Source organism: Lissotriton helveticus, chromosome 2_1 (genome assembly GCF_964261635.1).
Source record: "Lissotriton helveticus chromosome 2_1, aLisHel1.1, whole genome shotgun sequence".
NCBI classification, from domain to species: Eukaryota; Metazoa; Chordata; class Amphibia; order Caudata; family Salamandridae; genus Lissotriton; species Lissotriton helveticus.
Genome location: NC_136059.1, coordinates 189,993,608 through 191,086,243, shown reverse-complemented (window position 1 = coordinate 191,086,243; position 1,092,636 = coordinate 189,993,608). Strand labels below are relative to the sequence as shown.

The 1,092,636-nt window shown below is 46.2% G+C and overlaps 1 protein-coding gene across 2 annotated transcripts; it reads right to left on the bottom strand.

Moving 5' to 3' along the window:
- Positions 1-264,484: 264,484 nt before the first annotated feature.
- On the bottom strand, positions 264,485-782,597 carry FAM219A (family with sequence similarity 219 member A). Of its 2 annotated transcripts, none has more exons than XM_078674704.1 (6): positions 782,343-782,597; positions 471,577-471,676; positions 386,918-387,020; positions 342,236-342,316; positions 311,191-311,245; positions 264,485-272,693 (listed from the first exon to the last, which is right to left on the bottom strand). In XM_078674704.1, exons 1-6 carry the CDS (start codon positions 782,400-782,402, stop codon positions 272,538-272,540), a joined length of 555 nt encoding a protein of 184 aa, XP_078530830.1. In that variant the 5' UTR covers positions 782,403-782,597; the 3' UTR covers positions 264,485-272,537. The 2 variants fall into 2 exon arrangements, with proteins under 2 accessions (XP_078530830.1, XP_078530828.1); XM_078674702.1 differs by having other exon boundaries at positions 264,485-272,696; positions 782,343-782,595.
- Positions 782,598-1,092,636: the final 310,039 nt, after the last annotated feature.

Below are 1,092,636 nucleotides of genomic sequence, written 5' to 3'. Positions count from 1 at the left end.
GGAGGGAGTTTGCGTGGGTTTCCCAGGAGAAGTATCTCAGATTTTTTTCCGTTTAGTTTTAATCGAGATTCACTCATCCAGTGGGAGACGCTCTCGAGACATCTTGCCAGATTGTCTAGGCTTTTGCTCAGCTGGTTGATAGAGACCACCAGCTGGGTGTCATTGGCATACATGACTGTTTTTATGCCGAATGGGGAGATAACGTCCTCCAATGGGAACATATAGACGTTAAAAAGTGTGGGGCTCAGGGAGGAGCCCTGGGGGACCCCACACTGCAGTGGCAGGGCTTTGGACATGGCTGTGCCGTCCGAGACTTGGAATGTTATTCCTTCCAGAAAGGATTTGATCCAGGACAGGGCGGAGCCAGAGACTCCTATCAAGCTTAGCCGGTGGATTAGGATGGCATGGTCCACCGTGTCGAAGGCGGCACTTAGATCGAGGAGGATCACTGCCACTGATCCTCCTGCGTCTATGATGGTTCTTGCCTCTTCGACCACGGCTAGTAGAGCGGTGTCAGTTCCCTGTCCAGGTCTGAACCCTGTCTGTGATTGGCGCAGGAGTTTATTGGATATGAGGAAATTGGAAAGTTGGTGGTTGACAATTCGTTCGGCCACTTTGCTGATCGCAGGAAGAAGAGAGATGGGTCTGAAGTTGGTAGGGTCCATGGGATCAAGGTGTTTTTTTTTTTAGAAGAGCCCTGACAGTGGCTTTCTTCCAGTTGGCTGGGACAGAGCCGAGTACGAAAGAGTCGTTAATGAGGTGGGTCAACGGAGGGGCAACAGTGGAGGCGACCAGTTTTAATTTGCTCATAGGAGCTGGGTCTGATGGAGCACCACTTTTTACGGTTTGTAGAGTGGACAGAAATAGCTCTGTGGTAATCTGGGGAAAAGCTTGGAGGTGTGGAGCCTCGGAGCAAAGGGAGGGGATGACTGGGATTTGAGATGAGTTAGGGGCCGGAAGTGAAGTAAGAATTTTATCAATTTTTGATGAAAAAAACTCCGCAAGCTGGTTGCATCTAATGCCCGATGGGTCTGGTATGGGTAAGGAGTCTGGAATTTTGGTAAGTATGCGTACGATGCGGTATGTTTCTTTAGCAGAGTTGGATGCCGCTAATATTTTTTCCTCGAAGAAGGTTGCCTGCGTGTTTCTTATACAGTTTTTATAGTGCTTGATGGCGGCTCTATACTCGTTTTTGCTTTCTATCGCCCAGTCCTTTCTCCAAAGGCGCTCGAGTTTTTTGCACTTCTTCCTGAGATTACGTAATTCTTGGGTGAACCACGGGGATTTAGCTGTTCTCTTTTTACTGGGGAGGGGTTTGGCTGGCAGGGTAACGTCGAGGGATTGATTAATCCACTCGTGTAGTTGGGCCTCAGCTCTGGAGGGGTCTGGGTCCAGTACTGGTAGGGTGGAGGTAAGTACTTGAGCCCAAGAGTTTATATCCATATTTTTCCACGGGCGTGAAGGTGCTTGGGGGGGAGGTCTCTCTGGTGCCTCAGCCGAGAATTGTAGCTTGAAGGGGACTAAGAAATGATCTGACCACGGGACAGGGAGGGGGGTATTCACGACTAATCTCGTGAGGTTGGTGAATATGGGTCCAGCAAGTGGCCCTTGTTGTGAGTGGGCTGGTTACTTTGTAGGTGGATATTCAGGGAGGCTAGATCTGATTTGAGATCAACAGCTGTTTTATTCGAGAGGTCATCGAAGTGTAGATTCAGGTCTCCCAAGACCTTCGGCGAGCAGACGGCACTCCCGCTGCGCTCGTCCGCTGCGCTTCCGGCCGAGCCACATGATATATGCGGTTGACGAGGGGAGGAGTCAGATTAGCGTGGCCTAAAAAGGGGCGTGGCCTGCGTCCTCGCGGTGCTGGCGTCGGGAGGAATGATCAGGTGAGGCTACGCGGCAGCGCTAATATCCGCTACCCGTGCCGGTCAGTGCTGGTCAAGTGCCCTGCGGCGTGGTGAGTTTTAAAATACACACACAAATTTAAGTGACAGTAATAGTTTTAAAAAAAAGGCTATGCTTGCGCAGTTCGCTCTCCCGGCTTCCGCCTCAGGAGTTAGGTCAGTTTCTGGTATTTGGCGCTTGTAGTCAGCGTCTTATACCCGTCGCAGTGAGCGTGACCTAAAAAGGGGCGTGGCCTGCGTCCTCGCGGTGCTGGCGTCGGGAGGAATGATCAGGTGAGGCTACGCGGCAGCGCTAATATCCGCTACCCGTGCCGGTACGTGCTGGTCAAGTGCCCTGCGGCGTGGTGAGTTTTAAAATACACACACAAATTTAAGTGACAGTAATAGTTTTAAAAAAAGGCTATGCTTGCGCAGTTCGCTCTCCCGGCTTCCGCCTCAGGAGTTGGGTCAGTTTCTGGTATTTGGCGCTTGTAGTCAGCGTCTTATACCCGTCGCAGTGGGCGTGGCCTAAATAGGGGCGTGGCCTGCGTCCTCGCGGTGCTGGCATCGGGAGGAATGATCAGGTGAGGCTACGCGGCAGCGCTAATATCCGCTACCCGTGCCGGTCAGTGCTGGTCAAGTGCCCTGCGGCGTGGTGAGTTTTAAAATACACACACAAATTTAAGTGACAGTAATAGTTTAAAAAAAAGGCTATGCTTGTGCAGTTCGCTCTCCCGGCTTCCGCCTCAGGAGTTAGGTCAGTTTCTGGTATTTGGCGCTTGTAGTCAGCGTCTTATACCCGTCGCAGTGGGCGTGGCCTAAAAAGGGGCGTGGCCTGCGTCCTCGCGGTGCTGGCGTCGGGAGGAATGATCAGGTGAGGCTACGCGGCAGCGCTAATATCCGCTACCCATGCCGGTACGTGCTGGTCAAGTGCCCTGCGGCGTGGTGAGTTTTAAAATACACACACAAATTTAAGTGACAGTAATAGTTTTAAAAAAAGGCTATGCTTGCGCAGTTCGCTCTCCCGGCTTCCGCCTCAGGAGTTGGGTCAGTTTCTGGTATTTGGCGCTTGTAGTCAGCGTCTTATACCCGTCGCAGTGGGCGTGGCCTAAAAAGAGGCGTGGCCTGCGTCCTCGCGGTGCTGGCATCGGGAGGAATGATCAGGTGAGGCTACGCGGCAGCGCTAATATCCGCTACCCGTGCCGGTCAGTGATGGTCAAGTGCCCTGCGGCGTGGTGAGTTTTAAAATACACACACAAATTTAAGTGACAGTAATAGTTTAAAAAAAAGGCTATGCTTGTGCAGTTCGCTCTCCCGGCTTCCGCCTCAGGAGTTAGGTCAGTTTCTGGTATTTGGCGCTTGTAGTCAGCGTCTTATACCCGTCGCAGTGGGCGTGGCCTAAAAAGGGGCGTGGCCTGCATCCTCGTGGTGCTGGCGTCGGGAGGAATGATCAGGTGAGGCTACGCGGCAGCGCTAATATCCGCTACCCTTGCCGGTCAGTGCTGGTCAAGTGCCCTGCGGCGTGGTGAGTTTTAAAATACACACACAAATTTAAGTGACAGTAATAGTTTTTTAAAAAGGCTATGCTTGCGCAGTTCGCTCTCCCGGCTTCCGTCTCAGGAGTTAGGTCAGTTTCTGGTATTTGGTGCTTGTAGTCAGCGTCTTATACCCGTCGCAGTGGGCGTGGCCTAAAAAGGGGCGTGGTCTGCGTCCTCGCGGTGCTGGCGTCGGGAGGAATGATCAGGAGAGGCTACGCGGCAGCGCTAATATCCGCTACCCGTGCTGGTCAGTGTTGGTCAAGTGCCCTGCGGCGTGGTGAGTTTTAAAATACACACACAAATTTAAGTGACAGTAATAGTTTTTAAAAAAAGGCTATGCTTGCGCAGTTCGCTCTCCCGGCTTCCGCCTCAGGAGTTAGGTCAGTTTGACAATAACCCCTAACTGTGTTACATCCCTTCATTATTGCCGCACACATATGTTAGAAAAATCCCAATTAAAATATTCTCCAATCGCATCAATCGAGCTATTAAAATGGACATTTATAAAACTGATTCTTAAAACCATCAACAAGGGAGCAATGGAGACAAATGACGATCTAGAACAGTTGTTCCCAAACTTTTTAGAACCATGACCCATTATTTAATACAACAAACTTTCGCGACCCACCCTCCTTTTAAGGACATGAGAGCGGACGATTTTTGAATGCGACTAAAGCAGCATGTGGTAGCGCTTTGTCATTTACAGACTGCACATTTTCCATTGAAATGGCCACTAACACTGCAAAGACATACAATTTACTGATAAACTACAGCACACAAATGATGTGTGCAAATCGGGTTTCTGTGAATATTTATCATTTGTGTATCACCAAGTCAAGCATATTAATTTGTTTTGATTTTATTAAAGTCTCTATTTCCAGCACACTTCCAAATTACATTTAAAACAAGCATTTACAATGCAACGGTTTCGCCTTTGCAAAAGTTAGAGCTATTGGCATTGTAAATGACAAAATTGTTATTTATGTGTTGGTTTTGAAAACAATGCCAATAGCTTAATCTCTCGCAAATGCGAGACCTATTGCATTTGCACCTCCACACACACACAGAGCCACAGAGCCACACACACACACACACACACACACACAGACACACACAGAGCCACACACACAGAGCCACACACAGAGCCACACACACAGAGCCACACACAGAGCCACACACACAGAGCCACACACACAGAGTCACACACAAACACACAGAGCCACACACACACACACACACAGCCACACACACACACCGAGCCACACACTGCTACACACACACAGCGCCACACACACAGCGCCATGCACGCACACAGCGCCACACACACACAGCGCCACGCACACACACACACAGCGACACACACACGCAGCGACACACACAGCGACATACACACACAGAGCACCGGGTGTGAGGGTGAGGGGATGTGAGGTTGAAAGTGTGTGAGGGTGAGTGAGGGGGTGTAAGGGTGAGAGGGTGAGAGAGGATGTGTAAGGGTGAGGGGGTGTGTGAGTGTGAGGTGGTGTGAGGGTGAGGGTGTGAGTGAGGGTGTGTGAGGGTGAGAGGGTGAAAGGGTGTGAGGGTGAGGGGGTGAGGGGGTGTGAGGGTGTGTGAGGGTGAGGGTGAGGGGGTGTGAGGGTGAGGGATTGAGGGGGTGAGGGTGAGTGAGGGTGTGTAAGGGTGTGAGGTTGTGTGAGGGTGAGGGGATGTGATGGGATGTGAGGTGGTGTGAGGGTGAGTGAAGGTGAGTGAGGGTGAGTGTGGGTGAGGGTGTGTGAGGGTTACAGGGTGAGGGTGAGGGGGTGAGGGTGTGGGTGTGTGAGGGTGAGCATCCCAACCCATTTTGTTTTCTATTGCTTATTTATATAATGCTTTGAAGAACCGCAAGCGTGCCTCGGTAGAGATGAAAAAGAGGATTGTAGAGAGAAAGTAAAGGGAGGTGGTAGGATAGTGGACATGTGCAGTATTCCACAAAACATTACCACAGAAAAGGCTCATAAAGTGAACTTAGATTGAGTGCATTCTCATTAGGCTGTCTTAGAGATCTGGCTGGTAGTCTCACTAGGAGGTCTGGTAGCTGACAGACCTTGGTATTAGTATCATAGGGGTGTCAAAGCACAGACTAGCATTCTTCTTCCTGGAGTGACAGTGTCTGGCCTCACCATTGGTACAAGAGACCACCTGAACGGTAGACAGGCTGAATGGGTTACAACTCCTGGTCGATTTGCCAAGGTATATACCCCAAAGCTTGCTGGCTGGCAGCTAACCTTTCCTGACCCCCGGTCAGTGCTTTAGGCAGCACCAGAGGGGCCTCTTGTCATGTTTACGGCGCCTTGCCGTTCCGTAGTGACCTCTAGACACGATCAGAAGACCGAGATCCTCACTTCCGGGTGAAAGCCGAGAATCGGTCTAGTCGTTGAAGGACCTCCCTCTGCGACAAAGCACTTCTGGGGGATTCGCATAAACTCTGCATTTCCTGCCGGCTCCTTGCTTCAGATTCTTGCCGGAATCCTGGTTCGAGGTCCTGACCGAAGACGCCTTTCTTCAGAAGGATTTACTAAGGACGCCTGGTTCTATGCGTCCCTTCTTGGTTTCCGCTACTTCGGAAACACCAGTTCTTGTTTCCTCGCGCTGGAGCGCTTTCAGGTATCATGACATTGCCGCGCCTGACGCTCTAGCACTCGAGCGTTTCTTCACGCGCTGGGGCGCTTGTGAGTCTATGCTGAGACCGCGCTGGAGCGCTTGAGTTCGGCACATTGTTTCCACGCAGGAGCGCTATATTTTTTATATGATTAGTCCGCGCTGGAGCGCTTATCCTTGTTTCTTAGCCACGCCCAGGGGCGCTTTGGGTTTTCATGACAGCACCGTGCTGGAGCGCTTATGACTGGCATATTGTTTGCGCGCAGGAGCGCTTTATGGTCACATGACATTGCCGTGCAGGAAAGCAGTTCTGGGTGTACATAGCAGCGTGCTGTCGCGCCTTATCCTTGCTTTTCTTCTTGCTGCGCAGCAGCGCTTACAGAATATTCTTTATCTTCCTGGAACACCTATACTTTCCTTGGTTGCGAGGTCTTCACAAGCCAATGTGAGTTCTCTATCAGTTGGCCTTCATCTGAGAGTGTTTAGAGGTGTACATAGGAAGAGAGGGGGGTCTGGTTTTCCTACTAATGGGGTCTCTCTTGTCTCCCCTTAGTTGACTTCACGGTCCTACCAGAACCGCTGCCTCAAGTCTCCTTTCCATCTTTATTTGCTCCTTTCCCTGGTTCCATCTTATCCCTGCCGGGTTCACCCTTCCGTACGGGGTCAGGTGGGTACAGGGGCGGTGGCTCTTGTCGTCTCTGCGGAATCACTTCACAAGGAGAGGTAAGCCTTGTGGGCTGCCTGACACCTCTATGTTTGAGTCTAACAACCGCGAAGAGAGCTATTTGTAGGACGTAGGTCTCCTGGAAGCGTCTCTTAGCAAGTATGTGTTCCCCAAGCACGACCCTATCCCAGAGATGCACAAACACGGCACCAGGTCAATGCCCCGGTCCACCCCCCAATGTATACGCAGGCTCCTGCCCCCATAAAGGAAGAGTCCCTCTCGCCGCTCTGCACCCTTCATCCTCTTGCACGCAATTTTTTTCATATTAAAAACGCTCTATAAGGACCGAGCCCTCTAAGTTTTCCTCTCTGCTCAGCGTACTCCCGCCCCCACCTCTGCGGAGGATCCCTCCTCTCGGGCTCTCCTCCCCAATGCTCGGACTTTCTGCACCAATCCCGATTCTGGAATGGAAAAAGCTCCTGGGAATAGGATTCGGGGTGCTCGGAGGGAAGAGAAAAAGTAGAGTCAGTGGAGGCGAACGTGGCCAATGTGCTCCCTGCAAAACCTCTCACGGTCGGTCAGCACAACCCAGAGTAGAGTTAACGGATACTGTTACAACTGAAGGAAGTAGTCGCATGCGTCTGCCAGTTTATGTCACACACCAAAACACGCGCACGCCTGGAAACAGTAACATTGAATGAAAGACGCGATAACGCCGAAAAGTAAAAAAAAACATCATTTTGGCTCCGAACGACACACATGGAGCTGATTCCACAGTCAAAACAAAAGTCGTTAAGTTCGCATGCAAACGGGTTCCGCCATATGCTTGTTAAATATTAACTAATATGCTCCAAAGAGAGGGTCGCCTCGCTATCCCCGCCGAGTTGGAGTGGCTGGCACGACCAGCGTGTTTGAAAGTGCTGACGGGCGTGGTGCTCCGGCCCCTGGCACCGAGGGTGAGCCTCACAGTGCTCAGAGAAGTAAACAACCTGCTGCTAGGAGCACGGCATCTCCTCTGCATAGGTGAGCGGTGCGGGGGCGCCAGTTCCACCCGCCGTGCACTGGAAGTCTGCCATACGGCGCACGTCAACAGTGCCACCGTCTCGCACTCCCAACCCACAGATACACAAACCTGCAGAGGGGAAGCGCCGGACTGGCGCAGGTGGGTGTGCAGTGGTGATCACGGCCGCCCCCCGCCCGGGGACATGTTGCACTCTCCTCCCAGGAGGGCAGGAAGCTTGCACATCCGATGCCACTGACCCTGTAACACGCCCTCAACTCCTCAGGGTTTCAGCCAACAAGCTTCCTCCCCACCCCCAAGTAGGAACCTTCCTGTGCGACTTGTGTTTCCCCCGGAAGCTGTCGAGGTGGCACCAGAGCAGAGAGTGAGCGCAGCCTCTGAGGGGCCAAGAGGCTACAAACCGGCAGAGACCCGACCGGAGCAGCAAGAGGGACGGGAGCCCGCAAGGTGAGTGGGTACAGACATGGCGATGGGTAGAAGGGGAGTGCAGACACAGGGCGGCAGCAAAGGAGGGGAAGAATACCGTGGCCAGGAGACATTTGTGGCTTCACCCTCCACACTGATCCAGGAGGAGGCGAGGCGAAGGAGAACAAACGAGGAGTCAGTGGTGTGCTGTGTGCGGGAGGAGCTATACCCAGAGTCTTAGCCCCGTCCTTTTCAGACTGGAGTGGGTGTTTTTGACGGAGAACGTCACTAGGAAGAAAGAAAGTCAAAAACACGCCCCCCAATCCGAAAAGGACGGGACTTAGATCCAATGAATGACGTCACTGGGACTTCTTCTCCAATAGCTGGCCGCCGTTTAGGAGGCCAGCCAATGGAGAAGAGGGGTGGGGCTTAATCTCGCTACTCAGTCATTAAATCTTGCCGGCGAGACTGCGCAGGTGCGCAGCCTACGCTAGCCGAGACCTAAAAAGTGCTTCATTTTTGCTTTCCTACCTGCTGAATTGAAACACTTCATTTAAATGTATTTACATTTTGCTGTGTGTTGCAAAAAATCCAACGCCTTTCCTTTCACACTTCCTGTACTTCAGCAAGATCGTCACATAATACACTTTGAAAAGTAATCACCAATCATAGCAATTTGTCAGAAGACAAAGCCTGACATTTTTTACCTCTGATTTTGAAACACAGGCAAATGTGAAAAGTTAAGCAAAGGATTAAAGGAATCCTTATTTATTGCTCGGACTTTCCCGACTCACCAAAAATCGGGTAGCGACCCATCATGGCTTGTGAACCCCAGTGTGTGAAACACTGGTGTGGAAGCATCACTGATTCTCTGGAAAACAACTGAGGAACAGTCTAGTTTTAGGCCTAGCTGGAATGAGTTTATCTCTCTCGCAGAGCTCTTGCAACTGGTAAGAAGCTCTGCACGGTGTGAATTGAGTATAAGTTATATGTGGTTCTCGATGATCTCTCTCATGGCCAGCTTTCGGTGTGGGCAAGATGGGTCCTGGCCCAGGGCGCCAATTTTCAGAGGGGCGCACGGAGCTGTGTGCATTAAAGTCTTGCAGGCAGTACCTTCCCTTGTACTTGACTCTAATGATACTGACTGGATAGATTTTAATCCTTTTTACATGCTGCAGGTGCCACTGTACACCCCATTAACAGCCTTCTATCCTCTCCCATTTCCCACTCACCTCCTCCTCCATGCCGACACACACCAACACCGCCATTCGCACCACCAACAAGTTGGCACTGGCGTGATCGACCTATACTCTGTGAGTGAATCCGAATACTTGGGGTGGAGGCATAGAAGTTTGTGCTCAGGGGTCAGTTACTGCTTTGATATATGAATGACCTGTAAAAACAAAATTGACCCCATGCTACTTTGTTTTATTCACCAGCCGCAGGGAGGGCGCCAAATTTGATCTTTGGTGAGGGATACAAACATTATGCCTGACGCCTATTACTTTTATGGAATGTTCCTGTGCCAATAGCTTGTGATGTTTAAAGAGGCCCCTGAGTGTAGAGAAAAAGCAAACTTCTGTTTACCCAGTCGTGCAACTCTAACAATCAACAACAACAGGCATTGTTGTTTGATGATGTCAGCATGACTTTTGAGATGTATTGTGACACTCACCATCTGACCCTTTTAATGAGTATGTTACCTCACAGAGGCCATGTCTGGGTCAGGCAAAGCTGTAAATAAGTGTTTGCTAAACAGAACATTGCCTCAATAAAGGATTGTGAGTGCAGAGAGACAACTATTTTATCGTGTGCCCCTCAAAAAGCCCATCAGCCATTTCAACTCCATGACCAGATGACCTTCCACGCTCACTGCCAGTGTTCAGTGATTACAGTTCTGCCCGAATAAAGTTGTGTGCTCTGGCTACTTCTTCATATGGAATACACTGCCATTTTGGAACAGTTACATCAAATTAATCTTACTAAGTCTAAATTTGAATAAAGAGGGCTCAAGAGTTGACAGCACAAGTTATCTCATGGGAATAGCTATTCAGAAGCAATTGCAACTCTCAAAGTTCTGGACATTACAAACAAGCATTGGTAAATGCATTAGGTTTTTACCTATGTGATTAATAATAAGCTGTTTGTTGTTGTAGGTTGTGGCTTGCTGAGTAGTTGTAAATTTAAGTTACAGAAAGTCTCTTAAAGTGTTATGACTTTTTTATGCACAAAAAGGCAGTATTTTGTTCTGTTACTAGTGGTATAGTGCAGGTAAGTAATAGCAAAACTTTGAATGGTGCACCTGCTGCACCATTCAAATCATGACGCTGTTGTCTGCAAGGTAATTGCACTTGTGGTTGCCTGATTAGGAATACAATATAGCAATATTAAGTGTTTAGTGGGTTGCCTGGAGCTTTTGGTTGTGGTACCACTGCACCTGCTGCGCTATTGAACTCATTGCCCTAGTGCTTGCTAGATAACTGCAATTAGGACTACCTGTTTAGTTGCAAAATATAGCAATATTAAGTGTTAGAGGTGCTTTGACACCTTTTAGACCCGGTACCACTGCACCTTCTGCACCATTCAATTAGTGACCCTGTTGCTTGCAAGATAACTGCACTTGTGACTGTCTGTTTAGTTGTAAAATGTAGCAATATTAGGTGCTTAGAGAAGTTCTGACAACTTTTTGGCCCAATATCACTGCGCCTTCTGCGCCATTGAAATCGTGACCCTAATGCCCAAAAGATAACTGCACCTGTGACTGCCTGTGTAGTAGTAAAGTATAGCAATTATTAGTGTTTATTGGGGTGCCTGGAGCTTTTGGTCCTGGTGCCTATGCGTCTGCTGCACTACTGAAATCATGACCCTAGGGCTTGCTAGATAACTGCAATTGTGACAGCCTATTTAGTTGTGAAATATTGCAGCGTTAGGTGTTTTTACAGGAGTTCTGACACCTTTTGGCCCCGGTGCTACTGCACCTGCAGCACCATTAAAATCATGGCTCTAGTGCCTGCTAGATAACTGCACTTGTAACTGACTGTTTAGTAGTACAATATAGCAATATTAGGTGTTTAGAGTAGTTCTGGCAACTTTGATGCCCCGTGCTTCTGCACCTTCTGCACCATTCAAATCATGACCCTGATGTCTGGAAGGTAACTGTACTTGTGGTTGCCTGTTTAGGAATACAATATAACAATATTAGGTGTTTAGTGGGTTACCTGGAGCTTTTGGTTGTGGTACAACTACATTTATGACAACCTGTTTAGTTGTAAAATATAGCAATATTAAGGGCCAGATGTAGGTAATTCCGATTTACCTACTCTTAAATACCAAATCATACCGAATCGGTATTTAAGAGTAGGTAAATTGGAAGGAGGCAGATGTAGGTAATTTTAATTTTACAGTTACCGATTCTGTAAGAGTCGGTATTTACCGATCTGTAAATACCGAATCGGTATTTCCCATTGATTCCTATGGGCTTTGAAGCCCATAGGAATCAATGGGAAATACCGATTCGGTATTTACAGAATCGGTAAATACCGAATCCTGGCAGGGGGAACGGGGTGTCACTTTGACACCCTGTAGCACCCCAAATGCAGGCTTGTGTGCCATGTGGCACACATACATGCCCTAAGGGCATGTCTGTGTGTCACATGGCATAGGTGTACATGCACAGATGTGCATGTACACTGGAATTCGGTATTTTACCACCCAATAGGATTGGGTGGTAAAATAAGAAATCCTAAGGGCCTGTGGCACTGCAAACTGTGCCACCTACATATGGATTTACAGAATCGGTATATTTACCGATTCGGAAAAATACAGAAGTGGTAAATTTACCGAATCGGTAAATATACCGAATCTGTAAATACCGACCCACCTACATGTCAAAAGCCAAATACCGGTCGGTAACGGCCGAAATCGGCCGTTACCGACCGGTATTTGGCTACCTACATCTGGCCCTTAGTGTTTTGAGGATTTCTGACAACTTTTGGACCCAGTGCCACTGCACCTGCTGCACTATTCAATTAATGACCCTGTTCCCGACAAGACATCTGCACTTGGGACTGCCTGTTTAGTAGTAAAATGTAGCAATATTAGGTGTTTAGAGAAGTTTTTTTGGCCTAGAGCCAGAGCACCTGCTGCACCATATGCCTGAAGATAACGGCACCTGTGACTGTCTGTTTAGTAGCAATAATCAGTGTTTAGTGGGGTGCCTGTAGCTTTTGGTCCCGGTACTTATGCATCTGCTGCACTACTGAAATTGTTATTGTTAATTTAGATTTATATCGCGCCAATCACCTGCAGGTCTCTAGGCGCTCGGAAATCGATGGATTCATACAATAACTGTAAGTCCCACAAGAAGGTAGTACAGCAGCCAGATTACATTGTACCTAAGGCCCTCCCAAACAATAATGTCTTTAGACATGTTCTGAATTGTTACCCTAGTCCTTGCTAGATAACTACACGTGATAGCCTGCTTAGCTGTGAAATATAGCTATATTAGGTGTATAGAGGAGTTCTGACAACTTTTGGCCCTAGTACCACTGCACCTGCTGTACCATTTAAATTAAGCCCCTTTAAACTGCAAGGCAACTGTAATTGTTTCTGCCAGTACAATAATAAAATATAGCAATGGGAGGAGTTCTGAAAATTTGGAGTTCAGTGCCACTGCACCTGCTGCACCATTCAAATCATGGCCTTGTTGCCTGCAGGGTAACTGCACTTGTGATTGCCTGTTTATTTTTATTTGCAATAATCTGGGTTTAGTGGGGTCGCTAGAGCTTTTGGCCCCAGTGCCACTACACCTGCTGCACCATTCAAATTAAGTCCCTTTTAACTGCAAGGGAACTGCACTTGTGATTGCCTGTTTAATAGTCAAATATAGCAATATTATGTGTTTAGAGGAGGTCCGACAATTGTTTAGCCCGGTGCTACTGCACCTGCTGCATCATTCAACTCATGACCTTGTTGTCTGCAAGGTAACTGCACTTGTGGCTGCCTGTTTAGTAGTAAAATAGAGCATAGCTCTTGTATATTAAATTAATTTTAACGCACGTTTATTACAGAATTTAGAATTTGTTCATAATGGCCAATTAGATTACGTTGAAAAAATCAATCTGATAATGCCTACAAGGTGCAAGTAAAGGTACTGAGGCGTGTATAGGAAATGCCATAAACGTTCTAAGGCTAAAGCATCTGATTTACACAACTAAGAAATAAAAAAAAAGCTTTCTCGCATACAGTTAGAAGCTGTCTGCGTTATTAGAGGGAAGCGATCCTGACAGTGAATGGGATTTAAACAGTGTGAACAGCTTTAGTAGAAGTATTGTAAAGGCGTGCAGCCAGGTGAAATTAACCCAAAAGAAGTTCCACACAAAAGCGAGAGAAGACAGTAATTCAGCCTTGGGAACTGATTGGAGCCCCTTGTAAGATATATTAAATACAAGAGATTTCACATGTGCAGCACAACCTAAAAACGTAGGGAGCTTTTTGAGAGTTTCCTAGTTCAGCGGGAGAGCTTTCTGCCAATGCTGAGACGGGAGATGGATTGTACAGAGACAAATGTGGATCGGTGGCTGTCATTGGACAAAGTAAGCAGGTCATTTACCACTGGTGGAAGCTGTTGTTTATTATTGAAAGCTAATAATGACCCAAGTGCATCATAGTACTTTAAAGGGAACCAAAAATAGTTATTACATAAAAACAATGTAGAAGTGAGTACAAAACTGAAGTTATGGTCATATGTACAACATGTTTAAATAAGTGTATAAAGGCAGAAAAAGTGGGCGGGAGGATACACTGATCACAGACCATATTGTTAATGAAGCTCGAATCTGCCTAGCGCCTCCCGGGCACATTCGCGACAGGGGCGCTGTAACTAGGGTGCTGAAGGTGCTGCAGAACCCCCACAGTTACCGTGCAGGATTTCAACAGAAAGATCAGTGAAGAGGCCTTTCAATGTGGTTTTATCTTGTAGCATTTGATGGGCATTCAAAGACAGTCAGCAAATGCCAGTCATGGCTTCTGACAAATTGCTCCTTAATCTTTTCTTTTTTTTATATGGAGATTGGTGTTTACTTTTCTTTTCTCTTACTGCCAAGTGAGTGAATTTTGCCACCAGATGACAATCCTCCTGGGGTAAAGAGCCTGTCTGTTGTGAAGTTAGCAGGCTAGTGGTTGTGGGTGGAGCTTAGGGGGTGGACAGGAAGAGGAGGGGACCGACGAGGGAGAGGCAGTTAGAGTAGGGACAGGAGACAGGTTGGATGCAGTAGAATAAAGCTCCATAAATCTAATCCATGGTGTTTGTGGTTATTAGTAGCAGGATGCTACAACTGGCGACGAGGGTGGGATAGAGTAAAACCCACGAGCCACAGCACCTCTTGAAACCACCCTGTCCCCGCAGCGTCGAGAAACGAGCTCCGCTGCTGAACGAAGTGGGCGCCGAGAAGAGGAAGTCGGCAGTAAGTGACCCTGACCCCAGAGAACACTGGGGAGCCACGAGAGATTCACGACAGCGAGCGCTGCAACGCTCGATGTAAGAGAGCACTTCGCGCCAAAAGCGCGAGCCCCGCCGGATGCGTGGTGCCTGACATCCCGGAGGAAACAGGAGTCGGGAGCCCACTCCGACCCTGTCCAGTGCCCCAAAGTACAGAAGAGGTGCGTTGGGACGAGGGACGCTGCCCCCGAGAGTTTGCGACCAAGCGCGACTGAACGCGCCAGAACTGGAGCCTGTGGGCGTTCGGAGGTTTGAAAACCTCACGCCCGATGCGTGGTCTTCAGCCTACCACCGGCGAAGCAGAGCGGGAAGTAAAGAACAAGGTGGGAGCTCACCCCGACCTTACCTGATTGTGGCCACAACTGGAGAAAAGAGGACCCAAGCGTGTGCTGCGTCCGTGAGCTGCCCTTCGGTGAGTCCTGAATGAAAGAGAGAGAGCCTCGTGTGCCTGTTGATGCGGCGGCCATCTTGAAGTCAGGCACTCGTCAGGACAGACCCTTTAGTTTCATAGAGCGGCCATTTTGAAGTCAGGCATTAGAAAAGAAACAAGCATTGGCAAAGAAACAAGCATTGGTACCTGAAAATAAACAAGCATTGGCAAAGAAACAAGCATTGGTACCTGAAAGTAAACAAGCATTGGTGAGACCAAGTGAGTGTGAAAAAGACACAAACACTGCAAAGATGTCTGATGATGATAGAAATCCGCCACCACTGGCAGATGCCAAGCCTAAGGTTCCAGGTGGGTCGCACCTGCGAGCGCCCGAACCACTCAAAGTGACCACTGGGGGAACCATGGGTCCCAAATGGCAAGAATGGTTCGAAGAATTCGAAGATTATATCGAAGGATCAGAAGTGATTGAGGATAAAAAGAAGTTTATTGCCCTGCTCAACTTGGCGGGGCGGGAGATAGTCAAAATAATCAAAGACCTTCCTGCCGCAGAGGCGGACACCTATGACAAAGTGCGTGACGCATTAAACAAGAGATTCCTTCACAAAAAGAACGTCGACTATGAACGCCATACATTTCACTCGGCTCGTCAAGGGAAGGAGGAACCAATGAGCGCTTTCATGATGCGCCTGAGGAGACTAGCCAAGCATTGTGCATTTGATAATTTCTCAACAGATGCTGCAATTAAGTCACAAATAATTGATGGGTGTCACTCCGACCAATTGAGGAGACGATTATTGAGAAAGGAACATAGCCTTGACGATATAGAGGAGATGACACGAATATTTGATCAAGCAGAAGAGTATGCAGCAGACATCGAAACGGGACACAAAGGAAGTCGCGAACAAGTGCGACGCGTGCACGCCAAGAATGAGAATCGAAGACGCTCGAGTGACAAACACTGGAGGTCACGCCCGTCATCACGTCGAGAGCGATCAAGACATCAGCGGCGAGAACCGTGGAAGAAGGAAAGGAGATCAGAGAACGTGAGGAAATGTTACCGTTGTGGGTATGATTACCCCCATGTAGACAGCTGTCCTGCCATGGGTCAAAGATGTCGGAAGTGTGGTCGAACGAATCATTTTGAAGTGATGTGTGGGGAATACAATAAGGAGAGACGAAGTGGTGCCACAAAGACAACTCAGCCCGACTCACGAAGAGGTACCCCGAGAACGTCCCGATCCGGCACCCGAAGACACCATGCACGAGCTGTCCAAGACCAAGCTGAACAGTCTTCTGGGTCGTCACACTCCAGCCGAGAGTCACGTCGGTCCAGGTGGGAACGGAGGTCACCATCCCAGGAATCTAGACCGTCATCCAGAGACTCAACATATACCATTGAATATCTGAACTTAGCCGCAGATCCAGACCAGCTTAAGACATATCCCCGGCTGGACATCAAAGTTGGCAATCATGACACACAATTTGTACTAGACTCAGGTGCATCCCTGAACTATATTCCAGTCACCGAATATGAAAGAATGAAGCCGCGTCCTCCGCTGACCTTTGCACCAGTCAGAGTCTTTACATGGATGGCTAAGAAGCCACTTCCTTGCCTCGGGAAGTTTTCGACGACCCTCCAACATGAGGACACAACCATCCCAGCAGTCATCCATGTCATTAAGGGCCCGGAAGCGGACTGTCTGCTGAGCCTCCCGACAGCTGAACGTCTTCACCTAGTGGAAATCCTTTTCAAGGTCAGCGGAAACCAAGATGTGACCCGCCAGTTTCCCAGACTATTTCAAGGACTAGGCAAGCTAAAGGACTGCCAAGTACGATTACATATTAATGAACAAATCAGACCTGTCGCTCAACACCCTCGACGGGTACCATTCCATCTCCAAACCGCTGTAGAAGAAGAACTCCAGGACTCGCTAGCTGCTGATATCATCGAGCGCACTGAGGGTCCAACACCGTGGGTGTCCCCAGTAGTTATCGTTCCCAAAAAGGGCACGGCCAACAAAGTCAGACTCTGTGTGGACATGCGCCTGCCCAACACTGCAATCGAACGAGAACGACATCCGGGGCCACACTTGAGTGATATGATCTCGGCTCTAAACGGAGCAAAAATATTTTCCAAGTTGGACTTAAATAAGGGGTACCACCAGTTAGAATTAGAGGCAAAGTCAAGATACATCACCACGTTTGCAACCCATCTGGGGTTGTTCAGATATAAGAGACTCAGTTTTGGGGTTTCCTCTGCAGCCGAAATATTCCAAGAAGCCATTCGGCAGGTCATTCAGAACATTCCCAATGCCTTCAACTATAGCGATGACATCCTTGTCTATGGTTCAGATCTACGAGAACATGACATCGCACTCAATCGTGTTTGCCACGCACTACTAGAAGCAAACCTGACTCTTAACAAAGAGAAGTGCGAATTCCACCAGGACACACTAAAATTCTTTGGTCATATCTTCTCAGGCGCTGGCATGAAACCTGACCCCGATAAGATTGGGACTCTGAACAACACCAAGAGCCCCCGGGACGTCAGTGAGCTCAGGTCATTTCTCGGTATGGCCAGTTATTGCGCTCGCTATATCAGGGACTACGCAACAATCAGCCATCCCCTTCGCCTACTGACCAAACAAGGCCAGCCGTTTGAGTGGACTCCCCAATGTGAGAAATCCTTCAAGGAAATCAAGAAGGCGGTAGCATCTGCGGATCACCTGTCATATTTCAACCCACAAAGAAAGACTGAAATAACTGTGGATGCCAGCCCTGTTGGTCTTGGTGCCATCTTGGCACAGTATGACAACGACTCAGATCCACGTCGAATAATCGCATATGCGAGTCGTAGCTTGACCGACCCAGAGTGGGCATACTCGCAGCCTGAAAAAGAAAGTCTTGCCGTAGTGTGGGCATGTGAACATTTTCATGTCTTCATATATGGAAAACACTTCACTTTAATTACAGATCACCAGGCTCTTGTCACCATTTACGGAAACCCACGATCCAAGATGCCCCCAAGAATCGAAAGGTGGGGCCTAAGGCTACAGGAGTACACACTCACCATCATCCACAAGCCAGGGAAGTCAGAAAACCCGGCTGACTATATGTCCAGACACCCGGCTACATCATCAGTCTCTAAATCGTCCATTGCGGAAGAGTACATACATTTCGTGACTGATCATGCTCTTCCTCCCGCTATCCCAATGGACGCCATCAGAGAAAGCACAGCACAAGATATCATCCTGCAGAAGGTCCTGCGCAGGATTCGACACAACAGGTGGAGGCATAATTCTCAGGATGAAGAGACTGATCCTGTCCTTAAACAAGAAATGCAGGCCTTCCGGCATGTGTGCAGTGAGCTGTCAGCCACCACTGATGGCATAATACTGCGAGACCAGAGAATCGTGATTCCCACTCAACTGAGACAAGGAGTGGTTGCCCTTGCCCATGAAGGACATCGGGGTATTGTGTCAACCAAACGCGCATTAAGAGAGCGAGTGTGGTTTCCGTATCTCGACCAAATGGTAGAAGCTACCTTGAAGGACTGTCATCTTTGTCAGCTTACGAGCAAAAGTGACCCTCCAGCACCCCTGAACATGACCCCTCTACCACCTGGAGTGTGGCAAGAAATTGCTATTGATTTCTATGGACCCTTGGCATCGGGCAAGTACGTGCTGGCCATCATTGATGAACACTCTCGATACCCCATTGCACGCTTTGTGTCGTCTACAAATGCTGTAAGCACTCTCAAGGTATTAGACGAAGTCTTTGCGGCCTGGGGAGTTCCCTCCAAGGTTAAGACAGACAACGGACCCCCATTTAATGGACATGACTTTGCAGCATTTGCGAAACACCTAGATTTCCATCATCGTAAGATTACACCCCTCTGGCCACAGGCTAATGGAACAATTGAAAGATTCATGGCCACGCTCAAAAAGACTTTTCAACATGCGACAGCGGAAGGGAAAGATCTACAAGTCGCCCTCAACGAGGTCCTCCGAGCTTACCGGACAACTCCTCACGCTACCACAGGAAAATGCCCGGCAACACTCATGCTGGGGCGTCCCATGAGGAATCGCATCCCAATGTGGGAAGGGGCCTTACGACCATCATTGTCACCCACTCAAGATCATCAAGAAATGATGAAGACAGACCAGCACAGAAAAGACAAAATGAAGTCATATGCAGATCACAGGAGAAGAGCGAGGTCACTCTCGTTACATGAAGGAGACCGGGTGCTTGTCAAGCAAGAACAGCAGAAAAAGACCGACTGCCTGTTCAAGGACGAACCGTTACTGGTCACGAAAAGGAAAGGAACTATGTTGACTGCTGAATCAGAACAGAGACGAATCACGAGAAATATCTCGCACTTCAAGAAATTGCCACGCGATACCACCGAGGTCTCAATGAGTGAAATGGACACTCCCGGTTCGGAAGAACCACCTTCAGTCAGTCGTGAGAACACTGGTCCAATCAATGAAACACGGAGTGACACTAATCTGAGAACCAGGTCACCACGACCTCATCGTGACATACGTCCACCCAAAAGACTTATTGAAGAAATGGACTAAGAAGTCAGTGTGTTTATTTGTTTTGTTACAAAGGGGGGAGATGTTGTGAAGTTAGCAGGCTAGTGGTTGTGGGTGGAGCTTAGGGGGTGGACAGGAAGAGGAGGGGACCGACGAGGGAGAGGCAGTTAGAGTAGGGACAGGAGACAGGTTGGATGCAGTAGAATAAAGCTCCATAAATCTAATCCATGGTGTTTGTGGTTATTAGTAGCAGGATGCTACACTGTCTAAGGAGGAGGCTGCTGTACGTCAAATGTTTTCTACTACACAACAAAATGAAATACTTGTACTTAATAAGTATTTCAAAATATACCATCAGCAAGTAAACAACAAACAATACATAATGTTTTTTTCTCATTCTGAATTGTAATAGATACAAAGATTTGAATAGGGTCCAAACAAGCGAAGACAATTTACTTATGTGATAAATACACATAGAAATCAAATCCCCACAAGTTATTTTTTGAGTGCCTATGAGTATGGCAGTAAAGCGGCATGCCAGATGCAAATTGAATGTAAAGGCCTTTTCAAGATGATATTTCAATGGAAAAGGTGCTCTTTGCACATTGCAGCACCCACCCACTCCATGCTTTACTCCTAGATTTGGGACAATGCGCTTTCAGACTGACCCAATGGACACATACTACAAGCCGATCATATTCCTTCAGAATGGGCGTGGCTCGTTTGCTCAGCTGTCTTATGTAACGCTTTGATTTTTCACAGACCCTCTGTTTTTGGGGGTGCAACACTGATGGCAGCACCCCCACTCTGAACACTGCTCCAGCATCACTGATTCGCGAGTGCTCGGACAAGGGCCGGTCCGTCGTCTGCATTCTCAATGTGCCTGCATTACAACCCCTGAGCTGTCGCACATGGGCGTCAATTACAGGTCACACCTGCGACCCCTGGCTTGCCCCTTGCGACCCCTGGCACTCCTTTTGCGATCCCTGTCCCTAGAGGTGGCAAAGGCAATGCCAAGAACAGAAGGTAAAGAGTGCTGTGATGTCCCTGTTTTCTTTCTGCAGCATCATCAGACAATACATTTCTGCTCTGCAAAACAAAGACATACAACTGTTCAAAGTATACCTTCCTGGAAATTAAAAAAAAAATATATAGTTATTTTTTAACAAGATCTTGCTGAATTGTATTACTGTGAACATATGGAAAATGGTGCATTTAAAAATGCTTACAATGCTGAAGAATAATTTATGTCAATAACTTAGTTCACATTTAATATATGTTGTACATGAAGAAATACAAAAGGACAAAACCACTCTTGTCTTTTTCTTTTTTCATCTTGTATATTTTATGCTTGGGGTATACACTAGACTAGAGAAACCATTATATCATGGCAGTTTGTGGGTAAAATAATTTGTCTTCCCATTGTTGTTTTATGATTTTGGTGCACTGTATATTCTCCTCTTACAACAAACAAATAATTTGTCATGTAATAAAAAATAGAAATGTATAACGTTTCCATCATGTAACAGCAACCTATTTAACATGTAGGTGATATCTAAAATGGACAGTTATCTGTGTTAGTGTCTCTTGTGCTGTTATGTTATTGTAAGGGCTCTTGACATCAGCAATGTCAGTTAATGTTATGTCATCAGGATTAAAGCCATATGACATCGTTATTTGGGACGGTTCAGCGTCAAAGATCATGTGATCTAATTTCCTGTGATGTCATTGAATCAAAGCGTGATTATGCGATGTCACTTCAGCTACCCATTGAATTTTGCTGAATGGACACCACTGGGATCACAATGCCCCAAACAGTAGAATACTGAGAGTCAGACCGCAGGTCGAGCACGTGAGACAGGTGTCTGCTGCTGGTGTCTGCAGCCTGCACACACACTGCAAGCTGTCCAATGTTGGTAGCTCCCTCTGTGATGGTTATCTCATGCCCTTGACCGTCAGAAGTCGTTCCGTGCTTAGAGGTGGAAAAAGAAGTTATAAAGCATTTGCACTACCCCCTGTGAGCCGTAAAGGTGGGGTGGGCATCCCATTGGCACCTCCTTTCCCTTGAACCTCGAAAGAGTTCGCAATGCGTGCATTTCGATACGTAATGGTGAATTCAAATTGCAACAAACTTTAGGGCGTTTTACATTTTTTGCTGGGTCACAAAACGCTATGCGGCCGGAGGCGAATTCACAATGTGATTTAGCATCAGACTCACAATGTCATCTTTCCTGGAGAAGGACCTGATTGACAGGTACGGACCCTGAGGCGGTAAACAGTCACGAGGGCGGCCCCTCATCCACACGGACACGAAAGGGCTTACTTGATACATGTCTCTTTAGCTGTTCTGTTCAAGAAGATAACTTCAGCATGAAATGGGGCACATAATCTGGCTGTGACTCGGACCTGCTAGATACAGGGAGACTGGACAGTCTAGAGAGAGAATTATCCCCTCGCACTCTCCTTTCTAAGCTCCTTTCTTGCCTTCTTAGCACTGGCCTCAAGGGAGGGCATGAGATTGTGTTTTAACCCTTCCTTTTCCATCCCAGCAGTTTTGTTCATTTATTTTTGCAGCACAAATACATTACACAAAGTCTGATTTGTTTAAGGCACCGGAAGATTTAGGGTCACCTGTAAGACCAGCATGTTTTGCAACTTGCAAAACCTGATGTACAACGGTGTCTGAGACACTGTTTGAGATTCTCAAATGGGTCGCAGGAGGCCTGCCTCATTAATATTCATGAGGCAGGTCACAATTTCTGACCCATTTGGAATAGCCGACACTCACAGGGATGGTGGCCTACTGGGGTCAGCAGACCTCCAAGTCTGTGACTGCTTTTTAGGTCTTGCCTAGGCAGCGCTAGCGCTGTCTCGTTGAGACATGTAGTTTATACTATAGCGTGGAAACTTTCAAGAAGCTCCGCCCACTCCCGGGCCATCTTTTTGATTGGCTTACATCCTAAATGCTGCCTTCTGGTTGGTTTTAGGCTTGTTAGCCCCTCCTCCTGGTGGACATGTTGTCATTTGGATCCTTCCCTGGCTATTGCCCTTTTACTCCAACACTATTTTCTGCCCTGTGTCCCCCCTCATGCAGTTCGTCACTTCTTGCCCCCCCATCACCCCTTCCACTCCTGTTCATACCTTCTTAAACGCACGCACTCCCATTTCTAATGCAATGCATAGCGCATAAATGTGAGTCGCATTACATTGCAAATGCTTGTTTTAATGTAGTGCAGTTTGTGCCACTCTGTGAGCGGGAGCCCACCCCGCATTGTGGTTGAGCGGGAGTCCACCCCGCATTCTGTGTTCCTTGAGGCGGGAGCCCACCCTGCAGTTGTGCTCAGTTCAAGGTAGGAGCCTACCCCGCACTTCGGAGCAGGAGAAAGCAGCGCGACCCGGAAGGCAGGCGCCCGTACCTGGTTGTAGGCGGGGCCCGAAAAGGAAGCACAAAGACCAGAAGCCAGACAAACTTTCTGTTCACTGGTACATATTGCTGTCACTGGTGCAGTGTGTAAGTGATGCAGCCCCTGGGGTTTGTAGCAGCTCTCCCCATGCGCTGCAAAAATGTGGGTGTCCTTCGAGCTTCAAGGCGCGAGCTGGAAGTGGTTAAAATGCAACATTCGATGGGATGAGAGAGTCTCTGGCAGGGCAGTGGGCGGGGCCACAGCTTCTCTTACCTGCACTTGGGTTACCTGCAAAGCCGCACATCCTCTTCGGTGTGTGTGCAGTGCTCCCTTTTACCTGAGACCGGGTGTCCCAGCACCTGCTGCGTGGTGGACTTGCGAGGCTGCGTGGCCCAAAAACACGGGGTCACTACTGCTGTCACCTCTTCCTTGTTGCGGTAGGTTAGAGGCAAAGTTACCGAACAGCAGGGGCACGGGGAAATCATCCTCCTCGGAAGACTAGACAGAATTGTTTCTCAGTTACTGGTTAATTATTGCACAGCTTCAGAGGCACAATGGCCTGCCTCCTTCTGAGTGATGTGATCCTCTGCACTTGGGAACTGTGACAGGGAGACCTGGAAACTGACCGGACGTTGCGCAAATATTTGGACCTGAACTTCTGGAAAGAAGCACGATCCTACGAGGGAACATCCAGGTATTGTACCGTGATGCTGAACTGAGAGCACAATAAGACGTGTGGCAGTGCTTTAAGTGGGCCGGGTCCTGCGGGTGCTCAGCACCAGCAGTTCTAAAAAAGCAGGTGCTGAGACAGGCCTGTATCGGGCTCTCTATTTTTGCCCTCAGGGTGAAAAAAAATCTGAACTTTGCAGCAGTAACACACTTCACTGCCTTAGAGGTAACTTCAAAGAGACTCGTTATAGTTCTTTCACAGTCTCATCATTTCAGAACTGAAGCATTTTCAATATTGTTGGAAATGGGATCCCTGGCTGGCCAGGGCTTTCGCCAAAGTCAGTCAGAGACCACCACTCCCAAGTCAGGGCAAGGGAGTTACACGCCAAGATAACCCCTACTCACCCTCTAGGTAACGTGGCGCGAGCAGCAATGCTAAACTTGGAGGCGATGTAAGTTAAGTATTTGCGCACGCACCCCAGCAACAACAACCAAAGGCCCACCACAAAGGAAACTCCACACAAGGTTATATAAAAATAGCCTTTGTATTACACCAAAACACATTAGATAAAACACACTTTACAATGTGCCAGAGGCACGGGCAGAATTTACAAGGGATATTTACAAGACAGGGCCACCTGGACCACTGTCAGGAATCAGAAGTAGCACTTTCAGAAATAGCACTTAGTACATAGAATATAAAATCACTTTTAGCACACTACCAGTAACTACTGGTAACTAGGACCTCACTAGCACCACCTGTACTAGGGAGAAACCAACCACCTACACATCACAATACCTGTGGGGGTGGAAGCACATAACACATGATGCAATGCATAACATTCATTCAGAGGTGTAAGGGAGGAAAACACATGATGCATCACAATACATTCAGAGGTGCAGAAAAAGTACAGTTGCGCCAAACTCACGTAAGTCACCACCTGTGACTGTCCCTAGGCCAACTGGCCTCTCTGGGGCTAGGACGCCCTGTGTCCAATGTCAGGGGGGGCCTAAACGTAGCAGTTGCCCACAAAGTGCTGGGCAACTGGTGCAAGAAGGTTTGAGCCTTCCAGGGCTCAAAAACAACAATGGGGCCACCTGAGCCTCTCTGGGCTCTTAACTCATGATGTGCCCCTCAAGAGCCTCTCGGGGCTCTTCAACCAACAAGATGCAGCCTCACTGGGCTGTTGGGGTCCCTCACGGGGGACCCGGGAACACTGGGGGTGCCTCGAGCCTCTCACTAGGCTCAACGAACACCAAATGCCCTTCTTGAGCCTCTCTGGGCTCAAAACTCAATTGTGGGGCTCACGAGCCTCTCTGGGCTCTTCAAAACAACTGATGCCCCCGGGGCACCTCGTGGCTCCAAGGAAAATGCCCCTGAGCCTCGCAGGCTCCAACAAACAAATGCCGCCGTTATGAGCCTTTCTGGGCTCTTGAAGCAAGACAGAGGCCCCCGTGAGCCTCCTCTGGGCTCAAAGAACAAAGCGCGAGGTCGCGCTACCGAGGGGGGGGGGGGGGCGGACACCGACAATGTGTCCCGGCGCCCCTCCCGTGTCTGGTGCACTCACCGGCTTCTGCAGGCTGCGGGACTCTTCTCTGGTACCGCGGGCGGGGCTCCTCCTCTCCGGGGCCTCGCCAGTCAGCCTCAGTCTTCTCTGCTCCAGGCTTCCCTTCTCCGTGGAGCCCGGAGCACGACCAGGCCCGCCCCCGTCTTCCCGGGCCTTGCCTGGCTTCCGGGTCGCGCTGCAACCAATAGCAGCGCGGCGCTGGGGGGAGTGGAGGCGGGACTTCCGGGTCGCCGTAGGCAGAGCGGCGGCCCGGGGGGGAGGCTTCACGATTCTGGGCAATGCCGGGTGGGCACCGGCTTCCAGTTAAAAATATGAAGCGAGGTGCCACTCGCTCGGCCGGCAACACAGCACGCAGGCAAGAGCACCCAGAGCGCTCTCAAGTGCCACATGAAATTTAAAGCGCTCCCTGCGCTAAAATGGCAATTTCAAGCGCTATTAAGCGCTGGGTCACAGCAAAGCGCTCTCAAGCGCCAAAAGGAAATAAAAAGCGCTCCCAGGCGCTAGGGGCTAATAAGCCCAGCAGAAGTCCTCCTTGGTAGGCAGGGGGGGGCAAGGCTGGGCCAGGGGCCAGCTCACTGGCCCTCCAGGCAGGGAGGCAGTCCAAGTGGCGGTTCCTCCTGGCCCCAGCAGCAACAGCCCCCTCAGGATCCTGGAAGAGAACAAAAACTGTGGGGACACAGCCCCATTTTTATACAGTGCATTCCTTTGTTCAAGGGTGCAGAGTGGGGGCGGAACCAGTCGCAGCTGGTTCTTGAGTACTCTGTTTACCTCAACCACCCTCTCTATTCACTGGCAGGGCTTGGGTCATTAGACACACCACAGGGGGGCGGAGCCAGCATTGTGTGGGGAAAACCCAGCCCATCCAGGACACAGGTACACTCCTCCCACACATTACTCATGCAGATCTCCCACTCACCACCGGGCAGACCCATCCAGACTTCCTGGAGCCTGGCATGCCAGCCAGCTCCAGCCAATCACACGCCAGCACCCTCACAGCACACGTACAGCCATGTCTAGAAATGGCGCTTCGCTACTAGACACATACAAGCCGCACATACCGTTGCGCAGCATTCATTCTCACGAGTTCACACATACCAGACTCAAGCCTGTACACCCCACGCATCAGGAACTACCAGGGACACATACATTCCCCATGCATTCCTATGGGCGGGCAGGCCTAGCTCAGCACATGCACTCAGAGTGCGCACGCACTTTCCACTGGGACACAGTGAAAGTGCGCAGAATCCCAAAAATCAACATTGCCAGGTCACCATTTAACGCAATTTCACGCAAAAAGTCTAGGGGTGAACCTGCCCTAAGGGCCAAAGTCCAACAAATATTATATACAATGAAGCCATAGTTGTTGCTTATTTATCTTATGTAACTATCCCTGGGGGCTACAAATCCCTGTTCTAACCCATGCATTGATGTCTGGCACCCTCTACTGACATACGAAGATGGCAAACGGTGGCAACAACATTTTCCCTAGAAAGCTGGTGCTACCCACAAGTGTACAAATGGGGCAATACTGCAATGGCAGGGATGTCTTGTGCACCGTCGTGTACACCGTGAACAAATGCACACATTAGTGCAAAGGGGAGAATTCAATTACTGAGATGAGGAAGCAACAGTTCAATGGTGCAATCTCCTCCTGTGCAAGGATATTCAAAGCTCCATGTACATGTTCTGTAGTGACGAACTGTGTACTGCTCTGCCCTACCTTTCAGTCTTCTATAGAAAGGAGGCTTGCACTCTTTCTGCCCTACCTACATCGTTCATCTAAAAAAAAGAAGCTTGCACTTTTTCTGCCTTGCCTGTACCTGTCCTCTAAAGAAAGGAAGTTTACACAGTTTTTGACCTACCTGTACCAGTCGTCAATAGAAAGAAAGCTTGCACTGTTTCTACCCTACCTGTACCGGTCCTCTAAAGGAAGGAATCTTTCACTCTCTATCGCACTTTCACGCTCTCTGCCAGCCTCTGTCATATTGGTTTACTTCAGATCTTCAAGCACAGTTTATTTTCCGTACCCTTTAAACAAGCATTGGCATAGCCAATAGGTCTCGCATTTGGGACCTTATGAGTGCTTAGCCATGCAATAGTTGATGTTGTTGCACCAAGGATATTGTGCTGCATAACTAAACACTTATAAGGTCCCAAAGGCGAGACCTATTGGCTATGCCAATGCTTGTTTTGTCTGTAGGCGAGACCTAAACATTTAGGATATTTGTGCATCCTGCCTCCTGCATATTTAGGCGGGGACTCTTCAGTACAAAACTAACCTATGCATTAGCCCCATCACAAAGCCTGTGTTCAGTTGTGAAGCGCATACGTCCTCATATTGCTCTATGTGTGTTGGACCTGGCCCTTTTCTGGCAGGTTCACCCCGAAACCTTTTGCTTTTACCTAGCCTGTTTCTGTAACCTGGTGTTGGTGATTTTAGGTCTCTGCGCACTTTTTCACTGTGGTACAGTGTAAAGTGCGTGAGCTCTCTGTGTATGTGTGGTGAGTGACCTGCCCTCCCATAGGAATGCATGGGGAATATGTGTGACCATGGTAGCTCCTGATGTGTGGGGAGTGCAGAGTCGAGTTTGGTATGTGCGAACTCATGAGATTGAATGCTGCGTAATGATGTATGCGGCATGAATGTGTCTAGCGTGGAAGTGCCACTTCTAGACATGGGTGTGCGTGTGTAGTGAGTGTGCTGACACGTGATTGGCTGGAGCCTGGCTCCAGGATGTCTGGATGAGTCTGCCCAGTTGTGAGTGTTGAGATTAGCATGCTGATGTGAGGGGAGGAGTGCACCTAGGTCCTGAATGGGGCTGGGTTTTCCCCACACAATGCTGGCTCCGCCCACTGTGGTGCGACTGATGACCCTGTCCTGACTAGTGAATGGGGGGGGGGTGGCTGAGCACATCAAGGGTGCTCCCAAACCAGCTGCGCCTGGTTTTTCCCCCACCCTGCACCTTTAGACAAAGGATTTTGGGTGTAAAAAGGGTGCTGTGACACTCTGAAAATGTTCTTGTTTCTGACTTGAATCCTGCCAGGGGCGTGCTGCTGCTTGGGCCCAGGGGAAGGCTTTCCTCCCTGGGCCCTGCCCAGCCCCTGGATACCTGATGGACTGCTGATGTCCTGGACTCTAGAGAGCCTTTTCCTGGGATCCCCTGCTGGATGCTGGGACCCCTTTTGCTATGGGAATCTTTTGCCTTGGGGGCTGGATGGACTCTGCCCCCTGAGCACCTGGGAGAGCGTTTTATTTTTGGCTGGACTTTCCTAAATGCCTGGGAGCGCTGTTTTCCTGTCCTCTAGCGCTGGGAGCGTGTTTTTAGGTCTCTAGCGCTTGGGAGCGCTTCATGTGCTTTAGCAGGTGCCCACCCTGTGTGTTGTGCCCCCGAGCGAGTCCCGCATCGCTTTATTATGTAATTTACAACGGGAGCCCACCTCCTGCTTTGGCGAAGAAATTGCCGCATTGGCCTCAGCAGCGTGACCAGAGCCAGTGAGCTCGTCAGGAGGGCCGCGCTGCCATTGGCTGCCCCAAAGAAGAGTTGCCGCGCAGCTATTGGCTGCCCACCCGGAAGAGGATAACCGCGTCATCACCGGGGCTCCCGTGAGCGAGGGAGAGCCCCGGTCTGCCTGGTAGAGCCCGCACTGCCTGGGAAAGAAAGAAAGCACCCGTTCCAGCGAGGCCCCAGAGGAGAAGAGCGGCTGAGAGTGCAGGCGGGGCTCCGGTGGAGGAGGAGAGCCCCGCGCTGCTTGAGAAGGAGTCCGGCAGTGAGTGCTTCCTGCCCCTGCAGAACCAGCGAGACCCAGTGAGTGCGGGGGCAATTTTGCTTTACTCAGAGCGGCCCCGGTTGACAGCGGGCAGCTCCGAGGGTGAGAAAGAGCATTTGGCTAGTCCCTGGCGCAGTGTGCTTAGAGCCCCGAGGCTCTACCAGTGGGGGCATTCTTTACTGAGCCCACGAGGGCTCTGGGGGCCATCATTGTTCGAGGAGGGGTGTCAGGGCACATTGCCGGTGCCCGCCCCTCCCCCCTGCCAAAGTAGTCCCTGCGATTTGTTTAAGAGGCTAGGAGGCACAATTTGCTTGAAGGACTACTGAGAGCCCATGCCGCAGTTTTGTTATTTCCCAGCTGCCCAGCAATTAGTGGGCAGCTGCACCGTTTAGGTTTTGGGCCGGTGGCGCATCCCTGACTGGCGCTGCGTGGCAGCGCGCCCTGACATTCTGGACACAGGGCTTTTTGAGTCCCCTTGTTGGATGGCCAGTTGGCCAGGGGGCTGGTATGTGGGTAGGGCGCAAGGCCCTAATGTGATTTTTGGCGCAATGTGATTTTGCTATGTTTATGATAGTAATTGCCTAAGGTGATGTTTGCGCTATGTGATTATGAGGTTATTTTACCTATGTAGGTTTATGCTAGTGAGAGTTTATTTCACTAGGTGAGTTACGCTCCTAAATGTGAGTTATGCCTAGGGGGAGAGTCTAATGTGTTTAGACTAGTGAGAGATTGCCTACTGTAGTTTTTACTGGTTAGGCCCAAATGTGAGTTATGCGTAATGTGCTATGCCATTATGCCTGTGACACCTCTGAATGTGTTTTATGCATTATGTGTCTTACCTACACCTCTGAATGTTTTTATGCATCCTGTGTTTTCCTGTGCTGCACCTCTGAATGTGTGTTGATGCGTCATGTGCCCTGTTCTTACACCGCTGAATGTATGTTTATGCATCATGTGTTTTCCTTCCCTACACCTCTGAATGTTGTGATGCATCATGTGTAATGTGTTCTTGCCTATACCCCTAAATGTATTTTATACTTAGGTGGTTGTTCTTTCTAGTACAGGTGTGCTAAAGTGATTATTATTCTATGATCTACAAAGTGCTATTTCTAACAGTATTTCTAGTTCTAAAAGTGTTGATCCTGACAGTGGCCCATGTGGCCCTGTCCTGTAAATAATCCCTTGTGAATATTGCCCGTGCCAGTTGGCACAATGTATATTGTGTGATTACTCTCTGATGTGTTTTGACAATACAGAAGTTATTTTTATATAACCTTGTGTGGAGTTCCTTTTGTGGTGTGCCTAGGATATTGTTGCTGTTGTTGTGTGCTTGCGCAAATACTTTACACATTGCCTCCGGGATAAGCCTGTCTGCTCGTGCCAAGCTACCAAGGGGGTGAGCAGGGGTTATCTTGGCGTGTGACTCCCTTGCCCTGACTAGAATGGTGGTTTCTGCCTGGCATTGGCGTAAACCTCTGCCAACTAGAGACCCCCAGTTCTAACAATGTGTATGAATGTTGCACTGATGTTTGTGAATTATGCTTTTGATGTCATTGTTTTTTCTTTCTGATGCACTGAAACCAGTTCTAAAAAACACTGTCAACCTTTTATTTTATAAACGGTTGTGGTGCAATTGTGTTTTTTAAAATTTTACCGCTGAACATACAATGCAGTATGGATGCAATTGTGATCAGCTGCATTCCCATTGTCAATTGGTTCATATGTGAACGGTGACGATTACATCAATGGCTGATCGGAGGTACCCTGAATTTCCACCTTTGTACGGCAGGTTCTATTAGATTGGAAATAGTTTTGACGTAGTACGTAGTACTTTATATGACTTATGCAAAATCCATACTATACTGTGTTCTTACCTCGTGCTCTTCCTTCAACACCTGTGATTAGAAGTCTGCATGGAAAGGCTGCTGTCTTTAAGACAATAGTTAGTCAAAGTCCTGACATAATGTCCTCTTTCAGAATCTGACTCTGTTTATCAACATGGGCCTTTAACTTCGAGGCATGGACAATGTTTGAATAGTGTTTGTATAACTTGAAAATGTGCATTTGTGCTTCATGAAGCTTTCATAAAAAAATACAAAGAAGGTAAACATAAGCCTGTGCACGTACAGTTTGAAAGGCAGCCTGTTCCATATAATTTCCGATTGTTTGCGGGATTCACTTAAAGAAACAGGGTGTATGAGTGTATGAGTGTATGAAATGTGTAGATTATGGTGATTGGTTCAATTATCCCAGACTTTCTTCCGTGGATTGTCTGTCGTAGAGACTGTGAAGCAAACGTGAATTAGACCGTGAAATGTTTTTTATCTCCGCCTTCTTTTTTACACCCAATTTGCACACTTACATCAGCCATTTTTGGCATCAAGTGCAGGTGCTCAAATTGTGTAAGAAAAATCATGGAAAATATGTGAGAATAGCCACAAACTTTACTGAGTGCTTGCTGTTTTCCAACGGCAAGCGCCATCCCACTCCATAAGGAAAATGCTTCAAGGTGATGATGTGGAACATTTGGTCAACTACATGGTTATGGTACCTCATTGCCTGTAATTTTACTCAATGAGTACTTTTAGGAATTAGATAGTACTCTCAGTAAAGTAGTTTAAGCGTTGCGTGTGATAGGAAAAAGTGTGATGGGTATTAATTCCACAAACTAAAGGAGTTACATTGAAACTTAAATCACCCACATTAGAGCTGCAGTAAGCAACATGTTTTATTACAATGAAATTCCTTCGAAAAAGCGCTTCCAATCCCAGCGGTTTCAAAATGTAGTGCAGGGACAGAAGCTGAAGCAATATATTTACAAGCCAAACGAGAAGGCTCTGGAGGCGAGGTCTGCTGTGCTCTCGTGCACACTACTTAAAGCGAGCACAGCCCACGGCTCCTGTGGTGTCTGCGGAACAGATGCACGCCTGCCATTCCGGGCTCCTTGACAAGCCAACTGCGCATTTTATCTGAATAAAAAATGTGTCACGTCAAGAACTAAAGCATAACAAGAGCAGTACTAGAAGACGGTTTATCAGTCTGTGGGCGTCAACCAAGAGGAAATGGACCGCTTTGTTTTCATACATGTCACGCACAAATGCAGGAGAGAAGGTATGCGGCCAAAATAACTGTTCAGATGTCCCCTCCAAGCCACCCCATGGTTTTCTCGTTTTTCGGAGTGGCCCTGACAGATTTACACTGCCAAAATCTCAGCGCGTCCTTGCGACTTGAACAGCGTGAGCTGCGGTGAAACAGGTGAGGGAGGCGAGGGGGCGGAAGGTGACAAGGATGCACAATGGGGATCTAGCACGGCAAAGCGCGCTGTGCGCGAGATAGCGCCGCATTCCGTGCAGTCACTTTTAAGTGCGTCATTGAAGTGCTATTAATGAGCTGTAAAAGTGAAATGCCACTTTGCGATCATTGTGGAGATAAAAAGAGGTGTAGCGGCTGAAAAAATGTGTGCGTGGGACAGAATTACAAAGACGGGGTAGGGAGGGGAGGCTGCTGGTCTATAAGACCACGTCAGACTTTACACAAAGCACGCATTGGCCGCGCGGCCGTAAAAGTAATGCCGTGCGGCCGCGATAAAAAAAAACACAAGTGGTGACGCGAGTTGTGCGCACGCGCGCGATGTGAAAAAGTGCTATGCACGTCGAGCGCGTGTGTGTGCGTTCTAGCAAGCTGGTCGCCAGCCAGCACGCTTTCAAAACTCACCTTCTAAAGTCTCTCTGAGCAGCGCATGCACGCTGACTCAGCGAGACCTAAAAATGTCCATCACTCGCACTCTCCTCCTCTTCTACAGGGTGTCTTCTGCGTACGCAGGGGCTCCTTTTTGCGACTCTGGCCTGCTCTCCCCTTCTTTCTCACGCACTCTTTCTGCTCCTCTGTCTGGAGTTCATTCACCACTACCTGCACAAACTACCTATCCTTCTCTGTCTTCCTTTTTGTCTATTATGTGCAGCTCTCACGCCTATCTGTTCACCATACCACATAATTTCACTAGACAAATATTCTACACACCACACAATTCCAACCCACACAATTCCACAGCTAACAATTCCAGTTCAACCCACAAAAATCCACTCCAAGCCACATGCATCCACTCGACTCCAAATCAAAGCACATTGGTAAAAGGCATTGTCATTTACAATGCCAATAGCTCTAACTCTGACAAATGCGAGACCGATGCATTGCAAATGCTTGTTGAATTTAAAGGAAAACAGGATGAATGTAAAAAAAGGAAAATGAAACGTTTGTTTCATTTTTGAAGAGCAGGCAGTGGTCCCTAGGACCACTGCCTGCTCTTGAAAAAAGTTTTCGCTGCGAATCACAAAGGGGACGGGTTCTCCAGATGATCCCTTCATGTTTGTGACTGCCTTCCCACCTACTTGAAGTAGACGGTAAACAGCGTTTGTTTTGCAACCGCTATCCGGTCTCAAAACAATTGTACATCCCCCTGCGATTTGCTTTTAGGAAAGGCAGCCCTTGGCATGCCCCTTTCATATAGCGACTCGCAAATCCTATTTTGCGAGTCGGTAGAATGTTACTGACTCGCAAAATAAGGTTGATGCATGCCACAGGCCATTTTAGAGGTCGCAAACGGCCCGAATCGCTGTTTGTGACTGCTGAAAGACAGTCGTAGATGTGTCCCTTAGTGACCTGCCCAGAATCACAGGATGTTGAGGCAACACCAACACTCGAACCTGGATTCCCCAGTTCTAAGGTCATCATTGTAGGAGAGTAGGGTCTGCTTCCTATGGTTACCCACACTTTTTGCTGTGATTCTATGGTTTTTCGACTTTAGTGTGGCTGTGGACCTGCTAATCAGGCATACAGCCCAGCTGTTCTCTCTCTAAATTGATACCATGTACTTTAGGTACATACCAGATTGGTTAATGGGTCTCCCTTGTGAGCCCCTGTATAGTGTACCATAGGTACCCAGGGAATAGGTGCACCTTAGGCCTACCAGGAGCTGCAGCATGTATTGTGCCACCCCTGGTTTGCCTTCCGAACTGACACCACAGGTCTGTTCTTACAGCCTGGGTAAGGAGGTGTAATCACCCCTTACTTAGATATAGTATACCTATCTATATATATCTATCTATCTATCTATCTATCTATCTATCTATCTATCTATCTATCTATCTATATATATATATATATATATATATATAGACACATATACACCGATAAGTCACTCCTATGGCAGGCCTTGACAATCCTGGAGGCAGAGTGCTTGGTTTTATGTGAGAGGGTGCCCTAGCATGAGCTGAGCCTATCTGCAGCTTTCAGAACCATCTCCTTATAGCTGTTCTAGGATATTGCCATACCATATACTCTTAAGTGCATTATAATCCTCGCGGTTAATGCTAACTTTGGTTTGGCTTTATCAAAACATGTTGTGTAAGGTGTCAAACCTTTTGGAATACTACCTCTCCCCTTCTGGCGGGGGGGGGGGTAGCATTACACCCTTCTAGAGGGAGAAGACATGTAGCTACTGGTTTACCCGGTTAAAGTTCAACAGAGCCTCAGCATCACAAAATGGATGCTGCTGCCACAGACACGAGTCTACCCTCCTTTTGCTGGACGAAACACCGGCAGGGGAGGCCTGGACAATAGGTTTCCTGCCCAGGGAGGTGCTGGCAGCTCCCCAGACAGGCTCTTTGTGCATTGGAGCAGGGAGGGCTGCATTCATGGAATGCTTTCCAGACACTGCCTGGGGCACACTAGGTACTCCATGCATTTCCCAGTTCAAACCGGTTGCTGGGTCACTCAGCCCCAGCTCTGGCATGAAACTGGACAAAGGGGAAGGGGTGTAACCACCCCCTCCCCAGGTCCACCCATAGGAGGGACCTTAAAGGTAGTCCAACCCCTAAACTTAGTATAAGTATAGGATCCCAGTCCCTAGGACTTTAGATTACCCTGGACGAAACTCTGAAACATATATCCTGGACCTTCGACATTCCATTTCGACTGGAAGATGGAAGACATCTCCCTTGTGGTCAAGGAGTGACCACCCTGTTCAAACAGGCATCAACAGCATCTTTGCAGGTCTGCATTTTCAAGGCTCCCGCTGGATCCCGAAGATTCTGCGACACAAGACATGGACTTCCAGACATCTCTCACCCCGACCTTTGCACACAGCAAAGCTGAGACCCGTGGCAGACACGAGAGACGCGGGACCAGAACTCCTGGACATCCTGCATTTTGCTACCTGCATCAACTTCCCACGGTATCCGAAAGTTGTGCATTGGGGTGCTTGAAGCCCCAGACCCGAGCACCTTTTGCACCGAAGCTCGAAGCCTCACACTCCAGGAGTGGCCCGTGGGCTCGCTTTGTGCATTTCCGCTCAACGCGTCTTCACAGTTCCTAGTCCGTTGACTAGTGAGCCCCCAAGAAGACAATCCTTTACTTCAACTTGCTTTCCTGGTTGCGCCAGGCTTGCTCCAACTTCCCTGCAAAGGAGAAGTTCCACAGACCTTGCTGGTCTGCACCGAAGCTAATCTCGAAATCCTGCATGGGTTGCGTTTGCCAATGCTTGTTGGGTCCAATCCGGATACCAATACCGCAGTCAACTAGATCCTTTGTGGGACAGCTCAAATCCAGCTCCTGGTTGTCGTCAATGCCTCCTGGTCCTCGTGGCTGAAGAGACAAACTTCACCTTTTCACCTCAAATCACCCGACATCTGGTGGCATCTACCTTTTGCCGCCCTGGTCACTGGCAAGTGGCCCAGACTATGTCTCCTCTGCTTTCAGGTTCTTCAGATCTTCGATTCACCCGGACACTTTTCCTCTGATCGCCTGCAGCACTTCTTTGCAGCTCTCCATTGAAAACGACGACAAAACCGGTCACGAAAAAAAAACTATGCACCCGGCTTCCCTGGGTGAGGTAACACGAGTTCTCCGGTGCTCCCATGGGTCTTGACTCTCGAAGTGTCCTAGTTTAAAAGGTTCCATCGTAGTCCATCCGGAAGTGTCCTTAAATTGTAAAATTGTAACTTGTTAATTTCCCATAGAAAGTAAAAGGTAACCCTTGTGTTTAGACACTGCACGCGTCTTCCGTGGGCCTCCTACTTCCTAATCCTTGGTTGTTCCTAGAAGCCCCAGCGATTCCCCAGGCTCTAGGCCTGCTTTCTATCTCAGACGTGGTTCTTATACCACTATTTTAGTATATGGTTTGTGAGGCCCCTAGGGCAAAACGTATACTGTGCAACTTATTGTATGCTAATTAAGTTCCTTGTATTGTACTTTTACCTCTGACCTCATAAAGAGTGCAGAGGGGTTGTGTTTAGAATAAATACATATATATTTGATATATACCTTGTTTGGTGTACTTTCATTTCAAGACTGCTTGCCATTGCTACCCCTAGGATAGCTTTCTATAAGGTTGACTTTACAACCACCATCAATAAGGGTCGATTAGACTGGTGCAAGGTGCCCACTAGCACTAGTGAACATCATATGTCAGGCTAACTTCTCACAATCATCTCTAGCCGTTAGGCCACATCTCTCCACCTCCTCGCCTTCCTACTTAGCTGTTTTGTCTTACTCCCCTCCCTCCCTGATCATTCACAGCCAATTAGAAGGAGCAGCTGGGTGAAGCAAGCCATAGTGCTCTAGGCAGTGTGTAGTACTCTGCCGCCTCCCTCCAAGCCCAGCGTATAGTGCTTGGGATGTGAGTGAGAAGGGCAGCGACAGCAAAGAGCTGAGACAAGGCAGCCAATAGACAGAGCAGAGTGGAGTAGTCTGGATAGTCATGATAGGCTTATTGCTAGTTTGCTTTTACAGTGCTTAATTTGTGCCAGTGGTTGCCGGTGGTCAGCACCAGCACTTATTTCTTGACACCAGCACATATTTATGACAGTCTATCACATGGTGGCGCTCTCTTTCTATTTTTAAACATTAGCAGGCCATTTAACAATACAAAATACATTAAAAAAAAATAATACCATCAACTCAAGGACGTTCTTACAGCTGTGGATGGCCAGACGTAGTCCATACTGTAACTTCTGTAGGAGAGTGGTGGTAAGTAGGTAGCACTGGTACTGGCATTTGGCAGCGCTGGCAGTGAGAGTGGGTAGTTAGAGCTGCAGTGGCATCTTGAGAAATCTTTGACTCTGGCACTTATTTTTCCATAAGTTAAGCACACACTTGAGTAAAGATAGAGGCAGCACCGAGGCAGGTGATGTCATTGCCGGGTGGCTTTATCAGAGCACAAGACTGCAAGTTTCAGGTTGTGCCGACCCATTAAGTTATTGTTCATGTAACATTCATAAGCGCTCCTGACCCTCCCACTGTGGGGAAATGGCAGACCGGGGTCGATTGGTGCACCGCACATGAGAAAAGAATGTATGCAGCGCGTGGTTGCCCCAAGAAATATTATAGGTATTAGGGGGCTTTGTTTAGTTTTCTAGGGGATTCTCCAGATGCTGTCCTTTTGATTTGTATGTACTTGACCTCTGGATCGTCCAGACCATTGTATACAATCTTTTGTTATCATGGAACCTTGATGATTGGCTGGTATTTTTTGTTAAAATCAATGAAAATTTGTTCATAAAAAAAAAACATTCATAAGCGCATCCAGACGTCGATAAAGCATTCTTGGTGGGATAACAGCGCCTCTAGACTTTGGGCTTCTAGGTGTACCACCACCAACTTCACCTTACTTGGAGGGCCTTCTCTGTCCAGAGAAGCATGCTCCCAAAGCAAGAGGGGAACAGGGGAAGTCGTCTGGAGCTTGGAGGGATTGTGAGACCTCCCTGTTTCTAAATTGGGAACTTAACTGCAGTGGCAGCTGGCATGCACAGAGGGTGGTAAAGCAGGGGGAGGGAGGGGTGAGAAAATATACTTCCTCCCTGCACAACACGACATCCTCTTCCTTCAGTCTTCTCTGAAGGCAGGATCCAATGTGGAACCCAGCCAACTCCCATGCTAGAGCGCGATTTCGCTCTTTCATTTGTATGGATGTATTATAATCATGAGTAGTTTGCGCCAGCATAAAATCCTTTATTGTGTTAACATTTGTGTCATTAGATCGTGTACTGTAATAACGCGAAAAATTAACTGCTGGAGGTATTTCAGTGCAAACGTGAAGAAATCAACATTGCAATTACATGTGGCTAGATGAAAACCTTAATGTATAAAATTGTACATGTCGCTAATGAAAATTTCCAGGATTAGTGTACGTTGATTTAAATGTGCTTAGTAATAATGTTCACTTATACGTGTGCTTTATAAAATGACGTGCCATTTCTTATGTTGGCCGGTTTCTGTAGGTCTGAATTGTATTTCTCCCTGGAAGCTCTCATATTAGACTTGCTAGTATATTTCGTGTGAATGTGGAATTTGTTATTTCTCACATTTCTGTTGCAAGTGGGGAAATTCATCCTTGTTAGAATAATGTTTTTGTTTTAGGAGTCAGGTTTAGGGAGGAGAAGATATATTGATCAGTGATGCTGATAATGAGGGACTGAGCGACTGTGTTCTTTCTCATCGGAGAGAGCCTGGGAATCAAGGTCATCGATCCATGGCCTGAGAGCATCGCTGCCTGTTAGACGGGGACTCTGAGGGTCGGCCTAATACTGAGGGAGAGGTCCCCGAGGAGGACCGTCTCCGGCGATCGTACAGACAAGTCACCTCCCTCCCCACAAATAGGCACCACACCAGGTCGAGTTCAATACTTTATATAAGGTTCGTAAGGCAAGGATATTAGCGATACAGGATATCTTGGACCCGAGGGTCCTCGCACTTCTAGTCTCTGTAGGGAAAAGGGAGTAGCGGGACAGTCTTGGTACCGGGTCGGTACCGGGGGTGGCAAGAGGCGAGCTCGCAATCCTCGAGCTGGAGAGTCTGTGAGTCGGGCCGCGGCAGCGCCAGCAGGCCAAGACGATGGTTTCACGAGGCAGAGGGCCGCGGCAGCGCCAGCAGGCCAAGACGATGGTGTCACGAGGCAGAGGGCCGCGGCAGCGCCAGCAGGCCAAGACGATGGTTTCACGAGGCAGAGGGCCGCGGCAGCGCCAGCAGGCCAAGAGGATGGTTTCACGAGGCAGAGGGCCGCGGCAGCGCCAGCAGGCCAAGACGATGGTTTCACGAGGCAGAGGGCCGCGGCAGCGCCAGCAGGCCAAGACGATGGTTTCACGAGGCAGAGGGCCGCGGCAGCGCCAGCAGGCCAAGACGATGGTTTCACGAGGCAGAGGGCCGCGGCAGCGCCAGCAGGCCAGTCACGGATGAGTTCTTCTCGGGTCTCTCGACTCCAGGATACAACTGCCTTCCTGGTCTGGCCCTGCCCCAGTTATAGGTCTGGTCCCCTTTGATGTCCGGACCCTCGCGCCTGGGGGTCAGGAGGTCCGGGATGAGGGAGTCCAGACACCCAGCAGGGGGGTGGAGCCAGCGCCCAGGGCGGCCGGGGGTGATCGACACCTGGCGGAGGAGAGCCGTTGACGATTCCTTCTCCCATTGACTCGTCAAGTGGTCACTCTGCCTCCTGGGGGGAGGTTGGTGCCTCGATGTCGGGGCCGGCCGGGCCCAGGGTTAGGGTCGAGTTGAGGCCACGCGGCCTCGTGCTGCAGTGCCCCAAGATGGCGGCTGGGCCGAGGCCGTGGTGTGGATGGTGACCCGGGCCAGCTGGGTCCAGGGCTGGTGTCTTGTGGTGGAGGGATTGCAGTGTACTTCGGGTGGTCGTCGGGGACTCTGGCTGGGGATGCAGGGAGAGCCAGGGTCCAGGTCCCATTGCGGGGAGGGGGGACAGCCCGACCATGCGGCCTGTCCAACATGCGTCCCCCCCAGCTGAAGGCGGGGAGAGTCAGCCATCTTCCTGGGGACTCTCCTCGCTGAGGCGGAAAAAGCGTGACAGGCCGTCGGCGTTGGCGTGGTCCTGGCCTGGACGATGTTCCACCGTGAAGTCCATCCCCTGCAGGGAGATGGACCAGCGCAACAGCTTCGGGTTCTCCCCCCGCATTTGCATCAGCCATTGCAGGGGTCGGTGGTCTGTTTGCACCCGGAAGTGGGTGCCGAAAAGGTATGGCCGGAGCTTTTTAAGTGCCCAGACTACGGCGAAGGCCTCCCTCTCAATGGTGCTCCAGCGTTGTTCTCGGGGCAGTAGGCGCCTGCTGATGAAGGCCACTGGTTGGTCGACCCCTTCGGTGTTGAGTTGGGAGAGGACGGCCCCCACACCATGATCGGAGGCGTCCGTCTGCACAATGAATTCCCGGCTGTAGTCGGGAGCCTGGAGCACGGGGGCCGTGCACATGGCGGCCTTTAGTTTCTCGAAGGCCGATTGGCAGTCCGGGGTCCAGTTGACGGTTTTGGGGCCCTTCTTGGAGGTGAGCTCGGTGAGGGGCCCCACGATGCTGCCATAGTCCTTCACGAACCGCCGGTAGTATCCGGTGAGCCCCAGGAAGGCCCGGACCTCCGTTTGGGTCGTAGGGGGTTGCCAGGCCTGGATGGCAGCAATCTTGAGTTGGAGAGGGGCCACCAGCCCGCTTCCCACTTGGTGTCCCAGGTAGGTCACGGACCCTTGGCCAACCTGGCACTTGCTGGCCTTGATGGTGAGCCCGGCTTGCTGGAGGGCGTGTAGAACCTCCCGCAGGTGGCGGAGGTGGTCGGTCCACTGGTGGCTGTACACAGCAATGTCGTCCAGGTAGGCGGCGCTGAAGTCTTCCAGGCCCGCCAGTACCTGGTTTACCAGCCGTTGGAACGTTGCCGGGGCGTTTTTCATGCCGAAGGGCATTACTTTAAAGTGGTAGTGCCCGTCTGGGGTAGAGAAGGCGGATCGTTCTTGGGCCCTAGGGGTGAGGCCGATCTGCCAGTAGCCCGCTGTTAGGTCGAAGATGCTCAGGTAGCGGGCGGCCCCCATCCGGTCAATTAGCTCGTCTGCCCGGGGGATGGGATGAGCGTCAGTCCTGGTAACTGCATTCAGCCCCCGATAGTCCACGCAGAACCGGAGCTCAGGGGCAACGCCCGGGGCGGCCGCCTTGGGAACCAGGACGACTGGGCTCGCCCAGGGGCTGTCTGAGGGTTCGATCACTCCCAGGGTCAGCATTTTGGACACCTCGGTCTGGATGCAGGCGCGCACCCGGTCTGGTACGCGGTACGCCCGGTGTCGAATAGGAGGGCTGTCCCCGGTGTCCACATCGTGAAGGCACCAGGGGGTGACTCCGGGGTGAGGGAGAACAGGGAGGCGAACCGCCTCAGGAGCGTTTGGCAGTCTTGGCGTTGCTCTGGGGACAGGGCCTGGGAGAGCTGGACCCCTTCCACTGAGCCATCCTGTTCGAGGGCCCTCAGTAAGTCCGGAAGGGGTTCGGAGTCTTCTTCTGTCCCATTATCGGTAGCCATCAGGAGGCTGAGTTCGGATCGTACAAAATGGGGTTTGAGCCTGTTGGCATGGAGGACCCGTAGGGGGTTCCGGGCAGTCTCCATGTCGATTAAATAGGTGACGGGCCCCTTGCGTTCGATCACCTTGAAGGGCCCGGACCATCTGTCTTGGAGTGCACAGGGTTCAACCGGGGACATCACCCAGACCTGTTGTCCCGGTTCGAACTCAATGGAGGACGCGTGCTGATCGTACCACCTCTTCATGTCCTCCTGACTGGCCTCGAGATTGGCTTTGGCGGTGTCTCGGAACCGCCGGGTCTGGTTGCGGAGAGCCAGGAGATACCTGTAGATGTCCGGGGGGGTTTTCTGGGGAGGCTGCTCCCAACCTTCCTTGACTAGGCTGAGGGGGCCCCGGACGGGGTGCCCGTACAGGAGTTCAAATGGGCTGAAGCCGAGGGATTTCTGCGGGACCTCCCGATAGGCAAACAGGAGGCAGGGAAGTAGCACGTCCCACTGGCGTCGAAGGGGTCCTTCTAGGCCCATAATCATTCCCTTGAGGGTGCGGTTGAACCTCTCGACCAGTCCGTTTCCTTGCGGGTGATAGGGGGTCGTGAATTTGTAGGTGACCCCGCATTGTTGCCAGAGAGACTTCATATATCTGGAGATAAAGTTCGTGCCCCTGTCACTGACGACCTCCCGGGGGAACCCCACCCGGGAGAAGATCCCCATCAGAGCTCGGCCCACCACGGGGGCCGTCACAGTCCGAAGAGGGATGGCCTCGGGATAGCGGGTGGCGTGGTCTACTAGGACCAGGATGAACCGGTGTCCTTGGGCTGTTCGAGGGTCGAGGGGCCCCACAATGTCTATTCCCACTCGTTCAAACGGGGTGGTGACGACAGGAAAGGGTTGTAAAGGTGCTTTGATTTTTCGGCCACTTTTTCCGCTGGCCTGGCAGGTGGGGCAGGCCTTGCAGTGGTTGGTGACATCCTTTCGCATTTGGGGCCAGAAAAAATGGGTCACCAGGCGGTCGTAGGTTTTATCCTGTCCCAGGTGTCCGGCAAGGGGGACATCGTGGGCTAAGTTCAGGAGGAAGTCTCGGAAGCGAAGGGGCACCACCAGCACCCGACTGGCTCCTAGTTCTGCAACTTTCTGCTCGCTGTAGAGCAGGTCTTGGTCCCAGTAGATCCAGTGGGCCCCCGAGGTATCCCCGGTGCTCTGGGCCCGGGCTTGCTGCCGGAGTCCTTCGAGAGAGGGACATGTTTTCTGTTCGGCCCGGAATTGTTCCTGAGTGGGGCCTCCCTCCTGACGCCATTGTGCCAGGTCAGGGACGTCCCGAAGCTGGTCGGATCCTTCTTCTGTTTGGGTCGGGGGACTGGCTTCTGGGGCGGCCCCCTCTGGGAGGAGCGCGGGAGGAGGTTCCGGCCACTCGGGCTCTTCTAGACTGGGGACCGCGCGGGCGGTCATGGACCGGGTCGTGACGCAGACCCATTCGGGGAGGCCGAGCATCCCCAGGTGTTCCCTCCGTTCGACAGCTGCCCAGGGAGAGCTTTCGAGGTCGTTTCCTAGGAGGCAATCCACGGGGGCATCATCGCGGACCGTTACCTTTAACATCCCTGTTACTCCTCCCCACTCGAAGGGGACGCAGGCCATGTGGCATAGACTTTCGGAATTGTCTGCTGATCGGACAGGGCAAAGAAGGTTCGGCAGGATTTGGTCGGGAGTGACAAGGTGGCGTCGGACCGCCGTTACACTGGCCCCGGTGTCGCGGAGGGCTTCCGCCCGGCGGCCATTAATGTTGACCCACTGACTGTACTTCTGCGTGTTGGCGGGAAGGGGGGCCCGCGGAATCATCTCTCTCTCCCCCAAGCAGACCAGCGCCATGGCAGCTGGTGCCCACTCAGAGGGGTCGGTCTCGTACTCTTCTTGGTCTTCCGGGATTAGTTTTTCCCCTAGGGCGGCCGCTGCGACCTGGCGGGGGGTAGTGTTCGGATTCTTTGGGCAGTTTGGATCACTGGCGTAGTGGCCGGGTCGCTGGCATCTGTGGCACATAACGTTGGCCCGGAAACCGGCCCGGATGGCTGGGCTCCCTCGGCCGACCGGGGTCGAGGGGCTGCTTGTGGGTGACAAGGGGCCGGGGTCTCTCCCCCGACCTTGGCCTCCTCCTCCTCCTCCCCGGGGGCGATGGGGCCCTGGGTACGGTCTGGATGATTCGCTGGGTCCGTTCCGGCCAACTCGGGTGCTTTCCCACCGGTCGGCTTCGGCGGCGAGTTGTCGAGGTTCGGTTAGTTTACTGTCCAAGAGGTGTTGCCGGAGTTCCACGAAGCAGTTGTTCGACAGGTGCTCCCATACGATAAGGTCAAAAAGTTGTTCGTAGGTGGTCACTTTGTTGCCCTTGATCCACCCTTCGAAGGCTCGACTAAAGAAGTTCACGTACTCCACCCAGGTCGTACCCGGAATCCGTTTGCAGTCGCGGAACCGCTGGCGGTACATCTCGGGTGTGAGCCCGTATCGAGTGAGGAGGGCGGCCTTCATATGGTCGTAGGATGTCATCAGATGGTCCGGGAGTTGCAGCAGGGCGTCCCGCCCTTCGTTGACAAACCTCCCCCATAATCCGGCTCCCCAGTCGCTCCGTGGAATCCGGTGGGAGGTCATGGCCACCTCATAGGCCTTAAACCACTGCTGTATATCATCGTTCTTGTGGTATTCCCGGATGACATCTTTGGGGATGTGAACCTTGGGCTCGGTAGAGGCAGGCAGGGTCGGTCGTTCGGGGAACCCGAGTTCTTTATTCTGTTTCTGGATTTCCAGTTCCTTGAGATTGCGCTCATGTTCGTACGCTAGTTTCTTTTCCTCTAGCTCTCTCTGTTTTTGCTTCTCTTCTCGCTCCTCTCGGAGCCGTAAGTGTTCCAGAGTTATTTTTTGTTCCGCCAGCTTGAGTTCTCCATCCAAGCGAATTCGGGCTAGTTCTAATTCGTGGAGTCTGCTTTTTTCTCTTTCTCGGATCTCTTCCAGGGAGAGACCTGCTCTTCTTTCTTCAGTTGGTGCGGGGCTCGTCTCGGTTGTTCGTGTTCGGGGTACGGCCGTACCCGTTTCTGCCCAAGCTTCTAGGGCCCGTTTGAAGTCTTCCTTTGTGCTCAGACCTGTGGTTGGAAGGCCAAGTTCTATGCAATATTGCTTCAGTTCTCGGTGGTTGTAGTCTTCCAATTTTTCCATCTGGAATTTTTCCGTTGTTCCGCTTTCGGTTGTCATGGTGGTTGTGTGTCGTGGGGCGAGTGACTTTCTGTACGATTATGCGTAGGTTCGGATCCCGTCGCTGGCCACCAATGTTAGACGGGGACTCTGAGGGTCGGCCGAATACTGAGGGAGAGGTCCCCGAGGAGGACCGTCTCCGGCGATCGTACAGACAAGTCACCTCCCTCCCCACAAATAGGCACCACACCAGGTCGAGTTCAATACTTTATATAAGGTTCGTAAGGCAAGGATATTAGCGATACAGGATATCTTGGACCCGAGGGTCCTCGCACTTCTAGTCTCTGTAGGGAAAAGGGAGTAGCGGGACAGTCTTGGTACCGGGTCGGTACCGGGGGTGGCAAGAGGCGAGCTCGCAATCCTCGAGCTGGAGAGTCTGTGAGTCGGGCCGCGGCAGCGCCAGCAGGCCAAGACGATGGTTTCACGAGGCAGAGGGCCGCGGCAGCGCCAGCAGGCCAAGACGATGGTGTCACGAGGCAGAGGGCCGCGGCAGCGCCAGCAGGCCAAGACGATGGTTTCACGAGGCAGAGGGCCGCGGCAGCGCCAGCAGGCCAAGACGATGGTTTCACGAGGCAGAGGGCCGCGGCAGCGCCAGCAGGCCAAGACGATGGTTTCACGAGGCAGAGGGCTGCGGCAGCGCCAGCAGGCCAAGACGATGGTTTCACGAGGCAGAGGGCCGCGGCAGCGCCAGCAGGCCAAGACGATGGTTTCACGAGGAAGAGGGCCGCGGCAGCGCCAGCAGGCCAGTCACGGATGAGTTCTTCTCGGGTCTCTCGACTCCAGGATACAACTGCCTTCCTGGTCTGGCCCTGCCCCAGTTATAGGTCTGGTCCCCTTTGATGTCCGGACCCTCGCGCCTGGGGGTCAGGAGGTCCGGGATGAGGGAGTCCAGACACCCAGCAGGGGGGTGGAGCCAGCGCCCAGGGCGGCCGGGGGTGATCGACACCTGGCGGAGGAGAGCCGTTGACGATTCCTTCTCCCATTGACTCGTCAAGTGGTCACTCTGCCTCCTGGGGGGAGGTTGGTGCCTCGATGTCGGGGCCGGCCGGGCCCAGGGTTAGGGTCGAGTTGAGGCCACGCGGCCTCGTGCTGCAGTGCCCCAAGATGGCGGCTGGGCCGAGGCCGTGGTGTGGATGGTGACCCGGGCCAGCTGGGTCCGGGGCTGGTGTCTTGTGGTGGAGGGATTGCAGTGTACTTCGGGTGGTCGTCGGGGACTCTGGCTGGGGATGCAGGGAGAGCCAGGGTCCAGGTCCCATTGCGGGGAGGGGGGACAGCCCGACCATGCGGCCTGTCCAACACTGCCGTATGAAAAGTTACCTACAAGGAGGAGCCTTGCTCGGATGGGTTGACGCTGAAATAAATTCTGGGAATCTACCTGAAGTTCTTGAATTGAAGTTAGGGGCAGAAAAAAACATCTGCTTCGCTTGAGAGAGATAGCATCTTCGAATGAGCTCTGTAGCTTTATGCTACCTCACCCATTCAACGTGAATGGACTTCTTAGGAAGCCTTCAAGAGCTGACACCCTATAACTTGACTGCCTGGGAAATGCAAGAATGGAAGTCACATTAGCGGTCGAGTAGGGATAGACTAATGCTTTTCACTTACGAACCTCCAAACTCTCTCCGGTAACGCACTGTTTTCTACCTCCTACATTTGTTTGTTTCGACACCTGCACAAGTGCCACCAGTGCCTACGTAACGTTTGTTCTTGTGCTGGAGTGTCCTCCATATATTGCAGTATTATACCTCTATATTTATTTTGTACGCTTTTTGTAACCTGCACACGTCACTTTTTCCTCCTGCAATGCACCGTTTGCTACCTCTTGTATTTTGTTGACTCACGATTGTCACTTTTGTAATGCACCGTTTACTACCTCTTATACTTTGTTGGCGCACAATTGTAATTTTGCTTCATTTAATGTAACGTTTGCCTTTGTATTTTGCTCACTTGTAATGTTCTCATGTATCAGTTCTGTTCCTATTTTGAAGCGCTCTGACACCTTTGGGTAAAGTCCGCGCTATATAAAAATGCATAAATAAATAAAAATAAATAAATAAATAAATCCAATTAAGGGGAATTTAGACTTCAGACCCATCATATTCTGTATCCTGATTCTGGAGCTGGTTATTCTGTGCATGCTGTCCCATCTCAATTTCACTCGTAGATTTGGCTTTGTATCAGTTCCAATCTATTTCTACACCCTCGTCTTGAGGTGTTTGTATGTCCAATTGTTCTTGGGTTTTGTAATAAACTACCTAAACGATGGAGTCGGAGTTTGTGATTCTTCTGAGTTATAGTTCATTGGAACAGTAATAAGTAATTTGTTAACAATTTTCCTCCCCTCCACAATTTCATGCAGACAAAAAGAGACATTGGCCAAGGGCTCGAGAGTAAATCTAGAATGTGGAACCTGGCTCCTTCACTCCTAACCAATCCTGGCGCTGCTCTCACCAGCATGAGAGCAGAGCAAGTATTGGAGGAATCGGCCTCACTCATCGCTCACAAGAGCACTGGAGGCTTACCTTTTCTCTAATGCAGCTGGCCTAGAATGCTAGGTTAGAGGAGGTTAAAATGTGCATATCTGGCTGGTCGTTGCAAGATGGCCGCTCAAGAGACATGCGCATTTTAGAGGGCACCGCTCCCTGCTGCCACTCCGCAGCATTGGCCAAGCCCAACCTGTCACTCAGTACGGGGTGGTTGCTGAAAAAAAAATGATAATAAATAAACTTTGTTACCATTTTATTTTTTAGCTCTGGCCTGGGGATTTTCTTTGCGGGGCGACGCTCCTCCACTCCAACAGAGGTGCCGACCCTGCTTAACTGACATTCAAACTAAAAGACACTAAACTAAAGCTGCAGTGCTATCACTCAGCGTCCCTTTGCATTCAACTCCACACGTAAAACACTGCCCAAGGCAGCTGTACGAAGACTCGAGCAACGCAAGACACTAAAACACACAATTTAAGGTGAATCCTCGACCACGTTCCTTCTCCAAACACGCAAAACAAATAGAGTAGTGACTTATTTCATTAAGAAGAAAGTGCTATGGGGCCTTGCCATAGGGTAGGTGTAGGAAAGTGTGGTATAAATGATACAATACGTTATGCAGAACCCATCCACGCTCAGTTGGTCCGTCAATCTGTCCATGTGTGCCTGTCTTGCCTGTATTTATGGTTGAATGCATCTTTGTACACTGTGTGGGAGTAGATGCACCTAGTGGCTCGAGCTGCCACCTGTGGGACCTGGGCATCCTGGCTTGAATCTCGGTGCTAGACTCCACATTGTGTGATCCTGGGCAGATCACTAAATCTCCATGTGTGTAAAATGTATTTGTGTAATCCCCACTTGATGTACATGATATTTTAGACCATCTCCCGGCTCCTCACATAATGTACAGCGTTCCCTTGCTTCACAGCTAGATTGGCGCTATATAAACGCCATTACAGACATATGCTCGTTTTAATGTTGGCACGTGCATTCTCGAAATATTACACATTGTGCAGTTATTGCTTATTTAACTTGGCAAATAATGTTATGGCTACTTCAGGTAGGTAGCTTATACACTTTAACCCCACTTAAATCTTAATCATTAAAACGGGACACATGGAAAACCTCTGGCAGGCAGAAGAACAGAACGCCCCCTGCAAGGGGGTTTCCTTAAATGTTGGAGCATTTGGCATCTTTGTACCCAGCTGGTTTTTAAATTTGCATCACAAAATTAACCCTTTAGAAGAGTGCATGACCGGCTTTTAGCGCTTCAACCCCCAAGAACGAGAAATGACAGCCATGTGAACGCCGCCCGCCCCCACTCGGGCCCTGATATATAGCGCCGAGACGTCGGATGACTTACCGTGGCGCTGGCCCTGCAGGTTGTACTGCTGCATGCGGTAGACGGTGAACTCCAGGGACAGGGCGCCCCCGGGGCCCAGCATCAGCGCCAGCAAGACTGGGGCAGCCAGGGCCGTCAGGGCGGCGGGGCCCCTTCCGGACAGACCCCCCTCGGGCCCCACGGTGCGGGTCATCTCCTCCGCGGCCTGGCTAGTTAGGAGCCGGCCTCTGACAGTGAAGTGCCCTGGCAGCTCTGGTCGGCCCACGCGGCGTCCAGACACCACGGCCTAATCGGATAAAACGATCGCCTCTAATCACCCCCGAGTGAATGAACCCGTCTGAGCCTCTCGGTACTCAAACTCGGCCGGGTCAGACTAATTAAGGACGGCGGGGGTCTAGGAAGAGTAGAGCAGCTTTCAGTCTATCAAGGGAAAATCAGCCCATCGGGAGCGCATCGATGCCATGCCAGGGCTATGAAGCGATATATGAATACACCTTATTTGCTTAAAATCCGCAACACAGGTTAGCTTAGGGCCTCCTCGTGGGTAGAAAGAGATCAAATGCACACCTTAGCGCCTCCTCATGGGTAGAAAGAGAACACATGCACACCTTAGCGCCTCCTCGTGGGTAGAAAGAGAACAAAGGCACACTTTAGCACCTCCTCGTGGGTAGGAAAAGAACAAATGCACATCTTAGCGCCTCCTCGTGGGTAGAAAGAGAACAAAGGCACACCTTAGCGCCTCCTCGGGGGTAGGAAAAGAACAAATGCCTCCTCTGTGGGTAGAAAGAGAACAAATGCAACACAGGTTAGCTTAGGGCCTCCTCGTGGGTAGAAAGAGATCAAATGTTCACCTTAGCGCCTCGTCGAGGGTAGAAAAAGAACAAATGCACACCTTAGCGCCTCCTCGTGGGTAGGAAAAGAACAAATGCTCACCTTGTGGGTAGAAAGAGAACAAATGCACACCTTAGTGCCTCCTCTGTGGGTAGAAAGAGAACAAATGCAACACAGGTTAGCTTAGGGCCTCCTCTTGGGTAGAAAGAGAACAAATGCAAACCTTAGTGCCTCCTTGTGGGTAGAAAAAGAACAAATGCACACTTTAGCACCTCCTTGTGGGTAAAAAGAGAACAAATGCACACCTTAGCGCCTCCTCTGTGGGTAGAAAAAGAACAAATGCTCACCTTAGCGCCTCCTTGTGGGTAGAAAAAGAACAAATGCACGCCTTAGCACCTCCACGTGGGTAGAAAGAGAGCAAATGCACACCTTAGCGCCTCCTCGTGGGTAGAAAGAGAACAAATGCTCACCGTAGCTCCTCTGTGGGTAGAAAAAGAACAAATGCACACCTTAGCGCCTCCTCGTGGGTAGAAAGAGAACAAATGCTCACCTTAGCGCCTCCTCTGTGGGTAGAAAGATAACAAATGCTCACCTTAGCTCCTCCTCGTGGGTAGAAAGAGAGCAAATCCTCACCTTAGCGCCTCCTCGTGGGTAGAAAGAGAAAAAATGCTCACCTTAGCGCCTCCTCCTGGGTAGAAAGAGAACACATGCTCACCTTAGCTCCTCTGTGGGTAGAAAAAGAAGAAATGCACACCTTAGCGCCTCCTCGTGGGTAGAAAGAGAACAAATGCTCACCTTAGCTCCTCTGTGGGTAGAAAAAGAACAAATGCACACCTTAGCGCCTCCTCGTGGGTAGAAAGAGAACAAATGCTCAACTTAGCACCTCCTCTGTGGGTAGAAAGAGAACAAATGCACACCTTAGTGCCTCCTCGTGGGTAGAAAAAGAACAAATGCACACCTTAGCACCTCCTCGTGGGTAGAAAGAGAACAAATCCTCACCCTAGCGCCTCCTCGTGGGTAGATAAAGAACAAATGCACACCTTAGTGCCTCCTCGTGGGTAGAAAGAGAACACATGCTCACCTTAGCTCCTCTGTGGGTAGAAAAAGAACAAATGGACACCTTAGTGCCTCCTCGTGGGTAGAAAGAGAACAAATCCTCACCCTAGCGCCTCCTCGTGGGTAGAAAAAGAAAAAATGCACACCTTAGTGCCTCCTCGTGGGTAGAAAGAGAACAAATCCTCACCCTAGCGCCTCCTCGTGAGTAGAAAAAGAACAAATGCACACCTTAGTGCCTCCTCGTGGGTAGAAAGAGAACAAATGCACACCTTAGTGCCTCCTCGTGGGTAGAAAAAGAACACATGCACACCTTAGTGCCTCCTCGTGGGTAGAAAGAGAGTAAATGCACACCTTAGCGCCTCCTCGTGGGTAGAAGGAGAACAAATGCACACCTTAGCGCCTCCTCGTGGGTAGAAAGAGAACAAATGCACACCTTAGCGCCTCCTCTGTGGGTAGAAAAAGAACAAATCAATCAATCAATCAATCAATCAAAGCATTTATATAGCGCACTACTCACCCGGAGGGTCTCAAGGTGCTGGGGAGGGGGGTCCGCTACTGCTCGAACAGCCAGGTCTTGAGTTGCTTCCTGAAGGCGAGGTGGTCCTGGGTCAGGCGGAGGTGGGTCGGGAGGGAGTTCCATGTCTTGGCGGCGAGGTAGGAGAAGGACCGTCCCCCTGTGGTGGCTCTTCGGATGCGGGGGACGGCGGCAAGGGCGTGGCCGGTCGATCGAAGCTGGCGTTTGGGAGCGTAGAAGTTGAGGCGGCTGTTGAGGTATCCTGGGCCTTGGTTGTGTAGGGCTTTGTGTGCGTGGGTGAGGAGTCGGAAGGTGATTCTCTTGTTGACCGGGAGCCAATGCAGGTCTCTCAGGTGTCCGGAGATGTGGCTGCGACGGGGGATGTCCAGGATGAGACGTGCTGAGGTGTTCTGGATCCGCTGGAGTTTCTTCTGGAGCTTGGCGGTGGTTCCGGCGTAGAGGGAGTTGCCGTAGTCCAGACGGCTGGTGACGAGGGCCTGGGTGACCGTCTTCCTGGTCTCGGTGGGGATCCACCGGAAGATCTTACGTAGCATGCGCAGGATGTTGAAGCACGACGAGGAGACGGCGTTGACTTGTCTTGTCATGGAGAGGGAGGAGGTAGAAAGAGAACAAATGAATACCGTATGTTCCATTGTATAATTCTGAAGCAGCGTCTTGAGGGCACCAGGGAGTAGCAGTAATACCAGCTATCTTCAGTGCTTAGAAACGGTAGTGTGGTATGAAGCACTTTAAAAACAAGTTGTCATGCGTTAATCTACAAGGTTTCTCAATCAGGATGTCTCTGTACAAATAATATCGCTATGCTACACACAGATCTTAATTATAACGTTGTCTGTCTGTGTTGTTTTGTAGAGGCGTTTTAAGGTATGGACACAGAGGGCTCTGGCCTGGGGCCTTCACATTTCAAGGGGCCCCATTGTTTAGCTTCTGTAACAGCCACATCATGTCTGGCTTTTCAAATAATCAGTTTATCTACTTTTTTTTTTGCATCCAGACCTGGCTGATTGTGGTTTGATTCTGACTAGTCCCAATAAAACTCCGGGACCAACGTTGGCAGAGTCAGAACAAGAGACTGACGGAGAGACTGAGTGTGCCTCCCTGACCCACGTTGGATTCCGATGAGGTTCAATATAACCGTTCAAAAAGATAAATTTTGACCTTTTTAGGAGCAGCATAATGACATGTTCCTTTAAAATCAATTCACACATAGAGACGTGAGAGATCTCTATACACATTGCACTGTGGTCCTGATGAAAGCCCCACCGACCTTCTGGCGACCCAAGGGCTGAAACATGTCGACCTACACCACAATTTCAGTGTGAAAGAGTCATACCCACTCTTGTCCACCTACATTAATTTTAACACTTGCCTCCAAAAACCAGAGCTATTAAAGAAATTGTCTGCAAGTAAGAGGCATTTTACTAGATTTTCACTTTATCACGTCACAATCACTATTACTAATCACTACTGTTTTAACTGAGGGTATTGCCTCCCGGTTGGAGGTTGCATAAACCACTAAACCCCGTGATTATGCAGACACGTGTAAGGGACAGCGGAGAACCAAGATATACCGCTCATTAACGCCAACTTACCAACACGTGTATGAGGGTTTTTTATTGGGACTAGTCAGAACCGTTCCCGCATACCCGATGTTATGCAGGACAAGTGATCCTTTCCCCTTTGATCAGATGTAATAAATACAGGAAACTGAATGGATCATTAATTCCTTCCTCCCCCACCTTGATCTTTGATTGTGGTTTGATTCAGCAGGCACTCTAACCTTTTAGTCCTAGGTCACATAAACAGGCCTTTGCAGCAAATGCTACTTAATGTGCAGTGGAAATTGGTATTTGTGCTTTCTTTCTGACTGAATTGACCTTGCAGAGCTGCTGCCAAACCGGCGCAAACACAGCCTAGTTCTACCTGACTCTGAATCAGTGCTTAATGTGAGCTGGTGATTTCCGGTGCTCAACACCAGCACTTACTCATCAACACCAGCCCTTTTCATGAGCACCAGTGGGACACATTAATTTACGGGGAGATTAAGTGGTTTGCCCCGAATCACAGGATGTTGAGCTGACGCAGAGACTCAAAGTAGGCAGCTCTGGCCATTACACCACATCCTCTTCCCACTTTCATTATTAGCTAACAGGAAAAATGGAATGTTGCTATCTGCCTCTTATTTTTTTTTCTTTACAAATAACCCAACGCTCTGAATACCAGTTCCATGCAATTCAGGCAGTGCAGCAAACAAAAGTGCCAATCAGCATCGAATGCCTGATGGTACCGACAGATCAGCTACACCACGCAAGGCGTGGTCGGATCAGTAGTCTGTCTGCTTTTGGGGCACATTCCAGCTGGAGAGCACCGCGGTAGGGTTCGAGGGCAGGCCAATGTCAAAGTGCATTGCAGTGCGATGCCCCCTACATGACTGCATTGGCCATCTGGTACCGCTGCTGGGTCTGTGCAATCACAGTCAAGTGCCACCTGACTTAGAGACCCTGTTCCTTATAGAGCTGAGACAGTACTACCCCCTCAATCAATCAATCAATCAGAGCATTTATATAGCGCACTACTCACCCGGAGGGTCTCAAGGCGCTGAATATGCACAGGATCAATAGTGAGGCACAGCTACCTTGTTCACACATCAAGTCTTTTGGCTTTACTGTTGTTGCCAAGATTATTCCATGGATGGGCCCAGATGGAGCTAGGCCAAGGAAGAGGACTGCCAATGATCCGACAATAGTTGTAGAGGGAGTTAATGAGCTGAATAACGTTAATAAATTCAGAGTTGTTCAGTGCAGGGGGACCCACACATTATGTTTGGCCTGGGGCAGCGGGCCCCCCTAAATCCTTAAGAAATGTTTTCCTGCCTTTCTGAAATTGCTAAGTAAGCATTGTTTTAAGAATCTTGTTGAATCTCTGCAGTTTTTCTAATTCTTTCCAGGATATCACTGTGTTTTGTTTTTGTCTCAATGAAAAAGAAGTGTGGAGTTCTCTTATCTGCTCTGCAAAATTATGGAATATGTACGTGTACGTGAACTAAGGAGGGTGAAGGCAAGATTATCATAAATCCAAGAGGCTGTTTGTGCTCCCTTCTTGCGGTTTTAATACAGACAGCTCCAGCTGTCTGTCTGGAGACAGTATTATATATAATTAGGGCTCTCGGTTTTATGGTATTTCTTTTTTTAAGATTTCCATCTGTGTTAGAAATGGGGCTTTGGTTTTCTAAGGCACGCAATTCAGCCAGGTATAATCCACCACTCTAGTCAGGGTAAGTCAGATACACCCCAAGAAAACCTGTGCTCACCCTCTGCTAGCTTGGCGCAGAGTAGGCAAGCTTATCATCAGAAGCAATGTGTAAAGCGTTATTGCACACACTCTCACAGTAACACAATGAATACACCACAAAAAGATACTCGGCACAGGATTATATCAAAAATAGCTTTCTATATTATGAATCACAAAAGACCAAAGCAACATGTATCAAATATGTACTTCAGATCAGCCAACTCACACAGTGACACAGTGTGTCACACGATTTCGACTCCCTTCACCCGGTCAGCCGGTGAGGAGCTGAAACCACACGGTGGCAGGGAAAATGAGATGAAAACCAGCTCGTTGACGGAGGCAGTAACCAGTTGATGTCTATTAAGAGGTCTGAAAACACCCCAGGACTTCAGCGACAGTCTGAATGACCCTTTGATTTTATTATTTTGAGAGAGGTGTGGGGGGGCTTCGTGAGAAGCAGAGTGTCTCTTAGACAGCTCTCTGCACACAGCCCTGCCACTCCCAGGCCCTGGGATTCATTTATAAGTTGGCCGGTATGGTACTGGGCAAATAATGCAGGTTGTGAGAGTAAATCACATACATTTCAGTAAAAATATAGGGCACAGCACACCTGCGCTCCTATTACACTTTATGCAGTATTTTCTGCGAGCCCTGTTGATAGGATTGCATTAAGACAAGAAAGTAGGGCACAGGAGCACCTGGGCGCCTACTACACTTTATACAGTAATCTATGTCATGTCGTGACTGAATAACGACAGACAAATGATTATCTTTCAAGGAGCTTTATTCTATGCTTGTACTGGTGTCTCTGTCCCTACTCTAACTGTCCCTTTCCTGCCCGGGCTCCTCCTCTTCCTCCAGCCCCATAACTCCACCTACACCCAACTACTAGACTGCTCACAATATTACATCTCCCCCTTTGTTAACAAAAGAACGAAACTGACTTGATTAGAGTTCTTCAATGAGTCTCTGGGGCCTTTGAAGGTTCCTTTGAGGTCGGAGACTCATGCCTTCACCTTCAGACGCATATTTTACAAAACAAGGGAACCCAAGGTGCAATCGCTAGGGACCTATGGGTAGTACTTTTTAACAGAGACAATGTTCCCTAAACAGCCAAATCAATTCAATGAACATAGACTAGATAGTTCTATATTGATGTCCAGCCGGACAGTTTTATTCTGTTGGATGATTATTCATATCAAAATCTAAAAAATGTAAGTGGGACACCAGCCGGTGCCCGACTAAACACACTCCACCAAGGGGGACATACAACATAAATTGTAGGCAAAACAAGGGGCAGTCTGATTGGCATAAATTATATACAGACCATTCATAAAATACACATATGCACACAAAAATCTCAATAAATTAGTGACATTTGCGTATGTTGTCGACGATGTTTCGAACTTCAATTAATTAAGAGTTCATCTTCAGGACTATTGATCCTTTGCCTATTCTCAATGGCTAACATAATTACGCATGCCAATGATACATTAGTAATTTTGCCAAAAAATAGACATACAGTTACACATAAGTAAAAGGAGAAAATAGAAACAATATATTAGAAACTGGCATGTTAAGTTGTTCACAGCATTGGTCACATTACTACAAAACACCTCTATCAAAGCAACTCTACATTGAATATATTGCACAAGAATAGTGGCACCAACCCATGCAGCCCATGTGACATGGTTCACACCATGGTGACAAGAATGGCAATTGGGCTCAACCTTCATCTAACCATATTATGCGTTCAAGAATCTAAGTACTTTAAGATGATCTCACTATGTAATAAGAAACTATCAACTAAAAAAGGCACTGTGAAAACCCGTGTTTGAAGGGAAAGTCAACACCCCATGTAAGGTGGCTAGCCAGCATGCAAGGAAGAACTTGTTGGTCATGCACAACCACTTGGGCCTTATTGCGCTGTAACTCTCCTGAAATTTACGCGCTGAATTTATAAGATTTAAGGGCTGGCACTTACCTAGCCCGTCAAACTGATAGAGAAACCACGACTGGTTTAGGGTAACTTGAAATGTCTATAGGCAAAAATAATAACTCAATTATATTTGCCCAATATAACAATAAAACCAACCAGGGGTGGATTAATTGCGTAGGCTTACCGGAATCTGTATTGCCTGATGAAAAATATAGGCGGCAACAACACCTGAGAGCGTAAGAAGAGGGAAGGTGTTTTAACATATGTGCGCGTAGCGGCAAGTCGTTAACAATCTATAATTGCAGTCTCGTCACCTCACCGATTACCGTGGTCCTCAGTAGAAGTCCGGTATGATTAGCACTAGAATCCTAAGGGGGCAACAAGTGATAGTGATAAATATCCGCGGCCATGTAGCGTGAGCCAGCAACTTATTAGGAAGCTGCAAGTATTGCGCTTACCGGTCCAATGCGGGAAGGGTCCACAATGGGGATTCGATTTCCAGAAGGGGTCGTTGCCCTAAAATCAAGGGAATTACACATAAATCCACCAATTCCGACTTAATCTGATCTGGGGAACCAACTGGTAAGGCAAGCTAGAACTCACCGGGGCTTTCGGAGTAGCAGGTCCTCAATGGGGATCAATTCTGCTTACGGCTGAACTCGCGCTGAGAACTGAAAAGCCGCGCATGCTCAAATAGTGTTAGGATCGGGTAATCAGTGTGTAAGATGCAATAGTGGCGGCCATTTTAGAATGGTTTACAGAGCTCATGTTATTAGTGAACCTTAACGGACTACTGGTCTTAATTTGTGTTAGCGAGGTCAGATAGTTATATAAACCTGGTAAATAGCCCAGTAAATTCTGCATTTTGTGTGATTATTAAGCGGACTATTTTAAAAGTGCAAAAAAACAAAACTAAGGTGCATAAATATAAGTGCAGTGTACTCCTTATATTGCAGAGGGACCAAATCTGCCGTTTGCAGAAAAACATTTCTACCACTGTTCAACATACATACGGACAGGAAAGCAAGAAACAATCTTGCTCTCAATTCTCAATTAATGGAACAGGCATTCATTTGGCCAATGTTAATTGCAGATCATACTGAAAAGGACTTCAAAGTAATGAGGTCCAGTCCTCCAGCTTGTTTAATCCTTCATGTAGACTTCGTGTTTTCAAAATCCAGTGTAGCTCCTCCTTATTCAAGAGTTGCTGAAGATTAGCACCTCGAGGGGGCACTTTGACCAAGGAAATCACAGTCCACTCAAAATCAAGTTCCGTATGGCCCATGTCCACAAAGTGATCGACCAAGGGAGCATTTGGGGTCTTACATCGAATGCGGCTCCTGTGCTGACACATCCTTAGTTTGACTTTTTGCGTAGTTTGTCCAACGTAGATCTTAGAGCAAGTACAAATAATAGCATAAATTACATTATTACTGTTACAATTTGTCAATTGCTTCCGAACATGTCTCACATCCTTAAAAGAAAAATCTTTTCCCTCTACTGTACTGTCACACATTGTGCAGTTACCACATTTAACATGGCCTGTGAGACCAGCTTGAGAAAGTACAAAAGAAAGTTGTGAGATTACAGTTAATGATACTTCTTCTCACTGAATATTTAAAAGCTAATATCATTCCGCTTGGGTTACAGGTGCGTAATGTACCTGGCGTATTTACTGATAACCCAAAGTATATCACGGGCTTTAGTTATATAAGTACCACGTGCTCCCGCCATTGGATGGCCTTAGGGATAGACATAGCTGCTGAAGAACTGAAAAAGCTTGAAGCGGAAATAGACGATATTAAGAAACAAATTAGTGATAAAAGTACAGTGCCTGAGTGCACTAAACTATTGGAGGAGGTTGAAAAGACGATTGCAGATTTCCATAGGATAGAACTTAATAAAAAATCGATTAAAGTAAGGAAAGACATAAAGAACTTTACACAAGAGAGAGCATATCCTTATTTGAATAAGGACTTTTACACTCAAAAAGGCTATGGTGGCCCACAAAATCATAATCAGAGACCTTGGGGAAGATTTAACAAGAGACAAACATTGGTTGGTTTCTCCGAATCATCCGCCGAATCTTCTGAGAACTCAGATTCTGGTAATACTCCTGGCCCTTCCAATAGAAATCCTTTTTTAGGGAGAGGCCAATCGGACCCTTCACTAAGAGGGAAAGCAAAACAACCACAGCGATGGCCAAATCCACCGGGGGAACGGTACACCCGACACCAGCATTACCAATGGTAGCCCCTGAGCTACTTGAGTGTTGTAGCACTGTCAGCTCCTCTACTACGATGGATAAACAAAATACCTTGCCTATTTTCAACCTAACAGGTCATCAACTCACAAGTAGTGAACTTTCACTGCTGAGTAAAGGGTTATCATTTGTCCCAACCATTCGGCCCAACTTTTTAGAAATTCAAACTGAACTTCTGAAGTTTTTTCGGAAATTAAGGCTACAGGCCTTTTTCCAACTTAACCCTCAACCAATCAAAATAAGTGGTACTCCATTTAAGCCTCCTTCAACTTTCTCACCTTCAGGGATTATGGTCCCTGCGGAGCTACGTACATTCGAAAAGTTGGTCTTGAATGACGTTAACATCTTGGGCAAACAGCGTTCGTTTGTCCCGTTTAACATCTCCTTGGAGGAGAAAAAGGCGCTAACCACTCTTAAATCAAATACCAATCTGATCATAAAACCCGCCGATAAAGGCGGTGGGATTGTCCTACAGGATATAGAATCCTACAAATCAGAAATCCATCGTCAATTGAACAACCGAGAACATTATGTGAAGCTCCCAAGAAATCCAACCAAAGAGATACAAAAACTTATTGGAGAGGTCACCAATGTAGGACTTGAGAGTGGGTTTCTTAGCAAGAAAGAACATTCATTTTTGAATGCCACAACATCTAGGATACCGGTGATTTACACGCTCCCGAAGATTCATAAGAGCATTGAATCCCCTCCTGGAAGACCAATAGTCTCTGGGTGCGGCTCTATTTTAGAGCCTTTGGGCCTCTTTATTAATCATTTTATCAAAGATTTTGTACCATCAACCCAATGTTACATACGTGACAGTATGGATATGATAAACACCATAGAGGGCTCCCCTTTTGACTCCGCATCCAGTGTGCTCTGTACCCTGGATGTGGAGTCACTATACACCAACATACCCCAAAACGAATCCCTACTGGTCATACAGGATGTATTGAATAAAAGACCTCGACCACACCAAGTCCCAACTTTGTTTATTTTGCAGCTTCTGGAAATTTGCTTAACAAAAAATGTTTTCCTTTTTGACGGAGACTATTTTGGCCAAATCAAGGGTACATCTATGGGGGCAATTTTTGCCCCCAATCTAGCCATCTTATATATGGATCATCTGGAGTGTGGCCGTATCCTTGTTTCATCTAATCCCTTCCATAGTGCCATTGCACTATGGAAGCGGTATATAGATGATATTTTTATGGTATGGACTGATTGCGATGAGTTGATTCCACAATTCATCCACTGGCTAAACAGTAACTGTAGTGGCTTGACTTATACCTCCACTACTATTCATGTCTCCATTCCATTCCTTGATCTTAATGTCCAGGTGAGAGATGGTGCCTTGATGACTAGTCTCTATAGAAAACCTACTGAACGCAATACTCTTTTAAGTTATCAAAGTCACCATCCGCGAGCACTTAGGGACTCTTTTCCCTTTTCACAATTCTTAAGACTGCGTCGAAATTATTTCCTGAAAAAAGATTTTTTCAAAGAGTGTGAGATACTTAGTGCTAAGCTAATCAACAGAGGGTATCCACATAGGCTTGTCCGTAGATCAATTAAGAGAGCCTGGTACTGTCCAAGGGACACATTACTCGAGCCAAAACCAAAGAAAAAGGAAGAACGGTTGGTTTGTGTAACTACATTTTCCCCTGTCTCCAACTCCATTACTAAGAGCATAAAACGCCATTGGGCCGTTCTGAATGCAGGAACCTTGCAGATTGACAGACCCCTGTTCGCGTTCAGAAAATCTAAAAATATCAAGGATCATCTTGTTCGGGCAGCTCTCCCATGTCCAGAACAACGTGAGACCTTGGAGGAGGTATGGTCATTACCGCGTATCACAGGCCATGTTAAATGTGGTAATTGCACAATGCGTGACATTACAGTAGAGGGAAAAGATTTTTCTTTTAAGGATGTGAGACATGTTCGGAAGCAATTGACAAATTGTAACAGTAATAATGTAATTTATGCTATTATTTGTACTTGCTCTAAGATCTACGTTGGACAAACTACGCAAAAAGTCAAACTAAGAATGTGTGAGCACAGGAGCCGCATTCGATGTAAGACCCCAAATGCTCCCTTGGTCGATCACTTTGTGGACATGGGCCATACGGAACTTGATTTTGAGTGGACTGTGATTTCCTTGGTCAAAGTGCCCCCTCGAGGTGCTAATCTTCAGCAACTCTTGAATAAGGAGGAGCTACACTGGATTTTGAAAACACGAAGTCTACATGAAGGATTAAACAAGCTGGAGGACTGGACCTCATTACTTTGAAGTCCTTTTCAGTATGATCTGCAATTAACATTGGCCAAATGAATGCCTGTTCCTTTAATTGAGAATTGAGAGCAAGATTGTTTCTTGCTTTCCTGTCCGTATGTATGTTGAACAGTGGTAGAAATGTTTTTCTGCAAACGGCAGATTTGGTCCCTCTGCAATATAAGGAGTACACTGCACTTATATTTATGCACCTTAGTTTTGTTTTTTTGCACTTTTAAAATAGTCCGCTTAATAATCACACAAAATGCAGAATTTACTGGGCTATTTACCGGGTTTATATAACTATCTGACCTCGCTAACACAAATTAAGACCAGTAGTCCGTTAAGGTTCACTAATAACATGAGCTCTGTAAACCATTCTAAAATGGCCGCCACTATTGCATCTTACACACTGATTACCCGATCCTAACACTATTTGAGCATGCGCGGCTTTTCAGTTCTCAGCGCGAGTTCAGCCGTAAGCAGAATTGATCCCCATTGAGGACCTGCTACTCCGAAAGCCCCGGTGAGTTCTAGCTTGCCTTACCAGTTGGTTCCCCAGATCAGATTAAGTCGGAATTGGTGGATTTATGTGTAATTCCCTTGATTTTAGGGCAACGACCCCTTCTGGTAATCGAATCCCCATTGTGGACCCTTCCCGCATTGGACCGGTAAGCGCAATACTTGCAGCTTCCTAATAAGTTGCTGGCTCACGCTACATGGCCGCGGATATTTATCACTATCACTTGTTGCCCCCTTAGGATTCTAGTCCTAATCATACCGGACTTCTACTGAGGACCGCGGTAATCGGTAAGGTGACGAGACTGCAATTATAGATTGTTAACGACTTGCCGCTACGCGCACATATGTTAAAACACCTTCCCTCTTCTTACGCTCTCAGGTGTTGTTGCCTCCTATATTTTTCATCAGGCAATACAAATTCCGGTAAGCCTACGCAATTAATCCACCCCTGGTTGGTTTTATTGTTATATTGGGCAAATATAATTGAGTTATTATTTTTGCCTATAGACATTTCAAGTTACCCTAAACCAGTCGTGGTTTCTCTATCAGTTTGACGGGCTAGGTAAGTGCCAGCCCTTAAGTCTTATAAAGTCAGCGCGTAAATTTCAGGAGAGTTACAGCGCAATAAGGCCCAAGTGGTTGTGCATGACCAACAAGTTCTTCCTTGCATGCTGGCTAGCCACCTTACATGGGGTGTTGACTTTCCCTTCAAACACGGGTTTTCACAGTGCCTTTTTTAGTTGATAGTTTCTTATTACATAGTGAGGTCATCTTAAAGTACTTAGATTCTTGAACGCATAATATGGTTAGATGAAGGTTGAGCCCAATTGCCATTCTTGTCACCATGGTGTGAACCATGTCACATGGGCTGCATGGGTTGGTGCCACTATTCTTGTGCAATATATTCAATGTAGAGTTGCTTTGATAGAGGTGTTTTGTAGTAATGTGACCAATGCTGTGAACAACTTAACATGCCAGTTTCTAATATATTGTTTCTATTTTCTCCTTTTACTTATGTGTAACTGTATGTCTATTTTTTGGCAAAATTACTAATGTATCATTGGCATGCTTAATTATGTTAGCCATTGAGAATAGGCAAAGGATCAATAGTCCTGAAGATGACCTCTTAATTAATTGAAGTTCGAAACGTCGTCGACCACATACGCAAATGTCACTAATTTATTGAGATTTTTGTGTGCATATGTGTATTTTATGAATGGTCTGTATATAATTTATGCCAATCAGACTGCCCCTTGTTTTGCCTACAATTTATGTTGTATGTCCCCCTTGGTGGAGTGTGTTTAGTCGGGCACCGGCTGGTGTCCCACTTACATTTTTTAGATTTTGATATGAATAATCATCCAACAGAATAAAACTGTCCAGCTGGACATCAATATAGAAGTATCTAGTCTATGTTCATTGAATTGATTTGGCTGTTTAGGGACCACTGTCTCTGTTAAAAAATTCACCTTCAGACGCAGCTTTGATCTGAGTGTCAAGTCTAATTGGCGTCCAACATATTCATAGTTCCTCGTTCAGCCACACGGGTCCACGGGCCGTTCATTAGAACTATGGAGACGCATCTCCGTTTCCGTTGTGTGGCTTTCTGTCGCCTTGACGAGAGCATCCGTTACTACAAAAGTGCATCTTTGCAATTGCACACGGTCTCGTGCGATCTGTGTGTGCTCAGCTTCGGCGTGATCCACTCACCTTCAGTGTCTGAGGGGACTGTAAAGGGCTCAGCTTGATATCGGTAGTCTGTCTTCCTTTGCGACTCTTGTTCGATTGACGCTCGATTTCTTTTCTGAGGGGATGTTGTTCTGGTTCTCTTCCGAGCACCCGCATGTACTTTTACTTCTTTTTGTTTTGTCCGGTTGAAGGCAACACTGTCCTCCTGTTCAGAGTCCTGAGTGCCAGATGGTAATGTACTATCTGAAAAGATCGTCTTGGTGTGGCTTGGGGACTTATTTGCTGTCTCTGGTTGTCTCATCCACTCCCGTTCGCGTTTGGGACTGGTGAACCCTAGGACCGTCTGGGTATGTGTATGTTTCTCCCTCATCCGATGATGACCTGTCTCTATTGACGCGTCTGGCTTCCCTTGCAAATTGACTGTCTGGTCCTTTTCCCTCTGGTGAATAATGTCCATTATATCTGTTTTCCTTTTGTAGGCCCTTTGAGTCAGCCTCGCTGACCCCATCAGGGGTGACGGTGCATTATTTATGTCTTGATATACCTGTGACTGACATGACAGGTTGTCTTGTGAAGTGATTGAGTATTCAGAGACATTGGTGTGAGACATGTCGCTCTTGACGGGAAGAATGTCCCTTGGTTCTATGGTGTGTTCTGGTGGTTGACGCCATGGCCGTTGTCGGGACCATGACTCGGTCGACTCGAGGGATCGCGCAGACATGCTGTCTGAGTCGGAAGAGTCTTTTGTTGCTTTCCTTTGAGAACGTTCCTTTGAGTGTGTCCTGAATGATAAGTTTCTGAAATAGGTAGACCGTGACGGGCTGCTCCTAGAGCCGGAAGTTTCTTTGGGATATTTCTCTGGAGACCCTCCTCGAATTGGCTTCAGTGTCATCTCACTGGAGAGGTTGTTTGATAACCACATGTTTATGTCTTGTGTTTGATCCCAGAGTGCTTCATATTTGCCTCTCTCACATGATGGTAGTGACCTCCCCTCAGTTTCCTCGTTATCTCGGATATCATGGATGCGTTTGTCTTCCCCTTTCCGATGTCTAAGTGAATCAGTCCATCTTATGCGGTTGGCTTCTTCTTCCCGCTTGCTTTGTGCACTGACATCTGTGCTATGGGTGTGATGTGTTCTGCTGCTTGATGCTTCCTCGGACGCATCTACAGAATTTGGCCAATAGCGGGATGCTCGGGGTGCTCGTGTGCCGATTTCCGGTGTTGACGTGATTGTTCCCATCTTCTGTAGTTTGTTTTTCTTGCCCGCTTGTTGGGCAGACTGCCATCTTGTCCATGGGTGCGATCTGTCCCACTTGACGCTTCATCCTCTTCAGAATAGTTTGTGCCATGCTTTGAATGACTCCTTGAGGTTGTGTCAGTGAGACTGTCACAATCCTGGATTGTCCTAGTCTTTTGTATTGTTGACTCAGAGTATTCTATGTCCCTTTGTCTCTCCCGCTGTCTTATCTCTGGTCTGCCTTCACCCTCCCTCTTTCTGGTATTGTTTGTTTCTTGGGTTTTGTTCCCAGACATGAGGGATGTCTCTTTCCTGGTATTTTTGTGTCTTGCGTTCGGGTGCAATTCTTTTGATATGTCTCTTGCTTTGACCCGCACTCCAACTTCGAAGGATCTTGCGCTTCGTGTTAGAATTTGAGCAACCTTCGATTATCCTAAGCCGAACTGCTTCCTCATTTGTAAATGTATTGAAATGGCAGCATGGTACCAAACTTTGCAACCGGGTGATGAATTTTGGCAATGATTCTCCTGGTTCCTGCCGTGCTGTGTTGAAGGCGATGCAATCATAATCCACGTCTACCTGTGCGTGGAAATGGGCACGTAGCTTCTCTTGGAGTGTTTCGTAGGTCTCTGTGTCCTTTTCAGGAAATGTTCTAATTAAGCGTCGGCCCTCATGACCTACCAGCTGGAGGAGTAGTATCAGACATTTTCTATCTCTTCGCTCACCAATTGCTTCAAGAAAATCGTCCAGTGATTCCAGCCACCGGTTCCATTTGGGACCCAAACTCCGAGTGTCAGTCTGTGTCATTGGAGGCGGCACTTCAATGCAGGGATTTGACCGTTGTGTTACTTCTCCCACCGCCATGAGAGAGGAAGATTCTGATCGACCACAGGCACGGGACTGTTCACTTTGCTCCCCGTCTTCTTGGCTGACTCTCTTCAGCCAAGATCCTTGATCTCGTCGTTTGCTTTGAGGTTGGTAAGCTTCGCAACTCTCTCAGTATGCGCCAGTGAGTGAACTTGGATTTCTTGAGTTTAGATTGGCCACCACTCAGCTACACTATGCGTAATTCGTGGCTCCCTTTCCTTAGAGTCACATCCTAGCTGCAGGTGGTCGATGGTTCTTCCGCGATGGTGCCTGGCACATTTGACATCTGGTTCGTTCATGCGTCTCTTCTGGACTAGTACCGGTCCTTCAATCGCTTCGTTGGTGAGGGAAGTCTTCCTCGACATTCATCTACTCATACTTCTGGATCATTTATTTTATTAGCCTCTGTTACTTTTGAATTGTTTGTCTTCACGAGGTGCTGAACGTTTACTTTGGTACTTGCCTGGATCATTTATTTTATTAGCCTCTGTTACTTTTGAATTGTTTGTCTTCACGTGGTGCTGAACGTTTACTTTGGTACTTGCCTTTGCTTGTGTTTGTCGCATTCGAGGTTTGTCCGGGCTTGTGCTTGTTTCAGTGCATACCTTGCACTTGCCAGTGTTTGCTGTGTTCATTGGCCCTTTGCTCCTTTCACTTCATGTTTCTTATACTCATGCTTGTTTACATTCAGTGCGATCTTCGCTTGTTTCTGGTACTGCCTTCTTCTGGGTCTTCTGCAATTCTGCCCTCTTCGGGGTCTTCTGCAGGACTGCCCTCTTCAGGGTCTTCTGACGTTCTGCCCTCTTCGGGGTCTTCTGCAATTCTGCCCTCTTCGGGGTCTTCTGCAGGACTGCCCTCTTCAGGGTCTTCTGACGTTTTGCCCTCTTCGGGGTCTTCTGCAATTCTGCCCTCTTCGGGGTCTTCTGCAGGACTGCCCTCTTCAGCGTCTTCTGCAGGACTGCCCTCTTCGGGGTCTTCTGCAATTCTGCCCTCTTCAGGTTCTTCTGTAGGACTGCCCTCTTCGGGGTCTTCTGCAGGACTGCCCTCTTCGGGGTCTTCTGCAATTCTGCACTCTTCGGTTTGTGCTCACCGTTGTCTTTATCCGTCTCTTGCATTAGCTTGTGCTCGGTCTTTTGCTTATGTTTGTTTGACTACGTTTCTTGCATCTGCTTAGGCTTGTTCTGGTATAGGCCAGTGCTTGTTTTCTTGCACCACTTTTATTTGCATGTGCTTGTCTTCGCCAATGTTTGTTTGGTCTTTGCCAACTCTTGTTCGCTCGCTGCTTGCCTTTGCCAATGCTTGTTTGTTTCCCAATGCTTGTTTGTTTCCCAATGCTTGTTTGGTCTTCACCAATGCTTATTTACCATTTGCCAATGTTTATTTGCAGTTTCTAGTGCTGCCTGACTTCAAAATGGCCGCCTCTGTTTTCCACAGGGAACTGTCTTTATGGCCTCCTGACTTCAAAATGGCCGCCGTCATTGAAGCCTCGGTTCACACGAGACTTCCTCACAGTCCATTCACCCGGATCAATTCAAGCTGGACTCACCGGCAGCTGGTCTCAGGGGCAGCATTCTCCAGATCTCCACACCTGTGCTACAGCTACCACGTTCAGGTAAGGTTGGGGTGGGCTCCCACCTTGCTTCGTCGGGTCCCGCGCTCACTCGGCGACACCTTGCCGAATCTCATGCATCGGGGGTGAGATTCCGATGTCGGGTGCCACTCGAGCTCCGTTTCGTACAACGCTCGATGGCACTGGTCAGCAGGCCTTCTTGGGGCAGTGCCCACTAGCAGGGGCAATTCTTTGTAACTTGAGGTGGAAGGCAGAGTCTGAGTGGGCTCCCGACCTCTGCTCTTTCAGCGTGTGCCGACTTGCACGCATCAGGCGTGAGTCGTGTTTTTGGCGCGATCGAGCGCTTCTCTTCTCAAGCGCCCCGGCGCTTGTTATTTCGGCTCCTCTTGGGCTCCACACAGTCGCCTGACTGGGGAATGGGGTCACCTGCTGCTGGCCTCTCGATTCAGGCGGCAGCCTCACTCTTTACAGCAGCACTTCTCTTTTCTTGATGCTGCTCAGGACAGGACGCTCCTGCAGGGTTCAGTGGGTGGTAGACACACCAATCCCACCCTCGTCGCCAGCTGTCATGTTGTGACTGAATAACGATTGCTTTTAGTCAGCGGATCACCGCCCATTTGTCGTTCGCCTGCACTGTGGTTCTTGAAGACTGCCAGAGACTGCCAGAGACCTGCCAGAGACCTCTCACGGACCCCGCTTCGTGGGTGCCGTTCGTGCAGAGGTTTTGAGGGAGAAGGAGGTCATCTGAACGGAGCCCTTTGTGCCGCTGGACTGCGAGGACCAGCATTCCGTGCGGCGTGGACAAGCCGCAGCTGGTCCTCTTCCCGCCCTGACCTCACCTGGTTTAAAAGCTGCCTAAGTCCACTGCCGGTTGTTGCTTTTAGTCAGCGGATCACCGCCCATTTGTCGTTCGCCTGCACTGTGGTTCTTGAAGACTGCCAGAGACTGCCAGAGACCTCTCACGGCCCCCGCTTCGCGGGAGCCGTTCGTGCAGAGGTTTTAAGGGAGAAGGAGGTCATCTGACCGGAGCCCTTTGTGCCGCGGGACTGCGAGGACCAGCATTCCGTGCGGCGTGGACAAGCCGCAGCTGGTCCTCTTCCCGCCCTGACCTCACCTGGTTTAAAAGCTGCCTAAGTATACTGCCGGTTGTTGCTTTTAGTCAGCGGGTCACCGCCCATTTGTCGTTCGCCTGCACTGTGGTTCTTGAAGACTGCCAGAGACCTCTCACGGCCCCCGCTTCGCGGGAGCCGTTCGTGCAGAGGTTTTGAGGGAGAAGGAGGTCATCTGACCGGAGCCCTTTGTGCCGCGGGACTGCGAGGACCAGCATTCCGTGCGGCGTGGACAAGCCGCAGCTGGTCCTCTTCCAGCCCTGACCTCACTATTTAATCTTCCACAGACTCGCGCACGCGGGACGCGCCCGGGTCGTAGCACGGGGCGAAGCCCGGGCCAAGGGCGGGCCCATTCTAGCCCGTTACTGACCGGGCAAGACCGGACCGGGCCACCCCTCTTGGCTGTCTGGTTGTGCTAGTTAGCCTCAGTAATAGTTTTCTTCGCACACTATAGCCCTGGGATATTGCCCAACGATGTCTTTGCGTGAAAGTCGGAGCAGGGCTGTTAAAACTGTGAAAAAGGCTACAGGGACTCTGGATGATTTCATCACAAGGACCAATACGAACATTGACATTGAGATCACTAAACTACAGCATAGAGTATCCTTGGAGTTGGAGGCAGCTAGAAGACTGTCCTCAGACCTTGCACTGGGTAAAAAATCTTCCTTAGGTAGCATAGCCCTAGCTAAAACTCCCGAGCATTCAACTGGCCCCACACCCATTATTATATCGGCCGATGTGCACTCTGCTCCTGAGGAAACAGCCATTTCTGCTGCTGTCATATTAGACTCACCTCATCACACAGCTAACAGTAATTTATTTCAAAACCCTACTAAAGTGGATATGCTGCTGGAGGATGTTAAAGGGGAGAAAGCCATAGGGAAAGAAGAGACCAAGAGCAAACAGGGTGAAAACAAGGTAGAGCCAAAACAAAAGAGAAAACGTAAAGCCATATCAGTGTACGCTAGGAAAAAGGCTAAAGTGGCTAAAAGCCAGTGTCTTATAGGGGGGGCTATGAAACTAGGGAGCGTAAGTAGCTCGCAACATCGGACGCTCTCAACTACGCAAATGTCTAATACTAGTGACAAAATGGAAGCGTTGAATTCGGATACAATAGACGGGCCCCCTGTTACTGGGGATGGGAAGATCATCACACCTGTGGTAGAGTTAGAGGGGGGTAAAGAAGAGTTTTTGAAAATTGTGTGGGAGACATTAAAGAAACTTCTTAGGCCGCTGGAAGTTAGGTTAACTTGTATTGAAAATCAGCTCCTTGAGGTGGAGAAAAGTATCATCACCCTGTCCAGTTTAAGTTTAAGTGGCAGTGAGCTACAAAGCTCTGATGTAGTTGCTAGCTCTTCATTGGCTCCTATTGCGACCCCCTTGGCACCACCGAAAGTAAAACCCTCTAACAAACAACATTTGAAGAAGGACGTACCAAATGTAAATAATCAGATTGTGAGTGTCGTCGATACTCCTACTGCGACCCCCTTGGCACCACTTAAAGGAAAACCAGCTAATAAACCACTCTTGAAGAGTACTGTACCAAATGTGAATACTCAAATAGTGAGTGTTGTCGATACTCATCCTCCCGTGCACACTGCTTCTGCATTAAATGAGTCCTCGGTCCAGAGAACCTCTGTAAATAAAGCTTATAATCACAACTACCAGGCACCCCATGTTAGAGATAATCCAAAGGGAGGATTTATAGATCTTCCGCCTGATGCAAGGCCTTTTGTAGTTGTACTTACCGGGGTCCCTGAACTAGGAAATCAACATGAGGAAACATTTTTGTCCTTGAAAAACAAGGTGATATATTGGCTGAACGAAAACAAGCCTGTTCCTAATCATATGAAAAGCAGAATTCTTATGGTACGAAGGGTGCCTTGGATTGGCCCTATAAACAAATCAATTCCGGGTGACTGTATTGTTGTTTCATTCGAGGAACCCCATACTGCTCAACATATATGTACACGGAACACTTATGCAGGTACATCATCTATTGAAGTTAGACCCCTAACCTTCTTTTATCCCCCACTGAGGCGTACCAACTATGGGGGTAATTGGGCTATGATCAATCAATATTCTAGGCGTGGTACCGAATTTGGTAGGCAGGGTAATCACAATGTGTGGAATGGAGTCCCTACCTACAATAGGTTTAGCTGCTTAGACGGAGTTGATTGACTCGTGCCTTTGCTAAGCTGCACCACTAATTCCTATGGCACACATCACCCACCCTGTGATGAGAACACTTCCACCAAATATGACAACAGCGAGGTAATATGGGCAAAGGGTGAGGGGGGTAATGACCGTTGTAATAATGGGGATGCCCTAGCTAAGGAGTGCCTTCTAGAAGCCACCCTTATGAACCCAGAAAATGAAGAGGGTTGTTTGGGTGATAGAGCCGACAACGGTGTAGTGGGTCTGGCTCCTCGAATGGAACCGCACACTGTAGATGGTACGTCGCAGGACAGTGTGATATCACCAGTGGCACCAATATCGGTCACTGTAAAGCCAACTTGTCCTGGTAGCGGGACAAATCCACCACTGCTCTTGATCTCCTGGAATATTGCGGGGGTAAATAAAAATCTGAGGGACCCAGAGTGGGCAGATTATATTGATTCTAGCGACTTTTGTCTATTGCAGGAAACATGGGCAATAGACACACCTCACAGGGTAGGGTTTAAAACATTTGGCATTGGGGCAGTTCAGTCCAATAGGGGTAGGCCTTCGGGGGGACTCATTACATGGGTCAAAATCACACTGAAGATCAAGGCTGAAGTAATAGAAGCAGGCTCATCGGACATTTTGGCCCTAAAATTTACAAATATGAACGGGGTAGAATGCTATATAATTAATGTTTATAATAGACCCCTAGCACACTATAGAATCTCCCACTCTTGAAATCCTGGATAGCTTTCTGAAAAGGGTGGTTGGTGATGCTGCAGTGATCTTGGGTGGTGACATAAACTGTAATTTTAAACCCGTTCTAGGGCTTGCAGACGTTTTTGAGGATGAAGATCAAGCTAATAACATTCCTCAGCTTGAGACCCCAAACTTCGTCAAATGTTCGGCTTTGGCTGTGCAATTGGTGAGGTTAACGGCAGACCACGGTCTTAGGGCGTGTAATGGTCGCCTTCCCTCTGACCTTTTAAAACAACCCACCTTTGTGAGGTCCGATATTAAAAGCAACTTGGACTTTATATTTGTCTCACTGAGCATCTGGCACCATATGGTTGACCTCGTGGTGGCAAATAGGGCTGAGAGTGATCACTATCCATTGGAACTGTCCATTGATGTAATTATGTTTACCGAACCCTCTCTATTATTTGTCCCCGAGGTTACTAATTTCATTCCGTGTGATGTGGTACATGTCAGTAATAACAGACGTGCATTGAAATGGTCGCATGTTCTCGCACATGGTAATGCTCTCGCAACTGTATATTCACTATTTGAAACAACTTTTGGGCCCATAGTTGGATACTCTTCTTCACCTAATTACTATGATCAATTAATTGCATTACACAAGACATTTTTTCAGGAGTTGAAAACATGTTTGACAAAAATGCCAAAAAAAAAGCAGCAAAATGTAAGGATTGGGTGTCATGGTAAATTATGGTATGACCAGTCATGTAGGTCGGCCAAGAGGGAGCTTTCGTTTGCAATTAAAAACAAAACGAAAGACGATGTCAAAGTTGCCAGGGAGACATATAAGCATATCCAATGGATCTCAAAAAAGAAATGGGAGGAGTCAAACTGGGCGGACATGCTGGCTGCCGCCAAATCCAAGGACAATGTTGGGTTTTGGAGGCTGGTCGCTAATGGGTGCCATGCAGGTAGAGCTGTGAAGGACGTCTTTTTAGACGAACTGACTTGGGTGACGCACTTCACAACCCTTTACAAACAATACGATAGTGGTTTTGATGAGACGCCATGGTCGCCACCCCCGATTGAGTGTCTTGATTTCTCAATTGGTGAAACCAAAAGGGCAATCGCTGAACTGAAAAGTAGCAAAGCTCCTGGTCCTGATAAGATACCCGGTGACATGTACAAGCATGAGATTGAATTTTGGGCTCCATATATAAATTACTTGTTTAATGCTCTATCTAGTAATTGTCAGTTTCCAGATAGTTGGCGTGCTGCAGAGGTTGTTCTAATATTTAAAAAGGGTAGCAGGTTTGTTCCATCAAACTACAGACCGATTAGTTTGATGGACATCTTGCAAAAACTCTACGCCAAGCACTTACTATTTCGGATAAATGACTGGCTAGAGGAAAAAGCAATACTCACCAAACTTCAAGCCGGGTTCAGGGGTAAGGTCAGCACCATAGATCAGGTTTTTAGATTTTGTTGTATATATTGGAAATATGTACTCATCAGGAAGGGGCACTTGTATGTCGCCTTCGTAGACTTGAGAGCGGCATTTGACCTCGTTCCACGTAACTTGCTCTGGAGGTCCCTTAGTGAGGCTGGGTTGCCAGGGTGTCTCCTGGCTCAAATAGTCGAGCTGCACGCCAGGAATCATGCCAACATCAGGTGGGGTCCTAATGGGGAATTGACGCGCAACATCCCTATAGAGCGTGGCGTCCGCCAAGGATGCGTTTTGGCCCCTACCCTATTTTCATTATTTGTCAATGATATTCCTGATCATTTGAACGGTTGTACAAACGACTCACCACAACTTAATGGGGAAAGGGTGCCTGCGTTACTTTTCGCGGATGATACCATCTTGATATCCCAAACTAAGAAAGGTCTCCAGGCACTCTTGAACTCCTTTAGAATGTACTGTGTGAAGAAAGGATTGGAGATAAATGTTAATAAAACTAAGTGTATGGCATTGAATCCCTGTAGGCCGGATAGGGGGACCCTAAGTCTGGACGGCCAAGTGCTAGAAACAGTTGATAACTTTTCCTATTTGGGGGTGGTGCTAGACTCAGACCTTACATGGAAGGCCCAAATCGAGAAAAGTAAGGTGTCTTATGCCCAAAACGTTAGCCAATTATTAGCAAACTCAATGCCAGTACCAGCAAATGTGTGACTCCTGTGCTTGAGCTTTTTAAATTTAAAATTCAATCTGCCGCCATCTATGGGGCTGAGATATGGGGGCCTTGGGCAAGGGATAGCTTCCATGGTCTGGATAACAAATTTATGAGATCCATTGTAAGGGTTCCTACTAGTACACCTCTGACACCTCTTCAATTGGATTTGAACCTCAAAAGAACTGACAATCATACAATCATTAGACCATTAATGTTCTGGATAAGAATATGGTCTACTCCAGAACTGATTGATTACAGGAAAGGTCTTCAGGAAATATTGGGTTTAGATTCTCTTAATTCTATTTTCTGGCTCAAACACATAAAAAAATGGTTCTCAATCTTGGGCCTGCCACAGTTATGGGAGAGTCCGGAAAGGCAACCGCACTATGCGAAATCTATGGTGAAACGAGCCTTCTGGTCCTTCATAACTAATCAGTTAGTAAATGAAAATAGAACTGGGTCTCTAACTTATAATTTTCTTTGCTTCAAAGATGAACCCTTTTTTGAGGTCTTTCTAGATGAGATAGAGCCTCCCCTTGCGAAGTCCTTATTTTTGAAGTTCAGGTACGGGAATCTCATGATAAACTCTAACCTGGAACGTTGGTCCAAGAGAAAATCGGAAGGGCCCAACGTTACACAGGGGAAGTGTATCATGTGCTCAGGTTTTCACAAGGAGGATGAGGTCCACATCCTGTTCTTTTGTCAAGCATATACTAAAGCAAGAAAAAGGTGGATCAAACCCTTGTGCAACCTTCTAGGAATAAGATCTTGTATCATGGCATATAGAATTATTAAAACAAACACTTCCCAATCTATTGTATTCAGCATTAGTAGATTCCTTTATTCTGTGTATATTGCTCGCAGGAAGATTGGTCAATTACTTTGAGACGTTAAACTTTTGTTGGTTTATAACGTTATAGTTGCTTCTATATGATGATGGTGTATGATTCTCCCTCCAATTATGGTATATGTCCAGACCTTAGATGTTAACTGCCATGAAGCTCTGTGTTTCTAATGTATTTATGTACGTATTTCTTATTGAGGACGATTATCATGACTTCTGTAACTAATGGATAAGTTTTTAACTGGTTTTAGACTTGTATGTGTAAAACGACATGGCTCTGTGTTTTTATGTATGTATCTTTTATGGCTAAAGCAGCCGAAATAAAGATTTCTGACTCGAATAACGACAGACAAATGATTATCTTTCAAGGAGCTTTATTCTATGCTTGTACTGGTGTCCCTGTCCCTACTCTAACTGTCCCTTTCCTGCCCGGGCTCCTCCTCTTCCTCCAGCCCCATAACTCCACCCACACCCAACTACTAGACTGCTCACACTATTACAATCTAGTGCCTTCCAACACAGTGCAGTCCCTAATGACTGCTCAGTGCCGCTCTCAGGGTCTCCCACAGGGCCCCACTCTTTTTAATGTTTATATGAGCCTCTTGAGAGGTGTGCTGTTCGGCATTCAGATTGTCACATAGGCTGATGACACGAAGTTGGTTGTTTCTTTCAACCAGTTCAACAACACTGGCCCTGATCTGGCCAGGTGCCGTGAAAAAGTTTCAGTATGGATGGAGGGTTCATATCTGAAACTCAACTGGTCCAAAACGGAGCTGATGTTTTTAGGTACACCTCCCTTGCCTGATGTAAGTTTAGCGTGGCCTAGTTGCTCTGGCTCTCCCCCTTCCCACAAAGAACAGATCAAGAGTTTGGGGGTCTGGTTAGATCGTAACTTGGATTTTGGGGAGCAAGCACAGAAGGTTGCAGGTAGTTGCTTTGTGTTGCTGAGGATGACTCAGAACATTCTTCCCTTGCTTCCTTTCTCAGCCTGGAAAACGGTGGTTCAGGCCCTCATACTTTCCAGGCTCGTCTATGCCTATGCCCTTTATTTAGGAGCACCCAGCACTACTTTCAGGAAACTGCAAACTATACAGAACTGTGCAGCTCGTCAGCTTCTGAACATCCCCAACCGACAGTCAGCAAGGACTGGACTGGCCACTCTACACTGGCTGCCTATTCAGCAGAGAGTGCAGTTCAAGGCAAGGTGCTTTGCATTGCACATAAGGCAATGCTAGGTAATGGTCCAGCTATTGTTCGCCCCATTATCTCCCCTTATTACCCTAAAAGAGCTTGTGGTCAGGCAATAAACAGATGGCGACTGTTCCTAAAATAAGGAAAGCACGTACAGGGGGTAGCCTCTTTTCATATCATGCAGCAAGGTTGTGGAATTCTCTCCCCCATGACATTCGATGTGAGACCGATCATTTGGTCTTCCGGAAATGCATAAAAACGTTTATGTTCCCATAAACCTGCACCTAGTTCACGAGTGGTGGCCTCTAGCACTGGGATGCCTTCGGGTAACCATGCGCTCTACAAATGTTTTACAATTACAATTACAACGTGTAAGACAACAATAGTACCAAACTTAGGCAAGTGAGGAGCCCTTCGTGGCTGCCCAGACTCGCAACAGAAGGAGAAAACGACTTCCCATGAAGGCCCAATGGTCTCCCAAGCTGCGGCAAGTCTAAAGCTCGAGACATGGCCAGACAAGGAATCCTCATGGAGCCACTCATAAAAAGAGCACGAGACGGCTTCACAGACATCCAACAGTACCTTCTTGCGGCCGAGTTGAGCCCGTGAGGCCTTCAGGAGTGGTCTCCTCCTTTCGGTACATCAGTTCCCTTCCGCAGGCCTCACCACTTCTACCTTGGCTGCAGGGGCCGCGCTGAGGGGTTCTCTCAGTACCGCAGCAGGGTCAATCACAGGAAGGTGGTCCCTTTTAGCAGCAGGGTCCTTCAGGGTACTGCTCCTTGCCATAAGCAAACAGATTACGCTGCCCCGAAGATCTCCCTCTGGCGGCCGGGCCCCACTCACAGCGTGACATCAGTGGGATTTCTCCACGTCGCTGCTCAACCTTCTGGCCCATGAGGCTGAAGCTTCTCTCATCAGTGCGTTGTATCTCTGTCCTGTTGGAGAGTGCAGTGCTGGGGTGTGAGCACAAAGCTCTGGAGACACGCGCTGCTCTAGAGACAGATGAAGCTCTGAGTATGCGCTGGTCCTTTTAAGCAGGCGGGGAACTCAACACACACTAGGTACAAAGAAAGGAGCAATAAACCATGGCTCCTGGGTGAAACATACTACTGCTGGATCCATAGGTGGCAGAGTACCACAGCAGAGGTATTGAGGTGCAATCTTTGATGGCCCTTAGATTGCGAAACAAGGGGCAAGCCCTTGAAGAACACTTGGGGCATAAGTAGGAAGCAGGCAGCAGGCCAGCTCATCAAGGCAGTTTGCAAAGTGGTTTTTCCTCCTGCAGCCCAGCAGTCAGTAGTCAGCAGGCCAACACAGAAAACCAAGTAGCAAGAATGGTGGGTTCACCTGGCAGCACTGCAGTCCTCCTGGCAATGTTCTGATAGAGAACCAGCAGTGTCAGGCTACACGTCTCACACAATGTCTAAGAACATAGGATCAGGGAACCAGTACTTATATTAAAAAATGGCTTTCATATAGGGTGTGAGTTCAAAAGAACCCTCAAAAGTGCACAACAAACCCTTTCAGCCCAGCCCTGGCTCCAGACAATCAGAGGGGGTAAATCAGCCCTTTGTGTGAGGCCAGGACACAACCTATTCAAATGTAAGTGTGAACCACCTCTACCTCTCATTGTCCATGAAGACTATTTGTATGCAGATGAATGCAGATGTATCCCAAGGTCACACCCAGCCCTTTCTGTCATGTGACCGTCTAGAGAGAATGCACAAAGCATAGCCGTCACCTAGCCCAGACGTATATTGGAGAAAGGCTGCAAAGCACAAAGAGTTACAAGCACAGAGAAATGCCCACTTTCTAAAAGTAAAAACAATAATTGATGGACAAAGTGAAGAACAATATCATACACAATGGCCCCATTAGCGCTGGGATGCCTGGCTTCACCTTGGGGGTGCCCAGTAGGGAGCATCTCACAGGCAAAGCCAGGAAGGCCTCTCACAGGGAAAGGCATCTCACAGGGAAAGCCAGGAAGGGTTCCACAGCGGTATACAGCGCCAGGATGCCCCAGGATGCCCCGAGATGGGGCGGCAGTGCGCTTTACAAGTACACCTACATTTACATTTACATTTACATTTACATTCACCCCAGTACAAAGATCTGGGCCTAAATCCATAGTTTTTTTGCTCACCATGCCATTCCAGTTTGGACCCAGCCATATGCACATCAGGCTTGAGCCTGGGAGCAGTCCAGCACGAACTGGCAGGCCAGGTCCTCCCTGGACTGGAAACAAGCATCCTAGGACCAGTTTCGGGCTTTCTACCCTCATCAGCCAGGATAGCTTGACTCCAGTTGCAAGGAGAGCACTGGACCCACGTCTGGGCATACCCGTCCCACTCGGGGTGACAAATGCAAAAACAACAATTGATGGACCGAATGAAGAACAATGTCATACATTCACCCCGGTACAAAGATCAGGGCCTAAATCCATCGTTTCTTTGCTCACCATGCCATTCCAGTTTGGACCCAGCCACAGGCAAATCAGTCTTGACCCTGCGCCCAATGGTAACAGTCCATCCCGTACTGCCAGGCCAGGTCCTCCCTGGACTGGAAACAAGCATCCTAGGACCGGTTTTGGGCTTTCAGCCCTCATCAGCAAGGATAGCTTGACTCCAGTGACATGGAGAGCACGGGACCCACGTCTGGGCATACCCGTCCCACTCGGGGTGACAAATGCAAAAACAACAATTGATGGACAGAATGTAGAAGAATGTCATACATTCACCCCAGTACAAAGATCAGGGCCTAAATCCATCGTTTTTTTTCTCACCATGTCATTCCAGTTTTGACCCAGCCATACGCAAATCAGTCTTGACCCTGCGCCCAATGGGAACAGTCCATCCCGAACTGCCAGGCCAGGTCCTCCCTGGACTGGAAACAACCATCCTAGGACCGGTTTCGGGCTTTCAGCCCTCATCAGCCAGGATAGCTAGACTCCAGTGACATGGAGAGCATGGGACCCACGTCTGGGCATACCCGTCCCACTGGGGTTGACAAATGCAAAAACAACAATTAATGGACAGAATGAAGAACACTGTCATACATTCACCACAGTACAAAGACCTGGGCCTAAATCCATCGTTGTTTGCTCACCATGCCATTCCAGTTTGGACCCAGCCATATGCAAATCAATCTTGACCCTGTGCCTAATGGGAACAGTCCAGCCCGAACTGCCAGGCCAGGTCCTCCCTGGACTGGAAACAAGTATCCTAGGACCACTTTCGGGCTTTCAGCCCGAATCAGCCAGGATATCTTGACTCCAGTGGCACGGAGAGCACAGGGTCAAGACTGACTTGCATATGCTGGGTCCAATCTGGGGTGATGTGGTGAGCAAACTAATGACGGATTAAACCCAGATCCTTGAGACTGGGGCTGAAATTTTCCATTGTCATCACTCCATCCATCAATTGTTTCTTTTGCATATGTCGCCCTAAGTGTGAAGGGTATGCCCCGTGCTCACTACACCACCGGATTGAAGCTAGCCTGGCTGATGAGGGTGATGCTTTGAAACTGGTCCCAGGATGCTTGTTTCCGGTCCAGGGAGGACCAGGCTTGGCAGTTCGGGCTGGGCTGTTCCCACAAGGAACAGGGTCAAGACTGATTTGCATATGGCTGGATCCAAACTGGGGTGGTGTGGTGAGCAAAATAATGATGGATTAAACCCATATCCTTGTGACTGAGGGTGAATGTTTGCATTGTCAGCATTCCGTCCATCAATTGTTTCTTTTACACTTTCTTAAAGTGGCATTTCTAAAATAGTAATGTAAAATCCATCTTGCAAGTAACTAAGATTTATCACTACCATTCTAAACATACCAAACAACACCACTCATTTCTGAACAAGAATTACCACTTAAAAATATTTAAGGGTATTCACAATGCTAGCCTATAAGGGGAGTAGGCTTCACAACAGTGAAAGACGAAATAGGCTGTTTGTCACGACCAGGACATTCAAAACATAAAGGTACATGTCCGCCCTTTAACTTACACAGCACCCTGCTTATAGGGCTAGTTAGGGCCTGCCTCATGGGTGACCTATGTGTAATAAAAGGGGAGTTTAAGGCTTGGCAAGTCATTTTAAATGCCCAGTTGAAGTGGCAGTACTCTGTGCACAAAGGCCCTGCGGTGGCCTACCTGAGACCAGGCCCGGACTGGCCGTTGCGGGCACCGGGCAATCCCCCGGTGCACGCAAGGGTGGGGGGCCGGTTTTGGGCCCTGGGGGCCGTTTTGTTACAGGGCCGTTTTTGCAGCATAGCTGCAAAAGCGGCCCTGTAACAAAATCAGCCGAAAACCGGCCCGACAAAGAGTGCGGTCGCACCCCCAGGGTGCCGGCCGAGCACTTTGCCTGGGCCGGTTTTGGTTCTCAGTCCGGACCTGCTTGAGACAGGTCTGAAAAGCTACTTATGTGGGTGGCCCAATCAGTGCTGCAGGCCCACTGGTAGCTTTTAATTGACAGGCCCTGGGTATATGGACTACCACTTTATAAGGGACTTACACGTAACTCAAATCATACCATGTTTAGAGGAGAGAGCACATGCACACTAGCACTGGTAAAGTGCCCAACGCCCTAAAGCCAACAAAAAGAAGGCCAGACAAATAGGCGATGGAAGGCAAAAAGTTTAGCGATAACCCCGCAGAAAGGCCAGGTCAAACAATCTGTCTTTATATATATTTATTTTTCAGTCATCTTATTGGTATTTATCCATATTTATTTTGTGTTTTGAAGTAAATGAAGTCATACAATGGAACATTTCTACATTTATTTAACTGATAAGCATGCACTTATACTTTGATACCTGTCACGTTTTAGAAAATTAGTAAGCCGAATATAAAAAAAATTACACCCACAAGAAATATTAGCATAGTATACAAATATGTGGTAACAAATACCTGGATTTAAGGCAATCACATCCTGTTTTGTAAACTCCCCATCCTGTCTATCTGTTCAGCTGTTGGCCTGGAATTCATGAAGGAGAGCATGGATAGTCACTCACAAGAAGCACAATTTTCATATTTTATCTGCTTTTGAAAATAAATACAGAGAGGAAACGTATTGCTTTTTGTCAGTATTTTTCTGGGAAATCAGTAAAAAATTATAAATGTGAGGCAAATACATAATACTTCACCGAGCCAATCCTTGCTCAAGATTGGATGGCTTATGTGTCATTTCAGTCTGCTACACACAGCTCCAACTTCATGTTGGGAGACAACATTGCTTACAATACTCAACAGTGAAAATCCTTGCTCAAGATTGGATGGATTTCATGTCAACCTCAGTGCCTTGCTCCTATTTGTGGCCTTCTCCCCTATCTGTGTTTCACCCACCCACAGGATCGTTTTGCTTTTGCTATTTTGTCATTGGTTCTGTCCTGAGCACAGCACTGGAAACAAGAGCCACGTTTACACACCAGATTTTTGTCTTTCACTGCCACCTAACGGTCACTAGACAAACTGCAGTAGAAAGGTGGAAAATAGAGCTTTACTGGCATTGGAGACTACTATAAACAAACACTGACATTGCCAGTTGGTCTTACTTGTATGTAAAGGTAAGCATGACGGATCTTGCTTGTATGTAAAGGTAAGCATGATTGATTACCATCACCAATGCTTGTTAGCTTTGACTTCATGCTTGCACCATGGATGGTACCTTATTGCATATACTCTACAAGAAGAGTGTAGAGGGTTGGTCTGTAGAACTGCTTTCTGAAGTAGCGTGCACCTCGTCATAAAAGCGCTTCAACACCCCATCAAGGGTAGCAAGCGCTATAGAAATGCAAACCTTTTTCTCTCTTCTATCCCTCCACTATCCTTCTCAATCCAAATAACTGACTAACATATACACCACTCAAATTACTTTCATATTTTCACTATATTAATTCACCACTTATCCTTTATAGGTTCCGGAGTAGCGTGCTACTCGCCGAGAAAGCGCTTTGACGCCTCGTCAGGTGTAGTAAGCGCTATATAAACACAATTACAACACAATACAATTTACAATTTAAGGAAGAGAGGTATATGAACAACAATGATTAGCCGTGGACTTTTCATCTCAGCCGTATTCACAATCTGCTATTTTCATTGGTGAATCACTAGTGCTTGTAGAAGCAAGAGTTCCAGCTCACAAATGGTGGATTTGCATTTGTAAATCAAATTTGGCCATGTGTAATATTACCCTGGTGTGGGGTTAATATCATGCACGGCTAAATCTCAACCCAGGTGTGTGGAGGTATCACATGCCCTTGAAAGGATTGAAAGTTGCACAAACACAAGAACTGGTTGGTACCCCCCCCCCCCCCCCCCCACCCCATCCATTCACACTCTGGAAGCAGAGATTTACTACTGTCAATTACAGGATTTCATCTGGTTCCAGGATTGTGATAGGCAAAGGGACCACCCCCAAAATTGGTGGGGCCATAGTGAAAGAGATTTTTATACTGGAAGAAATATTTTCGCTTTGGAGAAAAAAAAGGAAAAACCCACAGTTGCACCAATGTGCAGTCATTATTGTATTATGTGCAGCTACACAGTGGACTACCTCTGCATCCGTTCAGCGAACTCATTAGGGACCGTACTCAGGAGTCTAATTTGTGAACTCTAAAAACCAGTAGCCTGATTCATCATTCTCCCGTTTTGCGAGCCCCTAATAGCGATTCATAACGAATCGCTATTAAGGACTTGCAAAACGGGATTCATGTAGAAATTGCATGAAGAAATGCGATTCATACACATTCCTTATTTGCGATTAGCAAATTGCTAATCGCAAATAAGGAATAACTCCCCATTCATTCCTATGGGCCAAAGGCCAAAGGCCCATAGGAATGAATGGGGAGTATTCCTTATTTGCGATTAGCAATTTGCTAATCGCAAATTAGATAGCGATTTAAAGGGTGCCAGGGGTGTCCAACGGACACCCTGTAGCACCCCTTAAATGCAAATTGAAACAGGTGTTGCGCACACACATGTCCAAAGGACATGTGTGTGTGCAACATGCAACTTAGAAAAATGCTTTTAAAAGCATTTTTCTAAGTTTTCGCTATTTACCACGAGGTTTGACCTCGCGGTAAATAGCGGGCCGAAATTGCGAATTCGCAATTTTTAAATGGATGATGAATTGCATTTAAGGAATCTCAAATAGAGATTGCTTAAATGTAATTCCTCGCAAAATAGCGAAATCGCTATTACCAATTTTTGCATTTGGGATGATGAATCCCAAATGCAAAAATAGCGCTCGCAAAGGGCCAGATTCTTGGAATCTGGCCCTTTGCGAGCCGATTTCGGCTTGATGAATCAGGCTGTAAGAGCCTATCCAAGAGAACTTCTAAACTTGTAGCAGGTGCAGAGTTCTATATTATTCCTTGAAAGGTTTGTAATGTATGGAACTCATACAAGATGCCCCCGATCACGGTGCAGCCGCATGTATTTCAATATGAATTGGACTGAAGGGGCATTAGTACAGAGAGCATTGGGAAGGCTGCAGTTCTGCGGTTAGTCATGTGACCCACGTCAGTGCCGGCTGGCTGATGGCAGGCATCCTTCTTTCAAAGCTGGGTTATTTGTGGTAGACCTCTCGTGCTAGTACAGTCATTAATTGCACGGAAGCAATAGTTAGCAAGAGCAATACATAGATGCACATAAACAGAATTGAAAAATAAATTGTTCAGTGGTTGATATTTTTGTTGTCAAACGAAAAAACATTTAGGGCCTGATTACGATGGCGGGGAGATTGCCACCAACAGGCTCCCGCTGGCAGTCTCCCCGCCATTGGAGACATGTTTCCGCCTGCCATATTACAATGGCAGGCGGGGGTGAGATGGTGGTCTGAAAGTCCGACCGCCACGCATCAGACTGGCTTTTTGAGCCTGCCGGTGCGATGGAGGGGCTTGTAGTCCCTACCATGTTGGCGGTGCTTGCCAGGCACTGCCGTAAGGATTACAATGTCCCTTTCAACCAGCCGTTTCATGACAGTTAACCAGTCATAAAAAGGCTGGCAGAAGGGGACTTTTGGGGCTGTAACGGCCCCCCTTTCCCCTGCCTGCCAAGTAGTGCCGGGATATGAGTAGGGTGTCTGTTTTATCTTGTGGCGGGTGCTGCAGAGCGCAGCACCCGCCACAATAAAAAACATGGGCAATGCGACCGCCACGGTGGGGGGTCGCATCGTAATTTGCCCTGAGGACCATCGCCTTGTAGGCGGGCCGTCCCAAATACAATAATATGGCAGACGGACTGAAGTTTGTCTGTCATCGTAATGACCCCCTTAATTTCTTTGAAATCAAGGAAATGAAGATCAGATATCATGAACACCAAGGGACCAATACACAAACTGCATTTTGCAGTACATAAAGTAGCACTACTTGCTGATTACAAAATTTAATCCACAAACCTAAGAGTGTGAGTCTCTAGGTCTTCTATCTTTTTATGGGGAGATTCTCACATATGTACTAGAGATGGCTCCTCCGCTAAGGCAGAGGAGCGTCGCCCCACTGTTATATAACAGGGCACAAAAGATAAAGAAAAATGATAATAACGTCCTGTAGTGTATGTGTATCTGGCACTCAGTGCCAGGTGGGGTTGGGGTTAGGCTCTGTGACGCCAAGCAGAGTGAGGAGTGGTTTTGCACTCCTCTAAGTGCACCTGACAGTTTGGCCGGCCAAACCGTCATGCGCGCTTGGCATGTTTTCCATTGAGCTGTGTTGCACAGCCCAGTGGAGAGCATGCCCAGCCTCCCCAGGCACTGCCTGAGCGTCCAAACAGGACACTCAGACCAATCAGGACGCTGTGTCTGCAACGTCCTGATTGGCTGGGAGGGATTCCGGTGCTGTAGCAGACCTGAAGAGGACGGAGGCGTAGGAAAAGTTACGTTTTTTTTAATTATTCTTTTTTGTTTAATCCATTTCCACCCACCCACAACCCCGCCCGCCTCACCACCCCTGTTCTAGGGCAGCCGCCACTGCTTGGTATTAAATTTGGGTGGGACCAAGAGGAGTGTCTAGAAAAAGAGACAAACTCACTTCTTAATGGGAGGCCGGGATTAGGGAAGACTGAGGAGGGGCTTAGAGAGGGGCTTACGGAAGGACATTCACCCACCCACAGAGGAGTACGCCTATTGTTATTCACAAACTGCACTTATAAAGTTACTACAGGCAAAAAGGAGCCAAAACAGTACTAAATGTACTCCAGCTCAGAGCTGGAGTAAATCGAGGCACCAAACATGGCCATTGCTAAAACCGTGAAACCCTCCCACAGAAAATAATGGCGGTAGGTACTCAAAATAAAACCCATAGGAAATAATGTTAAATTATTGAAATTACTTAAAATATAAATACATTTTGTTTCAATGTAGAAAAAATCTAAAATAAAGGATAATTATTCTTTGATTTTAAAATATTTTAATAATCTTGTGCGAAATTTGAAAATTAATGTAACATTGATTTTTCTTAAATTATAGCTAAATTACTTTTAGCTCAGTTTCAGCGGTTTCCAGGCCCTCATACCAGCAACATTATGTCTGGTCAATGACTAGGGTGGGACTACATCTAACAGTCATCTCAACCTGGAGGTGGGGCCCGTGAGGGGGACATCACGCTCTTAAACGCATTCAGCAGGGTGCACGTGCCCGGGCTAAGACCGGGCCAAGACGGGTCCGCCTGCGCCTGTCCGCAGCCGATCGAAGCTGGGCTGGGCCAGCTCTCTGATGTGGGACTCTGTTTGACACAAGTACTTTGTTCACCGTAGGTGAGTGTCTTAACTTTCATACATTATGGGCAAATGGATTGCCCACACTACCTCACAGACCAACAAGCATAGACGTCATGTTTGAGTGAGCCACAGGGGTCGCCTCAAACGAGATAGCCTTAACCGAATGATTATCCTTGCAGCAAGGAGGGGACCGGAAGAGACAATTTGTGGTACTTACACGCCTCTGGATGAATCACGTGGTCCAACGGTGGAGGGAGAATTAAGGGATGGTGGTGGGTCATTTACTTCCAGTTGAGAAATTGCTGAAAATGGTGCCAAAGCCGCTCAGGTCAATCTGCGTGTTTGTCTGGCACCACCTAGTTCAATACGTGTTAATTCATCCCTTAAACCAGCCATTAAAAGTAACAAGACCAGCGGCCGTGCGACCCAGTTGAAATTACAAATGAACCAAATGAAAATAGGCAAGGGGACGGACCCAAAGACCCAAGGAAGGCCAAGCATTGAGGTATGTCATAAATTCTCTGGAATTATACACTATCAACTTAGCCCAATCAAGGAGTGAATGGCTGTCATGGAAACTCGAATAGCAAACCTAATTAAGTCCTACTCTACGGTTAGCAGCCAGATTAACCCTAAAGATGGCACTGTTGAGCGAATGTGTTGCCGCAGGTCTCAGGAAAGTATGGCAGGAAAATCCTTATGAGCAACAATATCGACATTGAATGGGAACTCCTCAAAGCTTGCTATAGCGAACAGATCCAATTGCAGCACTGCAGGTTTTACTCCCATTGAATGAGGGACAGGGCCTTCAAGCATTGTTACTTATAAAGACCCCTCATTGAAACCAGCAGGCATGCAGGGACGCACGGCCATAGAAAACAAGGGAAATAGAGATGTGGACTACAAGCCCAGCACCTAAGGCTTTCCTGTACGTGCAGATATTGGCAGGAGTGCCTCTCTTTAAGCATGATCAAACCGAGACTTAGGAGCGGGCCCATAACAAGGCCATCCACTGGCTTGGCACCCATAAAAACGTTAACGCTTCAGAAAGCAATGAGATCTGACTGGTGTGCAGGGGCGGTTGGATAGGACCACCATCATAAGATATTGAGGTAGACTGCATTGACTAAGCAAAATGAAATAGTAATACTGAACTGAACTATTTCAGTTTGCTTAGCTATCAATATGAAAGTAGTATTAATTGACCATTTCAAGATGGATGCCATTTCGACTGTAATATGTAAAAACCTAATGTATGTCCCTTTTTTTCCTTTCTGTAAGCCACTATGTATGGCAGTCCTACCCTCCAGTACAGTGTGTGAACAAGCGTGCTTGACAAGCGAAACGCGTTACTGAATAAACCAGCATCTGGCAGTTGAACGGACTCTGAGTGATCGCTTTATTTAAAACAATTTACACACATATATATATATATATATATATATATATATATATATATATATATATATAACAGCAGCATCTGATGAAGGCGGACATGCCAAAATGCATTATGCAAAGCTGTAACCAGTGAATAAAGAGTCTCCCGCAATATTCCACGCTGTGGCCTTGTCGATTGCTTTTAAAGGAAGCGGTTGTTTAGAGATTTTTTGTCTCACTTCCTAGTAACGCAAAACAAGGCCCATCTAACAAGCATCCTGGATAACACTGGCACATGGACTGTTCTTAATCAAGGTATTGATTCATCCAGGACCGCCTCGAGAACGAACCACCCTAGTGGCTGCTGCCATCGGCAGCCTGTGACTGCACAGGGAGGTGGGCATGATTCCAGCTTACCTCAAGGACCGGTTGTTTCAATTTTGGGGCTGGACGTAGGGGACTTGAGGGAGCCCTGAACACCATCAATTACGTGATCACCAACTGCTATATAGCCCCCCCTTTGCTTTGCAAACATCAGCACACACTAGAGCAACATCGATTCCTGCTGCCGCACTTACCTTATCTGATGCATGGTGGGAACTGTAGTCTCCCATTAGACTGCTTTGTCCTCATTGCAGCAGGATCAGCTGATCTCCCACCAGTGGGAGCGCCACAGGAAGTTCAAAGGAGGGAGGAGGTGACAACGGGGTAACAGCAGCATCTGATGAAGGTGGACATGCCAAAATGCATTATGCAAAGCTTTAAGTGGTGAATAAAGAGTCTCCCGCAATATTTCCCGCTGTGGCCTTGTCGATTGCTTTTAAAGGAAGTGGTTGTTTGGAGATATTTTGTCGTGCTTGCCAGTAACGTGAAACAAGGTTCAGTCTAACAAGCGTCCTGGATAACACTGGCACATGGACTGTTCTTAATCAAGGTATTGATTCATCCAGGACCGCCTCGAGAACGAATCACGGCAGTGGCTGCTGCCATCGGCAGCCTGTGACTGCACGGGGAGGTGAGCTTGATTCCAGCTTACCTCACAGCCCGGGTTGTTTCAATTTTGGGGCTGGACGTAGGGAACTTGAGGGAGCCCTGAACATCATCAATTACATGATCACCAGCTGCTACACGGCCCCCCTTTGCTTGGCAAACAGCAGCACTCACTAGAGCAACATCAATTCCAACTGCCGCACCTACCTCATCTGATGCATGCTGGGAACTGTAGTTTCCCTTTAGACTGCTTTGTCCTCATTGCAGCAGGATCAGCTGATCTCCCACTAATGGGAGCGCCACAGGAAGGTCAAAGGAGGGAGGAGGTGACAACGGGGTAACAGCTATTCCCCGCCGAGACCTTGTCGATTGCTTTTAAAGGAAGTGGTCATTTGGAGAGATATATATATATATATATACATATATATATTTATATATTCACTGAAAAACCACAGCTTTCAGGGATGTCATAGTTAGTTGGACATTTCATTCGTACAAAACCAGAGAAATTCAACTGTTATAGTTAGTTCAGCTAACTATAACTCATGCCCCCGCAATGCACTGCTGATGACGTCACATATTACATAATTCATGACATAGTCAGTGATATCACTGATGACATCACTGAAGACATCATCCAGTGACTATGTGTTTCTATCAAGTTTAAATATGTTATATATATATATATGCCAAGGTGTATTGAAGAATGAGAGGGTGTATAAGTGTCTGGATGGATGATTGTAGATGCGTGACTGACCGTATAAGTGAGTGAATAAATGTGTCTTACTGAATGCATGGGTTAGTGACTGATACAGACATTCACACAGTTTAGTTTGTCAGTTGGTGTGTAAGTGGTTGCATGGGTTGGTGAGTAGCTAAATGAGGATCTATATGGGTTATTGATTGGTTGTCTGAGTATCTGTATGGGTGCCTGAGTGTTTCTGTAGGTGGTAGCGGGTGCCTCTGTGCATAGATGTGTGAGTGGATGATTCACTGGGTGTATGGGTTCAAGAGTGCATTTGTGAAGGGCTGTATGGGTGGGTGAGTGTGTGTGTGTATGGGTGTGTTGGTGAGCGAATGGATGCCTCAGTGAGTAACTACATATGTGAAAGGCTGTATATGTGAGTGTTGGAGTGTATAAATGTCTATATGTGAGAGTGAGTGATTGTGAGAGTGACTGTATGGATCAATGTGTGCTTGAATTAGTTATTGTATAAGAGTGTAAGTATGTGTTAGTTTATGTTTGTATAAGTGAGGTTGTGAGTGTATAACTGTATAGGTGAGTAAATGGGAGTGTGATTGATTCTTTGCATGACTGACTAGGTGTGTGAGTAACTCTATGGATGAGTGGCGGTGTGTGAGTGTCTGTATAGATATGTGAGTGCATAGGATAATGCTGTATTGATGATTGACTGCATGTATGAGTGACTGTATGGTTGAATGAGTGGATGTGTGTATAGACCTAGGAATTATTGAGTGGGTATATACTAACTTGTATTGGTGTGCCTATGGTTTTAAAAATGGTAGTCTGTATTTTAGAGTGGGTGTATCAAAGGTTATATTAGGGTATGAGGAGGTGCATCAGATTATCATGTGAATGATGTAATCAGTGATGTCATTTGAGGTGTCATCAGTGATGTTACTACCCATGTCATGAATGATGTAATATGTGACGTCATCAGCAGTGCATTGCAGGGGCGCGAGTTATAGTTAGCTGAACTAACTATACCGGCCGAATTTCTCTGGTTTTATACGAGTGAAATGTCCAACTAACTATAATGTCCCTGAAACCTGTAGTTTTTCAGTGAATTTCTAAGGTTTTTTAAATGCTAATTTGTAACTATAACATCCCTGAAACCTATGTTTTTTTCAGTGAATTTCAAAGATTTTTTAAATGCTAATTTGTAACTATAACGTCCCTGAAATCTACGTTTTTTTCAGTGAATTTCAAAGGTTTTTTAAATGCTAATTTCTAACTATGCCTACAAAGGAAGGACATGTGAAGAAAGAGAAAGAAAAGCAAAGAAAGAAGCAAGACAAATGCAGAAAGAGGCTACAGAAGTCCAGAAAGATGAAGAAAAGTGCAGGAAGAAGCAAGATATATGCAGAAAGAACCAACCGAGGAGCAGAAAGTCCCCCTGTGCCCCCAGCTTTTTGCTGATGGGGACTGGTGGTAACTGACTCTAACTAACCAGACCTACAGCCAGTGCTATGCTAAAAGACACTTAGAATACAGTGAAAACACCTAAATACACTAGGAAACACTATGCGTTGGGGTACCTCTGTGATTAGCAGGACCTCCTCTGTATTTGCCAGCCATGAGTTAGTGCCTGGGTCATTGCATGAGTACATGGGTACTGACTGGATGATTACAGTACTGCAAGGGGAGTGCATGGTGAATTTATAAGTGCTTCGGTTTTGGCAGAGTGATTGGATAAGTACATGGTGCTGGCTGGGTGTTTGGAGGAGTGCCTGGGTAGTGACAAGGAGATGGCTGGACTGCATCAGTAGTGCTCAGGGGATTTTAGCAGTGTATGTGTTGGTGTCTGGGTCATTGCATGAGTACATGGGTAGTGACTGGATGATTAGAGTGCTGCAACGACAGTGCATGGTGATTTTATAACTGCTTGGGTTTTGGTGAAGTGATTGGATAAGTACATGCTGCTGGATGGGTGATTGGAGGAGTGCATGGGTAGTGACAGAGGGATTTCTGGAGTGTATGGGTACTACCTGGGTAATTGGAGGAGTGAATCAGTAGTGTGTAGGTGTTTAGAGGTATACATGGGAAGTGCTCAGGGGATTGTAGCTGTGCATGTGTTAGTGCCTGGGCCATAGCATAAGTACATAGTGCTGGCTGGGTGATTTGAGGAGTGCATGGGTAGTGACAGGGAGATAGCTGGACTGCATGGGTAGTGCTCAGGGGATTGTAGCTGTGCATGTGTTAGTGCCTGGGCCATAGCATAAGTACATAGTGCTGGCTGGGTGATTTGAGGAAGGCATGGGTAGTGACAGGGAGATAGCTGGACTGCATGGGTAGTGCTCAGGGGATTGTAGCAGTGCATGAGTTAGTGCCTGGGTCATTGCATGAGTGCATGGGTAGTGACTGAATGATCAGAGTGCTGCTAAGAGAGTGTATGGTGAATTTATAAGCGCTTGGGTTTTGGCGAAATTATTGGACAAGTACATGGGTACTGACTGGATGATGACAGTACTGCAAGGAGAGAACATGGTGAATTTATAAGTGCTTGGATTTTGGCAGTGATTGGATAAGTACATGGTGCTGACTAGGTGATTGGAGGAGTGCATGCACAGTGACAGGGAGATGGCTGGACTGCATGGGTAGTGCTCAGGTAATTGTAGCAGTGCATGTGTCAGTGCCTGGGTGATTGCATAAGTACATGGGTACTGACTGGATGATTAGAGTGCTGCAAGGAGAGTGCATGGTGATTTTATGACTGCTTGAGTTTTGGCAGAGTGATTGGATAAGTACATGATGCTGGATGGGGGATTAGAGGAGTGCATGGGTAGTGTCAGAAGGATTGCTGGAGTGCACGGGTACTACCTGGGTAATTGGAGGAGTGAATTAGTAGTGTGTAGGTGGTTAGAGGTCTGCATGGGTAGTGCTCAGGGGATTGTAGCAGTGCATGTGTTAGTGCCTGGGTCATTGCATGAATACATAGGTAGTGGCTGGATGATTAGAGTGCTGCAAGTACAGCGCATGGTGATTTTATAAGTGCTTGGGTTTTAGCGGAGTGATTAGATAAGTACATGGTGCTGGCTGGGTGGTTGGAGGAGTGAATTGGTAGTGACAGAGATATTTCTGGAGTGCACGGGTACTACCTGGGTAGTTGGAGGAGTGAATCGGTGGTGTGTAGGTGGTTAGAGGTCTGCATGGGAAGTGCTCAGGGGATTGTAGCAGTGCATGTATAAGTGCTTGGGCCAGTACTGACTGGATGATTAGAGTACTGCAAGGACAGTGCTTGATGAATTTATAAGTGCTTGGGTTTTGGAAGAGTGATTGGATAAGTACATGGTGCTGACTGGGTAATTGGAGGTGTGCATGGGTAGTGACAGGGCAGTGGCTGGACTGCATGGGTAGTGCTTAGGGGATTGCAGCAGTGCATGAGTTAGTGCCTGGGTCATTGCATAAGTGCATGGGTAGTGACAGGATTATTATAGTGCTGCAAGGAGAGTGTATGGTGAATTTATAAGTGCTTGGATTTTGGCGGAGTGATTGGATAAGTATAATGTGGTGTGTGGGTGATTGGAGGAGTACATAGGAAGTGACTGGGAAATGGCTGGATTGCATGGGTAGTGCTCAGGGGATTGTACCAGTGCATGTGTTAGTGCCTGGGTCATTCCATGAGTACATAGGTACTGACTGGAAGATTAGAGTACTGCAAGGAGAGTGCCTGGTGAATTTATAAGTGCTTGGGTTTGGTGGGGTGATTGGATAAGTACATGGTGCTGGCTGGGTGATTGAAGGAGTGCATGGGTACTGACCGGGTGATGGCTGGACTCTATGGGTAGTGCACAGGGCATTGTAGCAGTGCATGAGTTAGTGACTGGGTCATTGCATGAGTACATGAGTAGAGACTGGATGATTAGAGTGCTACGAGGAGAGTGCATGGTGATTTTATAAGTGCTTGGGTTTTGGCGGAGTGATTGGATAAGTACATGATTCTGGATGAGTGATTGGAGGAGTGCATGGTTAGTGACAGGGGGATTGCTGGAGTGCATGGGTACTACCTGGTTAATTGCAGGAGTGAATCCGTACTGTGTAGGTGGTTAGAGGTCTGCATGGGTAGTGCTCAGGGGATTGTAGCAGTGCGTTTGTTAGTGCCTGGGTCATTGCATAAGTACATGGGTACTGACTGATGAAGAGAGTACTGCAAGGAGAGTGCATGGTGAATGTATAAGTGCTTGGGTTTTGGCTGAGTGATTGGATAAGTACATGGTGCTGGCTTGGTAATTGGAAGACTACATGGGCAGTGCACAGGTGATTGTACCACTGCATGTGTTAGTGCCTGGGTCATTGTATGAGTACATGGGTAGTGACTGGATGGTTAGAGTACTGAAAGGAGAGTACATGGCGAATTTAGAAGTGCTTGGGTTTTGGCAGACTGATTGGATAAGTACATGGTGCTGGCTGGGTGATTGGAGGAGTGCATATGCAGTGACAGGGAAATAGCTAGACTGCATTGGTAGTGCTCAGGGGATTGTAGTAGTGCACGTGCCTGGGTCATTCCATTAGTACATGGGTACTGACTGGAAGATTATAGTACTCCAAGGAGAGTGCATGGTGAATTTATAAGTGCTTGGGTTTGGTGGGGTGATTGGATAAGTACATGGTGCTGGCTGGGTGATTGAAGGGGTGCATGGGTACTGACAGGGCGAGGGCTGGGCTGCATGGGTAGTGCTCAGGGGATTGTAACAGTGCATGTGTTAGTGCCTGGGTCATTGCATGAGTACATGGGTACTGATTGGATGATTAGAGTACTGCAAGGAGAGTGCATGGTGAATTTATAAGTGCTTGGGTTTTGGCGGAGTGGTTGGATAAGTACATGGTGCTCGCTGGGTGATTGGAGGAGTGCATGGGTAGTGACAGGGCGATGGCTGGACTGCATGGGTAGTGCTCAGGGTATTGTAGCAGTGCATGAGTTAGTACATGGGTCATTGCATGAGTGCATGGGTAGTGACTGGATGATTAGAGTGCTGCAAGGAGAGTGCATGGTGAATTTATAAGTGCTTGTGTTTTGGCGGAGTGATTGGATAAGTACACATGTCACATCAGACCCCGCCCACTCTCTTCACCACTGTGCAAATGCACCCCCATGGCGGGTTTTAAGTTGGGGGATTAATTCCCCTTGAATCCTGGGCGTCTCTGGGGGCCAACCAGCCCACCAGGTACCTCCAGTATGCATCACAGAGCTGCGTTGCAGAGAGGTGGTCCGAGGCCACGTCTCTTTTTACACCTCTCTGCAACGCAGCTCCCTGGCGCTAACTGGAGGTACCTGGTCGGCTAGTTGGCCCCCAGGGACCCTCAGGATTCAAAGGGGCTTAATCCCCCAACTTTAAACGTGCCACAGGGCGCGTTTGCACACTTGTCACATTAAGCCACGCCCCCTCCCTGCACCATTGTGCAAACGCCCCCCGGGTGAATTGTAAATTGGGGGATTAAATCCCCTTGAGTCCTGAGGGTCTATGGGGGCCAACAAGCCCACCAGCTACCTCCAGTAGGCGCCACAGAGCTGCATTGCAGAGTGGTGTAAAAGGGGCGTGGCCTCAGACCACCTCTCTGCAATGCTGCCCTGTGGCGCTTACTGGAGGTACCTGGTGGGCTAGTTGGGCGAAACGCGTCGGTATGACAGACTGGCTCTGTATCAGCAATAACGATCATATTGCAAGATTCCAGAGTGCGGCGTCTTTTGTGGTTTTGAAATTGATTTGGGACATTGGTTCGGCCCAACGCCTATAGCTGCTGCTGTGCGCTCCAACAGGAATCACACTGAGGCAAAATATATATATATATATATATATATATATATATATATATATATATATATATATATATATATATATATATATATATATATATATACACATCGTACACATGGCAGCAGTAAAGCAAGACAGTTGACCACAGATTCCTGCATCTACCCACTTGGGATTTAAAACTGTTTTATCATTGGAGTGAACAGCGCACCCACTGGGGGTTTACTCACCGGCACTACAATACCCAGAAAGCCGTGTTCACTGCCAGCTCCCAATGGGGCGGGGGTTTAAGCATTCAAATTGAGAGATAGATAGCGCTGCCACTTCGTTTTTCCTGCACGCCACTGCGAAGGGATTGGGTGATTCCCGAAACGCATTTGGTGTGATTAACTTTAGATGGGGACTCCTGTTGTGCCTACTGCCAGCATGCTGCCAATAAATGTGTGCTTTAATCAGCTTCCAAGTGGCTTTTTTTGAAAAAGGTTCCTGCAATGTGTACGATATATATATATGTATATACATTAATCACCAAAGAAAGTTAATGTCCGCACTCGCTCAATACGATAAATTGGGTTTATTCACAAGAGACTACAAAACAGTCCCCTACCTACTGGCTAGCTACCATAGGAAATCCGCAACATTCTATAGGGAATAACTTTGGCGCCAGTTGAGAAATTTGCGTGTAATTTTCCAAAATTTAGGCCAGCTCTTCTCTGCTTCTTCCCTGAAAGTTTCGGGGGGATTCGGGAAGTGGGGGCCGAGATAAAAGGGGGGTCCCAAAACGTGTTTTCCCCATGTTAATTTCTATAGGACGAATAGACAAGGCTACAGCCCGAACCGCTGAACGGAATTACACCAAACTTAGCAAAATTGTAGGGACTGGTACGCAGAATTTCCTTTTCTATATTTGGTGAAAATTGTTCCAGTGGTTTTTTCGAAAATTAACTTCAAAAACACATATATATCTATAGGCGCGCTACCAGCGCTTACCGGTACGCGTACCGGGGAGCGCACCCGGCGCGCTACGGGAGTGTGCGAGCGGAAAGCTGATTGGCTCTCGGATGTCTGTCAACAATCTAAACAGTCCGGAGATTCCGCCATCTTATGTCTCAGTAGAATTGAGACACAAGCGGTGAAAATAAAAAGGGGGACATGATTAAAAGGGGGCAGGGTAGACACACCCTGACCCCCTAGGTTTTCTGAGGGGGGCCTATATAAATAAATAATACCGGATCTAGGTTTGACTGGACATAGCAATAACGGATAGCTCAATAAATAAGAGTCAAGATTCGAGGTAGTAGGAGTTTGCAGGTTTAATACAGCATAAAGGACAGGAACAGGACAACCTGCACAGGAATAGGATGGCAGAGCCCGGCAGCTGCCGGGGCTGGATCTGGGATGAGCGCGCTAACTTTAATAACAGTACACAAGCATATATACTAAAACAGTTGCATTACAATACATACAATAGGCGGAGCAGTGGGTGTGGTCAATAGCAGTCGCGAAAGATAAGGGTGAAAGTGGGTGTAACAGGAGGCGTATACATAGACATGTGATGTAAACGTAACAGAATATGTCATAAATGGGGCGGAAACATGGAGGGGGCTACCTAAGGAGCCGGGACCTCTAACCTAATAGTGCGCGCAAACTGACAATGACGTGTCACTAGGAGAAGCTGGGGGCTATGAACTCTGTACTAGGAGCAGAGACTGGAGTCTGGAGAGTCAGGGCGACATGTGCCTAAACAATATCTAGTATCTGATGTTTAGAGAACATGTTGATAGAATCCAAAAGTTATCGGGGTAAAGGCTAACAGACTCTAAGACTGGTGCATGCATTATTCTACATGTAGGGCGTGATGAAGAATATTAAATGACCATAAATACAGTATTTCTCTTACATGGAGACGTAAGGGCTAGACGATGACGGAAACTATTGATGCGATTCAGTAGTTTAGGAATGCAGAGAAGGAGGGCTGAACTGATAACTAGAATCATAACATACTCTTGGTAGACTCGTAGGCAGAGCCAGGCTGAACCGGGCACTGTGAGGCAGGAAGTAAGTGAAGGGTCAGGAACACAGGTGGGGGCTGTATCGCTCCTCAGCGAGGGCTCAGGAGACAGGAGCTGAATCTGGTGTCCGGGCCCTTTTGAGGCCTAGAAACGGGGACTTTACAATGAAATAACGTGCACACTGAGAAACGTGGCAACGTAACTTTACATAGGCCTGATATTCGTAGTATTCACGAGAACTGGGAACTGGCATACTAGGGATGGACACAACTGTAATTGCGTCTTTAATCAAACATGGGGAATACATATGCATATTAATCATGCACACATAACATAAGATGGGGAACACGTAGGGACACAGAACATGGCAAAATTTACTTTTCCACATTCCCTCCTTGTCACTACGTTTCCATCAGGAAACATCAATATTCATGATACCATCTATCATTTCATACAGTATCATTTGCTCGTCTCGAATTTTCTTGGAACGGGATTTAGAACGGGACTTGGGACTAGGAATACAAGAGGTAGCACAAATGCCACAAATCGCAGGGCCACATTGTATACAGAGGCAGCAACTGAATATGATCGCTACTGCAATACCTAGAAAGGACAATACTTTCCATCCCCAGGCGGAAATTATATTCCAGAACCAACCGGACCATGTCCAGGTGCCTGGAGTTTGGTGTAACATATGGGCAATTTTATGGAGTCTGGTTATAGCTGAATAAACAGACGGCGCGTTATTAGGAATGAAAATGCAGCAACTAGATCCGATGACTCTACATGCCCCGCCCCTATCGGCCAGTATGACGTCAAGGACGAGACGATTCTGGAGCACGACAATTCTCATAAAGGATTGCTCCTCGGTTAAGTTACCTAGAGCAGAAGTAGTCTCAATCACTACTGCTTCGAGTGTTCTGGTTAATCTACGTATCAGTTTACTATTCACAACAGTACCTAAATAAGGGAAGACACCTTTATTGATATCTATATATTGTTCTAGAGCAGTTTCAGTATAATCGACAATCGGGAGGTCTCTCTTGTGTCTGATATGTACTAGGTGGGAATTCCTATGGTAGTCAGGTGGGGCTAGAAAAACTGGTGGCAGTAGGAAGGCAATGTAACAGGTTCCCTCCCAATCGAGGGGCAGACGAACATATGTGGTCTGACCACAAACAAAATAAGAATGACGTGAAGCTTTGAAAATAGATTTCCCACTGTCACTATACTTGACAATAGTAGTACAATCACTATGGCCTACATGTACGGAACCATTCTTTCGGACACATAATTCACCTTTTACTGGTAATACTGACATAGCAGGTAAGTCTGGAGTAGTATCAGACTGAACATTCAGGACCATAAAATTCGAAGAATAATTACCCAAATTATAAACTTCATTTTCTAGATCTAACCCTGTTCTGTGGGGAAGACCTTGCTTGTCTGGAAAACATGTACTGTTAAGAAAAGACATATCTGTTGAGGATGACGTTAACGTGGACCATGCTCCACACGAACCATTATGTGAAAATGGATAAGGAAAGAGTGGCAGAACTCCCTTCGGTGTCTGGAAAGGGGGGAGTCGACCACACACCCAACAATTAGTGGCATTGCTGGTCTGGTGTGAATAATGTAACATGCGGATAAAGGAATTATTACGCATAGCAAGACGATAAGAGAGTTCATGAGGAGGCAGATCACTAAACGTATGCTCTACTGTAGTATTAGAAGACTTATTTACATGAGAAACTAGAAAATATAAATAAAATGCATAACTTGTGCAGGTAATCATGAGGCTGAAAAACAATATGAAACTTAGAAAAACGATACATCGGATTGAGTTTTGACTAACTCTCTCACTATGGGGGTCTATTTTATACATGTCAGAAACCGGTCTAACCGTTTCACCTAGGGGAGGACTTAGACAATCAAACTGGCTGACTTATTTTACTAGACCTTAATTTTAGCTTATACTCCTGCTGCGGAGTTTTCTCTAACAGGGAGGGATTTGTATCATTGTCTTTTGCGGGACAGTCCTTAAGAATAGTACTTTGGCAGTCTTTAGAATCCTCGGAAATGTTCTTAGAAACAGTCTTTAATCCGTAAAACTTTTTCACATGAGACAGGTGGACCCAGCCCTTCCTGCCTTCCAGCTTGACGGCAGTACGGGTGGCCAGGAGGACCTGTTTTGGTTCCTTCCAGCGAGGCTCCAGCGGACTTGAACGATCAAAGTTCCTGACAAGAACCAAACATCCAGGAACGATGTCATGCGGTGCCACCTCGATATTGTCTGGAAATGCGGCAGCAACCTGTGAACGACAAGAGTGTAGGGCAGACATCAAGGAAGCTAGGTAATCTGTCAGCATATTACTTGAAACATCGGTAATACTTCGGGGTCTAGGTGTACCCCACACATTAGGGGGGCGGCCGAATACGACCTCGTACGGGGACAGACCTGATCTGGAATGTGCGACCATGCGCATATAAAACAGAGCGACTGGCAGAGCAACTAACCAGTCCACACCTTTCTCTTTACATATTTTGGCAATGCGGATTTTCAGGGTCTGGTTATGTCTCTCTACGAGACCGGCTGCTTCAGGATGGCGTACACAATGGAACTTCCACTGGTACCCTAACAAAAGGGAGATGTGTTTCATAAGCTCAGATGAGAATGGCTGGCCGTTATCAGAATATACGACCCTAGGGAGTCCGTAGCGGGGGAAGAATTCACGAACCAACTGCTTGGCAGTGGTCGCGGCTGTGTAATCTGGAACTGGATATGCCTCTGTCCACCTGGACAAAGCGCATACAACTACAAGGACATACTTGAAACCTCGACATCGCTCCATCTGAATATAATCCATCTGGAGGACTTCAAAAGGGTGGTCAGGGGGCTGGAATCCACCTTGTTCCACCGGGACACTTTTACCTGGATTGAACTGGCAGCATATCATACAGGTACGGACTTTCTGCTTGGCTGCAGCTCGTAAATGCTTATTGAACCAAATGTTCTGGATACTGTCTAACATAGCTTTTTCTCCTAAGTGTGCTGGACTATGTGCGGTATTGATAATGACTTGAACCATAGAGTCGGGGAGAAACCATGTGGCTTTTCCCTTCGTTTCCCATCCCTGATCTGTCTGGACCCCTCCTTGTTCGGACCATTTCTTGATTTCTTCGGGAGTAGCATGTAACTGGATATCTATGACATCTTGAGTGGGGTCCTTAACTGTCATACATGTAGTCGGATCTGGAGTATGTGTCTGTGTCGGATTAACTAGAATGTCTGGAGTCTGTGCTGTAAGCTTGGCTGTGTGATCTGCTAGATCATTACCTTGAGAAATAATGTCAGTAACTTTCGTATGTGCTTTGCACTTCATGATAGCAATAGATGTCGGTAAGTGTATGGCATCTAACAGAGCTTGAATAAGGAGACCATGCTGAATCTTGGTTCCATGAGAAGTCATGAAACCTCTCTCCTGCCAGAGCACTCCAAAGTCGTGTACGACTCCAAATGCGTAACGTGAATCTGTATAAACATTAACTTTCAGGTTTTTGGCGTGTATGCAGGCTTGTGTCAGAGCAACTAGCTCTGCTGCTTGAGCAGACAGGGTGTCAATACGGTGTGTTTCTATAACTTCAGTGTCAGTAGTCACTGCATACGTGGCTACTAGTTCTCCTGTACTTGTTCTCATACATGAACCATCCACATAAAGTGTCAGGTCGGGATCTGGTAATGGAATATCTGTCAGATCTTGTCTTGGCTTTGTCATAATATTAACTACTTCCACACAGTCGTGTGTGGCAGGAGTTGAAATAACTGACGGTAACAGTGTAGCAGGATTTAGAACGTTGCAGCGTCTGATTTCTATGTGTGGCTGGAACAGTGTCAGTTCATAACCTGTTAAACGTGCAATTGTCAAGTGCTGAGTCTGTGTTCGATTTAAAAGAACTTCCACAGAGTGTGGAACTTGTACTGTCAAGGAATGTCCTAATACTATGGAATCACTTTGTCTGATAGCTAGTGCTGTGGCTGCAACTGACTTGAGGCACGCAGGCAGAGCCTGGGCTACAGGATCTAATGTGCTCGAAAAATAAGCACAGGGCTTGTATTGTCCTGCTTGATCTTGTGTGAGAACAGATAATGCTGTACCTTCACGTTCAGTGACAAAAAGTGTAAAAGGCTTACTGTAGTTCGGTGTAGCTAAAACAGGTGCTTGGCATAGAGCTTTCTTTAACTCATTGAAACTAAGTGTATGTTCAGATGTCCAAGGGAGGACAGTCGATAGGGCTGCCTCCTGTGTCGTTAACTGTATCAGTGGTTTAGCTAGAAATGCATACTGAGGAATCCATTGTCTGCAGTAAGAAGTAAGGCCGATAAAAGCACGTACCTCCTTCTGGGTCTTGGGCTGAGGAAGACTCGCTATTAACTGGATACGGTCTGGTGTCAACTGCCTACCCCACTTGGACAGTAAGTGGCCTAAGTAGATCACTTGCTGGACACAGAATTGAAGCTTCGAAGGGGACACCTTGTGCCCCATCTCGGCAAGAAAATACAAGACTGTAAGTGATGCTCGCTCGCAAGTACGTTCAGAACGGGCTGTGATCAGTAGATCATCGACATACTAGAGCAGGGCAGTGTCTGTTGGCATGTGAATGTTGTCTAGTTGTCTCTTAAGTGCTTGACTGTAAATGCTAGGACTTTCCGTGAAACCTTGAGGAGCTCGGGTGAACATATAGCTCCTTCCATTTAAACAAAATCCGAAAAGAAACTGGCTGTCTGGATGAATGGGGACACTGAAAAACGCGTTCTTGAGGTCTATGACTGTAAAAAATGAGGCTTCGGAATCAATGGCTGTCAATAGGGAAGAGATATCTGGGACAACTGGGTACTGGGGAATAATACATTTATTAAGTTCTCGAAGGTCAATCACTAATCGATATACTGGGGGTGCATTTGGATCAGTACGTTTCATGACTGGAATGATCGGAGAATTACATACATTGGAGTTAGTTTCTACAACTACTCCTTGAGCCATGAGCTCGTCAATAATTTTGGATAAGGCTGCTACAGCCTCAGGTGGCAATCTGTACTGTCTGATTCGTGGTAGGACTATACCTGGTTTGAGAGTCACACGATGGGGTGTGATTTGCATGAAGCCAACATCAGTTGGACCTTGCGCCCATAGATGCTGCGGAACATTAGACAATCTTGGATCAAAATCTCGTAATACATAGTGACCCTTGAAGTCACGTAGAAACAGTCGTATTCCCTCGGGGGAACAGCAAATAACTGCACCTAATTCTTTCAGTGTCTTAATACCTAACAAATTTTCTGGACATGACTTCGTAAGTAACAGATCAGTAGTGCGGGACAATGGACCTACTTCTAGAGTAACTGGCTTAGATATCTCGTTTACAATAGGCTTTCCTGAAAATCCAAGGGAAACATTTCTAGAGCCTGAGAGCGGAGCCCCTGGAACTTCGGCGTGACTGATGGTCGTCCTACTTGCCCCTGTATCAATCAGAAACTTTCTGTCTTTCCCTAGTACTTGACTATGAACATAGGGACCTTCTTGATCTACAGGTATCTCGATGAGAGGCAAGCCTACCTCCCTCTCTAGGCTGTTTCATGAGTACTGTTGATACTCTGGATACTCTGTCTGTGCATACTGGTACATCTGCTGTGTAACATGCTGAGTTGCAGCAATAGGCTGCGGTGCTGGAACTGTCTGTTGTGCATTCTGTGGCTGAGAAGTCTGTGAAACTTGTTCTTGTCTAGGCGGACGTGGTCTTTCTTTAGTCTTACCAGTAGCTATATTGTGTTTCAGAACTGCACACTCGTTTATGAAATGACCTGGCTGTTTACAATAATTGCATGTCCCTTTAACGGGAGCTGCAGGATGACTGGCTTGATTCGGACCCCTCTTCTGACTGTCTTGTGGAACAGATTGTGCAACTAGTAATTTCATTTTCGTGTCTTTCATACGTTTCCTTTCATGATCTTGCTCTTCTCTGATTCTATTCTGGTGATATTGGAGCATCTGTAACATCTGGGACGGGGTACTAGCTTGCCATGTACTTTCGACTTTCAAAACTCGATTCTTAACTTGTGGACTTGAATTCTCGACCAATTTAGTAACAAAGAGATGAGGGTATGACTCGCTACTCGTCTTCAAGCCACTGTTTATAATAAAGCATTTCTCAAATCTAGAATAAAAATCACTAGTATCTTCATCTTGTTTCTGTTTACAGGCTGAGATTGCATCCCAGTCTTCCTTTTTAGTGGCTAATAATCTGGGCAAAACTTGTATTAACAATTCTGGTAATTCTTTACATTTCTCTCCAAGACCAGTACCTGGTACTCGTATCTTATCTTCAGCTTCTAGAACTGCCCAATCGATCTTTTTCTCTCCCACCTCCCATTCTTTTTCCTTGAGTTTCTCGCATACCCCTGCGGGCAACAGGACCTTTAGCATTTTAATAATATCTGGATACGTGTATTCTCCCATACGGAGCATGTCCTTTAATTCTCGGTGGAACCCTGCTGGATCTTTGTCATGGCAAGGAATTAATTTCTTCATTTCTAAGAGTTCCATCTTTGTAATTGGGGTGTAAACAAATACTCTTTGCATTTCACCATCTGCTGTCCTGACTGGGTGTACTTCTCGTAACGGATTCTGTCTATCTATGTAAAAGGGTTTACTTTCTGGAGGTGAAACATGAACAAAATGCGGGTTCAGGAACGTTCTATATTTGTGGCGCTGTTCTAGAATGACACTAATTAAATCGGTACCTAAACCTTTCTATCTATACTGGAGTAACTCGTTCAGGACATCATGTAACGGACCTGGATCAGAATGTTGACCCTCATACAGAGTAATGAGGTTCTGAATCATATACATACCCACCAGTCGTTGCTCGGCTGGGGGCAGTTTCAGAAACATTTGTGCCACTATTTCGTCTGGAAAAGTGGTAGAATCAGTAATCCATCGGACTGCTGATCGGGCTAGTTCTTGTTCATGCATGGTATTTAACTTACTATAACCGATTCGTGATTTCAGAATATGATCGGTAGCTTGAAATATTTGTTCTAGAGAACCTTGTTCTGGTGCTGGGTGATGAAAAACTGACTTGTGTTCTAGGCGTAAATGGCGGTCTGGAAATCTAGATTTTCCTACATACGCTATTCTGGCGGGATTCTCGTCGTCTACCTCTTCAGTAGAAGAGTCATTCTCTTTCTCGCTTACTTGTGTTGCTTTACGTTGTTCGTGTAACTTTATTATTTCCTTACGAATTCTCTTGTACATACTCTCTATACTACTGATAGTTCTGTGTTTACCCTCGGCTATATTATCACTCCACCTTGTCAGGATTCTCATTTCGGCCGGATCTTTGGTCGGATAATCTTGTTCCCTTATTAAACAATTAATCAGAAACTTTAATATCATGAGCTGGATCTCAGCTTTCCTTTGGGACATGGCTTCACCAATACTTTCTGGATCATCCCCTGTACGGATGAAACGATATATTCTGTCTAGATCTTCTTTCATATTCGGTAGGGTGTCCAAATACCCGGTCACCCGTCTTACACGGATGGAATATATAACTGTGCTATCATCACCTGCAACTGGATCATAGCGGCATTCAGTAAGAGCTCGTCGGATATCTGCAACGGACTTATATTTGGGCGTACGCTGTAACGCACTTTCATGTAACTCGACTAATGTTACACGTTGGTGTGGTGGCGGGGTACCAGGAGGACCTCCTCCTGCGGCACCTATACTGGAATCGTCGACTGATACTCTTCGTGCTGGCAGAGTGGGAAATTGTAATGTAGGCTGGACCGGGGGTACCGTAGCAGGTACTCCGGTGTCTGGAGGAGCAGGAATTACATGATTTACAGGGACTGGCGGAACAGGATTTGCATATTCTGGAACCGTGTCGTCCAAGTAGGACGAGATGAAAATATCGGCTGCGGTCGGTTTGTGACGTAGCTTGGTCGGAACTAATGGTGGCGGAAAATTACTGGATGCCTCCGGGGTCGCTTTTGGCAAGCCCTCGGCAAGAAGAGGATACATACCCTTAATGAGGGCATTCCTCTGTCTGTCTGACTGTTCGGTTTTAACTCGTTCACCTATCTCGATTAATTCCCTTTCTTGGGCTCGTTCTAAGGATTCTCTACTTAATTCTGACTTTCTGATTTCTTTTTCGGTTCTTTTATGAGATTCTTTGCGCCATAACTCGATGGCATCTTTCTGTGACTGTCTGGCTTTCTTTTTCCATAATGCTTCTTCTACTCGCATGATGCACTCGGCATCCCACGTACCTGATACGGGCCATCTATACTTTTCTTCTAACTCTTTGGTGTACTCCACCCATAAATCTAGATATAATATGGCACTTATGCCATGCTTCTGATACATAAAATGACCTGGACTGTCCCTAGGCGGGACAGGAACTGCTGCTTCTAACAGACCTTTTCTGGTTTTTAACTGACGTAGTTTAGAAAATAAAGGCATGACTGAACTGTAATCTAGACACAATACAATACAAAATGAACACGATAATTACACCACTCTCATACCACGACATTAAAATACATGAAGAACATTTAAAATAACAGTTCTGACAAAATACTACCTGGAATACTGGAAACAGAATACATGAATTTTCTCGAGAACAGAACTGGCTAGAACAGAGACTAGATGCACTGCTGAAACAGTACGAAACTTACCGGTCTCATAAAGAGACACGTCAGGACCCGCATCCACCGAAGTGGACACTTCGTTTTGGGTCTGTGTACCACCAAAACCCACGGACCAGAGACAATTAGATTGACCCTGTCTAGATACTACCCTAGCAACGGTACTCACCGGGCAGCAAGAACGGAAGGCCTCGGACTGGACTGGACTGCTTCGACGCCGGACGGACGAACTTCGGACTTCTGTTACGGGTGGGCCTCCGGATACCTCGGACCTTGGACTCTCGGCTTGGGCTCTGGTCGGGACTCGCCGCGTTCCTCCACCGCCTCGTCTGGATGCTGGACCGCAACCTCCGTCTCCTCCGTGGGCCTGAGGGATACTTGAAGCAGAAATATCTGCACGTGGCCGGTATGGTTCCGTCACGGCTGCAGAGGGTCAGGGGGCATACGTGGCTTCACCGGCGCGTGGGGAAAGGGCAGGTCCCTATTCGGGCGCCATTATGTGGTATATAAATAAATAATACCGGATCTAGGTTTGACTGGACATAGCAATAACAGATAGCTCAATAATTAAGAGTCAAGATTCGAGGTAGTAGGAGTTTGCAGGTTTAATACAGCATAAAGGACAGGAACAGGACAACCTGCACAGGAATAGGATGGCAGAGCCCGGCAGCTGCCGGGGCTGGATCTGGGATGAGCGCGCTAACTTTAATAACAGTACACAAGCATATATACTAAAACAGTTGCATTACAATACATACAATAGGCGGAGCAGTGGGTGTGGTCAATAGCAGTCGCGAAAGATAAGGGTGAAAGTGGGTGTAACAGGAGGCGTATACATAGACATGTGATGTAAACGTAACAGAATATGTCATAAATGGGGCGGAAACATGGAGGGGGCTACCTAAGGAGCCGGGACCTCTAACCTAATAGTGCGCGCAAACTGACAATGACGTGTTACTAGGAGAAGCTGGGGGCTATGAACTCTGTACTAGGAGCAGAGACTGGAGTCTGGAGAGTCAGGGCGACATGTGCCTAAACAATATCTAGTATCTGATGTTTAGAGAACATGTTGATAGAATCCAAAAGTTATCGGGGTAAAGGCTAACAGACTCTAAGACTGGTGCATGCATTATTCTACATGTAGGGCGTGATGAAGAATATTAAATGACCATAAATACAGTATTTCTCTTACATGGAGACGTAAAGGCTAGACGATGACGGAAACTATTGATGCGATTCAGTAGTTTAGGAATGCAGAGAAGGAGGGCTGAACTGATAACTAGAATCATAACATACTCTTGGTAGACTCGTAGGCAGAGCCAGGCTGAACCGGGCACTGTGAGGCAGGAAGTAAGTGAAGGGTCAGGAACACAGGTGGGGGCTGTATCGCTCCTCAGCGAGGGCTCAGGAGACAGGAGCTGAATCTGGTGTCCGGGCCCTTTTGAGGCCTAGAAACGGGGACTTTACAATGAAATAACGTGCACACTGAGAAACGTGGCAACGTAACTTTACATAGGCCTGATATTCGTAGTATTCACGAGAACTGGGAACTGGCATACTAGGGATGGACACAACTGTAATTGCGTCTTTAATCAAACATGGGGAATACATATGCATATTAATCATGCACACATAACATAAGATGGGGAACACGTAGGGACACAGAACATGGCAAAATTTACTTTTCCACACCCTGATGGGCAAAAAAACTATTTTTTTTCGCGGGGTAAGCGCTGGGTGCGTTCCCATGTACGCTCCCCGGTACGTGCATCCTGAGCGCACCACGGGGAAAAACAGTGTAAAAAATTAGAGTTTAAAAATAATTTAGAGTGCTTAGAGGTAGGGTAGCTCTGAAAAGAGCTGTTGTGTTATGTGGGTGTTTTGTACCTATGCTTCAGTCCTCTTCTCCTCTATTCTCTTCTTTCGCTCACTCATTCATTCCCCTTCCCTCACTCACCTTACTCCACTTTACTCACTCTTTCTCTCACTCCCTCTGTCCTGTCACATCCTCATTCTCCTTCCCTCACTCCCTCTCTCTTAGCTTTACTACCTCCGTCCCCTCACTCTCTCACTCCTCTTCCGTCACGCTCACTCCCTATAACTCTCCTACACTCCCTCACTTAGCTTCCTATGCTCCCTCACTCAGTCCCCTTCTCTTACTCTTTCCTTCAGTCCCTCTGTCTCCTCACTCCCTCACTTCCCTTGTGTCATGCTCACTTGCCTTTATCCACCCTCTATCACACCTCTTTACTCACCCTCACTGACCTTCTCTCACTCTCCTTCACCCCCGTTTCCGTACTCCACTTCCCTCACTACCTCTCATTCCCCATTCCTTCACTCCCCTTCCCCTCTCTCCCCTCCACCACTTACCAGCTTTCAGTCACTCGACTTCAGTCCCCTTCCCCTTCTTTCTATCTTTTGCTCCCTCAGTAATTCTCCTTCCCTTACTCACCTTACTCCACTTCACTCACTCCTTCTCTCACTATCTCTGTCCTTTCACTTCCTCACTCCCCTTCCCTCACTCCCTCTGTCTTACCCTCACTCTCTCCATTCCCTCACTCTGTCACTCCCCCTTCACTCACCCTCACTCACCTTGCATTCCTCACTGTCATCAACTCACCTTTACTCACTCCCCTTCTATCATTTGTTCCATGAGTCACTTTCTTCCCTTTCATTTAGTCATTTGATCCAAACAATTATGCAGTACACATTCATTGAAAAAAAGAACAACACAATATGTAAAGAATATAGGTCTTTTTGGAGAATTGGAGATAGTTCTGAAAATAACTCTTATTTTCTTCTTTTTTAGTTGTTAATTTTTTTTGTAAATTTTCTGAACGTTTTTATATTTTTTGGGTTTTTTTCCAGAACAAAAACAAAACTAGGGAATGCAAAGTTGCTCAACAGGAGCAAAAAAAGGGAAAAATTAGGGATGATTGGGGCAGCGGTGATCCTTTTCCTTCCTAATAATTAATTCTATGCTTTGTTCGCCATAACAAAGCAACTCATCACAGTACTTGCATACAAATTTTAGGTCTGCAAAGTCCGGCTGCACAACAGGTATTAATCTTGCAACTTGACTCCCAGAAGGTGTTGGACCACCAGTTGAGGTACTGCTGCCATCTCTTGGAGGATTGCGTGCCAGGTCCCTGACACTCTCCCGGGCATAGTTCTGGGGGTGCCTTCTTTTTACATGCCGAATCGTAGTGGAGTTGCCAAAACTGTATTTTTTTCTTGGGTCACCACGTGAAAGAATTGTATGACATATTTTGCATTCCACCTTTGGTGCATTGACTTTCTTCTCACCTTCTGGAATGGTGAAAAACTTCCAGATGAAGTGCTCCTTAATTTCTGGCTGAGGAGGGTCCTCATGTAGAAACTCATCAGAGTCACTGCTACTTGGTGCTCTTCCAGCCATTCTTTTCAAAGAATTGAAGGGGAGAAACAGGGAACAGGTGCTGCTCTCTCCAAAGTGAAAGAGGTACTGAAGGAAATGGGTGGGGTTTTCATTAGTTGTAAAAAAAAAATGTTAACAACCAATGAAAAGTGTTATTTTAAGGTCACATGACTTGACGCGTTTACGCTACGCGCTCCGGAGTGCTTCCGGGGGCGCTTACGCGGCACGTACGTAGGCGCTTCCGGGGGCGCTTACGCGGCGCGTCTGAATGACGTTTTGCTAGATTTTGGTAAATGCGTTTAAAGTTAAAATACGGTTATTTAAAATCAAAAATACTACTTTTATAAGTATGCCACTGAATGTCTTGCATTATTGCATTATTATTTACTTTAAATACATACTTATATTGTTTTTCGCACGCGGGAATAGCGCTCTGGCTACGTGTACGGGGGCGTTTACGGGTGCGCGTACCCTGAGCGCTCCGAGGTAAAATCATTAAAAAAAAACGACAGGAAAAATACATTGATAAATTATTTAAATAATTTTATAAAAAATATAATTATGAATAGTTATGAAAAACAGCTATTTAAAAAACGTAATAATTCACTTTAAAAATCGTAGGTTACAAACTCGTTATAGTAAGGAATTAGCTTTTACAAAACCTTTGAAATTCACTGAAAAAACCATAGGTTTCACACTTGTTATAGTTAGGAATTAGCATTTAAAAAACCTTTGAAATTCACTGAAAAAACCATAGGTTTCACACCAGTTATAGTTGGCTGAACATTTTACTCATACAAAACCATTGAAATTCCCACGTTATAGTTAGTTGGACTCACTATAACTCACGCGCCCGCAATCCACTGCTGATGATGTCACATATTACATCATTCATGACATGGTCAGTGACATCACTGATGACATCACTTCTGACATCTCAAATGACATCACTGATGACATCACTGATGACATCTCAAATGACATCACTGATGACACCACTGATGACATCATTCATGTGATTATACGATGCACCTCCTCACACTCTAATCTAACCTTTGATACATCCAGTGTTGAATACAAACTACCATTCCTGAAACCATTGACACACCAATACCAGTTACTACATACGCACTCACTGATTCCTAAGTCTACACACACATCCACTCATTCACCCATACAATGACTCATACATACAATCACTCATCAATACAACACTATCATATGCACTCATACACCTATACACACACTCACACACTGTCACTCATCCATAGAGTTACTCACACACCTAGTCAGTCATGCAAAGAATCAATCACACTACCATTTCTTCATCTATACAATTATACATACAACACCTCAATTATACAAACATATACTAACACATACTTACTCTCTTATACAATCACTGATACAAGTACACATTGATCCATACAGCCACTCACACAATCACTGGCTCTCATGTATAGTCATTTATATATGCCAACTCTCACATGCACTGTGTTTTACATATGTACTTACTTGGACATATAGCACTGAGATATCCATTCACTCACCAACACAGCCATGCACACAGTCAACCGCCCATACAGCTGTTTCCTCATGCACTCTTGAACACATACACCTAGTGAATCAACTTCTCACACATCTATGCACAGAGTCATACACCTCCCAGCAACGCACACACACACTCAGCCTCACATACAAATACTTGGGCAACCAATAAATAACCCATATAGCCACTCATATAGCTACTGATCAACACATGCAGCAGCTTACACAACAACAGACATAATGATGCACACATTCAGACAGTTTAGTCACTAACTCATGCATTCAGTAAGACACATTTAATCACTCACTCATACAGTCAATCACGCACCTACTAAATCCTTCATCCAGACACTTATACATCCACTCATTCTTCAATATGTAAAACATATTTAAACTTTACAGAAACACACATTCACTGGATGATGTCATCAGTGATGTCATTTGAGATGTCATCAGTGATGTCATCAGTGATGTCATTTGAGATGTCATCAGTGATGTCATCAGTGATGTCACTAACCATGTCATGAATGATGTAATACGTGACATCAGTCCAACTAACTATAACGTGGGAATTTCAATGGTTTTGTATGAGTAAAATGTTCAGCTAACTATAACTGGTGTGAAACCTATGGTTTTTTCAGTGAATATATATATATATATATATATATATATATATATATATATATATATTAAAGAAAGAGGTTGGGGGGCTTGGCTAACTGCTAAGGGAAATGGCTGCACAGTGGCTGTGCTCTGTTGCGCCATTCACGTAAAAACCGCATAACTTCAGCCTGCCCCGGCCGCCTTTGCCCTATTCTATGCTTAGCTGCACCTAATCCCCGGCCCAACGTCTGGGCGAAGTTTCGTGGTCCTCGTGGGCTTTTGAGTGGAGAGGCGGGCCCTGCTCTACGATTGGGACCAGAGCTGCGGTGCGCGCCCAACACTTTCTTGAGCGCATGCGAAAATTGACGCTGGTGTCGCGGCGTTGTTTATGGGCCGCAACCTTCGCTGATTGGCCCCGAATCGGAACTTGTCGCCCGACAAGGCGGTCTATGGCAATGCGACCGTTACTGCACTGAGAGATGGGGGCGCATACTCTTCATCGCCATCAACCCCCTGTGGGCTGAACTCATCCGGTATCCCAGACTGCGGCGGCCCATGGCACCTAGCAGCCTGATCAGCGATACGAGGGCTTTGCCTACAGAGAGGCGCCTACAGGGGGATTAGCGGGACGATACCGGCCGTAGAGGAGTGGCCAGAAGTTAATATCCCTGGGCCCCCACACGCGCTGTGACAACTTACCTCTGCAGTAATTAAAGGCTCCAGACCAGTGGACCCGGTTTTGACTGAGGGGTACAGAACTGTTCAACTCATGTAGTACCCGGATTACATAATTGAGATTGGAGCCTTTTTCGTGTGCACGGTGTACGGAGGGGCCTCTTTCACACGCATGTATTGCCCTCATTGGTTCTCACTGCGTCACAAGTGCCCTGACAGACATAGCCTGATAGGCAAAAACCGACAGGCAGGTGGGGGTGGGAGCCTGCGACAGGCGGCGGCGAGTAGCTAGAAGGGCTGGTTCCCCCGCTACTGTTTCTTCTCCGGCTCAAATTGGGGCCCTAACTTAGCAGGATGGCATCCGGCCACAGCGGCCACAATGTGGTTCAACCTAAATTTGATTAATTTGCATGGCAAAGGAACCAAGAGGGGGATCAGTCCAATCCGAAGACCCCTGGGGAGCACACAGAGCCCACACTGTGCGCACCTCCCTTGAAGTCAGTATTGCCACAGTGGTCACTGAGGTGTCCCTGATGAGAGCAGACATGCAGAAAATATTGGAACACGTTGGAGCTGTTGAGGCTACCACTAAAGAACTTAGAAAACAGACAAGGAGTACCACCAACATGGAATCGCTGATTCCTAATGGGGTATGTGGTTAAACAAAAAGTGAGAAAGTTCTCCTTTTGTTAAGAAACCCCTCACTCACCACCTAGTGGTGACATGCTTCATCATCGGGGTCCACCCTAATGACCAAGCGTCATCAGGGTGTGCTACAACACCTGTTTACAGTGGAGCAGGTTGTGAGTGAGGGTGCGTGGGAAAAAAGTAAGTGTGTTAAAAATTGTCCTGGTTTAACTTAGGGTATAATTATGAGCCCATGTATCTCTATGTGTCTCTGGACCAGAGACACATAGAGATACATGGGCTCATAATTACCCTCACTATATCTCGCCATTGATTTTAACATTGTTCAGTTGCTTACAAATAAAAATCTTATTTTCCTAAGTTAAACCAGGACAATTTTTAACACACCTACTTTTTTTCCCACGCACCCTCACTCACAACCTGCTCCACTGTAAACAGGTGTTGTAGCACACCCTGATGACGCTAGGTCATTAGGGTGGACCCCGATGATGAAGCATGTCACCACTAGGTGGTGAGTGAGGGGTTTCTTAACAAAAGGAGAACTTTCTCACTTTTTGTTTAACCACATACCCCATTAGGAATCGGCGATTCCATGTTGGTGGTACTCCTTGTCTGTTTTCTAATGATATACCCAGGGGTACAGGAGTATTCCCCGTTCACCGATGTGAACTAAAAACCTTGCTCTCCCTATTGTTTTTCATACCACTAAAGAACTCCAAACTGATTCTGAGTTTCTTAAGCATCAAGTAGCTAGGCTCCAGACCATGCAGGAGGAGCTAACGCTGCAACTTGACTATGAAGGCCGCATGAGATGCAACAACGTCCGCATCCTGGGTGTACCGGAGTGGGCGGAGGGCCCGGCGGCCCACCTCTTTGTGGAAGACCTGATCCTCCAGCAACTTCGGCCTCAGGGCCTCTCTAAATGTTTTTCAATTGCACGTGTCCACCGAGTGCCTTGGGGTAGGCCGCGACCTGGGGCGCCACCTCGACCTCTCCTGGCACGGGTGTTCAACTACCGCGACAGGGATGCTATACTGCAGACAGCAAGGGTGGCCCCACCAATTATCATCGATAACAGCAGGGTCACCTTCTTTCCCGACTTCACTCTGCGGGTCCAGAAACAGCAGCGCAGCTTCAATGAAGTGAAGCGAGCTCTTAGGGAGCAGGAAATTAGGTATGCAATGATGTTTCCAGCCAAGTCACGCATCGAGTCAGAGGGAAAACTTTAGTTCTTCACCAGGCTGGAGGAGGCGTGGGACTGGCTTGAGGGATGGAGAACCGTTGGCAAGCGATCCCAAAGATCTGCGGGCAGTGCGGGGGGCCACGGCGGTCATGGACGCCAACAAGGGTCGCCTACACTGGAGGACTCGACAACTCGAAGCCCGGAAGGGTGACTGTCTCAAAACTGCAAGTATACATTCCGCTGAGGGGGGATGGAAGTGCCCAATTGCTCTGCCTCCATGGGCACGGACTGCCTTTGACTGAACGTTTTCTTATCTTGTTTGCTTGGTTATGTATATTGCCATGGAGGAGGGTAATGGGATGAGGCTCGATTTATAAAGAGTTTTCTGGCCACGGGAGTGATGGTACGGAAGTCAGGTCATAGCAGTAGTCTCCAGGGCTTTGATTCTAATAGCGACATTGGGGCTGGTAGGCCGGGGTGGGCAGTGTTTTTATTCATTGCTGCTTGAGGGAATGGGGTTGTATCACGTTCATTGAATGTTAAGGGTGGGCGACAGACGCTCTGCAAGTTGGGGGTGGCGGGTGGTTCAATGCCCGTCCTTCAGGAAGCCAGGGAGGGGGGAGAGTTGAATTGGGGGGAGGGATGGTTTTGGATTGTGCAATTGATATTTGTGTGTTTTTGCATATGGTTCTTTTATGTTTCGTATCGGTAAATGAAAAAGCTTGGTTCTCCCTAACTCGGTGTGGCCACAAGATGACTAGAATTAATGAGCACCACACTATTTGCTCCTGGCAGACCATAAGACAGTACTATGCGTTGGGAGGGGCCATGTGGGGTCCTCCTACTGGCAGACACATCTTGCTTTGCTCTCTTTCCTCTGACTAACATGATGGCGACCGACTTCACACTTAGGCTAGCGATGTGAAATGTTAATGGTCTTGGTACCAAAATTAAGAGGGGTATTGTGTTACACTACACAAAAAGACAAGAACTGGACATAGTGATGCTGCAGGAGACGCACCTAATTGGAAACACTTGTGGAGCCTTGAATAGGAAAGGATATCGACTAATAGCTCACTCTGGATTTACCTCGGGCTCAAGGGGGGTGGGGATTTTCCTTCCAAAGAATTGTCCGTATATAATACAAAATACATGGGCCGATGTACAGGGCAGATACTCTGCAGTCATGGGCTCCTGGGAGGGACACGTTCTTAATTTGGTATCTGTGTATGCCCTCCCTAGGCTGCAGAAAATTACCCTGCGTGACATTGGACCTGCCTTTAGGAACATTAGTCATGGGAGGCGATTTTAACTTAACGATGGATGGTACACAGGATCGTCTCCCGGCCCGGGAGGATCCACTGAAGGGCTTGCAATTACTTGAGTTCACTAATGCCCTGGGAGTAAGGGATATTTGGAGGTGGCGTAATCCATTGAACACACGCTACATGTTCCAATCTGGGGCGCACGGTAGTCAATCTCGTAGCGATCACTTATTCACACACGCCAAAAACATCCACGCCTTTACAAGCGCCACATGCCTGGCTCATGGGATCTCTGATCATTCTCCTGTTCTTACGTCCTTTGCAATACAACGGGTCAGAATCCCCGGTACTATTACCATACAGCCCTGGCAGTTGAAGATCCCTCATATCAGGGATGCTCTACGAAAAGACGCGGAGTATTACTTCGCTGAAAATGTGGGCACCGTTGACTCGGCATTGACACTCTGGGGGTCGTTTGGAGCAGTAATAAAGGTCAGAGCCCTCTCCCTGGTGGTGGGACATAGAAACGAGAGATCCAGGAGAGTGGTTGAGATTGAAGTGGAGATATTAGCGCTAGAGATGTCGGTTGCGCGCTGTTCTGACCACGCCACCCAACATAGCCTGAATATCAAAAGGATGGACTATAAACACCTCCTTCTGGAGGAGGCCACAATGCATTCCCTGACCTCTTGGCACAGGGTTTACGAGCAAGGGGAGCGAACAGGCAAACTCCTTACGTGGCTGGAGCGCAAGGAGCAAGCTTCGAGATGGGTCCAAGTAACTACAGGCCCGGATGGTACACTTATCATGGATCCTCAATCCATAGCTGGCACATTTGCGTCTTATTTTGAGGAGGTGTATACTAATTCATCGACCTCTCAAGCTCCGATGTCAGCTGATCTGTTGGCCACGATTGAGGTGGTCAGCATCTCCCCACAAGCTAGGGAAGTGCTCGAGATGGATATTACTGTCCCTGAGATTCAAAAGGCTATTTACAGTGTCCGCTCTGGAAAGGCGATGGGTCTCAACGGACTTCCCATCGTGCTTTTTAAACCCATGACTACGCTGTTGGCCCCTCACCTCTTGAACCTCTACCTGGAGTGCTTCGAGCTGGGACTCCTTCCAGATGATGTTCGAAATGCTGCCGTTGTGGTCGTCCACAAACCCAATAAACGGGTCGAGGATTGCAAATCCTATCGCCCTATTTCCCTCCTAACAGTCAATGCTAAAATCTTAGCCAAACTTTTGGCCAATCATCTCCTTCCTTACATCACTAACCCTGCTTCATCCGGATCAATCCGGATTCATGCCGGGCAGAAATACGGCCCGAAATCTACGCAGGGTACATGGGGCTCTCGGCAGGATCAATACTACCGAAGAAGTTGCAATCCTGCTATCATTAGATGCCACCATGGCATTTGATACCGTCGAGTGGGACTTCCTTTTCGCAGTATTGGCTCGTATAGGATTTGGGCCCAAGATGATTCGCTGGATTCGGTTACTTTATACTCAACACACAGCACACGTTGTCATCAATAACCACCAGTTGGCCACTTTTACTCTACATCGGGGCATGAGGCAGGTGTACCCCTTGTCCCCCTTACTATTCGCACTGATATTGGCTGTCTGGGTAAGGGGGGTCCCGGGGATCCAGGGGCTTAAATGGTCAGCGGACATGAAGACCACATGTCGTTATATGTGGACGATATTCTTTTATATCTAACCGCACCAGTGCGATCCGTACGGCGGGTGTTCCACAGTTTCCATATTATCGGTTCCCACTCTGGTATGATATAAACTGGTCCAAGTCCCAGATACACGCACTATATGGTGACCCCCCCCAACAGCCCAAGGGGGTATGAAATACCGGTCGCATAGAGTGGGCTTCGATATCTTGGCATCTTTATCACCCCACATGTTGGTCTCTTTTATTAACAAAACTTGCTTTGTCCCCTTCAGCACCTCAAGTCTGATGCCCTCCACTGGCGTTCTCTCCCTATCACCCTCCCGGGACGCGCATCCCTGTTTAAGATGCTTGCGCTCCCACGCTTTCTTTTCGTTTTGCAAAATACTCCCAACCCTATTCCGGATTCCTACTTTGCCCAAATCGATGGTGTTCTACGTGGGTTCTTGTGGGAAGACCGAGCTCCGCGTATTGCATTGTCCAAGCTTACGATGGGATGGTATGATGGGGCATAGGAATACCAGACCTCTGACTTTACCACCAGGCTTCCCAGTTGATAGCAATCAACAGCTAGGTGTTTGGCCCCCATGATGATCCCAATTTTCACACTGACCGATGGCTCATGGGGACGGGTGGATACAATAGGGCTCTATACACAAATCCCTGCAAACTTAAGTTTACTGGGCCCAATGCCCATACGGTTGAAACCGGGCACAGAGTCACAAGAAACCTGGGTTGGTATAAGCGCATAACCAAGGCGACTCTGCTATGGGAGCCTGAGATCCTGGGTCGACTTAGTCAATGCCCGGGGTTCGATAAATGGGACACAATCTGCATATCTACAGCTGGGGGACATGTGGGTGAAGGGTAGGATTGCCACATTTAGTGACCTCCAGATAAAATATCAACTAGCACCAGTGGAGGCATTTAAATATCTACAGATCAGCCATACTATTTCGGCAGCCTTGCAGAAGGAGGTCCCCCTCCCTGACTCTTCTCCTTCAGAGGACAGGTTGCTGTTAGATCCCATGGACCATAAGGCAATATCGCTCACATATAAGAAGCTTAATAACAATCGTCCAGATCCACTACAGAAACTAAAAGGATGCTGGGGGACTGACTTGGGTGTTATAGAAGACGAGGACTGGCGTGACACACTGGCCTCCCCTAGGGAGGTCGACATTCCCATGCGGCAACGGCTCATCCAGTTGAAAATCCCCCATAGAGTCTACTTTGATGCCAAACTTCTATACAGAATGGGGAGGCGCCCTGACCCGCTTTGTCTCCGTCACTGTAACCAAACGGGGACTTTTTTGTACACTGGCTCCAGGGACAGCCTTCCCTGGTGCTTGGTACAGCAGTGACCATGATACTTCAGTTTCCTGCTTGGGAGAGGTTCCCTGCCAGGGAGAGTGCGAGTATACTCTGCCCACACTGGTCATTGTAGTGAACTGCTGAGTAGAACACCTGCATTTTATTCACAAAGTCCCGCCCCAGTGGGTGTATACTTTCACCTTAATGAGAGTGTGCTACAATGCATACTGCCATTAGCAGTCTCTACACACTATTATCCCAAGTGGGTATTTGCAGTAATTGTAAATGTCAAAATATTAAATCCACTGTGGGTTGCTGAATATTCATGCCATAGTTCCGTCACTCACGTTGAGCTTTCCGTTCCACTCTGCGCCAAAGCTTTAAGGCACTGAAGATCCTGATTTGTGCGGCGGTGTTTGTGGCTATGCCCAGCCATGAGGACGAATAGTGTGTAGAGACTGCTAATACCAGGATGCACTGTCTCTGTTTGGCTTGTGAACAAGGGCGAAAGTCTGAAACGCGTAAAGCCGGTTTTGAAAAGGATTGCAAGCTGAAAGCTGTCTGTGCTGCAGTCCTCACTATCAGAGGTTACCTTCCAAGTGGGCGTCCTCACAGAGGGTAAACCTGTTTATATATATATATATATATATATATATATATATATATATATATATATATATATATTGAACAAGGACACAGCCTCGTGTCCGAAACGCGTCTGAGGCATGCATCGTTCCACTTATATAATATACATTTAAAAATCTGATTCCGGCTAATTCTTGAGTCAGTGTTCCTGTTTTGTGCACCAAGGCACTGGGGAAGTGTGGAGTAGAGATATATATATATATATATATATATATATATATATATATATATAGATATCCAAAATCCGCAGCTCCCAAATGCAGGAAAGAACCAGTGGAGACCCTTTGGATGGCAGCAGATAACTTTATTGAGCAGCAGCCTGCTCGCCGAGGCTCCAGGGACAAGGAAACAAATGCACCATCTGTGAAGCCAGACGCGTTTCGAGTAATGAAAACTCTTCCTCAGTGGCTTGTGGAATGGCCAAGGCAAAGCGTCTCAAAGCACCGACTATATTCATTGTCATCCCGCCCAAAGTGGGTGTGGCCCTAGGGCATCCTGGGTGATGTAGTCCGTGCGTGCGCTTCACCCTCGTCAAAATGTCCAAAATCTTGGGGTTCCTTTCACCAAGTCTCTGCCCGCTTTGTGGATGCTGCTCCCACTGTGCAGCAAACGCCTTTGCTGCATAAGGTGAGTGCTCAGTCTCCCACCGCTCGTGCAGTGCGAGTGACACTGCAGCGGCCCCGCACAAAAGCAGTCGGTTCTTCCTACGACCTAGGCAGGCCGTTATAAATATATATATATATTAAGTGTACAGTGCTAGGATTTTGTTTGTGTGACCATGTAGATGCGCTAAAAATGTGCAATGACATACTGACGTGAGGTGTGTGGGTGAGGAGTAAAAGTTATATGAGGTGACCATTTAATATGGGTATGTATTGTGAGACATATGACCAGACTGGCAGACAAGACGCATTGCTGTTAGATTTGGTTTGGAGTACATAATGCTAGGTTTAGTGTCATTGATACTTACCAGAGTGCATTTAAATAAGTTGCCTCCTTTTTTGTTCTGCATGCGTCCTTGATCATGCAGCATCCAGACAGAGCCACGTGCCTGGGAGCAGCAGAGACACGCTGGTAGGTTTGTGGGTGTTGTGGGCAGGATTTGGCTATTAAGCTATTTCTCCTCCAACACAGGTGTTGAGGCTGACCCGCCATGTTACCCTCAGCCTAAATTATACCCTAAATGAGGCAGGTGGAGCAGTGGCTTTTCATCGCTCTGCTCGTCATGTTTAGGGTATCACCGTTTCCACGGAGGTAGCAAAATGCGACTCAGGTGGCGGACGGTTGACAGACTTTCATCCATCAACCCGTCGTACTCTAACACAGATAAGTGGACCTCCAGGGCAGGAGGCAGGTACACAGATGGTTTTTGACGGCCTGCTCATATCTGCCAAACTCTAAATCAGGCACTTACTGATTGTGGGATTTTATATAGCACTGTGTAGGCCTCCTTCACACAGATTGCCTGCATGATAGATAATATTTCAATATATTCATATGTTTCATTTTTTTTTTAATAAAGGTCATTCTCTGTATTTCACAGTCTTCATAAACCTCCGTGGTTTCATGCAAATCCTTTCAGCGCCAGAAGACAACTACCACGCTGAAATATTATATTCAGATCACTGGAATTCTGCATTTCCATGCCTGCAGCACTTGATGTGTAAATATAAATATATGCATTTGGCACATAATCCATCATCTGCTGCATAATTTGCAGGGTTTAGACAAAATCCATTTCTAGTTTGAAAAGACTCAAGCGCTATTAAACATTGCTGTTTACAGTTTGAAACACCATGCCTCACACTTTCCAATGTCTAGGGAATAACTGTTTCCACTGAGGTAGGAGAATGCGACTGAGGTGTCGGAGGATAGACAGACTTCCATCCATCAACCCGCCATAATCTAAAGCTGACAGACAGACTTCCATGGGGCAGACAGGTACACAGAGGGGTTTGACGGCCTGCCCATATCTGCCAAACTCTAAATCAGGCACTTACTGATTGTGGGATTGTATATTGCACTGTGTGTGTACGTCTCCGTCACACAGATTGTTTTTTTGATGGAAGATTTTAAAAGAAAATTGTGATTAACCTGTAGCTAGGTGAAGATGGCTCCCTGCGGATGTGTAGATATATATTTTGAATATGACCTAGAAGGCGAGCTGCCGCATTCTGAATATTCTGCAGCCTGTTTACAGAGGGTTTGGTAGCACCTAGATAAAGAGCAATGCCATAATCAAGTCTGGAAATGAATAAAGCCTGAAAAATCGTCCTTGGGTAGAGGAAGGTACGAGCCAACACTCAAACATCTCACTATGCCAAAGCAGCCAGCAGCCACCTGACTGAATAATCAATCAATGGAGTACAAGGACGGATAATACCAAGCACATCTTTGCTCAAACACAACTTAGGCCACACAGTTAGCAGATCCCATTAAAACATAATATTCCCTCAACAACTGATGATTTTGTTTTTCAGGATAGCAGAGGAATTATATTTTACTTAAGGGATTTTTCTTCCTCGCAGAGTATACAACTTGTATATTCTTGCAGTAGGAAACAAGCCAGCATTTTTGCACATCTTCAAATAGAGGTTTGACTTGCCCATTCTGCACATCCATGTTACAAGTTAAAACTTGACTTTGTTGTTCAGGTTTTCACTGTAGCCCCTGGGAGCACCTGTTCCCATTAAGTAACAGTTCTACAAAACACTATTGTATGTTATGTATTTGTTATGTACAGCTCTGGTCGAGAGCCTGCGTCGTTTATTTCCGTTTCTGAATCTCATATCCCACTGCTATGACATAGTAACAATGTCATAATAAAAATTTGATTTTAAAAAAAATCATAAAAGGGTGGACTAACCACCATGCAAGCGGTATTTACATCATAAAACAACACAAGATAAACTTTAAATCAAGTTAAAATTATTATCAAGCTCTACAAAGGTAGCGGAAAGAAGGTCTAAAAGGAAAAGAATAAACAAATGGTGTGAGTTCTTGCTTGGGACGCGTTAATTTTGACACGTGATAAAAGGAACAAGTTTAAATGAGTAATGATTATACAAACAAAAGGGCTAGTTATTTTTTCCATATAATAGAAAAAGACAGCCGTTTGGCGAAAAGCAAGGGGGGTGGAAGGGTCTGTTGTCTGCCAAGGCCTGGTCTATTGTCCAGAGACCTCTGTTGGTGGTGCCCTTTTTTCCAGCTCTATGGCGGCGAGGTTCAAAAATGTTATGGTTTTACATGAGAGTTCTATCCAAGAACCGCTTAGGCATCTTATCACCGCCGCCCTGCAAGTTCTCACGTGGGCTTCTCTTAAGAGAGATCGAAGAAGCAATTTTCTTAGATTTTGAAGAGCCGGGCATATGCATATAAGATGCAGTAGAGACTCTGCCCCATTGCCACAGAGGCGGCAATCGGGAGTTGCCCACAGCCGTAGCCATTTGGGAGTGAGGTCTTTGGACGAGAAGTAACCCAGCCTTAAAAGGCTTAATTTCCTTTTATAATGGTCCCTGAAACGTTCTTTCAAATAATCCTGTGGTTTTAGGTAGGTATATGACGGCAAAACGATCCAGGCATGGTTTTTACCAGCCACTGCTGCTTTGTCCATGAATAGTGATGATTGTTTGACTGCTTTCTTGATTATCAGTTTGAAGGCGGAATATGTCATGGGCAAACGCCAAGATTCTTCTAGTTTTAGTGCCTCCAAAGCTTGCCTCAAGATCTTGTATGTTGAGTCTGGTAGCCCGGCCTGTTTTTCGACTTCTAACCAGCATAGATGGGCCAGGGATTCGTCTTCTGCGTCCCTCATACGCCAATAATATTTGGCGAATGCTCCTTGTCTTGCTGGGAGCTGGTTAGTGAGACCGAACTCCAAACGAATTTGGGCTTGCGAGATATGTCTCGGAATTGCAAAAAGAGATTTGAACAGCCTAGATTGGGCGAGATTTAACGCTGTGGCGTCCCGGATTGCCAGTAGTTCAGAGCCGTATGTCAGTGATGGCAGAAATTTGGCGGCTACGATGTTAAGGATGTGGCCGTGGAATGACCTTTTAATTGCTTTTGAATAGTTTTAAAAGCAAATTGGAGCTGCTTTGCTTTGGATTCCCCCTGTTCTAGATGCTGTTTAAACTTTAAGCTGTGGTCCAGTAAAATGCCCAGGTATTTATAATGATTTGCCTGGATTAAAGGGGTAGAATTTATCCTCCAGACGAAAGATTATTTTTTTTTTTTTCCGGAGCCACCGAAGCATATGATGTTAGTTTTCTTTAGATTTATAATCAGTTTTGCATTCGCGAGGTACTGCGATAGTTTGGAGATCAAGCGTTGTAAACCGATGGGGGGTTTTGAAAGGAGCACTATGTCGTCTGCGTATTGGAGACTTGTTATAGGCGAGTGGGCCAGTTTTGGTGGGTCTCCCTGGATGGTGCTTAGGTCACTTTCTAGGTCTGCGGTATAGATGTTAAAGAGGCTGGGGCCAGAACGCAGCCTTGCTTTAAGCCGTTGGTTGTCTGGAATTTCCTTGTCAGGCGTCACCCATCTCCTTTTTTCACTTGGACCCAAGTGTCAGTATAGAGCTCGATTATTGCTCCCAGCAACTTTGGCGGCACGCCCCAGGCTTTCATTTTGGCCCAAAGATTAAATCTAGGCACTTTATCAAAGGCCGCTTTTAGGTCCAGGAAACAAGTGTACAGCGGGGAGGAGGTATTGATAGCTTTGTTAACGAGGAGGGTTAACGCAGATAGATTAGTCAAGGTGCCCAGTCCTGGCCGAAAGCCTGTTTGTGTCCGGGGAATTATCCCTGTACTGCTCACCCAGGATTCCAGTTCTACCAACAAGTTGGAAGCGTAGATCTTGGCCTCCACGTCTATTAAGGCTGTAAGCCTGTAGTTGTTAGGATCTGAGCGGGACCCGGATTTATAGATAGGATGCAGAATGCTGCCTCTCCATGATTCGGGAATGCTTCCGGTATTTAGAATCTGACCGAATAAAGGTGTTAGTTGGCTGGCCCAAAACGCTGGGTCTTTCCTAAATAAGGCGTTGGGAAGACCGTTTGGACCAGGTGCTCCGTCTGCTCTCAATGGTTTAATAGTGTTCCAGACTTGCTTTGGTGAGAACAGTTCCATGTCTCCTGTAGTCTTTGATGTCGGTGAATTCCCGGTGGTTTTTGGAACTGGCATTTTGCTCGGGCTGGACCGGGGAAGCTCCTCAAGATGCTCGGTGTTATTGTCCGTAAATGAATTGTACGGGGAGTTGTACAATAGGTCGATGTGACTACTCCAGAGCTGGTCCGTCATGTCTGAGTTAAACTGGCGATGTTTGCCATTTAGCATAAAGTTTATTTTTGCCCAAAAATCTTTCGAATTCTGCAATTTGCTTGCATGGAGTATGGAACACGCTAGTTTTTCCCTGTGCAATCGCTTCGCCAGATTAATCTCTCTTTTTAGTTCTTTTTTTAGAGATTCGATTGTATTCAGGGTGGGTTGTGAGAGCTGGGGATCTTTTTTGCGTTCGGTCCTGAGGAAAGCATTTATTTGCCTTTTTAGTTGGCGCAGTTTCGGTGTGTACCATTCCCCACCTCTTTTTCTTATGGGTTGGCGTCCTCTATTGTTGGATTGATGTTTCTTATTGATCTCCATTACGAAGTTTTCCCACCTTTTGACTATGTCTCTCGATGTTTCAGATAGTTGGAACATTTCGTGGCATGATGCCATTAAGATAGAGAGATTTCCTTCGTTCCAGTTTAACCGTTTTAAATTAAAGATTTGTGTATTCAAGGACAATGGCGCAGCCTTCTCTGACTTTGTAGGTTGAATGGTCAGGATGAGGGTCTGTGGAAAGTGATCGCTTTCTACGCGTTCCTGAATCCGGAAATCGCTTGTGTGATGGAATAAGTCGGGGTCAACCAGGGTGTGATCTAAGGTAGAGCCTGAGTTCTTAGAGACCCTCGTTAGGGCGGCTGGTCTGTCCAGATGGCCTCTCCCATTTAGGGTGTACAGATGAAGAGCTTCCAATTCAGAGGCACATTTCCTTCCCAATGCACTTTGTCTGCATTGATTGCCCTGCCGTGGCTCGATATGAGCGGGGAGGGTTCCCTCCTGTCCGCGAGTTAGGTTCAGATTAAAATCTCCCGTTATGATCATGTTTTCGCTTGGGTAGGTTGATTTCAGTGTCTTGATTGTGGTGACTAGTTGTTTTATCCTGTTCCCTTTGTGTTTTCCGCTGGGGTGCAAGTAGAGATTCATGATCAGGAGGCCCAGGTTGGGGGAAACTTCCACCTTGATACATTGCATCCATGTTGAGTCTAAGTCGATGCAAGTTGGTGACCAGGTGAAGTCTGTTGAAATGAAGATGGATAGGCCCCCTTTGGCCCTACCGGAGCGTCCCTCCTTCTGGGCTGGGACAAAGAATTCTTTGTATCCCACTAAAGGCGAGTTTTTGGTCTGCCATGTTTCTTGGAACAGTAGTATTTTAAATTGGGTTATGAACTCAATAAAGTCGTCTTCCTCCATCTTTGTGTTTGAGCCATTGATGTTCCATGAGCAGATCATGCAACCCTGCTTTTCCCCCATCGTTGATCTACTGTTAGTTCAAGCTGCGTTCCTGTGGGATTGAGCCCGAGTAGCGAGTTGGGGCCTTTCGGGCGTGTCTGCCTCTTGGTGAGCGAATGTGATTGTAATTTTTCTTAGTTGCTGCATTTCCGCTTCGGTACTGCTTCTTAGATCTGCCCCTTTGGCGTTTTTTAAAAGGCTTAATTTTGGGGTTTGTTTCCGCAGCGGGCTGGGGTATCGTGCAGGCCACACTTTTTTTAGTTCAATGCCCCATGCGGCGAAGACCTCCCTATAAGACAAGATTTGATCTGCGATGGTATGGTTGGTCCAAGTTGTGATCGTCGAGTCTGAGCCTAATTGAAGAGGGTTTGGTTTGAACTCTATTAATTCAAGGTCGCTTGATTTTAAGTAACGTAGGCCTGGGAATTCTTCTAGAAGTCTTAAGATGGCCCCTCTATTCAGGATATCGTAGGACCCTCTTGAACAATATTGTGGAATAAACTCGATTTTATTGCTTGACATGGACCGCTTTAAGATTTTTGGTCGACTGCTCTCTTCATTAGGTGGAGGGGCCATTCCTGCCAGGTCGACCTCTTGCTCTGGTGTGTGTGAGTTTACCATCTGTGCGCTGTTGGCCAGGTCATGTCCATTGGGGATTGGAACATAAAATTCGCCGCCCTGTGTGTCTCGTGAGTTGACTCCCTTGATCTTTGCGGCATTGACTAAGATAGCTTGGCTGTTGGTGTCCGGAATTTGGCTAGATGAATTCTTGTCGCTTAATTCCGTCCTTTGATTGATGTTTATGTTGATTTCAGGTTCTTGAAATGGTTCTTTACGATCTGGTTTTTGTCCCACAGGTTTAAAGATTGTGGAAAAGTAAATTTTGCCATGTTCTGTGTCCCTACGCTTCATCCATCATATGTTATGTGTGCATGACCAATATGCATATGTTATTCCCCATGTCCGATTAAAGGCGCAATTCCAGTTGTGTCCACCTCTAGTAGGCTATTTTCCAGTCCTCGTGAATACTACGAATATCAGGCCTATGTAAAGTAATGTTGCCACGTTTCTCAGTGTGCACGTTATTCCATTATAAAATCCCCGTTTCCAGGCCTCAAAAGGGCCCAGACCACAGATTCAGCTCCTGTCTCCTGAAAGCCTCGCTGAGGAGCGATACAGCCCCCACCTGTATCCTCGACCCTTCACTTACTTCCTGCCTCGCAGTGCCCGGTGCAGCTTGGCTCTGCCTCTGAGTCTGCCAAGAGTATGTTATGATTCCAGCTATCAGTTCAGTCCTCCTCTGCATTCCTAAGCTACTGAACTGCATCAATAGTTTCCGTCAGTGTCTAGCCTTCTCGTCTCCACGTTAGAGAAATACTGTATTTAATGGTCATTTAGTATTCTTCATCACGCACTACATGTAGAATAATGCATGGTCCAGTCTTAGAATCAAGTTAGCTTTTCCCCTCATGACTTCTAGTTTATATCAACATGTTCCCTAAACATCAGATACCAGATAGGGTTTAGGTACATGTCGCTCCGACCCTTCAGACTCTAGTCTCTGCTCCTAGCACAGAGTTCATAGCCCCCAGCTTCTCCTAGTAACACGTCATTGCCAGTTTTCGCGCACCATTAGGTTAGAGGTCCCGGCTCCTTAGGTAGCCCCCTCCTATGTTTCCGCCCATTCATGACATATTCTGTTACGTTTGCATCACATGTCTATGTATACTCCCAGTTACACCTCTTTTTACTGTTATCTCTCGCGACTGCTACGCGTCACGCCTTCTGCTCCACCCACTGCTACGCCTACTGCAATGTAATGCTATGTGTTTGCGCTATGTATATAAGTCAATGTTTTGTTATTGAATGTTAGCGCGCTCATCCCAGACCCAGCCCCGGCAGCTGCCGGGCCTTATTGTCCTATTCCCATGCAGGTTGTCCTGATCCTGTCCTTATGCTGTAATAAACCTGCAGAAACTCCTACTACCTCGAATCTTGACTCTTATTTTATTGAGCTATCTGTTATGCTATAAGTCTAGTCAAAAATAGGGTATTATTTATTTATTTACCACATAATGGCGCCCGAATAGGGACTTGCCCTTTCCCCACGCGTCGGTGAAGCCACGCCGACCCCCTGACCCTCTGCAGTCGTGACGGAACCATACCGTGCACTGGCAGATATTTCTGCTCCAAGTATCCCTCAGGCCCACGGAGGAGACGGAGGAGGCGGTCCAGCATCCAAACGAGACGGTGGAGGAACGCGGCGAGTCCCGACCAGAGCCCAAGCCGAGAGTCCAAGGTCCGAGGTATCCGGAGGCCCACCCGTAACTGAAGTCCGAAGTCCGAAGTCCGTCGTAGTCCAGTCCCGTTCGAGGCTTTCCGTTCCGTGCTGCCCGGTGAGTACCATTGCTGGGGTAGTATCTAGACAGGACCAATCTAAATTGACTCCTGGTCCGTGGGTTGGTGGTACCCAAGCCCACAAACGAAGTGTTCACCTAGGTGGATACGGGTCTTGATGCGTTCCTTTATGGGACCGGTATGTTCCGTACTGTTACAGCAGTGCATCCAGTAACTCTAGTCTGTTCTGTGACTCTAGTCTGTTCCGTTCTCGAGAATTCTGTTCCGTTTCTGTTTTCAGTATTTTCAGGTAGTATTCTGTTCGAACTGTTATGTTATGATATTGTTTAATGTATTTCCAATGTCGTGGTATGCCTGAATTGTTCTCCCAATTGTTATTGTTTTTCGTGTATTGTATTGTGTTCCGATTCAAGTTTAGAATGCCGCTCTTTTCCAAGTTACGTCAGTTAAAAACTAGAAAGGGTCTGTTAGAGGAAGCAGTTCCTGTCCCGCCTAGGGACAGTCCAGGTCATTTTATGTATCAGAAACATGGCATAAGCGCCATAATGTATCTAGATTTATGGGTAGAGTATACCAAACAGTTAGAAGAAAAGTATAGATGGCCCGTATCGGGTACATGGGATGCCGAATGTATCATGCGAGTAGAAGAAGCATTATGGAAAAAGAAAGCCAGACAGTCACAGAAAGATGCCATCGAGTTATGGCGCAAGGAAGCGCATAGAAGAACGGAAAAGGAAGTCAGAAAGTCAGAGTTAAGTAGAGAATCCCAAGAACGAGCCCAAGAAAGAGAATTAATCGAGATAGGTGAACAAGTCAAAGCCGAACAGTCAGACAGACAGAGGCATGCCCTTATTAAGGGTATGTATCCTCTCCTTGCCGAAGGCCTGCCAAAAGCGACCCCAGAGGCATCCAGTAATTTCCCGCCGCCATTAATTCCGACCAAGCTACGTCACAAACCGACCGCAGCTGATATTTTTATTTCGTCCTATTTGGACGACACAGTCCCCGAATATGCAAATCCTGTTCATGCTCCGCCAGTCCCTGTAAATCAGGCACTTCCCGCTCCTCCAGACACCGGAGTACCTGTTACGGTACCCCCGGTCCAGCCTACAGTTCCATTTCCCACTCTGCCAGGACGTAGAGCCTCAGTAGACGACTCCAGTCTAGGGGCCGCAGGAGGAGCTACTCCTCAAACCCCGCCGCCACACAAGCGTTTATCAGCACTCGAATTACATGCTCAAGCATCACAGCGTACTCCTAAAAGTAATAAGTCTGTCACAGAAATCAGACAAGCCCTTAACGAATGTGTCTATGACGCAGTCCCAGGCGAGTATAATATGGTTTTATATTCCGTACGTGTAAGGAGGGTGACCGAGTATCTAGTCACCTTGCCGAATATGAAAGAAGATCTAGACAGAATATATCGTTTCATCCGTACAGGGGATGATCCAGAAAGTATTGGCGAGATTATGTCTCAAAGGAAAGCCGAGATTCAGCTCATGATATTAAAGTTCCTGATCAATTGTCTAATAAGAGAACAAGATTACCCGTCTAAAGATCCCGCCGAAATGAGAATCCTGACAAGGTGGAGTGATAATATAGCCGAGGGTAAGCACAAGACCGTCAGTGCCATGGAGAGTATGTACAAGAAAATTCGTAAAGAAATAATAAGGTTACACGACCAGCGTAAAGCAGCACAGGTAAGCGAGAAAGAAAGTATCTCTGATCCTGAAGAGGAAGAGAACGAGAATCCCGCCAGAATAGCGTATGTAGGAAAATCCAGATTTCCAGATCGCCATTTACGTCTAGAACCCAAGTCTATTTTTCAACATCTAGCACCAGAACAAGGTTCCCTAGAACAAGTATTTCAAGCTACCGATCACATTCTGAAATCACGAGTCGGTTACAGTGAACTAAGTACTATGCATGAACAAGAACTAGCCCGATCAGCAGTCCGATGGATTACTGATTCTACCACTTTTCCAGACGAAATAGTGGCACAAATGTTTCTGAAATTTCCCCCAGCCGAGCAACGACTGGTGGGTATGTATATGATCCAGCACCTCATTACTCTGTATGAGGGTCAACATTCTGATCCAGGCCCGTTGCACGATATCCTGAACGAGTTACTCCAGTATAGATGGAGAGGTCTAGGTACCGATTTAGTTAGTGTCATTCTAGAACAGCGTCACAAGTATAGAACGTTTTTGAACCCGCATTTTGTTCATGTCTCACCCCCAGAAAGTAAATCATTCTACATAGACAGACAGAATCCGTTACGAGAAGTCCACCCAGTCCAAGGGGCGGGTGGCGTAATGCAACGAGTGTTTGTATACACTCCAATATCAAAGATGGAACTTCTTGAAATGAAGAAATTAATTCCCTGTCATGACAAAGATCCAGCAGGGTTCCATAGAGAATTAAAAGACATGCTCCGTATGGGAGAATACACTTACCCAGACATCATTAAAATGTTAAAGGTCCTGTTACCCGCAGGGGTGTATGAAAAGTTAAAGGAAAAAGAATGGGAGGTGGGAGAGAAAAAGATCGATTGGACAGCTCTAGAAGCTGAAGACAAGGCAAGAGTACCAGGTACCGGTCTTGGAGATAAATGTAAAGATTTACCAGAATTATTGATTCAAGTTTTACCCAGATTATTGACAACTAGGAAAGAAGACTGGGATGCAATCTCAGCCTGTAAACAGAAGCAAGACGAGGATATTAGTGATTTTTATTCTAGATTTGAAAAATGTTTTAGTATTAATAGTGGTCTCAAGACAAGTAGTGAGTCATACCCTCATCTTTTTGTTACCAAATTAGTCGAGAATTCAAGTCCACAAATTAAAAATCGAGTTTTGAAAGTCGAAAGCACCTGGCAAGCTAATACTCCGTCCCAGATGCTCCAGATGCTCCAGTACCACCAGAATAGAATCAGGGAAGAGCAAGAACACGAAAGAAAACGTATGAAAGACACGAAAATGAAAGTGCTAGTTGCACAATCTGTTCCTCAAGACAGTCAGAAGAGGGGTCCGAATCAAGTCAGTCATCCTGCAGCTCCCGTTAAAGGGAACTGCAATTATTGTAAACAGCCAGGTCATTTTATAAACGAGTGTGCAGTTCTGAAACACAACATAGCTACTGGTAAGACTAAAGAAAGACCACGTCCGCCGAGACAAGAACAAGTTTCACCGACTCCTCAGTCACAGAATGCACCACAGACAGTTACAGTACCGCAGCCCATTGCTGCAACACAGCATGTTACATCACAGATGTACCAGTATGCACAGTCCGAGTATCCAGAGTACCAGTCATATTCATGAAACAGCCTAGAGAGGGAGGTAGGCTTGCCTCTCATCGAGATACCTGTAGATCAAGAAGGTCCCTATGTTCACAGTCAAGTATTGGGGAAAGACAGAAAGTTTTTGATCGATACAGGGGCAAGTAGGACCACAATTAGTCATGCCGAAGTTCCAGGGGCTCCGCTCTCAGGCTCAAGAAATGTTTCCCTTGGATTTTCAGGAAAACCCATCGTTAATGAGATATCTAAGCCAGTTACTCTAGAAGTAGGTCCATTGTCCCGCACTACTGACCTGTTACTTACTAAGTCATGTCCAGAAAATCTATTAGGTATTAGGACACTGAAAGAGTTAGGTGCAGTTATTTGCTGTTCCCCAGAGGGAATACGTCTGTTCCTACGTGACTTTAAGGGTCACTATGTGTTACGAGATTTTGATTCAAGATTGTCTAATGTTCCACAGCATTTATGGGCGCAAGGTCCAACTGATGTAGGTTACATGCAAATCACACCCCATCGTGTGACTCTCAAACCAGGTGTAGTGTTACCACGAATCAGGCAGTACAGATTGCCACCTGAGGCTGTAGCAGCCTTATCCAAAATTATTGACGAGCTCATGGCTCAAGGAGTAGTTGTAGAAACTGACTCCAATGTATGCAATTCTCCGATCATTCCAGTCATGAAACGTACTGATCCGAATGCACCCCCAGTATATCGATTAGTGATTGATTTACGAGAGCTTAACAAATGTATTATTCCTCAGTACCCAGTTGTCCCAGATATTTCTTCCCTGTTAACAGCCATTGATTCCGAAGCCATGTTTTTCACTGTCATAGACCTTAAGAATGCATTTTTTAGTGTTCCAATTCATCCAGATAGCCAGTTTCTTTTCGGATTTTGTTTAAATGGAAGGAGCTATATGTTCACACGCGCTCCTCAAGGTTTCACAGAAAGCCCTAGTATTTACAGTCAAGCACTCAAGAGACAACTAGACAATATTCACATGCCAACTGACACTGCCCTGCTCCAGTATGTCGATGATCTACTGATCACAGCCCGTTCTGAACGTGCTTGCGAGCGAGCATCACTTACAGTTCTGTATTTTCTAGCCGAGATGGGGCACAAGGTGTCACCTTCGAAGCTTCAATTCTGTGTCCAGCAAGTGGTATACTTAGGACACTTGCTGTCCAAGAGGGGTAGGCAGTTGACACCCGACCGTATCCAGTTAATAGCGAGTCTTCCCCAGCCCAGAACCCAGAAGGAGGTACGTGCCTTTATCGGCCTTACTTCTTATTGTAGACAATGGATTCCCCAGTATGCATTTCTAGCCAAGCCACTGATACAGTTAACGACACAGGAGGCAGCCGTATCGACTGTCCTCCCTTGGACATCTGACCATACACTTAGTTTTAACGAGTTAAAGAAAGCCCTATGTCAAGCTCCAGTTCTAGCTACACCGAACTACAGTAAGCCTTTTACACTTTTCGTTACTGAACGGGAAGGTACAGCATTATCTGTTCTCACACAAGATCAAGCAGGTCAATACAAGCCCTGTGCTTATTTTTCGAGCACATTAGATCCAGTCGCCCAGGCGTTGCCTGCGTGCCTCAAGTCAGTTGCAGCCACAGCACTAGCTATCAGACAAAGTGATTCCATAGTTTTAGGACATTCCTTGACAGTACAAGTCCCACATTCAGTAGAAGTTCTTTTAAACCGAACACAAACTCAGCACTTGACAATTGCACGTTTGACAGGTTATGAATTGACACTGTTCCAGCCACACATAGAAATTAGACGCTGCAACGTTCTGAATCCTGCTACACTGTTACCATCAGTTAGTTCAAATCCAGACACACATGACTGTGTGGAAGTAGTTAACATTACGACAAAGCCAAGACAAGACCTGACAGACATTCCGTTACCAGATCCTGACCTGACACTTTATGTGGATGGTTCATGTATGAGAACTAGTACAGGAGAACTAGTCGCCGCGTATGCAGTGACTACCGACACTGAAGTTATTGAAACACACCGTATTGATACCCTGTCCGCTCAAGCAGCAGAGCTAGTCGCTCTGACACAAGCCTGTATACATGCCAAGAACCTGAAAGTTAATGTTTACACAGATTCACGTTACGCATTCGGAGTTGTACACGACTTCGGAGTGCTCTGGCAGGAGAGAGGTTTCATGACTTCTCATGGAACCAAGATTCAACATGGTCTCCTTATTCAAGCCCTGTTAGATGCCATACATTTACCGACATCTATTGCTATTATGAAATGCAAAGCACATACGAAAGTTACTGACATTATTTCCCAAGGTAATGATTTAGCAGACCGCACAGCCAAGCTTACAGCACAGACTCCAGACATTCCAGTTAATCTGATACATACTCCAGATCCGATTACATGCATGACAGTTAAGGACCCTACACAGGATGTCATAGATATACAGTTACATGCTACTCCCGATGAAATCAAGAAATGGTCCGAACAAGGAGGGGTCCAGACAGATCAAGGATGGTTAACGAAGGGTAGAGCCACATGGTTTCTCCCCGATTCTATGGTTCAAGTCATTATCAATACCGCACATAGTCCAGCACATTTAGGAGAAAAAGCTATGTTAGACAGTATCCAGAACATTTGGTTCAACAAGCATTTACGAGCTGCAGCCAAGCAGAAAGTCCGTACCTGTATGATATGTTGTCAGTTTAATCCAGGTAAAAGTGTCCCGGTGGAACAAGGTGGTTTCCAGCCCCCTGACCACCCTTTTGAGGTCCTCCAGATGGATTATATTCAGATGGAGCGATGTCGAGGTTTCAAGTATGTCCTTGTAGTTGTATGCGCTTTGTCCAGGTGGACAGAAGCATATCCAGTCCCAGATTACACAGCCGCGACCACTGCCAAGCAGTTGGTTCGTGAATTTTTCCCTAGATACGGACTCCCTAGAGTCGTATATTCTGATAACGGTCAGCCATTCTCCTCAGAGTTAATGAAGCACGTTTCCCTGTTGTTAGGGTACCAGTGGAAGTTTCATTGTGTACGCCATCCTGAAGCAGCCGGTCTCGTTGAGAGACATAATCAGACTCTGAAAATCCGCATTGCAAAAGTCTGTAAGGACAAAGGTGTGGACTGGTTAATAGCTCTGCCAGTCGCTTTATTTTATATGCGCATGGTCGCACATTCCAGATCAGGTCTGTCCCCGTATGAGGTCGTATTCGGCCGCCCCCCTAACATGTGGGGTACTCCTAGACCCCGAAGTATTACCGATGTTTCATGTAATATGCTGACAGATTACCTAGCTTCCTTGATGTCTGCCCTCAACTCATGTCGTTCACAGGTTGCCGCCGCATTTCCAGACAATACCGAGGTGGCACCGCACGAGATCGTTCCAGGCTCCCTTGTGATGATCAGAAATTTTGACAGATCAAGTCCGCTGGAACCACGTTGGAAAGAGCCACGTCAGGTCCTCTTGACCACCCGAACTGCCGTCAAGTTGGAAGGCAGGAAGGGGTGGGTCCACCTTTCTCATGTAAAACTTTTCAAAGGATTGAAACCAGCGTCTAAAAACATTTTCCAGGATTCAAAGGACTGCCAGAACATTGTTTTAAAGGACTGTCCCGCACAAGACATTATTACAACCCCTCCCTTGTTAGAGAAAACTCCGCAACAGGAGTATAAGTTGAAATTAAGGTCTAGTAAAATAAGTCAGTCAGTTTGATTGTATAAGTCCTCCCCTAGGTGAAACGGTTAAATTGTTTCTGACATGTATAAAATAGACCCCCATAGTGAGAGAGTCAGTCAAAGTTCAATCAAATGTATCGTTTTTCTGAGTTTCATATTATTTCTCAGCATAATGATTTCCTGCACCAGCTACGCACTTTTCCTGTGTTTTCCAGTTCCTCATGTAAATATGTCTGCTAATGCTACAGTAGAGCACACGTTTAGTGATCTGCCTCCTCACGAATATTCTTACCGCCTCGCTATGCGCAACAACACATTTATCCGTATGTTACATTATTCACACCAGACCAGCAATGCCACTAATTGTTGGGTGTGTGGTCGACTCCCCCCTTTCCAGACCCCGAAGGGAGTTCTGCCACTTTTTCCTTATCCATTCTCACACAATGGTTCGTGTGGAGCATGGTCCACGTTAACGTCATCCTCAACAGATATGTCTTTTCTCAACAGTACATGTTTTCCAGACAAGCAAGGTCTCCCCCACAGAACAGGTTTAGATCTAGAAAATGAAGTTTATAATTTAGGTAATTATTCGTCGAATTTCATGGTCCTGAATGTTCAGTCTGATACTACTCCAGACTTACATGCTATTTCAGTACTACCAGTCAAAGGCGAATTATGTGTCCGTAGTTATGGTTCTGTACACATAGGTCATAGTGAATGTACTACTGTTGTCAAATATAGTGACAGTGGGAAATCTATTTTCAAAGCATCACGTCATTCTTATTTTATTTGTGGTCAAACTGCATATGTCCGTCTGCCCCTCGATTGGGAGGGAACCTGTTACATTGCTTTCCTACTGCCACCTGTTTTCCTAGCCCCATCTGATTATCACAGAAACACACATCTAGTACACATTAGACATAGAAGGGAGTCCCCAATTGTCGATTATACTGAAACTACTCTAGAACAGTATACAGATTTCAATAAAGGTTTCTTCTTCTTTATAGGACCTGTCCAGAATAGTAAACTGATCCGTAGGTTAACAAGAACCCTTGAAGCTGTAGTAAATGAGACTGCCTCTGCTCTAGGTAACTTAACCGAAGAACAATCTGCTATGAGATTTGTCGTTTTGCAAAATCGTCTCGTCCTTGACGTCATACTGGCCGATAGGGGCGGGGCCTGTAGAGTCATCGGATCTAGTTGCTGCATTTTCATTCCAAATAACGCGCCGTCTGTTTATTCAGCTATAACCAGACTCCATAAGATTGCCCACCTGTTACACCAAGATCCAGGCACCTGGACATGGTCCGGTTGGTTCTGGAATGTAATTTCCGCATGGGGATGGAAAGTCCTGTCCTTTTTGGGTATTGCAGTAGCGATTATATTTAGCTGCTGCCTCTGTATACAATGTGGCCCTGCGATTTGCAGCATGTGTGCTACCTCTTGTATTCCTAGTCCCAAGCCCCGTTCTAAATCCCGTTCCAAGACAATTCGAGACGAGCAAATGGTACTGTATGAAATGATAGATGGTATCATGAAAATTGATGTTTCCTGATGGAAACGTAGTGACAAGGAGGGAATGTGGAAAAGTAAATTTTGCCATGTTCTGTGTCCCTACGCTTCATCCATCATATGTTATGTGTGCATGACCAATATGCATATGTTATTCCCCATGTCCGATTAAAGGCGCAATTCCAGTTGTGTCCACCTCTAGTAGGCTATTTTCCAGTCCTCGTGAATACTACGAATATCAGGCCTATGTAAAGTAATGTTGCCACGTTTCTCAGTGTGCACGTTATTCCATTATAAAATCCCCGTTTCCAGGCCTCAAAAGGGCCCAGACCACAGATTCAGCTCCTGTCTCCTGAAAGCCTCGCTGAGGAGCGATACAGCCCCCACCTGTATCCTCGACCCTTCACTTACTTCCTGCCTCGCAGTGCCCGGTGCAGCTTGGCTCTGCCTCTGAGTCTGCCAAGAGTATGTTATGATTCCAGCTATCAGTTCAGTCCTCCTCTGCATTCCTAAGCTACTGAACTGCATCAATAGTTTCCGTCATTGTCTAGCCTTCTCGTCTCCACGTTAGAGAAATACTGTATTTAATGGTCATTTAGTATTCTTCATCACGCACTACATGTAGAATAATGCATGGTCCAGTCTTAGAATCAAGTTAGCTTTTCCCCTCATGACTTCTAGTTTATATCAACATGTTCCCTAAACATCAGATACCAGATAGGGTTTAGGTACATGTCGCTCCGACCCTTCAGACTCTAGTCTCTGCTCCTAGCACAGAGTTCATAGCCCCCAGCTTCTCCTAGTAACACGTCATTGCCAGTTTTCGCGCACCATTAGGTTAGAGGTCCCGGCTCCTTAGGTAGCCCCCTCCTATGTTTCCGCCCATTCATGACATATTCTGTTACGTTTGCATCACATGTCTATGTATACTCCCAGTTACACCTCTTTTTACTGTTATCTCTCGCGACTGCTACGCGTCACGCCTTCTGCTCCACCCACTGCTACGCCTACTGCAATGTAATGCTATGTGTTTGCGCTATGTATATAAGTCAATGTTTTGTTATTGAATGTTAGCGCGCTCATCCCAGACCCAGCCCCGGCAGCTGCCGGGCCTTATTGTCCTATTCCCATGCAGGTTGTCCTGATCCTGTCCTTATGCTGTAATAAACCTGCAGAAACTCCTACTACCTCGAATCTTGACTCTTATTTTATTGAGCTATCTGTTATGCTATAAGTCTAGTCAAAAATAGGGTATTATTTATTTATTTACCACAAGATGCTGAACACTTTGAATGTGTTCTGATTTGTCGTAGTGTTCTGATTTGTCGTAGTGTGACCTGTTGCTCCTTTTGAAGTTGAGGGTGCCTTGGTGAGTGAAGGATCCCTCGACGTGGTCCCTTGCTCTGACATTGTTTTAGTTAGGAGGCGGGCACACTCGGAGTGCTGTTTAACTTCCTCGGTCACGGAATTGTTGATGGATTTTTCCGGAGAGGTTTGAGGGGCCCTTCGGTTGTGTGCTTTTGCGTTTCTGGCTTTCCTTAGTCGCTTCCGTTCTCTCTTTGTAAGCGTTGGAGCCTGTTTGATGTAATTAGCGGTTGGCGCGACATTGGAAATTGGCTCCTGAATTAACTCGGCTGCCTCTATACGGTTAACCAGGTTGTTGTCGTCTAGGCTTGCTGGTGACTTATTTTCACTTCCTGGGGGGGAGTGTGGATAGTCTTGCGATTCCGAGCTCTCTTTACCCCTGCTGGCAATGGTCAGCTTTGTCAGCCTACCGGGGTCCTCTTTGGACTTCTGATTGCCGGTTAAATCACTAGATGTTGTGGTTGTTTCCGTGGGGAAGTCTTTTGACGAATCCTTGACAGCCCCCAGTATTTGGGTCATCAGACTGGGAACTGTGGCCAATTGGTCTATTATATTGGAGCAGTGACAAGTGTAGAACGTGTGATCTTTATTCAATTGAACCTTGGTAATCATGGTATTTAAATCTTGAAGGTTTGCTTCAATCCCCTGGACGTGAGACGCCAGGAGGTAGAGCAGGTCAACTTGGGTGTCCAATTTGTCCGCATGGTAGGACATGGCGACTCCTATGGTTTCCATGGTCTTTAATAATTGCGGCCAAAAGGAAACTGGTTGACTGTTCACTGGCGATTCCCCCCGAGAATGTCTGTGAATGGAGATCGGTGATGTAGCAGAGTAGGCTAAGTGGTGTGATTGGGTGAGATGCTCACGCATTTGGTCGCACCCTGGTCTTTTGTCAGTGCTCTCTTCCTTCCCAGGGCCTTGATTGTGTTGAGCTGATAACTTGCGTGAGCATCGTTCGAGTTTTTCAGTGTCCATTGATGTTGAATTTAGTTGCTGTAGCTTCGGTGTCAGACTATCTTTGATAGTGTCGGTGTCTTCAGTGACTCGTCCGGTGAGAAGAGAGTAATGCTTTTTTTCCAAGCCCAGCATGGGATGATTGGACATTGGACTGTAAAAGTTTGCCTGTGGCGTTGGGCAAGGTTTTTCGGCGCGGGGATACACCTGAAACTGCGGAGGGGCTTCCTCAGTTGTAGTCGTGGGCATGTTCTGAATTAGATATACATTCTGCAAACTCGGCTCTTGAAATGCCGAGTCATCAGCCACGTCCGGGGCCCGATGAACTAGGGCGCGCACCGGCAGTATGTTAGTCATTTGTGGTGGCAGAATGGGTGGTTCCCCCTTAACTTGTTCTAAGTCTTTTGCTATTTGTTGGATCTTTAACCCGTTTAACCAGAGAGGGCCGGACCCCTTGCGCCCAGAATTCCTTCTTGGCTTTGCAGTCTTTGCAGTCTGGGCTTTGCAGGGTTCGCTGTAACACCTTGGCCGGTATGGTGGTGGTACAGACCGTTGGGCGTCCTTATTTGTGCCCTCCATGTGAGCGTTCAGTTGTGGGCTGCTACATTTGGAGCCGGAGTCTTGTGGTGGGGGGACCTTCCCGCTCCCACCAGTGGAAAGTTTTTGACAGACTTTGAGGAAATCCGTGATCAGTGCCCTTTTGCTTGCTTTTAAGTGCAGGGCCTGCTCGCTATGTGCCGGGAGTGATCTTACATCTCTCGAATTGTTTCCTTCATTATTCACTGTAGGGCTGCTGGTTATACTTTCCTCGTTGTTTATCCTGTTCGCTCCCTCATCCGAGCTGAGTAAACCAGGAATATCGGATTGATGTTGCGTGCCCCGGGGGTTTTTTGCGAGGTCTGTGGAGACAGTTGCGGGGGGTGTTGTACTAAAGCCTTGGACTTCCTGGGCAAACTTTACCCCTGCCCATGGCTGTCCCTTCGATTTCCTCCTCCACCTCTTCCGCCACCCCGTTGGTGGTCATACCTGGGGGACCCCCCTTGGCTTTCTTTGTCTTCCCCTGTGAAGTGGATGCTGTGGCAACCTCGCCTCGTGGTCTCCCCGACCTCATGCTGCTGCAAAGAGGGCAGTGCTAATTGGCCCTTTAATTGATTGATGATGAGGTGGGATGATATGCAGGCTGCGTTAATGAAACAGTGTTAGCCTTCTTTATCGGTTTGTTACTTGTATCTCTGTTGGCCGGTGGCAGTTGGCTTTTTAACTCTGTTCACTTTTGTTCACGTTTGTAAATGAGTAGTGGTGAAAAGCGTTGTAGGTTTATTGTCAAATTGTCAAATTGTCGTCGGTTTGTCTGGTCTGTTGTCTGATTTGCTGCTGGTTTTGTTTAGTTTAGTTAGGTTTTTGCCACTGATGAATAAAAGTGGCAGGGGATGGCAAATGACGGAAGATTGCGGCAAACTGCAAGTAGCGACTGGCGACTGGCAATCAGGCTGGGGTGGGCAAACAAGCGGAGCACACGGGGGGCCACAGGCTGGGAAGACCTAGTCAACCCGCCTCCCTGGGTCCACCCCCGGCTCTTAGTCTGCAGCGGCCTCTAACGGCTGCCGCGCTTGCTTTCGTCTCTCCTTTCCTCCCTCCAGCCTCCGCCTCTCACCTCTCACCTTGCAGGCTCCTGTTCGCATGTACTGCAAGGCGCGGTTGCGGCTCCTCCTCTGCTGGCCAACTGAGTGCGAGGAAGTTTGTCAAATATTTTTCGGGTACTTTTTTTTTGCGGGGGGGGGGGCACGTCGTATGACCCGCGGGACTCACTGCGGCTCCCGACTCCCGACTCCCAGCTCCGTCGGGCCGCTCCCGCTCCCGCTGCTCTCGGGCAACTCAGCCGGTGTTTTCGGCAAAGAACGCTGCCTGCGCCTGGAAACCCTGCCGTAGCTGTCAGGGGGCTCTGTCAGGCGGCCTCGGTCAGCGGTCAGCGGTCTGATTTCGGCTCTGGCCCCGAGCGGGCGGGCGGCGTTGCTTGTGAGTTGCTTGGGAGTCTGCAGAGTAGCGCCAATCCTCTGCACATGCGCCGTAATAGGATCAATGTATAACATAACTGGTCGCCCACAGTTGTGAAGTCATAAAGATCTTCCAGGCCAGGCTGACCGGCCTCTCTGGAGCAGAAAGCGCATTTGTGGGAGGGAGGAAGGAAGGCTGGGAACGCGGCTGGGTTGGCCAAGGATGCAGAAAAGTTTTTTCACCATTTGGAGAACTGCACAAAATGCACGAAATAAATTGAAATTAAAAGCATGAAAGGCATTTTCATTGAAGTAAGATGAACAGTGGTATATTGCATTCAGATTTAATGACCACTTTACACCCAGTTAGACATTAGCATTATAGAAACAAATTTAGGGGTCTGAAATTGAAAGAGCAGCAGGATTCAATGAGACAAATATTGAAGATTGGATCTAAAGAGCAGACTGATTGCATTTTGAGTTGGGTGATGAAAATACAACAGTGTGCATGACAAAAACGTGTCATTTTTTCTACCATGCTAAATTATTCTTTAATGTGTAAGGATTTAATTTGATCAGGCTGTCGCAGGTCTTGTAGGATGACACGGGTCTCAGGGTGTGCACATTGGTTCCCCCATCTTCTTCACATTTAAAATGGACTGGTTTGCTGGGATTCCTCCACCACATGACACGATGCTGTCTGCTGTTGGGTAAGAGATGTTACATTCTAGTTCCACACCTTACTATAGGTTCCAGATGGGCACGCGGACTGGATACCAGGATGTCTACTGCTACAAGGTGTTTGGCTCCTACATGCACGGGTTGCATGCTCTGCAAAGTGCCTTCATTGCTGCAGAGGAAAGTTGCACCCAATAGGGTTGGGTCTGCATAAGATCATGGCCCTGTCGCGATAGTCATGGAATTTCTGAGTCACCATTCAATGCGAGGGGCTGAACCTTGTTTACCAGATACCTTTCCTCTGCCCGAAGATACTCTGGCAGGCCTGGTCTCCCTTGTCACAGGGCAGCACATAGTCACACAAAATGGGTTTCTACATAAAGCAAGTAGGGTTTGGCTTCACAAAACTGGCGTCTACTGGTTAAGCTCTCAAAGAAGGCTTCTACATGGTCATGGAGGAGTTTGGTAAGTTTGCAAAGTCAAGTGTGGGAACAGTAGGCACTGTTTCAATCAAGATTCTAAATACATAGCCACGTTAGGATCCACCTGGGATTACAGGGCTCTCAGATGTTGTAATGAAGCTGTTCATCCATACCAGTGTCCAGTTTCCCTGATGGTCTCCAGTTCAGGAAGGTCCATGCATATCACCTCAGTGAGAGAGTATTGGATGTTGACAAAGTCTATTGGAGCAGGTTCAAGACTGATCTGCATATGGCTGGGTCTGGAATGAAACACAACTAATTACCAGTAGATTAGATTCATTCAAGCATCACTCGTTTGTATACTTTAATGGAACAAGATGTCAGTTCAAAACGGTTCGGATTTAGCATCACGGACATAGAATAGCCATATCAGATAGATTAAAGGTAGATGTACTGTAAGAGTCAGTTAACATCGACCCTTATATATCATTAGGAGGATGATGGGCAAAGTATAATTTGTGCAAATCACTTAAAAAATAGTCTGGCTCGCCATGCAGGGCAATAACAACAATGCAAACATTCGTATGTTGAATATTCAAGAATTTTCAGGTTGAGATTTGATGGCTTCAAGGGAGGGCCTCTGTGCTGCTGTGCAATCCATAAGTGGCTGGAAGGTGACTGCTGCTTTGTAGATACCTTTGGGCACCCTTGTTAACTCATAGCATCACAGTATGCGGCTGAAAATGGTCATATCTGTTCTGCTTTGTTTGTTTATTGGACAGTGACAGTATCCACTTTGGAAATGGTGCACAGAGAAACTAACTTCCAGTGAGGGTGATGAAGCATCTTTGTTTCAGGGCATTGTGTACTTGTCTGGTATAGTTGTGTTTTTGAAGATGCAGTAGTCAATGCACATTGAGTTGAGGTGCAAGCGTTTCCTGGATCTTGGACAATTTCTTGCCGTGAGATACCCTGAGGGGCTGATTACGATGTAGGGCGGATCGCCACCGCCCGCATGGCGGTGGTGATCCGCCCTACATTTCCCTCTGCCCGCGACCCGTTTCCCCCGACATAATAGTATGGTGGGGGGACCCCAGTGGACGCAAAGACCGTCCACCAGTTTTCCGCTGGTCGACCAGCCGATCGGGCGGAAAAGGTGCTAGACATGGTGGCGGTGTCTACTAGACACCGCCACCCATATTAGCATAGGTGCGGGAAGCAGCCTTCCCGTGGCGGCGATGCCACCACAGGACAGGCATGCTGATTTTACTGTCGGGGCCCGTTGCGGGCCCCCAGGGTATTGGGTGGTACCTATGGTACCCCCCTACATTGTCATGGACAAGGTGGCAGGCACAGCGCGGTGCCAGTCACTTTGTGCATGACAATGCACACAGTGCCTTCCCAGCATTGCGGCGGGTGGTGCTGTGAGCACCGCCCGCCACACTGCTTGGAATAGTGGATGCCACCGCCGCGGTGGCATCCTAATTGCAGGTGCGGGACCGCCGGACCAGTGGCGGGTGATCCCAGCACCGCTAGGGTGGCGCACTGACGAAAGTCCGCCCGCCATCCTTATCGACCTCTAGGTGTCTTGGCACATCTACAACATCTGTGTGCACAGCACATGAACTGTTCTCTTAAAGACCCTTAAGATGGGATCACTGACACATAATCGTGGAAAAGAATATCATTGACAAATATATAGTCTCAAAAATATTGTTTACTATAATATTGCACTCCTATTAATGGTAAGTACAAATATATCAGAAAAAAATATTGTTGACACATTGTTGATCACGTGATTAAGCTATCTGGTATAGAGAAACGCGTTGGTTGTCTCCGTATACCTTTCTACCAAATGAATTAAATTTGAAGATTGGGGAATTTAAGCAACCCGTGAGTGCTTTTCATTTCATCTTCAGCAGGAGATCTTTTGGGAAATATTAATGCGGTAAGGCTCTACCGACGAACACGCACCGAATCCAGAAGTGCCCGTGGTCTAAGCGACAGTGAGACATCTTCGGGTATATATATATATTACCTACTGGCGGTCGCCAGTAGGTAGTTATAGTTAGGATTGGTTACCATAGGAAATCCGCCACATTCTATTGGGAATAACTCTGGCGCCGGTTGAGGAATTTGTGTGTAATTTTCCAAAATTTTGGCCAGCTCCGCTCCGCTCCTTCCCTGGAAGTTTCGGGGGGATTCGTGAAGTGGGGGCTGAGAAAAAAGGGGGGTCCCAAAACGTGTTTTCCCCATGTTATTTTCCATAGGACGGTCTGACAAGTCTACAGCCCGAACCGCTGAATGGAATTACAACAAACGTGGCAAAATTGTTGGGACTGGTATGCAGATGTGTCTTTGCTATATTTGGTGGAAATTGCTCCAGTAGTTTTATTGAAAATTAACTTAAAAAACACATATATATCTATAGGCGTGCTCCGAGCGCTCACCGGTACGCGTACCGGGGAGCGCACCCGGCATGCTACGGGAGTGCGCGAGCGGAAAGCTGATTGGCTGTCGGGTGTCTGTCAACATTCAAAACAGTCCGGAGAGTCCGCCATCTTGTGACTCGGTAGAATCGAGACACCTGAGGTGAAAAAGAAAGGGGGATATAATTAAAAGGGGGCAGAGTAGACACCCTCTGACCCCCTAGGTTTTCTGAGGGGGGCCTAGAAGGACCCTGAAGGGCAAAAAAACGTTGTTGTTTTTTTTAAAATTTCGCGAGGTAAGCGCTGGGTGCGTTCCGGTACGCGCACCCTGAGCGCACCCCGGGGAAAAACAGTGTAAAAAAATAGAGTAAAATAATAATGTAGAGTGTACTCTCCTTGCGACATTCCTGATGCGTCATATTTAATGTATGACGCATCATGTCGCAAGGAGTTACAGATACGTCAGTATTTTCTGACGTATCTGTAAGCGCAAAAGTGACGCATTGCTGGAGTGTGTCACAAAAGTGATGCAACTCCAGCAATGCATCCTTTCACATGGGGCAAGCCCCATGTGAAAGGGCCTGCGTCAGTCTTACGCCTGCTGTGAGGCAGGCGCAAGATTTTGACGCAACGGCGTCCTAAAAGTGACGCAGTGAAATCTCATAGATTTCACTGCGTCACTTCTACGACCCTTCCTTGCTTCAATACACCCCCTTTGCATACATTATACCTGGCGCAGGTATAATGTGGCGCAGGGGTTTACAAAGTGTTGCATCTACCTAGATGCGTCACTTTGTAAATATGACTCAACAAGGTGCATTTTTTACACCACTGGTGCGTCACAAAAAATGACGCACCGGCGGCATAAAAGTGACGCATGGCCTCATAAATGAGGCCCTCAGTCTTCTACTCTCACTTTTTCTTTCACTTTCTCTGTCTTCACTCCCTTACTCACCTTGTCTCACACTCACTTGTCTTTATCCAGTCTGTATCTCCACTCTTTCCTAAACATCACTGCTCTTTTCTTACCCTTCCACACCCCGTTCCTTTACTACATTTTCTTCACTTATCCTCCTTCCCCATGTTCACTCTCCTTCTCCTCACTCTCCTTCCCCACACTCACCTTCTTTCAGTCCCCCTACTTCACTTCCCTTCCCCTCTCGTCCCTTTCTTTGCTTTCTCACTCATTTATCTCTCCTCTCTCACTGCACTCCACTTCAGTTACTCTTTTTCATTTTTTTAAGAATACAGCTCTTTTTTGAGAATCGGAGGTAGTTCTAAAAAGAACTTTTTTTTTCTTCTTTTTTCGTTTTTTTCTCAACAAAAACAAAAACAGGGAATGGCAAACTGCTCAACAGGAGCAAAAAAAAATATCAAAATTAGGGCTGGGGATGGCAGCGGTGGTTCTCTATTGTTCGAACAATGTTCGTAATACTTTGTTCACCATAACAAAGTAGTTCATCACAATGTTTGCATTTGATTGTGGCGTCATTAAAAACAGGCTGAATATTTGGGATCAGCTGTTCTGGTCGCCCCCTCACCGATACAGTTGCTCCTCCAGTTGAAGTAGAGGCACAATCCCTTGGAGCCTCTCGTGCCAGAGCCCTGACACTCTCCCGGGCATAGTTCTGGGGGTGCCTCCTCTGGACGTGCCGAATCATGGTTGAATTACCAAAACTATACTTCCTTCTGGGGTCTCCTCGGGAAAGTACAGTTTGGCAGATTTTACATTCAACTTTTGGTGCATTTACTTTTTTATGTCCCTCAGGTATAGAAAAATTTTTCCAAATAAAATGTTCTTTCACCTTGGGCTGAGGAGGCTCTTCATCAATGAAACCATGTGACTCCTCACTGCTGCTGGATGCTCTGGCAGCCATTCTATCCACAAATTGTTAGCACAGAAAAAAAGAGGTCTTGCTCTCACCAAAGTGAAAGAAGAAGTGAAGGAAAAGGGTGGGGTTTTCATTAGTTGTAAAAAAAAACTGTTAACAACCAATGAAAAGAGTTATTTTAAGGTCACATGACTTGACATGCTTACGCTGCGCGCACCGGAGCGCTTCCGGGGGCGCTTACGCGGTGCGAACGTAGGCGCTTCCGGGGCGCTTACGCGGCGCGCCTGAGTGACGTTTTGGTAGCTTTACAGAAATGCAAAATCATTTTCATTCGGAAAATCAAAAATACTGCTTTTATAAGTATGGTACTGGATGTCTTGCATTATTATTTAGTTTTCATACATATTTTTTTTTACGAACGCAGAAATAGCTCTCTCGCTGCGCTCTCGGGAGAGCTTACCGGTGCGCGCACCCTGAGCGCTCCAAGACAAAATGATACGGGTAAGTTTACCGACGCACGCACCCTGAGCGCCCCAGGACAAAATGATAAAAAAAAGAAAAATACAGTGAATAAATAATTTTAAAAAAAAATTATAATTAATAGTTATAAAAAACAGCTAATAAAAAAAATCGTAGGTTACAAAGTCGATATACAAAGGAATTAACTTTAAAAAAAACTATGAAATTCACTGAAAAAACCATAGGTTTCACAAACGTTATAGTTAGGAATTAGCATTTAAAAAACCTTTGAAATTCACTGAAAAAACCATAGGTTTCACACCAGTTATAGTTAGCTGAACATTTTACTCATACAAAACAATTGAAATTCCCACGTTATAGTTAGTTGGACTCACTATAACTCGCGCGCACGCAATCCACTGCTGATGATGTCACATATTACATCATTCATGACATGGTCAGTGACATCACTGATGACATCAGTGATGACATCTCAAATGACATCACTGATGACATCATCCATGTTATAATATAATGCACCTCCTCACACTCTAATCTAACCTTTTATACATCCAGTGTTGAATACAGACTACCATTCCTGAAACCATTGACACAGCAATACCACTTACTACATAAACACTCACTGATTCATAAGTCTACACACACATCCACTCATTCACCCATACAATCACTCATACATACAGTCACTCATCAATACAACGCTATCATATGCACTCATACACCTATACAGACATTCACACAGTGCCACTCATCCATGGAGTTACTCTCTAATCTACTCAGTAATGAAAAGAATCAATCACACTCCCATTTCGTCATCTATACAGTTATACACACATAACCTTACTTATTCAAACATATACTAACACATACTTACTCTCTTTTACAATCACTGATACAAGTACACATTGATCCATACAGTCACTTACGCAATCACAGGCTCTCATGTATAGTCATTGATATATGCCAACTGTCACATGTACTATTTTTTACATATGTACTTACTTGGACATGTAGCACTCAGACATCCATTCACTCACCAACACACCCATGCACACAGTCAACCGCACAAACAGCTGTTTTCACATGTACTCTTGAACCCATACACCAAGTGAATCAACTGCTCACACATCCATGCACAGAGTCACACACCTCCCAGCCACTCCCACACACACTCACCCTCACATACAAATACTTGGGCAACCAATCAATAACCCATATAGCCAGTCATATAGCTACTAATTAACACATGCAGCAGCTTACACAACAACAGACATAATGATGCACACATTCAGACAGTTTAGTCACTAACCTATGCATTCAGTAAGACACATTTAATCATTCACCCATTCAGTCAGTTACGCACCTACTAAATCCTTCATGCAGACACTCATGCATACACTCATTCTTCAATATGTAAAACATATTTTAACTTTACAGGAACACACATTCACTGGATGATGTCATCAGTGATGTCATCAGTGATGTCATTTGAGATGTCATCAGTGATGTCATCAGTGATGTCACTGACCATGTCATGAATGATGTAATATGTGACATCATCATCAGTGGATGGCGGGCGCGCGAGTTATAGTGAGTCCAACTAACTATAACGTGGGAATTTCAATGGTTTTGTATAAATAAAATGTTCAGCTAACTATAACTGGTGTGAAACCTATGGTTTTTTCAGTGAATTTCAAAGGTTTTTTAAATGCTAATTCCTAACTATAACGATTGTGAAACCTATGTTTTTTTTAGTGAAAATATATATATATATATATATATATTTATATGTTCAAACAAACACAAATATTTATATATATATATATAATGTATATAAAACATTCATAAAAAACTATAAGCATTAAAATAAATGTAAAAATAAAACAAATATAACAAATAATAATATAAACAATTAATGCTATAAAATCGATTCGACCAATATTATGAAAACGATTGAAGTCTAAGAATATGAAATACACTATTCTCACTCTAGTTCATGTAACGGTAGGGAAAGTGTTGGACTTTATAGGAGTTACATTTACTATTCCAAATCCAGTCAGTGTAATAGTAGGGAAGGTGCTGGACTTCAGATGGGCAATATTTACTGTGCACACTCCAGTCTCTGCAACAGTAGGTAAAGCGTTAGATTCTGGAGAAGTGAAATTTATTATTCCTGATCTAAACAAAGCAAGAATAGGGATAGTGTTGAACTATGAAGAAGTTAATTTGACTATTCCTACTGCAGTCCATGCAAGAATAGGGAATATACTTCACTTCAAACACCTTACATATATGAGTAACCCCATGAATGACGAAAAATAATAAAATCTTAATTAAAAAATTAACATAAAAATATATAAATGTATATAAACAATTATGTATTTAAAAACTAAAATTAATTAATAAATGTAATTAATTACTATTAAAACAAAATTAATTATCAATTAATAAATAATTGCTAATCAATTATTAACCTCCCACCCTGTACCCCTACAACCTAGAAGTCCACACCTACAATGTAACCAAAAAAAATAACTATTCTATAACTTACAGATTTAAACTAAATTAAATAATTAACATTTAATAATTGTACATTATTACTTGAGTAATTTCCCCACCCTAGACCACTACAGACCCAGCATTCTGTAACTAAAATGTAACTCAAATAAATAGATATAGCACAATTTAAATAACTGACAATCAATTAAATAATTAATAGGTAATAATTAAATGGTGATTAATTATTGCTTAAATAACTTCCCACACTAAACCTCAACAAACCCAGTAGCCCACATCTAAAACATGACAAAATGTATTATTATTACAAAATTTACATGATTGATAATCAATTACATAATTCATTAAATAGTAAAATAATAATTGTTAATTATTACTTAATTTACTTTCCACCCTATACCCCTTTGAATCTAGCATCAGCACCTAAAATATAACTAAAATGAATCAGTATTTCATAATAAATACTAATCACATAATTAATTAAAAATGAGTCATTCATTATTAATTAGTTTTTGCTTAATTAATTTCCCACTCCATCCCCCTACAAACCCAAAAACCCACTATGGCACAATAAATTACTATTAACAATTACATTCAAAATTCAATCTCACTTAATATGACATACTATATTAAAACAATTATTAACAATTACACAAATAATAGTAACACAAAATTAATATATGAAATAAAAACTATTACAATAATTAAAAAACAACATTTATACAACTATATTATTGAAAAAAATATTACAAACAATGATACTCTTAAAAATGATATTACTAACATTAAAGAAACTATATTCATGACAGTGATATTTTTGCATGACAATATATTGTAGGCAGATTTGTGTCTCCCGATATTTACAACTCAATATTTTGCCCAAACACCCCAAGGTGGATCCTCAGTGGACTCTTCTGGCCTTGTCTACTTCCTATTCATTGGCCACACAGTTATCAACCATTTTGATTAGCTTCTGCTCCAGGCTATCTTTTGTGGACTCTGGAATTGGAGAGCCAACAAAGTACATTAAATTAGTTTTAAACATCTGCATGACATGAGTGGAAATGGTTGTCTGTGGATAATGGCTGGCAGGTATATCTGTGTCAATCTCTTACAGAAAGGAAGATGTGCTGCAGTTTAAGGTTTGAGATAGGCACAGCCAGGAGTCAGTGTGGCATGTTGCCAATGGAGACCATAAGCCTTTTCGCAAGGATGCTACTTAAGGGATATTCTTTATTCCTGCAGCTTCCATCAAGGTATGTCCACTGCAGGCTACCTCCAACACTTTTGACCATCTGATCTACTGCAGGAATGGTCATAGCTTGATCTTAGACTTGTCAGCCGTAGGGTGGACTCCCTCCAAACTTTTTGCCTTGCGGCTTCATTGACTTCTCCTGTTCAGAAAATCTGTGAAGACCTGGCTGTTCCCTAGGGTTTGAGTGTTGTTCTACAGCTGTCCTTCGGTCATGTTCATGGAGCTCCAGCGCCAGGATGCCTGCTAGGCGACAGTGCGCTTTACAAGCTTTATAAATAAATAAAATAAATAAATTTTTGCTGATGTTGTTTTTGCTGGCCTTAAGACTAGCATTGATTTGCAGTGGTGAAATGCACAAACTGCATGTGCTCCGCCCTTAAACAATTGTAACATGGGCTTATCCTTAATTGGCTTATTTAAGTTACTTATACGTCCCCAGTAAAGTGGGACCATGTCTAACCAAGGCCTGTAAATTAAATGCGAATAGTGGGTCTGCAGCACTGATTGTAGCACCCTCTAAAGTAGGTCTTCAAACATGTCCCAAGCCTGCTATTGCAGCCTGTGTGTGCAGTTCTAAACTGCCATTTAGACCTGGTAAAAAAAACTCTTTGCTAAGCCTCATGCTTCCTTTTTAATACATATAAGTCAGGTCTAGGGTAGACCCTGGGCAGCCCAGAGGGAAGGGTGCACTGCATTGAAAAAGATGGACATGTACTTTTAAGTTTTAGATGTCCTGGTAGTAATAAACTCTTACATTCGTTTTTTACGGCAAGGCCTGTCTCTCGCATAGGCCAACACAGGAGTTACCTTACATTTGATAAGTGATAACTTCCAAGTGGGCACAGGTGACCAGTTCATGTTCGGTGTCTTTGGAATTATATTGAGAAATCCTCTCTCATTGTAAAGTCAGACTTTAAATTACAATTTTGAAAATGCCCCATTTAGAAAGTTGGCATTTTCTTGCCTTAGTTATTTAGTGCCTACACGCTGTCTCTGGGTCACATGAATGGGTGTAGCTGGCAGGTGTATTCTTCTTAGACAGCCACACACAATAGAATGCTTAGATGTGCCTGGATGGCCCATCACTGGCAGGATGGGAGGGCGGAGCTGGGCACAGCCCTTCTTACAGTTGAATAGGCTCTGTCCTGCTTTCACACAAAGGCTTGCATACCCCGTGTAGTTAACCTGGAGCCAGGGTAGCGGAGGCAAGAAACCCAAGAACTTTAAAGAAGGCACCAGGTATAAATATTGGACCTCAGAAGTCAACTCTTGAGTACACATCTGGACCTGTGGAAGACTCAGTCAGGAAGAAAGAATGTTATGCTGCTGCAAGGACTGACACTCTGCTGGGCTGCTGCCCTGAAGGACTGACTGTCCTGCAGTGCTAACCTGCTGACCACCTGCCTGGGTGAGTAGGACTGGACCTGCAAGTGGTACCCAGGACCACCAGAGTCCAAGGTCCAAGTCTCTTGTAACCACTACCTGGACTCTGCACCAATGAGTTCAACCCTGCAAAGTGGTGCCACCCCAGTACTTAATGTTTGCAAGTGGGCATGAAGGTGCTCTGCCAGCCCATCTGTGGACTCAGCAGAAGTTACTCCTATGCTGCACAGTGCAACCCTGAGCAGAACCGGCGCATTTGCTCTGCTGTGTGGACTTTTCAGTGACAAGGAATTCACATTAACCTCACAGCCCCCATGGAACCGCTGCTGTGCGATGCATCTTCAACACAGACCCTTGCATCGACAACCCCTCATCGACCACAACCTAGACAACTACGCTACACTTGTTGATGGGAACCTCAACGCTGATGCAGTACCTCACATCGCAGCATCACTTCGGCTGCATGACGCATCCTCGACACAGGACCTCGCAACTCTCAGCAACCAGGATTTAAGGGACTTTTGATCAGCTGGCCTAACTTGTTCCCTGTAACCGGCCCGCAGTCCATCGTGGTCAGCCTGAACTTGTGACTTTTTCCAGGTCCGTTACAACCAGATATCCACAGTTGGTGTTTTCAGCGTGTAGGTGCTATTGTCTTTTCAATCTATAAAACTAAATGTGCTTTCTGCCAGTGCTCAGGGTAACATGACTGTGAATGGTCCTCCTGTGGTATTTTGTGTATTTCTTTCAAACTCTGGGACAAAAGGGCCTCGGTTGTGGGGCAGGAAGTTTCTCTCCTCAGCAGGATGGCCTGGAGGGTTGTACTCAGCCGTCATCGTCATGAACTGCAAAGGGTAGCCTCAGGGTTTTCCCGCCCCTTCCTGATTTATAAGTGCTGCCTGCCCTGCCTCTAGCAAATGCAGCTCACATCTAGACCTGGCTGCACATTGTGACCTTAGACAGTTTGGAGCCAAACCCAGTAAAGGAGTACGTTTATACAAAGGGGGCATCCCCTCTGCCCCCCCTACTGGGTGGCATTGGAGATAAAACTGGCCCCTTGAGACCCTCTCATCAGAAAACTGTTTGACTTGGAACCCAGACTCCCTAGATGTGGTGGCTAGACCTGTTTGAGCTACAGATACGCAAAAAACTTCAAGTGGTCTCTTTGCAACTTCCCGGCTTACCAGCACCAACTGGACTTGCCTAAACCCTGCTGCTGGCCTTTGCTGGAATGAGTCCCGATCCTCAAAAAGAACCTCCACGTCCTGGACCCTTGGCTGACATAAGGGTGTATTCCTTATCCCTCAAAACTACAAGTCCTAAGCTTCAGGTGAAGATCCAGAAGATTTTTAGCTCTTTGCCTGTGAATGGACTCCTCACATCGCTCAACAACCATCTTCAACACCAACTGATGCGAATTTCCAGTGACAACCTGCTCTTTGTGCCCGCTTTGATAACCAGTGCCAACAGTAGCAGTCCATGTCAACTGTCGACATGAAACTTCAGCGACGATCAACTCTTCATGCCAAACACAGCAATTCACAGCAGCCAGCCTGATCCTCATTCCGACAACGCTTTCAATGCGAAGCACTGTTGCAACTCCCCTTGTGGACTTGGACTCAGAGGAGATGGTGTAAGATTTTACCTTCTCTAACACTGCTACAATCCTCACCACTGCTTCTGAACTATAACCACCATTTAATCTAACACCACAAAGACCACCAACATTAACAGCACTATTACTAAACCTGCTAGTACCATTGACACAACATCTGTTTGCGGTGGTGTACATAGGAATGTTGTGTTTGACAGTATTGTGTAAGAGGAGATGTGGGAATGTGTATAAGAGACACTGTGTGAGTGAGATATGTAATAGAAAAGTCCAGACCTGTTGGCTTTGTCTATGCCTTTACACCTGTCTGGCAAGGCAAACAGATGTTGGTGATCAGTGTGGAGCAATCGAACTGCATGACAGCTGTTGCAATGAGAAAACAACTTCCACAGCTCCACATTGACCCACTTCTAAGCAGACAGGGGGACCAGCACACTTGCTGTTTCCTACTCTGGGCTTATTAGTATCCCTTTCACATCAAACTTAAACTGACATTCTCTGAGAAAACCACTTTTGATTTATGGAGTCTCAAAGTTTCTAGGCACTGATGAAGAAGGGTAGTCTGTAAATAGCATTTGTAAAATGTTGGATTAGAAAAAAATAGCTTTTTAAAAACTTCTTAAACTTTGTCTAAATAAGACAGATGAGGTGTTCCAGGATTTGGCAGCAGCTACCGAAGCTTGTTTAAGCTTATTAGAGAAAAAAGTGGAATTTGCATGAAGTGGGAAAACAAGGGCTCTTTTCTGTGCCAAAAGGATGACATGATCAATACTCTCATTTTGCACAGTTTTGATACACGAGCTAAGAACAGTGTTGTGGTTGGAAACAAAGATTTGGATGAGATGCAGGCATTGTTATGCCTGTAGAGCAAGGGTATCTAACTGTTAGAAAAGTGGAACCATTCCAGATTTTAAGAATATTCACTGAGGATAATTTAAATTTGATTTAGATAAGACATGTAAATGTATCTTAGAATTATATATTGAAAATGAGTCAGTTCTGGACCTTCATTGGATACTCTTGTTCTACGACACTGATGAGTTTGGAAGTAAGGTGTTCAGTTAACAAGATGGAGGCATGGTGTGTATAATTAGTCACCAAATATACTGTGCATGGCACACCCGGTGGAGCTTTGTGGGTGTGAATGTATGACTCTTGCTTAGAGCACAATCTTACCCATAGGGTAAATGGTAAGAAAAAGAACGTGGTAGTCACTTGATTGTCAAGGTTTGCCAGCATCCTGGACATTGCAATAAGTGAGCAGTGTAAGGGTGTGCATACCAAGTTCTTGAACAAAATTTGGAAGAGTCAGGGTGGAAGATAGAGATAGAGGACAGACCCTTGTTTCTAAATCAGAGGACTTCAAACTGTGGGGTATGCCCGTTCATCACTGCGTTGGGCCATAAGGTCAGTGGAGAATTAGGAAAAGGAGCAGTTTGCCAGTGTTTGCAAACGGAAGTGTTGGAGGTGGGCCAGTTCCAGTGCTTATAAATTTAGGCAGTTTGAGGACCTCCATTTCTCCAGTGCTTGTAAGTGGAGGGGTTAGTGGAGGGACAGTTTTTCCAGTGTTTGTACATGGAGGGGGTTGGGCTAGGGTCAGTTCTAAGGTGCTTATAAATTGAAGTGGTTTGAAGAGGACCAGTCTCCAGTGCTTGTAAATGGAGGGGTTGGAGGAGCGCCAGTTTTCCTGTGCTTGTAAATGGGCGGGTTGGAGGAAGGACAGTTCCAGTGCTTGTAAATGGAGGGGTTGGAGAAAGGCCAGCTCTACAGTGCTTGTAAATGGAGCGGTTGAAAGAGGGATAGCTGCAGTGCTTGTAAATGGAGAGGATGGAGGAGCGCCAGTTCTCCAGGGCTAGTGAATGGAGGCGGGTGGAGGAGGGACAGTTCGTATGTGGTTGTAAATGGAGGCTGTTGGAGGAGTTCTCCATAGTTTGTAAATGGAGGAGTAGGAGGAGGAAGAGTTATCTAGTGCTTGTAAGTTGAAGGGTTGGAGGAGGGCCAGTTCCAGTGCTTGTAAATGGATTGGTTGGAGGAGGGCCTATCCTTCAGTGCTCCCAAATTGCGAGGTTGGAGGAGGGCCAGTTCAAGTGCTTGTAAATGGAGGGATTGGCCAGCTCTCCAGTGCTTATAAATGGAGAGGTTTGAGGAGGGACAGCTTCAGTGCTTGAAAATGGAAGGATTGGAGGAGGTTCAGTTCTTCAGAGCTAGTAAATGAAGGCGGTTGGTGGAGGGACAGTTCTCCAGTGCTTGTAAATGGAAGGGTTTATGCAGGGCCAGTTCTCCAGGACTAGTAAATGGAGGAGTTGGAGGAGGGATAGTTTTCCAGGGCTTCTCAGTGGAGGGGTTGGATGAGGGCCAGTTCTCCAGTGCTTCCAAATGTAGAGGTTAGAGAAGGGTCAGTTCCAGTGGTTGTAAATGGAGAGGGTGGAGAAGTGCCAGTCCTCAAGTGTTTGTAAATGGAGGGCTTGGAGGAGGACTAGTGCTTGTAAATTTGATGGGCTGGGCAGGGCTAGTTCTCCAGTGCTTGTGAATGGAGAGATTGAAAGAGGACGAGTTCCAGTGCTTATAAATGCAGAGGTTGAAGGAGTGCCCGTTCCAGTGCTTGTAAGTTGAAGGGTTGGAGGAGGGCCAGTTCCGGTGCTTGTAAATGGAGCGGTTGGAGGAGGGCCAGTTCCGGTGCTTGTAAATGGAGCGGTTGGAGGAGGGCCTATCCTCCAGTGCGTCCAAATTGCGAGGTTGGAGGAGGGCCAGTTCAAGTGCTTGTAATTGGAGAGGTTTGAGGAGGGACAGCTTCAGTGCTTGTAAATGGAGGGGTTGGAGGAGAGCCAGTTCCAGTGCTTGAAAATGGAGGGGTTGGAGGAGAGCCAGCTTCAGTGCTTGTAAATGGTAGGATTGGAGGAGGTTCAGTTCTCCAGGGCTAGTAAATGAAGGCGGTTGGTGGAGGGACAGTTCTCCAGTGCTTGTAAATGGAGAGTTTGGAGGAGGGCCAGTTCTCCAGGACTAGTAAATTGAGGAATTGGAGGAGGGACAGTTTTCCAGGGCTTCTAAGTGGAGGGGTTAGATGAGGGCCCGTTCTACAGTGCTTTTAAATGGAGAGGTTAGAGGAGGGCCAGTTCCAGTGGTTGTAAATGGAGAGGGTGGAGGAGTGCCAGTGCTCCAGTGCTTGTAAATTTGATGGGTTGGGGGAGGACTAGTTCTCCAGTGCTTGTGAATGGAGGGATTGAAAGAGGACGAGTTCCAGTGCTTTTAAATACAGAGGTTGAAGGAGAGCCAGTTCCAGTGCTTGTAAATGTGATGGGTTGGAGGAGGGCTAGTTCTCCAGTGCTTGTAAATAGAGATGTTGGAGGAGGACCTGTTCTCTAGTGCTTCCGAATGGAGACGGTTGGAAGAGGGACAGTTTCAGTGCTTGTAAATGAAGGGTTGGAGGAGGGCCAGTTCCAGTGCTTGTAAATGGAGGACTTGACGGAGGGCCAGTTCCAGTGCTGTTGAATGGAGGGATTGGAGGAGGTTCAGCTCTCCGGGGCTAGTAAATGAAGGCAGTTGGAGGAGGGCCAGTTCTCCAGTGCTTGTAAATGGAGAGTTTGGAGGAGGCACAGCTCCAGTGCTAGTAAATGGAGGAGTTCGAGGAGGGACAGTTCTCCAGTGCTTCCAAATGGAAAGGTTAGAGGAGGGCCCATTCCAGTGGTTGTAAATGGAGAGGTTAGAGGAGGGCCAGTTCTCCAAGGCTAGTAAGTGGAGGAGTTGGAGAAGGGACATATTTCCAGGGCTTCTAAGTGGAGGGATTGGATGAAGGCCAGTTCTACAGTGCTTTTAAATGGAAGGTTTGGAGGAGGGCCGGTATTCCAGTGCTTGTAAATGGAGCGGTTGTAGGAGCGACAGTTATCCAGTGCTGCCAAATGGAGAGGTTAGAGGAGGGCCAGTTTCAGTGGTTGTAAATGGAGGGCTTGAAAGAGGATGACTTCCAGTGCTTGTAATGGAGGGGTTGGAGGAGGGCCAGTGCTCCAGTGCTTTTAAATGTGATGGGTTGGAGGAGAGCTAGTTCTCCAGTGCTTGTAAATAGAGAGGTTGGAGGAGGGCCTGTTCTCTTGTGCTTCCAAATGGAGAGGTTGGAGGAGGGCCAGTTGCAGGCTTGTAAATGGAGAGTTTGGAGGAGGCACAGCGCCAGTGCTTTTAAATGGAGGGATTGAAGAAGTTTTAGTTCTTCAGGGCTAGTAAATGGAGGTGGTTGAAGGAGGGACAGTTCCAGTGCTTGTAAATGGAGGGGTTGGAGGAGGGCCAGTTCCAGTGCTTGTAAATTGAGGGATTGGAGGAGGTTCAACTCTCCAGGGCTAGTAAATGAAGGCAGTTGGTGGAGGGCCAGTGCTCCAGGGCTTGTAAATGGAGGGATTGGAGGAGGCACAGCTCCAGTGCTAGTAAATGGAGGAGTTAGAGGAGGAACAGTTCTCCAGTGCTTCCAAATGGAGAGGTTAGAGGAGGGCCAGTTCCAGTGGCTGCAAATGGAGAGGTTGGAGGAGGGTCAGTGCTCCAGTGTTTGTAAATTTAATGGGTTGGAGGAGATCCTGTTCTCTATTGCGTAGGAACACCCAGGCTCCATCCATGGAACGCCTCCCTGGAGCAGAGTAACACAACGCAGTGATTTGCGCTGCATTGCGTTACTCTAGATTTATCAGGTCATGCAGGGACATGCAAGGTGACCTTGATTTGCTTGATAAATCTTACTTTAGTGTTGTTGTGCCCTTGTGCCCCCCATGGTGCAAGGTCAATGCAACACATTGTAAATATGCCCCACTATGTTTACAAGTGTCTTTTACCCGCATGCGCGCTAGCGGTTTTTCCGCTGTGCGCGGCGGTTTTGAAAAAGCCGTGTTACATGACGAGCTGAGCTCGTCATGAGCGTGCGAGCGGCACAACTCATGACGAGCTCAGCTCGTCATGAGCGCGGAAGGGGTTAATCAAAATATACGTTGAATTCTGGGTCTTGCAGTTTGCTTTCAGCATTGCCTTTCCTCATATCCCATCCACCAAGTGTTGTTGGATAAAAAGCCAGGACTGGCAGAAGATGTGACACTTGACCTGTGCAGCTAAACCTAACCTTGAACAGTTGCTGTAAGATCTGCTTCCAAGATGAATGACAGGATCCCCTGAAATTGTTTAATAAGTCTTGTGCCCTTCATCTCCCTCACCTTTTCTCAATGCTAAAGCTTTAGAGTAGGCGCTAGACTTGAAACCATTTTGTTTTCAGAGACTTCTCATAAAACATTTGACGACCTCAATTCAAAGTGTATTGTGTATCCTTCAGGGTCTCACAGAGCAAAACATATCTTCTAAGGTGGCTTGGAGTGGGAGGTCAGGCTTTAGAGCTCAATTTTCTATTAAGGTTGTGATTTACTTTATTTCTACACTGAGTTCTACCCTAGGCTGCCTAGTAGCATAGGACACAATTGTCCTGTTTACTCTTAGACATGGAGACGGAATTACCATCCATCATTATGGTACCCTGCTCAGTTTGCTGCGAATGTGTATTTGCCTCCTAAAACAGTTTGGATGGGTCCGCCAGAGGATATTTTCAAAAACCTACTACAGATTTACAATCTAGGGTCTAACCCTTCTGGTCTAAGACAGGGGTCTTCATAGTGGGGGGCAGCCCCCCCTTTAGGGGTCACAAGTGATCCCGAGGAGGCTCCAGACTCTGGCCAAAAGAAGCATTATGCTGATAACAGTGCTTTGTTTTCAGAAGAAAAGAAAGAGCTGCAGGTATGCGGCTCTGTAATGGGCCTTTACTAACATCTTTTGTCATTTATATCTTGACTGGGAAAAGGTATTAATAGGGAAGGGACTCCAAATATTTTTCAAACCCCCACCCAATTTCAAATAATCAGACTGTGGATAATTTTACACTTTTAGTAAGGCCTGACTGACCAGAATAGTATGTTTAGCAATCACGTAATTGATTGTATTTTTAAAATGGTAACCGAACCTAACTGCAGTGTTTAAATAAGTCTAGGCATATTTAAACTTTTCTAGTTCATTAGAATATTTGTGAAAGAATGTTGAAGGGGAGTCTCTGTGTTTAGTTTTTTCACTGGGGGGTGGTGAGGGGGGGGGGGTGGGCGCAGCATTAAAAAGTTTGACGACCACTGGTCTAAGAGCTGTACTTTAGGAACTAGTGGAAATGCTACTCAACTCATAGTTGTGGGCACTGTAATTGGGCACCCAGGTGCTGAACTTGTCAAGTCTTTCCTGAAGAACACATGTGGGCCTGGGGAGGCTTCAGCCTGCTGGGTCTAATGTCCACACAACGGTGACATCAGGTGTCGCTTATCTTCTAAAGAACAGCATCTTGTTCTAAAAGCAACCCCTGGTTAGCATGGAGGGCTTGGTGCATCTCCATAGCAGTGAGCCTAGAAATAGGTGGCAAGAAGGACCATGTTTAACTGGGACTGCGATGGCGCTCTCTGATTGCTGGCTGAAGTGAGAGATGATTGAGAACAGATTTGGTTTGATTGCTGAAAAGATTCTGTCTGATTGGTGATGCTAATCTGGTAGTGTAAATGGTATGGCCCCAAAATATTGAGTCCTAAATATCATCCTACAAAAATATTGTGAAGGTAAATTTATATAGGCAAGTATAGATTAGATATGCTAATCCAACACACAACACATATATAATGTATTTCTTTTTTACAATATTTATATCTTCAAGGTAAATAGTGTATAGTTAAGAATAGTAAATCTTATAAATATATGCTCACCTTCATGAAATATTTTTTGCCAATATATGTGCTAGGATATACTTGTAGCATAATATTATTGTTGTCAATACTCCCAGCAAATCTCCACTCATTGGCAGGAAGATGGCTATCATTACTGCAGCAGGTGTATTGGCACATGGGCTGTGAGTGCCACTGTACTGCAATTATGGCTACATTTCAATATCTAAATAAGGTACGGGAGCACTTGATTTGTGAATAATCTGGGTTTAATAGGGCAAACCCATGACATACTCTGTGATTTCTTAGCATAATTGTAGCTATTCATGGTGCTCGGTTTTGACATATTCTGGATATTAGCTTGGAATAACTGGCTATAAGTGGCACATGGCGGCCATGACATAATGATTCTTATGGTGCCCACCCTTGACATACTGTGGGCATTCTTGACACTGGCGGTAGGTATCTAGGCCTAAAATGAGCCTTAGCATAGTGGTTCTGATCCTTGACATATTGTCAGTATTCTTGATATACCTGTTGCGAGCCGTAAAATACTGGGATCTGGGCACAATGGTTCCTGTTCATGGCATATTGCGGCAATTTTTGATGTACCTGTAGCGATCACTGATACATTGGAGACCCAGACCTAATCCTAAGGACTTGCGCGCTGAGCGCTGTAACTTCACTTTCATTTTAAATCTTGCCTGTTCACTGCTGTTGAGTGCGAGCAGCTCCAAGCCTTATCCGTCCCGCTGACTACGAGCGGCGAACGGTAAACTTTCATTTTTTAACTTCACTCCCCCTATCCCGCCCTCCTGACTCCTCCCATCACGGCGTCATAGCCTATATAGGCTCCGCCCACTTTTGCCTCGCGTTAGACTGAAGCCCTGTGGCAGAGGGCAGAGGACTTGCGCGCTGAGCGCTGTAACTTCACTTTCATTTTAAATCTTGCCTGTTCACTGCTGCTGAGTGCGAGCAGCTCCAAGCCTTATCCGTCCCGCTGACTACGAGCGGCGAACGGTAAACTTTCATTTTTTAACTTCACTCCCCCTATCCCGCCCTCCTGACTCCTCCCATCACGGCGTCATAGCCTATATAGGCTCCGCCCACTTTCGCCTCGCGTTAGACTGAAGCCCTGTGGCAGAGGGCAGAGGACTTGCGCGCTGAGCGCTGTAACTTCACTTTCATTTTAAATCTTGCCTGTTCACTGCTGCTGAGTGCGAGCAGCTCCAAGCCTTATCCGTCCCGCTGACTACGAGCGGCGAACGGTAAACTTTCATTTTTTAACTTCACTCCCCCTATCCCGCCCTCCTGACTCCTCCCATCACGGCGTCATAGCCTATATAGACGGCCCTCATGCGTCAGCGCAGCGGACGAGCGCAGCGGGCGCTACGTAGGCGCGCCGGAGTTGCGCCAGAGTTAAGCCCGTCTGCGCCCGTCCACGCCAGCACGGGCCCAGGGCCCAGTTCCTCTGCTTACAATCATGTAACTTACTCCCGTACTGCCTTATTGCGGTTGCGGGAGCCTCCTTGCTCCGCAAATACCGTTTTTAACTGTCACAATGCCCCTATCTTGTGCCCAAACTGCAGCCTTTCACTGGAATCTTCCGTCTCAAGTTTAGACTGCATGTCTTCTACATTTTGGAATATTCCATCCCAAAGTCACAATCCTTCCCTCATTCCGCTTCAACCCTGTCCCTCTTGGAAGTTTATAAGTATCAATTGTCGATCCCTTGCGAAACACAAGAGGGATATCTTCGACCTTTTGGAGACAGCTAGCCCAGCTGCCATGTTTGTCACCGAAACCTGGTTAAACGATAGCTCTGGCCCCGACATCGCCATGGCTCTCCCCAATGATTACATCTACATTGGGCGAAACCGGGTTCTTAAAGATGGTGGGGGAATCGCTATCATTTTCAAGAGAGAATTCTCCTGCAAATGGGAAGATCTCGATTTCCCAAATTGTGAGGCGGGTTTGTTTAAACTCTTACTCACTCCCCAGTTTACCTTAACCGGCAAGCTGATCTATCGCCCTCCGGGTTCTGCTAGTAATTGGGCTGCCTCCCTCCCTGAACTCATTGCCCCATTCTTGGCGCAATCAACTAATTTTATCATCGGTGATTTAAACATCCATTTTAACTCTGCGTCGTGTGCTATTTCTACACGCCTCTTACAGGACCTTGCAGCCTTAGACCTTCACTTGCATAATTCTGACCCCACTCACAAAGCCGGTAATCTTTTGGACCCCATCATCTCCAACCTCACTGGCATTTCCTATCAATCCTCAACGCCGGTCATCTGGTCGGACCATTTCATTGTTAATTTTTCTATTAAAACAACAATGGCTATATCCTCAAACCCCGCTCCCCCTCACAAAGCCAGTAGGAACTGGAAACGTTTAAACATGGATAAATTTAACTCCCTTCTTGCTAACTCACAACCTACGTTCTCCAGTATAACTACTAATGAGCTACCTACTGTCAGTCGATGGCTGACAACAGCTTTGGATTCTTGTCTCCCGACTCAAAAAAATAAACCTCAAATCCATCATCCACCAGCACCATGGTTTACTGATGCCCTTCGCCTACAAAAATCTAACTGTAAAAAATTGGAACGCATTTGGCGCTCCAATTATAATTCTGATCAGAAACTAAAATATAAGGTTGCCCTCAAAGCTTATCATTCGGCTTGTGACACTGCCAGAGCCAATTTTGCCAATACTACTATCCTTATGGCGCAAAATAGACCCAAGGCCCTGTTTAAAATCGTCAAAGAGCTTTCAGGTGCGTCTACTGTACCCAAAGACCACTGTTTGGACACTGTCCAGTGTGAGGTGTTAGCTAATTTCTTCGTTGAGAAGATTGATAAAATTTACGACACTTTTAATCCTACTTCCGTTGTGCCCACTAACTCTGATCCAACCATATGTAATCCCACCCCGGCTATTACTCTTTGCTCCACTTCCGTGACTCCCTCTCTACATGCTTGGGATCTCATCTCCCCTACACTTTTAAAAAAGTATCTGCGAGACATTAAATCTGGTTCCCCTCTTGATCCAATACCTCCACAAGTTCTGAGCTCCCTGGACCCAGCCCTACTGCATATCATTCTGAAGGTCCTGAGCGCGTCTTTAATTGAAGCGATCGTTCCTAATGAATGGAAGCACGCTATGGTGGTTCCATTATTAAAAAAGGTCAACGCGGATCCCAATAACCCATCGAACTTCCGCCCTATTTCTTTGCTGTCATGTTTTTCTAAAATCTTAGAGAAACATGTTAATTCTTTGCTTAACTCTCACGTTGAATCTTCTAATTTTCTCCATGGTTCTCAATCCGGGTTCAGGGCTGGCTCTTCCACTGAAACCACCCTCCTTGGTGTGTCGGAATCCATTAGACAAAAGGTGGACAATGGGGAGACAGTGGCGCTCATTTTACTTGATTTGAGTGCCGCATTCGACACCGTCTCCCACTCCATCCTGTTGTCCACCTTGAAATCTGTGGGTGTCGATGGTTCCGCCCTGGCCTGGATTGCTAATTTCCTTTCTGATCGCACGTTTCAAGTTTTTTCCTCTACTTCTGTTTCATCTATCTTTCCCTCTAAACACGGTGTTCCACAAGGGTCTATCCTGAGTCCCCTCTTTTTTAATTTGTATGTGAGACCTCTTGCTTTTCTGGCGGAACAGGCAGGTCTCACAATTTACTCATATGCCGATGACACCCAAGTCATCTACTCACTCTCCACCAACAAAAACTCTCCCTCTTCTTCTCTTCAAATAGGACTTCGACAAATATCTGCATGGATGCTTGAGCACAAATTAAAACTAAATGGGGACAAAACAGAACTGCTCCTATTTGGCTCTGACACCTCGCTATGGGGCCCACAACATTGGCCGCCGGAGATGGGTCCTCTTCCTACCCCTACTACGACTGCTCGTAATCTTGGGGTCCTCCTTGACAACCAGCTGTCCTTCAAGCAACACGTCGTGAAAGTTTCCGCCACCTGTACTACCATCATCAGGTGGCTGAGGAAAATCACGTGGATGCTGCCTGACGACACCCTTAGGACTGTAGTCCAGGCTCTTGTCATCTCACGCCTGGACTACGGGAACATCTTACTCTTGGGTGCCTGTAAGGAGGTAATTAGGAAGTACCAGGTGGTACAAAATATGGCTGTTCGCCTAATTTGTAACCTCCCGGCTAGAACATCGGCCACGTCTCATATGCGCAAATTGCATTGGTTGCGAATTGAGAGTAGGGTCAAATTCAAGGCTTTATGTCTCATGCACAAAATCATGACTAGAGGAGCCCCGCTCTACCTATCTGTTTTAGTGCAGCACTATGTCCCCCCTCGCACACTCAGGTCCTCTACCCAGAACAAATTTAAGATACCGCGTGTTAAGAGAGCTAAAATGGGAGGCCGCTCGTTCTCCCTGTTAGCACCTTCTCTTTGGAACTCCTTACCCTCACCTTTGCGTTCTGAAATGTGCTTCTTGACTTTCCGTAAAGGAATCAAGACTTGGCTTTTTAATATGTAGTCTGCTGGTCTGATGCTCCTCTCATCTTGTATGCCTTTCGGTCTGCCTTAGCGCCGGGAAACCTCCGGGTAGCTGCGCGCTTAACAAGTGTAATTATTATAATAATAATAATGGTTCCCATCCTTGGCTAATTGACGCTATTGTGGACATACTTGTGGCTATCCCTGATACATTGGTGACCGTGGCAAAATGGGTCCCATCCTTGGCATATTGTGGCCATTGATGACATATCGATGGCGATCACTGATATATTGGAGATCATGTCATAATGGGTCCCATCCTTGGCATATTGTGGCTATTGATGACATAGTTGTGGCTACCACTGACATACTGGAGACCATGATATAATGGGTACCGTCCTTGGCATATATTTGCTATTGTTGACATAGTTCTTGCTGCCCCTGCAATAACTGTGGACCTAATATAATGGTGACCATCGTTGAAAAAGTGCAGGAGTTTTTGACATTCATGGCAGGTTAATAGCCCTCATATACTGGTGCTAAACATTGATCTGCAGGCTCCCTTATTGAGATTAGTCTAACTTTCACTTGCATCTCTGCTAAATCTCTAAATCTCTGCCATATGTGATGATTAATCAGCATGAAAGGGGGAATCTGTCCATTGGTGCGTTTCAGTACTTCATGAAACCGAAAGCTGGTATTTAGGGACCAAACATACATTTGCTAACAATAGAAAGCTGTGTGATTTCAGGACAACAATTCCAACACACTTTTGTTTGAAGGAATTGGCAGTATTTCTCCAAAATGAAAAGTTTGTAACAGATATCAAAATGTAAGTATTATCAGAAACTGGCAAGCAATTTATTTTTTATGTATTTGACTTTGATATTTGAGTGATGGCTCATGGTGAGTTTGGGTGAGAAATTCCAAGATATGAGTGGTTACATTTCATATCTATATTGATCAATACATTGATATTATGACTACTACCTTTCAAAGCCTGAACATGTGACATTGGTGTTAACCTGTCTACACTGTTTGACCATGTAAGGTGTGTGCAAATTGAGCAGTTAGCAAACCTGTACGAACTGATAGCCTCTAACAAGTTTTGCTCTCTGTGGTGTGTGATGTGTGAATGTGAGTATGAATGAATGAATGAAGTCATTTGTAGAGCGTGGCTTTCACTCCAAGGAGCATCTTGGCACTAAAAGCGGGTAAGCTGAGTGTCAAGGAGCGTGGTCTCTGATGGCGTTGTTATCAGATAAGAGATAAAGCCAGAATGTCTGGTACTGCAAGATCCAGGTTTTCAGTCTTTTCTTAAACATGGACTCCAGCTGAATAAGTCTCAGTTGAGTGGGTAGATAGTTCCATGCTTTTATTCCCAGGACTGCCATAGACTTTCTTCCTCTGAATGTCAGACAGAAATGGAGGGGTACTAAAGATTTTCCGTGCAGGATCTCAAGTTGCGTGTAGGTACATAAGCTTTTATTCTAGTCCTGAGGTATTTGGGGCTGCTTTCTTTTACAGCTCTGAAGGTTATTACCAGGATCTTAAAGAGAATCCTCTTGTGTATTGGCCACCAGTGGAGGATTTGGAGGGCCTCAGAGGCAGATGACCCATTTGGTAGTTTCAGTACCATTCGGGCTGCTGCATTTTGAACAGTCTGCAGCTTTTTCAGAGTACTCTTCTTTATTCCTGCATATAGACTGTTACACAAGTTTAGGCGTGATAAGATTAAGGGCACTGCTACGGTCTTATGAGCTGTAGCTGGAAGGAGGTCACAGAATTTTTAAAGTGTTTTTATCCAATGGAAACAGGCTCCTGCCACCGACAGTGTCGGCTGGTGAAAGGAGATGGAGGTATCATATCTAACCCCTAGGTTCTTAACAGTCTCCACTGTATTAGAGGGGGGGGGCTGTATCTGTTGGCCAGCACAATTTGGGCGTGAAGATGTTACAGTTTTCCCAGCAGCATAATCTGCCTCTTTTGGCTGTTGCACTTGAGGTGATTGGCCTTCATCCATTCAAAAGCAGCCGAGAGGCATTGTTGGAAGTTTTCTTCTGCTGCTATTGATTCTTTATCCAGGGTTATATTAAGCTGTGTGTCAACAGCATAAGACACAGTCTCGAGGTCAAAAGATGACACCAGGTCTAATAAGGGCACCATGTATATATAAAAAAGGTTTGGGCTCAAAGCTGGCTGAGGCCTGGGGCACACCTGAGAGCAACTGTTTCTCTGTTGAAGTGTAATTGCTGAGTGTTACTGTTTGTCTTCTGTTCCCCAAGAATGATGTTAGCCAAGCTAACGCTTCATGCAAGATCTCCGCTCTTCTTAACTGTTCTCCCAAGATAACATGGGAGAGAGTGTCAAAAGTGGCAGAGAGATCCAACAGAATCCGCACTGCCACCTTTCCTTGATCCAATGCGAATTTTAGTGTCTCTGAAATACGCAGCAGTGCTGACTCAGATGAATGCCCGGCCCTGAAACCTGATTGCCCGGGGTGTGACACATTGTTTAGGTGGAGAAAGTCATTTAGTTGTCTATTTACAAGTTTCTCAGTTATTTTCCTTAAGCAGGGCAGTAAGGAAATAGGTCTGAGATTGGACAAGGTAGTTGGATCTGGGAGGTTTTTCTTTTGGAGGGGTTTAACAGATGCAATTTTCCAACTCTCCGGTACTACGGCTGGCTTGAGTGAAGAGTTTATGATCTGATTAATTATTGGATTGATAGTATCAATAAGTGCATGTAGGATCTTCGGGTGGCATGGAGAACCTGATTTGTTGATAGTATCGATAAGTGCATGTAGGATCTTCGGGTGGCATGGAGAACCTGATTTGCATGTCATGATAGCATGTCTCAACTGTGATCTTCTTAAAGTTGTTAAGCATCGGTCTATTCCCTAGATCCTGATTTGACCTTTCTGTAAATGGAGTATCCGTTAATTTGAAATCCTTTTCAAGGTCTCCGACCTTTTCATCAAAGTCGTCCACTATCTGGTCACATAATTTGTGTGACGGGGGATTTCCTGATCAAACATCTTGTGGTGGGTAAAGGATTCTTCAATTTTGAAAATAATTTTTTGATCAGATGCTGCCTGCTTAAATAAGGTGGCGTAGTGAACCTTCTTTTCACGTTTGATGTTCGTATGATAGTCTTTAAGTGCTGCTCTGAAGATGATACGATCTTTATTATTATAATGCACCCTCCATTTCCGTTTGAGCTTTCTGCATTTACCTTGTAGCTCTTTGAGGCGAGGAGTGAACCAGGGAGCCGAGGTTTTACCCAGGGGGCCCTGCTGAGTGTGGCCACCGGCACCAGTTCATTGGCTAACGCGGCCATCCAATCATTAAAAATATTTGTGTCAAACAAAGGATCCCCTGTTAGTTTGAGTTTACCTAATTCTGCCAAGGTGTGCAGGTTAGGATTTGTTAACATTTTATTCCATTTCCTCCTGGTTATTTTGCAGATCTGATCGGGATTTCGTTTCCCTGTATATATGGTGGTGCCTTCAAGCCCAAAAGGGATGAGATTGTGGTCAGACCAGGTTATTGTAGCCAGAGCGTCCACTGTGAGCTTGTTGGAATTAGTACAAATTCTGTCCAAGGTATTTCCAGCCTTATGTGTTGAGGTCGTTATCAGCTGCTTAAGTCCTAACGTTTCTATTGTTTCAATAATGTTTTTTGTAGTTGGGGAGTTATCTGCTTCTAAGTGAAGGTTTAAATCCCCTAATATGGTGAAGTTTGAGTATCTAACTACCAAGGCACTGAGACTTTCACCAAGGGTGTCTAGAAAGTCAAGGCTGGCCCCTGGTGGCCGATAGATCAAGGCTCCTGCAATAGCCACTGAGCTAGCTAATTGGAGACAGAAGCCTGCACTTTCTGCTCCCTTAATTTCTAAAATATCAAATGTTGAACATTTTAAAGTGTCCTTATGGATAATTGCTAGCCCCTCCCCCTCTCTGTACAGTATGACAATGGATGTTGGATGTTGGAAATACCATTTCACAAGCAAGATTGTCTGAATCATATATTGTTTTTTTCCAGACGATGTGATTACAAAATTGTTCTTAAATAAATGTAAAGTAAATTCTTTTTCAGTTTCTGCGTTTTAATTCCTGTTTTATAAGCCTCTCACAGTTTGGAGTTATATCACCCCATCAGGTCTTGTGAGAAAAGTGTGGCTTCTTAGCTGTGTTCTTCTATTAAATTGGTGGAAGGTTGCTCCCATTCTTTGGGCCCGATTACAATGTTGTTAGGAAAGGCTCGAAATGTGATTCGGTATTGCAGAAACCGAATCAAAACCCTTGTTTTCGAACGATTCGTACAGATTTCCTAATGACCGATAATGATGCCCGGAAACTGTTAGAGCAGTCTGAATTGGTTCCGAAAGGCATCCGGACAGCCCGAGTCTTTCAGAGCTTATTCGTACAGCTCGTTGGAAATGGTTTCCGGACGAACGCTTACGAAGACTGATTCGGACAGCCACTCTGATTCGGTTTGCCTGAGACTAAATAGCTGCCGGAATCTGTCTTTGGGGGACTGTTGTGGGCTCCCCTTCATCCAGAGACGTAGATGTAGCCCATGGGGCTACCCAAGGGTCTCCTCTTCTGAACCATGCACAATGTGGCAGGAGCCATAAGGTGCCCACAACAGGGTGCAAGGTTTTCCCCAACCACCCTTGTTTTCAATGGATGCCTGTGTTCTCCTTGGAACATAGACTCCCATTGAAGTCAATGCAAGTCCAACTGAACGATGTTGGGAAGCATCGTAATCGGTTGTTGGAAATACCATTTCACAAGCAAGATTGTCTGAATCTTTTATTGTTTTTTTCAGACAATATGATTACAAAATTGTTCTTAAATGAATGTAAAGTAAATTCTCTTTCAGTTTCTGCATTTTAATTCCTGTTTTATAAGCCTCTCACAGTTTGGAGTTACATCACCCCATCAGGTCTTGTAAGAAAAGTGAAGCTTCTTAGCTGTGTTCTTCTATCAAATTGCTGGAGGGTTGCTCCCATTCTTTGGGCCCATTTACAATGTCGTTAGGGAAGGCTCCAGTTGGGATTCGGTATTGCAGATTCCGAATTGGAACCCTTGTTTGCGAACGATTCGTATAGATTTCCCAATGATCGATTTCGATGCCCGGAAACTGATCGAGCAGTCCGAATCGGTTTCGAAAGGCACCCGTACAGCCTGAGTCTTTCAGAGCTTATTCGTACAGCTTGTTGGACACTGTTTCAGGACGAGCGCTTACGATGACCGATTCGGACAGCCTCTCCGATTCGGTTTGCCTGAGACTAAACAGCTGCCCGAATCTGTCTTTGGGGGTCTGTTGTGGGCCCCCCTTCATCCAGGGACGTATGAATGTAGCCCGTGGAGTACCAAAGGGGCCCCTCTTCTGAACCATGCACAATGTGGCAGGCGCCATAAGGTGCCCGCAACAGGGTGCACTTTTTTCCCCAACCACCCCTTTTTTCAATGGGTGCCTGTGTTCTCATTTGGAACATAGGCTCCCATTGAAGTCAATGCGAGTCCAACCGAACAATGTTGTGAAGCATCGTAGTCGGTCGTCCGGATTCGCAGGACCTGATTCATTTGGAAACTAGACTTGAACCGATTCGTTCAGGACAGTTTCCTAATGACATCGTAATTGGGCCCTTAGCCGAAAAAGAGAAAGGCCTGGTCAGCACACGTGAGTGCTCCAGCATGATGTGGACCAACAAGGAAGCGCTCTTCTGTAACTCTAGGGCTCTAGGAATATCCACCCATTTCACATCCCTTGTCTCATCTTGTGGATTTTCCTGGCTGCTACCACTTTGAGACTTCCTTCTCCGCGTGGTTGTTTAGGGTAACATTGGTCCTTTTCCATTCTTAGTTTTGGCCTGACCCCGAAGCCTCTGCTATCAGGAAGGAAGGATAATGGCAAGTCAGTGTGTCTGAATACCATGGTGATGAAGGAAAAGTACTATATTGACAGTGGTCAGCCATTGATAGGTCTCCTTCACGTCCCAAATCACCATTGCCCCAACTGCAGGGGTCAGCGCATACAGGTACAGAGTCTTGGCAGGCCCTCCCTGATTCTTGTCAGTATCCATTAGCGGGAAGGTACCCTAAGGGAATGGTCAGGTGAGTGCATCGAGCTTTGGGGTTACAGGGTCACAAACAGAATTGTATAATTTTTCATTTGTTCACCATGGCTTTTCCAGGTGATTCCTACTGAACATATAGAAGGTGATGGGAGGAATGCTTGCAGATAGTTTCACCACAGGTAATCGCTTACTGTAGCCTTCAAAGCTATTGTTTTTAGCCCACCATGCCACCTCAGAGTAGGCCAGCCATATGCAAACCAGCCTCGGTCCAGCCCAAACTGCCAAGCCAGTCGAAACCAAACACAAGCAACCCAAGGCAGGTTTCGGCCCATGTGAGCATCTATTTTTAGCGCAAACATAATGAGAATCTACTTGAGGTGAGCAGGATGGGAAGATTAATGGAAATAGAATGCAAAAGTGAAAAAGATTTATTGATAAATGATAAAACTCGTGAAATTGCGTAGCTAGATTTTGTAAACTTCTGTAATAACAGTGGTTCTTCAGCCAATTTTCAAGAAAAATGAGTTCAATTCAATTGTTTCTTTATTCGTCCCTCCGAAAAAAGGTCATAAAAGATACACATATTAACAAACATCATTTAAAATCAGACACATCTCAACAAATGCAAACTCATTTTCCCTTTAAGACGGATACGACAGCAAGTAAAAACATTAATTTTGCTCGGAACCAAAGTGACATGGCAAAATGATTGAGTTCATAAATAGCAGCAAATATTATCCAATAGTGCAAAACGACTGAATCCATAAATAGCAGCGAATATTATCCAACAATACAGGAAAATTAAAATCAATTCTATAGGGTAGTTAGCAGCAGGGGTAAATATTTTAGCAGCAATAAAGATACAATACATACAACAAGTGGTAAAATGCGTTTATATTAAAACAGTATGCTCCTTCTCTTTGCTAAAATACACTCCAAGACGCTCCCAATGTCAAAACAGACATCTTGATCATTGAGGTGCTGCAGAAATACAAAGCCGCTTTGCACTTGGAAAATTTGTGTCTGCCCAAAAGAGGTATTACAAATTTCCTGGTAAATGGAAGATAAAACTGACAATAAATACAAAATGTAAAATAGTTTGACTCGAATGTTCATCACAGGGGCAAATGTTAATAGATTCAGAACAATACTGGCCCAGGGGGAAGCATATCAGCCAGCGAAAACACCCCAGCCCAAATCTAGTCAACAAATTCCTTTCAGGCACATTATTTACATATAGAATATAGGGGGCAATATAGGGAGGTACTTGTATGAGGCAATAATCCCTGACAGTAGGTTTGGCTAATTCAGACAATTCCCTAGACAATTCTTTGTGTTTTTGGAAGCTCTCGAAAACCCTCTGTGAGCTTAAAATAAATTGTTTTGATACGATTGTCCTAAATTGTCTTGCCACAGCGTATCTGGAACATTTTGAAAGTACTGGAATATCCAATTAATGCCTGTAATTAACTTGTTGAACCATTGCTTTAAAATGCACTATTTGGGTCCATCTCACGTCTGAACCTCCTTTCCAACACTGAATCCCTCTGGAGGAAGTCCTGTTCAGTCGAGTGGCCCAATTATAGACTGGTGTTTATGCCACACTACGTGCAAGCTCACCAGCTGCCACCACCAGTCACAGTTGAAGAGAATAAGACGGGCATTGTGGTTGCCCTGGCATAATGCAGCCCTCTTTGGCGTACTGTGGACGTTCTAGGCACTATTGTGATCCTTGTGAGACATGACCTACTTTCTCATATATTGTGGGCATTTTAGGGCGCATGGTGGCCCTGGCATTAGCCATCTTTGGCATATTGCACACACTCTTAGCTTTGTAATGAACCTCCTTGGCGCGCTGCGGGTATTCCAGACATTACAACTATTCTTTCGTAACAAGCTCCTCCTTTTCACATATTGTGGATAATACCGATAATAAGGAGGCTCTTCCACAAGGTATTCTTTATTTGGGGGCTTTATGCCATAAAGGGGTCATCATTGGCACATACCATGGGCATCTGAGGCTCCATCGTGGTCCCCCCTGGTTTAATGGAGCCCATCCTTTGCATAGTTATAATAGTATAAATTGTTCTCTTCTGGGGTCACCTTATACTCAATGCTTGAAAAGAAAGCCCCCTTTAATTGCAACTCCCATGGGTGCTTAGCTTACATCAAACAACAATAAGGGTTATAGATCCCTTTTCGAATCAGAAGGCCTACGAATTACAATGCACTAATGCTCACAGCAATTAAGGTTAGTGGCTTATTAAAGTTTCATTTAGTTAAATCGTTTTCGTATGTGCATATATACCATATGTTAACTCAACAGACAGACCACTAACTAAAAATGTGGGACAATAAAAATGAAAAAACAAAATATGGTTAACATTTTTAACTTTTCTTTGGGGAATTTTGTTTATTGACCAAAACAGAAAGGTGCAGATTGCACGCTTGTATAAACGTATTTTTTTATAGAAATCATCAAGCTTGGGGGGGGACAACTGAGGCCTTTCCATAAAATATGTCTAGCTGATATCAGTGTGATACCTAGGTTTGGGTGGGGCATTTGTATTGCTGGTAATTTGTGGTTCATGTGACAGTATAATCAGTACTGCTGTCTAACACCAGAGAATGTAAAGCAGTCTGGGATTATAAAGTCGCCGTAACCATGGCATTATCATCAGTACTGCTGTCTAACACCAGAGCCTCTAAGGCAGTCTTGTAGAAGTGAGATTCTTATCAGTTTCACTGGTGCAGGGACACCCTTTGTCTATTGGTCCACAAAATGAGGATCAACACTGGAGTGGAACAAAACACAAGTTTATTACATCTCATGAGAGTAGTCCCATCATTCAGACACTGCAAGTGTCCAAGGGAGGGGGCTAACAAGTTCAGGTTAAAACACAGTATTTATACATTTTGATACAGTAAGACAAGCACAAAAACCCCTTTGTCATTGTTACGTAATACTTACACAACCCCTTTGTATAATGCTTACATGCTGAACTGTTGGATCCTGATTAACCCCCTCCCCACGTCATTTTTGTAGATAGGCAAGGGAGGTTACAGGCGTTGGTGGGCTTATCTATGCAATCAGGCCTTTCGTCAAACAGGCCTCCTTACTGTGACATGCAAGCGTTGTAGGAAGGTGGATATCTGACTATATGGTTACCCCCACTTTTTGCCTGGTGTTTTGCTGGTTTTCGACTTAGTTGGACTGGGACCCTGCTATTCCGGGCCCCAGTCTATCTGCTTCCTCTATAAAATGGACTCCATGTGCTTTAGGTACATACCAAATTGGTTACTGGGTCACCTTTGTGAGTCCCTGTATAGTGTACCATAGGTACCCAGGGCATAGGTGCACCCTAGGCCTACCAGGGGCTGCAGCATGTATTGTGCCACCCGTGGTTAGCCTTCCAAACTGACACCACAGGTCTGTTCTTGCTGCCTGGGTAAGGTGGTGTAATCACCCTTTACTTCGATATGGTATACCTATATCTACCTTATATATAGACACATAGTAACCTATAAGTCACTCCTATGGCAGGCCTTGACAATCCTGGAGGCAGAGTGCTTGGTTTTATGTGAGAGGGTGCCCTAGCATGAGCTGAGCCCCTCTGCAGCTTCCGGAACCATCTCCTTATAGCTGTTCTATGATATAGCCATAGCATATACTCTTAAGTGCATTATAATCCTCACGGTTAATGCTAACTTTGGTTTGGCTTTATCAAAACATGTCGTGTAAGGTGTCAAACACTTTGGAATACTCCCCCCCCCCCCCACCAATTCTGGTGGAGGGGGTAGCATTCCACCCTTCTAGAGGGAGAAGACATGTAGTTACTGTTAAACCCGGTTAAAGTTAAACAGAGCCCCAGCATCACAAATGGGATGCTGGTGCCACAGACACGAGTCTACCCTCCTGCTGCTGGACGAAACTCTGACAGGGGAGGCCTGGACAATGGGTTTCCTGACCAGACAGACTTTAGTGTATTGGGGCAGGGAGGGCTGCATCCAGTGAATGCTTTCCAGGCACTGCCTGGGGCACACAAGGTGCTCCATGCATTTCCAAGTTCAAACCGTTTGCTGGGGCACTCAGCCCCTGCTCTGACACGAAACTGGATAAAGGGGAAGGGGTGTAACCACCCCCTCCCCAGGTCCACCCATAGGAGGGACCTTAGAGTTAGTCCAACCCCTAAACTTACTATAAGTATAGAACCCCAGTCCCTAGGACTTTAGATTACCCTGGATGAAACTCTGCAACACATATCTTGGACCTTCGACATTCCATATCGACTGGAAGATGGAAGAAATTTCCTTTGTGGTCAAGGAGTGACCACCCCGTTCAAACAGGCACCAACAGCATCTTTGCCGGTCTGCATTTTTGAGGCTCCCGCCGGATCCTGAAGAGTCTGTGACACAGGACATGGACTTTCAGACATCACTGATGCTGACCTGTGCTCCCAGCAAAGCTGAGACCTGTGGCAGACACAAGAGACGTGGGACTAGAACTCCTGGACATCTGGCATTTTGCTACTCCACTGACTTCCCGAGGTATCCCGAAATTGTGCATTGGGGTGATTGAAGCCCCAGCCCCGTTCACCTTTTACACTGAAGCTCAGAGGCCCACACTCCACGAGTGTCCCGTGGGCCCGCTTTGTGCATTTCAGCTCGATGCGTCTTTGCGGTTCCTAGTCTGTTGGCTAGTGAGCCCCCAAGAAGACCAATCCTTGATTTACTTTGCTTTCCTTGTAGCTCCAGGCTTGCTCCAAATTCTCTCCAAAAGAGAAGTTCCTCACACCTTGCTGGTCTGCACTGAAGCCAATCTTGAAATCCTGCATAGATTGCATTTGCCAAGGCTTGTTGGGTCCAATCCGGATACTGACACTGCCGTCAACTTGATCCTTTGTGGAACAGCTCTAATCCAGCTCCTGGTCATCGTCGATACCTCCTGGTCTTCGTGGCTGAAGAGACAAGCTTCACCTTTTCACCTGAAATCACCCAACATCTGGTGGCCTCTTCCTATCGCCATCCTGGTCACTGGCTAGTGGCCCAGACTCTGTCTGCTCTGCTTTAAGGTTCTTTACATCTCCAATCCACCCTTGGATCCACCCGGACAGTTTTCCTCTGGTCACCTGCAGTACTTCTTCGCATTGGAATCGACGAGGAAACCCGACACCAAAAGACACCTATGCACCCGGCTTCCCTGGGTGAGGTAACACGAGTACTCCGGTGCTCCCGTGGGTCTTGACTCTCGAAGTGTCCTAGTCTAAAAGGGTTCCATCGTAGTTCACCTAGAAGTGCCCTTAAATTGTAAATTTGTAACTTGTTTGTTTCCCCTAGAAAGTCAATGGTAACCCGCGGCTGTGTTTAGACACTGCAAGCGTCTCCCGTGGGCCCCCGTGGGCCTCCTACATCCTAACCTTTGGTTGTTCCTAGAAGCCCCAGCGATTCCACAGACCCAAGGCCTGCTTTCTAACTCTCAAGTGGTTCTTAAACGACTATTTTAGAATGTGGTTTGTGAGGTCCCTAGGGCATAACGTATACTGTACAACTTATCGTATGCCAATTAAGTTCCTTGTATTGTACTTTTACCTCTGACCTCATAAAGAGTGCAGAGGGGTTGTGTTTTGAATAAATACATATATATTTGATATATACCTTGTGTGGTGTGCTATCATTTGGTACTCAAGAGATTATAAATGGTAAAACAACTTGCTTAATTTGTTTCAAAGTCTTAGCCTGAAGGCTGGTCTCCACAGCTACCACTAGGATATTTATTTATTTATTTGCGGGTTTATAACGCGCTTGAATCGACTCCCCGAGGAGTATCCCTGCGCCCTAGGAAACACAGCAAAACACAGTCAGAGGGGAAACCAGACAAAGAATGTATTAGTTTTGAAATAGAAATGTTTTGAGTTGCTTTCTAAACAGCAGATGTTCAGAGCACTGTCTGAGAGCTAGAGGGAGCTTGTTTCATAGTGATGGACCAACCACAGAAAGAGCTCTACCTCCGTGCCTGGCCTTCTTTGCGCGGGCACACACAATAGGAATTGGTTGCTTGACCTAAGGGAGCTGAGGTGTAAGGTATAAATGTATTCATCAGATATGCAGGACCTAGTTCGTTTAGGCTTTTGTGAATTAGACAACATGTCTTAAACTTCGTCCTCTGCCGGACTGACAGCCAGTGCAGTTTGTCCAAAAGAGGTTTGGACGCAGTTCGGGGAGGGGCGTCTAAGACCAAGCGGGCCGCAGTGTTCTGGATCACCTGGAGTTTGGCTAATACTCCCTCGTTTACAGATAATAACAAGCTGTTACAATAATCGATATGGCTTTGGACCAGGGCATGTACCAGTGTTTTCCTGATGGAGTCTGGGAGAATAGGGAAGATTTTGCGTAACAGGCTAATTACGTGGAAGCACGAGCCCACAATGTAATTGCTATGTTGTTTCAGTGAAAGCTCCTGATCCAGGCGGACTCCTAAGTTTTTTACCATCTGTTTGGGTTCGGGGACTGGTCCCAGATCATGTGGCCACCAATCTGGGGTCCAGAGAATTTTTGCCTCCCCGAACAGCATAACTTCGGTCTTGCTAACGTTACACTGCAGACAGTTTGATTACATCCACTGAGCCACAGCTCTCATGCCCTGTGAGAAGGAGTTTTTAACCTCGGTGGTGAGAGATTTAAAGGGGAAAAGGAGCTGTGTATCATCCCCGTAAGACACAGGAATGAAACCATATGCTCGCATAATTCCAGCCAGGGGTGCCACATAGATGTTAAAGAGGGTTGGGCTCAGACAGGAGCCCTGTGGTGCCCCTTTAGAAATCTCTACCTCCACCGAGCGATAGGCACCGATGGTGACACATTGGGTGCGATTGGATAAGAAGCTCCTTAGCCAGGTCAGAGCCTTGTTCTCTAGACCGATGTTTTCCAGTTGCCTTGTCAAGATGTTGTGTGACACGGTGTCAAACGCCGCTGACAAGTCTAGTAGTACCAGGATGACAGAGTGGCCCCTATCCTGATACATATGTAGGTCGTCTGTGACTGACATCAGGGTTGACTCTGTGCTGTGTTTAGGCCTAAAGCCGTATTGTGAGTAATCCAGCCCTCCTGCCTGTTCAATATACATGGATAGGTGGCGATTCACATGTTTTTCAGTGAGTTTTGCTAGGAATGGTAACAGGGATATTGGTCTTAGGTTGGACAGGTATGTCCATGGAATTGTGGGTTTTTTCTAATGGGTCTAACCAGAGCCTTTTTCCACCCTCTGGGAACCTCACCTGTGCTCAGGGAAAGATTTACCAATCTCTGAACCCCAGGACCTAATTCTGTACCAAGCATAGGCATAATTCTTGCTGGAATAATGTCATCTGGACATCCGCTCTTGATTTGCGAGGTTAAAGATACAACCTTCTCTAATGTGATAGGGGGAAATATGCCTAGGGTGTGCGTGGTGGGGTTAGGGTCTTTCTTAATTTGTGGTTGAGAATTATCTCCACAAAATGACAGGTTGGAGCTAATGATTTTCTCATAGATCCCATCTATTTTTTTGGTAAAAAACAGTGAGATATCATCACACAGTTGCTGAGATGCAAACTCCGAGCTCTCGCAGGCCACAGGTTTAACGAATGACTGCAGGATTTGATATAATACCCTTGGAGTATTTCCAGCAGCTTCGATTTGGGATGCGATATGGTTTTTGCGCGCCATACGAATGGCTTTATGGTATGTGGAGAGGGATTCCCAGTAGCGGCTCTTATCATCAGCCAAATGGGACGATCTCCATTTCTTTTCAAGTTTTCTGGCCTTTTTTTTAGGGACCTTAAATGTTCAGAGAACCAGATTTCTTGTTTACGTGCCAGGCGTGGTTTAAACAATTTCAGAGGGGCAATATTATTCACTGCTGTCATCAGCGCTCCTTCAAATTTGGTCAGGGCCACCTCAATGTCTTCAGTGAGCGCAAGGGAAGGTTCTACAAACCTCTCTTTAAAAGAATATTGGGTTATTTTGTGCCATTGCCTGCGTTTACTTGGCAAGGCTATTGGGCCTGAGGGAGGAGTGCTAATGCGGGGGGTGCAAAATTCTATGATGAAATGGTCAGTCCATTTTACTTGTGTTGGAGGTAGGCATTTGATTGATGGGGAATTAGACAGGATTATATCCAGAGTGTGACCTGCCTGGTGTGTGGGACCGCTATTAGCTTGTTTTAGGCCTAGTAAGGACAAATAAGTCAGAAGGGATTGTGCCTCAGTGCACTCTTTTAATTCGCTATGAACGTTGAAGTCTCCCACAAGTAAGAAGTCGCTGTCTTTGCTTATATGGGGGGCCAGAGCTTCCACTAGTGTGATGGAGAAGTTGGCACAAGGCCCAGGAGGGCGATAAACCAGAGCCCCTTTTTTGCTACCTTTGGATGTAGCATTTATTTAAAAAATCAGCAGTTCAAGTTCTGGGGTGCATAGTTCGTCTAGGATAGAAATGTTTATTTCTTGTTTGTGGACTATCGCAATCCCTCCCCCTGTCTTAATAGGGCGGTCTAGTCTAGCAATTTTATACCCCATCGGAATTCCTAGGGTTATGGCCGGAACCGAGTGTGGTTTTAGCCATGTTTCCGTCAGAAAACATAAGTCAGGCTCTTCAGAAGAAAGTAATTCCCAAACTTCAGTTGCATGTTTTGATAGCGATCGGATGTTGCATAGAAGGTTTTTGCTCCCTTGTACATTAGTACCCATCCTTTTAGTCGGGCTGGGGTGGCAGTCAGCAAGATTACTGCCCTCTCTATCAGTATATAGCGGATTATCTGTAGGGTCTGTGTCCTCTCTATCCTCTGAGATAATTTGGAACTGGGTCTTACAATGACGACAAGAAAAGGGGCCCTCCAAGCTGGTATCTGCCCCTTTTGAGCATTCCCATAGAGGCTTGTGCCGTAAGCCCAGAAGGACTTGAGAGGTGTAGATAGCACGAGTAATGGGCCATACCTCTGAGTTATCGGATCTAGGTGCCATAGCCCCTGGCCACGTCCGGTCGCGGACGGGCGCAGACGGGCAGGTCTTTGGCTCGTCTTAGGCGCGTCCTTGGGCGCTCCGCTGCGCGCAACCGCTGCGCGCAACCGCTGCGCGCTTGACCCGACGAGGGGGCTAAATAGGCCTGTGAACACAAGATCTAGAGCGCTAACCGCTCGACTTGCTGGGAGTGCCTGGCTCTTCCTGTCCCGCCCTCCGCTCTACGGTATTGGCTACTGAGTCGGACCGGGGCGGGCAGGCTGGAATATCGAGCACAGACTACTGGAATACAATTGTGCCCCTAGCAGCGCCGGGAATAAGCGTGGGTACACAGAGTGAGTGGAGTTTAAAATTCTTATTCAATTTTAACTTTTCACAGATAACATCAAGTGCGTGATTTTAAAATTCGTAATCAATTTTAAAAAAGTGACATAGGAAATGAGTTAACAAGTGAAGCAATTTTCGTGCAGAGCTTCCGCTCTGAGGGTGCTTACTGGCGCCAAGCGGGGTCGGGGAACACTGCCACCGTCGTCCCTTACCGCAATTAGCCGGTGCCTCCTCGCTGCCTAAATAGCCCTGTGAACACAAGATCTAGAGCGCTAACCACTCGACTTGCTGGGAGTGTCTGGCTCTTCCTGTCCCGCCCTCCGCTCTACGGTATTGGCTACCGAGTCGGACCGGGGCGGGCAGGCTGGAATACCGAGCACAGACTACTGGAATACAATTGTGCCCCTAGCAGCGCCGGGAATAAGCGTGGGTACACAGAGTGAGTGGAGTTTAAAATTCTTATTCAATTTTAACTTTTCACAGATAACATCAAGTGCGTGATTTTAAAATTCGTAATCAATTTTTAAAAAGTGACATAGGAAATGAGTTAACAAGTGAAGCAATTTTCGTGCAGAGCTTCCGCTCTGAGGGTGCTTACTGGCGCCAAGCGGGGTCGGGAGACACTGCCACCGTCGTCCCTTACCGACTCATAGCTTTCTATAAGGTTGACTTTATAACCTACCATCAATAAGGGTCGATTGGACTGGTGTAAGGTGCCCACTAGAATAGTGGACATCATATACCAGGCCAACTGCTCACAAACATTATCAGTACAACCAGCTTTCAGTGAACACGTCATGGGGGCTGGTAGACAAAATGGAAGAGAAGTAGAGGCAAATTTAACAGAATACATTTTTTACCGTTCAACAGACTGGGATTATAAAGTCGCCATAACCATGGAATTATCAACAGTACTATTGTCTAAAACCAGAGCCTGTAAAACAGCCTGGGATTATAAAGTCGCTGTAACCATGTCATTATCATCAGTACTGCTGTCTAACACCAGAGCCTGTAAGGCAGGCTGGGATTATACAGTCACCGTAACAATGGCATTATCATCAGTACTGCTGTCTAAAACCAGAGTCTGTAAGGCAGTCAGGAACTTTAAATTTGCTGTAACCGTGGCATTATCATCAGTACTGTTGTCTAAAACCAGAGCCTATAAAACAGCCTGGGATTATAAGGTCCCTGTAGTAATCAGAACTGCTGCCTGCTTGCCATGGGCGTGCCTTCCTAATAGCGAGTCGCACTTCAATGGATTATTATTTTGCAACTGCAAGTGCTCTTGCAAAACACTTGCAGTTTACCACCCCTCTCAAAAAGGTGGTAAGCCACTCGCAATCAGAAAGGGGTCCAAAGGGACCCTTTACCCTGTGTGACTGGTAGCGAAAATATTTTTTAAGGGCAGGCAGTGGTCCCACAGACCACTGCCCACTCTTAAAATATTAAACAGAAACGTTTCATTTTTTAAAAAAATGCATCCCATTTTCCTTAAAGGAAAACAGGCTGCATAAAAAAAACTGCTTTATTAAAAAATCAGCCACAGACGTGGTCTGCTGACTCCAGCAAGCCACCATCCCTGTGAGTGCTAGCCATTCCAAATGGGGTCGCAAATTGAGACCTGCCTCATGAATATTAATGAGACAGGTCATTTGCGACCCTATTGGGACATGCAAACATTGTCTAAGACACCGTTGTAAATTCCATTTTGCTAGTCGCAAAATGGAAGGGTAATACATCTGGCCCTAAATCCAGAGCCTGTAAATCCGACTGGGTTTATACATCGCTGTAACCTTGCATTATTATGAGTACTACTGTTTCTCTCTACTCCTGCACTGGCCCTCTTTTAGCTGCCTTGTGCCAATACACAAACCCTTGCACTACAGTGCACCGATGTGTGTGTGTGTGTGTGTTGTCAAGCATCGGTTTTGTACTGAAAGAGTAGCCTTCTTGTAGAAAATATTATGCTTAGACATAGTTTAATATTTTTAATACATAGGCCCTGATAACAAGTGGGTTAGTATTTCTCCACCCCTAAGTAAACCCTTGTTTATATCAGAGAAGGAATTACGAGTTGGGTGGTGTTTAATGCATCCACTAATTCCTGCGTCTATTAAATACCTCACCCTTGGTAAACTTTGGCATGTCAAAAATGCCTGAATTTAACAGGGGAAAAGTGTATGGTATTTACTGTACCATATCCAGAGTGGTGTTATTTTTCTGGTGTGGTAAAAAGCCCCTTGATTCCCACAAACTCAGAATCAGAGTCTTAGTATGCGTGCGTACAGTACAATGACAAAATATCGAAACCACAAATATAGTGAGACATAAATATGGAGTCAAAAATATCAAGCACAAATAACGTTACAATGAAAATAAGATACATATTGAAAACAAATATTGTTATACGATAATATTGAAGACAAATATTTTTTTTAATATAAACATAGATAAACATAGTAAACATTACATATATTATCATTAAAAAGTAATATAATGTAAATTACATATATTTATAATATTTAAAATTATATATAAATGCTATACTTTAAACAAAACTCATAGATGTGTATGTTTACTTAAAGATATATTATTTAAAACTATTATTAAAATAATGATTATAATTTCTGTTACAATTTACACATGTTTTGTAAACTTTAAAAAATAACAAATGTATATGTATATACATATACACAATACACTACAACTGTACCAAACTGGAACACATTCTAAAAAACATTCCAATTTATTTACACATAAAAATTAAAAATTACATTTTACTACAAATATATTACTAAAATTAATAAATAAAAATACTATAATGTTAAATACACAGAAACATCATAATATAAATGTAAGCAATATAAGCAAAACTATATAAAATTGTATGAATAATGCACATACTATTTCCACTCCAATCTCTGCAACAGTATGGAAATTGTTAGACTCAGGAGGGGTAAAATTTACTATTCCCACTCTAGTTTATGGAAAATGCGGAAAGTGTTGGATTTAGGAGGGGTGCAAATTACTGTTCCCACTCCAGTCACTGTAACAGTAGGGAAATCATTGGATTGCGGGAGGGTAACATGTTCTATTCCCATTCCAGTCAGTGCAGCAGTAGGGAAAGTGTTGGATTGCTGAGGGGTAAAATTTACTATTCTCACTTCAGTCGAAGCTACAGTATGGAAAGCGTTGGACACAGGAGGGATCCAAATTACTATACCCACTCCAGTCTGTGTAACAGTAGAGAGTAGTTCACTTCAAACAAATACAATATTTTAACCACTGCATTATATAACAACAAATATACATATTCAAATCTAAAATATATGTATAATTTCAAATAAAGAAATTTCATATTACAATGTTTAATAAATATTTAAATTACAACAAATAAAAATGATATACTCAAATTTCCTACCCTATACCCTTGCAGAGTAAACACACCTAAAACATATCTTACAATTATAATGATTGCAAAGTTGACATAATTATCAATTAAACAGTTATTAATTATGTAATATAGAAATAACCATATTTAATAACGACCCACCATTTATTCCTACAAACCCAACAATGCACACCAAATACATATTTAAAAATGATCTTAGTTACATAATTTGCATAATTATCATTTAAACAATTACATTTAAGTAATGATACATTTATTATATTAACTTTTCACATTTTACCCCTACAAACAGCACAACCTGCACCTCGTTATACCATCAATTATTATAGTTAATTTCCTTCACACTTTTTACCCCTACAAAAACCACAACCTACACCAAAAATATGAATTAAAGAATTACATTAATTACACGATGTACATAATTATCAATCGAATAATTAATGATAATTAAAAAGGAATTAAATAAATAGAATTAAATTACTTCCCACCCTATACCCCTACAAACCCCACAACCCACACCTAAACCTTAACGTGATTAAAAACAATAATTACACAAGTAAAATAATTATCAATTAATGCAGAATATGAATTAATAATTAATTTTTAATTACAAATATTTTACTTCCCACCCTGTACACCTATAAACCCCACAACCTGCTAAATACCAATAACAATAGTTACACAATTTATAACATATATATACAATTAGAATATATACTAAAATACATAATAATTTTAAAACGATATTATTTACAATATGTTTGTAAACAATATTAACATAGATATTTTTAACATCAATATTAACACAGATATTTTTAACATCGCTATTATTTACCTTGAAATCAATATTCTTGTCAATAATGTTTTGCACATATTTGTGCATCATATTTCAAACCAAATATTTCTACTCCTCAATATATTTTTTTTAATTTTGTCTGAATACTGTGCCGTACAGTGCAGCAAACATGCAAAGTTGGAAGAGTTTGGAGAAAAGAAAAATGTTTATAACTTTCATAACTTTATGCCTGCTTTGAGAATGCATTTATTTTTGGTGCAAAGTCCTGTCTATCTTTTTCAGTAGACACAGCATGGGTGGCTGCATGAGAACACCTGTGTACCAGCAGTGAAAGTAGGACAAAGCACTATGTTGCAATATTTTAGGGTTACTTCCCAGTCCATACAAGGATTTGATCTAGAAAGTAAATCCTAAAAAAACTCTGTGCAATAGTTTGTGTCACTTTTGTGATACAAACCCAGCACAAAGTGTTAGTAAATCTGTCCCTCACTGTTGACAGTAGCCACTGGGGTAATGTCTGGACCGAAACCGAGTCCCAGTGAATTTTTCATGTAGTGTTTCCCTGGAAAAGCATCAGACTATTTCAATAAACCTTGTGAAGGCACGCCTTGGTTGTGAAGATATCCTGTTGTTGGGACTTGGCACACAGTCACAACAGAGGCAGTATGTGTCCTTAAGAATACACAGCTCTCTGTGCTCTATCGGAAGCCCCCTTGAGACTCTCAGCTCTGCAAAATTAGCGGTTTATTCATGAGGACCGCCTGTCATGGGGAGATAGGGACAGCGGTGACTTTCTATCTGCCGTGCCAACGGCACCCGGCACCCGGCACCCGCGCAGACATCAAATATTTATGTGTTTTCGCCCTTGAAAGCATCATCTGAAAAGAATTGCTGCTAGTCATTTACAAAACAATATTGCATCGCCTCGAACAAAACCGATAGTCCTATGCTAATTGTGATAATTCCCCTGCCTCGCCACAACGGATGGGTGATTCCCAATCAGGAAAAACAATGTGCTGGGTGACAGAAGCAATTTCATGTCATCATTTATTATTTTGAAAGTCATTTAAAAAGGCAAAACAAGCCTCCATTTCAGGTATTCTTGGCATCCCAAATGCCTAAATTGGCGCCTTGTGCACGTACTTCCTGGATTGTGTTTGGTCTGCCTTTGCAGGTACCGCCCCTCTCCGCCTCCCAGCTCCCGCCGCCCTCCCACCGCTGAGGCTATTGTGGCTGAGCTCTCTTTCCCGCCCCTCCCTCTGCTGTGTTTGACTGACATTCAATACTCCTTATGGTTCCTCTCTCAGGTCATCAGGTAAAGGTGGGATGGGATTGAGGGTGCCTTCAGTTTCTTTAGTCCAGAAACATGCCCTTTATCTCTTTCACCATTGCTCCTACAGTTTTATCTCTTGACCCCCCTTTCTTCTCAATCCAACACCGTGGTCCAAATTACGAGTCTAGCGGTTCACAGACCACCAGACTTGTTGGGGCGCAGTGGTCTTCTGACCGTCCTATTACAATTAGCCTGGTGGGACCGCCATTGCCCCCCGCAGCCGCCAGGGAACCAGTGTTTCCTGGTGGTGTTGCGGCGGTCAGGCGCCCGCAATATGTTTGGCGGGACCCTCGCGGTCCTGCCAAACATATAACAGGTTTCCTCTCCACCACAGTTTTCATGGCAGTTCCTCCTCCAGGGACCCCTTGTGCCCCTGCACCATGGGGTGCATGCAGGGGGGCACAACATGTGCTTCCCTGGGTGCATGCATGTGTGCATGCAGCCCAGTTACTGCATGGTACGGACTTTGGCATTCCCATTGTGGTGCCCATTTTCAGGGAACCGCCGTGGGAACGTAAAAGAAAAGCTCACCAGAAACGAGAAATACTCGTAATCCGCCAGGGGGCCTGACCACAGATTTGGTGATGCAACAGCGGAGCGAATCCGGCGCCGCACTGCCAAACTCGTAATCAGGTCCCATGTTTCTGCTATGCCCAAAGTGCCCACTACTTGACTCAGACTCACGAGTGTAAGATGTTTATTTCAGCACTCCTAGCGTTGTGCCTTTAGGCATATCCGACCCCTTTGGCCTACTGTGGGCTTTCACTCCAGTTCTAACTCTAACTTGCCTATCAGCTGATCTGATCACTAAAAGGCTAGTAGGATGTAATTGCCTGTGATTGTTTTCAAAATCCAAAAGCCAGATATGGAGGCAGAACGATAAGGTCATCTCAAGTGAAGGGTCAGCCCAGCCGATTCAAGGGGGGCATTGTGAAATTCATACAGAAATGTACTAGGGCATTTTTTGTGAATGAATTTACAAATATGTCTATAAGATGCATATTTAATTAGGGATGCTGTAAGAATACAGGTGTTTTGAGATTTAAGATTATGAATCATGGTTCCTGTTAGACCTGGCATCTTTGGAGTGGTTTCCCCCTATCTTTTTGCCTCTACCTTCTGTATTTTTGGGGCTGTGCTGGATTTCGTTTTTGCTGGTTTAGATGCTTTGGACACTCTGCCACTGCTGATCAGTGCCAGAGTGTAAGTGCTCCCTATGTAAAGTGTTATTCTGATTGGATATACATGTTTGGCATATTTGTATCACCATGAAGTCCCTAGCAAAGTGCACTGGGTGTGGCAGGACTGGTGAGGACAAATGCTACTAGTGGGCCTGCAGCACTGATTGTGCCACCCACAGGAGTAGCTCTAAAATGGTGTCTCAGGCCTGCCACTGCAGTGCCTATGTGCAGTTTAGAAACTGCCATGTCCTCCTGGTCAGTGCCCCCACTGACCAGGCCTATCCTTCCCTTTTTGTGCACATCAGTCACCCCTATGGAAGGCCCAAGGTACCCCCCTGAGTAGGGTGCAGTGTATGTAAAAGGTAGAGCATGTACTAGTGCAGGTGACATGTTCTGATAGTGAATGGCAGCCATTTTCGTTTTTCACTATTGCAAGGCTATCTTGCTCCATAGATTAACATGGGGGATGCTGGCTACAGTGGCTTCCAGCATTTCTTCCCATAGGAACAAGATGGGACATAAGTATCTAGTATCCCTGAACTCAGAATTTAATAACATATCTTTTAGGAAAGGTTGTTTTTAAATCATGGGTTTGAGAACAGCACTTTTAGAAAGTTGCTGTTCTCTTGTCTGACCCTTCTGTGTGCCTTGGCCTGTTTGTGTATTGACTGTCTGGTTTGAGGGTGACAGGGGCTGGGGATTCCCCAGGAGGCTGGCTGAGTCAGCCCTAGGCTGAATGACTGCATTTGCAACTGGAGTGGTGGGAGGAGTTAGCACCATTGCCTGAATAGGGCTGTGCCTGCCTTCCACAATGCTGGCTCCACCTCCTGCTGGGCGGCTGACGACCCTGCCCCTCACTCTGAAAGGAAAGAAGAAGCCAGCAAAACAAAGTACTCAGGAAACACCCAGAACTGGTTCAGACCGGGCTCAGGGCCCACATGCACAGAGAGAACAAATACTTTAGGGGTGTAAGTACAGGGCCCTGACAACAGAAAATTAGATCATCCTGGAATCAAGAAGGAACCTCTGCCAAGGAGAAAGCGGACTCTGAAGAAGGAAGACTGTCCTGCTGTTGCTCTGCTGGAATGACCTGCTGTTGCTTTGCTGCCAAGGAGAGGGGAATGACTTTGCTAGTGTGCTGTGTCCCCTGTCTTGAAGGAATCTCCAAGGGCCTGAGAAGAGCTGGCTCCCTGTTCTGAAGACCCAGGAACAAAAGGACTTCACCCCCAGCTTCCCTGAACTCTGCTGAGAGATTTCTGTCCTTCCTAGAGTGCTTGATCCAGTTGTGGGGCCTCTGGAAGTTGTACCTGAGCTGGGAAGCTTGAAACTAAGCTTCAGAGACTTTTGCAATCAAAAAGTGTCGCATCGCTCGCTTGCGGAGCGCATCCCCAACAGTGCGAGAAGTTTCCCGCCGCTACGAAGGTCGAGATCGTCGCAGCGCCTAACGCCGCTGCCAGAGCCGTCGCATCCTTCGTTTGCGGGAGGCACCAGACCGGTGCGGGAAAGTCGAACATCGCTGCGAGTGTCGTCGCAGAGCCTGTCGTCGCTGGGTGAGATCGCCGCACCGCTTGCTTGCGGACCGCATCAAGTCGCTGCGAGCATCGTCGCAGAACCATCGCATCGAGGAGCTGCGAGAGAGAGGATCACCGCTGGACCGCGCATCGTCGCCCCGGAGATCGTCGCAGCCCCTACGAGATCGTCGCATCCTGCCTTTTGCGAGAACAGACTTCCTACGGAACCTCCGCACCGGAATCCATACAAGTGGCCTTCCTCCCCATACAGACCGGATTCGTCGCAACACGCCCGCTGCTGCAGCGGGGTTGTCGCATCGCCTCCCCAGGGTCTCAGGAGCAACGCATCGCTTGTTTTCCACCGCACCAGCTTCAGCATTTGGAACTTTGTTGCAACTAAAAGTTACTGTGAGTAAACGTGACGCAACTGTGAACTTTTCACGCATCTGTGGTTTATTCTATCGCAACTTAAAGAACTTTATCGCAAACCTTAAGAACTCTTTTGAAACCATATTCTTGAACTGTGTATGTTGGATTTTGGTCGTTTTGGTCTTGTGTAGTTTAGATTAAATACTTTTATTTTTCTAAACTGCTGTGGAGTCAGTTTGTGGTGTTTTCACTGTGTTACTGTGTGTGTTTTGGTACAAATACTTTACGTATTGCCTCTGGTTAGCCTAGACTGCTCGTGCCAAGCTACCTAGAGGGTGAGCAGGGGTTATCTCAGAGGGTTATCTCCTTGCCCTGACTAGAAGCAAGGGTCCCTATTTGGACAGTGGTACCTACCTCTGCCAACTAGAGACCCCCAGTTCTAACATTGGTGGTCAGGCGGTGGGATTTGAACTTGTATTTGTACTTGACCCACAGTAATTGGTGCACATCACTAGTGAGTGCAGACCACTACGCCACCGCATACTACTGGTTTTTGATTTTTGATTCGATTTTTGAGTAACTCTTCAAAGCATCATGTCTGCGAAAGGAAAGGCACTCAGTGAGGGGGCAGAAGTAGAGATGGAGTTTGTCATTGGAGATTGTATTCATACAAAGTTGAGCAACTTAGGAAATTCTGCCTTGAGTTTGAGTGCCCCATAAAGAGCGCCTACAGAAAGGAGGAGCTTCAGAGAGTCTTGAAGGCCCATTGGGAGGCACAGATGGAAATGATGATGTGAATGAGGAAAACAGTTTTCAAGTCACAGATCTGCCAGTGGGCAGAGTAGGCTCAGGAGCTGGCAGCAACCATTCCAGCAGGGGCCTCAGCCCAGAAGAGTTACAAGAAAATCAGAGAGTAAGAGAATATGAGTTGGAAGTTCTGAAAATGAAAATGAAAATTAAGCAATTTGAAATGGATAAAGAGAGAGAAAAGGCGGCGGAGGAGAGCAAAAGGGCCCGCGCCTTGGAGGAAAAGAAATTGCTTTTGGTTCATGAGTTGAGCATGAGAGAACTGGATCTTAAAGCCAAAGAGGTGGATGCCAGTTCAAATGGTGGCAGCGCGCAGCCAGTGCATGGGGGTAAAGTATATATTCCCAAAGACCTGGTATGGAATTACCATAGGAGTGAGGATATTTATGCCTGGTTCACTTCGTATGAAATTGCATTGAAGATGAATGGTGTGCCTGATCAGCATTGGGAGGCGGGCCTGTGGAAACATTTTGAGGCTTCTGGGAGGAGTGCTCTAGAGCCCTTAGAGTTGGCAGGTGCCATGACCTACCCCAATATGAAGGAGGCCTTATGCCTCAGGTATGGCCTTACTCCAGAGCAGTATAGACTGCAGTTTAGAAACTCCAAGAAGAGAGAGTCTGAGACTTGGATGGAGTGTGTGAATTTGTACTCACGTGCACTGGAAGGTTGGATGAAGGGCAGTAAAGTAACTGATTTTAATGGGTTGTTGCATTTAATCAGTTGGGAGCACTTGAGTAGTCTTTGTGTTCCAGAGCTGCGCCAGCATCTTTTAGACAGCAAGCTGACAGACCCCATTGAGCTTGCTAAGGAGGCGGACCGCTGGACCAGTACCAGGGTCCACAGAGGAATTGTGAGTACCACAGCCAAAGGTGGGCAGGGACAATAGAGACAGAATGGATAACCAAGGCCCCCCTACCTGCTATCACTGCAATGAGGTGGGCTACATTGCTCCAAAATATCCTAAGAAGAAGCCCGCACCCACTGGTGCTCCAGCCCCAGGGTTAACAAATGTAGCTTTGGGCGGGGATTTGATTTCTAGTGGGGAGGTGGGCTTAGCAGTTATGTCCCTTTTCTCTCTAGGAGACGGAGAGATGGTCCAGGAAACCTTACTGCCCTCTAACACTAAGAAGTATGGGCAGAAGGTGACCATCAATGGGAGGGAGATTGAGGCTCTGAGAGACACAGGAGCCAGCGTGACATCCGTGAGGTGTCAGTGGGTGTCTGAAGAGCAAATCATCCCTGATGTACTCCGCCCTGTAGTGGCAGCTGACAGCTCAGTGCGCCTCTGCAAGCTGGTGCGTGTTCCCTTTGAATGGGGGGGAGTCTCTGGTCTTTTGGAAGTAGTTTTCAGTGATGCCTTGACTGTAGACTGTCTGTTAGGTAACGACCTGGAGAGTTACCCATGGAAGGATGTAGAACACAGAACTCACTTGGAGATGTTGGGTTTGCCTGCGTGGATCTGTGTGTCCACGTGTGCTATGACAGCCAGTAGGGGGGACTCAGCAGAATTGGAGCCTGAAACAGTGGCCCAGAGACCTGCCAGGAGAGGAAGAGGCAAGGGGCGCGGGAAACCCGCTCCAGCAGTTCCCACGGTCCAGGAAGGAGCAGAACCTGAGGGGGATGCCCTGGAACCTACAGGGGAACAGGTGGCCGAACTGGGAGACCTACCTGAGCTGACCCATTGGCAGCAAGAAGGTGGTCCCTCCAGGGAGGAATTCTGCCAGGCGCAGAAAGAATGCCCTTCCCTCATTGGTCTGCGGCAACAGGCTGTAGATCAGGCAGAAGGTGGAGCAGCCAGAGATCACTTTATCTACTGGGAAGATGACTTATTGTATAGTGAGCCTAAGTTTGCTGAGCACGGTGCAGCCCGTGTGCTGGTGGTACCCTAGCGCTTCAGAAACTTCATAATGGGCCTGGCTCATGACGTGCCTCTTGCAGGACATCTGGGGCAAGACAAGACCCTGAACCGGCTTGTCACCCACTTCCACTGGCCCCAGATGAGAAAGCACGTTGGTTCCTTTTGCAGATCCTGCCAAACCTGTCAAGCCAGTGGAAAGACTGGAATGAAGTTGAAGGCACCCCTTCAACCCTTCCCAGTGGTGAGCACCCCTTTCGAGCGGGTTGGCATAGACATGGTAGGGCCCCTGGACCCCAAGACAGCCTTAGGCAACAGGTTCATCCTGGTCTTGGTGGACCATGCCACCCGGTAACTGGAAGCAGTCCCTCTCAGGACAATCACAGCACCCGTGGTCGGCCGTGCATTGATGGGGATCTTTTCCCGTGTGGGGTTCCCCAGAGAGGTGGTCTCCGACCGGGGTACCAACTTCATCTCTAAGTACATGAAGTCGCTGTGGGAGGAGTGTGGGGTAACTTATAAGTTCACCACTCCTTACCACCCACAAGGAAATGGGTTGGTTGAAAGGTTCAACCGGACCCTAAAAGGTATGATTATGGTCCTAGCAGAGCCCATGAGACTGAAGTGGGACATCTTGTTACCATGCCTGTTGTTTGCCTACAGGGAGGTGCCTCAGAAGTCCTTAGGGTTCAGTCCCTTTGAACTCCTGTATGGCCACCCTGTTAGAGGACCTCTCTCACTGGTGAAGGAGGGTTGGGAAAACCCCCCAGGATGTGTTCAGCTATGTGCTGACCATCCGCAACCAGACACAACGCTTCAGGAAGCTCGCTCAGGCGAACCTGGAAGCAAGCCAGGAAGAAATGAAAAGATGGTACGACCAGAATACCACTCTGGTCGAATTTCAACCTGGGCAGAAAGTGTGGGTGATGGCGCCAGTGGAGCCTTGTGCGCTCCAAGACAAGTGGACTGAGCCATATGAGGTGGTGGAAAGGAAGAGTGAGGTAACCTACCTGGTTAACCTGAGGACTCCCAGGCAGCCCCTGAGAGTCTTGCATGTGAACTGCCTCAAACCACACTTTGAGAGGTCTGAAGTAACCATGCTCATGGCTACAGATGCAGGAATGGAAGAGGATAGTGATCCTCTCCCTGACCTCCTGGCAGTTAAAGAGCAAGATGGGTAGGTGGATGGTATGGTCCTCTCGCCCACCCTGACCCCAGAACAGCGGAGTGACTGTCGCCAAGTGTTGGGTCAGTTCTCCTCCCTGTTCTCCCTGACCCCAGGAGTCACCAACTGGTGTGTCCATGATGTGGGCACTGGAGACAGTCTGCCTGTGAAACAAACATTTTACAGGGTAGCTGACAAGGTCAGGGCCAGCACCAAGGAAGAAGTTTCCAAGATGTTGGCGCTAGGGGTGATTGAGCCCTCCAGCAGCCCCTGGGCTAGCCCAGTGGTCTTGGTGCCCAAGAAAGCTGCTACACCCGGTGGCCCTCCAGAACTCCGGTTTTGCGTGGACTACCGTGGGCTCAATGCGGTCACGAAGACTGACGCACACCCCATCCCCAGAGCTGATGAGCTCGTGGATCGGTTGGGAGCTGCCCAGTACCTCAGTACATTTGATTTGACTTCTGGGTACTGGCAGATTGCCTTAACTGATGGGGCCAAAGAGAGGTCAGAATATTCAATGCCAGAGGGGCACCTTCAGTTCCAAACCATGCCCTTTGGGTTGAAGAATGCCCCTGCCACGTTCCAGAGACTGGTTAACCAGGTACTGTCTGGGCAGGATGAATTCAGCGCCGCATATCTGGATGACATTGCTGTGTTCAGCTCCACGTGGGAGGAACACTTGCAACACCTCTGTGAAGTGTTGAAGGCTCTGCAAAGGGCAGGCCTCACTATCAAGGCCAGCAAGTGCCAGATAGGGCAGGGATCTGTGGTGTATTTGGGATACCAGGTGGGGAGCGGCCAGGTGGGGCCCCTACAGGCAAAGATTGATACCATTCTGGCTTGGGAGCCCCCCAAGATCCAGACAGAGGTGAGAGCCTTTTTAGGGCTCACCGGGTATTACAGACGGTTTGTCAAGGGGTATGGCACCATCGTTGCTCCCTTGACAGAACTCACTTCCTAGAAGTTGCCCAAAAGAGTGGACTGGACTGAAGCCTGCCAGACTGCTTTTGAAACCCTGAAAACTGCAATGTGCACAGCACCGGTGCTCAAGGCACCTGACTATTCCAGTGAGTTCCTAGTACAGACAGACTCTTCAGAGCATGGTGTGGGAGCAGTACTCTCACAAGTCACTGAGGAGAATGGAGACCAGCCGGTAGCTTTCATTAGTAGGAGGCTACTCCCCAGGGAACAGAGGTGGAGTGCGATTGAGCGATTGAAAGGGAGGCTTTTGCTGTGGTCTTGGCTCTGAAGAAGCTGAGGCCCTACCTGTTTGGGACTCACTTCCGTGTTCAGACCGACCACAGGCCCCTCAGATGGTTATTGCAAAACTGTGGAGGTGGTCCATCTCCCTACAGGGAATGGACTTTATGGTGGAACACCGCCCTGGCACAGAGCACGCCAACGCTGATGGTCTGTCCAGGTTTTTCCGCCTTAGTGAAGAGAACTCCCAAGAGGGTGAGTAGTTCTCCCCACTCTCAGCTGGAGGGGACACGTGTTAGACCTGGCATCTTTGCCGTGGTTTCCCCCTATCTTTTTGACTCTACCTCCTGTATTTTTGATGCTGTGCTGGATTTCGTTTTTGCTGGTTTAGATGCTTTGGACACTCTGCCACTGCTGATCAGTGCCAGAGTGTAAGTGCTCCCTATGTAAAGTGTTATTCTGATTGGATATACATCTATGGTATATTTGTATCACCATGAAGTCCCTAGTAAAGTGCACTGTGTGTGCCAGGGCTGGTGAGGACAAATGCGACTAGTGGGCCTGTAGCACTGATTGTGCCACCCACAGGAGTAGCTCTAAAATGGTGTTTCAGGCCTGCCACTGCAGTGCCTATGTGCAGTTTAGAAACTGGCATGTCCTCCTGGTCAGTGCCCCCACTGACCAGGCCTACCCTTCCCTTTTTGTGCACATCAGTCACCCCTATGGAAGGCCCAAGGTACCCCCCTGGGTAGGGTGCAGTGTATGTAAAAGGTAGAGCATGTACTAGTGCAGGTGACATGCTCTGATAGTGAATGGCAGCCATTTTCGTTTTTCACTATTGTAAGGCTATCTTGCTCCATAGATTAACATGGGGGATGCTGGCTACAGTGGCTTCCAGCATTTCTTCCCATAGGAACAAGATGGGACATATGTATCTAGTATCCCTGAACTCAGAATTTAATAACACATCTTTTAGGAAAGGTTGTTTTTAAATCGTGGGTTTGAGAACAGCACTTTTAGAAAGTTGCTGTTCTCTTGTCTGACCCTTCTGTGTGCCTTGGCCTGTTTGTGTATTGACTGTCTGGTTTGAGAGTGACAGGGGCTGGGAATTCCCCAGGAGGCTGGCTGAGTCAGCCCTAGACTGAATGACTGCATTTGCAACTGGAGTGGTGGGAGGAGGTAGCACCTGGGCCTGAATAGGGCTGTGCCTGCCTTCCACAATGCTGGCTCCACCTCCTGCTGGGCGACTGACGACCCTGCCCCTCACTCTGAAAGGAAAGAAGAAGCCAGCAAAACAAAGTACTCAGGAAACACCCAGAACTGGTTCAGACCGGGCTCAGGGCCCACATGCACAGAGAGAACAAAGACTTTAGGGGTATAAGTACAGGGCCCCTGACAACAGAAAATTAGATCATCCTGGAATCAAGAAGGAACCTCTGTCAAGGAGAAAGCGGACTCTGAAGAAGGAAGACTGTCCTGCTGTTGCTCTGCTGGACTGACCTCCTGTTGCTTTGCTGCCAAGGTGAGGGGAAGGACTTTGCTAGTGTGCTGTGTCCCCTGTTTTGAAGGAATCTCCAAGGGCCTGAGAAGAGCTGGCTCCCTGTTCTGAAGTCCCGAGAACAAAAGGACTTCACCCCCAGCTTCCCTGAACTCTGCTGAGAGAGTTCTGTCCTTCCTAGAGTGCTTGATCCAGTTGTGGGGCCTCTGGAAGTTGTACCTGAGCTGGGAAGCTTGAAACTAAGCTTGAGAGACTTTTGCAATCAAAAAGTGTCGCATCGCTCGCTTGCGGAGCGCATCCCCGACAGTGCGAGAAGTTTCCCGCCGCTACGAAGGTCGAGATCGTCGCAGAGCCTGACGCTGCAGCCAGAGCCGTCGCATCCTTCGTTTGCGGGACGCACCAGACCGGTGCGGGAAAGTCGAACATCGCTGCGAGTGTCGTCGCAGAGCCTGTTGTCGCTGGGTGAGATCGCCGCACCGCTTGCTTGCGGACCGCATCACGTCGCTGCGAGCATCGTCGCAGAACCATCGCATCGAGGAGCTGCGAGAGAGAGGATCACCGCTGGACCGCGCTTCGTCGCCCCGGAGATCGTCGCAGCCCCTACGAGATCGTCGCATCGTGCCTTTTGCGAGAACAGACTTCCTACGGAACCTGCGCACCGGAATCCATACAAGTGGCCTTCCACCCCATACAGACCGGATACGTCGCAACACGCCCGCTGCTGCAGCGGGGTTGTCGCATCGCCTCCCCAGGGTCTCAGGAGCAACGCATCGCTTGTTTTCCACCGTACCAGTTTCTGCTTTTGGAACTTTGTCGCAACTAAAAGGTACTGTGAGTAAACGTGACGCAACTGTGAACTTTTCACGCATCTGTGGTTTATTCTATCGCAACTTAAAGAACTTTATCGCAAACCTTAAGAACTCTTTTGAAACCATATTCTTGAACTGTGTATGTTGGATTTTTGTCGTTTTAGTCTTGTGTAGTTTAGATTAAATACTTTTATTTTTCTAAACTGTTGTGGAGTCAGTTTGTGGTGTTTTCACTGTGTTACTGTGAGTGTTGGTACAAATACTTTACGCATTGCCTCTGGTTAGCCTAGACTGCTCGTGCCAAGCTACCTAGAGGGTGAGCAGGGGTTATCTCAGAGGGTTATCTCCTTGCCCTGACTAGAAGCAAGGGTCCCTATTTGGACAGTGGTACCTACCTCTGCCAACTAGAGACCCCCAGTTCTAACAGTTCCCATTTACAATAATCAGAACATTTGATTAATGGGCTGTTCGGGGCTGCAATTACTGTCGCCCCGCTTTTTGGAGCCGAGTGTGTGTGTGGGGGGGGGGGTAGTAGTACTGGGAAGAGAGACAAGTTAAGTGGGTGGTGCTATTTATTGCAGTCATTGCAGTATTAATTCAGAATACATTTCACATAAAAACCCTAGGTTTCTGACTGAAAGGCAGTGAATTGCACGAGTGTCGCAGTATCCACTCAGGGCGACATTACCGGTAGCCTGGAGCGCTATCCATGGCGGGAGATTCTGAGGTAGCCGGTGGTCCTGTACATGGACATATGTCATGTTGTAAACATTTATTACTACATGTATAAATTCATTGCCTATTGATTGTATAATTTTACTGATGTTATTTTCTATTAATTGAAAAATTGTATTTTTGATTTGAATGTATTATGAAATGAATGTATATTATTGTTTTTAACTAGTTATGTATTAAAAACATAATACTTACCTTTATAGACATCTTTTCTGTCTTTGGTTTCTGTGATACCCTCCACCCGTATATATATATATATATATATATATGTATCCATTTAGGATTGCCTAGGAACTGCTTTTCGCACATGTAAACATTTATAGGACAGGATTGTCAACCAAAAGGGTATCCTGGCACTGAAATGCAGTTGAGGGCAAGGGCATTATGCCCAAGATAAATGGCTTTGAGTAATTTCCTAAATTGAAAGTCGTTTTTAACAGTAGCTAAGCCAGGGGGGCATAGGCCCTAGTGTAAGCAAGGAAATGGGGCCCCTGGCTTCTGTTTGAATGATAAAATACAGCAATATTCAGGGCTGACTGGGCACCTCAGGTTCTGGGCCCGGTGCCACTGCACCTGCTGCACTAATGAAAGATACCCACCTGCTTTTCAATCCCATTATAGGAATTGGCACAGAAGTGCACAGATTCGAAGCCAGCACAACAAAAGTACATCCACCACAGCCTGCTTGACAGCTGCCATGGGCATCAATTAGGAGTCATACTGAGACCTCTTGCTGGCCTTTTGTGGCTCCTGGCACTGGCTTTTTGACCCCTGCCTCAGGTGTGGCAAAGGCAATGCCAAGAACAGTACACAGCGTTGTGATGTAGAATGATAGAGCACTTGCTGAAAGATACCATTTTCTAAATTTCACTCACTCATTTGCACGGGAATCTCGAGCCTTCCATTGAATTCTTGCAGAGGTGAAGCTTACAGAATACACTGTTGCCCCGGCTGGCATTACAATCTAAGATTTGCAAAACAAATACACACAGCAGCTAAAAAACTAAAAATAAATACTCTTCTGAATAAAATAAAGAAATTGAATAATTGTTTTTTTTAAACATGTTGCCAATTTTCATTATTTCGAACAAATGGGAAATGATCTGATTGAATAAAAAACCTTACCTCAGAGCTTTAGTGGGTGATAATGCTTTATAAGTGACGCCAATAAAAAAACGTTTACAATGCTAACGAATAATGTCAATAACTCAGTTCACATTGAATGTATGGTCTACATGAAGGAATATATATGTAAAAACTATTATTGGTTTTTTTCCAACTTTTTTTTCATCTTGTACGTTTTGCGCTTGTGTATACTCTATGGAAATCATTAAATCATGACAGTTTCAGGTATAAATAATTTCGCATCCCAGTCTTATTTTATCTTTTGAGCAATACTACATATTCTTTTCTTTTAATAAGACCTCATTCTTTTCAGGCAATAAAAAGAGAAATGTGTAATGTTTCTATCATACCAGCATGCCATGTAAAACGCTTGAGGTGTATAAACTGGACATTTATCTGTGTTCGTAACTGTTGTGTTATCATATAACTGTGCTTATAAGAGGCTCTTAACTTCACTAATGTTAATTAATGTTATTTCACCAGGAATAAGGTCACATGAAATCACAGTCTGGGAAGATTCAGTGTCAAAGATCTTGTGCTGTCACTTCCTGTGATATAATTGGGTCAAAGGGTGGATATGTGATGTCACTTCAGCTAGCCCTATAATTTTAGTGAATGGACGTCCATGTTTGCAGCGGGAAACAATCACATTAAATTTAGAAGCTTATGGAAGAGCTCTGAGAGGATGGATCTCTGAAATGTATTCTGTAGGTAAACAAGACCCAAATTAGCTATAGCACGATGAGCAAGAGAGATATTTGAAGAGAACTCTTTTTATCCTACGGGTACCCAGTGCAGCTGACGTGTACAGGGGGTGAAACCATGAGTCCGCCCAGGCCAAACATAGGGCCTCATTAGGATGGCGGACGTACTACCGTCGGCCCATCATCCATTTGGAATGGGGATGCCCACCTACAAAGCGGTGGTCCCACACGCTGAACTACGATGCGACCGTCACCACGGCAGTCTCAATGTCTATTCATTGTATTGCGGCAGCACCAGTCACAGTACAAAAAAAAATTACAGGTTACATATCCCTGCACTACTTGGCATGTACCATGCGGTGCAAACACAAAGAGATGGTGGACGGAGCGCTGAAACTTTTCAGACACTTACCCCCAGTCACAGACTGGGTTGAATCCATCATTATTCTTTGGCTCACTTCGCCACCCCAGTTCAGACACAGCTATACACAAATCAGTCTTGACCCTGTGCCTCATGGGAACAGACCAGCCCAAACTGCCAAGCCATGTCTTCCCTGGACCGGAAACAAGCATCCTGGGACCGGTTTCGGGCTAAAAGCCCTCATCAGCCAGGCTAGCTTGTATCCAGTGGCAAAATGAGCAAGGGACCCACGTCTGGGCATACCATGCCAACTTAGGGTAAACAAAGCAAACACAAAGAGATAATGGACGCTGAAACTTTAGCTCACTTTCACCATGCCAGTTCAGACACAGTTGTATGCAAATCAGTCTTGACCCTGTGTCTCGTGGGAACAGTCCAGCCTGAACTGCCAAGTCATGTCTTCCCTGGACCGGAAACAAGTATCCTGGGACCGGTTTTGGGCTAACAGCCCTAATCAGTCAGGCTAGCTTGAATCTAGTAGCAACGTGAGCAAGGGACCCACGTCTGGGCATACCCTTTCAACTTAGGGCAAACAAGGCAAAGACAAAGAGATCATGGACGAAGCGCTGAAACTTTTCAGACACTTACCCCCAGTCGCAGATCTGGGTTGAATCCATCATCGTTCTTTAGTTCACTTTTCCCGTATCCGGAGAACACCGTTCACCTCAACATAACGGCAGAAACGCCGCTTAAAAAAGTGACAACAGGCATTACTCGCCTTTGTCGAACTTTACACTTGGTCCATTTAACTTGTTTCCTGGTGCAGACCCGTGCACATTAGGACCCTACAAACCCGAACAGGAGCGGTTTGGAATTATCACCGTTCCCCCGATAACACGACCTTCTATACTAGTGCAGCCCTGAAGAGTCATTGGGTTAACACCCTTACTGACGAAACACGTGTCGGCTGGTTTCTTTCTATATGGATCTCCTTTGAACAGGAGAAACATCCATATACTAATTAAAACAAGAATAAAAATGAACACTAGTGTGTGATCTTATCCTTGGAGAACTTTAGATCTTGATTACCCATATCACTGATATTGTTGTGTGCGCTTGATTTGACATTTCATTTCGCCACCCCAGTTCAGACACAGCTATATACACACATGGTGCTGGGATATGTACATGGGTGCCCCCCAGCCCATGTCCGTGTCCCCCAACTCCGTTTCCACCTGCCTGGTCATGGCGGGTTAACCGCAGTGGAAACACAAGTGGAAAGGGATATCATTATCCCTAAGGCAGTGCCTGGTAGTCACCGCTGCCATTCAGTGGACAGCGGACAGTCAGACGGGCAGTCGGAATCATTCCGCCTGTCGGAACTGTGGCAGTGAGTGTTTCCGACTTCCACTGATCCAACCACCATAATAATGCGGCGGTAGGTTCGGGCCTTACGAATGGTGGGGAGACCGCCCCCGACGGCCTTGTAGTGGCGGTCTTCCAGCCATCGTAATCAGGCCCATCGTTCTTATGGCTATATTCTATACACGTTCAGGCTTGGAGAGAAGTTTTTTTTTTAGAATTCTCAAATAAAGGCTAGTGCAGTAGTCTAGTCGCAAATTAATCAGAGCCTCAAATGCTACTTTGTAACTCCCTAAGAAACTACAGATTTTCTGTACCATTTTTAGAAAGACATAGCCGGTGGTAATGGTCTTGTGAAGACCCTCCTTCTGCTAGAAACCACACATCTTGTGTTGATGGAGCCCTCAATTCTGAATGCCACTAATTGTTGTGCCAGATGCTGTTTGAGTGGCCTACTTTAATCTGTGTTAAGCTTTAATGAGTCCCATTCATCCTATTGACTACTGCCGACAGACACCTCTGAACTTGCACAGCACTCCAATGGCTTTTGGCTCGGTTCTCACTACAAAAATACCACATACCTACATACATATCTTAAAAACAAGAATTTGGTGGTTGAATTCAGCCACGGATCGTAGAGGCTGGAATATGCTGGTGTACTCAAAGTTGGGAAATGTATCAAAAGCATCTACCTTCACCTACTGAAATGCCTTTAAATTGGCCTTTCCATTCTTACACCTGTGCAGACTCACGTAGCACTTTCTGAAAGATACAATTTTCTAATTCTGACTCACTCAGTTGCACTAGGGAGTCTAGAGCCTTCCATGGAACTTTGCAGAGCTAAAGCTTCCAGAATCCGCTGATTTGATCTTCGGTGAAAATTACAACCTACGCCAAGTGTACATCTAACAACATGCATTTTGTGCTGTGTGTAAAAAAATTGGGGTATTAGTTAAGAGGGGCTCAGTACCCACTCCAGTAGTAACCGCACACCTTGCAAGGTGGCCTGGCTGAGCTCAAACCCCACCCCCCCGGTAGCTAGGGTACAGGGCAGACAGGCTTAACTTAAAGGTAATGTGTCAAATATTTATGCAGTACGAAACCATAATAAAGTAAAAACGAGACAAATCCCAAAATAATTTAGAAAATCTGAGTAATTTGTATAAATAAAACTACACCAAAACAACAAAAATACAATAAGGGAAATTGGACTTATAAAATTTGTAATGTTTAAATATAAAAATAGAACCAAAAAGTGTTACACCGCAACTGTGGTCATCTGGTTATGCTTGACTGGTACCTAGACGCAAGTTAAAGTTGGCCACGATGGAGCGTGAGTGGGATACAGTAACCAGGTTCCACCTAGTCAGAGGTTTTACCTTCGGATTTAGTCTCTGAAATGTTAGTCAAAAATCCTCCACGGATCAAGGCAGCAGGTTGCGGCCACAGAAGGCTACATGTCAATGGATAGCTGCTGGATGAGGTCATTGTGAGCCCGATGACTTCTAGCGGGAAAGCGGATTGTTTTACTAGGAAAAAATATTTCTGAAGCCATAGGTCTGACATGTTTATGAGGAAAAGGTATGATAAACGTAGTAGGCCTGATTGCAAAAAGCTTATGTTAAAGTCAATAGGCATTTCAGGGTGGATTGTTATCTCCATGTATTAAAGTAGACCGTTGGGTAAGTCACAGATTACCTTTATAGGGAAGAATTTTGGTGTTGTGTCCACCTCCGACAAACCCTAGAGTGGGGGAGAAAATTTGCCCTGTAAGAATTCTTGCTAGCAAGTTCTGTAATAAAAAATTATTAAATATATATATATATTCACTGAAAAAACCATAGGTTTCACACCAGTTATAGTTAGGTGGAAATTTTACTCGCATAAAACCATTGAAATTCCCACGTTATAGTTCGTTGGACTCACTATAAGTTGCGCGTGCAATGCACTGCTGATGACGTCACATATTACATCACTCATGACATGGTCAGTGACATCACTCATGACATCACTGATGACATCTCAAATGACATCACTGATGACAACATCCTTGTGACAAAGTGGCAGACCTCCTATCAGCATAAAATAACCTTTGACACACACATTCAAAAATAGAAACTAACATTTTCTTAAAAAAGGAGAAACCAATACCAATTACAACAACTTATTAGGTAATTCCAACATCTACATACACATCCACTCATTCACCAACAGTTCTATATAGTCACTCATGCATGTACTTACTCATCATATGTACTCATACACCTATACATCCTGTTACACACTAATACTCATCCATATAGTTACTCACACACAAATTCACACATGCAAATAAACTATCAAAAAACCATTTACTTGATTATACTGCTATATACACACCACTACACATACTTCTACAGAAACGGAAACATATTTACTCTCTTAAACAATCAATTATAAAAACACATACTCACTAACCCACCCATACACACAATCATGCACCCATACAGTCTTGCACACATGCTGTCTTCAAAATACATACAAATAGTGAGTCACTCATTCATGCATCTGTGCTCTAAGTAATATCCCCCACCGAACCATACAGACACTGATACTCAAAAAAACAACTAATAACCCATATACACACTCATGTAGCTACTCACCAACCCATGCAGCCACTTATACACAAAGTGAGACACAGATACAGATATTTAAATATTTAAACATTACTCGCTAATATATGTATTCACTAAGATACATTTAATAAGTCAGTTAACCAATCAATTTTACCCAAAAAAACATCCATTTAGACATTTATTTACCCATTTATTCTTCCATCAACCTTTAGATATACATATATAAAAAATATTTATTTTTCGGAAAGATACACATTCACTGGATGATGTCATCAGTGATGTCATTTGAGATGTCATTAGTGATGTCATGAGTGATGTCACTGACCATGTCATGAGTGATGTAATATGTGACGTCATCAGCAGTGCATTGCACGCGCAAGTTATAGTGAGTCCAACTAACTATAACGTGGGAATTTCAATGGTTTTATGCGAGTAAAATTTCCACCTAACTATAACTGGTGTGAAACCTGTGGTTTTTTCAGTGAATTTAATAGGTTTTTTAAATGCTAAAACCTATGTTTTTTTCAGTGAATATATATATTTATATATTGAATATATAACATTTCTATGGCAAAATGAAACCCCTCATTTTGTTCCTTTTCAAATTAAATGTATTAAGTGTTACCACTTTATTCCAATCAAGATGACTTCAGGTGTGCCATACTTTTGTCATAAGTAAGACTGTTAGCGTTCTAGTTGTTCTTTAGAACACTCTGGGACATTCTGTCATTGGGCTATAGTTGGGCTACATCTGGCTGATATTTGGGCTACATTTGGGCTCTTTTGTCTCTGGTGGCCATCTTGGGAGACTGCATATCAGAATTTTTTTAATGAAATATAAGAGGATTTGAGAAGTCACTCAAAATGTGCCCTAATTTTTCTTTCTTGAGCACTAATCATAGTTTCTATGGCAAAATGAACCCCCTCATTTTGTTCCTTTGCAAATTAAATGTTTTAAGTGTTAACACTTTATTCCAATCAAGATGACTTCAGGTGTGCCATACTTTTGTCATAAGTAAGACTGTTAGCGCTCTAGTTGTTTTTTTAGAACACTCTGGGACATTCTGTCATTGGGCTATAGTTGGGCTACATCTGGCTGATATTTGGGCTACATTTGTTTTTTTTTGTCTCTGGTGGCCATCTTTGGGCTACATTGGGCTACATTGGGCTACATTTAGGCTCTAACATATATATTGCCCAATGTAGCCCAATATATATTTTTTCAAAGTTAATTTTCGTAAAACCCACTGGAGCATATATCTTGAGACATAGCAAAGGCACATCGGGGTACCAGTCCCTACAATTTTGCCAAGTTTGGTGGAAATCCATTCAGCCGTTCGGGCTAAAAGTGAGTCCAACCACCCTATGGAAATTAACATGGGGAAAACACGTTTTGGGACCCCCCTTTTATCTCGGCCCCCGCTTGACGGATCCCCCCGAAACTTTCAGGGAAGGAGCGGAGCGCAGCGAGGCAAAGTTAAGGAAAATTACAGGCAGATCCCTCATTCGGCGCCAAAGTTATTCCCACTAGAATGTTGCGGATTTCCTATGGAAAACAATCCTAACTATAACTACCTACTGGCGACCGCCAGTAGGTAATATAAACGTTGTAGTGGAAATATATTTTTGTTCTTTGGTGAATATATCTGTTTGAGTCACTTCTTTCTTGGATAATTTATTTCTTTGTGACTCATTGTATCCTTTGGGATCCAGATTTTTGCCCTGGCTGGCTGTTGTTTTCTTGTGATCCTTCATCTTCAAGTATATAAATATGTATATATATATATATATATATATATATATATATATATATATATATATATATATATATATATATATATATATATATATATATATATATATATATATATATCCAACCATACCAGGAACCAACTTTTGAACGGAGACCACAGGAGGTTGAAATAAAACGCTCTTTATTCGGAGACAGCAGCTTGCTAGCAAACCCTCTTCATAGAAGCACAACCTGGAGTAAAACGCCGGACGCGTTTCAAGAGTGAATCTTTTCTTCAGCGGCGTGAGTTCCAATGGAGAATGGCAAGCATTTTTCACCTGTGCACTCGGTGTTCACATATCCCCGCCCAGGTAGGCGTGGCCGCCACAAGCCTTCTGGGATATGTAGTGCCAGGATATTACTCCCAAGTGGGCCGATGCCATCTCCAAATAGTAGGAAAATAAAACCCATGTGGGCTGGTGTGCAGTCTAGTAGGAGAGTCTGCTCTGCTTTGTAGATGCGGTCTTGAGCTGCTAACGGGCACCTCCCTGTAAAAGCGCCTGAAATGCGCCTCCTGACAAGTTCAAACACGGATGGTGTCAGAACAGACCTGCTGTAGCTGATGGTCTCAGTTCTCGACTTAGGCAAGCCGTAACATATCCAACCATACCAGGAACCAACTTTTGAACGGAGACCACAGGAGGTTGAAATAAAACGCTCTTTATTCGGAGACAGCAGCTTGCTAGCAAACCCTCTTCATAGAAGCACAACCTGGAGTAAAACGCCGGACGCGTTTCAAGAGTGAATCTTTTCTTCAGCGGCGTGAGTTCCAATGGAGAATGGCAAGCATTTTTCACCTGTGCACTCGGTGTTCACATATCCCCGCCCAGGTAGGCGTGGCCGCCACAAGCCTTCTGGGATATGTAGTGCCAGGATATTACTCCCAAGTGGGCCGATGCCATCTCCAAATAGTAGGAAAATAAAACCCATGTGGGCTGGTGTGCAGTCTAGTAGGAGAGTCTGCTCTGCTTTGTAGATGCGGTCTTGAGCTGCTAACGGGCACCTCCCTGTAAAAGCGCAAAGCAGAGCAGACTCTCCTACTAGACTGCACACCAGCCCACATGGGTTTTATTTTCCTACTATTTGGAGATGGCATCGGCCCACTTGGGAGTAATATCCTGGCACTACATATCCCAGAAGGCTTGTGGCGGCCACGCCTACCTGGGCGGGGATATGTGAACACCGAGTGCACAGGTGAAAAATGCTTGCCATTCTCCATTGGAACTCACGCCGCTGAAGAAAAGATTCACTCTTGAAACGCGTCCGGCGTTTTACTCCAGGTTGTGCTTCTATGAAGAGGGTTTGCTAGCAAGCTGCTGTCTCCGAATAAAGAGCGTTTTATTTCAACCTCCTGTGGTCTCCGTTCAAAAGTTGGTTCCTGGTATGGTTGGATATGTTACGGCTTGCCTAAGTCGAGAACTGAGACCATCAGCTACAGCAGGTCTGTTCTGACACCATCCGTGTTTGAACTTGTCAGGAGGCGCATTTCTGGCGCTTTTACAGGGAGGTGCCCGTTAGCAGCTCAAGACCGCATCTACAAAGCAGAGCAGACTCTCCTACTAGACTGCACACCAGCCCACATGGGTTTTATTTTCCTACTATTTGGAGATGGCATCGGCCCACTTGGGAGTAATATCCTGGCACTACATATCCCAGAAGGCTTGTGGCGGCCACGCCTACCTGGGCGGGGATATGTGAACACCGAGTGCACAGGTGAAAAATGCTTGCCATTCTCCATTGGAACTCACGCCGCTGAAGAAAAGATTCACTCTTGAAACGCGTCCGGCGTTTTACTCCAGGTTGTGCTTCTATGAAGAGGGTTTGCTAGCAAGCTGCTGTCTCCGAATAAAGAGCGTTTTATTTCAACCTCCTGTGGTCTCCGTTCAAAAGTTGGTTCCTGGTATGGTTGGATATGTTACGGCTTGCCTAAGTCGAGAACTGAGACCATCAGCTACAGCAGGTCTGTTCTGACACCATCCGTGTTTGAACTTGTCAGGAGGCGCATTTCTGGCGCTTTTACAGGGAGGTGCCCGTTAGCAGCTCAAGACCGCATCTACAAAGCAGAGCAGACTCTCCTACTAGACTGCACACCAGCCCACATGGGTTTTATTTTCCTACTATTTGGAGATGGCATCGGCCCACTTGGGAGTAATATCCTGGCACTACATATCCCAGAAGGCTTGTGGCGGCCACGCCTACCTGGGCGGGGATATGTGAACACCGAGTGCACAGGTGAAAAATGCTTGCCATTCTCCATTGGAACTCACGCCGCTGAAGAAAAGATTCACTCTTGAAACGCGTCCGGCGTTTTACTCCAGGTTGTGCTTCTATGAAGAGGGTTTGCTAGCAAGCGGCTGTCTCCGAATAAAGAGCGTTTTATTTCAACCTCCTGTGGTCTCCGTTCAAAAGTTGGTTCCTGGTATGGTTGGATATATATATATATATATATATATATATATATATATATATATATATATATATATATATATATATATATATATATATATATATATATATATATATATATATATATATATATATATACCCATATAGAGGCACAGAGAGCCTTTGGTTTACGGGCATTCTGCCATTCATCTGCTTGAGTGTCATTTACACTCTGCTTTCATCCATGACAGTGTGTCCATGGGGAATTGGTTCAATGTGGTTAGACATGATGTTAATGAATAGAACACCAATGAGTTTACAGCTGGCTCCCAAACTTTTGAAGCCTCCTCATAAACCAATAGCCTCAGGGTCAATTTAAATGAGACCTAGATCCTTTTTTTTTTTGAGTGCCGAACCATCAGACACCAAAGGACATTGTATGTACTCAAATTGGCAATACATCATCTTGCAGTATTTGGGCTGGACATTTGATAATAAGCTAGAAAGGAGTCCTATGTTTTCCAGCAAAAATAATTTTTTAATATATATTTGCCAGAAGATTATCCAAATTGACTATGATCTATGGTACTGAAATTTGGTTCCTGAGGGTTAAATTCAACCTTGAAGCAGTTGAAGTTACTGGAGGGAGGTACCTGGTGTGCAGAACAAGGTACCCCTCGAGACTCAAGGATTGGAATGTTTACATACACACAGACAAAAAAACCCGTACAGTTCCTACCTATGTTTGAAAGTCCTCAAAAATGTTGGTTATTTTACAAAATATTGTTTCCTCTCTTAGTACTCCTTCCGATCCTCATTCGTCTCCATTTACACTGCACCTTAAGCCCCTCTCATGCACGCGGCGTGCTGTATAATGTACTATAAAATTATATGCCAGCCTAATTGTCAGAAAATCTAAATCTCCCCCTCACCCCTCATTCTTACTGACCAAGCTACGCCCTGCCTTTCACATGGCCAACTGGAGCGGATATCAAACAGTGGCAGAGAAACCAAGCTTAAAACCACTGTTAACAGTGGATTTCCAGCTACTTTTTGGAGACGTTGACCTGCCGATGTCTATTAAGGGGTGTGCACGATTTGTATTTATTTTTTTATTTTGTAGAGGGGGAATTCGGGTGAAGCAGGGGCAAACATACCGCTTGGGTACTTCCCTGCCCTAGGTTCTCCCCCCTCTAAGTCCCCACCCTTACTCACACTGTGAGATTTGTGTCTTAGTTGGCAGGTATGAGATACACAGAGACACACTTGGAAATTCAAAATGGAGAAGTGTAGTTCAGCCCTAGTATGCTAAACTAAATAAACACCCTGCCATAGTAAATGTGAATTAATCAAAATTATCTTTATCCATGCCAATAGTTTTTTAACTATTGTTAGTAATTCTTTATTTGACAGACTACAGTGTCCTCCTACAATCTATCACCTGACAATTAATAAACAGCATGAGTTTCTCCTAGCTGAGGCCTTGTGCTGCCCTGGTGTCTGTGTAATTTGTTTAAAAATGCTTTATCTCCTGCTAGGGTGTGTCTGTTGTTTATTAAACCGCCCTCCCAGGAAATCCATCTCCTGGCTCTGTGGTGTGAATCTTCCCACATTAGCATGCATTGGTTTTGTGAAGCTAAATATTCTCTGCAGTGATTTACAGCAAGGCTCAGGAGAGGGATGTTAATGTGCCTGTAAAATACAGTGTAGATTTAGAGGCAGCCTCAGCCTGCCAGGGCAGTGGGCCTGCTTGTAAATTCCTTATCCACAAGTCCTTTTGTGAGTGTGCAGTAAGGTATGTGCTGTCTTGAACTGAGATGGCCTGCCTCGGACTCACAGCGTTAGCTGCGGAATTTCATAGCGCAAAATTACAAAATAAGCCAGACCCAGTGAGAGTAAAAGGCTGCTTTATTAGGACAGGTATAGAATTCTGAAACTCATTGAAATATTTTACAATTTAGAATTCATTGCCTCACTAATCCAATAACAGATCCTAACACCCCCTCCCCCAAGTAGCCTCCAGCCTTAAGCCTCCCAAACAATAGAATCCCCAAGCCATTTATACAACATTCAATCTTCACATCCCTTTTCTTTCATCCACTGACCTTCACAAATGCCTAAACCATCACTCCCCTGTGTTCCCTCTGCCAGAACTTACTCTGTAATGCCTCCAACCCTTTCCATCCTTCGGAGCTCCTCAATTTTTGCCACCTGCCCAAGCAACATCTATAGTCCCAGAACTGTAGACCCCCAGAAACAAAAGTAGAATAAATAAATAATTATCTAGGGAGGGACAAGCAATGAAAAACTACCTACCTACAGGACCACAGTGTTCGGAATGACACCGAATACCTCAAAAACTCTAACAGCTACATTAACTCCTCCCCCTTCCGTAAACCTAACTAATAGCTGAACCCCAAGAGCTAGAAATTACCATTCTCTCGAAGCTTTCCGGGATGGACATCCAACAAATGCTACCCCCAAAAGCCCTCATCGGGCGAAATGGCAAAATAAACCAGGCTGAGTGAGAGTAAGAGGCTGCTTTATTAGGACAGGTATGAAGTTAATAACTCACTGAAACATTTTACAATTCAGAATTCATTGCCTCACTAATACAATAACAGATCCTACCATCCTCCCCCATCCGAAATCCTCCCCAACAATAAAATCCTCAAGCCATTCTTACAACATTCAATCTTCACCATCCCTTTTCTTTCATCCACTGACCTTCACACAAGCCTCAACCATCACTCTCCTTTGTTCCTTCTGCAACAACCTGCTCTGCAATGTCCCCAACCCTTCAGTCTTGTTGCAAGCTCCTCAATTTCTGCCACCAGGAAAAACCTGTACAGGCAATATTCCTGATTGAACACCCCCATGCTTAATCAGAAAACTTAACTACCCTTCATCTCTTGAAAAAAGGTCTGTCGCAAAAACTGCTAGCACTGTAAAGAAAACCAGAGCTAGAACAAGCATTTACAATGCAATGGTCTCAGCATCATTAAAGGTAGAGCTATTGGCATTGCTCATGACATTTCTTTTTTTTAAAAATCATAAATAAATGGCATTGTCATTTACATTGCCAATAGCTTAATCGCTCGCAAATGCATGACCTATTGCATTTACACCCACACAGAGCCACATACACAAAGCCACCCACACACACATACAGAGCCACCCACACAGAGCCACCCACACAGAGTCATTCACATAGAGCCCCCTACACAGAGCCACCCTCCCACAGACAGAGCCACCCACACATAGATCCACCTACAAAAAAAGCTATCCACACATAGCCACACACAGAGCCACACACACACAGAGCCACACACACACAGAGCCAGAGACACACACACACAGAGCCACACACACACACACAGAGCCCCGCACACACACACACAGAGCACCACACTCACACACACAGAGCCCCACCCATACACACAGAGCCCCACACACACACACACAGAGCCCCACACATACACACAGAGCCCCCCCCCACACACACAGAGCCCCACACACACCCACAGAGCCTCCCACACACCCACAGAGCCCTCCCACACACACAGAGCCACACACACAGAGCCACACACACAGAGCCCCCACACACACAGAGCCCACCACACACACACACACACACAGAGCCCCCCCCACACACAGAGCCCCCCCACACACATACACACAGAGCCCCACACACACACACACAGAGCCCCCCACACACACACCCAGAGCCCCCCACACACACACCCAGAGCCCCACACACTCACACCCAGAGCCCCACACACTCACACCCAGAGCCCCACACACACACCCAGAGCCACACACACACACACACCCGGAGCCACATACACACACACCCAGAGGAAGCACAGCCAGGGGGCAGGGAAGCAAGCACAGCCAGGGGGCAGGAGAGCAAGCACAGCCAGGGGGCAGGAGAGCAAGCACAGCCAGGGGGCAGGGGAGCAAGCACAGCCAGGGGGCAGGGAAGCAAGCACAGCCAGGGGGCAGGGAAGCAAGCACAGCCAGGGGAGCAAGCACAGCCAGGGGGGCAGGGAAGCAAGCACAGCCAGGGGGCAGGGAAGCAAGCACAGCCAGGGGGCAGGGAAGCAAGCACAACCAGGGGGCAGGGAAGCAAGCACAGCCAGGGGGCAGGGAAGCAAGCACAGCCAGGGGGCAGGGAAGCAAGCACAGCCAGGGGGCAGGGAACCAAGCACAGCCAGGGGGCAGGGAAGCAAGCACAGCCAGGGGGCAGGGAAGCAAGCACAGCCAGGGAATATATGCTCTCTTTTCCTGGGATGCATAATGACAGGATGCAATGACATGAATGCACACACACATATTTGGTAACCCTATATATGTGCATATATGAAAATATACATAGCTTGATTGATAAAGATAATATAAATTATGAAATGACACACGCACATAGTTATATATTTAAGAAAGAAACGCAGGAAGAAAAGAAAGAAAAAAGAAAGAAAAAGAAAGAAAGAAAGAAAGAAAGAAAGAAATAAAGATGGAGTGTGTGAGGGAGAGAGGGAGTATGGAATATGAAAGAGTCTTTCAGAAACTGAAAAAATGCTTAATTGCATATGACACTTTTTCAACCCAAGCCTCGAGAAAGTGATTCATTCCAGTGTTTATTGTAAACATGCCTTATGTGGTGTTGATAAAAAGCCTTCTTTGCTTGATTCAATATTTCGTCCACTTGTGCCCCTATAGATATCAGTGACCATACCACAGAAGTTGCCAAACGACCTAAAGGCGAAAAGCTCTGTAATTTTTTTTAACCAGTTATTAAATATGCTCTCTAAAACGGTATCTCCTTCGATAAATAACACGCGCAGATACCGTTCTAAGTGGCACATTGCATTCACATAACATCTGCACGGGTGGAAGCTTCGCAGCTACCATTAATTGTGTATTTTTCTTCCATCCATGTCGCAAATGTGAAGTGCTCGGTGCATTGCTTTAACAGCCGAGTGAGTTAATCAGACTAATTATATTTAAAAAAAATCTCGGCTGTGGGGTGTTCCTGGTGTTTGACAAAAGCACACTTTGAGCCCCTCCAGCCGGCCCTCTCCTGAGCCCCCTGCGCAGCCTTGCCCGGGTGCTGGGACCTGTGTGCACGGGATCACGCTTAAAATAAAGCGCTCTGTGCAACAGTGGTGTGCATGTGCACTACACGTCAAAAGAATTCGGGGTTGCTTCCCCCCGGCACTTCACGGGGTGTGGGCAGTGTGGGACAGTCTGCAGCTTTGTACTACTGTCTAGTTTAGTACTCTGGAGAACATGAACTGATGGGTAGAAACCTACCTCTTGGGAGGATTTGGCCGATCTGGATCTATAAGCGGCCCGAGCCTTTCTGAACCTCAGGGAAGCTGTGTACCCCTAGGCAGCGTTGGCCCCGATAAACGTCTATTGTAGTGTGTTTATCTAGGTACCTATATTGATACTCCTATTTCTGACCCTTGTCCGGTTATTAATTCACTAATGTCCACACAACGGCACAGAAACCCGTTTTCAGATTAGGTCATAGCGCATGCTGTAACATTAAGCAAGCACTATTCCTCCAGCCCCCTAGAAAGCACACCGAGTTCTCAAAACAAACCAAACCTCCAGCAGACCTGGGAAATCCCCCGCAGCTATTGTTTTGATTTCGCTCGAGAACTCCTGAAAAGAATGTAAGAACGACCAGTCCTTATGACATTCTTACTGATGTCTTATGTCCATCCTTACGTCAAACCCGGCACCTTTCAGGTATAAATATACCGACGCTGCCCTAAGCAAAGACACAGTGGTGATGAGCTTGGAGCAGCGCTACTTGCCGAAGAGCCCAGCTGATGCAGGAAGCCCACGGACGCTGCCCCTCCCTTTTTGACGCGCTGAGAGAGACGCTGCCTTTTCTCCTGCCGAGAAATCCAGCCTCCGGCGTTTCCGGCTTACCTTCGCGGGTAACTGGGCTATCGAGTCCTGAGAGAGAGATACCAGCACTCCTGCCTTCTAAATCCCAGGTACTGAACTGACTTGCTCCTCTTCCCAGAGCTGAGTGGTCGCTCCCCAGGGTCCCTCCAAGGTCGCTGGTATCGTATGTAGCGCTTTGCCCTGTGTAACTGGAACTGCTTTGAGTGCCTGTGCCTGCAGATCGCCATTGAGCAAACTTGCTTTGTAATTGATTTGTACTCGGCTAACTCGAGCCTGTCTGCGCGCTGTGCCGCTCTGCTCCCACGGCTGCATTGCTGTCTGTGCCTGCTGCCTACCTGGTCGCCGCTGAGCTTGCCTGCATTTCGATTGTATTTTTAAAGTGCAATTCCACTCGGTTTGCGCGTTTTGCAGTGCTCCCCCCCCGCCTCCATTTTGTTGATTGTTGTGCTCGTCTTTGGCCCGCCCCGCCTCCCAGCTGAGACGCCCTCCCACTTAGTTCATCAGCGCTTCCCCTCCTGAAGTCGTCGTGACTTGCTCCTCTTCCCAGAGCTGAGTGGTCGCTCCCCAGGGTCCCTCCAAGGTCGCTGGTATCGTATGTAGCGCTTTGCCCTGTGTAACTGGAACTGCTTTGAGTGCCTGTGCCTGCAGATCGCCATTGAGCAAACTTGCTTTGTAATTGATTTGTACTCGGCTAACTCGAGCCTGTCTGCGCGCTGTGCCGCTCTGCTCCCACGGCTGCATTGCTGTCTGTGCCTGCTGCCTACCTGGTCGCCGCTGAGCTTGCCTGCATTTCGATTGTATTCTTAAAGTGCAATTCCACTCGGTTTGCGCGTTTTGCAGTGCTCCCCCCCCGCCTCCATTTTGTTGATTGTTGTGCTCGTCTTTGGCCCGCCCCGCCTCCCAGCTGAGACGCCCTCGCCCCTCCCCCTCCACCATCCATATATGACAGTAGTTCCCGCGCGCAGCGTTTACGCGCAGCGTTCGCGCCCAATCCGCGCCGAAGGTGCGCCAAAGGTAAGCCCGTCTACGCCCGTCCGCGCCAAGTCCGCGCCCAGCGCCAGACCCCCTGGCCCTCGCGCTGCCCAGCCCCCCCGCGTTACCTACGATGCTGCCACCCTCCTAGCCCTTAACCCCGGTCGCGCCCCCAACTGCGTCCAAGCCGCTCCTGGACGCACCCATGGACCGTTCTCCTGCCTCTCCTGCAAATTCATCGGCACCGACAACATCTCCGCTACGAACACAACACAGATTCCCGACCCCAACCACCTAGAATGCATCCTTCTTAACACCCGCTCGGTCCACAGGCACGCCATTGACCTTTGGAACCTACTAGACACCATCTCTCCTGACGTCGCCTTCCTAACGGAAACATGGATGAACGCTTCCTCCGCCCCTGACATCGCCATTGCTATCCCTGAGGACTATAAGATCACACGCAAGGACCGCACCGACCATACAGGAGGCGGAATCGCCATCGTCCATAAGAAATCAATCCGCATCTCAACCAGCTCTGACGCCAACCTCGCTAACTCCGAACACCTTCACTTCCAGATCCACATCGACCCCAAGACCACACTCAGAGGCACCCTCCTCTACAGACCACCAGGACCCCGCGCAAAATTCAGTGAAGACATCACGGACTTCATCACCCCACACGCGCTCCCCTCCAAAGACTACATCCTTCTGGGGGACCTCAACTTCCACCTTGAAAAGACCAACGACCGCAACACCGCCACCCTCTTGGACAACCTAGCCAACCTCGGACTTAAACAACTGGTCACTTCCCCCACCCACATCGCAGGTCACACACTCGACCCCATCCTCACCTCCAGCAACCATGTCTCCTTCAGCCACACTACGGATCTCCTCTGGACTGACCACAGCTGCGTTCACTTCACCTACAACAAGCCGAAACCCATCATCCACCTCCAACCAACTCTACAAAGAAACTGGAACAAAATCACCACGGAGCAGATCTCCACATCGCTCCTTCAAACCTCCCCAGCCCTCTCTTCTAACGCCAACGAAGCCGCCTCTAACCTCACCCTTTGGTTATCCAACACCGCCGACACCTTAGCACCACTGAAAATACGTCAACACAAACTTGGCAGCAAGAAGTCCTCATGGTTCAACGATGACCTCAAGAAGTCCAAGAAACTGTGCCGCTCCCTTGAAAAGGCCTGGAAAAAAGACCCATCCACCAGCAGCAAGGACGCCTTCAAAAGCGCCATCCGTACTCACCATCAACTGATCCGAAAAGCCAAGAAAACAGCATTCAAGGATCGACTTGACAACAACGCCCACAACAGCAAGGAACTTTTCAACATCATCAAGGAATTTTCCAACCCATCAGCCAACTCCAACGACATCACCCCCTCTCAAACCCTCTGCGATTCCCTAGCCTCTTTTTTCCACAACAAGATTGCGGTCATCCACAACAGCTTTGTTAACCAACCCGGAAGCCAACCCACCCTACCATCAGATGACCATCTTTCCCCCGTTAACACCCTTAACGCCTGGAACCCAATCTCCACTGAGGACACCATCCGCCTGATGAATTCCATCCACTCTGGATCCCCCACAGACCCATGCCCTCACCACATCTTCAACAAAGCAGACTCCGTCATAGCTCCGCACCTCCGAGACGTCATCAACTGCTCCTTCAACTCCGCTACCTTCCCAGAAGACTGGAAACACGCTGAACTCACCGCCCTTCTGAAAAAACCAACAGCAGACCCCACCGAACTCAAAAACTACCGCCCCATCTCGCTTCTTCCTTTCCCGGCCAAAGTCATCGAGAAAGCTGTCAACAACCAGCTCGCCGCCTTCCTCGAAGCCAACAATTCACTCGACCCCTCACAATCTGGCTTCCGAGCCAAACACAGCACTGAGACCGCCCTCATCGCAGCAACAGACGACATTCGAACTCTACTGGACAATGGAGACACAGTCGCCCTCATCCTCCTCGACCTCTTCGCAGCCTTCGACACAGTCTGCCACAGCACCCTTTTACAACGCCTCAGAAACATCGGAATCCGAGGAAAGGCACTGGAATGGATCACCTCGTTCCTCACCGGAAGAACCCAGAGAGTCCGCCTCCCACCATTCAAGTCCGAGGCCTCTGAAATCATCTGCGGCGTACCACAAGGATCCTCACTCAGTCCCACCCTCTTCAACGTATACATGAGCCCCCTCGCAGCCATCGCCCGCCAACACAACCTCAACATCATCTCTTACGCGGATGACACGCAGCTGATCCTATCTCTCACCAAGGACCCCAGCACCGCCAAAACTAACCTTCACGAAGGAATGAAAGAAGTCGCCGAATGGATGAAACAAAGCCGTCTGAAACTGAACTCAGACAAAACAGAAGTCCTCATCTTGGGTACATCCCCCTCTGCATGGGACAACTCCTGGTGGCCGGAAGCCCTCGGAAAAGCACCCACCCCGACTGACCACGCACGGAACCTAGGTGTCATCCTGGACTCCTCACTCTCAATGAACAGACAAGTCAACGCCGTATCCTCTTCCTGCTTCAACATTCTTCGCATGCTCAGAAAAACATTTCGCTGGATCCCCACCGAAACAAGGAAAACAGTCACCCACGCTCTAGTCACGAGCCGTCTGGACTACGGAAACACCCTCTACGCAGGTACCACCGCTAAACTCCAGAAGAAACTACAACGAATCCAAAACGCCTCAGCCAGGCTCATATTAGACATCCCACGCAACGAACACATCTCTGGTCACCTTAAAAACCTCCACTGGCTACCCGTCAATAAGAGGATTACGTTCCGACTGCTCACCCACGCACACAAATCACTCTACGACATCGGACCAAATTGCCTCAACTCTCGACTGTCCTTCTACACCCCCTCCCGCCAACTCCGCTCTTCCAGCCAAGCCTTCGCCACTGTACCTCGCATCAACAAGACCACCATGGGAGGCAGATCCTTCTCATACCTGGCTGCCAAAACATGGAACTCACTCCCCTCTTACCTTCGCCTCACCCAGAATCACCTAGCGTTCCGAAAGCAGCTTAAAACGTGGATATTTGACAAATAATCCTCCTCCCCTTCCTAAGCGCCTTGAAACCCTCTGGGTATGTAGTGCGCTATATAAATTTTATGACTTGACTTGACTTGACTTGACTTGACTAACCCCTTACAGAGAATTCTTGAGTCAGATTCTTGGCAAAACAAACTTAACTTAAACTGCTACTTACTCACTCCCTCCCACGTATTAGGCTTAGGTCAGGTACACCGGGGTAGGCGTAGTTAGAAGCACCATTTGAGTACGATTAGTCAATGTATATATGTATGTATATCTTTTATCCATTTTAAGTATCATATGGCTAAGAAACCATATCAATGCTTTTACAGTATTATTTTATAATCCTGCTTTTACTGTATGCACTTTACTTAACTATGAGTATTGCAATAATAGCGATTCATTTCTCTTGTATGAGAAAAAGAGACTGATCAATAAATAACATCTTTTTATTGAAACACGCCCATCTCTTATTTCTCTACAAACTGGTGGAACTAAGAATGCACGTACTGACTGAGTAAAATAGTTGTCTTTTGTTTTCACACGACTCTAGAGATATACTCTTGATTAGGGAGAGCAAAGTTGTCATGTTCTATGGTTGTCAGAAACTAAATCCCTTCATGTCTATCCAGGGAGGTTAAACTCCTCTTTGCCTATTCGAGAAAGTTTCTAGTGAACTCTGAGCTAGCTGGCACACACAAAACTTTAAGTCTAATATCGTCAGTAGGAGACCTAGTTAACCTCTGTCCTACGTCTACACTATTGAAGATATTATTCCAATGCGCAGAGCCTATTGGGAATATAGGAACTACACTACACTATGGTCTTGGGACACTTTTAAACTCCTAGACAGTTTTGACACCGGAGGTCCGTGACTCATGGCAGCTTTGCCATTGTCCTTGAAGCCACAGGCATACCAGGTCCCCAGGACAGCTTTGAGCCCCTTTTCTGCTCACCCCCATCAGCAGCTTGAGACCCCCTGTGCTGCTCATCCTCCACTCCTATGCTGTTGGCCCCCTGGGCAGCTTTGCCCTTCTCTGTTATTTGGACACCGCACAGCTTCACCCACCAAGGCAGCAATGCCCCCTCCCTGGAACCCATGGGCCACTTTGAACCCTGTGCAGTTTTAGACCACAGGGTAGCTGTGGACCCCTGGGCAGGGTGGCACTGCTGCGCAGAACTTTATGCTTCCAACCCTCTCCTGTGAGTGAGTGCGCCCCCTGGAGGATACTGACAGGAAGGAAAGACTCTCGCACATAACCTCTGACCTACGAATATTCCCAAATCCACCAGGGCGCCTTGGTGCCCTCCTCAATCACCCTGGTCCATCCACGTCACAGTGTCTGCACAGAGGTATATAATATGGCAGTTTGCACTCAACGCTGAGAAGGTGAACAAACACACGTGAGAACAATATCTCCGGCCACTGTCCGATTACAGAAAGAGGGGGAGGGGCCATAAAATATCCATACCCATCAACCATGTGTTAGATAAAGAGATCAAAAATATATGTAAAAGGACTTTATATATCCATACCCAAGATCAAAGATGTGCCAGACACCAATGAAATGCTGCTGCCCCCTACTAACAGGGTATGTATAGGGGCCCAAACAATAGATGCTTCCAAGCTAGGGCTCTGCGAGGAATAAAACAGAGAGAGCAAATATGGGAGCACTCTCCACATTGTGCCTAAAGACACATACACTTTTAACAAAACACAGTAGAAAACCACCCGTGTCCAAATGGGGAAATAAAGAGATCCTACCAGTAATAAAGATCCTCGCAGATCCCGGAAGGAGATTACCACAGTTTCTTCTTCCTAGCAACCTCCAAGGGGCGATAACCAGATATTCCCAGCATTGACAAATCGGGCAACCTTTATCACACGTTTCCAAGGCCAACTGTCGCTGGGTGAGGATTTCAATGGATCTAGGAGGTATATACGAACAAATATAAGGTACATAACAGCCTGGATCCTTAATATCGGTCCTAATTCCAGGCATGCAACCTTGTAATGAAAAAATGGAGTGCGGAAGGGAGGGCAAAAACACGGGCCATTATACTAAAGCACGGGGAGCATGGGTAGGCACTCGACACAATAGCGGCAGGCCAAGTAGCGCGTTCTGGGGACTACAATAAGGCCAGCATAGCTCAGGCCGAACCAAGAATAGAGACGTCGGTAGTCGGTACAGATCTCGGAACAGATCTCAATGAACAGCTAGATATTCACGGAAGCGGAAAGATAGCAGGGAGGCATAATTAACCATTATAAAGGAATGAAGAAGGGAAATAAAACAAATCCTTCAGCATAGTCCCTAGCATTAAATCAAATGCAGGTGCTTGGAGCTCAATGAAGGTGGAGAAGCGTGGTGACAAAAGCAGCTGCCGCCCTAGAAAGACAGTGTATCGGCACGGGCAGCCCAAGCAATTAACACATTTAGATGAGCTCCTGAATAGATGGAACTACCAAAATGCTTGTGCATCACTCTGACACCGCAACTAGTACCCAGAACTTACCGGGATTGTCAATGAAATAATTTAGCCAGAGCTCCGGCCAGGAATGTCAAAAACACCAAACGTCCCGCGAATGAGGCATCATACTCGTCGATTTTTCAGGCCAATTTTTAAAGGCCAGAACGTATGTCTCAGCACGTCCCCCGGCGTGTACAGAAGCAGGAGGTCGAAAGCGGACTGCTAGGAAGTGGAAATCCGCAGTAAACCTGATAGGCTAACGTGGCCATTTTAACGTGGGGCGCCTCACCAGGAGGCTAGGATAAACAACAAGGGTCATTAACAGATGGCTGCCAGGTCAGATTGAAGATGCCGCAGCCATGCACGCCAGAGGGATAGCCCAAGGTTTAAAGGGCGTATCGGAGGCGTGGAGCACCGGTGTCAGCGCTGTTCTCGCATTTGATTCAGACAGATGGCTCTTTTAAAAGTCGGAATTGGGCAACTGTATCTCAAATCCCAAATAGGCGCGATCAAACATTTAGCATTCTTCACGCACACAAGTAACGAGGCACGAAAACAGCACAAACAGGGGGGCAGAGGCTTACCTCATGTCCTGGTAGACGCTGCTCGAGCAGCAAAATGGCGGCCGCAAGAAACCAAAATTTTCGGATTCGGGGGCGTGTTCGGCGTTCTAAAAAGGGGCGTGGCTAAAAAGTGAAAAGAATAGCATGAACACGCCCCGAATCCGAAAGAGACGGAGCTTCTTTCGAGGGACGCCTCTCTCCTCCAATGGCTGGCCTCTGTTTAGGAAGCCAGCCAATGGAGGAGAGACAAGCAAAGAGGCGGGTTAAACTGCCCTACTGAACATCATTAAATCTCCGACTTCCGGCTGGCAAGCCAGCCTTCGGTCCTCGACCTAAAAAACTGACTGTGGCCAGTACAGCCAAAAACATGCTAACACCACCTTTGAGGAGCCAGAGTCAAGGCTAACTTCTCAACATAAAATTAAGTTCATTCAACTCGCTACTTACAAATGAAAGGTGAACTCCTTCCTGTAAGAAAAACCTATTTTTTTATGTCAGTGTGTTCTAACCAACCTATCCCTTGACTTCTACAAAAACATTGTATTTCCTAATTAACTTTGCGCCTTGCTCTTTCAACGGCTGTAAATTTAACGGCACCACACCAACCTCTTCTATGCATTAAAGCAGTGAATAACATTTTTGGCCCAGCCCAATATTTTCCAATAATATCAAGATATTTTTTCATATCATTAATCAAATACAAACCGTCGTTTTCACCCCAATGTAAGAGTAAAACATCGGGGCACATTCTGACCAAAACCAAGTTAGATAACCAAGGTGAAAGTTGACCCTATTTCATACCCCTACTACCCACCAATCTATCTTGAATTCAGTGCTGCAGAATCTCAAATCCTTTTCAAAAGAACGCTTCTCAGAATGCTTCGCTGCCCACTCAATGAAGGAGTATCCAACTATCGAAATTGAAAGGAAAGCCACAGCAGGACCAGCCATGCAACCTGAAAAAAGAAATTAGAGTTAACAAAGCACATCAGAGCTAAGCATCCTCAATATCCCTAATATACCGAAGGCAACAATCAGCGGACCAATGTCCCAATCTTTTTACCTCACTGAGAGAGAAACCCAACCTTGTTGCTTCAAGAGCCGCAATGATTCTAAAGGAATAAGTTCCAAAATAAAAAGGATGTTCTCTAATGTGACATAAATCTTTTCTCATTACCCCAGTACCTGTGAAGCAAGCAGCCTTGACCCATCATGGTGCTTGAAAGCTAAAGCACCACCCCCCATACGGCTGCTTGGAAATCCTGGCACGAAATCACGGACGTATTACGCTTTTGATTATGTTAAGTACTACCTTCGTTCCCTTACCTGTTTGGTCGGTTTTAGGTTGCTCCAAAAAGATCTGTATTGTTTCGCCTGAAACTGGTATATTTTCAAAACACCTCAATGTCCCCATCCTACCAGTTCAGATATCCTCAAGGCACCAAAAAATAACCAACACCTGCACAACCTAAACAACAACTGCTCAAATACAGATGGACATATCAAAAAAGGGTCCTAACCATCCGTAATAATAGTTTTATTGAAACCGGATCCCAAATAATCTGACCTCTGTTTCTCTTTTGACCAACCTTGTAACATCTGCCTGCCCATCTCACCAGCTGAGGGCTCATAGCCTCAGAAAAACTTGCCATAGAAACCTCAAACCAGCTAATTGCCAGCAATTGTAACGCAACGCAATGCGCAATTTGTGCCAGTAGGTCAATCAATTAGGCATATTTGTAAAGCGTGCTACTCACCCGCTAGGGTCTCAAGGCGCTGGGAGGGGAGGGATCCGCTACTGCTCGAATAGCCAGGTCTTGAGTTGTTTCCTGAAGGAGAGATGGTCCTGGGTCAGTCGTAGGTGGATGGGGAGGGAGTTGCATGTCTTGGCCGCCAGGTAGGAGAAGGATCTTCCTCCGGCGGTTGCTCTGCGCATACGTGGGACGGTGGCGAGGGCTAGGCTGGTCGAGCGAAGCTGGCGGGTGGGTGTGTAGAATGTGACGTGGTTGTTGAGGTACTTCGGTCCCATGTCGTCGAGACCCTTGTGTGCGTGGGTGAGGAGTCTGAATGTGATTCTCTTGTTGACGGGGAGCCAGTGCAGGTCTCTCAGGTGGGCAGAGATGTGGTTTTGGCGGGGATGTCCAGGATAAGTCGTGCGGTGGCGTTCTGTATGCGCTGAGTCTTTTCTGTAGTTTGGCTGTGGTTCCCGCGTAGAGGGTGTTCCCGTAGTCCAGTCGGCTGGTGACGAGGGCCTGGGTGACCGTCTTCCTGGTTTCGGTGGGGATCCATCGGAAGATCTTTCGGAGCATGCGCAGGGTGTTGAAGCAGGATGACGAGACGGCGTTGACTTGTTTGGTCATCGTGAGGGAGGAGTCCAGGATGAAACCCAGGTTGCGGGCGTGGTCCGTTGGCTTGGGGGCGGTGCCCAGGGCGGGGGGCCACCAGGATTCGTCCCAGGTGGAGGGGGATGATCCCAGGATGAGGACTACCGTCTTGTCTGAGTTCAGTTTCAGGCGGCTGGTCTTCATCCATTCTGCGACGTCTTTCATTCCTTCCTGGAGGCTGGCTCTGGCGGTGGCGGGGTCATTGGTGAGGGAGAGGATCAGCTTGGTGTCGTCAGCGTAGGAAATGATGTTTAGGTTGTGTTGGCGTGCGATGGCTGCGAGGGGGCTCATGTAGACGTTGAAGAGGGTGGGGCTGAGCGAGGATGCTTGAGGTACGCCGCAGATGACTTCGGTGGCCTCAGATCGGAACGGGGGGAGGCGGACTCTCTGAGTTCTTCCGGCGAGGAACGAGATGATCCACTCCAGTGCCTTCCCTTGGATTCCGGTATTGCTGAGGCGCTGTATTAGTGTGCGGTGGCATACTGTGTTGTACGCTGCTGAGAGATCCAGGAGGATGAGGGCAGCTGTTTCCCCGTTGTCAAGCAGGGATCTGATGTTGTCGGTGGCTGCGATGAGGGCGGTCTCGGTGCTGTGGTTAGCTCGGAAACCGGACTGTGAGGGGTTGAGGGATCCGTTTGTCTCGAGGAAGGCGGCGAGTTGTTTGTTGACGGTCTTCTCGATGACTTTGGCAGGAAAAGGGAGGAGCGAGATGGGGCCGAAGTTCTTGAGGTTCGTGGGGTCCGCAGTGGGTTTCTTCAGGAGGGCGCTGTGCTCGGAATGTTTCCAGTTCTCCAGGAAGGTGGCGGCGGCGAAGGAGATGTTGATGATGTCCCGGAGTTGGGGTGCGATGATGGAGTCGGCCTTGTTGAAGACGTGGTGCGGGCAGGGGTCGGTAGGGGATCCGGAGTGCATCGTGTTCATCATGATGGTGGTGTCTTCGGTTCTGACCGGCGTCCAGTTGCAGAGGGTGGTGGTGGGGGGCGCTGGTTCGGTGGTTGGGTGCGTGGTCTGTGCGCCAAAGCTGTTGTGTATATCGGCGATCTTGCGGTGGAAGAACGAGGCGAGTGAGTCGCAGAGGTCTTGCGAGGGTGTGATGTCGTTGTTGCAGGCGCTGGGGTTGGAGAGCTCTTTGACGATGCTGAAGAGTTCCTTGCAGTTGTGGGTGTTGTTGTCCAGTCGCTCTTTGAATGTTGCCCTTTTGGTTGTGCGGATCAGCTGGTGGTGCATGCGGGTGGCATTCTTGAGGGCTGTCATGTTTTCTGTAGTCTGGTTGTGGCGCCAAGCTTCCTCGAGGGTGCGGCAGTTTTTCTTGGAGGTTTTGAGTTCGTTGGTGGTGAACCACGAGGCTTTCTTGCTGCCGGGTCTGCTGGGTTCTTCAGTGGTGCGAGGTCATCGGTGCAGTTGGTGAGCCACTGTGTGAAGTTGCGGGCTGCTTCGTTGGGGTCCGTTGTGTTGGTGGGAGGGTTCTGGCTGAGGAAGGTGGTGAGCTGGTCGGCGGTGATCTTGCTCCAGCTCCTGCGGGGAACCTGTTGCGAGTGGTGGTGGGTCGTGGTTCTCCTGAAGTTGAAGTGGACGCAGCTGTGATCAGTCCAGTGTAGTCCGGTGGAGTGGCTGAAGGAGATGTGCTTGCTGGAGGAGAAGACAGGGTCAAGCGTGTGGCCGGCGTTGTGGGTGGGGGTGTTCACCAGTTGCTTGAGTCCGAGGTTGGCGAGGTTGTCCAGCAGGGCGGCGGTGTTGATGTCATTGTTGTTCTCCAGGTGGAAGTTGAGGTCCCCTAGGAGGATGTAGTCTGAGGAGGTGAGGGCGTGCGGACTGATGAAGTCTGCGATGGCTTCGCTGAATTGTGTGCGTGGTCCTGGGGGTCTGTAGATGAGAGTGCCCCTGAGGGTGGTCTTGGGGTCTGTGTGTATCTGGAAGTGAAGGTGCTCGGCGGCGGTGAGGGTGTCTTCGAGTTGGTCGTGATGCGGATGGTGTTTCTGTGGACGATGGCGATGCCTCCTCCGGTTTGGTTGATGCGGTCCCTCCGGGTGATCTTGTAACCTTCCAGGATGGCTATGGCAATGTCCTGGTTTCTGTGAGGAAGGCGACGTCTGGTGATGTCGTGTCGAGGAGGATTCAGAGTTCGACGGCGTGTCTGTGGACGGAGCGGGTGTTGAGCAGGATGCACTTGAGGTGATTGTTGCTGGTGCCTGGCCTTGCGGGTGCGGTGCAGGTCTGGAAGCAGGTTTGGCAGGTGAAGGGTCTGTGGATGCGTTTCGGGGTGGCTCGGTAGCAGGCGGGGTTCCGGCCGGCGTTGAGTGCGTGGAGGGTGGCGGCATCGTAAGTCCGACGTGTGGGCTGGTATCGTCGAGGGCCAGGGGTCCTGGCGACGGGCGCAGATGGGCTTGCCTTAGCCGCGCCTCCACTGCGCGGTCGCTGCGTGGTCTGCATAAGAGTGCTGACGGGAGGGAGGGGTGGCTGGGTGGCAGGAGCGGGGAGGCGATTGGGGATGCAGGGAGGTCCGGGGGGCGGGGCCGCAGGAAGCAGCGGCGGGAAAAACGAGCGGCAAGGAGGCAGCGGGCAACCAGGGAGAGCAGGCGGCAGCGGAGTGGGGCGACCTAACCTGAAGTCAGGGTCAGAGGTCGCTCCCTGCGCTGCTGCGAGGACTCCTTAAGAGCGCTGACGGGAGGGAGGAGCAGCTGGGTGGCGGGAGCGGGGCGGCGAATGGGGATGCAAAGGGTCCGGCCGCAGGGAGCAGCGGTGGGAAAAAAGAGCGGCAAGGAGGCAGCGGGCAACCAGGGAGAGCAGGCGGCAGCGGCGTGGGGGCGACCTAACCTGAAGTCAGGGTCAGAGGTCGCTCCCTGCACTGCTGCGAGGACTCCTTAAGAGCGCTGACGGGAGGGAGGAGCAGCTGGATGGCGGGAGCGGGGCGGCGAATGGGGATGCAGGGGAGTCCGGGAGGCGGTGCAGCAGGGAGCAGCGGCGGGAAAAATGAGCAGCAAGGAGGCAGCGGGCAACCAGGGAGAGCAGGCGGCAGCGGCGTGGGGCGACCTAACCTGAAGTCAGGGTCAGAGGAGCTGAAACATTCCTATCAATATTACTCATAATAAAACTTAACATCATCTCTGCACAACCATAAACTTTTTTCATCCTGACTGGATGCACTCATCCTCAGAAATTCTTCTCAAGCTCTCCTATAAGCTATTCTAGTATTCACTGTCAGAGATTTTTCAACCAGTTCAAGCATTCCGAATCTGTAAGTTCCCATATCTCTTGCGGCACCAGTGTTTTTTCACATCTGTTCCGGGCACCAAACCACTTAATCTCTACCACTGTGAACAAGACAATGCGTCTGCGATATTATTGTTCACACTTGGCAAATGCTTGGCTCTAAAAACAATATTGTACATCAAGCAAACTAGCATAAATCCCTGCAACAGCTTTAAAAGAGGTTTATCTTTGGCTTGCTGACCATTGATAAAATCCACAACAATCTTATTGTCTATGTTAAAAGTAACAACATTTGTTAGCCAATATTTTACCCTACATAAAGAAAACCACTAACAGTGGAAACAATTGAAAAAAGCAATGCTCCTTCTCTCATTCACCCACTTGGTAGGCCACTTCTCACCATAAACCAGAATAAACCAAAACCACTAGAGCCAGCTGCATCCGAGTAAATCTGGACCATTCAAACAAAATCCAACTCCAAGGACCACATAGTGACACCAGTGAAAACTTTTGAAAACATTAACAAAACCTCGAAATCCACCCTCATTGCTGCTGAAATCCTGATCCTGTGATGTGGTAATGTAGCTCCTGGCATGGTAAAACTTAAACACCTACAAAAAGTCCTGCCTGCCCTCACAATACAACAAGCACAATTCAAATGATCCAACAAGTGCTGAATCTGCTTTAATTTTAGTTGGTACTTTGCTAACTTTGCTTCTTCAACCAACACAACAATTTCTTGAACTTTCAATGCAGGCAACCTCGCTTCCATTGCAACTGTATCCCATTCAATGCCAAGAAAAACTAGACATGTTATAGATTCCTTCATTTTCTCAGGAGCCAAAGGCACACCCAACTCATGCGCAATATTTTGAAACTGATGTAGGGTTCTCCCACAATCCTGGGTGCCTCTTGCACCTACAAACAAAAAATCATCCAAATAATGTGTGATCAATTTATAACCAGTTCTGTAAACAAAGCACCACTGCAAAAGTGTACTAAATGATACAAACAAACTGCAGGAGATGGCACAACCCATTAGTAGAAATCTATCCACATACAGTTGATTGTCAAAATGAATACCTAATAAAGAAAAGTCCAAAGGATGAACTCGTAACAAATGAAAGACTTGATATCACATTTTGCTAACTCAGCTCCTGAGCCCACTTCTCTAATCAATGCAAAGGCTATATCCACAGTCTCAAACTGCACTGCAGAATCATTCCTTCATATACAGTTGTTCACTGACATACCTTGTGGCCATGAAAGATGATGAATCATACAAAACTCCCATAGCTTTTTTAGACACCACTCCTAACAGAGAAATCGTCAAATCAGGCAACGCCAGTATGTTAAAGGACCTGCCATTCTTTCTTCCGCTACTTCTGTGCCCAGTTTCTGATTCACAATAAGAGGATATTCCTTAGCTGACTTACTTTTCAGCACATCTGCGTGAACTACGACCCTGATAACCAAGTCTAAAACCTTCTCTGAGACCCCATTCTAACCTTGTTGCTCCATTCCCACTGGGATAAAACGTTAGCCAGTAACTCAAATATTCCAATCAAATTGGAGTGAAAGACTTTGCAAACAGTTTGAAGTGATCCACCCCTACCTCTGCCCTGTCCACTATCCACAAATCTTGCCTGCTCCCCACAACATTAGAGGATTGCAAGCTTGCCCCCACATTTAGAACATGTGTGCTTGTATTTACAAGGTTTCGGAGACAGTACCCCCTATTGAAACTCCAGCAGACACCTGAATTGGGATTTTGGCCTCTACCCCATGTCCAGCCCTCCTCCATTCCCCTAGATGGGTCTCCCAAGAAAAGGCCGGTGTGGAACTGCTAAACCACTTGCAGTGGACATGGTACCGGGAGGTCTTTGTGGATTCATCCATTGCACCCATAACTCATTGTCTACTCCCCCCCCCCCCCCCCAAGGTTTATCAGGAATTAGTACCATTTCAGCCTGAAACTCCTCATCGTAGTATAACCATGCAAAATGCCCACATTCTGTGTGTACCTCATGAATGGTATCTATATACTTAAACATGGACACTGCTGCTCTGCAAATTCCCCACAGTAGACAGTGGCAAATATAACAAGCATTTACAATGCCATGGTCTAGTCTTTGTTAAAGTTAGAGCTATTGGCATTGCAAAGGGCATTTTTTTAATGTTTTTTTTTTAAACATAAATAAATGGTATTGTCATTTGCAAAAGGTGAGCATTAGAGAGTAGTAGAGAGTATTAGCAGACACGAAGCCCAACACACACACATAGAGCCCAACACACACACACACACAGAGCCACACACACACACACAGAGCCACACACACACACACACAGAGCCACACACACACAGAGAGCCACAAAGACACACCCACACACAGAGCCACACACACAGAGCCACACACACACACACACACACAGAGCCACACACACACACAGAGCCACACACACAGAGCCACACACATACACACACAGAGCCACACACAGAGCCACACACACACACAGCCAAACACACACAGAGAGCCACACACAGAGAGCCACACACACACACACAGAGCCACACACACACACAGAGCCACACACACACACAGAGCCACACACACACACACAGAGCCACACACACACACAGAGCCACACACACACAGAGCCACACACACACAGAGCCACACACACACACACACACACACACACACACACACACACACAGCCACACACACAGCCACAGAGACACAGGTCAGCCGGTGCACTGGCGTCCATGCCCGGGGCACATACTGCCCCTCACCACACGCCGACCACTGCTAAGTAACGCCCCAGCGGGCAGAGGCAAGAAAAAACTATCACAACAACCAGGGAACAGAGGCAAGAAAAAACGATCACAACAACAACCAGGGAGCAGAGGCAAGAAAAAACGATCACAACAACCAGGGAGCAGAGGCTAGAAAAAATGATCACAACAACCAGGGAGCAAAGGCAAAAAAATCGATCACAACAACCAGGGAGCAGAGGCAAGAAAAAACGATCACAACAACCAGAGAGCAGAGGCAAGACAAGAAAAGCGAGCACAACCAGGGAACAGAGGCAAGAAAAGACGAGCACAGCTAGGGAACAGAGGCAAGAAAAGATGAGCACAGCCAGGGAACAGAGGCAAGAAAACACGAGCACAGCCAGGGAACAGAGGCAAGAAAACACAAGCAAAGCCAGGGAACAGAGGCAGCCTCATTACTAAGCTGAGCTGCTTTGTAATAGGGATGTTTCCGAATAGTTGTGCAAATGAGAACGACAGGAGTGGGGGTGTTGGGGGGATATAGAATATAAATAGGGTGCAAGGCTGGTATTCCACGCTTTGCAAATGAGTGGCTATAGACGCCTGAATATAGTAATAATAGCGCATCGTACATGAATTTCGATACCTTTGAAAATACACCGATGACTAATGCTTTCTCAAGGGCTGCCCAATATCCTTATCTGTAGGCTTGACAGCTGAGTGGAAGATTACAGGACCACCGCCCTATTAAAGCCCTTTTCTGCCATATTTCTGGACGAGGACAAAGCCCGGACACACACAATGGGCAGCTTCTGCAGGCAGGCAGTGCTGTGGGATTTACCGGGCAGGCTCTCAAGTTGGGAGTGCGGAAAGTAGGCTATCGTAGGAGGGGAGGTTCCTCTGGTCTGTACGCGGGCTGGAGAAGGAGGAGGGTGGCCTTACCTCTGAGGTTGTCGTCGTCGATGTACGGCGGGGCGGTGGGAGTCCCGTTGCCCGAACTGGCTGCGGACAGCAGCGGCGAGCGCTCGTCCACCCGGTTGGCAGCCATGACTGCTGCAGCGGCAGCTGAGCCTGCTCTGTCGAAGGAGGACGGGCGAGGCAGGACTGGGAGACAGCCTCAGTCTTTAAGCTATTCTCAAAAGGGCAGCAGGAGATTTGGGGGGAGGCCTGTCCGGAGAGAGACTCTTGGGACAGCCCTTGTGGAGGAAACCGGAGAAGGATCACACGCTCCCCCCGTGTGTCACAAGGTCACAGAGTGAGACGTAAACGCAGAGGGCAGGCGACAGGCATGGATCCCTATCCCTGTTGGCACTGTGTGGTGCCGATCCAGAACAAGCCGGGCCCCGAGGGGCAGACACTCAGAGAGCCCCAAGAAGAGCGCAAGGGGGAAAGGACCACCATGTTTCGCGCCGAAGCCAAGCAAAAATGCCTCGGAGAAACACCCTGTCATTTTCGGATTCGGGGCGTGTTTTTCTTTCTCTCCTCTTCCCATTGCCTGGATTGTAAAATTCCAGCCAATGGGAAGAGGAGAGAAAGAAACTAAAAAACACACCCCTGAATGTCCATTTAAACCCCGTCTTTTTGGGAGACGCCCCTCTCCTCCAATGGCTGGCCTCCGTTTAGGAAGCCAGCCAATGGAGAAGAGGGGCGGGTTCAAGCCCCACTCTGAATGAAAAACATAAGATCTCGCCGGCGAGACTGCGCAAGCGCAGCCTACGCAGGCCGAGACCTAAAGTGCTGAAGTCCATGTGTCTATTGTTGTGGGCACTCTAGGCATTTTGTGCCATTTCCCAGGCTTCTTCTCTAGACCCATCCTTAGATTGCATTTCTCTAACAGCTTGTATAGATCCACAAATTCACCGTTCCAAATTTTCTCTTTAGTTGCATTGCTCAAATTAGCCCCCAAGTGGCATAGATAACCCCATGTAAGGTAAACGTTTCAAGCCATCAGTTTTATTCTTTAGCCTATCTTCTCATGATTGTTCTTCTTTGTCCAAACCCAACTTAAATGTTTCGCCGATATTCCCCTTTTTTTTAGGCATCTTTTTTGTGCTGATCCCCACATCTTTCTTACCTGGTTTCTCTGATTCTACATTGATCAATTAAGTACCCACACTTTTATCCACTGCACTTGGCCCTGATACCCTGTGTACTTTTTTGTACAGTTCCCTTCCATTGCAACCCTCCGAGTTCCACCATCAATGACTTTCACCAGTTCTTAATGTGCTGGACGATTCTGGAGATGCTTGCCTTCTACCAACTCTTTCTTGTGGTCTCTTAACGTGACATCTTCTGTCCAGTAAATCAACTCCGGAGTCTCCGGCCTGCAACATATGACTTTTAGGAACAATTTCAGTTTCCCTCTCCCCTCCTTTTTCATCCCCTCTGCCTTTCTGCCTCTTTATGATCTTCTCAATCAGGTATTTCCTCCTTTTTCCAAATCTTCATTTTCATCATCATAATCAAGCAATTCCAAATGCCCTTCTACAAACACCAAACTCACACCAGGACATTCACCATCCTCCACACTCCCATCAAAAAAACTTCCAACCCGCTTTTTGGAAGGCTAGAATTGATGCCAATGAAATCCTCCTTTCCCACACTGTTGGGATGGTTGCACCAAACCTCTCCCTCTCTTTAGGCCGGTCCACCAAGGTCACTCCAAACCCAGCTGGCTGGTCTTCCCTGCATCTGATAGTTCCATGCAGCATTCTGCCATTGATGCACTGCAGTTTGACACAACCTGCAGAGACTGTGGTCCTAAATTCACCCGGACCTGAACTACTTTGTGCAACTACCATCTCACCAGATACCCAGCTACCAACTGGTAAGAAACTATCTTATCCTCGCTCACGCTATATAAAAATCAATTACCTAATTCCTTGCGCTCCTGAAAAACATCACCCTGCTTGTGACAATGTCAATGCCTTCACCACCAAAATCCATCCTCTGTATGGCTTCTAACCTGGACGATTGAACATTGTTAAACAATACATCTCCCTTCATGGAGCAAGAAATTGCGGGGAGAGTTCTCTCCAAATTAGTCTCTACTTCTGCCTGTGTATTATCTAGCTGCAGCACGCTTTTTAAAATGGCCAAATGTTTAAATTGAGAGCACATGTGAGTACTCCGCTGCCCCCTGCTGAATTCTTGCTGCAGCACGGCCTAAGGGTGGTGCAGACACAGTGCGCAGCACACCGCTCCCTCCCGGCACAGAAAATTAACCCGGGGCCCACCTTTCACTCACTGGGCATTTGACTCCTGTCACGCGTGTGCACTCCCTGCTACCTCTACCAGACCAGGTCAGTTCCTGATGCAGTGAGTTAAGCACAACCTCCGCTCTGGCCTTGCCCACATTTTCTTGTTCTTTCTCCTCACCTTGACAACGACCACTTCCAATTGTATTTTTTGATGAGGCGGTGAGCATGCCAAGACTGCCGCTGAGACCCCCACCAGCCGCGGCGTGCTAAGAGCATTCCATACCAACCCAGGCCTGAGACAGTATGCCTGGTTGAATGAAGTATTCCCTGCCCACTTCACATTAAACCCTTAAGGCCTCCCAAACAGCCTCTGCTTTATTAGCCATAGTAAAGTTACGAACAACCACAGGCCTATCTAACAGGGACAAGCAAAGAAAAACTACCACTACCTACAGGACCACAGCATCAGAATGACGCAGAATCCCTCAAAAACCCTAACGGCTTCATTAATCCCAACCCCTGCGTAAACCTAACCAATAACTGAACTCCAGGGGCCTGGGTTTGACCATTCGCCCGAAGCTGCCGGGGGTGGTTATCCTTCGGATATCACCCCCAGGAGCACTCTTTCTATTTATTAGTTCACAAGGCTGGGTTGTTCACCCGGGCCCTGTGGCATTGTTCCTGGCAGGTGCAGATAACAGGACATGCTTTCAGAGCAGGATGTGCTGTCGTAAACACCAGGCCGAAAGCCCCAATTCTAGCCACAACCCCCTACCAGTCCACGCACCTGCTTTAGCAACCTCCCATACAGCTCTAACACCGGTAGCTTGTTCTTCTTAGGAGGGGCAACAGCTCATGTGCATGCCCATATAAGGTGGTAACAGCAGGAGGCGGGGCTATCTCTGCCTGTCCACAGAGTGAAGACAGACTACCGCATATGAAGTCCAGGCTTCAACTGTTCATCTCTGCACCAGCACAATAAGCAGCTGACACCTGGGCCAAACCTGGGTGGACGAACGCTGAATCTCTAAATGCATGCAGCTCCGGCCCAGCAGCTGGACATACTCAGTGGTTGAAGTGGGCGGGATCAGAGGGGCACGATGTGCCCATACTTTTATAATTTAAGTTCCCCTACTTTTTGAGCAAAGAGAACCATTCTGGGACAGTTAATTCAGAGAGTTGAAATACATCAGCAGAAGCTTAAGTCTCCTGTTCTTTGAAAAAGAGGGAGGGGCAGACAGCTAAACAAGCCTTCTTGCCATGGTGCCTGCTTGCCTGAAAGAAATGTAAATGTACTCAACTGGTCAATCTGCAAATGTAAAGGGTTCTGACAAGCCCCGTTGGCTTTAATGGATGTAACCACTTGAAGGTTTCTGATGTCAGTTTAATTGCAACAGAGTTACCAGCTGAGCTTTGGAGTGTGTGTGCTTTTTATGGAAAGTAACGAAAACAGTCTGAAAATTATTAAAATCTACATTTTTGCAGCACTTTTTCTTAAATCGTTTTGTACCTTTTTCATCAGCTTATTGTATACTGTGTGCAATGCAAGTTTAAAATAATGACTTCTGTATTCCCAGTACTTTCTGTCACAGACTGGGATCTCGTAGCACTTACCATACACACGCCACCATTACTTCCTGCACCAACCAGGATTCAGTTCTGTGGCTCTCTAGTTACAGACCCAGATCTCTGCAGTGCATTAAGTAACAGAGGTTTCGTAATGTACGATAGTGCATTTCCTGCTGTTTACATTGGCTTGCATTTATTTGTATTTAATGTGTGCTTTATTTTATATGTAGTCACCCGAAGATGAAAGACCGAAAAACACTTACAGAATATTTTTTATTAGCCACACATTTGAATTCCGCCCTTAAGCTCACTCACCCTGCCCACCTGCATTTCCACCACTGGACGTAATGGAGCAATTAGGTGCCTAGCAGAGCCGGTCTTTGCTTAGCGAGCAGCCTGGGACTGGGCAGGGAAAACGTTGGCTCCCTTGCAGATGGTAGTGAATTAAATGAGGCAGCAGGCGGTCCCTTTTGTGTTCACTGGTCAGTATATGGATGAGCAGGGACTGGCCCCTGAACACAAACAACCCAGGCAGCCCCCAGCTCACCTAAACCACTGATAGCTGAGCTGCCTCACGCAGAGGATGGTTTTGTTGATGTGTGCCAGCAGGGGTCAGAGGTTTAAGGAAGGGGGCTAAAAGGGTTGTTAAAAATATTGCTCGTCATATGATAATGAAGGACTAACACCACTTTAATCAGGCAAGGACAAGGCTGGAGCAAGATGAGAAGGGCGCTTCTGGTGGCATAACCTTCGTGCACGCAGCTCCATGCACCCTTCAGAAAAATGGCGCCTGGGCCCAACTCGCCCATGCTAAAGGCCAGCCCCGGTGCCTAGCATGACTGTGGTGCTGCACACACTTGAGCAATGTGAACGCTGGCATTTTGCTGGACAAACCAGGGCAAGATGTCAGCTGGCACTGAATGGTGCATTACATACAGGTGCAGTCTGCTTTCTGTAGGACAATACTGCTGTACATACCTGAGAAATTGTGACATTGGCACTACTGTTTTACATGCCTCACAATGTGTCTTCTGGCATGGCATTAGTGTTTCACATAACTCCAGCTCTAGCGAATCCATCATGCATTTCATAATGGTGCACTCTGGAGCCTGCCATCACAGCCGCGTCTGTAGCCCAATGTATAACATCTATAGCAGTGGTGTGGCTTGTACGAGAAGCCGGCTTAAACTGCACCTGTCCTAGTACAGATCTTGTTGAGCACCAACGATCAACCCTCGTCTATTCACATTTTATAAAGTACTTCAGCATATTTTTGCGGCAGATGTGGCAATCTGTATAATTAAGCATTATATGACATGAATGGGTTAATCGTGTTTCAAATGTGAAAGATGTGCTAAGTTAAAATATGTCATGCTTTCCTGCTTCTCTGCTTGTGCACCGAGAACTGCAAATGTGACCTTCAGTATATAACATGCCACTAGCTTAGGGGTCCGATTAAGAGTTTGGCGGTCCGCCACCGTGGCGGCAGTCCCAAGAAGACCACCGCAGCGGTGGTCTTCCTCACGCCATATTATGAGGTCACCATGGGCCAGCAGCATTGTTTCTGCCAGCGGTGTCTAGTTATTGATATTCGTCAATGCAAGTGTGTATTTTTTACAGCAATGTACACATATGCATGACGTGGAAAAATACCTGCTACCAGTACTTTCACATTGCTGGAATCTGGACCATATGATCCCAGTCAGTCAATGGGTAAATAGTACAAAACCGGCTTACCTGAATTTTGGTACCAACAGGGTCGTTTTCATTGGGGTAAAGATGCTGCTGTGTAGGGGGCCATGAAGAAAGGTATTCAAGTCGGCGAATGGAGGGAGGAAATGGAAATGGGAGATTATGCACCCCAAATCCTTTGATTCTGCAGACTCAAAGCAGGCGGTCCCACCTCCATGGTCAGCTCGTTGGAAAGGCAACTCATAATTCAGATGGCGGTGAACATCTCTGTACGGCTCTATGACAGCTGATTTTCCCCAACAGTGGTTGACGAATGGCTGGCGGTGTCAGCGGTGCACTGGCGGTCTTTCATTAAGCAAACCACAAAACTCGTAATATGGCGGTCGGACTGCCAAGTCGATTAATCAGATGCAACATTAGTCTTGGGACAGCCAAACCCATAATCAGGACCTTAGACTTTCCAGATGGCATAACGGACCCTGTTTAAGCCGACCTTTAAGACTGTGTCTGAGGTTTTTGTCTCTCTGGTAATTGTCTTAATATGGATGTATTCCATTAGATTTTTTTTCATCACTTATTTGCATTGCTATTAACTGTGATCTAAATTCATTATGCTTCTATGTAACTTTCATAGGTCTTTTGATGTGTACTTTTATGGTAATGTGAAACGAAATAAAGTTGACTGATGATGATGACCTTCAGTATTGACTGATGATGATGACCTTCAGTATTCTATTAATCATACAAACTCTAGTTAGTATTACAGTCTTGCTTCTATTGTAACCTCTTCAAATGTATATATTTTCTGCTCAGGTTGTCCCTGAAGGAGGGAAGATACTATTTACATTTTGAATGTACTTTTGTTTTCTATCATAGGGCAGAATGCAAATGTATTCATTAGAAATAGAGCAAAGTAATTTTACCATGTGATAGGGTCTCTGTCTTACTAGTGTTCGGTAATTGTTCACACCATGCTGATTGCATGATTTCTCCATCTAAAAACATCTTTTTAAAGATCTGTATTGGCCAATATTGTAGTAATCCATAAGGTGGGCAAGCCCAGAGAGGATTGTTCCTCTTACAGACCAAATTCTCTTCTAAATACGGGGGTAAAAATATTGGCCAAACTGTTAGCAACCTGGCTCACCAAATCTCAGCAGGTTCTGATTCACCCGGACCACTCTGGCTTTATACCGGGAAGAAATAATGCTCCTAATTTGAGAAGGTTGCCCGGGGCCTTGGGAGAGCAGCTAGAATAAAAGAGGATGCCACAGTGCTCTTGTTAGATGCACGAATGGCCTTCGACACTATCGAGTGGACCTTCATGTATGCGTTGCTTGAAAAACAGGGTTTTGGGACATATTTTCTATCCTGGGTAAAACTGCTCTACTCTTGCCCACTGGGCCAGTGACTGTCAAAAATAATAAGTAAAGGCCTTTTGGATTGCACCGCGGGACAAGGCAGGGTTGCCCGCTATCACCGCTTATATTTGCATTAGTGTTAGAACCCTTGGCGTTATGGATAAGAGGAGACCCCATGATCAGAGGACTAAAATGGACACCAGATTGGGAAGACAAGATTTCGCTCTATGCAGAAGATATTCTGTTATACATTGCGACTCTAAGGGCTGCTCACCTTAGGATTGTACACATCTTTACACTCTACCAGAAATACTCTGGATACACAATAAACTGGGGTAAATCAGTGCTGTATGTGCTCTCGGGAGCCCCCGGTTCGGCCTAGGGGGTGTGCGGTACCAGTGGTGACAGAAGGGTTCAAATACTTGGGTATATATGTGACTACAGATCAAAAAATCTTTATGATCGTAATCTGGAACCCCTACTCCATATATTACACAGTGATGTACAGCACTGGAGATCACTCCCACTGTCGCTCCTGGGTAGAGCTTCACTCTTGAAAATGATGGCACTGCTGAGTTTTCTTTTTGTAATGCATAACTCCCCCTACCCGATATCTCTGGGATACTTTCAGGGAATTGAAACGGCCGTAGGTTCACTCCTCTGGGACGGTGGCTCCCCAATGATCTCCATAAAGAAACTGACGAGAGGGTGGTACGATGGAGGCATAGCACTCCTGGTGCTTCAAATGTATTACTGGGCAGCTCAGCTGACAGTGGTCAACCACTGGGTGCATTATCCCCAGGATGACCCAGTATATAAAATGGACCGGCACAACATGAAACTGGGGGGGGTACTTAAGGGCTATTTACAGGGGTGACAGAGTGGATTATTTTGTTACGCCAACCTCCACCACATGACATGTTTGGAGAGAGGTGGTCACAGCCCTTGGCTGGAAGGTTAGACTTACACAAATGACACCATTATGGGATTCTTCATGCCTGGGACTCTTGGCAAAGCAAAGTGGATTTAAAAGATGGGACTTGATCAGCCTGTCGAGGTTGGGATACCTGTTGGTTAGAGGGGATGTTAAACCATGCACAGTCTTACAATAAGAATTTCAAGTAGCACATCCAGAAACCTTCCGATACCTACAGGTCAGACATGCACTAAGGGCAATGCTGCCAAGAAGAAAGGAACTTCCAGATGCTTCCCCATTGGGAGACAGATTACAAGATGACCGTCTAGAGAAAAAAGCGATATCTTTCATTTATCGCAAACTTATGAATAACTCTCCAGACCCCTGGCTCATCTTCCGCGCCCGCTGGGAGCTAGATTTAAGCCAAAGGGAAGATGATGAATGGCTAGATGCTCTGGCCTCACATAGGAGGTGTCTATTATGGTTAAATTTGGTATAGCTGAAAGTCATCCACAGATCATATATTACCCGTATAACACTGAAACAAATGGAAAGACCTAACTCATGTGACTACCCGGGGGTGCGGGCGAGAGGGCACATTGCTCACATAATATAGGATTGTCCGGTTATCTAGTCATACTGGGGGGAGGTTATCACCTGCATGAGACATGTTCAATCTGTCCCAACGAGATGTGGGTGCAGTGGTGCCTTTTGAATATCTTGAATGAGACTAATCTTACAAGCAAAGAACATCTCTGGGTCATACTGGGATTTATAGAAGCGAAGCGAAATATAGCTAGGTTTGGAGCACCCCAGCTGCTCCTAAAGTGAGCGAATGGAAAAACGACATGGATTGGTGCATGGTGGCTGAGAAAGCCATATATGAGAGCAGGGGCTGTCCAAACAAATGGTCAAAAATCTGTGGGAAATAGAACTAGTACCGAGGTATGATATGCACACCAATACCCCCACCACGACAAAGGAGCTAAATGATGGGCACCTTACAGCTGAGGGTCTTGGGGTACTGATTGATAATGGCTTACTAACTACAGGTTCCTGCCAACTTGGTTGTTATGATACGCTGCTAACCTCACAGCATGCGGCACGGTACTGAATGTGCACTGATTTTGCGGATTGTCATTTTGTTTTGTCTAGCTTCAAACTGTACAATAAAAAGATAATAAAAATAATCTGTATTGGGATACCAAGCCAGGTTAATTTACCTGGGCTCTTACGAGGCAGACCCTAATTGGTCCTTTCTGTTGATTCTGCAGAAGAGGTTCCTGACCCCCTTAGAAAGCAGACTTCATGTTAGTCTGCTACTGATCTGTACTTACAATATTTTTGATCATTCTTTTCTTCTGCTGAAGTGAGCATTCCTTTGGACATAAAAATGCTCTTTTACCTATAATATAGTTTGTGCTAGACCATATATGGTATCTGGCTATAGACTAGTTAGAGCCAAGTTTCAACTGCCAATGTTGATTTAGATGGGTTTGCATTTTGAGTATTTTAATTTGAATTGACTAAAATATATATTTTGCCTTCTGCAAAGATTCTTACATTTAATAAACCCTCATGGTTTGTAATTTGAATTTTTTCTCGTATGGATTTTTGTGTGCATATTTCCTACTTGATTTCTCTGGGTTTACATGAAATATTGTGTTTGTGCTTAGGGCTTTTAAGACTGGTGGGTGGCATAGTCACTGTATGGTTTTGACAGATGCCAGGCATCTGATGTAATTTCCTTATTACACCTGAGCGGTATGTAAATTAGATAGACTTTTATACAGTTTTTGCAGCTTTCTATGTATTATACTACTATAATGCATTGGATTCTGCAATCCACTATAAAATACTGTCGCTAATTTCTTTATAATCCGTGACTTTTGACACACCTAATCGCCGATTATAAAGAATTTACATCAGAACTCAACTATTATAACTTATTACGGGTTCTGACCTCACAACGCTTGCTGCCATAGCTATCAGACGAGGAGAAAGGCAGGTCCGGTCACAGAGCATAATTAAAGCAGCTGATTAAAGTAGGAACCAACGGTGGCTTTTCTATCTTCCATTGCCGAAAGGAGATATTTACAGGCAACAATGTTTTTTTTTTTTAGTCCTGAGGTAATTATAGAAAAGTTGTAATATTTCTGCATGTTTCTGCTCATCCTGAAATACAGTGCCTTTGAAAAAAATAAGCATTTGCAATGCAATAAGTCTTGCATTTGCGAGAGTTTGAGCTGTTGGCATTGTAAATGACAATGCCTTTTATTTACGTGTTGGTTTTTAAAACATAAATGAAAGGAATTGCCATTTACAATGCCAATAGCTTAAACTCTCGCAAATGCGAGACCTATTGCATTGCAAATGCTTGTTTAGAAAGGTGATATGGTGCTGGCTGAGTTGCTGAGGTGGGTAAGTGTACAAATGCTCTGACCTCAGATTGAATATTTACGTATTGTTTATTTATTTTGCAATTTTAGATAGCGCAAACACAACCCAAAGGTTTGAGCGCTTTACATGAGCATCAGGCACATTACAGAAGTACACATGGATTTTTGTGTGGTGGGGGGGGGGTTTGGCATGGGGAGAATAAGTGATTTGCCCAGAATCACAGGATGTTGAGCTGACGCAGAGACTCGAACCCGCTTCCTGAGTTCCAAAGTGGGCAGCTCACACCTGTGAGCACAAACTATAGGTTCCATCAATGCGTGCGCACCCTTTCATGAGCCCAGGACTCTGCCCCTGTAAGAGAATGAGCGACGACTGATTGGAAATGCTGCTCAACCTTGAAATCTCCATTTAAATGCATTGAACTGACAGAGTATTTTGGGGACGAACAGCAGGAAATTGGCCATCTGAGGTCCACAAAGTAGGATACAATTGAGGCCTGACCTTGAAAAGGGCGAAATCGGCCAATGCCCAGAAAAAATACGAATTCTTGATGTCCAGAGATACATTTGTCCGGAGACAGATGTCTGTTTTTGCCGCTTGTTCTATCCGATCTGCAATTAATTAATTAATCCAGCCTTGCATAGAGTAGATCTAGGTTTATAGATGTATATCATTCTATCACTGCTTTCAAATCTGAAATAAAAGTCTTCCTTTTTTTTATAGTTCTCCCCTTCAACATACACTAATTGCATCGTTTGCTTCCTGCCAGTCCTTCCTCTAACCCTAAATCCCCTTGTGCGGCTCCAGCCTCCTTTTGCAGCTCGTTGCCACAAAAGCTGCTAATCACAGACCAATCACCTTGTACGACCTTGCACACGATGAACATATTCTTTCATCCTGACTATCACTAGTTTCTTTACCTTTGCTTTCTTTAAATGCTGTCGGTCCTACAGATTACTTAATTTCTGCACTTTTACCTGTACTTCTGTTTCTCCTGTGTAGATGTAAAGCACTCTGACCCCCTGCAGTCTGTAGGCGCTACACACATTCGACGTTCCCAGTCTTTTGCAGGTTGTGCATAGATCCAGGTTTTTCCAAGCTTAATTTCCACTCATTCACCACTGCAAACTGAGCAACTCTAGAATCGCGTATTAAAACCTCCTGCGGTAATAATTAGACCATATATTAGAACATTGGAATGTTGGGAGCTCCATTGAGAACAATGGAGTGCTCTGGGCTTATAATGGCTGGTATAAGCCCGGAGTCCAACATTCCAATGTTTCTTTGTTCACAGCTCTGGCTGTGAACAAAGGCTTCAGGGAGCCTGAGGGATTCCAATCTCCTCACGCTCCCATAAGGCTTTGTTCTTTTTGTTAGAACATTCTGCCCTCTAGTGGCAGAATGTTCTAATAGCCTTATAGCCCTTCGTAATTGGGCTATACCGCTATTAAAGTCCATCTCCCTTGTTAAAGGCCCTCGCCTTCGGCTCGGGCCTTTAACGCTGGAGGGCCTTTAATAGCAGGTATGGCCCTCTACGACGGGCTATAAGGCTATAGTAACGGTATTTCCACCAGGCGACCACGCGACTATTACGACCAAGTTAGAATAACCCTGAGAGGATGTGGCGCAGCTGCCAGAGCTGCTGACTCGGGAGCTGGGGACCCGGGTTCGAGTCTCTACCTCTGCATAACATCCTGTGATTCTAGGCAAATCACTTAATCTCCCCGTGGCCATGGACAGCGCCTGGATAGCCTCACGGGTGATAACTCGTGTTATATAAATAGACAAACAAATATCTCTCTACTCAGGGAGTGTTATAATTAAAATGTCAGTGAGCTGTTTGTAGGAATGCGATCCCTGTGCCGGCCTGACATGCTGGTGGATGCATAAAGAGTTAATAACCTCCACAGGCAGAAAACTAGGTGAAAAATAAGATTTTGAACCGGCACGCGACACCCAGTTTATAAATAAGCTGTTGTCTTGAAGTATCTAGTCCCATAGCCCAAGTCGATGATATTGATCAAGCGCGTCAGTACTGCTTAATTTGTCATTGAGGCCTAATAAGTCACTCCTTGGCTGGAAGCTGCTGTTTGCATTGTCAGTTTCAGAAGAAGCAGGAAATCCTCCAGTGGGCACATGGATATCGACCAGGGCTGTGTTGCCAGCCCTCCACATCTGGGGAAGGATGGGCACGCTTAAGCGACCGCTGCTGGAGGCATTAATGAAGCTCCTTGCCTATGTTGGAGCAAGGCCAAGTGGCAGAGCAAGGAGTGAATATCAACCAAAGAGACAGTCAGTGTCACTGTTCGATGGCCAGGGTAAAAAGAAGATGCTGATAAGACAACCAGGTGACTTTACCATAAAATTATAAAATAGGCAGCACGACAACATTTATTAAATTCAGGCTTTGGTCACACAACGTGCTCACATTTGTATTCTCGGACAGCGAGACAACGGGGAGGGTGTATGAGGCTAAAATGGGTGGTAACCTATTGGGGTGGAGACACCAGAGAGATATGGGGCTTGCCCTAAATCCCAATACGCCAGAGATGGTGCTACTGCTCTCAGAACAGATACCAAATAACGTGTGTTCAGTCTCCTAAGGTTTTTCAATGACAAACGGGTTTTTGAAAAACTTTGAGCACAAAATCATTTACAAAATGGTGCAGTACTATTTGTAAGCAGGGCAAGGAAGGTGCCTCACTTGATGAACGGGAGTTGAAGTTAATGGAATATGGTGCGATTGAGGAGTTTGAATGTTCGGAATGGTTGGCCCTAGTGGTTTCCACCCTGAAAGATGGTGGAAGGAGGTTAGAACGTGTGTGGACTTACACGGATTGAACAAGAACATTTGGGTAGAAAGGTAACTCTTACAGAACATTTTGGAAACTTTGGCGGTAATGAAGGATGCCAAGTTATTTAGTGTCATGGATTTGTCCTTTGCTTACCACCAGGCATTACTGCATACTGATTCTAGGCACCTGATGTTCGTTAACTCACCTGGGTGCCCTATATGTTTATGCGCATGCCATTCGGGTTAGCCTACGCAACTGCCTGTTTTCAGAGCTATGAAAAAGGTGTTGGAGGGTCTGCATCAAGTGTTTTACCAAGACGACATCCAGTTTACGCCAAGAAACAGCAAGAGCATGACGAGTGGTTGTGGCAGGAGTTAAACCAGTTTCAAGAGGCAGGGTTGGTGATGAAAAAAGAAAATGCAAGTTCTGTGTGACTTACGTGACTTACCTGGGACATAAAATCTCTGGTGAAGGAATGAGTCTGAAGTTGAATTGAGCAGAAAGTATTGTGAGGGCACCTACACCTGAAAACAAAGATCAAATGCGTTCCTTTTTGAGGTTGGCTGAGTTTTGTTCCAAGTTTATTCCTAACTTTGCCAGTGTATCCTTGCCTTTGAGGTTGCTGTTGAAGAAAAACTCAAAATCTGAGTGGTCTGAGGAGAGTACAGTTGCTTTTACAGGTATCAAGGACATTACTGGGAAGTTACCTACCTTGGGACATTTTGATGCCTGAAAGAAAACAGCTCTGTCAACGGATGCAAGCACGCGTGGGTAGGGTGATGTCTTACTCAGGTGGTGGATGGAGAATCGAAGGTCGTGTCTTTTGCTTCTCACTCACTTAGAGGTGCTGAGGAAAGGTATTCCGTAACAGAGTGAGAAGCATTGGCTGTGTTTTCGGTGATCCGCCATTCCAAATTCTATTCAAAGGCTTACCGATTGTGATGAGCACAGATCATCATTCGTTATGTCACATTTTAACCTGTAGAGAGGTGAAGAACTTATCTCCAGGATCAAACGGTGGATAGAAAGGTTGACAGAGTTTAATTTTGCTGTGAGTAGGCGCCTGGCCCTAAGAACATGGTTACAGACTTTATATCTAGGTTACCCATTGATCAGGATGTGGACAATGGTGACACCACACTTGTGGGACGGGTATGTGTCTGCAATTGATAACAAGGAATAGGCAGGTGCAAGTTTTAAGGATGATAATTTTGTGATTTTAGAAGAATTCCTTGTTAATGGTTGGCCGGACAATAAAGATGTACCTAGCTCATTGAAAGGATTCGTGAATGTGAAAGATTAACTTTGCACGGTTGAGGGGAAATGTTTGAGAGGGGACAGAGTGATACCGCAGGGCGGTCTAACGGACAAACGTATGAATCTAGCACATGAAAGTCATCTGGTGTAATAAAGTACGATCGTGGCACACAGGAGGAGGTTGATAGGAGGTTCTTTATTTGAGAACAGCAGGTATCTTCATGTAGAAAGTCCTACCCACACAGCGCCAGCAGTAACTGAACTATGAGTGTTCTAGAGCAACTCAAACCAGATCAGGGCTCTAGAATGAGGAACTCTGGACCCAAAGTGGTGCATAGAACATGATGACATGCAGGTCATTACACACCTTGCCCCTTGACATAAGAGAAGCAGAAAGAAGACACACAGTGAGAAGAGGAAAAGAAATAGAAAACACAAGAACAAAAGTGAGCCAAGAAACTACTAACGTAAAAGAAAATCAAACAATTTTGCAGGAATCTTCCCAGCACGAGAACGCCTTTGCCATTTAGGCATATCTTTAGGACATTTTCCTGGGGCAAATAACTCAGATTGGGCCTTGGCGCGCATGGGAGAAATCCTACTTAAGTTCCAGATGCGACCATCATTCAATTTTACTGCATTCTGAAAGAGTTTTTTACAACAAAAGGTGGGGAGAAATTTGAGACCCCAGCGGACCTCTGGGAAGGCGTACCCTTACTCTCTCACCCACTCGTACACGAGTGTGACAGAGTCCCTAGCATCAGAATACTCTTTTCTTTTGGCAATCTTCAAATTTTTACCTTCTTGCCAGGACACCACACCAGGAACGGCACTATGGGGCATCACACAAGACTCTGCACTAGGGGCCATCACACCAGAACCAGCATTCTAACCCACACTCGCACTTTTGTCCCTCATCCACGCTTGGAACATGTGGGTGTTGGGACTCCAAACCTGAAACAGCTCAAAAGGAGCTTTACTCGTAGTAGAGTGAGGCGGTAAATCACAACACGCTCCAATACTTTCGACTTCCAATCCCTGTTTTGAGCCTTGGCCAGTTGGATGGATTCTTTCAAGACCCGGTTAAACCTCTCCACCATCCCATTAGTTTCAGGATGGTAGAGGGGGCAACGCTTGTGTCTGATCCCTCTTTTCCTCAGATACTCCTCCATCTCTCTCTCTCGAGACTAGTTGGACCACGTTATCAGTTAGGAGACAGTCAGGGAGTCCTTTTCGCGAGAACACTTAGTCGAGGAAATTAATGACATCTTTAGTCTCAGTGTTGTGTGTGATCTTAATCTCCGGCCACCTGGAAAACATGCCTATTAGAACTAGGACACAGGATTGGCCAGAACTGCTCGCAATGCGACCCAGAAGATCCAATGCCACCCCTTGCCAACAACGATCAGGGGTCTGCCGCATTACCATGGGTTGAACCCTGGTCTTGTAGACCTCGTCACACGCATTACATTTAGAGCAATCCCTCACCATGCTCTTGACAAGGAGATCCATGCCAGGCCACCAGAAGTGTAACTGAATTCTCTCTTTAGTCTTCGAGATTCCCTGATGAGCTTGGTGAACAATTCTTTGTCTGACCAAGAAGGGAGGAACGAGTTTAGTACCCCTCCAAAGCAAGCCAGAGAAGACCGACAATTCGTGACACACATTCCAAAACTTTCATATCTCCTTATTAAGCCCTTTCATATCCCCCCAAACCCTTCAGACACCAACCGGCAGACTTCAAGAATTGAGGGGTCACTAGCCATGGATGATTTCCACTCTTCCTCACTCGATGCCTGTCATGACTTCACACACCTTATAATTGTCAACCTACCACGAGTCTCCTCCGAGGTCAGAGTTGTCAAGGGTGGGATTGGGATTGCCCAGGACAAGGCGGGAAAGGATATCTGAAGCCCTTGCTCTGAGCACCAGGTATGTAGTTTACAACAAAACCATAGTCTTGGAGAGTGACTATCCATCTGGCTATCCTTGAAGATACAGCATCTAAACTCTTTTTTGTGAATAAGTCTTTCAAAGGCTTATGGTCGGATTGTACCTCAAAAGAACTTCCCCAAAGAAACTTCTTTAGTTTCTTAATCGTCCAAAATATGCACAGAGTTTCCTTTTCTATGACAGAGTACTGCATTTCCGGCCCCACCAGTGCCCTCGAGAGGAACATAATAGTTATCTCCTTTCCATCCTTCACCTGCTTAAGAAGAGCACCGAGACCCTTGGAGCTGGCATCGGTGATGAGGATGAAATAGGCAGTAGTGTCAAAATTATGAGAGGGTGCCCCACTCAAAGCCTCTTTTATAGCGTCCAATTCTACGTGGCACAGCGGTGACCAGGAAAATCTCACACCTTCCTTCAGAAGGGACATTAGAGTGAAGGTGCGAGAAGCAAACCGTGGGATGAATTTATTATAGTATTCGGCCATACCGAGAAAGGTAACTAAATCGTCTACTGGATTGGGGTATGGGAAGGTTCTTTACTAAATGGTCTATTGGTTTAACACCTTCCTTAGACAATTTATGTCCCAAATAGTCAATTTCATGGAGGTTAAATTTACACTTGCTTTCGAGCAAGGTTAAACCATGTGACCTAAACCGTTCACGGACAAATCTGAGTCTTTTATCTTGCAGCTTTTGAGAAGTGCCATGTACCAGAACGTAGTCCTGGTATATCTTAACGCCAGGTAACCCATGTAGGACATCTTCCATAGCTCGCTGGAAGATGGAGGCTGCGGAGTTCAGGCCAAATGGGAGCCTTGTAAATTTGTATGTGACAAATGGCGTTATAAACGCAGTCAGGTTCATGGAATCGGGATCAATTCTGATTTGGTGGTATACGGCCCTAAGGTCCCATGTGGAGAAAACCTCAGCCTCACCTAGCTGCGTCAACATTTCAGCAATATTGGGAAGAAGGTAATTATCAGGTATGACTGCACGGTTGAGAGCACATAAGTCCAGACATAGTCTCATCTCACCAGAGGCTTTGCGGGAGAGCACTACGGGAGCCAGCCAACTATTTCAACTATTATCCCTTCTTTCTGTAACTTTTGTAGTTCTTTCTGTATGGACTCCCTCAGGACAAATAGTACACTACGCACCTTGCACGTGACAGGGGTGGCACCAGGCCTCAGAGTGATCCTATGTGTATAGTAAGACAATCAACCCAATTTCTCGCTGAAGACTTGCTCGAACTCAGTGCGTAAGTCATTTGCTTGATCAACGTTGGTAGGCTCGGGTACACCAGTGGTAACAGGGAGTGATGGTGGTGGGTCTCCCTTTATGACAATACATGTGTCCCCACCAGGAATAAGCAGGACTCCAACATCGGCCTGGTTGATCCAGCTTACAATACTGTCGCCTCTGGAGGAGATGTAGACTTTTCCAGCAGTGAGTTTACCTATGTATTCTATGTCCCCCTCAAAGTAGCCGAACAACTTTATAGGTTGACCACTGTAAGCAAACGGTCTGATGTATGGTTTGAAAACCTTCACTTTACCTAATAAAGAAGTGTCATAAAAGCTCTTTGGGACTAATGTAATTTTCGCCCCGGAGTCAAAGAGCATTTTGACAGGATGACCTTTTACTCTAGCACAGTTGATGGGACTTTTGCACTTTCTCTGACAGGCCTGAGCTAAGACCTCACCACAATGCAACTCATCAGATCAGAGTCCGACTCATTTGGGACACAAACTTCCTTTACACGCTTATTCTTTTTGAATTTCAATACTCTGCAGGCTTTTGCCACATGACCAACTTTCCCACAGTTGAGACATTTAGAGTTCAATGCAGGACAAGACTTATCATTGGTCAGGTGACCAACCATGTCACAACGACAACTCTTTCCAGAGAGGACCGTTTTAGACTTGGAAGGCTTGGGCCCAATTTGCTTGAAAGTTTTCGTCTTGGTTACAGTCTGTACTTTATCACTAGAAGGGCTAGTAGTGCCATTTTCCTTTTTTATTACTTCAACACAAGCAAGAGAGTGTTCGATGCGCTTAGCAATTGTGATTACTTCATCTAATTTTGGATCGTTTTTCTGCCATAGCTCGTCTTTGACCTTCTCTATGGTGCAACCAAACATCAACTGGTCACGTATACGTTCCTCAAGTGTGCCCTCAAATTTGCAAGTGGAAGCCAGTTTGCGCAAATGAGTCACATACACATCAACAGACTCCTGAGGTTGCTGCAGCCGCTTTCCAAAATTATACCATTCCGAGATGGTGCTGACCTTGGGTAGATAATGCTTATCAAGTTTTTTTAAACAGATCTCAAATTCTTTGAGACTATCAGATTCAGTATCATTAAGTCCTGGTCAGTGTTCAAAAACCTCTTGTCCCTCTGAGCCCAGGCAGTGTAGGAGTAAAGCTGACTTCCTCTCGGCACTCAGTGACACTCCACACACCCTAGCGTAGTTGAGGAAGACCTTCTTCCACTTTGGCCAGTGGATGGAGGGCTCGCCTGGATTCGACAAGAAAAAGGAAGGCAGAGTGACATTTTGCATTTTGGGATAGTGGTGTGCCTGTCACCGTAGAAAGGTGTGCCTGTCACCATAGAAAGTGAGTAGGTGAAAGCACTTTAAACAGGAGTATGATTATCACTGTAGCAGGCGGATTGAAAGCACATGTGAAAAATGGTGCGCCTATCACCTTGAATAAGCAAGTAAAAGATGAGCACTTTATATTTGTATTGGAAACAAAGGCTGTGCCTGTCAGCGAAGCAGGCAGGAAAGATTCATTTACACAAGGGGACAGCTATGCCTGCCAGTGAAAAGCATATGCCAAAGTAGGCAGGCAAAATGAAGAGCTGTGTCAGCCAGAGGGAAGGCAGACAAAGTATTCACAATGCGAGTCGCGAAGATGTTGGTTAATGACTTGAGCGCATCTTCAGTTGCTTGGCAACGTGCAGAGGTTGATTAAATATTTGAGAGTGTCATTGGTAGTCTTGCGACGTCACACGCAGCGACACGTTGCCCGCATTTCCTTGGGAAAAGGAAAAGTCCTTAGTTGCTAGGCAACAGATTGGAGCTGCACAGCTCCGTAGATAGTGGGCGCCGTTGTCCAGAATACACAGCAGCAAGATGTCAACAAAGGAGCTGCGCAATCGCAGAGGAAGGTTGTCAGGGTAACGACATGGAGGTGCGAGGAGTGTGCATGAAGTAACGGTATGCTCAAAAGTAATTAAGTCTAAAAACATGCGTTTTGGCAGGAAGGTAAACACGGGGCAGGCCGGGTGCGCACACGGTACCTTGTTGAAACGGCAGGACAGGCAATAAGTCGTCGTGGAGTAAGCTGTGGTCACCATAAAGTTGATTGATGTGTTAGGACGTTTGTTGAACAGCAAGGTAGACGGCTGTGGGCAGTTTCTAGGTCATCGCCAGTGTAATAAAGTACAATCGTGGCACACTGGAGGAGGTTGATAGAAGGTTCTTTATTTGAGAATAGCAGGTAACCTCATGCACAAAGTCCTACCCACACAGCGCCAGCAGAAACTGAACTAAAGTGTTCTAGAGCAACTCAAACCAGACCAAGGCTCTAGAATGAGGAACTCTAGATCCATAGTGATGCATGGAACATGATGACACGCAGGTCATTACATCAGGGTATGCGTTTGACTAAGGCCTGGTTGTGCAAGTCCTATTGGTGGCCAGGTATGGATGGTCAGGTGGAGGAAGAAGTAAAAGACAGTTGGCACTGTGCAAATAGTGATAAAAGAAGACGCGCACAGCCCCGTTGTCATCTGTTGAAATTCCTTTGAAACCCTGGTCCAAGTTAGGGTTAGACATTCCTGGACCGTTAGAGCTTCTGGCTCATGACAAGCAGTATGGCCTTCTACTGGTTGATTACACCTCTAAGTGGGTGGTCACAAGGTGTGTACCTAGTGTCAACACCAAAACAGTAATGGTGTTCACTACCAGGCTGTATCTGTTTGTGGCGATGCCATCCAGGCAGCCAGTACCCGGTTTATCTATTGGGTTAGAACGGTGAGGGTACGGGTGTCGAGGCATGGCCATACTTTTTGTCGATCAGGTCTGGACGCATAGTTCTCTGCCCATGGAGTATGAATTTGTTGGCACAGGGAGCACAAGGAGGAAGCTCGGATGTGGGGGAGGGAGCAGTCAGGGCTGCATCCGAGCCCATTATCTGTTAAGGCTCCCTGAATTATTTAAATTGGGCTTATTGTGTTCGCTTTTATCTCCCCATGACTTACTGCGAGCCCGCAGGTCTGGAGTTGGCACCTTCGACCTAGAAGGGCTTTTACCGCACAGGTCACCTTTAGCGTTAGTAATTTGTCCTTTGTTTTCCAGTGGCAATGACGAAGAGCAGAAGCTTCCCGCCCAGATTCAACACTCAAAATCTGAAGCTACGGCTTCAAGGGAGTACAAGGAAAATACTGCAGGTTTCAAAATGTGTTACCTTTTCTGTTCTTTAAAACAAGACCGCACATATCTGTAATTCTGGCTACTTCATCTCCCTTATACATTTCAGTCAGTCAGTCAGTCAAAATACTTTATTCGGTTTTACATGTGTTAAAAACCATAAAAGCGACATTGCAAACATCTCGGTGCTGGCGTAGTCTGAACAATGATTGCGGTAATGTTAGTGTTTCCACAAATCTAAATAGAGCAAGAACAGAGGAGCAGATGAGTGCTCTGGAGAAGTGCCAGAACCCCTTACAGATAAACAGGTGAAGTGCGTTTGTTAAGTGCGCGCAGTGGGGCCCATCTACATTTCTTTTACCCCAAAGCCAAAAGAGGCACGGATGATGGCTTGAAGCCTTCATCCATGCCCTCTCCTGTCACAGTCTGATGGGCAGAGGATCTGGGAGGTAGGTTGGTGTGGAGTGGCCTCAATGCCGCTAGTTTTTGCAAGGGGACTGACTTTCAGATCCTTGCAGATAAAATGGCGGGAGAACCTTGGCATGCGTTACACCGCAGCAGTCCAGGCAGCCTGACGGAAGTCACCAAGGCAAGGGACATCTAGCCAGAGGACTTGTGGCAACAAGTGTTTTAGCTCCTTTGACACCAGCTTGGAGGTAATTAAGAGCGATGCTGAACTAAATATAATACTTGCCAATCACAGTCAGCGGGTACAAAAAATGATTAGGGAAGATTATTTTCAATACTGATGTGTATTTCCTCACAAATAGTTTTTACTGTAAATTAAAAACAGCCTTCAGTTTGTCTGTGGGATTTACAAATGTAGTGAACTTGTCCCAGTTTTAAACAAGCATTTACAATGCCATAGGTGTCGCAATTGCGAGTTTGCAACCTATGGCATTGTAAACAAGAGTAAACAAATAAACAAAATAGCGGGCCACTCTTTTCAATTTTTTACTTTTGCTACAATCGCGGCACCCGCGCTTTACTTTAACCATGTTAAAGGTAAAGCGCGGGTGCCGCGATTGCTACAAAAGTAAAGAAATAGAAAAAAACATCTATTTCTTTACTTTTGCAGCAATCGCGGCACCTGCGCTTTACCTTTAACCATGTTAAAGTAAAACGCGGGTGCATAGGTGAGACCTAAAAATTTTCTGAGAGAAACATGTTGGGCTCACCCTCACACTCCTAATTGTGATTTGCTCAAGCGCTCTATCCACCACCCCCTTTGGTATCGCTTTGTTCGCCCTAAGTTGGCAGGGTATGCCCAGACGTGGGTCCCTTGCTCACTCTACTACTGGACTCAAGATAGCCTGGCTGATGAGGGTTATGAACCCAAAACCAGTCCCAGGATGCTTTTTTCCGGTCCAGGGAAGACATGGCTTGGCTGTTCGGGCCGGACTGTTTCCATGAGGCACAGGGTCAGACTGATTTGCATATGGCCATGTCTAAACTGGGGTGGTGGAGTGAGCTAAAGAATAATGGTGGATTAAACCCAGATCAGTTGACTGGGGTTGAGTGTTTGATTTGCTAAAGCGCTCCATCCATCATCCCCTTTGGTATCACTCCTAATTGTGTGACTTCTGTGTTTCCAATTGCAGCACTGAGGAGTAGGAAGCCACACAACAAGCGTAACCTGTCATGGTTGAAGGTGAATGTGTGGAAAAATGGAATGTCCTTGAATGATGGAAAACCTACATCCCTGAGAACATCGCATAAAGAAAGGTACACCACTACTTTTGACATGAAAACCTCTGCACATAATAAGTCATGGAACATTGGAGAAAAAGTGTGGTCAGGAAACCGGGAATGATAAAGAAAGGACGCTCTAGGTTCATGGGCCCTTTCGTTATTGATTTCTCTCTTTTATTTTCTTTCTCTCCCCTTTTCATCCACTCTTATTTTTATAGAAAGACATTGGAAAAGGGGACAGACAAACATCTATAACACTTACCTCTATCCTTGACAAGGACAGCCAGTTGGGGCTGTTACCCTGTAATGGTAAAGCGATGATAAATGTATGTATAACATTTTATTAAAATACTTTGAAATCAAAAAAACAAAAAAAAAGCAAAGGTAAAAAAAAAATGTGGTGGTGTTTCCTTATGGAGATGTCTGGAGCAAATCAAGATTGACGAATTGGAGTGTTGACACAAGTGTGAAAAATGGTAATTAATCTGTGGGTGGTACCAGGGTTTGGCAGGATGCAGTTCCCGGAAATTTCATCAGCACTTGATCCTCTCAGAGGGCCCAGTCCAGTCCAGTCTGGCACAAAGGTTATGTATAGGTTTAAAGTTGGTATTGAATTATCCTTGGAATGCAAGTTAGGTCTACTTGACACGTTGTAATTACGGTTTGTTTTAATTTATATTTTGGGTGCATCTTTAGTCGAAATTCTTTTTTTTTGTATATAAAAATTGTATGGGAAAAGATGTGTTATGATCTGCTCATATGGCAGGAATGGTAACACTACTGGGCATTATATAATCTTACACTTGTCATGGTTACCTAGGAGTTGGAACAATGGCCAGGTCAGTAATGACATCATAGAGCATCATACGCTCGGTGTAAGGAACGGTTGGAAGAATTGGCAGTTGGCCAAGCTATTTGTAAGGGTTGGCGGTTGTTTTATTCATCCTATCTTGAAACTACACCTGGAGTAAGTGTGGTGACTGGATCTTATTACAGTGGCATTAAAACAAACACCAAGAGCACAAATGGAGAACAAAAAGAGATCAGCAGACAAAACAGTGCTGAAAAACAAGCACTAAATAGAGATTATTAGAGAAAGCAGTGGGACAACAGAGAGAGCGAGAGCAGCAAGAGAAGAGAGGGAGAGTGAAAGGTAGATGGTGAGAGAGAGGGCGAGGGAGAAAGGAATGAGAGAGGAGAGAAGCACAATCCTAGAGGTGCTGGAGCCCGGTCCGCAAGGGACTTGGCCAGTGACAGGATTTGTTGCATGCGAGTCCTAAGGCTGGGCTATGCTGTACACCTGGTTGGCCAATGAAAAACAAACATTGACAAAGTCAATCTGTCTTGCCTTTAGTATGCGGCTCAAGAATTGGCCGTACCTGTGCTTGTTTGTTTTAGCATACTTTGTGGCAAAAAAAACATTCAGATTGTGGCCTGCGCATACACATGCTTGTGCATGCACAGACAGACACCCTGGAATGTTTTTGCACTAAAGTAGAGCAAAATAATCAAAGAAGGCTTCCGTGAGTCTGCACAAATGCACATGCAGGGGTGCCAATCTGTTTTCGTTATATTTGGAGATAAAAATCACTTATAGACGGCGCCACATGCAAGCGCAGATGTGCACATACATCAGCCAGCAGCAATATTGGAATGTTTTCTTTAAGAAGTATTGCAACAATCATTCCAAAATGGCCACCAATGCACGTGCACACAGGGACAGCCATCTTTAAATATTTTTTATACAGTTTATGAAAAAACATCATTCTAAGATGGCCACTAATCGTCATTGACTTTGCCAATGTTTGCATCACAATTATACAAGCATTTTCAAAGCTAATTTCAGCGGATGGTGTGCGATTGGGGGTTGCTGGAGCACGGACAGATAAAGCAGGATACGAGTAACGGCAGGCATAGGAAGGGGAGGGACTAGAAAGCACCGGATGAGCAGTGGGTTCAGGGAGCTGAAAGATAGGGAACAGGGGCTAGAATGTGGTGCAAGAGAGAGAAGGGTGAAAGCAAGCAGAGTAACTGAAGCAAGGAAATAAACTCCTTGCACTGCAGTGCAAGCACATCCTAGGAAGCGGACAGAGACAAACAATCTAATTCAGTCTAATTCAGGGGCGGGGCCTCTGCTAAGGCGGAGGAATATCGACACCCACTGCTCTGTGAGCATGCGAAAAAGGAAAATTAAAAGATAACAATGCATTGTTATTATCATTTTAGTCTTAGGTTCTTGCTCAGCTGGTTACTGGCAAGGCGGGGATGGCCTGTGTCAGAAGAACAGTGGGAGGAGTAAGGGCACTCTCCTAAGTGCGCATGAATGTTTGTCCGGCAGTCTTGGGCCAGCCAAACAGTCATGCGCACTTTGCATGTTCTCCACCCACGCTGGGTGGAGAACATGCCCAGGCTCGCACTCCTTCTCGGAGCGCCGAACTGCGGCGCCCAGACCAATCATGACGCTGCCATCAGCAGGGAGTCTGGAAGCCTGGGTGACCTGGAGTCCTAGAAGTGGGCAGAGAGGACTTAGAGGAGGCGGTGGTGGCACACCTGTAAGTGTTTTTTATTTTTTTTAAATATTTTTATTTCCATCCCTCGCCTTCACTAAAAATATTTTTTAATTTACAAGAACTGTCTTCATTTGCAGGCTACTGTTCTGAATTTTTGGCATTCTATAATGAAATGATTATCCAGAGGCATCCTTACAGACAGAGAATTGTTTGTCACAGCTACAGCTGAAAGGAGTGACCACAGGCCATACACATACATTGGACATTTCCGCCGAAGTAATTCATCCAGGCTTTATTAAACGCATATTGTATTCACAAGCACTGAGACATTATGCAACGCAACTCTAACAGCTTTCAAACCAGCTCAGCTGCTCGCCTCTGATGAGCTCTAAATATAGCCAAACACGCAGCAGGAGAGAGATTCATGCAAAATGTGAGGAAGGAATCCATAGAGCAGAAGGATCACAAGGAGAACTATAATCATCATTATTGCCCGGCACTTGAGCATTTGGGCCAAGGACTGGATGCAACTGCAATGCAGCTGCTGTCTGCACATCATGTGCCTGAGCTGCAATGGAACACCTGAGAGAAAGGAAGGGCTTCTGAAGCCAAGAAACACTGCTCAACAGCATTAAAGCGGATTTGTTGAGCAACGATCATGTGTGTTTTGCACATCATATATGACCAGTCATCGTGTTAAAGAAGGAGTTAGAGGCACCTTTCAAGGCCCTGTCCACTCTCACCGCGACAGTGTTCAGACCCTCTGTGATTCCCCACAGGTGAGCAGGCAGCAAGGACAGCACAGCAGCCTGGTATCTTTTCGTGACCACCTTTGTTAGATCAAGTGGTATAAATACTGCATGCCACAGCCAAGTCCTTTCTTCCCAGGTGCTGCTTCTACTCAGAGGATTTACCTTCCCCTTCCACACTTCCTGTCCCCACCCAGACGAGATGGCGAGACCTGCAAAAGGGGGTTACGTGCTTTCCCCAGGGTCCCAGTGCCTACTCGTGCACTCTGTGAACAGGACTTCTACTCCCCACACCCAGCATGACTGAGTTTGTGCATTCTACATGTGGCCGCTTAGACTTCTTTCTTCTCAGACTTGTTCGGTGAGACGCACAGGCTTCTTCCTGTTTTGTGCTGCGGCTTCGGCTCTTGTAGCCCGGTTATCCCCTCCTTCCATCCCAGGATGCTCAGTGTGTACTTCAAAGCCATCATCATCATCAGAAGAGGACAAGTCATTCATTGTACTGGATGTGTGTTTGGATGATCTGCTTGAAGGATGATATTTTATGAAGCAAGAGACGCTTCAAGGCGCTTGCATTTAACCATTACCATCATCAATTAACTTTATTTTCTATCACAAAGTTCTTACAAAGTGCGTAGTGCAACACAAATATAAAATAGTACAGGTAATAAAAATCATTTTACAAAGTGCAAAATGCACCCACAGTTAAAACAGTGCAGATTTAACCCGTTTGTTGCTGCTGTCGGGCAACGGCCGTCGCGAGCACCTCCTTGGCAGTGCTGCGCACGTCCATTGGCCGACGCGGCCCCGCCCGCTTAATAGAATGTTCGGCACTGGCGCGGAACGTTCGAAGCAGCAAACGTGTTAAAAGGTTATTGATCAAGAAGTGAACCAGGATTTGATGTGTAAAGTTTGTAAGACTTAAACAAAAGAATAATAATAACGCACAAGTTACTACTTGTGTAACGATACATCTGTAAGAGACATTAGTTAGTATTAGATTCCTTACCTTAGAATATCCCCAGGCGTCAGACTGGATCCGGAAACTTTTGCGTAGCAGTACCCTTGCGCGTCGGTAGGCGTCGTCTGCGGCTCCGCGTCCGTCGTCGTGGGCGCCGTGATGACGTCGTCGGAGTACTTAGACGCCGCCTCCGCGTGCTGACGTCAGTTCTTAGACACAGCTTTTCCGCGCCAGAAACGCAGTGCCATGTTAAAAACCAAAACTGGTGTCATTGAAACTAGGGCCCTGAAGGGGACAATCCTAACCCTAGATATTGGTTCGCAGAACGGGGAGGATGGGTGGGTCGGTAAGGAATCTAATATTAACTAATGTCTCTTACAGATATATCGTTACACAAGTAGTAACTTGTGCATCTGAAAGAGACACGTTAGTATTAGATTTCTTACCTTAGAATAGATACCCCAGCAATACCAACCCCGGTGGTGGGTCTGCGAACCAATAATCACACCAGAAAGTCCTGGAGGACGGAACGGCCAAAGAAGCCATCCCTCGGGACTTGGCTGTCCAGGCAGTAGTGTCTCGCAAACGTGTGCAGCGATGCCCACGTAGCTGCCTGACAGATGTCTTGTAAGGGCACACCCCTGCCTAGGGCAGTGGTAGTCGCCGTGGCTCGGGTAGAATGAGCCCGCAATCCAGCCGGGGGCTCCTTCCTAGCCAAAGAGTAGCATGCCTGGATACAGAAGATGATCCACCAGGAGATGGTCCTCTTGTGCACCGCTTTCCCCTTCTTAGCGCCCACGTAACCAACAAAGAGTTGGTCATCCACCCGGAACTGGCGTGTGCGACTCAAATAAAATGAGAGCGCACGTTTTGGGTCCAGACAGTGGAGCCGCTCTTCCTCTTTAGAGGGATGCGGTGGCGGGAAGAAGGTTGGCAAGGTGATAGACTGCCCAATGTGGAAGGCCGTGACAACCTTGGGCAGGAAAGAAGGTATGGTACGTAGCACCACTTTGTCCGGATGGACAGAAAGGAAAGGTGGAGTACAAGAAAGAGCCTGGAGCTCACTCACTCTCCTGGCAGAGGTGATGGCAACCAGGAAAGCCGTCTTCAAGGTCAGAAGGCGAAGAGGACAGTTGTGAAGTGGCTCAAAGGGAGCGCACATCAGAAAGGTAAGAACCAGGTTCAAGTCCCACTGAGGCATCACAAACGGAACAGGAGGAAACGTGTGTGTGATGCCCTTAAGAAATCTGTTTACAATAGGGGACTTGAACAAAGAAGGCTGATCAGGTAGCCTGAGAAAGGCTGAAAGGGCAGAAAGATAGCCCTTGATAGTGCCCAGAGCAGAGCCCTGCTGGGCAAGAGAAAGAAGGAAGAGAAGAACCTCAGAAAGAGGGGCAGCAAGAGGATCCACAGCCTTTGCTGTGCACCATGCCACAAATCTGTTTCACCTGCAGGCGTATACCGACTTTGTGGAGGGACGCCTGGCTGCCAGAATGACGTTACAGACTTCAGGAGGCAAGTCAAATGGCCTCAACTGTCGCCGCTCAATCTCCAAGCATGGAGGTGGAGACTGGACAGGCTCGGGTGGAGGACCGTCCCCTGCTGCTGCGACAGAAGGTCCTCCTGAAGAGGCAGACGAACCGGGGGATCGACTGACATATTGAGTAGCTCTGGATACCAGTACCTTCTCGCCCAGTCCGGAGCCACAAGGATGACTTGGGCCCGGTCGCGCTTGATCTTCTTCAGCACTCTGGGTAGAAGTGGTATAGGCGGAAAGGCGTACAACAGACCGCAACTCCACTCGCGACGAAATGCGTCTCCGAGCGAGTGCCGCCTTGGAAATTCCAACGCGCAGAACTGATGACATTGCGCGTTCTCTTCGGTGGCGAATAGATCTAACCAAGGCTCTCCCCATCGCTGAAAGAGGCCTTGCGCCACGTCCGAGTTCAGACGCCATTCGTGATCCATCATGCACCGACGGCTGAGCTCGTCCGCCCTGGCGTTCAGAGAACCTGCCAGGTGTTGAGCCACCAGGGTCACGCCCTGGCGTTCCAGCCATTGCCAAAGGCGAAGAGCCTCCTGGCAAAGGGTCCACGACCCCACCCCGCCCTGTTTGTTGCAGTACCACATGGCAGTGGTGTTGTCAGTGAACACCTGCACTACACTCCCCCGGACAGAGGGGAGGAATGCCTTCAGCGCTAGACGAATAGCCCGCAACTCCAACAGGTTGATGTGGAGCCGGGCCTCCGCCGGAGACCAGAGGCCTCTGATCTCCGCCTCTCCCATGTGGCCTCCCCAGCCCTGGAGGGACGCGTCCGTCACAACTACGTGCTCCGGTTGGGGATGGGAGAGGGATCTGCCGCTGACCCAATCGCGGTCTGTGAGCCACCACTGCAGCTGTCTCGCAGTGCCCTCCGAGATCAGGACGTGGTCGTACAGATTGCCCTGATGCTGGGCCCACTGAAACTTCAGGTCCCACTGCAGAGCCCGCATCCGCCACCTGGCGTGATGCACCAGAAGGATGCAGGAGGCCATCAGCCCCAGAAGCCGCAGCGTCAACCTGACCGAGACCCGGGATAACGGCTGAAAGATGGGAATCAGAGCCTGAATATCCCGGACCCGCTGTTCGGGTGGATAAACCCGAAACTGCGCCGAGTCCAGAACCGCTCCGATGAAGAGGAGCTTCTGAGAGGGACACAGGTGTGACTTTGGCACATTGATGGAGAACCCCAGCTGGTGCAGGAGATCTGCCGTAGTCTGGAGGAGGCTGACGACTGTCAGGGGCGAGCCCGCCTTCAACAGCTAGTCGTCTAGGTAGGGGAAGACTGAAACCCCGAACCTGCGCAGATGAGCTGCGACCACCGCCATCACCTTCGTGAACACCCGTGGGGCGCTGGTAAGGCCGAAGGGGAGCACAGTAAACTGAAAGTGCTCGTGGCCAACCGTGAACCGCAGGTAGCGTCGGTGGGCCGGCAGGACGGGGATGTGGAAATAAGCGTCCTGCAAGTCCAACGCTACCATCCAGTCTCCTGGGTCCAGGGCAGCTAGGACCTGAGCCAGTGTCAGCATCTTGAACTTCTCCTTCCGGAGGAAGCCGTTGACGTTCCGTAGATCCAAGATAGGGCGTAGGCCCCCTTTGCCCTTCTTGGGTACCAGAAAGTAGTGGGAGTAGCAACCACACCCTACTTCTGGCCCAGGAACGCGCTCGATGGCCCCCTTGGCCAAGAGGGCCGTAACTTCCTCCTGCATAAGTCGCAAGTGATCCCCCGATACACGGTGGTTCTGCGGTGGCATGGCTGGAGGAGTCGCCTCAAAGGGGAGGGAATAGCCCCTTTGGACGATTTGCAGCACCCACCTGTCCGAAGTGACAGTGCGCCAGTGGAGGTGGTGATGGCGAACCCTGCCCCCCACTGGCGTCACATGGGCCTGAAAGCACGGACTAGGAGGGTTTTGAGGCGGATGTTGTGGGGGAAGGTGTGGACTGACCTCGCCGCTGCCCCCGACCGCCCGGACGGCGGTTCCCACGGCCGCCACCGCGTTGGGTATTGCCCTGCGGAGCGTGGCTGGCGGCGCGTGTGGGTGCACCCCTTCCGTGGCCACGAAAGGAGTGAAAGGCAGCCGATTGCTGGCGCTGGCCCGAGAGGCCCAAGGACTTGGCCGTAGCCCTGGAGTCCTTAAAGCGCTCAAGCGCATGGTCTGCCTTGTCGCCAAAGAGGCAACGGCCATCGAACGGCATGTCCATGAGCGTGCTCTGGACATCAGCCGAGAAGTTGGCGGACCTCAGCCAGGCGTGGCGTCTGACCGCCACCGTCGTTGCCATCGCTCTACCCAGCGAGTCGGTGGTATCCATCCCACACCTGATGGAATACTTGGCTGCATCCCGGCCCTCCACAAGGGCTTGGCCAAGTTTGGCCCGCACCTCCAACGGACACTCTGGCAGCACTTCCGCGACCTTATCCCACACAGAGTGGGTGTAACGTCCCAAGAGGCAGGCGGTGTTGGAAGACCGCAGGCCTAGACTAAGGGATGAGAAGATCTTCTTCCCATACTGGTCATACCTCTTGGATTCCCTGTCGGGCGGGGCCGACGGGAATGCGGTCTGGGAATTGGAGGCCTGGATGACCAGGCTCTCGGGGGTAGGGTGGGAGGACAGGAAACATGGGTCGCCCGGGGCTGGGCGGTGGCGTCTGGCCACGTTCCTATCTACGGGCGAACCCGTAGCGGGCTTGGACCAAGTGCCCAGAAGAACGTCGGTCAAGGCCTCATTAAAGGGCAGCAGAGGCTCGGCCGAGCATGACTGCGGTTTAAGGACCTCAGTGAGGAGGTTAGTCCTCACGGCCGCGACGGGGAGCTCAAGGCCCAAGGCCTTGGCAGCCCTCATCAGCACCACACTATAGGTTGCCCCCTCCTCCGAAGCCACAGTAGGAGGGGAGACAAAACCAGTGTCTGGAGAGGTGTCCAGGCCACTGGCCTCCCCCAAGGTCTCCTGTCGAGTCCTCATGAGACTGACACTCCCTGGTCAGAGGGTCCTCAGACCCCTCCCAGTCCTCTTCATCACCCATCTCCTGAAACCCAGGGTTCTCAACTAATGGGGCCTGTTCATAAAAGTGAAATTCACCCAACGGCGTCTGGAGCGGCGCCCATCGGGGCCGTCCCGACGACTGAACAGGAACGAAGGTGGAACCGGGGACGGCGCCGCCCGAGGACGGCGCCGGAGGCGACACCTGCGGGTCCGACGCCGGGGAGGCCGTAAGATCCACCGGCAACGAACCAGATCCCGAAGGAGGGCCAGCGGAGTCCTGCGGCGCCGGGCCCGAAGGCACCGGCGGCGCCGGGACAACTGAACCCCCCGGCGCCGGGCCCGAAGGCGCCGGCGTCGTCGGGATAGAGGGGACCTGCGGCGCCGGGCCCGAAGGCGTCGGCGGCCGAAGCACCCGTCGGGGCCGGAGCCGCCGACCCGCTAGGGGCCCCAGACGGGTCCGCTGGGCCCGAAGGCGCCGTGGAGCCCGCCGGAGGAGAGAGTTTCCTCATGGCCATGAGGAAGCGCTCGATCTCCTCATGCGTCGCGTTCAGCCCAGGGACCGGAGGGTGTGGAGCTGCACGCGGCGCCCGCGACTCCGACGGAGCCGCGTGGGTGGTGTCACCCGAACCCCCGGCCGCATTGTGCGAGCGTCGGGGGGAGTCCGAAGAGCGATGATGCCGCTTGGACTTCTTGTGCCTCTTACCTGTCGACGACTTCGACCCGGAGGAGTGCGGCCTTCCCTCGGAACTGTGGTGGCTCCGAGCCCGCGACCTGTCCCTCGACCTCCCATGGGATCGGGACCTCTCGCGGCGCGGGACCGACTGCCGGAGTTCGAGTTGCCTGCGGGACCGCTCCCGCCTGGCTTTCAAAGAGAGGGCCCGGCAGTCGGAGCAGGCCTTGTCGTCGTGGTCGACGCCCAGACAGGATAAACAGACGCGGTGAGGATCCGTGACCGACATCAGGCGGTCGCAATCGTCACAGTGCTTGAAGCCGGGCATCCCTACGGCACCGTTCGGAGTCGAGAGACTCGAAATACAATCAAAAAGTGATCAAAAAGTTAGTCAAAAATTGACTAGGGTTACTGCTTTTTCCAGATCTGCGCTTGCTGGCGCGGAAAAAAGAAGAACTGACGTCAGCACGCGGAGGCGGCGTCTAAGTACTTCGACGAGGTCATCACGGCGCCCACGACGCCGACGACGGACGCGGAGCCGCAGACGACGCCTACCGACGCGCAAGGGTACTGCTACGCAAAAGTTTCCGGATCCAGTCTGACGCCTGGGGATATTCTAAGGTAAGGAATCTAATACTAACGTGTCTCTTTCAGATTCATATAATGCATTTAAAACGTTTGATCCATAATGCATGCTGGAATCTGGCCAGACCAAAAACTACCACCCTGCGTATGTCAGTGGCTAGAATTCTCAAAACCTCGAGTTAATGGCCAGGACAAATTACTTTACACAACGGAACAATCAACTTGCCCCTCAGGGTTCTGTAATGGGGGCAAAAAAAGAACAAGTGGACTATTGATTCGGAGCTAGCCTTACACGGTGGGCACTGATCGTCAGAGGGGGCCTTTTTTTACAGCACTTTTTGCAGAACAGTTTAGTGGGTAGGGTTTTTAAACGGAATTGTATAAATAGTTTACGGCCACAGAAGGAACAATTTCATCGATAGTTTCCTCATAAAATAGGACAAATTTAAAACTAATAAAATCCTGGGTCAGTGTACCCACTGGTTTAGCCATCTCCTTCACCATAATAGTATCCAAGTATATCTCCTTGACCCTGCATTTTGGAATGCGGGACATTCTTTCCGAAGTAGACCAATACTATCCCAAGTCTCTTAAGGAGATTTTTCAAGGAGCTGAACCATGGAATAGAGTTTACCTGGGGTCATTTCAGGAGATCAATTGTCACTGCTCTGTAGGGGTAGAGCTCATTACTCGGCCCCATAAAGAGCCCCCCTCAATATTTTGGTATTATAAATTGCCAATGCCAGGTCCACTTTCCTAGACCGTTTATTTTTATGAATTTTACTTAAATGAGCAGTTTGCTGGATTAGTGACAGTTGGGCTTTTTCGATGTGTGATGCCCAATTTAGCTTTGCGGTCAAATGGATACCCAAATAATCAAATGCAAAAACTTGCTCTAGGGGGCTACTTCCTACATACATGGGTCTTTTAGATGGTTTGGTATTCCCCTTAGAGAAGATCATATATTTTGTTTTAGCCTCATTTAGTACCCGTTCATGCTCCTTACAGAACCCAGTGAAATCATTCAACAATTGTTGCAGTCCAAGGGGGGATTTAGAGATTAATAGGGTATCGTCTGCAAAGAGTAGGGCTGGTACTCTTCTCTCCCCTACTTTCAGAGCATCAATCCGTCCCTATCTAGGTAATCCACCACCCCATTTATAATGAGCAAGAATAATGTGGGCACTAAATGCACCCTTGTCTCACTCCACATTGAACAAGGAATTGCTCAGAGAGTTGGTTGTTTCCCCCACCACCTAACTTGGGCACCATTACTAGCAGTTATCATGGTTCCATTTTTCATATGGTCACTTGCAATGATTGTTCCAGGAACCTAGCATCCAACTTTCTTCTTTCTTCCAGCTTGACTAGCACCCAGTCCTCCATGGCGGAAGGTACTTTGTGGACTCACCTCTACTGGCCAGCATGCCTCTTCATATTCTCTGTCTGCCTTCAATCCCGAGTTCGTACTTAGTCATCTCTTTGGGATTCTCTGGACTTTGATTATTTCTCCTAAGTCCACTGTGGAATTTGAGTGAACAAATCCCGACCCTGGAAGAGCATGGAAGGGCATTGCCACTTGTGCTACGCGGGGTGGTCTGGTATGCTCGGAGTGCCGTGTCAAAAGCCTGCTGGAGTGGTGCCTTTTCGATATCTGCTTTTTGCACTGACTTTTTCAGATTGACCATAAATCACTGCACCACACCATTCCCTTGCCGCCATAGCAGAGTAATCTTTAAGGGCTTAACATCAAGATGGTCTGCAAATGATCCATTGTCAGTTTCTAACGTTCTGAGGATACCCCAGAGGGTGAAAATTGCATTACTTTGCTGTTGCTTTGCACTGCCATGCGGCCAACGCTGTTCTGAGGTTTCAGAGTGAAATCAAGAGCAGTGCTGAAGAGGGTTTTATGTTTACAATGTGCATGTGCAGGACGCAGGGACCCTGGGGAATTAGAGTGACTGCCCTTTGCAGTAGTCACCTCCCTTTTCCGCCCTTGCCCCCAGGGGATATAAATAATAGTTATAAATTTAGAGAGAATGAAGATAGTGATACTAAAGACTGAGCAGCAAATACAAATCAAGTCTTGCATTGGATATCAGACTTTTGGCTTAGTCACTGCTTGTTTTGTTTTGGCATGATTTTTGTTTACTTATCGAAGAGCTGCCAGACCATTACCAATACAAAGAATTGTCCAAAATTTTTTTTTTATTAAAAAGCACAAATGTCCACAGTAATCCTTGGTGCTGAAGTGAACTACTTTGTAACAGATCAGAATGTTATACATAACAGTGAAGTTAGCAATGGCTGAATTGGGCTGCCCCCCTGCTGCATGAAGCGGTGGGTGGATGAAAAATGTTAATGGCCTAACAGGATGTAGCAAACTAGATGAAAGCCCCTATAAGTAAGTATATTATGCATTGATAATTTTAATAAAATTACTAGGTCTTGGCTACCGCCAGAAATAATGACAGGACTTGCAGGGTCAGGACATTTAAACCCTTGAGTGCTCATGACGGAACCACTCCGTCACGAGCCAAGGACGCGCTGTGCTGGTGACGGAGTGGTTCCGTCACGGCAAGGCCACCCCGCCTACGCGGCCGTTTTATTGAGCGGGCCAGGACGTGACAGAACACTCAGTCAAAAGCACAGCGCTCCCGTGGCTCGTGACGGAGTGGTTACGTCACGAGCATGGCGGCGCCGCGCGAACCCTCCTCCCCCTCAGCGCCGCGGCGGAATTACCACCGAGGCCAAGGGGTTAAGGGTATGGTGGATTTAGTGCATTGTTGTACTTTATTGGTGGTTTCAATTTCTGCAATACTCTATTGATATTTAAATGAGGCGTTTATTGATAGAACTGTAAGACTGGAAGCATACCATGTGCCTCTGTCTCTTTATTAAATCAAGACCTTTTTAATTAGGTGGGAAAATCTGCGCTTAACACAAACTAACAGGTGTCTATAGGTATCAATGGATGCCTGCGATTTCTACGCAAGAGTATCTAAATGAAATATCAGGAATTGTAGATATAGGTAATACGTTCTATAGGCTTTTGCGACCAAACCCCATAACTAAATCGGATGCCCACTGTTCAGGCAGGATATTGTGGTTATACTGAAGTGAAGAATTGACTAATTAGTTCATTACAATTCATTATGTTTGAGATCTCGCCTTGGCAGAGATTGCGCTGTCTTTTCGAGACATGCTGTATTCAGGATTTGGGCATAAAGCTCCGTCCACTTTCCACCCATCTTTTTAATTGCTCCCGTCCTTTGTAAATGGTGGCTTTTCAATGGTCAATAGGCTTAGTAGGCCTTCCTTACTACCACCTTGTCTCTTCTTGTAACCTCCCATGAGGACATCCCCTGTTACATGTGTTATTACTCCCTAGGTTTTAATTACAGCATCAAGGCACTATTTTCCTAAAAGGCTTCAGGCAGGCCACACACTTAGTCCTCAGCTAGGCTGGCAGCATTCACTCCCCTCACTAGAACATCTCACATGTATATGAGACCATCTATACATTTCCCTTCATCAGCTCTAATACAGAGTACAACCTAATCAAAAATGTATGTAAATTCTTTTGTCACATTTCAAAGCTACTAATTGTATAGATGGACATAGCTATTTGAATGTACTCATAGTACTGTCTTGCATGCAATGCATTATGGGGAGGGTGGATCTACCATATCTTCTGCAGGGAGCAGTACCATATGTGACCCAAAAAAGTTCCCTTTTGGCAACATGTCTGGGTAAAGAAAATTGCCATTTATAATGCCAATAACTCCAACTTTGTAGACATGCAGTGCTGATGCCTTGCTCACTAGGGACCTCTAGGAGCAGCTTGCGGGGCTGCACGGAGACATGCAGTGCCATTGCCTTGCTCACTAGGGACCTCTAGAGGCAGCTTGTAGTACTGCACCTAGACATGCAGTGCTAGGGCCTTGCTCACTAGGGACCTCTAGGAGCAGCTTGCGGTACTGCACTGAGACATACAATGCTGGCTTTTGGCTCACTACGCAAGCATTTGCAATGCACAAAGTCTCATATTATTGCAAGTATGAGCTATTGGCGTTGCATTATTATTTGTAATGCCAATACCTCAAACTATCAGTAATGCGAGACCTATTGCATTGAAGATCCTTGTTTTTAACTTGTTCTTTGATAGCAAGGGGTGATTGGTACTATGGAAAAATAACAATTTGTTTATCCATGGTCCAGAAGACTGGTGGGATGTTGCGTCTCTTAATGGAGCCTCTGACACATGGTGTCCCCGAGGTGTGCTCAGCACCTGACCATGACGATTTCCTTGTCACCTGAACCCAGTTCCAGCGGTAAGCTGATGAACCCCATGGTTGTACCCCACTAAGCCGACCACAACTATGTATTCTACTTGACAGCTTCAAGTAATATGTGGACATACCATTATGCAAAGGTTTGCTTACCTGAAAAGTGGCCTCTGCATGATCTCAGATCTTAGAGGCTGTGACATCTCCAAAGCTGGGAATGCCTGTTAGACTTACCTGTCAATCACCCGTGTGTAGTTGTATTCTAATGAATGGCTGCACTTGACTGGCATGTGTTTCCACAAAAACAAAGTACAAGTTAAGTAAGGGCACACATTCCAAATGTTGGCCTGATAAAACCTTTAAAATCGGCTAGATTTGTCTAAGATTTGACAAAACTTTGTTATATCATGCAGCAGGGTCATCAATCAATCAATCAATCAATCAGTAGGCTTGAAGAGTGCTTCTTGTCACCCGTGAGGGTATCCAGGCGCTGGGTGAAAACACGTTTTTCCCTTGATTTATCTCTTTGGCTTTAATTCACTGAGGCTGGCTTACATTGGTTTAACAAGGTGATTTAAAAATACCCAATAAACCCTGGATAGGAATCATGTTCCACTTGAGGGATATTTTTCCACACAGTATTCATCCTCCAAGTGGCTCAGCTCGCCCACCCGCCAAAATAGAAGACCCACGCCATGAAGCAAATGAATGAGCCAAATGCAGTTTCATAGGTATGCTTTTTAATATTATTATTATTAATATTCTCATTATTATGTTACACTACAAACACCAGTAACAATGATAAATACTGCAATGGAAATGTTAAAAAAATAGTGTACATGTCTTCATGTTTCAAAAACACATTTTCTTTTAAATAAATTAATACTCAACGTCGACGATAAAAAAAATGAATGAAAACTGATAGTTTAAGGCAGTACTCTACATAGACAGTAACTTGGGTACATCAATGTGCTACATGTTCTTCATGGTAAGCGAATTTAAAAAAAAGAAAAAAAAACATTCTCTTTTAAAGGTGTGGATTGAAGCATCAGGAGCAGGAACACAAAAAGATGACCACTGAAATCCAATCCCTGCTCAACAGCCAGGTGTAGTCAGGCTGGTTTTTAAACTCCTGCGGTTTGAGGAGAATTCTTCTCAATTGTGAGTGCAGTGGTCATGATGGCAGGAGTGATGGTGGCATGTGTAGCCAAGAACTGGCATAAAGAGTCAGCAGCCAAAGCCATTTTCACACTGGAAAAGATGAATGGAGGCGAGGTGTAACTGAATCGCTCAGGTCAAGCCGTGCTCCTGAGCAGGCTTCCTTTTACCCACAGCATTGGCGCTAAAATTCATTTAAAGCAAGGCACTGGGGTAGGCTTCGAAGCGAGGATCACAGTACAGGCAGTATATTGTTTTGGACAGGACCACCTACTGGTGAGGGAACCAATCAGGAAAGGAGTTCAAAACCAGGAACTGTCCAATAGCTGTTGTGCATGGATGAAAGTACAGTGGCCACCAAAGGACAAAAAGATACACATGGAAATGCTGTATAGAGCTTATAGGAACACAGATGTCGAATGTTACAGGAATTCAAACTCTCCCTCCACCCTCATTTCTTTTCAAAAACATTTTAACCGCTTCAGTGCTGCAGGTGAAATCGGATTTTTAATGTGAACAAGGTTACTTGGGCTAAGGTGACTATAAGAGTGAAGATCACTGGGAATCGTGGTTTGATGTCAATACAATGCAACACCTTATCAAAGACTTGGGCTTAATTTGACAAAGAAAATCCCATAATAAACCCATCCTTATGCAGCGAGGTTACAGCCTAGGATATTGGCCCCTGGTATGCCAATGAGAACAGCATCAGGCAGCAGCTGGTTTGAGTGGTTGTAGGAGCAATGAAACCTTAAACGTCCACGGAAGTTTAAAAGTTAACAGAGCCACCTTACCAGAGCCCTGCCCTATTCCTACTCATGAGAAGAGACAGACCAAGAACATTAGGAGCAGACCATGTTCTTGCACGAAGGGTAGTCGAAGTGCAAGATCTCCAGAACTATCCCACTAATGACCCTACACCCATGAGGCTGAGTGTCATCTAAGGAGCTTCAGTGCCCCCCAACTCTGGAATGAGGACAGGTCAGTTGGAACACAGTCAGATGTGAGAAGATTCACAACAGAAGTTGAACATGACGGCTGCCTCATTTTACATCGATTATTGGACTAAAGGGCACTGAACGTAATCAGTAAAGACACTGAAGTCAGAGAAAACTCTATAGTCAACAACACAGAGCTTAACTTTCTAGGCCAGGGTTCTCCAAAGTCGGTCCTGGAGGGCCGTATCCATGCCAGATTGTTACCATATACTAATTTAGATAAATGTAATTAGCCTAAAATCTGCCATGGATCCGGCCCCCAAGGACCAACTTTGAGGAACCCTGTTCTAGGCACTAACAAAATCTTCTGGGGCAATTAAACCAATAGTAAGAAAATGCAATTATTTCCTTTCATGCTGTACTATGGTATGTTGACATTGGTGTGGCACATTGTGTGGCAGTTCTATTGCAGGCTACAAATCTAAGCGCACCATTTAAGAAATCTGTGCTATAAAAGTAAAACACCAGCATTTTATTACAGCTAAAAGGTCTGAATGTTTCATTGAAGAAGGTACTCTACTGACTACAGCCATAAAGACACATACTGCCTCTCTCCTGCCCCAACCTCAAGCAGCTATGCCTTTTGTCATAGTGGCTTTTGAAATTGCCACTTTACTTTCAGGCAAGCTATCGCCTGCCAGACAATGACCAAAATATGTCTCCATTAAACCGGATCAATTGGAGACCTCCGTCAGCTTAATAGCGGAAACCAGTGTTTAATAGATCTAAAAGAAGCACGCTCAATAATGATTAGACTGTGGACGGAGGCTCGTGGAGGAAGGGACGCCCGGTGCAAATTATGAAACATGCAGTTGAGTGTCCCAAACAAAAAAGGAAAAAGGATGTGACGCGTCAAGTATGTACGCGCTCTAATCCGCCTCTTGCACTCGTTAGCAGCAGGAGTCAATACCTGAATTGATGCCAGTTGCCCCAGAAAGGAGTCAGATGTAGCTATACTCTTACTCATATTTCTGGAAGATGGGTCTCCAGAGAAGGTTCTGGATACCCACACATTGACTGTGAATGGAACTAATTTACATAGTGATTATACTGAAAACCTGGCATGGATATTGATCTGCACTGGATATTTCATGTACAGATGTGGAGAGTGCAATACATTGTTCTTTACCGTTGTAGAGCACAGAGAGGGCTGGCTCTCATGAGAAGCGAAGCCTTGAGTTCGTCGCGATGACCTTACTCTCCCTCATCAACGATAAACAAGCACTCGCAAAGCCAGCAGGTCTTTCTATTAGAATGAGTGTTTGCTAGTTGATAGGCAAGGTTTGTGGGGTTGAGTGAGTTTGCATATGAGCGGTTGGGACATATATCTCTTTAATGTGGGCTTTGCGTAAGGATGTTCCTTTGATATTGGCATCCCTAGACAAATAAAGACAGAGGGTATTTGCCAGTGGCAATGCTAATTCAAATTTAAATTACATATCCTGCAAATATCCCCAAATACATTTTAAGGACTTGAGGGGCTCCAGGCAAAACATTTTATGGGCTTGCCCCTTTAGAACAACTTGAATGTATCACTCAATTTAAGTTAGTTTAAGCCCCCTGTGAAACCCAAAAATATTGAATTCTGCATTAAACTTTCAGTTGAAAGCTTAGGCCGCCCAATATCTGACTAACAAATAAAATTAGGAACTGAAATGTATGTTTCGTAACAGAGCATTTACATGGAATTGAGTTTTTAACAACCAGCATGTTGCTCATTATAGGAACGACATGGAAAATGCGACTAAGGTGGATGTTAAGTACACTAGTGCAGAATATTAATTTTAAAATGCAGATAATGCTTGGAATTGTAGCTTTAATTGCCTGAGATTTGAAATCACAAATAATTTCCAGATTCACAGCTGGCATTCTTGCTACAACAGTGAAGTTCATGGGACTGCTCTGAGACTTTCATCATTCCAAGAGATGAAACCTGCTATTTTCTGCTTACTTCTCTTCTACGGCTCCGCCCCCTACCCCTCTCTATTGTTCTCTACATATGGGCGCTTCTCTGGCTAGGTAGTGATCCCTGACTGCCAAGTAAGATACATGAGAGGGGAAGGAGACAGGAGAAAGACAGGTAGAGAACTAGCGAGAGAGGTGAAGAAAGGGGAGAAGGGAGGTAGAGAGAGAGGTGACGTAGAACAATAGGTGAGATAGGGAGAGACATGTGCTTTAGAAAAGTAGGTATTCAGAAAAAGAAAGGTAGTAAGTGGATCCAGTACAGAAAGAGTGGTTAAGAGGTAGGGAAGGTTTTAGATTTAGAGAGCAAGAGCGAGCTAGTGAAAGGTAGAAGGAAAAATAGAGTAGGAAGAGGGGTGCTTAAGGACGCAGGTAGAGAGAGATGCACTGTGGGAAGAGAGGTGATCTAGAGAAAGATAGAGGTGCAAATTAGAGAGGCCACTGAAGTATGGGGGGGGGTGAGAACAGGTATAGAAAGACAGGTGAGCTAAATAGACTAGTGAAGCAGGCAGAAAAAAGGTAGCGAGAGCGGTGAAGGATATGAAGGGAGATGAAGCGAAGTAGGAAGGGAGAGGTGATCTAGAGAACGTTGTGAGGTATAGAGAACAGCAGAGGAAAAGAGGTGAAGTTAAGATGTGTATGATGAGAGAGAGGTGAATTAGAGATGATGAGCAGAAACAGAGAAGGTGATGCAGGAAAAGATACGGTAAAGATAGAGAAATAGAGATAGGGTAGAGAAGGAAAAGGTGGTGAGATGGAAAGAGAGGGAGGGTGGGGAGGTGAGGCAGCTCATTTATGGTGAGCCAGCTGAGAGGAGAATAGAGTGGTAGGGTAGACGAGAGAGAAAGAAGAGGTGACGTGAAGTAAGAGAAAGATGTGAAACAAAGATTATTTTTGATTTAATTTCCATCAACTGCCCGAGAGTGCAATGGTCAAGGCTGGGCTAGAAGGCCATGCCCACTGACCACCGGTGAAGCATGCATGTCCTACTGGCAAATTAAAATAAAGCTTGTTATGCACACCAGACTTACAGTGGCTCTTTTGGCTGTCTCCATAACTTTGAAAGGGACCCTTAGGAAGGTGTGGAGTCGAGGCAATTGCCCACTTGCCCATGCCTTTAAACCAACTGAACAAATATGCAAGATCAGCAGTTATATATATATACATATATCTCAGCCTGCACACCTAATGTGGTTTGACAGACCCTCAATATGCATCGGAATGACCCCATATTTACAGTAGACAACTTTAAACTGCACCAAACTAAATGCCAAATATGCATCCTATCACTACCCTCAAAAATATGACGTGACACCGTCTCCAATATGCAGACTGTCGCCTAAATATGTATCCAACTGTTGCCGAAAATGCCATGCAAAAGCACAACCAGTTGTGTGGAATTCCTAGGGTTCAAGCCTTTGCCCAGTTACATTTATCGGTTAAACAAAACTCGCAGTTTCTCTGTGTGCCCACCACAACACTGCCACGCACCAGTCCACAATCCAGTCTACGAGTTTTGTCGTCAACAGCATCCATGAGCTAGGACTCTGCCTCAAGCTGATGCAAACCTTGATATCTGAGGCCTTTACAAAGAAATTGGCCTTACTGAGGCCATCCCTCAGTCACTCCTAGCCCTGATCAAGGTTGTTCATCATACCACTTCCGGACTCATTTCATTCACAAGGAAATTCAACCATAGAACACCAAAGAGAGGCTCGGATGAAATATAAAATCCGCTTCCACGCCTACAAGCCTCCTCGGAGATCCCCCTTATCTGTCCATGTGGCTCTCTCTGAAGACCATGGCAGCCATGGCTGACCGCCAGACTTAATGAGTACAGAAGGATCACAACTCGAAACCACAGAATTCAAAACATCAGTGGTGCGGAAGTGATCCCTCATTGGTCCGGCAGCAAACATGCAACACTTCCTTCTTTCCCATCTACGACCACAACCCAACCTCTTTCTTACAGCAAATTCCTTCTGCATGCAGACTCATTTCTGGTCCTAAAAAACCCTGTGAGCCACTTTTTCTTTCCCCCCTCCCTTTTTGATATTGCAATTACACATAGTTTTTTGGCATAAGGGAGGTCCGTGTTTATTTGTGTTTATTTGTTCATGTCACTGCTGTCCTCTAGTCTGCTCGCCTTTTCCTGTAGATATTCTAAACTCATGTAGCTGGGGAGTTCTGAGCTCCTTTTATCATTGATATATGAATACAGTAAAGGATATGGGGATGTAAGCAGCAATACACATTCACATTCAAACAGCACAATATATTCTCTAAGATTCGGGCAAGCAGGTTGTTTTAGTGTAAATCCAGTTCACCACAAAATAATTCTTACCCTATTAATAAAATATTTTCTTATTTTCTGGTCCAGTAAATGGAAACAGAAAATATTCTCATTAGTGTTCTATAACATGTAGTAAAGTTTTTAATAAAATCATGATAATTAACAAAAAATGTTCAAGTATGCAGATGAGATTTCAGGAAATCACAGTTATGCAGAGAAGAAAGTACAGAAATGTCTGCACTTTCTGAGCACTGCCCTTGCACAGTCAGATCTCCGCCCACTTTCCCGAAGGCCTACCTCATGCAATAAAGGTAGAAAACAGACAGAACATGCCAGGCGTGCTCTTTTCCAGGTGGCCATTGCTTGTGTCCTGTTTAGAGAACTATGTTGCTAATGCCACGTAACTGAAACCCCTACATATTTACTTACTGAAATATCCCAAATTCGTCTCTTGCTAAAAGTCTATAGGAGTGACAGTATGAACCACACAAAATTATCTTTGAGAAAAAACAAATATGAAAACACAAATAAAAACTCTTCTGCTGGTCGCTCTGCACAATTGACAAAACAAACAATATCTACAGCTTTATGGAACCGATAATAAATATATTTCTGCCCAAATATGCCCAGGCCCTCCTTTAAGACTTTGTAGTATTTTACAAGCAGCTAGGGTAAGACTAATAGTAGTTGCTATAGCTCAAGAGATGCAAAAGGAAAGAAGCCCAGGCCTATATCTGGAATCCAACTGATATTGACTATGCATCACAATCACAATAGTGGAACTGCAGCAGATCAACTAGGTACTATTCTTAGACAACCAGAAGGAAATGCTTCTTTACATCCTTGAAACAATGAGCCAGTGCTAGAAAAAGTGCAAAGCTGAGCAGTCTGGGTAGTGAGATAGCCTTTCTGTAGTGTTCCACCAATATGCCCCCGCAAACTCTAGTGCGCATGGCGGTATCGGTCATGCCAATTCAGTCCCTATGGAGAAGCCTACATCAATAACGACGTTGTGTGTCAGGAATGGTATGCAGAGTGGATTATGGGCACCTGGGACCTCTACTAGGACTGGCAATATTTTCACACGGTGCACGATGCGAGTGATAGGAAGCAGTAACCTATAGTAACGTTGCACTATGCGGACTTTGGAGCAATTGTGGTGACAGGCTCCCATAGATTGTGCCAAAAAAATGAACCACCTTTGTCCTTGTGAGGAACACTATTCAACAAATCTAGTCCGGTTTGTTAAACAAATTAGCTGTGAGTACAATGGTTCCCTCTTTCACGTGGTATAATCGCTATAACATATAACACAGTATTTCCTGAACTGTTTACAGGTAATAAAGTAAACATGACAAAAAAATTGTTCGTGCAGCAGCGGATGTGTTACGTACAAATTCCAGGCGAAGGGCAATTTTTGTTTGGTGCAAAATGTGGTCCTGGGCATAACAGCCATCCTTGTAGAGTACACCTGCTTATAAATGTTGTATATATGACTACGTTTTGTGCATCATGCAAAACAGGGGAGACACCAAACCATGTTGCATGAGGTTAATAACTGACATCAGGTGGGCTCCTGACTAATGTCTCTCTAGTCCAGGTGCAGGGATTGCACCACGACTGCTACTGTGCCAGGCACCTTAACATACAGATGTGAATAGGCGCAATGACGAGGCCAAGACATTGGCCAGTCCCAGATATAAAGCGCAACAGAGGTTCGGGTTCTGAAGCCGAATGGAGAACCACCTAACACACACATGTCTATTTCCATTGTTTGAAATTTATTGGGAAAGTCCCTTTGCTATCACAACAACACTACAACATTGGGGGCTGGAGCCATCCTGATGACTACTTCACCTGGGATATCACAAAAACCAATTGGCACATGCCTTATAAATGGCTGCTCGATCCGCCACAGTCTTCCTGTTGTGTTCCTGCCACCAATTTAGAATTTACAAGGAAGCCTCAGGCTTGGGTTCCGAGCCGCACATGGACTTGCCGGTTGAGCACAAGGCAACAAGCAATCTAGCAAAGCAGCTGTATCTGGATAGTCCCTCTCTGTCCCTCCACCATCGCCTATCTAGCAGGAAACTCCTCCTTCCTTAATCACCAACATTTCTCGGCCAGCTTTAGCATTAGAGACCAAATGATCTATCCGCTTTTGGTGTTCCCATTTAACCCTCACATCCCATTCACCTCTTTTCTTAAAAAAATAATGTTCCTTTTGACAAATAATAAAGTGGACTTTTTTTGGTTTCTCCTGGCTCCGTGAACACAAAGAGGTGCATGTCCTACCATAGGAGGAAGCAATGGCTGTTAAATTTTACAGTAATCGTGGAAAGCTTGACCGGCCCTCCCGCACTCATTACTGGATGTGGCAGGCAGTGGAGGAGGTGGCTTGGCAGCACATGCAGGTGGGGTTGACGGACTTCGGGGGGATGAGATCGAGGTCCTCGTCATCCGGAATCTCGTCTAACCGGTAGCCGTCCTTTAGCAGCTGGATGTTCAAGTCCTGGTTGATCTGCTATAGACAAAGAGAAGCCCTGTTAGAACCAGTGAAGGTTGAAGAAAGGCAACAAGCACCATGGTCTTCCTCATCAATGTGAGCAGCACAATATCACTGCCTTATGGCAGGGCAGCACAATGCACAGTTATCCTTAAGTTGTTTCCCCTCCCACACATCCCTTGCTTGCAGAGCAGTCTATTCAGCAACTACAATCACAACTGCTTCGTCACCTACAACAGACCCTCACTGCCCTGCTCTTCTACTGCAGGATTTCCATTTTTGTCTAGTATTTCCCATGTTTTAGGACCTCCGATGCCATCTTTACCTAGAGACATCCTCCCCCTGTTGCTTACTGTGAAGCAGTTGCTATGTGGCTGCCTCCACCTATTGCAGCGAGCGGTCTACCCGTTGCTTACAGCCCAAAGCAGCCACTCCACTGATATATTCCAATCCAAAGGAAGCCTTTCATCATCGGCCACTTCGCTTCTCACTCTGAGTTAATTCGACTGCCGCTCCATGTTACTATCGCCATGAACAATACTTTCCTGTGCTAGGAGTCTCGGCAATGTGTTGTGTGGCTGCACAAAGGAGAATGCAGGACAAAGCATATGCTTGCCAGTGTTTGGACCCTAACAAAACCTCTAGCAACAAAGTGTGCAGCACTACTGACTCGGGGATGCCAAGCAAGCAATCCTTCCACCTCCTCTTACTAAGCATTGCTCCACAGCCTCCTTAGGCCCAGCCTCTTCTCCACTACGAATTTGACTTGTTACAACGCGAGTCATTACATTGCGTGCCATTTCAACGCAGTCATTACAACAAGCTCGTTGTTACCACACAATTCCATTACTAATCAAGTCATTACATCGACTTGCAGTAGATGGCACGCTGACATTAGAAATGTATAATTTACTATTCCTACTCCAGCCTGCGCAACAGTAGGGAAGGTGTTGGAATAGTAAACTTCACTTTTCCTAATGTTAACACAGCATCTACTGCAAGTCGATGTAACGACTTGCGTAGTAATGGCATTGCGTGGCAACAACGTAGTCGTTGTAACAAACGCGTTTAAATGGCATTGCGGTGTAATGACTGCGATGTAAAGGTTGCTTCTCCTCCACTACCTTTGTCTGATACAGCAGTCTTTTAATTGCCTCTTTCTGATACAGTTAACCTTGCACATTCTTTCCCAGACACGAGTCTATAAACTATCCTCTTCAATATGTGACTCCCGCTACTGCCTTCTTTGAACAAGCCCAACCGCTTCTCACTGTGAGGGAACAGTCTCTTTGTGTGCTCTTTCAGAGAGCAGTCCCATCGCTGTTGCCCTGTAAATGCCGGCACTACCCTCTTCTGAAGACCTCTGCTCTATGGCCTCCTTCTCAGAGAGCAATCAGTCCATGGTTTTCTTCTAAGACAGCAATACCTTTGTAGCCCCCTTCTTTGATAGCAATACCTCCACACCCTGGTTCTCAAAGAGCAATACCTCCACACCCTGCTTCTCAAAAAGCAATACCTCCACACGCTGCTTCTCAAAAAGCAATACCTCCACACGCTGCTTCTCAAAAAGCAATACCTCCACACGCTGCTTCTCAAAAAGTAATACCTCCACACCCTGCTTCTCAAAAAGCAATACCTCCACACGCTGCTTCTCAAAAAGCAATACCTCCACACGCTGCTTCTCAAAAAGCAATACCTCCACACCCTGCTTCTCAAAAAGTAATACCTCCACACCCTGCTTCTCAAAAAGTAATACCTCCACACCCTGCTTCTCAAAATCCATCCAGCAATAACATCCATCACGGCTTCCTTCTTAGTCACCAATATCCCCACAATCCTCTTCTCAGACAGCAGGTCCACCACCAATATCGCTACTACCTCCTTCTCAGAGAGCAATATCACCAAGTCTCCTCCTTTCAGACAGCAATACCTCCACTGCTTCCTTCTCAGAAGGCTATACCTGCACAGCCTCCATCTCAGACAGCAATACCTCCGCAGCCGCCTTTTAAGAGATCAAAACATCCACTGCCTTCTTTTCAGACAACTATTTCTCCACAGCCTCTTTCTCAACAGGCCCATGCATCTATAATCTAAAACAGTAATATCAATATCCCTACTACCTCCTATTCAGAAAGCAATACCGCCAAGCCTCCTTCTTCGGACATTACTACCTCCACAGCCTCCTCAAACAGATGTACCTCTAAAGCCTCCGTCTCAGACAGCGATACCTCCCCAGATTCCTTCTCAGAGAACAGGTCTACCGAATGCTGCCTTTTAAGACAGCAGTATCTCCATTGCTTCCTCTTCAGAGAGCAATACCTCTATGGCCTCCTTCTAAAGCAGAAATAGCTCCACTGCCTTCTTCTCAGACAGCATTACCTCCGCAGCCTCATTCGCAGACAATTATACCGCCAGAGCCTCCTTCTCAGACAGAAAAATCCCCACAGCCCTCTTTTAAGAGAGCAATGCCTCCACTGCCTCCTTACCAGAAAGTAATACCTCCACTTCCTTCTTCTCAGACAGCAGGACCACAGATGCTGCCTTCTAGACAGTAACACCCCCACAGCACCCTTATCAGACAGCAGGTCCACAGATGCTCCCTTCTAAGGCAGTAATACCCCCACAGCCTCCTTCACTGACAGCAATACCTCCACAGACTCCTTCTCAGACAGTAACACCCCAACAGCCCTCTTCTCAGACAGCACTACCCCCACAGCCCTCTTCTCAGACAGCACTACCCCCACAGCCCTCTTCTCAGACAGCAATACCCCCCACAGACTCCATCTCAGACAGCACTACCCCCACAGCCCTCTTCTCAGACAGCACTACCCCCAGAGCCCTCTTCTCAGACAGCAATACCCCCCACAGACTCCATCTCAGACAGTATTACCCCCACAGCCCTCTTCTCTGGCAGCAATACCTCCACAGACTCCTTCTCAGACAGCACTACCCCCACAGCCCTCTTCTCAGACAGCACTACCCCCACAGCCCTCTTCTCAGACAGCACTACCCCCACAGCCCTCTTCTCAGACAGCAATACCCCCACAGCCCTCTTCTCAGACAGCAATACCCCCACAGCCCTCTTCTCAGAAAGCAATACATCATTCTAAGACAGCAGATTGGGATTGTTTCTGCCTGTAGGCAGGTGAATAGTCAAAGTAGAAAATGGAAAGACTTAACATGCAGGGCTCCTGCAAAGAGCGTGTGAGCACCAACTGGGGACTGCTGTCGCCCTCTGCCCCATGTGCCGGGGGCTCAGAAATAAGGAGGGAGTGGTAGTATCTGTGTCATGCACTGCATCAACTTTAACACCTCTTCGCTGTTCGACTCTCCCTGCACAGGCAGCTCAGCACCACTGCCTTCGCCTCAGGAATCCTCCACCCTGCATGTTGAATACCAAGTACCACTCACCCGTCCCTTCTCCTGTAAAATCCCACTCTTTTACCATGCTCTGAGTCTAGTAAATATGCAGTCTACCCAAGTTGCAGTATGTAAGTCTCATAACTACGTATGGATTGTCTCAACCCTGTTTGCCCCCTGCTACAATCTATGAGGTCCTGAGATGACTTGACGTGTGATTGGACAGAGCGCTTGTCAATCTGCAGTTTGTGCTTTTTGGATACTTAAAGGACCGCTAAGACCGAGTTCTTTTTTCGTTGGCGTTGCCAGGAATTGTTTTTTTTTTTGCTTCATCCAGGCCTGAAAGGATTCAAGTATTAAGAAACGAGCAATACTCTCTCTCTCTGCCTTTCACTTTCTCGTACTCTGTCTTGTTTTTCTCCTTTTCTCTCTCTGATCCTGTTTAACCGCATGCGCGCTAGCGGTTTTCCTGCTGCGCGCTGCGTTTTTGAAAAACCCGCGTTACATGACGAGCTCAGTTCGTCATCAGCGTAGCGCAGGTTACGCTCATGACGAGCTGAGCTCGTCATGAGCGCCGAAGGGGTTATACTAGGTCCTCCCTGTCCTGGATGACTTACTTTGATTTTTTCAAAACTTGGGTAGATTCTTGCCAATTAGCCAGGCTGTAGCAGGGGAGCAAAACCAGGAGTCCGTGGTAAGATCGGCTTCACCAGGATCGGAGAAGCCTATAGAAGGAATATAGCACGTTACAACGTGTGCTATTACCACACAATAGGTTACAATGTGGTCTTTACAATGACTGCGTTGGTACCACGTTGTTTACATCGCAAGTCGTTTCTACTACTTGCAGTAGGTGGCGTACTGAAATTCCGAATAGTATAAATTACTATTCCTACTCCAGTTAGCACAACAGCAGGGAAGGTGTTGGATTTAAAATCCCCGGTGTTGCACGCCACCTAGCGCAAGTCGTAGAAACGACTTGTGATGTAAAGCCACGTGTGGTAACCTACCTGCGTAGTAATAGCAGCGTTGTAAACGCTGTTTCCCCAATAGATCAATGAGAGCAGTCTACTCAGCTGGCTTTTACTGTTAGTTTCCTTAATATTAAAAGAAACATTGCCTTTAACAAGCTCACATTCATGCAGTCTTCCATACCACTTAAAACATTTACACAGCATGTCTTTACAGGTTCGAAACTGCCCCAATTTGCAAACAAGGGCCCCTTTTTTTAGCCTTCTAACTCACAAATGCAACCACATTCATTTTGGTGCCTGCCTATTTTCTGTCCCAGTCCTGCTCTGGGATTCCCCCTATTGACTGCCAAGTTGGGCTTGATCTTGAAAAAAAAGAGACAGAGAGAAAAAAAGAGAAAAGAATACAGAGAGAAAGTGAGAGGCAGAGAGAGTATTGCTCGTTTCTTAACCACGTCCTGGTAAGCTTGTAAACTTTGAAACTTGTGTATTATCAGGCCTTGTTAATGTAGTGATATACACTTTAAAATCTTGTCTCGTTACAATCCTGTAAAAAATTTCGTGTGTTAGCTGTTAATTGTTATGATGCACTTATTAATAGAAAATGTGACATTAAACACCCCATCACAGGACCACAATGTTGTAACTCTTCATAAGGAACGCCAACTGCTGTTTTTGAAAATAAGTACATATGTAATTAAAATGAATAGTTCACAGCGGAGACCGGTGTTCAGGATAAGTAGAAAGAATCCTGTGATTATCCTCTGTGGAAGAAAGTAGGATGAAGAGTCTAATTTTAATTCAGAGAGAGGGAATACCAGCTCATGGTCCTACAGGTGACTTGCGTTCTTGGACAAATCAATATTTTTTGCAGAGAACGAGGCAGGGAGCAGTGCAAGATTACCGGACTGTTTATTGACAAACTTCATCTCAACAGACGCACATGGTCAACTTTCACAGGAAAAGGAGCCCTCTTCAGTTGCCACAATGAGCCTAACAGGCGCTGTCAATGCCAACAGGCCTGGCTTTACAGGAATGTTGTTTGGCAATGAAACGCATTACGAGTAAATAGCATGGGAATGAATACGTATTTGTGTGGAGGCAAAGAACTGTAGAATAATATTGGTGCAGGTTAAAAGGTCAGGTGACAGTTACACTATCAAGCCAGACCTAAAATTCCATGTAGGTCAATGACTGCCCTCCTCCCATCTGCGCATCTCGTTATCCAAGACATTTTAATAGCTTTACAATGTCAAGCGTGTAACCCTGAAATTTTAGTCTCAGACTGCTGGCTAAATAATCTGAATGTTCACAGGTATGTAGAGGGCCAGCACTTGTTTGTGGAAGCACACAACGTCTGCGCAATAAAAACATGTACTCCTGGATCCCAACATGTGGACGGAGCAGAAGCCCCTCTCTAGTCACAAAACTGTATGGCGACAGCTGCACTGCCAAGTCGGCCCATAAAAATCACTACCTCTGCCCACAATTCCCTCTTCAGAACCAGAGGCCACAGCTTAACAAAATGAAGTTCATTCTTGGGGTAGCCACACAAAAGGAACATGATATAAGGAATTGCTCAGGCGCGGCAAAGCTTTACTAGCCTCTTGTACTCTCTCCATCAAGGGATTATCCAGGGACGTTCACTTTATAGAAGCCTTAAATAACAGTCCGCCTGGGGCCGGCCTGGTACTTTCCTGGCCTCCCGGAAGCCTAATGTTAACAACTTCACACTCTCACGAGCTTTTTTATGTTCTTCAATGGATGCTTGGAAATGTTCGCAATGCCCCTGGGAGGAAGGAGAGCAGATTTGAACAGGCTTGCTTTAATGGCAGCTCCTGAGACCAGGGTCTCTTTCGAACACAGAAGCTCAGCTTGATGAGAAAGGGAATTAGACACAGATCTCCCCGGTGCACATGAAGTAGATGCGGCAAGCACTTTCAAAGGGAGTGGGGGTTCTGGCTCACAGTATGTAGCGAGTCGGATCTATTGCTTTCAAATAAATCTAGGTGGGTAAGTCAATAAAGGCTCTAACTCTGGCTCGGTCCTTATCCCACAGTAAGACTGGAGCCAAAATTGAGCCGAGCAAATCGTCCCAGGATGAGCTCTTTTACCCTCCCTATTGCAGTTTTACAGACAAAAAAAGACATTAGAAGCCTGATGAAAAAAAAGCAGAACAAAATTTACGAATTCGATCGATTAATGAAAAATGTCTATGCACAAAACAATGCCTGTGCATGAAAAAAAAGATAACCAAGGAGCCAACACACCAAGGCTGAATTTAAGACTGCAAACAAGAGATCAAATCTCACTTCCCCACAGGCAGACCTCTATGATCCCTGGTCAATCTCTTAACATCATGAATCAGACAGAACAGTGGAATAATCTTAATTCCGTCTGGAGAGCACACTTTACAAAAAATTCAAAAACAATTTAATAAACTACAATATGGTTTAATACATGTTAATAATCTTAACACTTTATGTAGTGGATTTCTAAATCAGTCTTAAGTTTCTGTTTAGGAATTATGAATTTGTATTAAAACTGAAGTAACCATTAAACTGAAACCGAGATGCCAAGTCTTGTTGTATTTTTACACGTCATTTATTGCAAGATTCACATGATAATTCTTCAGAAGACAAAGATCCTATTTTGTGTCTTGGGTTTAGACCAGACCCTTATGGGACTTGTAACTTACCCGTCACTAGGTCTATAAAATTGGTCTTTATCTTGAATTGAGAGTCAATTTAAGTGACGGATTTCAGAACTGTTGTACACCATCTCCATCCTGGTCGCATGTTGAATAAAAGGCTAAGATATTGCAGCGGTTGTCACAGATTGAAGTTCATGTTTTTTCTGCTCTTCAAATGTTTCATTAGAGTGTCAGAATCTATTATGAGATTTTTAGTGAGGTGACAAAGCAATTTGATGGTTAAGGAAATTGAAAAAGGGAGTGTGAAATTTGATTTTCTTGAGGAGTCAACTGGAACAACTCAGTTACATTGATTTCATTAAGGCTGCTTTTCAGCCATTCATTCCCAGGATGTGAACATGGAGCTAAGAATGGAATGGTATTGATTTTTAACATATATGAAGTGAATTGTGAATTGCACATGATCAGTAAAAGATTCAGGATACTCTTGCGTATTCCTTTGGAAAGTTTTGTGTCTGTAGGAAAATAATAAACAAGACATTGGCTGATTAAGATGTAGGTGAGTTGAAGAAGCACAATTATGAATGGGGGAAAAGGTAGGAGTACAAAACTGGAGAATAAGTAAAATAATCTAGTTTAAAATGGTTACGCAATTACGTCTTTGAATTCCATATTCCAATGCAGAAAGTCAAGCTGCTTTTTGCCCTGGCCATTTCTAATGGTTGATGATCCTTTGAAGGCCTAATTTAACTGGTCTCCAAATCATTATGCATGCTTATTATATCCAGATATACTCTTGGGGAGAAATGATCATCAGGGCTGACCGCAAACATTTTGTGTAAACAAAATTCAGGAGTCAGATATGTTACTAGTGAGGTAAGAAAAGGGTCAGTGAAGGGTATATCAAAATACAGAGTGCTAATTACAGCCACCAAATATGGGAAAATAGGCTGGAAATCTGCGGTCACAGAAGCAACCGCACTCATGTGTTCCTTTACCAAATAAACAATTTTGACAGGACAATGCATGATCATTTCAGCCTAAAGACTGCTCCCTACTCTCATCCATCATGCTAATAACTTTACTTTGGCAGTTACCAGATTCCACCTAGATTACTGCAATTTGGTATTGCCCTAAGTATACTTAAAACATACAGGCAGTGTGTGCCTAATTACAAAGAAATATGCAAGCATGTTCGCCCAGCCATAAAAGTCCAGCATTGACTTGAAATAGCACAGCAAATAATGTTTTAAGCCACTCATATGATTCATTGCCGATGCTATGAACATCTGAAATCAGATGTTACTTAAGCTGTTTTCTAAACTTTGTCAAAAGAGCACCAGCCCCACAGTTAAATAACCCATTACTTTCCTAAAACGTTTCAAAGGAGCACTGGTCCTACTGTTAGATAGTTCATTACTCCAAAGTCTAAAGCCTAAGACTGTAAATCCTGTTTCTATTCCAGGACATTCATAGTGTTTAAAATAACTAGGTGTTCTAATTCAAAAGAGTTAGTGAATGATGGTGGAATGCAACCCGTGAGGAATTGCCAGTGGTTATATTTATTGCAAGCAGCCTCCCATCATCACTTGTGTGTTTAATGTGAAGGCTTAAGTAGCCAAGGGTATCTCCAAACATGAGCCCCGAGCTCACTGTGCCACGGGAACCAAGTTACACCCGACTAAAGAGCCACAATAATTGTGAAACCGGTCCTGGGTTGCTTGTGTTCCAGTTCAGGGAGAACCTAGAATAGCATTTTGGGCTGGACGGTTCCTATTGGGGAATGGTCAAGACTAATTTGCATATTGATTGGTCCAAACGGAGGCGTCATGCTGGACAATAGAAGGCTGGGTAGAAATGGTACCCATAGTAATTGCCAGAGTTTAGACTTATTGCAAGCACTCCTCATATCTCCTTTTGTGTGTTTGATGTAACGCCCTAAGTGATCAAGGGTATGCCCGGATGCAGGCCTCATGCTTGATGGGTACATGATTTATTCTACAAATGGACGGATACAGTCCACAGTCCGCAACATTTTATACCAGATAGGAAGTACGTCGGACAGAGCAACACTAAGACTCAATGCAAAATAATCACCATTTTCTTTTGCTACAGGCCTTTCCACATATACCTCTCTACTTGCCTCCTTTCAAGTTGACTTTTGCACAGCAAAGGATCAGAAGGCAAGTAATCTCTTTGTTTCAGTATCATCACTGCACCAATAAAGCAAATAAAACCAGCACTGCCAATTCTAACTTATTTGGTATCTGGATTACTAACAAAACACTTATCTAATTTCATACACAGATTAAGTGCCCGATTTGTAATATGGAATAAACCACTCGCACAAATTTCTTAAATCAGACAGCTTTTTCTACAAAGCGCAAATTAAAAATTTGTTCTTTTTGATTTTACAATCGTACTTGTTTGAAAATTGAATATTGTGTCTGCATATTTAAAGGTTTGGTGATGTAGAGGTAAATGCCAAGGAGAGATAATAGATACTACTTGAGCAGATGTAGTCACACCAACATTTGAAAAGCTTCTGGCAACCCACGGACTACAACATGAAATCAAGACCGACGAAGGTCCCTCTTTTCAAAGCTTAAGAGTTTTGTAGGCACTGGAATTTTCCATTAGGTAGCATTGCTGAATATCATTGTGGTGGCCCCAAGTCTAGGGGCTTTGCCGGGTTTTTGCAAGATCATGGCATGAGAATAAAAAAATACTCATAGGCTCTACCCTGTCACCGATTTTAGAGCTTCAACCCCACCAGCACTGGGAGAAGCAGGCTGTCAGCAAGCGATACAGTGAAAAAACACAAACTAAGGGCTAGATGGAAAGATGTCTACTATTCACAAAGGGGACAAGTAACTTGTTAAAGACAACAATTATGGTAGGTAATGGATAGCCCCATTTGAAGCCGGACGTTTAAGGATAATGGGAAGCAATGATACCAAAGAAACGCCTGCTCCAATAGACCTTTGATTTACTCACACCAGAGTAGTATTCAACAAACATCCTGCTGCAAAGCTTTTGGAGGACTGAGAAGCTGATAAGGAGAAATATTAGAAACCAGGACTGGCAAGTAATAACAACAAACATTTGTAATGCAATAGGTCGAGCAATTATTAGAGTTAGAGCGATTGGTATTGTATATGATAATGTTTATTTTTTACCTAGGGCAGGTATGTAGGAATGAGAACCAGGTACGGCCAAGACGGCCTTTCATGTTTCTGAGATATAGAACAAGAGCGATATTAAATGATATGAGATATTTAGTGGTCTATTATCAAACAATCTACCGTACCAGGGGCAATTTAAAAAAAAAAACTTATTTCTATGAAGAAAAGCATTTTCAGAATTCGATAAACAGTCATACTAAAATTTCCCCCACCAACCCTGTTTCCCGTAAATGCTCTTAGGGCTCTTACTACTTTTCACTACCATTGACCCCCAGTTTCAGTCATTTTCAAAAAATCTGCGAGATGCTCAAAATACACATCAAAAATTCTGAAAATTCTGGAAAAGTACTTCAAGCCACATGCTCCCATAGAATTTGGAAATTATGAAAATGTCTCACATAAGCAATCTTAAACCTTAGCAACTATGGGTATACTGATGCCCAGGTGTATTAGAGAAATAAAATCTGCCCTGCATCTGTTATAATAAGCATAGTAGGCATTTGGTATAGAGCACTGTGCAGAATAAAACACGCTGCAGTGAAGAGTACCAGGGCTGAACATACTGCAGTGGAGACAGAGAGAATGGAACACTGCCATAAAGAACAACAAGCACACAGCCCATTGGAGTGAGGTGCATCAAGAGCATTGCGCAGGATAGTGACATTAGGCCAAAACACACTGCATTGAAGACCATCGGGATTGAGCCGACTGCGGCCAAACGCATCTGCAAGGAAGCATAGTGGTCACACAAAGCAAGCATACAGCAGGGTAATACATCCGGCACCAAGCTCGCTCCAGTGACTGCACAGAGCACTGCAGTGAAAATCATCGGGACTAAATAAAGTGCAGTCAAGTACACCAGACACAATGAACACTGCAGTGAAGTTGATCATAAATCACAGCACCAACAGAGGCACATTTTCCTAAATCTTCTACAAGTAAATCAAATTAGTAGAATTTCCGATATTTGAATGCTTAAGACAAACAACCGCAAAATAGAAGGTATAGAGTGCCAAGTGAAAGAAAATAAAGCATCGCACCTCCATTTTGATTTCCAGAATGCCGCCCATCCACTTTCCAAAGATAGAAGGCGCACAGCAGCCCCCTAGGAAACCCGCATCTCAAAATTCCCACGAAAAGGGACTGCTCACACGGAGCACTCCAGCCTTCCCGTACAGGGTCCCGGAGATCTCTACACTATTGAAATTAATCACACTTGCCCACCTTCTGTGACAGTTAAATAAGGCAGATTTCTACAGTTTCAAAAACGTCTATCAGGATAAAGATGACATCACTTGACCTTTAGACCCGATGAAGACATCACAGGAAATTACATCACATGACAGTGGACCCAGAGCAGAGAAAACAAGAATAACTTATGACTTACCGGATTCATCAACAATAAATGTCATGATTTAATAAGTAACATTTGAGCACTGAGGCCAGCCTTAACCTCACTAACACATCAGCAATCACACTAATGCTGTGTAGTGCTGTCAGTAACTCCAGGTATGTATTTCAAATTCCATGCTAAATTTCAGATCAGTGGGAGGGGGCGGGTGGGACTTCTGTTTCAATCAACAACATCTGGCATGAAGGGAATTAGAGACCTTGGCTCGCTGAGTCTTTCCTGGGTCAGTGCACATCCAATCGAACCCACATTTTCGCATTACATTCTGGAACTTGTAATCCCACCTATCTACAAGTTCCAGAATGCAAAGACAAACTGTACTTTCTGCGATACACATGGGTAGATTTGGAAAACCTGAGAGCTCTGGTGCTATTGGGTGAAAATATGGCGCAGCAATATAGCGTATAACTACGAGCCACCAGTCTGAGAATCTCTGGCTACACAACTGGATGTCGCTAGCCTTGCTCAGCCTGTAATGAACGCGCTATAGATGTCTCTTACTCTGTGGATTGGGAAGGTAGTTGAATTCTCGGTGGGGGTAGTAAGAATGCTTTGGAAAGCGATGTGAAGTCTTATGACAAAAGAGCAGTCATTTTTTGTATTTTTAACCCCTTCGACGCTCATGACGAGCTGGGCTCGTCATGAGGTAGCCTCCTCGCACGCTCATGACGAGCCCAGCTCGTCATGAATAATGGGTTTTTTAAAACATGAGCACAGGAGGGGAATTTCGCTAGCGCTCATGTGGTTAAGAAAGCCTATTTGCACACTCACCTTTACTTCGTGGACAATCTGTAAAATTTACTACATTTACACCCACTGAGTATTACCGTTTGCAGAAAACACACCAGCTGAAATAATCACCACAACTCAGTGAAAACCAAACTGCTATGCCGATGCGATTCCTCTGTAGAAAAATGACTGAATGTTCCCCCTCTTCGATACAACGATGTGGATAGTCATATTGCTGGAGTTGGTTTGTGGAGTCAGCGAGCACCAAACGAAACGTGTATACACTATGAAGTGGACACTGCCTCCAGTGGAAAACAAGTGCCACTTTCAGGTTTTAACCATTCTTCTATACGTTGCATGACTCCGAGAAGGGCGGAGTAGAACGACAAACAGAGCGGAGATTAGGCGAGAGAGAACGCGAAAGAGATCTGGTGAGGCCAATTGCCAGTTAAGAAACCATGGTCGAATTTGACAGTTTAATCACTTTATACGTTTGCGGTAAGTGCATCAACTCTATCAATGCCGGGTGACTTGCCAAAAGTGAAAGCGCGCCATGCGCGCGTTCTGCTCAAATGCCTTGAGCAAAAGACACGCCATACGCGTGCACATCTCCTGTCCGGGCGCATGCACATGCCCGGTCTTGGCAGGCACGCCGAACGAAGACAGGGAGGGACCCATACATGCTGCCCTCCAAATAGAAAGCACAGATTTGGAAGGTGCGCCAATAAGAAGCGTGGGTGGAACTTCCACCCTCGCTTCTCAAGCTAAAGCGACAACAACAGATCTCGCCAGGAGCGAGCAGCGCATGCGCTGCGTCACTAGGCGAGACCTAAAAATGACAGGCCGAGAAATACTGAGACTGAACATTACTGCGCACAGTAGGAGTGGACCCATGGCAGGTATGATGTAGGCTGGGTGACGTCCTGGGTCACAATACTGAATTTGCTTAGTTCCCTGCCATCCATGAGACTATAAGGCTATCTCCCATGGCATTACCTTTATCTGGTACCACTGCCATTTACATTACTGAAGCTTTTGTTTTCTACTTTATAGATTTGTGTGTTTTGCTCCTCCCGCTCAGTTAGCTGCCTTGTTGTATAGTTTCTTTTAAAAGGCGAGGGCCATGCACTCACAGGTATGGTCGTGTTGTACAAGAGTAAATTATGTGCACCACCTGTGCTGAGTTACCAGCCATAGCGTTTTACCTCTGTCCCAGAACCTCGGGTTTTAAAGGCCTGCCCATCTACAACACCCAAAGTTCAATTAAATCTCACATTGCTTACTGTACATTCCTGCCAGCCCAGGTGAGGCGTTGCATCCTTCACTGCTGCATAAAGCTAGCGCCGTTGATAGAAGTCTATAGATGTGCACTGGGCATTGGCTGGGTGATGTGAGGGGGTGCAGGGTGATGTGAGAGGGGCGGCATTGGCTGGGTGAAGACGAGAGCGGCTGCACAGTGCATTGGCTGGGTGATGTGAGGGTCTGCTTGGTGATGCAAGAGTCGCTGCTTGGTGATGCGAGAGGGGCTGCACTAGGAATTGGTCGGGTGGTGCGACAGTGGCTGCACTGGGCATTGGATGGTTGATGCGAGAGGGGCTGCACTGGGCATTGACTGGGTGACGCAAGAGGGGCTGCACTGGGAATTGGCTGGGTGATGAGAGAGCGGCTGCATTGGGCATTGGCTGGGTGATGCGAGAGCGGCTGCACTGGGCAGTGGCTGGGTGAGGTAAGAGGGTATGCATTGCACATTCTGGGTGATTTGAGAGGAGCTACGCTGGCATTTGTTGGGTGATGCAAAAGGGGCTGCATTGGGCATTGAAATGAAATTAAAAGACCATTTATAAAGCGCGGTAGCTACCCTCAGGCGTCCTAGCGCTGCAGACATCACGCTTATTATTGGCTGGGTAATGTGAGAAGGGCTGCACTGGGCATTGGCTGGGTGATGCGAGAGAGCCTGAATTTTTCATTCTGGTTGATTTGAAAGGGGCTATGCTAAGCATTGGTTTGGGTGATGGAAGAGGATCTGCATTGGGCATTCTGGGAACTTTGATAGGGGCTACACTAGGCAGTGCTTGGGTGGTGCGAGAGGGGCTGCATTGGCTGGGTGATAAGAGAGGGGCTACACTGGGCATAGTGCATTGGCTTGGTCACTGGAGAGGGGCAGCACTGGGCATTCTGGGTGATGCGGCAGGGGCTGCTTTGGGCTTTGCCTGAGTGATGCACACTATTTGTATGTTTTGCCTGTAGCTGTTATCTAGCCATATGCAGCTTACAACTATACTTCATGCGGCCAAAGTTGACTTGTCCATCTCACCAAAGCATGCACCATCTGCCTCGTACCCGCATGGCCTGGAGGATGAGGAGAGTACTGTGCTGCCATTATAAATTCTGAGACTCTCCAATGAGTGATTCTTCTTCTTGGGTGTCTCGTACTGGACGCAGTGCATGTGAGGTGCAGGTTCACCGACTATGTAGAACGCAGTAACCAGGTGCACATGCACATTATCTAGCAGTGAGATAGAACGCAGTAACCAGGTAACGGGTGCCAATGCGCACTGTCTGGCAGTGAGATAGAACGCAGTAACTGGACAGCGAGTTCCAATGCGCACTGTCTAGGTTTGAGGTAGAATGCAGTAACCAGGCAGCAGGTGCACATGTGCACTGTCTAGCAGTGAGGCAGAATGCAGTAACCTGGCAGCGGGTTCCAGCGCGCATTGTCTAGCAGTGAGGTAGAATGCAGTAACCAGGCAGCGGGTGCCCATGCATGCTGTCTAGCAGTGAGATAGAACGCAGTAACCAGGCAGCAGGTGCCCATGAGCAGTCTAGCAGTGAGGTGGAACACAGTAACCAGGCAGAGGGCGCCCAATGCGCACTCTAGCAGTGAGGTGGAACACAGTAACCAGGCAGAGGGCGCCCAATGCGCACTCTAGCAATGAGGTAGAATGCAGTAACCAGGCAGCAGTTGCCAATGCGCACTATCTAGAAGTGAAGAAGAATGCCATAACCAGGTTGCAGGTGTCGATGCACACTATCTGGCTATGTGGTATATCTAGCCGGATGCCTGGTTCCCAGCATGGATCCAGAGTGCATCTAGGCAATGTGGAAGCTGCTGCTTCAAGAGCTTTGCTTCTGATGAGTCAAATTGTGCCATAGTAATGTTAGGGCTAGTTATTTGTTTTAGCACTGTCTTCTGTATTTCTTTTACTGTGTTGATGTTTATCAGTTTATTGTATGCTCTAGTAGGGCAATTCTGCTGTGACCGTGGAGGTCCTGTTGGATGCTTGCACAGAAAGAGGCATGTGACAATATGTATGAGGTGATGGTATGTTATGCACGATGATCATCTGTGATCTGTCACTCATCTATGTTCCACTAATACATGGACCAGTGTAGTCCACATTTTACCCTGCTACTGCTTCAACTGTTTTGATCCCCAGGGCTGAGCAGCTTGCCCGCTTTTCGCACTCACTGGGTGAGACAATGGTCACACAATCATAGGATGGCCACATTGTACACCGATGAGAACACATGGTGGCTGGCCTAACGGGAGAAAGCAGCACTAGGAGTGAAGAGGAAGTTGAGTGCTTGTAAGGGTGAATCTTGAACAAGCCATCACCAACTTTCACCTCTCTCACTAAGACATCTAATCACTCTCCTGTAAATCCTTACAGCACCCCCGTTTGACACCCCCACCCTTTTATTCTTATTCATTCATGTAATTGTTAATTTAAAGCATTAGCTCCAGATGGACTGCCATAAAATACATAGGTTTACGTTCCCTGGTATCTAGATTATCCGTAGTGGCAACCAAAGTCGTCCCATGGCTTGCCTGTACTTGTATTGTTAGTTGAGCATATTAAAGTTTCTTTTATATCCATAAAAATACCAATAAAGCAATGTATTACAACAATGTCTTAAATGGATATGTCCATAAGTGGGAGAGAGGGAAAAGAATTTCAACATCATCTTCATGGAACATTAAGACACTGCTTGAAAGAGGAGGGAAAACTCCATTTAATGCCCACATCTTCTGAGGTTTGACCTTGTAGGACCCTCTACCTTCGGTAGGGCCTGTGCATCTGCTGGGACTGCAGTCTGTGCTGTAACCACTACACACCCAACCCTCCCTATCCCGGCTACCAAAACCCCTATTACTTTTGCTTTACAATTCACGCGCCCACCCGGTGAGCTAGAGAACAAAACATAGATTGGCTCAGACACATCTAATCCAAGCAGATGGAAGGCATCTGTTAGGGGTCAGATCCTTTAAAGCACAGAAGAGAAAATGGCAAGGCTCATTAATCAGAGAGAATGAATATGAGAACTTCCAAGACGAAGGGCCGGATTCAGATCTCGGCAGACGGGTTACTCCATCACAGGGGTGACGGCTATCCCTTTCGCCGAAATATCAATCCCATTGTATACTATGAGATATATATTTCGGCAGAAGGGATATCCGTCATAGTTGTGACGGAGTGTACAGTCCGCTGAGATCTAAACCAGGACCTTAGTGATGAGCAAACTAAGAATATTCTCCTGGTTGAAAACTAGGAGACAGCAGAAAAGCTTCAGAATACCTTTCAGCATGTGACACAGTACGGCACTTTGTACCACCAAGCATGAATATGTGGATACTGTATGCAAACATCCAGTGTTACTCTTCCTCAGCCTATAAATAATGTCTTGGAAGTATGTGGAAGAGACACAGTTAATTATAAATGTTTGGAAATGCTTGTACGCTGAAAGGGGAAAGCAACCTTGATTTAAATGTTATGATCCATTTGTGGCAGAGACACAGGAGGATTGGCATCTTCTAGACTAGTGAGAATTCACAGTTTGCTTTCTGTGGACCACCCGGAGAGGCCCCAGTGAATCACTATTGGAATCCAGGGATCCCCAATGATTTAGTACTAGAAACTGGAACCCCCACCTAAGCATTTTCTGTCATTGGAACAGCAAAAAAATACACAACAAATAACGAAACAAATATTTATCAAACAAATATACAAATGATTAAATATTTAATTTAATTCCCAAAACAAATATAAAAAAGCCAGACTTTAATAAGAAAGTTGTAGCTTTTTAAAATTTAGTTAAGGCCACTCATTGTCTATACTATATTCTTTTTGATGCACTTGCTCTGCTCCCACAAATCAATCTAAGGATACTTGCTTAATTTCAAGCCTCTAATTTTTAAGATTCCTTCACATTTACAGAACGTTTTAAAAATGTAAATTATACATTTTTCTTCTTCAGATATATACACTTTATTTAGCTCTTCAAATTATTTAATTTTTCAACCAGTCACAGATCCCTGTGTAGGCACCGCAGAGTTCTAGGGGTCCCCGGATCACAGGTTAAGAACCACTGTTCTAGATTTTAAGAGATACCAATTAGTGTCAATATATAGACCAAGTGATTATTGTTGGATTAGGCAGCAGCCAAAAGGCAATGTAGTGTGGAAAAGGTCGTAATCAGTGCCAGATTCTGGCAACCTGTCTCTAAGCTGTTGAACCACATGTATTACAAGCAGAAGCTGCAGGATTCCACTGTCTGCTAGGATCCACACTGGACAATATACAGGACTCTAGTATCACAAGCTGAGGTTCAGATATGGAAAGTGCTGTCACTCTTACTCATCAAAACAAGTAAAAAAAATCACTGATGGTAAACTTATCACCTTGTTAGTCGATAACATCACATCCCGAAGAATTGTGACAGCCTCCCTTTTTAGGTTTCGCCTGTCGAAAGCTGCGCACCGCGCAGCTTTTCGGCGCAGGCGAAATCTAATGTTTACTGTATGTGTGTGTTGTCCCACCCTCTCTTTCCATTGGCTAGCTCCATAAATGGAGGCTAGCTATTGGAAGAGAGATCTGCTCGTCATTCTGCGAGCAGAATCGTGGGCGTTCCCGCGATTTTTACTCATCCCGCCCCTTTGCGATCGTCATGCGGCGGTGGGCGGTGGTTTATTTATTTTTTCTTCCAAGGTTAATTTTGGTCATTTCTTCAGGCCGACCGCCGCCGGAAGAAGTCCAGGTGAGTGCTCCCCTCCCCTCCCGCTGTCTGTGTGCCCGTTCCCGCCCCCCTTCCCCTGTCCGTGTGCCCGTTCCCGCCCCCCCGCTGTCCGTGTGCCCGTTCTTGCCCCCCTCCCGCTGTCCGTGTGCGGTATGTTCCGCATTCCAAGTGTGGACCCACAGAAGGCCCGAGGCAGGTCGGGTCATTTTGTATTTTTACTGCACAGTAAACTTGAGCAAGCCATGGTATGTATCCACTCTACCTGCATGTTTAATGTTCCTTAGATCGAGTTTATCTTTATTGAGTTAATCGTGCACGTTTAAACTAAACATGGGTTGACACTGGGTTTGTGTAATATGCACGTTTATTTTGTTAAGTCCCAGCCTCTCTGCACAGCTATCCTTATTAGGGTATTGTTGAAAAAATACACTTTCATTAATACACATCAAAAGTATGTTTATTTTCTCGGTTTTTATTATTAGTGTTTATGTAGGAGTTGGTGCGATGCGTGTAACCTACTCGCCTGCGTTACTGTGGTGCAGCGCTGTACACCAGGATTTTCTGTGCACTGGAGCATTAATCGTTCTTCTCACGCGATATCACTACCCTCCCCGGGTTACGTCCCACTGTTGCTAGGCAAACAGGCAGCCTCCAGCTCCGTCTATTTATAGTGCTTTGCTGTGATTGGCTGGGCTTGCAGTGCAGCCTGTGACGTCATGTGGTGTCACAGGGCGCGAGAGCGCTGAGGGCGGAACTAAGGTGACTCCGACAGAACTGGCTGTGGCCGGCCTAGCCCAGAGCCCGAGGAAGGTTTACAAACAAACATTGAGACATCTGTCAGTTGGACGCTTAGACACAGTAGTGATGCTTTCCTGCTGTCAATGCTAAAGTTTATACCCACTCAGTCGTAGCAACACTCCCTTTTACATCACCCCATTCACTCGTATTTTATTTCATCATACTTTGCTTTCGCGTGGTTTGTTAGATGATGGGATGTCCATACTAGACAGATGAGGCGCGTGTAAGCTATTGCACTCTCGAGTAATCTAACCATTTCTATAAACTTAGGAAACGGTTTTACAAATTGGCAGGGCTTAAACCAATAAAAAAACTGGTGCTCCGTAACATGCTCTGTCCTCTCAGGTGTGTACAATATGCGTTCCTCCACTAGTTCTCATCCATTCTTTCAGTTAAAGGTCACGATGTGTCAAAATAGGGACTTCTTGTTGTTTATATTTTTCCCTTTATTGTGAAGTACACTATGATAAATGTTAGTCTCTTTTCACTGGTATTTACTTTACCCACTTGGTCATCAGTATAAGCAGGGAGTGGGACTATATTTCAACCCTTGTCAGTATTAAAAAGGTCGATGGCCTTTCAGACTACTGGTTGTAGGTGTTTTAGCAGTGCCCTGCAGTGCTTAAAGGTTTTGGGACATAATTAGGCATAGTGTTTGGCTGCTGCATTCCAGCAAGTGCAAGGTTGCGATGGCATCTCATGTAGACCCTTTTTACATCTCGTCTACCAAACAGCCCAAGCTGTTTGATTTTGACCCCTCTCGGAAGTTCGTTATCGTTAGTCATTGTAAATTTGTAATATTTTCTTATACATTCCTTGCTTGCTGTGTTTGAAGGTGTGTTCTTGCCTTCTATGTTTTTCCCTACCTCTTCTCGCTTGCTGTGTTTGATATTGTGTCCTGCTATTTTTATAGCGTTCTATTTTGTAACATTTCTCTCCAGTAACATTACTGGTTCTGTTGTACAGCGCTCTGACACCTTTGGGTAAAGATGCACTTAATAAAAATGCATTAAATAAAATAAGCAGATGTAAGTACATGCTCATGAGCTGCTAACACCTACCTGGTGTTTATAGACCCGCCCTGTGCTGCTAGATATATGAATGCGGCAGAATCTGCCGGCCACATGGCTTCCAGGAAGCAGTGTGAACGCCTACGGTGGCTCTATAAACTCAGGCCGAGCCCCGATGCACGCTCACATGATCGATCTTCTAACTAGAAGCTATCTGTACAGAGAGAGTAGAAATCAGTCGGCAGCAATGTCTTATCTGAACGGTTTCGGTTCCACCTGCTATTTTTTCACATTCCATCCCCTTACATTTAAAATAAAGAACACCGTGCTCCTTTTGACAGAAGCAACATGGATTCGAAGCCTTATTGTAATGCACCTACTGCAGGAGTGGATTTGATTTAAAGGAGTGGGTGCTATTTGTGGAAAAACAAATCTGAAAACTACCCATGTGTACCAGAGGAGCGGTCACCCAAAAGTGGTGTCCATTGAGATATTTCGTTTTTCAAGTTTACGTTCCCACTTTCTCCCTTGCAGGTCCTTTCTTTTGGGCCTCCATTAAAGAAAGCTCACTGTCTGCAAAATCATTTTACATACATATTTGGACCTGTTTCAGTGCATGCCCTAAGCAGATGTAAGTACAGGCTCATGAGCTGCTAACACCTACCTGTATAGTGATTATTGATGTATGTGCTCTGGCTCTTACAAGGTGATCTCCTTTTTGATAGCATTTCCCATTCGCCTGTCACACTTCAGCCCTGTTTTCGGTCCGTTTACTGTAATTTCCATAATGTGTAAAACGTTAACAAGCAGAGGAAACGCTCTGTGTGTGTGTGTGTGTGTGGGGGGGGGGGGGGCTCTGTTGGCGTGTGTGGGTCTGTGTGTGTGTGTGTGTGGGTCTGTGTGTTTTTGTGTGGCATTTGCCAGAGATTAAATTATTGGCATTGTAAATGACAATGCCATTTATTTATCTGTTTTCAAAACCAACACATAAATACAAATTTTGTCATTTACAATGCCAATAGCTCAAACTTTTCAAAAGGCGAAACCATTGCATTGTAAATGCTTGTTTGAGCTGCTGCTGGCAGTGTTTTTATTTTGTAATTTTCTGAGACCCACTTATAAAATTTACATTTTAACCACAGAGAAAAGGGTCGCTAGGTTGGAGGAGTACAAAGCAAATTCTCTTAACTTGTCACCGATACGCCACCCATTCCCATGCACATAGCTATCTTAAAAAACCCAAGATGAATCCCAATGCAACCGGCTCCATAAGTTGATTGGAGCATTGAAAGTTTGATTGTACTAAATACATCTGATTTATAGTTAAATAGGGGCACTATAACTGAGCTACTTTTTCTGGTAACTTGTTGGATCAGTTAACTGAGAACAATCTGAGTGACTTGAATTTGAGGCTCATATGCAAAGGAATTAACCCAGCTCCCTTCCAGTAAATGTGGATACTCTCAGTTTGAAACAAGCCATATATGGCCATAGCCCATTTTAGACACAATGGGGCACATTAGAATGGCGGGCGGGCTTTGCCCGCCCGCCAGGGAGTGCCATTAGGATGTGCCCGCCACAGTGGCGGGCACATCCTGTATTTTCAGCATTGTATTGAAAAATGCCCATGCTAATATGGCTGGCGGTGTCTAATAGACACCGCCACCATGTTATCCCTTTTCCGCCCCGGCCGCAAGACGACCGGGGCGGAAAACAGGCGGTGTTTCCCACCGCTGCTTTCCCCTCCTCCATCGTAATATGGCGGGGGGGGGAATGCAGGGAAGGATGTCGGGCTGATTGCCTCCGCCAGGGTGGCGGTGGCCACCGCTACCCTGGCGGAGGCAATCCGCCCGACATCCTAATGGGCCCCTATATGTATGGTAGTTCCTACAAGAAAAGGATAGACTTCTATGGCCTGAAAAGAGATTATTTTCTATCTGTAACTGAACTTACTGTGAAACAGGATATCGAATGAAGCAGCATATTTTCTTTGAGTTGGGGGGTAATAAATAGAAATTGATTTTCTAATAGAGACTTCTACCTACAGATTCCTCACCTTTTTAATATTCCCCAGCAGTCGGATTGGATCCAGAAACTTTTCAGCAGTACCTATGAACACCAGTAGCGGGCACCGTGCAGCTCCTCACTGACTGAGTTACGCTCCGGAAATGATGTGTGGAGCCTATATACAAGTACCACTCCAGCGCACTGAGGCCAGTTCCTTTCATTCCGCTTCACCAGTTGCCAATACAGAACTCTCAACTGCCTCAATATTCTTGTCCACATTTTTTCGATGTGTAAGGGATGTTACACCCACCCCCCCAGACAGATTTTAAGCCCTGTAGAGTGTGTCGCAAACAAATATCTGTGACAGATCAGGTGTGCCTGTGGTGGATGGGATTGAGTCACACCTCTAAAGCCTGTAGTGTCTGCTCGTTGATGAAACTGAAGTACTACCAGGACACTGGCAAGTACTGCACAAAAAATATTATTGGAAAGTTTGATATTCGGAAACTGGGGCATCAAGATCACACCCATTAATACACCAGGCTACCCCGAGCCACTAGCCCAGCAGCATGCAGATAGAAGGTCAATAAACCGGACTAACAGGAGACACGGATATATCATCCAGATCTTCTACAACAAGAAATTTGTCATGAGGGTCCGAGATGGCCAACAAGGACAAATACAAATCAAACAAGAAACAGTTGACAAAGTAGCAGGCACAATTGACCAGGAGGTGAAATCAATTTATTACGAATATGCTCATGGAACTTCAACGGGCTAAATAGCAAGTTGGCAGACCGGGACTTCATAAACTATGAAAGGTCATTTCACATCATTGCCTTACAGGAGACATGGCTGACTGTTCCGCCACACTTGCAGGGATACTTACGCACCTACATCTACTTGGCTCATCATTAGCAGAGGAAGTAACAATATGGAACATCCCACAACAGCGTAATAATTAATCAGAAGTACCTACAAAAAACGACCAGCGCCTAATAGAGGAACTTGAACATCGAAACCTCAGAGCTGTGAATGGTAGAAGTATAGGCGACACTCCTCCGGCATTCACTCAACACTCACTAACCAAAAACTTGACGCTGGACTATACGTTTTTGTCTCTAACCCTTTTTAATGAAATCATTTCATTCAGTATGGGTGACAAAGCAGACAGTGATCACGGGCCTCAGGAGCTCACTCTTTGCACAAATAAGCCAAAACTCATGAGATGGAAGGGTCAGCCAGGTATGACCACCACAATCAATTAAAGGAAAATAAAATTTGTGCAAGCGACGCAAGAGAACTTTCAGCAAGCAGCAACACTTTTACTCGAATCTCGTGAAGGTGGCAATGAGACGGAGAAACGGACAAACTATATGAACGCCTTGGCAAAATCATTTGCCATCCCAATTAAATCAAGGACACAGCAAAGCCGCAGCGGCAATTCCAACTTTACCAGGATTAAAAGGAGTAAGACAAGGTAAATAAAAAATACTATTAATTATACGTTACGGCAGGTACGGCGGTCTCCAACTAAAACCTTAAAACTAGCAGCATTACAACAGCAGAAAAAACAGCTGAAGCGAGCGATTTGGTAGGCCAGGAGAGACAATGAGGACTCTCTATGGGCGAAATTGCATGCAGATTCCAAACGGAATGGCAGTGCAAGATTCTGGGAGACAATAAAAAGATTTACCCACCCAACACACGAGGGTCTGTCTTCAAATATATCTGAGGAGAATTGGGCCATCATCTACCTTGGAAATCACGTTCACCAAGAAAATATCTTATTACATATTGGGACCAGGTCAGAGACAATACAAGGAGAACTGCCAGGATTCATAACCTCCAATGATCGCCTCAAAACAATTAAAAGCTATATAAAGAAGGGAAGACAAGAAGGGGCGCCGGGCCCAAATGGTACCACCTGTGCTTTATAAACAAAATGCAGATCATTGGGCAAAAGCACTTACTCCACTGTTCTTTGAAGTAAGGCCTACTTCTTTCACCCTGGCGTGCCTCGATAATTTCACCCATTTTTAAGTCGGGTGATAAGACTCTGCCTAGGAACTTTTTAAGTCGGGTGATAAGACTCTGCCTAGGAACTATCCTTTAGTTGCCCTTCTGGATAATGAGGTAACATTTTTTGGAGTCACTCTGCTAGACGATTTGCAAAACTGGGCAGAAGACAACTCAATTATAGCCTTAAACCAAACTTGCTTCTCCAAATCTGTTGGAACGGTAACAAACATAATCACCATGGCTTTGTTAAGAGATAAGGCAGAGACTAGAAAAATGCCACCATACTTATGCTTTATCGATTACCGGCAACTTTGATCACGTAAACCGCAACAGACTTTGGTCAAAATTGTCTGGCTGGGGCATACCACAAACTTTACTAAACCTGCTAATTACTCTCCTTAGTGGAACCTGGATCCAAGTAAAGTTCGGGGACAGGTCAGCCTAAACAAGGAAGATACCAACAACAAAAGGTCTCAAGCAAGGCTGTGTGCTGGCCCTGACCCTATTTAAGCTATTTCTTGCAGACCTTATCCCGCTACTGAACGCCAGCAATTCGCTATTTCCAAAAGTAGGGAATCTAGGTTTACCATGTCTACTTTATGCTGATGATTTAGTTCTGATCAGCCAAACGAAGGTGGGTCTACAGAATCTTCTTAACACTACATTTGATTACTCTGAGGCAAATAATCTGAACATTAACTTGGAGAAAACCAAAACTATGACAATCAAAGAGAATTCAAGAAAACACCTGTCTGGTTTTGGAGTTAGATCCGCATAGACTCAGTAAAATAATATAAATATCAGGGAGTGATCATCGACAAAGGGGGGCATTTGGCTGCCCAAAGGGACACAATCAAAAAGAAGGGAATAGCCCTAGCAATTTCATTGAGAAACCTTAACTCCAAACTGAGCAGCTCCTTACTTACCCCACTGTTCGAAGTAATACGGGCAAAACTCCTGCCTACAATAACCTACGGGAGCGAGGCACAGAGGGGAAGGGGCTCCAAAATCTTGGATGGTGTGGTTGCAAAACTGTACAGAATAATCTTTGGTCTACCAACAACAAGAGTCTGTCCAGCACATATTAGGCTCGAGTGACAGACAAGCTGTGACAGTCATCTTTTGGGACAAAGTAAGAAAAATCAGAAACCCTAAACTGGTATTTGTGGTCAGAACAACAACAGAAAAAAACATCACCAACAACAAAATACCTATTAGCAAACCTGACCACCCTGGGCCTCCTCGAGCTTTGGGAAATATCTATAAGCCACTGCCTTCTCAAAAAAATAACAAACAGTAAAGAGTCAATCCTGGATCGAAGACAAGGCAGCCCTATCCAGAAGATCGCACGGCTGGATGATCCTGAGCTCCTATACCCATCTCGCTGCTCAAAAATACCTAGCCTCAGGGTTTGCCAAATCCATTAAAATACAATTGTTAAAGTACCGACTTGACTTGATACCATGCATAAAGCTCTATCCACAATGGTTAAAAAAACAATTCGATTCCATCTGTCGCCTGTGCTGAGCAGCACAAGAAGATATGCTGCACCTGCTCTGTATGTGCAAAGAAATAACACAGGAAAGGAAACAGCTTTTAAAGCCACTTTTTAAATCGGAGAGTTATCTGCACACGGAGGCAGGCCATGCAGGCGTGCTTTGCACCAGGGGACACGCAGTTGAACTGCCATCTGGTAAAATATTTGAGACAAGCAGAGAAGAGAATGCCACAAAATCAAGATGCTGACTCCCAGCCGCTAACTTTGGACAGAACAACATTATAGTCATAAAGAACTGAGTCGGAGGCTGCTAAACAGATATTTTGCACAGATTTTACGGATTTTCAGTAAATTGCTTTATACTATTTTTACTCTGTAGCAATAGTTTTAATTAACTATGCTAAATAAACCCCTGCCTCCCCCGCCTCCCAAGGTCATCCCTTAAAAGAGCCTGTAGACAGGCTGAGAGACTATGGAGACAATCGTTTGATCCTGAATTAAAGGCCTGCTACCTTGCTAAAACTAAAATCTACCATAGGGCGGTGTGTAGAACACGAGCAGCCTTTTATGCCCAAGAGTTTCAGAATAGTTCAAACCCATCGAAACTTATCTTCAAGGTGTTAAAGGATTTGATGGCCAAGAGGACAACGGCGGCGGAAATATGCTCGGACTCCCATTGTGAGGGTCTGGCCTCCTTTTTCCTCGAGAAAGTTCAAGCCATCTATCGAACTTTCTCGACGGGCTTTTCAACTTCAGTACGGGCCAGCTGTATCTTGGGAGACAGTGAGTGTCTTACTTTTCTGCCCTCCCTATCTATGGAGGCCTTTGACTCCTTGAGCCTTAAAATCAAGTCAGGATCTCCTGCAGACCCGCTGAAACCGGCCCAGCTTAAGAATATGGCGCCGCTCTGTCGTACTCCGGTGCTTTCTCTGATCAACCTGTCACTTTCCTCTGGGATAGTTCCTATTAGGTGGAAGCAGGCTGTAGTCACACCTATTTTAAAGAAGGCTACCCTTGACCTCCTTAAACCCGAGAACTATCGCCCCATCTCCTTGCTTCCTTGGGCTACGAAAGATGCTGAGGCCCATGTGAACGGCATCCTTGCAGATCATCTCACTAGGGCCAACATTCTTGACCCTACTCAGAATGGGTTCCGTGCGGGTCACAGCACGGAGACGGCCCTATTGTGTATGGTCGAACATCTGCGTTCTGTGCTTGATGCGGGTCGGACGGCGGCACTACTGTTATTAGATCTTAGTGCCGCGTTCGACACGGTCTCGCACAGGATTTTGCTTCAGAGGCTTGAGGAAGTGGGGGTTACGGGCTCCGCTCTATGCTGGTTTCGATCTTTCCTTGCTGAAAGGTCATTCCAGGTTGCGATTCCGCCCGGCAAGTCCAAATCCTATCCGTTAGACCTGGGGGTCCCACAGGGCTCATCGCCGAGTCCCACTCTATTTAATCTTTATGTGAGGCCGCTGGCTGCGGTCGTCAAGCAATGGGGCCTGACGATGGTCTCGTATGCAGATGACACGCAGCTGGCGGTCACGCTGAGTGGGGACTCAGACATGGAGGCTCCCAGGTTCTGTGACAGCTTACGGGCATTGGCTAACTGGATGAACTCCAACTGTCTCCAGTTAAACACCAAAAAGACTGAGGTTATGGTGGTTGGCAAGCAGGCGGCGCTGTGGGGTGATAAGTGGTGGCCTTCTGAACTAGGTGTGACCCCCTCTCCAGTATCGGAGATAAAAAATCTAGGGGTTTGGCTTGATCCGACCCTCGGTTTCATCTGTCATACCAAGAAGGTGGCGGCTTCTTGCTATGGCATCATTAGAGGACTAAGACCCATCCTTACATTTTTTGATGCGTCCACCAGGCAACTGGTGGTTCAAGCATCAGTGTTGTCCCTGCTGGATTATGCCAGCTTGCTTTTGGCTGGGATCAATCAGTCAGAACTCACCCGGCTGCAGCGAGTTCAAAATGCTGCAGCCAGAGTGGTGATGGGTCTGGATCACTGAAATAATATCGACTACCAAAATATCGACTACCCAAAATATCGACGAGAAAATATCTACAACCAAAATATCGAGTTTGTATGTACAAACAGGTAAGTACAAAAATATTGAGTACAAAATATCGTTAACAAAAATATAGTTGTAAAAAATATCGACTTTAATAAAAAACAATGTTTAATTACATTAATATAAATAATTAATTACTAAAATATAATTAACAATACTTAAAATAACTTAATTAAATAATTAATGAAAGTAAAAAAATAATATTTTTTTATCATATTTCTTAAAACATATATATATATAGTAACAAAATTTAATTAAATAGCCAATATTATTAACGTACAAATACAAAAGAGTAAAAATTACTATTCCCACTGCAAAGAGTGCAACAGTGGATATATGACGTTACAACGCAACTTTTACAACGCACTACCATTACAACGTAAGTATTGGTAAGTATATAATAATTATTTTTAATTTAAATTATTTATAATTATTTAAATATAATTTAATTTCATTTCATTAAATTAAATTAATGTAAATTTAATTTTACTTTATTTTTACACTGTACCCCTGTACCCCTGTACCCCAAAACTGACCCTGAACCCTAAAAAAACCCTTTACCCAAAAACCCAAAACTGACCCTGAACCCTAAAAATACCCCTTTACCCAAAAACTAAAAACTGACCCTGAACCCTAAAAATACCCCTTTACCCAAAAACTAAAATCTGACCCTGAACCCTAAAAATACCCCTTTACCCAAAAACTAAAAACTGACCCTGAACCCTAAAAATACCCCTTTACCCAAAAACCCAAAACTGAACCTGAACCCTAAAAATACCCCTTTACCCAAAAACTAAAAACTGACCCTGAACCCTAAAAATACCACTTTACCCAAAAACTAAAAACTGACCCTGAACCCTAAAAATACCCCTTTACCCAATAACTAAAAACTGAACCTGAACCCTAAAAATACCCCTTTACCCAAAAACTAAAAACTGACCCTGAACCCTAAAAATACCCCTTTACCCAAAAACTAAAAACTGACCCTGAACCCTAAAAATACCCCTTTAATTTAACATAATTAGCAATTAATCAATTAAATTAAATTAATTACCAATTACATTTTAATTAATTAACAAATATTATTTAATTACCAATTAATTAAATATTACTACCAATTAATAAATTTACATATTTAATAAATAATAATTAAATTACTTCCCACCCTATTCCCCTATAAGCCCACAACCTGCTACAGGAAATACATTATTTTAATTTACATAATTAGCAATTAATAAATTAAATTAAATTAATTACCAATTAAATTTTAAATAATTAACATATAATATTGAATTACCAATTAATTAATTATTACTACCAATTAATAAATTTACATATTTAATTAATTATAATTAAATTACTTCCCACCCTATTCCCCTATAAACCCACAACCCGCTACAGAATAAAATTACACAATAATTTTAAAAAAATCATTAATTAAAAATAATTATAACATAAAATGACACTTTTCACACATATTATAACATAAAAACACTATAAATAATTACATATTATATAAAAAACGATATTTTTTACTTTCGATATTATTTACAGTTGATATTACTTCACTTACCTTAAAAACGATATTTTGGCTGTCGATATTCTGTCCTGTCGATATTTTCTCCAAACGATATTTAAAACTCGATATTCTGTCGAAACGATATTTTGGAGTCGATATTATGTCTGTGCACCGATGGGTCTGCCAAGGCGGTGCTCGGTCTCCAAATCTTTGCATTCCCTTCATTGGCTCCCCATACCACAGAGGATTAAATTCAAGGTTCTCTGCCTTGCGTTTAAAATCCTCAAGGGTATGTCTCCCCAAATTTTGGAGAATTTGCTGTTACCGTATGTCCCTTCGCGAACCCTCAGATCTCTGGGTCAGAATCTGGCAGTGGTTCCGCGCTTCAGACTGAGCAGAGCTGGTGGCCGCTCTTTTCGTGTGTTAGCGGCAAAGTGGTGGAATTCTCTTCCTCCCCATATCCGGGCGATGGATGACCTTTTCCAGTTTAGACGGGCCGTTAAGACCATCCTATTTGTCTAGCTTTCTTGTTTTCTTTTAGGCCATCCTGATTCTTTTCGGTGTCGTGTTGTGTTTGCCTTGTCAAAGCGCCAGGACGCCCCTTCGCTGGGGCAGCTGTGCACGGTATAAGTAAAAATAACATAACATAACATAACACACTGGTCCCTGGAAAATCTCCGTGCGTTTGCTTTGTTTACCCTAAGTTGGCTGGGTATACCCAGAGATGGGTCCCTTGCTCACTTTGCCACTGGATTCAAGCTAGATTGGCTGATCAGGGGTGTTACCCCAAAACCGGTCCCAGGATGCTGGTTTCCAGTCCAGGGAAGACCTAGCTTGGCAGTTTGGTCTGGACTGTTCCCATGAGGCACAGGGTCAAGACTGATTTGCATATAGCTGGGTCTGAAATGAGGTGGCGAAATGAGCTAAAGAACGATGATGGATTCAACACAGATCTGTGACTAGGGGTGAGTGTCTGAAAAGTTTCAGCTCTCTGTCCATCATCTCCTTCTGTTTGCCCTGGAACTTCTATGCCAGTGCTCAATCGATCGACGCCGGACGAGGAAATACCCATAGTACTCTCCGAGGCAGCAGGCTAGACAGAAGTCGCGCATGGAAAAAATTGAGGTGCCGTTATCCTCACTTGATCAGTTGCCTCCACCAGGGAGCACACACACCCTATACTCCCTTTTCAGCACAGGCTCGGGCAAGGATTACGTTGCAGTTTGTAAGTTCGCTAAGCCATATCAAGACGACAATTGGTATGATAGCATGCAGGAAGCTAGTGGTCTCGATGCCTCCTGATCCAGCAATAGAGGAATCTGTTTCCTAAGCCATGGTTATGCGTAGGGTGGTCGAAATCCTTCACCGCAAGCTCTCCACCTTGGAGGTGTAGACTAATGTATTGAACGAGGTCCTCCAGCTGGGACAGATATCCTCTGAGCCCGTTTTACCATTTAACAAGGCACTAATTTTTTGGGGGGAGCTTGGGCTAAAGCTTGCTCTGTCCCCCCAGTCAACAGACTGACCGCAAGATGTGATTGCCCTGCCCCTGGCAACCATGCGTTCCTCTCTCAGCACCCTTCTCTCAAAGGTTTTGTGGTGCAGGGCCATGAGCAGATCCAACCCCAAACGCCTTTCAGACTACACCCCCAGATAGGGAGTCCATACAGGTGGAGGCATTTGAGAAGCAAGTTTATTCTTCCATTTGCATGGCTGTCAGTAAATGCGATCTGCCTCCTGAGTTGCTATTCAGACATGGTGGCTCACGTCCTCCTTGGTGTCCCTGTGTTGCGAGGATTCTGCTCATGCACATAACTATGCACAGGAAACCAGGACCTCAGTGAATTGTGGTGTACCAAAAAACTCACCTCAGTACCCAGAACCCCTATCCGACTAGCATCTGTGTCTCATTAGCTCTCCGTCCTATAGCGAAGCTACCAATGATTAGACAACCCAGAACATGCAACTTAGGGTACTCTCAGGAATGGTGGGAATCAAGAACACTCTTTCGTTTATATTCTCATACCAGTCCACAACGTGAGTAATCAGAGACACAGAAAAGTTTAACATGTATATTTTTAACTACGTGCTCTAAGATGCAGTATTTTGGCTAACATAAGCAGGCATATGATTAGAAATAAAACAATCAGCATTGTTATAATTCCATAAAACACAAAGGGAGAAATCATGGTACAATGATAGTGGAAACAGGTCATACAGCACCCGGTGAACCTCCCCTGCTAAGAACTAGGTTTTATAATAATAGAAGGTCTCTTAGGCTTAAATGGGGAACCCCATACCTCCAAGATCAACAGAGGTGAATCACATCTCAGCATCAGCAAAGCTCTCTGTCACAGGAAAGGTTTTTTTCCAAGTGCCCAAATCATGCATGCAGTCTAATATTACAGGCACTAGAATTTCAGTTGGCTGCCGCTGTGTATGTGTTGTGTCTACAGCGTAGGCCGAACAACCTGAACCACAGCATACATTGTTATTACGACCTTGAAGATTTCAGCACGCCGTGTGATGTGATGTGAGATGTGCAGATTGACGCATTGTTGCAGTGCACCGAGCCCGGCACCGCCCGGTTTCAGCGGATCGTGTGATTTACCGACCGCACCCTGCCTCCGGCCACCGTGACGCTTCTCATGCGAGGCCCCGTTATAACGAAATCCAATATTCACTAATCCACAGGCTCCGCTGACTGCCCTTTCGAACCCGCGAAGGGCGCACAAGCCCCTTGAATCAAACCGACGCGCCCGCATTCTCACAACTTGAGCACGCGTCACGTCCTCTGAACGCCAGCCTGCAGTGAACTAAGGAATCACTTCAAATCCATTAGAGCCCACGGATCCTTGCAGGAAGACTTCCTCTCGCCCATCCTCACATGAGAGGCTTATTTTAATTCACAAACCAGGCAAAATAATTAATTTAGTCCTGAAGATGATCCCTTGATAAATCCGAGCCCGGGATCGAAACGTCGACTCCTTTGAGTGGGCATACAGTGGTTTATTATATATTTGTATGTGTATGTACCACTTCAGGCGATACTGGTAACCTGTGATTCTAAACAGTACCCTGCCTGCTCCTTTCCTTTGCCTGAAACACCCTTTTTCTCCTCTATCCTTTCTTCCACAGTACAGCACAGGAGTGTGCTTTACGACAATGATGTGTTGTTGTTCTAAGACAATTGAAATATGATTCTATTTATTATGATTAATAAATTCCCTGTCCGGCTGGACAAGGACTAGAAATATATAGAGCCTATTGTGGTCTATAGAGCATTGTTTGACTATACTTAATTCGCTTTGGACCTTTGTTTGTTTGAACTTGGCCGAACAACCTGAATCACAGCATACATTGTTATTATGACCTTGAAGATTTCAGCACGCCGTGTGATGTGAAAAACAGACCCTTCTCATGCGAGGAAAATCAAGCAGTTTAACTTACAACAACAGTTACATGTAGTGTCATGTGCAAAAGCTGCAAAGTGGCAAAATGGCGTTTAAACTTCTAATACGCTTATGCTAACATAGCAATGTGTGCAAGCAGAGTCCTGTCTTCACTACACCTGAAGATCTCCGACATGTCCTTCCCAGGTCATTCAAGACAAGTCATGATGTAGCCAAGTTCACGATTAGTTGTAGCTGGGACACCACCGATTCAATAGGGTGAGCCAATGGCACCAGTGTAGCTATTTATTGCTGTGCACGCTGTGATCTACCAGGTTCTCAGGTGAATTCCAGTCCTCCCTTATGTAAATGTAAACGTCCATTATTTGTAAAGCGCAAACAATTACCCGAAGGTGTCAATGCGCTGGGGGCTGTCGGGAAGATTAAGCGAGATATTGCCCAGAGTCACATGATGCTGGGCTGATCTGCCGCCGGCACCGGGGATTGAACCGTGAGCCCCTGGGTTCCGGAGTCAGTCGCCCTGGCTGATGCGCCACACCTCTTCAACCTTATGGACATGCCCTTCAACGGGGCTCTCCTGTTTTTGGAAAAGGCTGATTCTGTTTTAGAGCGATGCAAGGAGAGCAGAGCTACTGCATGCTCTCCGGGTTTATCCACCTTGCTTTACCCACTGTATCACCCTTACCATGCCTTTCGCAGATTTGGCAGAGCTGTCCCATACTTCCAGACTGTCCAGCCTCGGGAAGGAACCCAACAGTTTTGTGGGTTGTTGTGCCAAATGCACTCTAAACCAAGGTCAATGGGCTGCTCATTCCACTGACCCATGTGACCTCACCTGCCGAACCTCATTAGCGTGCCCTTAGGGGAGCAGAGCCAACCGGTGGGAGACAGGATCTAAAGATTCTTCCTTGGTTGACATGCCATAACTTAAGAAAGGTGGATCCTGCAGATTGTTCACAGGGGATATACCTTACCCGTACGCTCTTCTTCGCTGCACATTCCACCAGTCCCCTTAGTGACTGAAGGAGGACCAACTCTCCATTTTGCGGCAGGAAGTGCAAGCCCTTTTGGCCTAATGGCCTGTTGAGAGGGTGCCATCAGTAGGACGTGGTTGTTATTCCTGCTACTTTATGATGCCCAAGAAGGAAGGGGGCCTTTGCACTATTTTAGACCTGTGCCTTCTAAACGCAGTCCTCTGGAAGGGGAAGGAGAAATCCAGTATTCTTACCCTAGCCCAGGACTTGTCTGCCCTCATACCTGGAGACTGAATGGTGGCGTTGGACCTGCAGGATGCCTACTTCTATACACTTGTCCTGCTGGCCCATCCGCACTTCCTGCAGTTCGTGGAGTGACAGGAGCATTTCCAGTTCACAGTGCTCCTCTATAGTCTCCCCAGAGCTCCTCAGGTGTTCACCAAAGTGATGGTGGCGGTGGCAACACCCTCGCAGGTTAGGGGTATCAATCTCCCCCTACCTTGACAACTGCCCATTGGCAGTGGGCTTCTCCCAGGCTGTTGTCAACCAATTTCAGACTATCTGACCTTCCTGTTATCTAAAGACACACCTCACTTCTTCTGAGACACTCCCCTATATCGGAGCTATTCTGGACACAGTTCAGTTTCATGCCTTTCACCCGGGAAAGAGATTTCATGGCATACAGGTTTTGATCCTGATCTTTCAGTCTCAGTCCGGAATTGCAATGATGTCAACTCTGAGGCTCCTGGGACAGATGGCCTTCTGCATTCTGCTAGTTGAGCATACGAGGTGGCATATATGGGCTCTGCAGTGGGATATGAAGTCTCAGTGGGCCCAACATCAAGGGGACCTCTCTGACCAAGTTCAGATTTTGGAAGAGACTGCTCATGATCTGCAGTGGTGGTTACTAGACCACCATTGGGTGTAAGGCAGACCCCTCTTTCTTCCCCACCTAGACCTGACAGCGGTGCCTGATGCATTGCTTTTGGGTTGTGTCAGCTATCTGTGAGAGGTGGAGATCAGAGGCCTCTGGAGGAGTCCCAGCTCCATACCAACCTAATGGAATAGAAGCCTCATTCCATCCATTAAGAGGGAGTGGCTCACATGTTCATGGAAAACACCACCTCCATGTGGTACTGCAACAAACCAGGTTAGGTGGGGTCACAGACCTTGTGCCGGGAGGTCCTGTGCCTCTGGAAATGTCGAACACCAAAGGATCTTCCCGGTGGTGAACCTCCTGGCAGGGTCCCTGAACGACAGGGTAAATTAACCCAGCTGTTGAAGCCTAGCGAATTATGAGCGCAGTTACATTTGGGGGTGGTGCAAGGTCTCTTCCGCGAAAGGGGAGAGAACCTTGGCTCATTCTGTTTGTCACTTCTGCACAATGGAGTTTCCAAGGTGTCTCTTGTTCAGAGATGCATTCCACCTTGAGTGGAACTCCTGCATGCCCTTCTGCCAATACCACTACTGACCAGAGTTCTCAAGAACATCAGGGCAGACCTGGCCCAAGTCATCTTAGTGGCTCTGCATTGAGCACAAAGAGTATGGTATCCAACACTTCTGGGCTTGAGCACCTGTCCTTCAATCAGGCTACCCCGCCAGGAGTACCTGCTGTCACAGCAGCAGGGCTGGGTTCTGCAAATGGGCCTTCGCAATCTTCACCTTACTTGGTAATAGAGTGTTGACAGCTCCACAATTTTGACCTTCCTTCAGAAGTGGTTGATGTAATCTTGTCAGCAACACGTACCTCGACAAACTGTATACGCCTGTCGTTGAGACAAATTCAGCTGTTATGCATTTTTTAAAGGGTTGCAAACTTGCTTCCTTCATATCCCTCTGCCATACCATGATGGGACCTTAACGTGGTCCTTACATTTGGATGTGCACTCCATTCAAGCAGCTTCACAGCTGTTCTTTACGGCACCTCACCCTCAAGATAGTGTTCCTTGTCAGCACTAAATTGCGTGGTGGGTTGAGTGAGTTTCAAGCGCTCTGTGCCAACCACCTGTACCACCTTCTTCCCATACAAATTGGTTCTGCAGACGCAAGCCTCCTTCTTCCCAAACGTTGTGACACCATTCCACGTCGATGAAGCGATCACCCTGTCACCGTTCTATACTCCATTTCACCCTTCTAAGGAAGAGGAGAGACTCCATGGCTTGGACCCCAAGAGAGTGCTGAGCTTTTTCGTCGATTGTAAGAAGATGACTGGGTGGATGATCAGCTTTTTGTGGGGTTCTGTGCGTCAGAAAAGACAGGGAAGTGCAGATGAGTACCATCGGTCCCTGGATCGTGCTGTGCATTAAGATCTATGTATTGGCTAAAAAGCAGCCTCCAAAAGGACTGCTTGCCCATTCTGTCAGGGCCAAAGCTGCTACCGCTGTGTTGGCATGTGCAGTCCCTGTCCTGGACATTTGCTAGGCAGCAATGTGGGTGTCCCTCTCCCTCCATAAGGTCATAAAGCAATATTGTCTAGATAGCCAAAATTGCAGAGAGGGGCATTTTGCCTGCTTGGTCCTACAGGACTTTCTGGTTCAGACCAACCTCCAAATAGGTACTGCTTTGGTATGTATTCAAAAGGTGAGGAATCTGATGCTATAAGTCTCGATCAGAAGAACAAGTTACTTACCTTCAGTAACGCTCTTTCTGTAGAGACTATCTAACTGTAGGTTCCTCACTGATCCTCCCCATTCGGTGGTTGGACTCTATCCGTTAATGAGATCACAAGTCTAGGAATCTGCACACTGGTTACAAGAATTACTTTTGGGGCTCTGCATCTGGAGGCTAAGATAGTCTCAAAAGCAACTAACGTCAGCACATGGGAGTAGCACCTGTATAGGCTTCGCACGTCATTCCTGGAGCAGAATGGCATCAGCTCACGGGGCTACCAAGCGCAGCGCAGAGGACCTGCTGAAAAGTTTCCCAATGCAGTCTGACGGCTTATATTCAAATGCGAGGAATCTGCAGCTAGATAGAGTATCTACCAGAAAGAGCGTTACCAAAGTTTTTGTAAAATATTAGTGTTCTGCATCACTATAATAAAACTAGAATTGCAACATCCATCTACCTATAATCAGCCATGCTCAAGGGAGTGACGTAGAGAACACGTGAGTGAGATTTCATACAGCCTGGTTATTTTTGGAGACGCTACAAACAGTGGTTTGGCTCATTAGGAGCAACTAAGCATTCCGCTGTTAGTGGCAGACAATGTTACATGAATATATGTTTGCAGAATACTGAAGGGACTATTTGTATGCTAATTGCTAGCATCTAGAAAGTCAATAAAATTAAGCCCGCTCATACAGAAACTTAACAGAAAAGCAAACTATATAGCATTTCACTGGAGTGAAACGAAATAGAAATTATTTTTTTATGTACCATCTGATACAAGCGGTCTAGCGAGACGACCATGCCCATTACTGTCTTCTGAATACTGAGATAGAGCATTTGCTCTTAACTTACACAGAAGCTTAATGTATTATGGAACAATGCAGTGCAGAAATACTTAAGTACTTAGCAACATTTATGACCAACTTCTGAGACCAGCAACCTAGTATTCTGTCCCAGTACTTAGGATTCACTATGTGCAGTATCTGTAGACGCCCTACCTTCAGCAGGAAAACTTCCAGGATACACAGCATAACCATACCTTTAAACAGAGCCAGAAGAGTATGCCAAAACTTTAAATGTTCGATGCTAACCCCATCTAATAGCCTACACAATTCTTAGAGGTAGCAGCACCAATAGTCAGTGTCTCTTTCTAACAAACCACTCTGGAGTGGCTCCGAGGCTACAGGCTGGTGCAACAGAAAACAAATGATAAAAATAACGACATTCAGCTATTCCAGTCTTGACAGACAAGCCTGCGGCGATTCGTTCAATCGCTTGAAGGATTCACCCTCGTGTATGTAACAATATGTGAACAATTTTGCAGCTAGTTTCACAGGCCCCCATAGACAGTGACAGATTAAGATTGCTACCACCCATGCAACTACCTAACTGTTAGAGCATGAAATGACAGTCTCGCCCTTATGCTACACGTCTACATCTCCCCACTTAGGTGCCACAAACTGAAATGCTCTGCTTGTATACATAGGGGTGATTACGGTGGGACCGACGCCGCGGTCAGATCGCCACATTACGATGTGGTCAGTCGAACTGCATTGCTCCAGTGACTGACCGACAGCTTCCGACAGGCTCAAGGAGACCGTCGGGTGGGTAGTCAGATCGCACTCCCCCCCTCAATGGAAGCAGTGCCTTCTCAGGGATCGTAATGTGGGGATTACGATCTACCTTTCCGCCAGCCATTTCACGTCGGTTCTTCAGACGTGAAAAGGCTGGTGGAAAGGCTTTTTTAGGGCCCCTAGCAGGGCCCCTCTCCCCCGTGGCCCTATGGTGCCCCCTAAACATTCCTGCATTGTGTGGCAGGTGAGACATGATTCCTGCCACAGGGATGATTACAAACATGCCTTTTGGCATTTGGTGCTGTGCTGCAGCCCTTTTCTGGGCCATAGCACAATTCTGAATGCAAAGAGGCATGTTTCCGACCGATCAGATCATAATTTGGCAGGAGGACCGCCGACTGCCTGTCGGCTGGTCCCGATACTGCAACGACGGCAGTCGGATGCTCGTCTGACTGCCATCGTAATCAGCCCCTTAGTTTCAAACGCTGCCACTAATGGCTGTATTTACTTTTCCTATTCACAAAGGCAGAGATATACATAATGTTGGAGAGGGGGAGCCTCTGCTTTGTATCCTGAAGCGAAATCTTTAACAGTATGAGAAAAGAAAAACAAAGGCTCATTCAAAGTGCAGATACAATATTCATTCTTATGTCTTTGCTCCTAGCTGCACAAAACTGCCACTCACCTCAGCAGAAGAATACCCCGATGACGAATATCTGGACATGTCAAAGTCATCATCACTGGAATACAATAGAGAGATGGAGTCACACTTGGTGTCACCACATTACTGTTAGACTTATGAGACAGTGTAAAGGAAAGAGAAGCGGTTACTTACCCAGAACTATGCATCCCTGAGTTCATGGTTCAAGCAACTACCACCTTTCCAATCTTCTACCTTTACACATGGCATTCCATTGAAAAGGGTAAATACAGAGGTTGCCTTCTGCCATTAAATACGGTTGTAGCGATCACGGGTCTGCAGGAATGCGTTGTCTTACTCTGAGACGCGTTCCTCCAGACCACCGACCATTTTTTTGCAACCCGTAATACCTGAGGGAATTGAAAATAATCTGGTAACCCAGTGTTGCCCTAGCCTCTATGATGACCCTGATTCACGAGGGGCAGATTGTCACATTCAGACAGTGAAAATATTTAAGACAATTCACACGTGTTAATGAGTATGTAAAATACTATGCAGGAGGACTAAAGTAATATAGTAATTTTAACAGAAATAAATCCATTTCTTGTTTAAATACAAATGTGGTATTTTAAAGTGGGCCGTCACCTTTGGGTGCTACCGTGAAAAGAAGTCAAAGATGCAATACAGATTATACTATGCTCCTGTACCCATGCACATGGGTGCTAGATCAGGGTAGATTATTTTACCTATCAGATAACACACATCTCTGCTTCCTTGGCATTCACACACTATCGCACTGTGAATGTTAAATGGGAAGGGAGACTGCACATTCACACGTCAGATCTGAGGCTCTGATGTCAGACATTGCGGTTTGAAGCCACTTAGAAGATTGTTTTTTATGATGTTTTATGATATGATGCATTAGATGTCTGCATTCTTATACACGTGCATTGGAACCATCGCCTTGATGTCCATATGGTGACCGTAAGACGAGGTTCTAATCTTAAAATTCACTCCACCCATAAATCAGTAGATTTGTAGAGCGCTACATATCCCCCGTGATGGTATCCATGCGCTCCAGCATTGCTCTGCCTGGTTTAGAGGAGTTTACGGTGGAGTGTAAATTCTCAGTTTTGGTACCACTGTAAAGTACTTGAGGAAGAGTCCTCATCTCTGGATAACACAGAGACCAGCTCAATGACTTGACCAGAGATTGTTAATTTCAGTAGGGCTTTCCAACAACTCACCCTAACATCTCGAGAGTAACGGCGAAGGATGTTGCGTCACGAGAGGTGAAACCTTAACAAATGATTGGTCTGCTCCATGCATTTTGGTTAACCAGTGTTCACCAGAAGAAAAAGATGAGACATCATCTACGGCTGAGGATCGCTACCCCAAGGTGCCTCCTAACTGAGGCAACGCTCTTAGCATTGGTGGTTCAGTGACGTCACAACTAAGGTGCACAGCGATCCTCCACTAGTATGAAGTGCACAGCAACCCTCCACCGGTATGAGATGCACAGCGATCCTCCACTGGTATAAGGTGCACAGCGACCCTCCACCGGTATGCGGTGCACAGCCCCCCTCCACCGGTATGCGGTGCACAGCGACCCTCCACTGGTATGAGGTGCACATTGACCCTCCACCGGTACGAGGTACACATCGACCCTCAACCGGTACGAAGTGCACAACGACCCTACACCGGTAAGAAGTGCACAGCGACCCTCCACTGGTATGAAGTGCACAGCGACCCTCCACCAGTACAAGGTGCACAGCGACCCTCCACTGGTATGATGTGCACAACGACCTTCCACCAGTACGAAATGCACAGCGACCTTCCACTGGTACGAGGTGCACAGCGACCCTCCACTGGTATGATGTGCACAACGACCTTCCACCAGTACGAAATGCACAGCGACCTTCCACTGGTACGAGGTGCACAGCGACCCTCCACCGGTACAAGGTTCACAGCGACCTTCCACCAGTACGAAGTGCACAGCGACCTTCCACCGGTACGAAATGCACCGCGACCCTTCACCAGTCTGAACTGGACAGCGACCCTCCACCGGTACTAACTGCACAGCGACCCTCCACTGGTACAAACTGTACAGCGACCCTCCACTGGTATGAAGTGCACAGCGACACTCCACCGGTACGAAGTGCACTGCGACCTTCCACTGGTACGAGGTGCACATCGACCCTCCACCGGCGCGAGGTGCACATCGACCCTCCACCGGTACGAAATGCACAGCGACACTCCACCGGTACGAAGTGCACAGCGATCCTCCACCAGTACGAACTGCACAGCGACTCGCTACCGGTATGAGGTGCAAAGCGACCCTCCACTGGTATGAGGTGCACAGCGACCCTTGACCGTTATGAGGTGCACAGCGACCCTCCGCCGGTATGAGGTGCACAGCGATCCCCCACATGTGCGAGGTGCACAGCGATCCTCCACAGGTGAAAGGTGCACAGGGATCCTCCACTGGTGTGAGGTGCATAGTGATCCTCCACTGGTGCGAGGTGCACAACGATTGAGGTGGACAGCTATTCTCACCTGATGTGAGGTGCACATCGATCCTCCACTGGTGCGAGGTGCACAGCGATTGTGGTGCACAGCGATCTTCCACTGGTGTGCGATGCACAGCGATCCTCCACTGGTGTGAGGTGTAGGAGGACTAAAGTAATATAGTAATTTTAACAGAAATATCTCCATTTCTTGTTTAAATACAAATGGGGTATTTTAAAGTGGGCCATCACCTTTGGGTGCTACCTGAGAATGGAAGATGCGTTGTAAAAATAAAACACAGATCAGCTGCTTGAATGCATGGTATGCCACACTATTGGGATTATTTGATATATTTGTCAAGAAAAGAAAATTATGTTGGTTTAAAGGCATTTTAATAGTTAAATGTACAACACTGGATACGAGCGAGACTGTGTTCGAATGGCCTTAAAAAAGCGGTGTCTCCGTGAAAAACAAACTGTAGATATTACATATACAAACATTTTTAGATTATGGACTGCTGAATCACAGGTCAAGGTGTGAGAGGATGAACTTTCATGGATGTGAATACCAAAAGCATAACTGTATGGAGCATTACTACACGGGGAACCTTGCCTCCAGTTTTCTGTTCACTATAGGGAGGGTATGTGTAGATATATATGTATTACACAACAAATGGAGGAGTATCTCCTAGAGGCTGTCTACTACTTCTATTTTACATTAACGAGGTGCATGTAGTGCCGCACAACATGGGACAGGTTTTTGTCCTTTTAGAATACCCCTCACTCACCAACCTGGTTGGTGACATGCTTCATCATCGGGGTCCCACCCGGACAGCCGAGTGCCATCCGGGTGTGCTTCGACACCTGACTACAGTGGAGCGGGTTTTTGATTTTTTATATGTGCAAAAAGGTACAGTGAGTGATTAATTAAAAGTTGTCCAACACTACTCACTCGTCGATTTTATTCTGGAGTGGTCGGGCAACAAGTAAAATAATATGGGACACCTTTTGCCTGGTTAGGTAGGCTGGTGGTGTCAGAAAAGACGTGCTGGGAAATAAAATGTTGGTCTACATGTTTCAACCATGATGTAATTATAAGGTTTTCGTCAGGACGAGTGTGTGTAGTCTGGGTGGTGCACACACGCTAAGGCGTACCCTGCCCTCAACTACGTGGAAGAGTAGAAACCACAAAATCTTGGTTTAGTTTCAAAAATAGTGTTTTTCTCCAAGATTTCCGGAAAAAAACTGGAAGCGCTCTAATTGTCGGCTTCATAGGCGTCACGGTTCCTGCAATAAATCACTGCCACTATTTGTGGGTTGATCGTCAAGGCAAATTCACCTAGCAGGTAACCTGTGTGGAGCCCCACACAAGTTACCTGCTACCTGCTAGGTGAAATTTCCGGAAATCTTGGAGAAAAACACTATTTTTTAAACCAAACCACAATTTTGTGGATGGAAGAAAGCTGGCTCAGTTTCTCACATTACACACTAGATAGCGCTCTCAGCAAGCTGGCACAGTTTCTCACATCATACACTAGATGGCGCTCTCAGAAAACTGGCACAGTTTCTCACATCATACACTAGATGTCGGTCTCAGAAAGCTGGCAAAGTTTCTCACATCATACACTAGATGGCGCTCTCAGCAAGCTGGCACAGTTTCTCACATCATACAGTAGATGGCGCTCTCTCAGAAAACTGGCACAGTTTCTCACATTATACACTAGATATCGCTCTCAGAAAGCTGGCAAAGTTTCTCACATCACACACTAGATCATGGGTACTCACAAACTTTCTCCCGGGGGCCAAATTTACAGTACGGTTTGTGTCCGAGGGCCACACCGGTGGGGGCGGGGTCAGTGGGGGGGGGGCGGGGCTAGAGCAACAAAAAAAATTGTGACCATGAGGTTGAACACAGGTCCCTGCAGCGGACGCCTTCGTCCACTGAGCTACCAGACCCGGCATACACCTCGCTCTCTCTCTCTGACTCCCTCCTTCTATCTATCTCTCTCTGCCTCCCTCCCTCCATCCCTCTATCTCCCTCTCTCTCTCCCTCCCCGGTCTCCCTCTGTCTCACTCACTCTGGCTGTCTCACTCCCTCTCACTCCCTATCTCACCCTCATTCTGACTGTCTCACTCCCTCTCCCTCTCTCCTTCCCTCTCCCTTCATCTCCTTCCCTCTCTCTTCCCCTTCCTCCCTCTTCCTCCCTCTTCCTCCCTCTCCTTTCCTCTCCTTCCCTCCCTCACTCTCACTCCCTTTCCTTCCCCTCACTCCCTTCCCCCTATTCCCCCTCTCCCTCCCTCACTCCCACCCCTTCCCTCTCTCCCTCCCTCACTCCCTTTCCCTCACTCCCTTTCCCTCACTCCCCTTCCCTCACTCCCCTTCCCTCACTCCCCTTCCCTCACTCCCCTTCCCTCACTCCCCTTCCCTCACTCCCCTTCTCTCACGCCCCTTCCCTCACTCCCTCCCTCATTCCCCTTCCCTCACTCCCCTTCCCTCACTCCCCTTCCCTCACTCCCCTTCCCTCACTCCCCTTCCCTCACTCCCCTTCCCTCACTCCCTCCCTCATTCCCCTTCCCTCATTCCCCTTCCCTCACTCCCTTCCATCACTCCCTTCCATCACTCCCTTCCATCACTCCCTTACATCACTCCCTTACATCACTCCCTTACATCACTCCCTTCCATCACTCCCCTTCCCTCATTCCCCTTCCCTCATTTCCCTTCCCTCATTTCCCTTCCCTCACTCCCTTCCCTCACTCCCTTCCCTCACTCCCTTCCCTCACTCCCTTCCCTCACTCCCTTCCCTCACTCCCTTCCCTCACTCCCTTCCCTCACTCTCCTTCCCTCACCCCCCTTCCCTCACTCCCCTTCCCTCACTCCCCTTCCCTCACTCCCCTTCCCTCACTCCCTTCCCCTCACTCCCTTCCCCTCATTCCCCTTCCCTCACTCCCTCCCTCATTCCCCTTCCCTCATTCCCCTTCCCTCATTCCCCTTCCCTCACTCCCTTCCATCACTCCCTTCCATCACTCCCTTCCATCACTCCCCTTCCCTCACTCCCCTTCCCTCACTCCCCTTCCCTCACTCCCCTTCCCTCACTCCCTCACTCCCCTTCCCTCACTCCCTCCCTCATTCCCCTTCCCTCATTCCCCTTCCCTCACTCCCCCCTTCCCTCACTCCCCTTCCCTCACTCCCCTTCCCTCACTCCCTCCCTCATTCCCCCTTTCCTCACTCCCCTTCCCTCACTCCCCTTCCCTCACTCCCCTCACTGTGCCTCCCGCACTCCATCGCCCTCAACCCTCTATCGCCCTCCTCCCTCTGTCTGTCTCCCTTTCTCTGTCTCCATTTCCCTCCCTCCCTCTGTCTCTGTCCCTCTACCTCCTTCTGTCACCCCACCCTGCCTGTGTCACCCGGGCTGAGACAGCTTCCCCAGCGCGCACAGACACACAGCCCCACCCGAGCATTTCACAGGTCTTCAAAAAGGCCATTTGCATGTGAATGGGGCATTGCTGTATTTCACACCCTCTTGGCGCCCGTGCAGCTCCACTCTGGCTTCGCCGGAATAAATTGCCCGGCCCCCACAGAGCAGCAGAGTGTTTGCAGACAGTCTTTATAAACACGGGTACTATGTCTCATGGTCCGCGGGCCGCCACGGAAGGCTTGCCGGGCCGCCACCGGCCCGCGGGCCGTACTATGAGTATCCGTGCACTAGATACTCTCTCAGAAAGGTGGCACAGTTTCTCACATCACACACTAGATGGCGCTCTCTCAGAAAGCAGGCACAGTTTCTCACATCATACACTAGATGGCGCTCTCAGGAAGCTGGCACAGTTTATCACATCATACACTAGATGGTGCTCTCAGCAAGCTGGCACAGTTTCTCACATCATACACTAGATGGAAGAAAGCTGGCTCAGTTTCCCATCACACACTAGATGTCGCTCTCAGAAAGCTGGCAAAGTTTCTCACATCAAACACTAGATGGTGCTCTCTCAGAAAGGTAAACCAAAGGTGGTCATGGACGGAGCGTTGACAATACAAACACTCACCCCCAGTCAACTGATCTGGGTTTAATCCATCACCGTTCTTTAGCTCACTCCGCCACCCCAGTTCAGACATGGCCATATGCAAATCAGTCTGACCCTGTGCCTCATGGGAACAGTCCAGCCCGAACTGCCAAGCCATGTCTTCCCTGGACCGGAGTCAAGCTTCCCAGGACCGGTTTCTGGCATTACAGCCGTCTTCAGCCGGGCTTGCTTGACTCTAGTGGCAAAGTGAGCAAGGGACTCACGTCTGAGCATACCCTGCCAACTTAGGGCGAACAAAGAAAAACCAAAGGTGGTGATGGACGGAGCGTTGACAATACAAACACTCACCCCCAGTCAACTGATCTGGGTTTAATCCATCACCGTTCTTTAGCTCACTCCGCCACCCCAGTTCAGACATGGCCATATGCAAATCAGTCTGACCCTGTGCCTCATGGGAACAGTCCAGCCCGAACTGCCAAGCCATGTCTTCCCTGGACCGGAGTCATGCTTCCCAGGACCGGTTTCTGGCATTACAGCCCTCTTCAGCCGGGCTTGCTTGACTCCAGTGGCAAAGTGAGCAAGGGACTCACGTCTGAGCATACCCTGCCAACTTAGTGCGAACAAAGAAAAACCAAAGGTGGTGATGGACGGAGGCCATATGCAAATCAGTCTGACCCTGTGCCTCATGGGAACAGTCCAGCCCGAACTCCAAGCCATGTCTTCCCTGGACCGGAGTCAAGCTTCCCAGGACCGGTTTCTGGCATTACAGCCGTCTTCAGCCGGGCTTGCTTGACTCCAGTGGCAAAGTGAGCAAGGGACTCACGTTTGAGCATACCCTGCCAACTTAGTGCGAACAAAGAAAAACCGAAGGTGGTGATGGACGGAGCATTGACAATACAAACACTCACCCCCAGTCAACTGATCTGGGCTTAATCCATCACCGTTCTTTAGCTCACTCCGCCACCCCAGTTCAGACATGGCCATATGCAAATCAGTCTAACCTTGTGCCTCATGGGAACAGTCCAGCCCGAACTGCCAAGCCATGTCTTTCCTAGACCGGAGTCAAGCTTCCCAGGACCGGTTTCTGGCATTACAGCCGTCTTCAGCAGGGCTTGCTTGACTCCAGGGGTAAAGTGAGCAAGGGACTCACGTCTGAGCATACCCTGCCAACTTAGGGTTGAGAGAGTGTTTTTTGCAATTTTCACCCCGAGTGGGCTGGGTATGCTCAGACGTGAGTCCCAGGCTCTCCACACCACTGTAGTCAAGCTATCCAGGCTGATGAAGGCTGATAGCCAGAAACCGGTCCTTGGATGCTTGATTCCGGTCTGGGAAAGACATGGCTTGGTAGTTCGGACGGGACTGTTTCCATGAGGCACAGGGTCAGAGCTGATTTGCATATAGCCAGTGTCAAACCCAGGGTGGTGTGGAGTGGAGTGCAAAAAAAACGATGGATTTAGGCCCAGATCCTTGTACTGGGATGAATGTATGACATTGTTCTACATTCTGTCTATCAACTGTGTTTTTTGCAACTCTCAGAAAGGTGGCACAGTTTCTCACATCATACACTAGATGTCGCTCTCTCAGAAAGCAGGCACAGTTTCTCACATCATACACTAGATGTCGCTCTCAGAAAGCTGGCAAAGTTTCTCACATCACACACTAGATGGCGCTCTCAGAAAGGTGGCACAGTTTCTCACATCATACACTAGATGGCGCTCTCGCAGAAAGCAGGCACAGTATCTCACATCATACACTAGATGGTGCTCTCAGCAAGCTGGCACAGTTTCTCACATCATAAACTAGATGGCGCTCTCTCAGAAAGCTGGCACAGTTTCTCACATCATACAGTAGATGGCCCTCTCTCAGAAAGCTGACAAAGTTTCTTACATCATACACTAGATGGTGCTCTCTTAGAAAGCTGGCACAGTTTCTCACATTATACACTAGATGGCGCTCTCAGAAAGCTGGCACAGTTTCTCACATCATACACTAGGTGGCGCTCTCTCAGAAAGCTGGCACCGTTTCTCACATCATACACTAGATGGCGCTCTCAGAAAGCTAGAACAGTTTCTCACATCATACAGAAAGCTGGCACAGTTTCTCATCATACACTACATGGCGCTCAGAAAGCTGGCAGTTTCTCATCATACACTAGATGGCGCACTCTCAGAAAGCTGGCACCGTTTCTCACAGCATACACTAGATGGCGCTCTCAGAAAGCTGGCACAGTTTCTCACATCATACACTAGATGGCGCTCCCTCAGAAAGCTGGCACAGTTTCTTACATCATAAACTAGATGGCGCTCTCTCAGAAAGGTGGCACCGTTTCTAACATCATACACTAGATGGCGCTCTCAGAAAGCTGGTACAATTTCTCACATCATACATTAGATGGTGCTCTCAGAAAGCTGGCAGTTTCTCACATCATACATTAGATGGTGCTCTCAAAGCTGGCACAGTTTCTCACATCATACACTAGGTGGCGCTCTCTTAGAAAGCTGGCACAGTTTCTCATATCGTACACTAGATGGCGCTCTCTAAAGCTGGCACAGTTTCTCACATCATATACTAGGTGGCGCTCTCTTAGAAAGCTGGCACAGTTTCTTACATCATACACTAGGTGGCGCTCTCAGAAATCTGGCACAGTTTCTCACATCATACACTAGGTGGCGCTCTCTTAGAAAGCTGGCACAGTTTCTCATATAATACACTAGTTGGCGCTCTCAGAAAGCTGGCACAGTTTCTCTCATCATACACTAGATGGCGCTCTCAGAAAGCTGGCACAGTTTCTTACATCATACACTAGATGGCGCTCTCAGAAAGCTGGCACAGTTTCTCACATCATACACTAGGTGGCGCTCTCAGAAATCTGGCACAGTTTCTTACATCATACACTAGATGGCGCTCTCAGAAAGCTGGCACAGTTTCTCACATCATACACTAGGTGGCGCTCTCTTAGAAAGCTGGCACAGTTTCTCATAACATACACTAGTTGGCGCTCTCTCAGAAAGGTGGCACAGTTTCTTACATCATACACTAGATGGCGCTCTTTCAGAAAGCTGGCACAGTTTCTCACATCATACATTAGATGGCGCTCTCAGAAAGCTGGCACAGTGTCTCACATCATACACTAGATGGCGCTCCCTCAGAAAGCTGGCACAGTTTCTTACATCATAAACTAGATGGCGCTCTCAGAAAGCTGGCACAGTTTCTCACATCATACATTAGATAGCCTCTCAGAAAGCTGGCACAGTTTCTCACATCATACACTAAGTGGCGCTCTCTTAGAAAGCTGGCACAGTTTCTCATATCATACATTAGATGGTGCTCTCAGAAAGCTGGCACAGTTTCTCTCATCATACACTAGGTGGCGCTCTCTTAGAAAGCTGGCACAGTTTCTCTCATCATACACTAGGTGGCGCTCTCTCAGAAGGGTGGCACAGTTTCTTATATCATACACTAGATGGTGCTCTTTCAGAAAGCTGGCACAGTTTCTCTCATCATACACTAGATGGCGATCTCTCAGAACTAGATGGCACTCAGAAAGCTGGCACAATTTCTCACATCATACATTAGATGGTGCTCTCAGAAAGCTGGCAAAGTTTCTCACATCATACATTAGATCAGAGCTTTCCAAACTGTGTGTCCCGACACAGTACTGTGTCGCCTGCAAGTGGTGGGTGTGTCGCAGGATGACACCAGCTCTTAGCACATAACTGCTGCTAATTAAGAGCAACTTAAGCGTGTATACAGCTACGTTTTACACTTTTTATTTGTTCGAATAACACAACCTTTGCCCCCTGCACCGAGATCACAGGGCCTTACAATCACACATGCTGCTGCAGGCTAATGAACACCTTCCGACATTTGGTTAACTTTTTATTTTACTGGTTTCTTATCGAGATGGTACCACATGCTGTTTAAGGCTGATTGACGCTTTAGAGCACGTGAGCCCAGACATCTTTGACCATAGTACCTGCCTCACTGTCGGCTTTGAATTTAGAAAGACACGGCACATAGGCACTGTATTTTTGGTACTCTGTCACCAATTACGTCACAGTCTCCAGGTTCTCGCTCTGTTTTTTTAACTGCGTTTTTGAATTCTTTTCACTCAGCTCGGTTGCAGTTAACTTTCACTTTTTACTGCATTGATGAGCGGACAGAGGGAGGGAGAGAGACAGGGAGAGGAAAGGAGAGAGATAGGGAGAGGGAAGGAGAGAGATAGGGAGGGAGAGGGAGAGAGGGAGGGGGAGAGGGAGAGGAAGAGGGAGAGAGCGGAAGAGAGAGGGGGAGTGAGAGGGTGACAGAGAGGAAGGGAGAGATAAAGAGAGAGAGGGAGACAGAGATAGAGAGGGACGGAGAGAGGGACGGAGGGAGAGAGGGAGAGAGGGGGAGAGAGGGAGAGAGAGGAAGAGAGAGGGAGAGAGGGAGGGGGAGGGAGAGAGAGGGAGAGAGAGGGAGACAGAGGGAGGGAGGGAGACAATGAGAGAGAGCGCGGGAGAGAGAGGCAGGGGGAGAGAGAGAGGGAGAGGGAGGGAGAGGGAGGGAGAGGGAGGGAGAGAGGGGGAGGGAGAGGGTGGGAGGGAGAGGGAAGGAGGGAGAGGGAAGGAGGGAGAGGGAAGGAGGGAGAGGTAGGGAGGGAGAGAGAGAGAGGGAGAGAGCAAGAAGAGCGAGGGTGAGAGAGAGGGAGAGAGCGAAAGAGAGAGGGGGAGAGAGAGGGAGACAGAGAGAGGAAGGGAGAGATAAAGAGAGAGAGAGAGAGAGACAGAGACAGAGAGAGAGAGAGAGAGAGAGAGAGAGATGGTGTATGCCGGGTCTGGTGGCTCAGTGGACGAAGGCGTCCGCTGCAGGGGCCTGTGTTCAACCTCATGGTCAGTTGTTTATGTTCTAGCCCTGCCCCTTCCCCACTGACCCCGCCCCCACCGGTGCAGCCCTCGGCCCCAAACCACACTGTCTACACTGCCTTACTGTGTCCCAAAATGATGCATCTCCAAAAAGTGTGTCACCAACATAAAACGTTTGGAAAGCTGTGCATTAGATTGGTGCTCTCAGAAAGCTGGCACAGTTTCTCACATCATACACTAGATGGTGCTCTCAGAAAGCTGGCACAGTTTCTCACATCATACACTAGATGGCGCTCCCTCAGAAAGCTGGCACAGTTTCTTACATCATAAACTAGATTGCGCTCTCTCAGAAAGCTGGCACAGTTTCTAACATCATACACTAGGTGGCGCTCTCTTAGAAAGCTGGCACAGTTTCTCATCATACACTAGGTGGCGCTCTCTTAGAAAGCTGGCACAGTTTCTCACATCATACATTAGATGGTGCTCTCAGAAAGCTGGCACAGTTTCTCACATCATACACTAGATGGCGCTCCCTCAGAAAGCTGGCACAGTTTCTTACATCATAAACTAGATTGCGCTCTCTCAGAAAGCTGGCACAGTTTCTAACATCATACACTAGGTGGCGCTCTCTTAGAAAGCTGGCACAGTTTCTCATCATACACTAGGTGGCGCTCTCTTAGAAAGCTGGCACAGTTTCTCACATCATACACTAGGTGGCGCTCTCTTAGAAAGCTGGCACAGTTTCTCACATCATACACTAGTTGGCGCTCTCTCACAAAGGTGGCACAGTTTCTTACATCATACACTAGATGGTGCTCTTTCAGAAAGCTGGCACAGTTTCTCTCATCATACACTAGATGGTGCTCTCTCAGAACTAAATGGCTCTCTCAGAAAGGTGGCACAATTTCTTACATCATACACTAGGTGGCGCTCTCTTAGAAAGCTGGCACAGTTTCTCATATCATACACTAGATGGCGCTCTCAGAAAGCTGGCACAGTTTCTCACATCATTCACTAGGTGGCGCTCTCTCAGAACTAGATGGCTCTCAGAAAGCTGGCACAGTTTCTCACATCATACACTAGGTGGCGCTCTCTCAGAACTAGATGGCTCTCAGAAAGCTGGCACAGTTTCTCACATCATACACTAGGTGGCGCTCTCTTAGAAAGCTGGCACAGTTTCTCATATAATACACTAGTTGGCGCTCTCTCAGAAAGGTGGCACAGTTTCTTACATCATACACTAGATGGCGCTCTTTCAGAAAGCTGGCACAGTTTCTCACATCATACATTAGATGGCGCTCGCAGAAAGGTGGCACAGTTTCTCACATCATACACTAGGTGGCGCTCTCTTAGAAAGCTGGCGCAGTTTCTCATATAATACACTAGTTGGCGCTCTCTCAGAAAGCTGGCACAGTTTCTCTCATCATACACTAGATGGCGCTCTCTCAGAACTAGATGGCTCTCAGAAAGCTGGCACAGTTTCTCACATCATACACTAGGTGGCGCTCTCTCAGAAAGCTGGCACAGTTTCTTACATCATACACTAGATGGCGCTCTCAGAAAGCTGGCACAGTTTCTCACATCATACACTAGATGGCGCTCTCTCAGAACTAGATGGCTCTCAGAAAGCTGGCACAGTTTCTCACATCATACACTAGGTGGCGCTCTCTCAGAACTAGATGGCTCTCAGAAAGCTGGCACAGTTTCTCACATCATACACTAGATGGCGCTCTCTCAGAACTAGATGGCTCTCAGAAAGCTGGCACAGTTTCTCTCATCATACACTAGATGGCGCTCTCTCAGAACTAGATGGCTCTCAGAAAGCTGGCACAGTTTCTCACATCATACACTAGGTGGCGCTCTCTCAGAAAGCTGGCACAGTTTCTTACATCATACACTAGGTGGCGCTCTCTTGGAAAGCTGGCACAGTTTCTCATATAATACACTAGTTGGCGCTCTCTCAGAAAGGTGGCACAGTTTCTTACATCATACACTAGATGGCGCTCTTTCAGAAAGCTGGCACAGTTTCTCACATCATACATTAGATGGCACTCTAAGAAAGCTGGCACAGTTTCTCTCATCATACACTAGATGGCGCTCTCTCAGAACTAGATGGCTCTCTCAGAAAGGTACTAATAATATACACAATTGCCTGGTCTCAGTTTTATGCTGTATTTTAATTATCAGCAAAGTATGAACCTGTATTTACTTACAAAGCTCATGTGTTATTTCACTGCATTGAAATCATATAAGTCATTACTGCATTCCTTACATGAGGTTCAAACACGATCGAAACTTAAATAAACATTTTCGACATTAAATCATATTATGCACAAACATATACAACATATAAATGCACAATTTCATAGTTAGATCATAAAAACATTTCTCAGAGGTACACCAGAATCAATTAAACTTCAGTCCTGTCTGTATTATTTCTAAATGTCTTTTTTGAGGACTGATTGTCACCATGGGGCAATTTTCAACTGATGTGTCCGATTCGGACACCCTGTTTTTGTTTTCTACCCTTGGTGACGGAGCGATTGATGTGCTCGACGCATTTCCAAACCCGGTCCAATCATTCGGGTTTTTCCTCAGGGCGAGCCTGGGTACCTTCTTAGTCCAGCGCCGCTTTTAACGTTAGAACTCTGGGATTGTTTTCGTTTCACAACTTGTAAGTGGTGAATGCGGTGGGCTCGTGCTGTTGGCGAATCCCACGTTGCAACAGTCTAGCGAATTCACCCCTTTGTATCTGCCGCAGTTGCGTTGCTGCCTAAAGCCGAGTCTTCATTTTGGAAATTGGTACAGCACCGCCAAAGCCGAACGCTTACTAGCAGGAGCGTTGAACCGAGCATAATACCGAAAGAAGTAAGTTAAACAACATTGAAGGCGGGGAACCAATTTCCAAAATGAAGACTCGGCTTTAGGCAGCAACACAACTGGAAACGCGTCGAGCACATCAATCGCTCCGTCACCAAGGGTAGAAAACAAAAAGAGGGTGTCCGAATCGGACACATCAGTTGAAAATTGCCCCATGGTGACAATCAGTCCTCAAAAAAGACATTTAGAAATAATACAGACAGGACTGAAGTTTAATTGATTCTGGTGTACCTCTGAGAAATGTTTTTATGATCTAACTATGAAATTGTGCATTTATATGTTGTATATGTTTGTGCATAATATGATTTAATGTCGAAAATGTTTATTTAAGTTTCGATCGTGTTTGAACCTCATGTAAGGAATGCAGTAATGACTTATATGATTTCAATGTAGTGAAATAACACATGAGCTTTGTAAGTAAATACAGGTTCATACTTTGCTGATAATTAAAATACAGCATAAAACTGAGACCAGGCAATTGTGTATATTATTAGTATTTATATGTCCAGCCTGGTTCCGAGGACAAACCCTAACTGTTTATAATCTCTCAGAAAGGTGGCACAGTTTCTTACATCATATTATAGATGGCGCTCTTTGAGAAAGCTGGCACAGTTGCTCACATCATAAATTAAATGGCGCTCTCTCAGAACTAGATGGCTCTCTCAGAAAACTGGCACAGTTTCTCTCATCATACACTAGATGGCGCTCTTTCAGAAAGCTGCCACAGTTTCTCTCATCATACACCAGATGGCGCTCTCTCAAAGCGGGGGATGCTTGGAGGGGGTGGGTAAGAGTATAACGATGATTCTAACCCGAGGTCAGCAGTGTGGCCCTCAGAGCTGCTGTTGTACATGTCTGGAGAGAAGAGCGAAAACGGAACGGCCTATCTTATAATAAAAGGTGCCCTGCTGGCTGGCTGACTGGCGTCTCGGCGCTTGTGTCAGACTCAGAGCTTGATCCTGGAGACAAGGGCGACAAGAGACCCAGGTAACACGGGCGACAAACAACCTAAATACCAGTGGGGCGAAAAGGCCAGGTTTTCAGTTGTTTCCTGGTATTCATGGAGATGTGGCTGTGTCCAGAGGTGGTCAGGCAGAGCAGTCCACCATTTGCGTGTGGAAGGGAGTAAGCGCCTTCATGCCAGGGCGCCTTGTATTCTGGACCGCAGGGTACGGGGAGGTACAGACCACTGAAAAACCTTCTGGTAGAAGAGCGGGCAGCCTCGTGTCGGCCTCCGAGCACTGCGGGACTCTTACAGAGTGACAGCCCTAGCCACAGGGTCTCAATGGACGGAGAGGCTTGGATCTAGTGAAATCTCTGGGGTGCGAGAACATGTCACGACTGCGGCTGGGCACTTATAAAGCGCACAGCTGACCACGACTGGGACATCGTGGCACATACCTAGAATGGGGGGACCTTGCAAATGTCTTAGTGGTCTGGTCGCATATAACGTGGACTCTTCCAAAGACGAGGCAGAGGCACAGATGAGCGGCCCTGGAGGGCAGATGTGTCAGGTGGCCTTGAAGCTGCAGATACTCTACTCACGTGTGAGATCTGAATGTAAAGTGATGGCTCAGGGTCAAGGAGGGGGGGGGCAGAAACAACCGTGTACACTAACAAGGTCTTGTAAAGCAGAAAGGATGTTTGTAAAACATGCCTGCGTCTGATCTGCGTCCTCTGCTTGCTGGACCATTACTGGAACGCTGCATACTGTGCACTTCTGTGTATAGAGCTTGCACCTCCTGTACTTGTGCACGGTGATGAGCAGCCAGACGGCCACCGGCTCCCATATGTCAACCTCAATTCTGCAAGCTGCATACTGTAGATGTATTTATGTGCTGCATTGTATTCCACTGCCTGAACCTGTGTGAAGCACGCTGCTGCACCTGATGGGGTACAAAAGGGGGTGGTGATGGACGGAGCATCTGAATCAATCAAACACTCACCCCCAGTCAAAAGATCTGGGTTTAATCCATCACCGTTCTTTAGCCCACTCTGCCACCCCAGTACATGGCTATATGCAAATGAGTCTGACCCTGTGCCTCATGGGAACAGTCCAGCCCGAACTGCCAAGCCATGCCTTCCCAGGACCGGAAACAAGCTTCCTAGGACCGGTTTCTGATGGGGCTGGCACGCCCCCCACACAACTATGAATAAATACAAGCTGTGCATGTGCAACACGGCTGTGCGAGTATTGAGAGTTACTGAATAGGAACATCTTTAATTCTGACAGATTGGAGAGCATGAGAATGGCAGAGGAGCAAGACATTGCAATGGTACATAGCGCGTTTATTCATTTTTTTGGTTTGATGTGTAATGGCGCTTGCACAGTTCATGGCAAACATACTGTATTGTGTGCATAATGTAAGGGGATTCAGTTCAAACTCCTTCATTTCTTAGAAAGAAGCTAGACGTACTGGAAGCTTTGGATGACCAAAGTTGTTATTATTATTATTATTTTTTTTAAAATCAGTTTTGCCTTTTTTAGGCTTGCTGTGTAAAGGCACTTGCAACACTCACAGCAAACATACTGGAACCTCTGCATACTCTAAAAATCTTTAGTTCAGACTTCTTTTGTCATTGATTTCTTTGGCTCAAGAACCTTCACCCATTGGTTCGAGAGACTGTCAATCACATGCTGAATCAGTGCACATGAGTCTCGCCTTCTTTCACTTGGCTGTATCCTTCTGCTTCCATTGCCATGAATCCAGGACTTTTTAACACTGTTTTTACATCCGAATAGTACACTTTGCATCATACATTTAATTCTTTATTGAAGACAGAAAACAATGCTTTTTGCAATTGTTTTGCATCAGTTGAGTGACGTAAGGCCACCCCAGTAGCCTCGTGGACGCCTGCAGATTGTGCAGGCATCAGGGAAGGGGAGGCCACACAGTCAGTGTGGTCAGTTGTTGGCAGATTTTACATCCACTCACCCCCAGCAAGACATATCTAAGGGCTGTACACAGACATGTGGGTGACACCCGGGGGAAGAGAGAGGCCTCGGGTAGTCCTCATTATGTAGAGGCGCCTGCCCAGATGGCTGGTTCAGGCTGGCAGCAGTCATATGTCTCTGATACTGGCAGGAAATGGAATAAAAGAGGTCCATGGTGAATCATGGCAGGCTCGAATCACCCCTAGCAGTATTCCTCGCTTTCTGTTCCTTATGCCTTCAGGGTAAGGCGGCCAAGGTACTCTGCCTCTGGTTCAGCCGCTCTCTGCACAGGTCTTCTTTAGGTGAAACACTAAATACCGAGATGACTACTGCATCAGTTTATACTCAGAAGCAGTGGCAGGTGAGCCTAAGCTAACTAGCCACTAGGACTACCCCTGAAGTTTTAGAGGGGATCGAATCATTCAAAAGTGAGGATTGTGTGTGTGTTGTACATGGCTACTAACTTCTAAAACTGCGCTTTCTTTCTGGATTCCTTGCGGATGTTAGACATCGCATAATGTCGGTTGTTTGTATATATCCATGGGATCCCTCAAATGATCAGACCGTTGGGTGAACTTTGTCACATGAAAAGTTACTCACCTTTGGTAGCCATATTTCTGGTGGATACACATTCTTTCTGCAGAATCCTCACCATTTAAATATCCCTTCAGGTGCCAGACCGGTCTGGAAACTTTTCTACCTAACTTGCTGTCGAGCACTGCAAGGTTGTGCCGTGCAGTTGACTCTGCCCACCGGAGGTTTCACTGGAGTATTATAGGTGCCACCTGGCATGCTGGCACTAGTTCTTGATATTTTTTCCGCCCTACACTAAGGCGTGCAAGGCGATGAGAGACAGCACCAATGACAATGACAAATACAGCACATAACAGGTTAGCAAACTTTGGGGTATTGTTAGTCACTACACGAACTCATCAGGAGAAGCGGGAGAGCAGTGAGAAATCTGCAGGGAGATTATGTAAATAAATATCATTACTAAAGGTAACTTGTTTGGGGTGGCTTCAATTTCCAATACTGTTGATAGAACTGCCTTGCTAGGGATGACAGGTCCAGCAAGTTGATGAGGGAGGAATCTGCATTCCTTCTGACCAGCCATTCGTCATGGGAGGGTTTGTCCACAAGGCTTGCCTGAATATCTCCTGAGAAGCCAGTAGAGCATATTCAAACTTGGTGAGCCAGTGTGGTGGCCGTGCCCATGGATCGAGCCACGGTATCCAGAGTCAAGGCCACACTTCAGGGTTTTGTTGACAGGATCAGGAAAATACCTTTTCATATGTTCTGATAAGCATGTCAATGTAAGGTCCACCAGGGGACGCAGTAAGGTGGACACAGTAAGCTGGACACAGTAAGCGACTGTGTGAGGCAGACTTTACACCCATAGTGTCAAGTTTGTTTTACTATCTGGAGGTGCCATGGGAAGGTATTTAGATTCAGTTTTGAAGAAGACAACTAGGTTTTCTGGTGAATGTTGAGACTATGGAAGGTGGCTCGATGTTACTGGCATCCCATCCCATATGGGCTTGCCTTTTCCAAATTGCTGTTGGCTAACGAGTGAAAGCACTGTTTTGTATAGCCGAACAGCTGCCCCGAAGAGTGTCCAGACGCTCATATTACCGGGTCCCTGTACCTATCTTCTACCAAAGATTAGGGAAATGAGAACAATCAGGTTTTGAACGACTTCCCAAAATGTAGCCAATTCATCGTTTCATGTAAACCCCTCAGGGACACTGTTCTATGCTCTAGAAGCCAAGAGTCACCCGTGCCAGCCTTGTCTTGCCCTAGTCACCTTCAGGAGCATCCTTGAGGACCTCAGCACAATAAGGAGATTATAAATCTGGAGCCGATCTGAAAGATAGATGGGACCTGTACAAATATGCCAACATGCCCCTGAATTAGAAACTTAAACAGAATGTGATTTATCACCGGCAGCTAATGTAAAGGTGTAAGCTGGTGGAAGGTGGGTGCGTGGTAGGGAATCTCAGGAATGGAGCGAGCTGCCGCAGTCTGCAGAGATCCAGTCACTTAAGCAGATACTCAGGGAGCCAAAGATAGAGACCGTTCACGTAGTCCAAATGTGATGAGGGCATTCACTACAATTTTACGTCAAGCCACTAGAAGATCTAGGGACTTCCAGGGCGAGTGAAGTAGTGCAAAACATGATCCTGGTCATATTTTACCCACACCCCTGATTCCCCACCACAGAAGAGGACTCCGGAGAAGAGGCAATGTCGTCAGGCTACCAGTGGTGGTTAGCCTAGGTGTCTTTCTATTGTGCAGAAAAACAATACTTCGGTTTTTTTGCCCTACATTTGAGATGATTTTACTTCGCCCAAATAAAAAACACTCCAGAGACAGCCTTTAAAAGTGGCTTGCCAAGACACAGAATTATTATTCCTAATTTGACAGAACCAGCTGCTTAATATCAACGTAAGAAATCACGTTGATGTCAAAAGATTGGATGAAATCACCAAAAAAAGCTATGTCCACATTAAATGATGTGCAGCTGAGAAAAAAGCCTTGTGGTCCCCCCACCTTCAGAGGATTCCCGACAGAGGGGAGGAGGAGACCACCACAGACTGAGATCAGTCATCAGGGAAGGATCGCAGCCACATTGAGGCTAATCCACCGATGCCGATATCCTGCACCGGATGGGATCCAGTGTGAACCGCTGCCAGCAGATGCTGTAATATCAAGGTGGCGATCTGACCATGATGTAATAAGATGTTAATGGATTCTGCTACTTCCGGCCGAGCAGTTTCAGTGCTGTCTGGGGTGAAAACCTGATTGGGTAGGGCGAAGAAGACCGCGATGTTCCAGGTACCCAGACAGTTGGATATTAATTTATTTCACCAGAATTTTCAAGAAGAAAGGAAATTTGTCTGAAATTAGCGGAAAAGGCAGATCTGAAGAAGTTATTTTATTTAGTCGAGGAACAATCATAGCCTGTTTCCAGGGACCGCTGCCGTATTAAGACAAGTGTTGTACTGTTAATCCCGTGGTTTCAAATGAAGAAAAACCAAGACCCTAGCTGCCAAAACAGACTGATTTGCTAAGTGGCAGCCCAGGACTTGAAACAAGAAATCTAGTTGCATTCAGACATCTGTTCCTACTACCCACCCTTAAAACAAGCATAGGCAAAGCCAATAAGTCTCATCTATAAGAGATATTGGTTTTGGCCATGCTGTAAAGCAGCATGGATGCTTTGTTGTGTTGCTAAAACGAATTCAAAAGAACGCTAAGAAGCAGCCAAGGCGGATGCCCTTCTTTTAAAAAAAAATTATTAGCGTTGGATGTATCATAGTCTTTTTTTTCATTTTTAGCTATGCTGCACATTAGCCACGCTGCTGTACAGTATGTCCACAAATCATTGCCACGCTGCTGTACAGAATAAAGGCCCTGGCAAAGCCAATAGACTCAAAAGGCGCGACCTATTGGCTTTGTCAATGCTTATTAGGTCTCAGCACAACACCCCTGTGCTTCTGAGGAAAGCAGTTAATCTCTAAACATGTGAAAAAGAAAATAAACGTGATACTTGGCAAAAAATACTATCACACAAGAACTCATGTCCATGTTTTAGTGAAAATACATTTGGAAGCAGATAACATCTCTTGTTACAGTAAAATCAGATAACCTCTGTTTTCACAATAAACATCCATTTCAAAGGAGGAAAGGCTTCTTTGAAGTATGTGTGGCATAGTAAAACAGCTACAAATGACAAAAGGTTCACCAAGGACGATAGGGCAGATACAAATATTAAAGTAGTACAATCACAGCGTGATCAGCGGAAATACAGCTGAAGCTATCAGTACTTTGTCCATGCTCCAGCCGAAGGAAGAGGAAGTGAAGCCAGCACACACTGGCCAATTAGAAGGCAGCAAATAAGAGTGACAATAAAGTCAGTGAATGTTACGCAATTGGTGGGCTGCAAGCACCTTGTTGTATATAATATTTATTTCAAGCGAGAGAGCACGTGCAGTTGCAGGCAAGACCTAAAAACAACCAAGGTGCACCAAACTCCAACCACGGCCGAAACACCGTGCGCCAGCCTGTGAGGCTGCATTGTGCGAGGGCTCCCATTCACTGCTCTTTACACTCAGTTCTCCTGATTCAGGCCTTCAGTATCAATTATCAGTCTAAGGTTCGAGGTTGGACTGTGGGGGGGTGCCATTTGCAGCCTTTCCACTCAGGTTTCATGCTACAGGCCCAAAGTAAATGCCACCTAGAGTATATGACAAGTGTGGCAACTCAGAAAGGCTACGTCGTCTGGGGTATACAAATAGCTCTCTACTTCTCTCTTGAGAAGTATTACCAGCATCCGCAGGATAGCCAGCCGGGTCTCACTGAGCGAGAGCCTTCAATGGCAGGGAGTCTGGTTATCAGGAAGCACCTGTGTCAGACTGGTACAAGATACTGCAACACATCATTAATTGCACCTAGACACAGTGGTGGCTGCCGCGGAGCAGGGGTGGTGGGGCAGGGGGGTCGATAACAACAAAAAAATATATAAAAAAGTAACATACTTTTTCCATTGCCGCCACGTTGTCGCATGTCTCTCCTCCGAACTCTTCCTCAAGATCTGCCAGAAGCACCCAGAGTTCAGGCTCTCCCAACCAATCACAACTAGCGGTGGGCGGTGAAGTCCGCTACGCCAGTGGAGTTTGTGGATTTTTTCAAACTTGGCCCTCTGCTGCGAGCGGGGTACGGCAAAAAACTCCAACTCCGCCCCGTAGCGGAGTTTGCCCCCACAGCCCACCCCTACTTGTTACATAAGTGAGTACTACTACGTCACTGACACAAGCCATTGCACACAAGGGAGCAATATCAGTCTAAAAGTGTCAGCCAGGAGGGTCAGAGTGTGAGCTGTCAGTAAAAGTGCAGCCTGTACAGCCCAGGGTCGTGTATTTTGTAGAACTACTCCAGGAGCTGTCCTCTGGCTTCTCCCCCAGCCACGCTCACTGATGCCTTTGAATAGAGCTCCTTGGGCTGCTGAAGGTGGGTCCAGTAAGGGGCAGACACAGGTGATAGGCCACCAAGGCATGGAGTACATACTGCCTCTCCCTGCCAGTGAAGGGCGCCTCGTGGCTCACCATCTGCCACAAGGAGACAGCAAAGGAGTAAATGTCAGACTTGCAAACTGGGTGGCAGGCCGCGCAGTATCTCCAGGGCGTGGTGCATGTAGGTGCCGCTAATCTGGCAAGTGGTGGTGGGATGAGCGCGGACATGGTGGTGCTGCAGGCGCAGCGAGCAGCCAAGGTCGCCGATCTTGTAGCATGAAACCTAGCCCATGTGCGATTTTCCTCACCCTACTCCATTTCTATGCACATCCCCATTCTCCGCAACCCAACAACGGATATAACCATTCACTCGGAATGGCAACACAGACTCCCTTACTTTAAAAGTCTTTCTAACTGGACCTTTCTCCATATAGTGTGGCTCTTTTTTTCTGCATCAGCCATTGTCCCTACCATGTAATACTTATGTGAGGACAAAAGTAAATGAATTACAGTAATCTGACCGAAAGTTGAACTACCCGGAAGCTCTGAACCAATCACATGTGGGATTGGCTGGGCGAGTTCATCAATTTGCGATTGTTGGAAAGAGCACAGTGAGAATGTGCCGATCTCTAGGATTGTTTCGATAGAGCAATTGTTTATTAACTACGAGGCTTCGTAGAGTGCACCACGGGTTGCATCCACAGTGGGAGGTGGAGGCCCGGGATTCATTGTAGGTGTATGTCGTAGAGGATGGGGCATTTGATGGCTGTGGTAGGTTCGGCGAGGGTAGCGCTAGCCTGGTGGTATGGGGGAAGCACATGCTAAGTTTGGATAAGGGAAGTTTCTGTGATGGGAGGCAGACTGAATCTCGTTTGCGGCACATGGTGCATATTTATCTATGTTTACGGCTCCTAAATAGGGTGGAGCGGAACGCCGCAGAATTCCACAGAGGTTTATGCAACGCCGCGGAATTCCGTGTAGTGCAACTCTGCCCTTCCCTGATCACGAAGCTGCAGGAACAGCATTGGGATTGGTCTGAGCATCATGTTTGGACGCTCAGGCTGTGCCTGGGGAGAATGAGCATGTTGTCCACTGGGCTGTGCAACACAGCCCAGTGGAGAACATGCCAAGTGCGCATGACGGTTTGGCCGGCCTATGGCCAAACCGTCATGCAGGCCAAACTGTCATGCGCACTTAGAGGAGTGTAAATTACTCCTCAACTCTGTTTGGCATCGTGGAGCACAGCCCCCTCCCCCCCACCTGGCTCTGAGCTTCTTAAAGAAAAATAAAATGATAATAATGTTAGACCTTGACCTCTGGTCCGGGTCAACTCTCTCCCCAGCAGCTCCGCAGTGCTGTCGCTGCGCCGCAGTACTTAGACCTCCTCCTCGTGAGGTTAGCGCCAGCTGCCCGATCCTTCCTGCCTCTACCCAGCCTTAAGCCATTTGCCTGTTGTTCCCGTTTTGTTATTTATTTTTAACTTCACTGCCCCGCTTTATTTACTCTTCGTTTTCGGTTATAACTTATTTTTACTTGCCTGTTTTCCCACTGCTGCTGCCCCTGCAGCCCCCCCCCCCGACAGTCCCCGCTCCCGCCTCTCAGCCTCTCGTCCCGCCCCTCCCCTATTTAATGGTGGCCGCTGGAAGGGGTAGCGCGTGTAAGACCTTGACCTCTGGTCTGGGGCAACTCTCCCAAGCAGCTTTGCAGTGCCGTCGCCACGTCGCAGTACTTAGACCTCCTCCTGGTGAGGTTCGCTCCTGCTGCCCGATCCTTCCTGCCTCTACCCAGCCTTAAGCCTTTTGCCTGTTGTCCCTGTTTTATTTATTTTTAACTTCACTGCCCTGCTTTATTTACTCTTCGTTTTCACTTATAACTTATTTTTACTTGCCTGTTTTCCCGCGGCTGCTGCCCCTTCCCCCCGGACAACCCCAGCTCCCGCCTCCCATCTCGCCCCCCCCCCCCTATTCAAAGTCGACCACGCACCAGACGCGCCAAGGGAAAGCCCGTCTGCGAACAGCGCCAGGGACCCTGGTCTCGAACTATCCACCGCTACAACGCAGCCGTCCTCCTCGCACTCAACCCCAGAAGAAACAACAACTGCCAGAATGCCACGCCTAACACGACCCACAGCCAGTTCTCCTGCCACCACTGCCGCCAGACCTTCACCACCACTCTGGCCGCCAAACCCTCAAACGCCCTAAGATGCATTCTCCTCAAGGTGCGCTCTTTGCACCGACACGCCGTGGAAATATGGAACCTCCTGGACTCACTCTCACCAGACGTCGCCTTCTTTAGGGAAACCTGGTCCAGCGCTTCCTCGGCCCCAATGTCGCCATCGCCATCCCAGATGGATACAAGAACCAGAGGAAGGACCGCCCCAAGCACCCGGGAGGCATCGCCATCTCGCACAACAACTCCCTCCGCCTCACCACCGCCAGCGAAAACTTCCCCTCCACTGAGCACCAGCACTTCCAGGTCCAGACCAGACCCAACTCCACACTCCGCAGCACCCTCGCCTACAGACCCCCGCCGAGCACTCTTCACTGACACCATCACCGACCTCATCGCATTCCACGCCATCACCGCCACAGACTACATACTCATCGGAGAGCTGAACTTCCACCTCGACGACCCCAACACCGCCGCCCTTCGTGACAACCTCGCCAACATCGGACTGAAACAATTCATTACCACACCGACCCACACCATGCAGACCTACTGGACCACCCACCACTGCATCCACTTCCTCGTCAACAAACCCAAGCCACCCGAACCTGCTCCGCGCCCCCTCCTTCACCCTCCACGGCAACACCCCCTGCGGTGCAACCGACGGCAACCTTGCAGCCATGGAATTCTTCACTTGGATCGACAACTGCGCAGACAAACTTGCCCCGCTGAGGAACCCCGACAAGCAACGCCCCAGTAAAGCAGCCTGGTTCACCACCCACCTCCAAGAAACCAGACGCACCTGCAGACGCCCGGAGAAGAACTAGTGAAACAGCAAGACACCCGAAAACTACACCACCTTGAAAGACGCTATGACGGAATACCTTCAATGCATTAGAACCACCAAAAGGACCTTCATCCACAACTAAATCCTTGCCAACTCCAGCAGCTCCAAGGAACTTTTCAGCGTCATCCAGGAATTCACCAAACCCCACAGCGAAGCCACGGACATCACCCCCTCCCAGGACCTCTGCGACAAACTCAGATCCTACTTCCACCTGAAGATAAAGAACCTCTACGACAACTTCAACGACCACACACCTGATCCCACAGTCAACCCGCCCGGCGGCAACGCCAGCCAGACCACCATCTCCGCCTGGATACCGACCACGACCGAGGAGACCGTGGTGACCATGAAAGGCATCCACTTCGGGCCCCACAGATCCCGGCCCACCTCACATATACCACAGAGTCACCACCACCATCGCACCCATGTTGCAACACACCATCAACACCACCTTCAAGACCGGCTCCTTTCCACACGACTGGAAAGGCGCAGAAGCCAGGCCCCTACTCAAAAATCCCTCAGCAGACCCGACTGACCTCAAGAACTACCAGCCTATCTCGCTTCTCCCTTTTGCAGCTAAAGTCGCCGAGAAGACAGTCAACGCAGAACTGACATGGTTCATCGAAGACAACGCCATCCTCAACCCTTCCCAATCCGGAATCCAAAGCAACCACAGCACCAAGACCGCCCTACTTGCCGCCACCGACAACATCTGCACCCTCCTCGACCAAGGCCACACTGCAGCCCTGATTCTACTCGACCTACCAGCAGCTTTCGACACCGTCTCCCACGGCATCACTAGCAGCCAGACTACACAACGCCGGCATACAAGGCAGCGCCCTCGACTGGATCAGATCGTTCCTGACAGGCAGGAGCCAAAGGATCAGACTGCCACCCTTCATCTACCAACCAACGGAAATTAACTGCGGAGTCCCACAGGGATCATCACTCAACCCAACCCTTTTCAAAATCTACATGGCGCCCCTCGCCACCATCATCCGACAGCACGGCCTCAGCATAGTCTCCTACGCCGACACCCAGCTCATCCTCTCCCTCACCAAGGACCCCACCACCACCAGACTCAACTTCCAGGAAGGAATGCAGGACATCACAGCCTGGATGAGCAACAGCTGCCTAAAACTCAACTCAGAGAAGACAGGAAGCCCTCGTCCTCGGAACCACCCATTCGGCATAGGACAACTCTTGGTGGCCCACCGCCCTCGGCACTCCCCGACCCCCACGGACCACACCAAGAACTTTGGCATCGTACTCGACTCCTCCCTCTCCATGAATCGACAGGTCAACACCATCACCTCCAGCTGTTTCAACACCCTCCGCATCCTCCGTAAGACATTCAAATGGATCCCCCATCAGAGGCAAGGAAAACAGTCACCCATGCACTCATCACCAGAAGGCTGGACTACGGAAATGCCCTCTACGCCGGCATCAACAAGCTCCAAACAATACAAAACACCACCGCCAGACTCATCTTAGGGGTATCTCGACACGAACACATTAGCCAACACCTATGTAGGCCCCACTGGCTCTTCGTCGAGAAAAGAGTCACCTTCAAGATACTCCCCTACGCCTACAAATACCTACACAACACCGGATCCCCCTCCCCCCCCAGCACCTTGAGACCATCACGGGGGAGTAGAGCGCTTATAATTCCCCAGATTGATTGATTGATGTTATTATCATTTTATTTTTATTTTGTGCGTTGCTGAATTAGGAGTGGTGTGACGCTCTTAAACAGACTTTCAGTGGGTGTTGCAATTTTTGAAACAATGCACGCAGGCAAGCATTGTTTTCCCTTTATAAACTTCAATGATAAATCAAGTGTAGCGTGGAAAATCACTTCAAATAAAGACGGAACACCATGAACCTAATTTAAATGTTAGTGATGAATGATTTAGAAAAGCACATTGTCTCAGTCATTTCTATTTCATGCAGCTTGCCAACCACAAATGCATCGCAAAGGGAAACAAGGAATCAGCTTCCAGCAGATACCCACTACCTACTAATGTCCCTTTACACCTGCCTTCCTGCCTGCAGCGGAGCTCTCAGCCAGCAGAGTATTATTTTTTTGATTTGAATACATATATAGCCCTTTTTCTTATTGATTTGCTATTATTAGTCAATGTAGTGACATTTGGGAGGGAAGGGGAGGGGATTCGAACTTGTATCCTGCTGCTTCCACTTTACCGAAGTGATGAAAGTTCAGCTCACAGAGCTCTCACTCCAACATGCAGAGAAACAACCTCATAGCTGAGGTACAAGAGCAGGAGGGCAGATCCCATGCATAAAAGCAACAGTGGTAGAATAAGCTATGCCTTCGTTCTTCAATCAGTGTGTATCCACTGTACTTAAATCACCAGGACTAAAATATAAAGCTGAAATGTAAAAAACATAAAATACATAAAAACTAAATAATCATTCTTGGGCAAAAAAAAAAATCTAAACTTCCCCACAGAAAACAAGAGTCTAACCCGCCCAGCAAGTGCCAACGAGTGAGATTCATGTATGCTGTCCATGAGCATCCATTTTTAAGTCAAAGCCTACCAGACGGTGCTCCTGTCTGGTTGCGAAAAGACATCTTAGGAACATCCTGAAAGCTTCCATGGGAGTGCATTCCGCCCACTGCTTACCACTGGCTTAGTGGTTCATAACTTACATTTGGTAGCTTTCTATTTGCGGACTTTATTTGTTTTAGGCTGTCCAACATATCTATGTCCCTCCCGTGGAGCATAGGCTATTTTCCACTTCTCCCACTCTTTGCTAATATTCTTTCACTAGTGGCCTATCCATTTTGTTCTGATCTTGTCACATTTGCTGTGCAGTCAAATACAGAGGTCAAACGTCAGGCTCTGTCTTCCAAGGTAGTTTTGTGTTTACTTTTCTTTCTCTGACTTCAAAGTGAGAAGATTTATGTGACAATATTGCTGGGTATTGGGGTGGGAAAGGAAAAGTTTAAAAAAAAAAATAAACAACATTTAAATGTCTGTAAATTGACCCTACAAATATTTTTAGAAGATCTCAGAATTACCAAAGCACGTTTTTGTTGCAATAATGAAGTGTGGTGGGAGCAAATATTTAAATACGATTAAAACAAATCAATAAACTAGGTGAAGCCGATTTCCACACATTGTAGTTTGTCTGCTGTATAGTTTTATTAGTAAAACTGAAAGTTCAACTGCAATGGTCATTTCAGTTGAAAATTTGTTGTCTGTAATAGCAGTTTTTTACCACAACATGCATCCTCCACTTTACGCCACTCTCTGACACTCCCCTCTATGACACTCCACTCCACTCCAGTCCAGGCCACTCTACGACATTCTACTACACTCTATGCCACTCTAAGCCATTTCACCCTACGACATTCCACTCTATGCCACACCAATCTAAACTACATAACTCCATGGCATTCCACTGTACGACACTCCACTCTATACCCCTCCACCCTACGCCACTCTACTTCACGCTACACTACAACACGCTATGCCACTTCATGCTAGACTACTCTATTCCACTGTATGCCACTCCACTTTACAACTCTACGCCACAGAGACACTGCTCGCCATACCACTCTATGCCAATCCATGACACTTTACACCATTCTATGCCCCTCCACTCTCTGACCCTCTATGCCACTCTACTCCTCGCAATTCCCTCTGTCACCCCACACCACTTTACTCTAAGCCACTCCACGACAGTTCACTATACTCTAAGACAGAACCAGACTGGCCGTAGTGGGTACCGGGCATATCCCCGATGGGCCGCAAGGGTGGGGACCGTTTTTTGTTACTGGGGGCCGTCAATATCGGCCCCCTGTAACAAAATCGGCTGAAACCGGCCATATCAAGCAGCTCGGCCACACCTCCCTGCCCCCACAGAAGGCCGGCCTAGCAGTTTGCCAGGGCTGGTTTTGGTTCGCAGTCTGGCCCGCTCTAAGATACTCTACTCCACAACACTTTACACCACTTCACGGTACTCCACTCTATGCCACTCCACTCTATGACACTGTATGGCCCTCCACTATAAAAATACACCCTGTGACCCTCTACTCCACACTACGACACTCTACTCCACTCTATGTCTCTCTACAACACTGTACTCCATGCTGTGCATTTCCCTGTGTGCCGCTCCACTCTATTCTACGTCACTCCGCTGTACAACACTCTATGATACAGCACTGAACGACACTCTACTCCACTTTACACCGTTCCACTGTACGCCACAGTATGCCCCTTCACTCTACAACACTTTACTCCACTCTTCACTACTCCACAGCCACTCCACTCTACAACACTCCACTCCACTCTAATGTACTGTACTGCACTCAATGTCACTCCACGGCACACTAGGCCACTCAACTCTACAACACTCTACACCCCTCCACTCTAAGCCAATATTCTCCACTTCACTTTACATCTCTCCACTCAACTACACTTCACTTCACTTCACTTCACTTCACTTTTCGACATGACACTCCACGCCACTCTCCTCTAAACTGCTAACTTTTAGCCATGCTGAACAGCAGCCACCCTTGTGTACAACATGGCTGAAACACATTGGCATAGCAAATAGCACTTGTATAGGCGAGACCTATAGACTTTGCCAATGCTTGAATTTTCAAATTTCGCCATGATGACGGGGTTCTGACTGTTGAAGCTTCCCAATGCTCCACAGTCCTTAGTGCACACACCAAAGCATTTCCTACATGGGCTTTTAAATCTCTAGATAAACGGTTTCAATTTTTAGCCAAAAAGTGTTTGTTTAAAAGAGCCTGTTAAAAAATCAGAGATTTGTTAGCAAATAAATGCGTTTGTTTTCTCACTCAATTTCATTCCACCACATATAACAGTCTCATTTCTAGGTTTCACCTGTGCAGCTTGTTTCAAGACATACTGTTAAGGTACAGGGTCTTAGAGCCCGCCCATTGCTAACCAATGGTTGGCTTTATAGTCAATCTCATTTTCTTGCTTCAAATTAATCAGCTTGTGTGAGCTTTCCTTCCTGTTCTTGTGTTTGTCCCTCCTGGGAGCATAGACACATTACTTGTGTCCTTCCACTGCTCGCATTCCAAGCACTACTTTAAAAGAAAATTGTTTAAGCAGTCTACGAGAGTGCATGTGTTTTACATCTATTTTCCCTGTGTTTTTCTCTCCCCTACTTCATTGCACACCATTTTATTCTCTCTTGCTCTCCCTGATTTGCTCTGCCCCCATCAGCGCCCTAAATGTTGCATCCGTGCCCACCAATCACTTTGTGTTACTTTCACCTTTCCCTTGTTGCTTCGACCCTCCCATACATCCCCATCCCTACTTTTGAAAAATACATTAAAAACACTTTCTTTCAGTTATTTTCTTTTTAGTTACAGCTCCAACTCGGATGGGTAGATAAATAGAAAACATTGGGTTGTTTCGGTAGATGTACAAGTCAAAAGCTTTTTTCCTTTTTTATTCCAGTGTAGCTTGGCTAAAAACCATTAGCAAAGACAATAGGTCCAAAAGGTGAGACGTACCGGCTTTGCCAAAGCTTATTAATATTTGTAAACTTTTAAAATTGGTGCGTTTCACATCCCTAATTCTTTCATCTTCCAAAGGACCTGATGGCAACAATGACAACACTTAGCAATGCTATCTCTCTGCAGTCACAGAATGCAAACTTAGATAGAAATGACAACCAAACTTGCAGTGGTTTGTTGAAAGTTGTCTTCTGGGCTCAAGTTACTTATCATTGGCTTTTGATGCCATTTCAACAAACAGCCCAGGCTGCCTGATCTTCCCCCAGGTCTGGGGGCGATACAGCCCCCCCTAGTTCCAGACCATGGATTACAATGTCTCTATGTTTCAGATTTGCTTCAGTGCTCTTACCTGTCTGTGTCCAGGGCCACTAGCGGTTTCTCATCGGGGCTTTGATCTAGAGAAGAGTAGCCTTTGTTTGGGACGACCAGCCTGGAACAAAAGAAACAAGACATGTAAATAAAACCTCTGTATTTAAGGGCCAATGGCTTACTGTGTCGGGCTAATATCATATAAGAAGGTATTCCTAATCAAACAGCCCTAAAAAGCGACAAAACCAAACTGTTGTAAGAAACGGAAGCACTTGAGCATGCAGTGCTCTTCTACCAATAGTGCTCTAGTAATCTACAGAGCTCTCAAACTCTTCAGTATTCAGACACTTTGTTCATAAGTCACTGAATCTTGGGACCAAAAGCACATGCTTAATCACTAAAGAAGGCATTTTTATATCTGGTGTTAAAACTATATATATAATATACTTCCTTAAAGGGACTTTCAGTTAGCTCTCCTCGTCCATTGATCTGTTGTGTTACTCACATTTTGCTTCTGCTCAAGACAGCATACAGCATGGGGGAATGGGTCAGTCGACTTCAGCAAGTGCCTAACGGCACTTTAACCCCTTGCGCGCTCGTGGCGGAACCATTCCGTCACGAGCCACGGTGGGGCTGTGCTGGTGACGGAATGGTTCAGTCACGGCCCGGCCGCCGTGCCTGCGCGGTGCTGATTTTGCGCCTGCGCGGCGTGTTCTATTGAACTGGCGGGCCGTGACGGAACCATTACGTCACAAGCACAGCACTATCGTGGCTCATGACGGAGTGGTTCCGTCACGAGCATTGCGACACCGTGCGGCCCCCCTGCCCCCTAGCGCCGTGGCGGAATTACCGCCGCGGCCAAGGGGTTAAGCAAATGCGTTTTGCTCATTCTCAAGAAGCACATCTGCACACAAGGTAGTTCCCTTCACTGTCAGTGCTTCTGTGTTTACTTTAGGGTTGTCTTTGTGTTTACAGTCGGATGAGATAGCAGGATGAGCTCAGGGCATATTCTAGCTTTATCAGTTTCCCTCTCCTGCTAATGCTTTTGTAAATCCTTTTGAAGTGGCCTTTGTTTACTCAGTATACTAGATTGTGTCCATTTGAAACTGTTCTTTATAAAGTAATCCTTTTATAGTATGCACACAATGAAGTGCATATATTATCGCACTCCTGTATGTAATGCTGGTATACATCTAAACTGCGAACTACAGTTATACTTGTGATCTAATTAAGTCTGTATGTCCTGCTTGTGTGGGTTCTCAGTTTGTTTTCAGTGCTTTTGTGTGTCATGCTTATAAGGATATGTAACTATAATATTACCAATTCAAACGGTGACGTTTATTCCTGTTTCTACCTTTTAATCTGCCCAACCCTATCTCACTGTCTACCTTCCAATCTCTCTGTAAACCTACCTATCTGTCCCCCTCTACCTATGTGACACTATCGCTTTGCAAATCAATCTACCTATGTTTGCAAATATATCTACCTTTATAAATATATCTATCTATGCAAATATGTATATTTCTTTGCAAGTAGGTCTATCTTTGCAAATCTATCTTTCTTTGCATCTCTATTTATCAATCTACCTAAGCAACTCTCTGTAGCTATGCAACCTTTTCCATGTATGCTCTCCTCTCTATCTACCTATCGATGCAATATCTATCTATCTATCTAACCAACCCTATTGGTCCGTTTACCTAGCAGTCTGTCTACCTGTCTATCTGTAAATCTACCTATCTTTACAACACTATCTTCTTTGCAAATCAATCTATCTTTGCAAATATATCTACCTTTGTATATCTATCTATCTATCTGTCTATCTATCTATCTGTCTGTCTGCCTCTCTCTATCTACCCATCCATTTAGCATTGTACCTCAATTTATCAATCTACCTCAGCAACTCTATCTATCTATCTAACGCTATCTGTCTAGCTACCTTTGGAAAGCTCTACATCCATCTCTTCAACCCTCCATTTAGAATAAAGATTAAAAAAATATTTAAAAAAGAAAATAGCAAAGGGGCTGGCAGCCATCACCAGACGGTTTGGCTTTTCTTTTCTATACAACATAGTTAGTTACAGGTACTTTTAGCCAGCATTTATCCATTAGTCTGTTGCTGTGGCATTCGCATTTTTCTTCCACCTACTCCAGCATGCATCACGGGGCAATGAGGCAGCCCACTTAAGCCACTGGGTGAGTTTACTGGGAGTTACAGCATGGTGCCCTATCACAAGGAGCACATCCCCTCACAAAGTAGTTATTTTCCATGTCATGGACAACTATGGCAATGTGTGCTTTTTTAAGACCAAAAATAATAGTTTGCTTTTAGCCATTTTTTTTTTTAATCAATAGGTTCCAACAGCTTTCTCAGCAATAAGGTTTTGCAAAACCCATCACAAGATAATACAAGAATTGCTAAAATGCTGGCGGCCAAAACCAGACCTATTGGCTTTGCCAATGCTTGTTATGCCTGGGGTGTCCTCCTGTGCCCTCTGTCATATTCCAGCAGTTAGCATGTCTTTAGTGAGCAGGTGACTTAGATTTTTTGCAGCATGGGCCAGTGGCCACTGAAAAGCCAGATGAATAGGAAACGCGTCCCCAGCCTAACACTCACAGCAATCAAATGACTACAACATTTCAACACTTTGCGCACGACATATGCAATTTATTTTTAAAGTTACAGGAAACTAGTGGAATACATTGAAACACATATGGGGAAGCACATGAAAGAGTGGTTCCTGTATGCATGTCAAATGCGATATCTTTCTGTTCAGCCATTTTTTCATTTCCCAAGAATTATTACCAGGTTCATCTCCTACATACCCGTCTAAGAGGGCACCGGCCTCTACCTTTGAACCATAGGCTCAATCGGCGCAAAACTTTAAAGCATAAAAGAAGGATTCTTAACCACTTGGATGCTAAGCTTCTTGCACTGCTTCAATGTAAGTTGTTTATTCATTAGCATCCAAGTGGGGTACTGTCCAGGCCTGTGACCCTTAATAGAGACTGCTGCGAAGATTGGTAAACTCTAACCTCCTGTGAACATGCTTCTGTTCTATCCTGTTACATAGGAAAGAAATCCCGCTAACTATGTTGAAATGACTCCAGGCCAAGTTGGCATTTCTCATTAAGTCCCATCTGCGCCTCGAGCCCGCTCAGCGCGAGGCTCAGTACACAGCCAGGACATTAATTAATGATACGTGAGAGCCAGGCTTGCTGAGATGTCAGCCTGATGGCTGCCGCGAGGCGCGCCTGATTGGGGTAACCCTGGCTAATCCCGCCCCCTGGAGGGAACAGCGCCACCCTCCTGCTGCGGATCACTCACTCCACCTCACACCTGCCAACTCCGCATAATCGTCTGGACTCCGCAAGCACTACACGGCGGCTCTAAGCGCCCAACGAGAAACGAGATACACATTTACAAAAATTAATTTAAAAAAATAGTCATTATTAACGGTACTCGTGCAGAGGTGGGGGTGCAGTGCGACTTTCCCCTATCTACAGAAGCGTCAGAGTTATTGTTCTACAGGGTGCAAAAAACAACAAGCATTTCTTCCAGGGTTGAGCCCCCTTCTGGTGGTGCTCCTCCCACCCATTCACCCGAAGCCCTCTGCCTAATGTTAATTATTAGGGACTTTTATTAGAAGCCAAACTAGTACAGAACGTGTGCATGAATAGTGTAGCAAGTATTCTAAATATAGCGGCAAAACATAACACGGAAGACGTAACGATCATGACGAGATAACCTGCCACTCCCAGAACTCCCTTTCCTACCAAGCCCCTGCTAATTATTCGAGACCAGATGTTGATGATGAAGAGATTCTTATGGGACAGCTGTGCAAAATGACAGCAGGATTAACTGCAGAAAGTGTTATAAATGTGCTGTTTGGCATCGCATGAACCCTACTCATAGTTCTTTCTAAGGCGATAACAATTATTATAGTATTAACATCTTGAAACACTTATTACAGCAATAACACTCAATATCATTTCTTGCAATGCCTCGGTGGCTGGTCCCCCTTTGACTACGCCGATGTTTTACAGCACCGTAATCAACCCTACAATTGTCATATTGTAAGTTTACGTTTTTTATAATTAAGTGTAAAATTTTACAATTGTGTAAACTCTTTTACATTTCTTCATCCCAAGTAAGGAGAGTGGAGTAGACGCGCAGCTGCATTGTTTATGACAGTGCTGGGACTGCCCTATGTGCGCAGCCTTAAAAATCCCAACTCCGCGCAACCCCGCTGTCACTCTGACCCCAATGCCAACCTGCTCCCCACTGGCTGGAGTAACCGGCAGAGCCGAAAAGGTTCGATTCCACAACACTTTCACTATGAAAAAGATAAAAAGTGGCACCATCAGCACTTTGTCTACATCCGGGTGCTGCTAAATATGCCTCAATGCTGAGCACCGACAAACACCACCTCAAAGTAAGGACTGCACTGCGTCCATTTCTTACGATAATGGCATTACTCCTAGTCCTACTCCCTCGCCTTCCTTCAGCACAATTGAGGCCCCGCCTCCCACCCAGACCCACCCCCAGCATAAAAACTCTGCCCGCCCCCACCGCCACCTGTACACAAACAAGCCGAGCTAGCACTCAGTTGAACCGCACCGGGAGGGAGGGAGGGAGGGTCCTTGAAGGAAGGCGAGGGAGTAGGACTAGGAGTAATGCCATTATCGTAAGAAATGGACGCATTACCTCCCGTCCCTCCCTCGCCTTCCTTCAGCACAATTGAGGACATAGCAAGCAGAAAAAAACAGAGACGGACAACTGAGTGACAAAGAACACAAAACAGTGCCCCAAACCCAGCAGATCAACATCCGTGGCCTCGCAAAGAGGACAACACTCTGAAGCCCGAACCCCCACCAGAGGAAAAGCCACCAAGACAGGGGACCGAAACCAACAACCCCACGGAGCGGGGGAAGGCAAACACCCGAGCCGGACCAAAGCGAACAAACAGAGACCTCCACCCGGAAGGACACCACAACCAGCAGGCACCACAGAAAAAGAGGCCGGACAGACAAACCAACCAAAGGAGCCACAGCCAAGGAAGGAGCAGGACCGAACATAGGCAAAACCAACCCGAGACAGAGCCAAAACGGCGAGTCACCGGAGGGACAAAGGACGGAACCAGACCCAAAACCAACAGATCCGAACAGCCCAGACAGAAGGGAAACAGCCCAGACAGGGCCCACAAGACCCCCAAGTGCCCCACAGGGGCGACGACAGTCCAAAGCAGAGTCGCTGACCAGGCCGACACCCCAAGGAGGAAAGGCCAAGAGGACACGAACCCGGGACCAAGAAACGGAACACAGGCCGCCACAGCGCGCACAGCAGGACAGGCAGCCCCCCGACCAGGCCCACGCGGGGGGCAACCCAAAAGGCAAGAGCCGAAACCCAAGACCCGCAAGGGGCCCAGAGGGAGGACCGGATAGGACAACCAACCCCAGGAGCAAAGACCCCGAAGGGAAGGACCGGACAAGGCAGGGAAACAAACACAGCAGACCCGGAAAAACAACCAGGCAACAGTCAAGGAAGACAAGAGCACCAAGAAGCCGGAAAGACGCCCACCGCACTCGCAGAGGGGCCACCGACAACCCCAGAAGAGCCCCAGCAGGAGGGAACAGCCCCACCAAAAGGAGGCCAGCATCACGGGAACAACACCCGGAGCAGAACACCAGGCCCAAAAGGCCCACAAACACCAGGCACAGGTCAGCCAAGAGGAGGACCGACGGGAAGCCCGCAAGCCACCGCCAACCAGACTGGAACCCCCAACACAGTCGAATCCAGGCGCACAACCACCAGGCAGCAGGCACAAACCCCGCAGAGAACCCAGGGGAAGAGCCCGAAACCCCAACGGGCACAGAGCCACCGGAAGGAACTTCCACCGAGCGCAACACAGCCCGGACAGGAGAGAAAAACAAAGAGCCTAAGGCCAACGGGGAGCAGCAGCGACCCCCGAGCACAGACCCAGGGAGCCCGCACAGAAAAGGCCAGAGCAGCGGAAAAGCCGGGAAGGGGAAGTCGTGAGAAAACCCAGGACGAAGCAAGAAACCAGCAAAGCAGAACAGCCAGCACACAGGTCACCCACCAAGGCAGAGAGCTGACAGACCCAGCACCCAGACCCCAGCCCACAGAAACAGGACCCAGGCAACCAAGGACAAGGACCAGAACAGGACCCAACCAACCGAGGCAGAGGACCAAGCCACCGGAACGTCCTCAGAACCGCAGAGACCCCCGAAAGGGCACCAGGGCAAGCCCCAACGACACAACAGCCGCCAGCAAGAGGACCCCCAGGAGAGCAGCAGGAACCAGAACCGGAACCCGAACCGACCCCAGCCAAGCCCAGAACAGGCCGGCGACCGAAGCCACCACAAGCGGAGCTGGAAGAGCCAGCGAACACCCATCCAGAAGGCAACAGAGGCCGAGCCACCAGGAGAGCACCCCGGGGACGGACCGACAAGGGCAGCAGGGACAACAGACCCCGGAGACCAACCCAACAGGAGCCAGACAGACAGGCAGAGAAGAAGAAAACGAGCCCAGAGAACCAGAAACACCACAGAAGCCAGGTGCCCCAGCACCCGCCGAGGAGCCCTGGGACAAAAAGGCCCAAACCCACGAAGGAAGAGAGACCAGGCCCCCCGGACAAGGGAACGGGGCAGAGCACAGTCCGAAGACGGCACCCCGACAAACCCCAGGCCCAGAGAGGGGATCAGCGAAGACACACCCCGGGCCACCAAAAACCCGACCACCAGAAGAACTACAAAGGATCTCCCGAACAGACCGAGCAAAAAGACACCCAGCCGTAAGTCGCAAGAGGCCGACTAGAGAAGGAAGAGGGAACACCCCTGCCGCATGAAGGAGAGCCACGAGAGCAACCGGACATGCCGGAAGACCCAGGACGAAGGCCCGAGGCCGAAGGGCAAGGACGCATACCCTGCGTACCACACAGAGAACCACAGGAAACGCAGAAAAGAAGCAGCGTCAGTGGAGAGAAGCGCACCCCCCAAAAACCCAGGGCACGCCAAAAACCACCAGGCAGAGCCTGCGGAAAAGCCGCCCGAAAGGCCAACACACGGAAGGGAACCGGCCGAAGCCAGGAGCAGACCCCCAGGAGAACCGGAACAGGCACAAAGCCACCGGACACCCCAGCCCCAGCAATATAACGGTGCAGGCCCAAAACCCGAGCCCCACCGACAGGAACCCAGCAGAGGGAACAAAAGGCAAGCAAACAGGACACCCAGTCCAGGAGAGCCACCCAGCAGGAACCGGAGACGGGCACCGGCAGAGGAACCCGCAACGAACCGGAGGAACTGGCACCAAGCCGACCCAGCACCCATGAACCACCGCACACAGGACCCCGTCAACAGAAATGTCCCGCAGCCACAGAGGAGGAAATGCCAAAGACGACCACCCACAGACAGGGAATCGACCAGACAGCAGTGACAGGAACCCAACAGGGCACGGCAACCAGAAAAGGAGGCAGCAAGCCAGGGCGAACAAATGGCCAAAACCACGAACACCCGAAAGCCAGAGGAGACACCCACAGCGGGGAGAACGGAGAGGCCCCAGTGCAAGGCACGCGGGAAAGGCAGGACGCCCCATCCAGGAAACCCCACATCAAGGAGGGCACAGAAGAAGCAGAGAACAGGCCACCCAGCGCAACAGCAGCAGCCAAGCAGAACATCAGACCCACCAAGCAGCACGGCCAGGACAGAGTCCGGCAGTACAACGGGAGGAAAGGGGCGACCCCCACCAAGAAGCAAAGCCACTGGAGGAAGAGAGGGATGAGCAGCACAGAAGCGAAACCCCAGACACCAACCGAGCGTGTAAAGAAACCTGAAAACCCTCCAGGACCAACACAGCGCAGAAGGAACACGGAGGGCAGAGGAGAGACCCCATACGGCAGGCCCATAGGCAACCAACAAGCAACTGTCAGCAGGCCAGTACCACAGTGGACAAAGCCACAAGCAGAAAGCACATACAACCAGTACGAGCAACGCACGCCACTCACACCGCACCAGCCCCCACCCCGTGACCAAAGGGCAAGGCCAACCGGGAGGGCCGGGAACACCAAGGAAAGAAACCCAGAGTCCCAGCCCAGCAGGAAAGAGGAAAACCCAGCCGACCAGCACAGGAGCCCAGCGACCCACGTCCTGCACGCCCACCACCCTGGAGCCACAGACAGCGCCAGAGGCGGGAGAAGGAACCACAGCATCCAAGCGCCCAGACGGGAAACAGCCGCCCACAGGAACCGATGGATGAAGAGGGGATAGAAGGCACCAACAGAACCTCCACACTCCAGAACACAGGACAGCAGCAGGGCACAAGTCCTAAAGAAGGAAGAGATTGCATCAGAGAAGCCAGCACGCGAGCAGCGTTCCGAAGGAGCTCCGATCTCACGCCAGAGAGGCCAAAGAGTGAATGTGCGGCTCCAGGTGTTCCAGTAAACGAGCCCCCAGAGAAAAAAGCGGGGGGACGGCGACCACCCACGTGGTACCCCGACACGAGCCCAGCAGAGCAGCCTCAATCCAGGAGAGCACCAGCCAGACAAGAGAGGCAGAACAACCCCCACGGAGCCCAGGCGACCAGGGCGCCCAAAGGGGGACCGGAGTCCCAGCTGCAGAGGAAGAGGACAACAGCATGCCCCCACCAACCCCAAGCGACCCAGCGGCAGACAGCCAATCCAAAGAATCAGGAGCACAGGCAGGAGACAAACCCTGGCCTCCGGGAAAACGCATCAGCGCCAACTAATGGAAGGGGAAAAACAACAGAAAACGGGCAAAAACCCGCCCTACCTGGCCTCCGGGAAGACAGCATACCGGGAGGAGGCAGCCACACAGCCCGACCCGGAAACGCAGCCCCAGCCACAGGAGGACCGCCGGACACCGCCGAGGATTCCTGAACCACCGCTCCGCCCCCATACCACGAGGGAGACGAGGAGAGGAGGCACAGCCAGGAGAATGCTGGAGAGGGCTCCGCTGTAGCAGAGAACCAGACCGAAGACTCCCCGGCACCGCCACAGAGAGGAGCTGAAAAGGTAAGTCTCACTAGGGAGACAGAAAAAAACAGGTGGAGGTGGGGGCGGGCAGAGTTTTTATGCTGGGGGTGGGTCTGGGTGGGAGGCGGGGCCTCAATTGTGCTGAAGGAAGGCGAGGGAGGGACGGGAGGTAATGAACATTACTGGCGCTGCCAGAGCCGACTCTGAAGCAGAAAATTCACCTAGGAACAGCTTTTTTTTTTAAATATATTTTTTTATTAGCCAGAGAAGTACAAAAATAGAAATATATTACAATACTCGATGTAATAATTAAACGAACTGTATATATTTTATAAATTGTTTTAAGATACAGGGGCTCGAGAACCGGATGGGTTTTTCAATCATGAGTGTGATAAACCTCTCCCTTTCTTAATTCTAATTGCAATGGCACTGGCTTTTCGGAACATACATTTGTACGTGTATTGTGTCTTGTATGTATATGTGTTTTGACAATTGTATGCTTTTATGATATGAAATTTATATCGAAATAAAGCTTTTTTAATTTTAATTTGACAATTTCGATGATATCATTAATAAATAAATTGCAAATTCATCGATAGCATAATATGTTCTTTTTTTTTGCGAGCTGAGAAATTTCCAATATAACGGAGCCACTTTTATGCATTAAACAATTTTCAGTCTCCCAGTCCATCCAAACTTAATCCCCGATACCCATCCCGAAGACCTGCGGCTCTCTGGGGCGAATAGCAGTTTCCTCCGTTATACTACAGCGGGCTGCACTTGTGCCAGCCTCTTCATCCAGTCTTATTGCTGAGCCATGTGGTCATAAATATCCATATCTTTCGGCCCTTACTCTTATATAGTGCAGTTTCATGTGTATAAATATTTAGCAAACGATGGAGCCATGCCAAATACGTGGGGGGGCTTGGTATCCTTTCATGCCGTGGCTATCAATAACCTAGCTATGGCTATTGTAATGAATACAAAATCCCTTTGCGATGTCGAGAATCTAGCCTGGCTATCATAACCCAATAACATCAGAGCTGGGCCAATTGTGATCACCCTTTTAGTTATTTGCTGCCAAAAGTTCTCTATACCAGATTTTAAAGGCATCAGTTTACTACCTGCATAAAACATGTGTATTCAGTCCGCTGGACTGCTTTGGCATCTAGGGCAGTTGTCATTCTCCTTTTTCCCCTATTCAAAAAGTTTTGCAGGTGTATAATACAGGTTGAAGAGGGTTTTGTAGTGCTGGGTCTTTAGATTTGCTGAGAGCAAGATCTTCCGTAGTTCGAACAACATATCTAAATCAATCTCCTCATCCCCCATTTTGTCTGCCAAGTACACCTCAGTTTTTCCAGATCATTGGGAAGGGCTTCTAATAAAATCGTGTAATAATCTCTGATCCTACCGTCCCCCCGGTATATCATTTCCAATATTGGTATTTCACTGAGGTTAAAAGACTCTGTAGGCAAACTCTTTAAACACTCCCTGATCTGTATATATTTGAACCGCGTCCTATAATCTATCCCTAGATTTTGAACTAGTTCTGAAAATGGGATGATCTCCAAGTTGTTAAATAGGCTCCCTATCCTTTCTATTCCGACATGCTCCCAACCTCTACCCATGACATCATACATCTCCACTGGGAGATAAGGGTTAATACCCATTATACGTGGGGATTTTTAATAATCTACTAATTTTGCCCCAGATCTTCCGGGTAGCCTTTGTACATTTGAACTGAATATTTTTTTTAATAATAACTGGGTTTCAGCTGCCTACGGAAAAGCCCCTCCGCCTCCTTCCCTACAGCTAAGTGGTAGATGGTGGGTATATCGGAGTCCTCAATTCTCAGCCTGTCACAAGCAAAATGCCCATCTGATGCAGGTCAGCTTGAGGTAACGGGTTTTTAGGAACCCGCTGGTGTCAGGGGATAACACCCGAAGACCTCTGAGTTCCCTTGTTCCGGACCACAGAAACACGTAGTCTTCTAGTCGCAGTCAAAGATCAAGTTTTATTGGTAGCTACCAAGTAACACGTGTCCCAGAAGTACACCACACAGAGAGTAGGTTCTTGGGAGACTGTTCGTTTTTACAGAACCAGCCGTCTCCTTATATATCAAATATATGGCTTCAAGCAAGAATTCTTGAGTTTATGGTATGGCAACACACATATTTCTACAACAATACAAAGAGCGAACTCATGTAAGCAAGCCCATATTTTAGATGTCCAGTTTGCTGATAGATTACCCAGTTGGATCGGGAACTCCCATCAGATATAGATGAACCACCAATAAAGGAAGGTACAACCCAGCCATAAAAGGGCCATAAACAAGATACGGGGACAGGTGCGTGTTTAAAGGAAACATGGGCTGTATGTAGTGAATGGTTCGTGGAATGTTATGCGTAGATGCTATCGTATTCGGCCACTGGGCGAGGAGCTGCCTAAACAGGTTTGGCCGAAGACAGTGGAGTCAGTTGGGACAGGTCAGGGGAAAGTCACGAAAGGTGGACATGTCTATTTGGATCAAGCTCGACCTTTAATTGACTTATCATGAGGGCAAGATGCAAGATGGATGCCGTTCACAAAATGGAGTTTAAGGGATGGGACGGAAACTGTGATTTAGGGGTGTTGGCAACCCTCGATTGTAACGCAAATACATAGGAATGATGTCCTAATCATTATCGGTTCGTAGACACCAAAATCGTCTCGGTACGTGGAGGTTTCGTGACACGGGTATTGGACCTCGATATCGGGAATAACCACAGGGTCCGGATTTTGGGAACCACAGACCCTCCTTTTGCCCTCATATAAGGCAATAACTCATGCTAATCTGAGTCCAAATCGGTATGAAGAAATTCGTGGAGATGTTGCTGGAGCATCATTCTGCTACTCAGCTCGTCCTGTGACACAGGCTTCCGTACACACGAGGTAGCACAGAGGCCACATAGTGCAGGAGCACACTGTATACACAAGCAAAACATGAACAGAAGTGCCAAGATCATCCCGATGAAAATCAAAGTTTTCCATCCCCAGGCAGTGATCAGTTCCCAGAACCACCCCAGCAGGGACCAATCCCCTTTCTCAATGTGAAGGGAACCAGATATTTCGTGTAGTTTGGAGATGGCCTGGTATACTGTTGGTGCGTTATCAGGGATGAAAATGCAGCAACTGGATTGGATGACTCTACACACACCACCACGATCGGCGAGTATAATGTCTAAGGCAATTCGGTTCTGAAGGGTCATAAGTCGATCTGACTGAAGCTCTGTTGTCAAATTGCCAAGTGCTCCGGCCGTTGTGGTCACGGCGGATTCAACTATCCTCGCTAACTGGCGAATATTCCTGCTGTTCACCATAGGCCCCCAAAATGGCAGAAAACCCTTTGCGAAGTCAGCGAATTCCTGACCCGCGGTGTCGTCTTTACTCACGACACCTCTAGCTGTCCTTGTCCGGTGGTAATCTGCTCGGGCCGTGTAGGTAGGAGGCAGCAGAAATGAAATAAAACATATACCTGAGAAATCAGGGGGCAACCACGTGTAGGCTTGGTCGTGGCAAACGAAATACGTGCCTTTAGCTGCCAAGAGTATCGGGGAAGTTCGGGAAGCAAATACATATGTTTCCGTGCAAATGCTCTTTCCTAACTGTGCTGTGGGGTTCCTACCAATACCCTGTAAGCATAAGTGACCTCGGTGGGGAACTATCCAAACTGGGCGAGATTTCTGTGCTGCCTAGCTCTTGACCAGGTAAACCCCATGTTTGGTCACGTTCCAACGGGTGTAGGGACTCAGTTCATCTTTGGGGATTGTCAGATAGGTGTCGATATCCCTACTCATGTTCCTTATCCCTGCAATTAGTGCCTTGTTACTGGAGTCGCTCGCAGCGGAATGGGTCGGGTATGGTTCTAGGGCGAATAGGAACATGGTCTGGAAAGCCCACAGAGAACCATAGTAGCTAAATGGCAAAACGAAGTATGGGATACCCTTATCGGTTGTGTGTGGCATAAGTCCGCATATCCAACAGTTTGACGTGTTCATTATGGACTGGTGTTGGTGTAGAAGCTGGATGAAAGAGTTGTTTACAAATTCGAGTCTTCGGGCAGACTCGTGTTCAGGTAAAGGGTGAAAGTAGTGTGGAGAAATAGTGGGAGGAGGTGGTGTCTGGGTGTCATTCGAAAAGGTAACTTTAAATACGAACAAGGTATAACCAATAAAAAACACAAGTATGCTACATAACATTAAAACACATAATATCAGGAATCTTCTTCTGGACAGTATCGTGCATAACTGTTTTTCGAAGTTCGTGAGTCTGACAGGTCTCTCTACCCTTGGAAACTCCATCCTCTAGTTGCTGCCCGCGGTGGTTGATTGATTCTCCCAGGGAGCGCGCTCTGCTCGGTCCGGGGTAACTCCCGTGGACCAATCAGAACCGTGGACCTAGAGCTTCCCAGTTGCACTCCCCAGACTTCAACCGCGACCCTAGCAGCAGAACCGGATGACGGTTCGAAAAATCAAAAATGAGCTAGTTCCCTTGGGACGAGAGAGCTGAAAATCCAAAAATAGTTCTTAGGGGAGAAGAGGAAATTACATTAGATCAAGCTTTTATTAGTTCTTTTGTCTAGACCGCAGGTTGTATCGTCGTTTCCCAGGTACGGTGTGATCTTCAAACAGCGTTTCAGGGTCAGTAGTGTCCAATTGCATAGATGGTGACACAAGTCCTTGCAAAATATGATCACTCTTCTTTTCGGTGCTAGTTTCTTTCAACCGGGCATCGCTGAAAGGGATGAAGCGAGGTACGGATTCTGTCTCCGAGTCAGCAAGTCCTTTGTTGACCCACCGGTCGTATGGAAGGGGTAGAGGGACCCGTTTGCAGTGGGTCCCATGTACCCAGTTCTTCTTGCCTTCAACCCGAACAGCAGATCTTGTTGAAAGTAGTACCAGGTGCGGTCCGGTCCACCTCGGTTGTCCGTTGTTGGTGCGCTGAAAATTCCGCAACAAAACCCACGAACCGGGTTCGATGAGGTGACCTGGATCGTCAGAGGCTGGTGGAGAAGAACTGTGAACCTGTTGGTGTAAAACACACAATTTAGTTGTCAATTCGCACAAATAGTCAAGCAGTACGGGGTGCTCTATCTCGCTCAGTTTCTTGGGTCTTGGCACGCCCCAGACGTTGGCTGGGCGGCCAAACACGATTTCATGGGGGCTAAGTCCTAACCTGGAGTGGACAGTCGTCCTGGTTGACAAAAGTGCTAGAGGCAAGGCATCAGGCCATTTAAGACCTGTACTGGCTTGGATTTTGGCTAGTTTGAGTTTCAGAGTGCCATTGTAGCATTCTACTAATCCAGCCGATTGGGGGTGATTCGCAGAGTGGAATTTTTGGTGTATGCCTAGACACTCACACACTCTCTTCATCACGCATCCTACGAATTCACTTCCGTTATCACTCCAGACAATTCTAGGCATACCGAATCTAGGGAAGAACTCTTTGACAAGGGCTTTGGCAGTTGATAAGGCGGTGTTGTCCTTAAGGGGGTACGCTTCCACCCACCTTGAAAAGGCGCAAACAACAACGAGAACGTATTTCAGGTTGTTGCACCTCTCCATGTGGATGAAATCTAGCTGCAAAACCTCGAACGGGTACGTTGGAGGCGCAAAATGACCAGCTGGAGTTGGCGTTCCCCTACCGGGATTGTACTTCAAACATACCATACACTTTCTGACCACGTTTTCTGCGTACTTTGGGATATTGCTATTCTGCCATACTGGGGCCAATAGTTTACATATTCCTCTCGAATTGATGTGTGCCATTCCGTGAGCCATCGTTACCACTGCAAGTACGTATGCATTAGGTAGTAACCATCGCTGGTGTTCCGATAGTTCGACCCAACAACCATTCGCATCCAATCTACCTGTGCTTTCTCTCCATTCATTCATCTCGTTCTCAGTGGCCTCGGCTTGTATTGATTTTACGCTTTCAATGGTGTCCTCACACATTCCTACATCAGCAATCCATCTAGCGGGACCCATGACATACATCCGATTCATTGTGTTCCTTGCAGTTCCTTTCGCAACCTCATCTGCAAATGCATTTCCGCGGCCAGCATCATCCTGAATCTTTCTGTGTGCACTACATTTTATAATGGCGACTTGTAGGGGCAAGGTGAGTGACTCAAGGAGCTCATTAACTAGCTGGCCATGTTGTATCTTTGCACCATGGGACGTAAGGAACCCACGTTCACGCCATAATCTCCCAAAACTGTGAGCCACACCAAAGGCATATTGGCTGTCAGTGTACACATTCACTCGCTTTCCTTTCGCCAGCACACATGCTCTAGTAAGCGCTATCAACTCTGCAGCTTGTGCAGAACTGTGGGGAATGCGTGCAGTCTCTACAATGGTGTGTAACGTCGTTACGGCATATGCTGTAGTCGTATCACCATTCGGCAACTTGAAACATGAACCATCAACCCATAGAGTATCATTGCATTCGGGAAGGGGAGTGTCCTGTAAGTCTACTCTCCCTTTTGTCTCTTCCTCTGTCCTGAAACAGCAGTCATGCTTGTCAATCTTGTCTGTCTCTGTCGGGATGGGTAATAACGTAGCGGGATTGAGTGTATCACACCTCTTTATATGGATGTGACTTGCTAGCAGGGTAAGTTCGTAACTGGATAGTCGAGCGCTAGTAAGGTGTTGTGTCTTTGTCCTATTTAGTAAAATGTCTACTGCATGCGGAACCATAACGATCAGAGTGTTATTCATGACTAATCCAGCAGACTGTCGAATGCAGACAGCTGCTGCGGCTGTTGCTCTTAGACAACTTGGCAGTGCCTTAGCCACTGGATCCAGAGTTGCCGAAAAATACGCGCATGGGCGCTGTTTGTCCCCAAAGAGTTGCATTAAGACTGATAATGCACAACCTTCTTTTTCGTGGACATACAATGTAAAAGGCTTACTGTAGTTGGGGTTTCCCAACACAGGAGCCGAACACAATGCATCGCGCAACTCGCGGAAACTCGTCTGACAATCTTCAGACCAAAGCATAGGTTTAGGCGTGTCTTTGCGGAGTAGTGACAGTAAGGGTTTGGCTAGTAGTGAGAAATTCGGTATCCATTGTCTACAGTACGATGTAATGCCCAAAAAAGCTCGGACACCTCTCAGTGTCCTTGGGGCACTTAGTTCTGTGATTGCCTGTATTCTTTCTGGTGTCAGTCTCCTTCCCTCCTTCGATAAGATGTGACCCAGGTAGGTTACTTCTTGTCGACAAAATTGCAGTTTTGAAAGGGAGACTTTGTGCTTCATGTCACATAGGTGACGTAATAGCGACAACGTAGCTTCCTTGCAAATCTCTTCAGTGTCTGCAGCGATCAGTAGATCGTCTACGTACTGAATCAATGTTGACCCATCTGGCAGTACAATTGTGTCTAGTTGTGTTTTCAGAGCCTGACTGAATATTGATGGACTTTCGCAGTAGCCTTGAGGAGCGCATTTGAAGCGGAAGCTTCGTCCTCCTAAATTGAAGCCGGCGATCGGGATGCTGAAGAAAGCGTTCTTCAGGTCAATCACCGAGAACCAAGCTGCTGAAGCTGGAACCATTGTCAATAAAGCAGTAATGTCGGGGACGACTGGAAACTGCGGTATAACTACCTTGTTTACTTCTCGGAGGTCAATCACAAACCTATACACAGGGGGCTGTGAAGGATCAGTACGTTTCAAGACCGGTAAAACTAGACTGTTACAAATGTTTCCTGTTGTTTCCTCGATAACATCTTTATCGACCAAATCATAAACGATCGTTAACAATGCCTGTTTGCAGTCGTTAGAAATTTTGTATTGGGGAATACGTGGCAATCTGACGTTTGCTTTCAAAGTTATGACATACGGTGCTATCTCTAAACGACCTACATCGTTGGAACCATTAGCCCATAGTATATCTGGAAGTGATGACAATTCGGTTGGGATACCTTCTTTTGACAAGTACATTGGAGAAATGACTTTTCTCCCTAAAGTAAGCTGTACTCCCGAGGGAGAGCAGTACAAAGTCGCGTACAACCTCTTTAGCAAATCCAATCCTAACAAATTTTCACCGCAACCTGTTGTAAGAATGAGGGGTGCTTCTAATTCACAGGGGCCAACAGAAACGGAAACAGGACTAGAGATCGGGTTTCTAACAGGGGCGCCAGAGAAGCCTACTGAGACATTCATTTCGCCAGACAAAGGTGCGCCAGGAAGTTTTGAGTGCATAATAGAACTTTTTGTAGCACCAGTATCCAGCAGAAATGGCTCTGACACTCCTGAGGTAATTACCTCGACATAAGGTCCATCCTGATCTACTGGAACTGAAACAACTCCCTCTCTTTGTCCATGGCTGTCCTAGCGATCGTTACCCTCATTGTCGTGTTCGGTGTAATAGTCGTCAGTATAGTACTGAGCTGACTTGGACGATGAATTACCCTGTTGATCAAAGCTATTCATTGATTTCTGAGGTGGAAAAGAAGTTATATTCTGAGTGAAATTTCCACGGCCTCTACCTCTAGAGGCATGCTGAACACCTCTTTCCCTTAAACCTTGTGCACCGTTTAAACGTCGTGCAAGTGCCGGACAATTATTCCTAAAATGGCCCTCTTCTTTGCAATACGCACATTGATTCGGGCCATACGTAGGACGCTGATGGGAAAGCTCGTTTCCTTGCGCGTCTCTAGAGTACTGCAGATTCTGTTGATAATTAGGCTGGCTAGCCATACGAGGCTGATAGGCCTGTTGGAGAAGAACTTTAGTTTTCAAATCTTTCGTCTTTTTGTCTGCCTTGTCTAACTCGTCTTTACGCCTATTTTCATAGTACTGGGCTGTTGCTAGAATCTGCGCTGACGTAGAGACAGCCCAAGCACTTTCTGAGTCTTTTAGTTTAGCACACAATTCAGGAAGCAAATTGTGTACAAACTTGTCTACAAACAGTCTTTGGCCACCCTCGGTAGCCATATCCTGACCACTATGGTCAGTGAAGGTTTCCTCAAATCTCGTGAAGAAGTCAGACACATTCTCGTCTTTCTTCTGCTTGCACGCGGATAGCTTGTCCCAGTTTACACGTACTTCAGGCATAATTGTCTTCATGTATGCGATAATTCTACCAGGAAGTTCAGCTATTAACGGCTCAGGCTTGAAACCACCGATTTGTCTAGCATCTGTAGTCGCAATGTTTGCCCATGAGTCACCTAATTCTTGGTCATGATCCGTATGACGTATCTTACTCCATAAAGGATGTGGAACAATGTTCCCGAACAACATGTCTATATCCGCTAAATTCATTATACATGAGCTTGCAGTTTGGGACAACTCCTTATAATACCCAGTCGGGTTTTTACGGGGATCGGGTAGTGTCTGCTTGAGTGCTAGAACTTCGGATCTTTTCCAGGGGACATGTACCCATACACGCTGGAAATGAGGCAGAACCGGTGGAACTGCGTTTGCATCACCTTCCCTCCAAACCGGAGGAACCTCTCTCATAGGGTACTGTCTCGCTCTTTTCCTACTATACGTACCACTGTCAGAGGATGACCCAGAATTACCACCTGTACTTCGATGTGATAATAATATCTCTACTGCTCTTTCAACGTCGGGACCAACTATCATACCCTCCCCAAATTTAAATCGTAACCTACACAACTCCTGCAGGTTGCTCTTCTGACCATTATCTTCCAAATCCTCACACAGGAAAACACACATCTGCTCAAAGACGTATCTTTGCGTTGGTTCATCCCATTGACGGAAAACGTTCATGACAGACTCTACATTATATCTCGCTGTATCCATAGCCCAATTTCGTGCTAACTTATTCAATGATTCCCTTTCCTGATAATCAGGCATTTGGCTTCGTAATTGTCTTCGTTCCGTGTTAGGGGTCGTTTTAGGCGACCGAAAAAGTGGTGAAGGAAAGTTAGTAACAATGCTGGCCATTTTATGCCAGACGAAAGGTGAAAGTGGAGGAATAGCTGGTAGTAGAACAGAGTCACGCAAAGCAGAAACAGAAATGTTCGTAGAACGAGTATCAGAGAGACTAGAAGGTGCACTAGGCGAAATTTTAGAAGGAACGGTAGGAGAAATAGATGTGATCGGTGAGCCTTGAGGAGGCTGTGCCAAAGAAACAGGAGCCAGCTGAAGAGTAGCTGGTGAGTGCGGTAAAGGAGCCTGTATTACAGCTACCAAAGGTGCAACGAAAGGTTGCGGAGGTGCTGTGGCATTTTGTGCATAGGGTGGCGGAGAATTTAATAGGTGGGACATCAATGGATCTTTCTCGGATCCTTCCTGTTGACTTTTTCCTCTATTTGGCAGCATTGGGTAACATTTATCTATCGCTAGTTTCTTGCTCCTAAGCATCTGTTCGCTCTCCTGCTCTTCCTCGTTATCTCTGTATGCAACGGCAGCTTGCACCATTGACATACCTCTTTTATTCTTTTTTGCTAGTCTTATTTCTTTCTGTTTGGCTTCCTTGCGCCATAAGCGGAAAGAGTCAAACATTGCCGGCCGGGCTTTCTTCTTGAACAATTTGACCTCTAAGTTATCTAATATTTCTTGGTCGAAACTACCATATTGGGGCCATTTTAAAACACCATCCTTGCGGGTGTATTTTATCCATACCTCGTTATATGTGATAGGACCTACGCCATGCTTCACATAGAGTTCATACATTGGAGTTCCAATTGGAGGAACCGGACAAGAATCTTCCAACTGGGAGTCCTTACTACAACCAAGACAAAACAAGTTTCCAAGTTTGCTAAAACCAGGCATCTTCGCTCACTGGTCTAGCTTCAAACTTCAAAGGATTATCTGTTACGATATTTCTCGTGAATACACGAGTCCTTCGGCTTTGGGGCTTGCAAGTTCCAAATCAAGTCGTATCTCAAGGATACCAAAAACTAAGAACAAACTAAGGACTAGGAGACGCTCCACTTATACTTAACTGAAGTATTTGAAGATCGATGACGTCGCTAGAAGACTCGTCTATCGTTTCGCTCTACCAAGGATCACTGGGTCCAAAACAAGGCGATAGTCAGGGCAGCAGTCCTTCGTAGCCGTCGGGACGCGGGGAACCTCGCAGCAAAGACCTTCGGAACCACGTCGACATACAGGGGTCGCTGAAGTGGCTGGCCGTCCTCCGGAATTTTCACACGAAGCTCCTCACGAACATCTGGCTTGGACCGTCACCGCTTGATATCGCCCCATGTTGGGCGCCAACTGAGGTAACGGGTTTTTAGGAACCCGCTGGTGTCAGGGGATAACACCCGAAGACCTCTGAGTTCCCTTGTTCCGGACCACAGAAACACGTAGTCTTCTAGTCGCAGTCAAAGATCAAGTTTGATTGGTAGCTACCAAGTAACACGTGTCCCAGAAGTACACCACACAGAGAGTAGGTTCTTGGGAGACTGTTCGTTTTTACAGAACCAGCCGTCTCCTTATATATCAAATATATGGCTTCAAGCAAGAATTCTTGAGTTTATGGTATGGCAACACACATATTTCTACAACAATACAAAGAGCGAACTCATGTAAGCAAGCCCATATTTTAGATGTCCAGTTTGCTGATAGATTACCCAGTTGGATCGGGAACTCCCATCAGATATAGATGAACCACCAATAAAGGAAGGTACAACCCAGCCATAAAAGGGCCATAAACAAGATACGGGGACAGGTGCGTGTTTGAAGGAAACATGGGCTGTATGTAGTGAATGGTTCATGGAATGTTATGCGTAGATGCTATCGTATTCGGCCACTGGGCGAGGAGCTGCCTAAACAGGTTTGGCCGAAGACAGTGGAGTCAGTTGGGACAGGTCAGGGGAAAGTCACGAAAGGTGGACGTGTCTATTTGGATCAAGCTCGACCTTTAATTGACTTATCATGAGGGCAAGATGCAAGATGGATGCCGTTCACAAAATGGAGTTTAAGGGATGGGACGGAAACTGTGATTTAGGGGTGTTGGCAACCCTCGATTGTAACGCAAATACATAGGAATGATGTCCTAATCATTATCGGTTCGTAGACACCAAAATCGTCTCGGTACGTGGAGGTTTCGTGACACGGGTATTGGACCTCGATATCGGGAATAACCACAGGGTCCGGATTTTGGGAACCACAAGCTGCCCAATAATAAAACCAATATGGAACAGCCACCCCCCCACCCCCACTTATTTTGAGGGAGTGTTAGTGTTTTCAAGGCCCGTCTAGTTTTTTGACAGTGCCATATGAAGTTTGAGAACATCGTATTAATTTTCTGTATTATGATATTGGTAAATTCAAGGGGGATGGAGGGAAACAGATTTAGCACTCTAGGGAAGATTTTCATTTTTAATACGTTGACCCTGCCTATGATTGTTAAATGCAGTTTACCAAGGCGCCTCAATTCTGTGCCTATATCATCCAGCACCGGATCAAGATTGATAGGCCATATCGCATCGATGTTCAAACTTTTCCTGACCCCCAGAAACATGGCCGATTCAGTTTGGCGTTGGTCTTACATGATACATTGCCGTGAGCTAATTATTTGAGTATTCCCCTTATTCAGACGATACCCTGATCTACTCCCATATTCCTCTGCCATGCTCTCAATTTCCTTGATTGTCTTCTCTGGCTCTGATGTAATAACAGCGCTATCATCCGCATAGGCCAAAACCTTGGTCTCATATCCATTGGTTATTATAGGTTTAATTACAGGGTTTAGAAGTATCTGATTGATAAAGGGATCTAGATACATGGCGAAGAGAACTGGAGGACACGGGTATCCCTGTCTCGTCCCCCTGGCCACCTCGATTTTCCACAATGTATTCTCCATCAAATGCAATCGTGCATAAGGCTTATAATACATAGCTCGAATGGCTGTAATCAGTTGTGAGCCAAACCCTCGCTCTGATAAAACTTCCACCTTGGAACTGCTTCAATGCTGTCACGGATAAGTAGAAGGACTAGCACTCCGACAGGCTAGGAGGATCATATGATCTCTTGTGGACTAGCATCGCCGTGGTCCAGCCGGTGGTATGGTGGTTCTGGTATAAGAGATGGGATACATTTCCCCCTGCCGTACATTATAAGGATATTGCAAATCACTGAGAAGTTCCATGACCATATAGAGGAAAAAGACTTAAGGTCAAGTTCTGTAAACAAGGTCATGGAACTCGGAGGGGACTTGCAATATCCTATGTACAGCAGAAGGTACTTTATTCCTTATAATACATAGTCACACCATTACCTTTCCCACAAAACACTAAAATCCTTGGGTTATAGCTCTTTCACATAAAAGAAAGAGCATGCTTGCAAACATGAAGAATAAAGATAGAATATCTAGTGCAAAATTAAACACGTCAAAAAGCTGTCAGATGTCTGTTGCAGTTTAGTACTAGTAGGCTTTTTTTAAAACTCTGAATGAGTAGACATGCAGAAAGATTTAAACTTCTATATAATTACCTAAGAAGTGCAAAAAAAAAATATTGCCATAAATGTCTCATTTCTACTTGCCTCTATATAGCTAGATAATCAGAGCAGAAGAAAGAAAAGCAACCTTTTGTTTCGTTCCTTAAATAACTACTTTAAATATGCTCCATAACCTGACTTGCCTTTACCCTCTTCTGCTGACTATCAGCAGGCACTGTGAAGTCAGAACTCAACTGTAATAACATATTACAGTTCAGTTCTGATGTCAGTTCTGTATACTGGGCAACCAGGTGCTTTACAAGTCGCCTGGTATAAAGATATTAGAGACAGGTTCATATATAGGGATTGCAGAATCCTATGTATGATATACCTCTGTTAGGGATACTGGGCACTTCATAGGCATTATATTTTGCTCCTTTGAATATTTCCAAGCATATTTCTACAAGCGTCCACCATGATTGATGAAAGGGGGTGGCTTCAGTGCTGGATGAAGCATACAGCAAAAATCTATCAAATGAATGTCCATTATTGACACCACAAAATCTTGAAACACAACAGGAGTCTAAAGAAACATGGCAAGTGGTGGTCTTCTGTGGCAGCTAGAGACACAAACTGAAATGCATCCAACCAAAGGTCTGGGTGCATTTCACAGAAGGTCTACTTGCAGAAAGCTTCGAGGAGTCATGATCGTATTTGGCCTCATGGAATTCCTAGATGTTACCATCGGTATTTTGTTCGGTATATGCAGTGCTCCGCTGGTGATTAGATGGCCAGGCATATGGGAATGGGATTACATGACACTGGACAGAGTTTGCAGGAGCTTAGAAAGCGTTAAGTCTACCTTATCTGGAAATCTTGCTACACACCACCTCATCCGCACCGAAGACCTTACCAGTCTATGTGTGTTTCTCTTTGCCGGGCGGGGTTTGTTGTGAATGAAACAAAACCACTGCAACAACAGTAAAGGCAGGAGTGGGTCTGGGTTGGGATAAGCAAATGGGATAAGCAAATGGGATAGGGACTGGGCACCAGAATTGCAGGTGTTTGGGATATAATGCTAAAAGGTGATAGAAAATAGCATATATGAAATGAATAGCTGTAACCTCGCCCAGCTGCACTGAATCTCACATGAACACACTGGCCAGATCGAATCTACTGCTCCATGTAAGGGCCTCTGGTGAGCAGATAGTAGCATCAGCCCTTCTGTGGACTTAGAGCCAGGTAGCAACATCTCCATGTCCCGACAGGGGGGTTAGACAGACGCAGCTCTTCAGATCAGTGTCCTGGGTCTTTTGCCCCACCTCCTTCGCTACACTGCACCGGGCGGTGAGAGTGCTCCAAAAACCACAGCTCCATTTCGGATGGCCGCCTCCCAAGCTATCCAAGCACCAGAGGAGAGTGCTAGTGGCGTGAGAGTGTTAGCAACCCATGAATGGCTACCCTCTTCAGCTCCCACTTCGCCCACCGGTGAGTCTCAACCCCAAGGGCCCCTAAGGAGCAACATTTCCTGGGGCTTTGGACTACAGTGCCCAAAATCCTCCCTCTGACTGGAGTCGGGGGAAGCAAACAGAGCTGGGCGGGCGCACACATTCCAACATCACCGTCTTCGCGTGGGACATGCCCGGTCCATTTTTCATCCGCCATTGCCCTAAAGAGGGCAGGCGGGGCGATTTCTCTTAGCTCCATGTTCGCCTTGGCTCTTCTCCCACTGCTGATGTACTGTTTGGTATTACCCTGTCCCCGTTTGTGTGCCCTGCTCACCTCACACTATTAGATATCAATGTTAGGATGGTGAAGTGTAAGACTGCTGTTAATCCACCTAAACCGCAGACGGGTTCATCCTTGATGAGTTTCTTCAGCAGGCTGTAGAAATAAGTAACACAGAAATAGAACTTGCTGAAGGATGTTTATACTTCTGATTCTCCTGTGGGATGTACTTGTTCAGTAGCGTGGGCGCCTGCGTCTGTGGGTGTCACTACTATCTCTGCTCCGGAGTCCGCCAGCCGTTACCTCCTGTGCTTTTGACGTCACCGCTCTATCTGTCCTGCAAGGGGACCACCAGCAAAAAGGAAGAGGCAACCAACAGCCAACTGCAAAACTAAAGAGCAATCTACTACCTTTCTCAACCTCTACGTGGGACTCAGCTGGATGCAGTGATCTAGACCTTGCTGCTACAGATGGGGTTTTATGTGGAAAAATAACTTATTTTGGAAGCAAAATTGAAACCCATTTATGGTTTGGGGCCCTTGCGGTGGAACGTCTGAAGGCGAATTCTGTTGTGCTGCCTCTGCCTTAACCCCCTTCCCAACCTGTTGATTCTTGCTTGGAATGAGCAGACCTCCGGAAGTGCCCCCGTCTTAGCCCACTCCCAACCTATTGGTTCTTGCTTGGGATGAGCAGACCTCCCGAAGTACCCCGGTCTTAGCCTACTTCCTAACCTGTTGATCCTTGCTTGGGATGAGTGGTCCTCCCGTACCGCAACGACAATGTAGCAGATAATCTCAGTATGAGGTTAAATTGCCAGTAGATAAGGGGGCTCTGAGGTCTAATTGTATCAGCACTCTTACCCACTTGGAAGCGGAATGGGTTGGTCCCGGGGGTTGGAAGGGGAGTGGAAAGGAAGGATGGCGTAGATGGGACTTTTGCACCTCAGAGGCCGTACTCCCCTAGAATAAACCGTCCGCCTGAGGCCTGTCCCCAGGTGATAGTATTGTCAAACCTTCTACGAATGGCACCAAATAGTGTTGAATCCTTTGTCTAGCTAAACAAGCATTTGTAATGCAATAGGTCTCGCATTTGCGAGAGTTTGAGCTACTGGCATTGCAAATGATAATGCCATTTATTTATATGTTGGTTTCAAAACAGATAAAAAGGCATTGTCATTAACAATGCCAATAGCTTAAACTTTCGCAAATGCGAGACCTATTGCATTGCAAATGCTTGTTTAAATTTGAAGTGACTTTATCATGATATTTGGTGCATGGCTTACTTAGCACATATTTTCTTGGCTGATCTGGTTGTCATTGTCAGGCCAGGACCCGACTGGGAAATCATCAGAGATTGGTTCACCCCCATACACCCCTCCACCCCCCGTGGAGAGATTAAAGCAACTTTCCCCCACTCCTGTGTTTGCATGGGCAAGTACCACCAGGTTCTACCTGTTGAAAAGTGTTTGTGTAAAAAGGGCGCTACAGGGTAATAATAAGAAGCAAACAGGCACCACACTGGTTGCCTAGATTATTCACACTTATAAATCGGATGCAAACCGGCAGTACATACGTGGCACAAATGCTATTCACGCCGGGTTTTACTTGCACTGGCTAATTATAGCTGGATTTACCTGCCCCCTCGGATGGCAGGCATACCTCCGTCCGTTCTATAAATAGGTCTGCTGTAAGCGTTGATCAGCCCTCCGAGAAGCCCGACCCGCAGCTGAGGAGGGGTGAGAACAGTTTGTGTGTGCGGTGCCAGCACTTGTTTACATGCTTTAACGTGAGGTGGGGCTGCAGCACAGAGGGTGTCCCGATTAATGAGGTTATTAAACACATTATTACACTTGAGCGACGCATATAAAGACCAATGTCAACGCCTGCCTAGTTGCCTCAAATGCAGCAGTGTGGCGTTTGCTGAACTGAGTTAGTTGAACAGCCATTGCGTGCCTCAGACTACTCAACTGACGAAAACAAGAGACAGGAGACAGGAGACAAACTACAGGATTGACTTGTAAACCCGGATCATCCGGTGACTAACGTCTGCAAAAACAAAAACAAATATCAGCAGTGGAATTGGAATGCGTCACACGTGTGGAGGGCGCCCGTTGCCCGTTCTTTCGCGGATGCTTCAGAGAGTTCGGTGCGTTTTGGCGCGGAGCAAGCTGCAAGGAGGCTTCGCGTTAAACAGGTTCTCGTCAGATGCCCAGAAGGTCAATAGAGTTTCTACATTTATCTAGGCTGTAATTATATTATTCCTAACGCTTACCGTTGCATAGAAATACGTGAGAGTGTGTGCCGTTTCCACGTCTGAAAAACATACGTCACCGAGCCAGAATGGCCACATGTTAACATTCTGAAGCAGTAATGCAGCGGATCCTGTCTCAGGCGGGACACAGGCACGGAATGAAAACATAAAGCCAGAAACGCCAGAGAGGAGATAGGCCTACTTACTGCACGAATATTCGAGTCAGTTTAGAATAAAAGACATAAAAAACATGGGAGCTAAGATTACATTTTAATATGTTAGTGAGACAGTGTCAGGCGCGAACAATAGTTTCCCTCTAGTAAGATAACAAGCAGGAGGCAGATAAAACAAATCCCCGCCGCGCTGCCTGCGACGACCCGGAAGCGGTTGGGAAGCCGGCCAATCACAGCGCGGCCCCAACCGGAAGTCCCGCCCCATCGCGGCGAGAGACAGAGAGAGCTGCCCGAGGAGCCACGAAGTCTCCGGATGCCGTCCCGGTCCCGAGATGGGGGACCGGGTGAAGAGCGGCCGGGCGCATGGGGAAGGCGGGGCTCTCATGTGGTGAGAGAGCCCCGCAAAGCGCTACCGCCGCCCGAGATGCTGATCCGCCGCCGAGCACCGCCAGAACAGGTAAGTGTGTTGAGTGAGAGGAGGGGTGAGTGGGGGTGGGGTGTACGCGTGTGTGTGTGTCTGTTTGAGTGTGTTTCTGCGTGTGTCTGTCTGTCTGTGTGCGCATGTGTATGTTTAAGGGGGGGTGCGTGTGTGTATATGCAGTGTGTGTATGCCTTTCTTTGTGCGCATGCGTGAGTGACGACGTGCGCGCTCACGAGGTCGAATCTCGGCCTGCAAATGCGCGTGGCACTTTGCTGTCCTCATTCCCAGAAAAGTGACAACATAAGTTGTCTCGCTAGACGCAAAAGCTTCGCTTTTGCTTACGTCTAGCGAGACCTAAAAACTAATTTCATCACTGGCTCCATATTAATGGACATTTTCGTTTTTCGGTTGTATCTGATATTTTGATGGTTCACGGGGTGAGCAGGGAGGGCCTCTTGAAAAAGAGCTTAGCAGGAGAATGTGTGGTAATTAACTACAGGAACCCAGCCATTGTTCAGAAATTGTTGTTTAGGTTGCCCACCATCTTTGGAAACGCAGGCATCTATTATCCTGCTCCCTTTGAGCTTTTTCTATCACCACTTACAGCCGGTGTCTAAGAATCTAGCCCGGCTACACCAGGGCGCCGGCTACATGTAGATCCTTGCTCATCGCTTTCTGGCACCCAATACCCTTCCAGAAATTGAATGACTTGCTTTTGACGGAATAGCGAGGGCTTTCTTAATCCACTCCACACCCTATTGCTGCAATCCGGGGACTGGCTCCCCAACGTTGTCCACTAGTAAAATTAACGTTGTACCGGTTATAGGACCGACAACAATAAATCCCGGATTGTCTCCCGAGCCCATTACTAGGGCACCTATAGACGAATTGCAGGTGACCTCTGTTGATTCGGTCGATTCTCCATTATATAACATGGGGCCTCTGGATGTAGTTTCTCCCTCTCTATTATCGCCAATGGTACTAAATATTACAGCTATTCTTAGCTGAAATATTGCAGGGATAATTTTCAAGCTAGGAGATTTGAAAAGTGGTCAATTTATTGATTTCAAAGTGATTTGTCTCTTTCATGAGACATGGGTCACTGAAAATGTTTTCACAAGTGGTTTTAAGAGTTATTGCGTCCCCGCTGTAAGGTCTTCAGCAAGAAGACCATCCGGTGGGTTGCTTGTCTGGTTGAATATTGCTTTATCTTGTTCTGTGGTGGAGCTCCCATATGTGTTGCACAATATTCAATGATTGATTATTACTCCTCATAAGGGAATATATCACTTTTGTTAATTAACATCTGTAATAGGAATTCTGGTAAACAGAAAGTATCTCCATCTTTCTACCTACTGGTTGAGATCCTACCCTTATATAGTAGGACTTATGTGATTGTGGTAGTTGACCTGAACTTAGCTTTCGAACCATATGGAGTTTTTGATGGTGTTGTGATTAAGATGTACTGTGGAGAATCCACAAGTTAACATCCCCTGGGACAAGCCAGCTTTCCAGGGCCTCCCTCCATAAGGTGGATTTATCCCTTACACACACCTCCGAGCACTAGCCACATTGATTATATCATTCTCAATATTAGTATAAGGAGATTCATGAGGGATATGATAGTGGCTGATGGGGAAGAGTGTGATCACAATCCACTGATATTAACTGTGAGAGACTACCTACCACATGTTATGCTCTCACCTACTCAGCCCTGTGGGCATGTATTGGAGGTGACTAATAATCATTGAAATGTGAAATATGAAGGCGTTTGCTCCTCTCCTAATGTGGCTTCAGACACGTATGCCAATGTAGCTACACATATGGCTACAATGCTTAAAAATAAGGAAAATTGTGATGAGATTATTGCTGAGCATATTCATTTATTTGCTGGGCTCAAAGATATCTTTGTTAAGACCATTAAGCAGGCCCCAAAGAATGACAGTTTTAGAGGGTAGTTCCCATCATAGTGCAGGGGTGCAAAGAATAATCTTATCAAAGGACTAAAAAAAGGAGCTAGGCGTGAGATTAGGGAGTCTAGAACTCAATACAGGGCTGCAATATGATCAGCTAAAGCAAATTAGGAGAGTAGAAAATGGGATGACCGGCTAGAAGCATCCATTAAGTCATTTTGGCAGATAGTGAGTCAGGGTGGTGAGAATTTAGCTAAACACATGGAGATGTCTATCTAGCCAAGCGAGTGGGTAGCTCACTTTGGGAATCTTTACTCTCATCCGCCTAAACCCAATCCAGTGCATAATAACAATGAGAAAAGAGCTGTCTGTATGCTTGAGTGCCATCGTCACTGGTTGTTTTTACTCTTGAGGAGACCGCAGCTGCGGTCTCTTCTCTGAAGATGTTTAAGGCCCGGGATTGGATAAGATCCCATCCAATCATTTTAGATATGATTTAAATAAAAGGTGTCCCTTATATTAATGTGGTTTCCAAAACAATTGCAGCCGGCGCCATGATGCCTCCTACGTGGAAAGGGATTGAGATCGTTCTAGTTTTTAGAAAAGGAAGTCCTAGCCCTCTGACTAATTTTCTCCCCGTCAGTCTCTTAGATAACTTGCAAAAGGTTTTTTGCAAGCATGTCCCTGGGTAAAGGATGGATTGACGGTAATCAGATCCTCTCCCACCTGCAGGCTTGATTCAGATCAAATTCCGGCACAGCTGACCAGGTCTTTTGCTTTCTGATGGCCAAGTGGAAGAATGTGGATGTTGGGGTGCAGTCTTTGTTGACCTTCGAGACGCTTTTTATCTGGCCCCTGGAAGGAAATTATGGGAGGTTCTTTTTGGGCTCTAAATTCTCTGCAACTTGCATAATTTTATTGTGTTCTTTCGTGAGGGACATTTTGCAAGAATGTGTTGAGGGCCCTAATGGCAAGCTAACAGACAAAATTGCTATCAAAAAAGGAACTCCGTACAGGGCTGTGTTTTGGCCCCAACCCTATTTCTTTTAAACATTAAGAGTTGTGTAGAGTTTTTGATAATTTGAGCAAACGATTGTCTGATTTTAGCAGGCCAGAGGGTTCCCTGCTCTTTTCTTTGCAGATGACACTATTTTACTTTCTAAGACAAAAGTTGTATTCCAAACCCTTGTCGATAGATTTAACCTGGTCTGTGAGTCATACGGTCTTGAAATTAATGCACTTAAAATGTAGCAGATCACTTATTGTAAAGGTATGAGGGCTTGAGGAACTATCAGTTTGGATAGAGAAACCTTGGAGAGGGTTAAGGAATGTAGGTATCTGGAGATCCGTCTGATTGACTCTGGATCGTGGGCCCCACAGATCTCCCAGAACCCACTCTTGATAAGCCAACGGGATGAAGCCATCCTCAGATTCGCCATGAGGACCCGCAGTATCCGATTTGCCCAGCAGTGGAGATATAAAAAGGCTCATGCTAGGAATGCAGCCCTATACGTTGTGGAATTATAAGGCCACTCCTTCACGGAATCCCTGGGGGTTAGTGAGAACAATTTCATAAGAGCCATTGTGCGTATGGAGAGAGATACCCCTGAGTCCCGCTCAGACAAGATCTCAAGCTCAAGTCGGTCTCAGAGTTGGCCAGGTTGAGGCCTATGCTTTATTGGGTCCGTATATGGTTCACAGAGGAACTGCAACCATACAGAGATTATTGATATTCTGAGCTTATACAGCAACCAGAAGATCCAGTGGTTGGTCTATGTCAAAAACCTTCGATACGACCCGGGGTTGGGAAACTACTGGAAAGAGCCTTGTCTAGGTCATCTTCTGAGGTTGATGTTGTTAAAGCAAGGTTCTGGGGACAGGTTGCCTCTTGTACTGAATCTTCTAGCCACATTGGTAGTTTCACTAGGTCTTCCCTTTTGTGCAAAAACATGCCCAAAGTGGAGGAATTTTTAGTCTTCATTCACCCTGCACATTTGCTTCTCCTTCAATTCAGGTATAGAATTCTACGGATTGCCACATTTACCTCAAAATAGGCTTCAGCACAGGACAGGTCCACTCTGTGTTCGGCATACATGCTTGCTGATGAGACCGAAGAGCACTTATTTCTCTTTTGTGAAAATATTCTGCACCGAGAGCCAGGGAATAGCACCCAAGTGCCGCCTTCTGGGTTTGACAGATCGTGTAAACGCTCTCAGAATCTGTAAATGTGTTCCCACTAGGGTGACAGTGATGTCTAATTTTTGTTTGCTGCAAGGTCAATTAGACAAAAGCAACTGTCCCCCTATCTAAAATTAATTTAAATTAAGCGCTCCATGCATGTCCATCTTATTTGCTGTCTGTACCTCTCGGGGTTGAATTTTAAAGTTGATGAGAAAGAGCATATTGACCATGATATTTTAGAGATTTTATCTCAAGGTTTTTATAGTTTTATATTTATCTATTTATAGTTGGTGCGTTAAGGTATTTTATTTTAGTTGACAATTTTTTTGCAGTCAAATAATTGTACTTGTCGATAAACAATTATGTTCGATCTGTCAAAAAAGATTATAGTTGTACCGAACCTTGCAAAGTGCCACCGTGGGTGGCGAGAAACTCTTCTACGTCATCTACACAGACCTCTCCAGAGGGTGTCATGGAGAACTTCAGGTGACAATGGCTATCTTTAGGCAACAATATACATGACTTATGTCTGCGTTTTTTGACCAAGTAGTAAAGGAACCATTCACCCAATGCACTTACATGTAAGTGATCAATATTATCTGAAGATGACTATCTCCACCTGTAATATTTTATTTATTTATGTAACAGTTTTACATAGTGCAAGAGCACCGAAAGGTATTGCTGACAAAATGGGAGGAGAGCTAGAGAGTATGAGCAGGCGAGAAGGAGCTACATGAAGAGGGGTCAGGAGTGGGTGAGCGAGTTGGGGAAAGAGAGATTGGGAAAGAGAGGAAAAAGATGGCATGGAGATCGAAGGGGAGGAGAGCAAGAGTGCGGGAAAGGGAGAAAAGTTTGATGGTATGTGACAGTAATTCTTTATTCGGTTTTGATTTAAAAAAACATAAAAGTACATCAACAGTACAACAGTTTAAACAATAATATCCCTAAAAACAATAAATCTATAAAAAGCAATACAACACACAATAAACTTCACACTACCGGTAAAAACAATTAGTTATCCTGGGAGTGCTTCTAAATGATTTATGCTGATCAAGGGGGAGGAAACAATGAACTGTTATGTAAGGACCCAGATGAGTAACACTCTAATTCAACTCAAATATGCACTCTTTGTAACCAGCATATTTCCCACTTTAGTGACACTCGAGTTCTATAAAGTGCATGTGCTTTAAATAGTAACAACCATACATCAACAATCTCCATTGATGCGTACCAATTTCCTTATGCACAAAGGAACAATCACTATTAGAGCATGTGCATCAAAGGCAACTTATACCCCCCTAATTCACTTAACTGTTTTTGCTTCTCAGCCACCAGGCGCACAACAAATATCAAGACACAGCAAACACCAGCCATGGTGTAGTATCACTCTTTATAATTCTCCTTTAGGTGCCTTAATTATAAAGTGCGACAAATCCGGTACAACCACACTTTCCTGATTGCTATGCATTTGGAACAAGAAGTGATCCAAAGGTTCAGGAATATCTGAGCAAAAGGGACAGTTTGGGGAACTAGAACTTTGCACCCATCTGCTGCGGATCTCATTCAGTGGTTGGAATCCATATCTGAGCATTAGATACAGGGATGTTGCCTCAGGTGGTTCTATGCAATTAAGAAAATCCTCACGGATCATTCTATCTTTAAAGTCCAGAAATCTGCTTGTCAACTCACCAAGACGGGTACGGCATACCCACTGGTTATTAATGTAGTCCCAATACCTTTCCTTCAGGCTGAAAAAAGATTTTTCCGACATCACTCAAGGGTTAGTCCATAGCTCAGGCATCCCCAGACTGTATAACCACTTCTTGACATGTTTGAACCAGGCTATTTTCCCTTTGGGGTCTAATGCAATGATTTCACGTAGAAGCAGTGGAAAGTTATTGGTCCATAGTCTGACCCAAAAAGCCCGGGGCCTCATTGCAGCCACGTGCAATATATTTTTTAGACCAAGATCTAAACAAATAGGGGTTAGGGGAGCATTACGAGAAAGGGAAAGAACAGTTCTCGTAAAACTGTTCGAGAATTTCAATGCCTCCTATGTTAATTATTTCCCATAATTCAGCATCATACACGGCTGCAGCAGTGCCTTTTGCCCGGTAATATGGGCCTAAAACTTGAGTAACTTCTTCCCAAGAACTCCTGCAACCTTTTCCCACCAGACATTCCTGTCAACTATGGTACAGGGTGAGTCATAATTGATGGCAATTTAACAGTCATTTTCAATAATTTATAACAAGACCCACTCTACAAGCAAAATTCCCCCAGCCTGGCATATCTGATAACACCTCTCTCCCACAGTCCCCCAACACAACCTCCCCAGAATCCACCACTTTTCCATCCTCCATAGACCCAATGTGGCACCCTCTTTACCTCCAGATTCCTCACTCCCATTCCAGAACTCCCACCCACCTTGCTCATCCCCTCAATCCTCAGATCATCCCTACCCACCCCACCTTCCTGTTCCAACCACCCCATTCAGATTCAAACCCGTTCTGTGTATCACCAATAACCCATCCTTCTCCCCTTACCTACGTACACACTTCTTCGAATATTCTCCCTTCCACACTCTAGCCCCTGCTTCCAACCCTCCTTCAAAAACACCCAGTACACAGCCAACACTTAAAAATCTCCTGAATCCCAGTCGGCTGTCAACACACAGGAATTCACACCCGGTAACAGAACACTGCAACAGCAGCACTAACAAGACACTAAAATACATCAAAAGCTCCATCAACACGATAGCAGCGGACATAACCCTTCTAGTCCGCCAACTACACAAAATCTGAACATGGATCAAACTCCATCACCCAACCAAACCTTCCTCTTCCAATCTATGGAACAGCCGACATATCTCTTCAAACAAAGCCAACAAATCCCTACACAAAGGTTACCCTCAATGACTCCAAAGTCCCAACCATAAATAAAAACAACAATTCAACCACCCCCAACAACGTTACCTTCAATGACACTAAAATTCCAAGACAGCAGATGAAGAGAACCCCTTCCCCCAAAGGCAAGAGAGCCTACCCTGAAGACCTCATCACAATCCCTCTCAACTTAACCCCGCCGGCACGTTTCTCAAGTCTCCCACCTGAAATGCATTCTCCACAAATGTAGGTCCGCAGACAAACACTGCAGTGAGATTGCTGAAACCATTACCTCACATGATTCAAATTGGATCTTCCTCACAGAAACATGGATAATTGAATCCTCCCAACCTCGACCTCCTACTCCCCACTGGCTACTCTATCATCTGACTAGACCGCCCGCCAAAACAGGAGGAGGGGTTGCGTTCATTTACAAAGACATCTTCTCATTCAAGAAACCTACAGTGCCAAAAATGATCTCCTACGAATATCTCAACGTTAAAATCCAAACCAGCAAGAAGAACAGACTAATTACTCAAATTACCTTTTACTCAGGAAAAAACCACACGGTCACAGAACAACTTTCAGAGCATCTTACTGAAAGTGATGTCAAAACTGAGAACATCTTTCTGGGGGTGAACCCCTGATAACCTCAACCACACTCAAATATGCTCTGGACCGACATACTCCAAAGGAGTCTCCCTGGATCTCATTATTGCAAACAATTAAAAAAAGAATCTGTCATGCCAAATATCTTCATCGCAGTACACTGGTGTGATCACAGTATCATTCACTTCTCTCTTCCCTTCAAACACAACATCCACCATATCCAACCAAACCAACCAAAGAAACAGAAATACTGGCCAGATATCTCAGAAACCTTAACCTTGACGCCGTTTCTAGAGAAGTTGCACATGCACTTCAGCATACCCCCTTTTCCACTGAACTCAACGATCTCACAGTTCTATACAACAACTAATTAACTGAGGTCATGACACCTTTGCTCAGAAATTCCTCAAAAGCTGATCAATCAAATTAGAGTATGCCCGCTGCACGTGCAAAAAACTCAATGTTGAAAGGAAAGTCCTTAAAGACCTTAGAGTAGCAGAGCGAATATTGTGCCAATACCCCTCAACCCACTCCCTAACCCAGGTAAAATCAGAAAGAAATATACAAAAAAAACTCATTTTCAAAACAAAATCAGATTTCATAAAATCCAAACAACTCAGCAAAAAACGACCCGAAGAACAATTCAAATTAGTCAAGCAATCCACCTTCCCCCCACACATACAATAACAGACTGCTCTAGAGAAAAATGTCAAATCGACAAAACTGAGCTATCGCTTGTGATGGCGCCTGATAATGAAGTAGACCTCCTACAGCCTATCAAATCAAAGTATACTTGGTCCACCTTCAAACACATCAAGGAACAAGACCTAACCAACACCATATCCAATACAAAACCATCCTTGACCCCATGCCTACCCACATTCTGCCACAAATCAGCCTAGCAGTGCTTCCTTCCTGGCTACACCTCTTCAACTCATCACTAGACACCAGATTTGTTTTAGACCTTCTCAAAATTAGGCTAGTCACTTCCCTTCTAAATAATAAAACAGGGCCTTGACTGGGAGATATCTGGCAACATCTGCATCATCTCCACCCTTCCAATTCCCGGGCAAAATGAAATTAAGCTGTGAAGGCACGCAACTCAAAAACTACCTCAATGTAAACAATTTGCCTGATGATCACCAATCAGGTTTCATTCAGATCTAGTCATAGCCTGGAAAGTGCAATTCTCAAAATAGTCAACAAAGCCATGGAAATCAAGGATAATGTTGAATGCCTCCTCCTAGACTTAACCTTTGATACAATTAATCATCCCAGACTAATAAATACAGTAATAACCAGAATGGGCATGAAAGGCATGGTTGTCAGCTGGTTGACCTCATTTTTAAAAAACAGAACAGAAACAACAAAACCCCACTATGGAGTTCCACAAGGCTCCATTCTTTTACTCAGGGTCCTCAATATATTCCCAGAGGTCGTTGTCACCATTCTAAAGTGCTCTAACCAAAAATACCACTTCTATGCAGGCGACTCACTGCTCTACATGAACGTTCCCACCGCAGAAGATAAATTATGTCATGAAAATCTTTCACATAATACAATCCTAGTTGTTTATACAACACCTTCAAATGAACCCACTCAAAACTGATTGTTCCATCAAAACTCACTCCAAAGTATGGAACTGGCTCAGAGAGTGTTATTCGAGACTGCAACCTGACAGTTGTTGAGAGTGCCAAACACCTGGGATTCATCCTTTACAAACACATCAATAACCTAGCTAAGGAATCTCATTTCCAGAGCAAACTACTAAAAGAGATCAAACGATTCATCCCAATTGAGGAGTTCAAACAAGTTGTGTAATCTCTGGTGCTCTGAAAACTGGGTTACAGAAACTCTCTCCTGACTGGGATTGCCAAAACTGACTTTTTGCCTCTCAAAACCACTCTACATATTGCAGCGAGTCCAGTGGCGGCTCCTCTGCTAAGGCGGAGGAGCGTTGCCACACTGAAGAATAGGAAAAAAAAACATGTCAGTGGCTCTCGGACTGGGCGGTGCCGGCTAGAGTAGAGGAGGAATGCTGTGCACTTCCTATGTGCACATGAACTGTTTGCCCGGTCCTCTAGGGCTAACTAAACAGTTCATGCGCACTTTGCATGCTCCTACCAGGCTGCATTACACAGCCTGGTCAGGAACATGCACAGGCTCCCTGTTCCAATCTGAGCGCCGATCCACAGCGCTCAGCCAATTAAAACGCTGCATTGCAGCGTTGTGATTGGCTCAGAGGAGCCTGTCTGCCTGGGTGCTTCCTGCTGCTGCCCAAGAGTCTGCAGGAAGATGACTGAGTACGCAGGAGAGGCGGCAGCCGGCCGTTGCAGGTAAGTGAGCTTTATATTTTTAATTTTTGTTCCGACCTTCAGCCCCTCTCCGCTCCCCCCGCCCTGCCCTCCCACTAATGTCCAGTAGCAGCCACTACTGAGTGAGTCTAGTCTTAGGCTCTAGGAAATTCAATTCAACACTCCCCCCTGAAATCAGGCTCATCTCCGCTACCAGACTTTTTAAGAATGAAGTAAAAGCTAAATACACTTGAATTATTACTGGGGATGATATTTACAGACGTTGTACCATTCAGTTTTACTGATCTTTTTTGCATTTTTGTATGACTCGTGTTGATGACCTGCCTGAGTGTTTACGCTACCAATTATTTGTACTTGTATCATTATTGATGTATCTGGCTGACCATGCTCCCACATGTACCTTCCCCACCCCAATACTATTTACTCACACGTTGTTCCTTTCGTCTGTAAAGCGCTCTGATATCCGCAAAGATCTTGTTCGCGCTATATAAAGCTTTCAAAATAAATAAATAAATAAATAAATAAAATAAACTACCCCTCACCCATCCTTATGTCCCTCAATTGGCTTCCCACATAAGCAGATGCCTCTTCCAACTAGCCTGCATCACCCACAGAGCCCTCCATGAAGCCAGCTCTTCTATCTTAACAATAAACTACAGTTATCAGGAAGGAAACATCACAAGAAGCAGTGGCTTACTACTTCTGGAACCCCCCCTCCACAAAGAAAGCTAAAGTAATGAATCAGTCCTTCTGAGGTTGTGCTCTAATAATATGGAACCCCCTATCACCCGGCCCAATAGTTTCAGAAAAGAACTGAAAACCCTCCTCTTCCACTGCCACTTACAGTCCCAGACACAATGCTCAAGATCTATGGTATGAACACTTGTTTTAGGCAATCTGTGCCAATACTGACAAGAAAGAAACTTAGTGTACTACATCAGTTACTTTAAGAGAAGCTATCTAATGCACATTTGTCACCGTGCTCTATTAGCGCCCGACTTTTAACTGAACATAACCCCTCCCCCCTCACTGCCGACACTTATGTAACTAATGCAGCCTAAATGCACATCACTTTGCCTTCCTTGTGCTTATAAAGAAAATTCAAATGTACAACTTACCTCTATGCCACCTATCTTACTCCATTCCCCCTTCTCATCAACTCCAATGTAATCAATTGTTGCCTGTTGTAAAGCAATCTAATACCTTAAGGTCTTATTCAAGCTATAGAAAAACCATCAATAAATAAATACATAGAAAAGCTACCTATAACCATCAGACACACAGGTTTGTTCCTTGGTGTCACATCCTACCACAATATGCTATATTCAAAACTCTACAAGTAATCCACTCCATTGTCTTCGTCTGTACACAAAAATTCAGAATCAGATTTTCCAGAAACACACTTAACTGATGGGTTAACACGTTTGTTCCTGCAAACTCTAGCAAAGTGGGCTATAATGCCACCATGCACACCTTGTTGATTGGCCACGGTCTAGTGTTTATCCCGAGCAAATGGTCTATTGTTGCCACAGAGATAACACCTAGACAACTTGTTCTCATTTCTGGAAGGCCTTCAGCTAGAGATTTTTAGGTTCACTCCTGTCTAGGAACTTTTTTCTTTCCCTCTTGTAAGGTAGGTTCTGTTTACGGACACCTTGCAAATGGTTCCTTGGCAGCAGTCACACTGCTTAGTACGGCTCTGACACACCTCTTGAAAAGCTCTGCTTTCTTAACTTATTTCAAGGTAGAGTCTTTGTTGACCCAGAACATTTCCTGTATGCTGAATGATGATTTGGTCTCTAATAAACTCACCATGTAGGTGCCAAACGTACATAAATTATCTAGTTTCCTAAGGGTAGCAACTAATCACCCAGGTCAGAGGCACCTTGTTAGCATTGAAAGGAGTTACGACTATCAATACTAGCACAAACAGTAGGCTGAAAACAGCAGTCAATATCATCCAGCACATGCCTAAATACATCAATCGCTTCTGGTCTCTTGGTTTGTTTTTTACCAACGAATATAAATTCTTAATCCATATGTGCCTAATGTGGGCAATATTTTTTTCTTTTTTCTTGATAGGCGTGAATTTCTCTGAAGTATCATCCTCGATCTAGTTTAAGAAAGACTCCTTCTATTTAGTCCATTTCATGGGGGTTTACCTGGCACATAAAGGAATACCCTATACGTAGTTAATGTTAAATTTTGAGCTGCTGCACACGTTGTGAGCAGGAGAAGAATATAACTAAATGAAAACAGTACATCTATAAGGATGAAGTAAATGACAGCATAACCTTAGATGTGGCCTCCATAAACAAGGTTTTCCAGTTTCCTTGGTAATTTGGTGCCAGAACCACCCAAAGTACCTTAATCCAGGCATTAAAAAACGCTCTTTGTGATGCTCTGTGAAGTCGTCAAATCGGAAGCTTCCACTCAACTAAGGCAGTGCATCATATAATGTTCACAACGTTGTGATGCTCTGTTGAATCGTCAAATTGGAAACCACCGCTCCACCAAGGCAGTGTGACCCATAATGTTCACAACATTCAGGTCACATAGCGTGACCACACACTGACACCCAGATGTGTTGACACTGCTTGCAGGCATTGCACTAGGCTGCCTGGCCTGAATGATGAAATGTCAGAGGGTGCAAGCATTGGTGTTTGGCTTGCGCTAACCCCAAGATGACCCGATACAGCCAATGGTTCCCAAAAGACAAATCCTACAGGAAGTCTGAACTCCCCCAACATGGAGGAGCAGGACATGAGTCGGATAGGAGTAGTAACTAAAGTCCGGTGAATCAGCCAGTCGTTGGCAAGAGCCAAAAGCCTAGACGCAAGCAACAACTCTGGGCCTGAACAGCAACGGCAATCAGTAGTGTGTGAATCCTGAAGTTGACATCAATGCTGCCCACTCGTCCTAATTTGTAAAGGTGGAGCTTGCCAAGAAGGTAATACAGAGGTTTATTGAGAAACAGCAGACATCTTACATCCTTTCCAGCAACTGACAGTTCGATCCCTCTTCCCACAGAACCCCAGCACCAGAATACTATTACATGACAGCTGAACTTAACCATGCAAAGATACATTGACACGACACAGACCTCTACCTCAGAGCATTCTCCCCTTCCTCAATGAATCTCTCTCACAGGGCAAGGTTCCCTTCACTTTTAAAAACGCAACGGTCGTCCCACTTATAAAAAAAACCCGGGCAAGACCCCACGGACCCGTCCAATTACCGGCCCATCTCTCTTCTCCCTTTCATGGCCAAAATACTAGAAGCTCAGGTGGCTAGTTGTCTTTCCAATTTTATCGAACACTCGGACTAAGCCGGTTTTCGCCCATCACACTCAACGGAAGCAGTGATACTCGCAGTCCAGGATACTCTGAGAGTCAATGCGGACAAGGGCAACCATCAGGCACTGGTGCTCCTGGATCTGTCGGCCGCGTTTGACACGGTCGACCATAACATACTGTTGAACCGTGTCGAACAGGCTGGCATCAGGGGACCCGCTCTCAGATGGATAGCCTCCTTCATTACCAAGCGGACGCAATCAGTAAGACTTGAATCATTTACAGCCCTGAGACTATCTTCCCTCTGTGAGGTCCCTAAGGGATCATCATTGTCGCCACTCTTGTTCAATCTATATCTTAGACCCTTGATACACTCTTTAAAAAAACTGCAAGACTACCGTTTTCAACTATGCTGATGACCTGCAGCTGATAATACCTCTGAATTCCCCAGACTCAGTCGCAGAGTTTCAGGCAACAATGTCCCACATACGGAGCTGGATGGACCTGAACCATCTAAAACTCAATTCGGGCAAGACAGAACTAGTACTGCCCGGGAAGAGTGAGCTCAGTTGGGGCCCACATTTTTGGCCGACCGATATGGGCTCTCCACCCACTGCTTCCCCCTTCGGTAAAGAGCTTAGGGGTCATCCTCAGCACCGACCTGTCACTTAAAGGACAGGTGGGAGCTGCTGTTTCCTCTAGCTTTTTCCAACTCCGGAAGATCAGGAAAATTGCAAACTTGCTGACTCACTCTGCACTCATACAGGTAGTGATAGCCCTGGTACTTTCGCATTTGGATTTCTCGAACGCCCTTTACCTTGGCCTGCGAGTGGGCCTGCTAAAACGACTCCAGATGGTCCAAAATCAGGCGGCAAGACTTATCTGGAAACAACCCAAATGGCAGTCAGCTAGACCAGGTATGTCTAAACTACACTGGTTACCGATGGCCCAAAGGATTGCCTTTAAGGCGGGTTGCACTGTTTTTAAGGCATTGCACGGCAATGGCCCTTAATTTGAAAGAAACATGATCAATAACTACAAACCCCAGCGCAACTTACGCTCTGCCCACCTTTGCTTGGTCACTATCCTGGCGTTCAAACGAAAAAGGCAAGGTGGAAGCTGCTTCTCCTATCTAGCTGCTACTTTCTGGAACTCACTCCCCTTGTTGCTCAGGAACTGTGACAACCTCTTGGTCTTTAGGAAGTCCCTGAAGACGTGGTTGTTCGAGCAAGCATACACTTAGGGATTGGTTACGTCTCTCCACAACAGCGCCATGAAACCTATGGGTGTACGTGCGCTCTATAAATGGTTATTAACATAACATAATATAACAGACCACGGTCTTGTTTAGTAAAAGATTTAGAGACATTCTAAGTTTCATGTATCATACAATATTATGTCAAACAAAATAAAAACACTTGGGTACTGGTTTACTGCAGTACATCCAATCTTTGTTTTGTTGGTGGAAATCCAGATCTTGCCCTCTCAACCCATTCTACCAAGTCAATTACCAATCACCAAACCCAGGCACCAACAATGAAACATGGTTCTCAATCAACCCTGCAAAGTAGTAGTATTGAGCATGGAGCTTACAAAAGGCAAAACTGCTTCTTAGTACCATAGTTATTTGCAGCAGTTGAGCACACCTTCACACTACTCCACCTCCATCTACAGAACAGCTTCAAACCCCTCTCAGAAAGGAAGGGTAGGGAAATTCTCACATCTTTAGCAGACTTACTGCGAACATGCAAGGAGCACAGGCCTCTCTTCTGCTCGTTTTTCCTGCTGGGCTAGGCTGACCGCTTAAGGGGCTACAAGAAACAGGCCTGTAGTGAACAACCTTTTGTGAACAACTCCAGAACAGGACTTAAGTCATGAGTTACAGCACATTGCCTACTTAAGGGAAACTCTGTGTCCAATCAAATACAAGGACAAAGTCACTTTGTCACACAGCCTCTCCTAAATAATCTTCCATCCCTTCTGCATCTTTCGCTGAACTAACACCCCACACAACGCACACAAAACGTCTACCACGTAGATAGATAGTGGGTTAATGTGGATGTGGTCAGCCATAATCCGACCTTGGCATCCAGGCATCATATCTCAAACTATACTGTCGAGCAGCCAATAACACTCTGGTAAAAGAAAAAGATAAGTTTAATTCCTTCGTGCTAAAGAAGTAAGGCGAAGGATTACCACTCGAAGTCTAAAGACTCTTTTATTTGCTCGAGTTGCAGAATTCCTTTAAATGTGCAATATTCTAGTCAGGGATGTTCTGTCTTTAGGCTTAAACCACAATGCCCCTCCCCAATTCGGATCACTTGAATGATGCTCTGTGACAACAAACCTCAGGAGCTTACCTGTCAATAGGAATAATAAGCAATCATAATACCTCAATAATACCTGAGAGAATCATTTGCTGTCTGTGCACCTGGTATATTGCTCACACCACAAACTATATTCTTGGAAAGTTGTTCTTACACAACTGTGAGCGCTATCTTTATACAATGCTGTGATGTTTAGGTCCGTAGATGGACATGAAACGTGCTGGTAAAGATTATTAAAAGTGCTGTGAATACTTCAATACCGACAATGGCTGCTCGCCGCAGGGGTTGTTTAAAGCGGCTGCAAGAAATGGCAGATAGCATAGGACAGTTAGTGTCATTTCCCTCTAATAATCTAATTTCGTGGGCATTAGGGAAATCCACAGGAGTCTGCCAGTTTAGCATCTCATCAGGGAGTCTTCTGGGAAGAATTGAAGACTTGTGGCTGTGCTCACAGAGAACGCAAGCTGCACCACATAAGGCCAGATTAGTTCATCAAGTGCTGTTTCTCATCTTTTTATTACTGAAGTTGTACTTGTTATTCATTTAGCAACCCAATGTTACGAATAACAACATTAATTATAAAAAACAGAAGTAAAGAGTTACTCACACGAGTCACACCTGCCCAGGGCCACAACAGAACACGTGTATCTGACTTCTGCTTTACCAACTACACTAAGGGGCACCACTGGGGCTTCACATCTATGAAGCATCCTTACCCATTTCAAACCCTCATGGGGTAAACCTGAATTTTATCTCTGATTTGCACCAGCTCTACATGTTTTGCGTATACACAATCATCTTTGTTTAATTCTTTCTGCTCCATCACATTTTTACACTTGTCTCTCCCACAGATCCCTCTAACTGTTACCGTAGTTTTTAATTATCCCCTTCATCTCTTCTCCCTGAATGTTTCTGCCTTTTTACAATTCACTATTGTACTATCACAATTCACTATTGTAGTTTTTCTTTAAAAAGGCAATCCCTCCACCTATCCAATGGTGATCCATTCTACTAGACTGATCTAACGCAGTGTGTATTTTCAACTCTCATTATTCCTTCAGAGTTGGTCTTTCAGCCAGGCCATTGTACAGAAACTACAAGGTTTCTCTTCTCTTCCCATATCACTTTGTGTATTTATTGTTTATGAAATTGTGGGCGATTTTACTCTTCTCTATTCCCAGGGAATGTCTAGCACTGCAATGGAATGGTTCAATTCCTGTTTTCCTTACCTCATACATTCTGCTTGCTAGAAAGTTTTTCAACCCTTCTCACTGGGTGTCTACCAGGGTTCTGTTCTAGGTCCTCGCTTTTTATTGGTCTTTATTACTCCTTTTCCAACCACACCTGTTATTTAGAGTAGAGGCTCATTTTTATACATAAGATCTTCCAAAATGTCTTCTTTTATTCGTACCTTCCCTTCATTATCATATACGTGACAAGTAATTTTCCAAAATGTCCTGAGTTACTTGGTTACTGTTCTTCAACTAGGTTCATCGATTACATTTTCTTCCTACCTTCTCAGCTGTTGTGGTCCTCTTTTACTCGTGACCTTGGTTTTATCTTCAACTCTTCAGCAAACTACTTCCAATAGTTTTCCTGTTGCTCCAAGGTACAATGCTTTTACCTAGATAATACTCATACAACTAGACGATTGGTTCTCTGGTGCCTGAACTTCTTTTCTCCCTCCACCAGCCTGTCTAGATATGTAAATTCTCCTCCTGCATTCTTCTCCAGTTTAAGTTGCTGTTTTGCCTGTTTTCATTTGCATTCATGCTTTAAAGTCTCCTTATTGCCATTGTCTTGTGCCTTTAACAACTCCTACCATGGGCCTCCCTCTCTGTTTTTCTATGTCCTTTGCGTAACTTGTGACTATCGTTGTTATTCTCGTCTAGTCTCAATATTATGGAATGAACTCTGGTACGTGCATAGCTACTATCCTCTCTGGTTACCTTTATCAATGCAAAAGGGCAGTTTTCGGGCCAGGATGTAGACACCTGACCATACTGTACTTCAACAATTATTGGTTGATGCAAAATGTCTTCCATTAGAAACATTTTTTGTACTGTTATAACAGGCACAGGGTTTGAGTGAAATCCCTCTAATAAGTATACTTGATTAAATAATATAAATATCAGTCCCTTCACTTATAAAAAATACATTTGACACTAGACATCAGAACACGGGGTGTTGTAATGAGTTACTAAACATGATATCAACAGTGTTACCTTGTTCTTGCCATAACGTTGTTCTTTTTCGGTTGTTGATTGACAGGACTTCCCACATTACCATTCTTCAAGGAGCCTTTTCTGGCCATCTCTCTCTGCTTTTCTAAAAACACAAGAAAAATGTAGTCAGTGGTGGGAAAATAATCTCCTTCCAGAGCCGAGCTACAATGAGAATAACACTGCTATTAGGGGAATTCAATAGTTACACTTTGTTGAGTTATAAAAACAACTTGCATTATTAGCAATTTACTGTAGGAGGATATATACAGGTAGATAAACACACTGGTAAAATATTATTCACGAGAATTTGGTATTAAGACAATGATATTAAAGTAGAAGTATAGTCACCCAAATTACACCGTCTAGTCACTTATATACAACGAAAATTCCACAGCAGTCGGAAATGTTGGAGAGACACGGCCACTACTCTGGCTTCATCTTTTACCCTTACTAATGGTGAATAAAGAGAGGAGCTGTAAGCCTAAGAGAAAGGGTGGTCAAGTAGTGGCATTTAAGGAATGCATTCTAGCTCTAAGGTGCAAAACGGGATTGGAGTTTTTTTTTACGCAGCCAGTGAAAGAAACTGGAAGTCGAACAAGAAGTCTACAAAATCAGGTAGCAGATCGACTGTAGGCACAGGAAAGAATTGAGGGGTGCAAGTGAAGAATGATATTGCTGGGCTTATCTCTACTTTAAGCAATTAGTTAGACACGATTTTTGTGTCCTATAGAACATGGATGCCATGGAAGGTCATAAAGGATAATAAAAATAAATAAATATATATATATATATATATATATATATATATCTATATAGATATATATATCTATAGATATATAGATATATATATATATCTCTCATTAGATTCCCCGAGGGGAAATAAAAACGCACTCTCCCGTCTCAGTTGTATGACAGCGGTTTAATCAGCAACCAAAACCCAACGCGTTTCGCTTCCTTACAAAGCTTGTTCACGGGATGTCGAGCCGGTTTCTAAGTCCTCCTTTTAAACACTTTAATAAACAAAGAGAATCCAACACAGAAGTGGGGTGAAGTGTTTCAACAAATGTTGAAGCATTCAATGTTTTGTAAAATACCCCTCACACACCAAAAGGCCCCTTGGTGTCATGCTTCATCATCGGGGTCTTCGCACCCCTCTAACGGGATGCGGCGTGCTGCGACCAACGGATACGCGGGAGCACTTATAGTTATTGACTATATGTGGTGCATGTGTGTGGGGTGTTATTGCAAGTGAGTGGTGGGATATAGTGAAGGTTTAAAAAGTACCTGGCACATGAGTATATGGAAAAATGTATTCTAAACTCTGGCTGGTACTATTAAAAGGGTGCAGTGTGAGGTCGAATCTGTTGTATTAAAGAACAGGACCTCTGGTGTGCGTCAACATGTTTCGGAGGCAGGCTCCTTCTTCAGGACGGGGGCACAACTTCCCCACCTTACTCACGTATTTCTAAATGAAAATCACAGTGTATTTACAAAAAAGTGAATTAATTAAGGCTAAGTGTGCCTACAGCGGTCTGCTACAAGCACAATGACTTGTGAAGCTTGCTTCATGAGCAATAGGAACGTCAAGGGTGTTGCATTTGCAATAGGATCGGGACCCAGTAATCACCGTCTTACCCCTACACGCTGCTCCGCTGAAGCGTGGTGCAGTTTTATACGACTGGGCACGTCGTTTTAATATCGCATTAGATTCCCCGAGGGGAAATAAAAACGCACTCTCTCGTCTCAGTTGTATGACAGCGGTTTAATCAGCAACCAAAACCCAACGTGTTTCGCTTCCTTACAAAGCTTGTTCACGGGTTGTCGAGCCGGTTTCTAAGTCCTCCTTTTAAACACTACATCATGTGATTTCCTGTTTTATCAGTTGATGCATCCTGGTTAATGTAGTCTCCACTACATTTTCGTCACCAGTCCGCTTGTTTCTTTAGTTTTGTAACTCAGGAAAAGAAAAGGGGAGGGGGATGAAGCATATTGTTCGTTCTGCAGACAATTTTTGGCTCTTTAGTGAGTGTTTTGTCGTTTTTGCAATCACTTCTTTCAGAATTTAGAGTGCAATCTGAAGGTGTTACCTCATTATTGTTTACAAAGCAGGGTGTCATTTTGCTTTATGCAGGTTAATTTCCTGATTATTGATATGTGGGTTGCCCTCTAGTGGGCTAATGCCATATTCATCAGGGGTCCTTTATGAGTTACCATTTTCATGATTAAAGGTGTACATAGAGTTCTTCCGTTAAGTTCAGACCTCTGGGCTCCAGGGTTCTGAAATTAATGATGTGTTTCGACTCCTTGCGTCGTAGGGTTTTCTGGCGATCGCCACCTCTTTCTGACTGTGGGACTTGTTCTATGGCACAGTATTTCAAGAGTTCCCAATTGCTTCCATGTGCCTGTTCCATGTGTTTCGCCACTGCATATGATCGGTCTTTGTTAGTTATAGCCCTTGTATGCTCAAGTATCCGCTTTTTTGCCTCAAAGGTTGTGCTCCCTATATATCTTCTGTTGCAGGGGCATTCAATCAGATAAACCACATAAGTACTCTTACATGTCAGGTGTTGTGGTATTGTCCATTTGGTCCCTTTTCTGATTTCTATCTCTTTCGTGGCCTTTGCGATTTTACATACTTTGCAGTGTCTGCATGGGAAGAAGCCCTTTCGTTGCAGCCAATCAGTTTTTGGTGTTTCTTTGTAATGGCTATTCACCAGACAATCTCCCAAATTTCTAGTACGTCTATAAGTTATATTCGGGTGATCGCCTATGATTCGTGTCAAGGTCGGGTCTGTTTTCAGTATTGGCCAGTGTTTTTGTATGATTTTCGCCAATTTGTTATTTTCAGCACTGTGGGTGGTGATTAACCGGATGACATCATTTTTCGTTGGTGAATTTTTGCGCTACAGGAGAAACTGCTCAGAGGATGAGGAGTTTGAAAGACAGACATAGTGCAAATGCGGTAACCAGATTCAAAGCAAGGGGATACCCCAGGGCAGTAGTGGAAAAAGGCCTAAAAAGAACAGCAACACAAGATCGAAAAGAGATCTTACACAAACAAGAGAAGGAACCAACGAAAAATGATGTCATCCGGTTAATCACCACCCACAGTGCTGAAAATAACAAAGTGGCGAAAATCATACAAAAACACTGGCCAATACTGAAAACAGACCCGACCTTGACACGAATCATAGGCGATCACCCGAATATAACTTATAGACGTACTAGAAATTTGGGGGATTGTCTGGTGAACAGCCATTACAAAGAAACACCAAAAACTGATTGGCTGCAACGAAAGGGCTTCTTCCCATGCAGACACTGCAAAGTATGTAAAATCGCAAAGGCCACGAAAGAGATAGAAATCAGAAAAGGGACCAAATGGACAATACCACAACACCTGACATGTAAGAGTACTTATGTGGTTTATCTGATTGAATGCCCCTGCAACAGAAGATATATAGGGAGCACAACCTTTGAGGCAAAAAAGCGGATACTTGAGCATACAAGGGCTATAACTAACAAAGACCGATCATATGCAGTGGCGAAACACATGGAACAGGCACATGGAAGCAATTGGGAACTCTTGAAATACTGTGCCATAGAACAAGTCCCACAGTCAGAAAGAGGTGGCGATCGCCAGAAAACCCTACGACGCAAGGAGTCGAAACACATCATTAATTTCAGAACCCTGGAGCCCAGAGGTCTGAACTTAACGGAAGAACTCTATGTACACCTTTAATCATGAAAATGGTAACTCATAAAGGACCCCTGATGAATATGGCATTAGCCCACTAGAGGGCAACCCACATATCAATAATCAGGAAATTAACCTGCATAAAGCAAAATGACACCCTGCTTTGTAAACAATAATGAGGTAACACCTTCAGATTGCACTCTAAATTCTGAAAGAAGTGATTGCAAAAATGACAAAACTCACTAAAGAGCCAAAAATTGTCTGCAGAACGAACAATATGCTTCACCCCCCTCCCCTTTTCTTTTCCTGAGTTACAAAACTAAAGAAACAAGCGGACTGGTGACGAAAATGTAGTGGAGACTACATTAACCAATCAATCAATCAATCAAAGACACTTATAGAGCGCGCTACATACCCGTAGGGTCTCAAGGCGCTTAGGGGAGGGGGGGGTGCCGTTACTGCTCGAACAGCCAGGTCTTCAGCTTCTTCCTGAAGGAGAGGTGGTCTTGGGTCAGGCGCAGGTCGGTCGGGAGGGAGTTCCAGGTCTTGGCGGCCAGGTAGGAGAAGGACCTTCATCCTGTAGTTGCTCTTCGGATGCGGGGGACGGCGGCGAGGGCGTGGTTGGCTGAACGGAGGTGGCGTTTGGGAGCGTAGAAGTTGATCCGGCTGTTGAGGTAGCTCGGGCCTTGGTCGTGTAGGGCTTTGTGTGCGTGGGTGAGGAGGCGGAAGGTGATTCTTTTGTTGACGGGGAGCCAGTGAAGGTCTCTCAGATGTCCGGAGATGTGGCTGTGTCGTGGGATGTCGAGGATGAGTCTGGCTGAGGCGTTCTGGATCCGCTGGAGTCTCTTCTGGAGCTTGGCGGTGGTACCGGCGTAGAGGGCGTTGCCGTAGTCCAGTCGGCTAGTGACGAGGGCCTGGGTGACGGTCTTCCTGGTCTCGGTGGGGATCCACCAGAAGATCTTCCGTAGCATGCGTAGGATGTTGAAGCACGCCGAGGAGACGTTGTTGACTTGCCTGGTCATGGAGAGGGAGGAGTCCAGGATGAAGCCCAGGTTGCGTGCATGGTCTGTCGGTTTGGGTGCGGTGCCCAGGGCGGGAGGCCACCAGGAGTCGTCCCAGGCGGAGGGTGAAGAGCCCAGGATGAGGACCTCCGTCTTGTCCGAGTTCAGTTTCAGGCGGCTGGTCGTCATCCACTCGGCTACCTCTTTCATCCCTTCGTGTAGGTTGGCTCTGGCGGTGGCGGGGTCGTTGGTCAGGGAGAGGATCAGCTGGGTGTCGTCGGCGTAGGAGATTATGCTGAGGTTGTGTTGGTGTGCGATGGCCGCGAGGGGGCTCATGTAGACGTTGAAGAGGGTGGGGCTCAGAGAGGATCCTTGAGGGACGCCGCAGATGACTTCGGAGGCCTTTGACTTGTACGGTGGTAGGCGGACTCTCTGTGTTCTTCCGTCGAGGAAGGAGATGATCCATTCCAGCGCCTTGTCCTGGATTCCGACGTTGCTGAGGCGCTGTACTAGGGTGCGGTGGCAGACAGTGTCGAATGCCGCGGAGAGGTCTAGAAGGATGAGGGCCGCTGTTTCTCCGTTGTCCATCAGGGCTCGGATGTCATCGGTGGCGGCGATGAGGGCGGTCTCGGTGCTGTGATTGGCTCGGAAGCCGGACTGTGAGGGGTCGAGGGATCCATTCGTCTCGAGGAAGGCGGCCAGCTGCTTGTTGACGGTCTTCTCGATGACTTTGGCTGGAAACGGGAGGAGCGAGATGGGGCGGTAGTTCTTGAGTTCGGTGGGGTCCGCTGTTGGTTTCTTGAGTAGAGCGCTGAGTTCGGCGTGCTTCCAGCTCTCAGGGAAGGTGGCGGTGTCGAAGGATGTGTTGATGATGTCTCGCAGGTGGGGTGCGATGACAGCGTCGGCCTTGTTGAAGACGTGGTGAGGGCAGGGGTCGGTCGGTGATCCGGAGTGGATGGAGTTCATCGTGCGGATGGTGTCTTCGGTGCTGATCGGGGTCCAGGCGTGGAGGGTGGTGGTGGGGGGTGGTTGTTCGGTCATGGTGTGCGTTGGTTGTTTGTTGAAGCTGTTGTGTATGTCCGCGATCTTGTTGTGGAAGTAAGAAGCGAGGGAGTTGCAGAGGTCTTGCGATGGGGTGATGTCGTTGTTTCCTGCGCTGGGGTTGGATAGCTCTTTCACGATGTTGAAGAGTTCCTTGCTGTTGTGTGCGTTGTTGTCCAGCCGGTCCTTGAATGCAGTTTTCTTGGCGGCGCGGATCAGCTGGTGGTGTTTCCGAGTGGCCAGTTTGAGGGTGGTCCTGTTGTCCGGTGCATCAACTGATAAAACAGGAAATCACATGATGTAGTGTTTAAAAGGAGGACTTAGAAACCGGCTCGACAACCCGTGAACAAGCTTTGTAAGGAAGCGAAACACGTTGGGTTTTGGTTGCTGATTAAACCGCTGTCATACAACTGAGACGGGAGAGTGCGTTTTTATTTCCCCTCGGGGAATCTAATGCGATATTAAAACGACGTGCCCAGTCGTATAAAAGTGCACCACGCTTCAAAAAAACGAGCGCCGACACCAACTTGGGCGACAACTGCTTTTTATATATATATATATATATATATATATATATATATATATATATATATATACATACAACAACGCTCCAAAGAGTGCCACGGACCGCAGCACCCTCTTAGAGAAGAACGGACACGAAATCAGGAAGCAAGTGCAGTAGCAGTGTCATTTTTTATTTCATTTTCTCATGTGCAGCAGGAGTGCCACGATCCGGACGCGTTTCGGCGAGCCTGTCGCCTTGTTCACCGGAATATATATATATATATATATATATATATATATATATAATAACAATATTCATAATAAAACACTACCTGGTCATCCTAATTTATTTAGCATTTTATACACTGAGGTGGTTCATAATGAAGGGAACTCTCAATCCAGTATATTCCAGGCTTGCCTATCACAAAATAGGCTTGAAATAGGTAAAAACTTGCAATGGTTTTTGGAAACCCGGGCAAATGGGCCACAACACACAGGTAAGCACGATGGCTTTATTCACAACTTAGTGTGTAACAGTCACAAAGGTACACAGTCCATTTTACAAATGTAATCTCAGGAGAAGAAGTAGATTTAGTATTTCACATATAACACAGTAATATAAACATATCACACTAATGTGTGGGGCATCGTATTAAGTCAATATAATGTTAACATTGAAAACTTCAAGTGACTAGAGGTATCACAATAGGCTAAAGATCCATTTGCATACTGTGTATGTCAAGAACTCTTGTTAATAGACATCAGTATCCTTAGCAGTAAGTAATTTGTGGGACATTATGGCATATTTCAACAGGATAGTATATTGCCCTGTCATTTGTATGATTGTTCACTCAACACAACAAGATATTTGAATTACCAAGACGGACAGCGAGACAAAGAGCCTTAAAAGAGCCTCCTCAAACCACTGAATTGCCTACTCCAAATCTTGGAGGACTAAATTGAGCCCCTGGATTTAAGAGCTAATCATCATGAGACCTTCGGGTGATTTGTGCGCTAAATAAATGCCCCTGAGTTGATTTGATGTGAAGCCATGCAACCGGTGAGAAGTCTAGGAATCCATACTCCCAGCCCTTGCCTGGAATCTATAAGAGGATGTGACACTATCAAATCTATGTGAATGGACCTAACACAAAAGAGCAGTTAGCTTCTAATAGTAGGAACTAGCTCAACACCATTAATTTCTCCTGCTAAAGACACAAATGAAATTACTCAGGGTAGAAGGGATGAATGTATAGCTTGCTAAAAGGAAAGAAAAACATATTTTACAAGATGGTTTAGCTATAGGTCTCCAAGGCATAGCTTATTCTTTACTTTGAGAGGACACTGACAGATAAGAAGAAAGAGGCAGTAATGAGCATGATCTAAATTTGCTCCTACATTATATTTTTCTATGTCAAGTCAAGTCAATTTTTATTGTATAAAATTATTAAAAATTATTACAAAATACATTTTGTGAAAAGTTAAAAACACATGTATAGCTATTACTTGTATTAAAGTCTGTTGGCCATATGAAGAATAAAATGACATATATTTCAGTTTGTTACTATAATTCCCTGTTCGGCTTGCTGTAGGAGGGAATGTACCTTCATATATTGTTCTATGAAGGGGTCATATTTTCATAGTCCTCAGCAATTGGTTCAGATGGACGATAACACTGTTGTTCCATCTGTTAGCCCAAATTAAACTTCCAAGTGCTTCCCAGTTCCTTAGATGCACATGAGGCCGTGTATATGTAGGATCGATAAACTGCTGAACCGTGTCATTGTCTGTGACTCTTTGTTCAGGCTGATCTATTCCTTGTCCATGCTGTGCTTTTCAAGGTGTGCTTTTCAACCTGTGAGTTATGTGTCTGGTTCTAAACGTTCAATAGTCATCCGGGTTGCTTCACTTGGGATATGGGGGTTTCATGGTCAGAGTATCAGTGGCATTCTCTGATTGACCATTACAGACTGAATGTTCTGAGTTCAGTGCTCCATTAGTAGGTACTATGTGGAAAAACATGGGTTTGTCATTGTGTTCTTGTGCACCTACATGTCTGTCAAGGTTACTGCACATATTTGACAGTGCCTTAGTTTGTAATGACTATCAATGACGAATGACAAGGTAGTAATGTGCTGATCACTTAATTGTAAACTTTGGAACACGGAGTATAATTTGTTGTCATCTACTTCTGCTTGGCATCCCTTCTAGTCCACAGACACTTGGGATCTTCCGCCATGTACAGTGTTGTCTGGGTACCTATCTGCTGCAATGGAATAATGTTACCATTAAAAGACCCACGAAAGCCATCTCGTCACGTGGGGTCTCCTTTGAAGGCAGGGTGAGAGGGCTAAGAAGGAAACCAGCAAGCCATTTCTAAGCTTCGAGAGTTAGGGCAAGTTTATAGCAACAGAAATACAGTACTGTGAAAAGCAGGATCTCCGGCTGCCACTGCTTGCCCTGAAGAAGAACGAGTTTGATTAATTGCATGCCTGCTAGATGAAAAGGGCAAGTTGAAATTAATGGTTTTGGACGCTTTCACAAAGCCTGAAAACCTTCAGGTTCAGTTTTAAGATACTGAGAGGTGCAGAATTTGCTAGCATTGGAACATTCTGCTCACATACGCACAAGGATTGTAAAGAAAAGTCTCTGCATGGTAAGCAACGTCAGCTTGAAGCAAGCATTTTCACATGAAAGTAGGAACACTGCGGTCGTCTCTGCAAGTCTGTGGTTAAAAATGCATTGGGTGAAGGACGTTGTGGTGATGGAGCAAGGATTCGCATATTACGCGCCTTGCTTGAATTCATGAACCTCGAATAATATGTAACTAAGTAATCTAACCTGTTTGTTTTATTAATTTCCCTCTTATTTTACATTGGGAACGCCCTAGAGACGCTTGCCTATGTGTTTACTAACTCAATAACTCTTGTCCCTAAAAACGGCCGCTGCTTGGCGGGTTTTATTCTGCGCATGCGTTTGTCACACTCACGTGACGTGACGTATTTGCAGTTCTGGTGGGAACTTTTGCGCTTGCGCAATTGCAACTAATATGGATGCTTGGTATCCTCACATGGTGAAGCTTGCACTGATGTTTTCGTGTTGTAGTTTATTTGCACTAAAACCTAATGCAAATAGTTTATATTAAGTAAGGGGTATAGAGTAGCAATTCATGGTATACAGTGTATTCATTTATTTCTGTGTTTTAATTTGTTTTCGCTTACTTTTCATGTACCGCGCTCTTGAGGGTCAGCGAGAGACTCGCGAATCCATATTGAGTTGTCGTACTGCGCATGACAGTCTTCTGCCGGTGGCATTGACAATTTGCCAACTGAAGGTCCCTGCCAAGATGTGCCTGGGAAGATGCACCCTCACCTAGTAGAAGAAGCTGAAATGTTCTGCAAATGTTACAAATGTAATTTATCCATTGTATTCTGTAGAATAGGTCACTAGGCGGTCCCAGACCATGTAAATGTAGGCTTGAAGAAGTAAAATGTGATTGGTGTGTTGACCTATCCTACTTGAGGACTAATCGAAATTGGGGATTCTGACACTTGCAACATTTGGGGGGTGGTACACTGACCCGAAAACAGTATAACTAGCCTAGGTTTAGCTTGAGAAATTGTCCGACTTGTCCGAATAGCTGACCTGTCACTGACCTAACGCACTCAATAGGTGACTTGATACAGAGGGCTGCGGAGCACTCTGTCCGATAATTCCATAGACTCAGGGGTTTTGTTAGAGAAACCTTAAGTGCTGGCGGAGCACTTTGCTGGGGAGTTGGATAACCCAATCGGGGTTCTGGCTGATAACTGCAGAGAGGGTGGAGCGCAGGCGTTTCTTCCAAACTGCGGGTGCTGGTCTTATCCTGGTGGTCCTGTCCTGATCCTAATCTGGGTTTCCTGTCCTGTCCTGGGGTGTCCATTCTGCACCTGCTGTCCTGTTGATGACGGGTTTCCTTTGGGGTCCCTCCTGTTCTTAACTGACCTGTGGCCAGGGTTGGTCTTCACACCATTCTAGGTGAATATAGTGCTGAAACTCTATACTGCACCTTTCTATTTTTCTGTCTTTTGCTTCAATAAAGACATATCTTGGCATATATTGAATTTCCATGCTTTTTCCGCAAACCACTGAATGAAAAGCTCATATGTTATTTTCGTTATTCTAGCATGTTCCATTTTTTCTTACCCATCCTTAGTAAATTCTTTTCAAGTTTATGATACATAGATGTTCTTTGTTTTTACCTATCGTTTAGTAAATTCAAGTAATTGCACCAGTTCATTAGTATGGTCTATTTGCATTTTATCTATAGTTCCTCTTTATGGGGAAATATTTCACTGTGATATTCTAGTATGCTCTTTAAGTCTTCCTCGTTTTTTTAGTCTCTCCAAACTAAGTTTATAATCTCAAACTGCTGCCTAGCATGTTCCCTGTTCTTACCTCCCTTTAGATTCATAAATGATCAGCTTGATATATTTCCTTTATGGATACGTGCTCTTTGTAATTCTGGTAATCGATTGTTTGCTTGTTGTGAATCTCATATTTTCTGAGCTTGATGAATCCTAGATAAAGGTTTTCAAAACTTCCTGAGTTTGTGGTTATTATAGTACAAATAGAATAAATAAAGTATAAGTATTTTGGTATTTGCCTTTTCTTCACAGCTAGCTCCCTGATTCATCGTGGTCATTAGGTACCCGTGACGGTGGATTGGTAAGTCGGGTACAATAGAAATATATAGGAAGGAACTGGGTTACTGGTAGTAGAGTGTATGGTCACCCGATTAATAAAATGGTGAATTGAAATATATGGGCCCAATACGTGTATGGTAAATCTGTTGGTTGGGTGACCTGCGCGCTCTATCAGTAATTTTCTGGTAGCAGAGGATGGTTAGGGACTAGTTGAGGAAATGGTTAGGGACTAGTTAAAGTTGGGTAGGACTAGTTAAGATAGGTAGGTAGGTCGGATGCTGCTAAAAAGTTATTGCTGCTAATTGTGAAAAGTTTTGCTGCTAAAAACGTTCCAACGTATTTACAAATGTGTTATTGCTTTGAAAATTATGAAATGTTTTAAATTGTTTTTCTTACTGTTATATTGATAAATGTACTAACCCACTCGTTGATAAATTGTTACATGTTTGTCTGGAATCCCCGGGGAATTGAATAGCGAGTGGTGAAGAGAATCAACTTCGCTTTGAGGTCACTGGCTCAAGGAAAATTGGTGCAGGTTAGGTAGAACTGAAAGCACTAATTAGGGTTTTCTGAATGTATGTTTGAATAATTGATAGCGACGAGTTCGCTAATGAAACTTCAGTTGTGATATAACCTAGTAAGGGTCACACGAGAAAGGAGTAGTAGGTTCATCGGAGCTTGAGTGACAGCAAAGGGGTTCGCTAGTGAAACTTTAGACTCGGTATATATCCCGAAAAGAAGTGGATGAGTCGAAGAAGTAACAGGTTCCCTAATGCTTGAGTGAAGGGTAGGCAGAAGAGATCTACTCGTGGTATTTGAAAAGTAGACAGAAGAAGTCTACTTGCAGTAAAACAAAGCTTTCCTGTCTAGACACTCGAGTACAGTGGTGAATGTTTCTATGTTGTAAATTAAATAACGCACTTGCACTTTGAGAAATAAATAAAAGTTTCCGTTACCTTGTGAGGGAGGGAGTCAGTTGCGGAGCTGCTCTGACGTCACTCTGTGCCGCGCTGGCATTGGTCGAAACAGCGGGTGTGTAGCGGAGCTAGTATTGTAAAGGAGGGGTGAGTGCCGAAGCGTGAGAACCTGTCTCGCGAAAAGGCCGCGCACCCATTGGTCGAAATTTTTTAAAAAGCGTGCATTTGATTGGTTGCACGAAAAATAAAAGCCGCATTTGGATTGGAAGTGATTTTGTAAACAAAGTCACTTGTAGGAAGTTATATGTGGCATACATATAGGCCAGTGACTAGACCCGATCCAAGACATTTAGGGTTTGAAAACGATCAGTGGAAGGGTCATAACACTAGCATTATGTACGGAAATAAGAGAAAATTGTCCCTTGCAAATAAAGTGAAGAATTATTTCAAAAGGGACAAACCTATCAAAACTAGAGAAGGTGTTGTCATACCGCCACCTAATACCCCCGCATCTTTCATGATGTTTGATAAAGGGTACCACTCGTGTGTATGGTTGGAAAATTGGGCGGAGTACACAAAGGATGACGGAATTTTGGCTTTTCCGTTAGAAGGTACATTTAATGGAAGAATCCTTTTTAATTTGAGAACGCGAATGAATGATTTACATCCCAGACCTAGACTAACGCAGTACGAGGCATTAGAGGAATGGGAGATCGAGGCTTTTGAAAGAGATAAGCCCCGAATGGATAAAGGGTTAACAAAATTTTATCCGAAATTAAAGCAAGAGACCTGAGATAAAAAGATGAAACAGTGGAGACAGAATATGATTGTAGAAGGACTGTATCCAATGATGGCAATGGGTGGTCCCGCAGGAGAGAAAAAGATAGAAAAGACCAAGCATTGGGTGTCCAGTGGGGATTCAGATGATGATTTGTTGGATGACCTGTTTATGAAAAATCCGCCTCCTTATAATGAAGGACCCAGATCTTCCAGTGTAGAGGATACTTCCCAACGACCCCCGTGTCAGGAAGGGAATAGATCTGTAAACGCAAGAGACGGTTGTCAAATACCTCCTTATAATGAAGGCCTAGGACCCATAGGTGCCAGAGACACCTGTCTAAGACCTCCATTTAGTGGAGAATCGAGATATTCAGGTGAAAGACTTTTTTCCAAGACCTCTTTATGAGGAAGGATCAAGATCTGTAAACACAGGAAGCCTGTTCCCAAAACCTAATTATGGTGAAGGTCCAAGTATGACGCATCCAACTGCCCCAACATTGAGTCTGCAAATAGTACCTGAAATAAGCCTGGAAAGAATGCTGCAGGAAAAAGAGCGAGAGGCTCTAGCCAAACAAAGAACCGAAATAATTCAGAAACTCTCCCAGTTAAATACAAGTCCCGAAGCCTTGACAATCCCAGTAACTATTGGACCAGTTGTTCCTTTGTATGGGGATAGACAAGGGAGTCCAAAAGCCCCAATCATTACCCCAACTATAGTGCAGCCAAGAAAAGAGCCCTTAATAGTAGATGATCAGACGAGTGAGTGTGAATCTGAAGCTTCTTTAACGGATTTGCCGATTAGGAACTCAGGAAGGAGTTTCCAGAAGAGACATAATCCTTTCAATACGAGAGAGATTCAAATGGAATCGACTTCAGGTACCAAGAGTGTCACATTGGTGACTCCTGAAGAGATTGAGAGATGAAGTCGAGAACTAGAGAAACAAACTCCTCAGACAAAACCATTAGATATTTACAAATTAAGAATTGAAATGGAAGAACTGACGGCCGGAAATGTGGAGTTAGACAGATTAAATACCTATTCTGAGGAAGAGCTGCTGTTTATTGGCAAGAGTCTTACCCGTAATACCAGAGTGCTCCATGAGAAATTAACAGACACTGCAGCTAGTATGGGAATACATATTTCAAAATCAAAGCCATTACAAAAACCCTATAGAGCTGACTTCTCAGACAAAGATTTGGAAAATATGAATGTGTCAGGGAAGAAGGTTCAGATCAAAGAATTGCTGACCGTGTTGCAAAAATGGGGAGACGTAAAAAAGTGGAAAGCCTGGTGGGCAAAGAAGAAGGAAGAAGATAGATCCAAACAAACGACTTCTGAGTTTGCTTTAAGGGTAGTTGACAAGCCAGAACAGTTATACCCCATGCGAGAAATGCCAGGTGGGAAGTATGTGCACGTTCCATGGTCCCGACAGGATATTGTGTCCTTTACAAATGATTTCCCTAAATTGCGAGAGAAAACGGTAGATTGTTACCGACAGGTTGAGAGGTTTGTGAAAGTACAAAAATGCCTGTGGAAAGACCTGAATGGGTTCTTTGACATAGTTGTTCCCGTAGATTTATGGACAGAATGTAAAATCGCCATTGGTTGGCCTAGTGAGAAATACGCGAGGGATCCGGTTTCAGGGGCTCCTTCTGATGAGGTAATGAAAAAATACGATCAGGTAATATTACACTTGAAGGGAAAGGTGCCTGCAAAGGAAACTGATTGGACCAGAATAGATAGAACTACACAGGAAAGAGAGGAGACTGTGCATTCCTTTTATGAAAGATTGCTACAGGTGTTTAAAACATACAGCGGTATAGATAATATCGAGATGAAGGATATGACCCACTTCATTTACAGGTTTGTAAACGGTTTAAGACCTGAAATTTGTCAGTGGATCAAAGACAATAAAATCTGTTGGCAGTCTAAGAAAATAGATGAAGTCTTGCGATACGCAAAGTATTGCGAAGACGAGATGGCTGATAAGCGAAAGGCTTTGAAGGAAAAGGTCATGTGGGCACAAGTAAAACTAGCGGAACAGCAGGAAAAGCAATTGGGTAAAATGAATAAGAATTTTCAAAATCAAGGTTCTGGGGGTGGAGGGAAGCCCAGAGTGAAAATGAGTCGAGAAGAAGCCAAAAAGAAATTCCCCTGTCACCAGTGCGGAGAAATAGGGCACTGGAGAGACGAGTGTCCATACGCACAGAATAATAACCCTCAAACCCCTGATTTAAATCCACAGACGCCGAATGAAAAACCAAGAAAGACCCAGCAACAGGTAAAGGCGAGTCAGTTGCCTCGTGCACCTAAACCGAATTATAAGGGAAAGACACCGCAAGGTGAAGACATAGAAATCTGGGGAGGAAAGGAGGATAGAGATGCAGCAACGTCGCAATTTTTATTGAATGATACTTTCCTCTGTGACGACCAATACTGATGGGGCCTGAGGGGGGAGGACGAGGAGTGTGTACTTGGCGCCTCCTTGCCAGTAGACCAGTCAGGGCCATACATTGAAGGAAAGGTTGAAGGCAATGATGTCACCTTTCTGTTGGACACTGGTGCTACCCGTTCTACTGTGAGAACAGCAGACGTTCCAAACCTACCCCTCTCGGGAGAAGCAATCCAAGTAGTGGGTGTATCTAATCATTGATTAGTACCCCCGTTACTGAACCCCTGGAGATTACCATAGGGAATTTTAAAGAAATGCATAGATTTGTTGTCTGTGATACCAGTCCTCTAAACTTACTGGGACGTGACTTGTTGTGTAAAATGAACTGCACTATCTTTTGCACACCAAAAGGCGTCGAAATTCAAACCCCAGACGAAGATGGAATATACAAATTAATGTTAATCAGACCTGACTCAGAAATTAAACAACTGACTATACAAGACTTACCAGAAGAACTCCAACAGACCGTGAAACCAGAAGTTTGGGACTTTACTGGAAAAGATGTAGGACTAATGGCAAATGTCGATCCAATTAAGATAGCCATGAAAGAAAATGCAGTTTTCCCCAATATCAAGCCTTACCAAATGAGTGCAGAAGTGAGAGCAGGAGTTGCCATTGAAATAAAAAAATTGCTAGAAGCGAACATCATACAAGAAGTGATGAGTAGCCCATGTAACTCACCCATAATTGGAATCAAGAAACCTAGTGGTAAGTACAGAGTAGTGCAGGACCTGAGAAAGGTAAACAAAATTGTTGTTCCATGCTGTCCTATTGTTCCGAACCCAGCAGTGATTCTTTATCAGATTCCCTGGGATGCTGAGTGGTTCACCGTGATTGACCTATGTCACGCATTCTTTTCGATCCCATTGCATCCAGATAGCAAATTTCTTTTCTCATTTGCCTTCGACAGTCAAGTGTTCGTTTGGAATCGCGTCCCCCAGGGGTACACAGAAAGCCCCTCAATCTTTAATCAGATTCTGAAAAAGTGCCTTGAATCCCTAGTCTTACCTGGAAATTCAGTTTTGGTGCAATATATAGACGACCTCTTGGTGGCGTCTAAAAATCAGAAAGACTGTGTTGTTGACACCATTGCCTTACTGAACCATCTAGGGGAAGGAGGACATAAAGTATCACCTGACAAACTACAGTTCTGTACCAAATCAGTAAAATATCTGGGGCACCAGATAGAGAAAGGTATCAGGAAAGTTACTTCAGAAAGAATTAGGATAATTCAAAACATGCAGTTACCCAATACTCAGAAAGAAGTCAGAATGTTTCTTGGAGTCGTAGGTTATTGCAGGCAATGGATTGTGGGATTTGCAGTCCTAGCAAAACCATTAATCAAAATGACAAAGAAAGGAGCAAAAGACCCAGTAGAATGGGACGAGGAAAGCCTGACAGCATTTACAAAATTACGAGAATGCCTCTGTACAGCCCCTGCTTTAGGAATGCCTGATTATTCGAAAGAATTTGCACTGTTTTGTGATACACGAGATAATTGTGCACTGGCAGTCCTAACCCAAGAGCATGGTCTGACTAGACGTCCAGTAGCGTATTTTTCTGCTACCTTGGATCCAGTGGCTGCTGGATTGCCTGGATGTCTGAAAGCAGTAGCCGCAACTTGCATGAGTCTAGAACAGAGCGAATCCATCGTTATGGGACATCCTGTAACTGTGTATGTTCCACATGCAGTTGTAATTTTATTGACCAGAACTAAAACTCAGTATCTTACCCCTAGTCGGCTGACTAAATGTGAAAGAATTCTTGTAGGTGCTGCGAATGTGGTCATTACTAGGTGTAACATCTTAAATCCAGCTACCCTATTACCAGCCTCACTAATTGCAGAAGCAGAGGGAGAGGTCGAGCTTGACTGCATTGACCTGACTGAGTTTAGTACTAAACCACGCCCCGATATCAAGGAAATGCCCCTGCCTGTAGAAGAATATGAGTTGTTTGTGGATGGCTCATGTCTGAGACATGAATATGCAGGCCTAAGTGCTGCTTATGCTGTAGCCACGGTATCACGCACTATAGAAGCATCTTGTCTATTTGGAGTAAAGTCTGCACAAGTAGCCGAATTGGTTGCATTGGCAAGAACCTGTAAAATTGAGAAAAATAAAAGAGTAACCGTATATACTGACAGTCAGTACGGTTATGGAGTTGTGCATGACTTCGGCCAATTGTGGCTGCAAAGGGAGTTTCTGACATCTTCAGGTACTCCTATCAGAAATGGAAAAGTTGTACAAGAATTGCTGGATGCAATCCAGTTACCAAAAGAATTGGCAGTGGTCAAGTGTGCTGCTCACAAATCTGGCAATGACCATGTGACAGTAGGTAACCGATACGCTGACGAAGTAGCCCAACATTGTGCCAGACATAGAATGTCTGTCAATATCAAATTGGGGGGACACGGAAACAGCTGCCAACTTATGGTGTTTGAGGATGTGCCTACATGGGATGAATTGAAAGATTGGCAGCATGCTGCGACACCAAAGGAAAAGGGAAAATGGAGAAAGCTTGGTTGTTACCAAAGAAGCGAGGATGGTGTCATTGTTGGCCCTGATGGTATGCCTGTGTTGCCTAATTGCTTGCTTGCTTCTATGGCCAGACTCATACACGGAGATGCCCACACTGGTAGGGATGCCATGGTTCGTGTTTTCCAACAGACATGGTACAGCTCGAGGTTCAGGAAAGTAGCAGAGGTGCTTGACATGTCAACAGTTCAACGCTGGGAAGAGAACAGTAGTTGAAATGGGTAAAATTGGAAAGTCGGGAGGTCCTTTTGTGAGATTGCAGATTGATTTCATTCAATTGCCCCTTTGTAAAGGAATGAGATATGTCCTTGTCATTGTCTGCCTATTTTCAAAATGGGTAGAAGCTTACCCAGCCAAAAAGAATGATGCCATCACAGTAGCCAAGTTGTTACTACGAGAGCTAATACCTAGGTACGGGGTTCCAGTCACAATTGAATCAGATAGAGGTGGGCATTTCCAGAATGAAGTAATTGATCAGCTCTGTAAAGCTTTCAATATTACACAAAAGCTGCACTGTGCATATCGTCCAGAGGCTTCTGGAGTAGTGGAACAAGTAAATGGCACTATCAAATCGAGACTAGGAAAGATGTGTGAGTCTACTAACATGAATTGGATAGAGGCTTTACCTCTTGTTCTGATGGGAATCCGAAGTATTCCAGACCGAAATACAGGCCTGAGTCCCCATGAGATCCTGATGGGAAGAGTGATGAGACAAGCATGGGTACCAAGACACAAACTGATAAGCATTTCTGATGATTTGGTACTTGAGTACTGCAAGCAACTGGGTGACTAAGTGCGTTCTATCTCTCGCCAGATTGGGGAAGACGCCGTCGCCAGTCCAGCAACTCCAGTCCATAAATTGGTTCCAGGCGATTGGGTGGTACTCAAGAAGCACACCCGTTCGAATTGCCTTGCACCGAAGTGGGGAAAACCGAGACAGGTGATCCTAGTGACCACGACAGCGGTGAAGTGTGCCGGCGTCCCGAAGTGGATCCATGCCAGCCACACCAAGAAGGTGATCGAAGACAAGAAGACTGACGCTGAAGGTTGCCCAGCTGAGGGGTCTCCAGACGTAAATCCCGAAGTAGCTGATGATGAACAACCGAGCACCAGTCGAGATGAGTGGATACCCATAATCGCCTTTCTGATGACCCAATCAGAACAAGAAGTCAGACCTACGCAGACAGAGAGTGGAATAGTGAGGATGAGACAGGAATAGAAGAAGACAATCAGATTATCGAAATCCATGTAAAATCTGAAGACGAAGAAAATCAGATAGGGACAGAGCAGGTTATCGACACACCCCCAAGAACGCCTGAAATTGAAAAGGGACAGACAGATATTAGGGCAAAAGTTCAAGCGGAAGAAAATCAAAGGTTCGAAGTGCTTGAACAGGATCAGATAGAATTAGACTAATGTGTTCAGGACACAGAAATTGAAACACCCAAAAGTCAAATCCAGTCTACACCTGAACAAGGCCAGCTTGGAAACCAGGCAGAAGAAACAGATATAAGACCTGGGACTAGTCAGCCAGGAAGGGAAGAAGAGGAAGCAGAAGTGCCACAACTGAACGAGTTAAAAGACTCAAGAAAAAGAAAAATACAGAGCCAAGGTACATTAAGAGACTGAGATTGAGACTGAAAACAGTAGAAGAAAAGCTTGAGCAAAGAAAACAAGCTTTAAGTAAAACAGAGCCAACTGGAGAAAACAGTAAGCGAAGAAGTGCCCGAGTAAAAAGCCAGAACGAAAGGTACCAGGATCCTGACTGGACTTTCCTAGTGTTGGAGGAATTTGAGGATCTTGATATAACTGACGAAAGTGACGAAGAACAGACTACTGACCAGTCTGCGAAGAAGACGAACCAACCTGAAATTGCTCAGAGTAAGCTATCTGTGCAAAGTTACAAAGAGGGGTTGAGAAAAGCTTCTTTTGAGCAGAAATGTCTGATTCAAGTGTGAATGGAAGACCTAGATGTAATTGCTGTAAAACATGCTGTAAAGTATGTATATGTAGTGTAGCCTTAGTGTTAATATTATGGATAGGACTAACAATTACTATTCCTTATATGATGAGCAAAAGTACTATTACTGACACCACAGAGACTGTGACGAAAAATGCAAGAGAAACGACATCACAAAACGTAGAAGGACATGAGAAAGCACTTAGCATTAGACAAACTAAACCGGACTTAGAAGCATCAGATGAGGAAGGACTACATTATCATGGTGTAAAGAACCAGAGTCATTTAAATGTATTCGCTAACCTTTTAGTGCATTATGTAGAAACCATGGAAATAGAGGACTGTTATGTGTGCATGAAGCTACCTACTTCTGTAGCTGAGGGGGTGACATACCATCACTTGCCACTAACATATGGAATTTCCTGTAGTATTTTAGCTAGTTTATTTTACAAAAGAGGACCGTTACAGTACTACTACTCTAACTCAGACGTGATATTTTCTGAACTTCCTATACGTGGAAATCTGAACCCTGTACATACAAAAAGTGACGTGACACGTTATATGGGAGAATATTTCCTGACTATAGGTACTATAGATTTAGGTGAAGCACATAGAGATAACTTGACCTGTTCATTACATGAACTAGAGAAAATGTTTCTAAACATGGCAGAGAAAAGAAGAGAAAGTTTCCAAAGAAAGGCGAATGATAAAAGGCAGAAAACACCTAAGTGGGCTGAAAACATGGGAAGCACCTCAAATGGTGGGGCTGGTCCTGCTTTGTTGCTGGATTTCGAGAGAAAAGGGAAGCTTTGTCTTCACCGAGAAAAGACTAGTTATTATAATAAAATTTTCATTGGTTCCAGTCAATGTGAACACAATTCCAAGGTAATTGGAGGTTGGGGTTTCAAAAATGGATCAGAACCTGTGTTTCCCAGAATTTATTACATATGTGGAAACAAGGCTTATTTCAAATTGCCGGATCACTGGTATGGAAGCTGCTATTTTGGCATTGTCTTCCCGAAAATATACCATGTGAAAGAAATTGCTGGAAGCAGTGAAAACACTAACAGTTTAGTGCGTAGTAAAAGGGAAAGTGTAGGTGGAATAATGGGTAGTATTTTTAGTGCATTGATACCTGCAGTGGGAGTGGTTCTGAACACACACAGAATTTGCAAATTGCCTACAGTAGTGGATGGGTTAGCTACTGACACTGCTAGTGGATTTCTGATGGTCAATACCGAAATGGTTGCGATCAGATCCATGGTTTTACAAAACCGACTTGCCCTTGACACTCTATTGGCGAAAGAGGGCGGAGTCTGCCGGATGTTGAAAGCGCAACATTGTTGCAGTTACATACCAGATAAAAGTGTGCAAATCAAAAGGTATCTGAGGAACATCACAAATTTGGAAAAGGAACTCAAACCACTGGAGGTTGATAGTGCCTGGAAGAGACTCACTGATGGTCTCTCCTCTGTAGGTCATTGGTTTTCTAATTTAGGTAAAGGTTTGTTGTACAAGGTACTGATGCCAATTGCAGTAGTAGGTTTAATGATATTCCTTATATTTGTCTGTTGCAAATGTCGCAAACACAAAAAGAAGTATACTGTGAATAAAAGAGGTGTGAAACGAAGTGTGGATGAACTTGAATTAGAGGAACTGAATAATCAGATTTATAAAAGGGTGAAGAATTCTCACCCTAACAAAGAAGTTAAAGAAAAGTTGAATCGAATGTTAGAAGAAATCGAAATGAATAAAGTGTGAAAAAAGTTGGCATCTGATTCCATTGGTTTTGTGATGATAGTAAATATCATCAAAGAGGGGATTGATGGAGCAAGGATTCGCATATTACGCGCCTTGCTTGAATTCATGAACCTCGAATAATATGTAACAAAGTAATCTAACCTGTTTATCTTATTAATTTCCCTCTTATTTTACATTGGGAACGCCCTCGAGACGCTTGCCTATGTGTTTACTAACTCAATAACTCTTGTCCCTAAAAATGGCCGCTGCTTGGCGGGTTTTATTCTGCGCATGCGTTAGTCACACTCACGTGACGTGACGTATTTGCAGTTCTGGTGGGAACTTTTGCGCTTGCGCAATTGCAACTAATATGGATGCTTGATATCCTCACATGGTGAAGCTTGCACTGATGTTTTCGTGTTGTAGTTTATTTGCACTAAAACCTAATGCAAATAGTTTATATTAAGTAAGGGGTATGTAAATGTAAAAGTAGTATACTTGTAAAGCGCACAGCTGCCCCAGCAACGGGGCGTCCCGGCGCTGTATAACTCTGGGGAACCCGTCCTGGCTTTCCCTGTGGGATTGGTCCCTTGCTGGGAGTCCCCAAGGTGGAGCCAGGCATCCCCGGAATTGGTGGGGCCGTTGTGGAGATTAGGCAAGCTAATGCCCAGAGTTGCCGAGTGGAACCCCTGATTAGAGTAAGCACCGAAGCGAGAATTATCGAGTCCGCTGACCAAGGTCCACGACCCTGCCGCGTCGGGAATTGAACCCTGGTCCCAGGCTGACTTCTGCTCTCAGGCCTGCCGCCTCTAACCAGTGAGCCACACTACTCCACTAATAGAGTAGCAATTCATGGTATACAGTGTATTAATTTATTTCTGTGTTTTAATTTGTTTTCGCTTACTTTTCATGTACCGCGCTCTTGAGGGTCAGTGAGAGACTCGCGAATCCATATTGAGTTGTCGTACTGCGCAGGACAGTCTTCTGCCGGTGGCATTGACAATTTGCCAACTGAAGGTCCCTGCCAAGATGTGCCTGGGAAGTTGCACCCTCACGTAGCAGAAGAAGCTGAAATGTTCTGCAAATGTTACAAATGTAATTTACCCATTGTATTCTGTAGAATAGGTCATGGGAACCCCAAATTCACTAGGCGGTCCCAGACCATGTAAATGTGGGCTTGAAGAAGTAAAATGTGATTGGTGTGTTCACCTATCCTACTTGAGGACCAATCGAAATTGGGGATTCTGACACTTGCAACATTTGGGGGGTGGTACACTGACCCGAAAACAGTATAACTAGCCTAGATTTAGCTAGAGAAATTGTCCGACTTGTCCGAATAGCTGACCTGTCACTGACCTAACGCACTCAATAGGTGACTTGATACAGAGGGCTGCGGAGCACTCTGTCCGATAATTCCATAGACTCAGAGGTTTTGTTAGAGAAACCTTAAGTGCTGGCGGAGCACTTTGCTGGGGAGTTGGATAACCCAATCGGGGTTCTGGCTGATAACTGCAGAGAGGGTGGAGCGCAGGCGTTTCTTCCAACCTGCGGGTGCTGGTATTATCCTGGTGGTCCTGTCCTGATCCTAATCTGGGTTTCCTGTCCTGTCCTGGGGTGTCCATTCTGCACCTGCTGTCCTGTTGATGATGGGTTTCCTTTGGGGTCCCTCCTGTTCTTAACTGACCTGTGGCCAGGGTTGGTCTTCACACCATTCTAGGTAAATATAGTGCTGAAACTGTATACTGCACCTTTCTATTTTTCTGTCTTTTGCTTCAATAAAGACATATCTTGGCATATATTGAATTTCCATGCTTTTTCCGCAAACCACTGAATGAAAAGCTCATATGTTATTTTCATTATTCTAGCATGTTCCATTTTTTCTTACCCATCCTTAGTAAATTCTTTTCAAGTTTATGATACATAGATGTTCTTTGTTTTTACCTCTCGTTTAGTAAATTCAAGTAATTGCACCAGTTCATTAGTATGGTCTATTTGCATTTTATCTATAGTTCCTCTTTATGGGGAAACATTTCACTGTGATATTCTTGTATGCTCTTTAAGTCTTCCTCGTTTTTTTAGTCTCTCCAAACTAAGTTTAAAATCTCAAACTGCTGCCTAGCATGTTCCCTGTTCGTACCTCCCTTTAGATTCATAAATGATCAGCTTGATATATTTCCTTTATGGATACGTGCTCTTTGTAATTCTGGTAATCGATTGTTTGCTTGTTGTGAATCTCATATTTTCTGAGCTTGATGAATCCTAGATAAAGGTTTTCAAAACTTCCTGCGTTTGTGGTTATTATAGTACAAATAGAATAAATAAAGTATGAGTATTTTGGTATTTGCCTTTTCTTCACAGCTAGCTCCCTGATTCATCGTGGTCATTAGGTACCCGTGACGGTGGATTGGTAAGTCGGGTACAATAGAAATATATAGGAAGGAACTGGGTTACTGGTAGTAGAGTGTATGGTCACCCGATTAATAAAATGGTGAATTGAAATATATGGGCCCAATACGTGTATGGTAAATCTGTTGGTTGGGTGACCTGCGCGCTCTATCAGTGGCACTCTGATAGTTCTCTTTGCTAGAATATAACCATACACCCAACACAACACATGGCAATGAGGAGGCCAGTGACTATTTGTCAACTGCACTTCGCCCTACAGTTTGCATTTTGTGGGAGTTGGTATAAGTTGTGGGGATTTCTTTCCACAAACGAATTGGTTTTTAAGACTGGCATTGCAATACTTTTTAAAGATCTTCTTTGCAAATAAAAGCTTGAACAGTCAGGTGGCGTGCCTGCACTCCAGACATTTTCCTTCCTTTCAACATGTCTTTAGAACCAAGGGACACAAGCTATGTTTCAGATTTCTGGGTCTGCTTGATAGATTTTCTGTGGCCACTGTTTCTGGGTTTTGCACCAGCTTTCCTGCCGTGCACTTAGAAGCTAATAGTTATCACCACGGGCAGTGAGCACCACTGCCTGATCACCTTCTGGTGATCCCTTGTGAGAAGCAGTGATAGTGCTCAGTATAGGAGCTTGACTTTGCCAAAAGTTGACCAATACAACGGCTGTAAAGACTCCATGCCACCTCAGTAAGGGAGCCTTAAAGAGGGGAAGTGATACTTTAGTGAGGATCATATAGCTCTGACCCTCACAGATGCAGGAAAAAGACTATACTCTTTGCAAATAGTAGGCAAGGCCACAGGACCTTGGAACCGAGGGTTCGACAACAGCAGGATCCTGGACCATTCTGAAGACTCAGAACACATGTTTAAGGTAGAACAACTGCAGAAAGTTGCCCTAGGACCCTACCTGTTCAGGAACCAGCCTTCGTGGAGGTATCAAGACCCCTGAATCGCAAATTATACCACATATCGTGCCTAAGAAGGGGGACGGCATCTCCAGACAATGAAAGGAGAATATGAAGCTTATGAAAAGGAAAGTCACAGGAAGCTGCAGCCATCTTCTTTCAGTCAAAAAGATTATTAACAAAATGGTTGCCCCATTCGCAAAACTTTTTCTGTGAGTAATTTGGACATTCTTGCTCATGGAAAACCCCTTGTGTTTAGGTCCATGACCAAGCATGTTCTACTCCTGGAAATACAAGCATAAGACTACATAGAGTACGAAGTTAGATTGGGTAAAAATAGGCCGCTACTCTTTGACTCTTCGGGTAAATAGAGTGAGCAAAGGAAGGGAAAAACTTGTTTATAAAACACTCTGTGAGGTTACATTGATGGTATACAAAAGAACATAACAGGATTAGAGAGGCTAACCAGCTGTGGGGGAGTGCCGCAAAGTGACACCACTGCTCGCCTCACAGTAAGCACCATCACCTCCTTCCTTGACTTCTGGCTAAGGGCACAGTGTTACCTCTAAAGAAAGAAATGACTTGGTCCAATTGTTTCCTCCCTGGAAGGATTATTTTAATGTACCACTACCTCTGCTCTAGACCCGTATCACCCCAACTAAACTTCCTTTCTCAATCAACCTTGTGCTTATTTAAAATAATTGAGGGAGGAACTCTAATTTGTTACATCTTCCCTCACTCCCCAGTCCTGTATGTTTAATCTTGTATAGCTTATCAAATACATTCGTATCTGCTCGTCTGCCCTAATACAATTGTAATTGCTTGAACCCTCAACAGAATCAAAATCTTTATATTCCACTTTTGAAAGCGCTTAGGATGAGCCCACTTTGCTAGTGATGGAGCCCGATATGATGAAGCGCGTCATTAAAGGTGAGTGAGGGGAGCCGTCCTTTTTATTTTATGACTAGCTGGTCCTCTTCCCGCCCCCTCCTCCAGTTAAAATCGCCACGGAGTGAGAGCATCTTGGATTGAACACCAACCTTGCTGGGTGTCCTTTGCCTGTTCGTCTGCTTGCCGTCCACCTTTCTGGCCACTCTGCTACACCCTGCAACGCCTCGCGGCCCCCGCTTCGCGGGTGCCGCTCGCAGGCAAGAGACCTTGCTGAGGAGCCACTTCCTGGGTCTACACTGTGCATAGGAGCACCAACGCGCTTCCAGGGACACTGTAGCTGACCCCAAGGACAGAGGCGGGACTGCGAGGACCAGCGTGCTTAGCGGCGCTGATCGGCCGCAGCTGGTCCTCTTCCCGCCCCCTCCTCCAGTTAAAATCGCCACGGAGTGAGAGCATCTTGGATTGAACACCAACCTTGCTGGGTGTCCTTTGCCTGTTCGTCTGCTTGCCGTCCACCTTTCTGGCCACTCTGCTGCACCCTGCAACGCCTCGCGGCCCCCGCTTCGCGGGAGCCGCTCGCAGGCAAGAGACCTTGCTGAGGAGCCACTTCCTGGGTCTACACTGTGCATAGGAGCACCAACGCGCTTCCAGGGACACTGTAGCTGACCCCAAGGACAGAGGCGGGACTGCGAGGACCAGCGTGCTTAGCGGCGCTGATCGGCCGCAGCTGGTCCTCTTCCCGCCCCCTTCTTCCGCTCTTCCCCCTGATAGGCAGTGAGAGCAACGCGCACGCGGGACGCGCGCGGGGCTAAGACCGGGGCTAAGACCGGGCAAAGAGCGGGCCGTTTAAGGCCGTTCAAGGACGGCAGAGGACGGCCCTGGCCCTGAACCCCTGTCTTATCGCCCTTAATTCAACGACAAGGTAGGCGGAACTGTGTTTTCTATCTCTTCCTCAAACACTGGTGGCCGCCTCCCAGTTATATCACCATCCTCTACTGCCCTTGCGTCACAGATGTCAGCCATGCGCAACAGAACTAGAAGCTGTACTAAAAGAGCCACGGCGGTAGCACAGGTGACTGGACCCATAGATCTCTTTATTTCACGGGTGAATGAGACCATCGACAAAAGCATTGTATTGCTGGAAAAAAGAGTCTCCCTGGATCTCGCGAACGCTAAGCGCTCGTCTTTGGGTTCTCTTGCAAATGCTAAATCACCCTCCCAGCAGCCCTTGAATAACTGTTCCTTACCCTTATCCTTGCCCACCGCTGGCGCATTCACTGTACCGAATGCTGTCGATCTGTCAGTTACCCAATCTGACTCGGATCCGTCTTATGTCGATCTTGAGGCTACCCCAGACCTAGAAGCCTGTCAGTCACCCGGCAAAGCGGAGCCGAGTCTAGATGGGCCAACTGATATGGAAACAGCTCCTGTACTTATTGATTCTGGGGGAAGGGTTACTATCCCTCTAAAGGTTACGTCCAAGAGCAAGACTAAGGAAAAACCTAAAGTTAAAGTCAGGAATCATAACCTGATATCACCTACCCCGCAACTGGCGCCAGGTATACCCTGCTGGGTTCAAAATATGGTAACAGATCTTAAACTGGACCTTGAGGCCACAATAGCAGCACAAATTAAGCCTTTAATTTCAAAACTTGACAGACTCACGTCATTAATGCACTCGAAATGGCCTAATAAGACGAATGGGCCAGGGTCTGTTCAGCCACAAGGGATCAAAGAAGCAGTCCCCAAATGCTTATCTTGTGTCCAGCTTTCTAAAGATGCATCAAATAATGCACAAATAACTATAGTTTCCAGGGATCCAGCTACACTACATCTGTCCCAAACAGGGAATAACTCTGTCCAACCCCCACCCCTATCTACTCCGAAGGTGGTGCGTTCTACTTCGGCTTATCAACATTCTGTTGATGGAAATAAAACTACTACCTCACAAGCAAAAGATGTCGCAGGAAAGTCTATCAACCCTTCAGTTCCTCTCTCTACAAACAAGCCTGAAGGCTTTAAGCCAAAGCAGGCACGCTTTAAGTCAATCAGCCTGCCACCAAAAGTCTCCCCTTTTGTGGTTGTGTTGACAGCTGTTCCCCCACTGAAGGAGGGAGTAAAAGAAACCTTTGTAGAGTTAAGAAATAAATGCGCCCAGTGGCTCCACTTACACAAACCTTTACCTAGTAATATGAGTGGTGAAATTCTTACTGTGCGTAGAGGGGACTGGGTGGGCAGGAGTAAGAAAACAATAGTAGGGGACGTAATTACAGTTAACTTTAGGGATATAGGGGCAGCCAGCTACATATGTAATACACCCAACAGCGGTCCTGCTACCCAAATTAATCCACTCCCTTTGTCCTACTTTCTTCCCATACCACCAAGACCAAATCCTTCTCACCCTACTTTCCCAAGTAATAGAGGGTCTGTGTATCCCCCGCAACATACCATCAAACCTTGGCAGCAACCACCACATCTTTCATCTTTTCCTCCACACCATGTTAGTCTTCAGTGGCAACAACCTCCTCATTATCCACCACCTTTATATCAGTCTGCTCATCAGTGGCAGCAACCTTTTCAGCTCTCACAATCTGTTAAACCCCAGTGGCAACAATCATGGCAGGACTTGCCTCCTCCTCTTGATCCCTCGTATTCACAATTCGCTCATCCTAACAGATATGGTGTGTTAGATGAGGTAGACTGACTCAGCTTTATTAAAGTTTCAGATTCAAACCTCACTACCACCAATAAGGATATGGAGAGTGTTTTTCCAGCCATACCTTTCCCCACACTTCTTGAATCCCCAATAGCGGCATCGTCAATACCACTTTCGCATACATTAACTAGGGGTAGTCCTGATGCTTGTACATCTACCGTCACCCCCAGACTAGGCCCAGATATCAACCTCCAGGAAGATAGTCCTACCTCACCTTGTGTAATCCAGCCAGAGTCGGCTACTGTCGTCGACACTGGTAAGCCTGCTGGACTTTCTCTTATTTCCTGGAATATTGCTGGCCTTGCCAGTAAAATAGGTTCACCCTTCTGGACCAGGTTTATTGGGGAGGGATTAGATCTAATCCTCCTCCAGGAAACCTGGTGTTTGGACCATATCAATGTTGAAGGGTACACATCTCACTGCCTTAAAGCTACTAAATCCAGCTCGGGCCGGGCCAAGGGGGGCCTTTTGATGCTTTTGTCTAGCAAGCTGTGTAATTGTACAGTTAGAAGTAGTACGACAGTTGGGACCCACAGTCAGGTAGTAAGGGTGGAGTGCAGTAAGAGTATTGACCTAGTTGTAGTAAATTTCTACAACAATATTTTTGATGCCACTAGAGGAGATATTTTACCACCCCTGGAAAAGGAAATTGCCAAGGCCATGGGCATTTCGAAAAGAAAGGCTGAGGTTATTTGGGCAGGGGATTTTAACTTACAACCCTGCCATTTGTCCAATGGGAATATCTGTGGTTTTGGAGCGGCTATGAGCAGTCATTGGGGGGGGCCGGGAGCGAGGGAGGATTTTCTCCACTTCCCACACTGCAGTTACGGTTCTACATTAAACAACATGCTAGTTACACTAGACTTGACCCTGTTAAACTGTAACATAAATAATCAGGCAATAACATGCCCCACCTTTACAGGAAGGGACGCAGGGTCATTTATAGATCATATTCTTTTGTCTAGTAGTGGAGACTTTACTAATTTGTATGTAAATGAAGAAAGTCTCAGTGACCATAACAGCATTCGTGTTACCCTCCTAGGGCATGGTACCCCATCAGCTTCAGGTGAAAAGTGTTCTACTGACCTAGTACCCATCAGACCGAAGGGTCTAAGGATTAGATGGACTGGAACTAATTCTAAGGCCAAGCAGAAGGAGGTTCTTACCAGTTGTAAAAACCAAATTAGTTCCTGTCTAGATGAAGAAAGTGACCCTGGTTGCTTATTACTACACTTTGTCTCCATTAATAGTATTATTGATGGTATTTTTACTAAGGCCCCGATATCCAATAGTGGTCCGAAGCAGGGGTGGTTTGATAAACCCTGTATACTTGCCCTCCGAGAACTCAAGAACGCTTTAGGTACTAAACCACGTGATAACGAGGGAATAAAACACCTCAGGTCTAGATATAAAACAGCAATTAATAACAAGAAAAAGGTATTACAGACTGAGGCGTGGGATAAGTTGAAAGAAGCAGCCGAGACCAAAAACTGCAAACTTTATTGGGAAACAATTAATAGTCCTTTTCTCAATAAAGAAGATGTTCCAGAATTAACATCATATGTTGCATGCAGCGATTGGGTCAGTCACTTTTCTAAAATCTTCAATCCAGAAGGGTTATCCCTTGAGTCACCGTCTCCTGAGTTTACCTCTTGGCTACCTCTCCCTTTGGGAATAACATTAGAAGAAAGCCATGAAGGAATCTCTAACAGCAAAGGAGGCAAGGCCCCCGGCCCTGATGGGGTCCCGCTGGATTTATACAAAGATGAACCAGATTTGTGGGCTCCCATCCTGGCGAGGATATTCAATTGTGCGGCAGAAACTAATTTCCCTTCTTCTTGGGGTCAATCAGTCATTATTCCCTTACATAAGAAAGGTAACAAATCAGAGGCTTCCAATTATCGGCCAATTTCCTTGTTGGATGCCTCTGTAAAGGTAATGAGTAGGATTTTGCTCAAAAGGCTAGAAAATTGGGCAACTGATTCAAATATTTTAACTAGAGTCCAATATGGTTTCCGGAAAGGCTTGGGCACATTGGATCAATGTGTAAATTTGGACCTTTTAATTAACAAATATACTGTGGCTAAAAATGGCAACCTCTTTTTATGTTTTGCTGATTTGAGCAGCGCTTTTGATTTGGTTAACCATGCTATTCTTTGGGAGGTTTTGCTTGAAGCAGGGGCACCGAGGGAAATCGTCCATTTCCTAGCTAGACTTTATGAAAAACTCTCCTGTAAAGTCCGCTATGGCACCCTAGGCGAATGCACCCCTTTTTTTAAAGTCTCACGGGGCATACGCCAGGGATGTGTTTTGGCCCCTCTTTTATTTTCCCTCTTCATTAATGGTGTTGACCGTTCTTTGGGTGACATCCCAGCAGACGCTCCCTTGATTGGAGGAAAACCCGTCCCGCTATTACTTTATGCGGATGACGCTGTTCTTTTATCTCGTACACAGATTGGCCTCCAGCGTTTAATTGATAGTTTTATGCAGTTTATCCAAATTAGGAGGCTTCGAGTGAATAAATCTAAGACGTATGTTATGTCATGCGGTCAGGCAGCAAAACAGTCAAAGCATACCTTTTTTCTGGATAAAGATAAATTGACACATGTTAAATCCTTTTGCTATTTGGGAATTACATACAATAACAGTGGGACTTGGACCTCTGAATTTGACTCCATTAGATTAAAAATGCTGCGGTCCACTAGCAGTATTTTTCGATTTGCTTCCAAACTTGGCTCAAGAAGCATTCCAGACATGATGAATATATATAATATTTGTTGTGTCTCTTCTGCTCTGTATGGGGCAGGTGTATGGGGCCATAGTGAGGGCACATCCTTACAAAAGGATGAAAATAAGTTTTTAAGGAGGTTGTTATGTGTCCCCCCTTCTGCCTCTGTCCAACTGATCCACGAAGAGGTCGGGGTCGAGTTTATTTCTGACTTGGCAGCAGTTCGACCACTTTTATTGTGGCGTTCTATTTGGGCTAAGCCAGAGACTCGATTCACTCAAGATATTATTCTTGACTGTATAGGTTTGGACCACTCTTCACGCATACAGTGGTTGAGATACATTCACCGCTGGTATCTTCTTCTTTTTAATATCGATGTGTTTCTTGAGCCAGAAGAGGTTGTTTCTATCCCCAAAAAAGAAATTAAGACAACGTTTCTAAATTTTCAAAAGGCAGAGCGTGATAAAATATTTGGTAATTTAACCACCGTGAAATTTTACAAGGATCTGAATTTAACCTCGGGGTTTCAACCTTACCTTGTGTATGTGACTCGTCCCTCTCACCAATATGTATTAACCCGTGTCAGACTGGGTATTGTTCACCATCTGGTTGCATTCCCAAACCCGAAAGCCAGATCAGAGACACTCTGCCCGTGTGACAGTACTTCTCGCCAGAGTTGTTGCCATTTTTTACTTTTTTGTAAATTTTTTCATTTCCTTAGGGTAAAATACCTTAAACCGATTCTTATAAAGTATAATATCCGTACCACAAAAACTGCATTGACACTATTATCCTCACTGGAGAATGCGGATATTTGTTTCTTTTTGGCCACCTACATTTTGAAGTGTACAGCTGCCAGGAAAAGTATTGTACTGTAAAATCTTTTATACGTACCTGTCTGTACCCATGTTATACAGCTGCCAGGAATTGTATTATGCTGCTATTACCTTTTACATCCCTGTCTGTATATGTATGTTTCCAAGTTTTATATCAATCTTTGTAATTAAGGTATAATTTTACTCATTGATGTCCACAGTATGTACTGTATGGTCTCCCCTTTCTTTTACTTTTAAATCATTTTTATGCTAGTCTAAAAATGTCCAGAATCATTTTACCGGAATTATTTTACCGAAATGTACAGCTGCCAGGAAATTGCCTATCAAGTAAACCTTTTCGATTTCCTGTCTGTACACCTATGAATGCTTTGTATTGTCGTAACAGTTTGTTAATTTTAAAGGGAAAGAATAATTTTTAACTGTTGCACACTAGCCGTTTGCACATTTCCTACTCCTTTTCTTATTTGTGTCTATATGGTGATTTAATATTATAAATTATGTATTTTATTATGCTTGTATGATTTGTATGTACAAATCGAATAAAAGCTTTTGAACTGAACTGACTAGCTCATAAAAAAATAATAGGATGTCTTCTCACTAGGTATTAGCTTAGAAGAAGCAAAGAGATGGTTGTGTAGGAATTATCTTCCTTCCAAGTGTTGAAGAAAGCCCTCCTAAAATTTATTATTACTTGTTTCTCACCCACCATGTGGAGAAGCGTGGCTCAGTGGTTAGAGGCGGCAGACCCGGAAGCTGAGATCAGCCGTGGACCAGGGTTCGATTCCCCGCCTCGGCGGGTCTCGGGCTCAAAATTTCCACGGACTCGACAATTCTCGCTCCGGTGCCTACTCGACTCACGGGGTCACACTCTGCGACTCTGGGCAATAGCTTGCTTAATCTCCACTACGGCCCCTCGCGGCGGGATGCCTGGCTTTCACCTTGTGAATACCCTGCCGGGGTATCTCACAGGGGAATACCAGGACGGGTTCCCTAAGCAAGCGCCTTGAGACCCCTGGGTGATTCGTGCGCTATATAAATCGAAATACATTTACATTTACATTTACATTTACACTAGCCGTCCTGCGTTCCGTGTGTGCTCGTCTCAATGTAATCAAGATCTTGTACATTCACACATCATCATTACTTTAATAGATGAAGTTCCAGATCAAGGATTTAACATCTCCCAGAGGATTCCGTGAGGTATAGAAATGAACTTAAAGATGTGAATTTAAAACTAACATCACAGACCATCAATTCATTATTTTATGATGTTAAATATTTCAAGGACGGACGATAACACAGCATCTTTGACCACATATGTTTCTTTGCACCCCTTTAAATAGTGTAGTGTGATCATCTTCCATGTTGAGCATGCTCAAGCACTAGAATTATAAGTACGAAAGGTTTTGCAACCCCGGTTCATTCCGAACAGCAATGCTTTTGCTACATATCAGTGACACAGGCCGTGCTGTCTGCATTGAAAACATAACAAAAAGGTTTGTCTCAAACAAAGCCTGGTGAAATGCAACTCATGCAGTTCATTAGCTAGGGTGCATGACTGCAGGTCTTTACTAGAGGTCCCTGTGAAATGCAACTCATGCAGTTCATTTCCTAGGGTGCATGACTGCAGGTCATTATTAGATGTACCTGTGAAATGCAACTCATGCAGTTCATTTGCTAGGCTGCAAGACTGCTGGTCATTACTAGAGGTCCTGGTGAAATGCAACTCATGCAGTTCATTCGCTAGGGTGCATGACTGCAGGTCATTACTAGAGGTCCCGGTGAAATGCAACTCATGCAGTTCATTAGCTAGGGTGCATGACTGCAGGTCATTACTAGAGGTCCCGGTGAAATGCTACTCATGCAGTTCATTAGCTAGGGTGCATGACTGCAGGTCATTACTAGAGGTCCCGGTGAAATGCTACTCATGCAGTTTATTCGCTAGAGTGCATGACTGCAGGTCATTACTAGAGGTCCCGGTGAAATGCAACTCATGCAGTTCATTTGCTAGGGTGCATGACTGCAGGTCTTTACTAGAGGTCCCGGTGATATGCAGCTCATGCAGTTCATTTCCAAGTGTGCATGACTGCAGGTCATTACTAGAGGTCCCGGTGAAATGCAGCTCATGCAGTTCATTTCTAAGTGTGCATGACTGCAGGTCATTACTAGAGGTCCCGGTGAGATGCAGCTCATGCAGTTCATTTCCAAGTGTGCATGACTGCAGGTCATTACTAGAGGTCCCGGTGATATGCAGCTCATGCAGTTCATTTCCAAGTGTGCATGACTGCAGGTCATTACTAGAGGTCCCGGTGATATGCAGCTCATGCAGTTAATTTCCAAGTGTGCATGACTGCAGGTCATTACTAGAGGTCCCGGTGAAATGCAGCTCATGCAGTTCATTTCTAAGTGTGCATGACTGCAGGTCATTACTAGAGGTCCCGGTGAGATGCAGCCCATGCAGTTCATTTCCAAGTGTGCATGACTGCAGGTCATTACTAGAGGGCCCGGTGATATGCAGCTCATGCAGTTCATTTACAAGTGTGCATGACTGCAGGTCATTACTAGAGGTCCCGGTGAAATGCAGCTCATGCAGTTCATTCGCTAGGGTGCATGACTGCAGGTCATTACTAGAGGTCCCGGTGAAATGCAGCTCATGCAGTTAATTTCCAAGTGTGCATGACTGCAGGTCATTACTAGAGGTCCCGGTGAGATGCAGCTCATGCAGTTCATTTCCAAGTGTGCATGACTGCAGGTCATTACTAGAGGTCCCTGTGAAATGCAACTCATGCAGTTCATTCGCTAGGGTGCATGACTGCTGGTCATTACTAGAGGTCCCGGTGAAATGCAACTCATGCAGTTCATTTCCTAGGGTGCATGACTGCAGGTCATTATTAGATGTACCTGTGAAATGCAACTCATGCAGTTCATTCGCTAGGGTGCATGACTGCTGGTCATTACTAGAGGTCCCGGTGAAATGCAACTCACGCAGTTCATTCGCTAGGGTGCATGACTGCAGGTCATTACTAGAGGTCCCGGTGAAATGCAACTCATGCAGTTCATTCGCTAGGGTGCATGACTGCAGGTCATTACTAGAGGTCCCGGTGAAATGCAACTCACGCAGTTCATTCGCTAGGGTGCATGACTGCAGGTCATTACTAGAGGTCCCGGTGAAATGCAACTCATGCAGTTCATTCGCTAGGGTGCATGACTGCAGGTCATTACTAGAGGTCCCGGTGAAATGCAACTCATGCAGTTCATTAGCTAGGGTGCATGACTGCAGGTCATTACTAGAGGTCCCGGTGAAATGCTACTCATGCAGTTTATTCGCTAGAGTGCATGACTGCAGGTCATTACTAGAGGTCCCGGTGAAATGCAACTCATGCAGTTCATTTGCTAGGGTGCATGACTGCAGGTCATTACTAGAGGTCCCGGTGAAATGCAACTCATGCAGTTCATTTGCTAGGCTGCAAGACTGCTGGTCATTACTAGAGGTCCCGGTGAAATGCAACTCATGCAGTTCATTCGCTAGGGTGCATGACTGCAGGTCATTACTAGAGGTCCCGGTGAAATGCAACTCATGCAGTTCATTAGCTAGGGTGCATGACTGCAGGTCATTACTAGAGGTCCCGGTGAAATGCTACTCATGCAGTTCATTAGCTAGGGTGCATGACTGCAGATCATTACTAGAGGTCCCGGTGAAATGCAGCTCATGCAGATTATTCGCTAGAGTGCATGACTGCAGGTCATTACTAGAGGTCCCGGTGAAATGCAGCTCATGCAGTTTATTCGCTAGAGTGCATGACTGCAGGTCATTACTAGAGGTCCCGGTGAAATGCAGCTCATGCAGTTTATTCGCTAGAGTGCATGACTGCAGGTCATTACTAGAGGTCCCGGTGAAATGCAACTCATGCAGTTCATTTGCTAGAGCGCATGACTGCAGGTCATTACTAGAGGTCCCGGTGAAATGCAACTCATGCAGTTCATTTGCTAGGGTGGAAGACTGCAGGTCATGACTGGAGGTCCCTGTGAAATGCTACTTATGCAGTTCATGAGCTAGAGTGCATGACTGAAGGTCATCACTAGAGGTTTCGGTGAAATGCTACTCATGCAGTTCAATTGCTAGAGTGCATGACTGCAGGTCATTATTAGATGTACCTGTGAAATGCAATTCATGCAGGTTTATTCCCTAGGGTGCATGACTGTACCTCATTCATAGATGCCCCGGTGAAATGCAACTCATGCATTTAATTCCCTATGGTGCATGACTGCAGGTCATCACTAGAGGTCTCGGTGAAATGCAACTCATGCAGTTCATTTGCTAGGGTGGAAGACTGCAGGTCATTACTAGAGGTCCCAGTAATGACCTGCAGTCATTCACTTATGGTGAACATAGCAAACACAGCAAGATGATGGACGCAGCGCTGACACTTTTCAACCACTCATCCCCCAGTCACAGATCTGGGTTTAATCTATCGTTCTTTTGCTCACTATGCCACCGCAGTTTGGATCCAGCTATATGTAAATCAGTCTTAAACCTGCTTCTCATGGGAAGATTCCAGCGTTGTGATTTGATGAGTTAAATTTTAGCTGTATCTTTTTTATATGATCAAATATTCATAAAGCTGACAAAGTTTAATACTTTTTTAATTATTTATTGTAACACCAAAGGTTTTTATAAGCAATTTTTTAAGGAAAATGTATTGTCAATGAATTGTGTTTTATATTTGAAATGCGCTTTTATGATATTATATATATCGAAATAAAGCTTTGATGATGATGATGATTTGCTTAGGGGATCATGTTTGCTTCCTGCTTCCGAGACTCGTCGAAGCGGAGAGATGACGGTGGAGAGATGGTGGCTGTGAGAAGATAAGTGCTTTTTTTGTGTACTGCCCCAGACCCATCCCCCCCCCTCCCCTCTGTTAACCAGTAGAGGACAGCCTCTACTGGTTAACAGAAAACACACTGATAAATGTGCATGCAAATCAACTGCGGAATGTGATGCTAGATGTACTGGTATGTGGATGCTACTGATTAAAGTCTGAAAAAAATAAAATAAAATAAAAATATAATTAGGCAGCACCATGCAATCGTGCCTTCCTTGCGGAACAGGGAGAACTCGACGGCTGCAAAACAAGATTCCTTCTCTCGCTGCAGGTAGCCACAGTTCACTGTCCTCTACCCTGAAGAATAGATGAATCTCTGCAATCGTCTTTCACTGCTGCCAGTGAGGCTTTGGTCACATTCTGAGCGTGCTGGAGCAGTCGCTCTGAGTAATGCTGCCTCTAGTGCAACTCTAGCTGTGGCAAAATCCTGCAGTGCAGTCACTAAGCTCGGACATCACTCATATTCGCTCACTCCCATAACCCCTGCTTTCGGCGACACGCCGAGCTATATGCACCACACAGAGAATCACAACCTAGGTCATCAATGATCAAGGAATTTCACTAATAAAAAGCCAGACCTATTGCCTTTGCCAATGCTAGCTCAAGAAGTTTTTGGAATTTATCGGTACTTGGGGTGTCCAGGAAGAGTCACTAATGTCATTTCGACAAGCATGTGGAGAAGGGTCTCGAGGGCTATCATGGCACTACCAGTGAGAGCGATAGGGTGGGTGAAGGCACAGCCTGGCACAGACCCTGCCACAAATCTGCATGCCTTGGAGCTGGATTCTAGTGTGTTAGCTACTGGCTGGGGAGCTTTATCTGCTAAAGAAAGCCACAAGGTGAGGCATGCTGTATTGACGGTTAATTAAAAACAACAACATTAATACAAAACCATATAAAATCAGGGCAGGCTTGCAGATTTATGCTCTGTAGTTTATTTAAAACTTCATGCACACAATTAAAAAAATATGTATTGCAGAATATCTTAAGTGCAGAATATCTAAGTGTATGTAAAAATGTATGAGTCAAAAACAAAGAAGGGAGGTAGAGCGAAACGACTGGATTCTTGCTCCACTGGGATACTTAGATAAACACAGAGAATCCAACTAAAAAATGGGAGGGGAGGGGAGTGTTTTCAACGTGTGTTGAAGCACTCAGTGTTTTGAAAAATACCCCTCACACACCAAAAGGCCCCTTGGTGTCATGCTTCATCATCGGGGTCTTCGCACCCCTCTATCGGGATGCGGCGTGCTGCGACCTACGACTACGCGGGAGCACTAATAGTAAAGACTATGTGTGGTGTTGGTGTGTGGGGTGTCTTAGGTTAAGTGAGTGGTGGGATGTGGTGAAAAATTAAAAAATACCTGGCGCATGAGTTTGAGGAAAAATTTATTCTGAACTCTGGCTGGTATTATTAAAAGAAGTGCAGAGTGAGGTCAGGGCTGTTATATTAGGGAACAGGACCTCTGGTGTGCGTTGTCGACATGTTTCGGAGCCAAGCTCCTTCTTCAGGACGGGGGCACAACCTCCCCACCTTACTCACGTTTTTCTAAAATTAAAAAGTGTATTATACAGAAAAGTGACGAAAAAATAGGCTAAGTGTGCCTACAGCGGTCTGCTACAAGTACAATGACCTGCAGAAAGACAAAAAGGAGAAAACAACATTGGTTACCCTTGTAGCGGGTAGTTCAAGCAGGTGCAGTCACCTGGAACCTCACCATTATGCTTGTTTTAAAGCCTGTGGAAGGAAAAGGACTCACAAAACTCACAACATAGAACACACATGTACTGGTACTTAGAGTTATTGTTGGTCCTACTTTTGAAGCTTTCTTTTTTTGCCTCATGAGCATAGAGAACGTCTGGGGTGTTGCTATTTTTGCAATCTGTTGGGAAGAATGATGCAAGATTTAATAACTCATTCTTACTCACTTTGGTTTTAGGACGATGGTCTTAATTGATCAGACTGTGGATTACTCACGATTACAGGACGCTATGGACACCGTCTACCCCCACACGCTGCTCCGCTGGTTCTGAATGGTAGACCAGTGGTCATGCTATTTATACCCTGTTTCTTAATGGTCGGAAGTATCTGTGTTTCCTAACATGGGTGTTCCGCTCCATGTTAATTGACAGATGCCCATGTTTGGAACGTCCGTTAATTAGCCTCGCGCATGTCTCTCCGTCATGTAATGACATGGCATAGACGTCTGGTGATTCTCCCCGTCGGCGCATGGTAACTGATCACTCGCGCATGCGCACGCCAGTGATAAATGGCGCAAGCGCGATTGCTATTGTCATTTCTGACAGACACTGATTATCGCGCATGCGCTTCTTGGATTCCGGCGGTCCTTTCAGTACTGTCTGCGCTTTCAATGGGGCAATATCCTTCTTATTGAAGCCGGTTTGTAAAACTTCAGTTTCTTGGTCTCAGAAGTATCCCGATTGAGTACCTTCAGACAATATGGTTGTGGTCGCGCTGTATTTATCTGCTTAGTTATAATAGTCTTCAATTTCAGGGATATTTATTAATTGAAGTTCTATTTTTGACATATGTGAAAGACCGTTTCACCGGTCATTGGTCATTGGTCAATTGGGTCCACGGTACATCGTCATTAAGCCCAATTATATGGGTTCCAAGCCTGAAAACCCATCTCTGTTCCTTCTGGAACTGAAGTTTTACAAACCGGCTTCAATAAGAAGGATATTGCCCCATTGAAAGCGCAGACAGTACTGAAAGGACCGCCGGAATCCAAGAAGCGCATGCGCGATAATCAGTGTCTGTCAGAAATGACAATAGCAATCGCGCATGCGCCATTTATCACTGGCGTGCGCATGCGCGAGTGATCAGTTACCATGCGCCGACGGGGAGAATCACCAGACGTCTATGCCATGTCATTACATGACGGAGAGACATGCGCGAGGCTAATTAACGGACGTTCCAAACATGGGCATCTGTCAATTAACATGGAGCGGAACACCCATGTTAGGAAACACAGATACTTCCGACCATTAAGAAACAGGGTATAAATAGCATGACCACTGGTCTACCATTCAGAACCAGCGGAGCAGCGTGTGGGGGTAGACGGTGTCCATAGCGTCCTGTAATCGTGAGTAATCCACAGTCTGATCAATTAAGACCATCGTCCTAAAACCAAAGTGAGTAAGAATGAGTTATTAAATCTTGCATCATTCTTCCCAACAGATTGCAAAAATAGCAACACCCCAGACGTTCTCTATGCTCATGAGGCAAAAAAAGAAAGCTTCAAAAGTAGGACCAACAATAACTCTAAGTACCAGTACATGTGTGTTCTATGTTGTGAGTTTTGTGAGTCCTTTTCCTTCCACAGGCTTTAAAACAAGCATAATGGTGAGGTTCCAGGTGACTGCACCTGCTTGAACTACCCGCTACAAGGGTAACCAATGTTGTTTTCTCCTTTTTGTCTTTCTGCAGGTCATTGTACTTGTAGCAGACCGCTGTAGGCACACTTAGCCTATTTTTTCGTCACTTTTCTGTATAATACACTTTTTAATTTTAGAAAAACGTGAGTAAGGTGGGGAGGTTGTGCCCCCGTCCTGAAGAAGGAGCTTGGCTCCGAAACATGTCGACAACGCACACCAGAGGTCCTGTTCCCTAATATAACAGCCCTGACCTCACTCTGCACTTCTTTTAATAATACCAGCCAGAGTTCAGAATAAATTTTTCCTCAAACTCATGCGCCAGGTATTTTTTAATTTTTCACCACATCCCACCACTCACTTAACCTAAGACACCCCACACACCAACACCACACATAGTCTTTACTATTAGTGCTCCCGCGTAGTCGTAGGTCGCAGCACGCCGCATCCCGATAGAGGGGTGCGAAGACCCCGATGATGAAGCATGACACCAAGGGGCCTTTTGGTGTGTGAGGGGTATTTTTCAAAACACTGAGTGCTTCAACACACGTTGAAAACACTCCCCTCCCCTCCCATTTTTTAGTTGTAAAAATGTATGACCATAATTAAGCACCAGTTATGGCAACTAAATGTTTTAGAAGTTTTCCAATTATTTAAGAACCTTGATGAAAAATGTAGTTCACTATTCAGCAACTGTTAAGGCCAGTGTATATTCAGACTTTCAACAGACAGGATACCGAAGGACAAGCCTTATATCTGATGTGATGGCTGCCGCTTACCCTTAAAGATGGTATGTCACTCGGGCCAGTTCTTCGCTAGCCGCCGGCCTGTGACAGGCATGTATTTGACACATCTGGTTACAGCCTGGGGATGCTCGTCCCACAGGCATAAAATGATGGCATGATGTCATGTATAGCTTCCATATTGATACAAAATGTGCTCTACTAGAAGTGTTGTCTCCATACATAACCGTGGACTGGTCCATAAGGGCTGCACTCGAGTCTCCTTACAGTCGATTTTGCGAAGCTGGCCTCTCAACCCATTTAGGCAAGCAGGAAAGAGAAGGCAACCAGCCAAGACGAAGCCGCATTCAGCTGGTTTTGTAATAACTTTGAAAGGTTCGACCAGGTAACTCTGCACGCGACATCTTCTGTACGAGTTAATAACAGGCCACGCATGGCTTCTTTTACTGAAATGGTTTGTCCCTACCAAGAACAATGTCTTTTATCACCCTATTGAGCAGCTTCTGGAAGAGTGCATGTGACATATGTTGATTCCATTTAGCTTTGACACCGTCCAGCTGCAGGCTGGCATCCAAAGCACTGGAAAGGCATTTTTTCTTAATGAGATCGCCAGAGTAATTTCCTCCCAGATAAAGTACTTTAATGGCATATAAAAAATATGTCATCAATTGGGAACCTATTTTTGGTGTATGCGAGTCAGCGGAATTCATTTATTGGACTAAGTCCACGATGTATAAATTGAAAAGCGTTGGCGCGAGGACACAGCCTTGCTTTAGGCCTCTTTCAGTAGGTTTTTTTCATGAGATCCTTTGATTGTCATTAAGCTTTACCTGAGCCCAGGTGTATGTGTACAACAACTGGATGGCCCATAGGGGATTATTTGAGAGATGACAGCCCACCAGCGTCCTCCATCATAGGGATCGAGTGATGTGATCGGAAGCTTTAGTGAAATCGACCAAATAAGTGTCCTGCAGCTGGTCTTTCTTCATTTGCTTTTCGACCATCATCAACAGTGCAACCACGTTGTGTGTGGTGCTTGTAAGTGGTTGAATGGGATCAAGTTTTTGGTTCACGACCAAGACTCAAGATCTTCCTAGAGTAAAGAGGCAAAAAATGTGGATTCCACATCCAACAACCTTAGCAGAGGATAGCTGATCGCAGATGCCATAGACCCTTTCTCCTAAACAGGATGTAGAATGGTTCGTTGCCATGATGGAGGGATTACACGTGATGTTTGGAAACATGCAAAAAAAGCCTCGAAAATCTGTGTCCAGAAGGCAGCATCTTGTTTGCTGATGTTGAAATACCATTTGGCCATGGCACACTATCAGTTCTACTTTTGCTTATGCACTTTTAAATTTGTTTAGCACTATACTGTAATAAAAAGCAATGGGTTTGTATTTAATAGCAAGCTTATGTTTAATAAAGATGCTAATGTTCTAAAATTTGCGGTGCTTTTAGGCTATCTTTGCCATAAAATATTCCACAACGTCACAGCTACCAATGTGTGGACAACATGAGATGTTCAATCCAACAACTTTACTCCAAAAGCCAAGTACATCACAAGAAATTTACTGGAATATCTGTACGAAATCAGATTACTGTGGCTGTAAAACCATGTTTAAGTACTAGGAAAGGGCCTTCATATAGAATGCAATGGACTGATAAGCCGTAGAGCACCCTCCTCCTCACCGAAATGTTGCAAGGTGATAATTATGTGCCTATACTATGCAAGGCAATCCCTGAAGGTTACTTACACCTCTTCAGAAGCCACCAGAACAAGTGTTGAACTACAGGTCCTATACCAAAACACTTTATGACCACCAGCACTGGGGATTACTCAGTGTTGGAATGTGAATCACTACATGCTTGTTGCTGATTCTCTACAACATTCTCAACTTACTTACTCATCATTTATCAACCCCTCTCACATACCCCAGATTTTTCTGATACTCTTCTGATCATCTGCCATTACATATGACCATACAAATCTCTGTGTCTTAAGTGATCAACACCTGGTTTGAAAGTTTGGAACCATCTCAGCAGAATTCCTTCTTCCTAACTTTGAAGCACTCAACTTCCATTAACTAGTCACATCACAAAGACTCATACCCAGCCGGTCATGTTCTCACTGATGTGCTCTGCACATCATCAATTTGTGCCTGACAAAGACCAGGCAACTTCGTCACCAGCCAGCCTTAAATAAAGGTGCCTTGCTAGAGTCTAAAAGAAATCAAACCTTCTGCACTACTCTTCACCACGTCCTGGATGTTTGACAATTTTGACCTCAAACTACATGTCCAAATACTACATGACCCGGCATTCAAGTTCAGTCCTTAACTAGAGAAAGTCCTAACACACACAAGCCCCCCCCCCCCCCACACACACACACACACACACATTTTGTAGCAAATGTTCAACAATCTACTTCTCCTCTTCAAAGTATACCTGCCCCACTTCCTTATTCTGTTAACTACTTCAAGCTCACCTGTGACAACCATCAAACTGCACAGTCGACAGCAGAAATCTCAGATTTTAAAAGGACTCTAGAGCATCCCCCACTTAAATAAATTCTGCATGAGTGCGGTCTCTTTCTGTGTACAGACATGCAAGCCCTGGAGCAATCGCCCAAAGAGAATACGGATATTTATAGGAATGCAGAATCCAGAAAGACTTGACTGTCCTCAATACCAAGGTTTAATTAAAAGAGGCTTCATTCTCTTTCACTTCACACAGAAATTCATGCTAAGATGTTTTTACATTACGAAGTGACTAGTATGGTGCACATATCTAAGCCTCACATGATTTAAAAAACATTCTTCATGTGTGGCATATTAACCAACACTCATCTGACCATTTCAAATAGAATAGCTAATAACTCAACCATCAAAAATGTTTTGGGGCCTAGTCAAGAGGTAGGAAAGTGCTCTACAAATGCACATTAGAATCCTAATACACTAAGATAATTTGGATGGACATGGTAAATAAGCCAGGGATCGTAGCAGCATAAATTGCATTCCATCTGATAGGTTTACATTCAGGCTAGAGATTACCCCCCATGCACGCAACAGGTATTTCTTTAGAAAAAGCATTGTGTAAGAGTGTAATCGTATATCTGCTTGCATAGGTCACTTATGAATGCAAAAGGTGTGCTTATAGGACAGAGGCTAGGACTGGGATCACAAAGGTACACAGATCTGCAGAAGAGCCGAATACGTCTAACCTGTTTATCATAATAGCTATTTAGGAGGTACACTGGATGACTGAGCATCTAAAAACTGCACTTTCCACTGCCCAGAGTGGGATTTGAAAGAGCAAGCACACTAATTCCCTTATCCCCTATTGCTCACACATTTCACTTGCATATAAATACATTTATGAAGCCTGCTGATAGGGTGTGGTTTATCCAGATGATTTCTGTGCCTGCCTGACTTCTAATGATTCCTTAGTATTATCACTGACACAATGGTGTCACCCTTATTGCTTGTGATGGGTAGGTTCACTTCCTCCACAACTTCTGTGGCTGCTTTGATGAAACCGCTCAGTGAGGCTAAATTTGCACCCCAGACCTAGTACATGGGTCACTGGTTGATGGGGACCCTGAATGCTCACTTTTAGAGTGTTCGGTGGTCCCTGCAACTGTGTGCCCCAGAGAAAGAGCTAACAAGCACCACCCCATCTCTAACCAATAGTTAGCCTTTGCTATTGTAATTAATAGCAATGCTGTCAAATGTGCAGCTTACAATCCTTTTTTTGTAAAATACATTAGAAGTTACCGCCTTAAGCGGAAGAAAGATTTAGCTGGGATTTTGAGCTGCAATGAGCTTCTCTTTAGATATAGCATCTTGTAGTTTCAGGTCAAGTAACAGAGTCCATCTAAAGCACTAGTAAGGTACATTGTTAGGGTTTTCAGTTTGACCATGGGTCATCTTCTCAGTAGTCTCTTTTCTAGCGTGTTAAGTAGCACAGCTTAGTAAAGACTTTGTAAAGTTACATAGTTAAGGCAGGGAGGAAGGGGACACATTAGGAGCCGCGAGTCCCAGTATCAGCTGTACTTCTAATCCTTCAGTTAGACGCTAACACAAGCAGATTCATGTCCTCATATATGACTGGTTCACCTCTCCTTCAAGGCACTCTGGCAGTTCACAGAGTTGTAAAAAGATTGTATACACTGTAAAATGTGTGGATAGGACATCCAGGTTCCAAGAAATCAAGGTTAAATGTTTGAATTTTTAAGTTGAAAGCAGAAAGTTCAACCCACAAGTAAAGTTTGAAAGTTTAAGTTCAAAATGTATTACAGTCTATGTAATTTGCACATGTGGTTTTAATTTTACGGTTTGGCATTCAGTTAAATTGATCCTACCCTAGTTAACTCCCACAACCCGAGATAACCTATTCACATACCCCATCATGTTAAATCCCCTAGCACGTAACCCTTAATCCTAATGCTAACAAAATGTCTTACACCATACTCATACGATTTCTAACCCTAATCCTCACTCAATTCCTGACTTAGTCTAAGTAGACCCCTAACTCATACATTGACCCAAAGGTTTTACCCTTTTACCTTTTACCTTAATGCTAATCCCAACCGCAAAGTTGATGGCAACCTATTCTATAGCCCTAAGTCTCATCCATGTCCTTCAACAAACCATTAGTCTACTTGTAACACACACCCTTACCCTTAACCATACCCACAACTTTTACCCAAAACCTAATCATAACCTTTACACTAATCTTAAAACTAATTGGTGCTAATCATTTCTTTTACTGTTGTTATCCTAACCACATATTCTAATCGATAGCCCTACTATTACCTTAACTGAAATTAAACATACTGATGTATTCTACCCAAAAAGTTTTTTTCACCATCACAAAGATGGTTGCACTATTTCTGAGGCGGTTCACTTCTTTAGGCCGAGGATATACAGCATGATGCACCAGAGACTATGGGCCTGATTTAGAATTTGGTAGATGCAGAACATAGGCCAAAACAGCGCCGGATGACCCATCCACCCTATTAAAAGGTAATGGGCATCAATGTACTCTAAATGGGATGAACAGGAAATTGCCACTTTTTGGCAGATGGCCTTCATCTGGCAAACTCTAAATTCAACACGAAACCTCTTGCCGCTAAAGGAAATCCACTTCATGATTTTAGAGGAAGCACATGTCTCCTTTAGGAATATGCAGAATCTCTTTGTTGATTGGCTGATTTCAGGCTGCTGTGTGGCTGTTAAAACCAAAGTGCTATACTGCCATCTTTTAAATATGCCTTCCACTGCCATTACTCTGGACAGACTTCCCGATTTTCACATTTATTGAAAATGTGGGGTTTGTTTTAATGCCATTTATTTTTAAGAACAGATTGTATCGCTTTCACAGCCGCCACAACACCTCTTTGCGAGGTATGTGTGAATTATATAAAACAAATAATCATCATTGCTTTTACTGTATCGCAAAACTATTTTTCAAGTATGCCTTTGTATGTTTTAGCATACCAATGCTTGCACTTAACGTTTACAAAAGTAAGCTGCTATTGACTCTAGGTATTAGTAAGTGCACCACTTGTCCACCACAGAAAGCTCTCAGTAAATGAAGCTTTTGAGTTGAGAAATAAACTCAATCTGCTCCAATGATGAAGGCAACTATTATAGAGAAACTAACGAAACCCAACTGAGGACATCTCAAATTAAACCTAGGAACCCACATTACAGCCATCGATCCCTGGTTTCTTATAGTTTATTCTCCTCTCTTAAAAAATTACAACCTAACTAGATAGATCCTAGCCTGGTGCTGATTCTGGGATTTAAAGCCTTTTAACTAACGGCATATTGCTTGCACCAAGAGGATAGTACATGCGCCTGGCCCCAAAGTCATGCAATTGATCCTACACAGGCAAACCCCTAAAACACATCCTTCAAGACAGGAAGGATAGAATGCCAAGGGCTGTACTTGCAATATTGATCTGGTTGGATCGAGGGTTTGCCCCATTCTAGGTCTCTTGCTCCCTGGCCACAGTCCTGCTGCTGCAAGGCACTCTGGGAAGTCTACTGTTCTAGGTATTATGGCACAGATAGATATGTTGGGCTGGCTGAAGAAGCATCATATCTAACCCAGAATGACATCAAGCTTCTCAAAGAGAGTCCTGTTGACAAAAGTCTATGAAGAAGTTCGAACTACAGATGTTTATGATAAATGTTAGTTTGCCTTTGTATCACGTGATCTTAACCCTTTAGCTGCAGTAACAACCAATACAAACTATTTAAAAAATGTGACTCAAAGTGCAAATATGCGGCTCCTCTGAGGACTAAGGTGACCACGGTGAAGCAGATCAAAGGGGCCAGAGTGCAGTCATAAAGCACTAGAATAAAGTGCAGAGCAAGACCCCAAACACCCCTGCACTGCACATCCAGAGTAAACAAAGAATATGGCCTGGTCGTATATAGAGGTTGCATAATAACACTCACTCCAGTCCATGAGCCCTGAGAGTGTCAACAAGCACTGCGCGCTGAAAAAGTAATTTCATACATAATGTCTGCCACAAGCACTCAATGGGAAAACACCATATCTTCTGGGTGAGAAATGGGTTCCAACCCACTTAATCCCCATAGATTTTGGCCTTTAGACTACCCAGTTTTTGGACTTCTGCTGCAGTTTCTCACTAGCAGAGATTCTCTCAAGGAAGGTCTTTTACTATGGATTGGCAGTATTAATCCGCCAGTGGTCACCTCCGCTGCTGCTCGGCTAGGGTAAGAGGGTCTGGGCTGGTTGCATGTGAACATGTGCACACATGGTTGTGCACACGTGTGGGCTGAGCATGTAAGACTACCGTCCAACTCAGGTCGTCTGTTGCACAGGGGACCCTTCGCGGATTGGTGCTCACGTGGATGCATATCTGTAGTGATTCACTGATAAGTATGTGTACGAAATCTGCACCAAACTACAGTTGTGATAGAGTTAGGTCAGAGACTGGGGTGGCGCACTAATATAAATCAGTATCCAGGAAGCAGATGTGACAATTTCCATATATCTGTACTCCTTCTAGCGTGTCTAGATTAATAATTTTTCTCTGCTCAGCTCCTAATTAGATTCCGACCTTGAATCACCTTACTGGGCCAAATGAATGAATCTACTGGTCAGCTAGAGGATCAAAGGCCTTCCCTCAAAATAGAGCCATTTACCAGTCATTAGGTTTGTTCCTGGGAGAGGAAAGTGTTAGGGACTGTATCTCCATATGCTAATTACTTTAAAGACTGTACCTGGCTTGGTAGGTTCAACTCCACAGAAGCAATGGACTGTAGCCAGACCTTTGCAACCAGTCACAGGAGAGGTTCCCCTTTGACATTTTGGGGGGACGGGATAAGGAATCTCTAGCAGTTGGGGCGGGGCTTAGGCTCCCACAGAAGTCCATTTTGGAAAATCCCAAAATAATGTGCAGGAGGGAGGTTAAGGGATAAAGTGATGTATCATCCTAAGATTGGGCAGAGGTGTCTACCTTCTAGAACTTTTCTCCTCCCTTAAAAATCCCTGCCTAAAAGAGAGATGTTGGAGAACAGTCTGGGGGGCGTGACACGACTGAATACCCAACTGGAAAACCGAAGTCCTCGGACGCCTGCAGAGATGAACTTAAGGACTTTTGGATTTATTTTTCCAGGTCTAGTGGCGCTTTCCTCCTAAACCCTCTGGGGAACAGTGAAGGGAAGTACCTCCTGCTGGTGAGGGGAGGCGGCACTGGAGTGTGCAAATGGGTCATCTGTGGATGGGTCATCTGTGGATTGGTCCTGCAGGAGTGGGACCTGCAAAAGGAGGCGGTCCCTGATATTTGCCGACGCAGGTTCGCTGCAAGTGGCCAAAGGCTGCTGTGCGAACTAGGGAGGTGCAGGCCACTAAGGCTTTCTGCTTTGGTGTCCTGAGCAAGCTGCTGAAGTATCACCCGGGCGCAGGAAACATGCTGGGCGCCCACACAAGCACATGTTTAGTTTTTAGTGCACCAGAGTGCCTTTGATCCTCCGTGGGCTCTCGAGTCCTGTTCTGCTCTAGTTCGCGCAGGTTGCCCCAGTCCGTTCAGGCTGGCTGGCTCCTTACTAGCTGCTGAAGTATCACCCCGGCCCAGGAAACATGCCGGGCGCCCAGACAAGCACCACTTCTATATGAGGAGGGAGAGCAGTAAAAGTTAGTCTCACTAGGAACTGAAACATTTAGAGGCAAGAAGACCTGAAAAAAGCACTCATAGTGGCTCGAGTGCCATGAGGAGTAAAATGCCACGTTCTCCCTCAAAAACAGTCAACAGGGACAGAGAAATGGGGGACAGAAATCTGGTTGCCAGCGAGTACCAAAGAGGATCCAGCATGCCTGGCGTCCTTCTGTGTTTTCTAGCAAATATCCCAGGCACCCCCCATCTCTCTGGAGACCAAAGAGGAAGACAATTGCTGTGGGGTGCACGCAAGGCCTTATGTTCCTATTTGTCCCTGGAGCTCCCATCTCCACAGGAAATGACCCGACGGAACCAGAAGAAACGAGTGCTGCTGTGCTCTACTAAGCATATGGCCTCTCCCATCTCCTCAGGGAGACAGCATCTATTGAAGCCAGTGTTCTGCATGAAAGGCAGTGTCTCTCACCCCAGCCCCACCCCACCCCACACCCCCAGCCTGTGCCCAGGCATTAGGGGGGCAGGGCAATAAGAATGCTTGCTCCCACAGCTGCAGAGACCAGTGTCGGCTGAGTAAGGAGCCAGCCAGCCTGAATGGGCTGGGGCAACCCGCGTGAACCAGAGCAGAGCAGGCCTCGAGAGCCCACAGAGGATCAAAGGCACTCTGGTGCACTTAAAAACAAACATGTGCCCAAGAACACATTCATAGAAAAATGATTGCACAAAGAGAACTCTTGTCTTGGGGTACGAGGGCTGTTATTAAAAAGGGAAAACAGCAACTGGAGAGGCTAGTCCTACAAGGCCCTGAGGTGGGACAAATATTCGCATATTTTATTTCTGAGATGCCCAAAGAGGGCAGAGGCACAACTAGTGAACAAAAGGCATTTTGGGGACAGGCGAAAAACCGAGCAGGGTATGCTTCGGTTTTTAGCCTTGTGGCTATTTGCTGCTGGGCCTTTGTTGATGCGTCCTAAGGTTGCTTTGCAGCATTTCTAGAAGTAGAGAAAAAGACTCATGCAGACCATTTGCAGTGGTTTCAATGGAGTGCTATATGTTTGTTTCTGCTAATATTAACGTGGGGACATCCTGACAAAGCTAATAGACTTGCATTTTGATAACTAAACCCCATAGTGCCAATATCGGCCCAATCACCATCCCTCTCGCAGCAACATGCATGTCGCGTAAATAAGCAGACAAGACAACTTTTTTGTTGGAGATAAATTGCTGCAGGTTTATTAGCATACACAAATGCCAACAAGGTGGGTTATCTTACAGACGATCCAAAGGCAAGCCGCCCCTCACGGCCTACCACCTGATGGGCCAATTTGCATCGTGGCCTTAGCCAATCGGTGCTTAGCGGTTGTGGTGAGGAGATAGCCTCTCCCACTTCCGGTGAACCATTGGTCCACCCTCTTGCTCTTGCCCCCCCCCCTACGAGGGGCGGAGCGTTCAAGCGACCCCCGGTTGTAAAGGTTTCCAACCGCCCGTAGGATAGCGGGGCGCCGTCGCACCCCCAGGGTCCACCGCACAGACTGCCTGGGGATATTAGGCCTCAGCATCCATTGTGCTCCTGAAGAGGGTACTCCCGGGTATCTTTCCGCCTCTGGATCGCCCTGTAACTCCGCCTGCAACACAAATGAGAAAAGATTAGAAGACATTTCCCCCCACCCTGAAAGCGCCTGGTATGCGGTAGGGAGGGAAACGGTGTCAGGGTGAGGGGACAGCGGACAAAGAGGCCGCTAGGTGGGCGGGGGAGGAATATATACTCTCCCCGGCCCACACCAGCCCGGAAGTGACGGGCGTGACCCTTGCAGGGATCACATAGCACTGGGCTGCCCCCTTGTGCCATCTTGTGGGACTATGGGGGCCGCCCTCTTACTAGTGTCCCCTGCGGGGACGTGTCGGTCGGCCTGCATAGTGCCAATATCGGCCCACTCACCAGCCCTCTTGCAGCAACATGCATGTCGCATAAATAAGCAGACAAGACAACTTTTTTGTTGGAGAAAAATTGCTGCAGGTTTATTAGCATACACAAATGCCAACAAGGTGGGTTATCTTACAAACGATCCAAAGGCAAGCCGCCCCTCGCGGCCTACCACCTGATGGGCCAATTTGCATCGTGGCCTTAGCCAATCGGTGCTTAGCGGTTGTGGTGAGGAGATAGCCTCTCCCACTTCCGGTGAACCATTGGTCCACCCTCTTGCTCACGCCTCCCCCCCCCTACGAGGGGCAGAGCGTTCAAGCGACCCCCGGTTGTACAGGTTTCCAACCGCCCGTAGGATAGCGGGGCGCCGTCGCACCCCCAGGGTCCACCGTACAGACTGCCTGGGGATATTAGGCCTCAGCATCCATTGTGCTCCTGAAGAGGGTACTCCCGGGTACCTTTCCGCCTCTGGATCGCCCTGTAACTCCGCCACAGCCCTGGGTGTGGCGACCGTCGCAGCCAGGGCCCCCCACCAAGGCCGGCATTACTCCTAGCTGTTCTATACTCGCTATTACTAGGGTCTCTTCCCTATCTAGCAAAAACAGGTCCATGCAAAATGGACCGCTGACTCCAATGTCCTGAAACACCATGGGAAATTGGCGTGTAGCACACAACTCAATAAAGCCAAATCTCTGCTCAAAATATTGCGCATGGCGCAGGAAACCTCTTGCGAGCCAGCTGCCTCACTTGTCCCCGACAGAGCACCATGCGACGGGAGCTAAGGATAGGAAAACTGACCACTAAGCTCACCTGTCACCAACGGGTGGCCAGTTCCCTTGTGGTCTTCTTCTAGGGTGCATGTGAGCCCCAAAGCCCAGAAAATAACAATACAGTAAGGTGTCACAGCATGATGGAGGGAAATGAGAGTGTGTTGCCTGTGGATCGGCACTGAATCCTCCATAAAGGGCCAACTAGTGCAGCCTACCCTGCTTGCTGACCCTACGACCGGACAAAGATTCTCGGTCCCTGCTAGCAACCTGTGTGGGCCTTGATACTTCCACCAGAACGGTGTCGGACTACCAGATTCTGTGTCACCTGCTTCGCAGAAATCCCTTTGGGGGCTTCGCTGGGACCCATCTGTGTCCCTGCAAATACTGCGTCATGCACTAGGCCCCTAATGCCCTTCTCCATCCCTCAAAGACATCTGACAGTCTAATGCCCCCATGCAGCTTTGGTTAATGGCATTGGGCCCCAGACACCCGGTCAGTGTTTGTAACATGCATTTATTTAAAAGTTACCAGATACTGTGAGTGGCTGGTCCTGTCCTGTCAAGGCTTGTAAATGGCCGTTCCCACCTTGAGTGACTGTCGTGCCATGGGAAGTGTGACAAATGCACGGTTGTCCCAGTGTACCAGCCGAGTAAGGGGGGAGCTACCAGAACGAAACTAGACCCATCTTGGGCAGTGGGAACGCCATCGAGTTGTATTGACTGTCTTGGCAGATCTCGAGGATCTATCTCTTAGTGCATGCCTGCCCCATAACATATTACATTAGTTATGCAGCCCACCGCTGGCCGCAAGCTTCTCATCAAGCGTATAAGGCCAGTTAGAGTTTTGCTCAGGCAACATCCCTTATAACACTGTGTAGAGGATCTCCTGTATAATACACTTGTGTAAGTCGTCCCCCTGTGCCTGGCCTTCGTTGGACCCTATGAAGCTTTTAACAAGCAGCCTATACAACTGTATATGCATCCTGTGTAACTAGGGGAACTAATACTTCCTCCTCTTACTGCCTGGTATGAGAAGACTGCAAAAGGAATCCAGACCTTCGTACCTGAATAACAACTAAATAGATACTGTCTGAGTGAAAAGCTTACCCAAGCACCTGGCCAAGGGCCCCCCACTGCGAGTCAACCCTGTTGTAGGACATAGACTGAGGAATTCCTGCCCCTTGCGGACCCTTCACGTAAAAACAGCTAAAGCAATTGCCTACATGGCCGCATAAGTGCCAACATGTGACCCACGATAATGAACAAGTAGAGGCTATAAAGTATCAGCCTGAACCACAGTGGAGCCAGAGCTGAGAGGTCTTAGTGGGATCAGACTGGAGGAGGTATGTCTGCAATGCAGGCCCAAAATTCTGTGCAAATTGACAATGCATCACCATAGTGCCAATTTGCCAGGATAAAGAAAACTGGCAATGCTGGGTACAACTATGGGAGTGTCTCGGCTGGGCCAGGATGTGTGAGTTATATGAGTGGCAATGCAGGCACAACTAATCTGCAGGGCTACACGGCTTGCTCAGGCAACAGTGCTGAGAATTGCTTGGTAATTGGCAGATATGCCAATGCCTCCCATCTGAACTACAAAAGGAGCGCTACCATACAACAAGCCCAACTGTTGGTCTAGTCAAAACTTCTTAGTGCATAAGATAACTAAGCCACAATTATAGCTTTCTTGCATAGCCAACCAAGAAATAGCCGCCTCCATCCATAGCTACCAAGGTGTCAACTGCTATGTGTGACATTTCCATCATTTCAGTGCACTATGAGTGACATAAAAAGACCCGAATAACACTTTCTTGCCAGCAATCGAACACTGAAGCTGAGTGAGACCCAAATCAGTAAGTACACCCAAATGACCAACAAGGGACTCTAAAAGGCCAAGGATTAAGGCTGCTTTGGGAGAGACAGTGCCAGGTGTGGTATGAGACTGCGTAGCTCAGATGGAGCAGAGAAACACAAACTTACACAGTCAGACTGAAATGCCTTGCACCGTAATACAGGAGATGGGCACATGCAAACTATGCCTTGCGTGAAGACACACCTTGCGCTGAAGGGGGAAAACGGCTTGCGCCGGCTTCGCCTCATCCAGAGCACACCAACCCAGTCTATTATCAGAATGTCGCCGACCAGGTCCAAGTCTCTTTATATTCTTCTCAACCTGTGAGAGCGAAACCAACACCAATGGTCGCGCTACTGACCCACAGCGTAAAGATAACCGAGCCTAGTATGCCTCCCTGCAAAGCTGCACGCTGCGCCGCCAGGGCAATGTGTTCTACTCTTATAACATCACTAAAAGGTTACTTTTAGATCAAAACTGAACCTCCAAATGCAAGTTGGAAGAGGCACCCAATAAATCCATTACTATTAGTGAGCTGCTGCGTAAACGTATTGCAAACACGTAACCATCCCCGAATAATGTATGGAAACACATTCTGAAATGGAAGGAGATATGCCCGGGCACTGTCAGTAACTCTTACCAAAGAGGGCATGAAAGAGCTGGACTGTATCAAATACAAAGCTGATCCAATCAGCTGGACTGTATCAAATGCAAAGCTGATCCAAACAGGGGCCCCCAACTAAGTATCTACCAAGGGCAACCGAAAATACTACCGCATGTGTGATGTGCCGCGTATGCACTCCTGACCTGGTTTGGAAAATTTAAGAAAAGTGTCCACTGTGGCGCCGCCGCACCCTATGCGACGTGGCAAAATGTGCCGATCACTCTGCCTGACCCTGTTGCTAATACAGGCCCTTGAATGCCCTTGCCTGTCAGTCACAGGCCCTGCCAACCTACTGCCCAGCAGCATGATAGGGGGGGGGGCAGGGGGTCGCACGTACCAGTTAGCAATTCCATCAGCCTTTACAGAGGCTCAAGATTGCGTAAAGCATGTGTCACTGTTCTGGCAAGGCACCCGGACACCCTTCCCCATCAGAAATGTGGAAAATAGAGATGTCGCTGGTTCCTAAATAAGTGCATATGCATTATCCGCTGAATAATGATAACCAGGAGGCAGTACTAAAAGAGAGTTCCAGTTGACCAAATGTGTAATGCTTGGTCTGAATAAGGAAGTGGAAAAGTATGATTAGTCTCCCCCTGTCAAATACAAAATCCTGTTGCAATCGGGGTTGCAAAGGACAGAGGAAGCCACTGTCTCCCATGTGGGGGGGACCCCTACCAATCCCCTCAAGCTTACTTGCTGTGGTCCTAACCCAGGTGACCCTACCTGCTGGCCAAAAGTGACCCTGCTGGAGAACCAACCATGATTCAGAAAAGGGGGTGGTGATGAACAGAGTGTCTGAATTAGGCAGACCACTCTTACCCAGTCCAAAGATCAGGGCTTGATCCATCACCGTTATTTAGCTCACTGCCCCATCCCAGCTCAGAACCTGGCTATATGCAAATTAGTCTGTCCCTGGCCCAGTGCATCATGGGAACAGGGCAGACCAAACTACCAAGCCAATTCTTCACCAGAAAGGAGACAAGCTTCCGGGGACCGGTTTCTGCCATTCCAGGCGTCGTCGGCCCGGCTTGCTTGAATCCTGATGGAGCAGTGAGCAAGGGACTCATGTCTGAGTAAACCCTTCCACGCTTGTGGTGGACAAAATGATTCAGAAAAGGGGGTGGTGATGAACAGAGTGTCTGAATTAAGCAGACCACTCTTACCCAGTCCAAAGATCAGGGCTTGATCCATCACCGTTATTTAGCTCACTGCCCCATCCCAGCTCAGAACCTGGCTATATGCAAATTAGTCTGTCCCTGGCCCAGTGCATCATGGGAACAGGGCAGACCAAACTACCAAGCCAATTCTTCACCAGAAAGGAGACAAGCTTCCGGGGACCGGTTTCTGCCATTCCAGGCGTCGTCGGCCCGGCTTGCTTGAATCCTGATGGAGCAGTGAGCAAGGGACTCATGTCTGAGTATACCCTTCCACGCTTGTGGTGGACAAAATGATTCATGGCCTGGTTGGGTCGTGGCTCCCGAAAGTGCTAACCCTTCCGAAAAGTGAGAAATGGGCACGCCAGTGACTTGGAGGTACTGGAGTACGTGTGTAAAATGCACTTGAAAAGGAAAACCATGCCCTACATACTCCTGCATGGTCTTAGCGTGCAGAACACAGCAAGGAGCATGCCAAGAAGCTGCCCTTGCATAGGGAAAAGAGGAGGACATGCAAACTTGCCCTAATGGAATGCGCAGTCAGAGATGACCGATGCACATTGGTGTGTGATAAAATACACCCCTTACTCGTCCCCTTACCATTCTACCCAGCACACCTCATCCCAGGTCTTCGAAGTGACCTCAACCAAATACAATTATGCCCTCTAAAAAAGAAGGGAGACCATGCATATAGCTAGAGATATTCACCTTGACTAAGGTAGAGTCTACCAGTGTGTTCTAGAGCTTAGAAGTCTGCCATTTGGTGCAGTAATAACCATCTACCTGCGTTTGGTACTCTATGTAACATGCACACGTCACTTAACTCTTGTAACATACTAGTGCACCCTCTTAACATGGTTATAGATTCCAGTACTTACACACATGCCACCCTTGCCTACGGAAACTTATGTACATGAGTTTGGCTGCCTGTCAAGCATTCCAGAAATTACCTCACCATGAACATTGCAAATGACCAGTGACCATAAGGTCGGAAACCGACCCTTGTAGAGCAACAAGAGACCGCTGCGCCATCAGGCCCGGCGTAGAGCCTGTTCCTATTGAGAAGCGCACAGACCCCTCCGAGTGGCGGCAGTCGTAAAGCCCGCATGGAGAGTCAGCAAGGACGGAGAAGAATAACCCCAGGCCCAAACTTCCAAACCCACAGACAGAGCAAGACAGGGGCACCAGCCCACACGGAGACGCATCCCCCCCAAACTAGAACGGACTTGCCCAGTAGCCCGAAATGCCAAAATACGTGATCTCTGTTGTCTGAGCGATTGGCAGCATGCCGGAAACTAACTTAAGAGGCAACGCCCAGGAACGTGGAGCCTGCACCATGAGAAGTTCAACCTGTGCCCAGAATGCCAAGAGACATGACGCTAAAGAAGCTTCAAAAGGAATGCCAAGTATAAACAAAGTGAAGCGTTAGGCGGTGCCTAACGTTCGCTTGCGAAGCGGGCACAGCGAGGAATGCACCAAAATGAGAACGCAGTCTGAAGAGATCCAACGTGCGGCCGAAACCGGAGAGGGTCGGGACGCATGAACTCTTTGTGGGACGTCCGCAAGCAGCCACCGCTGCATTCCCCAAACGGGGGCGCGGCCCACTTGTGGCGTGGGCCCCAGAACGTTACCGTAAAAAGGAAAATGCGCAGGGCAGAAAGGGCTAACAGGGTGAAGGACAAAATAGCTCCCCACGAGACACACTGCAACCACCTGGGCGTAAGCATGAGTGGACTAGCTAAACAGATCCCCATCTGCAAAAAGAGCCCGCCCTGACACGATAACCTAGATAATGCGATATCAGTCAATTAAGAAAAATGGAATCGCTGGCTGTTAACAAAATCAGAAGTGCGTAATTATATCCAGCCTCTGAGATGCAACTCCCGCCCGGGCCGCGCGGCAAACTAAACCTTGCCCGCGCGCTCACCACTAAAATTGTTCTTATAGCGGCCTATAAACTGTCGCGACCACCGAAATCCTGAACCCGCTACAAGTCCTCATACACTTCTAAAATGTAACCTACAATCGAGATGCTAGCAAACCTTCCTTCGCATGTTAAACCTACAATGTCCGATCCGAGGAGACCTTCTTCCGCAAAGTCCCGGACATAGCCCCCCGAACAAGGAAAGAGAAGCCAAGATGGCCGCGCCCGGGCGCCATTACCCACATGGGCAGTATCCCTCTGCCGCCTAAGCCGCAACTGAGGCCAAGATGGCCACCCCCGGGCGCCATTCCCCACGTGGGCAGAATTACAATGCCGCAACTGAAGCAAAAAAACGGTATACCACAAGTGCAGTGCAAAACAGATACCACGATCGCGGAGCCCCGGTAACCACACGAAATTCCTAAAAATTCCAGCCCTCTCGGACCCGAAGGAAGGAGAAAGGCCCTCCACGTGTGTGCCAATTCCCCCGGGAACTCTCCAAGGACTGCCGTAGCCGCGCACAGAAATCACGCCGAAAATAAAATCTGCCAGGGGCTGCAGCTGAAAGTTAAGATAAGTCATACGAATACCACACCACCCACTGCTTATAACACTACTCATCACCACACCGTTTGCAAAACACAGAAGGCGTGCGTCATACTGCCCGCAATATCATGAAGAACGTTACTAAGGTTCCTACGTGATACAACACTGCCACCTATTCTGCGGAAAGTAACACTAGGCCTCTGTAAAACGGAATACACCATAGCAAAACCTGGCACATAAGAAGGTGATAACTGAATAGAACAGGGAAATGTGTAGCGAAGCGACTATGACCTGACCGATGCACACACTCTCATAAACGAGAGAAAAGATCGAGTTGCCTGTGAAGGGAAATCCACCCCCGGCCTCTCCCAGTGCTGGCCTGCATACCTAAGCTCACACGACTAATCTGAGACACCTGGGGGGGCCAAGGTGGGGGGAGGGCCTAATGGGACAAGGCCAGCAAGAGCGCGGCCAAGAAACCCCCACAAAAGCCTCGCAATGCACGACTAGTGCGCGAAACACAAAATCTGGCTAAAACATTCTATGACCTCCCTGGCGAGAAAACCTATAATTGCTAATCGCGTTAGCCTAGCGCGAACCCAGTCGGGCCTCATAAAACCCGAATGCAGCCACCCCCCACCGCCAGACCACAGGGTCCGACCGGGGTGGGGGACCCATGCAGCCGCTATAGAGTGAGCCGAAGAAATGGCTGCCCGCTACCTTCAGAAGTTCTCTCAGATCATGGAAACTAGCGAACCTGCCCAAGGTCGGGGAAAACCATATAACCCCCCCCCCTCGTAGGCATCGCACTAAAGCAATGACCGGACAGCACCTACCCCACGAGGTGTTTTGAAGTGGGGGGGGGGCTACAGACGTCTCCCCTTCTTCGGAGCTCCCTCAGGCAACGGCGTGAAACTCCGTGAGATGGAAGCCGCTCGCAAAAATGAAAAACACTTTAGGTCCGCTCCTGATGCTACCTCAGCACACCCTTCTCGAAGCAAGAGAAAGGTCAATGACTCGTCTTAACCCATGCTAATAGCGCAGTGGAAACCTCTGCTCACGAAGTCCTGAAAATACTGTCTGCACCTTCACAACGAAACGGGAACAAAACGTGCTCGTTCCACTGAAGCAAGCCGCAAGTAACCATACATGGCCTCTCCGTGCAATCTAGCACCGGTGCACGATCCAATACTACGCCAGCCCACACAACGATCCCACAATACCGAGGCCGTGCACCGGGGTGCAGGGCGGGGACACCCCACACTCGACCTGAGGCACCGCCTCTGCACCCCCACTGTCCCCTCACCTGAAACGGCAAGGAATCACTAAATCACAAAACCTACAACTATCTGACTCACCGCAAGAGAAGAAAAACGGCACTCCGATGCCCGACCAGGCCACTGGCCCGCGCGACCAGAGGGCACCAAAACGGCGTCAGGGTGAGGGGACAGCGGACAAAGAGGCCGCTAGGAGGGCGGGGGAGGAATATATACTCTCCCCCGCCCACACCAGCCCGGAAGTGACGGGCGTGACCCTTGCAGGGATCACATAGCACTGGGCTGCCCCCGTGTGCCGCCCACTTACTAGTGTCCCCTGCGGGGACATGTCGGTCAGCCTGCATTATATTGATTTAAGGATTTGCTGTGGATTTTGTGGCTCTAGGGTCCAGGGCTTGCTTGGAGTGTGAACTACTGAGAAGGTATCACCATAGACATAGGTATTTCTACATCTGGAATGAATGCACAGTAAGTACTGAGTAGTGTGGCGTAATACAGTACTTTTCCTTTTTATAAGTAAAAGTACCAACAGTGCTGGCTGAACATGCTTTATTAGGTGGTTTGCTTTAAGCTTGCGTACTGGGGTACTGGTCCACACCACAACCCCTGAGCAGACCTTGGACTTCTCTGCCTCGTTTCCCGGAGAGAGCCAAGAGATGCAAAGGAGTACTTGGTTCCCAGCAAAGGGAGATTGTGGGCTTAGAACCTGAGGGACTTGCATGATTTACAACTAATATCCTGATTTCTTACATTCTGGCTTACCCCAGCCATCAGTTCAGTCCATATTCCTCCCCTTGCAGGTCACTGATGCCCTACGCGTCGCCCCTCGTACTACGAGGAAGCTAGAGACGGCCTCTGGTAAGGTTCGGGCCATGTTATTTCATGAAAGTGTCAGCTCAGTCACACCATTTGAGTTTTATCATCGACGAACTTAATGTGAAGCCTAAGACCAAACCAGATGAAAAAGTAAACATACACTAAGGCCCCGATTATTACCTGTGTAGAGTGGACTTCCTGTATGAAATTCCGGTCCACACAAATGTAAGGGGTCCAGAATTCCCACACTGTGATTTACTGGGTGTCGGAACACCGGACTCAGTTTTACTGGATGGAAAATCCTGCTGGTAAAATCACGCCTGGCTTCTGCTGCAACTGCAGCCAGGCTTCGGAACCAAGCCCTACACAACCGTTCTCTGTAGTATGCCATACACTGCCCTGCCTACACTCCCCATCCTCTCTATTCGCCCACACCTCACACAGATTCCCACAACACATTTACTACCTGACAGCAGGTGGTAAATGTGTGCATTGAACCCCTTGAAATAGGAAATTCACTGCTTTTACTCTTCTGTGTATGCACAGTTATTTCCCATTCGGTGGAGTGCGGGGGGTTAATATATAGCAGTATTAGTAACTTAGGGCCGGATGTACAACCTGCTAAGTAGCACCTCACAAATTGCGACTCGCTTGTTCAACAATGTGTTTAACACTGTTTGCAATTCCCAATGGGGTCGCAAATTAATATTAATGAGCCTCTCGCAATTTGTGAGCCCATTGGGAATGACAAGCCCTCCCAGGGATGGTGGCCTGCTGGGCTTAGCATGTTTGGGACTACTTTTAAATAAAGCAGGTTTTTTTCAAAATGCAGCCCGTTTTCCTTAAAGGGAAACTGGGTGCATTTAAAAAAAAAAAAATCTGTAATATGGTAATTTGCGAGTGTTTTTTTACCACAATTGCGGTCACAAAACATTCATACATTGCTTTGTGGACGCTAATAGGAAGGGATCGCCCCTTCCTAATAGCGACTCGCAATTCCTAAATAGCGAGTCACAAATAAATTGCGACTCGCTATTTAGGAATTGTACATGGCCCTGTTTGCACATGCAATTTAGGGTCTTACATCTGGCCCTGCAGAGTTAGCACCCAACCCGTACAGTGGAACTCATAATCGGGGCCTGATAGGGGAAACACCATCTCTCCAACACTAATTTACCATATCCACCTCATTGACAGGCTATACATCACCTTGCGCTGGGACAGCACATTTATTGCAAACCAACATTTCACACATTATAATCAAAATGGCAACCTATTTATAGTGCATTTAAACCTAAACCTAAACCCGGATTAGAATCTTCAACCCCCGGAGCATTGTGGGAAGCCTGTCCTGCTGTCCCTGGACAGAGATTAAAAATGTAATACCTCTTCTGCCTTTCCTCAGCCATGGAGGTGCATATACCACGTCCTTATTTACAAACGCTCTATGCCATGAAATTGCTCAATTTAAAAAGCTTCTTGGTGCATAACTGAATATTTTATGCACCGCTTTTATGTACAGCATTCAAGCGAAACATGGAAGTAACATTGAATTCTTAATCATCGCAACATAAATATTTATCCGTGCAAAGGCACTTGCTTGTGGCGAGATTCATATATCCTGATCTGCGAATAACCTTTCCTGATTATTCGTGAGAGTGGAGACGCTCACAGGAATCTGACTGCATTTGCCGCACAGGGGTACAGAGCTCTCAACACCATCTAAAAGAGTCCAGACAAGCCAGCAGATGGATATCCGGCTTCTGCAACACCCTCCAACATTTCCAGCTAACCTCCACATTCAAACCGGCCGGGTAATGTGCAAAATAACCAATGTACCATGAAAGCACCTTGGATAGACGTCTGGCTTCACCCAACAAACCCAGAACACGCAATTAACATCAAAACATCAAATGTTCTCACAGCATCTACTACTCACTACAAAGCTACAACACCATCTGCCATGGATCCCCTAGTCCTGGGCATGGGGGTACTAGACACAAATGGTGCCGGAAGAGGAATAAAGCAACAGTGTTTTCTGCATGAGGGCCGGGGAGTGTCGCACCCCCGCCCACTGCAGCTGTGCTAGACATGAAAAAAAGGCAATTAAATTATATCATTGCCATTTTATATTTCACGCCGCAAGGCACAGCCACCAGTCAGCCTTCAGCTGGGATAAATGGGGGTACGTCCTCCACTGCTGCCAACTGGCAACATAGAGTCCTGGAGGAGCTAGCTGGGCACTCCAAAGTACGCATGTCAGTTTGGTTGTCTCTCTTGCGCCGGCCAAAGTGCACTTTGAAGCTCTCCATACCACGCACAGACCTCCAGGGCTTGAAGGCGCATTCAGCCAGCCCGATCCATTCAATTCTGGCACTACTCTCATGCTGGTCACCAGCATGAGAGTAGCATCAGGATGAGCAAAAGGAATTGGCTGAAGCAGGAGCAGGAGCACTCAGAGTCGAGGGACCGGAGTGAAGAAGACGTCGGACGTGCAGCAAGCAAGGTAAGTGACTTTTTATTTGTTGATACGCAGCCACTCACCTTGCCTGCATGCAACCACCCACCCACCACACATTTGCCCGCCTCACCAATATATGTACCTGCCAGCCGCCTCTGGAACCAGGAAGGTTTTTAATGCAGTCTAGGTCCCTGTAGGGAAAATTATCCCTATTGTTGGGTCGGTACGTGGTGCTTTGTACATGAAGGCCGGCTACGATACCTCTGGTGGCGGGCAACAGGCAATACCAACAATAGAAAGCATGTCACATAAGAAGGCATAACACATCCCAACATGCACCAAAGAGGGCCAGTTAGAAGAGAGTGAACAACTGGACTATGATAAAATGAAAGAGGCTGCAATTAGGATGTTTGGTTTGTGCTCAGTTTAATACATAGCTAGTTTTAAAGGTGCCAAGAAGAGGGATGTAGTCTATGTGCAGAGGAACTGGAATGAGTGGGTGAAATAACAAACAAGTTAATTACTTTCGGTAACGATATATCTGTAAGCGACATATAGTAGTTATAGATTCCTTACCTTAGAATTACCCCCAGGTGTCAGACTGGATCCGGAGAAATGTTTTCGTAGCAGTACCCCTGCATGTCAGTAGGGGGCGTTGGTCGACTCTGCGTTGGTCCGCAGCGTCGTGATAGCCGGTATGACATCACGGTATCTACTTAGACACCGTCGTCACGCGCTGTCAGTTCTTTACACTACCTTCCACGGCAGAAGCACAGAGCCATGCAAGACACTGACCACTGGTGCACAAAACTAGTGCCCTGAAAGGGAGTCCCCTACCCTAGAAGTCAGTTCTCAGAACGGGGAGGATGGCTGGGGCGGTAAGGAATCTATAACTAATATATGCCTCTTACAGATATATCTTTACCAAAAGGTAAGTAACTTGTTCATCTGAAAGAGTCTATTAGTTATAGATTCCTTACCTTAGAATAGATACACCAGCAATACCAACCCCAAAGGTGGGTCTGAGAACTAAGTTCACACCAGAAAGTCCAGGAGAACTGAACGGCCGAAGAAGCCGTCCATTCGGACTTGGCTGTCTAGGCAGTAGTGTTTTGTAAACGTGTGCAGGTATGCCCACGTGGCTGCCTGACAGATGTCACCAAAGGGGGCTCCACGTCCCGAAGCAGCAGTGCCTGCCGTTGCCCTGGTAGAATGGGCATGCAGTTCCACTAGAGGTTCCTTCATTGCCAAGGACTAACACATTTTGATGCAAAAAATGACCCACTGAGAGATAGTACGTTTTTGTACAGCCCGACCTTTCTTGGTGCCCAAACAGCCAACAAAGAGCTGGTCATCCACCCGGGATTGTTTCGGCGATCGGGATAGAAAATAGCACATGTTTTGGATCCAGACGGTGGAGTATCTTCTTCCTCCTTTGAAGGATGCGGGGCGAGAAGAAGGTGGGTAAAGTGATGGTCTGTCCAATGTGGAAAGAGGTAACCACTTTGGGGAGAAAAGAAGGTTGAGTTCGAAGGACAACCTTGTCCAGATGAACAGCAAGGAAAGGAGGCTTAGAAGCTCACTCATCCTGCGAGTAGAGGTAATGAGAACCAGAAAAGCAGTTGTTAAGGTCGAGAGTCTGAGAGAACAATTATGTAGTGGCTCGGAAGGAGCGCACATAAGGTAAGTCAAGACCAGATTCAAGTCGCTCTGGGACATTACGAAAGGAATAGGAGGAAAGAGGTTAGTAATGCCCTTAAGAACTCTATTTACATTAGGGGACTTGAGGACTTGAAAAGAGAAGGCTGATCAGGAAGCAGAAGAAAGGCCAAAATGGCTGATTGATAGCCCTTAAGGGTGCCTAGAGCAGAGCCCTGATGGGCCAAGGAAAGGAGGAACAAAAGAACATCAAAAAGAGGAGCAGAAAGGGGATCGTAGGCTTTGCTGTGCACCATACCACAAATTTGTTCCATCTACAGGAGTATGCCTTTTTGGTGGAGGGACGCCTGGCTGCCAAGATAACATTACAGACTTCGGGAGGTAGGTCGAAAGCGGTCAACTGCCGCCGCTCAATCTCCATGCAAGGAGGTGGAGGTTGGACAGGTTTTGGTGGAGAACCGTCCTCTGTTTCTGCGACAGAAGATCCTCCTAAAGAGGTATTCTGATTCTTGTGGCTCTGGATTGGGCATGAAGAGTCTGGTATCCCGAGCTCTTGCACGTGGCCATCGATCCTGACTTGGGTCCGGTTGCGCTAGATCTTCTTCTGCACTCAGGGCAGAAGTGGTATAGGCGTATAGAAGACCGCAACTCCACTCATGACGAAAAGAGTCGCTGAGTGAGTGCCGCCTTGGAAATTCCAAAGCAGATCTGCTGACATTGCGTGTTCTCCTCGGTGGCGAATAGATCTAACCAGGGCTCTCCCCACTGCTGAATGACACCTTTGTGATCCATCATGCACCTACGGCTGAGCTCGTCCGCCCTGGCGTTCAGTGAACCTGCCAGGTGTTGTACCACCAGGGATATGCCCAGATGTTCCAGCCATGTCCAAAGGTGGGGAGCCTCCTGACATAGGATCCACGACCCCACCCCGCCCTGTTTGTTGAAGTATCACATGGCTGTGGTGCTGTCCATGAACACCTGATCTACTCTTCCCTGGAGGGAAGGAATGTCTTCAGTGCAAGAACGACCGCCCGAAGCTCCAGAAGGTTGATGTGGGGCCCAGACTCCGCCGGAGACCAGAGGCCTCTGATCTACGCCTCTCCCAAGTGGCCGCGCCACCCCAGAAGTGATGCATCCGTCACCACGGAGAACTTTGGTTTAGGAAGGGAGAGGGATCTGCCGTTGACCCAATTGTGATTTGTTAGCCACCACTGCAATTGGTGTGCAGTGCCCTCCAAGATCTGGATGCAAACGGAAAGATTCCCCTCATGCCGTGCCCATTGGAACTTCAGGTCCCAGTGTAGAGTTCGCACATGAGACCTGGCATGATCCACCAGCAGGATGCAGGCATTCCATGAGGCCCAGCAGCCTCAAGGTCATTCTGACCAAAACCCGGCATAGAAGCTGAAAGATCAGAATCATAGCCCGAATATCCCGGACTCGCTGTTTGGGAGGATAGGCCCGAAACTGTGTTGCATCCAGAACCGATCCGATGAAAAGGAGCATCTGGGAGGGAGTCAGGTGGGACTTCGGCACATTGATTGTGAACACCAGCGAATGCAGGAGGGCCGCCGTAGTCTGGAGGTGGGAGACGGCAGCCTGGGGAGATCCTGCCTTCAAGAGCCAGTTGTCGAGATAGGAGAAGACTGGAACCCCTGATGTATGCTGATGTGCGACAACCAGCGCCATCACTTTCGTGAACACCCGAGGGGCGCTAGTAAGGCCAAAGGGGAGCACAGTTAATTGAAAATGCTTGTGGCCTACCGTGAACCGAGGGTAACGTCTGTGGGCCAGCAGGACCGGGATGTGGAAATAGGCATCCTGCAAGTCCAATGCTACCATCCAGTCTCTAGGGCCGAGAGCAGACAGAAACGGAGTAAATGTCAACATCTTTAACTTCTCCTTCCAGAGGAAGTGGTTGACATCCCTGAGATCTAAGACTGGACGCAGGCCTTTGTCCTTCTTGGGTACCAGGAAATTGTGGGAGTAGCAACCACAACCTACTTATGGCACAGGGACGCGCTTTATGGCTCCCTGGGCCTTGAGAGCCGTGATTTCCTGACGGAGAAGGGCCAAGTGGTCCTTCGACATGCGATGGAGTGTAGGTGGCATGGATGGAGGGTTAGTCTTGAAGGGGAGGGAGTAGCACCTTCGGACTATCTGCAAAACCCACCTACCCAACGTGATATTCTGCCAATGGGGGAGGTGATGGCGAATCCTGCCACCCACTGGCAACACTTGGCCCTGGAGAGTCGAACTAGGTGAGTTTGGTGGCTGCCGCAGAGGGGACACTGGTGAACTGTCCCGCCCGCTGGCCCCTGACCCAAGACGCTGGGTCCAACATCCCCGGCCATGCAGAGCCTGAACAGTTTTCGCAGGCCTGTGGCTCTGGGCGGAACATGGTGTAGTACCCCTTCTGTAGCCAAGAAAGGGGCGAAAAGCAGACAGCGCGGGCGAGAAGTGGTAGCGCGGCCCAAGGATCTGGCCGTGGGCCTGGAATCCTTAAAGCGGTCGAGTGCGTTGTCCGCTTTGTTGCCAAACAAGCAACGACCATCAAAGGGCATGTCCAAAAGGGTCAATTGGACATCACATGAAAAGCCAGTAGACCACAGCCAGGCGTAGCGCCACAGGTCTACCGACGTTGAAATTGTTCTGCCTAGCGAGTCAGCGGTGTCCAGCCCACACCTAATGGCAAACTTCGCTTCATCACTGCCCTCACGACTGCACCAGAGAGAGTGTCCCGGGCCTCCTCCGGACACTGTGGCAGCACCTGCGCAACCGTGTCTCACACAGAGTGGAAATGATGGCCCAAAAGACATGCGGTGTTCCCTGACCGCAGTCCCAAGCTGGCGGAAGAAAACATTGTCTTCCCAAGATGATCCAGCTTCTTGGATTCCCTATCAGGGAGAGTAGTAGGGAATGCGCCCTTAGAAGTAGAGGCTTGGACCAGCAAGCTCTCAGGGGTAGTGTGTTAGGAGAGGAAAAGTGGGTCACCAGGGGCCGGGCAGTGGCATCTGGCAATCATCTCATCCACAGGAGCCCCTGTGCTGGGCTTGGACCAGGTGCCCAGAAGGATGTCAATAAGGGACTCATTGAATGGCAGCAGGGGCTCCGAACAGGGCGCTGCCGGTTGCAGCACCTTGGTCAGGAAGTTGGTTCTGACTGCCACCGTAGGAAGCTCAAGGTTTAAGGCCTTAGCCGCCCTATGCAAAACCACTGCCTATGAGGCTCCCTCCTCCATAGCCACCCAAGGGGGAGAAAGCATACCAGGGTCTTGTGAGGTTGCCAGACCACTGGCATCACCCAACTCCTCTCTCCAGTCCGGTTCACTCAACTGGTTGGCTAAAGGGTCAACAGACCCCTCCCAGTCCTCCTTTGGCTGCCACTCACGGGGAAAGGGAACGCCAGGATAGAACGCTGGTACAAAAGTATCGGTCAGCGCTGAATCCGGTGTCGGTCCGGGTCTATGTTCATGTCAGGATAGAGGCCGGGGTCGGCTGAGCACCCAACCGGCGTCGGAGAGGGGGGAGGTGTGGTCAGTGGATTCCACGCTGGAGGTGATGTCGTAAGGTCGACCAGCGCCGATCCGGATCCAGGCCTGGATCCCTGGGGGCCCTGCGGTACCAGGGCCGGAACGGCCGGCATCGAAGGCCTTGAACACCCAGCCGAGTCTGCGGGCCCGAAGGCGCGCCAGCAGAGTCGGGCTGCCCAAAGATTGAATGAAGGGCTTCGTAAAAACTACAAAGTTGGGTCGGGGTCGCTCCGGCAGTCAGAAAAGGAGGAAAGCTCGGAACGGACCCAGTAGGCTCCTCAGGCGGAGCCACAGGACGATCGGGACCTCGAGCGGCGCGGAGCAGACCGCCGTGCCTCCAGAAGATTTCGGCCCACTCCCGCAAAGGGTTCTTGGTCTGACAGTTGGAGCATGACTTTGGGTCATGGTCGCGCTCAAGACACCAGAAGCACAAGAGGTGATGGTCTGTTACCGACATCAGCTTGAGACAGGCATCACAAGCCTTGAAGCTGGTCCGGGGTGACATCCCTACATGCACCAGGAGTCAACACGACTCGAAAAGAAGTCAACAAAAGTCAAAGAAGATTTAGTCAAAAAGTGACAAGGGGTACAGCTCTCTCCGGATCTGCACTGGCTGGCGCGGGAAAAAGAAAGAGCTGACGTCAGCGCGCGAAGGCGGAGTTTAAGTAGATGCAGCGACATTATCCTAGCGATCACGATGTCGACTCCGGCTGTGGAGTCGACCGACGGCACCTACCGACGCACAGGGGTACTGCTACAAAAACATTTCTCCGGATCCAGACTGACACCCGGGGGTACATCTAAGGTAAGGAATCTATAACTAATAGTCTCTTTCAGATATATAATACAACATACGCGTATTTGTAAAGCGCACGTTCACCTATAAAAATGAATGGAATTAAAAGATTTTCAAGCAATAAATGATCTTTTCATTGCTGCAAATAAAAGAAAAGGAGTCTTCAGCACTACTCAGACAGCAATTATCAGATTTGTCAGAGACTAACCACTTGATACGTGCGCTCTTGTTATTAGTTAAAAGAGAAAACAAGAGACTGGAGCAGTATAATTCCAAGCAAAAGAAGCTGAATAACTCCTGTTCGTGTTGCCAGAAAACTGGTGGAAAGGCCACAGTAGTATCAAAGCTCCCAGTGGGACCCAAGCCAAAGAGGGTAGGCCCTGAGGTGGTCACTACAACGTTCATGGGTTCTGAAGGGCTTCTGTTGCAACGGTGATGGGGACATGCTTTCTGTAGGGCAGGCACAGCGAGGTTCCAGTGGAACTAAACTTAGTTGTTATGAACATCTGGAAGTGAGGCCCAGATTCATGCAAATACATTTACCCAAAGTTGATGGATTTTATGAATGAATAAGACATCGCTGTTAGAAAGGTTGCTACCTTGAAGGATAGTGCCACCCATAGGACTATGATTTAAAGGTGGATTATTTATTTGAGCAGGGGAGACCCTTACCAACTGAACTAACACACTCTAGTTTAGTTTCAACAGAAGTTTCAGTGAAACTTTACTCAGCTCCTAACCGCTATGGCAGAAACAGCAGGCAATTCACCAGAGAAAGGTGTGTCCAGTTCAAGAAGTATCAGCCATTTTAAAATCAAGGAAAACAGCAAAATAAAATGTCAAGTCCAAATTAGAATAATAGATTAGTTCAATGAAGAGAGGGTGATACCCTGAGAGAACTTCACTTGACTGATATCGTTATTAACGTGGCAGAAGCACAAGAAATAATTAGGGTGAAACCAAGCCAGCTCCTCTGATACAATAAGTTGCTAAGATGGAAATATGCATAAATTCTCTACACACCCAAAAAATTACTGATGCTGGCAGATGAGTGTCTTACTCTAATTTTCTTAGGTGTGGTCTCTCCATTATAACGGACTTTGAAACAGGACAGGAAGCAAAGACACCTAACAGGAAGGCAATACTGGGAAAACACATCTGGGAACCACTCTCAGGTGGTGAATGGAAAACAACAAGTGCACATGTGAGGGTGGTGTTGAGTACCACAAGGTTTAAACTTCAAAATGTCACCTTTATGAACATTACGCACCGGACACGGCAGAAACGTAAAAATATATCACTAGAAAGATCCCATGATTCCATAAATACTGGGAGATTGAGACTTTTTTTTTGTATCTGACATGGACCTGTCGATCATTATTAGTATGCTGGGACAATGTGATGGCAAAGTTGTGTAAAATAACAAGTATTACGCTCCTCTTGGGTATTATCCACAAGCCCAAACATGTAAAATGCAATACAGATTTTCAAGGCTAGGGATACTTTTATTGAAACACTAACTAGGAATACACTGGATTCAACCTAGAGGACCCACTGAAAAGGCAGTGATCAAAGATATATTAGAGTGGACACTCGCGGAAGAATCCTGTCTGAGAGAAGTCCGAATGGATGACAACGCGGCTGAGGATCAGGCCCTCTGGGCTACATCCCAGACCCTAGACTGGCACAGGCACACACACTCAGAATAGGAGATAACAAAGTAAAATACAAGGAAGGTAAGACTCTCTTGAGCGATAAAGCATAGGGAGCCCCGAAACAACAAAAGTCCATACATTTATAGGCAGAAATTATACATGTCGAGTAGTGAAGTATTCAATAGGTATATATTCCATAGGATGTCATTAACAATGCTTTTACAATATTATAATATACGTGTTATAATAGACGTGACTGGTTTGGCTGATGTTAGAATGTTGATCCAAAAATGATCTGTATCTTAATCAAAAAAAGGATAAATAAAGATATATATTTTTTTTTTTTAAAGGGAAAATTAGAGAGAAAGTTACTCAGCAAAAAGCCACCAAACTGGGAGAGATGGCCACATCAGTAGTGACAGCACAGAGAAGACGAAGGTGCAACCTCACTCTCAGGGATGTCACAGATATATGAACACTAATGTACGAGGTACTTACCTTCGGTAACGATGTATCTGGTAGAGACGATTCTAGCCGCAGATTCCTTCACGTAGAATTATCCCCAGGCGTGAGACTGGATCCGGAAACTTTTTTGCCACAGCATCCCTGCGCGCCAGGGGTGGGGTGACACCACGCGACTCCGCCCAGGCATCGTCCGCGTACGTGACGTCAGCGAGGTCAAATAAGACCCACCCTTGCATGCCTACGTCAGTTTTCTTCGGAGAGCTTTTCCGCATCACAACGCGGAGCCACCAGACAAAAAACTGTGGGAGCATGGGAACAGTGTGCGAAAGAGGAGAAAATCCACATCCAGAAACAAGGAAGGGGAGCCAGTCCCAAGACGGACAGGAACACAAACCTCCAAGCCACCCCAGCCACCCCAGCATAGAGGGCAACCACGCCCCAAGGAACAAGAGCAAGGCCTGGCCAGATGACCCCTATTCGGAGGTTAGCAGAGGGGTCAGGACCCTCAGCAGCAAGAGGAAGGGAAGGAAGAGGAGGACAGAGATGGAAGGCAAACCCCCCCAAACCTGGAGTAGCCAGAGCAGCGGGGCACAGGAGCATCGTAACTCTATCCTCCAAGGAACCAAGAGGAGGAATGAACCGCCACCAGACGGAGCCACCCGTCAAGAGCAAAGAAGGCACTCAAAGGAGAAACAGCCCCCCACCGGGAGGCCAGTACTGAAGACCAACCCGAGGGTCCTCGCAGAACGGGGAGGAAGGGCGGGCCGTGAAGGAATCTGCGGCTAGAATCGTCTCTACCAGATACATCGTTACTGAAGGTAACTCACTCGTACATCTGATAGAGACTACTAGCCACAGATTCCTTCACGTAGAATAGATACCCTAGCAATACCCACGGGGAAGGAGGGTCTGCGAAAGGACCCAACCAGCCTGGACAGAACAGAAGGTCCCACAAGGGACCAGGTCTGCGGGCCAGAAGTGAAAACTTCATCCCCGCCAGGCAAGAGGAGCCCACACAAGGAGAACACCACCGACCCCAGAGGGTGTAGGAGGAAGAAGACGAAGACGGGAGAGACCCGTACCCTCACAGTAGAAGAACTAAGGGCAAGGCTAGAGAGGCCAAAGCACCTCACTCCCTCCCTCACAAGGCAACAGAGCTTCCATCCAATGCCAAGACAGGACGAGGAGGAAGAAGAAGCCCAGAGGGCCCAAGGAAATGAGGGAAAGGAAGGCACGCCTCCTCCAGATGGAAGGCAACAGGCCAGCCAGAACAGTGCCAACAGTCATAAGCTGCCAGAAGCAAGAAGAACAGCCTGGGGCTCCAGAAAGACCGGGCAGTCTACGCCTGACAAGGGAGCACTCCGAATCACCCAAGCCCTCAGGACAGGAGCAGAAAGGGGAGAAAATGCCCGGCCACACCACTACGAAGTGCCGCACGCACGTCCTCAGAAGCAAAGCAACATACAGGAATGCCATGGAGAACCGGCACCAGACGGCAACCAGAACTCCCTAGCAGAGTGCAAGCTATATAACAGCTAACACTACCCCACATAGGGTACGTTAAGTTCCAAGGCATGGGAACCCTCTTTGGAAGAACTTCTGCAGCAGAGAAAAAAAAAACAAAAGGGCCACGGGGAAAAACACCCCCGCAGAAGGCTTGACAAGCAGCCCAAGCAAGCAGAAGGCCTAATCTAGGGCCAAGCCTGCGCAATAACTCCAGCAAAAGACACACACATAGGCACAAAAAGCCGTCCAGCAGCCAACAATGCCAAAGTCCCAAAGGAGGACTCAATGGTCAGAAAACACACTCCACAGTCCAAACAAGTGGCCTAAGAAGGCCCAGAACCAGCCCAACTCAGCAGTCACTGCGGATGGGAAGAAGGAGGAGGATAAGGAGGAGGATAAGGCAGAGGAGGTGGAGGAGGAGGAGGAGGAGAAGGAGGAGGAGGACGGAGCCCTAGCATTAGCCATTGGATGGCGGAGTCAGCTGGGGAATGGAACAACAGGCTACCGTCAAATGGAAGATCAATGAGCCACTCCCGAATATTTTCAGGGAACACGCCACCCCGAAGCCAAGCATGGCAACGGAGGGCAACTGAGAAAGCCATGGCCCGGCCCAGTACCTCCGAGAGGTCCGGAGCTGAGAATAAATGCCGCTAGCTCACGGCCATCCACGGCATGATGCCGTAAGTCCACCTCCACCGTCTCCTGGGAAGCTGATGATCCCAGAGACTCAGCCGAGTCCCACAAACAAGAGGAGGCCCTAGCCAACACACACAAGGTGTTAAGGACCCGTAGGGCAGCGCTGGTTGAGGTGAACATGTTGCGCCCCCAAGAGTCCAGCCAGCGGGTCTCCCGGGACGACGGAGTCAAAAGTGGCGGAAGGGAGGGAAAGGTGGTCCGCAAAAGCGGACTGGTAGCAGAGGGATGGAGGGAAAGGCACACCGGGTCACGTGGCGCCGGAAGATGCCGGTGCTGAAGGTGCTGAGGCACTGGATCCCCTGAGGCGGGTCGCCTCCAAGCCGCCGTCAGGGTAGAAAGGAGCGAACCCTCGAAGGGAAGTAAGATCTCCCTTCCACCAGAGCCCTGGTGGAGAACCTCCAAGAGATGGTCCACCGGAAAGTGAACAACCGGGTCACCCATGCTCAGAATGCCCACGGCAGTGGACCCTGCGTGCGTAAAGGCCGCACCCGCCTCCGTAGGGCCCCGCGGTGGAGAAACCAGCTCCTCTGTGGGCGACGGCTGCAAACTAAGGCGGCCGTCCCCGAAGCCAAGCGGGACGGGCAAGGGCCAGACCTGGAAGTCAGAAGGAACCGAAGAATGAGGGACCTCCTGCTTCTCTGGCGAACACCTCTGCCTTAGAAAGGGCGGGGAGCCGCCCTTCAAGGACGCCGGTGAAAAAGGTACCACACGGCGACCAATCTCCGGGGAGGATGACACCAGTATACAGCCTGCCTCCGGAGAAGAAGCGTCTGAAGACGAATCTGCAGCACGACTCATGCGCGGAGCCGTAGAGTCCGCTGCCTGAGGCAGTATGTCGACACCATCCGGCGTCGCCGGACAGGGTCCCTCCAAGTCACACCACACCGTGGACCGGAGTGGACCCAGAGCCAAACTGGCTCCAGGGAGGCACTGGAACGATGCCGACTCTACCTCCGCCGAGGCAGCCGCCTGCGTGGAGCAACGAGGAGGACGTGGGGAGTGACACGAAGCCCTCTGCCAGCCACGGCACAGAATGTAGCGCAGGTCGCCTGGCAACCCATGGGGTGGCGTCAGGGAGGATTCCACCTCCGACTCGCCCTCCGACGAGGCAGCCGCCTCTGGGGATGGACGAGAGGGGCCCGGGGAGGGATGAGGGGTCCCCACCCAGCCTTGACCTGGAGCGGAAGAAGGAGGGTCCACCAACCCCTGTGGCTCCGCACGATACAGCCGCAGACAGCGCCGTAGCGACGTCACCTCGGCCTTAGACAGGACCACCTTGACAAAGGACCGAGAGGGGCTCGGGGATGCGACCCGAGCCTCAGCGACCTCCCGCGACACCACAGGGACTCCCACAGGAGTTTGCGGCGAGGCAGAGATGCCGTGGCCTGAAGGAGGTGCCCCGGAGGAACCGCACTCCAACAGCACCACATCCTCCAAGCGAGGATCCGAACCAGTTGGCGCCGGGGCCGAAGCCGCCGGTGGTGCCGCGGAGGGCCCCGTGCAAGGCAAAGGATCCGCCGACGCCCCAGGGGGTAAGGAGGAGGAGACGCCAGCGAGGCCTGCAAAGCTGCAGCGTATGTCTCCATCTGGACTCTCGACGCCCCAACACCGGGAAACGGTGTATAGGACGACACGCGGGGCCGCATCACCCGTAGAGAGCCCACGCCCCCAGCTGGCCGGAAACCAGCCCCCGGGGACAAACTGCGACACTTGCCCACCGGGGAGCGACGCTCAAGTGACATCGGAGAAGGGCGAGGACGACAGCCGTATCTGAAGCCGTCCTCCATAGCTGATCGAGGGGAGGACGTCGACCTGGAGAGACACGCCGAGAGAAGTTTCATCCGGCGCCCTCGCCGTGACTTCGGCTTCAACTGTTGGCACGCCTCACAGTCAGCGGTGCCGTGATCCTTGCAAAACACCACATACAAATGAGGTGGGGGCCATCACCCACGTAAGACACCCATTGACATACAAGTTTTGAAGCCCGAAAGCATTTGCACTCTGTTCCACCAAAGAAGAGACAATGGGGAGAAAAAAGGGGCCCCAAACAGGCCCGTAGCAAGGATCGGATCCGTGTTGCATGCGGAAAAGGAAAAAACTGATGTAGGCACGCTGGGGTGGGTCTTATGTGACCTCGCGGACGTCACGTACGCGGACGACGCCTGGGCGGAGTCACGTTGTTTCGCCACGCCCCCAGCGCGCAGGGATGGGGTGGCAAAAAAGTTTCCGGATTCAGTCTCACACTTTGGGATATTTCTATGTGAAGGAATCTGCAGCTAGTAGTTTCTATCAAATAAGGTCATCAATAAAACCAGCAACAGTTCCCACACGTTTTAATACAGGGATCAACTACAAATCCTTGTGAAGCAGCAAATCCTTGGGACTTCTGGCATTGGATTTACAGCTTCGAAGGAACATCCTCAGTCTCTCAGGTTTGCACTCCCTCTGTGAACGCTGCCATTACATTAGTACGGCACCAACACAGGATGCCAGATCTTACTATGTCCTATGAGGGCCATAGGAATCTGTCAACAAATGATGCCATCTCTACACTCACCATGTACTGTATCATGCCCCATCGTCTCTGCCTCCAATCTTCAGCCTCAATAATCTAATTCAGATAAATATTCTAGGGATATCTGTATGTGCACGTCTATAGAAAAGTCTGATTTTGTCAGTGTAAAGAATTTTCTTCAAGAACTTAAAGGAGATGGTACTACGCGCAGCAATTCCAATCTTCTAAATTGGAAAATGAACAAGCTTAACCAAGGCAGACTGTCAAATTATACGAACACACACCAATGGTGGTGAAAGGGAATCTGTATATGCAGTGTGTGTGTTTGTGTATACTGCTGATTTTTGTATAACACTGTGCTTGCCTTTCTGCAACTTCAGAGCCCTTGCAGGTGAGCAATACAGCATCATTGTTGAAAATTAATGCCAATCCGGAGAGGTGAGCAAACCGACCCAAGCTTTCTGGTGCAAAATACAATTTCGCACATTTATTTATTATTCTTTTCCATGGGTTTTTGCAAAGCAGGCAAATAACCTGGTTCTGAGTTCCTATGACAAAATATAGTGTAGAGTGAGTGTTGGGAGGGAAGGTTAAGCTTAGGCTGACTGGAATAGACATGTTTTCTGAAATTGCAGAAACGTCAGAAGATCTGTGGTGGAACGCAACATAGGGAGCAGGGAGGTCCATGCTTTGGTGGTGATGACTGAGAAAGCACCTAACAGAGGGTTCAGAAAACGTGGGACCACTGTGCCTGCCTGGGAAGGTAGAGGCCTTGCCAGGACATAATTTATAGATTATATAAGCAAGTATGGTGGAGATGAGCAATAGAGGGCTTTTAACATAGGCATAGAGATTTTGATTAACATTAACAATTGAAAATCACCAAGATTTTTATTTTATCAAGGGGCATATGTATTAAGCCCTTTTCCCGTTCACAAACGGGCCGATTCTCAGAATCGGCCCGTTTGCGAACGGGAAAAGGCTTTTTGGGATGTATCATCCCAAAAGGGCCTCGCAAGTTAGAGAATCACAAAATTAGCGATTCTCTATTTTGCGATTGCATTTAAGGAATCCCAAATTACGATTCCTTAAATGCAATGTATGAAGCACAGAAAAAGTGCAATTTCGCCTTAAGAAATCACAAATTACCACCAACTTCAATTTGGAGGTAATTTGCGATTTCTCTGAAAAATGAACTTTTTTGCATTTTCCAAAGTGCCATGTGGGGCAGATACATGCCCTTAGGGCATGTATGTATGCCACGTGCACCCATGTAAATTTCAGGGGAGCAACAGGGTGTCATTTTGACACCCTGGCACCCTTGAAACTGCATTCTCAATTTGCGATTCTCTAATTGAGAATCGCAAATTGAGATTGTCTTCCCATTCATTCCTATGGGCCCATAGGAATGAATGGGGAGGTATTCCTTAATTGTGAATCGCAATTGCGATTCGCAATTAAGGAATATGTAGGATTCACAAAATTATTTGCAAATCCTACATACAGAAGCGTTTTGCGATTCCCAAATAGCGATTCTCTAAAAATCGCTATTTGAGAAACACAAATGTATCCTTTGATACATATGGCCCCAAGTCTATAGTGTTCCTGCAAATAAAACGTGTTTCAGTATAGTCAACTACCTTCCAGCTATGAGGAGATTTGTGGCAGCATGATTTCAGAACACAATAGTAGGCAACATCTTGGAAAGAGAACAGAGATTCCTTCCTAATTTAGATGACGTATTCTAAGAAATAGAAATGGAGTTTCACAGCAAAAATTGGAGCTCGATTTATCACCCAGGTAAGCATACTCTACACAAGGTGATCATATGGAACAATTATTTCTTGCCCAAGAGGTCAGATGTATTCCAGCTTTCAACCAATCAGCAAACCAACTGGGTGATATGTGACTAACTCTCGGGAGTTCTGTAGCGTCTCGTGCCATGCAGCATAAAATAGGATATTCCCAAGATGCTTTCAGCTATTAGTTGATCCATATACTATTTATCATGAGCATGAAATGTAATTGCTTGTTCCCATAAGGCGACGAATTGTGTCCTAAGGTCATTGCCTCGATCGACATGTTTTCTGCGTTACTTAGACCTAGGCCTGCCTAGAATGTAACTTAGGCCTAGGGATACACCGTCGATTTTTGATACTACACACAATGTGTCATGCAGAACACTGAATATACTTTATCGCTTTATGATCAATCACTCATAGTCCCTATATCCGATTGGGGGTTTCCCTCACACATGCCATATACTGTCAAACCCCGAGATACTGATACAAATTCCACACTAGCAGTAAACCATCATTTGTCAGCCTCGCAGAGATACCATTACACGGTTCTACTTCTGCAAGAAATCATGCACTATCAACCCCCTGGGTTAGAAATAGAAGCTATTATTTGGGCAAGAAGTACATGGTCAAAGCCCCAGATTATCACTATGAGGTTTCATTCCAACAGGAAGCTATAAACTGCCAACCTCACCTCACCTACTTCTAGCAATACTGACATAAGGGTAAGAAAGGGTGTAATGAGGTTTCTGTCTGAGAGGAGAGTGAAAACAGAGTGATGATGAGTGAGGTGGCGGCGACAGCAGCAGGGGCGGCAAGGGAAAGAGGGAGGGGCGGGTGCAAGGGCAGCTCGGGAAAGAGCTACAAAAGTGGAGACCAAGAGAAAGGACACGATCCCAGAGAGAGATACAAGTGAGATGCTATAGAACAGTGGTCCTTAACCAGAGATCTGCAAAACCAGCTCCCCACACTGGTTTTGAAAACGAAATATTAGCAGATTAATAAAGTATATATACGAAGAAAAATATACATTTTAAAAATCTGCATTGGTTTGTAAATGTGAAGGAATACAAAATTGGAGGCTAAAATTAAGTTGACATCCTTTGCTTGATTCGTGGGAGCAGTACACATGCAGTGATTAGAACCGAGTAAGAGTGGTGGCCTCAATTGAGCACTTTTATGCACAGCATCCATTAGGAGAAAAGAAGGCAAAGTTATATGCTAGAGTCTTGTATATCACTCCGTCTTTCTAAAAATAAAATCACAGTTTGAAAAGCTATTACTTAACCATTGAAAATTCGATACACATGTTTTGTATTTTTGTTCTTTTTTTTTAGGTTCAAATAGTACAAATTTAATAGGCAGAGGTCCTATGCTTCCAATATTGATTCAGTGGGGGTCCACAGAATTCAAAGGATTTAGAACCACTGCTCTAGAAACATGTAAAAAGACAAATAATTAGCAGCGGAAGGATACGCTTAATCTAATCGAAACATGGCGAGACCAAAATACCACAGAGGCACAAACACAAGAACAGGGGAGGAACCGTTAAATTAGAAGCACGGATCTGAACGGGGAATACATTGATAGTAGTTCACAGCTACGCTCCCTTGTTGGGCAAGAAGGGTAACAGGTCATTTCTTCGTTTGAACGAATGCTCTGCAGAGGAGGGGGAAATGTTTGACCTCGATGCAATGGGTTGTGGAACTGGAACTTTCCCATTGAACACAGATTGTTCTTCGCAGTTATTGTAGTTGCAAGGTTTGCAGGCATGGTGAGATATCTACCAGTAGGCCATGGTGGACCAGGTGAAAACAGATTCCGTCTAGGTACCGTGAGGTGGCAAGTGGGCAGCACTGTGGTCCGCAAAGAAAGCAGACGGGGATCCCACGCACACCCCTAAAAGGTGTCCAATCTCCTCACCCTGATTCAAGGGACTCACGTGATCGCTGGGAAGAGGTTACAGGTTTACAAAAATACTTTGCACAATTTCGTTTCCATATGAACCATACATGTGCAAAAACTAAAAAAGAAATCAGACAGCTACTCCTTTGTTTAATGAATTTGTGGATCTATCACAATATGGGGTACAGAATAAAGATATTTGGTCTTATTGGGGTAAGAATGGAAGCAGCAGGATTTCGAACCCAAGAATACCCGATGGCTAAAGAGCAGATGTCACCACCTCACTCCTTGTACCATCAACGCGGATCACGAGTCCTGCACACGAAAAAACACTAAGGCAACAGTGAGAGCAGGGGTGCCTGGCACTCTACCAGTTCTGCCTTTGTGTTCGGAGAGCAATGGAGCTGACGATAATGTCTTACGCGAGGACTGGGACATCATAGTGTATGGTGTTTGAATCGCCCAAAGGCTAACATTAACGACTCTGTGAGGGATAATACCACATTGGATTTAATTACCGCCATTTATATAGGTCAGCAGTAAAAGATGCTTTATGAACCACTTGAGGGTCAGATTCATTACGACTGCATCACAAAAAGACGTATACTTGAGGGCTCAATGTGCAACCAAAAGAAAGAGTAATCATAACAACATGTGATATCTGGCATGGAGTCTATCAGTTTTAAACCAGTGGGAACTTGACATGAATTATTTATGAATGGGATCATAGAAATCTATGAATAGATATGTTTTTAAATTTCATGGTGAGATTACCAGAAGTCAAGCCAATAGTGCTTTAATTTTGCCCCTTTGACCGTCACCTGTTCTGTTTGCAGCTATTTTTAAGGCATCTCCGTCACATTTATCTGCCAGGCTATTTTGCTCACTTGCCTCCTTGCCTTGGCAGCCTCATGCTTTACCACACTCTTTTGCATCTGTTCACATGTTGGAGTGGGGTCAGGGCTGCTTTGTTGATGTTACTCCCCCTTTGACCATTTGGAAAAGGGTGGAGGGATTGACTTCTGACATCTACAGTTAAGGGCTGTGGTCTAAAGGGGCCAGGGCTAAACTGTACAGTGATGCTGCAGCACTCATGAAAGCCAGTGGTGCTGGAGTACAGGAGCTTGGAAGTTCAAAGCCCTATGTATTCCTTTTCAGGCAGAACCTGGCCTGCAAGTTCGTGCTCGACTGTTCCCTATTGAGAAGGGTCAAGGCTAATATGCATGGTCCAAACGGAGGTGACTTGGTGTGCAAAATAATGGTGGACTGGACTGCAGCCCGAGTGATAACCAGTGGCTGAGATTAATTCAAGCATTCCATCGACCACTTCTTTGTATACTTCAGTTTGATGCCCTAAATGAAACGGGTATGCCCCGACATGGGTCCCGTGTACACTGTCACTAGAACGAAGGTATACCAGACTGATGAGCCCGAAACTGATCTCAGGTTGCTGCTGTTTCAATGCAGGAAGGGCCTGGCCTAGCAGGTTGGGCTGGACTGTTCCTATTGAAGTAGTGTCGAGACTGCATATGGCTGGGTCCAATGGGATAGCATGGTGTGCAAAATAAAGATGGACTGGCATGCAACTCAAGTAGTTACCTGTGGCTGAGATTAATACAGGCATTGTTTGTATACTTCAGATAAACAAAATGGAGACAAAGTGAAATTCAATATTGGCTTAGCATTTTGGCAAATATGGACGCCAGGATTGACCTCAGGTTTCCTGGGTTCACGCTGTGGAATTCATCCTCTAGGGAGGGATATTGGGCCTTGATGACTGAAATAAGAGAGTGGACGGCAGAAGTCACATGCCTCAGACAAGCTCAGATTGTTTTTAAGTCGGTGTTCCACGAGGGCTTCCAATTGAGTTAGAGTCAGACATCTGGCTGGAACTTGACTCGAGCCTTCACTGGTTCACCCAGCTCTACTGCAAAGTCGCATGTGATTTCCCTTTTTGTAGTAACTTTCGAGTTAATACTTATAGCAATCTGCATAGTGAAAAAGGTGTGGGTCAAAGCAAAATTTGCACCAGAATAAGAATAAAAAACCACGTGCTTTGTTGGCGCAAGATTTCACGTTTCTGCTACACTCTGAGTAAGTGAGGACATATATTTCCACAGATTGTCTTAAATATACCCTATTTTCTATGTTTGATTCTGTAGAATGCTCAGATTGATTCATAATTTTTAAGTATTTTACACCCTCCACCCTCGTACTTCTTTGTGTAGTTGCCCTTTCCCTTTAGTTGTCGACGTATTAAATATTATTTGATCCAGAGGAGCATGGTAAGTAATTGTTAACTTTGCCAGTAGATGTCTCTGGGACCCGGACTCCCTTCTTCCAGAACCCTTCATATTCAGTTTACTCCCTTGTTTGGGAGATGGTCGAATTCATGTCCTGGGTGACCTACAACATTCCTGTTCTGGCAAAGCAGTCAAGATGATGTTTAATAAAACATCTAGGGAAACATAATTTGGTAACAGTGGTTATGTCCAGAACCAATCCACACTCGCCTCTTAGGGAGGGCTGGATAGCATCACGATGTGTGACCAAAAACACGTCTGCTTTATTTTTCCAAGCTTTTACCTCCTTGTATCTATTCCATCAGGACATCAACAATTATCCTGCCATTTCCAGACCAGGCCTAGTGGAAAAAATGTTGTCTCTGCTTCATTACCCAGCTTCCCCAGGGTAGGTAATCTTTACTCTAACCAGGGTGGGATTAAGGACACGTCAATCGCTAAACAGGTGCCTAGGGGCAGCAACTGCAGCGCGGTTGGGCCAGAACAAGTTAAGCTCAGCTATGTTACCGGGAAGGAGTGGACTGTGGGCGAGTATACACAATCCGTTGCGATAAGAAACGTTGCTGCAATTATAAGAGAGCTTCTAAAGAAACCTCAATCACACAAAGTCTGATATTCATCTCTCTGCTGCAACAAGCCCACAGCGAGGAGTGTCCTTCAACCAGAAACACCTATAGTTGAGCATTAACCTCAGCACAGAATCAAAATGCGAACTCAACTGTGGAATATAAAGCAGGCTCAGATGAAAGCTCATCATCAAGCACAAACATTCAAAGACACACTTGTAGGTGTCTTTACTTCTAAAATACACATTTTGCCACCGCTTTCAAAGGTGCTCAAATAAAATGCGGTCGAATCAAAGGACAAAAGTAATCACACGTTGCGATGCGAGCTGAGAGAAATGCAAATGCGAAGGGAGGAAAATTAATCCTGTGAAACAGCTCATAATAAAAGTAAAGGGGAAAAAAAAGGAATAGAAAGAAAGCATTGATGCAGACCGCGCAGGAGAAAAGAGAGACCCATAGGAAGGGATACCTACCTGACCACCACAAACCGAGCCACAAACCGAACCTGTACAGCACAGGAAATGGTACGAACACAGGATGAAAACTTTAGAACCATCGGATTTAAAGGGCATCCACCAGGGAACACTGTTTAGTCTCCTTGACCTTAGGCGTGATCATACTGCAGTTCCCACGAAGTGAGTTTTATTGAGGGCTAGTTCACTGAAAAATGTTGTTTTGGTCCTGAAAACAACCCAAAATTGTGACAGCGTGGACTACTAGACGTGAAGCTTCTGTTGCATATGAAAAAACATAGGATTTCAGAGAGCTAGATCTGCCATGCCCTAAAGGAACAGGATTGTCGAGGACCTCTTAATGGTTTGAGTAGCTGCATAAGTGCTCTGCATGGTGATGGACAGAAAACACCTGGAGTTCAAACTGCCCTTTTAAATGAATCTCCTCGACATAATTACACCCTTCGCCAAAGATCAACCATGCAAGGGATCTACATCCAGGCAGAAAGCATCAGATGGAATAAGCGTAGGGTTTCTAGTGTCAGGTAGGACATTACCTTGGTGCTGCTCACCTTTATTTCAACAATAGATCTTTTAGAATTTGTAAGAACTGTCCAGACACAAATGTGAAGACACAGCACTTCTAAGCGTGTTTTTTACACTTAGAGGTGTGCAGGTCTTTCTTACATAGCTATACAGCTCATTTTGCATTTCTATTTGTGTTTGCGGCCTGACCTAAAACCATTCCAGATATTTGTCCTTTCTAACCCACTGGATGACATTTTGATATAGGACTTTCTATACATATTTAAGCAGAATGGAAGTGTCCCTTCAATCTTATTTATTTCCAACTATCTTCAAGGAACTGACTCACTTCTAGCCAGGATGTCCTCTTTGTGATCTATGTCCTCTGCTTCCAAAGGATAAACAGAAGTCCGACTGAGTCACAATATGTATCTGTTGTGCTTCAGTGCACGTCAGCAACTAGTTCTTGGCTATAAAGTATTAACATTGTCTAGAATTCTTGACTGCCAGGCGTCAAGCCATCATGCTCCACTATTTCAGAAATCCTAATATAAACCTACTAAAAGTAAATCTAAGATGTCAAAAAAAGTAAATAACAAACATACCGTACATCAATGAAAACACAATTAAATAAATATTACAGAATAACCATGATAATAACACAAAAATTTCAACTAATGCTGGGTTTGGTCTCACAAGAACATGCTAAAATGAAACGACCCCATAAAGTATAAATAAGGATCTCAGAGGACAACCATTAAATACTACATACATTGCGTAGCTTGTGCATGTGATGGTTAGATTCTTGGCATCAAACCTCAAACTGAATAAGTGTTAAGTAATAGTTGGGGGACTTTGTGTATGTAGCCCCAGCTGTCTGTGAAAGAAATAGCACAATTAACTAACCTTGTAATATAGAAGTTGGAAGTAAGCCAGAGGTATGCTGTATTCTCAAAAGACGAGTGTTATGAAAAAGAGTCAGACAATGTTGCTTGATTTGTAAGTAGTGAACCTTAAATGCATAACCAGCAAAATATTGACTAGTAGTTACTTTTGACAGACGGCCTGTATTTTATTTGCATCTTTAAAGATGTCTATGTGCACACATATTACTTTGTAAACAAATAAGAATGCAAATCCAATATGTTATCACAACAGAAACTAAAAAAATATATGTGCAAATGAGATTTAGGAAGAACACTTTAGGACAGGCCAAAGCATCCAATCATCACACACTTCCTAAGCAAAACAAGCCACAAGTCAGAAATTAAAATGCTGGTGTATCAGCAAAGTAATATAGCGAAGAACACAAACTGGTTGACAATTACAAGCTACTCATCATGTCACATGTGCAGTTTAACAGAAGAACTACTTTATGCCCATCACCACAATGTAATAGGAACACACCGGTGACAAGGTAACAATCGATAAAATGCAATAGCCTGCACGATAGATGGATAGACAGCCCATCCAGGCAGTGGCAAACTGTCAAATTTCAAAAGGACTGACCAAAAGCTAGGGGGGGGGGTGACTCTCACTCTCACTCACTCACTCACTCTCACTCACTCTCTCTCTCTCTCTCTCACTCACTCACTCACTCACACTCACTCACTCACTCTCAGTCTCACTCACTCACTCTCACTCACTCACTCTCAGTCTCACTCACTCTCAGTCTCACTCACTCTCAGTCTCACTCACTCTCAGTCTCACTCACTCTCAGTCTCACTCACTCTCAGTCTCACTCTCTCGATTCTGAAAATCTCTGGATGAGCTGCTTCTTTGAGGCACTAGTATATGAAACAGAATATAATCAGCGATCCCAATCGCTCTCCTCAGAGAGGTAATACTGTCAATTACTTGGCGTTCAGGATGTCTCTTGACAGCACAGTATTTTCTGGATGGTGCCAATTTATACCACAGACCCTTACCTAACTTCACCTGAAGAGGCGATGGTTTATAATTCATGGCTACGGTCTCACCCTCTCTTGTGTCGCAGTCTCCGTCAGCGATGGCGGCAGCAGCAGGATCCTGCAAACACAAAGAGACAATTGTGAGCAATAGGTAAAGAAATGAACTTCCTTTGCACGGCTGCCACTGGACTGTTTTTTTTTCTTTTTAAAGTAATAAATCAAATATGCAGGAAAAGGTATGAAAGCACATCACATCTTTTGTACGTGAATGTGGGGACTACCCCGGGACTTTATTTTTCACGTTAACAATATGACCATTGGACACAGTTTCATGGATGCTATTGGACTAGACACATACTTTCCTGTTTAAAACACAGCCTACAGGCTGCCCCAAGACCTATCCCCCCAGCCTCTACAATGTATGTAAAAATAGTGGACAGGCTGCAGCCGAGGCTGACACTCCCAGGCATTTACTTTCAGTTTCAAAATACTTTAAAGAGTGACGAGCAGGGACTATCACCTGCGGCTGAAGCCCACTAGTTTTACATGAATTAAAATGGCTCCATAGATAGTCCTCTGCAAGCTGTCAAAAAGGCAGTGCTGCCTTTATGAGCACATCTGATGCTATATGTTTAGAACCAGGCAGTGTGTGTAAGACCCTTGTGTTTCTGAATAGACATTGGAGATGAAAGACGTGATCTGCGAGGTGTTAGGGTGGGGTTTATGTTGAGAATGAGATAATGCACAGTGTATGCGTTTGTTAAGGAATAAAGAAGTATTTGACTAAAGCTCCTGTGTGGCATAGTTCATTTGCATGCTCCAAGGCTGGGTTAGATTCTACATCTGGCAACGCGTAGGAGATATGCTGCTCTCCCTGACCGTTTGCAACGTACCCCCATTCATATTCTACAAGTGACTTCACTGATTGCCTGTTTGCTCAGTTTTGCCACTGCTGCTGACATGGGGTTTATATTCCACAACTACAACCTCTGAGCTCAGCCTGAGATCACGAGCCAGTTTCCTTAGTTGTTTCATGGCCTGGGAAAACTCCAGAAAATGTAAGTACAGCTTCACATCAAAGAAGGCATTCACTCTGTGGCTCAGCAACACCACAGTCAGTGGCGTCACTAGGGTTGGTGTCACCCAGTGCGGTAACACATGGTGTCACCCCCTCAAGACTTACCCCATGGACCTCCTTCGAGTCCGCAAGTGTGAGAGTTTGGAGCTTTATTGCTCTCATAAATCGGAAGGTGGGCTCCCGCGCTGAGCACCTTTCAATAAACAGCTGATGCTGGAAGGGATTTCATATCCCGGCCTACTCGGCGGTACGATTCCTGCGCCCACCATGGAGCCCCTGATCTTTGAGCTGCTCTGCGCAGAGATAATCAAGTAGACAGCTCAGAAAAATAAATGCTGAAAACTTGCAGAGCTCGGATGTGCTCGCAACAGAAAGCTGCTCCAGACATTTCACTGCGAGCTTTACAGCTAGCTATGGTCTTTGACCTAATTTGTCGGCATTTAACTTCCATAAACTCTGGTGGATTACAGAACTTCCATGTGTCTCAAGTCACTGCACTTTGCCCTCTTTCTGTATGGTGACCTTGCCTGTGTCTTGAGATTACTATATGCTCTAAACTCATTCTCAAAACTACATAATATATTTACATGCCACGATCAAAGTCCTTGTATGATCGCGCATGTATTACATTTTGTGTAATTGCATTGCTTGCCGCCTACACAATGTCACATGAATACAAGGGACCGCTAAAGAGTAAAGTGCCGCATTTGGGTAACATTACAAAGATTGAACAGGTACTGTTACAGCGGTGCAATTTTTCACTTCATGTGTACTCCAGAACGGTAAAAATATATATTTTCGCACTCATGGCAATACATGTATACTGGTTCTTACTAGAAAGGGTTTAGAAGCTGGATTGATGGGGGGGTACAGTGGGGGTGGAAAATATTTTGTGAAGAACGTATCTTTTAGTGGTCCCTCTGAGAGGTTCTAATGTAAGAAGCTGTAGAATTAGATAATATAGTTTAGGTCGGCGGGGGAGAAAAGTACTTTAACACGAGTGCTCAGTTTCTCAACATAAATCAGAAACAGTTGAAAAAAGATGTGGATCGAACTTTCGGCATAAAATACAAATGGTAACTTGCAAGTACTGGAATTAAAAACATTTCACTTGTGCACCTTAACAAATGATGCAGTATGCGGTTATACGAGACAGTGGCAATGGAAGTAAGTGTATTTTTTTTTTACAATTTATTCTCACCGGTTACACTTTTCTGTTCCCAGCAAAGGGCCTCCTCTGCGCAGGCCCGCGCCACCCGAAGTCCCGCAAGGCCTCCAGTCACCAGGAATGACGCTGCTGCTGAATTTGTGTTAATTGCTGGGCCCGTTCCGCCGTTGAACTAATAGCACCGGGAGAGAAGGGACGGGTGTGCAGAGCGCCAGCTTTATGTGACTTCATGACATGCACAGTTTCAGTTTGTGCCCTTCCTTTGGAGAGAAAGTGCCAGGCGGTACCAAGAGTTTAGCTTGTGCTGTCCTCGCGCAGTCGCGCTGAATACCGGGACTCCGGAAATCCCAGAATGCAATGGGCCAAGGTCAAAGAGCAGCAATAGCATTCTGTGCTGTTATTCGAGGCCAGTTCTATCAATAGTGAGTGAAAGACTGCTTTTAAAGTTTGGCCCTTGAGGACATTTTTGGGTACAATTTAACATGTGGGCTTTTCGGCAGATTAGAATGCCTTAGTAATGACTAATGGGAACAGTAATATTTGGCATTTTGGTTTCACCCCACGTGAAGGTGTCACCCGGTGCGGTCCGCACCCCCCGCACCCCCCTAGCGACGCCACTGACCACAGTTGCCTTCCACTTACAAGTATCTGTACAGAAAGAGTTGGAAGTGCTTTTAAAGCATAACATCATTGAACGTTCCACAGGCCCCAAGCCATGGGTCTCGCCCATAGTAGTAGTACCAAAAAGGACAGTAGAGGAGCATTGCACATTTGTGTTAATTTGTGCCAGGCAAACAAAGCCATTGAGAGGAAGAGACACTCTGGTCCACACATCATGGACATGGTCATGTAACTGAACGGAGTCAACGTGTCTTCCTGTTTGACTTAAAAAAAAAAAAAAGGATACCATCAACTCGAGCTGGACCGCCGTGGCCGCTGCAGGTAAGAGCGGTGGGGCCAGGTGAGGGGGGATTTCGAGAGAGGACCACGAGGGAAAATTAAATAAAGAATTAATAAATGTTCCCTTGTGGTCGTCTCTCGAAATCCCCCTTCACCTGGCGCACCGCTCTTACCTGCAGCGGTCACAGCTGGAGGAGAACTGCAGGTACATTACTAACTTTTGCGACTCATGTTGCGTTTTCTGATAAAAAAAGACTACGTTTTGGAGTATCTTCAGCTGCGGAGATCTTTCAGGATGTTAATTACTTTCAATTACAGTGATGACATTCTGATTTTTGGGAGAACACAAGACAAACACTACAAAGTCCTTAACCAATTGTCAGTTACTTGCTGATGCAGGTAGCACTCTGAAAGCTCCAAAGTGTGAGTTTCACAAAATCGAACTCAGGTTTTTGGGCACATGTTGTCTAATGGGGGAATTACTCCAGATCCAGACAATGTGCAAGGCCTATCATCCACTAGTCCCCCTGCCAAGATATTACCATGCTGCAATCCTTTCTAGGCATGGCCAGTTATTGCTCAAGCTACATTTGCAACTTTGCTACAGTGAGTGTCCCATTGAGACACTTAAAGTGAAATGTATCATATCAGTGGTCGTTGCAATGCGTCCGGAGTTTCAAAGACATCAAACATGCAATTGAGAATGCAACTGAAATGGCCAACTTTAACCCCAAGTTACATACTGAAATAACAGTTGATACGAGCCCAGTAGGGCTCGAGCAATCCTTAGCCAAAACAATGGCCATGTGAATGCTCAGAGACACATTGTAGCCATGTCAGTGCCCACTCTCAGCCGGAGAAGGAGATTCTTTCTGACTGTGGTGTGGCCTGTGACCATTTTCATGTATTCCTCTATGGAAAACAATTCACTATCATCACAGATCACAAGGCAATCACAATCTTTTGCAACCCAAAGGCGAAGATGCCCACTAGCATCAAGAGGGGGGTTGAGAATGCAAGAGTACGACTATGTGATTGTGCATAAACTAGGGAAGAGTCAAAACCCAGCAGATTACTTTTCACGAGTGCCGCTACATCGTCACAGTTCGACATCCAAAATAGTTAAAGCCTGGCTCAACTTTATTGTGAGATCCAGCGAACCAGTGACTCTGTCTATGGAACAAATCATTGCTGCTACCAATGCAGGTAAAGACTTGACCATAATCAAAGAACTTATTGCCACACAACCATGGAGGAGAAGTACCCGGCCCAAAGCTGATGATGTTGAATCCCAAACGTTAAAAAATATACAGGATTTGTTGGCAATCACCAAAGAAGGTGTAATAATGCGAGGCTTAAGAATGATCACACCTGGAAGCCTAAGACAGCAGGTCATTGTGCTGGCCCATGAGGCCATCGCCCTGGCCCATGAAGGACACAGTGGTATTGTGGCCACCAAGAAAGCCTTAAGAGATCGAGTGTGGTTTCCTCACCTAGACAAAGCGAGTTAAGTAGGAACTGAGGGCATGTCACATTTGCGTTACCAACATGACAGAAAGGTCCAAGGATTCCAAGGTTTAAACAACGCTTTGATAAGCTACTTTTGTAGGTAGTTGGACACACACTCGAAGCTCTGGAACTCTTGAGCTTCATAGAGGAAGACAGGTTTGTAGAAAAGAGAGTGTGTACTCCATGAGAGATCAAAAAGGTACTTGTTTGGATTAATATCCGTTCTTTCAAGTCGTCATACAAAAGCCAGGGCTACTTCAGATTGCAGTGAGACATCTTTATTGTTTTATAGTGAAACATGGACAGCCGACACGTGTTTCGCCCCCTATTGGCGAGTTGCGCCGGGGCTTCCTCAAGGCTATTTCCACATATATAGCATATATTATTTCTGATTCCAAATTGACAGAGTCCAAAGACAAGAGTTTCAATACTCAAGGAGCAGAATTCTTCTGTAAGTTTTAAAACTGACGAATGCTGTTCGGTCCTTGCTCGCAGCTCTCAGTCTGCGGATTAGTATATGGGTTGAATCCCGGAATTGTCACATTTGCAATTGTCTCTCAAGGTGATGCAGCACAGAGTGACAATGTCGGACCTTCCTGCCCATGCTTGGGAGAGGGTTGCAGTTTACATCTTATGTTTCCCGTTTATTCCAGATGTGCATAAGTGTCTTGTATGAATGTGAAGGTATGTGAAGAATGAATGAGTTGTAAGAATTTGTGTCAATTTGGGGACCAATCAAATTGTATTGATTTTTGCATGATTGATCATATGAATACACAATTTTTTTACAAAAAAAAGAAACAAAAAAAGTTTTGTATTTATTTATAAAAATTACATCTAATGCATTGGGAAAAAAAGGAATTAAGAAACTAATGAAAATAAAAATATGGTCAATGAAAATAACTAATTTGTGATGTTATAAATATTTGATGCTTGCCATACATGTTTACCCATACTATATTCAATCTACTATAAAAGAAATATAGGTCTAAGGGGAGTGTTTCCTGGTTCATATTGCTCTGTTAGTCCCCCTCTTACTCCCAGACCTCATTTTGTCCTTTAGAGGGGATCCCTTGCTCTCACAGTGCGATAAGTGAACTATGACAAGGTTCGAGACATCAATGCGACTCTGAAAAGAAAAAACGTATGCAGATCTGCGTCGCCATGCCACAGAGACAGCCTTAGACAAAGGAGACTGGGTACGGGTTAAACATAAACAAAAACGGAAAACCAACACTCCTTTACAGGCTGTTGCTTGCAAAGAACACATTGTGACAGCATATCCTCCAAGACAATACATCACTCAGGATGCATCACACTTTAAACACCTACTGCAGCACTTGCCTCAAGCATGGTTTCATGATTTGATGACCCCGCCAGCATGTCCCACTGAAGCACCTAAGCCTATGTCCCGGTTGCCCGATCAGGGTGGAACTCGACCATCTCGGATCACCCTAGCCGACAGACAAGTGTAAGCGCCTTGTCGACTAATCGAGGAAATGTGATTTTAGTGTTGTCTGTCACCTTTTATTTAACAAAGAGGGAGATGTAGCATATTCATGCTATGCGCTCTAAAACCCTTGTGGTGGACTTTGGAGAGAAAACATTTGATATGTGGGGACAAGGTGGTGGTTAATGTTGGGTATGAGATAAGGAGCAGTGTGTGAGTGTATGCTGAAGAATAAGGAATTATTTTGCTGCAGCTACCCTGTGGCGTATTTCATTTGCATGCTCCAGGGCTGGGAAAGAGGCTACAAAGTGCACTCTTGAGTGTTATTTATGTTATTTAATTTTTATATAAAGCGCACAGCTACTCAATAGAGTTTCCCGGCGCTAAGCTGAGCGTATAAAAACGTTTCGAGGCAGACTCTGTAGATAGATTGGTCAAGGAATAGCCATGTTTTCAGGTGTTTTCTGAAGAGCCCCAAGTCCTCCAGTTGTCTAGGTGTGGTGGGCAGCCTATTCCAGAGTCGGGCCGCTTGTACCTGGAGGGAGAGTCCGTCCCTGCGTGAGCGGGCAAACCTAGGCAACGTCATCAAATGAAGTTGAGAGGATCTTAGATTTCTGCTAGGAGTGTAGAAAGACGCCCGCTTCCTAATGTATGGGGTTTCCTATGCCATGAAGAGATTTAAAGGCCAACACAAGATCCTTAAAGTGAATTCAATTATGAATCGGCAGCCAGTGTAAATTCATTTGATGGAGTGAGATCCGTTCTCTTGGACCCAACATAAGAATTGCTCTGGCAGCCATGTTTTGTATAACTTGAAGTTTATGGAAGAGGCAATCCGGGAGGCCTACGAAGAGGACGTTTGTGTAGTCCAGTCTTGATGTTATAAGAGCCTGGACCTACGTCCTTCTATGAGTGAGCAAAAGGAGGGGAAGAAATCTCCGGAGCATTTTCAGGATGCCATAACAGGTCCCAGCAACTGATTTTACTTGAGTTTCATGTCAAGGGAGGCATCCATTTTTACCCCCAGATTCCTCACTGCTCCTACAGATGGCTGAGGAGGTGGTGTATCACTAGGTCACCTCCATGCTTCCTAGGTAAATGAGCCAAAAAGGATCACCTCTGATTTCTCAGGGTTACACTGCCGTTGGTTGAATCTAAACCATGTAAAAACCCGCTTAGGCATTTGTTAATCCTCTCTCCGTCGGGCTCCTCGCCCCTTTTACAGGTGAACAACAGCTGAGTATTATCAGCATAGGATATAATAGTTGCAGCATGGGCATCGGCCAAAGGGGCGAGAGGAGCCAAATAGAGACTGAACAACAATGGGCTCAGAATGGAACCCTGAGGGACACCTACCTTCAAGGGAGGGATGCAGGCTGCAAAATGGGAACCATTCTAACACCGTGCAACCAAGACCACACTCCCTTAGCCTCTGCAGGAGACGGTCATAGGGCACGATGTCAAAAGCAGCGGACAGATCAAGTAGGAATAGAACCGCTCCTCCTCCCGTATCTAGGGTCTCCTTAATGGACTCGGATATCTCGAGTAAGACTGTCTCCATGCTAAAATTAACACGGAAACCGGATTGACTCTTATGGAGGAGGCTGTTTGTTTCAGCGAAATCAGTAATTATAGCATTCACATATTTTTTAAATGGATTTCGCAAAGAAAGGCAGCAGAGAAATAGGCCTATAATTAGATGTTGAAGTAGGATCTGCCGTAGGTTTTTTTTTAGCATGGGGAGGATTTTTACCCTCTTCCAAATAGATGGAACCTGGCCCGACTCAATGACAAGTTCAGAACCTTGTTGACCTCTGGATTAATGATCTCCGACATAGCAGCAAGTGTTTCTGCAGGGCAGGGATCGGACAGAGACCCCGACTAAGTTTTTCATTATGGACAGAGAATGCTCCAGGGTAATAGGAGGGAACTGAAAGATGGTAGCAATGCCAACCGGAGTAGTTGGGCACAAGGCAGAAAGAGTGTCGTTCTGCGGCACCTCGGAGGTAGCTGATGATTTTTTAATCTTATATTTTCTCGTGGAAGAAAGAAGCCAACTGGCCTATCCAGTTTTCTGTAAATACAGTCAGAGAATTGTACCGCACCTTTCCGTTATTCTTTGCAAAGTGCAGGCTAAGACTTTCAGGCCTAGAGGTACAGTATCTAGACTTTACAGTACAGTATCTAGACTTTAGTGGCAGAATGGCCCCTGTATCTAGACTTGTCCTGGGTGCTGCACACTCTTACGGTTTGATTTTCAGCACCAGCCAAAGGCCATTATTATACCCACTCCATCGGTCATTCTGAAGGATCTTAGGCTATTCTAGCTCAGTCACACTGACAAGCGAGAGTGCCTCAACCCCCAAAAAGACACACACCCTTTCTAAACATACAGCATTTTGTTAACTCACTAAAGGTTCATGTAAAGATGAGGCGGAGACAGGAAGACTGTAGTTTAGGATTTATTCAGGAGGAGAGAGCCGTCCAGCTTGAAGGATAGGCACAGCAGATCACCACACACCTCCCCCCTTTTATAAAGAAAAAAAAACAATTCTGAAAATATAATGAGAATCACAATAAATTAAGTTAAATAAAATCACGAAATCTGTTGGGCCTAACAGTTGTTCTTAAACTTTTCCTAGGACCACTGGTACCTTTCACATCAGAACTTTTCTTTATATCATCATGAACATTGACATTGGATGGAGAAACAGTTACATGGGAGGGATCTCTGGCTACACGAGAAGTACTCCACCAATTACCATTAGATAGTTTGACTGCATTCTTGCGAACTTCTACAACTTGTTGAGAATCAAGAAATTTTGAAAAACCTTTCTTAACTGTGACAGGATTCTTAATTCTAACCCACTCACCCGCACGAATACTTGGAGAGGACTTCTTTCTCGCATCCACATTGTAAGGCAGTGAACTAGAAGAATTTCTGTTAGCACATTCCCAAATTTTTTCTAAATCACAGCCTTGGTGAATACTTTTAACCATCCAAAATGGAAAAGCTTGGGAACAAGCTTTCCTCCCTCTCATCAATTCAAAGGGGGAAAAACCTGTAGCAACATGGGGGGAAATTCGATAAGACCATATAAGATCTTTTACAGCTTGAAAAATGCAGTCTTTTGATCTAAAAGCAGCCTGCACACATTCAACAATGACCTCTCAGTTTTGCCATTACTTTGGGGATGATACAACGGAGTTCTGGTATGTTTAATACAGCAATTTTTTAGAAAAACACTCATTTCTTTGGAAATAAATTGTACTCCGTTGTCAGTGAGAATTTCTTCCGGACAACCTTCCCTCAGAAAAATTTTGCTCAGACAATCAATGACACTCTTAGAGTTGGGCACATTGATTGGTTCAACTTCAACCCACCTGGAAAGATGATCAATAAGAACCAGGAAGTATTTTGAAGTATTGGGAAGAACATGAAATGGACCCAAGAAGTCTAGACCAATCTTTTGCCAAGCTCTTACTGGTGGAGGAACAGTAGAATCACAAACACCTTCTAAAATAAGAACTTTGTCACTGGTATTGCAACGTGTACAAAGTTTGATGGCTTCCACAATTTGAATGTCCATTTTTGGCCACCAAAAGTTTGATCTGACATTTCTCTTGGTAATGGTGGCTCCTAGATGCCCAGAATGTGCATTAGAAATGATTTTCTCACGATAAACAGAAGGAGGAATGAACTTATTACCCCTAACAATTTTGCCATTCTCTAAAGAAAGTTCAGAGTTAATCTTCCAATAAATTTGAAGTTCATGAGATAGGGATTTTTCTTTAGGCCACCCCTTTTGTATGAACAAAATTACATCTTTGAGAACCGTATCATTTTCAACAGCTTTGATCCAATCATTTTCAGCGAAAGAAATGAAATTTTGTGAAATGTTTGCTACAAAACATTCTTCAATTTCAGTTTCCCAATCATTTTCATCAGGTTTATGTACAGGTAACCTGGACAAACAGTCTGCTCGTTTATTTTTCCCGCCAGGTATGTAGATAGCTTTGAAGTTAAATTCTAACAATTTAGTGGAGAGTCTAGCCAATCGTGCAGTTGTGCGATTGACATTTCTGCCTGATAAGATGTCGACTAGAGGTCGATGATCAGTTTGGAGAATGAAAGGTCTACCCCACAAGTAAGATTTAAATTTTTCAACACTCCACACACAAGCTAGCAGTTCTTTCTCTATTACTGAGTATTTCCTTTCAACAGGACGGAGAGTCCTGGAAGCGAATCCTACAGTAAATTCCTTACCGTAAGCCAGTTGTGAGAGAACAGCCCCTAAGCCGTATTCACAGGCATCTACTGTGACTACAGTTTCTCTGTTGCCATTAAAAGGTTGAAGAGCAGGAGCATTGGTGATATGTTCTTTAATGAGTTGAAAACCTTTTTCGCACTCGTCAGACCAGCTGAAGGTGGCACCCTTTTTAAGTAAGAGTCTAAAACATTCAGTAGTTTTGGCATAGTCTCTCATGAATTTTGAGTAAAATTCACAGAGACCAAGAAAAGATAAAAGTTGTTCTCTATTGGAGGGAGCAGGAGCTTCAATGATGCTTTTGACTAGACCTGATCTAGGTTTGATGCCACTTTTAGAAATGCTATGACCAAGATACTCTACTTCTCTGGTTTTAAAAATACATTTACTCTTTTGCAGAGTTACGCCTCTTTGTTGTAGAATGTCAAAAACTTGGTCAATGACCTTATCATGTTCACTTTCAGTTTGGGTAAATATAAGAATATCGTCTTGAAAAACGACTACATTAGAAAGTTCCTTAAACATTTCAGACATGATATGCTGAAAGACAGCAGCGGCAGAAGCCAATCTAAAGGGAAGGCGTCGAAATTGAAATACACCATCCGGTGTTACAAAGGCAGTAAGGTGTCGTGAGAGGGGATGTAACTCAATCTGGTGGTAGGCTGCTTTTAAATCGAGTTTAGAAAACCAAGTAGATGATCCAACTCTCGCTATTAAATCCTCAATGCGAGGAAGGGGAAAACCATCAACCCAGATAGCTTCATTGAGACTGCGCAAATCCACACACATTCGAAGGTCACCTGACCTTTTCCTGGCAAGAACAATGGGAGAAAGCCATAATGTGGATTCTACTTTTTCAATAATTCCTTGTTCGCACAGTGAAATTAGGTGTTTAGATAAATCTTCTCTGATACTAAGTGGGACGTTTCTCAGTTTATGTTTGACTGGAGTAATATTATCTTTAACTTTGATAAAATGTTGAAAATTGGTGATTTTGCCAAGACGATCTTCAAAGACTTCTTTATATTTATGTTCCCACATTTTATTATTCACAATGTTGCATACAGGGACAGAAGATGACGATGACGATGTGGAACAAGGAAGATTGTGTCCTTCTATAAATACTGGGTTGAGTAAACCTGGTTTAATAGTTATTCCAAATTCTGCTTGATGTATGAGACCTAGAACATTGATGCCACGTTTGGCAACGTAAACTTTTCCTTTAATGGATTTGTTAAAAATAGAAATTTCAGCCCAGAAATAGCCTAATAGATTAATTTTGCTCCCTTCGAAAGCTACAGTAAGAACATCAGGAGGAAGTAGACATTTATCTTGCCAAAAGTGAGAATATTTGTCGTAGGAGACAATAGTGATGCGAGCACCGGTGTCAACAAGTAGTTGAACATGATGTTTTTCAATGGTAGTGTCAACTTCTGGATCAGGAACATGAAAGGTGCGACTTATATCATCATTGTCTTTTACAACAACTATATACTCTTGGGTAGTTACATCACCTTCATAATATTCATTATATTGCTCGAGAGGATTTGAATATTCATTAGATTGCTCGAGAGGGTTTGAATCTGAAGAAGAATCATATTCACTCAAAACACAACGTACACCACCTCTTCTACCTCTCATGCAGACTCTTGAGAAATGACCAATTTTACCACATTGAGTGCATTGTTGATTGGCAGCTGGACAGTTCTTAAAATTAGACACATGGTAAGAAGAACCACATCTAAAACAAAAAGTACTTTGACTGAATTGTCTACTGGGCATGAAAGGCCTTCTGGTGCTTGTGTTTCCCATCCTTCTAAAATAACCACGTGAGTCACGAGGAATAAAATTGGGAGTCTTAATAGGTGCAGCTGTTTTGGGAGATACAGCACTAGAAATAGATGTGTTGGAGAGAGAAATTTCTAACTGTTTGGAATCTTCTAAAGATGTTTCTATACTTTTGGCTATATCGATAGCTTTATCCAAAGAAGGATCTTTGCAGGATAATAGTTTTCCTTGGATTTGTTTACAAGAACAGCGTGCAATAAGTTGATCCCTGATAAGTTGAGAAGTGAAATTGTCAAATTCGCATTTGGAAGCAAGTATTTTTAATGCAGTGACAAAAGTGTCAATACTCTCTTCGGGTTTTTGAACTCTGGTGAAGAATTTGTAACGATGTACGACCATGTTTTTGGTCTTTACAAAGTACTTGTCCAATTTGGCTATAGCTATGTCAAATTCATCTGGAGTCTCTCCAGTAGGTGGGGTGAAAGGAGGTAGATGATCGAAGACGTTTTGGCCTTCTACTCCAAGATGATAATACATTAGATTCTTTTTCCTTTCTGCACGGAATCTAAGTCCGTCAATTGCACCTAAGTAGGCCATAAAAGATCTTAGCCAAAGTTTCCATTCAAGAGGAGGGTCTCCAGGAGTCTGAAGAAATGGAGCTGGAGGAGTGACACTTTGCATTGTGATATTTTTTATTTTTACTTGTAATTAAAAAATTTATTAGAAGGAGTCTTTTCACCATCCTCGTCGCCAATGTAAAGATGAGGCGGAGACAGGAAGACTGTAGTTTAGGATTTATTCAGGAGGAGAGAGCCGTCCAGCTTGAAGGATAGGCACAGCAGATCACCACAGTTCATTTTTAATATCCTCCCAAAACTTTGCTGCAGCCCCCAAACACCTGCTTTCCAACAGTTTCCAACATCAAAAGGCCTCTTTCACAAGCATAGCAAGTGCAAGCAGCGTTTCTGCCTGCTTTGGACCCAATTCTGCACACAGGGCTGACCACCAATTAACAGCTGGCGGTAAACCCCAGCACGAAATCCTCACAAGGCAGTGAAACTAGTGCCAGACTAAATTAGTGCAATACCTACAATTTGCACAGACCGTTCTCATGCATGGTATGCTGTATATATGCACTTTTATTCATAAGCGGAATTCTATTTAGAGAGTGATGAAGCGCTGAACAAGGACTGGAGCCAGAGACACGACTCAGGATTGTTTACACTGAAGCAGGATGTTTGTGGGTGGTGAATTCTATCATGTGGAGATGTTGTGTTCTCAGAAGAAGTGGCTCTTCCACCCACATCTGAGCATCTCATTTATTGCAAATCCACAGTTCGACACCAGCCTACTGTCTTTTCCAAAAGTAATCCATCCACATGAATTTTGATTCTCAGGTTACTGTCTAGTACATCCGAGATGACAGTTTCACTAGGTGAGGGGGCAGCTTTATTTTGTTTCTGGCTAGTCAAACACCTTGACACACTTCAAATGCGAAAATACTAAACCCTTTCCACTGATGTCCCCGAGACCTCACCCAGAACTACATGACCAGGTGCAGCATTCTGTAAAAAGAAAACTGTGGTGGGTGCATTCGTTTCGTACAAACGTGGTAGTGCTTGGCATTCTTCCTTCTCTTTTTGAATCTCTCAATTACTCGTCTAGTTTTTTTGAGGTTTTATTTATTATTTAACATAAGTTTTTTTCAGATTATAAGAATAATATCATATAACTAGTCAAGTCAAGTCAAAAACACTTTATTCGATTAAATAAAAATCATAAAAGTATACTATGCAAATACATAAAAACATCATACAGAGTTGTTGATAACTGTACATTTAAAATTCATTAGCAATACATAGGAATTGTATAACACACAGGATTTACACCATTATCAACAATGTTTCACATTTCATTATAAAACATATATAAAATGAAGCAGAACCTGGAAATTAAATCATACTATCAGGTATAGGGCAAACATTCACCCCAGCAATACTCGTCTGGAGTCTCTTCCGTCTAGCGCGGATTGATGCAATCAAGAAATTCGCTACACAGAACATCACCCGATGATTTTCCATTAATTGAAGAAACAACAATGCAGGTTTTATCTGTAAAAAACACATTTCCCTTAGGAGGGGCTTAATATATTTTGACCTGCCTTCCGAGAAGAAGGGACAAAAGAATACAAAATGTATTAAATCCTGATCGGAGAAATTGTCACATTCACATGGCACATTATCCATTGGGGCACACCATTTCTCATAAATACCCAGCAGAAAATGTGCCTGATTAAATCTGAATTTGGTCAGCAACCAGCGATGATATGGGCGTGTGACAATAGTCAGATATGGTTGCACTGATATTGAAGTAATCAGCATAAAATGTGACCTTACTGTGGGTTTAGAGATTTCAATCGACTCTCTTTCCATTTCTCGGATCTTAATAAAATTCATATAACTAGCAAAATGTATAACTAAGAAAAAACACAAATGTTCTCCAAATTAAAACTGCATTCTTTACACCAATATATAAAATGAAGATACTACCCACAAATCCTCAAATGGTTTACCGTCTTATCAAACAATTAAAAACTTCACAATATTGAAGCACAGTTTAATAGAGGAAGCAGCTTCGTCCTTTAATAGCATCCCATCCCTCCTAAAATGTTATGTCAAAAATGCATCACTCATGTTCACTACACCTACAAAGTCCCAAATTAAATGTAAAATTGATTTTACAACTTTAGTTCAATGGTCTTGCATTTCACTTTATTCCTAAGGTACTGCTATGGAACACTACCGCAGACAGGGGGTCATCTGAACTTTGGTGGGCCGTGCATTGAGTCAGTGGAGGCTTTGGCCTCTGCCCCCTGCAAGAAGTCCGCCCACCACATTTTCAGATTCCTCACTGCCCGGTTAAGATCTTCCTGTATACAAATAATCTACTGGTATCTTGGGTGCATTGTTTTCTTTGCCTAATATGCAATCTTTCTTTTTGTAAAACAAACTCCCCTACAAGAGTTATATTTTAGAAAAATTATAAAGCAAGACCCTGGCATGGAGGCAGTTTTATTCCTGCACATCAGGGGTATTGCAATGGCTTAATTGGCAGTCCCCGAAATGGAAACCAAGTGATAGTTGCCCCATCCGAACCCTATGACTCGACAGCCCAGTGGCAGACACAACGTTCGGTCAATGGGTTTCAATAGTGGAGTGAGATGAAGCTCTGCCGTTGGACAACCGAGGTTCTCCTACCTCTGAACAACTGTGGTGGTCGAGAAAGCGGACATTTTTTGCCAGATGCTCCATATCCACAAAACTCTAAATTATCAAAGGTATGCCTTTTGTTTTCCTTAATGGATGCGTTACACTACAAAGTAAAGTGTCAATGATCAGGAACTTTATATTTGTTGCTTCTATTTCCTGATACTTAGGGCAAACTTTAAAACTTTACTAAAATGAATACCTTGAAAACTCCAAGAGAACCTCAACGCAACCCACCTACTACCACAAATGACGTCACACATGACCTTTGCTACCAGGCTTTGCTCATAAATAAGAATTATAATTCTTATTTCGCGCTTATTTGTAAAGCCCCCCCATAAGGTCTCAAGGCGCGGGGCCGTCCTCGGGGGGATTAAGTGAGCTATTACCCAGAGTCACATGGTGCTGAGCTGAGGAGCCGCCGGGGATCGAACCATGAGCTGCGCGCTCCGAAGTCAGCCGCTCTCACCGCTGCGCTACACCTCTCCCATAAGACGCGGTATACAATGACATCGTTACTGGTATAAGCTCCACTTACCTTCGATGCCCCAAAAGTATTATTTAATGCTTTTCAGAAAACAACTTGTAGACGGCAGAATAATGCCCAGCATGTACATCTAGATACGATGCACAGTGCACAACTTATGAACTGCGCTGTACATACTGTGTGCACAGGTGTAAAGTGTGCACACAGCTTGTGAGTTCTTTAGGTCATCTGTTGTATTGTTCTCCTTTTGAGTTAAATTAAACAACATCATCCATAAAAAGAAGACTACAGTGCTAAGGTTTACTGCTCCATTACATTTCTATTTGAAGCTTGTATTTTAAGCTGGAGGATATCTTTTGTTTAACTCCAGCATTATACATTTATGCTATGTGCTCCCATATCTATTCGGATTACTTCCCGTTATAAATTGCGATATTCCGGGTTTCAGACAGGGGAACAGCTTCAAGCAGGACACCTGGATCCATAAAGTGTTGATTAGTTTGGTGTTCCTATATTTATGACAGGTGCTTGCCCAACACCCATCACACTGACAGCTGCTGGGCTGCACATTAACCAGGATGTGTTTTGGGTGATTTATGCTCTGCATCTGTTCTCTGTGCACAATCTGTGTGGACTTTATTCGATGCAATTTATCAAAAATGTTAACTGCGGTGTATTATTTAACTGATGGTTTGATTTGACTCAGTTTTGTCAAAATTACACATCTACTAAGTTTTATAATTTCACTGGTTAAATATAAACTGAGCAACTACACTCAGGATGGTCCTGCTGCTGATTTTGCGAATCATTTGCATAATAAAAAGGCTCAGTCACGATTTCACTACTTCTTAACCTTTGTATTTCAAGTCTGTTTATTCAGCAGTGAAAACAAACAGGTGATGAATGCTTGGATTGATCGCAGAGACTGGCTAGTACACTTGGTCATGCTGGATGTGATTTATTGGTTCACTGTGCCGCCCACATGTAGGGACCAACCTTATGCAAATCATTTGCGGCCTTGCTCCAGACAGAACTACCAGACCACCTCCCATGTGCAAGAGAAGCACAAGCTCCCCCGACGTGTTTGAGCAATACCCTCATATTTACTCTGAGTATAAGTATACATTATGGATCATAGGTGTAGGACATGGATGCAGAAATAGGTATCTGGGCAGTAATTGATTATGAAGAATTCTCACATCAATATCGCTCCAAGACCGAATCAGCCTCCTGATGGAACTCGTGGTGAAATTAAAGAGACCGTGCACAGAGACGTCTGGGCAAAAGGATATTTCAGAATCCTGGTTCCCCACAACCCAATCATCAGATTCAGCCTGTCCCCACGCAAAGGTAGTGATAATTTACACACATTTACCTCACAACCCTGGCAGCCATGTTACCCTGCGAAAGAAGCGGTCATCCAGACAACACCCCAATGGAATAGCTCAACATCTTAAGCCTGGCAGACCTCGAGACAATAACGATCAGAGACAATCCAGATCCTCTTGGAGACGTCAACAACCTGGCACCCCAGGAGACAAAAGTGGCAGTGATGGATTCCAAACCTCAAACACACAATGGAGTACCTCCCCAAGTACATTATAAACCCAACTCCCACGATACACACAGAGACAACAAGCATTTGCAATGCAATAGGTCTCACAGTTGTTAGAGTTTGAGCCATTGGCATTGTAAATGGCAATGCCTTTTATTTATGTGTTGGTTTATAAAACATAAATAAAAGGCATTGTCATTTACAATGCCAATAGGTTAAACTCTCGCAAATGCGAGACCTATTGCATTGCAAATGCTTTTTTAGATGTGTTTTGCACTTTACAAACATTCTACGATTACAAATATAACTAAAGCCCTACATACACGATAGTTTCCTGTCCAAGATCACTACGGTCTAGGCCTACCAGAAAGGGGATGGTTTGCAGGCAGTGGGGCAGAAGAGTTATTCTTGCCCAGGTCCAGGGCTTTTTGAGGGGCTCTACACTCCTGCGGCTGCAAAAATATATATATATATATATCCAGATGCTGATGTACCATTTTGTTTCTTTCTCTAATGCGCATATTTATAAACTTTGAAAAAAATTCCATCAAAAAGGGAATGAAAGTCCTGGTTTTAACTTAACATGCTCAACACTTTGCGAACCACAGGTAGTAAATCAATCAGTAATCTTCTAAAGCACGAATACTCACCCATAAGTAATTGTAGTCTTCTCAAACATTACGGTAAACTCTCTAAGTAGCTTTGCAAACTCTTAGCTAAGAAGTTAGTTCTGAACTTTTAGCAGTAGTATGCGATTGTTCCAATAAGCAGCAGCCGTGATAAAATGGTGGCACCATTTTATGCCATTCATTTTTTTCATCACTGAAAAGTTACACCAAGGTAAGTCCCCTCCCACCCTTTGCCTGGTGTCCTGCCTGAGTACAGAGATAGCTCTGTTCCCGCAAGGGGGTTTAGCGTCTATTTAGGAACTCCTTTGTCAATAAGGCTGGATCACTTATTTTCTGCAGAAGCCAACGTCCATAAAGCTGCATTACTGCATGGAAAAATGCAGGAGAGCCGAGTATCTTGGCAATTCGGAGATAAATGTTTGCTATGCAAGGTGACTGGCCAGGATGCCTTATTTCATGAATTACCTGAGGAGGCCTGAAGTGACTCCAGCTAAATGAAAATATCCAACCTCACTGAAATTACAGTTTGAAAAGGTTTGATGCCACTTATGCACCCTGATCCCAAATACACAGTTGTACATCCTGCAAGAGTTGTGTGTGTGTCTGGATGTGTGTTTGCATCTCGTATGAGAGTATATTTGTGTGTGTGTGGTTGTAACACCTATAACGGAGAAACACAGCACAGTTGTATGTGGTTGAAAATCCTATGAGTGTGTGTTTGGTTGTAACTCAAGAGAACATGGTTGTGTGGTTGGTTGTAACTCTTGTAAGAGAGACAGAGTGTGTGTGATTGTTACTCATATGATGGAGTTTTGCAGGTGTATATGGTAGTACCTCTTTGAGAGAGTGTCTGATTGTGGTTGTACCACCTATGAGAGTGTGGGTTGTACCACCAAGGAGAGGGTGTTTGTGTGGTAGTACCTACTATAAGAGTGTGCATGTGTTTGTAACAAATATTCCAGAGACATTGTTAATGTGTGCATGCTTGTAAATCCTGTGTGTGTGTGTGTTGTACCCTGAAAACGAGTGAGGGTGTCTTGTGGGGGTGATTGCAACTCCTCTAAGGAAGAGAAAGAGAGAGTTTGTGTGTATCGTTGTAACTCATACAAGAGAGTTTTCGAGTGGTCCCTGCATGACTTCTGTGCTCTGCCTACTCGCCTCCGTAAAAGGAAGTAGGGCTTCTACACTGCACTGCGTGTGAGCGTTAGTACTCAGGCACCCTGTTCAAACAAACCCTTCTCCGCCACTCTCCAGACATGTCACAAACAGAGATACTGTCGTCTTCTGGGTGCTCATCGCTATTTGTGGCTTGAAGCCGGTTAGGTTATAAGAAAACAAAAGCAGCACACCAAATCCAATTGGAAACACTTTACATTTTGCCCCACTGTTTCTTTCTTATATCTACTTGGACTAAATTCGGGCTGTTTGTTGCCTCGCATGTACAACCATGGGACCAAATGACATCCAGCTAAAAAGGCCATCACAATTATTCGGCTGTTGTTATTACTCTTAAACCTAAGAATGTTCATGCACTGCTATCCCTATCCAGAGTTTCTTTCCCAAAAATGGGCAACTGCCCCTAAACTTCTCGGCAAGGCAGTAGAACAACTAAAGAATGGAAGGACAGAACGTGACAAGGCACTTACTTACGGCCCGAATTAAATTGATGTATAAAAGCAAAATACATTTAGTTATTACATTTGCAGTCCCTGGTTTTACAAAGCAATGTATGCTGGTGGTTCAAGGGAAACCTAATGCTGATGAACAAGGCCTTAACCCATTCTCTTCACCAGTCAAGATGCACGAGGCATCTCTAGTTTGCAAAAAGCGAGGGAAAATGAGAAAACGAAAATGATCAAACAAATAAGTTCTCCAATCTGCGTAAACAGTGGCGTGGGGAGTACCAACCATAAATTAATGACGCTGAAGACAAAGGCGTAATCGCTGGAATATCAAAACAGGAAGGAATATATAACCAACAGCCTTCACACTGCAGCACTGAGTTAAACCCTGCCTGCCTACACCCTAGGGAGCCGTTTGTCAGGAGCTCAAAACCAGGAAATATCAGTGCAGCCCCTTATCCTTCCGAGGTCGATAAATATTTATCCACAAATAGGGTAAATGTAACATCGATTGTTTATAGTGCTAAAAGACATTTGGGGGGAAAAAATACCATTTAGTTCAAGTTGCAACAAGTAGAAATTGTGATTTCTTCAACAGCTGGGAAACAGAACTACACAGACGAGATCTCGATGGACTGTTCCAATGTATTTCTTTTTAACGCGGCATTGTGCCAGCACACTCCTTTTCGAACTGGCACCGGGCTTAAGTAGCTAGAGAAGCGTGGCAGGCGCACAAATGATCAATTACCAACAGGCATATGAGTCGATGTTGCACAGTGAGCATGCTGCACCATATCGTTATGTATTCTCAGTCGTCCAATAGATTTGGACAAGCGATTATTTCGTGCAATCTAGGCGCTACTTCCAGGGTCGATAAAAGAGCACCCTTGAGTAGAAGTGGGCGAGCCATAACGAGTCGGGGTTCATGTGAGTTCTGCCAGCCCCCCTCTCCCCTCACTCACAAACCATTGAATTATCAGCAAGCTCAACAAACAGGCCAGTCATCTGCAGACTTGACTCAACTTCTCAGGCTGTAGGCGGGGCCACTTAAATTATTCGTCATGGAAGGGCTAAATTATGCGGCAGGGTTGAGTAAATTATTAATCGAGAAAAGCCAAATTATGTGGCATAATACAGCACATTTGGTGATAGCATTATTTAATTATTTTATGATGTTTTGTACTTGTTAACACTGTCTGGGCGTTGGTTTACCTTTATTAGTGCCAGTTTAACACCAAGATATAGAAATAAGGAACAGAAAGGTGACCAGCAACCTTTGTAAAGTGCTGTCCACTGCGCGGCACACACGTCACTGCGTTTTCAGTAACGTATGAACAGTTTGAGCCAGAAACATTTTTTTGTTACAATCTGAAGATAATGCGGCAAATCTACAATTATGCAAAAAATGTGCGGCTGCACAATCGCATATTTTCCGTAGCCCTTGCTTGTGGAAATGCTGCCCTGCGTCTCACCCCACCGTTTCTTGTTGCTGTTACATCTTCAGCGGCGCTCCAGCCGAGCGCCACATGTGATCTGATGCAGACCGGCATTTTCTTTGTTTTAGAACCAGAGCTCCAAGCAGAAACGCATAAGTGCCTGTTAAGACTCATTTTCGGAGCTGGGATTCAGATCTCCTCTCCATGCTCTATTTTCAGGTTAGTGTTCAAACCCTTCTGCTTTTCACACACCCTTGAAACCCCTCTACAGTCTACTGGGCTCAATAAACAGGAGCAGCGCACATAAATAGTGGTGCGCGCGCACCACAAAGGAGGGGGGGAGGGAGCACGGCAGCGAGGCTAACGTGGAGTGAAGGGCGCCGCCGCGCTGTGATTGGCCAACGCCCGCCCGGAAGAAGAAGGGACGTCCTCCCGCGGCCCAGGGCTCCTGTGGAGTGTGGAGAGCCCGGGGCCGCCAGCTGAAAGGAGACACAGCTTTGCGGGGCTCCCATGTACTGGAGGGAGCCCCGGCAGAGGTACCAGCAAGCATTGTTGGACAGCGGAGGGGGCGCGAGGCACATTGTTGGTGCCTGCCCCCACCGCGAGAGCCACAGACGTCCTGCCGCCGTCAGAGGAGCCCCCCTTGCAGCCGGTGAGTGTTTAAAGGCGGGGGGGGGGAGAAACAGGTGCTGGCATCGTCTCCTGGGGGTCCACTAACTATATCGGAGAGGTGCCACGAAGGCGGTGAGGCTGTTTAGGCGGGAGGGCACGATCACGCCCGTGCTGAGAGAGACAGGAGATGTTGAACGCGCGCGACCTGATCGGATTACGGCAGTCGGCGCGTGCACATCTCTTGTCGCTCCCTGTACCTCCTTGAAAGCAAAAACGATTGCAATAGAGTCTCGCAGCGACGATCGCTTCGCGATCGGGTCGCAGGTGCGAGACCTAAAAACTCAGATCCAGACCTCACTGCAGACAGTGGAGTAATTTCCTGGATACCGCATACAAATGCAAGATCAGTAACAATAAGTGAGGGAGCCCACGAGACACTAGGTATGGAGGCTGAATCTGCGGTACCTTCTAGGATAAATGGAACTAGGCTCCCTATGATACACACGAAGGAACATTAGCTTGAGGCACAGTCCTCCTCTCTCAACCCTCAAAATACTTCCACAAATGTCATATCCCTTGTTATCCACAACAGAAAGACTAGCCACTCCACCAAGACACTGGGATGGCTCCCAGGATATAGCAAGCATCTTCAACACACCAATAAGAGTCACGAGATCATGGGGCTTGCTTCACAAACTGGGATTCATCTCAAATACATCAGACTTCTCGCTCCCCAGAGCACATCAAGAAGGAACCTCAGATCCAGACCAAAATAAGTCTGCACACTTGCCAAGCACCTGATACATGTGACACTTCGCAACGACCTGCAGAAGAGCCTCGTATCCAGGCCCTTACCGCAGACAGTCCGATATCTCCCCAAGTTCAACATGAACCCAGTCTCCTATTGACACTAAGAAGGAACCTCAGTGCCTCACCACATGATTTTCCAGCAGATCCTGGGGTTGCACAATGATTGAGGGGTTCAATCATCACCTGGCCCCTCCATTGGCCAGGTGACTAGGCCCCTCTCTGGCACGAGTTTGCCATGAGGAAAGCGCCTCTTTCGCTTCTGGGCATTTCCAGGTGGCTAAAACCGGCTCATGGCAGGGCCCTGGCAAATATTATGGCACCAGCCCTCGAGGCCGCCTATGGGGCGGCCTCTGCAATCTATTGATTTTAATAAAGCATGTTTAAAAAGTGGCTTTTTTCTTTATCTTTGTCATGTTCATAGTTTGGTCCGTTTCAGTAATATTGCCCGGTAGACGCTACCGCCAAGACACCTTCGGGTATTCATTACGCTTTACAAATAAAAAAATTAAAAAATTAAAAAAAATCAAACCATGTTAGCTAGAGGTATTAACTTCCGGATAACCAGATTTAGTGGGGGCAATTTATATATATAAATGCTTACAGTTTAAGAGGAGGTGACGGAGGTGTTTCTGCATTTCTGAGATATGAAGGTGGGACTTGCATTTAAAATCCGAAGATTTGGTGCGAGTTGTTGGGTATGCACAGTCCACCAAAGCGGACCAACCAGCTGAAAGCATCTGACCCTTTGTTACTTGATGTGCTGGACTAAAGTCAATGCATTTGCATCAAGTAACACCGTATCATGTGTTCTATTTTCACTGGGGATGTGACAGGGAACACTAAAGAGGGACAAATGCACGTAGTAAGCAATGGGGATTAGCTATGAAGTTGTTCTGAATTAAGGTGGAGTGAGGAGAGCAGACAATGAATGAGAAGATGGTTCTCAGAATGAGACCTGAACAGTGAAATTCCGTTCCTTGAATACTCTATTCTGTGTTTTACATACACCTCACATCATATTATGGATAGTGTCCTCAGTATTGAATGTGTGTTTGTGTGTCTTGTTGTGTGCCATGCACGGGCTAAATGTGTGTGAGTGTCAAACAGAAGTTTTCTTTGAGTGAAGGTAGCAGAAGTGTCTCTAATATGCACATTACACAAGAACTCAGGGACATGAATTGTGCATACGTGCACAATTTCAAGTCCTGTTTACACTTAAATTATCCAGACTTCTCCCCTCCACGCAATGACACAGAACTACATTTGTACGAGCAAAAAAACATAAGCAAGAGTGCAACCCCCGCACACAGTGAAGTCAATTTTAAAGATAATTTTTATGAAAGAAAATAACTCGTGGAGTGAAGGCCTGCACACCGCCTGCACTGAATTGCACCTCGACACGACCAAACTGCAGGATCTTATCCACCAGCCTGGTATCCTGAAGTCTATACTGAAAAAACAAGTTAGATCATTATCAAAGGAAGAGGACATGAAGGAACTGAATTCTTCCAGTAGCAATATTGGGATACTTCCAAGTTCCTATGAAGACCGACTACGGCAGCCATATCTTGACACTGCATTAAATAAGTCGATTCTAAAGCAAATCTTTATAGTGAGACTTATGGTTTTGCAGATTAAAGATATCAACAGACGCTGGAATGCCTTAGCGGCAATAACAACTTATAGACTTTGCCACCAACACAAAGAATCCTTGGTCCATCTGGCTTGTATATGCCATTGTTTGTTATATGCACAACGCACTTTATTGAAACCTCTGTTCTTAAAACATGGGGTGCGGACCTGTACTGAAGCTATGAAACTTCTTTTTAATCTGGAGACTCCAATGGAATTGGCAAGGTTACAAAGTTTGCATATAAGGCTGAAGAACTCTTAAGCAAAGCTGCGCACATCGCACTTTTTTTAAACAAATTTACTTGGCACGAAGAATCCATGCTGCGTTTAGGATTGTACATCTTGCACTTTATTGAAATGGAATTGCCTAGTATACTTAGCACTCGGTTTGTACATGCCATTGTCGGACTCATGCACTTTACAATAATATTGAATCCTTTACTTAAAATATGCTTTGAACATTTCTAAGATTGTCATGAATGCACTTTATAACTCGGAGACTGCAACCCTCTCCGTAAGATTTGCAAAGTTTGCACATAAGGGGAAGGATCCTTCAGTATTGAATTGATTTATTGGTTTAATACCAGTTCTTCATTGATTTTATCTGTTTTTATGCGCCGTTTGTAAAAATCATTTTCTTTTGTTTTAGTATATACAATATATCAAATTTGCTAGGCTCATACCAATTGTAACGAAGTAAGTAAGTGCTGGGGAGATTTTATTTGAATCTTTTGTAACAATTTTTGTTAATTGACACAATAAAACTATTAATTCATTCATTCATTCATTCAAGTGCAATCCTACCTGGACTGAAACAGAACAAGGGTTGTCTAAGCCGATAGGTTGGGTTTGATGTGTCAATGAATGTACATGCAGTCCAGGTACATTCAAGCCAGACAAGAACCAAAAAGGCTCCCTTCACTTGGCTGCAGTCCTGTTTTTGTTTCTATGACAAATAAAGTTCGGATGGCAAGGGATCCTTCATTACAGCCTTGGTTTAGTTTCTACAACATAGTTAAAAGGAAGGAAGAATAAAGAGGGAGACACACAGGAAAGAGGGAGACATTGGGGTGGAGCCAGCAGGAGCCCCAGGTGACAGAAGTACTACCCTTCTGAGCCAAGATGTGACTGATAAAGTCTCAAGGAGGCTACTCAAAAACAGACAAGCCCACTCCAGGAGACTATAAGAAAAATATCCCTATGACAGCTGTGCTTTCAACTCAGATCAATATTGCGTGCAAACCCACAGGCAATTGTGCGTGTGTGTACGTGTACACACACACACACACACACAACACACAACACACAACACACAACACACACACACACACACACACACACACACACACACACACACACACACACACGTGTTGTGCATACGACACATGCACGCACACAGACGACACACACCCCTTCAAAAACACACTGCCAGTGGTATGTGCGCACAAACACCTTCCACAAAACTGCCAGTTGTGTGCGCGCGCACACACACAGACGCACTCCTTCAAAAAACACTGCCAGTGTTGTGCGCGCGCACACGACACACAACCTTCAAAAACACACTGCCAGTGGTATGTGCGCACAAACACCTTCAAAAAAACTGCCATTGTGCACGCACACACACACACCCTCCTGCAAAAAAAAACCACAGCCAATTACACACAGACACACGATACTCCCACTGCGATCAGAATATATACGGAGCTAGGGACTGCTGTCGGTTCACAAGCCACAAAGCAGCAGTGTCACAAGTACCGCTTGCAGGGTTTATGACTGAGTTGCCTTGAGAAGCTCAAAAAGCTACCCTGGACTTATGCACAGTATGGAAAACATGCCACCGACAAACCTCCTTATTAGTCACGTGATTCACCTGTTGGAGATCCATGTCTGAGAGGAGTAATTACAAAAGGTGAGGTGCCATTACTGCTGCCTTTGGTTGTAAATAACTTTAAAAGGCTGTTAATGCGACTTTTAATTAAATCCATTAACTGTTAATGTAAATTACGTTTTCAATTAAATTTGTTTATTAACAATGCAATTTTGAGCGCCTCAAGAAGAAAGACCACCATTGTTAACGGTGATTTGAACCAGGCGAAATGAGCCAACAATACACAATCTAAAAAGGCAAATTTCAGACAATAAACCCATAATTAGCACATTTACATTTTTTTTAAAAAAAAACAGTCATTAGATAACGCAAAGTAACTGTTTACCATCTAAGGGTTTGCAAGAGTGATGCTTAAACATGCAGCACCCTGCTAAGAAATGTGTATGTGCCATGAATTACTGGTCGCTGGTCATACCTTAATATTAATCAATCATCCGCGCCCACACCATTTGCCAGGTGTGCCCTAGGCTGGCATCCTTCTGAACTTGTTCGGATTCATGCATACCTTGGATGTTTCCACTTTTAATAGTAACCAAGGCGGCTCGCGTAGGATCTACAACCACAGAAGGCTTCATTGGCCAACCTCGGGTCACACTTGCTTCTTTCAGATCTGTTTATTAGGCAGATAAGAGTACAATCCCCACAACACGTGCAGCACCCACATTTTTTCAAAGAGACACAGAACATAACATCTAAGACCAGCATCTACTTATGCTCTCTATGCGCATCATTACACTGTGGCCTTCTAAAGAGCTCAGGGACAGGAGGAGAGGCAAAGCAGAGACAAAAGGCGAAAGGCCTCAGCGGCCATCCCAGGGTCCTCTCACTGAGGAGTGCTGCCACTTCATCCAGTCCAACTCGCGACTAGTACCGTAGCTCGTTTCCAAATGTGCACCAAATACCCTTCTTGTGCTGATGTGTGGCATGGACGTGACCCCAATTCGCGAGTTGAGTGTCTGAGATGAGGGGCTCCTGTTCGGCCATGTAGGGCCTTCAAAGAGGACAATGCAGCAACAGGACCATTATCAAGGTCAAACCAAGGGCTCTCACCATGTCACTGTGAGGTTTCTCCTGGTGGACCCTTAAGGGTACCTAAGTGACCTTTTTCAAAGCTTGACCAAGATCCAACACTTCTTTAGTGCTACGTTTTGGTGACATTTTTGCATTTTGAGATAGGACGAGTAGGTCACCATACAACATATCATACCAACACCAGCGCAGTGAGATGTTGTATTTTCGATTGAAATTCGTGCTACACACGTAGCACTAATCATTTGCTAAAAAGGATAGCCATGAAGGACAGCAGCTCTACGGAGTTAATTTGTACGATTAAGTCAACTTTCCTATTCAGGGCTCAAAGTAGGAAGAAAGGCAGCCACCAAAAGCATATATAGTGGCTACGATCCTAGCTTGAATAGTTTAAACAGCCCTTATCGGCCATGAATTCGGCATGGACACTAAGAAGAAGGTCCTCTCTACGGAGGTCAAATATGGATCTATGCTTGGCAAGTCTGAAGCTAATGAAACAGAATGAAAGGAGCTTAGGAGGAAAATATCATGATCTCTGTTGATGTGTGGATAAGGCTTTGCTTTGCCGGTCCAATTAATATAGACAAGGTTAAAAGATACGAGGTTTAAGTATGGGCCTGGCGAACAAAGCAACACATTTTGATTGAACGAATCAGAAAGGCAGACTGAAGATGTATGCACCAAAAGAAAGGCTTGGTATTATAATAATGGGTAGCCTTCAATTGACTGAAGTAAACAACGACCTTGGTCCACTGGTCCGAATTACTTGGTTTGATTTTAGAGACTTGGTTTAGAGACATGCAAGTAGGGACCCTACCTACTGTTGCCAAACGTATCATGGTATACACATTTTCTTTTACTAGATCCTGACAATTCATGGCTATGTTTTGTTAGATATGTACTGAATTCTTTAGTATGCTTAGGCCTCAAGTAAGGCCTCCTGGTGCTAGTACAAGTCTTTATGAAGAGCACATGCAAATATAAAAGTTGTGCTTTGAAATATCAGAGACAATTAAAAATTACTTGAAGCAATTTGTCTCTGACTGAAGCTACAGTGTACTCCTGCAACCCTCTGTATGAGAGTAGGCAAAGATTATGGAAATCAGAAAGTACATAAAACAAAAAAGTAAACAGTAGACCTCTCTTCTCCTACTATGCCTTGACTAAGGACCAGTCACTCTCCGAGGCTGAGACTTACATTCTCCCTTCCTCAATCCAGGAAGGAACTGTAGGGCCTTTATTCTGGAAGTAGCTTTCATTCATCATCGTACTCTGCGGCTTAACATAGTATGGGCAACAATGCTCTAAACTGGCTCCATTCAGGGAGGATGTGACTGGCTCCCCAAAATATGTCTGTCAACCTTAGTGACCTACGTTCTTTTTGCAGTATGTTGTCTCCTGATAGTGGGACATGCACAGATTAGTTTCCAGAAGCCCATCTTTGGTTGGCTTCAGTGGACACCTAAATTCAGGCCTCAGTGGGGACCTCAGTGCAGGCGTCAGTGGACACATCAACAGAGACTTCTTTACAGTTCTATGCCTTAACCACGCATGCAATTACAACGCATGCCTTAGCAATGCGGTCATTACAACAACTGCATTTTTACCACGCATGCCTTTACAAAGCTTTCCCCTTTACCACGCATAGGCCTTTATGACGAAAAAGTAAGTATTTAGCAGGTAAGTGTAAAGAGATATATATATATATATATATATATATATATATATATATATATATATATATATATATATAGGCGAGTCCCAGTCAATCCAAACAACGCTGATCCCTCATCCACGAGTGAACAAGGAGCAGTGGTTCCAAAACGCATTGAGTTGTTGTCATTCCATTTAAATCACCGCTTTTGCAATATTGGGAGTACTCGGCATGCTGTTTCTTGGATGAGTGATCAGCGTTGTTTGGATAGAAATATATACACACACATACATATAATACACTTACCTTTATAATTAATTTTTTTACTATAATGACATGCGTTGTTAAGGCAGTTTGTGGTGAAAACAACTGCGTGGTAAAGGCATGCGTGGCAAAGACGCATGCGTTGATGCAGACCATAAAGAAAGCTTCCAGCCAGGAGATAACCATTGAGGCTACTGAATTTGCTCTTGCAGTCTGTTATGCCATCTGAGCCACACTCCTGACCTATTCCCCTAAAATATTAAACTGGGAGGGTATCAATACTTGACATTTACTTTTGACTGAAGGTAGAAAATTCCTCTTTGGTTTTCAAAATTTCCACCCGAATGATATTTCTGTACTAATGTTGAGGAAGCTAACATCTTCGTGAGATTACATCTTTGCATACATTCCTAGAGCCCATATGCAGCACTTAAAGAACACCAACAACTTCCACTAAATTAACCAGACCCAAGCTAATACCCAGTACGTACATTCATCACACCCAATTCAATATCACAGATATCCTAATTCCTACCTCACAATGTATGTTGAACTAACCTGACTTCCTGCCCAGTAGACCCCATACAGGCTGTCCCAAACAACGCCCGCCGTAGTTTGGGCAATGTCTACAGTAACCTGCCGCCAGCACCTTACAAGAGCGGAACAAATCCAAAGGGGTGTCAGACTTAATGAAAATAAACAGCAATCCCCCACCCACCACAAGGTGATTTTGCCGGTTCTACTGCCCCAGATTCCTCCCTCGGATGTTGATAGCTTTTGCTCATTCAATGAAATGCCCCTATTTTCTGGCTGTGGCGTTTACAGCGCTCGCGTCCATCGATCATACGCCGAAGTAGTCCGTCTTTCATGGTTTACCCATTTTCAGTATTTCATGGATCACCGCAGAGCAGACCCTTTTACAAGACCCTCATTGATCTGAAGCTGAACTAAAGGAAAGATCAATGTAATGAAGTATTGATGTGAGAACAAGGAAGGAATTACTGCTTGGTGTCACTACAGCAGCAAATCGACCCTTGAAAGAATGTGCACCGTGTGTGGGAAACATGTCATAGGAGATGCAACACATTGGTAGTATCATCCTTGGAGGTAATGTCAAGGAAAGTCATCTTTGAGGGTTTACTGTAGAGACATTACTTTAACCATGAAGTTCACTCACTGTGAAGAGGTTCGCGCTTCATTAACGCTCAGACACTTCCAGCTTTGGTACCTTTTACTGGACTAATTATAAATAACATACAAAGGTTGCCAGAAAGAGCTTTCAAAATCTGGACTTGGGGTGTTTTAGCCTGGAGTAACATATCCTGAAGATAACAGGCTCAAAGTCCAGCTCGTCCCCACAGCTCCGCTTCCTTAAGAGGTTAGTCAACAAGGTGCCACTAAGCTGGACAACCACGATACCAATGGCCTGGGAACCACTAACTCTATAAGACGCACAATACAAGGCCACTGATTATTTAACTGAAGATGGGGCAAATTAACTTAATGCTACCACAGATGGCACGAGCAACAGTGCTGGCAGCCCAGGTAAGGGCCCATTTGTCATTTTCAGGAAGATGGGCAAGTCATTTTATAGATTTGAGGGCTTCTCATGGCCATTGTGCCCCTTTGGTGGAGACTTCCTCTAATTTCATCCAATACAAAACATCCTCAGTGGTGATGCGCCCGCCCAAGAGATACTCTGCGCACCTTGTGTAAAAAATGCTGGAAATGAGAACAATGTGGGTCTGCAGAGCTTCGCCTGTGTAACGCCTGAGTATGTGTCATTGGGGCTGTTTGAGAAATACTCTGCAACCCGTAAACAGAACAATTAACAGCAGAAAATTGCTAATTATAACTGCGGTGGCGCTCCACAGCCTCCACCGGTTCCGTGCCGCGGTGGGGGAGTTTGGTGTGGTGGTGGATGGAGGGGTTCATAAATTGTCTTTACTGGACCACCTACTAGGAGTGTGGTGCCCGCAGCTGCAGCCCAATCACCCATTCGACGCAGACCCCGTCTACTACTGCGACAATGGCGAACGTCGTGAAAAAACAAGCCTTCACACCAGGGATCGTAAATGCAGCACTTTTAGAGATTGTCGCTTTAAATCTTTGAACAGAAACCGATTAAGATTCATAAAGAGAAGGGGAAACAGGCATTACAATACAATGAAAAGAATGGGGAAAATAAAATAAACAGTGAGAAGAGAAGGTAGAGGTAAGCTGTAGATCAACATCATAGCTCCCAAGAGGCATTTTATGCTAGCTTTCCTACTCTTTATTAACATATTTTGAAGCAAAGCGCAAAAATCCATGGCAATAAAGCCGATTGTTAAAGTGCGGGAAGCCCCTGGGATTTCAGCCAGAATTGTTTGTTGTTACTCAGTTTCATGAGCTTTTGTGCAGAGGGACCAGAATACTGATGCCATAGCCAGGCACTGAGACGGGGACTGAGGTTTGTGGGAATACAGGGAACATCCTGGTAAAGCCACTACTTGCGTCACCTTAGAAGCAAAGCCTGCAACAGCAGCCACATTTAAGAGAAGGATTTTCACAACTTATTACAAATATTTAAACTTTTGATTAAAAACAGCTGTAGAGGCTCTGGAAAAGTAGAACATGCAAATACATAAAAGTAAAAAAGGTTAAACTTCCCACTTTGCTCCCCAGATACTTGGGTTCAGATCCCAGCACCAGTGATTGACAAAGGGCCAGATGTACACATAAGGCCGTTTCCGACATTTAAAGAGTTCTTTCACATGTGCGAATAAATCCGATTTTGCGAGTCAGTAACATATTACCGACTCGCAAAGTAGGGTTTGCGAGTCGATATTAGGAAGGGGTGTTTTGAGGGCGTCCATTCCTAATACTGACTTGCAGGGGGATGTATGAATGTTGTGCAACAGGAATGCGGTAACCCATTCGCATAAAGGAAATGTTATTCTGTGCAAATCGTTCGCTCATCCTGTCCCCAGAATTGGAAATGTGTATTATTTATCATAAATACATCATGAGCTGCCTGGTCCTGGTACAACAACATTTTCACACTTAGAATGTGCACCGGCACATGTTCGAGACTTTTATTTTACTTTAAGGGGTACCACTGCTCTTTGGAACAAGGGCTGTTCTGTATCAACTACTAAGCATTGGCAATGCCAATAGGTCTAGTTTTAAAGGAATGTTACATGGTAATGTGAAGCATCACAAGTAAATAGCATGGGATGCGATATGTATTTGTGCGGAAGCAATTGACTGTAGAATACTATTAGTGTAGGTTACAAGTTCAGGTAACAGTTGCACCGTCATGCCAGACTTAAACATCTATGTTAGTTAATGACTGCCCTCCTCCCAATTTGTACTGCTGCCAGGGAAAGGTAGGAGATCTCAACTTCCACCTAGATGACTCAAGCGACGCCAACACAATCGACCTCCTGGAAAGGATGAACAACATCGGCCTCAAGCAGCTGGTCACCGACCCCACCCACATCGCAGAACACACTCTCGTCCCAATCTTCACTTCCAGCGACAGAGTCAAATACAGCCACACCACACAGCTTACCTGGACAGACCATTACAGCATCCACTTCACCTTCTCAAGACCATCAACACAGGCACAGCTCCACACGCAAAGACTGGAAAGATATTTGAAGACCAGTGGAACAACACTTTCGGAGCCCGCCTCCTAAACCCTACACCTTACCCAGATTAAGCACCAAAGAACTTATCCCAATGGATCACAGAATGTGTCAACATAATCACCCCCACCAAGACAGCCAATACCAAGGGAACAACCAAAGAGTCAGCCGGTTCACAGAAGAAAAGAAACATACCAAGTGCATCATCGGGCAATTAGAAAGGACGTGGTAGACTGCACCACTTTCAAGACAGCCCTCAAACAGTACCACTGGCTCCTAAAAGAACCAAGAAATAACACCTTAGAAGACCACATTGAGGCCAGCTCCAACCGCAGCAAGGAAGTCTTCCCCATCATGAAGGAATTACCCAACCCCACTGCCACCAAGAACGACATCACATCACCACAGTAAATTCCCATTAACTGTACTGCAGCAGTGCGGAGAAGTGCAGGTACTCTCCCTTTCAAACCGAAGAAGTGCAGTTACTCAGTACCGGACAGCCTCAGCCCATTTAAAGCCCGGCTGCCACCTCAGCTCAGCTCGTGCGACAACACTGACAGCGCATCCCCTCTTTCACCTGTTCAGCCAGAGGCTTCATATAACAGGCTAAAAAGATCTGCATTCGCTCTGCCGCCAGCTGTCCTAGGAGAGAGATTATTGCTTTAATGGCGACGGGGAGGGGGTGGGTTGCATTTTACATCTTGGTAAGTAAAGGAGAGCACGTGCTTGGGAATGGTTCTTGGGATGGCAAGTAGTGGTTTGCACACGGGTGACCCTTGGGTCGTTTTTCTTTATTAGCTGCCCACTAAAATGTGTTGGCTGCTGTGAACTCCAAAGAGGTGCAATGAGAGATGAAGCCAGTGCCCCCTTCCTCTGGAAAATATGATTGTGCACATGAGGTCCAGAATTCCCTCCTCTCCACATTGGGCGGATTCAAAATTCAGCCCCTCCTCTGCACTACCTGGGGGGTGCGCATCAGGCGTCTCTAGACCTTTACGAAATGCTGAAAAACTACTGCTCGAACCCCCTACTTTCAGACGGGAAAGATGTATCGCTCAATCCTTTTCAGGCAATGCGGCTAGAATCTGGAACTCGCTTCCACCAACCCTCCGAACCACAGCTTCTATCAGGACTTTTAAAACAGATCTTAAATCTCTTCTCTTCATAAGACACTTCCAGGCTTAATTCAACTCTCTTTAATGTCCCTCAAGACTGCTTGGCATTCATTTGAACGCAAAGCTGTAAATATGTCTCCTATACCTGTATTAACCTATTTATTGCACCTTTTATTTTATCTTTACCTTTTTAATTAGCCTGATTGTATTTGATACTTGTTATTAGAACATTGGAATGTTGGGAGCTCCAATGCAGACAATGGAGTGCTCCCTGCTTCTACGGGCCGGTAAAGGCCCGCAGAGCAACATTTCAATGTTCTACAAAGGCTTCTCGAAGTTCGAGGGGATTTATATCCCCTCGAGCTTCGAGAACCCTTTGTTTAATTTGTTAGAACATTCTGCCCTCTAGTGGCAGAATGTTCTAATAGCCTTATAGCCCTTCATAGCAGGGCTATACCAGCTATTAAAGTCCCGCTGTTTCGTTAAAGTCCCTCGCCTTCGGCTCGGGCCTTTAACGATTCAGCGGGCCTTTAATAAGCGGTATAGCCCGCTACGGCGGGCTATAAGGCTATAGTGTGAAATTCTCCTTACGTAGCGTACTTAGTTCTGTTGTAAAGCACTCTGACATCTTTGGGTAAAGTCTGCGCCTATATAAAACTGCATAAAAAACAAATAAATGGGGACTAAGGAATGATGTGCATGTGCAGGAGGAAGCAGAAACCAGGCTCGTTCTGGGGTTGAGGGTCAAAGCCAGAGCCAGGCTCGAGATTTTAGTGGCTTGTCCGGACATCCAGTCAGAAACACTTGACGTGCGAAGTGCCATCCAAACGACTGAACACAACGGGTTTGTGTTCTAGCTCCCTGAAGTATCATATTCTATCCTTGAGGACAACGCTGTAGTGCAGGTCAGGGTTTCCATTACAGTTCGTGAAAGACTAAGTGCCTGATTTAGAGCTTGCTGGACGGGCTACCCCGTCACAATGGGGACAGATTTACCATCCACCGAAAGATAAATCCCACACAATGTAATGGGATTTATATTTCGGTGGATGGGATATCCGTCACCGTTATGACGAAGCACTGATCCGCTGAGATCTGAATCAGACCCTAAATTCCTGAGATTAGACTATGCCAGACGTATACAAGTGGACATCCTGTAGTGACAATGACATATCTAAACAACCTCATCCCTGCCTGCTCTGTGAAGTGTACCTCCCCCTCATCCCTGCCTGCGCTGTGAAGAATGCATCTCCCTAATCCGTCATCCCAGCCTGTGCAGTACCTCTCCCTAATCCATACCCCTGGGTGTGCTGTCAAGCGTAGCTCTTCATAATGACATCTCTACAGCGCCATGAAGAGTACCTCTCCCTAATCTTATCTTTGCCTGCCCTGTGAAGAGTACCTCTCCCTAATCTTATCTTTGCCTGCCCTGTGAAGAGTACCTCTCCCTAATCTTATCCTTGCCTGCCCTGTGAAGAGTACCTCTCCCTAAACTCATCCTTGCCTGCCATGTGAAGAGTACCTCTCCCTAATCTCATCCTTGCCTGCCCTGTGAAGAGTACCTCTCCCTAATCTTATCTTTGCCTGCCCTGTGAAGAGTACCTCTCCCTAATCTTATCTTTGCCTGCCCTGTGAAGAGTACCTCTCCCTAATCTTATCTTTGCCTTCTCTGTGAAGAGTACCTCTCCCTAATCTCATCCTTGCCTGCCCTGTGAAGAGTACCTCTCCCTAATCTTATCCTTGCCTGCCCTGTGAAGAGTACCTCTCCCTAATCTTATCTTTGCCTGCCCTGTGAAGAGTACCTCTCCCTAATCTTATCTTTGCCTTCTCTGTGAAGAGTACCTCTCCCTAATCTCATCCTTGCCTGCCCTGTGAAGAGTACCTCTCTCTGATCACATACCTGCCTGCGCTGTGAAGTGTACATGGCCCTAATCACCCTCCCTGCCTTTGCTCCGAAAAATACCTCTCCCTAATCTCATACCGGCTTGCACAGTGTAGAGTACCTCTCTCTCATCCCTACCTGTGCTGTGAAGTGTACCACTTCCTAATCACTCATCATTGCATGTGCCGTGAAGAGTGCCTTTCCATAATCACATCTATGTCTGCACTATGGAGAGTAAACTCAAATCTCATCACTGCCGTGCCATACAGAGTACCTCTGCCTAATCTAGTTCCTGTCGACACTGAAGAGTATGCTCTCCCTCCACCTTGCACTAAGAAGAGTACCTCTCCCTAATCACATCCTTGCCTGCCCTGTGAAGAGTACCTGCACCATATCACCCTTCCTGCCTGTGCTGTGAAAAATACCTCACCCTAATCTCATCCCAGCTTGCACTGTGAAGAGTACATCACACTCATCCCTGCCTGCACTGTGAAGAGTACCTCTCTCATCCCTGCCTGCGCTGTGAAGAGTACCTCTCCCTCATCAAGGCCTGTGGTGTGAAGAGTACCTCTCCATCATCCCTGCCTGTGCGGTGAAAAATGCCTCTCCATAATCACATCCCTGCCTGTGCTTTGAAGAGTACCCCTCCCTCATCCCTGCCTGTGCCGTGCAGAATGCCTCTCCATAATCACATCCCAGCCTGCGCTGTGAAGATTACCACTCCCTCATCCCTGCCTGTCGCGTTGAGTACCTCTCTCATCCCTGCCTATGCTTTGAAGAGTACCTCTCCCTAATACCTACCTGCACTGTGAAGAGTACCTCGCCTTCATCCCAGCCCGCACTTTGAAGCGTACCTCTCCCTCATCCCTGCCTGCAGTGCGAAAAGTACCTCTCCCCTGCCTGCACTGTGAAGAGTACCTCTACCTCATCCCTGCCTGCAGTGTGAAAAGTACCTCTACCCTGCCTGTACTGAGAAGAGTACCTTGACCTCATCCCTGCTTGCTCTGTGAAGAGTACCTCCCTCTCATCCCTGCCTGCACTGTGAAGAGTACCTCTACCCTGCCTGCACTGAGAAGAGTACCTCTCCCTCATCCCTGCCTGCACTGTGAAGAGTACTGTTGTGAATAAGTTAAGTAGGTAGCAAGACACGTCCTCAGGTTATTAAGATAGATTTATTAAGTTACACAGCAGAGCAGTAAACCTCACAGCTGACCAGACCATCAACTGCCAAGGCTGGAATCTTCACATACTAGATAGAACACCCTTAGGTACTATGGGAGATAGGTAAGATAGGCATATGGGTTCTTGTTAGTGATGTCTTGCTCGTGCTGCGCTGTTCTTCTTGGTCTTCTTCTCTGGTCTGCTCCTCTGGTCTGGTCAGCGCAGAATGTCGCCAAAATGTTGCAAGTAGGTTAGGTAGGCAGCAGGACACGTCTTCAGGTTATTAAGATGGATTTATTAAGATAGTACAAGATAACACAGCAGAGCAGTAAACCTCACAGCTGACCGGACCATCAACTGTCAAGGCTGGAACCTTCACCTACCAGATAGAACACTCTTAGGTACTATGGGAGATAGGTAAGATAGAAACACTAAGAAAAGACTACTGACACCAAGTAGCCATATTGAAGTAAGTATAAATATACAACAAGTGCCTCTTCACAATCCCTCATCCCTGCCTGCACTGTGAATAGTGCTAGCCTGTGCTGGGAAGACTGACCCTTTCTAGTATCTGTCTGCACTATGAAGAATACCTCTCTTTAACCCCTTTCTTTCATACAATGTTTAGTTAGTATTTGCACTCATCACAATCTTGAGGCCATGGAGACCATGTACGACATTTAAAATCAGCTTTGTTAAGTGACTGAGTGGGTGAAGCCATTAAGAGAGCTAACAGGGCTGTTGAAACAAGTAACTGTTTTCGGTGTTCCTTTCGGCAAGCACTATTCATGGACAGCCTCTAAGCGCAGCCATATCTTGTACTATAAATGCAGCCTATTTTTAATCTATAAATACATTCCAATGTCTCTCTTTCATTGAACATAGTTAGTGGAGATGAAACCTAGGACATCTTTCCTACTATGAATGGGAGTTTCGGGCATAGGCATATTTATTGCCTTTCACAACTTTTTATAGAATACAATCTTTTTCAACAGTCTATCATGATCAGTCTACTTTTCTTATCTCCCTGACCCATTTTGTTGATTTTAGACGCTAAACTATGCAAAGAAACCTGCAAATCACTATGGAGGCGCGAGGAGGCAGCACACTGCACCGCGCATCTGGCGGGCCATGGGTCACCGTTGATGGAAGACCCGCTCTGCAGGCCAGGCCGGTCGCTCCAAGACAGCATACGGTCCGATCAGCTCTGTCTATTAATAGCAGCCAGAAGCGTTGACCTTGAAGCTCATCACTCTGCTGACAAGTGTTGAAGGTCATTGCAAGAGCACACTGGGCATGGCAAGGAAACACTACTTTGTTCAGCTCGCCCCTTAACCACAGGCTAACCTGTATCCTTCCCCATATTCAGATCTGCTTACACAAAATACCAATACTATTAATTGATCAATTGATTTTGATTGGATCCAGTTCACTCTAAGGGTTGACATGACATACACCGTCATCATGCACTTGAGAAAGACACTTTCCTTGCTCAGCCGTATATGATCAACCTGCCGCAATTACAAGAAATCCAGCTACAGCTCGGCCATAGTTTTGAGTTTCTGTGTGTTAACGTCAGCACACTCTGCTTCACTCCGCTGAAAATGTAGTGTACAGAACCAAAGAATGCCACAAGGCTACAGGTAAGTCAATGTGAAAACAGAACCACCCGCAGACTCCGAAGCAGCAGCACATTCTGACCTGCCTCTTCCACGGGTTGCCACAAACTCCCAACTGTGGAGGGGCAAAGGAGAGATGATTTATGGACAGTTCATATATGCAATACAATGGTCTCAAGGGCAAGCTGAAATTAAATGTGAAATGGAGACATACATACAAATGTCCCACAAGAGGCATAATCTTAGGGTAACTTCTAGGACCAGGGCCAACACTTGAGTAACAGGTAAAGCGGCTGCACAAATTTACTGCTCGTTAACATGCTCGGAAAAGAGATAGCCATTGCGTAGCACAACATGTAAATGTAAATGTAAATGTAGGCGTATTTGTAAAGCGCACTGATACTCCGGAGTGTCCTGGCGCTGTACTCATACCGCTAGGGAACCCTTCCTGGTTTTTCCCCATGAAATGTACACTCCTGGGCATCCCCAGGGTGCAACCAGGCATCCCTAGCGCTGTTGGGGGCCGTTATGGAGACTAAGCAAGCTATTGCCCAGAGTTGCAGCGTGGGACCCATGCTTAGAGTAGGCACCGAGGCGAGAAATCAGGTCCGAGGAATTGTGAGCCCAAGATCCGCCGAGACCAGCCGAGGCAGGAATTGAACCCTGGTCCCGGGCCAGACCTCTGCATCAGGGTCTGCCGCTCTAACCATTGAGCCACACTTCTCCACATTTGAATGCACATTTAAAAGCAGGCATCTCGAGATGAGGCAGATTAACGGTTCTTTGGACATATGATTCCTATGTTCAGTTGTTAAAGAATGGAGTTTTAAAAAAGTTTATGGAAACCAAGAGCCATCTGTCAACTACATCCCATCTTGACATTCCAATCTCAGACAGAGAACCTTGTGGAGGTCGCGTGTGATCAGAGATCCAGGTCCAGAGACCAGCCTTCTATGTGATGGGAGTCAAACAGTTGGTGATGATAGAACCCCTTTCGATAGCTCCCTGGCATGAGATGAATACCCACCCCATGCCAGCTTGACTAAAATAAATCTACTTATCTACCTGCAGCTCACAGCTCAACCACAGGTAATGTGACAAGCAGAAAACAGAGGAAGGAATCTTGAAGCATGAAGCCCACTAGCCACTTCTATAGATAAACAAATTAAATGTCAGGCCCACAGGAGAGGGATGAGCAATAAAGCCCATGAGTCCAATCATAAAAAGGTTACAGTGACAAGAAGCGGGAAGCGCCGTCACATAGCAGGCGGCTTTGTGCGCGTTCAATCATCTCCGCTCTAGTCATAATGGAGAGAAGCAGATCACATCCTTGAAGAACAAATACCAGTTCACCAGCTGATAATTGCTTCCCTTGGGTTGATAATAGGAGGGTTGCAATGAAAAAGTTACAAATACATAATGTGATACAACTTTATGCTTCGCTGCTTAGCACCAGGATGCTCCATTCGGAGTGACCATATGCGCTTTATAAATGCAATATCATTCATTCATGACTGATGCCCTAGACATTAAAAGACCATATCTGTCTACAGGATGAACATTATCAAACAAGAAATGTTGCCCATGTCTCTAGCCTACCGTTGATATTTCACAGGTCAATGAAATACATTTCTGAGTGCTAGAAGTTTCAGCTTTTACTTAGTATATGCTTTATGTTTTTTTTCTCCAAAATGCCACTCCTTCACCATAGACAACAAGTCAGAAGTTGTGGGGACCAGGAGTAGTTCCGACAGCAACATAATCTACAATTGGCTCCCAAGAATTAGGCAGAGTAAAGTATCGAGCCACAGGGCCGGCGCATCCATAGGGTGGGCTAAAGCAGCCGCCTTAGAGCACCATCCAGGTTGATACCAAATACCAGCAAAAGACCAGAAAGTGTCTTGGTGTAAATAGAGAGCTCTCCGGGGAGAAATAGCATTTTGGGCAACGTCCAGAAACTTCTTGCACTGTTTTGGCCTTGCTACACTAGCAATATATGGTCTCACAAAGCTCATGATGTGCAGAAGGGTTCTCCTATTACTGCAAACCAATCACAGCTTACGTGCCCTAACACCGCCCGATTAGATTACTGTAACAGTCTACAACGGAGACCTAAGAAATTCAGTAACTAGAGGATCCGGAATTAGGTCGCCAATATTTACCTCAGCTGGAAGAGGTCGATCTGTTAGTCCACCACAACAAATGTTTTCTGTACTAAAAACACGGTCCGAGAAAACTGTTCAATACCATGTAGCAACTTACAATACACATTTTAAAATAATGGCCATTGTCACACCATGTGGTTATATAGCAATGTACATACTATTTGCTGTTTTTATCAACTGGACATAGTCTTTTATCCTCTTAAATTGATAAAAATGAGTGAGTTACAAGGCTATGGTCTGCAGTACCATACAATTTGCACAATGCCACAGAATGGAATACATCTATTTGGACACACTATTTATTACAGAAATGCTTTGCACCAGTCCAACAATGGGAAAATGGCACTCGAGAACCACTAATAAACATAACGTCAATTTGCTCATATACATTTTACTCATGTAATGTAGATTAAAAAACAAACAGAGCAAATCAACTTTGAACTGGTTAGTTACTTTTGTAATAAAAATGGAATTAGCCCATAACACCTCCAGTGTGATCTCATCTTTCACATTCCAAAAGTTGAGAAAATATATTTTTCAGTAAACTGTAAATGAATCTTTTTTCCATGTATTGCAAGTCCCTGTTCCTCCATCTCAATTACAGGCAGTGAGCTGATACACTTTTTCAACATCCACTTACAATCCTGATTAAGAAATAAAACAACTAGTCTTGAAAGCTCTAGGCTAGCTTCTCAGAACCCAACAGAAGCCACAACCACAGCAGCCTTAGATCAATCGTCATAACCACAGTGTGACTAACTGCTAAAAGGATATGATAGAGGATCTTGTCCCCTGTGTAAGGGGTTATCCGCCTCTGATGAGCTCCTCAACAAATCCACCTCCGGCTCCCTCTCCGTTGCCTGTGTAATCTCCTCAACAGTAGATATTATTCCTCAGTGGTCCACAGAACGTTTAGTTAATCAAATATAAGCTTGGCTGTTAGTACATTCTGTTTGGCTGCTGCAGGTGTGTAGGCATCTAATACACAGACATTTTTCTAGGGTCTGGTGCAAAATCTGCCCTTTCATTATTGCTTCTGTGGACTGTATTTGGTGGCTATTGCTAACCAGATTCCACGCATGAGCAAACTAAAAAAAAAAATTTGACTGGCTTTTGCAAGTTTCGAATTTTTGTTTAATTGTTTGGATATGACTTGGTAAGGTAAATTAACAGAGAGGTTCATTAATCCTCTATCTACAAGTCGGTTACCTTACATACTCCGTCCTTGCGTCACTTGTCCCTAAATTTCCAACTTACAAAGAACACCGTGCCATCTCTGCATTCTTTTCACACTACTGCTCAGGCTGCTTTAACCTCAGGTCACCCAGACCAGTACATTCCTTGCCAGTAATCAAGGATCTCCAGAGCGAGAATTGACGCAATTTTCTCTCTTTCCAATCAAGCTTTACCCTTATCCTCTCATGGAGTGAAACTCCTTAAAAGTCACTGACTCATTCTGCATTGTCCCCTGGCTGAGTTTTCCAAGCAGACCCGTCCATCCTAATCTTTGAACTGCACATTGGCTCGGTTCTGCCCCATCTGTTTCCAAACAATCCCACAGGTATATCACCACCATTAATATTTCCACTACTGATGGCTCTCATGGTAATCACTTGCCTCCAATTGTTATTAAGGTTTGTTGCACTACACAACCAGCAACCTACCCTGGCGCCTCCGATAATCCAAGCCATTCTTGGCCAACAAGCTGAACACAATGAAAAATAGCCCAAAAGAAGTCTAGTACCACATATAAATGGTAATGGGCTACACAATGTTAGGAAGCAATCACTAACAATGAGGAATCCAACTCATAGGGATTTAATCTCAAACTAAATACTTTAATCTCTATTTAAAATAAGTCTTGGGTCGTGGCCAAGATGGCGGCGAGGTGAGACGTGTCTTCTCGTCTCTCCCTCTGGCTGCCCGAGAAAAAAGCAAGGCCTGGGCCTTCTTTAGCCTGCATCAAGCTCGATTTCTGACGGAGCTACAAGCCGAGTATAAGTGACAATCCACATGCCCGTGGGGGCTTCCAGAGCAGCGGCGAGAGGCAGAGGATGCCGCGTACAAACTGCCGTGGGGCCTCCGGCCAGTGTTGGGACCACGGCCTAGAGTCGGGGCCAACGCCGGACCTGTGCAGCTGGGGGGGCCGCACATAGGCAGATAGAGCCGGGCCGCACGCCTTGCGACGCTCACCTGCTGAAGAGCCCTGCATCGCCGCACCTTCGCTGCAACGTCTGGCGCGAAGGAGAAGGTAGGTGGCGCCCCTGATCAAGGGCTGCGCGGGCACATCCCTGCGGCTCCCCACTGCCCGGCGGTTTCACCTGGTGGATTGCGTCCGACAGCCCGTCATCGCTCCAACCTGCGCGCCTACTGGTTGCGGTGGAGGCCTGGCTAGGGGCCCCCTTTGCCGAGAGTGCTGTGTAGGCCAATACTGTAATCTAGGTTCCCATCGACTGAGAGCGAGTATGCCACCAACGCTCCAGGGGTGTGGACCACGTGGTGCTCTTCTCCACGGCCTGCGGGGCTTGCCGCCAGACTGCGGCACCCAGAGGTGAAGGGTACCAAGCGCCCTGAGAGGGCCTCAGGCATGGACTCCGAGCCTGCAGCCAGAAAGGGGTGACCCGAGGGTGATCGTCGGAAGAGGCGGCCGCTGGCAGTGGAATCCGGTGCACCGCAGAGGCAGCCCGTTTAAGTTGGCAGGGTATGCTCAGACGTGAGTCCCTTGCTCACTTTGCCACTGGATTCAAGCAAGCCTGGCTGAAGTCGGCTGAAATGCCAGAAACCGGTCCTAGAAAGCTTGTTTCCGGTCTAGGGAAGGCATGGCTTGGCAGTTCGGGCTGGACTGTTCCCATGAGGCACAGGGTCAGACTGATTTGCATATGGCCATGTCTGAACTGGGGTGGCAGAGTGGGCTAAAGAACGGTGATGGATTAAACCTAGATCTGTTGACTGGGTGTGAGTGTTTGATTGGTTCAGATGCTCCGTCCATCACCACCCCCTTTTGTACCGCGTTTGAACTTGGTGGCGGCTTGGTGCAGACTGGTGAGCCTCCGTGAGACCTCGGCCGTACCGACATTGCAGCACACCGCACAGAGGTGATTGGTGCCCTTACAAGTCGCTCAGCCTTCGGGGCTGAGGCAGGTGTGTGTTGGTCTCCGGGACTCGCCAGTGGTGGAGAGACTCCATGCGACGGGAGCCGAATGGGATCCACGATGGCCGCTCTGGGCAGAAGGTGAGGACTTGCCGCTCCCGCATTTTACAGACTGTGCACAGTGTTAAGTTACCTAGCTAGCCCATTTTTGTACTTTGCGTTGTTGGAGCTGGAGCGAACCCCTGCCTTTGTGGGCGCTGGGTGGCCCCGGGTCTGAGGGTGACCCCCCTTGCTCCCATTGGCTCGCTTCTGGACACTGCTCCACAAGCAAGTCAGAGCTGCCCAGCTGGACCCCTGTGGGACTTGGGGTAACCCGGGGGCCCCATACTCACCCCATCAGGCACGCACGACACCATCCCATGTTGGGGTGAGCGACGCCATTGCAAACGATGCTGTCCGGTGAGCTGAGGTGGGACGTTTCGACGCCTGGATCGCAGTGCAGAGGCTTGCAACGGCCTGAGATGGCAGAGCGGGGCAGGAGGTGGGACCTCGAGATCTACCCTCTGCGCTGATTGTCCAACGGAGTGGCTTGCCTCACGACCCCACAGTAAAGCCTTCACCTCACTGAGGTAGGAGTAACCCCCACTATTACTGACTCTGAGAGTGCCGGCCCTGGGAGTGCCTCCCCCATATGCATTTTGGGCTGAGTGAGGCAGCGAATACACTACTGGGGGCCGCGCAGTATCTCTCCGCGCTACTCCTTTCCTGTTTAGTGGAGTCCTATATGTGGACACCTCCTTGGGACCTCAACACTTGCTTCAGGAGCCGGGGCGAGAGCCACGCAGAGATGCTCAGCTCCTGCCGTGCTAGGACAGACAGAACCGTGTCTTCCACACAGGGGAAGAAGAGCAAGTCCCTCCAAGAACTCTTTGTGCGTCCTCCGGGGGGGGGCACAACATCAGACCCGGCCAAGCAGCGAGATGCTGCCCTGCCACTCGTGGGTGGCCCCGGGGAGGAACCAGTCACTAGGGCCTTCCTAGAATCTCTCTTCTCGGCCCTACGGAACGACCTGCACGCTGTGAAGAGGGATCTCACTGCGGAATTCAAAGACGTCCGAAAAGACCTCGATAACACTGGGGTCCGTGTGGTAGCGCTGGAGGACAAAAGCGACACGCGGGACACGGAGATTGCAGTCTCGCAACAGGAACTTCTCCGCATACATGACCAGCAGGTGGACCTCCAGACCTACTTAGAGGACTTGGAGAACCGCTCCCGGTGGCACAACATACGGATCCTGGGAGTGAGGTCCAACGAAGAGGCAGACGACACGTTTAACTTTGTGCTGGAACTGTTTAACCACATCCTGGGCAGACCACTGGACTCTGAGCTACGGCTCCACCTGCTGACATCCTGGTCTGTGTCCAGGACTTCCGCACCAAAGAGGAGATTCTCCAGAAGGCCAGGACACAACATCCTCTCACATTTAGAGATCACTCCCCGGTTCTATACCAGGAGCTTGCCGCCCTCACACTCCAAAAGCATAAAACATTTGCCCCATCACCGCTGCCTCACCGCCCTCACCCCGAGGAGATTGCAAGGGGTCAATAGGACGCTTTGGAGGCCTTACACCAAGACTCTTGTTCTTGCTTTATGTTTGGCACCAGTTGTGCTGTTTTTTTTGCTCTCTCTCTGTGGGGCTGTCTCTCTCCTTTCTTTCCTTCTGCGCTTCCCCTGGCTCTCCCAGAAATGCAGGGAATAAATTTCCGAGCTGGCAGCATGCACTCCTTATCCCCTCTAGGTTGTGGCAGCTGAGCACTCACTTCTGCCCTAGATTGCGCGATCTACGGCAGATAGGCAAGATATCCCCCGCGATTGATGCCTCTCCATAGTCATAAAGTTCTTAATAGTCCCATCAGGCGCCGGGCGATCCTGGCTTACCTGGAGAGCTCCGGGGGTGACTTATGCCTACTACAGGAAACAGATTTGCTGGCTAAAGACTGTCACAGACTCCGGTCACAGGCGTTTCCGACCCAATTTTTCTCCTCAGGTTCCTCTAATTCCGCAGGGGTGGCGATCCTGATATCTAGGACTATTAGGGGGAAAGTGGTGCAGAAAGAGGGCAAAATAAAAGGTAGACTCCTCACGTACCAAGTCTCGATTGGGGTCACATGTTGATCATAGGGTCCATTTATGCCCCTAACGAAGGCAGGAGCGATTTCTCCATGAAGCGCTGACAGAGGCTACTGCTACTCCCAAGCGCCGGTTACTTTTGGGAGGAGACCTCAACCTCGTGTTCAACAATGAGCTTCATAGGTCGGTGCAACGCTTTGGTCAAGTGAGTGCACTTTCCCGCACCGGACATGCTAGGCTGGGGAACTGGCCTTGCAAAATCTGTGGAGGGATCTCCATTCAACTTCCAGAGAATACTCTTACTATTCCAGTGCTCACAAGACCTACGCTAGGCTGAACTACTTTAGCCACCAGGACTATTAGAGACATCACACCTTCCTCCAACATTCTTGTGGCAGCCTTATGGGATCACGCTCCGGTACTGATCGCCTTGACTTTGCCCCCCCCCCCACACACCCTCCCACCCCCAACCAGGCTTCCCACTAGACAGTGGCGTTTTCGGGACACCCTCCTGCACCGCGCAGACACTTTTGCCCAGATCCAGAGCGCGCTCGATGACTACCTATCTCACAACGACAATGCCGACACCCCTGTCTCTACCAGATGGAAATCCCTGAAGGCGGTAGTTAGGGGAACTATCATCGATCTCTCCTCCGTGGATAACGCGGAACGTAAACGCAAGAGGGAGGACCCCACTCAGCAAGTGCGCAAGCTTGAACGGATTCATCAACGCACTGGAACGCCACGTATTTGGCGCCAATTGAAGTCGGCTAGGGCGCAGTTAGCAGCCATAGACCGATACAAAGCTGTATACGCTGCACTACATCTGCCCCACTCTTTATGTAGGTGGGGACAGGTGCGGCCAGCTACTCGCACACAAACTGAGGGAGGCCCGGCTGCGGGACGGGGTACAGGAGATCACAGACCAGGTGGTCTGCACACGCACGGAGGACTCTGACATAGCAGAGATGTTTTGCGACTTTTACACACAGCTGTATGACAAACAGCACCTACACCCGACAGCCATAGACACATACTTGGATCAGGTCTCTCTCCCCAGGCTGTCCCAAGTGAAAGCGGATCACAGAGACAGGGAGATCCACCCAGAAGAGGTAATCTCTGCTATCTTGCACCTGAAAGTGGCCAAATCGCCTGGCCCAGACGGCTAAACGGCGGCCTTCTATAAGCAGTTCTGCCCCACGCTTGCCCTCCTTCTCACGCGTCTTTAATTCCTTTGCTTCCTCTGGGGCGATCCCTCCTTCCATGCTCGAGGCGGATATTGTGGTCATGTTATGTTATGTTACAGGTATTTATCGTGCGCACAGCTGCTCCAGCAAAGGAGCGTCCTGGCGCATGACAAGGTAAAACACAACACCGCTAACAACAGGAGCAAAAGAACAACCATGGGGCAGAGTTAAAATAAGAAGGTTTTGATAGCCTTACGGAACTGCAGAAGATCCTCCAACAAACGGATCTCAACCGGGAGAGAGTTCCAGATAACCGCAGCTCTCACTCGAAAGGAACGGCCACCGGCACGACAAAGCTTAAACCGGGGAACTACGGCGAGGGCCTGGCCCAGAGATCGGAGAGAGCGAGACGGAACATACAAAGATAAAAGATTGGTCAGGATCTGGGGGGCAGTGCCCTTCAGAATTTTGAAGGCCAAACATAAGACCTTAAACTGGATTCTCATCCTCACCGGCAACCAATGCAGGGAGCGGAGGATGTTAGAAACAGGGCAGAATCTAGGCAAGCCAACTATCGCTCTAGCGGCAGCATTTTGGACGCGCTGCAGGCGAGTAATTTCAGCCTGGTTAGCCCCCACCAGGAGAGAGCTGGCGTAATCAAGCCGGGAGATTACCGTCGCCTGAATCACCAGCTGCCTGGTCGGGGCATCAAAAATGTAAGAATGGGTCTTAAGCCCTGCAGCACACCAAAGCAGCAGGCCGCAGTTTTCTTTGTATGGCCGACAAAGTTAAGGCTAGAATCTAGCCAAACTCCCACATTTTTTAATTCAGAGACCGGAGTCGGAGATGGTCCCAATTCCGAAGGCCACCACCTGTCTCCCCAGAGCTCCACTCGCTTACCGACAATCATGATTTCTGTCTTACTAGCGTTAAGCTGGAGACAATTCGCAGTCATCCAGCTGGCCACCGCCTTCAGTCCATTCTGAAACCTAGGGGCATCCAAATCCGCATCCCCGCTGAGAGTAACCGCCAGCTGAGTGTCGTCAGCATATGAAACCATAGTCAGGCCCCACTGCTTGACGACCTCAGCCAGCGGACTCACGTAGAGGTTGAATAACGTGGGACTCAGCGAGGAGCCCTGCGGAACCCCCATGGCCAGAGGATGGAATTTGGACTGATAAGGTGGGATGGCCACGCAGAAAGAGCGGTTGTCGAGGAAGGAGCGGAACCACTGCAGAGCAGGCCCCCGATGCCAATCTCCTCCAAACGGTGCAGCAGAATGCGATGAGAGACGGTGTCAAAGGCGGCGCTGAGGTCTAATAATACAAGCGCCACCGTCTGACCCGCATCCAACACCGCACGCAAATGCTCCACCATGGCGAGGAGGGCCGTCTCCGTGCTGTGACCAGCACGGAAGCCGTTCTGCGTGGGGTCCAGGACATTGGCCCGAGTAAGGTGGTCTGAAAGGGCCAGATTAACATGGGCCTCCGTAACTTTCGCCGGACAGGGGAGTAATGAAATAGGGCGGTAGTTCTCGGGTTTCAAAGGATCCAAAGAAGACTTCTTCAGAATCGGAGAAACCACCGCCTGCTTCCATTTAGTTGGTACTATACCAGAGGCCAGCGAAAGATTGACTAGGGAACACACCGTAGAGCGTCCCAAAAAAGACTGGTCTCTGAAAAAAGCAGGTCTCAATGGATCCGAAGGGGAGCCAGATTTAATTTGCTGGGCCAGTTTGTTAAACCCCTCAGGTAGTAATGGGGGGGAAGAAGTGCAAGATGGTATGACCTTGAGCACAATCTAGGGCTCCCGGAGCTGGCCCAATACTAGGGAAGGCCTGGTAAATAACCTGGACCTTCTCCAGAAAAAAGGATGCCAGAGCCTCACAGTGGGAGATGGAACCGGTTAGCAGGGAGGAAGTCCTTTTTGCCAGAAGATCTTTCACCACTTTAAAGATGGTTTTTGACGGGTTCGGACTGTTGCGGAATTCCAGGGCGTAGAACGTCGCGCGGGCTCTACAGATGGCTCGATGGTAGATCTTAACGGAGGCAACATATGCGGCTTTCTTATCGGCCTCATAGGCCTTCCGCCATGCCCTTTACGCCCGTCTACAAGTACCCTTCAGAGCGCGTAAGTCACTGTCATACCAGGGACTCGACTTTCTAGAGCTCAGTTTGCTCAAAGTGATGGGAATCAGAGAGTCCAGCGCCCTGGAGATCCACCTGCAGAACTGATCATAGCCCGTTTCCACGTTGTCCAAAGAGCCTAACGGCTCTTCCACCAGGATACGATGCAGGTCATCCAACCTGAGTTTACTCCAGTGCCGCCTAGGGACCCGTCTGACAGATGGAGTGGAAGGGGTCTCCGGCAAAGGGTACCGAATGGACACCAAGAAATGATTCGTCCACCCTAATGGAGAGATGGACAGGACACTGGCTCCAGCTAAGTTTGTAAAAAAAGGGTCTAAAATGTGGCCCCCAACATGGGTAGGCTGAGATACCTGTTGGGATAGCTGGAGGGCCTCTAGATCAGCTAAGATACTACTAACCACCGGGATGGTCTGGTTATCGAAGTGAAGGTTCAGATCGCCCAAGATGGAGAAATTGGCACAGCCCATAGCTAACGCACTAACGCCGTCTGGAAAGGCTTCTCTGAACACTACATCGCTACCTGGAGGTCGGTAGACAACCATCCCAGAAAACGTAAACTGGGGGCTGATCGAGATCTTAAAAGAGGCACTTTCGCAACCAGCGATGTTAAGGCCATTCCAAATACAGGTAAAACAGGAACTAACTATAAGGGCAATGCCACCACCTCTAGTAGGCCGGTTCAAGGTGTAGATAGAGTACTCAGGGGGACAGGCCAAGTTGATAATGGCCACATCAGCCTCCTGAAGCCAGGTTTCCGTGATGGTAAATATATCAGGAGATTCGTCCTTAATAAGGTCATGGATGGCTTGGTGGTGTTTCACCACAGACCTAGCATTCAGATTCAGCACCCGAAGCGGACGCACGAGTCATTGCTCCGAGGGACAGATATAATATCCCTCTGGCGAATAGGCACAGGGGGGTCGAGCATCCATCTCTTGCAGGCGCAATGGTAAGGGCCACGTAGAAGATGAATCGGTGCTAGGTCACACCTTGGGACGGTCTGTCCAATAGACCAAAGACTCTCTCTAGAGTAGGTGATCATCGCGGTACACAAGAGGAGTTTACCTCAGATGGCCGACTAGCCCGCTGCGCCCCGCGCGTCCTTAGTGCGGACGGGCGCAGACGGGCAGGACTCAGGCACAACTCCGGCAACGCGACGGCGCCCCAACTGTGCGTCCCCGCTGCGCGGGAAGAGCGACTTTAAGTAGGCATCCCGCGAAGCTGCCAGAGCGCTACCACGCTCAAAATGGCGCTTCCGATGGTCCGTGCCCTCACCCAAGATGGCCCACAACACAACAGCCCCGGGAACCGGATCCGCCCAAATGGCGGTGATATCACAGAATTATGTGCAGTAAGGGGGCTCCTGATAAAAGCAAGGGGTAAGGAGAACAGAAAAATAACAAATATAAAAACGAGGGAAATTTAAAAACGAGCGCGAGCGCTGCCGCAATTAACGCAGCCGCGTTGAAAACCTTGTCATCCACAAGCCGGGCAAGGATAAGAAGCTCTGCGCGGCATACCGGCCTATCTCTCTTCTTAACGTCGACCTGAAGCTTTATACCAGTATCCTGGCGGCTCGCCTAGCCCCCTATATGCCTGGGTTAATCGACCCTGACCAGGCGGGGTTTATACCCCAGAGGCAGACCAGTGACAATACAAAACGGGTGCTCCATCTCATCGAAAAAGCTTCCCGTATCCCGGGAGACCACATGCTCCTGGCCATCGATGCTTAAAAAGCATTTGACCATGTGCACTGGCCCTATTTGGAGCAGGTACTGAACCGTTTTGGCTTGGGGGATAAGATGAGGACCTGTATCCTCAACTGTTGTTGGGACCCTGAGACGGTGGTGTGAGTGAATGGCCATGCGTCGACTCCCTTTCATATCCACAGAGGCACTCAACAGGGGTGCCCTCTGCCGCCCATGCTCTTTGCTTTTTACATGGAACCCCTGGCGCAAAGAGTTTGGGAGGATCCCGGGCATACACTTTGGCAGCGATACGCACACCATTAGCTTGTACGCAGATGACGTACTGGTCACTCTGATGGACCCGCAACAGCCCTGGGTACCTTCTTGGAGGAGCTGGACACCTTCGGAGGGGCGTCTGGGTTCAAAGTTAATACCACCAAATCCATGACTCTCAATCTTTCCCTGTCGCCCCAGATTCTGGCGGACCTTCAGGCTCGACATTCCTTAAAATGGTCTACTGATACAGTTCCCTATCTGGGAATCAGGCTAGCCTCCACCTTACAGGCGACAATGCATCTTGCAATCTCACATCTGTGCGGACCTGCGGCGTTGGAAACATTACCCAATTTCCTGGTTGGGTTGTATTGCAGCAATCAAGATGACGATCCTTCCCAAACTTCTTTATCTTTTTCAGACGCTCCACCTGCAGCCCCCCACCGGCTGGCTCCAGCGGGTGCAAGCAGAACTCTCTCAATTTATCTGGCAGGGTCACAAACCAAGGATGAAGCGGCTGGTCAGTTTCCTCCCTCCTGATGAAGGCAGTTTAGGGATACCCGACCTCGCTCTGTACTATAAAGCCGCCCAGTGTCGCCACCTGGTGGAGTGGAGTCGAGCTGAGTAGGAAAAGCACTGGCTCTTCCAGGACCGGGCGATAGCGGGCACTTCCCTGATGAAGATCCCTTTCCTTCGGAAGGCCCAGCACCCTCCTAATCTGTACACTTCACATATCACCCACGCTACAATGGTGGTCTGAGACCAGACGAATAAGCGACACGGCCTGACGACCTTCCCTTCCCCACTCACTCCCCTTTTTGGCAATTCTGACTTTGGACCTAGGATGGGTGAGACCTCTTTTCCTCTGTGGAGAACCATCGGTTGCCGAGCGCTAGGTACCCTCTATGACGCTGAAGGGGCTGTGCTGTTCGCACAGCTATGTGCTGACTGTGGACTCCCTGAATCTGAGCGTCTGCACTATTTGCAGCTACGACATTGAGCCTCACACCCAGACAATAGATCACAGGCCCTCACCCAGTATGAGAGGTGGCTGATCACACGCTCCTCAGACAAAAAGTTAATCTCGGACCTATATAGAATGCTTCTGTCTAGCTATACTCATACCTTTCACGCAGGGCGGGCCCGTTGGGAAAGGAACTTGGGCTGAGGCCTCACTAGCAAGGAACGGGAAGGGATTTGCTATATGGCGCAACATACTGCAACTCACACAGGTCTCACTGAAACCTTTACGAAACTCGCGTACGACTGGTACTACACCCCTGAGCGCATGCACCACTTTGATAGCATACATAGCCCGGACTGTTGGTGAGGGTGTGGGAGGGCGGGTACACACATCCATCTGGTCTGGGAATGCGAACTCCTAAAACCTTACTGGACTCAAGTCCTTGATGACGTTGACAAACACTTCGACACAGAGATCCCTCGGCTTCCAGAGTACATGCTTCTAGGGGTTCCCAATTCACTCACCTATCCCCTGAAATCCCTGAGGGGGAAACAAATGGCGCTTACGTTGGGCTCTGCCACCCCTAACATCCTCACGCATTAGTAATCTACATGAACACCAACACTCACTGGGTGGCTCCCCCGCCTATGGCATATATTAGGCATGGAAAAGATGTAACTCACCGCAGCTGGTAAAGGCTCAGGATTTAGAGACTTATGGCAACCTTTCCTGGCTCTCCTAGCACAGGACTTTAGGGAGTTGACCTGCACAAGTTACCTGTGCCTGCTGTACTTGGCACTGCCAGACACTCTGTGACGGGCGCAGGTTGAAGAGGTAACAAGTGGGTTTTTGTTAGCTTGGGTTTTATTTTACTGTACAACAAATCAGAACTCTTCTTCTTTACATGTACGGCCCGACGCGGTGAGCGACTCCTCTTGGCTCTTTAATGGCAGGGCTGTACAGGATCAGCTCGACGGGTTCTCTCTGGAGTCCGTCGATGTAGAGTCTCGTCCGGTTCCGTCTTGCCGCTCGGAACAACCAGAGTGAGATAACACGGTGTAAGTATAGTATTCTCTTGATTTATCACTCTAGGGGAAAAGGAGTGAGGGAGCAACAACCCGTGTGACACAACTATTTACAATGCCGATGTGAGGGGTTAGTGCTCAGGGTAGGGATAGACCGGGGATGGGTGGATACCAAGGTCACGCTGTAGGATCGCTCTTACGCCTGACCCAGCCCTTGATTTTATTTCGTACCTGTGTGAGCCATACACCTCCCCCGGGTGTATGGCTGGGCGACTCGTGAAGTTGTTGGCCTCCTGGCTTCTTCTTCTCTTCGTCCGATTCACCACCGTCGGTCTCCGCTTCCTCGAAGTCTCCCAAACTTTCCTCCGCTTCGCTTCCTTCCTCCGCCACACTCCGCTCGACAACTCTCTCCCTCCGGGTGAACAAGCACACCCTTGATTGGTTGTTCTCGGTATAAGACGTCTCCACGTCTTTCTGTGGCTCCTCCCACTCGTTGGTCCATTCCAAATTAAAGGGACATTGTACCATATCCTTCTCTTGCTCCTCAAAGTCAATATCGACGTTCTGTGGCAAGTAGAAAGAAGGAGAGGAGGTAGTGGACATCTGGTGAAGTGATCCCTGGTCACACCCCTGAGTATGCAGTGGTCCCACGCCGTTACACACATCCCCCTCAGGACACTCACGATCGGGGAGTGGGTGTCGTGACAGGAAGTCTGCCCCTACGTTATCTGTGCCTTTTCGATGATGGATAGAGAAGGCGTATGGTTGCAGAGATAGGAACCAACGCAAAACCCTAGCGTTGTTAGATTTGTTGCGAGCCATCCACAGTAGTGGAGCGTGATCAGTATAAAGGTCAAATCGATGGCCCTCAAGATAGTATGCAAACTTGTCAATAGCCCACTTTATGGCGAGGCATTCTTTCTCGATTGTTGCATATTTCAGTTCGTGTGGAAACAGTTTCCGGCTGACATACAGGATTGGATGGTCATGGCCATCGTCTCCCACTTGAGATAGTACAGCCCCAATGCCATAGTCCGATGCATCAGTATGAAGAGAGAAAGGGCGTGAGAAGTCGGGCGATGAGAGTACAGGTGTAGATGTAATAATAGACTTCAATAGTCTAAACGCCTCAAGCATTTGTTCCGTAGGCCGATTAGGCGTGGAAGATTTACCAACGCTTCTCAGAGAATCCGTAAGGGGGGCGGCCAAATTCGCAAATTGGGGTATAAACCGTCGGTAATAACCGACAAGGCCCAAAAACGACCTCATTTCCTTCCGAGTAGAGGGAAAACGAGTGTCGGCAATTGCTCGAACTTTCTCAATCTGGGGTTCGATCAATCCGTGTCCCAATATGTAACCCAGATATTTTACCTTCTGCAATGCCACTTTACATTTTTTTGCGTTAACTGTAAGCCCAGCAGTTTTGAGAGCCGCCAGCACTTTGTGAAGATGACAGATGTGTGGGCCAATCTGGACTGTAGATGACAATGTAGTCCAGATAAGCGGACGTGAAATCAGACAATCCGGAGAGAACTGTGTTCATTAGGCGCTGGAATGTAGCTGGCGCTCCGTGCAGCCCAAAGGGAAGCACGGTAAATTCAAAATGGCCTACATCCGTGGAAAAGGCAGTCTTTTTGATATCTTCTGGCCTAAGGGGAACCTGCCAATACCCTTTTGTCAAGTCGAGGGTAGTGATATATTTTGAGTTTCCCAATTTCTCAATGAGTTTGTCCACTCTAGGTATGGGATACGCATCAAAGAGTGAAATGTCATTCAGTGCTCGAAAGTCCATGCAGAAACGTCTGCTGCCGTCAGGTTTAGGGACCATGACGATAGGGCTAGACCAGTCACTCTTAGAGGGTTGTATCACACCGAGGCGGAGCATCTCGTCAATTTCAGTTTTGATAGCCGCTCTCCTAGCTTCAGGGACCCGATATTGTCTAATTCTAACCTTCTTGCCAGGGGGAGTCACAATACAATGTTCAGCCAGGGATGTCCTCCCTGGAATATTAGAAAAGACATCTCCATGTTTTTCCAGCGTTATCTTAAGGTCTATTTGTTGCTGTGAAGTTAGTTCTTCATTATGGACAAGCTGGTCACATGTAGATGAGGTTGGCCGTGTAGAGTCAGCCAGATGTATTTCGGACGGGGGAGGACCCAACCATTTTTTTAGAAGATTAATATGGTAGGACTGTTTGTGAGGAGTAATTTGCAATTTATAGCTAGTTCTACCTATTGACTCGATCACTTTATAGGGACCCAACCATTCAGCCTTACATTTTTGGGTGGAAGAGGGCAGAAGTACCAAGGCCCAGTCATTGATTTGGAGCTGTCTCCATTTCTTTCCGCGATCATAAGCAACTCTGTCTATTTTGGGTCGTTTCGAGGTGTGCAAATGCCAAATCTCTCAACTTCCCTATTTTGGATTTGAGACTGTTAGCATAGTCTAGGGTTGCAGCAGTTTCTTCCGGGGTTTCATTTTCCCACGCGTCCTTAGTCATCTCTAAAAGGGAGCGGGGTTGACGACCATACAGCAACTCAAAGGCCGATATACCCATGCTGCTCTGTTTCTGGGCCCTTATGGTGTATAGTGCTAGTGGCAACATCCTATCCCATTCGGTCCCGCTAACTTCCATCATTTTGCGGAGAGTTGATTTTAGGGTGCGGTTGTATCTTTCCACCAGACCGTCCGTCTGAGGATGGTAGACAGAGGTACGGATCTGGTGGATGTCCAAAGTTCGGCATATGTCCCTCATTAATTTGGAGATGAACGGTGTACCTTGGTCCGTCAAAATTTCTTTTGGAAATCCGACTCGACTAAATAGTTCCACCATTTTGTCACCAACTTGCTTCGAATTGGCTGCAGATAAGGGAAAAGCCTCCGGGAATCTCGTGGCATAGTCAACTACCACCAAGATATGTTGAAATCCTTTTCGGGTTTTAGGCAGCGGTCCAATAAGGTCCATGCCAACTCTTTCGAATGGCTTCCCAATAATGGGCAATGGCTGAAGTGGAACTGCCGGAGGTTTGACCATGTTCAATTTCTGGCATATTTCGCACTTGCTACAGTATGTTGCAGTGTCCTTATATATTCCTGGCCAAAAAAAATGCTTTAGGATATTTTGGGTAGTCTTTTCGGCCCCTGCATGGCCGGCAAACAGATGGCTGTGGACAAACAAAAGTACCTGATCTCGGAAAGAGACAGGCACTAGGAGTTGAGGCGACTCTCCCTGTTTTCCCATTCGGTAAAGCAGATTATCCTGAATCAAAAATCTGGGATAATTGTTGGTACTTTCTGACCTTTGGTGGGCTTGTTCCCATGCATTGAAAAGAGTGGAGTCACTAGTTTGTGCGAATCTAAAACTCCTATCCAAAATCCATGGATCAGGTGAGAGCAGGGCGGATAATGGCTCTCTGTTTTGGCCAGTAGACCTGAAACCCCCAGACCCCCGTTCCGTGTGATCTAAACTATCTAGTTCTTGTAATGCGGGGTAAGCTATTCGTTCACAGAGTAATTGTGCCACTCGGTCCCCTTTATTAACTAGGAATGTCTCGTTCCCCAAAATAAAAAGGAGTATTACTACATTTCCTCTGTAGTCCTCATCAATAACACCGGCACCTACGTCGATGAAGTGCTTTGCAGCCAAACCAGAGCGAGGAGCAATCCGGCCATAGCAACCGGATGGAACTGAGATTTCAATATCCGTTTTGACTAATGCCTTTTCTCTTGCAGGTATTTCATAATCATACGCACTATACAAGTCATATCCTGCGGCCTTAGCAGAGCCGCGGGTGGGAGTCGTGGCATGTTTTGACAATTTTGCGAATTTTAGGGTGAACACATCAGGACGAATATAGTCCTCTCTAACGTCAGCTTCGGAACGACCATTATCTGTGATTGTTTTAGGAGGGTCTGGTTTTAAAGTTTTTTTAAACATTTGTAAAAAACCTGGATTATCCGTTCCGATGATTAGATCTTCAGGCAAAGAGGACATCACGCCTACCCTTATCGTGTGTGGACTTCCTGATGCTGGTTCTATGGGAACGTTGGCCATAGGGTATGGCTTGATATCTCCGTGAACACACCTAATATTAACTGAACCCCGGGGAATGTATTGAGATGAGGTCACATGTCGCGATTGTATAACCGACTGACGACAGCCGGAGTCTAACAAGGCATGTACAGAGTACCCATTAACTCCCACACTTACTCTAAAGGAGCCACCCATTTCTGCTGAGTAGAGAACGGTTTTGGGAAGGTAACCGACCTCCATAGGCTCTTCATCAATTCTCTTTTTGGGACATAATCGAGCTATGTAACCCCGATTTCCGCAATCAAAACACTGTGGCACTGACAGTCCTCCGTTATCCGTCCTCCATGTACGGGGTCGAGCAGGTTCCTTTGCTGGAGAAAAAAAATGTTCAGGTCGTACTACCATTTTTTTATCCTTCTCAAAATCATAATGGGGATTTTTCGGTTGTGCTCGAGAAAACGAGGATGCCATCTCTACTGCTTGAGTGGTGGTCAGGTCATGATGTTGTCTAAGCCACTTTTGCGTGGCATAGGGAAGTGCCTCGAGAAATTGTTCTAAATATATGCGGTCGAGGATTTCCTCTTTGCTGCTAGTAGAGGGTGTAAGCCATTTGTCGGCGGCCATCTTTAGCCTTACAAACAATGTTTTAGGGTTTTCTCCAATTGTGCCTCTCTCTTTGCGAAACCGTAGTCGATATGCCTCGGGATCTAGCCCCAAATGATCCAGTATGATTCTTTTTATTTCAGCATAAGGGGTATCGCCTTTAGGGTTGGCTACTTGAGAAGCGGCCTGAGCTTCTCCCCCCAGTAGTGGTGCTAAGAAGAAAGGCCACTTGGTTATGGGCCACCCACAGGCTCGAGCTGCCCTCTCAAAATTTTATAAGAATGAGTCAGGATCTTCTCCGGTTCTATATTTCTGGCGAGATATGGCTGGTGCTCCATGTGACATGGGTCTCTCGGTTGTTCCTCCCCTAACTGTAGGATCGACCCATGATTGTTCCGGTTTTCCCTCGAACGCTTTCTTTATTATTTCTCTGTCCGCTTGTGCTGATACTAAATGTTGCTCTATAACCCATTCAAGTCTTTCCTGGCCTTTCACGAGTTGTTCGACAACCGTTTCCATCTTTTCTGCAGAGATGTTCGCTATGCCCGCATTCTCCACCACTGTGACGGGCGCAGGTTGAAGAGGTAACAAGTGGGTTTTTGTTAGCTTGGGTTTTATTTTACAGTACAACAAATCAGAACTCTTCTTCTTTACATGTACGGCCCGACGCGGTGAGCGACTCCTCTCGGCTCTTTTATGGCAGGGCTGTACAGGATCAGCTCGACGGGTTCTCTCTGGAGTCCGTCGATGTAGAGTCTCGTCCGGTTCCGTCTTGCCGCTCGGAACAACCAGAGTGAGATAACACGGTGTAAGTATAGTATTCTCTTGATTTATCACTCTAGGGGAAAAGGAGTGAGGGAGCAACAACCCGTGTGACACAACTATTTACAATGCCGATGTGAGGGGTTAGTGCTCAGGGTAGGGATAGACCGGAGATGGGTGGATACCAAGGTCACGCTGTAGGATCGTCTTACGCCTGATCCAGCCTTTGATTTTATTTCGTACCTGTGTGAGCCATACACCTCCCCCGGGTGTATGGCTGGGCGACTCGTGAAGTTGTTGGCCTCCTGGCTTCTACTTCTCTTCGTCCGATTCACCACCGTCGGTCTCCGCTTCCTCGAAGTCTCCCAAACTTTCCTCCGCTTCGCTTCCTTCCTCCGCCACACTCCGCTCGACAACTCCGCTCGACAACTCGAACAAGCACACCCTTGATTGGTTGTTCTCCGTATAAGACGTCTCCACGTCTTTCTGTGGCTCCTCCCACTCGTTGGTCCATTCCAAATTAAAGGGCCATTGTACCATATCCTTCTCTTGCTCCTCAAAGTCAATATCGACGTTCTGTGGGAAGTAGAAAGAAGGAGAGGAGGTAGTGGACATCTGGTGAAGTGATCCCTGGTCACACCCCTGAGTATGCAGTGGTCCCACGCCGTTACACACTCCTACGTCAGGGGCAAGCCAATCCAGCTAGTCACCTCCTATGGATAGTCGAGCAGGGACCAGGAGGGGTGAAGGCGTAATTCTATTCTTTGTTCTCTTCCTTTTTCCTATTTCTGGGTTAGGGTGGGGGGAGTTGGCCTTCTGGTCTCACGCTCATTCTTATAAGTACTTTTCTGGTACTCTCATATGTCATTAGTCTGCACCGGAGCCCTGCGTGGCCCAATCAGTCGCACTGCTGACTTGCAGGTTTGCAATGCATGGCATCTACTTCAATAAAAAGATTTAAACCATAAGGTTAATCTTGACAATTCAGACGTTGATCTCATGGGATTGGAATACAACAGCATAACATTTGCGTCATTAAAAGAAGTGTTTTTGTAGCTATGAAGAAAGGCACCTAATTGGTCTTGAGTAGTCTGTAGACTGTTTGCAAATGCAAAGATATCTATTATATCACTTTACTATTGACTTTGATTACCCTAATGGCACTTGCATCTAACAGAGAATAGAAATGCACTTCACACATTTTTCTCACGGTAGCCCTCATCCTACAGGCACCTGAGAAACATTTTGCTAATGGCATTACTTTACAATAGCACAGATGGAAAATGAGGGAATGTCAGAGGTGATTTTGCATGCATTTACATCAAAAGTCACTACATCGTGGTAAGTACATCGGGAGTGTCTTTACTTCACATCATTAAAAGATGCATGTATTTTAAAAATATTTGAAAGTTGCAATGTAACAGACACTCTAAATCTCAAATGTCTAATGGCTAGAAATACAGGCTTTTAAGGTGAGCAGATTTGAAGAGTTGGTGGTGCTGCAGATGGCCCATACATAGGAGCGCCTCTACAGCTAAAACCTGGAAACTACCCAGGGTTATCAACTTCCTTTTTTGCATCATTTAGGTGGCACTCTAACCCTGAAAGGGAATGGTTTTAACAGAGATAGAGAGGGAGAGAGAGTCAACCCGATGCACATTGCCTTTAGCCATGTGTGGCGGGGGTTGCCCGCAGGACCTGGCCCTCATCCAGCCCTTGTATCCAACCCCACCTGACCCTGGGCAGCCAATTCAGAGCTGGCCACAGCCCTGGGCAGGGTTGCCTACAGGACCTGGACTAAGAGCAGTCAACCCTACACCACAGCCCTCGGCAATACCAATATATCATACCGTTAATTTTACTCAAATATATATTTCAAAAATTCATGCAATGTGTATTAATATGTCTAACTAAAAAAATATTAATAACGTTTTATTCAAAGAACATCTTTGTCACATTCTTTTTACATGGTTTTATTATTACATTTTGTGAGTCGCAAATATGAAAGTGGTCAAAGAAGTATTGTTTTTTTTCTTTTTTTAAATAAAACTAATTTCTTTCTGAGTATTGTTTCGTAAAGATGTTTCAGACCAAGAAGGCAATCATAAAAGACAACCACAAAAGGACCTTGCATCTTTCTTTCTACATCTTCAGGCTACATAAAATGCAGCCAAAGAGCCAGCCCCTAGAGGGTGCTGCACTCCAAGCTGTAGTGCAAAAGCCCCAGCCTGGGGAGTGGTTAAAAAAACTGAAAGCTCGCCTTGAGGTCATGGTTTACATGAGCTATGAGATTTGCTGCTTTTTCAATGTTGATGGGGGGCTGCTTCTCTTCCTGCAGCCCCTGACAACATAAAATAAATGCTTGGTGGTTCCCCCTCCCTATTCTAAGGGCACAGCTAAACTTAAAAAATAATAACCAAAAAATCCCTTGCAGGGCTTTTTGGGGCGCACAGTGCTGGAGCAGTGCATAATAAATGAGCGTCTTCTGCCTCTTATTTATTCAAGTTGGTGTCCTGGTGCCCACCCGGGAAACAATTTTTAAAATCAAATATTTGGGGAGCAGGCGCGCAGTCCCCCTTCCCAAGCCCTTACTGCCCCGGGAACCCCATCCCCTGGGGCCTTTATTTTTAATAAGGGGAGGTGGCACACCGTCCCCCTTCTCCTACCCTCCTTGGGCTCCAGGGACCCTATCTCCAAGGGTCTATTTTACTAATTAAGGGGAGAGGGGCACACAGACCCCCTCCTTTAGCCACCATGGGCCTGGTGGAACTCATCCTCCAGGGCCTATTATATAAATAAATGGGGTGCGAGGCCCCTTCTCCCGAACCTCCTCGGTCTGGGGACCCCATACCCAGGGCCTTCCTTATAAATGAATGGGAGGGGGTGTGCAGACACCTTCCTCAAGACTCCTTGGGCCCCGGGACATGGCATGGCCAGGCATGGCCATATGCAAATCGATCTTGACCCTGTGCCTCATGGGAACAGTCCAGCCCGAACTGCCAAACCATGTCTTCCTAGCCTGGCTGATGACGGCTGATAGCCAGAAACCGGTCCTAGGATGCTTGATTCCAGTCCAGGGAAGACACGGCTTGGCAGTTCAGGGTGGACTGTTCCCATGAGGCACAGTGTCAAGACTGATTTCCATATGGCCATGTCTGAACTGGGGTGGCGTGGTGAGCAAAATAACGATGGATTAAACCCAGATCTGTGACTGGGGGTGAATGTTTTGCCAATGTGCAACATTCCGTCCATCACCTTGTGTGTTTTGCTGTTTGCCCTACGTGGGAAGGGTATGCCCAGACGTGGGTCCCGTGCTCACTACGCCACTGGAGTCAAGCTATCCTGGCTGATAGCCAGAAACCGGTCCTGGGATGCTTGATTCCGGTCCAGGGAAGACATGGCTTGGCAGTTCGGGCTGGACTGTTCCCATGAGGCACAGGGTCAAGACTTTTTTGCATATGGCCATGTCTGAACTGGGGTGGCGCGTGAGAAAAATATCGATGGATTAAACCCAGATCTGTGACTGGGGGTGAATGTTTTGCTAATGTGCAACATTCCGTCCATCACCTTGTGTGTTTTAACATTTATATGTAGCCAAATTATTAAATTAGATGACTAAACATAAAATGCACCGACTGTTTAGTTATGAGTCGACTGACCCAAAATACAACCCGCCTCTCAACATGGAGTATTTTTTTATGCTGAACTAGAAATCAGACAGTCCAGTGATCAAGGGGCAGGTTTTTGCTAGATAATTTACTATCCACAACTGTCGAGAGCCAGAGTCTGTGAAAGCCATTGATAAACTACTTTTCTAAATTTTCTGTAGGGAGCTAGATTGAAATTGCAGCAGAATGCCACTCGTGTCTGTTAGACTGTGAGTCTCTAATGAAAGTGTTAAGAATTGCATGCACCATGAACTTTAGCAACTAAATAGAGATTCTAGGGACCAACCACTTGCTGGTTTAAAACACAGAATTTTAGATTTATTAGTAGGCAAGAGAACGTGGTTATTGGCAAGGCCAATCACAAGCGGTCCCAGAAATATAAATTACACACATAATTAATTGCCAGAGGCTTTATAGCTAGAAATAGTTTTATAAAGGAGAATCTAAAGACTTGAGTCATGCAAATCAAGCATATCAAGATAAACACTTTAAAAGCTTTTCGGGGTGCGATTACTGAAGAAACGAGATTCTGAAATATAAATTGCTGGGCAATTTCTTTCACGCTTTTATTTTTAACTTCAAAATGATTCAATCTCCCCAAGTTGGGGACATTCACGTTTTCTATCCACTTTATTTTATCGTCATTGAAGTTATTCAATTCAAAAGACGAGAACAAGAAGAACACAACAATTAACGCCACAAGACCTCTTATGGGATGAAAGTAGCGCCACGATAGAGACCGAGAGACAGATAATTAGCTTTTTTAATGTATTTTTGATCCAGCTTTACTATAAAGCCTTGCAAAGAAGTGCTATTAGCAGCGCTATTTTAGATGCTTGAAAAAAAATCTACAGACAAATACTGCACAACCATTAGTCATCCCGGACAGAATGTGAGGAAGACTAGCTTAGCCACCTGCTACATGAGAAGCCATGCACCCGACCCCACGCATCAAGGGTATTATAAGGAATAAAATACCCTCTACAGTGTATTTTAAGGATATTAGTCACCTCGGAGTTGCATGACTTTATAATGTATGGTACTGGAGATAGTGTATATATATATATATATATATATATATATATATATATATATATATACACACACACACATACATACACTAAGCACAAACAAAGGTTACAGGGACATTATAGTTAGGTTTAGAATTTAAAATCACAAAACCATAGAAATGTAGGAGTTAGAGTTAGAGTTAACTCAAGAAACCTTAACTTGTACCCTAACGTAACTATAAATCGCACCCTTGCCATGCACATTCATCTCCTCAATAATTTCACTGCAAATGCTGGCGTAATATTATTAAGGATGTCACAGATGTGATGAGTGATGTAATATGTGGGGTCATTAGCAGTTTCTAGCCCTGGGTTCCCCATCTCCAGGGGCCCAGGATCCTCTGTGAATTTGCACGAAAAAAAACTGTCCGCAGCCTGGTTCCCTGTGGGACCCCACTACCACGCCTAGGGGGTCAGAGTATTTCTACCCTGCCCCTTTTGAGATCTGTCGGGATCAGCAGAATCTCTGCGTCCCTAGATGTACAATGTGTTTGAGCATTAATTGCTCAAAAACTACTGAACAAATTTCTACCAAAAGACAAAAAGCACTCTTTCTGGTCCTAGAACTAGCTTTCGGCCAAATCTGGTGTATATCTATTAAGCAGTATAGGCTGTAGCTGTGTCTAAAGTTCATATGGGAAAATAAATGGGGAAAATGTTTTGGTTCCCCCCACCCCCTTTTTAGGGCTCGGACTCCTCCCCACTGAAAGTGGGAGGAGTTAGAGAACTAATGTTAAAGAAGAAAAAAAAGAAGTATCTCCTAGGGCTTTGGCCGAGACAAATTCCACACATTCCTTAGCGTGTTCTGTCATCTGGCCAGTGATTCGTCTTCGTTGTGTTGTCGTTTTAATAGGCTTGAAGTGATAGGGTAAATGTAGTTTTGTTCCGCCATTTTGGGCATATTTCGTTCGTGCTCGCGCAAAGAAGTACATTAATTATAATTAGGAGCTGTCAGGGTGGCCGTGTAATGCATTCCAGATGGTGTGCGCGCGTTCACCATCTAGCAGTGTGTTTGTCTGGTGCGCGTCCTCCTCACGTGCACACAGGCATAGACGCCGTGTGCGGCTCCTTCCTGCCGGCCCGGGGAGCTGCTCTGCCGCTCTCTGGCTCACCCCCCGTCTCCCCGCCTGATTTAGTCTGTAGTTTATGGGCACATGCCAGGAGCAGTAGATGTGCTGCGGTGCTCTCTGCAGTTTATGGGGACGTGCAAGTGGCAGCAGCAGCGCCGCTGTGCTCCCGTATGGCCCCCGAGGCCATCCGCACTGGGTAATGGGCACGCGCAGGGCAGCGGCAGCAGAAGCACCGAACTGCGAGGCGCTGTAGTCTGCACCGGTTTGCCAAGCTGAAATTGTAAAGCATCACAATGCGAGGAGCGCCTGTGTAAACACAAAACAGCACACGGATCCAAGCTGTTCGTGATTTGCGCTGCCAAAACTCCATCAATCTTTAAGAAGGTGGGATACAAGGATTATGTATTTTTTTAACACACTATTTCGAGCAGGAACACTCTTATCTTGCCAAAACACGGGCCAAAAGGAGTTCGCGGATTATGTCAAAAAGGCCAGGACATTTCTAGAGGGGATTACAAGGAAAAAATGCTTTAAGTCGGAGCACGTAAATATGCGTTATAGCAGCTCACACCGAGCACCTGTGAAAACTAATAACTACAACAAATCTTATCACTGAGAAACGCACCAGGCACTATAAACGGATGAAAACTATGGCTCAGATCAGCTAAAAAAACACCAAAGAAATAATGCAAAGCCCATTGGGTTGAGAGTGCTCCAGTTCCCCCCCCCTCCTCCCCCCTCAACCCCCCTCCATCCTCCCCCTCCCCCCCTCTCCTGTCACCTGGGGTAGGCCAAGCTGACCGGGCTGCGGCTGCATGAAACACAGAAAACTGGATATTTGCATAATGAACGAGACCAACTATGTTTCTAACGGTGGCGAGATGAAATGCTGATTATCATTAAAGTAGAGTTGGGAAAACTAAAAGACAGACAAAGACCAATAGCATTGACTGCAGATGCAGAACTGGAAAGCCGGACGAAGACCGGATGTAGGTGTTATCGACAAGGATCTTGCACAAGAACATCCCTTCTCCGCACTAGAACAAATATGCAGCGACGAACAAATAACCTGTGAGGTTTGGCGGGGAGAATCACTTTCAACAACAAATGGATAACCAAAATTTGAAAAGGCGGCTAGGCGAGACAATGAGATGGGAGACAATGCTGCAGAATGCAGTGCAGCATGACACAGCACAAGACATACAGTGAGCTACACTGCTGCCTAGGCTAGAACAAACTGTTACACAATGAATGTAGAGGTGACACGCTTCCTTCCAGCGCCTATTCATGGCACGGCAGAACGGACGCAAGCAGATCTAGGCACTTGTACGCAGCACATAAAGGACACAGGGCAATAACCCAGGCCCTGGGCCAGGGAGGGGATGTGCACCTGTGCACTTTAGTGCGGGTCAAATGGCAATGGAGGGCTCAGAGGTCATACAGGGCACTGCAGAGCAGAACACTACAAAACGTAGTTTGAATACAGTAGTTTGTAAGCACTAACACGCATAATGTACAGCAAGATGTCTCACTGAGTTAAACTCTTGCTGCGAACATCGGTTTTGATAGGAAGAACAAGCAAAGCCAACGTAAATGTCCATCCTTCCTATGTATGTAAACTGCGTACCAATTCATTAGTTAACTGTAACATCTTTTGTTGCAGCGCTTTCAAGTCGTAAGTGTTGTGAGATGTGAGATGTGAGTGCAGAGTAGTGTGTAGAGTAGTGAGTAGTGAGTAGAGTAGTGAGTAGAGTAGTGAGTAGAGTAGGGAGTAGAGTAGTGAGTAGAGTAGAGAGTAGAGTAGTGAGTAGAGTAGTAGAGTAGTGAGTAGAGAGTAGTGAGTAGTGAGTAGTGAGTAGAGTAGTGAGTAGTGAGTAGAGTAGTGAGTAGTGAGTGCAGAGTAGTGAGTAGGGTAGTGAGAAGTGAGTAGAGTAGTGAGTAGTGAGTGCAGAGTAGTGACTAGAGTAGTGAGTTGTGAGTGCAGAGTAGTGAGTAGAGTAGTGAGTAGAGTAGTGAGTAGAGTAGTGAGTAGAGTAGTGAGTAGTGAGTAGAGTAGTGAGTAGTGAATAGAGTAGTGAGGTGAGTAGTGAGTAGTGAGTGCAGAGTAGTGAGTAGTGAGTAGAGTAGTGAGGTGAGTAGAGTAGAGTAGTGAGTAAAGTAGTGAGTGCAGAGTAGTGAGTAGTGAGAAGAGAGTAGTGAGTAGTGTAGTGAGGTGAGTAGTGAGTAGTGAGTGCAGAGTAGTGAGTAGAGTAGTGAGTTGAGTAGTTAGTAGTGAGTAGAGTAGTGAGTAGAGTAGTGAGGTGAGTAGAGTAGAGTAGTGAGTAAAGTAGTGAGTGCAGAGTAATGAGTAGTGAGTAGAGTAGTGAGTAGTGAGTAGAGTAGTGAGTGGAGAGTAGTGAGTAGTGAGTAGTGAGTGCAGAGTAGTGAGTAGTGAGTAGACTAGTGAGTAGAGTAGTCAGTAGAGTAGTGAGTAGAGTAGTGAGTAGTGAGTAGAGTAGTGAGTAGAGTAGTGAGTGCAGAGTAGTGACTAGAGTAGTGAGTAGAGTCCCTTACAAAGAACAGGAACAGCACAGAGATGCACAATGCAATCTTCTCATACTCACAGGCAGCAGCGGTGCAAGTTTCTCACACTCACAAGAAGGACATCACAGGCAGCAGCTGTGCAAGCTTCTTACACTCACAAGGAGACCACAGGCAGCTGAGGTGCAAGCTTCTCCCACTCACAAGAAGGACATCACAAGCAGCAGCGGTGCAAGCTTCTCATACTCACAAGAACGACATCACAGGCAGCAGCAGTGCAAGCTTCTTACACTCACAAGGAGGCCACAGGCAGCAGAGGTGCAAGCTTCTCACACTCGCAAGAACGACATCACAAGCAGCAGTGGTGCAAGCTTCCCTTACACACTCACAGCAGGTACTGTGCCAAGGCAGCAGCAGCAACAGAGCAAGAGTCCCTTACAAAGAACAGGCACAGCACAGAGATGCTCAATGCAATCTTTCTCATACTCACAGGCAGCAGCGGTGCAAGCTTCTCACACTCGCACGAAGGACATCACAGGCAGCAGCTGTGCAAGCTTCTTACACTCACAAGGAGACCACAGGCAGCTGAGGTGCAAGCTTCTCCCACTCACAAGGACATCACAAGCAGCAGTGGTGCAAGCTTCTCACACTCACAAGAACGACATCACAGGCAGCAGCAGTGCAATCTTCTTGCACTCACAAGGAGACCACAGGCAGCAGAGGTGCAAGCTCCTCACACTCACAAGAAGGACATCACAGGCAGTAACGGTGCAATATTCTCACACTCACAAGGAGATCACTGGCAGTACACACCACATGAACACACTCCATAACACATAGCAACAATACATTGGCATTTACAATGCCATTAGCTCAAACTCAAATAAATCCGAGCCCGATTGCATTTCTAATGCTTGTTTTCTCTGCCCCCACTTGACAGGTCACCAGTGGTGTCAAAGCGCTTTTGATGGCAAACAGGATTACAGAGTGGAAGAAAGAATAAACAGCATAGGTGGTCTTTTAGTTCTTACTTTACACAATAACTTTTTCTGGTCATTGTTTTCTCATAAAAATGATCACTGGCTGCCAGGAAAACCAAATGCAGTAAAGGTACGGTATTAGAAAAAGGTTTGTTTCCCTTTTGTTTGCCCTCAATACTTAAAATATTGGGCACTATGTTGTAAAACCAAATGGACATCTACTGATACACGTACTCTACATATCACAACCTTATAAACATTTTATACTATGATACAAAAAACTATATATATATATATTCTCTTTTATCTTCATAAAAACCTTCACGTAAATATAAAATCACAGTTAAAAAGGATTAGTTTTATTTAATAGTATTCTACTACATTGGTAGTTCCTAGCAATACTCCATGCATAATGTACAAAAAGAGGCATCTAATACATGAATATACAAAATGTACAAAACTGTCAACGCAGTGTTTTGGTGGACATATAATTGCGGTATCTGTGTTAATTATATGTTTTAATTAATTAATAATAATAATAATAATAATAATAATCCACATTTGTAAAGCGCGAACAATCACCGTTAGGGTCTCTAGGCGCTGGGGGCCGTCGGGAAGATTAAGCAAGCTATTGCCCAGAGTCACATGGTGCTGGGCAGACCCCTGCCACCGGACCCGGGGATCGAACCATGATCCCCAGATTCTGGAGTCAGTCGCCCTGGCTGCTGTGCCACACCTCTTCCTTCACTAATTAAAAATTAAAAACCCCTTCATGATGAATGGGGTATATCCAATCCAAGGAGAAACGATCCTCATGCAATTGGTGAAAAAGGATATCACTGAGACTCATTTATTCTAGTTATCTTCTAGACAAAACCTTATCACTATAATAATGTATTTATATACCTGTTTGGGATTTACTTCCACAGGATGTCTGTAGTACACTTTGCAGAGAGAAAAAGAGAGAAAAAATCATTTGAAAAAAAGTTTTTAATCCTACACACCCGGTGATACGGGTAACACGTCTTGGGGCATTGCAAGGGCACATGTATTTCCTTATGATGCATATGCATCATCTAAGAAGCCATAAGATTTCCGAAAGAGAAAAAATGTGAGGGTACATTTTTAACATGTATGTATTTTACTCTTGAAGTCTTAACTCAGCAGATTGTATCCCGCCCCTAAAGACCTCTAATAGGGAAGGGAGTTAGAGACCTATGAACTCCATTTCTATAGACAATCAGACATGAGAATGTCATAGAAGTTAAGTTTATAGGCAATAATATAGTGCAAGGAAATATTACTTAGCCACCTAGATAACAGATGGGTTTTATAAATATAATTATATGAAGTTAATACATAGAAAATACGGAGATAAGTACATAGATGAGGTCACCCCCTCTAATGTTAGACACATTTTATTTTTTAATTTAATTTAAATTTTATCTTATTTCATAGATTTCTGGATATTAGAGGTACCAGGAACAGCTTTTTGAAGCATCCCCTGAAAATACGAATACAATATATGGGTTTGCCCTTAGCATAACCAGACCTTAGATTATTTTTTTAATAACCATACAGATTATGAGGTAAGCATCTGTAGATCAATGTAGGGGATAGCTTTGGTGCTAAAGCTAAAAATAGGAAATTACTATTTGTTAAGATTTAAAAAAAAAAAAAAAAAAACATGTCATCTTTTAGGCAATAATAAATTACGTCTGAGAGGTTCATTGCAACAGGAGTTATGGAATCAGCCATATGACTATGAAGAATGTTCTTAGTTTATAGAAATACAAAGAATAACAAAGAAAGTCTTCCTTTTCCAATACTATGAGATTTCTTTTTCTTTGTATCTTTTCCACATTATGCACCCTAAAGAGCATTTTTACCTTTAAAGGATTGGCCCTTGACAGAATTTGCTAGGCCATTCTATTTTGATCCGCTAAGTGTACTAAGGACATCCTGTGGAAGTTAACCCTAAACAGGTATAAAAATACATTATTATAGTGTTGAGGTTGGTGGCTTAAAGATACATAATAGCTAGAATAAATGAGTGGTGGTGATATACTTTTTCCCCAATTGCACGAGGATGGTTTTACCTAGGATTGGATATGAAGGAGTATTTAAATTAAACATATGATTAGCATAGATACTACAATAATATTTGAGACAATTGTTTCAAAACAAATGGACATTAGGAATTGATCATCTACTGTATGCTTTGTGAGTCCTGTTAGAGTTTAATATGTATTTCTCTGTTTTTGTAGAATGATTTGATGATATAAATATTTGTCCTGAAGAAGGTTGTGAAAAATTATACCACTATCCACTGAAACACTGCATCAATGGTTTTGTTAATTTGCAAAAAAGAAGGGATTTTCATGCATTAGGGAGCTTAATTTTGGTTCATTAGGCAATGAGTATTGCTAGGAAATAACAATGTATTAGAAGACTATGGATAAAAATTAGTCCTTTTTAACTGTGATTGTATATTTTATGTTTAAGTGTATCATTATTGAAGGTTTTTAGGAAAATAAAAGTGAATAGATTATATATATATATTTTTTTTTGTTTGAGAAAACAAACTATTTTCTAAAAACTACACGTGAAAGGGCAGGATAAACGGATATTGTGATTAATTCAGGTAACACAATCCATGAAATGAGTGTAACTAACTGTCGAAAGGCATGATGGTTACTGTGGTCGAAAGAACAAGAAACAGTGAATGAAGTTACAGAGTGAACCTGGGCTGCAATGATATTGTGGAAAATGGAATGAAAGATTTACTGTGACCACAGCGTGATGGAAGCTAACTACTAAAGTTTTATCACAAGAAACAAGTACAACTAGTTGCAGGAATAAACCATGAATACTGTGTTCCGAGTAATTAAAAAGCAAATGAACAAATGCAATGAATTAATCTCAGGTGGAATGACATGAAAAAGTAAAGCATGAATAAGATACTTACTACGACCATAGCACCACAAAGGAGGAACTACTAAAGTTTGAAATCGCACGAAAGAACATTACCTGTAGTCCATCTTCAGTGTAGTATGTGGATTTAAGAGCGGCAAACTGCCGAGGTCATATGATGCATATGAATAAGGCCCGAAAGGGGCTGAAACCGGTCATGCTGTAATCCTCGGCAATTAAAGGAATTGGATGCTACTAACCGACTGGTGGGCTTTTGTTTGGTCCCTGTTTGGTCCTGGATACCAGGGCGTCGTTGCTTGGAATGTATTAACGGTGAGACCCGTTAAGAAAGCCCTGATCCGTCAGGAAGCGTGTCATTGTAAGCGTCAATTTTGTGTGGATATATATATATATGCATATATATAAAAATATCTCCGTTTCCCTTCTGCAGAGCCCAGCCGGGACAAAACCAAAGGAACGGATTACAGACTCCAATTTTTGTGGATCAGCAGGTCTTTATTATCTTATAGCCAGACGCGTTTCGAATACCTCCGTATTCTTTCTCAATGTAACAAACAAATGGTCCGCTTTTTATTTTTATACATTTTTTGGCGTGATGCTTTCACCTCATCTCAGTGTTAAACATAGAAAAAATACTATATACCAATGTATGCTGGGTTTTGTAGTTTCTTAGCTCTAAAACCAAATTACCCAGTATAGTTGTATTTCATGTCACAACAACCTAACAGCATGAATGCTCAGTCATAAAAAATAGTAGATAAAACATGACGCACCGATATATTTGATTTCTTGACACAGAACATATCTTAATTTGCAATCAAGGTCACTTAATTGTATAGCTCCATAATTTTTCATGAGTGTATCTACAGCATATAAAAATATATATATATACAAAATACTTCCCTCATATAATTTGAAAAAATATATCCATATAGCACATGAGCTCTATTTTGCACAACTCTCCATGTTGTCTAGATTAACATTGATGAAGTTAGGTCATTACTATTTGGGAATTTATTCCGGTATTTTGTGTATAACCATAAAATTGAGGTATCAATATTTTATAATATATTTCTATTTTTATATTGTATATAGAATGCATATTTATTTTTATATATATGGATATATTTTTTCAAAAATTATATGAGGGAAGTATTTTGTATATATATATATTTTTATATGCTGTAGATACACTCATGAAAAATTATGGAGCTATACAATTAAGTGACCTTGATTGCAAATTAAGATATGTTCTGTGTCAAGAAATCAAATATATCGGTGCGTCATGTTTTATCTACTATTTTTTATGACTGAGCATTCATGCTGTTAGGTTGTTGTGACATGAAATACAACTATACTGGGTAATTTGGTTTTAGAGCTAAGAAACTACAAAACCCAGCATTCATTGGTATATAGTATTTTTTCTATGTTTAACACTGAGATGAGGTGAAAGCATCACGCCAAAAAATGTATAAAAATAAAAAGCGGACCATTTGTTTGTTACATTGAGAAAGAATACGGAGGTATTCGAAACGCGTCTGGCTATAAGATAATAAAGACCTGCTGATCCACAAAAATTGGAGTCTGTAATCCGTTCCTTTGGTTTTGTCCCGGCTGGGCTCTGCAGAAGGGAAACGGAGATATTTTTATATTAATTGCGGAATATCGGGTTGATTTCGCCTACAGACCCCCTGTCCAGGAAGTGGCTGCTGCAATCAACCCCTCATATGCATATATATATATATATATATATATATATATATATATATATATATATATATATATATATATATATATAAACACTGACGAAATTGATATATATATATATATACACACACACACACTTTTTCGTATCGTACTATGTTCATATACTCATAATATAAAATGTTTATAAGGTTGTGATATGTAGAGTATGTGCATCAGTAGATGTCCATTTGTATTTCAAACATAGTGCCCACTATATTAAGTATTGAAGACACATAAAAGAGATACCAACCTTTTTCTAGTTCTTAACTACTCTGTTCCTTTTGTTAGGTAAGGATTACTAGCCTTCTTTTTGGAGTATACATACATTATAGTATCCACATACAGGCATTGGTCAACACAGGTACTGGATTTCTGCAGGTACCTTTATGACTTCATCAAACTGTCTTTATGGCAAAACACTCCAGGCGCACTAAGATCTGTATTAAGTAGGCATTTGTTTGGAAAGTCAAGCTTGCAGCTTCCCTCCTACTATATTGTTTTTGTAGAGCCAACTTTTCAGAAGACCACTTTTTACAAACAAGCCTCTGGAATAAAAATATCCTCTCTGTTGTATCTCTGGTTATATACTTTATTTACAACAGCAACAAATCGTTTGCTCCATTAAATAGATTATTCAATTCTTCCCATGGTTGGTTTCAACTGCACCCCCTGAAAAGAAACTATACTATGTGCTGCTCTGTTTTAGGAACAACACAGCTGAGCCACTTTTAATCCTGTTGTGATGTCTTTTCATCACCTAATCCCTCCAAGTAATTGTTAATCCGCCTCATCGAGTGCTGCTCTCGCAGCTGCAGCATGAGGAGTGGAGCTCAGTATTGCTCAAGCAGCAGAAAAGAATGACTGTTAGCCATTAAAAATCTATATTAAGTGAAGATGATTAAAATGTTACAATGGTTTGCATGTGCCACACATGCCTGACTCACACACTCAACATGTCCTCCTGTGCGTAATCCTACATCTGACTGATGCGCTCAAAATGGCCTCCTGTGAGTAATCATACGTCTGACTGACGCGCTCAAAATGGCCTCCTGTGAGTAATGGCCTGTACCTGTCTCAGACCTTCCCTGCTGATGGTAACGTTTAGCTCGGAACAGATGCTGGTAATACTTTACTATTAACAGGGAAGGTAGGTATAAAGAGTGATGGCCACACAAAGTGTTTCTTTAACACCTTTCATTCAGATTATTCTGTGGTGTTAGATTTTCCTGTGACTGACCTTTTCACCTCACATCCAAAAAGAGTGACCCCACCGAGAACTCTCTGCGGTATGACCGTTTACGCTATTCATGCAAAAGGCATTGTGGAGTGTAAGATGTTATTGCAAAGCTGGAAGCTTTGCATTTAAAACCATTTCTTTCATTGTGCTGCATCACATCAGTGAGGTAACAAAATAACCACCAAACAAAAAGCAATAAAAGTTGAATTATTCATTCATCTATTATTAAGATGGTTTATATGGTGACAACATGCCTCTTATCAGCCAATCCAGGGTACAATGCTCTACATACGCTGTTTAGTGGGGGATGGGAAGTCTGAGTTGGTTGTGCTTCTAGTGAGGCTGGGTATTTAACGTAGGCAGTGCAAGTGACGAAATAAGCTGTATATCTAAAAGACTGAGGTTAATGATATTCCAGAAAAACAGAAGATGGCAGAGTTCTTGGTTTCCCCGATACTGTTCCATAGAAGGAACCAATGTTCTGTATGGGTGTTGGGCATGTTGCAAATTTCCATAGCTTGAAGTTTGTCCAATGAGTTTCAGCCACCAAATTGGTACACAATGATATCTTCCTTTTTAGACAAAATAATTCTGTATTGTACGTTTAATTAAGTGATGTGAGACGAAGAAAGAAAAAATGGGACACAGTAATAATAACAGTAATCCTCTACCAGAGCACAATGCCATCACCAGCATGAGTACAGCAGGAGAAAAAAGCACTGGGTAATCAGAGAAAAACATAAGGAGACAGGTAAACATGAAAGTCAGCAATACGAGCGAGCATGTGTGGACAGTTTTAGGTAATGGAAAGGGTAAAGAAAAAGCTGAGCTATTGCCGGAGCATGTCAATAATAAGGAGAGAGATAGTTATCTTGAGTAGATGTTGAGCATGAATAAAACAGAACAAGGGGCATGGGCTCTTGCGTCAGTCGTCTGATCCGTGGTCGGGGTAGCATGACGATAAGAAAATGGGGTATACCATTTAGCAACACTGTTAGGATGGTCTTTGTTCAAGTTTGGTCACCACTCCAAATCAATCAGCAGTTCTACCAATAGATTGTAGTTGGTGGAAAGGGGTCTTTGTCCAGTTGCTCCTTACCCCCTTTGTCCAGTTGTTTGTAGGATGATAATTGTTTGGGCGGGAAGCTAATAGATAGGAGTATACCTCATCAAAGGCATGAGATCTTTCTTGAGATTCAGATTTTTCACGGCCAACAGGAGGCAAATTTTCCAACCTCCTCATGTAAGCCTGAAAACATTTTTGAGCTGGGCAGGTTCAGATCTTTTCGGATGGAAATGCAACGCAGATCTGGGAAAACTGTAGTGCAATGCATTTCATTCCCTGCTTTTGCACTTATTTAATGGCTTGCTAGAAAATGTGAGCACAGCTTATATTACGAGTGACCTTTTAGCAAAAAATCATAGTAGAACCAAAACACATTCCAGATCTAGACATGTAGGTTATTTCTAAAGTGTTCGATTTCAGCAAATCATGACTTCCAGAGGGCTGGGATTAAGAGGGAATCTACTTCCTTGTACATTATAGCTCTCCACACAAGACATTTAATGAAGGGATATTTACAACAAGGGGTGGTGGTGAATAATTTTGTCCACCATAAGCGTGGAAGGGTATACTCAGATGTGAGTCCCTTGCTCATTGCACCATCAGGATTCAAGCAAGCCGGGCCGACGACGCCTGAAATGGCAGAAACCGGTCCCCGGAAGCTTGTTTCCTTCCCAGTATAAGAATTGGCTTGGTAGTTTGGTTTGCCCTGTTCTCATCATGCACTGGGACAGGAACAGACTAATTTGCATATAGCAAAGTTCTGAGCTGGGATGGTGCAGTGAGCTAAAAAACGGTGATGGATCAAGCCCTGATCTTTGGACTGGGTAAGAGTGGTCTGCTTAATTCAGGCACTCTGTTCATCACCACCCCCTTTTCTGAATCATTTAATGAAGGGAAGCAGAGGTCATGCGAAAGGTTGGGTCTGAGCTATCAGTGTTCTGATGCATGACGCGTAAGACCTTAAATGAAGTAAATCATCCACTGCTGGTGCCACTGTAATCTCCAAATGTGAGAGAACTTCAGGGATCCTTCTCAATAGCCTCAGCAGGCAATTCCAGGTGGAAGCAACTACATACCTGGGTAAGCTAGGTTTACAGAAAGAGGACTTCCAGTTTTTTCACCAGTACAATGGTCATAATCGATCTGAAGTGACCAAATATCATTCTACAGCTTGGACAACAGAAATGTTTATCTAGTTACAGCTACAGTGAATCGGCCAATGCCTTCTTTCCACAACCTTTTCAAATGCAGCTCCCTCACTGCCCCTCAAGCCAGTCTTCTGTGCCTCTTTACAGGCATCAAGAATGGAATTGTGTTGTGTCCCATCTTGCATGCAGGCTGGGAGTATGTGGTGGGTGCTCACTGTGTGGAATATCATTTGGAATCTATGTATACTGAAGGTTTCACTAATCCGCTGGAAGAGTCATACTATTCTGAATGAACCTACTTCAACTTTCATGCAAGTGTAGACTGCCTTTCTTCTCATTACTGGAGATGAAAATGGGAGATTCTCAAATGTTTACAAATGTGCCTTGCTATATGGGTACACCTTATATGTACCTTGTGTGTGCACTTTCTTCATGCAATTGGCTTCATGCATCATTTTTTGTTTACTACTGCGCAGGAGTACAAGGTTCATATGAATGGATAAACTGTGGGCTAACAAATCTTTGCAGTATGTAAGTAGGCACGATTACTGCATATTGTTCAAGCTGGCTAGTTGGTGTTTTTGCTTGCTTTGGTTGACTGCAGTTTGTTTGGTGCAGTTACAAAGATGGCCTGGTACCAGCTCTTTCTTCTAAAGAAAGTCAAACTGTTTCTTTCAGAAAGAAACTTCAGAACTTGTACTCTCACATCAGGATGATGGCAACGCCCCACTTTATGGCCTCACAGACTATAAACTGGCACCCCACAGGGGCATCCTACACACCACAGCATGTCTTATCCTGAGCCTGAAGAAATATGTTCACATCACCCCAACCTGATTGAACTGCATTGGCTTTCCTTGATACCCCACACTATTTTCATAAACAGCTGCATCATTTACAAACTCATCATAACCAGCACTACCCCCCATTCCTGCGGACAAGCTCACTAACTCTGGTGGTTATCAGCACAGCCGCAGCCAGGACACCATCAGACTGCAGACTGAGTGTAATAAAGAAAAGGAAAAAAAAGGATTACAGAACTTTTATATCGTATTCTCCCGAATTTGGAACAGCATTCCCATATTCATCAGGATTGCCCCAATGCTGCTCCAAGTTAGGGAAGAGTTGAAGACCAACCTCTTTGAAGAACACTATGACACTATGCATCAGCTGTCCAAAACCTGGCTTACCCTATAATACTGGTTGACTTTAAGCTTGCCTTTGACCACTCGACCACTGTGCAGCCTTCAACACAGTCTCCCACAGCACCCTCGCAGCCAGACTCCACGATGCCGAAATACAGAGAACCGCCCTAGACTGGCTACCTTCCTTCCTCGCCGGCAGAACCTAAAGGAACAGACTCCCGCCTTGCCTCTCCGAACCCACAGAGATCTACTGCGGAGTACAACAAGGATCATCGCTCTGTCCTACGCTCTTCAACCTCTACATGGCACCCCTCACCGCCATCGCCAGACAGCATAGACTCAGCATTGTATCCTACGCCGACATCACCCAACTCATCCTCTCCCTCACGAAGGACCCCAAAACCACCAGACTTAGCTTCCAAGAAGCTTGGATGAGCAGCAGCTGTCTGAAACTCAACTCGGAGAAGACAGAAGTCCTAGTCCTCTGACCCTCCCCCTCCGCGTGGGACAACACCTGGTGGCCCTCCGCCCTCGCCGCCTTTCCCCCCACAGACCACACCCGAGACTTCAGGGTCATACTCGACTCCTCCCTCATCATGACCCGACAGATCAACGCCGTCGCCTCAACCTGCTTCAACACCCTAAGCATCCTCTGCAAGACATTCAAGTGGAACCCCTTTGAAGCCAGAAAGACGGTCACCCACACAGTCATAACAAGCAGACTGGACTACCGAAATGCCCTCTACGCTGGAATCAACAAATCCCTGCCACGCAAACTCCAGACCTTCCAAAACACTGTGGCCAGACTAGACCTTGGCATCCCACGGCATGAGCACATCACCCAGCACCTGCAAGACTTCCACTGGCTCGTGGACGAGAAGAGAGTAACCTTCAAGCTACTCATCCATGCCTACAAATCGCTCCACAACAGTGGATCCAATTACCTCAACGAGTCTCCTTCCACGTACCCAAAAGGAACCCCCACTCCGCCGACCTCACCCTGGCAGAAACCCTGTGCATCCACAGAATCAGAGTGGGTTGAAGAGCCTTTTCCTACATCGCAGCCAAAGCCTGGAACGAGCTCCCAGTCAGCATCAGATGCTTCCCTACTCTGTACACCTTCAGGAAGAGCCTCAAGCCCTGGCTCTTCAGCTGAACCGGAGCAGCAGCCCCCTCCCCCCAGCGCCTAGAGACCCTCCTGGGTGAATAGAGCGCTTGAAACCCCTTGATTGATTGATTGATCAATCTCATCCTAAGTGCGCCCGGTATGCCCAGACATGGGTCCCAGGTTCACTGTGCCACTGGATACAAGCTAACCTGGCTGATATGGGGTGATACCCTGAAAACAGTCCCATCATGCTTGTTTTTGGTCCAGGGAGGACCTGGCCCGGCAGTTCAAGCTGGACTGTTCCCATGGGGAGCAGGGTCAAGGCGGATTTGCATATAGTTGGGCCTAAACTGGAATGGCAAGCAAAGAAACAAGGGATTTAAACCAGATCGTCACTGGATGGAATGATTAATTTGTTCAGCATTCTGGTCATCATTTGTGCTGTAATTGCTAAGTCTTGGCCAGGTTGTGGTAGATTACATACTTTTTCTGTAGTTTGTTTTGTCTGAATGTGGGATTTCACAGGTTTCTCTTTCTAATCATTGCTGCACAGCCTGGGGGGTTTGCTATGTGTGTCTACTGTGTGTGAAGTCAGGTAAAATATATGTGTAAAGCAGACTCCACCAATCCGTTGGAAGAGCCATTGCTAGGGTTGAGCTGGTACCAACACGCTACCGGCGGGTTGCTGCGTTCTTACTTAAGTACTTGTTACTAGCATGAATACACCTTGACCTTCCTTTCTTATTGAACCCACCAACCTAACCTTCAATATCACCCCTCTTACCCTTATCCCGGCTATCTCTGCCATCGACTTAATCAAACTATGTAAAAAAGTGAAATCTGGCTCCCCTGGGGATCCTATGAGCCCTACGCATTTTTTTGACTCGCTTGACTTCTTCCTACCCCCCATGATCGAAATACTTAATCTTTCTTTCTCATCCGCCACTGTACCTACAGCCTGAAAACAAGCTTGGGTATCACCCATTATCAAAAAACACTCCCTGGATCCTTCGAAGCCAGAAAATTTCCGACCTATATCCCTTCTTTCCTGGATGTCTAAAATAGCAGAAGCCCATGTCAACGGCATTCTCTCCAAACATGTGGACCTAAATGGCATCCTGGACCCATCCCAAAATGGCTTCAGACCGGGCCACAGCACGGAATCTGCCTTATTGGCCACACCGAATATCTACGGACGATTTTAGATTCCGGTCAGAGTGCTGCGCTGATCCTCCTTGATCTCAGCGCAGCCTTTGATACGGTATCCCACGACATTCTTCTTAAACGTCTGGAGATGGCCGGCGTGTCTGGCCTTGCTTTAACCTGGTTCCGCTCCTTCCTTAAGGACAGATCCTTTCAGGTGTCAGCCCCCCCTTTTCTCTCCAAATCCTATCCTATAACACAGGGAGTTCCCCAGGGCTCAGCATTGAGCCCCTCCCTTTTCAACTTATACGTTCAGCCTCTTGCGGAAGTGGCCAAAGAGTGGGGACTGACGTTGGTATCGTATGCCGACGATACCCAGTTGGTCGTCACCCTCACTGAAAGCCCTTCCATCGCGGCCTCCGGGTTCAGAAACGGCCTGGCAGCAGTGGCACAATGGATGACGGACAACTACCTACAACTGAATGCCGGGAAAACCGAGGTGCTCCTCCTTGGCAGAAACACCAGCCTTTGGAACGAGCACTGGTGGCCGTCATCCCTTGGTACCACCCCACTCCCTAAATCCAGTGTCAAAAATCTGGGAGTCTGGATGGACGCCACTCTCAGCTTCCAGACACATACCAAAAAGGTGGCTGCCACTTGTATAGGTCTTTTGAGAAATCTCAGTCCCATACTTGGCCTTTTCGACCCGAAGGTTCGCCAGCTGATTGTCCAGGCAACTATCTTATCACGCCTGGACTACGCGAACGTCCTCCTCCTAGGAGCTAACAAAGCAGAAACTGCCAGATTTCAACGAGTGCAAAACGCGGCGGCAAGAACGTTGGTCGGCCTTCCCCGCAGATGCTCAGCCAGAGCCACCATCCGCAAACTCCACTGGCTGCCCGATGAAACCAGAGTAAAATTCAAAGCCCTCATCACGATCTTTAAAATCTTCAAACAGGGAAGCCCCTCTCTCCTACAAAACCTCATCTGTCCCTATGTCCCTAGCCGTGAGTTGCGCTCCTCTAACCAGCTCCTTCTGAATGTACCCCGAATACAGCTCTCCCGCATTGGAGGTCGCTCCTTCAAGGTCTTGGGACCCAAGTTGTGGAACGCTCTACCTCTTCACATACGCTCCATGGACAGCCTTTTCACCTTCCGTAAGGCAATCAAGACCCTCCTATTTCCTTCCGACTAGTGCTGCTCCTATCCCCCCCCCCTCCTCTCCCTGGTTGGGTCTGTGAATTCTTCCAGCGCCGGGACGCCCCATTGCTGGGGCAGCTGTTGCGCTTTACCAAACCCAGAATAGAATAGAATAGAACAGATTTCAGGCAGCAGCAGCCCACTGGTGGATCTGTCCTACTGCGTAGAGTAGAACAGGCAACCTTATCAAGCACGCTGAGAGCAGAGCAGCTGGGAGGAGTACAATTTCAACAGACACCAAACCTTCAAGCAGCACATGGTGGACCTTGGTTTATCGTCAGAAGGTGCACTAAGCCTACAATTCAGGCAACCAGCACAACTAGTGCTGCCACTCAGAACCAGTATGAGCGCAGACAACAGGAAAAACCCACAGATCGGCGACTTTAGCAGAGAATGACCGCCCACTCAGCGTGGACCTTGGCAGACGTATTGTTCATTAGCGGACAGTCACATTAGATGGGGCCATGGCCGCAGGCTAATTGTCTAATTTTCCGCTGGGTGATTTTGGTTTACACTTTACCTGTTATTGGGAAACCTCATCAGAGAGCGCCAGAAACAATTCCCTGGCTATTGCTTGAGTCATTAAACTGCAAGCAGTGTAGCACTGAAAGGCCACAAAAGGCAGAATCAATTTTTATAATAATAATAGGCTTTGTGGGAGGCAGCAGAAAGTGACTTCTTATTCTGGCCCCGTGGGAGATCTGTACTAATTACTCAAAACACCAATAAATCTAAAAAAAGACTACTATGCTTATTTGCGGAGAGGGGTGTTTCGGGCGGGGGAATGTTACTCAAAAGATTAGCGAATACTGAAGGTTTTAATAAAAGTATACAGAAAGGACATGATCACCCGAGATATTTTGACATGGAATAGAAATAGGTTTACCTTGCAGGGCCATTGAAAGTATGAGACTCTGCGGCTGTGATGATTTCCACAAATATATGTATTTTTGCCACATATTCTGCAGATTTTAACAAGAAAAATATGGTTTTAACTGAAATGGATCAAAAGTTAACAAAAACGCTACCGCATGTGTTACCATGCAGTGGCAAGCCTTTTTGTTACGCAGGAGCACGTCACTTTCCAGTTGCTGATTGTTGCATTTAGGTGTTTCTTTTATAGTAGAGAAGTATCATCTTTGCCCGTAAAGTATTAACATGCATAAAATATCAAAATAGTGAAGTAATACTGCTTCAAAATGTACTGCATCCATCATTTTCTGCATACTTTAGTCAACCCTTCTGCATAATTTTGTTTCCCCCTGCGCATAATTCCAGTAGCCCTGAAAGACGCCCATCCCCTCTTGGAAGCGATTTTGGGGCAGCAGTATGCTTGCATACACACTCATACTGTGAGGATGGCTGAAATGTCAGTATGAAAATGACCAGGGCTCAGTACTCATTTCTCTGGGGTTCCAGAACCTCATTTCACTCTGTGCTTTATAGCGGACTTTATTACTATCTGAAAGAACTGTTCTACCATGTGTTCACCAATTCCCAGCTCAATATTACTATTATTTTTTTTTAAATAGTAATACACAAGATTAGGCTGTTGAAAGATGCATGTACCACCCTCGTAAGAAAATAAACATAAGTACAAAAATAAGAAAAATCCACGGTAGGGGAGCACTCAGGCGTCCGCTGTAATTTTGGGAGATACTACATCAAGAGCAACGAAGAGGTTTGTAAGCCAGTATCGAGCAATCAAAAAGTAATATTACGACCAAGTCCATAGGCTCAGAGAACATCCGTGGAGATTGAACTCTGAAAAAATTCTGTTGCACTATTTATGTATTTCTTCCAACGTGGTTCGGCTGCCGACAGGAGGAACAAAGATATCAAATGGGGAGCAAGGAACGGATGCATAGACTGGGTTCAGTTAAATCCCTCAATTTCAGACGATGACTATAATCCCCACACCCATAATTGTTCTCTGAAAACAAACTGGATATTTTAGGATAGATTCAGTAACAGCTCTGGTCTCTTTTTTTTTTTAACTTTATTTTTCCATTTTTGTTGGAAAATACAAGATAAAAATACACCCCCCCTACCCCTCCACCCCCACCCCCGCAAGGCATGATTAAGCTCTGGTCTCTTTAATGTGTCAGGGACTCAGTGGGACATTCGTTTTTTGAAAGACCCCAGGGGCAGAGCAGCATCATCAATTGCATCATCAATTGCTGCAAAGAGTAAGACCCCGAGGGTCCTTCAAGGGTAGGCTGTCCTTTACGGTCATGGAAAACTAAGAATGGAAAAGGCTCTTAAAATCTGCTTATTCCCAGCTTATTAGCAGACATTTTTGGAGGTCCTGGATGTAAGCCTTTGGTAGCACCGGGACACTCTGTCGAGTGTCTGTGGGCTTTACAAATTGATCATTCATTCATCAGTTCTTCAAAACATAATTGTTTATCCAAGGACGCTGCCAGTGGAGACCTCTTACCTAGCTTATTTTAAGCGAGTCATGGAATGATGTGTATGCTTGCCAAGGGTACTGAAACTTGATCCTCGGAGATCTGCACATGCAAGCAGGCATTCTGGCACTTAAGAGTATGTACAGCCTTTCTAAAAATATCAAAGAGGGGTTTCCTCCCAAAACGTTGAATCTGGTTGAATTTACTGAGAAGTTGTTAATCCCATCCTAACTAAATGACAATTTGGTGATGCAGAGAGAACATAATGTAAGCCCTGCAGAGGTACTCACAACAGAAAGACAACAGCAAGAGACAGAGAAAAAGGAGATGAGCAGAGAAACAGGAATACTGAATAACCAATAACATTCAATTTTCAATCATCTGTGACAAGAAATGTGAGAGGGAGAACGTTTTTTATCCTCTAAAAGAGAGTTTGATACTTTTGGCTTAACAAGAGTACACTTAACTACCAGTTTGAGGTTTTAGCTTTGGATATGACCAAGTTCAAATATGATTTGCTTCTAGCTGAGTGTAATACCAGTAAGGCAGACCGTTAGGTTAGGGGAAATGCTTTTCTTGTAGATTTGTACTTTGAAATTGACACAGCATACTCTGAAATACTGTCTTGTTGGAAAACAACATCTATACTACTATTATAAAGAGAGAACAGAAACCTTTTGGCAAGGTAAACTCGGGAACCACAGCGCCAATCCACACACTCAATACATTGTTGTAAACCTCAGGGTGTGTAGATGGACATAGGCTGCATAAAATTAAAAAAAAACGTAAATTAAAAAATTAAACTTTAAAAACAAAGTAGTCCCCTAAAAGAAGCGCCGGCCGCGACCTAGCGATGTCCGCAACGTGAGCGATGACGACAGGCGGGGAGGAGCGGTGACGAGCAGCGAGGAGTGGTGGTGAAGTCCGGAGCGCAGGGAAGAGCGGCGGCTCAGGTAAGGCAAAGGCAAAGGCGAGGCGGGAGGCGGGAGGCGGTCTGGGCAATGTCGGGTCGGGCGGGGGCCGGGGCGGGAGTGCACCCAAGCCTGAAATGTTGCCCCCCGCCCCCTTCTGCCCCGGGCAACGCTGCCGCAATCCGGAAATGCTGCCCCCAGCCCCCTTCTGCCCCAGGCAACGCTGGGGCGGGCTGCTAGTAGGTTTATAAAGTGAGAGAAAGATTTGAAAATGCTGTAGGATGCCTGCAATCAGGTATTGGTGTGCATTATTGACTAGGTGGCTCCTTACTATGCTCTTAAATGTAGAGAACATATACTAACGTACCTTCTTCAAAGAGGTATAATACATTCCCAAGATCACCTTGACTAGTGGGATAATACAGCAAGATCTCTTTCACCTGACCAAGCCATGATTTTTACGACAAGAGTTGTGAGGCAAAGCACAAAGTCCACAAAACCTATCCTTCTTTCGTTACACACCATTGGATCATTTACTGCCTGGATAAATGGCTACTCGTAAAGCAGTCTGTGAAATCCATGCGCTATTTCTGAAAAGGAACCGAAGGCAGTTGAAAAAAATAAAAAGTAATTATAAATTCCATTGCCATGTCTAACCGGGTTCAAATGGTCTCTTGCTTCCACCTTTAAATATTAAATAGAATGGAAATAGGGAAGTGGCTTTTTAAAAGTCAAACCAAGAGCAGGCGCAGACCTATTTCAGTACTGCTGGGAAACATCACAGTCAAATTGAACATTTTTTCGTAAGACAATCCCAAGACATTGCATCCTGTGTCAGGGTCTATACTCACAATCATGTGCCTATTCTATAGGTGTAGTTTACAATTGTTGCAGTAGCTGTCATTGGGTTACAGCAACAGTTGCTACATAGGGCAGAAATATTATTGAAGTCAAATGAAGTTCAGAAAGAGTAAAACTTAGGGGTTCATCAGAAGCAGAGGGATAACTGGTACACCTATGTCTGCCTCTTTATGGCCTGAACAACCTCAAACAAGAAGTGCATCTTAGCAAACTGAAACATTGAACAACAATAGAGGGAAGGACGGAACATCTTAGGATTCCGCAAGTCAGCCGGTGGGGCAGCTGAAGACAATAACAAAGAGGAACTAAAGACCTGGAAGAGACATATGGAAGCAATAATACTGAGGAGTTATGGGTAAAGATGAGACTACGAAGCTACGAAGGGTGGATCTGTCAAAAGGTAGGCAGTCCGCATTCCTCATTGGACTTCAGACCATATGTTTCAAAGGGTAAACGTCGTTTACAACGCGGTGTTTACACCGCACGACCTTTACCACGCTGCCATTACAACGCAAGTCGTTACTACGACTTGCGCTGGATGGCGCTGTTGGTTAAGGAATATTGCAATTTTATATTCCAACACCTTCCCTACTGTTACGTGGACTGGTGTTGGAATATAAAATTATAATATTCCTCAATCCGCGCCCTCCAACGCAGGTCGTTGTAACCACTTGCGTTGTAATAACCGCGTTGTTAAGTACCGCAATCTAAAAGATTGCGTTGTACTGACATACATCCGTTTCAAAGTAACCAGTGACCTCTGAAAGGCTTGCTGTCTTGATTTAGAGATGGATAGTAACAGTAACATATGTTGTTCCCGTTTAGGGAGAAAGTGGTAAATCCTTTGTTGAAGTATTCTCTCAAAGTGGAGAATTCTGCAGGAAAGGGGTGTGAGTGCCAGGGTTAATCTGCTGGAGGATTCGCCAGCCACGAACAGAGTCGATCACAAATTGGAGGATTTTGTTATGTTATGTTATGTTATGTTATTTATTCTTTTGTATAGCGCAACGGTTACTCAAAAAGAGTGTCCCGGCGCTTTAGGTAAGGAGAACTAATACGGAATAACACAACACAGTTAAAAAGAGTACACAACAGACAAAATAAAAAGGGACTGCTGGGAGGCCTACTGGGTAAACAACCAGGTTTTAAGACCTCTCCTAAAATCAAGAAGAGTAGTAGCCCCCCGAAGTGGGAGCGGAAGCGAATTCCACATCTGTGGAGCCAGCAAGCTGAAGGAGCGGCCGCCCAGGCGAGCTCTCCTAACTCGAGGGACCGTCGCCAGAAGTAAATTTTCTGACCTCAGAGAACGAGCCGGACGATAAAAGGCCAGTCTCTTTTGGAGATGCTTTGCTCCCACAGCATGGAGTGCCTTGTAGGCCAGAGTCATAGCCTTAAAGGCAATCCGTTTGCGGATAGGTAGCCAGTGCAACGTCAGCAATAGCCCCGAGACGCTGGCACGTCTGTTAAGACCAAAGATGGCCCTGGCCGCCGCATTCTGCGCGACTTGAAGCCGCTGCAGCAGGTACTCTGGTAGGCCCAGGTAAAGAATGTTGGCATAATCCAACCTGGAGCCTATCAGAGCCTGCACAGTCAGCCTCCTGTGCTCCTCCGACAAAAGAGGCAAAAACCTCCGCATAATTTTTAAGAGACCGAAGCAGGTGCCGGTCACCCCGAGGATCTGGGCTTTCATCGTCAGCCCCTTGTCCACCTTAACCCCCAAGTTCTTAGCCATAGGGGAAGAGCAGGACGGAGGGAACATGTCAATGGGCCACCAGGCCTGCCAGCTAGGCTCCGTATCGCAGCCGAAGAAGAGTACCTCGGACTTATCGGAATTGCACTTGAGGCTGTTCAGTTGGAACCATGTGAACACCGCCCCAAGGCAATTCCGGATACTCTCCCCGTCAAAGTCAGCCCCTCTCTCACAAGAGAAGAGGAGCTGGGTGTCGTCGGCATATGACACGATCCGGGCACCAAATGACTCCGCCACCGCCGCCAAAGGGGTCATGAAGATGTTAAAGAGGGTCGGGCTCAATATAGAGCCCCGAGGGACCCCGACTCCCAAAGGCGGCATCACGGCGGTGTCAGGCGATGTCCAGACCGTTTGCCGGCGGCCGGCTAGAAAGGACGAAAACCATCTGAGCACTGTCCCCCGAAGGCCAATCTCATAGAGTCTTGCGAGAAGGCCATCATGGGGGACGGTGTCAAAAGCCGCCGACAAGTCCAACAACACCAACATGACTTTGCCCCCGGTATCCAACACCCCTTTGATGGTTTCAGAAACCTCAAGGAGCGCGGTCTCGGTGCTACGATTTGCACGGAAGCCAGACTGGGAGTCATGTAAGATCTCATGGGTCTCCAGAAAATTGGAGAGCGCCGACTGAACGTGCTTCTCCAAAATTTTTACGAGAGCCGGCAACAGCGAAATCGGACTATAATTGGCTGGGACCTTCGGGTCAAGCCCAGGTTTTTTAAGCAGCGGGATGACCATTGCCTGCTTCCACACTGGCGGAACCACTCCCTGACTCAGCGAAAGATTGAGAAGAGGGTTCGCCAGTGGATTGATCACCTCCACCAACTTACCCAAAAGCTTAGCTGGGCAGGGGTCAAGTGGAGACCCAGATTTTAAATTGCCCATAAGCGCTAAGGAGGCAGGGGCTGGCAAAGATGGAAACTCAGCCAATATGGCGCCCTGCAAAACAGGAGGGAACGTGCCCGCCTCGGATGTAAACGGCCTAACGGGTGCTCCCGATGGAAAAGAGTCCTGTATGAGCTTTATCTTGCTTGTAAAAAAACCAGCAAGGTCCGCCGCCCAGGATTCTAAGGGCACCTCTTCCGATGTAATGGTCCGAGGAGAAATGAATTCTCTGACAATGGTAAAAATCTCCTTGCTGGAGTTAGAGGCCGCTTCAATTCTCCCCGCAAGATAGGCTTTCTTTTCAAGGCGGATATCCCGGTGGTAAGCCTTAACCACTGCCTTGTAGGCAGACCTGTCTATGCTGTCATAGTGTGCCCGCCAGGCCCTTTCGGCTACCTTACACTGCTGCCGCGTAGCCCACAGTGCAGAAGTAAACCAAGGGGCCGAAACCCGCTTTGATGTCAGGCGGGGGGCAGCATCGGAGCCAGGTCATTAAGCCTATCCGTAAGCCACTCTTGCAGGGACTCCAAATCTCTCTCCAGCTCACCGGAGAGAAGACAGGGATGATCCGAAGCAGCCTGAGCCAACATCTCAGGGGTCACCCTGTTGAATGCTCTGAACGCTCGTCCCCGTTGCTGTGGGACAGGGATGGACGACCTGGCAGTGCCACTGATTACACATTTGGCCAGCCAATGATCAGACCACAGGACCGGAAGAGTCTCCTTCACCACCAAAGGGGATGTGGAAAAGACCTGGTCGAGAGTATGGCCCTTGACATGAGTCGGCCCCTGCAAATGAGGGATAAGACCCAGCGGAGTCATGGCCTCGGAAAGCTTTATAGCGACGGGGTCAGACGGATCATCCATCCGGATGTTAAAATCCCCCGCTACTATGCAATGTTCTGCACTCAGGGCCAGTCCCAGCATCACCGAGTCGAGGTCTGCAAAGAATGTTCCGGGCGGGCCAGGGGGTCGATAGACCAAAAGTCCCTTCACTGATTGGTGCGGCGCTAGCATGATTGAAAAAGCCAGCGATTCCGAGCCGCGGATGTCCTCCGTAGGCAAGACGGTACACAACGTGCCCTTCTTCACCACCAGTGCGACCCCTCCGCCCCTGCCCTTGGCTCTGTCTTTCCTGAAGATGTTATAATCAGGCGGGATTGCCATCACCACATCGGGGTTTGAGGATTCTCCCCACCAAGTCTCCGTCAACATTAAACAGAGTGGCTTCTCTGTCTCGAGAAGCTCAAAGATGTCTTGCGCATGACTGCACGCCGATCTGGTGTTTAGCAGCATGCAGGCATACTCTGCGCCAGCTATGTTACTGATAGGGGCAGATGACAGTGCTCGGTTAGGGCGCCAACCACAGCCCGGGCAGAGGGACTTACCCCTATGGCGGCCAGGAAAGACAGAACAGCAGCGGCTCTCCCGATGATTCAGAGAACACAGCTCCTTGAACGTATACCGCACAACATGTGCACCGGTTTTGCACATGCTAGGATAGCAGAGCCCCACCCGCCGACCGAAACGCCGCCGAGACGCGGACGGGCAGGACTCTGGCTTGACTCAGGCGCGAGTCAGGCGCCTCCGCTGCGCGTCACCGCTGCGCGGGGGAAGCGAGCTTTAAGTACAGCCTCCTCGTTCTCCACACGGAGAACTAGAGCGCTGAGTGAGGTGGCGCGCTGCAAAGCAGCAGCCCCAATATGGCGACCCAACTTCCTGCCCAGAATAATTATGCCAGGTGACAGCGCTCCGCTTCTGCAAGCGGTGGGGGGCACGATTATGGTGCAAGAATGTGGGCGCTACGGCGCTGATTAAAAAACAGGTGAGAAATCACATTTTTGACAAACATACAAAAACGAGTAAAAATGCCAATTTAAAAGCGCTGCGCGCCTACTGCAGCCTGAGGAAGAAGGCGCCAAAGTGAGAGAAGGTGTCTCGTTACCGTAAGGTCGAGCAGCTCCCACCAGCTCGCCTTAAGTACAGCCTCCTCGTTCTCCACACGGAGAACTAGAGCGCTGAGTGAGGTGGCGCGCTGCAAAGCAGCAGCCCCAATATGGCGACCCAACTTCCTGCCCAGAATAATTATGCCAGGTGACAGCGCTCCGCTTCTGCAAGCGGTGGGGGGCACGATTATGGTGCAAGAATGTGGGCGCTACGGCGCTGATTAAAAAACAGGTGAGAAATCACATTTTTGACAAACATACAAAAACGAGTAAAAATGCCAATTTAAAAGCGCTGCGCGCCTACTGCAGCCTGAGGAAGAAGGCGCCAAAGTGAGAGAAGGTGTCTCGTTACCGTAAGGTCGAGCAGCTCCCACCAGCTCGCCTTAAGTACAGCCTCCTCGTTCTCCACACGGAGAACTAGAGCGCTGAGTGAGGTGGCGCGCTGCAAAGCAGCAGCCCCAATATGGCGACCCAACTTCCTGCCCAGAATAATTATGCCAGGTGACAGCGCTCCGCTTCTGCAAGCGGTGGGGGGCACGATTATGGTGCAAGAATGTGGGCGCTACGGCGCTGATTAAAAAACAGGTGAGAAATCACATTTTTGACAAACATACAAAAACGAGTAAAAATGCCAATTTTACACTCTCAACTCTGGATAAGGCCCTTAAGTTTCACTCTCTGCGATTGCTTACATTTTACGATCAAATGCAAGGCAGAGGTGTAAGACTGTGTTGGATAAGGATTCCCAGAGGACCAGCAGGTAGGGGAATCCAGAGCTGTGCTAACTTTGGATCATGCCTGGCCCTAAGATTAGAATGACATGAATACAAAGACTAGCTTGTATTCCTGGTAGGACTGAGAAGGAAGAAAGAAAAGAAAGAAAAGAAAGAAAAGAAAGAAAAGAAAGAAAAGAAAGAAAAGAAAGAAAAGAAAGAAAAGAAAGAAAAGAAAGAAAAGAAAGAAAAGAAAGAAAAGAAAGAAAAGAAAGAAAGAAAGAAAGAAAGAAAGAAAGAAAGAAAGAAAGAAAAGTTAGTTCTCGGAAGTCAATAGGAGATTTGAGTAGCAAGGAAAGGGGGCTCAGAGCAGCACACAAGAAGCTCTATTATCACAGATATGACTGTAATTGGGTGAGTGCACCTGGAACCGATGAGGATAGAATGAATATCTTTTTAGGGCCAGCCCAGAGATCTCATCAGTGCCTCAAATACGTTTCTCTAACTTAACATCGTATGTGCCATTTACAGTGTTTGAAAATGTGGAGGGAAGCAAGAGACTTAAGAGACATTGAAAGAAAAAACTCAATGTTCCTGACCGGAGCAACTAGTGCTCCCTACTGCTCACAATCATTCCCTATTCAACTATTTGTTCGCTCTGAAGTTAAACAAGTGCCAGGTGCTAGGTGAAAAACACATGCAAAAAAGAACACATGAATAAAATCAGAAGGGACAACCATAGCAACAGCACCCTATATATAATAAATTAATCATAAATACTTACTAGCTACCTTCATCTAAGTTTACCATGCAACTTCTCAGAAAAATCTAAACACACTAACATTGAGAGTGCCATAACTGCGTCAAATGTCACAACAAAAGAAAATGCCATGGCCGAGGAATTTACAACATGGTGAATAACCTGTTAAATGTGTCAACGTGCAGCCAGAATGATTGTAGGGCACCAAAGAACCATACTTGGAAGTTAACTGTGGAAATAAAGTGTCAGTAAGAGGTACCAGCATGCTACAAACAAACCTCTTGATGCCAATCCTGGATTTGAGATTCATGGATTCTAAATGAATGGAAACCTGGAGCACACCCGATATTAGACACAAACCACTGAATACTGAGAGGACATGCTGAAGTTGGCGTAGTCTAATCCTCTCCGACATATACAGCCTGATTCATGAAGCGAAATTGCGCCCGCAATGGCTGCGAAAATGCAATTGCGGGTGCAAAACACGGAATCGGCATTCAAGTACAAAATAGCGAATTCGCAAACACAGAATAGCGATTCAAATAGCGATTACGCTATAATAGTCGCAGACTCCGGGTAGTCGAGCATTAGCGATACGGAAATAGCGACCAACCACGGAATCTGCGAAATGAATAGCGAAACGCAATATTGTCTCAATCGGCATTCATGAAAAAAATACAATAGCGAAAAAGCGCAAATTCGCACGTTTGCGCGGCGCAATTTAAGGACAACTCAAAGCAGGTGGTAACCATAAAAGCCATGATTAAGTAAAATTTGAAAAACTGTTGGCCAATCACCAACAGGTCCAGGCCTGACCAATCACACATAAGGACATTCAGCAGCAGCATTAGGCGTTCCACAATGCCAGGGATGTACATGGTGGTGAGGCGGCGAAGGCTACAGCGAGCAGCACGGAGGAGACGCATGAGGCAGGAAAGGATTTACCGGCAGCGGGTCACCTTGCTGGGCCAAACCAGAGAACAGATTTATGCTAAATACAGGCTGAATGGGGAAATGATCACCTGGCTGATACAAGAACTCGACCCCATCATGCAGCACCCAACAAGGCGAAACAATTCTGTGCCCACACATGTGCAGGTATTGTGCAGCCTGCACCTCCTGGCCTCCGGCAGTTTCCAGGGCATAGTAGCCGCTGCTGGGGGGATATCCCAGCCCATCATGTCACGCTGCCTCCACACTTTTGTTGACGCCATGCTCAGCCAGCTCCACCGCCACATCACATTTCCCACGAGCCAACAGGAATTGGACCTGACAAAACTACAATTTTACAATGTCGCCCATTTTCCCCATGTCCTCGGCTGCATAGACTGTACCCACGTCGCCATCTGCCCACCAGCTGCCACGGAGTATATGTACCGCAACGGGAAGTCCTACCACTCCCTCAACATACAGATGGTCTGCAATGCCAAGACCATCATCACTGACATTGTGGCCCAGTACCCAGGGAGTACCCATGACTCCTTTATCTTCAGGCACAGCGGACTCCACACACGACTGCTCAGGGGAGAGTTTGGGGAAGGACACCTACTTGGTAAGTACACTTTGTCGACAATGTCACATTGCTATGAAGTAACTGCGCTGCACAGGCAATCAACATCTGCTCCTCTCATTCAGGTGACAGTGGCTAAGCACTACGGGAATACCTCCTGACCCCTTACCTCAACCCTGCCACACCTCAGCAACGGCGCTACAATGTTGCGCACATCCGGACAAGGAACTGTATAGAAAGGACATTTGGCCTGCTCAAGAGCAGGTTCCGTATTCTGCACAAGACAGGTGGGGCGATGTATTACAGTCCTGCAGCGTGCTGCCGCATTGTGGCTGTCTGTGCAATGCTTCATAACATTGCAACCAAGCGCCGGATACCTGTTGACATCTCAGGCAGTGAATCTGAGGGGGACGACCGGCCACCAGCACATGCGCACCATGCACGCGGGGAGAACCCAGCTGAAGGCCACAGACGTCGCAACCACATCACAGCGAACAATTTCTAGCCCACCCTCTTCCCCCACCCCACATATCACAATTGCATGCAAAATGTAATGATTACACAAGGCTAATGTGTGCAGCAAAATAAATGTATTTGTTTCATTCACAAGAAAAAGGTTATGGTTTCAACTATTTACAAATTACAGTATTCCTGCATACTGCAGAGTGAAGGTTCTTGGCAGGCTTAGCGTCAGCCTGTGCCAGTGTCCCTCAGACAGTGTCAAAGGCGCCTCCGGCGCGTAATGCCCAGGCGCCTGTGAGGCTCATCCTCATCCTGGGCACCTGTACCAGGCGTTGCCCTGGTGCTGCGCCTAGGTGGCGGGACCTGCGTGGCAGATTGGCTGCTCACGCTGGAGGCACCCTCACTGGCATCGTCTCCCCCTACAGTGGCCGGTAGCACAGGTGTGTGAAGTGCCGTCACGGCGGTGGTTAGGTGCTCCAGGACCCTGGTTATGTCCTCGCAGCACTGGACCAGTTGGTGCTGCTGGGTGAGAGAGCGCCGCGACAACTGGGTGGTGGCATTTGCTGCCACATAATTTGACCTACTATAGGACGACAGCCGGCTCATTAGCTGGTGGTGGCGCCTGCTTGCTACACTGCGGTGCTTGATGAGCGCAGCAGTGTTCTCCTCCATGGCTGCAGTCATGCGGCCCATGGCCGCCGTCATGCGGTCCATCCTGTCTCCAACTCCCGCCACATTGCGGCCAATTTTGTGCAGCTGGAGCTGGATGGCTCCTTGCTGCTGCGACTGGCGCTGGTGGATTCTGAGCATGCGCCGCTCGACGCTCATACAGGCATGGAGATGCCCATTGCCCCTCCTGCTGATCGGCCGCTGTGTTGCCGCTGTCGCAGGCCCAGATCTCGTTGCACGAGCTGCAGGTGGTGTCGCAGCAGGTGTTGCTGGTGCGGCAGGAACTGGAGGCACATTGGTGGGGTGCCTGGCTCTGGCTGCTGGTGGGCCGGCAGATGCAGGAGCAGGTACGGTGGGGGGCCTGGCCTTGGCAGCCGGTGGGCCGGCAGATGCAGGAGCAGGTACGGTGGGGGGCCTGGCCTTGGCTGCGGATGGTGCGGCAGATCCAGATGCAGCTACGGTGGGGGGCCTGGCCTTGGCTGCCGGTGGGATGCTAGATGCAGGAGCAGGTACGGTGGGGGGCCTGGCTGCTGGTGTTGGTGCAGCGGCAGGGGCTGGTGCCTGGGTTTCGGGTTGTGAATCCTCCTCCTGGGCCTCCTCATCAATCTGCAGCCTCTCGCTGTCACTGCTATCTGCGCAACCTGTGAGGGTAAGTCGATACTCATTAGTTGCATGTGACTGTCAGACGTGCAGATGTTACATGCATGCTGGGTGACATTCCCTGGATGGCTGTGGATTTGCGTACTTTGGAACCTTTCTGGCTGCATTGTGGTACTACTACATTGTGGACATACTACATCTCCCACAATGCTTCAGGGCATTTCCTGATGCACAACATAGGCATGACTAAGGGCCAATGAGTGAGCCTATTTGGTCAGGGACGGTCATAGGGGACAGGGTCGCAGTTGCATGCCACTTACCTTGGGTGTCTTGGGTGGGGCGGGAGGAGTCCAGAGGGGTCACGCCAACGCACGCCTCCCTCTCCAAGGTGTTCTCAACCTGGTCCTCCAGGGGTGTGTTGGGTGGGACTGTCGGTCCGCCACCACCAGTGCCCGATGCCTCACCAAGGCGCTCCGCCACCCTCTCCTTGGCACGACCTCGGAGGTCGTACCAGCGCTTCTTTAGCTCCTCCAATGACCTATCGGCCACACCCACCGAGTTTACGCTGGAGGCTATTCCCAGCCAGATCCTCCGCTTGTCCTGCTCTGGGACCTTCCTGGAGTTGACGCCGAACAGTTTGTCATGGTTGGCCACCACCCCTTCAATTAGGTTCTCGAGCTCCTGCTCTGAGAACTTGAGCTTTCGCTTTCGTCCTGCGCTGTTGCTGGGGCCAGGGACAGGTTCCTCAGACATGGCGGTCGCTATTTCAGGCGTTTCTGGAGTCGCTATCGCTGGTTAGGCGTCTGCTTTCTGACGTGCTCACTCGTAGGATAGCGTCACTGTGGTGTTTGGGGGTGGGAACTGCCTGCTTCCTGGATGTGATGTCATCACGGTGCTCGGAATGCGTCTTCCCGTTTTCCCGATCGCGCGAGAATGCGAGTCGCATTCCCGATCACACGGGATTGCGAGTCGCATTCCCGATCGCACGGGATTGCGAGTCGCATTCCCGATCGCACGGGATTGCGAGTCGCAATCCCGATCGCAGGTAGCCGGGAATAGCGATTTTTCTGCGTTTTTAGTTGGTCGCTAACGGCGAGTCGCTATTTTTTCCCCGAAAAGTACATGAATGCCGTTTTGCGTTTCCTCTATAGCGAGTCGCTATAAATCGCTATTAGGGACACGCAAAACGGCCCGTACATGAATCAGGCTGATAGTGCTTTTAGACAGAGTGACACAGAAGAAATACTCAGACACAACAGTCAAGCAAATAAGCTCATACTACTACCTTGATCTACCCATAGAACCACACATTACAGAGAGTACACATTATATAATTCTTAGGAGCTAAACTCACAGTTAACTCATTATGGGAAAAGCACCAAAATAAAATAGAATATTGAACGCTGGGTACCCTAAGGGGCTTTCTAGAAGTGCCATTTTGAGACCATCAGAGTCAAAGTATGCACAGTAGCCATTTCTGCATTCCATATGGTAGTATTCCTAGTCCCCTGTGATACCAGAGTGCCTCGCCTGATGCTTGGCACAACCCAATCACTCTTGATGCGCTCATGTTTGCTCCATTGTCTTTCCAGACATAACTCTGCGTATTTACTAGTCACTTGTGTAGTTCTTGGCTGCCTTTGTGTCTAGGACCATGACGTATAAATACTACACATAAAATATTTAAAACATACACATTTCCATTACTGTTTCTATGATGCATATGAACTTTGACAGTGTACACTATGGCCATCGCCTTCACCCTTGACAGTGGCAACAAAAACTTTTACTCACAAGCTACAGCCTTATAATCCCCACTCACGTTAAGCACCATTAAAATGTGTGTGATACTTACTCCTGCAAGCTCTGGTTAGAAGGAGATATATAGATATATATATATAGATATATATATATATATATATATATATATCTATAGCTATGCTTTATCTCTGCCTGTATTAATCTTCATTAATAGCGGATTCAACAACTATGCATACAGTGGGGTTACTTGTGCATGCAGTAGGATAAGAACAGAAGTACAACGCAGAAAACTGCAAAACATGGGAATTAAAGTAAAGGAAGATGAAACACTGTAATTGAATTTAACTGGTTAGGATATGAACATAATATAACCAAGAAAGACAGAATAATCCTGGATGTACCGCTCCATTTTCATATACCGCAGTTTTTTGACTGAAAGGTCCACTCTCATTGGCACCTCTCAACGAGTGTTCTTGGTTCTTCGAATCACTCCCAATTAGAAGGTGCATTTTAGAGCTGGCCAGGTGTAAATGGTTGTACTAATGTCATGATCCTTTAAGATTTATACCTTTCTTGCGTTTAAGTCTTGACTATATACGAGCCGTACCCTATAAGCATGTTGATTCAATGACAGTCACTAGCGATTGTGATCCGATCGCTCCTAATTTTTAAGTGAGAAATCAAAAGCCACCTCTGATCATCTTGCTCAAAGCATTAGTCCCACATTCTGATCAAGATACTGGCTGCTCTGTAAATAAATAGGTTCTATTTGTGTTCCCTTGAACTTATATAGGAATCAGTCTGTACATCTGTAAACCACGTGTCAGACTCTATTCTTCACAACATGGAAGGAGCTTTATCGACTCCAGCACTACATCAATACTCAAACTAAATTGTGTCAAGCATTTTAAAGCATTTAATCATGGTACTACAAATGTTGCAGTTGTGACACTTATAGTAGCCCGTTAATTGAGAAATAATGTTACCAACAAATGCAATAAGTTAATGTATGCTTCCTAAACAAATGACAAACTACAAACAATTGGTTTATATACCTATACCAGTGCTTGATGTCTTCACTACATTTGTTGAGCAAGCTATACATGTTGACTTCCTTGTAGATTGCATGAGTAGGCCTTGATATTTCAACCCATGCTTTTTTTATTGCATTTGGGAGAGCCGTTATATCCAAACTACAAAACGTTGTTATGTAAAACGTGTTCAACCAGTTGTAGCAAAGATCCATCACTATAAATGGCTTCACACAAAAAAGAGACAGAACTTTAATAATACTTCAACTGTGCAAACCAGACACATGCCTCACACTACCTTTCCCAACGCGCAGCAATCTGCTCTGGTTACAAATCCTCCTCCTCTTGCTCATAAACCTTGATGTTTTTGCCTCCATCAGCACATTCCTTTCTCGAGAAACGCTCTCGCTGCTGCATGTAATCATCAATACCGGTTTCACTTAAGGGACTTCCCAGGAACGCCAGAACTTCTTACTCTTGTGGAAACCAACCTAGACCAGAATAACCTTGCCAAATACCCGACCACTACCAATCTGCCCATCATCAGCAAAACCACTGAAAAAGTAGTCTACACTCAACTCCAATGCTAACCATCGCCTTCACAACGACCAAGCTGGGTTCAGATCTCACTGGAGCACTGGAGCAGCCACCATACAAGCAGCAGACGATGGATGCCTTCCTGACAACAAGCAGGGATGATCTATGCCTCCTGATGATTTTGGGTCTTTCAACTGCCTTCAACACAGTTGACTAACCTTCCCTGATGCCCCAAATTGTATTCATCAGCAATATCCTACACAAGTTCTACTGCTAATTATCAAACCCCCAGCAGCTTCTTCTCATAGGTACTTTAAGATTCCAGAAGTTGCCAGTCATTGGTCAAGTGACTGATAACTCCTTCCTATCACCCATTTTCTGCATGAATGATCGTTATGCCCTACTCACCTACAGCTACATCAAAATACACAAAGACACCAACGACAGACAATTCTAGATGAAAGTCTTCTCAGTTCTTGACAGTCTGCTACTAATGCATTGCCTCCTCCTCATTCACAGCTGATTGTCCAGCACTTACATCAAACTCAAACCTATGAGGACACAATTACTATTTTTGGCAAAAAAACTGCTAGTCCAGTGTGAGTCATTAACATGAACCTGGATGTTTTCAACCCACAGCTATTAACCAACTCCAATGCACTCGGATACCACCTTAATACAGCCTACTGCCAAAAAGTTCAAGACAGCAGGTCACAAACTCTCCTTCTTGATAAAAATGAAACCATTCCTCCCTGGCCGCAATTTCAGTACTGCCAAGCAAGCCCTCCTTTCTTCACAAATGATGGTGGCTGCATCTTGCTCCACAGCATCTCAGACAAGCATTTGGGAAAGACATACTACACTGCAGTCCCCGTCACAGGCCTCAAGAAATTCAACCATATCACTTCAACCCTGATGGGCTTCCGCTTGTACCTCTTGCATGCCTGCATAATGTTCAAGACTAGATGCATTATCTAAAAGGATACCTTGAACAGGACCCTGCCTGTTTGTACAACAAACTAACCATCTTTAGTGGAATAACAACCTAAATCGGTGCCTGGACTCTTATAAGAAGGTCTTTAAGCTTTCAAAAGATGCCAAGGAAATTAGATATTTCAGAAGTGAATCACATTTATTGGAGATGATCGTCTTTTCACTTGTACTCACCCAAATATTGGGTGCATTGGAGGTAGGTCACTTGCAAGGAGCTTGCAGCTGAACATCACTGAAAAATAGACTGGAACAATAGACCCTTTGGTCAACCTTTACTGTGAAGGGCTGAAGGCTGGGCAAGTTGGGTAGGGTGTTAAGTGGTCATGGAAGTGTGCGTGCAGGGCCTAGTCACAGAGTGAAGCCCTGTGACTAAGCCTCCGCTTTACATGGCAGAAGGCCATGGGCCGCAGGCATGGGCGATGGGCAGGGGGTTGGTTGCAGGGTCTGGACATAAAACAATCCCACCGCCAAGCCCTTGTTGTATGTTGGATGCAGGGTCTGTTGGGGCACCAGGTCTTGCAGATTACCTCCGCTGTGTATGTTCAAAGTCTAATACTGTGGGTTGGCCGCTGGAGGAGAGGTTGGTGCCTGCCCTGGCTGCAGGCGCAGCCCTGTGTCTAGCTTATCCATGTATGGCTGAAAATTGTGTGCAGTGGAGGTTTGATGTTAGTGGACAGTTGGGCCCGGGGCCTTTCCAAGCCTAGGCACTGACTCCAAGTCCTGATATGGGTGGGATGCTGGATATGGCCGGTGGCTATGACTGAGATGTTATCAGTGATTTCATTTAACATGTCATAAGAAGTTAATTCACCAAACTTATTTCAGTGTGTTTTTTGGGTTTTTAATGTTAGCTATAAAGTCACTAAACTATGTATATCATCTGTTTAAGCTCTTTTTTTTCAGTAAAAAAGTGTGTATGTGTCACATTAGAATTGGGGAGTTGTTAAGCAACTGAGAAAATGGGTAAGCTGAATAACAGATGTGGAAAGGGGATACTGTGTTTATGCAGCTGTATATCTTTTTAACAATTTGTAGCCCCTTTAAAGATACATTATGTCCTGATTTTAGCTTATGAAAGCCCGAACCATAATTTCTATGACAAAAAGCAACCCCTCATTTTTCTAATTTACTGGAGAATCCTCTGTAGGAAATTCCTTTCAGATTTACAACTTGGATTTCATCAAGATGGCATTCAGGCGTGCCACACTTTCGTCATAAATACAGAATGTTAGCATTCTAGTTGTTCATTAGAACACTGTGGGAAGCTGCAGTAGAACACTGTGGAACCAAATGATAGGCTGCTGCTGTTGTTGACCGTGCATGTTTTTTCACACCTTATTTTCACATAGCTGAAGAAGACAGAGTGAACCCATTAGTTAATTTGCTCTCATTTAAACTTCTATCTATAACCTATAAAAGAAAATCATGAGAGACAATTGTTTTCTTTCAATCATGGCTCATCAAGTGCCAGTAGAGGGTCAGCATTTTTCACAGCGTAAAATCACTTGAGAACTCACCAGAATTCCTAATCTGAGTATTACACCAACAAATTATTTGTATTGTAGTTAAAATGTTGTCCCAGAGTCCTGTATTGGCTTCCACAACATGCTCGCCATTTTGTAGTCAGCCAATAAAGGGGGGCGTTCCTGTGCTCGACCAGCTCACAGTCGCCTGGAGGTCAGGGTGTGCTCACCCAGCCCCCTTATTTATTTTTATAGATCATTTTCAAGAAGCAGAGGTCATATTCTGATTTTGCATTAGGACCCAGCCTAATCTTTTTCGTCCTCACCCATAACCTTGCTCATATGCAACTTAGATTAAGGGTAAACTGAAAGTGATGTAATGGCGGCCGTAACATATTGTTCATGCTGTGGCCAGCTAATCATCATTGGCTCGTCCCCTTTAAATTGGCCAAGCAAAGCATATCTGGACACTGAAAGTTCAGATAAACCCAACTTTCTAATCTCTTCATGGCCAGCCCGAGACCCATTTTAAAGGCTAATTTCTTGACAACGGCTGAAAGGATTTACACCAAATCACAAAATAGCAAGTTTTCGGAGTAAAGTTCTAACTTTTTGTCAAATCTGGTGTAATTCCGTTCAGCTATTCTTTTCCGTAAGTATGAAGTTTCCTATGTGAATTGATATGGAAACCACAGTTTTAGGCCCTCCCTTTTTCTTCCCCTCCCCACCCTCAAACATCTGTGTGAAACTTTTCCACGAAGGTGCCAAGTTGAATGAATTCTTTTTTTGTCAAGTATCATACAGATTCATCAAACACGTCAAAGTTATTAACAAAACAAAAAAAGCTCTTCCTATGGAAACCCTTACCTGACTATGATTCCATAACTACACAGTGGTAACAGTTGAATATGTATATATAGTCAGAACTTAATTCTACTGGAAGTGCGTTATGATTAAGATTATCATAATTAGAAGACACTCCACTCACACAGGGGTTTAAATTAGGAAACGGAATTGCTTCATTGACATATGGTGTTTTCTGCCTGAAGTATCATACATCTGGATAATGTAGCAAAATTAAAAAGAAAATTACAGAAGGGACAAAATGAACACTAGAACTGACAATTTAAACACATTTTGTGCCTTGGCTCCAGTCTTTCACAAGCGGCTGTCTCTAACCTGTGCTGCCCTTCACAGCAGAGTCACCTCTTGCATAATTTGCTAGCTTTATAAAAGGGTGCTTTATCAAAATGAAAGACTGATTCTCCCCTTTGAAAACAGAATAAATATAGCAAAAAGCAATCATCGGAGCAGAAAATAAGAACCACTCCAGCACAATAACACTGCAAATTGCCAACAGTTGCTGCATCTTAAGTTGGCCTGCTTCAAGTCAAGGAGGACTGCTATATGCCCCGAGGCACAGGTATGATGTGATCTGCACAATGTTTGTAGTGTGCATGGAAAGTAGGATGATAAGGTGCAATTAGGCATTTGCCTTAGTCCCAATAATGTTGAATAACTAGTAGGAAGCCAGATGCTCTGGAACAGAATGGCTGAGTTTAGCGCAATCAATATATGCGTGGGCTACGAGACTTCTCCAGCCAATGGAAAACATTAACAAATGTTGTGCTGATAGGTCTAAGAGTTAGTTTTAAAGGGTTGGTCCTTGTAGAGTAGTAGATCTCGTTATTTCACTAGTGTTCCAATGAGCTCGGGTTTATGTTCATATCAGCATTCTTTCCCCATATGCATTTGTGAACAAGTAATTTGATTATTTGTGGCAGTTTCGATCCCTGCCTCTCCATCACAACAATGTATAATTGGTGCTTTGTCATGTTCCAATACCGGCAACATTTTCCTCACTGTAACGCACATGAGAAAACTGAACCCTAATTTTTGATTTTGCATTAGGACTCAACTTTTTCATCCGGATTGATAACCTTGCTCAGATGTGACTTTGAGTAAGGGTCCACTGAGGGACAGAGATATCATTTGTGCACATCTGAGAAAACCTGTTTGCCACCTTGGAACAGGGGCAGGTATCCACTCTAATTCTCCTCAACCTCTTAGGAGCATGCAAACACTTAACTAGATCCCTCAACTGGATAGCTACTAACTGTGGCATTGGCCATACTGCCCTCAAATGTTTCCAATACATCTGTTGAAAAGATCTCATCAGATAAACTTGACTTTCTACCTTTTAAACTCATTGGCATCGACAGTGTTGCTGTGCATGGGCCAGCATTTTCTCCAACCATCTTCAATATCTACCTGGGCTTCCTTTTTAATAATTCAAGAGGAGTATATGTATGCTGCTAATACTCAAATACACACCAAAGTTACCAGTGATCCAGAGGACTGTTGTGTTTGAAGTCATTTTCTGAACATCTGTGAGACAGAAAAAGCATTCCTAGACTGCAGCAAACTTGTCAAGACTCCCTCCTTCGATTTGCCATCATTGTCATTTCAAAGTGGCCATATCACAGGCCTTCTTCTCAGTGCCAATCATCAGTGATTCACAGTTGAATATCGACAAAAAATGCATTTTACCACCTATGTATCCTTTGACTACTATTCAATCTGCCACTAAGGGTTGCCCTTAAGCTAATGATGGCGAGCTTGACTTGATGACTTCAACGTAATACATGAGGGCTTTCATGAGAAGATTATGGCTAAGCTCAAAATGGTGCAACACTAGGACTTGCCCTTCCTGGGCCTGCAGTTCACTCCACACATTTCCTCTGGACGGATGTCTCTCTACTGGCTCCTGATGAAACAAGAAGTCCAAATCAAAACTGTATCCTTTAAGCATAAACCCCTACATGGGACAGGCCTTCTTCTAACTTACTCACGTGTTGCTGCCAACCAGATGCCCTCAGTGAGGTACCTCTGTTCACCCAGATGCAAACTATTTGAGGGCATAAAAGACGATGCTCTAGGCTGCTCAGTATGGACCATACTTTACTTTCTCTGTCCCCAACAGTGCAAAAATATTAAACAAGACTGCAGAAATTGCTGAAGATGAACGATCTGACAGGGCTTTTTGCCTGCAGTAGAGCGGACTATCCTGACTCAGTAAATTACAAGGCTGCAAATAACAAGAAACTACAAGATGGACAATATCTAGGCATGTTTAGGAGATGAACTTCGATAAAGGGGGTATTTCCACGGAGCCAGTGGTCGGCCTGTACAAATCTTTCTTAAACAGTACAGATAAATAAAACGTCGTTCACCAAGATCACTTTTATAATCCTAAGTGTCTGAAATAGTGTGGCTCTACCTTTCTGGGGCAGCGGGCTATTAAAGAGCACATTTTGAATTCAACAAAGGCTCCTCGAAGACGAGGTGCAGTAGATCCAGTTGAAACAAAATGTGAAATTATCAGGTTTGGTCTATTATTGCGACACTGATAGACAACACATTTCCTTGCTTCCAGTTCCACTTATTTACATTACAGATAAAGCGCTTCAGCATGTCGCCAGGGGTAGTAAGCGCTGTATACATACAATTTACAATTCCAATTTACAAATGGACCCGGGGGAGATAAAATAATTTAATCAGAATCTCGTTTTATTTAGGCAAGTGCCCAAGTGGGTAGTCACGCAGCAAAGCCCCGAGTCACGACAAGTGTTTTCAAACACGGTCTTGTGAATCAAACCCAGAGAAACAAACAGGACTGTTTTCACGTTATCCGAATTCACCTAATACCTAGGTGAGTTGTCTTGAAAAACTGTCTGCCAGGCAAATCACAGAGCGCTTTGTCCCCAAACCTTTGACTAATTGATGATTATTTAATGCAGCCTTCTTCGCAGCAAAACAACATTTATTAACATTTAAAAAGAGACATTAGAGGCTGACAGCGTATAGGTCAGTGATAGCAAGCTGTTTAATTGCAGATCTGTTACAGAGGTTCTCTCTACAATAAGGATGAGAATAAAGCTGCATGTGCAGCTAATGATCTACCCCAAACACAAACAGAATTCGCATAATATCAAATAATAAAGACAAATGTCATCTACAGGGAGCCAGCCCCAGAGAAGATAGATCATGTTTCAAAGCATCAGTGCTCCTTCAGTGGTTTTCGTTGGGGGACAGTGGTCATGAATACACCTACTATTAAAATTGTTTCTTCAAGATGGACATAAGCCACCATCACCAACATGGGCAGAAAGTAAGGCGGAGGCAGCTACTCCAAACCGAATACAGCCCGCAACAATGAAATGTGAACAGCGCCGAGAAGGGAGAGGATCTCCCCAAAATGGTCCCAATAACACGTCAATCCAAATTCGTACAGCTTGGAATTGGTGAAAGTACTTGGAGAGGTCCACAAAGTTGGAAGAGACTCTTCATTATATATTTCAATGGAAGATGTGAAAATGGGCAAACTCCTGCTATTGACCAGTAGTGGCTGTAAAAATTATATTTTCCAAATTCTTGTATGCATTTTCACAAGCCTCCCATTTTACATGAAGTAGTTAATATTCATCAAAGGAAATATGTACGGATAAGAAAAGCAGTAAAGCAAAATGGAAAGCTTTTCAGAAGAGTATTTTTTTTAATTTATTCATTATTTTAAAGATGGCTTAGCCTTTCTTTGGCGTGTTTTTCTCCCCTAGCAAACTGTGGTTTATAAGAGTATCTTCTCGCGTCACTGTTCCGATCAGTCTATTTTCCTTCCATCTTCTTTTGGCTACACTTCAGCAAAATCCAAGCACTGAACAAACACTCGATGAAGCCCTCCGACAGAAGAAGAACACTCTTCAAGGCAATCAGGCACTGCATCAATCCTCTGTCTGACGCTCCTACCCCAGATACCGCAGACGAGTGCAGTGCCATCAACGTCTTCTCCTTCAGTGAAAAGAAACAAAAGATCCAACAGCACATCGACAACCCCAAGCCGGCTCTACGCCTTACTCCCACCCTTCCTCATAGCATCTTGCAGTGGTTATCCTACAAAGCCCCATCTCATGTCTACATGTACAACTCCCTCAAAACAACCTTGTACGAAGATGATGTCTTACCCTTGTCCTTCATAGCAGCTCTCTGGAGAATCCCTTCTCACTACTGTCATAGCCTGCCTTTTCCTTAGGAGAGAAGCAAACAGAGAACATCACAGCAAGTTCTCATTCCACTTCCTGATGTAAACATACTGGCAATGGTGGAAAGCTAGTTTTTGGAGCAAGGGATATAAGGTTCCTGCAATCGCAAAGGCTGCACTTGTAGCAGAACCATTGCCGGGCAAAGAGGTACCAGCAGGAAACACATTCACCTCACAATGTTAGTTTGATTTTACAGCTTGGGATTCATGTTATTCGGCACCCGCTTCATGTCCCACACTTTTATTAATATTTCCCAGGAGCTTGTTTTCTTAAGAGCAGACAGAGTGTATCTCCATTGTTTCCTGTTTTTCTTACACCTAATATTTCAACCCATTTATTTGTATGAAGGGTGCTCCTGTCTTATCCCATTCTTTAAGACTTATTCCTAGGGGTCATGACTCTTGTCACAGAGATTCAATATCAGACGTTGGTAAGCCGCAAGCTTGTCGCTGTCACTTAAGGGCTCATTACGATCATAGTCAGTGAGACCGCCGTTCGCCACCATTGTAGGCAGGAACCGTCCAACAAGGAGTCTGCAGTTCTGCCCACCCTATTAGGATACGACCACTGTGCAGGCAGTCGTAAAACGCTTTTTTCTACTGCGGCTTGTGCTACAGCCCAGGAAAAGGGCTGCAGGACAAGCTGCAGTAGAAAATGTCACTTTGTGCACATCCATGATCCATGCACCGTGTGCCAGGCACCCTGCGGTGAATAGGGGGGGGAATACATGTGCCCCCCATGCAACTTAGCAGTGTCCAAAGCAAACACAAAGAGATGATGGACAGAGCGCTGAAACTTTTCAGACACTACCCCCCCAGTCACAGATCCGGGTTGAAACCATCATCATTCTTTAGCTCACTTTGCCACCCCAGTTCAGACATAGCCATATGCAAATCAGTCTTGACCCTGTGCCTCATGGGAACAGTCCAGCCCGAACTGCCAAGCCAGGTCTTCCCTGGACCCGAAACAAGCATCCTGGGACCGGTTTCGGGGTAACACCCCATATCACCCAGGTTAGCTTGTATCCAGTGTCAAGATGAGCAAGAGATACACGTCTGGGCATACAGGGGACGGTGGCGCTGCTTGGGGCTCCCAAAGTCCCTTTCCGTCTGCCTATTCATTGCGGTGGGACCGCAAACAACAGTCAGTCAGAAAGGGTTATCCTAATCCCTATGGCGGTGGCTGCACAGGCCCTGCCTCCATTGTAGGGTTAGAATTCTGACCACCGTCCAATGGGATCTTAGATCCTGTTGAAGGCAGCGGTCTCCCCCCCCTCCCCCAACATTATCGCTCCATCCACCTGCATCGTAATGTGGCGGTCGGACCGATAACCTGGATGGCGGGGGAACCGCCACAAACAGCCTGTCGGTGGCAGTCTACTCAACATCATAATATGGACCTTAGTATTATTTCCAGGTTATTCTCAAAATATCACTTTCTCATGAGGTTGCCCTCCTCTCACATAGTAATGCTTTGCCCCTCCATGTTCTGTTCCATTGCAACTGGGGGGAGCTTTTTGGATCTTCAGTGCCCCAAAACTCTTCAGCGTGCCAGACCTACGACACCATTTCTGCTCTTTGCCCATTTGAGTTTGAGTTTAAAAGTTTTTATAAAGCGCTCTTTCACCAGCGGTTTCATGGCGCTGTAACTAGCAAATCTCCACAGGGGAAAATGGGAGGAGAACAAGTGACCGGGGACTAAATAAAGGTTTTACTGAAAAAATAAGTTTTAAGTTTCTTTCGAAACTGGGAATATGGAGTTAGGGATCTGAGCTCTAAGGGAAATGAATTCCAGAGAGCTGGGGCAAGGGTCGCAAATTTTGAACCCCCCCACTTTTTCCGGCGAAACCGGGGGACTGTCAACAAAAATTGAGAGGAGGATCGAAGCTCCCTAGCTGGAAAGTAAGGGATAATCTCCGAGGAAATAAAAGCAGGGGCCGTGCCCAGTCGAGCCTGTTAGGTGATAGTCGCAAGCTTGAATTGGACACGTTCCCGGACCGGGAGCAAATGTAAGGTTTTCAGGAGGGGGGTGACATGTGAGGATTTGGGAAGGTTAAAGACCAACCGAGCCGCCTGGTTTTGAATCATCTGCAACCGCCTAAGACTATATGCAGGTATACCTGCATATAGGGCGTTGCCGTAATCCAGGCGGGAGATGACCATCGCAAGGACGATCAGCTTCAAAGCCTCGAAGGTGAAAAATCGAGAGACCTTGCGGATGGTACGGAGGGAAAGAAAGGAAGAGGAAACCACAAAACTAACCTGGGAGTGAAGGGTGAGGTGAGAGTTAAGTTTAATGCCTAGGGTCTTGACAGTGGTAGAGGGGACCGGAGGGAGACCAAGGGAAGGGGGCCAGAAAAGTGAAGACCAGGGACTGGAGCAACCACCCGTCAACACCAACTCGGTCTTATCGGGGTTGAGTTTCAGGTGGTTTAAATCCATCCAGTCCCGGATAAAAATCATAGTAGACTGGAAATTAGAGATAGAGGCGGGAGAAGAAGATAGGTTGAAAACAAGTTGGAGGTCATCCGCATAGTTATATACGGAGACCTCCATGTGTTCTAAAGAAAAAATGAGAGGAGAAATGTAAAGGTTGAACAGAAGAGGGGAGAGGGAGGAACCTTGGGGGACCCCGCACTGAACTTTCCGGAAGTCCGCAGAAAAGTCACCCAGGCGAACTGCCTGGGTGCGGTCCCTCAGGAAGGAGGATAACCATACCAGGGCCGTGCCCCCGATCCCCGCCGCCGCGACACGGGAGAGTAAGATGGTATGATCCACTGTGTCAAAGGCGGCAGAGAGATCGAGGAGGACCAATGCCTGGGATTGATTGGTATCCCTCCCCTCCCTGAGGTTGTCGAGGACCGAAAGGACTACGGACTCCGTAGAGTGTGCGGGGCGAAAACCAGCCTGACGGGAAGCCAATACCCCATTCTCTTCCACAAAGGTGCTCAGAGACCTGGTGACATGGCGCTCGAGCACCTTGGCCAAAAATGGTAGGAGAGAAATGGGGCGATAGTTGGCTGTGATTGAAGGGTCCACGCCAGGCTTCTTTAAGATAGGTAAAATAATAGCAGACTTCAGAGGGCTGGGGACAACCCCCTGAGAAAGGGAGCTGTTGAGAAAGTGAAGGGGAGGATCGGGGCAAGAGGTGTAAATGTGACGAAGTATGTGAGCAGGACAGGTATCAAGGGGAGAGCCAGATTTTACAAGGGGAATTAATGATGTAAGGGATTCCTTGGTCAGAAGGGGGAAGGTATTTAGTTGTCCTTGCGGAGGAGGGCACTGAGGATCAACAAAGAGCGGGGAGGGTGAAGGGAGATTGGCTTTGATAGCAGCGATTTTATCAATGAAAAAACTATTCAAAGAGTGACAGAGGGCCTGGGAGGGGGAAGGCTTAAGGGAGATACGGTCTGAAAAGGCTAGGTTCTGGACAATCGAAAAGATTTCCTTTGATTGGTTCTCGGCTGTGAGGATCTTGGAGGAGAAATAGGCAGTTTTAGCAGCCAAGATAGCATTCTTATATTGGGCTAATAGAGTAGTAAAGTCAGCTCTTAAGATGGAACAATAGTTTCTCCTCCAGGCCCTCTCAGCACGGCGTACCGATAGTTTGATGATTTTAAGGTCATCGGTAAACCACAAATTGGCATCTTTCTCCCGTTTAGAGGTCAATCGCTTCAAAGGGGCAATGGACTCACTGGCTGAGGAGAGCCATTGTTCAATGATGTTAGCCTGAGCCAAGGTGGAAAGACCGTGTAGGGTAGGATAGGAAGCAATTAAAAGGGCTGACAAGTTTGCTGGGTCAACTCTGCGCCACGAGCGGACCCAGACATTTTTAGGAAGGGGGACCCTAGGTGTAGAACTAATAGGGAGAACAAAGGAAATCAAGTGGTGGTCAGACCAAGTGCAGGGGGAGATAAAAAGGGAGTCAACAGGGCAGTTCAAGGACCAAATCTGGTCCAAGATATGCCCCTTGACGTGAGTGGGGGAGGATACATGGGAAACAAAATTAAGAGATAGGAGTGTGTCTGAGAGCTCTCTTGAAGATAAACACTCAGCTGGGTCAGAGGGCCAAAAGTTGAAATCGCCCAGTAATAACACAGAAGAGTTATTAACAGAGAGGGTGGCTAGCACCTCCTGAAAATCAGGGAGAAAGCGTAAAGGTGACTGGGGAGGGCGATAAATAAGAACACAGGTGAGAGGGGGGGATATAGACGTGGTGCGGATGGCAAGATACTCGGTGGTGGCGATGTTAGGGAGAGAGAGCAGTTGAAAAGGAAGATCAGCACGGGCAATGACTGCAACGCCACCCCCACTCTGCCAGATGACCGGTCCGCTCTAAGGGCGTAGTAAGGAGCGGGCAGAGTGGCTAGCAAAGTAGGTAGAGAGTCATCGCAGAACCATGTCTCGGTTAAGAAGAGAAGATCCGGAGCATGGAGGTCTAACAGCACTGATAGTTCATGTGAATGAGCCACCGCCGATCTGGTATTCAAATAATAAGCCTTGAGGGTTTTAACTGGGGCAGCGATGACATCCTCTTTAGAAGGAGGGGCAGGAATGAAAGAGGCAGATGAACAAGAGCAGTGAGAAGCAGAGGATAAATCAAGCAGGGATATACGTGAATGTGTGGAAGGGGATAGAAACCATGGGCCCTGTAGACTGTGAAGCTGGGAAGAAGTGTAGGAAATAATTTGGGCAGGGTGATGAGCCCCTAGCCCCGGGCAGCCGCGGACGGGCGCAGACGGGCTTAACTTAAGCGCAACTTCGGCGCGCCTTCGTCGCGCCCGCTGCGCCCGCCCGCTGCGCCGTCGGTAAGGGGAAGTGATTATATAGGGACACATGTGGGGGGAGTTTCGAATGGGGCGTGGCAGGGGGTGGAGGAGCCAGAGGACTGCACGCCCAGCCCAGACCCGCCCAAGGTGTGATGGCCGCCCGTCCCACTCCCCACGCAAGGCAAGGAGGGGGCGATCAGCGGAGGCGGTCTGGCGGTCTGGGTCGTGGTAGCAGGCGAAGGGGCAGCCAAAGAATAACTGAGCGCTGGTTCCTGGCGCTAGGCGTTGTGCACTCAGCAGGTAGGCACAAGTCTCTAAAAGGTCAACAGGGAAAATTAAAATAACACCGTTGCTCCCGGCGAAGCCTCGGGAGATCTGCAGTCCAATTTGACATTCTAAACGCGGACAGGAAATATCAGTGTGGGGGTGTGGGACTGGCATTAGGATTCCATCAATGTATCTTTTTCTTGTACCCTGACAATGCCTCCCTCACTCAAAGCATTTTAACAGACAATCTCAAGACAGGCCAGATCATCCCATTCCTGAAGAAACCCACACTAGGCTATGATGCCCTCACACACCCCTTCACCGCCGAAATCATGGAAGAAGCAGTTTACACTCAAATCCAAGGTTAAATCAAGGACAACCTTCTTTTGTAGGATACCAACCAGTCTTCAGATCACACGGAACAGAGACAGCCACCGAACACACTGTAGACCACAGGTCTCCAACTTTTTCTGTAAGAAGAGGTACATATAGTCAATAAAGGTTATCCTGAGCTACTAATATTATTAGTGTTGTAATAGGTTACACTAGTGGCCACTCTATGCATGATTACCATTAGTGATTATCTCAGTGCATCAGGCAGGGTTGCCAGAGTGGTGTTAAAAAGGTTTTGTCAATTTGAAATACCTATACATAAGTAATACATAATAGCCACAGCTGCAATGCTCGTTGCATTAAGGTAATAATATTAGTAATATTTCTCCCCAATAGTTTGGAACTTCAACCATTTCTGGAACACCCTCTTTTCAAATTTGGTATAGATATATTAAAGCAGCCAAGAGAAATCTTTTAATTTAGTAGGAGGGGCTGCAGACAGAGCTACTCACAGGTAGCTACAGAGCTACCTGTAGCTGACGCGCTACTCACTGGAGAAGCCTGCTGTAGGCTAAACCTTCCTAATGAAGATGATACTCTGCTATTTGATATTGCTGTACCTCCCAGCGGTTTCCAACAAAGTTGACCATACTGCCAGTATCTACACCCTTAAGACAAGTGAGATTCAGTGGCAACGTCCTTCACACGTTCTCCTCCTTCATATGCAACAAACACCAATTTGTCCACATGGGCATCTTGATATACCAGAAAATCTTTCACTTGTGGAATCCACAATGGATCCATTTTATCCCCCGTCATGTACCATGTCTACTCATCCCTAACAGCATCAAAATTCTGATGATAAAAATGTCTACTTGAAAGTCTCACATGCCAGCACCTACCTAAAGCTCAACACCACCAGGGCAGAATTTGTTATTTGCCAAGCACAGCAGGCAACAACTAGTCTGAACCTTGAACCTTAATGGCTTTTAAACTTCACCACGTGCCAATCATTTAGAGTTACCCTAGACACCAACATCAACCTCAAGGAACACACTGCCAAGAAAACAAAGATGGTTGAGGACTAGCTCTCTCTAGTAAAAAAGTGAAACAGTTTTTCCCCAGAAAACAAGTTTACAAATGATGTTCAAGACCTCATACTCTTGTATTGTGATAATGGCAACGCCCCCTCTCCTATGCCACCCACAATCTGCACTGGACACCCCCTTAAAAGCACCCTTAATGGCAAAGGATATCTCATTAAGGACCAGCAGAGATATGAGTTTTTTTAAATCATATTGTAAATTGGCCCAGTGCCCAACCTTGCATGGGTTCATAAACTTTGCTTACCAAAATGTTCCTATATTAAAATTACAGAGCAGTTAAGCGACTGAGAAGGTGGGTATGCTAAGTACACAGATGTAGAAAGGGGAAGCTGTACTTACGGAGAAGACTTTCACTTTAACTGTTTTTAGCCCTTTAAAAAATGTTTTGCCTACAATTACGAAAAACCATACCTTCCCTCACATTTTTTATCTGATGGTTTCATACCTGCATTAACATCTCAATGCTCATTTATTTCACACAACTCCTCATGAAAGACTTTCATTCCAACAATAGGTGCCCAGACGTCCCTCACTTTTGTCTTGAATACAAAATGTTAGCGTTTTAGTTGTTATTTAACACTCTGTGTCGAAGCTGCAGTTTATCATTAGATAGTTAACTGACTGACTGCTGCCAGTGCTGGAAGTACATGTTTCACTCTGCATGGCAGACATGGATGAGCATAATATTTGAGAACGTAGTAAATGTTTCCTGATTTTAACATCCAAGCGCTTTAACCATAATTGGTAGGACAAAAAACTATTTTCTTTATTTACTACAGTATCCTGTTAGAAATTCTTCCAGTTTTACAGTTTTGATTCCATCAAAATTGAGTTAAAGTGTGGCACACTTTTGTCATATACATAGGACATTAGCACTCTAGTTGTTCATTATAACACTGAGGAAAATGTGCAGTAGGACAGTGGGGAATCAACTGACAGGCTACTGTTGATGTCGGGAGTGCATGATTCACTCAGCACACTATACTGTTTTCTGACATTGATGAGGAAGGTAGTTGAGAAATTATAGAAAACTTATCATTTTAGCATTCTGGATCACTAACCATAATTTCTAAGATAAAATAAAACCCCTCATTTCGTTAATTACCAAAGGAAATGCTTTAGGTTTTCCAGCTTAGATTCCATCAAAATGGCATTCAGGTATGCCACTTTTGTCATAACTACAAAATGTTAGCTTTCCAGCTGTAATGATTTTCAGGACGCAAGGAGTCACAATTCCTGAGTCACTTAGGAAACAAGATTTCCCCATGGGATGACACCTGGTGGCAGTCCGAGCTAGGACCAAAGCCAACACCCACCGACCATGCAAGAAATCTGGGTATCATTCTAGCTGACAAGCTCAGCATGACAGCATAAGTCAACACAGTGAACACGTCCTTCTTCCACATCCTTTGCATGCCCTCGAAAGACCTTTAAGTGGTTACTAAAGAACACCAGACGTACTGTCACGGAAGCACTCATTGCCAGCCAGATTGTCAGCAGCAATAACTTTATGGCGCAATCTCCAAGCAATTCCTGCACTAACTTCAGACCATCCAGAACGCTGTAAGACACATACTCGACCTCTCACACCGTACCCACATCACACCCCACCTCAGGGAGCTCCACTGGCTCCCTATTCACAAGTGCAGCCAATTCAAGCTCATCATGCACACATACAAAACCTTACACAACACTGGACCAGCATATGTTATGTTATGTTATGTTATTTTTATGCTTCTATAGCGCACGGCCACTCCACAGAGTATCCCGGCGCTTTATCGAAGGTACCCACCAGAAAAGGGAGAAACATAACACTGAGGAGACACGCAAGAACAGGAACGCAATACCAGAATTAAGGGAAAAGCCATGTTTTAAGGGCCTTTCGGAAAGACAGAAGGCTAGAGGCCTGTCTTAAGGAAAATGGGAGGTCATTCCAAGCATGAGGAGCTAAATAGCGAAAAGACCGTCCTCCTGCTCTGGCGCGCTTGATAACGGGAACAGTCATTTTAGATAGGGACGAGGATCTAAGAGATCTGGAGGGATGATACCAGGACAATCGTTTTGAAATATATTTAGGGCCTATACCATGTAAGGCCTTGAAAGTCGTGGTCAGAGTTTTAAAAAGAATCCTTTTGGCAATGGGTAGCCAATGTAAAGTTGAAAGAAGATCAGTGGCTCTGGCTCTTCTTGGAAGGCCAAAAATAGATCGGGCCGCAGAATTCTGGGCGATTTGTAGACGCCTAACCAGGTATTTAGGAAGTCCCAGAAAGAAAACGTTCGCATAGTCTAGCCTAGAGCCGACCAGTGCCTGAACAATGATTTTCCTATGCTGGATGGACACAAGAGGGAGAAATTTACGAAGCATCCGAAGGATGCCAAAGCACTTCCCAGTAAGAGAGGAAATATGCGGTCCGAAGGATAAGTCACATACCCGAACAGACGCATACACTTTCACCAGCCTTCAAGAAACTTATGCTCAGCCTCACTCTCACATGCACACACCATCCTGCATTCACAAAAGCTGAACAGAAGGTCACTTGTTTTCCTACATCACACTCAAAACATGGAACAACCTCCCACAAGACATCAGAGCCTCCTTGCTTCTTGAGATCTGCAAGAGGCTGAAGACCTGGCTCTTCAAACAACTCTGTGGGAAACACACACCTACACATCTGCTCCAGCATCTGAATACACGTGTGAGTGAGTAGTGTGCTTTACAAATCGGCATAACAACAGTTGTTCATTAGGACACCGTGGGAAGCTGAAGTAGTGCACTAGGAAAATCAGCTGTCAGACTACAGCAACTGCTGGAAGCCCATGCTTTACTCCTAATATCACACTTTATCACAGAGCTGAGGAAGATAGTGTATTCATATTGTGACTAAAATCTGTTATCAACCTTCATATGTGTTCCTTTTGTGACCCTCAAAAACAAGCTTTCATTACAATGCATTCAATGGGACCACGTTCCAAACGCCTCAAATGGATAAACACAAAAGGTTGTACATGTTATGGCCAGCCCATTTAGGTGGGTCGGGGTGAGGGGAGAAGGCTTTTGCCCCACACACACTCTGGAGGTTCGGGTGCACCCACCATGCCGCCTTATATTATTTTTTGTCAATTGGCAAGGATCGAGTTGCTCCAACCACAATGAGCCAATGCCAGGCTTGGCCAGTGCTTGCATATTGTGATTTGGATCAATGTTCCACTCTTTTAAAACATTCCTGTCAGAACGTCCGTGGAACCTGCATTTTGCATTTTCTTTAGCTCCCCGGTTTGAGTGATAACTGTGTTGGCAGCATTGTCTGAAGTTGTGAAGTGGACGGGGGGGGCATTGGTACACATTGAAAACTCCTTTCACTTGAGAAGACTTAGCCATCTTTGCACTTATAGCTTTGTACTGGTTACTGAAAACCTGCTTTGGTGTTTTTTTGATGCAGCTTCGTGACCTAACAGCACTGAGATTGTCTGTGTTCCTCTTATTTGTGTGTGCAGGAGCCATAAGCGAACTGGAGGGCACCACTGAATATTACAATGCTGCTATTCATGATGCTGAGAGATGTTCGCAATATCTCTCTGTGGATGGGTACATATTGTAAAACTATATAAAATGAAATAGTGGAAACAAGCGCAATGGAGGCTCAAGTGATTCCCATTTGCATCTCCAGACATTCTTGAAAGTTGCATTTCAGAAACTTACTGAAAACGCAAAATTTCATATGCTAGGTTACTTGTTTTAACAACTGCAACTTCGCTTTTTTACAAGCTTAAAGCATTATTGTGCACTTACGCATATTTTAAACATACTGCCAATTTGTTATTCTGGGTCATAAATTGTACATTCTAGTCTCACTATTCTAGTAAGCAAAGACTCATTTTGGAACTGGCGCAACGTAGCGAGAACTGCACAAAATAGTGAAGGCGGCCATTTTACCTGAATTTACTGTACCAAGCATTCAAAGTCTTCTCGCATTTTTCCTATGAGAAACGCAACTGCTCATTAGTGCCTTTCTCAAGTTTCATATTTTCTTTTCTCCATTCTTTTGTATTGAGAAAAGTCTATGATAGGTATTACCAAATTATTTGGATTTGACTATTTCATGCTCTAGTTGATCAGGGGCAAAGCTCTGGTCCTTTGATATGAAAGGCATTTTGCACTTAGCTTACAGGCTATTTTGCAATGCATGTGTTAGACATCCAGTGACTGACTGATTGAAGTCATGAGATATTCAAATATACCTGTATTATCTTTGCTGGCATATGCATAACAAAAAGAAATTTGTAAAAAGATTTGATAAAACATTATGAATGGTGAAGGTGTGGAACAATCATATGTCCACATGGTGTGGACCCACCATAAGTATCACTTCTGTGAAAGAGGGGCGGATAAACGAATTAGCAGGCTTTAAATTATATACGTGTTACTGTGAGGCATACAACAGCCAATGGCATGAAGCAAGAAAAGTTTATGTCTCTGAAGCCCATTGTAAGCATATTTTATATACGAGCAGTGACAAAAGCACCGGCAGGCATCGGTGCTATCAAACCAGACCTATTTAAAAATAATCCTAAATCAAGAAGAGCAGAGAATAGAAATGTCCATGGGTGCGAATGACCCTGAGAGTGAGGATATAAAGGGAATTAGTGTGACAATAAGTGAGAATGTAAGGAACCATAATATCAGTGTGGAATATTTTTTAAATTAGAAACACACAAACTTGCATGCATGAGGAAAATCCATTAGTCAACCCTATTAAGCAATAGGGACCAATACAGAAATCTTTCTTCCAGACGTAGGTGCAACTTAGTCATGAAACGTCAACATTAAAACAAAAGTATCTCCCCACCTACTAAAAGTAAAACATATGTAACCTGTACCCTTTGTATTTTATTAGCTCTTGTTTTACACGGACTACTAGAATTGCCATCATAGGCTGTGTTTGGACAACATGCCACACAACTCAATGAACAAATGTTGGCAAAGCCAATAGGTCTGGTGCAGGCTGCTAAGTCTTTGGCTTTGTCAGTGCCCGTCTTGCTTTTTGTAAAATTCTATTGTTGGGGTAGCTGCTAGGCCCCCACCAATATAAAATAAAGAAAATTGGCTAAAAGCAAAAATGTTGGGACTGAAAAAGGAGACATCGACATAGTAGTTTCCTTTAGTGCAAGGGACTATGTGTGAGGATGTGGTCCTAGGGATGAAGCAAAATACCATCACTCGCAGTGAAGTTAGCTGATGGCTGAAGTGCGCCGAAAAAAAATGTGACTGGCACAGTAACAGACCAATGAGTGAAGAGAGCCGTATGAAAGCCCCTATAAGTGTATTTTACATATAACTTTAGTACAATCAAAATTTCTTGGTCTTGGTTAACACCAGCCCTAATAGCATAGCCCTTTGGCACTTCATACAAACCACACCCCAAGTATCTTTAGTAGGATCAATTTCATTATTCTCTCATGTACCAATACACCCATTATTTAAATAAATATTTAACAAATCTCTTTTAACCATGCATAATTAAACGACATACAAACAAGCATTGGCAAAGCCAATAGGTTTCGCCTATGCAAGATCTATTGGTTTTGTCCATGTTTATTTTTTTTATGTTTCACAGCAGTGCGTGCTGCTGTGCTACATAGCTTAAAGAAAAATACATTGTTCGGACGTGTCCAGACTGCGTCACATCGTTTTTTGTTTTTCTTTAAGCTATGCACGTATTAATAATAAATTAAAAAATTTATTTTCCTTATTCTTAATATGCAGTTTATATTCTTGAACAAATGCCCATTGCGGTTACCAGCACGTCAAAGTGTAGCTATTAGGAACACTGAGCATGGAGAGGCTGTGGTGTTATGTCCATAGCTGCTGACTTTGGAATTGGGGGAACCAGGTTCAAGTTTTGGCGCTGGCTCAACATCCTGTGATTCTAAGCAAATCACCTAATCTCTTTGGGCCTGTAAAATATAAATGTGTCCTTGTGTAATTTAACTGGTGCGCGTGTAAAGTGCTCCAAGTCCTTCCAGTAAACTTTGCGCTATATAAAATAAGCTATGAAGGAGGTAAGAGTCAACTAAATTGTGACGGGGTGGGGAAAAGAGCATGCAGTGATGAGAGTGCGGTGGTGGGAGGGACAGGCCAGTAAAGAACAGGGAAGGGACATTCAGCTACAGAATTGAGATTATGCTAGGGATGGGAAAGCAACAAACAGAATGCAGACACTAGAAAGCAAAAAAACAAAAAGAAACTAAGTATGTTATAAGTTTGCGGCTAGTGGAAGCACACTGGCTGCCAGAAGCAGTACTTGGTCCAAGCTCCACAGCAAGGACGAAGACGTGAAGCTGAGCAGGAAGCTGGAGGTAGTAGGAGGTGCTGACCAACAGGATGAAAGCAAACGAGAGTGACGTGGGAGCCAACCAATGGTAAGTAAAGGTAAGTAATGGGAAGGCCCTAAGCCCCTTTCAAGAATTTTCTTTTTCCGTTACAGGAAATTTCGCAAGCACGGCGCAGGTGCCGTATAGGCACACACGTTAATAGAGTAATTTGATTCCATACTAATCGCAGAAAGTCCTATAGCAATGTATAGTAAGTAAATACATTTTAGTCTCTAATCAAACTTCGACACTGAACCAAACACCCAGCATCTGTGCTTGGGCAACAAAGTGGCCATTGCATCCCCCATCTATGGAACAAACCGTATCCGGAGATTGTGAGACCTGAAACATTTCTTGCACAGAGGGTTAACTTGCCAAAATGATTGTGTAGTGTGGATTTTCTTTCATCTCTGCTTGCCCGCATGAGAAGAAGCCCCTCCTCGTGCATGAACGGCCAGGAAAAAGAAAACAAAATGCCACGCTGAAAAGCATTAACATTTAATGTGAAAAATGTCCAATGCCCTGCGATGCTGGTTGCCAGTAGCAACGCATGAATAACACAGCACCTGACTGGACTGTAGAAAGCAGCCCCAAGCGTTTTTAGCTACTGCAAGAATGGCGGTGTAAACTAAAAAACAAAGTGCAGCAAACAAACTTGAGCGTTTAAGATAAATTGTAAACACCCAGGAATTATATTTCCATACATGTATTGAACCTAAATAGGCCTTGAAATCGAGGAGTATGTCTCGGGGTTACTTTCCCCATTCTGCCATATTTCTGAAGCATCATTCTGCTGGACTCGGAGTCGAGCAAGTAGCTTTTCAATAAGCAATTTCATTCAATTTGTTTTACTGGAGAAAAATGACTGACAGCCACTAGGGGTTCTTGCATGACAAGTGCGCCAAGTTTCGTTTATTTATTATGATTTGGGACTCCGAAGAGTTCCACATAAAATGAGAAAGATACATCCAAAAATCAACATAACACTCCATTAAAAGAGGAAATTTCTAAACTTGTACGGTACTAAATTCATCATATCATATAAAAACAGAGAAAAAGCATATACACGGAAACCATTCAAGTGCCAAGTAGATTGATCCATGACAAATCAGATACCATCATTGAACGCTTAGAGGACGTTTACGAAGATTACAATCTAATGCTACAATAGAAACTTTCAAAATTAAAACCATGTAGTAATTGCGCCAAGTTATTTTTGCTGTTCGTGTTCTAGGTATCATTCGTTCGTTTTTCTATTTGTTCACCCAATGCTACAATATCACATGTTCCACATTCCGTTTGCTGGAATATTGATTTATAAGCAATTTTATTATGGTTCTGTATGTTTACTGTATCAAATTGATTTTGTTGACAATCTTTTGTCTATAAAATGGTAGGAGGCCTTCTTTTTTCCTCTTTCTTTCATATCCTTTCTTACCCTCTTAGTCCTTGCCTTTGTAAAGAAGAGATCTGAATCTTATCCCTAGCTTTTTGCTCCTATGGCACAGGTTTAAGATTGTTTTAGGAATATTCGGTTTCTCTTTACTACAGCGCCTGTATAAAGTCCTTATGCTTTCACCTAACCCCACTGCAGTCCCTGCGTTGGCAAGAGATTTAAACACAGCTCCATCTTTGCTGCTCTCACTGGGATTGTCTATGTCTGCATTGATTCTTGGTATTTTTAATGTATATTTTTCATTTGAGTATGATTTTGACACAATTGATACTCGGGGAATTTAAAGGAGTCTTCCCACAGCACTTCCTGCTTTGATTATCCATAGAAGCTGTTTATTTAAGCATGGATTTTGTGTCTCCTGCAGTCTGCAGCACAGAGTATCGAGAGGTTTGTAATGCTCGGTTCAAATAGCCTTAGACGTCTGGGCCTACTTCTGTGTGTGCTCTCTCATCTAACATTAGGCTTCGTGCTTGTACTGGGAGCTCGCTCTGTAATGCCTGGGTTTGTGCCTCCTTATAAAAAGTCTTTGTGGTTTGCCCTGGAAATATTTTACGGTGTGATGTCTTCTATGGTCGCCCTTTTGTAATTTTCTAACGCCCGGTCACCAAATATTCCCTTAATTGTCCGATTAAATAAACTCAATCTTGGGACAGTAAAATCTTCGTCCCGCGTGAAGACTATGGCTGTGAGAGAGCGCAAACTGACTTAAATGTATGAGTACATCACACTTATCTGTAGTAAGCACAAATCATGAGGAGAAATGCCATGAGTGCTAATAGTATCTGCAATTATATTCTGAATGTATAGCTAATGTAGAGATTTAAGTAGAAGTGGAACTAATACAGAAATGTGTGACATTATATGATTTTAGTAGATGTGATTATTTCTGAATCCATGTCGTGTAGCTGTTAAAACATAAGATGGTATGTGGTTAAACGCAGAATGTGGTAGGCCTCAGGGCCAGAGCAGAGCTAAAAGGGAAGGTGTTTCTTTTCACGACACAGATTGTATTAATGTTTTGGTCATCGCATTAAATGGGCCATGATTTATAGAAATGTTTACTGAATAATAGAATAAGAATATTAACATGCTAATTAATGAAGAAGTTGAATGCTATAATCATGATGAGAAATATTGTAGGCCTGAAATGTTTTAACGTTGATTTATACGTACATGTCTGGGCTGAGAAATGTTGCAAGCTTTTTCTTTTTAGAAGTCTATGAGAGTTGGGTTCTTGGCTGCAGATATCAGTCTGCAAAGGAAGAGGGGGGATCCAATTATAAATGAATGAATAGAGGTCTGTTCAGTGGACGGCCTAGACATGGAGGAGGGTTCTGGAATGTTTGAGGGGTATCAGCGGGCCGGAGAAGAGTCTGAGAAGCAAGGTCAACTCTAACGTATGAGGCCCAATACAAAGCATCATGGAAAAAGCCAGAAGCTACACCACGTGAGGGGCGTCTCGCAAGGGGCGTCTCGAATGTTGTTGACTGTTTTGTATTAGGGACAGCACCCCTGGGTGGAGTTAGAGCAGATACCTGAGGACCCTTTAGAGAGCGGATGGGTAGGCAGAGAGGGGTCATGACTGGAGAACTATAGGTTTTCACCAAGAGACTTAGAGTGGGTGACTTCCCTTGGGGGTCATTCACTGCTGACACCTTTGTTAGGTTGGGACTTGGTTAAGTAGGGATACCATCTAGAGCAGGGTAGGGACAGCCTAACCTGTGCGTTTTTCCTCCAACTTAAATGAAGGAGAGATATGCGTCAATGCTGATAGCTTTATTATTCTTAGAACTTGTGTTAGTGATTTCTGTTGCTCGTCTGAGGGCTTTCCGAGAGCACATGTATGTAATTGGACCTGTGTATCTCGTGAATCTCATTCTGAGATGCCTGTATTTGCAGCTTATCATATCTTTACAATAAACTTTTGAAAGCTAGAAGTTGTTTGTGATCTTTGGGAGTAGAGTCCTTTATTGGGTGAACCAACTTGGAAATAGGTGCACTTTCTTTCCTCACAGACAGGCAACAAAGGTTCAGTCGACCAGAACGAGGTTTGGATCAATAGATATAAGGTATCGATCAAAATCTCGCCCTTTCAGTTGGTAGCAGAGGATGGTTGCCTTCTTGAGGACGGTAACCTAGGCCAGGTTAGCTTACCCCAAGGCCCATAGAAATCGATGATCGGAAGAACAGCCCGCCGAAGAAGATCCGGATGACGTGAGACAGAAAAAGCAGCAGTATCGGTCGAGAGTGAGTATAAAGGGTTATGCGTGTTAGATTGCGGTGTTTTGTATTGTATCTATGTTGTAATGTCTGGCGGAGTTGAATGTCTGTAGAGTGACTGGGGAACAGGTTGTGAGCGCGCGCAACCGGTGGAAATCTTAAGTTCAAGGAGAGCTTAAGTGGTTCGGGTGTATCGGACACCCAGAGTAATTGTCAACTAGTGTGAAGGGGGTCATGAGGTACCATTGATCACCCGAAAGACCGAGATAGGGGGAACGTAAGAGTGAGTGCGTGAGTAACGGACGCTGGTCGGAAGTTACTGTGTGTGTAAGCAACCTATCAGAGAGACGATAGACATTTCGTCAGTTGTGTTGACAATTACAGATAGACTGTGGACGTACAGTCGAGAGAAGTGACCGCTTGGTCGGAAGTAGTCATTTTTCGGTGTATGAATGGGACGCATGCATAACCGGGAGACGAGTTGAGAAAGGAGGGGTGCTGCTGCGAAGCGGAGAAAAGTGACGTCAGAAAGTGTCGCGCAGTGATTGGCCGACCGGAGAAAGACCGCGCTGTGATAGGCCAGCTAGCAAAGACGTCAGACAGGGTCGCGACGTGATTGGCCGACCGGAGAAAGACCGCGCTGCGATAGGTCAAGCTAGCAAAGCCGCGACAGGATTGGTGGATTGTCATCAGGAAGTAAACAGAGTAGCGAGGCTGGATATTGTGCGCATAATTATGAAGTGTTTTAAATGGCTGAAAGCGGTGTTTAGAAAAGAGAAGCGGGGATCGTATGAAGGGGAAGAAGCCCCGGCGGAGGGTACGCCAGCTCGTTATATGGCAGTGAATGTTGGGCTGCATACGATCCTTTGGATATCAGAGTGGAGTAAGATTACTGAAGGAAATGAGGAACTGACGTTCCCGAAGTACGGGACGTTCAGATTAGAGGTGTTACATCGATTAAAATCAGTCATGACCTCAATGAGACCCTTACCTAGACCAACCCAGTTTGAAGCTCTTGATGCATGGATTAGGGCAGCGCATGAAAAGAATATGAACAGACGACAAGAAAGGGTGAAACGATCGGTAAGGGCAGTGCAGGATGCCAGGTGGGATGCGGATGCTAAAAGATGGAGAGTGCATAACATGGAAATAAATAAACTGTACCCAGTGTTAGAGGTGCCCGTAAATAAAAGTCCCCTAGAAGAAGATGATGAGAGCGAAACAGAGGACAGCCTGATAAACAGATTATTGACAGACAGGCCACCCCCGTATAATAGAGCAGGGGGAGAGGTCGAGCATACAGAAGGAGACAAGGGGGGCAATGCAGGAGAGCATAGACCGCTTCCCAGTTCAGAGTGGGATCCTGAGCCAAAGAAAGAGCTGTCCCAGCCTAGTCAGGTGCAACAGGTAGTCGGGAGGTTTGTGGTACAAAGAGCGCCGGAAACGGAAAGCGCCACATCCTACCCATTACCAGATGCACTACAGGTACCTGTTACCATAGGTCCTATAATATCGATATATGACCAAGAGAGAGCAAGAGGGGAAGAACGGGTACGGAAGGACAGAGAAAGAGCAGAGAAGGCAAGAAGGAACGATACGACCAATTCCCCAAGTCAGATACCGATACCCAGAGAGTGGAGCACCCCGATGCACACAGCAGGGGACCCAGGAGGAGATCCTGGGGGCCCTAGATGGCCAATGGATCTGAGGGGATCGGGACGAAAATCCTTTCAAGAGCTAAATGAGTACATGAAGCAGTGGGATGAGGCAGTGAAGGCTCAAAAGTGCATCATAGCTGCAGAAGCTGAAAGAGAAAGTCAGGACAGCCGAGCTCGGACTCACTGCGGGGCTGGGGAGAGCAGCCCGGAGTGGGACTGTAGAGAGAGAGAGAGTAGGGGAGTCACCCATTGGGCCCGGAGAGGAGATGGAACAGACCTGGAAAACAGGGGCCCCGGGAGTGAAGGGGTGGCGCGCCCAATACTCAGTGAAGGGGAGAGGAGAGCGCAAGAGTACAGAAACAGCTTTAGGTGTCCACACTGTGTACCTGGCACCAGAGAACTGAATGGGAGTTGTGAGAGGTCGCACCATAGTCCCTGTGATGACGGAAATGAGCGCAGCCCAGGGAATATGGGGAACCAGGAAGGATCGTATCAGATACTGAGCGATACTAGGCAAAGAGAGAGTAGAGAGCAGAGGGAAAATAACAGAGAGGTGTGCGGTGAGAGGAGAGAAGAAGAAGAGTGTGGGCAGAGAAAGAGTGGGGGTAACAGGCCCGTGTTCCATCACCTTCCAAGATCGGATGGCCGAGCATGGGACCTGGAGAGATGGGAGCAAGGGAGGGCACCCATTAACTCTCCCGAACCCAAACGTAGAGCTCGAAGTTGGGATGGTAGGGAGACTAGTGAGCCCCCTTCGAAAGACATATTGCGAGCTGAGATAAAAGCCAAGAGACTCGATGTCACCAGTTTAAGGTCAGACCTGGATGACATGGTAGATGGTACCCTGCCTTTGGAAAGAATGGAAATGTATGAACAGGATGAAATACTGTATATGGCAAAGGACATTACTCGAAAAGCGAGAGCAGTCCATGAGAAGTTAGTCGAACTAGCAGGCAAATATATGGTGGACTTGTCAAGAACCAAAGCATTACAGGGTAACCACAGGCTACATTATACAGATCGAGACCTAGATGAGAGGAGAACGATTGGGCTGAAAACGCACATAAGGGAACTGATTGCTGGAATAAGGACATGGAGGGCACTAGATAAGTGGGAAGAGAGGTGGTCCAAGAAAGGGACCGGCAGGAGAAGCACGCTTGGTATGACACCAGGACAGCAGGGAATAGAAGCTTACCCTTTGCGTGAAGTTGCAAATGGGAACTATGTGCATGTCCCTTGGAGTAGGGGAGATTTAGCTGCTTTTACCACCTCTTTCCCCAAATTACGTGAAAACCCAGTGGAGTGGTACAAGCAAGTGGAGAGATTTGTAAAAATCTCAAAGGTCCTTTGGATAGATCTGAACACGCTGTTTGACATTGTAGTACCAGGCGATCTGTGGACAGCATGCAAGGTTAGCGCTGAGTGGCCCATAACGGAGCCAGAGAGAGATGCTAAGACTAATGGGCCGTCCGAGATTGTGATGGCAAAATTCGAGAGGGTGATGACTTGGCTGAAAGAGAAAGTGCCAATGCAAGACATAGATTGGGTCAGAATAGACCGAACAAGACAGGAACCCAAAGAGACAGTTCACGAATATTACGAGAGATTGCTGAAGGCGTTTAAACAGTATAGCGGCTTGGATGTAATGGATCCAAAAGACATAGGGCAATTCGTGTCCAAGTTCGTCCTGGGACTGAGACCGGATATTAGTTTAATGATTCAGCAACACTCGATTTGTTGGCAAACTAAACCCCTAGATGAAATACTGAGATATGCCAGGTACTGCTGTGATGAGATAGACTCCAAGGCTAAGAAACTAAAAGAAAAGTTGATGGTGGTACAGATGCAGGCAGCAGGGAAGGGGGGACAACAGCAACAGCAGCAAGGAACAGGTACAGGAGGAAAGAAGCAGTACAGTCAGAACAAGGGCAATGAGGAGAGTTCCACCTTTAGACCCAGAATAGATATAGCTGCCTTGAAGAAAACGACTAGGTGCCACCAGTGCAACGAGGTGGGGCATTGGAAACGCGAGTGCCCCTACAATGTAGAAATAGGAGAGCAAGAGATAGAGGAAGAAGAGGTCCAAAGCGCGCCTACAAGAGGGGTAACGCCATACCAAGGAAAGGTGCTCAAAGGGGGGGGGGCTCCTCCCCGAGCCCAGTTCCCGCAACCTCCTCGAGTAGGGAGTATGGGTAAGACCTATAGACAAATGCCCCTGTTTGTGGAAGGGGAAGAGTGCTATTATGTGGACCCATTAACCGGACAGAGAGTGGAAAGAGAAGACTGCACCCTCGGGGCAGCCTTGGAGGTGGACCAGAGGGGACCCTATGTTGAAGCAGAAGTAGCAGGGTGCCCTACGACATTTCTGGTGGACACAGGAGCCACTAGATCCACGATCAGATCAGCTGCAGTTCCAGACCTGCCCATGTCTGGAGAGACCATACAGGTGGTAGGGGTCGCAAACAGGAGAATAACCAGCCAATTGACAGAACCGGTACAGGTGAAAATAGGGAAGTACAGCGATGAGCACCAGTTTGTGGTTTGCGATTCAAGTCCTGTGTGTCTGCTAGGGAGAGACCTGTTGTGTAAATTGAATTGTACTATATATTGTACACCTCAGGGAGTGGAGGTATTGACCAATGATGATGACGCCGATTTCAAAGTTGCAAACTCAAGAATATGCGTGGAGCTGTACCCTACTTTAACAGTAGATGAGCTCCCCTGGGACTTGAGAGAGACAGTGGCACCAGAAGTATGGGATTTCACTGGGGAAGAGATTGGATTGGTCAAAGGGGTGGACCCAGTGAAAATTGTAGTGAAACCGCATGCTGAGTTCCCAAGAACACCCCAATATAAATTGACTCCAGAAACGATTGCAGGCATAAAACCCGTGATCGAGTCCATGATTAAACAGGGAATACTGAAAGAAATCGTGGGTAGTCCATGCAACTCCCCGATTATGGGTCTCCAGAAACCAAATGGGAAATTTCGGATAGTGCAGGACCTTCGAAAGATTAATAACATAGTCGTTTCGTGTTGTCCAGTGGTACCGAATCCATCAGTGATACTGTTTCAGATTCCATTCCAAGCTGAGTGGTTCACTGTGATCGATCTTTGCCAGGCTTTCTTTTCGATCCCTCTGGACGAAGAAAGCCATTTTCTTTTCGCATTTAAGCTGGAAAATCGCGTCCTAACATGGTGTCGTATCCCTCAGGGGTATACAGAGAGCCCATCGATCTTTAACCAGCTTTTGAAGAAAAATCTTGAAAGTCTAGTGCTGCCCCAGAAGTCAGTTCTGGTCCAGTACATAGACGACCTCCTTGTGGCGTCAGAAACAGAAGAAGCTTGCAGGGAGGACTCCATTGCTTTGTTAAATCACCTAGCTGCCAATGGGCACAAGGTGTCCCCGGGAAAATTGCAGTACTGCTTGACAGAGGTGCAGTACTTGGGACACAGAATAGAGAAAGGCAAACGAAAGGTGTCACCAGACAGGATAGAGGCGATCATGAAAATGAATGCGCCTAAAACACAGAGAGAGGTCAGGATGTTCCTAGGGATGGTGGGTTATTGCCGACAGTGGATCGTGAACTTTTCACTGAAAGCAAAGCCCTTGCAAAAACTGACGCACAAAGAGGTGAGTGATCCGGTACCATGGGACAAAGACTGTTTGATGGCATTCTTACAGCTGCGAGAGGACCTGTGTCGTGCTCCGGCATTGGGAATGCCTGATTACAATAAACAATTTTTTCTTTACTGTTGTGAGAGAGAAGGTTGCGCGTTGTCTGTGTTAGTCCAAATCCATGGGAATGCCCGTAGACCAGTTGCTTATTTCTCGGCTACTTTAGACCCAGTAGCCGCAGCGTTGCCCGGATGTCTCAAATCCGTTGCTGCAACGGGTGTCAGCATTGAGAGATGTGAAAATATCGTCATGGGGCACCCGTTAGAGGTGTGCGTGCCCCATTCTGTTGAACTGTTGATGACCAGGACCAAAACACAGCATCTGACCAACAGCAGGCTCACGCGCTATGAGCAAGTTATTCTTGCTGCAGAGAATGTGACCCTCAAGAGATGCTCTGTTTTGAACCCTGCCACCTTGATGCCACTTCCAAATGATATCGAGGATGATGATGAATGTACAGACCATGACTGTCTCGATGTGACTGAACTATGCACCAAACCCAGACCCGACATCGTAGATGAGCCACTGACTGACCCAGACGAAATTTTCTTTGTCGATGGTTCATGTGTAAGAGACGAAGTTGGGCAGTTGAGAGCAGCTTATGCTGTTTGTACAATTACTGGAGTTGTGGAAGCTGGGTGCCTGGAAGGAGTACACTCCGCTCAGGTAGCCGAGATTATTGCCCTGACACGTGCTTGCTTGGCAAGCAATCAAATTCGAGTCACCATATACACCGACAGCCAATATGGTTATGGGGTAGTTCATGATTACGGGCAGTTATGGTCTCAAAGAGGCTTCATGACCTCTTCAGGCTCTCCCATTCGCAATGGAGAGTTTGTGCGCCTGTTGTTAGAGGCATTGCAATGCCCAGCAAGTATCGCAGTTGTAAAGTGCACCGCACATACCAGAAATGAGGACTTTGTTTCGAAAGGCAATAGATATGCTGATGAAGTTGCGCGGTATTGCGCGGAACAAGGTTACTCTTTCACAGAGGTGGAAGTGGGTGGAATAAATGTAAGAACTGAATTAGCCATGATACTGGAAACTGTTGATACTTGGGATGAACTGTCAACCATGCAAGAAAACGCTCCTGATTCTGAAAAAGAAACATGGGAAAAGGCAGGATGTGTAATGGGTGAGACCCATTTTTGGGTCTCAGCAGACGGCAGAGCAGTGTTGCCCAATGAGATGGTGAGTCCAATGGCTAGACTCATACATGGTCCCGTACACTTAGGGAGAGATGCTATGCTGAGAGTGTTTAGACAAACTTGGTACAATCCTAAGTTTAGAATAGCAGCAGAAGCAGTGTGCCAGCGTTGTGTGACCTGCCAGCAGCTGAACGTAGGGAAAAGAACACCAGTTGCACTAAGTCACATAGGAAGGTCTGGAGGTCCATTCAATCGAATGCAGATAGATTTCATTGAAATGCCAAGGTGCAACCGCCTCCGCTATGTCCTGGTGATTGTTTGTGTGTTCTCCAGATGGGTTGAGGCATACCCTACACGTAGGTGCGACACCCTCACAGTGGCCAAGTTACTGCTTAGGGAAATCATTCCGCGCTTCGGGGTGCCGGCCTTTTTGGAATCAGATAGGGGAACACATTTTAACAGCGAGCTTGTGAAGATGGTTTGTGTAGCGCTAAATATTGACCAGAAGTTGCATTGCAGTTACCGACCAGAAGCCTCAGGAATTGTGGAGCAGATCAATGGCACGATCAAGGCCAGAATAGCCAAAGTTTGTTCCTCAACGACCCTGAGTTGGCCTGACGCCCTGCCATTGGTTCTCATGAGCCTTCGTAGTACCCCAGACAGAAGGACAGGGTTGTCACCACATGAGGTGTTAATGGGGAGAGCAATGAGGCTGCCATCCGTCCCAGCTACTGCACTGTTAAATATCACAGATGATATGATCCTGGACTATTGTAAGGGGCTGTCTGACGCCATTCGTTCTGTGTCCCTTCAGGTGCAGGCTGCCGAGGTTCCAGCGTGCCAGGGCCCGTGCCATGACCTGTACCCTGGGGACTGGGTCCTGGTGAAAAAACATGTGAGAAGAAGCTGCTTGGATATTCGTTGGCGTGGGCCCTTCCAGATCATCCTGATCACGAACACAGCTGTGAAGGTGGGAGGCCTGCCCAATTGGATCCACGCGTCACATACGCGAAGGGTTCCAGCACCTCTGGAAGAAACAGCTCCTCTCTCGGATAGACGTCCAGCAGAGGACCGAGAAGCCATAGAGGGGGCTAGCCAAGCTGTAGAGGTGCCAGCGGAAGCAGGGAACGAGTCTGACCAAGCTGAGGACGGTCAGTACAACAGCGAAACAGAAGACGCTACAGAAGGAGAAAGTAGCTGGGAGTACGAGTCAGACCCTGACAGGTCTGAGAGAGAGCGAGAACAGACAAGAAGGAGAAGGAGTAGAAGGGCACGTGGAGAAGCTAATTGGCCGCAAAGAAGGAGCTCTAGCCTGAGGTCAACTCCAGAGTTAACCCTTCCTCCGATATCCGAAGACTCAGACCCAGAAGAAGGTGCTCAGGGCGCTGAAGCACCGGACCGAAGAAGGTCAAGAAGAGTGCGTGTGCCTAACAGAAGATACTCCACTCCTGAGTGGACATATCTGGCGACAAATGTCTGTGAAACCGGAGACAGGGAGGATCCGAGCGGTGGTGGTGTCCAGTTCTGAGCCCATTATCACCGTGGAAATACGACTGTTGGTACCCGGTGTCGAACAAGAAGGGTCACTAACATTCATGCTCCCCAGACCTCCCCGCCTCAGCAAGTTAAAACACATGTTCCTTTCAGAATTGCAATTCCCCGACTTTGGTACAACGATAACAGCACATGAAGAGCACAATCTTCGTTTGGAAATACTGAACTATGCTATTGAAGCTGCAACCACAAACCTGATAGTAGACTGTTAAAGGACTTTGTAAATAGAGCAAGCAGAGAAAGAAGATTACCTAGCGCCCAGGAAGCAGAGAATTTTAGGGAACTTCCCTTGAGTTGATGGAGAAGGGCTAGGGTTGTCTTTATTGAACTGTTAAAGGACTTTTGCGAAGAAGGTTGTCAGCCTCCAGTTGTGTGGATTCGAAAGACAAAAGGATTAAAAGAGACTGTAAAGGAACGAGAGGAAAAGAACTTTTTGCTAAGATAAGAGAGAGCCATATTGTCTGACGAAATGGAGGCCGGCACCCAGAACCGCAGAGCTAAATGTATGATAGGTACACTAATAGTAGGAGTGATAATATTAATAGCTTTAGTGGTAACAATTTCTTATGTAAAGGGACATGAGGAAGAGGTAAAGGTAAATGATGTGAAATCTGTAGAAACGCTTACACCTACTGTTGCTGGTGAGAAAAGGGAAAACACTCAAGAGAAAGCGTTATTGGCTGCAGAAGCCCGCAGGTTACACGTAGATGAGTCCCAAGGAGACTTTAGGTCAAATGCTTATGCTAAACTCTTATATGAATACGTGGATGCCATGGAGGTTAAGGATTGCTACGTCTGCATGCAGTTGCCGGCGTCTGTAGATGAGGGAATTCGATATCATCACCTCCCGCTGACATATGGCATTACATGTAGCTTATTGCTTAGTATATTTTATGAGAGAGATAGTTTTGAATACTATTTCTCCAATTATGATTCAGTGTTGCCAGAAGTCCCAAATTATAAGCAGATGAACAAATGGGACTACTGGAAGAGTGAAGACAGATTGGCCAAGTTCTTCATTCCTTGGATTACCTTAGATACTTCACATGCCCGTAGAAATAACCTGACATGCAAGGTGTCAGAAGTCGAGAAGAAGTTCATAGGGCAGGTGGATGATCGTTACAGGAGACAAAAGATTTTGAAAAAATCAGGACAATGGAAAACAGATTGGACCGAGGAAGAGAAGGCACACAAGAGAAAGGGTAGTAGTGGTCCAATAGCTTTAGATAAGACGCAGAGAGGAAAGCTATGTCTTCACCGAGCCAAAACGTATTATGAAAATGTATACGTGGGTGAAGTTGACTGTGAACATGCTTTCAATCTAGAGTACTATACTAAGGATTTCCTAAAGGGAATGCAAGTGATTCCAAATGTGTATTTTGTATGTGGAAGAAATGCTTACGTGAGACTACCTGACAACTGGTATGGATCATGTTACCTAGCAATTGTCTTCCCCAAAATATATCATGCACAAGACTTAGTGATCATTGAGGGCAAGACATCTTCGAGGGGAAGGAGAGATGTAGGAGATGCAGAAATGGTTGGAGATGTCTTTGGAGCTATGTTCCCTCTTTTGGGAGTAATCCTTAATGATGTTAAAATTAGACGACTGGCAACAGTTGTCGACAGGTTGTCTGCCAGCACTGCTCAGTCCTTAATGCTGGTAGAAGGAGAGATGCAATCGATAAGGGCTATGGTTCTTCAAAACCGTCTTGCGTTAGATGTCCTATTAGCAAAAGAGGGCGGAGTCTGTAAGGCTTTGAAGGTCCAGGAATGCTGCACTTACATTCCAGACAATTCGAAGCCCCTTGAGAAAGTTATTAGGAACATAACTAATATTCACAAGGAGATCGAAGACTTGAGTAGAGAAAATGTCTGGGAAAAGGTGGGCCACGGAATGAGTACAGTTGGAGGGTGGTTTTCCACCTTAGGAAAAAGCTTTGTTTGGTATATCCTAAAGCCTATCATCATAATATTGATCTGTGGGATTATATTGTGGGGATTGGTGAGGGTATTCAAATGGTACAGAGCAAGAAGGTCAGAAAGGGCCCAAAGAGAGCAGCTGCAGAGATTGGCTGCCATACAAGATAATCAGTACCGGAGCCTGAGGGCTCTGGAAGCGCAGAGAATGCCAGCAATAACTGCAGTCTAAATGTTAGTGATGACCCCGAGAGGTCATCAAAGGGGGGAACTGAGAGAGCGCAAACTGACTTAAATGTATGAGTACATCACACTTATCTGTAGTAAGCACAAATCATGAGGAGAAATGCCATGAGTGCTAATAGTATCTGCAATTATATTCTGAATGTATAGCTAATGTAGAGATTTAAGTAGAAGTGGAACTAATACAGAAATGTGTGACATTATATGATTTTAGTAGATGTGATTATTTCTGAATCCATGTCGTGTAGCTGTTAAAACATAAGATGGTATGTGGTTAAACGCAGAATGTGGTAGGCCTCAGGGCCAGAGCAGAGCTAAAAGGGAAGGTGTTTCTTTTCACGACACAGATTGTATTAATGTTTTGGTCATCGCATTAAATGGGCCATGATTTATAGAAATGTTTACTGAATAATAGAATAAGAATATTAACATGCTAATTAATGAAGAAGTTGAATGCTATAATCATGATGAGAAATATTGTAGGCCTGAAATGTTTTAACGTTGATTTATACGTACATGTCTGGGCTGAGAAATGTTGCAAGCTTTTTCTTTTTAGAAGTCTATGAGAGTTGGGTTCTTGGCTGCAGATATCAGTCTGCAAAGGAAGAGGGGGGATCCAATTATAAATGAATGAATAGAGGTCTGTTCAGTGGACGGCCTAGACATGGAGGAGGGTTCTGGAATGTTTGAGGGGTATCAGCGGGCCGGAGAAGAGTCTGAGAAGCAAGGTCAACTCTAACGTATGAGGCCCAATACAAAGCATCATGGAAAAAGCCAGAAGCTACACCACGTGAGGGGCGTCTCGCAAGGGGCGTCTCGAATGTTGTTGACTGTTTTGTATTAGGGACAGCACCCCTGGGTGGAGTTAGAGCAGATACCTGAGGACCCTTTAGAGAGCGGATGGGTAGGCAGAGAGGGGTCATGACTGGAGAACTATAGGTTTTCACCAAGAGACTTAGAGTGGGTGACTTCCCTTGGGGGTCATTCACTGCTGACACCTTTGTTAGGTTGGGACTTGGTTAAGTAGGGATACCATCTAGAGCAGGGTAGGGACAGCCTAACCTGTGCGTTTTTCCTCCAACTTAAATGAAGGAGAGATATGCGTCAATGCTGATAGCTTTATTATTCTTAGAACTTGTGTTAGTGATTTCTGTTGCTCGTCTGAGGGCTTTCCGAGAGCACATGTATGTAATTGGACCTGTGTATCTCGTGAATCTCATTCTGAGATGCCTGTATTTGCAGCTTATCATATCTTTACAATAAACTTTTGAAAGCTAGAAGTTGTTTGTGATCTTTGGGAGTAGAGTCCTTTATTGGGTGAACCAACTTGGAAATAGGTGCACTTTCTTTCCTCACAGACAGGCAACAAAGGTTCAGTCGACCAGAACGAGGTTTGGATCAATAGATATAAGGTATCGATCAAAATCTCGCCCTTTCAGTTGCATGAATTTCAATCACTCGTAGAGTATAGCCACGTTTTATTACAACGAAGTTAGACTCTGGAAGGTCTCACATTTGTTTTACAACTGATTGTTAAAACAGCGTAAGGGGATAAAGCGCCATGCTTCTTAATACTCACAGAGAGCAAACGGTGACAGACTGGTTCATGTGTCTTTTTCCCTAAATATATCTATTTTTTCCAAACTAAATTCTACCACTGTAAGTCCATGTAGGGAGCAGCAACCTCAACAGCATTTGCCTGTGCTGTTATAGTGGTTAGAGGCGGCAGACCCAGACTCAGTGGTTAGAGGCGGCAGACCCAGAAGCTGAGATCAGCCGTGGACCAGGGTTCGTTTCCCTGCCTCGGCGGGTCTCGGGCTCAAAAATTCCACGGACTTGATAATTCTCGTTCCGGTGCCTACTCAACTCACGGGGTCACACTCTGCGACTCTGGGCAATAGCTTGCTTAATCTCCACTACGGCCCCTCGCGGCGGGATGCCTGGCTTTCACCTTGTGGACACCCTGCCGGGGTATCTCACAGGGGAATACCAGGACGGGTTCCCTAAGCAAGCGCCGAGATGCCTACGGGTAGTCGTGCGCTATACAAGAGCGTAATCATTTCATTTCATTTCATTTATACAAAATGATGTGTCCCACTGCAGCCTCTCCCCACCTGTTGGCCAGTTCATCATTCCAATAGGCTCCCCTTTCCCAGCTTCTCGTCAATCTCATGCAAACTGTTCTCTTCGTAAACTTTGCCAGTCTGGCACCCGCCTCCCTTTGATTGCCCACAATTAGCCAGCCCTCTCGACCAGGCTGGCAAATTTATTTTTTGTCCTGACCCTTGAATATTTTTGTTCCACACTCCCTCCCCTTTTATTAGGTCGAGCCTGGGCAACGCATGCAATGCTCTGCGAGGCATACTGTATTCAGGTATGGACTTGAAGCTCCGCCCATATTTTTTATTAGCTTGTGTGATTATCCTTTGTAAATGCTGTCTTCGGATTTGTTAACAGGCTTGCGAGTCCCTCCTTAGTACCGTCTTGTCTTCAATTGTAACCTCCTATGAGGACTGGCCCTTTTACTTCTGTTACACAGTATGCCTTATGTAGTCGGTAGGCACTATTTTCTTTAATGAGTTTCTCTTACTGAAGGCCCGACATGCTTTCCTGCAACATTCCGGTACAAAAGGGGGTGGTGATGGACGGAGCATCTGAACCAATCAAACACTCACACCCAGTCAACAGATCTGGGTTTAATCCATCACCGTTCTTTGGATTAATCCATCACCGTTCTTTAGCCCACTCTGCCACCCCAGTTCAGACATGGTTTAAAGCAAGCCTGGCTGAAGACGGCTGAAATGCCAGAAACCGGTCCTCGGAAGCTTGTTTCGGGTCCAGGGAAAGCATGGCTTGGCAGTTCGGGCTGGACTGTTCCCTGCTCCCGTTCCCAGCGAAAGTCATCGAGAAAGCCATCAACAGCCAACTCGCCACATTCACTGAAGAACACAACATCCTCGACTCCTCCCAATCCGGCTTCAGAAATAACCACAGTACGGAAACCGCCCTCCTCGCCGCAACAGACGACATCCGCACCCTACTGGACAAAGGAGAAACAGTAGCCCTCATCCTCCTCGACCTATCAGCGGCGTTCGACACAGTCTCCCACCGTACCCTAATACGCAGACTCTACGACGCAGGAATCCAGGACAAGGCCCTCGACTGGATCTGCTCCTTCCTCTCCGGCAGGACGCAGCGGGTCAGACTCCCCCCTTCCCTCTCGGACCCCACACCTACCACCTGCGGAGTCCCCCAGGGCTCCTCCCTCAGCCCGACGCTCTTCAACGTCTACATGGCTCCACTTGCCCCCATCGTCAGAACCTACGGACTCAACATCGTGTCATACGGAGACGACACCCAGCTCATCCTCTCCCAATCCAACGAGCCCAACACCGCCAGACGCAACTTTCGAGAAGGCATGGAAGCCGTCGCCAAATCGATGCAAAACAGCTGCCTACAACTAAACACCAACAAAACAGAAGTACTCATCATGGGCCCAAACCCCGACGCCTGGAGCGACACCTGGTGGCCCACCGCCCTCGGAAACCCGCCAACCCCCACAGACCACGCACGCAACCTGGGAATCATCCTGGACTCCGAGCTCAAAATGGACCGCCAGATCAACTCTGTCTCATCTTCCTGCTTCCACACCCTCCGCCTCCTTCGTAAGACCTTCAAATGGATCCCCCTCGAACACCGAAAGACAGTCACTTACGCCCTGGTCACCAGCAGACTCGACTACGGCAACGCACTCTACGCCGGAATAAACAAAAACCTCATCCGCAAGCTACAGAACATCCAGAACGCCGCCGCAAGACTGGTCCTCAACCTGCCAAAACACTGCCACATATCCCAGCACTTGCGCACACTCCACTGGCTCCCCATCGAGGCGAGAATCACCTTTAAGATGCTCACCCACGCACACAAGGCCCTCCACGGCACCGGACCAGCATACCTGAACAGCCGACTCCAATTCCACGCACCCCAAAGGACCCTACGATCAGCCCAGCTCTCCTACGCCGTGGTCCCCCGCACCAGAAAGACCAGATCGGGAGGCTGCTCCTTCTCCTTCCTCGCGGCCAAAGCATGGAACAGCCTTCCGCTCCACCTCAGACAGACAACATCACTCCCCATCTTCGCAAGAAACCTCAAAACCTGGCTCTTCGACAGACCCCCCCCTTGATGGAATGGAACCTGCACACCCCCCCCCCCCCACCCCTAGCACCTTGAGACCCTTACAGGTGAGTAGTCGCGCTTTAACAAACCCCTGATTGATTGATATGAGGCACAGGGTCAGACTGATTTGCATATGGCCATGTCTGAACTGGGGTGGCAGAGAGGGCTAAAGAACGGTGATGGATTAAACCCAGATCTGTTGACTGGGTGTGAGTGTTTGATTGGTTCAGATACTCCGTCCATCACCACGCCCTTTTGTACCGCTTCCTGCAACATTCAGCATGCCATGGGAGCTTTCACTTTCCAAGCAGCCCGGGACAATGGTGGCCGCTTCTTTGACAGGAAATGGGTCTCACATTTACAAGAGTTTGAGCTATTGGCATTGTAAATAACAATGACTTTCATTGATGTGTTAATTAGCAAAACAGATAAATGAAAGGAATTGCCATTTACAATGCCAATAGCTTAAACTCTCGCAAATGAGAGCTTGATTGCATTGAAAATGCTTGTTAACTGAATATTTTTATAGCAGCCCCACATTCGCAGCTCAAAGCGAATTGTTATTACCACTTCATTCTGACTTCTTGGTGAGCTCCTGAAAAAATGGGGAGAAAGGAGCAATGTCTTGCAAACTTTGGAGGATATCGGTGTCAAGCAACAAACACATTTTTTGAATCAACAGTGCGTGTCATGGGAGGAGGAATGACGTGGCACAAAGAGGACTGCTACTTGTAAAATTCAAAATGAGATGCTAGCTGACCCCAGAACTGAAGCGGCAGAAACACATGGGAGGCGGAGGACACGCGGTACAGATCTTAGGAAGGTGAGAAGTGACACGGAGAGGTGCATAGATCCGCAAATGTGATGTAGGAATAGACAAGGGGTTGGGCACCTAGCCCACTGGGAACTAACGGAGGTAGCCAAATAAATCGATACATAAATGATGCACCCAATAAAGATATGGGGAAAGGCAAAAAGGAGAACTCTTTAGAACAACATTTCACAAACAGCTGAGAAGCTCAGTCCCTCCAGTCAGTGTTTCCACTGGATGCCCTTATTCCCACAGTGTGTGCCTCCGTGAGTGAGAATGACCGTGAGTGCTTTCTCAGAATGTGAGGCATTAGAATATGAAGTCTGTTCCTTTTCAGAACAGTTTTTACAACTTTAAAATCTCTGGCTTTCTAGATAATCCATTAGGAATAGTTCAGATAATCTATTTGGAATATAATGCTGTAAAAGCAGCACTTGGCCCTGTTTATTAAAACAACTATTGGAGGCCCAATAAAAAAAAAAGTTAGACCAGCACCCAACCGTGCTCACCACATGGAGACCAGCACCTAACCGTGCTCACCACCTGGAGACCAGCGCCTAACCGTGCTCACCACCTGGAGACCAGCACCTAACGGTGCTCCCCACATGGAGACCAGCACCTAACCGTGCTCACCACCTGGAGACCAGCGCCTAACCGTGCTCACCACCTGGAGACCAGCACCTAACGGTGCTCCCCACATGGAGACCAGCCCCTAACCGTGCTCACCACCTGGAGACCAGCGCCTAACCGTGCTCACCATAGGGAGACCAGCACCTAACCGTGCTCACCACCTGGAGACCGGCGCCTAACCGTGCTCACCACATGGAGACCAGCACCTAACCGTGCTCACCACCTGGAGACCAGCGCCTAACCGGGCTCACCACCTGGAGACCAGCGCCTAACCGTGCTCACCACCTGGAGACCAGCACCTAACCGTGCTCACCACCTGGAGACCAGCGCCTAACCGGGCTCACCACCTGGAGACCAGCGCCTAACCCTGCTCACCACCTGGAGACCAGCACCTAACCGTGCTCACCACACGGAGACCAGCACCTAACCGTGCTCACCACCTGGAGACCAGCGCCTAAGCCTAACCGTGCTCACCATAGGGAGACCAGCGCCTAAGCCTAACCGTGCTCACCACCTGGAGACCAGCGCCTAACCCTGCTCACCACCTGGAGACCAGCACCTACCCGTGCTCACCACACGGAGACCAGCACCTAACGGTGCTCCCCACACGGAGACCAGCGCCTAACCGTGCTCACCACCTGGAGACCAGCGCCTAACCGTGCTCACCACCTGGAGACCAGCGCCTAACCGTGCTCACCACCTGGAGACCAGCGCCTAACCGTGCTCACCACCTGGAGACCAGCGCCTAACCGTGCTCACCACCTGGAGACCAGCGCTTAACCGTGCTCACCACACGGAGACCAGCACCTAACCGTGCTCACCACATGGAGACTAGCACCTAACCGTGCTCACCACATGGAGACAGCACCTAACCGTGCTCACCACATGGAGACCAGCGCCTACCCGTGCTCACCACACGGAGACCAGCACCTAACCGTGCTCACCACATGGAGACCAGCGCCTAACCGTGCTCACCACCTGGAGACCAGCACCTAACCGTGCTCACCACACGGAGACCAGCGCTTAACCGTGCTCACCACATGGAGACTAGCACCTAACCGTGCTCACCACATGGAGACCAGCGCCTAACCCTGCTCACCACCTGGAGACCAGCACCTAACCGTGCTCACCACACGGAGACCAGCGCTTAACCGTGCTCACCACATGGAGACAGCACCTAACCGTGCTCACCACGTGGAGACCAGCACCTAACCGTGCTCACCACATGGAGACAGCACCTAACCGTGCTCACCACCTGGAGACCAGCGCCTAACCGTGCTCACCACATGGAGACCAGCGCCTAACCGTGCTCACCACCTGGAGACCAGCACCTAACCGTGCTCACCACATGGAGACAGCACCTAACCGTGCTCACCACATGGAGACCAGCACCTAACCGTGCTCACCACCTGGAGACCAGCACCTAACCGTGCTCACCACATGGAGACAGCACCTAACCGTGCTCACCACATGGAGACCAGCACCTAACCGTGCTCACCACATGGAGACCAGCACCTAACCGTGCTCACCACATGGAGACCAGCACCTAACCGTGCTCACCACATGGAGACAGCACCTAACCGTGCTCACCACATGGAGACCAGCACCTAACCGTGCTCACCACATGGATACCAGCAACTAACCGTGCTCACCACATGGAGACCAGCACCTAACCGTGCTCACCACATGGAGACCAGCGCCTAACCGTGCTCACCACACGGAGACCAGCACCTAACCGTGCTCACCACATGGATACCAGCAACTAACCGTGCTCACCACATGGAGACCAGCACCTAACCGTGCTCACCACATGGAGACCAGCGCCTAACCGTGCTCACCACCTGGAGACCAGTGCCTAACTGTGCTCACCACATGGATACCAGCAACTAACCGTGCTCACCACATGGAGACCAGCACCTAACCGTGCTCACCACATGGAGACCAGCGCCTAACCGTGCTCACCACCTGGAGACCAGTGCCTAACCGTGCTCACCACATGGATACCAGCAACTAACCGTGCTCACCACATGGATACCAGCAACTAACCGTGCTCACCACATGGAGACCAGCACCTAACCGTGCTCACCACATGGAGACCAGCGCCTAACTGTGCTCACCACATGGAGACCAGCACCTAACTGTGCTCACCACGTGGAGACCAGCGCCTAACCGTGCTCACCACATGGAGACAGCACCTAACCGTGCTCACCACCTGGAGACCAGCACCTAACCGTGCTCACCACCTGGAGACCAGTGCCTAACCGTGCTCACCACATGGAGACAGCACCTAACCGTGCTCACCACATGGAGACAGCACCTAACCGTGCTCACCACATGGAGACAGCACCTAACCGTGCTCACCACATGGAGACAGCACCTAACCGTGCTCACCACATGGAGACCAGCACCTAACCGTGCTCACCACATGGAGACCAGCACCTAACCGTGCTCACCACATGGATACCAGCAACTAACCGTGCTCACCACATGGAGACCAGCACCTAACCGTGCTCACCACATGGAGACCAGCGCCTAACCGTGCTCACCACCTGGAGACCAGTGCCTAACTGTGCTCACCACATGGATACCAGCAACTAACCGTGCTCACCACATGGAGACCAGCACCTAACCGTGCTCACCACATGGAGACCAGCGCCTAACCGTGCTCACCACCTGGAGACCAGTGCCTAACCGTGCTCACCACATGGAGACCAGCAACTAACCGTGCTCACCACATGGAGACCAGCACCTAACCGTGCTCACCACATGGAGACCAGCGCCTAACTGTGCTCACCACATGGAGACCAGCACCTAACTGTGCTCACCACGTGGAGACCAGCGCCTAACCGTGCTCACCACATGGAGACAGCACCTAACCGTGCTCATCACCTGGAGACCAGCACCTAACCGTGCTCACCACCTGGAGACCAGTGCCTAACCGTGCTCACCACATGGAGACAGCACCTAACCGTGCTCACCACATGGAGACCAGCGCTTAACCGTGCTCACCACATGGAGACCAGCACCTAACCGTGCTCACCACATGGAGACCAGCTCCTAACCGTGTTCACCATACAGAGATCAGCTCTTAACCGTGTTCGCCATACAGAGACTAGCTCTGAACCATGTTCATCATACAGAGACCAGCTCCTAACCATGTTCCTCTTACAGAGAGCAGCTCCTAACTGTGTTCACCATACAGAGCTCTTAATTGTGTTCAACATGCGTAGACCACACAGCTCAGTGATCTACATCTGGACCCTCTTAAAGGCTCTGCTGAAATCAAAGCAGACCATGTCCATTGCTTCTCCTTCTAGACCACTGCATGTATGTTATCAATCAATCAGCGCATTTGTATAGCGCCCTTCATACCCGCGAGGGTCTCAAGGCGCTGGGGGAGGGGGTCGCAGCAGCTAGTGGTCGATAAGCCAGGTCTTGAGTAGTCTCCTGAAGGACAGCGGGTCTTCAGTCTGTCGTAGTAGGAGAGGGAGGGAGTTCCAGGTCTTAGCAGCGAGGTGGGATAAGGATCTACCCCAGTAGGTGGTTCTGCGGATGCGTGGGACAGCGGCCAGTGACAGGTCGTTGGAACGGAGTTTTCTGTTGGGTGCGTAGCGTGAGAGTCTGTCGTTGAGGTAGGCCGGGCCGGTGTTGTGGAGTGCCTTGTGTGCATGGGTCAGGAGTTTGATTCTGATTCTTCTGTCGACGGGGAGCCAGTGCAGGTTTCTGAGGTGGGGGTGATGTGGTCTCGGCACGGTACGTCGAGGATCAGGCATGCGGAGGCGTTCTGGATTCTTTGAAGTCTGTTGATGAGTTTGGACGGGGCTCAGGCTTAGAGGGCGTGGCCGTAGTCGGTTACTTGGTAACATGTCTATAAGACTTCAGAGGCCTCAGAGTTTAAATTTGCTTTTTGGTATATTAATCAGAATCCACTAACGTTAAACCCCATTGTCGATCAGGTTATTTAGTGCAATGCTGAGCAGCAGGCACTCATTCTCTTCCCACCTGTGGAGCATCAGGCACTCATCCTCTCCCCACCGGTGAAGCAGCAGGCGCTCACCCTCTTCCCACCGGTGGAGCCCCAGGCACTCACCCTCTTCCCATTGGTGGAGCCCCAGGCACTCACCCTCTTCACACCGGTGGAGCCCCAGGCACTCACCCTCTTCACACCGGTGGAGCACCAGGCACTCATCCGCTTCCCTCCAGTGGAGCATCAGGCACTCTTCTGCTTCCCTCCGGTGGAGCACCAGGCACTCATCTGCTTCCCTCCGGTGGAGCACCAGGCACTCATCTGCTTCCCTCCGGTGGAGCACCAGGCACTCTTCTGCTTCCCTCCGGTGGAGCACCAGGCACTCATCTGCTTCCCTCCGGTGGAGCACCAGGCACTCTTCTGCTTCCCTCCGGTAGAGCCCCAGGCACACACCCTCTTCCCATCGGTGGAGCCCCAGGCACACACCTTCTTCCCACCGGTGGAGCCCCAGACACTCATCCTCTTCCCTCTGGTGGAGCCCCAGGCACTCACCCTCTTCCCACCGGTGGAGCCCCAGGCACTCACCCTCTTCACACGGGTGGAGCACCAGGCACTCATCCTCTTCCCACAGGTGGAGCACCAGGCACTCATCTGCTTCCCTCCGGTGGAGCACCAGGCACTCATCTGCTTCCCTCCGGTGGAGCATCAGGCACTCTTCTGCTTCCCTCCGGTGGAGCACCAGGCACTCATCTGCTTCCCTCCGGTGGAGCACCAGGCACTCACCCTCTTCTCACCGGTAGAGCCCCAGGCACACACCCTCTGCCCATCGGTGGAGCACCAGGCACTCATCCGCTTCCCACCGGTGGAGCCCCAGGCACTCATCCTCTTCCCACCGGTGGAGCATCAGGGACTCATCCTCTTCCCACCAATGGAGCCCCAGACACTCATCCGCTTCCCACCGGTGGAGCACCAGGCACTCATCCTCTTCCCACCGGTGGAGCACCAGGCACTCATCCTCTTCCCACCGGTGGAGCATCAGGGACTCATCCTCTTCCCACCGGTGGAGCCTTAGGCACTCACCCTCTTCCCTCCGGTGGAGCCCCAGGCACTCACCCTCTTCCCACCAGCGGAGCCCCAGGCACTCATCCTCTTCCCACCGGTGGAGCCCCAGACACTCATCCTCTTCCCTCCGGTGGAGCCCCAGGCACTCACCCTCTTCCCACCGGTGGAGCCCAAGGCAGTCACCCTCTTCCCACCGGTGGAGCCCCAGGCACTCACCCTCTTCACACGGGTGGAGCCCCAGGCACTCACCCTCTTCACGCGGGTGGAGCACCAGGCACTCATCCTCTTCCCACCGGTGGAGCATCAGGGACTCATCCTCTTCCCACCGGTGGAGCCCCAGGCACTCACCCTCTTCACACGGGTGGAGCACCAGGCACTCATCCTCTTCCCACCGGTGGAGCCCCAGACACTCATCCTCTTCCCACCGGTGGAGCATCAGGGACTCATCCTCTTCCCACCGGTGGAGCCCCAGGCACTCACCCTCTTCCCACCAGCGGAGCCCCAGGCACTCACCCTCTTCACATGGGTGGAGCACCAGGCACTCATCCTCTTCCCACCGGTGGAGCCCCAGACACTCATCCTCTTCCCACCGGTGGAGCATCAGGGACTCATCCTCTTCCCACCGGTGGAGCCCCAGACACTCATCCTCTTCCCACCGGTGGAGCCCCAGGCACTCACCCTCTTCACACGGGTGGAGCACCAGGCACTCATCCTCTTCCCACCGGTGGAGCCCCAGACACTCACCCTCTTCACACGGGTGGAGCACCAGGCACTCATCCTCTTCCCACCGGTGGAGCCCCAGACACTCATCCTCTTCCCACCGGTGGAGCATCAGGGACTCATCCTCTTCCCACCGGTGGAGCCCCAGACACTCATCCTCTTCCCACCGGTGGAGCCCCAGGCACTCACCCTCTTCCCACCAGCGGAGCCCCAGGCACTCACCCTCTTCACATGGGTGGAGCACCAGGCACTCATCCTCTTCCCACCGGTGGAGCATCAGGGACTCATCCTCTTCCCACCGGTGGAGCCCCAGACACTCATCCTCTTCCCACCGGTGGAGCCCCAGGCACTCACCCTCTTCACACGGGTGGAGCACCAGGCACTCATCCTCTTCCCACCGGTGGAGCCCCAGACACTCATCCTCTTCCCACCGGTGGAGCATCAGGGACTCATCCTCTTCCCACCGGTGGAGCCCCAGACACTCATCCTCTTCCCACTGGTGGAGCCCCAGGCACTCACCCTCTTCCCACCAGCGGAGCCCCAGGCACTCACCCTCTTCACACGGGTGGAGCCCCAGGCACTCACCCTCTTCACACGGGTGGAGCCCCAGGCACTCACCCTCTTCACACGGGTGGAGCACCAGGCACTCATCCTCTTCCCACCGGTGGAGCATCAGGGACTCATCCTCTTCCCACCGGTGGAGCCCCAGGCACTCACCCTCTTCACACGGGTGGAGCACCAGGCACTCATCCTCTTCCCACCGGTGGAGCCCCAGACACTCATCCTCTTCCCACCGGTGGAGCATCAGGGACTCACCCTCTTCCCACCAGCAGAGCCCCAGGCACTCACCCTCTTCACATGGGTGGAGCACCAGGCACTCACCCTCTTCACATGGGTGGAGCACCAGGCACTCATCCTCTTCCCACCGGTGGAGCCCCAGACACTCATCCTCTTCCCACCGGTGGAGCATCAGGGACTCATCCTCTTCCCACCGGTGGAGCCCCAGACACTCATCCTCTTCCCACCGGTGGAGCCCCAGGCACTCACCCTCTTCACACGGGTGGAGCACCAGGCACTCATCCTCTTCCCACCGGTGGAGCCCCAGACACTCACCCTCTTCACACGGGTGGAGCACCAGGCACTCATCCTCTTCCCACCGGTGGAGCCCCAGACACTCATCCTCTTCCCACCGGTGGAGCATCAGGGACTCATCCTCTTCCCACCGGTGGAGCCCCAGACACTCATCCTCTTCCCTCCGGTGGAGCCCCAGGCACTCACCCTCTTCCCACCGGTGGAGCCCAAGGCAGTCACCCTCTTCCCACCGGTGGAGCCCCAGGCACTCACCCTCTTCACACGGGTGGAGCCCCAGGCACTCACCCTCTTCACACCGGTGGAGCCCCAGGCACTCATCCTCTTCCCACCGGTGGAGCCCCAGGCACTCACCCTCTTCCCACCAGCGGAGCCCCAGGCACTCACCCTCTTCCCACCAGCAGAGCCCCAGGCACTCACCCTCTTCACACGGGTGGAGCCCCAGGCACTCACCCTCTTCACACGGGTGGAGCCCCAGGCACTCACCCTCTTCACACGGGTGGAGCACCAGGCGCTCACCCTCTTCCCACCGGTGGAGCCCCAGGCACTCATCCTCTTCCCACCGGTGGAGCATCAGGGACTCATCCTCTTCCCACCGGTGGAGCCCCAGGCACTCACCCTCTTCACACGGGTGGAGCACCAGGCACTCATCCTCTTCCCACCGGTGGAGCCCCAGACACTCATCCTCTTCCCACCGGTGGAGCATCAGGGACTCACCCTCTTCCCACCAGCGGAGCCCCAGGCACTCACCCTCTTCACATGGGTGGAGCACCAGGCACTCACCCTCTTCACATGGGTGGAGCACCAGGCACTCATCCTCTTCCCACCGGTGGAGCACCAGGCACTCATCTGCTTACCTCCGGTGGAGCCCCAGACACTCATCGTCTTCCCACCAGTGACTCCACCTCTGCTGTGAGGTATATTTATTTTCTTTGCTAGTGAGCGTTTTGTGTTTTCTGCTGTAATGTTAATGTTGTGAGATAAATCAACCGGCTTCCGTGTTATGCTGTGATAAGATTTAAGGTGCTGTTTATAAGTAGTCTGGTGAAATGCAAATGCGTGGGCGACAACCCCATCAATCACCTCTGACCTCGTGGAGGGCTCGGGCTGGCATGAAGAATGATTTTATAATAGACCTCAACACACGGTGGACCTACGCCGCCTTTCCTATGAGCCTGCACAGCAAGGAAGCCATCAGTCATCTGAGCCGTCGCCACAGCAACAGGAAATGACATTAGCAGCATCAGCACCAGGATGGAGAAGAACGCTTTACAACCGAGAGCACCTGGGAAAGGAGGGCGTACTGTCAGGGCCTGTTAGATGTATCATGGACCCGAAGCAGAGGTACAGAACATGGGGCCATGCTGGACATCCGTTCCCCCACAGCAGTGTCCCTCTTCAGAACTGCACTCCCGGTGGGAAAGGGGTGTCCAGGAACGGATTACCACTTCCGCCTCTTCTTCTCTCCCATGGGGAGAACAGAACAGGGGGAAGAGTGCGACAACGTGCCTTGTGCATGCACAATAGTGAGCTGCAGTCCGACTTTACCAACAGCATCGCGAAGCATTTCCAGTGCCGCCACTAGGAGTCAGTATAAAGTAAATGGTGGGTAAACGTGAAGGGTGAGACGTAGAAGCTGCTTATCTTTATCTTGAGCTCCGAAGAATCTCCTATTATGGTTCTGCCTTTGTTGGTCAGGTGGGTATTTAGGCCACATTATTGGGCATCACTTTACTCCTATTCTTGTGTAACTACCTCTTGACAGTGACCCTTATTTTACGCACTTTCAGCCTTTCCACTCTTTCAAATGCTTCAGCCTGGCCTCCTCTTCTCAAATACCTCCTCACATACATGTGCATTCTTGCAGCTGTGATTTATGACTCACTGGCACACTCTTTCCATGCCAGTCCCCTGTGATGTTTAACTCCTAGTGCCGCTTCTCTACTCGTTGCAGTGAACAGTAAACACACCAGGCATTCTTCATCAATCATCCATTCAAATCACCAACCACGCCTAAAGCTCTAGGTATGGAACTACTTTTCCTATCCCCAGAGTGTGGCTGGACAGGTTGTTATATGCATGTTTATAGCGCTATGTCCCCCCGTGGGGTATCCTGGCGCTTTGCAGGTCTGCAGGCCTTGCTTCAAGGAGCCTACTGGAAGAGCCAGGTCTCCAGCTTCTTTCGAAGTTCAGGAAACGAAGAGGAGGTCCTAACGTGGAGTGGGCGGTCGTTCCATGCTTTCGGGGCGATGTGTGAGAAGTCGCTGCCTCCCAACCTACTCTTGCGTATGCATGGTACGTGAGCCAATGACAGTCCACTGTCTTCTGCCATGACATTCCGGCCTTTCAGCAAACCATGCCTACCATCCCGCAAAGTCAAGTCTTGTGCATCCACTTATCGGAGCTTGGAAGCACAGCCATTTCATATCCAACCAGCTGCCATCTCTCTGTACACACCTGAGTTCGTGGGCAATGCCATTCAGTTTACACATCACCAACACCCACAGTTTGGTACTTAGACCAACTTGAAGGAGCTATGCCACTGCCACCTCTTCCAGAATCTGATGCAGTAATACAAACTGCAAACACCACACTATGCTGCACTTGCCCCTTTACACGTCCCCATCAATAACCCGTTCTGGTCAACACCACCCTTCATCCACATCCTGGATGTCAACAGAGAATCGGTCAGAATATGGTAGGATTAAAGGGGGATTCATGGTTAGAATGGATGGGGAAGCTGGAGAAAGGTAGAACCATATGCCACCACAAGAGTGCTGCTTAAGGAAAGGAGAGTGTCAATTGACTGATGGGTAAACTCTTCAGCTTCAACTATCCTAGAACACAAGCACAGTATTCAAAAGTGAGTTCTCTCCGCTGTAACTCCTCCAGTGCCCACCTCATCCCAGCCTATAAACCCCCCACTGCCTTGTACACAGAGACCCAGCCTCAGTAACTCTCTTCCACTGCAGATCCACAAGTACCAGCTACGGCTGAAAATTGGTAGTTCCATTCAACGTATTGTCCATAATCTACTCTGCCGTTACGGTGGGCGAGCCAGTGTTGCACAAGATGCTTGGCTCAGCTTGGGGCTATCTTAGAGCCTCGAGCCCAAAAGGAGCCGGCTTCCATGGGAGGGGATGTGGCTTAGTGACGGTGTCTGCCGACCATGTAACATTGTGAACCAGGTTCGAATTCCAGCAAATATCCCTGTGCAGAAAACAATTGTAATGTAGTCGGTGTCTGAAGTGCTCTTACGTCCTTGGCCAAAGTTCGCACTATTTAAAATTGAGCCTCGTCTCCCACACTCTAATCTAATATGCAAACAATTAAAGACAAACATTTACCTTTGATGCCAGGAAGAGATACCTGTAGTATATTACTCCTCTTGTTTCTTTAATACCGAGCTAGTGGCTGAATTGCAGTGTGAAACGGAAAAAATCTGGGATCAATCCAGTCATCCATTCTTGACCAAACGGTGTGGTCCTTGGCAAATACTTCATTTCAGTGGAGAGGTGTGGTGCAGCGGCCAGGAAGCTGACTTCAGAGCACAGGGTTCACGGTTCGATCCCTTGCTCCAACGGCAGCTCAGCACCATGTGACTCTGAGCAATAGCTCACTTATTTTCCACGACAGCCCCCAGCGCCTTGAGACCCATAAGGGTGAGTAGTTTGCGCTTTACAAATACGGATTGAGCCTTCGTTTTGTTTGTTATCCCATGTGAGAGCACATTCAAATGCACGAGTGCAGGATATGCGCTGTACAAAAACCTCTCTTGCATTTTATTTCCTAGACTATAAAGTTGCTCCATCCATACCAAGAATCTCGGCCACATATAGGGTACACATGACAACCGACTTGCTTCGTCCTTCACTAATAACATTGTCATCTTGGCAGGGACAGGGATATTTCACAGTTCATATTTAAAAACTCTCACTTTTAGGTTCAAAAACGTTTTTATTAACTGTGAACATCTGCACTACCATCACTTTCAGGGTCCTTATCTACAAAACGTGCTGTCATACATCCTAAAACATTCAGTATTGTGAAGAAAACAATCCCATTTCCCATCCCCATCTCCCAAAACGCTCTCTTTTAAGAAATACTTCTCTAATAATCTGATGTGCTAAGATCGGGGCTTTAAGTTGGCTTGGCCCTCCAGGTCTCAGACTAGTCAGTAACAAGCATTTGCAATGCAATAGGTCTCGCATTAGGAAAGTTTGAGCTATTGGTCTTGTAAATGACACATTTTTTATTTATGTGTTTGTTTTCAAAATAGCGAAATTAATAGCTTTGTCATTTTCAATGCCAATACTTTTATCTTTTGTAATTGTGACACCTATAGGCATTTGTAATGCAACATGTTTTGTATTTACGTGACTTAGATGTATTGATATTACAAATAACAATGGCTTTTAATTTTTTTCAATAATTAATACTTAAATAAAAGTTATTGTAACTTATAATGGCAATATCTTAAACTTTTGTAAATAACTTTTGTGAAGAATATGTTCAGTGTATTTTATTGTGATGAAAATCCAAGAACAGAAGTGAAATATTACCAACTTTTTGTGACATTTGTAATAAAGCTTGAAACATTGAGAGAACATATTTGAACCAGTTGTTGTTGAATGGTTGCACAGATTGATACTGTGGTGGCGCTGAGTGATGGTGTGGCGTTTAGTGATGTTATGGTGCCCCTGAGTGATGCTGTGGTGCCCCTGAGTGATGCTGTGGTGGTGCCATAGATTGAGTGAGGGCGATAGATAGGGTCAGGGCGATAGATAGGGTCAGGGCGATAGATAGGGTCAGGGCGATAGATAGGGTCAGGGCGATAGATAGGGTCAGGGCGATAGATAGGGTCAGGGCGATAGATAGATGTGTGCGGTTGTGTGTGTGCGGTTGTATGTGTGCGGTTGTGTGTGTGCGGTTGTATGTGTGTGGTTGTATGTGTGTGGTTGTATGTGTGTGGTTGTATGTGTGTGGTTGTATGTGTGTGGTTGGGTGTGTGGTTGGGCGTGGTTGTGTGCGTGGTTGTGTGCGTGGTTGTGTGCGTGGTTGTGTGCGTGGTTGTGTGTGTGTGCGTGGTTGTATGTGTGTGAGGGTGTGAGTGAGGGTGTGTGATGGTGAGGTGTGAGGGTGGGTGAGGATGAGGCTGTGAGGGTGTGTGATGGTGAGGTGTGAGGGTGAGTGAGGATGAGGGTGTGAGGGGGTGTGAAGGTGAGTGTGTGTGGGGGTGTGATGGTGTGAGTGAGGGTGTGAGGATGTGAGGGTGTGTGATGGTGAGGAGGTGTGATGGTGAGGAGGTGTGATGGTGAGGAGGTGTGATGGTGAGGAGGTGTGATGGTGAGGAGGTGTGAGGGTGAGGAGGTGTGAGGGTGAGGAGGTGTGAGGGTGAGGAGGTGTGAGGGTGAGGAGGTGTGAGGGTGAGGAGGTGTGAGGGTGAGGAGGTGTGAGGGTGAGGAGGTGTGAGGGTGAGGAGGTGTGAGGGTGAGGAGGTGTGAGGGTGAGGAGGTGTGAGGGTGAGGAGGGGTGAGGAGGTGTGAGGGTGAGTGAGGTGTGAGGGTGAGTGAGGATGAGGGTTTGAGGGTGAGTGAGGATGAGGGGGTGAAGGTGAGTGAGGGTGGGTGAGGGTGCGAGGGTGGGTGAGGGTGCGAGGGTGGGTGAGGATGTGAAGGTGTGATGGTGAGGAGGTGTGAGGGTGAGTGTGTGTGAGGGTGTGAAGGTGAGTGAGGGTGTGAGGGTGGGTGAGGGGTGTGAGGGTGGGTGAGGATGAGGGGGTGAGGGGTGAGAGGGTGGGTGAGGGTGTGAGTGAGGGCGTGAGGATGTGAGGGTGTGTGAAGGTGAGGAGGTGTGATGTGAGTGAGGGTGGGTGAATGAGGGTGTGAGGGTGACGAGGGTGAGTGATGGTGTGTGAGGCGGAGGGTGTGAGGGTGAGGGTGAGTGAGGGTGAGTGAGGGTGTGTGAGGGGTGAAGGTGAGAGGGTGTGAGGGTGAGTGAGGGTGGGAGGGTGAGTGAGGGTGGGAGGGTGAGTGAGGGTGGGAGGGGGAGTGCGGGTGTGTGAGGGTGAGTGCGGGTGTGTGAGGGTGAGTGCGGGTGTAGGAGGATGAGGGGGTGAGGGGTGAAGGTGAGGGGGTGTGAAGGTGAGTGGGGGTGTGAGGGTGATGGGGTGTGAGGGTGAGTGATGGGGGGGTGAGGCTGAGGGTGTGAGGGAGAGTGAGGGGGGGTGAGGGTGAGTGAGGGTGTGTGAGGGTGTAAGGGTGAGTGAGGGTGTGAGGGTGAGGGATGGTGTATGAGGATGAGGGGGTGAGGGGGTGAGGGTGTGTGAGGGTGAGGGGGTGTGAGGGTGTGAAGGTGAGTGAGGGGTGAGGGTGAGTGCGGGTGTGAGGGTTGTGAGGGTGAGGGGTGTGTGAGGATGAGGGGGTGAGGGGGTGTGAAGGTGAGTGATGGTGTGTGAGGGTTGGTGAGGGTGCGAGGATGTGAGGGTATGCGATGGTGAGGAGGTGTGAGGGTGAGTGAGGATGAGGGGGTGAGGGTGTGAGGGTGGGGGGTGTCAAAGTGAGTGAGGGTGTGTGAGGGTGAATGAGGGTGTGTGAGGGTGGGTGAGGGGGTGTGATGGTGAGGAGGTGTGAGGGTGAATGAGGATGAGGGGATGAGGGGATGAGGGGGTGAGGGGGTGAGGGGGTGTTAGGGTGTGAGTGAGGGTAAGGGTGTGTTGGTGAGGGTGTGTTGGTGGGTGAGGATGTGAGGGTGTGTGATGGTAAGGAGGTGTGAGGGTGAGTGAGGATGAGGGTGTGTGAGGGTATGAAGGTGGGTGAGGGTGTGAGTGAGGGTGGGTGAGGGGCGAAGGCGAGTGAGGGGGTGAGGGTGAGTGAGGGTGTGTGAGGATAAGGGTGAGGGGGGTGAGGGGGTGTGACGGTCTGAAGGTGTCTGAAGGTGTGTGAGGGTGTGTGAGGGTGTGTGAGTGAGGATGAGTGAGGATGAGTGAGGGTAGGGTGAGGCGGTGTGAGGGTGAGGAGGTGTGAGGGTGAGGAGGTGTGAGGGTGAGGAGGTGTGAGGGTGAGGAGGTGTGAGGGTGAGTGAGGGTGAGTGAGGGTGTGAGGCCTGCAGTTTTGGCCTGCAGGTGGCGATAGGCGACCACGTCCCGAAAGAAGGTTCACATCACAGGAGGGGGATAAAAGTTTGCGGCATTTAAAAACCAGTGGCTTACATAATGTCATCGACTTTCACTTAAAATAGTCACTCTCAGTGAGAGACGGGTAGATTCCATGTGCGGCAAGAGGGCCTGTAAGCCGACATCACAGGGTGTGGATAGAGGGGAGGGTGTAAGTAGGGAGGGAGAGCGAGAGCAGGGAGATGAGAGAAGAGTTGAAGAGAAAGGCAGAGGGGAAAAGAAATTGTATTGAGGCGGTTGATATAAAGCAGAGAAGAGAGAAACAAAGGGGCAATATGTAGGAAAAAAGGCTTCATTTGTGTAGCTTTCGTGAGTGTCTGCCACCAGGACAATTAAATTCACTCAGTGAAGGCGCTGTTTAACAGTGGGCTATACAAAACTAATCTATCAGGTTTTTTTTGCTTAAAGTCCAAAATCATTGTGTTGTTTGAAAGTTTATTTGTTCAGGCAGTCCTGTATTTTTAGTCATCGCCACTTGTATGTTGGACCGGGGAAACCCATGCTTGAATGGGAACAAAGCTAAGTGCCTACTGTAACGCACAAAGGAATCTATTTCTTATATTCATTTTATTACAACGACATAACTGCCGCCTTCTACTCGCAGTGAAGTGCCTCTCAAAAAGTTTCATACGTTATCAAAATGTCACTCATATAGTGAGATGCGTGATGAGAGATAGCATATGCGGGTATGGGATAAGAGAATCAGTGCATAGGCTAGTAATAGTGTTTATAAAAAAAAAAATTAAAAAGACATTTACCGTAAACCTCTTGTGCTCGTCTGATGGCTCTGATCGTCCAGCGGCTGTTCCAGCGAAAGCAGGCCGGGCTGGGCGGAAGTCAGGCAGCCCTCCTCGAGACAGAGCCGGGGCCTGACCAGAAGCAGGAAGTCGACCGCGACCGGAGCTTCCCAGGAGGCAGGCTGCAATGGCTGGCGCAAGGCTCCGGAGCAGAGAGAGGAGAGCCCTGCATGCAGCCGGCGTCCGCCCGGGAAGCCAAGGAGCGGAGTGCCAGTGTCCCTGTGCCCGTTGACGCCGGAGGGAGCAGCCCGGAGCGGGACGAGTAGAAGTCCGGGTGAGTGGGGCTCCGTGCTTGCGTGTCTGTGTGTATGCAGGGGGTGCAGGGCGGCAGTGTGTATGTGTGTGTGTGTGTGTGCGCCTGTGTGTGCGTGCGTGCATGCAGAGGGGTGGGGGCCACTCATTTAAATGTAAAAGTAAATATGACGCCAAAATAATAAATAAATAAACCAGCAGCTTGACCCATTTATTCACTGTGATGCTTCCGATAATTAAAAATGTGCCTTTACAAAGAAGTGTTTTAAAAAGAATACCAGCGTGCATGTTCATTACAAGACGGCTAGAAATAATTACTCATGATGTTCAAAGCAAGCCTGTTCATTTCAAGCTACCCTCAGCCAGCCTCGGAAAAAACGAAAGTAATACAAAAGCGAAACTGACACTGCCACTGCAGACAATGCTGCGCGCTCCCGAGGTGAAATCCGGCACTGAACACGCTCGTAACACTTTGGTGTCCACTCTCCTAAAAACGGATCACATTAGTTGTCGAGCTGACAGCATTCATGCTTCGCATGAATGCTAACGTCAGCTCGACCTAATGAAAAACGGACATTAAAAGGGTCCCTACTGGGCCCTAGATTCATGACCTTAACTTTGGCGGCTTCTGACTTTGAAAGGAGTGTGGCAACTAGGTGAATGAATACTTGAAGTCTCGTGGCTAATTACTGTGATGAAATATGCGATTCAGTCAGTACACCGTTAGACTCCAAGTCCTGAAGTTAAATCCTCCCGCCTCGTGGAGTCACACTGCTGGAACGTTACTGTGTGTGCTGGCGGGGGACAAATAAACCTGAGCTCAATAGCCAATCCGAGCACTGCTCTTAGCTCTTAGGCTGCTTATAATACTAAACAGCATAACAGCATTGCTTGGATTGGCTGGGGTACGCGACACAACGCTCCCTGGAAGACTGATATGGCTGTGTGTTTGCCTACACAGCTCCATGATAGCCTTTAATGAAGAAGCCTGAACTGTGGTAACTCATCAGTGTTAGTGTTATTGGATATGTCGGCCGCATTCGGCATAGTAAGCCACGCAGTACTGACAGGCAGAATGGAGAGACTGGGTGTGAAAGGCCAAGCCCTGAAATGGTTACAATCGTATTTGTCAGAAAGACAACAAGTAGTAACCATGACACCGTATGCCTCCCCCAAGTCCTTGGTTCGTCATGGAGTGCCACAGGGGTCGGCAATAAGCCCCATCCTTTTCAATATATATTTGCGCCCCTTGATTCCCATCATAAAATCTTATGGGATTGATTTGATCAACTATGCCGACGACACTCAATTGGTGTTTTACCGGGAAGGGAAGCATGCGGTGTCTATGGACACCTTCCAGGAATGCATGCGTCGGGTCTCTGGTTGGCTTAAAGTAAACTCTCTGCAATTCAATGAGGGGAAAACGGAGGTGGTTTACTGCTCGGCCGCCAAAATGACTCAGCTACTACCGTGCAAGCTCAGGCTTTCCCCGGGGGCTGATCCCGTGGTTCCAGTCAAAACAGTACGCAACTTGGGGGTACTGCTTGATGAAAATCTTCAAATGGTATCTCAAACCAATAAAACAATTAGTGAATGTTTTGCTCTGCTAAAAACACTTAGACAGATCCTTCCTCTCCTACCCAATGAGGCTAGACCCCTGGTGGTGAGGAGCATAATCCTGTGCAGACTGGACTATTGCAACTCCCTATATTTAGGTGCCCCATTTTACATCTTGTAGGGGCTGCAAAGAGTACAGTCTCTAGCGGCAAAGCTAACACTGAACAGGCAGTGTAGCTCCTTGTTAGACGGAGACCTGGAGGGTCGGCCGAGCACAGTGATCGCACAGACAGGTAACTTCCCCCCCACAGATGGACACCACACAAAGTTCAGGGTAACACCTTTTATAGGCACTTCTGGTAGTAGAGTGGTGCGATACAAGGCGATCAGGACACGATGATCCTCTCAATTCTAGTCTCTAGTAAGGGAAGGGGGTAGCGGGACAGTCTTGGTACCTACGGGTACTGAGGTGTAACGGTGATAGCTCACAATCCTCGAGCTCGGTGTTCGGATGGGTCGGACCGCGGCAGCGCCGGCAGGTCCCGAAGAGGTCGTAGGTAGCAACGGGCCGCGGCAGCGCCAGCAGGTCCCAACGAGGATGAAGGTTACAACGGGCCGCGGCAGCGCCAGCAGGTCCCACGAAAATGCAGGTTGCAACGGGCCGCGGCAGCGCCAGCAGGTCCCACGAGGATGGAGGTTACTACGGGCCGCGGCAGCGCCAGCAGGTCCCAACGAGGATGAAGGTTGCAGAGGGCCGCGGCAGCGCCAGCAGGTCCCACGAGGATGAAGGTTGTAGAGCCGCGGCAGCGCCAGCAGGCAGGACAATAGTTCACAAGGCAGGGCTGTGGCAGCGCCAACAGTCCGTCAAGGATGAGTTCTTCTCGGTGTCTCTCGACTCCAGGATACAACTGCCTTCCTGTCCTGGGGCTGCCTCAGTTATAGGTCTGGCGCCCTTTGATGTCCGGACCCTCGCTCTTGGAGGTCGGGAGGTCTGGGATGAGGGAGTCCAGACACCCAGCAGGGGGGTGGAGCCAGCGCCCGAGGAGGCTGGGGGTGCTCGGCACCTGGCGGGGGAGAGCCATCGACACTTCGTACTCCCATTGACCTGCCAAGTGGTCCGTTCACCTCCTGGGTGGAGGGTGGTGCCGGGATGTCGGGGCCTGGCCAGGCCCGGGGTTGGGGTCGGGCTGAGGCCGCGCGGCCGCGTGGTGCCGGGTCCAAGATGGCGGCTGGGCCGGGCAATGGTGCTGACGGTGGCCCGGGCCCTGTCCTGCGGGGAGGGAGCGAGCCCTTCATGTGGCCTGTCCAACATGCGTCCCCCCCAGCTGAAGGCGGGGAGAGTCACCCATCTTCTTGGGGACTTTCCTCGTCGAGGCGGAAAAAGCGGGACAGGCCGTCCGCGTTGGCGTGGTCTTGACCAGGGCGATGCTCCACAGTGAAGTCCATCCCCTGCAGGGAGATGGACCATCGCAATAGTTTGGGGTTCTCCCCCCGCATCTGCATGAGCCATTGCAGGGGCCGATGGTCCGTCTGTACCCGGAAATGGGTTCCGAAGAGGTACGGCCGGAGCTTCTTGAGGGCCCATACCACAGCGAAGGCCTCTCGCTCAATGGTGCTCCAGCGCTGTTCTCGGGGCAGTAGGCGTCTGCTGATGAAGGCCACTGGTTGGTCCACCCCTTCGGTGTTCAGTTGGGAGAGGACGGCCCCAACCCCATGGTCGGAGGCATCGGTCTGCACGATGAACTCGCGGCTGTAGTCGGGGGCCTGGAGTACAGGAGCGGTGCACATGGCGGCCTTCAGCGTCTCGAAGGCTGCTTGACAGTCGGGCGTCCAGTTGACTCTCTTTGGGTTGTTCTTGGACGTGAGTTCCGTGAGGGGCCCCACAATGCTGCCATAGTCCCTCACAAACCGCCGGTAGTATCCGGTGAGCCCCAGGAAGGCTCGGACCTCTGTTTGTGTCGCGGGGGGTTGCCAGGACTGGATGGCAGCTACCTTGAGTTGGAGGGGAGCCACCAGACCGCTCCCTACTTGGTGTCCGAGGTACGTTACGGACCCCTGGCCGATTTGGCACTTGCTGGCTTTTATGGTGAGGCCGGCCTGTTGGAGGGCCTGCAGGACCTCTCGGAGGTGGTGGAGGTGGTCTGCCCAGTGGCGGCTGTATACCGCGATGTCGTCCAGGTAGGCGGCGCTGAACTCTTCGAGGCCCGCCAATACCTGGTTCACCAGTCTTTGAAAGGTGGCTGGAGCGTTCTTCATGCCGAAGGGCATCACTCTGAAGTGGTAGTGTCCGTCCGGGGTGGAGAAAGCGGAACGTTCTTGGGCCCCGGGGGTGAGGCCGATCTGCCAGTAGCCCGCTGTCAGGTCAAAGATGCTTAGGTAGCGGGCTGCCCCCAGGCGGTCGACCAGTTCATCTGCGCGGGGGATAGGGTGAGCGTCGGTTCGGGTGACCGCGTTCAGCCCCCGATAGTCGATGCAGAATCGGAGCTCAGGGGTGGTGCCCGGTGCCGCGGCCTTGGGGACCAGGACGACCGGGCTGGCCCAGGGACTGTCCGAAGGCTCGATGACCCCGAGGGCGAGCATCTTGGAGACTTCTTCTTGGATGCATGTACGTACCCGATCCGGTACTCGGTACGCCCGGTGTCGGACAGGAGGACTGTCCCCCGTGTCCACGTCGTGCAGGCACCAGGAGGTGACTCCGGGTGCGAGGGAGAACAGGTTTGCGAACGGCAGCAGGAGGGCCCGGCAATCTTGACGCTGCTCTGGGGTCAGGGCCTCGGAGAGTCGGACCCCGTCCACCGAGCCATCCCTTTCCCGAGTCCTCAGCAGGTCAGGGAGGGGCTCGGAGTCTCTTTCCGTACCACTGTCGGTAGCCATCAGCAGGCTGAGTTCCGAGCGCATGAAGTGGGGTTTGAGCCTGTTGGCATGGAGGACCCGGAGGGGGTTCCGGGGGGACTCCAGGTCGATGAGATAGGTGACGGGACTCTTGCGCTCGATCACCTTGAAGGGCCCCGTCCATTTGTCTTGCAAGGCACACGGTTCGATGGGGGACATCACCCATACCTGCTGACCCGGTTCAAACTCGAGGGAGGAGGCATGTTGGTCGTACCACTTCTTCATGTCCTCTTGACTGGCCTCTAGATTGGCTTTAGCGATTTCCCTGAATTTCCGGGTCTGATTGCGGAGGGTCAAGAGGTATTTGTAGACGTCCGGGGGGGTCTTTAGGGGGGCCATCTCCCATTCCTCCTTCACTAGGCTGAGAGGCCCGCGAACGGGGTGTCCGTACAGGAGTTCGAAGGGGCTGAAGCCGAGGGACTTCTGGGGGACTTCTCGGTAGGCGAAGAGGAGGCACGGTAGTAGCACGTCCCACTGGCGGCGTAGGGGTTCTTCCAGCCCCATGATCATCCCCTTGAGGGTGCGGTTGAACCGCTCGACTAGTCCGTTCCCCTGGGGGTGATAGGGGGTGGTGAAGCGGTAAGTGACTCCGCACTGTTGCCAGAGGGATTTCATATATTTTGAAATAAAGTTCGTACCCCTGTCGCTGACGACTTCCCGGGGGAAGCCCACTCGAGAGAAGATCCCCATCAAGGCTCGACCCACGACTGGGGCTGTTATAGTACGAAGGGGGACCGCCTCAGGATAGCGGGTAGCGTGGTCCACCAGGACCAGGATGAAGCGATGTCCCTGTGCTGTTCGGGGGTCCAGGGGCCCCACAATGTCTATTCCCACCCTTTCGAACGGGGTGGTCACCACGGGGAATGGTTGTAAGGGTGCCCTGAGTTTGCGGCCGCTCTTCCCGCTGGCCTGGCAGGTCGGACAGGACCGGCAATGGTTGGATACGTCATTTCTCATTTTGGGCCAAAAAAAGTGAGTCACCAGGCGGTGGTAGGTCTTGTCTTGGCCCAGGTGCCCGGCCAGGGGGACATCATGGGCTAGGTTCAACAGGAAGTCTCTGAAGTGGAGGGGCACCACCAGCACTCGCCCGGCCCCCAGTTCTGCGATTATCTGTTCGCTGTACAAGAGGTCATTGTCCCAATAAACCCAGTGGGCCCCGGTGGTGTCTCCTTGGCTCTGGGCGAGCGCTTGCTGTCGCAATCCCTCGAGGGAGGGGCAGGTCTTTTGCTCCTGCCGGAATTGTTCCTGGGTGGGCCCCCCTTCTTGGCGCCACTGAGCCAGGTCGGGAAGCTCGGGGGGCTGTGTGGACCCCTCTGGGGTGGGGTCCGGGTGGTCGGTCTGGAGGAAGTCTTCTTCTGAAGTGATCGAGGGCGGAGGTGCTGCCCATTCTGGTTCTTCTGGTCTAGGGATGGTGCGGGTGACCATGGACCGGGTGGTTACGCACGCCCAGTCCGGGAGACCCAACATCCCCAGATGCTCTCTTCTTTCCACAGCGGCCCACGGGGAGCTCTCGAGATCGTTCCCCAGGAGGCAGTCTACGGGGGCATCGTCACGGACAGTTACTTTCAGCATGCCGGACACTCCTCCCCATTCGAAGGGGACGCAGGCCATCCGACACAGGCTCTCCGAGTTATCTGCCGATCGGACGGGGCAAAGTACGTTTGGTAGGATTTGTTCTGGGGTCACCAGGTGACAGCGGACGGCCGTCACACTGGCCCCGGTGTCACGCAGGGCCTCGGCCTTGCGCCCATTGATGCTCACCCATTGGCTGTACTTCCGAGTGTTGGCGGGCAGGGGAGTCCGCGGGACCATGTCTCTTCCTCCTAGGCATGCCAGAGTCATGGCGGCGGGTTCCCACTCGAACTGCTCCGACTCATAGGTTTCCGTGTCTTCGGAGACTTGTTCTTCTCCCAGGGCGGCGGCCGCCATCTGGCGGGGCCCGGGGGCCTGGTTCTTCGGGCAGGTCGGGTCACTGGCATAGTGGCCGACTCGCTGGCATCGATGACACGTCACGTTAGCTCGGAACCCCGGGCGCATCGGGGGGTTTCCCCGGCCTGCTGGGACCGGGGTGGCGTTAGTGGGTGTGGCCGGGACGGCGTCTCTGCCCCGGCCCGGGCCTCCTCCTCCTCCTCGGGGACGATGATGACCTTGGTTGGTTCTGTTCTGCTCATTCGGCCCACTCCGGGCCACTCGGGTGCTCTCCCACCGGTCAGCCTCGGTGGCGAGCTGCCGGGGTTCAGTCAATTTACTGTCGAGGAGGTGCTGCCTGAGCTCGACGAAGCAGTTGTTGGAGAGGTGCTCCCACACAATGATATTGAAGAGTTGTTCGTAAGTGGTTACGTTGTTACCCTTGATCCACCCCTCGAAGGCTCGGCTGAAATAGTTCACGTATTCCAACCACGTCGTACCTGGGATCCGGGTGCAGTTGCGGAACCTCTGGCGGTACATTTCGGGTGTAAGTCCATACCGACTGAGGAGGGCGGCCTTCATGTGGTCATAGGACGTCATTTGATGGTCCGGAAGCTGCAGCAGGGCATCACGACCCTCGTTGACGAATCTCCCCCATAGACCGGCTCCCCAGTCACTTCGAGCGACCCGGTGGGCGGTCATGGCAATCTCATAGGCCTTGAACCACTGCTGTATGTCGTCATTCCGGTGATATTCTCGGACCACATCCTTGGGGATGTGGACCTTCTGCTCGGTAGGACCCGGGGAGTGCGGTTGCTCGGGCACCCCTAGGTTTTTGTTCAGTTTGCGTATTTCTATCTCCGCCAGTTTGCACTCGTGCTCGTATGCCAGTCTTTTTTCTTCGAGGTCTCTCTGTCTCTGTTTTTCCTCTCGCTCTTCTCTGAGCCGTAAGTGTTCTAAGTTTATTTTTTGTTCCGCCAGTTTCAATTCTCCGTCTAATCTGAGTCGTGCCAAGTCTAACTCGTGTAATCTATTTTTTTCCCGCTCTTGGATCTCTTCACGGGAAGGGCCTGTTCTCCGTTCCTCCGTCCGGGTGGTGTTGACTTCCGGGGCTGCGGGGTCCCGGGGGTTTGCGGTATTTGTCTCTGCCCAGGCCTCTAGGGCGTTTTTGAAGTCTTCTTTTGTGCTTAGCCCGGTGGTAGCAATGCCTAAGTCCATGCAAAATTGTTTGAGCTCTCGGTGGTTGTATTCTTCCAGCTTTTCCATCTGGAACTTCTCCGCCGCTCCGCTCTCTTTGGTCGTCATTGTGGTTTTAGTCGTAGGGTGAGTTACTGTCTGTACGGTACGCGTTGGTTCGGATCCCACCGCTGCCACCAATGTTAGACGGAGACCTGGAGGGTCGGCCGAGCACAGTGATCGCACAGACAGGTAACTTCCCCCCCACAGATTGACACCACACAAAGTTCAGGGTAACACCTTTTATAGGCACTTCTGGTAGTAGAGTGGTGCGATACAAGGCGATCAGGACACGATGATCCTCTCAATTCTAGTCTCTAGTAAGGGAAGGGGGTAGCGGGACAGTCTTGGTACCTACGGGTACTGAGGTGTAACGGTGATAGCTCACAATCCTCGAGCTCGGTGTTCGGATGGGTCGGACCGCGGCAGCGCCGGCAGGTCCCGAAGAGGTCGTAGGTAGCAACGGGCCGCGGCAGCGCCAGCAGGTCCCAACGAGGATGAAGGTTACAACGGGCCGCGGCAGCGCCAGCAGGTCCCACGAAAATGCAGGTTGCAACGGGCCGCGGCAGCGCCAGCAGGTCCCACGAGGATGGAGGTTACTACGGGCCGCGGCAGCGCCAGCAGGTCCCAACGAGGATGAAGGTTGCAGAGGGCCGCGGCAGCGCCAGCAGGTCCCACGAGGATGAAGGTTGTAGAGCCGCGGCAGCGCCAGCAGGCAGGACAATAGTTCACAAGGCAGGGCTGTGGCAGCGCCAACAGTCCGTCAAGGATGAGTTCTTCTCGGTGTCTCTCGACTCCAGGATACAACTGCCTTCCTGTCCTGGGGCTGCCTCAGTTATAGGTCTGGCGCCCTTTGATGTCCGGACCCTCGCTCTTGGAGGTCGGGAGGTCTGGGATGAGGGAGTCCAGACACCCAGCAGGGGGGTGGAGCCAGCGCCCGAGGAGGCTGGGGGTGCTCGGCACCTGGCGGGGGAGAGCCATCGACACTTCGTACTCCCATTGACCTGCCAAGTGGTCCGTTCACCTCCTGGGTGGAGGGTGGTGCCGGGATGTCGGGGCCTGGCCAGGCCCGGGGTTGGGGTCGGGCTGAGGCCGCGCGGCCGCGTGGTGCCGGGTCCAAGATGGCGGCTGGGCCGGGCAATGGTGCTGACGGTGGCCCGGGCCCTGTCCTGCGGGGAGGGAGCGAGCCCTTCATGTGGCCTGTCCAACACTCCTCTACCACAATGGCTTTGAGAGATCTTCACTGGCTGCCGATAAGGGACAGTTACCTTTAAATCATTGTGCATTGTATACAGAGCACTGCATAGTACGGGCCATCTATCAATGCAAGAAAGATTTACCTGGTACAAGCCCACCAGGCTCCTTCGCTCATCCAGTGTAAATCTGGCAACAACTACCAGATTTAAGAAATCCAGGACGGGGGGTAGGGCTTTCGGTACAGTAGCATCCCGCCTTTGGAATGAGCTACCCCAGAATATCAGGCAAGCCAATTCTCTGATATGTTTCAGAAAGAGACTGAAGACCTGGCTATTTGCTACGATCTGAGATTATTGAACCCCATACCCAGTCCCGTTTCTGCTGATTTCATCTGATTAGGTTTTCCAAGCGCCATGATACCCGTAGTGTGACAGTTTGCGCTATACAAGTGTACGATACAATACAATACAACTGCGCATGTCAAGTTGGCCACAGCAAAAAATACCTGCCAATCTGACATGCATGGCTCTGTTAAAAGCCCCAGCTGCTCATCCCACCCATGACTTTCGTGGGACCATCAGCCCCGCCCCATATGGAAGAAAGAATGAAGGTACGGGGCTATTTAAATTATTTTTTTAACTAATGAGCCTGGGGTGTAGTAGTGGCTCACAGAAGTAGCGGGTCGATGCCCCTGCGCTCCTGTGAAGGAACCGCCACTCACTTTACTGTAACACTGATCAATTTCTGAACAATTAATGTAATAAACATTAAGGTTTTCCATGTCGGTGATTTAGATCCTGTTCATATTTCACTTTCTACTTACTCTTGCACCAAAATACCAGACAAGGATCACAAAAATGTAGTTTACGTGTTTAGACAACACCCTTAACTACATAGACTGCACCCTTTCTAGAGACCCCACCCCCCCACACACACATTTTGCCTCTGACTTAAAGCCCAGAGTAAGGGGAAACGTTCCGTGAGTTAAAGAAATACACCGTTTTTATTTTTAGGTTTCGACCTGGCGATTTGCGCAAGCAGTTCGCGCAGGTGAAATCTTTTGTTTACCATATTGGCTATTGGAACGTCCCCCACCTCCCATTGGCTAGCTCCATAAATGGAGGCTAGCCATTGGGAGCCGGATCTGTCCGTCAAGGCCGGACCAGATTCGGGGGCGTTCCCGCGATTTTTTCCCTCTCCGCCTCTGCGATGTCGTCATCGCGGCGGTGGGCGGAGCTTCGTTTTTTTTCCTTCTGTGTTTGTTTTGGTCATTCCATGCGAGGAAGCCCAGGTGAGTGCTTGTTTTTTAGTGGTGGAGCACGTGAATTCAGTGTACGTTGGTTAAAAATACATGATGAAGACACAGGCCACGATCTGGCTGTTCATCAAGTGCATGGGCGCTAAAACTAATTTTTGCCCCTTTATTTGTAGTGAGGACTACGCAGTGGTTTGTCTGATGTGAAATTGCTCGGCTGATCCCCTTTGTTGCAGCATGCATAACTTTTCATTCTTTCAGTTCGACTTTACAGTCCGTTTTAATAATGTCCTTAAAACTGCGGGTGTTCAGTACCCAAACGGCCTAAATAGACTCGTATGGGCTAAGCATCTCGTGCCCCTCGTGAGACACTTGTAAAACTGCTCATAAGATTTGCAACAGGGAGTTTTTTCATGGTTTGGCATTTTTCGTAATGCATTACAGTTGAATTTATATAGCGCTTCATATCCTAACCGCACTGCAAAGCGCTGAAGAGCATCATAGAGAGTGCAGAGTGGAGAGTGCATAGGGAGTGCAGAGTGCATGGAGAGTGCAGAGTGCATGGAGAGTGCAGAGTGCATGGAGAGTGCAGAGTGCATGGAGAGTGCATAGGGAGTGGAGAGTGCATAGGGAGTGGAGAGTGCGTAGGGAGTGGAGAGTGCATAGGGAGTGGAGAGTGCATAGGGAGTGGAGAGTGCATAGGGAGTGCAGAGTGCATAGAGAGTGCAGAGTGGAGAGTGCATAGGGAGTTTTTTCATGGTTTGGCATTTTTCGTAATGCATTACAGTTGAATTTATATAGCGCTTCATATCCTAACCGCACTGCAAAGCGCTGAAGAGCATCAGAGGCCATAAAGTACGTGCTGCAAAGGTGATTAACAGCAAATGGGTAGGGAGTGCAGGGTGGATAGGGAGTGCAGGGTGGATAGGGAGTGCAGGGTGGATAGGGAGTGCAGAGTGCATAGGGAGTGGAGAGTGCATAGGGAGTGGAGAGTGCATAGGGAGTGGAGAGTGGAGAGTGCATAGGGAGTGGAGAGTGCATAGGGAGTGGAGAGTGCATAGGGAGTGGAGAGTGCATAGGGAGTGGAGAGTGCATAGGAGAGTGCATAGGGAGAGGAGAGTGCATAGGGAGTGGAGAGTGCATAGGGAGTGGAGAGTGCATAGGGAGTGGAGAGTGGAGAGTGCATAGGGAGTGGAGAGTGCATAGGGAGTGGAGAGTGGAGAGTGCATAGGGAGTGGAGAGTGCATAGGGAGTGGAGAGTGCATAGGGAGTGGAGAGTGCATAGGAGAGTGCATAGGGAGAGGAGAGTGCATAGGGAGTGGAGAGTGCATAGGGAGTGGAGAGTGCATAGGGAGTGGAGAGTGCATAGGGAGTGGAGAGTGGAGAGTGCATAGGGAGTGGAGAGTGGAGAGTGCATAGGGAGTGGAGAGTGCATAGGGAGTGGAGAGTGCATAGGGAGTGGAGAGTGCATAGGGAGTGGAGAGTGCATAGGGAGTGGAGAGTGCATAGGAGAGTGCATAGGGAGAGGAGAGTGCATAGGGAGTGGAGAGTGCATAGGGAGTGGAGAGTGCATAGTGCATAGGGAGTGGAGAGTGCATAGGGAGTGGAGAGTGGAGAGTGCATAGGGAGTGGAGAGTGCATAGGGAGTGGAGAGTGCATAGGGAGTGGAGAGTGCATAGGGAGTGGAGAGTGCATAGGGAGTGGAGAGTGCATAGGGAGTGGAGAGTGGAGAGTGCATAGGGAGTGAGAGTGGAGAGTGCATAGGGAGTGGAGAGTGCATAGGGAGTGGAGAGTGCATAGGGAGTGGAGAGTGCATAGGGAGTGGAGAGTGCATAGGGAGTGGAGAGTGCATAGGAGAGTGCATAGGGAGAGGAGAGTGCATAGGGAGTGGAGAGTGCATAGGGAGTGGAGAGTGCATAGGGAGTGGAGAGTGGAGAGTGCATAGGGAGTGGAGAGTGCATAGGGAGTGGAGAGTGCATAGGGAGTGGAGAGTGCATAGGGAGTGGAGAGTGCATAGAGAGTGCAGAGTGCATAGGGCATGCAGAGTGCATAGGGAGTGCAGAGTGGGGAGTGCAGAGTGCATAGGGAGTGCAGAGTGCAGAGTGCATAGGGAGTGCAGAGTGGAGAGTGCATAGGGAGTGGAGAGTGCATAGGGAGTGGAGAGTGCATAGGGAGTGGAGAGTGCATAGGGAGTGGAGAGTGCATAGGGAGTGGAGAGTGCATAGGGAGTGGAGAGTGCATAGGGAGAGGAGAGTGCATAGGGAGTGGAGAGTGCATAGGGAGTGGAGAGTGCATAGGGAGTGGAGCTCGAGGGAGTGGAGAGTGCAGAGTGCATAGGGGGTGGAGAGTGCAGAGTGCATAGGGAGTGCATAGGGAGTGGAGAGTGCATAGGGAGTGCAGAGTGGGGAGTGGAGAGTGCATAGGGAGTGGAGAGTGCATAGGGAGTGCAGAGTGGAGAGTGCATAGGGAGTGCAGAGTGGAGAGTGCATAGGGAGTGGAGAGTGCATAGGGGGTGCAGAGTGGGGAGTGGAGAGTGCATAGGGAGTGGAGAGTGCATAGGGAGTGCAGAGTGGAGAGTGCATAGGGAGTGGAGAGTGCATAGGGAGTGGAGAGTGCATAGGGAGTGGAGAGTGCATAGGGAGTGGAGAGTGCATAGGGAGTGGAGAGTGCATAGGGAGTGCAGCTCGAGGGAGTGGAGAGTGCATAGGGAGTGGAGAGTGGAGAGTGCATAGGGAGTGGAGAGTGCATAGGGAGTGCAGAGTGGGGATGGAGAGTGCATAGGGAGTGGAGAGTGCATAGTGCATAGGGAGTGGAGAGTGCATAGGGAGTGCAGAGTGCAGAGTGGATAGGGAGTGCAGAGTGGATAGGGAGTGCAGGGTGGATAGGGAGTGCAGGGTGGATAGGGAGTGGAGAGTGGATAGGGAGTGGAGAGTGGATAGGGAGTGGAGAGTGCATAGGGAGTGGAGAGTGCATAGGGAGTGGAGAGTGCATAGGGAGTGGAGAGTGCATAGGGAGTGGAGAGTGCATAGGGAGTGGAGAGTGCATAGGGAGTGGAGAGTGCATAGGGAGTGGAGAGTGCATAGGGAGTGGAGAGTGCATAGAGAGTGCATAGGGAGTGCAGAGTGCAGAGTGGAGAGTGCATAGAGAGTGCATAGGGAGTGCAGCGTGCATGGAGAGTGCAGAGTGGAGAGTGCATAGGGAGTGGAGAGTGCCTAGGGAGTGGAGAGTGCATAGGGAGTGGAGAGTGCATAGGGAGTGGAGAGTGCATAGGGAGTGAAGAGTGCATAGGGAGTGGAGAGTGAAGAGTGCATAGGGAGTGGAGAGTGAAGAGTGCATAGGGAGTGGAGTGGAGAGTGCATAGGGAGTGGAGAGTGCATAGGGAGTGCAGAGTGCATAGGGAGTGCAGAGTGCATAGGGAGTGCAGAGTGCATAGGGAGTGCAGAGTGCATAGGGAGTGCAGAGTGCATAGGGAGTGCAGAGTGCATAGGGAGTGCAGAGGGCATAGGGCGTGCAGAGGGCATAGGGCGTGCAGAGTGCATAGGGAGTGCAGAGTGGGGAGTGCAGAGTGCATAGGGAGTGCAGAGTGGAGAGTGCATAGAGAGTGGAGCGTGCATAGGGAGTGGAGAGTGCATAGGGACTGGAGAGTGGAGAGTGCATAGGGGGTGGAGAGTGCATAGGGAGTGCAGAGTGCATAGGGAGTGCAGAGTGCATAGGGAGTGCAGAGTGCATAGGGAGTGCAGAGTGCATAGGGAGTGAAGAGTGCATAGGGAGTGAAGAGTGCATAGGGAGTGAAGAGTGCATAGGGAGTGGAGAGTGAAGAGTGCATAGGGAGTGGAGAGTGAAGAGTGCATAGGGAGTGGAGTGGAGAGTGCATAGGGAGTGGAGAGTGCATAGGGAGTGGAGAGTGCATAGGGAGTGGAGAGTGCATAGGGAGTGGAGAGTGCATAGGGAGTGGAGAGTGCATAGGGAGTGGAGAGTGCATAGGGAGTGGAGAGTGGAGAGTGCAGAGTGCATAGGGAGTGGAGAGTGGAGAGTGCATAGGGAGTGGAGAGTGCATAGGGAGTGGAGAGTGCATAGGGAGGGGAGAGTGCATAGGGAGGGGAGAGTGCATAGGGAGGGGAGAGTGCATAGGGAGTGCAGCTCGAGGGAGTGGAGAGTGCATAGGGAGTGGAGAGTGCATAGGGAGTGGAGAGTGCATAGGGAGTGCAGAGTGGGGAGTGGAGAGTGCATAGGGAGTGGAGAGTGCATAGGGAGTGCAGAGTGGAGAGTGCATAGGGAGTGGAGAGTGCATAGGGAGTGCAGAGTGGAGAGTGCATAGGGAGTGGAGAGTGCATAGGGAGTGGAGAGTGCATAGGGAGTGGAGAGTGCATAGGGAGTGGAGAGTGCATAGGGAGTGGAGAGTGCATAGGGAGTGAAGAGTGCATAGGGAGTGGAGAGTGAAGAGTGCATAGGGAGTGCAGAGTGCATAGGGAGTGGAGAGTGAAGAGTGCATAGGGAGTGCAGAGTGCATAGGGAGTGGAGAGTGCAGAGTGCATAGGGAGTGGAGAGTGAAGAGTGCATAGGGAGTGGAGAGTGAAGAGTGCATAGGGAGTGGAGTGGAGAGTGCATAGGGAGTGGAGTGGAGAGTGCATAGGGAGTGGAGAGTGCATAGGGAGTGGAGAGTGCATAGGGAGTGGAGAGTGCATAGGGAGTGGAGAGTGCATAGGGAGTGGAGAGTGCATAGGGAGTGGAGAGTGCATAGGGAGTGGAGAGTGCATAGGGAGTGGAGAGTGCAGAGTGCATAGGGAGTGGAGAGTGCAGAGTGCATAGGGAGTGGAGAGTGCAGAGTGCATAGGGAGTGGAGAGTGCAGAGTGCATAGGGAGTGGAGAGTGCAGAGTGCATAGGGGATGGAGAGTGCAGAGTGCATAGGGAGTGGAGAGTGCAGAGTGGAGAGTGCAGAGTGCAGAGTGCATAGGGAGTGCAGAGTGCATAGGGAGTGGAGAGTGCATAGGGAGTGGAGAGTGCATAGGGAGGGGAGAGTGCATAGGGAGGGGAGAGTGCATAGGGAGGGGAGAGTGCATAGGGAGTGCAGCTCGAGGGAGTGGAGAGTGCATAGGGAGTGGAGAGTGGAGAGTGCATAGGGAGTGGAGAGTGCATAGGGAGTGCAGAGTTGGGAGTGGAGAGTGCATAGGGAGTGGAGAGTGCATAGGGAGTGGAGAGTGCATAGGGAGTGGAGAGTGCATAGGGAGTGCAGAGTGGAGAGTGCATAGGGAGTGGAGAGTGCCTAGGGAGTGGAGAGTGCATAGGGAGTGGAGAGTGCATAGGGAGTGGAGAGTGCATAGGGAGTGGAGAGTGCATAGGGAGTGGAGAGTGCATAGGGAGTGCAGAGTGCATAGAGAGTGAAGAGCGGAGAGTGCGTAGGGAGTGCAGAGTGGAGAGTGCATAGGGAGTGCAGAGTGGATAGGGAGTGGAGAGTGGAGAGTGCATAGGGAGTGGAGAGTGGAGAGTGCATAGGGAGTGGAGAGTGCATAGGGAGTGGAGAGTGCATAGGGAGTGGAGAGTGCATAGGGAGTGCAGCTCGAGGGAGTGGAGAGTGCATAGGGAGTGGAGAGTGGAGAGTGCATAGGGAGTGGAGAGTGCATAGGGAGAGCAGAGTTGGGAGTGGAGAGTGCATAGGGAGTGGAGAGTGCATTGGGAGTGCAGAGTGGAGAGTGCATAGGGAGTGCAGAGTGGAGAGTGCATAGGGAGTGCAGAGTGCATAGGGAGTGGAGAGTGCATAGGGAGTGGAGAGTGCATAGGGAGTGGAGAGTGCATAGGGAGTGGAGAGTGCATAGGGAGTGGAGAGTGCATAGGGAGTGCAGCTCGAGGGAGTGGAGAGTGCATAGGGAGTGGAGAGTGGAGAGTGCATAGGGAGTGGAGAGTGCATAGGGAGTGGAGAGTGCATAGGGAGTGGAGAGTGCATAGGGAGTGGAGAGTGCATAGGGAGTGCAGAGTGGGGAGTGGAGAGTGCATAGGGAGCGGAGAGTGCATAGTGCATAGGGAGTGGAGAGTGCAAGAGTGGAGAGTGCATAGGGAGTGGAGAGTGCATAGGGAGTGGAGAGTGCATAGAGACTGCATAGGGAGTGCAGAGTGCATAGGGAGTGGAGAGTGCATAGGGAGTGGAGAGTGCATAGGGAGTGGAGAGTGCATAGGGAGTGGAGAGTGCATAGGGAGTGGAGAGTGCATAGGGAGTGGAGAGTGCATAGGGAGTGGAGAGTGCATAGGGAGTGGAGAGTGCATAGGGAGTGGAGAGTGCAGAGTGCATAGGGAGTGGAGAGTGCAGAGTGCATAGGGAGTGGAGAGTGCAGAGTGCATAGGGAGTGGAGAGTGCAGAGTGCATAGGGAGTGGAGAGTGCAGAGTGCATAGGGAGTGGAGAGTGCAGAGTGCATAGGGGATGGAGAGTGCAGAGTGCATAGGGAGTGGAGAGTGCAGAGTGGAGAGTGCAGAGTGCAGAGTGCATAGGGAGTGCAGAGTGCATAGGGAGTGGAGAGTGCATAGGGAGTGGAGAGTGCATAGGGAGGGGAGAGTGCATAGGGAGGGGAGAGTGCATAGGGAGGGGAGAGTGCATAGGGAGTGCAGCTCGAGGGAGTGGAGAGTGCATAGGGAGTGGAGAGTGGAGAGTGCATAGGGAGTGGAGAGTGCATAGGGAGTGCAGAGTTGGGAGTGGAGAGTGCATAGGGAGTGGAGAGTGCATAGGGAGTGGAGAGTGCATAGGGAGTGGAGAGTGCATAGGGAGTGCAGAGTGGAGAGTGCATAGGGAGTGGAGAGTGCCTAGGGAGTGGAGAGTGCATAGGGAGTGGAGAGTGCATAGGGAGTGGAGAGTGCATAGGGAGTGGAGAGTGCATAGGGAGTGGAGAGTGCATAGGGAGTGCAGAGTGCATAGAGAGTGAAGAGCGGAGAGTGCGTAGGGAGTGCAGAGTGGAGAGTGCATAGGGAGTGCAGAGTGGATAGGGAGTGGAGAGTGGAGAGTGCATAGGGAGTGGAGAGTGGAGAGTGCATAGGGAGTGGAGAGTGCATAGGGAGTGGAGAGTGCATAGGGAGTGGAGAGTGCATAGGGAGTGCAGCTCGAGGGAGTGGAGAGTGCATAGGGAGTGGAGAGTGGAGAGTGCATAGGGAGTGGAGAGTGCATAGGGAGAGCAGAGTTGGGAGTGGAGAGTGCATAGGGAGTGGAGAGTGCATTGGGAGTGCAGAGTGGAGAGTGCATAGGGAGTGCAGAGTGGAGAGTGCATAGGGAGTGCAGAGTGCATAGGGAGTGGAGAGTGCATAGGGAGTGGAGAGTGCATAGGGAGTGGAGAGTGCATAGGGAGTGGAGAGTGCATAGGGAGTGGAGAGTGCATAGGGAGTGCAGCTCGAGGGAGTGGAGAGTGCATAGGGAGTGGAGAGTGGAGAGTGCATAGGGAGTGGAGAGTGCATAGGGAGTGGAGAGTGCATAGGGAGTGGAGAGTGCATAGGGAGTGGAGAGTGCATAGGGAGTGCAGAGTGGGGAGTGGAGAGTGCATAGGGAGCGGAGAGTGCATAGTGCATAGGGAGTGGAGAGTGCAAGAGTGGAGAGTGCATAGGGAGTGGAGAGTGCATAGGGAGTGGAGAGTGCATAGAGACTGCATAGGGAGTGCAGAGTGCATAGGGAGTGGAGAGTGCATAGAGAGTGGAGAGTGGAGAGTGCATAGGGAGTGGAGAGTGCATAGGGAGTGCAGAGTGCATAGAGAGTGAAGAGTGGAGAGTACATAGGGAGTGCAGAGTGCATAGAGAGTGCAGAGTGGAGAGTGCATAGGGAGTGCAGAGTGCATAGAGAGTGCAGAGTGGAGAGTGCATAGGGAGTGCAGAGTGCATGGAGAGTGCATAGGGAGTGGAGAGTGCAGAGTGCATAGGGAGTGGAGAGTGCATAGGGAGTGGAGAGTGCATAGGGAGTGGAGAGTGCATAGGGAGTGGAGAGTGCATAGGGAGTGGAGAGTGCATAGGGAGTGCAGCTCGAGGGAGTGGAGAGTGCATAGGGAGTGGAGAGTGGAGAGTGCATAGGGAGTGGAGAGTGGAGAGTGGAGAGTGCATAGGGAGTGGAGAGTGCATAGGGAGTGGAGAGTGCATAGGGAGTGCAGCTCGAGGGAGTGGAGAGTGCATAGGGAGTGGAGAGTGCATAGAGAGTGGAGAGTGCATAGGGAGTGGAGAGTGCATAGGGAGTGGAGAGTGCATAGAGAGTGGAGAGTGCGTAGGGAGTGGAGAGTGCGTAGGGAGTGGAGAGTGCATAGGGAGTGCAGCTCGAGGGAGTGGAGAGTGCATAGGGAGTGGAGAGTGCATAGAGAGTGGAGAGTGCATAGGGAGTGGAGAGTGCATAGGGAGTGGAGAGTGCATAGGGAGTGGAGAGTGCATAGGGAGTGGAGAGTGCATAGAGAGTGGAGAGTGCGTAGGGAGTGGAGAGTGCATAGGGAGTGGAGAGTGCATAGGGAGTGGAGAGTGCATAGGGAGTGGAGAGTGCATAGGGAGTGGAGAGTGCATAGGGAGTGGAGAGTGCATAGGGAGTGGAGAGTGCATAGGGAGTGGAGAGTGCATAGGGAGTGCAGAGTGCATAGAGAGTGAAGAGCGGAGAGTGCGTAGGGAGTGCAGAGTGGAGAGTGCATAGGGAGTGCAGAGTGGATAGGGAGTGGAGAGTGCATAGGGAGTGGAGAGTGGAGAGTGGAGAGTGCATAGGGAGTGGAGAGTGCATAGGGAGTGGAGAGTGCATAGGGAGTGCAGCTCGAGGGAGTGGAGAGTGCATAGGGAGTGGAGAGTGGAGAGTGCATAGGGAGTGGAGAGTGCATAGGGAGTGCAGAGTTGGGAGTGGAGAGTGCATAGGGAGTGGAGAGTGCATAGGGAGTGGAGAGTGCATAGGGAGTGGAGAGTGCATAGGGAGTGCAGAGTGGAGAGTGCATAGGGAGTGCAGAGTGGAGAGTGCATAGGGAGTGGAGAGTGGAGAGTGCATAGGGAGTGGAGAGTGCATAGGGAGTGGAGAGTGCATAGGGAGTGGAGAGTGCATAGGGAGTGGAGAGTGCATAGGGAGTGGAGAGTGCATAGGGAGTGCAGCTCGAGGGAGTGGAGAGTGCATAGGGAGTGGAGAGTGGAGAGTGCATAGGGAGTGGAGAGTGCATAGGGAGTGGAGAGTGCATAGGGAGTGGAGAGTGCATAGGGAGTGGAGAGTGCATAGGGAGTGCAGAGTGGGGAGTGGAGAGTGCATAGGGAGCGGAGAGTGCATAGTGCATAGGGAGTGGAGAGTGCAAGAGTGGAGAGTGCATAGGGAGTGGAGAGTGCATAGGGAGTGGAGAGTGCATAGAGAGTGCATAGAGAGTGCATAGGGAGTGGAGAGTGCATAGAGAGTGGAGAGTGCATAGGGAGTGGAGAGTGCATAGGGAGTGCAGAGTGCATAGAGAGTGAAGAGTGGAGAGTACATAGGGAGTGCAGAGTGCATAGAGGGTGCAGAGTGGAGAGTGCATAGGGAGTGCAGAGTGCATAGAGAGTGCAGAGTGGAGAGTGCATAGGGAGTGCAGAGTGCATGGAGAGTGCATAGGGAGTGCAGAGTGCATGGAGAGTGCATAGGGAGTGGAGAGTGCAGAGTGCATAGGGAGTGGAGAGTGCATAGGGAGTGGAAAGTGCATAGGGAGTGGAGAGTGCATAGGGAGTGGAGAGTGCATAGGGAGTGGAGAGTGCATAGTGAGTGCAGCTCGAGGGAGTGGAGAGTGCATAGGGAGTGGAGAGTGGAGAGTGCGTGGAGAGTGGAGAGTGGAGAGTGGAGAGTGCATAGGGAGTGGAGAGTGCATAGGGAGTGGAGAGTGCATAGGGAGTGCAGCTCGAGGGAGTGGAGAGTGCATAGGGAGTGGAGAGTGCATAGAGAGTGGAGAGTGCATAGAGAGTGGAGAGTGCATAGAGAGTGGAGAGTGCATAGAGAGTGGAGAGTGCATAGGGAGTGGAGAGTGCATAGGGAGTGGAGAGTGCATAGGGAGTGCAGAGTGCATAGAGAGTGGAGAGTGCGTAGGGAGTGGAGAGTGCATAGGGAGTGGAGAGTGCATAGGGAGTGGAGAGTGCATAGGGAGTGGAGAGTGCATAGGGAGTGGAGAGTGCATAGGGAGTGGAGAGTGCATAGGGAGTGGAGAGTGCATAGGGAGTGGAGAGTGCATAGGGAGTGGAGAGTGCATAGGGAGTGGAGAGTGCATAGGGAGTGGAGAGTGCATAGGGAGTGGAGAGTGCATAGGGAGTGGAGAGTGCATAGGGAGTGGAGAGTGCATAGGGAGTGGAGAGTGCATAGGGAGTGGAGAGTGCATAGGGAGTGGAGAGTGCATAGGGAGTGGAGAGTGCATAGAGAGTGAAGAGTGGAGAGTGCATAGGGAGTGAAGAGTGGAGAGTGCATAGGGAGTGAAGAGTGGAGAGTGCATAGGGAGTGAAGAGTGGAGAGTGCATAGGGAGTGCAGAGTGGATAGGGAGTGGAGAGTGGAGAGTGCATAGGGAGTGGAGAGTGCATAGGGAGTGGAGAGTGCATAGGGAGTGGAGAGTGCATAGGGATTGCATAGGGAGTGGAGAGTGCATAGGGAGTGCAGAGTGGAGAGTGCATAGGGAGTGCAGAGTGGAGAGTGCATAGGGAGTGCAGAGTGGATAGGGAGTGGAGAGTGGAGAGTGGAGAGTGGATAGGGAGTGGAGAGTGGAGAGTGGATAGGGAGTGGAGAGTGGAGAGTGCGTAGAGAGTGGAGAGTGGAGAGTGCGTAGGGAGTGGAGAGTGGAGAGTGCGTAGGGAGTGGTGAGTGCATAGGGAGTGGATAGTGCATACGGAGTGGAGAGTGGAGAGTGCATAGGGAGTGGAGAGTGCATAGGGAATGGAGAGTGCATCCCCTCTACTTCTCTTCTATGGACACTTGTACTTCTTCTACTTCTCCACCAGCACAGTGTGTGTTTCCACTCGCCCGTGGCACTGGAGACTGAAGCACATCCTTCTTAGGGTCTTGCTGGTCATTATGGACACTCTTTCCAGTTCTGTACTTTTATGTGATCACACTATGCATTATGGGGGGTGTAGTGTTGCTTTGATTCCATTAGAACACAGCTGAAAACAATGATTTGTAGATAAAAACCTCTAGTCCCACTAAATCTTGGAAGTGCTTATTCACACACACACATGCATGCACGCACATATGCAAACACACTCTCTCTCCCTCAACAGGTGCACTACCTCCTCACAAGCACGGACACATGTTTGTAAAACAGGTTCTTTAACCCACCATGCCATCCCATAATGCAGTTCGGTTGGCTAGCACACCGTGGCTGACTGAAGATGCGCACTAGGATGGCGCCGGCACTTGACAGCCAGGCACAGAGAGGCGCGTGATTGACAATGGGCGACAAGACGAGCGTGACTGAGAGCAGACGCCAACTGAAATGTCCAACCCTTAAAAAGGAAAGATTTAATGACGGTATTTTTTGTGGAACTGGTGGCGAGCTTCCTGTTTCAAGATGAGTGAGTGGACGATGTCCAAAAAGACTGACACTCCAGTAGGGTAGTGTAGTGCTTTCAGCAAGCGTTGCCTTAATGTGCCACCCCAGCACGATTTAACCCCCTCAGCTGTCAATTGGGCATCTGTCACGTGACACCTGCAGACCAGACTCTGAATTTCTTCAGTGAAATCCAGTAGGGTACAATAGGTCTTACATTTGCAAGAGATTAAGCTGTTGGCAATGTAAATGACAATGCCATTTATTTCTCTGTTTTCAAAACCAACACATAAATAAAAATATTGTCATTTACAATGCCAATAGCTCTAACTGGCAAAGGCGAAACCGTTGCATTGTAAATGCTTGTTTATTTTGAGGGCACCTCATCATACTCGAACATGATATTTGTTGCATGATTTACACGCCAAACATTTGCAGGGCACGGCTCGCCCACGGGGTCTTGGGGCCAAATCCGACCCTTGTCTCGGGCCTGGCTCGGCTCTCTCTTCATTTTACTTTGCTGGCTCGCCCACCTCTACCCGACACGTCCCGACCCATCGCTCCTCACCCGCGGGGGGAGTTCTGAAGGGGCCTCGGAGGCAGAGGTGCTACATGAGCACGAGACGCCCCGGGCCCCGGGCCCCGTGCTTGGCCCACCACCGAGGCGGCTGACAGCCAGCACCTCGCAGCAGAACCTCTCGGCGTTCCCAGCTTTACATTCCGCCTCCTTCCATGTGTGAAGAGTTTAATTATTTCACGTCGGTGAAACGGAGCAGCAGGCACGTCTCCTGCACACAAGCCATGACAGATGCCGAGAAAGAACGACAGTTGGCAACTAAAGTAACAGGGCGTCCTGTCCTTTCGTTTGTCCCTATCAGAAGGAAGGGATTGACACGGGCTCGATTCCACTCGGTAGAGAGTGGATGCAATTTTCAAGTTGACATAATGCCTAAAACATATAATGCAAAGGAAACTGCATTAAAATAAGTGTTGGCTTTGCCAGTAGCAAGCAGCAGTAGCTAGGATTTTCTTTTTAAAGGGCAAAAGAGAAGAAAGACAGCTACAGATAACTCAGTGCTTAATTTGTGTGGGTTGTTGCAGGTGGGGGCACTAATTATTAGGGACAGTGGCTTTTTTTTCAACATGAAACTTTGTCCCATACCAAGAGAGAGGAAGACTGAAAAGGGAGAAAGGAGGAAAAGACAGGAAAGCAGTCTTCTTTTTAAAGCCAAAATTGGCCTGGGGGCATTAGAGAGATTAAATGTTGTGCTCAGAATCACGATTTTCACACAAGACCAGCATTCAAGCCATTTTCAAAGTCGGCAGCTCTAGCCGCTCTGCCACATCTGAAGGATGAAGAAACAAGGAGCGTGCGGTGGGGGAAAACCAGCCATGGGTTAATTTGTGCCTGAGGCTCCTGAAGGACTTCATTACCACTTCTTATGGGAGGCTAGGCCTCAGTCTCTCCTGCAGGCTTCAGTCCAGAAGACCCACTGAAAGCTTTCCTCGGTTGCAACCCTGGCTTCTGAGTGTCCGTCCTAGTCTTTCTTTCCTCATGAAGGAACCCCGGCAGATATTATGATGCAGGGCATGCGCAGTATGATTCTGTGCTGCGCGCGCTGTAGTGGAGGCTGGACCCATTCAGTGGTGCTAGCCTTTATTTCTTGGTTGCCTCTCGAAGGCAGCCCTCCGTGCCCCTGCTGTCTCACCGAGACACTGCTTAATTTGTGAAAATATAAGTGCCAGGGCCCGAGGTATTTCTCAGGAGGTCACTATGGTGGTTACTACCCAATGTCCGTGCCAGCGATGCCAAATGTCATGCATCACATAATACAAGTGGGACATTTTGGACTTTTCCACGTCGCCTAAACATGTAAAGATGGGATGTTGATCATTTTTTTTTAAAGTCTATTGAACACTTTCTTCATTTACTAACTAGGTGCGAAAATAGAAGGCCTCGGTGTAAAATTAAGCTTCCCTTGCGTATTTTGCAGAGTTTTTCCCACTTCAAGCTCAGCGTAGATAGCCGACTTCTGAAAAACTATGCATAGCGGCGCGGAGAGGAGTTTTTTCTCTCCTGCAGCTCGCCAACGTTAAGTTAGCGAGCACCAGCGAGGAAATTCTTACTACAGACCACCTCCCGGTGAGACTTCTAAATTTTATTTATTTATTTATTTTGAAGGTTTTATATAGCGCGAACAAGACTCTTGCGAGTATCAGAGCGCTTTACAGGTGATAATTAGAAGACCATAAATAGTATACAAAGAACAGCAATAAAGAAAACAAATAAAATGTGTGTATATATATATATATATATATACATATATATATATATATATATATATATATATATATATATATATATATATACACACATATATATAATATATATATATATATATATATATATTTCACGTGAATTTAGCCATGAGGATAGCTTTCACTTCTCTTTTGAAGGAGGCAGTGTAAGGGTTGATTCTTGAGAAACTGGTGCTCTCTGCGGGTAGCAGAGTCTCTAGGAGTGCCAAGACGCTTCTCCTACAACCTCAGCGATTTGCCAAGAAAAAAAAAACCATAAATGATGGTGGTCGCTGATAGTCGCTACCACTCGCGCTGAGAAACATTCTGCTGGTGTTGAGGAAGCTGCTGCCGAAGTGGAACATCTAGTCGAGCGGCAGAAAGAAGCAGCACGTGGTGCAGTTTGCACTGATTTTACAGCACAGGACAAACACCCGGCACAAAAAATAAGCAAGAGCAGCATGACATAACGCATTCAGCCACGTGTGGAACTCCGCATAGCACTGCAGAGTTTTTAGGCCAGTTTGCGGAGTACCGTATAGCGCAACTCCACAAACACCATCCAGGTATAGAAAATAGACAGAAGTGCCTAGGCCAAGCACTGGCAAACGCCGGCACAAACTAAGCACTGCACTGAGATGATCACCAATAGAGCTAGGAAGTGGAATGTTCAGCTGACTGTGAGAGACCCCGCCCCGCACGACTCTACCCTCAAACTGGAACTGACCAGTACCTACGTTCTTCCATTGTTCTCTCCAGTACCAGTGAGTTTCATGATTTTGGGGCCCTTTGCTGCTTGATTTGGAATGCAAAAACAACAATTGATGTTCGGAATGTTGCACAATGGCAGAACATTCACCCCGAGTCACAGATCTGGGTTTAATCCATCGTTATTTTGCTCACCAGACCACCCCAGTTCAGACATGGCCATATGCAAATCAGTCTTGACCCTGTGCCTCATGGGAACAGTCCAGTCCGAACTGCCAAGCCATGACTTTCCTGGACCGGAACCAACCATCCTAGGACCGGTTTCTGGCTATCAGCCGTCATCAGCCAGGAGAGCTTGATTCCAGTGGCCTGGAGAGCACGGGGCTCACGTCTGAGGATACCCGTCCCACTCGGGGTGACAAATGCAAAAACAACAATTGATGGACGTAATGTTGCACAATGGCAGAACATTCACCCCCAGTCACAGATCTGGGTTTAATCCATCGTTATTTTGCTCACCAGACCACCCCAGTTCAGACATGGTCATATGCAAATCAGTCTTGACCCTGTGCCTCATGGGAAAAGTCCAGCCCGAACTGCCAAGCAATGTCTTTCCTGGACCGGAACCAAGCATCCTAGGGCCGGTTTCTGGCTATCAGCCGTCATCAGCCAGGATAGCTTGACTCCAGTGGTGAGGAGAGCAGGGGACCCACGTCTGGGCATACCCATCCCACTCGGGCTGACAAATGCAAAAACAACAATTGATGGGCAGAATGTTGCACAATGGTAATGTTGTTTATTTGATTTGTCACCCCGAGTGGGACGGGTATGCTCAGACGTGAGTCCCGTGCTCTCCACGCCACTGGAATCAAGCTATCCTGGCTGATGAAGGCTGATAGCCAGAAACCGGTCCTTGGATGCTTGATTCCGGTCCAGGAAAGACATGGCTTGGCAGTTCGGGCTGGACTGTTCCCATGAGGCACGGGGTCAAGACTGATTTGCATATGGCCATGTCTGAACTGGGGTGGTGTGGTGAGCAAAATAACGATGGATTAACCCCTCCCATGCGCCCGCGATTTTGCGGAAGTGCGGCACTTCCGCAAAACGGGTGAGGCCGGGTCGGCCATTGGCCGATGGCAGCACCTGCGAGGTAGCGTTGCCGTTGGCCAATGGCCGACGGCAGCATGGAAGGGGTTAAACCCAGATCTGTGACTGGGGGTGAATGTTTTGCCATTGTGCAACATTCCGTCCATCAATTGTTGTTTTTGATTTGGAATGCAGAACAAATTGCATTACAAGGATGTTAACTCAATAAATCATGGCTGGAATAGTTACATATGTAGATTGTAATCCATGGATTTTTTATTGTGACTGCTCATGACGGGCTGTCAAAATGTTAAAAGAGCACACCAGTGAACAATAACATAGCCACTTCATAATTCAAGACAGACTAGTAATCTACTTCCTGCTGCACGCGCTCCTTTGTAAGAAAGATTGTCCGCGCTCGAGCTTCAGTGCTCCTTCTCTCGCCGGGGTCCGTCTTTAAATCACGTCACCACATCTGATGTGCCATTCATTATTGTAATTTACAGTGATTTATGGTTAACTGTGATGCTGCCGAGCTGGTGATTGCCTCTGACGTAGAAATGGTGACAATCTGCATTCTGAAGGCACGGGGGCTGGGGGAGAAAGGATATGAAAACGGCAAATAAACTCAGGCAAAGCCTGGCTACTGGCTTTGCCAATTACTGTATTTTTTATTTAATGTGTCTGTAAAACATAATTTACAAAAACATTTTTTTTAAACTGGCCCTTATGTGTGCAGATATTCACAAATACAGGCAACTGTATTTTCATATTTAGTAATCCCGTTTTACAAGAACATTAAAGGACCTGCCATGTGAGCGGACGTCTTTGAATGTTTTCGTATATAAAGTTTAACAGAAACATTTAAAAATGGCTGCCCTTGTGTGCGCATGGGCAGGCATGGTGGGCCAATTCGGAATGGCTTTGGACTGGGCATAAAGCCCATTCAAAGACGGGCCACCCATGCAGGTCATGCACATGCACGGGTGACCATTTTATGGTTGAAATCAGTTTTATTGATTTACAGATTATAAGTCAAAGCTAACAAACCAGTGCCATGTTGTCCTTTCTTCCCATGTCCTCTCTCTGCCATGAAACACAAAAGTATCTACATAACCATGCCCCCCCTACCCCTGTTGTACCATGGTCTGGGCCGTTCTTCCCCCGAAACTCCTCCATCTTTGACCACGGAAGCCTCTCGCACCATGTACCCCCGGTCGTCAGACACAGCAGTTGCAAATATTTAGCGAACGCCCATTCGTTACTCTGCTGAAAGTAACGCGATGTATGGAGCACACATGCCGCAGTAAGCGGTTACATTATTGGCTGACGTAAGGGTCAGTCTCTCCATACACACGGTATGCCATATACTTTGCAGCCACATCGTGTGTGGGGGGGGGGCTTTGTCACCCAGGTAGGAGTATCGCCTGAAGCGCTGCTCCTAGTTCCCAAATAAGGTGTTGTACCATCCAGATCTCAGGGGAAAGGTTAGTGGACTGGGGAGTCCTAGTGTGACGTAGGCTGGGAAGCGCGGTGTGTGTCAATATCATTCAGGACAGCACCCCAGTATCTAGTTAGCTTCGGACATGTCCACAAAAGGTGCACCAGAGAGCCTGTTGTTGCACATCCTCGCCAGCAGGGTGGACCCTGTGTAATATGGCGGGGGTAAGATACCAATAAGTCACTATCTCAGTGACCGTTTCCACGCTTGCCATGTTGTACGCTGAGACCCGTGCCCTGTAATACGTCTTCCAACTCTGTATGAGCAAGTGTCCGCCCCAGTTCTTGTTCCCAGCTTTTCTGGCTCAGCATTTTCTCTCTCCATCGGATGGTGCCAGAAGAGTGTACAGGTCAGAGATGATGCGTTTATCGCTATCTTTAGTTAGGAGCCCTTTTTCGTAATGCATAAGCGGCCTTGTGCATCACTCCGAACTGTAGAATTCTTCACCCGAAGCCTGACTTGGAGATAGTGGAGACGTCTTGAGTGTTTCCACAAAACTTCATCTGAGCTAACAACTCAAGGTCTGCAGTCTTCAGAAAAGACTCCTGAAAAGTTGTGCAGAGATGAGCAAACTCAGCTAATATCACACAGGTCACCTAGGAGACCCTGGCCTAAACACCCACCATCCTCCTGAAACCAACCTCACGTTAGACCCCATCATCAAGGAGACCCTGGTCTGAAAACCCACAGCCATCCACCCTACTGAAAAAACCCTCACATTAGACCCATCACTTAGGAGACCCTGGTCTGAACACCCACAGCCCTCCACCCTCCTGAAACCAACCTCACGTTAGACCCCATCATCAAGGAGACCCGGGTCTGAACACCCACTGCCCTCCACCCTACTGAAACCACCCTCACATTAGACCCCGTCATCAAGGAGACCCTGGTCTGAACATCCACAGCCCTCCACCCTACTGAAACCACCCTCACATTAGACCCCGTCATCAAGGAGACCCTGGTCTGAACACCCACTGCCCTCCACCCTACTGAAACCACCCTCACATTAGACCCCGTCATCAAGGAGACCCTGGTCTGAACACCCACAACCCTCCACCCTACTGAAACCACCCTCACATTAGACCCCATCATCAAGGAGTCCCTGGTCTGAACACCCACAGCCAGCCCTCCACCCTACTGAAACCACCCTCACATTAGACCCCATCATCAAGGAGTCCCTGGTCTGAACACCCACAGCCCTCCACCCTACTGAAACCACCCTCACATTAGACCCCATCATCAAGGAGTCCCTGGTCTGAACATCCACAGCCCTCCACCCTACTGAAACCAGCTTTACATTAGACCCGTCATCAAGGAGAGCCTGGTCTGAACACCCACAGCCCTCCACCCTACTTAAACCAACCTTACGTTAGACCCCATCCTCAAGGAGATCCTGATCTGGACACCCACAGCCCTCCACCCTACTGAAACCAACCTCACATTAGACCCATCACTTAGGAGACCCTGTTCTGAACACCCGCCAGCCTACTGAAACCAACTGCACATCAGATCCATTACCCAGGACACCTTAGTTCATCATGGAGCCAGTCATTGCCATATCTCGTGGGAATAGAAGCAGCTTAAAGTATCCTACAGGGGAATGAGGAGCTCAGAAAAAAACAGAGCAGGCGGGTTACAACGTCACCACAGAGCTAAAGTAACGGACTAATATGAAAAGCGCCATTGCAGGATCACTGCATATCCTGAAATGATAGCCTTATACAACGACCACTGTAAAAAGCCTATAATTTTTTCAGGCACAGGACTGTGGCCATCTGTGCAGCAGGGTAAGCTTCCTCCACACACACTGCACTGCACTGCTGCTATGTGGAAGTGAAGCTTTCACAGCTCATGTGCTTTGTGAATGTTCTGTGAGGAGTGGGGTAAGTAACAATCCTGCATAAAACGGCAGAACAAGGACAGCAGTACTGATAGCTCTGTATGTAAATGTGTGGAGTTGTCATCAGCACTGCATTTCACATACATGCAGTTGCAGTACAAATATCACACACAGAAACACACACAAAAACAGGGAAGGCCAGCACGTTCAATTCCATACGGACAGATACCCCCCCGCCCCCAATCTGCCCCCTCTACTTTTTCAAAACGTACCCAGACTGTTCTCTCGGGCTGTGCCTCATAGGTAAGTGGGGTGGATTGGGGGGGGGGAGATTGATATGCAATAACTAGTACCTGCTATTAAATCCTCTTTTCACAATGCGGGAATACACCAGTGGTTTGTGTTATGGTTGGCTACATTCAGAGGACAGGTTTGGAGGGAGCATTTAGGAGAGGGCAAGCAGTGCAAGCATCAGGAAGAAGACAGACATGCGTCGTGACTGCGAGTGCATTTTTCACCGATTCAATGTGAAGGTGCTAAGCAGCATTTGTGTTAATGGCTCTCCGACCAGCTCCATAATAGTCAAGTGGTTACAGGAATTTCTGGACTTATTTGTAGGATTGTCCTGATGAAGATCCCATTATTATCGTTTTTAGAGGCCGAAACATCGACATACTCCTTTGTTGCCTGTTACAAAATTGCTGTATTGCACCATGTGAATGACTTCTATGCTATTAGAAGCATATGATTTGTTAACAATGGATAATTTCTTGTAAATATTCTTTGGGCACCTATTATTCACCATTATCACTATCACTGCACAGCTTTCTTTGGAGCGCCTATTGGGATTTTCACGGATGTACTTAATTGCCTAAGTAATTAACGAATTGAACATACAACTTATTGTGTAGGAGTTATCCTTTCAAATAATTGCCAAAGGAGCATAGGCCTGTAGCTCTCCCCGAGTAAGTGGTTTAAAGTATTGCCCAGATTCCAAGAGTTACGGGGCGGCCCCTTATTTGGTAGCAGCTGGAGAGAGGAGGCAGAGGAGGGCTGCTAGTACTTGAAGCCTGCTGCTGGTGGGAATATGCAGAGGAGGGCAGGCAGTGTTGGATCAAGATGCTGGAGGGAATATGCAGAGGAGGGCAGGCAGTGTTGGATCAAGCTGCTGGAGGGAATATGCAGAAGAGTTGCTGCAGTGTTGTGTTTATGTTGCTGGAAAGAGGAGAGTTCAGGAAATGCTGAGATCATGCTGCAGGAGGTAGCGCCTAGTGGGGGCAGGCAGTGCTGGTATCAAATACTCAGAGGCCACTATTGTGCTTAAATCATAACATATCATGGAAGGAGCAAGTTCATCAATTTCACATAAGAATGGCTGTGTGTTGTTTTGTACTAAAGCGGTGCACAGATTTAAATGTGCAAAACACTACAATAATTACTATCACCACATAAACTATCTGTGATATCTTAGGACCTGCCTAGGAGTTGCCTAGCAGTAAAGCACACTTCAGATGGAGTGTGGGGCTTAAGGGAGAAGCAGAGAGAGTAGACAGTGGACATGTCCACCAACCCCCTCCACAGAGAAGGGTAATGAAGGCGCTGTACAGACAGAGGACACAGATGTACACACAGACACAGGCTTCCGCTCTGCAGCGGAAAGAGAAGCAGGTGGACCTACACCTCTGTTCCAGGTATACAAGGCATCAGTGGGGTCCTTCCTGAGAGAAGATCTAGAATAGATATAGGCCTACACCCAGGTGTCTCAGGCTTTAAGGGTGGAAATAATGGCCTACAGTGGGAGAGGGTCTTCCGCTCCTGTTGAAGGGAGCAAGGGATTCATGATCCAACTCTGAAGTATCAATTTACATAAAACAGGGTCACAGCACCAAGCCACGAGCAACAGGCAGTGCAGCCTGATGCACAGCTTTGTGTGCACTCTTTAGTAATGAGCAAATGTTAAGCTTTGTGTAATTTCCTGATGAAGCACCTACTCTTGTATTACCAAAACAGCTGCCCCCTGGAGGCTCTAAAGCACAACAAGGCAATACCAAAAAAAGAGAGGGTGGCTGCACCAGATTCTAATAATTTTTAGCTAGTGTTTCATGCCACATATGTTGTAGCTTTGTAGTGGTATAAATGACAGGTGCTATTATTAGCCAACTCAGGGACAGGTTCCTGAGATGCACTTCAGTCTCTTACAGTCTGTTTGTGGCATATCCGGCATTTTCTCAACAATGTTACTGCTGCCTGAGGTCCCAAACAATTCGGCCACCTCACACAAGGGCCTCTGATCTACACTGTCACACTGTAGGAAATTTGAAAAACATTACTTGACAGTTTTTAATGTTCTTCAAGCCTCGTCCCGAGCGGACTACATAGTTGTGCAGTCAAGCTGCAGAGGAAAGGGCCATTTCATTTCACATCCAGGAAACAAAAAGTGCGGGAACTTTTGTAAAGTAGGGGTCTGGCTGATCTTAAAATATGTTAAGGTAGCTGTACACATCAAATCATTAAAGTGTAACTCATAAATCGTTTTTTACAAATCAGCATTTTCACAAACTTCATTTTAAGAATCCTCATATTTGCACAGAGCCATGGCTGTTCATCAAACGCCTGGTGTGGACTGGCAGGTGTTCACTGCCCACATTCTCAGCAGAGATTCAACTTTTTTTAAACACCGAAAAGAGAAGGGGGCACATACCGGTTGTCACTAGCTTGGACAGAACATTCTCTCTTAAATTGCTGAGATATGATTGATTAAATCCAGATGATGCAATAAGCAGGGGCGTAACTTGGTCAGTAAAATTGAGAGTGTGGGCTTCAGATTTTCCAACAATCACGTTGGCATATCATGTAAAAATACATTATACGATAAGCAGGGAGCATGGGAGGGGCTAAAGGGGCAGTGGAAAGGGAGAGGAATGCGGATTGGTAGGGGCACTAAGTGAGAGAAAACAATTTTTTGTTGTAGAATAACCAACATTTGGTGAAATCCGACAGACACCTCACCATACCCGACTGAAAGCACCTGTAGTCCAACTATTTATCAGGATATACATTTATTACGGAGGTGTAACACTCCTAACACCCCCCTGAATCTACGCCCCTGGCAATAAGGTGTTGAGAGGAGAATTAAAGTGAAGTGTGCTAGGAGAGGATGCGGATGGGCGGAAATGCAGCACCGCACCACCTTGGTGCTTCAGTTGACTTTTTGAATAAGGTACCCTGCAACAAAATGGGCGGCATAATTTATAAGGTGAACTCCACTGCTTCACTCAAACAATCACAATCCAGAGGTAGAAAGGCAAGGCCCACTTCAAGTTACACCTAGCATGGACCTGCCTCCTCTACTCATTCTGAAACAAAGTAATCTGAACTTATACAATTATGAGTAATATATGACTCGTAATGTTTCCCCACAGCTAGCCCTTGGGAGGAAACTGCGTACATCAACCAAAACCAATTAATAGTAGGAAGCACAGGGCACGCATTTCCTGCACTTAGGCATTTGCTGAATTGGAGAGCCAAATACGTGATGATGCACTTTGTAAAACTACCCGCTTTGCAAGAGAAATGTATGAAAGGCTCATTCCTCAGCTGAGGCTGATATAATCACAACATGGTCTTCATTATGAACAGACGCTTACATGAAAGACTGCTGTGATGTAGAATCGATTGTATGTTTTACGTGCCACGTCGTTTCATGCGCAGTGTTATCTTCGTTTAGGTATGCTATGCTACTGTTATGGTGAAATACACTCGAGTTTCAAACATATATCTGGAGCTAGCTTCACACTTCAAAGGCAAAAGATCATCGCTCTCCGACTTACAGCAGTGTAGCGTACTGGACTAGATCTTGCGGGCGCGGCCCAAACCTGGCATTAAAAGAGTTATCCTGGTGGTATCTGTGGCACTAAAGATGTGGGCTGGGAAAACTGCAAACACCACTCCAAGAGGTCTCTCAGTGGCCTCCTGTGGCTTGCCAAAGTTTACCTCCACACCTCAAAGTTTCAGCCGTCACTCGTCATATTTATTTTACTTTCATATCATTCATCATTCCTGAAAACTAACGTTTGTGCATTTTAGAATGTATAGAAGTTACATGGACATTCGTGCAGCTAATAAAATAACAAGTATAGGCAATGCCAGCAGGTCTGATGCTGGCCGCCAGTCTTTTGGTTTTGCCAATTTTTGTTTTGTCCTGTCATTGTTTTTTTCAAAATGTTACTGTTGAGGAATTTGCTGGGTCACCCTCAATCTAAAAAAAAAAAGAAATGGTTCAAGGCAAAAATATTTTTTGTCTGCAAAATGCACACATTACCATAGTAGTACCTGGCACCAAAGACAACTACTTTGTGTGTAGATGTGAAAGGTCAGCATCCCTTAATTCACACTGTAGTCAGCCAATGAATGGCTGAACATGACGGACTCACTGCCCCTTGAAGCATGCTGGAGTGAGTGCAAGAAAAATGTGAATGCCAATAGAATATTGGATGAAGTTTGACTGAAAAGTGCTAGAACTGTGTTATACACATACGTTCTGTAAAATTAAAAGGTCTTGAATAGCACCAGAACTAAAAGAGCAAACTGATCTGATGTTGGCTCCTAGCCTCGTCTTTGCTGATGCTTTTTTGTAATGTTTTTGTAAATCTTTATTACATATAGATAAGGAGGGTTGAAAAGATTTGTAAAAAGGGAGATTTGTATAGATAGATTACAAAGAGTGATAGATTAGATAGATGGATAGATCTATCAGGAATAATAAACACAGAGCTAAAATTAGTAATATATTTCTATATAAGAACAGCATATAAAAGAAATGAAAGCAAACTAAAAAGTAAAACAAGTAGGACATACAGACTAAAGCCATTCAAGCATGATATACAGATTCATTTGTTTTAGGAATATAACAGTAGTCCTGGATTAAAATACATACCAGTTTGACATGCAGGAGTGCAGTTAGAAAAGCATGCCATTGCAACCATACAAAAATAATTGACATCTTCATACAATCACTTCTAACAGAGATGATTTGGTATGTTGTGAAAAACAAAAAGGTCACTCCAAAAGGAATTTATAACACAATTAGCTGTAAACCACATCTGATAAAGCTGGAAAGGGCCCAGTGCTTAACAGGGAGAGCTGGTGGAAAGCGTCCTGCTATCACATAAGGCTCGAAACATGAAGGCAACACAAAGTAATACAGTAAAAACAAAAAACTGCCACAAAAAACCTGCCTTGTGTGTGGATGTGATCCTTGTGAAAGAGCAAAATGCAGTCATTCAAAGTGACACTATCCAGTGATTTAAGTGGGGTGATCACATGCCCCATGCTTTATGCTGCTGTGGGAGGAAGCAAAATGTAAATGACATCAACATACAAATGGATTAAGACAGCTGGCTGGAAGCCCCTTTAAATAAGATTATTATGCATATTTTCCTTTAAATGAAAAAGTCTTGGCTACCTACAGACATAAACAACGATTTGGCCTTTCACATAGCTACAGTTGTTTCAAGAAATTAAGTCCTTTTCGAGTCAGAAAAAACAGTTGAAGCCTTTAACACAACTGAAGCTGCTCAGAACATTAATAGATGTTTAACTCAAGTCAGAAGCACTGCTTGACAAGTCTGTCACAAAGCTGCAATAACTCAAATTTTTACAAAATGTCCTCTGGAGTGTGATGCAATTGCTTAAAATCTACTTCACTAAGTTGAGGGTGTGTGGCTTCAACATATAAATGTACAGATCCATTTTTGGTACTCTAATAAATTGTGCTGCATTTCAATTAAATAAGTAAATATGCCAATGCTGGTACATGCGGATGAATTAAACAATAAATTCTTTATTTGGCCTAAATTGGCCATAAAAGCACATGAAGTAATGCAACACTCACAAATCATCTCGTACCTTAATTTCACTTACAGACATATCTACATTAAAATACTGAAAATATTTCAAGTGCAACCTTTGAAAAGATAAAAATGCACTGCTAAAAAAAACACGTACAGGAAAAAACATGTATAAAAGATCACCAGGGCTTAACCTAATAAAACCTAACAAACAAAAACCTCCATATAAGGGTCTGCTATGTAAGTAGGTAATAATAGGAACCACCTAAAACTAATAATCCAACGAATTTTAACCAATTTACATGAGCAGTACATTTATAAAATAGTATCACTGTCACAGTTAATTTCTCAAGTTAGCAAAATACACCCCTGCCAAAAACCATGATGAAACACAAAAAGTTGTGTGCAAGTTGTGGTCTTTATTGATAAAAATCCAGAAGAGCAAAATTAGGGTGAAAATACTACCATTTTAAGGCTGATCAGTTCTGGCAAATAAAAACAATATGCAAAGAGTCTGGTGCTGAAATCCTGTCACTTGTGCAAAAAGGACAGTCTAATGACTTATGCCACCCCAACAGCTGTGGAAACAGATATAAACGGAAGTTAAGTTAGCAGTCTTCTATGATGAGAAGTCATGTCCAAAGTTTGGAACATTTCCATTTTGTTCATAGGAGTCCACCAACATAAAGTGCTTATAACTAACTATTTTTGGATTGAGCTACATATAGCCTAGCTTCTCGAGTAGTCAATCTGAAAGCATCTTTCACCCAGCCTATGTCTGTCTGATTTGCTAATTAGCTCTGAGGTTTACCCAACTCCCCAGGGTTGTTTTAACATAATTTAACCATGGTATGCGATTACTTAGTTCGAAATTTAAGCAGTCAATCGCAATCCTTCTGTTGAATTCTAATTCACTCAAGCCATATGGAGAGCCAAAGAACTATTGGTCAGAGTTGAATAAAATCAGTTATAAAATGAGCTCCCATTTCCTTGGGGACACTCTGGGGAATTCTCAGTAGCTTTCTTAAAAATTTGTTTTCAGCAACTTGAATTGAAAGACAAGGTTTATATCCCCAGATTTCTGCACCAAACGTCACAGTGGGAACGCACTTCGCATTGTAAAGATGTAAAGCAGATTTGCTATGACTGTGTCCTAAACGCCTACTAAAGGAATCGATCTCATGAGCTTCCCAATTAAGGGATTATATATGTGCTTTTATTAGTGGTACCCAAGTCAGTTGGTTGTCCAACAAAATACCAAGGTAACAAAACGTATCCATTTTTCCTAAACAATAATCCTTGATATGGTATGCTTTTGATTTCTTATTCATGGCCGGGCCACTGTCATAATGTGGCACTTAAGTTAATTAATTTTAAGTCCAAACTCCTCCATAAATTCTTACAAAAGATGTAATAATAACTGTAGGACATTCGGTGTTAGCGCAATTAAAAGAGTCATCCACACACAATAATGCCGGGACCATTCTGGTCCCCACCATAGGTACAGCTTGGCAACGCTCCTTTAAAAACCAGTCCAGCCTATTAATGTACATTATAATAGCATTGGGGCCATAATGCATCCCTGACAGACCCTCCCTTCCGCTCTAACATAAAGTGAGTAGGGCATTCTCTCTGAGGGCCGTAACTCACAGAGGCTTCTAGGGCCGTGTGTAATGAGACAAAAAAGATACAAGTGGCTCTACCACCCCATGCCCCTCAGCACAGCCCACAGTTACGATCTGTCCCCTGTATCAAAGGCTGTGCTAAGGTCCACGAATGCTAAATGTATGTTTACCCCTTTAACAGTTGTATATTTGTTGATTAGTCAGAAAAAACAGAGTGAAGTCTTAAACAAGACTGAAGTTGCTCAGAACTTTACTAGGTGTTTCAATCAAGTCAGAAGCACTGCTTGACAAGTCTGTCAAAAATCTGCAATAACCTTATTTTTACTAAATGTGCGATGCAACTGCTTAAAATGTACTTCACTAAGTTGAGGAGGTTTGGCTTCAACATATAAAAAAAGTACATATCCATATTTGATTCTCTAGTAAATTGTGCTGTATTTCAATGTAATAAGTAAATATACCAATGCTGGTATATACGGATGAACCAATCAATCCTTAAAGGACAACGGAAAACATTTAAAAAAGAAAAATGAAACATTTCGGTTTAATTTTTTAATAGCAGGCAGTGGTCTCTAGGTCCACTGCCTGCTCTTAAAAAATATTTTCGTATCCATTCACAAATGAGAAGGGGTCCCATGGGGATCGTTTCCCATTTGCGAGTGGCTTACCGCCTACTTGAAGTAGGTGGTAAACTGCGAGTGTTTTGCAACCGCAATTGCGGTAGCAAAACAATCGTACGTACAAGTACGACTCGCAATTAGGAAGGGACGCCCATGGCACACCCCATCCTAATAGCGGTATTGGTTACAGACTCGCAAAATAGGGTTTGTACATACCACCACCCACTTTAGCTGTCGCAAACGGGGCGATTTTCTGTTTGTGACCGCTGAAAACGGTTGTACATCTGGACCTTGCTTTCAAGAAAAGAACGTACCTATTTTCTTAGTCATTTGTAATGGGCTGTGGCATAGGTCTTATATTTAGAAAGCAACTTTCTAATTTAATTAGACAACTGCTTTCTCGAAACAGACCGTAAAATGTGCTGGATCAGAAGCATAAATCTTACTTGCTTCACGGTTTCTGCCAGCTGACATGATCACTTCTCTTTGCACTGTGCTGAGAGGCCAAGGAGACTCTGGCAATGGATTAAAATACCTTTCAGAACTACTGACAGGCACTTTGAAAAACGTGCACTACCTGCAGCCTGAACTCAGGAGCTCTCAACAAAAAGTGACAAATAGTCTAATAAATCAAACCCAATAGGTCTTTGTAAAAATGGCATTCTCAACTCGCATATCTGAAAATGCTTTTAGAAAACGGAGTTTTGGGGAAATAAAATATTTGCAAAGATCACACATATTAAGTGGCAAAACCATTATTACTACATATTTTTTTGTTTCACGTTGTACAAATCAGCCACGAAATGTGCATCTATTTGTCTTTCATTATGTTAAGGCTTTGTTTTTAACCTCTGTATAAAGTTTTTATGTAGTGCAAACTCGACCCGAAGGTACAGAAGCACTTAACATGAGCACCAATTACATTACGGATGGTAACATTAATTTTTTTATAGGCACATGGGAAATTAAGTGATTTGTCCATAATCACAAGATGTTCAGCCAACGCAGAGAAGTTAACCTGGTTCCCAAGCTCCGAGGTCAGTACATCTGGCTGTAACATAACATCCTGGGTAGAGAGAGGCTTGCAGGCTGAAGCCAGTATAAGAATTGTAATTTTGGTCCATTTATCACAGAAATAGTGTGACAATTGCATCATAATACACCAATTTTTAAAAGTCTTCATGAGTGGAGGCCGCAGAAGCCCCCCTAATAAACATCAGGCTCATTCGCTTGTGCTATCTATCTTCATTGCTCATTCGCCCCACCATTTTCAAATTCCACTAACCATCATGAACACACACACATATATATATATATATATATATATATATATATATATATATATATATATACACACATATATATATATATATATATATATATATATATATATATATATATATATATTCATACATAGAGCTGCAGTTCCTCAAGGCATTATTACTATCTGCAGTTCCCCTGTCCCTTTCGAGCTGAAAGCAAATGCTTTGATATTCTTTCATGAAGTTGCAATTCCACTAGTCACTACTATGTGTCCCTCAAGTCAAATGCAAAAGCACTGACATTCTTACATCAAGCCACAGTTCTACCAGTCATCACTACGTGTCCCGATCAAGTCCGATGCAAAAGCACTGAAATTCTTTCACCAAGCTGCAATCACACAAGTCGTTACAGGTGTCCATGTCCATGTCCAGTCAAATGTAAATTCCTTGAAATTCTTACCTGAAGCTGCAGTTACACTAGCCATTACTAGGTGTCTCTATGAAGTCAGATGCCAAAGCATTGAAATTCTTCTAAGAAGCTGCACTTTCACCGGTTGTTATTTGGTGCCATTCACAAGTCAACTGCAAAATCATTTAAGATATTTTCATGTAGCTGCATTTTCACTTGTTGTGAAATCGAAGTCCAACTAAGGTAAAAAGCAACTGCTTCAAATGACCTGTACTAAACTGAGGAGGGGTGGCTTTAGTATAGAAATTGGCATACAAACCTTTGCTATTTTAATCATTTGTGATTGTTTTCAATAGGATTAATTATTTGGCAAAGCTGTGGCATTAAAACGATTACAACATTTTAGATTTCAATACATTTTTTTTTTTTTAAACGTTTGTTGTCGCACTCTACCATTCATAGGAACTTTAATTCACAAAATAAAAGTACAATTAGATAACCTATTTTGACTGTTTAGGTTCTGGTTGGTGTAAACTTTGTCTCTGATTTGAAAGGCAGTGGGGCATTTTTAAAAGTCCTTATTGCCACTTTTTTTTTTTTTACGCTCCGGTTGCGTAGTGCCGTTTTCAATATTTACAAGGTGGAACTAAGCCACTTAGCGTGGCTTTAACCCCACCTTGTAAATATGCTGCTTTCTGCCACAATCCTCAGCAACAAAGGGGCGTGTAAAGGGTGTTTCTGTCAGCATTCCACCGCAACACCCATTGCTTTTTGATGCTGCCCCAGATTTACAAGGAGGTGTAAACATGTGGCAGCGACAAAAACGAATGCCAGGCAAGAGCAGGTGTTAGAATGGCGCACATGAAGACATGCTTTTATTTCTCCTTGTTTGCTTTGCGGGTCCCGGTTCCTGTGGGCTGGTTGTTGGAGCAACAGCGCTTCTGTGGCGGCCATATTGGGTGAGGGGTGTGGGCTGCACGCTCTAGTGGCTCAGGCGACGACCTCCTCTTAAGGGAGTCATGCTGACGCGCAGCGGTCACGCGCAGCGGTCACGCGCAGCGGATACGCCGGATCACCGCCGGAGTCACGCCAGAGTCCAGCCCGTCTGCGCCCGTCAGCGTTCTGGAGGCGGCCGGGGCGGCGGGCTGGGCTCTGCCACTGGACGCGTATGCTTCAGGGCCCCCCATGCTCCGATATACATCATGTGAGCAGCGCTCCTTACAATCTTCCTTGGGCGACTGTTGTACTGTCTTCCCCGGTCGCTATAGGGGTAAGTCTCGCTGCCCTTGTTGTGGATGGCGCCCTAGTTGTGTTGCGTCTTCGCTTCCCAACAAAAAGATCGACCATGCAGGGTATTCTTGCATGCTGCTAAACACTAGATCTGTGGGCAGACATGCGCAGGACATTTACGATCTCTTAGATATGGAAAAACCTCTCTGTCTTATGTTAACTGAGACGTGGCTGGGGGAATTTTCAAATCCCGATGTGGCTTTAGCTATTCCACCTGATTATAATGTTTTTAGGAAGGACAGACTCAAGGGTAGGGGTGGGGGAGTGGCATTGGTGGTGAAGAAATGCGTGGCTTGTTCCATTCTGCCTGTAGATGACATCCGCGGCTCTGAGTCCCTTGCCTTTTCTATTACTTTGGCACCCCACCAATCCTTTAAAGGTCTATTAGTTTATAGGCCATCCGGTCCACCTGGAACCTTCTTTGAAGAGTTCGAGTCTGTCCTATCAGGATTGGCCCTGAAAGCAGAACATTGTATTGTTGCCGGAGATTTTAACTTCCACATGGATGAGCCATCAGACCCGGATAATATTAAACTTTTGGAGGTTACTGCTCCCTTGGGTCTGATCCCGTATCTTCAGGGGCCAACGCATGACAAGGGACATACTCTTGATCAGGTCTTCTCGACATCTCCTTTGGAGGTGAAGGAGATTATTCCGGTACTCTGGTCAGATCATAGGTTAGCCAAATTTCTGGTTAAAGGCACAGTGAGACTAGCTAATCCCGCATCTCAGCAACAGGGCCGCGTTCTCAGGGCCTACCATTGTGTGACTCCAATTATGCTGGCTCAGGCCGCTTTGGATCACCCGTGTCCCCTCTCAGGAGATTTGGAGAAGGACCTTGAGTCTTTGCAGGCCTGGCTTTTGGACAGGCTAAATGATCTTGCCCCAGTGATGGCCCCCCGCTTAACATCGAAACGGGTTTCGACCCCTTGGTTCACTGCGGCACTGTCGATCGCCCGGCAGTCTTGTAAGGCGGCGGAAAGAGCTTGGCGTTCTCAATATGCCCCTGAGGCAAGACTGACCTACAAGACAGCGGTTAAGGCCTATCAGCGGGACATTCGCCTGGGAAAAAAAGCCTATCTTGCGGGGAGAATAGAAGCCGCCTCCAACTCCTGTAAGGAGATTTTCTCCATAGTCAGAGAATTTACGGCCCCTCGCCCCAATTTATCCCGAGGCACGCCCTCTAAGTCCTGGGCTTCGGATCTTGCTAACTTTTTCACCAGCAAGATTAAGCTTATCCAGGACTCCTTTCAACTGGCGGTGCCAGTAGGGTCGGTTAGCCTTGAGGTTGATTCGTGCCTCGCGGTTTCATCAGGCCCGATGTTGGCCGTTTTTCCACCTATTTCAGCTCCTGCTTCCTTAGCGCTTATGGGCAATCTTAAATCTGGGTCGCCCTTGGACCCCTGCCCGGCCAAATTTTTGGCAAAAATGGCGGAAGCTATAAACCCGTTGGCTAATCCACTTGAACCTTTCGCTGAGCCAGGGTTTGGTTCCGCAAGCATGGAAGCAGGCAATGGTCATCCCTTTGCTGAAGAAGCCTGGTCTTGATCCTGAAGCACCGGTCAATTATAGACCAATTTCTCTTTTGCCTGCTCTTATGAAAATTTTGGAGAAGCACATACATACGGTGCTCTCCAATTTCTTGGAAACGCATGAGATTCTGCACGCTACTCAATCAGGCTTCCGTCCAAATCTCTGTACAGAGACAGCGCTCCTGGAGGTGTCGGAAGACATTAAAGGGGTGCTGGACTCTGGGGGCAAGGCCATGCTGGTCATGTTGGACCTGTCGGCGGCCTTTGACACCGTTCCCCATGAGGGCCTTCTCGCTAGGCTCCATGAGATTGGCCTTAGGGGGACGGTGCTCAGCTGGTTTTCATCTTTCCTAGCTGACCGCCGACAGACGGTCTGGGCCTCCCCGGACTCGGCCGTGATGCCGCCACTGGGAGTCGGGGTCCCGCAGGGCTCTATATTGAGCCCGACCCTCTTTAACATCTTTATGACCCCTCTGGCGGCATTGGCGGAGTCGTTTGGGGCCCGGATCGTATCTTATGCCGACGACACACAGCTCCTCTTCTCTTGTAAGAAGGGAGGAGATTTCAATGGAGAGAGTATCCGGGACTGCCTTGAGGCTGTTTTTAGATGGTTTCATCGGAGCGGCCTCAAGTGCAATTCCGAGAAGTCTGAGGTACTCTTCTTCGGGTGTGCGTTGGATCCTGACTGGCAAGACTGGTGGCCCATTAACATGTTTCCACCATCCTGTCCATCTTTAGTAGCTAAGAACTTAGGGGTCAAGATGGACAAGGGTCTGACGTTGAGATCCCAGATCCTAGGGGTGACGGGCACTTGTTTCGGCCTCCTTAAGATGCTGAGGAAGTTTTTACCCCTTTTGTCTGAAGAACATAGGAAGCTGACCGTGCAGGCTCTGATCGGGTCTAGGTTGGACTATGCTAATGTCCTTTACCTGGGCCTGCCAGAGTATTTGCTGCAGCGGCTCCAGGTCGTGCAGAATGCTGCTGCGAGAGCCATTTATGGCCTAAATAGGCGAGCCAGTGCTGTAGGTCTTTTGCAGACCTTACATTGGCTGCCTATGCGCAAGCGGATCGCCTTTAAGGCATTAACTTTGGCCTATAAAGCCCTCCATGCTGTGGGTGCTAAGTATCTCCAAAGGAGACTTGCCTTTTACCAGCCGGCCCGTTCTCTCAGATCAGAATCTCTGCTCTTGGCGACGGTCCCGCGTGTAAAAAGAGCCCGTATTGGAGGACGCTCCTTTGGACTGCTGGCGCCACAGCTGTGGAATACCCTGCCGCTGACACTCCGTGGAGCCACTAGCTTACTTGCATTTAGAAAAGGTCTAAAGACATGGTTGTTTACCCTTTAGGCTTTCTCTCTCCTTCTTTAATGCTGTGCTGTCTACTTTGTTTTTATTACTGTGTTGTTTCGCTGTAGGTCTCATTATTAAAGCGCCGGGACACTCTTTTTGAGTAGCCGTGCGCTATATAAAAATAAATATAACATAACATAACATAACAAAGACCTAGAACCCGATTTTCATAGGAAATCGGGTTCTAGGTTTTTATAAGGGCCTTTAGAGAGGAAGAGATCCCCAATGGAAACAAAATATCTCTGGAAGGAGGGAGGACACTCCAAGGTGGAAGCGGCAGCAGATTCACGCCATGTGACCAAGAAGAGGCAGGGAACAGATGGAGCTTTCGATATCTCAGGCAAAGGATGGCGCCCAGCGGCTTTAATCAGCCTGTGCCCACCAGCCAGCTTTGGATTCTCCGCAGGAGAAGCACTGCGGAAAGCAAACACAGAGGCTTCCGACAAAGTGCTCGCTGCATGCTTGGAATAAACGGATTAGCCACCTGAAGCCTTAGTCGGCAGATTTAGGGATAATGTAGAAAATTTGCATGCAGGTGGTGGGCCAGGGGGAAGAGTAGTTCATTTATGTATGTACGTTTGTATGTGTGTGTATTTGTAAAGCATCGGCCGAGCTAGAGTACAAGAGAGCGCGGAACAAGGGCGGGACCCTTGAGATACGATTCAGGAGTGTTCACAAAGAAGCAGAATATTCACGGGTGGCGACTGGCACGGTGTCACAATGTTGGACGTCACTGTGACCAATATAAAATAAAAAATAGCTAAATCAGTCCAACTCTGTCAGTATACGAGTCCTTAACATATATTCATAATTTTTTTAACTATGCTCAAGCAACATAATGTTGTGCTAGATTTATGTTGCTTTTATAAGTAATAACGTAATTTAAGGTGAGATTACAAAACCAAACTCTTCCGGCTACAGCAGTGTTTTTTTAAGCTTATTTTTAGGCTTATACAGTTTGTTTCAGCTGAAATGAAGTATGAAATAGAAATAAAATGGTAAAGATGGTGTTCCGGTTAAAAGCGTAGCAAAAACATTTGGGGCTAGATGTTCAAAAGTCAGTTTCCGATTTCCTAATTACGAATATTTGCGATCTGCAATTAGGAAATCGCAAACACGCTTGTACAAACGTATTTTGCGATTCCCAGTGGGTTGCAACTAGACCTACCTCATTAATATTCATGAGGTACGTCTCACTTTGCGACCCATTGGGAATTGCCCGCACTTGCAGTGATGGTGGCCTGCTGGGGACATCAGACCACCATGTCTGCGACTGCTCTTTAAATAAATCAATTTAAAAAAAAAAAAAATGAAAAGCTACCTTTTCATTTTTTAAGAGCAGGCAGTGGTCCTTTGGCGCCCACATTCACAAAGGGGAATGGGTCCCTTAGGACCCCATCACATTTGTGAAAGTGTCACCACCAACTTGAAGTTAGTGGTAACTGTGAATGTTTTGCGACTGCATTCCCGGTCACAAAATATTCCTTCATACCAGTGCGGCTTGCTATTAGGAAGGAACGCCCTTAATATGCCCCTTCCTAATAGTGACTCTAAAAGCCCTATTTTGCGAGTCAGCAATAGGTTACCGACTCGCAAAATATGGTTAGTACATGCCAAAAAGCATTTAACCGATCACAATGGTAAAATGCTTCGTACATTTGGCCCACAGTATCTAAATAACCGGACCATTCTCTAACAAGTTTCAGTTGTCTATTGTGATAATACCATACCACTGTCTGCTCTGCCGCCACTGCCTGTACCACTACAAGATGGCAGCTGCGGTTCTGTAGAGGTACACTAGGACTCATGATGACATGCAGTTAGGATGGCAATACCTTCCACTACATCCCATAGGGCCATATCATCTACTGCTCTTTCCCTTAGCCCTATGCAGTCACATGCTGGCATCATTTCCCTCTATAGGCCTCATTAGACCCAATGTCAGGTTATATCTGGAGGCAGCAGGGACCTCAGCAAAAGGTCCACAGCTCAATCTTGTTATTCACATCTATGCTTCTCTAAGTACAGATACTCTGCCACAGTACCAGTGTACTGCTAGAAAGTTCCTGTACCATGGCACTGCAGAACTAAAAAAATATGAAGGTATGCTCTATCTTCTAGGGAGTACTGTAGAGCTGCTGCATTAAGAATAGAGTCTGATATATGTTAGCAGTGCTCAAGACTGCAGATAAGATTTGAGTTCAGGAGTGTTACCTTCCCAATTTCTTTTTAAGTCAGTGTGGAAATTCAATGTTAAAAAATGTGAAAATTAACAACAGCCAAGATGGCGGCTGTGTATTAGATCCGCTCGAGGCCCCCCAATCGAGCCTTGGAGCATGTCCAAGTCAAAGAGCCGCAGGACTGTTGTGGCCCGGGGTTGGGCGGCGCAACTGGGCCCGGCTGGGGCTTCGAGGCGGTGGAGTAAGGTGCCCCATTCACCTGCACAGATGCAGCTGCCATTGGTCTCTCCGTCCCAATGAGAAGGATATGAGACGGTGCAGCCAGCTGAGATGTCAGAAAGGAGCAGCGGCAGGGAGGGAGCGTGTGATGTCCACAAGGGGCCCTGAAGCTGGGATGGGGGGGCGGGAGGGGCAGAGGCCCAGAAGGCTGCAGAAGGACTCCAAGAGTGGACTGAGAGGTGGGTCCCAGGGCTAGGACTGATTAGACCGGTCCACCTTCCCTTGTTGAGTAGGAGGGTCTGTGTGGCTGAACGTTTGAGAATGGGGGGCCCCCTAACAAAGGGTATTATCTGCCTGAGGTGCATGAATTGGCACTGAAACTGGTGGTGAGCATGTGCCCTGGCTGTAGGAAGTGACCCTGAGGCCCGCCTGTCTAGTGGGAAAGTGCTGTACGACAGGATAGCCAGTGTTGGGCCCCGAACTGGCCAAGTTGGGCAAGCAGCATTGGAACTACACTTTTGGACGGGTGAGCCCCCAACCCCAGTTTTTCTCCATCCCCCGGAATGTCTACTGGGGAGCAGACGACTGGACAGTTCGGGCATTGAGCACCTCCCACCTGTATTGCTGGGGATCGATACAGGAGCCCCGCCCTCTTGACTGATCACACCACTTTCAGGTGAGGATCAGAAACAAGTATGCTTTTGGGGGTTTTCTTTCCCTTCTCGCTCCCTCGTTGCTCTATAGGGCCCTGGATGGATTGCTGTGAAAAGGCCAGTCTTGACGTCCTCTCCTATTGACCTCCAGCTTCATCGGGGCCTTGCCTCACTGGTGATGGTGGCACTGCTGGTGGCTTGAAGTTCCTTGCCTGTTGCCCGATCGTCGGTCCTCAGCCAGCTGTTACTGGTGTGACTAGTAAACCCTGTGCCTCAACGCAGTCAATGCTGCCCTGGCTGCTGTGTTGCCCTCTTGGGGTAAGTGAGCTACGGATGATGGCGAGAGCCCTCTTTCTCTGCATCCAAAGACGGCCTGGCAAAGATGGAGTATAACAGGCTGCCACAACTCCCCCCAGTGCAGACCCAGAAGAAGATCGAACAATACAGCCTCCAGGTGCCACAATTACCCCACACACTCCAACCTTGCTACCATCCTTAAGGCGATCCAAGACTCGAGGGATAAAGTGGGTGGTGTCCAAGTATTGCTTGCTGCACCAAGACCTCCGTAATGTTGCTGGTCGGATGACGGAGGCAGATGCCAGAGTATACTTGGTGGAGAACAACGTGGGCAATCTAAAGCTACAGATCTCTACACTACTCTCAACTACAATGATGCTTTAGGAACGAGCCAAAGATGAGGAAAACTGGACCTATAGGAATAATCTCCAGTTTATCATATTCCCGGAAGATGTAGAGACTTCTGGTGTGGATTGCTCCCAGAGGACTCGCTGAGATCCTGGGTCCCTGCTGACAAACTGTCACTGTGGTTTCTGGTGGAGAGAGCACATAGCTCCCTGACCCATAACTTCCACTGATAGTATCCTGATCTCGATGGTTGAGAATGCGTGCTATCTTCCAGGAGGTCAGGGTACACCAGGACCTTCTCTTTCAGAATACGAGGATCATGGGCTACACCCGGGCGGTCAGTCAGCATAGAAGCTCCTTCAATTAAGTTAAGCAGAAGCTCCAGACCCTCAACTTATAGTACATGCTCCTTTTTCCAGCAAGGTTGAAAGTGATCTTTAACTACCACCTATTTGTTTGATCCCCTATAGCAGACTTGGGAGTTGGCGGTGGAGAGGAGGCGGCCTGGCGGAAATGGGGAGTCCAGTTCACTGGCACGGGGTGGCGCTCCTCGTTTTTCTTCCAAGCCATCCAGGAAAAGGCAAGCTGGCTCACAGAGAAATTGTTCCCATCCCTGAGGACGATGGGACTAATCGGGGGGAGCAGAGGCTAAGGAGGTTGTTCAAGGTAGGCATACCTGATCTATTCCAGACCCAGCACGAGGACCACAGCAACCACCCACATAATGCCCCATGTGGGTAATTGGTTGCATCCTGGATTTTTGTAACTGGGGTGGGAGGCGGGTGTGGATGTCCCTGTTTTTCTTCTCTCTGTTTGCTTCTCCAAACTATTCTTTTCGTTTTGAAGTTCCTCCTTACGGATCTACTGTAAAGATCTAATAATGATTGCAGTCAGGCACTATGATCCTAATATATTAGGGGCCCATTGGGTACGCGCTGTATCTTTTTGTGCTGCTTTAGCTATCATAGAATACACCATGCGGTGTTCTCCTTAGGATCCCAGGGAGTGGCTATCTTGTTGCACAGAGGATGTACCCCCAGGATTGATAAGTGGAGATAGAGGGTCGGCTGGAGGGCAGGCACTAAAATTTCCTATTGGTCTACATTTAACAACAACAGCTCGAACACACGTTCCAATATCTTGGGTCCCTTCTATTAACCCTCTCTCAGGGTGGCCCAGTGGTGATGCCATTCCGAACCCAGAGATGAACACTTCCTGGCTTCCGCGGCTGGGGAATCAGATCAGCTCACGACAACTCTTGGCTTAGGCAGACTCAATGGGGCTTTGTGATGCGTGGCGCACGTGACACCCCAGCGAATGTGCCAATACTCTGGTGGCAGATGTTCTCCAAATCTCAGAGATAAAAAAAACCAAATAACGGCATCGCGGACCATGCCCCCATTTTGCTTCAGTTTGCCCCCTCCCCCACCACAACAATACTAGGACCCATGTGGCGCATTAATGTTTGGTATTATACTGATCAGGAATGCTCCAACTTTATTGAAGCGGAGATGCGCTCTTATTTCAAGGTGAACTGTGGTATCGGCCGGTGTACTGTAGGCGGCCAGCAAACGTACCCTTAGGGAGTTGGGTAAAGGGTATGTTCGAGGTAAAGAAGTGCAGAAGTTGTTGAATATAACACCTTTGGAGGCCCAGATTCTCTCTCTGGAGCGGAGGGCGCAGCAGCAGCCCTTCGTGACCATGAATGACAGCTAACATTGGCGGGCTTGCGCTTGTGTCAGATCTCGTTCGAGGAGACCTGGCAATGCTGGAGAACATCGCCGCAGAGGGTCTTCGAACAAGGGGATACGTTGGAGAAGCTTTTATACTGACTGCCCACTAGTGATATCACCTCCGGGGTGGTGTCCTCAATTAGGGATGCCGAGGGAGGCCTGTATGAGCAGGATTCCGCTGTGAAATTAAATAATTTTAAATTACATTTATAAAGCGCACAAATAACCTGGGTTGTCTTGGCGCTGTGCTGTGGTACATAAGTAATACTCCTTCGTGTGCGGGGTGTGGCCTTACTTTTTGTTGAAAAGCCATGTTTTGAGAGCTTTATGAAGTTCAGTTTCAGTTCAAGGGGCATTAAATTCCAGAGTTTGATGGTGCCAGTGATGAAGCTCCTTCCACTGTGGCACAAGTCTTTACAGACTATTTGCGTACTTTATATGAGAGGGCGGCCCGCCCCCTAGAGAGACTGCACACCCGGTGCTCTATGATATTCTACTGCCCTAAATCCCGCTGTCATTAGCTAAGGACCTTGACCAGCCACTCATTGTGGAAGAAATCAGGGCGGAGCTCTTGGATAGGTCTCCAGGGAAAAGCCTAGGTCCAAACGGATTCTTGGTTGATCATTTTCAAAGATTCCGCGATCTGCTACTTCCCCACCTACTAACAATTTACAATGAGGAGTCAGATCAGAGGACGCTGACCTCGGGGTTGGATACAACCACGATTGTTGTGATCCTTAAACCGGGACTACTGCTTGGACAGATGCTCCTCAGCCTATCTCCCTTATTAATTCGGATGGTCAAGTGTTTGCCAAAGTCTTACCTGACTGGCTACACCACACCCTGCCCTCTACGATCCATTCAGATCAATGTAACTTCATGCAAAGCTGCAGTACTCAGTATTGTACCCGAAGGGTCCAGGTGGCCCTTTCCCATGCCCGCCACCTTCAATGTCCTGAAGTGCAGCTCCTGGGGGATTTCAATAGGGCCTCCGATACCACTGACTGGTTCTTTCTGGGTGCAGTGCTGGAGAGGGCCTGGTTGAGGTACGACTACAACACATTTGTCAGTCTCCTGTATGCCAGCCCAACCCCACCTGCTTAATTTGAGCCAGTGCTTTCTGGTGCTCAGTCCCGGCACTTATTTGTCAATGTCGGGGCTTGTGACAGTCTGTCACAAGGTGGCGCTGTCTGGCTAATTTAGAGATGACCACCACAACAGTTAATTATTAATTCATAACTAATGAGAAGGAGTGTTCAGTTCTCTACAGAATGATCTGTGCCAAAATCAACAGATGGTTAAACTGTTCTCCAGCAATAGATCAAGTAGTCAAGATGTGACAAATAAAAGTTATTCACAAGTCTCACTAGTTGCTTTGATTCAAATTTTATTCAAAAAATGCCAATTTGACAGAAGCAATCCATTTGGCCAGGCAAACACGTTTCGTCCCAGTGGGAATTCATCAGAGTTTGATCAATATACCAGTGTTGTCATCCACCTAGTTTTGGCTTCTGTTATTATCTCATAAATCCTCAGAGATACAATTTTGTACCACTAGAAGGCATGTTGCGCTCTCATCTTATCTTCATCCTTTGCTATTGCAGATTCATTGGCTTTGACAGTTCTTTTTTCCCGTTGCTTTTCCACATTAGTAAAAAGTAAACAAAACATATGCTGAGCAATACTGGCAAAAAAACAAGAAAACTAAAAAAGGTGAAAATGCATACGAATGCATGCATCATGAACGCTTCCCTTTACGTCACCAAGCTAAGGAAGCCCAATTTGATGATGTATACATGCATATGCAGCATGATATGGCAAAGTTTTGTCTCAGTCTTATTTAAACTTCCTAGGTAGTGAAGCGGTTAATTCAAAATTAATTAAATATGCATAAAAGCATGTTCTAACAAGCATTTGCAATGCAATAGGACTCGAACTGCGAGTGTTGGAACTATTGGTATTGTAAATGACAATGCCTTTAATTTATGTTGTACAAACCAAAACATAAATAAAAGGCATTGTCATTTACATCGACGAGCATCAGACATCCACAAGCATCAGGCAGCCACAAGCATCAGGCATCCACATATGTCCAGCCCTTCTCTGCTCCACCCAAGCCTCCTCTCTCTGTGCAGCCCTTCTCTGCTCCACCCCAGCGGCCGCTCTCTGTCCAGCCCTTCCCTGCTCCACCCAAGCCTCCTCGCTGTGACCAGCCCTTCTCTGCTACACCCAAGCCTCCTCTGTCTGTCCAGCCCTTCTCTGCTCTACCCAAGCCTCCTCTGTCTGTCCAGCCCTTCTCTGCTCCACCCAAGCCTACTCTCTCTGTCCAGCCCTTCTCTGCTCCACCCAAGCCTCCTCTGTCCAGTCCTTCTCTGCTCCACCCAAGCCTCCTCTGTCCAGCCCTTCTCTGCTCCACCCAAGCCTCCTCTGTCTGTCCAGCCCTTCTCTGCTCCACCCAAGCCTCCTCTGTCCAGCCCTTCTCTGCTCCACCCAAGCCTCCTCTGTCTGTCCAGCCCTTCTCTGCTCCACCCAAGCCTACTCTCTCTGTCCAGTCCTTCTCTGCTACACCCAAGCCTCCTCTTTCCAGCCCTTCTCTGCTCCACCCAAGCCTCCTCTGTCTGTCCAGCACTTCTCTGCTCACCCATGCCTACTCTCTCTGTCCAGCCCTTCTCTGCTCCACCCAAGCCTCCTCTGTCCAGTCCTTCTCTGCTCAACCCAAGCCTCCTCTGTCCAGCCCTTCTCTGCTCCACCCAGGCATAGTCTCTCTGTCCAGCCCTTTTTTGCTCTACCCAAGCCTCCTCTCTCCAGCCCTTCTCTGCTCCACCCAAGCCTACTCTCTCTGTCCAGCCCTTCTCTGCTCCACCCAAGCCTCTCTCTGTCCAGCCCTTCTATACTCCACCCAAGCCTACTCTCTCTGTCCAGCCCTTCTCTGCTCCACCCAAGCCTCTCTCTGTCCAGCCCTTCTCTGCTCCACCCAAGCCTCTCTCTGTCCAGCCCTTCTATACTCCACCCAAGCCTACTCTCTCTGTCCAGCCCTTCTCTGCTCCACCCAAGCCTCCTCTGTCCAGCCCTTCTCTGCTCCACCCAAGCCTCCTCTGTCTGTCCAGCCCTTCTCTGCTCCACCCAAGCCTCCTCTGTCCAGTCCTTCTCTGCTCCACCCAAGCCTCCTCTGTACAGCCCTTCTCTGCTCCACCCAAGCCTCCTGTCTGTCCAGCCCTTCTCTGCTCCACCCAAGCCTACTCTCTCTGTCCAGCCCTTCTCTGCTCTACCCAAGCCTCCTCTCTCCAGCCCTTCTCTGCTCCACCCAAGCCTCCTCTGTCTGTCCAGCACTTCTCTGCTCCACCCATGCCTACTCTCTCTGTCCAGCCCTTCTCTGCTCCACCCAAGCCTCCTCTGTCCAGTCCTTCTCTGCTCAACCCAAGCCTCCTCTGTCCAGCCCTTCTCTGCTCCACCCAAGCATACTCTCTCTGTCCAGCCCTTTTTTGCTCTACCCAAGCCTCCTCTCTCCAGCCCTTCTCTGCTCCACCCAAGCCTCTCTCTGTCCAGCCCTTCTATACTCCACCCAAGCCTACTCTCTCTGTCCAGCCCTTCTCTGCTCCACCCAAGCCTCCTCTGTCCAGCCCTTCTCTGCTCCACCCAAGCCTCCTCTGTCTGTCCAGCCCTTCTCTGCTCCACCCAAGCCTACTTTCTCTGTCCAGCACTTCTCTGCTCCACCCAAGCCTCCTCTGTCCAGTCCTTCTCTGCTCCACCCAAGCCTCCTCTGTACAGCCCTTCTCTGCTCCACCCAAGCCTCCTGTCTGTCCAGCCCTTCTCTGCTCCACCCAAGCCTACTCTCTCTGTCCAGCCCTTCTCTGCTCTACCCAAGCCTCCTCTCTCCAGCCCTTCTCTGCTCCACCCAAGCCTCCTCTCTCTGTCCAGCCCTTCTCTACTCCACCCAAGTCTCCTCTCTCTGTCCAGCCCTTCCCTGCTCCATCCAAGTCTCCTCTCTCTGTCCAGCCCTTCTCTGCTCCACCCAAGCCTCCTCTCTCTCTGGCCAGCCCTTCTCTGCTCCACCCAAGCCTCCTCTCTCTATCCAGCCCTTCTCTGCTCCACCCAAGCCTCCTCTCTCTATCCAGCCCTTCTCTGCTCAACCCAAGCCTCCTCTGCTCCACCCAAGCCTCCTCTCTCTGTCCAGCCCTTCTCTGCTACACCCAACCCTCCTCTGTCCAGCCCTTCTCTCTTCCACCCCAGCGGCCCCTCTCTGCCCAGCCCCTCTCTGCCTTGCTCCTCTCTGCCCTGCCCCTCTCTGCCTTTCTCCTTTTCTGTTCTACCCCTGCAGCCTCTCTCTGCCCAGACCCTCTCTGTCTTGCTCCTCTCTGCCCTGCCACTCTCTGCCCTGCCCCTCTCTGCTCTGCCCCTCTCTGCCCTGCCCCTCTCTGCCCTGCCCCTCTCGGTTCAGCTCCTTTTCTGTTATACCCCTGCTTCCTCTCTCTGCCCAGACCCCCCTGGCCTTCTCCGCCTTGCTTCTCTCAGTCCTGCTCCGCTCTGCTCTGCCCTCCCTGTACTGCTCCTCTCTGCCCATCCCCTCTCTGCCCCGCTCCTCTCTGTCCTGCCCTCTCTGCCCATCCCCTCTCTGCCCTGCCCTCTCTGCCCATCCCCCCTCTGCCCCTCTCCCTCCTGCCCAGTCTGTGTTCTGCAGACAGTGCTCTCCAAGGCTGCACCTCGGCACTCAGGCCCTTATAGTCAGGCAACGGTTTCACAAGGGAGGTGTCAACGCAGCTGTGTGAACTGAGGTGTTCGGAGAGGGCACCCCCCCCCTCTTTTTTTACCATTTCCTCCTTCCTTCCTTCCTTGCACTGTTGGCCCTCCAAGGCCGAGCCGCCTTGGTTTACCAACCTGCTGCCCTGTGGCTGCTACAAACAGTGTCTCCTAGTCGCCTCCTCCTCACAGGGGGGCAGTGGGGGTCCCATTAATGTCCACAGGCTTCTCCGACCGGGGTGAAGTACTACCTCCTGCCGCCACCACTGCCCTCAGCAAAGAGCACCGAGACTGCAAACAGTGCCTGCTCGGCGCCTCCTCCTTACAGGGGGAGAGGGGGTGCAGGGGGGGCTGTGGGGGTCTCATTAATGTCTACAGGCTCCTCCGAACGGTGATGTACCTGGAAGAAATAGGGGGTGGGGGGCGGGTGACACCACAACTGTCCGCAGCAAAGAGCACCCAGGCTGCAAACAGTGTTCCCTCGGCGCCTTCTCCTCAGATGCGAATCCCCAAGTATATCACAGGCGCTCTCTTTAAACAGAAGGCGGGAGCTCCGCAGTTTTCACTTTCTTTACACATGCATATTTCATTACAATGTATTAGTTTGATTTATACTTTCTCTCTGAGTAAAGAAAGAAAATCCGCATTTCTTGCACGTTGGCATAAATATATACCGATTATAACAAATTACGAGTGCTCCGAGCTGGGAGGGGGTGGGGGGCGAGGAGAGGCTCCCCGAGTGGAGGTGTGCTCCGAGGAGGGGGGGGGGGGCTCAAACGAAGAGAGGCTGCCTGTGCAAAACACAGAGTCTGCGGGATCCCCCTGTCCTCCCCGTGACCCCATGTGCCTCTGTGCTTGGTGCCTGCTTCACAGCCGACGTGAAGACAGTTCTTATCTGCTTGTTAAATAAACAAGCAGATAATAATAGTCTTTTCTGCCAACCACAAAGCAGGCTACCTTGTCCGGAGGGGCAGTACGAAAAGCAGACAGGGTGGCACCCAAAACCCCTCTTTTCCAATGGGAAGCCAGCATTTACCATCAACGCTGACGCTACCCAATGGAAAAGAGGGGCGGGGCTTACAGTACCCTTTTTAGAACAATATCTCTCACAGGGCGTGGCAGCAGCTTCGCTGCTCTGCCCACGCCTCTGCGAGACCTAAAAAGCAGCGGCCAAGCAGCAGATTGCAGCTGCCGGGCCCTGCGAGATATATGACATGGAGAGGGGAGGGGGCAACAGTAGAGCGGGTGGAGGGAGTAAAGGAGGCGCTAGATGGGTGGCCAAGAGGTGGTTTAAAAAAATAAAATAAAAAAGCAAATGCCAAGCCTGATAATGAGGGGCAGGGGACGCAACAGAAGAGCTTGAGACATGGGAGGGTTAAAAAAAACATGGCAAACTAGGATGAGGTCGAGAAAGCAACAGATGAGCTTGGGGTCGCAGGCAGCAACAGGGAGATTGCAGGGTTAAGGAGTTGATGGGGGGGACGCAGCACACAAGAGAGCAAAAAAAAACAATTACTCCCTTAGAGTACTAGAAGCAAAAGAAACAAGCATTGGCAAACCCAACAGGCCCGCCGTTCGCCTCCAGCCTATTGGTAATTCTTGTTTTGCTTTGCCATGGTTTTCGCAAAACGTTATTGCTCGGGAAGTTGCCGGGACCTCATCAATCCAAACTAAAACATTGACTAAAGGCAAAATTTTTCTTTTGGTCTCAAAAGTGCACACATTGCCATAATACTCCTTGGCAATAAAGGTAGCACCTTTGTGTGTTGAAGTGCCCCTTGGGAAAGATCAGCAAGACTCAACTTATAGCGAAGTGAGCCAATGGCTGAAGTAAGCTGAAACGTTCCCCCTTGATGCATGCTGGAGTGGGTAGAAGGAAAATGTGAATGACAGAACCACCAACTAATTGAGTAGGTCTAGCTAAAAACAACTACAGGTAACTATGTTACACACATACTTTTTGTAAACTCAATAAGGTCTTGGTTAACATAGACTTAAAAAAACAATCTTTCGATCATTGACTGGCAGCCTCTTGCCTTCAGGAAAGAAGGCGAGAAAGAAAGAATGAAAGCAAAAAATAAAGAGGTCAAGAAAGAACAAATGAAAGAAAGAAAGAAAGGAAAGAAAAATGAAAGAAGGAAAAAAGCAAAAATGAAAAAAGCAAGCAAAAAAGACGAAATAAAGAAGCAAAGAAATAAAAAAAGAAGGAAGAAAGGAAAGAAAGCTAGCAAGAAAGAATGAGGAAGCCAAGAAAGAAGAAAAAAGGAGGTAAGAAAGAATAAAGAAAGAAAAAAGGAAGGAAGAAAGAAAGAAAAAAGGAAGGAAGAAAGAAAGAAAAAAGAAAGCAAGCAAGAAATAGGAAAGAACGAGGAAAGAAGAAGAAGGCAAGAAAGAAATACGAAAGAAGAGAGAAGATAGAAGCAGGAAGGCAAGAAGGATAGAAAGAGAAAAGAGAAAAGAGAAAGGAGGAGGAAGCCAAGAAAGGAGGAGGAAGCCAAGAAAGAACGAGGAAGCCAAGAAAGAAAGAGCAAGGCAAGGAAGGAAGGCAAGAAAGAAAAGGGAAAGGAAAGAAAGAAAGAAAGAAAATGGAAGAACGAAAAGGCAAGAAACAGGATTGAAAGAAAACAGGCGAAAAAGAAAGAAGCAAAGGAAAGAAAAAGGCAGAGAAGGAAAGAAAGAAAGAAAGAAAGAAGGAAGGACATATAGGGCTGCAAAGATAGAGAACCGTCATGAGCTTATATTCCATATAAGATGCTGGTATGTTGTTAACAAGCATTTGCAATGCAATAGGTCTCGCATTAGGAAAGTTTGAGCTATTGGTATTGTAAATGGCAAAGTTTTTTTATTTATGTTTTTTTTAAAATAGCTAAATTAATAGCTTTGTCATTTACAATGCCAATAGTTATAAATTTCGCAAATGTGATACCTATAGCATGAGAGATGGGAAGGGAGGGGGTGCGGGGGAGGGGGGGGATTATTGGGTCAAGAATTATCTAAAGGCACTTTTGAACCCCACCCTGCCCTTAAGCCCCCCTCTAAAAAAATGGTTGTTGAGTGAGACTGGTGCCGATGTCTTGGGGTGTTTTTGCACCCCTCAATTGATATTGGCTGTTCAAAGCCTCCGGAAAGCGAGTGTCTGTCTGTATGTGCGCGCATGTGTACGGCGCTGGACGCGACGTGCGCGTTCGCGCACACAAATCCAGGCAAAAGCTCGTACCACCCTCTTGTCCGTCCTTCCCTCGTGACAGACAACATTAGGTCTCCAGCTGGACACCTGCATTATTTGTTTGATGAATGTTTGCTGCCGTATTTTTTTATGTATCGTTTTGTAGTTCATATTGGAGAAAATGCTTAGTTTAGTGTCCCCAACTACTAGTAATTACTCAGTGGGTGTTCCCGGATTCCAATAATGATTCAGCAGGGTCCTAGAGTTCCAGCAATGATTAAGTGGTAGCCCACAAAAAGTTAAAAACTGCTGCTCTAGGTGATCGGCGACTACCACAACTGTGAAACAAGCAATGGCAAATGGAACAGAAGGGATTTACAGGAGTTCCAGGAGAGATCTCAGCTTAAATCCAAATTTAGAGAAAGACCAGTGCTTGTTCTATATGTGTACTCCAAAGATCCATTTTTTTTTCATCCTTTCCTTACTATATAGATTGTTCTTGGTGTCACATTGGAGTAGGGGTTAAGAGCATATGGCATCAGACAGGTGCTGAATCTGTCATTTCGTACTTCATTAGTGCCATTAAAGAAAAGGGTCTAAAATTGTAACAGTCCACTCAAATGGCTAGTCGGGTCCCAAATATCTGGACTATGTGCATAAATTAATAGGCAAACGGTACTGGCACAGATGCAGTTCTTAATTGGGAAACCTGCTTTTCCTGTGAGGCCAAGGCCCGACAGGCCAGTTGTGGATTGGTTTCTGGGGCTGAACGTTAGGGGATAACCTGTCACTTCAGGTCTTCAGGGCACAAAGGGAGGCCAGTCTCCAGGTACTGGAAAGCAAACAGAGGAAGACATCTGTTGTAAACAGAAAATACACACGCTCCATTGGAGAGGAAAGGCGAGCATGAAACCGTGTCAGAGTAATGAGGCGAACGAGGGCAAGTGGTGTCATATAAATGGGCTGTAGAAAGTCATTCTAAAAGTAAGAGATGTTACCCACAATTATCCCCAGCGATTACAAAGATTTATCTCTCTGGTATTTCAATCATATTTTTGTTCTCTGTGATTTACAAAGAAATGGGAGAACCTCTCTTCAAATAATTAACTCTGTTTGTACATAAAATTAGGCTATTTAAATTACTCTACTTTGAGAAGACCCACCTGTTCCTTGCAATACATGTCTGAATTTTCAATCTACCACGAAGGAGACTTTTGCGAGAGGCGCCAGTAAATAGTCTTGAATTAGAACGACTTGTATCACTATATGGGTGAGGTAACAAAATAACGAAAAATATCTACACTTTAGGCTATCAGACTAGAGTAGAAGTATCAATTTTAGGGCTGCATAATTGGGATGCAGTTCTACTTTATGTAGGGTTTTGCTATCAGGAAAGTAGAGGCTGTCGGTGGCCCTATAAGATGTCGGGCAGGGCGGTGCAGCCAAAGGTGATCTCGAGGAGGAGGTGTGTAAGACAGATCCACGCCGTGATGGTGTCCTTCTCAGCTGCCAATGACAGGCTGTGGCAGATCCCCTTTATATGCAAAATAAGCGAGAGATTGGGAGTTAATTCTCCTACGGCATTCTGCGTATTGCACTTGATGTTATCAGAAATCAAGTCACAAAGACACCATTAATGTAGTAGGCCTTCATGTAACGTACACTGACTGCCAACTCTGCTTTTTGTGTTATCAAAGTAGAATGATTTCGTTATACAAGTGCTGAAATGTCCCAATCTCGTGAAACCTCCTCCATAAAATATCGCATACTCCCAAAGACTGTCAGTTTTCTCCTGTCATTCAGTTCCCCCTGGTGGGTTCTCAAAATGTTGGTGCGTTTGCGTTATAGGATTTGTAGCCGTGCCCTTATGTAACGTTCTTGAATCCAAGCACACAATTGTCCGGGGTGGGGTTCAAAGATAAATTAACTTCAAAGTTGATATAATTTGTACCTTATCACCTGTCTGCAGTCCCCTTTGAGCATTTTTTAACAGTCAAGGCAGAGAGGCAAGAACAGTCAAGACGGGCTATGCAAGCTGTAACTGGAGTTACTTCCAGGCACTATACAAAAGTCCTAAATAAATAAATATGGACATTTACTGCGCATCAATGACAATGGAAGTTACTTCGTTACTCTGCAATCGATAAATCAAATACTACAGAAATGTACTTTCTGTACAGAAATGAGCGTACTACAGAAATGAGTGTACTACAGAAATGAGCGCTTTTGTGAAGCGCTCTGACACCTTCAGGTAAAGTCCGCGCTATATAAAAATGCATAAATAAATAAATAAATAAATAAAACGCTCCTCGTCACTCAGCCGGCCTGCGACCAGGAAGTCAGGCAGGCCGGCGCGACAACCGGAAACAGGAAGTAGGAGGGCGGGAGCCTACCCCGCCTCCCACGGAAGAGCCGCGATTGTTTGGAGCACCGGAGCAGGCAGGAGCCTACCCTGCGGCCTGGTGCCGAAGGAGGGAAGAAGAGTCCTGCCGCCGGGCCCTGCAGCTGAGGAGAGCCGCCGCACCAAGGAAGCCGGTGAGTGGGTTGCTGAGCTGCGAGGGCGGGGCGGCATGTGTGTGTGCGCGCGCGCGTGCGGGGGGGCCTGTGTATGTGTGTGTGCGTGCGTGTGTGTGTGTGTGTGTATGTGTCTTGGAGTGCGTGTGTGTGACTGTGGGGGAGGGGGTGTGTGTGTGTGAGCGAGTGTACGTCTGTATGCGCGCGCATGTGTACGGCGCTGGACGCGACGTGCGCGTTCGCGCACACAAATCCAGCCAAAAGCTCGTACCACCCTCTTGTCCGTCCTTCCCTCGTGACAGACAACATTAGGTCTCCAGCTGGACACCTGCATCCTTTGGATGCAGTTTACCAGCTCGACCTAAAAAGCAGCCATCAGATAAACAAAGGTCACTTTAAAAGAAATTTGAACGACCATCATTGGCAGGAGGCAGGACCTGATAAAACTGGAGTGTGCCTGTGCATGCATTTGGTAGAAAGGGCCAGCTATCACACCAGGCTCTACAAACATAGGCAATAGTAAAGTAAAAACAAAAACACTGGCACTGACCGGAACTACCTTGTGTGTGGATGTGCTCCTTGTGATAGGGCTAAATGCAGTCACTTAGAGTAAAGTTAGCCAGTGGCTGAAGTAGGCTTCCCCACTGCTCCATGCTGTAATGGGCAGAAGCAAAATGTGACTGACACAAAAAAGACCAATGGATGAAGAGAGGTGACTGAAAGCCCCTTTAAGGGAGTATATCATACATATCGACCACGAGAAGTGTAAAAAGTAGTTCCCTGAATATGAGCAGTGGAGGGCTACACGTCATCCAATTAAAAGAGAGGTAAACGAGCTGCACTCCAGGGCAGAGACAAACACTAGAAAAGGAAGGAAAGTCATGGAATAAGAAGCAAGCATATAAATAACAAGAAAGCTAACCAATGGTAAGCAGTGGCCCAGCCCAAAACCCACTATAAGTACTGGCTTTATCCACAATAGATCTCCAACAGCAGGCAGCTACAATCTATATGTAGACGAGAGATAAAAATGTGTCCCTGTGACTGCATACTTTTAATGTATAAAGGGGCCAGATTGGCCACTTATCTGCTGGGCTGTACACCAGGTATAAAGCACTGCTGCAGCCAATGAGGACTCCGGGATCCACTGAGACACGCGCTTTGCAGGATGGTCTGCACAAGTACTGCAGCTTTGGGTCTGCGGAAGGCCTTTGCCAGCTCTATCCTTAAATGCAGAAGGAAGGGTGCGGTGAGAAGATCTGTACAACGTTGCTTGCTCCAACTTTCACGATGGTATAAGTAAATCTAAGCAACTTTGAGAACATTGCTAAGGTTATCACAAGGATTCTAAATACTTTACAGAAAACCGTTGCACTGTTCAACAATGCCAAAGGCAAACAAAACCAGCAGGCATTTGATTCTGTAAACATAATATCTTTGAAAATGTTTATTTATAAAGTTCCCATATGCCTCACAGAGATGGTCCCAAAATGCTCCCCATATGGACACGACACCTACACAAAAAATATAAATAAATAGTATGTTGGGGATGGAAGATTTTTCAAATTTGCATCAAATCAATTGTCCACCATGTGTCCAGGAGAGCCAGATCCATCCCAGAGTTTAAAAATACTCACATTAGAAATGTACATCTAGTGTGTTAAAATAAAAACGATGTACACAGTGGTTAGCCTGAAAATCTGGCATGGATCCACCCTCCTGCACTTATTCTAGACACCTCTCATCTCAATGAGGTCTTCAATATAGTTTACTTTAAAATTGGCTGTGCTAAGTATTTTAAGGTGGGGCATTTGTGAATGATAGGATGCTTAAAAAGTTTTAATTTTAGATATCCTTTCTAGAAATTCATACGAAAATCGAACCAACTTATTGATAAATTTTTGTAAAATACAACACAATCGACTAATGAGCTGCGTTGCCTTAATATTAAGAATTTAATCGCGCATAATCAGTCTTTGAGAAGACCGTAACAAATTCAGATTCTGTGACGGTGATAGCACAGATCTTGGAGCAGCAATTAAGATGCTCTGGGATATTCACAGATAATGTCAAGAACCCAATTTCACAACTCCTTGACTCCCTCATTTTGACGTCAAGGCTTCAGTTGCATGATTTCAATGCACACAAGGTTTCTATTATCCTTTTGAAGATAGTGCAGTGGAAAGCTGTGCTGTACTCCGTGGCATGGAACAGAGACCGCATAGGCCGGGCATCTCTACTTTAGGTGAAGGCATCTAAATGCAGTGCTGCTGCATTAGAGCCTGCAAACATGAGCAGTCACCCCTTCACAAAGGATAAAACGATGAGGAAGACTTCAGGAAATCAATCCGGTGAATGAGGGTTGGAAATAAATCTGGTCAGTGCAACTACATGTAAAAAAATCAATCCAGCAAATCTACAGGTTGGGAATGAATCCAGTGCATGGATGGCTCGGAACACAATCCAGTGCATGGATGGCTCGGAAACCAATCCAGTGCATGGATGGCTCGGAAGCCAATCCAGTGCATGGATGGCTCGGAAACCAATCCAGTGCATGGATGGCTCGGAAGCCAATCCAGTGCATGGATGGCTCGGAAGCCAATCCAGTGCATGGATGGCTCGGAAGCCAATCCGGTGCATGGATGGCTCGGAAGCCAATCCGGTGCATGGATGGCTCGGAAGCCAATCCGGTGCATGGATGGCTCGGAAACCAATCCGGTGCATGGATGGCTCGGAAACCAATCCGGTGCATGGATGGCTCGGAAACCAATCCGAAGCATGGATGGCTCGGAAACCAATCCGAAGCATGGATGGCTCGGAAACCAATCCGGTGCGTGGACGGCTCGGAAACCAATCCGGTGCGTGGACGGCTCTGAAGCCAATCCGGTGCGTAGATGGCTCGGAAACCAATCCGGTGCGTGGATGGCTCGGAAACCAATCCGGTGCGTGGATGGCTCAGAAACCAATCCGGTGCGTGGATGGCTCGGAAACCAATCCGGTGCGTGGATGGCTCGGAAACCAATATAGTGCGTGGATGGTTCGGAAACCAATATAATGCGTGGATGGTTCGGAGACCAATCCAGTGCGTGGATGGTTCGGAAACCAATCCAGTGCGTGGATGGTTCGGAGACCAATATAGTGCGTGGATGGCTTGGAAACCAATCCAGTGCATGGATGGCTCGGAAACCAATCCAGTGCATGATGGCTTAGAAACCAATCCGGTGCATGGATGGCTCGGAAACCAATCCGGTGCATGGATGGCTCGGAAACCAATCCGGTGCATGGATGGCTCGGAAACCAATCCGGTGCATGGATGGCTCAGAAACCAATCCGGAGCATGGATGGCTCGGAAACCAATCCGGTGCATGGATGGCTCGGAAACCAATCCGGTGCATGGATGGCTTGGAAACCAATCCAGTGCATGGATGGCTTGGAAACCAAGCCAGTGCATGGATGGCTTGGAAACCAATCCAGTGCATGGATGGCTCGGAAACCAATCCAGTGCATGGATGGCTCCGAAACCAATCCAGTGCATGGATGGCTCCGAAACCAATCCAGTGCGTTGATGGTACGGAAACCAATCCAGTGTGTGGATGGCTCGGAAACCAATCCAGTGCAAGGATGGTTCGGAAACCAATCCAGTGCGTGGATGGTTCGGAGACCAATCCGGTGCGTGGATGGTTCGGAAACCAATCCGGTGCGTGGATGGCTCGGAAACCAATCCGGTGCGTGGATGGCTCAGAAACCAATCCGGTGCGTGGATGGCTCGGAAACCAATCCGGTGCGTGGATGGCTCGGAAACCAATATAGTGCGTGGATGGTTCGGAAACCAATATAATGCGTGGATGGTTCGGAGACCAATCCAGTGCGTGGATGGTTCGGAAACCAATCCAGTGCGTGGATGGTTCGGAGACCAATATAGTGCGTGGATGGCTTGGAAACCAATCCAGTGCATGGATGGCTCGGAAACCAATCCAGTGCATGATGGCTTAGAAACCAATCCGGTGCATGGATGGCTCGGAAACCAATCCGGTGCATGGATGGCTCGGAAACCAATCCGGTGCATGGATGGCTCGGAAACCAATCCGGTGCATGGATGGCTCGGAAACCAATCCGGAGCATGGATGGCTCAGAAACCAATCCGGTGCATGGATGGCTCGGAAACCAATCCGGTGCATGGATGGCTTGGAAACCAATCCAGTGCATGGATGGCTTGGAAACCAAGCCAGTGCATGGATGGCTTGGAAACCAAGCCAGTGCATGGATGGCTTGGAAACCAATCCAGTGCATGGATGGCTCGGAAACCAATCCAGTGCATGGATGGCTCCGAAACCAATCCAGTGCATGGATGGCTCCGAAACCAATCCAGTGCGTTGATGGTACGGAAACCAATCCAGTGTGTGGATGGCTCGGAAACCAATCCAGTGCAAGGATGGTTCGGAAACCAATCCAGTGCGTGGATGGTTCGGAGACCAATCCAGTGCGTGGATGGTTCGGAAACCAATCCAGTGCGTGGATGGTTCGGAAACCAATATAGTGCGTGGATGGTTCGGAAACCAATATAATGCGTGGATGGTTCGGAGACCAATCCAGTGTGTGGATGGTTCGGAAACCAATATAGTGCGTGGATGGTTCGGAAACCAATATAATGCGTGGATGGTTCGGAGACCAATCCAGTGCGTGGATGGTTCGGAAACCAAATCCAGTGCGTGGATGGTTCGGAGACCAATATAGTGCGTGGATGGCTTGGAAACCAATCCAGTGCATGGATGGCTCAGAAACCAATCCAGTGCATGATGGCTTAGAAACCAATCCAGTGCGTGGATGGCTCGGATACCAATCCAGTTCGTGGATGGCTCGGAAACCAATCCAGTGCGTGGATGGCTCGGAAACCAATCCAGTGCGTGGATGGCTCGGTAACCAATCCAGTGCGTGGATGGCTCGGTAACCAATCCAGTGCGTGGATTGCTCGGAAACCAATCCAGTGCGTGGATGGCTCAGAAACCAATCCAGTGCATGGATCTTTTGGCAACCAATCCAGTGAGTGGATGGCTTGGCAACCAGTCCAGTGCATGGATGGCTTATACATCAATCCAGTGCATGGATGTCTTGGAAATCAGTCCAGTGCATGGATGGCTTGGAAATCAGTCCAGTGCATGGATGGCTTATAAATCAGCCCAGTGCATGGATGAGTTGTAAATCAATTCAATAAAGAACCTAAATGTACATGTATATGTTAAAAATCAACCCACTCCAAACATGAGTTGGTAACCAAAACAATAGAACCAAGATGGATCACTGGCAGCTATGACCTTGGTGGTGTCTGCCACAGTTATAGATAATGCAAGACTCTGACTCTCAGCATTAACGTTCTTCCAATAGCAAATGTATGCTTACCTGGCTATCTAATGTGAACCTAGAGCACAGGAACCAATTTCCTAACAAGACAGTCAATAGTTTGAGAGTACATGGACCAGGGCATAGACATATGTGTCTACTCTGCTGAGGGCACGGAGAAGGAGACTGGCACAGCAGTCAGTAGGAAGAGAACAGGAGGTTATGCTCTTGCATACATAGGGCCAGGATATGCTGCAGAAGCGTTTGTATGCCGGAAAAAAATTGGATTCAGACTGGGACTGGAATCATTATAGCTACTTTCTCACTTAGTGCAGGGCAAAGAGACTGTCACCGAGTCTGGCAGCAGGGTTCTGCCGTTTGTGCTGTCTGGTTGCTAGCGTGAGAAGCCTGTGTACAGACTGTTGACATTGCCTAGAGTAGAGTTGATCACAGTGCTGTCACTTGGGAAAGGGTATTGAGTTTAGTGGTGGGAGTAAGTTTGTGAGTAGCCTTACATACTCTGCTGAAAGCCGTAGCTTTTACTTGCCACGTCTTTCAGGAAGGTCTACTCAAACTACTGTCGGGTGGATTCGCAGGTTCCTAGAGAAGGTCGCAGATGAGGATGAAAACGAAATGGAGTGAGGGCTCAGGAGGTGGAGAGTATAACTTGTGCCCAGGGCACAGTGGTAAGACTTTAGTTTCCGAGGGCACTCCGCAGCCTTTACTCTTAACATTAATGAATGTTTGCATTAGCACTATATTATCACTCATATGCCAGAGCTGCCAACCCACCAACTGGGTCAGGTAATCATGGGAACCCAAAGCAAACTAGAGCAGTTGGAGAGCTTCAGTTGTTGGTACAGGCGTCCGAATGAATGGATCGGACACAGGCACAGGGGTGACAGGAGAAAAGGCTCTGGCATGAGTTTGGAGACCTCCATGAACCGATGTGTGCATCAGTAAAAAGAACTGCACAGCTGGGCCCACCGCTGCTACTCTATCAATAAAAAGGTAGAGAGTGGTTAGTGCATCTAACACAGCCGCTCCACCCACCTCGGCACAATCAATCACACAGTACTTTGAGGATTTTCTAATCTATGGTTGGGATGCTAGAGTATTCATTAAGCACTTACTTATAAAAGCTTTGCTCTATTGGCGTTACAAGGTTGTTAGATGCCCAGTTGGTTAGGCTATGCATATTAAACCCAATATTTACAGAAAACACTACAATGTCATTACGCTGCCTCTCCCTATCTATCATTAGTAAACCTTCTTTGCAGAGGGCTGAAAGATGCAGGACTGGACTAAGTACAAGTGCTTTGTAGTTGCTCATTCTTGCTGCTGTGACAGAGCACAGTCAAGTTCCAAAGGAGTGACCATACTGCTTCAAGCCTCGACTCGCTCAATAGTTTCATCTTTAGTTTCCTCGTAGACGTCCATTTTGGAAATGATTTTATGTTCTACGAACCAGTAGACCTTTTCTGCTAACATGTAAGTGCCAGCAACAAAACCGCCAAGTTTTCAGCCTGCTGATGTGTGACATTTCCATTGTTTCAGTGTAATTATGAGTGACATTCAACTACCAAATGTGTGGCACTTTGAGTGACATTTTCATACGAGTAAACCCGAGCATTGAAGTCACTGTACAGTGATTAATATCAGATATGACCCCATTTTGAGCAATGTGAGACTCTAAACGGGTCTTGACACTGCTGCACAACCACTGAAAAGCAAGGACACTTCGAAAGAGGGAGAGAAAAAGGTGCTTGTAAGAGACCTGCCTTTCAACCACATTACAAAAAAACCTCCGTTTCAAAGAAGGTTGGCCAAGTTAAAAAAAATATATTTTAAGATTATTTTTAATCATTCTGTTATCAGTCCTCCGTATACAATGCAAAAAGCCTCCCAGCCACTTACATTTGATATAGGTTTCTTATAGAAAAAACAATGTTGTACTGGCATGTGCAAAAGAAATTGCGCACCTAGTGATGGACTGATCAATGCTAAATTCAGTAAGAGATGTGTTCAGCTGGAGACAGCCTCTACTTGCTGCTATTTTCGGTTGAGCTCTTCTGTAGAAGCCAGGGATTGAGGGCCTAATGTTTTTGCACCATGGACTAGGAACTGGCCTCAGACCGTGCCAGGGTGCACTGGTGCAGGGTCACTCACTGTTTTCGACTGTGGATTCCACTTGCTGCAGCTCAGCTCTCCCTGCAAGTGCTCAGAGCTGGGAGGCCACTACTGGCGATATTTTACTCCTTGGCTCCCGGGACCATAGGGCCAAGGGCAGCTAGGCTTGAGAGGAGAAGATGAGTCCTTTCTTTCCTCCTTCATGGCTGATCTTCAGGCAGCGCAGGCTGTGAGGAAAACGACATCCTGCGAGCACTACCCTTTTCATAGCAGAGAGTGACCACTGTGAGCGGTTGTGCAGGACCAGTCGGCAGTGCTGGTGGGCGTGGCAAGGAAAAAACGAAGCTGCCACTCACCTATGTCGGCACTGGTCAATAATAATAATACTGTCTTTTATAGAGCGCGAACAGCTACTTCCTAAGAGGTGTCCCAGCGCTAGAGTAGCGCCTCTGCTGAAATACAACAGACAAGGCGTCGCCCAGGATCATCCGTGTGCGGCGCTGTAGCAGAGACTCATTCGGCTGTTATTGACATAATGTGTCACTGAGACGGATCACATGGATGGGTGGTCTGCCCAGAGAGACTCCGAGGTAGGCCAGGTAGTGCTTGGGCTGGCTCGATTGCTCTAAAGCCTAGGCCCGCCTTTACTTGTCGGTGTGTGGTAAACAACATACACCGCCAGTGCGTTCTCAATGAACATATAAATATGCTTAGAAATTAAATGTGTCCATCTGTAATGCAACTGGTGCTCATGTAAAGTGCTTGGATACCTTCGGGTAGAGCTCATGCTATATAAAACTCCAGTAAAAAAAAGAAAATCTTTGAGTGGTATATGCTCACTATGACATGTATGTCTATAATTGAAGTAACTATACTTGAAACTAATGTGCAAAATTCACACAAAAAATCAATATTAACAATCTTTTCAATTTCATCAAATTGATTTGTATTTATGCTTTCTTCTTTTCACTTATATTTGGCCCCAACATTTAGTAACTTAATACTGTATGATGCTAATCACATATAGCCATTACATGATACATATATTGGCACATATACATATTATCCACTTTTTAATTGCTGGCTTGACATACAACTTTGTTTCTCACGCCCAATGCATTTCTGGACTAAGTCCCTTCCTCAGGGGCCAATTGAATGTCAACTTTTAAGAACCGCTCTCCGGCTATTCCCCCTTGAGAGCAGAAATCACTAGTCAGAGAAACTTGTGCACGTAACATCACGCACAGGAGAAAATATGATAACGGAATATCAATAGAAGTGACTGAAATATTTCTTACGGAGAGCGGTTCTTGAAGGTTGACATTCAATAGCTGGGAGTATGAGTCCTATAGCACGCAGGCCGGGGAGGTGCAGCTGGACTGGTGGGAGGCCTGTGACAAACCGCTACCGGGGGGCGGAAATGAGAGTGGACAGCAGCTGAGCCTGGGAAAAGGCTGGGCTCAGATTGGTCAGTTTGGTTTGAAGTTACCAATCGGCTGAGGATGCCCTGGGTGCGCCTTAGAGTTAAAAGGGTGTAGGGGGGTCCACCAAAAGTCATGTGCCTTCGCCGTTGACCCACTCACACCGATAACGCGGGAGTCGCAGCCACGGATCACGATGGGCTCAGGCAAGGAGGGGACAGCACAAAGGGACCGCAGAAGGAGCCCAATAGCCAATGGTGGAGCCACACAAACATTTGTCCTCGGGATGCCTTCTGGAGGGGCACGGGGAGGAGGCTATGGGTCAGCAGAGGGCGGTCATGGCACTTGCAGCACGGGTCAGGCACGAGGGCAACCCACACCACTCGGCAAGAAGGTGTAGCCTAGAAGTCGCAGGAGAAGTGCTAGACTTTGGCTGGGAAGGGGCATTCCCTCTGGGCGCTGTCACAAGGTGCTGTTATGGAGCAAGTACTACTACTGGACTTGAACTACAGGCAATTTGGGTCAATGATGATGTGATGCATGTTCAAACTTGGACTGTGTTGTCTTAAGTTAATATGTGAATAAAGTTAAGCTGCAGCCGTTTTGCACCATCAAGGCTTGTATCATGTGTTACTGCAGAGGAAGGTGGGATGCATTATCGACAGGGGAGCTCGAGGGCACTCACCCGTCTGGGAGGGGTTATTGTCGTCACTGTCTGTACTGTGGCTGAGCCTACCACGGTTATATCCATTTTGAATGTTTATCAAACAAAAAAGCAGGCAGCCTCCAAAAAGTCATGAGAAGCTTGCACTCTTCCTCACCATGCACAGGCCCTCACTCTACTGCCTGTAATTTTGAGCCATGCGTCGATTCTTATTCGCTTAAACTTCGATGTTTCCTGGCCGGTGCTGTTGAGTTGAACTTGTGAATGCCTGGTGATGGTCAGTGATTGTCCCTGGTGGCCGGCGTATGGCACACAGTAGTTGATGTATAACTATGTAGTGAATATAAGTGAATGTAATGATGCCACCGTGTTTTGAGAACAGAACAGAGCAGAGCTTGCAGCGGAGCAGCTCAGCCCGCTCGTTGCTTAAATGCATTCAGCTTGCCTCAAAACCTCGGCATGGTCATTGTGGCGCTATAATATTGACTAATTCATTTTAGTGCGGTGTGCAGGCACCAACACTAAAAGCTGTTAGTCTAACCCCTTATGCGTGGTACTTGGCATGGCTGCTGTAATTGTCAAATCATGGTTTTTGATAATGGCTTTCGAGGCGCTTGGTGTGCTTGTTTTAATAGTACTTTCAAAAGAACGATCACATGACCTCTCACAGTGTATGAAACAGATCCTATGTGAGAAAGACATGAACTATGGAAGTGGATAGTGATGGAAGGATGACGCTTGGACGTGGCGATGACTGCACGTCATAGCTTTAAAAGTTAACTATATTTGTGCTGGTCTAAAATATGACCTGTCCTTGGACCTTTTGGCATTGAACATCACGGAGCAATGTCAAACAAACAGGACTAGGAGCTAGTAGAGACAGACCTTTGGTGCGAAACTTGTAGTTTCCATCTGGTTATTGCTCACGGGGTGAGTTAATTAACAGTCAGTAGGAGTGGGTTTAGGAGACGAGAACAGCAAATACTAGCAGCACTACTAAACGTGTATTACGCACAATATACCAAATCATTATGCATCTGAACAATACTTCTAATTGATTTCAGAAAGAGGAGAATTGAATTTACTCAAACATGAAAATGGTGCAAATCCGTGCAGTAAGTAGCAAACATTGTTCAAAACACCAGCAGTGAAGCTTTTAGAACAACAACGTGAATGGAAGGAACGGCATTTTTTCCATCAACTTCATAAGAGATATATGCGTCATTCATGCATTAGGAGGAACGCGCTAGTATAAATTCAGCGTATTCCTGCTCATGGTGGCGAGCGCCGCTCTCATTAATGTGCCACGGAAGCATTTTCAATGACTTTCTGAAGAACTGAAATCAATAATACTTTGATTTAGCCTACCTAATTTCAGGAAAACTGCTAACCTGGGCATACTATAGCAGGGTGGACAGAAGGCCCCACTAAAGCAGGATTGTTTTTAGAACTGCATTTCTGCAGCAGTACATTTTGTCTAATTTGATATAAAGGGGTACGCTTTAAGTAGTGTACGTAACGTTTTAAAAAACCATGTGGGTAGCTCCAGCAACAAAGCCACCTGGGATGTGACCCTGACAAAGCCCAGAAGAGACTGCATGGGTATGGATGCTCTCTGCTAAAGAAGCACCATCTAACTTTCTTGGCACTCCATACTGTAGAAAACAACTTGATGGATCCCAGTAGCTTTATCAACCCTCTTGCCGGGGAAAGGACATTGATGACTGATGAATACCTAATATAGCTTCCTAAACCTCTTTGTAGGATCACCTTCCACAAATCCATGTTGAAAAGAATACTATCCATCGAAGAGGAAGTCCGAAAAACAGGGTGACAAATCTTACAGATGACATGAAACTCTAATAAGGTAGATGAGAAGGACATTTGAGTACACTGAAGGACTGTGTAAGCCTCAGAGGATAGGGACTAAAGTATACCAAAGGTATAACCTCGAATCTAAACCTAACAAGGGGAGTTGGATTCTGTTAGAATAATGTTGCTAGTATTGTGTACATGAATGATATCTTCTGGTCAAGGTCGTCTGCGCTTCCTTCAGGGGAAGATCCTGACACCCGCCCATTAGACACATTTCCACCGAGTGGAACACATTTGTCACATGATCATGCTGCATTGACTTGTACTGAGAGGAATTGTATGTACACTAGGTCGATTTTACATGAATTCTGATCGTTCGTTGTTTAGAATAGTCGTGGTTCTGGAAAGTCGTTGTTAAGGATTGTTCATGGTTCGGACTTCGTGATTCAGGTAACTCGTAATTAAAACTTCGTGGTTTAGGTTGTTTCCCATGAATTCTACCTCTTAGCTCCAACTGAAGGTTTTCTAGTGAGACCCCTGGTCAGTTGAAATGACAATGGTCTTTGAACCTTTAGCTTTGCTGTCTGCTAGTATGCATGAAATGCTAATTGTACTTTAGGTTTCCTTATGTGTTGTGTTTTATTTTTTAACAGCACCCAAACTAGAATGGACATAGGGCAGTAACCAGTGGAGTCTGAGTGAATCCTGCCAGAGTCTTGAGAGGTTAACATGTTTCTATTTTCCTCAATGGAAGGGCTGAATGGAAAGTGATTAGCTCCTTGACTCGCAGGGATGGCTACTGGGTGGTATGATGAACACTCTCCCTCTGTTGTTTCTTTGTGACAAAGTCCTGGACTTCAGTAAGGAGTGAAGGAAGACCTGATGGCTGCTAAAGATGATTTCCCATGGTCTGCACTGAAAGGGAATATTATTTGGAGGAAGTAGGAAGAAAATGTCCTAAGCACAACCAATTCATGTAAATGGAGGACAGCTTCTGAATTTAGCTCGGACATTTCCTGAAGCCTATTATCCCTGAAGCCGTTCACTTGAGCATGCTCAGAATACAAGTGTTAAGCTTGGATCAGAGTAGCAGATATTAAATTCCTCACTTATTATCCAAACTAAGACATGTCCACCAAAAGTGAGGCCACTAACAAAAAAAGAATTCTAAAATGCCCTACAATTAAATAAAAATGGGTACTTGCTAAAGCAAGATCTCTTTTCCTAGGGCCACCAAACAGATATACACAGGCTTACCAGGCTTTGGCCCCAAGTTGTAAAGTCTCACTGATTAAAGAAAAAAAGTATTGTCATAGAAAGACATCCTCAACATGAATTAAATACACTAAGCAGTAAACAGCAGAGCTGCCAAGGTCAGGGGCTTGCTTTTAAATTAAAGACTTTTCTGAAATTAAGTCACTACATGACCTAATTATTTTATATTTCACGAGCCTGTAAAAATATACAAAAAGTGGTTTCCATAGGCTGAGTTACATTTAACTGGACAATTGTGGACATGTACTGATAAAGGCACTACAAAATCATGCACATAAGAGCTGAACTGCAATACCCACAAGACAGTATGAGTTTTAAAAATATTAATTACCTTTACATAACTGTACTGCTAAAAAAGGTCCATCATCTTACACCTCTCGTGTGTCTCCATATTCCCAATATGATTGGCTTTTATTACTTTGAATATGAAGTTTGGTTTCAGTCTGTTCACTCTATTCTTTGCTGCCTAAATGAATTTGTACTTATGAATTCCGTCAATCAAACAAATGTATATTGTCAACAATTGGCAACTAATAAGATAATTCACTGGGGGATATTTCAGTTGTTTCCAATGATTTTCCTCAAGGGTTCCTGACCAATGACAGTGATGGGCCATGATACCAATCGCACAAAAGCCTTTACATGAAGTTTACAAAATAGTATTACAAAAATTCAAAACTGACTTTTAAAAAATATTATAAGAAATATTAAAATAAAAAAAATTGTAATCGAAAGAATTTTGCATGAGAAAGTAAAATAACATTTAAGATTTTTTTTTAACTTGTGTACCAGTTTAGTCTATATGATGACAGAGGCAGTGGAGTATAGCGCTGCAGGGGCTAAGGTACCCGTCTGCTCTGCCTCCCTCGACTGCTCCTACGGCTGAATGCCATCCTGCACCACCTTCTGGTACACAGACTCGCATAGGGCCACTCAAATAGGGCCACTCAGAAGAAGAAAGGAGTGCTACCATGTGTGTGGGTGGTGGTTTGGAGGGAGCAAAGTATTAACTATTCAGGGGGTCTGCAACCTCAGATAAATACACTGCAGCCTGGGTGATGTTCACAATAGTGAGTGAAACTGTAGGGCAAGCACACTGCCTGTTATGGCTGTGTAGAAGTGGGTGAAGGGCTGCAGCAGGACCAACATAAGCAGTCCTCATTGGGTAACTTGACGTTTTCCACCATTATCATTGTTCTCATCCTCACCCTCCCTCTACGAATCCACCATCTAATATTGCTCGTTTACCCTTCTTTAAGGCAAGGAAAAGCCCTGGTCTGACCCTTGCGATGTTCTAGGCATTTTGCTCTTTCAGTGCTAACCTAGATACTACATCAAATACTTTAAATAAATAATTCTTAAAGGGTGTCTGAATGGAAATCATTTTCACTGCTTGCATATGTCTATCAAGAGTTGGTGGATGTTTAGCACACTAAGTCTGTGTCTCCAAGAAATTCTGAAATCAGCATAATGGAAATTAGTATCTATATAGACGCAGGGAACAGGTTAACTTGTCTCGAACTCTAATCCCAGCTCCGCCGTTCACCACACAGAGTAATCCTTGGCAAATCACTATCACGCTATGTCTTTGTCCCTTACCTACAAAAACTGACCCTTAGAAATACGCTAATGTCAACATTAAGGCCCGTGTATAAAAAAAAAAAATAGTTTGCCCGGTTGGCATTGCATGTTTATAAGAACCAGTTTACTTCCCTGCTTCAAAGGCTCTGTTTTGGGCACACAACACCAATTTAAATGAGATCCACTGAGCAAGGGAATAATCTTTCAAATCAGCAATCTCCTATAATTAGGACAAAAGCAGTGGGAATGGTGAGCAATGCCTACTAATCATGCCTCTTTGTCATTCTTCCCAAGTTTAATCTCCCTTTACTCATCAAATTAATTCCAGTTCTGCTTCAGCAGCTCTTGTATACAGAGATTTTAGTCTCGATCAGCAGTTTGCGCAGAAAAATAAGGAGGAAAAAGCCAAGTGTGGGGTGATGCCGGGAAATGATACAATGCATCATTTTCAATCCACAGTTGCCCTGGCCTGCTTACCCAAGGCTCTGCTTCTTGCAGCGCATTTGAAAATTTCTCATTAATGCTTCAAGGTCTCAGCATGATCCTGGAGAGCGGAGGACAGCGGTGAAACGCATAACATGCACAACATGCTTCAAGTTGAAGCACGGAGTCAAGGTAGTTAAAGGTCTTCCTCTTCGAAGTGGAAGGCACAGAAATGAGCACAAAACAAAACAAAACAAGGCAGGTGTACTGGATCTGGGAAAGGATCTGACACTTTGTGACCCAGCAGAGGCAAAAGTCTTAACATCTAGGGAAAGACCCTTGGTAAGAACATTGGAATGGGCTTCTCGTACTAATGAAGAGGTTATATAGCGCTTTAATAATAGAAAATCTTGAATTCTGTCTCCAGCCTCTGTTAAAAACTCAAAAATAAGCATTTGGGTTGTAATTGTAGCCTCAGGTAAACCGGTCTCTCTTTTATTAGAAAGATTCAAGATTTGGTGCGACTTACGGCTTGGTTTTATGGAGGTTGCAATGAGACTGTAGTAAAAAATAGTACGAGAGGGGCCCTATTTCCTAAAGGGACTGGGCTTCATATCAGATGATCAAATCTGCAAATATTTCCTTTGGCTACCGGCTTTTTCTTAACCACAATCAATCACATAATCACAATCACCGCACACTTCACTGGTCACTACTTACTCACATATAAATACATATATCCCCGCCAACAGGAGTATATAGTGCCAGAAGATCATAAATCATGTACAAAAATATACTTAATAAAAGCCGGCTTACTTTATAACAGTACCAATGTCTATTGAGAATACATAAAAACAATTTAACAATGAATATAAAAAATGATACACCACAATAAAAAAAATAATTCCACCTTAAAAGAGAAAGGGAAGTAAGAAAGAGAGCGAGAAAACACATAAGGCAATACACTTTGTCATAAATCCATTAGCTAATTTGTGTAAATAATCAATACAGCCACATGATTAATATCTCGCATCTACTGTGCCAGTATGTACTTCAAATTTAGCTCTATATGCATTGATGCGTTTCGGCGGTATTTAACCAATTCCAAACACCTTCTTCAAGACAGTATTTTGTACTCTCTCTAGTCAATATAAAAAAGATATTTATTGGCACTTCATAATTGTGTATGCATTTTAACACACTTCTTCTTCCAACTTAATTTGTAAAGAATCTCAACACTAAAATCAAAAGATCCTCTGTGAGACCCAACTGAGGCAACTAATCTTTTCATGTTTGTTCACACTTCATATTGGGGGAAACACCCTCTCGCATTATTGGGTGGTTTGTGCGCCTTATCTCGCAACCGTGCTACGCGGTATTAGCCCCTGACTGTTATACGGCTATGGTGTCTTTTCACCTACCGGCCTCTCGCTGTCTAGTTCACGGGCAGCGTGGCTTGTTTGTGGTATGTCAAGTCTCTTTAGGTAGTATTAAGTTGGAAGAAGAGGAGTGTTAAAAATTAGACAGACTACAGGGTTATTTGTTCCGAGGTGCAGGTGACCTATGCTAGGGCTGTTTGCAGTTGAGTTTGCACAAATCTAATTCCCATTAAGCCGAAGATTCTTCTCTGCCTCTTATATGCCTGTACCAAGCTTGGCACTCAACACCAAGACCACGGTTATGGGTGACCCATCAAAGAGTATGCTCCACTTCCTGGGGCTGAAGGATTAGAGCGCAATCCTGATTCCCACATTGAAAATAAAAAATATTGGAGTCCCATTTGTTGAGAACCTCAGTCATCACAAAACAAACTAATGATCAGGTTATCATATTGATAAGGTTCCTCCCACTTTACCAGACAAAGGATAGGAGTGGGCCAAGTGGGGCAGTATTTTCCCCAATTGGTGAAGTGCAATACAGTCTCCACAGACAAAACAAATCAAGAGCTATCTACAGAACCACAATTCAAGCAACAAGATCAAGTCTGAATTTGAGAAACTATGAAAACACAAAGGCACTGCAGGATACTTGGTGACTCCCAGTTGAGCAAAGAATCCAATTTTTAAGATACTGTACATATTCTACAGAGTCCTTCAGGACTCCTAGCCGTACCCGAAGATCAGACCAAAACAACTAGGTCACACGTCAAATGTCAACCATTTGAGACAAAAAAACAAACCACAAAAAAGGGGCTCAAAATTATGAAATGATTTATGCTTATTCAACCCTGGCTATCATTCTTCAAGAGAACAGTGAAAACTGGTGTAATGAAGGAGGTTCCACTGTCCGGGAAACCCCACCCACCAGCTCCAATTTAGGAAATGACGTGGTCCGATCTACTGCAATCAGGACCTCCAATGTGAGATTAGATGCAATAGATCCCCATATCAAGGAAAGCCCCATATCATCAAAGGTCTACATGGATTAGAAAATGATCAGGAGGGCACACATCAGCAACTTACACAACTAGTAAATAAATAAATCAATTAGTCAATCCCCGAGCTAGGTCCACTAGCCTAGCCATTTTCTGTTGGCATTAACAGAACAAGCCTGCTACAGCCTTGGGTTTCCTTTTATGTATATGTAGGTGCTCCTGAAGTTAAAATTAACTTTACATTTTAAACGTTTGTAAAACCCTTTTCTTAAGTTTCCAAATGCATGTCAGCTTGTGTTGCAGCCTACCACTGTGGAAACGCTTGATATGATGGGACATCAGAAAGAGGGGTGGCAAGTGGCCTTGCCGACAGAAGGGTGACACCTGTGTTTGAATCAGGACATACAAAACTGCCTGACCGAACTCCTCCAACACAGAGACACAGTGGCTCATTTTAGAAGTGAAACACAAGGGCACATTACTATTTTGGGGAATAGTCTATAACACTTTGCAGAACTGACCTAAATCAAGGTTTCTCTTTTGATGGGAGGTATGTGGTCCGTCTTCTAAATGGTTCTGTTAAAACTCAAAGGTACCTTCTTCTCTTCACGGGCAAAATGGACTCACTGTCAGATAAAGGACAATGTCCGGCCAATAAACGTATTTTCAAATTGCCTAAATACACTCGCAACAGCCTAATTCGTTTGGAATTCGGACTGAAGCAACAAAGTAAAGAATGTTTGGGTATACACGTGAAATATTATTATCAAGTACCAACAGCCCCAGCCGGAAGCTTAAAGAGCATGCTGAAGCCAATTTACGGGGGTCAATCAACCCGTGGCAATGTTACATGGAGAAAGCAGTGGAAAAGTTTGGTTTGGCAATTGAAAATTGGGACCAAGGGTCGATAAACTATCTGCCCATTAAGAACTCTATAAATAAATAAATAAATAAACAAACAATGTTACCAACTGGCGCATAGAAATTACCTAGCGGAATATGTAACAGGAAGAGGTCCCCCAGAGCTGTTAACATCATATGCAGGGCATAAAATCCAGCCCTATCTCAATCAAGCTCTGGGAAGAAAAGCACTCAAAAATACTGTATGGGCCAGAATAGTGCCCCTCTCAATTAAAGAATTAAACCCTGGGTGGAAGTCCCTTGAACATAAAATCAGATGTAGAATCTGCAACTTCAAACATGAATCTCTGCTACACCTAATTTGTTGTTGTCCCGGTATGCTTCAGCCCCGTAAGAACCTTTTAAAACAAATATGGCTGCGTAACGGGATCCGGACAGTGAAAGAAGCCGCCTCCGTTCTCTTTTCCTGTTCCCTACGGCCAGACTTGGCCAGATTTGGGAGATATATGGCCGAGCTCCAACTTAGACTTATGGAAGAAGAGGGGCGAGGCAATACAAAAAACAATCTGGTTTTTCAAACAAGCAGTCTCTAGTAACCAGCTCATGAAGAGGCCCTTTTAACTACCAAGCCTTAAGTACCCGTATCAAATTTGCAAAAAGGTTGAACTGGCAATCTCTTGCCGTTTTACTAATGTATATAAGCCATCCATTTAATATGTTTGATAGCGCTGTACGTAAACTCACTTTTATGAATGCTTTTTATACAATGGTTGTTTTAACTCTCTTTTTAATTGCATGTAAGTCATATTGCAAATGGTTTTAAGTAACTGTGCAATATAAATACAAACTCATTCATACTCATTCATTCTCTTCACAATAGTATCAAATTGGCAGGAACCATAGTAAGGCTTTGAGCTTGAATGCAGCATCAAGTGTCGAAGCAGATGTCATTTCCAAAATCTAACTTCTGAAGTCAAAGCAATTATTAATCCAGAAACAAAAATATCCCCAGATAGAGAGGTTTCAGCTCGAGCAAGGACTGAACTCATAATGCTAGTGGCAGTGTTTGCCAAAACATGGAGACATTTTTCTTGAACTGGATTTGAAGAGGTATTTTTATGCACAGGCCAGAAGCGGATATATGACGGTACAACGCGTACCGTCACAACGCATACCTTTACAACGCGGCGTGACAACGCAAGTCGTTACCACGACTTGCGTTGGGGGGGCGCGGATTTCGAATAGTTTAATTTACTATTCTAACACCAGTCCCCGTGGACCCTAGGGAAGGTGTTAGGATAGTAAATTAACTATTTTTAGACCTTGAGCGCCCTCCAGCGCAAGTCGTGGTAACGACTTGCGTTGTCACAGCCGCGGTGTAAAGGTACCGCGTTGTGAAAACATCGTTGTAAACGATGTTTACCGCCAGAAGCAGATGAGTGATATTAATGCTCTTGGCTGTTATTTTAGACCCATGAGACATCCAGCTGAAATACAACTTGTAGTAGACACAGAAATATATTAAATATGAGAGGGGGCCATCTGAAGTATCCATGTGTATACTACCACAGTAACCATCTACTTGGGCCCTGTACGTCTTCGCGTTTAAAATCTTACTGCCTCTGGCCCACAAAATCTTTGTCAGATATTGTCAAAGTCGATACAAAAGATAATTGTATTGATTGACCAATGCAGAAATGTGCAAAGACTGAAGTTCAAGGGGTTGAATCTTGGTAAGGTTTCCCCAACTTTCAACCATATAATATACAAAAATTATACTGATACATACCTACTCTTTAAGGTGTATTGCAGAACCAGTAGGCAGTTGACAGCATACACAATAAGACTAATGCCCATGAAAAAAAGTCAATATTCTTTGCCTCGGGGAACAACATTTACCCAGGAGGTCAGTATAGGGTGAATTGGCATAGTTTAATGTACCAAGCTGTTCAAAATAGTTACCAAACAGCCCACATCCCCCATGAAAAACAGTTGTGTAGCAATGTAAGCTGAAAAACATGTGCTGAAAAAATTGCCTTGACTTGAGGCTAGTAATGCATCTCAGGGTAAGCAAACTAATAGGCAAAGTAATGGTGATTGAGTGGGTTGTCAGAAAACACTTCAGGAGCTATGGCTTACCACTTGAAGCTGCAGGTGCAGGGGAGTGGCACTTCAAACATACTTTTGCTGCACCCGTCTGAGGGAAGGAAGTCTAGAGGTCTGTGCAGATCGTTGGTGCTGTCTGGAAAGAGACTTTGTGCCTGTGGGGAACACACCATGCAAAAGGGTGCTGGTGACAACCTATATTTCCCAGCCGGTCATGAACGTTCACACAGTCTGAAGACACTGCAGCCATTTTGGATATCTGGGTACAATTCCCATGTGTCCACAGCATCCTTATTACACTACTGAAATACAGTGTTATTGCAGGCAAGACCTTGTTGCTCAGAGCTAGGATTAACTTTGCAAAGAACATTTGCTTCTTTTGGAGTCGTTTGAAGGACATTAGATTAAGGAGAAGTACTATGAGAGCGTAGTCATGTTGTGAAGATGAACTTTGACCTATTGTGAACACTTATTTTCTAAATATCTAGAGACTTAAGGATTATGCTTAACATATTCTGAGTTCCAATAAAGCTTACAAGAGTTGCTTAGGAAGGAATTGAAGAAAATTAATGAGTGCTAATTGCATCACAGTGGCACACAAGTTAAGTAGAAACTAGAACTCATCTTCCACTGAGAATGCTTCACAGACAGAAGTGCTGATGAACATATATTTAAGATGCTCATCTCCTGTAGGTTTAGTTTTAGCAATACCAAGTTTCACAGCTAAGCACACTGAGTTGATTACATAAATATCATAAGGTGAATCTATTCACGGTTACAGTTAAATGCAGAACTTTCATGGCAAGTTACTAACGAGATCTCTTTGCATTTAGACATCTACTACAGCTTGCAGGCCTCAATGTCCAGCAAAAGTCATTAACCAAAGCAGTGCAGTCCAGTACCCCCGTTTTCTCCCTTAACCCATTCCTCTTTCCCTGTTTCAACCACAGAGCCTCATATTCCTGTGTATTTGATGACAGGTGGGGGCAGAGGAGACAGAAGATGGACCTCGAGTACATGGTTAGTGCTTCCTGACATGGCAGAGCAGGTGGCAAGGCGAGTGAATAGGAGAGTCCTCTTCAGAAGATGTTAGACTACTCAGGGTTGAATAAACGACTGTTTTATTTTTCGTTCAGTGAGTGGCCTGCTTAGATAAAGACATATCTAAAAAACAAATGTTTTTCACTTGCTCAAGGTATAGTTGACAGTCAATAATATACCAGATGAAATATCTCTGATCTGACTGATAACATGAGTTCATGTTGGGAGTCAAATCCATCTAATGAGACAGCAGGGATTCTTGATACAAAAACATATGGTAATATGTCTTTCAATGTCGAATGCTACAAAAACAAACTAGCTACAAAATGTAAAGCTACAAAAACAAATTATAGTTGGTGTCAGTTAGCAGCCAGAGACATGCCACAGTCTCATCTGGACTGTGGGGCCACCAAAAATAGTGAGTTTGTCGAAAAACAGTACTTCATTGCACACACAATGCTTCTATGGTTAAGCTGACTGTCTCAAAATTATTGAAGGAGATGGAAGGTTAGTTGCAAAACACAATCTCTGAAATCTTGAGTGTTGAAAGGGGATTTCCTTAACTTCAATTGGACATCCATTTTCGTTCCACAAAACATTGGTGTGCACATAAAATACCCCAAGTCAGAGACGGAGAAGATTTTTAATTGAGCGGGGGCTCACAAGGGTAGCGCAACTGCCTTAATGGGAGTGTGAGAGAGAGGTCTAGGTGTTGGCGCTTGAGAATCCAGTGATAAGTCTGGAGGCATTACACACAGAAGGACAATAGAAGTCTTCTTCTATGTCAGAAGGAGCTGATCCCAAACATTAGCTCTGTGATAGGAAAAGCTGTGAGCGGAAGGAGCTGTGTGGCACTTAAGACACCATGCGGCACACATCGATGACTCACCTCTAATAAGGAAAGAAAAGATGAAGGTTTTTATGGGAAGGTCTGATGAAAAGTAATAACGCCATGGAACGCCAAAGACGCTTCAAGCAGCTCAGCTTCTCCGCACAAGTAGCAGAGGCTGACTACTTCTACCATCCACTCTCTATAACATCACATTGTAAGCCTCAGCTAGCTTTGCTTCTGCATTCTTACCAGCACCACCATCTGTCTGCCATGAAGGACTCGCATTACATTACTGCTGCCTCTTCATGGCAACTTCACACTGGGGAGCCAGATTATGATAAAGGCCTCAATAATATTCCATTCACTCACAAGTCCATTCTTCCTCGTTACAGTCAATACTGGATGAACGTTCTCATTGTAGGAGTCCTCCAGCTCAGACCAGGCACTCAGTTATCCCTAGTTCATTTTTAACCACATTAAAGAAACCTTGGGAGAGGAGTAAGATAGATCACCTACTCAGACAAAAACACACAGGATCACCAAGCAAAACTGGCCAGCTGGAATCAGCAACAATACGGGAGGAAAGAAGGGGGGGATGTAATGATTGTAACAAGGATTATGGATTCAGAGTAATGCAATTCCCAGTGAAAAAATTGGAGCATTTCCTCCTTGCCAACATTCTTGCTCCGGTTGTTACGGTATGTGGTATACAAAACCAAAACAACCTGTACTGCACATAACCCACACACAAACTACTAACATTTGTCCCATGCGAGCACATGGACAAACCATGCAACTTGATACAACCAACTTGTATCTTAGACAGCACTGCACACAATAAGCACCAAAGCATCCTGATCACTCCCCTGCAGTCCCCAGTTGATAATGAAGCACAGCAGTTGAAAGAAATGCTAAGTGGCTGTCCAGCAACTCTCCATCACAAACACTCCTCAAGTCTGTGACCAAGAAATAGGCAACCTGGCAGACTCTCCTGAGCTACTATACACAAAAGGAGGTCCCAGGGGTTGTTTAAAGACTCTGAAGTTGGATCCCCTGAACAGAATTGACACCAACAAAAACCAACAGAGAGTCTACAAACACTAACAAAGTACCCAACTACAAATACACAATATTACAGAGAACCATCGTGGAATGAGTTCCCATCAGTACACCATCGAGACCGCCCTTCATCATCTGGGATCTCTTTCGACACTGGTGACTGCTGCTGTTAAAGGTGAAAAAACCTGCACTGGCCTGATGACAAGCCATGTACCAGGAAAAACCACAGCAGTCGTGTTAGATGTGAGGAAGGCGTGTCTAGTGGAGTACTGAATAGCAGTGCAGTGAAAAGGTGTGGGTGAAAAAGAAAGAATAAGAAAAGGAGTTCTAAAATTAGGTAGTGTTCAGGGACAACAAATTTAATAACCACCGTCTCACTCCTAAATCAATAAAAACAGTGCAAATAAATGGCGTAACAAATAACCACTTAGAAGTTGTATAAGGTCGACATGTTTCTGCAGTCTGAAAGAGTCTCGAGATCTCGTGCTGCTTCCTCAGGACCAGAAAATGCTACTGCTAGATAAAAATAAATAAATGAACCATATCACCTGAATAGTGTAGGTGACTGTGTAACCATCTTCCCATCCTAAATATAAGAAGAAAACGTGTAAGTATGCAAAAAGTAAATATGCAAAAAATAAGTAAAAGGGTACTGTGTGAGGTATATACATAGCATGCAATTTACGCATGCACAAACATGTAGAACCAGTCACAAAAACTTGTTGACCAGCTCAGGGGCTGTATAAATTAGTCCCCACTCTACCAAAAGAGTATCTTAAGGAAGGTTCACTCACCCACTCGATGGGAAGGAAAAACCCCACCTCACCTGGCGCGAGCTCAGGTAGATGGATGCACCGCACTATAAGACAGATAACATAGATAATCATTATTGTAAATAACACCTGTTGGTACTCCCGGGCAAACTGGCTCAAGCGTATGCCACATCTAGCACCAAACAACGCAACCCAAGCAGTCAACAATCTGGCCAGTTACCATTCAGTGTTAACACGAGTTTTATCCCAGGAGCTGTAAAAATCCACAGCCTCCCCTCCATATTCAAGCATATTTTTAAGTTATGCACAGGTCGCTCGTGATAGCACTCATCTCCACTGCTGCACCTCACAACACAAGCCATAATCCCCATAGGTCTAAGGGCAGAGATGCTTAAATACACAGGCATATGTAGAGGCTACAGACGCTCGTTACTGTTCACAACCATCTATGTGAACCCTCTATGAGATTGCGCTCCCAGGTACATTTACTCTCGTTGCGCACCCAGTTCGCCCACTTCCCTTGCTCCCATGACACATACCAGCCTGTAAAGCGACTGAGGGCAGGACCGCTCACCTGTCCGTCGGTACACCGGTCGTCCCTCCGAGCTCTATCTGGGGGAGGAACCGACTCGGTGTACCGGGAAGTCTAAAAGTAAACAAACTGCTTCCGCGTAAGGCTGGGGGCGTGTCAAGGCATCCGCGATGACATCACCCGCAGCGTGATGCGCGCTATGCCTGCATGGGAATTGTAGTTCCACACGCATTTTGGAGGCATAATTGCAAGTTCGAATCCCGGCCGGGATCCCTATTACACCAAAGTATGACCGTGTTGCTAAATTGAAATTATGTGGTCATGTTAGCCCAACCTACAGCGCTAACATTGTACAAGCGCAATCTATCAACCATAGTGTGCAAAAATACTGGTATTACGGTCATATTAGCCCAATCCAGAGTGCTGATGTAAACTAAGAGTGACGACGCACTCTTCCCTGAATGGTTATGTTAGCCCAACATTTCAACGCTCGTATTCTGAAACCCCAATCTGCCATCATTAACATTATTATGCTACTAGATACTGGTAGTGTAGTCATATTAGCCCAAGTTGCACGGTAATGTCGTTGAGTAGTGAAACTGCCATCCTTGGTTGGAGGAGAAAGGCATGTCCTCCCCACAGCGGATGCAGCCCAACAACTCCTAACCCCAGGCTCAGCTTAACAGGACTGCACCACTTCGGTTGTAGAGAGTGTGCAGGTGAGACCAAAGGGTCTTGGAACAATGAGTGAAGCAACTGAGCTACTATCCCACCTTGGATTTCATGATATTGGATACTAAATATACTCCAGGTAGGGATGCCCCGTAACGTATGTAGCTGAGTCATTTGGAGAATAGTTCGAAAAATGTGTGTCAGATGTCGCCTGCACACAGGCTCACTAATCCTTTAGTGCCAGAACATACTCCAAACGAGACCAACTAGGTTCATAAAAATGTGTGTTGATCAAGCTCTGAGGTATGTGCACGGATGCCTCCTGTATATAACGACATCCACGGTATTTCTCCTGTCTATAACGACATCCACGGTATTTCATCGTTTAATCCACATACATCACTACGAAGCCTATAGACCCATTTCTGTTCGCACTTAAAGAGGAATTTAGAAGTGTCAGTGACTGTGGGAGGTATCCATGGTTGATCCAAAACAGTCCACGAGATGTCAGTGGGCTGGTGACCAACTTGTAAGAAGTGGTTAGTCAATTTCGTAGCTAGCTTCCCACAACGGATTGAACTCTTGTGCTCAGAAATTCTGATTTTAATTTTTCTAGTGGTCATCCCCACGTAATTCAGCTTGCAAGGGCATGTTATTAAGTAAATTAGATTCATGCTATTGCAATTGGTGAACCTCTTCAACTGCCAAGGTCTGTCGGTGCCAATATCTACAGTGAGAGTTTTCTTGGTTTGCGGGCAAGCCGCACAGCTCCCACAAGGATAGTGTCCATTAACTGCTGGTAAGTCCCATAGGGTACCAACCGGTCGGGGAATTGCTGTTTTAGGTCTAGTATGAACCAGCTGGTCTCTCAAATTTCGGCCCCTCTTAAAGGCAAACAGGGGGGGCGGTATTGTGTCCGTTCCGGTGTTGAGAATCTTCCAATGCTTGGACACAATGTTTTTGATTTTATTGGACAGGGTACTGTATGTGTTCACACAGGTGATCCTCTCCTGTTGTGCTTTCTCAGGTGGTATTTCTAACAGGCTTTCCCTGTTGTTATTGGATGCCCGTTTCATTGCCCGACTGATGAGATGTTTAGGATATTTCCTTTCCTGGAGATGGACTTCCAGTGTATGAGAGTGTTCCCGGAAAGCTAACCTGGTCGAACAATTCCTCTGAATGCGGAGAAATTGCCCGAAGGGTAAATTGTCCCTTAGTGATTTTGGGTGGAAACTCTCATAATTGAGCAAGGAATTCCTTGCCATAGGTTTCCGATATAATTCGGATTGTAGGCCTCCTTGTGATGCAGAAATTAGCAAATCCAAAAATGGCAATTGATGTTTGTGACACTCCATCGTGAATTTAAGGAATGGATTCCTTTCGTTCAGCCATGTGTGGAAGAGGCGGAGGTCGTCTGCCGTACCCCGCCATACGACAAAGATGTCATCGATGTACCTCTTCCATACTCGCAGACACTGGAGATGGGGATTAGTGTCTGCGAGTACGTGTGTCTGTTCAAAAGTATGGACGTACAGGTTAGCGAGACTAGGAGCAAAAACACTTCCCATGCTCGTCCCACTAACCTGCAAATAGATGGACTCCTCATACTCGAAAAAATTCTCAGTCATGGCCAGAGTTGCCAAAGTCATGATAAAGCTGACTGGAGTGATAGAGTTCAAGTCTCTATTGGTCAACAGGCCTTCAATAGCTTCCAGTGTCTCTGCTTGGGGAATAGATGTATACAAGCTCTCTACATCAAAAGACACTAAGAGGTCAAGATCAGTGTTGAACTCTATGTCTGGCAAGATCCTCAGGACATCATTAGTGTCCTTAAGGAAAGTCGGCATTTCTCGCACAATGGGCTGCAAGAAGACATCTACAAACGTAGACAGAGGTTCCAACAGTGAACCAATGCCCGAGATAATGGGTCTTCCTGGTGGGGGGCGTTGCGTCTTGTGAACTTTAGGCAATGTATAAAAGTACGGCATCTTGGGGTTGGTAGTGCGGAGATATTCTGATTCCTTCTGTGTGATCCACCCTTCAGCTAGGCCTTCCTCGACTATGTGGCCTATGACCACAGTGAGTCTCTCAGTGGGATCACAATCCAATTTGCGATACGCCCTGGTATTATTCAGTTGGCGCATGCTTTCATCACGGTATACGTCTGTATCCATGAGGACAATAGCCCCACCCTTGTCCGCTGGTTTAATGACCACGGACGTCAAATTGGCCAATATCTTAACGGCATCCTGTTCCACTTTGGAAAGGTTCATAAAACAGTTTTGAGGTTGGTGGTACAACTGTCTGAGATCATGGTCCACAGCCTCTTCAAAAGACTCTCCTGAGCACCAATGGGAATGGGGAGTACTGCACCGCTGATGTCAGAGGTCGGCAACAAATTTACGCACACAACAACTGAGCACAAGTGAAGAAGCTAATATCCACCCGCTTAATCAGAGCAAAAATCAGAAAGAGGCAAACCGCATTATGGAAAAAAGTTCACCCTTTGGAGGTGGGAAAAAAGACATGCTGAAGACCTGATGTAGGTTTGAAAACCTCAAGATATGTGGCCACACTGGGCAAAGTTCCAATGCAGTGGACAAAAAAGTAGCCACCAGAGAAAACTAAGCCAGTCAAGAACTTTGACCCAAGTGCCACTCTTTTCCCATATGGAGTGTCATGCAACACATGTTGACCAAAATAATAAAAAAATAAAAGAAGCATCAATAAAGACTCTTGATTGAATTTTAAAATGATGCCCCTACCGTATCTTTTTAATTAAAATGTAACTTAACCCCGGGCTTGCAGATCTTTTTCAACACAGCTGTTGCTAGGCTGCTTTAACACCCACGAACAAGCCTCTATGCCTCTACTACACTCACATAAATCCACGCTCCAACCTGCAGAACATTTCATGTAATGCGGAACCTTTTTATGTGTGCACAGGGCCATACACACACAACTATCATAGGTTATCGAAAAGTCAACATGAAGGAGGTCCTATGAATTTATTACACAGACTGAGCATATTTGTGCATATGTTCAACCTCTACATATGCAGAAAGAACCATTGGCGGCGGGCAGGGGCGAAGAGGGACTGCCTTCTTTAAAACATCCTCAACCAAGTCAAGGTCTGCCAAAACCCACAATAAAGTGTATGTATGGTGTGAACCAGATATTGCAAAACTTTTGGAGGCCAGACACAAATGCCTTTTTGATGAGAAACCTAAATATTTAGATATTTGCTGCCCTTTTCATACCAGGCGCCTCCATTTTGCCATCTAGAGCAAGTACGATAGATATGTCATTTTTTTCTTCAAGGCTGGCAGCTCCTGGAGCCAGGCCTCCATCAATTCTCAGAATTCGTGCCACCACTAAATCCACTCTGCTTCTACCTTTCCAAAATGTTTCTACAATGGCAACAGAGTCCTTTCCATCTACTCCAGATTCCAGGTAATCCCCTCGAAGATATGCATCATTTCTCTTTCACAGATCATTCACTATGAGCCCATTTCTGACATCCTCCTCCTACTCCTCCTCCTGTTCTTTCCCTCTCTTCACATGTTGAGTGAAGATGTCTTGTTCGCCCTTATGGGTGTGCTTCCCCGTCACTCACGTTCCTACATGTTAACTGCTGTATTCATTGGAAGGCTGAACATTCACTGGGACAATTCAATTAGCCGCTCCGGTCCTGGAGGTCTTCTACCAACAGCCCAACCCATTCCAATCAGGCCGCTTGGTGTTCGTGGTCAGGGTTAGCACGGTGTACACCAATCGCTCTTCAAGCAACACCCAAAACAGCATCAACCGCCTGCCAAAGGTAGTCCCTGTTCACGCAGTTCCCATCACTGAGTGCATGCTCCATCACACCATCTGCTGCCATGGCAGGGGCCCACCGTGCACCGCTGGCTCCATCTTAACTCTCCTGCAGTGAAGGTGGTCGCTCCTCTGGCTGCCCCAAGCACCTCCCTTCAAGGATTTAGGTGACAGTTTGGATCCTAATGGATGTCTCCCTCGTATGACGTCCTGGGACTAACCCCCACGCAGAGGTCACAAAACTGGTGCCAGCTTTGGCCAATAACAGAGGAACATTCTGTAGCTCGGATGAGCCCTGGCATCTAGCAGGCATCCTAAATCTATCTACCTTCCCAGTCCTCCTGTTCAGCTACATTCTAAATGGTTGTCCAGATTAAGCACACACCTGTAAATAGGGAGGGAAAACACCTTAATCAGGTATGAAATACCTTAATCAGTATTACTATAACAGCCAACTATCTATGCCATATTTAAAAGCTTCCTGAAAAAGTGGTGAATAACCAGTACTTATGTATCTGCTCTTTACTGCCAGCAGTAAAAAAACAGTTAAAGACATTTGTGATAATTACCTGGAAGTGTGCAATATTACGGTCACATCTCTCTGTAACGTATGTAACCTTGCAAAGCAGGAATATGTCTAGTAACTCAGATAAATATACATTTTTATAGCGGCATTGTAGTTATGATCTAAATAACCCCCCAATGTGAAATATTAACCTAAAACAAAATTGAACCAGAGCTCGCTAGCTAAGGTCCCACATAATATACTCTAGTAAGACAAAATGAGCAACTATCACATCCATATGGACATGTGGAAAGACCCCCCTACCGCTCCCGCCCCCCCCCCCCGGCAAAAATGTATTAGACTCTCTACTCACCTACACAGAAAAGTAGCGGAAACCCTAGTGATCGCTGCACCCACAGTCATATCTCCTAAGAGGAGGTAATTACAGAACGAGTTTGCACAGTACCCCCTTTTTCCTTCTTCAATCTTAAGGTCTGGCCTATCACAACAAGCTGCCTGGCTAACAAAGACCCATTATGAGCTTAGCATGACCTTGCAGTGAAGTTAAAGCTCGCAGATTACTAACCATTGGTGGGCTGTGTCACTCTTGTTTTCTTGCTTCTTATTCAATGGTTTTTCTGGTCCATCTTCTTCCATATTCAGATTGTTCCTCCCATGGAGCACAGCTATTAGCTATCCTCCTAGTTGGCTGGCTTGTGGCCTTCCATTGCTCACTTTGTAGGTCGAGCCTGGGCAGTGCATGTGCTGCTCTGCCAGCAATGCTGTATTGGAGTACATACTTGAAGCCCCGCCCACTCTCAGCCATATTAGTCATTGTACTTCGTTAAAGCTGGCTTCTGATTCCTTATTAGGCTTGTTAGTCCCTCCTTAGTACCGCCTTCTCTCCATTGGCAACCTCCCATGAGGACTGGCCCTTTCACTTCGGTTGTTACACGGTACGTCTTCTTTAGTCTGTAAGCACTATTTTCTTTAATGACCTCTTACTGCAGGAGGATCTCTCATGCGCAGTTGTGACCACCGGCTTGTTTAACTCATAGCAAACGGGGAGCTCTTTAGGGGCCATAGGAGACAGAAGGGGGCAGCTCAGCGATGCGTTTAGGGAGGTCAAAGGTGCGTGATGTAAATTCCGCTACATCTGGTGTGTTTATTTTCTGAACGAACATCTCATACCCTCTTTCCTCAATGTGTTACTCTATGAAATGGATCCAAAAACGAAAGAAACTCTTTGGCTGCAAATATCTCTTTGGACACACTCTACCGCAACCGCAAGCGCAAACCGACCGGAAGATATAGGGGTGCTTTACTGAGCAGTTCTCAAGTTCTTAAGTGGCAGCTCGCAGCGCTTTGCTCCTCGGCTCAGATTACCTGTAAAGGGCGTGCTTTCACCCCCAGCTTAAGTTTGCTCTCGCTCATTTGCTTTTCTCCCCATGCCAGACACATTGCTCGGTCTATTTTTTGCTTCCATATGCCTTTTGTGCCCCTTCCCCCACCTTTGCCACAATTTTTGCTTCCCCACACCCACACCCTCAGTTTTGCTTCCCCACACCCACACCCTCAGTTTTGCTTCCCCCACACCCTCCCAGTCTGTGTACCTTCTGTTACCTTCTGCTTGCAACCCCATTCCTACACACACTTTTAAACAAGCATTTGGAATGCAATAGGTCTCGCATTTGTGAGAGTTTAAGCTATTAGTATTGTAAATGACAATGCCTTTTATTTAGGTTTTAAAAACCAAAACATAAATAAAAGGCATTGTCATTTACAATGCCAATAGCTCAAACTCACGTAAATGTGAGACCTATTGCATTGCAGATGCTGGTTTCCTTTTCTTTTTGGTGAAGCGCTCAGGTAAAGTGCATGCGTTTCCCAGCTGTGTCCCTCGTGGGCTTCTCCTCTATGCACCATGTTAAGATCTACTTCCTATGCATCTCCCCTCGTGTGCCTCTCCCCTGCCATAAGTGTTGCTCCCTTTTTTGTGTGCTACTTTTCCCTCTTCCCCCACCCGCTTTTATCATTACTTTAAACCCTCCCCCCCCCAAACACACTCCTCCATTGCACATCTCCTCAGGCCACCCTGCACCACCAGAAAACCCACATCCACACGTCAAGTCATTTTCGAACGACAAAAAGCTATTAATGTTTGTCCATCATTTTGGGTGTCCATCCATATTTCAAATTCCCGTACCCATAGACCACTAAATTAAGGGAACAGGTGGGTGGGATATTGTAGTTTTGTGCGGGTGTTAGGTAGTGTGGGTCTTCCTGAATTTTTAAAAACCCAACCACGCCTACAGCTCTTCTGCTGAGTTTGCACAGGAGGTGAAGTTCTCCCAGCCCAGGCCGCAAACTGTACCACTCTCATTTCGATATCTAACAAAGGAACTAAACTGGGAAGAGAAGATCCCATTACTGTACCCTTCCCTCCAGTGTACTTGCACACATGGTGGATCTTACTCCTTTAAGCAAACTAATACCCAGCTCTAGTTATTGACATAGTTTAGGTTTGCAATGCTTGTTATATTTGTAATGCACATAAAGGTCTGGTGTTAGCTGCTGGCCCTTTGGTTTTGTCAATACTCGATATTGTTTTTGTAAAACTTTTGTAGTTGGGTGAGCTACAGGGTCCTCTGTAATATAAAAAAAAAATGGCTACAAACAAAAATATATTTTGATCTCAAAAAGCACACATTACCAAAATTTTCTTGTACACATCATGTTACTTTAAGGTTTTTTTTATTTTGCTCAATGTATTTATATCGAAACACTCTTTACACTTATGTATATTATTTAGTTTGATGTATATTAATGTGACTTTTTTTGCTTGATATTTAAAATTATACTAAGGTTTAGTTTATGTATATTGTACAAAATATGCCCTTTATGATGATGAATAAAAAACTCAAAAACATTTTTTTAAAGCACACATTACCATGGTAGTCCCTGTCAGTAAAGGGAACTACTTTGTGTATGAATGTTCCTTGTAAAAGAGCAGAAAGCCGTCAGTTAAAGTGAAATTAGCCGGTGACTGAAGTGAGCTGGCCCACTGCCCCATGGTGTGTGGGAGTTGGTGTAAAAGAAAATGCGAATGACAGAACAGACCAATGAACTAAGAGGGCTAGCTGAAAGGCCTAAAGTGTAATCATCATATGTTTTACACAATTGTGAACCCACCTTTTATAGAAGAATTGGAACTACAGTTACCAGAACGCATCTAGAAACCTCCTTGAATAAATTTGATTTAAGCAATGCATGCCATATGGATAAGGGACCCTGCGGCAATCAGTCACACCAAACACCAGTAAACAATACATCTATTTACTCAAATGAATCCCAGTGCTTAATTACCTTTTTCCAATATGCATGAGGCGCGTCTGTGCACCACTCGCTGAGAATTCCTGAGAGAATAAGACTGGCACATAAAAGAGGAACATGGAAGATTGAGGTCTGCGCGCGCTCATGGCTACGCACAGACTCCTCCCTGTCACCGTCATTGGCCCCTGAAGGGAGGGTCGGATCTCATTAAAATATGTTTGACGCACATCACAGGATTTCAGCTGGAGCATTGCTCAACTGTATAACCGCCAAGCTTTGGCACAAGCAGTGCCTTGCAGAGCAAAGCAAAAATTATTTGGACAGCCCAAGTCACTTGATAAACGCTACCCCGTCAATGCAGATTTTAAGCTTAAATAAAAGATCAACTGAAAAATACCACTTATTGAAATTACCCGATCATAGACAAAATATAATTAACATTTATACACTGCAGCATTTAACGCCCCTTCCCGAATCCGGGAACACTGAATATTGGGGCAGTAAGTAGGGGTGTCTGGGTGCAAGTACACGTGCACACTAGGAGAACCGCATCGAAGCTCCTCAGGCGGCCTCAGAGGTCGGTCATCAAAGAAGCTTTATGTAGTGGAAAATATGGACACGATCTCCCCTGGGCCACTCCACTGCAAGAACCTCCCCGGAGCATTGGTCAGGCAGCAGGTGAGGGAGGTGAGAAGAGGTGGCCAAGGATGTGGGGGTTGGTGTCATGGCTCCTCATGGAGAGGCTGGGTCACCCTGGATTCCAGTCTAGACCCCAAGTTCTTCCAAAGAGCTGAGCAACTCTCTTACTGGGTACGATGAAGTGCTGGCAGACAGAGTGAAGCCAAGACCTATGGGAAGAAAGTCGGACAGCAAGGTCTGTAGCGCTGCATTGCTGTGGCGTAGAGAGGCAAACAGAGCTCTTTGTGGAGGCTTTTACAGCCATAGAAGAGGGAGTTACAATAATGCTGGAATACTGCTCGGTGGTAACCCTGTCATTCGGCCAGGATCGATTGCCTAAGGTAGACAGAGCATAAATCAATTATATATTATGAGAGTCATTAAAGACTAAAGACAGAATATTGACAAGACCACTATATGCAGATTTGACATTGCTTACGGCAGAGCCCTTTGCCCCTCATCTGATAGATTTACAAATCTCACCCATTAAACAATATTTGCAAATACGGGGCCATTATCAAGGAGCGGTGTCTAGACTGTACAGTGCTATCATCACGGAGCTAATGTTGAAACCATTAGAGAATACTACCAGAGGCCGTTGGCAAAGAGTACTGGGACAGGAATGAGGCCCTGAAGACTGGGCAAACCTAGTAGACGAACAAGACCGCTACCTAAGAAAAGCCAAACTGAAATGTTTATAATTTCAAGCTCCCAAGGACTGGTACTGGACACCCTTGAGGTTATACAGAGCAGAAGTGCTCCACCATTCGCACTGCTTGAAATGGACTCAAGACAGGCGTGATCTGGACCACAAACTATGGCCACGCTCGTCTATCAAAACTGCTCGCAAACAATATGGAGGTAGATGTCCAGGAAGAATGGTCTTTGCTCCTTACAGTAGAACAACTAGCCATACTACATAATACATCAGAAATAGTAGGCATGACTAACCACAGTCACAGGTGGCTAGCGACTGCTTTAGCAACAGCTATATTGTGCATCCTACACCACTGATGCCAAACAACTACTCCTCCCATGGGCAAGTGGTTAACAGAGGTTTCCAGAATAGCCTACTGCGAGAAAGTTAAACACAAAGTGAACAGTCAGTGAACGATCAGTGAGTGATCAGTTAGAAATGTTTAACAAGATCCAAGGGACTTTTATTAGAGATTAGTACCCTGAGCTAGAACATTTAACCCTACACACCCTACCAGGGGATAACTAGGTGTGAACCATGTACGCCAAAGAAACTACTTCAAACACACATCATAAATTCCAAGCAGTTACACCTATATTGAGATATACAGACCTGGAAGGTCCAAGCATTAAAAAAATGACACCCCTAAGACTACATCACCCCTACATGGAAAAAATATATAATTTACAAATGGGGCTGGGGGCACCTTGAAAGGGTGACAGTCAGTGCAAATGACCCTCAGTCTACCTTGGGGATGCACCTTAACAGAAGACAATGCCTAATCGTGCAAAAAAAGTGGGACATGATGAAGATAAAGTATTTTTACATTTTGAGACAAGTCTCGTTCAGATGCTCTGAAAAGGTGGTGTTGGCAACTGATTAAGGTCTTAGATTTATGTTCAACGCCGACTGTCTGAAAACTACCATCGATCTGATTGTTCGCTATGAAGAATCCCTCCACCCCCAATTTCAAATTGTACGTGCTAATTACAGATAGATGTTTATTTGTGCATTTATGAAAAATAAAAACTTTAAACACAGTAGTTTAATAAAAAATAAAAAGATGAAAATCCAGGCAGACGTTGGCGGTTTTAACATGATAGCCCAGGCAAACCTTTTTTGTAGTCTAGGCTACGCAGATGCGAAACAAGCATTTGCAATGCAGTAGGTCTAGCATTTTAGAAACTTTGACCTATTGGTATTGTAAATGGCATTGCCTTTTATTATTGCAAGTTTACGCATAAATAAAATGCATGGTCATTTACAATGCCAATAGCTCAAAATCTCGCAATTGCGAGACCTATTGCATTGGAAATGCTTGTTAATAGGTGCAGGCTAACACCATCTGGCCAGGGTTCTTACAAGTCTACAAAAGACACAAACCCCGCTGCAGTGAAAAGGGGATCACTTTTAAATGATCTTAGTCGCAGCATACCTGCTTTTAATGTTTACAGATTAAGGCTATTTTCAAGCATTATGCATTTGAATTTGAAAGTAATGTAAAAAGCGCAAACTCATGCCAGAGGGAGTCTTGGTGCTATAGGTGCAAACAACGCAACTGCACTTAATGATTTGGCCTGCTCGCTTGCTGAGGTGGTAATTGTCCTGCTTTTTGCATGTATTTTTCAATGTTTTACCCTTTTACATTTTTTACTTTGGATATATATATTTTTGTAACACATAGCAAGATTTTTTAATAATCAAGCATTAAAGTTTATTTACCCGTTACCTGCAGCAGGTTTATGTCACTTTTATGATGCAAACCAAGTGCAACCATCTGCCCCATACAGTCAGGATTTGAAACTTACTTAACTGATTAGGGGTGTCATACTTATATAATTGTAGTACTAACCAAAGGACCCCTTTTTAGCAATGTCAGAATATTTACAGACTGAGGAAGAAACACTAGGATTCTAAACCTCTGCTTGGAATTAGTATGAACTCCGAGTAACAAAAATATTTATGTGTCGAAAGCAGTGACACCACAGAATACAAATCTGAGCTCTGCATGTTACGAGTTGTGCTTTGCAGTGGGAAAATTGACCCTCTGTACTACTTTTTCACGAGACAAAACTGTGAATAGACAAATTACAGACTCTCCATCAAGTGCATTAACCACCAGAGTTATCATGCGGTTAGTTAGTATTCCATGAAAATTGCAGCGGGCACATAGACCTCTATAGGCCGCTTTTATCTGGCCTCAACATGTCATGCACAGGGCGCCCCCAGTGGTCTGTAAGGCATATTACCCCTGCCGGGTGGAGAGCTTCTTAATCCCTAGTGACAGAGATCACACGCATAGCTCAGGCATGGGGGGGGAAGGAAGGGAAGAACACACGAACACACGCACGAACACACGCACGAACACACGCACGAACACACACACACACACACACACACACACACACACACACTCTGCATAGCTGGTGCCTCTTCCCCCGGCGGCCACGCCCCCCGCCAGCAGCCTTGATAACCTTTCGCGACACCCGCTCCGCGGGTGCCGCTCACGGATCTAAATAACCTGTTGCCGAGGATTGCTCCACAGCTTGAGTGTTTGCGCTCCGATATCCCTGTTCTGCTCCCTGAGGTACATCAGCTGGTGTGAGCGCTTTCCGCAGTTGGCGGAAAACCAACACGCTCCCAGCACGACAGTGCCCAGGTTGAGGACTCTGTTGCTTGCCTACTGAAGGGAACCTACCGGGGGACTGCGAGGCACAGCATTCTCCACTCTGCACAGCTGGTGCCTCTTCCCCCGGCGGCCACGCCGCCCGCCTGCACGTATTTCATTGACGTTGCTCCTTCGCAACGCGGGACGCGTGTGGGACGAAGCTCGGGGCGAAGACCGGGCAAAGAGCGGGCCATTTGAGGCCGTTCGAGAACGTGAGAGATCGGACCGGGCCATCTCTCTAAGCTCTGCGTATATGGACTAGAACTGTATGTACTTCTTCTGTTTATTACACTAATTTAGTGTGACGCACAAACTCTCTTTGTCACTGACTCCCTACAAAGATCCCGTGATTCCAAGTTACTAAATATGTTGACGAGGGGTAATAAATCCAAAAAAGTGGGGGTTGGTGAGCAGTTGTTAGGACCTATGGACGACTTTATCACTAGGGCAAACTCGTTCATAGATGAAAGCATCAGTATGATGGAAGATAGAGTATCCACCGAGCTCGCCTTTGCAAAGCGATCATCCATGGGGCCACTGGCTGATGCTAGAACTCCCGAGCCAGGTGGCAATCTGACACAAGCGCAACAAGGTAAAAACAGGCTTAGCCTCCCAAACGTAGTAGATCTTTCAGCCTCCCAACTCTCCATTTCGAGTTCAGATTTAGAAAAAACACCTGAAATCTTACCCGATCATACCCCAGAAGAAGTAAGACAAGCAAGAGGGAGGAGGGAGGGGGCAATTAAGAAAAGAAAGGAAAAGGGGGAAAAAATAATAGTCACGGACCCTGTTGAATCAATTGCAAATTCAAACATGGTAGGGCCAACCCTGAAAACAGTGGATGACACAGTTTGCCCTGTGTTGGTACATCATTCTTTGCACTATACACTGGATACTAGCGTCTCAGGATCCCCTGTTCTTTTATCCCCTAGCAAAGAACCAGAACCAGATGACACCACAGAGTTGGTAAACAAAATAGCTGTCCTACTTAACGCGCTTTTTCTTCCCTTACAAAGCAGATTACTAAATATAGAGAACCAATTGTCCAAGCTCATAAACCCTCCAAAACCAAAGCCGGTACAAGGGCCCCAAAAAGTGGGGATAAATAAGCCGACCGCATCTATCCCACAAAAGAAAACCATAATTCCACTGTGCCTAGCTCCAAAAGCACAAACTATAGTAAAGGCATCTATAGTGGAGAAACCCTCCCCTAAAATTACAACACCTTTACCTCAGAACATTACGGTCCCAAAAACACCAGCCCCAAAAATACGAAATCCAGCAGTAAATAAAGGGGGGACCAGAGGAACACATGAGGGTAGGCTCGCCGTCAACATGCCACCGGAGGCATGTCCTTTCGTGGTTGTGATGACTGGCGTACCAGAATTGGTGGGGCAGGGTGCAGAATCTATTTGGTCCTTAAAAAATAAGGCGCAACATTGGCTAAGTACAAACCGCCCAATTCCACCTAACTGGTCAAGTAGGATATTAACGGTACGTAGGACCCCATGGGTAGGTCATGGTAAAAAACAATACAGGGAGACTGCATTGTGATCACTTTTGAAGACCCAAGAGTAGTAGACTATATTTGCTCTTGGGAATATCATAGTATAAGTGGTGGGATAGATACAAAGCGTCTTTCCTTTTTCTATCCCTCAAGACAGCACAACACCTATCTCCAGGATTTCGATAGTTCCTGGCGCGCAGCAGTCCCTCAGCCCTGGGAACATGACAACTCCAGACCTAAACCGGCCCCGCGCTATAATGATTATGACAGCTTTTGGCGGCCAGTGGATCCCCGCCACCACAACTATGAGGGTCCCTGGCAGATAGTGGGACCACGGAATCGAGGAAGAGAGTGGGAGCAGTGGGATGGGCACGTACATAGACCATACAGACCTCCTCATAGGGAAACACCGCATTGGGACGGCTGGTTGGGTATACCGACTACGAACCGGTTCAGTGGATTAGAAATGGTCGACTGACCATCAATTGAGAAAGTAAACACCGACCAGGATATTTCACCCCTAGACCCTACAGGGACGATAATTTTAGGTTCAGAGAATAAAACACGATCCCTGTCGGTCATCTTCTGGAATATTGCAGGCCTTCGCCCCAAAATCGAGGACGGGTCTGCCGTCCTCTCCCTAGAGGTAGGAAAAATTATTTGCCTACAAGAGACATGGGCCACGATGGAGTTACATCTCCCGGGCTATAAAACGTATTTCTCTCCAGCCCTTGCCAGTAACGCGGGCAGGCCTAAGGGGGGTCTGATTACTTATATAGCAAATACCATAAAAAACCTGAAGGTATTAAGAACAGAATTTGCCCCAAATTTCCAATTACTCTGTCTTTCGGCAGAGAAAAAAGTAACAATTATACTAGTAAATTTTTATAACAATCTAGATGATGACCACTTTTGTTTTACTCTTTCGACAATTCAGGAAAAAATAGCTCAGTTCCGACAACTGTATGAAAGAAAAGGGATAGTCCACTTACTATGGGGAGGGGATTTTAATTTACATCCCTGCCCACATGCGGGTAAACGGTGCTGTGGGGTGGTGGATGAGCATGACATCCCCCTCATGCACTTCTCCCACACAAGGACAGGGATAGTTATGAACAACCTCCTTTTAGACTTAGAACTGTCCATAGTAAATAAAACAAGCTCTTCTCGGAACTTCTTAGATCCAACATACCTAGGGAGGGGGCATCAGACTACCGTTGACTATATCCTCCTGACGGATGGACTAAGAGATTTAACTAGGGATTTTACACTTATGAATAATATTCTAAGTGATCACTCTGCCCTTAAGTTGGATATCCATTTGAATAATTTAGAATCCCAAACAGCAATCATAGCAAACACCATATCCCAAAATAAAATAGAACTGGGCAAGAGAAATGGGTATACTTTGAAATGGGAAAAGATCGATCCTTCCCAACTAACTAATAAACTGATAAAAATAATATACCCGAACATAATAAAATGCTTAGATCCTTCAGTAGATGATGGGGTGGTCCTTGAAAATTTCAAGACAATATTAGATAAAATTGATGGATTGCTGACTATAAATTCTAAAACTACTAAGCCAGCTGTATTAGGGTGGTTTAACCACGATTGTACTGTGGCACTAACCAAGTTGAAAACGGCCCTCAATCAACCACACAGAGTTCACCAGCAGATTCAGCACCTTAGGCTCCAATATAATAAGGCAAGGAAATTGAGAAAACAGGAGTTAAAACAAGCATTATGGGCCGACCTGAACAAAAGTGCAGTCACAAAAAATAGTGAGTCCTTCTGGCGGACAGTCAAAACACCCTTTCTATCTGACTCTAACAGCTCTAAGATCGAAGTGGCCATAGAAGAGGAAATCTGGGTAGCCCACTTCTCAAAAATATTTAAATTAACATGTCCAACTGAAGGGCTAGACCACTCTTTCCCCCCCAGTTGAATTTCCAATTCCCCTGCAATTCGACATACCCGATGTAATACAGGCACTAAAAACAAGCAAAGGTGGGAAAGCACCTGGGCCTGATGGGGTACCAGTGGACCTTTTTAAACATCTTCCGGACCTCTGGGCCCCCATTCTCACCAGAGTATGTACCGCAACAGCGAAACTGGGATTGATGGAGTCCTGGTCCAAGTCCATCATGGTGCCAATTTTCAAAAAGGGGGATCGTCAGGATGTCACATGTTATCGCCCCATTTCATTGCTGGACTCTCTGGGCAAAGTAGTCGGCAGAGTTGTGCTTGAGCGGCTCCAGCAATGGGCGGAAGATAGGAACATTCTTTCCGATTTACAATTCGGATTTAGGGAAGGTCTCGGAACCGTAGAGCAGGCCCTTAATCTAAGTATGATCGTGTCCAAATATATTCACGCAAAGCAGGGGACAATGTATATGGTATACGTAGACCTGTCCGCTGCGTTCGATTGCGTATCTCATGCGAAGCTATGGTCTGTCTTGAGAACCATGGGGGTGGCTCCACCCCTCTTGGATTTCCTGAGAGAATTATATTCTGAGGCTTCTGCAAGAGTGCGCTTCGGCGTAAAAGGGGAGCTTTCCGCGTCATTTGGAGTGGAGCGAGGAGTCAGGCAGGGGTGCGTTCTGGCCCCCTTTCTCTTCTCGCTGTACACCAATGGATTGGAGGGGGAGATGCTGAGAGGGGGGCAGGACCTCCCCAGATTAAATCAACGCCTGATTGCCGCTCTACTCTACGCGGATGACGCGGTCATCCTGGCCCGCACACCGACTGAACTACAGAAGTCCCTGACTAAGTATGCTGATTTTATGAGCGCTTTAGACCTGCATATAAACGTCAAAAAAACATTTGTCATGGTGGCGGGTGGAGGAAAAAAACGAATAAAGAATACTTACTTGAACGAACAGAAACTTGAGAGGACCCCCCAGTATCCTTATCTAGGTATAATGAAAACTAAACTGGAAGGCAGCCATAGAGGCCAGGAGGCATCTCTTTAAGAGAGCAATCGTGGCATTGATGAATTTCTCCCAACGATTGGGAAGGAGACCCCCTGTTGAGCTGCTAAAAATCTACGCCGCGAAACGCCAAGCAATCGCGCTGTATGGGGCCGGAGTATGGGGGCATGCAGACGTTAGCTCACTTCAGATAGCGGAGAATTCTTTTATGAGATTCCTCCTATCTGCGCCAAAATGCTCCTCGATCTATGCATGCCATGTGGAATTAGGAATTCCTTATTTAGAAGACCTGATAAAGGTCCAACCACTGCTACTTTGGAGGCGCATTTGGGTCTCGGACAAAAATGCGCTGTCCAAACAAATCTTAGAGGATTCTATGGCGCTGGACCACGCGCACAAAATAGCATGGCTCAGCTATGTCAGGCATTTCTTTTTAGACCTGGGTCTAGAAAAGTACTATCTTACACCTGAAAAGTTAACTGAGATAACAAAGAAAGAGTTGAAGCAAATAGCCCTGAACCATCTAGAAACTCTTAGGCTCACTCTGGTCTCAACCAAACCATCTGTTTTACATGCAAACATGGTACAGCTCACCCTGCAAATACAGCCTTACCTGGCATTAGAGATCAGTACCTATGAAAGGATGCTTCTGACAAGGTTCAGACTTGATCTTTTCCACAGGTCTGTAGCCTTTCCAGTAAAGAACATATGGGAACCAATTTCAGCATATTGCCCTTGTGACGATACGTCGCCACAGTCCTGTATGCACACAATACTGTTCTGTAAATATTATTGTACCCACAGAAAAATGTGGCTATTCCCCCTGTTAAAACGCTGGGGTTTTAGACAATGCCGTCCCGCTATGTTATGTTTACAACTGTTAGATTCTGAATGCACCTGCTATCATGTATTAAACTTTTTAAAATGTATTGTCAGGCATAGGAAAAATCTTTAAATGCTGGAACCTACCAATTACTGTATTTTTATGGAACCCAATTTTTTAACAATTTAGACTCTTGTTAAATTAGTTTTTATGACACATTGATATTTTAAAAAAAAAATTATGTAATTGTTTATTTCATGTTGCTGCTTTTATGGTTTTGCAATCTCTAAAGCCGAATAAAGTCTGTTTATATATATATATATATATATATATATATATATATATATATTACCTACTGGCGGTCGCCAGTAGGTATATATAGTTAGGATTTTTTCTCTATGGGTTTTTTGAAAATTCTATGTCTAATAACTTTGGCGTTTGTGGACGGAATCGGCTGAAATTTTCAGGAAAATGGCACATTTTGTTTCTGAGCAGCCCTTGAAAATTTGGGGGGGTTCGTCCAGTGGGGGCCGAGAAAAAAGGGGGGTCCCAAAACGTGTTTTTAACATTGAGTTTTCCATAGGGCGGTTGGCCTCACTTTTAGCCCGAACGGCTGAATGGATTTGCACGAAACTTGGCAAAATTGTAGGGACTGGTAGCCCGATGTGCCTTTTGTAGGTCTCAATATATGTGCTCCAGTGGATTTTGAGAAATTAACGTTTAAAAAAAGATATATATCTGTAACAGCGGACCGGTTAGCGCTCTGGTTCGCGGACTTTTCGCGCAACGGAGCTTTGTGAAGCGAAGCTGATTGGTTCTCCGGCGTCTGTCAACATTCCAAACAGTCCGTAGCGGCCGCCATCTTGTCTCTCGGTAGGATCGAGAGACAAGAGGAGGTCAAAACAAAGGGGGAAATAACTATAAGGGGGCATAGTAGATCCTCGCTGACCCTCTAGGTTTGATGTGGAGGTTTTAAAAGGGCCCCGCGGGGCAAAAAAAAATAATAAAAATAATAATTGAACGGCTGAATGGATTTGCACGAAACTTGGCAAAATATTAGGGACTGGTAGCCCGATGTGCCTTTGCTAGGTCTCAATATATGTGCTCCAGTGGATTTTGAGAAATTAACGTTCAAAAAAAGATATATATCTGTAACAGCGCTCCGCTTCGCGTAACGGAGGTTTGCGAAGCTGATTGGTCATTCTGTCACTGGGCTATAGTTGGGCTACATCTGGCTGATATTTGGGCTACATTTGTTTTTTTGTGTGTCTGGCGGCCATCTTTGGGCTACATTGGGCTACATTGGGCTTCATTGGGCTACATTCGGCTAATTAGCAAATAGCTCATCGCAAACTAGGAATGGTAAAGAATCGCTATTTATTCCTTAAAGTTCGCTATTTAGGAAATGCAAATAACTTTTATGATACATATGGCGGTTCATCTCTAACAAGATAAGAAGCATAGGGATAGATTTATGATGACTGGCGCATCACCAGGGATGTGTTAGTCATTCTGTGCCGCTGTTCCGTCACCTATGGTGTGCTGCATTTACAATGCGGCGCATCATGGGGCAAAAACAGCACAGATGCGTGATGTATCTGTGCCGTAAAGGTGGCGCATTGCTGGAGTTGTATCGCAAGTGTGATGAAGCTCCAGCAAGGGTCGGGGGTGCCCCTGTCGCAGGGTTTCTGTTCTCACACAGAACTGTGGACAGAGGATTGGAACCTCGGCGAATTAGGGTGTCCCAAAACTCACGTTAGTAATCAAAAACTATTTAGCAAGCTAGGTACAGTGTCACATTGGATATAACAAACTCTCAATGTTTAGACAATCCAGAATATGAACTTATAGTACCTCAGGATACGTGGAACTCATGAACAGTCGGTCGTTATATATTTCTTAGAAACCAGAACATGGAGTTAAGAAGAACACATGTGTATTTGAAATGTTTATTTACTAATGCCGTCTTCTCAGGCGTAGTACCTTAGATAATAAAAGTACACATATTATCAGTAGCAAAATTACCAGCATAGTTACTAGTACATAAAAAGTGAATGGTGATAGTATGTTAACATGCTGTAAATGAATAAGAGTTAGCAACACTTATAAGCAGCCGCGGGCCGTGGAGGGAGTTACGGTGAGGCAGGGAGGCGGGGAGGGGGAGAAGCAGGGTGGAGAATACAAGTACACATATTATCAGTAGCAAAATTACCAGCATAGTTACTAGTACATAAAAAGCGAATGGTGACAGTATGTTAACATGCTGTAAATGAATAAGAGTTAGCAACACTTATAAGCAGCCGCGGGCCGTGGAGGGAGTTACGGTGGGGCAGGGAGGCGGGGAGGGGGAGGGGCAAGGTAGAGAGGGCTCCACCCTGCTTCTCCCCCTCCCCGCCTCCCTGCCCCATCGTAACTCCCTCCACGGCTGCTTATATCTCACCCTCCCTAATACACATATTATATTATTTGCTAAGAAGGTCTCTTTGTGTTGGTTTAGGGCGTGTCCATACTTTAGTGTCTTAGATTTGAAGGAATCACATCAGCATACACCAGCTCTCTCTTCATGTGAACCGCATCAACTGTTGTGTATGTGTGTTCGGCAAAGCAATATAAAACCCGCCTCATGCCCAGAATTGGCGGAAGTTGCACTTATGTTATGAGTATGAAGTCGTGGAGATCAGACCTCATAACAATTCTGTATCGTGTTGTTCTTGAAACTTTAGCACTCGCTGTACAGATATAGTTTAACAAGTAAAGCAGATAGTAGACCAATAACATATTATTCTCATGTAAACCACGATGAACTACTAGGTGGAAAGCTAAAGCAACAACTAAGTGTCGTGTGCAGAAGTTGCAAAAAAGGAAAAATGGCGTTTAAACCGGTAATGAGCCCATGCTAACTTAACACGGTGTAAAGATATCCAGGACCTAGATGACACCTCCTCATGATCCGGAAACGAACTGAATAAGATAATAGAAGTGCCATCTCATGAGAGCAGATTGCAAGTTTATATGTGGACGGTCCGCAAGGTAAAGCATTAAAAACTAGGAAAATTCAATGCTAAAGAAAAATAAAACAGCCAAGTACTTTATCGAGTCTTAAGCCAATAGGCAAGGTAAATAATAAAAACTTGACAAATAAGTCAATGAATTGTCAATGAAATGCTAGTACTCAGCATATCAAACATGAAAAAGGTCTATGACATAACTGTGTATGCAAAATAAGCTGCAACAGCCTCCAATAGGAAGTCACCGTGTTCATCCGAAAACAGTTCAGCCATCCAATTTAAAAGCGGAAAAGAACATACGTGCTCTCCCAGCACCGGATCCTCTATCACCATCAGAGGACAGCTCGGTGGGTTTTCAAGAAAGCTGTGTTCCAAGAAAGACTGTGCTGCCGCCAGTAAATTCCAGGGACCAAGTAGTCCATGCATCAATGCCACAGCCATAATCCTTTCGCCAGGACAAATCAACTCGTGAGTAATGATAGGAGTCATCAGCTGATTAAAGTCGACGTCAGGAGAAACCGGTCCGCAGAGACACAAATCAATGGCCCAATCGAAATCACAGGTCAGGCAGTGAAATACAGGCTGGACACAGGTGAAGTAGGAGAACCGAAAAGATAATCCATATGCCGTGCTTAATATCGCCAACGGCATTGTGCCATAATATTCTAGCATGCGATTGCGGAACAGTGTCAGCAGCTGCAGGGTCGGAGGTTGCATAGGAGGGACATCCATATTTAAAAATGTAAAAAAGCACAAGAGCGTCCGCTGGTAATGCAAGTAAAAATGCAATCCACGAACCAGAGTGGAGAAAATGGAATGAAAGGGAGCAGGGATGACTCCAAAGATTTTCTCAAATGAAGTCACGAGACCACTGGTAACAACTTTAAAAAAGTGTGCCAGGGATTTTGTGGAGGATGCGTTAAAGATAGTCGGAAACATGTTGCTGAAATTGAAAGGCAAACCTGTGTACGGGTGTTCGCTATGTGAAGTACGAAAGTTTCACGGGCCGAACTCAAGGCCACCTCTCTCTGAGACAAAAGAGCTCTTATTCTTGTCATGCCGTTGAAACGTGTCCCAAGGTTGGTATTTGTGGCCAGATTGAAAACTCCCTATGTTCATGTGTGGGAGGAAATAGAACATTTCTGCAGCAAATAACCCGTTCACTTACTGTTACGATAAAAGGAATACTTTTTAATTAACTCAGAACAATCTTCATTATTGAGCATCAAATAACTACCATTTTCCAACAACTTGAACGTGGGGATGATAGCAGGAACTGGCGTGCCTTGCAACACGCAAGCCATATTTGGTCGGTGTTTGTTGCATGAATCGTGTAACTGTATGTGCCTACACATTAGTGAATGATCTGGCGTCTCAGTGCATTCCTCTCCATTCAGATAAACTTCTTGATCATCTTTGAAACATCTGTATGTGTATGGAAGCGACCAGACCTCATGAACAAAAGCACTACCTAAAGGTTCATAAAGACCTATTGGTATATATTTCATACAATTTGAAAACTTATATAAAGCAAAAGGCAGCGTTATTAAACCGTGGATAAGGCATGTTGCCAAAAAACCCGCAATCCTCTGCTGATGATGTCACTGAGCATGTCATGAATGATGTAATATGTGACATCATCAGTAGTGGATTATGGGTAATAGTATCTCTAGTTTACTCCCCTATAGCTGTCTTTCTTTTAACATAAGTGTGCGTTTCCTTCCCTTATACTTACTGTTTTTGGTTCGCTTCCAGTTCGCGTACCAGCGAGCGAACTAGGAAGCGAACTAAGAGAAATAGAGGTTGGCACAGTTCCAAATATTGTACCAATTTTTTAATAACGGGGAGGTAGTTCTGAAAAGAACTTTTTTTTTTATTTTTCTGAACATTTTTTTACTGTTTTTGAATTTTTCGGAACAGTTTTATATTTTTTTGGGTTTTTCTTGGAGGGGGCAATGAAAACGATTCATTGTAAAGGGCTCAACAGGAGCAACAAAACAAAAAAAAGAAGTATTTATTATTTTGGGCGTTTCGGACAAACTTGCATATGATAGTCAATAGCTCTGTTGATCAGAGTGATGCTTCTTTCTCCGTAGGAAATGAATCCATCGCAAAATACGCAGGTGTGTTTTACTTCACCAAATCTCATTTGTATATTTGGCACCATCTCCCTGCCCTCTGGTCCCGTTACTTCCGGTACAACAGATCTTCTGGCCATAATAGGGAGATTATCTAGGTCGTTCCGAAACTGTGCAGCACTGTAGTTGTTAGGATGCCACCTAGTCATATGGCGATGCATTGTGTAGTTTCCGAAACTGTATTTTTTGTCGGTCCCTCTGGACAGTCTATCTTGACATATAAGGCAAGTTACGTATCTTGCATTTACTTTTTTCTGACCTTTGGGAATTTTAAAAAATTGCCAAATGAAGTTTTCTTTCCGGTGAGACGTCTTGGGCTGCTCAGGCAAAAACTGCCTCTCTTCGTGCTCGTCCTCCTGTTCCTCTTCTTCTTCTTCTTGTTGAATTACAACTTGAGCAGGTGGTCCACTCTTCCTTGGATGTGGTGGAGGTGGTGGGGAAGCACCAGCTGAAGCTACTAAAGAAGCCATTGCTCAGTGATCACAAAGGGTCTTTCTCTCACAATGATGAAAGTCAGAGTGAGGAAAGAAGGAGGGATTTTCATCATTTGGGAAAAACAAGAGTTCTCAACCAATCAAAAGTGTTCATTTTAGATTATATGACCTAGTCTTACATCATTAGGAAACCAAAAGTGAAATGAACCAATGAAAAGTGTTATTACCAAGTCACATGACTTGCTGTGTTTACGTTAAGCGCTTTGCAGGGCCTCCCGGTTTGCTTCCAGAAACCTGCGCTTTGGCACTCGCTTCGCGTACCAGTTCGCTAACGTAGCACGTCATATGACGTATCACGCGACAACGTGGAACGTCATGCGGACGGGAGGCGTCACGATGTTGTTTTCTAACGCGGCACTTGCGGTAAAGAAACGTTTACCGGCTCGCGGTCTATTTCGCGGCATCAAGGTCAGCTAACGGGAAGCTTCCCGATTCGCGAAGCGGGAACGAAGAAAAAAAAATATTTTAAAAAAAAATTATTCATAAACATATAAAATATATTTTTGGATTTAAAGAAGAATACATTTTACAGCTACAGATATTAGCTGTTAAAAAACCAATGAAATTCACAGAAAAAAACATAGGTTATAGACCATATATAGTTAGGAATTAGCATTTACAAAACCTTGAAAATTCACTGAAAAAACCATAGGTTATAGACCATATATAGTTAGGAAATAGCATTTAGAAAACCTTATTTTACTCACACAAAACCATTGAAATTCCATATATAGTTAGTTGCACTAACTATATATCGCGCACCTGCAATCCACTGCTGATGATGTCACATATTACATCATTCATGACATGGTCAGTGACATCACTGATGACATCACTGATGACATCTCCAATGACATCACTGATGACAACATCCAGTGACTGTATGCTTCTGTAAAGTTAAAATATGTCTTACATATTGAAGAATGAGTGGATGTATAAGTGTCTGGATGAAGGATTTAGTAGGTGCATGACTGACTGTATAAGTGAGTGATTAAATGTGTCTCACTGAGTGCATGGGTTAGTGACTAAACTGTTTTAAATTGTGCATCATTGTGTCTGTTGTTTTGTAATCTGATGCATGTGTTGATCATTAGCTATATGACTAACTATATGGGTTATTGATTAGTTGCCCAAGTATTTGTATGGGAGACTGAGTGTGTGTGTGGGTGTCTGGGAGGTGTATGACTCTGTGCATAGATGTGTGAGCAGTTGATTCACTAGATGTATGGGTTCAAAAGTGCATGTGGAAACATCTGTATGGGCGGTTGACTGTGTGCATGAGTGTATTGGTGAGTGAATGGATATCTCAGTGCTACATGTCAAAGTAAGTACATATGTAAAACACAGTACATGTGATAGTTGACATATATAAATAACTGTGCATAAGAGCCAGTGAATGTGTGAGTGGCTGTATGGATTATTGTGAACTTGTATCAGGGATTGTATAACAGAGTAAATATGTGTTATTATATGTTCCAATAAGTAAGGTGTGTATAACTATATAGTTGAGGAAATCGAGGTGTGATTGATTCTTTGCAAGACTGACTAGGTGTGTGAGTAACTCCATGGATGAGTGACAGTCTGTGAGTGTCTGTTTACACTGAGTGTATCTAAGGTTATATTAGAGTCTGAAGAGGTTCATTGTATCATCACATGAATGATGTCATCAGTGATGTGATCAGTAATGTCAAATGAGATGTCATCAGTGATGTCATCAGTGATGTCATTTGAGATGTCATCAGTGATGTCATCAGTGATGTCACTGACCATGTCATGAATGATGTAATATGTGACATCATCAGCAGTGGATTGCAGGTGCGCGATATATAGTTAGTGCAACTAACTATATATGGAATTTCAATGGTTTTGTGTGAGTAAAATAAGGTTTTCTAAATGCTATTTCCTAACTATATATGGTCTATAACCTATGGTTTTTTCAGTGAATATATATATATATATATATATATACACACATATATACACACACACACACACACACACACACACACACACACACACACACGTGTAAAATGAAGCACACACCACGTGTACAACAGTCTCACTGCAAGCATGTCTGGCACTGTATCATTGTGCACTTAAAGACTCGCCTACCCCACAATCCGAGCCCAGTAACCCCACATGTCATGGTACAGGGGTGAAAGGTGTTTAGGGCCACACTGTTTTGTTTGTTACCGCCACAACGTTTTGTGATTCGACTCTCGAGTGTCTAGTAACTTCGCTTTTCATCACACTTTGTGTTAACGGTGGTTAACAGTGCAAATAAAAGTTAACTCTTTCCCTACATGCGTCAAGTCAAGGGACATTTTGTGTTACTTTGATTGAGTTAAGCACCCGCTGCTGACATCCGTGGTCCTCTCACACCAGATATTGAGATCGAACCCCAGCAAAGCTGGCTCAGCCTTTCTTCCTTCTGGGGGAAGTAAATGTAGTACCAGTAAATAAGATATTAGCAGCATCGGATATGTATATTGCTAATCCATGGCAGACACTGCAGCCAGAGTTCGTTAATGTTTATCCGTCTCTTTTCATTGGCATGACAACCGCAGGGAGACCGTTAACGTTCGTGTCTGGAGTGCAGGGATCTGGAAAGAGGGGTGTCATTCCCTGCGGGATCCTGCAACCCAAGGCCGGCAGGTGCGCCTGAAACACCTCAAACCGCGCACGGACATTTAATATGTTAAGCCTGGAACAGTCCGTTCGTCACGTGGCCAGGGTTGCACAGCTGCCAAGGTTTCAGATTGCTATGTGTCACATTTTTATAATTTCAGTGTAATTATGAGTGACATTTTATCAGCTATGAGTGACACTTTCTAAGGAGCAAAATCAAGCAATGAGACGAGGGAAACATATATACATCATTAATTACACCCATTTGAGCAAAGATAAACTCTAAGAAGATCTTAGAATTGATGTAAAGCACCAGAAATGGAAGGGCATTTTAGGAACTGGAGATTTAGCAACTGATAACTGAGGATGCCAGTCACACTACAGGAGTCTCAGGGGTTTGCAAGTCACAGTCTACAAAGGAGGCCTGGAAATTATCAATGCCTCCGAGTTTATATAGGAGAGAAGTGCGAACAGAGAAGGAACGGAGGATACATCCTGACATTTAAAAAGGTTATACAGGATGTCAATAGCCCTAGTACTGAAGTTTAAGGTGGGGCTTAGGGCCCTCCTGTGGGTTGTGTAGAAGTATCAGGGAGCGAGGCATGGGCCTGCTTGGTGTACAAAGGAATTCCACGGACACCCACAGCCAGTGCAAGTGCACACAAAATGGATAGGGGTCACGGAGTGACACTGTAAGGTGTACAATCATGGAGGCCCAGTGGGCTGCCTATTCACCCTCTGGACCTCGTTCTGCTGTCTGTGCTTCATTAATTAGGCCAGTGCTAACAATTAAAAAAGTGTTCATGCAGACAGTGGTCGAGGTTTAGTGACAGAGTAGTAGTTACTACTCACGTCAGGGGAGCAGTGGCGCAGCAGCGCCTGCCCAGTGGCAGAAGCTCCAATTAGAAATTAAGTAAGTAGAAACTAGTATAAACTAAGTTAAAACTTACTTGAACAACCGTCAATGCCGGTCAGGGTCTTCTCTGTCAGTAAGACAGACACTGGCGACACCTGGCGACAGGGTCACGGCGGGCGCTCTCACTGGTACAGAACATGAAGATCGGCGGCTGCACCACTAGTCACTCTGCTGGCAGTCAGACTCCCTGCAGGCAGCTACCCCATCAGCGCCGCGGGTGACCCGGTGGGCCATGATCATCGTGATCCGGAGTGTGACAGGACAGTGCAGTGCAGTGAGATGACGCGCTGCCGTCCATCGTCCAGCGGCTGCCTGGTGAGTTATGCATAGCGCCAGCCAGCAGCACTGGAGGCATCACTGCTGCAGCGGCGACGCGAGCGTACTTCCACTGACTCCGTCAGACAAATCCCCCGCCACGGCGCGCGAGGTCACATCCGAATTTTGGGCAGGCCCCGGGGCCTCTGAATCGGGCCCTAGAGTGTGGGCTGTGAGTAACTGACTCATGCCTCCCTTTCCGTACGTGCTGCATGATGTTGACATTCCTTCTGCTTCTACCACCGAGCATGTAAACCCTACACTAAAAGAGAAAAGTATATGTCATGACGAGCATTTTTTTAAAAGGGTTCCACTTTCTTTTTTCATTCAGAACTTTTTGTGCTGCATTGTGTTAAGATTAGTGTTATCGGAGCGGCTATTTTAGAGAATGGCATAACACTAATCTTAACACAATGCAGCACAAAAAGTTCTGAATGAAAAACAAAAGTGGAACGCTTTTAAAAAAATGCTCGCCATGACGTATCCTTTTCTCTTTGCCTGCCGTCTCACTTGGACGGCCTCGGTCTGCTTTCCTTCTTAAGTAAAAGGTTTATTATCTTTATGGGGCCATGCGTTTGGAAACCTTTTATGGCAGAAGGAAAGCAGGCTAGGCCGTACAAGTGGGACGGCAGGAAAAGAGGAAAAGAGAAAAGTCTATGTCAGCAAAAGCTCTTTCCCAATGGCTGGCCACGTTTAGCATAAACGGTGACGCCGGCCAATGGGAAAGAGGGGCGGGGCTTAAAGCTAGTTACTGAAAGGTACTAAAAAACATAAAATCTCGCCAGCGCTACTGCGCATGTGCGCAGCCTACGCTAGCGAGACCTAAAAAGGTTAACTACAGCTGGTAATGTGACGGTGCACTGACTTTTATTGGTCGAAAGGGTTCCTATGTTAGGACCTTTGCGATTGGATACTAGCAGCCAATCAGAAGCCCTGGAATAGTTCTTCCTCCCCAGAGGTGTAGGCATAAGGAGGCATGGGCGGCACGAACATTGGTGTTTTTCTGTGTCTGGACATGAAATCAACCTCTTATTTCTAGTTCACCCGAGGAGCGAACTGGGACTTTTCCCCCGCTCACGGAGTGAACTCGAAGTAGATTTCTCCTGATTTGCTTTCTAACTAATGTATATATCCTTGAGCAAGTGACAACTACTTTACTTCCGGTCAAGATGAAGTAAGACACTTGGATTCAAAGGAAGTTAGAAGTGCGAGGAAGTAGATTGTGTTGGACTCTGCTAACAACTGTGCACTTCAGGAGGCATGTTCCATCACCATCAGAAAATACTGGCATGCCTTGAGGCGCCTCGCCGACTATGCGCTGCTCTGAAATGCATTACGGAATGAATAAAAAAATGGAAACTATTTTTTACATAATGTTTCTTACTGCACTTCTTCCGTCTTGATGCACACTGAATGACGGCTGGTACCAAATGTAATGCTGCTCGGTTTAACAACTTGGCCATTGCTCCTGGAAGTAAAAAGATTCAAACTGGTCCCCGCAGAGGTCAGGAGTGAGGGTTTAAGGAGCTGCTGGTGAAACGCGTAAACACAATTTCCTTTGCTCTGCCCCGTAAATCACCATCTCAAACTTGCACTGTATACTATTAACATAGCTTAGCGAATTAATACTGCATAACAGGAACTTGCGTGCAAACCGGAAGTTCAAACGTTTGCATCCCTGAAGTAGACCCAACGGCAACCATCACTGTAAAGTAGATTGACGTTTAATGAGTACGAACGCTTATCCAAGGCAACAGCAAACAGAGCAGCTTGTTGTGTAGGCTAAATAAAATGTGAATTAAATGTTACATTAGTATGACCATTTCCGTCTCTTGTGCAGCTGTTAAGTCACTGCCGCAGGAGATAGGCAAACAGTATGGTAGGTTGTCAACGGGCTCTGCACCACAATTTAAAAAATATATATATTCATAAAGTTAAGAGCTATAGACGGGGGCTTCCTCAAGTTAACAGGTGCATGGTGGGTAACTTTAAAGCGGTGTAGGCAGTTCCTTTCCAAGTAAAGACTCCTGGTGCACTGCAGGTGAATGAAAGACAAGAGGTGGGGTCCGGAGCCCACAGGGCCTGATAATGGAGGCGATGGGATGCACTTAATGCATAGCATCTGAGACACCGGTGTCTGATTTGAGACAGGACTTTGATCAACTAGGAATACACTGTGTTACAGAACCACTAAGGACTGCCAGAAGACCCGCGGCACTCTACAGATCAAGGAATGGGCAGGTGGATCTCGCCGCCCCTTGCAGCCGCGTGTAACAGATGAGACATTTATAGACCAGATTAGTGTTTCAGGTGCGGTGTTGCCTAAAGGCACAGCTTAATTAGAGCTGGTGGTTTCCGGTGCTCGGCTCCGGCACTAAATTGTCAATACCGGCACGGAGGACAGTCTGCCACATGGTAGTGCGGTCTGCCTAATTCAGAGACCAGAACAACAACGATTTGTTGATTGAATATACATTAAAATGTCCAATAGCTGCCACTCACGCCATTCTGCTAGATTTTGGGGTGTGGAATAGTCTGGATTGTCACGTTTGTAGGCGTGTGATGGGTAGTAGTTGAATTAGTACGCTCATTGGCAGCGAAAATGTGGTGCAAGATTCAGTTGTCTCCTGACAAGGGCACTGGCACACATATGTATTTACAAATTAAGCACTGCCTGAGAGTCGTTTTTGAACTGACAAATATGCGAGAGAACCATTACAACAACGCCAACTTATTTAAAAACTTGAATTTGTGTAACATTTTTGTCATATGAATACATTGTAATACTGTTTGTTACATATGTAAATATAAGAATAGGTAACATATTGTTTTTATCTGAGGCAATTCTGTGAGTGTATAGATACAGAAAAGACCCGAAAAGTTGTTAATATAAACACCCACAGTGAGAGCTGGGGTTCATAATGATATGACGATTCTTGAATTTTAATCTATGAACCATGTTTTTTAGAGTATCCAATTGGATGAGATTTTTGATTGAGTGACACTATTGAATTCTGAAAGGAGGATATTATTAAAATAAAGGATAGATATATTTACATTAAACAGGTCTCATTGTATGTATGGATGAATGGTAAATTGATTAGTTTTTTTTTTTAAGTGAGTTATTTAATGAGTTAACATGTATGTGGTCCACAAGAGGGACTCACTATTGTTGATGAGAGTCGTTTTTGGCCACATCCTCCTCTACTCAGTCATATTCAGCCTGGATTCCCCTGTTCTGCTAATAGTATCTTATCAGAAGCATGAACCATGGAAGATGGTATGCAGTGCCATGTGTTGACAGAGGTTAGCGTTCTAGCACCGTGTATGCATAGTGCTGCTGTCCTGTTATTTTATGATTATGTGCCAATTGGATGGCATTCAGGGATATCTTAGAATCTTGATGATGGATTCACTTGAAGCGAAGTAGGGACAGCGAGAGAGGGAAAGAAAGAAGGAGCGAGAGGGAGCGAGAGTGAGGGAGAGGGAGGACTCTACACTCCCCTCTTCTCTGTTGTAACATTCCACATGAGGTAGCTGCTGCTGGCCTGGACAAAACCATTCTGATCAAGAGGTATTATTGGTTCAGGAAGTCTGAAATGACAAGGATGCTTTTTTTTTGTTCTTAAAGAGTTTTATATAGCGCAAACTAGACCTGAAAAATCGGGTATCAGAGCGCTTTACATGAGCACCAGTTTCGTTACAGAAGGACACATTCATTTCGGTTAGGCACTGGGAGATTATCGGGCACATGCATCAAAGTAGGCTTTTGGGAGTCCTTATTTGCGATTATTAAGGAATCGCAATTAAGGATTCGCAAAAGCCTTTGCATGTAGGAATCTCTATAAAAAATAGCGATTCCTAAACATTCTTTAATTGCGACTTGCAAATTGCGACTTGCAATTAAGGAATGACTTCCCATTCATTCCTATGGGCCTACAGGCCCATAGCAATGAATGGGAAATTGCATGCGCAATTTGCGAGTAGCAGGAGGTACTCACAAATTGCTCATGCAATTTCAAGGATGCAAGGGTGTCAAAATGACACCCTGTTGCACCTCTGAAATTTTGATGTGCACACATGTTGCGCACACATATGCCCCAAGGGCATGTGTGTGTAAACTTAAACTTTAAAAAATGCATTTTAGTGCATTTTTCAAAGTTTTTGCAAATTACAGACAAGTTGGATTTGTCTGTAATTTGCAGTCCCAAATAGCGAAATCGCTATTTGAACGTGCTTCTAGCATTGCATTTAAGGAATCGCAAATTGCGATTCTTTAAATGCAATCGTAATTTAGGAATTTGCTAATCATTGCGAATTCTTAAATTGAGCATAGCAAACACTTTCATGCATCTCCAAAGGCCAATTTGAAATTGCAAACGGACGATTTTCGCGTATCGCACCGTTTGCGATCACAAAAACCTTTGATGCATGTACCTGTAAGTGATTTGCCCAGAATCACAGGATGTTAAACGTCGTTGCCGAGACTTGAACCCGGTTCCCCAACTTCGAGGTCGACATCCTCTCCCCTAATTAAGATCGAAGGGTAAAACCCTCCTGCTCTGAAACTCGAATCATTCAGTACTTGTTTCCCTCTCATCACCAGCTCTGGATTTGCTGCCATGCACACCCTCTCCTCAGACCTGTGCCTTCTGAATGGCAGACTGAGGTATTCACTCAAGTTGAAATGTGCTCATGTGAAACAACGTCATGGTCTCTTAGAAGGGCGGCCCCCGCCTCCAGTCAAATAAGGAACATGTTGAAATTGGTTTAGACACTGCACCTTCACTTCAGAAATGCAGCTTACTAAGCTAAAGGTACCCACGCAGACCACCACCTGTCCGAAGGAGAGATCTTGCATACAAAGGCCATTCTATGTTCAAAGGGCTCAGAGGGATAAACTCAAATGTACGTAAATCAATCAATGGAACCAGACTTGTAAAGCACGGTTAATCACCCGTGAGGGTATCGTGGCGCTGATAACCCTTCTGCTAAGAGAGTGTCCGTTGAACAGCCAAGCTAGAGTTCTTTACTGAATTCCAGCAGAGAGGATGAGGTCCGAAGGTGAAGGGGGGGTCATTCCAGGACTTAGCAGCGAGGTAGGAGAAGAAGCATCCTCCACTGTTGCTTCGGCGGATGCGGGGGATGTAAGCAAGGAAGAAGGAAGCAGAGCACAGCTGTCTGGAGGGTTGGTGAAAGTTCAGACAGTGGTGGATATATGCTGGTCTTAGGTCATGTACGCTTTGTCGGTGTGGATCAGCATCTTTAATTGACATCTCTTCTGGATGAGGAGCCAGTGGAGCTTCTTGAGGTGGAGGGTGATGTGGGAGGTTGAGGATGAATTTGGCTGCTGAGTTCTGTATGGTCTGTAGTCATTTCAAGAGATGTGAGGTGATTCCAACGTAGTGAAGGTGGCTGGTGATCACTGCTTAAGTGACAATATATCTAGTGCTGACGGAGACCCATTGGAGATCTTACGGAGCAGCCAAGAGTGAGGAAGCATGCGGAGGAGACTGCGTTGATCTGGTTTTTCATTGGGAGTTTGCTGTCCAGGATGATGCCAAGGTTGCCAGCACAGTCTATGGGGGTGGGCGAGGGTCCTAGTTCTGAAGGCCACCATGAGTTGTCCCATGAGGAGGTGTTGTTCACAAAGATCAGTGCTTCAGTTTTTTCCATGTTGAGTTTTAGACAGCAGTTTTTCATCTAGTTGGTGACGCTCGTCTTGCATCCGTGGAAGTTGGCCTTCATGGCGGAGGGGTCTTCTGACAGCGAGAGGATGAGCTGGGTGTTGTCTGCGTACCATATGACGCTTAGACTGCGGATTCTGGTGATGTTGGCCAGGGGGAGTTGGGTTCCGCAGTGAGAGGTGGTAGACAGATTCTCTGGGTTCTTCTGGTGAGGAAAGATGAGATCCAATTGAGGGTGTCTCCATGGATTCTAATTTGGTATAGCCTCTTGAGAAGGGGGTGGTGGGATATGGTGTCGAAAGCTGTTGAGAGGTTGAGGAGGATCAGGGACGGTGTTTCTCCCAGTCAAGGAGAATTCGGATTTAGTCCATGGCAGCGATCAGGGTTATTTTTGTGCTATGGTTGGTGTGGAATCCAGATTGAGAGGTGTCCAGAAGATTGTTCTTCTCCAGGTGTTCCGCAAGTTGTCAGCTGATTGCCTTGTCTAGGACTTTGGCATGAAAGGGTAGAGATGGGATGGTAGTTCTTGAGGTTGGCGGATAGTTTCTTGAGAAGGGGCTTAACTTCTGCGTGTTTCCTTTCTTAAAGGAAGGTCGCTGTGGTGATGGATGCGTTGAAGTCGGTGGTGAGGTCGTTGCAGATCACCTTGCTCCAGAGGTTGAAAATGTGGTAGGGACAGGGCCCATGGGTGCTCCTTACTGGATGGAGTTCATGAGGTCTGTGGTGTCTTGAGTGGTGAGCTGGTGAGCAGGTGGTCAGGGTTGGCATCTGGGAGAGCGAGGAGGCTGTGGATATCAGCTACGGGGTTGGTGTTGCAGTTTGGGTATATGGTGGAGATCTTCTAGTGAAAGAAGTCTGCCAGGGTATTGCGGGGAGAGCGGGGTTGGTGGTCATGATAAATAAAATAATATAAATGTATTTCGTGGCTCAGGGCTAAGAGAACTGACGATGCTGAAGAGTTTTTTGCTATGGTTAGAGCTGGCTTCAATGCGGTCTGCAAGTGCACTCCTTTTCGCCAGGAGTTGGTGGTATTGGTTGAGGGATGTCTTGAATGTGTCTCAGTCTGTGGGCTAATTGCTGGTGTGCCCTTTACTTTCAGGACGTTTGCAGATGCGTTTTGTGGTTCTCAACTCCGTGGTTTACCAACTGACATATTTAGAGGATGTCTTGTGATTGGTGGGGGGAATGTTGGCGCAGTCGGTGACTCGGGCAGGGAAGTTCCTGACAGCCTATTCTAGGTGGTTTGCGGTGTCGGGGTGGGAGTTGTTGAGGTTGTCGGTCCACTGGCTCTCTGATACTTTGTTCCTGCTGCAGTGTGAGGTGCTGGGCGGCCTCGTAGCAGTGCCGTGGGTTCCTGTGATGATGAAATGGACAATGGCATGATCTGTCCAGGTGAACTCGGTGACATGGCTGTACTTGACACTGTTGCTGGCCGTGAAGATTGGGTTGAGTGTGTGTCCTGTGACGTGTGGGGATTGCTGACTAGCTGGGTGAGGGTTATGTTGTTCATGTTCTTGAGGAGGTTGGTGCTGTTAGGGTAGGGTAGTTGACGTAAAAACTGAGGTCTCGGATGAGGATGTAGTGTTTGGAGTCGATGGCGAGCAGGGCCATACATTCAGGGATGGCATCGCAGAAGCTGGGGTGTTGTCTTGTGGGGTCTGTAGGCGGGGGTGCCTCTGATGGTAATTTCTCTGTCGATATGGAATTTTCTTTTGGTTATGGAGTTGGAAGTTGTGGTGTTCCATGATCAGGGTAGTGTCGTCTGCAGTGGTGGTGCAGTGGATGGTTTCTTTATTGAAGAAGGCTATTCCACCTCTGCGTTTTTTGATTTGGCCTCTGTGAGCTATCTTGTAGCTGTTGGGCAATGTCATGACATCAGTTATGTGTCAAACCAATGCCAAAGGAGGGTCAAGGTGAGAGTATTCTCTTACTCCAATAGACAGGAATACCAATGAAGTGTAAAGTGGTGATTCGAAGGATAGAAATTATATTTTGGACTACAGTATAAACCCCCAGTTATCCCTAGTTATATTCACTCTATCAAATGAATGTAGGACTGAGTTAATTCTATTGATGTATAGAATTTTAAAAAGTTATTAAAAGTTATGTGTACACCGTAGGTGTCATGAGTGGCCCATTATTTAGTAAGTATGAGTGAGTGACTGGCATAGTTCATCCCCTCCTAAGTCCTGTAGAGGCGTTAAGTGTATTCAGAAGAATAAACACTACATGTAATTAGAAGTGCATACTTGGGATTCACCATAGTCATTAAAAAACAGTATAAACCCAAGCCACTCAAACACATCTGAGTCAGGGGTCTTCGTCGACACATTGGTCTTAGCGGGTCAGGTGTCACAGATCAGAGTCTGAAACAATAGTGATCGTACACTGCATGCTGATGCACAAGTGGTGCTGCACACACAGAGAGGCGTGAGGCGATGGGCTGCATTTACTGCGGTTAGCGCCAAGTGTCTTGCTTCAAGATCTAGTTTTGTCCATTAGAATTTATGTTACCTTACATCTATGTGCAGCAGCTGCCTAAACAACCAATAACTTTAGAGTTTCCCCTGTACTTCTACCCCTTAAAGCCCATTATTGCACATCACCCAAGAGGCATATGCAGCAGCTTCTTTCATCTAGGACACTGAGGCAGAGTAGAAATAGCTTTCTCCTTTTTCCTATTTCAACAAACCGTTGGAACCTGTGAGGTCTTGGGTAGAGGGGTTCTCACTATCTTGGCTGGTCAAAGGCTACCTCGACCCGAAACCTTTGCTAGCTTTAAAGGTCCAGGACAGTGTGTGATATACTAGTGAATTTCACACCACGCTCTATAGGATTTTAGCAAAACTGCCCATAAAGGCGTTTGCCTCCACTATGTCATTACACTTTAAATGCCGGAACCTTTGTATTTCTGACATCTTTTTTAATGAACAATTAACAGAATTATTTCCCAAAGAATGTACTCCAATATTAGAACCATCAATAATCATTTAGAAATGGCCATCCACTCCCGGAAAGTGGAGAATACAAATATCAATTTAATCTTAAACCTCTCTTGCTGGTGTCTGCAAATATAGAGCAGTCATTCACCATTTTGTGTTTTTAAAATTGTGTCTCAGTGCTAAATTTCCAATTCTCAATACTATTCTTTCAGCTAGAGAGGAATTTAACAATGATGACTTTTTATGTTAGCGATAGACTTAAGGCAACAACATTTCTTCTTTTCTTTCAAAGAAACTCAGTCTTCTATAGGGAGTTCTGTGCTTAAGAGAATCGTACTTTCCAGTAGATTACACAAGTAACAGGTAGAACTTTGTCTACCGTCTCTTTATTGTGTCACTTCTGTGTGAAAGGGTGACAATCATCACCTTTAGGACTAGATACCAAGAATATGGTCTGATGTGTAACATCAGGTTACACATCAGAATACACCACATGACTTTGTTTGCGCCATAACTCAGTTAGAGTGGACTTTGTTCTCTTCACTTGACCTGGGCATCACCCCTTCATTCCAAATCATACTTTAGTTGATCAGGTATTACCCTGGATAGGTTCAGCAAAGCAGGGTCATGCCTGTACTCCCAGGACCTCTGTGCGATTTATATAGAACCGCAGTATTCTATGGAGTAGAATCTAGCACGGGTAATGTTTATCTTGTGGGAAACGGAGACCTGCCTCAATATTATCCTTATCTGAGATTCAAATACACTTTTCATTCAACAAGTTTCCCCAGCCTATCACATCCAGTATCATCATTCTCTCCCACTGCTTGGTTTCTCACTCAGCATCCCTTGGGAAATGCTTATGGCTTACTAATGTGTTCAGAAGCACTGGAAGATCCATGGATCTACACACGCTGAAGAGACCTTCAGGTCTGCGCTATAGAAATACCACACACATACATACATACATTCTCTCTACTCGCTCTGTACTGAGCTCTGTACTGAGCTCTACTCAGAACCTAAGACCCACCAACCTTAACCTACTAGCTACACACAGACCATGTTATGTGCCACCTCCAAGTTCCTGTCCCAATATCTTCTAGGCCCCCACCTTCTACAAACATTTGTGCAACACACACTCTTCAAGACTTCAAAAGATTTTTGAAGGCACATCTACTCAACTCCAGAGACCGGAATTAAGGCTCCACGAGGTTATTTTATAATATGTATTATAACACACAACTAACCCGGGAGGGTATCTTCGATATAACACTACATTTGTAACAAATGGAATTCATTATTAGCCATTTTCTGACTGCTCTATTTTCCGCAACATCTTTGTTTTTCCCACTGGTCTCCAGCTCTTTGATGCTTGTTTTCTTGTTGATCTGGGACATACGGCTATGGAATTCATACCACCATCCCATCAACATGTGCATACTATTACGCACTGTCCGGTGCTGCCTATATCAATCACAGCATTATTGTTTTCTTTTAACATTTACTAACGTGACAGCCATTTTCTTCCCATCCTCAGCTGTCTGCTGTCCTTTGCTTTGCCTTCTGGCGTTTTGTCAAAGCCATGGAACCGGCATACGTTTTCAGAAATGGAGGCATTTTGGCCAATAAATCAATATGACTTTTGGTGATGGCAATGTACCCAGCTGTCATACGTGCTAAAGCTTATTTCACTAACAATGTTTTTAAGGTAGGGTAAGGCAAACCTTGTTAAATAAGAGGGCGTTGGAGCAGTTCACTCGATAAATCATTTATCTTGATAAATGTTCTTCCACAAAGTGTGCCCGCATATTTCATTCCAGAGAGAATGTGACTGATGCTCAACTCAAAAATTAGCTCCTCCAAGGCTCATTGTAACGCAGCCTCCCTCTACACACAATACTGAAACACGACTTGCATACCACACATCAGTGGATGCGGTTGCGGTGCGGCTGGATTCCTATTAATTGTACTTCTGTGCATCACTAATTGCACAATTACTCTTTTCTAAATAACCGATTACCCAACAATTAGGTTTTGGCCAACTTCTTTATGGTACACCTAAAGTATTAAGGCTAGTCCCACAGAAGTCTCTGTGTCTCATTTAATTGTTAAACTTGGTGTACGTATCCTACGTAAACCAGAGGGTAACGATAATCAGCTTCACTATCTTTGAATGTCCTCTTCCCCTATTGGAGACATGTCATTAAGAGAACCATCCGTTCTCCAGGTTTTCCAAGGTTTCAAAATGTAAGACTAGAGCAAGGCTAACATGCCCTTTGTATTTTAAAAAGCATACTTTGAACACAAAGAACAGTTTTCCAAAAGAATCTGTTATTTGCATAGTATGTAATGATCTGATACACTGTTTCTGATCCTCCCGTTATGTCTGTTCTTGGGCTGCATATGATTTATAATCTAATTTTTGCTGACTTTACTTGGTTTGGATATTGTCAGCAGTTTTGTTTGTGATGCGGGGAAAAGGGGCATTTATTGAGTATAATTTCGCACTGCAACGAAAGATAATGTTGATTAAGCACTTTGATAGAAAATTGGATTTTTGTGCATTAATATCATCACATGCCCTAGAGCTAGATGGATTCCAGAGAGACTGTATTCGAGGGAGCCCGGATACAGAGATGCTTAATGTGTAAGGTCGTCAAAGCTTTAACGCGGACACATCTACAAGACATGACTCATAAAGATCCAGATGCTGAGGAGCAAGTTTTTGATTCATGATGATCAGTTCAGGAGTCACGAATGGCCGGGGAATGGAAGTTCTCTGCAGCCAATGCAAAATTGCAGCAAAGATTTGCTAATGTAGCGACTCCCTTATTCTCATTGGCAGGAAATACTGGATGTTAGATACGCAGACATTTGTAATAGAGTGCGGGAGACTATGCATATCATGGTGCACTTCTCAGAGCCACCCTATTGTGCTGGGAGAAAATTAGCAATAACACCATGACTGCACCGAACCCTCCATCTGATCACTGCACAGCAATGTACTCCTTTGCTCACCGCTTCACCCATTAGTCTGGAAGCTTACTGGGATGCCGACGATAAATAGTCCCCTTGCCTCCTCAATAACATTAACTGGAGTCTGGCTTGGGCGCTCATCTCCTCGGAGGCAGATTGAACTTAGATGGGCTTTATGTCGAGAATGCTTACGAAAAGTGATGGGCCTGTCTGTGTGTTCCAGCACAGGCGCAGTGCTGCCTATTTTATTTTAAATCATTAAGCAGCGCTGTCTAAATCTTGGTGCCCAGGCTCACATCACTAGCACTCCACTGTCTAAAAAATGTAAACCAAACTTTAAATGGGTTCACAGCACCTTACTTTAAACAAAGCACTTTCCTGTCAGAAAATGTAACTAGAATCTTAGTCCATGAGAGCGGATCTGCTTATGTTTGAAGATGTGCTTTTGCACACTTTATAAAAAAGTTACCAAAGAAACGGACCACGGGTGGCAACATGTGTCCTACTGTTCTGATTTTAATGGATAACCTCCGGCCATCTGGAAAAATGTGAGCCAAGAGCACAAGAACCCTATCAATGTCTAGCAGGCCACAGTATGTGCAATGGAGTAAATAAAGTTGGTTTGTGCTTTGTATAATTTGAAAATTGCTTCTACTGCTCACAATTTGAAATCTAAATAATAAAACTTTAGCAGCTGCTCTCAAAACTGTTTTTCTACGCTCCATCTAGTCAATGGAACAAGAAGACTCAACAAAATGTTGTTGAAGTTCGAAACATGAGTGTTCATGCTTGTGAAAACTTCATCAACTATGACAACAGAACATTGTATCAAGGCCATAGGGTGAGTGTAGGGTTTCCTTTATCCTTTTCTGGGTTATCAGTAAACAGGGGTTGCATTATGGAAGGTGTAACGGTCATTTACAAAACGCTGATGTCTAGAAACATTGCTGGCGACGGAACCCAAATGAAGAGCTAAAGACACTTAACAATAAATCTCCAAACAAATTAGGTGGATAAACATACCATGAAGAGTGATAGCACAAAGATCAACTGAGAGGCAACTGAAGGAGTCGTTATTAGTAGTTTCACAAGGGGAATGAAGCACCAAGTGGTAGATCTGATCTTGGAGAGAGTACTCGCCTAAGCTTAGAGTTGGTATGAGGACCTCATTAACACAATTTAGTGGAAGCTTGAGGAACGTGCTTGATCTCAAGACTGCCAGGGAGGGAGTTTGGAGTAATATCCTGCAGTTCATTGTTATAACATTCAGCATCTCTACAGCCTTGCTGATAAAGGGAAGCTGCTTTCATACTTGTGGAACTTGCAGGAATCTTTGCAAGGGGGAGGGAACCTCACCCCTTCGGTGACTTTAGGGCCTCCTCTATATTGCTCATCATCTCCGAGTGTTTTTACCTATGAATGTAATGCACATGATCAGATGTGCAATATGTATGCTAATGCACATGGTTGATATGAATCGGTAAAAGAAAACAAAAATGATGGTCCTTGGGAATAATGTTCACTCCTAGAACAAGATGCACATGAAATGGCAACCAGGAAGTCGGGAATCGACTATTGGGTACTAAGACATTAATTACATAACTCGCGGCATGCTGCAAGTGGACAACACCGAGCAATATGTCTCCCCTTGAGTACTGTGCCATGAACAATTCAATAAATAGGTTCTACAGAACACTGAATCAGCATTTGGGCAGATAAGAGAAGTGAGCCGCAGAGACAAACAGTGAATTTTCCAGAATCATATACTGTGGTCACACAGAGAAGCTGTGATTCAAACTCAAGTGGCCGGAGATCCCAGTAAACAAACTTAGCATTAAATCGCATTGTTGACATTTTTTGAGAATAAATAAATTTTGGGAGCAGTCATACAGCAAAAAAGCCTATAGTGGTCTGATAAAACAACGTACATGCAAGCCTTGCATTGCTGCTCATTGCAGCGAGGAGGCAAAAAGAGATTTTGGGGGTGGGCGGGGAATACTTGGGTTTGTTCGCCCACCTAACACTGCCATTAAATCTCATGTTTTCCACATAATACTAAAAGTCAGTTATGTCAGTTATAAACCAGCCAATCTACTAATGCAAGGAGCCAACAAATGCTGCAATCCTAGCAGCCAGCCTGCTGGTACCAGTTTTAGTTCAAAGCCTGTTTGCTTCTCTAACTGGGAATTGATGTCATCCAAATGTAAGCGAGCACCTAGAAGGTGCCCGCAGATTTCCTGAAATTAGGCTTCATCTCCTTCAGTTTCACAAAAGGATGTAGATCGAAGCAGGTGGCGTGCGCCATATGAAGGATGCGATTCGAATTCATGTTGATACTTTAGATCATACGCCGATGGAGCGGTCTCATTACCATGACTGAGAGATCGTCACTAGATAATGCACATGAATAGAAGAGCCTGATCAAAGAGAGGCTTAATGGCTGCTGGTGCACCTGCCACACATGAACCCGACGAGCAATGTCTGTTTGTTTACCCTGGGCACACCAACTGGGACAATTACGGAGCCTGGCTTGTACATTACACTACCATGTCAAAGTCAATGGCATCTTTCAGCCATGGATAAGCAAGGGGAACTCACAATTCATGCATATTTTATATGTGTCCTTACACTAGGTATGTGCGTCCGGATTCATATACCACACTGGTATGGGCGGCAAGGAGTAGCGATGCTAGGCTTGCTTTTCCCCTTCTGTCCTCCTTGCATAACAAATCGGCAGTCCTGCACCAGGTGCTCCGTCATGCAATGGATTCTATAATCCTCGTGGACATGGTGATGGGACCTGCTGATGCCGGCAGTGCCTACACCACGCCCCTTGGACCCATGGGACCAGCATGGGCAGGTAGGGACCTTTATGTGCCGTACATGTCAATACCAGCATTTACATTTCCACCTGAAGAGTTGACAGGTATGTAAACCTGTGCTCTATTGCTCATGTATTTCATGTGGAGTGAAGCATGAGGGATGCAAGTCAGGCACTGGCGTACCCCTCCCCCGCTTGCATTGCACCTTTCCATGTAACACCTCTGTGCTAGGTCTGACCGGCCTAAGACTAGGAAGAGGTGCATTGGCACAGATTCCAATCAATGGACTGCGCTTGAGAAGAGGTGTTCTGCTGAAATCTGCTCATTCTACACACTTTGGACACCCCTTAGTGCAAAATTTCTGCTAAGGGGTGGAGCCTTAGAAAACAGTGAACATGCAGCACATGCAAAATAAACTATTCTATGCATATGTTGGCAGTGGAGAGAACAAAGTCATGCCTTAGTACCAATCGGAAAAGTTTTGTGCAAGTCTTAAAGTTAAAACCATGAATTTGACAAACTTAGGGGTCGATTATGATCGCGGATAATCCGCATCCTCCGGGCTGACGGAAGCCACCGCCGGGCGGGAGGATGCGGATTAACCGCTGCGGACTGAAAAAATACCCCCGTCAGATTAAGATGGCGGGGGGGATATTTTTTCCGTCCGCAGCTTTTCCGCCGCGGTCGCCTTCCGACCGCGGCGGAAAAGCTCTAACATGGCTGGCGGTGTCTATAAGACACCGCCAGGCATATTAGGATGGCGGCGGTTCTATGCCTTTCCACGGCGACATTTCCGCCGTGGAAAGGCATACGGTCTTTTTTTTGGGGGCCCGTTGCGGGCCCCCAGGGGTGAAGGGGGGGTGGGGGTTGCACATGGGGGGTACCTATGGTACCCCCCTGCCTTCACGTGCACGAAGCAGCAGGCACCAGGCGGTGCCTGCCGCTTCGTGCATGCAAAGGTCAACATGCACTTTTTAACCTTGCGGCGGGTGCTGCTTGAAGCAGCATCCGCCGCAATGTTAAATGTAGGGGATGTCACCGCCAGGGTGGCGGTCACATCCTAATTGCCATGGAGGGACCGCCGCTGCCCATGCAGACGGTTCCTCTTCCTCGGGGGTGGTGGACGGACGCATCCTAATAGGGCCCTAAGTTCACACCTGGAGTTTTGCATAGGCGGATATCTTGGCACTTTCGAAAGGTCCCAGATTTGATCAACTGTACGAAAGATCAATTGCAGGAAAAGAAAATACATCATAGTTTTCCAGAAAAAAATCCTCTGTCAAAAATGTATTTAAACTTTTCAAACTTTTTGATGCTTGTCAAGTTTTTGAAAACATTTACTAAATCTGGGGAGACAAACCTTTGTGAGTTCACACCCTCCCTAGTTAAACCTCAATACATGACAGTGTATTTATGGTCATTAGAAAGACTGGAAGCATGTTCAGTGCATATGGTGTAAAGAAAGCAGACAGCATTACACCCAAGACATCAAACTTTTTACTCCTACCCATCAGACTTGAAAAAATTAAAATAAAAAGTATTTATTCATTTCATATAAAATACAAAATAACAACATTGGTGCCATCCTGAGTCAAAGCACAGTGATAACAAACAAAGAGTCCATATGCAATCTATGTATAACTCTGAAGTAAAGGTATCTTATGAGGATATATGAACACCTGCCATAGATCTATGGGCTCTCCGCACATACATTTGACACTGCTGGCTTGTGACCTTTATAAGAGAGGAAAAGGGGGTAGAGAGAACTACATAGATGAGGCAAGTAACACAGTAAATGGCCATTCAGAGGAAAGTAGAGCTAAAGAGGTAAATAAAGGGTGAATTTGTTGCCAACTATTGTCCACAAAAATCGTTGTTAGCAATAAGGAGGTCACAACATTGTAGCAAATGTAAATTTGGTGAAGAGAGGATGGGAGGGATGTCCACTCTACTAACAGTATTGTCTTCCTGGTGGTCTTAATGTTATGTTATATGAACTTATACTGCGTGCAGATACTCCAAGGAGTGTCCCGGCGCGAGCCTGAAAGGGCCAGAGTCAGAGTCAGAGGACAGAGCTAGAACAGAAAAGTGTTCAACTTTTTCCTAAAGATCGTAGGATCTTTGCAAGGCCAATGGCAAAGCATTTCATGCCAGTGCAGTTATCCGGGCAAAAGAACTCCCGCCAAGCCTCTAGCTTTTAAACAGAGGGGTCTGTGCCAAGAGTTGGGAGGAGGAACGCAGCTGTCTCACCAAAGTATAGAAAGCAAACCTCTTCAGCAAATAAATGGGACCCAGACCATGGAGGGCTTTATGAGCAATAGATACAATTTTAAATTTTATCCGAGCCAATGCAGAGATCACAAATAAGAGTGCACACTGCACCTGCTGGAAAGGCCCAGCAGGAGTCTGGCAGGCGAATTTTGAATCACCTGTAATTTATTCAAAAGGTAACCAGGAATGCCAGCATACAGTGCAATAGCGTAATCGAGGCGGGTAAGAATTAGAGCATGGACAACAGTTTCCTTTGCAGAATTAGGCAAAAGAGGAAGAAACTTCCTCAAAGACTTCAGGATGCTAAAACAGGTGCCAGCCAACTTCTTAACCTGCGATGAGAAAATCAGGTTCTCCTTAATCATTGCAATGTTATCAGGAGTCTCCGAAAGTACCTTCCTATTCATTGGATATGAAGCTGCCCGACTCACTTTCCTCTCTATCATGAAATTTAGAATGCAGCTGTGATTCCTCTATATGCACATCTGTAAACCTAGCCCACCATCCTCCTCTCCTCTTCCAAATAAACAAACAGTCCATAACTCCTTCACTTTGCTGAACATTCAGCATTTCCAGTTTCCTTTGTGACAGCTACAGATAAGGGAAGGCATTCTGATTTATGATCAGATGTTCAGCATGAAGGGTAGATAAGAGTATGACCATTTTTCCAGCATTTACGCCCATCTCTCAAAGAACACACACACATGAATTTGTACTAATCTGCAATCTCGGAGATACAATCGGATACATTGTGGATTGTGGGAACAAACAAATCTTCTATTTCCTGATGTGTCAATGCAACAGCCTAATTAGTGAAAATTGCCATTCATGTCTGCATACTCTACTGTACACCTTTGGACAACCCAATTATTGGGATGCGCAATGACGGTCACACACTGGTTGTGTATGCAATCGGTTGCTCTCGCTTTCAAATTTGATCACAGACCTTGTTTAGCCAATCAAAACCAACCCGAACCGGCAAGAATGGAACTGGAGCAGATTCAACCTGCCCAATTAAAATAACTTCTCCAAACATTCATCAAACAAATGCCAATAGAGTCATCATGATGCATTCAGGTCAGCAGTATGAATTCAATTTATATTCTGGCTGGTGTAGTCTTAGCAATTGTTATATATGCCATAGGGAAGATCAATAACTAAAAAAACTACTGTTCCAGGAATTTCTACTGTATCCTTTCCTTACAAACTAGTCAACAATACAATAAATATACAAGTCAAGGAAGGAAATATGCACATTCATAGGCTTCCTAATTAGTACTATTCTGCTCAATAAATACTGAAGAGTTGGGGATAAGATTGACAAACACTAGGCTTACGTGAAGGCAATATATTTACCTTTACTATTTATTTCTGCCGCGATTTACCTTTACTATTTATTTCTGCCGCGAAGGTCCTCTGTCAGCTCACTTAAAGGAGCAGAACTACAAAAAAAGCATATTTTTGAAAAGGCACTTGCTTAGGTCCCACTGAAACTATAAACAAAGCCAAAATGCCACTGGGAACTCTGTCAGTTGGCTTCTTGGGTGGTGCCATGCCAAGGAGAAGGTCCTACTTCTTTTGTAACAGTGACCTGAATCCAGTGTTCAATTTGTAAAACAATAAGTGCTAGGGCACTCATCAGGAGGCAGCTTGCACCAGCTCCTGTTAGCGCTGCCTAAAACAGAAAGTGGGGAGATGATGTGGCGTAATGGCCAGAGCTGTAGACTTTGGTGCTGAGGAACCAGGTTCGAGTCTCGGTATTAGCTCAACATCCTGTGATTCTGAGCAAATCTGTTAATCTCCCTGTGCCTACCAAAATTAATGTGTCCTTAACTGGTGCTCATGAAAAGCACTGGTATTGATGTTTAAGTGCTGGTGCTGAGCACCAGAAACCACCGGCTCAAATTAAACACTGCCTGAATCCATAGTGATCCAGGGCTTTAGCAGAAAAGAAACATGCTGAATCTAGACCACCTAAGTGACTGCAACCTGCTGGAAAAAGAGAATGAATATCCGACAGGATACAATTCACTGTCCAGAGGCTCCGCTATGGACCAGAAAGTAGGAGCTGAAATTTGCAGATACACAGAACCAAAGTATAGGCAGTTGCAGATAGCTAGATCTACTCACTAGGGTACCACTTTGCTGAAGCAGTGTGACAGCATAGGTTTGCTGTGGGAGTAGAAATTGAGTTTTGCACCATGGCTGGTTGCGATGACAAACCAGGAACACAAGGGGATGCCAATAACAAGATGACCCATTTGAAGCCTCATGGAGCACAAAGAGTTGTATAGAGGTAAAACTATCAGGAGAGTTCAGCGAGAGTGGGTCAAACATGGCAGAGGGAACAAAGCAAATACCTTTCTTCTGATTCTGCTATCGCCACACTGAAAGAAGTGTAAGAGAGAGCCATTGCATGGCTCCTGTATGCTGTGCATCCATTCATAGAGAAAATACTAGTGGCAAATACATAATTGGAATCTTTGGGGCTATTGGAAACAGGGGAGAAACAACGAGTGCAGAGGTAAGAGGCTTCCAAAAACTGTGACATAGCCACTGGCAGGCAGTGTAAATCAGTAGCCACATTAGGTGGCAGGTCGCAGAGAGGTGAAAAGTTAGAACAAACAAGATCCATGAGGTGCCATAAAAAAATGGTCTTAAGACAACTCAATGATTCTGAGGTGAACAACACACAACATGGAGGTAACTGGCTGTGCAGTTGGAGATGCTAGTGGATTTTACTTGAAATCTCTTTAAAACTTAAACTTGAAACTCAGGTTCCTCATCAAGGCGTTAAATCATGCACTGTCCTGATCACCATCTTCCTTCTGTCAAATCACCCAAACCAATCACTACCCCTCTTTTGTCGAGAACAGATAACAAAAAATATATTGAAGAAATTAAAAATATTAAAATGCGATTACGTTAATTTATTTTTAGAATTTTATCAGAGAAATCTAAATGGTGAGAACTCCACTCCCCAAAAAAAAAAAAAAAAAAACACCAGATCACTTTACATAAGTCAGGGAATGACTTGTGGGCCAAGTGGATGATACGGAGCCTTACAAAAGCAACATTATAAAATGATGGTTAAAGTATTACAGTGTAAGGAGACACTTACATAACCAAAACATAAGTTCACATAGACCGGAAGGTCAGGCCAAGGTGGAGCGGGAGTTGTTAGAGTAGTGAGATGGATGGAAATGAGAATGGCCTCGAGTCAGGAGCGTAGGGGTCAATCATAGGTGGAGAAGGAGCTCATTCTTTAAGGCAGAAGTGGAGAAGGAAAGCGCTTGTTTGCTTGTTCTGGTTATTTGTGAGGGTGTTAGCTGCAACAGGCATCTAACACCTGATGAGTTGATTCTTGTAAGTTATGCTGGTCAGTACTGCCCTTATTAGTTTGGGATGACAATAAAAGAAACAAAACAAGAGCCTGTGAAAATTGAATGTAAGGAAAACGCTATATCAGATAATATTTTTTCTTTTTGAGGGGCGACTTTCCTGCTATACAAATTCTGGCAGCCATCTTATTAGCTGCAGTGTACACTTCCCCCACCATGTTGACCCACTCATCCCCCGAGCTCCGATCAGGGCGAGAATACTTCTGGGGGACTCGAGGAAACAAATCGGAAAGAAGCTCCCCAGACCCACTCACATCCATTGAACGCATTCAGCACTCCTGTGATCACTGAGTCACATCCCCCAGTCACACATGCACATTCACATCCCTCCAGTCGCCAATTTTAAAGTCTAATCTCCATGTGCACTCGCTCAAGCAAGAGCGCTCACATAGGCTTGTGTGTACAATCGCTGTCACCCACACACGCATGCAGACAAACCTGTGTAGGCACACTTATTCACTCGGGTACACTCAGTCTTTCTCTGTCATACTCACAAAAATCCAAGAACAACAGAGCCATATGAATGAAGTGGGTCAATTACAGCGACCAATTTCTTAGTTGGCAAGACAGTGAATAGTGGCAGCTTAGTTTTCACAACCTACAATTCAAATGTATGGCATATTCAGAGAAAGTGCCTTAACATGGCTAATCCCCATTGAAAGGCTTTTTATTTTATTCACATCAATTCCTACTTTTTCAACTACAGATCCAAGTGCATTGGGACAGACAGCAACACGACCAGGAAGTCAGTTTTATTTCACATTAAGTGCTGTCTTAACCACTGGCTCTGCCGGGGATAATTTTACATTCCTTTCTCAGTCTCCCACTTCCATTCTCTTTGTGTGCTAAAGTTCCTTACAATTATCACGTCGTAATCAATTAACCACATCACCACTAGATTCTTTCAATCTTCTCAATCCCACTTGCTTCCTTCATTATCTCCTAATTTCTCCATTACCTCCATCTGTCTCCTCTTCACCCATCTGTATTCATGTAGACTCACCTTTCCCTAAACATTACCCTCACCTCCATCACTCTCTTGTTCGCTTTTATCCATTCCTCCCAGCTCCACCTAACCAAGCTTCCATCTTATCATTGTCACGCCCAGATTTCTCTGTCACCTAGATCTCATTCAGTCAACCGTCTCTCTTCTAGTATCTGTGACTTCCATGCATACATCTGATCTAATCCACTCACATTTCTCCTTCTTCACTATTATTACATGACCTTTATCTTCCCACTTCCCAATCACTTTATACCTCTGAATCTTACATACCCAGCTCCCATTTTTCCATTCTCCATGTTTTCATCTCACCACAAAGTTTCCCTCCAAATGCACTCAAACTCTTGTTTTTCCCCTATCCTGTCTATACATACTTCTCATCGTTTCCTTAGCCAATAGTGCACTCCCTTCTCTGTGGTTTACTGATTTCTTTCCCTCTACATCCTCATCTCTCGCCCATAGGTTACCCCACCCTATTTTTTCACGGTCCACATCCATTATCTAGTACAGAGAGCTGCAAACAACTCATGCATCACTGTCCTTTTTCCTTGCTGTCCTGGTGCTTGTCTTGGTCTGCTATTCTTCCCTTTCTTCTATTTTCTTTCTCCAGCTCTGTTTTTCTGCCGTGCCAATACTCTTGCTTTGTCTTAAATGTCCCCTATTACTCCTTGTTGCTGCTGATCACTTTTTATTTCTTCTAGCATTCCTCTACATCTTACCTTCTCCTTTATCTACATTTTGTCCCCTTCCGAAATTCACCTTTTTCTTCCCCGTCTGTTTCTCACGCCATTCACTTTTTCTCTCCATCTTTCTTTTTTCTATCTTTTCTGTTTATTTTCCTTTCCCATAATCTTTAGTTTTTACATGATGTTCTTCACTCCACCCTTACATTTTTATAATGGAACAACAATTTATTTCATTTTTCTTTCAAGTTTCCTATTTTTCATATTCTCTGGCCTTCTGATTACCTTCTTTAAACTCCCCAGTTGCATATGTCCTTCTTCCACTCTCCATTTCTTTCTCCTTTGCTTTCTCAGAATTTCTCACTTACTCCTTTTATATCAAAACACAGAGAGCTACAGACGCCAGACCACTTAGACACTATGAAAGAAATGGTCTCTGTGAGTATAAAAGGATGCAGGGTAATAGTACTCTGTAATCAATTCTTCTATCTAAAAGTTTGTTAATTACAACACAACAATTGGAAAATAGGAAAATATGAGTGCTCGACAACCCATAATCAAGGAAGAAGCTGATGGCACAAAACATAGTGATCTACCACTACAAATGCACATAGCAACCAGGAAAGCATCAGTATCAGAGAACCCAAGGAAGGAAAGATAGCACCTAGTAAGCTATTGACTTTATAGACTTCAGCACACGTAGCAATTAAAAACCACTTGGTGTCCAAGAATTCAAGACTAAGAGAGGAATGGATGGCAGAAGACCTATTTATCTACAGGCATGAGAGTACTTATAAACTAGGTAATAACGGGTGCATAAGAATCAAGTATGAATAGAGATAAAGATTAGAGTGTACTTAGAAAGTAGAGACGCCAAATCACTTAGAAACACGGAATAAATGGAATCAGAGAGGGAAGGACCAAGGAAGGACAGGATGGCAGAGTATCCAGAGCAGCTGTTCATTACCAGTGGCCCACAAACACGTGGGTGTCCACATTGGCTAATCAGGAGGTCCACCACCAATGACAGAATGAAATATTGTTAGAAGATTAGTAAAGAAGATATAAATAATAAAGCAAAATTGAAAACTGAAAGTTTTAAAATGCTCTGTAAATGTGAGGGCATTTTAAACTGGAAGCTAAAACTTTAATTGGTATCCTTATCTTGATTCGTGGGAGCAACACAAGTATAAACGGAATCTAGTATGGACGATTGTTGTACTCAACTGAAGCAGGAGTTGTACGCACCAACAAAAAGAGACCATGCACTAGGACCAAAAAAGACAAAGCTATACGCCTGAGTCTAGATTACAAAGCTCCTTCGTCTATTAGAAATTCAAATACATTTTTAAAAGTTTCTTCCTTCCCATCAAAGTTTTGCTTTTCACATTTTTTTGTTTGTGAAATAAATAATATAAATGGTCTACAAAAGACCTGTGGTTTCTTGGGAACTCTCACATACAACCCGGCCAATTTGTTATCTCCTAAAAAGTTCACCATCTTAATGACCATGGTCATAATGACTTCTGCTGGTTACTGATCAAGGTCTCCCAGAGTGTGCCCAACCATAGCCAACATGGTTGGTCCTGGTCTGACTGCCTCTGGGGCTAATTCATACACCCTGGTTTACCCCCCTAAACTCTCCAAAACTGCTACAAAAGCCTTCAAACACCTCACCCTGAAAAATCATCCAGAGTCACTGATCTCGGACTTGCGTTTCTGTGCGGACAACAGCACAGTCATCAACGACCCCATTTTCTACTTCACCTCGCCGAACTCTCCTTCGTTAGTTTCAAGCCTCAGTTGAATCCCACTTTCCCTCCTATCCCAGAGCCCCCCAAACACCCACTACAGACATCCTTGAGGCATTTTCGCCCTCGTAAGCACCCTAGCCACCTATCGGAGGAGGAAACCCTAGCCCTCGCCCTCTCCTACAACCCTTCCCTCGTCACAACAAATCCCCTAGACCTCACAGAAAAGGAAATCCTTGACATTCTCCAAGACCATAATGCAGCCCCAGTCATTCCTTGTCTATCAGACGTGAGTGTGGAACATCCCATCCACACGGTCGCTGTCAACCCCTGCAGATCTGCTCCCCTCTGTAACAGAAGGGTGATCAGAAGCAATCTAGCGCCTGTACACCTGTCTGCCCTGACTCCCGACACCACCTCCCTCCCCTCCCTGACTGGTCTCTTAATTAACTGCTGATCGGCAGTAAAGCATGCCGCCGATGTCGCTGCTCTCATCCTGAACAATAACTCAGACGTAGCTATTCTAACAGAATCATGGCTTAATGATTCCTCATCCCCATGCCTGGACCTCTTAGTCCCCCCCAACTATAACATTGCCAGGCTAGACAGACAACATAACAAGAAAGGTGGTGGCATCGCCTGCATCTATCTCTCTAACCTCCTTGTCACAGAGCTTCTGGCGGATACTACTGATTCCTGCGAATACCTAGCCCTCTCAATTTGCAGTAACACCACCCAACTGTGCAACCTGCACATCTTTTACCACCCCCCAGGCATAAATGACTCCTTCACTGACCACCTCAATTCTCACAGCAAAGACTTCCTCCAACGCCAAAGACCTTTTCCTCAGAGATTTCAACCTGCACTGGAATGATCCCAAGGATCCTCATGTCAGCGCGATTAAAGACCTCCTGGCCGATCAAGCCCTGACCCAAGCTTGTTCACTCCCAACCCACTCGAAAGGGGCCACTCTTGTCTGGATCATCTCTAAGGAGGCAACCGTCAAGCTTATCTCTATAGCCCCGTGTGACTGGTCGGACCACCACGCCATTGCCTTCCTTCTACCTGGCACCCACAAGATAAGGACACCACAACTGGTGCTTCCCAAACGCTGGGTCAGAGACGCCAAGAACCTGGACCGCAAGGAACTTGAGGTGCGCTGCAAATCTGACCTCTTCCCGCCCTGCCCCCTCCCCCCCACATATCACATTGGTCAGTGACCCTAATGATCACTACTCTGCAACTATGTCAAACATTCTGGATGACCTAGCCCCTCTTAAACTAAAAAGAACTCAAGTCAAAGATAGAAACACATGGTTCACTGGTTTCCTCAACAATGAGAGGAGATCCCTCCGACAAGCCGAAAGAATCTGGAGACAGCACCCCTCGGCCGCTCACCTAAAACTTCTCCGCCAGGCCAGAAAAACATACAACAAGAACATCCTCAACTCAAAAAAATGAGTTCTTCAGGGCGGAACTAGGAAATGCCCAGAACAGACCACGCAAACTCTTTGAGCTGGTCAAACACCAATTGAACAAATTGGACAAAACATCGAAAGAAAACCCCAAGTCTCTCATCTCATTCGAGGAATTCTCCTCGTTTTTCGCAAACAAAATCAAAACCTTAGGTAACGAACTTAGTTCTGCCTCACTCTCTCTACCGACCCCTGACCTTACGCATCCTCCCCCCCTGCCTATACAGTCCTCACCTAAGAATCAAGCACACTGGACCGACTTCTCACTCTACGACGAAGACTCTGTCGCCAAAATCCTTTCCATCTTAAAACTGAAAAACCATTTCAACGACCCGCTCCCTTCTAACTGTCTTGCGACCGCCGCCTAATCCATTACTCCTAGCTGGACAGCAATAATTAACGCCTCTCTACGGTAGGGATCAATCCCAGACTCTCTGAAAGCGGGCCAAGTCCTTCCCATTTTGAAAAAGCCATTGCTGGATCCAGCCTCCCCAGAAAATTTCAGACCGATTTCCAACATTCCTCTCTCAGCTAAAGTGCTGGAGAAGTGTGTGCAACTGCAGCTAAGTCACCATATCAACAACTTCCACCTACTCGATGACTGCCAATCAGCTTTCCGACCCGAACATAGCACTGAAACCACCATCCTCCACATCGTCGGTGATGCCCTACAAGCCCTTAACCAAGGCAAAACCTGTCTCCTAATCCTCCTAGATCTATCCTCGGCCTTCGACACGGTCAACCATGGGAAGCTACTTGAACGACTCAAACTTAGGATAGGATTAGATAGCACTGTCCTTGACTGATTTAGATCCTTCCTCCAAAACTGATCTCAGAGATTCCTAATCAACGGTAACCTGTCCGCTCCCTCCTTGGTCACGGTTGGAGTCCCTCAAGGATCAACGTTGTCCCCCACCCTTTTCAACCTTTATTTAGAACCCCTTACCGAAGTCCTTCGCACCGCAAATATCTCATACCATATGTACGTCGACGACACTCAGATCTACATAAAAATCTCGTCTCTCAAGGAGATTCTCTCCCTGAATGAGGCCCTGAAGCGGACCGTCCAATGGCTCTCCTCCAACCAACTCAAACTCAATGCAAAGAAAACTGAGTGACTTCTAATTTCCCCGCCAAAAAAGCAACTCGGAGATCCAGACATGGATTAAAGCCATCACAGCCTTAAACTGTCCCCCGACCATTGTGGACTTGGCCAAATCTCTGGAAATAACCTTGGATTAAAACCTAAACATGCGAGACCACATCAACTCAATGGCTAAATCTGCCAGATTCCACCTGAACTACCTATGGAAACTGAAACCCTTTCTTGACGCTCCCGACCTAAAACTTGCAGTCCATGCACTAGTCATCTCTAGGCTGGAATATGACTGTTCCACCCTCTCTGGTTTACCCAAGATCTCCCTAGCACCCCTAAAAGCCTGCCTCAATGCAGCCGCCAAACTACTTACCGGCACAAGGAAATTTGATCACAACACTCCTCATCTGAAAGCGTTGAACTGGCTTCCTCTGGAGGCCAGAAATCAACTCAAGCTGGCATGCATCACGCACAAAGCTCTACACTCAAACTCCCCTGCGTATCTTACACAGAAACTTGTGATATCCGGAGGAAGCAGAAACTCGCGATCGGCCAGTGCCCTCCTACTCCAGCCTGCACGCTTTCGGGGGGGAAAAAAAACTACAATCGAGCGTTCACTGGGGCTGCACCAAGAATATGGAACTCCTTCCCACCCGCCATCAGAAGAATCCCCTCTCTGGCACGCTTCAAAAAGGAGGCTAAATCCTTCCTCATTGGTAAATTCCTCAGCTAAACCCCATCTCACAACCACCTCGGAGACTATTGCCTTCCTCCTTTGACCTCACCCCACCAAGAAACCGGGGGCCTGTATTCAGCAACTGTAATATTGACTATCCTTGTACACTCTCTTCCCTCTTGTATTCAGCACCCCCCCTCCCTAATGTACAGTATACTCTTGTGATATCATGCCTCTTGTATGACTCTTTGACTGTGTAAAGTGCTCTGATACCCTAACGGGTCAAGTTTGCGCTCTATAAAACACTAAAGTGTGAATTTTTTAACTGAGTATGTAACTTTAGAAAAAAGTCTTGAGGTATATGTTGGAGATTAGTTTGAGCAGAAATGTCTCTCAGCAGAACATTTTCTGTACAAACTAGTTTCGCCCTTGTAAGACACATGCTCATGAAATCATGTAACTGCAACATTTTTCACATTTCGTTTAATGCAAAAATCAGGCATTTGCTGGATTTTGCTGGCATCAATCAAATGTTGCCCACACAAGTGAGACCCAGTATAACTGACAAAGGTGCAGCCTATGTTCACTACCAATGTCTATAATTAATATCTCCTCTCACAATGTCCTGGATGCACAGTCAGGATGAATGTGATAGAGCGCAACAGCACTCTAAAGAATAGAGGTGCATTATACTCATGATTTGCACGCACCCGCATTTGTTTTCAGTATCACAATGTATTATGTTTATTAAAGGCATTTATTTAACACGTTAGACAAGAGATGTAATGTGTGTTTTACATAGAATTGTCATATATTAGAAGACACCATTAATGTTGTATACACCGGTGCAGAAAGACATTATAATCATATTAATGTAATCGTGTGTGTTAAAGTTGTCTGGAGTCTAGGCCCAAAGTTAGAATCTGTTTACAGTTTCGGTTCTTCAGCTACTGAAGAAATTTAATGCATCTTTGATTGTGCCAGAAGAGGATGCTCTCATCCCATTGTAGGTGGAAGGAATGTATCCTCATTATTTCAGTTGAAGGAGAAAACTGGAATGCCTTTGAACAGTCTGAGAAGCAAGAAGGGAGGATATATTTTGTGCCTGGCCTATCTACACTCCAAGGTCACAAAGAAGCAAAAGATTTAATTAAAGAAGTCGCGGACAGTTACGGAGGGCTGAAAGTGACATAATTGTCACATGATACATTTAGGAGGGGGTTGAATTTATCCTTTTTGTATTGTGCCCTGGGACAGAAAATTAGACTTCTAGATTTTCAGAGGAGAAGGAGCATCTTGAGAGTGAGCTCCAGAGCTTTAAGCTATTTTGACCTATTTAACATGAGTACTTCTAAGGAAGTCTACACGTGCTGACACCTTTGAGAACTAAGATATGGGAACCCACAAGAACCATCATTCATGAGACTAGTGTAGGGAAAGATATTTCATACTTTCTTTCCTAATGAAAAGGGATTTGGATTCCACCTTTATTTTGGGTTGTGTACTAATGTGTACACACAGCCAAAACCAACCTCCACGAAGGAATGAAGGCCGTCGCTGAATGGATGGGAACAGCCGACTGAAGCTGAACTCGGACAAGACGGAGGTCCTCATCCTCGGACCGACCCCCTCAGCCTGGGACAACTCCTGGTGGCCGACTACGCTGGGAGCAGCACCGACACCTACCGACCACTCTCGCAACCTAGGAATTATTCTCGACTCCTCCCTCTACATGTCTAAACACATCAACGCCGTCTCCTCCTCCTGCTACAACACCCTCCGCATGCTCCGCAGGATCTACAAGTGGATCCCTGCCGAAACAAGAAAATCGGTGACACAGGCCCTTGACAGCAGCAGGCTGGACTACGGCAATGCACTCTATGCAGGAATCCCGGCCAAACTCATGAGACGACTACAACGCATCCAAAACGCCCCCGCCTGACTGATCCTCAACGTCCCTCGCCACAGCCACATCACCCCCCCATCTGAAAGACCTTCACTGGCTCCCCATCGTCAAGAAGATAACCTTCAAGCTCCTCACCCAGGCATGCAAAGCACTCCACAACACCGGACCAGCCTCCCTGAACAGCAGACTCAACTTCTACACCCCCAGCCGCCAGCTCCGCTCCGCCGGCCTCGCCCTCGCCGCTGTCCCCCGCATCATTCGTGCAACTTCCGGCGGCAGATCCTGATCCTTCTCCTTCCTCACTGCCAGGACCTGGAACACCCTCCCTACCCACCTACAGCAGACCCAAGACCTGCTCACCTTCAGAAGATTCCTCAAGACCTGGCTCTTCGATCAGTAGCAGCACCCCCTCCCCCCAGCGCCTTGAGACCCTCATGGGTATGTAGCGCGCTTTACAAGTTATTGATTGAATCTTGGAGTTTATTGTTTTGTATCTCTTTTGCCGAATCAATTATATGCCTAGATATGGCTCTGTATTGATTTTCCTGTACCTATATTCGCTGATTTTGTGGTGTGTGTATATCCAATTATTTTTGGCCTTATAATAAAAATCCATACTTAGAATCGGAGTCTGTGGTCTTTACAGCATGACTACATTGTAAGTATAATTTTGATGTAATTCGTCCCCTGGACAACTTTTTGTAGGCAAATAAAAGACCAGCATAGCCGAACTTGGGTAGTAAGGCAAGGCCCAAATTTGGCTCAATCAAAAGTGTAACAGACAAGTTGGAGTTTAAATTAGATAAGCATGATGTGTCGTTTTAACCCTTTAAGTGCTGCCGTCGGCCAACGGTCGTCACGGGCACTACCTCCCCAGTGCTGCGTGCGACCGCTGGACGTCCAGTTCAGCACTGGATAATGGACAGCGCAGCACTGGGGAGGTTTATTTACGAAGCTCCTAAGGTGTTAAGAGTGGTGAGAAGAAACAGATCAGTCGCTCTAAAAAGAGGCCCGCTACGTCTGCACAAGATCGCCAAACCATGGCAATCACGATTAAACTTTTTAGCAACTTACAGGTATCAGAACAGGTTGTGAAGAGAATCATCATTTCAAATGCCTGCATGGTCTGAGGTGTCAATTTAATTTGGTCCATACTTAAAAACCATGACACTGCATCCTGTCTCTCATGAAGCACTAACTTTATTAAACACTGGAAATCAATGGATTTATCTTTTTATTTGAATTATTTTACAATTTTGTTTTACTATTGTTCTTAACAAGGACCACTTCATAGCGCTAGGCACTAAACACAGGTCATTGTATCGAAGTTGATCACTTCAATGTGGAGTCCACACAAAGGCTTCACAGGAGGAAATCAACAGCTCTATGGTAGGTTGTCTCCTTTAGTCCTCACAGCTAAGAAGAAACATGAAGTATCCCAACTTCTCCACACACCTGAGTGAATGCTGGAAGGTTTCGGTACCTGGCAGGGACGGTCCCTTTGGTACGGGAACAGATGCTCCCTTCATGGTCTCCTGCACACTGGAGAGGAGGCAAGTACAGCTCTGCACACCTTGTGCCGACCACAGTCCTCAGGGAGCTGCAGTATCTGCCCTGTAGCCCAACAGGAGGGAAGAGGGATTAGTGCTGCTCTTCGGGCTGCTTCTCGCAGCGGAAGGTGAAGCAGGAACATCCCAGTTCACCCCTCTGGGATGTGAATCCTAAGGTATTTAAAATGCTGGACTCGCTTCTGAACAGAACCCTTTATAATTGCTTGTTGCAGAGGACGGACCGCAGGAGGAGTTTTTCTTGCCTTGGACCATCTCCAGCAACACTGAGATAGCAGAAATCTGTTGCCACTCTCAGGGCTGTTCTATACAGCCCACAAGGAAAGCTTTAAAAACACCCAAGGTTTTCAACATGCTCCTGAATCTACACCATTAAACTGGCAAGAGTGTCTCTAATCTGGCTATTTTATGTCTCCATACCTAGGATAGAGATAGCTTTCCAAGACTGAATGACCTCACAAACACCTCAATACACTTTGCCAGAGACGGGAGGTGAAGGGACACAAGCTCTGTACACTCTAGCCTGCACCACCCACACCAGAAGAAAGAAGACTTTCTCAGGGGTAAGACAGCCTTGGAAGAGCTACCGGTTAACTTTGTTGGATTCCACTCTACATGTTGTGTGTGGTTTTTGTTTGTGCAGAGTTCCTCTATACTTTTTTTCTTGATTTTAGGCTGTCTCTGCCAAACTCCATAGCTTTTCATCCAGAAGTCAGCATGCCACTGGGTAATCCAGCACTCACGTTCCCTTGACTACCGTACCATTCCCCACACTGTATTTGAACACATTGCCGTTGTCTTATAGATATGAATAGGACAATATTTAAACATTTTTAAATATAAGAAGATTCTTATTAGCTCTCGCTGCACTGTGAAAAACCTTATAGCCTCAAAATGTGGACATTCTGTGCAAGCTCAGGTTCCAGCTTTAAAATTGTAGTTCTCACTTCGATTTTCCAAATCATTCTTTACTGGCCGCTTTTGAAAGATTGAAAATTTCAGATGCTCAGTTCTTCTACGAGAAAATCACGGTTAATCACATAGCCCTAAGGCTAAAAGAGTTATTGTGGTCAGAGGCGGAGGTCACACTAACCCTTAAAAGCCTTTGCTGTACATTTGTTACATGAAAGTTATTTTATACAATGCCATGCCTTGCCTAGAGGCTGCTGCAGGCTACTTGAGGCAGGAAACAGGACCTGAAAGAACTGACTAAGCAGCAGAGCTGCTTTCATTAAGATTTCTTAAGATGCAAGGTATGTTTTCTAGAGGTACGAAGTGGCTTTGGCATGTATTATCCTAGTATTGAATCTTCAGTTAAACACGGAATATGTTTCTCAAATATGGCTCTCAGAGCAACAACTGGCTGGCGATAAAAAGAGTCTGTTTGTGAAGAAGCTCTGTGGCACTAAACCAGTATGCCTACACCTAGTCATAATAACTTGTTTGACTTTATACCACAAAATAATACCGATTTGTTTCATTTTATAAGTGATAATAAAAAGATGATACTATTAAATACCTGTTTTAAAACATACACCACCATCAGCTGGCCACATCAGAGTGCTCTTTAATCGGCAAAGGTCTGTGCCAATCAGAATTTATCCAATTTATACTTATGAAGTGCTGGATTGTTTGATGTATTTCTGTTTGCTGTGCCACAGTTCACGTATTTGTGCATAAAGTATCGGTTCTGTTTTGTTTTTTTGTTGGAAAGATGATACATCGGTGTTGGGAAGTGGCACTACTGAGCTTTATTATTACGAATAGGTAAAATACTGACAAATTAGGGAACTAGAATATCCTGGGGGTTTAATATGTACAAACTCCTGAGAAGTTATGCTCCATTAATTCATGGTAAGATCAAGGTCTTATTATGTATGTACAACCAATACATTGTCGAGATATCCTGTCCACAAGTTTTTGACACGAACATCTCAAAGAGACACATTGTCCAACGCTTGTGTCTTTCTACGTTCCACAGAAGTTGTGCTTGTGTTACTGAGGCAGACGTACCACTATCGATCACTAAAGCATCTGTACTGCAACTGTTTGTTGGAGGGTGAGGATGTGGCTGAATGGCTAAGCTACTGACATTGAAACCAAAAGACTCGTTTTCTAATCCTGGCTTCAGTACGTTGCCAATGATTGTGATTCTGGGGAATCTCTTCATCATCACTTCTACTGTTTTGTCTCATGCATCACAAATCGCCTCCATCGCTGAACTTTGTAACTATCCTTCTGCTCTCCAAGCATCTTCCAGGCTACTATGTATTTTGTGAATGTTTGACTAAGCCAGGCCTTCTCGATATGCCCAGAAGGTGTGGACCTGCTCTGTGACGGATCCATCTTTGGAAGTTTAGGACAAAGTTAAAAATAATGTCAGGATTCTGAGCCGTTTTTCGGTTATTTGCTTTTTTATTCTTAGGATTTTGGTAACTAAAAAATCTATAGAAATAATACTGCCAACAACCTGCTATAAAACAAGAAAATGGTCCCCCAGCACCGTCTGGGGACCACTTTTGTCTTGTGTTTAAACGAGCCCTTAAATGCTGCATTTTGTGTTCTGAAACATGTGGTATTTTAGTGTGTTAATATTCCTTTCACATTAGCACCTAACGGCAAGAATTCAAGCATTTCTGGGGAGCTGATGGGGGGGATCCCAGAGTTGTGCACAGTGAGAGCTAAAGGAAGTTAACGGCAGTCAGCAACAGAGAGCTCTAGCAACATGAGCATATGAAATTATATATATATATATATATATATATATATATATATATATATATATATATATATATATATATATATATAAAATGCAGGATTAGAAACAACTTTTCATAATTAAAAAGAAAACAAAGTAAGAAGTGGGCGGGCGAATATAGAGTGTAGGGGACTACATTAGGTGATAAATTAAGCCCTGGTGAGTCAAATGAATATCCTAAGGATTCCAGTTCATCTCAGTACACTATTGCGTGAGACTATAAGTCCTGTAGATCATGCAGTCCCTGCTGTTCACCTTTGTTACTGTGACTTTATGTAAAAGCGTTCATTCATGCTGAATTGTGATCTACAAGATACCCCCATGTGCAAAATGCCATGCAGGTGTGGTACTAATGCTCTACGTAGAACCTGCACCACAGGAGTTTTCCTACAGGTTTGGATGAGGCCTCAGCAGCTATTCCTGTGAGACCGTGAGGCAATGCCCAGTTTGTGCACCTGTAAGCTCTGGTTAAGGATGCAGCTGCATGCTTGCCGCTTTTAACTTTCTGCAGCCTGGCTTTGAACCATGTGTGGCACAGTCTGGGATATGCTTCCATGATTTGCTGCACCACTTACAGATTCCCACCTTTAGCTGGTCAATTCCTAATCCAAAAACCTTCTTCTGTGATTTGGTTGGCCTAGAAGTCCTATGTATAAACCAATTGACTATATCCGTGTACTTGTAGGATTAAAGTCCCAGATTGCCATCCTAAGAAATGTCTGGTGTACTTGCCCAGCTTTCCTGATATGGAGAGCTTTCTAAGCATCCACTGCCGGGTTTTCGGAGTGAAGACCAGGATGGTCATGAAGCAGCTGAATCCAGCAAGTAGTGCACCAGCCTCCTGCACTCGCGCTGCGTGCAAACGCTCTACCTGTATTTTAATTACTTTTAAAACCATTATATTGTTTTGCGTCGAGCGCCTGCTCTGTTTGCTTTTTCTTTGCCTGCGCCGCTTAGAGGGAATATTAGGGAGATCTCACCCGCATTTAACCTCTGCACACCCACACTTTGTGGGGTAGAAGGGACTCGGGGGCACTGCAAACTCATCGCGCCGGTTTCTGAGCGCCATTTTGGTTTGGGGGAAGGATTCTCCTCACGGAGCGCCATCTTGGGTGAGGGAGAGCCACTCGCCCTGCCAGGACCCACGCATTGGAGGAGGAGGTAATAAAAGTAGGTCCTCCTACCTCGTTTAGGCAGACTACCAGCCTCCTGCACTCGCGCTGCGTGCAAACGCTCTACCTGTATTTTAATTACTTTTAAAACCATTATATTGTTTTGCGTCGAGCGCCTGCTCTGTTTGCTTTTTCTTTGCCTGCGCCGCTTAGAGGGAATATTAGGGAGATCTCACCCGCATTTAACCTCTGCACACCCACACTTTGTGGGGTAGAAGGGACTCGGGGGCACTGCAAACTCATCGCGCCGGTTTCTGAGCGCCATTTTGGTTTGGGGGAAGGATTCTCCTCACGGAGCGCCATCTTGGGTGAGGGAGAGCCACTCGCCCTGCCAGGACCCACGTGACCTATTGGCCTGGGCCTTCTTAAGATGGCTGCTGGACAAGCGCGCAGCGACGGCGCGCAGCGGGTGCGCCGTAGGGGCGCCGGAGGTGCGCCAGAGGTAAGCCCGTTTGCGCCCGTTCGCGCAACGGACGCGCCGGGGGCCGGTCTCCCTGGACTACCATCTCAGGGGACCATAATTTATACCCGAGATGAACTCTTAGGCATTAACATCATTCCCCCGTTAAGAGGACGAGCAGCGGCTGCGGAGAAGCAGACGGACTCGTATAGATGTGGTCTCTTAAATGTGAGATCGCTGTGTTTGCATCACGGGGATATTGTCTTCATGATCGACTGCCATGAGTTAGATATTCTACTCATGACAGAGACATGGACAAGCTCGGACTGTGTAGTGGAGCTGGGATTGGCCTGCCCCTCCGGATATAAAATCAGGCACATCCCTCGGATTGGTGCTAGAGGAGGAGGACTGGGTTTGATTTTCAGAGAATCAATAGACCTATCCCTGATTGACATCAAGACTATTCCTGGGTGTGAACTATTAGCCTTTTCCCTGAATGATCAGGGGGGCGCTCTATTTACGGGTCTGCTCTGCTATAGACCTCCATCTAGCCCTATTGCAGCTGTGGCTGGGCTGATTGAGCTTATCCTTGATTTATCCACCTCACATTCAAGGTTAATGGTATTGGGAGATTTTAATCTCTGGGCAGGTGGCTCTGGAGAGACGGCGCTCACAGATCTAACCCAGACCTGCCTGAGTATTCAGCTACAGCAGTTAGTTCTCACTCCCACCCATGTAAAGGGCCATATACTGGATCTAGTTTTCGCTGATCCAGAGTACTTAACCGTTCGGAACATCTTGCCACAATGCTGGACAGATCATGCGCTTGTGTCCTTCTCCCTTACGCCCAAGGCGGGGCGGGGGAAAAATAGGAACCTAGCGGGGGTCAAACGCAGCAGACAATGGTCTAAACTCCTGAATCAGTCTCCTCTACCTCTATTACTTTCTGGGGGTTTCACTCTTGAGGAAAACGTAGACTTGAGCTACGAAAGACTGAGTCAACGGATTGTGTCCTCATTAGATTCCTTGGCCCCTTTACGGAAAATCAGAAACAGGCCGATTCCGGCCATGCCGTGGTTTTCCGAGGAGCTGTTCCAACTTAAACTCCAATGTAAGCGGGCCGAGCGCATCTGGAGAAAGAACTATTCGGACCTCGACCGGGTTCTTTACAAACAGGCCATGTCCATCTACAAAGCACAGATTAAAAGGGCGAAGGCTAGGTTTTTGGAAGAGTCTTTGCGGGTGGCAGTAAACAAATCACAGACTTTGTTTAAAATCGTGAAGGATCTGTCATGCCCTGCCACCACGGCCAATGCTATTCCCGCATCCCAGTCTCTGTGTAACTCATTGGCGCAGGCCTTTGAGGATAAAATCGCAGCCATTTTAAACAATCTTGGCGTTACATCTAGCGGTAATCCTCTAGAAGGCAATGAACTGCACCTTGAGTCTACTACAGAAATAACCCCTAGCGTTGCCAAGTTGGACTGCTTTCCATCTCCCACCTTTGAGGAATTCATTTCCTTGGCTCACAGTGTGGCGTCGGGATCCCCTCTGGACCCGCTTCCACATAAATACTGGAAGCTGTTCCGGGAAGAGCTTTTTCCCCCGCTGTCTGCCATCTGTGAACAGTCCCTGGTTTCAGCACGGGTTCCAGACTGTTGGAAATTGGCCGTGGTTTCCCCTCTTCTTAAAAAGGCTACCTTGGATCCGGTGTGCCCAGCCAACTATCGACCTATTTCTTTGCTCCCGTTTCCAATAAAAATTCTGGAAAAATGGGTTACAAAACATCTGTCGAAGTATCTGGAGACCGGGTCCTGTCTAGATGAGGTTCAATTCGGCTTTAGACCGGCTCACGGGACCGAATCAGCGCTGGTGACTGTGTTAGACGATCTTAGGACGCGAGCCGACCATGGTAGAGCTGCCTTTTTAGTGCTGCTCGACATGTCGGCCGCGTTCGACACAGTCAACCACGAAATTCTGATCAAAAGGTTAGAGGAAGTGGGGGTGACAGGCCTTGCTCTGCAGTGGCTGACATCATACCTTGAAAATCGTCATCAGGTAGTGTCACTGCCTCCTTTCAAATCTGACATCAGGAAAGTGGAGCAAGGGGTCCCACAAGGGTCGGCCATCAGCCCTATCCTCTTTAACTTATATCTGCGGCCATTAGTTGCGCTAATTAGATCTTTTGGCATAGCGGTGACGAATTATGCGGATGACACTCAACTTGTCTTCTCGCTTGAGGGCAAGGAAGCAGTGACGCTGGACATCTTCCACCGATGTATGCTCGCAACTGCCGACTGGTTGAATCAGAATTCGCTGCAGTTTAACAGCTCTAAGACAGAAGTCTTACACTGCACTACTGATCGTGTCCCTAGACCTCTTCCGCCGGACTTTTGGCCGCCTTCCTTCCAGAGCACGTCTGTGTCAGCTATTTCGGTCCGTAATCTGGGAGTGATGTTTGGGTCTAATCTCCAATTGGACGCAGCTGTTAGTAAAACTGTGAGTAACTGCATGGGATTACTACGAATGCTGAGGAAGGTCCTCCCGATGCTTCCCTTGGACAGTAGACCAGAGGTGGTGAGAAGCATTATTGTAAGTCGTTTGGACTACTGCAATGCCCTTTTCCTCGGAGCACCAGCTACCTTGACAGGAAAACTGCAACGGGTGCAAAATCTTGCAGCCAAATTAGCGCTAGACCGTCGCCGTTTCGACTCCTCATCCCAGGCACTAAGGGACCTCCACTGGTTACCGGTCCTTCAGCGGATTGATTTTAAATCGTTATGTATTGTATTTAGGGCCCTTCACGGACAAGGCCCAATCCCACTACAGAACATGTTCCATTGGTATACTCCGACCAGATCCCTTCGCTCGGCTTCTGCCTACCTGGCTGTGGTGCCTAAAGTATTGAGATCACGACTGGGTGGCCGATCTTTCAGCTTTACGGCAGCTAGGCTATGGAATGCTCTTCCATTGGGATTGAGAAGCACGAATGACCTCAATTCTTTCAAGAAAAACTTAAAAACCCATCTTTTTCCCAAGGCTGGGATACATTAGTTTCTTTTGATCAGCACGTTGCGAAGCAGGCTCCTTTTAGTCAAAGCGCCAGGATACCCGTTGGGTGACAGACACGCGCTATAAAAGTATACCAATACATATAGATTTTAACAATGTACACTTTGCCATTTACTCAACCATCCTGTAAACATTCCATCGTACAATTAACTTCTACATTCATTCTACATGCTGGGGGAATCCCACAGCCAGACACTTAGGGACAGCATTAGTTTTCATCCCTCTTGCACAAAACGTGCAAGATCTTTAGCCAGCCCACGTATCTGACCACAGAACAACACTCTCCAGCAGATACGTTATATAGGGACTCAACACATCACATGAATACCTACTGCAATACAAAGTAAGAAAACCAACTCATTATATAATAACCTTCAGTAGAGAACCCAATGTAAAATATCAAGGAGTAATATTTACCATGCCAAGCAAAGGTGGATACAATCACCCAAACTCCAAAACCTATTTCTGAGAAATAGATTACTAACAAACCTACTAACAGGAGCATAAGGAGGCAGGCTTTACCGTTGTTTATCACAGCGACTAGCAAATAAAACTATCCTGTTCAGAGGATCCTTCAAATACAAGTCAAAAATGCTATCCATCTCATTCAGTCTCAAAGAGGTGAGAGCAAGAGAGAGAAGGCAGTCTGTACAAACCAAGACACATGGACCGTGTTTCTCAATACAGGTCTGTGACCATAATACTTTAGTGAATATCCATGTTTAATGTGGCGCACTGCTTAAAATAGCCTCTAGACAGCCCATCAGAACGAATAGGTAAATGGTTCAATAGGGCGTAAGGCAAAAGCCAGCACCAAACAAAAGACAGACTTTCTTTAAAATTCTAATTCTCTCCAAATTCAGGCAAATGGCATACTAGCAGGGTTTCTTCCTGGCTCCTGCAGTAACGGAACTAGTACAGAAAAGAACTAGACTATGTAGGCACTTATAAATTTATCTTTTTTTGGGGTACACCATTTATTGCATTATCATTGCAAAAACGTACTCCCCTTCCATTAGTTATCGGGGTAGTTGGTATATCCTAGGATTGTGCCTCTTTTAAACAATCGCCCAGTTCCCAATAAATAAAATGGATGGGCTGATACTCCGCCCGACACCTTCCACCGATCCGAAAATTGGAGGGGAAGGAAGAATAATCGACTTTTGCGGTTACATTTTATGAGAACTCCAACCTCTCGGCTGGTACGAGTACTGATGGCCGAATGAGGTTGTGAAGACTAATCTGTCCATATGCAGTGGCCTTAATATACATGACGCCCTGAAGAAATTGCCATAAATCCCGTTGGCAATGAAACATGTCGGCAAGTAAAGTAGTATTGGTTGGATAGTTGGTAACCATGACTACTTCCCTTTTTTAACCTCCATACCCAACACAAGAGACAGAATAAAATTGCATATCTGTGTTGGAGTGTGTGTTTTTATATGTTGTTTGACACTTTATTGGTCATCTCCTGGTCTGTTTTCACTGCATCTTTTCACAAAACCCTTCCTTTTGTGTTTTCTGGACACTTTTCCTCTCTAGCTCGATGGTGCCAATGATGAGAACAGGGCTATCCTGGTGAGTACCTGCCAGGTTCCCATTGGTGGTATGCCTGTGAGGTGCCATCTTGCTCTCACACAGTTTTTTTCATTTTTGCACATCACAGTTTGACACTAAAGTGTGTGTGTTATGTGTTGTCCAACAACTGAAATTTTATTTATTGGGAACTGGGCGATTGTTTAAAAGAGGCACAATCCTAGGATATACCAACTACCCCGATAACTAATGGAAGGGGAGTACGTTTTTGCAATGATAATGCAATAAATGGTATACCCCAAAAAAAGATAAATGTATAAGTGCCTACATAGTCTAGGTCTTTTCTGTACTAGTTGCATATTGAGTGGGGGGCGACCTATGACTAGCTTTACCCTCTAAGCTCCTTTTTTGTCTGAATCCTGCAGTAACAGGACTGGAGGAAGCATAACCTGGTTATGTATCCTAGGATGAGGTCAGACAGCCACCATGGGTAAGTGTTCTCCATGCTAGCCTGTGCCCCACATAACACCGGGAAACCCTGGTGAGCTTGTCATGTAGAGGTCCTTGGCCTTGCAGTATGTGACTGTGTATTCCTCACCCCACCATACATCTATACGACTTCTAAAGTTCAATGACAGCAGCATACAGGTCGTCAGTCAGCACTGAAGAAATACTACTTGAAAATGAAGCACCTTTTTATGCAGCAATCCCCGGAGCAGTATGTATGCATTCGATGGCCTCCTAGCCGCCCAACACAAGCAGTACTTACACATAGAGAACATAGTAAAGTCACTGAACCGGAGAGGACTCGGTAATGGAGACTGAACACATTTTACCCGGGAACGGTTAAAAGTCAAGAGGCCTGTGTCCCTAACTCTTGAACCAGCGGCTACCAGCCGTCAGTTTGCCAATGGGATGATATGAGGGGAAAATAACCACCTTCAACTATCAGATAGGGATTTTTTTCAGGCAGTGCTATCATAAGGATTTTTAGGGGTTTTGGCAAGATATATTATAGGGCCCCTCTTCGGTACAACTTTTAATTTATTACTCATTTTCAGCTAATTCAGTCTTTGTGATACAAAGGAATATTACATCGTTTTTGACTTTTTAGAGATGTGGCACACAAAAAAAAACTCTCAAGCACCCTGACAACTACAAATCAAATAATACCAAAAGAAAACTTGAACAATCAGTGATAAAGAATAAACAACAAAGTTGACGCACCCAATGAGAGATCCAGAACTGGGGGGATATGGCTTGCTGTGACTTACAGGAATGTTGGAAAAACTTTTGTTTTTTTTAAAGAACCCTCACCCACCAACCTAATTGGTGGCATTCTTCATCATAGGGTTGCCAGCTGGGCTGCCGAATGCAACCCAGCTGTACTGCGACTCCTGAACTACAGCGGAGTGGGTTTTGTTTGGGAATGGTGAAGTGAAAAAAGTGAGTGCCGATTAAAAGTACCTCCAGAGTATCCAATTGTTTAAAAAAATGTATTCCTCAATCTCTGAAGTGCGTTTGAAAAGTTGGGATACATGTGAAGATAAAAATGTTCTTCTGTTATCCCAGTAACTGGTCTACATGTTTCAGCCTCAACAAAATAGTACTGAGGCTTTCATCAGAACCAAATCAAAAAGTGCAGAACAAGTGAGCACACACGCTAAGGTGTGCTATAGTGCAGTAACCACACCGTACTTACGGTTATCACTGAGAAAAGTAATAGACGCTACATAAATTAAGTAGCTTTGCGGATCCCGGCAGGGGGAGGCTCCTGTAGTCAAACATTCATCAAGGATGCACTCACTCACATACTTACGGCGTTCCTGCGCGGGATCCAACTTAATTTATGTAGCTTCTATTATTTTTCCCAGTGATAACTGTAAGTACGGTGTGGAAACTGCACTATAGCACACCTTAGTGTGTGTGCTCACTTGTTCTGCACTTTTTGATTTAGCCCTGACGAAAGCCTCAGTACTATTTTGTTGAGGCTGAAACATGTAGACCAGCTACTGGGATAACAGAAGATCCTTTTTATCTTCGTACGTATCCCAACTTTAGCTTCTAAACGCACCCCAGAGATTCAGGAATACATTTTTTGTAACAATTGGATACTCTGGAGGTACTTTTAATCTGCACTGACTTTTTTCACTTCACCATTCCCAAACAAAACCCGCTCCGCTGTAGTTCAGGCATCGCAGCACAGCTGGGTTGCATTTGCAAGCCCAGCTGGGAACCCTATGATGAAGCATGCCACCAACTAGGTCGGTGGGTGAGGGTTCTTTTAAAAAACAAAAGGTTTTCCAACATTCCTGTAAATCACAGCAAGCCATTTTTGCCTGGTTCCGGATCTCTCATTGGGTACGTCCACTCTGTTGTTTATTCAGCATCTTTCCGGGAGACGGACGTTGCCCGTATTCCTTACTCTCTTTTAGTTGTTATTTATATTTATTTTCAATCAGTGATAAAGCCATTCTTTACAGCTGGGTCTTCATCGTTTTGAATAATAACGCTATTTTAAGTGGAAGTTTTCCCACAAGCCATGTAGGACCATAAATGGTGACTTGGGCGATGATTATGAACAAGTACATACTATTAAATAGGACATGTTCACAAAGGACTTGAAATTCTACCTTTAATTTTGGGATATTAGTAATCAAAAATAAACCCTCCATTCTTACTGTAACAGTGAAATCAAACAATGCTGTGAATTTGTTTCTTTCTAGCAGTTGAAATCTGATAATTTTCTACTTATTTCTCTTCTAATGCCCTGTCCTTCCCCTCCATTTCTATGCCTAAGCAGTCACCGCTGTGACTGCTGAGTAGGATAATGGGAGTGGGCAGGAGAAAGACAGAGAGGTAAAGAAAACAGTATTGCGGTAACTTTGAAATGTGGACAAGCAAGGCAGAGATAGAGGTGATGTACAGCAATAGGAGAGATGCATGGTAGGAGAGAGAGGGAGATAGGTTAATTTTTAGAGTCATTTAGAGAAAGGGAGAATGAAATGAGGAGAACATAAACATAAGAGGACGGGGTGCACTGAAGGGTGAGAGAGAAAAATTTACGGTAGGAAAAGATGTGAGAGAAGTAAAGAGAGATGCCAGGTACAGAGAGAGTTCTATGGTAGAAAGAGGTGCAAAAAAATCAGAGATGGTATAGAAAGAAGAGGAGATAGTGGGGAGAAGAATGTAGAAAATCCAGAAAGAAAAGGAGGTGAAGTAGAAAGACAGATGTGAGAGAGACAGAAAGGTAGGGTATGTTGATACAGAGATAAAGGGAGAGAGGGATTGAGGTAGGAATAGTGAATTGTATGGCATAGACAGATGAAAAAGGTGAAGAAAAAGGTAGAGAGAAAAGGGAGTTAGAGATTGAGGGTGGAAATAGAAGCAGAGCTTCAGGGAGCGATAAGGTAAGGATTTAAAGAAATCATGGCTATAGAGGTAAAGAAAAAGGAGTCAAGAAAAAAGTGAGATAGTGATGGAAAATGAGAGAGAGAGAGGGAGAGAGAGATAGATGGATGAGTAGGTGTAAAGGTGAGGCAGCGAAAGAATGGTGAAGTAGATTGAGATATTAAATAATGAGAGTGGTATGTAGGATAGAGAGGGTGAGACCTTAGTGGTGATGTGAAGCAAGGAACAAAACAAGAGAGGAAAAGATATTTTTACTTAATTGCCTCGACTACCAGAGGGTGTGAGGGTTAATGTAGGGAATACAGATCCTTCGCACTAAGCTTCTCTTAAACAGGTATGCCAAGCTGCAAAATTAAAAAGCATTTTTATGTACATCAGGACTTCTGTCTGCCTCGATCACTTTCCCAGGACCCTCCCCTTTCTTTAGGCCCGTGGTAAACTGCCCACTTTGCCCTCGTCTTAAAACGGCTCAGCTCTCTGAACATTCACTGGCCATAACATCTTGGTGCTTGGAAATATCAGTAGCACAGGAACAAATCCAAACAGACTTCTAGACGGAGAGTAGGCGGGAGCATGGGGAATCACAAGGCAGACATGAAATGGTGCAACAAGCGCAGGTTGTCATAGCTTTCCTTTGTCAAAAAAGGACTTGACACGCATTTGCTGCACTCCTCGATAATTCACAAATACTTTACTTATACAGATATGGTATAAGCAATGTAAAACCTAAGCATTACAATAAACAGATGTTACTATTAACCAACTTAGAAGTACTCAAATGATTGTTTTCTGAAGGATGAGAAGTTGAAAAGACCTTTCTGGAATTTGAACTTTTGGTCTTCAGGTCATACAGGAAGGCCAGCAGTGAACGTTTAACTCACTGTGCCATTTTATTAGCTTACCCCTGGACTTTTTCTAGTGCAATTGTACCAACTTAAATAACATAACTGTTGTTTTTGAAAACATGTCAACTTCAAACTGCCAAAAACAGGCCACGCCTAATTATATCAGCCCTCCATAACATGCCAGCTAAATCGAGGAATAACTCTGTCTTAGCCCACTCACCCAGAAAGGTACTTGCTCCCGACAATGCTAATTTTACTTCTCACATAAAATAGCTGAGGGCATCCTCTAACACTCAGGAGTATCACACAGCATTTGTACGGTGTTTTGGTTCACAATGAATTTAGGTTTCTATTAATTTCCACTACACAAAAGACTGCACCCTTGGCATTTACACATAACAGGTAATCTCTCAACTTTGAAACATCTCAACATCGTTTTGTTGTGATACAACAAGATTGATGCTACTCTTGAAAATACCAGGAGTCACCAACCCTTACTCAAATATAGATTATTTGGGTGCCTTAAGACTGAGTGCTCGCTCTTAACTCACATCTCTAATTTAGCAAACTCACGCAGAAGAGGCAGGTTTTTACAGAATGTGTCTAGAGCAAAAGCAAAGGTTTTATGTGGCCTACAAGAGATGAGCGCACACGGCCAGAGGACTTCAGATAAGATTAAAATCATTTACACAATCACTCATCCAAAAGTAGGACATTTAATATGTTCTCCCACCCTTCCACAGCCAGTCAAAACCTTAAAATGAGTGCAGCAGATTCAGATTACTTCTCTGACCCTATAAATCATTCAATGTAGATAAATGTTTACGTTAAATACCATCACATTGAAAAAATATCACTACAGGATGTCCAAAGCTAGTCCAGAAGATGGTGGGAAAAACATTCGCATATCTCCCCTGACTTTAAATACTTGAACTGGCTACCTCTTGAAGCCAGAATTCAGCTGAAAATTGCCTGCATGACGCACAAGGCTATACACCTGAAATCACCCAGCTACCTCACACATAAGTTGACAATTTCCGGCGGGTCCAGAACTACCAGAGGTACAAACAATCTTCTGCTGAAACCGAGAAGATTCCGGAAGGAAAAAACGTACAAACGCTCCTTCTCAGGAATGGCGCCTAGGATCTGGAACGCACTTCCTCCGGAAACCAGGCTCATCTCCTCCTCCCTTCTTTTCAAGAAAGAAGTCAAAAATATCCTTATGGCTAAATACACTTGAACAACTACGTTTGATTTACAAAGCGTCGATCAGTATTGCCAGTATTATATTATTATATAGCCTATATATTCCTATGCACGGGTGTTTTGACTTGTATTAGACTAAAATGCTCATAGTCCTGATCCCACATATATGTATTTTCCTCTATTTCTGTTTTATTTACATTGTTTTGGATGACCCAAGTCCCAACTAGGCCATGCTACCTCATACCTGTACTATTTGTATTATTGTGGCTTTGTACATGAACTTGATGATCTACATCCTTACTATGCTCCCTGTTCCCCTACCCTTCCACCTGCCTCTATAAAGCGCTCTTATCTGCAAAGATCTTGTTCGCGCTATATAAAACCTTCAAAATAAAATAAAATAAATAAATTCATTATTGATTTTACGGATCTACAGATAAGATACATCATAATGGAAATATTTACATTGTGAGTGGTTAGCCAGAAAACGTGGCCTGGATCAGACTGCTGCGACATACTTTAGCTACCCATTACCTCTACATCCTTTGTCCTCGTCATTACTAATGAGTAAAGTCCTATCAGAGGCAGGAAACAAAACAGGAATCATATATTCTGCTTTTGATAGGCTTTCAATGTCCGGAAACTGAAAATGCACCATAGTTATTAAATGCACCATGATGATTTCAGTACATATTGCAAAAGACGGTTAGCTCAATCATAGCACCCCCTTCTCCAGTGCTGTACAAGAGCCAATCCATCAAATGTAAATCAACGCCACTGAGGCAATTAATCACTTCACCGATGTTGGGAATGACGTGCGCGCACTATGGATACCGTGCAGTCTCGGACAGTGCCATCGCAAAGCATTAATTATCTGGAGATCATTTCTGAGACCTGAGGCAAAGAAGAAATGAGAATAATAACCTTGCTGCGATACAGCGCACTGATGATAGGTTATTCAGCTTGGCACTGAACTAGCTTCATGCCTCTGCTAAGACCTCTTGAAAAGGGGTGTGGTTTGAGTTGCCAGGACCCGTCTGAATTCTCTCTGTAAATTATATGAGGGTGACCTAACCACCGAATAGTGTTATTCATTATAACTAAATGTAAAGAAAACACAGCATGTGTAAAAAATATACACATATATACACACACACACGCACTTATGGAATATACATGCAGATTTGCAGAATGTCGTAAGCTATTTTAACACTGATTGTGTGAGGGTCATGACTCACGCTAGGTGAAGCACTGAGTTGGTTTAAGATGCGCATCTCTCAACCATTTGGATAAACAGCGCAACACTTAGGCTATACTAAGAAAATACCTGAAATGTACCCTTTGCACTGCAATGATAAACGAGTGAATGCACGAATATTATTAGTACGCTTGTATCAAATAACAAGCATTATTGGGCCACATTTAAAAATCACTGGCTTGGCATATACATACATAAACATTCCGATATACAACACTGCACACACGTGCGCATAAAGGAGAATGTGGTGTGCGTTTTACATTTCATTCAAAATAGCCTGGTTTCAAAGATATAGCAATGTAAACAGCTACAATAAAGCTTCTTCCGGACGTCAAAATAAAACAGCGCACGATCGAACGAACCTTTACATGAAGCTGCGTCATTTATAAATGTAAATGAAACGATCACTTAAAATACCACACTTGGCGATAAAATCACAATGTGCAATCGTTGCTTTTATCGAGCCGGGCAGACCTTGCTGTGTCGTGCTCTAGCTACGGCCTCCCTTCACTGGGAGGTTTTGCTGGGTTCAGATTTCTCCACACAGCAGGAGGGGTGGAGATTACATCATTCACTGACTGGGCAACAAAACAGGAATTCCCGTTTACGAAAACAAAACACCTCATAGCTTCCAGCTCTGCAGCAAAGCTAGAGGGGGTTAAACCAGCAAGATTCATATAAGAAAATATGAAGATAAAAGTGGTGGGGACAGGACGCGACGCCAACACACAAAATCGAAATTAGTGAGAAAATGGGTGTAAGTAACAGTTCCAATTTCTATAGTGGAGAAAGCCACATCTTTCAACAACTCCCCCCGGGTGCTCCAAGCTCTTGCAGAAATCCGAGCCAGAGTCCAACGGCCTAAAATGCACACTAACAGTCCAGATGTATATGCCCTGGCCACAGAGCAACCAATGTCACGTCAAAATAACACCCCTGGTACAAAACAGGAGGACAGTAGGACACGTTGAACCAACGCGAGCTCTGTGCGGAACATGAGGAGATGGCGAATGGACTATGGGGCACAAACAAGGTCAAAAAGTGTAGGTGTTAAATGTAATCGGGAAAATGTGAGGAACTGGACAAGTAAGAGGCGCCACACACCAAATAAACACCTGCATGGAACAAATAGATGCATCATAAAAAGCGTGAAAAAACAAATGAACACCTGCATGGAACAAATAGATGTACCTTAAATGGCGTCACACACCAAATGAATATATGAATGGAACAAGTAGATTCATCATAGGAGGCGTCACATACCAAATGACACCTGCATGGAACACGTAGATGACAGAGTGAATGGATAGATGCATGAATAAATGGCCAACTTATAAAGCGCAAACAAATACCCAAGGGTGTCAAGGCACTAAAAACCCAAGGGTGCCATGGCGTCATGAATGAGGAGGCCCAATAACCTACATGTTCCCAATAATAGTGTCTTGCTATGGCAGTGCCCAAGATCCAAATATTCGGATACATTAATATGAACAGGGATATGTGAAACGTGTAGGAGGTGCATACTTTGTAGGAGGAGTCAATTAAATAGTTGGCAATAATTTTTCGAGGTGTACACAGAGGAAGGTAATCCAGGGATAGGTCGAAGCCTGGGGCGCAAAAATAAGAATGGGTCGGTGGTGTGCAAACAGTTATAACAAGGAAGTGTGACAGGTATGCAAGCACGCTGAGATGTGCAAAGAGCAGGTCGAAATGAGGATGGTGAGGTACATTACCATAATAGGGAAGGTGTGCAATGGAGGTGAGGCTACAAGGGAACTAAGAATGAGGAGATGCGCAGGAATCAGAGATGGCTGGGCAATTACACAGCGATTAAGCCGAAAGGAGGGGCGAAGAAGAATATGAAAGTGCAGAAGAAACATGTGGTAAGGTGAAGAAAAAGCAAGGGACCAGGAAGAGAAGACGTAAGAGATAGTGCGAGGGTGAAGAAGAGACACTGGATGATGGTAAAATAAAGAATATGCAATGAGTATGGAAAGGCACAGGTTAGGCAGGAGGGAAACGGGAGGGTGTAAAAGATTCCTTGGAGGTGGGCGATGGGCAGTGCATAAAATAACATGGATCTGTACAGGAGGATGGCTGTTGTGTTCAGTGAAGCGAAAGGAAAGGAAAGGGTGTGTGCGCAGAGACATAGGTGCAAACATTTGGAGGTGGCCAGGGAAGGGAAAAATCTGCACTATAAATACCCTACGTCACTGAAAGGAGTGTATGTTGATGGAAAAAAATCACTGCCACCGATACTTGAGCCGTGACACAGAAGCGCCGTGACACAGAAGCACCGTGCGCCTTTGCCTTTCTGCAGCAGTGAGTGTCCGCTAGAAGTAACGGGTGCAAGGAGACCTCCGCCCCTCCTCCCGAAGACAGGTGCACAAGCCCCAGGGGACGGCCCGTCCGGGGGGGGCCAGGGATGAGCCTGGGGGAGACCCCTCCACACGCGCACCCTTACCAGAGGCTGCATCTCGGCGTGCACCGTTGGCACCTGGAACCGGTCTATCTCCTCCATCATGTCTGCGACGGAGGCGGCTGTCCGGGGAGCGGCAGGGAGGCTCGGCCGGGCGGGGAGGATGCTGAGGATGCTGCTGCTGCTCGCCGAGGATGCCTCCGCCTCCTCCGATTGGTGCGGCTCCGCCTGCCCTGTTGTTCTCAGCCTCCTCCTCCTGCCGGCAGAAGCCGTGACTCGACAACTACACTTCCGGGTCCTGCATCAATTATTCATGAACTGGGAGGAGCGTGGAATCAATATGCAATAAGGTCCACGAATAAGACGTGAGGCTCCTTTCTATGTCCATGCTCTCAGGAAAGGAGGACATAGCAAGTCGGACCCGTAGTCCGTGGCAAGCAATGACAGAAGGAATCCCAAACAAAACTATGGAAATAGAAGAAGGACGCCGATACCATTCTATGAATACAAAAGAAGGACTCCCGCACCCACCAATCACATACACAGAGCGGAAGAAGCATACCCTTCTTAGCTGGAAGCCCAAAATAGCTGGAGTAATAATGTTTTTTGTTGTTTTTGATTCAAAGGCATTGGAGCGCTTTAGCCTTTACTTGTGCACCAGTTACATTACCTCCTCGTCAGCCCTCCCCGTCCCAGTCCTAACTACATGAGCATAGCTCCTCCCACCAGAAACTCCCAAGCAACTTGAAACCCATCCCTTCCCTCCAGGCCACACCCATACCCTGAGGCATATAACCCTGTGACCTGCCAATCAACAACCTGTTTGTTTTTTCTGCGGAATCACTTCCGAGCAGTCTTCGTCGAGGGGGGCACTGGAATTGGCCTCCTATCTAAGGTGAGTGTGGAACGGGATGCTAAGCGCCCGTTTTTAACCCCTATTGTGCCTGTTTTTCTTTTACCTTGTGGGCATTTGCTTTGAGTCCCTGCTGTAGCGGGACCGTGGGGTTGGGGGTCCTGACTGCCTGCTGTGGGGTGGTGACTCCCTGCTGCAGCCTCCCCTCTTCCGGGTTCGTTCCCTGCTCTAGCCGGTACACCCGGGGAGGGAGGGGGGGTGTGTGGCTGGCTTTTTCAGCGCGCCGAGGGCGTGCCGGATTGGCTTCTCTGTCTGTAACTCTCGGGGCTCGTTTCTTCGAGCCCGTGTTTTTCCCCTTTTTCTTTATGCTTCCTGCAATCCTTGGTGGAGCCTGGGGTTGCGGGGAGGGGGGGGGACTGCCTTTGTTTGGTCCGTGGGGGCCCGATATTTAGGTTCAGTCCGACTTTGTTGTTTGTTTCCTGGGTTAGTGTTCTCTTCCCCGCATTTCTGTTGTTGGAGCTCCCTCTGCTGGCGGTCCAATTTTGCTTTATTGCCGTTTTTTACTGGAGGGATTTGCATGGGGCTTGATTTCGTGTCTTGGCCTCTTGCTGCTCTGCTGTGGAGTTCTGCTGGGGAGTTGGGGAGTTCTTACCTCTGGGTTCACTGGTTCCTGGGACGGGGTCTTCTGGGTTTCTTTGTATCCTTACAGTTGGGCCCTGTTCAGTCTTTTCCTTTTGTAGTTTGGTAGTCTTCTCTGATAGGGCGGTTTGAAGGCCGGCCTTCGGTCCTGTGTAGGGATTGGCTCCAGGTCTAGGTGGCTTTCCCTGGTTGGCCCTTGGGGATTTTTGCTTTGATTGGTCTGGGTATATCTTGGGGTCTGGATTTCTGTTCTCCTGTTTACAACATGGAGGGTAGAGGTGCAGACGTGCGTGAACTCGGCTGTGAGGATGGGGAGGTGGTCGCTGGTTCTTCCACTGCTCCTTCCATGGCGAATATTCAAAAAATGATTGAGGCTGCTGTGGCGGCGGCCTTTGTGGCTCATGATCCCAAGGGGCCTAAGAGACAGAAATTGGATGCCTCGGCTGAGGTTGATCCGGACGTTGACTCTGATGAGGAAGTAAAGGGTCGTTTTGTCCAAGGGGCTGACCTTCGCTGTGTTATGCAGCATGTTCGAGACAATCTGGGATTCCCTGATCCTGTGGAGGGTGGAGAGTCTGAAGACTTCTTCGCCAATTACCTGAAGAAAGATCCGGAAAGCCTCCCCATTCATACGTCTGTGAGGAAGGTGCTGGAGGGGGAGTGGAAGGATGTTGACAGGCATGCCTTTCCCCGGTTTCTGGCTAAGAGGTATCCCTTGCTGGGCTTCGCGGAGGAGTTTCCGGCTGTGGTGAAAGTGGATTCTCTGCTGGCTGGTATGGCGTCTCAGAGCCTGGTGGTGTCTGAAGATGCGGTGCCTTCTGATCCTGGGGACAAGCGTGTCGAGGGGGCCTTGAAGCGGTCCTTTGCAGCATCCAATCTGGCTGTTCGGTCTGCTGCTTACACCAGCTATCTTGTTCAGTCGCTTCTTAAGGACTGTCAGGGTATTTCTGCGCAGCTCATGCAGGAAGAGGATCCCTCTGAGTCTTTGTCCATGTTGGAGCAGCAGTTGCGTTTCATGGCTGACTTGTCCTTCGACTCCCTTAGTGCTGCGGCGGCGGCTGCTGGGGCCTCGGTTGCTGCTAGGAGGCAGTTGTGGCTTAAGTCTTGGAAGGCGGAAGCTGCTCAGAAGGCGGCCGTGATGAAGATTCCCTTCACGGGCTCTAAGCTGTTTGGGGAGCCGTTGGAAGCTTTGATTAAAAAGACAGCTGAGGACAAAAATTTGTTGGCTCCGGTCCGCTCTTCTCAGAGAGGGAAGTTTGCGGGTTATAAGCGGGCTTTTGGGCAGGCGTTTCAATCTAAGATGGCTGCTCAGCCCTTTCGTGGTAGGGGACGTGGCCGGGGTGTCCCTTCCTTCCACAAGTCCCGGGGTCAACAAGGTGCTTCCTCTTCTGCAGGTCCCTCCAAGTCGTGACTATGTGATGGATTCCTTGGAGGTGCCGGTTGGGGGTCGCCTCACCTCTTTTTTTACCTGTCTGGGAGGAGTTCGTTCGGGATCTGTGGGTTCTACAGGTGGTTCGGCTGGGCTACAGAATAGAATTTGGGACTCCTCCGGTGGATGTGTTCAAAGCTACCCCTGTTCCCAGATCTCTGACAAGATGTCGTGCTCTATTGGACGGAGTTCGGGACTTGGTGTCAAAGGGTGCTGTGGTGAGGGTGCCTGTGAGACAACAGGGTCGGGGGGTTTACTCAATCCTGTTTTTGATCCAAAAGCCAAATGGGGACTTCCGTCCGGTCCTGGATCTGAAGGCGGTGAACTTGTGTATCCCTCATCGGTCCTTCAAAATGGTGACTCTGCAGTTGATTCTTCCCTTCCTGTCGGTGGGAGATTTCCTGGCTTCTCTCGATCTACGGGACGCCTATTTTCATGTGCCAGTGCACGCAGATTCCCAGAGGTTCCTGCGTTTCTGTGTAGGGGTGGATCACTACCAGTTCCAGGTATTGCCCTTTGGCCTGTCTGCCTCTCCGAGGGTGTTTACTAAAGTGTTGGCGCCCTTGGTGGGTTTGTTGCATGCTAAGGGTATACAGGTTTTCCCTTACTTGGACGATTGGCTGATTTCTTCCTCTTCTTTCCTTCAGGCTCAGTCACACTCCCGGGAGGTTTGCAGTCTCCTTCAACGGTTCGGGTGGATTCTGAACTTGGAGAAATCCCATCTTCACCCCACTCAGGAACTGTTGTTCATTGGGGGGGTGTTCAACACCAGGTTGGGGAAGGTCTTCCTGTCGGAGCCCCGCAGACTGACTCTTGTGCACGAACTGAAGAAGGTGTTGGGGGCAAAGTCTTCCACGGCTCGCCAGTGGTTGCGTGTTCAGGGGCTGATGTCAGCGACTGTGATGATTGTTCCTTGGGCCCGTTTACACTTATACCCCCTTGTGAATCATCTTCTGGAGCATTGGGATCCGGCCTCTCTGGATTACGAGCTGTTGGTTCCGGGGGGTGTGTCCATCGCCCGGGAGTTGTCCTGGTGGCTGGTGGATTTGAACCTCTTGCAGGGCTCGCCCTTTGTGTCCCAGGTGAGGTTGGTCCTGACGACGGACGCCAGCGTACTGGGTTGGGGTGCGGTCTTGGGTCAGGAGTCTGTGCAGGGTCTTTGGTCTGTGCCGGAGGCGGAAATGTCCTCGAATTGGCGAGAATTGAAGGCGGTTCAGTTGGCGTTGTCTCATTTTCTGCCTTGGGTCCTCCAGAGGGATGTGATGGTGCGGTCCGACAACACGGTGGTGGTGTGTTATATCAACCGCCAGGGGAGCGCGAGGGTGGCTTCCCTCAATTTGTTGGCTCAAAGTATAGGCCTGTGGGCGGAGTCTCACTTGTTGTCTCTGAGGGCTTTACATCTGCCTGGGATTTTGAACTCGGAGGCGGATCGCCTGAGCAGGGTGTTTCCTTCCCTGTCGGACATGTGCCTGTCTCAGGATGTGTTTCGCTGCCTGATGGCCCGGTTCGGGGTCCCTGTGGTGGACCTGTTTGCGGCCCCAGGGAACGCCTTGAGGGAGACGTTTTGTTCTCTGGTTCGCTCTGCCGAGGTTTGGAGGGTGGATGCCCTGTCCTTCCGGTGGGAGGGGGGCCTGATGTATGCCTTTCCCCCTATTGCCCTGCTGCCGCGTGTTCTGCTGAAGGTCAAGTTGGATCGGGCTTCGGTGATCCTGGTGGCTCCGGATTGGTCCAGGCGGCCTTGGTTCCCTCTGTTATTGAAGTTGGCAGTGGGGCCTTGCTGGAGGTTGCCAGTGGTCCCTTGTCCCTTGTCGTTTCCCCCTCTGTCTCTGGAGTGTCTGGTCCGCCTGAGGCTGGCGGGTTGGCTGTTGAGAGGATGAACCTTGTGGCGTTGGGGTGTTCTCCTTCTGTGGCGGAATTTATTCAGAGGTCCAGGCGCCCTTCGACTCTCAAAATCCTATGCCCGGCATTGGGTTTCTTTTCAGTCTTGGTGTACGGCGCGTGGGTGGTCTGCGTTGGCAGTGGATCCGGTATTGGTCTTGGACTTTTTGAAGGACGGCTTTGACTTGGGTCTGGCTGTGTCCTCCCTGAGGGCTCAGTGGGCTGCTGTTCGGGCCTTTCGGGGTTCGGTCTGTGACCCGGTGGTTTCCCTGGTGTCCCGTTTGTTGCGGAGTTGCTTCCTTCAGAAGCCTGTCATTCGGTCCTTTGCTCCTAGTTGGGATCTGCCTCTGGTTTTGGGGGCTTTGCAGGGGGCTCCCTTTGAACCTCTGCTGGAGGTGTCTTTGAGGTTTCTGACGATCAAGGTGCTGTTCCTGGTGGCTATTACGTCGGCTAGGCGGATTGGGGAGTTGGGCTCCTTGCTTTGTTCGGCCCCTTTTTTACGTTTCTTTCCTGATCGGGTGGTACTGCGGCCTGATCCTTCCTTTGTTCCCAAGGTCCCTTCCTCTTTTCACTGCTCTGCGGATCTGGTTTTGCCTGTTTTATGTCCTGATCCTCTTTCAGAGGTTGAGGTGTGGCTGCACTGTTTGGATGTTCGGAGGGCTCTTGAGATCTATTTGTTGCGTACTGGGCCGTTTCGTAAGGTGGAATCCCTTTTTGTGACCTTTGGCCTGGCTGGTCAGGGTCTTAAGCCTTCTGGGGCTACCCTCAGTCGTTGGCTACGATGGGCTGTGGGTGCTGCGTATGAGGCCTGTGGTGTGTTGGCTCCAGGGTCTGTTCAGGGAAGGTCGACTCGGGGGGTGGCGGCTTCCTGGGCTTGTTTTTAGGGGGCTTCCATGGCTGAAATCTGCAGGGCTGCTACCTGGAGTTCTCCGCACACCTTTATGTCCCATTATCGTTTAGTGGTTGGGGGGACTGATTCTGCTGGGTTTGGGGACGCTGTGTTGCGTTCTACTCCGGTGGTGTGACTTTCTGTGCTTTAATAAAGTCTGTTTTTTGCTACTGAGTGAAGCCGATTATTGCTTTGGTATCTGCTCATGTAGTTAGGACTGGGACGGGGAGGGCTGACGAGGAGGTAATGACCGGTTACTCACCGGTAATATTCATTACTCCGAGTCGTAGCCCTCCCCGTCCCAGTCCAGGTTCCCATCCCTCCCTCCCTGTTTCGGCTTCTTGTGCTTGTTGGGTACAGGTTGTTGATTGGCAGGTCACAGGGTTATATGCCTCAGGGTATGGGTGTGGCCTGGAGGGAAGGGATGGGTTTCAAGTTGCTTGGGAGTTTCTGGTGGGAGGAGCTATGCTCATGTAGTTAGGACTGGGACGGGGAGGGCTACGACTCGGAGTAATGAATATTACCGGTGAGTAACCGGTCATTACACAAGGTCACATTCATTTCGTTAAGACGCGGAGAGATTAAGTGATTTCAGAATCACAGGATTTTTTTAAATTGTATTTTATTCTCAGCATTTTTATAATGCGCGGACATTACCCAAAGGTGTCAGAGCGCTGTACAATAGAACCACCAGTTACGTTACATGAGAACAGTTACACAATAGAACATTACAGAGATAAACAGGACACTAAAAAAGGTAGGGTACACAAACACAATTACCAACACAGCAAGCAAGGGTGAGGAATGTACAAAAAAAAAAAGGCAAATTTACAATGGGGAGCGAACTTACTAGATGGGCCAGAGAATGAAAATATTAGTTTTGAAAGTGTCTTTGGAAGAGAAGGATATGGGGAGAGGATGTGGTCTATCGGCTAGACTGCCAACTTTAGCGCTGGAAACCAGGGTCGAGCCTCAGGGTCGCGTCCACACCTGTCAGTCCTGCCAAGTATCACGCATCAGACGTGACACTAACGCATTTCAGTGTGGTGATCCGCATCACCGCACTGAAATGCATTGTCACGCATAATGCCGTGGTTTCTGCTGTCACTAAAAGCGTCCTGAAAACAACTGTATGTGGCAGCTGGCAGCACGATCGAGTGCCTGCACTGACTTCTCCCACAGGCTTTGTGTGCTCCCAGCAGCTGAGCAGGCTCAGCCTCACAGCGGCAGCCTGAGCCAGCAGTCCTGCGCCAGCAGTCCTGCTACAATGTATATTTTTTACTTTTCCGTGGCGCCATGGGGCTGAGGGACACAAGTCTTAAACTTGCCGTAGCGCCGTAGGAGCACGTGACATGACGTCCTGCTACCAAAGGGCGCCGGGAGTAATACATTTTGTTAAGACTCTGGTGCAGAGAGGCTTGCCTGCTTGCGCCTCACTGGTTTGCGGGCCTGGCCAGTGGCACGGGCATCATGGTGCTCGGCCGCTGGCTCACACCACTCTGTTCGCACCTCAGACCCTGTCCTATGCCCTGCAGCGCTGCTCACGCTGGAGCAGGACAGGCCCAGGAGGTGATTTATTGTCCACACCGCCCGCCAGCGAATTTCGTCAGGCCTCTTGGTGAGGGAGAGTGCTGCATGATTATGCAACAGCTGTGAGAGGGCCGGTCGTCATTGACGGAGAGTCAAGCTGCCACAGCCTGGGGGCTGCAGAAGAACAGAACACACACGATTGCGGCAGGCTTCCAGGAGTTGTGCTTTAAGGGGTTCTGAAGGAGAGACGAATATGTAAGTGATCATGTAACAGGAATGTCGTGCATTTTTCAATAAGAGGACATTAGTGCCACAGGCAGTGAAATGCTGTTGCTCATCTTTATACAACAGCAAATGGCGAATAATTGTTCATGGAACACTGATTAATTTTTCTTTATTAGTTTTGTTTTCAATGACAGGGTGGATGTTAAACTTTTGTGTGTGAACTGTATCATCGGGTTTAATGACATAGTTACTATTTTGTTAATCTAGGCAGCAATCACTACATTTGTGCTTTTTACAATTGTGATTATCACTATTCATGTGCATTGACTGAGGAGTTTAGTGATTGGTATGATTTGTACGCAGTAGACAGGGTGAGTAGCCACAGTATGATTCACTGCAGAGGGTCACGTATTTCTTGACACACACGTGTTTGTAAATTAACTCTGCCACATGTTTAAAAGGATTGTTTCCACCTGTATTGTTTATGACGAGTTTGCTATCAGTTTGCTTGGAGGACAACTGTTTGTTTTAGGGATGGTGTAATGGGGGGCTAAGCTGCCAACATAGAACCATGGTGTGGATATGCTGGGTTCCACTTTGGTTCTTATCTCTATACATACCGTGAGCATTTGCTTTTGTTTGCATTGATTGGCAGAGCAGCCTGCTGGCGCTTTTCGCAGGCGGGCCCCTGTTAGCGCACTTTATTTAAATTACTTACATTTTCTTGTTGCTCAAATGGGTGTAAATTCTGATATTTTATATGTTTCTCTATGTTTCATTGCTTGATTTTTGCTCGTGATAAAGTGTCACTCATAGTCGTTAAAATGTCACTCATAATTACAATGAAATTATGGAAATGTCACACATAGCAATCTGAAACCTTGGCAGCTATGACCTGTGATTCTGGGCAAATCACTTAATCTCCCTGTGCCTGAATGTGTAATGTAAATATGGTGCTCATGTGAAGCGCTCCAATACCTTCGGGTTGAGTTTGCGCTATATAAATGCAAAAAATAAAAAGAAATTTGAGGTCAGTGTTAAGTACAAATTCACTAAGGCAAGAAGTATTTGTACTAGTTTATTGTCTGGAGCTCATGGATATCCTTCCAGCTCCTCTGCACCGGTCACTTCAAGTGAACAGTACATCCCTCTTCACATCATAACAATTCTAATATGGAACATTGCTAGTTACCTAGCAATACTTAAAGTAACAAAACAACACAGTAAAAATCCGAAAAAAAAATAAATTCTTGACAGGTAGTCGAATTTCAGGTAACACCTGGATTCTGCTCCAGACAAATCGTCACCAATTTGTTAAGTAAAAATTCACTAAGGCAAGAAGTATTGGTACTAGTTTATTGTCTGGAGCTCATAGATATCCTTCCAGCTCCTCTGCACCGGTCACTTCAAGAGAACAGTACATTCCTCTTCACATCATAACAATTCTAATATGGAACATTGCTAGTTACCTAGCAATACTTAAAGTAACAGTACAACAGTCAACTTTGAAAATCTGGGTAGAGGAGGTGGCACAGAGAAATGAAAGAAGCGAGTTCCAGATTCTCACCGCATTACCTGAGAAGGCTTGCACCATTGATCTTTTCCTTTTTAAGGAGAAACTTTTCCGCATTGCGAGAAGGTCTAGAGCCTCCAGACAATTTAGATCTATTTGCCAGGTAACGAGGGGAGAAAGTGTGCAAGGCTTTTTGGGATGATCCAGGCAGTTTTGTACATAGATCTTGCCTCAATGGGAAGCCATTGAAGAGAAGACAGGATAGGAGTGATGTGGTTGCTTCGTTTAGACCCTGACATAAAGCGAGCTGCTGAATGGAGGTGGATTTGAGAGGGGAGAGGTGGGATTTTGGTAGGCAAGTAAGAAGAGAATTGCCATAATCCAGTCTAGAGAGAACCAGCGATTGTACCAAGGCTTTTAGGTCTTTCTCTGGGAAGAACCGACGAATCCCCCACAGAAAGCGCAACTGGTAACATTGTGGAAAATGACAATGTATATGTACATAAGCGGCGTTCATTTGTGTTCACCATACCCCTCGCTGTAAGCAGAACGAATACCGCGAAGCATTGCCCGCATCATCTCGCCAGGATAGGCCCATGCACGCACGTAATAGCCAGCGTCTCTCTCTCCCCCTCACTCCCCAGCCTCGCAAGCATCCCCGACAGCCCCCGGTCCCTCATGCATAGGCCATAAAACCCTCTCCCTCTGCGCGACCCCGCTCTAAAAGTGACACCCCTGCCTGACCGACACCCCCTACATTCCTCCCAGGAACACCCTTCCCCTCTTCTGATGACCCCCCCCTCCGGCTACACCTGGCCTCTCGACCCGGTCCCAAGTCATAAACCAAAGTCTCATGGATGACCCCCCCTGACCCCGCATAGCAAAGCGTGATACGCCAACCGAAGTGCCCGATCTTATCGCCTGCCCAACCTTAGATCTGACCACCCCCTCTTGCCCTCGTGTCCTGTTGGAATGTCCGGCTACTAGATTACAATCACATGTTACATTTGGGAGGGGAAACGACATCCGAGCGACGGGTGTGGGAATAGGCCTGAAGCTGGGATCCCAAACATGCCTTTTCGTACTTCAAAGTTTCTTTATTGCAATAAGGAATGTTTGTGCATCATAAACCTGTGTATAAAAGACGGAGCCTCAGAGAAACTTGTTAGAGCACCTCTTGAAGACATTGTGCGTGTGTCCGAAATGACAGGCTCTCCTCATGAGAAATACAAATCTGTTCCTGCCTTCCCGCTTCCAGCGCCCGTCTCTTTATTTGGTAACTGTTCAAGATGGGAACTAAGAGGCGTCTTGTGCCAGCAGCCTGGGCATCGGTTGTAAATTGGGCTGTTTTTCATCAATTGGCGTCCCAACGCGGGGCCCATCAGCGACATAAGGTCCGGTAAGAGAGGTCCAGACGATGGGGTGAACATCTGAACGATTGGAGTATACCTGCCTTGAGAGGGCCCTCGTCCGGCTGCCGATTGAATGAACTTCACCGATTCCGAACGGACCTCTCTCAAGCGACCTACTGTCCTGACTGGGATCCCACAGGAATGCTGCGGTAAAAACATGGAGTAAGAGAACGATCGGGCGCTGGAAAGGGTAGGCGAAGAACTGTCCACACGGTCCGGTCCGGGTAAGGTTAAGTAGGACGTCTTTACGTCTGATTGATTGTTTATATTGGAATCGGTATTTAAATACTGGTGTTGTTCATTGATTGGTTCATTTAGCCTTGGTTGCTACTTGAAGTATTGGTTCTCTTTGAGACATTCTCTGTTTGCAAACAGCGACGAATAGGAACGTTCCTCTCTCTTTGCAAATAGTGAAGGATAGGTAATGCGGACTTTTGTCCCCCGTTGTAATCCGTCATGCCTGTTTTTCTCCCCACTGATTGATTGGTTGCTCTGTTGCTCTTTGAGACATTCGCTGTCTGCAAACGGGGAAGAATAGGAATATTCTGTCTCCCTTTGCAGATAGTGAAGGGTAGGTAATGCAGACTTTTGTCCCCATTGTAATCCGTCATGCCTATCTTTCTCCCCACTGATTGTTTGTTATCGATTTTTATCGATTATCGCTCTTTTGAGATATTCCCTGTCTACAAACAGAGAAGAATAGGAATATTCTGTCTCCCTTTGCAGATAGCGAAGGATAGGTAATGCAGACTTTTTTCCCCCGTTGTAATCCGTCATGCCTGTTTTTCTCCCCACTGATTGATTGATTGTCTGGACATTTATTGTTCAAGGAATAGTTCTTTTGAGGTATTCTCTGTTTGCAAATAACGTGGAATAGAAATATTCTGTCTAGTCTTTGCAAGTAGTGAAGGGTAGGTAATGCGGACTTTTGTCCCCCGTTGTAATCTGTCATGCCTATCTACTCCCCACTGATTGGTAAACTAGTTCCACCCAGACCATTTATTAGAGGTAGACCATCTGGCTCAACCGGAGGGCGCCCCTAATAAAAAGGACATACGTAAAATATGAAGTAATCACCGTATCCTGTTAACAGAACTTTAGCGCAAAAACACACTAGAAAAGGAAGGAAAAAGAAATTGAGCAAAATCAGTAGGCCACTGATGAATTATTTTTTGACTTCGCTAGAAATAAGAAACGTTAGAAATAGCCCGCAATAAGAAATATGAAAGTGGTGAGAGAAGCCAAGCTTGACATCACGGCAGCCACGAGGTAGCTAGGCTCTGCCGCCCCTCACTGCTCCAAACATGTCTGTCCCACCGCCCGCCACGCCCAATAACGGTAACACAAGACAGATACAAGTCAGCAGATACCTACCCCCATTCCGGAAGCTCCCGAAGTGCAACAGGTCCACGGTCACGCCCAACCGGAAGACGAGGCCTCGACACGTGCAGGGCGGGAGGGCGGGGCCCGGCTGGCCGCCATCGGCCGGAGAGGAGAAGGGGTGGATGGCCCGGGATGTACTGGTCTTCCCATCCTCTTCTTCTAGCGCCTTGCAGGCCACGGGGGGGGATGTCTTGCTTATGCCTCCGACCCCCCCCCCCTCTCTCATCACCTGGTCCGGCCACCACGAATGTCAGCGGCCGGAGAAGTCGTGGGATGGATGGGCCGGAATGTACTGGTATTCCCTTCCTCCTCTTCTGGCGCCTTGCAGGCCACGGGGGGGGACGTCTTGCTTATGCCTCCGATCCCCCCCTCTCTCATCGCCTGGTCCGGCCATCACGAATATCAGCGCCAGGAAAAGGCGTGCGGTGCGCTGGGAGGGAGAGGCGGCGCGGACGAGCCTCTCCCACCTCCCCAGGTGGAGGCCCCTCAGCTGCACCCCCAACGCTCCACTCACCCGACAAGGGTTCGTCCACTCTGGCGGTGCAACACCACGCCCGACAGGCTGGAGTCCGTCTGCTCTTGCGAGCCAGCGACTGCTGATTGCAGCGGAACTCGTAACATGACGGTCGACTCTGCAGGATTGGGCCTGGCGTGCAAAGATGACCAGGTCGCTTGCCAGCTAGAATAAAAAAAAAAAGGAGTTCCCCGTCCAGAAGCGTTCTCCTCAACTTTGAAGATTCTATGAGAGCCGCAGGGGCCCCCGACCCCCGCGGGCCCCCGATGGAGAATGACTGCCATGATTGCCCGCGGAACGACCAAGACGTAGCCACGAGACGTCGGCGCTCTCATGCTGGCGCCAGCCTCAGTTTGAATGACCGAAATCCTGCCGACTACCAATTTGATCAGTTCCGGTGGAACACCAGTATGACCCGGTAGGAAAGATTGTTGCCTCCCTCCCCCCTTTGACTGATGGTTCTTATCGGCGGCCCCCTTCTGTGCCCTTTAACGAAACTTTTGGACTGCCGAAAGAGGCTCTGGTCCAACCACGAGTTGGTGGAGACATTTTGACTATACTTGGACCTGCCTGACCTCACCCAAAATGGCGCCGGTACAAATGAAATTCGCAACTCCCTGTTGTGTTCCGGTTGCTCAGCCTTGATATCATGAGATATGAATGCAGTTTTTGAAGCACGTGGAGGGAGGGGATGGGTACTGATTGAACACTTGGACAATGAATTGATATTAAGTTCTGACGCATCATTGATTACGGTATTATTGAAAGTTCGAATTTTCGACATTTATGGTACTGACCCACAATGAATTTTCGATATGATTTTATTGCACTTGTCCCACCTTTATGAAATCAACGGTCACTGACTCCGTTCAAATAAATATCCCCTCATGTACAGTTCCAGTCTGCTCCGTGGCTGGCCCACGTGGTTGTAGACCCGTATTTGTGCGCCAACATTTTTAAATAAAGGTTTTGTGAAAAGCAAACTTAGTTGTAGCGCTTAAATTGGTAAGTTTCGAATAGATGGCCACTGTTTCCGATATAAGTAAAATACAGGTGAAATAAAGCCACTCGATTACTTGAAGGTTAAAAAGCAAAGTACACAGAAATATCGCAAATGTGAATGGTCCAGGGGTGTTGAGTATATGTCTTTTATATATTTTTATTTTTGTGCAACGTAAAGCAATCGATAAAGGTCCCGGTATTTAGCCTTTACCTTATGTGCCACATGTATCAGGGAAGTTGTTTCAGATGCCCCTAAGCCACTCCGAAGGAATGCCACCTAGCCCCTCTAGTCTCCGTGCCTAGTGACCCTTCCCTACACACGATCCGTAATACCGCACTTGGTCGATCTATGCGATACACAGTCCATCAAAGGTTATCTCTCCCGCACTACCAGTCCCTCTGGGCTTAAACGCCGAGATGAAAGAGATTGCATCCCGCGGAGATAGGTCGAGTATGTGGTAAGTAAAAGCATTTTCGGGTTTATGCGCGCTGATGTGTTTTAAAACGCTGCCCCCACCCCCTTCTTTTTCCCTTCTTTCTGCAGGACACATCGGAACGTCGACCGAAGTATGGAGAAGGCCTAAACAACACGCCATGGTTCGGCACGGGAAAATTGTATATTGTCTATGGGGACTGCCCCTGAGAACGTGACGAATTTGTGTGATATGGATGCACGCGTGTATGCCCTGATGTGTATAGCTCGACTGAATACGCGTTGCACACGTTTGGATTGATAAGAGAAATATTTTATGTATGACTTAAGTGATGATCGAACGGCCGATGGAATGGGGAAAAGGGGTCTGAACATTGCGCCTATACACAACGAACAGACACAGATATAGCACTCCCTTACTTAGAAACGACTGTCTCCCTCTCTCTGAACCCAGCGACTGGGAGGGTGACCTGAAGCAGAAACTTGACGGGTTATTGCAATATGATGATATATGACTCCAACCGGCACCCCAAATAATGCAACCAAGAATGACGTGCACCCATGAGTAAATTCATACGGTGACTAAATAGGGAAAAGTTCAGGAATGTTCCGGGGTGAGGTTTACCCAAGTACCCTCCTCCTGGAAGACTAGGAATATTGTCAATGTTTAAGATTTACCACCTCCTTCTTGCACCCTCATAGACATGAAACTCAAAGCTGCCCCATTGTTCTCCCGACTGACACCCTCCGTTGCCTCAGCCCGGATGCCCATTCGCTAAAACTGATTCGAAAATCCCACCGTGAGTATTAGCCCGACCAGGTTAGTTCCCGAACAATTGACAAAGGTGTAAGTATTTGCAACCGAGGCCACCAGCAAAGGCAGCCAGATGAATTAAGTAGGATACTAAGGATGCGCAGCATGCAGGAAGAAATCTTTTCGGCCAAGTACTGTTCTATGTTTTTTCTTGGATTCTTGTATATAATGCATGTACTACCCCCCCGCCTGAATTCATGTGTACGTAATGTATGGATCTACGTCGTCCCTCAGCCTGTGTTTCTATATAACTTGACCCCTGCTGTTCTGTGTTGTGTGCGCACTAAATGGCCTATTATTGTACACGTCTCTCTCTCTCTCTCCATGTCGTTCGTGTACCGAATAGTTCGTTTAGAATGCGGACGACTCTCTCTCTCTCTGAGGGTCCCCCTGTTCCCTCTTCCTTTGTGTGGTAACGTTGTGCCCCGCCGGCACAAGCCTAATTGGTTTTTCGAGCACAAAGGTGTTCGGCAAAATTGACAGAAACTAAAACAATTGTAATTTGCCATATTACTACCTCTCCTTTCTGTAAAATAATGAAACTTGAATTGGCTAAGGAGGAAAGGACAGGTAAGACGACTGATGTCCCCTAATCTGGCCCTTTTATCGGGGGACTATATGTCAGTGGCCTTCTGTTCTCAGTTCATTAGAAACACAATCCCCAATGCCCAGATTGCCCCACCTCTCTGCACCCAAGTACGGATGTCCAAAGCGTCCTCGTTTCTCCCGATTGACCCCAGCTCCATATCCCGATGTATAACTGATGACCCTGATTAAGCGTTGCTCCCCGAGAAAAGAATGTTTAGCCTCTGTCCCTCTCTCATGATGGTAGAAGACTGCCAGGGTTTGGGTTAGAAAGACGAGTCTCTACCGAAGGATCCGATTTCGAGTTTGATGGAATACGCAGTTGATAGGAGCCTGACTTCTCTCCATATACGTCATGAATGAACGCCAAATAGACTTAGTGCAAACTCAGTAGAAATGCTCGCATACATACTCCATAGTGATAACTTCTGAACGTGACCGATGAACGTACCCCCAACTACTTAAGATTGGGGGCGGAATTGAAATGTATAAATGTCTTCTCCTGCCAGTTCTCTAAAGCTTGTTTTGTACCCATTCAAAGATACACAATCACCGGAGGAGAGGGGCCGGACGTGACGCACCGCCTAGCCGCAGATCATGATGCACATGTGACATCGACCAAAGGTGGAGCCGCAGAGCAACGAGACGCGGGACGAGGCACTACTCTCAAACACGGAAAATGAAAGGATGGAGGGCTGCCTTGAAGCCCTCTGCTTGCTGACCCACGCGTGCCAGAAGTCCCCGCCCTTTGAGCCCGATCGATGGGCCTGCCTGCTCGTTATCCTTTGCTCCCTTGGTTTGTCTCAAAGATCTGATCCCACTCCGCCCTCTCTTCCCTCGATTATCCGACAACACTCCCTTTTTTTCACATGGATTTTGACTCAGAGAAGAAGAACAGCATTTAGGTAGAATAGGGTTTGCCACGGAAGGAGAAAGAAATGCAGGTGCCCAGCATGAGGCACCCTTAAAGGGATTAGTTAGGAAACAGGACTGTGGTCTAACAGCAGAGGACAGATCGCACCCTGCGACGTAAGGATGGATCCGAGCTGGACCTATAGCTCCACCGCCGGTGCTCAACAGCGCCAACGGAAGAAAACGAACTACTAGAGCCCACCAGTGATGGCTCGCTGCCAAAAAGACACTGTGGCGAAGACCCCCCCTCGACTAATTGCTTGTATTGAACTGAATTCCTCCCTCAACCACTTTGTATTGTTTTCAAAATGTTTCATCGACCACTCTTTACTGTATATTGATACCGCCGGAAAGAGAGTCAGAACATGGTTCCATAATGTGTCGAGACATTTCCTTGATTGATTCCGACTGAGTTGTATACCGATCTCTAGACTCGTATATATATCACGACAAATGTAAATTCATATGTATTGCACCACGTCTATTGTATCGACTGCACAGGGTTATGTGCAACCCGCCAGTATTGACAAATGCTATTTCATTGACCACCCATGGCTATATGTACACCCCGTCAGTTATGATAAACACGGAAATGAACTAACTCATGTTAAAAAGCGGCGACTGTGGAAAATGACAATGTATATGTACATAAGCGGCGTTCATTTGTGTTCACCATACCCCTCGCTGTAAGCAGAACGAATACCGCGAAGCATTGCCCGCATCATCTCGCCAGGATAGGCCCATGCACGCACGTAATAGCCAGCGTCTCTCTCTCCCCCTCACTCCCCAGCCTCGCAAGCATCCCCGACAGCCCCCGGTCCCTCATGCATAGGCCATAAAACCCTCTCCCTCTGCGCGACCCCGCTTTAAAAGTGACACCCCTGCCTGACCGACACCCCCTACATTCCTCCCAGGAACACCCTTCCCCTCTTCTGATGACCCCCCCTCCGGCTACACCTGGCCTCTCGACCCGGTCCCAAGTCATAAACCAAAGTCTCATGGATGTACCCCCCCCTTGACCCCGCATAGCAAAGCGTGATACGCCAACCGAAGTGCCCGATCTTATCGCCTGCCCAACCTTAGATCTGACCACCCCCTCTTGCCCTCGTGTCCTGTTGGAATGTCCGGCTACTAGATTACAATCACATGTTACATTTGGGAGGGGAAACGACATCCGAGCGACGGGTGTGGGAATAGGCCTGAAGCTGGGATCCCGAACATGCCTTTTCGTACTTCAAAGTTTCTTTATTGCAATAAGGAATGTTTGTGCATCATAAACCTGTGTATAAAAGACGGAGCCTCAGAGAAACTTGTTAGAGCACCTCTTGAAGACATTGTGCGTGTGTCCGAAATGACAGGCTCTCCTCATGAGAAATAAAAATCTGTTCCTGCCTTCCCGCTTCCAGCGCCCGTCTCTTTATTTGGTAACTGTTCAAGATGGGAACTAAGAGGCGTCTTGTGCCAGCAGCCTGGGCATCGGTTGTAAATTGGGCTGTTTTTCATCAACATGCGTTCTTAGCAATAGAGTTGATGTGGGAGATTAGATTGAGTCTTTTGTCAAGTATGACACCTATGGATTTAGCGCTGTCGACAATGATGGGTTTGTTGTTGAGTAAAGTGTATTGTATTGTATGTATTCTTATATACCGCAACTGCCACCCTATGGGTATTCTGGCACTCGAATATAGGAACACAGCCATCAGGGTGAGGGAATCAAAAGAAGGAACAGCGAAGGATCAGGCTTTCGGAAAGAGCCATGTTTTTAAGCTCTTTCTGAATTCGATTAGCGAATCAATCTTTCTCATGCTCTGTGACAGCTCATTCCACAGATGAGCACCAGCCACGCTGAAAGCCCTCCCCCCAACCTAGAGCATTTAAATCTCAGAGTTACCAACAGACTGGCGCCAGAGGAGCGAAGCTGCCTCCGAGGAAAATACCAGGCAAACCTTTCCTGTAGAGGGACTGGACCCAATTCATGTATCACTCTGTACACCAGGCTGAGTGACTTAAAATGGACCCTTTCCTCGATGGGCAGCCAGTGGAGTTCTCTCAGGGCTTAAGTGGATGACGAGTTACGTTGCTAATTCAGCACCAGTTGTGCCACTGCAGACTGGACTCTCTGCAGCCCTGAAAGATGTATTGAGGGCCCCCCAGATACAAGCAGTTACAATAGTCCAGTCTGCTCAGCACTGTGCTTCTTACTACCAGAGAACGTGAGTCCTTAGGCAGAATTGAAAGTATCCGACGCAACATACACAACAGACCAAAACACGCGCTAGCTGTCGCTGTCTTATTTGCCTGCGACTCCATTTGGAGGTTCTTGTCTATCAGGACCCCCAAATTGCGTATCGTACTGGCCGGAGCCAGCGGGACCTCCTGGGGGGTAAGCCTAAACGCTACCGGTATATGCTTAAACAACTTCGCCGATGAGCAGTATAACACCTCAGTTTTTCCCCGATTGAAATTTAGGGAGTTCCTCCGCAGCCATCCTGCAGTCTGTCGCATACACTCTTGGAACGTATCCATGGAAACTGCATGTTTTCCTTCCATGGAGAACACCAATTGCGTATCGTCCGCGTAGTTGACCAAGTCAACCCCAAACAATTTTATAATGGGAAACAGTGGCTGCAAGTAAATATTAAAGAAAACGGGGCTTATAGCAGAGCCCTGCGGTACCCCATAGACTATAGGAGATTTGCGGGATGCAAACGGTGCCAAGGTTACCACATGCTGACTCCCTGTCAAACAAGACCGCAGCCACTGCAAGGCCAGTCCCTTCACCACTATTCTCTCCAGTCTCTCTAACAAGATGAGTGGCTCACTGTGTCAAATGTGGCTGTTGTCTGCCCGTATACGCAAATTATTCATCATGGTGGTCAGAGCTGACTCCGTCCCATGACTGGGCCGAACCCCGAACTGGTCCTTATCCAACAAATTCAGCTGATCCTTCCAAGATTGAACAGGAGGAGGAGAGAGAGAGGTAGATAGGAGGAGGAATTAAGTTTTGGAGGGATTTAGAATGAGTTGGTGAGCTAACATCCAGTTGTGAATAGAGTTGAGAGTAGAGTTGAGTAGTGAGAAATCGTTTGCGGAAGACACCTTGAGGTAGATTTGAGTGTCATCCGCATAAAGATGGTAATGGATCCCAGATTTACTTAGGTTTCCTAATGGTTCCAGGTAGAGATTAAACAAACTAGGTGCAAGGATAGAGCCTTGAAGGACGCCTTGACCTAAAGCCAATAGAGACGAAAGACTGTTCGCTATCTTGATCATTTAGGATCTGTCCAAGAGGAATGAGGCAAACCATTTAAGCACTGTGCCTTCTAAATCCATTCTCTGTTGAAGAGTGTTAAGGAAGGTGTTATGATTAACAGTGTCAAAGGCTGCAGAGAGGTCTAGAAGAATCAGAAGACATGATTCCCCAGAGTCGAGTATATGCAGCGCATCATCAATCACTTGCAGCAGGGCTGTTTCAGTGCTGCAATTTTGAATGAAGCCAGACTGGAAGACGCAGAGGAAAATATTGTCCATAATATGTAGGGAAAGTTGTTTCACAACACATTTTTCTGTGATTTTCAAAAGAAAAGGAAGGTTGGTGAGGTTGTTCCCATCAGCTGAGGGTTTTTTTTAGAAGAGGGGTAACCTGTCCTGTTTTGAGGGCAACAGGGAGGGAGCCTTGACTGAGCAAGAGATTAACTAGCATGGTCCTGTAAGAGAGTATGGGTGTAGAAATCAATGGCAATGACTCTAGGTATGGGTCAGAAGAATGGTTGGAGGGTTTGGTTTTGAGGATACATTTGAGGAGGTCGTCTTCCGAGATGACGTCAAAGTTCTGCCAAGTGAAGGGGGGGGGGGGTTTGCCTTACTCTTTTCATTGATTGAGATCTGTGATGATGCTGAAACATGTCATGATATTTGGTGGCACTCTCCTGATTGTGGAGAGCCACCTATATGCTTCTATCTGATCAATCAATAAAAATTGTGTTGTGAAAAAAAAAAGTTCTGCCAAGTGACTAAGGATTTTCGTTCCTCAATGGGGGTGGGGTGGGTGGCCTGATCCACCAGTGATTTGACCTTTTCATCAAAGAATATAGTGAATTCTGCTGCTTTCTTTGTAGTATCCTCAGGCTTGATGGTAAGGGGAGAGCAGTTTGGGTTTTTGATGAGGTCAAAACGTTTTTGGGGTCTGTTTTCGGCTGGGTCAATGAGGGATCTGAAATGTGATGCTTTTTCATGGAATATGTGATTGTGGTATTTGGATCTTGCTGAACGTAAAAGAGCGAGATTAGAGGTGGATAGAGATTATCTCCAATGTTTCTCCAAGATTCTAAGGTTCTTACTTTCATCATAGAGAGCTTTATTGAACCAAGGTGCTGAGGGTGCTTTTCCTTTTGCTTTGGAGAGGAGCGACATTATCGATTTTGACTGCAAGGACTTAGAGGCAATGTGAGGTGAGATTGTTGACATCCATCTTAGGGTCTGGTCTATGAAGTGAATACAAAGCAGAATCACATAGAGTGTCAAGATCAATGGTTTTAGTGTTGCGGAACCAGGTAGAAGCTCTTTTAGGTTGGCCGAGAGTTATAACGTGCAATAGGTGAAAACGGAAGGGAATGAGGAAGTGGTCTTACCAGTCTACATGTGTAGGGGGAGCAATAGCAAGCAGGTTTGCTTTGGATATAACGAGGTCCAGAATTGAGCCCTTGGAATGTGTAATTTCCTAGCAATGTTGTGCGAGATCAATGACTGAGAGAGAGGTGGCGAGCTTGTTGGCAGCCAAGTCTTCCAAAGAGCCCAGTGAAGATTGAAGTCACCCAGGAAGATCTGTCTGTCACTTTGAGAATATTGGTCACTGATGAAGTCGGTGAGTTCCTCCAAAAAGGAGGGGCAGTTACCAGGTGGGTGGTAGATGGCATGGAATCTGCAGGGTGAGCCATGATGTACTTGAAGTTCTAGGGATAGGCATTCGAATGTATGGAAGAAGGTTGTAGGAAAGGCTTTAATTTGAAGGGAGTTTCTGAAGATGATAGCGACACCGCCTCCAATTTTGTCTGTTCTGTCATTTCTGAGGAGAGAGTAGTCATCGTGTACCAGAAGATCAAACAAAGTATGGGAGGAGTTGTTAATCCAGGTCTCAGTGAAGAAGAACATGTCAAGATTGTGGTGGGTGATAGTGTCTGAAATTTCCAGTTTGTGTTTGGTTGCAGATCTGCAGTTGTGGAGCAAACAGTGCAGCTCTGACACAACTGTTTTGGTGATGGGGGTGTTAGGGCTGTTAAGGGAGATAGGGATAAGATTCTTGAATGAGGATGCCCGGGAAGAAGAAGGCTAATTAGTTCTGACAGAAGAGATGGTCTGAATAGTGAACTGAGTAGAATTATTAGGAGAGGAATGTGGAGGGGGAGTGACGTTGGTAGTCTTGTAGCTGGCCAGTAAGTTAGTGATGTCTGCAAAGGACAGACTGTGGTTGGCTTTATTGGGGGCCAGGAGCAAGGAACTCCTTGGGAGATTGTTAGGGAAGGGGATATCTTGGCGCTTAAAAGTGAGATGGATGTTACGAGCTGTGAAATGGAAGAGATGAGAGAATCAAGTTTATTTTCCAGGGGGAGGCGGGCTGAGCACGGGGTGTTGGGTGGCTCGATGGATAAGGGAGGGAGTGCAGAGGGTGAGGGAGGACAGGGAGCGGTGGGGGAACGGGGGCAGTATTGGGGAGCAAGGGTGGAAGGTTGAGAAAGATGGTGGTCGATAGGAGCGGATGGTGATACAGTGGTGGCAAGAGAGATACGTTTACTGGTGTTAAACAGAGGGGAAGAGTAGAGATCATAAATAGGAGGAGACAGTTGAGCAGTAGAGAGGGAGGGTGGGAGGTGGGGGGGGAAGGAGGCCGGTCAAATGAAGACCAGAGGTACAGGGAGAAGAGAGGCGAAGGGGCTGTACAGGGAGGGGAGGGAGGGGGGTCAAATGAAGGCCAAAGGTACGGGAAGAAGAGAGGAGAGGGGGCTCTGCAGGGAGGGGAGGGAGGGGGGTCAAAGGAAGGCCAGAGGTATGGGGAGAAGAGAGATGAAGGTGCTGGACAGGTACTGTAGGCTATGAACTGTGAATGTAGGGGGACAGGCAACAGGCAGAGTGTGGGGCATTGGGCTAGATGGTAATTGAGAGAGGAGTAAGGGACTGTAAGGTCAGAGGGAGGAAAGAGGAAGGAGTTACTGAGGGGGAATATAACAAAAGAGAGTACACGGTTCCACAGAGAAGAAAAAACTCTAACAACAGTTGAAAATAAAGTGAGTGAAGGCACAAAGGAGGGGATTCTCCTTGTTGGAACTAGAGTCCTCACACACCCAGCAAGCTAGGTGTCATGCTTCATCATATGGGCTCGCTCCTCGTCGGGTCGGCGGTGCAATACCCGACGGGCACCCATAAAAGGGCTCTTTAGGGGGGATCTTTTGTTCCTGCCGTATGGTGGAGTGGGTGTGAGGGTCCTAGGGGAGGAGGTGAAGGGTGTCGATGTGTATAAGTGGTTAAAAAAAGGTTGGGTGATCCACACCGAACTTTAATAAAGTGGTGACCCACCTTACTAAAAACAATGAGAGCGGCTGATTTCTGACTTAAGGGTCCAAGGAAGCCGTAGCCTACTCTATATAGTGCTGGTCGACATGTTTCATGCAATAGTGTTCAGAATGATCCCATGCATTTCTTCAGGACCGAACCAAACTATCTACACTAATGGATTGGAGGTGTGTAGTAGTAATTACTGAGGGGGGAACCATGGTTGTGAAGCAAAGGATGAGGAAGGAGAGGAGGAAGAGAGATGGGAGGTGTAAGAGAAGAATTTAGGGTACGAGGGAGGGGGAAGTGTGAAAAGGGATGAGGAGAAAGGGAGAAGGTAAGGAAAGTTGATCGTTAGACCAGGTTGTAAGAAAGGTGGATTAAGTAGGGGGAGGTGGGTGGTATTAGGGGGGAGGAGATAGCCTTGGAATATCGGGAAGATGCAGGGTGGGGTGGGGCAGGGGAGTGGAGGCCAGAGGTGAGGCAGACGAGATAGAGGGAAGATCATATTGGGAAGGGGGATGGGAGAGGAGGGAGCAAGAGGAGGGGGGGCAAAGAGTAGGCCTGTGTCTCCAGGGAGAGCGGCCTGATGGAGTATAGGGAGGTCAGGGAGGAAGAAAGGGAGAAAAGAGAGGAGCTAGAAGAAGAATCACGGGAGATCATAGTCGTAAGGGTGGGACGAAGGGAGTAGAAGAGGTGGTCAAAGAGAGAGAGAGAGAGATAGGGGTCTCTAGCGTGAATCATGACAGTGCCATTATTGTAAAGTGTAATGGTGTGAGAACCATTAAAGCAAGCGGAGGGGGACATTTTTAGCCACTGCCCATGCGGGATAGATGAGATGTTGAGAAGTTGAAGACTCAACTTGTTCTTAGGGTGGCTACCTATTGTATATATATATCTATTGTACTATACTCTTTGGTTGTTCACTGTGTACACTCTATATTATGTTTGCCAACTTGTTGGTAACTGTGCTATGTCATTAATAGAATGTTGATTCACTATTTATATGATGTCATAGAACGTTGTCGGCATTCTTTGCCTCCTCTTTGACTAGAAAGACTCGTTTGTTGGGTCTGCTCACAGGCCTTTGTTTATTAATATATCATTTTACTTCAACTCACTTCGTGACTCTTTCCTGTCACAACAATTTGGCGACGAGTTATGTGAGTATTGAGAATTTAGAAGAAATTCCGCCAAGGCTTGCTAAGGAAGACTGGTACATTCTAGGAGAACGTATTCTAAAGAATGTCTACATTTCGAGAGTTCGCGGAAAATAAGGAAAATAAGGTTGGTTCTTATTCTTTAAGCGATTTCTCTAGGTTTTGAAAAGAAAACATTGTTAGTTTCAGTCAAGGCGCGTCGCGCTTACCGTTTAACTAACGTTGTAAGCCAACAGCTTTTCCTCGCACGCAGCTCCAGTTCAACGCCTGATGATTGTGACGTGTGCAGGGCAAGCAAGAAAGTGAGTGCGTCATCACATTTAAGATGCGTACGTGCGTGAGGCCAGGTACGATTGAAATTTTCCTGTCAGTTTCTTTGCCGAGTGCGTAAGGAACACGAACGGAGCACATGCGGTGAATCGCTTGCCAATGGTAAATATGTACCATTTAATATAAAGCTTAAAAAGAGCAAACAGAGTATAATTCATACATAAGTGAATATTTGGAGAAGTCTGATATAAGAAATTACTATTTTATAAATATTTAAAGCAGCACCATATGTATACCAGCTGCATTTCTCAATGAGCCAGGAAAATCAAGTATGAAATGGATTAATTGGTTGAGGGCATTTGAGAATTACTTAGTGGCAATTGATGGTAAAGGATATAAGCCAGAGCGTAAATAAGCCATTATGTTTGGATTATTAGGATCTGCAGGTCAAGAGATTTGTGACAGCCTACATGAGTATGAAGGACTACCAGGTCAATTTATTCCATTAAATGAATACCAGGAACATTTGGAAAAACAGTTGGATGAAGAGCCCAACATAATGATTGGAAGATATAGGTTCAGCATGAGAAAACAAGAAGAGAACAAGACTATAGAGGAATACATTGCTTCTTTGAAAGTTTTGGCAACAAAGTGTGAGCTTAGAGACATGGTTGATACATACATAAGGGACCAGTTTGTCTTCCATTGTTTTTCTAAAAAAGTTCAAGAGGTGTTATTGGCCTGCAGAAATCCTACTTTGCAAGAGGTAATAGACACTTGAAAAGGAATTGAACGGTCACAAGAATCTTCAAAAGTTCTTGCAATAGAATCAATTAAGTCTGAAAATGTATTTTTGTTACAGGAGAAAAAAAGAAAGAATTAAGAAATGAAAAAAATATATGTTTGTGCAAACAAAGTTTGACTTGTGAAATTTACGGATTGTATATATGGTTTGCCCCAGGTCCGAATTTAAAGGAAATTGTCCTTCGGGGGAGGCAGGTGGGGGAGGGGGGGGTTTAAATGTATGAAATTTTTCAATAAATATAAAAAAAAAAAAGAAATGAAAAAAATGTAAAAAGTGGTAATATATATGATAATACCTTTATTGTTTGTTACAAGTGTGGTTCTAGGAGTCACAAAGCTGATAACATGTCTTGCCCAGCTAGAGGTAAGAAATGTGCCACGTGTTCAAAGGTTGGTCACTTTTCATCAGTTTATGAAAATATTAAAGGCAAATTTATACAAAAAGTTAAAGTTAGCAATGTTGAGGAATTTGATGAGGAAACGTGTAACAACATTTTATTAACAATTGAATAAATACAGGTAGAATCAAAGGCCCTCTTGGTTATGTTAAAATTGGGTCAGTGGAACTTCAAATAATGGCTGATTCAGGTTCATCAATAGCCATTATTTCAGACAAAACATTTGAGGAATTATGGGAAGGAAAAGCACTTTTACCATCTGATGTAAATTCCAAGGCATTTGGTAAATTTGATATCGTGAAGCATTGGTTATTTTGAGGACAGCCTAGATTTTAAAGGAAGATCTATAAAAACAAAGATTACGTAGCAGGAAAGGGAAGAAATGTAGTTAGAGGGAAAGATTTGGCAAATCTTGGTATCATCCTAAAACCAGGTGCAGAAGAACCAATAGTACTGTGTGAAGTTGATGTATCTATACTACTATTATAAAGAGAGAACTGGGAACCTTTGAGGCGGGTAAACTCGGGAACCACAGCGCCAATTCAAACCCCCGATACATCATTGTAATTGTCAGGGTCTGCAGATGGACATAGGCTATATAAAAAAAAAGATAGATACGTTCTTTAAAAAATGTACGCTAAAAAAAAGTAGTCCCTTGGAAGTAGCGCCGGCCGCGACGTGCGTGCTGACATCAGGAGCGCGGGGAGGAGCGGCGTACAGGAGCGCGAAGAGGAGCGCGGGGAGGAGCGGCGGACAGGCGGGGAGGAGCGGTGAGGAGCGGCGGACAGGCGGGGAGGAGCGGTGAACTCAGGAGCGCGGGGAGGAGTGCCGGCTGAGGTAGGTGGTGTGCTCCGGGGGACCCACGGACAACGTCGGGGTGGGGGGGGGCCCTGAAGCCTGATTGCTCCCGGACAACGTCAGGACAGGCTGCTAGTGTTATATAAAGGAAGATGATCGAAAACATTTTGAACATTTATTGAAAAAGTATGAAGCAGTATTCGAGGACCGCATAGGTTGTGTGAATGGATTTGAGCACCGAATAAAAATCAAAAAAGGGGCTATTCCTATAAAGCATAAAGTAAGACTTGTCCCGCTTTTTGCTAGGGATGATTTGAAAAAATGATTACAAATTAGTCCGTGAAAAAGTAGTTGAGCATATAAATTCTTCTGAATGGGTTTCAGCAATTGTTATAATTAAAAAGAGTACTGGTGACATTCATCTGTGTGCTAACTTGAGATCTTTAAACAAAAATATTGTCGTGGATTGTCATCCTTTGCTTAAAATACAGGAAATATTGGCAGCCACTTCTAAGTCAAAATATCTTTTGTTGATAGATCTCAAGCCAACCTACTAGCAAGTTGAACTTTCAGAGGAATCAAGAGAATACACAACATTTGTCACACCATTGGTGCATTTAGATTCATAAGGTTACCTTTCGGGCTGCATCAGCCTCAAGTGTATTTAAAAAATTGATGGATGTTATGTTTAAAGGTATTACAGAAGTGGAAAATTTCCAAGGTGATATACTGATACACGCAAGCACAGTGGATGAGCATAACGACTTTTTGAATAATGTCTTGGGTACATTAATGAAACGAGGACTGACAGTTTCAGTAAACAAATGCACATTTTTAAAGACAGAAATTGAATATTTACGCCATGTTTTAAGTCCAGAAGGCATAAAACAAATTTAATCAAAAGCAATTTCAGAAGCAGAGGACAAGGATTCGCTTAAATCATTCATGGGTTTAAGTGAGTACTACTTATGTTGTGAGGTTAAGTATGCAGACAAAGTAGAACCTTTCAAGATGTTTATTAAGGAAAGGTGTCAAATACTTGTGGGGTAAAGAACAAGATGATGCTTTCACTGAAGTAAAGAAAGCAATAATTGAGGCACCTTCTTTGCAACCTTATGATTCTGAGGGTAGTAATATTGTCACTGTTGATGCCAGTGGGGTTGTAATTGGCGCAGGTTTCACACAGAAGGTAAAAGGAAAAGTACACACAGTTGCTTTTATCTCAAAAAGACTTAACAATGCAGAACTTTCTTACAGCACCATTGAAAGAGAAACTTTGGCCTGTGTTTGGGCTGTAGAAAAACTGAAGATGTATTTATGGGGTAAACATTACTGAATTAATTACTGATCATAAGCCATTCATTTTCATGTTGGATGGTACAGGAAGAGGTAATGGCAAAGCATTGTCTAGACTAGTAAGACTACTAGCAAAGTTACAGGAATTTAATGTTACGATCAAACATATTTCTGGCAAAAACAACGCATGTGCAGATTTCTTATCTAGATTTCCAATGTCAGATTATGAATCTGAGGTGATTGAAGATACTGAGGGGCCCATTAGAATCACGGGCGGATCGTCACCGCCCACATGGCGGTGGCGATTCGCCCGTGATCCGACCCCGCCCGCCACCCTTTCCCCATGCCATATTACTATGGCGGGGGGACCGCGGCGGACTGAACGATCGTCCGCCGTTTTTCCGCCCGGTCCACCAGTTGACCGGGCGGAAAGGGGTTTAATATGATGGTGGTGTCTGTTAGATACCTCCAGCCATATTAACATGGGTGCAGAAAGATGCCTTTCCGTGGCGGCATTGCCACCATGGAAAGGCATGCGGGAATTGACCGCAGGGGCCCGTTGCGGGCCCACTGGTACTCTGGGGGTGGTGGGGGTGCACATGGGGGGTACCTATGGTAACTCCTGCAGTTCCATGCACAACATGGCAGGCACCCCGCGGTGCCTGCCATGTTGTGCATGGAAGTGCACAACATGCCTTCCTGGCTTTGTGGCTGGCGGTGCTGAGTGCACCGCCCGCCACAATGCCAGGAATGCAGGATGCGCCCACCACTGTGGCGGGCACATCCTAATTGCCCCTACGGGACCCCCGCCCTTATGGCGGGTGATCCCTTTTACCGTGAGGATGGCCCGCCATCCTAATGATACCCTGAGTGTATTGTTTCTAGTGTTGATATCATTAAAGATTCTGAAGGAGTTATAACGGAGTCAGATTGGTTAGACATGACAAAACAGGACAGTACTTTAAGTAAAGTCAAGGAATATATGTAATTTCAAAACTAAAAAGCACTGACATTCTGAAATCTAACAGTACGTATAATGCCCTTCGAACTAGTCCGTATTTTGGCTTCAATAGCAAGCACTTTGTTAGACGTGCTTAGCACAAGAAGATAACATAAATAGTTGGTTTCAGCTCCTAAACACTGTAGGCTGGGATTTATATATTGAGCAGCTCTTCCCCGTTTTCAATCTGTTCCAGTTGCTGCTGCCCTTTTCTGTATCCAGGGCATAAATATGTATTTGTTCCTGGCCCCATCCCTCCCAACATTAAATGTCAAGAGGTCAGCACAACAAAGTGATCGTCAAACCAAAACAGCTTGAACTTTCAGATCATTTTCTTGCAGCCATTTGTTTGATGGTACTTAAGGATGTGATGAATTTTAACCTCTTGTGCACCGTTAAGAGGGGTTAAAGGCCATTGGTCTAAGAACAGGATTTCTTCCACGCCTCCTGCCCCAACCACATAATGTGCACCATTTTGCAATTATATTGTCAAACAGTATTTGCTGACAATTGAGCTGAAAATATTTAGTATTTTTTTTAACTCTTTGAACTGCAGCATATTTTTTGTTCTTTTCCATGCCCTCTGTGATGTCATTTTAAGGTTCTTTTGTAGTGTGTTTTTTTGTTTTGTTCTAGTACAAAGTGTTTTCTGTGAAAAATAGGTCGATGCATTATAGCCGTAGTTCGGGCTTTTTTGTGCCTTAACTTTTATTAACTGCCCTTTAAGTACCTTTAAGTTCCTCCTTTTTTAGGTTTCGCTTGCGCTGTGCTTGAGAACTCTCTTGTTTTTAATATAAACTTAAAAGTGACTTAAATCCCGCCTTCTCTCTTTCCTTGCTTCTTATTGGTTCCTGTGCGTGCCGCTTACATTTCCTCCATTTCTGTTGGTTGTAGCATATTTTTCTGCATTTACCAATGCTTGTGCCTAGTCTGCTTCTCTTATCAGTTTCCTGCAGCCGAAATACTGTTAACATCCGCTTTGGTGGAACTATATTTTCATATATTTTTGCTTTTTACTGTTGCAGCATATTTATATAACAATTTATCACCCGAAGATAAGTGGTTGGCACAGAATCACAGAACGTTGCACGGCGCCACTGAGACTCTAACTGGCATCCTGAGGTCTCGAGTCAGCAGCTCTGGCCGCTGCGCCACTTCCTCGCCACTCCCGTGTTATCTGTCAGGGAGCTCTTTCCTTCTCCCGGACAATTATTGATGAAATGATTTTATTTATTACTTGGTCAAAACTGATGCATTAGCAATGCTTGCTTCTCCTCTTTTTAGGTCTCGTAGAGAGACCTAATGCCGTCAATCCACTTTTTCCGATCCGGATTTTCAAAAGTTCACGTGAAATCACGTGACCACAAGCTCCTTCGTGCACGAGCTTGCATTTCCCCACAGGCTTCCCTGCCAGCAGCATTTGCCTCATCAAAGGCTTCCGCTGCCCCGCCCCCCGCCGTCACTTATTCACGGCCGCAGGCCGTGACTTCAAAGGGTGCCCCCTGCTTCACGGCCATCTGTTCCCCAGCACCTCCCCTCTCTCTCCCCTAATTATTCACTGCTGGCCGTCCCGCACATCTAGTTTTCCACGGCTTTCGTTTTCCGCTTGATTGGTTGGTTTGCTAATGCTTGTTTACACTGTTCCTTGTCGTATTGTGCAGTTTTGTATTATTTCGCCGATGCACACGGCTTTATCATCCCACGTGGCAACGATGTTTATTGCTCTTTTCACAATGTAAAGAGTGCGTCATACAAACTTTCTCCATCTCGCCGAAGCGCACAGCTTTATTATTTTTTTTCGTAGCACTAATGTATTTAAATTTCGTCCAATTAGCTCGGCTTTCTTAATATTCGTGTGCATTGCACATTTATTCTCATCTTTATTCACATCTACCTGTTCATTTCATTTTGCTGGGGTTTGCATATATTTTTCTGGTTTAAAAACTTGTTTTTATTTGCTGCCTTAGGACCCTTTTTGTGCAGATGTGCTGGTGTCAGCGACCAAACATCCATAACCACAAGTAATGTTTGATAAAATCATCCTTACCTCTAGGTGGAGTTTCCCGTAGTCGGACGGAAGTTCTGCCTTTTCTTCATTGGGATCGCTCTGTTACTGTGTTATAACATTTGCGGTTCTCGTGTGTGTCACGACAGGAGGCCATTTCACAGCTCTCGCACTATGACTTTTCACGCTGCCTCCAGCGAATCCACTACGTGCCATGTCACATTTCATAACGTCGGGCCATTGGTTGTGTTTGCCGTTTATATAGCAACGTCCCTCACAACCATTACTCAGAGCTGGCTTTTCCTGTTTAGTTTTACGCTGATGCGCACATCTTATTTGCAATTTAAAGGGCGCATTGTGCAATTCTACATGATTTCGCCGATGCATGTGGCTTTATCGACCCATCTGATGTTGATCACAACCATTACTCCATGGTGGGATTTCCTTGATTAGTGTTCAGCTGATGCGCACGATTTATGTACACTTTAAAGTGGCGCATCATATGGTTTTACATGATTGTGCTGACAATGATGTCTATTTTATTTTTTACACTGTTCCTTGTCGTATTGTGCAGTTTTGTATTATTTCGCCGATGCACACAGCTTTATCATCCCACGTGGCAACGATGTTTATTGCGCTTTTCACAATGTAAAGAGTACTTCATACAAACTTTCTCCATCTCGCCGAAGCGCACAGCTTTATTATTTTTTTTCGTAGCACTAATTTATTTAAATTTCGTCCAATTAGCTCGGCTTTCTTAATATTCGTGTGCATTGCACATTTATTCTCATCTTTATTCACATCTACCTGTTCATTTCATTTTGCTGGGGTTTGCATATATTTTTCTGGTTTAAAAACTTGTTTTTATTAGGTGTTATTAAGGAACATGCAATCTGTAAATCCTCCTCCTTCGTTTTTAGGTCACCCTCACACCCCCCTCACCCTCCCAACCCTCTCACCCTCACACACCATCACACCCTCGCCCTCACCCTCACACCCCCTCACTCACCCTCACTCACTCACCCTCATACACCCTCATCAGCATAGCATAACAAAAAATAGCATGGCATAACAAAAAAAGCATAGGATACACAACCTCCCAACCCTCTCACCCTCACCCTCGCTCTAACACACTCACCCTCACTCGCCCTCACTCACCCACCCACCCACTCTCACTCACCCACCCTCACTCACCCACCCTCACTCACTCACCCTCACTCACCCTCACTCACCCTCACCAGCATAGCATAACAAAACATAGCATAGCATAACAAAACAAAGCATAGGATAGGAAAACATAGCATAGCATAACAAAGCATAACATAACAAAACAAAGCGTAGCAAAACAAAACATAGAATAGTATAACAAAGCATAGCATAGCAAAACAAAACATAGCAAAACACAACAAAGCATAGCATAGCATAACAAAACATAGCATAACAAAACAAAACGTAGCAAAACAAAACATAGAATAGTATAACAAAGCATAGCATAGCAAAACAAAACATAGCAAAACACAACAAAGCATAGCATAACAAAACATAGCATAACAAAACATAGCATAACAAAACATAGCAAAACAAAACAAACCATAGCATACATAACAAAACATAGCATAGCATAGCATAACAAAGCATAACAAAACACAACAAAACATAGCATAACAAAGCATAGGATAGCAAAACTAAACATAGCATAGCATAACAAAACAAAGCATAGGATAGCAAAAGAAAACATAGCATAGCATAACAAAACATAGCATAACATAAAACATAGCATAACATAACAAAACATAGCATAACAAAACAGCATAGCTTAACAAAACATAGCATGGCTGAACAAAACATAACAAAACATAATAACATAGCAAAACACAACGTAGCATACCAACACAACAAAACATAGCATAGCATAGCAAAACAAAGCATAGCATAATAAAACACAACAAAACATAGCATAGCATAACAAAGCAGAGCAAAACATAGCATAGCATAACATAGCATAGCATAGCAAAACATAGCATAGCATAGCATAGCAAAACATAGCATAGCATAACAAAACAAAACATAGGATAGCAAAACAAAACATAGAATAGCATACAGCATCACTCAGCACCACCACGGCATCACTCAGTGGCACCACAACATCACTGAGCTCCACCACAGCATCAATCTGTGCAACCATTCAACAACAACTGGTTCAAATATGTTATCTCAATGTTTCAAGCTTTATTACAAATGTAACAAAAAGATGTTAATATTTGACATATGTTCTTGGATTTTCGTCACAATAAAATACACTGAACATAATCTTCACAAATGTTATTTACAAAAGTTTAAGCTATTGCCATTATAAATAACAATAACTTTTATTTAAGTATTAATTATTAAAGAAAATTAAAAAACATTGTTATTTGTAATATCAATACATGTAAGTCACGTAAATACAACACATATTGCATTACAAATGCTATAGGTGTCACATCTGCGAGAGTTATAACTATTGGCATTGTAAATGACAAAGCTATTAATTTTGCAATTTTCAAAAACAAAACCTAAATAAAAAACGTGTTATTTACAAAACCAATAGCTCTAACTTTCCTAATACGAGACCTATTGCATTGCAAATGCTTGTTTTGTTTTGTTACTATTCAATAATTGTCCTTACAAGTATAGTACAATGTGATGTACCCCATACCCATCTCAACAGTGCACCCTCCTAACTCCCAACTGCCCTCTCATTTATCTGAGACTTAAGTAGTAGTTTTAGAACTGCAAAGCATTAGAGAACCCTGTATGTTCCTCTGGATGGCTCAGTGAGTTGAACCCTTACTGCTAAAACATGCACTGATCTTTAGGATTCAAGTACAAATCCTGGCAAGACCAAGTTAGCCTTCTGAGGACTATAACAGTGAACTACTTAAGTGGGCCGTAGTAACATCTCTTATTTACAGTGCTTAGAAACAACATAAGTGTGCTATGAAGCACTACAAAACACAATTTATTGTGATTACCTGTAAGTAGTTTTGTAGAGGGTAGTGCAGAAGAAGAGGCGATGGGAATGAGGTTTACTGGCAAAGTTGGATCAGCGAGGGGAGTGGAGGCATTTGTGGTGGGAAAGAGGTATGGGATACAGTAAGAATCGTAGATGATTACAAGTGGCCCACATCTATGTGGTGAAGTCGGTATGAAGTGGTGCAGGAACAGGTGGTTTCCAGTGCCTTGTGGAAGTGAAGGAGGGCTGTATGCCGTTACATCTAACACACTTTGTGGGAATATCATGGATTTGTGAATGGGGTCTGAGGCTGTTGACACAATTATGGAAAGTCTTCTACTGAGTAAGTTATATATTGATAAATCGCCTGGAATAATGCGGCATTATGCTTCAAGGTTGACTAATTCATGCATTAAGAAAAGGCAAATTATGTACACACACATTTTATGATAGGAAGTGTAAAAAAAAGACAAAATAATAAAGTAGAACTAATACTGTCTGGGCAAAGGTTTCACTTTATTAGTACAGCCTAATACCCAAATACAGCAATAAGCAAGAGAAATGTGACCAGTCAACGATTGAGAAGTATAACAGTGTTTTACTAACTTTTGATCTGTTTAAACTATAAACATTTTTTAGGGGTAAAATCTGATTATGCAGCAGATGATGGATTGTGTGGCAAAAGCCGCAAATCAATAATTATGCGGAAAACATTGCAACTGCAAAATCACATAATTCGAATGGCCCTGTATATTGATTTGGGGTGCTCACTGTTATTTTTTCTTTTCTCTATACCCACCATCAGCATAAAATTCTAGACTCCGATTAAGCAATCTGAGACCTTTCCTTCGATCCCACTTAAACTGAAAATTCTTGGTGCTCTGCGCTAGTCTATCTCATGCGCCAATGTTTGATCTGGTGTGCTATCCTTCATCTTCAAGTGCCTCTCTCCCTCCTCCCGCAGGGTAGAACGTTAGGTTAAATGTCACAATGCTGGGCATTGAACCACCGCTGATCTCATCTTTCATATCCGGAGCTTGAGGATTCCGGGTGTCTGTGTCTTTCTATTAGCTGCATTTTAGAGGTGCAGTGACGCATCGTGTGCTTGATGTGTGTTTTAGTTCCACATACTTGCCTTCATTTTAGAGGGATCAGTATACCGCATGTGGAAAGTGATAGAGCAGAATCAGTAGGGACTAGAGTCCTCATTACCCCACATTGCCGGGCATTGCTGATATCAACACGGTGATTTTCATGAAAGCAGAGCCTGGCCTTAAGATGGCGCCCTTGTTATAAAACTTGGCGCATTTAACGAATGATATGACCGTATGCAACTATTTCTTGCTTGGCACTTATTTTTGCTGATGCAGTGCCGGTTTGATAATAAGGAGCGCTTCATTATAAGGCCGGCTTCATCACCACAGCGATCTTTATTTGAGCAATGACTGTTCCCAAAATGGCACCAATGACTCAGACCCAAAATAGTCCCCCGAGACCAGGCTTTTCATCAGGGATGGAGTCTGTGACTGGGAGGTGCGTTAGACATGTGCAGCAGCTGCGCACCGTCCCTCTGTATACAAAACACCCCTCTGAGCGAGATGACCCCTTACCAGGCAGTACCAGGGTATTTATTCAATGCCATCTTCGGCGATCTCTACATCTCCGACCTATGGGAGCTCTGAGACCTAGGTTCCTGTTGAAGGTAAGGAGGCTTTAACAGCAGCTGACCTCTGTCCGGGTAGCTGCATAACTATTTGACCCTTAACCTGGGGGCGAGCAGGGGGATGAAGCGGGAGCTTCCCAGCAACACCGTGACCGGTGCTCTCGATGGAACTTTGACGATGCCCCCTGGCAGAAACCTAGCTGACTGTACTTACTGCGGTGCCCGAGCAATCTTGACCGATGCCCGTTGGAGCTGTCCTATGCAGCTATAGAGGAGTTTGTCTCTGGTTCATCCGTCGTCCATCACCTACCTAGCCGAACATCGGACATTGTTTTCCTCGCCTCCCCGTTGTGTTTCCTACCTGCTTCCTTACTCCTAGTCACCATTGCCCCTCTACTTTTTCCCTCCGCATAAGACATGTGTAAGCGCTAATAACTCACATTATTGTGTAATCTCGTTTTTTTCTCCTATGTCTATACTTGGCTATGTAACCTGTAACTCACTATGTAACCTGTAACTCGCTGATCCTCATGTAAAGCTCTTTGATACCTCTGGGTCGAGCCAGCGCTATATAAAACTTTGCAAATAAATAAATAAAATAAATAGATATGTCACTAGTCAATAGTCACCTGTTAAAAATATAAGCAGCGCACTTAGACCTTTTCAACAGGTGGCTGAAGAATTGATCATTCAAAATGGTTTGTTAGTGAGAGGAGATTTATTTGTACCATCAAATAAGTTAAGGAAAAGATTAATAAATCTAGCACATAAAGGGCATCCAGGATCAACATATACTAAGAAACTTTTGAAAGTTTACTACTGGTGGCCAGGATTAGATTCTGATGTAAATTCATATGTGGACATTTGTACTGAATGCTTAAAATTAGATAAACACTGGAAATCCATTGTAATTGAGATGGAATTAGTGTCTATTCCAAAAATGTCTTGGAAAAAAGTTGCAATAGATTTTGAAGGTCCTTTTCAAATTCTTGAAAGTAATTTCAAGTACATTATTGTTTAAAGTGATTACTATAGCAGATAGATTTTCTTCAAATTTGAATCTCAAGTTAACACTGATTGTGTTATAACATTTTTAGAAAAATGTTTCTCCACTGAGGGACTTCCATCTAGTATTGTATGAGATAATGGAACACAGTTCACGTCGGATAAAATGATGTCATTATTTAGGAAATATGGAATGAAACAAGAAAAGACACCTCTATATTCTCCAAAATCAAATGGACAAGTGGAACGTGTCAATAGATTTTTAAAGGAAGGAATTCAACTTGCAATAGCATCAAATTTACAGGTTTACAAAAGCATTCAGGAAAAAGTTGAATGCTATAATAAAACCGTCAATTCAACCACTGGATACACACCCTTCTTCTTAATGAGGGTAAGAAATGGAAATACTGTTCTCACTCCTATGTTTGAGAGTATTCAAAAAAGAAATGAACAAGTTGAAAAGTTAAAAGACAGAAATCTAAAAGTTCATAAAAAAATTGTTGAAAAACAAACTAAGGAAAAAACTTATCATGACATTGTACATAAAACAGCCAAGAAACACTTTGAAAAGGGTGCTTGGGTTTTATTAAAAAACCCCATAAAAGAACAGAAAGGCAATCTGTTTATTCTAAACCTTATGTGGTTGAGCAAATTGCCAGTAACTCACTATTGTTAAGATAAAAAGGGTGGTGGATTATGATTGATGTAATAAAACTAAAACCAGGTCAACAAGAACTTTTAGTAAACTCTTAAAACAATGTGTTTCAGGAGGAAGAAGAGTTGATCTGAGATTTAATGGATTTTAACAAACAAAGAGATGATAATGATTTGACTACAGCTCAATCAGAAATGTCAGAAAGGGAAAATACTCATAAGGAACAATCTGAAACTAAAAATGGTATTTCTTCCAAAGAAAGATTTTATAATTCATTTGATAACCAACAAGTTATTGAACTACACAGTCGAGTAAATAACAGAGATATTGTTTCTCAGAATTCATCTGAATGTGTTGCTACTTCTTCTGGAAGGTTATCTAAAATGCCAGGAAAATATAAGGATTTGGTTTTGTTTTAGTCTTTCCTTTACAAAGGGAGATGTTATATATATATATATATATATATATATATATATATATATATATATATATATAAACAACCGCTCCAAAGGATACTGCGAACTGCAGCACCCTCACGGAGAAAAACGGACAACAACTTCAGGTAGCGTTTGCAGTGTCTCTTGTTTTATTTTATTTTCTTTGATAAGTGCAGCGGAAGTGCCATAGATATATATACATATACATATACATATATATATATATATATATATATATATATATACATATATATATATATATTACCTACTGGCGGTCGCCAGTAGGTATATATAGTTAGGATTTTTTCTCTATGGGATTTTTGAAAATTCTATGTCTAATAACTTTGGCGTTTGTGGACGGAATTGGCTGAAATTTTCAGGAAAATGGAACATTTTGTTTCTGAGCAGCCCCTGAAAATTTGGGGGGGGTTCGTCAAGGGGGGGGCGAGAAAAAAGGGGGGTCCCAAAACGTGTTTTTAACATTGAGTTTTCCATAGGGCGGTTGGCCTCACTTTTAGCCCGAACGGCTGAATGGATTTGCACGAAACTTGGCAAAATTGTAGGGACTGGTAGCCCGATGTGCCTTTTGTAGGTCTCAATATATGTGCTCCAGTGGATTTTGAGAAATTAACGTTTAAAAAAAGATACATCTGTAACAGCGGACCGGGCAGCGCTCCAGGACGCGTACTTTTCGCGCAACGGAGCTTTGTGAAGCGAAGCTGATTGGTTCTCCGGCGTCTGTCAACATTCCAAACAGTCCGTAGCGGCCGCCATCTTGTCTCTCGGTAGGATCGAGAGACAAGAGGAGGCCAAAGCGAAGGGGCAAATGACCATAAGGGGGAATAGTAGATCCTAGCTGACCCCCTACGTTTGATGTGGAGGTTTTAAAAGGGCTCCGCGGGGCAAAAAAAAAACAAAATAATAATAATCGAACGGCTGAATGGATTTGCACGAAACTTGGCAAAATATTAGGGACTGGTAGCCCGATGTGCCTTTGCTAGGTCTCAATATATGTGCTCCAGTGGATTTTGAGAAATTAACGTTCAAAAAAAGATATATATCTGTAACAGCGCTCCGCTTCGCGTACTTTTCGCGTTACGGAGCTTTGCGAAGCTGATTGGTTCTCCGGCGTCTGTCAACATTCCAAACAGTCCGTAGCGGCCGCCATCTTGTCTCTCGGTAGGATTGAGAGACAAGAGGAGGCCAAAGCGAAGGGGGAAATGACCATAAGGGGGCATAGTAGATCCTTCCTGACCTCTTAGGTTTGATGTACCATTTTGTCAAGTTTGGTGTAATTCCGTTCAGCCATTCAGGCTGTAGACGTATGTAAATGTCCTATGGAAAATTGCATGGGGAAAACACATTTGAAAGTGTTGAAATTTAGAACCAATTAAAATGTTACTTTGGTTTTGTATTTGTGTGTGATGAAAGTTAATTGGTTATGTATATATGTCAAATGAGAGGAAACCACAGCCATTTTGTGATACTACTGTCTGAGGTACATTTGTGAGGAATTTTTGGTGGTGAATTTCTGGTGTTTGATTTACACAGTACTAACACTTCTGCTACTTTTAAAAAGGTGAGTTGTTAATTTGTAAGGGGAACTATGTTGTACACTTGAAGATAATTTGAAAAATGTTTTCTGTTATTTATTTGCAGTCCTTCTGTTATACTAAATACTTGATAAAGTTAGTTTTATATTATGTATTACTAAAAACGATAAATGAAAGTGATTATTTTTTTCTGCAATTTACAGCAAGCAATTTCAAAATAAAATGGCTCACAATGAAGAGACCGTGGCAATTTCTTTTGAATTGTCCACTACATTGATTGAAATTGAGAGCACCAATAATGAAATATTGTCACAAGGAGGACATGACTTGTATGATTCCATTAGATTGATTGAAATGGACAGCACCAAGAATGAAATATTGTCACAAGGAGATGACTTGAATGATTCCACTACATTGATTGAAATTGAGAGCACCAATAATGAAATATTGTCACAAGGAGGAGATGACTTGTATGATTCCATTAGATTGATTGAAATGGACAGCACCAATAATGAAATATTGTCACAAGGAGGAGATGACTTGAATGATTCCACTACATTGATTGAAATTGAGAGCACCAATAATGAAATATTGTCACGAGGAGATGACTTGAATGATTCCACTACATTGATTGAAATTGACAGCACCAATAATGAAATATTGTCACAAGGAGGAGATGACTTGAATGATTTTTTTGATCAATCTCTTGATGGCGAATTTATCGAGTGTTTGGAGACCATAGAGTTACAAGAATCATCATTGGAGACTTTTAATGAGGACATTGCTGATGAGGACATGTTACTAGTTCTTTCAAATTTAGAAAATTCTGAAGAATAAATTTATATTTAGAAATCAAAAATTGTTTGAGACATTATTCATTTTTATTTTTAATTTATGAGGTTGTAGCGAAGTGATTGTAGTATAAAATGAGACTTATAGTATAGAGTGCAACATTTTTATGTTACATGGTAAGTTTACTCATATTTACTTCCCTTCTGCCACTATATTATCTCCAATGTGTATTTGACATCTCTTCTTCATCTCCGGCCTCCTTTCTCTCACTGTGTGTCTCCGATGCATCTTATCGCTGCTATTTTGTGTAATTACAGAAGAGAGTAAAATAAAATAGTTCGGAACGTGAAAAGGGGGCAAAGTAGAGTACTCCTCACCCCCTAGGCCTTTTTAGGCGGTCCCAAAAGGATCAGTTTCTGCTTTCCTGAGAGATTATGGTATGAGTTCCATATACCACAATAACTTGCATTACAACATGCAAGATATCTATCTCCTATTACCAACTTTTGGAGATATTCGCGCTAAGCGCGAATATCTCCAAAAATTAACACCTGCCCTGAGCAGTTCTTAGCCATGTTATCCAATGGGAGGTGGATAACATGGCTAAGAGCATTAGCTCGGTAATGCATGAATATCGCTGAGTTTTTAGCGATATTCATGCATTGCGGCCGTTTATTATCGCATTTGCGATAAACCTTGATAATAGCAAGGTTTATCTTCGATAATTTCTGACGATGCTTAGTGGTAAAAAATTGGTTGGTAAGCATCGTTAGCGATAAATATCGCTTAACTTTGGTAATATGCCCCAACGTCTGTTAACGTTCGATTCGAAGGAAATGAGGAAGTGTTGAAAAACATTGTCTGCGCCATCTTGCCTTTTTTGAAATGCCACACTTTTGTCGTGCACGGCAGCCATTTTAGATGTCTTGACCAGACCCACTCTCTGCACGCTGTCGATTCGTAGCATGGCTCCTCACCCACGCAAGCATCTTCCCTAGGCACTGGTCACCACCGCTCTCTGTCTTATGCATGGGCAATAAACCTCCCCCCATCTGCGCTGCTCTTCCCTGAGAATCACACTCTGTGCCCGCCCGACACCTCCCTTTCGCCCTATTCACTACCGCACCCTCTGACACTCCTCTTTCTCTGTGTCCGATTGTCCAGGCTATCAGCTAGCCCTGCAGATGTAGTTTATGGCCCCAGCTGTAAAGAATCACCCCTCTTCAAAGGAGTTATAGTAGATCAAGGCCCACACCCGATGAGATCCGTCACACCACACGTGTTCCTACTATCTGAAAACCATCCTGTATTGTGATTGGGGAGGGGACCGAGCCTGAAGCGGAAGATTCCAGGAATGACTCTTTGTACATCAAAGTTTTTACAATTATGTGTCACATTAAAAATATATAGCACTCCAACAAAGTAGTAGGAATATAAAACTTTAATAACATATAAATATATACAAGAAAACAAAAACAGTAAAAACATTTAAACAACGAAGAGACCGTGGCAATTTCTTTTGAATTATCCAATAGATTTATTGAAATTGACAGCACCAATAATGAAATATTCTTGTCAGTAGCGGTCTGTTGTGCGAATAGTTCCAAGGCAGCAGAACGCGCTGAAATCCAGATGGCACGAAAGTGATGTCTAGTAAGTTGCCGCCCAGCAAAAAACGGCGTGGGGCGCCGCGGGGGTGAGTGAGTCCAGTAGGCACCACAGCTATTCTTACCGGCATTGCAGAATTACTGCTGGGGACAATGCCTGTGCTGTAGCAGGGTCACAGCAGAAACAAAAAGGATTCTGTTGAAGATGTTGTTGGTTTTCAATTTGAAAACAGTTCTGGTGTCAACTGCTATGCTAATGTAGTGGTTAATGTTTTGTTTTCTCTAGAAAATGTAAAAGAGGGGGAGGCAGTCCAAAGTTCCGTTAAAAGGGCAAAGGAAAGGATCGGTGGTTTGAACTATCAGTCAAAAAGGGGAGGGGGTGCAATAATTTTTCCTACCGGGTCACACTGTGCTTTCACCGGAAGTGAGGTCTGCAGGATTCTAGTAATTCAAAGTGAGGCTGGCGCCAGCATGGGAGCGCCGACGTCCCGCGGATACAGTTTCGTCACTCCACGGGCGATCATGGCAGTCATTCCCCATCGGGGGTCGGAGACTCCCGCGGCTCCTCTAGAATCTTCAAGGTCGTGGAGGACTACGGTGGTGGAGTCAACCAGTGACCGGGCCATTTCTTTATGCTGGGCCCGCTCTTGCCAGGTCGACCGCCATTTTGAGAGTTCGGTGGCTACTGGCGATCGCGGGGTCAAATGATCGGACGGGCTCCACCCTGCCGGGCGAGACGTTGCAGCATGGCCACAGTGGAAGAACCCTTTTCCGGGCGCCTGGAGCGCTGAGGGTGCAGCTGGGAAGCCTCCACCTGGGGAGGCGGGAGAGGCCTGTTCGCACCGTCTCTCCCTCCCAGTGCACCCCACGGCGTCTCGCTTGAGATTTGTTATGGCCGGACCAGGCGATGAGGACGAGGGGGGGGGGTCGGAGGCATGTGCAAGACATCCCCCCCCAGTGTTGTCGCAGCCATTATAAAAGAAAGAAGTGTCCCGTCCGTCTTCGGGCCGGGCTTCCGGTGGATGTCGGCCGGACGCCCCTGGCTCTGGCCCCATGAACGGGTTTCTTGGTTTATCGGCTGCAGCCGGATCCCGTCGGCCTCGGCCCCCCGACCGTTGGTGGCCGGACCGGAAGAGCATGTGGCGGGACTACCTGCAACTCTCAAGGGCCACCGCGGCCGGACTGGGAGAGAGAGGGGAGGGTCGAGGAGACATTCCCCCCCCCTGCAACTGTTCAGCGTTGTAAAGGCAATCCCCTGGCCGGGTCCCGCTGGCCTCGGCCTCTCCTCCGGCTACACCCTACGTTAGGATCTCCTGGCCGAGGCGTGGCAGCAGGACCTGCCTTATATGGGCTGCTCCCGGCTGGGCGTAGCCGGAACCCTGCCCCACCTTGGAAGTTTCCAGAGTGGGGGCGGATGTTCTACTGACTTGCATTTTCCCTAGTCTATCGATTTTTTTGGCGTGGCAGGCGGTGGGACAGCGAGGGGTGATTTGGTTTCTCTTACTGTTTTTCTGGTCTCTCACCACTGGCATATTTTAACGTTTTCTTGTTTCTAGGACATTAATAGGTTTTATCATTACGTTATGTTATCGTTTCTTTGTTCGTTGTTTAATAAAAGTTCATGTTCATCAGTGGCCTACTGATTTTCGTTTTCCTATTTTTTTCTTTCCAGGTTGTTTCATGGTAAAGTTTCTGTTAACAGGATACAGTGATCACTTCGTTATTATTGCATATGTCCTTTTCACTAGGGGTGCTCTCTGGTCGGGCCAGATGACGTATCTCTAGTAAATGGTCCGGGTGAAAAAGGTGCATCAATCAGTGGGGAGTAGATAGGCATGACAGATTACAACGGGGGAGAAAGGTCCGCATTACGTACCCTTTCAATACTTGCAAAGATTTTCCTACGTTTATTTGCAAACAGGGAATACCTCCAAAAAGAACTAATTCCCAAACAGTCAATGTTCGGACAATCAATCAATCAATGAGGAATGAAATAGGTACGACGTGTTAAAGGCTTGCGTTACCTACCCTTCACTATCTGCAAAGGGAGAGAGAATATTCCTATTCTTCCTCGTTTGCAGGTAGAGAAGATCCTTAAGAGAATTAACTTCGAACAATTCAATGCTCGATTGAAACAATCAACAAGGGGTACTGTGAACACAAATGAACGCCGCTTATGTACATACGCATTGCTATTTTCAACAGGTTGTTCCTAATGTTTCTATTTTAGCGAGGTCAAAAAGAGATCCCATTAGTGGCCTACTGATTTTGCTCGATTCCTTTTGTTTTTTTACACGATTTTTCGCTATCTGCAAAGACTAAACAGAGTATTGCGACTCTGTGCTTGTTTGTAAATAGAGAATGAACCAAAGAGAACAATCAATCAAATGGAGAGAGAAGCAGGCACGACGGATTACAAAGGGGGCAAAGGGCTGCGTTAACTACCCTTCACTATCTGCAAAGAGAGAGTACTCCTAATAGAAATGAGGGGTGGGGGGCAGCATTCAAAGCAGATCAGTGTGCATAAACACGAAAATGTTTTTACTTACCACGTACTTGACATTCGACAGCTTATGATATTTGCTATTAAAAAACCATTGAAATTCACTGAAAAAAACCATAGGTTATAGACCATATATAGTTAGGAATTAGCATTTACAAAACCTTGAAAATTCACTGAAAAAACCATAGGTTATACACCATATATAGTTAGGAATTAGCATTTAAAAAACCTTATTTTACTCACACAAAACCATTGAAATTCCATATATAGTTAGTTGCACTAACTATATATCGCGCACCCGCAATCCACTGCTGATCATGTCACATATTACATCATTCATGACATGGTCAGTGACATCACTGATGACATCTCAAATGACATCACTGATGAGATCACTGATGACATCATCCAGTGACTGTGTGTTTCTGTAAAGTTTAAATATGTTTTACATATTGAAGAATGAGTAGATGTATAAGTGTCTGGACGAAGGATTTAGTAGGTGCATGACTGAATGTATGAGTGAGTGATTAAATGTGTCTCACTGAGTGCATGGGTTAGTGTCTAAACTGTCTTAATTTGTGCATCATTATGTCTGTTGTTCTGTAAACTGCTGCATGTGTTGATCAGTAGCTATATGATTAACTATATGGGTTATTGATTGATTGTCCAAGTATTTGTATAGGAGACTGAGTGTGTGTGTGGCTGGCTGGGAGGTGTGTGACTCTGTGCAGATCAATGTGTACTTGTATCAATGATTGTATAAGAAAGTAAGTATGTGTTAGTATATGTTTGAAAATGTAAGGTGCTCTATGTTTAACTGTATAGACAAGAAAATGGAAGTGTGATTGATTCTTTACAGGACTGACTAGGTGTGTGAGTAACTCCATGGATGAGTGGCAGAGTGTAAGTGTCTGTATAGGTGTATGAGTGCATATGATAGTGTTGTAAAGATGAGTGATTGTATGTATGAATGATTGTATGGGTGAATGAGTGAATGTGTGTGTAGACGTAGGAATCAGTGAGTACGTATGTAGTAACTAGTATTGGTGTGTCAATGGTTTCAAAAATTATACTCTGTATTTAACACTGGGTGAAACAGAGGTTATATTAAAACGTGAGGAGATGCATTGTATTGTCACATGAATGATATCATCAGTGATGTGGTCATTGATGTCAAATGAGATGTCATCAGTGATCTCATCAGTGATGTCATTTGAGATGTCATCAGTGATGTCATCAGTGATGTCACTGACCATGTCATGAATGATGTAATATGTGACATCATCAGCAGTGGATTGCGGGTGCGCGATATATAGTTAGTGCAACTAACTATATATGGAATTTCAATGGTTTTGTGTGAGTAAAATAAGGTTTTTTAAATGCTAATTCCTAACTATATATGGTGTATAACCTATGGTTTTTTCAGTGAATTTTCAAGGTTTTGTAAATGCTAATTCCTAACTATATATGGTCTATAACCTATGGTTTTTTCAGTGAATATATATATATATATATGCGCAATCCTGCTTCGCCATCCGACCACTGTGTCGAAATTCCGCTCCACCGATTCCTGCATGCAAGGCTTTGCATGCTGGTACTTGCAGTTCTGGACTACTCCCGGACTGTGTTACAGGTGGGGAGAATTACATCTTGGGCGGAGCCTGAGCCACTGGGCTACAGAAAGCAGCAGCACAACTTTGCAGCGCAAGATGGAGGGTTCCCAATCGCTTGTGGCGCTGAGGAAGGCAAAAGAAGTGCCGAAATGCATTCGCCTGTGATCTGTGGAAAATAAATGCCTCCAACAATGTCCCCAGGTGTGGTCTTCGCTCTTTCTTCAGGAGGAGTTGGCAGTGATATTTTATGCGCGTGTCAGAGGCGCATTACGAAGACCCCCGCTTCACCAAAGTGGCCCGGACATTCTGTGACAACGCTTCGGCAAAGTAACCTCCAAGGTATTGGATCTGCCTGGGCCCGCCTCGGTGCACAATGAGAGAAAGAGCGGTTGTGAGGACATTGTCCTGGCAGTGGGTGACATACACGGTGATGATTACCCCCGCGAAGTATTGAACTTGAACACTGGGGTTGAAGCGGTTCTGGGGCACAAGGAGACATTTACTTACCACTACAAGGCAGATTGGACCCCATCTGCGCAATCCTGCTTCGCCATCCGACCACTGTGTCGAAATTCCGCTCCACCGATTCCTGCATGCAAGGCTTTGCATGCTGGTACTTGCAGTTCTGGACTACTCCCGGACTGTGTTACAGGTGGGGAGAATTACATCTTGGGCGGAGCCTGAGCCACTGGGCTACAGAAAGCAGCAGCACAACTTTGCAGCGCAAGATGGAGGGTTCCCAATCGCTTGTGGCGCTGAGGAAGGCAAAAGAAGTGCCGAAATGCATTCGCCTGTGATCTGTGGAAAATAAATGCCTCCAACAATGTCCCCAGGTGTGGTCTTCGCTCTTTCTTCAGGAGGAGTTGGCAGTGATATTTTATGCGCGTGTCAGAGGCGCATTACGAAGACCCCCGCTTCACCAAAGTGGCCCGGACATTCTGTGACAACGCTTCGGCAAAGTAACCTCCAAGGTATTGGATCTGCCTGGGCCCGCCTCGGTGCACAATGAGAGAAAGAGCGGTTGTGAGGACATTGTCCTGGCAGTGGGTGACATACACGGTGATGATTACCCCCGCGAAGTATTGAACTTGAACACTGGGGTTGAAGCGGTTCTGGGGCACAAGGAGACATTTACTTACCACTACAAGGCAGATTGGACCCCATCTGCGCAATCCTGCTTCGCCATCCGACCACTGTGTCGAAATTCCGCTCCACCGATTCCTGCATGCAAGGCTTTGCATGCTGGTACTTGCAGTTCTGGACTACTCCCGGACTGTGTTACAGGTGGGGAGAATTACATCTTGGGCGGAGCCTGAGCCACTGGGCTACAGAAAGCAGCAGCACAACTTTGCAGCGCAAGATGGAGGGTTCCCAATCGCTTGTGGCGCTGAGGAAGGCAAAAGAAGTGCCGAAATGCATTCGCCTGTGATCTGTGGAAAATAAATGCCTCCAACAATGTCCCCAGGTGTGGTCTTCGCTCTTTCTTCAGGAGGAGTTGGCAGTGATATTTTATGCGCGTGTCAGAGGCGCATTACGAAGACCCCCGCTTCACCAAAGTGGCCCGGACATTCTGTGACAACGCTTCGGCAAAGTAACCTCCAAGGTATTGGATCTGCCTGGGCCCGCCTCGGTGCACAATGAGAGAAAGAGCGGTTGTGAGGACATTGTCCTGGCAGTGGGTGACATACACGGTGATGATTACCCCCGCGAAGTATTGAACTTGAACACTGGGGTTGAAGCGGTTCTGGGGCACAAGGAGACATTTACTTACCACTACAAGGCAGATTGGACCCCATCTGCGCAATCCTGCTTCGCCATCCGACCACTGTGTCGAAATTCCGCTCCACCGATTCCTGCATGCAAGGCTTTGCATGCTGGTACTTGCAGTTCTGGACTACTCCCGGACTGTGTTACAGGTGGGGAGAATTACATCTTGGGCGGAGCCTGAGCCACTGGGCTACAGAAAGCAGCAGCACAACTTTGCAGCGCAAGATGGAGGGTTCCCAATCGCTTGTGGCGCTGAGGAAGGCAAAAGAAGTGCCGAAATGCATTCGCCTGTGATCTGTGGAAAATAAATGCCTCCAACAATGTCCCCAGGTGTGGTCTTCGCTCTTTCTTCAGGAGGAGTTGGCAGTGATATATATATATATATATATATATATATATTGTACTATACTCTTTATTTGTTCACTGTGTACACTCTATATTGTTTTCCAACTTGTTGGTATTTGTGCTATGTCATCAATAGAATGTTGATTCAGTATTTATCTGATGTCATGGAACATTGTCGGCATTCTTTGCCTCCTCTTTGAATAGAAAGCCTTGTTTGTTGTGTCTGCTCGCAGGCCTTTATTTATTAATAAATCATTTTACTTCAACTCACTTCTTGACTTTTTCCTGTCACAACACTACCTCATAGCTGTCAAGTTTTCCGCTGGTGCATGAGTGATCTAAATCTTTTCAATGTCCTATTGAATGACATTCCAATGCCATATCTCGCACTATGAGTGAGATTTTTTTGCAAGAAGAAGAAATGCGTTATCTCACCTGCATTGCGATAAATTACTGAAATGACTCCTTTTTGTGCAAAGTAATGGTCTAGAAATGCCCAAAGCAGAGATCACCATCTTTCAATTGCTCATTTAAGGGCACTAGCTTAAATCCTTCTTCCAGTAAAATAAGCCTGGATTTTTAAAAGAGAGTTTCTGAAGCAAAACAGAATGGTGTTGTTGAGAGAAAGCTTGAGTTTGGGGTCCCTGCCCTTTGAAAATGTTTAAATAATTTATGCAGGATGGTGAGAAAACGAAGGGGTGCAATGTACACCAGGCAAGAGAAAGACAGTGATGTTTTCTTTGAGGCCAGCACAATCACTACATATGTGCTAATCTTGCCCAATAATTCTGTCCTACAGTGGCGTACCAAGGAGAGGTGTGTGTGTGTGTGTGGGGGGGGGGGTTGTCCGCCCCAGGTGGCACAAGTTTTGGAGGCGCAGCTTCCGCCTGCTCTTACATGCGGGTGCCGCTGGGCGGCAAGGGCAGGGACCGCCATCAGCGGCAAAGTGTCTAGCTACGCCACTGTTGTCCTAGCATTGCAAGGTGATGGTTCAAACCTAGTTACAGGGTAAAGGAGCAGTGCCACCATGTAAGATCAGCACACTTGCTTACCATAACCAAATGGGTGCACTGAAGCTGGTCTAGATCTCCCCACTGTTTCTGTCCAATTTCCCTCATCCAATTCTCTCTCCTGTGCTATCTTTCCTTGCTCTTTCATCCACTCTTACTTTCTCAAACTTCTCTCACTGTTTGCTTTTTCTTCTTATCTTCCTTCTTTTTGAGCTTCCATCCATTCTCCTTCTCCTTTCTCGCACTGTTCTCTCTACCCACTTTTCCTCCTTAACCTTTATTCTCTCCCTTGTATTCTCTGTTCATCTGTCTCCCCTCCATCCACTTTTCCTCTTTCTCCTATATGGTCCTTTTCCGCTAAAGTTCCTCTTTTTATGAGGTTCCCTTTTTACTTTCACTTCTTTCTTTTGTCCCACACTTTCTCTCTCTCCTCTCTCCCCTCCATCCTCACTCTCCTTTCTCGGACTCCTTTTCTTTCTCTCATGATTTATTTCCTTGTTCTGTCCTCTCCCCTCTCTCTTGATTCTGCCTACATCTTTTCTTCCGCACTTCTTTTTTTTTGGGGGGGGGGGGAATCTTTTTATTTGAACAGATCAGCTCCATAACATGTGCACATTAGGTAGCAATGGAAGTCCATTGAGAATTTACACAGAAAATCTGCCACAGAGTCAACAAATAAAAATCGTCTTCCTCACTTCTTTAGTCTACTTCTGCAGCAGTGATGGCGATGCTCACTATAATCTGTGGTGGGCCAGTACGTTGGTTCATGCACCCCAGCAACAAACTGCGAAGGCATTAATATACAAAAAACACCACTGCAAGAACCGCTAAGCTTTGTCTCAAAAAGATCTGAATTTCAATTAAAAAAATAACCTAACCTATACTAGGAGGACTTCTTGGTCTCTCCATAGCACACAAGCAAAAATGAAATGCCTTTCTGTACTTGAAGTTGAAGGCACTGAGTAAACTTAGCACTGCACTGCTTTTATAATATACAAGAAATGCATTGCATATGTTATTATCTCAGTGTTCATTGGTCCAATGTTCGAGTGAATTGCTGCATTCATTACATTAGCTGCAATTCCCACAATGAATAACATGGCTACATTTTTCATAGTCATTTAAAACAAAAATGTTTCCTTACAAGTGCTTTGGTATCCATAGTTCATTCGGGGACCAGGTTCTATTCTAAACCCCTCATCACTGATGAATTAAAATCAAACAGCCCTGAGCTCACAGGACTAAAACCCACAGAGCTTCTAAATTGGATGTGCTGTGAATGAACTCACGCAGATTTTGAATTGCTGGACTGTAATCAGCACATAAAGAGAAAGGCCAAACTAGGAAGGAAAATGAGCGCGGCATGCCAGAGAAACACTCTGCTGGCAACAGGGAAGGAATGATTAATTTACTTATGCAAGGGGAACTACTGAGGTCCCATGACTGTGGGCAGTGTGGCGCTGTGGGGTCTCAGCTGCTCTTAATCAGTCAGCTCAAGTGAGGCCAATCTACTGTGGCTCCTACAGTTCTACATATCTTGGAGGTTCAAGCAGGCTGCTAAGATTAAGGGCCAAATGTATCAACACATTTCCCCATAGACACAGAATGGGCAAAACCCTTTGATACATCTGGCCCTAAGTGTTGTAAGTCAACATCATGTCAGAGGTTATCATGAATTGTCAGACCTGAGCAGCTAATACAACGGGAGTGGTCTCTTTTTTCAACACAGCATTATGAGGTACTCAGGTTTGCAGAGATGACTGTCCGACCTCTTCTGTTCTCCCTGTGGTCCAGCATGATGATGGGACAGCAAACAGCTGGTGGCACACAGGCTGGCAGTGGTGCGGCAAAGAAGCATAACTGCTGCATTTTCCGGCATCACTAGTGGCTTCCTGTCCGCAAGTAGACAGACTTATGATGCCATGTGATGCGAGGCCACCACAGCTGGCCCTAGCTGAGTGAGACTCAGCAGCATCTGAGCCCCGCTGGCCGGCGGGACCCTCTGCATCGATTTGATTACAGTCAATGTGCAGTCATACAGTGCACTCTGTCAGACTGCAGCACGCAGTCCACGCTGCTCGGCTTGCTTGAGTGCTTCGGGTGTTGTTCAGGAGGCGCATGACTACGCATTATAGTGGCGTGATGTAGACCACCACACTAAAATGCGTTAGTCTAACGCCTGATGTGTGGTACTTAGCAGGACTGCCAGCTGGTCCATTTTCTACTGGCACCACCAGTATTTTAATGTCCTGGTGGGTACAAAAATAAGCGAAATCATCAAAAGCTGGTGAAGTGTTTTTAGCAGGAGAAGAGTCATCACAAGTGTAGAGTGACACCTGTCCTCTACAATACTATATTGCACTATTAGCAACCCGAGGGCTTGGCGTGGCCTCCGGGCAGAAATTAGCAGAGAAGCAACTACTCGAAGTCACTTCTCGGTACTGTTAATCTGGAGCATGTGTACCTCTTTCTCTCAGTGCAGCGAAAAGTACGGCATGTAGCCACTAGGAGCCCACCTTGTGGGTGGGCAGAATCACGAGGCTTGCTGCTGGGGGAAGCTGGCTGGTAGCCACTGAGCCTGAAGAAAAAAAGACAAGCATTTGCAATGCAATAGGTCTCGCATTTGTGAGAGATAGAGTTATTGGCATTGGTAAATGACTATGACTGCTTTAGTTACAGAGATCTTTTAGTTACTTGCAATTCATAACTTAACAATCATAATAAATCTAGCACAGTGAGCTATAGTAAGTAAGTAAGGTATTTGTAGAACACACGAATGCCGAGGCGTCTTGGCGCTGAGTGTAGCATGAGTCATGTGCTGTTTCCAGGGACAATAGCAAATTACTTTGGGTGGAGTAGCCATGTCTTGATACTTTTCCTAAACAGGAGACTATTAGGTTGTAGCCTAATAGTGACCGGCAACTTATTCTAAACTTGGTTGCTTGATAGGATGGGCACATGTCCCCCACCCCCATCTAGCTCTTTGAATTTTGGGGACCTGAACTAGTCCTTTGTTGGCTTATCTTAGATCCCGCCACGGGGAGTACCATAGAAAGAGTTTCTGCATGTCCAATGCTCCCCCACCATACAGTGCCTTACACTGAGAAAAGAAAAGAAATAAAGAGTTCAGACTTTACAGGGGCCTCCTTAGAAGATAAAATCCATCCTGAGTCCCATTCCAGGGTATCTTGAGTTGAGAGATGACACCCAACTTTTATGGGCCATTGTAAAGTAGATCCGCTGATGAATCATTGGTGACCACATTAATCGTTCTGTATTTTCTTTGCTTTTCTTTGCACGTTTTAAGGAGAAGTACATTTTTCCAAGGTCCTGGTAAATGTCCGTATATCTGGGCTGAAGGTTCTGTGGGCAGAAACATGTTGACTATGACACAAAGACCATGACACAAAAAAGCAGAGATATTTCATTTATTCTGTGTCTTTTCACTCCTTTTAATCTTGACCCAGACAGACAAGAATAAAGTTGAACACCTACTTTGGAGTTAGTTTTAACTACATTGTTCACATCACTTTTTGTTTACTCATTGCAACTGCTAGCCTCACCACTCAGTTGACTCTATAGGGATTATTACCAAATACTAAAACATCCAAAGAGCTCCTCCCTATTAGAGAGAGTTTTGTAGCCCGCATTGTGATTTGCTGTCACAGTGTGAGTAGAATTCCTTTGATTAAGCATGCCACCTCCAGTAGGTGAGGTATTCATCCTAATTAAGGAATACTCCTTTGATATCTAGGCCCTTAGCTTACTTTCAGTGTAAGACCTGGGTATTTTGTTGTGTGAATGATTTATAAGTTGGCCTGCTGGTGTCTAAATCTCCGCGGGCCCTCCTTTTGTGTTTGTTTGGTACTGCCACACCAACCTTGACAGATGTATGACTGCCAACAGAGGAAAGAGTAACTGCTGACAGAGGAGGGTAAGATCACAGAAGGACATCAATCTGCATTGGAGGATGACAGACATAACCAGCGATGCCCTGATATGGCTGATGTTCATTCGCTTCTCTGACAGATATCTCTGTTCCGCTATGGAGGAGTAACAATGGCCTGTCTGCCAAACGAGTAACTGAGGCCCATCTGTCAATTGAGTAACAGTGGCCCATCTGTCAAATGAGTAACAGTGGCCTATTTGTCAATTGAGTGATAGTGGCCCATCTGTCAAAGAGTAACAGTGGCCCATCTGTCAATTGAGTGACAGTGGCCTATCTGTCAATTGAGTAATAGTGGCCCATCTGTCAAATGAGTAACAGTGGCCCATCTGTCAATTGAGTGACAGTGGCCCGTCTGTCAAATGAGTAATATTGGCCCGTCTGCAAAACAAGTATCAGTGGCCCGTCTGTCAAATGAGTAACAGTGGCCCATCTGTCAATTGAGTGATAGTGGCCCATCTGTCAAATGAGTAACAGTGGCCCATCTGTCAAATGAGTAACAGTGGCCCATCTGTCAATTGAGTGATAGTGGCCCATCTGTCAAATGAGTAACAGTGGCTCATCTGTCAAATGAGTAACAGTGGCCCATCTGTCAATTGAGTGATAGTGGCCCATCTGTCAAATGAGTAACAGTGGCCCATCTGTCAATTGAGTGATAGTGGCCCATCTGTCAAATGTAAGCAAGGAAATCTGCTGGCTCATTCCTGAAAATTATGAGTAAGCCAGAAACATCACTAACGTAAGTCAGACGTAACTCATGCTCCAATCGCTGTGAATTGGGCCCCACTTGGGATCTATGCCAGTGGGCAGCCCAATCATGGCACTCTAGAGCACCACTTTGTTCTGTATGACCCTTCGGCGTGCAAGACTACTGTGTACATTACCAACATGATCTATCTGTAGGGATATAGAGGTTCCTGCAAAGGAAGCTTTATTGTCTCTCTCAGTGATTCGATAACAGTTTGCACTTCCAAACACCCAACTGTGCTGACAATGTCTCACCTCCAAAGTGCATCCATGGCCCTTAGTGTTGTGCAGTGGGGCCTCTAATCGGGAGGTGCAGATAGATACGGCATCCACCATCAACGTGTTAAGACATGCATCGGGGGAATAGGACGCTGCGAGCGGCTCCCATGCATCTCATATAATTGGAGTGAGTGTTATTGTTTTTATGTGCGGTTTAAGATGAGGTATTTGATGAAATGGTGCACGAAGGCAGACAATCCATTCTTATCAAGGCACATGTGAAAAGGCAGGAAAGCGGCGAATTATGAGAATTGTATTATTTCATGAATAGCATAAATGAGTTTTTCTTTGTTTTTCTGAGTCGCTGCTGAAGCAAAAAAGCTCCACACGACTGTGGCCTGAACTACACTGAATGCAGATGTGGCAATCTCCAAAGCACAGGCTTGCATCAGCTATAATGGAATACACTGATTAACCAGCTGCAGCAGACTGTGCTGGAATAAACCGTGTGTGCCAAGGAGGAGGCTTATTAGGAGGTGCCAACAAAGACTACTGTGGATGTGCTAACTGTGAAAGGACCAATGTTTACGGGAATTCAACCGGAGAACTAAGAGATAACTCTGAAAAGTGCCAGCACAGTCTAACATGAACGTGATGGCCAGCCAGGCAAGGACTCTAACTAACCAGCATGACCTTTGTAGTGCCGACACTGGGGATGGGAATATGCTGAACTGCAAATGGTAGCCCATGTTATGGGAATGTATACATGGCCGAGTCCTACTCCCCTTAGAAAAGACTCTCCTCCACTCTCTGTGGGGAGAGAGAGAGAGAATGAGTGTGTTGTGTGTGTGTGTATATATATATATATATATATATATATATATATATATCTATACTACTATAATAAAGGAAGAACTTTGAAGCTTTGAGGCGGGTAAACTCGGGAACCACAGCGCCAATCCACACACCCGATACACCGTTGGAATCGTCAGGGTGTGTAGATGGTTATAGGCTATATAAATTTTTAAAAAAAACGTTATTTAAAAAATTGACAGTAAAAAAAAAAGTAGTCCCTCCGAAGTAGCACCGGCAGCGACGTGCGTGCTCAAGTCAGGAGCGCGGGGAGGAGCGGCGTCCAGGAGGGCGACGGACATGGCGTGGGGGAGGAGTGGTGACGTGAGGAGCAGCAGACAGGCCGGCGGCGGTGCGATCAGCGGACAGGCTGGAGGAGCAGCGGCTGAGGTAAAGCGGCGGACATGGCGCGGGGGAGGAGCGCTGATGTGAGGAGCAGCGGACAGGCCAGCGGCAGTGCGAGCATCGGACAGGCGGGAGGAGCGGCGGCTGAGGTAAGGGGACCCATGTCGGGGCAGGCGGTGGACGGGCTGGGGGGGGGCCCGGGCTGCAGGAAAAAAGAGAATGATCCCGTGTTTTTATGGTGAAACAGCAATGATTAACACACCTCTAGGCCAAATAGATTAGCTATGATGTAAGCTTTCCCAGCCAATGTACACTCTGTAGAACGGATTGGTCAGCTGTACACCTCTGCAAAGAAGAACAGACATATTTAAAGCAGTATATCAGCAGCGGACAGGCGGGAGGAGCAGCGGCTGAGGTAAGGGGACCCATGTCGGGGCAGGCGGGGGTCGGGGCAGGCGGAGGTCGGGGCAGGCGGGGGACGGGCCGGGCGGGGGCCGGGCTGCTGGACAATGTCGGGGCGGGCGGGGGGCGGTGAAGCCTGTTGCTCCTGGACAACGTCGGGACGGGCTGCTAGTATATATATATATGTAGCTGCATAAACAACAAAAATCCATTCACGTTGTGTCTCTGTCACTTTCCTCTGCATAAGTGGCAGTAGGGACTAGGTAACAGGGCAGCATCTAACTAAAGGTCAGCTCAAGGTCAGCTCCCAGCAGCAAACAATTGGTCCACAATGTGTGTCTGGCTCAGAAATCCATGGTGCAATCTGCACGTGACCTGCTGCTCATTCATTATTCTGGGAGACCTACTGTGATTTCCTCTGCGGGAGACTGTCATGTAGTTTCTATTAATACATAGGACCTGCCCATTTAGACAACATAAAATAAGGGATTGGTGTCCAGACTGATTCCAGACACCCCCAAAGGATATGTCAGACTTTAGACCAGCTAGTTCACAGTGCCACCATAAGACCCCTCACCTTACCAAGGAGAGAATAGTTTCTGGAAACTATCGAACATGACAACGCTTAATCCTTCAGGGACCGTGGAAACAGTACAGTACTTTTCGCTCAGTCACCCGTGCTTGCATGTTCTCAGAGATATACACAAAATAAACGATGGGGACGTTTTCATTAAGCATTTATTGAACCAGCCTCATTCTAGTATGAAACATGTTTGCTGCGACAATCATTAGACAGAAACAGATATATGAGAATACAAGCACCAAATAAAAGGTAGAATTCTACCATGGTGCTAAAACAGTGAATATATGTAGGCATATAGATACATGATAGTAATCAAGTGTACTCCTACGATGTAAACCCTACCTAAGTGTAGCTACATGTACCTAGTATGTATGGAGGTGTAAAGCCAAGAATCCCCTAGGAAAAAGCCAACCCCATTACCTGATGGGAGAGAACAAGGACCACATCTTGGTCTCGAGTTGAACACCCTGCAAGGGATGTCTGACCGCTGCGTGTTGTAGCTTATGCAGGCCGGGACCTCAGCGTCTACTGTCAGAGTGAAGCCTCTCCTCCATCTATCTAGTCTTGGTATGGATCTATTATACCATAAAGATAGCCTTAGGAATCCTTACATAAACGATGTGTTGTAAATATGATCATGCAAATGAGCCTATAACAATACCTGCTATTATGCAAAGTAGTTCTTTCGCCCTAGGATGAAGATGACCATGACTTTTAAGCAAAGTGTGTCCATGCTGTTATGTACATGATGTGCAGGGACTTTTCTAAGAATCCTCTTGCTTAATAAATGAGTCTATTTTCCAAGAAAATGATCAACATTTATTCAGCACTTAACTGAGTGAAAGGTGAGAGCTAGAACCGTTATGCAGAGCAAGGTAAGACTAGTGTATATATTGTGGTACATTGGGGTACATAACAAGACGAGTTCCAATGGCAATTGTTCGGTGTGAAGTGGTAATGTAAGTAGAACCAGGAAAGGATTTGGGAAAAATTGAAAGTTTATTTCTATGAACAGATACAATGTTTTAAAGCTATTATATATTTTAAACACATGGAAGTTGGTGGGAGGACTGCTTGCAGTTTGTCTAGTCACTGGCAGTCTCTCGGTGTAGCATTGCAAACACAGCCATATGCAAATCAGTCTTGACCCTGCTCCAGTAGGAAATGTCCAACCATAACTGCCAGGTCAGGTCCTTCCTGAACCAGAACACAAGCACCCTAAGACTGGTTTCACCCTGACTGGGGCTCATCAGTCGGCTGTAGCGTGTCTCCAGTGGCACAGAGAGCACGAGACCCCCATCTGGGCAGACCCTTTCCACTTAGAGGGGTGCATCAAACACACAGGAGGAGGTAGGAGGAATGCTTGCAATTTATCTAATCACTGGCAATCACCGGGGGTAGCATTCCAAACCCTCGTTCTTTTGTCCAACATGGCATCTCAATTTTGACCTAGCCATATACAAATGATTCTTGACCCTGCTCCAATAGAAAGAGCCCAGCCACAACTGCCAGGCTAGGTCCTATCTGAACCTGAACACAAGCCCCCCAAGACTGGTTTTGCCCTTCTGTAGGGGCTCTTGCCTGGCAGTTGGGATGGACTGTTCCCATAAGGAGCAAAGTTGGTACTGTTTTGCATAAGGTGGGCAGAAAATACTGGACTGGAATGCAGCCCGAGCACTTGCCAGTGGCTGAGATTAATTTAAGCATTCCATCCATCACCTTGTTGTTGTTGCAATTTATGCCCAAATTGCCACTGTAATGCCCAAATGTGGGTCCCATACTCACATGCCATAGGACTCAAGCTGTATCTCACTGATGACGCCTAAGTAAATCGAAACCAGTCTGCGGTTGATGTGGTCCCTTCTGGATTGGGGCCTTACCTGGCAGTTCGGGAGGGACCCTTCCCATGAGGAGCAGAGTCAGTACTGATTTGCATGAGGTGGGCCTTTGCATAAAGTGACATGATGGGTGAAAAATAATGTACTGCAATGCGCCCTGAGGACAGCAAGTGGCTGAGATTAATTCAAGGATTCCATCCATCTTTGTGTTGTTGTTGTAGTTTGTGACCTAAGTGTGACAGGTATGCTCAGTTATGGGCCCTGTTTTCACTGTGCCATATGATAAGACCTAAGTACACTGCAACTGGTCTGGGATTGCTTGTAGTTTCTTCTGGAGAGGGCCTTGCCTGGCAGCTCAGGATGGGCCTTTCCTATGAGGAGCTGGGTCGGTACTGATGTGCCTTTGTCTACAATGTTATTGTAGATGACAACTTATGGACTGGAATGTGTCTTGAATGATTGCCGGTGGGTAAGATTAATTCCAGCATTCCTTCCATCACCTTGTTGTTGCGGTTTATTCCCTGAGTGCGACAGATATGCCCAGACACGAGTCTCGTGCTCAATGTGCCATAGGACTAAAGCTATACCTCCCAGATGAGTCCGAAGTATGTTAAAACCATTTTGGGGTTGCTTGTTGTCCTTTCTGGAGGGGGTCTTGTCTGGCAGTTTGTGACGGGCGGTTCCTCTGAGGAGTGGGGCCGTTATTGACCTGCATAACGAGAGCTTTTGTCTGGAGTGGCATGGTGGGTAAAAAAGGATAGATTGGCATGCTGCCTGAATGATTGCCAGTGGCTGAGGGTAATTTGAGCATTCCATCCATCACCTTGTTATTGTTGCATTAAAAGTTTTGAGGCAGAAGTTTTCCTCTTCAGTGAGTCTTTTCTCAATTTCCAAGGGGCACTGGTGCATGTCTAATTGAGTTAAACATCCTGTCATCATGGTCTCCTAGTTTTCCAGTCCCTTTACATAGGCGGCAATTGTTTGGCCTTGCAAGAACGGTGTTGCAGTTCATCACGGCTTTGTACTTCCAATCATCTCTGTGGAGTATCACCACCACCGCACACTCAGAAAGTGGTTCACAAATTATCAGTGTTTCCCCCATCTTCTGTAATGACCTCTGGTTGCTCCCCACTCTGGTGTCCTCTCTGTGTGGTTGTTACCAAGTGCTCAGGAACTTTTGCCCAAATGTCTCAACTTTCATTTTTAATCACCCATCCACGAAATAAAATTGCATTACATGTTATTTTTTGAAAGATTTTTTGAAAAAAGTTTTATTTATAACATTTTTCAGTTAACAACAGCAAGAACATGTATTCATCCTTTGGTTCATATTACAGAATACATAGCAGCAAGGTATGACAGCATTATCAAATTCAAGTATAGCCCAGTAACACACTGTAGAATAGCAAATCATACATCAATGTTAGGAGAATATTGAGAGACATTATTCAGTAGTCGAGTGCGCTACTACATAAGCAGTAAAAGGACCCCAAATGTCACGCGGTTGTGAAGCTTGTGGCAGCTCCTCCCCATAACACACCAATTGATCACGACAATATGAAACATCTTTAAGCCACTGTGTTATTTGCGGTGCAGGTCTACCATCCCAGTGAATTGAGACCCTCGGTCTCGCCAACAGCAGCACCATTGCAGCCAACTTCCGATTACAAGATTTGAGCTTTAGCACATTTCCTAGAAGACATAAAGTCATATCACAGGATACAGGCTCACCAATCATTTCCCTCATGGCCCCTGTGACTTTGTCCCAGAAGTCCGCCACCTTCGGACAGCTCCAAGCCAGGTGACAGAAGTCAGCATTATCCGCCCCTCAGCGCCTACAGCAGGGCGAGTTCCTGAGCCCATATTTATGGAGCTGTGTTGGTGTATAATACATTTGATGAAGATATTCATGGTGGATTAACCGTAAGTTTCCATTAGACGCATATTGACCTGTTAGCCAACAACATGACTACCACTCATCTTCTGTGAGCGGCTGTGGTAATACATCATTCCATCGTCCCATAGGTCTCATAGCAACAGTCGCCTCATCAGCCTTTGAGGCAGTGTACAATCTGGTGATTAATTTAGTTCTAAGCTGCGAAGTGTATAGTATCTCTAACGCTGTTAAAGTAGGGGGCTCGTCAGGAATTCCGGGTTATAATGCTCTAATCGCAGCTCTCAATCGACTGTATATAAACGTCGCCATAGCGGGAATGTTTTCTTCCCCCACAAATGTCTGAAGGTCAAGAAATTTGCCAGCAGGGTAAACATCACCCATAGTGTACATTCCTGCACCTTGCAAAACTGTGAGTGAGCCCGGTTCACTGGACACTGATATTCCTTCATGGTGTAAAAGCGGCATTGGCGGCGCATACAATGGCAATCTCGCAGCTCGCCTACCGAGTTCTTTCCAAGCAAGAGCTGTACATTATACGGTATCTATTTCCCCTTTTTCGAACACCGTAGTGCTATTCACAATCACCGCCTTTAGCGGTACTGGTCGCACCGCCCCAGCCTCAACCGCTACATGTGGTGTGTATGACGGCGCGTTCTGCCAATAAAAGGCATATTGCGCTTGGGCACATAAGTAGTTCAAGTGCATATCAGGCACTTTAAAGCCTCCCATTTCATAAGGACGTGTCAGGACCTCTCATTTAACCCGCGGTCGCCTCCCCCCCCAAACCAGTGTAATCAGTAAGCCGCGGAGTGTGTTAAAAAATGTGGCTTCAATATTATGGGCATAGTGACAAATAGGTATAAGAATTTTGGTAAAACTACCATTTTAAGCAGAGCCACCAGGTCCGCAAATGTCAATGGTAGGCGTATCCATCGAGTGACCTGCTCCTCAAGTCGGGTAATCGCAGTGCCATAGTTTTCACTAAGAACGCATTGCGGGTTCCTGTGAACCCACACTCCTAAATATTTAACCGGTTCATCACTCCACACCAGAGGGAATCCTAGCTCAAATCTCTTCGTGACTGTCGTCAAAGAGAACACTACCGATTTATTCCAATTGATCCCCAACCCGGAGTGCCACTCAAACCGTATATATTCCCTGATGAGTTGTTCTAGGTACACTGCTGGTTCTCCCACATATAAAACCATGTCATCCGTGTACATGGAAACTACCAATGGTCTCTGATGAAAATGCAACGCCACCTTGGCATGACGCTGCCGCAGTGTACAAGCCTAAGGCTCTAGCACTATCGCGAAGAGTATAGGCGATAAAGGACAGCCCTGCCTCGTCCCACATCGAATTGGGAACGGCTCAGATATCCGACCATTCACTCTCACTCGGGCCACTGGATTTTCATACAATAATTTGATCCAGTTGGTGTAAATAAAGGGCACCCCCATACAATGTAGCACTGCTATCATATAATGCCAGGAGATGGAGTCAAATGCCTTCGCGGCGCCCAAAAAGACAGTCGCAGCAGGCAAAGTGGGCTCTAGAAGATGTAGGACTGCAAATAGTGTTCACAGGTTATGGGCTGTGGACCGAGCAGGAACAAAACCCGACTGATCCGGGAGCACCATGACAGGCAATAATAATTGCAACCGCGTGACCTGGACCTTCGCAAGTATTTTAACCTCTGTATTCATTAAGAACAGCGGTTGATAGGACTCACATTTATCAGATTCCTTCCCTGGTTTTAATAAGGTTACAATCAGTTCCTCACAGAGCATGCCTGGCAGCGTCTGCAGTTCATAGGCATCCTCAAACATGGTATGTAGATGCAGCACCAATATATCAGCATACTCCTTATAAAACTCCGCAGGGAGCCCGACCGTACCTGTAGCTTTGCCATTGGGCAAAACAAGGATTGCATCACGTATTTTGCCAGTCGTGATAGGATGCATTAAAAAATCTTGTTGCCCTTTCGACAACCACACCAAGGCAATATCCTCTAGATACTGCGCTATTTCATCTACATCCGCTGTCTGTCTAGCTTTATAGATATCCGTATAATACCGTACAAAGGTTGCAAGGATACCCGCACTGTCGCAATGCCTATTATTCTTTCAAAAAAGAGAGAGTTTCCCACAAACCAGAAAGGACTGGGTAATACAAGTAGTAAGCAAAAAAAGGTTCCTTTCTGTGTTCCTCAGTTAGATTATATTCAAGACCTTCTTAGACAAGTTAAATAGAAAACTACACATATAAAGTTTCAACAGCAACACATAGAAATTCATGTATTATCTTGATTTTATTTTCTTAAAAACAGGATTGTTGCCTACGTTCAAAGTTTTTTATACAAGGTATATAAAATACATTGGTTCTTCGTAGTGCTTTCTGTATGACAGATTACTATCTCCTTCTAAGCCAACAAATGCATGTACCATACAGTACCTATACTATTAAATCTAGCACAAAACCAATATTCATACAAAATTGCTTTACAAATTTAAAAACAAATTTAAAAACATCAATAAAAAAGAAGTCCTTATGTCGACGCGTTTCGGTGTCTTGTTTTGATTGTATCAACACCTTCTTCAGGACAGAACAATATAAACCAACAAATCTGGAAATAAATACATACAATTAATACCTCATAGTTTTTATGTGTTCTCTACAACTGCTTTAAATATGTGAGTCTACTGTCTAGGTCAGGTAAAGTCTTACATTCAGTGTTTATTCTTTCCACTTTGCTTTTAGTTGACCAATGGTTAACTTATGGTCCTTCTTACGGGAGTTCAGAGAGACATCCTCTTATTCTTCTAAAATATAATATAGAGTAGGGTTTTATAGTTACTATATGTTGGCCACCCTATCTCCACCTACTTTCCATTTACTAATATAATTAGTAACTCACTTACTTTGTGCAAATGCATGTTATTTCGTCTCATTTACTTAATTCACAGGTGGGTCATTTATTTTTCCTATTCCTGTTGGAGACTGTTGTGCCGTTCGGTGTTTTCTTTATGTATATTACACCTGCATCCGTATTGTGCCACCTCTGTATATGGGTCAAGAAGAATTTCTAGGTACCTATAGTAATAAGATAATTTTATATAAACATGTTTGGTATAATAACTCACTTTCCCTTGTAAATTCGCTTTCAACCTTAGTTGGTTATATTTTACCCTATATTACTATAGGACTACATGGTTATAGTATTCACTGTTGATGTAAAGGTCGTTCCTATCACCGAAGTACTTTATTTACTCGAGTACCTCTTTTTTTTAAAAAACACTGTTCTTTGAAATTGTTAACCGTGGCCTGTGATGGTGATAATAATTGCACTAGCACGGCAGTACTCGGTTCTTATGCACCTCAAGAGTTTACAACTTTCAAATTTTCACCAACCCTCCGTCTTTAATCAACATTCTACCTATATTAAGCCCTTAGATGTAAGCGACCTCCCCCCGTAGCCGGACTTACATCCCCGCGTGCGTTCGGTCTCTTCCCTTACCTCCTAGATTCAGCGAGCGTCTGCTTGTTCCGTCCTCTTAGTTTCTTATGGCGTAAATACAGCGATATAGCTGAGCCAATATATACACCGGGGCGCGCCACTTAATTGCATAATTGGCGGCAAATTCGCTATTGCCCCACCCTGTTGGTAGTTTTAAATTTGTAGTCTTTTAGGGAAGTTCCGCACCACGTGCCTAGATCTCCCACGGAGAATCGCGAGATACAAATATGTTCCTCTTTTACTCCGCCATGTTTGTAGTCCCGAATACGTTTTCTGAGATAATTTCGCACTCCGTGAATTTTCTAGAGGCAACTCTCGAAATATATATATATGTAATTCAAGAACTCATTGGCTGGCCAGCCATTGTAGTAGTTTATTTGTAAATTCTTAGCACATGCGAGCGATTGCTATTCTGTAATTTGCCACACGTGTATAGCCCTTATTAAACTCTCTGCTACCCTTCTCTAATATATTCTAAAGGTAGACTTGTCTCGGGTTACCATTCGTGGATACTCAATTTGCACAGATACACTATATGTTGATATCATTTCATCTTTATATCTGCCCCAGCTTTTGGTGTTGCACAAATTGTATAGTATAAAACCTGGTATTTATTTCCCATCTCAGGATACTTGCAATTTCAACAATACATTTCCCCATATAGATTCATTATCATCTTCATCTATGAGCTGTGTATTTATACATGGTTATTCTTATACAATAAAGAAGATATAATCTGGGCATTTTTGTCATACATGCTTGCAATTTAACAATGTATTTATCTTTATATTAGCTATATATTCATGTATAGAGGGTCTTATACAGAACAGAATCGATAATCTGGGCATTCATGTCATCAGTCATTGGAAAAACCAACAATCCATTTCATTTTACTGTTTACCAGCACATCGTTATTGCAGCTGGGGGTCTGCTTCGAATGATCGTACATTACACAAATGTTACACATGGTAGCATTATGTCCATATACATTTCTTTCATCATGTATTATTTAATCATTCTTTCCCACTCCTCCCTGCTATTGAGTCCTTGGTGGTACGTTTTAAACTTCGATATAAAAAACTGTTCTCTCTGTTTGCGTTTTTTCTCCATGTCTCCACCCCGGCCCGATATTTAAATTTTTTCTAGAATGAACCATTTTAACTCATCTTCTCCATGATTGTTCGAAATCCAGTGTTCAATCAGGGGTGCGTTCTTTTCATGGTTTTTAAGGGCTGATCGATGTTCGGTCTGTCGCAGGCGCATTTCGTGTCCTGTTTCTCCAACATACCCCTTTGAACAAGGGCAAACAATCAAATATATTATGTTTGTAGTCCTGCAATTTACATGTTCATTCATATAGTGTGTTATTCCATTCAGTTCTACGATATCTGATTTTAGAATACTTTTACAATGGGTACAAGTGCCACAGGGTAGATTCCCTCTAATAGTATTTCCATCTTTAATGCTTTTTTGATAACCTTGTCTAGGCTCTCTATATGTTTGTACCAAATGGTATCTGATCGTCTTCTTTCGCCCGTAGGCATAAGTGGGTTTCTGTAGAGGTGTGGTGCCAGATTTGTTCAGTATCGACCAATTCTTATTGATCAGATTTTTAAGTTTATAACTCATTCCGTTATAATTGGGCACCATTACTATCCCCTGTGCTACAGGTTGGTTCTGTCTTTGGGCTCAAATAAGCTATCTCTGTTAAAGTATTTCGCCCTTTTGTATGCTTCCTTTATTAATTGAATGGAATAACACACTATATTTATTTCCAGATTTGTTGGTTTATATTGTTCTGTCCTGAAGAAGGTGTTGATACAATCAAAACAAGACACCGAAACGCGTCGACATAAGGACTTCTTTTTTATTGATGTTTTTAAATTTGTTTTTAAATTTGTAAAGCAATTTTGTATGAATATGTATGAATATTGTTTTTGTGCTAGATTTAATAGTATAGGTACTGTATGGTACATGCATTTGTTGAAACAGAAGGAGATAGGAATCGGTCATACTGAAAGCACTATGAAGAACTAATGTATTTTATATACCTTGTATAAAAAACTTTGAACTTAGGCAACAAGCCTGTTTTTAAGAAAATAAAATCAAGATAATATATGAATTTCCATGTGTTGCTGTTGAAACTTTATATGTGTGTCAGGAATGGTGAGGTCACAGCCTCAAACCCATTCTCAACCCCTCTATGCAAGGTCTTTAAAAACACCAAGTTTATTAGCCACACAGCAAGTTGGAGACAGTTGGTGGCTAAGTTCAGATACAAGATGGAGGAAACCTTTCCTGGTGCCGTTGAACGCTATGTCGGTTAGCGCTCTAGCTTTCTGACCTGATGCGTTCTGAATGTAATTTGGTGCGCGAGCAATTTTGCCGCTGCGCACTTCAACCGTTTTTTCCTGAGAGTCGGTAGCTTTCCCGTGCTCTCTTTCTGAACCGCTTCTCTCGCTGTAATTATCCTTCAGGTTATCAGAGTAATTTCATGTAATCCTGTTTTACCCCTTCACGGAGTTTTCCAGCGGCTTCTTCTTCTTCTGTGGAGTCGCTTGGGGTGAAGTCTTCCGTGAGTCCAGTAGACCCCCGCATCTTCTGTGAATTCCCACTCAACAGAGGCCAGTATTTGGGGTTCAGAAGTCAGAAGGTTTTTTGAGGGCTCCTATTTTCCGCTGCCTTCCTGGTAAGAACATTCCTTGTATATCGGGTTGGCAGCTGTGAGAGTTTCCGACGCATGGGCAGCCAGTTTATCCTGAACGATCAATCAATCTGGTATTCCCAGTTTTTGTGATGTTTTCTTAAGCCCTTGTTACCAGAACTCTTTCAGTACAAAGACTAATGGATGGTTTAAAATTCTCTTTTGAATAGACTTAATTCCTGAATAGCGCTTTTCCAGACTAGTTATGTTAGCGCTATCCACAGGATTTGATTTCAGCTTCATACCTCCTCAAGGCTCAGTGGAATTTTTGTCAGCAGCCAACGGATATTTGCTATGCAGGTTCCAGAATGTAGATAGAAATATATATATATATTTTTGCTTACCACCTTTATTTTCCTGCTGCAGAGACCTTACATAAAGACTCTTAATTTCAAACCTTGTGAATTCCAGCTCAAAAGATTAGCCTGAATCTTTGGTTATATTTATGAGAGAGGCTAACGCCCACACACAGTCAGGTAAAGGAGGGGCTAGAGTAAAAGTGATATTAATCATTGATCAGGTGTTGTGAGAACGTAGTAATTGTTTGTTAACTCTTTCAGGTGTTGCTTTCATCTTTGAAGAAGAAGAAGTGAAGACACCAGTGTGGCAGTCTCTCTGTTTTTTCTTCCACTTCCACTTCCCCTTTCCCCCTCACCTCTGAGACCAGAGAAATCTGGATCAGCGGTGTAGGGGAGTTGGGAGATTAGCTTCACACCTTCAGCCAGACGTTCCTACGGAATTCAGGAATTCCAGGTACTGAGTCTTGACAATGTGTAGTTTTCTATTTAAACTGTCTTAGAAGGTCTTGAATATAATCTAACTAAGGAACACAGAAAGGAACCTTTTTTTGCTTACTGCAATGCCTATTATCCCCACCCACAATAGATTGCAATATACTGTTTTTTTCCCAGGGCACTTTGATTTTGTTTGCTAGAGCTCTGCCCGGCCTTCCGCCCTCACCATATTATCTGGCCGTCCATCGTCGCAACATATGTTTGACTTCCGAGTCTGCTAACTCATTATATTCAGTCACTTTAGTTTTATTTGATGCCAAGGTCTGGGTATCTGATGTCGTCACGTACTGGCGTTCTAGTTCTGTCAGGTCCTGCTGCAGCCGCTTCATAGATCCCCGTATCGATTTAAGTTCACCTGCCTGCAATCCTATACACACACCCCGAATTGTAACTTTGAACGCTTCCCATAGTATACTCAAATTGTCAACTGAGCCAGTGTTTTCAGCAAAGGAATTTACAATGGCATCCCTCACCCCCTCCCGGAACACCTGATCCTGCAGGGCAGTGGCCTGCAGTCTCCATTGGAATTGGGGTGGCATGTATCTAGGTATAATCATTTGAAACAGGGATGGGGAGTGGTCAGAAAGCGTGTTTGGAAACTGTCTACTCTTTTGTTAGGAAAGCGCGGGGAAGACTCTGGCCTTTTGTTTAAGTATTACTGTTAATTGGAGCCCGTGAAGGGGCTCTGATTAACAGCAATACTTAAACAAAAGGCCAGAGTCTACCCCGCCCGCCCTCATAGCCTCAAGCGCCACAAGCCCTCCCCCCACCTCCTTACATGCACGCCTCACGACCGCTCCGCCGCATTCGCGCCACTCTCTTTCAAAGCGGCCGGCGGCTCAACTTCCTGACCGTGTGCGTGCTTCACGCTAGGTGGTGCGCGGTGAGGTCAGGAGCGGTGCGCGCGCGCGCACCCGCCTTAGAGGGAACGGTGCTTCCCACACCGCTGAGCCACCACCGGGGTCCCGCCTCGACACAGCGCCCAGCGCCGGTGTCAGCAGCACAGATCGCCGGTACCGGAGCCGCGCCGCCGCGCACTCACCCGGAGAATGGAGGCCACGTCCGGATCGGCAGCGCCAACAACAGCGCTGTACTTCGCGGCCGTGCACCTCAGGCCAAAATACTCTCACCGGCACTCTGCGCTGCTGCACAACGGTCCACAATCCAGCAGCACGCCTCGCCGGTCTGCCTCTATGATCACAGGGCCCACACCGCCTTTTGCTCTGAGAAACCCGGGCACAATCCTTTCAGGCCGGTTAACAGCTCGCAGGGCGCCCAGAAAGTCGTTTTCTGTACAACAATCTACTGCTCACAATCAGGTAAATCGTTGGCACCGTATTTCAAGATAGGAGTGATCCGAGAGATGCAGGATAATTAGCGGATTTCGGCCCTGACCAGCAGAGCTGCACTAGTGTGCGGCCATCTTGCTGCAGGCACGCTAGCGCACCCCTTATTTTTTGAAAGATTAATGCAGATATTATCTCTGATGCATTTCGGGCAAAGCCATTCCTAAGGAGTAAACTATGCAACTGGAACACAAAGCGCAAAAACACAGGAATTAGTCATGGCCAAAAAGACTAAGGGCCATAGGTGGAAAAAGTTTTTATTGTGATTTCCTAAAAGCAATTCCTAATGTATGAAAACATGCGACTTGCAATTAGTGATTCCTAATCGGGTCACAATAGACCTACCTCCTGAATATTAATGAGAAAGGTTGCAATTTGCAACACATTAGGAATTGCGTCCATCACAGGGACGGTGGACTGCTGGGGTCAACAGATCACCATGTCTGTGATTGCTTTTTAATAAAGCACACTTTCTTAAGGGAAACCTGTTTTTTATAGGAACACTGTCTGTTCTTCAAAAAAATGTGTTTCAACATTCACAAAGGGAAATGGGTCCTATGGAGACCCCTTCCCATTTACGAATTATAACCACCACCCTTGGCATGTCTGTAAAAAATTAATGTTTTACAAACGTTATATGGTCCCTGAATATTCATACATACCGCTCCTATTCAATATTAGGAATGGACGGCCTAAACACACCCCTTCCAAATAACGAATCCCTAAACACTAAATTGCGATTTGGTAACATGTTACCGAATTGCAACTTGTCCTCTGTACATGCGGAGGAATTGGGTTGTACCAACCTCAAAATGCTTTTGTACATGTGGCCCAAAGCTCCATGATCCATTAAGTAGACACAGTCCCATGTTTTGTTTAACAAAGTCTGTGTATTGTGCCACTCTCAGGCTGGTCCCTCTGAGATATGCTGTCTGTGGCCTAGAGCAGTGTTATAGCAGTTACAGAGTATCAAGGGGATACAATATAACCGAATACATTATACTGCATGCACATCATACCAGATTCTATTTCTGCACGTACTAAACATTTTTAAGAGTTATGAAGCACTGCGTTGCCGGTGGCCGACGCTGTGTTCCTCTTTCCTGCTCGTATATTTTATGTCTATACATGTTCATTAAAGTCTCTTCACACTGACACAAATAACACAAACCTATTGTCCACGCTCTTAATATCCCAACTAGAAAATGTGCAATTATTTAATAAAAACTGTTAGAAATGGATAGACATGATTCTAAGCTGAGGTCTGCATAAAAACTTACTTGCATGTAGGCTCATTCTGTATACATAAAACGCAATCAATTGAGGCACAACGATGCCCAAACCGTAGAAATGAGCCTCTCCACAAAGGAGATTAAAAGTCTTGGGCCCGATTCACAGAACTAACTTACTACAAAACCCTAAACTTACTACCATTTTGGTATTCACAGAATGCACTTAAGTGCCTTCTGTGAATACCAAAATGAGTAAGTGCATTCTGTGTATACCAAAATGACTAAGAGCAGTCTGTGAAAACCAAAATGAGTAAGTGCATTCTGTGAAAACCAAAATGAGTAAGTGCATTCTGTGAAAACCAAAATGAGTAAGTGCATTCTGTGAATACCAACATGGTAGTAAATTTAGTATTTTGTAGTAAGTTAGTTCTGTGAATTGGGCCCTATGTGGAGAAGATGCCTGTACTTCAATCAATCAGTTGAGTTTTAGAGTGCTGCTTGTCACCCAAGAGGGTATCCGGATGCTGGCAGGGTCCAGTGGTTCAATCAAAGAGCCAGGTCTACAGCAACTTTCAGAATTCCAGTGGAGATGGGAAGGTTCGAAGATGTAGGTGGAGGTCGTTCCACGTCCTTGTTGCGATTCATGGGAAAGATAGAAAACAGACTGTATGACTCTGAGAGATGCATGATGGACTGTGAAGTGAACGCAGCTGAACAAACATGGATGCCATCCTTTTAAAGTCTACATATTCCTCTCCCAACCAAATAGTCCCTGGGACAAAATACACCTCAAACATTTTTGGATAAGAAATGACTATTGTATTTATTTAATCAGTATAAATTATAGAGTGTAGTGTTCGTTGGATAAATTAGCCTCAAACTCTTCACAAATGCCAAACACCATGACATTAATAAAAACATTAGTTGAGAAATAGAATTCTAAAGAATGTGAAGAACTGGTGCTAGTCTCAACGTTAAAGACGGATAACTTCAGAAAGGTTCAAAAACCCACAAATACAATGTCACAAAAAGCAAGTCATCTTAGTTTTATCTCTGAGGCCCTTGGGTGCATAAAACTCATTCTTTGTGTCCAAAACATTTCTGATTGTAAGAATCTGTTTGATCGATCTCCACCTTCTCTCATATCTGAGAAGAGTTCCAAAATGCTGTATCTTAGTTGATTGTGTCAAGTTTCATTGAAAAGTCTAGCTACTCTTGGCTTGTCAATTTGTGGAAGAATATTATTTTTATGGTCTGATTTGATTTTTAATTTCCGTTTTACCTTCATATCCCAAACTGCATGGGCAGTTAAGTAACAGATGGCAAAATCTGAGTCACACACAACTTTCTGTCTGCTTGATGTGAATTTTTTCACCGATTTGAGGATACTGTACTATTCCTCCTTTGATAATGTTGTTATCGTGACAGGAATTTAAGAATGCGAATGTGCCGCTTTGTTGACACAATCAAATTTTTTTCTGGTGTTTTGATTATCATGTCTTTAATATCTTTGCTTGGTAATATGCGAACATGTCCTTATCGTCAAATGCATGTTTGGGGTTTGTAGCTGCCTTAATAATTGACCAGTGGTTTTTCATTTTTCTAATAATTATTCAAGTTTGTCTTAAATATTTGGAGATCATTACTGGACATATATTAGAGGCTTTGCTTTTTTACTGTAAAATACTTTTTATTGAGATAGCTCAGTGTCTGGAATTAGATTTTTAGGTGTTGATTCTCCTTCTTAAAGTCCTCCTCCCTTGTTGTTAAATATGCATTTCACAGAAACACACTGTGAGTATGGTGGGTTCTTTTTTGAGTGCCCCGTTGAGAAAGCTGCAAAAAGTATCAGAATTTCCATCAGATGGTTTAGTAAAAAGGGTGGTGATCCATTCATCTTATCCCTTAGATACCTTTAAATCAAGAAAATATATTCTCTTTGGATCAATTTAGAAAATCGCAAATTAGGAAGATATCATCAACATAACTGACTACATAAACAAGTTCAAACTCTACTCACAATATATTTATGTTCAAGTTTGCACATAAAAATATTTGGCTTGACTGGTGCTGCCCCAAAGCTATATGATGTACCGGTTAGTTGCAAATAATATTCATTTCTGTGTTTGTAGAAATGTAGAAATAGAGGTGAAAACTAAAGTCTTACTGTTGCAGAAGAAACGTAGTATTTACTTCTACACTATGTTTGTCATGAAAGGCCTATTCAACAGTCCATACTTTCTGAATGAGTGACTGAAGTATAAAGAAAATTTACATCCATAGTATAGTTTCTCCTGAATATAAATCTAAACGATGTCGTTTGCTAAGAACTTCTCCTGTGTATTGGATGTAAAACGAAATTCCAACCACTAGCTGTTACAATTATCTATCAAAATATTTGCCCAAAGGAGTACAAAAAGAGTCCATTGATGCTTCTATAAGCATCATTGGTAGTTGCTGTTAATCCTTATGGAGATTTGGGAGAATAAAATGCGTTGCATTTTGGGATGTGAAGCACATAAATATTTGTTTTTAGAAATCCAATTCACCTCTAAAGCTAGGTTTAAGATTTTACTAAGGATTGTTTGACATTCTTTGGTTGGACAAGTTTCTAGTCTCATGTATATCTTCTCATCACGTAGGTGTCTACCCTTCTCTGATTATAGTAATATGGGTCTATCATGACTACTGCTTTTCCTTTGTCTGCCAATGTCTGTTTTTTTTGCCAACTTCTTCACAGTAGCCAACCTATTCTGTTCTTTCATTTTAAATATTTCTCTTATCTGATAATATAAGTCTTTTCCAGAGGTTTCTGTTTCGTAGAGGGCACAAATTGGGATTTCTCCCTAAATTGTTCATATTTGTGGTTGTCACTTGAAGATCGTTCTTCCAGAAATGTGAAAATATGTTTGTGTGTGTTAGAAATTTGTAAAACTCCTGGTTACTCGAACAGGGAGTGTCCCTGCTCTAGGTTTTCTCCTGATAGCAATCAGTTCAATCTATTCAGAGAGCCAGCCATAACAATTAGATTGCCATCAATTGCCTGAAGAACCAGGTCTTTAAAGTTCAACGAAACAGTATTTCCGAAGGTTGCATTCTAAGGTCCAAAGGGAGGAGATTCCACATCTTTGTCGCAAGAAGACTGAAGGAGCTGCCACCCAAATGATGTCTAAGCGTTTTTGGTATCAGCCAAATTAGAGATCTGGTAATCGAAGGACAGTGGCAAGTCAAACCACACCCCAAGATTTTTTTCTCTTCAGTTTAGGAGCAGGAACTGATGGCGCGCGGAGTTGCTCAATTATCATACTCACCTGGGCCCATAAAACATACACACTTTGAACAGGTAAATCTGATTTTAACCATTTGCCAATCAGGTTTAATTATACTTTAGGACTTGTACCTATACGCCTTGACTTACCAATCCTTGTCACCTATATTAAAGTCCTAAGGGATTAAAGGTGTTAGAATAATAGGTAGAAAAACAATATTTCATTTAACTTCATAAAATACCGCAGACTCGAGGAAAATGTAAACACTTTATCTATGTAAAGTCTTAAATGTCACAGCCCATACAGAAGTAATTAAAGCCTTTTCAATTACAAAAAAAATAATTAGAGCAATGATATGTAGAAATGTTACGAGACTTCTTTTAGGCATTTGAAACAAAGGGAGGGTGAAAAAGGGAAACAGTTTGATGACATACCCACGCAGATTTATATTTTCCTAGAATGGTTTAAAGACCAACCCTGGCCATGGGCTGGGACAAAGGTAACAGGACTCCTGATAGTTCAGGTGCCAACAGGGTAAATAGGTGCAGACCAGAACCAAGACAGGTGCAGATCAATATGGATTCAGGACAGGACAGATGCAGGTCAGGACAGGTACCCTCAGCTAAAGTGCAACACCAGTGTGACACCCCTCTCTGCGGCTAACAGTCAGACCCTGATTGGGTTATTGATTCTTTTCCTTCATAACCCTGATTGGGTTATCGATTCTTCTGACAAAGTGCTTCACCAGCACCTCTGCTCTCGATCGCCTATTGAGTGCGTTGGGTCAGTGACAGGTCAGCTATTAGAACAAGTTGGACAATCTGACTAGATAAGCCTACGTTAGTTATACCATTTTCCAGGGCAATGTACCACCCCCCCAGTGTTGCGAATTTGTGTATTCCCTCAATTTGATTGGTCAAAAGACGAGGAGAGGTCATCACACCATACCAGTTATGAGATCATCTTCATTCAATATTCAGATCAATGTTCCCACCCATAATTTTATTTTCCCATGAATTTTATTCCACCCAGCAATATTAGTTTCAATTTATACAATGTTAAAACAAACCCCCCTCCCACTCCGGCATCCCTATTATGTCAAGCAGCCCCATTGCAAGAAACACCATAAAAAGAAGCCCCCCCACCCACCATAAGCAGAAGGTCTGCCCAGACCCTAACAACAAATGTATAACTGCTTGGCGTGTACCCTTGTGGAGGTCACTAGTTGCCCAAGGTCCCCCTCGATGGTATGGAGGGGGGGGTCTGGGCCATACCTATGTTCCCCTCAGCACATCAGAATATAACATGTTGTACCATAACAGTTGTGCAGAAAATCACTTATTATCTCAAACACGAAGTGCAACACCCAACAGATGCAGCGCTGTCCACAGTTTTCCCACAGAAAAATGCAATATGACTAAGAACACCATACATCCTCATCCCTTACCATGTACGATACCAGCAGGACACATGGCAGATGCAGTACCGCAATATACCTATGATCACGTGTATCAGTGTACTGACTGTACCACCTATATCGCAACACAATACCAAAAAAAAATAATTCCAAACCTTAGGTGTATCTACAGGCACATATACAGGTCCCCAACAGGGCTAGAGCACAGCGAGCCATTAATGTTGATTGTTAGTGAATAGGTTGTGGCATGATGCAGGCCCAAACCCCTGTCACATGTCAACCACATATAACATCATAGAATTTGTGTGTACTGCATCTTTGAACCCTTACTCCCAATGAATGCGAACAATAGTAACAGTGCTAACCCATTAACTACTAGCAGTTGTCTCAGTCTTCATTGTCCGCTTCGTTACCCTCTACCCTTGCTGTGTCTTTGCGCTCAAGTTGTTTAACGAAGAGCATAGCGTCCTTCGGTGTCGTAAATATTCTAGGTTTGCTGCCATGCTGAATCTTGAGCCGGGCTGGGGAGAGCATTGCATATTGAACTTCCAGTGCCCTCAGTCGTCTCTTAACCGGCTGGAACTCCTGCCTAGCCTGCTGTACCGCCGTCGTAAAATCCGGGAATAACTGAAACTCCGCGCCTTGATATGTTGTAGTGCCCATTGCCCTTGCCATCCGGAGCGCCACATCTCGATCCCTATAATTGAGGAGTTTAGCGATTATCGGACGGGGGGTAGCTCTCGGAACTGGGCGGATTCTTGGATTCAGGTACCCCAATAACGCGTAGATTGTTTAGTTGGGACCTGGCTTCCAAGTCCTCATTCTTCGCATTAATCACCGAAAGTAACTTCTCCATCTGTGCGCTGGATTTGGTGATGTCCTCAACCCTGTCCTCTGTAGTGGAAATGCGCTGTTCTGCTTCAGTTAGGCGCGCACCATGTTTGTCCAGCTTGGACGCCTTGTTGTCCATGCGAAGATTAAGCGCATCCATTTTACTATCAATGGTATGTAAACTTTGCTGCATTGCAAGCATCATCCGTTCAAGTTTACTGGTGCTACTAGCCTCTACATCAGTCTCAGTGTCCGAAGCAGCCTGTGGGGTTGACTTTTTAAGGCGTTTTGATTCAAATGATAACTTAGGCTGTACCTGCTTATCCAGCTTGCCCATTATGCTAGCAGATGCATTACAGGCAATTATGAAAAGCTGGTGTCCGTGTCAGTGCACGATTTCAAACCCCCACCCTCCCACCCACAACGTTGGCAAGTAGGTGGCAGATGTTGCAGCGTCGTTCGTGATGGGAAATAAGGAGGACAGGCTGGCTTACTTGTAGGTGAGAGCCTGTGCGTTGTGGTCCCCGCCGGTCAATAGAGGAGTGATCCTCTACCCGCTGTAGCCCTGAGCGCACCACCAAACTTCTGGCCGATAGCGCATGATATCCGCTTGCCAAGAAGATGCCCCTGGATTCAAAATTGCGGCCAATATACTGTTAGCCCAAGTCAACCAGCAAGTAGAGCGCCCCGACAGGCAGGCAGCGAATGCTCCAAGGACCAGGAGCGCACAGCAATTTCCACCGTATGGGAGCTGTATAGGAGAGGAAAGTCTATGCCAGCACACACAGCAGGTTCCTCTCGCGCCCGGTACCTCAAAATGGCGGATTTAGGGCAGCGCAACATTCCACAACAAGCAGGAGGCCTGATCCCTAGCCCAGCAACAGGAATGTGTTCCTCCAAAGCACAGAGTTGCAAGGCTGGGCTCCGCTTCACGTGCAACTATGCTTGGGATGCACTGGCAACAATAGGGCAGCTTCCCACACCGCTGCGCCACCACCGGGGTCCCGTGTCGACACAGCGGCCAGCGCCGGCGACAGCAGCGCAGATCGCCGGCACCGGAGCCGCGCCGCCGTGCACTCACCTGGAGAATGGAGGCCACGTCCTGATCGGCAGCGCCAACAACAGCGCCATACTTTGGGGCCGTGCCCCTCAGGCTAAAATACTCTCACCGGCACTCCGCGCTGCAGTACGAAGAAGCGCTGCACAACGGTACACAATCCAGCAGCATGCCTCGCCGGTCTGCCTCTATGGTCACAGGGCCCACACCGCCATTTGCTCTGTGAAACCCAGGCACAATCTTTTTAGGCCGGTTAACAGCTCGCAGGGCGCCCAGAAAGTCGTTTTCTACACAACAATCTACTGCTCACAATCAGGTAAATTGTTGGCACCGTATTTCAAGACAGGAGTGATCCGAGAGATGCAGGATAATTAGCGGATTTCGGCCCTAACCAGCAGAGCTGCACTAGTGTGCGGCCATCTTGCCGCAGGCACGCTAGCGCCCCCCTTATTTTTTGAAAGATTCATGCGAATATTATCTCTGAGGCATTTCGGGCAAAGCCATTCCTAAGGAGTAAACTATGCAACTGGAACACAAAGCGCAAAAACACAGGAATTAGTCATGGCCAAAAAGACTTAGGGCCATATGTGCAAAAAGTTTTTATTGTGATTTCCTAACAGCAATTCCTAATGTACGAAAACATGCAACTTGCAAATAGTGATTCCTAATCGGGTCACAATAGACCTACCTCCTGAATATTAATGAGATAGGTTGCAATTTGCAACACATTAGGAATTGCAACCATGTTATGTTATGTTATGTTAATAACAATTTCTTAAGCGCATGTACACCCTTGGGTTTCTTGGCGCTGTAGGTTCATGACACTAGACACAGATCTTAAGCATAGGCCTGTTGGAAGAGCCATCACAGGGACGGTGGCCTGCTGGGGTCAACAGATCACCATGTCTGTGATTGCTTTTTAATAAAGCACACTTTTTTAAGTGAAACCTGTTTTCTATAGGAACACTGCCTGTTCTTCAAAAAAATGTGTTTTAACATTCACAAAGGGAAATGGGTCCTGTGGGGACCCCTTCCCATTTACGAATTGTAACCGCCACCCTTGGCATGTCTGTAAAAAATGAATGTTTTACAACCGTTATATGGTCGCTGAATATTCATACATACCGCTCCTATTCGATATTAGGAAGGGACGGCCTAAACACATCCCTTCCAAATAGCGAATCTCTAAACACTAAATTGCGATTTGGTAACATGTTACCGAATTGCAACTTGTCCCCTGTACATAAGGAGGAATTGGGCTGGACCAACCACTAAAATGCTTTTGTACATGTGGCCCAAAGCTCCATGATTCATTAAGTGGGCACAGTCCCATGTTTGTTTAACACAGTCCATATATTGTGTCACTCTCAGGTTGAGTTATAGCAGTTACAGAGTATCAAGGGGATACAATATAACCGAATACATTATACTGCGTGCACATCTTACAAGATTCTATTTCTGCACGTACTAAACATTTTTAAGAGTTATGAAGCACTGCATTGCCGGTGGCCGATGCTGTGTTCCTCTTTCCTGCTCGTATATTTTATGTCTATACATGTTCATTAAAGTCTCTTCACACTGACACAAATAACACAAACCTATTGTCCACGCTCTTAATATCCCAACTAGAAAATGTGCAATTATTTAATAAAAACTGTTAGAAATGGATAGACATGATTCTAAGCTGAGGTCTGCATAAAAACTTACTTGCATGAAGACGCATTCTGTATACATAAAACGCAATCAATTGAGGCACAACGATGCCCAAACCATACAAATGAGCCTCTCCACAAAGGAGATTAGAAGTCTCGGGCCCGATTCACAGACCTAACTTATTACAAAATCCTAAACTTACTACCATTTTGGTATTCACAGAATGCACTTACTCATCAGTAAGTACCTTCTGTGAATACCAAAATGAGTAAGTGCCTTCTGTGAATACCAAAATGTGTAAGTGCCTTCTGTGAATACCAAAATGAGTAAGTGCATTCTGTGAAAACCATAATGAGTAAGTGCATTCTGTGAATACTAAAATGAGTAAGTTCATTCTGTGAATAACATAATGGTAGTAAGTTTAGGATTTTGTAGTAAGTTAGTTCTGTGAATTGGGCCCTATGAGGAGAAGATGCATGTACTTCAATGAATCAGTTGAGTTTTAGAGTGCTGCTTGTCACCCAAGAGGATATCCAGATGCTGGCAGGGTCCAGTGGTTCAGTCAAAGAGCCAGGTATTCAGCAACTTTCAGAATTCCAGTGGAGATGGGAAGGTTCGAAGATGTAGGTGGAGGTCGTTCCACGTCTTTGTTGCGATTCATCGGAAAGATAGAAAACAGACTTTATGACTCTGAGAGATGCATGATGGACTGTGAAGTGAGCGCAGCTGAACAAACATGGACGCCATCCTTTTAAACTCTACATATTCCTCTCCCAACTAAATAGTCCCTGGGACAAAATACGCCTCAAACATTTTTGGATAAGAAACGACTATTGTATTTATTTAATCAGTATACATTATAGAGTGTACTGTTCGTTGAGTATAATTAGCCTCAAACTCTTCACAAATGCCAAACAAACACCATTAACTTAATAAAAACATTAGTTGAGAAATAGAATGCTAAAGAAGGTGAAGAACTGGTGCTAGTCTCAACGTTAAAGACGGATTACTTCAGAAAGGTTCAAAAACCCACAAATACAATGTCATAAAAAGCAAGTCATCTTAGTTTTATCTCTGAGGCCCTTGGGTGCATAAAACTCATTCTTTGTGTCCAAAACATTTCTGATTGTAAGAATCTATTTGATCGATCTCCACCTTCTCTCATAACTGTATCTTAGTTGATTAACATTGTGTCAAGTTTCATTGAAAAGTCTGGCTACTCTTGGCTTGTCAATTTGTGGAAGAATATCATTTTTATGGTCTGATTTGATTTTTAATTTCCTTTTTACCTTCATATCCCAAACTGCATGGGAAGTTAAGTAACAGATGGAAAAATCTGAGTCACACACAACTTTCTGTCTACTTGATGTGAATTTTTTCACCGATTTGTGGATGCTGTACTATTCCTCCTTTGATAATGTTGTTATCGTGACAGGAATTTAAGAATGCAAATGAGACACTTTGTTGACACAATCAAAAAATGTTCTGGTGTTTTGATTAGCATGTCTTTAATATCTTTGCTTGGTTATATGCGAACATGGACTTATCATTAAATGCAAGTTTGGTGTTTGTAGCTGCCTTAATAATCGACCAGTGTTTTTTCATTTTTCTAATCATTATTCAGGTTTGTCTTGAATATTTGGAGCTCATTACTGGACATGTATTAGAGGCTTTGCTTTTTTATTGTAAAATACTTTTCTGCTCTCCCTTTTGAATATGTTTCTGCCATTATACAGACATTTATTGAGAAAGCTCAGTGTCTGGAATTAGATTTGTAGGTGTTGATTCTCCTTCTTAAAGTCCTCCTCCCTTGTTGTTAATTATGCATTTGACAGAAACACACTGTGAGTATGGTGGGTTCTTTTGAGTGCCCCGTTGTGAAAGCTGCAAAATGTATCAGACTTTCCATCAGATGGTTTAGTAAAAAGGGTGGTGATCCATTCATCTTATCCCTTAGATACCTTTACATCAAGAAAATATATTCTCTTTGGATCAATTTAGAAAAACGCAAATTAGGAAGATATCATCAACATAACTGACTACATAAACAAGTTCACACTCTACTCAGAATATATTTATGTTCAAGTTTGCACATAAAAATATTTGCCTTGACTGGTGCTGCCCCAAAGCTATATGATGTACCTGTTAGTTGCAAATAATATTCATTTCTGTGTTTGTAGAAATGTAGAAATAGAGGTGAAAACTAAAGTCTTACTGTTGCAGAAGAAACGTAGTATTTACTTCTACACTATGTTTGTCATGAAAGGCCTATTCAACAGTCCATACTTTCTGAATGAGTGACTGAAGTATAAAGAAAATTTACATCCATAGTATAGTTTCTCCTGAATATAAATCTAAACGATGTCGTTTGCTAAGAACTTCTCCTGTGTATTGGATGTAAAACGAAATTCCAACCACTAGCTGTTATAATTATCTATCAAAATATTTGCCCAAAGGAGTACAAAAATAGTCCATTGACGCTTCTATAAGCATCATTGGTAGTTGCTGTTAATTCTTATGGAGATTTGGGAGAATAAAATGCGTTGCATTTTGGGATTTGAAGCACATAAATATTTGTTTTTAGAAATCCAATTCACCTCTAAAGCTAGGTTTAAGATTTTACAAAGGATTGTTTGACATTCTTTGGTTGGACACGTTTCTAGTCTCATGTATATCTTCTCATCACGTAGGTGTCTACCCTTCTCTGATTATAGTAATATGGGTCTATCATGACTACTGCTTTTCCTTTGTCTGCCAATGTCTGGTTTTTTTGCCAACTTCTTCAAAGTAGCCAACCTATTCTGTTCTTTCATTTTAAATATTTCTCTTGTCTGATAATATAAGTCTTTTCCAGAGGTTTCTGTTTCGTAGAGGGCACAAATTGGGATTTCTCCCTAAATTGTTCATATTTGTGGTTGTCACTTGAAGATCGTTCTTCCAGAAATGTGAAAATATGTTTGTGTGTGTTAGAAATTTGTAAAACTCCTGGTTACTCGAACACGGAGTGTCCCTGCTCTAGGTTTTCTCCTGATAGCAATGAGTTCAATCCATTTAGAGAGCCAGCCATAACAATTAGATTGCCATCAATTGCCTGAAGAACCAGGTCTTTAAATTTCAACGAAACAGTATTTCCGAAGGTTGCATTCTAAGGTCCAAAGGGAGGAGATTCCACATCTTTGTCACAAGAAGAGTGAAGGAGCTGCCACCCAAATGAGCTCTAAGCGTTTTTGGTATCAGCCAAATTAGAGATCTGGTAAGCGAAGGACAGTGGCAAGTCAAACCACACCCCAAGATTTTTTTCTCTTCAGTTTAGGAGCAGGAACTGATGGCGCGCGGAGTTGCTCAATTATCATACTCACCTGGGCCCATAAAACATACACACTTTGAACAGGTAAATCTGATTTTAACCATTTGCCAATCAGGTTTAATTATACTTTAGGACTTGTACCTATACGCCTTGACTTACCAATCCTTGTCACCTATATTAAAGTCCTAAGAGATCAAAGGTGTTAGAATAATAGGTAGAAAAACAACATTTCATTTAACTTCATAAAATACCGCAGACTCGAGGAAAATGTAAACACTTTATCTATGTAAAGTCTTAAATGTCACAGCCCATACAGAAGTAATTAAAGCCTTTTCAATTACAAAAATAATAATTAGAGCAATGATATGTAGAAATATTACGAGACTTCTTTTAGGCGTTTGAAACAAAGGGAGGGTGAAAAAGGGAAACAGTTGGATGACATACCCACGCAGATTTATATTTTCCTAGAATGGTTTAAAGACCAACCCTGGCCATGGGCTGGGACAAAGGTAACAGGACTCCTGATAGTTCAGGTGCCAACAGGCTAAATAGGTGCAGACCAGAACCAAGACAGGTGCAGATCAATCTGGATTCAGGACAGGACAGATGCAGGTCAGGACAGGTACCCTCAGCTAAAGTGCAACATCAGTGTGACACCCCTCTCTGCGGCTAACAGTCAGACCCTGATTGGGTTATTGATTCTTTTCCTTCAGAACCCTGATTGGGTTATCGATTCTTCTGACAAAGTGCTTCACCAGCACCTCTGCTCTCGATCGCCTATTGAGTGCGTTGGGTCAGTGACAGGTCAGCTATTAGAACAAGTTGGACAATCTAACTAGATAAGCCTACGTTAGTTATACCATTTTCCAGGGCAATGTACCACCCCCCAGTGTTGCGAATTTGTGTATTCCCTCAATTTGATTGGTCAAAAGACGAGGAGAGGTCATCACACCATACCAGTTATGAGATCATCTTCATTCAATATTCAGATCAATGTTCCCACCCATAATTTTATTTTCCCATGAATTTTATTCCACCCAGCAATATTAGTTTTAATTTATACAATGTTAAAACAAATTTGAAAGTTGTCTTCCTCTTGGAAGTTCACTTGGTCGGGTTCCCAGGCGCATCACAGTCAAGACTGTCACTGGCACAGGTTCAATGCCATTGCTTGTGGACTCTCGAAATTTTGGCTCATGCGCAGTCTCGGACCCAAGATGGCGTTACAATTTACTTCCCAGGCAAAAACAGGAGCTAGTAGCAAAGTCAAAGAAAAACAATTTTAGAACAAAGAATACATGAATGCACTGTATACCGCTTATCTCTACTCTATTCCCATTATTTTATTTTAACTACAGCATTAATAGTTAAGCAGAACGAACACGGTTTAGTGAAAGCAGAAGCAGGTGCATTAATATGCAAAACATGAAGCAGCCATCTTTAATACTAGTGCGCAGCTGCAAATATTTCCCTCACAGCAGATAGGACATCCCACCATGTGAGTATGGGAGACACATGCACATTGAAATTCCTGTGTTCTGGTTACCATTTTAATGCTTACGAATTACTGTTAGTAAAAGCACATATACAAGCTTCCCCAGCTTACTAAATATGTTGTGTGGTGCAATAATTAGTAGGAAAAACATGTTGATTAATACATTATACGTTATTTCGAGAAGATTGAGTCCAAGCAAGTCTTTTTAAGTGCGAAACCTTGCTCCATCAGAACAGGCCCTAATTCAGAAGGCCATCATATAGAGGACCAAATAGACGGTTGCTTACCAATCACAAGAACATCAGTCTTTCCAGCGTTTAGCCTGAGGCAGCTGAAATCCATCCATTTTGCCAGATCAACCACCCAAGATTTAAATTGGAGGCAGCATCACCTTCATCCTGTGTTAGGGTGATAATCAGCTGAGTATCATCAGCATATGATACCATCATCACTCCATGACACTCAACTCCATCCGCCAGGGAGCACATGTAGATATTAAAAAGGGTCGGACTCAAAGCCAAACCCTGAGGCCCTCCTTGCTGCAGGGGGCTAGTCTCAGACGTGAAAGACTGCTGGAAGACCTGAAAGGTACGGTCCTAGATGATGTCTGTAATCCAATCAAGTGCGTAGCCACTTACCCCAAGGCCCCATAGTCGTTAGAGTAGGAGGCCATGGGATACGGTATCAAATGCAGCATTCAAATCTAGCAAAATCAGGGCCGAGGTATTGCCCTCATCAGATAATCTAGGGGATTCAGAAGCTAGACAAAGAGCGGATTCAGTGCTGAATTTAGACCTATACCCTGATTGGGTCTCATGAAGATTATTTTCTTCAATAAACTTCGTTAGCTGGGAGATGAAATGTTTTTCAGCCACCTAAGAAAAAAAATGAAAGTAGTGAAATTGGCTTCAAATTTTCCGAGAGAGTAGGGTCTAGTGAAGGCTTCTTTAGTCAAGGAACCGCCATTGCATGTTTTCAGTCAAGAGGCAAAGGAAAGGTTAAGTATATTACAGAGCACAGGGGCAATAGCATCCTCCCCACGTAACAGCATGGTCGGTGGGATGGGATCAAGAGGAGAGACAGACTTCCCTTTGGAGAGAAGACTATAAGTCTCCAGAACAGTTAAAGTTTTGACGCAGGAAAAACCCTCAGAGGGGAGAGTATTCTCCAGTGGGGTGAATTTAAAATTCCTGCTTGATTCAGAGAAGGAAGCATATATAGTATCTATCTTTTCAGAGAAGCATCGAGCCACTAAATTACAATATTCTGAAGAGGGAGGAGAGGTGACTGAAACTAGCTCAAGAGAGGTAAGGCTTTTAACAATATAAAAGATCTCCCTGGCTGATCCCTTGCAGGATTTGCTCTTATGAGTGTAGAATTTAGTGTGTGTTTTGTAAATATGTTTATGATAGTTTTTCAGTGCCTCAAGGTATATAATTTGGTATGCAGACAAAATATCGATATTTAAATATCGATATACAATTATATCGAAGTTTAAATATCGAAGGGACATAATATAGAAGGTAAGTAATATCGATGGATTTAATATCGAAATTAGTAATATCAAAGTTTGAAATATCGATGTTAGTAATATCAATGTTAATAATTTCGATGTTACTAATATCGATTTTTAAATTATTTTTGTGTATATTATTATGTATTTATTATGTTTTTAATTTATTTTTATGTAATTTAATTAAATTTTGTATTTTAGTACTGTAGCGGGTTGTGGGTTTATAGGGGAATAGGGTGGGAAGTAATTTAATTATGGTAAATTAATTATTAATTATTAGGAATTATAAAATAATTTTAATTAATTGGTAATTAATTTTAATTAATTGGTAATTAATTTTAATTAATTGATTAATTGATAAATATGTTCTGTAGCGGGTTGTGGGTTTATAGGGGAATAGGGTGGGAAGTAATTTAATTATGTTAAATTAATTATTAATTAGTAGGAATTATAAATTAATTTTAATTAATTGGTAATTATTTTTAATTAATTGGTAATTAATTTTAATTAATTGAGTAATTGATAAATATGTTCTGTAGTGGGTTGTGGGTTTATAGGGGAATAGGGTGGGAAGTAATTTAATTATGTAAAATTAATTATTAATTAGTAAGAATTATACATTTAATTTAATTAATTGATAATTATTTTTAATTAATCGGTAATTAATTTTAATTAATTGATTAATTGATAATTATGTTCTGTAGCGGGTTGTGGGTTTATAGGGAAATAGGGTGGGAAGTAATTTAAATGTAATTAAGTAATAATGTTCTTTAATTAATTGTTTTGTTAATTATATAATTGTTAACTAATTATTAATTGGTAATTAAATATTATATGGTATTTTTTATTAATTATTTTGGTTAAAAATATTTTGCTAATCATGTTTTTAATAATTATGTATTGGTATTTGTAAATGGTTTATATTTATTTAATAGTTAATATTTGTTTTATTTTAAAAAAATACATTTATTTATAAGTTTGTTATTTTTAGCCCTACGCTATCCAACACTTTCCCTACTGTTGCACTCTCTGGAGTTGGAATAGTAATTGTTACCCCTACGCTATCCAACACTTTCCCTACTGTTGCACTCTCTGGAGTTGGAATAGTAATTGTTACCCCTACGCTATCCAACACTTTCCCTACTGTTGCACTCTCTGGAGTTGGAATAGTAATTGTTACCCCTACGCTATCCAACACTTTCCCTACTGATGCACTCTCTGGAGTTGGAATAGTAATTGTTACCCCTACGCTATCCAACACTTTCCCTACTGTTGCACTCTCTTGAGTGGGAATAGTAATTTTTACCCCTACGCTATCCAACACTTTCCCTACTGTTGCACTCTCTGGAGTTGGAATAGTAATTGTTACCCCTACGCTATCCAACACTTTCCCTACTGTTGCACTCTCTGGAGTGGGAATAGTAATTTTTACCCCTACGCTATCCAACACTTTCCCTACTGTTGCACTCTCTGGAGTTGGAATAGCAATTGTTACCTCTATGCTATCCAACACTTTCCCTACTGTTGCACTCTCTGGAGTGAGAATAGTAATTTTTACCCCTACGCTATCCAACACTTTCCCTACTGTTGCACTCTCTGGAGTGGGAATAGTAATTGTTACCCCTACGCTATCCAACACTTTCCCTACTGTTGCACTCTCTGGAGTGGGAATAGTAATTTTTACCCCTACGCTATCCAACACTTTCCCTACTGTTGCATTTTCTGGAGTGGGAATAGTAATTGTTACCCCTACGCTATCCAACACTTTCCCTACTATTGCACTCTCTGGAGTGGGAATAGTAATTTTTACCTGTACGCTATCCAAAATGTATTTTTTTTTAATGAGTTTTACATTGTTATTAATTGTTATTTATATTATTATTTTATGTATATAAATGTATTTGTAATTTATTATATTTTCATTTATTTATAAGTTATTAAAATAATTATTTTAGAGTTATTATTAATGAAGTATATACTATGTATTATATCTTTATTATTATTCGTTTTGATTACATTATTTATTAATTTTAAATATTATAATATATTTTTAACGATGTTTATTACATTTATAAGTATTATTTTGTTAATATTACATTGTTTTTTTATTAAAATAAAACGATATTTTCTAAAAAACGATATTTTTGACATCGATATATCTTTTTCGATATTTTTGTACTTACCTTGTTAGAGATAGGATCTCGATATTTTTGTCATTGATATTTTAGTTGCGATATTTTGGTAGGTAGATATTTTTGTACTCGATATTTTGTCATAGATTCATATAATTTAATCATCTAACTTATAGCCCCTTCTCAAGAGGAGCTCCAATCTTTTGCACTCCTTTTTTAATTTAATCCATTCTTGGAAAAAGATAGCCTGATTTTAACTATTTTCGCTATCGTTAACCATATTACTTCCTAGTATTCTGGAGGTGCCTGGCTTCCTGCGCTTAGCAGTGACCTCTCCGAGCGCTATGCCCTATGTGTTCAGACTGATTGGTCTTTTTACTTGGTTTTATGTTTTGTGCTGTTACTCCCTTTTCTGTTAATTAGAATTAGCTTTACCAGTAGTTGCCTGCCACCAGGGGAGCTTGCGATAGGCAACAAGGTGCTGCTGGACCCTTGTTTTGCTTTCTGTTTTTCCCTCCGGATTTTTTGTTTAACTACTCTACCTTTAGCGCTGAGTGGCAATGCCCCGTTTCATCCGGCAGTTTAAATTGACAGCTGCAGCGCGCCCGAGGAGAGGACACCCTCAGACGCGCCAAAGGCAAGCCTGTCTGCGCCCGTAGCATCCGTAACGTGACCAGCGCCAGTCCCCCTGTCCGTTTTATACCAGAATATATCCTTAAATAATTTTATACAAGAGAAGCCCTGCTGTTGTTACGTCCGGAAGGTAAGTCACCACACTACAGTATTCTGCAACCTGGGGACCATGCGAACAACAAGGTATGACAGCCTGTAAACTCACCCTCAGTAATGTAAAAATAAACGAGAAAGTTCCTCTAAACAAAGAGCGATTCAATAAACAACCAGCAAAACCCATAAAATGTTTGCTTGTTTACACTAGATCGTTAGTTAAAACTAGCATAGATTTCTACATTTTTATCAAGCCACATCTCATTGATGTAGTTATTTTAATGGAAACTTGGTACATTCAGCCAGAGGAACAGATATCACTCAGGCCCTGCCCTCCGAATATTCCAGACCGGTCCGCAGAGGAGGTGGTATCGCTATCATTTTTAAGAAGATTTTTTTTGTCAACAGCACGCCTTTCCCCTTCAATGAGGATTATGAAGCATTTACTTTTAAACTAAAATTAAATGCTAAAAATACTCTGAATGGCATTCACGTTTATCGTCCTCCAACAAACAAAACCAAATTCTCTAAATTTATTGACACCTGTCTTGAATCCAGATTCTTTTACACACATTTTACCATCCTCAGCGATTTTAATTCATTTGGAAAATACTTCTGACAAAGAGGCATGTTATCTTATAGACATAATGACCAATTTCAGCCTGAAACAAATCGTTAGCTTCCTACCCACAAGGACAGACACACTTTGGATGGAATCTTTACAGACACCCCCCTCTCTCCTTCGGCAAAGCTCTCTCTCTCACCTGGTCCGATCACTCAGCCATTCTATTCGATATTAGTTTTGAAAACCCAAATCCCACTGTTTCCTCTTCATTACAGAAAACAATTAGACTGTGGCATAAAATAGTTCCTGAACAACTTAATAACGTTTTATTGACCTCCCCTCCAGCTATTGGGGTTGACTCAGAAAGTATGCCTGCAAACTATCATGCATGGCTCACGAATGCCACAATTTCCCTAGCCCCTTCTGCCAAACAAATAAACAACAGAAGAGCACTCTCAGAAACTTGGTACTCAGTAACCCTGGGCGTAGTGGGCGTAACAGGGCTGCGCGGAGGTCTACGGAGTTGCAAACAAACTCCATTGAACTTCGCTCTGTGGAACTCTGCAGCCACCCCCCTATTAACAAGTAAGTAAGCATTAATTAAAAATACATTTTAAAAAACGTACCTCTGTACTGCAGCGTCACCAGGCTGTCCCCCTCCTCTTCCTCGCCGTATCGGTAATCCTTGTGAAAACTTTTTTCTTGCAAGAAATGGGCATGCGCGCACACATGTGCTGTTTTCTCAAGGATTACCGATAGGGCGAGGAAGAGGGCTGCGCGGGGACGCCGCAGTACAGAGGTAAGTGGTTTTAAATTTCTTTTTAATTGTTTTTTACTTTCTTGTTAATAGTGGGGGTGGAGGCGGGGGCTGGCCAACTCCGCTCCGCTGCGGAATGTGCTGTGATTTGCGTTCTCTGATTTCTCCGCGGAATGCAGAGAAGGCCAATCTCCGCACACTCTGCGGGCGGAGCGGAGGTCTCCGACCTGGGTTAGTACTCACCAAATCTTACAACACAAAAAAAGGTGTTGCAACCTGGAACAAAAATGGTAGAAACATTATTCGGCATTCGATAAAATGGAATATAGCAAGGCATTTTCCAAATACCAGACCATGATTCTAGATGAAAAAACAATTTACTTCACTCAAAAGACTGAGAGGGCAAAAAACTATATCAAATAACTATTCAAAACAGTAAAATGTTTGTCAAATCCACCTGACCCAGCTAATGATAATATAAATTAACCTTTCTGCGACTTGCTCGCACAGACCTTGAATCTAAAGTTTTAAAGGTATTCTCAGCATTCACTGACCGTACACCATGCACCACTGGAGTGTTAAGCCATAGCCAGCCAACAGGAACCCTGAATAAATTATCAACTAACAAGTTTGTCCTCTCATTCTCTATACTAAATCGGGATCACGGGATGATCCATTTCCTCCCAAAACTCTCCATCAGGTTGCAGAGTCAGCGACTGCGCAGCTGTTCCATATATATAATGAGATCAGTAAAACGGGCACTGTTCCTATTTTCTGGAAAAATGCTTCAATCCTACCTCTGATAAAAAAACTACCTTATCGTCCTCAGATCCCAAGAATTATCGCCCCATTTCACTTCTGCCCATTCCAGCCAATGTGATGGATAGCGCACTCAATCTTCAGCTATTGGATTTTATCGATGCACATAATCTACTCGTTGCTGACCAATTTGGGTTCCGCAAAGAGCACAGTAACGAAGCAGCCCTAATTTTGGCTGCTGAGAATTTAAGATCCATCACTGACCGAGGTAACAGTGCGGCTCTTGTTTTACTGGACCTGTTTCCGTCTTTCGATACTGTTAACCACAAGATCCTCATCAAACGACTGCATGATCTGGGTATCAGAGCTACTGCTCTGTCTCTTCTAGTCTCTTTCCTAGCTGAGAGGGAACAGCAAGTTGACATAAATGGCTACATTTGTCAATCTTTTTCTCTTCCATGCGGAGTCCTCCAGGATGCATCCCTTAGCCCTACTCTTTTTAATCTTTACATCATTCCATTAATCAAGCTTATCAGGAATTTCGGTTTCACTGTGGTATCATATGACAATGACACCCAAATCATTGTATCAGTATCTGACAAACTTGCTATGACAGCCGAAAATGTTTGAAACTGTATGGCAAACATCAGCTTATGGATGAGCGAAAACTGCCGTAGTCTCAACTCGGGCAAAACCGAGGTCCTGCTGTTCGGGAAAAACAGCACTTTCGGGTCCATGGACTGATGGCCACCTAATCTCGTCCCGCTTCCAACACCAGTAGAAAAAGTTAGGAACCTTGGAATAATCTTTGATAAGAAACTCACGTAAAGCCCCTTCCATGCTCATGACAGTCATAGTGGAGCTGTGCTCATGACAAGCTGAGCTCGTCATAACGGCCGCGGACCACTCATGCATGACTAATTCCCCGCCTGTGCGGGAGAATTAATCAGTGGGCGGGTCTGTGACGAGCCCAGCTCGTCATGAGCACAGCTCCACTGTGAGTCATGACAAGCTGGTCTCGTCATGAGCGCAGCAGCGCCGCGGAACCTCCCGCCCCCCGCACCCACACCGTGGGGGAATTACCCCCACAGCGAAGGGGTTAAACACCAAGTCAATTAGATTGCTTCTGCAGTGCTTTTCCTCTTAAAGATCATTAGGAAAATTATGCCTTTCATTCCATATACCCTCCAAAAACTGGTGGTTACAGCACTCATCTTATCTAAGCTAGACAATTGCAATGGACTGTATGTCAATTTACAACAGAGATTGCTGCGGAAACTTCAAACCTTACAAAACGCGGCTGCTCGCCTTATCTTTAACATCCCTAAACATCAGTTAGCCTCCTGAGCCTTATGGGAAACCCACTGGCTACCAATTCAGAAAAGGAGCCCCTATAAAGTTTTCTGCATTGCCTATCGGGCCCTACACAACTCTGGTCCCTAATTCTTTGCACAAAAGTTCATCTGGTACAGACCTTCTAAACACTCCGATCTGCAGATAACAGACTCTTGGTAGTACCTACATTTAAGAAAGCATTGTGGGGAGGAACAGTTTTGTGATCAGCACCATAAAGATACGGAACTTCCTCCCTCTTAACCTTAAAGCATCCCCTAACCTTCTTCAGTTCAGGATATCCCTGAAAACCTGGCTCTTCAATCAATAAGCTTGGGACTGCTGTGCTGTCATCTGTCCCCACTCTCTCTTTCCCTTTTCTAGGCAGTGCCAAGACATCCTCGGGTAATTGAGCGCTTTACAAACCATAATAACACAACATAACAAGAGTTCCTCAGTAAACCATTCTTCAGTTGGATTGCATTGGGTGCCGTTACATGGTTTCAAAGTGCCAGGTTGGCTATGAAAGCAGCTGAATTAAACAAGGACAATTTATGTTTTTTTTTTTAAACTGAACTATTAAGAGAGCATAGTGTAGTGGAAGAATCTGTAATCTGGAAATGCAGAATAAAATGGTCAGACCAGGCAACAGGGTTCCGGGAAGCAGCTTTCACAGATGCACAGTTAGAAAAAAATGGGGTCAAGGATCTGGCCTCCAACGTGAGGGGTAGTTGTACCAGCTGTTTAAGTTCCAGTGCATGCAGGTCATTTACTAGGGAGACAGCTGGTGTTTTCAAAATGTAAGTAAAGTTTGTGTCAGAATTATCTCATAGAGTAAAAAAAATAACACATTTCAGTCTCAAGTGGCGTTGTGTTACATGTAGGTATAAAATTATGTACCATGTTGCAGCACAATTTCCCATATTTTAATGTGTTCATAAACTGAAATGTTGATTGCAGTGCTCTTTTATGGCTCTACAGAATTCTTTTTGCAGTGGCCCCTTCTGAGTTTGATTCTTCTCTTTGATCTTCATCTAATAAAGTAGTAGTTACTGATGTTAAGGTTTTGTTTTAAAATAACTGATAATGGTCTGTTTGTAATGGGGACGTGGCTCAGAGGCCAATGAGGAAAGCCACGTGAGCGACGAGCTCCGCCAGCAAGCCCGACATAATCCTGATTTAATAATGCATTGAACCCCCTGTTGCCACCAAACGATCGGAAAATGGGGCGCACCTGCACTGGTGCTGTTCCGCAACAGTATTGAGCGAAATTATCGAGTTTTTGGTGGTTTCCCGGCTTAGAACGACGGTGGGAGACACCTACAAAATGGAGGCGATACAGAGCCGTGAGGCCCAGAGACTGCACTAACGGAGGCTGCCGCTTGCCGGAGGGGGAGCCGATTGCTCGGCCGACCCGAAAATTTGGATGGCTGAAGCCCCCCTGACCTCAAAGTGGGAGCTGCCGCGGTGAGCTGAGTGGGCGGATTCGGCCCGCGTGGGATGAGCCCAGGCCAGCGCAGAGGGTACAGAGATCACTGCACCTCCGGGGACCGATCAGGAGAGGCGGATCATCGTGGACAGGAGGCACGAGAGGAGCCCAACCTCGCACTGGTGAGTGGGGTGTGGCGCAACCTGGGGTCTCGGACCGCGGAGGCGGGGCCCTGGGGCGCTGCGGTCTGCGAGCCGGGGCGTGGGAGTGAGGGCTTGTCCGGAAAAGTCTGTGAACCCCCAGCAAGACTCCTGGGCAGGGACGGAGCCTGACAGCGGGGAACCAGCGCCCAGGGGAACAACGGCAGGAGGACCAGGTTGATAGGAGCAAGATCCTGGGGGTGCGATGAGGTACGGCAGGCCCGGGAGAGATCGGCACTGCATGACTGACTTCCCATGAAGCAAAGCACTGCCACGGGCCTGAGCGGTGAGGGGCTCAACTAAGCGCATAGAGTTGACCGGGTACCACTGATTTCAGCACCAAAATACTGATCAGGGCGGCTAGCACTTGGCCCAAGCTCTCAGAGAAGAGAGCAAGTTCCGCTTGAAATCCCAGGTACTGGGGCCTTATCATTTGCGCCTCAGCTGCGGACTACGATACTGAACCATTGAAGTTGAAATTGCACAAGGAGACAGCTGCAGGCAGGTGCGCGCTACGTTGGGTGGCGATGCTAGAGGCCCTCAGGTTGGGGAGATGTCATGAATACAGCTGAGATATCGTGGTTCCCTTCGCCCCTGAACTAGTCCTTTGCAACGGAGGTGCGAGGAAACGCCTACACGGTCAGACCCCCGGAACGGCGCATTAGCTGTGAAGTTTGATTATTGTTAAGTGCGTGAGTCTTGACTAAACCCCTAAAAGCTGATAGGGTGGAAACCGACAGACCTCAATATGAGGAAATTGAAAGTGAAGAAAGAAGGAGCGCAGCCGCTATCGGAAGGCGAACCCCCTGGTCAGGCTGAACCAGACGCGCAGGAGGCACCTCGGGACCCTATTATGCAGCAGCAATTCGATAAGATTCTGGCAGCAATTGCAGATTCCCGCGCAGCAAGATATTGCACAGGTGGCAACGGGCCATGGCTTCCTAAGAGCAGATCACTCTAAACTAGCAGACAGAGTGAAACTAATGGAGGGAGCGCTTCAGGACGCGGAACCAGCACAGAACGCACTGAAAGTCACGGTGACAAATGCCTTGGACCGTATTACGGCGTTGGAGAGGCGTGCTGAGGATGCCGAAAGTAGAAATCGGTGGAATAATATCCGCGTAGTGGGTCTGCCTGAAAAAGCGGAGGGGTCGGACATGGTACAGTATCTAGAGAACTGGTTGAAATCGGTGGTGGCCTCCGAAGGATTGTCATCCTTTTATACCTTGGAACGAGTGCACAGGGTTCCAGTTAGACCGGCGCAGCAGGGGCGACCCTCAAGGCCGGTGATGGCCTGCCTGTTGCACTTCTGAGACAGGGATTTGCTACTCCAGAAGGCGCACACTGATGGCCCTTTCCACATCGGAAATCGCAAGGTCAACCTATTCCCGGACTATACTTTTGAGATCCAACGGCGCCGCTCCTCCTTCTTGTCAATTAAAAGAGAATTGAGAGTGGGGGGCCTTCAGTATTCCTTGCTGTTCCCAGCTAAATTGAGAATAATTATAGAATGCAAGACCTGCTTCCATGAAACCCCGGAAGAAGCATGGACATGGCTGGAATCCTATAGGGCTGGAAAGGATGGCCAGGGAAGGAAGACCCAAGACGCCTCGGAAGGGTTTAGCGCAAATCACAAAGACGACGAGTTCTGCAGAGGCCCTCAACATCGCAAACTGAGGTAGAGCGGCGGGGGGGGGGCTGGAGGCAATATCTGCTCTATCAGGAGATCGGATGATGCACTCTCCGGAAGGCACTGACTCAGAGAAGGACAAAGAGCAATCCGAAACTGAGACCTCAGAGGCGGACAGCATACGGATGCCGCCGATCACACCAGCAACAGCGGATGGACTGCTAGACGAATAAAGAATGTACTATGGGAAGCTCTTATGAAAATAATAGAGATGGGGAGAGGGACTGTGGACACTACTGCAAAGGTGGAACAACGGTGTTGAAGGCTGCGTGGGGAGGGAGGGGGGACTCCTCCGTTTGAAGTGGGCAGTGGTAAGCTCGAACTGTTAGTTGATGTTCAATGAGACTAAAACTGGTGATCAGGGGAGAAAATGCATGATGTAATTTTATTTCGGGTTTTCGGGGCGGGTATAAGTCCAGGGTGTAGGCGGCGGTCCGTTGGCACTGAGCTCCCCTCGTTGCCCATAAGGCATGCCCTCAGTAACTACTGGTGGGCTTAGAAATGTGCTAATTGTTGCAGTGGTTTGGATGAGGACTAGCTGTTTGGTTCTAGGTCCTGTTCTTGGGAGGGCAGGGATATTGGGTAGTTGGGTGAAAGGTTGGGACAGGGGTTTCACCGGTGTGGTTCCTGGAGTACGGATTGAAATGAGGATATTGCACTATAGTGATGGGGGTGATACCTGATTTACGTTGTATTACCTGGAATGTGAGGGGACTTCACACAATGACAAGGCGCCACAAGATCCATGCATACGTAGTTAGAAGAGGAATACACATAGCATTGCTTCAAGAAACTCACCTCACTAAGGCAGAGGGTTTGGCTTTGCAACGGCGATGGAGAGGACAGGTATTCAGCACCGCGTACTCTGCGTTTGCACAGGGGGCATTGATCTGGATTAGGGCAGGGGTTCCTTTCCAAGTAACGAAACAGACATTAGACCCTGAAGGCAGATTTGTAGCAGTAGAAGGGAGACTACGGGGTAGGGATATAGCGCTCTGCAGCATTTACGCACCAAATATTGACCAAGCGCACTTCCTAGAACGCTTATCTGGCACGTTAGCACATTACTTTACAGTCTCTGTAGTGATGGGAGGGGATTTTAATTCCATAACGGATGCATCACGAGATAGATCACACCCTCCACTGTGCATAGACTGGCTAAATGTAGGCGGAAGTGGCAAAACAGATGGGATTTAGTGGACATATGGCGCACACACCATCCACATGACCGGGACTACTCATACTTCTCGGCGTTGCACGACCTGCACGTTTGATTGGATGCAGTCCTATGCTCCACGCTGATAGTGCCCTCCCTAGTGCACACTGAATATCTCACCAGGACATTGTCTGATCACAATCCACTGATGTTTACTATGAACTGGATGGTGACACAGTCTGCTATCCCCACTTGGTGGTTACGACTTGAAACGTTGGATGACCCGATTTTTCAGAGGGAAATAGGGGAACACATTACTTTACCGAGAATGTGGGCACGGCGTCCACAAGAGCCATGGAATGGGATGCCTTTAAGGCAGTAATACGAGGGCTCTGCATTAGTAAACATGTAGGGTTGAGGAAGGTATTGCTACAGGATGTAGACCGGGCCGAGGGTAGACTGAGAAATTCGGAACTAGCAAGGCCTGGACATCCTGAAGTGCAAGCAGAGGTAGTTGCAGCTAAGGAAGGGGTGGCGGTAGAGGTAGAGAGACTGCGTTGCTTCGATCATAAAACTTATATCACGAAAGCACACACTGAGGGGGATAAGGCGGGGACATTACTAGCTTGGTTGGCTACTCCGACGAAGCGGGGCTCACCAATATTAGCCCTAGAAGATGAAGATGGGGAGGCGGTGTACACCCAACATGAGATTTGAAACCGATTCTTGCAGTACGATGAAGCATTGTATAGCAGCTTCTTGGTGGCGGGGGACTCCGAAATTAACTCTTTTCTGGGTGGGATTTTACTTCCAGAGTTAGAAGAGGAGCTCGCGAAATGCTAGGGCTGTGATATAACGATAGAGGAAATTAGGAGTGCTGTCAAGCACATGGCCCGTAATAAAACACCGGGAGTAGACGGATTGCCTGTAGAGTTCTACTGGCAATATGTAGGCTTATTGGCTCCAAGATTGTTGGAGGTCTATAGAGAGGCGAAAGAGCTAGGTCAACTCCCTGGCTCAATGCAGGAAGCACTCGTGATCCCACTATTAAAACAAGGGACAGATACAACCTCCTACCGCCCGTTATCGATGTTGACCACTGATTACAAGATTCTAAGCAGAATATTGGCAACTCGCCTCTTGCGGCACATGACTGCTCTGATTCATGAAGATCAGGCTGGGTTTATCCCGACACGGAATACAGCCTCTAATGTGAGGAGATTCGTGAGGATATTGGAAGAGGATCAACCGGGTGCACTGAAACCAAAGGTGCTTTCAGTGGACATAGAGAAAGCCTTTGATAGTTTGGAATGGCTGTATTTGTATAAGACGCTAGGACGCTTTGGAGTGGGAGACAACTTTGTGACCAGGACAAAGGTGCTTTACACATCCGCAGTGGCTAGAGTGAAGGTGGGAGCAGGAGCATTGATATCACCCCGATACCGAGTAGCTCGTGGGACGAGACAGGGTTGTTCACTCTCCCCTTTATTGTTTGCCCTAGCGATAGAACCAGTAGCGGCGAGAGCTAGATTGGGAGAGAGCTATGGTGGCCTGTTGTACAGGGGAAATCAGCAGTATATTTCGCTATATACTGATGATTTGTTGATGTTTCTGGAAGATGCAGGGAGTGCACTGGAGGGGGCGGCGGGCTTGCTGTCAGAATTTGGAGATATTTCAGGCCTATGGGTGAATTGGACCAAGACATATCTGTTTCCGGCGAGGCCCGGGTAACTACCACTCACCACATCTAGGGATGTGCGATGGGAACCAACGTGCCTGGCATACCTGGGTGTACATGTCTATCATAGGGCCAATGATATGCTGCAAGGGAATGTAGGAAGATGCGTTAGAACATTAAAGGGTAGCATGGCCTTTTGGGCTACTCTCCCGCTGTCCGTGACGGGAAACATCCTTTACAACAAAACTTTTACAACGCAGTGCTTTTACAACGCAGGTTTTACAACGAAAACCATTACAACGCACTGCGCTGGGGGGCGCTCTAGGATAGGGAATAGATTTAATTTACTATCCAACACCTTCCCTAGTGTCCACGGGGACTGGAGTTGGAATAGTAAATTAAACTATTCGCTATCCAGCCCCCCAAAGCGCTATGCGTTGTAAAGGTTTGCGTTGTAAAAACTGTGTTGTAACAGCATGCGTGGTAAAAGCATGCGTTGTAACGTCATACATCCGTCCGTGACAGGTCGGATAGCTTTATTGAAAATGGTGGCCCTGCCTAGGCTGTTATATTTTTTTAGAACGTTGCCTGTCTGGATACCATGCTCGATCTTTAAGTCATTGAAATCCTTGATTGTGGGGTTCCTATGGGGTCTGGTAGACGGAGAGTGGCCCAAGCGACATTGATAAGACCAAAGGCAGAGGGCGGGCTGGCTGTCCCAGATTTCGAACTGTACTATCTGGCGGCCTACAGGTATTGACGCAGGCAGTAGCGAGAGAGGCCCTGAGCACCTGAGAGGCAGGGGGATACCACGCCATGTTATATCCTTCATAGTCATGCAACAAAAACTAGACCTTAGAGATCTCTCCATGGATGAAAAGACACTGAGACTGTGCTGGAATCGCTCACACCGTTTTACATCCCTATGCGCCCGAAATTCCGTTGCGGATGGCTACAGCGTTACCCCACGGAGGCGATTGGACGCCTTTACAGGACTGGAAACAGGCGGGGATACAAGTAATTGGGGATTTATATGAGGACGGGGAGTTATCACCTTACCAAGCATTGCAAGAGAGGTAGGATCTGCATGGAGGAGGATTTTTAATACACGCCGCGCTGGTACGGGCACAGTGGAGAGAAGGGCTCACCGAGCCTAAAACGACAAAGGCATGACAATATGTAATGATGGCGGCTGGGACTTTTAAGGCGGTCACATGTCTGTACTCTAGAATGCTAAATGAAGGGCTGGCACCATTGGATACATTCAGAATAAAATGGGAGGCGGGCATCGGGAAACCCATACCGGAGAAAGCATGGGAACAGATAATACGTAGGGCTTGGAAAAGCACGAGGAACGCAAGATTTTAGCTGGTGCATTTCTATATACTACACAGGGCATACTTAACACCGGGTAGGATTAGGAAGTATTTGAAAGTGGGGGAGGTAGCGTGCCCCTGGTGCGCAAGCGAAGGAGTAGAGCTGGAACATATGTTATGGGAGTGCCCTAATTTAGGGGCCTACTGGGAAGAAGTGGGAGACACGCTGAATATGACCATGCAGCGACACTTAACTTTTGACATAGCAACATGCATACTGCACTGGTTCCCTCACACACCCAAGACCAAGGTGACAAGCAAATTTGTAGATATGGGGCTACTGCTAGCGAAAAGGGAAATAACCAGGCATTGTAAATCGAAAGACGGCCCGAATATCAAGAGATGAAAGGTTGAGTTCCTAAAATGGCTGGCAGTGAGAGTGTCCTTAGATATCAGCAGGCGCGCTGTCTCAACAATGAAAAAGCAAATGCATGGGAGACATTGGTACAATCTCTATCAGATCACCAAGCAGAGGAAGAGTAGGCGTAGCGAATTGGGTACCATACAGTCCTCTTGCAGTTTCAGGTACATTACAAGATGCTTTTAGTATTAGCTTCATCACGACATGAGTCTGGAAAAGATGCTCACAGGAACACACACCGGTGGGGAGGGAGGGGGAGGGTGCCTTATTGGGGTTAGGGGGAAGTTTAATACGGGATTTAGGAGTTGCAAAATCGAGATTCATAGTATGATTACGTATATTTCATCAATGTATAATTGTATTGCTTCAGTATACTATGGGGTGATCCATGTGTGATACTTTGGGAGAGGAATACTGGGATGCTTGACATAAGTTGATCGTGAATGGTTATGAATAGTGTATTTTGCACATACGAAACCAATAAAATATGTTTTTAAAAAAAAAAAGGTCTGTTTGTAATGAAGCTTCCCTGTTGCTGGGGTAGAGCTGGTTGTGTTTCTCGTTGACAACACCACATGAATACTTGAACAAGGTACTTTCGCATTTCCTTCTTTTGTCAATCTTAGCTTATAAGCTGTCTTTCAAGAGCTATCTGAATCATCAGATGAGTGGAAATTGCCTTTATTTAAAGCTAACCTTCTCACATATGTTTCTGTCCATGTATAGACTTAACTTTTCTTACACTCATACAGACCTTTGTGAAATGTTGTGATTTGTTTTCTTTTTTTATTTCTTTGGTGTATTGTTCAATTTTGCTGCTAATTTGTTCAAGTTGTGTGAACAAAATATGTGCATTCAATTTTGACTAGATGATACTCTTTAAATCAATTTGTTTCCAATACTTTTGACAGGTCTTTATAAATAAGATCAGCTCTCAAGAACACCTATGCAAGATGACGAACCACCTGTCTTCGAGCCATTTATTTTGAGTACATAGTTAGAGAGTTTTAGTGCTAATTTAAGCACCCTACAGATGCACTGGTATTTGTTATATTGCATCACTGCAAAGCCATTTAGTCTTTGTTTCACTTCTTTTTGCACTGAATACTCCAATTGTTGTTAATTCCTTTTGCGTGATTCTATGTTTAATGTATCATTTGCTGAATCCTTTTGTAAATTATAGATTCTCTCTGCGTCCGCTTGGGAGAATCCTAATGTAGAATCTTTGTTCTAGGTAATTAAGCAGATGTCCTCTAAAGACATGCTCAGGTTCGGTATGTTAGAAGATCGTAAAACCAGACTATAGCACTTCATAGAACAGAGAACTGGAAATTCTCCAACTTTTGAAGCACATCCTGTTTAAATATTACTGTCTATCAAGAAGAAGCTTTAAGCCAGTTCAAATGCCTGAAAGGTTGGTTAGTTGGTTGCATGTCTCTAGCCTATGAACCCTGGTCTGAGGCATCTTGCAGTGTTAAGAAAAAGCAGTCTGAAGAATCCAGACCAGTCAGCACAGCCGAAGATTACCTTTGTATGCTTTGTCACTTGAAAATACCAGGTCTTCGTCTGAAAATGAACAATAGTTACTTGATTAAATTGTCTCTTCAAAATAGGGTTAATTATCAAGATACTTTCATTTTTAGCCGCACATTCAAGAAATAAAATTATATTCAATGCTATTCTTGTAAGATCAATGCTGATGTGACCCTCCCCAGGGCAAACCGTGCAGCTCAAAAATGAAACACAAAAACTGAGGAATTACAAAATTTACCAACTCTTCATTAATATAATTTGAACACTAGGCACCACATTTTCAAAAAAACAGGAAACACTGCTCCGTATATACATATTCTGAATAACTCGAACAATATACATTGTTCGACTATAATATTAGACTAGGCAGGTGGAAAAGAGTAACTTCCATTATTCATCAAATAGTCAGAGCAGTCTATGTATGGTGTAAACATCAGGCTTACTCTCTGCTGAAATATACTACCTACGGCCCAAGGGCAGAATCATATCCTATAATAGGTGTTTGCATAAATCATCACTATACCTGGGCATAAACAAATAAACAGAAAAACAGGTATGTGAGGACAAATTATCAAACAGAACCTCCACACAGTGAATACCCAAATTAGTCACTGGTATGTTTGTCTATTCATGACAAATTATGATTTATTCATTGGCTTTTGAACAAACTTCATAGCCTTCGCTCTCTATACTTGAACCTAGGATAAACCTATATATTGTCATGTAAATGGAATCCAACAATACACATACGTAATACAACAGAAATCTTAGACAGAGGGCATTCAGTCGCCCTGTTACCACAAATATACAAACAAGTACATAAGATCGCAAAACAAATGTTACAGCAAGACACTTTTTTTCTTGGTTTTCCGATTATTTAGAACATATATGGCTGGTTCCCTAATGAAATGCACAGTCCACAATGGGAGGTCGTCCTTTGGATAATTTGCACACTGAGGACAATCTCATTCTCTGTTTCTTTACTGTGTGTCCCAAATGTTGCTTTCCAATATTCTTATTGAGAAGACTCCTCCAATGAATGGTGTTGATGCGTTTCGGCCCTCTAAACAATAGAAAGACCTAGAAAAAAGGGGCAGTATTACTGTTACTTGGTGCATACACCCCTACTGGTATTACGTATAGACTGAGAGCATGAGGGTGTGTTAGAACTCTCCTAGTCTGAATCAGTTCAATTGATCTTGAAGTGATGGGAGTGCTATTGAAGTTATCATTTTACTAATCAGAGTCCTATTTCTGGACATGAGTGCCTGGACAGCATACGTATTATAATTTGACCTTATACTCCACAAGCAGCCTTCATGATTAAACCTTGACTGTTGTAACCTCTCTTCCTCTTCAAGTCAAAGCCTAAAAAGTAGGTTTTGGCAATTCAATTGTATCTGGTTCACAGTAGTACTTGTTCAATGGCAATGCAAGGATTATCTGCGAGTCTCATAGGTTTTGTGAATTTGTCTGACAGCACGTATGCAGTTCCTTCAGGGAGGATAGAATACCAATATTCTTGACATATTTGGGTATCCAAAAAGAAGATTTTTTGGTATGAGGGATGGATGGGCGCGCATGAGACTGTCTCACTTTGATTTGCTAGACTAAACATTGTACCCTCACCCTTGGGGTAGCGGGTGGGGCTAGCACTGCCACCTCATAGGAGAAAGATATTTCTGTAGTCTCCAGCACAGTGCATGGCTTCAAGCCCTATGTGTCAACATTTCAGAGCGACCAAGAAGGAAATAAATCAGGAGAAGCCTGCTTTGCCAACTAATAGCAAACAAGTCTGTTGGCTTAACAATCTTTGCAAAGTAAACTCTTTTCAGGTTCAGAAACATTTCCCTTTTCATTGTCCTTCTGAAGATGGTGAAAACAGAAAGCAAACACATGGCAGCAGGTGTGCAATTAAGATCCTTAGCATCTGAATACTTGGGGAGGCAGAGTGTCTGGTGTGATGAAGGCAAGGAGCTTCTCTGCATGGGATACCCATGCTTCACATGGAGCCTGCAGCTGTCTGAATTTGTGCTGTTGCTAAAATTGTTTTAGCGATGCGCATTCGGTGATTGATTGATGCCCTAGCTATTATTTAACTAATTTGCAGTTTTTTATGCAACCTTGCTCATAGATTTAGAGTCGGTCTCATTATTTTGCCTTTATTGATAAGTTTACAAGAAATCAGCAAATATTGCTCATATATTGAAGGGCTGTTCGGACTCGCCCTAACTGGGTTGAGGAGTGTAAATTAAATGTTGAAGGTTATGCTGCAGCACAATGAATTACATCATGTAATGGTCTTTTCTCTGATGGGTGCCATGATTTTGGTCTCACTTGGCCTCCAGGACCCATTGTCACTGCCACGAGTCGCAAGAAGCAGAGAGCACAGACAGCTTCTCAAGGACCCACCCATGGACTGTATCCAAGGTAGGGTCAGCATCACAACCACAAACATCCACACTGCTGTTTATCTCTCTTCCATGCCTGCACTGTTTCACAGAGTGGATCTCATATTTTTTTAGAATTGAGTAATAATAGGAATTACCAAATAATTATTCAGTGCTATACAGTTATGAATCTATATTCATGTATACTTTGTTTTGTACTTATTTCAGCTTTGAAGAAGCCCCAGGACTGTGTACAACTAGGGAAAGATGCACATGTTCAGTGGCATAGCATTGTCCCCCACAGCCCACGCAGCCCCTGCGGTGGGGGGAGGAGGGGGGGTGAGCTCCAGGGTGCCCCCTCAGCAGAGTACCTTGGCCTGAGAGGCCTTGACAGAGTCCAGAGGGGGGCGAGGGAGAGTGCTCTATATAGTTTGCAGCACGCGGACCCCCTCAAGTTTCGTTATGCTACTGCACATGTTAACCTTACACCTCAAGAAACTGACCCCGTCAGCTGAACAAGAATAAAGATGCTTCACTCTGCATTTTCTTCTAGCTGGATTTTTTCTATATCAGTAACTATGAAAGCCTGGTTATACCAAAGAAGTGTGTGTGTGTGTTGATATTGACATTTTCAAACCTCTGATTTCTGGTGGACATGGGGGCCTTACCCACAGTTTTGGGAATGTATGTATCTATATTGATGCAACTCTGCCGCATGAAGTACTGTTGGTTCCAGGGGCACCTCTCTTTAGCTAAACAAGGTCTGAACTGGAATCTCTTGCCCAAGTGCCGGAGGTTTCTTATTACCCACACACAGCTACTAGTCTGCACTGCAGGTGTGTGCTAACGCAGGACAAGGAGCAGCATGCAGAGTCCAAAGGCGGCCCACACACGGCTATGCTGAGTATACCATGACTCACCAACCCTGAGAATCACAACAGGCTAGTGGATATAACAAGCAATTGGATTCACTACTGGTGACATTTACTAGGTGGTAATCAGAACATGTGCCCTCAGGTCAGGCTTAGCATGTGTTGGTATTTTAATCAGGAATTGTTTGAGATTCATTGCAGAATGTGGTGGGAGTGTTCCTGAGCCAGTTGGGGTCAGACTGGCTTGGTATACTTATCACCTGTCATTGTACGTGCATGAATAAAGTATAGAAATCTATAGCGCGCCGAGGTACTATAGCATGGCAGAAGGGGTGCTGGGGTTCAGGGTTGCTGTTCTGTTCGGTTGTCTAATGGGATTTTTGAGTACGTCCTAAGAGGACGGAAAATAGTTGCACATTGAATGTAAGCAGTCTGCAACATAATATTAGGTGAATCCACACCACCTTGGCACTAGCAAACCAACTGCCTGTGTAACAGGCCTTCCATCTAGTGACTTTTCACAAGGTGTTTGGCTCTGTTGGGCGGGACTACCTCGTTGCCCTTCTGACAAAGAATTTTGGATCTCACTTCTTCAAAGCTGTCCAACTGATTTACACTGACTTGAGACCTTTCCAGTACAGTAGGGCTCCCACTGGAGATGCCCTTTATCCCCCAAACTGTTTGCATTAGTGATCGAACCCCTGGCCAACTGGATCAGAATGGAATGGATGCCCGGAATAAGGGGTTGGAATGGGCACCTGGCATGTCCAATAGAGTAGCCTTACTGCGGACAACATCCTTATATTTTTAGATGAACCCCAGGACTCAGGATCAAGAGCACTCTGGCTGGTGCAGATTTTTTGAGAATACTGTGAACTGCAGGTCAGTAGGACATCATTCTTGCAGTCATAATCCCAACTCTTTTATTTTTTCAAACTCTATTCGTCATTGTCTTATGCTCCATACAGTCCAGGTTTTCTCCCCTCTTACAGTCTTAGTTTATCTCCTTCATAACTCATGAAATGTTCTTGTGAGAAGAGTCTTCAGTAGTTGATATGATAATTGGGGAGGCTTATTTACAAGCCCCTTGCGCTGCTGGTGCGTCACTTTTTATAATGCTCTGGGAGCACAGAATGCAGATCTATATCTATGAGGCCACGCAAAGCCACTTTGCATGGTTTTTCATGGCCTCGCTGGTCTGGCGAAAAGGCAAAGCAAGTCTCTGCATTACCTTACACTGCATTAAGGAGGCATTCCATAGGCGTTAAGGTGGGTGTTCCCACACAACACCCATGGGTTTTCACGCATTCCCAGATCTACGAGGATCTGTAAACCAGGGAATGCGTCAACACTGTACACCCCCGGGTAGTCGTAACAGGGAATAATATGCCTATTTCTCCTAGTTTTTTCCCTCTTTTATGTGTGCTGAATTCTGCAGCACACAAAGAAAAGGGAACACACATCCATGAATTGTTTTTGTGTAGGAAGGTGTGCCTTCCTGCAGAAAAATAATCCTGCCGACAACACAGGCACCCTTGCACCACGGTGCAAGGGTGCCTGCCTTGGAGCTAGTTGCCATATTGTGCACTGGTATTGGCTGAAAGGACAGGAATGCACTATATCTCGTAAATACGGTGCATTCCTGCCCTTTTTGTTTGGCATGGGCAGCACTGCAAAAATACTTGCTGTGGTGCCCTGCACCAAATCTTTGTAAATGAGGCCCTTGGTTTCTCATAAAATGTTCTTTTTATACACCAAACCAGAAAGTTACCAACATAGCCTCCATATCTTTTAGATATTCATCAGTTATATAATGCATCCATTGATTACCTTGAACAAATGCTCACCTTTCTCTTGATATATTTATTTTGATACTAAATCAGTTCTAGAGCAGCCAAAGTCTTCTCATCTTCATTAGCATCAAGGTTCATGCACTGTCCTTCGGGAGATTGCTTGAAACTTCTCTGCATGGCTTAGTTTATGAAGCAATAACCTCTTCCTTTTAAAAGGTGCAAAACTGGTCCCCTATATTGTTTACTTGTATTTTTGGAAATATTCCTTCCATTCTCCACACTATGATGTTTTACTTGGAACTCTAAGGAAAGTGTGATGCTCTTATTTTACCCAGACAACATGCTCAATTCAAGATGTTCCATTATGTCAATGGTTTCATGTTCAAGTACTTATTTTTATAACTAATGTTTATTGAATTTGAAAATACAGATACAGGGAACAGTTTCAACACATAACACTTCATAAAGGAGAGGAATTAGGGTGTGATTACGATGGAGTAATGATAGCATCAACCGCGTCTCACAGGGGGCTCAATCCCCCTAAACAGAGGCCATGATAAGCCCACCATTTCCCCCATACTCTTTGGTGTTTTTGCGGACATCCACATCCTCAAGTATTTAACATTTTGGCCAGGCCCTGCAACAAAGTAGCAAGCAGCCAACCCCCACTGTTCACGGCCATATGCTCCCAACAAATTGATGCCCACAATAAGAAGGGCAAGTGTTAAGTTTTTCTCCCGTTCCTGGCGAAAGTTATCGAGAAGATAGTCAACAGACAACTGGCCCAATTCCTCGGAGAAAACAACACCTTCGACTCGTCCCAATCCGGATTCTGCAGCAACCACAGCACCAAAACTGTCCTCATCACCGCCACTGATGACATCAGGACCCTGCTGGACAACGACGAAACCACAGCTCTCATCCTCCTGGACCTCTCGCCACCTTCGATACCGTCTGCCACCACACCCTTCGCACACGCCTCTAAAACGCAGGGATCCACGACAATGCCCTGGAGCACCTCCTTCCTCACTGACAGAACCCAGAGAAACCGCCTCCCTCCATTCCGATCCAAAGCCACCAAGATCACCTGCGGCATATCCCAAGGATCATCCCTCAGCCCGACCCTCTTCAACGTCTACATGACACCTCCCGCCAACATCGTCTGATCGCACAACCTCAACATAGTCTCATACACCAACAACACCCAGCTGATCCTCTCACTCACCAAAGACCCTGCTACTGCCAAAACCAACTTCTACGAAGGGATGAAGGCCGTCGCTGAGTGGATGAAGAGCAGCCACCTGAAACTGAACTGGGACAAGACAGAGATCCTCATCCTCTGCTCCACCCCCTCTGCCTGGGAAGACTCCTGGTGGCTGACCTCGCTGGGAACTGCGCCGACACCCACCTACCACACACACAACCTGGGGTTCATCCTGGACTCCTCTCTGTCAATGACCCAACAAGTCAACACAGTCTCTTCCTCCTGCTTTAACACCCTCCGCATGCTTCGCAAGATCAACAGATGGATCCCCACCGGAACCAGAAGAAGGTTCACACTGGCCCTAGTCACCAGCAAGCTGGACTACGGCAACGCCCTCTACATGGGAACCACGGCCAAACTCCTGCAATGCATACAGAACGCCTCCGCACATCTCATCCTCTACATCCCCCACCACAGCCACATCACCGCCCACCTGAGCACTGGATCCCCGTCAGCAAGAGGATCACCTTCAAGCTCCTCATCCACGCTCACAAGGCACTCCACAACACCGGACCACCATACCATGCATCCGCAGAGCGACCGTCGGTGGCAGATCATTCTCCCACCTCGCCGCCAAGACATGGAACACCCTCCACACCCACCTACGACAGGCCTAGGACCTGTTGACCTTCAGGAGACTCCTCAAGACATGGCTGTTCGATCAGTAGCTGCTCCCCTCCCCCCCAGCGCCTTGAAACCCTCACGGGTGAGTAGCACGCTTTACAAGTGATTGATTGATTAATTGATTGATTGATTCTTCTTTTGGTTCTCCTCTGAGCTGATAAATTCTACTCCTAGTCCTTCAGGAGTTTATTGTTAAAAACATAAAAGCTTAAAAGTACGTAAAAGAATAAACATTGAAACATTTTTTTAAGTCTTTTTTTAGAGCCAGTTTTACTGGCCAGGCCAGCATGCAACTGTGCTGTGCTGCGCAAAAGGCCACACACAGCGGTTGTTGGAAGTCTGGGGAGGCCTGTGCCTAACTGCCTATGTGACCTCACTCTACCACCATGTGTGGTACTGAACACGTTGGAATAAAAAAAGCTGGTAGAAATTGCTCTAATTTTGGATCAAAGAGGAGCCTCTTTTTTCATTGTTATGTTTTATTTAAAATTTTCCTTTAATCTGAGCAACTATTGGTTTATAAAAATGGGGTGGGAGTAAACAACTAGAAGGACTACAAAAATTGAAGGGTTGCACTGCATATGGAAAATGTGTGATTTCAGGCATTGTTTGAGGTTTGCAAAGCAGTGTAGGGGAGAAAAACTCCTGGGATCTACTAAAGGCACACCACACTGAAGGCCCCAGGCGGTCTAGGTTTAAAACATGTCTGTGGTTCTTAGGTCTGCATGGGTGGCATAACAGCTCAGCCCCAAATACTGCAGCTACCCCAATTGCGTATCTCCTAATGTAGCACTTTAGGGCCTTTTTACATTATTTTCTCATGGCCCACCTACACAAGTGGGATATTGTTCTTATTGGAAGATAAGTGGGAAGTCAGACAAACAGGAAACATGGGTCTCCCAGATGATCCAAGAACTTTCTGTCACAGAAATGGTCTATTTTTTGCCAATGTTTGATGTTTGCAACGGCTTCTGGGTAAAATTACACACACAGAGCAGCACATGTCACCCTACCCTGGATTCCCCTTGGTGTCTAGTATTCAAAAATATGCAAGTTTGCTAGGTTTCCCTAGGAGCTGGATGAGGTAGGGCCTAAAATCCACAGCTTCCTACTTTGCAGGGCGTTTCCTATCGCTGGATATAGGCCTGCCCACACAAGTGAGGTACTATCTTCATTGGTAAACATGTGGAACCATAGAATGCTTGAACATTTGTTACTAGCAATTCTATTTTGCTATATTTGTGCCTTCCAAATGTAAGCCAATGTGTCAGAAAAAACCATACTGAAAAATACCCTCTAAATCATATGCTGGCACGGATACTCACAAATTCAGAGACGTACAAATAACCCCTGCTCCTAAAGTCCATATTGTGTACCTATTTCAGAAATAATCAAACAATCAATCAATCAATCAGAGTACTTGTAAAGCGCGATACTTACCCGTGAGGGTCCCAAGGTGCTGAGGGGAGGGGGTGGGGGGGGGTGCTGCTACTGCGCGAAGAGCCAGGTCTTGAGGAGTCTTCTGAAGGTGAGTAGGTCTTGGGTCTGCCGTATGTGGGTAGGGAGGGTGTTCCAGGTCTTGGCGGCGAGGTAGGAGAAGGATCTGCCGCCGGAGGTCGTTCGTCTGATGCGGGGGACAGCGGCGAGGGCAAGGCCGGTGGAGCGGAGCTGGTGGGTGGGGGGTGTGGAAGCTGAGTCTGCTGTTCAGGTAGGTTGGTCTGGCGTTGTGGAGTGCTTTGTGTGCATGGGTGAGGAGCTTGAAAGTGATCCTCTTGTCAACGGGGAGCCAGTGTAGGTCTCTCAGCTGAGGGGTGATATGGCTGCGGCGGGGGACGTTGACGATCAGTCGGGCAGAGGCGTTTTGAATGCGTTGTAGTCGTCATAGGTGTTTGGCTGGGATTCCTGCATAGAGTGCATTGCCGTAGTCCAGTCTGCTGCTGACGAGGGCCTGTGTCACCTTTCTTCTTGTTTCGGTCGGGATCCCCTTGTAGATCCTGCGGAGCATGTGGAGGGTGTTGTAGCAGGAGGAGGAGACGGCGTTGACCTGCTTAGACATGGAGAGGGAGGAGTCAAGGATGAATCCTAGATTGCTTGCATGATCGGTGGGTGTTGGTGCTGTTCCCAGTGTGGTCGGCCACCAGGAAACGTCCCAGGCTGAGGGGGTGCGTCCGAGGATGAGGACCTCCGTCTTGTCTGAGTTCAGCTTCAGACGGCTGCTCCTCATCCAATCGCGACGGCCTTCATTCCCTCGTGGAAGTTAGTTTTGGCGGTGTGTGGGTCCTTGGTGAGGGAGAGGATGAGCTGGGTGTCGTCAGCGAAGGAGATGATGTTGAGGTCGTGATGGTGGGCCACTTGTGCGAGGGGGGCCATGTAGACGTTGAACAGCGTTGGGCTGAGGGATGAGCCCTGAGGGACGCCGCAGATGATGTCGGTGGCTTCAGATCGGAAGCGTGGGAGGCGGACGCTCTGGGTTCTGCCGGAGAGGAAGGAGGTGGTTCAGTCAAGAGCATTCTCTTGGATTCCGGCTTCTAGGAGGCGTGTCTTTAGAGTGCGGTGGCAGACCGTGTCGAAGGCGGCTGACAGGTCCAGGAGGATGAGGGCTGATGTATCGCCGTTGTCTAGTTGGCACCTGATGTCGTCTGTGGTGGCGATGAGGGCTGTCTCGGTGCTGTGGTTTTGTCTGAATACGGACTGGGATGGGTCCAAGATGTTGTTGTCTTCGAGGTAGCGGGGCTGGTGCATGTTCACGATTTTCTCGATGACCTTTGCCAGGAACGTGAGCAGGGAGATGGGTAGGAAGTTCTTGAGGTCCTTGGTGCCCGCTTTGGGCTTCTTGAGGAGGGCGTTGATTTCGGCGTGCTTCCAGCTTTCCGTAAATGTCGCTGTTTCAAAGGAGATGTTGATGACCTTCCGTAGTTGGGGTGCAATGGCTGCGTCTGCTTTATTGAATACGTGGTGTGGGCACGGGTCAGACGGAGATACTGAGTGAATGGAGGTCATGACCTTGCGTGTCTCGTCGTCATTGACGTTGGACCAGGAGGTCAGGTGTTTGATGCTGGTGGTGTTCATAGGGGAGGTGGAGTCTGGCGTGGTTGGGACGGTCGTGGTGTTGAAGCTGTCGTGGATGTCAGCGATCTTGCGGTGGAAGAAGATGGCTAGTGAGTCGCACAGTTCTTGTGAGGGCGGGATGTTGTTGGCGCTGGGGTCGGAGAGTTCCTATACGATGGTGAAGAGCGCTTTGCTTTTGTGTGCGTTGTTATCCAAGTGATCTTTGAAGGAGAATCTCTTGGCTAATCTGATGAGGTGGTGGTGTATGCGGGTGGCGTCCTTGTCGGCTGCGTGGTTGTCTGGTGTGCGTTCGTGGAGCCACGTCTTCTCCAGTTTCCGGCATGCACGTTTAGAGGTCTGGAGCTGGTCGGTGAACCAGGTGGCTCTCTTGTTGGCGTGGCTGTTGGAGGGTTTCTTGAACGGGGCGAGGGTGTTGGCGCAGTCGTCGATCCACTGTCTGAGGTTTAGGGCTGCTGCGCCTGGGTTGGTGGGGTCGGTTCTTGGCGAGGGAGGTGATCAGCTGGTCTTCGGTGACTTTGCTCCAGCAGCGGCGAGGCAGCTGTTGGGTGAGGTGGTGCGTGGTTGGTTTCTTAAAGGTGAGATGAATGCAGCGGTGGTCGGTCCAGTGGAGTTTGGTGGTGTGGTCGAAGGTGACGTATGAGCCTGTGGAGAAGATGGGATCCAGCAAGTGGCCAGCGGCGTGGGTGGGTGCGGTGACGAGTTGTCTGAGGCCCAGGTTGGCGGGGTTGTCGATCAGGGTGGCGGAGTTGGCGTCGTTGTTATTCTCAAGGTGGAAGTTGAGGTCCCTGAGGAGGATGTAGTCCGTGGAGGCGAGTGCGTGGGTGCTGGTGAGGTCGGCGATGGAGTCGCTGAACTGAGCCCGGGGTCCGGGGGGTCTGTAGATGAGTGTTCCTCTGAGGGTGGTGTTGGGGTCGGTGTGGATCCGGAAGTGCAGGTGTTCGGCGGTGTTGAGGATGTCGTCTGCGTTGGTGGCGACATTGAGGGTGGACTTGTGGCCGATGGCTATTCCTCCTCCGATTCCGTTGGCACGATCCCTGCGGGTGATCTTGTAGCCGTCCGGTATGGCTATGGCAATGTTGGGCACCGAGGAGTCGTTCCACCAGGTCTCGGTCAGGAAGGCCACGTCTGGGGCGGAGGTGTCGAGCAGATCCCAGAGCTCGACATAGGTCTCCTTGCTACCCATTTTCACTCCACCTATTTCACCATATGAATTGGTCTATACTCGTTACACAATGAAAACCCATTGTACGATGCAGCTCAGTTGTTGGCTCTGTAATTTACGATAAATCCAGAGACTGCTAGGCTATAGTCTATTCTCTGGAAAAATTGATTAATTGGTCAGTGACTGCTAGACTCGTATCTATTTTATATTTCATTGTAATATATTTAATTTTAACGTATCATCGGTCTGAAATCTTAAGATATATTCTCACAAATTGTTTATTTGTGATTATCATTCTGGCACTTTTTTATACTAAACCTGCTTTTGACATTTTTAATCATGTATTGTGTTTTTAAAATACTAATTGTGTGCTTAAGTCTAATATGACGATGTAAATTTAATTGTTTTTTAATATATGTATGTTTGTCTGCTTTTATGAGTAATACTCGAAATAAAGCACTTTTGAATTGAATTGAATTGAATTGAATTGTTGGCTCTGCGTACCTTGGGTTCTTGAAGAACCTACAAACCCTTTATATCCCAACAATCCGAAGGGTCTAGCAGACGTAATGGTATATTGCTTTTGTAATTGGCCATTGTGACACAAAGTTATAATGAAAATATTGTCACAGGTGGCTGTATTTGATACTCATTTTCGGTATTTCTTTATTTCAACAGTTAGTTTCTTTGGGAAAACCTTGCTGAATTTGAAATGTTGTCTATTTTTCAGGAAATTTACTGATTTTCTGGATCATCAATAGGTTTCACACTGGCTATATTGACTTGAATAAATAATAGAATCTTGGCATTAACAAAAAAATCTATTGTCAGAATAATTAAAACCATCACAGAGTGACACACTACAATACATTTCCAGCAATCTAACATATAATATTCTTGTATCGACCATGCAACATTATGGGATTATTCTGCCATTCGATTAGAACTAATACACATAAAATTAATCAAGGTTAAAAATAAAGCTACATTAGTCCTAGCCCGCAGAAAGCCATACAGGTTGCATCAAAGTGCCAAGAGCTTTTAGATATTATGGGCGTAAAAAATCACCAGCGTTAAGCAATACGTCAAAGTGCCATGTGAAATCGTTCGACAGTCCGATTAAAACCAATACATACAGATTTCATTAGAGTAAAAATAAAACTGCATTTGTCCTAGCCCAGAGAAAACTGTACAAGTTGCTTCAGCTGTAGCGTTTTCCAACCTTCGAAGGCATAAAACACTCAGTGAGGCAGAATAGATCTTTTGACCCAGTAATAGAGTGTGGTTGAACCATAAACCAAAACACACCATCAACGATAAATTTAAACAGTATGACACATTAGATCATACAAGAAAGCTCCAGTCAGGAATAAAGTCAGGGAGTTTTATTACATACTAAAATCAAATTCATGTTTTTCTCAATATGAAATTATAAATGTACATAATCACCAATGGTTACCCAAGGCGACAAAATAAGTTCAGACGAACTAACATTAACAAAACTAAACATTCAAGAAAAATAATGAATAATATTAAAAGGCATATCGGAGATACGTAAATTAAATGTTGTTCAGGCATCAGTCAATTCAAATTCAGTACAGCCATAATTGAGGGTGAGCAGTGGAAAACCCTACAACTAACCAAATCAAGGAAATACATGTGTGGGGTTAAACACATGCGGGCAAAACACAAAAAGCACAAAAAGGGTGAAAATAATTTAGAAAAAGACAATCTCAGACTGTGAACTACAAACTAAGGTGGAAAAAAATAGATAAAAAGGGGAGCATCAGCATATCAGAAGCTCGATCAAAGAAAGGGTCCGGGTAAATATTGCTAAATCTCAAAAGGGCATCGAAGGGTCAAAAGGAGGGATGTAAGTAACTCTCCAAGGGGTACACCATTCAGGGACTCTTCATCAGCAAATTTGCCAAAAGTATCAGTCCGTGTCACGTTGTAGGGGCATCTTCCAATAATAATCAATCACATGAGTCCAAGTTGACACATCCTCCTTTCCCAAGCTTTCCACAAGAACATCTTCTATTGGTGTGAGTCCAGGCAGTGTTGAAACAAATGAATTAACTTCAAGGCCAACGGGTACATCTCTACATTTTTATTTTCAAATTCTGTTTATTGGTTATAGAACAATACAATGAAGATCTGACGAACTGAGGACTCACGAACGCTATAAGAAGAATCACCAAGCAGGGCCGTTATCCACATTACATAGTATGACATTGTAACAAAAGCATGCACAATAGAATGATACCCATCTCATACTTCACTGATTCGGTCTCATGGAACTTTAGGATGGTAGAAACGGAGAGATGGTAGTATCCCCCCTATCCCAAGTTATCTTGGGAGAGTGCACATTCCAGAAAGAAGCTAAAAACACTGTAAAGAAGCCCAGAGTATCTCAGTTGATGTTTGGGGTTCTACCGTTGATAAAGTGATGAAAACTTTAGCTGCTAGCCATATGGGATGAATCAAAATAGACATGTTATTCTCTGCTCTTGGGACCCTTTAAACTATGAAGGCAGCGGGAAGCTTGCAACAGTGTCGTGCATATCGAACTTGGAGAAGAAAAAGGAGAAAGGAGAAAGAAGAAAAAACAAAAAAACTGAAGGGAGGAAGGAGAGGATGTGCACAGGGGGTACAGTCTCCAAATCAAATTCTGTTTTCTTTTTTTCTAGGAAGGGACAAGGTCACAGGTCGGAGACCTCCTGCGCATGTGCTGGCCGGGGCGAGGACTATTGCTCGCCCTTGAAGCACATGCAAGAAGAGCGATGTCATCCTGAAGGGAGTGGCCAGAGAAAGCGGAAAATGGCTGATTTCAAATGGGGCGCCTATGCTGCGGCCCAGGGGTCTTCAGAAGCGCACCACTGAAATGAATGGCTAGGGGCAGGGCCAGCCCCCCTCAAGACAGAGCAGTGGGTGGCAACAACTGGAGCACTCCCAGACCTCCTGATTGGACAATGGGAGCTTAGAGAGTGGGCTTCGGAAGAGCCCGCCGAACGCCGCGCAGCTCCGACTCCGGCACAATGACTGATCGGCACTCAGGAGATGTGCTGAACTCCATGTGCTGCTGGATGTGCATTGCTCGGGACGGACACCGGCACCGGCCGCAGTCACAGCACAGCACTGCAGAAGACTACCGACAGGCTGGGGTGCTACAACAGGCAAGTGCAATTCCATTTCAGTGTCCGATATGCTCAAGTGGAGCCCATCTACTTTGTGTTTGCCAGTCTGGCCCCGATGCGGTCCGTGTGTGCATCTTTCCCGCCCACATCAATGTTTTGGTCGCTGGAATGCAGTGAAAGTGCCATACAATGGGCATAAAACTCTCGACAAGATCACAGGAGCTGCAGCATCGTCAAATGCAGGCCTGAGTGACTTGCGGTCCGCTGCCGGCCAAATGGGCTGGGCTGGTGCTCACTGTTGTTCATTTGCTCCGCGACACCACCGCAAACACTGACCACAAAAGACAAATGCATGCAGTATACCACTGCAAATTCACAGCTACATCATCACAGCGTGTCTCCACCACCCACAAGTTCAAATTTGCCCCAACCTGCACGCCATGGTCATCAACCAAGTGGGCCTGCCTTTAGCCATTCATCCTCTCTGTTCACCAGTCTGACCAGGCGACCATGATGTTATGCGTGCATCCTGTTCTCCCATCCAACGCTCCGTTGCCGGAATGTGTCAAAGTGAAACTCCCCACAATATCAACCCCAGCCCTGCAAAAACATAGCTACCCCGTCACCGTGTCCACTAATCCCAATAAGTTCAAATTTGCACTCAATCATGTGGGCCGGCCCACTAGCCACCTCGGAGTCAGTGCCACTTCCATCACGCCGCTCACGTGCTGCAGTGCTGGAGCTCACCTATTGTGTGTTCGCCAGCCCGACCCCGATGCCGTGCATCCGTGCCCCACATCACAACTGGCTGCTGGAACATGAAGTGTGTTCACCCAAGTGATCAGTGAAACTGGCGAGACACAGATGGCCACCACCTCCCAAAACCCCCAAACTTCACCGAAAAGTCCCTATTGATGTCACAACCACACTACAACAATTGTTCTCTCAACCTTCCTGCACTCACAAATATGCGCTTGAAAATGGACCATCAGCGCACTACTTCCTTTAAAACATTTTCAGGGGGAGAACCCTCCTGAGCCCCACTCCCCCTCCCACCACCGGGCACTTAACCTGGAGCTCCACGCCCCACCACCTTCAAATGTCACCAGCCTCCACTGTCCTCCAGCCAAAGTGGACACCCCCAGGGATTCCATTTCCGGCCCCTGGAGTATAGTTGGAGCGAGTCCTTAAACAGCTGTAGAGCGCGCAGGCGGGGTGGGATCAGTCTGGAGTGTCTAGTCATGGTAAAGTAGTGTATAAGGGGCTGGCAGATCCGAGTGAATTTGCATCTGTTTGGTTAATGTGAGCAGTGAGTAATTCAAGGGCTAGAACATTCCACAAATGTAGGAAACAGGTGGCAATGGGGGGAGGGTGCGGTTTCTTCCAATATAAAGCAATGAACTGTCTAGCCACCCCTAACAAATGTAAAATCAAGCGCCAGTCCATGTGTGTCATTGCAGTCAGTTTTAAAGGCTTAATGCCTAGTAGGGTAACCATTGGTGCAGAAGAGATAGGAAACCCCACTATCTCCTTGATGTGGCTGAGGACCTCCTTCCAAATCATTGTGAGATTCGGGCATGACCACCATACATGAATAAAGTCTCCTCTATCTCCCTGGCATCTCCAGCAGGTCGGGGGGGAAATTTGGAAACATTTGGTGCAAGTGGGTCGGGGTGTAATACCATCTCGTCATTATCTTATAGGCTGATTCACGCTGCAGCGTACTCTGATATATTTTCGGGATATCCCGCCATAGTCGGCCCCAGCCCTCTGGCGGTATATCCTGTGCCAAATCTGAAGCCCACCGTGTTTGATATCCATGGGGTATAGGGCTCTGGGAGTGCTGTAGTACGGAATATGTATGAGAGATCAAACACTTTGAGCACTCAAATTTGCGCACCTGGGATTCAAAAGCAGTAAGTTGTCTAGTGGCCCCTTGAGTGAGAGTCTAGGAGTGGAGCCAGTGAGGCAACTGGTAATATTGCAGTCGTGCCCCTTCTGTAAGGCAAAAAGCCTGTCTGCATTGATAAAACGTAGGGAATTTGTCACCCTGAAAAAAGTCCTGAAGGACTTGGCATTCACCATCAGTCCATGCAAGAAATGCCTGTAGCTGCATGGCGGGAGGAAACAGAGGGTTCCGGGCTATAGGAGTGTTGGAGGAGGAGAACGTAGTCAGGCCTAAGGGTATCGCTAGCTTATCCCAGATCTCCAAGACTGTCTTTGTAGGGGTAGCTATGTATGCACTGCGAGGTCGAGCCCCGTGCGGGAGCCAGGTCCAATCCCATAATGATCTACTGTAGACCGCCCGATCTAAATGAAACCAATGTTTTTCAATCTCGCGAACCACCTACTCTGATATGTACCGGAGATGGCAAGCTCATTAGTATTCCAGAAGATTAGGACACGCCAGTCCAAATCCTGTTGGAGAAGCGTGGTCGGGAGTTCCCACATATACATTTGGTGAAGTCCTGTTGGAGGGCCAGAATATCAGATTGTGGTATTGCAGTGGGGAGGGACTGAAAGAGATATAATATCTTAGGGAGCACCGACATTTAATGGTGTTAATGCGACCAAGCCATGTAAAAGGAAGGCTCTTTCATCCATGTAATTCCTCTCGGATAGCACTTCTATATCTGGGCCAGTTGGCCGAAATCCATGTCGAGAGCATGGGAGTAAAATCTAGCGCCAACTACCTAATCGATTCGTCAGTCCATTGTATCGGAATCAGGTCCTTCAGGCCCTGGACCTCTTCAGTCTGAAGGGTAAGATTAGGGAATGGGACATGGTAAGATTAATCTGGTATCCCGACCCCACCTCGAAAGACTGCAGGAGAGTAGCTACCGCTGGGAGGGAGGTAGAGGGGGAGGAAAGCAAAAGGATGAGGTCATCAGCAAAGAGAGCAGCTTTATGTTTGTAACCGCCGATAGGGATACCCCGTATATTCTGTATTGCAGCGGATGGCGATGGCCAGAGGTTCTACCACCAAGGCGATTAATAACGGAGATAAGGGGCATCCCTGCCTGGTTCCATGATGGAAGGAGGTAGAGGCAGTGAGATGCCCTTTGAAGCGAATACGAGTGGTAGGCCCTGGATAGGGTGCCATTAGTTTATGTATCATCACTGGGCCTAGTCCCACCCTCTGCAAAACCTCCCTGAGGAAACCCCAGTCCACTCGATCGAAGGCTTTCTCCGCATCAAGGGACACCAGACAGGCAGGGATGTTTCTATTGTGTGCTTTCTCCATCAGATGGGCTAACCACCGGATATTATCCGCTCCTTGTCAGATCCCACTTGATCAGGATCAGTAAGACCTGGAAGATGAGGTTCCAGGCAGTTTGCTTGAATTTTAGTGTAGAGCTTGGCGTCTGTATTTAAAAGAGCAATAGGGCGATATGACGCAGGCAGGGAATGGTCTTTCCTTGACTTGGGGATAAGTACAATTGATAAAGATCAATTCAAAATGGTCAGGCGATTTCAGTTGATGTTTCCTAAGTTAAATTTGCCCGGCGTAAAACGCCTCTAATACCATACGAAGTTATCCAATAAAGAGGCAGGCGCTGGAGACAGGAAGACAGGAAACAAGTTTTATTCCGACGGAGTAGAACACATCAGATCGGACAACAAGGTATCGTCTCGAGGTGCTCTCTCAGCCTCTTTGAGACCTGGTCTTTTATACACTGGTTTAAGACATGTGAACGTTCTTTATTACAACAAGGACATTGTGAAGTATGAGAACGACATCCCCGGCACCCCCCAGTTCCGGCCCCTTCCAACACATGACAACAGTAGAGGCCCTTTCCCCTCATATGATTGGGAGGGGGCTATCACGCAGCTGAGTGTTCTGCCGATTTCTTTGGAATGTGTGCGCCTGATCGAATCTCAGGGGGTGGGGAGGTCGTGATCAATAGTGGCTCCTTTCAGAAAAAGCGAGTGCATACAGTAGTGGGCAATAAACTGTATCCTCGGGCTAAAGGATGACCAGCGGTTCGTACAGGCAGTCGGGCTCAGAGGAAGGGGTCATCAAAGGAGGGGTATTCATGGACGGAAAGGAGGTGTTGGTCAGGCGCGGGGTGTGATTCCCTGAGACAGAGTCATGGGAGGGGAGGGTTCATGACTTGTGCATGTGAGTGCGGGGGCAGCCAGGGTGCGCGGGGAAGGCTTGCAAGGTTCAGGGAAGTGTGCTGACGGGCGATCGTGAACAGGGAGACCATGGTACCTAAAATGGCTGTCGTGTATGCTCATACGTGAGTCTGCAAGATGGCGTAGATGATGTTCAGTACACAAACTAAAATTCCACAGTCCTCCCTTTAACATGTCTCGCCAGCTTGTCAGTTCGGATCAATCCCCATGAGACCACGCACCTCTATCTCGTATAGGGGACTCATGTGCTCAGTTTTAAAGTTCAAAGTCTTTGGGCACATACAGTTGGAAATGAGTGCACATAAAGGTGGTAAACATTGAATACCTAAACAACACCCACATAGTATCATGATTGGTATCAATAAAAACGTGAACAATCTCCATCCCCAGTTCTTCAAAGTGTCCCAGAACCAGCCTCCAAGCGACCATCCTTCCTGCTCCTGGTGAACCTCCGAGGACAGTCTGTGGAGGTGTTCGATTGCTTTGTAGACTGAAGGTGAGTTATCTGGCACGTAGGTGCAACAGCTGGAGCCGATGATGCGGCATGCACCTCCACGGTCGGCCAGAACCACATCTAGAACAAGGCGGTTCTGAAGAGCCACCAGGCGGACTGCCTGAAGCTCAGCCGTGTTGTTAGCAAGGATGCCAGCGGTGATGTTAATGGTTGTTTCTACTGCCTGAGTCAGGTGTCGGATAGCGCGGCTATTTGCCATTGGTCCCCACAGAGGAACAAGTCCCTTTGCTGCATCCAGGAACTGTGCTCCGGTGGAGTCGGCTTGTTCAACATCTCCTGCGCGCCTTTGCCGGTGGTGGTAGGCTGAAGCCACATACGTGGGAGGGAGAATGAAGGCGATGTAGCACGTACCCCTCCAGCCTTTTGGGAGCCAAGTGTAAGCTTTGGTGCCACAAACAAAGTACATATTCGGAGAAGCAACAAAGGAGGGGGGGTCAGCTGAGACCAATGTTTTGGTGATGCGACAAGAACTGTGACCCACCAGCTGCGTTCCTTGTCCTTCGAGGCATACGAGTCCTGTGACATTGATGACAGACAGGGCCACGGTCAGGGTGGCAGCCGTTTGTTTCCGCAGGTGGGAGAAGGTGGGTCTGGCTGGATTGTGGAGCACTTGCATTTCGACCCTTTCTTTGGCAGGGATGTTCGTAAGGAAGGTTGAACCTGAAATTGCAGGACAAAAGGGAGCAGACGTCTTTCCTGTTTTGTTCAGCCAGAACCCATAGTAGAAGTGTGACACTGTTTGACCAGAAGCGGCGTTGTCCTTGTGGCTTTCCTGCATGAGGATCAACCAGGCGAGGCAGGAGCCGTGAACTGAGAAAGGAGAAGGGATGAAGGGGATGGAGTGTCCGGTAGCATGTGGGAGCAACCCACAGATCCAGCAGTACGTGGCATTTGCAGCAAGGTTGTGCTGGTGCAACAGTTGTACGAAGGAATTGTTCCAGAACTCCTTACGCCTTTCTCGGAGCTGAGGTGAAAGGGTGATCAGGTGGTGCTCTTTCATGGTGGTTGGCTGGACAGTGGTTGGCAACATCTGGTGAGCGGGTGTGCTTTCCTCCAAGATCCAGAAGGAAGTCATGAGGAGGAGGCAAAAGAGGAAGACAATGAAGAAAGCGATTGTCTTTGATTTGTGCAAGTTATCAGTCTTTGGGTTCCTGTAGCGGGTATTTCCTGTTGCTTCCGACGTCTTCTTATCTGGCGCTTCCATCGTCTTCTTATCTGGCGCTTCCATCATCTTCATCTTCAAGGTGCTCGGTAGTAGGCAGAACCACAGACTTTGTTTAGCTTCTCTCCGGGTAACCCTTGGTTGCTTTGGGTCACCGTTCTGAGATTTTTAACTTAGTCAGTGGCCTACTTAGCCGAAGCTCCCTCCTTTCGACGCAGGAAATACCCTTCTCGGGAAGGCACAGTGGGATCAGAGTGTTTTGCAAGTTCAAGTGCCTCGGTATCAGGATAGCAGTTCAGTGATGGTCGGTCTTTGTTCAGGAGCTCTTCTTGGGTGCTGACGTTGTCTGTCGTGGCCAGGGTCGAGGAAACCTTCTTGCAGTGGTGTGCGTGCAGCCAGTTCTTCTTCCCCTCCACTCGAAGAGCCGTCCTAGTGGTGATCAGTACTTGCCAGGGGCCCGTCCACCGGGGTTCCAGACTCTTCGCTCGTTGAAAGTTCCGGACTAGGACGTAGTCCCCCGGTTGGATATCGTGACCGGGACCCCTGGAAGCATCGGGGATGGCCTGCTGCACCTGTTGATGAATGACAGACAACGTTTTAGTTAATTTGTATAAATAATCTGACAGCAGGACGTCGGGGACGTCGTGAATGGAGGTCGGTTTGGGGGCAGTCCAGAGGCTCATAGGCCGCCCAAACACAACTTCGTAGGGGGTCAAGTGGTGCTTAGTGGGAGTGGAGCGCATCGATAGTAATGCCAGTGGAAGGGCATCTGGCCACTTAAGTCCTGTGGTGGCCACTATTTTTGACAGTTTCAGTTTCAGTGTAGCATTGTGTCGTTCAACCAGGCCAGGGGATTGGGGGTGGAAGACTGCATGGAACCTCTGTTTTACCCCCAACCCCTTCAGGATTAGTTGGATAACTTCAGCTATGAAGTGGGGGCCATTGTCGCTCCATAAAATTCGACAAAGGCCGTAGCGAGGGAAAAACTCTTTCAGTAGTACTTTGGCAGTAGTCATGGCAGTGTTATCACGGGTCGGATAGGCTTCCACCCATTTGCTGAAGGCACATACAATGACTAATATGTACTTCAAGCCTTGGCACCTCTCTAATTGGATGTAATCCATCTGGAGGACCTCAAAGGGGTGGTCGGGGATCCCAAACCCTCCCCGGGGTACCACAGTTCCTTTCCCGGGGTTGTGTTGTAGGCAGATAAGGCACTGCTGGACTAGACGTTTGGCCGAGTCGGGGATCTTGTTGTTGTGCCAGACTTTGGAAATGAGTTCAATCATGGGGGCAGAGCCTATGTGTGCAGGGGAGTGTGCCATTGTCAGTATGGGGATCAAATATGCATCAGGCAGCAACCATTTGTTCGTGTCTTTTGTCCGCCAGCAGCCTTCATCGTCCCTTAGACCCACCCGTGCCCATTCAGTCAGTTCGAGAGGTGTGCTAGCCGACTGGATGTCCCTAATTGTTTCCCTAGCGTCGGTCCATTTTTCTGCTTGTGACCTGGTCACATACATGCGTGTCGTTGTCCTATTCTCAGCTGTGGTTCGGGCAGTGATGTCGGCTAGTGCGTTTCCCTGTCCAACTAAATCTGTAACCTTCTTGTGTGCCTGGCATTTGATCACTGCTAATTGTTTGGGGAGAAGAACTGCTTCAATCAGGGCGGAGACTAAATCTCCGTGAAGGATGGGCGTACCGTGGGACGTCAGGAATCCCCTTTCCCTCCACAGGAGCCCAAAATGATGAACCACCCCGAAGGCGTACTGGCTGTCCGTGTAAATGTTTGCCGTGGTTCCTGCTGCTATGATACATGCTCGTGTGAGGGCAATTAGTTCTGCTGCCTGTGCGGATCGTTGTGTGATGCGAGCTGTTTCAACTACTGTTCGAGCTGTCATCACCGCATAGGCAGCAGAAGTGGTGCCGTCTGGGAGTTTGATACAAGAGCCATCTACCCATAGTTCTCCATCAGGATCTGTAAAAGCAATGTCTCGGAGGTCAATTCTACTCCTAGTCTGTTCGTCCGTGAGGGTCACACAGTCATGTATGGGGGGCACATCGGGGTCATTTTCGGGCAAGGGTAACAGTGTAGCAGGATTCAATGTCGTGCATCTCTTCAGGGTGATGTGGGGTGCAAGTAGAGTCAATTCGTACCCTGTCAGTCGTGCACTAGTCAGGTGTTGAGTCTTGGTCTGGTTCAAAAGGGTGTCAACTGCATGGGGCACTAATACCGTGAGAGAGTTCGAAAGCACAATTCCCTCACTCTGGCAGATAGAGACAGCAGCAGCGGCTACTGCTCGAAGGCAGGCAGGTAGAGCTCTGGCGACTGGATCAAGAGTGGCAGAGAAGTAGACACAAGGGCGTTGTTTGGCGCCGATGGGCTGAGTTAGAACAGACAATGCGCATCCCTCCCTTTCGTGAGTGAAGAGGGAGAAGGGCTTGGAGTAATCTGGTGTTCCTAGAACGGGTGCCGAGCAAAGGGCATCCCGCAACTCCTTAAAGGATGCTTGGCATTCGGGGGTCCAAGGGAGTGGGAACGGAACATCTTTGGCCAACAGGGAAAGTAGGGGTTTTATAATGAGACTGAAATTTGGTAACCATTGTCGGCAGAAAGAAGTAAGGCCCACTAATGAACGGACTTGCTTCTGTGTTTTTGGAATGGGGGTGTCTAGGATGGTTTGGATTCGGTCGGGCGTAAGTTTCCTCCCTTCTTTGGACAGGAGATGGCCTAGGTATGTCACTTGGGGCTGGCAGAACTGCAGTTTCTTTTTGGAGACTTTGTGGCCATTCTCCGCAAGAAAGTGCAAGAGTTGGATAGTGGCTGTGATTGCAAGTGGAGTGGTGTCGGCCGCCAAAAGGATATCATCGACATATTGGATCAACACCACTCCATCTGGTAGCTGGACGGCGTCCAGCTGTCTTTTGAGGGCCTGGCTGTAAATGCTGGGACTTTCAGTGTAGCCCTGGGGAGCTCTACAAAATCGGTATGAACGTTTTTTTAAAGTAAAGCCGAAGAGATAACGGCTGTCTGGATGGATGGGGATAGAGAAAAATGCATTTTTAAGATCAATAACGGTGAAGGTGGTGGCAGTGGACGGGATGAGAGTCAGAATGGTGGCGATGTCTGAGACTACGGGGTACTGTGGCACCACCACTTTGTTGACTTCTCGCAGGTCGATGATGAAGCGGTACGCTTTCTCATCTCCCTCACCTTGCTTCTTAACAATGGGTAGGATAGGGCTATTGCAGACATTACTAACCACTTCCTCTACCACTCCTGCATCTACCAAGGACTGAATAATCGCTACCAATGCCTTCTCGCCTTCGGGCGATATCCGGTACTGTGGGAGTTTCGGGAGTATTGCATCTGGTCGAACAGTTATGTGTACAGGATCGATCATCATTCGTCCTACATCCGAGTCGTTTCTGGCCCATAGGTACAGGGGTAGGGTATCGAGCAAGGATAGGTCAGCATCTGTTATGACGTACATATGTCGTGCGGGGTAGGGTCTGGACTTGCTCGGGTTGTCGTACAGGATGACTCGGACTCCATCCGGGGAACACCTAATAGTAGCTCGGAAATGTTTCAGTAAATCAATACCCATAATGGCGTCAGGGGAGTTGGAGGAGAGCAGAAACGTGGTGTCAGTGGGATTGTTTCCTAGGTCAAAGGAGATAGGTACAGACAGGGGATTAGTGGAGGGCGTTCCATCGAAACCTATCGAGGTAATGTGTGAGCCAGACAAGGGTGCCATTGGAATCAGTCGTTTTGATAATACACTACGTGTCGCTCCAGTGTCTACCAAAAATGGAGACTTTGTACCCAGGACCTTAGCAGTGACGTAAGGACCTTGCTGGTCAACACAGAGCTCGACTGGATCCCTCCCTTGCCCCTGGCAGTCCTATGCAGAGTCGTGAGCATTGTTGCAGTCGGACTGTTGGCACTGATTCTGTCGGGGGCGGTCAAATGTGTTTGGTCTGCCAGGTCTGTCATTGGTGGTGTCGTAGGTCTGCCCTCGTCCCTGCCCTCCAGTTTTTGGGCCATTTGTCATGTCCCTTGTCTCTTTATTTTTAATCATTTCCCGAAGGGCCGGGCATTGGGACTTCCAATGTCCAAATTCTTTGCAAAATGCACACTGGTTCTCATCGAGGTCGGTTCGTGGAGCACCAGGTGTGGGGTTGCGGCCTCTAGGGGGCGAATTCCTAGGGGCATTCGACTGGTAGTTTCCCCTATACCGTTCCCTTCCTGTAGTCACTTCATGTAATTGAGCAATCATCACTCGTTCCTTTAAGTCCTTTTTCTTTTTCTCATTCGCCCTCTCGTTCTCGTTCTTTTGGTGCTCATAATACTGAGCCATCTGGAGGATAGCTGCAGGTTTGGAGGCTCCCCAACTACTCTCGCTCGTCTGTAACTTTTGGGAGACCTCTTGCGATAGCCCTTTTACGTAGTTTTGCACGAATAGGTGTTGTCCGGTTGCGGTGGTCATGTCTTGGCCACTGTAGTCGGAGAAAACCGTCTCAAATCGGGAGAAGTATTCTGATACGTCCTCCTGAGGTTTCTGGCGGCAAGCCGTGACTACCGACCAGTCTACCTTCTTTTCTGGGATCAACGTCTTTAGCTTCTGCACTATTTTGTCGGGGAGTTCCAGTATGTCTATTACAGGTTTCTTTCCGGGCTCTCGCTGCCTATCTAGTTCATCGAGTTGTTTCCAGGTGTGTCCGAACAGATCTGTGTGGTCGGCTTTCCGGATTTGCTTCCACACATCAGCCGGTAGACAGAACCCGAAAAACAAATCAATGTCCGATAGAGTCATTATGGTTGAGCCCAAGGCTGTGCCTAGTTCGGTATAAAATGCTGTAGGGTTCTTTCTTAAATCGGGCAGGGTTTGCCTAAAAGTTAAAATATCTTGCCGATCCAATGGTTGGTAAACCCAGTTGTACACAACCCTCCCTTTTGCATCTGCGTGGTTGATATCATCGTTTGTTCCCTGACCTCTTGGGGGAACCCAGTAGGGGGCGGCTTCTCTGATAGGCATCATAGTGTTGGCTGCTTCTAATGAGGGCTCAATCGTCTCAGGGACTGTGATCTTGACCTCTGGTTTCTGTTCCGCGAGGTGGCGGAAAACCTCAAGCGTTTGCATGAAGAGGTCCGTCACATCGCTCTCAGTCCCATCTCCAACATCGACCCTTCTATATAGAGTCGTCAGTTTTGCAGGACCCTTATTCTGGTACCTATCCTCATATGCGTTCAGGGTGTGGTAGCTGAACCGTAAAATGAAATGCCGTCTGTGACTACCGGCATGTGAATTATGCATATTCATCGTATATTCTTCGCTCTCCTTCCGTTCTACCAGGGTCTTTGCTATCTGGTCGATTCCATCCCGCTCATCTTTGCTCAACCTATTTGGTCTGGCTGTTAGCTGTTTGCCAGTCTCGAGTTCATCTGATGTTGTTACCAATGCGGCTGGTGCGAAGGCCGTAAGAGCCGGGGCACTAGCGCTAGAGTCACCCACGCCTGCACTTTGAACTGGTGAGTGTTGTGCTAGAGGTTGGCAGGGAGCATATGGAGGAGGCATGTAGATAATTGGAGGACCGAGCAGTAACTCGTCATTTGCCCGCTGTTTGGAGGGCATCTCCGGGTAGAGCGTAGGGGTGGTCCTGACAGGGCATTGGCCTGCCAGTCCTGATTCTTGTGTTTGTTTAACTTCCTCTCTTCTTCTTATTTCTTCATCTAGTTCTTTTGCGGCCAGATGGGCTGTTTTTCGTAATTCTTTCACTATTTTTGCTTCTTCTCTTTTCCTTCGCTGTTCTGCTTCTTTGCGCCACATGCCAATACTATCGAGCATAGTGGGCGTTGCCTTATTTATTTTTACAGCTGCTTCTAGTGTTTTTATTTTATTTTCATCAAAAGAACCTATCAGTGGCCACTGACTTTCAGGATCCCTTTTTGTATATTTATGCCATAACTTACTATAAGCTATGGCGACTAGTCCTTGCTTAGTAAACATGTCCTTATTAGGGGTGCCTTCCAGTGGAGCTGGATGGTTCATCTCTAATAAGCGGTCCGGGTTGACCCAACTATTAACCAATGGGGAGAAGATAGGCATGACGGATTACAATGGGGGGCAAAAGCCTGCACTACCTATCTTTTCACTACTTGCAAAGACTGGACAGAATATTCTATTCTACGCTGTTTGCAAATAGAGAATACCTCCAGAAAGAACCAATTCCAAACAGTCAATGTTTGGACAAACAATCAATCAATGAGGAACGAAATAGGCACGACGTGTTAAAGGTTTGCGTTACCTACCCTTCACTATCTGCAAAGGGAGAGAGAATATTCCTATTCTTCCCCGTTTGTAGGCAGAGAAGATCCTTAAGAGAACCAACTTCGAACAATTCAATGCTCGATTCAAACAATCAATCAATGGGGAGAAAAATAGGCACGGCAGATTACAATGGGGGACAAAAGTCCGCGTTACCTATCCTTCACTATCTGCAAAGACTAAACAGAGTATGGCGACTCTGTGCTTGTTTGCAAATAGAGAATCTCTCAGAGACAATCAATAAGTAATACTAGTATTTTCAATCAACCAATTTCGCAATTTGTCGTGTGTCACGACCTTACCCGGACCGCATGGACAGTTTCTCGTCTTCCGCTTCCAGCGCCCGATCGTCCTCTACTCTCTGTTGCTATCGCGGCACTCCTGGTGGTTCCCAGTCAGGACCGTAGATCACTCGGGAGAGGTCTGCTCGGAATCAGTGAAGTTCAGATGATCGGCTGTCAGACGAGGGTCTATCGGACAGGAGCTCTCCCGATCGTTGCAGTCGTTCACTCTGTCGTCGGGACCTCTCCCACTGGATCCACGTGTCGCTGATGGGCCCCGCGTTTGGGACGCCAATTGATAAAGATCAATTCAAAATGGTCAGGCGATTTCAGTTGATGTTTCCTAAGTTAAATTTGCCCGGCGTAAAACGCCTCTAATACCATACGAAGTTATCCAATAAAGAGGCAGGCGCTGGAGACAGGAAGACAGGAAACAAGTTTTATTCCGACGGAGTAGAACACATCAGATCGGACAACAAGGTATCGTCTCGAGGTGCTCTCTCAGCCTCTTTGAGACCTGGTCTTTTATACACTGGTTTAAGACATGTGAACGTTCTTTATTACAACAAGGACATTGTGAAGTATGAGAACGACATCCCCGGCACCCCCCAGTTCCGGCCCCTTCCAACACATGACAACAGTAGAGGCCCTTTCCCCTCATATGATTGGGAGGGGGCTATCACGCAGCTGAGTGTTCTGCCGATTCCTTTGGAATGTGTGCGCCTGATTGAATCTCAGGGGGTGGGGAGGTCGTGATCAATAGTGGCTCCTTTCAGAAAAAGCGAGTGCATACAGTAGTGGGCAATAAACCGTATCCTCGGGCTAAAGGATGACCAGCGGTTCGTACAGGCAGTCGGGCTCAGAGGAAGGGGTCATCAAAGGAGGGGTATTCATGGACGGAAGGAAGGGGTTGGTCAGGCGTGGGGTGTGATTCCCTGAGACAGAGTCATGGGAGGGGAGGGTTCATGACTTGTGCATGTGAGTGCGGGGGCAGCCAGGGTGCGCGGGGAAGGCTTGCAAGGTTCAGGGAAGTGTGCTGACGGGCGATCGTGAACAGGGAGACCATGGTACCTAAAATGGCTGTCGTGTATGCTCATACGTGAGTCTGCAAGATGGCGTAGATGATGTTCAGTACACGAACTACAATTCCACACAACCTCTGCTTCAGACATAGTTGGAGTAGTACCCGAGAGATCTGTAAAGCTATTAAAAAGATGTAGAAAATGTTCCCGTAGTTGTGGGTAGACGACCCGGTAAAAAGTGACCAAGAGGCCATCTGGGCCCGGTGTTTAGCCGAGTGGAAGTTGTTTCAGGGCTTTTGCGATTTTTTCGTGGGTGATAGGGTCTTCCAGTAGTTTCCTGTGTTGGGCACCAATAGGTTCCCAAGGGCCGGAGTCTAGAAAATCGCTGTCAGCATAGAGCTCTTTATAGAAGGTCTCTAATACCTGGCTTTTATCAGCCTCCGAAATAGCCCATGTGCCGTCCGGGCGTTTAAGTTTAGCTAAGTAGGCTCGAGTGGTCTGTGCATGGAGGTGTCGTGCCAAACATGCCCTAACCTTAATAGGAGTAATATATTTAATTTCAAATGGAAAACGCTTTGTTAGTGCATTTCATTAATTATCACAGAGAAGTGCATTTCTCACATTTTTGCATGCATTTTTTAAGACATTAATCATTAGAAATTCAATATGCACTGTAAGTCTACAGTCTAATTACATTTTAACATCAGTTTAATCCCTCTAATATGTAATTTAATACTAACGCCACCTAGGTCGAATTCTACAATACAAACACATGCACATTTAAATTGCGTGTCAGTGCAGCTTCTCTGTTTAGCTTTTGATACTTTAATCTTCAGGACGCATTAACTGTCACATTCTAATAACTTTTGTGATACAAGAGACATCACCTCAAAGTGCCAAGTGCTTGTAAACATTATATACATAATAATTCATAAGTCAGAGTGCTATGTTTAAAATTCATCAGGGTTAAACAATACCTCAAAGTGCCTTGTAAAAAAAATCGTTCTACAATCTGATTAAAACAAATACATATAGGAATTCTCAGGGTAAAAATAATGCTGCATTTGTCCTAGCCCACAGAAAGCCATACAGGTTGCTTCAAAGTGCCAAGTGTTTGTAAACATTATATACTTGTTGTATAGCTTTATTTCGAAATATTTCATTTCTTAAAAGCATTACAGTGCAAAAACAATTTTAAAATATAGAGCAGTTGTGCAGTTCGACCATCTAATACAAAAAGGCAGTCCAATAAAAAACAGTTTAAGATGTACAGCAATTGTGCAAGTCAGCCATCTAAAATACATTTATACAACAAACAGCGATATACCATCATTAAAAAGAGTAAAAAAAAAAAATTTAAAAAAAACACAGCATCAAGTGGCTAAAACCACAAGAGTCGGGATGGATGACCTTTACTGCAGGAGCAATTTCCTCACAGATCTTATCCTCCAAGCCCATCCCAAAAATTTTGCCAGGCAACAAGCAATCAAGGGATGAGTGTCTGATCTTAGCATCTGTAAGGCCTCCACGTGTGACCGGGTGCCCAGCCTCAAACAAAGGGGTTTCAGCCATCTGCGGCGAGGGGCAACATACGCTGAACACTCGAACATTAGATGGGCGATGGATTCATCCCTGTTAACACAGAAAGGACAGGTTGCAATGGTTTGCCAGGGAGGTTTCCAGTTCGCTGTCCATATACCTAGGGGCAGAACTCCAACCCTAAATTTAAAATACAGTGCCCTATCTATTGGGTTGGAGATCAGGTCCAGGTAGGGTTCTCTAAGGGGAAGATCTTTAATAACCAAAAACTCAGCAGCAGATCTACATAGGTTGGAGTGGCTCACTCTCTCATTTCCCACCCACGACCAATATATTTTCTTTAGCAGCTGTTTAGGTGGTGAAGATCTATTGGCCCAAGCGTCTCCCAGGCCCAGTTCACAAAGGAGGCGCTTTACTTCCAGGAGCCAGCCGATCTTATACCAGCCGGGGTTGAGAGGAGTTCACGTAGTGCATCTGCGTAGCTTGAGAGTTCAGGAACATTCCATATGCGGGCCCATAATAGAAGAGGGCGTAGCTTTGCCTGCTCGGCTATGGAGCGTGTGCCTGTATCAAGTAGGAGAGGAAGAGTGGGAGAGCTGTGAGGTAGCCTCATTAGGTCTTTGTGGAATTTGTTCTCAAGATGGGACAAAGTGTCAAATTTCTGCGTACCCCAGAGCTCTGCCCCATACAACGCCGCACTCACAGCTTTTGCCCTATAGATATCTAGTATCACCCCGATAGGTTTAAGGGGAGAGGCACGATGTTCTTTTAATAACGCACCTGTGACCCTCCTATGGGTCAGAATGATTTTTTGGTGGTGTGCCTTCCAACTCATAGAGTCACAGAGTCGGATGCCTAAATAATCGAATTCCCTCACCCTTTCTAGTGGGACTGAGTCAAGGGTTGGGGGGTGTACTGTCTTCCTAGGGGGGTTCAACACCAGGAACTTGGTTTTGCTGATGTTAATAGCCAAGCCCCTGGAGTTGCAAAACTCCTGGAACCTTGATAGCAACGTTTGGAGACCTAGCGGGGATTTCGAAATCAACAGGGTATCATCTGCAAACAGGAGAGTTGGTATCTTCCTGCCCGCCAGGGAGGGTGCGTCTGCTGGTAATTTAAGAAGATACTCCACCACTCCGTTTAGGTATAGAGAAAACAGAGTGGGGGCTAGCACACACCCCTGGCGGACGCCCCTGTCTACAGAGATGCGAGGTGTTTTTTGGCCCTGTGCGCCCCATCTAACTTGAGCAAAATTGCTTTCGTGGAATTTGATGATCAATGCGAGCAGGTACGGGGGATGCCCAAGCCCTCAAGAACGGCCCACAATTGGTTACGTGGGACTAGGTCAAAGGCAGTCCGAAGATCTATAAAGGCGAGATACAGACTGCCTTTGCCCAGCTTGACCACTTTCCAATAAAGCATTAGAAATCGGAATGTCTGCTCAATCGTGCCAGTACCAGTTCTAAAACCGGCCTGAAAGTCAGACAAAACCTGCTTTTCTTCGGCCCACTGCAAGATCCTCCCTAAAACTACTTTCCCTGCTACCTTCTGGGTAGAATCAAGCAGACTTATGGGACGGTAGTTGGCAGGGTCGTCCCTACAGCCTTTTTTAAAAATAGGGACGACTTCCGCACCCCTCCACGAATCTGGGAGGCATCCGCCAGTCATGGCCTCGTTCAAAAGTAGGGCAATGAGTAAGCTCCACACCTCCGAGTTAGTCCGGAGCAAGTCGCCAGGGACGCCATCTGGGCCTGCCGCCTTATTAGGCACAAGGCACCTAATCGCAACTTCAACCTCCTTGGGTGCAAAAGTGTAGTCTAAATCTGTGTTAGCTACCGGCACACTGTGTCTGGGACCCCTATTCTGACCAAAAGCCCCTAATGGATTAGAATAGAGCTTGGAAAAATGAGCCAACCAGGCCTCCCCTGTAATGTTGCATGTCAGCAGTGAGTCGACCGGCCTATCCCTTCCTCTGAGCAAGGCCCAGAAACCCCTTGAATCCTTTTTGGAGCAGGCGTTCGTTAAATCTCTCCAAAAGTTTGTTTCATGGGTATCCTTTGCCACAGCTTGGGCTTTTTTATAATTTTTCCTAGCGTGTGTAATCTGAGCGGAGTCTTTCTTTCCAACCGCCCGGATGAGTTCGCTTTTGGCTACACGACAGGCCGAGGAGTACCATTGGTCTCTACCCCTAATTGCAGCTCTCCGAGTGGCCCTGGCCCTACCCTGAGGAACTGTAAACAGGTTACTAAGGGATGCGATGGTCTCCGTAAATGTCGTAAGGACGTCATTATCAGAATCCAACGCACCCAAAAGGCGCTTAGCTTTCAACATTATGTTCCCAGCTTGGGCCATTCTCACTTCGTCCGCGGCGACTTTTGCCCATTTTAATCGCCTACCACAATTGGATGGCACAACTTCATGGGATGATTTCCAATTGGAACGAGGCGATGGGGAATTCCCTACTTCCCACGGGAGGGCAAGGGTTAGGACCAAGGGATTATGATCGCTATCCGTTGTTTGTTGGACTTCCATGTCTTGGAAATACTGCCATAAGTTATGGTTTAGCAGTATATAATCTATTCTCGAGGTGTGGCCCACCCTGTTAAAGGTGTGCGCACCCCTAGAATCTGATTTAGAACGGCCATTAGTGGCCCTAAGGTCATATTCTAAACAGAGAGAATTAATATCAATGACATTCTGGGTCCATTTTTTGATTGGGTCAAGAACGAGCAAAGGGAAGCCTCTCTTAGCATAGTCTTCCCAAGTGTCCAGGATGTCTTCGCTGGCTAACGGTTCGAAACAGCAGTTGAAATCTCCAGCCAGGGCAATGAGGGAATCAATGTTGCAACCACTGAGCTCCTCTTCGACTCCAGTTGAAGATAGCAATGAGTTCCCCCCCCTGGCCCCCCTCAGATACAAATTGAACACCTCTAACTTCCTGCCCCCCGGGCACTGTATGGTGAGTCTCATGAGGTCTGGAGATTGGGTATTTATGTGTTTTATGGAAAGCCCCAGTGTGATACTGACCCAGATAAGAAGGCCACCAGAAGGGCGGCCTTTACTGCCCTTGGGTTTGGATGCTGGTACAGAGTAGGTCGTGAAACCCACCCTGTAGAAGGGCTCCAAGCACCAGGTTTCTTGGAGGAGGCAGATCCCAAAGGGCTCCACAAACGAATTCCAGTCTGGCTTATCGAAATTTCGAGCAAGCCCTGCCACATTCCAGCTTAAGATCTTGAGCTGGGAATTACCTGCGGATCTATTGCGGATCAAGGGGGCAAGGGCAGGGGAAGCAGTGTCAAAACCGACAGGCCGGGAAGACTGAAGAGGAATTGTAGGTGACGACGAGGCAAAGGCTAACTCACTCACAATTACAGAAGTGCTGATGTTACAATTAGTGTTGGGAAAATGCAGCGAGCCCTGTGCAGGCGAAGCCTGAGTCCTGGTTTGGATAGGGAGGACAGGGCTAGTCCCAACCAGGGTAGTCAGCAAGGGACAAATACCAACTTCCACCGAAGATGCCTGGGGCTGGGTAGGTGGTGCCAGGACAGGAGACATTGGTAGTCAGTCAACATCCTCGAGACAGTCGAACCTGTTTGAGGTTGTTAGTAGAAACCACCACAATGGAGCGCACACCGCTAGCCCCTCCTCCGGATCGCCCCTCGGGACTCTGGTACTTGTAGTTCAATAGTGGATTACCCAGGTGGGTGCAAGTCGGTACTTGTTGGACGGAGGATCCGGAGGAGGGGCTAGCGGTGTGCGCTCCATTGCGGTGGTTTCTGTTTGAGGTTGTTATCCCGAGCCAGCCTCTAGTTGGATTATGCTCCCTGGAGGAATACCCCCAGCTGGGATGGTAGGGAACCATGGACCAATTGCCCCCGTGTGGGTATGCAACTCGAGGTGGGTAAAAGAATGACAATGACCTCGGGACAATAGAGGAACCCCCATCTTGAGCTGCCCAGGAGCAGATGTGACTAGCCGTGTAAGGGTCTTCAAACGTCACGACTATACAATCACCGGGAGTGGATTTCCTTGTTGAACCCACCCACGGTACTCTACGTACCATTTTGACTCTGCTCCTCCTGCCATTAGGGATCGGTCTGTACGTATTAAGCCAGTGCATGACCTTGTTATGCAAGGAGCGGTGATATTCATGGTGGCCATTCTCTGCCTCCGGCACGCCCGTCAGAACCACCACATAATCATTGGCTTCAGGAGGGAGATCAATATACCCCCCTCGGAAATTGCTCTTAGTGTGAGGACCCCCAGTAGGACGAGAGGGAATTTTATTCTGGGAGACCTGAATAGGGCGGAGGCTGGCACTATTAGGATTCTGCCTCCTAGGGGCAGCCATATTTGTGCGGGTGTGTGTTTGTAAGGTGGAAGCATTTGGGGTGTTAACCCCGGGCGGGGGTGCCGGGTTTGTAGTGACGACTCTCTTAGTGCGTGGTTTAGGGATAGGCTGAGTGGGACAAGGCGCAATAGGGTTAGAAGTCGGGCCATGCGAGACTGTGGGGGAAGGGGTGGAAACCTGGGGAGCAGTGTTATTCTCTATCAAGCCTTGGTGTTCAAGACCTCTCAAGCCAAGTGTAGCCAAGGCTATAATGCTTTTCTCCATCTCAAGGAGATGGTTCTCGATTCGAGAGAGTCTTAAATCCAGGGGAGATAAGAGACTTTTTAGGGTATCCCAAACCACTCCTATGAATTCCCTTTCCCTCCCCTCCTGGTCATTTAGGACGAGGTCTACTCTCTCAGTTGATGTATTGCTTTTGGTGGCAGCAGGAGCTAACCCGACATTATCAGTGCACCAAGGAGCCTGTGGGACAGTATAGAGCCTTCCCAGACTACCGTCAGCTGAGGTGTTGACAGCATTAGGTAAGTGTGCCCCCAAGTTTTTGGTCTTCTTGTGTGAAGAAGTCGAGCTAGGGGTACGTTTTCTTTTGTGCAGATTGGCCGGAATGCTATCAAGTCCACCATAGCAGGTGGACGCGACAGAAGTATCTGAGGAATAGGAAATGGAAGTGAGGAGATGATGAGGGCTACCCACAGGGATGAACAAGCTTTCGGGCAGAGGTGGTGGACACGGGGGTGGCGAAGGGATAGGCAAAACTGAAGTGTCATGCACATCAGCCATCGTTGTTACACACTGTTGATTGTGTAAACGCTTCGGGGTGATGGCTGATGCTATGTGCCCTAGGGAAGATTTCTTGGAGTTAGCAAACTCGAGTGACAGCTTCCTAGCAGCCTCCAGGTCAAGGGACACTCTAGTTTGGAGTTTGGTAATCTCCTGGTCTATGGCGATATTTGTGCGTGTAATAAAGTCATCCATAGGACCATTGTGAACCAGCCCCTCCTTGGCAGCCCTATTGCGAGTAACACGAGTACACATGAATGCAAAAATAAACTACCAGCCTGGACAAAATTAGTGGCCAATGTCAGTTAGGGGGAGGGCAAGACTAGGGCGAACGAGAAGGGGCCCAGACCAGACCGCTCAGACCTCGAACGGCCTCAAACGGCCCGCTCTTAGCCCGGTCTTCGCCCCGAGCTGCGTCCCGCGCTGCGGGAGTCCCGTTCCTAGATGTAGGGACCGTTATGGGCGGTGGGCGGGCCACGGGGAGAGCGGACCGGAAGGTCTTGCAGGGTCACGCAGGGACTCCTGGGCAATGGAGTCCCTGCACACGCTCGCAGCCCCGCTGTGCCTCGCACCCAAGCCCAGCTCCACCACTGCGCCAGGTGCAACAGTCAAAATCCAGCCCCCAGCCAAGGGAGGCGAAGCGGCACCCGCGGAGCGGGTGCGGCGAGCTGTACTCACAGGCAGCAAACAGGCAGCAAGAATCCCAGGTGAGCGCCAGGAAGAGCGCTAGCAGTACAAATGGTATATAAACATTATATACATAAAAATTCAATGTGCCATGTGATTCAATACAATGCATGTCCTTAATTGACAAAACCTATGACCTATACAGGCAGAGACAAGTATGTTTTCAGAAAAAAGGGCTGAATTATTTACCTTGAAAAAGAACCTCAACATAGAAGAAATTATTAAAAAAGAGATATACAACTTATTACAGAAAAATAAACATTTGTTGAACTATAGTTAAAACGTTACATAACAACTGTTCAGTGGCTCCTATTATCCTAACATGAAGCCCTACCCACATTGAAGAAGAAAAGAAAATATCAGCCTCAACCAAAGACAAGCATTGGAATAGCCAATAGGTCTCGCCTTTGGGTCCTCACAACAGTTGTTGTTGCACCAGGGATATTGTGCTGCATAACTAGATACTTATAAGGTCCCAAAAGCTAGACCTATTGGCTATGCCAATGCTTGTTTTAACGCACCTCGACTGCTTAGGAAACACAGCAACGAGCAACACTCATTTCTTGTCTCTTGGTATTAGAGGTCGTGATAAGCCTGTCCAGAATAAAGCCACTTTTGACCACATTCATAAATTATTTTAGTGAGTACCTCTTACTCAAGAGTAAATTATACCCACCGTGGCAGTATGGTACAACCTTCAAACACTGTGTGATCGGGCCTTCAGTGAACAGGACATACATATTCCAATAAAGTATTTTTTATTGCAGTAAGTGGATATAAAAGCCATTTAACTAATGGCACTGTGTGCTTCTGATTGAGACAGTCTGATATAAGCACATTACGCTTCGATGCATTTGTTGGTTTTAAAAAGCCTGCCACGCCCACTGAGCAGACAGCGTAAGCGGAGCAGCTTTGCTTTTTGGCGCACCAACTTCCCAGCTCCATGGTGCGATGATCTCAAACTACCAAACCCAAAAAATATTTCACCCATTAAAAAAGCCAAAGAGTGTGACGGGGCGTGCTTCAGCGTTTCGACCACGCTGCGATGGGCTGCTTGGATACGGACGATAACCCGGAGAGATAGGCGGCTGGCGGCATCAGAGACTCGGAAGAGTGAGTTGAGCCATAAAACATGTATGTGCAGTGAGGAAGACGCATGTCTGACTTTAATCAATGGCCTACAAGCGATTGTGCAGAAAAAGAATTACTTTTCCAAAGGGATCACAATTTTCAGACATATAAAACTCTTGCATGTGCTATTTTGGCGATAATAAACTGCAGTCAGTAAAATTCTGTTTGAACAAACAATCGAACAAATGGGAGAATGAGAGTGCAGTTTCCGCAGCATATTTTTAGTCCAATGCACTTCATCCATTTTGTTTTCTTTCTTTCTAACCTAATAAGCAACGAAAGGCGAAAGCTGTAAAATCATTAGTAACAGGATACTGGATGTATCCTGAGGGCACCACAAAAAGGAATTTCAGTGGAGCGCGGAAGAAAGTCCATGGACAGCCTTTACCTTGCGGGATCAAGAAGCAAAGGCTCGATAATTGCAAACAGATGGCACCGCTGCTGGCTCCCGCAAGGTAAATGCCACACATGCATGAGGGCTCACTGGGAACAGTGCAAAACATGCACAAGTTTCCCAAAAAGTCCTGAGCAATTTCAAGATGTCCCTCCTAAGCAGCGTTTGCACGCTGCATAGGCAATACCTAAAAAAGGAGAGCGAAATTAAAGTGTCTAGTGATTATGGTAAAGACACAAACATTGTTTCTGTCATGGTCAAAAGCTTTATCAACTGACAATCCAGTGTAATTGAGGCACCTGATAAGCATAAACTGAGGGCCAGGTGGACAGTTCTCACCCATGCATCGAGAAATGCAAGATTTAACAATATATGACGTGCAGTAAGCAAGTTTGGGCAGACACATAACATATGCAATAGAGCTTCTTGCGAAAGCCCGCACAGTCTACAGTCTCTGCATGCCCATTGCTGGATCCATTTTGGAGTGCCATTCTTAGTGGGATATATGCCAAATCGCAATTTTAGAAATATGCCCCTCATATGTGATGGAAAATAGGAGATCCAAAAAGGCTTCATTTCCAGTCTTTGCAGCTAGGGCCTTCTTGTCAGCAATGGATGAGTTAACTTTTATCTTTTTGTTTAAAAACTGCTTAAAACAGGATTTATTCTATCAGGAAACCCTGACTGTAAATCGAAGCTTTGGAAGCAGTCTGACAGGAAACATTTCCAAGTACCAGCGTATTCAGAAGGATTCATTTCGTACCAGCAATTATTTGCTAAGGAGCCAACTTCTGATAGAAACAGAGAATCCATGCATTTCAAGAACAACCCCTGACTCACAATGATTTTTCTTCAGAGTCCAAATTCAAAACGTATATCAGCTTGTCCATGAGCTTTTGGAACTTTAAAAACAGACTTGCGGGCCTTTATTACCAATTAGTGCAATAGTTTGGCATCCTTTCCCGTGATGATACGGGAGCCATAGGAAATAGTCAGGAGCAACTTGTCTCTGATAACTTTAAGAAAATGTTCATACGATTGGCATTTTAATGAATCTCTTAGTGACTTAAAAGTGAAAATTAAAGATGATGTTTTTGCTCGTAATACGTTAAAATGTCTTTTAAACAAGACTTTATTATCGAATAGGATGCCCAAATATTTGTAAGCTTTTACAGTCTCAACTGGCCTTCCTCTTACCTGCCAAGTTCAAAGTTTGGTAGTTGATGGCATTACCTTGGTTTTCTTGATGTTCAGTTCCAAACAATTTACTGACATATATTCATCTAATGCAGTGATTAGCCATTGTAATCTTATAGGGATTTGGCTAAGTAATATTTTATCATTAGCATACTGAAGATATTTTAGATGTCATTTGGCAAGTTTAGGAGGGTGAGCATTGATGGCTTCTAGGAGTTTAAACAAATCTGACATAAAAAGATAAAAAATACACACTGCCAATTTACACCCTTTTTGTAAGGCCATTGCAAGTTTTGATTCTCCAAGACAGACTGGAGCCATCTCCTAATTTAACTTGTACCCATGTATTTGAGTACAAAGGTATAACAGCACAGACAATTTTTGGAGGATTCGCCAACCGTAAAGTTTTCTCCATAGTAAAGCTCATGGAACAGAATCAAATGCAGCTTTTAAATCTATAAAATAGATATATACATTTTGTTTTTTAAAACAGCTTGGCCCACCAGCAGGGTGAGGGACAGTAAGTTAGTTATAGTTGTTTGGTCCTTATGAACTCCTAATTGGATAATTGGAATGAATGCCTGTGCTGCTGCCCATTCTTCGAAATCGACCACTAAACCGGAGGTAAAAACCTTAGCCTCAGCATCAGTTAAATCAATTAACCGATAGTTTGAAGAGTTATCTAACAAGCCACTTTTGAGTATTGGTTGCAGGATACTTCCTTGCCAGGACTCTGGGATGACATTCATTAAGTTTGAGAAAGAACTGGGCCTCTTGTATAAAGGATGGAATTGCCTAACAGCAGGGAAAATTACAATTGAAAAAAGGTTGCCTAAGGCAGATCTTCGAATGCCAATGTTGACTGTGTGTTCACAGCATCTTGTTGATTTTTGGTTTATTTGTCCAAATTAGCTCTGGTTCATTGCCCTGCCTTAGGCAACCTTTTTTCAAATGACATTCATTGTCAAGACTTCGGCCACAGATCGGGACTGGCTCATAATATAACATTGGGAAGCCCATTTGGACCAAGGGCCCCATTTGTTCTTATCAGACGAAGAAGGGTGAATATTTATTTTTTGCTCAGGAGTTCAGAATCATATAAAGCTGAAGATTTCTTTCTTTATTTTTGTATTTTATGGAGTTTTATATAGCGCAAATTTGACCCGAATCGGGGATCAGACAGCTTTACATAGTACCAGTTGCATTACATGAGAGCACATTCATTTTTTAAAATGTATTTATGTTTTAGTTAGGCTCGGGGAGATTAAGTGATTTGCCCAGAATCACAAGTTGTTCAGCGTCGTTGCCGAGACTCGAACTCAGTTCCACAGATTCGAGGTCGACCGCTCTCCGAGATGAACTATGGCTGCTCCCAGTCATGCAACACCTCCTTTCTCAAATTCACTGATTACTCCCCAACAAGCTTAGCGCTATTAGACTTGGTGGCACTTAGTAGCCTGATCCACAGTGCCTGTATCTTTGCCTTCCAGAGGTTTTGTCTAAAAGACCTTCTTAGTGACCTCACTTTTTCTTTAGGGGAGCGATAGATTGCCCAATGACGATGACTAAAAGCAGCCCTTGAGGCCCTATTAGGAGCCATTTTTAGATGGAACAACTTAGGCGTATACCACTTACTAGTGTTAGAACTTCGGGGGGTGGCCTTAGATTGTGTTTTTTGCAGTATACTTGTCCACTAGTGTTGAACAAATGATTTTCCATTTGTCCACCATACTTCCTCCACTTGTCATACCCAAACTGCTCGTGTTAATTAAATTATCCGCGAATTCCAATATTTCGGACAGTTTATCTGAAAGCCAGAGCAGCCTTAACAGACTAAAGGTTGAAAGGGATGGTTGATGGAACACATTGGCATTGTGGTGGCAGCATACTGGCAGGTCCAAAATTAGTGACTGAGGATTATGCCCACTTTCTGCTCTTAAAATAACCGTATACTCTGTAATTTGTGGGCTCAAGACTTTTGATATAAGAGTGAAATCAACAATTGAACCATATTTCGAGTTTTTAAATGTTGGTACATCTCTTGATGTATATGGGAAAGACTCATTGAGCATTATTAGGCCTAGCTGCAGGAAGTTATTTCGACAAAGCTTGGCTGCCCCCTTACTTGACCTTCCTGAAGACGTGGGCGATACAAGATGTATATTAAAATCACCAGAGATTATTAAATCGGCAGTTGGGTAACGGAGTGCCAACACTTTTACAGTGTCTCACAGAGTGAACAGTTGGGTCATATTATTGCTTCTTCTCATACTTAGATAAATGTTCGATATTATCAATTGGGAATCAAACTGTAAAAGCACACCATGTAACCATGGCAGCTGCAAATCAATAGCTTCCGGCTTAACATTCTTACAATATAGAATGAGAGCCTGCCCTTGGGTCGACCTTGGTTTGCTCAACGCATAGCTAGAAGGTCCAATCCCTTGTAACCAGTCACAGAATATCTTGCTTTTGCCACGTTTCCGGGAACAAAAAGATTTCAAAGGCTGTAAAAAGGATATTGTATCTGGATCAGCCAACAATCGAGCAGGATCATGAACATCTTAAGTTTCTGCTTTTTAGAGGACTTTCGGTTTTGTTGGTTATTTTCCAAACATATGACAGGGCTGTTATTTTCACTAACACTGTGATGATGTTTAGAAATCATCAGATTCTTATGGGGCGTTTGGTTTGGTTGAATATTGTCCAGACATATGACCGAATTGTCACTATCACTGAGACTGAGATGGGGCTTTGATCTGTCTTGGGGTTTTGATCTGTCAAGTACTGCACAAACAACTGTGGTTGGACAAATTTGTTGGGCTGCTGCCACTGTTGATAATAAGGCTGCTGTGGGGAAGGCGAGATTAAACACTCAGGATCTGCATGAATGTGAGCCTTTAATACCTTTGCGTGTGCTCCTACATCCTTGTTTGGAGCAACCAATGGGGGGACATTTGAGCATTTGCTATGAATAGACTGTGTCTGACAATTGCCCAACGTGGCACCTTGGGGGCACGTGCCCTCATGATCAGCTACTGATGGACTCAGAACTACTGAGGCTGACATAGGTGTAGACAGATCTTCCCCACAATAAACTTTATTCGACCGTTTAAAATAGTCCGATAAATAGGAGTGCGATTACTGAATGACAGCGCTTTTATCACTTTTGGCTGGCTGAGAAGATGCACTTGAACCAGCATCCAGCGTTGGCATGTAGCTAAGTTGTCCTGCAGATCTTGAGGGCCTCTCTTTGTCAGTTGGTGCAATACCTTCATCTTTTTTGGTATTCTTCGGTTTGTTCTGTGACTGTAAGGTCCAACGTGGGTGCTTGGACCTCATATTCTTTAATGACTTTTGGGACTTTAACAGTGTATTGTCAACAAAGGTTTACAAACACCTGGATTTCATATAGGGCAATGAGGAACCGTGAGGAAAAAAGGTGGGCAGGGGAGCCCAGAAGGGGCTTGCAAACCGTGACTGGACCTGGCCAAACCGTCTCCGCTACCCCTTGACTCAACACTAGTGCAACAGTCACTAATGCTCTAGCCACGTCGAACTGATTCAAATCTTGCGTTCAAGGCCTTTAGCACTAAAATTATATCAATAAACTGGATGTAGCTATTTTAGCTAGCTTATCCAGCACCTTGGCACCTTGACCCTACCTGGGGCCCTTCAAACATTGGTTTCGATGCGATGATCTGCAATTGCCAGCCAGTGCCGCCTCCTCTCGCATCACCATGCACAGTTCAGAGGAGGCACGAGCACACCGTCAGGTGATGGGTGGTGGTGGGGCACCAGGAGGACCAAGATGCAAGCTGTTAGCAGAGGCAGTTGGTGTCAAATGTAATAGTATGGCTTATTAGGCTTAAAAGGGTTTTCTGAGCCTTCCAGAACAGAACTTTTAATATTCTGAGAATCCAGCAGGAAGGTTTAATTATAGCCGAGATCTGGGGCTTGAAGGATAGGATAAGAACTTCCAGGTACCTGGCCATTTCAGTAGGAGGGGTGGATGTATAGCCAGGCAGTGGACCAGCCTAGTAGGGTTGTACTGTAGGGCATTAACCCTCAGCTATCCCATCACAGCTGATATGCAGGCAGCAAAGTTGTTGGTTTCTCCATGCTCATTATTATTATGGTTCCATAGGAGTTTTGTGTTGTCCACATACGACATGACACGGATGCCAAAGGAGTCTAACGATGTGCTAATTGGGTCATATAGACATTGAAAAGTGTGGGGCTTGGAGCAGAGCCCTGAGGAACTCAATACTTACGTTTTTCGGCATCAGAGTAGTGGGGTTTAAGCCAAACTGCCTACTCCCTATCTTCCAGAAAGGACCTCAACCAGGACCACACCTTCCTCTGAACTCCATTCTGGGGTAGATGAAGAAGGAGGATCTCATGAGAGATCATGTTGAATGCCGCCAAGAGGTCTAATAAAATTTGCTCTGCATTTTGACCTGGGTCCAGAGTAAATTTGATGGAATCTTTGATTTCCATCAGATCAGACTCCACACTGTGATGGGCTCTAAATTCAGATTAAGATGGATGTAGAAGAGTGTTTGCCACTGGATTCAAGCAAGCCTGGCTGAAGACAGCTGAAATGCCAGAAACCAGTCATAGGAAGCTTGTTTCCGGTGCAGGGAAGGCATGGCTTGGCAGTTCGGGCTTGACTGTTCCCATGAGGCACAGGGTCAGACTGATTTGCATATGGCCATGTCTGAACTGGGGTGGCAGAGTGGGCTAAAGAACGGTGATGGATTAAACCCAGATCTGTTGACTGGGTTTGAGTGTTTGATTGGTTCAGATGCTCCGTCTATCACCACCCCCTTTTGTACCGCTTTGTTCACCATAAGTTGGCAGGGTATGCTCAGACGTGAGTCCCTTGCTCACTTTGCCACTGGATTCAAGCAAGCCTGGCTGAAGACGGCTGAAATGCCAGAAACCGGTCCTTGGAAGCTTGTTTCCGGTCCAGGGAAGGCATGGCTTGGCAGTTCAGGCTGGACTGTTCCCATGAGGCACAGGGTCAGACTGATTTGCATATGGCCATGTCTGAACTGGGGTGGCAGAGTGGGCTAAAGAACGGTGATGGATTAAACCCAGATCTGTTGACTGGGTTTGAGTGTTTGATTGGTTCAGATGCTTCGTCCATCACCACCCCCTTTTGTACCACTTTGTTCACCATAAGTTGGCAGGGTATGCTCAGACGTGAGTCCCTTGCTCACTTTGCCACTGGATTCAAGCAAGCCTGGCTGAAGACGGCTGAAATGCCAGAAACTGTTCCTAGGAAGCTTGTTTCCGGTCCAGGGAAGGCATGGCTTGGCAGTTCGGGCTAGACTGTTGCCATGAGGCACAGGGTCAGACTGATTTGCATATGGCCATGTCTGAACTGGGGTGGCAGAGTGGGCTAAAGAATGGTGATGGTTTAAACTTAGATCGGTTGACTGGGTGTGAGTGTTTGATTGGTTCAGATGCTCCGTCCATCACCACCCCCTTTTGTACCGCTTTGTTTGCCATAAGTTTGCAGGGTATGCTCAGACGTGAGTCCCTTGATCAATTTTCCACTGGATTCAAGCAAGCCTGGCTGAAGACGGCTGAAATGCCAGAAACCGGTCCTAGGAAGCTTGTTTCCGGTCCAGAGAAGGCATGGCTTGGCAGTTCGGGCTGGACTGTTCCCATGAGGCACAGGGTCAGACTGATTTGCATATGGCCATGTCCGAACTGGGGTGGCAGAGTGGGCTAAAGAATGGTGATGGATTAAACCCAGATCTGTGGACTGGGTGTGGGTGATTGATTGGTTCAGATGCTCTGTCCATCACCACTCCCTTTTGTACCACTTTTAAAAAGTTGGCCGTTTTATGCCTAACATAGAAGTGCCTTTCTGCCACTGTCTAGGGTCACATGACTGTTAATGGCTATCCTGCGGTATTTATTTATTTTATTTATTTGTAAAGTTTTATATAGCGCTGGCTAGACCCGGAGATATCAGAGCGCTTTACATGAGGATCAGCTAGTTACAGGTTACATAGTTACATAGCAAGTTATAGGTTACATAGTTACATATTTCGAACAACAGAAGAGTGACAATGTAAGCTTAAACGGCGACAAAAGTAAAAGGAAATCAAGGAGTAGTTTAGTTTCTACCACCAGAGCAAGTACATAGACAATAGGGAGATAAAGTGAGCATGCTTAGTGAAAGAAAAAGAACCCTCAGGCACCAACTAGAAGTCGGTAGCCAGTTGTCTTCATTGGGTTCTTGTTAAGAAAATAGTATAAAAAAGTGTGATAAGCTAAAGTGAATTAAAAGGAGTGTGGACTACTCCCCAAACCGAAACATTCTTTTAATAAGAGGGTAGCTCTAACTCCATTAAAATCTGTGATAGGGGACGTATAAATGGTTGTATTAATTTGAACCATAAAGTCCTATGAATTAGTCAGAGAGAAGGGAAGAAAAAAATGGGTCGACATGTTTCTGCTAAATGAGCCAATAGTCAGCTCAGCATTCGTCAGGACCAAGAAGTCCTCACTCCGCGGTTGATGCACGCTAAGGCGCCAAAACCAAAGGTGTGGGGCATAAAACTATACAACCTTATGTGTGATAGTTGCACAGGTGTTGTCTCCTATGGCCTCTCCGGATTTTGAGAGACAGGGAATTGCAGGGTAGTGCAGGTACCCCATAGGCTTGTGGCAGGGGGAATCCTTCACGCCCAGAGTATTTGCTTCTGGGCGACTGCCCGCCGTAAACACCTACAGCGTCCACATCCACAGCCTGCAACAGGTTTTATGTCCCACACCGCTATCACTGATTTTAATGGAGTTAGAGCTACCCTCTTATTAAAAGAATGTTTCGGTTTGGGGAGTAGTCCACACTCCTTTTAATTCACTTTAGCTTATCACACTTTTTGATACTATTTTCTTAACAAGAACCCAATGAAGACAACTGGCTACCAACTTCTAGTTGGTGCCTGAGGGTTCTTTTTCTTTCACTAAGCATGCTCACTTTATCTCCCTATTGTCTATGTACTTGCTCTGGTGGTAGAAACTAAACTACTCCTTGATTTCCTTTTACTTTTGTCGCCGTTTAAGCTTACATTGTCACTCTTCTGTTGATTGAAATACATTTTTGCTAAGGGGTACAAGAGTGACCTTTTGACCCTTTCTCTCTTGTTGATTGCATTTTACATAGTTACATAGCCAAGTATGTACATAGGTGAAAAAAATATGAGATTACACAATAATGTGAGTAATTAGCAAGTAGACATGTCTTATGCGGAGGGAAAAGGTAGAGGAGGAATGGTGAACAGGGGTAAGGGAAGCAGGTAGGAAACACAACAGGGAGGCAAGGAAAACAATGTCCGATGTCCGGCTGGGTAGGTAACTTCCAGAGCTCCCCCAACAGAAAGTCGGGGTAAAGTTTTGCGTTGCAACGGCATGCCATGTAATGGCATGCGTTGTAACGTCACATATTCAAGTTTACTTCACAAGAATGACTGAGACTAGGATGTAGGGCTAAAGCATGTGTTGTAAAGTAAAAGGAAGTGTAGATACGAGAGACCTGAGCTGGTAGTGAAACCACCAGCTTCAGCTCAGTATCATGTGACTCTGGGCAATAGTTCACTTTGTCTCCCTGATGGGCCCCAGTGCTTGGATACCCTGAGGGGTGATAAGTTTGCACTTTACAAATGTGGAATTTATTTAATTAAAGAAAACTAGTTCAGATTGTTGTTTGGCACAGGCTGCAGTGACAAGGATGAAAGGAGAGTTATGGAGGAATATGTCATAGCAGGTCAGACTAAACCTACTGGTAGTCATGGTATGTCTTAGCGGAAGGTAGCCCTCTCATATGAAGGTTTGGCTGAGTCAAAGTGAAGTAATGTAGATGAAAGGCAGGGGCGTAGCTTGGTCTATAAGATTGAGGGGGAGTGAGCTTCAGATTTTCCAACAATCACAATGTCTGTCATATAATGTTAAAAATACAGTATACGACAAGCGGGGCAAATGAGAGTGGCTAAGGGGGCAGTGGAAAGGGAGAACAATGTGAAGTGAGAGAAAACAATATTTTGTAAACTAACCAACATTTTTAAGACTTTGAAAGCAGAGAGGTGTGTGCGTTTTTGTCTGTGTTTATGTGAAAATTCCTGGTGAAGTCCAACAGACACCATAACCTGTACCCAACTTTTCACCAGAAAATACAGTACCTGTGTCCAACTTTTTACCAGAAAATACATTTGTTGGGGGGTGTATCACCACAACCTCCCCCACTCCTTCCCCCAAGTAATGTCCCTGCTGATAGGTAGAGTTAAGAGGTAAATAAATGTCTTCCTGTTCACAAATATTTTCATTAAAAAGAATTGGAATTTGAAAGTAGACTGCATACGGCCACACGGTGGCGCTGCTGTTGCTTTTTTGTGCTCTTTATACTATCTGCAAAGTGAATACGGTTCACTCAATTCACTGTAAATTTAGTATGGGGCTGCCTCAAAAAGAAGAACGATATTATCAAGACTTTCTTATCTAAGTTGAACTTGGGTGCGGATACGTCTTGTTTTCATACTCTGAAGTAAATTTACTCAACCCGGCATTGTGTAATATTACACGTGACCAGATCTGCTCACAGTGGTGTGAAGTGAGCGTCCCACGGTGGGGTGTTCTGGAAAGTGGGTGAACCCTCAAACTGGACCTCCTTTCAATTACAATTTTGCAGGATTTCAATTACATTTATCTTAGTACAATCCTTTCATTTATAATATTTTTAGCACCGAACACAGCAAGCATATTTTCCTGAAGTCATGAATGTTTATACTAAGACATTTTTAGATACACAAAAAGTGATGGATGAATGCTTGAATTTATCTCAGCCACTGGTAGTTAGTTGGGACTACCAGACCAAGTCCTCCCTAAGCATGAACACAAGCAACTTAGGAGCAGTTTTTACCTGAATAGGACTCATCAGCCAGGTATAGCTTGGTTCATTGATACAGTGTGTACTGGATCCACATTAGGGCATACACCTGTCCCACTTAGGGCAACACACTAAAATATAAAAAAAGTGATGGATGGAATGCTTGAATTAATCTCAGCCACTGGTAATTACACGGACCACATCCCAGTCCATCGTTATTTTGCACACCATGCCACCTCAGTTTGGACTCAGCCAGAAGCAAATCAGTCTTGACCATGCTCCAATGGGAACCGTCCAGCCCGAAATACCAGGCCAAGTCCTCCCTGAACAAGAACACATGAAACCTAGGGCTGGTTTCACCCTGATCAGTACACAAAAAGTGATGGATGGAATGTGAATTAATCTCAGTTACCGGTAAATACTCGGGCTGGTATGGGATGAGGCCGGAGTAATTACCATTGGCTGAGAATAATTCAAGCATTCCATCCATTACTTTTTGTATATTAGGCAGGGTGAAACTGGTCGTAGGGTACTTACAGCCTGATTCATCAACGGGACGTTTTGCGTGGCCCTATTAGCGATTCATAGCGATTCGCTATCAGGGACACGCAAAACGGGATTCATGAATATATTAGAGAAAAGAAAGCGATTCGCACGCGTCCGCAAATACCGGTTGCGACTTTCGAAAATCGCATATTAACCACTATTTCCGGCAACAACCGTGTCGAAATTGCGAATTCTCTAAGAGCGTGATCGTCAATTGCGGGAGCTAAAATAGCGCGAGATCGGGAAAACGGGAAGTCGCATGTCGAGCACAGCGATGACATCACAACCAGGAAGCAGCCAGGGCCCACCCCCATACACCACAGTGAGGCAGACCTCGAGTCAGCAACTGGAAGAGTTCCAGCAAATCTGTGAGGAAAGTACAGAGCAACTACAGTGCAGCAATGTCAGAGGAGCCAGTTCCTGGGCCCAGCAACACCACAGGGCGAAAGAGAAAGCTGAAATTCTCCGAGCTGGAGTTGGAGCATTTAATTGAAGGGGTGGTGGCCAACCACTCCAAACTGTTTGGGAAGGACTCCAGGAGGGTGGCAGAACAGGAAAAACGCAGGATCTGGCAGGGTATAGCGTCGACGGTGAACTCCGTGGGTGTGGCCGACAGGTCACTTGACGAACTGAAAAAACGCTGGTACGACCTCCGAGGTCGTGCCAAAGAGAGGGTGGCAGAGCGCCTTGGAGAATCATCGGGCACAGGAGGGGGAGAACCTACAGTCCCTCCAAACACCCCCATGGAGGACCAGGTAGAGAACACCCTGGAGACAGAGGCGGTCATCGGAGTGACACGTATGGACTCATCCCGCACCACCCAACACACCCGAGGTAAGTGGCATGCGACAGCGACCCTGTCCCCTATGAATGTCCATGACCTATTAGCCTCCCATATTGTTCCATAGTCATGCCATCGTTCCACATCAGGTAATGCCCTGAAGCATTGTGGGACATGTAGTGTGGCCACAATGTAGATTTGCAAATGAAAAGGTAACCGTTGCACTCCTCTGTGTTTCCCGTTTTGTAGATAAGTAGATCATATAGTGAAAATTTTATAGGTGCATTGGGTGTTCACCTCCTGGGTCGTGGGGTGCTAAAATATGAACTGTTGCAAAAACTTACTGAAGAGTAAGAAAACCCGGTGCACTCTTGGACACAATGTGTGTTTAGTATCTGTACACAAAGTTTGTATAACAATCGTGGTTTGGATGGTTTCCAGAAATTTTATTCAACCATGTCACATTAATTCATCATATTAGTAGCATATGGTGAACTTGTAAACGTTGATTCATCATAGGTTATCCATCATGCATGAAATTACATCCATAGTGTACTATAATCCCCGATGCATTTCGCGCTAAAGAGCGCTTCTTCAGGGGGTCTGAAAATTAAATTAAATAGGATAACATTTGTATCATGCTGTATTACAGGAGCAGAATAATCATTCATAAAGGACAATATATTAGAGGTACTAAGTAGGATATGTGGTACGTGCAAAATGATACAAACAATATAAACGAGGAGGATTAATCATGACTAGAGTAAAAAAGAAACGGTCTCACAAATGAGATAAGACCAAAGTCCAATATTTAAATAGCCCGCAGGCATCATACGTGATCACCCATAAGTGCAAGTGCTACGAAGTGATAAATACAAAATGAGGCATCGTGCAACGTAGAAAGTGAGAGGACCTAAATGTTAGGGAGAACAAGTGCCCGGGACATGGTGATCATATATTCAAAGAAACCCGAGTACTCCGACGGTGGTGATTAGAGTTGCATAACGTCGTGCAAGTCAAACCTACAAAGTTTGGTATTCCTACCCGTAGTAGAAAGTATTCGGGATCCAATTTTAGACGGTGTGACAGAAAGAAACGGGCTCCGTGTATCCGCGAACCCGGAAGACGCCGCGCATGCGCGTTGTGTAATCCTAAGTAGCAGAGGGTGGAAGGAGATAGAAAGGAGTCTCACCGAGCGTGAATGGAGATCGTGTGCAAAAAGTACATATTAGTAATCAGCGGTAAATGTGCATAAGAATCCTCAATAGTGTGAATGCTAATAAGTATCACAATATTAGGTATATAACGATACCCAAGTACAAAAATGAAAAATAGAAATATAATAGAATAAAAAAATAATAATAAGTGTGTATATATAAAAGTGTATTTTAGAAAATGAAGAGCCACGTGTTTGACTGAAATACAAACAGTAAATCAAATAGGTGTCAAAAGAAACTGAACTATGAGGTAATTAAAAAGAACGAGGTGCTAGAATGGGTAACAAAAGTAAACAAAGTCATCACAGCTGCTGGAGAGATCATAAAATCAAGAGCGTAGATGGGTACATATATTTACAAATGGCAACTGAATTCGAGTCTATCATTAAGTCCTTTGGGCTGGGTAGCCTGCAAACGGTATATCCAGACCAGTTCACGTTGTAGCAGAATCTTATTGTTATCTTTGTGAGGCTTTTTCTCCACTGTTTCCAAGATCAGAAATCTGATTTGACTGGGGTTGTGTGACTGTTGAGTGTAATGAGCCGCTATGTTGGATTTAAGATTCTTTGTGCGAATATTGCTTCTATGCTCATTGAGCCTGATTTTAATCTTTCGTTCAGTTTTGCCCACATATGGGAGGCCGCATGGGCATTTAATCATGTAGATCACGTTACTTGAGTCACATGTAGCATTAACTGTAAGGTTGATAGGTGTTCCTTGAGTAGGGTGAGTTATTGTAGATCCGGGTATTACACTGTTGCAGTGACTGCAGTTGTGACAAGGGATAGTTCCTTTGTACCTGGTGTTCATGATCATGGTCGGTTGTTTCAAAAAGGACTGAATAGTCTTGGTCCGTTGGTATGCAAAAATAGGCTGTCTCTCAAAAATGTGGTTAAAGTCGACTTCAGTTTGTAGTAATACCCAGTGTTTGCGAATCACGTTTTTAATTTGTCATGAATGAGTGGAATATTTGGAAACAAAAACTGGTCTGCTTGTTTGTTGCGAATCTTTACATACAGGTTTCAAAAGTTCTACACGGTTCTTCATTTTAGCTCTATTTTCAGCCATGTGTGTAATTGGTTCTGGGTAACCTCGTCGGTGGAATTTATTTAGGATGTTAGCACTGTTCTCTAGATACAGGTTTTCCGTCGATGCAATGCGTTTTGCTCTGAGTAACTGTGAGTATGGTAGGTGGCGTTTCAGACTGGGTTGGTGAAAACTTTTAAAATGTAAATAGTTGTTATGATCGGTGGCTTTGGAAAAAATTGAAGTGAGGAATTGATTCTCCTGTATTTGAATTTGTACATCCAAAAATGATATTTCAGTCACGCTCCATGTGTAGGTGAATTGTATCCGTTCATTCACTTGGTTAAGGTCCCTTATGGCCGAGACCAATTGTGTCTCATTTCCTCGCCACACAAGGAAGATGTCGTCTATGTACCGAAAATATGCACATAGGAAAGGTTGCCATGAAGCATTTTGAAGAATGTGTTGTTTTTCAAAGGAATACATGAAGAGATTCGCATATGCCGGAGCGGCACAGTTGCCCATGGCTACTCCAGACAATTGTAGATAGTGTTGGCCTTCATTGGTTTGAAAGTAGCTATGGTGTAGAATAAATTGCATTAACTCCATTAGGAAGACCTGAAGTTCCAGAGGTTTTTCTGTTTGTACTAGGGCCTCTTCCAAAGCTTCCAACCCCAAGTTATGGGGAATCGAGGTGTATAAGGCGTTGACGTCAATTGTACATAGAATTATAGGTTGGTCAACAGGAATCAAAATGTTTTGCAATTTGTTTAAGAAGTCAGTAGTGTCTTGTATGTACGTGGTCATTCTTTTTACACTGGCTTGTAGGTGTTTATCAATGTAAGCTCCTGTAGGTGCATGAATCGAATTGGTGGTACTCACAATAGGCCTAAATGGCGGTCGTGTCAGGTTTTTATGAATTTTGGGTACTAGGTACATGTATGGTACCTGTGGGTATTCCTTGATAAGAAATTTTTTGTCTCTTTCATTGATGGCGTTCATTGATATGGCTGTATTTATGATCTTAGTAAGTGTTTCTTTGAAGGCCATGGTAGGATCTGAATTCATGCGCATGTATAGATCCGGATTTTGTAGATGTTCTTGAAGACATTCTTGGTAGTATATTGAATCCAAAACTACAATCGCACCACCTTTATCTGCTTTGCATATCGTGATAGTTTGATTGTCAGCTAGTTGACGTAAAGCTTGTCTTTCTTGGTTGGTTAGATTGCATTGGTTGTTTTTTCTGGTATTGAAGACCGTATGTAACTCTTGTTGCACTGTTTTTTCAAACACATCAAGAACTTTATGACTCGTCGGGGCCAAAAAGGTACTGTGGGGTAGTTCAGTTTCTTTTGACACCTATTTGATTTACTGTTTGTATTTCAGTCAAACACGTGGCTCTTCATTTTCTAAAATACACTTTTATATATACACACTTATTATTTTTTTTTTATTCTATTATATTTCTATTTTTCATTTTTGTACTTGGGTATCGTTATATACCTAATATTGTGATACTTATTAGCATTCACACTATTGAGGATTCTTATGCACATTTACCGCTGATTACTAATATGTACTTTTTGCACACGATCTCCATTCACGCTCGGTGAGACTCCTTTCTATCTCCTTCCACCCTCTGCTACTTAGGATTACACAACGCGCATGCGCGGCGTCTTCCGGGTTCGCGGATACACGGAGCCCGTTTCTTTCTGTCACACCGTCTAAAATTGGATCCCGAATACTTTCTACTACGGGTAGGAATACCAAACTTTGTAGGTTTGACTTGCACGACGTTATGCAACTCTAATCACCACCGTCGGAGTACTCGGGTTTCTTTGAATATATGATCACCATGTCCCGGGCACTTGTTCTCCCTAACATTTAGGTCCTCTCACTTTCTACGTTGCACGATGCCTCATTTTGTATTTATCACTTCGTAGCACTTGCACCTATGGGTGATCACGTATGATGCCTGCGGGCTATTTAAATATTGGACTTTGGTCTTATCTCATTTGTGAGACCGTTTCTTTTTTACTCTAGTCATGATTAATCCTCATCGTTTATATTGTTTGTATCATTTTGCACGTACCACATATCCTACTTAGTACCTCTAATATATTGTCCTTTATGAATGATTATTCTGCTCCTGTAATACAGCATGATACAAATGTTATCCTATTTAATTTAATTTTCAGACCCCCTGAAGAAGCGCTCTTTAGCGCGAAATGCATCGGGGATTATAGTACACTATGGATGTAATTTCATGCATGATGGATAACCTATGATGAATCAACGTTTACAAGTTCACCATATGCTACTAATATGATGAATTAATGCGACATGGTTGAATAAAATTTCTGGAAACCATCCAAACCACGATTGTTATACAAACTTTGTGTACAGATACTAAACACACATTGTGTCCAAGAGTGCACCGGGTTTTCTTACTCTTCAGTAAGTTTTTGCAACAGCACAATGTAGATTTACCACAATGCAGCCAGACAGGTTCCAAAGTACGCAAAGCCATAGCCAGTCAGGGAATGTCACCCAGCATGCATGTAGCAACTGCACGTGTGACAGATACATGCAACTAATGAACGTCCACTTCCCCTCACAGGTGGTGCAGACAGCAGCGACAGCGAGAGGCTGCAAATAGATGAGGAGGCACTGGATGAGGAGGAGGTTACGCCACATACACAGCCACCAGCCTCTGCCCCAGCAACTACTCCCGCAGTCAGATCCACCACCAATGTGCCACCAGCCTCTGCCCCAGCAAATACTACTGCTGCCAGATCCACCACCAATGTGCCACCAGCCTCTGCCCCAGCAAATACTACCGCAGCCAGATCCACCACCAGGGTGCCACCAGCCTCTGCCCCAGCAAATACTACTGCTGCCAGATCCACCACCAATGTGCCACCAGCCTCTGCCCCAGCAAATACTACTGCTGCCACATCCACCACCAATGTGCCACCAGCCTCTGCCCCAGCAAATACTACCGCAGCCAGATCCACCACCAGGGTGCCTCCAGCCCCTGCCGCACCAACAACGCCTGCAGTGACACCACCAGCAGCTGGTGCCTCTACATCAGGGCCCGCGACAGCGCCAACACAGCGGCAACCCACTGTGACAGGCCAGCAGAGCAGGCGTGGCACGCCTCGCCTGCAGACCAATGCACCTAGCAGCAGGAGGGGGAATGGACCAGCGCTGCTGAGAGTGAGCGTGGAAAGGCGCATGCTCCGTATCCATCAGCTGCAAGCACGGCAGCAAGGTGCCATACAGCTACAGCTGTACAACATTGGGCGCAATGTTGCCGGAGTGGGGGACCGGATGGACCGCATGACGGCAGCCATGGAAGGTGTGGGTGAGGGAATGGCCAGCATGACTGCAGCCATGGCAGGTGTGGGGGAGGGTATGGCCCGCATTACTGCAGCCATGGAGGCCAGCACTGCTGCTAATACATCGCAGCGCAACGCAGCACACCGCCGCCACCGGCAGCTATTGACCAGGCTGACCGCCTACACCAGGTCCAATTATATAATTAGCAATGCCACATCCCATTTGTCGCGGCGGTCCCTTGCGCAGCAGGTGCAGCTCATCCAGTGCTGCGAGAATGTGGCCAGGGTCCTTGAGCACCTGACCAGTGCCGTGACAGCACTACACCGCCCTGCTCTACCTGCCACTGTTGGGGGTGATGATGGCAGTGAGGGGACATCTAGTATGAGCAGCCACTCTGCCTCACACGTAGGGACACTCAGGCGCAGCACCAGGCCCACAGCAGCTGCACGTGGCATGGATGAAGATGAGCCGCAGAGGCGTTTGGGTGGTACGCGCAGGAGGCGCACATGACTTTCTATGACTCAAAGTGGCACAGGCTGAGTATAAGCCTGCCCTGTTCTTTCGCACAGCAGTATGCTGAAATACTGTAAGCAAAGTCAACATAAATAGTTAAACCATTATTGTGAATGAAACAAAAATTTTATTTTAACAGCACACATTGGCGTAGTGTCATTATTGATTTCTGCATGCATTTGTGATTTGTGGGGTGAGGGTGGAGGGTGCATCAGAAATTGTTCAGGGTGATGTGGTTGCGACGTCTGTGGCCTTCAGCAGGATTCTCCCCGTGTGCAAGGCGTGCATGAGCAGGTGGCTGGTCGTCCCCTTCAGATTCACTGCCAGATATGTCGACTGGGATCCTGCGCTTGGTTGCAATGTTATGCAGTATTGCGCAGACAGCCACAATGCGGCAGCACATTGCAGGACTGTAATACATGGCCCCACCTGTCTTGTGCAGTATGCGGAACCTGCTTTTGAGCAACCCAAATGTCCTTTCTCTGCAGTTCCGTGTCCAAATGTGCGCAACATTGTAGCGGCGTTGCTGGGGTGTAGCAGGGTTGAGGTATGGGGTGAGGAGGTAATCACGGAGGGCGTAGCCACTGTTACCTGAATGAGAGGAACAGAGGGTGAGTGCCTGTGCTGCGCTGCTACTTCATAGCAATGTGACTTTGTCGACAAAGTGTACTTACCAAGTAGGTGTCCTTCCCCAAAGTCTCCCCTGGCCAGTCGTGTGTGGAGGCCGCTGTGCCGGAATATATAGGAGTCGTGGGTACTCCCTGGGTACTGGGCCACAATGTCTGTGATGTAAGTCTTGGCATTGCAGACCATCTGTATGTTGAGGGAGTGGTAGTTTTTCCGATTGCGGAACATATACTCTGTGGCAGCTGGTGGGCAGATGGCGACGTGTGTACAGTCTATGCATCCCAGTACATGCGGAAAATGTGCTACATTGTAGAATTGTAGCTTGGTATGGTGCAATTCCTGTTGGCTGGTGGGAAATTGTATGTATCGGTGTAGCTGGGTCAGCATTGCGTCAACAAAGGTCTTGAGGCAGCGTGACATGGTGGGCTGGGATATCCCCCCAGCAGCCGCTACTATCCCCTGGAAGCTCCCAGAGGCCAGGAGGTGCAGGCTACACAATACCTGCACATGTGTAGGCACCGCATTGGTACGCCTTGTTGGGTGCTGCATCAGGGGGTCAAGGTCTTGTATGAGCTGGATGATCATTTCCCCATTTAGCCTGTATTTAGCATATATCTGCTCTCTTGTCTGGCCCAGCAAGGTCACCCGCTGGCGGAATATCCTCTCCTGGATCTGGCGTCTCCTCCGTGCTGCTCGCTGTAGCCTTCGGCGCCTCACGACCATGTACATTCCCGGCATTGTGGAACTCCGAATGCAGCTGCTGAATGTCCTTATGTGTGATTGGTCAACCCTGAACCGGTTAATGATTGGCCAACAGTTTTTTGAAAAAAAAATTCCCACGGCTTTTATGGTTACCACCTGCTTTGAGTTGTCCTTAAATAGCGCCGCGCAAACAGCGAATTTTGGATTTTTCTCTATTTGCGGTAGTTCATGAATACCGATTGCGATTGTTTAGCGTATTCGCTATTTTTTTCGCATAATCCGTGGATAGTCGCATTTTCCGATTCGCTAGCGGGACTGTGCGATTATTATTGTGAATTCGCTATTATGTGTTTGCGATTTAATGATGAATGCCGATGTTCGACATTGCGCCCGCAATTGCATTTTCGCAGCTATTGCGGGCGCAATTTTGCTTGATGAATCAGGCTGTTAGTTTCTAGTTTAGGAAGTACTTGGCCCAGCAGTTCAGGCTGGATGGGTCAAAGCTGAGGGGGCATGGGGTGCAAAAAAAAAGATGAACTTGAATGCAGCACAAAGTAAATACAGGTGCCTGAAATTAATACAAGCATTCCATCCATTACTTTTTCTATAATTCAAGACATTATTTAAAGCCTTTGTACAGCAAGGTCTTCATCTTGGCTGTTTTGATCAAATTTGTCTACATAGCCCAAAACTAGTTCAACATCCTACTGCTGATTGGGGGAACATCGTTTACAACGCGGTGTTTACACTGCAGTACCTTTACAACGGTGCCATTACAACGCAAGTCGTTACTACGACTTGCGCTGGATGGCGCTGTTGTATAAGGAATATTGTAATTTTATATTCCAACACCTTTCCTACTGTTACGTGGGATGGTGTTAGAATATAAAATTATAATAATCCACAATCCACGCACACCAACGCAAGTCGTTGTAACGACTTGCGTTGTAAAGGCAGCGTTGTAAAGTACCGCGATCTAAAAGATCGCGTTGTACTAATGTACATCCGCTGATTGTAGTGTAAAAACAATAATGCATATATGGATCACTCCGTAAGGGAACAATACCTGGGTCATAACATTATTGTATAGCTGCTGTTCCTCCTTTCTGCATCTGCAGAGCAAGTTACACATCTCTTTGTAGACAGTTGCCATCCGAGAAGGATCTGGTGTGCTGTCAGCCATCTCACGGCAAAAATTGTCAGTGTTTATCACCCTGGAAACTGATGCCTGAACTGCTTTTCGACATGTTTAAAGTAGAGGTGGAGCTCCTGATTATCCGCTCTACACCGTCAGAATGTTCTCCAGTCAAGACACCAAGTGAAGGAGTATCCCCTTCCATAGCAACACCACCGATGGATAAACTGGATCCTGAAGGAAATGTGTGAATCTAGAGTGGCTATTAAACAGACATTAGCCTATTGACAGTTGACCATCATAAACTGTCAGATAGGGTCAAAATGATTGAGCTGGTGCTCTCAACACTGTCAGCATGCCACAAACACCACTCCGCTCAAATTGCTCAGCTCCGACATCAGATTGATCTCCTACAGGGGCTGGCTGATGACATGGAGGGGAAAGCCTGACGGAGCAATATAAGGATAATTTGCCTCCTCGAGGAGACAGAAGGCCTGCATGTCATCCAATATGTGATGGCCTTCACAGGCTTCTCTGAACAGTTAGGGACAGAACAGGCTAACAGGGTCCCCACTAGAAAACCCATCCCTGGAGCACCTCCGAGACACATAGCAGCCTGGATCCTTAGCTTTAAAGATCCGGTACGTGCTACTGCAAGTGAACAGGCAAAAAAGAACACCCATTCTTTTGGACTATGTAAGAGTCTCTCTAATCCCGGATTATACCATTGCTGCACAGCGTAAACAGGCCTCTTTTCATTAGGTTAAAAGGCATCTACGAGCGGAGGACCTCACTTATGCTCTTTTCTTCCCACCCAAATGTAAAGTGATGCATGACCAAACAGCCTTTTTCTTTGAGACCCCCGAAATGGCCATGGCAATTTCCTGATTCCTGGAGGCGTGATCATGCTGGACCGACTCTCCCCAAGACCAGGTGTGCCCTGAGACAACGGCGATGTGGATTGACAGTCCAATCCAGCAGATAAGGGATCCAGTCCCCACAACAGGTCTTGGAGAGACAGTTGGCAGCGCTCAGGTTGGCAACCACGCTATGAACAACTTAACCACCCATTAGATCCACTGCATCACAGGACAGTGACTCTGGCTCTGATACTAATGAAAGCATAGCCTTGTTCTTTACAGTTACTCCCCAGACAGCGGATGAACCTTTTGAGGTAACAACCATGAGTCTTGTAAGTGTCTATGTATACAGTTGGTGGGGTGAATCACACTTTCCGTGTAGTATTTTCCCTAACTTTCAAAAACGTTTTGGTCTTTCACCTCTTTGCACCCATATGGTGAGTGCCCCCACTTTAACGTTAATAACATATCACTGATAATAGAGTTACACAGCTGTGATATGTTGCTAAAAAACAGCTGCAGCCAGAGCTCTTCACTTGCTTGTTGTTTACAGGGTTTCAGGTGCTCCTCAGCAGGTCCAAAATCCAACATGCTTTGCAGTCACGCCCCTTGCGGATTTGAGACCTCACGACCCTATATCAAGTGCACTTGGTTTACAATGTTTTATGTTTCTTGACTGTTTTCAGGTTTGGTCGCCTGATGACAAATCACTGGCCTGAGTATTGGGGAAACGCTTTAATGTAATTGATAATTTCACCTGCAATCATGGGCGTCCGCAGAAATGTATCCAGGGGGGGGCTACATTTTAATTTCATCACTCGCCTTCCAGGGGGGGGGGGCAACATTTTAACTTCCTCACCCGCCTTCAAGGCACGTTTAATGCAGACGGCCCATTGTCATTCTTTATGTGATGATCAGCAGCAGAGAGAATGACAATGGGCCTGTCCACAGTCTCCTCGAGGTCGGGGAGGGGCTGCTGCAGCCTCTAGAGTTCAAAGAGAAGTGCGAGAGGCCCCAAGTGAGAGATCATTTAAACTCCTGGGGCTTCTCGCAGGGGAACAGCCTGCTGTAATCTTGAACATTACGGACCCAAAGGAATGGGACCAGCGATCCAGGGGGGGCAAGCGCACCCCCTTGCCCTCCCCTGCGGACGCCCATGCCTGCAATATCACTATTTCAGCACAATGTGATCCAGACTGAACAAGTATGCCATTATATGAGATTTGGAAAGGCATATGTAATAAATGCTTACATTAAATCAATGTTTATAATATTGTAACCTGGAATGTGCGGGCATGGGTTCGGAACACAAGAGGCATAGATTATTAGCTTACCTTCATAGGTGCTGTGCACAAATCACTTTCCTGCACGAATCACACCTGGTGGCCTCTGAAGCTACTAAACTGCACACACAATGGAGGGGGAGATTCATACATCCTTCTCTGCCTACTCAAGGGGGGCAGCGATCTGGTTCTGGACGAGAGTGCTATTTAAGTTTGCAGACACTAGAATAGACACATAAGGCCATTTTGTATTACTGAGGGGTACAGTGGACAGAGAACCGATCGTAGTGCCTAATACTGATCAAGATGCCTTTCATACACATTTGTCATCTGCCTTCCAGACTGGGCCCCGTATCCTTGGGTACTGGGATGGGATTTGAATGCTGTTTTGGAAGTTAAACTAGCTAGATTCCACCCCCAGGTGCAGTTAACAGCGCCGGTGTATAAGGCTTGTCTACTGAGACAGTGGGCAGACAGCTTGAGGGCTGGTGGATGCATGGCGCAGCCTTAATGAGGGTATTAGCGAGTACTCATTACTCACATCCACACCTACTACACTCCCAACTTGACCAATTCTTATGTCTGACTAATCTCCAGGCTAGCATTACGCATGCCATGTACTTGGGTGAAACCATATCAGATCATAACCTCCTTGAGATCACGTTGTCTTGGGACTAGGTGCCAGCCCCAATCCCCACGTGGAGGCTCTAGCCACATCTTTTAGAAGACCTAGTGTTCAGAGAAACTCTGGCTTCCGCCATTGATACCCATTTCACATAAAATGCTGACACTTGTTCCTCTCCAATCTCCAATAGTGAAGTGGGGGGCATTCAAGGTGGTGGTCCAGGACACTGCGATTAACATGATGATGGGTGATAGGAGAGTAGTTCTTCGAGAACTCAAGAGTGTGAATAAAACCCACGGATGCCCTTGAGATGGCAGCGGCAAGAACGCCGATACTGCCCTCCAATTGCAGGATGCCAGAGTGTCATATGCAGATTTGCTTGAGTGTCTCAGAGTGTTAGACCATAGGATGTACAAACGGAAGCTGCACGCCAAAGCAGATAAGTCTGGTAATACCTTACTTAATATTTGGCGGTTATTTAAGATAATGGATGCAGTTAGGGATCATTACCCTTACACCGAATATATCTCATCGGATGTTTGGTAAGCTTTCCACTCCCTGGGTTGAGATTTCATGCTAGCGGCCTTGGTGCGATTTTGGATACCTCCAGGGTACATTGACTGGGTAAAGCTGAGTTACATGGCTCCCACTGCTAGAGCGAGAACAGGCCCATATTACTCAGAAGCGTATCCGGTGTGGCAGGGTTGCCCCCTTTCCTCCCTTCTTTTTCTATTAGCAATTGAACCCATAGCACAATGGATTCACCATGAAGCTCAAAACCCTGGGATTCCCATAGGCCACAGTTGATCCTATATCGCTCTATGCAGATGATGTGATCTTCAATTTCAAGGATATTCGGGAGGGGCAAGTAGAGATGACCCAACTGGGGTCCACTTTTGGAAACCTTTCGGGACTCTAAATCAATGCTGATTAATCATGTGCCTAATCTTATGCTAGCACCCATATGGATCCCATGCTCCAGTTTGGGGACGTACAGATACCAGTGGCTTTGTGCACCTTTCAGTATCTTGGAGTTCAAATTTATAGGGAAGGGCCAGACCTTTATGAAGATAGTCCAATCTGGACAATTATAGCACTCAAGTCTCAGGTTGCCTTTTAGATTACCTTGCCTTTGTCAGTGGCTGGTCGTCTGGCCCTGGCAAAGATGGTGATGTTACCATGAATGATATATCATTTTGTAAATTTGCCCATTATCATATCAGCCTGAGTTTTTAAATTAATAAAAACTATATTAATTGACCTGGTGTGCGGGCAGGGGCGCCGCAGAGTCAGCCTTGCTTCCAACGGACAAGTCATGCACCTGGGGCACCCAAAAGCCAATTTTCTTGGGGGCCATGGAGGGAAGTGACCCCAGCAACCCCTGACAGGTCACCCCATGGGAGCAAGCCATTTTCTTACATATTTGGTGGTTGCCCCAGTGCCCACCCATGGAAACCCCAAAACCGACTTCCTTGGTGGCTGCGGGGGCAGCCCCAAGGCACTGTGGTCCCAGCCAGCTCCTCAGCTAGTACCATAGTGGGTGGCAGTGGGAGCTGCCACCATTCCTTTGCTCTTGCTAGCTTGCCCAAGCGGGAGCAGCAATTTTTACTGCTCCCACAGAGCGGGAGCAAAGTCCAGTTTTCGACTTGGGAGAATGTGGGCAGGATATGACCGCAATCTCCCACGTACAACAGCAGCGTCTCAGGTGATGGGATCCCCCGGACACTGCAGCTGTATTAGGCCCCAGGGGATCATGTCCCTGGGGCCAACCATCAGCTCGGGGAGGGAGTCCCACGCATGCTGCCCTCCCCTTTTGTAAGTTATCGACCTGTGGGATAGATGGGTTCCCCGGGACCTGTTCAAAGAATTGGGGAGAGGGTCAACTTGGCCCCTCCCCTTAATGTAAAGTCACAGCTCTGGGGATGAGGTCCTAAGGGCCTGTGGAAGGCTCGAGGAGGGGGCCTGTGCCCTCCTCCGGCTCATTATAATCGATTGGGCCAGGGGAATGGGGTCCTCAGAGCCTCTAAGAGGCACATGGAGGGGGGCCAGGTGCCACCCTCCCCAATATATAATAAGCCGCCCTGGGGATGGAGTCCCTGGGTCTTCCAGGAGGCTCGGGGAGGGGGAGCGCACCCCCCTCCTCTAATAATGATAACGAGTGGCCCCCTCTGGGCCTTAACCCACCGGGGGGAGTTTCTTTTTAAATCAGAGCCACGGAGCAGAGAATCCTCCCGGGATTAGGAGAATCACCAGTCCTGAGTTGTAAGATGGCTGCCATTACATCGTTGTTGATGTGGGTGCAGCCCGTCTCAAGATTTGTTGGCTCTGCAATCCTCTGCAGCATGAGATATACAATTTTTGGGAGTCATATTTTCTCCAAAAATACTGAACAGATTTCCACCAAATCTCAAAAAGCATACTTCCTGGACCAAAATCTAGCTTTCTGCTAAATGTTGTGTAATTCTGTTCAGCTGTGTCTAACATTCCTATGGAAAAATGAAAGGCGAAAATGCTTTTTGGGACTCTCCCTCCTTTTTCTTGCCCCCCCCCCCCCCCCCCCCCCCCACTTGTCGGATCACCAAAAATCTTTCCAAGTTAGGGGCTTAGGTGGAAGAACATATTTTGTTTGGAGAGCTTCGTGAAGATTCGCTACGCGGTACCAAAGTTATTAGCAATCCAAAAATACAATAAATTATTTTTCTACGGGAACTTGGTCCTAACTATAACCAGCCACAATGTAATGTACAAAGTTCCCCAGACGGGGTAGAGAGGAGGTAGAGTATGTCGATATGTAGTGTGTATAGAGAGAAAGAAAGAAAAGCCAAAGAGGGGGGAATCCCCTTGTTGGGACTAAAACCCTCACACACCTAGCAAGCTAGATGTCATGCTTCATCATATGGGTTTGCTCCTCGCTGAACTGGCGCTGCAATGTTCAGCGGGCACCCTCAAGGGGGCTCTTTAACGGAGATCTTTAATCCCTGCCATATGGTGCATGCGGGTGTGCGGGGAAGAAAAGGGGTGTAGTCGTAGGAGGTGAGGTGAATTAAAAAAGGTGGGTCAGTCCACAATAGAATTTATTGGAGTGGCTGGCGCCCTTGGTAAAAAAGGTGGGAGGGGAGATAGTTGCTACTGGTAATGTTGGGCAAGATATCTACAACCCCCTGGTGTGGTCAACATGTTTCATGCCTACGCGGCATTTCATCAGGACCCAAAGTGGGACGTACTACACAGTGAAAAATAATGGTGTAAAGGTTTAAAAATCTGTAGTCATACAACCTTATGCCATGAGGTCATAAAGGGGCAGGCAAGGAAATCCTGCTCAGTATGAGTGACCTGGAGGGATAAAACATAACAGAACATCGTGAAAGTTTATCTGTTTGTCTGTCAAACTCACACGACACACATAGAAAAGACATACTCGTATTTAAAAAAAGAGGAAGAGTAAACCAATTGGTTAGAACAGTGGTTGCATTGACATTAAGCTGTGTCTACTTAGTGGGGCGCACAGTCATATGTCACGCACAAAGAAGATAGAAAGTGAGAGGTTAAGGAACACTAAAATTCATAGAAAGGGGGGCACAATGTAAGAGATCTTACCCTAAGGGAGATCGTGAGATGCCCCGCAGTCTGCTCCAGTGGGACCTGCACGTAAAGGTCAGGAACCTGGGAGGGGAGCAAGACAGTGTTGATGACACACCGTCATCTATATAAACCCATAATGAAATTAGCATCATGGATGTTGAGACTCGCGAGGAGGAAAGGGCTAATGCGGAGGAAATACACCCGAACGGCCATTAGTTTATCTCCTGGAGCCTGAACCGATCAGTGGAGCTGGTGAGGTACCCCGGCGGTCCAGATTGGCGCGCGGACCATGAAACAGCGAAAAGTGACCCCGCAAGCCCAACGGGCGCAGAAGGTCAGGAATCACTGAAACGATGGGCCACACCATCATCGAGGCCACCGGTGACCAAGCCATGCTCGTATGTAGGTTGGAGGCATAAGGTAAACATGGGCGTGTAGGTAACACTCCCAAAGCATGCGCAATACCACCTACGGTCAACAAAGGGGGGCAGAACGCCCTGAGTCAGTCAGTCGAGCCACTTACCCGGATAGCGTGCGGTCGGAGCCGCTAACACCTACCCCCACCGTCTGGTCAGGACAGAGCAGCTGGTCAACGCCCTGGATTCAAGAGCGGTATTAGTAGCCCGAATCTCGCCGAGTCCGCGTGGGGGCGGGGCCTCAGCAGGACTACACGCATGCGTCGCAGTGTGAAGTTTTCCGACCACTGGAACAGTGCGGGAGGGAAGGTGATGGCGCTGGTTAGCGGCCATATTGGTGGTGAAATAAGTGCGTGAATGGTCCAGTAAAACCAAGTAGGAGTAGTTTGGGCAGAAAATGTCATATTCGGCCAAGTCGTGGCGGCGAATACGGAGAAGGAGTATCCATCTGGTGGATATAATGTAGTACCGTGAGAAAGATACACAGCATGTCACGGAAGGTACAGGAGCGCAAAAAGTAAATCATGGGTAAGATTAGATAATTTGCGCAAATACCACAATGTGAATCTAATCGGTTACTATACTGCGCAGTGGGAAAATGACAGTACTGCGTGGTGGCCATATTGGGGGTCAAAAGAAAAAATGTATGGTCCGCTAAATAAAGATGGTTGATTAATGTACAACTAGTACAGTCAGGATAAGCTCATGTACGGTGGTAGAGATGGGTAGGAATGATTAATTCAAGTATAGAGAGTTAAGTGTGACATCATGTGTGTCATTTGTTGGTCAGGATGTCAGCAGGAGGTACAGTTGGCACGGTAGGGGTGTCTTAAGCTAGGCACATAACAAGATATTACCGTGACACTAGCGACCATGGCACACAATCATTCAACCCAACAATATCTAGGCGCAGACGATGTACCCATCTTTGTTCAATTCTGAACAGGGCTTGTTGTGAAATATGGGGATGGGATTCCAAGACTACCCATCTTATGTTGTCTGCCTGATGACCATGTTGGGTGTAGTGCTCATAGAGCCTGGTGTGGGTTTTCAGACATCTGATGTTACTCTTGTGTTCCATGATACGGAGTTTGACCGGTCTCATGGTCATCCCCAAATAATGTTTATTACAGGGGCAAGTGATAAGATAAATGCACTTGGTGCTGTTACAATTCGTATGTTTACGCAATTGCCACTTGAAAGTCTCTGTGAGTGTGATCTCCTTGATGGTGCTTGTTTGGGAGCAAACAACGCATCCACCACACGGGAAGTGTCCTGTCACTGGCGGATGGCCCCATAGTGTGGTTTGACTTGTACTGTTTTGTTTCTTAGGGCGTGTGTGTATGAGAGAGTCTTTCAGATTAGCCGTGCGTTTAAAGGCAAAACGAGGCGGTGGGATGTCAAGATCGCTTGAGTTCAAAATGTGCCAATTTCTGTTAATAATTTTCTTGATGTGGCTTGAATGTTTAGTGAAACAAGTCACGCAAGTGATCACATCATCCGCTTCTCTCGGACTAGACTCCAAAAGTGCCTCTCTGTGGTTGTTACCAGCTCGTTTGCGAGAGTCCCGTAACAGCCGTGTCGGGTACCCCCTATCCTGTAATTTGTGTTGCAGGATATTAGCTTCTTGATTGAAGTCAGCCTTATCAGTGCAATTCCTGCGGACTCGCAGGAATTGCCCGAAAGGTAAATTATCCCTTAGGGCTCGTGGGTGATGACTCCCATAGAGAAGGAGGCTGTTCCTATCCGTCTCTTTGCGGTACAAAGTAGTCTTCAACCCATCCGGTCCAAGACTGATGTGTAGGTCTAGGAAGGGAATGGCCGTGTCTGATATGGTGCTGGTGAACTTAAGAAAAGGATTCTGTAAATTGATCCAAGTACAAAAAGCTTCACATTGCATGCGGGTGCCTCTCCATAATATGAAGATATCGTCTATATACCTTCGCCACATAGTTAGATTGTCACTGAAAGGGTTATTAGCAGAGTTAATGATATCCTCTTCGAAGGTAGCCATATAAATACATGCTAAGCTGGGAGCAAATGTCGAACCCATCGAGGTCCCGCTGATTTGATGGTAAAGCTGGGTACCGTACTGGAAGAAGTTCTCGGTTAATGCTATAGTAGCACATGCCAGTATAAAGTGGACAGGCGTAGGCGAGTGCCACTCCTCCTGAAGTAAGGTAGACTCGACTGCGTCTAGCGTAGCTTGTTGTGGGATGTTGGTATACAACGCTTCTACGTCTAATGTCACGAGGAGGTCCACTCCCTCCCTCCCATTGATGTCATTTATCAGACGGAGCACATCCCTAGTATCCTGGAGAAATGATGGTATCTTTCTCACCACTGGTTGTAAAAAGGAGTCACAAAACTTGGACAGTGGTTCAAGGAGAGAGCCAATCCCTGAGACAATGGGTCTGCCCGGGACTGGACTCTGACCCTTGTGAATCTTAGGAAGGGTGTAGAAGTATGGGGTGACGGGGTCGGTGGTTATCAAGAACTCAGCCTCGTTCTTGGTTATCCACCCGTTGGTTTCTCCTTCCAAGACTAAGCTCGAAATAGATGTACTCAATCTTTTCGTTGGATCTGTTCTGAGAGGTTTGTAATGGGTTGTATTGGACAGCTGGCGTCTGCACTCAGTGTCGTAATCGCCGCTGTTTTGAATCACAGTTGCCCCACCCTTGTCCGCCTGTTTAATAACAATGGAGGTGTCATTTGCTAGATCTTGAATTGCCTGTCTCTCAACTTTGCGCAGATTGTTAAAGTTATTAGTAACCGGCATTGTTTCGAAACCTTTCAAGACAGCCTTCTCAAATGCCAGAACCTCAGGTGGAACCATGCTTTCATTAGGGGTGAAGGTTGATGGTTTTCGTAAGCCAGTGTCAGTACTTTCCATGCTGGGTCTGTCATGGAAGAATGCTCGCAAGCGCACTTTTCTGAACAGTTGTTTTAATTCACACATTTCTGTGAAACTGTCAGGGACGGGTGTCGGTACGAAGCCTAACCCCTTCTCTAGCACCCCGCTTTCAATGGAAGTGAGCGACCTTTCAGAAAGATTCACAATTAGGCTTTCCTTCCCCTGGTCGTGCTCCGTGTCTCCACTGAGGGGGTTGTGGTTTGCTGGTCCTGCCACTGTACTCCTTTCTGCATTCCTCCTCTGTTCCGCCCTCTTCCTCTGCCCCAGCCTCTGCCTAAAAAAGGAGGGTTCATGGGATAGAATTGAGGTGCTGCCTGGGGATAGAAGGGATATTGCCAAGGGGGCATCATTTGTGGTGGAGGACCATGAAACTGTGGTACATTTTGATAGCCCTGGTTCCAATTGCCACGTCCTTGGTTGCGGTTGCTCTTGGCGGGGAAGCCTCCGCTGGAGTCGCTGCCGGATGAACCCCTCCGGCTGCCGGTATCTGAATTCTCATCAGATGAATAAGTAGATTTTTTGTTGGAGTATCCAGTTTTGAGGTAGGGATAGACTTTTTCTTTGTCGAATCTATCCACCTCTTTCTGGAGCTTAGTCATCTTCTGCTTGAGCAGGAAGTCTTGACTGTCTTCAATCTCTTGGTTTATTTCTGCTAGTTTTGTGGTAAAAGGTGTTTTAGTTAACGTACCCCTGATAGCTATCTCCATGGCTGTTATTTTAACCTGCAGAGCATCTGCCAATCTTTTGGCAGTCTTGACTATCAGGAATAACAAATCCTTGGTGCACTTCCATGATACATGGCACCAATCGATCTTAAATTGCCCATCCTCTAAAAAGAGTCTGGGTAGAATGTTAACTATAAGTCCTTGTGGAGCGATGTTTGCTCTAAGGTACTCGGTCATCATTAGTCCGTGGACAGTGATCCTTAGCCACTCTTTCTTTAGGGCTGTTAAGTTAGTCCAATCATCGTTATTGGTTGTGTTTGAGGAAGAAGCTCCACCCACCGCAAAGAGTGGGGGGGCCTGTCTCAATGCTTCTGCAATGGTGTCTTCGTCAAAGCTCAACCCAGGGACGTCCTCCATGATTGGTAGGTTTGTCTGGGCAAATAAGTATGAGCTTTGAGGATCAACCCGATGTGTCAAAATAACAACGGGTATCAAATTGGTCCTCACAGTGATGAGTATACTGGAGGTAGCCTAGAGAGGGTTCCGCGGGACAGATCCCGTGCAAAATATGTAACAAAAGAGGGGAACCAGGATGGACAATATTTAAAGGGGTCCAGTGTACGTGTCCGAAAGATTAGCCACAATGTAATGTACAAAGTTCCCCAGACGGGGTAGAGAGGAGGTAGAGTATGTCGATATGTAGTGTGTATAGAGAGAAAGAAAGAAAAGCCAAAGAGGGGGGAATCCCCTTGTTGGGACTAAAACCCTCACACACCTAGCAAGCTAGATGTCATGCTTCATCATATGGGTTTGCTCCTCGCTGAACTGGCGCTGCAATGTTCAGCGGGCACCCTCAAGGGGGCTCTTTAACGGAGATCTTTAATCCCTGCCATATGGTGCATGCGGGTGTGCGGGGAAGAAAAGGGGTGTAGTCGTAGGAGGTGAGGTGAATTAAAAAAGGTGGGTCAGTCCACAATAGAATTTATTGGAGTGGCTGGCGCCCTTGGTAAAAAAGGTGGGAGGGGAGATAGTTGCTACTGGTAATGTTGGGCAAGATATCTACAACCCAGGGGAAGCATGACATCTAGCTTGCTAGGTGTGTGAGGGTTTTAGTCCCAACAAGGGGATTCCCCCCTCTTTGGCTTTTCTTTCTTTCTCTCTATACACACTACATATCGACATACTCTACCTCCTCTCTACCCCGTCTGGGGAACTTTGTACATTACATTGTGGCTAATCTTTCGGACACGTACACTGGACCCCTTTAAATATTGTCCATCCTGGTTCCCCTCTTTTGTTACCTAACTATAACCACCCAGAGGCAACCGCCCCTGGGTACTATATATATAATTAAGGTATATGGAATTAAGTAAAGTACACGCACTAATCTCACAGCAAGCGCCTTACGGACGTTTCCAGTTCACGTGCACATGCTGCGTCCAACACCGCAGATGTTCATTGCTGAGATTACAGGGCTCTTGAAAGCTGAACAAAGATGCTTCTTGGCATTGATGCCTGCAGGAAGTCAGCAGGGTCTTCCTTGCCAATGAATGGACAGGATGTCAGGTCATTACGTGCTCCAGCGTGATGAACACGTGACGAATCACCACTGATTGGTGTGGTGCGGGGGAGGGGCGCTCGCCTGGTCCACCTTCCAATTTAGCCAGGCTACAGACCGTGGGAAAGTAAACAGCCCACGGCATGCATTTCAAAAGGCAGAGAGTCCAAAAGAGGACCCTCAACTCTGACGTGTTTCCGTGTTAGCGATCATAAGATATGGAGACATTTTTATATTGAAAACGTGCTTAGTAAACAAGCACTGGCAAAGCCACTGTTTATGGCATGTGTTCTGCACCATTACATTCCCACCAGGACCCTCCAATCAGCTGCCTTAAACAGGTCAAAGCACGCCAGGCCGTCTTCTGAGTACATGACCCCAAACTTTGGAAAGTGCTGGGTCTGCAACACAGACTCCTCTGATTCAGGAAAGTCCCCAAAGGTAAACCGTTTCTTTCAATGTATCTGCGAGCCTCGGAGTTATCACTAGAGGACCCCCGGGACTTTAAAAAGACACCAAAATAAAAAAATAAAAACAAATATTGGAAGCTCGAGTGATGCAGAAAGCAACAGTGATGTGTATTTCCCACACCCAGGGAACCTTGCACGGTTTCTGCACATTCAGCTGTGGTGTGTGTGTGGGGAAGATCTCCTGTTCTGCAGCAACTGTTACCCACACAGCAGCTGCGCTGTGTTATTGGAGTTTGTGCAACATCTTTTCAGCATAGGACCGGCAGAGCGATGAAATAGTCAAGGAAGGGAAATGTTTACAGAAAGTAGGTGTTGGTGAGTGTAGGGCCCAGTGAGGTGAAAAGTGCAGGGTGAAAGGGGGTTGGGTGTGTAGGTCGTCAAGGGGAGAAAAAGGTCATCCACAGTGCAAGGGGAGCAAGCAGGGTGCCAGAGTGAAGCCCTGAGTGTGACAGAGAAGGCGAGAAACAGAGCTCCACGGCATTAGGAGGGCAGGGTGCAATCATGTGGGGAGTGCATAGAAGCAGAAGGTGAGGAGTTCAGGGTGCAAGCGCTGGGGAGCAGAGGTGGCAAGGGCGTGGAACCTGCAGAGTATAAGGTGTTGGCAAATGCGGGGTGTATTCAGCGGGTGCATCCAGATGTAAAATACAATTAGCACCTAGACGTTCATCCAGATGTAAAATATAATTCACAATTAGCACCTAGACGTGCATCCAGATGCAAGATACAACAGTTGAACAATTGGCACCTAGATTCAGAGTAATATTTAGATGCTGAAGATGAGCTATACCAATTCAGAAGCAGCACCCAGGTGCAGAGCCCAGATTTAGGCGAAAGCAATTCAGAAGTAGCACCGTAATGCAAATAGCGAATTATGATTCCTTTAATCAAGATTACAAAGTATTTTGACCACACACTTGATTCTAGATGGAAAAATCCACACCCCAAGGCAGGATTGGGGAACCAAAAGCAGCCCTGAGAAAAATATTCAGACCATTGCTCACTGCACTCTGGGCATGATTCACAAAGTTACTTACGTGTAGTAATGTTACGAATGCAGGGTCTCCGCACTCATGGCGAAGTCTCCATACTCGGGGCAGAATCTCCACACTCGGGCTGTCATATGTCCGTTGAGGTCATTGTCGACATTGCTAAGTTAGCATGAGCTCTGCTGCCATGGTGCTGCTTCTGCGCACGTTACTACATGACTTTATTTTGCAAGACTCTGTTTGTGGCTTTCACATGAGAACTGTCTGCTTTCTGCATTCTCTGCTGTTCCTGTATTTAGTCTGAACACCATGTGCAAGGTCGATACACATGCCCCTTGTTATTCTGTTCTGGTCAGTCCCTAGTACCTAGACAAAACATGCTAAACACAGCTGCACTGCTGAAGACTCGTGCTTTGATGTTATGGGATGGCATGTTGGTTTAACACACTTGGAGAGGGACCTTTTCAGGGAGAAGAGCTATGCTGTTCCTATGATGTAAACCTACCATCTAGGCACTAAGATGTGGGGTCTTCTGACAATGCCCAGAGATCTTCCTTTATATAATAAAACTTCTTCTTGCCAAGGGGTGGGGAGGGGATTAGGCCATATAGTCCTTTATCCACTGTTTGTATACAATGGCATCCCCCTTTATAATCTATGGACTTGCAATAATGATAATTGTTTTAGGTTTATACGTTTTTCTGCTGGTAGTGGCTCGTATACTGCGCTATAGAGCATGATAGTTAAAATAAAGATTTTGAGCTATAACAGTGACTCTGTCAATTCTTTTGGTGGACAGGTACGAGGGAGTGAGCGAAAGGGTATGTCTTGCTACTGCTATTCCTGAGAGAGTTAAGAGTGTTGTGTTCTGGGATGTCTAATCATTTGCATCTTCGTGATTATGTAGGAGAGCGAGTGAGACACTATAAGTAGTCGATCCTGGGATTTTGGGTACTGAGGCGGTAGGAAGGCTCAGCCCCTATACACTGAGTTTCCCACAGAAACTGCCCAAGCGCTGCATTCACCTGTTGGAACCATCGGGGCGGAATCAGATATTGTTGATTCTGTAACTGATAGAGGAGCTGAGGAAGCACCACCATCTTAAATATAGCCGCTCTGACATATAATGATAGGGGCATACGGGACCAGGACTTGAGTTCTTCACTTGTCCGTTCCCACACCGGAACCAGATTGTGCTCCCAGGAGACAGTGGGTACATCTGACAGAAACACGCCTAGGTATTTCAATCCCCCTTCCGCCAGCTGAACCGAGGAAATCCACGAGCCCACCCCCTTCTGATCCCCAGAATCCATAACGTGGACTTACGGGGATTCATATATAATCCAGATGTCTCCCCAAAGATCTGCATGACGCGCAGTAGTCGCGGCCCCATCCTGTCCACGGCCGTGAGAAAGAAAAAGGACGTCGTCCGCATTTAATGCGATCCTATCTGACAGTCCCGGAGCCCATTCAAATCCCCGTACCTGCTCATCAATGAGCACCCACGCAGCCAATGGCTCCATAGCCAGAGCAAATAAATAAGGGAACAGGGGACAGCCTCGCCGTGTGCCCCGCCTGTTTGAAAAGGTGGATGAGATCACACCAGCCACCCGTACTGACGCTGTCAGGTCAGTGTATAGGAGAGTTAAATAGGAGAGGAAACGCGGTCCAAGGTTGAGTCTTCACAGCAATGCGAATAAATACACCCAACTCATGGAGTGAAACGCTCTGTCCATGTAGGTAAATAAGAGCACTGCAGGTTCCCCCAACTGCTGGATAGCCGCCATCGCCACGTGCGCCCGCCTGATATTATGTCTGGTCGCCCTCTGGGGCATGAACCCAGCCTGGTGTGGGTGGACAAGGGTGAAAATGTTAGGCAAAAGGTGATTGACCAGTGCTTTTGCCAGAATTTTTGGCTCCACATTCAAAAGCGAGATGGGACGTTACAAAGCATGCTTCTCCGGGGGCCTGCCCGGCTTATGAAATACCACCACTTCTGCATGCCTCCAGTCCGGGGGGAGTGAGCCCCCTCCTGAGCCTCCTCCACCACAGTCTGATAATGAAGGGCCAAATGCAAGAAATAACGTCTAAATAATTCACTGGGGAACCTGTTGGGCCCCGGCGCCTTCCCAGGATGAAGTTCCCCCAAGGCCGTACCCAGCTCCTCATCTGACAGTGGTAACTCCAACTGATCCCTTACCTCATCTGATACGGTTTTGGGCAGGAGATCGGTTATGAGTTTATCTATGGTGGTGGCTGGAAAGCATTCCTAGGGGGCGTACAGATCTGCATAGTATACGGCGAAACTTTCCCCGACAGCCATGGGATCCAAGAGTGGCTCGCCCTTTGGGCCCATTACACCCGGCAGGGCCTGGGAATGAAATGGCCCCTGACAGAGTCGATGCAACATCTTGCTGGACTTGTCTCCTCATTGATATACCCTGCTACGCATCGCCAGCCAGGCTTGGCGGGCCTCATCCATCAGAAGGGTAGCATAGTTCTGTTGAGCCATCTATAATTGCCTCCTAACCAGGCCGCCTCCTGCCTCCCGACTCCAGCGTTCAAGTGCTTCTATGCCTGCCTTCGCTTGCAGCAGCTCCGACCTACGCTCCCTACGCGCTGCCGTACACCAGGAAATGTCTGCCCCCCTCAGCGTGGGTTTCAGTGCCTCCCATAATATCTCGCCTCTAGAAACGGACCCCACATTAGCTGTCAGGTAGTGATCAATGACTTCGCTCATGTGGTCCCTATAGTCATCGTTCTGCAGATGCCATACTGAAAGGCGCCATCTGAATGGTTGTTTCCTCTGTCCTATTTGAAGCGTGAGGGCTACTGGGGAGTGATCTGACAGGCCCCGTGGAAGGATCTCCGCCGACTCCACCCTGCCAACCGCCACCCGGGAACAAAGAGATAGTCGATCCTGGAAAATAAATCACCCCCAGCCCTCCATCGATCCCTGGCCAGATCCATGACATCATTCCAGTCCCCGCCTACTACTGATAGCACAACTGGCATGTCTGCCCAGAGGGACATAAGCCGCTCCACCAAATTCCATTGCAATGGGGGGAAGCATAGACACTACCCAACACCAGAGGGTCCTCCCCGATCTTGCCCCGGAGAAATAAATAGCGCCCTTGTGTTTCAGTCCATTGTTTGATATGAGTATAGGGGACCCTTCGGTGTATCAAAATCGCCACCCCTGTGATCCCCTTGTAAAGCCGGAGTTGAAAACCTGTTGGAACCCATAGAGCTGAAAGCAGAGGGCCTTCGTGCCCATGAGGTGCGTTTCCTGTAGCATAAGGATGTCAGCCCCAGCCCGTTTGGCCTGCTGGAGTATGGCCCCACATTTAATCTTGTCCAGGGCACCACGCACATTCCAACTTATGATGCGGAGAGTACCTGGGATTGCTTGTCCCCTAATTGGTATGCTGGCCATCTGGGATTGTATCTACAACTATTACAAGGATGATGACTTTTCGGTGCATGTGTGAAGAGTAACGAACCATCAGTGAAGGGGCGATCTGCGAACATAAACAACCCCTTCCCAACAAACCACCCACCCTATACCTCAAAACACTGAAGCATCTGTTGCGGCGGGACTGGTCCCCGACTCCCAACGGGGGACGAGAGCCACCCCGACCAATGGATCCCCAACTTGCAGCCCATGGCCCCTGAGCATGTCCTCCACCAGCAAAGCCTGGCAGAGACACAGGCCCAGGTCAGAGTCTCTCCGATTAGCATTGATAATCTAGAACTAAACAGTCCCTTACGGGCCCACTAATTAATCTGCCAGTGTCTGTCGCCCAGAGGTGGAACCCTTCCGGGAGGAGGCGCCACAGGACTGAGAGCAGCGCTGGGATCATGACCGTCTGATACCTTTCTGCTGCCACCGAGGTCCCTTCCATGCCATTGCCCTCGATGAGGAGTCGGATTCTCTTCCAGGCAGCTTGTGCGCTCTCACCCGTACTGTCTCATCGGTCCGTTTGAATACCTCCTCTGGCGAGTCGAAGAAGTGTGTGCAGGAGCGATATACAACCTGTAGGCGGGCAGGGAACAGGAGAGCATATGGAAGCTTGAGGTCTCTCAGACGGGCCTTCACTGCCATGAACGACTGCCGTTGTTGCCGTACCAGCCGTGTCTAATCAGGGAAAAAATGGATGCGTACATTGTCGTAGAGCAGGGGCTCTTTGATCCGGGACTGTTTCAATATCACGGCACGATCAAGGGAGTTCAATATCTTTGCTATAACTGGCCGTGGGCGAGTTCCCGGTGGGGGCTTCTTCATAAGTGCCATGTGGGCCCGCTCCACCACAAAACAATGAGACAAGCCAATTGTCCAATCACTGCGTGAGGAAGAGTTCCATGTTGCCCCCTCACAGCCCTCCGGAAACCCAACAAAGCGAAGATTATTGCATCAGGCCCATCCTTTGACATCTTCTACTCGCACTGCCACCCCCTTCTGGACAGTCTCCATGGCCACCACCTGTTTCTTTAGCGCGGTAACAGCATCCTTCACTCTGGAGATACTGGTCTCAGCCTCCCTGATACCGCGTTACGCAAATCCTGTTGCAGAAGCATAACATCTGAGCCAACCGCTCCGATTTTAGCATCTATCATGTCTCTGGATTCGGTGATGGCTGCCATGAGTGCTGGATTATCTGGCATAGTCCCCTGCTGTCCTCTGCTGCTCCCAGACCAGTGAATTTGTCAATGGGGCCTTGCTTAGGCGGGCCACCACCACCCTTAGCTCTCATCATGGCCGCCCTCGGGGCTGCACACGCAGGACCAGAGAGAACAGAGGAGTGGGCTAGAATGAGGATCACCCACCAATGGGCTCCCGCGGCCCGACTCAGCCATCGAATGGGAGCCTGTAGTCCAGAAGTCCACACAGAGTCAGACTCGACCAGGGGCCTCCAGCGGCGCTCACGTGGCCGAGCGACCGCCGATGCAAAGGTGCCCTGGAACTGGGACAGGGGGCACTCAGTCACCTGCGTCCACTCAAGCCTCCTCAGATCACGCACCTTCAGGCCTCGCACTCCCACCGGCGTGCACAGGGCCCTGCCAGCCACCAGAGTCACATATGGCACCCACGCGGCCCGACTGACCGTTGATATGAGTGCCCATTATTGCTGCGGGGCGGTGGGGAAGGAGAATGTCTTCAGCCAATGGGGGGCCCCATTCAGGTCCAAGGACTTGCCGATGGTTACCTCAGCCCTCCACCATCTGCCCGTCCACCTCTTTCACGGCTCAATGATGTCGCCAAACTCCCTCTGCAATATGGGTCGAGGGGGAGAGATCTGGGATAACAGTCCGGGCCGCACCAGGTCCGAGGGTCGTGCTCACTTCCGGCCTCCATCGCTAAGGGGGGTCCCAGCAGTTGCCAAACAGGGCCAGGGGACGGTCGGCCCACTCCCAGTGCGGAGTCCCCTGCTCTCCAGTGCCACACCACTTCTGTGGCTCGATCCAGCCGCCGAGCCGCCCAGCCGTTCTCCGCCCAATCTGCGCCACGCAGCTGTGGGTGACTTCCCTCCTGCTGCTCCCATCTGTTGGCCGATCTCAGGGCACCCGCTCTTCACATTTTCAGCAACACAGCACTGAGGCAGCCGCTCTCTCCCGGTTCACGGTTTCCGGCGACTTTGAGCGGGACGCCCCGGTCTCACGTCAGGCTACTCGGCCGCACCCACAGAAGACCCCGTCACAGCTGAGGCTCTACTTCACCACAACGAGTCCCCGTGGGTGCCTAAAAACTGCTCGGGACGATGCCACAGATGTCGTGGGACTGCAGGTACACTGTGTTTGTCAAATAATCATCGGAGAGTCAGGATAAAGGAAGGATTTATTGCGGGCTGGACGGAGCTCGCTCAGCACACGTCCACCATGTTGGCTTGCCAAGCCATGCCCCCCTAAGCATCTGTTTTGCTGAAACTAAAAGACACTATTTTACTAATTGCTAATGTGGGGTGAGCATTTATTAGTAAATGGGATTAGAGTAGAAATAGGTGGTACACAGGGAAATAATTTTATTTTGAAACTAAAATACATTTTCTTGATTTTCCTATTATTTTTTTCTCCTGAGAGAGACCGTGGCCTATATCCCATGTGACCCGTTACACATGCGCAGTTTAAGTGAGCCAGAAGCCGCACTGTCATCCTTGAATGCCATCCAAGAAAAGAATCAGCAACATACCATTGGAACCATTCTAATGTCCTGTGAAAGGAAGAAAATAATACCAAATGTATACTTTTGATGATAAAAATTGTGAATATGGGTGGGAATAAAGATTTTTTAATAAAGATTAAGGGGAGGGATCACTAGACAATGAACTAAAGAAAATCGACTTAAACCTGAGATGGTGTGATGATCATCCCTTTTCCCTGGCCAACCAGAATTAGGAGTTCTATGAGATTGAAACATTAAGGGGTGGTACATGGCATTAGAAGAGTATAATTGAGGTACTTTAGTTAATTAGACGGAATAGAGAGACCGGAATGCTGCAGAGCTCGGGATGCTGTTGGAGTATCGAGTGGAAGTTGAAGGAGAATCCTATTGCAGACTTATAATTTAAGAAAAATAATTAGAAGAAAATCGCTGAAGAATCGAGGAGGAAGATAGTGTCAGAGAGGGGTGCGACGCAGGCGTTGGTTCTAGAAGAGGTCATCTTATCCTGTCCTGAAACCTGAACCCTTTGCCTCCTGTCTTTTCCCGGGGGATTTTTCCCAACTCCTTAGCTAAGGGGTCGGTTCTCACACCATTCTAGGTAACTATAATGTGCTGTAGATTTAATTTGTGCTGCACTCTCTATCCTCTCCCTTCCAAGTCCCGTCATTGAAAGTCTTATTAATCTGTATCATTCCTCCTTTTATGGGTGACTGAGACCGCGCTGTACTTTGGTTTTGGCTCACATGAATTTCATTAGATAAACATTTAACATTTGTATTCAAGTCTGTGATTATTTCCATTGCAAAGAAAGTAGATTTTATTTGATGTCATTTCACCATCAACTAGTTCAACTAATTGACCAGAGGAAAGAACTTTTTGATCTATGAAAGATTGGTTAGAAGTGTTAGATAACTAAATCTCAGACGGACAATTATAAAATTGACTCAAGTGGATTAAACTGGCCAGTGTGAATGTGTGTGTGTTTATGGGCCCAAGGTGAGTATGAGGTATTAGAGTATCTGAGGCTGGTTTATCGCTGGATCAGTCGGTATCTGGAAGGGGCATGTTGTACCAAAATATTGGATCAGAATCTTATGCCTAAATGTTTTCCAACTGAAATGCAGTTGCAAAACATTGATATTTTACCAAATCCCAAAGGAGGTGGTCTTGTATTTGCAAACGGGAATGGGTCCCCTTGTGTCCCTTTCTCCTTAGTGGATGGAAACATGGGAGCCAATGGCAACTCATATACTGCCAAAAACAGAAGTAAACTTTTCTCTTTAAACACAGTCCTGTTTAAGGAAACTGTGCTGCATAAAAAATGTTTAATTAAAAAGCAATCACAGAGATAAAGGTTATCTGAGCCCAGTAGGCCACCATCCATTTGACAGCCTTCAATCGTTGTGAGCCACAATTTGTGACTTACCTCGTAATATTTATGAGATAAGTCAGATTCCAAACCAGTATAATTCAGTATTTTAAGAACCATCCTATTATTACATAGATCTACTGACCTACATAGGTCGGTTCTTAAAATTCTTTACTGTTTTCAAAAATATTGGCTGCAAATCAAGACCAGTATTTTGTGACCAGACTTTAGATTGCTTTGTAGTTAATGTCATCACAAAACACTGAGTGATGTCCTTCTCAAAAAACTATGAATCAATGGCCAATAATCCTTAATTAGGCCAAAGTTTGTTGAGTAATAGTCACATAATATCTCAATATTGTTTATTTTAAATTTCTGATGCATCCCATTATATGTTTGTTCATATAATTTATTTCTTTGTGTTTATCTCACTCTGTGAAAATCCACCCTACAACAAAAAGAAGTTCTGCGGTCCTCTGCAAGGAGTTTGCACTGTCAGGTGGTCTACACGGACCTTAGCATCCACTGCTGAAAATGCTGGGAGGACCCGCGGCAGCGACTCATCTTGTCATTCTAAACCACTAGGAAGGTCCTCACAGCAGAGAAAATGGGTGTGGTGGACTCTGACCGCTGTGATGCGCCGGCAGTGGTCTACTGCAACGTGGAAGGGAAGCGCAAGGCCACGGAGCAGCGACAAGAGGGTACGTTTGATTAACTTTGTAGGAGTGGATGTTGCTTAAGACGCCTTCTTTACAGTTAATGGATGAGATATTTTGTTGCAAACGTGATAGCTATACCGTCCGCCATATTAGAAGTGTCATAGGATACAGTGCACTTGTATGTTAGCGGACGGGCTAGCTGCCACATTTGTAACGCTGCAGTCCATAAACCTAACTGAAAACCAAGTCCTATGTGTCTAGACAATAATAAAAAGTCTTTACTTCTCCTGCCCCCTGCCCAGATACCAGGCCGGCACCCAGTCTAAACATGGAGTAGGGTCTCCTTCATTCTGACACCTCTCCCCCTGCCCCAGTCCCGTCAGCACTGGAGGTGGAGGAGGTCCAGGAGGCTCTCTATGGGGCAGACAGCATCGTTAATGACATCCCAGGTGTAAATATGCTATTGGACAGAACGACTGACATTTTGAGGGCATCCACTCTGGCTTGTCTGCGGCAACGACAGGTCCTGACGGTAGTAGCATCTACTCAGGCACCAGTGGGACAATTCCTCAACCCTGTTGCAAAACCTCCACCTGCTGCAAAACCTCCACATGCTGCAATTCATCAACCCTGCTGCAATACATCCACCTGCCCCAATACCTCCACCTGCTGCAATCCCTCAACCCAGCTGCAAAACCTCCACCTGCTGCAAAACTTCTACCTGCTGCAATACCTCCACCTGCTGCAATACCTCAACCCTGCTTCAATGCCTCAACCTGCTCCAATTCTTCCACCTGCTGCAAAACCTCCACCTGCTGCAAAAGCTCCACCTGCTGCAATACCTCCAGCTTCTGCAATACCTCCACCTACTGCAATCCCTCAACCCTGCAGCAATCCCTCAACCCTGCTGCAATTCCTCAACCATGCTGCAATGCCTCCACCTGTTCCAATTCCTCCATCTGCTGAAATACCCGCATCTGCTGCACTCCCTCCAACTGCTGCATTTCCTCCACATGTTGTAATGCCTCCACCTGCTTCAATTCCTAAACCCTGCTGCAATACCTCCATCTGCTGCATTCCCTCCACCTGTTGCAATCCCTCAACCTATTGCAATACCTCCACCTGCTGCAATTCCTCAACCCTACTGCAATACCTCCACCTGCTGCAGTTCCTCCACCTGCTGCAATACCTCCATCTGCTGCAATACCTCCACCTGCTGCAGTTCCTCCACCTGCTGCAACACCACTGCCTGCTGCAATACCTCCACCGGATGTATGACGTTACAACGCATGCTTTTACATCGCATGCCTTTACAACGCGGTTTTTACATCGCATACCATTACAACGCATAGCGCTTTTGGGTGTTGGATAGTGAATAGTTTAATTTACTATTCCAACTCCAGTCCCCGTGGACACTAGGGAAGGTTATTGGATAGTAAATTAACCTATTCCCTATCCTAGAGCGCCCCCCAGCGGAATGTGTTGTAATGGTTTGCGTTGTAATGACCGCGTTGTAATGGTAGTGCGTTGTAAAAGTTTTGTTGTAAGTGATGTTTCCCACCTCCACCTGCTGCAGTTCCTCCACCTGCTGGATTACCTCCACCTTTTAGAATTCCTCAACTTATTGCAATACCTCCACCTTCTGCAATTCCTCAACCTTGCTGCAATACCTCCACCTGCTGCAAAACATTCACATGCTGCAATACCTCCACCTGCTGCAATACCTTCATCTGCTGCAATACATCCACCTGCTGCAAAACCTCCACCTGCAGCAATACCTCCACCTGCTTCAATCCCTCAACTCTGCTGCAATTCTTCAACCCTGCTGCAATGACTGAGCAGCTGCAAAGGATTTAAGCATTGGGATTTAATAGGAATTTCAAAGGTAGGTGATCTCTGGATCAAGGGGAAAGTTATTATATTTGCCTAGTTTCAAGACAAGTTTGATATATCACCCACAGAACTGATTCGCTATTTTAAAATTAGACGTGCACTCAAGACCACCCTTCCGCCAGGCACTACCCTCCCAGAGGCCTTCCACTGAAGTATAGGCTCCTAACGGAACGTATAGATAAAGCCATATCTCTAACCTATCAGAAAATAATCAATAATCAACCAGACCATGTACAGACTCTCCGTGAAAAATGGCAGGCCAGCATCGGGGAACTCGATGATACTGACTGGCAGGAAGTGCTAGCATCTCCTCAAGAGGTAGCAATACCCTCAAGACTACGATTAGTACAACTTACAGTGCTCCACAGAACCGATTTATCTAGGGTAAACTTGCCCAAAATAGGGAGGGCTGATAACCAGCTCTGCTTGTGGAAATCTGGTGCAGTGGGCATGTTCTATCACATGATATGGGAATGCTCAGAGATTACAACATATTGGGAAGCAATCAAGAGCACAATAACACGTGTCAGTGGGGCTCCCGTACCACCAGAACCCAAACGAGTTTTCCTGAATATATGGGAAGCCACAGACCTCGATCGCAACGCCCAAGACTGGGCGACACTGGGCATGACAAAAGCAAAACACAACATTGCCAAATACTGGGGGGCGCAAAATGCACCAACATATTGGTAGTGGTGCAATGACATGGATTGGGCTATGCTGGCTGAAAAGGCAGTATATATTCATAGAGGGTGTCCCAAGAAGTGGGAGCCGTTGTGGGGAGGATAGAACAAATTTAGAGGGAATATCTGTACGCTGCCATCAGGAGAACCTTCACTGGATGACAGCTAACGGAACAAATACTGGAAAAGTTAACAAAGACAATTATGTGACAAATATGTATGAACACTAGAAAAATCTGTTGTAGCACAAAGCTCAAACTTTGTATACAAGTAGCTAACTTTGTATGAGATGATGTTCAAAGTCGTACATTTAATGAAAAGAGTTTAAAAAAACCCTGCTGTAATGCTTCCACCTGTTCCAATTCCTCCACCTACTGCAAACCCTCCACCTGCTGCAGTTCCTCAACCCTGCTGCAATGCCTACACTTGCAGCAGTTCCTCCACTTGCTGCAATACCTCCACCTGCTGCAATACCCTCACCCGCTGCAATTCCTGAAACCTGCTGCAATACCTGAACCTGCTGCAATTCCTCCACCTGCTGCAATACTTCCACCTTCTGCAATCCCTACAGCTGCTGCAATACCTCCACCTGCTGCCATTTCTTCAGCTGCTGCAATTCCTCTACCTGCTGCAATACCTCCACCTGCTGCAGTTCCTCCACCTGTTGCAATACCTCCGCCTGCAGAAATACCCCATTGCTGCAATCGTTCCACCTGCTACAATACCCCCACCTGCTGCAAAACCTCCACCTGCTGCAATACCTCTACCTGCTGCAATACGTCGACCTGCTGCAAATCCTTGACCTGCTGCAATACCTCCACCTGCTGCAATCCTTCAACCCTGCTTCAATTCCTCAACCCTGTTTCCACCTGTTCGAATTCTTCCACCTGCTGCAGTACCTACATCTGCTGCACTCCCTCCACCTGCTGCAATATCTCAACCTGCTGCAATCCTTCAACCCTGCTGCAATTCCTCAACCCTGTCTCCACCTGTTCGAATTCCTCCACCTGCTGCAGTACCTACATCTTCTGCACTCCCTCCACCTGCTGCAATTCCTCCACCTCCTGCATTACCTCCACCTGCTGTAGTTCCTCAACCCTGCTGCTCATCCTCCACTTGCTTCAGTTCCTCCACTTGCTGCAATACCTCCACCTGCTGCAATACCCTCACCCGCTGCAATTCCTGAAACCTGCTGCAATACCTGAACCTGCTGCAATTCCTCCACCTGCTGCAATACTTCCACCTTCTGCAATCCCTACAGCTGCTGCAATACCTCCACCTGCTGCCATTTCTTCAGCTGCTGCAATTCCTCTACCTGCTGCAATACCTCCACCTGCTGCAGTTCCTCCACCTGTTGCAATACCTCCGCCTGCAGAAATACCCCATTGCTGCAATAGTTCCACCTGCTACAATACCCCCACCTGCTGCAAAACCTCCACCTGCTGCAATACCTCTACCTGCTGCAATACGTCGACCTGCTGCAAATCCTTGACCTGCTGCAATACCTCCACCTGCTGCAATCCTTCAACCCTGCTTCAATTCCTCAACCCTGTTTCCACCTGTTCGAATTCTTCCACCTGCTGCAGTACCTACATCTGCTGCACTCCCTCCACCTGCTGCAATATCTCAACCTGCTGCAATCCTTCAACCCTGCTGCAATTCCTCAACCCTGTCTCCACCTGTTCGAATTCCTCCACCTGCTGCAGTACCTACATCTACTGCACTCCCTCCACCTGCTGCAATTCCTCCACCTCCTGCATTACCTCCACCTGCTGTAGTTCCTCAACCCTGCTGCTCATCCTCCACTTGCTTCAGTTCCTCCACTTGCTGCAGTACCCCCACCTGCTGCAATTCCTGAAACCCTGCTGCAGTACCTACATCTGCCCTATTCCCTCCACCTGTTGCAATTACTCAACCTATTGCAATACCTCCACCTGCTGCAATTCCTCAACCCTGCTGCAATACCTCCACCTGCTGTAGTTCCTCCACCTGCTGCAATACCTCCACCTGCTGCAATACCTCCAACTGCTGCAGTTCCTCCACCTGCTATGACACCACCACCTGATGCAATACCTCAACCAGCTGCAGTTCCTCCACCTGCTGCAACACTACTACCTGCTGCAATACCTCCACCTGCTGCAGTTCCTCCACCTGCTGCATTCCCTCCACCTTTTAGAATTCCTCAACGTATTGCAATACCTCCACCTTCTGCAATTCCTCAACCTTGCTGCAATACCTCCACCTGCTGCAAAGCCTTCATCTGCTGCAATACCTCCACCTGCTGCAAAACATCCACCTGCTGCAATACCTCCACCTGCTTCAATCCCTCAAACCTGCTACAATTCTTCAAACCTGCTGCAATGACTGAGCAGCTGCAAAGGATTTAAGCATTGGGATTTATTAGGAATCTCAAAGATGGTTGACCTCTGGATCAAGGGGAAAGTTATTATATTTGCCTAGTTTCAAGACAAGTTTGATATATCACCCACAGAACTGTTTCGCTATTTTAAAATTAGACATGCACTCAAGACCACCCTCCCGCCAGGCACTACCATCCAAGAGGCCTTCCACTGAAGTATAGGCTCCTAACGGAACGTATGGATAAAAAATCCATATCTCTAACCTATCAGAAAATAATCAATAATCAACCAGACCATGTACAGACTCTCCGTGAAAAATGGCAGGCCAGCATCGGGGAACTCGATGATACTGACTGGCAGGAAGTGCTAGCATCTCCTCGAGAGGTGGCAATACCCTCAAGACTACGATTAGTACAACTTACAGTGCTCCACAGAACCGATTTATCTAGGGTAAACTTGTCCAAAATAGGGAGGGCTGATAACCAGCTCTGCTTGTGGAAATGTGGTGCAGTGGGCACGTTCTATCACACAATATGGGAATGCTCAGAGATTACAACATACTGGGAAGCGATCAAGAGCACAATAACACGTGTCAGCGGGGCTCCCGTACCACCAGAACCCAAGCGATGTTTCCTGAATATATGGGAAGCCACAGACCTCGATCGCAGCGCCCAAGACTGGGCGACACTGGGCATGACAAAAGCAAAACACAACATTGCCAAATACTGGGGGGCGCAAAATGCACAAACATATTGGTAGTGGTGCAATGACATGGATTGGGCTATGGTGGCTGAAAAGGCAGTATATATACATAGAGGGTGTCCCAAGAAGTGTGAGCCGTTGTGGGGAGGATAGAAAAAATTTAGAGGGAATATCTGTACGCTGCCATAAGGAGAACCTTCACTGGATGACAGCTAACGGAACAAATACTGGAAAAGTTAACAAAGACAATTATGTGACAAATATGTATGGACACTAGAAAAATCTGTTGTAGCACAAAGCTCAAACTTTGTATACAAGTAGCTAACTTTGTATGAGATGATGTTCAAAGTCGTACATTTAATAAAAAGAGTTTAAAAAAAACCCTGCTGTAATGCCTCCACCTGTTCCAATTCCTCCACCTACTGCAAACCCTCCACCTGCTGCAGTTCCTTAACCCTGCTGCAATACCTCCACTTGCAGCAGTTCCTCCACTTGCTGCAATACCTCCACCTGCTGCAATACCCTCACCCGCTGCAATTCCTGAAACCTGCTGCAATACCCGAACCTGCTGCAATTCCTCCACCTGCTGCAATACTTCCACCTTCTGCAATCCCTACAGCTGCTGCAATACCTCCACCTGCTGCAATTTCTTCAGCTGCTGCAATTCTTCTACATGCTGCAATACCTCCACCTGCTGCAGTTCCTCCACCTGTTGCAATACCTTCGCCTGCAGAAATACCCCATTGCTGCAATAGTTCCACCTGCTACAATACCCCCACCTGCTGCAAAACCTCCACCTGCTGCAATACCTCTACCTGCTGCAATACGTCGACCTGCTGCAAATCCTCGACCTGCTGCAATACCTCCACCTGCTGCAATCCTTCAACCCTGCTTCAATTCCTCAACCCTGTCTCCACCTGTTCGAATTCCTCCACCTGCTGCAGTACCTACATCTGCTGCACTCCCTCGACCTGCTGCAATATCTCAACCTGCTGCAATCCTTCAACCCTGCTGCAATTCCTCAACCCTGTCTCCACCTGTTCGAATTCCTCCACCTGCTGCAGTACCTACATCTGCTGCACTCCCTCCACCTGCTGCAATTCCTCCACCTCCTGCATTACCTCCACCTGCTGTAGTTCCTCAACCCTGCTGCTAGTCCTCCACTTGCTTCAGTTCCTCCACTTGCTGCAGTACCTCCACCTGCTGCAATTCCTGAAACCCGCTGCAATACCTCCACCTGCTGCAATTCCTCCACCTGCTGCAATACCCCCACCTGCTGCAATACGTCCACCTGCTGCACTATGTCTACCTGCTGCAATACCTCCACCTGCTGCAATACCTCCACCTGCTTCAATACCTCCATCTGCTGCAATGCCTCCACGTGCTGCAATACCTCCACCTGCTGCAATACCTCTACCTACTGCAATACCCCTACCTGCTGCAAATCCTCCACCTGCTGCAATCCTTCACCCCTGCTGTAATTCCTCAACCCTGTCTCCACCTGTTCGAATTCCTCCACCTGTTGCAGTACCTACATCTGCTGCACTCCCTCCACCTGCTGCAATTCTTCCACCTCCTGCATTACCTCCACCTGCTGCAGTTCCTCAACCCTGCTCCTAGTCCTCCAAGTGCGTCAGTTCCTCCACTTGCTGCAATACCTCCACCTGCTGCAATTCCTGAAACCTGCTGTAATACCTCCACCTGCTGCAATTCCTCCACCTACTGCAATACCCCCCACCTGCTGCAATACGTCCACCTGCTGCAATACATCCATCTGCTGCAATACCTTCACCTGCTGCAATACCTCCACCTGATGAAATTCCCACAGGTGCTGCAATTCCTCAAGGTACTGCAATTTCTCCACCTGCTCCAATACCTCCACCTGCTCCAATACCTCCACCTACTGTAATATCTCCAGCCCGGCCCAGATGGAGAGTTCTACTTACACTGCATAGGGTGATGGGATTGCTGTATTATGGCAGGGTTGCAAGTGGTTAGTAGCATTGTCTTTTGGAAGATATTAATAAATGACATACACTGGTTAGGTTTTTATGTGTGATAATGTGACAATTGTCTGGTTAATTTGTTAGTTATGTGATGCGACTGAGCAATAACTTTCTTTCCATAGTATCTATATTAATTATTTGCATAAAATGAAAACACGTATTTTAAAGCATCCCTGACATTTGCTACCGGTAACACATAAGGGTTAGCGCCTTTATTGCTAGACAACACTGAGTTGTGTGAACTCCATCCTTGTGTTTTTGGCATGTGTGTAGATTTTCTGAATGTGTGGGGGTGCATTCAAGCTCCCATGTAGATTTGGGTCTACAAATACAATATTGCACTAATATTCCAACATGTTTCATTTAGCCTTGTAAGGGTGAGCACAAACATCTCGTTAGCAGGCACAATGTAGCAGGCTGGCACAATTTACTACTAAGGAGGTTCTAATGTTCACCACTTTGCTGATTGCTTGGCATAAATAAAATCCACTAGGTGGCGGTAGAGGAAAGCCTTAAAAACCAAGATTTGCAGAAGAGCTCCGCGCCCGTCATAAATAGGAAAATTGCTTTTGAAAGAAAATGCTTTTATCAGCGACTCATACCGGAGGCGGACAGATGGGTTCGATTTACAAAGAAGACGGAATATTTCTAAAAGAAAGCATCCATTGACCCTAAAAGGGCAACTTTTGAGCTAAGCGAGGACGAAGAAAGCTAAATTAGAGGCAGTGGCGGCTGGTGACATTTGAAGGTGGTGAGGCATAAAGCCAAATGAAAGAGGGGGCAGTGAATAATACAGAAAATTTATTCCCCATTTTTTAAATTAATTTATCTTTTCTCTGCATTTTTTTAATCAAGCTACTAGATTTCGCTGCGATTCTTTCATGATGGCACATGGCTGAAAAACGCTTGCTGCTTGGCTCCATCCTTGCTAATACTCTGCATCATCTAAAGCATAAGGGCCGTAGGGGGTACTTCGAGGGCATGGTAATCAAAGCACATTCCCAAAACCGAGGCTGCTGCAGAACGCAGTGTCGCCATGCCGCCCAGTTGGCACTTTACATTCTTTCACCCCGAATCCAGACAATTGGACCTTGAGCTCAGCAAACTGAATTTAAAATGGAAAACAAAATGCATGCTTGATTCTGCGACAGGCTTGGGCCGTCCGAGCTGACAAGACAGCCGTAACATGAATTCCTAGGAAGTTTACTGCTCTGCCAGGATGACGTGTGTTAAATACAGGGGCAGGTAAGTAAACACGGTAAACAATTCACCAAGTTTTACAATACAAACGGTGGTTTGACATTTTCAAAACTAAGTATTCACTAGCAGACTGTTTTCGGGAGAGTGAGGGGACTACGAGCCCTAAGGGTGAACTCCATGTGAGAACAGAAGCTGGCGTGAGGTTCTCCATAGCTCAAGTCCTTAGGACGAGCAGAGGCATCCTGCAAAAGTTTCAATTGTATTCTGATGAGGAGTGGCATACACCAAAATCAGAAATAATACAGAGGAATACAAGTGTTGCTTCACACTGTGAGTCAAAAAGCTTTGGATAGGATGTAGCGCTTAAAAGAAAAATCACAAACTTAGCAGCTGACACTATAAATACTATTCTCCAACATTCAAAAAGAATAGATTTAATGTGAAATACAAATGGTTAAAATGGTCAGCTATCCTAGCTTAATGTCTTTCATGTCATGTTCACATTTCTAGATCCTTCTTCAGAAAGGCAGGAAGGTATTTTCCAAACGTTGTGTGAGCTTCTACCATTCAGGTCAGGTTGTGCTTTGTGCCCTTATTATGGCTGGCTCAGTGTAAGTGGCTGTGCATATCGCTTGCCCAGGTAGAACAATCTATAATCGTCCGCGATCTATCCAAGTTGAGAACTGTTTATTTAATAGACAAACCTTGTTACTTTAACCCCTTCGCTGCGGCGGCAATTCTGCCGCAGCGCTAGGGGGTGGGGCGGCCGCGCGGCGCTCCCATGCTCGTGACGGAACCGCTCCGTCACGAGCCTCGGGTGCGCTGTGCTTATGACGGAGCGATTCCGTCACGGCCACGCCCGCTCAATGGAACGTCCAGCGCAGGCGCGGAATCCGCCCCGCGCAGGCGCACCGAGCGGGCCGTGACGGAACCGCTCCGTCATCAGCACAGCGCGTCCGTGGATGGTGACGGAGCGGTTCCGTCACCAGCATGGGAGGGGTTAAGAATTAGAGAGTGTTTAACTTCCCTCCGACACATTACCACTCTGGAACCTGAGGGTAGGGACCTCGGCTCGCCGCTGACCCTATGTTTGAGGAGCGCTTATAAAACAGTGTGACTGTAAATACAAAACCCTAGCAGCTGCGGCCGGCATGTCCCTACCTTACACCCGGGTACCGCGCCACCTCCTCCTGGACGGTTTTAAAGCTGCAATCGGATCCGCTCCCGCATGTTCCTACAGGAAGCACCAAAGCAGCCAGCAGGCAGGCTCCCTCCTTACACTAGCCAATCACAACGCTGCAATGGCAGCGTTGTGATTGGTGAGGCCGCTGCCCCACACGCGTAATTTTCTCTCTCTTTTTCTTTCTCTGCAGCATACATAGAGAACAGGGAGAGTGGGTGGTATTGCTCGAGGGCAGGAGGGAGTGGCTTGCCCACTGTTGTTCATACTGACTGTTTGGGTGGCCTAAGGCTGCCCAAAATATCGACCAGCAAAAATATATCGAACTGCAGGTAAACATGCCTAGGGTAGTGATATCTACTTACTTTGACAATACTGTGCACGTTGCCAGCCTGCGGCCGCTTTTCTTGCAAGTTCGGTCTATATAAAAGAATATGCACAAAAAAAAAGTCAACATTTAAAAGGTGTTATTTGTTTTTCCACATCTGGTAGGGTTACAGAAACACGTGCGGCAGGCTGGTAGGGCGGTGAGGCTGCGTTTGTACCCCGGAGCCTGCCACAGAGGTCTGGAGCATTTTCCCTCTGCAACAGCAAAACAGACTCAGACCTCTGAAGCCGAGAGGGGGCTCACTGCTGGCCCGCCGCCTCGCTGATGTTTTGGCGCCTTGAGGCAGAAACAGGTCTTAAGCATGAAACAGGCCCTATTAAGAATATGATTTGGCCCTAGGAAATGTTTTAATGTAATAATACATGTACTAATAGTTAATAACAACTCTCCACCACGGTCTTTAGGCATTTACTTAAATGTCATTTTTTTTCCCAATGCTATTTATCTGATTTACGCTGAACAAAAGAGATGGAAGCTGTTCCTCTAGGTTTGGTGCCAACCACCAGCAAATTAGTGGTGGTGGAATAGGGGCTGGAAAAAGGAGGTAGTGGGATGGGGGATCCCGCTTTGCGGAACTAGGGTCCTCACACACCCAGCAAGCTAGGTGTCATGCTTCATCATATGGACCTGCTCCTCGTTGGGCCAGCGCTGCAATACCCGACGGGCACCCGCGAAGGGGCTCTTTGTCGGAGATATTCTGTTCCTTTGCCGTTTGATGAAGTGGGGGTGTGTAGCCCGTGGGTGTGTAGATACGTGTGGTGCAGTGAGTGCATGTTTTTATTAAAAAAGGTTGGATATTCCATAAGCTATATTCCGGCTGGTAATCCACCTTATTAAAAGTGAGTCATTTTGTGAATGGTTGAACACCCATAACCAACACCTCAGGTTTACTCACACAATCTCAGCAACCAGCATACCCTTCCTTGACCTCAACATACAACTGACGGATGGAGGCCTTACCACCACCATCTATTGCAAGCCAACCAATAGAAACAGCTTGTTACTCTATCAGAGCTATCACCCTAAAACACTTAGGGACAACCTACCATTCGGGCAATTTTTGCACCTAGGACGCAACTGTAGCTCCACGAATGAATACAAGATGGAGCCCAAAGTCCTAGAGCAAAACCTCAAGGTTAGAGGTTACCCAATCAAACTGATCAGGGACTCATCCAAAAGGGCACCCCAGGGAAATACTCCTGCAAAAGACACATCGAGAGGATACCGAATCACTAACTTGTGTAACTTCATACACCCCTAATTCAACGCCCATCAAAGGGGTTATTAAGAAACACAGGGGAATCCTCGATACAGGGACATTAGATCTACCGGTCCCCAGATTTGCCTTTAGACGAACACAAAACCTAAAGGATGTGATCATACACACCAGACTCAAATTCCAACAGAGCAATCCACAGAAAACCCTCTGGGACCTCCCTGCTGTCAAAGGACACTATCCCTGCGGTGGTTGCTATGCATGCAAACAGACCCGAGTGGTAAAAACTATCACTCTAGCTGACTCCTTCACCTGGACATTGAACAATCACACTAACTGCAATACCTCTAGGTGCATTTACCTGATCACATGCCCCTGTGGCGATATGTATATAGGGATGTCTATAAGACCAGTTAAGAGTCGCATCACAGAGCATAAAAATAATATCAGGTGCCACAGATTGACAACAAACATGTACACACACTATCATGAGAAAAGGCACAACCCAGAGTTACTTGAATGGCTGGTACTAGAACACCTCCCTGGTAGCGCATGACACACATGGAGTGTGGTGCGTAGTGTTGCCTACTACGCCTACTTTGCGAATCGCGAAGTAGGCAAGACTACGCACACTCTGTGGACGGAGCGGAGCACTGCGCCCAGGGTTAGGTTCAATCGACGGATATAAGCCCCATTACACACAGAGTGGATAAATCTGGTGCCCGTTAGCATTTTACATGCTTTCTGATTGACTCGCTATGAACTCCCAAAGATATACATACACACACATAACCCCCCTGCTGGGAAGGGATGCACGCCCAATATAAATATTTAAAAAATCCCCTGCCTGGACAGGATATATGCCCGGCATAGACAGTCGAGGTGTTTTACAATCACCAGCCAGGTAGTATATCGCCATTAATATGTGCACTCCAGGTCAACCAAAATCTCCATGTCAGCGCTAAACCACAACCATATAGAGCTACAGACTCCCATTTAACACTGACAACTAACACTCTCCAAGATGGCCGCCTGAGCGGGCCATGGACACGGGTAGCTGGGGTTACTCGCGCTATGCGGGAAGGAACCGATTGCAGCCACGCCCCTGCCCACACGCATGCTCTCAGATCCAATATATCGCTTAACAATCATGACGGCAATACCAGCGGTCCAGGGACGGGCAGCGAGGGTAGGTCTACAAGCGTGGACTCCGATGTTGACAAGTAAGTTGTTTAGAGTCTTCGCACGGGGAAGGAAGGACATTACAGCCTTCTCAACCATGCGCTAATGGATGCCATTCTGTGAATATACAGGATTACCGGCACCCCCGTCCGTCGGGGAGCCGTGGCAGCCCGGGGACCACCGGAGGCAGCTGGTTAGCACATCTCTATGTGCGGCAAGCCCCCCGGTCCCTCCCGTGGGTGAAAGCGGGCTCCTTTGCTCCCAGCAGGGGGCAAGTAACAACCGATATATATATATATATATCTTTTCTTTGGCAGGTCAATCCACCCTCCATGACCGCATCCTAACCTTGCCCCCATTCAATTTTGTACCTGGCAGGATTTCAACTATTGAGGCACATACACGACTTGCCCGCCCCTGTTGAGGCACCCTGTAACCATTAGGGAGGTGAGTTACAGAAAGATAATAACCGCATCAGCACTTGTTCTTTTAACCAATGAATGAAATGAACCATTGTTATTGCCTTCAAGATACGTATGCACTGTAAATGTAAATTGTAAATTGATACTTGTATAGCGCACTACTCACCCGCAAGGGTCTCAAGGCGCTTGTACGAATACCGCTGTGGAACCCATCCTGGCTTTCCCTGTGAGGTGTCCACTCCTGGGCACCCCGAAGGTGGAGGCCAGGCATCCTTAGCGTTGTGGGGGCCGTTATGGAGATTAAGCAAGCTATTGCCCAGAGTTGCAGAGTGGGACTCCATGATTGGAATAGGCACGAGGCAAGAATGATCAGATCCGTGTAATTTTTTAGCCCAAGACCCGCCGAGGCGGGGAATTGATCCCTGGTCCCTAGCTAGACCTCTGCATCAGGGTCTGCCGCTCTAACCATTGAGCCACACTTCTCCACAAACACCACTAACTACTAACACCATTGAGTGCAACTATTGTGAACGAAGCATGGATGAGAGAGATTTTTAAGTTTTTATGAATTTACTTTCATTATTGCACTGTAACACCACTGCTAAAAGGAGGTTTGGACCACATGGGATGCCAGTGTGTATAGTTTGGAGTCACATTTGAGACTCACTCTTTTTTTACTTCCTTTTCCTCCACATTCTTTGTCTCCCTAGGTCCTTATACTATGACTACTGACCTTTGATATGTAGCTACTCCTGGATGGTAGCACATTATTAGAAGCACCATTCAGTGTAGATATCAAACACCACTTCTCACTGTTTTTACACATATCGGTCCTGAAGAATTGCCACGTTACTTTATGAACCAACAGGGCAAGAAACATGTCGACCCAGAGAGTAGAGCATAATAGCAAATGACTACCCCTCCCTAGGGGAATTGCCACTCTATTATATACTTTTAATAAGGTGGATCACCAGCCGGAATAAAGCTTATTTACTCGGAATATCCAACCTTTTTAAATAAAAACACACACTCACTGCACCACACCGTATCTACACACCCACAGGCCACACACCCCCACTTCATCAAACGGCAAAGGAACAAAAGATCTCCGACAAAGAGCCCCTTCGCGGGTGCCCGTTGGGCATTGCATCGCCGGCCCAACGAGGAGCAGGTCCATATGATGAAGCATGACACCTAGCTTGCTGGGTGTGAGAGGACCCTAGTACCGCAAAAGCGGGATCCCCCATCCCGCTACCTCCTTTTTCCAGCCTCCCCTTCCCCTATTCCACCACCACTAATTTGCTGGTGGTTGGCACCAAACCTAGAAGAACAGCTTCCATCTCTTTTGTTCAGCGTGACTCAGGTGGGCACGGATCCTGGACCTCTTTAAAAAGCCCCCCTCTATCTGCCCACTTTTGTTGAGATTGATCTGATATAGCCAATCTCAGAGCAAGGATGACAGGATGCTTTGGGCCTGCTCGGAAATTTAAATGTGACCTGAAGATCTCTGCGTGGGCGCTCAGACAACTACACCACGTCACCTCAACAGCATGGAGGTCAATTCACCAAAATGCCAGGGGTAGCATAAGTGACTTCACATGCCTCGTGACCCTCACTTTCACTCACACATGCATATGCATATATATACTCATGCATTCACACATACACAAACACGCACACATCCACACATATATACACAATCTGCCTACACATGCACAAACATTCACACGTACACACACACACTCTGCCTACACATGCACACACATTCACACATACACTCCCTCACACATATACACACACTCTGCCTACACATTCACACACTCATACACACAAAGTGCCTACGCCTACACACACATTCACACACTCTCTCTTACAAAAACACATTCGAAATTAGGCAAGCATTCACACAACATACATACATTAAAATAAATGTATACCTACCTCAGCTGCCAAAGAAAGTCATTCCAGCCATTTTGTACTCCATTTTTTAAAATTAAAATAATAGTGAATAATGTAACATTAGTCACTATTAGTATAATAAAGAATGACCAAAAACGAGGTGAGCGAAGCCCCACTGACGTCCATAAGAACGAGCTGCTTCTGTTCCTGCCACTGATTTTGCCACTGCTGACGCTAGGGGTCGCAAAAGCATGCAGAATGTCTCCATGAGCTACAGCATGTGTAGAGATCAGCACTATCTGCGCCAACCTTGGCAAAACAAGACTGCATTTCCCAGAATGCCAGTGGCGAACCTTGCCTGAGAGGTCAGCGGTGTCTATTTAAAGTACTCCCGTGAGTCATTGAGCTGACGAGCTCGTGGATAAAGCACCTGCGCACCAGTCAGAGGTACCGGACCTGATATAATTTTTGGCAGCCTACTCAGCAAACCCCAAAATACAAGACTGTATTCTCTACTAATTTTGGTTAATAAACCAGAAACGCGTGTGTAGAGATCAGCACTATCTGCGCCGACCTTGGCAAAACACTCGAAAATATTGAAGCGAGCTACAAGAGACTGCATTTCCCAGAGGTCAGCGGTGTGCTCCCACATCCTGTTGTCTAGAATGTGCACAGCTCTAGTTCATAATCACTTAAACATAGACTCAGAGTTAAAATCTGTCTAGGATTTGTAATGTTTAGAATGAAGGAAAAAGTGTGTTAAAAAAACTAACTTTTTGGTTAAAGTTTTGGTGACGTGGGAGCCCCACCATAAATCACCAGTTGCTCTCTCATGTCAAACGTGTGGTCTCCCTGCTCTGTTTAGTTAGGGAAAGCACTGGGTTTGCACCAGTGGATCCTTTGTTAGCTCCACCCATCCACTGCAGGCCCGTCAGGTCACAGTTACAGTCGCCACTCCTAGTTCTGGTTCTGGGTAAGGGATGCAGAGGGAAAAAACTTCTGAAATATGAGGCCCATTTTTGTTTTGTTTCAAGAAACAAACTCCTGTTTTGGGTTTTTGTTTTCTGAAAACGAAAAACGTTGCTGAACAGGCGCATCTTGCTTGCTTGGTAAAACTTTGGCTTCTTTCCTGAAGGCATGGAGATGCCTGCCAGCCTAGAGAGTATTTCTGTGGGCCAAGTTCCCTTAAATATGAAAAAAGGTGTAAAGTAAAAGCTATATTTTATGTGGGTTACATACAAAGTACCAAAAGTGTTCTTGAAACAGTGTACCAGAATAATCACCAGTAAGATTATTTTTAAATTCTAATGATTGTGTATTACTTGTTAATAAGCTTTTTATCTGATTGTAACACTGCTTTTATGGTTTTCTATTTTGTAAAACCGAATAAAGAAATATATATATATATATATAAATAAAATCACCAGTAGCGACTGATAAACAATCGAAAATAGAAAATGTGAATATTAGTAGGAAACAAGCAATGTCAAACATAATACATAAAGTGTACCAACATTGAGCAAGTATAGGAGACACCCCAGATTCTAAGATTGCAAAAGAAACAGTGGCATAAATGGTAAAAGTCACTTTTTAAAGTGCACTTTTACTCTATCCACATGTGTAACTTGAAAATATTGTGTCCTTGTAGTCTGATTGGCTGCAGCCTAGTACACCTATTTTTAAAATTTGACCAGGCCATCCTGGAATGTGCCTTGTAGCTTACAAGGCTGGGTGCTTAATGCACAGAAGTTGGATATGCTCAATATCAACAATAGTATGTGCCTAGAGTGAGTAGCTATAACGAGCTATTTGCTGTTGACCCTGTATGTAATTAATATTTACTTTTACACAGTTCAGAAAATAGTAGAAAAATCATTTGAAATGTATTTTAAATGTATCGAATGTATCAGCAGCATCAAGTTCAATGGTGTAGCTGCATTTTAGTAAAAGGTATTAGAAAGTTAACTTCATGAAAGTCTACATTCCGCTGCCTGTAAGCTTTCCTAATACCTCATTCAGTTGTAGTCAGTTCCCTCCCGACAGTGAGTAAGCCTTGACACCACTGCCCCTGGGAGCAGGTAGGGCGGAGGAGAAATCAGTGGTCACTTATCCTCGAATGTGGGATTTGAGAATGAAAAGGGCCTCACATAGAACCGAGCCTGTCCTTGTCCTTCACACATGTTCACATAAAACAGGGATTAGTGTGAAGGAAGCCTTTGATGTGGGGATGCCTCCCAGACTTCTGTCTCTGCTCCCATGTGGGGGGAACCAGTTTCCCAAAAAGTCTGAGGGGGTGGACCATTATTTCCACAGGGCAAGCCTAGGAACAGTTTTAAAAACTACAACTGAGAGTTGTAAGCAGCTTACAGGTGCGCTGATTATATTGAATCTACCTGCAGCATTTGTTATTGTAGGCCATGGGCTTCTGTGTCATGATTTGACCAATAACTTGGGGTGAGTGGTTAACTTACAATTGATCTGCTCCTTCCTAGAAAACAGCTCACAATATGTCCACATAAACCCCACAGAAATCTGCTGCAAGACTCCCCAGCAGCTTACCCTCCCCAGATTGTTGTTTAATTCCAATGATTCCTTTGACAAGAACGAGTGCTGCCCATGGTCATTTGGTTTGCAAACGCAAACAACACCCAGACATCCACGCAAACAACACCCAGACATCCACGCAAACAACACCCAGACATCCACGCAAACAACACCCAGGCATCCACGCAAACAACACCCAGGCATCCACGCAAACAACATCCAGGCATCTAGGCAAACAACACCCAGGCATCCACGCAAACAACACCCAGGCATCCACACAAACAACAGCCAGGCATCCACCAAACAACACCCAGACATCCACGCAAACAACACCCAGGCATCCACGCAAACAACACCCAGGCATCTAGGCAAACAACACCCAGGCATCCACGCAAACAACACCTAGACATCCACGCAAACAACACCCAGACATCCACGCAAATAACACCCAGACATCCACGCAAACAACACCCAGGCATCCAGGCAAACAACACCCAAGCATCCACTCAAACAACACCCAGGCATCCAGGCAAACAACACCCAGGCATCCATGCAAACAACACCGCAAACAACATCCAGGCATCTAGGCAAACAACACCCAGGCATCCACGCAAACAACACCCAGGCATCCACACAAACAACAGCCAGGCATCCACGCAAACAACACCCAGACATCTACGCAAGCAACATCCAGGCATCCACGCAAACAACACCCAGGCATCTAGGCAAACAACACCCAGGCATCCACGCAAACAACACCCAGGCATCCACGCAAACAACACCCAGGCATCCACGCAAAGAACACCCAGGCATCCAGGCAAACAACACCCAGGCATCCAGGCAAACAACACCCAGGCATCCATGCAAACAACACCCAGACATCCATGCAAACAACACCCAGACATCCACGCAAACAACACCCAGGCATCCACGCAAACAACACCCAGGCATCAACGCAAACACCACCCAGGCACCCATGCAAACAACACCCAGGCATCGATGCAAACAACACCCAGGTAAACATGAAAACAACACCCAAACATCCATGCAAACAAATGATAACTCCTGTGAAACCGAAGCACAACGATGCAAAAACGTGAACAATGCCTTAAAAGTAATGCTACACTTCCTTACAATATCGCACCACATCACAATATCAACGCACAAAGCAATAAGAGCACAAAACGGCAGCACACTACAACAGAAAAACAACTTAAGACATTTCCATTTTGATGTTTTTTTACAATATTGCATTTTTGCTTTGTTTTGGTTTATTATTATATTGTGGTGTTATCTTGGTGCATTGTTATTGTGTTAAGTGTTATTTTGCTCTTGTGTTGTACTGGGGCACTGTAGTGAGGTTGTACTGCAGTTGTGTTATGTTTTATAATGCTGTGATTGTTAAGTTACTTTGTTATTGTGTTAGTCTGTTGTTCTGTTTGCACTTTGTTATGTTGTATTGTTGTGTCACAATTGTGTTGTGCTGTGTTGGTGTGGTGTATTTTGTCATGTGTTTTGTTGTGTAATTTAATTCTGTGTTGTTGTATTATGGTTTTTGTTCCTGTTTTTTGTGTAGGTATGGTGTGTATGCTGTGTTGTATTGCTGTTGAATATCTGTAAGTAGGTGCTCAGATGTTGTTGAGTTATTTTTGCACTGCTCTCACCCTGTTTACAAGTGTACGAGCATTCTACTTTCGCATTGCCAGCACTGCACATCAACTTCCATGATACTGTGTTAAAAGGTGGTGGAATTCCAGTGCTGTAGATGTAGGTCATACAGTTCTCTCTCATTGTCTTTGCTGAATAGTACTTGAAATAAGAGCTGGCCACTGGAGATGAAACATTAGAGCCCTCTACTGACCAACAAACCCATTTAAATGTGTCCAGCAAATTATTAGGCAGAAGCAGAGACCCATAGGAATACATTGTAGGTATTAAACTAGAGCTTCAGTTAATATTGAATGAATGTACATATGAAACTCGGAAAGTATTATTTGCACTTCATATTTCCCTTTTCTGTTGAGCTTAGTGACTAATTCTATTTAATAAGATTTCCTGGAAAAAAATTCTTCTATGCTTGAGTTTACAATACCCAGACATCATCTGTATGTTTGTATTCTTGCTGTTGAAAAGGTTGTGTTAATGCAGCTCGGATCTACCCAGTTGGAGTTTAAGCCTGCCTTTTCATAGCCATTGTACTGTAGGCTCACTAAGACTTGAAGCATTTAGGCGCAATGAAATTCTCAAATTGTCTTGGTAGCTGCATGTCTTTATACTACATCCTAGAGTGGTATCTTCACTTAAATGCATGTTAATTGTCTTCTTATTACAAGCAAGTTCTTTCTGGAACCTAGGGGCAGGCATCGGCAGAACATAACATGGGTACCTGGTAAGATGCCACAACATTTTCACAATCATCGCGGTCAGGGGGGGATGTGGCTGACACTGACAGGAGGATGGCATCTGGGCAAAGGTTTTTGGAATGCACAAGTGAGATGTTCACTTCTGGGTCATACCCGGTAAATGAGTGAGGAACAATGGAGGCTGCTGATACTGGTGGCAGGAGGAGTAGAACATCCGGCTCCCCTGACTAAAATGGTTTGCAGCATTCTAGGGAGTCTTTGGGTTTGCATCCAATCTCATTTCAGAACATTTTTGTTTTTTTCTCTCTTCTTCTGTTTCCCTTTCGAGCTCTTACCTACAACCGTTCCTTTTGATTCATCCACATGTCTAATTCTTCGGCATCAAGAGGTACACAGATCCTTCATTGTGGAAATGGATGCTTTATCCATTGCATTTGGGATCATCCTTTGACAACGCAATCCAACTACCAGCATTTTGCATCCTCTGGACTCCATTTCATGCACACATCCCTTCACTGAATGAAACTGCACAACTATGACTGTGAGTTATAAGGCACAGAGGAAGACTTTGTTCAGATGATTTAGAAGGTGCATTTCTTCCACCATTGGTTTACACGAACCACAAAAATGTTGGATTTTAGAAATCTATGTATTTGAGAGATGCATGATGGACACCTTTCTAGATACTTGCATGAAATGTGAACACCCTCTTCTGTCAACAAAAAGGACATAAGGAAAGAGGATGCCCAGATTTTCCTCAATCACTTGCAACTAGAACAAAAAAGAGGATGTAAAAAAAGTAGTAAAAGAAGAATCAGCTTTCAAGACTCACAAGAAAGATGTGTTGTCCTGACCCAGCACCTGTACCTTTTCTTATGCCCTGCTTATCTTACCCATAGAATTGTTTTATTTTATTACAGTAGAACATATCATACTTCCTATTTCCAGATCTTGGGATGGATTCCTGGCCATTCTGGAGAATCGTTACTGCCTGATCTTTTAGTAAGTATGAGGTGTCCTGTGTCTTCATTAAATTCTATAATCAATTTTAGAGAAGTCATCAGAGAACCGTGCATTCCTAAGTTAGAGGTGTCATGCAAACAGTGGTTTCCTTCCCTTGTTTTCCTCCATTTCTCAGTCTATTGCATTGACTAAGTCTAACCAGACCGGGTATAGTATTTTGTGGAAGGGTTCCGGTGTCATTGGGTTTTGCTACAACCACGCCAGCGGCTGACAATAAAAGTGACACACACTCTGTCCACGCAGGAAGACTGAAAAAGTCTGCCTTTGTTGAGACTCTCTAAGTCAACATTCTAGCCCAAGGCAAGTTTGGTTGTTCACACTTTCAATCACTGGCTCTCAATTTTTGCAACACCTTACCCTCAGATAAAAACTGTACTACTTGAGATTATTCAGTACATCTAACAGTGATGTATAACTAATTGCCCTTTCAATTATTACAGGACACTCCTCCATGTGTCGATATGAACTTGGGCATTGGGTAGCTAGACCTTTTGCCTCCCATGGCAGCCCCAGTGTTTGCCGCCCGCATGTAGGAGCGGGGGCGAGGGGTGCTGGCGATTTCAGCAGGTAGAAGTGGGGAAGCAGTTGCCTCCAAAACTCATAGACTCCCCTCTTGCTACGCCACTGAAGCTGGGACAACATTAACAGGATGTGCTACAGACATCAACTCAGCAACTACCATGCAATAATCCCGAAAGCCAAGAAGATGTACACTAGGCCCCTCTTCATATCATTCCAAAGGAGCTCTTCAAGATCTTTGCACAATTTGAAATCTAGACACCATCTTCGACAAAATGGCCTCATCATGACAACTTTGTAGCGTTGTCGAATGCTCTTGGAGCAGATGTCCATGTAGCTGGCTCTAACCTCTCTGCTAAGCAGTTATCTACAGCCCCCTGGCCACTTGCCTCAGTGCTGTTTTCATGTCCATGTTGGGGCGATCCTAAATTCTTCCACCTCACTCCCCCTTCCTAGATTTGTAGTGCTGGTTCCCTCTTTTGACTTAGGCATTGCAACCAAAGCCATCCAACATCAATTCTTTCTCACCACTCACTCACCCTGTGGAAAATAAATATGAAACTTCACTAACTATACTTCTGCGAAAGATATCAATGACCTTAATGTACGAAAATGGATATTTAACAATTCCTAAATTGCGACAAATTCGGAATACCAAATTAGAAATAGCTAAATATGAATTATGAATCTTTCCTGTAGGCAAATGGGATTTTTAAACATTCATTATTTTTAGAGACAGAATCGGAATTGCAAGTTGTATCTGTCACACCGGCAGCAAGTGAGGACTTAATCCATTTCAGGAAAGTTCATTTACTTTCAGTTGCACAGCAGAAAGATAATTACTCTCTCAGCAAAAGACAATCATTAAGCACCATTACCGGCCGGGAGCTCCAAGAGGAGGAAGGAGAGAAGAAGAAATGCAAATCTAGTGCCCGAGAGCTGGAAATACTTGTATAGGAGTGTGTCTCTAAACATGACAACTGTTAGAAATGGGGGGCTCTAGTTGGCAGAGGTTGGTAACTTTGTCCAAATAGGGACCCTTGCTTCTTGTCAGGATGAGGGGGATACACTTATAAAATAACCCCTGCTCACCTCCTTGGTAGGTTGACACGACCATACAGGCTTATCTCAGAGTCAGTGTGTAAAGCATTTGTGAACACATACAGTAACACAGTGAAAACACTACAAATGGACACCACACCAGTTTAGAAAAATAAGTAATCTTTATCTAAACTAAAACAAGAACAAACGACAAAATCCACAATTCAGTACGAAAATATGATTCTTAAAAGGTAGAAACAGTTCTGTTGCAAGAAAATGTGAGATGCAACACTTTTACACAAAGTACCTTGGATGCGTCAAAAAATGCAAGCACAAAGGGTTGCAGGAAAGGTGATGCGTCAGTTCCTTACACTCAGGGAAGGTGATGCGTCAGTTCCTTGCTCCGGGGGAGGTGATGCGTCGGTACCTTACTACTGCGTAGGGGGGGTGATGCGTTGGTTCCGTTACTGGAGAGGAGGTGATGGGTCGGTTTCTTATTGCCTGGGGAGGTGATGCGTCTCTTTGTTACTGTGTCCCCCAATGGTGTGATAGACTTGGCGCTTCGATGCAATGTGTGACGATTTGGTACGATGCGCCTGTTCTTCTCTAACCCATGCCTGCGTCAGAATCAGTGCGTTGACCTCGGATGTCAGAGAGTGGTGCACAGGATTTGTCTCACGGTAGAAACTTGAGCTGCAAGCAGGTGCAGCGTTGATTCTTCAGCTGCGACGTTATGGCAGAAATGTTCTCTAGCACCGATGCGATACGTTGTAAACAGGCGATGCATTGATTTTCACAGTTCTTGCTGTTTTCAGTCCCAAAACAACCTCCAGAGGCTCAGAACTCTGGCAGGTACCTCTCAGCATGTTAGAACTCCCAGCAGAGGAATTCAGGGGGGACTGGGGGTGAAGTCTTTGTGTTCCTGAGACTTCAGAACTGGAGGCAAGCCCAATTCAAGCCCTTGGAGATCTTCCACAAGCAGGGGACACAACAAATAGCAAAGTCCTTTCTCATTTCCTTGGCAGCAAGTAGCCACTGCAGGCCAACAGCAGACACCAAACAGCACAGGGGCAGTATTCCTCCTCAGCTATCTGGCTCTTCTCCTTGGCAAACGTTCCTCTTGATTCCCAGAAGTGATCTAAAGATCTGGGGTCTGGGCACCAATATTTATACAGCAAAATCCTTTGTTCTCTGGTGGCAGAAAAGCCCTGTGCTCAGTCAAAAACAGTGATGTTCTCTCGGGTGCAGCTTCCTGGCAGGAGGTGGAGCAGCATTGTCCTTGGCAGGCCAGGCCCATTCAGGTGAAAAGAAATCTCCTTCCCCTACTCTAAATGCAGCCCAGGTCTACTCAGCCCAGACTCTCTAGAGCCACTGTACATCCCCAGCCCCCGTCGCTCCAAAGCCAGACAGTCAATAAACATCCTAGCAGAGTCACACTAGTCACACTAAGCAAGAAAATACCTACTTGCTAAAAGTGACATTTTCAAACACAGAATATAAAAATCCCCCTCACTAAAAGATGCAGTTTAACATTCTGAGTTCAGGCATACTAAACTTTATTTTCCTACGTTGTTTTCAGGGGTAGTTATGTTTATAAGATGTTATGAGTAAACCCCCCATCAGGATTTGTCACACACACCAGGGCTTGTCCTACCTTTCACATACACTGCACTGTGCCCACAGGGGTACCTTGGGCCTACCTTTGGGGTGACTAACATGTAAGAAAAGGGAAGGTTAGGACCTGGAAAGTGGGTGCACTTGCCAAGTTGACATGGCAGTACTAGATTGCACACAGGGCCTGTGAATCAAATGCCACAAGGGGTCCTGCAGCACTGGTTGTGCCACCCACATAAGTAGCCCTGTAAACATGCCTCAGACCTGCCACTGCAGAGCCCGTGTGTGAAGTTTTAAACTGCCATTTCCACCTGGCAAGCACACTCACTTGCAAGGCCCAAACTTTCCTTTTTCCTACATGTAAGGCATCTCTAAGGTAGGCCCCAGGTAGCCCCATTGGCAGGGTGAAGTGTATTTAAAAGGTAGGACATGTACTGTTCTGTTTTACATGTTCAGAGAGTGAAATAATGCTTATTTTGTTTCACACCAGCAAGGCCTATCTCTCCCATAGATTAGCATTTGTGCCTCCGTCGAACATCTTACAAGTATATCTGCCAATTGAGAGCTGTGAGTCTCTGGACTCACAGTTTACAAATATTTCTTTTAGTGAAGTTGAGGGTCTGAAAATGCCATTTTTAGATAGTTGATGCGCAAACAAATGATGGACAGAATGCTGAATAAATCATACATTCAACCCCAGTCAAGAGATCTGGGTTAAATCCATTGTTCTTTTGCTCACCATTCCACCCCAGATTAGACTCAGCCATATGCAAATCAGTCTTGACACTGTGCCTCATGGGAACAGTCCAGACCGAACTGCCAAGCCAGGTCCTCCCTGGACCGGAAACAAGCATCCTAGGACCAGTTTCTGGGTATAACCCTTCATCAGCCAGGCTAGTTTGAATACAGTAGCATAGTGAGCAAGGGACCCACATCTGGGCATACCCATGCCACTTAGGGTGACAAGTGCTACGCAAACAAATGACGGACGGAATGCTGAATAAATCATACATTCACCCCAGTCAAGAGATCTGGGTTAAAACCATTGTTTTTTGCCCGCCATGCCACCCCATTTAGACCCAGCCATACGCAAATCAGTCTTTACCTTGTGCCTCATGGGAACAGTCCAGACCAAACTGCCAAGCCAGGTCCTTCCTGGACCGAAAACAAGCATCCTGGGACCGGTTTCTGGTTATTACCCTTCATCGGCCAGGCTAGCTTAAATCCAGGAGCACAGTGAGCAAGGGACGCACGTCTGGGCATACCCATGCCACTTAGGGTGAAAAGTGCTACGCATACAAATGATGGACGGAATGCTGAATAAATCATACTGTTAAAGGTTAGACCGAAAATGTCAAAATTATCGGCACCATCTTGCTCTCCCTGGGCCCATTCGTGCGCATAAGCGGCAGCCATTTTGTACACCATGGCCTCCCTGCCCCGTGCCGATAGCCAGCGTCTCTCTCACTCTCGACCTCGCAGGCGACCCCTCGCGCGCTGACAACCCCCCCCCCTTTTTCACTCTCACACGTCTTGGGTCATAAACCCCTCTTCAGCGCGGCTCTGCCGCGGAACCCCACCCTGCTCCCAGCGCGACACTTCCCTTCATTCCTTTCATGGTCCCAGGCCCTTTTGATGCAAACCCCTTTTCCTGTGTGCCCGTTTGTCCTCCCCGTTCCCAGGCCGACACCTAGCCCTGCCGATACTGTTTATTGCCCCTCCCCGTACAGTAGAAAGCTTCCCTTATCAAAGGACCCCCGGGTTGATCAAAGCCCTCACCCTATGAGATCCGACCAAACCCCCACATTCCATGAATCGGCGGAATGTCCAGCTGCGCGGTAATCATCACCTGTTGTGACCGGGGTGGGGACTTCAACTGTAAATGTGTGTGGGAACGGGTATGAAGGGGAGATTCGGAGGATATCCCTCCGTACATCAAAGCATTGCCAAGGATGTGTTGTATGTAATAAAGCAATAAACTTATGTATAAGAGACCAGGCCTCAGAGATACGGACAGAGCACCTCGTGACGATACTTGCTGTCCGAACCGATGTGTTCTCCTCCGGAGAAATGCTGAATAAAACCCTTGTTTCCTGCCTTCCAGTCTCCAGCGCCTGCCTCTTCATTTGATTATTTTCTTGTGGGTTTAAGAGGCGACACCGCCGGGCAATACTTAAGGACCTTTTTATTCTGGCTGGTAGCTTGACCTTTAGCAATTGGCGTCCCAAACGTGGGGCCCATCAGCGACTCGTGGATCCAGTGGGAGAGGTCCTGACGACAGAGTGAACGACTGCAACGATCGGGAGCGCGCCTGTCCGATAGACCCTCGTCTGACAGCCGATCATCCGAACTTCACTGGTTCCGAACAGACCTCTCTCGAGTGATCTACGGTCCTGACTGGGAACCATCAGGAGTGCCGTGAGGAATACGAGGAAAAGAGGACGATCAGGCGCTGGATTCGGAAGACAAGAAACTGTCCATGCGGTCCGGGTAAGGTCGTGTAAACACGACGAATTGCGAAATGATTATTTGAATTGTCCAGAAAATACTAGTATTACTCTTTGTTAACTTATTTGGAGATCCTCTGTCTGCAAACGGAGAAACAACAGGCTCTCCCTTTTCAAACAGTGGAGGATAGGTAATACAACTGTCGTGTCTATCCTTCTCCCCCACTGATCAATTACTTGAAACTGAACTATTGTTCACAAACTGTTTTCTGGAGATTCTCTGTCTGCAAACAGGGAAGAGCCCCTCTCCCCCCTTTTTACAGATAGCGAAAGGGTAGGTAACGCAGACCTTTGCGAGCCTACTTATTCTTCCCACTGAATTGTTTTTTTATTTTTATTGGTCCATGAGGTATTCACTGCTTGCAAACAACGTAGAATAGAAATATTCTGTCTAGTCTTTGCACACAGTGATAAGATAGGCAGTGCTGACTTTTTGTCCCTCATTGCGAGCCGTCATGTCTGTCTTCTCCCCACTGATCGGTAGCCTGTTTAGCCCGGACCGCTTATTAGAGATGAACCATCCGGCTCCACCGGAAGGCACCCCTAATAAGGACATGTTCATGAAGCATGGATTGATCGCTATAGCCTATAACAAACTGTGGCATAAATATACGAAAAAGAATGAAGGAAGTCAGTGGCCACTGATAGGATCCTTCGATGATGACAAAATAAACACGCTAGAAACAGCCCTAGGTAAAAATAAGACAACGCCCGCTATGCTTGATAGTTTCGGCATGTGGCGCAAAGAAACTGAACAACATAAAAGGAAAATTGAGAGTAGGTTGGAAAAAGAGCTGCGAAAAGCAGCCCACCTAGCTGCTCAGAAGCTAGAAGGAGAGATAAAGGAAAGGGAGAAAGCCAAACAGAAACTAGAAATGGAAACATCAAGCCAGTGCCCGGTTAGAACACCCTCCATGCTCTACCCTGATTTATCCTCGAGACAAAAGCGAGCGAGCGATGATTTGCTGTTAGGCCCTCCGACCATCTACATGCCTCCTCCATATGCCCCTTCCCAACCCTTAGCACAACACCCACCACCCCCGGGTGCAAATGAGGGTAGTGCCACAGCATCGGCCCCCATGGTCTCTATGTCGGCCGAACCTCTTGTACCAAATACTCTGCAAACGGCAACGTTGGGCGACCGTGAGACCCGAGGGACCGGTTCCGCCAGAATGAGCAGACTAAGCAAAGATGAGCGAACAGGGATCGACAAGATAGTAAGGACACTGGTAGAAAGGAAGGAAGGTGAAGAGTACATCACGGATATGTTTAAATCATATACAGGGAGTCACAGACGACACTTTACTGTACGACTGTGTTACCATGTCTTGAATGCATACGAGGACCGATATCGAGACCAAGGTCCCGAGAGCCTAACGACTCTGTACCGGAAGGTCGATATCAGGGATGAGGGCGAGTGTGATGTGACGGATCTCCTTACGCGCACGCTTGAGGTTTTCCGCCACCTCACGGAACGAGAATCGGGAGCTAAACCCACGACATCCGTGGCGACCGAACCACAAACTGAGCCACCTAGCGCCATGATGCCAATACGAGAGGCTGCCCCTTACTGGGTGCCTCCACGAGGTGCAGGGACTCACGATGATGCAAACCACCAAGATGCAAAAGGAAGGGTAGTGTACAACTGGGTCTACCAGCCATGGGACCGACAAGAGATTCTGACATTCCGGAAATCTCTACCCGACCTGCGTAAAAACCCCACTGCCTTCTATACTGAATTAGGTACAGCCCTAGGTTCAACGATTATGACCCTGGCTGACATCGACTTGTTTTTCGGGTTATGTCTACCAGCTGATGTGTGGAAGCAAATCCGGAAAGTCGACCACCATGAGCTGCTCGGACATACCTGGACACAATTCGAGGAAATTGACAAACAACGAGGACCGGGACAGAAGCCTTTGAAATCCATTTTAGACCTCCCAGATAAAATCGTACAAAAATTGAAAACCCTGATTCCAGAAAAGAAAGTGGACTGGTCGATAGTAACGGCCTGTCGCCAGAAACCCCAGGAGGATGTATCGGAATACTTCTCTCGGTTCGAAACAGTGTTCTCCGATTACAGCGGCCAGGACATGACCACTGCAACCGGACACCATCTGTTCGTCCAAAATTATGTTAAGGGTCTGTCGTCCGAGGTCTCCCAGAAACTGCAGGCTAGCGAGAGTAGTTGGGCAGCCTCCAAACCTACGGCTATCCTCCAGATGGCCCAATATTATGAACATCAGAAAAATGAAAACAATAGGGCAACCGAGAGGAAGAAGAAGGATTTGAAGGAGAGGGTGATGATAGCCCAGCTGCAAGGGGTGACTATAGGACGAGACCAATACCGGGGAAACTATCAGACGAATGCCCCTAAGTCCCAAGACCGTACTTCGACTCCCCACAGTGGACGTACAGACATTAGAGAGGACCAGTGTGCTTTCTGTAAAGGGACTGGCCATTGGAAATCCCAGTGCCCGGTTGTTCTGGACATGATCAGAAACAAAGACCCCAAGGACATAGCAAATGGGCCGAGAAATAAGGGACAACAGCGAGGGCCCTCAAATGACACGACTAACGACAGATCAGGTAGATCAAATGCATTCGATCGACCCAGACAGAACCAATACCAGCAATCTGACTATGATGACACCCACAACTTTGCATAGGACTGCCAAGGACAAGGGAGGGATCCAGTCGAGCTCTATGTTGACCAGCAAGGCCCTTACGTCACTGCTAAGGTCCTGGGTACCACGTCACCATTTCTGGTAGACACTGGCGCAACACGTAGTGCGTTATCTAAACGACTGATTCCGGGGGCACCCTTGTCTGGCTCACTTATAACATCGACAGGTTTCGATGGAACGCCCTCCACTAACCCTTTGTCCGCCCGATCCTCTTTGACGTAGAAAACAACACCACTGACACCACGTTTTTGCTTTCCTCCAATAGCCCTGACGCCATTATGGGACTTGACCTATTGAAACACTTCCGAGCGACGATTAGATGTTCTCAAGACGGAGTTCGAGTTTTTCTTTACGACAACCCTGTCCTGCTTAGACATTGCCCTCCCCGACGCATGTTTTCCATCACCGACACTGACACATCCCTGCTTGACACTCTACCTCCATATCTATGGGCCAAGACGGATTCGGACGTAGGGCGCATGTTAATCGACTCAGTGCACATTACTGTCCGACCAGACGCAACTCTCCCAAAACTTCCACAATATCGGATATCGCCCGAGGGCGAGAAGGCATTGGTAAAAATTATTCAGTCGCTAGTCGACGCTGCAGTAGTGGAGGAAGTAGTTAGCAACGTTTGCAACAGCCCTATCCTGCCCATTATCAAGAAACAGGGAGAGGGAGATGAGAAAGCATACCGTTTTATCATCGACCTTCGAGAGATCAACAAAGTGGTGGTACCCCAGTACCCTGTGGTCTCGGACATCACCACCATCCTGACTTTGATTCCTTCTACTGCCACCACCTTCACTGTCATTGACCTCAAAAATGCATTCTTTTCCATCCCCATCCATCCAGACAGCCGATACCTCTTCGGCTTCACCCTAAAAAACCGCTCATATAGGTTCTGCCGAGCACCCCAGGGCTACACAGAAAGCCCTAGCATTTACAGCCAGGCCCTCAAGAGACAACTAGATCAAGTCCAGTTACCCGACGGAGTGGTGTTAGTGCAATATGTCGACGACATCCTCTTAGCAGCCGACACCACTCCATTAGCAGTCACAGCCTCCATTCAACTCCTGCACTTCCTTGCGGAAAATGGCCACAAGGTCTCCAAGAAGAAGCTGCAATTCTGCCAACCCCAGGTCACTTACCTAGGCCACCTTTTGTCCAAAGAAGGAAGAGAACTCACCCCTGATCGAATCCAAACCATTCTAGATACCCCTGTCCCTAAGACCCAGAAGCAGGTCCGCTCCCTATTGGGCCTCACCTCCTTCTGCCGACAGTGGTTACCAAACTTTAGCCTCGTTGTGAAACCACTGCTTTCTCTGCTAGGTAAAGACGTCCCTTTCCCACTCCCTTGGACCTCTGAGTGTCAAACCTCCTTCACGGAACTACGAGATGCCCTCTGTTCGGCCCCCGTCCTAGGTACCCCTGATTACAAAAAGCCCTTCTCCCTTTACACACACGAAAGGGAGGGGTGCGCTTTATCTGTCCTGACCCAGGCCATCGGCCCTAAGCAACGACCGTGCGCTTACTTCTCCGCCACTCTTGACCCTGTAGCCAGAGCCTTGCCTGCCTGCCTTCGAGCCGTAGCTGCTGCTGCGATCTCTATCTGACAGAGTGAGGGGATCGTACTCTCGAGTTCCCTCACGGTACTGGTACCCCATGCAGTCGACACCCTCCTGAACCAAACCAAGACGCAACATCTGACGAGTGCACGACTGACTGGATACGAACTGACCTTGCTTGCACCCCATATCACCCTGAAAAGATGCACCACACTGAACCCGGCAACTCTGTTACCCTTGCCAGAGAACGATTCCAACGTGCACCCTGCACATGACTGCGTGACTCTTACAGACGAACAGACTAGAAGTAGGGTTGACCTCAGAGACACGGCTTTCCCTGACCCTGACGGAGAGCTGTGGGTGGACGGCTCTTGCATCAAACTCCCCGATGGCACCACTTCCGCTGCCTATGCAGTCACCACGGCCCGAACTGTAGTTGAGACAGCCCGTATCACGCAACGATCTGCCCAGGCAGCGGAACTGATTGCCCTGACCCGAGCCTGCATCCTGGCAACAGGAACTACAGCAAACATTTACACCGACAGCCAGTATGCCTTTGGGGTGGTTCACCATTTTGGGCTCCTTTGGAGGGAAAGGGGATTCTTGACCTCACATGGCACCCCCATTTTGCACGGGGATCTAGTCTCCGCCTTGATCGAGGCCGTCCTTCTCCCCAACAAGCTTGCAGTCATCAAATGCCAGGCACACAAAAAGGTGACAGACATCATTGGACAGGGAAATGCGCTAGCCGACGTCACTGCCCGAACAACAGCTGAAAATAGGACGACAACACATATGTACGTGACCAGGTCACAAGCAGAAAAATGGACTGACGCTAGAGACACTATTAGAGACATTCAAACGGCTAGCTCACAACACGAGTTGACTGAATGGGCACGGTGGGATTAAAAGACGATGAAGGCTGCTGGCGGACAAGGGACACAAACAAATGGTTGCTACCTGATTCATACCTGATTCCCATACTGGCTATGGCACACTCCCCTGCCCACATAGGATCCGCCCCCATGATCGAACTTGTCTCCAGAGTTTGGCACAATGATAAAATCACAGATTCCGCCAAACGTCTGGTCCAACAATGCTTGATATGCCTGCAACACAACCCCGGGAAAGGAACTGTAGTGCCCCGGGGAGGATTTGGGGTCCCAAACCACCCATTTGAGGTCCTGCAAATGGACTACATCCAGCTAGATAGGTGCCAAGGCCTGAAATACGTGCTTGTCGTGGTGTGCGCCTTTAGCAAATGGGTGGAAGCATACCCAACCCGTGACAACACTGCTATGGCCACTGCAAAGGTACTATTAAAGGAGTTTTTCCCCCGTTACGGCCTTTGTCGTATTTTATGGAGCGATAATGGCCCCCACTTCATAGCCGAAGTCATCCAGTTCATCTTAAAGGGGTTGGGCATCAGGCAGAAATTTCATGCAGTCTTTCACCCCCAGTCCGCTGGACTCGTTGAGCGACACAATGCCACACTAAAGCTTAAGCTGGCCAAAATAGTAGCTACGACAGGTCTGAAATGGCCAGATGCCCTCCCCCTAGCATTGCTATCGATGCGTTCCACCCCCACCAGACATCACTTAACCCCTTATGAAGTTGTTTTCGGCCGACCCATGAGTATCTGGTCTGCACCAAAGCCAACTTCCATTCATGACGTCCCGGACGTCCTAATGTCTGATTATCTGTATAAATTGACTGAAACTCTGTCTGTCATTCATCAGCAGGTGCAGCAGGCCATCCCCGATGCTTCCAGGGGTCCGGGTCACGCCATCCAACCCGGGGATTTCGTGCTGATCCGAAATTTTCAGCGGACGAAAAGTTTGGAACCCCGGTGGACGGGCCCCTGGCAAGTGTTAATCACCACCCGGACGGCTCTTCGCGTGGAGGGGAAAAGGCCTTGGCTGCACGCGCACCACTGTAAGAAGGTCTCCCCGACCCTGGCCACGGCGAAAAACATCGGCGACCAAGAAGAGCTCCTGAACAAGGACCGACCATCACTAACCTGCTATCCTGATACCGAAACACTTGAACTTTCCAAATTCTCCGATCCCACTGTGCCATCCAGAGAAGGGTATTTCCTGCGTCGAAAGGAGGGAGCTTCGGCTAAGTAGACCACGAACTAAGTTGAATCTCAAAACGGTGACCCAAAGCAATCAAGGGTTGCCTGGAGAGAGGCTAAACTAAGTCTGTGGTTCTGCCCACTACCGAGCACCTTGAAAATGAAGATGATGGAAGCGCCAGATAAGAAGATGATGGAAGCGCCAAATAAGAAGATGATGGGGACAACAGGAAATACCCGCTACAGAAACCCAAGAACAGACAGACTCCACAGCTCGAAGACAATTGCACTCTTCATCGCAATCCTTTTTTGCTTTCTCCTCATGACCACACTCTGGATTGTGGAAGAACATTCACCTGCTCATGAGACACTCCTGACCACTGCTCAGCCTATCACCACGAAGGAACATTATCTGATTTTGCTCTCTCCCCAACTCAGAGAGAGGCGAAAGGAGTTTTGGAATAACTCTTTCGTACAGCTCCTTCACCAGCACAATCTCGCCTCCAATGCCACCAACTGTTGGATCTGTGGGTTGCTACCCCACGCCACTGGGCACTCGATACCATTCATCCCCTCACCCTTCTCGGTTCATGGCTCCTGCCTTGCTTGGCTGATCCTCCTGCAAGAAAGCTACAAGGACAATGCCACCTCCAGCAAAACCGCAACGCATTTCTCCCACGGGGTCCGGCGAAACAAAACAAAGACACACTTCTGCCCGCAGACCTCCAACGACTCCGTCCACATGGATATCCCTGCTAAAGAACGAATTGAAATGCAGGTGTTCAACAATCCAACCAGACCCACCTTCTCCTACCTGCGGAAACGAACGGCTGCCACCCTGACTGTGGCCCTGTCAGTCATCAACATCACAGGCCACATGTGCATAGAAGGACATGGGACACAGCTGGTGGGCCACAGTGCCTGTCGTTTTACCAGAACTTTGGACTCCACGGATCCACCTTCCTTTGTGTCGTCCCCAAACATGTATTTCGTCTGCGGCACCAAAGCCTACACGTGGCTCCCCAAAGGCTGGGGGGGCACTTGTTACATCTCCTTCATCCTTCCTCCGACTTATGTGGCCCCAGCGAATCATCATAGACAAAAACGAGCCAAGGACATCGAGCAAGCCGACTCAACGGGAGCACAGTTCCTCGATGCTATGAAGGGACTTGTTCCTCTTTGGGGCCCGATGGCAAACAGCCGGGCCATCCGACATTTGACGCAGGCAGTTGAGACAACAATGAATATCACGGCTGGTATCTTTGCCAACAACACCGCCGAACTCCAAGCGGTCCGCTTGGTGGCCCTACAGAACCGCCTTGTCCTAGATGTGGTTCTTGCGGACCGTGGTGGAGCATGCCGCATTATTGGGTCCAGCTGCTGTACATACATACCGGACAACTCGCCCTCAGTGTACAAAGCCATCGAACATCTTCACAGACTCTCTTCGGAAGTCCACCAGGAACAGGAAGAATGGTCGCTTGGTGGTTGGTTCTGGAACACCGTTAAGAACTGGGGCTGGAGACTGTTCACCATTATCCTAATTCCTGTGGTAGTAATATGTGGCCTATGTTTAGGGATTCAATGTCTGCCACCCCTGTGTTCATTATGTGCGAACTGTATTTGTCCTAAGGTCGTAGACTTTGGAAACGAACGCATGGGGGCATTATATGATGCCGAGGTTGGGAATTTGATGAAGATTGACATTGAGTAGGCAAGTTGGCTAGATATGTTGAAAAGGGAGGACTGTTAAAGGTTAGACCGAAAATGTCAACATTATCGGCACCATCTTGCTCTCCCTGGGCCCATTCGTGCGCATAAGCGGCAGCCATTTTGTACACCATGGCCTCCCTGCCCCGTGCCGATAGCCAGCGTCTCTCTCACTCTCGACCTCGCAGGCGACCCCTCGCGCGCTGACAACCCCCCCCCCCTTTTTTCACTCTCACACGTCTTGGGTCATAAACCCCTCTTCAGCGCGGCTCTGCCGCGGAACCCCACCCTGCTCCCAGCGCGACACTTCCCTTCATTCCTTTCATGGTCCCAGGCCCTTTTGATGCAAACCCCTTTTCCTGTGTGCCCGTTTGTCCTCCCCGTTCCCAGGCCGACACCTAGCCCTGCCGATACTGTTTATTGCCCCTCCCCGTACAGTAGAAAGCTTCCCTTATCAAAGGACCCCCGGGTTGATCAAAGCCCTCACCCTATGAGATCCGACCAAACCCCCACATTCCATGAATCGGCGGAATGTCCAGCTGCGCGGTAATCATCACCTGTTGTGACCGGGGTGGGGACTTCAACTGTAAATGTGTGTGGGAACGGGTATGAAGGGGAGATTCGGAGGATATCCCTCCGTACATCAAAGCATTGCCAAGGATGTGTTGTATGTAATAAAGCAATAAACTTATGTATAAGAGACCAGGCCTCAGAGATACGGACAGAGCACCTCGTGACGATACTTGCTGTCCGAACCGATGTGTTCTCCTCCGGAGAAATGCTGAATAAAACCCTTGTTTCCTGCCTTCCAGTCTCCAGCGCCTGCCTCTTCATTTGATTATTTTCTTGTGGGTTTAAGAGGCGACACCGCCGGGCAATACTTAAGGACCTTTTTATTCTGGCTGGTAGCTTGACCTTTAGCAATACATTCACCCACAGTCAAGCGATCTGGGTTAAATCCATTGTTTTTTGCTCATCATGCCACCCCAGTTTAGACCCAGTCATATGCAAATCAGTCTTGGTCCTGTGCCTCATGGGAACAGTCCAGACCAAATTGCCTCCCTGGACCTGAAACAAGCATCCTGAGACCGGTTTCTGGGTATTACCCTTCATCAGCCAGGCTAGCTTGAATCCAGTGGCACAGTGAGAAAGCTCTCCATGCCACTGGAGTCAAGCTATCCTGGCTGATAAAGGCTGAAAGCCTTAAACCGGTCCTATGATGCTTACCAGTCCAGGGAGGACCTGGCCTGGCAGTTCGGGCTGGACTGTTCCTATTGGGCGCAGGACAAGACTGATTTGCATATGGCTGGTTCCAAACTGGAATGGCATGGTGAGGAAAAAAAACTATGGATTGAGGCCCAGATCTCTGTACTGGGGTGAATGTATGACATTGTTCTGCATTTTGTCCATCAGTTATTCTTTTTGCATTTGCCACTCCGAGTGGGACGGGTATGCCCAGACGTTGGTCCTGTGCTCTCCATGCCACTGGAGTCAAGCTATCCTGGCTGATGAAGGCTGAAAGCCCGAAACCATTCCTAGGATGCTTGTTTCCAGTCCAGGGAGGACCTAGCCTGGCAGTTCAGGCTGTACTGTTCCCATTGGGCGCAGAGTCAAGACTGATTTGCATATGGCTGGATCCAAACTGGAATGGCGAACAAAAAAATGATGGATTTAGGCCCTGATCTCTCTGTACTGGGGTGAATGTATGACATTATTCTGCAATTTGTCCATCAATTGTTCTCTTTGCATTTTTCACCCTGTGTGGGACGGGTATACCCAGACGTTGGTCCTGTGCTTTCCATGCCACTGGAGTCAAGCTATCCTGGCTGATGAAGGCAGAAAGCCAGAAACCGGTCCTAGGATGCATGTTTCCGGTCCAGGGAGGATCTGGCCTGGCAGTTCAGGCTGGACTGTTCCCATTGAGCGCAGGTTCAAGACTGATTTGCATATTGCTGGGTTCAAACTGGAATGGTATGGAGAGCAAAAAATCGATGGATTTTGGCCCTGATCTCTGTAGTGGGGTTAATGTATGACATTGTTCTGCATTCTGTCCATCAATTGTTCTTTCTACTTTTAAATAGTTGGCATTTTCTTACTTTAACCATTCTGTGCCTCTGCCTGTTTCTGAATACACGCTTGGGTTAGGATAACAGTTAGGATGTTTGTGCATTCACTTGGTCACACAAAGGGAGCTGAGGTATGCCCTGCATATCCTTATGACCCATCACCAAGCTAATGGTTCTTCCTGAGCTAGAGTGGTGGGAGGAGCTGACACTGACACCTGAATAGGGCTGCTCCTGTCCTCACACAAAGAAGTCTCCACCCCTTGTAGTGTGTCTGGGGCCGGCGCAAGGGAGGGCATGGTATTGTGCTTTACAAATACTTTTCTTTGAAGTTTGCTTACTTCAAAGGTGGAAATGGGTATAAGTACTGGACCTGTGACACCATATACTCAGAACACTTCTGGGTTAAGGGCATTCTGGCAGGAAGAAGAGCTGGATTGCTGTAGGATAGACTGTCACTTCGCTGTTTGCTTTGCTGTGCTGGCTTGCTGCTTCTGTCCAGGGAGTGGAAAGACTGGACATTACTTTTAACATCCTGCTTCGAAGGTTCTCCAAGAATTTGATTTGAGCTTGCCTCCTGTTAAGAAGTCTTAGGGACATCAATGACTTCTGCAGTCACCTGGGCTCTGCTGCTCTGAGTCCTACTCTGCCAAGTGGTGCAAAATCCAGTTGCTGGGCCCCTGTAAGTGAGTTTTGGTGATACAAAGAAGAAAATCCATGCATCAACTCGAAGCGTCGTTCAAAACCAGCACAGCACCGTCAAAACTCTGCATCGCCACAGCCTGCACGGAGCATGGTTCCTGCTGAACGTAATGACCACAGCTTACAAAATAAGCCTCAGCTTTTTGTCGCAGCGCCTCCGAAGAACTACTGGTGCAATGGTCTCGATCATCGCATCACCAAAGTCAGTGATGCATTACCCTGACTGCAATGCAGCGCCTGCTTCAACGCCGTAGAACTGATAAGCACAACTTGACTTTTGATGCATCATCGACGCTTTGTCCCTGGGTGCCATTTTCTTCATCGACACCGCATAACAGTAAGGAACCAACGCATCAACTCTCCTGCCTAGCAGTAAGGAACCAATGCCACACTTCCCCTGCATAAGTAAGGAACTAATGTATCACCTGCTTTTTCAGCACCTCACCCCCCAAGCGCTTCACATCGCCTTTGATTTTTGCCGCATCTAAGGTACTTTGTCCTGATCAAGTACAACCATATATTTTTAGGAACTGAACTTTAATGTTTCAAAATTCACATCTTGACTTGTGTATGTTGGATGTTTGTTGTTTTGGTCTTCTTCTATTAAGATAAACATTGGCTATTTTTCTAAGCTGATGTGGAGTCCTTTTGTAGTGTTTTCACTATGTTACTGTGTGTGTGTGTACAAATACTTTAAACATTGCCTCTGGGATAAGCCTGACTCATCTTTGCCAACCTACCAAGGGGGTGTGCAGGGGTTTAGGTGTGTAACTTATTTACCCTGACTAGAGTGAGGGTCCCTACTTGGACATGGTGCAAACCACTGTCAACTAGATGCCCCATTTCTAATACTAAGGCAACCAAAAACAAATTCGGACCAGGATACTGCGAACGATTAATACTGTGGGTGTCACAAAGAGACCTGTGGAAGTAATCCAGAAGTGCTGGTATGACATGAAATCAGGAGGTGCTGCTATGACCTGCATTTCCTCAACAAGTGACAGCAGACTGCGACTACTGGCGGCGGGAGAAATGCAGAGCCACCACCCACCCCATGAAAAAATGTATTTGAGATCACCTTCCAGCCTGAAACCAACTATGGAGTATCTAAGATTGACACATCAGCCCTTGTATCTGATGCTCCAGGGCAGTTTATTACAATGTTATTCAATAAATATATCTAATTTAAAAGAAGCGTAAAAGTTTTATAATGAAAAAGAGGACCAGATTTTGTAATAATATGTTCTTTTTTTAGGAAGGATTCAAAATATTATTTTCTAAAATTACAATAAAAGTTGGTAAATGAATCCAATTCAGGTTTTTGTAGTGTTCAAAACAATGCATTATGTAGGCCATGTGCATCACACTAAGGCTAACATTAAACATTTTCTTAAACATTTTTACCATGATGGCCTATCTAAAATATATTTTTATTCATACATACTTGTTTGCAATGCAACTTATACTTAAAAACAAAAACAAAAAAATCATACTGAATTACAATAGCAAAGCAGATTTGTAGAGCGCACTATGGGAGGGTTGTTCCATACTCTAGGGAGCAATGCAATAGAAGACTCAAGTGCTGGATCGTGTTTTCTTATGTGTGGGATGTGAGTAAGCAAGTGTCCGGACTAACAGTGGTTCCTGGAAGGTTTGTGAAAGTAGATGCAGTTGTTGAGGAATGGTGGGCCAGTGTTATGTAGTGCCCTGAAAGTGAGGGTGAGGGGTTTGTGTTGTACTCGTTTGTGATGGGGGAGCCAGTAGAGCTCCTGCAGGTGTGGTGTGATATGAGTGCAGGTTTGGAGGTTGAAAGTGATACTGTCTGCCACGTTCTGAATGATCTTCAGCCTTCCAGTGAGTTCTTTGCCGATCTTGAAATACAGGGTATTTCCGTAGTCCAGTTTGCTTGTAACGAGGGTGTTCGTGATGGTTTTCAGGGACGTGATTGGGAGCCATTTGAAAATCTTCCTCAGCATCTTCAGAGTATGGAAGCATGAGTCGGTGACGGCATTGACTTGGGTACTTGTGTTGAGTTTGCTGTCAATGACGATCCTGAGGTTCTTGGCATGGGTGGTGGGGATGGGTATCGGTCTTTGCTCTCGTGGCCACCAGTTGGAGTCCCACAGTGAAGTGCTCATCCCGAATTTCACAATTTTGGTTTTGTTGGTGTTCAGCTTTAGATAGTTGGCCTTCATCCAGTGGGCGATTAAAGTCATGCAGTCATTCAACTTGATCCGGGTACTGGGTGTCTTGTCTGTGTGGGGGCAATATATTGAGTTGCGTGTCATCAGTGTAGGAGAGGACATTGATGTTGTGAGAGCAGATGATGCTGATTAGTGGGATCATGTATGCACTGAAGAGGGTTGGGCTCAGGGAGCATCCTTGTGGAACACTGCAGATGAGGTAGCAGGCATGCGAGGTGTATGGGGCAAAGCTGACCGACTGTGTCATTCTAGTCAGGGAGGAGAAGATCCATTAGAGTGCGTCTCCTTGGATTCCACTGTCATGTACCGTTGGATAAGGAATGGGGTGTGAGACTGTGTCAAACGCTGCTGAGAGGTCGAGGAGGATGAGGGCCACCATGTCTCATCTGTCCAGAGTCATGTGGATGTCCTCTGTGGTGGCGATGATGGAAGTTTATTTGCTGTGGTTGAGTCTGAAAACAGACTGAGTTTTTTTGAGGAACTGGTAATTGGTGGTAGTTGAGGTTTTCGCTGAGGTGTTTGTTGATGATTTTCTCTAAGACCTTGACCGGGAATGGTAGCAGGGAGATCGGTCTGTATTTGGTGTGTACTTAAGGATCCGTGGAGGGTTTCTTCAGCACTTGGAGGACTGTTGTGTGTTTTCAAGCACCTGAGATGGTCACGGAAGAGGTGGAGGTATTCAGAATGGATGTGAGCATGACGCTGATGTGTTGAAGTCCTCTGCAGTAAGTGTGGTGGGGCCTGAGGTCCAACGGGGCCTCTGAGTAGATAGACTTCATGGTGGTGGCAGTTTCTTCTGGGGTGTTGACAGGTAATGTGATTAGCACATGTTCTTTGGCTTGGATCAGAAGAGTTTAGCTGTTGGGTCTGGTTGTGAGTTGAAGTTGCTGTAAATGGCAGTGATTTTGTTGCTGAGGAATTGAGAGAGATTGTTGCAGAGGTCTTGTGAGGGAGTGATCGAGTTGGAGGTCACACCTGGTGAGGTGAAATCCTTCAGGATGGCAAAGATGTCTTTGCTTCTGTTGTTGCTGGCATCAATGCGGTTCACCAGAACAGCATGTTTGGCAGTCCAGATCGCTTGGTGGCAGCGTGAAGGTGCTCCTTTCTGCATTGTCCTGGCGCATTCTCCATTTGCGCTTCAGTTGTTTGCAGTGGCATTTCATCCACCTGAGTTCCTCCATTTACCAACTGACCTGGGGTCTAGATCTTGTTTTAATTTGGTGTTTGAGGGAGCCAGGGAGACAGTACAGAAGGTGATCCAGTTGTTGAAATTCTTGATAGCTTTGGGGAGCCTGTTGCTTTGTTCAGATCAGTGGGTGCTCCAGTTCTTGTCAGTAATGTTGTTCCAGTTTCTGCAGGGCAGTCTAACGGTGGTGCATAGGACTGGGACAGGGATGGTGAACTTGATGAGGTTCAGGCCCAGTCCGGCTGACTGGTGTGGGCTCCTCGACCCTGATGTTGATGAAGGTGGTGAAAATAGGGTCTAGGGGGTGCCCGTTGATGTGAGTAGGTCCCTTTGCTCATTGGGTCACACCTATGTTTCCAAGGTGTTTGATGAGTGTTTTTGAGTTGGGATTGCATTGTTTCAGATGGAAGTTCAGGTCTCAAAGTTGGATGTAATTGCTAGCTTTGAGGGCGAGTGTTGTGATGATGTCCATGATGGAGTCAGTGAAGCTGGTGGGCGGTCCTGGTGTTCTATAGATGAGAATTCCGCTTACAGTGAAGTTGGCTGTGACATGGAGTTTCAACGACAGATGATCCATGATCAAGTCAGCCTTGCCTTGCGATCTTGAAGCCTGGGGGGTTGGCTGTGATAATGTCAATGCAGGGTACAGCCAGGTTTCTGTGTGAAACAGTAGCCCCGGGGCAGTGCCGTGCAGTATGTCCCAGATCTCTGTGGCATGTTTGGTGAGTCAGTGGGTGTTGAGGAGCAGGCATGCAGGTGCGGAGTGTTGTGTGAGTGGTTGAGGAACTGTGTGAGTGTGAGGCATTGGGGTGTTTGGTGCAGTTGGTGTGGGTGTAGTGAGTGTTAAGTGTGAGTAAGTGCATGAAAATGTGTAGAAAATGCAGGAGAAAGCCCCCTCAGTGTTGTGTGGATGTATGACGTTACAACGCATACTTTTAGCACGCATACCATTACAACGCAATTTTTACAACGCAGGATCCATTACAACGAACTACTATTACAACGCATTTTTTTACATCGCAGCTGCCTTTACAACGCATACCATTACAACGTAAGCATTGGTAAGTATATAATATTTTTTAAAATGTAAGTAATTAAAATTAATATTATTTAATTTAATTTAATTTTAATTTAATTTTATTTAAAACCCAAACCTAGCCTTGAACCCTAAAAATACCCCTGTACCCCAAAACCCAAACCTAGCCCTGAACCCTAAAAATACCCATGTACCCAAAAACCCAAACCTAGCCCAGAACCTTAAAAATACCCCTTTACCCAAAAACCCAAACCTAGCCCTGAACCCTAAAAATACCCCTTTACCTAAAAACCCAAACCTAGCCCTGAACCCTAAAAATACCCCTTTACCCAAAAACCCAAACCTAGCCCTGAACCCTAAAAATACCCCTTACTCAAAAACCCAAACCTAGCCCTGAACCCTAAAAATACCCCTTTACCCAAAAACCCAAACCTAACCCTGAACCCTAAAAATACCCCTGTACCCAAAAACCCAAACCTAACCCTGAACCCTAAAAATACCCCTGTACCCAAAAACCCAAACCTAGCCCTGAACCCTAAAAATACCCCTTTACCTAAAAACCCAAACTTAGCCCTGAACCCTAAAAATACCCCTTTACACAAAAACCCAAACCTAGCCCTGAACCCTAAAAATCCCCCTTTACCCAAAAACCCAAACCTAACCCTGAACCCTAAAAATACCCCTGTACCCAAAAACCCAAACCTACCCTGAACCCTAAAAACAACCCTGTACCCAAAAACCCAAACCTAACCCTGAACCCTAAAAATACCCCTGTACCCAAAAACCCAAACCTAACCCTGAACCCTAAAAATACCCCTGTACCCAAAAACCCAAACCTAACCCTGAACCCTAAAAACAACCCTGTACCCAAAAACCCAAACCTAACCCTGAACCCTAAAAATACCCCTGTACCCAAAAACCCAAACCTAACCCTGAACCCTAAAAATACACCTGTACCCAAAAACCCAAACCTATAACATTTTTAATATAATTATATACTTACCAATACTTACGTTGTAATGGCATGCGTTGTAAAGGTAGTTCGTTGTAATGGATCCTGCGTTGTAAAAGTTGCGTTGTAAAAGTAGTCCGTTGTAATAGTTGTGTTGTAACGGTTGTTTACCTGTTGTGTGGTGCTGTGAAGCAGCAGCGTGTGGAGGAGCAGTCAGGATTGGGGGCGGAACGGTCACGGCAGGGTAGTGGTGTGAGGCCCAGGGTTCCTCTTGATAGGCACAGTGCAGGAGAGGATGGGCTTGCCGTGGCAGCTGTGAGCAAACACTCTGGCTGCCAGTAAGTAGGTCCTGGGATAATGTTTATCATTAATATTCAAAAAGTATTTTCACTGTGTTGTGACCAGCAACAGCTCAACCTACTCATACAATACCACCGGAAACAGAGAATGTTGTTGATTCCTCTTGCCACACAGAAGCGGAAGCTGATACACGGATTACCATTCCCACAGATACTGAAAGTCCACCAAACAGGCAAAAAAACACTCCTGCATTAGAAGACCATGCTACAACTATTGCTTCCTTTATAGTGACTCAACATGAACCTACACCATCCTGTTATGCTTTGGAAAGACAATTAAGGACTTCAAGGCTTTAGGAGTTCCAGAATTAGAGAATTCTGGTAAATCTCCCCCACTCCAGCACAATTCCATACACTGGAACAATCAATTTGAAAAGTGTGAGCAAGCAGCACAGGGATACCTCTGTCTTGTGTAGACAGGTTGTACAATTAGCTAGGACCATTTCTGATGGCAATACAACCATTAGATCATGCTTGGAAATGCGTTGCATGAATTGAATCATGCCAACATTGCATCCAGAGGATTTCTAAAACCGTGTATAAGTCACGCTGGGATATCTCTTCTATAACTGCTACGTACCACAAGCTAAAATGTGTAAGCTACATAAAACCAGAATTTAGGTATGAATTGCACCCCTGCGTTGTGTAGAACTGCTTGCTATAGCTTCCATATCATTAATTAAACTAAGAATGGCATATTTGCTAAACCTGTAATCAGCATAAATCTTCTCCTCTTTTTGGTCAGAAGGAGGCTTTTCCTGTCTGAAATTCCTCCTCTGATGAGCTTCAAGAATCCACATCCTTCTAACTACAGCCCAGAGTGCAGCCATTGTGATAGATTGCAGTGCTTTTCGGCCCCCTATTATTGTTTGCACCTGGTTGCCACAGACTTCCAATTGATGGTATTTTGCATAAACAAAATGCTGTATTTTAACAAATTTCATATTAGCGAATTTCTTGTCCATCGAAAAAGCTATTTCTATTTGGAAATGGCAAATAGTGTTCTGTATTTTCTATCACAAAAAACAAGATATCGGAAATTATTTGGTGATTTCTTGTGTCAAAAACACCCTTTTTAGGTGTAACTAACTAGTTTGCGACTGGTTAGTGACTTACTATTTTTTCATACTTCAGGTCCATGTTTATAACTCACCTGTTGGACTCCTCCTGGGGATACCAGAGCTGACTGCCAATCATCCTGCAATCCACTGACGACTTAACGGCATTATATGGACAAGTTAATCAATCAACAACCTACCTTTAGTTGAGTTTGCTCAAGAGAACAACCTCTTCCCAAACCTCAAACATGCTTCTGTCCTCATTGTCAAAATAAAGTAAACTGGAATATAACAGCATCCCTCCTCCTGGGGCTGCCTGCATCATTACACACAGAACATCATCCAATTCTCATTCACAGGAGATGTATAACTTGAACATATGGGGCCCCACCTGGCACTGGCTTCCCTCATTCCTCTCAAAGCTGGATATATTTATGTTTGGACCCTTTTTGTTCCTGCAAATGGTGAAAAGTTAAGCATGTTTCTCCGGTTTCTTTCAGGGCCAGACTGGGAACCAAAACCGGCCCTGGCAAAGTGCTCGGCCGACACCCCCCCTCCCATAGGAGATGCCGCCGAGCTCTTTACCGGGGCAGGTTTTCGGACGATTTTGTTACCGGGCCGATTTTGCAGCTATTTAACAAAAACGGATTGCCCGGTGCCCGCAACGGCCAGTCCGGCCCTGGTTTCTTTGTGAAAGATGATGGCATGAAAATCGTTTCCAGGATTGAAAAGTCGACAAAGAGGCCACAGCGAGAGGCCATCGATTGACATAACATTTCTTTGCACTAGTTCCCTTGTCATGTAACACTATGTAACTTTTTTTGGTATGGATGCTATATTATAGAAAAAAGTGATTTGAACAAGTAGAGGACTCAGCGCTTTACATCTACATATTTTTGTCAAATGGTTATGAATATTCATAAACATGGACTGCAACTTGATAACTGCATTTTTGTTACATGGTCTGCGAGCTCGTGATTCTTTTTTTTTTCAAATCAGGGGCGGCTCTAGGCTCATGGCGGCCCTGGGCAGGGAGCGTAGGTAGGGGGCCCCGGAAGAGGGGGTCCAGGCGGGGCAGAGCCCCCCAAAGCTCAGGAAGGTGGTTTAATAAAACGTCCAGAAAAGGCGTTAGATGACCAGTACCTGCGGCGGCTCCTACCCTTCCGAATTCGTCTCAGAACGGGTAAACACCCTAAATATCGATTCCAAAATATAGACTGCCCAAAATATCGAATCAAAAATATAGACTGCCCAGAATATCGAATTATCAAAATATAGTCAGTCAGAATATCGAATTTGGGGTATGAAATATCGAATTCCATAATATCTAATTTAAAATATCTATTCCCATAATATCGAATTTAAAATATCTATTCCCATAATATCGATTTTTTTTAGTGTTATGTAGTGTAGTATATGTACTAAAATTATGTATTAATTTTGTAATGTATGTTTATTTTTTTTAAAGTTATGAATGTTATGTAATTTAATTTTTGCGTAATTTAATTCCGTAGCGGGTTGTGGGTTTATAGGGGTATAGGGTGGGAAGTAATTTAATTATAGTAAATTAAATATCAAATTTTATTTATATATATTGATAATTAATTATTAATTAGTAAGTAATTTTTATTAATTGGTAAATAATTTTTATGCATTGATTAATTGATAATTATGTTGATTGTATTATTTATTTGGAGCGGGTTGTGGGTTTATAGGTGAATAGGGTGGGAAGTAATTTATTTGTAATAAAGTTAATATTTATTTTTATTTATATGTATTGATAATTAATTGCTTGATAATTAATTATTAATTGGTAATTAATTTATATTAATTGGTAATTAATTGGTAAATAATTTGTATTAATTGAATAATTGATAATTATGTTAATTGTATTATTTATTTGGAGCGGGTTGTGGGTTTATAAGGGAATAGGGTGGGAAGTAATTTAATTGTTATAAAGTAAATATTTATTTTTATGTATATGTATTGATAATTAATTAATAATTGATAATTAATTGTTATTAATTTGTAATTCATTTTTTAAATAATCATTTTTATTAATTGGTAGTTATTTTTAATTAATTTTTTATTGGTATTGATAATTAATGTAATTTTATTTTAATATTAAATCATTACTTTTCCTACTGTTGCACTCTCTGGAGTGGGAATAGTAATGTTTACCCCCGCTATATAACGCTTTCCCTATTGTTGCACTCTCTGGAGTGGGAATAGTAATTTTTACCCCTACGCTATCCAACGCTTTCCCTACTGTTGCACTCATGGAGTGGGAATAGTAATTTTTGCCCCTACCCTATCCAACGCTTTCCCTACTGTTGCACTCACTGGAGTGGGAATAGTAATTTTTACCCTCCCGCTATCCAACGCTTTCCCTACTGTTGCACTCTCTGGAGTGGGAATAGTAAATTCCCCCCCCCCTTTCCGCTATCCAACGCTTTCCCTACTGTTGCACTCTCTAGAGTGGGAATAGTAACTTTTACCCTCCCGCTATCCAACGCTTTCCCTACTGTTGCACTCTCTGGAGTGGGAATAGTAATTTTTACCCCCCCCCCGCTATCCAACGCTTTCCCTACTGTTGCTCTCTCTGGAGTGGGAATAGTAACTTTTACCCTCTCACTATCCAACAAATTCTCTACTTTTTTTACATTACATTTATTATTTTGACATTTTAAGATTTTTTACAATATTTTAAGTATTTTTTATTTAATTGCTTTTAATATTTAAATAATTTTATATTATTTTTAATACATTTACAAAATTCGATATTTTAGTTAACTATATTTTTAACAATCTATATTTTGGATTCGATATTTTGGTACTTACCTGTTTGTAGATAGGGATTCGATATTCTGTACTCAGATATTTTGGATTCGATATTCTGGGCATTCTATATTATGTCCCTCGATATTAAGTCTCTGATCCCTCAGAACGATAACATTTAGGAGGAGAAGGGTATTGTGACACACGACGTGAGGGACTGGCACAGATAGCTGCCATGACAGGGTCCCCGGACCCACAGCCCCTCCACAGAGAAAGAATCGGTGGCTCTTTGCCCGGAAACATTAATATCGATACCATATCGAATATGGTGTATTACGCCTGTTTTACCTAGTGCATCAGCAGTACTCTGGCCGGAGGATGCTCCATCTTTAGGTTTCCCTTGGGTGATAAAGTTCAAGATTGCTCCTTCCTGTGACGCTACGAAAGCCTGCTGAGCCGCCTTTCTCTTTCATTTCGAATAACCAGATTTGTGCACTCGAATTCTCTTCATTTCGCTTGCAATGGGTACACGAATGTCGTGTGCGTACTATCCCAACAGATATTAACTATGACTATTGCGCTAACACCAGTACTTTATAAAAACTATAGATAAACTTGTAAGACGACTCGCCCGCCGGGAGAGGAAAAGGTTATAGTTGATTTTGCCTAAGAGAAACAGGGAATGAAAGGATGGCGGTGGCCGCGGCTTATATATGCCTGTACCAGTGGGCCAGCAGTGGGTAGGGAAAAAAAGAAGCCAATCAGGAACCAGGAGGAACGCAGGCACGGAGGCCAGTGAAGAGGGGGGTCAGGGTGTTTGGAAGTGGAGCAGAGCCAGAGGCCACCAAATCCCTGCCAGGGGCCGCCACGCAAATATGTATCCATCCTCAGAGGATTATTATATTAAGGATATTTATTGGCATGGTAGCCCCTGTGTATCTAATGATAGGGGGGCTAGCAGATTACCCCGGTGATCTGTCCTGTGTTGCCATATCTTAGCCATGTTTTTGTAGACACCATTTTGCATTGAATACTGAGCGTTCAAGGCCCACACAGAATTCTAGTCCTTGCTTCCAAACTCCTATCAATGGAGAGGTAGGTGCCTTCCATAGTGGGGCTATGTCTCTCTTAGCTATGGTGAGGCCCAAGAAAAGAAGGTGGCGTTTATATTTTTTGCCCCCGATTTTATTTGCAACATGTAGGAGGGCTAATTTGGGGGATGTGGGAAGCTCCCAACCCAAAAGCTTGGATAAACATGAACGGATTTTCTTCCAGAATCTGGAGTATCTTCAAATCTTTAATATGTGAGGCCAGGACATGTCTGAACAGCAGGTACATGTACTTGTAGAATTGCGTATGTGGCATATGATATTATGTTTGCAATTCTTGAAAGGAATTAAGTGTCTTCCCGCGCATGAGTGTCCCTAATGTAGATATACATATGTTGTCCCAGTTTCGAAATCCCTGTAATGTGGCCATCTGAGGAAGAAGGCCGCCACACACAGTGGGGTCTCCTGTGTTAGTCTACCCCACCACCCCATTCGTCTCAGTGATTGTTTCTACACCCGGAAGACCACACCTGTTGGGGTGGCAATGCCAGAATCCCAGATTCCCTATATAGGTATGTTCCCCATTAGCAGGCATTTGACTGCATATGCTGGATCACATCTATCTCTGTGCCACCAGTAATTTAGTATTTGCAGGTGTGCTGCTGCATAATACCACTTTATGCCTGCTGCTGCGATTCCGCCACAGTATGTAGACTGAGAGCCACTCGGCTGATGCTCCCTCCCCATATGAAATGACTTAATATGACCTTTATTTGCTGAACCCAAGTGGCCGAGATTGGGTATGGGTGATTTTGCAGTTGATATAGCAGACGGGGCAAGGAAACCATCTTAAAGATGGCAGATCAGCCAAAGAGATTATGGGGTAGGTGGGACCATGATTTCATGTCTGCCGGCACTCGTTTAGTCAATGGAGTCAAATTGTTCTGCCATGCAATGGACTGTGAGGCAGTCCCAGGTATCTCATGCCATCTGTGGCTATTGTAAGTCCCTTCGCCCATGCACCCACTGCCTGCGTGAGCAAAAGCAGCCAAAAGTCTAACTTGGTCATGCTCATATGAGCCCAGAAGTCTCTCCGAATACCTCCATTATGCGGAGGAGCCGAGGGCGTGATTTGTGGGGATCAGTTATGAAGAATAAAACATCATCTGCATATAATGCAATTCGGTCTGACACCTCTAGTGACCATTTGAGCCCTCGTAGCTGAGCGTGCATCCTCACCCATGCCGCCAACGGGTCCATTGCCAACGCAAAAATATAAGGCAATAGTGGGCAGCCCTGGTGGGTGCCTCTATGGATAGGGAATCTTGAAGAGTCCGAGCGCGCCACTCGCACCACAGCTGTAAGATTGGAATATAGTAGGCTTATATATGTTAGGAACCCCGGCCCAAAATTTAGCAGTCTCAAAAGCGCAAAAAGATGCGTTCAGCTGACGGAGTCGAAAGCTTTAGCTACATGTGACAAGAGTAAGGCAGCTGGGGGCTCCCAAGCGATTGGCAGCAGCTATGGCATTATGGGCACATTTCATACTGTGGTGTGTAGTGCGTCAAGGCATAAAGCCAGCATGGTCTGCATGGATCAAGTCTGTTATGTAGGGTATGAGTCGATTAGCTAGCACTTTGGTGAGCAATTTAGTCTCTATGTTGAGGAGGGAGATCGGGTGGTACGAGGAGTGGTGCTCCGATGGACGACCCGGCTTCAGGAGCACCACAACCTCGTTGTGCATCTAATCCGGCAAGAGTCTATACTCCCTCACCACGACCTGCAGCGCCGCCAAATAGGGTGCTCCCAATTGTGGTATGTATATTTTAAAGAATTCACAAGGGAAGCCATTGGGGCTGGTGGCTTTGCCCGGTCGCAGCTCGGCTGCAGCCACTGTGAATTCTTCGATCATGAGTGGAGCGTCGACTTGTATCTTGGCGGTGTCTGTGAGTGCTCTTGGGGGAGGTCGTCAATTTTAGATAGCGGTGGCTGGCAGGGTATCTTGCTCTTTATAAAACTGTTAGTAATAGCAAACTGCCTGCAATCAGTGATGGATCCGTCAGAACTTCCCCATCTGGGCTCCTGATGCAAGGTATATGGGAAGGCCGTGTGGCTTGTTGGCACAGTCTGTGCAGTAGTTTGCTAGATTTGTCACCCCATTGGTCATTTTGGTTTCTGGAAGCTAGCCAAAGTTTACTCACCCTGATATATTTGTTGCATTTGGACCATTTGTTGACATGACAATGCCCCTCCCTCCCTCCCCTTGCCCTGGCTCTCCAGAATCAGCAGCTGGGCTTCTATTTGTATAAGTATTTCTCGCTATTGTTTGCATTGATGTGCACATAGGGAGATATCGACTCCATTAAGGGTCTGTTTCATGGCCTCCCATAAGATCCCGGCTGAAGCTACCATCCCTGTATTTGAGTCAATGTTGTCTTGTAGGGCACAATATATGTGTGTTCGATATTGCTGATCATGGAGGTGCCACAAGTACATACGCCATTGAAGGGGGGGCTGACGTGGTCCTAACGAAAGGCTGAGTGATAACGGAGGATGATCTGAGAGACCCTATATGTATAACTTGTGGGAAAAAACAGATAATCAATGTGGGAAAATGTTTGGTGACCCTGGGAGTAATATGTGTAGTGTGTTTAAACAGAGAGGGACCCCTTTCAGCAACCAAGGGAGTAGAGTACTATCAGTACAAAAAACGTATTATCCGTTGATTCACTCTATCATCCCAACTGCTGTATATTCTTGAACGGTTCAATCCGGAATCCCAGATCTCTATTTTTGCGTCCAAGGGGTCCGCATAGGAGGTCCAAGGTAGAGGGACCTTTAGTTCATACACCTCCTCACCTGCTGATGTGCTTATGTTGCGCTCTTATTAGCTATGGGATTCCCTGTCCTGTTCGTCCTTTTGGAAAAATACGGCAGTTGGCAAATGGGGATTATTCAAGTCCCTTTAAGAAGAGTATAACAATCAATGATATACCACAAAGAAAAGTGAACATAATGACTGTCTTGATAAAGATGGAATAACCAGATACCCATCGAAATGCGTCGACACATTTCTATACATTATCCCGAGGACAAGTTGGGTCTGTAGATACAAAATAGAGTATATGTATCCAGGCTAATCTTGCTAAAATTATTCCCAGGGAATTGTTAGGGTTCTCTGTGGTAAAAGTGTCATAAGATGTTATATTATGTCCTGAATTGATGAATTGTATTGTTTTTAATAATGCTGAAATAACGCATTGTGTTTTATTATAGGTGTTTTTATAATATGTGTGTGGTTTAATAATATTCACATGTACATGTTATAGTAGTATCATTGTTTGAGTGTTTCAGGGACTTTTAGTGAGCTCTTTTTTGAGTTTATCTATGTGTTTTACATGAATTAAGAATTTCACTATTGATAGGGGGTTCTTGTTGATTGAGTGAATCAAGGCATAATTTGTTTTTTGTAGTAATATGTGAAGCCCTGCTCTGTTGATTGAAGTATTCGCCATGTGTCTGTCCATCCGATGCCTTTAGACAAGCGCAATAGGTGTGATTCTCTTGTGTTCCCTCGTCTCCCAGAGGGTCACCCCCTGTCTAACTGTCTAGCGCCGGGAAACCTCCGGGTAGCTGCACGCTTTATAAAATTAAATATAAAAATAAAATATAAAATATATATAAACTGTGGGTGTATTACATCATTTCAGTCCCTACCTATGGCCATACATCCTTCAGGTCTATCTAGCCAAATAGCCAAATAGTCATTAGTCGTTCGATGAGGGTTCGATGAGGGTCTGGGCCAGGGGTAGGGGAGCATATATACTACCCACGACCATCCTTTCACCGTATATGGTGCCTGCTACCATAGCGTATCTGCCTAGTTTGTCTATCCAGGAGTGTGTAGATTGAAAGGGAACTCTGCGCTGTATCAGGAGTGCTGTGCCTCTGGAGCCTCTAACTAAGCCTGAGTGGTATACTAGGTCATAGCCAAATCTGGACAGGCATGGGGTCTTAGTCCCTATAGAGTGCATTCCCTGGAGCATTAGGACATGTGCGCTCAGGTGCTTGACCTGTGGGATCACAACCCTCCTTTTCACCTTATTTAGAATGCCTCTAACGTTCCAGCTGATAATATGGAGCTTGCCCTGTGAGGTAGTAGACTTATCTTCCGTGATCAGAGTATTGTGTGAGTGTGGGATAGTGCAGGTGGTGCATGTACCCCCGTAAGGGCGCCACTATGATGGTCTTGTGGAGCATAGCATGCAGAACTAATGAACATTCCCCATGTCTCCCCACAAACCCAATACTTCAGGAACATTGAAGTACCTGTTGCAGCGGGCAATTCAGGCATACTGCAATAGGGGTTGGTGGTCGTGCCCTACCAATGGATCCCCACGACCCCACGAACATAACGTTTACCTAATGTTTAGGTGATGTCTCAACTAAGGGCATAGCCCCTGCATATATATATCCATTCTTAACCTGCTAGGGAAGTTAACAAAACAAAGAACATATCACGGATATCAAGTTCCATCGCCTGTGAAACCACAGCCATGTGTCCGACGTACAGATCTAATTCAGCTTGCTTAAGGAGGTATAGTTCAATCTTCGCTGTGTGCTCATCTGATACCACAGCGCCTACCTTGGCGTCCAACATTTCCCTGGATTAAGTGATGGCGGACAATAAGGTAGCATAGTCTGGTGTGGTGGTAGGTGCGTTTCGCAACTCTGCAGCAGGGCCCCCGACTCTGTACAGCGATAGATGGTGCTCTGCTTTGAGGCCCCTCCAGCCGGTTTGTCTCGAGTCATGGTGGGTGTAGCTGAGCGCCCCCATCTGTGTTGTGTGCAGCGGGAGTATGAATGCCCAGGTTTTAGTCTGTGTGCGGGCCAGCTTTAGACCCCCACCCTTCTAAAGGTTCAGTGTCTGGCAGGGCCGAGTCATACTCTAGGTGGGCCTACCCCCAAAGCCGTTTGTAGAGAGCAAGGTCGGGTGGGGGGACCTGCTACCCACAAGCCGCATCATGACCTAGCCCGACCACCTCCGTAGGCAGGGATATGCCCATGCCCCCAATGAGTACTTCACCATCAGGCTGATGTTGTTGTCATCTTCGGTGGCCTATTTCCTTTGTGTGTTGTGTACATCTCTGGCTCCGGGGGAGGAGGACAGCCCGACACCTCCCAGTGGGGCCAGCAAACCCCGATTGGTGGCTCAGTCTTCCACGGGTCACGCCGCGTGTCCCCGGGCGAGGCTTGGCAATCCAGGCGGCGCCCGCCGGTCCCGACGTCAATGCCGATGGGCCTTGGCCCAAGCCTCAGGCCGGCTGACCGTCCGCACAAGACCCACTGGCACTGCCCTATTCGCTAGGCTGCAGGCGGCTCTCATCTCGGGGCCACCTCCCCCCGACTGTCATTAATCTCAGTGGCCGGATTCTGGTTACAGCATCCTTGATTTCCCCTTGCTGCCACATATCTGTAGTATTCCAAGGGCGATGGGTTTGTTATTGTATCCGCAGGTGAGGATTGGATAACGTTAGGATGGAAGTCGGGGCTATCGGAGCTCGCCTAGCACACACCCGCCATGTCGGATCGCCAGTGATCTTGTCATTCTTGATAGTATATCTTGAATATATACTACGCAGACCAGAAGAGCCTAAGTAGTTTCTAACAATTTTGGGAATGTTTTCTAAGATATCTTTTAAAATCTACACAGATGCCTTGAAGCGTAGATCAGGATAATACAATCGGAGTACAAATGTGTGTCAGCATCATTGTAATTGTTTAGACTCTGGTGGTTGCCCCCTTATCCAAGATATGGCATTTCTTTGATTGCGACTTGACATTAAAAAGGACAAACATACATACACTGGGTACTAATGGTATGAGCCCAACAATTATTTAATTTACAATTCACCTTGCAACTGTACAAAAAAAAAAGGAGGGCATACCCAAGCCAGATGTAGGCGAATAACATTTGTCATAACATTTAGATGCCTGAAATTCAAGTCTGCTGGGTATCTATCTATCTATCTATCTATCTATCTATCTATCTATCTATCTATCTATCTATCTATCTATCTATCTATCTATCTATCTATCTATCTATCTATCTATCTATCTATCTATCTATCTATCTATCTATCTATCTATCTATCTATCTATCTATCTATCTATCTATCTATCTAATATATAGCCAGTAGGTAGCCAGTAGGTATATAGTTAGGATTGTTTTCCATAGGGAAATGGCAACATTCTATTGGGAATAACTTTGGTGCCGGTCAAGGAATCTTCCTGAAATTTTCCCTAACTTTGCCTCGCGGCCCTCCGGTACCTCCCTGAAAGTTTGGGGGGGATTCGTCAAGCAAGGGCCGAGATAAAAGGGGGGTCCCAAAACGTGTTTTCCCCATGTTAATTTCCATAGGGCGGTTGGACTCACTTTTAGCCCGAACGGCTGAATGGTTTTCCACCAAACTTGGCAAAATTGTAGGCACTGGTAGCCCGATGTGCCTTTGCTATGTCTCAAAATATGTGCACCAGTGTTTTTTACGAAAATTAACTTTGAAAAAATATATTTTGGGCTACATTGGGCTATATATATGTTAGAGCCCAAATGTAGCCCAATGTAGCCCAATGTAGCCCAATGTAGCCCAAAGATGGCCACCAAAGACAAAAAAAAACAAATGTAGCCCAAATATCAGCCAGATGTAGCCCAACTATAGCCCAATGACAGAATGTCCCAGAGTGTTCTAAAGAACAACTAGAGCGCTAACAGTCTTACTTATGACAAAAGTATGGCACACCTGAAGTCATCTTGATTGGAATAAAGTGTTAACACTTAAAACATTTAATTTGCAAAGGAACAAAATGAGGGGGTTCATTTTGCAATAGAAATTATGATTAGTGCAGAAGAAAGAAAAATTAAGGCACATTTTGAGTGACTTCTCAAATCTTCTTATATTTCATTAAAAGAATTCTGATATGCAGTCTCCCAAGATGGCCACCAGAGACAAAAGAGCCTGTGCTTAAAAACTCTGTTAGCAAAGCAGGCATTTGAGATTTAAAAAATAGTTAGGATTGTTTTCCATAGGGAAATCGCAACATTCTATTGGGAATAACTTTGGCGCCGGTTGAGGAATCTTCCTGAAATTGTCCTTAACTTTGCCTCGCGGCGCTCCGGTCCTTCCCTGAAAGTTTGGGGGGGATTCATCAAGCGGGGGCCGAGATAAAAGGGGGGTCCCAAAACGTGTTTTCCCCATGTTAATTTCCATAGGGCGGTTGGACTCACTTTTAGCCCGAACGGCTGAATGGTTTTCCACCAAACTTGGCAAAATTGTAGGGACTGGTAGCCCGATGTGCCTTTGCTATGTCTCAAGATATGTGCTCCAGTGGTTTTTACGAAAATTAACTTTGAAAAAATATATATTGGGCTACATTGGGCTATATATATGTTAGAGCCCAAATGTAGCCCAATGTAGCCCAATGTAGCCCAATGTAGCCCAAAGATGGCCACCAGAGACAAAAAAAAACAAATGTAGCCCAAATATCAGCCAGATGTAGCCAAACTATAGCCCAATGACAGAATGTCCCAGAGTGTTCTAAAGTACAACTAGAGCGCTAACAGTCTTGCTTATGACAAAAGTATGGCACACCTCAAGTCATCTTGATTGCAATAAAGTGTTAACACTTTAAACATTTAATTTGCAAAGGAACAAAATGAGGGGGTTCATTTTGCCATAGAAATTATGATTAGTGCTGAAGAAAGAAAAATTAGGGCACATTTTGAGTGACTTCTCAAATCCTCTTATATTTCATTAAAAAAATTCTGATATGCAGTCTCCCTAGATGGCCACCAGAGACAAAAGAGCCTGTGCTTAAAAACTCTGTTAGCAAAGCAGGCATTTGAGATTTAAAAAACGTTTTAATATATAAAATTGTTATCCGCTAATAGAATTAGCATTTAAAAAACCTTGCGAATTCAATGAAAAAACCATAGGTTTCAGGCCTTATATAGTTAGGAATTAGCATTTAAAAAACCTTGCGAATTCCCTGAAAAAAACCATAGGTTTCAGGCCTTATATAGTTAGGAATTAGCATTTAAAAAACCTTGCGAATTCACTGAAAAAACCATATGTTTCAGGCCTTATATAGTTAGGAATTAGCATTTAAAAAACCTTTGACATTCACTGAAAAAACCATAGGTTTCAGGCCTTATATAGTTAGGAATTAGCATTTAAAAAACCTTGCAAATTCACTGAAAAAACCATAGGTTTCAGGCCTTATATATGTAGGAATTAGCATTTAAAAAACCTTTGAAATTCACTGAAAAAACCATAGGTTTCAGGAGTTATATGTCATTTGAGATGTCATCAGTGATGTCACTGACCATGTCATGAATGATCTAATATGTGACATCATCAGCAGTGGATTGCGGGTGCGCGAAATATAGTTAGTACAACTAACTATATAGGAGCAATTTCAATGATTTTGTATGAGTAAAATGTCCAGCTAACTGTAACACCACTAAAACATATAGTTTTTTGAGTGAATTTCAAAGGTTTTTTAAAAGCTAATTCCTAACTATATAACTCCTGAAACCTATGGTTTTTTCAGTGAATATATATATATATATAAACAACGGAATAGAGAAGACCAGGTCCATGGTGGTATGCTGCCAAGGCGGTAACCGGTATCATGCAGGTACGTGTGTGAAAGGGTGTATTGAGTCACACTGGGCCATGGAATTCCCATCAGACCACCCTCGTGGCGGAATTACATCATATGGGGATAAGTGGTCGCTCCATTCGTCGCCCTGACCATCATGTGACGGTGCGAACGAGGATGACGACATATTAGCCACAGTGTTGCTCAAAGAATGGTGCTAGATGGGTGCAGTGCTCTAAAGGTGGTGCTCACTAAAATTGACTACCTACACTTAGGATTAGCTAATAAAGGGTGGTGTAGGTGTCAAGATTAAAATCACGCTTGGTAGTTGAGCAGTTGAACTACATTATGGCGCTGTGTAGAATGGTCAACTAGTTTCAGCTTGATGGAAAAAATACTCCAGCTTTCTTCAGGACCTTATAAGTTATTAGCTACTGCAACATGCGGTAATGAATGTACCTGAGCTCAGTTTTCAGCGACGGGTACCGACGGAGAGAGCGGGGCCTCTATTTCCCGAGCGGTTGCCGGGTGAGGTGAGGTCTTCACCCACACAAAGCTGGGAAGAAGATCATTCTGTCTACAGTGGACACTTGGGGCTCCAGGGTCCAGGCAGATAGATGACCCTTTCAAGTACACTGCATGTGATTTAATTAATTTCACTTTGTCACTTTTACATTCATTACCGCATGTTGTCCCAGCCGGCAGCAGGAAGCACCGGGAACACAGGCTCCCCTCAGCCACTCACAATGCTGCAGTGCCGCATTGCGATTGGTCTGAACACTGTGGTTTGGCACTCAGATGGGGACAGGGAACCTGTGCATGTTCCTCACCTGGCTGTGTAATGCAGCCTGGTGGGAAACATGCAGCATACGCATGAATGTTTGGCCAGCCAAACAGTCATAAGCACTTAGGGAGTGCAAACCCTTTCTCCCCCTGCTCTGGCCAACCCCGCCCACCACTGCCTGCAATAGGAAAAATAAAATGATTATATAGTTTTGTTATTATGCACTAGCAAAGTCAAACAGTTCAGCTTTGGCTGAGGCTCCTGCGTAGGGAGGGGCGTTTCTTTTGCCCAGCTTGCTGCTGACGATGGCCTGAGTGACCGTTCTTCTTGTTTCTGTGGGAATCCACCTGTAGATCGAGCGGAGCATGTGGAGGGTGTTAAAGCAGGAGGACGAAATGGCGTTGACTGGCTTCATCATGGAGAGTGTTGAGTGGAGGATAATCCCCTTGTTGCGTGTGTGGTCGGTGGGTGTTAGTGCTGCTCCCGGTGCGGACAGCCACCAGGAGTCGTCCCAGGCTGAGGGGGTGGAGCCAAGGATGAGGACCTCTGTGTTCCGAGTTCAGCTTCAGGCGGCTGTTCTTCATCCACACGGCGACTGCTTTCATTCCTTCTTGGAGGTTGGTTTTGGTGGTGAGGGGGTCCTTGGTGAGGTAGAGGATCAGCTGGGTGTCGTCAGCGTAGGAAATGATGTTGAGATCGTGCAGTCGGGCGATGTGAGCGAGTGGTGCCATGTAGATGTTAAACAGTGTCAGGCTGATGGATGATCCTTGGGGTACCCTGCATATGATCTCGGAGGCTTGTCTCGGATTCCTGGGTCATGGAGGTGTGTGCATAGGGTGCGGTGGCAGACAGTGTTGAAGGCGGCTGGTAGGTTCAGGAGAATGAGGGCTGTGGTTTTGCCACTGTCCAGCAGGGCCCTGATGTCATAGGTGGCGGCGATGAGGGCAGTCTCGGTACTGTGGTTGCTCCGGAACCCGGACGGGGACGGGTCCAGGATGTTGTTCTCCTCGAGGTAGCGGGTCAGCTGTCTGTTGACGGTCTTCTCGATGACCTTCACCGGGAACGAAAGCAGGGAGATGGGCTGGAAGTTCTTGAGATCCCTTGGATCTGCCTTGGGTTTCTTCAGGAAGGCGTTGATCTCAGCATGCTTCCAGCACTCTGGGAAGGTCGCGGTCTTGAAGGAGATGTTGATGGCCTTGCGGAGATGGGGTGCGATGGTGGTGCTAGCTTTGTTGAAGATGTGGTGTGGGCATGGGTCTGACGGAGAGCCGGAGTGGATGGTGTTCATGATTTTGATTGTGTTGTCTGCGATCTTGCAATGGAAGAAGGTGGCGAGGGAGTCGCCCAGGTCTTGTAATGGTTGGATGTAGTTGATGTTGGAGCTGGGGTTGGGGAGTTCCTTCACGATGTTGAAGAGCTCTTTGCTATTGTGCGTGTTGTTGTCGAGTCGGTCCTTGAAGGAGGCCCTTTTGGTGGCTCTGTTGAGGTGATGGTGTCTGCGGATGGCGTTCTTGTGGGCTGCGTAGCTGTCTGGTGTCTGTTTGTGGTGCCATTACTTCTCTAGTGTACGGCAGGTTTGCTTGGAGGCCTGGAGGTCTGTGGTGAACCAGCTGGCTTTCTTGTTGGTGTGTCTGTTAGAGGGTTTCTTGAACGAGTGAGGGTGTTGGCGCAGGTGTCGAACCCACGTCTGAGGTTGCGGGCGTCGGTGTCGGCGTCGTTGGGGTCGGGAGGTTGGCTTTGGGCGAGGGTGGTGTTTAGTTGGTCTTCAGGCGATTTTGCTCCAGCTGCGGCGGGGGATCTGTTGGGTGTGGTAGTGTTTGGTGGGTTTCCGGAAGGTGAAGTGGATGCAGTGATGGTCGGTCCAGTGGAGCTCGGTGGTGTGGCTGAATGGGATGTGGTGGCTTGCGGAGAAGATGGGATCAAGCATGCGGCCGGCGGAGTGGGTGGGCGTTGTGACGAGCTGTCTGAGTCTGAGGTTGGCGAGATTGTCAATCAGGGTGGTGGAGTTGGTGTCGTTGTTGTTCTCGAGGTGGAAGTTCAGGTCTCCGGGGAGGACATAGTCTGTGGAGGCAAGGGCGTGCATGCAGACAAAGTCGGCGATGCAGTCGCTGAACTGAGGCCGGGGTCCGGGGGGTCTGTAGACGAGGGTTCCTCTGAGGGTGGTGTTGGGATCGGTGTGGATCTGAAAGTACAGGTGTTCAGCGGTGCGGAGGGTGTCATCGGTGCTGGTCGAGACCCTGAGGGTGTTCTTGTGGATTATGGCGATTCCACCTCCTACACCATTGGTGCGGTCCCCGCGGGTGATCTTGTAGCCGTCCGGGATGGCTATGGTGATGTCGGGTGCCGAGGAGGCATTCATCCATGTCTCTGTCAAGAAGGCAACGTCCGGGGAGGATGTGTTGAGTAGTTCCCAGAGTACGACGGCGTGTTTGCGTGCGGAGCGGGTGTTCAGTAGTATGCATCTGAGGTGGTTGCCTCCTGTTACGGTGGGCGGTTTGGCGGCTCGGAGGCTGGTGAAGCTGAAGCTCCGGCAGGAGAAGGGTCCTTTGGTGTGCTTCGGGCAGCCAGGAAGCAGGTTTTCGCTCATCCGGTGTTGAGTGCGTGGAGGGTGCTGGTGTCGTAGTGGCGTCGTGTGTAGTGGCGTTCGCGGGGATGGGCGCAGACGGGCCTAGTCGTAGGCATGCCGCTGTGTGGCCGCGCAGCAGCCACCATATATGGGGAGGTAGGAGGGTGGAGCAGCTGGGAGGCAGGAGCAGGAGGACGAATGGGCAAGCAGGGGGCCGGGCCGCAGGGGATGCAGCGATGGGAAAAAATGGGCGAGAAATAGGGGCAAAAGCAAAAGGACACCAGCGGGGGCAGGTGAGGGGGCACAGAAGGCAAGAGGAACACAGAGATCACAAGGGGGCAATGGGAGACAACAGCGCACAATGAATAAACATCCTGTGATTCTGGGCAAATCACTTAATCTCCCCGTGCCTAACAAAAAATGAATGTGTGTCCTCATGTAACGTAACTGGTGCTATGTAAAGCGCTCTGATAGCCGATTCGGTTCAGGTCTAGTTCGCGCTATATAAAACTCTGCAAAAAAAAAAAAAACTAGTAAAAAGCAACAACAGCGGATAATGAATAACAATAAAAAGATGACAACTCAGGCAGAGGGGCCAAGAGCCCACGGCGGTGGCAGAGAGGTCTTCACCCATGAATAGTGTGCACACATGCAGGCAGAGCTGCGTACGGAAAGTCAAAGCTAGGATTGAAGAAGGCAAGGAGCCTTTAGAAGATAAATAGAAAGACACGTAAAGACTCAAGCTTAGAAAGAGCACCTCATACTACATTAGGGTTCGAAATGTTTATAATTTACACTTTAAAGAATTTGTAAGTCCAAGTAGACTAACGTGTGCCCTGTGGTTCCATACAATGCAGCCTCTGCGGCCAGACTCTGGATCTTTCGTAGGAGGCACACTGGCAAGTATTTGAAAAGCCATATGTAATATAATAATAATAATACGAAGAAGAAGAAGAAGAATCATAAACTAAATAACTTCACTATCAGTAATACTAGTGCTAATAATAGAAATCTTACTACTACGAAGACTTCTAATATTATTATTAATAAAAATAATAATAACACTTTCATTATATTATGTATTACATATTGTATAATAGTGACATTATTTTTACTGTTAATATTATTGATAATTATAATAATAACAGTAATATATAAAAATATGGGAATGATAATAATAGTAATAATGGACATTTATTTTATTTTATTTTAACTAGATGTAAAAAAAAGTAGATGCAAGGCTGCGGACAAATAAAGGGAACTGTTAATCCATGCGAGCCAAGCAGGTAGAGAGTTGCAGGTTTTGCTTCCTTGTGTATGAATGTGTGAGCAGCAGTGGTTTCTTCACAAGGGTGGAAGAGCATCGACCTCCCGCCCGCTGTGACCTGCGAAGGAAAAAATTAAATGGCAATGGAAAGATTTCATTGACATTTTATTTTTCTGATGTGCACATTGCAGCAGCCAACTTAGCCGAGAGGGGCGTGTCCTTTGCTGCTGATTTACAGCACACAGGACAGGAGCTGTGACTGTTTAACACTTCAAAGTGTACATGCAACTTTCGCAGGCTGTCTTACGCAGGCCAAAGTCACATACGCACTATGAAGCTTTCCACCTGCTGTCCGCGACCAACCACAGGCCTCCAGGGCCTGAAAGAGCGTCCAGCAAGCCCACTCCAGGTGCTTCTCTCATGCTGATTAGCAGCATGAGAGAAGCGTCTCGAATGGTTATGAGGTACTGGGTTTTTCAGAACCGGTACCGAACCGGTAACCCGGTGGTGTCAGGGTACACCATAAGACCTCGAGTACTTACCTGATTCAGACCACAGAAACTCAGAGTCTTCTAGGTGAAGTCAAAGATCGAATTTATTGGCTGCAACCAAGTAACAGGCGTCCTAGAAGTACAACAGCACGGTGTGTATATTCTCAGGAGACTGCTCAAATTTACAAAGCCAGGCTTCTCTTTTTATACAAAATATTATGCTTCAGGCAAACATTCTTAAATTTACATTAGGCCATTCACATATTTTCACTACAAAGAAAAAGCAGAGTCATGATGACAATCCCACATTTCAGTTGTCCAGCCCACAACAAATTACCCGGCAAGGCCCAACATTTTCATCAGATATCGGTGGACACCCAATAAAAACGGGCACCTCCTCATCATAAAGCAAGACATATGTAAAGAAACAGGGACAGGTGTGAGCAAGATTAGGTTGGGTGTGTGTGCGATGAAAAGGGTTTATGGCATGTTGTGCCTTGATGCTATCTCGTTCGGCCACTGGGAGAGGAACTGACCAAACAGGTTCGGCCTGGGGCAATGGTTTCAGCTTGCCCAGGTCAGAGAGAAGTCAATTAAGGTGTACGTTTCCTTAGGAATCGAATTTAGCTGTATTATAAGCCTATGTGAGGGCAACCCTCAAAATGGCTGCCGTACACAAAATGGAAGCCAAGGGTTTCAGGACGAAAATGACGATTTCGAGGTGAAATCGTAACTGGAATATGACGAAAATGCTTGTACATAGTGTACTAGCCATTTTCGGTCTTTTGATATAAAAATCGTCATGCTACGACGAAGTTTTATTCACGAGTTCAGAATTTTCAGAACTACAAACCCTCCTTTTGCCCTTACATAAGCAATTAACCTATCCTCATGCTAGTCTGAGTCCAGGTCTATATTCCTAAAGTCATTGAGATGTTGCTGTAACATCATCCTAGTACTTAGCTCGTCTCTTGATACAGGTTTCCTTACACATGATGTAGCACAGAGGCCACATATTGCAGGAGCACACTGCACGCACAGACAGAACAGGAAAAGAATGGTTAAGACCATCCCGATGACCATCAGAATTTTCCATCCCCAGGCGGATATCAGTTCCCAGAACCATCCCATTAACGACCAATCTCCTTTATCCACATGAATAGATTTGGAAATCTTATGTAGTTTGGAGATGGCCTGGTACACTGTTGGAGCGTTATCTGGAATGAAAACACAGCAACTCGATTGGATCAATTTACATACCCCACCTCGGTCTGCAAGTATGACATCTAATGCGACCCTGTTCTGAAGGGTCATAAGACGATCCGACTGGAGCTCAGCAGTCAAGTTACTAAGGGCACTGGCAGTTTCAACCACGGTGGATTCAACCACCCTTGTCAATTGCCTTATGTTCCTGCTGTTACCCATGGGTCCCCAGAATGGCAGAAACCCCTTTATTAAGTCCCCAAATTCTTGGCCTGCAGTGTCTTCTTTGCTGAAGACACCTCTAACTATCCTTGTCTTGTGGTAATCTGCCGCCGCTGTGTAGGTGGGAGGCAGCAGGAACGAAACAAAACATGTGCCCGAGAAGTCAGGGGGCAACCATGTATAGGCTCTATCATGGCAGATGAAATAGGTACCCTTAGCTGCTAAGAACGGAGGGGAAGTCTGATATGCAAAAACCTATGTTTCAGTGCAGATGCTCTTCCCTAACTGAGCTCTGGGATTCTTGCCATTACCTTGCAGACACAGGTGACCCTGATGGGGTACAATCCAAATCGGGGAAGATCTCTTAGCTTGCTGTTTCTCACTCAGAGTAGCTCCATATCCGGTTACGTTCCATCCTATGTATACTAGTGTCTCATCTCTAGGGATAGTCTCGTAGGAAATATCTTCCTTAATCATGTCTACTATACCCTTAACTAGAGCACTATTCTTAGGATTGTCTTCCACAGAACGTAGGGGGTAGACTTCATGTGCATAGATGAACATTGTTCTGTATGCCCACACAGAACCATTGTGGCTGAATGGCAGGACTAGATAAGGGATACCTTTATCCGTTGTGTGAGGCATAAGACCACACACCCAACAGTTAGTCGTGTTCATTACAAGTTGGTGTTGGTGCAAGAGCTGAACAAAGGAGTTATTAATAAACTCTAATCTCCTAGCGGATTCGTGTTCAGGAAGGGGTTGAAAAGAGTGTGGGGAAACAGTAGAAGGAGGAGGTATGGGCGGTGTAGTGGGTGCAAATGTTACTCGAAAAGAGAATAAAACATAACCTATTAAAAATATCATCACACTGAATAACATGAAAATGCACAATATCAAAAAGCTTTTCTTTGTCATCATTTTACATATTCGGTTTTTAAAGTTCACAGTTTTGGCAGATCTCTCCATCTCGAAAAACTCCATCCTCTCTAAAATGCTGTCCGCGATGGGAGGTTGTTTCTGCTAAGGAATGCTTCTGTCATTCTAGGGCAACTCCCTTAGACCAACCAGAACTGTCGACCTAACGTCGTCAGCTGCACCCCAAAGACTTTAGGCAATCGCGGCCCTTGCAGCGGAACCCGGATGGCGGTTCGAAAAACAAAAATAAGCACGTTTCTCAGATGGGAGAGCTGCGCTTTCAAAAATAGCGAAAAAGGAAAATTATGTTTATTTGTCCATAGGTCTCGGCCTCAAATTATAACGTTTTCTCCCAGGTACTGTTTGGTCTTGGAAAAGGAGTTCAGGCTCTGTAGTGTCCAATCGAATTGACGGTGATACAGCTGGTTGCAAAATGTTGTCACTCTCTTTTTCAGTAAGTGTTCCTTTTACACGTGCATCACTGAAAGGCAGAAAACGTGGCACGGTTTCAGTCTCTGAGTCGGCGACACCCTCCTGGACCCACCGGTCGTACGGCAGAGGTAAAGGCACCCTCTTGCAGTGTATGCCATGGATCCAGTGCTTCTTGCCTTCTACACGAACAGCTGATCTCGTTGAAAGAAGGACGAGGTGTGGGCCGGTCCACCTGGGCTGGTCGTTCTTTGTTCGCTGAAAGTTCTTCACCAGAACCCAGGATCCAGGATCGATCTGATGTCCTGGAGCTTCAGAGACCTGAGGCAGAGTATCATGCACCTGTTGGTGTAAAACACGCAATTTAGCCGTCAATTCGTACAAATAGTCAAGCAAAACAGGGTGTTCAATTTCACTAAATTTTGTGGGCCTTGGCACTCCCCATATGTTGGCCGGGCGGCCAAAAACTATCTCATATGGACTAAGTCCCACTCGTGAATGCACAGTCATTCTGGTGGATAGGAGTGCTTGGGGTAGAGCGTCAGGCCATTTAAGACCAGAGCTCGCTTGAATTTTGGCCAATTTAAGTTTCAATGTGCCATTGTAGCATTCTACTAGTCCAGCTGATTGGGGGTGATTTGCAGCGTGAAATTTCTGGTGAATGCCTAGCCCTTCACATACTTTCTTCATCACTCGACCCACAAATTCACTTCCATCGTCACTCCGGACCATTCTAGGCATTCCGAATCTGGGGAAGAACTCTTTCACAAGGGCTTTAGCTATGGATAAGGCAGTGTTGTCTTTTAGGGGGTAGGCTTCCACCCATCTTGAAAAGGCACAAACAACAACGAGAACGTATTTTAAATTGTTGCACCTTTCCATGTGGATGAAATCTAGCTGCAAAACCTCAAACGGATACGTAGGAGGTGCAAAATGACCAGCTGGAGTTGGGGTTCCCCTACCAGGATTGTATTTCAGACACACCATGCAATTCTTGACCACATTCTCTGCACACTTAGGAATTCCAGCGTTTTGCCATACTGGAGCCAACAACTTACAAATCCCTTTCACACTGATGTGAGCCATTCCATGGGCCTTTGTAACCACTGCAAGCACATACGCATCGGGTAACAACCATCTCTGATGCTCTGACAATTCAACCCAACAACCATTTGTATCCAATTTACCCGTACTTTCTCTCCACACACTCAACTTTTTCTCTGTAGCTTCAGCTTGGATCGATTTCACACTCTCTATCGTGTCTTCACAGATTCCAACATCACCAATCCATCTTGCAGGGCCCGCAACATACATTCGACTCATCACATTCCTTGCAGTTTCTTTTGCTATTTCGTCAGCAAATGCATTAGCACGACCAACATCATCAGTCACTTTCTTGTGCGCACTACATTTCACAATCGCAACTTGCAGGGGCAAAGTCAGTGACTCAAGAAGCTCATTCACCAACTGACCATGCTGTATCTTAGCTCCATGCGAAGTCAGGAACCCACGTTCTTTCCACAATCGTCCAAAACTGTGAGCCACTCCAAATGCATACTGGCTGTCGGTATAGATGGTCACTTTCATTCCTTTTGACAACACACATGCTCTCGTAAGTGCAATCAATTCTGCTGCTTGAGCTGAATTATGTGGGATACGTGCAGCTTCAACAGTTGTATGCAAAGTCGTGGCAGCATATGCTGCAGTCGTATCACCATTCGGAAGCATGAAGCATGATCCATCCACCCATAATGTACCATCACATTCAGCAAGAGGAGTATCCTGGAGGTCTATTCTCCCTTTCGTTTCGTCTTCTGTTCTAAGAAAACAATCATGCTGTTCTGAATCATCTAACTCTGTTACAATTGGCAACAACGTAGCTGGGTTAAGTGTGTTGCATCTTTTTATGTGCACATGACTCGCTAACAATGTCAACTCGTAACCTGACAATCGAGCACTAGTTAAGTGCTGTGTCTTGGTTCTGTTTAACAACGTGTCCACTGCATGTGGAACCATCACAATTAACGTGTTATTCATCACTAAACCAGCAGACTGTCGAATAGAAACAGCTGCTGCCGCTGTTGCTCTTAAACAACTCGGCAATGCTTTAGCTACCGGATCCAAAGTCGACAAAAAATATGCACATGGACGCTGCTTGTCTCCAAACAGCTGTGTCAACACTGACAATGCACAACCTTCTTTTTCATGGACATACAATGTAAAGGGCTTACTGTAGTCAGGGGTACCCAACACAGGAGCCGAACATAATGCTGTGCGCAATTCAGAAAAACTTTTCTGACACTCTTCAGACCATGGGACGGGATTCGGTGTATCTTTACACGTTAATGCCACCAAAGGCTTGGCCAATAACGAAAAATTCGGTATCCATTGTCTGCAATATGATGTAATGCCCAAGAAAGCACGCACTTCTCTCTGTGTTCTTGGCACACTCAATTTCGCTATTGCCTGAATTCTTTCTGGGGTCAGTTTCCTTCCCTCCTTCGATAAGAGATGACCTAAGTAGGTCACTTCTTGTCGACAATATTGCAATTTAGAGAGAGACACTTTGTGATGCAGATCACACAAATGACGTAACAATGACAACGTGGCTTCTTTACAGATTTCCTCAGTATCTGCAGCAAAAAGCAAATCATCAACATACTGAATGAGGGTAGCGCCATCAGGTAAAACAATCGTATCAAGCTGTGTTTTTAGAGCCTGACTATATATTGACAGACTTTCACAGTAGCCCTGTGGAGCGAGTTTAAAGCGGAAGCTTCGACCTCCTAAACTGAAGCCAAAAATATCCCTACTCTCCTCAGCAATCGGGATGCTGAAGAAAGCATTCTTCAAGTCAATCACCGAAAACCAGGTGGCAGAAGCTGGAATCATAGTCAATTGGGCAGTAATGTCAGGAACAACTGGAAATTGTGGCACAACTATTTTATTGACCTCTCTAAGATCAATCACAAATCTGTAAACAGGTGGCTGGGAAGGGTCAGTTAGTTTCAAAACAGGCAGAACAGGACTATTGCAAACGTTGCCTCTTGTCTCTTCAATTACATCTTTTTCAATCAAATCGTAAATGATTGCTAGCAAAGCTTTTTCACCTTCACTAGAAATTTTGTATTGGGGAATTCGTGGCATTTTAACATTGGCTTTCAATGTTACAACATATGGCGGTATTTCCAAAAGACCTACATCATTAGGACCAGTAGCCCAAAGAATATTAGGGAGAGATGACAATTCTGTTGGAAGTTTATCCCTTGACAAATACATTGGAGAAATCACGTTCTTACCAAGTGTAAGTTGTACTCCTGAAGGAGAACAATATAAAGTCGCATACATTCTTTTCAACAGATCCAATCCTAGCAAGTTTTCACCACAACCTGTTGTTAAAATAAGGGGTGCTTCCAATTCACAAGGTCCAACAGAAAGGGACAAAGGGTCAGAAATCGGGTTTCTAACTGGGGCGCCAGAAAAACCTACTGATACATTCGTTTCGCCAGACAAAGGTGCGCCAGGGAGTTTGGAGTGCATAATAGAACTCTTTGTAGCACCAGTATCCAACAGAAAAGGCTCTGACACACCTGATGTAATCACCTCAACATAAGGTCCACTCTGATCTACTGGAACTGAAACAACTCCCTCTCTTTGTCTATGGCTGTCCTAGCAATCATTACCTTCCACATGCTCGTCTTCTGCATAGTAATCATCAGCGTAGTACTGAGTTGTCCTACCAGACGCGTTATTCTGCTGATCAAACCTATTCATTGAATTCTGAGGCGGAAAGGAACGAGCGTTCTGGGGGAAATTTCCACGTCCTCTACCTCTTGGAGCTTGTTGAACACCTCGACCTCGTGCACCTGAAACACCATTTGCGCGCTGTAACAAAACAGGGAAACTATACTTGAAATGACCCTCTTCCTTACAATACGAACATTGATTGGGACCTACAGGGACACGTGGTTGAGTATACTCGACTCTTTGCGAGTTCCTCTGAAAATGTTGAGGCTGCTGATAGTTATTCTGATAGTTACTCTGAGCACCACTATTCTGACCACCACGTGGCGGGTACGCTTGCTGTAACAGAACCTTTGTTTTCAACTCTTTAGTTTTCTTCTATGCTCTATCTTTCTCATCTTTATCTCAATTTTCGTAATATTGTGCAGTAGCCAATATCTGTGCTGAAGAGGAAACTGCCCAAGAACTCTCTGAATCTTTTAACTTTTTACACAACTCGGGAAGCAGATTGTGCACAAATCTATCGACGAACAACCGCTGACCACCTTCTGTGCTCATATCTTGACCACTGTGGTCGACAAATGTTTCTTCAAACCTGGTGAAGAAATCTGACACGGTTTCATCTTTCTTCTGCTTACACGCAGACAATTTATCCCAATTTACTCGCATGGCAGGCATTAAAGTCTTCATGTAATCAATGATCTTACCAGGAAGTTCAGCTACTAAAGGCTCAGGTTTAGCACCACCAACTTGTCGGCCATCTGCAGCAGTAATATTAGCCCATGAGTCACCTAGCTCCTGATCATGATCTGCATGGCGAGTCTTTCCCCATAAAGGCTGTGGAACAACATTCCCAAACAACATGTCTATGTCAGCTAAATTCATGATGCATGACCCTGCAGTCTGTGACAATTCCTTGTAATACCCTGCAGGATTTTTACGGGGATCAGGTAATGTCTGCTTAAGGGCCAAAACTTCAGCTCGCTTCCAAGGAATATGTACCCACACACGCTGAAAATGTGCTGGTATAGCTGGTGGAACATTACCAGGACCAGCCGCTACTGTTTCCTTCCATACTGGAGGAACGTCTCTCATGGGATATTGTTTTATCTTCTTCCTAACAGAGGAATCAGACTCAAACAAAGACCTAGAAACACTTTCGGTCCTAAGCGACAACGTCGCAACTGCTTTCTCTACATCTGAACCCACAATTGCGCCTTTTGAAAACTCAAACTGTACATGGCTCAATTCGGGCGGATTAGAGTCCAAATCATTGTCCTCTAAATCTTCACACAGAAAACCACACATTTTCTCAAAAACGTATCTCTGTATCGATGCTTCCCACTGATGGAAGACATCCATAAAAGATTTTAGATCATATTCCATCGGGTCAGTCACCCATCTATGTGCCAAATGATTCAACGTTTCCTTCTCCCTAGAATCAGGCAGTTGGCTACGCAACTGTGTGCGCTCAGAGGTAGGAGCTGGACTTGCCGCTCCAAAGAAAGGATATAGAATACTAGTAACAGTACTAGCCACTCTCTGACGAACAGAAGGAGAAGTCGATGAAAAGACAAGCGGAAAAGCAGGGTGAGGCGAGGCAGATGCAGAGGCAGTGTCAGGAGGAGTACCAGGAGTGGTAGTCGTTATAGTAGTTAAAGTTGTAGGAAGTATAGGAGGAGCAGATGTAAAAGCCGGTGGCCCTTGAGGAGGCTGCACCGGAGGAGCAGGAGCCAACTGAAGAACAGCTGGTGGGTGCTGTAGAGGAGCAGGAGGCAATGCAACCACGGGTTGCGCAGCTAAAGGTTGCGGAGGTGCTGTAGCATTCTGCGCATAAGGGGGTGGCGAACTTAACAAATGCGACATTAGAAGATCTTTTTCAAGCTCTTTTGCTGCATCTTGCTGAAGAGGCGGCAAAACTGGATAACATTTATCTATTACCATTTTACGTTGCCTGTGCAACTGCTCACTCATCTGTTCTTCTTCGTTATCTTTAAACTGCATAGCAGCTTGCATTATCGAAATACCCCTTTCTCTCTTATTTTTCTTCGCTAATTTAATTTCTTTCTGTTTGGCCTCCTTACGCCATAGGCGGAAAGAGTCAAACATCGCCGGCCGGGCTTTCTTCTTAAAAAGTTTAACTTCGAGGTTATCTAAGATTTCCGTGTCAAAGCTACCATATTGGGGCCATTTTAAAACACCATCTTTTCTGGTGTATTTGATCCACACTTCATTATATGTGATGGGGCCTACTCCATGTTTCACATACAATTCATAAGTTGGAGTTCCAATCGGAGGAACCGGACACGAGTCCTCCAATCGGGAATCCCTATTATTACAAACAAGACAAAACAAATTTCCAAGTCTGCTAAGACCAGGCATCTTCGCTCACTAGTCTAGCTTCAAACTTCAAAGGATTATCGATTACGATATTCTCGTGAATACACGAGTCCTTCGGCTTTGGTACTTGCAAGTTCCAAATCAAAGATCCCGAAAGAATACCAAACTAAGAACCAACTAAGGACTGGGAGACGCTCCACTTATACTTAACTGAGATATCGATGACGTCACCGGAAGACTCGTCTATCGTTTCACTCTACCAAACATCAAGGGTCCAAATCAGGGCAATAGCCAGGGCAGCAGTCCTTCGTAGCCATCGGGAAGCGGGGGACCTCGCAGCAAAGACTTTCGGACCACGTCGACATGCAGATGAAGTGGCGGCCTCCCTCCAGAATTTTCACACGAAGCTCCTCACGAACCTCTGGCTTGGACCGGTACCATTGGTATCGCCCCACGTTGGGCGCCAGCTGAGGTACTGGGTTTTTCAGAACCGGTACCGAACCGGTAACCCAGTGGTGTCAGGGTACACCCTAAGACCTCGAGTACTTTCCTGATTCAGACCACAGAAACTCAGAGTCTTCTAGGTGAAGTCAAAGATCGAATTTATTGGCTGCAACCAAGTAACAGGCGTCCTAGAAGTACAACAGCACGGTGTGTATATTCTCAGGAGACTGCTCAAATTTACAAAGCCAGGCTTCTCTTTTTATACAAAATATTATGCTTCAGGCAAACATTCTTAAATTTACATTAGGCCATTCACATATTTTCATTACAAAGAAAAAGCAGAGTCATGATGACAATCCCACATTTCAGTTGTCCAGCCCACAACAAATTACCCGGCAAGGCCCAACATTTTCATCAGATATCGGTGGACCCCCAATAAAAACGGGCACCTCCTCATCATAAAGCAAGACATATGTAAAGAAACAGGGACAGGTGTGAGCAAGATTAGGTTGGGTGTGTGTGCGATGAAAAGGGTTTATATTTGCAGAAAACAAGGGTTCCCTGTATTAAAAATCGTAAACCCCTAGGTCAGGGAAAAATCAATGTGTAAATATCAACCCAGGCGGTCAGAGAACATAACTTGCCCACATAATAGTGATTGGACGCAAAAAGCCTACTTCCGTAGAACAGACAGTTTATTTTAATAAAGTAAAATACATAAGACGACACAAGACAATCATATGGAATATAAAACAATTTTAGTTAGAACCCAAGATCGAATACACAAGAAATACAATAAAAAATTACACAAGAAAAAATAAAACACAATGATCACAATTTCATAAAAACAAGGGCAGAATTATTAATTCAGAAATTAATTGTAAAACATGTTGTCGACGCGCGTTTCGGCGACCAGCGCCTTCTTCAAGACAAACAGATTTCCAAATTCCTAAATATAAAAACATAATTACTTATATAGCAATACATTCATTTCATTCGAGAATTGAAAAAAGACAATTAATCTTAAAACATTAATTACTTATTTTCATAAATCGAATTAAAATCAGAATTAACCTTACATTTCAACATTTTGCTTAAACTGTCAAATTCTATAATCACGGAAGTAGGTGTAGTTCTAATTATAATGCGAACGCAATGCATAGACAAGTAATCCCACCTATGGGGAGAATTATATAAACAAAGGGGATAAGGATTTCAGTGCTCATTTGACTAGGTGGATGTAAAAGTAGGAATCGGTATTACACCAAACAGGATATAGTTGACAGAAAACTCACATGATGAGTTTAAGGAAATGTGTATTAAAATAATACAATATATTTATTTTTGCCATCTGTAGCTATTTATATAAACTCAAATTAGACTTCATGTTTATATATTATCCTAGACAGGAGTAGACAGGATGAGGATACCAATAGGAGCTAAATACATAGTCTCTGTTTTAAATTTATCGTACCCACAGCTACAGAAGTTTTCCTACCTCACAGCTTTATTTGCATCTCAGTTGTCGCTGTCAATGATCGGTAATTGTTATAGTTTGATAAAATACTATGTTATAAGATTCCTCTTGTCTCCTTTTCAAGACGGATAACTATTTAAAAGGGAAAATTTGGCAGAAAAAAACAAAAACAATATCAAACATAATTCGTGTGAAAAGGCGGATTTTCAGACCTAGCTATAATCAGACGTTTCAGTAGTGAAAGGAACATACTGAAATGAAGTATAAATGGTAGTCACGAGGTAGATCCAAGTAGAGATTTATTAAGTTGTTACAGGATCAATTCATGTTGGTTACAGGATCAATTCCAGATGACATAAGGTAGATCCAAGCTGGTACATGGCCCCACCAGGAGCTGATCTTCATAGCTCACCCACTCAATCCAACTGCCACTCCTCTAGTCCCAGGCATACCCAACATTCCACGCTGTCATCATGCACTCTAAGGTTCCATACACACAGACACATGCAAACCAGTTGAGCTGCTGTAAATGTATTTACAACACATACCCTATATATAAGGTTAAAATGTCTCGGCTCCACTTTCCTGAACCGGCCTGGATAAATTGGCTCTGGTTCGATTTTTCCGTTTCTGAAACGTGCAACACAAGAAAAAACGGAAGTAAGAAAAGATTTCTATCACCGGATTGAATCATAGACACCTAATTAACAATGTGCCGATCTGCTCATAAGGAAGCGATGTCGTTATGTTAATAATAACCTACCTTTTAGTATGTGCGTATAATGCTGAAAGGAGGTTTCCTGTCGGTTACTATGTTGATTTATTGCAGAAATAAACGAAGCAATGCTGCAAAGTTTATAAAACGTAATGTGTCAGATTATTTCAATGGGAAATTAAGTCGGAGGAACAAATAAAACTCGGCCATGTAATGCGGTGCAACATACCTCTGACGATGTACATATATTTCAAAAGGTATTTTCTTTTCAGGCGATATTTTCTATTCAATAATAGTTGCGGCTGGTAAGCGAGGATAAACGCACCAATGCTAAAAAAATGCAAGGCAGGCGTGTTAGATTATATGGCGCTACGGTTTGAACGCGTACAGTAGTCAACGCGATTCACCAGTTTAAACATACCTGCTCTGTAGAAAACGGAAGGGCTTGTGGAGGCTGATTCATTCGGCAAGCGAATCCGGGTCACGGTCAACGGCGGGATATACGGGAAACGACACCGCCTGAATCCACCCGCCTTTAAATAGGTGTGTCTTAGTCACATGGTAGGTTTAAAGGGCCATGGACATAAGGGAAAAGAGCGCTCATAGACATAAAAAGAGCATCTCAACAGTTTGTTTGTATAATGCTCTATTCATGAGCAAGAAAAAATAGTAAAAATAAAATAAATAAACAATGTTTGTGATGTTGCAAGGTATGTCGTTTGGTTTTATACAAAATATTATGCTTCAGGCAAACATTCTTAAATTTACATTAGGCCATTCACATATTTTCACTACAAAGAAAAAGCAGAGTCATGATGACAATCACACATTTCAGTTGTCCAGCCCACAACAAATTACCCGGCAAGGCCCAACATTTTCATCAGATATCGTTGGACCCCCAATAAAAACGGGCACCTCCTCATCATAAAGCAAGACATATGTAAAGAAACAGGGACAGGTGTGAGCAAGATTAGGTTGGGTGTGTGTGCGATGAAAAGGGTTTATGGCATGTTGTGCCTTGATGGTATCTCGTTCGGCCACTGGGAGAGGAACTGACCAAACAGGTTCGGCCTGGGGCAATGGTTTCAGCTTGCCCAGGTCAGAGGGAAGTCAGTTAAGGTGTACGTGTCCTTAGGAATCGAATTTAGCTGTATTATAAGCCTATGTGAGGGCAACCCACAAAATGGCTGCCGTACACAAAATGGAAGCCAAGGGTTTCAGGACGAAAATGACGATTTTGAGGTGAAATCGTTACTGGAATATGACGAAAATGCTTGTACATAGTGTACTAGCCATTTTCGGTCTTTTGATATAAAAATCGTCATGCAACGACGAAGTTTTATTCACGAGTTCAGAATTTTCAGAACTACAAACCCTCCTTTTGCCCTTACATAGGCAATTAACCTATCCTCATGCTAGTCTGAGTCCAGGTCTATATTCCTAAAGTCATTGAGATGTTGCTGTAACATCATCCTAGTACTTAGCTCGTCTCTTGATACAGGTTTCCTTACACATGATGTAGCACAGAGGCCACATATTGCAGGAGCACACTGCACGCACAGACAGAACAGGAAAAGAATGGTTAAGACCATCCCGATGACCATCAGAATTTTCCATCCCCAGGCGGATATCAGTTCCCAGAACCATCCCATTAACGACCAATCTCCTTTATCCACATGAATAGATTTGGAAATCTTATGTAGCTTGGAGATGGCCTGGTACACTGTTGGAGCGTTATCTGGAATGAAAACACAGCAACTCGATTGGATCAATTTACATACCCCACCTCGGTCTGCAAGTATGACATCTAATGCGACCCTGTTCTGAAGGGTCATAAGACGATCCGACTGGAGCTCAGCAGTCAAGTTACTAAGGGCACTGGCAGTTTCAACCACGGTGGATTCAACCACCCTTGTCAATTGCCTTATGTTCCTGCTGTTACCCATGGGTCCCCAGAACGGCAGAAAACCCTTTATTAAGTCCCCAAATTCTTGTCCTGCAGTGTCTTCTTTGCTGAAGACACCTCTAACTATCCTTGTCTTGTGGTAATCTGCCGCCGCTGTGTAGGTGGGAGGCAGCAGGAACGAAACAAAACATGTGCCCGAGAAGTCAGGGGGCAACCATGTATAGGCTCTATCATGGCAGATAAAATAGGTACCCTTAGCTGCTAAGAACGGAGGGGAAGTCTGAGATGCAAAAACCTATGTTTCAGTGCAGATGCTCTTCCCTAACTGAGCTCTGGGATACTTGCCATTACCTTGCAGACACAGGTGACCCTGATGGGGTACAATCCAAATCGGGGAAGATCTCTTAGCTTGCTGTTTCTCACTCAGAGTAGCTCCATATCCGGTTACGTTCCATCCTATGTATACTAGTGTCTCATCTCTAGGGATAGTCTCGTAGGAAATATCTTCCTTAATCATGTCTACTATACCCTTAACTAGAGCACTATTCTTAGGATTGTCTTCCACAGAACGTAGGGGGTAGACTTCATGTGCATAGATGAACATTGTTCTGTATGCCCACACAAAACCATTGTGGCTGAATGGCAGGACTAGATAAGGGATACCTTTATCCGTTGTGTGAGGCATAAGACCACACACCCAACAGTTAGTCGTGTTCATTACAAGTTGGTGTTGGTGCAAGAGCTGAACAAAGGAGTTATTAATAAACTCTAATCTCCTAGCGGATTCGTGTTCAGGAAGGGGTTGAAAAGAGTGTGGGGAAACAGTAGAAGGAGGAGGTATGGGCGGTGTAGTGGGTGCAAATGTTACTCGAAAAGAGAATAAAACATAACCTATTAAAAATATCATCACACTGAATAACATGAAAATGCACAATATCAAAAAGCTTTTCTTTGTCATCATTTTACATATTCGGTTTTTAAAGTTCACAGTTTTGGCAGATCTCTCCATCTCGAAAAACTCCATCCTCTCTAAAATGCTGCCCGCGATGGGAGGTTGTATCTGCTAAGGAATGCTTCTGTCAGTCTAGGGCAACTCCCTTAGACCAACCAGAACTGTCGACCTAACGTCGTCAGCTGCACCCCAAAGACTTTGGGCAATCGTGGCCCTAGCAGCGGAACCCGGATGGCGGTTCGAAAAACAAAAATAAGCAAGTTTCTCAGATGGGAGAGCTGCGCTTTCAAAAATAGCGAAAAAGGAAAATTATGTTTATTTGTCCATAGGTCTCGGCCTCAAATTATAACGTTTTCTCCCAGGTACTGTTTGGTCTTGGAAAAGGAGTTCAGGCTCTGTAGTGTCCAATCGAATTGACGGTGATACAGCTGGTTGCAAAATGTTGTCACTCTCTTTTTCAGTAAGTGTTCCTTTTACACGTGCATCACTGAAAGGCAGAAAACGTGGCACGGTTTCAGTCTCTGAGTCGGCGACACCCTCCTGGACCCACCGGTCGTACGGCAGAGGTAAAGGCACCCTCTTGCAGTGTACGCCATGGATCCAGTGCTTCTTGCCTTCTACACGAACAGCTGATCTCGTTGAAAGAAGGACGAGGTGTGGGCCAGTCCACCTGGGCTGGTCGTTCTTTGTTCGCTGAAAGTTCTTCACCAGAACCCAGGATCCAGGATCGATCTGATGTCCTGGAGCTTCAGAGACCTGAGGCAGAGTATCATGCACCTGTTGGTGTAAAACACGCAATTTAGCCGTCAATTCGTACAAATAGTCAAGCAAAACAGGGTGTTCAATTTCACTAAATTTTGTGGGCCTTGGCACTCCCCATATGTTGGCCGGGCGGCCAAAAACTATCTCATATAGACTAAGTCCCACTCGTGAATGCACAGTCATTCTGGTGGATAGGAGTGCTAGGGGTAGAGCGTCAGGCCATTTAAGACCAGAGCTCGCTTGAATTTTGGCCAATTTAAGTTTCAATGTGCCATTGTAGCATTCTATTAGTCCAGCTGATTGGGGGTGATTTGCAGCGTGAAATTTCTGGTGAATGCCTAGCCCTTCACATACTTTCTTCATCACTCGACCCACAAATTCACTTCCATTGTCACTCCAGACCATTCTAGGCATTCTGAATCTGGGGAAGAACTCTTTCACAAGGGCTTTAGCTATGGATAAGGCAGTGTTGTCTTTCAGGGGGTAGGCTTCCACCCATCTTGAAAAGGCACAAACAACAACGAGAACGTATTTTAAATTGTTGCACCTTTCCATGTGGATGAAATCTAGCTGCAAAACCTCAAACGGATACGTAGGAGGTGCAAAATGACCAGCTGGAGTTGGGGTTCCCCTACCAGGATTGTATTTCAGACACACCATGCAATTCTTGACCACATTCTCTGCACACTTAGGAATTCCAGCGTTTTGCCATACTGGAGCCAACAACTTACAAATCCCTTTCACACTGATGTGAGCCATTCCATGGGCCATTGTAACCACTGCAAGCACATACGCATCGGGTAACAACCATCTCTGATGCTCTGACAATTCAACCCAACAACCATTTGTATCCAATTTACCCGTACTTTCTCTCCACACACTCAACTCTTTCTCTGTAGCTTCAGCTTGGATCGATTTCACACTCTCTATCGTGTCTTCACACATTCCAACATCACCAATCCATCTTGCAGGGCCCGCAACATACATTCGACTCATCACATTCCTTGCAGTTTCTTTTGCTATTTCGTCAGCAAATGCATTAGCACGACCAACATCATCAGTCACTTTCTTGTGCGCACTACATTTCACAATCGCAACTTGCAGGGGCAAAGTCAGTGACTCAAGAAGCTCATTCACCAACTGACCATGCTGTATCTTAGCTCCATGCGAAGTCAGGAACCCACGTTCTTTCCACAATCGTCCAAAACTGTGAGCCACTCCAAATGCATACTGGCTGTCGGTATAGATGGTCACTTTCATTCCTTTTGACAACACACATGCTCTCGTAAGTGCAATCAATTCTGCTGCTTGAGCTGAATTATGTGGGATACGTGCAGCTTCAACAGTTGTATGCAAAGTCGTGACAGCATATGATGCAGTCGTATCACCATTCGGAAGCTTGAAGCATGAACCATCCACCCATAATGTACCATCACATTCAGCAAGAGGAGTATCCTGGAGGTCTATTCTCCCTTTCGTTTCGTCTTCTGTTCTAAGAAAACAATCATGCTGTTCTGAATCATCTAACTCTGTTACAATTGGCAACAACGTAGCTGGGTTAAGTGTGTTGCATCTTTTTATGTGCACATGACTCGCTAACAATGTCAACTCGTAACCTGACAATCGAGCACTAGTTACGTGCTGTGTCTTGGTTCTGTTTAACAACGTGTCCACTGCATGTGGAACCATCACAATTAACGTGTTATTCATCACTAAACCAGCAGACTGTCGAATAGAAACAGCTGCTGCCGCTGTTGCTCTTAAACAACTCGGCAATGCTTTAGCTACCGGATCCAAAGTCGACGAAAAATATGCACATGGACGCTGCTTGTCTCCAAACCTTCACTAGAAATTTTGTATTGGGGAATTCGTGGCATTTTAACATTGGCTTTCAATGTTACAACATATGGCGGTATTTCCAAAAGACCTACATCATTAGGACCAGTAGCCCAAAGAATATTAGGGAGAGATGACAATTCTGTTGGAAGTTTATCCCTTGACAAATACATTGGAGAAATCACGTTCTTACCAAGTGTAAGTTGTACTCCTGAAGGAGAACAATATAAAGTCGCATACAATCTTTTCAACAGATCCAATCCTAGCAAGTTTTAACCACAACCTGTTGTTAAAATAAGGGGTGCTTCCAATTCACAAGGTCCAACAGAAAGGGACAAAGGGTCAGAAATCGGGTTTCTAACTGGGGCGCCAGAAAAACCTACTGATACATTCGTTTCGCCAGACAAAGGTGCGCCAGGGAGTTTGGAGTGCATAATAGAACTCTTTGTAGCACCAGTATCCAACAGAAAAGGCTCTGACACACCTGATGTAATCACCTCAACATAAGGTCCACTCTGATCTACTGGAACTGAAACAACTCCCTCTCTTTGTCTATGGCTGTCCTAGCAATCATTACCTTCCACATGCTCGTCTTCTGCATAGTAATCATCAGCGTAGTACTGAGTTGTCCTACCAGACGCGTTATTCTGCTGATCAAACCTATTCATTGAATTCTGAGGCGGAAAGGAACGAGCGTTCTGGGGGAAATTTCCACGTCCTCTACCTCTTGGAGCTTGTTGAACACCTCGACCTCGTGCACCTGAAACACCATTTGCGCGCTGTAACAAAACAGGGAAACTATACTTGAAATGACCCTCTTCCTTACAATACGAACATTGATTGGGACCTACAGGGACACGTGGTTGAGTATACTCGACTCTTTGCGAGTTCCTCTGAAAATGTTGAGGCTGCTGATAGTTATTCTGATAGTTACTCTGAGCACCACTATTCTGACCACCACGTGGCGGGTACGCTTGCTGTAACAGAACCTTTGTTTTCAACTCTTTAGTTTTCTTCTATGCTCTATCTTTCTCATCTTTATCTCAATTTTCGTAATATTGTGCAGTAGCCAATATCTGTGCTGAAGAGGAAACTGCCCAAGAACTCTCTGAATCTTTTAACTTTTTACACAACTCGGGAAGCAGATTGTGCACAAATCTATCGACGAACAACCGCTGACCACCTTCTGTGCTCATATCTTGACCACTGTGGTCGACAAATGTTTCTTCAAACCTGGTGAAGAAATCTGACACGGTTTCATCTTTCTTCTGCTTACACGCAGACAATTTATCCCAATTTACTCGCATGGCAGGCATTAAAGTCTTCATGTAATCAATGATCTTACCAGGAAGTTCAGCTACTAAAGGCTCAGGTTTAGCACCACCAACTTGTCGGCCATCTGCAGCAGTAATATTAGCCCATGAGTCACCTAGCTCCTGATCATGATCTGCATGGTGAGTCTTTCCCCATAAAGGCTGTGGAACAACATTCCCAAACAACATGTCTATGTCAGCTAAATTCATGATGCATGACCCTGCAGTCTGTGACAATTCCTTGTAATACCCTGCAGGATTTTTACGGGGATCAGGTAATGTCTGCTTAAGGGCCAAAACTTCAGCTCGCTTCCAAGGAATATGTACCCACACACGCTGAAAATGTGCTGGTATAGCTGGTGGAACATTACCAGGACCAGCCGCTACTGTTTCCTTCCATACTGGAGGAACGTCTCTCATGGGATATTGTTTTACCTTCTTCCTAACAGAGGAATCAGACTCAAACAACGACCTAGAAACACCTTCGGTCCTAAGCGACAACGTCGCAACTGCTTTCTCTACATCTGAACCCACAATTGCGCCTTTTGAAAACTCAAACTGTACATGGCTCAATTCGGGCGGATTAGAGTCCAAATCATTGTCCTCTAAATCTTCACACAGAAAACCACACATTTTCTCAAAAACGTATCTCTGTATCGATGCTTCCCACTGATGGAAGACATCCATAAAAGATTTTAGATCATATTCCATCGGGTCAGTCACCCATCTATGTGCCAAATGATTCAACGTTTCCTTCTCCCTAGAATCAGGCAGTTGGCTACGCAACTGTGTGCGCTCAGAGGTAGGAGCTGGACTTGCCGCTCCAAAGAAAGGATATAGAATACTAGTAACAGTACTAGCCACTCTCTGACGAACAGAAGGAGAAGTCGATGAAAAGACAAGCGGAAAAGCAGGGTGAGGCGAGGCAGATGCAGAGGCAGTGTCAGGAGGAGTACCAGGAGTGGTAGTCGTTATAGTAGTTAAAGTTGTAGGAAGTATAGGAGGAGCAGATGTAAAAGCCGGTGGCCCTTGAGGAGGCTGCACCGGAGGAGCAGGAGCCAACTGAAGAACAGCTGGTGGGTGCTGTAGAGGAGCAGGAGGCAATGCAACCACGGGTTGCGCAGCTAAAGGTTGCGGAGGTGCTGTAGCATTCTGCGCATAAGGGGGTGGCGAACTTAACAAATGCGACATTAGAAGATCTTTTTCAAGCTCTTTTGCTGCATCTTGCTGAAGAGGCGGCAAAACTGGATAACATTTATCTATTACCATTTTACGTTGCCTGTGCAACTGCTCACTCATCTGTTCTTCTTCGTTATCTTTAAACTGCATAGCAGCTTGCATTATCGAAATACCCCTTTCTCTCTTATTTTTCTTCGCTAATTTAATTTCTTTCTGTTTGGCCTCCTTACGCCATAGGCGGAAAGAGTCAAACATCGCCGGCCGGGCTTTCTTCTTAAAAAGTTTAACTTCGAGGTTATCTAAGATTTCCGTGTCAAAGCTACCATATTGGGGCCATTTTAAAACACCATCTTTTCTGGTGTATTTGATCCACACTTCATTATATGTGATGGGGCCTACTCCATGTTTCACATACAATTCATAAGTTGGAGTTCCAATCGGAGGAACCGGACACGAGTCCTCCAATCGGGAATCCCTATTATTACAACCAAGACAAAACAAATTTCCAAGTCTGCTAAGACCAGGCATCTTCGCTCACTAGTCTAGCTTCAAACTTCAAAGGATTATCGATTACGATATTCTCGTGAATACACGAGTCCTTCGGCTTTGGTACTTGCAAGTTCCAAATCAAAGATCCCGAAAGAATACCAAACTAAGAACCAACTAAGGACTGGGAGACGCTCCACTTATACTTAACTGAGATATCGATGACGTCACCGGAAGACTCGTCTATCGTTTCACTCTACCAAACATCAAGGGTCCAAATCAGGGCAATAGCCAGGGCAGCAGTCCTTCGTAGCCATCGGGAAGCGGGGGACCTCGCAGCAAAGACTTTCGGACCACGTCGACATGCAGATGAAGTGGCGGCCTCCCTCCAGAATTTTCACACGAAGCTCCTCACGAACCTCTGGCTTGGACCGGTACCATTGGTATCGCCCCACGTTGGGCGCCAGCTGAGGTACTGGGTTTTTCAGAACCGGTACCGAACCGGTAACCCAGTGGTGTCAGGGTACACCCTAAGACCTCGAGTACTTTCCTGATTCAGACCACAGAAACTCAGAGTCTTCTAGGTGAAGTCAAAGATCGAATTTATTGGCTGCAACCAAGTAACAGGCGTCCTAGAAGTACAACAGCACGGTGTGTATATTCTCAGGAGACTGCTCAAATTTACAAAGCCAGGCTTCTCTTTTTATACAAAATATTATGCTTCAGGCAAACATTCTTAAATTTACATTAGGCCATTCACATATTTTCATTACAAAGAAAAAGCAGAGTCATGATGACAATCCCACATTTCAGTTGTCCAGCCCACAACAAATTACCCGGCAAGGCCCAACATTTTCATCAGATATCGGTGGACCCCCAATAAAAACGGGCACCTCCTCATCATAAAGCAAGACATATGTAAAGAAACAGGGACAGGTGTGAGCAAGATTAGGTTGGGTGTGTGTGCGATGAAAAGGGTTTATATTTGCAGAAAACAAGGGTTCCCTGTATTAAAAATCGTAAACCCCTAGGTCAGGGAAAAATCAATGTGTAAATATCAACCCAGGCGGTCAGAGAACATAACTTGCCCACATAATAGTGATTGGACGCAAAAAGCCTACTTCCGTAGAACAGACAGTTTATTTTAATAAAGTAAAATACATAAGACGACACAAGACAATCATATGGAATATAAAACAATTTTAGTTAGAACCCAAGATCGAATACACAAGAAATACAATAAAAAATTACACAAGAAAAAATAAAACACAATGATCACAATTTCATAAAAACAAGGGCAGAATTATTAATTCAGAAATTAATTGTAAAACATGTTGTCGACGCGCGTTTCGGCGACCAGCGCCTTCTTCAAGACAAACAGATTTCCAAATTCCTAAATATAAAAACATAATTACTTATATAGCAATACATTCATTTCATTCGAGAATTGAAAAAAGACAATTAATCTTAAAACATTAATTACTTATTTTCATAAATCGAATTAAAATCAGAATTAACCTTACATTTCAACATTTTGCTTAAACTGTCAAATTCTATAATCACGGAAGTAGGTGTAGTTCTAATTATAATGCGAACGCAATGCATAGACAAGTAATCCCACCTATGGGGAGAATTATATAAACAAAGGGGATAAGGATTTCAGTGCTCATTTGACTAGGTGGATGTAAAAGTAGGAATCGGTATTACACCAAACAGGATATAGTTGACAGAAAACTCACATGATGAGTTTAAGGAAATGTGTATTAAAATAATACAATATATTTATTTTTGCCATCTGTAGCTATTTATATAAACTCAAATTAGACTTCATGTTTATATATTATCCTAGACAGGAGTAGACAGGATGAGGATACCAATAGGAGCTAAATACATAGTCTCTGTTTTAAATTTATCGTACCCACAGCTACAGAAGTTTTCCTACCTCACAGCTTTATTTGCATCTCAGTTGTCGCTGTCAATGATCGGTAATTGTTATAGTTTGATAAAATACTATGTTATAAGATTCCTCTTGTCTCCTTTTCAAGACGGATAACTATTTAAAAGGGAAAATTTGGCAGAAAAAAACAAAAACAATATCAAACATAATTCGTGTGAAAAGGCGGATTTTCAGACCTAGCTATAATCAGACGTTTCAGTAGTGAAAGGAACATACTGAAATGAAGTATAAATGGTAGTCACGAGGTAGATCCAAGTAGAGATTTATTAAGTTGTTACAGGATCAATTCATGTTGGTTACAGGATCAATTCCAGATGACATAAGGTAGATCCAAGCTGGTACATGGCCCCACCAGGAGCTGATCTTCATAGCTCACCCACTCAATCCAACTGCCACTCCTCTAGTCCCAGGCATACCCAACATTCCACGCTGTCATCATGCACTCTAAGGTTCCATACACACAGACACATGCAAACCAGTTGAGCTGCTGTAAATGTATTTACAACACATACCCTATATATAAGGTTAAAATGTCTCGGCTCCACTTTCCTGAACCGGCCTGGATAAATTGGCTCTGGTTCGATTTTTCCGTTTCTGAAACGTGCAACACAAGAAAAAACGGAAGTAAGAAAAGATTTCTATCACCGGATTGAATCATAGACACCTAATTAACAATGTGCCGATCTGCTCATAAGGAAGCGATGTCGTTATGTTAATAATAACCTACCTTTTAGTATGTGCGTATAATGCTGAAAGGAGGTTTCCTGTCGGTTACTATGTTGATTTATTGCAGAAATAAACGAAGCAATGCTGCAAAGTTTATAAAACGTAATGTGTCAGATTATTTCAATGGGAAATTAAGTCGGAGGAACAAATAAAACTCGGCCATGTAATGCGGTGCAACATACCTCTGACGATGTACATATATTTCAAAAGGTATTTTCTTTTCAGGCGATATTTTCTATTCAATAATAGTTGCGGCTGGTAAGCGAGGATAAACGCACCAATGCTAAAAAAATGCAAGGCAGGCGTGTTAGATTATATGGCGCTACGGTTTGAACGCGTACAGTAGTCAACGCGATTCACCAGTTTAAACATACCTGCTCTGTAGAAAACGGAAGGGCTTGTGGAGGCTGATTCATTCGGCAAGCGAATCCGGGTCACGGTCAACGGCGGGATATACGGGAAACGACACCGCCTGAATCCACCCGCCTTTAAATAGGTGTGTCTTAGTCACATGGTAGGTTTAAAGGGCCATGGACATAAGGGAAAAGAGCGCTCATAGACATAAAAAGAGCATCTCAACAGTTTGTTTGTATAATGCTCTATTCATGAGCAAGAAAAAATAGTAAAAATAAAATAAATAAACAATGTTTGTGATGTTGCAAGGTATGTCGTTTGGTTTTATACAAAATATTATGCTTCAGGCAAACATTCTTAAATTTACATTAGGCCATTCACATATTTTCACTACAAAGAAAAAGCAGAGTCATGATGACAATCACACATTTCAGTTGTCCAGCCCACAACAAATTACCCGGCAAGGCCCAACATTTTCATCAGATATCGTTGGACCCCCAATAAAAACGGGCACCTCCTCATCATAAAGCAAGACATATGTAAAGAAACAGGGACAGGTGTGAGCAAGATTAGGTTGGGTGTGTGTGCGCGATGAAAAGGGTTTATGGCATGTTGTGCCTTGATGGTATCTCGTTCGGCCACTGGGAGAGGAACTGACCAAACAGGTTCGGCCTGGGGCAATGGTTTCAGCTTGCCCAGGTCAGAGGGAAGTCAGTTAAGGTGTACGTGTCTTAGGAATCGAATTTAGCTGTATTATAAGCCTATGTGAGGGCAACCCACAAAATGGCTGCCGTACACAAAATGGAAGCCAAGGGTTTCAGGACGAAAATGACGATTTTGAGGTGAAATCGTTACTGGAATATGACGAAAATGCTTGTACATAGTGTACTAGCCATTTTCGGTCTTTTGATATAAAAATCGTCATGCAACGACGAAGTTTTATTCACGAGTTCAGAATTTTCAGAACTACAAACCCTCCTTTTGCCCTTACATAGGCAATTAACCTATCCTCATGCTAGTCTGAGTCCAGGTCTATATTCCTAAAGTCATTGAGATGTTGCTGTAACATCATCCTAGTACTTAGCTCGTCTCTTGATACAGGTTTCCTTACACATGATGTAGCACAGAGGCCACATATTGCAGGAGCACACTGCACGCACAGACAGAACAGGAAAAGAATGGTTAAGACCATCCCGATGACCATCAGAATTTTCCATCCCCAGGCGGATATCAGTTCCCAGAACCATCCCATTAACGACCAATCTCCTTTATCCACATGAATAGATTTGGAAATCTTATGTAGCTTGGAGATGGCCTGGTACACTGTTGGAGCGTTATCTGGAATGAAAACACAGCAACTCGATTGGATCAATTTACATACCCCACCTCGGTCTGCAAGTATGACATCTAATGCGACCCTGTTCTGAAGGGTCATAAGACGATCCGACTGGAGCTCAGCAGTCAAGTTACTAAGGGCACTGGCAGTTTCAACCACGGTGGATTCAACCACCCTTGTCAATTGCCTTATGTTCCTGCTGTTACCCATGGGTCCCCAGAACGGCAGAAAACCCTTTATTAAGTCCCCAAATTCTTGTCCTGCAGTGTCTTCTTTGCTGAAGACACCTCTAACTATCCTTGTCTTGTGGTAATCTGCCGCCGCTGTGTAGGTGGGAGGCAGCAGGAACGAAACAAAACATGTGCCCGAGAAGTCAGGGGGCAACCATGTATAGGCTCTATCATGGCAGATAAAATAGGTACCCTTAGCTGCTAAGAACGGAGGGGAAGTCTGAGATGCAAAAACCTATGTTTCAGTGCAGATGCTCTTCCCTAACTGAGCTCTGGGATACTTGCCATTACCTTGCAGACACAGGTGACCCTGATGGGGTACAATCCAAATCGGGGAAGATCTCTTAGCTTGCTGTTTCTCACTCAGAGTAGCTCCATATCCGGTTACGTTCCATCCTATGTATACTAGTGTCTCATCTCTAGGGATAGTCTCGTAGGAAATATCTTCCTTAATCATGTCTACTATACCCTTAACTAGAGCACTATTCTTAGGATTGTCTTCCACAGAACGTAGGGGGTAGACTTCATGTGCATAGATGAACATTGTTCTGTATGCCCACACAGAACCATTGTGGCTGAATGGCAGGACTAGATAAGGGATACCTTTATCCGTTGTGTGAGGCATAAGACCACACACCCAACAGTTAGTCGTGTTCATTACAAGTTGGTGTTGGTGCAAGAGCTGAACAAAGGAGTTATTAATAAACTCTAATCTCCTAGCGGATTCGTGTTCAGGAAGGGGTTGAAAAGAGTGTGGGGAAACAGTAGAAGGAGGAGGTATGGGCGGTGTAGTGGGTGCAAATGTTACTCGAAAAGAGAATAAAACATAACCTATTAAAAATATCATCACACTGAATAACATGAAAATGCACAATATCAAAAAGCTTTTCTTTGTCATCATTTTACATATTCGGTTTTTAAAGTTCACAGTTTTGGCAGATCTCTCCATCTCGAAAAACTCCATCCTCTCTAAAATGCTGCCCGCGATGGGAGGTTGTATCTGCTAAGGAATGCATCTGTCAGTCTAGGGCAACTCCCTTAGACCAACCAGAACTGTCGACCTAACGTCGTCAGCTGCACCCCAAAGACTTTGGGCAATCGTGGCCCTAGCAGCGGAACCCGGATGGCGGTTCGAAAAACAAAAATAAGCAAGTTTCTCAGATGGGAGAGCTGCGCTTTCAAAAATAGCGAAAAAGGAAAATTATGTTTATTTGTCCATAGGTCTCGGCCTCAAATTATAACGTTTTCTCCCAGGTACTGTTTGGTCTTGGAAAAGGAGTTCAGGCTCTGTAGTGTCCAATCGAATTGACGGTGATACAGCTGGTTGCAAAATGTTGTCACTCTCTTTTTCAGTAAGTGTTCCTTTTACACGTGCATCACTGAAAGGCAGAAAACGTGGCACGGTTTCAGTCTCTGAGTCGGCGACACCCTCCTGGACCCACCGGTCGTACGGCAGAGGTAAAGGCACCCTCTTGCAGTGTACGCCATGGATCCAGTGCTTCTTGCCTTCTACACGAACAGCTGATCTCGTTGAAAGAAGGACGAGGTGTGGGCCAGTCCACCTGGGCTGGTCGTTCTTTGTTCGCTGAAAGTTCTTCACCAGAACCCAGGATCCAGGATCGATCTGATGTCCTGGAGCTTCAGAGACCTGAGGCAGAGTATCATGCACCTGTTGGTGTAAAACACGCAATTTAGCCGTCAATTCGTACAAATAGTCAAGCAAAACAGGGTGTTCAATTTCACTAAATTTTGTGGGCCTTGGCACTCCCCATATGTTGGCCGGGCGGCCAAAAACTATCTCATATAGACTAAGTCCCACTCGTGAATGCACAGTCATTCTGGTGGATAGGAGTGCTAGGGGTAGAGCGTCAGGCCATTTAAGACCAGAGCTCGCTTGAATTTTGGCCAATTTAAGTTTCAATGTGCCATTGTAGCATTCTATTAGTCCAGCTGATTGGGGGTGATTTGCAGCGTGAAATTTCTGGTGAATGCCTAGCCCTTCACATACTTTCTTCATCACTCGACCCACAAATTCACTTCCATTGTCACTCCAGACCATTCTAGGCATTCTGAATCTGGGGAAGAACTCTTTCACAAGGGCTTTAGCTATGGATAAGGCAGTGTTGTCTTTCAGGGGGTAGGCTTCCACCCATCTTGAAAAGGCACAAACAACAACGAGAACGTATTTTAAATTGTTGCACCTTTCCATGTGGATGAAATCTAGCTGCAAAACCTCAAACGGATACGTAGGAGGTGCAAAATGACCAGCTGGAGTTGGGGTTCCCCTACCAGGATTGTATTTCAGACACACCATGCAATTCTTGACCACATTCTCTGCACACTTAGGAATTCCAGCGTTTTGCCATACTGGAGCCAACAACTTACAAATCCCTTTCACACTGATGTGAGCCATTCCATGGGCCATTGTAACCACTGCAAGCACATACGCATCGGGTAACAACCATCTCTGATGCTCTGACAATTCAACCCAACAACCATTTGTATCCAATTTACCCGTACTTTCTCTCCACACACTCAACTCTTTCTCTGTAGCTTCAGCTTGGATCGATTTCACACTCTCTATCGTGTCTTCACACATTCCAACATCACCAATCCATCTTGCAGGGCCCCCAACATACATTCGACTCATCACATTCCTTGCAGTTTCTTTTGCTATTTCGTCAGCAAATGCATTAGCACGACCAACATCATCAGTCACTTTCTTGTGCGCACTACATTTCACAATCGCAACTTGCAGGGGCAAAGTCAGTGACTCAAGAAGCTCATTCACCAACTGACCATGCTGTATCTTAGCTCCATGCGAAGTCAGGAACCCACGTTCTTTCCACAATCGTCCAAAACTGTGAGCCACTCCAAATGCATACTGGCTGTCGGTATAGATGGTCACTTTCATTCCTTTTGACAACACACATGCTCTCGTAAGTGCAATCAATTCTGCTGCTTGAGCTGAATTATGTGGGATACGTGCAGCTTCAACAGTTGTATGCAAAGTCGTGACAGCATATGCTGCAGTCGTATCACCATTCGGAAGCTTGAAGCATGAACCATCCACCCATAATGTACCATCACATTCAGCAAGAGGAGTATCCTGGAGGTCTATTCTCCCTTTCGTTTCGTCTTCTGTTCTAAGAAAACAATCATGCTGTTCTGAATCATCTAACTCTGTTACAATTGGCAACAACGTAGCTGGGTTAAGTGTGTTGCATCTTTTTATGTGCACATGACTCGCTAACAATGTCAACTCGTAACCTGACAATCGAGCACTAGTTACGTGCTGTGTCTTGGTTCTGTTTAACAACGTGTCCACTGCATGTGGAACCATCACAATTAACGTGTTATTCATCACTAAACCAGCAGACTGTCGAATAGAAACAGCTGCTGCCGCTGTTGCTCTTAAACAACTCGGCAATGCTTTAGCTACCGGATCCAAAGTCGACGAAAAATATGCACATGGACGCTGCTTGTCTCCAAACAGCTGTGTCAACACTGACAATGCACAACCTTCTTTCTCATGGACATACAATGTAAAGGGCTTACTGTAGTCAGGGGTACCCAACACAGGAGCCGAACATAATGCTGTGCGCAATTCAGAAAAACTTTTCTGACACTCTTCAGACCATGGGACGGGATTCGGTGTATCTTTACACGTTAATGCCACCAAAGGCTTGGCCAATAACGAAAAATTCGGTATCCATTGTCTGCAATATGATGTAATGCCCAAGAAAGCACGCACTTCTCTCTGTGTTCTTGGCACACTCAATTTCGCTATTGCCTGAATTCTTTCTGGGGTCAGTTTCCTTCCCTCCTTCGATAAGAGATGACCTAAGTAGGTCACTTCTTGTCGACAATATTGCAATTTAGAGAGAGACACTTTGTGATGCAGATCACACAAATGACGTAACAATGACAACGTGGCTTCTTTACAGATTTCCTCAGTATCTGCAGCAACAAGCAAATCATCAACATACTGAATGAGGGTAGCGCCATCAGGTAAAACAATCGTATCAAGCTGTGTTTTTAGAGCCTGACTATATATTGACGGACTTTGACAGTAGCCCTGTGGAGCGCGTTTAAAGCGGAAGCTTCGACCTCCTAAACTGAAGCCAAAAATATCCCTACTCTCCTCAGCAATCGGGATGCTGAAGAAAGCATTCTTCAAGTCAATCACCGAAAACCAGGTGGCAGAAGCTGGAATCATAGTCAATTGGGCAGTAATGTCAGGAACAACTGGAAATTGTGGCACAACTATTTTATTGACCTCTCTAAGATCAATCACAAATCTGTAAACAGGTGGCTGGGAAGGGTCAGTTCGTTTCAAAACAGGCAGAACAGGACTATTGCAAACGTTGCCTCTTGTCTCTTCAATTACATATTTTTCAATCAAATCGTAAATGATTGCTAGCAAAGCTTTTTCACCTTCACTAGAAATTTTGTATTGGGGAATTCGTGGCATTTTAACATTGGCTTTCAATGTTACAACATATGGCGGTATTTCCAAAAGACCTACATCATTAGGACCAGTAGCCCAAAGAATATTAGGGAGAGATGACTATTCTGTTGGAAGTTTATCCCTTGACAAATACATTGGAGAAATCACGTTCTTACCAAGTGTAAGTTGTACTCCTGAAGGAGAACAATATAAAGTCGCATACAATCTTTTCAACAGATCCAATCCTAGCAAGTTTTCACCACAACCTGTTGTTAAAATAAGGGGTGCTTCCAATTCACAAGGTCCAACAGAAAGGGACAAAGGGTCAGAAATCGGGTTTCTAACTGGGGCGCCAGAAAAACCTACTGATACATTCGTTTCGCCAGACAATGGTGCGCCAGGGAGTTTGGAGTGCATAATAGAACTCTTTGTAGCACCAGTATCCAACAGAAAAGGCTCTGACACACCTGATGTAATCACCTCAACATAAGGTCCACTCTGATCTACTGGAACTGAAACAACTCCCTCTCTTTGTCTATGGCTGTCCTAGCAATCATTACCTTCCACATGCTCGTCTTCTGCATAGTAATCATCAGCGTAGTACTGAGTTGTCCTACCAGACGCGTTATTCTGCTGATCAAACCTATTCATTGAATTCTGAGGCGGAAAGGAACGAGCGTTCTGGGGGAAATTTCCACGTCCTCTACCTCTTGGAGCTTGTTGAACACCTCGACCTCGTGCACCTGAAGCACCATTTGCGCGCTGTAACAAAACAGGGAAACTATACTTGAAATGACCCTGTTCCTTACAATACGAACATTGATTGGGACCTACAGGGACACGTGGTTGAGTATACTCGACTCTTTGCGAGTTCCTCTGAAAATGTTGAGGCTTCTTATAGTTATTCTGATAGTTACTCTGAGCACCACTATTCTGACCACCACGTGGCGGGTACGCTTGCTGTAACAGAACCTTTGTTTTCAACTCTTTAGTTTTCTTCTATGCTCTATCTTTCTCATCTTTATCTCGATTTTCGTAATATTGTGCAGTAGCCAATATCTGTGCTGAAGAGGAAACTGCCCAAGAACTCTCTGAATCTTTTAACTTTTTACACAACTCGGGAAGCAGATTGTGCACAAATTTATCGACGAACAACCGCTGACCACCTTCTGTGCTCATATCTTGACCACTGTGGTCGACAAATGTTTCTTCAAACCTGGTGAAGAAATCTGACACGGTTTCATCTTTCTTCTGCTTACAATTTATCCCAATTTACTCGCATGGCAGGCATTAAAGTCTTCATGTAATCAATGATCTTACCAGGAAGTTCAGCTACTAAAGGCTCAGGTTTAGCACCACCAACTTGTCGGCCATCTGCAGCAGTAATATTAGCCCATGAGTCACCTAGCTCCTGATCATGATCTGCATGGCGAGTCTTTCCCCATAAAGGCTGTGGAACAACATTCCCAAACAACATGTCTATGTCAGCTAAATTCATGATGCATGACCCTGCAGTCTGTGACAATTCCTTGTAATACCCTGCAGGATTTTTACGGGGATCAGGTAATGTCTGCTTAAGGGCCAAAACTTCAGCTCGCTTCCAAGGAATATGTACCCACACACGCTGAAAATGTGCTGGTATAGCTGGTGGAACATTACCAGGACCAGCCGCTACTGTTTCCTTCCATACTGGAGGAACGTCTCTCATGGGATATTGTTTTACCTTCTTCCTAACAGAGGAATCAGACTCAAACAACGACCTAGAAACACCTTCGGTCCTAAGCGACAACGTCGCAACTGCTTTCTCTACATCTGAACCCACAATTGCGCCTTTTGAAAACTCAAACTGTACATGGCTCAATTCGGGCGGATTAGAGTCCAAATCATTGTCCTCTAAATCTTCACACAGAAAACCACACATTTTCTCAAAAACGTATCTCTGTATCGATGCTTCCCACTGATGGAAGACATCCATAAAAGATTTTAGATCATATTCCATCGGGTCAGTCACCCATCTATGTGCCAAATGATTCAACGTTTCCTTCTCCCTAGAATCAGGCAGTTGGCTACGCAACTGTGTGCGCTCAGAGGTAGGAGCTGGACTTGCCGCTCCAAAGAAAGGATATAGAATACTAGTAACAGTACTAGCCACTCTCTGACGAACAGAAGGAGAAGTCGATGAAAAGACAAGCGGAAAAGCAGGGTGAGGCGAGGCAGATGCAGAGGCAGTGTCAGGAGGAGTACCAGGAGTGGTAGTCGTTATAGTAGTTAAAGTTGTAGGAAGTATAGGAGGAGCAGATGTAAAAGCCGGTGGCCCTTGAGGAGGCTGCACCGGAGGAGCAGGAGCCAACTGAAGAACAGCTGGTGGGTGCTGTAGAGGAGCAGGAGGCAATGCAACCACGGGTTGCGCAGCTAAAGGTTGCGGAGGTGCTGTAGCATTCTGCGCATAAGGGGGTGGCGAACTTAACAAATGCGACATTAGAAGATCTTTTTCAAGCTCTTTTGCTGCATCTTGCTGAAGAGGCGGCAAAACTGGATAACATTTATCTATTACCATTTTACGTTGCCTGTGCAACTGCTCACTCATCTGTTCTTCTTCGTTATCTTTAAACTGCATAGCAGCTTGCATTATCGAAATACCCCTTTCTCTCTTATTTTTCTTCGCTAATTTAATTTCTTTCTGTTTGGCCTCCTTACGCCATAGGCGGAAAGAGTCAAACATCGCCGGCCGGGCTTTCTTCTTAAAAAGTTTAACTTCGAGGTTATCTAAGATTTCCGTGTCAAAGCTACCATATTGGGGCCATTTTAAAACACCATCTTTTCTGGTGTATTTGATCCACACTTCATTATATGTGATGGGGCCTACTCCATGTTTCACATACAATTCATAAGTTGGAGTTCCAATCGGAGGAACCGGACACGAGTCCTCCAATCGGGAATCCCTATTATTACAACCAAGACAAAACAAATTTCCAAGTCTGCTAAGACCAGGCATCTTCGCTCACTAGTCTAGCTTCAAACTTCAAAGGATTATCGATTACGATATTCTCGTGAATACACGAGTCCTTTGGCTTTGGTACTTGCAAGTTCCAAATCAAAGATCCCGAAAGAATACCAAACTAAGAACCAACTAAGGACTGGGAGACGCTCCACTTATACTTAACTGAGATATCGATGACGTCACCGGAAGACTCGTCTATCGTTTCACTCTACCAAACATCAAGGGTCCAAATCAGGGCAATAGCCAGGGCAGCAGTCCTTCGTAGCCATCGGGAAGCGGGGGACCTCGCAGCAAAGACTTTCGGACCACGTCGACATGCAGATGAAGTGGCGGCCTCCCTCCAGAATTTTCACACGAAGCTCCTCACGAACCTCTGGCTTGGACCGGTACCATTGGTATCGCCCCACGTTGGGCGCCAGCTGAGGTACTGGGTTTTTCAGAACCGGTACCGAACCGGTAACCCAGTGGTGTCAGGGTACACCCTAAGACCTCGAGTACTTTCCTGATTCAGACCACAGAAACTCAGAGTCTTCTAGGTGAAGTCAAAGATCGAATTTATTGGCTGCAACCAAGTAACAGGCGTCCTAGAAGTACAACAGCACGGTGTGTATATTCTCAGGAGACTGCTCAAATTTACAAAGCCAGGCTTCTCTTTTTATACAAAATATTATGCTTCAGGCAAACATTCTTAAATTTACATTAGGCCATTCACATATTTTCATTACAAAGAAAAAGCAGAGTCATGATGACAATCCCACATTTCAGTTGTCCAGCCCACAACAAATTACCCGGCAAGGCCCAACATTTTCATCAGATATCGGTGGACCCCCAATAAAAACGGGCACCTCCTCATCATAAAGCAAGACATATGTAAAGAAACAGGGACAGGTGTGAGCAAGATTAGGTTGGGTGTGTGTGCGATGAAAAGGGTTTATGGCATGTTGTGCCTTGATGCTATCTCGTTCGGCCACTGGGAGAGGAACTGACCAAACAGGTTCGGCCTGGGGCAATGGTTTTAGCTTGCCCAGGTCAGAGAGAAGTCAATTAAGGTGTACGTGTCCTTAGGAATCGAATTTAGCTGTATTATAAGCCTATGTGAGGGCAACCCTCAAAATGGCTGCCGTACACAAAATGGAAGCCAAGGGTTTCAGGACGAAAATTACGATTTCGAGGTGAAATCGTTACTGGAATATGACGAAAATGCTTGTACATAGTGTACTAGCCATTTTCGGTCTTTTGATATAAAAATCGTCATGCTACGACGAAGTTTTATTCACGAGTTCAGAATTTTCAGAACTACAGTTAGGGGATCATCCTTTGTGCATCAGACTGGAAAGTCACATGACTTTTCCACGGGTACCTCGAGAAACCTTCCCAAGTTGCAGATATCCAGACATATTCCTGGGAATGTTTGTGAATTCCAGAAATGCAGACAATCATGTCTTGATGGAAATGGAGGTCTTCGCCCTTAATTTTCTGATTTTCTTTGTGAATCTGGCCTACCATCTTTTTTAGTATCCCGCATTAATGCATACTAACATTTTTAATGGCCTTCGCATAGCACCTAATAGGCTTATCTGATGATAATTAAGGAGTTTATATACAACTGTCAAATATGCACAGTAATAAGAAATTAAAAATCAAAAGAATGTATTGGCGAGGTTACAGAGTAGAGGGCATTGAATGGACAGAAAATGCAACCACAGAAGAAGTTAGAGAGCTAAGGGCCTCATTACGATATCGTGCGTAAAGCCTTCGACAGACAGTCGGAATATCGTAGACCGCATCGGAACCCTTCCGACGACTCGGTCTGTTTACAAACCTCCCGACCGATTACGATGTTCATGGTCAGAAAGGAAACCAAGCGGTCCTTCCAATTGGGTTCCTACTAGCTCTCGGAGAAGTTGTGTCGGTCGGAACCGCATCGAACAGCTCTACAGACAGCGTTTCCGGCTGACCGATTACAATGTCTTTTTCCAACAGCCTTTCTGAGTCAGCCTGTCCAACATGAAAAGGCTGTTGCAAAGTGACTTTGGGGGCCCCTAGTAAGGCCCCCTTCCTCCTGTGCCCTCCGGTTGGGGGCCGAGGGGGTACCTAAGGGACCCCCCCTGTAAAACCCTGCATTGTGTGGCAGGTACAATGGGGTGCCTGCCACAAGAGTGCAGGATTTTACACACACACACCATTTCCTCTATAGGAGCCTGTGTTTTCTGTCAGAACACAGGCTCCCATAGCGCACAATGGGACTCCGAGCGAACAGTGTTCAATTGCATCCTAACCAGTGGTGTAACATTAGCCCCACAACCCCCACAGTGCGGGAGCCCCTCCAGCACTGTGTAAGGGCCATGAACCCCTGGCCTGAGAGCACCTGTCTGGGTATAGTGCATGGGGCCCCCTCCATGTACTTTGCAGGGGGGGGCACTTCAAGGTTCATCATGCCAAACAATGTAATGTAAAACAGTTATAGATTTTACATTTCAACACACACACTACAAGGAAATAAGGGCCAATCCTGATGAGATGCAGAGCAGTGGAAATGTGACAGGTGGCCCAGAACCCCTTACATTAAGCAATTGGGCAGACCCTCCAAGATTTTGTGATTTGCGAAACAAATGGTAAAATCAGCAGTTTTGTAAAAATGCCGCAATTTTTACAAAACTGCCCACGAAATTTGGAGAATGCCATTTTTTTATTTTTACGAGGGAAAAATTCTGGGGTCCGCCTTCTTCTGAGGGAGTGATATCTGAAAAGTGAAGAAGATCTTTAACATGACAATAGTTTTAACATTGAAATCTTATTGTTAGATATAGTCTAGGACTGGTGCGTGGCTTGGCGCCCAATGGTGATGGCGGCACTAGCGTGAGACTCCGCGGAGGCTCAGGGAGATACACCATTTCCAGCCCGTATTTTCCTGGCGGACGAACTTTTCCTGACGTCCGAACAACTCTGGATGTAGACGCTACCATATGCGACTCGCTGCAATGCCCTGAGAGACTGAACTTTACGGATACAACTTTCTTCACTTCAGGTATGGCGCGGCCGCCATTTTAGGTCGGCGCGTACCTCTGGTTCTCCTCTGCCGCCTCATGGGGCTCTATCTGTGACTGCTATTCTTACTTGCCTGTAAGTCCCGTGCAAAGTTGGGCTACCTCGAGGCTTCTTATGTGGCTGCATGTTCTCTTTTCGCCTTTGCCTCATAAGTGACTGACTTTGCCATTTATGTACCGGCGTTCCCGACCGCCATTTTGTTGAAACTTTCTGCATCGTCGGGAACTCCATACTGAAGTGGCGTGAGAACGCTTAGAACTCGCGGTTGGCTACTTTCTCCACATGGCCTGAAATAGGGTGATGTCTACAAGCCTCCGAACATTTGGGTGATTTAATACCCTGTTCCTTAATATGTCAGCCTGCTCCTGCTTTGTTCTTATTTCTTACATTACCTCACCAGCTATTGTGGCACGACCAGATGAGATGTCCACCTCTTTTTTTTTTTCTCTCTCTTGTCCTATTGTCACAGCCTGATTTGCAGCCTTGAAAGCACAACGGATTATTGCTATTCCATTGCTATTTTTACTGCCTGCTCTATGCTCATGCACGTTCCTCTGTGTTCATGCAGATACCTTTTTGCCCGGTGCTGGACGAACACGCTTGAGTGTATTTGTCAATTGTCACTGTTTCTTGCACAATAGGTACTGCTTTTTGGACCTTGAGGCTCTATGGGTTTGTTCGCACTTCCCTCTTCACGGATCTATACTCAGTGATGGTGTCCTCTAATTCAGCGTAGTGACATACATTTCACCTGGCAAGCCCATCTTCTACCATACCAGTTTGCCCTTTTCACTATGTGCACGTCCTGCTTTGCAGTTGACTTTCCATATTGACTATATTATCGCTATCTGGAGCTTCCTTCTTAGCAGTTTCCTCACATCTTCTTGTGTCATCGTTCATCTTATTGCACAGATAGTGTACGCTGTCCAGGCTGTATCATTTTTGCGCGCATTTTATGGGGCGACTCAAATCTATGTCGCGTATACCCTCCAAGTCCTCAAGAAAGGTGGCTTATGTTAAGAATTCTAAAGTATTTTCTGCATTTTCTAAATTAGAGGAGTCCCTTGCCTCTTCAAATTCAGACTCCGCCATGGAACCTCCTCAACCTGCACCGGGGAAATCTAATATCAAACGATTGAAGAAAGACCCCCCTTCACCCCCCAAGCAATCTACCCCTGTTTCCATGGAGATTTTGTTGGCTGAGATACGATCCTTTCGCCCTTTCTTGAAGGAAATTGGGACTCTGCGTCCTTTCATGGAGGAAACCAATATCAAGCTTCAAGCTCTTACTGATAACTGGTCCCAAATTGAAACTAGAGTCTCCTCCGTTGAACAATCTGTCGTCTCTTTTCAGGAAACTCGCACTACAGTTTCACATCTAACCTCGCAGGTGGATACCCTCCAGAGGCAGGTGGAGGAGTTGGAAAATAGAAACAGGAGAAACAACCTACGTATTTATGGCCTAGCAGAGGGGCTTGAGGGTTCGGACTCTATCAATTTCTTCAAATCCTTTCTTCCTAAATTACTTCGTTTTCCAGATGGTACTATTCTTAACATTCAACGTGCACATGGCCTAGGACGCCCTCCTTCTTCAACTTCAATGGCACAGCAACCAAGAGGAGTTATTCTTTACTTTCTGGAGTACACTGACCTCTTGAAGGTTCTCACGGCTGCCAAAGCTTCCCCAAACTTAACATGGTCTGGTTCTTCCTTGTTCTTTGCTCAGGATTATGCAAAAGCAACTGCAAATCGTCGGAAGGCCTTCCTATCCATGAGAGATGACCTCCGTTCCATGGGTGCTAGATATGGCCTTTACCATCCTTGCCTATTTAAAGTCACCTATAACAATAAGACGACTACCTATGAAGATCCAGTGCGACTCCAGAGCTTCATCAATGCGCATAAGACCACCGCCATGGACTCATCTGGGCCTTTCTCCTCTCGTCCTGGCTGAATTGTTGCAGTGTTTGATCTTATATTACTTCTGTTTTGCATATGCTATGCCTTTCTATTTCATTCCATTCCCATTGCATTCTGTTCCCTCAACTGTTATTCCCCTTGAGTTATATTGTTGTTGTTGTTGGTTGTTCTTTGTTGTTGTTCACCTCTGATGTAGGTTTGTAATATGTCGTTACTTTTCCCCTCTTTACTTCCACAGGTATCCCTTCCCGTTTGATGGTGTCTCCCTGGCTTCCCGCCCAGCCGATCCTGGATGTGTCGCCTCACTTATGTGGCTCTTTCCTTCCCCGGCTCCTTCTTGTCTCTTCCCTTTGTAGGTATGTTCTCCTTCTGTTTCTTTCTCTCTTCCTGTTTTCTTTTGTTTCTTATCCTTCCTTCCCTGTTCCTAATCCCTTGTTTGTACAAGAACTTTAACCTCTTGTCTTCAGGTCATACTTACTACTATATCTGCTCTTCTCTCAGTTGGCTTCTCTTACACATATTACTAGTTTCTACCTCTCTTTTTCTTCCTACATATTCTTTCGTTCTTACTCATTCCTTTCTCTTCTCTCCTCTCAACATCTTTTTCTTACGTTTCTTTTTTCCTCTCTTCCTTTACTCTTATTCATGGGCCTTTATCGTACTCTTGTTCTTTTATTGCATGCTTTATGAATTGTTGTCTTTGCTATGTCATTGAATATATTATCGTGGAATGTTAAGGGTATTAATTCTCCAATTAAGCGTCAGCGCATTCTATCATACCGTGCCAAATTAAATGTTGATGTTGCGTTTCTTCAGGAAACTCATCTCTCAGACACGGAATCTGCCAAGCTTAAGCGTGGTTGGGTGGGTGAAGTCTTTTACTCGCAGGGCGATGGTAAACGCAACGGTGTTGCAATTTTGTGTCGTAGATCGCTTCCTCTCACGATTCTCACCCAAGAATCAGATACTAATGGCAGATGGACGCATGTCAGACTATCACTTAGAGGTGTTCCAATTTCTCTCCTTAATGTCTATGGTCCCACTACTGGTGAACCTCTTTTTTGGGCGGAGTTTTCTCAACACATTACCAAGTTTATGGATCATAATTGTATCCTTGCTGGGGATTGTAATCAACCCCTAGATCCCTTTATTGACAGAAAATCTGTTGTCAATTATGTTCCTAATAAGTTGCATAAATTGTTTACTCAAGCCATCTCCCAACACAAACTTGTCGACTCATGGCGACTTTGCAATCCGACATTAAGAGAGTTCACTTTTTATTCTCCGTGTCATCGTTCCCAGTCACGGATTGATTATATTTTTATTTCCCACAATCTTACCCAAACACTTACAACTGCTGAAATTGGCCCGATTCTGCTTTCGGATCACGCTCCTGTTGTTATCAGCGTTGATGTGATTCCCAGGATTGATGGTCCCAAGAGGTGGCGCTTTAATAATGCCCTCTTTTTAGATCCCAAATTTACTCATTCCTTCAATGCCTTTTTGATGAATTTTTCTTGTTCAACGATACCCCAAGCATCCCTAAACACACCATCTGGGACGCCTTTAAAGCAACAGCGCGTGATTTTATCATTGGCTATGTTGCAAAGAAACGCAAGACTGCTCACCAATATACTAAACATCTTCTTTCTGACATTAGGAAATTGGAACACGCCTATTTCACCTCGCACTCAAAAGATAGTCTGACGGCCCTTGTCGCTGCCAAAATGAAATTCAATGAGAAATCCACAGAAGACGCCTCCTTATATCTGTTAAAATCCAGTGCCAAGTTTTATGGTGGAAGGAATAAAGCGGGGAAACTCCTTGCCAATTATTTGAAGATCAAACACAACAAGCTAAACATTGAATCTATTTTTGACATTAATGACACTCTGCAGCATAAAGATGCTGACATCCTCGATACGTTTTCTCACTTCTACCAGACCATATACACTTCTGAAACCCAACCCTCTCTTCACTCCCTCACACAGTTTTTCTCTACTCTCCAACAACCTGCATACTTTCCTCTCGATCTTTCTTCTTTGGAGACTGACATCTCGCAGAAGGAACTATTCACCGCACTCCAACATCTTAAGCTCAATAAAGCCCCTGGACCAGACGGTTTTACCGTTGAGTTTTATCTTCATTTCTCCAAATTGTTGATTCCAAAATTGCATTCTCTTCTCCATACTTTTGTTGTTCTAGGTGATTCCTCAGGGACTTTTTCAGATGCACATATTTGTTTAATTCCTAAACCTGGCAAGGACGCGAAGCATTGTAAAAATTATAGACCCATTTCCCTGGTCAACATTGACTATAAAATATTTGCTAAATCATTGGCGATAAGATTGGATCATTTACTCCCTGACCTTTTAGGCGAAGAGCAGTCTGGATTTGTTAAAGGCTGCTATATTACCGACAACACCAGACTCTTATTCAACATCCTGTCGAAATCGTCCCATCTCCAACACTCCCTTGCAGCGATCGCCCTGGATGCCGAGAAGGCGTTTGACTGGGTCGAATGGCGATATCTTTTTCATACTCTTGGTTGGTTTGGTTTTGGCCCTAAATTTATATCCCTAGTTTCACTGTTGTACTCTCGCCCACGTGCTGCAGTCTTTGCAAATGGTCAAATCTCCTCCTATTTTGACCTTGGTAGAGGTGTCCGTCAAGGTTGTCCTCTTTCACCTTTCCTTTTTAATCTCGCATTAAAGCCTTTCCTGTCCAAGCTTCGCCAAAACTCCAATATTACTGGTTTCCAAGTTGCAGACTCTCCCATAAAACTTGCTGCTTATGCGGATGACATTTTACTTTTTATTTCCAATCCTGCAGTTTCTATTCCCGCTTTCCTGGATGAGGTGCGGAACTACTCCTTGATCTCCGGTTACAAGCTTAATCATGACAAGTGTGAGATTTTGCCCCTAACAAAATTCACTTTCAAGCACGATTTTAATACTTCCAACTTCACCTGGAGTCCCTCCCATATTAAATATTTAGGTTTACACATCACCCCTACCATCTCAGACACCGTCTCTCTATGTATGACTAAATGTACTAAAAAAATTGCAGATCTTACCGCTAAGTGGCACCCTCTGTACTTGTCATGGTGGGGTCATCTTGACATTATTAAGATGATGATCTCCCCTATTATTCTTTATACCATTTCCAATATCCCTGTCTCCATTCCAGCCAAATCTTTTAAGAAAATTAACTCGATTTTGTCTTCCTTTTTATGGCACAACAAAAAACCTAGAATGTCCCTTGCCAGACTCATCCGCCCCGCCTCGGAAGGTGGTGTCAATTTTCCAGACTTTCCTGCTTATCAGAAGGCCTTTTTGTTACGCCAAGTGTCTTTTTGGTTACAGGATCCCATCCTCCCTTGTCCTCTGTGGACTAAAGTTGAGCGCCTTTTCCTTTCCCCGTTTACCTTTGCTGAATATATTTCCTTTTCACGTAAGCCTTCTTCGATCCCCACTCTTATTCATAAATTCACTTTCAAACTCCTCCTGTCTTCTACTCCTTCGCCTCCTGTAACAGTTGCTGATTTCCTCACCTCTACTATTTGGCATAATAAATTCCTCTTAATTGGTCATAAGCCCTTCTATTGGAAATCCTGGAGAGCCAGAGGTTTGATCTGGATTTCACAACTCTTCTCACACTCCTCTTTTCTGCCTTTTCGTACTCTTCGTTCCTCCTTTGACTTACCCTCGTCCTTCGCTCCCAAATACCTCTTACCTAAAGCCGCGGTCATGGAGGTTTACACGTGACTTTTAGTCACACCGTCCCCTCTTGTTACCCATGACCCTGTTCTCCAACTTCATTCTATCCTACGCACATACCCTAGAGCTTCCTCCCTTTACAAGCACCTTCATGCTCATAAGTCTTTTAGACCTAAGACTAAGGTGGAGGAGAAGTGGGAACTCGACCTGGCCACGGAATGGCCGGTAACCTTGTGGGACAAGATATGGGCAAAACTCCGCAAAACCACTAGGGCGGCATCTTTGACGCAATCCTTGTTTTTCATATATAACAGGCTGCTCCATACTCCTTTTACCCTTCACCAACGGTTTTCCACCACTCCGGATGCTTGTTGGTCTTGTTCAGGGGCGTAACAAAGGCCCCTGCAGACCCCACAGTGTGGGGGGGGCCCAGGCTGTACCGATACTGAAGGGGGCCCCTCAGCCCCTTCTGAAGTGAGCAGCATATACTGCAAAAGGAAGGGCCTCTCACGGAACCTGACCCAGGGCACTTGAAGACCTTTCGGCCGAATGGGCGTTGCTGTGCGCATAGAATTCTGTATGGTCTGGCTGGCCTCCCCTCCCCATCCCATCCCTTCGTGTGCCACGGGCCGGGCTCAGTGGAGAGGCACACAGGATTCTTAAGATGTCAGGATCTGGGCTGCAGTTGAGCGGAAGCCCTGACAGTCAGCCCCATTCAGAGTGTTTTCTGAAAACATTTCAGCGCTGAAGTTGCTTTGTTTTTCTTTTACAATCTAGGATCCCTGCAATCCCCCCCCCCCTCTTCCCACCTCTCTTATCAGTCCAGTTGCACTGTCCTAAAGATGGGTGAGCTAACAGGTTACCAGGGAGAGCCAAGATAAGGGTCTGGCTTTGCACTTAACCGTAGGCACGAGCCTAGCTCTGAACATTTTGGGCAAGTAAATCACACTACAGATATGCACACTGCATTATGGAATGGATATTCTGTTCATGCAGGCTAGAGCTTTAGCCCCAAACGATGGCTCCGTCTTATTATACACTTTCAAGTTCTGTACAAGGTGTACCACTTAAACAGCTTGCTTGGGGGCTACGGTCGGATTCTATGTGCACCTTCTGGTAGTGAATGGCTATGCCCGCCCATAGCTGATTACTAGACTAAGATATTCATGGCTCTATGTAAAATGATTGGCCTAGCAGTGACACCATCCCCCAAACAGGCCCTTATGCAATGCACAATAAATATATAATGGACTGCACGAAGGTATGTGTCTTTTGCGCAGATGGTGGCAAAGAGATGGGTTGCCTGCAACTAGGGGAAGAAACAACATTCCGGCCAGTATTTCGGCGCCAGACGTACATTATTAATATGCTATTGTGTCTATCAGGATTCGTGGCGTTGGTCTGCTTGGTTGGGACTTTCTCAGACTCCAATTGTCTCCTTTGTCTACCTGATCAACTGCTTATATTCTCTACTGAATGTTTTCTCTACTATAGTGCAATCCATTGTCCTGCAATATGTTTAATGTTTTTTTACGTTATATGTTGAAATCACTAAACAAAACATTGAAAAAATGTTCAGATATGAATGCTAAAGTGTCTCCAAACATTCAAAAACAGTGTATTTCTTTGACGTGCAAAAATGTTTCATATAAGTGCATCGTATTTATTAAAAGTGAGGAATTAAGAAACATTCAAGCCACCCTCCTCTTGATGGTATTGCCACAAGTAAACTATGATGCAAGTAAATTGTCACCTGTACCCTATATTTCTTGATTTATAATATTTTGAACAGAGCATATTCTAAACTCAGACACTTGAAGACACTCTCATCTGTGATAATGAAGGTAAAGGAGGTGCAGTAAAGTAAAATATTTTCCCAGGATCGCACAATTTGGTGGAGCAGAAAAGTCCGAATTGATCCCAGGTTTCTGGTTTCATTTAGCTACTAGATGGGTAATGCCTATTTTTTTTTACATTAAACGTCACTGCTGTGTCTTTAATTCTTAGTCAAACACAAAAGTTAAATCAAGCTCTCAAAAGGTGATGGAAGGAATGCTTGCAATTTGTTTAACTACTGGCAGTTGCTCGGAGTAGCATCGTAACCCATCGTTCTTTTGCTGACCAGCCACTTTAGTTTGGACCCAGCCATATGCAAATCAGTCCTGACCTTGCTCCTTATGGGAACAGGCCAGCCCAAACTGCAGGCCAGTTCCTCCCTGAACTGGTACACATGCAACCCAGGACCGGTTTCCCCTAGTTATGGGCCCATCAGCTGGGTATAGCTTGGTTCCAGTGACAGAGTGAGCATGGGACCCACGTCTGGACAGAACGGTACCACGTAAGGCGATACATGAAATTCACAAAAGGTGATGGAAGGAATGCTTACAATTTGCAATCGCTTTGGATAGCACTCCAACCATTCGTTCTTTTGCTCACCATGCTACCTCAATCAATCAAGCAGTCACTTGTAAAGCGCGATACTCACCCGTGAGGGTCTCAAGGCGCTGAGGGGAGGGGGTGCTGCTACTGCTCGAACAGCCAGGTCTTGAGGAGTCTTCTGAAGGTGAGCAGGTCTTGGGTCTGCCGCAGGTGAGTAGGGAGGGTGTTCCAGGTCTTGGCATCGAGGAAGGAGAAGGATCTGCCACCGGATGTCGTTCGTTGGATGAGGGGGACGGCCGCGAGGGCGAGGCTGGTGAAACGGAGGTGGTGGGTGGGGGTGTAAAAGCTGAGTCTGCTGTTCAGATCGGCTGGTCTGGTGGTGTGGAGTGCTTTGTGTGCGTGGGTGAGGAGCTTGAAGGTGATCCTCTTGTTGACGGGGAGCCAGTGTAGGTCTCTCAGGTGGGGGAGATGTGGCTGCGACGAGGGATGTTGAGGATCAGTCTGGCGGAGGCGTTTTGGATGCTTTGCAGTCGTCGTAGGTGTTTGGCCGGGATTCCTGCATAGAGTGCGTTGCCGTATTCCAGCCTGCTGCTGACAAGGGCTTGGGTCACCGTTCTTCTGGTTTCGGTCGGGATCCATAGGAAGATCCTGCGGAGCATGCAGAGGGTGTTGTAGCAGGATGAGGAGCCAGCTCTGACCTGCTTCGACATAGAGAGGGAGGAGTCGAGGATGAATCCTAGGTTGCGTGCGTGGTCTGTGGGTGTCAGTGCTGTCCCCAGTGCGGTAGGCCACCAGGTGTCGACCCAGGCAGAGGGGGAGGGGCCGAGGATAAGGACCTCCGTCTTGTCCGAGTTCAATTTCAGATGGCTGCTCTTCATCCATGCAGTCGACGGCCTTCATTCCCTCGTGGAGGTTGGTTTTGGCGGTGTGCGGGTCTTTTGTGAGGGAGAGGATGAGTTTGGTGTAGTTGGCATAGGAGATGATGTTCAGGTCATGTTGGAGGGTCACTAGTGCGAGGGGGGCCATGTAGACGTTGAACAGGGTTGGGCTGAGAGAAGAGCCCTGGGGTACGCCGCAGATGATGTCGGTGGCTTCGGATCGGAAGGGTGGGAGGCGGACTCTCTGGGTTCTGTTGTAGAGGAAGGACGTGGTCCAGTCTAGGGCCTTCTCCTGGATTCCGGCTTCTTGGAGGTGGGTTTTTTAATGTGCGGTGGCAGACCGTGTTAAAGGCGGCTGATAGGTCCAGGAGGATGAGGGCTGATGTTTCGCTGTTGTCTAGTTGGCGCCTGATGTCATCTGTGGCGGCGATGAGGGCTGTCTCGGTGCTGTGGTTACGTCTGAATCCGGACTGGGATGGGTCTAGGACATTGTTGTCCTCAAGGTGGCGGTCCAGTTGTATGTTGACGATTTTCTCGATGACCTTCGCCGGGAAGGGGAGCAGGGAGATGGGACGGACGTTCTTGAGGTCCTTGGGGTCCGCCTTGGGCTTCCTGAGGAGGGCGTTGATTTTGGCGTGCTTTCAGCTTTCCGGAAATGTCGCTGTCTCGAAGGAGATGTTGATGACCTTTCGTAGATGGGACGCGATGGTTGTGTATGCTTTGTTGAATACGTGGTGTGGACAGGGGTCTGGCGGGGATCCTGAGTGGATGGAGTTTATTCAGAGCAGTCGCGGTGTTGAAGCTGTCGTGCATGTCGGCGATCTTGCGGTGAAAGAAGCTGGCCAGTGAGTCGCACAGATCTTGAGAGGTCGGGATGTCGTTGGTGTTGGCGCTGGGGTTGGAGAGTTCCTTCACTATACTGAAGAGCTCTTTGCTGTTGTGTGCGTTGTTGTCCAGGCGGGCTTTGAATGAGGATCTCTTGGCTGTTCTGTTGAGGTGGTGATGTCTGCGGGTGGCATTCTTGTGGGCTGCGTGGCTGTCTGGTGTGCGATCGTGGAGTCATTTCTTCTCCAGTTTCCGGCATGTGGGTTTGGAGGTCTGGAGCTCTTCGGAGAACCAGATGGCTTTCTTGTTGGTGTGGCTGTTGTAGGGTTTCTTGAGCGGGGCGAGGGAGTTGGAGCAGTCGTAGATCTACTGTCTGAAATTGCGGGCGACTGCGTCTGGGTTTGTGGGGTCGGTGGGTGGGTTCTGGGCGAGGGCGGAGGTCAGCTGGTCTTCGGTGACTTTGCTCCAGCAGCGGCGAGGCAGTTGTTGGGTGCGGTGGTGCGAGGTTGGTTTATTGAAGGAGAAAGGGATGAGGCGATGGTTGGTCCAGTGGAGTTCGGTGGTGTAGTTGAAGACAACATGGGTGCTTGTGGAGAAGACGGGGTCAAGTCTGTGGCCGGTGGCGTGGGTGGGTGTGGTGACGAGTTGTTTGAGGCCGAGGTTGGCGAGGTTGTCGATCAGGGTGACGTAGTTGGTGTCGTTGTTGTTCTCGAGGTGGAAGTTCAGGTCCTGATGGAGTCGCTAAACTGAGCCCGGGGGGTCTGTAGATGAGTGTTCCTCTGAGGGTGGTGTTGGGGTCAGTGTGGATCCGGAAGTGCAGGTGTACGGCGGTGTTGAGGGTGTCTTCTGCGTGGGTGTAGACCTTGAGGGTGGACTTGTAGACGATGGCTAAACCTCCTCCGAATCCATTGGCGCGATCCCTGCGGGTGATCATGTAGCCGTCCGGGATGTCTATGGCGATGTCGGGCGCTGAGGAGTTGTTCCACCAGGTCCTGGTCAGGAAGGCAGCGTCTGGGGCGTAGGTGTCGAGCAGGTCCCAGAGTTCTATGGCATGTTTGGGTGCGGACCTGGTGTTGAGGAGTATGCAGCGAAGGTGGTTGGGTGCGGTCCTTGGGGGCTTGGTGGATCTGTCGAGGGTGAAGTTGCAGGTGCGGCAGGAGAATGGTCCGTGTGTGTGTTTTGGGGCGGCCTGGAAGCAGCGGTGGTCTCGGCTGGCGTTGAGTGCGAGGAAAGTGTTGGTGTCACATCAGAGTCTTGTGTCGTGGCGTGCGCTGGGTCAAGGGGTTCTGGTGCTGGGCGCGGTCCAGGCGCGAACAGGCTCAGACAGGCGGCGTGGCCACGCAGCGGCCGCCATTTAAGGCGAGGTGGGAGGGAGGAGCAGCTGGGAGGCGAGAGCGGGTCGGCGAATGAGGGTGAGGGAGCGGGAAACAGAAGGCAAAAGGGGGCGGGCTGCAGGGGGCCAGCAGCGGGAACTGGAACAATGGCGAGGGGTAAGTGGTACAGAAGGCAAAAGTGGAAAAAGAGTTAAAAACAGGCAATGGTCAGAGATACAACAGCAGAATTACACAGCGTGGCACAGCAGCGGCGAACTAACCAAAGACAGGAGGCAGTAGGGGGAAGGTACGGGCACAACTGGTGGACCTGTGCGGCGTGGGGAGCGACCTGGCCTGCAGGCAGGGACAGGGGTCACTCTCACCACCGTGTAGCGGCTGCCATTTAAGGCGAGGCGGGAGGGAGGAGCAGCTGGGAGGAGGGAGCGGGGCGGCGAATGGGCGTGAGGGAGCAGGAAACAGAATGCAAAAGGGGGCAGGCCGCAGGGGGGCAGCGGTGGGAACAATGGCGAGGGGTAAGGGGTACAGAAGGCAAAAGTGGAAAAAGATTTAAAAATCAGGCAATGGGCAGAGATACAACAGTTACATGCAGTCAAACAATGTACATGAAGAGACAAGCAGAATTACACTGCATGGCACAGCAGCGGCGAACTCACTAAGACAGGGGGCAGTAGGGGGAAGGCACGGGCACAACTGGTTGAGCTGTGCGGCGTGGGGAGCGACCTGGCCTGCTGACCTCCGTTTGGACCTAGCCATATGCAAATCACCTCATTGCACATGAAGGTAGAGCGTGGCTGCAGGCAGAAGCCACATTAAATCTTAGAAGCCACATTAAATCTTGACTTGTTTTGGGGTCCAGGGTCTAAGATGGCCTCAAATTGAATTAGAGTCAGGTATCTTGCTGGAGTCTGATTCGAGCAGTGGGGCATCAATAATCCTCGCAGCCCCAAGGGTATGGAGGGCCCGAGCTCCAGGGGTCCCCTGCGGCAGTGTGAACAGGTGGACCTGTGAGCTCCTTACTGCCTGGGTCCGTAGCGTTGGGGGGGCCCCTCCATCACTTTTGCAGGGGGGCCCCCATAAGTTTTGTTACGCCACTGGTCTTGTTCTTCGCCTCATGCCACCTTGTTCCATATGTTGTTTTATTGCAAACATGTACATGATTTTTGGTTGCAGGTCTGGGCTCAAATCAATGTAATTTTCCACACCTGTATTCCCCTTTCGCCTGTGCACCTCTTTTTAGGTAGTCTCTCCACCTGTTGGGAGGAGGTTGTTATGAATGTTCGTATTGTTGATTTATTGTTAGCTGTTGCATTTCAGCAGATTACCATTAATTGGAAGAATTCTTCTAACATTTCTTTTAAAGCATGGTGGTACAATGTTTGTCATAATCACAGACTTGACAATGCTTTTGTTTTTCCTGCCCAACTGGCAGCCAACCGTGCAGATTTGTGGCTTCCTGTTACGTTGTACTTGGATAATTGTACTACCCGTTCCTTCTACCCCAAGCCTGCCCAGCAGGAGGTTTCCAACCCCCCCTAAAGCCCTTCTCATTTCCTCAATTTCTCTTCATTATCACTTGTTATGTCCTTGTTCATACTTGCTTTTATTGTATAACTGACGTATCCATTAATTTTACTTTTATTGCCCATGATTCATGCTCTGTAGTTTCATTTCGCTTGTACAACATACCCTGATTTTTCTTATTGCTTCCCCTTCCTTTCCCCCCTTGCCCCTATTCCCACATTTCTTATCTGTACTATGTATTGATGACTTATTTTCTGTTTAATAACATTTTCTTGAACTTAAAAAAAGATATAGTCTAGGACACAACTGCTGACCCTCTCTGCATTTTCCTCTCTTTTATGATTTGAAACGTCATCTCTACCTGAGTTAAAACACATTTGAGTTTGAAATAGGAACTATGAATTGGTATCAGATTTACAATAGGCTGTTTACTAAAGAGAGCTGCCTTCAATATTACGAACAAACGTTTCATGCTTGGTTTAAATTTCTAGTGACAAGTGGATGGCTGCAACATGAAAGCATACGTTAGTACTACAGTTTTACTTTGTATCCCTGATCATTATAGTTTTATAAGCAATGATGCCAGCATATCATACAATACTTTTGTGTCAATATGCTTCTATTGGAGTTTACAAAAATAGTTCATAACCTGCAGAGGCTTCTTCTTATAGAATAAATAGTGCAAAAGAGTTTGTAACCCTAAAAGATGACTCTTGGTGAAAACAAACTAGTGCTATAGAGTTTGAAATCCGTATTGATGATAGAGTTCACAATTCTAATGGATCATTCCTTGTTACAAAAAAACTAACAAATGCAAGTTCTATTTACTTGAAAGATACCTCTATGGTTCTAAGATGCCTTTGATCTACTTCAGGCAGGAACAAGCAACAGGATTTCACAAGTAACAAGCAACAATGTATCATGACTGCCTAGGAAAGAAATTAAGAACCGGGAGGAAATTAAGATGACCGTCACCATCAGTAAATCTTGTGAGAGTCCTGTGGGTTTATGGGACATGTAGTCTTTCTTGTTTCTGCTCAGGTGTTTTATGAATCCTTTTATTCTGAGAAGTGAGGCTTCTCTCCAGGCTGTGGGCAAACCCTGCTCATCCTTCTATTGTATTGTCCTTTTGTTGACAAGACCGTTCATGGGCCTCAGAGTATTATGCCATATGACGTCATGGTGTAAGGGAGAGCACCTCTAGTGCCCCCTACTGAAGGTACCTGTACCTGAGAAAATGTTTACAGGCTAGAAAAAGTTAATAGCAGGCAGCACAATTCAATTCCTGCTAAACTAATGCCAATAAATATATCTGTAATGAGCTGCAACATAGACGAAAGTCCTTATTCTTTCAATGTGACACGTAGACTTTCTTAGTTTTGCAGGCATGTAGAATTATTGGCCAAACTTTTGGAAAATTCTCGCAGTTATCCTTTGTCAGACAGCTGATGATATCTTTGTTTGCTCTTAATGTCTTCCTGTCACCACCCACGAGGTTGCTCCATAAACATAAGAAAAGAGCACAGACACAATTCAGCTAAATATAACCTTAAAAGAGGCAAATGTCAGTACAACTTCAATATTACCATTTGACAACTGCTAGGCAAAACTTTCTCACCATATTTTAAGGGATGTTTAGGGATGAGGTATTTCACAATTTTATTTTGTAGTTTACTAATTTTATATTCATTTTGTCATGGTTATTATCTACTATTCCGTGATTTCTGACAGGACCCCTGAGGACGGCCTGCATAACGTAGGGTTCTGGGGAACCTAGCTGGGAAGCACTGCCCCAGATCATCAGTTCTTACACCATTTGTGCTCATGAAAGGTTTTACCTCACTCATTTCTTACATAAGTTGTAGCTATTTTTGTAGCTCATAGATTTCTTTTAAACCTGGTTCTTTGTAGTTTCTAGCTTCCATCTGAGCACTTGGTATTTGTTTGTCAAATCACTTTAATTTTTTTGTAAATGTTGACTCTTATTGGACAGGAGCTTGGTCCTAAAGTCCTCACCCTTGTCTTTTGAGAGCCACAAAATTCATAATGTATGTCCTTTTTTGGTTGAAATAAGTTTAGAAAGTTATGAATCTGCCACACCATTTTTTTTGCATTTGTGCCACATTAATCTGTCTCTGAGAGGGGTTCTGTTTAAAAGAACTCTCAATACCTGATTATAATTTGTGCAACAATTCCCAGCATCAGCAACTATATTTTCTGGACGATCATATACGATTTCAAGAACATTTCCATATCATAATGTAATTGTGGTAGCTTCAAGTCAGCTGACGAAGTATTCATTAGGATTGTTTTCATTGTGCTAATCTGAAATCTGCCAATTTGAAATATCTAACTTTGTGTAGTACCAATTCAATTCAAAACTGTTACCATTGCATACAGAATTTTACACATGGATTTCATGGCTTTAAACATCTAAAAAGTTATTTTCTCTTGTGTACCATTTTCAATGTTGTCTGCTACTATAGCATTAATATTCGCTGTCACCTCACTTGTTTTAATACCCTTATATGTGGTTATAAGTACATCTTATAACTAGCATTGTTTCATTCAATGAGTTGTTCCACTTATGATTATCAGGTCACACATAGGCTTAGTTCTCATCTCAAGTTTATGTATGGCCTTATTAATGATTACCTCACGCACTGGCTTAGAATCATTTAACCTGAAACAATTTACAAGCATTCAACACAGGATGCCTTCTTCAAGATTATATTCCCCACGTCGAAATTAACTGGACCCTTGTTAGCCATCTCTTGTATGTATTAGGCTGATCCGGACACATTAATGTTATTTATCATTGGACCTAGATTTAAAAAGAAACTATTCCTATGTATCTCATTGGAAATTGTATAGAAATATCCAAATGAGCCTTGATGAATTCCTAACTGGCAATACATTATTTTAACTAAATTCACATCTGATGTTTGGAACTGCCCATCAGTCTGTCAATTACATAAAGAATATCATAGCTAGAAATTGACTTTAATGGATGATGGAACATGTAACTAAATGAATAATCGGCTGAAATGAATAGATGTTGTTTTTGTACAGTTTTAGGTGTACATCTTCACTTGTGACAAATATTATGGTTTACTGGCGTGAAGGTTCAGGGCACTTTTTGCAACTGATGCCCAATTAACAAGTCACACCCTTTTAAAGACAAACAGATCAAGTTGAAATATATGTTGTGTTCACCGAAGTGTGCTCTCCTCATTTCCCTTTAGATGCCTCTTTTTTGACATATTATATAGGGGATAAAATACCCCATCATACATTAAAAGGATATTGCATGTCACGAAAGATGACAACTGCATTTTTTTTTCTAATCTGTAGAAAGGAGATTGCTATGCAACATGTTTACTGTTTTTTAATGCTCTGGATAATTACTGGAAATGCAGAATCTCTGCATGTTTCTACAAAATTCTCACGCACAGCATTTTAAAATCTGATTTGTATTGAACTGATTCTAATAGCTTCTTACAACCACTTACTAATTGCATTTTGGTGTGCGTAATTTGTACTACAGATTATAGATTGTATTCTTCATCCTGCAAATAAATTGTATATTTCCAATAAAAGAACAATACATAATGCAGTTTACAGGAAGAATGATGGTTCAACTCTGTATTTTACTTAATACAATGCCTCTGGCATATGTTGAAAGGATATTGCAAATCACCTCAGAATTCCATGAGCTCTTCCTGCAGCGATACAACAATGGTCGAGAGATGCACACCTCTGTACTCGTTTGTTTTAGGCTCATTTTTCTTGAATCCACATTAAACATTGTCGGCGTGCTCGCTCTCCGCGCTCCGCCCATTTGCGCTGCAAATCAGTAAGAACACAAAGAGAACCGCATTCTGGTCCCCATCAGGCTGCACAGCCTATTATTAATGAATTTAATGAATTAAATTCCTTTTCGAATTTAATTTATTCCACTATTTTAACCAATATTATTTTCTTTATTCTTAGTTGTTTCAATCCATTATACTCATTTCCTTTTTCTTTTTAAAAAAACACAAGAGCATCGCTGGTTCCACATGCCACGTTTTATTAGCAGTCACCCAATGCATTCGGGAATCAATCCCTTCTTCAGGGGTTTCTAAAGTACAAAAAAAATATAATCCTGATCAGTTCCATAATCCTCATTAAACAACAAGCATGCTCATCTAAACCATTAGTTTCAGTTTTACAATAAGAACTAAACAACAAGGAATAGCTCACATTATCTGTAAATTATTTCATAGTTTCACGCACTTCCTATGCTTGATATCTGTACTCGCAATCCCTTTACATCTTAAAAACGATCATCTGAGCAAATTAGTCCGTTACTAAACTATTCTATCCACCCCTGGGACCCCTCATTAATCTTAGTAAACAAAGCTCCATGACGCACTTACCATGGCGTGGTGTTTTAATCCTCGCGTTCAGCCACTGATCAGGATTTTTGGCCAAACTTCACTGTTTTTCGAGCGGCTACATTCTGCTTCCACTCTTCAGCCCAAAATGCCTCCATATACACTCCGTAAATAGGTAATCGGCTTTGTTAACCGTGTTTGAAATGGAGTAGAAGCTATCTACCACGTGACAGTGCAGCTGCAGGTATTTGGGGTTAACAAAGCCGATTTAGTTCTTATTGTAAAACTGAAACTAATGGTTTAGATGAGCATGCTTGTTGTTTGATGAGGATTACGGAACTGATCAGGATTATATATTTTTTTGTACTTTAGAAACCCCCGAAGGGATTGATTCCCGAAATGCATTGGGTGACTGATAATAAAACGTGGCATGTGGAACCAGTGATGCTCCTGTGTTTTTTTAAAAAGAAAAAGGAAATGAGTATAATGGATTGAAACAACTAAGAATAAAGAAAATAATATTGGTTAAAATAGTGGAATAAATTACCGGTTGAAAAGGAATTTAATTCATTAAATTCATTCATAATAGGCTGTGCAGCCTGATGGGGACCAGAATGCGGTTCCCTTTGTGTTCTTACTCTTCCTACAGCGACACATAGCATGGAAAAAAATTAAAAGTTGCCATAAATATCTTCTTTCTGCTGACTACTTTTTCGTTTTAGAAAAAATATATAAGAAGAATGCAGTTTTTTATACCATGAACTCCACACCCAAAGGAATTGGAGCACTTTACATGAACACCAGTTACATCATACAAATTCACACTCATTTTGCTTTTAAATCCAGGGAGAATAATTAATTTACCCAGAATTACAGGATGTTGAGCCCATGCTGAGACTTAAATCTCGTTCCCAGTTCCAAAGTTGGCAGCTCTGGCCGCTCCCGACATCCTCTCCCACTGATTGACTTGATTGACAGCCTTTGATCTCAGACAAATCCCGGAAGCACGACTTCCGTGCAGTGAAACTCTTTGCGTACCCGACCTGCTCATAGCACCTGATGTACCAAGCAATTTTACAGTCACAAAGGTCACATTTGAGCCTTTGTGATCTCAAAATGTCTTTTTAATTTGGTAACAAGTTATCTCACAGATTTTTGAGCTCATACATTAAAATTCGTTTGCAAAAGGGAAGGAGTCCCCCTGGGACCCTTACTCCTTTGTCAATGCCGACATAATTCCATAAGACCACTGCCTGATCCTAAAAAATGTTCATTAAAATAATCAATTACGACATGGGGGTTTGTGACCTGCCTTATGTATATTATTGTGGTAAGTCAAATTAGGACCCACTACCAATGGGTATTTCCAGTGGCGGCCGCCACTAACAAAGGGTGCAAAGGGTGGTGAGACGGATGGGGAGAGCGCACGCGGGGGGTGCAACATGTTAATATTAATAATTTAAAAATGTACCTGAAGTAGGGTGACCAACTGGCATTGGTGCAAATTCAGGACGGTGAGTGTAAAAATTCAGGACAAAGGGTCAAAATTCAGGACACAAATTGAGGACAGGAGGTCAAAATTCAGGACAATAGGTAAGTTTTACAGACACATCAGAGTTCGCGCAATAGTATATAATTAAGCCCAGCCATTTCCAAACATATTCAACCATTTGCAAACCTATCCATCATGTATCCTTCCATCTATCATTTCACTCATCCATCCCTTCATTCATCCTTTCACTCATTCATCCATTGTTCATCCATCCACCCTTTCCCCCTATCCATCTGTACACTTATCCATCCACTCTTCATCCCATCCATCCATTCACTCATCCATCCAGCCATTTACCCTTTCACCAATTCAGCCATCCTTTCACTTACTAATCCTTCCACTCATCCACTCTTTTAGTTATCCATCCATCCTCCCTTTCTCCTTCCATCGACCCTTTCACTTAGCCATCCTTCCTTCCATCCATCCACCCACCCATCCATCCATCTACTCATCCACTCATGAATCCATCCATTGACCCTATCACTCATCCATCTATCATTTCACTCCTTCACTGATCTATTCATCCTTTTGTCCATCTACCCTCCCTTTCACTCACTCATCCATCCTTACATCCACCCTTTCACTCATACGTACATTCATTCACCCTTGCACTTATCAATCCATCAATCCATCCATCATTTCATGCATCCACCTACCCACCCATCATGCACCCAACCATCCACCCACCCACCCACCCACCAACCACCCACCCACCCACCCACCAACCACCCACCCACTCATCCATCCTTTCACCCACCCACCCACCATCCAATCCACTCATCCATCCATCCTTTCACCCACCCACTCATCATCCATCCATCCACCCACCCACTTATCATCCATCCATCCATCCATCCTTTCACCCACCCTCCATCTATCCATCCTTTCACCCACCCACTCATCATCCATCCATCCATCCCCTCATCATCTTTCCATGCATCCCCTCATCATCAATCCATCCATCCATCCTTCTACCCACCCATTCACCATCCATCCATCCATCCTTTCACCCACCCACTCTCCATCCATCCATCCTTTCACCCACCCACTCATCCATCCATCCTTCCCCTCATCATCCATCTTTCCCCTCATCATCCATCCATCCATCCTTCTACCCACCCACTCAGCATCCATCCATCCTTCCACTCATCATCCATCCATCCTTCCCCTCATCATCCATCCATCCATCCTTTCACCCACCCCCTCATCATCCATCCATCCATCCTTCCCCTCATCATCCATCTTTTCACCCACCCCCTCATCATCCATCCATCCTTCCCCTCATCATCCATCCACCCTTCCCCTCATCTTCCATCCTTTCACCCACCCCCTCATCATCCATCCATCTTTCCCCTCATCATCCATCCATCCTTCCCCTCATCATCCATCCATCCTTCTACCCACCCACTCATCATCCATCCATCCTTCCCCTCATCATCCATCCATCCTTCCCCTCATCATCCATCCATCCTTTCACCCACCCCCTCATCATCCATCCACCCTTCCCCTCATCATCCATCCTTTCACCCACCGCCTCATCATCCATCCATCCTTCCCTTCATCATCCATCCATCCTCCCCCTCCATCCATCATTTCACCCACCCACCCATCCATCCTTCCCCTCCATCCATCCCCTCATCCATCCATCCATCCTTCCCCTAATCCATCCTTCACCTCATCCATTCATTCATCCTTCCTTCCCCTCATCCATCCATCCTTCCCCTCATCCATCCATCCTTCCCCTCATCCATCCATCCTTCCACTAATCCATACATTCTTCCCCTCATCCATCTTTCCACTCATCCATCATCCAACTACCCTTCCACCCATACATCCAGCTATTTACATTTTCTCTCATCCATCCTTCCCCTCACTCATCAATCCATCCATCCTCTTTCATTATCTATTTATTCAATCTTTCATTCATCCATTCACCCTTTCACTAATTCATCCAGCCATCCCTTCACTTACCCACTCGCCCACCTTTCCATATTAATTTGAGCTGAGCCCTTTTGAGAGGAGGCCCATCAAGAACTCCACCCTCGCTGCAGGAGCCATTAAAGGACTGGGACAGAAGCCACCCAGGGCGGAGACAGGATCCACCACAGGGGGGGACAGGAGCCATCACAGGCGGGTGGGTGGAGGGGGGGGGAAGGGGACAGGATCCACCACATTGGGGGGACAGAAGCCATCACGGGGGGGGGGACAGGAGCCATCACAGGCGAGGGGGGAGGGGGGACAGGAGCCATCACAGGAGGGGGAACAGGATCCACTAGGGTGGGCACAGGGGTGGGCATGCAGTATTCTAGTATCATCTTGGGCTCCTCGCCCCCTCCTGCACAAGACAACAAGAAGACAGGCTCTCTGTCCAAAATGCCATCCCCCACTGTGATGTACAGTACTTACAGGAGATACTCTAAGAGAACTGGTTTAACTGATTGTCCTCCATTCTTTGTTAATCAGTGTGGGTGCGATTGTGCCATTTCTTTATTTTATTACACTATAGACTGCATGTTTGAAGAACCGAGGTTTGCTTACAGTTTAGTGACAGTAATTAAGCTCTGTGAAGAGAAACCATGTGCTGCCTCAGTGTAATCTGGCCGAGTCTAGGATGTTTGGGGCCCTGGGTAGAAATGGAATGTGCGAGGCCCCTCTAAATTGCAGAGACATGAGGCATTCAGGGCTGTTTGCATCTGAATCAATGCCCCTGCTCCTGAAGCTGCAGCCCCCCTCTGTTACCTTCAAGCACCTCTTAACAGCTCATCAAGGGCTGGAGGTGTGAGGGTTGCCATCCCGCTGTGCCTCTCCAATGCTGCTGAGTATCTGAGGAGCTTTGGTGCAGCATTGGAGTGAAGAAGGGAGGTGGGGCAAGCTGTGCCCGGTTAAAATTACGGACAAATGGCGTCCGTTAAAGAATCCTTCACGGACAACGGACAGACGGCCAAAATTACGGACTGTCCGTGAAATTTACGGACGGTTGGTCACCCTAACCTGAAGCTGCCAGCCACCTCCCACGTCACGTCACTCCGGATGGCCTCTTCCTGGTCCCAGCAGCCCCTGGGCTAGACTCCCATCCAATCCCCGTGATGCAGAGCAGCGCAGGGATTGGCCTGAGCGCGCAGGAAAGACGCTCCGCCCAGGTCCTGGAGTTTGTGGGGTTTCCCCAGCCCGGCTGCTGAATGCAGCCGGGCTGGAGAAACCGAAGTGCGTATTTGTGTTTGGTCGGTCTAAGATGGCTGGCCAAACACATGTGTACTTAGGGATTGCACAAGCACTCCTCCTCTCCATGCCCCGCACCTCCCTGCGCAAGCTGGCTCAGAGCCGGCGAACGAAAAATAAAATGACGCTAGAGCATCGTTTAATTTCTTTGTTTGCTGGCTCTGCTCTAGGCAATGGGGCAACGCCATTGCAGTGGAGGCGCCACTGGGTATTTTGTAAACCAACCTTTTAATACATAGGTTGGTTCACAAAATACCAATGCATTTGGTAGAAGTTGTTGTTTCAAATTGCACCCACTTTTAATGAATCAATTTTTAAAGATTCCTAAGAAATCACAAATTGCAAATCGCTATTTGATGCAATTTACGAATCTTAGTACATGTACAGCCAGATGTACGACCATTATTTGAGGTCGCAAAGGGGATTTTGGCCCCTTTGCGACTGCAAAATAGGTCAGCCCAATGTACTAACCCTATTTTGTGAGTCGCTAACCTATTAGCGACTCGTAAAATAGGGCTAGCGACTCGCTATTAGGAAGGGGTGTGCCAAGGGCGTCTCTTCCAAATAGCGAGTACCTTACCCAATGTATGAGTGTTTTGGGACCACAATTGTGGTTGCAAAACACTCGCAGTTTACCACCCTTTTCAGAAGGGTGGTGAGGCACTTGCCAACGGGAAGGGGTCCACAGGGGTCCCTTTCCCATTTGTGAATGGATGCACAAATATTTTTTTAAGAGCATGCAGAAGTCCCAGGTACCACTGCCTACCCTTAAAAAATGAAACTGAAAAGTTTTATTTTTATTTTTTAAGAACTGCCACCATCCCTGGGAGTGCCAGCCATTCCCAATGGGGTCGCAAATTGCAACAGCCTCATTAATATTCATGAGGCACGCAATTTGCGATCCCACTGGGAATTGCAAACAGTGTATGAGACACTGTTGTACATTGAATTTTGCGACTCACAAATTGCGACTCGCAATTTGTCTCAATTTGCATGTCGCAAAATTCAATGGTCGTACATCTGGCCCTTAGGTTCTATCTTTCACTTCATATATAAATGAAGGACAAATTGCATTCTGGGTTCCTGTATTCCTATCGAACAGGGATGTAGTGTGCACCGGCGCCATCTAGTGGCTTTTGCAGATATATATATATATATCATTATTTCAACTATGCTTACAATAATTAGAGGTTGCGTCGTCCTTTTCATCAGCGTTGTGCATGCATATGTGAATTAAAGAGTTTTAGTGACTTGCACACTAATTGTGCAGATTCCTGGTTTGTTACTGTAATTTTCTGGCTGTGGGACACCTTTGCAAAAAATGTTGAAAGGTTGGTCACTTTAGTAAATTTTGAGGGGTTGGCAATAGATTTAAAGCCCGTTGTGTTGTGAACTATGATACCTCTAATTAGCCTGAAATCACTGAATATGGGGGAAATAACGTGGTCAAAAGTATGAATTAATTGCTTTTATTTGTTGATGTCGCTCACACATTGATGTCTGAGACTGCAAAGTGTGCTGATCCTAACATCCAAATTTATAGTGATCAAATTCTTATTGATTTATTGATTGATTCAGGATCAAAAATAACACCAATTTCCAATTACAAATTTGAACGGAATGTGGCCACTGTGGCTTTTCAGTGTAGTAGGATAGATTTAATAGTTTACTTTTGGGCTGAGATCACATTTAATGATTGGTCAATTAGTGGCAAGTTGTATGTAGAAAAAATACAAGCACAGCTAGATATTTTGTCATTAAATGCAGCACAGCTGCCTATAGTAAACTGAAGTCAAATGTAGTAAGCTATGCTTTCAAAGTGGCAGCGATGGGGAGTTGGATGTAGATCCTCGAGGCCCAGGTATCTTGGCAATATTCACAAGGACATACTCAGTTGTTTACCATGGACCTCAATGTGGTATCTATCACAGAAAAGATCTTAAAAACAGGGGACACATTAATACTACTTCGACAGTGCAGTGTCAAAGTAGCATAAGTGCAACAAAACTGAGTGTTTTATGGTTTTTACTGAAAAGCAAATATGTTCTTCAGTAGGGCATAATCAGTTGTAATTGGTTTTAACTGAAAACCGGAAACTCTAAATATGGTTCTGGAGGTCTTATGCTCACTAAATGGAACATGTGTTTCACTGGCCCACAAGCACTTTTGACCTTAATTCCTTGCATATACCCCTTCATAGTGCCTAACTTGTTAGGAAAAAAACCATTGTTGAACCTTTGCCATCACATTTGCACCTTTTCCTTTTCAGTGATAAAAACAGGCACACTCTCTCCCAGTCTCACACCTTTCTGAAATCCGGTTGGTGCCACCAGCCAAACGCATTCAAACCTTTTCTTTGTCTACACAAGACTAGTACTTGCAGGACAACTGCTCCACAGAACACAACGGATAAAGTCACTTGTGCAACACTCACACATGATTAAAAGGGGCCCCACTGAAGTCCCAGTCCTGCCTTCAAATAAACAGTGAATATATACCAGACAGTAATGATTGCTTAACAGTCTTTGTACTGGCCTCAAATAAAGGTAAATGTAAGAACCAGTAAGCACAATAAAGAATACAATGCAAAGAATAGATTTAAGGAACACAGATCTTACGGGGGGCGTGGCAAAGCAGGATCTGATGGCCGACGCGCTCTGCTGAGGCTCCACAACGGGGCAGACAAGCAGGCGCCACCACATCGTCAATTCCGGCACCTAGACACATCCACGGGTGTTGGAACAACAGCTGCAGGTGGCGGTACCACTGGCCTCCTGAATGCGGTGGATCCCGTGGTGCGAACCAGTGGCGTAACGAAACTTGAGGGGGCCCCCTGCAAACTACATGGAGGGGGCCCCCTCCCATCCTCCGTGCCAGTCTAGAGCTCTCAGGCCAGCGACCTGCCATACTGCAGGGGATGCGGGGCTATTGTTCCGCCACTGTCACCAATCCAGCCGTTATAAGTAACACTGGATGGTGGAGTTAAAGGTTGGGCTTAGTCTGCCCGCAGGTTATCATAGGTGGTGGTCCATTCATTACAGGGTCCCTGCCATCAGTAGACCGGGGTAGTTTGCCCAATTTTAGGTGGGTTTCCTGATGCAGACTCCTGTCTCGATATACAACATCGGGCCAACTCATCGTTCAGTTTTGACAAAAGTGCATCCACTGCTCCTTCTCGTTTCCGTTTTAAAACATTAGACAAAGTGACAATGCAGTATTTCAAAAGCAGATGTAACTACAAAGAGCACATTTTGATAATACATTTTTATTAGTAGATATTGCAATCTTAAGAGGCATTGCATAGCTTCATACACACTGTGACCCCAATTCCATCACAGTCTCTCTCTCTCGCTCTCTCTCTCTCTCTCTCTCTCTCTCTCTCTCTCTCTCTCTCTCTCAGTGAGTCAGTCTCTCAGTGAGTCAGTCTCTCTCTCTCTGTTATTCAGTCTCTCTGTCAGTCAGTCAGTCTCTCTCAGTCAGTCTGTCAGTCAGTCTGTCAGTCTCTCTCTCTCTGTCAGTCAGTCGGTCTCTCTCTGTCAGTCTCTCTATCTCTCTCTTTCCGTCAGTCTCTCTCTCAGTCAGTCTCTCTCTCTCTCTCTCTCTCTCTCTCTCTCTTTCAGTCAGTTTCTCAGCCAGTCAGTCTCTCGGTCAGTCAGTATTCAGTCTCTGAGTCAGTCAGTCTCTACTCTCTCTCCACTCTATCTCTCTCTCTCATTCTCTCTCTCAACTCTGTCCACTCTATCTCTACAGCCTCTCTCCTCTCCACTCTCTATCCACTGTCTCTCTCTCCACTGTTTCTCTCTCCACTGTCTCTCTCTCCACTGTCTCTCTCTCTCTCTCTCAACTCTCTCTCCATTGTCTCCCACCACTCTCTCCACTCTCTCTCTCCCTTCCCTCTCTCTCTCCTCTCTCTCTCTCTCTCCACTCTCTCTCCTCTGTCTCTCCACTCTCGCTCCACGCTCTCTCTTTCCACTCTCTCTCTCTCCCAACTCTCTCTCCACTCTCTCCACTCTCTCTCCACTCCACTCTCTCTCTTCTCTCTCTCTCTCTCTCCACTCTCTCTCTCCAATCTCTCCACTCTCTCCACTCTTTCTCTCCACTCTCTCTCTCTCCACTCTCTCTCTCTCCACTCTCTCTCCACTGTCTCTCTGCACTCTCTCTCTCGCCCTCTCTCTCCACTCTCTCTCTCCACTGTCTCCCCATGCTCTCTCCACTCTCTCTCTCTCCACTGTCTATCTCCACTCTCTCTCCACTCTCTCTCTCTCTACTCTCTCTCCACTCTCTCTCTCCACTCTCTCTACTCTCTCTCCACTCTCTCTCCACTCTCTCTCCATTCTCTCTCCACTCTCTCTCCACTCTCTCAACTCTCTCTCTCCACTCTCTATCTCTACCCTCTCTCCACTCACTCTCTGCTCTCTCCCTCCACTCTCTCTGCTCTCGCTTCCCTCTCTCTCCACTCTCTCTCTCTCCACTCTCTCTACCATCTCTCTCTCCACTCTCTCCCTCCACTCTCTCTCCACTCTCTCCACTGTCTCCCTCCACTCTCTCTCTCTCCACTCTCTCTCCACTCTCTCTCCACCCTCTCTCTACTCTCTCTCTCTCCACTGTCTCACTCCACTCTCTCTCACTCTCCTCTCTCACTCTACACTTGTCCCCCTCTCTCCACTCTCTCTCTCACTCCACTCTCTCTCTCCACTCTCGCCCACTCTCTCTCACAAAGCAGTGTGCGTTGCCATGGGCGTCTGCAGAAATGTTTCCGGGTGGGGGGGGCAAATTTTTAACTTCATCACCATCTCCCTTGCACCCTTCTCCCCTCTGCCTTACACCCTTCTCGCCCTCCCCCTTGCACCCTTCTCGCCCCCCTTGCACCCTTCTCCCCTCCTTGCACCCTTTTCTACCTTGCATCATTCTCCCCTCTGCCTTGCACCATTCTCCCCTCTGCCTTGCACCCTTCTCCCCTCTGCCTTGCACCCTTCTCCCCTCTGCCTTGCACCCTTCTCCCCTCTGCCTTGCACCCTTCTCCCCTCTGCCTTGCACCCATCTCCTCTCTGCCTTGCACCCTTCTCCTCTCTGCCTTGCACCCTTCTCGCCCCCCCCTTCCCCCACCTCCCCTGCGGACGCCCATATGCTGTGTTCTAACAAGAGTGCTTACCTGAGGGCACCATTTTGCTGCCTCATCCCTTCTCATATGAGCTTTGCTCTGGAGAATGCTGTCTCTGGGGCCTCCACCCCCATCCTTCGGGCGGGCTCTGACTGAAGAGAAACAATGTAAGTTGATACATTGTTTCTCTTCAGTCAGCAGGAGGGGCTCAGAGCAGGCTGCAGCCTGCACCTGCTTTAGAGGGGGAGAGGCTTGCTTTAGAGCAAAGCAAGCCTCTCTCACAGCGCTCACCGAAGAGCTGAGGGGGCCAGGGCCCCCTTCATTTACTGAAGAGAGTGGGGCTGCCTGTACCGCGGGGGCTCCCGGGGCGTTTGTTATGCCCCCGCTCCTACAGTACTCCTGTAGTATTCTTGTAGTACTCCTGTATTACTCCTGTAATACTCCTGTAGAACTCCGGTGGTACTCGGATAGTACACTGGTAGTACTCCTATAGAACTCCTGCGCTACTCCTGTAGTATGCCTGTAGAACTCCTGTAGTATTGCTGTAGTATTCCTGTAGAACTCCAGTGGTACTCCGGTAGTACTCCTGTAGTACGCCTATAGAACTCCTGTAGTACGCCTGTAGAACTCCTGTAATTCTCCTATAGTACACCTGTAGTATTGCTGTGGTACTCCTGTATTACTCCTGTAGGACTCCTGTAGTACTCCTGTAGAACTCCGGTTGTACTCTGGTAGTACACCTTTAGTACTCCTGTAGTATGCCTCTAGAACTCCTGTAATTCTCATGTAGTACTCCTGTAGTATTGTTGTAGCACTCCTGTAGTACTCCTGTAGGGCTCCTGGGGTACTCCTGTAGAACTCCAGTAGTTATCCTGTGGTACTCCTGTAGAACTCCGGTGGTGCTCCTGTAGTACACATGTAGTACTCCTATAGAACTCCTGTGCTACTCCTGTAATATGCCTGTAGAACTCCTGTAGTATTGCTGTAGTATTCCTGTAGAACTCCAGTGGTACTCTGGTAGTACACCTTTAGTACTCCTGTAGTACGCCTGTAGAACTCCTGTAATTCTCATGTAGTACTCCTGTAGTATTGCTGTAGTACTCCTGTAGTACTCCTGTATTACACCTGTAGGGCTCCTGGGGTACTCCTGTAGAACTCCAGTAGTGCTCCTGTGGTACTCCTGTAGAACTCCGGTGGTACTCCTGTAGTACTCCTGTATTACTCCTGTAGAACACCGGTGGTACTCCGGTAGTACACCTGTAGTACTTCTATCGACCTCTGGTGGTATTCCGGTAGTACACCTGTAGTACTTCTGTAGTACGCCTGTAGAACTCCTGTAATTCTCAGGTAGTACTTCTGTAGTACTGCTGTAGTACTCTTGTATTACTCCTGTATGACTCCTGGGATACTCCTGTAATACGCCTGTATTACTCCTGTAGGACTCCTGGGGTACTCCTTTAGTACTCCTGTATTACTCCTGTAGTACTCCTGTAGAACTTCGGTGGTACTCCGGTAGTACACCTGTAGTACTCCTGTAGTACGTCTGTGGAACTCCAGTAATTCTCATGTAGTACTGCTGTAGTACTCCTGTATTAGTCCTGTAGGACTCCTGGGGTACTCCTGTAGTACGCCTGTAAAATCCTGTGGTACTCCTGAAGAACTCAGAAAGGCTTTTGTGAAGTGGCCCCTATGAGCTCAGTGTGTTGTCAGTCTGTAATAGACACAACTGGGGCAGTTATGAGGGTGATGATTGCGAGGGCACCGTGGTTCCGAGGAGGGGCCCCTGGATTCGCCAGGGTCAATCCAGACTAAGGCTTGACTTGTGGATTCACTGAAGAGTAAAGTCCAGTCAGGTCTTCAGGATATCTACAATTACTACATATAAAATGAATTCACATATGATTAATTTTAAATGAGATTATTTGTATATTTGATAGCCATCCTGAAAGTTTGAAATATACTCAATGTCCATTTGACCCCCGAGCACATTGATGTTTTGACTGCACAGTCCATGTCACATGAGGGGCAGCACAAGTCTCTGTGGCCCCTCCCTCCTGTAGTTACCCGGGACCCTTTTAATATGGCCCCCAGCGCCCACGTAAATACTGCCCTTTTATTGGCGCAATGGTCTGCCTCATGTGCACATCTTAGTGATTCCACAGCTTAACTGAGACAAAGGCCCCCCTGATCCACTACTGTACCCCCTAGAGCAGAGTTCACCTGCTTTAACTGGGCCCCCACCCCCATCCTCTTTCCGGGCCTTGCTTGCTCTGACTGAAGAGAAACAATGTATGTTGAAACATTGTTTCCCTTCAGTCAGCGGGAGGGGGCGAGGGGCTCCGAGCAGGCTGCAGCCTGCACCTGCTTCAGACGCAGAGGAGAGAGGCTGCTTCAGCAAAGCAAGCCTCACTCACAGCTCTCAGAAGAGCTGAGGGGGCCCGGGGCCCTTTCATTTACTGAGGGGAGCGGGGCCCCCCGCAATGCGGGGCCTGCGGGGGCGTTTGTTACGCCCCTGGTGCGAACTGGAATTCCTTTCCCCCCGGGTCCTTGCCTGAGGTCAAAATGGCGGCCGCCTACACCGGCTAGGGACCGGAGCCCCACAAGGATATCTCCCAGCCCGAGAAGACCCAGCGAATACCCCGGGGACCGACCGGACGAGGCGACGCTCCCTCGCCTGGAGCCACCCCACGCCAACTGTCTTGCCTGCCGCGAACTACAGAGGGGAGGACCCAGCGCCAGAAGTAACGCGCACTCACCGACAGCCCGGGGACGCAAACCGAGTGTGGCTGCTGTACTGGGCAGTGTCCCAGCCGGCGTGAAATATCCAGGGGACATTTCATGGGGGCCGCTCGCCCCTGGGCCTTCACTTCACTTGGGCCTCATTCTTCGCGCCGATTCTGCCTGACCCCAACATGGCGCCGATATGACGAGAAGACCAGGAAGATTTCCTCCCCGGGAGGTGCGCAGGCGACGCCGTGGTCGGTGAGAGGTGGGGGTTGGATCCGGCCGCACCATTGCTAACAAGGCGCAACCCCCCACAGCCCTCTACCAGGGCCTTCCCTGCCTGACTTTAACATAGCGGCCACTGAGGAACATTGGGCCCGGTGTACATACTGAAGCACTGCCCACGGCAACAGTAGACGGAGACCTACAACGATATCGGCGGCCCCCCTGAAAGCTGCACTGCCAGATTTTGACAGTGCTGCCGCGGGTTCCTGGGGTCCCTCTGAATGCCACGCCTGGCGAGGTCCATCACGAAAGACTGCAGGGGAGATACTCGGTGAGCCCGAGTACCACGCACCATAGGTACTAGGACGTCGGAAAATATCCAGACGGAGCGTGATTGACACCGAAGGCGCCCATTACAAGTGTAGCTGGCGGCTCAGCGGGGGGGGGGCCCGCTGGGTGGGGGTGCCCTGCGGAGACACTACACCCCTACATCAAACGGTCGACAACGAAGGGAACTGGACCGCACGGGGCACCAAGCCGACTGCACCCCAGCCGATGACAGCAATCTGCACAAAGGATCGCACCCCAACCTTGAACATGGGGAAACTCAGAGCTTCACAACAGACGGTGGTCCCAGAAACTGCACCAGAAAACAGCTGCACACTCATACACTGGCCACGCTATCCACAAGCCAATCGGATCCAACCATCTCGGACAAGTGGGACCAAGTGCTAGCGGCCATCGAACACTCCAGAGTCTCCATGAAGGATCGGCTCGGCACCCTAACCACAGACATCAGTCTCATCAGAGATGATCATAGAAAGCTGGCCGACAAAGTAAAGGATGGCGAGAAGTCACTAGCCGCACTGCAACCCACCGTTCATGCGCAACAAAAAACGCTCAGATCTGTGCTAGACCGCCTAATCACCGTGGAAGAACGCATGGACGATTTGGAGGGGCGCTCACGACGCTGCAACATTCGCGTTCTGGGCCTTCCGGAAAGAGTCGAAGGGGCGCATCCACTCGAATGCATGGAAGCCTGGGTTAAATCTTTCACCCCAACCACGGATCGCACAGCTTTCTTCTCAATAGAACGAGCCCACCGAGTGTCGGCACGTAGACCTCCACCCGTAGGCCCACCCCGACCGATGCTCGCTAAATATCTACACTTTCAGGACAGAGATGCGGTGCTCCGTGCCGACAAGAAATGCAGGCCCTTTACAGGTTGAGAACAAACACATCATGGTGTTTCCTGACTATGCACGTGCGATTCAGAAACAAAGGTCATCGTTCCTTGACATGAAACGCCGACTGCGGGCCAGTAACATACAATACTCATTACTCTTTCCAGCCCGCCTAAAAGTCATACACGCCGGGACCACCCACCTCTTCTCTACTGCTGAAGAAGCATGCGACTGGGCAGATCACCACTGCACATGGAGCTCCACAGAAGAGGCCATGCGGGAGTGGACACAACAAGCACCACGCACTAGACGGCGTAATCGTCGACAATCACAATCACGGATGCAGAGACAGCAGGGAAAGAATGAGTTAACAGAACATCGCATCCTGGAATCCCCGGATCTGGAACAAATCATACAGGAGCGACGCAAAGCCTTAAAGGCGGTAACTGACTTAGGGACTAATCTGCCAGGGGAAGACACAGATGGTGCCTCCCACCTTTTCTCATCGGAAGGAGAAGACAGTAGTGATGAGACTCAATCCAAAACCGACTCCATCACCATGCCCCGGATCACACCACTAACTGCCGAGACTGTACGCTGATGATCCCACGAGATAGCGACCAGCGATATTCAGTGAGGTCGGCTGACGCTGATCGCCACGCTCCGGAGGGGTACACCTGCAGCACACACCACAACACGTATAATGTTTCCCTGCCCGGTTGACGAACATTGATCCTACACGTGCCCTACCGGGACTTAGTCTCTCAGATGCGCACTGCCGCCCCCATGTATTGTTTGTTTACTCTCTAGTTCATGAGAGTCAGTTTGGACGAACCGGCCCCTCCGATGGGTCCCAGGTATTAGGACAGTTTCCCACCCCGTTTATGGTTCTACTGACCCGTTTCACTCCAACCCTTTACCCCCCCCAGCACGCCAACAGCAGGGTAGTCGTCACACTAGGGCGGATGTCACCAACTTCTATGTCTGACACCCGCAGGGCCAGGGCATTGCCAGAGTCTATAGCACAACCACTTCCTGTCGTACCTAAGGGCACAGATCGTGATCACCATACACCCAAATGCAGAGTGCAGACATTAGTATCTTCACCTTAAATACACAAGGCCTTCACACGCCCCGCAAATGGTACGCAAATTACTCTTACATTAAGCGCCAACGCTCACAAATAGCGTTTCTCCAGGAGACCCACCTCACGGCACCAGAAATTAGCAAACTACGGGCCAGATGGCGCGGCACCATATATGCCACGCCCTATTCTGCATACGCACGTGGTGCGCTAGCCTGGGTCAGCCCGGGCACCCCCTTTTAAGGAGCTCCGGAGAGTGGTGGACAAGGAGGGTAGATTTACACTGCTGGAAGGGCTCTTAGATGGACAATCCATTCAATTGGGGAGCATATATGCCCGAACATCGACCACCAAGACAGGTTCTGGGACTCCCTTACTGGGGTTTTAGCTCAATTTGCATCTATCCCATGGATCCTAGGAGGCGACTACAACTGCATGCTCAACATCACACTAGACAGATCCCACCCACCGCCACCTCATTCCCCTGCACCGAAGCAGACGGAGCGCTTTCACAGTTGGGTTACACACTGGGCGCTAATAGACGCTTGGAGAGCACACCACCCTCAGTCTCATCTATACTCATTCCATTCCATTCCACATAATCTGCGGGTACGATTAGAGAGATTCTTGTGTTACCTATCACTGATTCCCAAAACACAACACACGGATTACCTAGGCCGCGTGATTTCGGATCATGATGGACACATTTTATGCATTAATTGGAGACCCCCTCACCCTCGGGTTCCCACGTGGCGTCTCCCACGCGACTGCCTGACGGACCAAGTGTTCAAACACGACCATGAACAATGCATCCAGGAATACTTCACCAACATTGTCCCTGATAGCGCTTTTTAAAATATTTCTTGTATTGTGCATTTGGCATTGACCCTCTGTGTCCGTTCCCTCCCCCCTCATATTACCTTGCGCTCACGGATTTTATAGTGGCGCTTCCCCCGCTGTAAACATTACCTGGTTTTATGATGGAATCTGCAGAATTTGCACTCTGCTCTTCTGACAAATTTTAATTAATCCTTCCTCACGCACCCAGGGTAGCTCTCGGCCGATTTAAGGGCTGAGGCCCCCGGGCGGTGAAAATCTGCGGCGGCCATTTCTGGTTGGGCACTCGTGGGTCGGCGCTCTAGTCGCCAGTATTTAACCAACTGGCCATGACTCCGCGCAGCGGACGCGATCAGCGGTCGCGCCGCATTCGCGCTGGAGTCGAGCCTGATTCCAGCCCGTCTGCGCCCGTCAGCGACAAGGAGGCGCCAGGGGCCAGGCATGCTGCCGCAGGTGACTCTTTATACTCTTTCTCTGCCCTGCGAGCATTGAAACCCCCCAAGCTGCCCTGCCATTATTCTTTTACTCCCGAAACCCTTGCAAACGCATTTGTATGCGATTGTAATTACACACCCTCTACACATAACTCCCTGGACACGTCTAACTTTTGCCCGCCTCCCACGAGGGCCCTTCCGTTGCCTATCGTTGGTCATGCAGGTCTTCTTCTTAACTCCCGCTCACTGGTTAAAAATAACATCTCCTTCAGGGACCTCATTTCACAGAGAAAGCCCACATGGGCGTTCATCACTGAAACCTGGGCCTCGGATTCATCTGAACTGGACGTCCTAAATGCTATTCCTGAGGGGTACTCGCTGGCTAGGATGGATAGAGTGGGCCGAGTGGGAGGGGGTCTGGGGATTCTGTATCTCAGCTCCACAAAATGTAGGACTGTCCATCTGTCCTCTCCATCCGAACGCCTCCAGGCAATGCATTTTACTCTTAATCCCTCCCCCACGATTTCCCTCACTGGAATATTGGTCTATAGACCCCCTGGTCCTAGGTCTACGTTCAGTTCAGAACTTCTCAAGATCTTAGAACCCTATATCGATGGGCCCAGTTTAACCATTTTAGGGGATTTTAATTTCCATTTAGAAAATTATAGCTCCCCTGATACGGCCCATCTGTTGGACTCTCTTTCCTCCTATGACCTACCGTTGTTGGCGACTGGGCCTACCCACGCAGCTGGGCATACCCTGGACGGAATCTTTAGTAATGATTCCCGTCTTCAAATTGGTACTCCCTTTACCTTGTCTCGGTCAGATCATCTTGCCGTCCCCTTTGACTTTCTTTCCTCTTCTCCCACTGGCCTCCGGGCTGATTACACCAACTGGGCCCTGAGAAGGAACTTTGGGGACATCACCAACGACTCCCTCACTCCTTATTTAGCCACTCTCAAACTCCGATCTACTGCTGATGTTCATGCTGCTGCCCTTGATCTCTCCAATACTTTGACGGAGGCTGTTAACTCGCTTGCCCCAGCCCGGCAATATTACTCGACCAGGAAACGACCCTCGGCCCCCTGGTACTCTGAATCCCTTAGGACTCTCAGACAGGGATGTAGGAGGCAGGAAAGACTCTGGAGGATACACCTGGACCCCGTGGAGAGGGAAAAACATAAGTCCCTTCTCAAGGACTATAAAGCTGCGGTCCTCACAGAAAAACAGGCCTATTACTCCAGGCTTACATCCTCGCTTAAATCTCCCAGTGAGTTGTTTAAGATAGTGGATAACCTTTCTCTCATTCAGACTCCTGACCCTATTACAGCCTCCCAGGTTCTGTGTGACCATATCTCTACATTCTTCCATGAGAAGATCTTGGACATCTACACTGATCTAGAAAACCTTAATTCCAATTCCCAACCTGCTATCTCCCCTATTTTTATTGCTGAAGACCAAGTTTCTGCCCCTTCCCACTCCTTTTCCGAGTTTCCTCCCATTACTGTCATACACCTTAACACGCTGTTGGAAAAATTAAAGTCCGGGTCACCGTCAGACCCTTGCCCCCTAAAAGTCCTTAAGGACTGCAGACAGACTATTCTGCCCCCTTTGATGGAGGTTATGAATAGGGCCATCTCAGAGGGGACTTATCCCCTCTCCTGGAAAATGGCCACTGTCAAGCCTCTGTTGAAAAAGTCCACTCTGGACCCTGGGATATTGAAGAACTTTCGTCCCATCTCCCTTCTCCCGGCCCCTGCCAAACTCCTAGAGGCTTATCTCAACCTCCATTTGAGCACTTTTCTGGACAGTTCCAACTCTCTTGATCCTTCACAGCATGGCTTCCGGAGGACCCACAGCACTGAGTCGGCGCTCACTGTGGTTGTCGATAGCATCCGTTCTAAGGTGGACACCGGTCAGACCACCTTGCTGGTATTACTTGAACTCACGGCGGCTTTCGACACCCTGTCCCCTACCATTCTGGCCAGCCGACTCAGTAAGCTGGGAGTCAAGGGTTCTGCTCTCAGCCTCTTAACATCCTTCCTCCACCAACGGAAGCAAAGGGTCAAGCTAGGCGAGTATATGTCACCTATAAAGGCGGTGAAGTGTGGGGTCCCCCAGGGCTCCTTCACTGAGCCCGACGCTTTTTAACGTCTATGTTGCCCCTCTCGCCAGGCTTATAAGATCCTTTGGGCTGGAAGTTCTCTCCTACGCCGACGATACGCAGATTATGGCTTCCATCTCCCAATCTGCGAGCATCACTGCCGCTAACTTTAAAAACTGCATGGAGGCGGTCGCCGGCTGGATGGTTGAGAATTTCCTCAAGCTTAATGGGGAGAAAACGGAGGTCCTTATTTTTGGGGGTAAAAGTGAGATCTGGTCCTTGGACTGGTGGCCTTCTGTACTAGGTACCTGCCCCATTGCCGTCCCTATCTGCCCGCAATCTTGGGGTTATTTTGGATACCTCCCTCTCGCTAGACAAACAGGTCAGCAGGACTGTGTCCACCTGTTGCAATGCTCTTAGGATTTTGAGAAAAATTACTCACTATCGCTCCCCTCAGTCACGCAAGCAGGTAGTCATGGCACTCATTGCCTCCAGACTGGACTACTGTAATGCACTCTACCTGGGCATTAGCAGTGGTCTGGTCCATCGCCTCCAGACTGTGCAGAATGCGGCTGCCCGGTTTGTTGTGGACGCCCCTAAACGCACCTCGGGCACGGCCATCAGGAAAGATCTACATTGGCTCCCCATGCAGGCAAGGATTAATTTCAAGGCCTTATGTCTTACTCATCGTGCTCTCAATGGTTCTGGTCCGGAGGCTATCCGCGCTCTGGTGGCCTACTACATCCCTGGTAGAGCACTCCGCTCCTCCAGCAAAAGCCTGCTAGCTGTTCCTCGCATAGCCAAGACCAGATGGGGCGGAAGGTCCTTTCGCTTCCTTGCACCTAGACTCTGGAATACACTTCCCAGCGACCTCAAAGTGATCTC

Bases quoted from the DNA above. Each gene is read 5' to 3' on its own strand.
- FAM219A (XM_078674702.1), bottom strand. From the start codon at position 782,402: ATGATGGAGGAGATAGACCGGTTCCAGGTGCCAACGGTGCACGCCGAG. The intron at 471,677-782,342 runs GTAAGGGTGCGC...TTGTGTTTGCAG, and splicing joins ACGCCGAGATGCAGCCTCTG to GATCCTGCTGCTGCCGCCAT. The intron at 272,697-311,190 runs GTGAGTGGCAGT...CTTTGTCTATAG, and splicing joins CGGGGTATTCTTCTGCTGAG to CAGATCAACCAGGACTTGAA.